This window comes from Triturus cristatus, chromosome 11 (assembly GCF_964204655.1).
Source record: "Triturus cristatus chromosome 11, aTriCri1.1, whole genome shotgun sequence".
Taxonomy (NCBI): Eukaryota; Metazoa; Chordata; class Amphibia; order Caudata; family Salamandridae; genus Triturus; species Triturus cristatus.
Window position 1 is genome coordinate 1,134,576,445 of NC_140594.1, and position 1,000,848 is coordinate 1,135,577,292.

The following is a 1,000,848-nucleotide window of genomic DNA, read 5'->3' on the forward strand; positions in this document are numbered from 1 at the left end:
GGACTTGGGAACCCGCTGAAAACGTGCATGCACCCTTCTTAGTTAGGCGCTTTCATGCATTACATCCCTCCAAACCCAGACCTGTGAGGAGGCCTTTAGGGGGGAGAACTGTTAGGTCCCAAAAGTCCTGTGTAACGTTTCAAACTACATGTCCAACAATGCTTAGCGAGTGAAGGGGGTTGTGTGCTGTCCCAGACTGCCTTGGGACGGGTCATGTGACTAGGAGGGTCTTAAGCCGTTCGCTACTCTGCCTTTGTGCTTGGCTTTCATTGAGGACTCTGCCCTGTACATCGTTATCTGGAAGACACCTGGTTACAACCTGCTTGCTGAATTGGACGTCAGGTTTCCCCTGCCACCTTTTGGATTGTTTCCCATCGCCCTGAATTCTTAGCCTCCTGAAAGAAAGTGTTTTCCTGCTGGCGTTACAATCAAGGTGTGGCTCTGGTCACGGACTACAAACCTGGCTTTTCCCTCTCCAGCGCGAGGACGCGCAACAACCACCAGTTAAGCTTTATTTTTCCTCTTTTGACCTCATTGGTAAAACGAAGTGCACTAGCAACCGTATCACGCTATACGCGCTGAGTCGTCCCCCCCCCCCCCCCCTACGGAGGCTCCCGTGTGTTTCTCTTCGTTGAATGGCAATACTATCCTGAATCTGCGAGAGTACGCGCTGATTAGTGGGCCCCAGCTGTCAGCACTTAACCCTTCTCCTGCAGTTTGGCAACGCGAGGACGCGTTAATTAATGGAACATTGCCGTTTCTGGTATTTTGTTTTGCCGCTCGCAGTTTTTTATTTTGTTTGGCTGCGTGAGGCAGTGTGGACTCCTCTTGCAGGATAGAAGCTGATCTCGTCTCCTCCTCTCAGTTCTCCCTATAATAGCCTAACAGAGAAATCATCTGTAAGACAGGCTGAATATAAAGAGACCAGGGTTATTCATACTCCAGCATCCTTAATGAAAGTGGCTCCTAAACAGTTATAAAGGTAGGTGTGGGATAGTACACAACCCTTTAGTTAAGAGAACAATTTTAGATTGTTGTGTAGGTGTTAAACAGTGTTCTCCTAAGTAATATGTCATGTTTTGTCATTATATACACAGATACTACATTCAGTGAACTGGACCCGCTGCTTCTGACTGCCTTGCACCCTGTCAGATAAACCCCCTTGGTCTCTTCATTTTTTGGCGATAGTTGTCTTCCTCTAGTGTATACAGTTAAGTACTGGGGAGGCGGTATCGTTGAGAAAGGAAGAGATTTTCTCTTCGCTCCTGGGGAACGTGGTCCTTCTGCTTTGTATTCCCAACGCCGCCTGACATCTGAACCTGAGTTTAATGTGGGTACAGGACCTGCTTTAAACTACATTTTAGTATTAGATGTGGAAGTTCACTAGGTTTACCATAGTGCACTACCAACACACACCATCCCAGCCTTAAGAGCCCAAGTTTAGTGTGGCTGAAGATCTCCATCTTGGAAATGACTAAAGTGGGTAGGGTTAGCCCTGGTAAGATTTACCCCATTGGTCAGGGCGTGCCCAGGGGTCATTCCCACCCACTAGCTCCATCTAGGCATACATTAGGCACACACCACTTCAGATCACTTCTGGACCATTGGAAGATCAGAAAAGGACTGAACGTGCTGTCTTGAGACTTGAGAAGCACTCTAAAGACTGGGCTTTCTCTCCCTCCTGTACTCAAAACAAGGAGGTAGACTCCAAGGGCCATAAAGCAGCCCCCATTTTCAAGCTATGGGGATACAAAAAGCCTTTCCTTCAACTGCCCAGCTGACCAGTGGCAACTGGATCTGAACTGGACTCTGCTATTGGCATCTGCTTGACACCCCATACGTCTCTAAGCACCTCCCCTGAGGTCCTGTGGGTCTTTAGAAGTGTACTGTTGTGGTGGATTGAGAATTAAAAGGACTAAGTCAGAAGGTAACATATTTTGCCCAGGACAAACCTGGTTGGTGTATCTGACACACTCAATATCGCGTCAGCATCAAATCGCACCTAGGTCCTGTTCTACTGCGACCGTTGACTAACATTGGCATTTTGTGTTTCTTCGTGCTATTTGTACTTGAAAATTAAAAAATGAATGTCTCTTGTTCCACTAATTGTATTTTTGTGTTTTTTGTGTCATTTTGTTTTTTACACTTTACTCTATTTCTCTGATTTGTTTTGGGATTTTTTGCATTTCAACTTTGTTACTTTTTTGGTACTGCATACATTCCTTACACATTGCCTCTAAGATAAGCATGTCAGCTCTGTGCCACATCTACTAGGGGGTTGAGCTCAGATTTATTCAGTGACTTAAGTGGTTCACCCTGATAAGGATTGTGATTATTTTTGAGGTTGATACTTATCCCCCTGAATTAGTCATCCAATTTCTGACACTCTTACTTTGACAAAGGATAGGACAGAGGAGAGGGCGCCGCAAAGGAGTCGACACCCACAACACAAATTTCAAAGGACCAGACAGTCTGGATATGAACTATAAAGACTGAAGCGTGAGATTCTACATGTGTTTCAACAATGCTGTGCACCAGCGTGGAAGGAAGATCTCCAAGACTTCTAGCTGCTATAACCAAGACTAGGGACCAAGGTGTACTAGTCTCCCTGATGGGTGAGGAATCATCACCCAAGAAGTGAAACCACTTGCCCTGAGCCTGGGGCACTAGTCTTCGGCCTGCCTGCGAGACCAGCCAACCCTATGAGGAGGAGGAGAGCGCCTGGAGGAATCGAGGCTCAGCAGGGATCTTTTAAATTAGAATCCAGTGAGCGCAGTGTGAGACATCCGGTATAGTTGGAACCGTTGCGAGATTGCAGGCCGTACACGTTGTCATGTGGAAGTCGACAATCTCCTTATGTCAGGTGAGAGCCACCGTAAAGTTAGGGCCAATGCCTTTGCTGTGTAAAGTCAGCGCCCCCCTAAAGCACAACTGCCATACTATCACCAACAGCCAAGGGAGCAGCGGATATGTTTGACACCAGTGCAAGCCACCCGGAAAATGTGGCAGCCCAGATGTGACATCAGGAAAAGACCCTGAAAAGTTGGGGTCCTCCAGCATTGATGGGCAAGAGACCACCAAAATGCACCCTGGTCCTCCTGCACTTGCTGCCTGCCTGCTATTGGGTTGGGAAAGATTGTTCTAGTGCCTAGTGCTGCTAAGTTGACTCTTATGGCTAAACTCAGACTTTGTCGCATGGTGACTAGCGTGCCCACATTTGAAAGTCACCTCCATTATTAAATGGAGAATAACCAGCCCCACTACAAGGGAAAGAGGGACTCAAGCTTGCTGACCTCAAGACACTGTGTATATTATTTAGTGTGTGTTTTATATGCTTTGTGTATTTATATTAAATACATAGGAAAATAATGATGTGGCATTCGGGGTACCACTATGGAACATGAAAAGTTGCTCACACTGACTGTTTTAGGCCGTAGTTAATATCCATTTACGGATGCACAGATGCTCACCCAACTAGGTGGCATGCTTCAACATCTGGTGATGCGCTACGTTGGGTGGGCAGGGCAATACTTGACTGATAAATATAAAATATAAAATATAAAAAAAAACGTACCTGATTCCGTCAATTAAAGAGAGATATGGAGGCAATCCACGTTGTTAGAAGAAATGGAAGGACACTTCCGCTTCCTCTTAACGACTGGAACGTCACCAAGGAAGATCGAGGAGAGGAGAGGTAAGGGGGAATGAGGTGGTGTTGTCCCGCAAGGGAAACATTTACAGAGTTGATAATAAGTGCGATATCCTTTAACAAGAAAATGCCATTAACATGCATAATTTAACAACCAAAAACGTTGTAAAAGTATGCGTATTAAAGGCATTTTCGTGGTAAAGGATATTCGTGGTGATGGCATTCGCGTTGTAACGCATGCGTGGTAAAGGCATGCGTTACAACGGAATGCGTTGTAAAGTCATACATTCCCACAGCGCTTGCCAGCTGATAACGGGACGCGGACACCAGTTTCATGCTGAAATTTCTTTTTATTGCCTTCTCATGGCAGGATGACACGTGAAGCCATTCTAAGCTACACATACCACGTGACCGTCACTCAACATTAACATGAAAGAAATACTTAAAATGTCATTCCCCAATCGAGTCACAAAAGCAAATGCAATTCTAACAATTCATTTACACGATAAATGATAAATAACTGTGATTTAGATAGTAACAAAAAAAATGTAATCTTAAAACCACAGTGTCACTGAAAGTGCAAATTTAAATACATCAATCAATCATATCCATCTGCTCGGTTATTGTCTTTCTTCTCCTTACTTTTGTAATGATCCTTTCTGTAAGATGATTGACCAAGTATTTGCTCCAATACAACTTGATATAATCATTACCACAAAATGCTAAAACCTGGATATTATTAATCCTTCGGAAGCATATAAAGTGCTCATGTGCTGTCGAAATGTCCGCAATTGTTAAACAAATATTCATTCTTCTTAATGGTTCAAAGGGATTTTAACATAAACTAAACATACTGGAACTTAAAACAATGCTAGCTTCACATACAATATTTTTAACGCTTGTAGCCTGGACTATATGTACATATGATTAATTGAAAACACAATATATATCTTCTTGTCGATTGGTACTAAAGTGCATTGTGCAAACATATCCAATAAATATACAGTACATATCTCCACTTGGGGTTTTAGTACAGTGCAGTGTGCCTATATGTTATGAGTACCAAAAATATTCTTGCATAATTTAAAAAAAAAACCCTGAAACCTTAAATACAATAATTTTAAATCATAGATGCTAGGTATAATAATTATAGCATATATTTGACATTTAGGTGCCGATTCCGATCCTGGAGAAATTTTCCCCGTACGAATCGTATCCGGATTTTTTTCCGTACGAATCGTACAAGTACCGTACAAACTGGCAAGTACGATTCGTATGGGAAAAAATACATACGAATCACATTGGGAAAATTCCCCGACACGTCCTCGAGTCGGGAAAAGTGTCCGACACGTCCCCGGACGATTTTCCGTACGAATCGTAAAACTGAAGTCCGAGCGTGCAAGTACGATCCGTCCCGTGCGTCCGATTGTACAACCGTATGGAAAAAACACCGTACGGAGCGAACTTCTATAGCAACCATGGAGACATGTGCCCGGATAGGCGCCGCCCCCCCCAGCCCCCGTATGTACGCGCCGTCCCCCCACCCGTGTATGTACACCCGTGTATGTACACCCGTGTATGTACGAGACGTTCCCCCACCCGTGAATGTACACCCGTGAATGTACACCCGTGTATGTACGAGACGTACCCCCACCCGTGTATGTACACCCGTGTATGTACACCCGTGTATGTACGAGACGTACCCCCACCTGTGAATGTACACCCGTGTATGTACACCCGTGTATGTACACCCGTGTATGTACGAGACGTACCCCACCCGTGAATGTACACCCGTGTATGTACACCCGTGTATGTACGAGACGTACCCCCACCCGTATATGTACGGTGCGGACCCCCAGCGCTACGCTTTGGTTTGAGAATGGAACTCTGAAATTTTGAGTCGGTGTATCAAAGGTTATATTAGGGTGTGAGAAGATGTGGTAATTTATCACATGGATGACGTCATCAGTGATGTCATCAGTGATGTCATTTGAGATGTCATCAGTGATGTCATGAGTGATGTCACTGACCATGTCATGAATGATGTAATATGTGACGTCATCAGCAGTGGATTGCGGGCGCGCAAGTTATAGTTAGCTGAACTAACTATAACGGGGGAATTTCATTGGTTTTTTACGAGTGAAATGTCCAGCTAACTATAACATGTGTGAAACCTATGGTTTTTTCAGTGAATTTGCAAGGTTTTTTAAATGCTAATTCCTAACTATAACGTGTGTGAAACCTATGGTTTTTTCAGTGAATTTGCAAGGGTTTTTAAATGCTAATTCCTAACTATAACGTGTGTGAAACCTATGGTTTTTTATGTGAATTTGCAAGGTTGTTTAAATGCAAATTTATGAATGTATTATTATATTTTTTAAATATTTATTTTACAATAAGCTACCTATGTATATAGTTATAGATTGACTTTATCCTGTAATATGGAATGGCTCAGCTCTTTGTTTTTTAATTTGGCTAAAGTTGAACAGCATAGTTAATATCTTCTATAAACTTATAAACACTTAAAAAATGTTTTTTAAGGGTTTTTGACCGTGCGCGCACGGTGCGCGCACGGTGCGTGCACGGTGCACGCATGTGTACGTGCTCCGTGTGTGCATGCGTACGTGCTCCACGTGCGCATGCGTACGTCGTGCATGCTCCGCACGCGCATGCGCGCGTGCTCCGTACGGTGCGCGCACGGCAAGTCATGTGATTTAGAAACAACACTTTTTATTGGTTTATAGTAGTTTCAGGTCATGTGATTAAGAAACAACACTTTTCATTGGTTTATAGTAGTTTCAGTTCCAGAAACTTCCAACACCACACCCACTCGCCTCATTATTTCTTCTGATTCCCTGGGAGAAGGAGCTGAGCAGCTTTTTCAGTACTCCAGTACTTGAGAATGGCAGAGCAGCAGTCATCTTCTGGGAGTGAGCAGGAGACCCTTGTAAGACAGAGGAAACAGAAAGACTCTTTTATCTGGCAATTTTTTAGATTTCCAGAGGGGCAGAAGAAGGTGAATGCTCCAAAAGTCACCTGCACTATTTGTGGTGTTGTCTTATCAAGAGGAGATCCTAAAAAGAAATACTCTTTTAGTATCTTCACTATGATCAGGCACGTTAAAGGAGTACATACTGTGGCTTTTGCTCGTGCTGCTAGAGAAAGCCCTCCAGCAGCTCAGCCGAGCACATCCTCAGCAGCTCAGCCGAGCACATCATCGGCAGCTCAGCCGAGCACTTCATCTGCGGCGGCAGCTTCACCTGCTTCTGTTCCTCTGGATATACACTCTCTTTTCAAGAGGGTGCATATACGGTGCAATGCGTGCAATGCTCTTCTCTCTTATGGGGACACCAGCATTCCCCTAATAGAGAGCAAGATACAGCAGCACACATGCGGCACCCTATAATTTTTTTCATTTTTATGTTCGTCTGTTCCTCAATTAACACAACGGCTCTTTTTAGAGCCACCTAACATCTAAACACTTAAATTTGATTTTTAATTCTATTTTTTTAATGATTGTTTTTCCGCCGTGCGCGCACCGTGCGCGCACCTTGCGACGGTTTTTTTAACAAAAAATAAAATGTTTTTTTCACCCTTCAGGGTCCTTCAGGGACCCCCTGACAAAAGCTAGGGGGTCAGGAACTCTGTACCCTGCCCCCTTTTCACGTTCTCCACCTTTTTTTTTTACTGTCACACACAAAATGGCGGTCGACACTTCCTGATTTCGACCGATTCGAATGTTGGCTGATATGAATCCACCAATCAGAATTACACTCGAGCACGGCACTGTGCGCGCACGGTGCGTGCTTATAGATATTTATGTGCTTTTAACTGCAATTTTCTCAGGAACTACTGAACAGATTGACACCATATATGCAAAAGGCACATCCCTGACCTGAGGACTACCTCTTTGCCAAATTTCAAGTAATTCTGTTCAGCCGTTCGGGCTGTACCTTCGACTAAAGGTCCTATGGGAAAATGCATGGGGAATACGCGTTTTGGGACCCCCCTTTTTCCTCAGCCCCCGCTTGACGAATCACCCCGAGACTTTCAGGGTAGGAGCTGAGCGGAGCGCCCCATTAGTTTTGAAAATTTCACGAGGATTCGTCAAACGGCGCCAAAGTTATTCAAAATAGAATTTTGAGATTTCCTATGGAAACTCGGTCCTATATATATATATATATATATATATGGGGTATGTTTATGAAGTCTGTTTTCTATGTCCTTCATTAACTTTTGTATCATGTGACTATTGTGGGAAGGGCGTATTATTTAAAAATGGCGAAATTAACTGCAGCCTTTATGTGAACAAGGGCGCTTGAGCCCGAAACGCGTCATCTGTCGAATGCTGCTGGGTATGAAATAAAACATCTTGCCTGAGAAACCAAGTGGTTCGTATCTCTTTCTTCGCTGCCGTGGTAGAGGTGGAAGGAGTAATTTTTGCAATTTGGAATTCACGGAGGTCCGACTTTCATCCGTTTGACGAACCCTCTCACCCGGAAGTGGCTGCCGCCTTGAAGTCGAAAGAAAAGGAAGTTCGTGGTGAAAATTTGGGCGCAGCCCCCTCGAGCCGCCACACGTCGCATGAGAAAAGAAGGATACTGGTCAACGAGTAAAACTGCAATAAAGTTGGAAGTTGAAGCGGAACCGTATCCGGTGAGTGACGACGGCATTGGGGCAGAGGCGGGGAGATAGCAGGCACTTATCAGTTAACCCGAAATATAACTCGAGTTACAATTGTAAAATATACCCAGCGGTCAATATGACAGAAGAGGCTGTACGCCAGCGTGAAGTGGCAGCGGAAGAATTGTTCTCCAAAAGACCAACAGCAAACGGAAATACAGTACCCATAGCAAGTACATCGGCAAGGGTGGATGAGAATGAAAGGACTCTGTTAAAAGAACTAGAAAAGTACAAACGCTTGGAAATTACCAAATGGTGGGAACATTGCTCATTAACCAAGTATGCAGAAGCTGGACGGGTTCCGAGGGGTCTTCGCATCCTTCTGGCCCCTAGTTACGATAATCCCAACCCTGCTATGCTAAAGGAATGGGCACAAAATAACTTGGAAGCCTCCATGACCTCGGTTCGTATTTTGATCAAATACGCAGCAATAGATCGGGTGGATATCATCAAAAAGATAGAAAACATCGAAGAGGAGTTGAAGAAATCCGCCAAGATCGATTTCATCAAAAGTGCAAGAAATGCCATTGAGGAAAGGCTGCGTAAACATGAAGACAAAATAAAACAACGCAAAGCACACAAGTTTGCCAGGGATGAAGCAGATTACAACAATGGGCAAATCTTCACATTCGCCCGAAAATACAACAATGAAAATCGTAAAAAATTCGGGGAACAGAGAAGTAAAAACAGTATGGAGACCAACGTGCAAAAAACAACCACAACGGAAGAAGCAGCAGCAGACAGCGCTAGCTTTGATTCAATTTCAACGTCAAGCGAACTAAGTACGGAAAGTGGAGAGAGGCCCACACCAGCTATAGTACTGGATGCAGGAGAAGAATTGGATTTTTTAGTAGCAGAGAGATTGCGATCACTGAGACCGAGAACAGAAAACAAGCAACAACAAAAAACACAAAAAGAAAAAACAAACGAAGGAAAGAACGCGAAAAATCAGCAAACAAAAAAGGAAACAACAACAGAAGACGCAACTGGAATCGGAAGAAGTAGATTTGGACAAAACCATAATCAATTTGTCCAAAGTGTCTTTGTCAAATGATGAGAAAAAGTTGCTATCGTTAGGTCTGAATTTTTGCCCAGGCCAACCTTTCAATTACAGCTCCACGAGGATTGATGTCTTCAAATTCGTCAGAAAACTTAAATTAAAAAAACATTTTTCTTTGAAACATGTTAAAGAAAAAGACGAAGAGTTGCAACAAGAGGTTAATAACCATGATGAAAATCTTGGCATCAGGGCAGCTGATATTCCATTCTATCTAGACCTACATGATTTAAACACTGGCGAGGCAGCACTTGACGAAGTCGAGGATGATTCTTCAACGCAAACCAGACTTAAAAACATCAATCTGCTACAAAAGGGTGCTGGGATCAGCCCCTTCAAGAAAAAATCCAAATACATCCCCATGATGTCACGAGATGCATTAGATACGTTCCACGACTGTGTGGTGGAAGACATTAAAAAACTAAACAAACAAGTGCAGTCCAAAAAAATCAAAAAAAGAAAACAAGTTGAAAAAAAGAAAAAAGACTATGCCCAGTTAATGAAAAAATTAAGTGAAAACAACGAAATCATCATTAAGAAATCAGACAAAGGGGGCAATCTAGTAATTTGGCCCCGAGAAGATTACATCAAGGAGGCAAAACGCCAACTAAATAATAGAGATTGCTATGAACCATCCAACACCAAAAACTACAAAGGGGCCACAGATTCTCTTAAGAAACTGTTAGTACAACTTCGTGGTGATGGCCTCATTTCTAATGATGAGTTTAAATTCATGCATAATGAGAACCCTATTGTACCTGTGTTATATTTAATACCGAAAGTGCATAAAGGAGTTTCTCCCATACCGGGCAGGCCCATTATTTCAGCTATAGGGAGTGTGGCGGAACAAGTGGGCCAATACATCGACTTTTTTCTGCAAAATCATGTGAAAACACTGCCTAGTTACATCAAAGACACGGGTGATTTTTTAAGTAAGATTAAGAACATACACTGGTTAGATGGGATGTATCTAATTACATTGGATATTGAATCCTTATATACCAGTATAGATCACCAGGCAGGACTGGCAGCTGTAAAATTCTTTTTGGACCAAAAAGCATGCGAATTCTACCAGCACAATAAGGCCCTAGTGAGTATGATGAATTGGTGTCTCAATAACAACTTCTTTTTATTTGGAAAGGAGATGTTTAAGCAATTAAGGGGCGTGGCTATGGGTGCCTGCTTTTCCCCCAGCTATGCGTGCTTGCACGTAGGCTGGTGGGAAGAGCAGGTACTTAAAAGGAACTATTCTTCCATCTTTACAGAAAACATAGTGCACTACTACAGGTTCATCGATGATATTTTCATCGTGTGGCATGGTAATAAAGAGAAAGCCTTGGAATTCATTGAAAGCATTAATGTTAACAATTTGAATCTCCACTTTACCCACCACATAGACAATTCCAGTTTAGAATTTCTGGATGTCAAACTGTATGTAGCTAACAACAGAATAGAAAGCACCCTTTTCAGGAAACCAACCGCCGGCAATGTCACACTGCATGCCTCCAGTGCCCACCCCAAACACCTAATTGCGAGCATTCCCTATGGGGAATTATTACGCTTGAAAAGGATTTGCAGCACAGATGAAGAATTCAACATTTGTGCTGCAGAATCCATGCACCGCATGAAAGTAAGAGGCTACTCAGATGAGATTTTGACCAAAGCTCTGACTAAAACATCAACTAGATCTAGAGCTAGCTTACTCCCAGCTCCAACAATAGCCTTGGAGGTGTCATGTGTTTCATCAGCTACTCCTGAGGCAATAGTTAAAACTCAATGTCCTAGACTAATCACAGCGTACAGTGAGAACGAACGTAAAATTCGATCTATTATCAACAAAAATTGGGGAATAGTACTAACTGATCCTGTCCTAAGAATGAGTCTGCCATCCAGCCCCACTATAACATTCAGTAGAGCTAAAAATATGGGGGCAGTACTAGATCTTACTAGCCCAGAAATAAGAACCAAATCAAATTGGTTAAAACCAAAAGATGGTTTCTACAAATGCTCATCATGCCGGGCGTGTAAGTTCGGGGTTAACACCACAGAATACTATACTCCATTCAGCCCAATACCACACAAAATAACGGGAAACTATAACTGCAAGACGGAGTTTGCAGTTTACGTTCTCACTTGTACCTGTGGACTTCATTACATCGGAAGTACGAAACTACAGGTACATGAGAGAATACTTCAACATCTGCGTGCCATTTTGCATAGTGATCCCAATTACCCAGTGGCGCGCCATTTTAAACAAGTTCATGGTAATAATTTATCTTGTTTAAAATATTATGTGGTAGCTGCTATTCCTAAACCACGCAGAGGAGGAAACAGAGAGGCTATGCTAAGAAGATTAGAAACTAAATTTATTCTTAACTTCGACAGCAAATGCCCAAATGGTCTGAATAATACCGAAGATATGTACACATGTCTGTAAATAGTTATTCTGTAGATAACCCGAAGTATTATATCCATATGTGGTACAGATTTTTTGAGTTTGCTTATTTCTGATTTAATTTTATACAATTTATTGTTTAAATTTTGTGAATATTGGTGAAACTTGTGATCACGAGAGAAGGATAGAAAATATATTAAGAATGATTGGTACATTTGTACTTACGATTTTTAATGGCGATATATTTACATTGTGGCAGAGATTTGGTATCAAAAGAATGGCACTGTTCTTCTGTTTGTTTCAAAAGAAATAATTAAATTTAGACATGATCTGAGTTTAATAAGATAAAGAAAATTTTCCAAATAGAAGTTAACGCCATCATGTATTAATACATAGTATACTTGAAATGGTGCCTTAGCCAGGTGTAGATTGCTGATAAATGTATATTTGTATATAAATTATGTTCATATGTACATAGTATATTCTTTTCTATCTGTGTGGTCATTCCATGTAACCAATATTCTTCACACTTAATATCACATTAATTTGCACATAAATGATTTGAAACATTAATTCTTTAATTAGTTCTGCTATGCACTTCAAAAACACGAACAAATTACTTTTGTACATCGCCTTCCGAAGTCACAAGTCTGTTAATGATTGTATGCATTTGTGCAGTTATACTGAATGAATTGTTTACATTTTTTATAAATGTGAAATTGGATTTATCCAGGAATTTTTATATTACCGCTATGTATTCAGTACATGGGGTATGTTTATGAAGTCTGTTTTCTATGTCCTTCATTAACTTTTGTATCATGTGACTATTGTGGGAAGGGCGTATTATTTAAAAATGGCGAAATTAACTGCAGCCTTTATGTGAACAAGGGCGCTTGAGCCCGAAACGCGTCATCTGTCGAATGCTGCTGGGTATGAAATAAAACATCTTGCCTGAGAAACCAAGTGGTTCGTATCTCTTTCTTCGCTGCCGTGGTAGAGGTGGAAGGAGTAATTTTTGCAATATATATATATATATATATATATATATATATATATATATATATATATAATTAATAAAATGCTAAAATGTTTAACATCGCTTACTTGTCTGCTCCGGCACCAATCCTGCGTAGCTCATGGTCAGTGAAGGTCCAGCGGTGCATCATCTGCCACTTGGTCTGTGCTACACCGGTGAGGCGGAGCTCTTGCCCCAGCCCTCCTGCTCTATGAAGGAGTGCCCTTGCTTGGCCTGCTGCCAATATGAGGGAGGGGAGGTGACGCTGCACTAAAAAATAACTGCTGCCACATCTCATCTGAAATATATTGGCGGGGGTTACTGCCCTTGCTCCTTACTCTTCCGGAGCGGGAGTCCTGGGGGGCTGGCACACTCCCTACCTCTACCATAGATGTAGGGGCAAGGGGTAATAAAAAATACACAAGACAGACAGACAGGAGGAAAAATGAAAAATAAAAGCACGGTGGAGGGGAAGGAGACAAAATGCGAAACGACAACTGAACAAATGAGACGATAGGCAAAACTGGGGTGGTTGGGTTTGGATTAGGGAACACATCAAGGTAAGAACCTGGGGCATGATAGAGTCAGTGGCTTTTCCTGTTCAAAATGGCTGTCTTTGTGCTCTGTTCATGAGCCCATTTCATGTGCTTTTTACAGCGATATGCATCTTTGCTCATTTTTGTTTGTGGGATGCTTTGAACATTATTGCATGTAATTTTGCAGAATTTGGGACGAAATTTCACTTAATTATACTACTGTAAATTACATGAATTTGGCACTGACCTAATAGTAGGTGCAGGCGGAGCATGGGGGCGGGGCCTTGAGCCCACTGCTTCTCAGTCATGAAAGTGCTTTGAATGGGACGTGGCCCTTTAGAGGGGAAGGGGTTTTGTGCAAGTCACTGTCCGCGACCCGCTCTAACCCCTCCAAAAATATACACCCACACAAATGAGGCTTCAGAGGCTGCGCTGATGTCCTGGGGAGATTAAAAATTCCAGATGGGCATCAGCTGGCTTCATAGGCGCTGGGAGCAGGGGTGCAGGGGGTGCTGCAGCACCCCCAGAATTTATCATGCTGGAGTTCAGAAGGTGAATGAGCAATAAAAATCCCTTCAAATGTTGTGTCACATTTGCTGCAGTGCAAAGATTAAGGTCAAATGTCAGGCTAGGTGTTCTGACCAATTGCTTCTTGTTTGGGAACTGACACAGACTTTTATTTGTCTGACTGCAAAGCGAGAGGATTTTGTGAAAGTGAAGAAGGTGACAATCCTGATGCACTACAGAAAGTGGAAGGAAAGGCTGCAGGAGGTTGGATTTGTTCTAACAGCAACAACATTTAAATACCTGTAAATGAAGTATACACATCAGTTAAATTATATCAGCAATTAGGAAAGCACAAATGAAGCAGATTTTTGTAATTCTAAAGTGTGAGGGAAAGAAAGATTTTAACACGAAGAAAATAAATCAAGGCACTTTACTTGGTGACGCGCAAAAGATAAGTATTTGCTGAAACCCAATTCCCACCCTTATCATTCTTGCAGTGTGTAGTTTTAGCAGTAAAACCGCATGTCTATGCAAATTTAGTGGGTATTTCACAGGAAATGATGCGGTCTTTAAACGACAGTGCGCGGCCTCACAGGTGCTGCAAGATGCATTACCGGTGGCGCACCGCGCACTCCCGCTCTCCTGCTGCACGGGCGGGGCACATTGCTACACTTGTTCTTTGTGTGATGCTTGGATTTTTCACAATCCATATGACTTCAGTGAAGTAGCATTAATGGCAGCACCCCCCCGCACACACCCCTCTCTCTGAAACTGTGTCCAGCACCGCTGGTTGTGGTCAGCCTTCCACACTCTAAGAGTTGGAAACACTCTGTGGAGGGTTTTCCAGCTCACATTGTCATTGTGTGATATCCGATATCGCGTGACTCACGGTGGCGCCACGGGTTGTGGCAGATCTGCTTTCACTACCCCTTGCATTTCAGCACATCGACTTCCATGTGAGAAGCTGAGAACTCTGGGGCATATTAACAATGCGGCGATAAAAAATTATCGCCGTTTTTGCGGCCGAAAAGCGGCGATAATTTTATCGCCTTATCAGCAAAGACACGCTATTGCGTGTTTTGCTGATATTGCACCCGTTTCCAGCACGCCTAACTTCGCATCGCTAATGAGATGCAAAGTAGGCGTGTCTGTGGAAACAACATGGGTGAATATCGCAATATTTACAATGCGGGGAATCGATTCCTGACTAAGGCATACCTAACATGGGAGGTGGATTCATGTGATCCGACCACCGTATCATCAAGCATATCGCCATTTTACATGGAACATCGCTGGAAAACCAGCGGTGTTCCATGGAAAAGGGCGCTATCACTGGAATATACATCGCCATGGCGCTAACCGTTGTTAATACAACGCTAGCCTGGCGAAATATTCCAGCGATAGAAAAAAATGCGGCATACAAGGTCAGCGATAATTATCGCTGCCTGTTGCAAATATGGCCCTCTAATCCTAATCTTTGAAACAACTAGAGCGCAGTTTATATTACAAGGGATGCAATTGCACGCACTTATTCATGTATTATCCGGCAGCGGTTCCTGGTGCCGTTTAAAATATTACACCAGTGCTGGAATAGATCGAGCACTGTGGCTAAATCGAGCTTCCTAGTGTGTGAGGAATGTAGACATTCTCAAGTAAGATGCATTTCTGAAATAGGGTGAAAGTATTCATTTATTTGAAAATGTTCCCAAAGAGCGAACGTAGCACCTGGGAGTGGAGACAGTTTCAACATAATTTAGTTAAAATAAAAAGTCTTCTAAAAAATAAAGAGATTGTATTTATCTATGCTAGTTCAAGCAGGCTCTGCCATCGGATATTCTGATTCCATACACAGATCCCGTGTTTGTGCCTGTGTGTGTGTGTGTGTGTGTGTGTGTGTGTGTGTGTGTGTGTAAGCCACAGGCGGAAGCTTTACTCAGTGGCTTGAACGATTGACCCTGACAAATGCAGTATTAAGGAGGTAACGAGTTTGGTGGTGGTAATCAGGGCTTTAAGTGAATTGTATGATGTAACCCTACATATGTAAATGTGTGTGTGTGTGTGTGTGTGTGTGTGTGTGTATACATATAATGAATACATATACACACACACATACACACATATATATGCACACATGCATACATGTATGTGTGTGTGTGTGTGTGTGTATTTATAAAATATTGTGGTAATATGAGGGAAAGGTGACACTGCACTAAAAAATAAGTGTAGCCACCTCTTCTCCGAAATATATTGGCGGGGGATAATGCCCCCGCTCCTAGGTCTTCTGGAGTGGGACTCTGTGGTGCTGTCACACTCCCTACCTCTGTCATAGCTGTGGGGGCATGTGTGAAAAAAAAGCATGCAAAACAGACAGATTGGAGGAAAGCTGAAGAATAAAAGCACAGGGGAGGGGAAGGAGACAAAATGGTGACACCACAATGGAAATAATGAGAAGACAGGATTTTTTTTATAACGGCAACAACATTTAAATACCAGCAAATTAAAAATACACATATTTTAAATTATATCAGCAATTAGGAAAGCACTAATGAAACAGATTTTTGTAATTCTGAAGTGTGAGGGAAAGGTTTTAGCACGAACAAAACAAATCAAGACAATTTGGGGCAAATTTACAACGAGGCGATAAAAAATTATCGCCGCTTTAGAGGCCGTTTTCGGCCGAAGAGCAGCGATAATTTTATCGCTATATTAGCAAGGCCACGCTAACGCGTGAAACCTTGCTTTAGCGTGAGGATGTCTAACGCCCAGCTTTGCATCTCTAATGAGATGCAAAGTGGGCGTTCCTGACCTGACATCATAGGATAAATGTCGCTAAGCGACATTTCTCCTATCATCAAGCCCCACGCTATGAAGCATAGCGTCAGGAAAAGTAGCGATAACATCTGTTATCGATACTTTCCTAACACCTGCTTCAGGACTGACTTAGCCATGATATCCTATGGAAGGTGGATATCATGGCTATGAACTAGCTAACGTGAGATTATCGCTAGCCGGCGAAATTTATCCGAGCGCTAAGTGCGCTCAGCGATAATTATCGCCGGTTGTTGTTGATATGCCCCCTTCTTTGGTGATGCGTGAAAGTTAAGTATTTTCTGAAACACAATTTCCACCCTTATCATTCTTGCGTTGTATAGTTTTAGCAGTAAAACCGCATGTCTATGCAAATTTAGTGGGTATTTCACAGGAAATGATACTGTCTTTAAACGACAGTGCGCGGCCTCACAGGTGCTGCAAGATGCATTACCGGTGGCGCACCGCACTCTCCCGCTCTCCTGCTGAACGGGCGGGGCACATTGCTACACTTGTTCTTTGTGTGATGCTTGGATTTTTCACAATCCATATGACTTCAGTGACGTAGCATTAATGGCAGCACCCCCCCGCACACACCCCTCTCTCTGAAACTGTGTCCAGCACCGCTGGTTGTGGTCAGCCTTCCACACAATGAGAGCTGAGAACACTCTCTGCAGGGGTTTCCAGCTCACATTGTCTGTCACCGTGTGATATCGGCTGCTCACCGGGGGACCGTGTGAAAGGAGCCGATATCGCGTGACTCACGCTTGTGCTACTGGAGGTGGCTGGCCTGCTTTCACTACCCCTTGCATTTCAACGCATCGACGTCCATGTGAAAGGCTGAGATCTCAAATCCTAAACTTTGAAATATCCAGAGCGCAGTTTATAATGAAAGGGTTGCGATGGCACGCACTTATTCATGTGTGATCCGACATTGCCATCTGGTGGCTTTGCAAAGTATTACACCAGTGCTGTTCTCGACCGAGCTCTGTGGTTAAATCAATCCAACTATAAACTTCCTAGTGTGTGAGGAATGTGGACATTCTCTAGCAAGATTAATTTCTGCAATAGGGCGAAAAGAGAGGTTGCACAAACCATGATTCTGATAAGCTGAAGCCTTGGCAATCACAAGAGCTTTTGTACATGAGGCCCGAGGTGGTAAAAAGCTCTTTAAATCACTGCTTCAAAGGTCTGAGTTCTCTTATGGCCCTTGCTCAGTACATTGACACTGAAGCTCGGTCCCCATCTGTGATGGAGCCTTGTGACTGTGATATCTGTGCACTTGCTAAATCCCATGGAAGTTTTTTGCAACAATTTAGCCGGTCCGTTCCCCAAATGAATCATGGCAATAGGATGTGGCATCCACAGCAACCCAGGGGTGCAGGTCTGTAGTAAAATTATGGCTCGTAGTATTTGGCTGCTCAGCCACGTGTTAAAAGCTGCGCTGAAGAGGAGTCATGGTAAAAGACTTTGGGGCATATTATCAAGGGCCGGCGATAAATATCGCAAAGCGCGCTTAGCGCTTGCATATTTATCGCCGGCTATCTCTGTAATTTATCGCCCGGTTAACGCGTTATCAACAACGCGCATCGCCGAGGCGATACAAATTCCAGAGATAGTGTGGATATCGCCGTTTTCCATGGTGGAAAGCGGCGATATCCTAGATGATAGGGCCTGTGGTCTTAGCTACAGAATCCACCCCCCATGTTAGGTATGCCTTAGTCAGGAATTTAACAGACGTTATATTCCTGCATTAAGGCATACTTAACGCTATTTAAATAATTGCTACCCTTCCTTGTTAATATCGCGAAGCTGCCTTCGCGATATTTTCCCTGGTTGGTTTCACAGCCACGCCTACTTTGCATCTCATTAGCGATGCAAAGTTAGGCGTGCTGGAAACAGGCGCTAAGTCAGCAAAACACGCGATAGCTTGTCTTTGCTGATAAGGCGATAAAATTATCGCTGCTTTTCGGCTGAAAATGGCCGCAGAAGCGGCAATACTTTTATAGCGCCGCCTTGTTAATATGCCCCTTTGATCGTTTGTAATTCTTCTGTACATAGCTCAGAAGTGAATAGAACTTCTTCAAGCCTCCGCAGTTGCCATTACAAGTCATCGCCACTTGTACCATGTATGCTGCCAATTTTTGCTTAACCCCTTCAGTGCCCATGACGAGCTGGACTCGTCATGGGCTGCGGTGGCGCTGTGCCCATGACGAGTCCAGCTCGTCATGGACTCCGCCCGCTAATGCAAAGCGCGGCACTGGGCGGGGAAAGGGGCGGGCATGCAAGGGGTTAAAACGTGTCCTGAATGAGGGTATACTTCTAGATGTGGACACAACTTTATGACATGTTACTAGTTGAAAGAAGCAAGGCCCTGAGCACCTACTCATGTATGGCCTGGTGTCTTTTTTAGTAAAGTGAACTGCACAAAACACCCCCCACCACAGCAGCACTTTCCCTTTTAAGAGTCTCCCTCTTTTGACTTTTTAGCCTGTAGCCTGGTGGTAAAACTAAGTTATTACTGGAAGCCAGGGACCCCAGTTTTAGCAAGCTTGATGATTTGAACCGCAAAACAAAACTCAAAAAGTACGCAAACAATCATTAATCAAAGAAAAACACAAATGAAGAAATAATTTATCTAAATCAGAAACAAATATAACAAAAATCCAAAGTGTCATTTAACTAGGAAGGTTGGGGCATTTCTAAATTCAATTGAGGCCGCTCATCGTCCATGCTATTTTCTGTTTGATACCCTTGCACCGCTAGTATGAATCAATCAATCAGTGGCTACCAACTTAATATTTAGCCACCAATTCCAAGTTCCCTCACATTTACAGAACGTTTTAGAATTTTCAATTGTACATTTTGCTCCTTTATATACATTTTATTGATCAGTTAATATTATTTCTAAGTAATTGTGGACCCCTGGGGTCCGGAGACCACAGGTTTTGAAACATTGAACGAGATTATCCCAATATTGCTTCTATCTTGTCCCCTATTGTCCTTTGTTTATGTCTCCTTTACTTGCCTCATAACCATTATCCAGGGCTTCTGGCACATGAGCACTTTGTGCTGTCTGCTATGGTCCTTCGTTTATGTCTCCTTGACTTGCCTCCTAACCTTGATCTAGGGCTTCATGTGCATGAGCACTTTGTGCTATCTGCACCTATCATTATTACTTCTCTCACTCTCTGCTTCTAATCTCACCTTTTTATGTAACTTCTCATTTTATTTATATTTAACTCCTCCAGTGATCTGCTCTGTGTCTTATTTGCAAAAAACGTGAAAACCTGGCTGCATAAACAAGCCTCTGTTAATATAGTTTACACGCTGACTTTATTCCTCATTGCTTCAATCGTGTAGTTATATGTATCCAGTACCAAGAAATGGATGGTTTACATGCACCGTATTAAGACTCATTAACATAACACATGACATCATACATATGCAATTTCCCGAGTTACAGATTCTAGACTTGGGCCCCCTCTGGAGCTTTTTCGCCCCCTCTGGCACCAAATCATGTCTCCACCACTGGTCACAGGTTGAGCGCAATTTACTCCCTCCGGTCCCCACGCACCCACCCTCTGTGAGAAGGCGCAACATGCTTGTGTCGCGTGTTCCCTGATAGGGGTGCCCGGTCACCGTCCAGCGCAGAGAAAAGTCTGGATCGCTGCAGTATGCTCTCTCCATCCTTGGTGAACCACAGGCTCACTGTCCCACCCACAGCCGTCTTGTGGACAGGCTTAGGATATCACTACTTACATGCCAACATCTTCAATCATGAAGGAGGCAGATGTTTTAACAGAATCAGGGAGTGTATTTTCTCCCTTGAATTACATTGAAGTAGAAACTATTTTAGTCGAGAGAAAGCTTTAATAATGATATTTATGGCATAAGAAATTGGATGTCTCACACCTGAATCAGGTTAAGGGATCTGTTTTCACCTCCATGATAGGCTATAAACATGAAAGTCTTCCTTCACTTTGTCTACGGATAAGAAACAGTTAGTAAAAGGACTTCAGCTTGCAAACTGTAATAACTGATAGAGCTGTCATTCCAGTTGCATAAGGACAATGTGATTGCCAAATTTTCTAGCAGACAAAATAGACATTAAAAGATTTTGTCCAATCAATATGTCCTGGCTGTTGGGCGACACAATTCCCACATCCCGTGATGTTCACTGTGGTGTTGTGTAAGGCAAGGTCTAGGAAGCAGGTTAATATAAATAAAGTAAGTCTAAGAGCACACTGTCTAAAAAGAAAGGGGCAGATTTATGTTTTACTTGCGCCTCATTTACGCTGCCGTTGCGTCACTTTTGTGACGCAGCAGCAGCGCAAATCCTGCGCCATGGTGCGGGGTATTTACAAACGTGACGCATCTCCCAGATGCGGCACGTTGTAAAGCCCTGCGCCACATGTAGGCGTTCCAGGGCAGGTGGGGGCGTTCCGGCGCAGGAACGCCTCCTAAAAGTGGCTGAGTGAAATCTACAAGATTTCACTCAGTCACTTTTAGGCCCATGCTGCGTCAAAACCCTGCGCCTGCTTGAAGCAGGCGTAAGGATTGACGCAGCATTGTAGAGATAGGGCCCCCCAGATCATTGCTGGAGCTGCGTCGCGCTTGCGACGCAACTCCAGCAATGCGCCACTTTTACCAGACCTGCAGGTCTAGTGACTTAAATAATCTACAAGACTTAACTGTAATGCTCTTGATTCATAAACTGGTCTTAAATTGTGCAATTCTGGGCAAATATTTTATTTCATCTAGTCGCCTTTTTCTCCACTATCACATATAAGAGCACCTTCAGATATGTGATTTCAGCATGTCTGCTGTACAAAAACCTTTTGTTTAATTTAATAGAATAATCTTTTTCTCCATATGTATAATGCAAATCCAGCCATGTATGGGGGTAACCATGACCCCTGACTTGCCTCTTAGAGCATTAACAGCATTGTCACCAAGGTGGATACTAAGCATGATGTGGTAGAGACTGTCAGCACATTTTCCATTGAAATGGGCACACATTTCCAGCTGATATCCAGGCTTTGGAGAGTTGCAATCCACATCCTGCCCAAAGGCTTACCTGCAACAATACCCTGGCTGGAAATGTTTTAGTTTCTTCGACATCCCTGAGTCCAGATTTTCCACCCCAATAACGCACTCGCTTAAGATGTCTGGTGTGTGACATTCCAAATTACTACTGATGATTCGCTGCTTTCCCCCTAAATGTAGCAAGAACGGGGTCTCGTCTGTTACGGGAGGCGCTGCTTTTGTTTTGTCTTGGATCCATTGCCAAAAGTGCCCAAGTTGTCCATAAGTAGTAACCCTCTGAAACCTTTAATTCATATTCATCTTGATTTTAGAAGACAGGTCTGCAGGATCAGCTTAGTGGAATCATTTTAGAAGGACCAGGATTTCCGCCTGCTCTTCCTCCCAGTACAGGGAAAATGCTGAAGGTGGGAGAAGGCACTGCCACTTTAGCCTTCATGGAAGTTGAGCTGCTCGGCTCGTCTGAGAGTTGCCCTGACCTGAAGGACAAACCAAATGCCGAACTAACAGAGTCTCGCATGGAAAAATATTGTAGGAGAGCAGCTGATCTGAACCGAACCTAAGATACAGAAGCAATATCTGCATCACAAAAGCAACGCATGGGGAGACCCTAAAGGACTGCGCCTGCTGCTGATCCTGGACTTGACCCTTCCTGCCTCCAGGACATCTGCCAGACCTTATTAGAGTGAGTTGCTGGATGTGCAACTCAGAAAGAAGTATCACCTGAAGAAGGCTGCTTGACAACCTTTTTGATATTATTGGAGCCTGTATGGTCTCTCTCTGAGCCCCAGAGGAGTGTGCGGTTCCCCTCTTTCATGCTGCACTCCTGGGGATCCATTACAGAGGCTAATCACCATCACCTGATGAGTCATAGAACCAATGTCCCACAATATATACTTTCTAAAATATTGAGAATGGAAGTTCTGGTTGCATCCAACCCTTAACCGAGGTTCCTAATTGTTCCTGATGGCAGCCAATCTGTACCATGGATACTGCCAGTCCAGTGCGTGCCCCTGCACTGGACAGCCCTAGCATCACCCAGTTGCTACTAAGATGCAGATACCCCAGTTTATGACTGCCACTGAGCATGAACGATGAGAGTCATGATTGTTTCACACTATCTCCTAGCTTCCTGAATATGGTTTGCATCACTCTGAGGCTTTCACTGGCCCCTCTAACTCCAGCCTGTACCATGAGACAGTGTTATTATTAATAAAACAATAATGTTTAGCTACATGTGTTTAAGTTAGAATAACCAGGCCTCCAGTTAACATAAGTGGGCATCAGTCGTTCTGTACTGACATATGCTTTTGCAATCACAAAAGAAATGCTGTTTTAGCTTCCCGTTTAAAACGTCTGCTGGAGTTCGTTGGGAAACGGCCACTACAACGCAGCCGTTTCCACGCATAACATTAACCACGCATGCATTACAACGCATGTGTGGTTACCACGAATAGCCTTTACCACGCATACCTTTACTACGAGATACGTAATAAAGGCATGTATGGTAAAGGTAAGGGGGCTTGGGGGTGTCTTCCCCCCCAAAAAATAATAAAAGCGGGGAAAAAAGGGGGGTGGGGTGGTCTCCCCCCCCCCTAAAAAAACTCACCATTTGAAGTCGCAATGTGAAGGAAATCGGCGTCGTTAGAGGAACCGGAAAGACACTTCCGGTTCCTCTTTACGACGTGCGCCATGACGAGAGGAGAGCTTGGAGAGGTAAGGGGGATATTAGTATTTAAAAAAAAAATATAAGGTATGAGGGGGTTGTGTAGAGAAGGGGTAAAATATGAGGGTTAAAGGGTGGGGTATTTAATAAAAGGGTTTGTGGGTGGGAATCGGAGCAGTATATGGAAATATGGAAGGGATCGGAGATAACCTTTAGCAAGAACATGCCATCAACATGCATGGTTTAACAACGAAAAACGTTGTAAAAGCATGCGAAGTAAAGGCATTTTCGTGGTAAAGGTTATGCGTACAAATGGCATTCTCGTTGTAACGCATGCATGGTAAAGGCATGCGTTGCAACGGAATGCGTTGTAATATCCTACAACCACAAACTGTTGCCATTAATAGAAAATAGTCGCAATGAGATTGATTTTGTGGTGTTTTCCTGAAACCAAATGTAATTTCTTTTGTAACTTTTGTCACTTTGGAATACACTGTGTTATAACTGTTCTTGCTCTTGCAATGAATGAAGGACTTTTCCTGTTCCTGTGGATGACTCCGAAGAGTCCATTGTATTTAATATGTGCAAAGATGCAGTATTGTTCTTCTGCTTTAAGTTATATGTTAGTAATAGTCAAGTATTCTGAAGGTGTTCATAGCAGTGCTGCAGTTAATGTATCCAGTGTTTATCAAAATCTATTGGTTGTCTCCTCATTTCACACCATGTTATGAGTATGCCTTTTATGGTTTATAAACCTGTACAAAGTGCCTTATTTGGGATGTGTGCCAGAGCTTTTTGCCTATTCCCCAGAGGCAGACTTCATCTCAATCCTCTTGCTGACTTTTGTACTTAGATATTTCTCACTTTAATGAAGGCAGTCCTGATGCTGGATTATGATTTGACTTCATACTTAGATCTTTCTCTTGACTTGTGATACATATTGATGCTGATTTAAGCTAACTAATTATATTTGTCTTTTCTGTAATGATTTTTAAATGTTGGATAAATCCTTATGGTTTGACTTTGAATATTGTCTTTTGAAGATGTTCTTTAATTGTCTTGGGCACCGTCCTTTGGGACCCTACTCCTGCGTACCGGCCCTTCGAGAATTTATTGGGGCAAAGTGCTGAGAAACACCTCCTGTTCAGTGGGCTGGGTCCCAGTTCACTTTTGGGACTACTTTCAATTGAGTTCATCAAGGTCGTTTGTGGCAAAATAAGCTAAGGGATTTATCCAGATTTATTACTGAGGGAAATATTGAGTTTTAAGGTATACAGTGGAATAAGCCTGGGGTCTGGCGACTGCCAAATCATTTCTCCCAAAAATAAGAGTTCGATGCAATACTGCACTAGAACCTGCGTCTGATGTTGTCATTTCAGATTGCACCAGGGTGGAGCAACACAAGTCCCTTAATGTTCTTAAACAGTTAAAAGAGGCACATTTTAAAATTCTGAACAAATTAAAAAACAAACATTGTTATCTTTGGATTCTAGACATGCAAAGAAAATGCATAGTTTATAAATGGGATAAAAATATGAGAACCTAATGCTATAACTATTTAGGAATCTGCTTTGAGAAGACACCATCAGCAGACATGTGGAACAACTGGATACGTTCGCCGGTAACAGAGACATTGTTCAACCAATGCCTGGCATCTAACTGGAAGCTTAGGTTGCTTACTCTAGATGCTTTGGTCAGAGGAGAGGGACCCTATTTGAGCATTACAGTTATACAGGAAGACAAAGGAGAAACAATGCCAAGTTCAGTACCTGAGTGTGCCCGCTTCATTCTGCACTTCTGTGTCCGTCTGCCTCTTCCTTCACAAGTTCAGATAATCAATTTCATAACACAGGAGTCCATATACACGTATTGCATCATAAAGATTGCCTTCAATTCACACCTTATTGTAAAGCCGAGACTCTTAGTAGAAGAGTATCAAGTATTACAATAGTTGCCCTTTTATAGATTGCTCAGTGTCTTTCCTGATTGTGCCCAAAACATATATCAATTTGCCATGTGTTGAGCATAAGTCTGCCTGCTATCACTCTCTACAGTGGTACTAGTCTCTGATTCCTGTTTTAAAGGATACCTAATGCACACTGATGGACAGATACGTCAGAGGGGAATGGTCAACTAGATGCTCTGGAGCCAGGAATAAGAACATGGAGCTCTGGGATCCGCTGGATGGAAGTAAAGCCCTTGAGGTGGGTGTGGCTCATATATAAATTCTGCTTGAGGTGACTGTTGTGATTATGCAAGAGTTCATGATCTTGCAAGATCCAAGAGGACTGTCAAGATCTCACAAAAGCTTATTATCTCATGATATCTGAGAGATCTCACAGGGGTTTATGATCTCATGAGGCTTGAGAGCACTCTCCCTTCTAGCCTCAAAATTGTGAAACTCACATCTGCCTCACATTTGCCTATCTCACAGATTTAATCCATTTAAAACCCCTTTAAAATAACACCTTCTTTCATTACCGTTCCTGTATGAAAGTGGATTATTATTTGGGGCAGATTAGTGTCCATCTCAAAGGATAAGAACACCACCTCCTAAAGGTCACACAAATTTAATAAAATTAACCTGTGCGCAATCCCTGGTAACATGACATAAGGCAGCCAGGCTTATAGTAAAGGCAATGTGTAAAGTATTTATGCAGTGTATACACAGTAGACAAAGTCACACAAAACACAATAAAACTCCACAATACATTTTAAAATAAAGAGAAAAGTTTTACAAGTCAAATAAGACCAAACCAACAACAAACCCCTAATGGAAACCAGGGATATACATTTTAAAATTTAAGTACAAATAGGGCCAAAAAGTTCACAGCTCCTATGATAGTGCATGGAAGTGGTAGACCAGCACCTCAGCGCAATTTGAGGCCGACCATGATGGAGCTACGGTACGATACACCAAGTGGATTGGTCCTGATGAAAGTCTGGAAGTCAAAAAGCTTGAAAAAGTTTTGAAGTCTCAAAGCAGAAATGGCCTATGTCACTTGGTTGAGAAGGAAAATCCTACCTTTGCGGTCCACTGTTGAAATTGTAGCTTCTGCCGTGGATACCAGGGATGGATACGTGACGCAGGCTGGGCTTGCTGGAGCTTTGAAGATTTCCTGATGAAAATTTCTAAGTCCAATCGCAGAAAGGGACTTAGTTGGGTTTTTTTGGGAGGTGTTGGGAGCCTTCATCAGGAAAAAGCTGAAATTCGATCCGATGCTGTGGAACTGGTTGCACACTTTTTACCGCAGATCCCCCTGAAGGTCTGGAGGAAAATGTTTCAAAATGTTCCAAACTTTTTCTGGTGCCCAAACAACCTCAGGAGTACACTTCTAAGGCCAGGACCTCAGCAGAGGGCATTTAAAGACTCAGAGACCAAAAGCAAAGTCCAATTCGGGTCCAGTTACCACTGTCAGCTGAACATTTCCAGGCAAATGCCGCTTGCAGCTTGTTGTGTCCCTGTAGTCACAAAATGTCTAGAGCTGTTCTTCTAGGCTATGCTTGGTGTGTCTTCTTGGTTTGTAGACACGGCCTTCTATCTCTAGAGGCAGTACCAGGTGACAGATTGTAAATGGAAGTCTAGCAATACTCCATTAAATAAATTCAGCAGAGAGGAAAAGAACTGGAGGCCAGAAAAACCTTCCAGCTGACCAGGTCAGCAACAAGGCAAATAGCTGAACAACAGGAACTTGAGAGGACAGGGAGTCCATGGAGTCCAGTGAGCGAGCAATGATGCAGAAACAATTGTGACACAAGTGGACTTACAACTGACTCCCTTTATAGACTCAAAAAGGATGTGACAATATTCAGAAAGGTGAGGCCATCTTGGATTGGAAGCGATTCAAAACATAAAACACTAAAAATGAACAAGCAATCTTAGAATATGCACGCTATTACCATCATAGAAACTGTGCACCAACATAATTCATGTGTATATATTTTGTACAGAATTGTTACAGCAAACGAAATAATCATTCCACATGGAGCGTTTCCTCACTCTGCCCTGTGGGAGGAAATGCCCACAAACTCTTGTGCAGGAACATTTCTAGCCATCAAACGTGAGAAACAAGATAGCCCCCAACCAGAATGGAATTGCGTTGTCTAAGCAAGACCTAGTGAAGTGTGGAGGAGGTTGTGAATTTGGAAGTTGCAATGGTGCGGGTGAGAAGGCTGCAATGGAGCTGCAGATCCTGAACCTTAGGTAAGCGTGAAACCCTTACACAGATAAGGTCCACTTCTTTGTCCTCGGTACAAGAGAGACCCTTCAGGGGTCCTCGCAGGTACCCAACAGCAAGTCCAGTCCTTTTCTGCCATTTCGCATGTCGGGGAAGTGTTGTGAAGAGGTGCCATATTTATGCCTGGCACCAGCTAGTGTGTAGGGGTTACTCCTGGACACTCCCTAACCAATGTGGTAAAGTTCCCGGTGGCATTTCCTTGTGTAAACAATTCCACGTTCAAAATCCAAGTTGGGGCACCCTTTCTTCACTTGTGCAGAGCCTTTGTGCCCATCCAGAGGTGTGGCAAGGTTAATGAGCAGTCCCCTCCTCTGTGATCACTTAAGACCGGTTCTGGAGATAGCTTTCCTCCCACTTGGTTTGGTGCCACCCTAACCAGGAGGACAGCTCACATTTACTTGTTACTGTCAGGCGCTGATCAAGAGCGTCTAACGCATGTACAGTCGGAGGAGGACTACAACAACCAGAATCCCCGGCTGTACGAAGGCGGGGCCAAAGCAGGGAAAATACGTGAACCAGGAGCCAATCGAGGCGCGTAATACTGGATTGTGAATCACGTTGGTTCCGACGCCCATCCCCGAGCGAGGAAGACGCGTGTGCTAGCGTCTGCGGCAATTGATGGGAACTGGTGCTTCGCCGTGAGTAGGAAACCGCTGAGAGACATTCGGCTTGTGGATATTTGGTTCCGTCTTCCCGGAACTCCAACGCGGGACGCTGACGTAAGTGTCGACGCGTTCCAAGATCACAGGATAACCGAGGGGTTCAGGAGAGGAAGTTTGTGCATCGGGACTCCGAGGCCGCCTCCGTGGAACTCTAGGACTCAGGTATCCCAGGCACAGTGTGGTAAATATTTAAATTACCTGTACTATTTTTTATGCGGTAAAGTCTAGTAAGAATAACTCAGTCAAAATAAGAGGCAGAATCCGTGGTATTAGAGGTTCTGAAAAGGACTTTATTCCTTACAAAGGAATTATGGTTCGAACCAGGCAATCATATTCCATCACCACGAAGGTTCAGGAAGGGATAGGCAATACATTATTGACAAGTAACGATATATATATGAAAAGCATTACATTAAGACAGATGCAGGAGGCGTAACAGCTGATAATACAGATAAGAATACACATACGTAATGAAAATAGGCGTAATAATAGGCGTATACTAGAAACGTCACTTAAAATGATGTCACAAGTGGGTGGATCCATAAGAGAATCCTGCAGTGTCAGCAGAAATATTTGGCAGAGATGCGCGCGCAGCCGCATGACGTGTGATTGACGTGCAACTAGAGGGTGAAGGGGAATTGACATTTAGCTCTACATGTGGAGACAGAAGTCTGGGGGGTCAGGTCAACCTAATCCCAAACCATATCTAATATCTTTGTTTAAGGAACCATTTTATCCAAAAGGAAAGGTCTCTCGGACGGAATCTATTCTATACTGACTGTTAGTGCATGTACAAGCGTCTATGTGTCTACATGAGATGCGAGGGGGCAGGAATCTTCCATGGTAACAGGGGCTATGAATTACTTGCATAAAGACAGCGAGGCCGGGCCCTTTGCTCGGTAGCTGGAAGGATGTTTACCTAAACTACTAGACAGGAATGCATTGGATGAGGAGCGGAGCAGATAATCTTGAAGGCTGAATACAGTTTTTGGCAGGCAACAGGCCGCGTCAGGCACCGTTAGCCGCGCAGGGAGTAGGACAAAGTTCATGGATACGGATGCAGGTCCAGGCTGGAGCATTTCAGAGGCAGAAGCAGGAAAAGGCTTGATGGCAGAATTCAGGGCCTACTCGCCTGAACTGTAAAACGTGAAAAGTGAACCATATAAAGTCGGTGGCCAATCATACTTAGGAATGGAATATTCGACCCATTCATGGCGGATCTGAAAGAGGACATGTTGACGTTGGACGCACATGCATTTGCGTCTTCATAGCTGGAACTGGAGGGAACATACATGTACTTGTAGCATGTACATGGAGCCGTTGGGGTCTAAGATAGGGGACATAACTGGTCATAAAATTCATATTTCCTCATTCCCTCCTTGTCCCCTACGGACCCTTATGAAATATCCATCTTCATCAATCCATCAATCTGTTCATATAGCATCATTTGTTCTTCTTTCTTCTTCCGGGATCTTGAATGAAAATTTGAAGGCGGGATACACGATGTGGCACACAGACCACAAATCGCTGGCCCACATTGTAGACACAAGCAGCAACTGAATAGTATGAGAAAGCCAATACCTAGGAAGGATAGGATCCTCCATCCCCAGGCTGACAACACGCTCCAGAACCAACCGGACCAAGTCCAGGTGCCTGGATTCTGGTGTATCTGGCTTACGATCTTATGAAGGCGAGTTATGGCTTTATATACTGACGGCGCGTTTTCTGGTATGAAAACACAGCAACTTGATCCGATGACCCTACAAGCTCCGCCCCTATCGGCCAGAATGACGTCAAGGACAAGACGATTTTGAAGAACAACAATCCGCATCGCAGACTGCTCCTCTGTTAAGTTGCCTAAGGCGGAAGTAGTTTCATTCACTACTGCTTCAAGGGTTCTAGTTAATCTACGTATCAGCTTACTATTAGTGACTGTACCTATGTAGGGAAAGAAACCTTTATTGAAATCTGTGTATTGCTCCCATGCTGTTTCGGTGTAGTCGACAATCGGGAGATCTCTCTGCTGTCTATTGTGTACTAAATGTACTTCCTATGGTAGTCAGGCGGGGCTAGGAAAACAGGTGGCATAAGAAATGCAATGTAACAGGTACCATCCCAATCTAGGGGTAGGCGTATGTATGCGGTGTGACCACAGATGAAGTAGGAGTGACGAGAAGCTCTAAATGTAGACTTGCCTTTATCACTGAATTCTATTACAGTGGTACATTTACTATGGCCCATGTGTATTGAACCATTCTTTCTTACACATAATTCGCCTCTAACTGGAAATACTGACATAGCGGGCAAGATTGGTGTGGCTTCGGATTCAACATTCAGGATCATGAGGTTAAGTGTAAAGTTACCTAATCCATATACTTCATTTTCTAGATCAGTTCCTGTTCTTTTGGGAAGTCCCTCCTTGTTAGGGTAGCAGACTTTAAGTAAAACTAGGTTCAGGTTTCCCCAAACCCAGTTGTCTTGATAAACTACTGAATTTGAATCTAGGGAATTAATCAAACTAAACCATGCTCCACAGGAGCCATTGTGTGTGAATGGATACGGAAAGAGGGGCAGAACTCCCTTGTATTTCTGATAGGGAGGAAGTCGGCCACATATCCAACAATTTGTAGCATTGCTGGTCTGATGAGAATGATGTAACATACTAATGAATGTGTTGTTGCGCAGTGCAAATCTATAGGACAACTCATGCGGGGGTAATTCACTAAAAGAATGTTCGGCAGTAGCATTGAAAGCACGCTTGGAAATAGGGTAATACATGTGTAATAATATACTGGCAATAATAATCAGAAGACTTAGAAAAAACATAATTAACAATGTCACTATGCAGTGACTACGAAGTGATTTACAGTACGCATGTTTCTTGAGCTGTTTCTGTCTATTTCTCTCTCTATTTCGGTCTAGAGGATACATGTCAGAGACAAATTCAACCGATTCACCTTGGAGAGGACTTAAACAATCAAATTGTCTGACTTGCTAGACCTTAGTTTCAGTTTATAGTTTTCTTTTTCTGGCTTATCAACCAGGGGGAGTTTTGAGTCAGTCTGTGAGGGAATGCAGGGCTGAAAATTCAAGTCGGATGATAGTCCATGATATTTTTTGATATGGCTCGAGTGCAACCACCCTTTACGTCCCTCAATCTTCACAGCTGTCCTTGTGGTCAATAAGACAAGCTTAGGCGACTGCCAGCGAGGCTCCAGCGGGTTCCTTCTGTCGAAGTTCCTTACAAGCACAAGGTCCCCCGGAACCACGTCATGGGGCTTCACCTCAGTGTTATCGGGAAAAGCTGCAGCTACCTGTGAACGACAAGATTGTAGTGCAGACATCAAGGAAGCCAGGTAATCTGTCAGCATATTACAATCAACATCAGTGATTTTACGAGGTATAGGCATCCCCCACATATTTGGTGGTCTACCGAAGATCACCTCATACGGGGATAGCCCTGTTCGAGAGTGTGCTACCATTCTCATGTAAAAGAGCGCAACTGGTAAAGCTACTATCCAGTCGACACCTTTTTCTCTACATACTTTGGACAGTCTAATTTTCAAAGTTTGATTATGCCGCTCCACGAGACCTGCTGCCTCGGGATGTCGGACACAGTGGAATTTCCATTGATAGCCTAACAGAAGTGAAACATGTTTCATTAGCTCGGATGAGAATGGCTGGCCATTATCTGAGTACACGACACGGGGTAAACCATACCGTGGGAAGAATTCTCGAACTAACTGTTTGGCAGTAGTCGGGGCAGTGTAATCTGAGACGGGATATGCCTCTGTCCACCGGGAAAGAGCGCATACAACTACGAGGACATATTTGAATCCTCGACATCGTTCCATCTGGATATAATCCATCTGGAGGACTTCAAAAGGGTGATCGGGGGGTTGAAATCCACCCTGTTCTACAGGTACGCCTTTTCCTGGATTGAACTGACAACAAATCATGCAGGTACATACTTTCTGTTTAGCTGCTGCTCGCAAGTGTTTATTGAACCAAATGTGTTGAATACTGTCTAGCATAGCTTTCTCTCCTAGGTGCGCTGGGCTATGTATTGTGTTAATGATGACTTGAACCATGGAGTCAGGAAGAAACCATATAGATTTTCCCTTCGTCATCCATCCTTGATCCGTTTGGATCCCTCCTAATTCAGTCCATCTCTTTATTTCTTCTGGTGTAGCATGTGTCTGTATGTCAATTACATCAAGGGCGGGATCCTTAACTGTCATGCAGTGTGTTGGTGTCGGAACTATTGTCTTTGTCGTGTCAGTTGTATGAGTCTGATTCTGAGCAGTCTGTTTAGCTGTTCTGTCAGCTAGGTCGTTACCCTGAGAAATAATGTCAGTCACTTTTGTATGGGCTTTACACTTCATAATCGATATTGCAGTCGGCAGATGTATTGCATCTAACAGAGCTTGAATAAGGGGACCGTGCTGGATGTGGGCACCGTGAGAAGTTAAATAACCTCTCTCTCGCCAAAGCACGCCGAAGTCATGGACGACTCCGAATGCATAACGTGAATCTGTGTATATGTTGACTTTCTTATTTTTGGCTTGAATACAGGCTTGTGTCAGAGCGATGAGCTCTGCTGCTTGAGCTGACAAGGTATCGATACAATTTGTTTCAATAACTTCAGTGTCTGTTGTGACTGCATAAGCGGCCACTAACTCTCCTGTATTTGTTCTCATGCATGAACCATCTACATACAATGTCAGGTCTGGATCTGATAATGGAATATCTGTCAAGTCTTGTCTGGGTTTCGTCGTAATAGTAATAACTTCAATACAATCATGTGCCAATGGGTCTGTTCCACTTAATGGCAAAAGTGTGGCAGGATTTAATGTACTACAACGTCTGATTTCTATGTGTGGCTGGAACAATGTCAATTCATAACCCGTCAGTCTTGCTATAGTCAAGTGTTGTGTTTGGGTCCGGTTCAAGAGAACCTCTACTGCGTGTGGTACTTGTACTGTCAATTGATGTCCTAACACTATGGCATCACTTTGTCTGATTGCTAAAGCTGTTGCTGCGACTGATTTCAGGCACGCAGGAAGAGCCTGAGCTACGGGATCTAATGTACTAGAAAAATAAGCACATGGCTTGTGTGATCCTGCTTGTTCCTGCGTGAGTACTGACAAAGCAGTACCTTCACGTTCTGTAACAAAAAGTGTAAAACGTTTGCTGTAACATGGTGTTGCTAAAACAGGCGCTTGACATAAAGCTTTCTTTAAGCTTTCAAAAGCTTGCGTATGTTCCTGAGTCCAAGGGAGGACAGTCGATGTCGCTGCCTCCTGTGTTGTCAACTGAATGAGTGGTTTCGCTAGAAATGCATATTGAGGGATCCACTGCCTACAGTACGAAGTGAGGCCTATGAATGCCCGTACCTCCTTTTGTGTCTTGGGTGGCGGCATGTTAACAATTAACTGGATACGGTCGGGTGTAAGCTGTCTTCCCCCCTTGGACAGCAAGTGCCCAAGGTACACAACTTGCTGGACACAGAATTGCAACTTCGAAGGGGACACTTTGTGCCCCTTGTCGGCTAAGAAATGTAAAACCGTCAGTGATGCTTTTTCACATTCAGGTTCGCTTCGGGCGGTGATCTCGGGGTTGAGCACCATCGACAGGTGGCGTGTGTGGTGAAACATTAACATATTCGGGAGCTACATCGTCTAAATAGGAGGAAAGGAAAATATCTTTTGCGGTCTTGGGATGTGCTTTAATCGGGAGTAATGGGGGTGGCAAATCTTTCGGTATTTCCGGGGTGGCCTTAGGTAAACCTTCGGCCAAAAGAGGATACATACCATTCATAAGAGTATTTCGTTGTCTGTCTACTTGTTCTGTTTTTACTCGGATACCTTCCTCAACTAATACGTTTTCTCGGGCTTTATTTGAGTTCTCCCTACTTTTCTCTTCCTGTCTGAGCGCTTTCTCTGTGCGCCTATGCGATTCTTTACGCCATAACTCAATGGCATCTTTCTGTGACTGTCTGGCTTTCTTTTTCCATAATTCTTCTTCTACTCTCATGATGCAATCTGCATCCCATGTCCCAGCTGCGGGCCACCTCTGACTTTCTGCTAGATCCTTGATGTAGTCTACCCATAAGTCAAGATATAATACGGCATCTAGGCCATGTTTATGATACATAAAGTACCCTGGAGTGTCCCTAGGTGGAATGGGAACAGCTTCTTCGAGTACTCCTTTTCTAGTTTTGATCTGTCTTAATTTTGAAAAGAACGGCATCTTTAAACCTTGCTACTTGATTCTTACTCAAACTGGACTTGAACACAATTAATACAAATGAACACTCATTCATACCACAATTTTTAAACACAGTAAAACATTTAACATTTAATATTTAACGAACAATGATAATTAGCAGAAAACTAGTCACTGACATAATACTAATACTAGATAATACTGAATTATATACAAAACATACTGGATATACTGCTAAACAGTACAGATACACTGCTAAAACAGTGCAGACCGGATCTGTGTACCCAAACCCGTCATGACCGGCACAAATTAATGTGCACGTCTAAATGCCTCCCCAGCAACGGTACTCACCGGGTAGCACGGAACGGAAGGCCTCGGAACTGAACTGAACTGGACCGGACTGGACTCGACTCGACTCGGAACTTCGGAACCTGGTGGGCCTCTGTATACCTCGGATCTTGCTCTCTCAGCTAGGCTCTGGTCGGGATACTTCGCACTTCTCACCGCCTCGTCTGGGTGTTGATCGCAGCCTCAGTCACCCCCGCTTGGCCGGAGGGAGATACAGGAAATCCTGCGGGTACGCGTTTTTGTCCGTCCAGCTGTGGCAGGAGACCGGGCCTGCAACGCACCTCCGGCGCGTGAGATGAGAAAGTGTCCCTATTCGGGCGCCAATTTATGTGGTAAATATTTAAATTACCTGTACTATTTTTTATGCGGTAAAGTCTAGTAAGAATAACTCAGTCAAAATAAGAGGCAGAATCCGTGGTATTAGAGGTTCTGAAAAGGACTTTATTCCTTACAAAGGAATTATGGTTCGAACCAGGCAATCATATTCCATCACCACGAAGGTTCAGGAAGGGATAGGCAATACATTATTGACAAGTAACGATATATATATGAAAAGCATTACATTAAGACAGATGCAGGAGGCGTAACAGCTGATAATACAGATAAGAATACACATACGTAATGAAAATAGGCGTAATAATAGGCGTATACTAGAAACGTCACTTAAAATGATGTCACAAGTGGGTGGATCCATAAGAGAATCCTGCAGTGTCAGCAGAAATATTTGGCAGAGATGCGCGCGCAGCTGCATGACGTGTGATTGACGTGCAACTAGAGGGTGAAGGGGAATTGACATTTAGCTCTACATGTGGAGACAGAAGTCTGGGGGGTCAGGTCAACCTAATCCCAAACCATATCTAATATCTTTGTTTAAGGAACCGTTTTATCCAAAAGGAAAGGTCTCTCGGACGGAATCTATTCTATACTGACTGTTAGTGCATGTACAAGCGTCTATGTGTCTACATGAGATGCGAGGGGGCAGGAATCTTCCATGGTAACAGGGGCTATGAATTACTTGCATAAAGACAGCGAGGCCGGGCCCTTTGCTCGGTAGCTGGAAGGATGTTTACCTAAACTACTAGACAGGAATGCATTGGATGAGGAGCGGAGCAGATAATCTTGAAGGCTGAATACAGTTTTTGGCAGGCAACAGGCCGCGTCAGGCACCGTTAGCCGCGCAGGGAGTAGGACAAAGTTCATGGATACGGATGCAGGTCCAGGCTGGAGCATTTCAGAGGCAGAAGCAGGAAAAGGCTTGATGGCAGAATTCAGGGCCTACTCGCCTGAACTGTAAAACGTGAAAAGTGAACCATATAAAGTCGGTGGCCAATCATACTTAGGAATGGAATATTCGACCCATTCATGGCGGATCTGAAAGAGGACATGTTGACGTTGGACGCACATGCATTTGCGTCTTCATAGCTGGAACTGGAGGGAACATACATGTACTTGTAGCATGTACATGGAGCCGTTGGGGTCTAAGATAGGGGACATAACTGGTCATAAAATTCATATTTCCTCAACAGAGAGTGAGAGAGACTGTTCAGTGCTCTAAGTAAGAGCGTTAGGCTTAAGGGCTTGCGGGACATTTATTTACCTTTGCTCTCGTTGTGCAAGAGAGAAAGAGCGTTAGGCTTTAGGCCTAACAAGACATTTGTTGTAACTACGCTCACATTGTGCTTGGGAATAGGAGCGTTCTGTATCAGAGCTTGCGAGACATTTAATTTCCCTTCGCTCTTTGCCATTGTGTAAACTGAAACCCTGAACCTCGGCATGAGACTAATGCTGGAGTCGTTACCAGGGAAGGCGGACAATAGAGCATAATTGAAAGACGCTCAGTGGGGTCATTTCAAACTGGGAAACGCAAACAGGGGAAAATAGAGGGGGAAGAGAATGATATCTCCAGTTGGAGTCGGAGGGGGTGTGTTCTCTCGTTTTGTGTTCTAAGCTGTAGGTGCAGCAGTATGTCTGAGGTGACACATACATTCAGTTCACTTAGTGAGACCTAAATGAGAGTAGGTTGTTATTGTGGTCTGTATTCTTTGTTCTCTCATTTCTTGTCATTCCAGAACTACCAATCCCCGCTGAACCCTTCCTATTCCTTTTCCCTCGCCTGATTGCTCTGGTACTCTGTGTTTCTGAAAACAGAGCCGGGGACGTCGGGAGGTGGAACCCTTGTTCATCACTCGAATCTACAGGAACGACGGCGGACGTGACAGAATTACGCGCCCACGAAAAATATCCTTGGGATTCGAGTGAAGCACAAACATGGCCTCATTAGACGAAGTGTTGCAGGCTCTCCTGTTGGTGCAACAGGAATTGGCTGCCTCAAAGGCAGAAACAGCCGCTCTGAGAGAAAGGGTGGATCGACAGGGCAGGAATCCGTTTGACGCCACGCAGTCTTCTTCACCTATACAGGTGCATGTGTCTCCACCCATTCCCCTGGCTAGCCCGGAGAGGTTCTCAGGGGATCCCCTCAAGATCCAAACCTTTCTGACGCAAATAGCCTTGCACTTTTCATGCAAACCCGCTTCCTTTCCTTCTAACCATTCGCGAGTGGCTTTTGCGATTTCGTAAATGACGGGGGACGCTGCCAATTGGGCTGTGCCCTTGGTCAAATACGACGATCCCCTGCTGTCAGATTGGAACGCCTTTCGAATCGAGTTCGAGAGGGTGTTTGATCGAAGGGCCACCACATTCTCGGCGGACCGAGAATTGTTGGAGCTTCGACAGGGTAAACAGGACCTAGTGACATATCTGACCCACTTCAGCCGGCTCGTTGCTGAGACAGCATGGCCAGAGGAAAAAAGAATGTCCCCCGATTACCAGGGTTTAAGAGATGACATGAAGGACGTATTGGCCCAAATTGACCCTCAGCCCTCTACATACACGGATTTGATGAATCTCACGTTAAGATTAGACCATAGATTATCGGAACGTAAGGGAGAGAGGGTGTATTCCCATGTCGATAAAACCGAGAGAGGCTCCAGAAATGCCGGGGCCTCTTCGGAGGTTCAGGCAGAACCCATGGAGGTGGGTGCGATCCGGGCCCCTTTGTCTAGGGCCGAAAGAGAAAGCCGCAGGAGTGCAGGCTTATGCATGTACTGCGGAAAAAAGGGACACTATGTTAGGGATTGTCCCGTAAAACCCAAAAAGAGTGGGTATGCCGGTATGAAGAAAGTGGCGGTAGCCGAGTTGCAGGCATACCCCCCAGAGACCCTGACTACAGGAGAGGGAGGTAAGATATCTGACAACCGTACACTACAGCTGCCATCTCTGGCGATAATAGACTCCGTAGCATCTGAATCCCACGTTATGATAAACATGCGATTAAAGGTGGGAGCATCAGAACATGAGGTCGGAGTGATGGTTGACTCCGGAGCCACCGGGAATTTTGTGGATAGTGGGTTGGTGAAGCTGCTAGGGTTAAGGCGCTGTCCGAGAACGAATCCAGAAAAAGTATGGGCAGTGGATGGGAAACCTCTTAAATCAGGACCCATCACCGAAGTCACGGAACCTTTGACCCTGACCAAACCGGGTCACCTTTGGGATCATGTGGAAGAGGTAGCCTTCAACATCATTGAGGCTCCCCAGTATGAGCTAATACTGGGAATGCCTTGGTTAACAACCCATAATCCCACGATAGACTGGAAAAGGAAAACGGTGGAATTTGAAACCGACTTTTGCAAAGAGGAGTGCGCTAATGCGTACCGAACCCATCTTCTAGCACTTACCCAGGGGTATCACGTTCTCACAGCTGCAGAGAAAGAAACGGTCCGCCCCACAAAGTATGACAAGTATCGGGAAGTGTTTAGCGAGACTAAGGCGGAGGTCCTGCCACCACACCGTGTTTATGACTGCCAAATAGATTTGATTCCGGGGGCGCTCATGCCTTCTTGTCGAGTGTATGCCTTATCCGAACCAGAGACAGAACATCTGCGACAATACTTAGAACATTATGCAGACATAGGGTTCATCAGGCCTTCCCGTTCTCCTGCCGCTTCGCCCCTGTTCTTTATCAAAAAGGCTAATGGCGACTTGAGGACATGCATCGATTATCGCGTTTTGAATAAGAACACAGTATGGAACAGATACCCTCTTCCGCTCATCCCTGTCTTGCTGGACCAGGTGAAGGAGGCAACCATTTACACCAGACTGGACTTGAGGGGTGCCTATCACCTGGTCCGGATAAGGGAGGGAGATGAGTGGAAGACGGCGTTCAAAACGCGTTATGGTCTTTTCGAGTATAGGGTAATGCCGTTTGGGCTGTGTAACGCCCCGGCGGCTTTCCAATACTTTCTAGATGATGTGCTCAAGGAGTATATAGATAAAACAGCAGTGGTATACATTGACGATATCTTGATTTATTCCAAAGACCCTAGCGCACACAGCACGCACGTGTCTCAAATCTTACACAAGCTGAGGGAGAACAATTTGTTTTGCAAGTTGAGCAAGTGCGAATTTGATGTCGAGAGGGTGGAATTCCTGGGAGTGGTCCTAAGTCCTTCTGGTTTGAGTATGGCTGAGAGAAAAGTGTCCGCAGTACAAGAGTGGCCTATCCCAAAGACAGTGAGGGACGTCCAATGTTTTCTAGGATTTTCTAATTATTGCAGGAGATTTATCTCTCACTTCTCACAACTCGTCTCTCCTCTTACTCGCTTGCTGAGAAAAGGACACCAGTTTTCATGGACTCGGGAAGCAATGCAGGCGTTCTGCGAGTTGAAACAAGCGTTTACCACCGCCCCGATCCTACAACATCCCTGCTCCGAAGCGCCTTTCATAGTGGAAGCAGATGCTTCCGACATTGCTGTGGGGGCGGTACTCTCGCAACGTGAGGTGCAGTCAGGACAATTGCATCCCATAGCCTTTCTCTCTAGGAAACTGAGCACGGCTGAAGCAAATTAAACGATCGCTGAAAAGGAATTGCTTGCAGTTAGATAGGCATTTCAGGAATGGAGGCACTACCTGTGGGGAGCCAAACATCCGGTAACTGTATATACCGACCACAGGAATTTGCAATACCTAAAAACTGCCAGGCATCTTACGCAAAGACAGATGCGCTGGATGCTGTTTTTTGCGGGATATGACTTTGTCATCACCTTTCGACCCGGTTCAGAAAACAAGAAAGCAGATTCGCTATCTCGACAAGACAGAGAGCACCTACCTCGCAGGGAAGTCGCAGAGGCCATCATCTCTCCAGAGAAAGTGATATGTGTTATCAGGGCGGACACATTTTTGAATGCAGTAAGAACACACTACACTATAGAGCAATGGCTTCACTGGGAAGAACAGGGGGTGGACCGGCGTATGAAAGGAGGTTTGCCGTTTTTCCGCGACTGTCTGTTTGTTCCGTCTGAGGCGCTGCAGCGCCAGGCTTTCGTGTGGTGTCATGAGTCGCTGATGGTGGGTCATCCTGGGTGCACTAAAACTCTTCAGCTTTTACACCGTCACTTTTGGTGGGAACGCATGAAAGGGGATGTCCGAAGATGGAAACAACAGTGCGACGTATGCGCCTGAGCCAAGGGAGACCACTCGAAAGCGAAAGGCAAGTTGGTTCCGCTGCCAACTCCCGCAGGGCCCTGGCAAAACATCAGCCTTGATTTCGTGGTGGGTCTGCCGATGGACCAGGGATGCAATGCGATCATGGTAGTGATGGATAGCCTCACGAAAATGGGTAATTTCGTACCATGCAAAAATATTCCCTCGGCCAGTGAAACCGCCGAGCTGTTGTTGTCTCAAGTGGTACGATTGCATGGATTTCCGAGAGTGATTGTGTCGGACAGAGGCCCGCAATTTATCGCGCGGTTCTGGAAAACATGGTGTACGGCGCTACAAATAGAGGTGCCTACTTCCACCAGCTTCCACCCACAGACGGATGGTCAGACCGAGCGTCTTAACCAGACGCTCAAGACTTATCTTCGTTGTTACTCCAAAGAAGCCAGCGCTTCGTGGGTGTCGCTGCTCTGGTTGGCTGAAATATCTTATAACAATGCGTGGCACAGTTCCATCAAAGAAGCACCCTTTCGGGCTAACTACGGATATCATGCCAAGGTTCTTCCGTTGTCCTTCCCCACGGAAGTCTGGGATCAGCCGGCACTGGCTGCACAATTGCAAATACTGGGGAATATACATGAGCGCCTCAAGACGAATCTGGAGCGGGCTAAAGGCATTTACAAGGCCTGGGCGGACTGCCACAGGCAGGACGGGCCTTCATATCAACCAGGCGACCGTGTGTGGTTGTCTACGAAATACCTCCGTTTCAAGTTAAGCAGCATTTTCCATCCTCGATTCATAGGTCCATATCCCGTGGTTCATCGTGTGGGCGCGGTGGCATATCGGTTGGCTTTACCCGCCTCTTTGCGCATCCATCCTGTGTTCCACTGCAGCTTGTTGAAGCCAGCGGCCGGGGCTAGGAGGATGGCTGCCCCTCCGATTTACCGAGACAGCCATGTCGAATACGAAGTGAGGAAGGTGTTGGATTCCCGGTACCGGAGGGGTCAACTATGGTACCTTCTGGCCTGGAAGGGCTATTCGGCGGAGGAAGATTCCTGGGTTCGGGCCTCGGACGTCCACGCACCAGAGGCGGTGCGTTCATTTCACGACCGCTTCCCGGCCAAGCCTGGTCCTAGGAGGCGCACGGACGGGGGGCATACTGTCAGGCGCTGATCAAGAGCGCCTACCGCATGTACAGTCGGAGGAGGACTACAACAACCAGAATCCCCGGCTGTAAGAAGGCGGGGCCAAAGCAGGGTAAATACGCAAACCAGGAGCCAATCGAGGCGCGTAATACTGGATTGTGAATCACGTTGGTTCCGACGCCCCTCACCGAGCGAGGAAGATGCGTGTGCTAGCGTCTGCGGCAATTGATGGGAACTGGTGCTTCGCCGTGAGTAGGAAACCGCCGAGAGACATTCGGCTTGTGGATATTTGGTTCCGTCTTCCCGGAACTCCAACGCGGGACGCTGACGTAAGCGTCGCCGCGTTCCAAGATCACAGGATTACCGAGGGGTTCAGGAGAGGAAGTTTGTGCATCGGGACTCCGAGGCCGCCTCCGTGGAACTCTAGGACTCAGGTATCCCAGGCACAGAGAGTGAGAGAGACTGTTCAGTGCTCTAAGTAAGAGCTTTAGGCTTAAGGGCTTGCGGGACATTTATTTACCTTCGCTCTCGTTGTGCAAGAGAGAAAGAGCGTTAGGCTTTAGGGCTAACAAGACATTTGTTGTAACTACTCTCACATTGTGTTTGGGAATAGGAGCGTTCTGTATCAGAGCCTGCGAGACATTTAATTTCCCTTCGCTCTTTGCCATTGTGTAAACTGAAACCCTGAACCTCGGCATGAGACTAATGCTGGAGTCGATACCAGGGAAGGCGGACAATAGAGCATAATTGAAAGACGCTCAGTGGGGTCATTTCAAACTGGGAAAGGCAAACAGGGGAAAATAGAGGGGGAAGAGAATGATATCTCCAGTTGGAGTTGGAGGGGGTGTGTCCTTTCGTTTTGTGTTCTAAGCTGTAGGTGCAGCAGTATGTCTGAGGTGACACATACATTCAGTTCACTTAGTGAGACCTAAATGAGAGTAGGTTGTTATTGTGGTCTGTATTCTTTGTTCTCTCATTTCTTGTCATTCCAGAACTCCCAATCCCCGCTGAACCCTTCCTATTCCTTTTCCCTCGCCTGATTGCTCTGGTACTCTGTGTTTCTGAAAACAGAGCCGGGGACGTCGGGAGGTGGAACCCTTGTGCATCACTCGAAACTACAGGAACGACGGCAGATGTGACAGTTACAGGGAATGACCCTTTGAACTTTATTAAGTTCCTGAGACAAACTCAGCTGGTCTTCCTGCCAGGGGAAGAAACACCTCCCCACTCACAGGCTATGGTCTTCTCTCTGGGACCAGTTTCCACAAATCTTTCAGTTCAAATTCAGACCAAACACAGGCTGGGCAGTTGCCGGAGGGATAATGCAAATTATCCTCCAGCAGCTTCAGGCAGGGTAAAGGTAATTTTTAACAATGTACATTTCTTTCTTGAGGGGAAATGCAGGCAGGACAGCTAGCTGATTTATCTCTCATAGACAGGTGCCAAGTACAAATGACTTTGTTAAACTGCCCAGCCCCGCCTTTGTTTTATATCCATACATTGGATTATCAAACATGATCACATATAGCTCCAGTACCTCTGCTTAAGAACCATTTCTCCTCTGAGGGCAACAGCACTTTTGATAGAAATTTACAGGGCAGATTTTATTATAGATCTATTATGCCGTTTAAAGCATGGGAGTTCAATGCAACCTGGTAGTGTTATACCATCTTTAATGATCTTATTATAAGGTCGAAATGTTTGGCCGGTCCAGAAGGTATCAGCTGTCAAACACATATTCTGGAATACATCCATTCGATCCACTTCTAAAATTAAAAGGACTAGTAGGGTCCCACAAAGAGGATATAACATTTCCACATGGAATTTGTTATTTATTAAATCTAATGCACAGCAACTTGGTTATGCCGTAACTAAGCCCTCATATAAAGAATGCTTGTGCTCACTAAATTGCTTTGGTCACTATCTCTGCATCTTATTCAAATCATACTTGTGGATGCAAGTTAACCTGATCTAAAATACATATCCATAGATAATCATATTGTTGGAAAGTTGAGTTTTCTGCAGTGTCACTCATGATTTTTCTGTCTTTTTGCTGAACCTTACTTTTGATGGATATAGAACTCTGTGTACTTTACCCCTGATAACCAGTGGTGAAGTGCTTGTACTCCTTCTTTCAACATGAAGAATTTGGTATACATCTGACTTATTTATTTAATTTGCATATACGTCCCTAGCAGTACCAAATATATCCATGGCCGGTAAATTAAATGTTAACAGTGAAGCAAGTCTCCAGGCCTACCATTGTAGCCTGGCTGTGGCACTTTAAACTGCGAATTCTACCTGTCAAAATAACCCCTTTTTGAAAGGCCTAAACCTTCCTTTTTAATAATTCATAAGTCACCCGTAAGTAGGTCTTATTGCCCATAGGGTAGGGTACATGGTATTTAAAACTAGGACTTGTAAAAGGTTCATGTTAAACATGAACTTACAGTGAAAATACCCTCAAATCGATTTTCACTGTAGCAGTGTTGGCTGTTAATACAAAGTTTAATAAATTAAAGTTTAATAAATGGTAGCTTCACTTAGGAAACAGCTACAAATGAAATGTTTTGACATTTTCAAATATTTATTACAACCCTAATTCACTGGTGAAGTTGGATTTGTAATAAATGTTTTGGAAAGATGACTTTTTCAAAGTTACTTTTGCCCTGCCTGAAGGCCCTGTAAGCTAAATCTGAATTTTTCTCACTCCCTTCTGCCAGCCAGAAAATAGCATTTCAATGGGCTTGAATGATGTTTGAGCTTGCTCCCAGGACAAGGACAAATGGCTTTCAGTGTGGGGAGGTGTTTTTGTGCCCTTGACAGTATGCCCTGTGGGCTGGGCCCAAGGACTTGATTAACGTCAAAGAGGCCTAACCTGTCACAAGCATATATAGCTAACACCCAGGGCCGCATCCTTCTTGTGTTCCTCCAGCCAGATTGACCTCCATCACAGTGGGCCTCTTGTTGACATCACAGTGTCAAATTGTGCTGGAGTGTCAAGATTTCCTTGGCAGGTCTGCTGGGGTTTTCATATGACAATTAGAATTGCCTTTCAAAGAGGGAAACAGAATGGCAAAACGGTTTGTATGTTTACATGATTGCCAAATGTTCAGCTTTGTCCTACCAGACGTCTGTCTCTGCGCTTGTTGGGCGTACCGAGACTGCCTAAAATTGGATATTAGTGATAGATGTGAGAGGACACTAGAATTACCATAGTACATCCCCCCCCTACACACACACAGCTTTCAGAGCACAAGGGTAGTGTTGCCGAAGACTTCAGCCATCTTGCAAATGCCCAAAGTGGGTAGGGGTAACCCTGAGAACTTTTACCTCCTTGGGTAGGGCATCCCCAAGGTTCATTCCCACCCACTAGCTCGTGCTAGGCATTAAAGTGGCATCTTCAGGCACCCACTTCAGACCACTCTTGGACCTGTGAAAGATCAGAACAGAATGGAACCTGCTGTCTGAGACTTGAGAAGAGCCTAGAATACTGCACCTGCTCTCCCTCTAGTACCCAGGACAACGAAGTGAACTCCAAGGGTCATATGGCTGACCTCTTGGTAAAGCTACAGGGACACAATAATTGACATAAGGCCATTTACTACAACTTCCCGGCTGACTAGTAAAGTTTACAAAAAGTGATGGCCGGAATGCTAGAATTAATCTCAGCTAACAAGCTATGAGAGGCCTTTTACTGCAACTGCCAAGCTGACCAGTAAAGTATACAGAAAGTGGTGGATGGAATGCTTGAATTAATCTCAGTCACTAGTAATCCCTTGTGGCTGCATCCTAGTCCATTGTCATTGGGCTCACCATGCCACTTCAGTTTGTACCCAGCCATTTGCAAATCAGTCTTGACCCTTCTCCACTGGGAACAGTCCAGACCAAACTGCCAGACCATGTCCTCTCTGAACCAGAAAACCATCAATCCATGACCGGTTTTCAATAGCAATTTGACCTGGACTGGACCCTTCTGCTGGCCTCTGCCACCAACCATGTGAGTCTCTTAGTGTTTCTCTATTCACACAAGTGGAGAGGAGGAGGTCACACCACCGAATGTGCTCCCTGGACAATACAACACAAGTGAGTACATTAGCTACAACAGGAAGATGATTACTTCTCCTTTGTGATATGAATAATTCCTGCCCTATTTAGGCATACCAGAAGTTCTGTCGGGACAAGTAGGAAGACCAGTCTTTTGGACAATGAAGCAACACCCACAATTTGTGGCATGCTTCTTCATAGGCAACTCTGATAGGACAATGTCACCAGGGCAGACTCAACCTTCAAGGACTAGGAAGGAGGAGGGAGTTCCTAAATAAAGAACAACTCAACAAATGAGGGATCTAGATCAGTTAAAAATTCCTGGAGGAGCCCAGGTTTTCACCTTTAAAGCTGGGGACCTCTGGTATATCTGAAAACAATAATGGGATGGAATGTGAAGACAATGGCTCAATCCATTCGCCTAAGCCCACATGTTTCTGCCCCTATTGTTTGCCTATATAGGGCATGTGCATTCTTCAGGGCCAAGGGTCCGGGGTGGACTGGCCTATTTGCCGTTAGACAATGCTTGGTGAAATCAGAAACCCAGGGAAGTCCTACCAGGTTTGTAAGTAATCACTCCTACACATTTAAAAACATGATAGAGAACGTTTTTAAAAGGCTGATTGGTAATCCTAGCACTCACATGCAGAGACTTAGGGCCAGATGTATCAAGGGTTTTCCCATTCGCAAACGGGCCGATTCGCAGAATCGGGCCGCTTGCGAACGGGAAAAAGCCTTTTGGGATGTATCATCCCAAAAGGCCATCGCAAAATAAGGAATCGCAAAATTTGCGATTCTCTATTTTGCAAATGAATTTAAGGAATCGCAAATTGCGATTCCTTAAATGCAATTTTGCAAGCACCGAAAATTTGAAATCTGGCCTTAAGAAATCCGAAATTACCACCAACTTCAAGTTGGTGGTAATTTGCGATTTCCGAGAAAAATTTACTTTTTTGCATTTATCTAAGTGCCATGTGGCGCACATACATGCGCTTAGGGCATGTATTTGCGCCACATGTGTACACACGCATATTTCAGGGTTGGAACAGGGTGTCCTTTCGGCACCCTTTAATTTGCATTCCCAATTTGCAAGTACCTATTGGGTAATCGCAAATTGCGAATGTCTTCCCATTCATTACTATGGGCCTCGCCTCTAAGGAATATGTAGGAATTGCAATTATTATTGCGAAACCTACATACATTGCATTTTGTGAGTTCTTAATAGCGAATCGGTAAAATTCGCTATTAAGGACTCGCAAAATACAATGATGATACATCTGCCCTTATTGTCTCATTTGTGAAACACAGGTGACACTGCACATCATGACACTCAAAGACACACGTGTAATATGAAAAGCACACGAGCATAAACAGGGCTCATGCAAATTATAAATACTTTTTATTTATTAAGGTCTGTTCCTTACTCTAATTTTAGAGGATACCAGATCCCCGGTTTGAGAAGGGACGACGTCCTCTGTAGTTACACACTAGCATTATGGAATGGAATATTCCAAAAGTTGATCCACTGCCCCTTTCCACAATACAATGATGTAATCAATATACCTCCCCCAAAAGAACTTTAGGATGGTCACTAAGGATGGGATTTTCATAAGAATTATATCGTATGTGTGACAGAAACTCATGCATATTTCAGGGGTGGAACAGGGTGTCCTTTTGGCAACCTTGAAATTGCATTCCCAATTTGCAAGTACCTGTTGGGTAATCGCAAATTGCGAATGTCTTCCCATTCAGACATACAATATAATTCTTATGAAAAGCCCATCCTTAGTCACCATCCTAAAGTTCTTTTGGGGGAGGTATATTGATGACATCATTGTATTGTGGAAGGGAGCGGTGGATCAACTTTTGGGATATCAATCTTTACTCAATGATAACCCCTACAACATTAGGCTGACCCTGAACTACAGTAGTGAGAAGATTGAGTTCCTATATTTACTTTTTTATGTGAAGGACAATACCATACCGAGCACCATGTTCAGGAAAGCGATGGCGTGCAATAGCACTCTGCATGTAACTAGTGCTCATGCCACGTCAGTTATCAAGAGTATACCATTTGGTGAAATGGTGTGCATTAGGCACAATTAATAATAATAATAATAATAAAAGGAGTCTTATCATGCGCAAACATAGCCCGATGGGCGTCAAGGCGCCTAAATCTAAATCCAACTCATGACAAAAGCCCCTACAGCTCAACCTGTGTAAGCCCTAGAAAAGCACCACGTTTTTAGGGCCTTTTTAAACAGCGCCAAAGAGGGTAAGGTCTTTAGCTCTGTCGGCAAGATGTTCCAAAGTTGTGGGGCAACGACTGAAAAAGCCCTGGCTCCCCATCGAGTGAGCTTAAAGCGAGGGACAACAAGTTGGAAAAGTCCCGAAGAGCGCAGACACCTTGTAGGGTGGTAGCGGGTAAGCAGGGAGCTGATTGCGCCTTTAGATCCATCTTCGAGTGCTCTATAGGTCAGACAGAGGATTTTAAAATGAATTCTGTGCTGGATAGGCAGCCAATGAAGGTCTCTCCTCGCAGCGGTAGCAGAAGAGGCCCTGGAGAGATCCAGGACAAAACGTGCAGCAGCGTTCTGCACGATTTGCAGTTGATGTATGAGGCCCTTGTTGGATTCCATGTAGAGAGAATTGCAATAGTCCAACCTGGAACCAACAAGAGCAACTGCAATCTGCTTGCGTGCTTGAAGAGACAAATAGCTGCGAATTCTGTTGAGCTGTTGTAGCTCAGCTGAGTTATTGAGCTCTAACCTCATGAATGTAAAACAAAGCTTCAGGAGTAGGGGGTATGAGGGGAGGATTTTGACAAAAGCAGAAACAAGAATTGTATAAGTGACTAGAGGAGATAACCTAATTAAGGGATCCAATTGAGAAAAAAGGAGAAATAAATAAACTCATCTCTCTTTGTCATGCAGTATACTACATTCAGTCATGATATATATAGGTTTTTGAGAAAGTACTGGGGTTTAATCACTGACGTTTCTGGGCTAAGGGAGAATGTGACAAATAAACCCAAAATAACTTACTGTAGGGGGAAAACAATAAAAAGAACTTGTTATGCCCCAGCTATGTACCTAGATCTAGAAGGAAAACATGTCTATCAGTCCAAGTAAATGGATTTCATAGTTGCAGGAGTTTAATATGTGCCAACTACGCAAAAACAAGACCAAACAATTTTGTTACAACACCAACAGAACAGATGAGATCAGGCACTATTTCAATTGTAAGACGAAATTTGTCGTCTACATTATTGGCTGTGGATGTAATAAAATAAATGTGCACAGCGCAGTAAGATGTTTGAAACTACTCATACAAGTGCATGTCTGGGCCATAAGGTACAATGATATGAGGTATCCCATGACATTTCGTATGACAGAGCATCATGTGGATGACAGTACAATATGGTTCCTGGATATCGATCATGTGCCCCTGGACCCGAGGAGGGGCAACCAAGAATTGGCACTTTAGACGCAAAGAGGTCGCATGGATATGCCGCCTACGTAGTGTTGAAAATGGGCCCAATACAGATGATAAACTGCACTATTTATTTATGATAAATCAATTATTCAGTCATTTTTGGGACTGTACGAATACTGACATTTAGGTTTCTCTTGCTTTGATGTTCACTGTTATTTCTAGCTTCAATTTCAATTTTATAGTTTTCCTATTTCTTGCTTTATTTTTCTTTCCACTTATCTATTTTTCATATTTCTTATGTTGTGGTTTGTGTTTATGTTAGCACACATTGATTTTGTTGATGCAACAAATTATCACATTGGTGCAAGTTCATGATGAGGGAAATCCCTTGGCATATATATTTTATGAAACTTTTGCTGTTCCAAATTGAACTAATTAAAAAATAATATATGTATCTATTTATATTTCTTCTCTTCTGTGAAGCATCTGTATGAAGGGTTATTGCCTGTTGGTTCTCATTTCCTTCTAATATGGCAGATATTCGTATTGTTACAAGGATTCCTAGCCTCTTGATAGATGATTGCTGCTATGCTTAACGTTTGGCACTAACACATGTAATATTCATTAGTTTGAAAGAAGGAAGGGCCCTTTTTTCAAATTACTCAAAAGCTTTGGATATGTTTGAAATTGGTCAGAATAAGGTGGCACCTCTCCCCAAGCTTTTCTTAAAAAGCTTGATTAAAAAATCTATGAAGTGGGTTGGAAAAGGGATTTCCTACTTTGTGCTCAGTATGCCCAGAATGAAATTGTCATAGAGAGCATGTATCTGTAAAAAACCTCAACCTTTCATGGAACCTTACTCATGGTGTGCGTAGAATAATTGTATTATTAATGTTGAACTTGCTTCCGTTACGAGCTGTTACTGGATCATTTGAAGGTATACCTAGCAATGAGAGGTTCTGTGATCTGTGTCTGAATTATGTCCAAGATCTAAATCACATGATATTTACAATTAAAGAGAAAAGCAGCTAGGTTAAAAGCGAATGCACTACCTATGGGTGGCCTGTAGTGACATGAATACCGTCGTGTTGAAATGTTTCAACACAACGGTATTCATGTCACTACAGGCCACCCATGGATAGGACTTGATACACGGCACCTGAAATTGGATTGGCCAGGTTTTTTCGAAATACATAGTTCTCCACATATACCTATAGACGCTCCTTCACTGGTCTTACGTTATTTTTGGGCAAGATTGGATTGGCAAGGACTCTTTGAAATACACAGTTCTCCACGTATACCTATATACGCTCCTTCGCTGGTCTCACGTTATTTTTTTACAAGATACAGTTTATTAAAGATACCCCTCGGTTCCGTGACAGCCTTTGTGCCTCATCACTTTTTAAATTTCCTGCCTTGAAGAAGCCCATGTTTGGGCGAAACGCGTTGGCTGTGAATGTGGTTGTACCGATCACATGATATTTGTATGAAAATCCCTTCACTCATTGCGTCGTCAATTGTTTATACCATTGTTTATAAAGTATAATATAACCTCGGCAGCGGAAGCTCGTCAATTCTTATTCGCCCCTCTAACTGAAACAGACTGCACCAAAACCTTTTCATTTTTTAAAACATTATTAAAATATTTTATTTATGTGTTAATATATTGTAATTTTTTGTATTATTTTTTTTTTTTTATTCATTTGATGAGGGTAGCATAGACTCTGCAATTGCTTTATGAAACAGTGTTTCATATGTTATATATTGAGCTGGAAGCTCGATAGGTACGAGGAGTGGTGGGTGTACTATTGCTTTTTGTACCTCCCTTCAACTATGTAATATTTCAACAGCTTTGTTGTGTTTTAAAAAATGATGTATCCCATAATAGAAGTACTATACTAGTATTGCTTCACAATGCCAAATGGATCTTTTTTTCATTTATATAGTTTTTATGTGCCTATTTTGCACTACTTATCTTATTAGGGATACATGGTTCTCTGTACTGTTTAAGTTTTGCACTGTGTTTATTGAAATAATTTTGCATTTGCAAGTCATTTTCTTTGTATTGTTTTTTTGCACAGTCCTTTTTGGTTTGCATTTATGTGGACTTCTTTGGAGTGCCAAAACATAACACAATACTTGAATTGACTTGGCCTGTCCGTACATTCTCTGGGGCTTTGAGAAAATATATTTGAAAAACTGTAACATGCAAAGTTTTGGACATTATTCTTTTTCAACTAAAGGGTGCGAAAACCTCCCATGCTTTACTAGAGAAGTCAAGATCATTAATGCGCTCTCTCACGTGGTGCAATTATGAACCAGTTTGAACATTTTTGCCTGGGTTGATTTGGTTTCCAGTTTGGCTCTGATATAGCCCACTGTTTCTTGGACACTCATCGACTTCCACTCCAGCTGTAAATAATGATGATCAGACTAATCCCTTAACAAATACATGTATTTACCTTATTGCACTGGCAGAAAGCACAGAACTCATAGCTCACACTGGATTGCGAAGACCTGATTAGTGCTTTGGTGATCTCATACCTTGTTTATAGCAGCTCCCTCCACCTGGGGCTTCTGGTCTCCACTTACCCCTAACAAACTAGATGATTCAAAAAGCAAGTTCTTCTACATCAAAGCAACAGGCGACATTCAACCAGTACAAAGCAACATTCCACACCCAACCAGCACAAGGTAACAGGCCACATAAAACCAGCACAAAGCAACAGGCTACATCCAACCAGCACAAAGCAACGGGCCCATCCAACCAACACAAATCAATAGGCCACATCCAACAAGAACAAAGCAGCAGGGACAACCAACTAGCAAAAAGCCATAGGCAAAATCCAACAGGCACAAAGGAACAGCCCACATCCAACCAGCACAAACAGGCTAAAGCCAACCAGCACAAAGCAACAGGCCACATCCAACAAGCACAAAGAATATGGCTATAATCAACCAGCACAAAGCAATAGGTGAAATCCAACAAGCACAAAAGAACAGGTCACATCCAACTAGCACAGACAGGCCAAAGCCAACCAGCACAAAGCAACAGGCCACATCTAACAAGCACAAAGCAATAGACCACATCCAATCAGCACAAACCAATAGGCCACATCCAACCAGCACAAAGCAACAGGCCAAATCCAACCAGTGCAAAGCAACAGGCCACATCCAGCAAGCACAAACCAACAGGCTACATCCAACCAATACAAAGCAACAGGCTACATCCAAGCAACACAAAGCAACAGGCCAAATCAAACCAGCACAAAGCAACAGGTCACATCCAAGAAGCGCAAAGTAACAAGGTACATCCAACCTGCGCAAAGCAATAGGCCAAATACAACCAGCAGAAAGCAACAGGTCATATCTAACCTGCCAAAGCAACAGGGCACACCCAACTAGCACAAAGCAATAGGCCACATCCAACCAGCACAAAGCAACAGTCCACATCCAACCAGCACAAAGCAATATGCCACATCCAACCTGCAAAAATCATTAACTTCCAGAATCTGGTACAGTGGTTTTGCAAACAAGGGAGAGGGAGTCAGACGGGAATCCACGTGCCGTCCTACCTCCCCAGTGTATGCTGCGTTGGGGTTCGTGCATTTAGGCTTAACTGGCCATGGCAGATGCCAGAAACAGGCAATGAGAAGCGAAAGGAGTGGGGGGAGACAACAGGAGGTGGGGAGAGCGGGCAAAATAGACCACGGAAACCCAGGGGAGCTTGTGGTACAGTGCTTGCCTTACGCAGACTGTGCCACCTCTTCAGAGAATCTGTGCCAGAGGGCAGTGTTTATAATAATTCAACTTTAGTAAAATGAGAAATTAAGAGGAAGCGTTTATTCGGCTACACCAGTGTGCACAGCTGGACAGGAGCAGAAGAAATAGCCTGAAGCGTGATCCTAATGCGTGCCATGCTTTACAGAAAATGAAACTGCTGCAATTAAACATGTGAGATAATGGACGATCGCGTGCAGGTCTCTGCTCCACCTACAAAGACTCCAAGCAGCCATTATTTGCTGCCGTGGTTTTCTGGGGTTAGGCTGCCTGGCACTTTACCCTGGAGGCTGCAAAGGGAAATAATACAACTGAAAGTACGCACGGTGCGCTGAGAGTGACAAGCACTGACGGGGGAAGATGAGGGATGGCGAAAGTTAAATTGCTGCAACTGTTATAAACAGATAAAAGTGAAAGCGCTTGGTGCGCAGACAACAGGGGCGGCTGGTGACATTTGAAAGTGGTAGGGTGGAGAGTTTGTGGTTAGTGCGCGGTGGCGAGCAAGCGTAGCGAGCGAGCTTCAATATCATAGGGAGGGTTCGGGGGTTCTCCCCCGAGAAAATTTTGAAAAAAAGAGTGGGCAAATGGTGCATTTTAAAGCATATTTGCAAAAGCAAGAAGGTTAATAAAGCAATGGTCATAGTGTCTTTTCAGACTCACAAGCCTGTCAATAAATCTGCTGGCACTGCTCCAGCTCAGCTGTCTTTACAGACTCCTGTACACCCTTTAGCACTCCCAGGCCTGACAGTAAGTCTAACATCACTGCCCCAGCTCCACTATCCTTTCATACTTCCAGGCCTGCCTGTAAGTCTACAGACACTGCCCCAGCTTCACTGTCCTATCAGACTCCCAGGACCGTCAGCAAATCTGCTGGCACTACACCCAGTTCCACTATCCTATCTTTGCTCTCTCTCTGGCAGGAGAGGGCCCTCTAGGCACTTGCAGTACACACACACACTTGATCTTAGCCAAAAGGCCGAGAAGCACTAACAGTTATTTCTCGTCCACTTTCTGACAGAAGAAGTCCCTGGCAGGGGCTGGCAGTGGTTGCCGGGAGGATAATGTCTAATAAGTCAGACTTTTTCTGGCTCAAGACCTGTTTCCCTGATCCAAGTGCATTAGCCGGGAACTTTTAAGGGATTTGAAATCACTCTTATTAAATGGGATCCTCATGCACCTGGCAGTGCCACGGGCTGCCAATAATGGGTATCAGGAGTGGGGCACCCCCACCACCAGAGTGCGGGCATTGGGGACATTAGCGGAGACTGCCTTTCCTATCACAGGCACTAGGAGGGAGAGAAGGTAAGAGGCAAGAGAAAGAGAGGGGGAGAAAGGAAGTGCAAAGGAAGAAAAGTGGAGAAAGGAGGGAAGAGAAAATGAGAAAGTGAGTCAGTGGGGACAGACAGACGAGAGAGGACAATAGAGAGAGAGAGAGAGAGAGCGAGATGGGGATACTGAAGAAAATAGAGATAAAGAAGAAGGAGTAGTGTGGCAGAGAAAGGGAAGACCAGAAAGGAGTAGGAGAGAGTGCAAATAAACAACATCATCCATCAGCAACAGGCCAGCCCAGACAAGAAACTGAAGTGAGGCGCAGACACCACAGCTGATCTATGAGACCTGACAGTCAGCAGTCCTAAGGTTTTTGCTGCCCTTGACAAAAGTGCTCTAGAGAGCGACATCTAGCAGCCACCTCTCTAGTGTGCGCACATGAAGGAACAAGTTATTTTACTTATATTTGGTGACCTGATGCATTTCAAGGTGCATCCAACGCCATACTTGCAAACCTATCTCAGAGGAGAGAACCACCACCCTGTGCCCCTAATCACCCACCTCACAACTTCAGAAATGAAGCGATTACTTTAAGAAATTAAACTTTATTGATGACATTTCAAATTCAAACTCACCAAATCGATGGCAGGGATACATTACAGACAAACGTGGCCTTTAAAAGGCTTGATGCTACCTCCTAAGAACCTGAATACTATGTAAAAGCGTGGAATACATTAAACACTCCTCCGCAAAGAAATTTGCAATGTTCTTCTATTGTAAATGACAGACAAGATTATAAATGAGTCTAAAACTTACTGATATTAAATAATTTCTGCCGTGACCGGAAGTTGTTAGCACTCTTGAAGGTGCACTTTTATTGTCTAAGTGAAAGTGCACCTTGAGCAAGTGAGCAGTGCAGCCTGCTATTCACTTAGCTGCACGGACTGAAATGATACTCACTCACTGGTACAGCCAGGAGCAGGAGCAGGAGCACCCCCTTCAAACTCTGAAGGGCGTGGGCGGTTCGACGTCATGCTGACTAACATGATTGTGAGTTCTCCCTCGGCGTCCTTAAACTTAAGTAAACTGATTAAGTTTACTTAAGTTGAAAGACGTCGAGGGAGCAGCGGGCGTGGGGGCTACGCCCCAACGCCCCAATGGACGCACCGCGCCTGGCAGACAATAAACACGAGAAGCACCCTATATTGCCGCGAGTGGTGTGTGTGCCCAGGTACGATGAAAGTTAAATTGCCGCGATTGTAAAACACAAATAAAAGGGAAAGCGTGCATGGCACACAGACAATAAACACGAGCAGCACCCTATTTTGCCGCGAGTGGTGTGTGTGCGGCAGGAGGGTGAAAGTTAAATTGCCGCCATAGTGACAAACAAATAAAAGTGAAAGCGCACATAGCGCTGTGAAAATAAACACGAAAATGCCCCCACTGCCGTGAGTGGTATGTGTGGTGCCCACCGCCGCCATTGTAAACAATTAAAAATAATCCTTAAAGTGTGCACGGTGCATGCAATCACTTTGACAAGCACTGATGAGGGATGGCGAAAGTCAACATTTAAAAAAAAGAGTTCTGAAACACAAGAGCTGAAGAACCAAAGCGAAAGTAAACAGTACTTTACCGGTGCGCCTCAGCCTGAAGGGAAGTGATGATCCGACAAAGACAACGAATTAGGAGGCAGCAAATAAGAAGAACAGTCTAATGAACCAATGGTAAGTAGCAGGCGGTAAAAAAGTCAGAATATCAATTATAGCAGGTCTTGCAGACAGCGCCTGCGCGCTGTAGCTCGACCTAAAAATGACAAAATAATGAAGTAGTACTATTATGAAATGTGCTGCATAATTTTGGCTTTCTTCCCGCATAATTTACTCAACTCTGCTGTATAATTTGGCCCTACCTGCTGCATAATTCCAGTGGCCCTGGCTATAACTCTAGGGGCTAAATTCATCTGCCAGCATCATGCTCAATTGCAAGCAGAGATAGAGGCTTGCTGTCTCTTGAGGTGCCAGTTTCTGAATTTTACCTCATGCATTTTTAGCGGGTGGCCTATGTGTACCTTGTAGATCACGGCATGTTATTAATGCATCAGATTCAGAACATCAGACCCAATCATCTCACAGTTCTGTGCTATGCAAAGTTACCGCAGTACTGCGAGGCTTACCAGATTACCAAGCTAGAAGTCCCAATTATTGCTTATTTCTGCAAATATCTGTTTCCCTCTCTCTTTGTAAATGTTCCTGTGTTCACTGATGGTGCGGGTCGTCTCACCAAGACACTGATTTGACATGGGTGTGGCTTCAAAGTCAAGCCATAAACATAGCTTAAGCTGATTTTGGCACCTGCATCAGGCAGCTGAAATCTGAATTCTCGCAGGAGGTTGGAGAAGAAGAGGAAGGGCTCGGTCCTGGCCATCTGACTCCCTAGGCATATGCGCTGTCCTGTGAAAGTAAGAAATATAATCACCAGATGGGTATATGGCACAATCTTCATTCTACATTTTCACCAAGGCCTAAGAAATGGTGTTTGGGTGATAACGACACAGTGGCTAATTTAGAGTTTGCTGATGAAAATACACCATGGCAATGAAGTACCCTCTTCACAAACTGAAGTTCCACCCACCTGATTTACAAATGGGTGGACCTTAACTATGCCAGCCTGGGTGACTACTCCATCTCTGGTTTCGCCATTTAACCGCCTGCCCAATTTAGAGTGGTCTGTTGTATGGCCAGTTTCTACTCTCCTTTACACCATGAAAAATGTGAGGCTAAGTGACTGTACTAATGCTTAAATGACACCTACACCATGGGAGAAAACTCTCATGGTATGCGGGTCATTCAATTTGGTTTTTCAAAAACAAAATCCTGCTTTGGGATTTTGCTTTTGAAAAATACTAAAACATGTTAAAAGTTTGATAGAAGGTACCGTCATTTTGATGGTAACGTCCGTCCAACCTTTAATACATTGACAGGAACTACCATTACGTTGGTTCCTGTCAATGGTTAGCCTTGTCCGCAGGGCTGGCAGAAAAACTCTATATTTGACAGGCACCTCAAGCGACAGAGTCAACAATTATGCGAGTACTTGAACAACTGGCTCATCAAGGCTCTCTTAAAGGAATAGAAAAAGGCTTCTACTGTCACCTGCATCACTCTGTTACATAGACTAAGGGCCTGATTTAGATCTCAGTGGATGGGTTACTCCGTCACAAGGGTGACGGAAATCCTGTCCGCTGAATTATAAATCCCATATGAGATAATGAAGTTTATATTTCGGCTGACGGGATATCCGCCACCGTTGTGACGGAGTAACCAGTCCGCTGAAATGTAAGTCAGGACCTTAATCACTCTGTGGCCAGAGTGGAAAATATGTGTAATATAATATACAAATAATAAGAAAATGTGTGAAAAAGGAGGAAGTATAATCTCCTGTCATTGTATTGACCCAACCATTGCCAATCACCTCCACCACCAATCTTTGAGAACCTTCGGCCACCTGTGCTGTTTTGCACTGCTTTGTGACTCTGTACACATTAGTGGTGGAAATCCTTCCTTACATATAAAATTATAGCTGTGTATCAATGAATAATGGGGATGTTTTTTTACAAGTAAATAGTTTTAATAAAATTATTAACTCTAGCGTTTGATAAGATCAGCTCTTTAACTCTAGGGATTGATAAGAAGTTCAAACTCTTTTTCTTTTTTAAAGGGAATTGCTGCAAAAAGATGGGGATTCAACTTTGAAAGTGACACCAATGTCTGCAGGATCTTGGACACTCTGCAATGTTGCCTTTACCTGCAGAGAAGGGTAGGAATGCCTTCGGATTCACAAATTTGCCATCCTGGTCCAAGAAATGACTGGGGTTGAACTGTTGAGGCTTCTCCCAGTGCTTAGGGTCATACATGACAGAGCCTAAGTTAGCCAAAATGACGGTCCCCTGAAAGAAAAACATGCATTACTGCCAAACACTATGGACTCAAGCATCACAGCAAAAAGGGTGGACAACTGACTTAACCCTCAATCATAAGTGCCTTGGTTTTACCGATCCCTGCTGTTTGGCTAAAGTAAAGTCCACACTATGTGGCAAATATATTTTTCAAACTGGGCGATCTGTATTGGAGGAAAAGGGCCCAGGTAAATACTGAGACATGTAGATTTTGATGTGAATTACATCGAAATATACATTATGTCCACAATCTAGGGAAAACTCATGATGGGTGCTATTTATCACACCCGGGAAATTCCAAACTCTGGGGTATCCGATTTTACTGGGTGTCATAACTGTTATGACATCTTTTGGGGCAGTGGTCTTTAACCTTTTGACTTCTGGGGTCCCCCAATCAATCATCACTGGAACCAGGGGACCCCCCCCACTGAGTCATGACTGCTAGTCGAGGGCCCCAGCCTAAGCATTGTCGATGATTCGAACAGCAAAACAATACACAAAAAATAAAGAAAAAACATTCAAACAACTACACAAATGATGACACATTTTATTTAATTCGCAAACACATTTAAACAAAAACAATTTTTTAATAAGTAGGCTGGAGCTTTTCTCAACTCAATTGAGGACACTCATCATCCATACTACATTCTGTTTGATGCACCTTCACTGCTCCCACAAATCAATCTGAGGATACTAATTTAATTTCTAGTCTCCAATTTCCAATTTCTTCACATTTACAGTATATTTTAAAATTTTCAATTGCACATTTAGCTTCTTTATTTATATACACTTTATTAATCTGAGGAGGGTTCGTGGACCCCCAGGGGTCCCTGGAAAGAAGGTACGAAACCACTGTTTTGGGGCACCTGGAACCGAGGCCTTAGTCACTGAAAATGTTTGAAGCTATGGCTACCTATATCACCCTAGTGATGAGTACACTGAACCAAAGCAAAAACTGTATAATTACAAAGTTAACAAGTGTGAGTCTGATCGAGGCATCTCCGCATACAGATGTATTTTATTTATGTATTTAACAGGTTTATATATGCTCCTGCACCACAGAAAATATTAAGACACCTAACGAAGAATCCAGATGCATTATATCACAGTAAACAGAAAAAAAATATTGAAGCAGAAGTCTACACCGCAGAGGAAAATAAGCCATTTTCAGAAAACTCACTTACGTTACACAACAATGCAACTGGAGAACTAATGGACAGAGATGACTGTACAACCTTTAGACAGAAAAGTTAAGACAAAATTGAAGAGATGGAACAAGTAAATTCTGAGGAGATTTTCTGAAAGTGACAACCCAATTAGCTGAGAAAAAGCCTTGTTAAAGCCCAGCTACCAAACTCTTCTTGGAGAGAATTCCCCTGCCAATCTGCTCTCATCTTGCGTGCCACAGTACTGCTCATTCTACACCTTCTCAGTACTGCTGGATACATCACTGCGAACCTCATCATCCATGCTCCTCTATCTCTTCTGAATGCCCCCTTGTGGTGCAACTGGGCATAACTGTAACCCAATCACCTTGTACAACTACATTTTTGTTATATAAATCACTTACTTAAATACATATAATATATGCTCACTGGACAAACTGTAACAAAAACACAATCTGGAAGATGTCATGTAAGATGTGACATGAAAAACATTTTTCTTAGGCTCATGAAATTTCCAAATTTTGTTTTACATGAAGTTTATGAAATTCTGAGGTTTGGGTCCCCTGGGACTTCAAACACAGACATTAAGCCTGGAAGTAGAACCACAGCTAACTGCTCGTACCAAGTCTAACCTTCTCCAAGATTTAGACTTTAATTTGGATCATGAACAATCTCTTCTCTGTTTTTCAGACCTGTGTGTTGAATAAGTGATATCTTCCTGTGGCCTTGTGGTAACAGAAGGACATGGTGACAGAGAGATCCTACGTGAAAGCCAAGGCGATGTTATTGAACCTGGATGGTGTCACTCACCCTGGTAATCAGATGTATGACAAAAAGATAAGTATGTCTGTGAATAATCTGAGCCTGGAGTGTGAGGTACTCGCTTTTTTCCCCGGTCTTGTAGCCATTAGATGAAAGTTGGATAGATGGTGATACAGACCGTGTTCTGTTTTATTAATTTAAAAAAAAATTTTTTTATTGGCATTTAGTCTCAATTACAACATACATTATCATACCACAAAGATCATTGCAGTATCCTGTTGTGTGGCAGTTACAATTCAATCCAGGAGAGCTGCACATAAGCTTGTGAGGGTACCCTGGCACTTCACATAAACAAAGGAAATACAGCTCGGAAGATTGTGGTGTGTTCCAACTTTAGTGCCAATACTTTATAAAACTATAATCCACTTAAACAAAAACAGACCTTGTTCTGGTTGTCCAAAAAGATTTGGATGGTGTTTTGACATCGACAGTGGTGGTTTCGATGTCAACGGTGGTGCCATCGACGACAGTGACTTCGACATCTACAATGGTGACCCTGATGTCAAAAGTGGTGACGTTGACATCATTTGATGTTTTGACTGTGAAAACCCGGTTTGTTTTGCCATTGAGAGGTGTCTTGTCGTTGAGTGGTGTCTAGCCTTCATGTCTGATGATGGAGAACATGTAGGCAGATTGCCAGTCTTCAACGTCATGCTCTTCAATATCACGCTCCTCAGCGATGATCAGGGGCAATGTATCTTCCTCTGGTGTTTTCTCTCCTTGGATCTAGGCCTGTGGGATTCCTTGAAGCAGGAAGAAGGCATTCTGGTTGAAGACTGTACTTCTCCATGGCCTCCGGGAGATCTAGGAGTATCATCAAGCTCTTTTCTTTTTTGTTGTCCATGCAGCCTAATCTTATGTCTGTTCCTCAGAGTTCTTCTTGAGAAGATCTAGCAGTGGCTTCAGGAATCAGGAAGGTGATCTTTTGGGAAACACAGGATACAGAGCTTGTGAGAATCTGTTGGTTCCTACTTTTTTCCGCAAGAAAGAACCTTCACAAAAAGTGAAGGATTTTTTTTTTACTGGAAAAATAAATATTTTCCTGTCAGAATTTTTTTAAAAGTACTCCAAATGTAAAGACAGTGAGTGAAAATCTAAATATAAAGTTAGGAAAGATTTCCAATGGTTTTTGAGCAAAAAAAGGCAGAGCTCAGTGCTCCAGGGAGCTGTTTCCAGGAGCTGGGAAATGACTCGACCTGTCACCTGTGGGACATGATGAGATGCAGGGTATGTTCAGAGGTTCTTAAATACACTCTGACAGTTTCTAACTTCTATACTTTGCACTGCAACCTGTTAGTTAACAATGTCACATATTACCTTTCTTTTTGTTTTAAAATGTTTTTGTAAGATTTTCTTTGGTTACTTTTTTTATCAATAATTAACTGTTATGTGATTAACTACTTTTTAAAATGAAAATTAAATTAAATGTGGCCATTTTTAGGCCTTCTTTGGTCTACAAACATATATGTAGTGTACTTTTGCACAAAGTGACATATACATAAATGGATAATTTTACCAGTGCTCCGGGGTCCGGTTGCTTGGGCAGGACTATTCAATGCTTATGACTATTGATTAGGATCCCCTGGAAGAGAACCCATGTTGTGCGAAACCATTATGGCTGCCTTGTTGCTCTCTGTTAATCCCTGCTCTTTAGGATATGTAGGCACAGGTATTGTTAATTATAAGAATCTCACACATTACGTCAAAAATATGTTCCCATTCTCCCAATAAGCGCAATTAAAATCATATTTGGAGAAAGAAATGAATCCGCATAGGCACTCCTACTATTGTATTTCCTGATTTCCTTCACTGTTTCTCTGTTGTCTTTGTGGGGCGTTGGTATATACCTTCAGTAAAGAAGATTATACATGGATTCAACCATATAGGGATCATCTCATAGTGTTGACACCTGTTGGCATCCACCTCAGCTCAATTTCTGGCATTTCTGATCTTCTACTGGGTTTCTTATAACGTGCTATGTTCCTGCTTTAGAATCAGCATATTACTACTTCCTCTGAGTGATCTCTTTTGTAAAGTCAAGCAACTCAAATATAACTTGATGTGACCCTTTTGCATTGATGAGGGGGTATTTTATTCCTTATATTATGTGGTCACACCATCACTGTTCTCTCAAGCCAGTTCTTGCTATCTTGGTCTCTCAGTCCTTCTAATAAACGAGCGATTACAGTCGCAGGTATGCAAAAAAAAAAATGCAAGCTATACTGTGAAAAGAATGTAACAGCTAGTGTTTGGTAAAGACCCTCACACACCAACCTAGTTGGTGTTATGCTTCATCATCGGGTCCCACCCAAGGCACTGAGTGTACCTTGGGTGTGCTGCGACGCCTGACTACAGCGGAGCGGGTTTTGTTAAGTGAATGTGCAGTGCTGATGTGAAAAGTGTAGGTTAAAAGACTGTCCTTAGGTTCCCAAGTATCCAAAGCACTACTTTAATAGTGGGCCTTAGGCAGTATTAAAAACAAGGCAGTGGATATGAGTGGAGCTGATTAAGATCTCCCATATCCTTTTGTGGTCAACATGTTTCAGCCAGTGCCTTAAATTAAAACCGGCTTTCTTCAGGACCTTTTGTGAGTGGAAGTTAAAAGGTGATGGTCTAGGTGAGTATTAAGACCAGATATGTGACGCACTCGCTAAGGTGCACTATATGTAAGAGGATGGTTTCCTCTAGCGGCTTATTCCTGTTTTGGGTAAAAACAAGAAAACAAAGAAACACAGAACAGTGAGTAGCTTCAAAAAGGCACATGAATTTAATTTGACTGAATGTCGTCATGTCCATGCTCTATGCGAGAAAAGAGCAAAGGTGACAAGCGTATCGTGACGGTAAGTAGTTTAAAAACGTTTGAGACCATGCGCTACTGTGCCAAAAAGTCAATAGCGTACAAGGCATGAATTAGCCAGAAGAACTAAAGTGCCAAAGTTAGGGAAACATTCTCTTACTTTGTAATTTGTAGTGAAAAGCCCCATTAATTCTGGGAGGGGGCCTGACCTTTAGTCAAACACTGGTGTGGTTGAGGGGAAAGAAAAACAAACAAAACATAACTGATGGGGAAGTCCTTGAGCCGTGAGAAGGTCTCCGCTGTCAGCTTGTAATAGGGAACCCCCCCCCCGGTATCCCCACTTACTTCATCAAGATCTGCAACCCGTTTTCAAACCTCTTCCGGCCTGCATCGGAATTCCGTCGATGTGGTCCATAGGCTGTATGACGTATAAATACCCGTTCATGTTTGCCAGGTGTACGCGATCAGTTGCTGGTGTGAATAACGTCTTTGGAAAGAATGAACACAGACAACAGACACGCGGCTGCATGCACGTGTAAGAAACAATACTAAACTAATAGTGAAATTGGTTTTATGTTGTTAACCATTAATGTTGCAGAAGCAGCTTGACTCACAAAGTATGTTGTGTGTTTGTGGCCGGTATTAGTGCTGCCATGGGAGAGAATGGAAACGGAAGAAAGAATACGCTTTTGTAGTTTTTTTGATTAATAGCGTAATCGTGTGGCCCTTAGTGGTCCGAGCTTGTGCATAGTTGGGTAGACTACATTGTAGTGCCAAATAATTGCGAAATTGCCACATATAGCGCACAGAGATTCATGTTATTAAACGTCCGTGCCTCTCTGGGAAAAGAGGAGAGTCCGTGTGTTTAAGGCAAAATCACGTGCTCGTGAACGATTGGGTCAGCTACAGAGAAGCACCGTTTGTTGCACATGCTGTGTTGTAACGGCACGGTTTAGAGCACAATATGATCCATATTTATAAACGGTATATACCTCTCTGGGAGAAGAGGAGGGACCATGCATGTTTAAGCCGAAACACGCAGCGCGTTATGAAGAGGCGGCATGCAGTGCACCTACTAGACAAGGAAGTGATGGCACATATTAGGTAGTGTAATAGAGGTCCCTGAAGTATGGTAACCTAGTGTATAAATGTAGGCGTATATTATCTGTATGGTGGAAATGCCTGTAGGTCCATATGGTGTTAGTAGGAGCTAATTACTGAGGCTATTCGAAGGAATGTTATCGTTCAGACCCTCCTTGTGGGTGGACAAGCGGTATATCCAGCGTTGCTCTTTAGTCAGGAGGTGTTTATAATTGGTGTGACCATAGCAATCAATTTGTTCAATGACAGTCCATTTAATGTCATTTGGGGTATGGCCTGTTTGAATGAAAAGATCTGTCATTTTACTGGTGTTCTTTTTACACTGGATGGTGCTACTGTGTTCCACAATCCTTGACGTTGGTAGAATTACAATTCATATGTTTTCTTTGTTGCCATATCTTGCCTTGTTCAAGGTTCAGTGTCTTGGTGGGTCGTACCAGATGCCAGACACTGCAGTCACCGCAGGGGTAGTGTCCAACTACACTGGGCAGCCCCCAGGCATTCAGTACTGTGTTAGGTGCAGCAGTCTGATGAGCCCTGGGGCTGGTGGACACCAGGCGGTCTTTGAGGCTGCCAGCCTTCTTGTAGGCAAAGAGTGGTTGGTTCCAGGACATGGTCCCAGTGTTCAAGATCCGCCAATTTTTGCGTATAATTTTTGCAACACGGTTAGAGGCTACGTTGTATGTCGTGACACAGGTTAGTGGGGTGGTGGTGTCACTGTGTATGGCGTCCTCTAAGAGGGCCTCCCTGTTCTGATTTCGGGCACGTTTTTTAGTGGTCTGGATGATCCTGTCCGGGTATCCGCATTCCTTAAGTTTGACTACCAGGTCAGAGGATTGTTTTTGGTAATCCGTAGTAAGGCTACAATTCTGTCTTATGCGGAGAAATTGACCCAACGGGAGATTTTCCCTGAGGGGCCAAGGGTGGAAGCTACCAAACTGTAATAATGAGTTCCTAGCTGTCGGCTTGTAATAAGTGGTATTTTGGAGGAACCCTCCTTTTGACTCAATCATGAGGTCCAGGAAAGCTATGCTTTTTGCACTGGCACTACTGGTAAAGCGTAAGTAGGGGTCACGTCCAGCAGACAAAATACCAATTTTGGCTGCACATACAAGGGGATTTAAAGAAAAATAGGATGTGTTCCACAATAGTTGATATATTTTCTATGTAAGTGCTTTAAACCCGTGTCTACTGAAGATTCTGTTGTGAGGCAGGTATGCATGTGGGTGACTTGTAACACAAGCAAGTATATGCAAGGCTGGGCCTGTACACAAATGACTTTTTAGAGTGAATAGTGTGGAATGGGAGAGTGGGCTGTAATACCAAGGGTGGGGGTTAATAGTGGAGAGGGAAAGGGTGCTGTGATGAGGCTCACAGGGAGGGTGGCAGAGCTGGAGATGGGAGGGGTTAGTGGAAAGAGGTGGCATTGTGTCCTCTTCAGGGGTGATCTGCATTTGTTGGGTAACCCATGAGGAGCGATTGCTTGAATATATGGATTTTCAGCTCCTCTGAGAAGTAATAAGGGACAGTCTTCCAACTCAAGATAGGTCAAGGGATGCTGCTTGATGTGGCAACTTTGACAGAGATTATATTCACTCACAACCCAGATCATATTTTAGACGCTTTCTAGATTGTCAAGTGTCTCTACAGGTTGAACGTAGAATTCCAGTATGATGGAAAAGACTTTACTTCACTATTCATGGTCTGAAATGTATTCTCCTGTAATTACATTGGCGGCACCTTTACTGCATGTCCGGAGTTGCAGTGTAATTTCACCCAAAGCATCAGATAAATGACTTTTAAGTTACATATAATTTAGCCAGTCAGTCAGTCAATCAATCTTTATTCAGTTACTAAAAACCATAAAAGAATACACAGCCTAAAAGCAATCATTAAAAATCATCAACAAATCAGTCTCCCTTATCCACTTATGATCATAAAATTACGCCTAAATCTGATAACTCATCAGGAACTAAAACACAATCAATTAATCATGTACATTCTTCAAATTATGCAGCAAAAAAAGCAGAACGTAATTAAAACCAGCATTAATAATAGATTCCAGTTATATTGGCCATTAAGTACAATCTCAATAACATCTTCACATTTAAATAGGTCTCAATAAATATACAGGATAACGTTCATATAAATAGGAGTTATCAAACTTTTTAAAACAATCAGTGCAAAGAATATGTAAAAATAAAGTCCATGGAATAATAAAAACCTCTACAGATAATGATCAGTCGCCAGACAATGTAGTCATTTACCTACGATATTCCTTAATCTCACAGCAGTAGTAATGAATTTATATATAATTTCACATATGTATTCAGTATTAAGCAGCTGGAGATAATAATGCACTGGCCTACATTTTCAAATGTTTAGTAAACGTAATAGTGGAATAATAAAAAATGTCTGTGGTTTGAAATAAAGCTGGTAGAAAAAGAAAAAGTGTACCATATTCTGAGCTGAGTTACAATCACATGGACAAGGATCTAAAAGAGGGTCAGAAGATACTTTGCTCGGGTAAGAGACCAAAAAATGTGCAATGCTAAACCTAATTCTGACAAGATAAAACCTTTTAGATAGGCTATAAGAGAACAAAAGGTAAAGTTCAACTCTTTCATTAGTAACCAGGGGAAAATATTGCACCACTCTCTTCTTTCCCCATTCCCTACAATTCCCTTGCTCCCTTAGTAGGGTTAGGAAGTCTCGCTTTAGCTGAGATTTTGGGAAGGCTGCAATGAGTTGCGGTTTTAAGAAAAAATCTACTCTCCCCATAAGTTCGAACTGCTTTAGAACATAGCTAAGCCAGGGTATTTTGTGCATGTTTTCAAGGCCTAATCAATCCTGTATTATTGCTCGATTAAGTACAGGTTCCTCTGTTGACCAAATGCACAGCCAACGCATAACAGGGGCAATTTAGATGCGATGTGTTAAAGGGACTATTCCTAGCTCCACATGGCATATTAAGGCTAGCAGACTAGGAGGAACTGCTAGAAGCCTTCTAAGAAAGGTATTTTCTATTATCTGCAGGGGTGAAGTATTACAAGGACCCCATACTCCTGTCCCGTGCATGGTAGTAGAGCAACAAGACACAACACAGATGTTAATAAATGCATCAATTGGTTTAGAGCCCAGTATCTTTCGAAACCTGTGTAAGGCCTCCAAGGTTTGGTGAAAACACCTTTTTCTGACTTCTATAAAGTGGTGCCAAAAACCTTTTTGATCAAATTGAATGCCTAATGAAGAGAAAATAGGTACATGTAACAGTTTCTCATTATCAACAAAACAAGGCTTTAAAGAGGAATAAGATTTCCCAGCTACCATTACGTGTGACTTAGCTGTATTTGATTTTAAGCCCAGATCACTCATAAAATCTTAACATCTGCTTAGAAGTATTAGCAGGCAAATCCCAGTTCTAGATAACAGAACACAATCATCTGCATAAAGCAGGGCAGGGAGGCTTCTGGATCCAACCCTTGGGACATCAACACCCCCCCCTGACAAAGATAAATCTCCAAATCATTAATATTCAAACAAAACAAAAAGAGGGCCAGATGCATCCTTGTCTTACTCTCCTCCTCATTTTGATAGGTGCAGTTAATTTCCTTCAGCCCCAAATCTTACTCTCCCATTCACATCTTGATGCATCTGAGCTAGAAAGTTGACTAGAGTAATATCAATGCCCATATACAACAGTTTTTACCAGAGTTTCACTCTCTCCACCCTGTCAAATGCAGATGTTAGGTCCATAAATCCTAAATAAAGGGAACCATTCTTTACCAGCGTATACTTGCTTATGACCAGGTGAAGATTAAGACACTGCTCTATAGTGCCCAGACCTCTCCTAAAACCATATTGGATGTAAAGTCGATCAATGAGACAGGGCGATAACATTTAGGGTTTAACTTGTCACCCTTTTTAAAAATAGGTACTATGGTCACTTTGGAACTGGATTTTAGCATTTTAGTGGGCCCGTCATGGCAACACAGCCCAATTTATCATTAAGCTTCAAAACCACACACTTCTTTCTGAAACAACAGAATACTATTACTGAATAGTTTAATCATGTTTAATAATGTATTTAATTCAAAATGATTACAAAAAATTTGAATTACACTTAGCATTACCGTAATTAACTAAAGGTAACTAAAAACAAATACAAGGCGATGGTTAGCAATAGTTTAAGAATATGTTTCAGAATTATTTCATTTCCATTTAGTTTGTAGTAAAGGTATGCTTGAGTGCAATACAACAGAGGTTGAGTTAATTTGATTTAAATTATTGTAGTGCTTGTAGTTTTGACACAATAGGACACACCTGGACCCTGCACTCCCAAGAAGAGGTAAATGCACTACTGCGCCTTTAAACAACACACGTTAAACTACACTCCCAAAAGATGAGGCGATAAAACAAAACCCAGCATGCTCTTACGGCGAGGCAAGAAGACAAATTCAGGTGCATTTAAAGTGACACACACATGTTTATTAATTCAATATTTTAGAAAGGAAGGCAAAATATATCAGTGAATGCAGACTCCCAAATATCAAGTAACTTAAGTGCAAGATCAGAATAAAATGTAGCATATATACATGTAGCAAAGAGCCAAGAAACGTAGAAATTATGTACATAAAGTAAGGAACACCTCACCGATCGATCATGCAACATCCTTGCCAACTCAAGCTGGATGAGCCCTTCGTCAGCCCAGGAAGGAGTTCGATCGGGACCCAAGTTCTGTCTGTTTCACAGCAGTACGTCTACTCTGTGATGAGCTTCTACCTGCCCCCCGAAGACCTCCAACTTTAATACCTTTACTCAACGTGAGGTGAAGATTCTAGAAACCTCGCCCCCCTCTGTTGGAAAAAACCGAGCTGGTTGTTCTGGTCTGTGTCAAGGTCAAGACAGAAGCTGCCAGGCTCCTGTATTTTGACTCTGAGACAGAGGTGTACATTCCGCACATTCCCTGAGAGGTACCAAGCACGCATCCCTCACAACATGTTCCAGTTCACGCTGATCGGTAAGGAGCGAAAAACAAGTGAAGAGAAAAAACAATGCCCTCCCCACTTTGCAGCTACGTACGAGCACAGAAAATGGAGTCTGTTGCACAAGATGGAATCAGCACAGAAAACTGAGTCAATTATGCCAAATGGAGCCAATGGTCACTATATAATTCTTAATATCAGTACATTCCACCCTATGACCATTGGCTTTCATAACATATCGGTCTAAGATCAACTGCTTTAGGTCGAAGCATAGATAAGAGATTAGGCACACACTGGATACAACAACAGAATGATATCAAGATACATATTGCTATTGCTATCCCACCTAGAACATAGCGAAGTTTATCAAAATCCAGCAGCCACCCAAACAACCAATCCCACCACCCTTTTTCTACTTCCTGCTTGTGTAAAGTGTCAATGTGGGATTGAATTGATTTAGAATGATCTGAGAGATTAAAGTAACACATTCCCTCAAAGTCTGAACATCCATGATCATGTTTTAAGAGAAAATAATGAATTGCAGCTCTGTTCTGTAATATAGCTTTTCTTGCTCCTCGCACATCTAATAATAATTCTAGTAAAGCATCTGATGTATGATTAATATTTTTCACCATCAAACACGCTAATTCACTAGCAGTCCTAGAATTATAAATGATTAGGCCTGAAATTCCCACTATTGAAGCAGCTAAACTAATATATTCAGACTTAGATAATAATTGAATTTCAGAATCACAATGTTCACTGAGTTGAACAGCTTCTCTGGTATTACGAACATGTGATGATAGATCTAATGGGAACATCATGAGGCCTAATCTAGTAAAGGCACACGGTCCACCTGTGATATTTGCTGGAATAATCGTATATGCAACATTACCACATGAGAATAACCACCCTACAGGCAATTTAACATGCCTGAAATGACTGGCAGCAGATATTACATTTTTGCATATCATGTCGTTCTTCATATTTTTGCATGTACTTTCATTTCGATTTCTGCATAGAGTTTGTTGTTCCCACATCATATTCGATTCAGTTCTTTCAAGTCGTATTTCAGCACATTTACCAATGGTAAGGGAGTCACAACACAAATTATAGCAAATGTCGCCTTCAGATATGTTGAACGTTATCGCTTGTGTTAGATTTTTCCAATCATCATCAGTAGTTTCTGGACAAAATCAGCAAAACTCATAAGGTGACAAGTGAGTTTTCACACCATGTTCCTCCACTGCCTCGTCTGCATTTGTGACATTGAATGTCTGCAACAGCACATCAACAGGGGTCGGTATAGCTACGAGGCACGTGGAAATAATATCCATGGTGCTTTTCATGTTTGTCATGCAAAAGTACGACCTATTAAGGACTGTCTGTGCAAGATAGGACCACAAATTGTCAGGCCGAGTCAGCAGTGCTGTTGATTTGCACAGTCGGCTGGCCACTTCGGAGTAAGGGGCACCCGGTCCCTTCCAGCCCCACTCGAACACGACCAAACACACTCCAGCGAGTGCAAGTAGAGCACAGACACGCCATGCTGTGATCTAAAAGAGCAGAGAACAAACTGGTATTATTCATTCTCGCAAGTAACATTTATCAGCAGGTTCATGTTCCCATTTTTCCTGCCCTGATTTCATGACTAACAGGACGTTGTCCTTTCCTGTTGCAATAACCTCTGCCTGTTCGGGGGGACCATTTGGAGATTCTACACACGCTTTGGCTCCTGGATTCTTGTCAGTAGAGCCAAACCCTCCTTCCCCACGCACGGTGAGAAGGGCTGGGGCAGTCCCCTTCTTGACTATCCCACCGTATACTGGCATGATCACTATTTGAGCGACTCTGTCTCCAGGCTGTATTATCAAATCAGAGTCTCCACTATTCAGTAGGATGACCTTGATTTCACCTTGCTAGTCTGCATCAATGACCCCTCCCAGCACTTGAATGCCCTTTAGAGCCGATCCAGATCAAGGGGCAATCAAGCCAAAGTGATCCTGGGGAATATGGATTCCCACTCCTGTCTCAATGAGCGCTATACCTCTTGGTTTGAGTCTGTAGAGTTTCAAAGCATGCAGATCAAGACCTGCAGCCTCCGGTGTCGCCCGGTACAGAGCCAAAGCTCCAGGAGCTGTCTCCCAGTAGAGAATGGTATTAGTGGCTACATGAGGTTGAATCTGCAAGGCTGGGGTTAGCATTCGTATCAAAGGGGTTTCTGGATTTGCTACGGGTCTATTAGTCAATATTTGCAGTGCCTCATTTAAATGATCTCTCTAATTTTTCAATGACCCATCAGACAACTTTCTCAATTGATCTTTCAACTATCCAATCATGCGCTCAATCAGACCCGCAGCCTGCGGGTAATAAGGAATATGAAAGACCCACTCAATGTTGTGTCCAATTTGCCTTTGAAATGAGACCCATTATCACTTTGCATCTGAAATGGAATTCAATAATACAAAATCAACAAGTCTAACGTTTTCAATGTGTTCAACTGAGTAGCATGTTTACATGGAAACGCTATCAAATATCCAGAGTATGTATCCACAGCCGTGCACACATATTGACATCCTCGACTAGTTGGGAGGGGCCCAATGTAATCAATCTGCGAGATCTGTGCTGGTAATTTTCCTCTGCCTAGCTTGCCTCTCACTATCTGTGGGACTGGTCTATGTTGGGTTTGTTGACAAACTGAATTGTAAGATCGCAGTTTTAATCGGATCTAGGGGAATGTGTATCCCTCTATTCTCTGCCCACCTGCTAGTAATCTTTTCTCTTAAGTGTCCGCACTTCTGATGTGCCCACTTCACAATCCCAACCAGGTCAGAATCTTGTGTTGCCACCAAGCAGGTTGATGACGGCTGATTAGTCAGAAACCGGTCCCAGGATGCTTGTTTCCAGTCCAGGGAGGACCTGGCTTGGCAGTTCGGGCTGGATTTTTCCCATGAGGCACAGGGTCAAAACTGATTTGCATATGGCTGGGTCCAAACTGGAATGGCATGGTGAGCGAAAAAACAATGGATTTTGGCCCAGATCTCTGTACTGGGGTGAATGTATGACATTGTTCTGCATTCTGTCAATCAACTGTTGTTTTTGCATTTGTCACACCGAGTGGGGCGGGAATGCGCAGACGTGGGTCCTGTGCTCTCTATGCCACTGGAATCAAGCTACCCTGGCTGAAGAGGCGTGAAACTCCAAAACCGGTCCTAGGATGCTTGTTTCCAGTCCAGGGAGGACCTGCCTTGGCAGTTCAGGCTGGGCTGTTCCCATGAAGCACAGGGTCAAGACTGATTTGCATATGGCTGGGTCCAAACTGGAATGGCATGGTGAGCAAAAAAACAATGGATTTAGGCCCAGATCTCTGTACTGGGGTGAATGTATGACATTGTTCTGCATTCTGTCCATCAACTGTTGTTTTTCCAAAAACCAAACAAACCAATGAACCTCTGGGCTTCCTTCCTATTTCGTGGCATAGCAAATTCTTTAATCTTTTGTCTCACCTGGGGCACCACCTCTCTGTGTCCCTGATGCCATTGAATACCCCAAAACTTCACACTTTGAGAAAGTCCTTGTAATTTGGTGGGATTTATCTCCCACCCTTTGCTCTGCAAATGCTCCACAATCCGGTCCAACTGAATCTGCACTTACTCTTGTGTCTGTCCTGTATCATCACGTCATCTATGTAATGGAAAGCTGTACCCCAGGAATAACTGGCACCTCATCTAAGTGCTCCGCCACCAGCCGGTGAGAGATGGTAGGACTATGCCTGTACCCTTGGGGCAAATTTCTGAACGTGAGTTATCTGCCATTCCATGAGATTGAGAATTGCTCTAGGCAGACAGGGGCTATTGGTATAGAAAAGAAAGCATTGGCAATATCAACAGTCGCATACCAAGTCCCAGGATGCTTCTGTATTTTCTCAATTAAAGTAACAGTATCTGGGACAGCGGCAGTCAAAGCAGGTGTGTGCTTGTTCAATTCGCGATAATCAACTGTCATGTGCCAAGTATTGTCACTTTTGCGCACAGGCCAGTGATTGATAGCACCCATCCTCCAAATACAGAGCCATTCCCTTCAAAATATCAATTCCAATTATATATTCAGAGAGGGGCACAATCAATACAGTGTGGACCTTTGTTTGCACTGCTGGTGTCTCTTTTCCGCCTAAGCCTGTGATTGTGAAATACTGTCCTTTAAACTTTTTGGATTTCCATATATCAAAGTGGCCTCTGTTCCGGTGTCTACTAGGGCTCGGCCCTTCTGAACATAATGATGTTTCCAATGAATTTCTATGTCAACATAAGGTCTATTGTCTTTGCAAGCCCATCTCTGTACCGGAGCTTCACCTATTTCCTGCTTTAAATCTGTCAACCTTTGCCCAGGTCAAATCCTGGTACAACCTGTCATATCCCCGAGGGAGGAATTCTTCCTCCCTTCGGTTCTCACTGAGCCATTCACTTTCTGAATCTCTCCCTTCCTTCGTACTCAAATGGGCAGCTCTCTCACCCTCCTTTTCCTTCTCATCCACCTCTGGCATTCTTCACATTTTATTTTGTTTATTTACTCTCCTACTTCCTTCCTTTTATCCAAACCTCTTTTCCGATACATCTCCCACAGACTTTTAGTCTCTATACCATCTTGTGGACAGTCAAAATATCGATTTTTAAATATCGAAGCAGAGTTATATTGAGTTTTAAATATCCTAGGGCCAAAATATCGAAATCAAGAATATATACAACCAGAATATTGAAGTTAAGGTAAGAAATATCAATGTTGCAAATATCAATGTTAGTAATATCGATAGTTAAATTATCGATCTTAATAATATCGATATTTATATGAGTGTTACGTATTTTAGTATGAATTTTATATGTATGTGTTCTATATTTTTTGTTAAGTATTGTACTGTTTTTTAAAATATATGTATACATATTTTTGAAATTAGTAATTTTTTTTTAAAGGAAATTTTGCGTTTTAGTACTGTAGCGGGTTGTGGGTTTATAGGAGAATAGGGTGGGAAGTAATTTAATTTTAATTAAGTAGTTATATGTTTTAATTATTGTTACAAATAATTAATTTATTGTTAATTAATTGGTAATTAATTATTATTAATTGATAATTATTTTATTTGTATTAATTTATTATTGGAGTGGGTTGAGGGTATATAAGGGAATAGGGTGGGAAGTAAATTATTTGTAATTAAGTAATTGATTAAGAAAAATTGAGTATTGATGATTATTCTTTTTGTTAATTATTAATTTGTTATTAATTCTTATTAAATATTATTTATTGGTATTGATATGTATTTATTCTGTTAATAAATTATTAATTTGTTATTAATTCGTATTAAATATTATTTATTGGTATCGATAATTAATGTATTTGTCAATTAATTATTCATTGGTGAATAACTTTTATTACATATTTTTTTAATTATTATTAATTGCAAATACATTTTTATTAATTGATTAATTGAAAATTAATTTAATTGTGTGAAATTTTATGTGGAGTGTGTTGTGTGTTAATTTGGGAATAGGGTGGGAAGTATTTAATATTATTAAAGTAATTATTATTTTTGATATATTTGTACTTCTAAATTTATTAATAAATCATTATTTAATTAAAATATTTATTTCATTTATAATTATGTTATTTTTAACATCTACGTTGTCCAACGCTTTCCCTACTGTTGCACTCACTGGAGTGGGAATAGTAATGTTGACCCCTACGCTATCCAGCGCTTTCCCTACTGTTGCACTCTCTGGAGTGGGAATAGTAATTTTTACCCCTACGCTATCCAACGCTTTCTCGACTGTTGCACTCTCTGGAGTGGGAATAGTAATTTTTACACCTACGCAATCCAACACTTTCCCCTACTGTTGCACACACTGGAGTGGGAATAGTAATTTTTACCCCTACGCTATCCAACGCTTTCCCTACTGTTGCACTCACTGGAGTGGGAATAGTAATTTTTACCCCTACGCTATCCAACGCTTTCTCGACTGTTGCACTCTCTGGAGTGGGAATAGTCATTTTTACCCCTACGCGATCCAACACTTTCCTCTACTGTTGCACACACTGGAGTGGGAATAGTAATTTTTACCCCTACGCTATCCAACGCTTTCCCTACTGTTGCACTCACTGGAGTGGGAATAGTAATTTTTACCCCTACGCTATCCAGCGCTTTCCCTACTGTAGCACTCTGGAGTGGGAATAGTAATTTTTACCCCTACGCTATCCAGCGCTTTCCCTACTGTTGCACTCACTGGAGTGGGAATAGTAATTTTTATCCCTACGCTATCCAGCGCTTTCCCTACTGTTGCACTCACTGGAGTGGGAATAGTAATTTTTATCCCTACGCTATCCAGCGCTTTCGCTACTGTTGCATTCACTGGAGTGGGAATAGTAATTTTTACCCCTATGCTATCCAGCGCTTTCCCTACTGTTGCACTCTCTGGAGTGGGAATAGTAATTTTTACCCCTACGCTATCCAACGCTTTCCCTACTGTTGCACTTTCTGGAGTGGCAATAGTAATTTTTACCCCTACGCTATCCAGCACTTTCCCTACTGTTGCACTCACTGGAGTGGGAATAGTGATTTTTACCCCTACGCTTTCCAGCGCTTTCCCTACTGTTGCACTCTCTGGAGTGAGAATAGTAATTTTTACCCCTACGCTATCCAGCGCTTTCCCTACTGTTGCACTCACTGGAGTGGGAATAGTAATTTTTATCCCTACGCTATCCAGCGCTTTTGCTACTGTTGCATTCACTGGAGTGGGAATAGTAATTTTTACCCCTATGCTATCCAGCGCTTTCCCTACTGTTGCACTCTCTGGAGTGGGAATAGTAATTTTTACCCCTACGCTATCCAACGCTTTCCCTACTGTTGCACTCACTGGAGTGGAAATAGTAATTTTTACCCCTACGCTATCCAGCGCTTTCCCTACTGTTGCACTCTCTGGAGTGGGAATAGTAATTTTTACCCCATATGCTATCCAATGCTTTCCCTAATGTTGCACTATGTGGAGTAAGTATATATATTAATTTATATGTATATGTTTAATTCATTTTAACATGATATGTATTGGTTATTATTTTTAAATATGTTTTAATATTTGTAACTATATTTCTTTTAATTATATGTATTATTTACTTAATTTTACGTTATTATTAAAACATTTAAAAAACTGATATTTTTAACATCGATATTTTTTACAACGATATTTTTTCTCTCGATATTTTTGTACTTAACTTTATGTAGATTGGACTTCGATATTTTTGACTTCTATATTTCTGTGTCGATATTTTTGTAGGTCGATTTTCTGTCCGTCGATATTCTGTCACACATTCATTCCATCTATCTTCTCTTTCTCCACTCCATCCTTCAACAAAGCCAAAAACATGTCTCTTCTAGACAGCCTGTTATTGTCTGTATGTGTCTCAGACCTGGAAGCTCTTTCAGTCTTTATCCAGTCCCCCAGCTCTCCCAACTCACGGACTGCCTCAACCACCTGCGCCAAAGTATTACCAGTCTGATTAATTAGCAAAGTCATCATCGCTTGTTTGTAAGCTGGGGGAGCCAAACAGATTATTATATTTCACACAGACGCATTCAACAGCCCATCCATCAACTTTTGTGCATTATCCAAGAAAATAGCAGTTTTCATCACCTCCTCCTTAAGCCTCTGTATAGCATCTCTCAGTGTATACCAAGGTTTATCATTCACTGGCCAGTCTGACTCTGTTGGGTATTTATGACTACATCCAACCACTGCCAATTGCAACAGGCTGATTTGAATATTGTCACTATAATTCCTAAACTGCTCCTGCACTATAGAATCAGTACTGAGTGTACAAAATTTCACTGCATCTCCACGATCTAACATTACCACAGAGGCACCCATATCAAACAACCGCACCATCCATGTAAGCAGAGATTTTTAGGGTCTTTGTCGGAATCTGTCTGAGATGTCATTGATCTCCTGCTGAGTAAAATCCTCCATACAATCCATCACAACCCCCTGTGGATAATTTGGACCACCCTGTATTATCCGACGATATATGGGCTGCGCCTGAACCACTTTGCGTTCTTCCGACTCACCCTGGCTGCCAGCTTGATCACACTCTCCTTCAGAGTCTGAAAACTCTGAAGAATCCCAAATATTTCCATCCCACGCTTCAGGGTCCCAGTCAATTCCTACCTTTGCAATAGCTAAACGTACTTTTCTCTTGTTAACCCTTCCCCTCTTTTTTCTTGTACTTGTATTGCGCGATACAAACCACAGCCTTTTCTCCCACATTCTGGTAAGTTTCCAACATATCTTGTAATAACTTATTCTGACAGGTTAACATCATAGAGGTATTTTTGGCTTCAACAAACTATTTCTCTATTTTTTCATGTTCGTGCTGCAGCTGAACACATTTTTCATGCATTTTACGATAAGTACATAAGAGGATCCAGCCTCTTCACCCTAATGCGCCAAACTCTTTTCCTTTCTCGACAGGCACTTTTTGCAAACACTTGTGCTGGCTCAGCGTCAGCGAAAAACACATTCCAATTCTCACTCAGACCAGCGCAATGAGCCCTCTCATGGGCAAGGATACCATATGGGACTACCTCCCATCCAGGTATTTCAATTGGTACCTGGAAATCTGCCTTCGGTTTACTAAAAAACATTTTTCTTTCCCCTTTTAATTTTCTTTTCGAATCCTGCCAAGTGACGCTAAGATGTAGTGCTTGTAATTTTGACACAATAGGACACACCTGGACCCTGCACTCCCAAGAGGAGGCAAATGCACTACTGCACCTTTAAACAACACACGTTAAACAGCACTCCCAAAAGACGAGGCGATAAAACAAAACCCAGCACTTTCTTAAGGCGAGGCAAGAAGACAAATATAGGTGCATTTAAAAGTGACACACACGTTTATTAATTCAATATTTTATAAAGGAAGGCAAAATATATCAGTGAATGCAGACTCCCAAATATCAAGTAACTTAAGTGCAAGACCAGAATAAAATGTAGCATATATACATGTAGCAAAGAGCAAAGAAACTTAGAAATTATGTACATAAAGTAAGGAACACCTCACCGATCGATCATGCAACATCCTTGCCAACTCAAGCTGGAGAAGCCCTTCGACAGCCCAGGAAGAATTTTGATCGGGACCCAAGTTCCGTCAGTTTCACAGCAGTACGTCTACTCTATAATGAGCTTCTACCTGCCCCCCTGAAGGCTTCCAACTTTAATACCTTTACTCAACGTGAGGCGAAGATTCTAGAAACCTCACCCCCTTCTGTTGGAAAAAACTGAGCTGGCTGTACTGGTCTGTGTCAAGGTCAAAACAGAAGCTGGCCAGGCTCCTGTATTTTGACTCTGAGACAGAGCTGTACATTTTGCACATTCCCTGAAAGGTACCAAGCACGCATCCCACATAACATGTTCCAGTTCACTCTGATCGGTAAGGAGCGAAAAACAAGTGAAGAGCAAAAAACATGCCCTCCCACTTTGCAGCTACGTGCGAGCACAGAAAATGGAGTCTGTTGCACAAGATGGAATCAGCACAGAAAATTGAGTCAATTATGCCAAATGGAGCCAATGGTCAATATGTAATTCTTAATATCAGTACAATTATTTCCGTTGGATTCATTATAGCTATCTGGTTAGTATTTGTTATAGGCCTGGAGGATGGCTGAGGGGGATGAATGCAGACTGCTAAAAAATGTGGTCGTCTACAGGTCACAAAATAAAGTGAAGGCAAGACCAGCTCAGTCTTAATCATTTTGGAGGTCAGTAAACAAGTACCTCTGTTATTACTAATAACAACACCTGTTATGTACAGCACTTAAGGGTTGGCCCAGAGCTTGGTAAATGGGAAAACTACTATAAATTGTTGATTATTTTGCCATGCTAGCTCACTACTTCACTACCTTGTTTAGAGAGGGGGGGAAGGAACTGTGAGTGATCCCTGGCGAATCCTCTGTGGTTAACCTGTTCGCTGCGTTCGTCGGCCAACGGCCGTCGCGAGCACTACCTCCGTAGTGCTGCGCACGTCCGTTGGCCGACACGGCCCCGCCCGCGCACGGAAACGCTTGCACCGCGGCGGATTTTACGCTGCGGTTAACGGGTTAATGAAAGGTGGTGAGAAAACTGACAACTCAAAAAATTTAAACACAAGGAGATGATGGACGGAGCGCTGAAACTTTTCAGACACTCACCCCCAGTCCCAGATCTGGGTTGAATCCATCATCGTTCTTTAGCTCACTTAGCCACCTCAGTTCAGAACCAGCTACATGCAAATCAGTCTAGACCCTGTGCCTCATGGGAACAGTCCAGCCCAAACTGCCAAGCCGGGTCTTCCCTAAACCGGAAACAAGCATCTTGGGACCGGTTTCTGGGTAACACCCTTCATAAACCATGCTAGCTTGAATCCAGAGGCAAAGTGAGCTAGGAACCCACGTCAACTCAAAAAATGTATCATGACCCATGGGCAAGTCCCATGTAAAAATGCCTGCGTCAATCCTTACGCCTGATTGAAGCAGGCATAAGGATTTTGATGCTATCAAGTTGTAGAAGTGACGTAGTGAAATCTCATACATTTAACTGCACCACATCTAAGTGGCTTTTTTACGAGAGAACGCCCACCCTGCATACATTATACCTGACGCAGGTATAATGTGGCGCAGGGCTTTACAAACTCTAGGTAGATGCGTCACTTTGTAAGTTTAGCGCATTGATTACACCGCCACATCCTCACAAAACGGCGCAAGCCCTTCATAAATAAGGGCCTAACAATTTAGGTTAGACTTAGGGCCTGATTTAGATGTTGGTGGACGGGTTACTCCATCACAACGGTGATGGATATCTCGTCTGCCGAAATATAAATCCCATTATATCATGTAGTATTTATATTTTGATGGACGGGATATTGTTGTTTTAGTGGCTTGTGCAAGCTGTTCTCTGAGTTACTCTCTCGTGTCTGTCATCCAGTCTGTGCACGGACAGTCTGTGTTTGCACTCGAGAGCGGCTCGGTGTACGGTATGTTCTGCCTCAGAACTGTAATTGTTTGAAGTTGTTTTTTCTCATGCTGATAATGCAGTTTGTAATGTGTTCTTTTGAATTTACAAGCTTACCTGGTGTGGCCAGTGCATCGTTTGAGTCAGTTCCACCTCACACCCTGAGGCACAAGTAGCGCATGCTCTGGGCTCCTGTATAGTGAATCAGAAAATAAAGGATTTCCAGAAACGTACCTTTCTCCGAGTTACATCCTTATGTGCTTTCCCTCTTGCAACAGATATCCATCACCGTGGTGACGGGGTAACCCATACGCCGATATCTAAGTCAGGCTCTTGATAATGAATAGTTAGCCTTCCTGTCTGCCCTGAGAGGCAAGGGCATCCCAGGCCAGGGAAACAAATATTGCCGTATGCATAATGAGAAAACCCGGCACTACAAGGATAGTGCTTCTTGTCTTTCAAAAACAAGATCCCGCTTTGAGAGTTTGTTGGAGGAAAATAAAAAATGAACGCCAAGTGGACCTGGAAATCATGGAGCCTGCATAGCATTCATTTCTGTTCTGTATGGACTACATTAAATTAATTGCAATGGTTAGCTTTCAATAGGATAGGACGTCTGCCTCGGGCTGATAGAAGCGAAACCTTTGCCACCTAACCATCTTCTGCAGACTGCCGGCCGCAGGCTAAATGATCCCCTAAAAAAACGCCTAACTGAGGGATGAACTGCTTTGTTTGTATGGCTCTCATAGAGAGTCTTTATTGTTTATTTCAGTATCTGCATCTCATAACCCACTGCTGTGACATAGCAACAGGTGATAACAAAACTGGTTATCCACTCTTGTGATGTCATAAGGGCCTTCCAGGGTAGGCTGAGAGGCCTCCTTGAGAGACTGGCAGGGTAGCTCTGCTGATCTGCTATGAATGAATGCAGAAAGCACAGCTCCTGGAAGGGGAAGCAAGGGTGGTTGGTCAAAGATGGCAGGTAAGCTTTTTTTTAACCTTTGGGACAGGGATACATGATGGAGGCCATGTTATGTACGGCTTCCACAATACTCCTCTACCTCTGTGTAGCAGTTGAAAGCTGGGGCAGATGATTTTGGGGACCATACATACGAAAATTATAAATGGGTAAAAGGTGAATTACGGGGATGTTTTTCACCTGGGGGTTCTGAGTGACATCATACACAACCTGCAGTTCACTCTTGGTGTTTATTTGATGTCAGCCATAACCCCGCAGTGAAAAACTTCGTAATTTATTGTTATCCATCTATAATTCTATACATGAAAGACAATTAATTATTGCAATTTAGTTATACGTAGAAAGAAGCAAAGACATACAACTCAATAGTAGCAAAGACAAGCCTGGTAACTCAACCAATTCTTCGGCAGGCAGGAACGGGGGAACAGTTTAATTTGATGGGTCTGGTCTGGTGGTCATCATCTGACTGCAATACCTTCTTCCCTTTACCTGGATTAGTCCCTACACTGATTCACAGCATATAGGAACTGAACCTTTCAGATAACATACTTGAAGGAATCCACTATGATGTTGAATTGACTCAGAAAGAACCCTTCAAAAAAGAATACAAACTTGCCTTCTAACACTTTTGCATTTTAAAGATAGGCACCTATATTCCATTGCCTAACAATGCACAATTCATGTTACCTGCATCTCTTTGGAAACTTCATCTCCCAATACTGGCCTTTCAATCAGCTTAATATATGCTGGGAGTTGTAGCCCTGGCTCACCTCAGTTGAAATAATTGGCTTAGAAGTTGGGGATCATGAGGTGATTCACAGAAGGTAAGGCTGAACTGGGAAATTCCGTCTCTGTTGGTATTGATTTTGTGGTTCTTTGAAAGAGTGGAACAATTAGTGCTAAGCTATAATAAAATGATATAATTTCAAATATACTTTGGTGATACGTGGATGTGGGTACACTAATGTGTTTCAGAGACAGCTACACTCTTGTGAGAATGTCCCAAATACAGCCCAGTGCCTATATCTCATTCTTCTGGCTTCTCAGTGTCACCTGACCTTCTCCCTGGCTGGGCTATTGATAAACTGCCCAAGCCAGCGTAGCTCTGTGTTTAGTGTCCAATGATGCACTTAAACTCACACTCTTGCATAACTGGACTATTAGGAATAATTGTTTTACATTCGATAGGTGGTTCCACTGATCTGCCTGTAACCTTAGCTCTGTTGAAAGACACATTAATGCAATAATACGGCATGTGGCGATTATGGATTTGATCCAAATAAATCAACAGTGTATGCTACTTCTTTAATCCGGTCAGTGAGACATGATGTTCATGCCCTACAAAGGATCTTTACCTTCTGGATGTTGAATCCCTGGATTGTGGTGGACTCTGTGCACTGGTGGGGCACTCCTAATGGAACAAGAATGCAGTGTCTATGGATTTCATGTATCACCGCCTTTGTGTATGGCAGCTGCTGGTTGTCCTCATAGCAAATAGTCTGGGAGTCATGGAGTACACGATCCAGCTCCTTCTGCACTTTAGCTGCAAAGACACCATTAGTGTTAGAGGTTGCCGAAAGACACACAGATGCTTAGTTGATTTACTCTCAGTATATGGCACATTTTGCACATGGCAAACGAAACCAAACAAGAGACCTGTCTAAGAATGTCTCTGATATATGTATCTGTAAAGCACACAATCACCCGCGAGGGAATCCTGGTGCTGAGTAGGTGTGTGCGCCTAGTCCTACCTATAGTAGGTTGGTAAATTGAAAAGCCAGGTTTTCAGCTTCTTGTAGAATTCTAGAAGAGAGGGGGAGGCTCTGATATAGAATGGGAGGTCATTCCACACATTATGAGCAATGTAAAAAAAAATGCCTGACCTCCTGATCTTGTTCTGTGTATGCGTGAGATGGTTGCGAGCAGGAGTCCTGCAGAGTGGAGGTGTCTGGATGGTTTGTGAAAGGAGATGCGACCACTCAGGTAGGTGGTGACTGAGTTGTGGAGTGCCTCAAATGTGTGTGTGTGAGGAGTTTGAATTGAGCACATTTGTGTATCAGGAGCCAGTGGAGATCCCTGAGGTGTGGTGTAATGTAAGTTCTGTGTGGGAGGCTGAGGATGAGTCTGGCGGCCGAGTTCTGGATGGTCTGTAGTCTTCTAGCGAGTTGCTTGGTAATCCTGGCATAGAGGGCGCCTCACAGTGTTAAACAATGTAAATCGCTTTTCTAATGTGTTTGTCACAGAATTCACAATGAAAAATTATTTTATACTTTATATGTCACATAGTTCACAACGTAAAACCCCTTCCTACTTTATGCTTGCTGGAGGTTACACAATGCAATGCCCCTTTCTACTGTATTTGAAAAGCATCTGTGTTAACAATGTGTGTATCAGCTATGAGCGACAGGACTACTGCACAGACATGTTATCACAACTGCTGCCCATTCAAATGATCATAAAGAAGAAGATCATCGAAGGGACAAAGCCAACGTCGTGGGGCCACCTTACTATTGGACTAAAACTGAGAACCAAGTGCACCCCTTTAACATTTGAACATCCGGGAGTGAGCAGTCTAGGGGCTACGCCAACAGATGGTGTGCGGAAGAATATCTGACCTTTGCAAAGCACACAAGAACCCCTAATAAATCAATGCCAAGCCAGAGCTTATACTTCTAAAAAGAAAATGTACTTTAAGGTACAGTCCACTAAATAACAGCTTCACTACATGAACCTAGATTGGAACACAATATGCTCTGATCATTTGGATACACAAAATGCGCAATACCCATTGGGCAACCCAATCTGGACTGTTCAACCATATTTCCCTTTGGACATAAACAGTTAAATACATTGAGAAGCATTGTAATTGCAAAATGTAAGCAATCCACAGAACAGAGATTCAGAGACAGTATCTAGGAAGTTTCCTGGAACGAGTAATAAATGTTCAGTCAGCCATACGAAAGAATAGCCACAATTAAAGGGATGTAATAGCTTAGCTATGAGACAATTGCCAGTTAACATTCCTTCTCGCTGCAGAACTAAAGATGAGATCAAAAGTAATAGCAGGTACCTTCGTTTATAGTATCCTCTGGTTTCGAGGTAGGAGAAATGATGATGCGCTAGATGGTTAACAAGCATCCTAGTTGATGGTAACTGTTTGTGTTTCTCTACCTGCTGACCTAGACCAAGGCTCATTAACTGAGGCACAATCCAAACTTCAGTCATTTAATTTCCTCCAGTAGCCTTCCTGATCCGTTTTCCTCAGTGAGCACACATCTGGTCTGTTCTTCAAAATACAGATAAGATACCATCCAACTGGTTTTCTGGAGGTAATAGTGTTGCACATACCAAAGGACCTCCTGTGTCTCTAAGTGGACAAGAATCAAGCAATGTCTCTGGAAAATTTACACCAGGTAAATTACAAGGTCATTGGTGTAACACTTGAAAAGAGAGTGCATTACATGAGCACGGGATAGGGCTTAGAAAGGGTGACATCAGTGGGAAGTAGCAAGAAACAGTCGGGAAGTTGGACGAATTTGTCCGTTGGAGGAGGATATGCAGATTACAGCCTACTTCACCTTCCATTCATCAGTTACTCAACACAGCATTTAAAGAGATTGGCCATGAGTAGGGCAGGTACAGCCCAAGCAAAGTTTGGGCCCAACAGTGCCTTTTAGTGTAAGGCCTATGCTGCAAGACAATTTGGAAAGAATGAACACACAATAGACTAGATTAGACTCCAAATAATTGGTACCACAAGGCCATTGAAAATAAGAAGTAATTAGAAAAGATCACTTCAACTAAAATAAATTTGAAGTGTCAACCAAATAGCATTTCTCTAAAAGGCATGAATGAATCTTTTGAATAGGCAGGTTTTCTATAGTTTATACATTACATCATGTAGAAGGTCAAGTATTGTTAGCAACTACTCCAAACAAGAAAGGGGACAACTATGGTTGAAACACACTCAAAGAAAGTGTCATAAGAATAGACTGATGTAGGTCTCCTGAACTAAAAGAAGCAAACGTGCACAGCACTTTTGGTAGGGCAAGTTGGGAAGGTGATACTTTGCAATTTACAAATGGAAGAGGACTACAAACATTGATCATGTTTGACCGTGTTTGGAATTTAGCAGTAACATGTATTGCTAATATTAATAGTATTCAATTTATTTTTCTGGTTAGCAAGATTATAAACTTATAGGATATTATGATAAAAAAGTGGGATGACTTTTGCCTGAAGAAGTGGTATTCTTGAAAAAGCATTGAATCGTGTGGATGTGATGAACATTTATTGAAAACTTGCAAGTGAGATTAAAATGTATTGCCTTTAGGTTACAAAGAGAACTAGATCCCTACAATTCTTTTATAACTGTAGTGGACAGGATGGGTGAATGGACAGCCTAAAATAACTGTAAATGTAATATTATCATTTTCTTTTAAGGTGCATGGGCTTGCACTTTAGGTTTCATCCAGCGCAAAATGTAATTTTCATTTAATGTCACTGTCTTTTTTGCACAGGTCGATCAATGCAAATATTCTGCTAAATCGTGCAACATTACTTACTCGTTAGTGCAGTGTATTTAATTCAGTACAATGCTTCACATGGAGATTTTGCTTACAAGCAGGTGTGAAAACTATTTGCTTACTTATGGCTTTCTACCACTCTTGGCTTACTCATGGCTTACTACAACTTTTGGCTTACTTATGGCTTATTTCAAATCTTGGATTACTCATGGCTTACTACAATTCTCGGTTTACCGATAGCTTACTACCACTCTTGGCTTACTCATGGTTTACTACAACTCTTGGCTTACTTATAGTTTACTGCAACTCTTGGCTTACTCATGACTTACTACAACTCTTGGCTTACCCAGGGCTTACTACAACTCTTGGCTTATTAATGGGTGAAATTCAGGAGTAAGACAAGAGTACTTCAATAGTAGGTCACAATACACTCTTTGTAATTTATACCCCAAATTTACAAACACTCACAATTCTAGTGTCCAGGTACAGATGACCTAGGATTTGCAGCCAGGCACTTCAGGAAATTGGTGGAAATTAAATCAAGAGTTCTTTTAATGCCTCACCTTGAATGTCTAGATATTTTATAATATACAAGAGAGCCCAGAACTGTGGAAACGGACTCACTGCCGGCAATGAAAAATCGATCACAAGCTGAAACAGGTTTGCATCACCAAATATAGATTCTTTGTCGCCTTCACCTTTGTTCTGCAGAGGACAAAAAGATTATTAAAACGATTAGCATGAATATTGCTGGATAAAAAGATTTCAGGCATTTTAGCATGTTCATTGCGGCAAAACGTCAAACTGCCTAATGTCCTGGTGTATGGTTGGCGCGCCATTCATTGATGTGGCAGAGGAGCCAACTTCACCATACCACCAGGTGGCGGACTACAGCATATGGAGCCTTGTGCTGTTACAAGAGGTATTTTCTCTTCAAGTTGACTCATTGTGGGAACTGGCTCTTAAGAAATATTGCATTCACAGCAATAATTTTGCCTGTCCAGCATGGTGGAATTAAAGTGACCAGTTTATACTCATATTGGTGACACATTTCATGCACCCGCATAACAGAAGTGTCCCTGCCATGCTGGGCATGTGGAAGGTGTGGGACCTCCTAAGCGTCTATCCCATGCATTCATAAAAGTGGAGCCATTGCTGGCTTCATCAAAGGGAAAACTACATTTGACACTGTTGGAAACAAAACTGGCGGATCAGCTTTAATTATGGAGCCCCTCCCGTGCCAATATCACCACTGTGGTTTCTGCGATCGCTATGGCTACCATAGCGGTTTGACAAAAAAGTCCACAAGATGGGCCCATGCTTCGGGCCTTGTCTTTAGAAAAAAACTGAAGTGTCGATTATCCACCAGTTCACCGTAGTATGACCAATGATAAATGGTCTTTCTGAGGAGCAGTTTTTTCATTGGAGGAGAGAGTCACTTCAGTGGAAAAAATGCTACCTGGTCTTATGCCAGCTCACGCAGACCACAGCATGGGTGGCGGAGGCGCCTCTGCCACTCATTCTGTATAGTGGCTAGTCCTCCAAATTCGAAATGTGGCCTTTAAGTAAATAAAATATGCATCTTTGAGGGTATTGTACCTAGTTAAGGAAAACATTGATACCCTTTTCCTCACTGTCAAAAGCTGATAAATTATGAACTGTATTTACTTTAGTGACTTATTACACAGACACTGCACTACACCTAAGTAAAGATCACCAAAATGGCAGAGGAGAAACGGTTGGGCACTAAATGAAAAACAGTGTGGCCGCTGACTGAATGTTGGTGTTTTACTTAATTATGTGCCTGTCCATAAGCTGGGCCATTTTATTAGGACACTGGAATGGTGAGCGCTCCATTGAAAACAATGTAGTGCTCCAGGCTTCTTATGGGTGATAGAAGCCTGGATCATCCACATTCCAATGTTTAACAAAGGCCTCACGGAGCCCAAGGGTATTTCAACCCCTTCGGGCTATGTGAGGCTTTTGATTTTCAAATTAGAACATTCTGTCTTATAGGGGCAGAATGTTCTAATAGTCGTAGAGCCCTCCGAAGCAGGCTCTCCCATCCATTAAAGGCCCGCTCCCTTGTTAATGTTGGAGAAGGCCTTTTATGGCCAGTAGAGTCCACTATGGCAGGCTCTAAGTCTATATGAGAACATTGAAATGTTGAGATCTTCACTGAAGACAATGGAGTGGCTCAGGGCTAATAACGGCTGGTATAAGCCCGGAGCTCCAACATGTCAATGTTTGTCTCCATGTTTCTCCCTTTTTAATTTAGAACATTCTACCCTCAGTGGATTGAATGGTCTAATAGTCTTATAGCCCTTCTGCCTCTTGCTATACCAGTTGTTAAAGGCTCTCTCCTGCATTATAGGCCAGAGACACTTGGGTTCAGGGCCTTTAACAACCAACATAACCCTCGGCAGCGGACTTTAAGGCCATATTGTTGACCAGATGCTTTGCAGCATGGCAGACAGTAAAATGGTTTTTAAAATGGCTGTCTGACCACTTTTTCTCCCATCCAATATGGTTTTGACTTAACATAATGTAAGTAAAAAAGTACAAGTGTTAAGTGATCAGCAAACCTGAAGCATATTACCTGACAAACCATGTGTGTGTCTGGAACCCTGAATATATTAAATGCCCAGTGTAAGAACACCCATTTGCAAACCAGGAGGTGCAGTCTGCATGCTGATGGTTGGTAATGGGTGGGAAATTTGAGATGCAACCTCTGTTTTTATAGTTGTGCCTCAGGTTGTCCCATCACACGGGTCAAAACAATGTACCTAATAAATAATAGTCCGGTTGCAATTGGCGACCCTCTGTGACTGGCTGCAAAGGCTGGGATGAGGCTAGCTAGGGACATCCGGCTTTCATCCCTGCATTTGTATTCCCAAAACTTAAAAATATTATTTTAAATGTGCCATTTGTCCATGAAAAGGGCAAGTACTCTCTCAGGGGTCCCCTGCCTGCTACCCCAGAGGCTCCCCGACATGTTTTCCACAGTGGGGCTCTCCACTGCGGATAGCTTCCTCTTTGCAAATCAGTTACTACCACAACCTAGGGATCAATAACTGATCAATGGTTTGTGACTCGCATTTGTGGCCACAAAATGATGATGCATATTCTCATGACTCCTAACTCTAGTTTGGGATTCAGAAAGAGTCTCAAAATCCCTTTTAAGAGTTAGAAAGACTTTTCTGCCTCATACAGGGCTTTTGAGATCATAATGTTCCTTTCTGTATATGTATTGTTCTGTTGGATGTGAGGTTTTTTAAAACACCCTTCAGTAGTGCAAAGGGAATCCGTCTCTTAGTTGCTCGAAATTGAATATAACATAACAGTGGACTGTAACCAACATTCTAACAAATATTCTGTAATGTATTATAGAAGGCATTTATGAGTACTGAAATAGTACTCCTGCAGTTCTACCTGTATTCTTAAGTGCAATTCTCATAGGTACAGGTGGAAATCTCCACCTATGCATGCCTTATTTCCATGTGCGGAGTTCTCAGCTAGTACAACTCTGCAAATGTAGGTATGTGCTTTTGGCGCAAATGTGGAAATGGGAAGGAGGAGTAGCAAGAAAAAAGGGATAATTTCCACAAAATAGGAAGAGGAAAGGGAAAATGTAGGCGAAGCATAGGGAGGGAGAAGTAAATACAAAACACACATCTACAAAAAGGTAATTCAGTTGTAGTACACTAAAGTAACATCTGCATATACTCCATAATATCAAAGTTGAAAATGGCTAAATTCTTCTACAGCCAATATTTAGAGCTAGTCACACACCTCACATAGACATTCAGGGGCCTATTGCGAGTTTCAGTGGTGTGGGAGCAGGCAGTACGCCACCTTCCCGCCCCCGCACCCACTGCCAGATTACGACTTAAAAGAGGTCTGGAGGGCAGGGGGCGTGGCGGACCCTCGGTGGTGCCTCTTTCAAAGGTGACAGTGCCTTTGAAAAAGGCACTGCAATGGCTCCGCACAACAAGTTTCCTGCACGGCCTGAACTCGAAAGTCCATTCTGTACAGGAACCGGTGTGCATTCGCACAAGGGGAACACATGTAATGACCTCTTGTGTGTATCCACATGTGTAGGAGGCAAAGGGGGCCCTGTAGGGTCCCCTTTGTTTCCTCTCCGCCAAGGTGTTTATGGAGGAGGAACCTCCATGACACCGCCGGCGGAGAGAAAACTCGTAATATGCTTGGCGGGACGTATATTGTGGCCTCTGACCGCAGCAAAATGGTGGTCCCAGGGTGGTATGACCGCCCACCTCATAGTGGTCAGACCACCAGACTCGTAATGGGCCTTCGGTGGTATTATAAGGGAATCAGATAGGAATCAATGGAGGCAGAGAATAAAAAAACGATGTAAAAATTAAATGAATAAATAAAAAGAATGTAAAAAATGGTCATATTACTTTAAATACGTGAGACACCCATATACAAAACATTGTAAAAAAGATTTTAAATAATTTTTTAAAAGAAAGAAAAGAGCTCCTGTCTGGTCACTTCCGCATGACACAGAAAGGCTTCTGATATAGGGTAAAACAAAAATGCAACGCTCTGCCAACCATGCAATCGGTCGCCATGTGGTATACTACTCTTATGAAAATATTCTTCAGCGCCCTGCAATGGGGTATGAAGAACTAAATAAATTGTACAACACGGTATTGTGGAAAAATGCCCCATTTTGCAAGGTCATCTTATTTTGTGGCTGAAGACACCCATGGCATGTAAAGCTAAATATCGCGTGAGCACTGCAGCATTTATTGTGAAATCCATTATTGTGACAAGGAAAACATAACTTCAGGCCTACCTTTGCAGCCTGAGTGCTAATGTTTACACCTGCAACCCGACCAGTCAACATAATCCCTTTGACATGGGAAAAGGCTTGGTTTTAGTTATTACTAAGTCACCTCTTTGTAAGGCCCTGTAAACCACAAGTTAGGGCGCATAGTAATTAAAAGTGGGACATGTAGAAATGTAATGTTACCATGTCCCTGCAATGACAAGCCACCCAAAGCTATTTTCACTGTGGAAGGTAGTGGCTGTCCTATGAGAAAACTAAAGTACAGATTAATTCTGCCATCTCAGGTTTGGGGTCAGCAAGAAAAACTATTCAACTACTATTTTTAATATTTGTTGAAAATCCAATCTAATGGTAAAGTTCTTTTTTTATAAATATTTAGGAAAATTAACGTTAGATAGTGATTTACTTGCCTGGAGCTCCTGGAGGCGAATTTACATGAGCCTGACAGCAGCTATCCAGCCAGTGCTTGACCTTAATGAGGGGTGAAAACTGCTCCCAAAGCACAGACAATGGCCGGGGTGTGGGAAGTTGTATTTCTTAACCCATGCACGAATACCTTGAATTGCTAAAAAAGCATTTCTCTGGTTCCCCTTATTGGATTTTTGTTGACTTTTTCTCATTTTAGTTATGAGATTTTGCTCTAATTTTTATTATTTGGAGCGGGATTTTTTTTATGTTGTGTTATTGATTCTGTAACTGTTTTGGAACTTCTAAATGTTTTAGACATTTTCTCTAAGTTAAGCCTGTCTGCTCTGTACCATAGCTATCAGGCAATGAGCTCAGTTTTAAATTACTGAAACCTGTGTTAGACCTAACAAGTTGGTGACTTTATTTCCTGTGGAAGACTACCAACCACCCCAATTAAAATTCACGTTCTTACATGTAAAAAACAACAAATATGTAAGGAGTTGATTATTCTGTGGCTGCTACTAGAATAGAGCTATGGAGATTTTCATGGTTGGGTCATCGCATGTCGCCCAGCTCTGAAAGCAGCCCTCTAGTCTGCAGAACAGCTGGCAGAATGGCCAGCACAGGCCTGGCTCTCTATATGTGCTCCCAGCACTAATATGTTTCTAAGAAGTAACATTTCCTTCGGTGATACCTCTTTACCGAGTCTCTTCAATTCAAACATCTACGTAGTGTAGGGAGATCACTGCCTACACTACGTAGAAATACATTTAGGCAATTTACGACTAAAACATGTCTGTAAAGTTACTTATAGCAACTTTATGGTTCATTATGAGTTTTACCTGTCCCCCTTCCTCATATAATGGCACGTGTACACGTACTCTTATTACTAGGTGTAAATCTCTGGCGTGAGAAAACTTGCATTTAAGCATAGATTTACACCTAAACACAGGCATTAATCTATGTGTGCAGAAATTTCCACAACGGGGTTTACTTGTGTGAATAAAGTCAATAGAGTTTACCATACCCGAATATGTTACTTGGATATTAAATGGAGGGGCTACCTTTATAACTTCAGTTCATAAACATACAGGTAGGTGTTCATCAGTTGTATATCATAAATCTGTTACAAATATGCACCAGATCTGTGCATGATGGATTAGCAAGTGGCATATCCTCATTATTCTAGCACACTTCGGGATTTAAAAAGACCATATATGAAGTGGCAAATACGTGTGTTTTAATTTGAATTATCACATAGAAAGAATAGAAAGACAGACAACTTTAAAGAACACTGCATAACAATGCAGGAACAGTACACTTCAGCTGCCAGACCCCAGCTACACCTCCAAAGTTCTTTGACTTAATCTTTACCTTTGACGCTGTACAGCACTCTGCTTAATTTCTGCTAGGTTGGCCTTATACAAATATCACATACATACATACTGATTTATATGAACTGGATAATATGTCAAACAAATAAATTAAAGCAATCTATCTATCTATCTATCTATCTATCTATCTATCTATCTATCTATCTATCTATCTATCTATAAAACAAGAGTTAAAAACTGAGGGCCTTATTTAAGATTTAGAGGATGGGACGTCAAAGCTTTTCCTTTCAATGCAGAAAAGATTTTCTGGACGACTGCCATCGATTTTGACTCAAACCATCCAAAAGTTTTTGTTTTTCTGAAGCAAACTCCTGTGTTGGGACCTAAGAGTTTTCTCCAACGGTGTGGGGTAATAATTTTTTTTCTGCCCCTCAACCTCAGGTTTTTCCTGGCAGTGACACACTAGAAAAGAAAAACATTACACCGGCCATCCAAAATTGGGTTTGACGGTGTAATTTCATTCCTCCGACAGCCGCTACTCCAACGGGGTCTGCGTCAACCGACAACTTATGGTCCGCCTGTCTCTAAATGAGGCAGGTGGGTCCTTCACATTTGCGATGGAGTACCCTATCTGCCAAACTCTAAATTGGGCCCTGAGTTATGTTTCTTGCTCAAATGTGTTAAACCACTGAAATTCACCAGTCATGTTTTGGAACGCACATAACTTGCTGAATTGACTCATTAGTTTCAAGATGGCCAGAAGAATATTTTTTCAGCCCTAATCCAGCTAATTTCCTTTTCTAAAAAATTTAAAGTGTGATTGACAGAATTCGTCAATAGTGAGTTAAAATACAGAGATACACAACATAATGAACCCTTTAAATCCTGTTTCACATCTTCTTCACTGCTAATATCTCAAACCCTACTAAACAAGTTACACCATACACAAAAAAAAGCATGCTTTCTGGGTAATTTCCTCCTTACATGCCAAGTTTGGTATAAATCAATTCAGCGGTTTTCCTATATCTTTTGGCTAAATGTACTATAGGAGCTAAAAAGAGAAATGATCAACTTTTTCACTGGCCTTTAACTTTTTTCCCCTATGGACAGATCTTCACAAAACTTGGCATGCCAAAACATAATAGACTGTCAGGTTTTGTGCAAATCCATCCATGGGGTCAAACGTTACAGGCAAATCAACAAATGCTTTTACAATTGAAAAATCGTCTCAAGCATAACTCAAGGCACGTTGTCACTACACAACAGAAGATGCCCTAACCACGGCAAAGATGCTGGTGAAGATTTATTGTGACGCGTTTTGGCCCAGTTTACGAGTATTTACACCATAGGGTGGGCAGGTCATATATATATTTCTAGTGAATAACCACTTTTTTCCAACTGCGCCAGTGTCCTCAAGCTACTTTAGGTGACTGTACAAGAATTCCAGAGAAGACAGGGCAACACAGCAAAAAATACGTTTTAGTGCTCGGGAGTATTGCCTGATCTTAAAGGGGTCATCTGGTGAATGGTGTCACAATACATTTGAAAACACCCCCAGACATCAACAAAGTCACAATCTGGAATGTCTATTGTTAGTGATGAAGTACTGGTAAGAAAACTGTTTTTCTATACACTGGAACATGGCCCCTTTAAAGTTAGTCTCAACCCTAGTCTCATTAAAGATTACTTACAGTTGTTCTACACAATGGCCAACAAAACTTTCCAGCTACTGACTTTCAACATCTGGTCCAGGTAGAAGTCAATGAGATCCTGTAGTTCACCTCCTGGTTTCTCCCAATGTTCCTTGATCTCTTTCTTTACGTAGCTGTTAATTCGCTCTACATGCGCAGTCAGTGTCTTGTAGGGTCCTAAGAACTTTTGCGCCAGCCATGGAAAAGCATTGTGCACCTGTAGAGAACAAGAATGCTCCTTTACAAATGCTTATCATCTTAATCTGTTATAATACTGCATGAAAGTGTATATTATGGGTAGCACAGACTTCGAGCCCTATTTATTTTTTTGGCAGAGAGGGAACTCAGTCACAACGATGTAGCTTCCCATGGCAGAGGGGAGGCTGAGCACCTTTCAATACCCCTTACCGCCAGGTTTTTCCTGGAGGTGGAAGGCATTGAAAAACAGCTACTTGTATGCCTGTCTAAATTAGGTGGGCGGACATATAGTCAAACCTCCTACCACGTTGGAGATGAAGAAGTGTCCAGCGATCAAAATCAGGCAGGCGGACAATAATCTTGGCGGGAAGTGAAAACTATTGCTGTTGAAGTAAATCAGTTACCTCCAACAAGCACTACGGAAGTGGCCTAGTAAACAAATGATCTGCAATATGAATGTGCCTGTGAAAGTTAGCTTCCTTACCTGACTCCAGTTGGAGCCCAGGAAATACGTGATGTAATTTGAATCTTCGATCAGATGATGGAACGAGCTATCGTTAATGTCAAAACGATGCCCAAACACCAAAGAGGAGATAACATTGGCAACACAACCCTCGATGAGGGAAGACAGATCAGTGGGAGTCCCTTGGAATAGAGAAGACAATATCATGTGTGTTCATGCAACTCCAATTCCTGTGATCACAAATGATCGAAAACGACAAGAAACAAAATGACTGCGCCAATACCAACACAAGACTTGGATGCCCTTGTGCAAAAAACAAAATGTATCTTTTTTATGTACACTTGTTTAAACAGAGCATCTATTCACAGTCAGGGATTTAATTACATCAAACAACATGAAATTACTTATACGGCCTGATTCCCAAGCTAAACTTTTGTGTAAGTTTACACTTTTGGGTAAGTTTACATATTTTTGGTATTCATGAACTACACTATTGTTGTAATTTACACTTTTGTAGAATGTTCATCTCTACATTTGGCCGATCACATGGTACTGCAACACTCTCCCATGTTGCCAGCCTTTTGGAAATTCATGTTTTATCACGGTTTTTGCAAATCTTTATTGTTTGTGATCTGCAGGGTGTTCATCAACCTAAAAAAAAACATTGAGTAAATGTGAAAATGTTTTGGTCTCAAACAAGCACAAATTACCATAGTACTCCCCGGCACTGAAGGGAGGTACTTTGCACGTGGATGTACTTCTTGATAAAGGGCAGCATTCCATAACTCATGTGAAGTCAGCCAATGGCTGAAGTGGACTGATGCATTGCCCCTTGATGCATGCTTGAGTGGGTTGGAGAATTTGTGAGTGACACAACCATAGACAAATGAATGAAGTGTGGCTGAAAACCCCTATGACTAACTGTGTCATCAACATCATTTTAGAAAAATCAAAAGGAAAAGGTCTGAGTTAACACAGACCAAAAAGGCCAATGGTTATGCCACTAGCTGCCAGCCTCTTGCCTTGAAAAAAGAAAGAATGAAAGCAAGAAAGAAAGCAGGAAAGGAAAGGAACGAAGACACAAAGACAGAAAAATGAAAAGAAAGAATGAAGAAAAAGTGAGAAAGAAAGTAAAATAAAAGAAAGAAGAAAAGAAAGAAAAATGAAAAGAAGGAAGGAAAGTGGGTATTAAAGAAGGCAAGAGAGATAGAAAGCAAAAAAGAAATAAAGAAACAAAGAAACAAAAAAGGAAGAGTGAAAGAAAGAGAGAAAGAAAGAAAAGCACAAAATAAAATATATTTTCAAAAAGTGTTACAAATTAAAATAATAAAGGCTGTTTTTCTGCTTTCGGTTTGTGGACTGCACGCATAGTAAAAAGGAGATAACTTAATTCAGAACAGTTTCAAATGGAGGCTATGAAATACCAGCAGTAGGATAAACAAAGGACACCCCAAAAGGAATTTACAACAACATTGGCAAGAGAAAGGAACTGAAAGTGGAATGTGGCCTGTGCTTTCGTCTGGTATAAAGCATCTTGCTTTCATCACAGGTTCTAAACATAAAGGCAACACTAAAGTAATTATAAAGTGTTAGAAAAACCCCACTCCCACACCGGAAAGGGTGGTGGTAACGGGGTCCCTCCAGACATACACAGTGGTAGCTTGGCTCGAGTGGTCAGGGGTCAGGCACCGTGTTAAGCATACGCAATACCCACACAATAACCATGCGTGCATCCGTTCCAAAAACGACACTACACCTTAAAAATTATACTGAAGATATATCTCTTTATCTTCTTTTCTCTTAGTTGCTGATTAAATAAATAATAATACAATCACAGTACACAAGGCTTTTTCTGTGGAAGGGTACGTCAAATAAATACTGTCTTAACGATTCAATAAATAAGGTAGATCATAAATAATCAAGGCATAAATATAAGTGCATTACATTACAGGCAATTAAATATTATGAGGCAATAAATACTGTACGACACTAAATATTGTGAAACAATAAATACTGTGAGGCAATAAATAGGATAAATACAATAAATACAGTGCTCTCAATAAATAATAAAAGCCAACAGTGACATTTGTAAATCAGTTCACATTCCTGAGGTACTATGGGATGATTTGACCCAATCCCAGCTTGTAAAGATTTGGATGGCCTGAGGGGTATACTCCCTGGCTTGGACAAGGCTGAGGCCTAAACTGAGGTAGATAAAGGGGGAATCTAGAGATCTGGCTCTCCCACACTACACAACCCCTCTGTATTAGTCTCAGCTCACCCCTGGCACAATCAAGCTGGTTCCAGCACCCTAGGTTAGTCTCTCAGGGCTCCACAGGGCCTTAGGCGCCCTCTATTCCACTTACTGCCCTTTTTATGAAGCTCCGACGCCGCTGGAGTCGTGTCGACGCCGTGAGGCGGCTCCGGTTCGATGTCGGCGGCCTCGGCACAATGTCAGTTCTTGACGACGTCGATAGGCGGCTCCGGTTCGATGTCGGCGGCCTCGGCTCGATGTCGACCTCCGGTTCGATGACGTCGGGCTGTCTTGGCTCGATGTCGACTTCGGGCAGCTCCGGTTCGATGTCGGCGGCCTCGGCTCGATGTCGGCCTCCGGTTCGATGACGTCGGGCTGTCTTGGCTCGATGTCGACTTCCGTCGGCTCCGGAGTGCGACCTCCACTCCCGACCTCCGGCACGATTCTCTTCAGGTTCCGGCGACTCCGGAGTGCGACCTCCACTCCCGACCTCCGGCACGATTCTCTTCAGGTTCCGGCGACTCCGGAGTGCGATCTCCACTCCCGACCTCCGGCACGCTTCACCTCGGTCTCCGGCGACTCCGGAGGGCGGACTTCACTCCCCCGTCGACGCCGCTCACTCGACCTCGGGTGACTTCCTCCTCGACCTCTGGTACTCTCCACGACCTCCGTCGGCGCCCTCTCTCGACCTCTGGCGGCTCCGGGTACGACGTCTGCTTTCCAGTCAGCGCCGCTTCTCCACGTCGGGCTCCAGGTCTCAGGCTTCTCGACGTCGGATTCCAGGGAAACCAATAAACAGGTCAGATTCTTGCTTTTCTTTACTTCTAAGGCCTGTTCCTGCTGTCCAGGTCCTTAAGATGGTTTTTCTTGCTTTGTCCCACACAGGGCTCCAGGCTGGGCTCAGTCAGTAGGGACTAGTATCAAGGGTGGGTTTATGGACCCCACTCCAGGCACAAGTTTCCACCCCTGCTGCCTCACTCCTTCCTCCTTCAGGTTTCTGCTCCTCTCTCTTCACCAGTCAGGTGCCAACTGCCAGCTCCAACTGTCAACTCTGGCTTAGCTTCCCAACATTCCAAACCGCCTCCAACTGTCACAGGGTTCTGGAATGTTCTGGAAGGTGCTGGTAGGTTCCAGTGGGTTCTGATGATGTCACAGGTGGCCACCATTTTGTGCTCCAGGCCCTCAGACAGAAGTTCCAGGGGTAGATAAAATGGCTCCCTGAATCTGCATCAATACTAAAAAGTCTGGTGGTTCCCAAAAAGGAAAAAATACTAACAGGGTTTGAGGCAAAAGTGGGACAAAATAAATAATGATGAGGAGGGACCACCCAAAGGGCTGACAGGTCTAACACGCGTCCCCCCCCAGCTGAAAGTGGGGAGAGCTACCCAACCCCTTGGGAGTTCTCATCACTAAGGCGGAAATACCTTGAGAGACCGTCTGCATTGGCGTGGTCCACTCCAGGCCGATGTTCCACCTGAAAGTCCATTCCCTGTAGGGAAATAGACCACCTCAACAACTTGGGATTCTCCCCCTTCATCTGCATCAGCCAACGAAGGGGTCTGTGGTCGGTCTGAACCAGGAAGTGCGAGCCAAACAGGTATGGCCGCAACTTCTTCAGAGCCCATACCACTGCAAAGGCTTCACGCTCTATTGCACTCCACTTCTGTTCCCTGGGAAGTAGTCTCCGGGATAGAAAGACCACGGGTTGATCCAGACCCTCTTCATTGAGTTGCGATAACACTGCCCCAATGCCATGTTCTGATGCATCTGTCTGGACAATGAACTTCTTGGAAAAGTCAGGGGCCCTTAAGACCGGGGCCTCGCACATGGCTTTCTTCAGCTTGACGAAGGCCTGCTGACAAGCCTCCGTCCAGACTACCCGTCGAGGTTGTTTCTTGGACGTAAGCTCCGTGAGGGGGGCCACGATGGTACCGTACCCCTTCACGAAGCGGCGGTAGTATCCCGTGAGGCCCAGAAAAGCTCGGACCTCAGTCTGAGTCTTGGGGGGTTCCCAGGCCATGATGGCCTCGATCTTCGCCTGGAGGGGTTGCACCGCTCCCCTACCCACCAAGTGTCCAAGGTACACTACCGACCCCTGCCCGATCTGGCACTTGCTGGCCTTGATCGTCAATCCAGCTTGTCTCAGGGCCTGGAGAACAGCTTGCAGGTGACGCAAGTGATCCTCCCAGCTGTTACTGAAGACGGCTATGTCATCCAGATAAGCAGCAGAGAAACTCTCCATTCCGGTGAGGATCTGGTTTACCAGGCGCTGAAACGTGGCAGGTGCGTTCTTGAGCCCAAAGGGCATTACAAAGAACTGGTAGTGGCCATTGGGCGTGGAGAAGGCTGACCTTTCCCTTGCTCCATCAGTCAAAGAGATCTGCCAGTACCCAGAAGTAAGGTCAAAGGTACTTAGATATTGGGCAGCTCCCAGACGGTCAATCAATTCATCCGCCCTAGGGATCGGATGAGCATCAGTTTTGGTCACTGAATTCAGTCCCCGGTAGTCCACACAGAACCTCAGTTCCGGTTGGGCACCCGGTGGTGCAGCTTTTGGTACTAACACCACCGGACTGGACCAGGGGCTGCTAGAAGGTTCGATCACTCCTAGCTCCAGCATCTTAGTGACTTCACTGTTAATGCTGGCCTTCACCTTGTCTGACATCCGGTAGATCTTGGACTTCACAGGTGGGCTGTCTCCTGTGTCCACGTCATGGACACACAGGTGAGTCCTACCCGGGACAAGGGAGAACAACGAAGAGTACTGCCCCAGGACCTGGCGGCAGTCCTCCTGCTGTTCAGGAGTTAGAGATGGGGAGAGAATCACTCCCTCCACCGACCCATCCTTTTCTTGAGACGCAAACAAATCGGGGAGAGGCTCGCTTTCCACGTCCTCTGCTCCGTCAGTCACCATCATCAAGATGACTTCGGGCCTCTCGTGGTGGGGTTTGAGGCGGTTGGCGTGCAGCACCCGTAGGGGCTAACGAGGGGTTTTAAGGTCCACCAAGTAGGTAGCCTTACCCTTCTTCTCCAACACCTCAAAGGGTCCTGACCAGCGATCCTGGAGGGCGCTAAGCTCTCCTGGTTCGATCACCCACACCTTCTGGCCAGGCTCCAACTCCACCGGGTGAGCGTTGTGGTCATACCACGCCTTCATTACTGCTTGGCTGGCCTCCAAGTTGTCAGAAGCTTGCTTCCACAACTAAGCCATTTGGCTCCGGAAGGCCAGCATGTAGCTCACCACGTCCTGGGGAAGCTTTCTGGGAGTTCTTTCCCATCCGTCTCTCACCAGGTTAAGAGGTCCACGTACAGGGTGCCCATACAAAAGCTCGAAGGGGCTGAAGCCCACTCCCTTCTGTGGCACTTCCCTGTAAGAAAAGAGTAGACAGGGTAGGAGGACGTCCCATTTCCTCCGCAGGCTTTCAGGCAGACTTCTGATCATGCCTTTCAAGGTTTTGTTAAACCTCTCCACCAGACCATTGGTCTGGGGGTGGTAAGGAGTGGTGAACCGGTAGGTCACTCCACACTCCTTCCACATGGCCCGCATGTACGCTGACATGAAGTTGGTCCCCCTGTCGGACACAACTTCCTTGGGAAAACCCACTCGGGTAAAGATTCCCATCAGGGCCCTAGCCACAACAGGTGCTGTTATGGTCCTCAGAGGTATTGCCTCTGGGTACCGTGTGGCATGATCCACCAGGACCAGGATAAACCTGTGACCAGCTGACGTTGGCGGATCTAACGGACCCACAATGTCGATGCCCACCCTTTCAAAGGGGGTGCTAACGACAGGAAGTGGTTCCAGGGGAGCTTTCAGCTTCACCCCTGTTTTCCCACTGGCTTGGCAAGACACACATGTCCGGCAGTAGGTATCGGACGACACTTTCATCTGAGGCCAATAAAAGTGTGGGACAAGACGGGCGAAGGTCTTGTCTTGCCCCAGGTGTCCTGCCAATGGTATCTCGTGAGCCAACTCCAGAAGGAAGGCTCGATAACGTTGAGGGACTACCAAGGCTCGTGACGATCCGTGTAGGGGTGCCTTGGGTTCACTGTAGAGGAGGCCATCCTCCCAGTAAACACTGTAGTTCCCTTCAACGTTCCCTGCTGCCTGGGCTTCGGCCTGTCGCCTCAGCCCCTCAAGGGTAGGGCACTCCCTCTGGCCCTGGCAGAATTCCTCCCTGGACGGGCCTCCCTCCACGTGCCACTCGGCCGGGATGGGTAGGTCCTCCAGTTTGGTAACGTCCCCCACCGCAGACTCCTGGTCCACCACCTCCGGTGGCCTATCCGTCCTACGGGGTGTGGACGCCGAGGCAGGCTCCTCCTGTCCTCGGTTCTTCCCTTGACTGGCAGCTGGCTGGGCCTTTGTTCCAGGCTCCAGCCGAAACGAACTCCCTCTCCGGGTAGTCGCGGACCCTGTGCTCACACAGGCCCAGTCAGGTGTACCCAGCATCTCAGTATGAGTCCGGTATTCCACCTCCTTCCAAGCATTGTGCTCCATGTCATTCCCCAGTAGACAATCGACTGGCACGGCAGGGCTTACGGCAACTCGAAGTGAACCTGCAACCCCCCCCCATTCAAAGGGAACCTCGGCCACTGGATAGTGGCCTGTTCTGCCGTCAGCCATCGCGGCTGGGTGGAGTACATCGGGAAGTACCTGCTCTGGAGACACCAGTTGGCTACGTACCATAGTCATACTGGCTCCTGTGTCTCTCAGAGCCTCCCCTCTTTGGCCGTTGATGGTGACCCACTGCCCATACTTTACGGTATTTGCGGGCACCTGGATCTTAGGAACCATCTCCCGTTCTCCCAGGGACACTAAAGTGACACCCGCCCACTCCCTTCCCTTAGTTAAGGGCATCTCCTCCCCGAGCACTACACTAGCTACTCCGGGGGTCTTTCCTCCAATGGGAGGGGGTGGTCGTTTCAGGCACTTCGGATCTCCTTTATAGTGTCCAACGCCACCGCACTCGTAGCAATGGACAACCCTTGGCTGCTGACTCTGGCCAGGATTAGGGTTTCTGGGTGGGTTAGCCCTAGGGGTGAATCCTGTTCCCTTCCCTTGGAAGTTATTTTGGGGGCCTTTGGAGAACTCCTTTTTCTTTTCCCCTCCCTCTTTCTTCTGGGGGGCACCCTGTCCGGCCTTTTGAGTATCCCCTCCAGTCCCCCTTGTGGACACCCGGGTACTAGCCCAAATGTCCGCCTCCTCAGCAAGCTTCCGGGGACTGGTCAGCTTGCTATCCACCAGGTGTTGACGCAGTTCAGGGAAACATTTCTCGAGCAGGTGTTCCTTCAGTACTAGGTCAAACAACCCCTCGTAGTTCCTCACTTCACTGCCCTGAATCCAACCCTCTAGTGCCTTCTTTGCATAGTCCAGGAAGTCCACCCAATTCTGTGTGCCCAGTTTGTGACTACCCCTGAACTTCTGTCTGTACTTTTCGGGTGTTAGTCCAAACTTCCTTATGAGCGCCAGTTTCATGGTGGGGTAGTAGGTCTGCTCATCCTCTTCGAGGGCCAATAAAGCATCCCTACCAGCTGGAGGCATGTACTTGTACAATCCCCCTCCCCAGTACTTCTCTGGAACCCCATGGGCCCTTAACGAGACCTCATAGGCCGCTAGCCACTTGGCGATATCGTCACCCACCTCATAGCTAGCTACTATGTCCTTTGGCAGGTAGGGTTTGGGTTCCCTGGTGTACTCTCGTTCTTCGCTGCCACCGTTAGGTACAGGGTGTGCCCTGATTCTCAGGATCTGAAGATCTATCTCTTTCAGCCTTATCTCATGAGCCATCCTCTGTTCCTCCTTCTCTTTCTCCAGCCTTGCTAAGTCCCATGTGAGCTGTCTTACCTCCCTCCGGTCTGTTAACTCCACTTCAGACAAGCCACCGCTAGAGGCACTGCTGCCCTTCCTGGAAAGTGTCCTGGGCCCCGCTGACAGGTTCCCCACCTCAGGTTGGTACAAACCAGCTCCCTCACTGTCGGGCTCTCTATCCCTGTCCTCCTCCTCAGCCTTGCTTTCTCGCCGTGCCTCCCCCCAAGCCCTTAAGCTGGTTTGGAGTGCACCCTTCTTTGCTCCTGGGGGACAATACACCCCCTCCCGCTGGCAAAACTCCCTGAGTTGGGCCACAGTGTACGTTTCTAAATTCTCCAGTACAAACTCCATCTTGCCCACTCAGGTCAGAGGACAGTTATTTGCAGTAACTATGCAGGGGGGTACCTTATATAATACCTCCTCCCACCACCAGAGTAAATTTGGAAAAAACAAAAACCCACAATTAGGAAGGCCGCTTTGAGAAAACTCCCGGTGTAGGCCTATGGACTACCCACAGTTATTGTTGAGTATACGTAGGCACAGCTCTATCCCACCACTGAACACCAATTATGTTAGAAAAACCCCACTCCCACACCGGAAAGGGTGGTGGTAACGGGGTCCCTCCAGACATACACAGTGGTAGCTTGGCTCGAGTGGTCAGGGGTCAGGCACCGTGTTAAGCATACGCAATACCCACACAATAACCATGCGTGCATCCGTTCAAAAAACGACACTACACCTTAAAAATTATACTGAAGATATATCTCTTTATCTTCTTTTCTCTTAGTTGCTGATTAAATAAATAATAATACAATCACAGTACACAAGGCTTTTTCTGTGGAAGGGTACGTCAAATAAATACTGTCTTAACGATTCAATAAATAAGGTAGATCATAAATAATCAAGGCATAAATATAAGTGCATTACATTATAGGCAATTAAATATTATGAGGCAATAAATACTGTACGACAATAAATATTGTGAAACAATAAATACTGTGAGGCAATAAATAGGATAAATACAATAAATACAGTGCTCTCAATAAATAATAAAAGCCAACAGTGACATTTGTAAATCAGTTCACATTCCTGAGGTACTATGGGATGATTTGACCCAATCCCAGCTTGTAAAGATTTGGATGGCCTGAGGGGTATACTCCCTGGCTTGGACAAGGCTGAGGCCTAAACTGAGGTAGATAAAGGGGGAATCTAGAGATCTGGCTCTCCCACACTACACAACCCCTCTGTATTAGTCTCAGCTCACCCCTGGCACAATCAAGCTGGTTCCAGCACCCTAGGTTAGTCTCTCAGGGCTCCACAGGGCCTTAGGCGCCCTCTATTCCACTTACTGCCCTTTTTATGAAGCTCCGACGCCGCTGGAGTCGTGTCGACGCCGTGAGGCGGCTCCGGTTCGATGTCGGCGGCCTCGGCACAATGTCAGTTCTTGACGACGTCGATAGGCGGCTCCGGTTCGATGTCGGCGGCCTCGGCTCGATGTCGACCTCCGGTTCGATGACGTCGGGCTGTCTTGGCTCGATGTCGACTTCGGGCAGCTCCGGTTCGATGTCGGCGGCCTCGGCTCGATGTCGGCCTCCGGTTCGATGACGTCGGGCTGTCTTGGCTCGATGTCGACTTCCGTCGGCTCCGGAGTGCGACCTCCACTCCCGACCTCCGGCACGATTCTCTTCAGGTTCCGGCGACTCCGGAGTGCGATCTCCACTCCCGACCTCCGGCACGCTTCACCTTGGTCTCCGGCGACTCCGGAGGGCGGACTTCACTCCCCCGTCAACGCCGCTCACTCGACCTCGGGTGACTTCCTCCTCGACCTCTGGTACTCTCCACGACCTCCGTCGGCGCCCTCTCTCGACCTCTGGCGGCTCCGGGTACGACGTCTGCTTTCCAGTCAGCGCCGCTTCTCCACCTCGGGCTCCAGGTCTCAGGCTTCTCGACGTCGGATTCCAGGGAAACCAATAAACAGGTCAGATTCTTGCTTTTCTTTACTTCTAAGGCCTGTTCCTGCTGTCCAGGTCCTTAAGATGGTTTTTCTTGCTTTGTCCCACACAGGGCTCCAGGCTGGGCTCAGTCAGTAGGGACTAGTATCAAGGGTGGGTTTATGGACCCCACTCCAGGCACAAGTTTCCACCCCTGCTGCCTCACTCCTTCCTCCTTCAGGTTTCTGCTCCTCTCTCTTCACCAGTCAGGTGCCAACTGCCAGCTCCAACTGTCAACTCTGGCTTAGCTTCCCAACATTCCAAACCGCCTCCAACTGTCACAGGGTTCTGGAATGTTCTGGAAGGTGCTGGTAGGTTCCAGTGGGTTCTGATGATGTCACAGGTGGCCACCATTTTGTGCTCCAGGCCCTCAGACAGAAGTTCCAGGGGTAGATAAAATGGCTCCCTGAATCTGCATCAATACTAAAAAGTCTGGTGGTTCCCAAAAAGGAAAAAATACTAACAGGGTTTGAGGCAAAAGTGGGACAAAATAAATAATGATGAGGAGGGACCACCCAAAGGGCTGACAGGTCTAACATAAAGATAAAAACAAAGACACTGGGACTGAAGGGAACTACTTTGTGTGCAGACGTGCTCATTGTGAGAGGGCAAAATGCAGTCACTAAAAGTGAAGTTAACCAGTGGCTGAAGTAGACTGACCCATTGCTCTATGCTGTAGTGGGCAGAAGCAAAATGTGAATAACACAACAACAGACCAATGGATGAAAAGAGGTGGCTGAAAGCCCTCTTAAGTAAGCATATTATATATAAAACTTTAGTAAAAGCAAAAGGTCTTGACTAACACCAGACCTAATAATGGAGGTACGGACTTAAAATACAGCCCGGTAGGAATGAGTTTCAGTTAAAATATATTATTTGAATTAGTTAAATATAAAAATAAATATAAATGACTGTTAAAAAGCAAAAATAGTACATACTTATCATTTACTCATAAAATAATTTTAGAAGCTATTTTGAATTAAAAAAAATATGTAAAAATACATTTTATTGAAAATAAACACATTTCAATTATTTCTATACATGTAATTTAATACTTATTAACGCGTGTTAAAAATATGTTTTGCTGTAGTTGAGAATTCATTTTTTAATTTAAACATTAGAAAAAAATAATTACATTTAGGTGCCGATTCCGATCCTGTAAAACCCGGGTACGAATGGTCGTACGGAGCGTTTTTTCCGTCCGACTCGTACCTGGGAAAAACAGCTTACAAACTCGAAAGTACGATTCGCACAGAACTACCATTTCTGTACGAGTCGTAAAAAACACCGACCGGCAAAAAAATACATACAAATCTGAATCGGGACGGCGCATACGCGACGTCCAGACGGAGTCAGGCAGCGTTCTACGGACCAGCAAGTACGATTCGTGCCGACGTCACTCCGCACGCAGCATTTTTTACGGGAGCCAAAAACTGCTGGGAAATTGAGGACGACGCGAACAAGGAGCCCCGGTACGCGACGGACAGCGATGGACCCCAACCTACGCGTCATCCCGGCCCTCATAGCCTACCACCTCGTGTACAGAAACCGCCGCAGACGCCGCAGAAGGTCAGAACAACCCACAGGGGCAAAGGGGGGGGTGCAAGGGGCAGGAAACATAACCCACACCCCACAAATTACCAATACACCCTGCACATATATTACCTCCATGGTCTGGTCACTTCGGGGGGCGTGTCCACCAATCCCACGTCCCGCCACAACGGAAGTGGACGTGGACGCGTACCCGTCACCACCACAATGGTGGTACGGGACGTACCCACGCCCCCCAGAGCGTGGGTATGGGCCGTACCACGCGTACCTCAACGTCACCGCCACAATGGTGGTACGGCCCGTACCCACGTTCCCCAGAGCGTGGGTACGGGCCGTACACGCGTACCCCTACTTCACCGCCACAATGGTGGTACGGCCCGTACCCACGTTCCCCAGAGCGTGGGTATGGCCCGTACACGCGTAACCCTACGTCACCGCCACAATGGTGGTACGGCCCGTACCCACGTTCCCCAGAGCGTGGGTACGGGCCGTACACACGTACCTCTACGTCACCGCCACAATGGTGGTACGGCCCGTACCCACACCCCCAGAGCGTGGGTACGGGCCGTACCACCATTGCAGTGGTGACGTAGGGGTGCACGTGTACGGACCCTACCCACGCCCCCAGAGCGTGGGTATGGGCCGTACCACCATTGCAGTGGTGACATAGGGGTACACGTGTACGGACCGTACCCACATTCCCCAGAGCGTGGGTACGGGCCGTACACGCGTACCCCTACGTCACCGCCACAATGGTGCTACGGCCCGTACCCACGTTCCCCAGAGCGTGGGTACGGCCCGTACACGCGTACCCCTACGTCACCGCCACAATGGTGGTACGGCCCGTACCCACGTTCCCCAGAGCGGGGGTACGGGCCGTACACGCGTACCCCTACGTCACCACCACAATGGTGGTACGGCCCGTATCCACGCCCCCAGAGCGTGGGTACGGGCCGTACCACCATTGCAGTTATGACGTAGGGGTACGCGTGTACGGACCCTACCCACGCCCCCAGAGCGTGGGTACGGGCCGTACCGCCACTGCAGTGGTGACGTAGGGGTACGCGTGTACGGACCGTACCCACGCCCCCAGAGCGTGGTTACGGGCCGTACACGCGTACCCCTACAGCCCCAACACATGATGGATACAAGGCGTACACACGCCACGGATGTAGGTGTACGGCTTGGTGCGGCACATCAGCTGTAAATTGGGGGTGGTGTATGGGCAGGAAAGCAGTGTACCACAGCAAGGGCGCAGGTGGGTGGGTGGGTGCAGAGGACCCCCAGCAGTGCCCAGACATGTGAGGGGTGGGTGCAGAGGACTCCCAGCAGTGCCCAGACATGTGAGGGGTGGGTGCAGAGGACTCCCAGCAGTGCCCAGACATATGAGGGGTGGGTGCCCATCACTCCCAGCAGTGCCCAGACATATGATGGGTGGGTGCCCATCACTCCCAGCAGTGCCCAGGCATATGAGGGGTGGGTGCCCATCACTACCAGCAGTGCCCAGACATATGAGGGGTGGGTGCCTATCACTCCCAGCAGGGCCCAGACATATGAGGGGTGGGTGCCTATCATTCCCAGCAGTGCCCAGACATGTGAGGGGTGGGTGCAGAGGACTGCCAGCAGTGCCCAGACATATGAGGGGTGGGTGCCTATCACTCCCAGCAGTGCCCAGACATGTGAGGGGTGGGTGCAGAGGACTCCCAGCAGTGCCCAGACATATGAGGGGTGGGTGCCTATCACTCCCAGCAGTGCCCAGATATATGAGGGGTGGGTGCCTATCACTCCCAGCAGTGCCCAGACATATGAGGGGTGGGTGCCTATCACTCCCAGCAGTGCCCAGACATGTGAGGGGTGGGTGCAGAGGACTCCCAGCAGTGCCCAGACATATGAGGGGTGGGTGCCTATCACTCCCAGCAGTGCCCAGACATGTGAGGGGTGGGTGCAGAGGACTCCCAGCAGTGCCCAGACATATGAGGGGTGGGTGCCTATCACTCCCAGCAGTGCCCAGACATATATGGGGTGGGTGCCTATCATTCCCAGCAGTGCCCAGACATATGAGGGGTGGGTGCCTATCACTCCCAGCAGTGCCCAGACATGTGAGGAGTGGGTGCAGAGGACTCCCAGCAGTGCCCAGACATATGAGGGGTGGGTGCCTATCACTCCCAGCAGTGCCCAGACATGTGAAGGGTGGGTGCAGAGGACTCCCAGCAGTGCCCAGACATATGAAGGGTGGGCGCCTATTACTCCCAGCAGTGCCCAGACATATGAGGGGTGGGTGCCAATCACTCCCAGCAGTGCCCAGACATATGAGGGGTGGGTGCCCATCACTCCCAGCAGTGCCCAGACATGTGAGGGGTGGGTGCCTATCACTCCCAGCAGTGCCCAGACATGTGAGGGGTGGGTGCAGAGGACTCCCAGCAGTGCCCAGACATATGAGGGGTGGGTGCCTATCACTCCCAGCAGTGCCCAGACATATGAGGGGTGGGTGCCTATCACTCCCAGCAGTGCCCAGACATGTGAGGGGTGGGTGCAGAGGACTCCCAGCAGTGCCCAGACATATGAGGGGTGGGTGCCTATCACTCCCAGCAGTGCCCAGACATATGAGGGGTGGGTGCCTATCACTCCCAGCAGTGCCCAGACATGTGAGGGGTGGGTGCGGAGGACTCCCAGCAGTGCCCAGACATATGAGGAGTGGGTGCCTATCGCTCCCAGCAGTGCCCAGACATATGAGGGGTGGGTGCCTATCACTCCCAGCAGTGCCCAGACATGTGAGGGGTGGGTGCAGAGGACTCCCAGCAGTGCCCAGACATATGAGGGGTGGGTGCCTATCACTCCCAGCAGTGCCCAGACATGTGAGGGGTGGGTGCAGAGGACTCCCAGCAGTGCCCAGACATATGAGGGGTGGGTGCCTATCACTCCAAGCAGTGCCCAGACATATGAGGGGTGGGTGCCTATCACTCCCAGCAGTGCCCAGACATATGAGGGGTGGGTGTCCATCACTCCCAGCAGTGTCCAGGCATGTGAGGGGTGGGTGCAGAGGACTCCCAGCAGTGGACAGAGACATGGGGGTGTGTACATCATAATCAGATGACCACAGCTCCATGGGTGAATGTACGTATCCCTAACTTAGGACAATTAGGATAGTGCCATAACAACACATCACTGACAGCATTGTCCCACTCCCAGGAGGAAGGAGGTCTAACCCCCACTGCATGACACACCACATGTGGGTGTGAGGATAAATAACACATGCATACCCACCCCTGGCAGATGCAGCACAATACACACACTGAGATCATGCCACAAGACTGTATAGTCATGTCACTGCCTAACAAACTAAGAGAGCCAAAGAGAACACAACCTGTCACGGACATCCCAGGACTGATAGGAATGTCCAGGTGCTGGCACAGCCACCAAGATGTTGTCTGTCATGGAAGGAATAGTGTGGAGTTCCCACAGATACAGTGCCCACAATTGTGAGTCAGGTGTTCAAATACCCAGCAGAACAAGTACCATATGTGTACTAGGCTGGGATTACACACATGCATTGTGCGGAAAAGGGACCATTTATCCATGAAGGCATGGCAAAATACGGTGAGTACCAAGGATGGCACAGACAATGCAGGCGGACACATTGCTGAGCAGGCATGCCCAGAGTTGAAGGGATCCATCACCATCACCAACAAAGGACATGTAGACACAGGGCAACACAACAATTGTGCAACTCTCTGCAGGGGAGATGTCAGGTGCCACAGAGGAAGGAACACTCCTTGGGACAATGTCTCCAAACACAAAGAGCATACACGACAAAGAATCTTTGCAGAGATCACGTGATGGCACGCAGATACCAGGTTCCACCCCATGAGCAGCAGACCACAACATATCCCTGAAACATAACACATGCCCACAACCCTAACTCCTGTAGCATCAGCATCAACATCAATACCTGAAATGCAAGACTTTTCCAAAGAAAAAGAAAATGTTTTATTCAGCATGAAAATAATAATGTGTAAACGAGACTATTCACAAAGGCCAATGGCCAGTCCATATCAGCAGTCCTTGGGGGGGCGGGGACACATGGCCATGCGTCTCCCCTAGCTTGCCTGCACATCACAAGAGTGTTTCGTCGACTGGGGGGGGCATCATGTGGGGAAGGACCAGGCACCGCAGGGACAGGAGGGGGAAGGGTAGGTGTGGCGGGTGCAGGGACGGACGACTCCACTACAGGGGGTGGGGCAGCGCCAATGGTGGAGGCGAGCTCGGCGCTGCACACTTCTGCCAGTTCTTCAAGCGTCTCCCCGGCACCCGGAGAAGCAACAGGCCCCAAGGAGGGGGGGGGGGGTCGGAGGGATGGGTTGCAGCGCTACTGGGGGAGGTGGTGGACGGGCTGGGGGACTTAACTCCCCTACCCGTGGAGTGCCTTGACCGTTTGCGTCCAGGTGAACTAGTGGGGCCGAGGCCCAGCACAGCAAAGTAGGCCTCCTTCTCAGAATCTGGAGCAGGGGAGCCAAGGGGACTGACATCGGAGGGACTGGGGAGTGAGTCATGTGGACGAGGACTGTGGCTGCGTGCCTGCCTGTGTGCCCCAGACCCAGTGGGTGTGCCTGCTACCCCCTGAGTGTGCGTGTCAGGAGGTGTGCGCTTGCCCTTACGTGGTGGTGTGCAGCTTGTGTCTGGTGGGGTGCGTGTGTGTGGATGTCTGGGTGTGCTTGGGACAGGCATGGGTGTTGGACTTGTGGATGGGCCAGGGGTAGGGGGGGAGGCATCGCTGCAGGTGACTCGCTACTGCCGTCAGTGACGAGTCCAGGGACCTCAGCAACATCCGTTGGTCAGACATCGCTGATGAGATGCCCTCCATGTACGACACCATCTGGGTCAGCAGTCTGGTGTGGCCATGGAGGACAGTCAGGCTCGATGTCTGTCCAAATTGCAACTGCCGCTGAATGTCCACAGACTAGGCAGTGAGGGCAGCAGGGGGGACAGGGGCAGGGGGTGCGGTGCCTGGAACAAAGGAGACACGGTATGGCCTAGCACGGACAGAAGGGACCCGAGCAAGTGGGAGGGCGGTGATGGGAATGGAGGGGGCGGCGAGAGATGTACTGCTGCTTTCAGCTCTGGGAGCAGCCTCCGCCCCTCTGGGAGCTCAGCCTCGGACCCGTCTGCCTCGTGGTCTGTGTTGGTACTGGGCAGGTCCTCCGCCTCACTCCCCTCGCCCTCCATGCCACTTGGTTCCGCTGACTCCTCAGCAGTGGTGGCACCACTGCTCGATCCCTCCTCCACGTCCGTGCCGGTGTCTCCCTCGGTGTCCTCCGATGATGCTGTGGGCAAGGTGAAGAGACAGGAAAAAATCAGTCACCTGCATACATCTGACACATGAGTCCAAACAAAATAGGCAACAGTGCATATCAGGAAAGGCATCAGGAGTAACATCTAGGATACTCCCCACATATGTAAGCCCTGCACTCCCCAGTTGGTTGACGCACCATTCCACTTGCAAACAATGACATTTAGGACACAACAGCAAATGACTTGAATTCACAAGATCATGAGAAGCTAGTGTCTGGGATCAGTTGAGCACAGCAAGACTATGAAGGCATGCCACCTATTGTTCACTGGGAAACAAACAGTATTGTCGCACCCAAGGCCAAATACCACATGCCAATGCAGAAGGTGTCCCCAGACTCAGAGACCTGTGAGTACTTTTGACACCCCAAAGAAATACATTGTGACTGCTGGAGAATCACAACCCTTTACAAAATGGACATGTCTAGCATGTGTGAATGTGGCACTCTGTGAACGCAACACACATGTGTCTGTATAGCAGAAGTCACACAAGGAGGTGCACACCAAACTCCATGTACACAGTCATCGTTTGAGCTGCCAGACTCATTCAAATCAGCCACTGTTAGGAAGAAATGGCGTAGCAGTAAGTACATATACATGGCACCAGGGTGGCTGGATGACTTGACACTCGTAATTTTGTATCACCAACAACCAAGGACTAACCCAAATGCTAGCACACTGTGGGAACATGTATATGTATGAACTCCAAACAAGTGTTGTCCAAACTGTGCATTACTTTTAAATGTGCCAGCGTGTCCCTGGAAAGTGTAAAGGTGGTGTCTTGTGCACTTCCCTGGGAGACATCTGTCATGCAGGCACATCATTGTCCTTCACAACCAAACAACAAGGTCAAGCATATGAAACATTGAGACTTGTTGACAGGTGTAGTGAGTGCCAATGGACATTTTCCCAGAATAACAACTTGAATAATGTCATTTGTCACATGGCTATCCGTCACCTGATCACACAGTTGGCTACACATATGACCTACTGACTGTCATCTGGAGTGGCACACATGTCCACACCCAGGACAATCCATGAGCCAATGGGCCTGCAATTGTTTAGCAAAAAAGCCTAGCTGTACTGTGGGTTCCCCCTCATGGCAAGCCAGAATGTACCCACAGATGTCAGCACACAAAGTCACAACTGTGTAGCATCTGAACCACACACAGGTGCCAAAAATGTACAAGCAGGATACATGATTGCCAAGAACTGACACAGGCAATGAAGCACCAACAGCAAGCACTGGCCAACATCACGGGGGCACTGCACGATGACTTTCTGTACTGCGAATCATCACACACAAGTCAGAACTGGCAATGAAACATCAGGGTTGAACATGTATGCCCCTCCTGTGCACACCCACCCATACTTGAGTCAATGTGACTGATACCAATCAAGAAGTGAGAGCTCTTATTCAGGGTTACAATAACTGTGCTTGAAAAGTAGCTTCATTAACACGACATCACCTTGTAGGGCTGCCAAAACATATTGGTCACAAACAAACATTAACAGATTGTTGTGAATAGCCACACAGGCACTGCCCAGTGTGAGTATGCACAAGCAAACTGCTGTATCCCTGTCCAGTGGGCAAATGTGTCACACATGTGAAAACTACTACCTAGGCCAGGGAACAATGCCACAGAGGCAGAGCCATTATGAACCCACAGTGAATGTGCACAGTGTTGGATGACACACATGAGTAGGAGGGCAGGCTGTGACAGTGGACTGTAGTGTGCACACTGCTCCATGGTCCTGGAATGAGCTGACTGTTACAGGAGCAACCGTCCCGGCACTATGCATATATCCCACTCATGCACATCATGTCTGAGGCCACAACATTGGTAATGCATGCAGCAAGTCTGTTCATTTGACACCTCACACTCCTATGGTGGGACTCAGCATCAGTGGCAACAAATATGCACCCCCTAATTACTGTACAGGACAGGGCACCGGCAGACCACCCCCACACATGATGCTGAAAGCAGTGTGCACCTTGATAAACTGGCAGCCTAGATGACAATGTGCAATAGTGATCACACACAGACCAGGTAACACATGTCAAGGAGGGGATGGGAGGAAGAACAGCACAGGTTGACTGTGGGGGAACAGGATATGCACTGCACATATATACCCTGGCAGTGTCTCCAGGCGACTGAGCAGCATCAAAAGCTGGCGACACACAACAAACACACATGTACCTACCCCCTTCCTGCTGCTGTAACTCCTGTATCCGCCTATCCAGGTCAGGGAAGACCACCGCCAGGACACGCTGCATCTGGTGGGTCAGGCGCCGGCGCCCGCCATGCTTGCGAGGAGGTGAGTCCTTCAGCATGACCCGGGCGATCCTCCGAGTCCAGCACCGGATGTCCTGCCATCTCTTCCTCACTTGTGGCAGGCGCCGCCTGCGACCCTCCACCGATTGCACGGCCTTGACGGCGTCCTTCCAGATCTTCCCCTTGTAGTAGGGGGATACCTGTGAGGATGACAAAGTGGGACAACATCACTACACCTGCACCATGTCACAGAGACACACAGTTGAACATCTTAGATTTGTGGAACAGGGCATAGTATGCTGGCAAGTAATAGCACCTCAGTCATAGGGGCTTTTTCCACTGGGGAAGCAGCAATGCACTACATGGCATAGTAAGTACACAGGTGGCATGAGGGGTGCGAACCAATCCCTGATCATGGCACACACTGTGCATCCCAAGCAACACAAGGCTGATGGACAGCAACGCTAAGCAGTCACATGCCCCAGGCCACTGACGAAACATCAGCAGAGTACACAGACACACACAGGCACACATCAATCACCTGCCATTGGCAACAGCGGATGCAAACCTCATGTACCACTTGCCAGGGGGGGGTCACAGGTGTGGGGCTAGCTCAGCAAGTCAGACACACAGCACGGCTTACTTCACACATCAGATGGATTGAGCAGTTGCCTCCTCCATGCAGCTGTGGTGCAACACTCCACATAGACACTCATCCACATGACAAGAAACATTCACACACATCAATGTCCAGGGGGCGTACACATCATTTGGACACTCTCACCACTCTCACCACAGCTCCACTCAACTCTCACACACTTCTGTAGATGCAGTCACCTGGGGTGACCACTGAATCACCGCAGGACAATAGAACAAGAATGCCCAAGAGGATTTGACTGGCGGAATGTGCCATGCACTATGCAGTGAATGTCACAGTAAGCACAATGCAAGTGAGGAGTGCACACATGAACTACATCAAGCCCTGCATGAGAGACATAAGCCATCCCCCCCCCCCCGGGACCCACTCCACCCAACATTGCATGTCTGTCACACCTGGCCACAATGCCAGAAGTGACAGACACAATAAAGGTGCACAGGCGAAGGTACTGGAGTCAGCACTCACCTGCTCCCCTGGTCGACCATACAGCATGGAGTACTGTGGGAGGATCACATCCAGCAGGGCCTCGTTCTCCTCCTGGGTGAAAGGCTGGGGCCTCTCCACAGTCCTTGACATGGTGCCAGAGGGAGACAATACAGCAGCAGTGGTATCGACTGACATGTTGTGCAGGCAAGTGCCCTCTAAAGGGTTCTGCCTGCCTTATATCTGCCTTGCTGGTCTATTTCATATACAGGAGTACAGAGTGATTGGTCAGACTCATTTGCATCCTACGTTTCCTCCAATCCCTTTAAACATACACCAGTGACAGCCTTTGCATCTTTCGATTTAGCAGCATCATGTCAAGTCAACAACCACTTTGCAACATTGTTAAATGTGGCCAACTGATTTTTCCAGATCACATGGTGTAAAAATTTGAACGTGAAACTCGGTATCCATGACAACCAGCATGCATTTAGGCCCTAATACTTGTCCCTCATGTCTCACCATTGTAATTCTTAAATCCCCACACAGGTACGGCGCCTTTCACACGTACCCCTAGGGCACAATCACTACAGTGATACGGGCCGTACGCATGCGTGTACGGCCCGTATCACTGGGGCCTACGGTACCCCCAACGATAGTGATAGGCACGTACTCACGCGTGTACGGGCCGTACACGTGTGAGTACGTCCCTATCACTATCGTTGGGGGTACCGTAGGCCCTAGTGATACGGCACGTACTCGCGTGTGTACGGGCCATACACGCGTGAGTACGTGCCTATCACTATCGGTGGGGGTACCGTAGGCCCTAGTGATACGGCACGTACTCACGCATGTACGGGCCGTACACGCATGAGTATGTGCCTATCACTATCATTGGGGGTACCGTAGGCCCTAGTGATACGGCACGTACTCACGCGTGGGGGTACCGTAGACCCTAGTGATACGCACATACTCACTATCACTGGGGCCTACGGTACCCCCAACAATAGTGATAGGCACGTACTCACGCGTGTACGGCCCGTACACGCGTGAGTACGTGCCGTATCACTAGGGCCTACGTACCCCCAACGATAATGATAGGCACGTACTCACGTGTGTACGGCCCGTACACGCGTGAGTACGGGTCCTACACACGCCCTCAGAGCGTGTGTACTGCGTTTCACTGCTTACACTGGTGATAGGAGGCGCACACAAAAGGAATGGAGGTGTCAGACTCGCACAAGGCTGTACATCAAGTCATTGTCAGCGCAGTCCTTCATGTGCAGGGCCTAGGTGTGTCAGGCAGTGATGTGGCACATGTCTCCTCATGTTGTGGCACAATAGATGTGTGATGAGCTGTTTACACATGTCATGTGTGATGGGGCACTACGCGGCACACTTCCCCTTCACACTTTGCACATGTGTGCATGTGCGACACACGTGTCAAGCACTGCATCACTGGTATGGCATAGTCTGCAACACCCGCAACTGTCCCCTGATGCCAGGTACATGGATAATTACACCTGATATGTGACTCCCAGTGTGCCACGATGTGACTATGTCATGTGTGTGTCATGTGTTCCCATGAGCTTTCCGCTGGTGTTCCGTCAACTCCATCTGCTGTTGCAGCATCCAACATGTGTATGTGTGCATTTGTGCATGACACACATATACGCACACCATGCCACATGTGGACTCACACGTTACATGTGTCATGATGTTTCGCAGATGACTTCCTGACATGAGGCAATGTCTGCGTTGTCTCAATGTCTGTGACATAAGTTTTTGACATGGACCCCTTAATGGAAATGTGTGTAATCTGTCCATTTCCAGATAAGATGTGACCTGTGCGTCTAGACTCCCGCCAGCTGTCTGTATGAGATGACATCCTTCTAATGCTGATATGTGGATGTCTGTCACTCATGTAATGTGTCTGGCTTGTCACTTACACTGTCCAACAGCTATTTCATGGCATGTCACATCAACATTGCCATGCAACTATTGTGGCTGGCTGTTCGTAGGAGTATCACCTGGCTGGCCCACGTGTCCTGAATGTATTGCACAGCACAGACTCTGTATTAAGCAGATGTGTATTAGCTGTTGACCATGTGCTCACCTCAGTGACATTGGTGTGGTAATGTACTTACTCTTCGTTATTCCTTCCAAATCTCTGCAGGGCACCGCCTCTCCCCAGACGAATGCCAGACCTGGATGCCATGCGTGAACATGACTGCATACGCAGATACAGATTCTCGCAAGAGTTGATAGAGGACTTGACCCGCCGGCTTGCACCACACCTCCAACCACAACACAGGTATCCTACAGCTCTGACCCCCAAGGTGAAGGTGATGGCAGCCCTACATTTTTTTGCAACCGGCACGTTTCAATTGACCCTAGCTGATGTTGGTGGCATGTCCCAGACTATGTTCAGCCGTGTCCTGCATGATGTTATAGAAGCCATGTTGTTGCACCTGGATGAATTCATCCATTTTCCCACTTGTGAGCAGTTGACAGGTGTCAAGGGTGAGTTCTATGCCCTGGGAGAGATGCCTCATGTAATTGGGGCCATTGATGGGACACATGTGGCTTTGGTACCACCACAGGCACAGGAGGTAGCCTATAGAAACAGAAAACATTACCACTCCATTAATGCCCTTGTGGGGTGTCTTGCTAACATGCTGATTTCCCATGTCTGTGCACGTTTTCCAGGGTCCGCACACGATGCATACATCATGAGGCGTAGCAGGGTGCCAGAAATGATGCTGCAGCTGCACGCGGAACGAGCATGTCTTGTTGGTGGGTATACTCTGTTACTCCTGTGTTCAGCTCTATCTTGACTCTTACGGCATCTCCTGACCCACTTCTTCACATGATGTTTCCATGTAGGGGACTCTGGCTATCCCAACATGCCATGGCTGATGACGCCTCCCCGCAACCCCAGAACAGCCGCAAAACACCGGTACAACGACACCCATGGGCAGACGAGGCGCGTGATTGAGAGGACGTTTGGACTCCTGAAGAGCAGATTCCGGTGCCTCCACAAGACCGGCGGCGCACTCCCATATGCCCCGGTGAAGGTCTGCAAAATCTTCATTGTGTGCTGCATGCTGCACAACATGGCAGTGGAGAAGGCCGTGCCACTCATCCTTGATCCGGATGTGCAGGATCATCCACCCGTGGAGGATGAAGGGCTCGGGCACGGGGCAAGTGAGGATGAGGATGAGGATGAGGACATCCGGAGTCAGCTTATCCGCAACTTCTTCTCATGATGGTGAGTCCCTGTGTCTGAGTGTGCACGCTTTGAGCCTTGTGTGGCATGTGTTGCAATGTGTGTGTTGAGCTGACTGTGTGCTAAGTGACTTGGAGGTGTGTTCTGATGTGTCATTCAAGTGATGATGTCATTCCACACATATTAGCTGGGACACTAAGGGGCATATGCATCAACATTAGCATTTGCGATTCCTTATTAGCGAAAAATAAGGAATCGCTAATAAGGAATAGCAAAAGGCTATGCATGTAGGAATCGCTATTCAAATAGCGATTCCTTAACATTCCTTATTACCGAATCGGTAATACCGAATCGGTAATAAGGAATACCTACCCATTCATTCCTATGGCCTTGGAGGCCCATAGGAATGAATGTAAAGCCATTCTGTATTAGCGATTCGGTATTACCGAATCGCTAATAGCTGGAGCACTTTCAAGGGTGCCAGGGTGTCAAAAGGACACCCTGTTGCACCCCTGAAAATGATATGTGCACATATGTTGCACACACACATGCTCTAAGGGCATGTGTGTGCGCAACATGAAACTTTGAAAAATGCACAAAAGTGCATTTTTCAAAGTTTTTGCAAATTACCATGCAGTTCATCTTCATGGTAATTTGCTCCCCTTATTAGCGAAATCGCTAATTTTTTAACTTTGATGCATTGCATTTAAGGAATCTCACTTTGGGATTCCTTAAATGCAATCGCTATTTAAGGAATCGGTATTTAAGGAATCCCTATTTAAAGAATCGCTATTTAAGGATTCCTTAAATACCGATTTCTGCTTTTGGGTTGATGCATTGGGATTGGGTATTTTTTACTTAATACCGGGAGCTAATAAGGAATCGGTATTTTACCGACTGGATTTTGGCTTGATGCATAAGGTTGTAAATTTGTTAAGGGCATGGTGACAACATCATTCCTGTAGAGTACATGTACATGTCTGCGGATTACTAGCTCTTCGCTGACTTGCTGTGTGTCTGTCCTCCCCAGGTTCTTGCGGCTGTCGTCTGCTCATGTCATCATTGCCCTCCTGCTATTCCTCATGAGTATTGCAACGTGTGCTGGATCAGAGTTACATAATATAACAAAAAAACTGCTAGTACTGCAACTATACTTCAATCTCAACTTTTTTATGAGAAGACGTTTTAAGATGAAACAAAAAATGTAGAAGATCTTTGTTTTCTTTGAATTAATCAACATGTTTTTTATTTTTCAATTATTTTAAACTTCCATCTAAAAGAACTAATTTGAAAATTCAGTCGTCTATTAATGACTAGTTTTTGAAGACTTTTTTCCACACCATTCAGTGAAACATATCAATTATACTTCTCAAACATCCCATTCATTCATGAAGTGTTATTGTGCGTATACGTTCCTGACACGTTCTGAACAAACAAACATATACTATGACAATTAAATGAACAAATGATCAAATCTTTCTAATTAGACCACAGAAAAAATTGTTTGACTAATTAATCTCAAAGTTGTTTAGTTTTAAAGTTATTCAAAACTTCATGTGGTCTCTTGGCGAGGTCTACGCGTTCGAGACCCATTCTTTTCTGGGACTCTCATCAGGACCTGTGAAATTAAAAACAGAGCCATTTTTCAATAAGATTGAATACCCTCTCTCTTATACGCAATTAAGAGCCTCTTATGGATAGAATTTATCTCTGGAAAAGACTTGTTACGGTCTGCCGATCAAACGAAGAATATTATCTAGGTAAAGAAAGTTCAAGAAGAGAGGTGTAGCTATGTGCAAAAGCAATATGTCGCGTCTTCACTCATAGTCAGACAAACAATGATTGGCTTACTTGTAAGAATTCCGTTGTGGGATCTAAATGAAGTGAGCCATTAAACTGGCAGGAGGTCTTTGTTTAGCGAGCGAATCGCTGGTCTGGTGGCATCTAAAGGAAAGTTATGGAAAGCACTAAGTTCCTATGTAATTGTTGGCAGTTCGAAAAAAATTCTAAGTATTGTGAAAGAGGTGTCGTACCTTGGTGTTCGGTAGAGAATTGATGGCAGTCTCCTTTCTACTCGAGTTGTACCAGTCCACAACTTTTTAGAGTGCTGAATGGAATAGGAGTGGCATTAGTAGGCTGCTTTATCACTCGTTACAAAGCTGTTGATTAAAAACGATTCGGAACCGACCTGTGTGCTTGCTTCTTCTTTTCGCGGTATTCGAATGAAGTGAAGTCGGCGTGGGTCACGTGATGGGGAGTGATCAGGTGTTAATATACATCGAAGTCAATGACGGACTCTCCGTAGTGCGGCAGTTTTTTTAAAAGGATTGTTTTGATTGTTTATTGAGACCGCAGTAATGAACAGACAATGGATACACGAATCCTTCGTGTGCTTTTTAAGGACGTGTTATACATCCTTTCGTGAATAAACGTGAGCAAATTAATGTTCGCATTAGTGCCTGGGTTTTTTTTGTACTCTGGCTCAGAGTTACATGCACAGACATGGTGACAAGTCATTTGGGGTAAGGAGTGCGGCAAGGCATTTTGGGGGTGGTACGTGTTTGTGATATGTGGGGACTGCTCCTGTGCATGTTGTGTTACCATGCATACATGTCGACTCACCATGGACCACATGACGTGTTGCATGGCTCCCATGAATTGATGGTCACCCTTCCTGGCAGTCATCTGTAATGGTGTGTGGATTCTGATGGAGGCATCAATGTGTGTATAAAGGCTCCAAGGAACATACAGGATGCTAATGGTGGACATAGTGTGGGACATCCCCATATGAGGCTTAATGGGGAATTGTAGACTCTCCGTGTGCAGCAAGGGGTGTTAGGCTCAACCCCTTCACTTGTGTGCCAGCTCAGTAGGATTTCCACATCTGTGTGTTGAAGGGGGTGTCCAGTGTAGGTCACACATGGTCAGCCAAATGACCTGTGAGTCTGTTCCAATTGATGCATTTCCCTTAGTGTGCGGCTGAGTAATAAAGGTGTTTGTCACACTCCAAGGTGCCTCATCTCTGTCAATGCAGGTCTCTTGCCACTTTGCATGCAGCATATCTGGCATAGTTGTGGAAGATTATGCATAGGAGTCCCTGTGTAGTTTAGCAACATGCATGCAGTTGCTCATGGGTTAGGCTCCCTATTGGACATGAAGTACATGGTCTTGTATGTTTTTTGCCATGTTGGTCCGCACAATGGGCCACCAACAGCTGCTGAGGGTGTGTCTCATGTGCGCAGGTCGGCCTTCAGTTTGCTGATCCGGTGTCATGCTTCTTTGGTGATTGTGCATGCATTGTCTCTGGGTGTGCCATGTGACACTGGACACTCCTTACTTTACACACGCGCCTGTTGCAGTTGTCGTTCTGACATCCTAGTCTATGTGTGCAAATTCTGTCATTTTGCGAGGAGATGCCGCCTGCTGCTGCAGCCCCTGCAGCAAGGGCCAACAGAGTATCCAGATTTGGCAACACACTCGCCTCCAGGATGCTCCTTACTTCCTCCCTCCACCCATTCATTTTGCTGTCCTCAGCTTGTCTATGCCACTGTTGCCGCCACGCGGTGCCAAAGGCTGGACCATCAGCACATGCAAGGTGCACATTGCACCACCATCCTGTCCTTGCTTTACCCACATCACACTACAGTCTGATGTATCAGCCACACTCCGAGCTATGTCCATCCGCACATCTAACGCCTGCTGTCAGACATACCCTGGGCACAAACGACACCTTTGCATGCTGAGTGTGCAACTCCAACTGCCTACACTGCGCTGCCCCACCTTCCAGGCCCTGTCACACCAACCAGGTCACATCCCTAATACTCCCCACCGGCTCTGTGGCCCAGCAAGGGCATGGGAGTGGGACTCCAGCCTTCAGCATGTAGTATGGTGTCATTGTCTGGGACATGGCACAGGTATCATCTCTCAGCATGTCAATCTACAGAGTGTCCAGGACCCCCCTCTCCACCATCACATGCGCACAGCACCTCATCATCAGCTTGTATGCCATTGACAGCCAGGTGCTCCTCACCCTCAACAAAGACACAGACATTGGCAGTTCTGTCATTCAAGTTTGCATGAGATCTATTGATGGATGGCTGCACACGAGCACCCTGAGGCTGGACTTGTACAGGACTGAGGTGAACATCTAAGGATTGTCCCCTTGCAGCTGGGTCAAGTGCCTGTGTCCCACCCGCAAGAGCCCTGCACAAGCACCCAGTACCACACACACAAGATGGTGTGCATCATGTTTGGCTCGCTCACATATGCCATGCTAGTCCACAGCATCTGTACCTCATGCTGCAACGCCCTCTGCATTATGCACATGATCCACAGATAGATCCACTCCAAGAAAAGACAGACCATCCCCCAGGTCCATGACAACATCCGTGTCACATACTGCCCTGCCCTCTACGGAGCAAGTACATCCAAACTCCCAGGAAACTAGTCCACTTCCAGGGTGCATCTGCACACCTCAGATTCAACACCCTGCGCCCCAGCCACCTCACCGTACACCATGGATAGCTGCAATGGATCACTGTCTGCTGCAGGGTGACCTCCACACTCCCCACCCACACTCAGGAGGCAGTCCACAACCCCGACCCCAACCAACCTTGTACGTCTGTCATCCTAGATCCCGCTGGGCCATCTCCGTGCATCCAACCTTGCCCTGGCCACCGTTCTTCACATCCACCGTACTCCAGCATACAGGATATTGTTCTCCCACCTGGCCACACATACCTGGGACTCCCTCCCTGGGAACCTCCACATGAGCCTTTACCTCTACGCCTTGATGATAAACTCCCAAATAGGTCTCTCCGCACAGTTTAGCAAGCCCCTCCTCAGCAGCCAGAGGCCATCACAAGTGAGTGTTGTGCTCCATGCCTACATTGAATGATACCTTGTGACCCATGTGTGTCCTGTACCAGACTCTGATCCCAGGGTATGGTTGGCTGGAGTTGGTTCAACACTCAGGCATAGTTTGACATTTCCACACACATATGTCGTTGAATGATGCAAAATGACAGGAACGTCTCATGTCCAAAGTGAAATATTTATTTACGGTGGGGTAAGTGGTTTGGTAGATACAATTGGGTGCTGTACCGGGGGAATAGAATCCAAAGTTCACAGGGGGAGATGGTATCCTTGGCATTGGAAGTCATCAGAGTCCAGACCACAGTGTTGGTCATCATTGGTCAGACTGTGACCAGCAAGTCCATGTGGCAGAGAATGTCATTGGATGAGGTGCTGCTGTTGCGCCGGAGGGCCAGGTGCCAGGCCAGGTGACCTGGGAGATGGGGATGGTCCGCTGACTCTCACGGTCTTTTCCGTGGACGACCCAGCTTCCTCCGGGGACCCTCAGATGCAGGCCTTGACGATGCTGGGGACGCTCCGTCAGATGATTCCTCCTCCTCCTCCCTCCCTGTGTCTGGTGCTGGTCTACGCCTGTTGGCACAGGGAGGGTTTGCCAGGCTTTGGGCGATCTGACGGAGTGATTGGCTCACGTCCCTGTGCACCGCCAGGAGCTCAGCCAGTCTTGCCTCCATCCGTCCTTGGTGTTGTTGATGACTGGCATGATGCTCGACCTGCAGGTTCTTAATGTCATCGAGGGTCCCCTGCATCTCGGAGAGTCTTGACACGACCTGGTTGATGCCTCTGGTGTCACGCCGGTATGAGTCCAGGATGTTGCGTATGTGTGACATACCGGGGTCCTGAGCTGGCTGGTCAGGTTCGCGCCTCTGCCTGCCTCCACTCCCACCACCCCTGCCCACTTGAGCCTGGCCTGCCGTTGTGGGCACATCGGGTCTACGGAACCCCTGAGGGATGGCATTTGCAGGGTTGGCTGCCTCCTCCTGGGTGCCCGGAGAACCTTGTCCCTCCTGGTCAGACTGGCTGTGTTGTTCAGTGTGAGCAGGGCTCCTGGGTGTGTCCTGGGATGTGGCAGGAATGGGGGTGGTGGTTGGCACAGATGTACCTGACGCAGGTGCTGCAGGGGCTTGGGCACCAGAGGGTCCAGGTTGGTCTGGGTCATCGACGGAGTGGTGAGAGTCGTCACTGCCGGTGGGATCGTCTTCACGCGGTGCCTGGGACTGTGATTCTTCCCCCCCAGTGTTGGGGGGAGATCGACGACGTTGCCTTGTGTGTGAGAGGGAGACAATGTTAATGGTGTTTCATGCGACATCTATGTTTCATACATATTCAAGTTGACACATTTCCTCCAGGTAGTTGGATGTGCCTAGCATTCCTCTCAATGTCCACTTGGGGATGGGTATGTTGCGGGGGACGGATTGGGATGTTCTCCTGAGTGTTTGACCTGTAGATTGTTTGCTCAGATCCTTATTTGGCTCTGGATCGGTCTTGTTGTGTCACATGTCCATTGTGGGAGTATGTAAACCGGTTGCCTGCCCCGGGTGTGTGTGCTTGTGTTAGGGGGGGGGTTGTGACTGGGCCTGCTGTTGTGTGTAGTGTGATTTGTCATCGGGTCTCCCAGGTGATGTGTCTGTCCCCTCATGGTGCATGCTGGCATGATAGTGAGTGCGAGTTCCTGTGCTAGATAGCTGTGCTTGTGGAGTTGGTGTTTGTGTGTACAGTGGTCCCAGGAGGGCCTTGTGCTGCATACAGCAGGGCCAAGTGTCATGTACCTTGTCAGTACTTTGCCAGTCCCTGTGCATTGTGCATGGTTATGTACCTATGCCATATGGGCTGAGGGCATTGGTGTCTGCGTCTCATTTCCACAATGTGTTGTGTGGGGCCCACCCTCCCAGCCTCCCGGACATCCAGTCTTGTGTTTGTGGTTGTTGTAGGCTTGGACATGGCCTTGCCTTGATTTGTGAAGGGTGCATGGTGACGTTAGTGGCATCAGCGTGGTTTTTGAGTGTGGTTGTTTGCGGTGAGTGCTTGGGGAACGTTGGGTGCATTTGGTGTGTATGTGGTGTGGACCCCATTGCCCCCATGTTACGTAAGTTGTTTGTGTACTCACCAGGCTCTGCGACTCCTTCGACTCCGTGTACTCCCACCGGCGGTAGTAGGGCCATCACCTTCTCCTCCCAGGGATGGCAGTGTACGGGTCTGCGGGGCGGCCCACCTCCAGTGATGTTAGTCTGGGCATATTCTTCATTCATTTTCCTCTTGACCGCCCTGCGCAGATCGTACCACCTGGCTTGGCATTCATGCCTGGTCCTTCGGATGGGCGCAACAGCATTCACCTTGTCGACAATCCTCTGCCACATGGCAGATTTTGCAGATATGCTGGTCTGTCTGACCAATGTTCCAAACAGCTGTGGCTCGACTCTGATGACTTCGTTGACAAGGAGGTCCAGCTCCGCCGTTGTGAACTTTGGATTCTTGTCTGTGGGCATGGTGTGGGGTGTGGGTGTGGGTGTGGATGGTTGTGGGTGTGTGGGTGTGAATGTGACGGTGTGTGTGTGAATGTGAAGAGGGGGATGTTTGTGGATGAGGTTGTGTGAAGGTGTGTGATTGAAGGTGTAGTGGAGGTATGAGTGATGTGGAGTAGTTTCTCTGTGGAGTTGTTTCTCAGTGGGGTCTGGCAGCAGTGGGTCTGTTGCAAAGGCTCATGGGTTGTGTGTGTGGGCCCTTTTTATTGGTCCATTTTTGGGTGTGGCTGTGTTTGAATTTTGGTGGGTGTGTTATAAGTGGTGGTTGTGATTTGGGGCCTCTGTTTGCCTGTTTGGATGTGCCAGGTCAGTCATTGAGATGTATTTTGTCATGTAGACGTGTTTTGTGGTGTTGTGCGAGTCGAATTGACACTCCTTGTGCTGTTTTACAGTGTTCTGGTTCTGTAACAGTCATTTTCGCGTAGGTACGATCTGTACATACGCGATGCTGGGTGAGGGTGCTGGGGTACGGTGTTGGAGTGCGGCGCATACATGCGGTGGGGGTTCGGTGCGTACAGGTGCGGCCCTGGGGTACGGCGCATACATGCGGGGGTGCGGTGCGTACATGGGGGGGTAAGGCGCGTACATGCGGTGGGGGTACGGTGCGTACAGGTGCGGCCCTGGGGTGCGGCGCGTACATGGGGGGGTAAAGCGCGTACATGCGGTGGGGGTACGGTGCGTACAGGTGCGGCCCTGGGGTGCGGCGCGTACATGGGGGGGTAAGGCGCGTACATGCGGTGGGGGTACGGTACGTACACGTGCGGCCCTGGGGTATGGCGCGTACATGCGGTGGTGCGGCGCGTACATGGGGGGGTGCGGCGCATACATGCGGTGGGGGTACGATGTGTACACGTGCGGCCCTGGGGTATGGCGCGTACATGCGGGGGTAAGGCGCGTACATGGGGGGGTAAGGCGCGTACATGCGGTGGGGGTACGGTGCGTACACGTGCGGCCCTGGGGTACGGCGCGTACATGCGGAGGCACGGCGCGTACATGGGGGTACGGCGCGTACAGGTGCGGGGCTGGGGTACAGTGCGGACAGGGGGGGGTAAGGCGCATACATGGGGGTACGGCGCGTATATGGGGGGGTACGGCGCGTACAGTTGCGGGGCTGGGGTACAGTGCGGACAGGGTGGTGTACGGTGCTGACATATTTGGGGGTGGGGGGCTGTACGGCTCGTACACGGGCATGTGTTTACCCGTGTACATGTGTGCACCAGCGTTGGCTCCGTCCGGGCCTTTTTAAGTGCGATTGTGTATTCGGACGGACGGACGGGATCGTACTTGCACGCTCGGACTTGTGTTTTACGATTTGCACGTGAAACTGTCCGGATCACTTTCGTACACTTTTCCCGACGATATTCGGACGTGAACACTTTCCGACGCACTCTCATAGACTTTTCCCGACGCTATTCGTAGATATTTTTCACGGACGAATCGTATTTGCCAGTTTGTACGGTACTTGTGCGACTCGTACGTAAAAAAATACGGATACGGGTCATACGCAAATTATTTTTACCGGATCGGAATCGGCACCTTAATATGTTTCCATTGATTAAAGTTTTAATAAAAAATGTATTTAATAGTGCTGTATCATTTGTTGTTTTGTTCTACATTTATAGTAGTTACATAAAATGAATGTATATTAATATTTAACTTAAAAATATTTTAAATATTTATTTTTTCGTTAATATTTTTTTTTTACATTTTTCTATACTTTTCCATAAGGAGATTTCACAGTCTGGGAAACAATCTCCACATGGTAAAGTAAAGGGAAGAATAAAAAAGTGCATTTAACTCAAACATAAAAAAAACAGCACATTATCAACGTGAACGTCTCTGATTCAGCCTCGTACAACCCTGCTGGCTACATCATTATTCCACGGCTGGTGTGGATGGCTTCTGTGTTGGTCAAGTGGTGCAGTGGGACAACGCAAGGATGGTGTCTTGGAGGAGTGGTCTCCTGAATGAAAGGGCTGCTGGAGCTCGCTGAGTAGTGTAGTGTGAATTGTTGTGCCCATTTCATATCATAGCAAAAGATACACAATTGATGGACAGAATGCAGAACAAATCAAAACATTCACCCCCAGTCGAAAGATCTGAAATCCATCATTCTTTTGTTCACCATGCCACCCCAGTTTAGACCTGGCCAAATGCAAATCAGTCTTGACCCTGTGCCTCATGGGAACAGTCCAGCCCGAACTGCCAAGCCAGGTCCTCCCTGGACCGGAAACAAGCATCCTAGGACAGGTTTCGGGGTTTCACCCCTCTTCAGCCAGGATAGCTTGATTCCAGTGGCACAGTGAGCCCAGGACCCACGTCTGGGCATACCTGGCACACTTAGGGTGAGAAAGCAAAAGATACACAATTGATGGACGGAATGCAGAACAAATCAAAACATTCACCCCCAGTCAAAAGATCTGGGTTAAATCCATCATTCTTTTGCTCACCATGCCACCCCAGTTTAGACCTGGCCATATGCAAATTAGTCTTGACCCTGTGCCTGATGGGAACAGTCCAGCCCGAACTGCCAAGCCAGGTCCTCCCTGGACCGGAAACAAGCATCCTAGGACCGGTTTCGGGGTTTCACCCCTCTTCAGCCAGGATAGCTTGATTCCAGTGGCACAGTGAGCCCAGGACCCACGTCTGGGCATACCTGGCACACTTAGGGTGAGAAAGCAAAAGATACACAATTGATGGACGGAATGCAGAACAAATCAAAACATTCACCCCCAGTCAAAAGATCTGGGTTAAATCCATCATTCTTTTGCTCACCATGCCACCCCAGTTTAGACCTGGCCATATGCAAATTAGTCTTGACCCTGTGCCTGATGGGAACAGTCCAGCCCGAACTGCCAAGCCAGGTACTCCCTGGACCGGAAACAAGCATCCTAGGACCGGTTTCGGGGTTTCACCCCCCTTCAGCCAGGATAGCTTTATTCCAGTGGCACAGTGAGCCCAGGACCCAAGTCTGGGCATACCTGGCGCACTTAGGGCGAGAAATTATGTAAAAATACATTTTATTGAAAATAAACACATTTCAATTATTTCTATACATGTAATTTAATACTTATTAACGCGTGTTAAAAATATTTTTTGCTGTAGTTGAGAATTCATTTTTTAATTTAAACATTAGAAAAAAATAATTACATTTAATATGTTTCCATTGATTAAAGTTTTAATTAAAAATTAATGTAATAGTGCTGTATCATTTGTTGCTTTGTTCTACATTTAAAGTAGTTACATAAAATGAGTGTATATTAATATTTAACTTAAAAATATTTTTAATATTTAATTTTATGTAATTTGTTTTTTTTTAAACATTTTTCTATACTTTTCCATAGGAAGACTTCACAGTCTGGGAAAAAATCTCCTCATGGTAAAGTAAAGGGAAGAATAAAAACGTGTATTTAACTCAAAAATAAAAAAACAGCACATTATCAACTTGAACGTCTCTGATTCAGCCTCGTACAACCCTGCTGGCTACATCATATTCCACGGCTGGTGTGGATTGCTTCTGTGTTGGTCAAGTGGTGCAGTGGGACAACGCAAGGATGGTGTTTGGAGTGGTCTCCTGAATGAAAGGGCTGCTGGAGCTCGCTGAGTAGTGTAGTGTGAATTGTTGTGCCCATTTCTTATCATAGCCTTGTTCCACTTATATTCACAATAACTTGTTGATAATTCTCATTAATCTTTCGATCTACCTGTTGGTTTGAGGCAGGCTGAGTGCAAGGTACATTCCTCAGGCGTCACTACCCTGCCAGCAAGTATTGTGAGTATTAAACATTGCCTGGATACGGCTGGGTGTTGTGTACCAACGTAGCATGATTTCAAATGCATTTGCCCTGTGCTGGATGCAAATGGAAGAGTGCCTATCGCCATAGAAAATTCCAGTCTCCCTCAGTCAATTCTAGAGCTAGATCCCCTGCCTCTTTCTGTGTATATGATAACTGTAATGATGTAATTGTAATGCTGGAGTCGGGGTATCTAGCGCCCTGTAGAGTCGAGTGACTATAGCAACACAAAAAGATGATGGACGAAATGCTGAACATTGTCAAACATTCACCCCAGTACAGAGATATGGGCATAAATGCTCACCATGCTATTCCAGTTTGGATCCAGCCATATGCAAATCAGTCTTGACCCTGCTCCCATGGGAACAGACCAGCCTGAACAGCTAGGCTAGGTCCTCGCTTGACCGGAAACAAGCATCCTGGGACCAGTTTTAGGGTATCACGCCCCATCAGCCAGGATAGCTTGAATCCAACGGCATAGTGAGCACAGGACTCACGTCTGGGTATACCCTTTCCACTTAGGGGGACTATACCAACACCAAAAGATGTTGGACGTAATGCTGAACATTGCCAAATGTTCACCCCAATACAAAGATCTAGGTCTAAATCCATTTTTTTTTTTTGGAAAACATGCCATTCCACTGTAGAGTCGAGAGAGCATTCGAAAAGTGTCCCCATCTTCTATTTTCATTGTTTTGCGTGCATCCTGTGCGCAAACACAATCACCCAGTGGTCTTGCACAATGTAGGAGTTCTGTAATGCGATATAGGTCCTGAGGGCCTAGGAGGAAGTCTATGGCACATTGGTCCCGCGTTTTAGGGCCCCAGCTGTGTAGAGCTGCCCCATGCATATTGTATCCCCACATGTCTGGTACTGCCTGTCCATCATCCCCGAGGGAAATCTGGATTCCCTGTTATTGAAGTTAAAGGCGCGGGATAGGCTGTGATCCCTCATGCAACTCCGGAGGGAGCAATCTCAACCCCACATTCGAGGGGACAGCCATAGAAGAGGATGAAGGGGGATCGAACTGCACTCTTGCTCTAGCCATTACTAAGGCTTAGCTGCATTTGGAGAGCACCAAGCTAGGATAAGAGACATCTGAACTGCTAGGATATAGCACTCTATATCGAGCCTTTCCATTTCTCCCTCACTCAGGCTTCTCATCAGAAGAGAGCTCACATGGGGCTTGATTATGAGTCTGGCGATCCACGGACCGCAAGACTTGTGGGTGCACGGTGGTGGTAGTCTCCTGACCGCCCTATTACAATTAGGGCAGTCAGATCACCATTGCCCCACCATAGCCGTCAGGGAACCGTCGTTTCCTGGTGGTGTTGTGGAAGTCAGGAGGCAGCAATATGGTTGGCAGGACCGCAGCGGTCCCGCCAACCATATTACAAGTTTCCTCTCTGCCCCCTTGTGCCTCTGTGCCGTGGGAGGCATGCAGTGGGGAACAACATGTGCCCCCCTGGGTGCATGCACCTCAGTTCCTGCACGGCATAGACTTTATAGTCCATCAGTACAGGAACTGTTTTTGGGATTCCCATTGCTGTACCTATTTTCAGGGCACCGCTGTGGGAATGTTAAAAAAGCCCACAAGAAACACTTGTAATCTTGAGTGCGGCCTGATCATGGGTTTTGTCGTGCGGCGGCAGAGCGGACAAGGTGCTGCACTGCCAAACTCGTTATCAGGCCCATAGTGGAAGAACATGGAATAAACTTAGTAGACCTGGCAAGGTTGAGCCTATTTTTAAGTTACCCTCTGATTTCAATCCAGACAGCTCCGTTAAAGCCAACTATGCTGCTTCAGAGAAACAAATTGTATAAACCTTCAATGCAGTCATTCCTTTGAAAGAAATGAAACCATACCGGAAACCACCTGCGTTACGGTACAATCCCTTGCTCCGCGAGTTAAAATAATCGTGTAATAGGGCTAAAGGAGATGGCGTATTGCCTATAAAGGTGTGGACAAAAAGGTTTTTAAGGCAGCCTTAGGCGAATACTAAAATGGAATTAGAAACAGGCAAAAGCTGAATTCTATGGCAATGCTACCTTAGTGGTCCAGAATAGTACCCAGAAGGTGTTTAACATTATGAAAATCAAGCTATACGGACATTCCCGCCCTGCACCAATGCCTGAGTAGGTCATGCAGTGCCTAAAATGACTCCGCCGCTCAGCCCCACACAATGCCCAATACCCCAAATACAGAGTACCCCAGTTCTAGTTATCCCGGTTGAAGAGTTTAGTTCCATGCTGAACAGCCGATATGTGTTATGCCACTGCATTAGCACAGCAGATGTAAGCTATGTGTACACTAACTACCATAGGCATTGATCCACGCAGTCATGAGTTGACAGGTTTTATACTTTCATAGCGACAAAGCCATCTAAATGAAGGAAAGTATCCTACGCTATAAATGTAACAGCTTGCCAAGTATTGTATTGAAACCCTGTATGAAATGTACCACAAGACTGACCAAAATGGATGTATTGGGCAAAAAATGAAAAATGCCAATAAAAATGGTTTACAAAAAAAAAAATGAAAGTCAAGCTATAGTGCCTTCGCAAGAACTTTGTGATGATCATGCTGTATTTTTTTTTTTAAAAGATCAAGAAAATTATTGATGGTATTAATTCTTTTAATCTTAGCTCCCTCTGGTTGCTCAGCCAGACAACTTCAATTCCTCATTATTACTAGGTAATTAGTCTGAGACAGCATTATGAAAACTTAATAAATGTGATCCTCTCTCTGAGGCTGATTTATGTGTTTTGGCCTCAGCCACTTCCAGCTCACCCCTGGACCCCTTGTCATCAAAAATGTGTAAGGAGCTGGCGAAAGGGTTGTTCTCCCTGTTACGTCAAATCTGCAGTCAGTGCTCTCTGGCATGATACCCTCGGTCAGGAAACAGACTATGGTAACTTCTGTTTTGAAAACGTCTTCTCTGGATCCGGCCATCTTGAGTAATTACAGACTGATTTCTGTTATGTTATCTAGATCTTTGAATGCAAAACTGTTACTCCCCACCTCTAGACTTAGAGACATCTGACAGTCATTGAAATCATATCTATTATGTCAACCAGATGACAGTTCAGTGGATCACTGAAGATGGTGCCATGTTGAGGCCTAGATGTGTCTGTTTATGTCTTCACGCTGATACTGGGGGTGTTTTCTCCCCCACCTTCCTTTACGACGTCTTATTTGTGCCAACCTCAGGTGAAGGGTGTTATGTTAGGACAATGCCATTGACATGTTTCATGTTATTGCTCACAAAGTTTATATATTGTTGAAAATAAGAAATACCATTAATTAAAAAAACATTCATGGGTTCTTCTTGTGATGTATATTCCACAGAATGGCTGCAAAGAAGTTTCTGCTGAAGATATGAAAGTTATGGTACTATTTAGCTGTCTGGCCTGATCATAGAGACAAATGAAAAGTGAGGAACTATTGATTGAGCTGCAAATTGCAATTTTCTTGTTTTATTTTGGCATTTCATGAAGTATTTGTGTCTAATGTGTTGGACTAATAATGTCCTTATGAATGGCCAATATATTTTTTTATCAACTGAACAAATGATGAGTGATTGTAAATCAGATCTCCCTGCATGACATGGACACATGCAACCCAATTAAAAATGCCTCATGATCAGGGAAAGGAATGGAGTGTTTTATACGGTGACCACCTCCATCAAGATCATTAAAGACACTAATTCCAGTCCTGGAGTTTTGTTTAATAGCCAACTGCATTCTGGGTGTTAGTTTAACACCAGTAAAATTTATGATTTTTAGGTGAAAACTCGGCCTGGGGACAGTGGCAGCAATCACAAGTGATCAGGTGGTTACTCTGGTGTGTTATGAAGTATTACAAAGTCTAGTACAATGTTGCTACTTATGAGGAAATTGCAAAGTTATCCTTGCTTTATTGACACAAGAATTGTAATGTTTAAGATAATGATTGTCAAAAAGGGGAAACAAAAAATGCTGAAGGATGTTGTTTGCAAAGTGCCCTGAAGTGCCCTGAAAGAATGGTCCTGGATACCGAACTGGTTTCACACAATTCATTATTGCATTCTAGATCATCATATTTTCCTAAGTGAGAAGAACTATAAGGATGAAGATGATTTGTTTTGAGTATCTGTCTACTTGCTAAGGAAGGTGCCCCCTCATATGTACCTACCATCTTGCCTGTTGAGCTATGTTAATGTTTTTGGGTGTCCACATGGTCTGTTATACATAAATATAAGTACCAGTGATCCCATATATAGGTACTGGAAGGATAAAATGGAATGATGTAAAATATATTGAATACATCTATTCTAGTCATTAGGTCTGTGATGGCAGCTCCGCTGTCTGCACAACCTCTTGCTTATCATATACATAATGAGGACTTTGGTCAACCATTGGCTTATTTACATTAGCCTCTTTCAGTCATTGGCTTAAGATATTGTCAATCAAATCTTAAATCAGCTAAGTGGGGTATTTACCTCTCCCCGTGATTCTACACAGGTAGCAAGAAAGCCAGCTTAGAGTTTGCAATACATCATGAAAACCACAAATAGGTCAAAGTGGCTGGAATTTTGAAAAGCCATTGAGCGGTCGAAGGAAGAGTATGGAATGACATGTGGTTGAATTAGAAATGCACCACGGTGGTCCAGATAAAGAGCCAGACAGAATAGTACAGGAAGTGATCCAGAGTACCTTTGATGATAAGGACTGGTAGCTGGGAGGTTACCACTCTGCCTCCATCTTCATTTGAAATGGGAGAGTTTGAGTCAGACCCTAACCGGTTGCCAAAGAGATGCTGTCTTTAGTATATATGATTAAAACATGTTATTCAATTCACTGTGAAAACTATATTTAAAGCTTATGAAGTAATTATTCTATATTAATAAAAAATGCAGTATTGCCGTCATATGGACACTCATGATATGAATTCACCAAAAATGTCAATTATAGCAGAAATGACATCATGAAACCTTCAAAGCCTTGCAATAACACAGATATAACATGGTTGATCCACTGTCTGACCCTTAGTCCCAAAACAGACTTGTGCTTGCCGCAGAGTGTAAGCTGCAGAAAGTACATATTGCTTGTATGGCCATGTTACCTTCCGGTTCTTGCTTTCATGACCCCTGAGACCACGGGTAGCAAAAGAGGTCACAGGAGGATCAAAGAACAAGCCAGGAGTAGCAGCTGCCTAATGATCATTTATGTGTGCAACGGTGGGGTTGACGAGAAAACCACAGGAGATTTGTACTAATAATAGGAGAATTCTTGTCAAACTGTACATAACTTTAGAAGCATGTTTATCAGTCCAGTAGGATGCTTCAAAAGACATAATCGTGTGGTTGATTTGGAGATCTCAGAGGCTCACTGCTTCACCTGTGACCTTCTAACACCTCACTCATCAATGAACTGCACAGATTTATGCCTACCTTGTTGGGCGGCGAAGCCTTCCACCATGTACCTGGCCTCCTCCTGGATCCTCTGTTCCAGAGTCTTCTTTCCAGTTCCCAGGTTGCGTCGCACCATCGCACAGAAGCGCCTCTGCTGCTTCCATGTATTCCCATTGGAGAACGTTACCCCTGTAGCAAACACAAACCCATTATTTACTTCTGACTGATATATGGACCATATATGCCTTGTTTATATGAGGCAAGTTTAAGAGATTTCATGACAGTGTTACTCCATCCTCACATTCCATTTCACACCTGAAGCAGAGTCTCCCTCCTTTTACACAGCCAGATGTATACACTTCAACAGATCATTCTTTACGCAGTTTCCCATTATCTTCTGCAGGTCGTCTGAGTACTCCTAATATTGAAGACAGCGTACCTCAGTAGCACATCAGTCATTAAGAGGAAAACTTTTTAGAATTGTTAGTAGGACGCAATAATGGGCATTCTTGGACTAAAACCAGTGGTAAATGGTGTGATAATACTTACGTGTTCCTTTTTTGTCCTGTAGATAATGGCCACTGATGAGGTAATTGACCTGAAAGTGGTAACCTGATTTCATGCCTCGAGAATATTAGACTCTGGTAAACCGTGTTAATATGCAACACAATAGTTTACTATGAGCACCCAACAAAAAGAAGGGTAAGAAAAACAAAAGACCACTGCTTCCTGGTGATTATGGGTTTCCGCTAGGCCACCTATTCATCTTCTGGATTCCTTTAAGAACACAAATGACCCTACCAATGTCTTTATTGATTCATGATATGCATGAAAAGTGAGACAACTTTAGGTTACTTCGGTCTCCAGTTTGCTGTCATAACAAGCCCTGAATAGTGCCAAGGAATGCTAAGCGTCCTAGGAACCTCCAGGAGAAACTGCAGAAAATAGGAAATAATGAGTCATAGACAGCAGAAATCTACAATTCTAATGAACTAAAACTTACAAAATTCAACTGAGTAGGGAAAAATACAAGTGAGGACTACTAACTGATAGAAAGCCAACAGCAAACTGATGTTGCTACGCAGTGATCCCTAGTCACAATTCCAACTCCTCATCAGCCAGGTATAACTAGGTTCCAGTAACACAGTGTGCACAGGGCTCACAAATGGGCATACCCGACACACTTAGAGCGACACACTAAAGTATATGAAAAAGTGTTGTATGTAATGCTTGAATTATTCTCTGGAAAGCTTGTTGTCTCCCTGTAGTTCTGAACAAGAGGCCAGCCAACTAGCCCTTGAAGTCACTCTGGTGGTCCTGTGTTCAAGATCCAAGGGCCAGTGCTTCTTCCTCAGGTTACAGGGCAGCAGAGCAGTCCTTTCTGCAACAGAGCACCAGGTGTGTCTTTCTAGAAACAGAGCAACAGGGCAGCAGAGCAGTCTTTCTTCTGGGATTTCCACAGGTACGTAAGCGATCCGAATAGAGGGTCTGAATGTCCTATTTTTATATCTGGTGACTTTTTTGAAGTGGGATAAGCTTTTGGAGTTTCTCCCTACAGCAATGTCTGGAATGTCTTGCCTCTTTACCCTGGCCCCAGTCTTTCCGGGGGTACAATAGGCTACTGTGAAGTCTTTTGTGTGTGAGCTGAGCCTTTGCGTTTGAAATGCAAGTATGGTAGGTGACAGCTCTGCACCCCATCCTGCCTGAGATGGCCCATCCTGCCAACACACAGACCCTCTATTGTGACCCTGTTTTAGGAGGAATAAACTACACCCAGTCATGTGATCCAGAAAAAGTGGGAAGGCATCTAATGGATAGAACAAGGAAATGCCAAATTCTAAAAAGGACAGTTTCAGAATAGTGACTTAAAATCTGGCTTTGCCATTAGAGAGGGTTGTAAATTACAATTCCTCAGAAACCAAAAGTGCATTTCCTACCTGCTCGCAATCAAAAGCTATCACTTATTAAATGCAATAAGGTAACCCTATGTTATCCTATGGGAGAGGCAGGCCTCACGGTATTGAAATACTATTTTGTGAGTTTTTCATTACCAGGACATGTTAAAATTAAAAGTAATTGTCCAACTTTTTAATTACAATGCACCTTGCCCTATAGGCTGTCTGGGGCCTACTTTGGGGGTGACAAATATGTAATAAAAAGGGAGTTTAAGGCTTCCAAGGGGGTGATTTTGCCAAGTTCGAATTGGCACTTTAGGACTGCCAACAGGCTGCAATGGCAGACTTGAGGCAATTTTTAAGGGCTACTTGAGTGGGTGGCACAATAGGCTCTGCAGGCCCAATTGCAGCTTTTAATTTAACTTATCAACCCTGGATATATGGTATACCACTTTATCTGGACTTTTACGTATATTAAATAAGCCGATCAGGCATTAGACAATTTTACCAAATTTTAGGGAGTGAGCAAAAGCACTTTAGCACTAAAGCCAACAAAATTGAATTCAGAAAAATAGGAGTGGTAAAGACAAAGGGTTTGAGGGTGACCCTGCACAGGGGGCCAAGTCCAAGACCAATAGACCCAATTCAGGTGGGAATATCCTAATTTTTTAGCCACAAATGGCTTTATTTTAGCTATCTCCAGCCTAAAATTGCCCATGCTTCAATGTACATCTATGGGCATAATTAAGTCCTCCGATTTGTTTTCCAAAATGTCTCTTACTTTTTTCAAACTGTTGGCATGTATGGCCTAAGTACCTATGTAGTTGTGAGGCTCTAGTTAATACTAGGGTTGCCACTTGGCTGGTTTTATATCGCATGACTAGTATTTTAATGTCCAGGCCAGTACAATAATTAGGAGAATGACTTAAAGCTGTGTTTTTTTCCCTTTTCAGTAAATATAAGAGGAAAACACTTGACGAGCAGCCACGTTTTGCACCACTTGCAGTTTATTCAAAGAGGATGCGTTAATGTTCAGGTAAAGGGCACTGCAGTTGTCAGGTCAGGATGAAATTAAGGTAATGACCACTGAGTAAAGCATTTATGCAGGAATGAATGGAAAACATTTTCTAAGGGTCCTGATTATGTAAAAGCATGTACTCATAGTTCGATTGAGCTGTGTCTCAAAATTGAGAGAGGTGTTAAAAATGAACCCAATATTTTTTGCATCTTTCACAGTTGTAGGTAATGGGCCAAATTCCTCTGGCCACCAAGTATTGGTCCAAATAGATTATTGTGCCGCAAACATCAGCACCACAGTTTTCCCTGTATTAAGTTTTAGAAAGTTTTGTTTCATCCAGGTATTTATTCTGGTCATGCAGTGATTAAACTTATTTGCTACAGATGACATGGATACAATGATCTGTGTATCATCATCATATGAAAGGGCTTGGAACCGAACAAGCGTGTCAGTTCGGCAACAGTGGCAACATAAAGGTTAAAAAGGGTGAGGGCAAGCGATGAGCCTTGAGGGACTCCACATGGAAGACTAAAAGCCTTAGCTGTAAAGCTACCACAACTAACAGAACACTGTAGGTGAGAAAGGAATGGCACAGATTGGGGGCCTTCCTGCAGACTCCATCCTGATGGAGACGCTGCCTCGGGCAGAAACGGTATCAAAGGCTGCTGACAATCCAAGCAGCACCAGGACAGCCGCCCTACCCTGATCAACCTGGTACCTGACGCTATCAGTAGTTTTTATATCATCAGGGTCAGAATTCGTTTTTTTTAAGGGGAATAACTGTTGCTTCCTTCCATATATTTATATGTAGTTACACATTTACAAGGTTATGCAAAAAAATGGCTTTAGTCCTAATTTTATGTCCAATCTGTCCTGTTTTTTTGCTTCTTAAAATCGGTCACCATATATAAGAGGAAAACACTTTAAATTGTCTTCTATAATTGCCCTATTGGCCAAGACTGACAATTAAAGTAAACAAAGACAGAAAGACATGTTAAAAACTGATACAAACGATGTACCGTAAAGGTCCACTTAGAAATCATGTCCAGGCCTTTGCACAATATCTAGCGTGACCAACTGGCATGGGTGCAAATTCAGGACAGTGAGTGTAAAAATTCAGGACAAAGGGTCGAAATTCAGGACAAAAATTCAGGACAGGAGATCAAAATTCAGGACAAAAGGTAAGTTTTACAGACACATCAGAGGAGGTTGCGTAATAGTATATAAGTAAGTAAATCGACAACCACTTGAGTAAAAGTGAAAATAAGTTTATATTAGGTTGAGACAATTGTGCACTTCATGGTTTTCCAGTATGCGTGCAGCTTTAAGCAAGTGTGCAGGTCTTTTTGTTGTAACAAAACCACTGCCCCACCCCACCTTTCCAGCTCCCAGAGAAAACGCCCGATGCACGGTCCGGCCAGTCTGGCCTTGCTACCACCCTCCAATGGCGCCCCTCACCTTCACATAGACCCTCTCTCTTGTGTATTTAATTTCTTTGCTCATACCAAGTATGTAGGGCAGAGTGTCGGAGTAAGTTACACCACACACATATTATATAGAGACAATCACTCTTATAAATGTGAAAGTCAATGTATAGGAAATGTTGCTTAAGATAATGGGGCTTACAATGTGTAATCATACTTTCATCCATCATTCAGTCTTTCACCATTCATTCTGTCCTTCCATCTGTTCCCATCCATGTCCATATTCAACCATTTACAAACCTATCCCTCACGTATCCTTCCATCCATCATTTAATTCATCCATCCCTCCATCCACCCTTTTACTCCTCCATCCATTATCCATCCATCCACCCTTTCACCCTATCCATCCGTACACTCATCCATCAGCCATTTACCCATCCAGCCATCATTTCACTCATTCATCCACCCATTCACTCATCCTTTCACCCGTTCAGTCATCCATTCACACATCCTCCCTTTCTCTCTCCATTCCCCTTTCACTTAGCCATCCATCCTTTCATCCACCCACCCATCCATCTACTCATGCATCCATCCATTGAACCAATCACTCATCCATCCTTTCACTCATCCATCCATCCATCCATTCTCACATCCATCCACCCTTTCACTCCTTTACTCATCTATCTATCCTTTTGTCCATCTACCCGCCCTTTCACTCACTCATCCAGCCTTACATCCACCCTTTCACTCATCCGTCCATCCATTCACCCTTTCACTTATCAATTCATCAATACACCCTTTCACTTATCAAATCATAAATCCATTCATCATTTCACTCATCCAACCATTCACTCGCCCATCATCCACCCTTTCACTCATGCATCCAGCCATCCATCCACCCATCCCTTCACTTACTTACTTACTTATTCACCTTCTCACAATAATTGTGAGCTGAGCCTTTGCAGAGTTGCAGACAGAAGAGACCCATCAAGAACTCCCCCCTCGCTGTAGTTCCTAAAGTAAGGGGTGGGGCAGGGTTCACTATGCCCCTGCACATAGGCAATCTGAAAAAGTGGAAGGCATGAGTCATGCATGATGCACATTGCCACGACGTGGGGTGACTGTGACATGGTGTTGTTTCCAGAGCTTTAAGTGGGATGAAAAAACTAGGGGGGTCTCTCCAAAAGGGTGTTTGATGTAATTAAGGGCGTGGATTAAACACCTAAGCTAAAAATCTGTGCTTTGTATAATGTGCTGCCCGACTGGTATTTTTGTTGCTTCTGTCATTGCATCCAGATATATAATACAAGGAGTAATGTTACGCCTAGAACAAGTAACGTTACACCTACAACAAGCCAGAACTATTGGCTTTGTCAATGATTGTTAGTTGCATAAAATAAAAAAAGCAACAACCATGGCTTCCTTGAATATAATATTGAAAATGCATCAGTTCTAAAACATGAGACTCAAAGAGAACTATAATCCTTTCCTTTGAACTTCTTTCATTGCCTTCCTTTGGTGAACTGGATTCTATGTCAGGACTGGAGGCGAGGATTATGCTAACTCTTCCTTAGCTTTAATACCAATAATTTTTACAGCAGCCTTATTTAAAACAACATTAGGCAACTACATTTCCCAGAAATCCAGGGAAAGGAAAAAGCAACAGTCACTAATATAATCCTTCAACGATGCCCATGGCTCTCATCCCATAAACCTCAGTCGTCTCCCTTGCACTTCCTCTTTCTTCGCTGCTTAGCAGCCAGAGTTAAGTGCTTTTTCTCCTCTTACCTTTGGCTTGGTATATGGTTGCTGGGGGTCTGTGCTGGTATTGTCTTCTTGTGCTAATGCGCGTTTTACCCCTTCCAGATTCCCTGGTCTGCCGCGGGAACGCTCGGCGCTCCTTACGTGGGTCGTTTTTCCCTGTTTCTTTCCCGGCCGTGGTTGCGGCTTGCCGCCACTAGAGGGCGCTGTATCATTCAGCGGTGTCTTGCTAGCCACGGAGCGCGCTTAATCATAGAGTACTCGCGCGCTCTGCTAAGCTGGTACTGTCCACGCTGCCTTGCTGCCTGAATCACCCAGGGCCCTGGGTCAGTAATATTTCCCTAAACAAAGCATTAAAACGCCCGCTTCGCGGGTCGGTAGTGGTGCGGTGCACTGTACTAATTGCTACACGCCCTGGGTGTTGGGGTAGGTATTTTTTAGCCTAAGGCCTGTTGTGGAAGCCTGGCAGGCAGCTAGCTGGCCCTTTGTACTGGTGGGTGCTGGCGTCCGAGGGTGGTTCGCCAGTAAAAATGTGTGCCTCTGGCCCTCCATATCTTCCTGAGAGACCCTCAGTCCTAATCCTCACACCCTGCGTGATCACTCCTCCAGGTTTTATTGCTCCACTAAAAGGGGGCCTATAAGCATAAGCATGGCGCAAGATTATTATCAGGAGGAGGATTCTTTGTACTACTTACAGTGGGACGATGATTTTTACGCTGCGGTAGATGACTCCATTTATAGGGCGGTCAATGAAATGATGACCCCTATGGAGCGCCTGGTTGATAAGATTGAGCAGTTGTGCGCAAGGGTAGGTCAGACCCCGGTAGGTCCTTCAGCGCCGGTCGGAGAGACCGTGGGAAACCCAAATGATGACGAAGAACCACCTCCCCCCAAGAAAAATTGTGAGGCTGGGGTGGACATGGACGCGTTTGCACACCTTAAGCAGGCCTTTTTAGACCGCTCTGCGCCTCATGAACTACCCCTGGATCTGGCCCCAGCGGATTGCGATCCGCGACCGGCCTCCCCTCAGACGCAGGTAGGAGATTCCCCCGACGGGTTGGACGATGAGGCCGGTTCCTCAAGGTCTTGGCGACCGTCCGGCTCTACGGAACCGCCGAAGGTGGGTATTTCGGATATGTTGGACCCGGATGATATCATCCACCCCCACTCGGCAGAGTGGGTCCCTGGTGAAAAAGCGGCCCAATATGTAGCATCTAGACTTAGGAAGCCTTTGGAGAACGAGGCCCGGAGCAGACTGCGGGCGGAGTGTCCTCGCCCTACCTTGGAGGGGAAAGTAGCCTTAACCCCAGATATTGAAGGTAAAATGGCGAAATTTATAAAGGACCCTAAAAAAGGCATTGACTGCTCCTGGCGCGCTTGTCAGGACAAGCTGTTGGACGCCATTGGTCCAATGACCAAAATTCTGGACATGGCGGAGGAGGCCTGTAGCTCGGGCTCCCTGATTGACCCGCATGTTCTGTCCGCATGGGCACAACGGGCGATCTGTTTTATGGGCAACGCGAATTGCGCCCTCTCGACTGAGAGGCGTAGGTCACTTTTGATTAAAGTCGACCCTAAGTTAGGCGACTTGGCGTGTTCAGAGGCAGGCGCGGTCGCGCAAGGGGGTTTGTTTGGCGAGCCCTTCATCAAGGAACTGGGCAAGTTCGTTGCTACGTTTACTTCCCTGGATAAAGCGCAAGCGAGCATCAAAAGGGTTTTTCATCCTCTGGTTTTCCGGGGGGGGCGGTCGGAGCAGGGGCCGTCCGTCCGGCCGCTTCCAGACCCAAAACCCCCAGGGCAGGGGGCAAGGCTCCGGACGTGGACAGTACCAAACAGACCAGCGTTTCAACAACTTCTACCCGACCAGAGGACAACGCTTCAGGGGCCGCGGCGGATACAAAGGTGGTAATTCTGGAAACCCCAACGGTGAGTGTTTTGCCCGCGGCGATGTTGCAAGTTGGCGGCAGGCTGGTTCAGTTTTTTCCCGCTTGGGAGGCGCTTACAAGGGACGCTTGGGTTCTACAGACGGTGCAGGGGTTCCAGATAGAGTTTTACGGCTCCCCCCCACCAGGCCTTCCGGCCTCGTCCCATAGTTTTTTCCTCGTCCGACGAGGTCATGATAGACGAGGAAGTGGCTGCTTTACTCCGCAAGGGAGCGGTCTGCCGTACGAACGTTCACCCTGGGGGTTTCCTCAGCAACCTTTTCCTGGTGGACAAATCCGACGGGGACGGAGACCGGTGATCAACCTCCGGGAGTTCAACGAGTGGCTGGTGTACAGACACTTCAAAATGGAGGGCATTCTTCTGCTCAGAGATGTTCTCCGGCCCCTCGATTGGATGGTGCGCCTGGACCTGAAGGACGCGTACCTCGTGGTACCCATATTCCCACCGCACAGGCGATTCCTCCAGTTTCTGTGGCGCGGTCTGGCTTACAAATTTGTGTGTCTCCCATTCGGTCTATCGTCCCTTCCCCGCCAACTCACAGGTTGCGGATTCCCCCCGTATGGCTGTAAGTAATTTCTTTCACTCTGGTTTTATGGTCATATGTTGCCGTTGCATTGGCTTGTCTTCTTGCTTTGCCAAGTATTGTGATTTCATGTTTCAGAACGATGTTTTACATGATTCTTTCGTGATGGACTGTTGTCTCACTATGCTTGCATGATTGGCTTTTTTCTGTGGCTGATCCGTGTTGTTTTTTCCAGGGAATGATAATTCGAAGAACGATGCATGAACAAGGGAGAGTTCCTCCAGCCAAGAAAGAGGAAGTGCAAGGGAGACGAATGAGGTTTATGGGATGAGAGCCATGGACATCGTTGAAGGACTATATTAGTGACTGTTGCTTTTTCCTTTCCCTGTATTTTTGGGAAATGTAGTTGCCTAATGTTGTTTTAAATAAGGCTGCTGTAAAAATGATTGGTATTAAAGCGAAGGAAGAGTTAGCATAATCCTCGCCTCCGTGTCCTTAGTAGAATTGAAACTTACCTACTCGTGGGCTAGGCAAATTTCAATTCTCACCTAGCAGCAGCTGGGCGTTTTTGCACTTCCATGGGACAGAATGTCCTGCCCTAGATGGAGGCTGGAGGAGGCCACTACATGCTGTGCCAGCCCAGACTGACCCAAGTCAAGTCAAGTCAAGTCAAAAAATGTATATAGCGCGCTACATACCCAGAGGGTCTCAAGGCGCTTGAAGAAGGGTGGGGACTTACTTGTCAAATATCCACGTTTTAAGTTGCTTTCTGAATGCTAGGTGGTTCTGAGTAAGGCGAAGGTGAGTGGGAAGTGAGTTCCAGGTTTTAGCTGCCAGGTAGGAGAAGGATCTACCTCCCATGGTGGTTTTGTTGATGCGAGGTACAGTGGCAAGGGCCTGGTTGGAGGATCGTAGCTGGCGGGGGGGGGGTGTAGAAGGACAGTCGTGTGTTGAGGCATTCGGGTCCGATTTCGTAGAGTGCTTTGTGTGCGTGGGTTAGGAGGCGGAAAGTAATCCTCTTATTGACGGGGAGCCAGTGGAGGCTTTTCAGGTGACCAGAGATGTGTTCTTTACGCGGGATGTCTAATATGAGCCTAGCTGAAGCGTTCTGGATGCGTTGGAGTTTTTTCTGGAGTTTTGCGGTGGTACCGGCGTAAAGGGTGTTTCCGTAGTCCAGTCGGCTCGTGACCAGAGCGTGGGTGACTGTTTTTCTAGTTTCGGTGGGGATCCAGCGAAATGTTTTTTTGACTTGCGAAGAATGTTGAAGCAAGATGAAGAAACGGCGTTGACTTGTCTGTTCATCGAGAGTGAGGAATCCAGGATGACGCCCAGGTTCCGTGCGTGGTCTGTCGGGATGGGTGCTTTTCCAAGGGCCTCTGGCCACCAAGAGTCATCCCAGGCGGAGGGGGAGGTGCCTAGGATGAGGACTTCTGTTTTGTCTGAGTTCAGTTTCAGACGGCTGTGTTTCATCCATTCGGCTACTTCTTTCATTCCTTCATGCAGGTTGGTTTTGGCGGTGTTAGGGTCTCTGGTGAGTGATAAGATCAGTTGAGTGTCGTCGGCGTAGGAGATGATGTTGAGGTTATGTTGGCGTGCGATGACCGCGAGGGGGCTCATGTATACGTTGAAGAGGGTGGGGCTGAGTGAAGATCCTTGTGGTACGCCGCAGATGACTTCAGTGGCCTCTGACTTGAATGGTGGAAGGCGGACTCTCTGGGTTCTTCCGGTGAGGAACGAGGTGATCCATTCCAGTGCTTTTCCTTGGATCCCGATGTTTCTGAGGCGTTGTAAAAGGGTGCTATGACAGACCGTGTCGAAGGCTGCGGAGAGGTCGAGGAGGATGAGGGCGACTGTGTCTCCATTGTCCAGTAGAGTTCGAATGTCGTCTGTTGCGGCGATGAGGGCGGTTTCAGTGCTGTGCTTGGCTCGGAAGCCGGATTGTGAGGAGTCGAGGGATTTGTTGGTTTCGAGGAAGGCGGCGAGCTGGTTGTTGACCGCTTTCTCGATGACTTTGGCCGGGAATGGGAGGAGCGAGATGGGGCGGTAGTTTTTGAGTTCGGTGGGGTCAGCTGTGGGTTTCTTCAGAAGGGCGCTGAGTTCGGCATGTTTCCAGCTTTACGGGAAGGTGCCGGATTTGAGGGAGCAGTTGATGACGTCTCGGAGGTGTGGTGCTATGACGGAGTCTGCTTTGTTGAAGATGTGGTGAGGGCATGGGTCTGTGGGGGATCCTGAGTGGATAGAGTTCATCAGACGGATGGTGTCCTCATTGGAGATTGGCTTCCAGTCATTGAGGCTTTTCGGGGGGGGTGGGGGTCCTGCAGGGGGTTGGGTGGGTTGGTCTCTGGGTCGGTTGTCGAAGCTGTTGTGGATGTCTGCAATTTTGTTGTGGAAGAATGAGGCTAGGGAGTCGCAGAGGGCTTGAGAGGGGGTGATGTTGTTGGAGTTGGCCGAGGGGTTGGTAAATTCCTTGACGATGTTGAATAATTCCTTGCTGTTGTGGGCGTTGTTATCTAGTCGGTTCTTGAAAGCGGCTTTCTTGGCATTCCGGATCAGTTGGTGGTGTATGCGGGTGGCGTTTTTGAAGGCGTCCTTGGTGCTGGTGGTTGGGTCTTTTTTCCAGGCCTTCTCAAGGGAGTGACAGAGTTTCTTGGATTTCTGAAGATCATCGTTGAACCAGGAGGCCTTCTTGCTGCCTAGTTTGATTTGTTGTTTTTTCAGTGGTGCTAGGATGTCGGCGCTGTTGGATAACCATTGGGTGAGGTTGGTGGCTGCTTGGTCTGGGTTTGAGGAGTGGGCTGGGGGGTTTTGCAGAAGCGATGAGGAGATCTGGTCGATGGTGATTTTGTTCCAGTTTCTTTGCAGAGTGGGTTGGGGGTGGATGTTGGATGTGGGCTTGTTGTAGGTAAAGTGAACGCAGCTGTGGTCAGTCCAAAGGAGAGCTGTGGTGTGGCTGAAGGAGATATGTTTGCTGGAGGTGAAGATAGGGTCGAGTGTGTGACCTGCGATGTGGGTGGGGGTAGTGACAAGTTGTTTAAGTCCGAGGTTGGCGAGGTTGTCCAAAAGGGTGGTGGTGTTGCGGTCGTTGTTCTTTTCAAGGTGAAAGTTGAGGTCTCCCAAAAGGATGTACTCCTCGGAGGGGAGCGCGTGTGGAGTGATGAAGTCCGTGATGTCTTCACTAAATTGTGCGCGGGGTCCTGGTGGTCTGTAAAGGAGGGTGCCTCTGAGCGTGGGCTTGGGGTCGGTGTGGATCTGGAAGTGAAGGTGTTCAGAGTTGGCGAGATTGACGTCTGAGCTGGTTGAGATGCGGATGGATTTCTTATGGACGATAGCGATGCCTCCTCCTGTGTGGCCGGTACGGTCCTTGCGAATGATCTTATAGCCTTCCGGGATGGCAATGGTGATGTCTGGGGCTGAAGAGGCATTCATCCATGTTTCTGTTAGGAAGGCGACGTCCGGAGAGATGGTGTCTAGTAGATTCCAGAGGTCAATGGCGTGCCTGTGGACCGATCGGGTGTTGAGTAGGATGCATTTTAGATGGTTGGGGTCGGTTATATGTTTTGTGTTCGTGGATGAGGAGTTGTTCTTGGTGCCGTCGAACTTGCAGGAGTTGCAGGAGAAGGGTCAATGGGTGTGTCCAGGGGGCGGCTTGGACGCAGTTGGGGGAACGGCCGGGGTTGAGGGCTAGGAGGGTGGTGGCATCGTAAGTAATGCGGGAGGGGTGGGCATTACGAGGACCAGGGGGTATGGCGCTGGGCGCGGTCCAGGCGCGGACGGGCGTAGACGGGCTTACCTTTGGCGCACCTTCGGCGCGACTGGGGCGCGATCGCTGCGCGTGAACGCTGCGCGCTATTGCATCTGTCATATAAGGATAGTGGAGGGGGAGGGGCGAGGGAGGAGGTGCTGGGAGGCGGGTGCGTGGTGTAGGGGGCGGGCTCCGGCCACAACAACCCAGGTAATGGCGGCTCAAAGGCAATAGCCGACCGGGTTGGGGAGAAATAGTTAAATAATTAATCTGTGGTGAGTAGCGGGGCGCAGACAGTCAAGCAGACAGACAAAGCGCTATCTCTAGGAGCAAGGCACTGTGAAAAATAACAAGCTTCAATCGATGTAGGCACTCTCACAGCGCTAGCGAGATACAGTAAATTCAAGCAAGCAGAGGCGCAGTTAAATAATGCTTCAGTCAAAGTAGGCACAGTAGCAGCGCTAACGATACCCAGCCAGCGTTAAGGGAAGAGCAGTGCAGGAGGGAGCGACCGTGTCCAACAGAGTCAGGACGGCAATCAGCCCCACACAGAATGACAATGGGTGGGTGGGGTTGCTCTTGTGCTCAGAGGAACAGCACGAGGTGCACCATCATAGAGCTGAGGCCTTTCACAGGGGAACAGCTCTGTTTCCTGAAAGGCCCAAAATGACGACAAAAGGCGTCCATAAAAGGGATCCTCAGGTCCAACTTACGGACGCTCCGTGAAACTTACGGACGGTTGGTCACAACAATATCACAAAGTACTTTTCTGTGGAAAACGTGACAACCCTCGCTAAGGCACACAGGCGCCTCGTGGGCAAAGCTTCCGAGGCACACACGCGCACCCGCCCCGCGCGCTCTGCCCTGACGGGCGCGCGTGACTTCAACGTCTCGCTCGTCACGTCTGAGCGCCCTCGCGCCACTGCCAATTCCCGCCTTTTTTCCGCTCCGTCGACGCCGCTCCGAGGCCGGCGGTTTTTCGGCCTCTCTGAGGGAGGTGCCGACGCTCGGGTCGTTCCCGGTGAGCCCATAGGGAAACTTGAGCCGCTGTACCCAGCTTTCCGTCACCCGGCGAGGTCACGAGGGAGCGCTGGGTGTTTGCTGGACTCTGCAACGGAGAAAACCACGTGCCCGCGCGCTGAAGGCCAGGCGCCTCTGGCGAGGGCACCGTGCAGACCTGTGAGGTAAGAGGCGAGGTGACATGGAATTAGGGTTTCCTCTGGGATTTGAAGTGGTTTCAAAGTTACGGTGAAATATCAGTAGCAAACATCGACGTACTGGGGATGTTTTAAATATTTTAAAGTGGTAATACATTAATGCAGAACATTGACCTTGAATCTGCCAGAGATCATTAACGACCTGTTATCGACCCTTGCTTACTGGATCAAACTGCTGACGTTTTAAGATGTCTAAAGCAGGAATAAAAAATGTTTTAGTTTTGAACTTTCATCTCTCTAGAAGATTAGGGCTTGGAGCTGACAAAAGTAATTATTCTCACCTACTTACAAAACCGCCGCTGCAGCTTTTTTGTTTAAAATAGGGGAGCATTTAAGAACAAAAGAAGAATTAGTTCTCGTTCAACTGCTTGTTGTAATAGTCACTTTTGATTGCAAATTTAGAGTCTCATGTTATGCAGTTTCACTCATCCTTAGGTCAGGCCTAGGGACAGCTATTTTTTTTTTTTGGTATCATGCTTTCCCCCCAAAAAACACATACAGAGGGAAATAAGCCAATCCACCCGTTTGAGTATCCCAATGCCAGCATCAAAGGCAGGTGGGGGTCAGCTGGCCATGTCATCTTCTGTTGGGTTCTCTCTGTGAATGTACCGTTTCTAGAGAGATGGAATGTGGGACGGTTGGAAAAGCTGGCGGTCGGAGATGATTCTGGCCAGGGTTGGATTGGGATTAAAAATTGGCCCGGGCACCCTAAAACAAAGTGGCCCATATTTGCATATTGCCTTTCCGCAAAACACTGCTTTGGTGAAGTTTTATAAAAAGAAGGGTGGGGGGGGGGGTCTCTGACAGAGGCATGTTTTCTTAACTTCACTTGGATAAAAAAAAATGCACGGATTTGTTCACACTGGTGAAACACACCTAAAAACAAGTGAGGTCACTTTTGCTTAGGCCCCCTGCCCCGTTCAATATGCAGACATTAAAGGGACGGCCCAGCGAGAGAAAGGGAGTGAAATCTTTGCCTGTTGATAAAAGGGAGGTAATGGAGCCCATCTGGCTCCAGAAAGGCCACTCAGGCACCCACAGGGCCACTGGTGGCATCCGAAAAACACAGACACCGCCCTAATCGGCAACCATGTCAACATTTTAGAAGAGGAAAGTGGGAGAAAATGCAACTTCAGACGGCAGATAACCAAAATAACGCCCTTTTTGGTGTAAAAAATCAGGAGTGTCCTACCTGAATCTGGCCTATTGGCATGTATCTTCTCGATCTGTCTTAAAAATGTAAATCTATTGGAGCTTAGGTAAATAGCAGTAAATAAATCAAGTTGATGAATTCTGAAAATGAGTCGTGATTGCATAACTCTCCATTTAAATAAGCTTATTTTTTTTTTTATTTGCTTGGGCTGACATTCGTTTTGTGCTGATTGTAAATTCTGCCTTGTGAGTAAAGCCCTGCAACCAAACAGGAACAATGCTCTACTTACCATCATCCGGAGGCTATACATGCAACCATTACTGGTAGGACACTGACAGCACCTAACAAAAGGGTTTCAAACCCTTTGCTTTGAGCCCCTCAAAGCAAAATGTTATTAAGTTGGGGACCCCCTCTAAAACTTTGTGGCAAGGCTTGTGGAACCGGGGTGTGGGAGGGGGTAAGGCAGTGCCCTGGGGTGGTGATATTAAAGTAATTTGTTTGGATAATTGTTCAGTAGTTCATAACCCACAAGAAATGTGAGGTTTATTCGAGGGCAAATTCATCAGTTAGAAATTGACCAAGAAAATGTACTCCCCATCATTTGAGTGTTGTAACCCCCTCACACTCCTACTCCTCAATGCAACTGTGATAGGTGTGGGCCTTAGTAGCACTCTATCTCCATTGTCAGTTTCACCCCCTGCCCACCATGCCTTATCACTAGGCCTGGGCAAAATTTCCGTTCCGTTCGCGGAATTTGCGATAATTTGGCATTTCCGCATTCCGCAGCTTTGCGATAATTTGGATCTTGCTCGCGCTGTAAAATAATACATTCTCGCGCGCGCGCGATCGCCTTACCTGAATCCCCGCGTTCGCCGACAAGTTTTCCCGATCCGGTCGCGTTCTCCATGAGATGTTGTATTGTTTTAGCCATTTGCGCTGTCTCGCGACAGTTCGCGTCCGCAGTGACGTCATGCGTCGCGCGATCACGTCTTTCTTCTCGCGATCATGCACCGCGAGACAACTGAAAACAAGATGGCCGCGCCCGCGAGCAACCACAGGGGTAAGTTAGCGACCCGCAACCATGCAGAAAATATCTCGAACGGGCGGAAAAAAAACTTCCGCTTCTTTGCGATATTTCCGCTTGTTTGCGGAGATTTTTAACATTTTCGCGATAATTTGCGAAAGTTGCTTTCGCAAATTCCGCCCACCCCTACTTATCACTCCAATCAAGAAACAAGCTCTCTGTCTCTTTTTGTTATTTGTAGTTTTATATAGCACAGACTTGGACCAAGGATATTTGAATGCTTTACATGAGCATCAATTACATTACGCACGGTCAGATTCAATTTCTGTAATTTACCCACAATCACAGAATGTAGATATGCTGCAAGGACTTGAACCCAGCTCCAAAGTTGGCAGCGCTCACCATTAGGCCACATCTCCTCACTTTTAGAAAAGAATGAGCTCCCACGTGTTTCCCCACTTTTGTGCAGCAAAGGTTTTCTTGGTACTAATGCTGCCAAGGAAAAGTAACCCCATACACTTTTTTTAGAGAAAGAAAGTCATTAGTAGGATCCAGTGGGGCCCCCGGACTCCTGCGTCCCAGTGCTGCGGCGCCTGCTGCACTAATAATAGCTATTGCCTTGCAAAGTGTGCTGTTTTTCTGCTCTTTGTTAAAAGCATGGGCTCCCATCTCCATCGCTGCCATTTCCTGAAGCCCAAAGTAAGGTGTATCCTCTACTTTAATTTTCTTTTCTAGTGGGCCAAAATTGTCCGAGGCCCAAAAATCATTGGTACAGCAAGTGTTCACTGGACCCTTATGCAAGCAAGAAAGGATAGTAAAACAGCCGTAACTTGAGTTTAGTCAAGGCCGTTAGAATTATGAGATTTTGTGCCCACTGTGTTTTCTGCATAATTAAGCGTATGGTATCACAGGCAGTTTGGGGACTGTCAGCTAAGCCATCATAAGCCATGGAAAGGCACATGTAGAGGCAAAAGATCAAGTGACCTCTCGCATAAGGCCCGAAATACATGCCCCACAAATGTGTTGATTAAATTGACAAAAGTTGTGGATAAGAAAGAAAGAAGCAGTAGGGTAAAATAAGGGGAGACAGTTACTTGGGAAACAGATCAAGTGCAGATAGAAAAGCCCCCTGCACATATGATGTTGGGGCCAAGGTTATGGGTAACAACAGTAGGGGAAAACTAACCAGTAAAGGGCCAAAGAAGACAAGTAGAGTAGAGAGTTCTGCTGGTGGGATTAATAGAAATACTCTCTCTGTCAGGGTAGAGAGCTTGAAGCACATGAATCCCCTTGACATTATGATGGACAGCCAAGTTGATTGTTCTTCTCATCAGGTATTGATACAGGCCCTCACAGGGCTCCTAGAGTAAAGCATGTGTATCTAGGTGACATGCTGTTGTTGTACGGCTTATACTTTCCCAATTAAAACTGTGTGCTTGTTGGACAACATAACCATCAGAACTGTGCAAGACTAATTTCACGGCTACAGGTATGTTGACCTAAGTCCTGCTAGTTCGCAGTGCACCATCTGTACCATAACCTTAGGGTAACACATGGATGTGCAACCTCAGAACATGATAACCCTGACTCGCCAAAGAAAGTGTGGTAACAGATCTAGAACCCTTTTGCTTAGTTATTTATGCATACCCAAAGAGATACACAAGAAAGACATAGTAAAGCATTTCAATATTTATGGAAGCATTATGATTCTTGAGTAAAATGCTTGCGCTGTAGTAATCAATAGAAGGAAGCAATAATGTATTTAGCATTACGAGAATGGTGAAAAAGACGAACAGTTCTATCATTTTTCTGATTACAGAGAAGATATTCTTGTACACAAGTACTGTTATATATTGTACTCAAATTTAGTGCATCCTAACCTATCATGTCTAGGGTGAGTGAATCTGCCAAATCTATGTAAGGTGATCAAACTCCCACTTACCTGTTGGTTAGTGTCATCAAGCTGCCTGTCCTGCTGGAGCATCCCTCGTATGAGGTAAACAGAAATCAGCTGGGCGTGAATTTCAACATGGGTCGATCTCTCAGTGCCAGCAAAATGCTCCTCTGTCTAAATAAAGGCTTGATGCTATATATATAATAACATCATCCATACCACCATGCTGAAGTCCCAGTCAGTCCGCTATTGTTTATTCTATTGTGATAGCGGTCAAATTAAATAACAACATCTCACGTGATGAACTTAACCCTTGCAAAGAATGTTCAAGGTGTTTTGATAGAGTGCCTACAAAGTGGTACTGTAAGCAAGACCGGGCCTCCAAAAACCAATAAAATGTTACTAGACCTGCAGGTCTAGTGAATTACATAATCTACTCGACCTAATTATAATGCTCTTGACCCATAAACTGGTTTCAAATGATGTGATCCTGGGCAAATATTTAAATTGACGGAGCCGCCATTTTATTCGTTATCAGATTTGAGAGCACCTTCAAATATTCAAGTTCAGCATGTCTGCTTTAGAAAAAAACCTTTTGTTTGATTTAATAGACTGAACTTTTGCTCCTTATATAATACAAATCTAGCCACATTTAGGATACACATGACAGCTGAGTTGCCTCTTAGTTAATTAACTACATTGTCATCGGTGCAGGGCAGGAATGTTTCTTAAATCATGTTTAAAAACTATCTCTTTTAATGAATACATACCTGAAGCATGAAGTGTTAGCACACTTATTTGCAATCAGCAGATTTTCCTTTGAAATGGCCAGAGCATTTCCCTCTGACATGTGCTTTTACTGATACAACTATATAGTGTACAGTGTTTGGAAATCAAGTAAAGTAAATACCATTTTCCAGGATAAGATAAGCAACAATTAGTAAAAAGAAAAACTGACATTTGACCTATGTCCTTGAGAAGACAGCAGATGCGTCAGGATAAAAACAAGCTTTATAGGCGTCTTTCTTGCTCATTTACTTTCTGAAACAGAATACCTGGTCTTTCAGCTTAAGTTCACTCATAGAACAGAATAGTAGGTGCAAAATGTAGGAGAGTAGGGTCTGCTTTCTATGTTCACCCCCACTTTTTGCTTTTGCTTTACTGGTTTTCGACTTAGATGTGGCTGTGGGCCTGCTAATCAGACCCACAGCCCTGCTGTTCTCTCTCTAAATTAATACTATGTACTTTAGGTGCATAACCCATTTGGATAGGATCACCTTATTGGCCCCTGTACAGTGTACCCTAGGTACCCAGGGCATAGGTGTACCCTAGGCCTACCAGGGGCTGCAGCATGTAGTATGCCACCCCTGGCCTGGCCTTCCATTTTGACACAACTGGCTGATCACTCAGCTGGGGCAAGGTCGTGTAATCACCCCTTGCTTAGGTGTAGTATTCCTATACCTAACTTACATATAGACACATGTGTACCTATCAGTCACTCCTATGGCAGGCCTTAACAATCCTGGAGGCAGAGTGCTTGGTAACATGTGAGATGGTGCTCTAGCATGAGCTGAGCCTGTCTGCAGCTTTCCGAACCTTTTCCTTATAGCTGTTCTATGATATAGCCTACCATATACTCTTAAAGTGCCTTATAATCTTAGACGGTTATGGTAACTATGGTTTGGCTTTATCGAAACATGTCGTGTAAGGTGTCTAACACTGTGGAATAATACCCCCATGCCATTTCTGGACATGAGGATATTATTCCCCCCTTCTAGAGGGAAAGACATGTTAAAATCATACTTCACTGTTAGCCTCTGACCAAAGCCTCAGCATCACAAAATGGATGCTGCTGCCACGACACAAGTCTGACCTCCTGCAGCTGGGAGTGATCCCAGCCAGGGAGGCCTGGACAATAGGTTTCCTGCTTGGGGAGGTGCTAGCACCTCCCCAGACAGCCTTTAGTGTATTGGGGCAGGGTGGGCTGAAAGGAATGAGACATGCCTGGGGCACACAAGGTGTTCCTTGCATAGTCCAGTTCAAACCGGCGCTGGGGCACTCCAGCCCCAGCTCTGGCGCGAAACTGGACAAAGGGAAGTGGGTGTAACCACCCCCTCCCAGGTCCCACCCATAAGGCGTGACCTAGCAGGTATCCCAGCCCCCCAGATTAGTATAAGAGTGGGAGTTGGGCCTCAAGACTTTAGATTATCCTGAACCTGCAAACTTGAACAGAAACTCTGGACCTTCGACATTCGACGAAAGAAGAAGACTGAAGAATCTCCCTTGTGGCCAAGGAGTGGCCACCCTGTGCAAACAGGCACCATCAAGAGACTACCCTTTGCTTTGCCCACGTTCTACGAGGAACCGACTGCAGAGCCCGACCAGAGCCTTGACTTCCAGACTTCTCCGACCCTGATCCACATCCACAGCAGAGCTGAGATCCGTGGAGGCGACGAGCAACGTGGTACCGGCTACCTGGGAAAAGTGGCTAGTAACTTCAAGCGCAGCTTCTGAGGCACCCTCGAAGTTGTGCACCGGGGATTGAGAAGCCCCAACCCCAAGCATCATCTGCACCGAAGATCAGCCCCCCACACTCCACGAGTCCTGCGTGGGGCCCTTCTGCATTTTCCTGCTTGCCGCGTCTGTCCGGTTGCTTGCCCGCTGGCTAGTGGCCTTTGTGACGACGCACCCTGAAATCTTCTGCGCTGATTTGGCTCCTCCAGACTGGCTCCCGCTTCTCTGCAAAGAAGAAGCACCCCAGACCTTCCTGGTCTGCACCAGAAGCAAGTCCTCCGTTCTTCGTGGGTTCCGCTTGCCAAGGCTTGGTGAGTCCTAGTCCAACTTCGACGCCGCCGACAGCAAGAGCCTTCGTGGGACAGCTCGCCTCCTGGTCCTGGTCGTCCTCGACGCTTCCTGGTCCTCCTGGCTGCAGCGACAAGCTTCACCTTCACCTGCAATCTTCACGACATCGCCTGGTTCCTTCCTGGTTCCACGTGGTCACTGGCTAGTGACCTTGACTCTGTCCCTTCTGCTTGCAGGTCTCCTCTCTTCTTGATCCCAGCCTTGGGATCCACCGGACACTCTTCACTGACTGCCTGTCAGCATCTTTCTTCAGGCATCCATAGGAGTCGACGACGAAAACCGACGCAACTTCACCCCTATGCACCCGCAGCCTGTGGGCTAGGTAACTTGGGTACTCTGGTGCTCATCAGGATAGTGACTATCCTAGTGTCTAGTTTTCCAGTCTCGACTTCCTAGCTACTCCGGAAGTGTCCTAAATCTATCATTTTCTAAACTGTACTATTGCTAGTGACTTTTACGCATTACGCGTGAGTGTTTCCACTCTGCACACGAATCCCGTGGGCCTCCCACTTGCTAACTAACGCTAGTGTAGTGTAGCCCCAGCGATTCCCTAGGCCTAGGCCTATTCTATTTCCGTGACAGTGGTCCTTATACCACTTACTTAGTATATGGTTTGCGTGGCCCCTAGGGCCTAACTGTATTACTTACCTGTGTGACTTAATGTATGCTTAAATAAGACTGTGTTGTACTTACCTCTAATCTCATAAAGAGTGCTGAGGGTTTGACTAGAATAAATACACTTTATTTTATATATATATCTGTTGTGGTGTCCTTTTATTTGGTATTCAAGGGATTATATATAGTATCACAGCTGGCTTCACATGCCATTCAGAGTTTAGCCTAAGACTGCTCTTGTCCATGCTACCACTAGGATAGCTGGTCTATAAGGTTGACTTTACAACCAATCACCATAAGGGTATTTGGACTGATATAAGGTGTACACTAGAACTAGTGACATCATACATCAGGCCAACTTCTCACATTGGTGGCAGCGGTGGGATCTGAGCTTGCTGTTGTAATACCATTGTAATCTTGAAATACTAAATTGAAAGATCACACAGATATTGTCTAGGTACATATAACATAGATTATAATACTTAAGTCCTACTGGACTTAGTAGTTGTAGGTTGAAGGGAGTAACACACCCTGACTACAACTACTAGAGAGGTTTAGTAGAAACAACTAGTGTAGGTAGGTGCACACACCACACCCTCACTAGATCATGTCTCTGAGAGGAGATCAAGTAGATGCTCTCTCAGGAGGGTCAGGTCTGCAGAAGACCCCCTCTAGATATGATACCCTAACATTCCAGGAGATGAGACAATTGTGTACCTCCAGAGGAATAAAACAGGGTGCAAACCCTACCCTCCTTCAGTTAAGACAACTCCTAGAGGAGTATGATGCTCTTAGGGCCTCTCAGGCAGGTACCCTAGGTACAGAGGAGGGTCTACCCACCACAGAGGAGTCAGATGGGGCTTCAGATGGAGAGGTAGACAGCCAGGGCCAAGTAGGAAGACTTAGCCAGGCTAACCTAAGTTTACATAGGAGTTTTCATGGGGTCCCCCCATACAGAGCCCCAAGTAGGCTTAACCAGAGAAACAGGAGGGACAGATCCCCTTCAAGGGAATCCATCCACTCCCATGTCTCTAGCATCTCTAGTGTTTCCTCTCACAGGGGAATGACTTCCCCTGAGAGAAAGGAACATGAAGCCAGAATGAGGGAAGCTAATCTGAGGATTCAGAGGGAAGAACTTGCCCTTGCCAAGGAGAAGCTTGCTCTGGCTAGAGAGCAAAAGTTAAGTGGGTCAGAACCCACTGGTGGCAGCAATATCCCTAAGGATAGAGACAGGCACTATGATAATAGAAACCTGAGCAAGATTGTCCCTCCCTACAAGTGTGGGGATGACATCCACAAATGGATAACTGCTTTGGAGAGAGCTTGCAAAGTACAGCAGGTACCCCAAAGTCAGTGGGCAGCTATCTTGTGGCTCTCCTTCTCTGAGAAAGGTAGAGACAAGCTCCTCACAGTTAGTGATGAGGATGCAGATAATTACACTGTCCTGAAGAGTGCTCTGATTGATGGGTTTGGCCTAACCACTGAACAATACAGGTTGTTGTTCAGGGATACCCAGAAGACACAGACTCAGGACTGGACTGACTTTGTAGATTGTGCCACTAAGGCTCTGGAAGGCTGGCTAATGGGAAGTAAGGTTAAGGACTATACAGGATTGTATAATTTGATCATGAGAGAACAAATACTTAACAACTGTCAAAACCAGCTATTGCATCAACACCTGATTGATTCTGATCTGACTTCTCCCCAAGAATTGGGAAAGAAGGCAGATAGATGGGTCAGGACTAGAGTTAAGCAGACAAACCAGAACCAGGGCGGTGATCAGAAAAAGGCAGACCAGAAGGGTAATGATCAGAAACAAAAAGACCAGAAGTCTTCACCAGGCCCCCAAAAGGCTCAGGGGGAGGGTGGTCCCAAAAAGGATAAAAAGAAAGATGGCCAAAAGAAACCATGGTGCAACTATTGTAAGTCCAACTCACATTGGTTTAGTGAGTGCACCAAAAAGGATAAGCCCCCAGCCACCATTGCCCCTAAGGCAACTGTACCCCCTAGTTCAGCTGTAAGTGGTGGTTCCCAGCAAAAGGGTGTAGTAGGGTTAACCCTGGGAACTGAGGAGGATTCTGGCCTAGTCAGAGTACCTACTCAGGCTGTTCTGATCTGTGATGGGGACTTAGCTTTGTCCTCTACTGTAGGCCCCAGTAACCTGGGCAAGTACAGACAGACTCCTTTTATCAACCAAAGAATGGCTCAGGCCTACAGGGACACTGGGGCTAGTGGCACAATGGTGACACCTGCTTTTGTGGACCCTGGACAGATCATACTAGGTGAGAATTACCTAGTGACCAACGCTAGCAATGCCACTACCTCCCATAGTGTGGCTATTGTTAACTTCTCCTGGGGAGGGGTAACTGGCCTCAAGAAAGTTGTTGTTAGTTCAGACCTTCCTGTAGAGTGTTTACTGGGCAATGATCTTGAAACTTCAGTTTGGTCTGAAGTGGAGTATAGGACCCATGCAGAAATGCTGGGGATAGATGCACATGTCCTTGCTGTGACCAGGTCACAGGCCAAAAAGTGCACCACTGAACAAGTGCTGGATCCTGAAACTATGGACCAGTCACAACCCAAGAGAAAGAGCAGTAGGGTTAAGGCTGTGCCTCCCCCCCTGCCTCAGGTGGTGGATCAGCCCTCCCAGGAGGATGATTCTGAGAGCCCTGAAGGAACTGTCCTAGAAGAACTTGAACCTGATCAGGTTGAGTTTCTTGGGACAGGGGGACCTTCAAGGGCAGATCTGAGGCAGGCTCAATTAGACTGCCCCTCTCTTGAACCCCTCAGACAGCTGGCTGCTGCTGAGGCTGCAGGGAATGCTCAAGGTACCCATAGAGTGTATTGGGATGAAGGGCTACTGTATTCAGAGGCTAGAGACCCCAAGCCTGGTGCATCCAGGAGGTTGGTCATACCACTGAAGTTCAGAGGCTTCCTTCTTACCTTGGCCCATGATATTCCCCTTGCAGGACATCTAGGCCAGAACAAGACTTGGGACAGGCTTGTCCCTCACTTTCACTGGCCCCATATGTCAGAAGATACTAAGGAGTTTTGTCGCTCCTGTGTCACCTGCCAAGCCAGTGGCAAATCAGGTGGCACCACAAAGGCCCCCCTCATACCACTACCTGTGGTGGGGGTCCCCTTTGAAAGAGTGGGCATAGATATTGTAGGACCAATGGACCCACAAACAGCATCTGGGCACAGATTCATACTGGTGATAGTGGACCATGCCACCAGGTACCCAGAAGCAATTCCCCTGAGGACCACAACAGCTCCTGTTGTGGCAAGGGCCCTGCTTGGAGTATTCTCCCGAGTGGGCTTTCCAAAGGAGGTCATTTCTGACAGAGGTGCCAACTTCATGTCAGGATACTTGACTGCAATGTGGAAGGAGTGTGGTGTTAACTACAAGTTCACCACACCCTATCACCCACAGTGCAATGGGCTTGTTGAGAGATTCAACAAGACCCTAAAGGGAATGATAAAAGGATTACCAGACAAGCTTAGGCGAAGATGGGACATCCTTGTACCCTGCCTTCTGTTTGCTTACAGAGAGGTCCCACAAAAGGGGGTTGGCTACAGCCCTTTTGAGCTTTTGTTTGGGCATCCTGTAAGAGGACCCCTGTGTTTGGTAAGGGAAGGATGGGAGAGACCTCTCAGACAACCCAAACTGGACATAGTGGATTATGTACTTGGTCTCCGCTCCAGGATGGCAGAGTATATGAAGAAGGCTTCTAAAAACCTTGAGGCAAGCCAAGAATTCCAAAAAGCTTGGCATGACCAAAAGGCTGTACTGACTGTTTACCAGCCAGGACAGAAAGTGTGGGTGTTGGAGCCAGTGGCCCCAGCAGCACTCCAAGACAAATGGTCTGGACCCCACACTATTGTTGAGAAAAAGGGAGAAGTCACCTACTTGGTGGACCTTGGGACTCCCAGAAGCCCCCACAGGGTGCTTCATGTCAACAGATTGAAGGCATATGTTGACAGGGCAGACATGGGACTACTCATGGCTACAGATGAGGGGCAGGAGGAAGAGAGTGACCCTCTCCCAGACCTGTTGACTCAGAACCCTGATGATGGCTCAGTTGATGGTGTGGTCTTTTCTGACAGCCTCACTGTCCATCAGCAACAGGACTGCAGACAAGTTCTGCAATCCTACAGACATATGTTCTCTCTGACCCCAAGTCAGACAAACTGGTGCACCCATGAGGTGGACACTGGTGACAGTCTGCCTGTGAAGAGTAAAATCTACAGGCAACCTGACCATGTCAGGGACTGCATAAAAGTTGAGGTACAAAAGATGTTGGAGCTGGGAGTCATTGAACCTTCAGAGAGCCCTTGGGCTAGTCCTGTAGTTCTTGTGCCAAAACCTCACACCCAAGATGGTAAGAGAGAGATGAGGTTTTGCGTGGATTACAGAGGTCTCAATGCTGTCACTAGGACAGATGCCCACCCAATACCTTGGGCAGATGAGCTCATTGACAGACTGGCAGCTGCTAAGTTTTTGAGCACATTTGACCTGACAGCAGGCTACTGGCAAATCAGACTAGCTGAGAGTGCAAAGGCCAAAACTGCTTTCTCGACCCCAGGAGGACATTATCAATTTGTGGTAATGCCCTTTGGTTTGAAGAATGCACCTGCCACTTTCCAAAGGTTGGTGAATCAAGTCCTTACTGGGTTGGATGATTATTGTGCAGCTTATCTTGATGATATTGCTGTCTTTAGCTCCACCTGGGAGGATCACCTGGTCCACCTGAGGAATGTTTTGGAGGCCCTGCAAAAGGCAGGCCTCACTATCAAGGCCACTAAGTGCCAGATAGGGCAGAGCAAGGTTGTATACCTGGGCCACCTAGTTGGTGGGGGTCAGGTTCAACCACTGGAGAGTAAGATCCAGACCATAAAGGACTGGGCTCCTCCAACTACCCAGACTCAGGTCAGAGCTTTCTTGGGCCTGACTGGGTACTACAGAAAGTTTGTTAAGAACTATGGGTCCATAGTGACACCACTTAATGACTTGACCTCCAAGAAGATGCCAAAGAAAGTTCAGTGGACAGTAAGCTGTCAAAAAGCATTTGATGACCTGAAGCAGGCCATGTGCAGTGCACCTATTCTGAAAAGTCCAGACTACTCCAAAGAGTTCATTGTCCAGACAGATGCTTCTGAGTTAGGTGTGGGAGCTGTTCTTTCACAACTGAATGTAGATGGTCAAGACCAGCCCATTGCTTTTATAAGTAGAAGGCTGACCCCTAGAGAGAAACGTTGGTCAGCTATTGAGAGGGAGGCCTTTGCTGTGGTTTGGGCCCTGAAGAAGCTGAGGCCATACTTGTTTGGCACTCACTTCAAGATTCAGACAGACCATAAGCCCCTCTTGTGGCTAAATCAGATGAAGGGTGAAAATCCCAAACTTCTTAGTTGGTCCATTTCCCTACAGGGGATGGACTTCACAGTGGAACATAGACCTGGGACTGACCATGCCAATGCAGATGGACTCTCCAGATATTTCCACTTAGAACACGAAGACTCAACTGGTCAAGGTTAGTTTAATGCCCCTAAGTTTGGGGGGGGGGGGGGTTGTGTAGGAGAGTAGGGTCTGCTTTCTATGTTCACCCCCACTTTTTGCTTTTGCTTTACTGGTTTTCGACTTAGATATGGCTGTGGGCCTGCTAATCAGACCCACAGCCCTGCTGTTCTCTCTCTAAATTAATACTATGTACTTTAGGTGCATAACCCATTTGGATAGGATCACCTTATTGGCCCCTGTACAGTGTACCCTAGGTACCCAGGGCATAGGTGTACCCTAGGCCTACCAGGGGCTGCAGCATGTATTATGCCACCCCTGGCCTGGCCTTCCATTTTGACACAACTGGCTGATCACTCAGCTGGGGCAAGGTCGTGTAATCACCCCTTGCTTAGGTGTAGTATTCCTATACCTAACTTACATATAGACACATGTGTACCTATCAGTCACTCCTATGGCAGGCCTTAACAATCCTGGAGGCAGAGTGCTTGGTAACATGTGAGATGGTGCTCTAGCATGAGCTGAGCCTGTCTGCAGCTTTCGGAACCTTGTCCTTATAGCTGTTCTATGATATAGCCTACCATATACTCTTAAAGTGCCTTATAATCTTAGACGGTTATGGTAACTATGGTTTGGCTTTATCGAAACATGTCGTGTAAGGTGTCTAACACTGTGGAATAATACCCCCATGCCATTTCTGGACATGAGGATATTATTCCCCCCTTCTAGAGGGAAAGACATGTTAAAATCATACTTCACTGTTAGCCTCTGACCAAAGCCTCAGCATCACAAAATGGATGCTGCTGCCACGACACAAGTCTGACCTCCTGCAGCTGGGAGTGATCCCAGCCAGGGAGGCCTGGACAATAGGTTCCCTGCTTGGGGAGGTGCTAGCACCTCCCCAGACAGCCTTTAGTGTATTGGGGCAGGGTGGGCTGAAAGGAATGAGACATGCCTGGGGCACACAAGGTGTTCCTTGCATAGTCCAGTTCAAACCGGCGCTGGGGCACTCCAGCCCCAGCTCTGGCGCGAAACTGGACAAAGGGAAGTGGGTGTAACCACCCCCTCCCAGGTCCCACCCATAAGGCGTGACCTAGCAGGTATCCCAGCCCCCCAGATTAGTATAAGAGTGGGAGTTGGGCCTCAAGACTTTAGATTATCCTGAACCTGCAAACTTGAACAGAAACTCTGGACCTTCGACATTCGACGAAAGAAGAAGACTGAAGAATCTCCCTTGTGGCCAAGGAGTGGTCACCCTGTGCAAACAGGCACCATCAAGAGACTACCCTTTGCTTTGCCCACGTTCTACGAGGAACCGACTGCAGAGCCCGACCAGAGCCTTGACTTCCAGACTTCTCCGACCCTGATCCACATCCACAGCAGAGCTGAGATCCGTGGAGGCGACGAGCAACGTGGGACCGGCTATCTGGGAAAAGTGGCTAGTAACTTCAAGCGCAGCTTCTGAGGCACCCTCGAAGTTGTGCACCGGGGATTGAGAAGCCCCAACCCCAAGCATCATCTGCACCGAAGATCAGCCCCCCACACTCCACGAGTCCTGCGTGGGGCCCTTCTGCATTTTCCTGCTTGCCGCGTCTGTCCGGTTGCTTGCCCGCTGGCTAGTGGCCTTTGTGACGACGCACCCTGAAATCTTCTGCGCTGATTTGGCTCCTCCAGACTGGCTCCCGCTTCTCTGCAAAGAAGAAGCACCCCAGACCTTCCTGGTCTGCACCAGAAGCAAGTCCTCCGTTCTTCGTGGGTTCCGCTTGCCAAGGCTTGGTGAGTCCTAGTCCAACTTCGAAGCCGCCGACAGCAAGAGCCTTCGTGGGACAGCTCGCCTCCTGGTCCTGGTCGTCCTCGACGCTTCCTGGTCCTCCTGGCTGCAGCGACAAGCTTCACCTTCACCTGCAATCTTCACGACATCGCCTGGTTCCTTCCTGGTTCCACGTGGTCACTGGCTAGTGACCTTGACTCTGTCCCTTCTGCTTGCAGGTCTCCTCTCTTCTTGATCCCAGCCTTGGGATCCACCGGACACTCTTCACTGACTGCCTGTCAGCATCTTTCTTCAGGCATCCATAGGAGTCGACGACGAAAACCGACGCAACTTCACCCCTATGCACCCGCAGCCTGTGGGCTAGGTAACTTGGGTACTCCGGTGCTCATCAGGATAGTGACTATCCTAGTGTCTAGTTTTCCAGTCTCGACTTCCTAGCTACTCCGGAAGTGTCCTAAATCTATCATTTTCTAAACTGTACTATTGCTAGTGACTTTTACGCATTACGCGTGAGTGTTTCCACTCTGCACACGAATCCCGTGGGCCTCCCACTTCCTAACTAACGCTAGTGTAGTGTAGCCCCAGCGATTCCCTAGGCCTAGGCCTATTCTATTTCCGTGACAGTGGTCCTTATACCACTTACTTAGTATATGGTTTGCGTGGCCCCTAGGGCCTAACTGTATTACTTACCTGTGTGACTTAATGTATGCTTAAATAAGACTGTGTTGTACTTACCTCTAATCTCATAAAGAGTGCTGAGGGTTTGACTAGAATAAATACACTTTATTTTATATATATATCTGTTGTGGTGTCCTTTCATTTGGTATTCAAGGGATTATATATGGTATCACAGCTGGCTTCACATGCCATTCAGAGTTTAGCCTAAGACTGCTCTTGTCCATGCTACCACTAGGATAGCTGGTCTATAAGGTTGACTTTACAACCAATCACCATAAGGGTATTTGGACTGATATAAGGTGTACACTAGAACTAGTGACATCATACATCAGGCCAACTTCTCACACAAAATATAGCTCAACCTGATAAAATTTGCTATTTTTCGAGGCCTGAAGACTGAGTTTCAAGAATATTATCCCGTATGTGCACACAAATGATTTTGTGTCAGATGTCATTGTGTTTAGGGGAGAAGACAACTTCAGAAAAATGGCCTTTCTATCCTGGCCTAATATAACCATGTTACACCTACTCCTTGGATGTGAGAAAACTAAAAAGCAATCTAAAGATAATGCTAAATATGTATGTAAAAGCATAAAACCCTAAAAGTATGAAAAGGCGCTATGCTAATTTGCAGGTAAAAACATTCAGGAAGCCAAATTTTAAAAGTATAAAAGCTCATTTAAAAAGCAATATAAAAGCGGTGCAAATTTGAAAAGTAATTTGTGATGTTAAAAACATGTCTGAATTAAAAAGTTCCCACAGCTCAAAACTGACAGATTGTTTACGTGTTCAGAGGAGTAGATTAAACATTTCTGTTCCCAGCAACTGCAGACGATATTCACAGAGGTCCCAGGTTGGGCGCCATGCCGTACGACTTATTTTTTCCTTAATCAAACTATGTGTTTATTGTAAAACATAACGATCAGAACTGTGCAAGACTGATTCCACTTGTACCATCCAAATATGTTGGCGTAAGTCCTGCTAGCTCACAGTGCACCATCTGTACCCCTAACCTTACAGAGTAGCAAACGGATATTCAACCTCAGAACGTGACAACACTGACTCCCCAAGGATATTATGGTAATAGATCTAGAACCCTTTTGCGTAGTTACTTATGGATACCCAAAGAGATACAAAAGAAATACACAGTAGAGCATTTCAATATTTATTGAGAATTGTGATTGTTGACTAAAATGCTTGTGCTACAATAATCAATAGAAGGAAACAGAATAATGTGACAATGCACATGGTAAAGAAAGCAAATAAGTGGAAGCCTCTGAATAGGTCTAATCTTTCGAAGGTGTTTGCATAGTGAAAGACTATGGAGGAAATCTCAACTAGAGATATAGATCAGGTGGCCTTTAGAGAATTAGCAACGGGATGGAAATTACGGAAGTATGCTTTACCTCTCCTGTTATCGTTAATTTGGTAGCAGAAGCTGGAGACAATCACAGGGATTTAAGAGTTATCATACTTGAGTGGATTAATCCAGTTTTTAAGCAGGCAACAAAAGTAGGTTCAGGACGTCTAACAGATGGATTGCTGACACTTGTTTCAACTAAGTGTATTAAAGGAGCAAGCATCATTCAGAGAAGATGCAACTGGATTTTGGCTTGCCACCTTCACCTGCAGGACAGGTGGCACTCAACTAACAAAGTGATAATCATAAATGGATACGTAAATCAAGGTGTGGCCCTGAGGGAAATCTGGAAATTGTTTTTTACTGATCTGGCATCCCTGTTGGAGATTCTAGCCACCCCAACCCCAATTTAATAATAGGCGAATGTAATCATTGTTTATCGCCTGTTCAGGAAGGGGTCTGTTCCAGTGAAATGTTGGAGGGTTACTGAATTCCTTATGCTACATTCCTGAGGTGTTCTCAATCGAAGTACGATCTTCAACTAGTTAGGTTCCTCTCTGAGTTAGGCTTGGTGTGCATAAATGGATATTTTAGGGAGGATCAGCCAGAATCCCAAACATTTGCTGATGGTGAATAGACCTGCTTGATTGATTATATGTTTAAACAAGCATGGTACTTTGAGGGCAGTAAAGGCTTCAAGGTGGTAAGAATTATGGGCAGGGATCGTTGGGACTTAGAAGCGTCTTTTTTTATGTCTCGGGCATATGGATAAAACAATTCCTATGGAGTTATCTTTCCCAAAACACTTGACTACTAGAATTGATGATAGATTCATAGCATAATTAAAGCAATTTCAAGAGATTAATGACCTCGGGCTTGAAGGGGAGGGGTCTGGGTACAAATGTCTTGGATTGGCTCTCAGAGTCTGTTGAAGATGCAGTCAAATGTTTAATACCAATAGTGAGTCTGTGTAATCTTGGAATATTAAAAGAAAGCTCACACTGGATATCCATTCAGCCTTAGTTCGATAAAGACTGTTTGGGTTTAAGGGACCATTTGAGGAAAGCTAGACCATTGTGGAATTTTCCCAAGGGCTCTAGGGAAAAAGAAAGGTATAGTGCTATAAAAAAGGAATATGCAGCTCTGATTAGAAGGAAGAAACATCATCTAAAAGTGGGTGTGTGCCAGCCAACGTGTTTCGTTCTCTCACGGAGGTTCACACTGACGGTTACGCTTGGACCAGCGAGACTGATCTTTGCTTTCTGGCAATACTTAGCCCTGGGAATTCCCTTGTGCGTCCAGCGCAATACACTGGATCATTAACAATTAACTTTTCTACTTGTTGTTGAGCTTTTGCATCGCTTTATGTAAGTTCTGATCAAGTTCTCGGTGACAGAACGAAACGCGTTGGCTGAGCTGAATGTGTTATTAACATATGGAAAATATTAATTGAAAATAAAGATGTTTCATACAACAAGATTGTCTTGGGCTTCATTGCCTGGCGCACACCCACTTGTAGCTGCTTTTTCAGGATCTGGAACACAGAGGCATCACGTAACGGCTGATGCCGGAGTATCAGTGTGCAGGACTTTTGAATTGAGGAAACTGGCGTGAGGTGCAGAACCAAAATTCCGCCGTTGAAGTTTTGTTCCTTGAATAGAAGGAAGAAACATGTCTATTATCAGGCGAATTGAAATTTGATGATCCAAATATTTCAAGCTAAAGATATTGAAAAATGTTGGAAATGTGTCCAGAGTTCATGCAGGAAGCTAAATGAACCGCCAGTGTGAGGTGCCGGAAAATGCTTGGGTCACATTCCTAAGTAATAGCTATAAGGCCAGAGAGGTAACTGAAAGAGAAAAGTGGCCCAATCTGGGGAAGGATATATTCATGTTTTTCACAGACCTTGTTTTGTTGATTTTAGTTCAGCCTTTGACCTAATGGATTGCGCTATTTTGTGGAATAAGCTTTGAACTCTGGGTATACCCAGTCACTTGCAATTTTACAAGAACTTCATCGCCAGAATTGGGTTCAGGTTGAATTACATTTAAATGGGTCCCTTTCTACAAGAATTCCGCTGGGTAATGAACTGTTTCCTGGCACCCATGTTATTTTCCGTATCGTGACCCTCGAAGTCACATGCGTTGCAGATCGAACTCCTCTCTGTTGAAGTCGAGAGCGCTTGCGTCTGCAGGCATCGGGGCTGCGGAGCGAAGTCCAGCGGTGTGGCGTGCCGTGCCCTCAGGTCACGGTGCGAGCAGCGCCTCGGTGTCGACGTCAGATGGCGGCGTCAGACTAGAAGACTGAAAAAATCCCCCTTGGTGTCAAGGAGTGACTCCCCTGCTTGGCAGGCACCAAAGAGGCAACTGACCGGTCTGCATTGCTGAAGCTCCAGCCGGACGCCGAAGTCTTTGCATCACCAGAGGTGGATTTCCAGACTTCCCCGAGGCTAACCTGAGTCCACAGCAAAGCTGAGGCCCGTGGCTATCGTGGGTGACGTGGAACCGTGACCCCTGGACACCATGAACTTTTGCAGCAACACTATCTTCCTGGTCCTCCTCAAAGTTGTGCTTTGGGCTCCGAGTAGCCCCAGCCTTGAGTACCTCCTGCACCGAAGATTGTTGGCCTCCACTCCACGAGTGAACTGTGGGCCAGCTTCAAGTGCGACTGCTCGAGGCTCCTTCGCGATCACTAGCCCGTTGGCTAGCAGGTCCCCATGAAGGCAACTCCTTTTCTGCTTGGGCTTTCCTGGTTGCTCCAGACGTGCCCTTACTTATCCTCGTTGGGTGAGTCCATCAGACCTTGCTGGTCTGCACCACAGTCCTTTCTCTGAATTCCAGTGACTTGCCGTTGCCAAGGCTTGTTGGGTCCAATCTGGTCGCCGACACCGCAGCACTCGACAGACTTTGTGGGACAGCTCGAATCCGGCTCGTGGACTTCGTCGACGCCTCCTGGACCTCGTGGCTGAAGAGTCAAGACACCCATCAACTCACCTGAAGCACCGACATCTGTGGGCATTGGTCCATCCTGCCCTAGGTCACTGGCAAGTGACCCAGACTCTGTCCCCTCTTCTTTCAAGTTCCTCACATCCTAGATCCAGGCTTGGATCTCTTCGGACACTTATCCTCTTAACGACAGCAGCAGTTCTTTGCAGGCTCCCATTGAAATCGACGACGCGACCCGACACCAAAAGACACCTATGCACCCGGCTTCCCTGGGTAAGGTAACTCGAGTACTCTGTGCTCTCGTGGGTTCTAGCCCTAGAACTACCTAAGTCCAAAAGGATTTGGTCCTGACTCGATTAGAAGTGTCCCTAATCTTTAAATTTCCAACGCAACATTGCCCATAGAAGATAACGGGAACCAGTGGTTGTGTTTACACACTGCATACAGTCCCCGTGGGTCCCCTGTGTCACTACCTTGGGTGGTTCCTTGGGGTCCCAGCGATCCTAGAGGCTATAGGCCTAGTGTCTATCCCAGTCGTGGTTCTTATACCACTTTTTTGGTATATGGTTTGGTACGCCCCTAGGGCCCAAACGTGTATTTGTGCTATTACTGATGATTGCTATCTTGTAACTTAATTACTTCGAACTACAGTCTCATAAAGAGACTAGAGGGGTGTGTTTTATCTTAAATACATACATTTTAAATATATACCTGGTGTGGTTGTCTTTTCATTTGATCATTCAAGAAATTATAGACTGGTAAAAGAAGCTGTTTTACATTCCTTCAAGACTTAGCCTGAATGTACCACTAGGATAGTTTTCAATAAAGGTTGTCTTTAACCTATCACCATAAGGGGTTGTTTGGACTGATACAAGGTGCCCACTAGAACTAGTGGACAGCATATATCAGGCCACCTTCTCACATTGGTGTGCAGTGTGTGGGATTCCAGCTTGCTATTGTTTTACCAGATAATCTCAATTGAATTGATCAACTGAAAACCACTAAAGGTACCTGAGGTACATATAATATCAAGTTTAGCTACAGTAAGTTCTACTGAACTTAGAGTTGTGTGTTAAGGGATAGCACACCCTTTCTACAACTCAAGAGAGTTTAGTAGGCCACACTAGTGTACATAGTGCAATACACCACACCACATTAGTAATGTCTAACCAGCCAGGAACCAGTGGGTCCCTACCAGGAACCAGTGAGCTCCTTCCCTATAAATAGGAGGATCTCTCCTTTGCTCAGCTTAGGGCCTTGTGTTCCATTAGGAAGCTGAAGACAGGCAAAAGTCTATCCACCCAGCATCTCATAAAGATACTGAAACTGGATGATATCACAGGGCCTAGTGGGCCTGGTGATTTAGACAGTGTGGGTGGGGCAGCACCTGAGGGTGGGTCTAGGGGTGGAAACTCCCTTGACCCTAACTCTAATGCTGACCAGACAGGTGACAATGACCAGACTCTGGTGAACACAGACCACCAGGATGAGGATAAGGAGGATGACAATAATGCCACTTCCTTTATTCCTCCTGGTAGGCCTGACAACAGGGCTAGAAGGGATAGATCTCTGCCAAGGAGATCTATCCAGTCTAACTCCTCTATAGGAACCTCTGTTTCTTCTCACAGAGGGAGGGAAACCTCCCAGGAGAGGAGAGAGAGACTGCTGAAGTATGAGCAAGACAAGTTCAACCTCAGAAAGCAGCAGCTGGCCCTAGATAGGGAAGCCCTGGAGCACTACAGAGCTAGTAAAAAGGAGGGACTAGAGTCCCTTGGTGGCAGCAATTTTCCCTATTTTATTTATTTTTATTTTATGATCTTATATAGCGCTGAATCACCCCGAGGGGTATTTCTGCGCTTGTAACGGCCCTACTGCATCGGCGAGCTGATTAGAAGAGGTGGGTTTTGAGGAGTTTTCTGAAATGAGAGATGGTCATACAATCCCGGAGATGTAGCGGTAATTCATTCCAGAAAACCGGAGCCAGATAAGAAAAAGCTTTACCGCCGCTCCGCGATTTTTCGATTCTAGGAATAGAGAGTAAACGTTTAGATCCTGACCTAAGAGACCGTAAGGGCGTGTAGTTAGTTATTTTGCTAGAGAGATAGGACGGAGCAAGGCCGTTTAAGGCCTTGAAAACAATACAGCCTATCTTAAATTTCACTCTTTTCCTTACTGGAAACCAGTGGAGCTTAGTCAAGAGGGGCACAGAGGGAGTCCTGAGCGGGGCTCCCGTGACTAGGCGAGCCGCCGTATTCTGCACAACCTGCAGTTTATTTAAGGAAGCTTCATTGGTCGAAAGAAGCAGAGCGTTACAGTAATCGATTCTACTCAAGATCAAAGCCTGTATCAATGTTTTCCTGGTCGCAAGAGGAAGTAAGGGAAAGAGTCTCCTGAGTAGACCCAAAACGTAATAGCAGGTGCCAACCGTAGAGTTGACGTGGGCATCTAAAGTGAGCCTTTGATCAATTTTAACAAGGAGATTTTTGCCCACTTCTTTGGGGGTAGGGGCTGTACCCAACTCCTCAGGCCACCAATTAGGGGACCAACAAATGGCGACACCACCAAACAGCATCATTTCCGATTTTTCAGAGTTTAATTGGATAAAATTACTTTGCATCCACGAGGCAATAGCCATCATGCCCTTGGAGAAAATATGTTGGATGTCAGGTCTATTTTTGTCGAAGGTAAGGAGGAGTTGGGTATCATCTGCATAGGAAATGGGATTAAAGCCTAAACTTCTCATAAGTTTCGCCAGAGGGGTCACATAGATATTAAATTGAGTCGGGCTCAAGCATGAGCCCTGGGGGACCCCCCTGGTAACCCGGGAAGGGGCAGATTTGAAAGGGCCCAGGGTTACTGTCTGCGTTCTATCAGTTAGGAAATCAGTCAACCATTTCAGAGCGAGTCCCTGAACTCCCAAATCCTGTAACCTCTCCAACAGAATCTGGTGGGAGATAGTGTCAAATGCTGCTGAAAGGTCAAGCAGCACCAAAAGTGCTGCTTGACCGTTGTCTAGTGCCAACCTGATATTTTCACCCCTCCCAAGGCAGTCTCCGTGCTATGTTTGGCCCGAAAGCCTAGAGATAGGGAGAGGTCTTATGACCATAGAAACCTAAGTAAGATTGTCTCTCCCTACCAGAGTGAGGATGACATCCACAAATGGATAACTGCCTTGGAGAGGGCCTGTAAAGTACAGAAGGTCCCTCAAGGTCAGTGGGCAGCAATCTTATGGGGTTCTCAATCCAGCCAAACAGCCTTGCCTCCAGTCATTCCCGCTGCGCGGGACATCGAGCAGCTAGTCAGCCGCATCTGCGTCATCCAGGACTACAGGGTCCAGCCCGCCCACCCTACCTGATCCTGGCGGCACATTGCTGCGACGTCATTGACCAGCACCAGGAGGCGCACAAAGGCGACCGAGAACTCCCTCAGCGTGGGTTCTCAATCCAGCCAAACAGCCTTGCTTCCAGTCATTCGCGCTGCGCGGGACATCGAGCAGCTAGTCAGCCGCATCTGCGGCATCCAGGACTACAGGGTCCAGCTCGCCCACCCTACCTGATCCCGGCGGCGCATTGCCGCGATGTCATCGACCAGCGCCAGGAGGCGCACAAAGGCGGCGAGAACTACCGCAACGCAGGACGCGCCCGGACGAAGCCCGGACCAAGGGCGGGCCTGTCTGCGCCCGTCCGCGGCAGGCCAAGGCTGGGCTGGGCCACCCCCCTTGATCCTAGGAGCAACATCATACCGGTAAGAAGTCGCCGACCATATTAATTTGTGAAGTAAAATATCAGAGCATGGGCAAGAGAAAACTAGTGCCAAATGGAGGGGAGGCTAGTACAAAAAATTTACCTATTACAAACTTTCTGAAAAGTGCCATGGGGATAATCAATAACGAAATAACCCAGGTTGAAGAAGAACTTGCTGCCACAAAGGATGCCCTAGATGCAGTAATGAAAAAGTCGCATCTAGAGGCAGAGAGTACGCAACCTGTTTCGCCGCCCACAGTGTCAAAGGATGTCGACAAGGGCAGTGATAAGGTCTCTGTGGATGAATTTATTAGTCATTGTGAAAGCATCATAGTGAATACTAGAGGTATGGTAAATGCCTGCATTATGACAACTCCACTAGAAATATCTGCACTGTCCGACTCCCTGGAAATGGTCTCTCCACCGGCCAAAAAATTGAAACAACAACCTCCAAGAAACATTGACATTAAACCAGCAATAAAAAGTCAAATCCAAACAGAAAGTTAAGAAAGGAGCAAAAAATGAAGGGTTTATACCTAATGAAAACACGCCAAATCATGCTCCAAAACCGTAAAATTTAGGAAATTTTTCAAAAAATTGCATGGGAAAATGGACAGTATCGAACAACGGCTGATGTCAGAAATAGATCTAGTGAAGAAGGATATTACACATCTCCTAGAACTGGTCTCAGAATTATCGTCCTTAAACATTGACAATAAAGTAATCTGCTGAGACACAGAAAGATTGCCCTGGGATACAAATTGGGACTCAAATTGCAGGGAGTAAAAAACAGTTAAGATCCATACCTCAAGTATCACTATACCAGAATGACTCCACATTAGATCAAAGAATAAGAATGAACAAAGACGGTTTTAAAACTATAGCTAAAGTAAAAAAATTGGAAATGACTGATGGGCAAAATTTACTAATTAATAACCCGGCTGAAGTCTGACATTTACCCCCACAGGCAACCCCCTATGTGATAATTTTGAGAAATATACTTAAAGTGAGGGGGGCCAAGATAGAATCATACGATACATTCAAAAATCAGGTGGTGCATTGGATCTCAAATAAGTCTAAATTTAATACTAACCTACTACAGCAAAACATTATAATGTTGAGAAGAGTGAGCTGGGTAGGGAACTCAAGGAAAACTTGTCAAGGAGACTGTGTGGTTGTGAACTTTCGTAGTAGGGAATTGGTTGGTAACCTGTTAAATTTGTTCTGTAATCTTATAGTAGAGCCCACTGTACATTTGGGTGAACATATTACCGCCGTTTCCTTGGGATATTCTTATAGGCCAAAAAATGAGCACTGCCATAATGGAATTAACAATTTAGGTATGCCTGCAGTAATGGGGATTACCCCCACATTAAATCGATTTACTCCACTAAGTCTCTGTAGTGATATAGATTGACAAGAAATGGAAGTCACTGAGTTGCAACCAGATGACCAGAAAGCCAATCTTAAATATAGTAAGATACAACTTGAAAAAGAGAGTAGGATGACCGCAAAAGAGGATTGTGCTAGAACGCTACCCCTGGAACAGTAGCCACTAGTTTGTGAAAGGGCAGTGATGGGTACCAAACAAGTGGTTGATGTATGCCAACTTCTGCAAGACAATTTAAGTATAATGTCATGGAATGTGGCAGGGGTAAAAGCTAAATTAAATGACGAGGAATGGCTAAACATTTTTTGAAAACTGTGCTTTAATTTTGTTTCAAGAAACGTGGCATACTGAACCATTTTTTATAAACGGCTACCAAACTATATGTACTCATGCCACACCGTCTAGAATGGAACGTGCAAAAGGTGGCCTAGCAGTTGCAATTTCAGTATCTTCTCCCCTCGTTATCATATCAAATCATATACTGTATCGCAATTTTATCAATTATTTTTTTTTAAAATCGAGGGGAAACAGCCCATTGTTGTAATACATTTCTATAACAACATTTTTGATAACACAAGATCTAAGGTAATTAATTTCCTAGAAAAGGATCTCGATGGCTTTTTGATAGGGATGGGGGTGATTATATGCTCATATGGGCCGGTGACTTTAATATTGAAAAATGCGGAGCCATATTTGGGGAACAATGTGGCCATTTAAATGATTATGGAGATCAAATTTTGCATTTTCCCCTTGATACTTATGGAGAAGCTGTTAATTCTGCCGTCTATATAAAAACGATTTAGTAATTTTGGAATCAAAGGATGTAGATGAGCAATCTCCCGCCCATACATTTGTAGGCGCTAGATCGTCCTCAACTATAGACCATTTTATTGTCACAGAGCAATATAGGGGTCTAGTGGGTTCCCTTATAGTCTCTGCAAGCTTTTATAGCGATCACCACCCTTTGGTCCTGACCTTGAAGATAAATACACTCAGAATTAAAGGAGGGAAGGTAGCTGATGAAAATATTGTGACCCAAGGTAACAATGGAGTCTCATCAAAATGGTCAGGAGTAAATCCCTCTTTGTTTATGGAAAATCTTACAGGGAAGAAACAACATGACATTGCTACCTGTTTAGATGGTTCATCAACTAATTCAGATATTATTGGTGCTTTCTCCAATATTATTGTTGAAATAGCTGACGATTTAAAAATAAAACAGAAGAACAAAGTGCATAATCAAGAACTTAGATGGTTTATTCGGGAATGCTCAAGGTTGAACAGGGAATTGAAAAATATTTTCAAAATTAAACCTAGGAACAATTTTGAAATAAGAGACCTAAGGAGAAAGTATAATTTAGCCCTGAAAGCGAGGAAAACAGAAATCCGAGAAGAGGCCTGGGACAAATTAATTCAATCTGCAACAACTCGGGATACTACCTTTTTTTTAAAAGTATTTATTTGTGAGTTTCAATGCAACAACAATACATACAGTGCACAGACACAGCAACAGATATATAATGCAGGATCACCAGATACAGAGGTACATAATCAGGATGGCAAACGACCATGACTGCATTCACGGATATCTGTCCCTTAAATGGCCGATCACATGTACGGGTACATCCCATGGGGCACGTGTTCCATGTCAGCTAGGCCGTAGCCAGAGAAGGCACATATCACTGTGTGACCCTTATTTAACATTGTCTCTGCTGAGGGAACAGTTCGTTGGCCCTATATATACAGTATATTGCCATTGCTAAGGTTAATGCATTACTGCAGCATGCCCCTTCCCGCAACCATCAGACAAGTAAGCACCATCAACTCTTCAGGTTCCAATACAGCAGTCGCCTACTAGGGGGAGATTCTACCACCGCTCTCTGCCACTATTGGGTCGGGTGGGGGGGAACCTCCAGCTCGAGCCTGCAAGTATTGCGTTAGGGGACCCCAGATATCTCTCGGCTTTGAGGCGCAGGGTAATGTTTCCGCATATATGAGAAGTTGTTCCTGGCAATACACCAGGTCCGCCATCCATTCCTTAAATTTGGGGGCTCGCCCTCTACCCCACCTGCAGGTAACCCTGCGCTTCGCTAGCAACAGCGAGAGTGAGACATATCGACGCCGCGCTTGTGGGATTTGTCTAGTGTATCCGAGTAGCGCAACTAATGGGTCACCATCGATCAGTAAGTCCGTCATCGCCGAGAGCGCTTCAAAGACTTGTCCCCAGTATTCCTTCACCCTCGGGCACTCCCAGGCTAAATGTAGGAACCCAGCTCCCATTCCTCCACACCTATCACAGCGGTCAGTGTCCCGCAGCCCAAAGCGACACATCCCTGCCGGGGTACAGTACATACGCTGCAAAAATTTATAGTGAATGATACGCAACCGGGCACTCGCCGAGATATCCGTCGTTTGCGAGCAGCAGTATCGCCATTGCTCATCCGTAATGTCTCTATTCAAGTCAGCCGACCAGTGCGTCCGCGCTTTATCACAAGGGGTCTCACATTCCGTTCGGATCGTGCGGTACATACTGGACACCAAGTGTCCAGGACTATCGCTCTGCAGCATCTGGTGCAAAGGTTTCAGTATCTCTGGCTCCTGTGGGAAGGTCGGGAGAATGTCTCTCATGCCCTGTCGCAGTCTTACATACAGAAATATGTCTAAAGGGGTGTGTTGTGTGGTACCAAAAAACTGAGCCATCGTACAAAATTTACCACCGCAGAACAGATCTCCCCAGGTACGTCTGCCCACTCGAGCGCATAATTGTCTGAACCCTGTTTCTTGCAGTAGTGACAGCCGGGGGTGATACGTCAAGGGCAAAATCGGGGAATAAAGGGTCGATGCCCCCAGAGTCTTCACAACATACTGCCATGCATCCACAGTACTCGTGATTGTGGTTGGCACAGCGTTTCCAGAGTTAGAGTGTGCATGTATTATTCCATCTAGAGGAATCGGGTCCGCCAGCCAGTGTTCCGCCGCCACTTGTGGCATGCAGTCCAGCTGATGCACCCAGTAGTAGGCGTAGTGGGCTTGGGCGCAGGCATGGTATAGCTCAAAGTCCGGGATGTCGAATCATCCACTCAGTGCCGGTTTGGTAAGCACCTTCCACTGGACCCACGGCCGTCTGCCCCCCCAAAATAGCCGTATTAGCTCAGATCTCAACGTTTTAAAAAAGGGGCGTCCCGGATAGTAGGGGAGATTGAGGAAGAGGTATAGGAACTGCGGCAATATCACCATCTTAATTAATGAAGCTCGGCCTGCCATTGATAGGGGCAAGGCAATCCAACGAGTGACATTATCAGTAGGCCGACTCATGGCAGTGCCGTAATTGAGACGGATCATTTCTGCTCTATCTCCCGAGACCTGTATCCCTAGGTATCTCAGGTCCGTGTCACACCATGTGAGCAGATAATCCAGTGGGAACTTGACCGCAGCCAGAGTTAAGGGAAATACCTGCGATTTCTCCCAGTTAATATGGATTCCAGAGAGTTTCCCAAAAATTATAAATTCACGTAGTAGGGGGTTGAGATTGGTTTGGGGATCTCGGACATAGAGAGTAATATCATCCGCGTACATTGAGATCAATATTTGCCGTAAGGGGCATCTGAGCGCTCTGTCGTTGTGGTGTTGCTGCAATCTGCACGCCAGGGGCTTGATCGCAAGAGCGAACAGGAGGGGGGACAGTGGGCATCCCTGTCTAGTCCCCCTTGTCACGGGAAATGCGGGCGAGACTCGCCCATTCACAAGCACCCTAGCCGTGGGTTTCTGGTAAAGCAGCTGCACCCATGACATAAATCCCGGTGGAAAGCCCATGCGAAGCATAATACCAAGTAGATAGTCCCATTCAACGGAATCAAACGCTTTAGTAGCGTCCAGGAAAACCGCAGCCAGCGGGAGCTCCGGCGAGACATTCTGCAAGATCGAACAAAGCGTGCGAAGGTTATGCGAGGTTGCCCTCCCCGGAATAAAGCCCGCCTGATCCGGCAGGACCAGCCTACCTATGAGGAGGAGGATTCGATTCGCCATGAGTTTCGCCAATACCTTGGTGTCACAGTTAAGAAGCGATAGTGGTCTGTAGGATGTGCAAAACTGTGGGTCCTTTCCAGGCTTTAGGATCGACGTGATCAGGGCTTCGCGCATGGAGGGGGGTAGTGAGCCCTCCTCAAGGGCCGCCTCATAAAGCTCTTTCAGAATGGGGGCCATAAGATCCACGTATGTTTTGTAGAATTCGGCAGGGAGGCCGTCGAGCCCCGGCGCCCTGCCGGATTTCTGCTGCATTATCGCTTCACGAACCTCATCTATCTCAAACGGAGCGCATAGGAACTCTCTATGGTGATCTTCCAACCATCCCAATGCAACATCACCCAGGAACGTCTCGAATTCTAGGGGGTCTCCGCGCTGTGTCGCATACAGTTTAGCATAATGGTCTACGAATACCTCCTGCACCTTTCCCGTGTCCCGGCACCTTTCCCCCTTCAAGTCTGTTATTTCAAGAATATAGTTGGAGAACTTAGGTTTCTGGATGGCTTCCGCTAATGCCCTTCCCGGGCGTTCACCCTCTCCGTATCTACGAGCCTGCCAGTATCTCCCCAGGAACCTGGATTCCCGATCGGCTGTGGCAGTGTAATCCGATAGCTTGTCCCTGAACTCCGCTTGCGCCTGCCCTGCGGCTTCCCGAGTCATCTGCACCTCCAGTGCCTTCAGCTCTCTTTCTAACCTCTGGAGTCTCATTCGGATATCTCGGAGCACTCCAAAGCTTTTTGACATGCATACACCCCGAATCGTGACCTTAAATGCCACCCATACAATCTCCACCGAGGTCACAGAGCCTCTATTTCTCTGAAAAAAAAGCCCAATTTCCTCCTCCAGCTTAGCATGGAACACAGCATCCAGCAATGCTGTGGGCTGCAATCGCCACGCCCGTTTTACTCCATTCCCCTCCCGCAAGTCGAGCATAAGATGCACTGGTGAGTGGTCTGAATATGTGCGCGGCAGGTGCCTCACACCTCTAATGTACGGCCCTAGGCCTCTGGATGCGAGACAATAGTCTATTCGGGCCCATGACCTCGCTCCTGCCCCAAAGTGCGTGCCCTCCGCAGAGTGTGGGTGCATGTAACGCCAAGCATCAATCAATCTCCCCTCCTCCATAATCTCCCGCATCGTCGCCTGTGTGCGATTGTAGTGATGTGGAAGCGCTGTGGATCTATCCAGGTCGGGATCGAAAGCTACATTAAAATCTCCTCCCCAAATAACATGTGTGGTGCCTAACACCAATATTTTACCCCAGAGGACAGTGAAGAAGTCTGGTGTGTCTACATTCGGAAATCACAAAATGAAGAGGGGGGGACTGGGAGCCAATTAGAGAAGGTCCTGAACCAATGCTCCCAAAGTTATAACTTAAGATTACAATGGATGGTATCAGTTCCTATGGATGAAGGGGAACATCCACTAATTATGTGGTGTTATAAAGAAAAGGGGTAGTCTCCTGGGATAGGTGAGTGTGTGAAGAAAGAGAAAGGTACTCCTAGGTTTTGTACGTAGTGCCCTCACACACCCTTTCGAGTGTATAGCATCATCATCGGGCAATGTTGCTCCTCGTGGGGGTGGCGCTGCAGTCCCTCACGGGCCCCGAGGGGCTCTCTAGCGGAGATCTTTTAGGAGTTTGCCACAGTGGTGAGTGCGGGTATGTGGGAAAAGGTGTCAGTGAATGTGAATTAAAATGGAGCAGGAGGCCCTGTCAGTTTTATTCGTAGGACCCCTGCTTCAGAGTAAAAGTCAACGGGGATGGAGATGCACGTGTGTGCCGTTGTGAGAGGGGAAATAAAAACAAATAAATTCCCACTTCTCTCAACCCGAGTGTCAATGTGATAAAGTGTAGTTTAAAAAAAGGGGGTCGACATGTTTCGCGCTACAGAATGGTCCCTAAGGGATCCTAAGCGCTTCATCAGGACCAATTAAAGAAAAAGAATTACCAGGGATCAGGAAAAGACACACTGTATCCCTAGACAGACCTGATTGTGGTAATGATTGGGAGGACCCGTTCTTATACTAAAGTCCTACTTCTCAACCTAAAAGGGAGACAAAAAGAGGGGGGGGGGGGGAAAAAAGGGAGAAAACATACAAAAAAGGAGTTCAGAGCCCAGTTGCATATAAATCATATATGTTCCTTTTACAAGGAGCTCGAAGTCACAAGTGCACTGGTTGCGCCTAAGTGAAAAATGCATGGGACTAGTGAAGCGTCGGTGCGTCTTCGATGTGACATGCATGGTGAAAATGAACAAGAGTGCGAGGTAAGTTCTACCTGAGTAGCAATGGTTGGCATTATCAACCACGTGCTGTTGTGACGGAGGTGCATAGAGGAGACTATGCTGCATACTAGACTGGTATGGTGACATCGTGCGTATGAATAGTACAACTTTGCCGCCCAGTGCCATGTATGTGGATACTGGGTAGCCACAGGGCTATTGATGCTCAAGGTGAGGAGATGTCGTGGCGCTGGTTACCATCACGTCCCTTAGTGAGTACGTTCAAAACGCGACTGACCTGGGGAACTTAGAACTGAATCCCGTGCAACTAAAGGTGTTTGTATAAGGTCTAGGGCTGAACTAACCCAAACCTGGAGTAGGAGTCTCGGCCCTGTGCAAAATAGAAGGGGGAGACGTGCCCGGAAAACAGGGAGCTCAGATCGAGTGCGTTCTTGTGTGGGGTCTGGTACGTGACTAGACCGGACCTGGCGTTAGGCGTGACCGATGTGGATACATGGACATACAAATCGGGACAAAAATCGAGACTTAAAATCCCGCCTACCCTCCCCTCGTCTGAGAAGGGCTCCTTCGGTAGTGCCGCGCCGTGATCAGCTAGAAAAAACAAACAAACAGAATAAAGGATTGGATATACATCGGGAGGGCCCAACAGATACAAAGGGGAACCAGCCTGGCAGCGTTATGAAAGGACACGGAGTTACTTACTTCTGTTCTTCCTTCACGGGACCGGAAACCTACCCGTCCTGCGGTACTGCCGGTAGTATATCAGGTCAGGAATCGGACTTCCCTAAATACGGGAAGCAACGCGGGAGGTTGGGGCCGTGACGTCATCACGCGGCGTGAAGGGGGGATATCAGTGGTTATCCAAACAGTGGCGGCCATCTTGGAATGGGGACGCGAGTCTCCCTTTTAGGTTGAGAAGTAGGACTTTAGTATAAGAACGGGTCCTCCCAATCATTACCACAATCAGGTCTGTCTAGGGATACAGTGTGTCTTTTCCTGATCCCTGGTAATTCTTTTTCTTTAATTGGTCCTGATGAAGCGCTTAGGATCCCTTAGGGACCATTCTGTAGCGCGAAACATGTCGACCCCCTTTTTTTAAACTACACTTTATCACATTGACACTCGGGTTGAGAGAAGTGGGAATTTATTTGTTTTTATTTCCCCTCTCACAACGGCACACACGTGCATCTCCATCCCCGTTGACTTTTACTCTGAAGCAGGGGTCCTACGAATAAAACTGACAGGGCCTCCTGCTCCATTTTAATTCACATTCACTGACACCTTTTCCCACATACCCGCACTCACCACTGTGGCAAACTCCTAAAAGATCTCCGCTAGAGAGCCCCTCGGGGCCCGTGAGGGACTGCAGCGCCACCCCCACGAGGAGCAACATTGCCCGATGATGATGCTATACACTCGAAAGGGTGTGTGAGGGCACTACGTACAAAACCTAGGAGTACCTTTCTCTTTCTTCACACACTCACCTATCCCAGGAGACTACCCCGTGTCTACATTCGGGCCATAGCAGCTCGCCAACGTGTAAGTATCAGCTCCCATCCTTCCCCACACCATCGCATACCTTCCCTGCGGATCCACAAACTCCCCCTGCGGCACGAAGGGTGTATTGCGCTTAACGAGGATGGCAACGCCGCGAGCATAGGAGGAGTATGAGGAGAATAGTCTGTAAGTCGCCCATCTCCCCGCGAATGCGATGTTATTTTGTGGAGCGAAGTGTGTTTCCTGTAGGAACACCAATGTTATGCCGATGTAAATAGGAGAGTATTTGTCTCTTCTTTCTAGGGTCCCCCATCCCTCGGACATTCCAGGAAAATCTCGCCATACAATTGTCAAGTGACCTGTCTTGCACGCCGTCCATAAGCAATTATATGAGCCTTTCGTATCTGATTAGACATCTCGTCGTCTACAGCTGTACAGTTGCATATGTGTCTGTCTAAGAACATCAACTGTAACTCTATAACAGTCCCTCTAACTACCCCCCCACCCTCCTCCCACTGAAACATCCCAAACATGCCAGTATCACTATTCCTCCCCCTCTCGCCTCCCAAAGTAGCCCGTTACAACAAGGGCTAAAACACTCTGCTTAGTGTCAAAAGAAATCTACCAAAATAACCAGCACACAGAGGGATCTCCCAGGTGGGGTTGATCACCAGGTAGCACACAAGTAGCACCTGCTCGCAGGGGTATACGAGAGTCCTCCGCACCCCATTAGGAAGGCAGGGATGTCCGATGTGGGCCATAAGAGTTCTCCAGTGCCAGAGCCAGGGAGCTATGTGACATGAGGAGGCATCTCGCCCAGTAGCCCCTGCCCCTCACTCAGGTGAGCAGTGTCACTAACCTCCACTTTGGGTGTCATTATCTGCCAGCTTCACCGCTCCCTGATCAGTCAATGTCCGATGTGGAGGGCGACGGGGAACCCCTTTGTTCCGACGTCTTAATTGTTTAAAAAAATCTTCAGCTTGCTGTGGTTTGGTGAAGAATGATTGTTTGCCTTGGTGGGTGATGCGGAGCCTGGCCGGGTAAAGCAGTGCATAGTCAATTTGTGCCTGCCGGAGCTGTTCTTTCACAGGAAGGAACTTTCGCCGGTCCTCCTGCACCGCGGCGGCGAAGTCCGGGTATATTGTGAAATTTATTCCCTCATATTGGAGCTATTTTTTCTCCCGCGCCATCCTGAGGGCCACATCGCGGTCTCTATAGTTGAGGAGGCGGGCGATGATGGGTCGCGGTGTTCCGCCTACCGGTGGTCTCGGGCCCAGCGACCGATGCGCTCTCTCCACCACAAACTGAGAGGAGAAGGAGTCTGCCCCTATCGTCGCTATCAACAGTTTCTCAACATATAGCTCCATCCGACCTGTGTTGGTAGTTTCGGGTATTCCTAGGAGGCGGATGTTATTGCGTCGGCTTCTCGCTTCCATGTCCTCGCTTTTGGCCGCAATGACTTTCAGCAGTTTGTCCAGTTGAGTGACCGTATTCTGCGTGCGCGTCGCGGCGTCTTCCGATTCCGAAATGCGCTGCTCAGCCTCCTTGAGCCGATTCTCATGCCCATCTAGTTTGCGTACAATATTATCCATTCACGTGTTCATGTCGTCCATCTTACCCGCAATTGTGGCTATTCCCTGTCGCACTTCCAGGAGGATAGTTTTCATGTCCGCGTCAGGGGCCATCGGCATGTCTCGAGCGCTTGTTGCCGTGGGTTCGGCACTGCCCTCCGGCGGCGACTTGGGAGTTTTTCTTCGCCTCAAACTGGAGCCGAGGTTGGCGCGGGTCTGTCTTCCCCATCTTTCCAATTCGCGGTATGGCGCTCCTGGGTGCCAGAGGGTTCGGGTAACCGCACAGGTCTCCCCACTCCGAGCGTCGGCCCTACAGTGTCGTTGGATACTCCCACCAGCCAGTGATCAGGGCGCCCTGGTTCGCGGTGCGCATAGGGTGCCCCCCTGTTTATATAGTATCTCCAAGAAGTCGCGCAGCGTGGTTTGGCAGTGCCGCACTCTGCAATGGTGGCACAGATGACCAGCGGTAGTTCCCAGCAATGCGTGTTTCTCGCAGAAAGTCCCTCGCTGCGTCATAGGGCGTTCAGGGGGACCTCCTACAGGCCCCACTCACCATCCGCTCAGGGGGCAATACCATGTCATCATACTGCCGCGTGGGACCCAGGACCCCGCAGGTATTGAGTCTAGTGCTTCTCTGGGTCTGCACGGCAGGCGATTCTCGGCGTCCTCGGCTTCCCCGCCAGCCTCACACAGCCCTCACACAGGTTACATATGGACAGCCTTCCTCCAACTTGCCTTATCGTATGTGCGTTGTCTAGGCGCTGTGCGCCGTATGTCAAGACTCGGTGTGGACTTAGCTCAGGGCTCCGCGCGTCTATTTCAGCTTCGGACTATCCCCCACGGGCATAGATGGCGCTCCCTGCCGCCTCTCAATGTATTAGCCGCAGCGTCAGCACAGCCCCAATGCACTTCGGCAGAGCCGCATAGACAGCTATGCGCCTGGCAGCACCTCGGTCGGTCCGACCTCCGGGCTCTCTTCAATGCGGGCAGCCCTCCGATGTCCGGGCCTAGGCGCTATCTCTACTCCCCCTCAAGCTCCTCCAGGCTGGGCTTCGGCCTCCGCCAGTGCGTGCAGTGCGCGTCCTCACCAGTCTCTTAAGATCGCCGCCCACAGCTCCCACCAGCTTCAGGCGCAGCAATCCGTACCTCCTCGTGCCTCCGGCGTCTCTGCAGGCAGTCCGCTCTCATGCGGCCCGTCCCCACCGCCGTAGCCGTAGTCCGCAGTCCGATGTGGCCTGCACGCCACGTGAGCGCAGCGGCCCGCCGTAGACACGCCTCGCCCAGCGCGAGCTCTGGTCAGGTCGGTGCCGACGCCGGTCAGGTCCGTTTCCTCCTCGTACCGGCTCCCCGCTCCACCAATATTCACAAGGCTCGCCCAAGTTGTGCACCAAGCCGTTCCACGTCAGTGCCCTTAAGTTTAAAATGCTAGCTGGCCTGGAAGAAGGATAAATGAGCGGATTAAAACATCAGACCGCGGGAGCTTCACCCAGAGGCAGCCATTCCGCAAGTGCGCCACCTAGCGCCCCCCAACTCGGGATACTACCTTATTTTGAAAAACAATTAATTATCCTTTTTTTTAGAGATGCTGCAGCGATAAAGATAGATGTCATAGTGCCTATGGAGGATTGGATAACTCATTTTGGAGGCATTTTTAATCCAGGAGGGGTACATACCCCGCAAAAAGAGGAACAATTGTTTTATAACAGTTGAACCCGTAGCTCTAGAAGAAATTAAAGGAGCATTTAATAAAAGTGCTAGTGGTAAAGCCGCTAGCCCAGACGGGGTCCCAATCGATGTTTTTAAGCATGATATCGAATTCTGGTCACCTATCCTATTGAACTTTCTTAATGCAACCCTTGATGGAAAATTGCCCGCATCTTGGGTTGAAAGTATGATAGTCCCCATATTTAAACAAGCATTGGCATAGCCAATAGTTCTCGCCTTTGGGACCTTATAAGTGTTTAGCCATGCAACAGTTGCCTAACTAAATACTTATAAGGTCCCAAAAGCGAGACCTACTGGCTATGCCAAGCGGCCCTACGGCCGCAGAAGTGAAAGTGATCGCGATCATACATCAAAGCGGCCTTCCGGCCGCAAAAGTAAAAGTAATCGCATTAAAGCGCGCCGCGCGCGCCCGCGCATATGCACTGTGGCTCTAGGCTGGCCTGGTAGCACTTTTTGAGGCCTATCAATAAGTCTCGCCAGACCAGCGCATGCGCTGGGTCAGGCGAGACCTAAAAAGGGGATAGAGGAAATGTCAAGTGTTATTGTCCCATATCCCTCCTCGACTCTACATCGAAATTGATGGGGAGAGTCCTGCTGGGAAGACTAGAATCCTGGGCCTCTGAGAATAACATCCTCTCAGAGGCCCAGTATGGGTTCAGGAGAGGTATCGGGACAATAGAACAATGTGTAAACTTGGACCTTTTGGTGGGAAAATACACCCTAGCAAAAGGGGGTCCCTACACCTCTCTTTTGTGGATCTCACCAGTGCTTTTGACCTGGTAAATCACGAAAAATTGTGGCAAACACTGGTTGAGTTAGGTGCCCCCAAAGATATTGTTGTTTATTTATCCCAGATTTACACTTTTTTGTTATCTAGAGTTCAATTCGGTCTAAAGGGAGACTGTACGCCGGATTTTAGGGTAACCCGTGGGATAAGACGGGGGTGCGTTTTAGCACCCCTTTTATTCTCACTATATATAAATAACGTTGATAGTTGCCTACAGAACCTCAAGGCTGACGCACCGAAAGTAGGACCTCGTCCCACCCCAGTGCTCCTTTACGCAGATAATGCCGTCCTTATTTCAAGGACGGCAAACGGTTTGCAATGCCTGATTGAAAAATGTGCCCACTTTATGACTGAAAAGGATTTAAAATTGAACCTAACTAAAACCTTCGTCATGACCTGTGGCAAAAATAGAAGAAGGATTAAAAAGCATTATGTGGATGGCACTGCGATTGAGAGAGTTTCAAGTTTTACCTATTTGGGTTTATTGTTTAATGAAAATGGTACATGGGGACCACATATTAATTTATCAAATTTAAAATTTTCATGAAGCATAGAGGGCATTTTTAGATTCTCAGAAAAATAGGAAACAAACCCATAAGGGAAATGCTCACCTTATATAGAAGTAAAGCAATTTGGACTGCATGTTACATTATGGGGGAGAGCTAATATTGCAACCCTCCAAACACAGGAGAATAGATTTTTAAAACGTTTGTTAGCAGTCCCAAGTTCTACATCTAATTGCTTAGTTCATAAAGAATTGTCTGTTCCCTACATTAGCGATTTTATAAAAACAGCTGGGTTAACACTATGGCACGGGATTTGGATGCGTGAAGAAGCTAGGTTCACTAAGAGCATAATACTTGATTGCTTGGCCCTAGATAGTAATAGGAAAATATTGTGGCTTGAACATATACAAACTTTATTAAAAAGCTGCAAACTAACTCTGGAGCCTAAGGAACCTATGTCTATTCAAGAATATAGTAAGAAAGAACTGAAAACAAGGCTTATTACCACCATGGACCTAGTAAGGGAGGGTGAACAAAGTACAAAACAAAGTATTATCGCTTATTACGAACGTCCATTTTTTAATGGAATACAACCCTACCTTATTACAGTGAGAAATGTTCAGCATAGGTTCTTTATGACTAGATTAAGACTTGGTACCCTACATTATTTAGTTGCGTTTCCTAAGTTTAGGAGAAGGTACCATGTATTACCAAATTGCCCATGTGATGGAAAATCTCCCCAAACCACGCTGCATTTTTTACTATTCTGTGATTTTTATAGGGACATCCGTAAATTCGCATTGAAACCTCTTTTTAAAGCAAATACATACTATCATTACAAACACGCCTTTAATATTATATGTAGCCTGGAGGATGAAAAAATGATGAATGCTGACTAATTTCATTCAAATGTCTGTTAAGAAAAGAAAGACCTATTCTCAATTGGAGGTTCTAACCTATTAAAACTATGAAAGCTGAAGTTGGATAATATAATGCACAATATTTAAATAGTGTGATATTTATAATTGAATGCACTTTATGTACCCAGTGAGATGATTTTTAAAGATTAATGAATTTATAAGATTTTAATGAATCTATATTAAATTGTTCCATGGGTGTTTATCGAAATATGGACTGTATTTGTAAATTAATAGTGACTGTGTAAATAAGATATTTTTATCTATGTTTTTAGTATGCTTTTATGGTCATGCAAAATGTACTGAATAAAGCTTTTTGAATTTGAATTTGGCACTCCTTTGCAGACAAAGGTAGAGACAAGCTCCTCACTGTAAGAGAAGAGGATGCTGATGACTACAAAGTCTTGAAAAGTGCTCTGATAGATGGGTTTGGCCTAACCACTGAACAATACAGGTTAAAGTTCAGAGACACCCAAAAAGCACAACATCAGGACTGGGTTGACTTTGTTGACTGTGACGCTAAGGCTCTGAAAGGTTGGTTATTGAGCAGTAAAGTGTGTGACTTCAAAGGATTGTGCAATCTGATCATGAGGGAGCAGATTATTAATAACTGTCAAAATCAGCTGTTGCACCAGTACCTGGTACAGGGCTCGAAAAATCCGGAAAATGGTACTAGTCCTGCAGGTCTAGTGCCTTGGAAAATCCCCTCGACCTCACTTCAACCTACTTGACCTCCGTCTCCGAAAACGGAGAAAAAGTGACAAGATAACAAGATTTAAAGGCATCTTTATTGCTCATTCCCTTTGTGAGCAATAAAAATGCCTTTAAATCTTGTTATCTTGTCACTTTTGCTTCGTTTTCACAGACAGAGGACAAAAGTTAGTTTCTCTTCCTACTCGCCAGAAAGGGCGAGTATGACCTAAAAATAGCTCGTCCTCATCAATTCTCCCTCGCAAATGCGAGCGGGCGAGTGGATTTGTCGAGCTCTGCTGGTAGACTCTGATCTGACCTCTCCCCAAGAATTGGGAAAGAAGGCAGAAAAATGGGTCAGAACCAGGGTGAGGCAGAAGCTACAGAACCAAGGTGGTGACCCAAAGAAGCAAGATTCCAAAAACTCTGATAAGGGTGGGGACAAGGGTAAAGACCAGAAGTCTTCCCAAGGGCCCCAAAAATCTTCTTTAGGTGGGGATTCACAGTCAGGAAAGGGAAAAGGCCAAAAGAAACCTTGGTGCAAAATCTGTAAACTCACTGGACTAGTGACTGCACCAAGGCCAAAGAAAATACTCCAGCCCCCACCAATGCCCCTTAGGCACCTGCTCCCCCTAGTGCAGCTACAATTGGTGGTGGGAATACACAGAATAAGGGTGTAGTAGGGTTGACCCTGGGTTCTGAGATGGACTCTGGCCTAGTCAGAGTACCAAATCAGGCTGTGCTTGTCAGTGATGGAGGCATGGATATGTCCCCCTTTGTGAGCCCCAGTAACCTGGGCATATACAGACAGCAGCCTTTAATTAATGGAGTAGAAGCATGGGCATTCAGGGACACAGAAGCAAGTGTCACAATGGTGACAAAATATCTTGTGGATCCTGGGCAGATTATACTTGGTGAAATGTACCAAGTGACCAATGCTAGCAATGTCAGGACAGACCATTCTCTGGCAGTTGTTAACTTCTCCTGGGGAGGGGTAACTGGCCTTAAGTGGTGGTAAGTGCGGACCTACCAGTACAGTGCTTGCTTGGCAATGATCTGGAAACTTCAGCTTGGGCTGAAGTGGAGCTCAGGACACATGCAGAAATGTTAGGGATCCCTGCACATGTCTTTGCTGTGACTAGGTCACAGGCTAAAATGTCAAAAGCTGGACAGGCCCTGGATTCTGGAATAATGGACCAGGTGCCTCCCAAGAAGAGGAGCAGTAGGGTTAAGGCAGAGCCTTCCCACCTGACTCAGAATACTGATCAGTCTTCTCAGGGAGATGATCTGGAGCCTGAAGAAGGAACTGTCCCAGAGGAGCTGGAACCTGACCAGGTTGAGTTCTTGGGGACAGGGGGCCCTTCCAGGTCTGATCTGAGCCAGAAGCAGAAAACCTGCCCCTCTCTTGAAACCCTCAGACAGCAAGCTGCTGATGAGGCTGCTGGGAATGCTAGTGGCACCCATAAAGTTTATTGGGATGATGGACTCTTATATTCAGAGAGTAGAGACCCCAAGCCTGGTGCCTCCAGGAGGTTGGTTATACCTCTGAAGTTTAGGGGTTTCCTATTGACACTAGCACATGATATTCCCCTAGCAGGACACTTAGGCCAGAACAAGACTTGATACAGAATTGTTCCTCACTTTCACTGGCCCCACATGTCTGAAGACACCAAGGAGTCTTGTCGCTCCTGTGTAACCTGCCAAGCCAGTGGCAAAGCAGGTGGCACTACAAAGGCCCCCCTCATACCACTACCTGTGGTGGGGGTGCCCTTTGAAAGGGTAGAGATTGACATTGTTGGTCCCATGGATCCCCAAACAGCATCTGGGCACAGATTTATACTGGTGGTAGTGGATCATGCCACCAGGTATCCAGAAGCAATTGCCCTAAGGAGCACTACAGCACATGTAGTGGCAAGAGCTCTCTTGAGTGTGTTCTCAAGAGTAGGCTTTCCAAAGGAGGTAGTATCTGACAGGGTTGCAAACTTCATGTCAGGTTACTTAACTGCTATGTGGAAGGAGTGTGGAGTGAACTACAAGTTCACCACACCCTATCACCCACAATGCAATGGTTTAGTTGAGAGATTCAACAAAACCTTAAAGGGCATGATCAAAGGACTCCCAGAGAAGCTTAGGCGAAAATGGGACCTGCTCTTGCCCTGCCTTTTATTTGCATACAGGGAGGTGCCTCAGAAGGGGGTTGGCTACAGCCCATTTGAACTTCTGTTTGGTCACCCTGTCAGGGGTCCATTGTGTTTGGTGAAGCAAGGATGGGAGTTACCTCTCAAGCCCCCAAAGCAAGACATAGTGGACTATGTACTTGGTCTCCGCTCCAGGATGGCTGAGTACATGAAAAAGGCAAACAAAAACCTTGAGGCTAGCCAGGAACTGCAAAAAGCCTGGCATGACCAAAAGGCTGTACTGACTGTTTACCAGCCAGGACAGAAAGTGTGGGTGTTTCTGCCTGTGGCCCCAGCAGCTCTTCAGCACAAGTGGAGTGGACCCCATACTATTGTTGAACAGAAGGGAGAGGTTACTTATTTGGTAGACCTAGGAACTCCCAGGAGTCCCCATAGGGTTCTACATGTCAACAGGCTGAAGCCATGTGTGGACAGGGCTGACATGGGCTTGCTCATGGCAACTGATGAGGGACAGGAGGAAGAGAGTGACCCACTCCCTGAGCTCCTCTCACAGAACCCTGATGATGGGTCAGTTGATGGTATAGCCTTGGCAGGCAGCCTCACTGTCCAGCAGCAAACTGCAGACAGGTTCTCAATCACTTCAGACACATGTTCTCACTGACTTCAAGTCAGACAACCTGGTGCACTCATGAAGTGGACACTGGGGGTCTGCCTATTAAAAATAACATTTATAGGCAACCTGACCATGTCAGGGACTGTATCTGGACAGAAGTCCAGAAAATGTTGGATTTGGGTATGATTGAACCCTCAGATAACCCTTGGGCTAGTCCAATGGTCCTTGTGCCAAAACCTCACACCAGTGGTGGAAAAAGAGAGATGAGGTTTTGTGTGGACTACAGGGGTCTCAATGCAGTCACTAGGACTGATGCCCATCCAATACCAAGGGCAGATGAGCTTATAGATACTTTAGCCTCAGCCAAGTACCTTAGCACATTTGACTTGACAGCTGGCTACTGGCAGATCAGAGTAGCTGATGATGCAAAGCCAACGACAGTATTTTCTACCCCTAGTGGACACTATCAATTTGTGGTAATATCCTTTGGTTTGAAGAATGCACCTGCCACTTTCCAAAGGTTGGTGAATACAGTTCTCACAGGCCTGGAAGCCTTTAGTGCAGCATATCTAGATGATATTGCTGTCTTTAGCTCCACCTGGGAGGATCACCTAGTCCACCTAAGGAATGTTTTGGAGGTCCTGCAAAAAGCAGGCCTCACTATCAAGGCTACTAAGTGCCAGATAGGGCAGAGTCAGGTTGTGTACCTGGGCCACCTTGTAGGTGGAGGCCAGGTTCAACCACTGCAGAGCAAGATCCAGACCATAATGGAATGGACTGCTCCAACTACCCAAACTTAGGTGAGAGCCTTTTTAGGCCTGACTGGGTACTATAGGAGATTTGTCAAAGGGTATGGATCGTGACACCCTTGAATGACTTAACTTCTAAGAAAATGCCCAAAAAGGTTCAGTGGACAGCTAGCTGTCAAAAGGCATTTGATGACCTGAAGCAGGCCATGTGTATTGCTCCCATTCTGCAGAGTCATTACTACTCCAAAAAGTTAATTGTTCAGACTGATGCATCTGAATTGGGAGTTGGGGCTGTACTGTCACAATTGAATGAAGAAGGTCAGGATCAGCCAGTAGCTTTCATAAGCAGAAGGCTGACCCCTAGAGAGAAACGTTGGTCAGCCATTGAGAGGAGGCCTTTGCTGTGGTTTGGGCTCTGAAGAAGTTGAGGCCATACTTGTTTGGTACTCACTTCCTTGTTCAGACAGACCATAAGCCACTCTTATGTCTAAAACAAATGAAGGGTGAAAACCCCAAACTGCTTAGGTGGTCCATTTCCCTACAGGGGATGGACTTTACAGTGGAACATAGACCTGGGAGTAACCATGCCAATGCAGATGGACTCTCTAGGTATTTCCACTTAGAACATGAAGACTCAACTGGTCAAGGTTAGTTTAATGTCCCTGCATTGGGGGGGGGGGGTGTAGGAGAGTAGGATCTGCTTCACATGGGTACCCCCTCTTTTTGCTGGTGTTTCACTGTTTTTCGACCTTAGTCTGGCTGTGGCCCTGCTGATCTGGACCACAGCCTTGCTGCATCCTCTCTAAAATGGTTTCCATATACATTAAGGTACATATCTAATTGCATTCTGGTGTGCCTTATAAGCCCCTAGTATATGGTATGCTATGTACCTAGGGCATAGGTACCTCAGAGGCCTACCTGGGGCTGCAGCATATATTATGCCACCCCTGGGAAGCACCCCAAAATAGCACCACAGGTCTGCTACTGCAGCCTGGGTAAGGGTGTGCTTGCACCCCTTACAGTGGTATAGGCTACCTAAATGTACTACCCTATACAGACACATATAAACCTATAAGCCACTCCTATGGCAGGCCTTGACAATCCTGAAGGCAGAGTGTTTGGTTTTATGTGAGAGGGTGCCCAAGCATTAGCTAAGCCTGGAAATACTTCCTTATGGCTGTTCTGTGTTACAACCATACCATATACTCTTAAGTGCATTATAACCTCGCGGTAAATGCTAACTTTGGGATGGCTGCATCAAAACATGTCGTGTTTGGTGTCAAACGCTTTGGAATACTACCCCCCCCCGCCAATTCTGGCGGCGGGGGTAGCATTCCACCCTTCTAGAGGGAGAGACATGTTCAGACTGGCTAAACCCGGTAGGACTTTCCTGAGCCCTGGCATCACAAAGTGGATGCCCCTCTGTCACAGACACGGGTCTGGCCTCCACCTGCTGACCGAAACTCCGGCAGAAGAGGCCTGGACAATAGGTTTCCTGTCGAAGGGAGGTGTGACCACCTCCCCAGACAGGCTGATGTGTATTGGGGCTGGGCGGGAGCACTCTCTGGTGCTTTGAAGTCCTGCACTGGGGGCACACTTGGTGTCCCTGTGCATACTCCAGTTCAAACCGGTTGCAGGGGCTACCTGCCCCTGCTCTGGCGCGAAACTGGACAAAGGAAATGGGTGTAACCACCCCTCTTTCCAGGCCCACCCATAGGTGGGGCCTTAGAGTTAGCCCATCCCCTAAACTTACTATACGTATAGGAATCCAGTCCCTAATACTTTAGATTACCCTGGACGAAACTCTGCAGCATACATCCTGGACCTTCGACGTTCTATCTTGACTAGAAGACTGAAGAAATCTCCCTTGGGGTCAAGGAGTGACTCCCCTGCTTGGCAGGCACCAAAGAAGCAACTGACCGGTCTGCATTGCTGAAGCGCCCGCCGGACACCGAAGTCTTTGCATCACCAGAGGTGGATTTCCAGACTTCCCCGAGGCTACCCTGAGTCCACAGCAAAGATGAGGCCCGTGGCTATCGTGGGTGACATGGAACCTTGACCCCTGGAGACCGTGAACTTTTGCAGCAACACTATCTTCCTGGTCTTCCTCGAAGTTGTGCTTTGGGCTCCGAGTAGCCCCAGCCTTGAGCACCTCCTGCACCGAAGATTGTTGGCCTCCACTCCACGAGTGACCCGTGGGCCAGCTTCAAGTGCGACCACTCGAGGCTCCTTCACAATCACTTGCCCGTTGGCTAGCAGGTCCCCGCGAAGGCAACTCCTTTTCTGCTTCAGCTTTCCTGGTTGCACCAGACGTGCCCGTACTTACCCTCGCTGGGTGAGTCCATCAGATCTTGCTGGTCTGCACCGCAGTCCTTTCTCTGATTTCCAGTGAATTGCCGTTCCCAAGGCTTGTTGGGTCCAAACTGGTCGCCGACACCGCAGCACTCGACAGACTTTGTGGGACAGCTCGAATCCAGCTCGTGGACTTCGTCGACGCCTCCTGGACCTCGTGGCTGAAGAGTCAAGACACCCATCAACTCACCTGAAGCACCGACATCTGTGGGCATTGGTCCATCCTGCCCTAGGTCACTGGCAAGTGACCCAGACTCTGACCCCTCTGCTTTCAGGTTCCTCACATCCTAGATCCAGGCTTGGATCTCTTTGGACACTTCTCCTCTTCACGGCAGCAGCAGTTCTTTGCAGGCTCCCATTGAAATCGACGACGCGACCCGACACCAAAAGACACCTATGCACCCGGCTTCCCTGGGTGATGTAACTCGAGTACTCCGTGCTCCCGTGGATGCTAGCCCTAGAAGTACCTAAGTCCAAAAGGGTTTGGTCCTGACTCGATTAGAAGTGTCCCTAATCTTTAAATTTCCAACTGCGACATTGCCCATAGAAGATAACGGGAATCTGCGGTTGTGTTTACACACTGCATACAGTCCCCGTGGGTCCCCTGTGTCACTACCGTGGGTGGTTCCTTGGGGTCCCAGCGATTCTAGAGGCTATAGGCCTAGTTTCTATCCCAGCCGTGGTTCTTATACCACTTTTTTGGTATATGGTTTGGTACGCCCCTAGGGCCCAAACGTGTAATTGTGCTATTACTGATGATTGCTATCTTGTAACTTAAGTACTTCGAACTCCAGTCTCATAAAGAGACTAGAGGAGTTTGTTTTATCTTAAATACATATATTTTAAATATGTACCTGGTGTGGTTGTCTTTTCATTTGATCATTCAAGAGATTATAGACTGGTAAAACAAGCTGCTTTACATTCCTTCAAGACTTAGCCTGAAGGCTGCTCTCCATAGCTACCACTAGGATAGCTTTCAATAAAGGTTGTCTTTAACCTATTACCATAAGGGGTTGTTTGGACTGATACAAGGTGCCCACTAGAACTAGTGGACAGCATATATCAGGCCACCTTCTCACAACAACAAACACCAGGACTTCACAGTCAGCCATCTTGCCATTGCTGTCACACCCCCTCACAGGGAAGCAGAGTCAAGAGGGAGGAAGTATGGGCATGCTGGGAAGGGGGGGGGGGGGTGTAGCCAAGAGCATCATGGGAGTTGCAGTCAGATACAATCCACACCCACCCACATGGGCCAACAAGCTCACACTGTACCATGCTCGCCTCACAGGGAGTGGGAATGGACTGACAAGATGTCTAACACTGGGCTCTGTTGTGGGGAGCACAAGGCCCTGCTGGGACTGGGCAACAACAAACACCAGGACTTCAAAGTCAGCCATCTTGCCATTGCTGTCACACCCCCTCACAGGGAAGCAGAGTCAAGAGGGAGGAAGTATGGGCATGCTGGGAAGAGGGGTGTAGCCAAGAGCATGATGGGAGTTACAGTCACAGACAATCCACACCCACCCACATGGCACAGCATGCTCACACTGAGCCATGCTCGCCTCACAGGGAGTGGGAATGGACTGACAAGATGTCTGACACTGGGCCTGAGAAATGATGTGGCTGACAATCACATATATGCACTGACCAAACAAAACCCGGTTGCACACACAGCCATTGCAACCATATGTTCAAAATCATTGTCTGGGGATGTAATGTCCAGGGGTGCTCCCTGGCCGGGCAGGGGAGGTGTGTCTTGCAGATGACAAATGTGGAGAGCCATATATATATATGGTACATTGTACAAAACACACAGGAATTCACATATACATCATTGACAGGGGACATCTGACAGTGAATGGAATGGACACCAATATAGCCGACACCATAGCATGGTCACATTCATACTCAGTGCTGTTGTGAGCTGCATTCCACCCCTACATCGTGCTGAAACATAGGCATCTTTCACACAACACACCACTCACTGACATAGACACTGTAGACACAAGGTCAAACATGAACAGCATTGTAGGAGACATGCTACTCACAGCAGCCAAACTGCAACACACACACCAACGGCCCTCAGTGTCATGAACATTGACAAGCCAGAGTGCTACCTTGCCCAATCCATGTCAATATGTGGAACATTGACAAGTCAAATCACATATGCACGTACAAAACTCAGCACCAGAATCATTAACGATGGTGACATCATCACTTGTATGAAATGAGATGGGAACTAGGAACACTGGAAGAAAACACTTCCTCCAAAGAGATCACAGGCATACCGGACTGTGACCATGTTGTACCAATACACCAATGTGGCACACAAAGACTAGCAAACTCTGCTACCACACATGCCCCAATAGTACAACATATCCCCAGTGGAATAGCACGTATGTCCTTGTTAAAGCTCACATGTGTACAGGGATGACACACCTGTGTCAGCAATGTCATGGCCCTTGAGTAGCAAAGGTCATGTACAGACAAATCTATCCATGAGCTGGGCATGCACACACTTCGACATGCACATTGAAATGTTTCTTCATGGCTGGGCAATGTGCAACAACAATATCAAGCTCTGTCCGTGACAAGCCGGAAAAAAGCAGTGAACAGGCAGGCATCCGTTCGTACAGTACAAAATGTCATGTTTGTGAACCATTGATGCCTGTAGAAACATAACTTACATTGTGTGTCCCTTCCAAACACAGGTGGTGCTGGGGACCCTGCACCAGATTCTGGTGGACACTGAGCTCTCTGGTTTGACTCTGTCTCTGTCCTCTTCGAATGACGACGACCAACCAGGCCCCTCTAGTGTGAGTCATCATGCAGCACCAGCAGCATCAACATCTGCAACCCCTGTACCCACGCCTCCAGCATCTGGAAACCGACAGGGCACCCCTGCCAACACGGACAGACCAAGGCCATTGAACACCCACAGCACAGGGACACAGGACCCCCCGGAAGCTACAGCAAACACCACCAGCAACACCACCCAAGGGGTCCCAGTTTCACCTGTGCGGCCCGCCGCTGGTCCTGCCCGTGTGGATAGGGGTGCTGGGAGGGGTGGGAGGCAGAGGGCGCGCCTTGCAGAGGGGTCTGGACTGCATGATGACCCCCAACTGGCACGCATCATAGATGCGTACCAGGATAGCACCGGAGAATTTGGCCAGGTAGTGGGGATCCTCAAGGACATACAACAGGAGCAGGCTGCCCACCATGCCCGCATGGAGGCAAAGTGGGATGCCCTTACTGCGGTGCATCGGGACACACTCCAATGCCTCCACCAGATCAACACAAACCTGTCCACACCTCCCTGTGTGGCCACAACATCTGTTGCAACACCATCTGCCAGCGCCACAGGGAGGGAGGAGGACTCTGGCGGAGAGTCCCCTGCACCGCAGAGGCCTGCACATGAGGATCCCCCCCCCCAAGAAGAAGAGGGGTCGTCCGAAGAAGGACATGTGAGGGGCAGATGTCCCAGCACATCCCCCAGGGCCTCTATGTAGGAAGGTGAATATCTGACTCTGGTTACCCCCAACTTTTTGCCTAGTGTTTAGCTGGTTTTTCGACTTAGTTGGCCTGAGATCCTGCCATTCAGGGTCTCAGGCTGTCTGCTCTCTCTTTAAAATGGACTCCATGTACCCTAGGTACATACCCAATTGGTAAGGATCACCTTATTGGACCCTGCACAGTGTACCCTAGGTACCCAGGGCATAGGTGTACCCCAGGCCTACCAGGGGCTGCAGCATGTATTATGCCACCCCTGGCCTGGCCTTCCATTATGACACAACTGGCTGATCACTCAGCTGGGGCAAGGTTGTGTAATCACCCCTTGCTTAGGTGTAGTATTCCTATACCTACCTTATATATAGACACATGTGTACCTATCAGCCACTCCTATGGCAGGCCTTAACAATCCTGGAGGCAGAGTGCTTGGTAACATGTGAGATGGTGCTCTAGCATGAGCTGAGCCTGTCTGCAGCTTTCGGAACCATGTCCTTATAGCTGTTCTATGATATAGCCTACCATATACTCTTAAAGTACCTTATAATCTTAAAGGGTTATGGTAACTATGGTTTGGCTTTATCAAAACATGTCGTGTAAGGTGTCTAACACTTTGGAATAAAACCCCAATACCATTTCTGGTGATTAGGATATTATCCCTCCCTTCTAGAGGGAGAGACATGTTAAAATCCTACTTTGCTGTTTAACTCTCACCAAAGCCTCAGCATCACAAAATGGATGCTGCTGCCACAGGCACAAGTCTGACCTCCTGCAGCTGGGAGCCCTCCCAGCCAGGGAGGCCTGGACAATAGGTTTCCTGCTTGGGGAGGTGCTGGCACCTCCCCAGACAAACTTTAGTGTATTGGGGCAGGGAGAGCTGAAAGGAATGAGACATGCCTGGGGCACACAAGGTGCTCCATGCATAGTCCAGTTCAAACCGGTGCTGGGGCACTCCAGCCCCAGATCTGGCGCAAAACTGGACAAAGGAAAGGGGGTGTAGCCACTCCCCTTCCTGGCCCCACCCATAGGAGGGACCTTGCAGGTAGCCCAGCCCACTAGCCCAGTATATCAGTAGGTAGCTGAGCCCTGCTAAATTAGATTATCCTGAATCTGCAACTTGAACAGAAACTCTGGACCTTCGACATTCGACCTCAGGAAGAAGACTGAAGAATCTCCCTTGTGGCCAAGGAGTGACCACCCTGGGCAACCTGGCACCATCCAGCGACCGCTGCTTTCTTTGCGACTGAATCCTGCGAGGGACGACTGCAGAGACTGACCAGCGGCGAGAGTTCCAGACACCTCTGAACCAGATTCACACCTACAGCAAAGCTGAGACCCGTGGAGGCAACGAGGGACGTGGGACCGGCGACTTGGGAAAAGTGGCTAGTAACTGACTAGCGCGACTTCCGAGGCTTCCTCGAGGCTGTGCTTGGGGAATTGAGAAGCCCCAATCCCGAGCACCATCTGCAAAGAAGATCAGCTCCCCACACTTCACGTGTTCTGCGTGGAGCCCTTCTGCACCTGAGTTGCTCGATGTGTTGTCCCGTTGCTGGCCCGTTGGCTAGTAGCCTCTGCGACGATGAACCTTTGTTTTCATCTTGCTGGTCCGGCTCCTCCAGACTGGCACCCGCTCCTCTGTGAAAGAGAAGCACCCTAGACCTTCCTGGTCTGCACCAGAAGCAAGTCCTCCATCCTGCGTGGGTTCCGTTTGCCAAGGCTTGTTGGGTCCTAGCTCGACATCGATGCCGCCGACAGCAAGAGCCTTCGTGGGACAGCTCACCTCCTGGTCCTGGTCGTCCTCGACGTCTCCTGGTACCCGTGGCTGCTGCGACAAGCTTCACCTCTTCACCTGCATCCGCACGACATCGCCTGGTTCCTTCCCGGCTCCTGGCTGGTGACCTAGACTCTGTCCCTTCTGCTTGCAGGTTCCTTCCTTCTTGATCCCATCCTTGGGATCCACCGGACACTCTTCACTGACTGCCTGTCAGCAACTTTCCTTCAGGCATCCATAGAAGTCAACGCCGAAACCCGACGCAAGTTCACACGTATGCACCCGCAGCCCATGGGCTAGGTAACTTGAGTACTTCGGTGCTCACAAGGGTATTGACTATCCTAGGGTCTAGTTTCCGAGTCTCGACTTTCTAGCTATTCCAGAAGTGTCCTAAAACTGTTAATGTCTAATAACTACTATTTCGATCGACTTTTACGCATTACGCGTGAGTGTTTCCACTCTTCACCTGAATCCCGTGGGCCTCCCACTTCCTAACCTTTGGTAGTATAATGTAGCCCCAGCGATTCCCTAGGCCTAGGCCTATCCTGTGTTCGTGACAGTGGTTCTTATACCACTTACTTAGTATATGGTTTGCGTGGCCCCTAGGGCCTAACTGTATTACTTACCTGTGTGACTTAATGTATGCTTAAATAAGACTGTGTTGTACTTACCTCGAATCTCATAAAGAGTGCTGAGGGTTTGACTAGAATAAATACATTCTATTTATATATATATCTGTTGTGGTGTCCTTTCATTTGGTATTCAAGGGATTACAAATGGTATAACAGCTGGCTTCTCATGCCATACAGAGTTTAGCCTAAGACTGCTCTTGTCCATGCTACCACTAGGATAGCTGGTCTATAAGGTTGACTTTACAACCAATCACCATAAGGGTTGTTTGGACTGATACAGGGTGTACACTAGAATTAGTGACATCATATATCAGGCCAACTTCTCACACTCTAAACCTGTTCTAGACAATGTTCTTTGTGCGCAACCCGTTCACCTTGTTCAATCGCACACAACTCGCCCACATGACATGGAGAATTCATGTTGGTCCAATGTAGCAGATGACTGTGGACTTTACTCTGGACATTTCATCCACCAGCACTTCCAACTCTAATGTGAACTTTGGATTCCAAAACCAATGTACAGCATCCACCATCCTGTGAACTTTCCCCACACATGTTTGAAAATAAACTCACCAGTACACCATACTTGCCTCAGTTGTGATTCCAAATTGTCATGTGTCAAGGAGATGTTGATCTGCTACACAACACAGTGAATGCCAAATACTGCAACAATGTGACCAACGTTAGGTGAGTCATGGTGATGTGACACATGTGAGGGAAAAACACCACTATGGCAACGGCAACACAACACATACTCACCATGGCCATGTTACTCATCCCACACAATGATGTTGACCTGAAACACATAGGTATGCACAAACACAACACCTATCCACAGTCATTGGTAACAAGTCCACAGTTGAGGTAAGCAAATGTCACTCAGATGTGGAAAGACAGACAACGCACCTAACAAAGCATTGCACAGGTTCATTACACATCAGCAACATCTTTATTCCAAATAGTTGCAAGGCAATTGTACGTTACGGTGGACACACGGTCACAGAGTGTCGGAAAATTGTAGTCCAGGGGTGTGTGGCACATCACTTGATGTCAATTGACTACTCCCACACTGGTGTCGGATTCTGGGTGTTGGGGGTCAGTGTTGACCAAAAACAGGCAAGTTACCCTGTGAAGGACAGACACAAGACACAGTCAAAAGCACAGCAGAACAGGGGAGAAATGCAATACACATGCACAAAACAGGGCACAAGAAACCTACACAGAAACAAGTTAGCAGTACTACCCTATTGTGGAGTACACACCACCTGAATGAACACATCACTGCACGCATTCAGTCAAGTGGCACACAGACACACTCAGACTGCAACAGAGCAGCCACAACACATTCCAGGCTAACTCCATACATTGACATAACAACCATGGAAACTCACATTCAGGTGAAGAAGTTGTTGAGGAGCTGTGAGCGGACAACACCCTCATCCTCATCATCACTGGCATTGTGACCCAGGCTGGGATTCTCCACAGGTGGCGGAGGTTTGTCATCGTCATCCTGGATGAGAGGCACCTTCTTCCGCACTGCCATGTTGTGTAGTATGCAGCATACAAGGATTATTTTGCATACCTTTGCAGGCTCATATGGGAGGGCCCCTCCAGTCTTGTCCAGGCAGCGAAAGCGGCTTTTCAGGAGGCCGAATGTCCGCACAATCACCCTCCTGCTCCTACCATGTGCCTCATTGTAGCGCATCTCGGCTGGTGTCACAGGGTTCCTGAGGGGTGTCAGTAACCACGGCATGTTTGGGTATCCGGAGTCACCTACACACAAAAAAATGAACAAATAGTTGAGTTTTGTAGGAGTGCGGAATACAACATTGCCAAACACACACAATGATAAACAGTCAGTACACACCGACAAGCCAGGCACGCTGATCTGGCATCTGTGACATCAGCGTTGCAATGCGACTACTCCTCATTATGTAGGCATTGTGCGCAGAACCAGGGAACCGTGCACACACATGTGTGATACACATGTCTGCAAGACATACCACCAGAGCATTGATCGAGTGGAAATGTTTCCTGTTCCGGTATGCCTGCTTATGTGCCTGTGGTAGTATCAGGGCCACATGTGTCCCATCAATAGATCCGATGAAGTTCGGCATCCTCCCCAGTGCATAAAAGGCATCCTTTATTTCAAGGAGTTCAGCTGGGCTAGGGAACTTGATGTACAGGTCAAGGAAATGCAACATCCCCTCCAAGACATCGCGTAGCACGCGACTAAACATAGTTCGCGACATCCCACCTGCTGTAGCCACAGTGTACTGGAAGGTACCAGTAGCAAAGAAGTGCAGGGCTGCCATCACCTTCACCTCTGGGGTCTGTGCTGTAGGGTATGTCCTGCCAGGTAGCAGATGTGGCGCCAACTGCTCCGCCAACTCCTCAATCAGTGGCCTGGTGAAGCGGTCGCGTCGGATGCAGTCGCGTTCCTGCATGGTTTCAAGGTCTGGGAACGGTCAATGGACAGCTGGTGCCCTGCAGAACAGAGATGAACAAAGGAAGATTGTCGATTCATCCACCCATGTGGCCATGACCAGGCTCAAAATCACATGATACATCATGACATTACACAATGTACTGAGGTGTGTGCTGTTGGGCATGGACACATATGTCACCTACATGACCATCACCTCACATCTCAATTCCACATGTCCACATAAGTCCCATGTAGTGCAATGGCCAATCATTGGGCTGTGTCACCCGGCCTATGTACTGCTGCGACGTTACAAACACACTCCACAGTGACATGTGAGGCCTGATGTCTCCCAGGCATCACAGATCTTTGCCATGCAGATACCCAGGGTCCCTGTATTGCCACATCGACACTGGCATGGACATGGCGTATCACGTACACACTACAAGGCAAGCGTGAGTCCCACAGGTAGTGGCCACTGTTGTCCCTGCAGGCCCTACATGTACGTCTCTTAGACACACACACACCATCAAGGTTGCTGCATATACCACATGGATGTAGAGACTGTCTCCCATTGGGCACATTTGATCATCCACATCTGAGACACAACATGCACACAGACTGTGGGTGCACATCTGAATTGTGGCTACAGGTCTCACTGTGACGTACATGCCATCACCCCCAGGACTCAGGGTGTATGTGACATGTCCTAAACATATCCAACCTGCAACTGTGCCCGTGACTCATGCCCATTACTGTACATTTGCACATCACAGTGGTAATGTGCACAACACACAAGGATTCTGCCCCCACGTGCACAGCCTGGGAGTGGCTGAACAAAAGTGACACACAACAAACCAAATGTTGCACCCCCCCCCCCGCCCCCTCCCAGGGAATGTAGCCTTACATGCCATGGGACACTGTGTGGCCAATGCTGTAGTGTTGTAGGTGTGCACATGTGTCCCTGGCAAGTAATTGTGTGTTGAATCTGTCAAATAGTCACACCAATGAGGTCCGACGCGGGTGACAATGCGTACGCATTGCACGGTTCATGACCGAGCCGTGCGTACGCTTTGCCATTGACTGCAATGAGGTCTGACGCGGGTGACTATCATGCATGCGCGTCGGGCAGGCATGGTCCGAGACAGGCGTACGCCTTGGCCATTGAATCGTATGGAGACGGGTGCATGTTCATTTTCAAAATACGCGTTGTACAGTCAGTTGACCGAGGCGGGCGCACCCATTGGCTGTGGACTGTCTCATTTTCCTTTGTGATGATGACATGTCTATCCAAATGTGTGCAGCACAAATATGGGGCATGTGTGTTAATGTATTTTTAACTTTGTCATCCTCACAGGTTGATGTCCATCAGAAGCAGGAGATATGGCTGACCATCGCCCGGGCAGTTCGTTCGGTGAGGGTCTACAAGTGCCGGATCCGCAACTGCCAGAAGAGGCGGCAGGACCTTCGGGGCTGGACCCGGAGGATCGCAAGAGTCCAGCTGAAGCTGTCACCTCCTCGCAGGAGGGGCGGACACCAGGCCCTGACCCCCACATGCTCTGGATACTGGCGGTAGTCTTCCCAGACCTGGATAGGCAGCTGAAGGCCAGACAGTAGCAAGGAGGGGGTAAGTCCATGCCTAATCTGTGTACTATGTCTGACATGCTAATTGCAGTCTTTTGGCCTGGTCACACTTCCACATTACGTAGGTCTTGGAGTCCAATACTCAGGTCCCTCAATTGTGTGATGCACCCTCCTCATCTGTTCCACAGGTGTGGCCCCTACAGTCTGTTGCTTGTGTCACTGGGGCACTGTGTCCCTGCAGTCAGCTATGCTTCAGCTTCCGTACAGCATCTGTTCCCGTGACTCTGTTGTGTGTTTCATGGGTGGTTCAATTGTTTACCCAATGCCTGGGATCTGACATGTGATCTTAGTGTGCCCTTGATATGTGTTTCAATTGCTGGTCTGACTCGCCACATATGGCTGGGGTATTTCAAACAAAGCCATGCAGCAGGGGACTCCAATTTGTGTGCCTCAGGAGTATGTATATGAAGTACGTCACACTTGCTTAGCCACCTGTCCAGGGCCAAACACTGTTTCACGTAGACCTGGGCAGTCATGCTTCCTCAAAGGCATTTAGAAACACTCTGTAATCCCACTCCTGTGTATCAATTTACAGGTTGTGCTTAGTGACATGTCCCTTCAGGTGTCTGCCTCTGTGTCATTATGGTGTGGCTTCCTGTTACGTACAACTGGGGTGTCCATGATTTTGAGGGTGAGTAGGACATCTGAGATGTGACTGTGAGAGACAAGATCTGTGTGACATATAGGTGTGTGATCATCTGACAGCGCACAATGGTGTATGCAACTGTGTACTTCAGGCAGCTGAGTTACATGCACGGCAGACTGTGATGTGCTAATGTACAGGGAGTTGTATTTGCAGAGACTCATATGTCTGATTTGCATGATATGGGGTCTTCTGGGTCCTGGATATGTTGCTTGCCGGGGATGGGCAAGTGCTCTTGTCATCTGCAGAGTTAGCTTTACCCCTGAGCTATGATTGTGACACAGTGCATACTGTTGTTGTCTGGATGCCCTGCCCCTGTGACAGGAGACTGTGTTGACTGACTTTCCAGGAATGCCAGTGCCATGGCATTTAACTTGCTATGAGTGATCCTGCATTGTGTTCAAGTGTGCACCATGCACCCCATTGTGGCATTGACTATCAGGACATGAGAACATCATAGTGTGTGTTGCTGGCATGCATCACAAGCATGTGAAATGAGTCTCTGCCCATCCCTTCATCCGGACACCTGTACTGAGTCAGTGGCAAGAGATGTGCTGTGTGTATAGTGACATACTCCTACATGTTTGCTTGCATTTCCAACTAATGTGTGGGTGGTGCATGTCGGCACATTGGGGTATTAGCATCCAACATGCAACAGACATATGGGTGCAAGTCAAGGAGGGATATGTGTGCCATGGTTGATGTTGAGAATGACAATTGGCTTATTCTAAACAGTGGTGGCACTTTGAGCAGGGTTCAGCTGAAGCTGCCAGGGCTTGCCCTGTGATGTGATGTACTCGCTGTGGTGTGTGCAGTCAGTGCAGGTGACTGATGTTGTTCTCTTTCTTCCTATTCCTATCCAGATACATCCACGGCCACAGGAGGGGACAGCTCCACGGACCAGGAGGAGCCACAGAGCCTGACAGGGACAGAAGGAGAGGAGTCGAGGGGACCCAGTGGCACAGAGGGCGAGTGGAGCCACACCGAGGAGTCCTCAGCACCATCCACCCCAGCTGAGGGCCACAGCAGGTCTGAGGATGACTCCCTTGTGGAGGCGGGTGTCAACAGCCACCAAACCCCAGCTAGTGAGGCTGTCCCTGCCACCGCCCCCACCACCACTATCACCACCCTCCCATCAGCTCCCATCCCAGAGGTCCGTGGAGGCTCCCGTGTTCTGGAGCATGTCTCCTTTGTGCCAGGCACCGCACCCCCTGCCCCTGTGTCCCCTGCTGCCCTGAGTGAGGAGTCTGTGGACTTACTTAGACAGACCCATGTAGGGCAGAAATCGATGCTGAGTGTCCTCCATGCACACACCAGGCTGTTGACGCAACTGGTGTCGTTCATGGAGGACATTTCATCGGCATGTCTGCCCTACAGAGGACCAATCAGTCCGTGGCCTCCTCCCTGACGGCAGCAGTGTCCCTCTTCCAACAGTCCCACACCCCTCCTACCCCTGCACCAGCCACTATTCCTAGCAGCCTACCTGTCCAAAGCACACACACACCTGCACATTCTCACAAGCAAGCGCAGGGGACTGATACCACACTCACAGGGGATGGTTTGCAGACACACACACAGTCATCCACAACCACTCCGCAGTCCTCCAAAACCTCTCCCTCCCAGCCCCCTTCCCTTGCCTCACCTGCAACCCCATCTCCACAGAAACTCTTCTTCTCTGAGAACTTGGACTCTACCCCACCGACCCAGCAGATCCAGATTACAAGGGGAAGAGGAAGTCCCCACACACAGAGGGGAGTGCCCCTCACACCCTTACACCTTCCCCCAGGCGCAGTCAGACTGAGGCCCCCACCTGCAAGTCTCCCCTGAGCCGGAAGAGTAAGACCCCACCGCCGCCACGCAGCTCCAAGGCGAAGTCTCCGGCCTCCATCCCCCAGACCACCACTCCAGAGGTTCCCCCGCCATACCCTGCCCTGGGTTCCCCCACCCACAGATACACCATCCCCAAAATGCTGAGGCCCTCCCCCCCTACCACTTGCTCCTCCACCCCCAGTCAGACGGTTAGTGCCACTGATGTGGGGACCGTGTCCCCCCCCCCTTTGTCCTGCCGACCTCACCTGCACCCCATTCCGCTCACATCTGACCTGCCCACTGAAGTTGTGCCGGCACCCACCCCATCTGACTTGTGCCCCACAGTTGTGACTGCACCCACCACTTCAGTCAGCTCCACTGCAGTTGCAAGTGACTCTCCTGCATCCACCACCCCTTCACTGCCTCCTTCTGCTGCGCCCTGATCCTGTCCCTGCGGTGCCTGGCCTGCCCCCATGTATGCCCCTCCGAGGGGATGTCCCCTGTCCTTACCAGTGCAAGCAAGCAATGTGTGACAGTTGTCACTCAAGTTCACTCCTTGTCATTTGATAATGGACTGGCCATTGGCCTTTTGTTTGAACAGACGTTTAAAATCTCATACGCTGAATAAAGCTTTTTTCTTTATCCTTGTGAACTTGATTTAGCTGTACATTAGGTTGATGATGTTTAGCATGCCCTTGCACCTGTAATGCTTGGTTTCCAATGTTGAATACTGAAGTGTTGATGTGAGGTACTCCATGAGATATGTATCCTATTCTGGTCGGTATCCATGTCATCCTTTGCAGCTAACCGGGTGTGTCATGATCAACAATTTGTGGACATCTCTGTGAACATTTCATTTGCATGGTCACATCTGTGGCTTACACCCATGCACATATGATGTGCTACCCATTGTCCAATTTGTCTATTTCCCTGACTTTGGGCGCATCACCACTGGACCTACAGGTGTGGACATCATTGGTATAGGGCAACTGGGTCCTCTGTGCAACTTGCTGTACATATGTGTTGAGTATGTGCAGATGACTTATGGGAGACTCCCATTCCCAGGCTGTTGTGACCAGAGCCTTCATTGTATGGTAACTGATGGCAGACTGACCAAGTGTTCTGCTGACATGAGTGAGACGTGCTGTGACTATGTTTGGCACAGCGTGGCTTCCACAGGAGTTGAGTCCCCTCAAGTAAGTGTGTTGTTCCGTGACATAGCCTGGGCCCATGGTGTGTGTTGTGTGAGCATGTGTGTGTGTGTCCACATCCCTTTTCATACACAGGCAGTGTTCCCTTGATATATTCCTGTTGTTTATGCTTGCCGAGTGGTACTGTGTTCATCCCAAAACTTTGCCATGGGCTACCAGATGTGTGGGTGCATCACACACTAGTGTTAATTGGTGTTTCATCATTGGGATTGTTCAGTTCTGAGTTGCGGTGATGTTGTCAGACGCAGATGGGACACATTCAGGGGTCCCCAAGGCACTTGTTAGTTCACAATATCATGTAGTTGTCCCTAGGTGATACCTTTCAGTGATTGAGCCATGTGTATGTGTGTGTGACTGCTCCCACTCGTCAGGTTCAGGGCTGCAATGTTGGCAGGTGTCAGCATGTGTGCCTTGTGGTTCTCCTTGGCTTCTGCATTGTCCTGGGACTGTGCCAGGTATTCTGAAGGTTACGTGAGCTTTGACATCATGGCCATGTACCGCATACTGTGCAGTATGTCTGTCATTCACCAGGGTTGTAAACTGTCCTTGTGTGATGAGTCTGTGCACCTTAGTTCCTCCCAACATTCCTGTGTTTGTCACGGGTGCATGTGCAATGTCACCTGTCCATGTGGGCTTCACAGATGCACATTGTTGCAGTTCAGGGTATGTGGTGTTGAGGGTGGACTGATGTAAATGTTTGCATGGATGGGCCCCTAGCTCCGGTTTATCCATGGATGACGGGCCATGCTGAGTGATTTGTGTTTGTGTAGATGTGATGTACGTTTATGGCACAGGACACATGTCTGGTTTTAAAAGTTTGTAAGACATCTACCTTTGTCATCACAGTGGAGGTGTCATGCATGCTTGTGTCACCCCAATGACTGGTCCCTGGGGGTAGTGCTGTTGTGTGTCAGTCTCTTGCTGTGTTAGTTTGTGTTCATTCCAGCTTGTGTCACATGTGTCTTTTGTGCTCCCTCTCGTCTCGCAATGCCTGATTGCCCACTAAGGGGGTCCCAATGATGGTTTACTTTTGTATGGCACTGTGTCCACATCTGTGTCACTGTGGTTCAGCCCCCCTCATGTGTTGTGTAGTTGCCTGGGCATACTGAGACACACACACACATGTTGTGTCAGATGTGCAGTGTGAGGTTGCCTGTTTGTGTTTGTGCATCTGCATCAGTGCATTGGTATTGTTGTTGTGGGCCATTGTGTGGATGCTGTTTCTGTCATTTTCCCTGCTGTCCCTGTGAATCATATCACATCATTCTGCACATTCATCCTGGTTGTTAGGTGCCATTGCTGGCATGGAATGGGAGTTTGTCGCCTGACACCTACAGTCTACACAGGTTGTTTTGATTAGTGTGTCTATTTTCGAGATGTGTGTATGCTTTGTGATGGTCACTTCTGCTCTTGTGTCATTGTACACTGTATGCATTGTCAGCCCCCATGTGTGGTGCTTGTCTGCACATGGCCGAGAGTATGTTTTGTTTTCACAGCACTGTTAGCCTCACCACATCTCTGTGGGTATGGGACACAACCACTAGTTTGCCCCAAAAGTGTTTAATATGTTGGGACCGGGAATCATACATGCTGTTTGGCATTTGCAGCTTTGACCATGATGACACTTACCTTTTGGTCACTGTGATGAGGGGGGGGTTTAGACCACATCACCACGATGCTCGATATTTGCTGCAGTTTGGAACCCCACACTTAACTTTTGTTCTACACAGTGAGGGGGTGTTATTTTTACATTGACACAGTGCTATAGTGATGCTTGCCTTGTGTAGGCCACACTCATGTTTTGGTCACACATGTGGTGGTAGTTACATTGTATGTTCAAAGTCATAATCACTGTTGTGGGTAATTGTCACAGACTACACACTGTTGTCATGACGTTAGGGGGGATGTATTTTGCTGACATACCTAATGTTGGAGTATGATGGATGTGTGGCGCATCACCCATCCTATGGGTGGGGGTGGCAGGGGTGATTGGCAGCAGGTCCCCTATGATTGGGGGTGGCAGGGGTGATTTGCAACATAAGCCCTATGAGTGGTGGTGGCAGGGGTGATGGGCAACAGGACCCCTATGAGTGGGGGTGACAGGGGTGATGTGCAGCAGGTCCCCTATGCGTGGGGGTGGCAGGGGTGATGGGCAGCAGGTCCCCTATGCGTGGGGGTGGCAGGGGTGATGGGCAACATTAGCCCTATGGGTGGGGGTGGCAGGGGTGATGGGCAGCAGGTCCCCTATGAGTGGGGGTGGCAGGGGTGATGTGCAACAGGTCCCCTCTGAGTGGGGGTGGCAGGTGTGTTGGGCAACATAAGCCCTAAGAGTGGGGGTGGCAGGGGTGATGGGCAACAGGTCCCCTATGGGTGGGGTGGCAGGGGTGATGGGCAGCAGGTCCCCTATGAGTGGGGTTGGCAGGGGTGATGGGCAACATAAGCCCTATGGGTGGGGGTGGCAGGGGTGATGGGCAGCAGGTCCACTATGAGTGGGGGTGGCAGGGGCGATGGGCAGCAGGTCCCCTATGAGTGGGGGTGGCAGGGGTGATGGGCAGCATAAGCCATATGAGTGGGCGTGGCAGGGGTGATGTGCAACATAAGCCCTATGAGTGGGGGTGGCAGGGGTGATGGGCAACAGGTCCCGTATGAGTGGGGGTGGCAGTAGTGATGGGCAACATAAGCCCTATGAGTGGGGGTGGCAGGGGTGATGGGCAACAGGTCCCCTATTGGTGGGGGTGGCAGGGGTGATGGGCAGCAGGTACCCTATGAGTGGGGGTGGCAGGGGCGATGAGCAGCAGGTCCCCTATGAGTGGAGGTGGCAGGGGTGATGGGCAGCAGGTCCCCTATGAGTGGGGGTGGCAGGGGTGATGGGCAACATAAGCCCCATGGGTGGGGGTGGCAGGGGTGATGGGCAGCAGGTCCCCTATGAGGGGGGTGGCAGGGGTGATGGACAGCAGGTCCCCTATGGGTGGGGGTGGCAGGGGTGATGGGCAGCAGGTCCCCTATGAGTGGGGGTGGCAGGGGTGATGGGCAACATAAGCCCTATGGGTGGGGGTGGCAGGGGTGATGGGCAGCAGGTCCCCTATGAGTGGGGGTGGCAGGGGTGATGGGCAGCAGGTCCCCTGTGGGTGGGGGTGGCAGGGGTGATGGGCAGCAGGTCCCCTATGAGTGGGGGTGGCAGGGGTGATGGGCAGCAGGTCCCCTATGGGTGGGGTGGCAGGGGTGATGGGCAGCAGATCCCCTATGAGTGGGGGTGGCAGGGGTGATGGGCAACATAAGCCCTATGAGTGGGGGTGGCAGGGGTGATGTGCAACAGGTCCCCTATGAGTGGGGGTGGAAGGGGTGATGGGCAACATAAGCCCTATGAGTGGGGGTGGCAGGGGTGATGGGCAACAAGTCCCCTATGGGCGGGGGTTGCAGGGGTGATGCGCAGCAGGTCCCCTATGACTGGGGGTGACAGGGGTGATGGGCAACATAAGCCCTATGAGTGGGGGTGGCAGGGGTGATGGGCAACATAAGCCCTATGAGTGGGGGTGGCAGGGGTGCTGGCCATACAACCCCTATGGTGGCCTGTTGTTAGTGGCCAGGATATGGATCCCCTGTGTGTGTGTGCCATTTTGTGGGTACGTGTCGTTTGTTTGTGTGGTAGGTGACTGACTTACCTTCTGCGCCGTCCGTGTCTGTTCCTGATCCGGTCATAGATGTAGAGTACTGGTATGACCTGCGCGGGATTCATGATGTGTTCGTCTCGTACACGCTGCTTGTTGCTCCGTCTCGTACCCGTTGCAAGCTGGTCCCTCTCGTAGCCATGGATTGAGTTGTGGCGCGAATCGTAGCTGATTGCTTCTTTTCCGGATGCTGTCACGTGCCGTACGTGGCGACCCACCCGGCGCGTAGGAAGTACGCATCGTACATCTCAGGCCGGAAACTTCTATGGATACTGCTTCCGGGCGACTCGGTTCGGCGTTAGAGTTACGGCTCGGACGGAGAATGGAGCTTGAATCACAGCCTACGTGTCGGTCGGGTTTTTGGCTGTTGTGCCCATCGTACTTCATCAGCAGGACGGACCGGCTACGGGTACGTGTCGGTCGCAAGGTAAGGCTACATACAGCTCTCGGAGAGCTGTCCGACCCGGATCGGAATCGACCCCAGAATGTAGACGTCACCTTCACTAAAAGATGCATCTTTAGATTCTGAGTTCAGGCACACTAAACTTTATTTTCCTACCTAATTCCCCGGGCCAGTTAGGTTTAAAAAATGTTATAAACAAACTCCCCATTCTGTCCTATGGGGAACAGGTAGCATTGCAATAGCGAAACACGAAATTGCCTGTGATTCGCTCTCAGGACATGCCACACACACCAGGGCATGTCCTACCTTTCACATACACTGCCCCCGGCTCACAGGGGTACCTTGGGCCTACCTTAGGGGTGGCTGGCATGTAAGAAAAGGGAAGGTGAGGGACTGGCAAGTGTGTGCACTGGCCAAGTCAACATGGCAGTTACAAACCACACGCAGACTCTGCAATGGCAGGTCTAAGTTACCTTTTCAGGGCTACTCACGTGGGTGACACAATCAGTGCTGCAGGCCCACTAGTAGCATTTGATTCACAGGTCCTGGCACACTCAGTGCACTTTACTAGGGACTAACAAGTAAATCAAATATCCAATCATGGAAACACCAATCCATATCACAATTTACCACAGGAGCACTTGTACTTTATCACTGATCAGCAGTGAGAAAAGTGCGCAGAAACACTACGCCAGCAAAAACAGAGTCAAAACCGGGAAGTCAGAAATCAAAACCTCAGGGGAAACACGGCAAAAGATGGCAAGTCTAACACTTATTAAAATTTCAGTTGGCATTGAATTTTGGATATCTAAAACCAGAAAAGTTAGACGCACTATTTGATTCTGATAAAAACTGTACCTGCGGGTTACGGAATGCAAGTTGTAATGGTTATCTATTATTAGAATGTTTGCATTTTCATAATAGTCGACTTTTTATTTTAAAACAGATTTCTTTAAATATAACATTCGACAACGCAATGAGGCACTGGCACTTCCCACAAATATGGAGTTTTTAGATGTGGCTTGTGCATTGGCAAAATTCTTAAAAACAAGCTTGGCTAGAATTATTGTTAAAGATTAATATTGGTTAATGTTGACAAAACCCTGTGTTGACTCACTGGAGGAGTGTTAAGTGTCAAACTGATAATTAGTGGAAATGTGCTGTATTGTTTAAAATGCAGTTAGACATGGGAGGCATGAATATATTGTTTTAACGATCGTATATTGGACCAAGGGGGTGGCTGATGCGATGGAGTTTTTATTGTAAATGTATATTTATAGATATGTGTCTAAACAATAATAACGATTTTCACCTACCTACATGCATAATTATGGATTTGCCACAGAATCCACCATCTGTAGATAGTAACCCCCAAAAAATATAGTGCCTAGCTCACACTGATCGAAAGTTACTAAAAATTCGGTGACATGTGTTGCAGCACAGTAAAAGGCCTTTCGCAAAGGTTAACTGGTCAGCTTTTTGTTGCTTATTGCTATATTTTGGTGTTAAATCAGTACTAATGAGGTGAATCTTATTCCAGATAGTTTTAACAAATGTAAAATGACAAAATAATGAAGTAATAATATCACAAAATGTGCAGCATAATTTTTCTTTTTTCTTGCCTCATAATTTAGTCAACCCTGCCACACGATTTGGTCATATCCAGCCACATAATTCCAGTGTCCTAAGTTTAGTTGGCACCTTATATCTCTCGAATCTGTGCAATTGCTTCGGAGCTAGTATATGCTTTTAACTGATGGAGTGACTTGGATCTCCCCCTAGGCAAAGATGTATTTTTAGCGAGAAAGTGGTCTGCCCATCTAATCAGCCCTTTATTTTTTGCTTTTTGATCACCTGTTTTTTGACATTTTACTGTGGAGGAGCCTCATTACCTGTGACTCACCCATGGTAAAATCATGGTAAATGAACTGCGCATATTTACCACCAGTGTCTGCCTTTTAAGCTAAAGCCACTGCAACGCAGCAATGGGAAGGGACTCTTGGCTTTTTACACATGAACATGTGTGCACATGTGTGTGCACACTTGTGAGGGCTGCACGTGGGAGACTCCTGTAATGCTTATAGCATCCTCTCCAGCCTGGTAGCATGTAAATAAATTACGCCACTCACAGAGCTTGGTATTAGATGTCTTTATTCTTGAGAATGTAACCGTTGACTGACACGTACTGTGTCATGAATTTTATTAACCACACCTAATCACTTACGTCACAAAGGAATAGAGTCTGTTAGGGACCATAGGGGTCCCACGCTGTATAATACAGAAGACATTACATCTCCCACAAAATACATATAGATCATAGTTCCTCAATGAGTCATCAAGGCGCTCAAATCACTCTTCCATATCTCGTGGCGTGAGGCTGAGGAAACACAGGAGAGATAACTGCAGCAGGCACTGGTGACCTAGACACTGATGCAGTTCTGGGGCTCGCCAGACTCTCGGCTGATAAAGTCTCACTCCAGTTTTCTGGAGCCAAGCGACTCTGAGGCAGGTGCTTGAAATGTGAGGAATCCTTCGTAATGAACTTTCCAGGACGGTGAGCAGTCACCATGTGTCCCTTACTCATCACATCTTGCAATGGATTGGCATAGAATGGAGCAGCAGATTTGCGTTTCCACCTCTGCTTGACAAGGACACGATCTCTGTGACTGAAACATAATGTCCTGAGCACATCGACGCTTGTCTGCGTAAGTCTTTATTTTGGACTTGTTAGATGAATCAGTGAGTGGAACTTTCTGAGCATGAGCATGAATTGTGGCTTTCGCTGATTACAGAATGAGGGTTAGATGTGTAGGCACAAAGAGTAGACTGAAGATCTGGTGAGCTTGGATGGACCAATTAATTGGGGTACACAGAATGTCGTTGGCTAGTATGTCTAAAATACATTTTTACTATCATTACTAGGTATTGTAGCCCAAGAATATCAAAATATCAACGTCTATGAGGAAATCAGCCGAACAATATTTGTGAGGTGCCAAGTTTTAAACAAGCTGAAGAAATATAGGAGGTAAAATCTAGAAATGCCCAGAAATAATACGAAATAGCTAATTGACCCAATCTTTATCACAGTATAGTGTGGTTTTTAATTAAAACAGGCTCTTTTCACCTAAATAGATTCTTGGTGATGTTCATTTGGTGAGAAGCGGATCGTGCTTATATGGAGGAAACGTGATTCAATGATTCTACATAACTGTGAGTCTAATAATGAGATCGACCACTATTTAAGTTTATATCAAATGTTATGACCAACTCAATAGATGAGGATATCTAGAATGTGCTAGCTCACAGTATCATGTATGAGCAGCCTAATCAATGTATCTCTGTGGAAATTTGTGAGTTTTTTATAAATCACACTGACCGATGAATAGCAATAGCATTCATAGACAGATGTATGTATGAGTTTGTCTGTGTCTCTTATCTGTTCAAGTGTGGGATGAGGTAGGGTCATTGGAGTATATCAAATACTGCTTTTTTGAAATAAATCACTCGGGTTGTCACTTATACTATTTTTGTTTTACGTTTTTTTCAGAATTTTAACATATATAGAAATTGGGATCTGCAATTAATCCTGAGGAAGGTGTTGGCTATATTCTGTGGCCTACCGAAACGCGTCGATGCTCTAAATACAGGGAAATTGCACAAAATCTGTTATGACAATGGTTCTGTGACATGTGTATTCTAATTGAAATTCATTGTGGTCACAACTGATTAATTTTTGATTTGGTGATTTCCTTATGTGATTTGGATTATTTGTCCTGTTCACTTGCTCCCAATTTAATGCTGTGTATGACTATTGATGGTAATTTGTGACAGTATCTACCTATGAATTATAGAAAGAAGTTTTAAATGATTTTTATGTTTTAATAATTTGGAAAAACTGTTTTTCCTTTTACTATTTGTGTACAACTCTTTATTTTTATTTGTATTTTTTGCGACATATGTAATTTATTTGAATAAATTTGCGATTAATCAATTTGATTTCTTCTTTGATGCTTCAATCTCATCCCTCTAATGTGAGTCCTATGTGTTTGAGTGACTGTTGATACATAATTGATCCAAGGGAGATCTCTTTTTTTGACTACGGTCTTGCTTGGTACCCCTCTCCCTTGGTTTAGGGGTCCCTCTCTTTTTGTTATAAACATTCTTCAGGACTGATGCATAATAATGTTTTTGAGGATGAGCATATTCATGTCTGCCTTAGTAGCAGAACTTATTTGCTCCACGGACATAGTGGCAGGAGTGCCGTATCTCACAATACAGTTAACATAGGCCTCGGCCATTTTGCACACGAGAAAAGTTGCTGGCACTGTTTTGATCTTTTCCGGATGGTGCACAATGGTGTAGTCCTAGCTTTGCAGTCTCAGCCCCCACCTCTCAATGAGAGGGGGGCATCTTGGTCTTTGAAATGACAAAGATAGTAAGCATTGCTTGATGATCAGTGACAAGCGCAAAATGTTTCCCATACAGAAACATGAAAGTGTTCACAAGCCCACACAACAGCTAGGCTTTCTTTCTCAGGTTGCGAGCAAGTCTGTTCTATCTGTGACAAACTTCGGCTAGCATAAGCTACAATACGCCTCCGTGTGTTTGCATGTCCAATATGTTGTGCAAGAATCGCGGCCAAGCCCACTGGGCTGGGATCCACAACAATCTATGTATACAATTTTGGATCAAAGTAAGCCATCTCAGTAGCATTTTCAATTGCATGGTTAATAGTCTTGAAAATGTGATGACACTGCCGTGACCACTGAAATTAAACATTCTGGGCCCGATTCACAGAACTAATTTAAGACAAAATCCTAAACTTGCTACTTTTGGTATTCACAGAAATTAGGATTTTGTCTTAAGTTTGTCTTAAGACAAACTTAAGACAGACTTAAGACAGACTTAAGACAGACTTAAGACAAACTTAAGACAGACTTAAGACAGACTTAAGACAGACTTAAGACAAACTTAAGACAAACTTAAGACTGACTTAAGACAAACTTAAGACAAAATCCTAACTTAAGTCTGTCTTAAGTCTGTCTTAAGTCTGTCTTAAGTCTGTCTTAAGTCTGTCTTAAGTTTGTCTTAAGTCTGTCTTAAGTCTGTCTTAAGTCTGTCTTAAGTTTGTCTTAAGACAAACTTAAGACAAAATCCTAATTTCTGTGAATACCAAAAGTAGCAAGTTTAGGATTTTGTCTTAAATTAGTTCTGTGAATCGGGCCCTAGGATTTTGTCTTAAGTTAGTTCTGTGAATCGGGCCCAAGGTTTTGTTAACTCTCTCAATGGGGCAATCACAATGACAAGGTCACAGCTGTACCGCGAACAGTAGCTGGCCATACCAAGAAAAGAACGCAGCATTGTTACATCTTGTGGAGGGGAGGTAGACGAAAATGGGGGAGGTAGATGAAATATCGACTGGCCAGAGTATCGAATTAAAAATATAGAGGCCAGAATATCGAATTACTAAAATAAAGTTGGATAGAATATCGAAATTGAGGTTTAAAATATCGATTTCCATAATATCGAATTTAAAATATCGTTTTCCATAATATTGATTTTTTTTTTAGTGTTATGTATGCTAGTATATGTGTTAAAATTATATATAATTTTTGTAATGTATGTTTAATTTTTTTAAAGTAATGAATGTTATGTTATTTAGGTGCCGATTCCGATCCGGTAAAAATAATTTGCGTACGACCCGCATCCGTATTTATTTACGTACGAGTCGCACAAGTACCGTACAAACTGGCAAGTACGATTGGGACGTGAAAAATAACTACGAATAGTGTTGGGAAAAGTCTACGAGCGTGCGTCGGAAAGTGTCCACGTCCGAATATCATCTGGAAAAGTGTACGAAAGTGATCCAGACAGTTTAACTTACAAATCGTAAAACACAAGTCCGAGCGTGCAAGTACGATCCCGACCGCCCGTCCGAATACACAATCGCACGTAAAAAGGCCCGTAAGGAGCCAACGCTGAAGCACACATGTACACGGGTAAACTCATGCCCGTGTACGAGCCGTAAAGCCCCCCACCCCCAATATGTCTGCACCGTACACCACCCTGTTCGCACTGTACCCCCAGCCCCCCACCGCATTTACTTGCCGCACACCAACACCGTACCCCAGCACCCTCACACGGCATCGCGAATGTACGGATCATACCTACGCGAAAAAGACACATACAGAACCAGGACAGTGGAAAACAGCACAAGGAGGGCCAAAGCGACTTGCACAAAAACACAAAACACGTCTACACGACAAAATACAACTCAATGACTGACCTGCCACATCCAAACTGGCCAACAGAGGCCCCAAACACAACCACCTCTTATAACACACCCACCAAACTTCAAACACAGCCACACCCAAAAATTGACCAATAAAAAGGGCCCACACACACAAACCATGAGCCCTTGCAACAGACCTACTGCGGACAGAGCTCACACACAAACCACCCCACAGAACTCATACCTTTGCTACACCGCCACTCACACACCTTCACACAACCTCCCCCACAAACATCCCCCTCTTCACAGTCACACACACACACATTCACACCCACACACCCACAACCGCCCACACCCACACCCCACACCATGCCCACAGACAAGAATCCAAAGTTCACTACGGCGGAGCTTGAGCTCCTCGTCAACGAAGTCACCAGAGTCGAGCCACAGCTGTTTGGAACAACGGTCAGACAGACCAGCATATCTGAAAAATCTGCCATTGTGGCAGAGGATCGTCGACAAGGTGAATGCTGTTGCGCCCGTTCGAAGGACCAGGCATGAATGCCAAGCCAGGTGGTACGATCTGCGCCGGGCGGTCAAGAGGAAGATGAATGAAGAACATGCCCAGACCAACATCACTGGAGGTGGGCCGCCCCGCAGACCCGTACACTACCATCCCTGGGAGGAGAAGGTGATGGCCATGCTACCACCGGTGGGATTACACGGAGTGGAAGGAGTCGCAGAGCCTGGTGAGTACACAAACAACTCACGTAACATGGGGGAATGGCATCCACACCCCAACAACAACAAATGCACGCACCTACCCCCAAGCACTCACCGCACACAACCACACTCAATAACCACGCCCATGCCACGAACGTCACCATTCACCCTTCACAAATCAAGGCAAGGCCATGTCCAAGGCTACAACAACCACAAACACAAGACAGGATGTCCGGGAGGCTGGGAGGGTGGGCCCCACACAACACATCGTGAAAATGAGACGCAGACACCAATGTCCCAGCCCATATGGCATAGGGACATACCCATGCACAATGCACAGGGACTGGCAAACTACTAACAAGGTCGCTGACACTGGGCCCTGCTGTATGCAGCACAAGGCCCTCCTGGGACCACTGTACAGTCAAACACCAACTCCACAAGCACAGGCATCTAGCACAGGAACTCACACACACTGTCATGCCAGCATACACCATGAGGGGACAACACATCACCTGGGATACCCAATGACAACTCACACAACACACCACAGCACGCCCGGTCACACCCCCCCCCCCCCACACAAGCACACACCCCCGGGGCAGGCAACGGATACACCCACTCCCACAATGGACATGTGACACAACAAGACCAATCCGGAGCCAAGTAAGCATCAGAGCCAGGCGGGCAACTAGAGCCAATTTCCGGGGGGGGGGGGGCAGAAAAAGATTTGGGGGGGGCTAAATCTACCAGCCATAGGTAGAGTGGCTGTAAGAAGGGGTGAAAACACAACAAAAGCCTCATGTACGAGTAAATGGTCTACCATACACCTGTGAAGTACTCGGGTCCGGCTGCAATTAGACGGATGCCAGCTCGCGAGGCTGTCTCAGCCGGGCTGACACACATGACGGGGGGGGGGGGGCAGAAGCCCAGTGAGCCCAATGGGTGTTGCGCGCCTGATCAGAGCCAACTATCTACAGGCCACACACTCAGGAGAACATCCCAATCTGTCCCCCGCAACATACCCATCCCCAAGTGGACACTGAGAGGAATGCCAGGGACATCCAACTACCTGGGGGAACTGTGTCAACTTGAATATGTATGAAACATGGATGTGGCATGAAACAGCATTAACATTGTCTCTCTCTCACACACAGGGCAACGTCGACGATCTCCCCCCAACACGGGGGGGGGGAAGAATCACAGTCCCAGGCACCGCGTGAAGACGATCCCACCGGCAGCGACGACTCTCACCACTCCGTGGATGACCCCGACCAACCTGGACCCTCTGGTGTACAAGCACCTGCAGCACCTGCGTCACGTACATCTGTGCCAACCACCACCCCCATTCCCGCCACATCCCAGGACACACCCAGGATCCCAGCTCGCACTGAACAACACAGCCAGTCTGACCAGGAGGGACAAGGTTCTGCTGGCACCCAGGAGGAGGCAGACAACCCTGCCGATGCCATCCCTCTGGAGTCCCGTAGACCCGATGTGCCCACAACGGCAGGCCAGGCTCATGTGGGCAGGGGTGGTGGGAGTGGAGGCAGGCGGAGGCGCGAACCTGACCAGCCAGCCGGTATGGCACACATACGCAACATCCTGGACTCATACCGGCGTGACACCAGAGGCATCGACCAGGTCGTGTCCAGACTTTCCGGGATGCAGGGGACCCTCGATGAGATAAAGAACCTGCAGGTCGAGCATCATGCCAGTCACCAACAACACCAAGGACGGATGGAGGCAAGACTGGCTGAGCTCCTGGCGGTGCAGAGGGACGTGAGCCAATCACTCCGTCAGATCGACCAAAGTCTGGCAAACCCTCCCTGTGCCACCAGGCGTAGACCAGCACCAGACACAGGGAGGGAGGAGGAGAAGGAGGATTCGTCTGACGGAGCGTCCCTAGCATCGTCAAGGCCTGCATCTGAGGGTCCCCGGAGGAAAGTGGGTCGTCCACGTAAAAGACCGTGAGAGTCAGCGGACCATCCCCATCTCCCAGGTCACCTGGCCTGGCACCTGGCCCTCTGGCGCAACAGCAGCACCTCACCAAATGACATTCTCTGCCACATGGACTTTCTGGTCCCAGTCTGACCAATGAAGTCCAACACTGTGGTCTGGACTCTGATGACTTCCAATGCCAAGGATGCCATCTCCCCCAGTGAACTTTGGAATCTATTCCCCCGGTAGAACACCTTAGCACATGTACCAAAAGACTCACCCTACCAAAAATAAATTCACATTGTTCTGCACAGGAGATGTTGCTGTCAGTTTGCCTTATTCTACGACATATGTGTGTGGAAATGTCTAACTATGCCTGAGTGTTGAACCCACTCCAGCCATCCATCCCCTGGGAACAGAGTGTGGTACAGGACACACATGGGTCACAAGTATCATTCAATGTAGGCATGGAGCACAACACTCACCTGTGATGGCCTCTGGCTGCTGAGGGGGGGCTTGCTAAACTGTGTGGACAGACCTATTTGGGAGATCATCATCAAGGCGTAGAGGCCATGGCCCATGTGGAGGTACCCGGGGAGGGAGTCCCAGGTATTTGTGGCCAGGTGGGAGAACTATGTCCTGTATGCTGGAGTACGGTGGATGTGAAGAACGGTGGCCAGGGCAAGGTTGGATGCACGGAGATGGACCAACGGGATCTAGGATGATAGAAGTACAAGGTTGGTGTGGGGTCGGGTTTGTGGACTGCCTCCTGAGTGTGGGTGGGGTGTGCGGAGGACATCCTGCAGCAGACAGTGATCCATTGCAGCTATCTATGGTGGACGGTGAGGTGGCTGGGGCGCAGGGTGTAGAAGCTGAGGTGTGCAGATGCCCCCTGGAAGTGGACCAGTGTCCTTGGAGTTTGGATGTACTTGCTCCGTCGAGGGCAGGGCAGTATATGAGATGGATGTCGTCATGGACCTGGGGGATGGTCTGTCGTAACTTGGAGTGGATCTATCAGTGGATCATGTGCATGATGCAGAGGGCGTTGCAGCATGGGGTACAGATGCTGTGGACCAGCATGGCAAATGTGAGCGAGCCAAACATGATGCACAATATCTTGTGAGTATGGCCACTGGGTGCCTGTGCAGGGCCTGCAGCAGCAGGCGCCATCTCCCTGCCAAATGGCCCATCTTGCACACAAAGACTAGGATGTCAGAAGGACAACTGCAACAGGCGCGTGTGTAAAGTGAGGAGTGTCCAGTGTCACATGGCACACCCAGAGACAATGCATGCACAATCACCAAAGAACCATTACACCGGATCAGGAAACTGAAGGCCGACCTGCGCACTGGAGACACACCCTCAGCAACTGGTGATGGCCCATTGTGTGGTTGACCTCGCTAAAAACATACACGACCATGTACTACATGCCCAATAGGGAGGCTAATCCATGAACAACTGCATGCATGTCGCTAAACTACACATGGACTCCTATGCATTATCTACAGCAAGTATGCCAGAGATGCCGCATGCCAAGTGGCAAGAGACCAGCATTGACAGAGACGAGGCACCTTGGAGTATGACGAACACCTTTATTACTCAGCCTCACACTAATGGAATTGCATCCATTGGAACAGAATCACAGGTCATTCGGCTGAACATGTGTGACCCACACTAGACACCCCCTGCAACACACAGATGTGGTAAATCCTACTGAGCTGGCACACAAGTGAAGGGGTTGAGCCTCACACCCCTTGCTGCACACGGCGAGTCTACAATTCCACATTGAGCCTCATATGGGATGTCCCACACCATGTCCAGCATGACCATCCCGTATGTTCCTGAGGGACGTTAGACACACATTGATGCCTTCATCAGAATCCACAATCCATGACAGATGACTTTCAGGAAGGGAGACTATCAATTCATGTGAGCCATGCAACACGTCACGTGGCCCATGGTGAGTCGACATGTATGCATGGTAACACAACATGCACAGGAGCAGTCCCCACATATCACAAACACGTACCACCCACAAAACGCCTTGCTGCACTCCTTACCCAAAAAGACTTTTCACCATCTCTGTGCATGTAACTCTGATCCAGCACAAGTTGCAAAAATCATGAGGAATAGCAGGAGTGCAATGATGACATGAGCAGACGACAGCCGCAGGAACCTAGGGAGGACAGACACACAACAAGTCAGCGAGGAGCTAGTAATCCGCAGACATGTACATGCACTCTACAGGATTTATGTTGTCACCATGGGAATAATGAATTTTGTGTTCCTGCACAAATATGGGGAATTACATTAGTACTTGTATGACACATCAGAACACACCTCCAAGTCACTTGGCACACAGTCAGCTCGACACACACATTGCAACACATGCCACACAAGGCACTAAGCGTGCACACTCAGACACAGGGACTCACCATCATGAGAAGAAGTTGCGGTTCAGCTGATTCCGGATGTCCTCATCCTCATCCTCACTTGCCCCGTGCCCAAGCCTTTCATCCTCCACGGGTGGATGATCTTGCTCATCAGGATCCAGGATGAGTGGCACGGCCTTCTCCACTGCCATGGTGTGCAGCATGCAGCACACAAGGAAGATTTTGCAGACCTTCACCGGGGCATATGGGAGGGCGCCGCCGGTCTTGTGGAGGCACCGGAATCTGCTCTTCAGGAGGCCAAACGTCCTCTCAATCACGCGCCTCGTCTGCCCATGGGTGTCGTTGTACCGGTGTTCTGCGGCTGTTCTGGGGTTGCGGAGAGGCGTCATCAGCCATGGCATGTTGGGATAGCCAGCGTCCCCTGCATGGAAACATCATGGACAGAAGTGTGTCAGGAGAAGCAGTAAGATATGAAGAAACGGCTAAATACAGGACTAATAGATTATACCCACCAACAAGACATGCACGTTCGTTGCGCAGCTGCAACATCATTTCAGGCACCCTGCTACGCCTCATGATGTAGGCATCATGTGCTGATCCTGGAAAACAGGAACAGACATGGGATATCATCATGTTAGCAAGACATACCACAAGGGCATTGATGAAGTGGTAATGCTTGTGGTTACGGAAGGCTACCTCCTGTGCGTGTGGTGGCACCAAAGCCACATGTGTCCCATCAATGGCCCCAATGACATGGGGCATCCCTCCCAGGGCATAGAACTCACCCTTGACACCTGTCAACTGCTCACGAGTTGGAAAGGTTATGAATTCATCCAGGTGTACCAACATGGCCTCTAACACATCATGCAGGACACGGCTGAACATGGTCTGGGACATGCCACCTACATCAGCTAGGGTCAATTGAAACATACCCGTGGCAAAGAAATGTAGGGCTGCCATCACCTTCATCTTGGGGGTCAGTGCAGTAGGATACCTGTGTAGCGGTTGGATGTGTGGCTCGAGCCTTGTGGTCAAGTCGTCAATCAACGGTTGGGAGAAGCGGTAGCGGCGTATACAGTCTCGTTCCCTCATGGCAGCCACGTCTGGCATTGGTCGGGGGAGAGGCGGTGCCCTGCAGAAATTTGGAAGGAATAACGAAGATTGAGTACAGCACTACACCACTGACAATAGACTGAGCACATGTTCAACAGCTACTACACATATGCTACATACAGAGTCTGTACTGTGCAATGCATCCAGGACTCGTATGCCAGCCAGGTAATACCCCTAACAACAGTCAGCTACACACGTGGGTGCGCAAGGTCAACATGACATGCCATGGAACTAGCTGTGGGCCAGTGTAAGTGAAGAGGCTGACGCATTACAGGAGTGACAGACATCCACATATGTGCATAAGAAGGATGTATTATCACACAGACCGGTTGCGGGACACTAGAGGCACAGGTCGCATGTCCTTGAACAGGACAGTCCACACACCTTGCCATGAAGGGGTACATGTCAGGTATGATGACACATACATTGAGACTACGCAGATATGTCCTTGTCTCGCAAGTTCATGTGCGATGCATACATACACCCGTTACGTCTGATTCCACATGTGGCCTGGTGTGCGTAATAGTGTGCCATGCCCATCGACACGCACACACATGTTGGATGCAGCAAATGCAGATGCATGTCACGGAACTAATACAGCTAGCTCATGGGAACACATGACACTCACATGACATAGTCACAACGTGCAACGCCGGTAGTTACATGTGAGGTGTCATTATCCGTGTCCCTGGCATCGGGGGACAGTTGCGGATGTAGGTGACTGTGCCATGCCAGTGATGCAGTGCTCGACTGTCCCCAGTGAGTAGCTCCTCTGTATCGATTTAGAACAAGTAATTTGCTGTTGTGACATGCTCCCCATTGTTTCCCAGTGGCATGGTGGGTAAACCAACTGTGTGGTGCAGTGCCTACATATGTTGGTAGTATTGTAGATGTCACTCATGTTGCCGTTAATGCTATGCGCTGTGTCCTATGTAGATTGGACTCATGTGTCATATGTATACAGGTGTCTGGTCATTTCCTGTCTCTTCACCTTGGCCACAGCATCGTCGTGGGAAACCGAGGGAGACACTGGCATGGACGTGGGGGAGGTAGCCAGCACCGGGGCCAACAGTGCTGGGGAGTCTGGCGCAGCAAGTGGCACGGAGGCCAAGGGGAGTCAGGCGGAGGACCTGTCCAGTCCCAACACCGACTATGACGCTGACGGGTCCGAGGCTGAGCTCCCAGAGGGGGCGGAGGCTGCTCCCAGAGCTGAAAGCAGCACTCCATCTCTCGCCGCACCCTTCATTCTCATCACTGCCCTCCCAGTTGCTCGGGTCCCTTGTGTCCGTGCTAGGCGACAACAGGTGCGTGAGAGATGGCAAGGAGGTTTATTTAAGAGGTGAAGGGTGCACTTCCACTCCGGATCATTCTGTGGTGTGTAGGCACATTCAATTGCATGGTGCTTGTTACATGCACGCTCATGATGTAGCTTGTATTCTGATAGGGATTCGCGTGCCTGTCATGACCCCGTCTTGTGCGCTGCTTACTTACGGTAATTATGTGCTATTCAATGCTGAAGCTTGCTGTGGGATGCTTCCGGCAATTCCTGACATCGTGACTGTATCACTACGAGTGGTTTTCTGTCATTACGACCTTTTCCCACCCCCGCATGGCCGGCTGGATGTATCCATCTGGCCTTCCATTCCAACCTTGAAAGCGGAGTTCAACAAGATGAGCAGTATGAGGGCTCCATTGTCTCAAAAACAAGTCGTGTTGACTTCATCCCGAGAAACATTTGGCCTTCACGTAGATCACACGCGCACAGAGGTAGGTGCAAGCGCTTTTTAACACTAATCTCCCACTACATATTTGGGACTCAGATTCAGACTATCTTTCATGCCTCGTCAACAGGTGGCCTGGCTGTTTTTTTCTACATTGTGGGCTCCGGCCTCGTGACCTCCTTCCAAACTCTGTTTGGTGTGATCCCCGCATTTCATCATTCGATTTTGTCTACTGTCTTCGGAGGTGTCCCTTTGCTTGTCGCCCTCGTAGCTGGGGTGCCATAATTGATCTGCGTACTACGCTGTGGCTTCACAACTTCCGTTACAAGACAGTATGCACCGGCTGCTCCATCTTCGGAACATGATGCTTGAATTATACGGCACTCTGCCGCTGGCGACCTTAAGCAGTGCCTATGGATTGTCCTTCCGGTTTCCCTTCTTTACCTGCGTGCAAACTGTCTTTCATTGCCTAGATTGTCCATTCGAATGGGCTCTGGATTTGTGCCTGTCTAACTCGGTGCCTCTTGACCCGGATTTTGATCGACTGATGAGCCCCTTAGTGGCTCATGAGTTGGACTGTTCTGGCGTCAGTGTCATGGCCTGTGCTGCTGCACATGGAGTCCTAGGGAATTGGGACATCGGAACGGCAGCAAATGAATTCTTATCCAGAAGTTATCTTGATGTCCCCACCTGTTGTCCACAAATTGTGCTGGATGGCCCGATTGTTGAAGAACACGTGTGTTCTTTCCCCCTGCTGAACTGGATGGCAGACAATTTTTCGGGACGTGCAGATGATTTCCTCTTCGAAGCTGTTGCAACTTATAGTGCCTATGCCTTGATGGATTGACTTTGGCCCTGCTCATTTCATGGTGCATCCGTCGATTCTTTGTACTGTGCATTGTGTACACACATAGTCAGGGTGACTAGACGGTGCATGTTGTTGTGTGCAGGTTGATGGTCGCACTAGTTAGCCATTACATGCACGCAGCTGCAGATACCTGTTAGACGAGTGCTTGCCATATTGCAGTGCAGCACGTTTTAGTTTCATTGTGATGGAGGACTTTTGCAGGAGATGGGACTAGATGATCCTGTGATGTGATTCCACTGAGCTGATTTGTACGGTGGGGGGTCCCCCGTTCTAGCTTAGGGACCTAAGATTAGTCGAATGATACTACGATTAGTTTACTGGCGACAGGAAGGTTGCTGTTTCCACTGTCAGTTTCTTATGATTGCTCCTTTCAATGTCTATGATATTGCAACAATGCTGATGTTTCTGGCCTTAACCATTTGTCTGCTTATGTTGGCCACAGTCCTGCATCTTAGGACGCGAGGTTCATTGAATGTACTCATTAAACTTTACCTTGTCTGTGTCTATTCTGTTGTGGACTGATCTGTGAATCATGACGAATAGGTATGTCTGATCCCCACCATTCCTGAGGACGTTGTAAGTCGCTTGTTCTGGCTTGTCTATACATTGGGACCGCCGGGACCAACCTCGGATATCGAATGGGACACTTAGCTAGTCGGATGTGGGGTTCTGGGTTCTGAGGGGAGTTTGTGGTATGCCAAACATGTCTCCTTCGTGCCAGGCACCGCACCCCCTGTGGTGGGGTCGTCCGTCCCTGCACCCACGACACCCACTCGTGCCCCGCCTGTCCCTGCGGTGCCTGGTTCTTCCCCCCACATGATGCCCCCCCTTCTGTGGATGATATGGTACAGTGTACTGTGCAGGCGAGTCTGGGGAGACGCGTCCCTACGTGCCCCCCCCCCCCGGGACTTCGCATCTGGTGTGGCCTATGGGCTTGTTGAATGGTGTACTGTGGCTACTTTTCTTCGAGATGCTGAATGTGATTGTTATTTTATCGTTTGCACACTATTTCTATTCTGCTATTGCTGCTGGTGCTGCTGCTCCCTGAGTTGCGGTAGTGATGATGTGTTGGGTGTCTGGTAAATGTTGTTGTGTCCTGCTCATGGGGTGGACCCTAGTATCTGCATGCCGTCACAAGGTGTCTGCATATATACGTAGGTCATGTTAGCTCTTACTGCATGGTGACATTGTCCCAAGGTGTGTTCCATCCTCTGTGGCACCTGTCATCTTCCCTGCAGGGTGTTTCCCAATTGTTGTGCTGAGCTGTGTCAACATTGCCTCGGTGTGTGACAAATCCCTTCGACTTTGGCGATGCATGCTCTGCAATGTTTCCACCTGCATCGTTTGTGGCATCCGTGATGGGCACTGTACTTGTGTATGGCGTATATTGACATGACTTCATGTGGACATTTTCCCTTTTCCGCACTTTGCATGTGTGTACTCCCTGCCTCACACACATGTGTTACGTGTTCTGCAGGGTATTTGGGCACCTGCCTGACAATTGTGGGCATTGTATCTGTGTGTACTCCACCCTTTCACTTCCATGGGGGGCAACGACTTGTTGGCTGCCCCGGCACCTGTACATTCCTATCATTCGTGGAATGTGGGTGACAGTGTGTGTTCCCTTTGGCTCTCTTTGTTTAGTGGTGTTTGACATGAGGGTGCAGTCTTGTGGCATGATCTCAGTGTGTGTATTGTGCTGCCTCCGCCAGGGGTGGCTATGCATGTGTAATTTGTCCTCACACCCACATGTGGTGTGTCATGCAGTGGGGGTAGGACGACCATCCTCCTGGGAGTGGGACACTGATGTCAGTGATGTGTTGTTATGGCACTATCATCATTGTCCTAAGTTAGGGATACGTACATTCACCCATGGAGCTGTGATCATCTGATAATGATGTACACCCCCCCATGTCTCTGTCCACTGCTGGGGGTCCTCGGCACCCACCCCTCATATGTCTGGGCACTGCTGGGAGTGATAGGCACCCACCCCTCATATGTCTGGGCAATGCTGGGAGTGATGGGCACCCACCCCTCATATGTCTGGGCACTGCTGGGAGTGATAGGCACACACCCCTATGTCTCTGTCCACTGTCGTGGTACGAGCCGTACCCACGCGCTGATGGGCTGGGTGGGGCCCGTACCCCTAGGGCACCCCAACTTTGGGGGTGTGGCCCGTACCCATGCCTTTGGGACGTGGGTACTGGCCGTACCGGCGTAGTTGGTGTGACGTAGGGGTGGGCGTGGTATGTGCCGTACCACCATTGTGGTGGTGACGGGTACGCGTCCACGTCCACTTCCGTTGTGGCGGGACGTGGGATTGGTGGACACGCCCCCCAAAGTGACCAGTCCATGGTGGTAATTGCTGTGCATGTTGTTGTAGTTATTTGTGGGGTGTGGGTTATGATTCCTGGCCCTTGCACACCCCCCCCCCCCTTTGCCCCTGGGGATTGTTCTGACCTTCTGCGGCGTCTGCGTCGGTTTCTGTATACGAGGTGGTAGGCTATGAGGGCCGGGATGACGCGTAGGTTGGGGTCCATCGCTGTCCCTGGCGCGCCGGGGCTCCTTGTTCGCGGTGTCCTCACTTTCCCGGCAGTTTTTGGCTCCCGTAAAACCTGCTGCGTGCGGAGTGACGTCGGCACGAATCGTACTTGCTGGTCCGTGAAACTCTGCCTGACTTCGTCCGGACGTCGCATGTGCGCCGTCCCGAAAGAGATTTGTATGTGAAAATTTTGCCGGTCGGTGTTTTTTCCGACTCGGGCGGTAATGGTATTTCTGTGCAAATCGTACTTGCGAGTTTGTAAGGTGTTTTTCCCGGGTACCAGTCGGACGGAAATAACGCTCCGTCCGACCATTCGTACCCGGGTTTTACAGGATCGGAATCGACACCATAATGTTTGCGTAATTTAATTCCGTAGCGGGTTGTGGGTTTATAGGGGAATAGGGTGGGAAGTAATTTAATTATAGTAAATTAAATATTAATTTTTATGAATTATGAATTATTTTTAATTTAATTTTGCGTTTTAGTTCTGTAGCGGGTTGTGGGTTTATAGGGGAATAGGGTAGGAAGTAATTTAATTGTAATTAAGTAAATATTAATTTTAATTTATTTGTATTGATAATTAATTTATTGCTAATTAATTATTAATTGGTAATTCATTTTTATTAATTGGTAATTCATTTTTATTAATTAAATGATAATTATGTTAATTGTATTAATGTATCATTTAGAGTGGGTTGTGGGTTATAGGGGAATAGGGTGTGAAGTCATTTAATTGTAATTAAGTAATTATTGAAATTATTTTTGTGTATTGATAAATAATTTATTGTTAATTATTAATTGGTACATTTTTTATTACTTATTACATTTTTGGGATTGAAAATAAATTCATTAGTTGTTAAATAATTATTTATAGGTAATTAATTTTTAATAAAACATATTTATCGGTATTTATAATTAATTAATTATTACATATTTTGTGATTGCTAATTAATTTTAATTAATTTGTTATTGGTATTGATAATTGAATTTATTCTTATTTAAATATTAAATCATTACTTTTCCTACTGTTGCACTCTCTGGAGTGGGAATAGTAATTTTTACCCCTACGCTATCCAACGCTTTCCCTACTGTTGCACTCACTGGAGTGGGAATAGTAATTTTTACCCTCCCGCTATCCAACGCTTTCCCTACTGTTGCACTCACTGGAGTGGGAATTGTAATTTTTACCCCTACGCTATCCAACGCTTTCCCTACTGTTGCACTCACTGGAGTGGGAATAGTAATTTTTACCCCTACGCTATCCAACGCTTTCCCTACTGTTGTACTCTCTGGAGTGGGAATAGTAAGTTTTTGCTCTCCCTCTATCCAACGTTTTCCCTACTGTTGCACTCTCTAGAGTGGGAATAGTAATTTTTACCCCTACGCTATCCAACGCTTTCCCTACTGTTGTACTCACTGGAGTGGGAATAGTAATTTTTACCCCTACGCTATCCAACGCTTTCCCTACTGTTGCACTCACTGGAGTGGGAATAGTAATTTTTACCCTCCCACTATCCAAGAAATTCTTTACTTTTGCAATTGTTGGAGTGTGAATTCTAATTTTATTCCCTTAGCTATGTAATGTTTTAAATTTTCTTATATTTAATGTAGTGTAAATTATTAATTAACATAAAAAGTATTACTTTAATTATTTAAATCAATCAATCAATCAATAAATCTTTATTTCAGTCGATTTCAACCATAAAAGATACATTTTAAAACACTTTCCAATTAAATTTAAAATTAATATGAATCTTTTGGTACAGAACAACACAATAGATGGCGATTATATAATCCATTCCAGCGCGCCGTTAAAACTTATTTTCTACAATAAATACAATAAATACAATAAAAGACAGTAAAAGCTAGGCAATCAAGATAAGGCAACATAGTTTTAGAACATTGCATTTTCATCCATACATGCTCAAATACTATATGCATGACGGTTCCAGTTATGCATTTGCTTGGAATATATCATTTCAAAATTACATTCCCCGGTAACAGCCATAGATTATAAAGTGCAAGTGCGGAGCTCTCTAACAGCATTTACTAAGTTTTTACATGTTCCTTGACTGTTATAAATTCAGTCTAACCTTAGCTCTGATAAGGCTCACATTAAATTAAAAAAGTATCTACTAACACTAAAAACAATCAACTGTGAAGTGTCTGTTTTCAATATACATTCCGCCTCGCTGCAACGTCTGATTTTCAGGTTTATGCAAACTGGCTTAATCCATTTTTTCCTTGGTATATCGTATGCGGGACAGAAAAACAATATATGTAAATCGTTTTCCTTGGTCTCATTTGGACATAGTGCACATAGTTCGCTATTTTTACCATCATGATTGTTGCCCCATCTAGATTTGTTTACATTCGTTTGAAGCACCCCATATCTAAATTTCATAAACAGGGATTTCGCTAATTGGGGACATACCTCGTCCAGAAAGGGTTCAAACTGGGCTACATCTTTGAATAAAAGGAATCTTGATGTTTGCACCCCCTTGAAAGAGCTATGTAACACGCTGTTGTTAATGTAAGCCCAAAAGGTAGAATTTAACAATTTCTTGTAAGCCAGTGTCAACTGGGATGTTTCATCCCAGAAATGGGATAAACCCAACTTCGTCATCCATGATGCAACGTGTTTAAGCCATGTAATATCCCTACTCTGGTCAATTTTCATGATCTCCTCTAGGCCTTCCTTATAATTTGATAGCTCTGGGGTTGACCATAGCCTCAACCAGAATAGAAGAGGTCTTAGTAAAGCATGATGATCGGTGCGTTTGATGTTTAAGTCCATAACTATCGGGATTAGAGGTGTTCTAGTCGGGAGACTTAGTAATTTTCTCAAAAATGTGTTCACTCCCACTTCAAAGTTCTTTTTGCAGTAAGGCCCCCAAATTTCAGCCCAATACAGAGACGCTGATTGAGCTTTATGTTTAAATACCTCCAGGGCGGGGGACACTGCTTTCGATATGCTAGCTCCATGTTTCTTTAAAATAGGAAATGAATTTTGAAGCAAAATTATCTTATTTTTTCCCAGTTGTGGTTTCCAGGATAATTTTGTGTCTAGTGTGATACCTATATAATTAAAACTTTGCACATACTCTAGTTTCTGATTATTAAGCGCTAAATTCTTTTTAAGCGATCTATGTGGGTTTATTGACATGTATGTGGTTTTACCGGAGTTAATTTCAAGACCTTTCATGGTACAATATGTATAAAAAGAGTCCATTAGACATTGCAGTCCTTTTGGGGTTTGTGAGAATAAAATAGTATCATCAGCAAATAAAAGCGCTGGTACCCTTTCAACCCCCAATTTCGGAGCATCATTTAGGCAGCCATTCAGATATTCAGGGATGTGGTTTACATACAGCGAGAACAGGGTGGGCGCCAGTATATTTAAATTATTATATATTATTATATATGATTATATATAATATATATGTTAAAACATTTTTTTTACATTACATTTATATTTTTACATTTTAGGCTTTTTTACATTATTTTGACTATGTTTTATTTAATTGTGTTTATTATTTAATTACTTTTATATTATTTTTAATACATTTAAAAAATGCAATATTTTAGTTAACTATATTTTAACATTCTATATTTTGTAGTCGATATTTTAGTAATTACCTGTTTGTAGATAGACATTCTATATTCTGTCCTTCGATATTTTTGAGTCGATATTTTGGGCAGTCTATATTCTGTCTCTCAATATTTCGTCACTGAACCAATGCCTGAACCTTGGCTGGATCTGGAGTTGTTCCCGTTCTGAGAAAATGTGGCCAAAGAATTTTATTTTTGTTTTGGAAAATGTACATTTTTCAGTATTCAGCGTAAGACCTGCATCAGCAAGTAGATGGCACACTTGTGTAAGTGCTCTATCATGTTCCTTTCGCGTGGTCCCATATACGAGTATATCATCACTGTAGTTAAAAGCATGCGTGACAAGCTGTATAATGCGACAAATACCATCTTGGAAAGGTTCAGCAGATGAAGACAATCCAAAATTCCATCTTTTGTGTCTGAATAAACCAACATGAGGTGAAAAGGTACAAATGTACCTGCAATTTTCTTCCAGTTCAAGCTGATTTTATCCTTTGTTCAGATCGAGGCACGAAAAGACTTTGGCATCATACCAGTGCGTAATCTTAGGCAATGTGCAGATCTGGGTGTCATTTTAATTCAATTGCCTTGTTTGCTTGATGCATCTCAACACAGATTCGCACAGACCTTCCACTGTCCTTTTAGGTACCAACACTCTCGGCGACACCCATGGCATTGGACCAGATGCGCACTCAATAATATCATGGTTTAGTAAAGTCTCAATATCTTTTTCAACAGCCTCTTGTTGATGAGATGCAATTTGACGATGTCGTTGAGCAACAGGACAAATGCCCTCATTAATGCGGAACTGCATTTTCATTGTCTTAAGCTTGCCTAACCCATGAAACAATGATGGAAACTTATTCACAATGTCATGATGAGCATTGCTATTGTAATCCCCAGAAAGTAGTTCCATTTCAGCAGCAGTGCTGACGCTAAGCAAGCATGCACTTGAAGAAGTGCCCTGAAGGACATGGATTGGGGCTTGTGCCTTTCTCTCTTTATGCTCCATAGTCATCATAAATGACCTTTGAGTTTGCAATGGTGTTGAGGCTGCCCATGTGCATACTTTGGCTCTCGATGATGTGAGACGGGGCACTGGAGACAGTTCATGGCAGTTTTAGGCTGGCATGATATTTATTGATGCACCTCTGTCTATGATAAAAGGTATGTAGCAGCCATTAACCATCAATTTTATTTTGGCATAATGGCCAAATGAATGTTGTGATTTCACTTGTTGATTCTTTTCCAACGTGTATTCTTTCTTGCAAGAAGTCAGACCTACATGCACACTTTTTCAGTAGTCAGCATTCACGTTGCACACCCATCTTTTCCACTGTTACTCACAATTACTTTAAAAATAATGTTAACATTACAGAATGAAATTTTAGGGATATGATACAAGGGAGATAGGGGTTTTGGATGGGAAAGTGTATTATTACTCACGTATTAACTGTAATACCTGAGTATTTATATTTAAAACATTTAACTTTTGGATTAGTTTATTTAAAATTATTTTACAAACAAATGTATAATTATCAAAATAAAGTTTTAGAAGTGGGATCTGAGGGATATAGTGGTAATGGTTGGGGAAGCGTATCAATACTCGGGTACTTATTTCAATACCTGAGCATTCATTTTCAGGGTATGTGATTTAAGGTTTATAATATTACAATAACTTAAAAATAAATTAACTACAGAATATATTTATAGGTACAGAATGCAAGGGATATTTGGTTCTCCAGTATTTAGGGTGTCTTAAATAGATGCACATGCCTGAATTATTCCCCGTTGTCTGAGTGGGAGTCCCACGGTACATAAAAAAGCAATAATTATGCATATAATAACCAAAAACCTTGGTAATGTAAAACCAGGAAGTAAAATAGCCTAAGCTATAAGAAAAAAGCGTCCACACCTATGACTATCACAGTCATTATATACAGTCCAAACTGCAGCCAATCAGGTGACAGCACCCACCAGAATGTTCTCCTCAGAGGCTCAGGCTCTCAGATTTTCTACTGCACGTTGTGTGAAGGGAGTCTCCCTGAGCTCTGCTCAGTACTTCACAGTTTTTTCTGGTTTTTTGCTTACTTCACGATGTCAACTTCTAAGAGGTCTCTCTTTAGGCCTTGTGAATCCTGTGGGAAGCTCCGGCTATTCTCTGAAGATCCTCACAAGAAGTGTATCTACTGCCTCCATCCAGAACATGAGGTGAGCGATTGTAAGATCTGCAGGACCTTCCCTCAGAAAACCCTGAGGGATAGAGAAGGACGCCTAGTTCTGTGGCTACAGAAGATTAAGGACAAGGATAATCCTTTATCTGAGGAAGAAAGTGCAGCCTCTGGGTCGTCTGTATCCTCCAGAAAGAGGATGGCTGAAGAGGACTTATCATTTCCTGGGGCAAAGGTGTTGAGAAAAGTTCAGCCTGCTAAAGGCTCTGGCTTGTCCTCTTCTACTTCTTCAAAGGAGGCTTCTCCACCTTCCAAGTCTAAGCCTGCTACGCCCCCGAGGAAGTCAGGAAAGTCTCTGGCACCTAAACGGCTTCCTGACAAGGAATTACCTCAGCCAAAAATGCCGTCGACGGCATCGTCGACGGCCTCTTCGTCGACGATTATCGTCATCGACGCTACGTCGACGGTTACATTCTCGTCTCCGAGATCGAAGATGATTATGACATCGGCTTCGTCTCCGTCGACGCTGGTCTCCGTGTCTGTTAGACCCATCTCGTCGACGAAGGAGATTTCATCTCTTGTCTCCGCTCCGTCGACGGTAAGGACAAAGAAGATCTCGTCAGCGACTGCATCGTCGACGGCCACCTCTTCGAAGAAGACTTCCTCGTCGACGGCCACCTCGTCGACGAAGACTGCCACGTCGTCGACGGCTGCCTCGTCGACGAAGACTGACTCGTCGTCGACAAAAATTGCCTCGTCGACGAAGATTACCTCGTCGTCGTAGACCTCCTCGCCGACGAAGATTGCATCGTCGACGGCTAACATCTCGTCGACGAAATTTGCCTCGTCGTCGAAGACGGCTTCCTCATCAGTGCACATCTTATTGCCGCCATCGTCGACGGTCCTGTCGACGGCGCACTGGTCGACACCTCTCTTGTCTTCCTGTACAGATTTACAGGTTTGGACTGCAACATCGGCTTCTGCTTCATCCATCCAGCCTTCGACTGCCGCTTCTCTACTACAACGTCGTGGCTCCTCATTGGAAGCCCTGTCACCATTGAAGCTGCCGGAACAGTTATTAGATTCTGAAGAGGAGGATGAGGAGCACAAATCTGTAGAGGATGACAGATTCTGCACTGCAAGGAGTCCATCAGAACTATTTAATAAATACCAAGATGACGACCAGGAGGAAGAACCAGGTACTGAGCCTCAAGCTCCACCTCCTCTCACAGTTCCGTCAGCGCAAATGCCTTTAGAATTGCTGAACAATTTACAATATACGTTGCAGGACTATTATCGGTGTTTTCCTCCATCGGAATCAGCGGAGTCTCTTCCAACTACGCCTATGCCAAGGGTTCCCATATCCTCTTTCCAATCTCCCAGACCACCTTCTCCACTGCCATCTCGTCATTCCCATGATGCAAATACAACTGATGATGACAGGGAAGAGGGAGAGGTGGATGACCATTCAGTGCTGTCGGAGTGGGACGAATACCAAATCCAAACTCCTTCACCGTCCTCTCCGGCCCCCGTGGACTCTCCTCCGGTGGATATCGGAAGTTTTCATCTCCTTATGGAGAGGGCAACAAAGAGATTTCTCATCCCTATGGAGGCAAAGAAAGATGACTGCTTTCTTTACGATTTTAAGGACCAACCGCGAAAGCAGATCAGAACAATTCCAATCATAGATTTTATCTGGAAGGGAGGCTTAAAAATCATTGCGACACCAAATTCTCTTCCAGCAGTCTTGCCTCGGTTGGATAAAAAATATAAGGCACCAAGCGATTCACCGACATGCCTCATCGGCCAGCCTAAAGCTGACTCATCGCCCAAGCGGCGCAGAGACGGGCCAGGAACCCCTCGTCTCCTATATCAGCTCCGCCTGCCAGGGACGGCAGGCGCTTGGATTCAATTGGAAAAAAGGCCTCCACGATGGCTGCGACGACGGTTCGGGCTGCAAATTCCCTAGCCATATCGGGGAGATACGATCGACAAATGTGGTCCCACATCTCCCCCTACTTTAATATGCTGTCGGAGCCTTCCAAGTCTGAGGCCTTGAAGATTTTACAGGAGGGAGAATATACCTCAGCTGAAATCATCGACGTAGCCGTGGATGTGGCATCTACTGGTTTTCGACAATTGGCGGGTGCAGCAGTATTGAGGAGACAAGGTTGGCTGAAGTCAACATCTTTCCGTCAAGAGGTCCAAACAAAGATCATCGATATGCCGTTCGATGGAGAGTCTCTGTTCGGACAACATGTTGATGAGGCCCTTCAGGCTATTAAAATAGATACAGAGACGGCGAGGTCTCTTGGTAGCCTGCAGTTTCGTAAGTCGTCTTTTCGTGGTGCCAAAGGAAGTGGATCCTTCACCAACAGGGATGGATATAATCAACAACGTTCCTATCAAACCTCCCAAACTAATCAAAGATTCCAAAACTACAGTCAACAATCTTATGGACAGCGAAGTAACTCTTATTCGCAGTCAAGAAGGAAGCAATCCTTTCGTGGACGGGGGTCCAATAAAAAGCAATGAGGTCAGCCAACTGCCACCATTTCTGCCGTCGCCCCACTCAAAAATTGGACGAAGAATATCCCACTTCTACTCGAACTGGTCCACAATTACTACAGACAAGTGGGTTTTGGATATAGTAGCCAGAGGCCATGCTCTGGAATTCACAAAGATTCCCCCAAACTCTCCTCCCAAAGGACCACCTCCTGCTCATCTCAAGGAGCTTTTTTCCCAAATAAATCTGATGATCCGGAACGGAGCAATCAAAAAAGTCCCTCTGCTACATAGAGGAACAGGATTTCATTTGAGATCTTTCCTCATCCGAAAAAAGTCGGGAGAATGGCGCCCTATTCTCGACCTTCGTGCCCTCAACAAATTCTTAAAGAAGCTATCCTTCCGAATGTTAACACTTCAAGAAATTCTACAATTGCTTTCGGCGGGGATCACATGGCCACCCTCGACCTCCAAGATGCTTATTTTCATGTGCCGATCCTTCCCAGACACAGAAAAGTTCTACGGTTCAGAGTGGCTGGCAGAGACTTTCAATCCAAAGTCCTTCCATTTGGACTCCGTTCAGCACCCCGGGTGTTTACAAAGGTCATAGCGCCAGTGACCGCACAGGGCATTCAAATGTTCCCGTACTTAGACGACTGCCTTATCAAGGCAAATTCTTTCCAAACAACATCCGAACATGTTCAAAAGTGTCTGTTACTTTTCCAGTCTCTGGGTCTTTCCATACTTTTCGAAAAGTCTCATCTGACTCCATCACAGAGAAAGACCTTTCTAGGAGCAACACTGGACACAAAACTGACCCACGCCTTTGTCTCAAAAGAAAGACAAAATCTACAACCTCACGGCTCCTTGCTGTCAAAAGATTTCTTTTCAGTCCGTTTGTACAAGTCCTTCCTAGGAATGGTTTCTTCTTGCATTCCTCTGATTCCCAACTGCCGTTACAGAATGAGGCCACTGCAGGAGGAGCTCAACCTTCAATGGCTCCAGATTTCGGGATCGTTCGAAGACATCGTTCGCATCACTCTTCGGATGCAGGAAGCCTTTCATTGGTGGAGCAAGATGGAAAACTTAAGAGAAGGATGTGCATTTCTAGTCGAAATGCTGGATTTCACCATAACCACAGATGCTTCCCTCGAGGGATGGGGGGCGCACCTTCAAGGGATGACAGTCACGGCAGGTGGACTTTGGAACAAAAAAGGTGGCATATCAACCTTCTAGAATTATGAGCCATATTCTTGGCTCTAAAATCGTTTCGAACCGTCATCAAAGGAACATCCATACTAATACGAACGGACAATACGACAAGTATGCATTACTTGAACAAACAAGGCGGGACAAAGTCAGCCCTATTATCTCAGCAAGCACAAGAGATTTAGGATTGGGCGATTCGTCACAAAATGAGCCTCAAAGCCATTCATGCCCCAGGAGTCACCAAGGTTCTGGCAGATTCCCTCAGCAGGTCCACAACATTAAACCACGAGTGGGAACTACATCAACCATCCCTAGACAAGGTGTTTTGAAAATGGGGGCATCCCGATCTAGACCTGTTTGCAACCAGCCAGAACCGCAAATGCCCATCCTTTGCAAGTTGGGTTCCCCACAAAGACTCACTCGGAAATGCGTTTTTGATGAATTGGTCACAAATATATGGCAACGCTTATCCACCGATTCCGTTGGTTCCACGAGTTCTGCGCGATCTCAAGAAACAACCTTGCCGCATGATACTCATCGCTCCCAGATGGCCTCGTCAGTACTGGTTTACAGAACTTCTCCTCCTCTAGGAGTGCGAGCCTATCAAGTTCCGACCAATTCCGAACCTTCTGTCCATCCAGAATGGACAAATTTGTCATCCGGACCCAGCATCACTGAGATTAGCGGCATGGCTCGTCAACAACTTGAATTCGCACACCTAGATATTCCTCCGGACTGTCAGGAGGTTTTAGCTAATGCTCGAGCTCCTGCTACGATTAAAACTTACAAACTGAAATGGACGAGGTTTTGCATGTGGTGTCAATCTGCCAATATCCACCCTATTCAGGCAAGACCAGAACAAATTCTACCATTCTTTCTTCAATTAGCAAGATCCGGCCTCTCCCATTCTACTCTAAAGGTGTTCTTGGCGGCAATTTCAAGGTTTCGGCAGGGTGGTGTTAACTCTCTTTATTCAAATAGGGTCATTCAATAATTCTTCAAGGGGTTGTTCCGGACGTTCCCCCCTATTCGAAGTCCACCTCCTTCTTGGCACCTTAATATAGTGCTTACACAACTAATGCGGCACCCTTTCGAACCTATTCACAAGGTGGATTTAAAGTTCCTTTCTTGGAAGATTTCCTTGTTACTGGCTTTAACATCAACCAGAAGAATTAGTGACCTCCAAGCGTTCACTATTCATCCACCTTTTCTACAATTTATATCAAAATCTGTAGTGCTGCGCACTAACCCAAAGTTCATGCCAAAAGTCCCTGCGGACTTCCACCTTAATGAACCTATAATGTTAAAGACTTTTTTCCCAAATCCCCTCACAGCTGCAGAAAGGTCTTTGCATTCCCTTGACATCAAAAGATGTCTCAAATTCTACTTACACCGGACAGCAACAATACGCAAATCAGACCAACTGTTTGTGGCATATGGCAAACCGCGACAAGGACGTTCGGTCTCAAAACCAACCATTGCTCGTTGGATCTCTGCTGCAATTTGCTTATGCCATGCTCAAGCGGGAAGACCATTGCAAGCAACCCCAAGAGCGCACTCTACAAGAGCAATTTCTTCATCCACAGCTCTTTTTGCCAGTGTGCCTCTTCACCAGATCTGTAGAGCGGCAACATGGTCCAACAGACACACTTTTACCAGACACTACTGTTTGGAAGCCGCAAGCGATGCAGATGCATCAGTGGGACAAGCTGTTCTCCGCAATCTTTTCAAATAAGGTGAGCCTCTGTTCTCCCTCCTCCACTATGCTTTTCTATAAGACGCTTTTCCATACTGTTTCTATATCTTGAAATTGTTCTGCATATGTTGAAACACACATGTATTTATCTTTAGTTATACCTTTTGACAATGTGTATTGACTATGATACAAAAACAGCATCTTATGAGCATTATGTTACGTACTGCTATCTACTCTGATTCAGGCATATGAATCTATGAAAGACACCCTAAATACTGGAGAAGAACAATAGTTACTTATCTGTAATCTGTGGTTCTCTAGTATTGGTGTCTTTCATAGATTCACATGCAACCCGCCCACCTCCCCTCAGAGGCTGGTTAGGCTGTTATACTTTAGTTCACTCCTGTGCGAGAAAATCTGAGAGTCTGAGCCTCTGAGGAGAACATTCTGGTGGGTGCTGTCGCCTGATTGGCTGCAATTTGGACTGTATATAATGACTGTGATAGTCATAGGTGTGGAAGCTTTTTTCTTATAGCTTAGGCTATTTTATTTCCTGGTTTTACATTACCAAGGTTTTTGGTTATTATATGCATAATTATTGCTTTTTTATGTACCGTGGGACTCCCACTCCGACGACGGGTAATGATTCAGGCATGTGAATCTATGAAAGGCACCAATACTGGAGAACCACAGATTACAGGTAAGTAACTATTGTTCATATTGGGTGGGAAAGTGCTGCAATACGAGGAGTAATTTTAATAACCAAGTATTATTCTAAAACATGTAGTTATAGTGTTTTTAATACTACAACCTTTTAAAAAACAAGAAAAACAAAACCACCGAACAAATCTTAAGGGACAGGATAAAAGGGATATAGGGGTATTGGGTGGGGGATTAATATCACTATTTGAGTATTAATTTTAAAAACATGTAATTAAAGGGATTTTTTTTAAATGATATAAAATCAGCAAAAAACCTTTAGGAACGGGATGTTAGGGATACAGGGGTATTGGGTAGGGAAGTGTATTAATGCTCAGGTATTCATTTTAATACTCGAGTATTAATTATCAACCCCAAAGCTTACACATTTCACATCATACATAATTACCCTAACATGTGGAACACACATATAGACTATGTAAACATTTTACATAATAATACATCATTAACATTATGTTTTTAAATATAAAAACATTTTAAATTTTTTTGTGTGAATAATAAAAAAACACACAGAATTTGTTAATTGAATTATTTATTTAGATAATTTATAAAGATCTGAGAAAATTCTCCCAAATAATAACAAACATATCTAAATTTATAAAAATTTAATTTTCGGTACACGATAACATATTTTTCCCATGGTTTCCCATATATATGAATGGGAGAAAGTGCCCCTTTTTCCTTTCTGGCTTGACGTAAATGGTTTTGTGTGTGTTGCGTCAGTGGAGCTTCGCGGTCAAGATCATATGCAAGGAAGAGCTGTGGTTGGCTTAGAATTTTTTTTACATATTTTTTTATTATTGAAAGTACAAAAGTCAATGCAAAGATAAGAGCCATGACGAACGAATCCCTCGACCCTATCCTCCCTCCACCCCCCCATCCCCGATGCTAAAACATCAGACCTGGCTCGTGGTGAAGAATGACCTAATAAAAATAAGCAATTTCTGTCAGATGCCCCACAAGACTTACCTCTGCTTGTGAAGCAATTCCGCAGAGACGACAAGAGCACCCGCCCCTGTACCCACCTGACCCTCGTGGAATATGGACCCAACAGGGATGAGATGGACGCAGGGATAGGAGCCAAAAGGAACGTAGAGACTTGTGGAGTGGATGGACCTTGCAGGATACCACGGGGGCAACTGGAAAACAGAAAAAGGACCCGATTGGTATAGAACCCCACTATCGTCTTTACATGACCCTTAAAAACACACACAAAAGCTCTCCTGCCGGGAACTCACCAGTGCTGCGGTAGACCACGTCGATTAGACATCAGTGCAGCTGCCAAGAAGGATAATCCATGTGAGGCGCTCCTGCGCGGTGCACCCCAAGAAGAACCAAAGAAAAGCACTCCTGTGCAACGTGTCACAAACCTATCTCTTAGGCACCCAAGTGTAGGGACGTTCCTGAAAGTAAACGAAAGCTATGGCTCCAGCTCTGTGGAGCTAACTCTAGCGCTCCTGCGCGATGGGGAAACAAGCGACTGCACACCAAAACAAGGCACCCTTGTGCATGAAAAACCCTTCACCCCTTCCAGTTCGCTGGCAAGGTAAGAGTCGTAGTAGGCAGATCATGAACTGCCACAGATGGCGCTCCTGCGCGGTGAGCCCTACGTAGAACCACAAGCGCTCCTGCGCGGTGACCAAAGAAAAAGCAAAGTAAAGGCGCTCCTGCGCGGTAACCTAGTCAAACAAATAATAGCGCTCCTGCGCGGAGAGGAAACTAAACAATGTCGGAATACTGAAGAGTCTGGCTCTAGAAACTGCCTCCGCGTCTTCAGGGGAATCCGGAAGGATTCGAAGCACGGAGCCGGCGGGAAACGCGATGTTTAAGCGTTTCCCCCGGAAGTGCTTCAATGACCTGGCGTCCGCTGCAAAGGACTAGACCGGGGCTCTGCCTTCACCCGGAAGTGAGTATTCCGGCTTCCTTGTGTGTGTTTTTGCGGGAGAGCGGGGAGCGGCAAGCGCCGTGAAACCCGACAAATTTCTAGTGTTTCGAGAGTCAATAAAAAAAAGTGAGAAAGAGATAAAAGTAGCATTGTTCAAAAACATACTCTCGTAACTGTACTTTGTAGCTATCTATTTAAACACTTCAATGCATAAACAATGTTAATAAAATAGTGACTCTGGCGTAAGTTCCCTGATAGTCAAACAAAAGGAACTTTCCTAGCCTCGGGTATCACCTGCATTCTAGATTCGTGGAATTAGTAGATCCTCCCTAGTTAACCAGGAAGTACTAGAGAGAGTTGAAAAAAAGTGAAAAACATGGATTAATGCTTACAATTCAGAGACCCCGTTGTATGTGTCTATCCAAGCCAAGCAGTTAAGGGTTCCCAAATACCAAGTCCCTTCTTTTTTCCCCGGCTTCCCTTCCTGGAGAATATGGCCTTTTCCATATGGCAAGTAGACATCAATCGGGCTAGCCAGTGAGAAAATAATGGGGGATTTGGGTCTATCCAGGATGAAGCTATACAGAGACATAATATGGTCATAGCCACAAAAATGAGTGCGCCCCTGTTCTTTCTGCTAATCTTATCTTGCGTACCTAATAAAATAATCGTGGAAGTTAGATGGATTTCCTGAGAAAGAACTTTAGTAAAGAAGTCTTGTATCTGTCCCAGCAGAGGTGTAAGTTGGGGACAAGTTGCGAACATGTGTATTGAGTCTGCGCTAAACTCCAAGCATCTAGGGCAGAGCATTCCTGTCCCCGTTCCCCATTTAGCAACTCTGCTAGGTGTGATGTATAAAAAGAATGCGGTCTTATAAAATTGTGCCTGCAGCTTAGCAGATAGTAAGTCGCTCTTAGCAGATTGCACGGCCTGGTTAAAGATGTTAACAGGAATATTCAGTTTCGCCAGCCATTTATGATTTATAATAAGCATATCATCAGGCATTAACCTAATATAGCATAGATATATCCAATCCTGGGTAAGGTGGGATTTATTACTTTGTCTATAAGGTCTATCTTGGAGAAACCGGCAGTCCCCCCGGTTTTACGGGTCAGAAAATCTCTTATAGCAATATATTTAAAAGTCTCTTGTTTCCTCAAATGATATTTAGTTTTAAGTTCACAGAATGTTTGAATACCATCAGTAGTTATCAGGTCTCCCATTTTTAGGATTCCCACTCTGTACCATTCTTGAAGATAGGAAGCCCCAAACATTGCTGGTAGATTAAGATTATTATTAATAGGAGAGTAGTAATTCAGTCTGCCCAGCCCTAAAGTTTTACGGATGTTGCAAAAAACTTTATAGGTGCTCATCAACGTCTTAAATCTTACCCGTTTATAATATCCGAAAGAGAGCTGCCGACAGAGACATCCACGGGTCTCTTCCCCCAATATCAGTTGAAAGGGAGATGGGAGGCCTGCATTTGGAATATGTGAATGTTCTTGAAGCAGCTCTGCGCTATATTGCATGACCGAGGCCCAATAGTAAAATCTTAAATTAGGGAACGCCCAGTCGCCTCTATCCCAGGGAAGGGAGAGCAGCTTGAAAGCTCGCCTTGGTCGAGAATATGCCCAGACAAATTGGGAGAAAATCTGGTCAAATCTCTGAAGCATTGCTTTGCCAATCTCTAAAGGAATAGCCCTAAAGAAGTATAGCAGTTTAGGGAAATTGGACATTTTAATAACGTTGCACCGCCCCACGATAGTTAGATGTAAGTTATTTAACCGTTTGAGTGCCCGTTTAGTCTCTATCGCCAACGGTATCAGATTTTTCTGTACTATCAGGTTGGTGTTGGCAGCTAAGGTTACCCCCAGATATTTCACGGTTTGAACCACCCGACCATCTACCCAGTTAATTTGGTTGTTTATAATAATCTGGGTTTTGCCTTGATTGAGAGCGTACCCCGAGATTTTTCAAACATTTTTTGCCTCTTGTTCTAGAGCATTGAAGGCGCTTAAAGTATCAGGGGTCACTACCGCCAGATCGTCGATGTAAGCCATGATTTTAGTGTCTAGCCCAAGTCTGCTCACCGCTCGAATAGATTGATTGTTTTCTATTGCCTTTATAAAAGGATCTATATCTAGGGCGAAGAGCAGAGGTGAGCACGGTCAACCTTGGCGAGTCCCCCGTGATATTTTAATCTGCTCCGTCAGGATCCCATTAATTGATGTGTTAGCTGTGGGATTACTGTAAAGAGCTTGTATGGCTCGAATTGCCTTAGGCCCAAAGCACATTTTTCTCATGACGACCCAGAGGAATGACCAGTAGACCCGATCAAACGCTTTTTCAGCGTCGAATACAATTAGTGAGATCAGGTTTTCTGATACCTGAGCTGCGTCTAGAAAGGTGATGGCCCTGCGGATGTGTTCCGTCATGCTTTTTTTGGGGATAAACCCATGTTGCCCCAGTGACACCAGGGACTCTATTCTTAGGGATAGTCTTGCTGCGAAGATTTTTGCATAGATTTTAGAATCACAATTAATTAAAGTTATTGGTCGGTATGATCCCATTTCAAGTGTAGATTTATCCTTTTTTGGCAATATTACTATCTTGGCGTTGGACCAGGAATCTGGTGGAGGTGCACCGTTAAAAATAGAAACTACCAATAAAGTAAAAAGAGTATTTAACTGAGGGGCGAATATTTTGTAGAAATCAACCGGGATGTGATCAGCAGCAGCCGCTTTCCCATCAGGGAGGCTTGCCAGGGCTTTAGCTATCTCGTCTCATGCAGGGGATTCCTCAAGTTGATCATGATCTTCTACACTGAGCTCTGCTAGAATAATTTGGTCCAAATATTCCAAGCTTTCATCCTCTCTCGATTTTAAAGGCCCTACATTGTCCTCAGAATAGAGATTCTGGTAAAATTCTCAGCATGCCCTGCGAATCTTGATTGCATCATTCATGATCTCGCCAGAGCTGAGTTGGATTGATAGAATTTCACTAGCAGACACATGCTGTCTGATTCTGAGGGCAAGTTGATGGCCAATGCTCTCGCCACATTCATATATTTTTTCTCTAGCAGAAGCCCATTTTTCTCAGCAAATATAGACCCTATTTCAGCCTTGCTGGCTATTACTTCTAATTGAGCAGCTTCAATTTAAACACCCGATTGAACTGCCTGGGTTAATTTCTCCTCTGCCTTTTTCATCTTATCTTGCACCCTCAAGAGTTGTTTTTTCTCTTTTTTGTTCTTCCTTATAGAGTAGCGCAAGGTCTCCCCACGGATACCCGCCTTCATTGCATCCCATACAATTCTCACTGCTGTGGACCCTATATCAATCTCCAGAAACTCTTTGATTCACCCATGCATATATATTCAATATCCTTCATCATAAAGTAAGGCTCTTTCGAAACTGCTGTTCGAGGTTTCCTCCTTAATACCCAGCCCACTAATGTTAAAGATGAGAGGATTGTGATCTGACATGAAACGTGGGGCGATCTCTATTGAGCAACTTTGGAGTAATGAAGAAGAAACAAATAAATAATCTAATCTAGCAAGGGAGAGGTGCGAGGCTGAGAAGTATGTATAGCCAGGCTGAGTAGGTTTTAAAGAGGCCCACACATCCCTAAGTCCATGAGTTTGTGTTAAGTTGAGTAAAGCTTGGTATACTTTCAGCTTCCTCCCTGTATAGGGCCAGTGATCACTTGTGTTCCAATTGCTAGGTAGATTGATGTTTAGGCCCCCACATATTACCATTGGCAGAGGCCAGTGTGCAAGTTCTCCTGCGATTCAGCTAATAACCCCAGGGTCATCAGTGTTGCTCCCATAAATGGAACATAATGTAAAAGCCAAGTTAGGGGGAAGATGACATTCCGCAATAACCCATCTACCAAGAGAGTCAGATTTCACCCTGCTTGAATTCATTAAGTGTCTATGTTGAACCAAAACCCCTACCCCTCTTGTCTTTGCCCCCTGTGTGGTTCCTCCAATAACCCTAAACTCCAGAGAATTTAGTAGGTGCTTCTGGGATCCCTCCACGTGTGTTTCCTGAAGAGAGATTACTTCAGCTCCCAGTAAGCGCAGACCCTGAGCTACCTTCTGTCTTTTCAGGGCGTCATTCAGACCGCAGATATTAACAGACACAATTTTTAAGGAATATTGGTTGTTCATACTAAATACTTCTTTTGCGTTTCTCCTGAGTATACAGCTTTGACCAACATACATTTTGTGTACCCCACATCATCCTGGTATTTACTCATTTGTGTATTTTTCCTTTTCCTATTCTCTTTCTCTTGACTTAGCTTTTTTCCCTTCTTTTTCCATATATTAGTGACCCCTAACAGTATCACATTTTCAAGTAATATGATCCCCACCACCACCATGTTGTGACCCGCTGTGAGAAGTTCTAGAAATTCTAGTGTACACCTTGTATCAGTCCAAACAACCCTTATGGTGATTGGTTGTAAAGTCAACCTTATAGACCAGCTATCCTAGTGGTAGCATGGACAAGAGCAGTCTTTGGCTAAACTCTGTATGGCATATGAAGCCAGCTGTTATACCATTTGTAATCCCTTGAATACCAAATGAAAGGACACCACAACAGATATATATAAAAATAGAATGTAATTATTCTAGTCAAACCCTCAGCACTCTTTATGAGATTTGAGGTAAGTACAACACAGTCTTATTTAAGCATACATTAAGTCACACAGGTAAGTAATACAGTTAGGCCCTAGGGGCCACGCAAACCATATACTAAGTAAGTGGTATAAGAACCACTGTCATGAACACAGGATAGGCCTAGGCCTAGGGAATCGCTGGGGCTACACTATACTACCAAAGGTTAGGAAGTGGGAGGCCCACGGGATTCAGGTGCAGAGTGGAAACACTCACGCGTAATGCGTAAAAGTCGATAGAAATAGTAGTTATTAGAAATTAACAGTTTTAGGACACTTCTGGAATAGCTAGGAGGTCGAGACTTGGAAACTAGACCCTAGGATAGTCACTACCCTTGTGAGCACCGGAGTACTCAAGTTACCTAGCCCACGGGTTGCGGGTGCATAGGTGTGAACTTGCGTCGGGTTTCGTTGTTGGCTCCTATGGATGCCTGAAGGAAAGTTGCTGACAGGCAGTCAGTGAAGAGTGTCCGGTGGATCCCAAGGATGGAATCAAGAAGGAAGGATACCTGCAAGCAGAAGGGACAGAGTCTAGGTCACCAGCCAGGAGCCGGGAAGGAACCAGGCGATGTCGTGCAGATGCAGGTGAAGAGGTGAAGCTTGTCGCAGCAGCCACGGGTACCAGGAGACGTCGAGGACGACCAGGACCAGGAGGCGAGCTGTCCCACGAAGGCTCTTGCTGTTGGCGGCGTCGATATCGAGTTAGGACCCAACAAGCCTTGGCAAGCGGAACCCACGCAGAATGGAGAACTTGCTTCTGGTGCAGACCAGGAAGGTCTGGGGTGCTTCTCTTTCACAGAGGAGCGAGTGCCAGTCTGGAGGAGCCGGACCAGCAAGATGAAATCAAAGGTTCCTCGTCGCAGAGGTCACTAGCCAACGGGCCAGGAACCAGACAACACGTCGAGCAACTCAGGTGCAGAAGGGCCCCACGCAGTACACGTGAAGTGTGGGGAGCTGATCGTCTTTGCAGATGGTGCTCGGGATGGGGGCTTCTCAATTCCCCAAGCACAGCCTCGAGGAAGCCTCAGAAGTCGCGCTAGTCAGTTACTAGCCACTTTTCCCAAGTCGCCGGTCCCACGTCCCTCGTCGCCTCCACGGGTCTCAGCTTTGCTGCAGATGCGGATCTGGGTCAGAGGTGTCTGGAAGTCTCGGCGCTGGTCAGTCTCTGCAGTCGTCCCTCGTAGGATCAGTCGCAAAGCAAGCAGCAGTCGCTGGATGGTGCCTGGTTGCCCAGGGTGGTCACTCCTTGGCCACAAGGGAGATTCTTCAGTCTTCTTCCTGAGGTCGAATGTCGAAGGTCCAGAGTTTCTGTTCAAGTTGCAGATTCAGGATAATCTAATTTAGCAGGGCTCAGCTACCTACTGATATACTGGGCTAGTGGGCTGGGCTACCTGCAAGGTCCCTCCTATGAGTGGGACCAGGAAGGGGAGTGGTTACACCCCCTTTCCTTTATCCAGTTTCACGCCAGAGCTGGGGCTCGAGTGCCCCAGCGCCGGTTTGAACTGGACTATGCATGGGACACCTTGTGCGCTCCAGGCAATGTCTAGTTTCTTTCATCCCTCCCTGCCCCAATACACTAAGTCCTGTCTGGGGTGGTGCTCGCACCTCCCAAGGCAGGAAACCTATTGTCCAAGCCTCCCTCGCTGGAAGGACTCCCAGCAGCAGGAGGTCAGACTTGTGTCTGTGGCAGCAGCCATTTTGTGATGCTGGGGCTCTGGTTAACTTTAACCGGGTAAGTAGGTTTCAACATGTCTTCTCCCTCTAGAAGGGAGGAATAATATCCTCATTGCCAGAAATGGTATGGGGGTATTATTCCAAAGTGTTAGACACCTTACACGACATGTTTTGATAAAGCCAAACCATAGTTACCATAACCGTTTAAGATTAGAAGGTACTTTAAGAGTATATGGTAGGCTATATCATAGAACAGCTATAAGGACATGGTTCCGAAAGCTGCAGACAGGCTCAGCTCATGCTAAAGCACCATCTCACATGTTACCAGGCACTCTGCCTCCAGGATTGTTAAGGCCTGCCATAGGAGTGGCCGAAAGGTACACATGTGTCTATATATAAGGTAGGTATAGGAATACTACACCTAAGCAAGGGGTGATTACATGACCTTGCCCCAGCTGAGTGATCAGCCAGTTGTGTCATAATGGAAGGCCAGGCCAGGGGTGGCACAATACATGCTGCAGCCCCTGGTAGGCCTAGGGTACACCTATGCCCTGGGTACCTAAGGTACACTATACAGGGGCCAATAAGGTGATCCTAACCAATTGGGTTATGCACCTAAAGTACATAGTATAAATTTAGAGAGAGAACAGCTGGGCTGTGGGTCTGATTGGCAGGCCCACAGCCACATCTAAGTCGAAAACCAGTGAAGCAAAAGCAAAAAAGTGGGGGTGAACATAGAAAGCAGACCCTACTCTCCTACACCCGCCCACTCCCCTCCATCCCTCCCTCCCCATAAATAGAGCAAACAGGGATACCCTGAATGATGGTTGTCAGTGAGAGCTCCTTGCCGCTAGGCCGCATCTTATATATTAACAAGAGAAATTATCGGCCTTGGACTATTTGCATTATATGTGTTTGAACACAAGGGGGGAACACAGTGTATACCTACTAGATCGAATCTAGTAAAAGAGAGGGCTCCCAACCCCTAACGATTTAACACAGAGCCCCGAAATATATATTTGGTAAATTACTTCCCCATCGATCAGATGTAATAAGGAAAAGGTACTCCATTGGATTAGAGCTAATTTACTACCTAAACATACATCTCTTGTTCAGGTAGATTTCCTCCAGACTTTACTTGTTCCTTTTTTTGTTTTAACCTCCCCAAGTATTCCCCTGCATTGACCTCAGACACGAAGATCCGGGTAGACCCATTCAGGATAACTTTAAATCTGGCAGGATTCATTAAAAACACTTGGGCACCTAGCTGCTAAAAGTGGGTGATTAGTTGGCGCAGATGCCATCTGTGCTCTACCGTTGTGTGAGAAAAGTCCGGTTTGGCATAGAACATCACACCGTTAACCCCCTTTAATGAGTTCCGGCGGGCCTGATCATAGACAAATTGTCTGAGGAGAAAGTTTCCAAAGAACACTAAGAAAGCCCTGGGTGGAGGAGGAGCCTAGCGCGCAACCAAGATGGACGCGTAGGCACAGGGCTCCCGAGACCCTCGCAGCCTCCCACGTCTATCCTGGCTATAATCCTGCTATTTTGAAGGAATATTACTGATGAACCGAAGCTGAGGTGATTCCCGTTTTCGGAACTTAAATCGGACTTTGGGAACTCGACTTATCCTGTATTCCGGAAAGAGGCCTGCTCCGTGGCGCCACCCCGGACTCGGGTTGGCACAGTCCCTGAGCTCCAATCGAACAACAACGGCTCTGGGGTCTTGGGCGGGCCCGTCCCCCCCCCCCTGGTTTCACTTTCGTTTTTGACTTTCCTCTACGAGTCTGGTAGCGGGCGCTCGCAGTCGCTCTACGTTGGGACCGATCTGTGGCTGTCGAGTGGCGTTGCTAAAGGGGGCTGTCCATCACTCAGGTGGGCTCCCCAGGGTGATCGTTACGCCTAAATAGGAATACGGGATCTGCACTCCCTGCTGAGCAATGACGACCCGGCTGGACGGTGACAAGCACAAGTCTAGAGCTACCCGGAGGGGTACCTACGTGCAAACGAACAACATGGACCGCTATGCCCAGCAGAAGGGATCTCCCGGTTCGAGTGGGCTTTCAGATGCGGCCAAGGAGGGCCCGTCACCCTCGACGGAATTGACACTACAAGATGTCATGGGTGCCATCGACGCCATGAAGGCTTCGGTCGGCCAGCGATTCGACTCGCTGGCCCACAAGCTGGACACCGTGTTGATCGATGTCAACTTACTTAGGGCAGATATGTCGAAAACTAGTGAGAAGGTCAAATCACTCGATCTCACGACATCGGGCCTCAAGACGGATGTCTCTGAACTGCAGACGGAGATCCGTAGTTTGCGGGCCCTCAGCGACCTCTCTGTTAAGAGACTGGAGGATTTTGAAAGCAGGGCCCGGCGGAATAACGTGCGCATCATCGGTGTGCCGGAGAAGTCGGAGGACGGGCCGGTCGATCTCTTTGTGGAAGATCTGATCCTGAACAAACTAGCGCCGAAAGGCCTCAGCAAATTCTTTACGGTGGAGCGGGCACACAGAGTTCCGGGGGGCCAGCCGAGGCCTGGGGCCCCACCGCGACCTATCATTGCCAGGATCTTCAACTTCAGGGACCGTGACGCAATCCTGCAGGCCTCCCGTGTGCATGGCCCGACGAACTATGACAATGCGGACATCAGTTTCTATCCTGACTTTACACAATCGGTGCAAAAACAGCGAATGGGATTTATGACTGTCAAGCGGCGGCTGAGGGACATGGGCTTGAAGTACTCTATGCTTTTCCCGGCCAAGCTACGCATTGAACTGGAGGAACGGACTCATTTTTTCGACCGGCCCGAGGCGGTTGAGGACTGGCTTGACACTTTGCACCGTCGGCACGGCGGGGAGGACCGAGCCGAGGATGAGGGTGGTGGATCAGCGGACCAAGTGTGAATGACTGGTGGTTCCTAGACAATTTCGTGTTCACCTCCGACTTGGGTTTGATGTATTGTTTTTTCTTTTCTAGGATTGTATTACCTTTCCTTCATCAGTGGGGGGCTGCGGGGTATCTGGTGAGATTCTTCCTCCTCTGGGGTTTCTCTTTCTTTCCGTAGAGTAGGTTCATGTTGGGGCGACAGGCACACTGCGAGTTGGGTGGCTTAATGGTCTTGTGCAGGGGTGCAGGGTGGGGGGGTGTGTAACGGGAGTTGGGGGGGTGGCGGTAGGGGAGTTGTTTTTGTGTGGCGTTTGTTTTGTACCAGGCAATCAGTGTGCTGTTTTTTGCTCTCAACGTGGGTGGGGTGACCGTTGTTGTGGAAATGGGGGGTAGGGGATTGCGCATTTTAACATGGAATGTCAATGGTTTGGGGGACCGATTGAAGCGAGGGGTGGTGCTACAATATCTGAAACGTCTCTCTCCCGATGTGGTTCTGTTGCAGGAGACGCATTTGGTGGGACACTCATGCCATGCTATGAATAGAAGGGGCTACCGTTTGGTGGCCCACTCTGGTTTTACTACCGGCTCCAGAGGGGTGGGCATTTTGGTTCGATCCTCTCTCCTGCTGGAAATTGATGAGGTGATGCACGACGACCGGGGGCGTTACGTGGTGTTGGTAGGCCGGTGGGAAGGACGGACTTTGTGTTTGGTTTCAGTTTATGTCCCCCCGGGGTTGCAAACCACCACCTTTGCGGACTTGGGAGGGCTGCTGCTTGGTCTCCCGGGGGGCCTCTTGCTGGTGGGTGGTGACTTCAACTCTGTGGTATTGGGTAGAGAGGATCGACACCCTCCCAGAGACCTCCCTGGGGCGCACTCTTGGCTGGGTGGCTTTATCGACACTATGGGGCCTGTGGACTGTTGGAGATCAATGCATCCGGGGATGCCCAATTTACATTTCACTCTGGCGCCCACGGCTCCTTATCTAGATTGGACTATGTGCTGATGCCGGCCGCCCAAGCTCAAATGATCGGGGAGGTCAGGCATCTGGCTCGTGGCATCTCTGATCATTCCCCGGTCCTGCTACACTTAGATGTGGTCTTGGGGGCAGAGGGGAGGGTGGCCCCGATTAATCCCTGGTATTTGCATGACCCCACAACTCGTGCCCTTTTGGTTAAGTCTCTTGACCGTTATTTTGTGGAAAATCAAGGTTCAGTCTCATCGGCCGTAACGTTGTGGGAGGCTTTCAAGGTGGTCATCCGTGGGCAGGCCCTATCCTTGATCTCCCTTGCTAAGAGACGTAAAACTGAGGAGGTGGTACGCCTGGAGTCTGACATAACTGACTTGGAAGAAGATCTCGGGCAGGGGGTTACACGGGACAAACTCCATGCCCTTTGCCTTAAACAATCGGATTATAGGGCGTTGGTTATGGATGCGGCCAAGCTCGCTAGTAGGGAACAACAGGGGCGCTTGTATGATGTTGGTGACAAGGCTGGAAGGTTGATTGCATGGCTGGAGAGGAGAGAGCGAGCGAGTCGTGTGGTCCCGGTGATTGTGCATGCTGATGGTGTGAGTGTTACGGATCCGGGGGAGATTGTGGGCTGCTTTGCGGACCATTTGCGTGACGTCTACTCTCCGGTCTCGGAGAGGCCAGAAGACGACTCACGTCAACTGCTACGAGATATTGCATTGCCGTGCCTTTCGGTCGATGATAAAGAACTGCTGGACGCGGCGTTGACGAACGATGAGATAGCATCGGCGATTCGCTCGGTCCGTTCAGGAAAGGCTCTCGGCCCTAACGGCCTTCCGATCGAGCTTTACAAGCTTCGTCCAGATAGGTTGGCACCTTATCTCCGCGAGATGTTTCTTGCATCCCGAGAGGCCGGCGCCCTTCCGCGTGATCAACGTCTAGCGACCATTGTGGTGATCCATAAAGAGGGCAAGCCACGTGATTGCTGTGCGTCTTATAGGCCTATCTCACTGTTAAACGCTGAACCTAAGATTCTCGCTAAAGTGCTCGCTAATCGTTTGATTAAAGTCATTGGTGACCTGGTGCATCCGGACCAGTCTGGTTTTATTCCGCACCGCAATACCGCGCTGGACCTGCGGCGCCTCCACGGAGTCCTCGCGAGAGTTGATTCTATTCAGGAGCCCGCCATTTTGGCGTCCTTAGATGCCACGATGGTGTTCGACACGTTGGAGTGGTCGTATCTCTGGGCGGCGCTGGCTAGGTTTGGTTTTGGACCTGGGTTCATTGGATGGGTGAAGTTGTTATACGTGGAACCACTGGCGCAGGTGGTGGTGAATGGTAGAGTTTCTACCCCCTTTTTGCTTGGGAGGGGCACGCGGCAGGGTTGCCCCCTGTCCCCGCTTCTTTTTGCTCTCGCGTTGGAGCCCCTGGCGGCGTGGCTCCGGTGGGAACCCTCCATGACGGGTATTCGGTGGACACCGACGTTTGAGGATCGCGTGTCACTCTACGCAGATGATATCTTGCTCTATCTCACCTCCCCGCGGAAATCGTTGATAGTGTTATTTGATGTATTGAACTCTTTCGGTCGCAATTCAGGGCTTGTCATTAATTGGGTGAAATCCTGTGTTTATGTGCTGGTTGGCGACCACCCTCTTCTCCCTCGTGGCTGTCCGATTCAGATTTCACATTCTGGATTTAAATATCTAGGTATCCACGTGTCCCTCGATCCGGCGGTCCGTTATGCTCTGAATCTGTTGCCTCCGCTCCAGCGGCTGCGGGCCGATGTTGCTCGTTGGCGTAGGCTCCCGCTGTCGCCGCTTCTTGTACGCATTGCAGAATACGCTGGACGTGGTGCCCGCCCGATATTTTAGTGAGGTAGAGAGCTTACAGAGGCAACTAGTTTGGGATGGAGACCGCGCATCGCTCTCGCTAAATTGACCCTTCCGTGGTATGACGGTGGCATAGCTCTCCCTGATATTAAAAGGTATTATTGGGCGTCCCAGTTGGTGGCGGTGAATCATGGGACATATGGCCCGGCGGCGAACCCCGCATAAGAGATGGATAAGCTACTGTTGCCGGGCAGAGATTTCAATAGGGCGCTTTATTCTACGAAGGGAAGCACTAAATTGACAGGTCCTACGAAAAATGCGGTGCGCTCCTGGCACTGCGCCACCGCTGCCACGGGATGGACGGGCCGTCTGTCTCGTGCGACTCCACTGTATGCGTCGGATGCGTTGGGTTGTTTATGGCGTACTAAAGGCTTTGAGAAGTGGGATTTGATCGGAATTAGTCGTGTGGGGGATCTCTGGACGAAGGGCGCTTTTAAATCGTTTGAAGCTCTTCAGACGGAATATAAGCTGAGCAATAGGGAGTCTTTCGCTATGCGCAGATGCGCCATGCGCTACTTTCCGCTTTCCCGAATCCTGCAGATATCCCTGAAGCCTCCCCGTTGGAAGATCGTTTGCTTGATGGTTACCTGCCAGAGAGTACTATTTCCCTGATCTACAAGAAACTGATCAACACTCGAGCGGACCTTCTCACACATTTACGAGAGGTCTGGGTCGCTGATGGCCTAGAGTTGGATGATGAGGACTGGGTCGCGGCCATAGCCTCGCCGAGGGAGGTTGCTATACCGGCTCGCCTTCGATTTGTGCAGTTAAAGATACTACATAGGGTCTATGTCACCGGTCCCCGCTTGCTTCACATGGGTTACACAAGTGATGGTTTATGTCGGCGTGGTTGTGGCCTGCTTGGTACTTTTCTCCATATTCTGTGGGAGTGTCCGAAGGTGCTACGTTTCTGGACTGGGGTGCATGCAGTGATGGAGGAGGTTACGGGTGTGGCTCTGCTCCCTGAGGCTCGGCGATGTGTGTTGAATGTGTGGGAGCCGACTGACTGCGATGTGGCACAAGAACGCTGGGTGACTTTGGGCAACATGATTGCTAAAAGGGACATTGCGCAGCTCTGGGGTTCCGGTAGGCCCCCCACAGTTACGAAGTGGAAAGAAAATATGGATTGGTGCATGTTCCGAGAGAAGACGGTTTACGTGGCCAGAGGCAAACCTAAGAAATGGAGTAAGATGTGGGGTCCCTGGAATTCCTATCGGGGGGATATCTGCACCCCCCCCTTGGTGGTCACACCAGACGTAACGATGTCCCCTTGACTTTGATGTTCCTGGTCTTTTCTTCCCCTTCGCTTTGCAGGATTGATGACCGATCTTTTCCCTGCCCCCCCCCGCCCCTTTTCACGCGAATAACTGTGTAATGGGCTGCGTTTTCGCTGTTGTCCCCCGCTCATGAGAGAGCAAGTCCCTGTTAATGGAGCTCTTCTGCCTGGTCCAAGTTTCTTTTTGTTGTTTTTATTTATAAACTAGTTAATAAGAAACCTTTCTGTAGTGCTGGGTTCAGTTGTGGGCGGCTGCAGCCGTTATGCGTGCGGCTCGCTCTGGCTCTTATGACTGCTGTATTATTGTTTTCCTTCCTTTTCTCTACGTTAGCGGCCGGCCCAGGCGGTTGTAGGCCCATGACTGTGAATATTTGAAGTGTAAATAAAGGTTTTTAAAAAAAAAAAAAAAAAAAAGAAAGCCCTGGGTTTTTCTCCAGATGAGTTGCTGCCATTTCGTCATTGTTTTAAGTTGAAGGGGAAGCGATGCGCTCGTTGGACTTCGTAGTCCCAGTTCAAACTCGATTGATCCGGGAAGGTTTCGCGCAGTAAATTCACGATGTAGTGCCTTGGGTCGTCTCCCTTGACTCCTTCCCGGGATACTTAGTAGGTGGAGATTGTTCCTGCGCTGCCGATTTTCTTGCTCCTCCATTTTCATCCTGATATCCATCAATCATGCGTCGTGAGCTGACCGCTGATCTTTTAGAATGGATACATCCGTTTCTAGGCTCTCTGTGCGGCCTTCAACCATGCTGACACAGTCACTGATGTCAGTGCATATTTTGTTTAGCTTTCGTAAGCCCCCTTGTAGCTTTTTAGCAGCCCCCTTAGCTGCTCGATTGTCGGAACAGACCTCTTCTTGAAATTCTTTAATAGAAGCTAGAATTGAGGCTAGAGAGGGTTCTGCCAAAATTTCTGTTGCTGGTTTAGTATTTCCCCAGATTGAAGTCCATTCAGCTACTTCGCATGGGGGATAGGACATTTGCGAATCTGAATAGTCCCATTTGAGTTAACTGCGTCTCTTATGAGGATTTCAGATTTTCTTCTGGCGTTGCACAGTTCCTGTGTTTTTAGAAAGATTGATGCTGATGTCTTCACTAGAACTAGTTTGGTCTCCGTCAGAGGTTGTCAGAGAGCCATCTGAGACAGAATAGAAGTTTTCGCTATTGATCTCTGGGGTCCATGGGGCTCGGAGGCCGGGGTTAGGTTCTACTCCAAGAATATAGTCCGTGGTGCCTGTTGCTAGGCATTTTGACCCAGTCTCGATTTCAACCGACTGCTTGGTGGAGCTTGGAGCTAAAAAGGTTGGGAGGGCTGACTCCGGAATCGACTTTAAACCTGAGTCTGATATAGATCTAGCAGCATCTTCAGTAATAGCAAACAGGTTAGCAGATAAGTTCGCTAGGGCCACCGGTCCCTCTGTGCTACTTTGAACTTCCGGCTGCTTGCTGAGAGATTAAAATACCGCTTTTTGTGCAAGCGTGCAGCTTTCTTTTGACACAACGGGCTTTGGTTCAAAGTTCAAACTCCTTTGTATTTCTGTAAGCGAGCGTTTTTGTTCAAGCGTAGCAGGGGGTGTAGAACTTGAAGCAATGTCTAAAGCAGTGTCTAATTTAAGTGGTGGTGCCTTGGGTCCAGTGAGCATTTTAACGACAGTTGGTTGAGAGCCCTCCCTTGCACCCCCAGCACCCCCGCCACCCCTAAGTTTCCCCATGGCCCTTATGAAGCTACTAGCCTCTCGTTTACGTTTAGTTGAGTTGTCCAATAAATTCCCCAGGAGCAGTGCTGCCTTGCGTGGGCTGGGCTGCCTTTAACTTGTTACTTTTCCCGGTTTTGGCTCCTTTAGACGACATCCTTAGGCTCCGCTGTTGTTTTCGCGCTGGTAGCGAGGGCGAAGAAAGATGGTTGTTGTTTTCCAACTTAGGTTTAAAAAAGCTGGAAAACATTCAAGAATATAACTTTTTTAAACATATTTAAAATAAAAACAACACTTAAACATTTTTTTACATCATGGTTTGTTATAATTTTGCCACTTTAGAAGACAAAGACCACACCTTGATGGAAGAACGCGAGATTCCTGGTTGGATTGCTCCTTGATATTTTTTTAAGGGAAAATCGTTTTAAGGATTGGATGCCTTTTTGCACTTTTTTACCAACTGGACTTTTTGGGAATTTGATTTTTAGATATTTTTTTTCCATTCTGTGCAATGCTATTGGAACCTAGGAGAGGGTTTTTAAAAGAGAAGGCCTTTATGTTATATTGGATTTCATTCTTTGGATTGTTGGATTGCTCATGACTCTTAGGCCCTGATTACGAGTGTAGAGGTCCGAGGACCGCCAGACTCGCGTGGGCATGTCTGTGGTGGCCTCCTGATTGCCCGATTACGACTTGGGAGGTGGGACCGCCATGGGACCGCTGTGGCTGCCAGGGAACCACCCTTTTCTGGAGGTGGCGCAGTGGTCCTAAGGCTGCAATATGCATGACGGGACCGCCGTGATCCTACCAAGCATAGTATGAGTTTCCTCACCACCTGGGTTTACATGGTGGTTCCTCCTCCATGTAAACCCTAGTGGAGAGGAAACAAAGGGAGCCCCCTTATGCCACACACCGTGTGGATGCACAAAGGAGGGGTTCACAAAATGTGCCCCCTGTGTGCTTGCACATTATTTCTTGTAAGGCATGGACTTTTGAGTCCATGCCGTCCAGGCACTGTTATATACGTTCCCATTGCAGTGCCTGTTTTTAAAGGCACCGCCCTGGGAACGCCAATAAAAAGCCCCCAGAAACACAGGAAAACTGATGATGGGCGGCCTTATCACGGGTTAGACGGTGCTACGGCGGAGTGGACCCATCTCCGCACTGCCAAACTTGTAATCAGGCCCTAAGGACAGGTTTTATGAAATATCACCAAGAGCCGAAGATAGAAGACAACTACAGGTAGGAACGCAAACTAGTTTTTTTATTTTGGAAAACATAATCTAAAAAATGCCAATTTAATTTTATATGTTGTCAAAATAGGCGAGTAGTTGTAGCGGATAATAGTTAATGTTAGTAGTGTAGGATGTATGCAATATTTTCAAGGTAGTCTGAAGCTCTCATCAATGAAAATTGATGGATTTTCGCCAATAATCTTTTTGACATCTTTAAAAATGTTTTTAGATATACGAGGATTCAGACTACCTGACAATGGTGGCGCCATTCTCATTGCCTAGAAAATTTGTTCTTTCCAGGAAATGATATAGGTTAGAGTGACTTTTTCCTGTGGAACCATTGAACGATTTATGACAACCCTCAATGGCATTATTTGTTTTTGCACCTCCCTCTAAGCGGGTCAAGCAACAGTTCCACCAGTCAATGGGAAACCTTGGCTTCCTTCTGTTACCCGACCTGCTTAGATGACCAATCCAAGTATCTTCCTAATAATTTAGGTCAATTTTTCTTCATTTTAAGTGAAGTAGTCTGATTGTATAATTGATATGTAAAGGTCATCCACACACTTGGAAGGTACAAAACACAAGTCACTGTCCAGCAACTTCCTGAAGATAAGTACTCACTGGAGTTAGAATAGTAATTTAGCCTCCAGTCACTATCCAGTACCTTCCCTGAGGTAAGTACTCAACAGAGTTGAAATAGTAATTTTGCCCCCGTCAATGTCCAGCACCTTCCCTGAGGTAAATACTTGGAGGAGTCAGAATAGTAATTTGTATCCCAGTCACTGTATCGCACCAACACTGAGGTAAGTATTTGTCAAAGTTAGTATAGTAATTTTGACCCCTAGTCCATGTCCAGCATCTTTCCTGTGTAGGACATTTGTTATAATTTATTGACATTTTGTTATCGATTTTTCTGTGAACAAAATAAAAAGGCTGAATGTTAACTTACATTGTTTAAAATAGTTGCAAATGTACCCAAACTCTGGAATGGAGATAACCTTGACAGTGTTTCAAAAATGTAAAACATTTATGGTGTTATGTATATGAATTTATTCTGGTTATAGCGCTAGTTAATTTAGATTGTTTTAAATGTTATGGTTATACTTACTTGTGTAGGGAGATGGCAGTATTTGGAAATGGTTGTGCTTGACTTTCCTGGTCTTGGTGGAGCATATGGTCACATCAGAAGGCAGTGAACCACTGAATACAAAATGGTGGATGGCTGGTTTTATATGTTTTTAGGAGGTATTCTATAATTAACATCAAAATATTCATTGGAAAGTACTTTTAACGAGGATTAAATCATGACTGAATGTATTGTTATATTTTTTGTGAAAATTAACTTTGACCGTCTTCACAGTATGTGACAGCCATCTAGGTTGAGGACAAGGGTATTTGCATACGTCGAAATGAAAGAAAGACAAATGTTTATATGTTTAGTATGTTAAACAGTTCTATAAAATGTCTATGATGTTGATGTGTTTTTTTTTCTTTTTTGGAAACGGTGAAAAAAATCTTTAAAGAGTTGTCATACTTGGGGTTGTGCTGCATTGTCTTATATTAAGCTTTTAGTATTTTGCGTAATGGTTTGTTATGTTGCATTGAATTGCTTGGCAGTATTGTATAGGTAATATTTGTGTAGGGCTGCAATGCTTTGTGTGGTTTTGCTATATATATTATTGCGTTCTGTCATATTCTGTTGCGTTCTGTTGCGTGGAGATGCACTACACAATTTTGTTTTATTCATAGAAATGTCGTGAAATTATGGTATCGCACATCATAATTATATCGTTTCATATACATATCATTTTAATATTTTTATATCTATATTTATGACTATTTTTTAGCTTTTTGTGTACATATATTTATTGGTTTTTAAAAAAGAAAGCGTAGTATAGGTTTGTATGGTAACAGTATGCATGGTAATGGTATGCGTGGGAAGGGTATGCGTTGTTACATCATAAATCTGTTTCTAGAATGACTATTAGATGCCCCATTCCTTTGGAACTGAATTTTAAATTGTTCTGTCTATAGTTTTAAATCTACAGATTTAGGGACTAATTAAGACTAATTAAGACTACAGCGGTCCTATGGACTGCCGTAGCTGCGGTGTCGGCACGTGCACAGCTGCACCGCCGATCCTACCGCCCTATTACGAGTTTGACAGTTGGACCCCAGAACCCCAGCGATGACGCAGCGGTCTGAGGCCAGCAGTATGCTTGGCGGGGCCGCTGAAGCATATTACAAGTTTCCTCAATGCCACAGTTTTCATAGCGTGCTCGTGTGGCGGGCTCGTCTGAAAGTATCTTAAGATATTACGGACTACCAGTCACGGACTGAGAGATGCCTCCTAAATTGAAAGGATTTCTCCACTTATAAACGTTCCCACTTTTGAATCTACTGCCTCAAGATAACCTAGCCATTGAGCTTGGTTCCTTCCTACCCATGGTTTCCGGGACGATCGCGTGAGTGACTACCACAGCAAGCCATACTGTTGATCAGCATTGCAGCGTACAAGTAACAGCGGTGCGGTGGGGACGGGTGAGTGGGGATTTCGAGGAGTGATGATGAGTGAAAATTATTTATTTATTTGATTTTCCCTCGGCATCGTCCCTCGAAATTCCCCCTCACCTGGTCCCACCTCCCCACCTCTGTAACCTGCACGGACCGCAGCTGCTGTTGATGTGAATCATCACAATCAGATCACGGCCCTTGAAGTTGCATGTATGCTGTTCATTTCCAAAACCTTTTTTATCTTCAGATTCATTCACTGCACCTAATGTAATTGAAATTGGTTGTCCCGTCTCCTGTTCTTTTGTCCTGAAGAAGACCCACCATGACGCTTCTTTAATTGTGCACACATCAGGACCGCAGACACTTATATTGCAAATTGATTGGACCCCACCCCCCCATTGTTTTCCCTTGTATAATTTTTCCCTTTAATTGTTGTGTATCATTTTGTTATTCGTATCTATAATACACTCATTCTCCTTCTGTCACTTTAGCACTTGAGTCAGTGTAAATATATGTCACTTGTGCCGTCAATTTTATGAATTTACAGACACCCTATGTTTGAATTTTTTGATTAATGAAAAAGAAAACGTAAAACAAACTGATATTTTCGCAAGAAATTGCTATTGTTTATGTTTTCCATCCTTGTCCTTGAAATGAATTCACATTTAGGACTAAAAGTATATGCATTGTGAAGAAATGTTCTTTCCTGACAGAACCACTTGTTACTTACTGTTTATATGTCAAGGTTCTGAGGGATACTGGGTTACCCAATTGTTTTCAACTTTGACTTTGAGGCACAGCAAATGTGACAATATAAATTCATTAGTTAAATGCATCTTTATTTATTGCTTTGGCTTTTGCGACCCATAAGAAATTGGCTTGTGGCCCACAGTTTGGGAAACACTGGTCTACTGAGTTCTGCCTCTTATCATGGCATCTTCCTTCCCAGTCTAAATATTCCCTGGACGTAATAAAAGCCAATGAAAGCAGCCCTGCTGGCCTGCACCTAATCTGCTGAGTGGGCTGAGTTGCGGGGTCTCCAAAATGAAATTTGAAGTGAACAAAGCTTGTATTGGGCTTGATAATGCAGGAGGTCGCGAAGTTTGCCAGTACTTCGATCAAGCCTGGTTGCACCTTCAGTAGCTTTCCCACTTCTACTCAACACCTGAACAATTGCTCTCTTCTAGGTCTCATCTTTTCTCTCAGAATCCCTTCCTGTCTCTCCCTGTGGCACTAGTCACTCCGCTCACATCTATCCTCCCTGCAATCTTGTCCTCCACCACATAATCCTGTTCTCATGACTGAACGCACTTTGGGTGGCCAGATAGGGGAGCAATGTAAATGTCCTTTCATGGTATGAGCCCCGCTCTATTGTAAATTCTCTGAGGTCTTACAACTAGGAACTGTCATTCAGGTGAGGAGCTATTGATGGAGCCAGACTTGGGACCAGATTTCATTTTATGTTATGATATAGGAAATGTATAGGGCGCCCATCCACCTAAGGCCACTTGGTGCTCGATCAGGGACTCACTGTGCATTTTCAGTTCGGCCACTGATTTGCCTTTGTGCTGATATAAAGTGAAATCCAGTATTTTAACTGCATTTGTAAATACTATAGGGTTTCTTAGCAAGCCTTCACAGGCAAAATACAAAGTGGAGCCCCCCCAAAAAAGTGGGCTATAGGAAAGCTCGAAATTAAACTGTCCACCCCTGCACAATTAAATCCTGGCACCTGTGCTACGTAGTACAGACACAAACACTTCAATTCTCATGATCTTTTCCCTGATATTGGTCCCAGCAACCCTAGATCGTTTTGTGTTTGTGGGGATTTCTCCTCGCCTCAAATAAGGGATGCTCAAGCATACAGTATCTGTTCATGCCTCATTGTCACTAATTTAAAGTTGGAGGTGACATCTTTCTCCATTTCTGTGCTATTTTGCATGTTCCGAGTGTTGAGTTTAGTCTCAACAGGATGTTCTTAGTTCCCGTAAAAATCCTCATCCCCAATACAGTTTAGTAAGGCATGTTTTGGGCCCCTTCTAGTGATCTATTCAGTATCATTAGGATTGGTTGAGAAACCGCTCCCAGAAGGGGTTGAGTGCTGGGCAGTCCATACCGTCTGGATGAAATCTCCCACCTCCACCCGCACCTAAGACACTCCAGACCAGAGCCTTGACAAAAGAACCAAAGCCCATTCTTCCTCATCTATCTGGCCAATGACATTTTCCCAAGCTTCTCTGAGTTGCGCAAAGGTGTCTGGAGAATTATTAATTAAACTCTTGCATATTACATGACACCTTCCCTGTATGAGGGAGCTGGGGTGTGGTCTGCTTTGCCTCCAAAGGTCTAAAATCTGGTAGGTTCTCTAGACTCCTCAGATAGGATGGGAAGGAATGTCTACGCTGGAGTTACTAGTAGAACTATGTGTGGAGGAGGCCATTATCTTCTATTAAGGTCTGACAAGGTCTTTTCTGTGCCTTCAGATGAAGCCTCCTCCAACAGGGGAAATCCCTAGTCGGTCCCACCACTCAAATCTTTTCAATGCTGCCTCTTCTGGGAGGATGGTGCCCACCTACAAGGGGGACTGGGCTGCCAGCTTTCCTGTCTATCCAATGTGTTTATGTGAAACCTTCCAGGCCTCCACTGCTACATTCATCGCTGAGGAACCCCAAAGGGAGATCTTACTGCTTTGCAGGATTTGCATTTAGAAGTCCTTACCGATTTTCTATAGTTCAGTTGCTGAGAGGAATATATCTATTCGTTGACAATGAGGAAGTGTGCTGCTTTATAGTAAAGTGCTGGATCAACCATGGTGAGATCTCCTACAAATGTTGATTTACATCTTACATAATTTGCAGCAGAGACATAAAAGTGTGTAGAAGTCTACATGGGAAGGTGAAAGGGTCATTTTGTAGTATACAGAGGATCTTAGGGAGGACTATCATTGTTAAGAGTGCATCTCTGCCTAGCATATAGAGTGGTAGAGACATCCAATTGTGCATGTCCTTGTGCATGGTATCCATTAGTGGCAATATATTGTCAGCTCATTAAATATCGAGATATCAAATGCTACTTGTGCTCACCTGGATCCGAATTTTCTTAGTTCAAGGTTGATAAATCTATGGGTAGGCATAAGGGAAATAGTCCATTCTTGTTCCAGTTATTCTTTATTATTGCATATTGCATTGTCTAGTTGAGTCTTCCCAAGGGCAGACAGTCCTGGCATGCAAACCTGTGATAGATATTTAGAGGGAGGCTCAAGTCAGCATTTGGCAGACAGTTTGTAAATGGAAGCGTAGCATTGCATGAATTTATCAGCTGTTTCGTTGGTATGGTGTATGCGCACCTGTCTCACCCCACTATCTTACTAATGTGTCTGGGGCCCTCATCACACCTGGCCAGCTAGTGTCTTTGTATGATCAAGGCGATAAGACAGGTAAGCTATCGCCTTTGTGATTCAAGCCAGGTCTTTTGGGCCAAGTTCATCCTGGCCTGCAGTTTTGCTTGGTTAAGTCTATGGAGATTGTCCTTTGTCATGTCTGATCTATATTTACTTTCAGCTTCCGTGACTTATTCCTCCAACCTATTAACCCCTTCGATGCTCATGACGGAACGGTTCCGTCATGAGCATCGGTTGAGCTGTGCTCATGACGGAACCGCTCCGTCATGAGCACAGCCCCCGGGGGAAGCACTGGCGCTCCCCCCCTGGGGCATCGATCGTGCCCCCACAGAGGGGGATGGCAGCGGAAGAGTTTCCGCTGCCACCCCCGAGCCCCCCCACACTTCCCCATGACGTCAGCGCGCACAGCGCGCGCCGGCGTCATCAGGAAGCGTTGGACGCGCTGGAATCCATTTCTTCCAGCGCGTCCAAGGGGGTAGAGGTAGGTTTTCTTGTCCGGTGGGGGCCGCGGCGGTGAAATTTGTAGTATTGAGGCATCGGGGGAGAGGAAAGAGTATTTCCTCTCCCCTGATGTCTCAATACAGGGCATTCCTGCTCCACGATCGCGCACAGCGTCGCGATCGTGGAGCAGGGATGCCCCACTAGACACCAGGGATGTTTTTTTCTTTATTTGGGAAGCGACCCCTTGGGCAAGGGTCGCTTCCTAGGTGGCCAAATTATTTTGAAGACTTTTCTGCCCCCCCTGGTGGCAGATCGGTCGTCTTTCTGACCGTTTCTGCCCCCAGGAGGGGCAGAAAAGCCCACTAGACACTAGGGATGACTTTTTCATAATTTAGGAGGCGACCCCTTGGGCAAGGGTCGCTTCCTAGGGGTGCCAATTTTTGTGAAGTCTTTTCTGCGCAGATCGGTCGTCTTTCTGCCCGTTTCTGCCCCCAGGGGGGGCAGAAAAGCCCACTAGACACCAGGGATGTCTTTTATGTTATGTTGGAAGCGACCCCTTGGGCAAGGGTCGCTTCCTTCGGGGGCAAAATAATTCGAAGACTTTTCTGCCCCCCTGGGGGCAGATCGATCTTCTTTCTGCCCGTTTCTGCCCCCAGGGGGGGCAGAAAAGCCCACTAGACACCAGGGATGTCTATTTAGTTATGTAGGAAGCGACCCCTTGGGCAAGGGTCGCTTCCTAGGGGTGCCACATTATTCGAAGACTTTTCTGCCCCCCCTGGGGGCAGATCGGTCCTCTTCCTGGCCGTGTCTGCCCCCAGGGGGGGCAGAAAAGCCCACTAGTCACCAGGGAAGTCTTTTAGGAAGGGACCCCTTGGGCAAGGGTCGCTTCCTAGGCGGGCATAATAATTTGAAGACTTTTCTGCCCCCCCTGGGGGCAGATCGGTCGTCTTTCTGCCCGTTTCTGCTCCCAGGGGGGGGCAGAAAAGCCCATTAGACACCAGGGATTTCTTTTTCTTTATGTAGGAAGCGACCCCTTGGGCAAGGGTCGCTTCCTTTGCGGCCTAATTATTTAGAAGACTTTTCTGCCCCCCCTGGGGGCAGATCAGTCGTCGTTCTGTCCGTTTCTGCTCCCAGGGGAGGGGGCAGAAAAGGCCACTAGACACCAGGGATGTCTTCTTTTTTATTTAGGAAGCGACCCCTTGGCAAAAACTGTTTGCATTTGTGCTCGATGTGTATTTTCTTGTCTTGTGATTAATTTGTTTTTTTTTCTTCTTTCTAGTTGGATATCGTTGGTATTTGCTGTGTCACTGCAAAGTAGGTTCTGGTGAGTGTAGCTGTCTCTTGTAATTGAATTCTATAGTTTTTGAGTACATTGATCATTGTGATAAAGGTACACATTTCGTTACTTACTTGGTTTGCACATTGTTGGTTGTTGTTGACTTGTTTGTGCAGTCTTCAATCTTAGTAAGTATAATGGCTAGCCGCAGGATGACTGCTCAGCAGGTTGTTGGTTTGCTGTTTGAGTCTTCCTCTGATATTGGTTCAGAGACTGACTCTGCATCTGAGGGAGAGGAGGCAGGGGACGATTCTGGCAGTGAGTTGTCTCTCCGTATGGAGTCATCGGATGATGAAGATACTCTTAGTGCGGATGAAGTGCCTGTGTTAGAGGCGGAGACTGATGTGCCGATAGTGCGGCAAGAGGCATCTGTGCTGCAGCCTGGGGCTGCAAGGCTTCCCATTGGTGTAGTGCGGCAAGAGGCATCTGGGCTGCAGGCTGGGGCTGCAAGGCTACCCTTTGAAAGTGATGACCTCTGGGTTGCCCCTGGCATGGTGCAGCCGGCATTGCCAGAGTTTACTGGTGTTCCAGGGTCTAGAGTGAATACTGAAAACTTTTTGCCGGTCAATTTTTTTCAGTTGTTTATGGACGATGTGTTTTTTGCAGAGATTGTTGAGCAGACTAATTTGTATGCCGAACAGTTTTTGAGGGACAACAGTGCCAGTCTTAAGCCATACTCTAGAGCTGCCCGGTGGACTCCCACAAATGTTGAAGAGATGAAGAAGTTCTTGGGTTTAACTTTTTTGATGGGCTTGCTAAGGAAGCCATCAATGTCTTCATATTGGTCTAGCAGTCCCTTGATGGCAACGTCTATTTTTCCGGCAGTCATGACTCGTGACAGGTATTTGCTTCTGCTTCGGATGATGCATTTTGTTGATAATGGTTTAGCGTTGCCACGAGATCACCCTGACTGTGACCGTCTTTTTAAGATTAGGCCTGTCCTTGATCACTTTGTTGATCGATTTTCTGAGATTTATGCCCCAGGGAAAGAAATTGCAGTGGATGAGTCTTTGGTGTTGTTCAAGGGCCGCTTGGTTTTTAGGCAATACATTCCTAGTAAGAGGGCACGCTATGGAATAAAGCTGTATATGCTGTGTGACAGTAGGACTGGATATGTCTCTAATTTCAGGGTGTACACCGGTAAGGAATCTAGGTTTAACCTCCCTGGTTTTCCGTCCACTTTTGGAGTGACTGAGAAAATTGTTTGGGAACTTGGAAGAGGATTTTTTAACAAAGGCCACCATTTATATGTAGATAACTTCTACACTGGTGTGCGGTTGTTCAGGGAATTGGCCAAAGTGGACACTCTTGCTTGTGGCACAATCCGCTCTAACCGTAAAGGTTTCCTGAAAGAACTTGTTTGTCAAAAGCTTGTGCGGGGACAGTGCAGTGCGTTGCGTTGCCAGGAGCTTCTTGCTGTGAAGTTTACAGACAGGAGAGATGTCTACATGCTGACTACCATCCATGATGAAAGCACTGCACCTGTGACTGTTTGGGGTCAGGTCGCTGAAGCGCGCAAACCTGTGTGCATTTTAGACTATAATAGGCACATGGGTGGTGTTTACAGAGTAGATCAGAGGTTGGAACCTTACACTGCTCTTCGTAAGGCTTACATTTGGTAAAAGAAGTTGGCTATCCATCTTTTCCACTTGGCAATGTTTAATGCTTTTGTTGTGTTCCAGGATTCTTGCCCTGAGTCAAAGATGACTTTTGCTAAGTTTCAGGAGTCTGTAATAGGCAGCCTTGTTGTAGTGGAACAGGCAAGTGTTCCTAGAGTTGGACTGGTGGAGGATGTTGCTAGATTGAAAGAACGCCACTTTCCAGATCACATTCCTCCCACACCCGCAAAAGATTTTCCCAGTAGGAGATGTAGAGTCTGTTGGCGAAAAGGTTTGCGGAAGGAGAGTCGTATGTACTGCCCCGACTGTCCTTCTCATCCTGCACTGTGTCTCTCTGCTTGTTTTAGAGCGTACCACACACGAAAGAATTTTTGGGAGGATTCTTGAGTGGTAAAGTGAACTGCCTGGTCTGTATTCTTTGGATAATTTGATTCTGTTTCAAGGTTGGTGTTAGTGCAATGTATTTAGTTGCTGATTTTCTGTTAGAAGATTTGTATCTATTTGCAATTTGTTTGTGTTTTTATTTTTTTCTAAAAAAAATCCTAAATGTGATGGCGGTGTGTGTAGGCTTGCGCTTGGCTGTTGGTGTGTGTGGACTGGCACTTGGTTGGTGGTGTGCGTGGAATGGTGCTTGGCTGGTGGTGTGCATGGACTGGCGGTGTGCGTTGACTGGTGCGTGGCTGGTGGTGTGCGTGGACTGGAGCTTGGCTGGCAGTGTGCGTGGAGTGGTGCTTGGCAGGCGGTGTGCGTGGACTGGTACTTGGCTGGCGGTGTGCGTGGACTGGTGGTGTGTGTGGACTGGTGCTTGGCTGGTGGTGTCCGTGGACTGGAGCTTGGCTGGTGGTGTGCGTGTACTGGAGCGTGGCTGGCGGTGTGCGTGGAATGGTGCTTGGCTGGCGGTGTGCGTGGACTGGTACTTGGCTGGCGGTGTGCGTGGACTGGTGGTGTGTGCGGACTGGTGCTTGGCTGGTGGTGTCCGTGGACTGGCGCTTGGCTAGCGGTGTGCGTGGACTGGTGTTTGGCTAGCGGTGTGTGTGGACTGGTGCTCTGCTGGCTGTGTGTGAGTAGTGACTTTCTGCTGGTCACTACACACACTGCTAGCTGAGTGCCACTCCACGCAATCCATCAGCCTGTGTAGTTGCTGTGTCTGGATTGTGGGCGTGTGAAAGTGATGGGCCCTTGAATGGCGCTGTGTGCTGGTGTGAGTTTTGTTATGTGATGGGCCCGCGGCTGGCGGTGTGAATGGTTTTGTATGTCTCACACGTATGAAAGGTGTATGAATGGCCTGTACAGAGGTTGGTGCCTTGTCGTGGCTTTACAGCTCACGAGCTGTGAGTCAATGGTTCAGTTTCTCGCCCTTTCAATTATTACCAGTGCATTTCATTTCTGTGAAATCACTTGCTAATACAATTGTATCTACTGAACCATCACTCACCCTCGTGCCAAATCCAACCAGTATGTGTGTGTGCTTGCGGATTAGATGGCTGTGCAGTAATATTTGTCTTTCTGAAGCAGGGTGTACCTTGTCCCTTTTTGGTGAATTTTGTAATGTGTTGCTTTTGTGCCTGGTGGTGCGAATGGTCTTGTTTGTATCACGTATGAAAGGTGTGTGAATGGCCTGTAAAGTGGTTGGTGCCTTGACGTGGCTTTACAGCTCACGAGCTGTGAGTCATTGGTTTGGTTTTTTGTGAATTTAATTATTGACAGTGCATTTCATTTTTGTGAAATCTCTTGTTAATAAAATGTAATACACTGAACCATGACTCGCCCTCGTGCCAAATCCAACCAGTATGTGTGTGTGTTTGAGGAATAGATGGTTGTGCAGGAATCTTTGTCTTTAGTTTCTCTGCCAAGGTACACTTTCCATGCAAGAATAACCCACCAACTGTAGATATTGTCGAAAACCCATGGGAGTTCATGGTGATGTCTCTCTTGTGAATTCAAAAAAATTTTTTATCCCCAATGTCCTGCAAACCTCAAAATGTCTGCCACATTTTCTTTGCAATATTATTCCAAAATTCTCACGCTGTAGGAACAATAGTTAATCTGGTTTTGCAAGGGGGGTCACTTTGGTTTTTGGCCTGGTGCTCGGCGGCCATCTAGGGAAACCTACCAAACCCACGCATTTCTGAAAACTAGACACCCGGCGGCTTCCAGAGAGGTATGGCTTGCGTGGATCCCCCAACGTTTCCTTACCCAGAATCCCCTGCAAACCTCAATTTTTGCTGAAAAAATCACTTTTTTCACACATTTTGGGGTGGGAAAGTAGTGGCATCACCGGGCTCACACAAATTTACCACCACTCAGCGTTCCCCCAGGTCTCCCGGTAAAAATGGTGCCTCACTTGTGTGGGAGGCCCAAGTACCCGCGGCAGGCAAGGGCCCAAAACGTAGTGAGGCGACATCAAAATGGCCTATCGCAAAACCACCTGGTTTTGCAAGGGGGGTCACTTTGGTTTTTGGCCCGGTGCTCGGCGGCCATCTAGGGAAACCTACCAAACCCACGCATTTCTGAAAACTAGACACCCGGCGGCTTCCAGGGAGGTATGGCTTGCGTGGATCCCCCAACGTTTCCTTACCCAGAATCCCCTGCAAACCTCAATTTTTTCAGAAAAAATCACTTTTTTCACACATTTTGGGGTGGGAAAGTAGTGGCATCACCGGGCTCACACAAATTTACCACCACCCAGCGTTCCCCCAGGTCTCCCGGTAAAAATGGTGCCTCACTTGTGTGGGAGGCCCAAGTACCCGCGGCAGGCAAGGGCCCAAAACGTAGTGAGGCGACATCAAAATGGCCTATCGCAAAACCACCTGGTTTTGCAAGGGGGGTCACTTTGGTTTTTGGCCCGGTGCTCGGCGGCCATCTAGGGAAACCTACCAAACCCACGCATTTCTGAAAACTAGAAACCCGGCGGCTACCAGGGAGGTATGGCTTGCGTGGATCCCCCAATGTTTCCTTACCCAGAATCCCCTGCAAACCTCAATTTTTGCTGAAAAAATCACTTTTTTCACACATTTTGGGGTGGGAAAGTAGTGGCATCACCGGGCTCACACAAATTTACCACCACCCAGCGTTCCCCCAGGTCTCCCGGTAAAAATGGTGCCTCACTTGTGTGGGAGGCCCAAGTACCCGCGGCAGGCAAGGGCCCAAAACGTAGTGAGGCGACATCAAAATGGCCTATCGCAAAACCACCTGGTTTTGCAAGGGGGGGTCACTTTGGTTTTTGGCCCGGTGCTCTGCGGCCATCTAGGGAAACCTACCAAACCCACGCATTTCTGAAAACTAGACACCCGGCGGCTTCCAGGGAGGTATGGCTTGCGTGGATCCCCCAACGTTTCCTTACCCAGAAACCCCTGCAAACCTCAATTTTTGCTGAAAAAAGCACTTTTTTCACACATTTTGGGGTGGGAAAGTAGTGGCATCACCGGGCTCACACAAATTTACCACCACCCAGCGTTCCCCCAGGTCTCCCGGTAAAAATGGTGCCTCACTTGTGTGGGAGGCCCAAGTACCCGCGGCAGGCAAGGGCCCAAAACGTAGTGAGGCAACATCAAAATGGCCTATCGCAAAACCACCTGGTTTTGCAAGGGGGGTCACTTTGGTTTTTGGCCCGGTGCTCGGCGGCCATCTAGGGAAACCTACCAAACCCACGCATTTCTGAAAACTAGACACCCGGCGGCTTCCAGGGAAGTATGGCTTGCGTGGATCCCCCAACGTTTCCTTACCCAGAATCCCCTGCAAACCTCAATTTTTGCTGAAAAAATCACGTTTTCACACATTTTGTGGTGGGAAAGTAGTGGCATCACCGGGCTCACACAAATTTACCACCACCCAGCGTTCCCCCAGGTCTCCCGGTAAAAATGGTGCCTCACTTGTGTGGGAGGCCCAAGTACCCGCGGCAGGCAAGGGCCCAAAACGTAGTGAGGCGACATCAAAATGGCCTATCGCAAAACCACCTGGTTTTGCAAGGGGGGTCACTTTGGTTTTTGGCCCGGTGCTCGGCGGCCATCTAGGGAAACCTACCAAACCCATGCATTTCTGAAAACTAGACACCCGGCGGCTTCCAGGGAGGTATGCCTTGCGTGGATCCCCCAATGTTTCCTTACCCAGAATCCCCTGCAAACCTCAATTTTTGCAGAAAAAATCACTTTTTTCACACATTTTGGGGTGGGAAAGTAGTGGCATCACCGGGCTCACACAAATTTACCACCACCCAGCGTTCCCCCAGGTCTCCCGGTAAAAATGGTGCCTCACTTGTGTGGGAGGCCCAAGTACCCGCGGCAGGCAAGGGCCCAAAACGTAGTGAGGCGACATCAAAATGGCCTATCGCAAAACCACCTGGTTTTGCAAGGGGGGGTCACTTTGGTTTTTGGCCCGGTGCTCTGCGGCCATCTAGGGAAACCTACCAAACCCACGCATTTCTGAAAACTAGACACCCGGCGGCTTCCAGGGAGGTATGGCTTGCGTGGATCCCCCAACGTTTCCTTACCCAGAATCCCCTGCAAACCTCAATTTTTGCTGAGAAAATCACTTTTTTCACACATTTTGGGGTGGGAAAGTAGTGGCATCACCGGGCTCACACAAATTTACCACCACCCAGCGTTCCCCCAGGTCTCCCGGTAAAAATGGTGCCTCACTTGTGTGGGAGGCCCAAGTACCCGCGGCAGGCAAGGGCCCAAAACGTAGTGAGGCGACATCAACATTGCCTATCCCAAATGTCCCATCACTACGTTTTGGGCCCTTGCCTGCCACGGGTACTTGGGCCTCCCACACAAGTGAGGCACCATTTTTACCGGGAGACCTGGGGGAACGCTGGGTGGTGGTAAATTTGTGTGAGCCCGGTGATGCCACTACTTTCCCACCCCAAAATGTGTGAAAAAAGTGATTTTTTCAGCAAAAATTGAGGTTTGCAGGGGATTCTGGGTAAGGAAACGTTGGGGGATCCACGCAAGCCATACCTCCCTGGAAGCCGCCGGGTGTCTAGTTTTCAGAAATGCGTGGGTTTGGTAGGTTTCCCTAGATGGCAGCCGAGCACCGGGCCAAAAACCAAAGTGACCCCCCTTGCAAAACCAGGTGGTTTTGCGATAGGCCATTTTGATGTCGCCTCACTACGTTTTGGGCCCTTGCCTGCCGCGGGTACTTGGGCCTCCCACACAAGTGAGGCACCATTTTTACCGGGAGACCTGGGGGAACGCTGGGTGGTGGTAAATTTGTGTGAGCCTGGTGATGCCACTACTTTCCCACCCCAAAATGTGTGAAAAAAGTGCTTTTTTCAGCAAAAATTGAGGTTTGCAGGGGATTCTGGGTAAGGAAACGTTGGGGGATCCACGCAAGCCATACCTCCCTGGAAGCCGCCGGGTGTCTAGTTTTCAGAAATGCGTGGGTTTGGTAGGTTTCCCTAGATGGCCGCAGAGCACCGGGCCAAAAACCAAAGTGACCCCCTTTGCAAAACCAGGTGGTTTTGCGATAGGCCATTTTGATGTCGCCTCACTACGTTTTGGGCCCTTGCCTGCCGCGGGTACTTGGGCCTCCCACACAAGTGAAGCACCATTTTTACCGGGAGACCTGGGGGAACGCTGGGTGGTGGTAAATTTGTGTGAGCCCGGTGATGCCACTACTTTCCCACCCCAAAATGTGTGAAAAAAGTGATTTTTTCAGCAAAAATTGAGGTTTGCAGGGGATTCTGGGTAAGGAAACGTTGGGGGATCCACGTAAGCCATACCTCCCTGGAAGCCGCCGGGTGTCTAGTTTTCATAAATGTCTGGGTTTGGTAGATTTCCCTAGGTGCCGGCAGGGCTAGAGTTCAAAAACTACAGCTAGTCACTTTGCCAAAAAAGGGTCATTTTTCACTGCAAAATTGAGGTGTGACCATGTTGCGTTTTGCGCCGTTTCCTGTCGCGGGCACTAGGCCGACCCGCACAAGTGAGGTACCATTTTTCTCGTAGGACTTTGGGGAACGCGGGGTGGGTGGAAATTTGTGGATCCACGCAGATTCCAGAACTTTCCATCCCAGAAATGTGGGGAAAATGTGTTTTTTTTTCATTTTTTTACGTTTGCAAGGGATTCTGGGTAACAGACCATGGTGGGAGGCCGTCAAGTCACCCCATCCTGGATTCCCCTGGGTGTCTAGTTTTTAAAAATGTATAGGTTTGCTAGGTTTCCCTAGGTGCCGGCAGGGCTAGGGTTCAAAAACTACAGCTAGTCACTTTGCCAAAAAAGGGTCATTTTTCACTGCAAAATTGAGGTGTGACCACGTTGCGTTTTGAGCCGTTTCCTGTCGCGGGCACTAGGCCGACCCGCACAAGTGAGGTACCATTTTTCTCGTAGGACTTTGGGGAACGCGGGGTGGGTGGAAATTTGTGGATCCACGCAGATTCCAGAACTTTCCATCCCAGAAATGTGGGGAAAATGTGTTTTTTTTGTCATTTTTTTACGTTTGCAAGGGATTCTGGGTAACAGACCATGGTGGGAGGCAGTCAAGTCACCCCATCCTGGATTCCCCTGGGTGTCTAGTTTTCAAAAATGTATAGGTTTGCTAGGTTTCCCTAGGTGACGGCTGGGATAGGGTTCAAAAACTACAGCTAGTCACTTTGCCAAAAAAGGGTCATTTTTCACTGCAAAATTGAGGTGTGACCGCGTTGCGTTTTGCGCCGTTTCCTGTCGCGGGCACTAGGCCGACCCGCACAAGTGAGGTACCATTTTTCTCGTAGGACTTTGGGGAACGCGGGGTGGGTGGAAATTTGTGGATCCACGCAGATTCCAGAACTTTCTATCCCAGAAATGTGGGGAAAATGTGTTTTTTTTGTCATTTTTTTACGTTTGCAAGGGATTCTGGGTAACAGACCATGGTGGGAGGCAGTCAAGTCACCCCATCCTGGATTCCCCTGGGTTTCTAGTTTTCAAAAATGTATAGGTTTGCTAGGTTTCCCTAAGTGCCGGCAGGGCTAGGGTTCAAAAACTACAGCTAGTCACTTTGCCAAAAAAGGGTCATTTTTCACTGCAAAATTGAGGTGTGACCACGTTGCGTTTTGCGCCGTTTCCTGTCGCGGGCACTAGGCCGACCCGCACAAGTGAGGTACCATTTTTCTCGTAGGACTTTGGGGAACGCGGGGTGGGTGGAAATTTGTGGATCCACGCAGATTCCAGAACTTTCCATCCCAGAAATGTGGGGAAAATGTGTTTTTTTTGTCATTTTTTTACGTTTGCAAGGGATTCTGGGTAACAGACCATGGTGGGAGGCAGTCAAGTCACCCCATCCTGGATTCCCCTGGGTGTCTAGTTTTCAAAAATGTATAGGTTTGCTAGGTTTCCCTAAGTGCCGGCAGGGCTAGGGTTCAAAAACTACAGCTAGTCACTTTGCCAAAAAAGGGTCATTTTTCACTGCAAAATTGAGGTGTGACCACGTTGCGTTTTGCGCCGTTTCCTGTCGCGGGCACTAGGCCGACCCGCACAAGTGAGGTTCCATTTCTCTCGTAGGACTTTGGGGAACGCGGGGTGGGTGGAAATTTGTGGATCCACGCAGATTCCAGACCTTTCCATCCCAGAAATGTGGGGAAAATGTGTTTTTTTTGTCATTTTTTTACGTTTGCAAGGGATTCTGGGTAACAGACCATGGTGGGAGGCAGTCAAGTCACCCCATCCTGGATTCCCCTGGGTGTCTAGTTTTCAAAAATGTATAGGTTTGCTAGGTTTCCCTAGGTGCCGGCAGGGCTAGGGTTCAAAAACTACAGCTAGACTCTTCGCAAAAAAAGTGTAAATTTTCAGTGTGAAAATGTGGTGTGTTCAGCTTAGGTTTTGAGCCACTTCCTGTCGTGGGCACTATGCCTACCCACACAAGTGAGGTACCATTTTTATCGGAAGACTTAGGGTAGTTCAGATTTGTAAAGCAACTGTTATTACCTATTGATTTTGAATGCATTTCTCCCTTCCAAATGAAAGACATTGTGTAAAAAAAAAGTCATTGTGAAAAATGACCAATAATTGTCATGCAAGTATGAGTATTCCCAATTTCGAAAATGTGCAAATATGCACTGTTTCTAAACTCTGTAGTTTGTTCCCATTTCAGAAATACATAGGTGTCTTTCATACCGATTTTTCCATGTATACATTTTCCCACAATAATTGCTATAGACCCGGAACAAAAAAAAAAACCATTACAAAATGCTGCTCAGTTTTTTACTCTGGGTTCGTTGGGCTCTTGGTGAACCTACAAGTCCTATATATCCCCACAACCAGGAAGGTCCAGTGGATGTAACGGTACATTGCTTTCTAAGAGATGTGATAATTAGAAGAAGTTACAGGTGAAAACGTTGACTCAAAAGGCTGCTTTTTTCAACTAATTTTTAATTTTTCCTATATTTAACTGTTAGTTTCTATAAAGAAACCTTGATGGATCTACACAAATGACCCCTTGCTGAATTCAGAATTTTGTCTACTTTTCAAAAATGTATAGCTTTCCAGGGTCCATTATTGTTTTTGTACCCATTTCTACCATTAACTGGAGGAGGTTGAAAGCACAAAAAATAGCAAAAAGAGGGTATGTCCCAGAAAAATGCCAAAACTGTGTAAAAAATGTTGGTTTTCTGACAAAATTCTGTCATTCCCTAAAAGCTGGAAAAATGGTGATTTCAGCCCCTTTTTTGATACCATTTGCAGAGAAAAATCCAGAAGCTTTCATTTGCAGCCCGTTTTCCCATTTTTCAAAAAAAAACAACATTTTGCTGTATTTTGACTAATTTCTGGGAACCCTCTAGGAGAATCCACAAACCCTGGGTACCTTTAGAATCCCCATGATGTTGGAAGAAAAGGACACAAATTTGGCGTGGATACCTAATGTGGTCAAAAAGTTACAGGGGCCTAAGCGCGCACTACCCCAAATAGCCCAAAAAAGGCTTAGCACAGAGGATTGCGGTCGCGTGAGTTATAGTTGCCTGCAGTAACTATAACGGGGGAATTTCATTGGTTTTTTACGAGTGAAATGTCCAGCTAACTATAACATGTGTGAAACCTATGGTTTTTTAAGTGAATATATACATACATATAACATTTTTTCTCATACCAATGCATCCCCCATATAACCGGCTAAACAATGCAATAATAAATAACTGCTTTTGCAAACACATAGTGCATATATAGACCACAGGAGAACAAGTATCACTTGAACTCTTTTTAATGAGTAAAACTCATGAAAACTGCAAAAGAGCAGGCATTATTAGCCTACAGGCTGCATTGTCAACCAATAGCATAGAAAACGAAAGCAATTGTACAAAAAACTGCCACCATGCCTTTAAGGCAGCCATGAACCCTAGCTTCCCATCATGCCACAGGGGTGACAGTTAGGTCAGTTGTTCTTTCCAGCTCCTTCAGTCATGACCCTGGAATTCACAGCTCTGTTTTTTTAAACTTTTATGTCAAATAATTCAAAATTTATTGTGGTTTTCCACCTTTCACTTGATGTCTTTTTGACTTTAGAGTGAGGTGTAACCAGTTTTTTGGCAGAAAAGTGTTTTCTTTTCTGTCAGAATGCCTTCACTTTTTGATCCTTGCCCTTCCTGTGGCAAGAAGAAGGCCAGGTCTGACACACATTCCGTGTGTATCCTCTACCTCCCTGACTCTCACTCTCCAGAGACCTGTCAACATTGTAAAAAGCTGTCCAGGAGAACTCTCAAGGATAGAGAGAGAATTTGTTTATATGGACTCTCTGAAAGAGGTAGGTCTCCAGTGAAACAGAAGAAAAGGAGAACAAGATCGACGTCGAGAAGCAGGACACCGACCTGTTCAGCGTCGGGATCGGTGTTGAACTTACCAGCGGCAAAGAAGCTCATGTCGTCGTTGAAGTCTTCGGTGGTGCGCACGCATCATTCAACTCCAAGACCGAAGACGTCAGTTTCAATGTCGAGTGAGGTAAAAGACCCTCCGTTGACGTCAACCAGGCGGCTTTCAATGTCGAGGAGCAGGTCTCCGTCAGCGTTGGCAAAACGTTCAACGTCGATACAGGACGCTCCGTCGCCGCACACCCTTGAGCGGTCGATGTCGAGGCACAAGTCTCCGTCGAGATCTTTACATCGATCATCGACGTTGAGGCATAAGACGCAGTCTTCGTCGTCAAAGCAGAGGACTCCGTCGACTTCGTCCCAGAGAAGTGTCGATGTTGAGACACCAGACTTTGGTGAAGAGGCGTTCAACGTCAAGACAAAGTGTCTGTCGGCGTCAGCACAGAGAAGGTCGACGTCGAGGCAGAAGACGCCGTCGACAGCATCATGAAGATGGTCGACTTCGATGCAGAGGCCTCAGTCGACAGCATCAGGAAGACGTTCGACGTCGAGGCTGAGGCCTCCGTCAACACCACCACGGAGACGTTCGATGTCGAGGCAGAGGTCTCCGTCGACATCGAGTTAGAGACGTCCGACGTCGAAGCACAAATCTGCTCCCAGGGAAAGATCAACGTTGAGACGTCGGAATCGAGCAGGCTCACATTCAGTGAGTTTTTCTCCGTCGCCATCACCAACTTCAAGGGCAAACTCTCACCGCACGTTATCAAGACATTCTTCTTCTTCTTCATCAAGGTCACCGGTGGCCATTTCGACGTCGAATAGCCCGGCGTCTTCACCTGTATGACCCCGTCCCACTGAGGATCCTGCAAGAACGGAGAAACAGAAATCTCAATCTGCACATCGCCCATGTTCACCTGAGGCTCCTGTGCGGGAATAGAGGCGAAAATCTCCATCTGTACACCTCTCACCCAGATGGTTGTTACCTTTGCATCACTGGCAGAAAGCTGACGCTGCACAATTAAAAGGTGTTGAACTATTCCAGCCCTCTTCACAGGTCTCCTCTAACCTGACTGGTGCAAGCGGCAGATCTCTCTCCTACTACTCCATCGAGGGGTAGAGATTGCAAGTATACTCCTACTCCCTCTTCAAGAAGGAGATCCAGATCTCGAGGAAAAAGGAGAAGATACAGGTCTCCAACACGTTGACCCTCTTCCACCCATTTCTCGAAGAGGTACTACTTCCCGACTCTGACAGACAGCCCACTGTCGAGGATCTCTCCGGTGGATGACATCGTTACTTTTCATGATGTTCTATTGAGAGGGGCAAGCAAATTAAACATCGCTATGCCCACTCAGCAGATCTCATCCTCAGTCATATTCGAAACTTTGCATCAGAGATCAGCAGCCAAGCCATTGTTACCTTTGGTGCCGGGTCTACTCCAACCTGTGATGGTAATTTTTCTTATACCGGCGACTCTCAAGACCGCGCCAGCGAGACTCTTGAAGAAATACAGGTCCCCTGAAGAAGACCCTTTGTTTCTCAGATCTGACCTTCCACCAGACTTGTTATTATCGCTGTGGCTAAGAAACCGCATGCAGTAGCCTCCTCATCTACAGTTACACCGGATAAGGAGAGCAGAGCACAGGATGCATGGGGCAGAAAGGTCTGTGACACGTCAGCCTCCATGATGAAGGTTTCCAGCGCTTCGGCTCTGTTGGGGCGCTATGATAAATCCTTCTGGAACTCTCTCCACAGATTCACAGAAAAGCTGCCAAGGATAGACCGCAGAGATTGAGGACATTTTACAGGAAGGCAGCTCAGCAGCAAACCAAGTGAACAGTGCCGCAGCTGATGGAGCGACACTATCTGCACACTCCTATGCGCATGGAGTCAGCGCCAAAAGATCATTCTGGCTCCGTCTTCCTGCGCTTAAACCGGAAGTGCCGTCTCGAATTCTCAAGCTCCCTTTTTCAGGCTCATCATTGTTTGGCACTCAAACTGATGAGGAGATGTCAAGGATGAAGTCGGAACTTGATAGCCTGAAGGCGGTAGGACTTGAGAAAAAGAAAGAGTTCCGATGCCGTTACAGGCCTTACGATCGGCGGCCCTTCCAGCAGAGGGTTCAAGCCCCTCACTGGCAGAGGCAACTGCAGCAGCAGGGTCAATCAAAATCTCATTACCAGGGCTGTCATACCTCCAGAGGAAGAGGAACCCCTTGTCAGTCTACTGCCTCGGCAAAAACACCAGCTAAACAATGAGTGTCCGCTTCCCCCATCGCCGTTTCCCACTCCAGTGGGGGGGAAGTATTGCCAATCATCTAGAAGAGTGGCGTGGTATCACAAAAGACCAATGGGTGTTAGCTACGCTGCAGAATGGGTACTCTCTATGTTTTCGACATCGACCTCCCTCGATCCCGCCAGTGAAAACAACATGCCACCAGATGAAAATACTGCAGCGGGAATATCTATCCTTCTGTGAAAATCAGCCATCGAGAAGCTTCCTATAGCCCAACGAGATCAAGGAGTATATTCAAGATACTTCCTAGTGAAGAAGAAAGGTCGGAAATCAGAATACGGACCTATTCTAGACCTTCGGACACTCAACAAGTCTCTTCATTAAATATATCCACATCTGCAACAGGGAGATTGGATGTGTTAGCTGGATCTGCAAGATGCACACTTTCATGTCCCGATCAGTCCTCATCACAGAAAGTTCCTATGATTTCTGGTGGGATCGTCCCATTATCAGTTCAAGGTGCTGCCCTTCGGGTTGAAATCAGCTCCCCAAGTGTTCACAAAGTGCATGGCAGTAGTGGCAGCTGCTCTACGACGCAGGGGCATCTTTGAGTACCCCTATCTGGACGACTGGCCCCTGAAAGATCCCTCCCCCAGAGCGTGAGCAATCATTTCCAACATCATCTATGCCTTTGTCAGCAGCTGGTTCTCCATGTCAACTTCGAAAAGTCGACTCTGCAACCCACGCAAAGAATTCAGTATCTGGATGTGACAGTAGACTCCGCAATAGGAAAAGTGTTTCCTTCGGAGGAGAGACTGTTATCTATCACACTGAAAAGCAAGCAGATTTTAAGCACCAACTTTCCATCAGTCCTTCAGGTTGCATCTCTCCTATGATCGATGGCATCTTGCATTTTTCTTATCCCCAATGCCAGGCTGAGAATGCGTCCTTTACAGCAGGATCTGGAGGACAAATGTGATCAAAGAACGGCTCGGTGGAACGACAGGATACAACTGTCAGAAGCAGCCAGAACATCAATCCCATGGCGGATGCGGAAGGAGAATCTACTGGTAGGGATTCCATTCCATCAGACACCTCCCTCCCAATCATTGATCACGGATGCCTCCCTTCAGGGTTGGGGAGCTCACATGGGGTCCCTCCAGACTCAAAGTCGATGGTCTACAAAAGAACAGTTGTACCACATCAACTTGCTGGAGTTGAGGGCTGTTCATCTGGCTTTCAAGGCTTTCCTCCCTTTGATTCAGACCAATTCCATGTTAGTACAGGCGGACAATACGACCACCATGTACTACCTGAACAAACAGGGAGGAACTCAACTGAGGACTCTATCGCTGGAAGCTCAGGCCCTCTGGCATTGGCTCTTAGCGAAAAAATCTATTGATAACAGCAATACACCTACCAGGAGAGCAGAATTCACAGGCAAACGCTCTCAGTCGGCACTTCGAGGACCAGCAGGACTTGGTTCTAAACGACAAAGTTGTCGAAGACATTTTCCAAGAATGGGGTCGTTCAATCATCGATCTGTTCGCGGACAACACAAACAAAAAATGCAGAGACTTCCCCTCAAGGTATTACCGACCAGGGTCGAAAGGGAGTGCCCTTTTGATCAGCTGTTCAGGGGCATTTGTGTACGCCATTCCACCTCTTCCACTCATCTCGCACTCAGACACAAGGATGATTCTGATTGTGCCAGAATGGCCCAGACAATAGTGATACCCAGACCTTCTGCACCTGTCAGAATGCCCACACAAGAGACTGCCGTGCAGACCGGACCTGCTGTTCAAGATGAACAGGAGCATTCATCACCCCAACCTTCCCTCACTGAACTTGGCAGCATGGCTCCTAAGGTCCTACAGTATGGTCATTTAGGACTTCCTCAAGACTGCATGACCATCTTGAAAGAAGCTGCAAGACCCTCCACAAGGCACTCCTATGCTTGTAAATGGAAACGTTTTTACTTATGGTGTGTGCAAAATAATTGTAATCCTACCAAGGGGCAGGAGGAAGTGATTTTACCATACCTGCTTCACTTAGCTAAGGCAGGCCTAAAATTATCTTCCATTAAGGTGCACCTAGCTGCCGTTACGGCATATATGCGCTCTCCTTCTCAACAGTCCTTTTTTCAACTACAGGTAGTAAAGGACTTCTTACAAGGTCTAATGAAGGTCTACCCTCCTGTTCGGCCTCCTTCACCCCCCTGGGTGCTGAACATAGTTCTTGCTAAACTGATGGGTCCCCCATTTGAGGCTATCCACAAAGCAACCCTATGACACCTTAGGTGGAAGGTAGCTTTCTTAGTGGCGATTACCTCAGCTCGCAGGGTGATCAAAATCCAAGCCCTCTGCTCAAAAGAACCATACACAGTGTTCCATCTCAATACAGTTGAGTTAAGAACCCACCCCTCCTTCTTTCCGAAGGTGGTGTCAGATTTTCATGTCAACCAAACCATTTCACTACCGACCTTTTTTCCTAATCCCTCTCCTCCAGCTGAGAGGTCTCTTCACTCATCAGACCTGAAAAGAGTTTTAAAGTTCTACTTGGACAGGTCTAAATCAATTAGCAAATCTGATCAACTATTCTTTAATTATGGCTTTTTCAGAACAGGTTGTCCAGCCTCCAAGCGTTCCATCTCAAGGTGGATAGTTTCATGTATCAAATTGGCTTATCAGTTAGCACAAAAGCCACTCTGGTCTACACCCAAGGCTCATTCCACTAGAGGAAAAGCTGCTACAACTGCTTTCATTAATAATGTACCGATTTCTGAGATCTGTAAAGCAGCTACTTGGAGATCTATACATACATTTACAAGACACTATTGTCTTGATTCAGATACCAGAGCAGACACCCAAGTAGGCCAGGCCTCCTTGAGGAATCTGTTCCAACACTGATAAATTATGGTTGGTTGTTGCGTCATTCCTTCTCATTTGCCCGCAGGCGGAGGATGGGCTTGCTATTCTATTCAGTGCTTAGGACTATTGATGAGGATCCCCTGGACGAGAAGGATAAGTTACTTACTTGTAATCCTAGTTCTCTTTCAGGGGTATCCTCATCAAAGTCATAAGCAACCCACCCGCCTCCCCAGGCAAATTAGACTGTTTTTTATTGTTAAGCTTTATCTTTGTGTCCTGAATTTTGGGTCTCCGCAAAGAACAACTGACCTAACTGTCACCCCTGAGGCATGATGGGAAGCTAGGGGTCATGGCTGCCTTAAAGACTTGGAACCACTTTTTTGTACAATTGCTTTCATTTTCTATGCTATTGGTTTACAATGCAGTCTGTAGGCTAACAATGCCTACTCTTTTGCAGTTTTCATGAGTTTTACTTGTTAAAAAGAGTTTATGGTGATAAATGTCCTCCTGTGGTCTATATATTCATCATGTGTTCATCATGTGTTTGCAAAAGCAGTCATTTATTATTGCATTGTTTAGCCTCCTATATGGGGCTGCATTGGTATGAGAAAAAATTATATATGTGTATGTATATATATATATATATATACATATATATCCAAAACAGAGTTACCCCATTTAGAAGAGCCACTTGTAGGTAGGTAAAATCTTCGTTTATTGTGCAAATTGGGGTAACTCTGTTTTGGATTTTTTACGGCCAATCCCGGTCGGGGAAGAGCCCTGCCACATAGAAGTGGACCGAGCTGCAGTCACCTGGCAAGCAGCGCTGAGGACAGGAAGGTCGTGTGTGCAGGTTTTCGAATATGCAGCCCAGAGGCAGTGGAACGATTTCCAGACCCACTGTGGTAATATTTTCTTTGAACATTGACACTTTTAATTGAGCAGCTCACTGGAGCAAAACGAATTTAACTACAAACACCAGCAGGCTCTGGGAGAGCCAACGCCCACTGGGGCAGGTGTTCAAGATTTAATCAGCCGGTGCTCCATGAAATGTTCACTAAAGCCTCTGAAGAAATGCTGGAGAAGCATGAAACGCGTCAGGCTCACTAATACAGTTGGACTTTGTTTCCCTCCACTGCGCTGACAATTTGCACAATAAACGAAGATTTTACCTACCTACAAGTGGCTCTTCTAAATGGGGTAACTCTGTTTTGGATATATATATATATATATATATATATATATATATATATATATAGAGAGAGAGAGGGCGAGAGAGAGAGAGAGCTGTATATATATATGTATTTCATATATTTTTTTAAATAATTTCCGGGGTCCCCGCATATGAAATACATATATATATACAGCTCTCTCTCTCTCGCCCTCTCTCTCTCTATATATATATAAAACCTGTGCCAATAAAAAATACTGCTCCACTTGTGTGGCTGGGTCTAGCGCCCACGGCAGGAACAGTTTAAACTAAGTACAATGGGAGCACTTGCGTGGGGACTGCTATTGTATTTGGTTGGATCTGTTCCTGTCTCCATGTAGCACTTCAGGGCCTTTTGTGTCAAGGTCTCTTGGTCGACCCATACTAGTGTACTACTATGTTTATCAGGAGACTTGATGGAATGCTGTGAAGTAGGAAATTTGTGGCTTCCCGCAGATTCCAGATTCTTTCCTCACAGAAATGTGAGGAAAATGTGTGTTTTTAGTCCACATTTGGTTGCAGGGCATTGTGGGTAAGAAAATGGTGTGGGATGCATGTGAAGCACACCACCGGGACTCCCCCAGATGTCTATTTTTCAGAACTGTCTGGGTCTGGTATGCTTTTCCAGGGGGCAGCCTACCCAAGCCCAAAAGTGCAGCTGTTCACCATTGCAAGTGGGACGATATCGGAAGTTAGCCAAACACTCCTGGCCCATTTGTAAAAACCATACCCCAAAGAATCGAATATCCTCTTGCGTGCCATTGGAAGGGGATGCTTTAGTTTGCAGGGGAGCAGAAAGACTGCTGAAGTTTTAGGGGTGAGGGTGGGGCCTGATGTTAGGCTGGGAAAGACTCACCCCATTATTTTATAAAAAATATATATTGCTGCCATACAATGGGCTCTCTGTCCCCAGGGGGGGAACAGGGGACAGATCGTGGGTAATTACCCTATCTGCCCTCGGGGGCAGAAAGAATGTCGCCCCATTTACTTTGGGTGGGGGCATAGTCATGCCCATGCTCGGCAGCCCCCACCCCAACATTTTAAAATATATATATTTTTAAGTTGCTGGCTTCTACTGGGGATTCTGTCCCCCAGGTGGTTGATTGGGTGAATTAACCCCCATTTGCCCCCAGGGGGGTCAGAAAGACTGTCGCCCCATTTACTTGGGGTGGGGGCATAATTATGCCCATGCGAGCAGCCACCACCCCTATATTAATTTTTTTTTTTTTTAAGTTGCTGGCTTCTAGTGGGTTTTTTGCCCCCCAGGTGGTTGATAGGGTGTGTAGGAAGGTGGATATCTGACTATGGTTACCCCCAACTTTTTGCCTAGTGTCTAGCTGGTTTTTCGACTTAGTTGGCCTGAGATCCTGCCATTCAGGGTCTCAGGTTGTCTGCTCTCTCTTTAAAATGGACTCCATGTACCCTAGGTACATACACAATTGGTAAGGATCACCTTATTGGACCCTGTACAGTGTACCCTAGGTACCCAGGGCATAGGTGTGCCCTAGGCCTCCCAGGAGCTGCAGCATGTATTATGGCACCCCTGGTCTGGCCTTCCAATCAGACACAACTGGCTGATCACTCAGCTGGGGCAAGGTCGTGTAATCACCCCTTGCTTAGATATAGTATACCTATATCTACCCTTAAAATAGACACATGTGTACCTATCAGCCACTCCTATGGCAGGCCTTAACAATCCTGGAGGCAGAGTGCTTGTTAACATGTGAGATGGTGCTCTAGCATGAGCTGAGCCTGTCTGCAGCTTTCGGAACCATGTCCTTATAGCTGTTCTATGATATAGCCTACCATATACTCTTAAAGTGCCTTATAATCTTAAACGGTTATGGTAACTATGGTTTGGCTTTATCAAAACATGTCGTGTAAGGTGTCTAACACTTTGGAATAATACCCCCATACCACTTCTGGTGATGAGGATATTATTCCCCCCTTCTAGAGGGAGAGACATGTTAAAAATCCTACTTTGCTGTTTAACTCTAACCAAAGCCTCAGCATCACAAAATGGATGCTGCTGCCACAGACACGAGTCTGACCTCCTGCTGCTGGGAGTGATCCCGGCAAGGGAGGCTTGGATAATAGGTTTCCTGCTTGGGGAGGTGCTAGCACCTCCCCAGACAGACTTTAGTGTATTGGGGCAGGGAGGGCTGAAAGGAATGAGACATGCCTGGGGCACACAAGGTGTCCCATGCATAGTCCAGTTCAAACCGGTGCTGGGGCACTCCAGCCCCAGTCCTGGCGCGAAACTGGACAAAGGGAAGGGGGTGTAACCACCCCCCTCCCAGGTCCCACCCGTAAGGCGTGACCTAGCAGGCAACCCAGCCCCCCAGATTAGTATAAGTGTGGTAGCTGGGCCCCAGGAGATTAGATTATCCTGAACCTGCAACTTGAACAGAAACTCTGGACCTTCGACATTCGACGAAAGAAGAAGACTGAAGAATCTCCCTTGTGGCCAAGGAGTGGTCACCCTGTGCGAACAGGCACCATCAAGAGACTTACCCTTTGCTTTGCTGAAGTTCTACGAGGGACCGACTGCAGAGCCTGACCAGAGCCTTGACTTCCAGACTTCTCCGACCCTGATCCACATCCACAGCCGAGCTGAGATCCGTGGAGGCGACGAGAGACGTGGGACCGGCTAACTGGGAAAAGTGGCGAGTATCTTCCAGCGCAGCTTCTGAGGCACCCTCGAAGTTGTGCACCGGGGATTGAGAAGCCCCAACCCCAAGCACCATCTGCACCGAAGATCAGCCCCCCACACTCCACGAGTCCTGCATGGGGCCCTTCTGCATTTTCCTGCTTGCCGCGTCTGTCCGGTTGCTTGCCTGTTGGCTAGTAACCTTTGCGACAACACACCTTCAATTTTCCACTGCTGGTTTGGCTCCTCCAGGCTGGCTCCTGCTCCTCTGTAAAAGAGAAGCACCCCAGACCTTCCTGGTCTGCACCAGAAGCAAGTCCTCCATTCTTCGTGGGTTCCGCTTGCCAAGGCTTGGTGAGTCCTAGTTCGACTTCGACGCCGCCGACAGCACGAGCCTTCGTGGGACAGCTCGCCTCCTGGTCCTGGTCGTCCTCGACGTCTCCTGGTACCCGTGGCTGCTGCGACAAGCTTCACCTCTTCACCTGCAATCTCCCAACATCGCCTGGGTCCTTCCTGGTTCCATGTGGTCACTGGCTAGTGACCCAGACTCTGTCCCTTCTGCTTGCAGGTATCCTTCCTTCTTGATCCCGGCCTTGGGATCCAGCGGACACTCTTCACTGACTGCCTGTCAGCATCTTTCCTTCAGGCATCCATAGGAGTCGACGACGAAACCCGACGCAAGTTCACACCTATGCACCCGCAGCCCGTGGGCTAGGTAACTTGGGTACTCCGGTGCTCATCAGGGTATTGACTATCCTAGTGTCTAGTTCTCAAGTCTCGACTTCCTAGCTACTCCAGAAGTGTCCTAAATCTTATTGATTCTGAACTGTACTATTTCTATTGATTATACGCATTACGCGTGAGTGTTTCCACTCTGCACCTGAATCCCGTGGGCCTCCCACTTCCTAACTGTTGGTAGGGTAGTGTAGCCCCAGCGATTCCCTAGGCCTAGGCCTATCCTATTTCCGTGACAGTGGTCCTTATACCACTTACTTAGTATATGGTTTGCGTGGCCCCTAGGGCCTAACTGTATTACTTACCTGTTTGACTTAATGTATGCTTGAATAAGACTGTGTTGTACTTACCTCGAATCTCATAAAGAGTGCTGAGGGTTTGACTAGAATAAATACACTTTATTTTATATATATATCTGTTGTGGTGTCCTTTCATTTGGTATTCAAGGGGTTACAAATGGTATAACAGCTGGCTTCACATGCCATTCAGAGTTTAGCCTAAGACTGCTCTTGTCCATGCTACCACTAAGATAGCTGGTCTATAAGGTTGACTTTACAACCAATCACCATGAGGGTTGTTTGGACTGATACAAGGTGTACACTAGAATTAGTGACATCATATATCAGGCCAACTTCTCACAGGGTGAATTAACCCCCATTTGCACCCAGGGGGGTCAGAAAGACTGATTCCCCATGTTTATGGTGGTGCGGCATGGCCATGTCCATGCCCATGCTGGCAGTCCCCACCCCTGCAATTCTAAAATAAAAAGTAATCCCTGGTGTCTAGTGGGCTTTCTGCCCCTGGGAGGAATTGCCCTCATCTGGGGGAGACTGCATTATATAAAAAAAAACAGAAAGGGGGAGTACAAGCTTATGCCCTAGGGCTGTTTCTCCTCCTCCTGGTGTCTAGTGTGTGGATCCCTGCGGCGATCCCCAAGCAGTGGTCCGGTGGACAAAGGTACCATTGAAAAGGGTAGATTCCCCCCTTTCCAACGATATCTCCCTCGTTAGGGGTGGGGGGCTGAGATAGCCCCAATGCACTGTATCATTGAAAGTAACACAAGCCCATCTACTAGTTTTACTTTCGATTTAATTGCTTTATTCGAGATAAAAAAACCTCATAAAAGCATGAAACATTTATAACATATTTACAATCTCTTATAAAATCTTTAAAATGATAAAACATCATGGCATCAATAATATTAAAATTCATCAATGAAAACTAGAAATCATGTCAAATGCAGTTATTTAGCCAGTATAAACACAAAGAGACTAGATTCTCATTGACTGGGGGAACGGGCAATGGACTAATATTCATTTCACCTAGCCTACTGTTAGGCGAGAGATTTCCTTCTAATGGCCCAAGCCCAACCCAGAAATTTAGCAACTGCCACAGCAATGAATGTTAAAGGACTGGTGCGAATAATCCTAAGAGCGATGCCGCTCTCTCTCGTGCCTAGCTGTTTGCACATAGCCCTCAGCCAGACACGTCGGAGGGCTGAATAAGCCCCACACACAAAGCGTAAATGGGCAGTGGTCTCAGTACTTGTTTTACAGACTGGGCAGGCTTGGGAACTACCCTCTGCCCGTCTTCCAGTTAGTGATCTAATTGGGAGGGACCCCTCTCTAAGCTGGAAGTATAGCTTCCTATCCAGGGGTTTGGTTATAATATCCCAATAGGGCTCAAGGAAGGGGGAAGCTTTTACTTCAAGAAATAGTCCCTCCATGGTAGAAGAATCGGCTTCGTTCCAATCCCGATGTTCTACCATTTCCCAATACTTTGTTTTTATAACTGCTTTAGTCGGGAACATAGCCTCCTCTGGATTCTCCCATAGCTCATTCATGCCTAGAATCCCCAGCATTCTGCGCAAATCCCCCAACCAACCTATCTTGTGGAACTTATCACAATTAATTAAATCCAGGAAGCCCCTTGCGTAGTGAGCGAGTTCAGGGGTGACCCAAATGCGCCGCCAGTATAAAATGGGTCTTAGTCTAGCCATATCTGAAATGGCTTTCCTGCCTAGCTCACAACTCAGAGGCCTCATGGGTGTACTTTTGGGAAGGCCGATGAGGTTTCGAAGAAATTTGTTCTCGGCAAGCGTTAATGGTGCTAAATTGCCATTGCCCCAAAGCTCTGAGCCATAGAGCGCCGAGCTAATGGCTTTGGCCTCATATACTTGAAGTGCTGGCGCAATAGGTTTGGTCAAAGACCTTTTGTGTTCAGCACTTATAACACCAGTGTTTTGGCGAAATTTAAGAGCCGCCACTTCTGTGTGTTTCCCCCACTTTGCGCCCTTGGCTATGTGGATGCCCAGATAAATAAAATCCGAAACCATTTCTACCTTTTGGCCATCCATGAAGAAGTTCCCTCTAAAGCTGGAGTGGGGATTGAATGTCATGAGCTTTGTTTTGGCTACATTTACTTCTAGGCCTCGATCAGTACAAAAGCCCTCGAAGATATTCAGGGCGCGCTGCAGGCCGCTGGGAGTTTTGGATAGAATGAGCGTGTCGTCTGCAAATAATAGGATTGGCGTTTTCACTCCATCCAGTGTTGGAGCGTCTACAGAAGCAGACAACATACGCTCCACTACTCCGTTAATATAAAGGGAGAAGAGCATCGGGGCCATGGCGCAGCCTTGGCGTACCCCCCGTTCTACCGGGAACTCATCAGATATTTGCCCATGTCTCCCCCACTGGATCCTTGCGGAGTTTGACTCATTCAATCTCATCACTAGCGATAGAATTTCAAGTGGCATGCCCATCTCAGCTAAGACTTTCCATAACAGGGAGCGAGGGACTAGATCTGAAAGCTGCACGTAAATCTATGAAGGCAGCATAAAGACTGCCCTTCGCCAGCTCTACTGTCTTCCAGTGCAGTAGCATGAACCGGAAGATCTGGTCTATCGTACTAGTCAATTTGCGAAAACCTGCTTGGAAGGGAGATAGAACATTATTTTCTTCCTCCCAGGCTATGATTTTTGCCATGGTCATTTTACCTACGACCTTCTGAACTGTGTCTATAAGGCTGTTGGGCCGATAATTCCCTGGTAGAGTTTTGTCCCCTTTTTTATATATAGGGATCATTACCGCCCCCAGCCAGGACTTTGGTACCGGAGCCCCTTGTGCTACTGCATTGGCCAAATTCAAAATATACTTGCCCCAGCATGATTTCTCATAGAGAAATACATCTGCAGGCACCCCGTCAGGGCCCGGGGCCTTGCCCCGAGTAACTGAATCCAAGTTTTACTTTCACTTTTAGTGTAATGACGTCAGCACGCCCTGCATGCCGATAGTCATTACAATAAAAAAAAAAGAGATCAGACCGCTCTGGAAGCTCTTCCCAAGCAGCCTGATGTTAAAACAAGTAAAGGACACCCTCTGGTGCAGCGCACCAGAGGGGCTTTATTTTCCTCCCCAGTGTCAGCCAACAACACCGGTACTTAGCAGGTAAAAGGACACGACTCCTTTTCACTCTGTTTGCAATCTGTCTATCAGGTTGCATTTGTTTCTTGCTTCTTTCACATTTTTTAACTTGCTTTACACTTTAGATATTGGAATGTAGTATTAAAATGATTTCATGATAAACTGCTACATGCTGCTATTTATTCTATGCACACACTTTGGCACTGAACAGCAAATATATGGAACAGTTCTCTGCATTCATGCAGTCAGAGGGAGATCATTCAAGCATTTGTGACTTCTTTGAAGAGTCCTATGATGCGAAACTAGAACTACAAGTAAGTAACCTTTTCATATTTAGGTATATGATATATTATTTATCCAGTACAGGGGTATCTTTCATAGATTCACATGCCTGAATCATTCCCCGTCGCCGACGCGGGAGTCCCCGGTAAATAAAAAGTAGTGCGCAAATGTTAGTAGTAGTAGTAGGCCCAAAGAAAAGGCCTAAAGCCTATATCTTAGCAGCCTATCTACCTCATTATGCAAAAGAACCAAGAATTTGGTAACAACCAATCAGACACCAGCACCCTTCTAGAACCCTCTCAGCAGAGCCAGTTCTCCTCAGATTTTCACCGCACGTCGTGTCCAACGGAGTCTCCCTGAATGCCTCTCAGTTTTCAACTTGCTTCAGCATGTCTGACAAGAAGGCCTGGTTTAAGTTGTGCGGGACCTGCGCCAAGAAGAGAGTCCATGTTGATGATCAACATTTGGACTGCATCTACTGCCTCTACCCTAAACATGAGGCAAGAGATTGCAAGATTTGCCGCACCTTCCCTACCAAAACTCTTAGGGATAGGGAGGCGAGAGTACTTTTATGGCTTAAATCCTCTTCGGCTGAGGAGGATGACAGAGCCTCTACTTCTAGCAAGAGAGCTAGATTGCAGGACAGCTCTTCCAGTGAGGGGAAGAAGCGCCAGAAATCTCACCATTCTACTTCTGATTCTGTTCAGAGGAGTCCCATCATTTCCTCTGAATCAGCGCACTCTCCTCAGGATTCTGCGGTCAAGGCTGGGACACAAACTGTGAGTGAAAGCCTTTCAAAATCTCTGGCTTTCTCTCCATCTACGATTTCTGTCACCTCGTCTGCTCCTTCATTGACAGAAACCATCTCGACGATGGCCATTACCTCTCCTTTTCTGTCAACGAGGTTTACTATCCTCTCAAAAAAGCCCGTCGTCGAGGTGTCGTCGCCGAAGTCCTCATCGACGAAGCCAGCATCGACGATACCATCGACGAAGCTTTCATCGTCGAAAAGAGAAGCGTCGACGAAGATCTCGTCGTCGAAAGTCCCGTCGACGACGATCCCGCCAGCGAAAAGCCTGTCGACGTCGAGCCCGTCGACGAAGAGCTCGTCGAAGAAGAGCTCGTCGACGAAGATCCCATCGACGAAGACCTCGTCGACATCGAGCCCGTCGACGAAGACCCCGTCGATGAAGACCCCGTCGACGATGATCCCGTCGACAAGTCCGTCGACAAGTCCGTCGACAAGTCCGTCGACGATAGCCCCGTCGACGACGACCTCGTCGACGATGGACACTAAAAGCCTATTAACATCAAAGGAATCCATTTCTACTACAATGCCTTGAGATTCTCCGACATTTGCAATGGCGCCCGCTCATTCCACTCCTATTTCCACCAGGAGTTTCCAACTAAAGACTTTTCAAAGGCAGGAATGTAGTGATATATCACCGCTTACTCCCTCACATCTACTAGAAACATATGTGCAGGGTGAGGATGATGATTATGAGGATGACGAGGACGAAGGGCCCTTTGGGATCGCTCGGCATCCTTCTGAACTGCACATCAAGTGTCAAGATGACGATGAGGAGGAGGACAATTATCAGGCGTATTACTATCAGGAAGACATAGTCGTTCCGCATCATAGACCTTGCTACAGACAACCTCGTCAGAGCGAGATGTCACATCTGCCTCCGACTCTAATTCAAGACCTGCAAGCCATGCTTGCAGATTATAAACAGCGTTTTCCACCGCAGCCAGTCATTCCACAGGTTCCGCGGACTGCGCCGCTTCCGGACCCATTGCCTTTGCCAAAAGATCCAGCCCCAACGCCTCAACTGCCTGATCCTCCACAGGACCTGCGTCAAGGTCAAGATTCAACCTCTGAGGAGGAATACGAAGAGGGTGAGCTACCAGACCCAGCAGACCCTTGGGATTCTTATATAATCCCAATGCCTTCGCCACCCACCCCTCTACCATCTGATTCGCCCCAGAAGATATAGGGGGGTTCCATAACCTTATGCAGCGCGCTGCGACCAGGTTCCACTTGCCGGTTACCATTGAACAGTTTGACTGTTTTCTTCATGATCTTAAAGAGGAGTCAAGAAAGGTTACAAGAGCTATCCCCATCATTGACTACATTTGGAAGGAAGGAGTAAAATTTATGAAAAACCCAGCATCAGTGCCAGCGGTGCTTCCACGGATTGACAAGAAATACCGTGCTCCTGCCAACAGTCCTTCCTGTCGCATTAGCCATCCTCGGCCAGATTCGTTTATCTCACAGGCAGCCCAACAAAAATCTAAGAATCCGGCAGCACCTATCACTACACCACCGGATAGGGAAGGACGACGCCTGGATTGCATTGGCAAAAAAATTTCAACAATGGCAGCTGCATCCATCAGGGCAGCCAACTTGTTGGCGATAATAGGGCGTCATGACCGCCAAATGGGGTCAGAAATGGCAAGCTTTATTGACCTCATCCCAGAGGACAACAGACAAGAGGCTCGGAAGGTTTTGTTAGAGGGTGAGCGTGCAGCATCAGAGACTATCGACTGCGCTCTGGATATTGTAAATACTAATTTTCGCCAGTTGGCTGGGGCAGCTGTTCTCAGACGCCAGGGTTGGCTTAAGGCCACCACGTTCAGACCAGAAGTCCAAACAAAAATATTGGATATGGCCTATGATGGCGAATCGTTGTTTGGAAAGCATATAGATGATGCACTCCAAGCAATAAAGACCGATACTGATAGCGCAAGATCATTGGGCTCCTTGCAGTATAAACGAGGTACCTTCAGAGGAGCAAGAGGCCATGGATTTTCATCCAGAGGAGGTTATCACACCCAACAGAATAGGTACCAGCCTCAGTATGGACAATCCTATCAATCTTCCTACAGACAAACCAACACGTCTGGTTTCTCTCGTCAAGGCGGACGAAAAAGATCGCAGAATCAGGGAAGAGACACCACAAGGAAGCAATGATTTCTGCAGGGCGCCTTCCACTCCTTTTCCCCTCCCTGTGGAAGTCGGACCAGTGGGTTCTGGACCTGGTTCACAACGGTCATACCTTAGAGTTTGTTACCAAGCCACCCAACACACCACCCAAGGGACCCTCTCCCCCTCGTCTTCACTTACTATTCAAAGAAGCTTTAACGATGCTCCTCAAGAACGCAATCGAGAAGGTTCCTGCACTTCAAAAGGGGACGGGTTTCTATTCCCGCTTTTTTCTCATCAAGAAGAAATCAGGGGAGTGGCGTCCAATCTTAGACCTTCGCAATCTGAACAGATTCCTCAAGAAGCAGGGATTTCGCATGGTCACTCTGGCAGAAATTCTAAGTTGCCTCAACGAGGGAGATTTTCTAGCTTCTTTGGATATGGAAGACGCTTACTTTCACATCCCAATACATCCGAAGCTTCGCAAGTATCTTCGCTTCACAGTGGCTGGCGCCCATTACCAGTTCAAAGTGCTCCCGTTTGGGTTAAAATCTGCCCCAAGGATATTTACGAAGTGCCTAGCTCCAGTGGCAGCAGCGTTACGATCCCAAGGAATCCAAGTCTTCCCGTATTTAGACGACTGGTTGATAAAAGGTCCTTCGGAAAGCTCAGTCAAGATTGCCGTGACAACATCTCTTCGTCTGTTCCACTCTCTGGGGCTTACGGTCAACAGGAGCAAATCTCAATTACACCCAAGGCAGATCCTTCCTTTTCTGGGAGCTCTGCTAGATACCGTCCGCTGCAAGGCATTTTTATCTCACGAACGGCAGATTTGTCTTCAAAAGTTAGCAATCCTGATTTCCAAAAGAAAGTCAGTTTCTGTCCGGATGTTCGCGTCGCTCCTAGGGATGTGCTCCTCTGCAATACACCTCGTCCCTCTGGCACGGCTCCGGATGCGACCCTTGCAGGAGGAGTTACACCTTCAGCGGCAGCAGGCTATGGGTTCCTTCGATGACATCCTCAGAGTCACTTCAGGCATGAAGAGCGCTTTACGTTGGTGGTCCCACATACCCAACTTAGCAGAAGGGCTCACTTTCATACAGAAGATTCCAGACTTTGTCCTCACTACGGATGCTTCCATGGAAGGATGGGGAGGTCATCTCCAAGACTTACAGATACAGGGGAAATGGTCTCCAGAGTACAAGAACAAACACATCAACAGTCTGGAATTGCGAGCAATTTTCCTGTCTCTGCAAGCTTTCATTCCAAGGATTGCAGGTTCTTCGGTTCTGGTTCGGACCGACAATACCACCAGCATGTTTTACGTGAACAAGCAAGGAGGGACAAGATCAGCAACTCTGTCCACAGAGGCTCAGGAGTTGTGGGAATGGGTCACACTCCACAACATAACCCTCAGAGCAGAACATGTCAGAGGTCTCTGCAATACATTAGCGGACACGCTCAGCAGATCCCAATCAGATTGCCACGAATGGGAGCTAGAGCAAGCTCAAGTGCTCAGAGTATTCAGAGCTTGGGGAACACCGCCACTGGATTTGTTCGCCACAAAAGAGAACAAGAAATGCCGCTTTTATGCCAGCAGATACCCTCAACAGGGGTCAAGGGGGAATGCCCTGTCCATGCGATGGTCAGGGATTTGTGCTTACGCTTTTCCTCTGATAACTCTAATACCGAGGGTCATACGCAAAATGAAGTTGGAGGGCTGTCGTCTCATCTTGATTGCACCCAGATGGCCACGCCAATACTGGTTTCAGGAGCTTCTATTACTATCCCAGGACCAGCCGATCCGTCTTCTCCCGACGCCCACAATGCTCTCAAGGAACAGAGGTCAGGTTCTCCACCCAGATCCTCAGTCCCTACATTTACACGCATGGCTCCTGACTTCTTAGAATTTAAGGACCTGGATATCCCTCAAGACTGTAGGGATATATTAACGAAATCACAAGCCCACAGCACGATAAAAACTTACCGTCTAAAATGGAAACGGTTTTGCTGTTGGTGTGAGGCAAACCAGGTGCACCCGGTGGACGCTCCTGCAGAACAGATCCTCCCTTATTTGTTACACCTGGCAAGATCTGGACTTTCTTTCCCTTCAGTCAAAGTCCACTTAGCTGCACTTTCCAGATTCAGAAAGGGTGCTCATGGCCCTTCTCTTTGTTCATCCTCTTTAATTAAGCAGTGTATGAAAGGACTTTTCTGGGAGTTTCCTCCGGTCAGACTTCCGCCACCGGAATGGGAACTCAACACAGTCTTAATGCAATTAATGAAGCATCCATTCGAGCCTATCCACAAGGCTGACCTCAAATTCCTTACCTGGAAGGTTGCTTTACTTCTCGCTTTAACGTCAGCTCGACGAGTGAGTGAAATTCAGGCGTTCACTGTAAAGGAACCTTTTTTGCACTTCACTCAAGACTACGTGCACCTCCGAACGAATCCAACATTTATCCCTAAGGTGCCGTCACAGTTTCATCTTAATGAACCGGTGAGGTTAAAAACTTTTTTTCCTAACCCATCTACTCAAGTGGAACGAGCCTTACATTTTCTCGATATCAAGAGATGTCTTAAATTTTATCTTCAAAAAACAAAGAACCTTAGAAAGTCGGACCAATTGTTCGTGGCTTATGGCCAAACTACCCTGGGAAGGGCGGTGACAAAATCCACCATTGCCAGATGGATAGCATCAACAATACTTTTCTGCCATGACAAAGCTCACAGGCCATTGTTACGGAAACCCAAGGCCCATTCCACGATAACAGTAGCAGCGTCTACAGCATTGTTTGCTGGTGTGACTCTAGAAAATATCTGCCGTGCTGCGACATGGAAAAATGTCCACACTTTTACGAGACATTACTGCCTCCAATCTACGGTACCTTTTTCATATTTTTAACATGTAATATGCTGATATCTTTTGGTATGACAATGCAATGTTTTACAATAATGATTTGCTTTCATTTTCAATGTTATTGCATTACATGCTGTTTTCTCTTTATAGATTGCATGTTTCGAATTTTAAGATTCTTTTACTTATACCTCTTGTTAACAAGCTGTGGATGCAACTAGGGAGTATCAGCACTAGTCTCCCACCATCCGCAAACGACTGTATACTTGGTATACTGCTTGCTATTCTGATTCAGGCATGTGAATCTATGAAAGATACCCCAATACTGGATAAGAAAACAAGTTACTTACCTGTAACTACAGTTATCCAGTATTGGTATCTTTCATAGATTCACATGCACCCACCCTCCTCCCCGTAGAGTCAGTTCTCTATATTTTGGGACGTTTACTTTCCACTTGTGCTACGAAAATCTGAGGAGAACTGGCTCTGCTGAGAGGGTTCTAGAAGGGTGCTGGTGTCTGATTGGTTGTTACCAAATTCTTGGTTCTTTTGCATAATGAGGTAGATAGTCTGCTAAGATATAGGCTTTAGGCCTTTTCTTTGGGCCTACTACTAACATTTTGGCACTACTTTTTATTTACCGGGGACTCCCGCCTCGGCGACGGGGAATGATTCAGGCATGTGAATCTATGAAAGATACCAATACTGGATAACTGTAGTTACAGGTAAGTAACTTGTTTTCATATATTCTATGGAAAAGCAGACCTAACTGCATCTGCCTAGTTGTGACTGCCACTAGGTAATGTGTGCATGCATGCGTGCGTGTGTGTGTGGAATATACATACGTTTTCCAGGTACATAGTTGCAGAGTTAAGTACAGTAAATATATTTTGAGGTTTGACATCCAACACATGGTTTACGACAACAAAGCCTTATAATAGCAGTTTACACAACATTCTCAATATTTGAAGAAAAAAAACATTTTGGAGCGTCTCTTCTCTATATTATTTTCCCTTTTTTTCAAATAGGTATACACAATGGCTTCCTACCAGGGGCATGCCAAAATACAGTGAGTGGTGATTCTTTCTTCGAGTTAACACAAAAAGTCGTCTAACTCTTAACTTGGATTATTCTAAACAGGATTTATCTCATAATGTAAAACAGCTAAGGAGAGTTCTGTAGTATTTAAACTAAAAATTGGTCAATATTTCATAAAAGCATACCTGTCCTTGATGTTTATTAGCCTTTTCTTGCAGACAACTCATGGGCCTGATTGGTACATATTTTCCCTTTATTGAGTTTCTATAGGGTTGTCTACCACTGACTGCAGTCCAGATTGTACAAAAGTAGTCTAAGTGACGGCAACCTATAGAATTATAGATTTTATCCTGAGATTAAACTTTTTGAAAAAATCTAAACAGTTTAGGCACTCGTAAATAGTCCGAATTTCAAACTTGTTTTCCAACTAATTGCCTAAGACCATTTCCTCATAGCATCTCTTTTTAAACTCTGTGTATGTGTGGTTAAAGGAATGTCCAATGTATGGTTCACATTTCTGTTTCCCTTTCCCAAGGACATGACTGCAAATTTCTGGTATCCTTTTTTACATTTTGGCCCTAGTCTCACCTTAAAATACTGTATCTTCTGAGGTAAGTCCTGTCCCGTGACATGAGTGTGACCTGGAGGGGCACACCAAATGTGCCCAGATTGAACTGAGAGTGGACTACTCTTCTGTTATGGGTTTAGCATATAGAGTGGTGGTGGCAGTGTAAAGTGTGTATGAATACTTAGTTGTGACCAAACATTTGGAACTGTGTCAGTGGAGTGGAGACCTACTGGAAGACTTGTGTAAAGTTCCACTTCTGTGTGCTAGCCCAGATCCTAGCACTAACATTCCAAGTGTATGTAGTGTTTTTGCATGTGGTCTTGATGGGGATGGTGAAGGTTTGGTTTCTTACCTGTAATCCCAGTTCTCTCTTAAGGAAATCTCCATTGAAGACATAAGCAACCCTCCTGCCTTCCCGGTGGACGTAACAGAGGAAATTTATTGGACTTAACTATTGTGAGAAGTTGGCCTGATGTATGATGTCACTAGTTCTAGTGTACACCTTATATCAGTCCAAATACCCTTATGGCGATTGGTTGTAAAGTCAACCTTATAGACCAGCTATCCTAGTGGTAGCATGGATGTTGGACTTGGCCCTTCTGGCAGGTTCACCCCCGAGACTTTTTGCTTAATATTGTGACTTGGTGTAATGGATTTTGGTTTCTGCGCACTTTACCGCTGTGTCCCAGGGTAAAGTGCGTGCGTGTGTTGAGGTTGGCCTGCCCTCTCATAGGAATGCATGGGGGAATGTATGTGTCCCGGTAGTTCCTGATGCGTGGGGTGTGCAGGCCCGTGTTTGGTATGTGCGGACTCGTGGGAGTGAATGCTGCGCGTTGATGTGTGCAGCGTGCATGTACCTGGTGTGGAAGTGCCACTTCTAGAAGTGGGCACTTCAGTGTGCAGTCTGAAATGTGTGGCTTGTCTGGCGATTGGCTGGTGAGGTCAGGTGACGGACTAGGGAATTCCCCAGAGTCAGGAGGAGTCACCCAGTGGTGAATGGGGAATTAGCATGTAGATGGCTGGGGAGGAGTGTACCTGGGTCCTGAATAGGACAGGGATTCCCCCACACAATGCTGGCGCCGGCCCCTGTGGTGCGTCTAATGACCCTAGCCCTGCCAGTGAATAGGGAGAGGGGCTGAGCAAAACAAAGTGCTCAGGAACCTGCTGGAACTGGTTCGCCCCTTCCCTGCACCTTAGACAAAGGATTTGACTGTATAAAAATGGGGCTGTGTCCCCACAGAAGTTGTTCTCTTGCAGGATCCACTTGAGGGGGGGCCTGCTGCTGCTGGGCGCCAGGAGAGACCGCCACTGGGGACTGCCTCCCTGCTGGAGGGCCCTGTGAGCTGGCTCTGGGCCCAGCCTTTGCCCCCCTGCTCTCTGAAGGACCTTTTTGTTGCTGGAACATTGCTAATAGCGCCTGGGAGCGCTTTCTGGACTTTGTAGCGCTGGGCGCGCTGTTTGGGCTTTTCTAGCGCTGTGAGCGCTTTGTTTCAAGGAGCCGGTGCCCACCCGGCGTTTGCCCCGGTTCTGCCGATCCTAGGGTCTCCTGGCAGGTGCCCACCCTGCCAGGGACATTGCCGCGGACATCGGCGGGTGCCCACCCCGCTTATTTGCGTATTTCGAGGGAGCCTACCCCTCTTATCGCGGAAACGATCACCGCTGCAGCCCGGAGTTCCCGGACGCGTCATCCCCCTGCCGCGCTGTGATTGGACCAGCGGGAGGGGGTGTGGCCCACGTGATCGGGGCCGTCAGGAGGAAGCCGCGAGGTAGAAGGAAGCGGACGGGAGCCTACCCCGCGCTTCCCGGAGCCGAGAGAGAGGAGGAGTGCGGGCGGAGCTGGTGCGGAGGGGGCGCGAGGCACATTGTCGGTGCCTGCCCCTCCGCGTTGCAGAGGAAGCTCCAGTCCGCCGGCACCCGAGAGAGAGAGGACGACGCGGGAGTCCCCGAGCAGCCCGGTGAGTGTTTAAGAGGGCTGGGGACTCCGCGCATGTGCTGGGGGGTGCGGGGGCAGTGATCAAGCCCCGTGAGGCTCTAGGTGCTTTTCTGACTTGTTCTCGAGCCCCGAGAAGGCTCCAACGTTCTAGAGGGCATTTTGTTCAGAGCGCTAGACGCTCCAACGGTTGGGGGCATTGTCTGCTGTTCAGAGCGCCCGGAGCGCTCCAACGAAGGGGAGCACGATTGGTTCTCGAGCCCAGTGAGGCTCCAACGTTGTGCTGAGCCACGAAGGCTCTTGAGGGCACATTGTCCTTGAACAGAGCCCAGAGAGGGCTCCAGAGGCACGCAGAGTGCCTGAAGTTCGTTTTCCAGCTGCCCAGCACTTAGTGGGCAGCTGCCACGTTTAGGTGGGGGACCATTCCTGTTCTAGTCTGCGCAGCTGGCGCAGCCTAACTTTGTTGAACACAGGGCGTCCTAGCCCCGACAAGGCCAGTTGGCCCAGGGGCTGCCACAGGTGGTGGCTCATAGGAGTTCTTGCGCAATTGTTATTTTACACCTCTGAATGTTTTATGCATCATGTGTGTTCTTTCCTTGCACCTCTGAATGTGTGTTGATGCATCATGTGCCATTGCTTTTACACCTCTGAATGTTTTTAGGCATCATGTGTTTTCCTTCCATACACCTCTGAATGTTTTCCTGCATCACGTGTAACGTTCTCTTACCCCTACAGGTATTGTGATACGTAGGTGGTTGTTGCTTTCTCCTAGTACAGGTGGTGCTAGCGAGGTTCTAGTTCCCTGCGTGACAGTCTCCTAAAGTAGTTAGGGTTACGTAGGTGGTACTTCCCCGATACCAGTAAGTACTGGTTGTGTGCTATACAGATTATTTTTGTGCTACAGTGATTTTATATATTTTGTGTGCTAAATATCTAAAAAGTGCTAATTCCTGACAGTGGTCCAGGTGGCCCTGTCTTGTACATAATCCCTTGTAAATTCTGCCCGTGCCTGTTGGCACATTGTAAAGTGTGTGTTTCTATCTAATGTGTTTTATTATAATACAGAGGTTATTTTTATAGAATACCTTGTGTGGAGTTTCCTTTGTGGTGGGCCTTGGGTGTTGTTGCTGGGTGCGCGCGCAAACGCTTTACACATCGCCTCAGAGATAAGCCTGACTGCTCGTGCCAAGCTACCAAGGGGGTGAGCAGGGGTTATCTTTGGCGTGTAACTTCCTTGCCCTGACTAGACTGGTGGTCTCTGCCTGGCTTTGGCGCAAGCCTCAGCCAACCGGAAATCGCCAGGTCTAACATTGGTGATCAGCGGTGGGAGTTGGACTTGCGTTTGCGCTGTACCGCAGCAGCGACTGGCTACACCACAAAACTCTGCATTAGATAACCACATTTTAGGGATTATTGTTTTTGAAGTTCCTTTGTTTCCCCTGAAGGTATCATTGTGTAATTGTGTCCAGTACATTTGTCCCCCGCCCTGCGCCCAGAGTTTGGTACCTGTGTCACGTGGTGGTCAGGTTGAGGGATCAGGGGTGGTAGAAACTGCCTTACCAGTCCGAGGGGAGGGTTGTGTGTGGATGGTGTGGGGGGCACTAGACAGTGAGTGTGAGTTCTCCAGGATAGAGAGCTCACTGAAACCTTTTGTGAATTGTGTACTCCTGTGTAGCTCCAACCCCCAGGTTCCTTGTGTTGAACTCTTCTCAGGAACGTCCGCCAAAATGGAGCCTGCTTTTAACTTCTGTAGTCTGTTTAGGTACAGTAGGTTGGAGCTGGTAGGGTTCTGTGAGGAGAGGAACATAGAGGTGGGTGAATCAGATACCCAGTCCAAACTGAGGGACAACCTGATCCTTTGGCAAAAGGAGGAGTGGGAGCGAGAGCGCAGCGAGGAAGATAGGGCCCGGGCCGCACGCCGAGAGGGTGGTGGGTCTGAGGGGGGCCCTGAGGAATCTGAGGAGGAGGAAGGTTACCTGACAGGGACGCCAGTAGAGAGTGAAGACCCCATAGATAGGGAGTCCCTTGCTGGGTCCAGTGTCAGGAGCAGCACCCCATCCCTTTCCCTGTCCCCAGAGGAGTGGGTAGATAGGAGGGAAGAGAGGGAGCATCAGCTGGCCATGGAGAAGCTCAGGTTAGAGCATGCCGGGGGGATGGCGCAGCTGACCATAGAAGAGAAGAAGCTGGAGACCGAGAGGGTCTTAGCGCAGGAGAGGATAGAGGAGGCTGAGAGGGCCTTCACCAGGGAGAAATCAGTGCTGGAGAGTAGATTATCCCCTGCGCACAGTCTTAGTTTTCTGGGCTCCCCAGGGAGGGTTGAGTCCAGTGGTGGCAGCGAGATAGATTTCAGTATAGGGAGTCCCAGTTCCCCCAGTCTGGTACCTGTTTCCCAAGAGGAGGAATGTAGGTTGAAATTCAGGGGCAGGAGGAAGCTGTCTCACCAGGCCTGGGGCGAGTTTTTGGGTGAATGTGAAGAGGCGCTAGACGATTGGGCAGGATTTTGCCCGGAACGCAGTTATAGCGACATGTATAAACTGGTTGTCAAGGAGCAGATGCTCCGTAGTTGTTCACCAGGGTTGCGCCAACACCTGTTGAGGGGTGGATGGTCTACGCCACTTGAGCTGGCGGAGGAAGCAGAGCGCTGGGAAAGCGTTAAAAGGTATCTAGAATCATTAGGGAGAAACTCCAAGAGTAGTGGGTCAGGTATCTTCCAGCCCAGCGTGGTGGAAGAGGCTCGGAGTAGCCCAGCTAGGTCCCAGTATAGCGAGGGGGGTGTAGGGGCTTACGGCCTGGCTCAGTGGAGCGGGAGTAAGTGGGTGACTGAGGGTCCCCAGACGTACGAAACCCTGCCTCAGGACTTGGGTGGTTTCAGGAGGGAACACCAAGTTGGGGACCTAGGCTGTCCTGTGAGCCCATTTGAGGAGGATCACCTAGTGAGTAGAGGACCGGGAGCGCCTGTAAACAGGGCTCCTGTGGTTCTAGTGTCAGGCAGTACCGCTCCGGTAGGGAGGGTACAGACGTCCGGCGAGAGGAGTGGCATGGGGCTGTGTTCCCCGGTGGAGGAGCCAGTGGGTCAGGGACCAGCCGGTAGGGCTGAGTCTCCTAGAAGTGACCATGGCGACTACACGTCTGGCCTGGGGGATCTTCGCGCACTGTCAGGTGGACAGGGGACGGGAGATCTGCGCCAGGCAGACGGTCATGCAACATATGAGGCATATGTTACTCTCGGGGGGATGGTGTGTAAATCCCCAGAAGTCCTGGAGTGCCAGGCAAGTATTCCACCGAAGGTTTTAGACCAGAGGTTGGGAGGCCAGGTTCAGGAGCAGCCTGACCTGAAGGGTAGGACTACTGTAACAAGTGTCCTGACCGGTTCTTCTTCCAGAGGTACCGCCCCAGTTGGTAGGGAGCAGGACTCTGGAAGGGGGTGCAGAGGGTGGGAGAGCCCACCTCTGACCCCGGTGCAACCTGAGGGGTTAAACCCTAGGGTGGGAGACCAGCTCTCAGGGAGGGGTCCTGAGCTGGTTGGTGAGTTATGTGACGGGGTCGCCTCTCAGAGGAAGAGAGGGCGGAACCCCAGGAGAAGAGGTAGGGGGAGGAGAACCTCACCCGTGACTTTTGGTCAGTCTGAGGGTACAGACCCTAGGCTGGAAGATCAGTGGCAGTTTAGAACTGCCCTGATGAAGGGTAGAGTGGAGAATGGCTGCTATGTGCCAGGGGTTACTACCCCCCACTCTGTGGTTAGGCAAGGACCAGTGGCACCTGGGTGGCCTAGGGCCTGGTCTTGGCCGCGGACAGCTTGGGAGTACCAGTGGGGTAGCCCAGTTGGTCCGGAGAGTGGTTTGAGAAGAAACCCCAGGGGTTCACCGTGGCGTAGAACAGGAGGGTGTCCCGGCAGTGGCGGGCCCGCGTCCGTGTTCTATCGCCCCAAGCAGGGAAGTCCATCACGGTGGTGATTGGTCTACCCTGCGTTTTGGCTGGAAGGGGGTCGTGTTGGACTTGGCCCTTCTGGCAGGTTCACCCCCGAGACTTTTTGCTTAATATTGTGACTTGGTGTAATGGATTTTGGTTTCTGCGCACTTTACCGCTGTGTCCCAGGGTAAAGTGCGTGCGTGTGTTGAGGTTGGCCTGCCCTCTCATAGGAATGCATGGGGGAATGTATGTGTCCCGGTAGTTCCTGATGCGTGGGGTGTGCAGGCCCGTGTTTGGTATGTGCGGACTCGTGGGAGTGAATGCTGCGCGTTGATGTGTGCAGCGTGCATGTACCTGGTGTGGAAGTGCCACTTCTAGAAGTGGGCACTTCAGTGTGCAGTCTGAAATGTGTGGCTTGTCTGGCGATTGGCTGGTGAGGTCAGGTGACGGACTAGGGAATTCCCCAGAGTCAGGAGGAGTCACCCAGTGGTGAATGGGGAATTAGCATGTAGATGGCTGGGGAGGAGTGTACCTGGGTCCTGAATAGGACAGGGATTCCCCCACACAATGCTGGCGCCGGCCCCTGTGGTGCGTCTAATGACCCTAGCCCTGCCAGTGAATAGGGAGAGGGGCTGAGCAAAACAAAGTGCTCAGGAACCTGCTGGAACTGGTTCGCCCCTTCCCTGCACCTTAGACAAAGGATTTGACTGTATAAAAATGGGGCTGTGTCCCCACAGAAGTTGTTCTCTTGCAGGATCCACTTGAGGGGGGGCCTGCTGCTGCTGGGCGCCAGGAGAGACCGCCACTGGGGACTGCCTCCCTGCTGGAGGGCCCTGTGAGCTGGCTCTGGGCCCAGCCTTTGCCCCCCTGCTCTCTGAAGGACCTTTTTGTTGCTGGAACATTGCTAATAGCGCCTGGGAGCGCTTTCTGGACTTTGTAGCGCTGGGCGCGCTGTTTGGGCTTTTCTAGCGCTGTGAGCGCTTTGTTTCAAGGAGCCGGTGCCCACCCGGCGTTTGCCCCGGTTCTGCCGATCCTAGGGTCTCCTGGCAGGTGCCCACCCTGCCAGGGACATTGCCGCGGACATCGGCGGGTGCCCACCCCGCTTATTTGCGTATTTCGAGGGAGCCTACCCCTCTTATCGCGGAAACGATCACCGCTGCAGCCCGGAGTTCCCGGACGCGTCATCCCCCTGCCGCGCTGTGATTGGACCAGCGGGAGGGGGTGTGGCCCACGTGATCGGGGCCGTCAGGAGGAAGCCGCGAGGTAGAAGGAAGCGGACGGGAGCCTACCCCGCGCTTCCCGGAGCCGAGAGAGAGGAGGAGTGCGGGCGGAGCTGGTGCGGAGGGGGCGCGAGGCACATTGTCGGTGCCTGCCCCTCCGCGTTGCAGAGGAAGCTCCAGTCCGCCGGCACCCGAGAGAGAGAGGACGACGCGGGAGTCCCCGAGCAGCCCGGTGAGTGTTTAAGAGGGCTGGGGACTCCGCGCATGTGCTGGGGGGTGCGGGGGCAGTGATCAAGCCCCGTGAGGCTCTAGGTGCTTTTCTGACTTGTTCTCGAGCCCCGAGAAGGCTCCAACGTTCTAGAGGGCATTTTGTTCAGAGCGCTAGACGCTCCAACGGTTGGGGGCATTGTCTGCTGTTCAGAGCGCCCGGAGCGCTCCAACGAAGGGGAGCACGATTGGTTCTCGAGCCCAGTGAGGCTCCAACGTTGTGCTGAGCCACGAAGGCTCTTGAGGGCACATTGTCCTTGAACAGAGCCCAGAGAGGGCTCCAGAGGCACGCAGAGTGCCTGAAGTTCGTTTTCCAGCTGCCCAGCACTTAGTGGGCAGCTGCCACGTTTAGGTGGGGGACCATTCCTGTTCTAGTCTGCGCAGCTGGCGCAGCCTAACTTTGTTGAACACAGGGCGTCCTAGCCCCGACAAGGCCAGTTGGCCCAGGGGCTGCCACAGGTGGTGGCTCATAGGAGTTCTTGCGCAATTGTTATTTTACACCTCTGAATGTTTTATGCATCATGTGTGTTCTTTCCTTGCACCTCTGAATGTGTGTTGATGCATCATGTGCCATTGCTTTTACACCTCTGAATGTTTTTAGGCATCATGTGTTTTCCTTCCATACACCTCTGAATGTTTTCCTGCATCACGTGTAACGTTCTCTTACCCCTACAGGTATTGTGATACGTAGGTGGTTGTTGCTTTCTCCTAGTACAGGTGGTGCTAGCGAGGTTCTAGTTCCCTGCGTGACAGTCTCCTAAAGTAGTTAGGGTTACGTAGGTGGTACTTCCCCGATACCAGTAAGTACTGGTTGTGTGCTATACAGATTATTTTTGTGCTACAGTGATTTTATATATTTTGTGTGCTAAATATCTAAAAAGTGCTAATTCCTGACAGTGGTCCAGGTGGCCCTGTCTTGTACATAATCCCTTGTAAATTCTGCCCGTGCCTGTTGGCACATTGTAAAGTGTGTGTTTCTATCTAATGTGTTTTATTATAATACAGAGGTTATTTTTATAGAATACCTTGTGTGGAGTTTCCTTTGTGGTGGGCCTTGGGTGTTGTTGCTGGGTGCGCGCGCAAACGCTTTACACATCGCCTCAGAGATAAGCCTGACTGCTCGTGCCAAGCTACCAAGGGGGTGAGCAGGGGTTATCTTTGGCGTGTAACTTCCTTGCCCTGACTAGACTGGTGGTCTCTGCCTGGCTTTGGCGCAAGCCTCAGCCAACCGGAAATCGCCAGGTCTAACAATGGACAAGAGCAGTCTTAGGCTAAACCCTGAATGGCATGTGAAGCCAGCTGTGATACCATATATAATCCCTTGAATACCAAATGAAAGGACACCACAACAGATATATATATCAAATAAAGTGTATTTATTCTAGTCAAACCCTCAGCACTCTTTATGAGATTAGAGGTAAGTACAACACAGTCTTATTTAAGCATACATTAAGTCACACAGGTAAGTAATACAGTTAGGCCCTAGGGGCCACGCAAACCATATACTAAGTAAGTGGTATAAGGACCACTGTCACGGAAATAGGATAGGCCTAGGCCTAGGGAATCGCTGGGGCTACACTATACTACCAAAGGTTAGGAAGTGGGAGGCCCACGGGATTCAGGTGCAGAGTGGAAACACTCACGCGTAATGCGTAAAAGTCAATAGCAATAGTACAGTGTAGAATTAAATAGATTTAGGACACTTCCGGAGTAGCTAGGAAGTCGAGACTGGAAAACTAGACACTAGGATAGTCACTATGCTGATGAGCACCGGAGTACCCAAGTTACCTAGCCCACAGGCTGCGGGTGCATAGGGGTGAAGTTGCGTCGGGTTTCGTCGTCGACTCCTATGGATGCCTGAAGAAAGATGCTGACAGGCAGTCAGTGAAGAGTGTCCGGTGGATCCCAAGGCTGGGATCAAGAAGAGAGGAGACCTGCAAGCAGAAGGGACAGAGTCAAGGTCACTAGCCAGTGACCACGTGGAACCAGGAAGGAACCAGGCGACGTCGTGAAGATTGCAGGTGAAGGTGAAGCTTGTCGCTGCAGCCACTTGGACCAGGAAGCGTCGAGGACGACCAGGACCAGGAGGCGAGCTGTGCCACGAAGGCTCTTGCTGTCGGCGGCGTCGAAGTTGGACTAGGACTCACCAAGCCTTGGCAAGCGGAACCGACGCAGAACGAAGGACTTGCTTCTGGTGCAGACCAGGAAGGTCTGGGGTGCTTCTCTTTTTCAAAGAAGCAGGCGCCAGTCTGGAGGAGCCAAACCAGCGGTGAAGATTACAGGATGCGTCGTCACAAAGGCCACTAGCCAGCGGGCAAGCAACCGGACAGACGCGGCAAGCAGGAAAATGCTGAAGGGCCCCACGCAGGACTCGTGGAGTGTGGGGGGCTGATCTTCGGTGCAGATGGTGCTTGGGGTTGGGGCTTCTCAATCCCCGGTGCACAACTTCGAGGGTGCCTCAGAAGCTGCGCTTGAAGATACTAGCCACTTTTCCCAGGTAGCCGGTCCCACGTCGCTCGTCGCCTCCACGGATCTCAGCTCTGCTGTGGATGTGGATCAGGGTCGGAGAAGTCTGGAAGTCAAGGCTCTGGTCGGGCTCTGCAGTCGGTTCCTCGTAGAACTTAGGCAAAGCAAAGGGTAGTCTCTTGATGGTGCCTGTTTGCACAGGGTAGCCACTCCTTGGCCACAAGGGAGATTCTTCAGTCTTCTTCTTTCGTCGAATGTCGAAGGTCCAGAGTTTCTGTTCAAGTTGCAGGTTCAGGATAATCCAAAATCTTGAGGCCCAACTCCCACTCTTATACTAATCTGGGGGGCTGGGATACCTGCTAGGTCACGCCTTATGGGTGGGACCTGGGAGGGGGGTGGTTACACCCCCTTCCCTTTGTCCAGTTTCGCACCAGGACTGGGGCTGGTGTGCCCCAGCACCGGTTTGAACTGGACTATGCATGGGACACCTTGTGTGCCCCAGGCATGTCTCATTCCTTTCAGCCCTCCCTGCCCCAATACACTAAAGTCTGTCTGGGGAGGTGCTAGCACCTCCCCAAGCAGGAAACCTATTGTCCAAGCCTCCCTGGCCGGGATCACTCCTAGCAGCAGGAGGTCAGACTTGTGTCTGTGGCAGCAGCATCCATTTTGTGATGCTGAGGCTTTGGTTAGAGTTAAACAGCAAAGTAGGATTTTAACATGTCTCTCCTTCTAGAAGGGAGGAATAATATCCTCATCACCAGAAATGGTATGGGGGTATTATTCCAAAGTGTTAGACACCTTACACGACATGTTTTGATACAGCCAAACCATAGTTACCGTAACCGTTTAAGAATATTAGGCTCTTTAAGAGTATATGGTAGGCTATATCATAGAACAGCTATAAGGACATGGTTCCGAAAGCTGCAGACAGGCTCAGCTCATGCTAGAGCACCATCTCACATGTTACCAAGCACTCTGCCTCCAGGATTGTTAAGGCCTGCCATAGGAGTGACTGATAGGTACACATGTGTCTATATATAAGGGTAGCTATAGGCATACTATATCTAAGCAAGGGGTGATTACACGACCTTGCCCCAGCTGAGTGATCAGCCAGTTGTGTCTGATTGGGAGGCCAGACCAGGGGTGGCATAATACATGCTGCAGCCCCTGGGAGGCCTAGGGTACACCTATGCCCTGGGTACCTAGGGTACACTGTACAGGGTCCAATAAGGTGATCCTTACCAATTGGTTATGTACCTAGGGTACATGGAGTCCATTTTAAAGAGAGAGCAGACAGCCTGAGACCCTGAATGGCAGGATCTCAGGCCAACTAAGTCGAAAAACCAGCTAGACACTAGGCAAAAAGTTGGGGGTAACCATAGTCAGATATCCACCTTCCTACACAACCCCCCCCCCCCAAACGAAAGGAGATAAGGCTGGCCTTGACAAGGTAAGCCTCTATTGCCTAAGAGGCCATATAAGGAAGAACCAGCACTGGCATGGTTACCCCCTGTCTCATGGTCCACTAAGCAATCCCTCACCCTAAAGGTATCATAGGGTCTCCACCATAGGGAATCACTACCTTTGGTGTGTCTTTGCAAAGTAAAAGGCTGGTGTTGAGATGGAGTACTGAAGTGAGTGTCCTCCAAGTGAGGCCTCAGCTTCCTCCAACCATCCTCCACCATGGATGCCTTTCTTTCTTTCACTAAGTTGCACTGTGCTCTCAGGGTCAGCCTTTGGCTACCTAAAGCTGGAGGCTGGGTCCCTTTTGTGGGCTTACTGGAGGGACAGGTCAGGTTTGGGGCCCTAAGGTCCCAGGTTTGCCTGTGCCCAACAGAATCCCTCTGGGGGAGGTCCCTAACTACCTGTAAAGGGGATCCCTCAGGAATGTTTTTACCCATCACCTGGCTAGGGCTACTAGCCAGGCAATCCTCATTCTTTTAATGGGGGGGTTCTTGTGGACAGGGGCCCTCTTGGGGTCCACTGGCCTCCCTGACCTCTGCAGCCCTGGGCTGACTGAGGCAGGGTAGAGAGAGGCAGGCTACCTGCACCAGACTGGGTCCCACCGTGGAAGGGGCCACTGACATCAGAGGCTCTGCCAGGCCAGGCCTGGCTACCTCTGGGGCAGTTCCTTCACAAAGGGTGAGGTCAGATCCCTGAGGAGGCTGACCTTTTCCTAATGTCTGGGGAGAGGGAAACTTTTCTTCCTCCCCACTACTCTCTGTTTGTGTGGAGTGATCCATAGTTTCAGGCTTCACTACACCTATGTCAGTCTGAGTGTGGGCTGAGACCATTACAGCCTTGCCAACCTTTTCAGGGAGGCACTCAGTTTGTGTTTGAGCTGTGACTGTCACAGCTCTGCCAATCTCTAGAGGGAAGTCTGTCTTTGCCTGGGCTGTGGCTACCACTGCCCTTCCAACCTTTTCAGGGAGGAAATCTACTTGGACAGGGGTTGTGACTGGCACAACCCTACTACCCTTTTGTGAAAGGCCTACCATTTTAGAATGGGTGTCTTGTTCAACTCCAGCCCAAGCTGAGAGTTCTAAGTCATTCCCCAGTAAGCAGTCCACCGGCAAGGTTGGAGACACTGCCACCCTTTTAGGGCCAGTGACCCCTCCCCAGCTGAGACATACCTCTGCCATGGGATGACTGTTCTGTTTGCCATCAATGTTAGTTACCTGGTATGAGAAACCAGGCAAAAGCTGCTCAGAGGGAACTAGCCTATGGGCCACCATAGTGATGCTAGCTCCAGTGTCTCTGTAGGCCTCAGCTTTTCTACCATTGATGTAGGGCTCCTGTCTGTACCTACCCAATGTGTTGGGACAGGCAGTGAAGTTGGCAAACCCCATGCCACCATCACAGACAAGAGTAGCTGCTGTAGGGGAATTGGCTAAGCCAGGATCCCCCTGTGTTCCCCAAGAAAACCCAACCAAATTTTTGGGAGCACTCCCACCACCTGGGGGATTACTGCTGACAGTAATAGGTGGTGTGACAGGAGTAGTTGGAGGAACAGTTTTGTTTTTAGCCCTTGGGCAACTGCTGTCAGTTTTCCAATGCCCAGGAGTTTTACACTCATGGCAGTAAGGCTTTTTAACTGTGGTAGAGGAGGGAGCTTGGGACCCACCACCCTGTGTGGAGTTTTGGGGCCCTGAGGAAGATTTCTCTTTTGCTTTATCCCCACCCTTCTCTTGAGGCTTGGTGGTATCTTTCTTTTGGTCACCACCCTGATTTTTAGGCCTAATCCTGGTCCTGACCCATTTATCTGCCCTCTTTCCCAATTCTTGGGGAGAGGTCAAATCTGATTCTACCAGGTGTTGATGGAGAAGCTGGTTCTGACAATTACTAAGGATCTGCTCCCTCATAATCAAGTTGTACAATCCTGTATAGTCCTGCACCTTGCTGCCAGTTAACCAACCTTCCAAAGCCTTAGTGGCACAATCCACAAAATCAGACCAGTCCTGTGTCTGTGTCTTCTGGGTGTCTCTGAACAACAACCTATATTGCTCAGTGGTTAAGCCAAACCCATCTATCAGAGCACTCTTCAGGACTTTGTAATTGTTAGCATCCTCATCACTGACTGTGAGGAGCTTGTCTCTACCTTTGTCAGAAAAGGAGAGCCACAAGATAGCTGCCCACTGACTCTGGGGTACCTGCTGTACTTTGCAGGCCCTCTCCAAAGCAGTCATCCACTTGTGGATGTCATCCCCATTCTGATATGGGGGGACTATCTTGCTTAGGTTTCTATGGTCATAAGACCTATCCCTATCTCTAGGAATGTTGCTGCCACCAGTGGGTTCTGACCCACTCAAATTTTGCTCTCTAGCCAGAGCAAGCTTCTCTTTGGCAAGGGCCAGTTCTTCCCTCTGAATCCTCAGATTAGCTTCCCTCATTCTGGCTTCATGCTCCTTTCTCTCAGGGGAAGTCATTCCCCTGTGAGAGGAAGCATTAGAGATGCTAGAGACATGGGAGTGGATGGATTCCCTTGAAGGGGATCTGTCCCTCCTGCTTCTCTGTGTAAGCCTACTTGGGGGTCTGTATGGGGGGACCCCATGCAAACTCCCATGTAAGCTTAGGTTAGCCTGGCTAAGTCTTCCTACTTGGTCCTGGCTGTCTACCTCTTCATCTGAAGTTCCATCTGACTCATCTGTGTTGGGTAGACCCTCCTTTGTACCTAGGGTACCTGCCTGTGAGGCTTTAAGAGCATCATACTCCTCTAGGAGTTGTCTTAACTGAAGGAGGGTAGGGTTTGCACCCTGTTTTATTCCTCTGGAGGTACACAATTGTCTCATCTCCTGGAATGTTAGGGTATCATATCCAGAGGGGGTCTTCTGCAGACCTGACCCTCCTGAGAGAGCATCTACTTGATCTCCTCCCAGAGGCATGATCTAGTGAGGGTGTGGTGTGTGCACCTACCTACACTAGTTGTTTCTACTAAACCTCTCTGGTAGTTGTAGTCAGGGTGTGTTACTCCTTTCAACCTACAACTACTAAGTCCAGTAGGACTTAAGTATTATAATCTATGTTATATGTACCTAGACAATATCTGTGTGATCTTTCAATTTAGTATCTTAAGATTACAATGGTATTACAACAGCAAGCTCAGATCCCAACCGCTGCTCACCAATGTGAGAAGTTGGCCTGATGTATGATGTCACTAGTTCTAGTGTACACCTTATATCAGTCCAAATACCCTTATGGTGATTGGTTGTAAAGTCAACCTCATAGACCAGCTATCCTAGTGGTAGCATGGACAAGAGCAGTCTTAGGCTAAACCCTGAATGGCATGTGAAGCCATCTGTGATACCATATATAATCCCTTGAATACCAAATGAAAGGACACCACAACAGATATATATATAAAATAAAGTGTATTTATTCTAGTCAAACCCTCAGCACTCTTTATGAGATTAGAGGTAAGTACAACACAGTCTTATTTAAGCATACATTAAGTCACACAGGTAAGTAATACAGTTAGGCCCTAGGGGCCACGCAAACCATATACTAAGTAAGTGGTATAAGGACCACTGTCACGGAAATAGGATAGGCCTAGGCCTAGGGAATCGCTGGGGCTACACTATACTGTGGTAAATATTTCGTTACCGGTACTATTTTTATGCGGTAAAGTCTTAGTGAGAATAACTCAGTAAAAATAAGAGGCAGAATCCGTGGTATTAGAGGTTTAAAAAGGCTTTATTCCTATACAAAGGAACACAATTCGAATTGTGGGCCTTCTATTCCATCACCACGAAAGTTCAGGAAGGAAGGGAGCATATATTATTGACAGATGAGCAGTTTTATAGAAAATGCATTACAGTGAAACAGATGCAAGAGGCGTAACAGCTGATAATACAGAAAAAATATGCATACGTAACTAATAGAGGCGTAAACATGGGTGTAACTAAAATACGTCATTAAACATGATGTCACAAGAGGGTGGATCCATAGGAGAATTCTGCAATGTCAGTAGAAATATTCGGCAGAGATGCGCGCGCAGCCGCATGACGTGTGATTGACGTGCAACTAGAGAGTGAAGGGGACTTGACATTTAGCTCTACATGTGGAGACAGAAGTCTGGGGTTATGTCAACCTAATCCCAAATCATATCTAGTATCCTATGTTTAAAGAACTGTGTTATCCAAAAGGAAAGGTCTCTAGGATAGAATCTATTCTATACTGACTGTTAGTGCGTGTACAAGCGTCTAAGTGTCTACACTAGATGCGAGGGGGTAGGAATATTCCATGGTAACGGAGGCTATGAATTACTTGCATGAGGACAGCGAGGCCTGGCCCCTTTGCACGGTAGCTAGAGGAATGTTTACCTAAACTACTAGACAGGAATGCATCGGATGAGGAGCGAAGCAGATAATCTTGAAGGTGAAATACAGTTTTTGGCAGGCAACTGGCTGGATCAGGCACCGTTAGCCGCGCAGGGAGTAGGACAAAGTTCATGGATACAGATGTTGGCTCGGACTGGAGCTTTCAGAGGCAGAAGGCAGGAAAAGGCTTGCTGACAGAATTCAGGGCCTACTCGCCTGAATCTGTAAAATGTGGAAAGTGAACCACATAAAGTCGGTGGCCTTTCATACTTAGGAATGGAATATCTGACCCATTCATGGCGGATCTGAAAGAGGACATGTTGACGGTGGACACACATATATTTGCGTCTTCAAAACTGGAGTAGGAGGGAACATACATGTACTTATAGCATGTACATGGAGCCGTTGGGGTCTACGATAGGGGACATAACTGATCACAAAATTCATATTTCCTCATTCCCTCCTTGTCCCCTACGGACCCTCAGGAGATATCGATCTTCATCAATCCATCGATCTGTTCATATAGCATCATTTGTTCTTCTTTCTTCTTCCGGGATCTTGAATGAAAACTTGGAGGTGGGATACACGATGTGGCACACAGACCACAAATCGCTGGCCCACATTGTAGACATAAGCAACAACTGAATAGTATGAGAAAGCCAATACCTAGGAAGGATAGTATTCTCCATCCCCAGGCTGACAACACGCCCCAGAACCAACCGGACCAAGTCCAGGTGCCTGGACTCTGGTGTATCTGGCTTATAATCTTATGAAGGCGGGTTATGGCTCTATATACTGACGGCGAATTTTCTGGTATGAAAATGCAGCAACTTGATCCGATGACCCTACAAGCTCCGCCCCTATCGGCCAGGATGACGTCAAGGACAAGACGATTTTGAAGCACAACAATCCGCATAGCAGACTGCTCTTCTGTTAAATTGCCTAAGGCGGAAATAGTTTCGTTCACTACTGCTTCAAGGGTTCTGGTTAATCTACGTATCAGCTTACTATTAGTGACTGTACCTATATAGGGAAAGAATCCTTTATTGAAATCTGTGTATTTTTCCCATGCTGTTTCAGTGTAATCGACAATTGGGAGATCTCTCTGTTGTCTATTGTGTACTAAATGGGTATTTCTGTGATAATCAGGCGGGGCTAGGAAAACAGGTGGCAGAAGGAATGCTATGTAACAGGTACCATCCCAATCTAAAGGTAGACATATATATGCGGTCTGGCCACATATGAAGTAGGAATGATGGGAAGCTCTAAATGTAGACTTGCCTTGATCACTGAATTTTATTACAGTGGTGCATTTACTATGGCCCATGTGTATGGAACCATTCTTTTTTACACATAATTCCCCTTTTACTGGGAATACTGACATGGCGGGCAACATTGGTGTAGCTTCAGATTCAACGTTCAGGATCATGAGGTTAAGTGTAAAATTACCTAATCCATATACTTCATTTTCTAGATCAGTTCCTGTTCTTTTGGGGAGTCCCTCCTTGTTAGGGTAGCAGACTTTAAGTAAAACTAGGTTCAGGTTTCCCCATACCCAGTTGTCTTGGTAAACTGCGGAATTTGAATCTAAGGAATTAATCAAACTAAACCATGCTCCACAGGAGCCATTGTGTGTGAACGGATATGGAAAGAGGGGCAAAACTCCCTTATAGTTCTGATAAGGAGGGAGTCGGCCACATATCCAACAATTTGTAGCATTGCTGGTCTGATGGGAATGATGTAACATACTAATGAATGTGTTGTTGCGCAGCGCAAATCTATAGGACAACTCATGCGGAGGAAATTCACTAAAAGAATGTTCTGCGGTTACATTGTAAGCACGTTTAGAAATAGGATAATACATATGCAATAGTACGCTGAAAACGATGATCAGAAGACTTAGAAAAAACAAAATTAATAATGTTACTGTGCAGTGACTACGAAGTGATTTACAATACGCATGCTTTTTCAGCTGCATTCGCTGATTTCTTTCTCTATTCCGGTCTAGAGGATACATGTCAGAGACAAATTCAACCGATTCACCTTGGAGAGCACTTAAACAATCAAATTGTCTGACTTACTAGACCTCAATTTTAGTTTATAAAGTTCTGGGTTTGATTTCTCAACCAAGGGGAGCTTTGAGTCTGTCTGTGAGGGAATACAGGGTTCAGTATTGACACTGGATGGTAGTCCATAAAATTTCTTGATATGACTCGAGTGCAACCACCCTTTGCGACCCTCAATCTTCACGGCAGTCCTTGTAGTCAGTAGAACCAACTTAGGCGACTTCCACCTAGGATCCAGTTGGGTCTTCCGGTCGAAATTCCTGACCAAAACCAGGTCACCAGGAACCACGTCATGGGGCTTCACCTCAGTATTATCGGGAAAAGCTGCGGCTACCTGTGAACGACAAGATTGTAGTGCAGACATCAAGGAAGCCAGGTAATCTGTCAGCATATTACAGTCAACATCAGTTATTTTGCGAGGTATAGGCGTCCCCCACATATTTGGTGGTCTACCGAAGATCACCTCATACGGGGATAGCCCTGTTCGAGAATGTGCTACCATTCTCATGTAAAAGAGCGCAACTGGTAAGGCTACTATCCAGTCGACACCTTTTTCCCTACATATTTTGGACAATCTAATTTTCAGAGTTTGATTATGGCGTTCCACGAGACCTGCGGCCTCGGGATGCCGGACACAGTGGAATTTCCATTGATAGCCTAACAAAAGGGAAACGTGTTTCATTAGTTCGGATGAGAACGGCTGGCCGTTATCTGAGTAGACAACACGTGGTAAACCGTACCGTGGGAAGAATTCTCAAACTAACTGTTTGGCAGTAGTCGGAGCAGTGTAATCTGAAACCGGGTATGCTTCTGTCCAACGGGAAAGAGCACAGACAACTACGAGGACATATTTGAATCCTCGACATCGTTCCATCTGGATATAATCCATCTGGAGGACTTCAAAAGCATGATCGGGAAGTTGAAATCCACCCTGCTCTACGGGGATGCTTTTACCTGGATTGAACTGACAACATATCATACAGGTACGAACTTTTTGTTTAGCTGCTGCTCGTAAGTGTTTGTTGAACCAAATGTGTTGAATGCTGTCTAGCATAGCTTTCTCTCCTAGGTGCGCTGGACTATGTATTGTGTTAATGATGACTTGGACCATAGAGTCGGGAAGAAACCATATAGATTTTTCCTTCGTCATCCATCCCTGATCTGTTTGGATCCCTCCTAATTCAGTCCATTTCTTTATTTCTTCTGGTGTAGCATGTGTCTGTATGTCAATTACATCAAGGGCGGGATCCTTAACTGTCATGCAATGTGTTAGTGTCGGAACTATTGTCTTTGTCATGTCAGTTGTGAGAGTCTGATTCTGAGCAGTCTGTTTAGCTGTTCTGTCAGCTAGGTCATTACCCTGAGAAATGATATCGGTAACTTTTGTGTGGGCCTTGCATTTCATAATCGATATTGCAGTAGGTAGATGAATCGCGTCTAATAGGGTTTGAATGAGGGGTCCGTGCTGGATGTGGGCACCGTGAGAAGTTAAATAACCTCTCTCTCGCCACAGTACGCCGAAATCATGGACGACTCCGAATGCATAACGTGAATCTGTGTATATGTTGACTTTCTTATCTTTGGCTTGAATACAGGCTTGTGTCAGAGCGATGAGCTCTGCTGCTTGAGCTGACAAAGTGTTAATACGATTTGTTTCAATGACTTCAGTGTCTGTTGTGACTGCGTAAGCGGCCACTAACTCTCCTGTACTTGTTCTCATACATGACCCATCTACATACAATGTCAAGTCTGGATCTGACAAAGGGATATCTGTCAAGTCTTGTCTGGGTTTCGTCGTGATAGTAATAATTTCGACACAATCATGTGCCAATGGATCTGTTCCGCCCACTGGTAACAGTGTGGCAGGATTTAACGTATTACAACGTCTGATTTCTATGTGTGGCTGAAACAATGTTAGTTCGTAACCAGTGAGTCTCGCTATAGTCAAGTGTTGTGTTTGTGTGCGGTTCAAGAGAACCTCTACTGCATGTGGTACTTGTACTGTCAATTGATGTCCTAACACTATGGCATCGCTTTGTCTGATAGCTAAAGCTGTTGCTGCCACTGATTTCAGGCACGCAGGAAGAGCCTGAGCTACTGGATCTAATGTACTAGAGAAATAAGCACATGGTTTGTGTGATCCTGCTTGTTCCTGAGCGAGTACTGATAAGGCAGTACCTTCGCGTTCTGTAACAAAGAGTGTAAAAGGCTTACTGTAACATGGTGTTGCTAAAACAGGTGCTTGGCATAAAGCTTTCTTTAAGCTTTCAAAGGCATGTGTATGTTCTTGAGTCCAAGGGAGGACAGTCGATGTGGCTGCCTCCTGTGTTATTAACTGGATGAGTGGTTTTGCTAGAAATGCATATTGAGGGATCCACTGCCTACAGTATGAAGTGAGGCCTATAAAAGCCCGCACCTCCTTTTGTGTCTTGGGTGGTGGCATGTTAGCGATTAACTGGATGCGGTCGGGTGTAAGCTGCCTTCCCTCCTTGGACAGCGAGTGCCCAAGGTAAACAACTCGCTGGACACAGAATTGCAGCTTAGAAGGGGACACCTTGTGCCCCTTGTCGGCCAGAAATTGTAAAACCGTCAGTGACGCTGTTTCACATTCAGGTTCGCTTCGGGCGGTGATCAGCAGATCATCGACATATTGAAGCAAGGCAGTGTTAACTGGCATGTGGATACTGTCAAGTTCTCGTTTCAGTGCTTGGCTATAGATGCTAGGGCTTTCTGTAAATCCTTGAGGTGCGCGTGTGAATTTGAAACTTCGTCCATTTAAACTGAATCCGAACAAGTATTGACTTTCCGGATCTATTGGGACGCTAAAGAAAGCATTCTTGAGATCAATTACAGTGAAGAACGTTGCTTCTGAGTCAATAGCTGTTAGTAATGAAGAGATATCTGGGACCACGGGGTATTGTGGTACAATACATTTATTTAATTCGCGCAGATCAATAACTAATCGATATACTGGTGGTGCTTTTGGATCCGTTCTTTTAAGAATCGGAATTATCGGGGAATTACATACATTGGAGTCGGTTTCCACAACCACTCCTTGTGCAATGAGCTCGTCAATGATTTGCAGTAAAGCCACTACAGCATCGGGTGGTAATTTGTATTGTCGTATTCGTGGTAGTATTACTCCTGTTTTTAGTGTGACACGATATGGTGTAATATTCATGCAACCAACATCAGTGGGGCCTCGTGCCCATAAATGTGTAGGTAAATTCTGCAGTCGGTGATCCATGTCTCTGGACACGTAGTGACCTTTAAAGTCACGTAAAAATAGTCGTACTCCTTCCGGAGAACAACATATTCTCCAGTATTTGGGGTGTCTTTCATAGATTCACATGCTTGAATATTCCCCGTCGTCGAAGTGGGAGTCCCACGGTATATATAAAAAGCAATAAGTATCATGTATATATACATATACACATACCTAACCACATAAGAGTATATACATACCCAAATAAACATATATATATAGTTCAAATAACCTATCAAGTTAAAAATACCATAGGATAGCATTGAGACATAGGAAAGCATAGAGAAAAAGAATCACTTTGCTAACATATCACTGTCACTTTATAGTCCAAACTCCAGCCAATCAGGCGCTAGCACCCTCTAGAACCTTCTCCTCAGAGGCTCAGGCCCTCAGATTTTCTACCGCACGTCGTGTGAAGGGAGTCTCCCTGAGCTCTGCTCAGTTCTTCATCTGGTTTGAGGTTTTTTATCTCTCATCATGTCTGCAAGTAAGAAATCTCTTTTCCGTCCTTGTTCATCTTGCGGAAAGTCAAGACTTTTCTCTGAGGATCCCCATGAGAAATGTATTTATTGTCTGTATCCTGATCATAAGGTGGCTAATTGTAAGATCTGCAGAACTTTTTCTCACAAAACTTTGAAAGATAGAGAAGGTCGCCTTTTAATATGGCTTCAAAAACTAAAGGACACAGACAACCCACTTTCTGAGGTGGAAAGTGTAGCCTCTGTCAAAACAGGAGTCTCCTCAAAGCGTGGAAGTGTCCAGGACTTGCCATCTCCTTTTCTGAAAAAGAAGAGACTTCACCTTGAGGAAGTGTCTACAGGCAAAGTCTCTGTCTCCACGTCTGCGCCCCCGAGACGTAGCTCTCAGGCGTCTGTGACTCCATCAGCACATGTTTCCAGTCAGAAACTTTCAAAACCGTCGACGGGCCCGTCGACGGCCCCTCCGTCGACGAGATCGGCTACTTCATCAGCCTCGTCGACGACGGTATCGAGTAGATATCCTTCGTCGACGACACTGACTTCGTCGACGTCTTCTCCGTCGACGATAGTATGTGTGTCTCTTAGAACTGTCTCGTCGACGATACCACTCACTTCTTCGTCGACGACTGGGAAGCTGGCGCTTCCGTCGACGTCCACAACTCCGTCGACGATGGGTAAAAAGAAGAAGAGGAAATCTTCCTCGTCGACGACAGCCTCGTCGACGACAGCCTCGTCGACGACAGCCACACCGTCGACGACAGCCACACCGTCGACGACAGCCACACCGTCGACGACAGCCATTCCGTCGACGGCAGCCACCCCGTCGACGACAGTCCCGTCGACGGCAACAACCTCGTCGACGACAGCTCCGTCGACGATTGCTTCGTCGACGGTCGCCTCGACGACGGTAGGGTCAAATTTTGCGACAATGCCATTGGTGCCAATGTCAACACCAGCACCGGGGTCTGTGGACAGCTCCTTAATGCTTCGTCGTAAGGCCATGCTAGACCCAGTTATGTTACCACCTGGACCACGGCCACCTCGTCAACTATTTCCCTCAGGGGATGAGGACGATTCGGATGAAGGCGATCAGTCTCTTTTTCGGGATGCTCATAGTCCTTCGGAGCTCCATATAAAATGCCAAGAGTCTGAGGAGGATGAATTTTATGAACAGGAAGAAGAGCAAAATACCTCTGCTCCGGTTCCTATGATGCAGCTTCCTGTGCAGCTTGTTTCCAACCTCCAGTATATGTTGTAAGACTATAATCGTCGTTTTCCAGCATCTCCTCAAAATACTCCACGTGAAGCGCCATCTGAGGTTCCACCTCCTATATTGCCAACGATACCCACGCCCTCCACTCCTGCACTGCCTTTCAATGCAGAGGATGATAATATGGACAATCCGGATACGGAAGAGGGCGAGCTCCCAGAGGACGACACTATGGCGGACTGGGATGATTACCAAATCAATTCGCCCGCATCACCGCCAAGGTCACCAGTCAACTCGCCACCTGTCGACATAACAGGGTTCCATCAGCTGATGGAGAGAGCAGCACAACGCTTTCACCTTCCCATGGTGGTTAGGGAAGAGGACTGTTTCTTATATGACTTCAAGTCCCAGCCTCAGAAACAAGTACGAGCTGTGCCAATCATAGACTTCATATGGAATGAAGGCCTAAAATTAATGAAGACACCTAATTCTATTCCGGCGGTGCTCCCACGCCTGGAGAAAAAATATAAAGCTCCGGATTCTTCCCCAGCCTGCTTGGTGTCTCAACCTAAGCCGGACTCAGTGATCACACAAGCGGCACAGCGCCGCTCCAAGAATCCATCATCTCCAATGTCGGCGCCTCCGGACCGCGACGGCCGTCGCCTGGATGCTATAGGCAAGAAGTTTTCAACCATGGCGTCAACAACGGTCCGGGCTGCGAATTCCTTGGCTATCCTCGGCCGTTATGATAGACAGATGTGGTCGGACATGGCTGCATTGGTCAAACTTATACCGGAGGATTCAAGAGCGGAAGCTCAGAAAATCCTGCAAGAGGGAGAAAGGGCGTCATCCGAGATCATTGACTGCTCTGTTGACATCGCATCCACCGGTTTTCGCCAATTGGCGGGAGCAGCCGTCCTAAGAAGACAGGGCTGGCTTCGGTCAACCTCTTTTCGGCAAGAGGTCCAGGCTAAGATTTTGGACATGCCATATGACGGGGAGTCATTATTCGGCCAGCATGTAGAAGATGCCTTGCAAACCATTAAAAAGGATACGGATACGGCTCGTTCCCTCGGCACTCTACAGTTTAAGAAGCAGCCCTTTCGAGGTGCGCGCGGCCGCGGCACCTCCTCATCATCATCCTTTCGTGGCTCCTCGTCCCAATACCGCTCGTACAATCAGGGGCAACAGCGGTACTATTCACAACCGCAGCAGTCCTACAGACAGCAAACTAGCAAGTCATACAGAGGAAAGTCGAATTACAGAGGAAATTCAACCAAGAAGCAGTGACTCTGTACGGAAAGAACTTCCTTTTCCCAGTTGTCCTCTAGTTCTTGTTGGAGGAAAAATCTCCCAGTTCTTTTCAACCTGGTCCTTAATCACTTCGGACCGCTGGGTTCTGGATATAATTTCAAGGGGCCACGCCCTAGAGTTTGTGAAGGTTCCTCCATGCACACCCCCATCCGGGCCACCACCCGCCCATCTCAGAGAACTTTTCAAACAAATCCAAATAATGTTAAACAAGGGTGCCATCGAAGTGGTTCCGAAATATCAAAGAGGGTTGGGATTCTATTCCCGTTTTTTCCTCATACTAAAGAAATCAGGGGAATGGCGTCCGATCCTCGATCTCAGATTGCTCAACAAATTTCTCAAGACTCAGTCCTTTCGGATGCTCACATTGAAGGACATCCTCCAATTCTTTTCTCAGGAGGATTACATGACAACGATCGATCTGCAGGACGCATATTTCCATGTGCCCATTCTACCGCGCCACAGGAAATACCTACGGTTTCGAGTGGGCCACAGGGACTACCAATTCAAAGTCCTACCCTTCGGACTCTGCTCAGCTCCGCGGGTCTTTACAAAATTCCTAGCCCCGGTGGTGGCTCACTTACGACAAGAGGGTATTCAGATATACCCCTACCTGGACGATTGCCTCATCAAAGCTCAATCCTCTCACCAGGCGGCCCTCGATACCCAGCGCTGTCTCGATCTGTTTCAGTCCCTGGGGTTGTCGATCAATGTACAAAAATCTCAACTCACGCCGACTACGTGCAAGACTTTTCTCGGCGCTTGTATCAATACGAGCACAACCATGGCCTTCGCTTCAGCAGAACGTCAGGAACGGATTCAACAGCTTGCGAGCTCCATCGCAGCAAAGCAGTCAGTTTCAGTCCGCATATTAAAATCCTTTCTGGGAATGGCGTCCTCATGCATCGCTTTGATCCCTCTCTGCAGACTAAAAAGTCGCATCATCCAAGAGGAGTTAGACAAGCAGTGGCGCCAGGTTTCCGGTTCCTTCAACGATCAGGTCGTGGTGTCACCCCGCATGGCTCAAGCGCTGCATTGGTGGACGTGTCCTGCCAACATCGCAGCAGGAACATCCTTTCTGTCGTCAACCCCAGAACTCGTCCTTACCACGGACGCATCCATGGAGGGTTGGGGCGCACATTTTCAAGATCTATCCGTCAAGGGCCTATGGTCAGCGGCTCAGCGTTGCTGGCACATCAACAGACTGGAACTGATGGCCATTTTCTTGGCGTTGAAATCCTTCCGCCTGCAATTCCAAGGGAAGTCAGTCCTCATTCAGACGGACAACACCACGTGCATGCACTACCTGAACAAACAGGGCGGGACAAGATCTCCACTGCTCTCCCGTCTGGCGCAGAGGATTTGGAGTTGGGCCATACTCCATCAGATGACGTTACAAGCAATTCATCTGCCCGGCATTTCCAATACTCTGGCGGATGCACTCAGTCGGTCAGCATCATCAACCCACGAGTGGGAGTTACATCAACCGACGCTGGAATTCGTCTTCAACCTTTGGGGTCACCCGACAATCGACCTCTTCGCAACCCCGCAGAATGCAAAATGCCAGTCCTACGCAAGCTGGTTTCCCCACGAAGGGTCGTGCGGAAATGCCCTTTCGATCAATTGGTACGGGATATTTGCGTACGCTTTTCCGCCGATTCCGTTGATTCCACAAGTGCTGCGGAAGATGAGACAACAACCGTGCCATGTACTTCTAATAGCTCCACGGTGGCCTCGGCAGGCATGGTTTTCGGAGTTGCTTCTCCTATCCCAACGCGAGCCCATCCTTCTCCACCTGAAGCCGGATCTGCTCACAATGAACGATGGTCGGATATGCCATCCGAATCCCAGATCTCTCAGCTTGTCGGCTTGGAACCTGAGCACCTTGAATTTGCTCATTTGAACATTCCTCCAGCCTGCAGGGAAGTGTTAGCTAAGGCAAGAGCTCCATCCACAGTGAAAACGTATAAGCTCAAATGGAAGCGATTTTGTCATTGGTGTGCTTCTGCCCACATTCATCCCGTGCACGCTCCTCCAGAACACATTCTGCCGTTCTTCCTACAACTAGCGCAGTCTGGATTATCGCACTCTACCTTAAAGGTCTTTCTAGCGGCAATATCTCGCTTCCGACAAGATGGCTCGTCCTCTCTCTATTCATCCAGAGTCATACAACAATTTTTCAAGGGTCTCTTCCGCATGTTCCCGCCCATTCGGCGTCCTCCACCCATGTGGCGCCTGAACATCGTGCTGGCTCAGCTTATGAAGGCGCCCTTCGAACCTATCCACTCAGCGGATGTCAAATTTTTAACTTGGAAAGTGGCCCTCCTCCTTGCTCTGACCTCTTCCCGCAGAGTCAGTGACATTCACGCTTTTACAATAAAGCCTCCATTCCTTCAATTCAGATCGGATTGTGTCATCCTCCGCACTAATCCGGTTTTTATACCTAAAGTGCCATCCGATTTCCATCTTAACGAACCAGTGCTTTTAAAGACTTTTTTCCCGCATCCACAAACCCCGGCGGAGCAAAGCTTACACTCTCTGGACTTGAAGAGATGTCTAAAATTCTACATTAGCAGGACTCAATCCTTTCGCAAATCTGACCAGTTGTTTGTGGCCTACGGGCGTGCTTGCAAAGGACAATCTGTCACCAAACCTACTATTGCCCGTTGGGTTTCATCAGCAATCTCTTTTTGCCATCAAAAGGCTGGTAAGCCTCTGTCTTCGGGAGTGAGAGCCCATTCAACGAGGGCTATGTCATCTTCCACTGCCCTGTTCGCTGGTGTGCCCATCCATCAAATATGCCGGGCAGCTACGTGGTCCAGCAGGCACACGTTTACGAAGCACTACTGTCTGGAATCCATTAACGAAGCAGACACGGCTGTGGGACAGGCAGTTCTACGAAATCTGTTTAAATAAGGTGAGCCTCTGCTACTTCCCTCCTCCTGGGGTATTATTATTATTATTATTGCGTTTTAAATACATTGTCATTGTATTACATGCAATATCAATACGGCTTGGTCAGCCGATTACTGTTTACTGCTTACTATTCTATTCAAGCATGTGAATCTATGAAAGACACCCCAAATACTGGAGAAGAACAAATGTTACTTACCTGTAAACTGTGGTTCTCCAGTATTGGTGTCTTTCATAGATTCACATGCGACCCACCCTCCTCCCCTCAGAGGCTCTCTTCTCCTCTTTCGGCTCTATGGTCACTCTCGTGCTCGAAAATCTGAGGGCCTGAGCCTCTGAGGAGAAGGTTCTAGAGGGTGCTAGCGCCTGATTGGCTGGAGTTTGGACTATAAAGTGACAGTGATATGTTAGCAAAGTGATTCTTTTTCTCTATGCTTTCCTATGTCTCAATGCTATCCTATGGTATTTTTAACTTGATAGGTTATTTGAACTATATATATATGTTTATTTGGGTATGTATATACTCTTATGTGGTTAGGTATGTGTATATGTATATATACATGATACTTATTGCTTTTTATATATACCGTGGGACTCCCACTTCGACGACGGGGAATATTCAAGCATGTGAATCTATGAAAGACACCAATACTGGAGAACCACAGTTTACAGGTAAGTAACATTTGTTCTTATAGCTCCTAGAGCTTTCAATGTTTTTATACCTAACAAGTTTTCTGGACATGATTTAGTGAGCAATAAATCTGTAGTACGTGTCAATGGACCAATCGTAAGTGGAAGAGGTTGTGTTACGTCATTTATTATAGGTTTTCCTGAGAAACCAAGGGAAATATTTTGTGAGCCTGAGAGGGGTGCCCCTGGAACTTCACTGCGTCTTATAGTTGTTCTGCTTGCCCCTGTATCAAGTAAAAACTTTCTGTCTTCCCCTAATAGTTCACTATGTACATAAGGTCCCTCTTGGTCTACAGGAACCTCAATAAGGGGTAAGCCAACTTCCCTCTCTAGGCTATGTCATGTATATCGCTGATAATCGGGATAATCTGCTTGTGCATACTGATACATTTGTTGTGTTGTTGCTTGTGTTGCAGCAATAGGCTGCGCTTGTGGTGGTGCTACGATCTGTTGTGGAGCTCCCTGTTGCGGAGCTAGTTGTTGCGGAGCTAACCTAGGTTGTGCATGCTGAGGGATTTGTTGTTGATTCTGATCCTGTCTAGGTGGACGTGGTCTCTCCTGCGTTCTACCTGTAGCAATATTATGTTTCAGGACTGGACAATCGTGTATATAATGACCTTGTTGTTTACAATAGTTACATGTCCCTTTCGTAGGACCTGCGGAATTACCCTTTTGATGACCATCGGCTGGAACTGACTGAGCAACAAGCATTTTCATTTTTGTATCTTTCATACGTCTTTGTTCGTGTTCTTGTTCTTCTTTAATTCTATTGTGGTGATATTGTAACATCTGTAACATCTGTGATGGGGTATTACCTTGCCAGGTACTTTCAAATTTCAATACTCTATTCTTGACTTGTAGCAGAGAATTTTCAACTAATTTTGTCACAAACAGATGTGGATATGACTCACTACTGGCTTTTATGCCACTATTTATACCAAAACATTTTTCAAATCGGGAATAGAAATCACTAGTGTCTTCATCTGGCTTTTGTTTACAGGCTGAGATTGCACCCCAGTCCTCCTTTTTCGTAGTTAATAAACGTGGCAGTACCTGCACTAGTAGTCCTGCTAGGGCTGTAGTCTTTTCCCCAAGCCCTGATCCTGCAGCTCGGGCCTTCTCTTCGTTTTCTAATGCTGTCCAATCTATCTTTTGGTCTCCCACCTCCCATTCTTTTTCTTTAAGTTTCTCATAAACACCGGAGGGTAATAGGACTTTTAATATTTTCATAATATCGGGGTAGGTATACTCTCCCATGAGTAACATGTCCTTTATTTCACGGTGGAAACCTGCTGGGTCCTTGTCATGGCTGGGTACTACTTTCTTCATTTCTAATAATTCTAGTTTAGTTATAGGCGTGTACACAAACACGCGTGTAAAGTTATTACCGTCACCTCTGATTGGGTGTACTTCGCGTAACGGGTTCTGTCTATCTATGTGATACATTTTTCTTCCCATGATGGGAACTGGAACGTGTTCTGGGCATACGAAATTTAAATATTGGTTTCGGAATTCTAGAATTTCTTTAATCAAATCAGTACTTGACCCTCTCCATATGTTCGTGAGTAGTTCTGTCAATATGTCAGGTAAGGGTCCTGGATCGGAGTGTTGGCTTTTATATAATATAAGGAGGTGTTGAATCATGTATATACTAGCTAAACGCTGTTCGTATGGGTCAAGATTCAGAAACGTGTGTGCAAGTACATCATCATTGCATTCGCTGGGACTGTCAGCCCATTGTACTGCTGACCTAGCTAATTCTTGTTCGTCCATGGAATCGAGCATATGGTACCCTCTTCGATCTCGGAGTAATTTATCAACGGCTTGGAATAGGTGTTCAGGGGATTTTGTATTTAACATAGGATTTGGAAAATGTCTATTATATCCTGGACGTATTGGACGTATCGGGTCGTTAAAGTCTCTAGTATTATTATGGGGTCTTCCTCTACCTACATAAGCTATTGTTTCGACTTGTTCTGATTCTTGCTCCTCCTCCTCTTCTGATTCTACTCTGTCTGTTTCTCGTCTTTCTTTATGTATTCGTTCTACTTCCTTGCGGATCTTTCGACTCATGGCGATTATACACGCCTGTCTATCGTGTTTCTCTTCTGATATGTTCTGACCCCATTTGACAAGTCTTTGCATGGTATCGTGATCTGCCCCGGGCCTGTCCTGATTCCTAATTACACAATTTATGAAAAAACGTAGTAGCTGTCAAATCAAAAAAAAAAAATCAAAAAATCACTTTATTCGGTTTTGCAAAGAAGACCATAAAAGTTCATAGAAATACATTTCATACATTAGTTCAATTTAAAAAGACTGTTCAAAAATCATGAGTTTAAAATGCATTTTGTAAAATCATTAAAAGAAGAGGTTAGACTCTTACTACCAACCCTTGTAGTCTCTTCATACATTTGATTTTCAGAGATTAGACCTATGGCGTATGCAAAATTTCAAAAAACGTACAGTTGCTTTTGCTATCAATTCATTTTCCAGATATTGTAACGCCAGGTAGGCTGGGCGACATTGGCGTAGACCCCAATATTTAAATATGGGCAATAGCCATTGTCTGCGGGGTGCCTCAAAAAATGTACAAAATAAGACTGTATGTATTGTCGACTGCTTTGATTGGGAGTCACAAGGGCACAATGACATTTTTGATGACCAATCATTTTGTGTGGGAAAGCAGACCATTAAGTGGAACATGTTGAACCTGAAGCGTGTCAGAAGTAGTTTTTCAAATTGGGTCATGTTATACAGCAAATAAGGTTCAATGGATGATACTGTTTGGACTAATAGACTTTGTTGTACAGAGGATTTATGGATTTCTTTTAGCAGACGTGTTTGGTGCAGGTGTGATAGACATGCTTTCCTCAGATCTTTTTTGGAAATACTGTATAAAGATGATGGATCTGTAAAATAATGACTGTGTCCCATATCTGTAAGAAAGGCTTTTACATAGGCTGCCCATTTCATCCGCCCGTAGTGCTCCAGCGTCTGAATGTCTTGAATGATGAGTCTGGTTAAATTGCATTGTTCAGTGACCCAAATTCTTCTCCAGAGCATTATAGGTTGTGTTCTTATAATGTCCTCTAGGTGGTCTATGCCCAGCTCTTCGTGACAGGCGTATGTTGAAGAATTTTTCGGCAGCCCCAATAAGAATCTTAAGAAGGCATTTTCTATTTTTTGTAATTCAGTCACGTTTGCGTAGCCCCATATCCCTGCCCCATAGATAGCAGTACTGACACATTTTGCCTTGTAGATTTTTAAGGTTTCTAGAGGTGGCTTGTGACCCAGTTTTTGGACAAATGTTCTCAAGGCCGCTGTTGTTTTTAGAAATGATAGTTTTCTCGCCGAAATTGCCGCTTTCCACTTAAATTTATCGTCAATGACAATTCCCAGGTATTGGTAAGTGGGTGTTCTTTCCAGGGCTTCCCCTTTCACAAATAGTCTTTTAGGTTTCATGTTTTTCCTCCCCGCATGCATAGTAAAAGTTTTTTTGACATTTAAAAACAAGTTCAAACTTAACATGAATTCACAGTATCTATCCAATTCTCGCTGCAGTTCCACAGATGTTCTCGCTAAAATGACCGCGTCGTCGGCATATAGCAACGCGGGTATATGCCGACGACCGACCGATGGGAGGTCTCTACTTCCCTCAAGCAGTGCTGTCTCAAGGCCATTTGTGTAGAGGGTGAATAGAAAGGGGGCCAGTACGCATCCCTGTCTGACCCCCTTTTCTACCCAAAAGCTATCTGACAATTGACCCTTTGTCCCGAATCGCACTCTGCCTGTTGTTCCAGTGTAGAGTTCTCGTAGGAAATCTACAATAGGGGGATCTACTCCCATATTCAACAGGATCGTCCACAGCCTTGAATGTATAACACAATCAAAGGCTGCGGATAGGTCCACATACACCATGTGAAAGGCACTCCCCTTGGCCTCTAAGTATTTTCCTGCCAATAGGGTCAAGTTTAGTGCTTGATCCACAGTGCCTAGGCCTTCGCGGAAACCATATTGTATGTCTGATATGACATTGTTAGTGACTGCCCACTCCTGGAGTCTCTCGAGAATTATCCGACCAGCGACCTTCCCGAGAGAGTCCAGGAGGGAGATAGGCCTATAACAAGTTGGTGAGTTTCGGTCTCCCTTTTTAAAGATCGGGACGAGTACAGAGGTCTTCCATGATTTAATCAGGCCTTCTTCTAGGGAAGCGTTTAAGACATTTGACAGGAGCGGGGACCAGAGTTCTTCCTCGTATTTATAAATGTCAACGGGAACCCCGTCGGGCCCCGGGGCTTTGCCTAATTTAGTGGATCTTAATGCTTTCTGTACCTCGTCATGCGTAAACTGCAGGTTTAGCGGATAGATAACTTGCTTCAGCAAGTCCGTTGTTTCCATATTATCTGATGGACTTAAACCAAAAACATTTGAGTAATGTTTTACCCATTCAGTGTTGGAGATCGCGACGTCAATAGAGGGTATATCCTCCTTCCCTGTGAGGTATGGTGACCTTACTATTTTCCAGAACTCAACACTATCTTTGAGTTCTGTACTTTTTTTTAGACACTCCCAGAGGTCAGTTTTTATCTCATGTTTTCTGTTTTTAATTGCTAAGGCATAGTCTCTCCTTAGAGCGGTAATTTTCACCCTGTCTCTATACTTACTGGCCAATGCTTTTTTTAGTTTTACGTGTGCTTTCGTACAAGCTGAATTGAACCAGCCTTTCTTATCACGGTTAATCTGTTTGCAGGATCTAGTTAAAGCCTTTTTTATCTTATCTGTGATAATATTGAAGCTAGCTATTATCTTGGAGCTTTCTGCCTCATGGTCTAGACAAAGTGATATCTCATTTTTACATGCTGTAACAATTGTTGAAATGGTCGCTTTTTTATCAACATTTCCCCATTTTAGGGTGTAGCCATTAAGAGACCCCATCTCTAAGTTTTGTTGATGCAGTAGAGAAAAAGTATCAAAGTCTTTTTGTTTTCTTTGTTCTCTTAGGCTGATTACAATCGGAAAGTGGTCACTTAAAGGATTTTTGGTTACTTCGAATAATTCTATAATTGGACCTTTATGTGCTGAGATCATAACGTAGTCTATCAGACTCGTCAGTCCCCTGCCATTAAAGGTTGGGGAAAAAGGTACTTGAGGAGTTTTTAGTTCGTTTGCAAAACCCAGTTCTAGTTCAGTTACAGCCTCATTCATTTTTTCACCTTCATGTGAATGAGTAAAGTGAGTGATCATATTTCCATCATCTTCTACTATCCCACATTTATCAGTATTATTGTTGTCACATAGATGGATGTTAAAGTCTCCGCCCCATAGTATGGTGCATGTTTTATTAATAAATTTCTCTTTTAGGTTTTGTAGAGTACCAGAGATTTCTTGAAGAAGGTTAATTAGGTCGTCTAGTTTTTTGTTATTGTAAAAGTTTACAATAATGTATACTGTCTGTTTAGTTGTCTTCAAAATTACTATTTGGTAATTCTCATGTAGTTTAACTGGAACTATCTCTTCATGTTGTAGGGTGTTGGCTATATAGATAATTAGACCGCCACTGTTTCTTCCAGAAGAAGATTTTTTTGCTGAAGAAAGGAAAGTCTTGTATCCCATTATATGCAGTGGGTCGATAGCCCAAGTTTCCTGAAGACAGATAATACTGCTCGCAGTTACTTGGTTTAAAAAGTTAGGATTTGTTACTTTAGCCAGCAAGCCTGCTATATTCCAGAAAGTTAAAATTATTAAGGAAGTGCTTTTGTTATTGCAGTTTGAAATTTTCTTGATTAATGAGTTTCCATGATGTTGGTGGCTAATTTTTGATTGAGCTAAGTTAATTTCGTCATTAGGTCCTATTTGATTTTGAGTATTTAAGGTATTCTCTGGTATTATGTTCTGCATGTCTAATCCATAGGTATTAGGGGGGCTATCTGACGTCTGGCCTACTGGGTTTAATGTATGGTTCACTGAGTCTACAGGGTAGATATTTTCTTGTCAATCGTTAAAGTCAAGAGTAGAGAGTGCAGCAAACCTGTTTTGAGTTGGAATACTATAAAGGTTACCAGGTGCTGCGGCAACATGTTGCCAACGAGGGTCCCTGTATTCTTTGTTTGGCATTGTAGACAAGTAAGGGTGAGATGTGAAATGAGGATGAACCTGTGGATGATGTCTATGCATGTGAATGTTTGGATATGTAAATTTGGGATACTGCTGTAAAAAGGGGGAGTTGTTTGCAAATATTGAATGATGATCGAAGAAAGGTGTGACTAGGTTAGATTCTGTTGTTGGTACATCAGTGATCAGATGCCTATAGAAGTACCCCAGTGGGAGTAGGGTAGTATTAAATTCCCATACGGAAGGTGGAGGGGCTCTGGCCAGAGTTTTCTCGGCCCACTGTGGATTCTTGAAACTAATAGATACACAATCACCTTCAAATTTCTTTTTTAAAGGACCTATCCATCCTACTCTCTGTACGTTGTTTATTTCTGCTGTGCATTCTATCGGATAGTTACAGTTTGCTATCAACCAATGCAGGATCTTGTTTTTCAAGGATGAGTGAGTTTCCTCTTGATCGTTCCTAAGCCTAGGCACATTCACTAAAATCAATACATAAGCACCACATTCGGGGGGAAGATTGATTCTTGAAGGGATCTGCCTTGAATTATATGGTGGATCGTGTGTTAACCGGGGTTTTTGAGAGTTTGTGGTAGTGGATATTGAATAATTTTGACTCTTTTTTTGTTCTTGAGATGATGTGGTCGTCTTTCCTGGAGTAGTGTTTACCGCCTGAGTACTAGTGGTTGTGCTTGAAGTTGGGCCACTTCCTGTGGTAGAGTTGTTTGTAGGCTTATTTTTGCTCACTGGAATAGATAAGTTTGGTTGCGGTTTTATTGTACTAGTTACAGTCGATGTAATTTTTTCTGTCTGTTTTGTAGTGGTAGTTTTACCGGTGTTTGGTTTTCCTGCTGTATTAGTAGGTACAATGTCTCTAATGAGAGTCTTTTTATTAACAGCGATGAGTTCCTCAAGTTTCTTTTCAATTCTAGTCAGTCTAGATTCGATGGGTGAGATGTAGATTGCCAGGAGATTGCCGACGCTTTCTATCAGTTGATCATCTTTTATTAGCTTTACTGATGCGTCAAGGTTATTTACATACTCCTGGACCTTTTCCTGCATGGCTTCAGTTGAAGGGCCAGGTTGTTTAAATGTTCCGTTGGCTATGGGATACTTGATTGTGGTTTTTCTAGATTGAACTTTGGATTTTTTGCGTAATTTACCCACGGAAGGGATACTTATTGTTGGTTGTTGAGTCTGTTTACGAATGGCGCCCTCTTCGGTGGGTCTTATTAGTATGGGACTATTTGGTTCTATGTTTTCCGGAGTAAGGTTTATGTTTAGATCTGGTGTCTTTTCGAGATCATTGCTCGTGTCAGAGTCGCACTCTATCAGTGGGTCTGTGGCCGATAAATTAATTTCATTAGGAATGGTGTGAATATCAGGCCGTGTTTCTTGCGGGCAGCCTAGTTGTTGTTCATGTTGTTTGACAGGAGTTTTTGCCAACAAAATGTCGCCAAGGGAGGAACGTTTAGTTGTTAATAGTTCATATGAGGCCCTACGCTTGGCAGCTTCTAAGTCTTGTGAGACTCTTCTTTCAAGGAGAGAGATGCTTAAATCAATCGCGTCATGGGTTCTCGTGATAAAGTTGTCAATGGGGCCGATGATGGATGTACTGTTTGCAGCAGCAGTTTTGCTTCTACTTCCCCTGGTAGACATTGCGATATAATTGTGGGCCGGGTGTGATGGCAAGCAGTGATAGGTGAAACCAGAGATCTCTCAATCAATCTGATGCAGGGGAACTCAATATCATGCAAGCAGTTTTGGTTTAATATACTAAGGAGCGAGGGAGGAATTTTAGACACGTGTAGGTAATAATAGAAAAGTACCTGGAATGACGTAGGGCACAGATGATGATAGAGGGGTGTACCCAACCCAACCTCCTCGACCTCAGAGGGCCTCAGAGGGCCCGCCCTTTGCCCGGGCTTCGCCCGGCGTCCCGCGAGACGGGGATGATGGTTAATTTATGCGCCTCCTGGCGCCGAAATATCGCGGTATGTACCGCTAGGCCTGCTGGGTGTTGTGGTCCTGTGCCTGCACCACGCCCACACTCCGCTCGTCAGCCGGACTCCCGAGATGGCAGAAGGGGTCCCACGGCGAGAGGCGGGAGGCGGGAGGCGGGCGGGCGGGCAGGGTCTTGAAGAGTGTCCCAAGCGGTGTCCCAGGGCAGAAGACAGGCAGCGCCTGTCCAACAGTGAAGGATTCAGGTATTTTTTAACAAATGAGTCACAATGCAAATCCGTGTTTGTCCGTATGGGCAATCTTCCCTTGCCAGAGCAGACAACCGAGGCTACCACTAGTTCTTCAGTATAGCCGAACTTTTCTGCTATTTAGCTATTAAGCAACTAAAGCGAGCAGGGAGCCTCCAATCAAAGAAACCTCGGCATGAATGTTTTCCCAGAGGGTCCTGATCTCCTCCCCAGGCAGCAGAATATTACGCGCTAATGAATTACGGAGTTCTCACCGCAATTCCCTCTTAACGAGTTCCGCAGAGCATCCACCAGGGCATCCACCGGCTTAACGCTGAAACAGAGTTTTCCACTGTGTTTGTCCAAGCGGGCTCCGAGTCGGGTAGAACGCCCTGGCCGCCGAAAATCAACACAGGTGTGCCCGGAGAGCGGGAGCTCCTCCTCCCATCGTAGGAGTGTCCTGATTGATCAGAGTCTGCTGGGAGAAAGGTAGTGCCTCCTTCCCCGGGAGCCAGTGTGAGTCAGTCTGTAAGTGGGTGTGTGTGTCTTTGGACATCCACTTTCTGATATTCCATAGCTTTGTTAATACTTTCTGGACCTCGCCCTGTGTGGACAAAGCGATATATTTCGTCTAGGTGTTCACCCATTCCTGGTATTGTCATTAAATATAATGTAGCTCGTCTTATACGTAGTGATGATATGAGCAATTTATCCTGTCTGCCTGGCACTGGGTCATATCTACAATCCACAAGCTGTTCTTTAAACATGTCGGATGTCGCTAATTGGGGTGTACGTTGGAGTGCTAAATCTCTAAGGGTCTGTTTATTTCGCGGCGGGGTGGCAAACATGTCTGTCGTACCTCCTGTAGCACCATCTGAGGCGCTAGGCACGAAAAGATTCGTTGGACGTAGGATAGAGATTGTGGATGCGGGAAAAACTGTAGAAACGGACGGACCTGTGGGAACTTGTGTAGGAGTTTGTAGTTGCGGGGATACAGACGGATGCTCTTGGTGTTGAACACCATCGGCAAGCGGTATGTGCGGTATGGCATTAGCATACTCGGGAGCTACGTCATCTAAATAAGAGGAAAGGAAAACGTCCTTTGCTGTTTTGGGATGTGTTTTGGGATGTGCTTTTATCGGGAGTAATGGAGGAGTTAAATCTTTTGGTATTTCCGGGGTAGCCTTGGGTAACCCTTCGGCCAGAAGAGGATACATACCATTCATAAGAGTGTTTCTTTGTCTATCTACTTGTTCTCAGTTTACTCGGGTACCTTCCTCAAGTAATAGATTTTCTCGAGTTTTATTTGAATTCTCTCTACCTTTCTCTTCCTGTCTGTGTGCTTTTTCTGTACGTCTGTATGATTCTTTACGCCATAATTCAATGGCATCTTTCTGTGACTGTCTGGCTTTCTTTTTCCATAATTCTTCTTCTACTCTCATGATGCAATCTGCATCCCAGGTCCCTGCTGCGGGCCATCTCTGACTCTCTGGTAATTCTTTGGTGTAGTCCACCCATAAATCAAGAAATAATACGGCATCTAGACCATGCTTATGATACATAAAGTATCCTGGAGTGTCCCTAGGTGGAATGGGAACAGCTTCTTCGAGTACCCCTTTTCTGGTTTTGATCTGTCTTAGTTTCGAAAAGAGCGGCATTTTTAGATCTTATTATTAGAACACACTTAATACAGTAAACACAATAATGAACAGTCATTCACACCACAATGTGTAGAACGTATTTTAAACATTTAACATTTAACAGTTTTTAACGAACAATGATAACTAATAGAAAACTAGTTACTGACATAATACTGATACTAGGTAATACTTATTTATATGCAAGACATACTATATATACTGCTAAACAGTACAGATACACTGCTGAAACAGTGCAGACCGGATTTGTGTACCCAAACCCGTCTTGACCGGCACAGACTATGTGCACGTTAAATGCCTCCCCGGTAATGGTACTCACCGGGTAGCTCGGAACGGAAGGCCTCGGAACGGAACTGAAACTGGACCGGACTGGACTCGACTTGACTGGACTCGGAACTTCGGAACCTGGTGGGTCTCTGTATACCTCGGATCTTGCTCTCTCAGCTAGGCTCTGGTCGGGATACTTCGCACTTCTCACCGCCTCGTCTGGGTGTTGATCGCAGCCTCAGTTTCCCCCGCTTGGCCGGAGGGAGATACAGGAAATCCTGCAGGTACGCGTTTTTGTCCGTTCAGCTGTGGCAGGAGACCGGGCCTGCAACGCACCGCCGGCGCGTGAGATGAGAAAGTGTCCCTGTTCGGGCGCCAATTTATGTGGTAAATATTTCGTTACCGGTACTATTTTTATGCGGTAAAGTCTTAGTGAGAATAACTCAGTAAAAATAAGAGGCAGAATCCGTGGTATTAGAGGTTTAAAAAGGCTTTATTCCTATACAAAGGAACACAATTCGAATTGTGGGCCTTCTATTCCATCACCACGAAAGTTCAGGAAGGAAGGGAGCATATATTATTGACAGATGAGCAGTTTTATAGAAAATGCATTACAGTGAAACAGATGCAAGAGGCGTAACAGCTGATAATACAGAAAAAATATGCATACGTAACTAATAGAGGCGTAAACATGGGTGTAACTAAAATACGTCATTAAACATGATGTCACAAGAGGGTGGATCCATAGGAGAATTCTGCAATGTCAGTAGAAATATTCGGCAGAGATGCGCGCGCAGCCGCATGACGTGTGATTGACGTGCAACTAGAGAGTGAAGGGGACTTGACATTTAGCTCTACATGTGGAGACAGAAGTCTGGGGTTATGTCAACCTAATCCCAAATCATATCTAGTATCCTATGTTTAAAGAACTGTGTTATCCAAAAGGAAAGGTCTCTAGGATAGAATCTATTCTATACCGACTGTTAGTGCGTGTACAAGCGTCTAAGTGTCTACACTAGATGCGAGGGGGTAGGAATATTCCATGGTAACGGAGGCTATGAATTACTTGCATGAGGACAGCGAGGCCTGGCCCCTTTGCACGGTAGCTAGAGGAATGTTTACCTAAACTACTAGACAGGAATGCATCGGATGAGGAGCGAAGCAGATAATCTTGAAGGTGAAATACAGTTTTTGGCAGGCAACTGGCTGGATCAGGCACCGTTAGCCGCGCAGGGAGTAGGACAAAGTTCATGGATACAGATGTTGGCTCGGACTGGAGCTTTCAGAGGCAGAAGGCAGGAAAAGGCTTGCTGACAGAATTCAGGGCCTACTCGCCTGAATCTGTAAAATGTGGAAAGTGAACCACATAAAGTCGGTGGCCTTTCATACTTAGGAATGGAATATCTGACCCATTCATGGCGGATCTGAAAGAGGACATGTTGACGGTGGACACACATATATTTGCGTCTTCAAAACTGGAGTAGGAGGGAACATACATGTACTTATAGCATGTACATGGAGCCGTTGGGGTCTACGATAGGGGACATAACTGATCACAAAATTCATATTTCCTCAATACTACCAAAGGTTAGGAAGTGGGAGGCCCACGGGATTCAGGTGCAGAGTGGAAACACTCACGCGTAATGCGTAAAAGTCAATAGCAATAGTACAGTGTAGAATTAAATAGATTTAGGACACTTCCGGAGTAGCTAGGAAGTCGAGACTGGAAAACTAGACACTAGGATAGTCACTATCCTGATGAGCACCGGAGTACCCAAGTTACCTAGCCCACAGGCTGCGGGTGCATAGGGGTGAAGTTGCGTCGGGTTTCGTCGTCGACTCCTATGGATGCCTGAAGAAAGATGCTGACAGGCAGTCAGTGAAGAGTGTCCGGTGGATCCCAAGGCTGGGATCAAGAAGAGAGGAGACCTGCAAGCAGAAGGGACAGAGTCAAGGTCACTAGCCAGTGACCACGTGGAACCAGGAAGGAACCAGGCGACGTCGTGAAGATTGCAGGTGAAGGTGAAGCTTGTCGCTGCAGCCACGAGGACCAGGAAGCGTCGAGGACGACCAGGACCAGGAGGCGAGCTGTCCCACGAAGGCTCTTGCTGTCGGCGGCGTCGAAGTTGGACTAGGACTCACCAAGCCTTGGCAAGCGGAACCCACGCAGAACGAAGGACTTGCTTCTGGTGCAGACCAGGAAGGTCTGGGGTGCTTCTCTTTTTCAAAGAAGCAGGAGCCAGTCTGGAGGAGCCAAACCAGCGGTGAAGATTACAGGATGCGTCGTCACAAAGGCCACTAGCCAGCGGGCAAGCAACCGGACAGACGCGGCAAGCAGGAAAATGCTGAAGGGCCCCACGCAGGACTCGTGGAGTGTGGGGGGCTGATCTTCGGTGCAGATGGTGCTTGGGGCTTCTCAATCCCTGGTGCACAACTTCGAGGGTGCCTCAGAAGCTGCGCTTGAAGATACTAGCCACTTTTCCCAGGTAGCCGGTCCCACGTCGCTCGTCGCCTCCACGGATCTCAGCTCTGCTGTGGATGTGGATCAGGGTCGGAGAAGTCTGGAAGTCAGGGCTCTGGTCGGGCTCTGCAGTCGGTTCCTCGTAGAACTTAGGCAAAGCAAAGGGTAGTCTCTTGATGGTGCCTGTTTGCACAGGGTAGCCACTCCTTGGCCACAAGGGAGATTCTTCAGTCTTCTTCTTTCGTCGAATGTCGAAGGTCCAGAGTTTCTGTTCAAGTTGCAGGTTCAGGATAATCCAAAATCTTGAGGCCCAACTCCCACTCTTATACTAATCTGGGGGGCTGGGATACCTGCTAGGTCACGCCTTATGGGTGGGACCTGGGAGGGGGGTGGTTACACCCCCTTCCCTTTGTCTAGTTTCGCGCCAGGACTGGGGCTGGTGTGCCCCAGCACCGGTTTGAACTGGACTATGAATGGGACACCTTGTGTGCCCCAGGCATGTCTCATTCCTTTCAGCCCTCCCTGCCCCAATACACTAAAGTCTGTCTGGGGAGGTGCTAGCACCTCCCCAAGCAGGAAACCTATTGTCCAAGCCTCCCTGGCCGGGATCACTCCCAGCAGCAGGAGGTCAGACTTGTGTCTGTGGCAGCAGCATCCATTTTGTGATGCTGAGGCTTTGGTTAGAGTTAAACAGCAAAGTAGGATTTTAACATGTCTCTCCCTCTAGAAGGGAGGAATAATATCCTCATCACCAGAAATGGTATGGGGGTATTATTCCAAAGTGTTAGACACCTTACACGACATGTTTTGATACAGCCAAACCATAGTTACCATAACCGTTTAAGATTATAAGGCACTTTAAGAGTATATGGTAGGCTATATCATAGAACAGCTATAAGGACATGGTTCCGAAAGCTGCAGACAGGCTCAGCTCATGCTAGAGCACCATCTCATATGTTACCAAGCACTCTGCCTCCAGGATTGTTAAGGCCTGCCATAGGAGTGACTGATAGGTACACATGTGTCTATATATAAGGGTAGATATAGGCATACTATATCTAAGCAAGGGGTGATTACACGACCTTGCCCCAGCTGAGTGATCAGCCAGTTGTGTCTGATTGGGAGGCCAGACCAGGGGTGGCATAATACATGCTGCAGCCCCTGGGAGGCCTAGGGTACACCTATGCCCTGGGTACCTAGGGTACACTGTACAGGGTCCAATAAGGTGATCCTTACCAATTGGTTATGTACCTAGGGTACATGGAGTCCATTTTAAAGAGAGAGCAGACAGCCTGAGACCCTGAATGGCAGGATCTCAGGCCAACTAAGTCGAAAAACCAGCTAGACACTAGGCAAAAAGTTGGGGGTAACCATAGTCAGATATCCACCTTCCTACAACTATCACTAACGCATCTCATCAAAAAGAACTGAGGCAACTGCCACCTGCTAGGCATGATGTGATACTGGTGATCTCTGGGTCCTTAAAGGCACAGACGCTGCTTAAAACTCACATAATAACAGCCTATAGGGCTACACTGTCCTAATGTCCTTCATCTTCTACTTTTACAAAAAGGGTTTGTGAAAGAGATATAAGCTGTTTTATATATTATTTACTTCAAAACCATAACTTTATATGGGTATATTGACCCTTTTGTAAGTACAATGTGAAGACTTTCGCCACTGTAGCCTGTGTTTTATAGGCTGCATAATATGTTCATTCTTAAGTGTTTCTTGAGGTCTTCCTGAAGGAAGACGAACGTCTAGACTTAAGAAGATATTCTATGAAAAAGTGCTCTGGGATTCCCGCATGTGGGCGGGACTAGTCAAATGCTAATGACTTCAATGGAGATTCCCCTAAGAGAGACTGGGACTACAGGTAAAAAATCATACCTTTCTGCTGTTCAGCCATAGCTAGTTCCTGCCTGAGAGCTAACTTCTCAGACGTGAGGTTATATCATCTGAAGTCTTGCCTGGCTGTAAGAAGTTGTTTCTCAGACCACAAAGGTCTAGAAGCTAGCCTGTATGCTGAGAGACAGAAGGAACCAGATAACCCTTTTAAAGGTGTGACTGTCTATGGAACGCTAGAAGCAGCTTGACCTGTGGTGATGATGGTTCCTCGAGAAGAAGGAAAACGGTTGCGAGTGATCTGTGTTCCCTGAGAAGCATATTCATAGTCTTGGGCTAGGGCAGGCTTCTCCAACAAGTAGCTCACTCTTCAGCTACCTGTAGGTAGCTTGCCTACGTACAGCACAGCCTACTTAATTAGAAGTTGTTTAGTTAAATTAGTATATGTAAAGCAGTTGAATTTCCAAAATACATTAAAATTGATACTTGGGTGATAAATCATGCGGCGTCGATGACAACCTTTTACTAAATAATATCACCTTAGCGGCAGGGACATTACAGCTGTGGTTGTTATGTAATGTCCACGTAGAGGCATTCCACATTGACAAAGCCTTTTTACATTATTGCTGGGGACTGTGCCTGATGAATTGAGGTGATCGCTGCTGGCCTCTAATGTAATCTTGTCTGATGTGGTCACTGTACAGTACTAAATAATATCAGTAGCTCGGGTGATTTTCACTGAACATAGTAGCTCTTGTAACAGAAAAGGCTGGATTCTAGGTGGAAACCCATAGACAGCAGTTGTTGCTTCTGCTACAAGAACTATGCCCTTGATCGATTGTGCCCATGCATCCAAGAATTGTGCCTGAGGCAATTTGTCTCATCACTAAAAAAACTCTACCTGAGACGGATCTCCCACTGTTATCAAGAACTGGGCCCAAGGCAGATTGTTCTATCATAACCAGGGACTGCACACAAGTGAACCCCACCACTGCAACCAAAGAGCCCGCTGATGCTACCCTTGCGCTGCTGTGACCTCTGACCCTTGTCAGTCCATCTGCTGCACCTCACCAGAAGCTGGTCCACTGACCACTGGAGTCGTTTGCTTGGCTAGTAAATGAGGCCTGTTGGTGAGGATGTCAGATTGCATCCCCGCTGTTGTTTCACTGCAACTCTCCTGTATATTGCAGGCCATACCACCAGTTGGAATGTCTTCTTCCAGAAGCCTCAGTGAAGAGACAGGCATGTGGTAGGTCCCCTCTGGCCACTGGGAGAAAACTCTGATGTCTGGGCTGTTGTGGGACTGTCGTGAAAGGGCAACACCCAGGAGAGGTGTCGAGATGGGGCGGAATCCAAAGCAAGGTAGTCCAAATCAGCCGCTGGCGGGGATTTCGAGAGACGATCATGAGGGAAAATGAAATAAATAATTAATTTTCCCTCATGGTCGTCTCTCGAAATCCTCCCCCAGCCGACCTCACTGCCCCACCACTCTTACCTGCAGCGGCTGCGCCTGGTCCAAATGCCGGTGTTAGTTGTACCTGTTCTATGAAATATTAAGGTTAAGGTGTGCAGGTTAAAGTGATGTTAAACTGCTTTTCTTTTACTAAGTAAATTACTAGGTTGGACAATTATTTATTCAATTCAATAGACTTTATTTTGGCCACTAGGCCCATAAAAGTACACATAAAATACAATACAAATCTTATACAAACAAAGATAAAATTGTAATATAATTTATGATAAAACCTCTCCATAAAATAATGTTTAAAAGTCCCATAGTAATATTACTTTAAAAGCTGTGTTAACAAGTACAAACTGCTATCATAGGGGATATCAACTCCATTATAAAGGAGATAAAAGCTTTCTACGTAATATCCACATGGCCCACAACAATAGCAAAATATAAGCTAGAATCTGACCTCAAGATACGGAGAGCAGCTAAAGGACTATGCTGGCCTAATTGTCTACAAACAGAGGCTAGGCAGAGTCTGCGGGGTCCTGCATATGCAGAACATGCAAAAAAGACATGGGGTACATGTTTGGTCTTAGTAGACCAGAGAGTGCAAAAATCAGTAGCCCCTGCAGTCCAGCGCTTTGTAAAAGCCCTCAACGGAAGAGTGCCTACTGTAATGACATCCTGTGAGGCCAAGGTATAATTTGCGAGTTCTGGCGTAGACCATAATCGCCTCCAGTATAAAAAGGGACGAAGTCTAGTTTTATCATATATGCTTCTGACACCCAAATTCAATAGAAGTGGTAACAAGGGGGTACTAGCGGGGTGAGAAGATACTTTATGATGAAATTCGTTTTCAGAAATGGTTAATACATCTATGTTTGCTTGTCCCCATAGCTCAGCCCCATAGGGAACTGACCCCAGAACCCTGAACTCATATAAATGAAAAGCATGCCTCATAGGTTTAGTAAAGGAGGCATTCTACTCTTTATGGTCTTTCTTCACAGTTGTTTGAGTTCTAAAACTGATTTTGTCACATGGGGCTTCCAAGACGTATTATTATTAAAGATGATACCCAAATATGTAAAGCTGTGTACAATTTCTAAAGGTTCTACCCCAATTCTAACTCCTTTCTTAAAAGTTTTATGGGGGTTGAATGTCATCAGCTTGGTTTTAGTTATATTGATCTCCAGGCTCCTGTCCGTGCAAAATTCCTTGAAGGACGTCAAAAGTTTCTGAAGACCACTCGGGGTCTTGGAGACCAAGAGGATATAGTCTGCGCATATTAATAGTAGAGTTTTCACTTTAGCCAGGGAAGGTGCATCGACATCAAGTTTGGTCAGTGTAGAATCAATGTTGTTAATATATAGGGAAAAAAGTGTAGGGGCCACATCACAGCCCTGTCTAACTTCCCTAGATACAGTGATTTTTCTTTCAAATCGTTCTGCCATACCCATCTTACACGTGCAAAATTATTCTCATTGGGTCTAGCTACTACTGTCAATAGATGCAAAGGCATTTTCATTTCGTAGAGTGTGTTCCAGAACCTAGTCCATGGGACCAGCTCAAAAGCCGACTGTAAATTAACAAAGGCAACATATATGTTCCCCCTGGTTGATTACGATGGTACGCCAATAGAGCAATAGGAACCTAAAGGCCTGATCTATTGTAGAGGGTCAAGACCGAAACCCTGCCTGGTATAGGCTGAGGACAGACATGTCAGAGATCCAATCCTGAAGCTTCTCAAGTACACAGCTGGCAAAGATTTTCTGTGTACAATTGATCAGGCTTATCGGTCTGTAATTGCCAGGTATAGACTGGTCCCCTTTTTTATATATTGAAATCACAATTGTGCCTTTCCACGTTTCAGGAATAGGCACCCTTGCTGCTATCACATTTACAGTACCCAAGATGTAAAGAGACCAAATTTCCTTGTCCAATAAAAAGATATCAGCTGAGACTCCATCTGGTCCTGCAGCACGTCCCCTGGCTGTGGCAAGAAGAGATTCGTCCACATCTGCAAGACCGAATGTGCCTTCCGGAGGGGAAAGGACATACTAGGGGAAGAGCAAGGTATGGACCTGATTTAGAGGAGGTATCTATAGTATTGGCATCATAAAGAATGCAAAATGCTCAACCCATAAAGAAAGGGCAACGCTATTGCCATGTCGAATACACCAGAAGAGTCCCTTCAAGCCACTATCTCACAAAAAGTTGTAAAATCTCTCAATGTACAAGCTTCATAAAGGGCTATCATCTTAGATTGTCCCAGCACTTCTTAGCTTTAACACCTGCTTCCTTGTAAGCCCAGCGAGTGAGCAAATCACTAATTTTAATGGCCCTCACTAGGACATTCTTGCTTTTGTGGCAGTCAGTATCATACCAAGAGTTCTGCTTGGGAGGGCTTCTTTTAGGGCATGTTGAGACAGTAAAATGTCCCGATATACGATTAAATAAAGCAGTGTGGTTTGTAATTAACATATCATTCAAACAAATTAAGCTGCCCTTCCTCAATCTTTTCATTGTTTCACTGATGTCAGCTGTCACAGCAGAGAGGATATCAGCTCGATTGAGTACTTGATTCCATTTTAAACTGCGCTTATCTAACACTGGTCTAACATCCCTTGTAAGAAGTAAAGGGGCTGGGTCAGAGGAGATAGTAGAATAAAATCAATCAGACACAAAGGTTTACTTTCGGTCCTTTGTAACACGCACATATCATTAACCTGGGCCCATAACCTAACATCAATCAATATATAATCTATCCTGCTGGTATGGAGTAGTTTATTATAGGTATGGGCACCTAGCTGATCGGATTTAGTGTGACCGTTCCAGGCTCCAAGCCCATACTTGCATGTTAATGCCTGAACCTGCGTAGCAGTCTGAGTCCACCTACTGATAAGAGCAATGGTCAGTGGTGGAATTGACCAAGTCATGTCTTTCTGGCTGAACGCTTGTGTCTCATTGATGTCAAGTGGTTCAAAAGTAGAATTAAAGTCACCCGCTATTATAACATATTGTTTGCCAGAAAGTTGGTCTAGTAAGCCCTCTAATGCTTATATTGTGGTAGAGTTGGCCTGCCTCTGGTCCCTCTTGCATAGATGTTAATAAGTGTGATGTTCAGCTTTTTGGCGCTACTTAATTGAGTGGCCAAAACATCAAAGGGAACTTGTCGTATAACAGGTCCTGAGCCATATGGTAAGGCCTCTCGATGGTCTGCACTGCTGATTAGAGGTGGCAGGAATATTATAGTTAAGGAAACTGGGCTACGGATTGGATCCTAAGCCTAGGTTTCTTGGAAACAGCATATGTCATACTTATGCACAAGAAAAATCCAAACTGCCATTTGAATCTTGGTCCTGAGCCCAGCAACATTCCATGAAATAAGTTGTAGGTGACTAGTGGCTGCTCCAGTGGGATCATTGTAAATAATAGGCAAATGACTACATGTATTCCGAGGCTGAAAAGGGGAGCAAATAATTGAATCTATAGGAGACTCTCCATAAGATTTTCATAATTCAGACCTCTTTGGATTGTCAGATATGTTTTTTGGAATGTTGCGGGGCACCCAAAGTCGTAAGAAAGCTAGTATGTTTAAGATGGCATGACACATTGGGGATAGATTTTTTGGGGGTATTGGTGGATAAAGAGCTATCAGCATTAACTGGGATAATGAGACCCTCTAGGTCAATGCTATTAGATATATTTATTTGTGCAAAATACTATTTTAGAACAAAGTTTCCACTAATACCCTATTTGTTTTATTTGAATGAAAATATATTTATAATGGCTAAAAAGATTTGTATGGATGATCTTTCCTGTTTAGTTTTGGGTCTAAGGGACTCAAGTTAAATGGAAGTGACCGTCTGCTGAGGGTCCTCTGCAGAGTGGTGACTCAGGGCCCACCTTGGACGAGCACAGATTTTATAAGGCAGCGGATGCAATGTGGTTCCCATGATGAAGTCTAGGTTGACTGTCTTCACCCCCTCGGGCAGGTGGAACGTAAATTGTCGAAGCAGATTGGAGAAGAAGATGAAGATCTCAGTTCGCCCCATCTGTTCTCCCAGGCAGGCACGATGCCCTGCAAGATGAATTGGAAATCTTGGTTAGATCCCTTGTCAGAAGTGATAGGCTGAGGTATCAGAGTCTATCTCAAATTTAATGGAAATAAAAAAAACTTTGTGAGTGAAAACAATGAAAAGGGAGAACAAATCAATGGGCACAAGGAGAACAATTTAATCAAAAATAGTTGTTGAAGTTGAGGAAAAAGGTACAGGAACTAGTTTACCAAGTATTGACAAAGTTAGTTGGTCTTGGTTTTGGTGTAATTAACTACTGGTTGGAGAACATTGTTGATGAAACTAGTGTGGACACAAGTGAAGGGTAAAGGTGCATCCGAACGGAAGACATTCGTAAATGTATTACTTATTTTAGATACTAATATGAGAATGGAATGAATGAGTGTGTGAAAGCATCTCTAGTCAGCAGTCAGTTTTTCGAAATAGCCATTTCCGAAATAAGGAAGACATAGAAGGGTGAGTTAGAGTGAAATGTCTTCGTATGTTAATGTATTTATTACAATGCACATATAGCACAACGTACGCTGTCGTAGGGCAATCCCTCCGTGACAGCTCGTGTAATCAGGGGTGCAGAGCAGTACTATGAATTGGTGATAAAGTGCAGCCACTCAACATATGTGACCTAAGGGGGTGGGGCGCAAAGACTGGTTTCTGTGTGGGGCTACAGGGTGAGGAGGTGGGTTTATGGAAGGGAGCTATGGGTCATGGCTACTGGGAAACATTTACCGTGAATCATGATTTTCTTGGTGCAAATGATACCCGAAACAATGCTGCAGTCTGTAGTTCATTCTGGGTGCCCTTGCACATATACAATTCTTTTAATATTCTCTTTCAAATTTCACCTATCGAAAGATTGCCTTTGCACAAGTGGTACGTGAATAACATTTGACTTTTGATAGTATACACAATTCCAGCTATAGCAATACTCCACTGACCCATCTAATTAAAATACAAATCTGTGCTCTGCACATTACACAATATGCATTGCAGGCATATTAACCCTCTATGCTACTTCATAATGAGTAAAAAGACAGAACATGAGGATTGTGCTTTCCACTCACCTCTTAAAAGACCCAGAAAATTAGACTGGAGGCACGCTCTTCAGAATTAGGATAAAGTAAAGTTTTTTAGACTTCTACTTCTAATTAACAAAGAGGAAAGTAGGTGCATACCTTATCAAAGATAATGCTATGTTTTCCAAGGCTGGTGCAAACATAACTTTGTACGAGTCAGCTCATCACAAGTCCTTCCAGTCCCGGGCTTTTTTTGACAGCCCAGAGCGACCTGGGTGTTGAGGTCTAGCTTTGCTTCCAATGAACTATTGGGACCAACACATCTGGTAGCAATGATGAGTTGGGTGAAAGACCAGAACTCCAAAGAGTACCTTTTTTTAATAAAAGAATAAGATATCGACACAGGTAGGATGCGAATGCTGGTGGGTGCACATGCTGGGTGGATATTAAGGCTCTAGGAGGGTATTGTCATGCCCTGAGTGCATTAAAGCATTAGCTGGATTATGGCATTAGAGTGGCGGGGTTTTGTGACGGAGGCATCATAGCATTTAGAGGGATGGGTGCACATGCATTTAGAGCAACAGCACCCTGGGTGGAACACAATTGAGTAGTACCTATGAACTAAAGCCACACTGATGGTTCAGTGTAGGTGAAGCAACACAATCACAAACTAGATGTGGTAGGTCAGGTCTGCAGCACCAGGCTTCTTCGGGGTGATCTTGTGGATCATAGGGTCACTGATTGCCACTCACAATTATTCATATTGTCCTAAACACTGTACATACCATTATAATTACCCCGTTGATGGAGGTATTCATTCTATTGACATTAAAATGATAAAAGGCTTAGTCAGCTTTGCAGAGATTCAACAAGTGATCTTAAGATCACAGCAACAAGTGCTCAGCGCCCTCATCAATCTACCTGCCTGATTCTAGTCTCTGTGCCTCAGCACCTGCTGCACCGATGGCAGCTAGGCCTCTGACATGTATTTTTGGCGCATCACCATGTAAAGTACCACGCTATGTTTTGATCCTATTGAAAATTTCCATAACACTCCAGAATTACAAAAGAATATGCCTTACTTCAGTTCCAATTTTGAAATATTAATACAGTTCATTTACAGGTATTTACAATTTGTTGGGTGTTAGTAGAAATATGACATCCCACAGGCTTTTAAAAATCCTCTTACTCTGCAGTCAGAAAAATAAAAAGTAAACATCAATATCCTTGTTAAAAAGAATAAGCAGCAATTTGTCCTACAATATCACTAGACATTCGACCTCTGTGACAAGAGAAAAAAAAGAAAATTTAAAGAAATCTTTTTTGCTCTTTCATCTTCTTAACTCTAGGGTGGTTATTTTGTAAGTGTTATAGCACCCCCAAACCTTGTACTTACAGTGTCTATGCCACTTCCCGGGGAATGCTAGGTTAACACAAATGGCAAAAAAATCGATGCTACAAGCAATGGGGGCGGAGTCAGTGGGGGCAGAGTGATATGTGTGACTTAAAAAAACAAAATATTCTGTACTTTTTTGGGTCTTTCACTGACAGGTAGCTACATATAAAATAACGGGCAGCTTCAATGAAAATAAATGTAAAAGTTGTTTGTGCCAAATGCACTATATTACATTATGAAACATCTATTAGTTAATGCACTGTTGAGGTGTGTGTGTAACCTGAGAACATCAGAATTAAATATTGTTTGGTGCAGTGAAAATAATGACTTGTATAATTTTAGTGCTATAAGGTCGCAGCCTGTGACAGAAAACACTGTGAATATGTAAGTCATTATTTTACATTTGCAACACAAACAGTATAAGATTCACTGCTACAAAATGCGCAAAAATGTTTAAAATAAAACGGTGCTTCCAAAATATAGATTTTAGTGATACCCAGAATGTATATAATGTAATTTCTTTTACATAACTGTCTCTTCAACACCATGTCAGAGGTAGTAAGTGCTATTTAATTACAATTAAAAGCATGCACTTCACAGCTCAGTTGTTAACTCTTTGCACTACCTATCAAAAAGAATACATCTTTGCCATCACAAAGCTTTGAGTGATTGGATCAATTAAAGCCAGTAATGGCTCCTAAGCATCCTTTACATCTACAGATTACCTTTTACATTTGCAGATTAACTTGTTGCACACATTTCCATTTCGTTCAGGCAAGCAAGGCACCCTGGCAGGAAGGCTTGTTTAGCTGTATGACCTTCTTCGGTTTCTCAGCACAGGAGACTCACTAAATGATGCTTCAGCTGAAGCATTGAAACAATCAGAATTAACCGTCCCAGGACTCTTATCTTTTTATAAAAAGTAGGGGAACGTTTTTTCATATATCAAAAAAGTATAAACACGTTAGACCCCTCTGATCCCACCCACTTCGACCTCTAACTTATCTTTCGTAACCCCTAAAGATCTCTTCAGAAGGCGCCGGAAGGAGGGAGGACCCAGCAGTTGCAATTATTGAGTCCTGAGTGCTGGATGGATGGGGGCCCAGGTGCAAGAATCTGATCCTTGCTTTCTGGGTCCTTGATGGCGCTGGATGCAGGAATCCGGTCCTTCCTGCTGCTGGAGATGGTTCTCCTTGCTTGCTTCTCCAACTGGCTGGCACTGGAGGAAAATCTGGTCCATGTAGGTGCTGCTCCTCGGTGCTTCTAGCTGGCTGCTGGTGACGCCACCTCACTGTGCCGGTTATTTGTGTGACGCTTTGATTTTTCACAATCCTTTTGAAGTCTGTGATGTAACATTGATGCCAGCACCCTCACTCTGAAAATTGTTCCAGCATCACTTAAGACCCTCCAATATTGCTCCAATTTGCAAGACTGGTGAGAACAGAAACGGAGATCTGAGTTGATTTTACTTGTACCTCTATCTCATTAGAAGCAATGTGAAAGCAGGGAAGTGACCATAGACTTGAATCTTTACAAATCCCTGAAAGTACACTGGGTATACATTTCAGTACCGGCTTGATAATGTAAGGAGACAGATTTGCAAAGACCTCTGACAGACAGGGAAGGGGAAAGACATGTGCCATGGCAGCAGACGTTTCTAGCAACGCTAGACTTAAATTAATTCACTTTAACAATTTGCACAGAACGTACATGACCCCCCCCCACCTCCAGACAACCCTCAAAAGGATTTACCCTGACAGATCCTCCTGTTGCCCCACATATGGTATGAACATTCAGACCTCTAAAGCCATATTGGGAATACATTGTGAAGAAACTGAAAATGGTCATGGGGATCTATATTGAGACTACAATCATGCGCTGCCTATTGGGGGTCAAACCAAAGCCAGTGGTCGTAAGATCCAATACAAATTTAGCGCTTGGTGGTGTCTTGCAATGTCTTGCAATGCATATGCTGCACCCTAGGGTCTCAGCGGAAGAGGCACGGAGAATAGATGAGCTAGTATTGGCTCTGGCAGGGCGGTAACGAATCAGAGCAGACTCTGTGATCCAACTTGATGGGATCAATAGCTTATCCTTAAGACGAAGGTGGCGATGCATCGTAATAGCCCCACTGCGTCCAGGTTCGGTGTACGGTGATGTAATGAGGGCAATTGTCTGGATGGCAGGATGAGGTGCCTGTAGGTTTATCTCGGTTGTTAAAGTCAAATCTAACATCCAGTTTTGCAGGTAGGGAGTGTGCAGTCTCCAGTAGCAGGTGAACTAGGCTAGAAGCGGACATATTTGCAAAATTACCTGCATGGGATGGGAGGGCGTCCCTATGCGATGCACTCTAAATATTTAACTTCTTCTTTGGAATAATGAGGTTACTGTCAATGGCTTCTTTTTATATGTTTGCTTTATTCAGCCTTATTTTGTAGACAGGTCTAATAATATCTGCGGAGAAGGACTTTTGTATTTATTTGAAAATCATAACTAAAGATTATAAACAACATTGTCGCGCAAGTCGTCGAGGGGCCTGAATGAGGAAATTAAGCACTTTTACTAGAGGAGGTAAGGTTAGTAACCGGGCCAGACCATAAGTCGGCAGGCCATATCATGACATGACAGGCATGCCTTGATCACTCCTAGGGCACCTCTCTGCTATTGGCATCTAATGTTTATAGATAGCCAACAAAGTGGTACTGGTTGTATCACCCTCAGAAGGATAAAAGATCATGGGGGTAAAACATAAACCCCAGCAGTGAGCGAGTATTTGTTCTGCGATACATCAAAGACAACACTGATAAGTAAAATATCAGTACTAGAGTATTACAAAAGAAAGAGTACCATTTTAGTGAATAGTTGATCAAGTAATATGTCACTGGCCAATCACAAGACAGAAGTTAAAAATCAGAGAAGGAAGGCTGCATTAGCCAGTTCCATGTTCCAGAGGAGGAACTTTTGACAACAGTAGCAAGGGGAATTAAATCAGGCTCCCCTAGGGATCCTGCACCGGCCAAAATATTGGCTAGTTCTATGAGTTTCTTAGCCCCCTATGTTAGACACATACTTTCCCTATCCTTTGAATCAGGCAAGGTTCCGCCTGGATGGAAACAAGCAGTCGTGCTACCCCTTAAAAAAAAACCTCAAGTTAGTGCCACTCAGCTGAACAACCTACGCCCTATCTCCCTCTTACCCTTCTTTTCCAAACTAGCCGAAAAATTGGCTAACCAACAACTCACAGCACACATAGAGGCGAACGGCCTTTTCCACACTAGCCAGTCAGGCTTTCGTGCTCATCACTCCACGGAGTCAGCCCTACTTTATTCTACAGAGGCGCTGAGGAAGCATGTGGATGAAGGGCAAGTAGCAGCACTGATACTTCTCGATCTCAGTGCTGCCTTCGACACTGTGGCACACCACACCTTGCTACAGTGTTTGAAGAGAGGGAGAGTGACGGGAAAAGCGTGGCTTTGGCTAGAATCATTTCTGACTGACCGCAGCTTCTATGTGGAGCAAGGGGGCAACAGATCAGATGTTTTTGATCTTAGGCAGGGAGTCCCTCAAGGTTCTAGCCTCAGCCCCACCCTATTCAACTTATATGTTACACCTGTGGCGCTTATTGCTGAGCAGTATGGGGTTGAGGTAGTAACATATGCCGATGATACTCAGTTGGTCGTTGCTCTGACCCAGCCAGCGGAGCAGGCTGCTAGTAAATTCACATCCTGTCTTCAAGACCTTTCAGCCTGGATGGCCAGTAACTGCCTCCGCCTGAACGGTGACAAGACAGAGGTACTTATCGTCGGCAGATCTTCCTCAGTTTGGACCTCGGCCTGGTGGCCGCAGGCCTTGGGACCTCTCCCGATCCCAAGGGATCAGGTGAAGAATTTAGGCTTCTGGATCGATTCAAACCTGACTTTTGACTACCAATCCCGGTGTGTCTCTGGCACCTGCTTCGCTATCCTTCGCAAGCTGAGAAAGACGCTTGACTTGCTCCCGGAATCTGCTAGGAAAACTTTGGTACATGCCCTTGTCACCTCCAGGTTGGACTATGGGAATGTTCTTTATCTGGGAGCAAATGCAAGCTGTCATCGAAGACTCCAGACTATCCAAAATGCCGCCGCTCGCTTGGTACTTCGGCTACCAAGAAGAGCTTCTTCAAAAAAAGCCTTGGAGAAATTACACTGGCTTCCTATTAAGGAACGGGTTGATTTTAAGGCCCTATGCGTTGCCCACAGAATAGTTCAGGGGAAATGCCCGGGCTTCTTGCGCAACTTGCTCTGTCCTTATATTCCTGCTCGACAGCTGCGCTCCCTTGGAGTTGGTTTCCTCTCGATCCCTAGAATCAAGAGGGCTAGGATGGGAGGGAGATCGTTCCGCTCCTTAACTGCCCGTAGATGGAACACCCTCTCCCCCCCGACTACGGACAGAACCATCAGAACTGACTTTTCGGAAAGAGTTGAAGACGTTTCTCTTCCCCAAGGGCTAATCATCTGCTTTCTTGGTCTTGCTGAGTAGGTGTTGTTGCAATCCTTGATAGCGCGGGGACACACTGGTAAGTGTAACCAGGCACTCTACAAACTCAGAAATAATAATAATATTCAGTTTTGAAAGCGGATTGTTTTACTTCCACGGTTATACATTGAGAAGTTGCTGTTTACTAGTCAACAGGTTATGACTTCAGATAGATAATGTGTTGTTACCTGCAGAGAAGGGTATGAATTTCTCCTCCTTCACAAAGTTTCCTTCTTTGTCCAGGAAGTGACTTGGGTCAAACTCTTTAGGAACCTCCCAAATAGTGTGGTCATAAAGGACAGAGAAGAGGTTGTAGATTACAATGGTGCCCTTAAAGAGAAAACAACAGCTTGTTTATTCAAAGGAGTTGATCATAGTTGGATGAATTGCTGCAAAACTTAACCAGTCAGTGAACAGGCATACAATACAGATAGGATAAGTGGGATAAGAAAATGGTAGAAAGTGAGGATGGACTAGCAGGCAAGTGCATTCAAAGGCATGGAGCAGACAAAATACAAGCACGCTGTAGAGGAAGCAGATGCATGGAGGGGTAGGATACTGGACAGATAAATAGACAGACATGTGTTCGGCATCACAAGGCGATTAGTTGCAGACCCAGCACGTGTTGGTGTCTTTAAGTTTAAGTTTGAAAAGTTTAGTGTTGGTCCAGTACACGAATTGAGAAGCAAAGAACTTTGAGCATGATTTAGATCTTGGCGGAACTCCTGTCATCCCTCTGTGGCGGCGGCTACAGGTACTCCATGGAGCTGATGGAGTCCTGCCTACCGTATTTAGATGTGGGCTGGTTAAAACGCTTTCAGCATAAATAGTTTTTTGTCGACGCGGCAGACTCATCTGTAGGCTAACAGTACTCCATCACCATCAGGCCGGCAGGTCATCGCCGAGTCGATTTAGATTTCCCTGTTGTGCTGGTGTTGTCCTAGCGGTAGATTCCTGAAGGAGTCAGTCCTTATATATACATGTTGTGTTTGCTTTAAAAAGTATATGTAGGTAATGTGTTATGCCCTTTTCTTAACATATAGCATAGCACACCAACAACATATGCACACTATTGAATGTAAACCCACAGACACCACAAGCACAACACACACAACCACCACCACCAAATAAATAGTTTTTTAAGTGTTAATACAGGTATGTTCAATTTACATCGATAAGTTGTAAAATGAACACTAATGCATATCCCACTTCGCTTTCTAAGGCTGAATCTAGCTTGTATCTAGCTCAAGAGAAATTCAGATACAATTCTATCATTTTTAAGGAAGAAGTCGTGAGACAGGTGGACAGGGAGCTTGCTAGTCAAGAAGTTGATTAGTGAATTTGTTTAAATCCTCTTTTTTAATTGAGGGCTATTGAGTCCAACAGATTATCACAGAACCAAATGCAGAGGTATTTAACATTAGATTTCCATTGAAAGCTGGAAGTGCCAACAATGAGTGCTTGTTTCTGGTCCAGGGAGGACCTGGCTTGGCAGTTCAGACTGGACTGTTCCCATGGGGAGCAGGGTCAAGACTGATGTACAGATGGCAGGGTCTAAACTGGAGTGCCGTGGCTTGCAAAAAAGCCAATGGATTTAACCCAGATCTGTGACTGGGGGGAATGTTTGATTTGTTCAGAATTCCGTCCATCATCTGTTCTTTTTGCATTTGTCGCCCTAAGTGGGAAGAGTATGCCCAGACATGGGTTCCATGCTCGCTAGGCCACCAGATTCAAATTAGCCTGGCTGATGAGGGATGATACCCAGAAACCGGTCCCAGCATGCTTGTTTCTGATCTAGGGAGTACCTTGCCTGGCAGTTCGGGCTGGACTGTTACCATAGGTAGCAGGGTCAAAACTGATTTGCATATGTCTGGGTCTAAACTGGAATGGCACACAAAACAAAAATGGATTTACCTCAGATATGTGGCTGGGGGGTGCATGTCTGATTTGCTCAGCTTTCCATCCATCATCTGTTCCTTTTGCATTTGCCGCGCTAAGTGGGAAGGGTATGCCCAGACGTGGGTCCTGTGCTTGCTATGCCACCAGATTCAAGCTAGCCTGGCTGATGAGGTGTGATACCCTGAAACCGGTACCAGGATGCTTGTTTCTGGTTAAGGGAGGACCTGGCATAGCAGTGCGGGCCGGACTGTTCCCATGTGGAGCAGTGTCAAGACTGATTTGCATATATCTGGGTCTAAACTGGCGTGGCGTGGAAAATAAATGATGGATTTATCCCAGATTTGTAACTGGGAGTAAATGGGTTATTAGCATTCCGTCTATCATCTGTTCTTTTAACAGTGGAAGGGTGGCAGTGGATGTTAAGAGGAAGGACTTCGGTTTTATCCTTTTTCAAAGAATAACCAGAAAAGCAGAAGAAATTATCAATAGTAACCAAGACCGTTGGAATGGCTAAGCTCAGGGATTCTGTAAATATTAAAATGTAATCTTCATCTTTAGCATTGTATGGACTGCGTGGTTTAATTATATGGAGTAATAAATGTGTCTCTATTCTGGTTGTGGCGCGCGCTGTGTGTCTTAATACTGCCCTCACTCACACGGTTGTGTGACATGCTTCATCATAGAGCTGCTACAAAACACCCCTGCGCAGCCAATGCCTGGGGTGGAGCAATAGGGTAAGGGAAGACAAACACAACACAAAAGAGAAACAAATAATTTCTTAAGTGACTGGGATCACCGAAAGTGAAAGTGCAGTGTTGATTAAAACTAGCTCGGATGTGTAGCCGTGCCTATACTTTATTCCTGGACCCTCCAGCTAGAATTAAAAACGTGAAGGATGGTGGTGATTGGGAGATGGTATGTGCTCCTTACACCCCTCCTTACTGCCAAATCATCGACAGGTTTCGGCCGTGTGTTTGTGCCCCTCCTTCAGGGTCATGCCAGCCTTCTTCAGGACTCTACTGGTCCCAGAATATATGTGTATATCTCCCACCTTGTGTCCCGAGATGAGGGGGGTGTCAGAACCACTTGTTCTGTCCCTGAGGTATCGCCTAGACAGTACTCTGTTGATGTACTGAATAGGAACAAGGGGGCAAGTGATAAAAGAACAAAGGGGTTATCAAAAATCGGTTCCCCCTTGTGGTTCTATGACAATGACATATTCAAAATACATTCCACCACAGACAAGGGTTGATTACCCTTATTGTACTCCTGTATATAGGAATCAAGCTATGTTGCTCGTAAAACACAAATTGATTATCCTACCCAAAGAGTAGGTGTAGATAAAAGCGCCATATGCACCATAGTACGTATTTATACATTCAAACTTAAGGCCACATAGTGTCTCGTCATTTACAGAGTTTACCCCTAAACAATGTTAAAACTGGGGAGAGAGAAGGAGAGACCCCCTGTAGTCACACTCTAGGGAGAAAGTTAAAAGAAGAAGAACAACATCGTCGTAGTTAATGGTAATCATATCATATCGTATTGGTGTCAAATACAATGGTTGTAATCACATATATAGTTATCAAAAAGTGTAAGTGTCATTTAGGGTATAGTTACGGCCACAGGAGTCGATTCAGTGCGGTAAGCGTGGCCATAATGGTGTGTGCTGAGCGTAATTGCACTGAGAGACAAATATTGCAGTCGAGTAATTATATGTGGTATGTGGGAGCTCAAAGTTTTCCTAAAATGCCCCAAAGTACCAAAAAGGGAGAGAGAACACGGCTCTCTGGCACCTCGGAGGGAAATGTCCCATTCAACATGTGAGCGCCTGGGGCTAAGCCCGTAGCATGTGCCCAGCAACCTAGACTTCTTACTACATAAAGGTGGGTGCTTCTCCTCTTGACTGTTCGTCTGCTCTCGCTGTGTAGATTTACGGGAGAGCGACGAGAGAGTCCTGATGTGCTTTTCGTGGATCCCGACCGGCCTGATGCATTTCCGGTCAACTGGACGTCGTGATAACGTTCATGTAGCCGGCGGCTCAGGCTGATAGCCCTGCGCGTCCTGTTGCCAAGGAGACTCATCCTGGTCACGTGCCGTGCTACTAACACCCTTTCGATACTGATGGGAGACATGGATATGTGCACATGTCTCGTCATTACAGGGGACCTACCCGTGACAGAATGGCTCGAGGTGATGCAGAGTCTCACTACTAGTTCACTGGGGGGCACCACTGAGGTCCCCTCCCGTATCCTAAGGAGAAAAGGGGTGAGCAAGCGCGTCTCTTAGACCGCCGCATGATAGGTCCTGCCCAGATGGTGTAAAAGACTTTATTTTATCACAATAATGGAGACCCTATTAGTCTGCATATAAAACCTCTCTCTGCAGTACTGTGTGCCTGTCCCTCAAAACAATGTCTGTCTTATCCCTGGATTCACCTTCATTTGTGTATGGGGCACCCAGGGGACAGGATACCCACATCTCGTTGAATGGTTGCTAAACCTACGTTGCGCAGCTGAAATAGCTCCATAAAGGTATCTCCCACTTCTCTTCCAGGGGATACTCATCAAAGTCATAAGCACTGAATAGTCCCGCCCACGTGCGGGGACCCCGGAGCAATAGCCAATAATATGCATATATATATCTACATACATATATATATATATACATAAGTACCTATATTACCTACTGGCAGTCGCCAGTAGGTAGATATAGTGGGGACCTATTTTCCATAGGAAATCCACAACATTCTATTTGGAATAACGTTGGCGCCGATTGACGAATCTTAGCGAAATTTTCCAAACTTTTGGCCAGCTCCGGTCCGCTCCTATCCTGATAATTTCACGGTGATTCGTCAAGCGGGGGCAGAGAAAGAAGGGGGGGTCCCAAAACGCGTTTTCCCCATGCATTTTCCCATAGGACCTGTTGACGCAGCTACAGCCCGAACTGCTGAACGGAATTACACCAAATTTGGCAAAGAGGTAGTCCTCAGTTCAGACTCGTGCCTTTTGCTTAAATGGTGTAAATCCGTTCAGTAGTTCCTGAGAAAATTAGAGTTAAAAAGATAGATATATCTATGGCCTTGGAGGATCCGCGCACCCTCCCCGCACCCAGCGCGCACCCTGCGGTGCACGAGCTGTATTCTAATTGGCTGTCAACACTCCAGATCAGGAAGTGTTGGCAGCCATCTTGTGCCTCGGTAGAACCGAGGCACAAGAAACCTAAAAAACAAACGCAAAAAACGCGACAAGGGGGCAGGGTAGAAACACCCTGACCCCCTAGGCCTGCTCAGGGGGTCCCACAAGGACCCCCAGGACCCAAAAAAGATTATTATTATTTATTTATTTTTAAATTGGCGAGATTCGCGCACCCAGCGCGAACTTCGGCCGAAAAAAATAAAAATTCAGCGCGGGCTCCCGCGCTGAATATTCTAATTTGCCCCCGGGGGCCAAATCCTGGGGGCATACTTAAAAAAAAGTGTGGGGGGGTCCCAATCCCCCCCACACTGCCCTGGGGACCACCACCCCCCAGGCTCCAAGATTGTGTATGCGGGGGGGCTCACGGCCCCCCCGCAGCCCCGGGGACCGCCACCCCCAGGGCTTCGTTAAGATAGGTGGGGGGCTGGCAGCACCCCCAGCCCCAGGGACCGCCACCCCCGGGGCAACTTGTACATGTTGGAGGGGGGCCATGCGGCCCCCCTCCTGAAGCCTTGTATTGGCACTGGGGACCGCCACCTCCCAGGGCCGGCTCCTGCAGTGTCCCGTGGTGCCCACCCCCGGGACACTGCTGTTTGCAATGGCAGGGCGAGAGCCTCGCGGCTCCCACCCTGCCATTGCAAACTGCTTTGCTTCATTGAAGCGAGAGCAGGGAAACCTGCTCTTGCTTCAATGAAGCAAAGCAGATTGCTTTTCCACATGGGGAGCAGCATGTTAGCTGCTCTCCATGTGGAAAAGCAATGCCGGCACCCGCATGAGGCAGGGAGCCGGCTGGGACCGTGGGGGGATTGGGGACCCCCCACGGTCTCCAACGAGAGGCCAGGCCCCGGGGGATGGGGTCCCCCATTAAATTAAAAAAACATAAAAAATAAAGAAAACAATGGCCTGCCCGGGGGATGGGGTACCCGGGGCCTTAATGGGCCAGAGGAGGGGTGCTACACAGCCCCCCTCCATAATTTATTTTAAAAAAAGGCCCATGCCCCGGGGGATGGGGTCCCCGGGGCAAATTATGGCCTCGGGAGGGGGGCCACGCCGCCCCCTTCCCGATTTTTTTTTTTCATATATAAAAATTGGGGTCAGGCCCTGGGCCAAAAAAATTGAAAAAGAAGGGGGGCTACACAGCCTCCCTCCTAAAAATAAAGAAGGAAAAAAAAATGGGATCGGGCCGGAGGCCACGCCCCCTCCTTACACCACTCTGCAAATGCGCCCCCTGGCACGTTTGCAGAGGAGCAACTAATTCCCCTTGAATACTGGGGGTCCCTGGGGGCCGACTAGCCCACCAGGAACCTCCAGTATGCACCAAGGGGCTGCATTGCAGAGAGGTGTAATGAGGCCATGCCCCTTTTTACAACTCTCTGCAATGCAGCTCCGTGGCGCTTACTTGAGGTACCTGGTGGCCTAGTTGGCCGCTAGGGAACCTCAGGATTCAAGGGGACTTAATCCCCCAACTTAAAACGCGCCACGGTGCGCGTTTGTACAGTGGTGAAGATAGGGAGCGGGGCCTAAGGTGATACTGTGCAAACACGCCCTGTGGCGCGTTTTAAGTTGGGGAATTTATTCCTCTTCAATCGAGAGGTACCCTAGGGGCCAACTAGCCCACCAGGTACCTGCAGGAAGCACCACGGAGCTGCGTTGTAGAGTGTTGTAAAAAGGGGCGTGGCCTCTGAACACCTCTCTGCAACCCAGCTCCCCGACGCATACTGGAGGTACCTGGTGGGTTTAGTTGGCCCCCAGGGGACCGCAGGATTGAAGAGGAATTAATTCCCCAACTCAAAACGCGCCACAGGGCGTGTTTACACACGTCACCTCAGGCCCCGCCCGCTTCCTTTACCATTGTACAAATATTCCTCTAAAATCAGCCGAATTACGAATTCCGATTTACTCACCTGTTATCAGGAGAGAACACAGGGCTGCATCTTTTAGAAAAGCACTGACCCTGAAAAGTAATTCTAAGCGTACTTACCAGTAACTTGTATTTCCTTCCTTAGGAATCCATTGTGTGGTTTTCAGCAGAAAAGTTTCTAAGTGTCCATTTTTGAAACGTACAAATATTCCTCTAAAATCAGCCGAACTACGAATTCCAATTTACTCACCTGTTATCAAGACAGAACCCAGTGCTGCATCTTTTAGACCAGCACTGACCCTGAAAAGTAATTTTAAGCGTACTTAACAGTAACTTGTATTTCCTTCCATAGGAATCCATTGTGTGTCTATTTTCACAAACTAAAAATATTCCTAAAAAATCGTCTGTATGACTTAAACATATTCTTTCAACTGTTTACAGGAGATTCACCTGTGCTGGATCCAGGATCCACCACTGAGTAAAAAAAAGTAACGATAACACTACTTACCTGCTAACTGAATTTTCTGCCATAGGATAACATTGGTGATTCTATGTGAAAAATTTTCTGTCAACTTTTAAAATACAATAATAATCCTTAAAAATCACTACTGCAAACAAAACGCTTTTACTCAACTGTTTGCAGGAGATGTCCAAGGACTGAATCTAGCATCCAGTCCTGTGGTTAGAAAAGTAATCCATAAAGTAACTGATTGCATTTGACTAGAAATTCACATTGAGCTCAATGTTGCTTTGTGTTTGAAATTGTGTTGCCCATTGCAACAACTGTAACTACTGTACTTAAAAGTCTATTGCCTATTGGCAAAGTATTTAAACTAAAGTAATTCCTTCGGAGAAAGTATATTTTGTATTGTAATGTATAATGTAATTTAAAAAAAAATATATCTAAAAATAAACAGTTTAAACAATGTAGTAAATCAGTATAAAAAATATCAGTATAACAATTAATACATTACAAATTGTCATTTACAAAACCTTTGAAATTCACTGAAAAAACCATAGGTTTCAGGCCTGATATAGTTAGGAATTAGCATTTAAAAAACCTTTGAAATTCACTGAAAAAACCATAGGTTTCAGGCCTGATATAGTTAGGAATTAGCATTTAAAAAACCTGCGAAATTCACTGAAAAAACCATAGGTTTCAGGCCTGATATAGTTAGGAATTAGCATTTAAAAAACCTTAGAAATTTACTGAAAAAACAATAGGTTTTAGGGGTGTTATAGTTAGCTGGACATTTCACTCAAACAAAACCATTGAAATTCCTCCGATATAGTTAGTTGTACTAACTACATCTCGCATCGCCCGCAATCCACTGCTGATGATGTCACATATTACATCATTCATGACATGGTCAGTGACATCACTGATGACATCTCAAATGACATCACTGATTACATCACTGATTACATCATCCACGTGACAATCAGATACACCTCATCATACACTAGTATAACCTTTCATCACTCACTGTAAAATAGAGAGTGCCAGATTTAAAACCAGGGACACAACAATACAAGTTTCTAAACACCCACTCAGTGATTCCTAGATCTATACACACATCTAATCACTTACCTATAGATTCACTCATACATGCTGTCAATGATCAATAGAACACTATCAAATATACTTATACACCTATATCGACATTACACACCAGCACACATCCTAATCACTTATGAAGTCATCCCACTCACTTATGCAAACAATGGTCATACTTACTTTTAATTGGCTATACACTTATAAAAACACCACTTCATCTATTCATATAGATAATAGCTCATACTTAGTGTGTTTTAAAATCACTATTACAACTATACAGTTATCCATACAGTCACTCATACAATCACTGAGTCTTATGTATACTTATTTATATACAACAACTGACACATACACTGGCTTTTATTTTTCTAGTTTGTTGGACATGTACCATTGAGACATATATTTGCTCATCGCCACACCCATAAAGATATTCATTCACCCAAACAACTGTTATAACATGTAGTTTTAACTTCATAAACCTACTGAATCAACTATTTACACATCTTTGGGCAGTCACACACCCCCCACCGAACCACACACACATTCACTCTCCCATACAAATACTCAGTTAATTAATCAATAAATAATATAGACTTTCACGTAGCTAGTAACCAACTAGTGCAGCAGTTTACACAACAACTGACAAAGTGATACAGATATTCACACAGTTTAGTCACTATCCAATATATTTAGTGATACACTATAAATTAGTCAAGTAAACAGTCAATCACACTGCTACTATATCCTCCATCCAGATATTTATATTTATATATCCACTCATTCTTCAATGCAAATTGCTATATATATATATAATACATATTTAAATAACGACCCAAACCACATTCACTGTATGATGTCATCAGTGATGTCATTTGAGATGTCATCAGTGATGTCACTGACCATGTCATGAATGATGTAATATGTGACATCATCAGCAGTGGATTGCAGGCGCGCGAGATGTAGTTAGTACAACTAACTATATCAGAGGAATTTCAATGGTTTTGTTCGAGTGAAATGTCCAGCTAACTATAACACCCCTAAAACCTATTGTTTTTTCAGTGAATTTCTAAGGTTTTTTAAATGCTAATTCCTAACTATATCAGGCCTGAAACCTATGGTTTTTTCAGTGAATATATAGATAATATGCATATATATACATAAACAGCCTGAAAACATGTTACTAGGCTCAAAACTGCCACAATTGCATTGTAAATCTTTTACATTTGAGAAAAGAAAGACATATAAGTCATGATATACTTATGATACATATAAAGAAAACTGCTTTGAGTTTGCTTTAAAACACACAACCTTTATTTTCAAAGGTAAAGAGGCAAGATCTTAGAGGCAGATTAGCCTAGTCGTGCCTTTAAAACCTCCAGGAACCCCCAGGCTCCCATCATGCACCACAGGTGACAGTTAGGTCAGTTCTTTTTTCCGGCTGCTCCTGTGAGGATCCTGGAGCATTGAGCTCGCCAGTTAGTGATTTTTATCACTATTTTTATAGTTTAAAGTGAACTTTTTTAGTTTCACTCGACGTCTTTAGTACTTAGCTTACTAATTCTGTTGATTTTTCTGACTTTTGGCTATTTTCTCTTGTCATAATGCCGACCTTATTTAATAAGTGCCCGGCCTGTGGAAAAAAGATGGCTAAGTCAGACCCACACTCGGTCTGTATTGCTTGTCTTCCTTCATCTCACAAGCCAAACCAGTGTTACCACTGCAGCAAGTTTTCAAAAAGAACCCTTAGGGAAGGGGAGAAGATTAAGCTGCACTCCATGCAGGAGAAAGGAAAAGAAACAGCAAGTGGGCGAGAAGAACATCCCTCAAAGAAGCCCTCCTCTCAACCAAGGCTGGAACGTAAAGAGAAAGGTGAGAAAAGAAAACATCGGTCTCACGCGCCGTCAAGGGACAGATCGACATCCAACATACCTTGGTGTTCCGAGTCGGCATCAAAATCAACGTTGAGGCGTCTTTCGCCGTCGAAGCAACTGACTTCAGGTGAGAAGACCCATAAGAAGAGGTTGACACCAATGCATAGGCGGTCCAGGTCTGGCTCGCCTACGACGTCAAGAGGCCGTGGCTCGACGTCGACTCACCAACGTCGAAGCCCGTCGCCGGAAGGTGCCATGGCGACGTCGAGATCGCCGCCGACGTCGAGAGGTCCACTTGCATCGACGTCGAGCCGAACACCGAGGGCATCGACGCCGGTGAGGCACAGTCACTCGCCGTCGACGCACCAGCACAGGCATTGACGTCGACACATCCATCGCCAAGGGGATCGACGTTGAGGAAATCGCCGTTGATGCATCTGTTGCCAAGGGCATCGACGTCGAGGAGGTCACCATCGAGGAGATCGACGTCGAGAGCTTGAAAAACACCCTCTGTATCTAGATCAAGGAGATCACAATCTAGGTCGACGTCGAGGAGATCAACGTCGAGGAGATCTCCCCCTGCAAAGAGACATAGGGCTGCGTCGAGAGACCGCTCGACGCAGGACACCCAGGTGGTGACGTCAAGGAGTGCCTGTTCCTCCCCAAGACTTCAGATAGTGCAAGTCACTCCTGAACCCTTACCAGTGCCATCTCTATCTCCTGCAACTAATACCTCCCCGAGGTGGCTAGGGGACATAAGAGAGTGGAAGATTACAAGACTGCCACGTTCCTCTACAAGATCCAGATCTCCTATAATTCAATCTGTACACTCATCTGAAAGACATGAGCGATGAGAAGGCGCTCATCACGTTCTCCTAGGAGTCGGGCATCCAGATCTCGCCACCGCTCTCCTAGAAGATGAAGCCGTAGATCTTCCTCGTGGTCTTCAGATTCCAAGGCGGATTACTCTCCTACTCTTTCTTCCTCTCCTCCAAGTAGAATATCGCCCATTGATGATATCCTGACTTTCAATGAGGTTCTATGTCGAGGGGCTGCGAAGCTTAAGATTGAAATGCCTGTTTCCACAACCAAAACGTCAGTCATCTTTGAGACACTTCACCAAAGGTCTTCCTCTAGACCACTGCTTACCCTAGTGCCTGGCCTGCTAGAGCCTGCTCTTCAAAAGTTTCTTATTCCAGCATCGGTGGGGGCGCCCCCATCTCGGATCACTAAAAAGTACAAGGCTCCTGAGAAGGATCCCTTTTTTCTGAGGGCTGACCCTCCACCAGACTCAGTTATTGTTTCAGCGGCACGGAAGAACCAGACGGGGGCAGCATCACCTGCGGTACCCCTGATTAGAGACAGTAAGGCCATGGATTCGATTGGCAAGAGAATGTGCACCACCTCGGCATCCTATATGAAGGTAGCCAGCGCCACCGCCTTACTGAGTCGGTATGACCGTTCTTTGTGGGACTCTTTTTCACGCTTCTCTGAGAAGCTTCCTAAAGAAGACAAGCAAGATTTCCTGGAAATCATTCATGAAGGTGGTCTGGTGGCCAATCAGGTCATCAGTGCAGCGGCTGATGGCTCTGACTTAGCTGCCCATGGTTATGCACATGGGATTTGTGCCCATCGCTCTGCCTGGCTGAGATTGACGGGTCTAAAGCCAGAGGCGCAACATCGTATTCTCGATCTCCCCTTCAATGGCACATCGCTCTTCTGCTCTCATGCTGATGACAAAAGGTTCAGGAGGAAGACCGAACTGGATACAGTGAAGGCGGTTGGGCTTGAGAAGAGGAAGGACTTCAGGCGACGCTACCGCCCTTACGATCAGCATCAATACCAACAGAGGTTTCAAACCCCACAGTGGTCCTCCCAGCAACATCAAGGAAGATCACAGTCCTACCAGCGTCGTCCTGGTAGAGGACGAGGATGGAACTGCAGGCAGTCCACACCTGCTGCCAAGCAACAACAGAAGCAGTGAGTGCTTGCTTCCCCTAACTCCATTACCCACTCCGGTGGGGGTAAGTGTCCGTTTCTACCTGGAAGAGTGGACCAAAATCACACTAGACAAGTGGGTGCTCAATATTGTGAGGAATGGGTATTCCATCAGGTTCAAGTCCCCTCCACCTTCTATTCCTCCTCAAAAGACTGTCATCGATCGCATAAATCTTCTGAGAGAAGAGGTGTCCTCTCTACTCCTAAAGGAGGCCATCGAGGAGGTCCCATGGCATCAACGTCGACAGGGGATCTACTCCCGATACTTTCTGTTCTCAAAGAAAGGTCCAAACAAGGAGTTCAGGCCTATACTAGATTTCAGGCTTCTCAACAAGTTCACTCTGAGAGAGAGGTTCAGAATGCTGGCATTACATCAAATAATCCCGCATCTACATCAAGGGGACTGGCTGTGCTCCATGGATCTTCAAGGTGCCTTTTTCCACATTCCTATCTCTCCAAAGGATCGAAAGTTTCTAAGGTTTCGCATCCAGTCAGACCACTTCCATCCAGTTCACTGAAGTCGGCTCCTCGCACATTCTCAAAGTGCATGGCAGTAGTAGCTGTTTTCTTGAGGAAGAAACACATTTTCGTCTACCCTTACCTAGACCACTGGCTTCTCAAGAGTGCGCCTCCAAGTCTTCTACAGCAACAACTACCTCAGCTGGGTCTCCGCGTCAATTTAAAAAAATCCTTCCTCAATCCAACACAGAGGATACATTACTTGGGCGTAACTTTGGACACAGTAAACGCAAGAGCGTATCCTTTGGAGGAGAGATTATCATCCATTTTCCACAAGTGTCAGACCCTCCTGAAGATACCTCGGCCCACGACCAGGCAGGTCTCATCTCTGCTGCGTTCGATGGCCTTGTGCATTTTTCTAGTTCCAAACGCCAGACTTCACATGAGACCTCTACAGCAGACTCTAGAGGGTCAGTGGTCCCAAATCTCCAATCACTGGGAGGACATCAGATGGTGGACGCAATGGACTCATCTCATCATAGGAGTCCCCTTTCATGAGGAACTGCCCAAGCAGACTCTGGTGTCAGATGCGTCCCTTCAGGGATGGGCGCTCATATGGGGTCACGACAGATCCAAGGAATGTGGTCAAAGAGAGAACAACTATACCACATAAACATGCTGGAGCTCAGAGCGGTCTATCTGGCTCTCAAGGCGTTTTTTCCTTCCATCAAATCGACTGCTCTGCTTGTTCAGATGGACAATACAACAACGATGTACTACCTGAACAAGCAGGGGGGCACCAGGTCCAGACCTCTGTCTCTGGAAGCACAGGCGATTTGGAAGTGGCTTCTGTCATGAGACACGAAGATCTCCACAATTCACTTACCAGGCGTCCTCAACGACCTAAGCAGGCATTTCGCAGAAGCACATGACTGGGTGCTAAAACAAGAAGTGGCGCAAGACATCTTCCACAGCTGGGGAACACTAGACATAGATCTCTTCGCGGGCGCAGAAAATGCAAAATGCTGCGTCTTCGTCTCCAGATACCCGCAACCAGGATCCAAGGGGAATGCTCTGTTGATAGACTGGTCAGAGACATTACTCTATGCCTTTCTACCAATTCCCCTCATTCCCATGGCGATCAGGAAACTGTACTATTCCAAGACAGAGATGATCCTGGTTGCTCCAAAGTGGCCTCGCCAGTGGTGGTACCCGGAACTTCTTCATCTGTCCAAAGTACCACACAGCAGGTTGCCATGTCATCCTGATCTGCTGACCAGGGCGGGCGGCAAGGTGTTCCATCCCAACCTGCCGTCCCTGAGGTTAGCAGCATGGCTCCTGCGTTCATCCAATATGGACATTTAGGTCTCTCTCAAGACTGCATGCAGATCTTGAAGGAGGCTAGGAGACCTTCTACGAGGAAGTCTTATGCTTTTAAGTGGAAGCGTTTTTACATGTGGTGTACTGCTGAGGGTCATGATCCTATTCCAGGCCAGGAACAGGTACTGTTACCATACTTACTATATTTTGCTAACGCAGGGTTGCAATACTCCTCCATAAAGGTTCACCTGGCCGCGATAACAGCATATAGAAAGTCTCCCACTCAGGCTTCCTTCTTTCAAATGCCAGTTGTTAAGGATTTCTTGGAGGGTCTTAAAAAGGTCTACCCACCTGTTAGGTCACCATCTCCTCCCTGGGAGCTTAATGTGGTCCTATCTAAGCTAATGGGTCCTCCATTTGAACCCATTCACAAAGCTTCCCTTCAGCATCTTTTGTGGAAGACTGCTTATCTCGTAGCAATCACAACTGCCCGCAGGGTGAGCGAGATACAAGCCTTATACTCTACAGAGCCTTATCTCGTATTTCACGCGAACAGAGTGGTGTTACGTACTCATCCGAGGTTCCTTCCTAAGGTGGTCTCGGAGTTTCACATCAACCAGTCGGTTACTCTTCCTACTTTCTTTGCAAACCCTGTCACTCCTGCAGAGAGATCTCTGCACTCTCTAGGTTTAAAAAGAGTGTTAAAATTCTATCTTGACAAAACAAAAAGTGTACGAAAGTCTGACCAACTGTTTGTGAATTATGGTCGATTGAACACTGGTTTCCCTGTCTCTAAAAGGTCCATTTCTAGATGGATAGTGTCATGTATCATGTTATCTTATCAACTGTCACATAAGCAGCTCACGGGCAAGCCAAGGGCGCATTCTACAAGAGGCAAAGCTGCTAAGATAGCAATGCTTAGAAATGTACCTATTCAAGAAATTTGTAAAGCAGCCACATGGCTTTCGGTCCATACTTTCGCACGCCATTACTGCCTTGATTCTGACACTCAAGCAGATGCTCAATTTGGTCAAGCATCCTTGAAAAATGTGTTTGGGTAATATATGTTTTTGGTAAAATGGTTTTGATATGCTGGTATTCGTCCGCAGGGTGTGGGAAAGGGCTTGCTACTCTATTCAGTGCTTATGACTATTGATGAGTATCCCCTGGAAGAGAAGGATAAATTGCTTACCTGTAATCCTAATTCTCTTCCAGGGGTATAATCATCAAAGTCATAAGCAACCCTCCCTCCTCCCCGGACAAATACCATGGCCATACATAGGTATCTGTTACCCATACTGTGATTAAACTGTTATACGCCGTCCAAAAGAACTGACCTAACTGTCACCTGTGGTGCATGATGGGAGCCTGGGGGTTTCTGGAGGTCTTAAAGGCACGGCGCCAGTTTTCCAATTGTTTCTATATGCAGCCTTTCTAGGTTAATCTGCCTCTATGATCTTGCCTCTTTACCTTTGAAAATAAAGGTTGTATGTTTTAAAGCAAACTCAAAGCAGTTTTGTTTATATGTATCATAAGTATATCATGACTTATATGTCTTTATTTTCTCAAATGTAAAAGATTTACAATGCAATTGTGGCAGTTTTGAGCCTAGTAACATGTTTTCAGGCTGCATATGTATATATATGCATATTATCTATATATATGGGTATTTATGTATATATATATATATATATGAATGTAAATTCGTCTCTAATGCTGCTGCCTTGATTAGACGAAAGAACGGACCCAAAACTTCGGTGCCAATCACTGAGTCTTTATTTCATATCACTCTGTACCAGTCCGCCATGACGCGTTTCAGCCCCCACTCGGGCCTTGATCACATGACACGTTGTGGTGGGGAATAGCAGTATTTAAAGGGGAAACAGCACCGGAAATGACCATATCATGAACATCAAAGAGTTACTGCATATCAATCGTTTCAATCTTATTGTGTAAAATACATACATAAATGTGCGCAAGTGTGGATGATTCACATTTCCTACTCTTATTTACAAATAAATAATTATATGAAAATACTATGTACATATATACAGCATAGAAAAATATTTAGATAAAATTTCATATCAAAAATAAATTGCTGGCATAAATACTATATACATAAAAAAGTTTTTCTCTAATGCATCCACTGCTACTATTTGAATATCCTAGTAGCATGAAAGAAATCTATACTTTCAACAAAGTTTGATTAAATACTTGCTTGCGCACTACGACAGTTTGTAATCTCTTGACATGATTGCGCCCCAGTGGGCCTATTGGTCTTAGATTTAATTTCATTTCTGGTGTTCTCATCTTAGTTTGTCCCCTAAAATCCTGCCGGCAATTCAAACGAATATTAACTATGTAGAAACTTGTATTTCATAATATCACTAAAGAACAGGTGATTTCTACCCTATCCAATATATATATATATATGTAACCAGTCCTGCCAAAAGCAATATTGACAGGCGTAGACTATGTGAGTATAAAGCAAAGAACGGGTTTATTTCACAAAAACGTGGGCCACGATGCGTTTCGACGGCAAGCCGCCTTTATCACAACGACGGGCTTCACATTCGGCAGCCATTATATGCCGAGTTACTTATAAGGTTGCCATGACAACATTGAAAGCATAAACATAGAAGTACAAACTTAGGATAACCTTGCATTGCTGAAATACAATACATTGTACGTAGACAAAAGAAATACAAAATTCTATGTAAAACATACAGAAAAAATATAGTATGGATATTTAGGAGAAAAAATAAACTTCTTGATCCTAAATAACTCAAAAAAATGTGTTTACCCAGATATCTGCATAGAAAAAAGACTACTTTTCGTTTTTCTTATTGTCAGTGCATACATCTTGTAACGTCCTGGCTTTCTCGGGGTTGGGACAAACAGACGACGGACCAGAGAAATGGAGGTTAAGGATGATTTAATAAACAGATAAACAACTACAGACAACAAAGAATACCGGTACTGGAATCACCAGTTAAAGTACGATACCCATTCACAGCTCTTCTAACCGTCCTCCGCATGCACACCGGACCCGGTATGCTCCAACGGAGGGCACAGTGCTAAGCAGTGGCCGACAATGCCACTCGACCGCTGTGAAGGGTAGTTCCAAGGTTGTGGAATCTACGGGGGGGGGCACGTGGGTTTCACCCGGCCGGGCTCTCTACCACCTGGGAACAGCCGCTCTACCAGTATCCCCCAGAGTACTGCCACAACACAAAGACGCTGGGAACACTTCCTAGTGTGCGTCTCTTGTATCCGGGTTTAAGTGATGATACCCAAGGTGGTGCAGAGAATGGATGGGAGCAGCCGCTCTACCTATCCCAGTTCTCCTACGAGTGTCGATGGCTAAGACGCGGAAACACCTCCTGGATAGCGTCTTAGCTCTAGGCGTGTGTTTACCCAAGTAACGAGGGTGGGGAGCTTCGGCTCGCACCCACCTCGTTTTCTCCAATTGTCAGGCCGTTGGGAGCTTCGGCTCTACCAACGGTACTTGTGCCCAATGACGTTGAATACGGCTCTCAGAACGGGACAGGACACGGGCAGGAAGCACACGCAGCACCTCTCCTCCGCTCCTTAGAATGTTCCTTCCGCCGGTCAACTCTCCAACGGGTCCGTGTACCTCAACCAGGTACTCCGGCAAAGATCAGAATATCCGACGCCGAGTCCCAGTGATCTTCTCCTTAAGTAGTACTCTCGGCGTTGTATAACCATGACTCTTGAGTTGCATAACACGAAAACTAGGCGTTACCCTTGGTGTTATGTAACCAGAACTCTTGAGTTGCATAAGGCACTGTTGCCGGAGGGCATTCTGTGAGTTGTAGTCCGCTCTCCTCCAAGCGCACCAGGTTCACGGAAGTGGCATCGTGGGAGGGAATCCATGTGCGGGAGGGGATTCCTTACACATCTACATTGTTACTTTTCGTATTGCTCTCAATATACACACCAGTGAATACTGTTTGTATATCGAAAATATAACACTACATGATTCATCCACTCAAAAAGAAAATACTGTGATAATAGGCAAACATAGTCCAGAGACAAGATGATGTCACATTGATGGATGACTGTTAAATAACCTATGGATATAATTACAACTAAATAAATGCATGTATGAAAACCAAGTTCGAAATCAAAATGGAAATTGATACACAGTCATCCCATACTAGGTAAGGCCCAAGTTGGCAATGATAGCCGTTCTGCGGCTATGTATGTAGATATATGCATATTATTGGCCATTGCTCCGGGGTCCCCGCACGTGGGCGGGACTATTCAGTGATCATGACTTTGATGAGTATACCCCTGGAAGAGAACTAGGATTACAGGTAAGTAACTTATCCATCATGTGTTGTAGTGTCAACACTCACATTGAAGGTCGTGGTCAGGTGGCCCCATACATAGTAGAGGCCCCTAGTCAATGGCGTACGTGAGTTATTAAAGTGGTGTGGGTCCAGGTCTCACGTTGTGACAAGTCCTCTCCAGTGTCTCTATGTTGGGGGGACATCAACCTACTCAGGGTATGCCATGGAATGTCGTAGTTGAGACCCATCAAATAGCTTTTCAGACGATATACCCAAACCAGGGCTACAACTGGCCAGGAATGGGATTCCCCCCACATCCAGGTTTCCAGAACCCCCTATTCCAACTACCCAAATTCCCACAGCCTCAGGTCCCTTTTTTAGGCAGGGGCAGAGGGAGGGGCAGAGGCAAAGAAAAGGGCCAGCAGAGACTAACCTGGGATGTACGAGATCAGGAACTGAACCAGCGAGTGACCAGGAGCATGGCCCAGAGCATGCTACTGTGAACGAGCAGGGAACATCGCTAGTGGTTAACCTCTTCCCTACGATCCTAACTCGTCCTCAGGAGAACCTTCTCAATAAGGGTCTGGGTCTCATTCCAACTAACCAGTTGGACCATTTCCTATTAGACCAGGAGCTAGCCACGTTCTTCAGGAGTGTGAGAGTGTGAGATTAGAGATCTTTGAGGATGCCGAACACACAGGGGACACACCCCTATGCCCAAAATCGACGTTCACACCCCACGTAGCAACGCTACCTCAGGAGGTAGGCACATTTGAGCCATCAGTCATCCATGACCTTAAAAATCTACGGAGACAGGACACACGCTCATTTGCCAAAATGAACAACATTGAAAAGGAGGCACTCAAGGAACTGAAGGAGAACTCCTCCATCATCATCAAGCCGGCCGACAAAGGGGGAGCTATAGTTATTTTGGACAAAATAACTTACACCAACGAATGTCATCACCTCCTCTCGGATGAAAGGTACTACAGGGTTCTGGCGAGGGACCCCACGGCGGAGATAACTAAGGACCTCGCAACACTTGTGCAAGAGGGGTTGGTGAACGATTGGATTTTGAAACATGAGGCAGATTACCTCATTAGAGACCAACCCAAGGCGCCGCATTCTGTATACTGCCGAAAATCCATAAACCCACCAGACCCCCACCAGGCAGACCTATCGTGTCGGGCATTGGATCGATCCTCGAACCACTGTCACAATTTTTTGATTTTTACTTGAAACCATTGGTTCAAAAACTACCGGCCTATCTACAGCACACCCTTGACATCCTCAATCTAATCAAGGAGATGGATTTCGACCCAGACAGCGAGTTTCTACTAGGCCTAGACATTGAGGCCCTGTACACCAACATTCCACAGAGGGAATCTTTGTGGGTACTGGAAGAGATCCTGTTTGAGGAGGAATGGAGGTACCAAAACCCACATGCCTTCATCCTGAATTTTTCGGAAATAGCCCTGAAAATAAACGTTTTTTATTTCGAGAGCACCCTTTACCTGCAGACCCATAGGACCTTAATGGGCAGCACATTTGTCCCGAGCCTAGCGGGTCTGTATGTGGGTGCATTTGAGAGAACTGTGATCTACAATCCTCATTGCCCTTGGTCGGATAACATCAAACTGTGGCGTCGGTATATAGATGATGTCCTTGTGATCTGGAAGGGAGATGCGCAATCGGTCACCCATTTCCTGGATTGGCTCAACAACAGGAACCCCTGCTCCATTTCACGTCCACAGTAACTAAGACTGTGTTACCTTTTTTGGATCTAGTGATCAAACCCAAAGGAGGTAAACTCCAGACCAAAGTCTATCCCCAAAGCAACTGATAAGAACTCACTGCTAGCATACAACAGCTTACACTCAAAATCCCTTATGGACAACCTACTTGTGGGACAATTCTTTAGATTAAGGCGGAACTGTACTGAGAGAACCACTTTCAAGGGAGAGGCCGCACTCCTCACAAAGAAGCTTACCCAAAGGGGATATCCTGAGCACACGATTGCGAGAGCCAGGAAAAGAGCGACTAATGCCAATAGGGATAACCTTTTGGAGAAGACCAGTAGACCACCAACAGAGAAACCAGTGTGTGTCATGACTTTCAGTACAGACTCCCATCAAATCAAGCAAGCGGTACTAAAACACTGGCGCATACTGAATTCGAATGGTATGCACTTAGCTAAGCCCCTATTTTCCTTTAAGAGGAGCGCAAACCTGAAATACCTTTTGGTGCACACAAGACCAACTACACCACAGCAAAGGAGGACCATAACACTGGGGGGACTCCCTCCTGTTCAAGGGCACTCAAGATGTGGATCATGCAATGTGTGTCACCTCACTGATAACACAAAAACAATAGATGTGGGACTTACCTATCCATGGGAACAGAGATCACAGACTAACCACAACTCCGATTTCGTGATCTACCTGATTACTTGTCCCTGCCGCAAGCAGTATGTGGGCATGACCAGTAGAAAGGATAAGACACGTATTATGAAGCATCACAGCACGATAAGGTGTTTGAAATCCAACACTAAGCTTACAGCACACTACTTAGAGAAACACCACACCATCGACGATCTGACCTGGACGGTAATTGAAAAACCCTCTCTGAACCTAGCTGCAGGAGAGAGGACGAGGGCCCTCCACCTGAGAGAGAAAAAATGGGTATATTGTCTGACAAGCCCTTTGATGGGTCTCAACTATGACATTCCATGGCATACCCTGAATAGGTAGAGGTCCCCTCCCACATAGAGACACTGGAGAGGACTTGTCACAACGTGAGTCCCGGACAAACGCCACTTTAATAACTCACAGACGCCATTGACTGGGGGCCTCTACTATGAATGGGGCCACCTGACCACAACCTTCAATGTGAGTGTTGAAACTACAACACATGATGTGAGATACCTTTATGGAGCTATTTCAGCCGCACAACGTCGGTTTAGCAACCATTCAATGAGATGTGGGTATCCTGTCCCCCTGGGCGCCCCATACACAAATGAAGGTGAATCCAGGGATGATATAGACATTGCTGGAGGGACAGGCACACAGTACTGCTGAGAGAGGTTGTATATACGGACTAATAGGGTCTCCATTAATGTGATAACATAAAGTCTTTTACACCATCTGGGCAGGACCTATCATGCGGCGGTCTAACAGACGCGCTTGCTCACCCATGTTTTCCATAGGATGCGGGAGGGGACCTCAGTGGTGCCCCCCAGTGAACTGGTAGCGAGATCCCGCAGCACCTCGTGCCATTCTGTCACGGTTAGCCCACCTGTAATGACGAGACATGTGCACATCTCCATGTCTGCCACCAGTATCGAAAGGGTGTTCGTAGCACGATATGTGACCAGGATGGGTCTCCTTGTCAACAGGACGCGCAGGGCCTTCTGCCTGAGCTGATGGCTATGTGCACGTCATCACGGCGTCCACGTGACCGGAAATGCAACAGGCTGATCGGGATCCACGGACAGTACATCAGGACTCTCTCGCCGCTCTCCCACAAATCTACACAGCGAGAGCAGACAAGCAGTCAAGAGGAGAAGCACCCACCTTGATGTAGTAAGGAGTCGGGGCTAGCTGGGCACATGCTACGGGCTTAGCCCCTGGCACTCACGCGTTGAAGGGGACATTTCCCTCCGAGGGGCCAGAAAGCCGTGTTCTTTCTCCCTTTTTGGTACATGGGGGCATTTTAGGAAAACTTTGAGCTCCCACATTCCACATATAATTACCTGGCTGCAATATTTGTCTCTCAGTGTAATTCGATCAGCACATATCATTATGGCCATGCTTACCGCACGGAATCAACCACTGCGGCCGTAACTATAACCTAAATTACACTTATGCCCCTTTGATAACTATATATGTGATTACGACCATTGTATTTGACACCGATATTATATGATTACTATTAACTACGACAATGTTGTTGTTCTTCTTTTAACTTTCTCCCCCGGAGTGTGACTACAGGGAGTCTCTCCTTGTCTCTCTCCAGTTTTAACATTGTTTAGGGGTAAACTCGGTAAGTGACGAGACACTATGTGGCCTTATGTTTGAATTTATAAATGCGTACTATGGTGCATATGTCGCTTTTATCTACACCTACTCTTTGGGTAGGATAATCAGTTTGTTTTTTACGAGCAACATAGCCTGATTCCTATATATAGGAGTACAATAATGGTAATCGACCTTAGTCTGTGGTGGATTGTATTTTGAATATGTCATTGTAAGACATAGAACCACACGGGGGTACCCATTTTTGATGACCCCTTTGTTCTTTTGTCTCTTGTCCCCTTTGATCCCATTTAGTACATCAGCAGAGTACTGTCTAGGCGATACCTCGGGGCCAGAACAAGTGGTTCTGACACCCCCTCATCTCGGGAAATGAGGTGGGAGATATACACATATATTCTGGGACTGGTAGAGTCCTGAAGAAGGCCGGCGTGACCTTGAACGAGGGTCACAAACACATGGCCGAAACATGTCGATTTGACAGTAAGGAGGGGTGTAAAGAGCACATAACATCTCCCAATCACCACCATCCTTCACGTTTTTAATCCTGGCCGGAGGGTCCAGGAATTAAGTATAGGCACAGCTACACCTCCAAGCTAGTTTTAATCTACACTGCACTTTCACCTCCAGTGATCCCAGTCACTTTAGACATTATGTGTTTCTCTTTTGTGTTGTGTCTGTCTTCCCCTACCCTATTGCTCCACCTCAGGTGTTGGCTGATCAGGGGTGTTTTATAGCAGCCCAATGATGAAGCATGTCACACAACTGTGTGAGTAAGGGCAGTATTAAGACACACAGCACTCGCCACCACCAATATTGCCAAGAACCCCACAAGGCTCACCTGTGACTTGCGGAGTGTTCTCACAGAGACGACATGTGCTTCCGCCCCCTTCCCCACCTCACCCCAGTAGGGAGCTAACACCAACAGGGATAGAGATGGATCGGGGAAGGTAGCCAAAGAAGGTAGGAATGATGAGGAAGTAACCTCCCTGGATGTGGCTGCCCTCGTATCTGCCTGGCAAAAAGAAAACAAGGGAGACCAGTTAGAACAAGGACGCGCACCCCCCTATCTAGGTTACCTCTTATGCGCCTGGGGATCGGATAATTACCTGGCAAGGACAGCATGAGGTAGAAAGAAAGAAACCATAAAGATAAGCGCTCCTGCGCGCTCTGCTTCCGTCCGAGGAAAGAAGGAATAACTTAAACTAGTGTCCTTGCGCCAAAACCTTTAGCACAACAAAGCACTCCAGCGCGGCGTAAAATTAAAGCCAAGTGCACCAGCGCAATGTCAAGTAAGCAGGCGGTTTTGCGCAGTTCAAAGGGAAATAACAGGCGCTACAGCGCGGTGTAAATCACCACAAGCGCACCAACACGATTCAAAGGAAAAGCAAGCGCTCCAGCGCGGTGTAAACAAAGTACGCGCACCAGCGCGATGTAAATCAAAGCAAGCGCTCCTGCGCAGTTCAAAAGGAAATAACAGGCGCTCCAGCGCGGTGTACACCACAGCAAGCGCACCAGCACGATTCAAAGGAAAAGCCAAGCGCTCCAGCGCGGTGTGATGCAAACAAAAGACGCTCCTGCGCGGTACCTGTAGAAAGCCCCCTGCAGCGCTCAGGCGTGGTGTCGGCAATCTGCTTCCGACGGGCTCAGCGTTGTGTCCGCAGCATACAACCTAATGCTCTCTAGCGTGGTACCAAGAATGCGCCTCCCGACTATGCTCCGATCCGAAGAACACCCCTACAGCAAGCATTCCACGGTTGAGGACCAACCTGCGTGCTGTCCGGGAAGTCAGGGCAACAGGAACAATGGCAGCGTTAGTTCGAAGCGCCAATCCGTGGGAGCCGCCGTGGTTTAAGCGACGTTCCCCGGAAGCGCGTGGATGACGCAGCAGCGGTTTCCGGTCGATGACTAGACCGCCAACCGCTTGCTGCGTGGTCGGAGCAACCACCCGATCCCGCATGTGCCAAAGAGGTAACGCGCTGTGGAGCCGGGAACCATGACAAATATAGAGACACTTTGATTACTCCCTACTCCTTCAGGTGTATAAAAGTGTTGTCTGGGGGTCCGGAGTAGGTGAGTCTGTTACCCTCCTCTTTTGTGTGAATTATGGTTTAATTGTATACCTGGGATGTCTGTGGACTCATTTAACATAACTAGGAGGGGGATCACTGGCTAAAAGGGCGATAGTGGGCAGCCTTGGCAGGCACCCTGCTATAGGGCAAATGGTTGTCTCAAGGTACTGTTAATTTTAATTGTAGTTGAGGTGTTATAGTATAAGGCCATGGCCATTCTGGTGAAGGAGTCAGCCAGGTTGTAGCTGGATAGGATGGCTTCTAGATATGGCCATGACACCTTATTGAAAGCGCTCTCCGCATCTAGGGCTATAGCCACTGCTGGTGAGGAGAATGGACTTGAAGATTTTTCAGTCACATGGGAAAATAAGCAGATGTTGTCACACTCTAGAGCACCTTTGATAAAGCCTGTCTGGGTAAGATTAACCATTTTGTGTATTAGGGACAAAGTGTTTAGTGAGGTTTTTAGCGTAAATCTTCACCTCCATGTTTATTAGGGAGATGGGCTAGACGTTTTTAGGGACGGAGTGGTCCTTCTCATCGTTAGGAGTGACCACAATGTTGACCTCAGAAGCAGAAACTCACACCGAACTAATGGTAGCACAATGGTTCAGGGCAGATTAGTGGTTCTGTAATTGTGTGATCAAAGGTTTTATAAACTTGATTGGGAGATCATCTGGTCTTGGGGCTTTACCAGTTGGGATACTTTGTATAGCTATCCCAATCTTGTCTCTGTCTCTCGATTGGACTGCTTAAGGATAACTTTCTAAAATCGAAAATAGCCCACCTCAATATCCTATCTTTGGGATATGAGCTGTCAAGTGAAGGCAAAAGTCTGGCAGCTAACTTTTTAGAAACGCGTGCGCTGCTCCAGCCTCCAAAATCATTGAAAAATTTACAATCAATACTAGAATTCCTACATTTCGGCAGAACATACATTTTAGATTATGCACAAAGGGTAAAACCTTTCTATGAATTAATCAAACCTGACTTTTCAGCCAGAGATTGGACACAAGAACATACTAATATTCTTCGTTTACTCCAGGCAGACGTTGGCCTGATATATGATGTCACTAATTCTAGTGTACACCTTGTATCAGTCCAAACAACCCTTATGGTGATTGGTTGTAAAGTAAACCTTATAGACCAGCTATCCTAGTGGTAGCATGGACAAGAGCAGTCTTAGGCTAAACTCTGAATGGCATGTGAAGCCAGCTGTTATACCATATGTAATCCCTTGAATACCAAATGAAAGGACACCACAACAGATATATATATATAAAATAAAGTGTATTTATTCTAGTCAAACCCTCAGCACTCTTTATGAGATTCGAGGTAAGTACAACACAGTCTTATTCAAGCATACATTAAGTCACACAGGTAAGTAATACAGTTAGGCCCTAGGGGCCACGCAAAACCATATACTAAGTAAGTGGTATAAGGACCACTGTCACGGAAATAGGATAGGCCTAGGCCTAGGCCTAGGGAATCGCTGGGGCTACACAATACTACCCAAGGTTAGGAAGTGGGAGGCCCACGGGATTCAGGTGCATAGTGGAAACACTCACACGTAATGCGTATAATCGATAGAAATAGTACAGTTTAGAATTAATAAGATTTAGGACACTTCTGGAGTAGCTAGGAAGTCGAGACTTGAGAACTAGACACTAGGATAGTCAATACCCTGATGAGCACCGGAGTACCCAAGTTACCTAGCCCACGGGCTGCGGGTACATAGGTGTGAAATTGCGTCGGGTTTCGTCGTCGACTCCTATGGATGCCTGAAGGAAAGATGCTGACAGGCAGTCAGTGAAGAGTGTCCGGTGGATCCCAAGGCCGGGATCAAGAAGGAAGGATACCTGCAAGCAGAAGGGACAGAGTCTGGGTCACTAGCCAGTGACCACGTGGAACCAGGAAGGAACCAGGCGATGTCGGGAGATTGCAGGTGAAGAGGTGAAGCTTGTCGCAGCAGCCACGGGTACCAGGAGACGTCGAGGACGACCAGGACCAGGAGGCGAGCTGTCCCACGAAGGCTCGTGCTGTCGGCTGCGTCGAAGTCGAACTAGGACTCACCAAGCCTTGGCAAGCGGAACCCACGAAGAATGGAGGACTTGCTTCTGGTGCAGACCAGGAAGGTCTGGGGTGCTTCTCTTTTACAGAGGAGCAGGAGCCAGTCTGGAGGAGCCAAACCAGCAGTGGAAAATTGAAGGTGTGTCGTCGCAAAGGTTACTAGCCAACGGGCAAGCAACCAGACAGACGCGGCAAGCAGGAAAATGCAGAAGGGCCCCACGCAAGACTCGTGGAGTGTGGGGGGCTGATCTTCGGTGCAGATGGTGCTTGGGGTTGGGGCTTCTACATCCCCGGTGCACAACCTCGAGGGTGCCTCATAAGCTGCGCTGGAAGATACTCGGCACTTTTCCCAGGTAGCCGGTCCCACGTCTCTCGTCGCCTCCACGGATCTCAGCTCGGCTGTGGATGTGGATCAGGGTCGGAGAAGTCTGGAAGTCAAGGCACTGGTCAGGCTCTGCAGTCGGTCCCTCGTAGAACTTCAGCAAAGCAAAGGGTAAGTCTCTTGATGGTGCCTGTTCGCACAGGGTGACCACTCCTTGGCCACAAGGGAGATTCTTCAGTCTTCTTCTTTCGTCTAATGTCGAAGGTCCAGAGTTACTGTTCAAGTTGCAGGTTCAGGATAATCTAATCTCCTGGGGCCCAGCTACCACACTTATACTAATCTGGGGGCTGGGTTGCCTGCTAGGTCACGCCTTATGGGTGGGACCTGGGAGGGGGGTGGTTACACCCCCTTCCCTTTGTCCAGTTTCGCGCCAGGACCGGGGCTGGAGTGCCCCAGCACCGGTTTGAACTGGACTATGCATGGGACACCTTGTGTGCCCCAGGCAGTGTCTAGTTTCTTTCATCCCTCCCTGCCCCAATACACTAAGGCCTGTCTGGGGGGGTGCTCGCACCTCCCAAGGCAGGAAACCTATTGTCCAAGCCTCCCGTGTCGGGATCACTCCCAGCAGCAGGAGGTCAGACTTGTGTCGTGGCAGCAGCATCCATTTTGTGATGCTGGGGCTCTGGTTAACTTTAACCGGGTAAGTAGGTTTCAACATGTCTTCTCCCTCTAGAAGGAAGGGATAATATCCTCATCACCAGAAATGGGATGGGGGTATTATTCCAAAGTGTTAGACACCTTACACGACATGTTTTGATAAAGCCAAACCATAGTTACCATAACCGTTTAAGATTATAAGGCACTTTAAGAGTATATGGTAGGCTATATCATAGAACAGCTATAAGGACATGGTTCCGAAAGCTGCAGACAGGCTCAGCTCATGCTAGAGCACCATCTCACATGTTACCAAGCACTCTGCCTCCAGGATTGTTAAGGCCTGCCATAGGAGTGGCTGATAGGTACACATGTGTCTATTTTAAGGGTAGATATAGGTATACTATATCTAAGCAAGGGGTGATTACACGACCTTGCCCCAGCTGAGTGATCAGCCAGTTGTGTCTGATTGGAAGGCCAGACCAGGGGTGGCATAATACATGCTGCAGCCCCTGGGAGGCCTAGGGTACACCTATGCCCTGGGTACCTAGGGTACACTGTACAGGGTCCAATAAGGTGATCCTTACCAATTGGGTATGTACCTAGGGTACATGGAGTCCATTTTAAAGAGAGAGCAGACAGCCTGAGACCCTGAATGGCAGGATCTCAGGCCAACTAAGTCGAAAAACCAGCTAGACACTAGGCAAAAAGTTGGGGGTAACCATAGTCAGATATCCACCTTCCTACACCTTGAATACCACATGAAAGGACACCACAACAGATATATATATAAATAGAATGTATTTATTCTAGTCAAACCCTCAGCACTCTTTATGAGATTCGAGGTAAGTACAACACAGTCTTATTTAAGCATACATTAAGTCACACAGTTAAGTAGTACAGTTAGGCCCTAGGGGCCACGCAAACCATATACTAAGTAAGTGGTATAAGAACCACTGTCACAAACACAGTATAGGCCTAGGCCTAGGGAATCGCTGGGGCTACACTATACTACCAAAGGTTAGGAAGTGGGGGGCCCACGGGATTCAGGTGCAGAGTGGAAACACTCACGCGTAATGCGTAAAAGTCGATAGAAATAGTAGTTATTAGAATTTAACAGTTTTAGGACACTTCTGGAATAGCTAGAAAGTCGAGACTCGGAAACTAGACCCTAGGATAGTCAATACCCTTGTGAGCACCGGAGTACTCAAGTTACCTAGCCCACGGGCTGCGGGTGCATAGGTGTGAACTTGCGTCGGGTTTCGTCGTTGACTTCTATGGATGCCTGAAGGAAAGTTGCTGACAGGCAGTCAGTGAAGAGTGTCCGGTGGATCCCAAGGATGGAATCAAGAAGGAAGGAACCTGCAAGCAGAAGGGACAGAGTCTAGGTCACCAGCCAGGAGCCGGGAAGGAACCAGGAAGGAACCAGGCGATGTCGTGAAGATGCAGGTGAAGAGGTGAAGCTTGTCGCAGCAGCCACGGGTACCAGGAGGTGTCGAGGACGACCAGGACCAGGAGGTGAGCTGTCCCACGAAGGCTCTTGCTGTCGCCGGCGTCGATGTCGAGCTAGGACCCAAAAAGCCTTGGCAAGCGGAACCCACGCAGGATGGAGGACTTGCTTCTGGTGCAGACCAGGAAGGTCTGGGGTGCTTCTCTTTCACAGAGGAGCGGGTGCCAGTCTGGAGGAGCCGGACCAGCAAGATGGAAACAAAGGTTCGTCGTCGCAGAGGCTACTAGCCAACGGGCCAGCAACCGGACAACACGTCGAGCAACTCAGGTGCAGAAGGGCCCCACGCAGAACACGTGAAGTGTGGGGAGCTGATCTTCTTTGCAGATGGTGCTCGGGATTGGGGCTTCTCAATTCCCCAAGCACAGCCTCGAGGAAGCCTCAGAAGTCGCGCTAGTCAATAACTAGCCACTTTTCCCAAGTCGCCGGTCCCAAGTCCCTCGTCGCCTCCACGGGTCTCAGCTTCGCTGGAGATGCGGATCTGGGTCAGAGGTGTCTGGAAGTCTCGGCGCTGGTCAGTCTCTGCAGTCGTCCCTCGTAGGATCAGCCGCAAAGCAAGCAGCGGTCGCTGGATGGTGCCTGGTTGCCCAGGGTGGTCACTCCTTGGCCACGAGGGAGATTTCTTCAGTCTTCTTCCTGAAGTCGAATGTCGAAGGTCCAGAGTTTCTGTTCAAGTTGCAGATTCAGGTTAATCTAATTTAGCAGGGTTCAGCTAGCTACTGATATACTGGGCTAGTGGGCTGGGCTACCTGCAAGGTCCCTCCTATGGGTGGGACCAGGAAGGGGAGTGGTTACACCCCCTTTCCTTTGTCCAGTTTCCCGCCAGAGTTGGGGCTGGAGTGCCCCAGCGCCGGTTTGAACTGGACTATGCATGGGACACCTTGTGTGCCCCAGGCAGTGTCTAGTTTCTTTCATCCCTCCCTGCCCCAATACACTAAGGCCTGTCTGGGGCGGTGCTAGCACCTCCCAAGGCAGGAAACCTATTGTCCAAGCCTCCCTCGCTGGAAGGACTCCCAGCAGCAGGAGGTCAGACTTGTGTCTGTGGCAGCAGCATCCATTTTGTGATGCTGGGGCTCTGGTTAACTTTAACCGGGTAAGTAGGTTTCAACATGTCTTCTCCCTCTAGAAGGGCGGAATAATATCCTCATTGCCAGAAATGGTATGGGGGTATTATTCCAAAGTGTTAGACACCTTACACGAAATGTTTCGATAAAGCCAAACCATAGTTACTATAACCGTTTAAGATTATAAGGTACTTTAAGAGTATATGGTAGGCTATATCATAGAACAGCTATAAGGACATGGTTCCGAAAGCTGCAGACAGGCTCAGCTCATGCTAGAGCACCATCTCACATGTTACCAAGCACTCCGCCTCCAGGATTGTTAAGGCCTGCCATAGGAGTGGCTGATAGGTACACATGTGTCTATATATAAGGTAGGTATAGGAATACTACACCTAAGCAAGGGGTGATTACACGACCTTGCCCCAGCTGAGTGATCAGCCAGTTGTGTCATAATGGTAGGCCAGGCCAGGGGTGGCATAATACATGCTGCAGCCCCTGGTAGGCCTAGGGTACAGCTATGCCCTGGGTACCTAGGGTACACTATACAGGGGCCAATAAGGTGATCCTAACCAATTGGGTTATGCACCTAAAGTACTTAGTATAAATTTAGAGAGAGAACAGCTGGGCTATGGGTCTGATAAGCAGGCCCACAGCCACATCTAAGTCGAAAACCAGTGAAGCAAAAAGCAAAAAGTGGGGGTGAACATAGAAAGCAGACCCTACTCTCCTACAAGCCTTATGGACGATCATCATACAGACAATCTTTCTCGAGTAGTTTCTCTCGCCAGGGCGGACGGAAGCGATCGAACAATCAGGGTCGCGACACCAACAAGAAACAATGATTTTCGCAGGACGCCAGTCATCCCTTCTTCCCTCCCAGTGGGCGCAAAGATTTCAACTTTTGCACACAAGTGGGAAAAGATCACCTCGGATCGTTGGGTCATCGACCTAGTCGGAAACGGTCACACCCTGGAATTCTTAAAACAACCACCTACTACCATGCCCAAGGGTCCCCCTCTCCCTCGTCTTCACTTATTGTTCAAAGAACCCTTAAAAATGCTCCACAAGAACGCAATAGAAAAGGTTCCATCGTCCCAAAAGGGAACCGGGTTCTATTCTCGATTTTTCCTCATCAAGAAAAAGTCAGGAGAGTGGCGCCCGATTCTGGATCTCCGCAAGCTCAACAAATTTCTAAAGAAGCAAAGTTTTCGGATGGTTACCCTGGCCGAAGTTTTGAGCTGCCTGAACAAAGGGGATTTTATGGCTTCTCTGGATCTGGAAGACGCGTACTTTCACATCCCTATACATCCCAAGCACCGCAAATACCTACGATTTGTAGTGGCTGGCGTCCACTATCAGTTCAAAGTCCTTCCGTTCGGGCTGAAATCTGCACCAAGAATCTTCACAAAGTGTCTCTCACCGGTAGCAGCGACTCTAAGATCTCAGGGAATACAAGTATTTCTATATTTGGACGACTGGTTGCTCAAAGGCCCTTCGAAGCAGACTGCCGAAGAGGCAGTTTCAGCATGCCTAGGTCTATTCTCAAATCTAGGCCTCTCTCTCAACGAAAGCAAATCTCAACTGCGTCCTCTTCAAAGGATCCCTTTTCTGGGAGCGATGCTAGACACCATACAATGCAAGGCATTCTTGTCAAAGGACGGTCAGCTTCGTTTACAAAAGCTGGCACTATCAATCGCAAAAAGAAAGTCAGTTTCTGTCCGGATGTTTGCGTCTCTTCTGGGGATGTGTTCATCTGCAATAAATCTTGTACCGTTAGCACGGCTCAGAATGAGACGTCTGCAAGAGCAGTTACATCTGCAATGGCAACAAGCTGTAGGGTCGTTCGACGACTCCATCATGATAACACCGCGCATGATAGTCTCTCTGCATTGGTGGTCTCAGATGAAAAACCTGGCTCCGGGTCTTTCTTTTCTGCCAACTCCTCCAGAATTCGTTGTAACAACAAACGCTTCCATGGAGGGGTGGGGAGGCCATCTCCAAGATTTACAGATTCAGGGAAGATGGTCCCAAGAATACCGTCAACAGCATATCAACCGATTGGAGCTTTGTGCCATTTTTCTCACTCTGCAAGCATTTCTCCCAAGAATTGCAGGTGCCTCAGTGCTGGTCCGAACCGACAATACGACCAGCATGTATTACATCAACAAGCAGGGAGGAACGAGATCGCTGTCTCTTTCACAGGAAGCTCAGGAACTGTGGGAGTGGGTTACAACACACAAGATAACCTTAAGAGCAGAGCACGTCAAAGGCCTTCACAACACTTTGGCCGACAATCTAAGCAGATCTCTTGCAGGCTGTCACGAATGGGAATTAGAGCAGAAGCAACTAAACAAAATTTTTCAAATTTGGGGCAAACCAGCACTGGATTTGTTTGCGACAAAAGAAAACAAGAAATACCGATATTACGCCAGCAGATTCCCTCAACAGGGATCAAGAGGGAATGCCCTGTCCATGAGATGGTCAGGGCTTTGTGCGTACGCTTTTCCCCCAATACCACTGATTCCGAAAGTGCTCCGCAAAGTGAAGATGGAGGGTTGCCGTCTCATCCTGATTGCACCCCGTTGGCCAAGACAATATTGGTTCCAGGAGCTGCTTCTTCTATCTCAGAACAACTCTATCCGTCTAGTACCAACAATCACGATGTTGACAAGCGAGAGGGGTCAAATACTCCATCCAGATCCACAGTCGCTGCACTTGCACGCATGGCTCCTGATTTCTTAAAATACAAAGATCTAAACATTTCACAGGAATGCCGTGAAATTCTAAATCACGCGCGCAGAGTAGATTAAAAACTTATCGCTTAAAATGGAAACGGTTTTGTCATTGGTGTGAGGGGAATGATGTCCACCCTCTACAAGCTCCTGTAGAGCAAATTCTTCCTTATTTGTTATCCTTGGCCAAATCCTGGCTTGCATTCTCATCAATAAAAGTTCATCTTGCTTCTCTCTCAAGATTCAGGAAGAGTGCTTCTAAACCTTCGCTCTGTTCCTCTTTTTTTTAATAAAACAATTTATGAAAGGGCTCTTCCGAGTTTTTCCCCCAATTCGTGCACCTCCTCCAGAGTGGGAGTTGAACACAGTATTAGCTCAATTAATGAAAAGACCGTTTGAACCTATCCACAAGGCTGAGCTTAAATTTCTAACATGGAAAGTTGCTCTTCTTTTGGCTGTTACATCGGCTCGAAGAGTTAGCGAAATCCAAGCTTTCACCATCTCAGAACCTTTTTTGTATTTCTCTAAAGATTATGTTACTCTCAGGACAAATCCAAAATTCATCCCTAAAGTTCCGTCTCATTTCCACTTAAATGAACCAGTGAAACTGAAAGTTTTTTTTTCCAGATCCAGCCACTCCATCTGAGCGAGCATTACATTCGCTTGATGTAAAACGTTGTCTAAAATTTTACTTGCAAAGGACTAAGGACATCAGACGGTCCAATCAATTGCTAACAGCCTATGGTCAAGCTACACTTGTGGCTGCTGTAACTAAAGCAACTATAGCCAGATGGTTGGCTTCTACAATTCATTTCTGTCATGACAAAGCCAACAAACCTTTACAAAGGAAAGTCAGGGCGCATTCTACTAGAACTATGGCAGCTTCTACTGCATTGTTCGCAGGAGTAACCTTGGAAAACATCTGTCATGCTGCAACGTGGAGGAATGTCCACACGTTCACAAAGCAATACTGTCTGCAATCTACTCTGCAGGAAGATACAGCTGTAGGACAAGCCGTACTTCAACATCTTTTAAACTAAGGTCAGATTTATGTTTTACTTATACTGCACGATTTCATGTGTTGTGTATATTTATACATTTTAAATTTGTTTTTTTCATAGTTACTGTTTCTTAAGCTGCATCTTTCATTTCCTTGTGTAGGTTACATGTTTGAATTTTAAGATTGTTCATCTTATACCTCTGGTTATCAAATTGCGGGCGCAATTGGGAGTGTATCAGCAATAGTCTCCCTCTAGCCGCAAACGACTGTATACTTGGCATACTGCCTGCTACTCTGATTCAGGCATGTGAATCTATGAAAGATACCCCAATACTGCATAAGAAAACAAGTTACTTACCTGTAACTACAGTTATCCAGTATTGATATCTTTCATAGATTCACATGCACCCACCCTCCTCCCCGTAGAGTCAGTTCTCTATGTTTTGGGATATTTGCTTCCCACTCGTGCTAGGAAAATCTGAGGAGAACTGGCTCGGCTGAGAGGGTTCTGGAAGGGTGCTGATGTCTGATTGGTTGTTACCAATTCTTTGGTTATTTTGCATAATGAGGTAGATAGGCTTCTAAGATATAGGCTTTAGGGCCTTTTCTTTGGGCCTACTACTACCACTAATACTTTTTGGCACTAATTTTTTATTTACCGGGGACTCCCGCCTCGGCGACGGGGAATGATTCAGGCATGTGAATCTATGAAAGATACCAATACTGAATAACTGTAGTTACAGGTACGTAACTTGTTTTCTTGTCATAACTCTGGTACCGGCTTTAGAAGCTGTTACAAAAGCCGGCATCCCGAATGCAAAAGCGTTACATCCTAGATGGATACTGTGGGCTAATTCTCTTACTGCAACAGATGTTGAATACAGATTTGATCCAAGTTTAAAAACACAAGCATTCCTGCAATATGAACAAGAATATCCTCTACTAAATGAAATCTTGTCTCTTGACCAGTATGAATATATTATTTACACTGACGGATCTGCTCAACCGGCGATAGGAAGTAAGCAGCAATATTTTTCGGCATGTGCTATCGTTAAAGGTCGCATGCATGATGGCAAGTTCCATCCTATCTGCACAAAGATGCAATTTCTAGGAGACCGCACGGCTCAGTTGGCAGAATTAAAAGCACTGATACGGGCACTTGTAAATACGAATCACGAATTCCCTACACTAATCGTGTAAGATTCTTTTTACTGTGTACAGTCATACAATGAGTACTTACAGCATTGGGAACAAAACGGGTTTAAGGATGCAAAAGGTGGCACAATTAAGCACAAAATGCTATGGGAACAGGTAGCAAAGTTGAAAACCGAGCTACCGAGGACTCATGTGATCCATACACTGAGTCATCAACGGGAAAGCGTTCACGTTGAAGGAAATTCATTGGCTGATGAAGCCGCAAAGGGGGCTGTTCGCACAGCTTCCGTAGCTGCGCTGACTCGTTCTAAAACGAGAATAGACGGAGATGTAATGGTAGCTGTCATCACTTCACGCAAAGGCAGCACAGCAGTACCTAAAACATTTCCACTCAAATACTCCTACAAGTTAGATGCATAAAACATTCCATATGCTCAGATTCCTGGAGTGGGGGATAGAGTAATACCAAATATGGATCATAGGCAAGGTTTAATATTAGCTGCACACGAGGGTTTGGGCTCTGCGCACACAGGTGTTACAGTGATTATTTCTTTACTGAAACAGCGCTATTGTTGGCCAGGGTTATCTAAGCAAACTAAAGACTATGTCTTGAAATGCGACATCTGCCAGCAGTTGAAAGGCTCCACCGTTACACGTCCGGCACAGATGCCATTAGTAAAATCTGACAAACCTCTTGCATGTGTGTACTTGGACCACTGCGGCCCCTTACAAACGGATGGGGCTTACAGGTACATCATGGTGGCAGTGGATTCATGCTTGAGACTCCAATGGGTTTGGCCTCAGCATTCTGCTGACGCTCGAACTGTTCTAAAAGATTTGCGAATCTTTATCGATACATAGGCAGTTAGCACGTTACACTCTGACCGCTGCCCTGCGTTTAGCTCTCGGCTTACAAAGAGGCCATGGAAATAATGGCCGTAGCATTGCGGTTCTCATCTCCGTATCATTGTGAGGGAAATTCTTTTGTGGAGAGAAAAAAACGAGACTTTAAGCAATCTTTAACAGCTAGAGTATTAGGCAAGGGCGGTAGTTGGGTCACACACCTTTATGGGGTACAGCGGGAATTAAGGAACCAGCCAAGAAGCTCTCTAGGGGGTGTCACTGCATATGAGGTCCTCTTTGGGACACGAATGTGGGTACCTGATCTTGATTGTGAAGGTGCAGTGGCGGATGAAAATCCATTTGATAGCCATGATCGTTTGGCTGTTTTAAAGCAGACCGCCACTGAGGAAGTCAAGGTAGTCATGGCAAGACCTGTCTGGATCCCAAAAGTTGGGGATCTGGTTAGAGAGAGAATTGCGGACAAATGGGAATTTGGACCTCTTACAGAAAACCTGTACCAATCCTTGCAGTACACAGAACAAGAACTCTGCTGCTCCCGCCTCTTGCTGGAAGAAAGGAGAAAAGATTTGTCTCAATTGACTTAATCGAACCACACTATATGGCCGATACTAAACAGTAGGCCTAGTGGGCTCCGATGTAGCAGACGTCCTCCTCTAGCTACAATCCAAGAAGTTCAAACAGAAAGACTCATCACGTTTGAAGCGACACCTGTAAGGAATGAAGGACTAAGCAACAATGCTATGGAACTTGTTCCACTTGAACCAGACATTCTAATTCAAAATGAAAATCAGAATAATTCACAAGTTGCAATTAGACCTAATACAGATGTCTCCATCAACATGCCTCGTCGAGAGGAAAAGGACATTTCAACTAATCCCAATGCAATCCAACAATTGATCGAACTGCTTCTAGCTATTTCATTAACTTTGAAACGTTTTCTCTGGATCCAAGCGAGCCGGAAACGATGCCAGCCAAAACACCATTCAAGCAAGAATTAAAGAACTTTCTTTTCTTTCTTCAAAAGACATACCTGGTATCACCTTGGATTGAACTCTGGGTAATTTCTGAGATAATGTTTTTTCTTTTATGGCTAGGTTTAGTATTGATGTTTAGTATGCTTATTAATGGACATTATCTTCAACAAGATTCCACAGCCCGAAAGGTCAACATCCTCCTGAAGCCACACACATCGTCATATCGTGAATGAAGAGACTTGTCATCAGTGAACATTACAGCAGGTCCTATACCCGATGGTATAGTATGGGACAAGGTTGATTTCAACATTTTCGGCCCGACCAAACTTTTAAAAATGAATCATGTATTTAAAATATCTTTGAGTGATATCATTACCTCCAGTACATTTTCTGATGATTGGGACACTGAAACAGTTAATAACTTGTTGTCTGATTTAGAGAAAACCGCTGCATTTTCTAATAATGAAATGCTAGAGGGTTCTTCAGACTATGACAAAGTTTACTGTTATCAACATTTTGGTCATCATTTCCTGTACAAATCCATTTTACCCAGTAATGTATTTGAGTACCATCAGTGGGAACATTGCCCAACACCACCAAAAACTAGTTCAAAAGTGTTTGCACAGACATTTGCATACTTTTCAGGATTTAACACAACAGATCCAGCCTCATTTTATTATAAGGTTGCACCAACATCAGCATAGACAAATTATGTTGACAAACACCAAACAGATTTACTCTGCTTCCTTTTTGGCCCAATTGTCTGAACAGGGTTTCCACCTATCGAAAGACGAGATTGATTTAAAATCAATTTGGGATTCGAGGAACTGGCAAGTCCAGGGTACAGAGACACTATTTAGAGGTTGCCTCTTTCCACAGCTGATGATCTTTTTAAATGATACTGTGCAACAAACATCCTGTCTTGGAATAGCCAACATAAAGGACCTGAACACTCCAAGGTTACCTACACCAACACAGGGGAGGCAGAATTCTTCTACAAAGGAAGGGGCCACAGTTGATGACATACTACAGTACAATAGATCAGATCCATATTGGAAGAAGTGGGTGGTTTGGCCCTTAGACACAGAAACATGTCATAAACGGTTCCTGAACATCACCAAGAGACTCAGTATGCATAGGCCAGATCCACGATATGTACAGAGAGAACATCCAGGGGTAGTGACATCCTATAGTGTTGGGAAGTTGTGCCTAGATTGGCTAGAAACCTCAACACTTACAGAAATGAAACAACACTTATCTTTACTCTCACAAGACATGGATCTTAGGGACTTTTTACTAGGACCTAGGAAACAACGTCAAAAACGTTTCATATATGCAGGCATTTAGGTTGCCTATAATGAAATCTGGAAGATTTCCCAACAAGAAGCCTCAGAGAGGCAACAGGCAGGTACTTAGGGGTGGGGGAGGCTAGCTGATTGGCTCATGGGGGCCGGGGGCTCTCCTTTTCCTCTTTGCCTGGGGCCTGTCTGTGGTGGGGGGGGGGGGCGGCTCATGGCTCTTAATACGGCTCCTTCTGAGAGAGGTTATCCTGGTAGTAGTCGTCCCGGCACACTGACATGTGGGTGGGGGGGGGGCTGTATTATTTCAGGGGAGGGTTTGGGGACGGCGCATTGGTAGGTGGAAGTGGCCCAGATTGTATTTGGATGTGATTTTATAAGCGGATGGCGGCCACTGGCCAGATGAACATTGTGGATGTCAATTGTGTTTGAGTAATGCAATAAAAAATGTTTTTGCAAAAAAAAACAAGAAGCCTCAGAGAGAATACGGGAAATAGACCGTGTAAACTTAGATAAAGCTTTTGCTGTGGTGGATCATGGGTTAACTACTTTGACCTCCAGAATATATTCATTGAGCAACATTGTATCTTCTGCTTTTGACAAACTGGAAGAGGATTTAGCCATATTACAACACGGCCAATCACAGTTACGTTCCATTGGGTTAGTGAGCTGGACGCTACAATCTTTGCGTGTAGGCCTTGTGCCTTGGCGTTTTATTAACAGTACGTCCCTGTTTTCAGAATACAATCTAACGAATACACAGATTGAAATGGCACAAAGGGGAGAAAAATATACAATGCTGCAAATTGAAAAACTGGACAGACTACCATTTACAGTAGCTGAATTACCATCAACTGAGTGGCTAATCAATGGCCAAATCACTCTTCCGGTCACTGCATTTCAGTTTCACTATTGCCTTGAACAAAGGCAGGCAGGCAGATATGAAAAATTGAGTAAAGAATACATTAAGAAATTCTGGGATTACCATATAGATTTCGATGCCGGAGTGGGGATCGAGAAGTGTTTCTTAGTGGTACCAACTGCAAGAACGCTTTTAGTGGTTCTCTCATATGCCAAGATATCGTTTTTGCACGGAGCCTGTAATGGTTCAGTTTCAAATCTGTCTTGCCACATGAAAGGAACACCAGCTGCCGTAATATCGCCTGTGTTCGAGTTACTTTCGAATAGAAGTTACTTGATGCTGAACGATCAAGGTTTTTGTGGCATGCTTCCAGGCGTTGCATAGCTGGTCATGCAAGTATTGTTTCCTCCGACAAATACAGTCAGGGAGGCGCTAGTATGACCTTCCCTGAATGTTTCGTTGATACAGTTTGATGCTTTGAGCAGAATGAAAGCTATGCTTATACAGAAAACCGTGCCACTGACCTCGCTCGAGAAACCTTTGAACTTCAAGTTGCAAGGACCTCGACCGAGATACAGGCGCTAATTCGAACAAACTGCCCCCTACATTTCGTAGAAATGGTGGGACGTATCTTTAATATGTCAAATACGTGTGGCATTATACACCTATTTAAGACCATAGGGTACGGATTCCTTAGCTCTTTCCAGACTATCCTCGGAGTTATTACTAACTTCATACACTCCGTGTTTGGAAGTATTTTTGGCGGTCTACCTCTGATACTGCTTGCTGTAGCTGGAATCCTGATTATCATCTACCTGCTGCACAATGGACGGACCATCCGCCAGCGAGATTGCGAAGCCTCTCCTGGAAAGACATTACCGTGAGCGCATGGTACAGCATCTCGGTGCACCTCACCTACGAGAACTAAGTGCTTCTTGGTTCTTATCCTTCAGACCAGTCTTTGAGGACTGTATTGCACCTGTCTTCCGATGCCTGTTCTGCCTAGGCGAATGCGAGTTGGACATCTGTCTGACACCTCTGTCGGAGACGTCAGCGGACTTAGACTCCAGGCTAGAACCTTTGTGTTCCCATGCACGACTCTGTCCCCAGCGTATTCCAATCTAGACGCATGCCTTCCTTGAGGAACCGCAGGTGCCTTTCACAACTGAATTAAATTTCAGCTCCAGCATTGACACCGAGGTTTCGAATCCGGTACCAGAAGCCTACACACCAGCTGTTGGCAGCGAGGAGTTTCATCTATGCACACTTGACGTGCTATGTGAGGTATTGCAATGTTTGTCCCCTGCTGTAGCAGGCTCTGATAATATTATGTCTCCCAGCCAGGACATTTAATCTGAATCTGGCTCACCGTGTGCTCGGAATGAATATGGAACTTTTTCCTTCCCTTTATATTTCTAAAATACATTTTTCAAATTGACACTTTCTATCACGAAGCATGGCCTTCTAAGTATGCTTGCAGTAATTTAACTTGTGTGATCGAACTCGTTTGGAACTGTGATTTGCGGAACTTTACGACAATGGCAAGCCTTACCAAAGAACATTTTTCCTCGTTTTTTAAACTGTTTTTAAATGATTTTTTATAAATCTTTTTTATATAAAAGAAAACCACATAAAATCATACAATAAAACAAATACAGTGCAGATCATCCTTCCATAGATTCAAAAGTCGCACGTGGTAAGGTTATAACAAAGTGTAAGTCAACTCAGTGGGTCTATTGCATTATTAGTTAAATCATGGTCCCACATATCTATTAACGTTTACAGCATCTCGCAATCAACGTTGAACGGGGAAGGGTCACCAAAGGGGGTACAAAGGAAACCTCTGCTCTCGGTCCAGGGGCCCCATATTCTGCCAGTCAATATATCTCGGTGCAGTACCTCCCTTCCATGTTCTGGCGATGTTACGTTTTTCCACCATGCAGCCCAGTGAGATCCACCCCCTGTTCAGTTCTGGACAAGTCCATAGGTTCCCAGATATTCAGCAGACACAAGCGAGGGGAGGCCTCAATGGATTTGTGACATATCTGGGACATGGCGGGCACCACCCTACTCCAGTATTTCTAAAGAACCGGACATTTCCAGCATTGGTGTAGAAAGGTACTCGTGGAACCATAGCCACGGGGGCAGACTGGGGAGTCAAGGAATCCCATTTTAAACAGTGCCAAACTACTGTAATAGGCTCTGTGGAGTAGTTTAAGCTGTATAAACCTAAAACGGGAATGGGAACGGATAGCCACCTCCCGGGGTGAGGCAAGGGCCTCCCTCCAGTCCTCATCAGTTATGTCTCCTACATTCTCAACCGATTTTGCATGTATTTTGTCAAGAGTCTCAGGTAAATTGTTAAGGATTTTACGATAGGGCAACGAGATTGCTTTTTCTGGGAGATAATCATCCATTAGCCTATCTTCTAGAGGTGAGGTGACGGGCAGGTCAGAACCCTTGGGAATTGCTTTATGCAATGCGCTTCTCGCCTGGAGATATCAAAAAGTTTCCCCCTCATGCCGTTGATACTGTATTTGCAACACACGGAACTACTCTGCCCCCCCCCCACCCATAAGTCTCCAGACCGTTTAGGTCCCATTTGTCACACCCCGGCTGCCTGGAAAGCATACCTAAACGACAAGAATCTGGTAGTGGAGTAACCCACGTCATTTTCCCCTTCCAGCCCAGGGCAGCTGTAGCAGGGTGCCAGATTGAAACTGTAGTAGAGGTTGGGGTGTATTTGGGTGCATATCTTGTCCCTCCGTAGTGTGCCCTCAGGTATTTGCCTGCTACCATGTTATGTCTATCCATTCTGTATGCTGGGGCTGTGGTGGGGTGGTTCATCCAGTGGTTAAGAACCACTAGCTGTGAGGCCCAGTAGTACGATCTAATGGCTGGCAAGGCAATACCCCCGTCGTACCAGCTTTTGTTAAGTTTACCAAGAGCAATATGGGGTGTGCCGGTGTTCCAGAGTAAAATACGAACCTCGGAGTCGACTGACTGAAAGTATTGGGGTGAGATTAAATATGGCGTGTTCTGTAAAGCATAAATAAAACGGGGAAGTGCCATAATTTTGTAGAGGGCCGCTCTACCCAGGATCGTAAGAGGCAATGTCTTCCAGTGCTGTACATCTGCTTGTAGATGTTGTAGAGGAGGTAAAAGGTTTTGTTGGTGGAAAGCCGCCTGATCCTTAGTGATGTATATGCCAAGATACCGGAAACCATCCATGACTATGTCGGCCTCGCACCCCGTGGGTAGTATCGGGGGTTCCCCGCTTAAGACGTAGACCACAGATCTATCCCAGTTGATGATATAGCCAGAGTATTTTTGGAAGAGAGCGAAAATACATAATATTCCGTGAATCGAATAACGCGGTCTAGCCAGATAGAGGAGGATGTCATTGGAATAGATAGAGATTCTATCCGACCACTCCGATGACCAATTAAATCCTCGAATAAGGGGATCACCTCTGATCCATAAAGCCAGGGGTTACAGTGCAAATGCAAATAACAGTAAAGACAAGGGACAGCCCTGTCTTGTGCCCTTTCCCAGCTCAAAAATTGCAGACCTGCCGCCGTTAACTGTAATCCGGGCCAGAGGTTTTGAATACAGTAGACGTATCCAGGATAAAAACTGACCTCCAAATCCATATCTCTCAAGTGAGGCAAACAAAAAGGGCCACTCTATCATATCAAACCCCATCTTGGCGTCCAAAGACATAATCACTGCATCCTCCTGTATGGTAGAGGCCCTACCCAGTACCCCGAAGAAGCAACGGAGATTAAGTGCGGTGATCCTAGCGGGCATAAAGCCGGATTGGTCCGGGTGTATCAGTTTATGGAGAAATGGCGAAAGGCAAAGTGCTAAAATTTTGGCCCATATCTTGACCTCTGTATCTAGGAGTGAAATAGGCCTGTAAGAGCCGCATTGCTCCGGGGGCTTCCCCTTTTTTCTGAATAACGGCAAAATTTGCTAGTCTCTGCATTTCGGGCAGAATCCCATGGTCTGCACTTTCATCGTACATTCGGACAAGAAATGGTGCGATCACTTGGGCAACGGTCTTATAAAGTTTGATAGGAAGGCCACTCGGGCCCATAGCTTTCCCAGATTGCAGTGCACTAATGGTTTTAGATCCTTCATCTGGAGTCAAGGCCGCCTCCAGCTCCGCTACGTCCTGGGGGTCTAACACCGGCAGAGGTAGAATAGTGAGTAACTCAGCCGCCTCTTCTTGAGTAGACACAGACGCAGGGACATAGACAACTTTGAAATGATTAGCGGATGTCTTAGCAACCCCATCCCTATTGTGATGCCTCACACCGTTTGGATCTACGACTTCAGCCACCCATCTATTGGCCAACTCACGCCTATCAAACCAGACCAACAACTTACTGGCTTTATCACCAATGTTGTACACACGTTGGGTGGCCCGGTAGCGGGCCTTAGCTGCGTCTTCTGCTATATCACAATATTCCTTTTGTTTTACAGCTAGTTTATGTGAGGTGTCTGGTGATGCAGATGTAACCAATTCATGTTCAAGAAGAGACACATCCTGCTCTATTTCTTCCAGTTGTCTACGTTGTTCTTTCTTGTGGCCCGCCACCGTTGCCAACCTGCACCCTCGAATCATTGTCTTATATGCCTCCCATAACGTTAAATCTGAATCAACGGAGCCATTATTTTCTTCAAAGTAATTTTTGGTGGCCTCACTCAGTTTTTCATGTATCGCTGGCACTTTAATATACCACGGGTTGAGGATCAATTTGTAACGAGTGGGGGGTGGCACCCTGCCGTACTGAGCCAGAACGGGAGAGTGGACGGAGATACCCCTGGGGAGGAAGGAAATTCCACTGAACATGGGAAGCTGGGTGGCTTTACAGAAGAGGTAATCTTTACGGGACATACTCCCATGAACCCCGAAGTGGAAGGTGTAATGTCTGGCGGTAGCGTGGAGCACGCATCATATGTCTATCAGGCCAGTGGCCCCCAAAACGTCTGTCAATAACCTCCCGGGCGGTTCCCCCTGTTGAGGTGGTAAGCGATCGAGCCCCTCATTCAGGGCCGTATTACAGTCTCCACCCATCAATATATCTCCTTCTGGCAGGCCCAGCACATGTGGACCCAAGTCAGTCAAGGTAGACGTGTGCAGTTTGGGGGGTAGGTATAACGATGTCACGTTGAGGGATCTACCCTCCCATTGTCCAGAGACCGTAACAAAGCGACCGTAGGGGTCACAAGTGATTTTACGCAATTGAAAGGGGAGGAAGCTGCGTACTAGGATACCAACCCCCCTTGAGCCACAGGCATAACCCGCGTGAGCTATCAATTTATAACCCCACCTGTTAAGCGCACAATAGGAGATACCGTGAAGATGCGTTTCTTGAAGTAGTACTAAATCGGGGGTATGGCGTTTTAGCTATTGTAAGACCATACCCCTCTTAATTCGGTCTCCCAATCCATTCACTTTCCACAAGAGTAGTTTGAGGCGACCCATTGTTGGAGTTGCATTTTGCACATCACTCATCTATGGGGATAGCTCCCACTGGGGCAATGGAACAACCACCAAACACAATGCAATCATTTACTGTAAGACATGAAGGTGAATATCGTACAATAGTGACCATGTAAAAATTCTTAAAATGACCTTTAGTGACCCAAATGAATTCAAAAGCGACTTCGGCAATCAGACCGCACCAGAAAAGTAAACTGCACAAATAACACATTATGAAACCAAAAACACATTTACTAAAAAACACAACTACACCCACTGTCACTCCCTGGATCCCACCCCCACCATGCCTCCCTGCACCGTGGGCTCAAAACTGCCCACCCCCCAATTTTGCAGAGCGCCTGTAAACCCTGATCTATTCTACTCTAAAAGAGGAAAACTCTGCACAACCAACCACCCAAAAGGCTACGTTGCCAAATCCCCAAGGGCAAATAATACCTTAGCCCCTAAACTTAACAATACAAGAGCCAGGAGCCAGATTCTGCTAAACTGCTAACTAGTTCACTTCCGTAGCTCTGCCCTCCCACAATATCTCCAAGCGTCGCCCCAGTGACAACCCCGGATAATGCAATAGTTCTGGTCGCCTCATCAGATGAGGAGTGTTTGCCATCCACAGGTGCATTGCAGGCGGCCTGGATGAACCCCCACCCCCAAAAACCTTTTAAATGATTTTTAAAACATTTTTAGAAACATTTTAAATGACTGCTTGATAATTGTATACACTGACACGGTTATGAAAATGTGTATCTCAGAATGTGTATTATTATTGTTAAGTATAAGGTGGAGTGGGTGTTATATTTTATATAGGTACCCTAATAAAGGTCCAGGGAACATCGTACACTTTCCCTACATCAGCTCCAGTTATTTCATATGAATGAGCCTTATAAGGACATAACTCCAAATAAGGACAGAATGCCTTATAGGGACATCACGCCTTATAAGGACTGTAGCTTTTTATGGACTAAACCTTTCACCTAGTTCCATGCCAAGGGTGGGTCTTTCCCAATCGATATTGCTAAGATGTCATCCTTAGCACATATGAATAATTGATGAGTACACACTCCAGGAGGCATACTTCACCTCTCCCATCGACGCACCATGTTTAATCCCCAACGTCATCCTCATACTGAACAATGGGTAACACATGTACATAGACTGTATAAATACAGCAGCTCTTGCTACCAGAAGGCAGGAGGGAACCAAGACTTCAAGAATGACACACTGACCAGAGACGCTGCAGTTCTGCCATGCCATCGCTCCAGTTGACAGTGGTCTGACGATCCCTTGCGGGGTGTCCAGCTCAAGTCCAGGACGAAGTTCCACACTCTCAGTATTCAGGTAAGGGGGTTTGACTCAATCCTAGCGGGATTCTTGGCTCATATGCCCTTAGGCTTAGGCTCTGTAGCACCTACTCACATGCTAGGTACACTTAGGTACATCTAGTTAGGCATCTTAGGAGTACGCACTTTATTTTTATTAATGCATTTCTTATTCATGTATATGTTCATTACTATTGCAAAATGGTAGAACAATACTATTCCTTTTTATTCACTGTACTGCTGGTTCTATATCTCTGCTATTGTGTTACAGTTGTAACAGCACACTTATTCTACATGAGAAGAACTACGGTACAATAAATTCTTGTTGTAAAAACGCTCAACTGTTTCTTCTCTGTATCTCTCCGAGAGCAAAACAAGCAAGCACGAGTGACTGGGTGAAAAGTAGTATATTGTTTCCACGAGTCTGAGGTTATTGTGTTCTGAGGTTGCCAGTAACTAATCTCTCTGATAGCAGGAGATTCTAGTGGCACTGCGAGCTAGCTAATGCAAACCATAGGCTAACATATGCGACCGGGGTGCACGGAGTCAGTCTGCCACCAGACCCACAGTATATGTTATCCGTAAACAGCGTAGGTCCTGCATGACAGAGTACTATTAGGACTGCACTAAATTAACCTGTGCTAAACCATAGGTAGCTTGGCATAGAAAGCAGACAAGCAAAACTTAGAGGCAATGTGTAAAGCACACAAACAGTAAAAAATGAAAGCACAACACAGGAGAAATCCCACACCAATTTAGTACATTTCAATAAATGATTTGACACCCAAAAATTAATTCTGAATTTTTAAAGTTTTTAGTTAAAACTAGTGCCTAGAAGGTCAAAGCGCCAACCGCAAACATCTAGTTGTATGAGACAGCGTCAATCAATTCAATTCAAAGTTGAAAAATATGGCCGACTACGATGGAGCACGGTTCAGATACAAGAAGTAGATTGGGCCTGGTCACCGCTTACCTTCGAACTTTGAAGAATTTTCAAGAAAACTGTTCTGAGAAGTTAAAGTTCAGCGGGGCAAAGCTGCAGGTGCTGTCCGAGTAGAAGGCTTCATCATCAGAGAGTTGCTGGACAATGTTGTGGTGAAAATTTCTACATTCCCACTTATTCACTTTTCGGAGGTTGGAAATCTTCAGCGGGATGAGGCAGGAGGATGTAGCCATAAACATTTCCAGAAGCTTGAATACCCCTTCGGCGAAGGACCACTGAACAGGATTTGCTCCTGTAGAGAAGAACGCAGCTGCGAAGTCAGACTGACCCGCGATGCACCATGGACGGTTTGACGACCAGGTTAAGCCTGGTCTTCCCGTGAATCTCAGAGCAGTTTTTAGTCAAACTTGTTCCAAGTCCCAAATGTTGGATTTTGGCTATCTGGCCACATTTAGCACCACAATCAAAGGTCCAGGACTAGTCAGACATCACCTGGGGGTTCAGGATTCACTCAAGCTAGGTCCAGGTGTGGAAGCTTTTTATGTCCCTGTTGTTCTGAACAGGAGGCCAGCAAACTAGCCCTTGGAGTCGCGCTGGTAGTCCTGGGTTCAGGTGAAGATGCAGGGCTCAAACAACACGGCTGGCCTCTGAGGGTTCAAGGCACACTCCAGGCAGTAAAGTAGCCCTTCCAGGTGCCGCAAAACAGTCAGTCTTGGGGAGCACACATCAGGCCACAGCAGCAGGCAGACCTCTGCGAGTCCTAGTGCAGGTCAAGAAAATAAATTGAAGATTTGGTCTGAAGGCCTTATTTTTATACCTGGTGCCTTCTTTGAAATTAGGTGAAGCTTCTAGAGGTTTCTCTTTGAAGTGCTTAGAATTTCCTGACTACTCTGCCCTAGCTCAAAGTTGTCTGGAGAGATGTGAAGGTGACAACCCTTTTGTGTGAAGAGAGAGCACAGTCTATTCAGTTGCAAATGGGGCCATGCTCAACACCACATCCCAGTCCTACCAGCACATGGCCCGTTTAGGCATACGTAATCTCTCTATTATGTAACTGACTGGGAGGAATTCATAAAGTCTGTCAGTTACACCCAGTCATGCAACCTAAGGCAGACTGCAGGCACTAAAAGGCTAAGGGCAGGAAATTGCCAACTTTCTTAAAAGTGCCATTTTCAAAATTGTAGTTTAAAATCCGACAAGACCATTATGGAGAATTTTTCATTTCAGTTTCATAGATTCCAAACATGAAATGCTTACCTGGTCCAAATCAAAAGTTGACGCTTACTAAATGTAATAAGGCAACCTAATGGTATCCTAGGCGACAGGTAGGACTCGCAGTGGTGAAAAATGAATTTAGGAGTTTATTACTACCAGGACATGTAAAACTTGAATGCACACGTCCAACTTTTTAAATACAATGCACCCTGACCTATTACTACCTAGGGCTTATCTTAGGGATGACTTATATCCAATAAAAGGGGAGTTTAATGCTTGCAAGGAGGTTATATTGCCAAGTCGAATGGGCAGTTTAAAACTGCATTCAGGCTGTAATTTCTGACCTGGGACATGTTTTACTGGGCTACTTAAGTGGGCAGCACATTAAGTTCTGCAGGCCCACTAGTAGCATTTAATTTACAGGCCCTGGGTATATGGTATACCACTCTACAAGGGACTTATAAGTAAATTAAATAAGCTAGTTAGGTATAAACCAATTTAACCATGTTTAGGGGAGTGAGCACAAGCATGTTAGCACTGGTTAGCACTGGTAAAGTGCACAGAGTCCTAAGCCAACAAAAACGAATATCAGCAGAAAAAATGGAGGTACGTAGGCAAAAGGTTTGGGGGAAGGCCACCCTAAGGCTGACAGGTTTAACAGAGCCTGATTTAGAGTTGGCGAATCTTCCAGCTTCTGAAGGTAGTACTAAATCCTCCACCATAGTGTTAAGCACTAGTGTTAATATTGTTATGGTGGTTTCCTGGCAACAGGGGTCTGGCTTCTGGAATCCTGAGTAAATTGAAGTAAGTGTTTCAGTTGGATGGGATGCCATTACCAGCCAGGTGTTGTTACTACATATCAAATAAACTTTCTTGAATCTATTGTTGATCCTGTCTTTATAAAACATAGTATTCATGTGGTGAAGGAATAAACACAGTGTGGGAATGTGGGATACTATTTGGAGGGGGTGTGACTCCTCACCAAGTAATAATGTCGCAATTTCATGGCATATCTCGTTAGGTCCCAATAATTTAAACCTTATCTTAACCCTTGGGGTAGTTATAGTTCCGAACAAACAGGCTTACCCAAAGGTTCAGATGTGTCCTGAAGAAGGTATCCAGGGGTACCACATCTATGCCTGGCACTAGCTTGTGGGTGGGGGAAACTCCCTGGCCAATAGTTCTTAGGGGTAACCCTACCCACTCTGACAACAATCTCACAGTGCACTGTTCTGCTAAACTCCAGTATGGAAGAACCTTTCTTCCTCTGGGCAGTACTCTGTGCACACCCATGGAGTGTACTTAGGGACATGAGAAACGTCCTGCAAACTGGTTCTGAAATACGTTTCCCCTTGGATTGGTGCCATCCTGACTACCTGGGCAATGGGAAGGGAAGGTCTAGTTGTGAGTTACATCTGCCTGTGAAATGGGATGCCCCTTTGAACCTTATGCAGTTGGAGTGCCCAACCCCTAGACCATCCTGTCAGGAGAAAGACACACCTGTTCCCACCCAAGGCTGTTTTGTTCCCTTTCTTGGGAGCCATTCCCACCTCCTTGCCGGGGGCCAGCAGGCTGCCAGGTGAAAGTTGGCGATTAACTCTGAAAAGGCAACCAAAGGCTTAAGGCAGAGAAATAGTGATGTTTAAAAGTCACTATTTATGAAATAGACACAATTCATCGTTGGTATTGAGCTGGATTTTGTTCAACTATAAAAATGAATGTTTGCAGTATTTTCTGTGCTAGCCTTATTCAGTGTAATAAAGTAACCCAGTGTTTTCTATAGCACAGCCAGCCTTGCTACAGTGAAAAACAGGGTTGGGTCCTTTTTCCCTGTAAGTATATGTAAAAACATTCAATACATATGTCCTACAGGCTGGTAAGGACTTCGTTAAGGGGGATTTGCTACTATTTAAAAGGAAGGTTTAGACCTGTTAAAAGGGGTGATTTCAAAATGTTGACATGGCAGTTTTAGAACTACCCAGCTAGGCTCGTGTGGCAGGCGTAGAGTCATTTTGCAGATGGTTAATTTAGTGGTTGCAGAATAACTGCTGCAGTCCACTAGTGACATTTAACTTTCAGGCACTGGGTACACAGGTTCCATATACTAGGTACATATATGTAAGTGAAATGTGCCAATCAGGTTTTTAACCAATTCAACAATTTGTTATGGGTTAGAGCACATGCACTCTAGTCTAAGTGGCAGGCAACCAACAGTATAATTCCAAAATAAATGGGGGGGGGGGTGATCATGCAAAAAGAAGCATTTTCTTACACACAGATATACTGCCGTCAGAATTTAGCAGCTCCTCCATAAATCTGAAGTACCATAGCACCCTACTGTTTTGAATGAATTATCTGTCATCAAAACGTTAATAAAATATGCAGGGCAAAGGCATGACTGAGTGAAGGGGAAGTAACCTACCAGACATCTCAAGGACAAACGTCATTACCTTTTCAAGATGGAAGCCCTGGATAGTGGTGTCCTTCACACAATGACGTGGTAGGGCGAGAGGGACAACACAGCTATAGCGCAGTATCTCATGGATCACAGCATTGGTGTACGGCAGTTTCATCCGGTGTTCAAATTGGATGGGTTCAGCAGGTTGAAGGACATCATCAAGCTCCCTTTGGACTTTCTCTGGGGAGAGATGCACAATAGTTACTAGTGGAAGAGGCATGAGAGACTAGCCATTCTCCCCTCTCCTTTACCATCACGTTGAAAGGATCCAGACCAGTGTGATTCACAACCTTTGTAACTCCTAAATAGGAGCAGATTCTTCCTGTCACTCTTGAAAAGTGTCTAGAAAAAGGGCAATTAAAACCCTGTGAAAACTTGATAGAGTTTTAATATCAGGACTGTAGACTTTTTGGGCAGTACAATCTGCTGGGTAGATTCAGTTGAAGAAACCTTGAGTATTACTACCCCAAACAAATAAAACCTCATTAGCACGAATTACATCTGATTTTCTGGTATCAAAGTTAACCAACAAGTGAGATGTTTAGATTTAATAAATAAGGTGTATCTGGACCTGTTGATGGTTCACCAGCCTGCCAGGGTAGCAGAGGCAATGGTCTCTTCACATTGGTGAAGGACCGTATGCTCTTTTGAGAGATTCCCACCTACCTGGCAGTGATCACTGTGCTCTAAAGGGAGGGATAGTGTGGAGGTTTCCATCACAAGACTCGAAGTTTGCGAAGCAGGCACTGTGTTTAAAGACTCAAAAATCTTTTTGTATTGAGATAAAAACGCAATCCAGAAAGTAAATGGCCCGATGGTGCAGTGAGCGTTCAGCATGCCTGTATGAGGGGTCCGTTCTACCTTTTCCATTGCGAGTCATGCCTTGCTCAAAGAACTTGGACAGGGAGAACAAGAGACCGTGGTCTTGCTGTAAAAAGGTGGGACAACCAAGGCTTTAAGTTGGCCCGGTCCGGCTGATGCTAAGCTATGGTAGTTCTATAAAAACAGGTGCAGAGGCAGGTCACTATCGGGCTCTTCATTTTTGCCCTCACCCTGGGCTTGAAAAAAAATAATCTCTCATGGGGCACTACCAGCCATCACCAGCCTTTGATGTTACCCTTGATAGACCCCTTTGTTATGCAGTTGTCACGAAGGAGCTAATCAGAAGATATGGTCACCTGCTAGTGACCTGGAAATGCACACCCTGGTGATCTGCAGCAGGGGTGAAGGGCAGAGTGGTGAAGGGCAGAGCGCGCCTTAGGGATCTGCAGCGGGCATGAGGGATGAATGGCAGAGTGCGCCCATAGGGTTCTGCTGCAAGGCAGGAGGGTTGAAGGGCAGAGCACGCTGTGGGGATCCTCAGCGAGGCAGGACGGGTGAAGGGCAGAGTGCACCGTGGTGAACCGCAGTGGGCAGTGAGAGGCAGAGCGTGCTGAGGGAGTCTTCAGCGGGGCAGGAGGGGTGAATAGCAGAGCGCGCCAAAGGGATTTTCAGTGGTGCAGGTTAAGGATGGAGCGTATTGTGGGGATCTGCAGTGGGGCGTGAAGCGTGGAGCGTGCTGTGAGGATCTGCAGCAGGGCATGAGGGGTGAAGGGCAAAGCACCGCAAGAATCTGCAGCAGACAGGAGGGTGAGGGGCAGAGCACACTGTCGGGATTTACAGCAGGGCAGGAGGGGTGAAGGGCAGAGGATGCTGTATGGATCTGCAGTGGGGCTGGAGGGTGGAAGGGCAGAGCACACTGTGGGGATCCGCAGCGGGCAGGACGGGTGAGGGGCAGAGCCCGCTGTAGGGATCTGCAGCGAGCAGGAGGGGAGAGGGCAGAGTGTAGGCTCAGGCTCTACAGTTAACAGGTCTGCAGTGATAAAGCTGTTGTATGGGCAGTCCAGGTTTAGCAGCCACTAGACATTTTTTTCAAGCCCCCTCTAAATAAAAGTAAGCATTTTACGAATAATTTTATTTAAAGTTTCTAATGGAGTGGTATAGTTATTTCACTTTATCATAATTACAGAATGTAAGCATTTTCACCATTATTTACCACACAAAGTCATTGTTACTCATTATTTTTTTTGCAGCTAACAACCATTGATAAAACCAATAGTCCGGGCTTGTTTTAAGTACATGACAGTTGTCCTATTATATAGCTGGATGCAATAACAGAAAGAGTCTGCAAAATACAATTCAGGCAGCAAAGTTGTATCTTACATGTTTAACCCACACCCCTTTTACATGGGTTATTCCCCTTAGAGAGACTCCCCTCCCCCAAGTTTATTCAACCCACTGCAAATCCTGGGGACAACTATCACTGTGACAAGAGAACCTTTGGGGAACCAGCCTCCACGTCAGAGGTCTACGCTGGCAGCGACCGCAATAGCTCTGCAAGTGTGAACACAATGCTCAAAATAGAGCAGAGGAACCAAGTGTTTGGTGGGGCGGTGGCACAGCTGATTTACAGCTGTGCTCCAGCTCATCCAAGCTCTAAATGAGGCACTAAATATGCCTTAAGTGTGCTAAGCAAGCAGATGCATGTTGGGTATCGACCAGTGTTCTCAGCTCAAAAGGTCAACTAAAGACTGCCAGGCACCGCCATAAGAATTATGATGTCCATTTCAGCTGGGTTTTCATGGCGGTCCCACTGCCATTGAAAGGCTGTCAGAAAGGAACTTGGGGGGCCCCTAGCAGGCCCCCGTCCCCATGAGGCTCTGCTATGTGGTGAGGGGGACACATGAGGTGCCCCCCCAAACACCCAGGCACCGTGTGCCAGGCACCATGTGGTGCCTGGCACACTGTGCATGGATGTTTGCACACATGCCTTTTAGTACTGCAGCTTGTGCTGTGGCCCTTTTCCGGGCCATCAAACAAGCCGCAAAAGTAAACGACATGTGTCCGTCCGAAAGCCTCCACAGCAGTTGCATCGTAATATGTGGGGTGAAACTGCCGACTACGTGTCGGGCGGTCTCCATCCTGCAGTAATGGCAGTCGGAGCCTCATCGTAATGAGGCCCATAGTTTGGCAAGATGAGCTTTGGTTTCAATCTATTTTGTCAAGTTACAACTGCTCAGCAGGTTAATGCTCCATCTGCTCTTATTTGCCTACACTGAAGGTCATGCTTTCAAATACCCACAAGTTGATTACATCTTTCACCCTTCTATGGTTAACGGACATAACCCTTTGAATTTATTTGTAGTGGCAAGATGCAGCACTGTGAAAGCTTATGCGAAAATCAGGCCCTTAATATTACTTTATAAACCTGTACAATGCTTTTTCACTTTTAAGAGGTGCTTTTACATTAATACATCCTAGTACTTTTTTAACAAGTACAGTTATGCGCACTGTATGTGAATAACTGAAGCCTACACGCACACTGTAATTTTCGGTGAGAAGTTAATTTTACAAGTATTGTGGAAAATTTCCAAAAGAGTTGTGCAAGCATATGTTTTATTCAATAGCTCTGAACTATGCAGAGGTAGGAAATATAGTTGATAAATTACAGTCCTTTGTGTATGGACATCTAAAGATGTGCATGACCTAGCATCAACATGACTGAACTGTGCATTTATCCTCAAAAAGATATGGATATTGGCATGGTTTTAGCCATGGAATGTGCACACCCATCCAGCACACAGTCTGACATCTAGCAGTTATATGGGACACATTAACCCCTTCGCCGCGGGGGTAATACCCCCACAGCGGGGGGAGGGGGGGGGGCGAGCGCGGCGCTGCGTTGCTCCACTGTGCCTCATGACGAGCTGGGCTCGTCATGAGCACCCACGCAGTTAATACAATTTTCTTGTTTACTAGAGGTTTTTGTTGACCACAAACATACCATCATAGTTAAGTAGAGAATGCTGTACATATCTAAACCACACACAGCAAACATGGGAGGCTAGATAGATGGGCAGGTGAGGTGAGGAAAGGATACAGACTAGGATTGCAAGAGGATAGTTACAAGGACATAGTTTGGGACTTTTCCTGCATTGCATCACTGAAGGAGGTAGGTTGAGGCGCTAGTGGTGGGTTTTCAAGAGACTTGATAAATACAAAGACCTGGTCTATTGGCTTGTGCATTGTTTGAGAACCAACCTAGCCAGGGATGTACCCTTAGTAATGTGGTTGCAATTGGACACACTGCTTTGTGTTTAGAAGCTAGGTAGAGTCATATAGATAGGTCTTTGAAGTGGATTCTGGCAGGAAGAGAAGGCCAATGCAAGTACATTTTGGTACACAAAATGTGCCCAAAGTTCCTTTGCTAGTGAAGACTCTGCCTGAAGAATAGGTTTGATTGTTGTCAATCACGGCTACAGCAGGACATTGAGCAGTGCATTGAATTAGTTGATGTGTAATAAGATGAGGGCCTTGACCATAGATCAGGGTTTTTTGGGGTACAGTCCCTAAGAATTGAGAGTGGTCACTAAGACTTAAGGGAATTTAATGGGGAATGGCAGATGGGAAAGAGCTATTTAAGTTAACATTGTAGAGTCACTCTTGGATGAGAAGATTCCGTGTTCCTCTATTTATGAAGTCAACTCACTTGAAGTTAGTTTGAGTTGTTGGTTCCTGATAAACTAGACACCCCCAGGTTTGAATGACATTTAGGGTGAATATGCGTTAATGATGCGGTTGGTCAATGACACTGGAAAGTACAGTGGGGAATCCTAAGCTTACTGGGGGGATAGCAGTCCTATATTGTCTGCAAAGTATTTCCAGTGCCTCCAGGTGCAGGTTAAGTATCATGTTATGGGATTAAGCATTGATCCCCGTGGAATTTGCCGAAAATAGGAATCGATTTAGAGCTGGATAATTTAATCAGTTCAAATTCTATTCTTTTTGGCCACAGGCTTATGAGGTGAACCAGTTTAAGGTGGAGCTATTAGTTCTCACGTGTAACTAGAGAGCTTTAAGTAAGACTCAACGATCATCAATATCAAAGGCAGTAGAGCCCTCAAGTAGCACCAAGATACATGGTTCTCTGTAATCAGTAAATGACTCAATGTTATTTAATACCTGGATGTGGAAGCCTCAATAGCATGGTCAGGGTCAAACTCAAATTGATAAATACGGAGGAGGTTGAGAAGATCAAGGCCCTCATGAAGCTGATCAAGATGAAGTTGCCAAGTTTGTCCCCTTTGCAAAACTTCAGCAGCAGAATTGCACTTTCTGACTCTCTAGCAACAGCACCCAGCGCCCCAAAGGTTCTTTCATTGGTCAGGATACAAAGGCGTTCTGACTTTATTTTGTTACTCATAGAAAAATTACATACTTGCACATTGGGTGTATAGACCTACCAACATGTTTCTAACAGTAATATTTTTGGGGTGAAATATTATTATTCTATTACTTTACCATGTCGGTACATAACCAATATGAGGATCAATATCTTTACTCCTCTCCACCTCGAATCTGCCATCATAGAGTTATTTTTTTGCGTTTATACAATTAAAAGATTATGCATATTGCTGTACTTGAATTTCCTTTACTCACAAGCTCACCTTGTATATCGGGATATTTTACCATATAAAGCAAGGCCCAGAGGAGAGTTAGGGCAGTTGTTTCTGAGCCTGCAAAGAACAAGTCCAGCACATCTTGAACCAGGTTGGCCTCATCACATGTACTATTCGGATCACTTTTGGTCTGCGAGTAAAAGACAATTAGGAGTTTTACTGTACATGGTAGAAGTACAAAGTCATATACATCACCTGCATTACCAGACATCAAACACCTAAGTACCTGATAGCATGTCTATCATGCACAATTGGGGCTTAACACTGCATAATACACTGACATCAGGCTGGAACATCTACTTCAAGACTCCAGCACCACTAAAGGCATCCCTATACCCCACATGTTGTTCTGTTCCTCAGCTCTGGTAACAGCAACATCAGCCAAACACTGCCAGAAGGATCTGCACTGCTGCCTACGGAGGTACTCAATGAGAAACCCATGATTGTAGGAGGCTGCAGTAGTGCATAGAGTTGATGCGCTAGCACAAAAATCAAGTGACTGCCGCTCACAGACAATGGACACTGTTCACAAAGGTAAAGTTGATTCCAAATGCATGTTTACTATTGGATTTGCAGTTTTGTGCCTTTTACAAAGGAATTTCTGGCTCCTATATATCCATCTACAGGGGCAGAGGCCTGCCCCACATGCGTGAACATCTCTGCAGAAATATATCACACTCCAGGAATGGTGAGCTTTCAACCGTGTGGTTTTCCTTGAAAGTTTGAGAATGCCCACAAACATGTACATTCTTGGGCATTCCCAAGTACAATCCATTTCTTTACAACCCTGAAAAGGGCAATAAATGTACTTGATATCACAGGTAGAAGCATACTTACCCTTCAAATACACCAGATGGGGAGGCATCTCTTTCAGAGTTTGGGAAGACTTACTTTGGAATTTACTTCCACCCTAGATATAGGCTATATTTAATGTGTTAAAATTCAGAGAACGTGGCTATTTACTAGTTTATTCCATCTTTGCAGGCTGCATTAAATTTGCAACTAGATCGCATTATGACTCCACCTGAGTGCAAGAGCCACTCTGTGGACAGCCAAACAGAATCTGCCCATACACTTTGAGTTGGCCAATCAGAGCATATCTGGACAACAACGTTACCCATATCTCTAATCTTTAAACAGATTTATCCCCCTCATGCCCACCCGAGCACCTTCTTAAACGCTAATTTCTCAAAAATGGATGAAGGATAACAAAAGCACGCTTTCTGACTAAAGTTCTAAGCTTTCACCAAATTTGGTGCAGTTTGTTTCAGCAGTTTTTTCTGTATTTGAGAGCAAACTTCCCTATGCCATTAACATGGGAAATCATACTTTTGGCAACTCTCTTTTTCTTGACCCTTGCTAAAAATGTCTGTTTTCTATAGAAACTGACCTAACCAGAACTAAACAGTGGCAACATCCACTGTGTCATATATGTGGATATATAGAAATATATACACACACAGATATATTTTTACACACACACACACACACACCTCCCCGCCCCCCATATAATGGCTTGCCCATGCCAAGATACAGATTATGCAAACATATTTAAACAATACTGGTCCCTATATGAGGATAATGTAAATATGTTTCATTTAACGATACACAAATAATTGTATTTTACATTGTTTTTATATATTTTTTCGTCAGTTATATAATGCGAATGAGATGTGTACAATAATGTAGTATATTGTCTATGTTGATTACTGCAAAGTATGCACCAGCACTTTAAATTGGGGAAACACGGTCTGAGCTGTGTCATGTGATCAAGGCCGAGGTACGGCCGAAACGCGTCATGGCGGACTAACTTGGCAATAAAGAAATCATCTTGCACCTACTTGGGTCCTTGCTCGTTTGTCTAGTCTGAGCAGAAGTTGGAAGCGAGTAATAAAATATATATATATATATATATATATATATATATTATCTACTGGCGGTCGCCAGTAGATAGTTATAGTTAGGACCGTGTTTCCATAGGAAATCCGCAACATTCTATTTGGAATAACTTTGGCGCCGGTTGACGAATCCTCGCAAAATTTTCAAAATAGGTGGGACGCTCTGCTCCGCTCCTACCCTGAAAGTCTCGGGGTGATTCGTCAAGCGGGGGCTGAGAAAAAAGGGGGGTCCCAAAACACGTTTTCCCCATGCATTTTTCCATAGGGACCTTTAGTCCAAGGTACAGCCCGAACGGCTGAACAGAATTACTTGAAATTTGGCAGAGAGGTAGTCCTCAGGTCAGAGAAGTGCCTTTTGCAGGTCTGGTGTCAATCTGTTCAGTAGTTCCTGAGAAAATCAAAAGTAAAATCATATATATATGTGGGCGGAGCCTAACCACACATCTCATCCTGAGATCTGATTGGCTGTCAGCACTTCATCCAAGAAGTGTTGGCAGCCATCTCGGGACCAATCTACATGATAGCACCTCATTAAAAAGCATTGCAGTTAATAGAAGGTTTTAAGACTTTAGTTACATTATAAATCATTTGTTGATGGTACCATACTCATTTTAGGAATTGTGGTATGTTCTAAGGTGATTTCACCATGTGAAAAAGCCTTCTGCTGGGATATCATGATTGAGAGAAAAATATTTTCTCTTGCTTTTCCCACAGAGGTTTGGAAGGTGATCTATAAGCTAAACTGAGAGCATATTTTCTGTAAATTCACATTATCTTTCTCAGTCATGTGAGAATGAAGTCTGACATTCTCAGTAAAACATGTACATCCAACAAGGGCAGAGACTGTCAGTTGATTCCTTTGTGTTCTACTGCAGCTTCCCAGAGTGTTCCAAACAACAACTAGAGCGCTAACAGTCCTACTTATGATAAACGTATGGCACACCTGAAGCCATCTTGCTTGGATTAAAGTGGTAACTCTTAAAACATTTAATTTAAAGAGGAACAAAATGAGGGGGTTCATTTTTCCATAAAAAGTATGATTAGTGCTGCAGAAAGAAAAGTTAGGGCACATTTTGAGTAACTTCTCAAATCCTCTTCTATTTCATTAAACAATTCTGACATGCAGACTGAAACATGCACTTTCAATACCACCAGCAGTTTTCCCTGGTGAGCAGTAGCTTTACTACAGTGATCTAATGAGTAAAAAGAGTGCTAACATTCTGAATTTATGGCAAATTTGTGACACATCTGAATGCCTTCTTGATGGAATCAAAGTAAAAAACTGAAAGTATTTCCTACTGAGGAGACTGCAGTAAATGAGGAAATTAGGAAACTTCATAACAAATAAGTCTTCCAAGATGGCCACCAGAGACAAAAGAGCCCAAATGTAGCCCAAATATCACCCAGATGTAGCCCAAGTATAGCCCAATGATAGAATGTCCCAGAGTGTTCTTAAAAACAACTAGAGCGCTTACTGTCTTCATTATGACAAAAGTATGGCACACCTGAAGCCATCTTGATTGGAATAAACTGGTAACACTTAAAACATTTAATTTAAAAAGGAACACAATGAGGGGGTTCATTTTGCCATAGAAATTATGATTAATGCTGAAGAAAGAAAATGAGGGCACATTTTGAGTGACTTCTCAAATCCTCTTCTATTTCATTAAAAAATTCTGACATGCAGACTGAAACATGCACTTTTAATACCATGAGCAGACTTCCATGGTGAACAGTAGTTTTACTACAGTGATCTAATGAGCAACTAGAGTGCTAACATTCAGAATTTATGGCAAATGTGTGACATATCTGAATACCTTCATGATGGAATCAAAGTAAAAAACTGAAAGCATTTCCTACTGAGGAGACTGCAGTACATGAGGAAATTAGGAAACTTCATAACAAATAAATCTCCCAAAATGGCCACCGGAGACAAAAGAGCCCAAATGTAGCCCAAAATCACCCAGATGTAGCCCAAATATAGCCCAATGACAGAAGTGTGCAAAACACTTATTATTTTGTGTTTTTGCAGTGTTATATAGTGCAGACTTGCCAGGTATTGGAGTGCTTTACATGAGCATTGGTTACATCACACAAGAACAAATTCATTTTGGTTGTAGACATGGGGAGACTAAGTGATTTGACCAGAATCACAGAATGTCGAGCTGAAGCAGAAACTCCAACCTGGTCCCCAGTTGCAAAGTCTGCAGTTCTGGAAGTAACACCACATCCTCTCCCCTAAGTGCAACATTTAATCAAGCGGTCAACTGGATAAAAAAAACATAAAGATAACAAATAATTTAAAAGTGCTTTGTCGCTATTTGAAAACTCAGAAAATATGTCCTTATTTTAGTCTTTTAGAGCACTAACCATAATTTTGATGCCAATAAGACCCTCTCATATATGTAATTTCTAAAGGAAATGCTCTAGGTATTACAGTTTTGATTACATCAAGATGACGTCAGGCGTTCCACACTTTTGTAATAAATATAGAATGTTAGCAATCTAGTTGTTCATTAGGATACTGTTGAGAGGCAGAGGCCAGGGGCACGGACTCTGAAAATTGAAGGCAGGTAGGAGGCTGCAAAGGCAACAATTTAACCACACTGAGCAGGCAGGAAGGGCCGTGGCAGCACAACAGACTATGGAGGGCAGTGGAAAGGGGGGCAGGGGCAACAAACCAACAATACAGGACTTGCAAGAGAGGCTGTGGCAATGTAATAGACCATTGTGGGCAGAAGGAAGAGGCAATGGTAGTACAACCATACATGCCAACAGACCCGATTCAGCCAGGAAACGTCAATGTTTTTAAGCTCAAATGGGCTTTATTTGATCTGTCTCCTGTCTACAATCTCCTCTTTTTCAATGTAACTCAAAGGGGAAAATCAATACCCCAGTTTTTTTTCAAAATCTCCCTCTTACCAAGTTCAAAATGTTCGCAAGTATGGTACATTGGATCATGGAAGGAAATGGGGTAGGGACATGGACCTGGATAACAGAGGACAGGAGGGACATGGAGAGGTGCACCAAACTGGCCCTGCAGGGCAGGCATCAGGGTTTGCAGCAGCACAATACACCACACAGGGCATGCGGGACGGGAGTGCAGCACAACAATCCATAGAAAGCAAGAGGGAGGGGACAGGACCATGCACATGGACAACAGAGAACAGAGGGGCAAGAGGCAATGGTAGCTAGCTGACCATAATGGACAGACAGTAGAGAAAGCTGCAGCATAACAGACCATAAAGGGCAGGAGGGACGGATCAGGGGCATTACACTGGAACAGACAAGCCAGGAGGGAGGGAGTAGGGGTCTGCACATGTAAACAGAGGGCTGGGGGCAAGGGGGCAGGGCAGGAGCAGCAAGATAGCCATGGAGGTCAGGCAGGATGGGCACTAGAAGCAAGACACACCATGAACAGCAACAGTGAGACTGTGATGGCATACACACAGACCATGGAGGGAAGGTGGGAGGGGGTCAGGGGCAGCTAACTGACCACACAGGGAAGGTGGGAGGGGCCATGGCAGCACAGAAGACCATGCATGGCAAGTGGGAGGGTTAGTGGCAGCACAATGGCTATGATGGGCAAGAAGGAGGGTGCAGGGGCATGCACAAAGGACGATGGAGGATAGAAGGGAGGGTCAGGACCTGTGCACAGACAAGAAAGTTCAGGGGAAGGGGCCTCACAACAAACCGCACGGGGCAGGCAGGAGGAGCAGTTGCAGCACAACAGACCAGGGAGGGCAGAAGGGTATGGCAGTACAATGGACCATGTGGACAGGAGGAAGAGGATAGGGGCATGGCATGTGGACAGGCAGGGTGGAGGTGGCAGGGACAGGTTACAGTCATCTGACAATGCTAGGCAGGTGGGAGGGGAGTGGCAGCTCAACAGAACACTCAGAGTAGATAGGAGTGGCAGGTCCATGGAACATGGTGGGCAAAAAGAATGGAGCAGGGGCATGCACAAAGACATCGGAGGGCGGGGGGGAGGAGAATAGGGGCAGCAAGCTAAGCACAGAGTTTAAGCAGGAGGTCAATGATGGGACATAGAATTGGGCAATGGAGGGCAGGAGGAGTGGACTGGTACATCATACTAAATTGAGGGCAGTGGCAGCACATCGGACCATGCATGGCAGGAGAGAGGAGGCTAGTCCATGGATTCACACAACAGAGAATAGGGAGGAGGGGGATGGGGCAGCAAGCTAACTGTTCAGAGAAGGCGGGTATTAGGAACTTTATTGTTTTTAAAACGTGTGTCTGTGCGAACTACTTAAAATATGAACAAGTATGCAGCATAATCTCACTTTTATTCAGGAAGAAGAGGACGTTTGTGACTGTGACTCCGGGCTCACTTGGCAGAAACACCCCCTGACCCTCCACCCCCTATCGCAAAATGTAATGCCCGTGAAAAGGGTAGGTGAACACAGTGTTATATAGAACATAGTCCTGAGAGCACGATTGAAAATGAAAACTAGATATAGTGTATGGTATAAACTATGCACCAAAAAGTATGATATAAGATGAACCGGGCGTGAAATATAATATGCAATACATTGTGCGCAATGACAGATTCATTGGAGAGCGCGAGATAGCACAGGCACTAGCGCGTGCTATGCGATATGCGCCTTGGAGTGTAATATGCACAGGGCAGTGTTGTGTAACCTAACTAGTCTCTAAAGTTGTAATATAAAATATGTGCTGGGGAGTGTAGCGTTGCATATGCACTGTGACAAAGATATGGATCCCAGATTGTAATATGTATGGCATAGCACTGTGCGTTATAACATAGGCATCGAGGAAGGCACGTTAGATGGGGCAATATAACCCGTGAGAAGACAAGTGTGGCATGACATATTCACGGGGTGGTGTTACAGTGCACATGGGCTAGAGAGTGTCATAGCATATGCACTAGCTAGTGGAATACAACACAGAGGTGTGTGGCACTCAGCAGGCAATGGTGGGTGTAACACAGCATTGGGCTCTGCCAGGAGCACGCTGTGACTCTCAAGTGATGTTCGTCCCCTTTCCAGAGAGTAAAATAAAAAGTATTACACATCCGGCAGTGGATGTGTGTTTTATTAATCGTGAGGGGGGTTTCTTGCATAGTTTTGGTCGAATTTTTGTCGAATCCCCTTTGAATGGCTTGGTGTGCATGTGTATTAAATGTGCCCGTCAATAGCTACCCATGTTTGTATAAATAAACGACAAGGGTGTCTACCGGGATTAGGCACGGTAGGGCATCAGACATGTCAGAGCTTCACTAGTGGTGTAAATACATTCCACGTGGATTCATTGTATGCATAGTCGCCTTTTAATGAATATCACGCAAATCGTCATGGTGATAGGTACGTATGGTTTGTCCAGCATGTCCTAGGTGTGTCTATAAATATATATTTTTTTTAAATAATAAAAAACAGTGTCCTGCCCTGGGGATTGGGGTCAAAAAAATATAATGAGGAGACAGGCCCTGGGGGATGGGGTCATCAGGGCCAATAAATTAGAATAAAAAGGGGAACCACACAGCCCCCCTTCTTAAAAAATTAAAATAAATAAAAGACCGGCATCGCGCCGGAGGTGACGCCCCCTCCTTGCAGCACTCTGCAAACGTGCCCCCTGGCGAGTTGTAAGTTGGGGAATTAATTCCTCTTCAATACTGAGGGTCCCTGAGGGCCAACTAGCCCAACAGGCATCTCCAGTATGCGCCAGGGAGCTGCCCTGCAGACAGGTGTTCTGAGGCCAAGCCCCTTTTTACACCTCTCTGCAACGCAGCTCTGTGGCGCTTACTGGAGGTACCTAGTGGTCTAGTTTGACCCTAGGGACCCTTAGGATTCAAGGGGACTTAATCTCTCAACTTAGAACAGCCACAGGGCGCGTTTACATAGTGGTGAAGGGAGGGGACGGGGCCTGAGGTGACGTGTGCAAACACGCACTATGGCACGTTTTAAATTGGGGATATAATTTCCCTTCAATACTGAGGGCCCCTGGGGGCTAACTAGCCCACCAAGTGCTTCCAGTAAGCGCCACTGAGCTGCATTGCAGAGAGGTGGTCCAGGCCGTGCCACTTTTTACACCGCTCTGCAACGCAGCTCTGTGGCACTTACTGGAGGTACCTAGTGGGCTAGTTGGACCCTAGGGACCCTCAGGATTCAAATGAACTTAATCTCCCAACTTAAAACGGACACAGGGCGTGTTTACACAGTGGTGAAGGGAGGGGACGGGGCCTGAGTTAACGTGTGCAAAAACGCCCTGTGGCCTGTTTTAAGAGGTAGTTTTAACCCCCCTGCCCTATTATATACTAGGGGCTTACAGAGGAGGTCATGCTAATCACAGGGGGACCCCAACGCATAATGTTCCCTAGTGTATGTAGGTGTTTTCACTGTATTCTAAGTGTCTTTTAACATAGCACTGGCTCTAGGACTGGTTAGTCAGACTCAGTTACCACCAGTATCCGTCTGAAAAAGTTGAGGGTACAGGATGATTTTGCAACAAGGCTTCTTTCTGCTCTTCTTTTTGTTCTTTCTGCACGTTATCCTTCTTCCTGCACTTTCTTCGTCTTTGAGGACTTCTGTTGCTTCTTTCTGCACTTCTTTTTTTTCTTTCTGTGCATTTTTTCTTCTTTCTTCACATGTCCTATCTCTGTAGGCATAGTTAGAAATTAGCATTTAAAAAACCTTTGAAATTCACAGAAAAAACCATAGGTTTCAGGCACATTATATTTAGGAATTAGCATTTAAAAAACCTCAGAAATTCACTGAAAAAACCATAGGTTTCAGGGCTGTTATAGTTAGCTGGACTTTTCACTTGTACAAAACCATTGAAATTCCCCCGTTATAGTTAGTTCAGCTAACTATAACTTGCGCGCCCGCAATGCACTGCTGATGACGTCACATATTACATCACTCATGACATGGTCAGTGACATCACTCATGACATCACTCATGACATCTCAAATGACATCACTGATGACATCACTGATGACATCATCCTTGTGATAGAGTGGCAGACCTCCTCTCACCCTAATATAACCTTTGATACACACATTCAAAAATAGAGACTACAATTTTCAAAATAATGGACATACCAATACCAGTTACAACAACCTCTTCAGTAATTCTAAGATCCACATACACATCCACTCATTCACCAACAGTCCTATACAGTCACTCATACATGTACTCACTCATCATATGTACTCATACAACTATACATCCTGTTACACAATGCCACTCATCCATAGAGTTACTCACACACATAGTCACTCATGCTAATAAAGAATCAAACATACATTTACTTGCATATACAGTTATACACACACCACCACACTTACTTCTACGGAAACCTACACATACTTAGTCTTTTAAACAATCACTTATAGAAACACATAATTATTCATACAGGAACTCTTTCAATCTCTCACTCTCACATATACTCACTTATATGCACCAATAGTCACATATACTAGTTTAAAACATATGTAGTTACTCATAAAGACACTATTGAGACAGTCATTCACTCACTAACACACCCATACACACACTCATCCACCCATACAGTCCTGCACACATGTTGTCTTCAACACATACAAACAGTGAGTCACTCATTCATGCAACTATGCACTACGTAATACGCAAAGTAATATCCCCCACCAAACCATGCAGACACTCAGACTGATACTCAAAAAACCAACTAATAACCTATATAGACACCCATGTAGCTACTCACCAACCCATGCAGCCACTTATACACAAATTGAGAGACTGATACAGATATTTACATATTTAAACATTACTCACTAAGCCATGTATTCACTATGATACACTTAATCAGTCAGTTACACAATCAATTTTTCAAAAACAAATCATCCATTTAGACACTTATATACCCATTTATTCTTCCATCGACTTTGAGATATACATATATAAAACATATTTAATTTTCAGAAAAACACACATTCACTGGATGATGTCATGAGTGATGTCATCAGTGATGTCATTTGAGATGTCATCAGTGATGTCATGAGTGATGTCACTGACCATGTCATGAGTGATGTAATATGGGACGTCATCAGCAGTGCATTGCGGGCGCGCAAGTTATAGTTAGCTGAACTAACTATAACGGGGGAATTTCAATGGTTTTGTACAAGTGAAAAGTCCAGCTAACTATAACAGCCCTGAAACCTATGGTTTTTTCAGTGAATATATATATATATATATATATATATATATAAAATTCACTGAAAAAACCATAGGTTTCACACATGTTATAGTTAGTGGAAATTTTACTGATAAAAAACCAATGAAATTGCCCCGTTATAGTTAGCGCAGGCAACTATAACTCACGCGACCGCAATCCTCTGCTGATGCTAATACTGTATTTAGACACTTATTTGCCCATGTCTTCTTCCATACATTTTTAGCTATACATATATTACAAATATTTTTTTTTCATAAAGACACATATGTCATCAGCAGAGGATTGCGGTCGCGTGAGTTATAGTTGCCTGCGCTAACTATAACGGGGCAATTTCATTGGTTTTTTATCAGTAAAATTTCCACTAACTATAACATGTGTGAAACCTATGGTTTTTTCAGTGAATTTGCAAGGTTTTTTAAATGCTAATTCCTAACTATAACGTGTGTGAAACCTATGGTTTTTTCAGTGAATTAGTACGGTTTTTTAAATGCTAAGTTTTTTTCCCTTATAATAAGCCCTGTACATTTGGTGGCCTACGGCCACCAAAAGCACAGGGGGTGGGGTAAGTGTGGATAGTGTTTTTTTCCATTGTAATAAGCCCAGCACATTTGGTGGCCTTCGGCCACCAAAAGCACAGGGGGTGGGGTAAGTGTGGATAGTGTTTTTTTTATTTTTATTTTTTTACCGTACGCTTACCGTAAGCGTACGGTAAGCGTACCCCGCGAAATTGCCGGAAAAAAAATAAAACCGTTTTTGCACTTGGGGGATGTTTGGGGACTCCCTCAACATGACTATGTGGGAGGGAGTTGTCAAAACAGCCCCTTTACATGTTTTTGGGCTTCCGATTTTAAAAATCTCTCTCAGTGCGAGAGACAAAATGGCGGCCGCCGCTTCCTGGTTTCGGCCGATTCGAATGTTTACTAAGATCTAAGAGCCAATCAGAATCGCGCTCGCGCACGCCACCGTACGCTTACCGTAAGCGTACGGTAAGCGTACCGTAAGCTGGCTCAGATATATATATTGATTTAAAGGCTATTTTCTCAGAATCTACTGAACAGATTTACACCAAACCTACAAAAGGCACTTCCTTGACCTAGGGACTACCTCTCTGCCAAATTTTGAGTAATTCTGTTCAGCCATTCGGGCTGTAGCTCGTTCTAAAGGTCCTATGGAAAAATGCATGGGAAAAACGCGTTTTGGGACCCCCCTTTTATCTCAGCCCCCGCTTGACGAATCCCCCCGAGACTTTCAGGGTAGGAGCGGAGCGTAGCGCCCCACCTATTTTGAGAAATTCGCGAGGATTCGTCGACCGGCGCCAAAGTTATTCAAAATAGAATGTTGAGGTTTTCCTATGGAAACGTGGTCCTAACTATAACTACCTACTGGCTATCGCCAGTAGGTAATATATATAAATATATATATATTTAAACCAGTCCTGAACTGCAAGCATACGAAGACAGGCGCTGACACCGTGGGACGATGTATCAAAGAAATGTTTATTTCCAAAGGATGCCCTGACGCGTTTCGACGGATACAACCGTCTTCTTCACTACATCAGGTCCCTCTATAGTGTCTACTTATATACTGAAAACGAGGCACAATCCACCATAGTTGTCACAGCAACACTTGTCAAAGACATAGGAGAAATTTCGTTTATGTCTGTGCTGAATAGCAATAATTAAAAAAACAGTAATTTGGAAATTATAGTAAAAGAACACTGTGGTTTCAACCTAATGAAAAACAATCAATACATTGTGGCATACTCAAACCAAGTATTGGTTTGAACCTGCTGAAGAAACTGAAATGGTACACTAGTGTGTAGACGTTATACAGTTAAAGATGTAACTCTCATGTGAAAATAATTAAATGTAGTGTATTATCAATGCAGGTTGACAATTAAACAGTTAGTCAAAAAAATCCAGTATGCCATATTGATGAAATATTCGTTATTTAAGCCCAAGTGGGCCGACAAACAAAGTGTTCAAAAGAGATAAAAGAAGAAATTGATAGGTGTAAGTGCCATAAAGATAAGAAAAAGGTTATACAAAAAAGAAGGATCCAATATTGCGGATCGGAATACAAGAGCGAGATGCATACACAGCTGGTAGACATTTGTAGTGATTTTCTAAAGATGTACATTTAACGCTTCGTCAGCGTTCATCCCATTGGGGATCTTACTGTCCAGAAGTATGATATATCTGGATTCTAATCTTCTCAGACATAATTGTCTGTTCCCTCCCCTTATGTTTTTAGGAATACTGTCAATGACAAAATAGGATAGGTCATCTATTTTGCCATCGTGCTGTAGGTTAATATGTCTCGCTACCGGATATGTCTGGTCATATTTAGTGATGGCCCTTAGATGTTGCAATATCCGGACATGTACAGGATGTATCGTACTCCCTACATATGTTTTGTTGCAGGTACAGCGAAGGACATATATTGCGAAGTCCGTTTTACAAGAAAAACTTCCCCGGATTTCAAAAGGGGTTTTTCTGAAGGGAAGAGAGATAGATCTAGTGTTCACACCCAGTTTACAGGCTTTGCTTTTTTGAACATTTCTGAAAGCCTCTCTGTGGTTTAAGCCAAGTACCTCCCTTGATGAGTGTGGGTGCATTAGTTACCAGTTCCTGTTGCATACTTTTTGCTCTTCTGAAAGTCAATTGGGGAAATTTTTGGCATGTGGGTCCTATTGTAGGGTCATCACGCACTAGAGGCCAATGTCTGTATAGAATCTTTCTCAGATTCATGTGGTAGGTGTTATAACCAGTGATGAGTCGGGGAGTGTTATCGACTGTCTTGTGTGTCGGTTGTTGGCTGTCCTTGAAGATCAAATCTTCCCTTTTGAATTTGTCACACTTGTGTTTGGCTGAACTTAATGTTGTGGTGTTGTAACCCCTGTTCTTTAGCCGTTGAAACAGACTGTCTGTAGATCTCTTAAGACTGTCTTGGGTGCTGCAGTTACGTTTCATCCTTAGGCATTCAGTGTAAGGGATGCTGTTGATAAGATTACGTGGGTGAAAACTGCTGGCATGGAGGATGGCATTGCCTGAAGTGGGTTTCCTGAATGTTCTTGATTGTATATGTTGATTTTCTATATACAGTTCCAAGTCTAAAAAACAAATGGACTCATTACTGGTAGCACATGTAAACTTCAGGTTTAGCGAGTTCTCATTGATAACAGACACAAAGTCAATAGCGCTCTGTTCAGTGCCTTTCCATAAAATAAAAATGTCATCTATATATCTTTTGTATAGAATGACATTATTCATGAAAATACTTTCGTGCCTTTTCCTGAGTACCTGCTCCTCCCACCAGCCCATATGCAAATTAGCATAGCTGGGGGCGAAGCAGGTACCCATGGCAGTTCCCTGTACTTGTTTGTACAGTAGCCTGTCAAAAATGAATATATTATTCTCCAGACACCACTCAGCCATATGTAGAAGCATGAGTGTATGGTGGTGTAACCCTATGGGTCTGGTGCCTAAATAATGGTTGAGTGCATTCAGGCCATCTTTGTGTCTGATACTCGTGTACAAACTTTGTACATCGAGAGTCATGAGTATATAATCGTCATGCCAGGCTAGATCATAGATTTTTGCCAGGAAATCACCAGTGTCTTGGATGTAGGCTGGGAGTTCTTTAACAAACGGTTGCAAAAAATGGTCTATAAATCTGCTGGTATTCTCAAATAGGCTGCCAATAGCAGATATAATTGGCCTGCCTGGGGGGGTCTGAGCATTCTTATGAATCTTTGGGAGGAGGTACAGTTGGGGCGTGACGGGGTAATCATTTTTCAAAAAATCAAATTCCACTTTCGAAATAAGTCCGCCACATCTCCAATCATATAAACACTTGTGGTATTTCTCTTTTACACTAATTATGCCTGTAGTGCTAATACGAGTATAACATTCTTTGTCTTGCAATTGATTTAGTGCCTCCTTGTTATACATTTCAATGGGCCAAAGAACCACGTTTCCCCCTTTGTCGGAACAACGTACAACAATGTCAGTTCTGTCCTTGATTTTCTTCATAACATTAGCGTATTCAATCCTAACATTGTGCTTCGTTTTAATAAAATCACTGCTGCTCATTACAGCCAAATCTTTTAGATCTTTGATTACCCTTTCTGCGAAAATATCAATGCCATCCTTAGGCATGAGTGGTGTGAATACAGACTTGGGTTTGAAAGGTGTTGGAGCAGATTCGAAAATATTTAAGTCAGAACTGATTGCCGCCTGTGTTGTAGTAATGGGGCAAGTTTCTTGATCATATGCCAATTCTGTGATGTCTTTGAGGATAGTCATATCAGCTACATTAAGTCCTTCAGATCGTGAAGTGCTGGATGTCTCCTTGGATACTTCAGTATTGGTATTAGTACTAGTGAAGAAGTATTTACGTAATTTTAATGTCCGTGTGAAGTTATATAGATCAATCCTGGTTTGTGTGTAATCAAAATTTGTGTCGGTACAAAATGATAAGCCAAGGGAAAGAATACTTTCTTCTTCTTTATTTAGCGTCATGTTAGGGAGATTGATAACTGTGCTGCGGTTATCGCTATTCATGTCTATCTGCGTCTGTTCCTCCTGTACGACGGTTTGCCTGTTCTTTGCGTAGCGCTTGCCCCATCTCCTGTCTTTCCTTCGTCTCCTTTTTGACTTTGTGTTCTTGGTATTTGGTCTTGGCGCATAGGTCTTGGTCGTAGACTCATTATGCGCTCCATACGTAAAAAATCAAATTCCTCTACAGGTGTTGGCGCGTTGCAGGTGTTGGTAATGTTGCTCATAGCTTCAGTGTCAGATTTTAATTCTGAACTCAGTTCAGATTCACTGGGTACCACTGGTCTTGTAGTACTGGTGCTTGCTGATGACATTTGTTGACGGCGAATATTATCAAACTTTTTCGAGAAAGTATAGATCCTTCCTTGCAGATAGCCATTTCTATCACGTTGGAACTTCACGGCTTTACGTTCCTTGATAATTTGTTCATGTTTCATTACTCTTACTTTAATTTCTTCAAGATTTTTGTTAACTTCCTCCTGGTCTAATTTCTTCAGTTCATTGAGGATTTCTTCAATTCTGACCATTATTTTCTCTCTGTCGGTGGTGGCATACTTAATTAGGATTTGTAACATGTTCCTGGAGGATTGCGCGTTATTTTCTGCCCATTCCTGTAGCATTGCTGGGTCTGGATTTTCATATGTGGGTGCTACTAGGATCCTCAGCCCCCTCGGGATACGGCCCACATCGAGGTAACGTTTCAGAGATGTACACTCCCACCATTTGGATACTTCGTGTTTACGTAGTTTTTCAAGTTCAGCTGTAAGTTTCTTGAGGTCGCTGCCTGTCGGTGCAATCGGTACGCCACTTGAGTTGGGCTGTACTGTGGCGTTGGATGTTTCGCTGAAAATGTCCACTGCTGCAGCCTCTCGCTCCTTTATCCAATCCTCGGCCATCCTTGGAAATGGTAATTCTCTTTGACTCCCACAGCCCGTATTTCAACAATTACGGGACTACCTCTCCCATCAGCCACCTTACTGGACTCGAAAGGCCGCTTTTAAGCACAACACACAAGAGAGCTTACCTGGAACTCAGATCGCCCTCCGGCGTCCCCGAGAGGCAGGATACTCACTGTTAGCTGGCTTGTTTCGCGCTCCGGTCCTGGGATGTCTGCTGCGGGGGGCTCTTCGTTTTCCTTGTGCAAAAGATAAACCAAACGGATTCCGGCAGCGAGGAGCACCAGAACGAGGCGGGTCAGCGTAGAGATTCCGGAAAAGTCTCTCAATATTTAAACCAGTCCTGAACTGCAAGCATACGAAGACAGGCGCTGACACCGTGGGACGATGTATCAAAGAAATGTTTATTTCCAAAGGATGCCCTGACGCGTTTCGACGGATACAACCGTCTTCTTCACTACATCAGGTCCCTCTATAGTGTCTACTTATATACTGAAAACGAGGCACAATCCACCATAGTTGTCACAGCAACACTTGTCATAGACATAGGAGAAATTTCGTTTATGTCTGTGCTGAATAGCAATAATTAAAAAAACAGTAATTTGGAAATTATAGTAAAAGAACACTGTTGTTCCTATATGAGGATAATGTAAATATGTTTCATTTAACGATACACAAATAATTGTATTTTACATTGTTTTTATATATTTTTTCGTCAGTTATATAATGCGAATGAGATGTGTACAATAATGTAGTATATTGTCTATGTTGATTACTGCAAAGTATGCACCAGCACTTTAAATTGGGGAAACACGGTCTGAGCTGTGTCATGTGATCAAGGCCGAGGTACGGCCGAAACGCGTCATGGCGGACTAACTTGGAAATAAAGAAATCATCTTGCACCTACTTGGGTCCTTGCTCGTTTGTCTAGTCTGAGCAGAAGTTGGAAGCGAGTAATAAAATATATATATATATGGCGTTATACTGATTTCCGCATGTGAATGTTATATACTTTCTACATGACGAATTGTTGACCACAATTTATTTCAATGTTCAACAATATTTGATGAACTAATTTTAACATGATTATTGCTTTCATCATGGCTCCTTCGATTAAGAGACTTATATTGTATGGACATAAGATGAGTGAATCCATCACTTTAAGATGGCCGCCCCACGAGCAATGGAAAGAGTGGGACTTTAGCCATCTTTTGTTTCTTTTGTTGTTACGTGAATCTGTTCACGCTGTCGCGCAATACATGATGTAATGTGTATTTAAAGTAGGCGCGCGGTCTCGTCATTGAGACACTGATGAAGATTTATTCGAAACGCGTCTGTCTTGCCATTTGATTTCTGCCGAAATAAAAGATTAATCGATACGGAAACCCTCCTGTGAGTGCTTAACTCTGTGTGACAAACGAGAGCTTTGGGAGCTGCAATTTTTACGTGGGACACCGCCACGCTAAAGCACCCGCCTGCGAGTGACCTGGCTGCTGGTGCAACTTTGGGAGCTTACATATATATATATATATATATATATATATATATTACCTAGGTAGTTATAGTTAGGATCTATTTTCCATAGGAAATCCGCAACATTCTATTTGGAATAACGTTGGCGTCGATTGATGAATCTTCGCGAAAGTTTCCAAACTTTTGGCCAGCTCCGGTCCGCTCCTATCCTGAAAATTTCACGGTGATTCGTCAAGCGGGGGCCGAGAAAAAAGGGGGGTCCCAAAACGCGATTTCCCCATTCATTTTCCCATAGGACCTGTTGACGCAGCTACAGCCCGAAGTGCTGAACGGAATTACACTAAATTTGGCAAAGAGGTAGTCCTCAGTTCAGACTCGTGCCTTTTGCTTAAATGGTGTAAATCCGTTCAGTAGTTCCTGAGAAAATCAAAAGTAAAATCACATATATATCTGGGCGGAGCCTAACCACACATCTCATCGTGAGATCTGATTGGCTGTCAATTTTTCATCCAAAAAGTGTTGGCAGCCATCTTGGGACCAATGTACATGATAGCACCTAATTAAAAAGCATTGCAGTTAATAGAAGGTTTTAAGACTTTAGTTACATTATAAATCATTTGTTGATGGTACCATACTCATTTTAGGAATTGTGGTGTGTTCTAAGGTGATTTTACCATGTGAAAAAGCATTGTGCTTTGATATCATGAATCATGTTTGAGAGAAAACTATTTACTCATGCTTTTTCCACAGAGGTTTGGAAGGTGATCTATAAGCTAAACTGAGAGCATATTTTCTGTAAATTCACATTATCTTTCTCAGTCATGTGAGAATGAAGTCTGACATTCTCAGTAAAACATGTACATCCAACAAGGGCAGAAACTGTCAGTTGAATCCTTTGTGTTCTACTGCAGCTTCCCAGAGTGTTCTAAAGAACAACTAGAGCGCTAACAGTCCTACTTATGACAAACGTATGGCACACCTGAAGCCATCTTGGTTGGAATAAAGTGGTAACTCTTAAAACATTTAATTTAAAAAGGAGCAAAATGAGGGGGTTCATTTTGCCATAGAAAGTATGATTAGTGCTGCAGAAAGAAAAATTAGGGCACATTTTGAGTGACTTCTCAAATCCTCTTCTATTTCATAAAAAGATTCTGACATGCAGACTGAAACATGCACTTTCAATACCAGCAGCAGACTTCCCTGGTGAGCAGTAGCTTTACTACAGTGATCTAATAAGCAACTAGAGTGCTAACATTCTGAATTTATGGCAAATGTGTGTCACATCTGAATGCCTTCTTGATGGAATCAAAGTAAAAAACTGAAAGTATTTCCTACTGAGGAGACTGCAGTAAATGAGGAAATTAGGAAACTTCATAACAAATAAATCTCCCAAGATGGCCACCAGAGACAAAAGAGCCCAAATGTAGCCCAAATATCACCCAGATGTAGCCCAAGTATAGCCCAATGACAGAATGTCCCAGAGTGTTCTAACGAACAACTAGAGCGCTAACAGTCTTACTTATAACAACAGTATGGCACACCTGAAGCCATCTTGATTGGAATAAAGTGGTAACACTTAAAACATTTAATTTACAAAGGAACAAAATGAGGGGGTTCATTTTGCCATAGAAATTATGATTAGTTCTGCAGAAAGAAAATTAGGGCACATTTTGACTTCTCAAATCCTCTTCTATTTCATAAACAAATTCTGACATGCAGACTGAAACATGCACTTTGAATACCAGCAGCAGACTTCCCTGGTGAGCAGTAGCTTTACTACAGTGATCTAATGAGCAACTAGAGTGCTAACATTCAGAATTTATGGCAAATGTGTGACATATCTGAATACCTTCTTGATGGAATCAAAGTAAAAAACTGAAAGCATTTCCTACTGAGGAGACCGCAGTAAATGAGGAAATTAGGAAACTTCATAACAAATAAATCTCCCAAGATGGCCACCAGAGACAAAAGAGCCCAAATGCAGCACAAATATCACCCAGATGTAGCCCACGTGTAGCCCAATGACAGAAGTGTGCAACACACTTATTTTTTGTGTATTTGCAGTTTTATATAGTGCAGACTTGTCAGGTATTGGAGTGCATTACATGAGCATTGGTTACATCACACAAGATCAAATTCATTTTGGTTGTAGACATGGGGAGATTAAGTGATTTGACCAGAATCACAGAATGTTGAGCTGAAGCAGAAACTCCAACCTGGTTCCCCAGTTGCAAAGTCTGCAGCTCTGGAAGTAACACTACATCCTCTCCCCTAGGTGCAACATTTAATCAAGTGGTCAACTGAATAAAAAAACATAAAGATTACAAATAATTTTAAAGTTCTTTGTCGCTATTTGAAAACTCAGAAAATATGTCCTCATTTTAGTTTTTTAGAGCTCTAACCATAATTTTGATGCAAATACGACCCTCTCATATATGTAATTTCTGAAGGAAATACTCTAGGTATTAGTTTTGATTACATCAAGATGACGTTAGACGTTCCACACTTTTGTAATAAATATGGAATGTTAGCAATCTAGTTGTTCATTGGGATACTGTTGAGAGGCAAAGGCCAGGGGCACGGACTCTGAAAATTGAAGGCAGGTAGGAGAGTGCAGAGGCAACAATTTTACTACACTGGGCAGGAAGGAAGGGCAGTGGCAGCACAACAGACTATGGAGGGCAGTGGAAAGGGGGCAGGGGCAACAAGCCAACAATACAGGACTGGCAAGAGAGGCTGTGGCAATATAATAGACCATTGTGGGCAGAAGGAAGAGGCAGTGGTAGTACAACCATACATGCCAACAGACCCGTTTCAGCCAGGAAACGTCCAATGTTTTTAAGCTCAAATGGGCTTTATTTGATCTGTCTCCTGTCTACAATCTCCGCTTTTTCAATGTAACTCAATGGGGAAAATCAATACCCCAGTTTTTTTTTCAAAATCTCCCACTTACCAAGTTCAAAATGTTTGTAAGTATGGTGCATTGGATCATGGTAGGCAGGAGGAATTGGGGTAGGGACATCGACTCGGATAACAGAGGACACGAGGGACATGGAGAGGTGCACCAAACTGACTCTACAGGGCAGGCATCAGGGTTTGCAGCAGCACAATACACCACACAGCATGCGGGACGGGAGTGCAGCACAACAATCCATAGAAAGCAATAGGGAGGGAACAGGACCATGCACATGGACAACAGAGAACAGAGGGGAAAGAGGCAATGGTAGCTATCTGACCATAATGGACAGACAGGAGAGAAAGCTGCAGCATAACAGACCATAAAGGGCAGGAGGGACGGATCAGGGGCATTACAATGGAACAGACAAGTCAGGAGGGAGGGAATAGGGGTCTGCACATGGAAACAAAGGGCTGGGGGCAAGGGGGCAGGGCAGGAGCAGCAAGATGACCATGGAGGTCAGGCAGGATGGGCACTAGAAACAAGACACACCATGGAGAGCAACAATGAGACTATGATGGCATACAAACAGACCATGGAGGGAAGGTGGGAGGGGGTCAGGGGCAGCTAGCTGACCACACAGGGAAGGTGGGAGGGGCCATGGCAGCACAGAAGACCATGCATGGCAAGCGGGAGGGTTAGTGGCAGCACAATGGCTATGATGGGCAAGAAGGAGGGTGCATGGGCATGCACAGAGGACCATGGAGGATAGAAGGAAGGGTCAGGACCTAGGCACAGACAAGAGAGTTCAGGGGAAGGGGCCTCACAACAGACCGCGCGGGGCAGGCAGGAGGAGCAGTTGCAGCACAACAGACCAGGGAGGGCAGAAGGGTGTGACAGTAAAATGGACCATGAGGGACAGGAGGAAGGGGATAGGGGCATGGCATGTGGACAGGCAGGGTGGAGGTGGCAGGGACAGGTTACAGTCATCTGACAATGCTAGGCAGGTGGGAGGGGAGTGGCAGCTCAACAGAACACTCAGAGTAGATAGGAGTGGCAGGTCCATTGAACATGGTGGGCAAAAAGGATGGAGCAGGGGCATGCACAAAGACATCGGAGGGCAGGGGGAAGGAGAAAGGGGCAGCAAGCTAAGCACAGAGGCTAAGCAGGAGGTCAATGATGGGCCATAGAATTGGGCAATGGAGGGCAGGAGGAGTGGACTGGTACATCATGCTAAATGGAGGGCATTGGCAGCACATCAGACCATGCATGGCAGGAGGGAGGAGGCTAGTCCATGGATTCAGACAACAGAGGATAGGGAGGAGGTGGATGGGGCAGCAAGCTAACTGTTCAGAGAAGGTGGGTATTAGGAACTTTATTGTTTTTAAAATGTGTGTCTGTGCGAACTACTTAAAATATGAATAAGTATGCAGCATAATCCCACTTTTATTCAGGAAGAAGAGGACGTTTGTGACTGTGACTCCGGGCTCACTTGGCAGAAACACCCCCTGACCCTCCACCCCCCATCGCAAAATGTAATGCCCGTGAAAAGGGTAGGTGGACGCAGTGTTATATAGAACATAGTCCTGAGAGCACGATTGAAAATGAAAACTAGATATAGTATATGGTATAAACTATGCACCAAAAAGTGTATTATAAGATGAACCGGGGCGTGAAATATAATATGCAATATATTGTGCGCTATGACAGATTCATTGAAGAGCGCGAGATAGCACAGGCACTAGCGCGTGCTATGCGATATGCGCCTTGGAGTGTAATATGCACAGGGCAGTGTTGTGTAACCTAACTAGTCTCTAAAGTTGTAATATAAAATATGTGCTGGGGAGTGTAACGTTGCTTCTCTTCCAGGGGATCCTCATCAAAGTCATAAGCACTGAATATTCCCGCCCATGTGCGGGGACCCCGGAAATAATAAAATTATATATGTAAAAACCATACATATATACAGCTCTGTATATGTATAAACAGATATCATTTTTTCCAAGCAAATGCAGCCCCCATAAAAGGCTAGACAATGTATATATAAACATCCAATAAAACATATAGGTATAATAATACACCTAAATCTCTTTTTTTTTTTTTTTTAATGAGGTAGAAACACTCATGAGAAAGAAAAGATAACACTGTGAGAAACACAGATCACAAAAACATTGTTAGCCTGCAGGCTGCATTGCAATACAATACCATAGAGACTGAAAAGCCTGTACAGGTAAAAACTGGCACCGTGCCTTTAAGGCAGCCCTGACTGTAGTATCCCATCATGCCTCAGGGGTGACAGATGGGTCAGTTGTTCTTTCCGGCTCCTTCAGTCAGGACCCTGGAATTCAGCTCTCTCCTTTTTGACTTTTCAGTCAAGAATTATTGCTTATCTAGTAATTTTTTAAAGCTTCCTCTTATTAATATCTGTGAGGAAGTTTGTATCCTGTGTTTTTTCTGACTATTTTCAACAGAAAAATGCCTTCTTTATTTATGCCTTGCCCTTCCTGTGGCAAAAAGAAGGCTTCTTCAGACACACATGCTGTGTGTATCGTCTGTTTGCCAGAATCTCACTCTCCAGCTACATGTCGTCATTGTAAAGACCTCTCCAAGAGAACTTTGAAGGAGAGAGAGAGGATTAGGCTCTATGGATTATCAGTGGAGCGGTCGACGTCGAAGCAGCTGGTCCCTGTTTGCTCTCCTTCGGCATCGAAGACTCCAGCGGCGGGATCGTCGCTGAGAGGTGAGGAGTCCAGGGGGAGTCATGCTTCGAAAAGAAAATCGTCGTCTACTCTAGACACAGCGGCGAAGCGGATGCGTTCGTCGTCGGCGACTTCGACGTCTAAGAAATCATCGGCGTCGAGGGAACGTCGTCAGAGTTCACCGTCAAGGCATCGCTCGACGTCAAGACAAAGGCATCGTTCGATGTCGAGAGAGAGACATCGTTCGACGTCAAAAGCGGCAAGAGGAAAGTCGATGTCGACAGAAGTTCGTAGGCGTTCGACTCCAAAGTCTGCTACGGCGTCGAGACCTAGATCGTCATCGAGACCAGGTTCGCCGTCGAGACAAGACCGACCGTCGGCGAAGACACTTACGACGTCGAGACCTTCATCGTCGGAACATTCGAAGTCGAGGCAGGCGCCTCCGTCTAGACCGGCGTCGAGGCAGGGGCCTCCGTCGGAGTCGACGTCGAGGCAGGCGCCTCCGTCGGGATCGACGTCGAGGCAGGTGCCTCCGTCCTCACAAGTCTCCAAAGCTTTGGAGAAAACTGTGACGTCGAGGCGAGATTCCACGTTCAGACGAAGCCCTCCGTCGACGACAAGGCTCTCGACGTCGAGGCAGGAAGACTCTCCAATTATCCACCCGGAGTCAAGGCCCAGGTCTCCGGTGATAGGCTTATCACCGTTGAGGCGACCCTCTCCAGTGGGTTATCAAGAGCTGTCGCACGTTCGTCTGACTATCAAACCAAAATCCAGGTGCAAATCTCCTCATAGACTAGTGTATACTACATCTGAGCATGATTCACCGCACCCTATCTCTATCTCGCCTTCATTATCAGATGGCTCGAGATCCAGATCTGGATCACCGGAGGTTTTGAATCCATCTCCAGTGCCTGCAATGGAGAACAGTTCCCAGGAAGAGGACAATGCTGTGCCTCAAAGTCCTCCGAGAGAGATACCTCAGGACTCTGCTATGTCTCTCGCAGTTAATGCCTCCCTAGAGAGGTTGAAAAACACAAACCTCCCAATGAGAACAGGAAGATCACGTTCTCGAGAAAGAGATTTTCAACGTCGTTCTCGAACACCAAGGAGACGATCCAGGTCCTCCTCTCACAGAAGGGAGTCAACCAGATCGGGGAGAAGGCGGCGTAGGACTCCCTCATCCTCTCCGTCAAGTCGTTCTTCAAGAAGGGATTATTCACCTACACTCTCGGATACACCACCTTCTAGAGTATCGCCGGTGGATGATATCTCTACGTTCCAAGAAGTGTTGTGCAGAGGGGCTACGAAATTGAACATCCCAATGCCAGTTCAAGAGACCACCTCTTCTATAATTTTTTAAACCCTTCATGAGCGAGCAGTATCGCGCCCACTGTTGCGGTTAGTCCCTGGTTTGTTACAACCAGTAATGGATATTTTCCTCACGCCAGCGACTATTAAATCTGCGCCGGCGCGGATTCTTAAGAAGTATCGTCCGGCTCCTGAAGATCCGCTATTTCTAAAATCAGATCCACCACCGGATTCTGTTATCACCGTGGCTGCCAGAAAAACTCATGCAGTGGCTGGGTCTTCCACAGTGCCTCCAGATAAGGACAGCAAATCACAAGACTCGTGGGGGAGAAGAGTTTGTGGCTCGGCCTCTTCAAGTCTTAAAGTGGCCAGTGCCTCAGCGCTTCTGGGGCGCTACGATAGATCACTGTGGGACTCTCTTCAGAGGTTTATAGATAAAGTTCCATCAGAAGATAGACGGGACTTTGAAGAGATTTTACAAGAGGGCAGTCTGGTCTCCAACCAAGTGATTAGCGCAGCAGCGGATGGAGCAACCTAAGCAGCACACTCCTGTGCACATGGGATTATGGCCAGAAGATCTTCATGGCTGAGGCTGACTGCTCTGAAGCCTGAAGCTCAGGCGAGAATACTGAACCTGCCTTTCTCGGGTAGTTCACTTTTTGGGTCTCATGCGGATGATGAAATGGCTCGCATGAAGGCAGAGCTCGACACCATGAAAGCCGTGGGGCTTGAAAAGAGAAAAGAGTTTCGTCGCCGCAGGGGGAACGATAGGCGTAACTACCAGCAGAGGGTTCAAACCCCTCACTGGCAGAAAAATCAGGACCAGCAAGGTCAAAAGAAACAGCAATACCAGTCCCGCAGACCATCCAGGGGACGTGGTAACAACCGACAATCTAACGCTGGAAATAAGGCTCCAGGGAAACAATGAGGGACCGCTTCCTCCGACGCTGTCCAACGCTCCGGTGGGAGGAAGTATTGCACATCATCTTCCAGAGTGGCAATCCATCACGAAGGACCAGTGGGTTCTAAAGATACTGTGTCATGGATACTCGCTTCGTTTCCGGAGTCACCCTCCCTCGATTCATCCTGTGCATTCCTCTCAGCATCTCAAGAGGCTAAGAGAAGAGGTGGCAACTCTTCTACTCAAGTCTGCAATAGAAAGAGTGCCCAGAATGCAAAGAGGGAAAGGAGTTTACTCCAGATATTTTCTGATTCAAAAAAGGAGCGCAAAGGAAGAGTTCAGACCCATCCTGGACTTGCGAATACTGAACAAACACATCAAAAGAGAAAAATTTCGTATGCTGGCGCTCCACCAAATATATCCTCTCCTCCGGATAGGCGATTGGATGTGTTCGCTGGACCTTCAGGACGCATATTTTCATATTCCCATCCTACAAAGTCATCGAAAGTTTCTCAGGTTTGTGGTGGGAACCTCTCACTATCAGTTCAAGGTTCTACTATTTGGCCTGAAGTCAGCTCCTCGAGTGTTTACAAAATGCATGGCAGTAGTAGCGGCGGCACTGAGGCGCGCAGGAGTCTTCGTCTATCCCTATCTAGACGACTGGCTGATAAAAGGTCCATCGCCTCAAAGTGTTCAATCACAGCTGACGCTTTGCCTGCTATTATGCCGCAAACTGGGGCTCAGGGTGAATGTCAAGAAGTCCAACTTCTCACCAACACAACGAATTCACTATCTGGGTGCAACCATAGACTCCGCAGTAGGAAAAGTGTTTCCTTCGGAGGAGAGACAGTCATCCATTATCCTCAAGGGCAAGCAGATGATATCCAGCAATCTGTCTACGGCAAGACAAATCTCATCTCTGCTAGGGGCCATGTCATCCTGCATTTTCCTAGTGCCCAATGCCAGATTAAGGATGCGTCCTCTCCAGCAAGATCTCGAGGACAAATGGGACCAAAGGAATTCCCTGTGGGAAGAAAAAGTTTGCCTTTCCTCAGCTGCCAAACAGTCAATCAAGTGGTGGTTGAAACCATCCAATCTACAGGTGGGAATTCTCTTCCACCAGGAACCACCAACTCAGACCTTAATCCGCGACGCATCCCTTCAAGGCTGGGGTGCGCATCTCGGATCTCTGCAAACCCAGGGGCAGTGGTCCAGCAGCGAGGAGTTGTACCACATCAACATGCTGGAGCTCAGGGCAGTCCACCTAGCCCTCAAAGCGTTCCTGCCTGCGATCAGGACGAGTACCGTTCTAGTACAGACGGACAATACCACCACAATGTACTACCTGAACAAGCAGGGGGGTACTCGATCCAGGACGCTCTCGCTGGAAGCTCAGTCTCTGTGGCACTGGATCCTAGAACGGAACATCTTGTTGAAAGCCGTGCACCTGCCAGGAGAACTCAATGTGCAAGCGGACTTACTCAGTCATCATTTTCAAGAACTAGAGGACTGGGTACTAAACGGCGAGGTGTTAGAAGACATCTTCGGGGAATGGGGGCGTCCGCAAGTGGACCTCTTCGCGGACGAGCACAACACAAAATGCCGAGGCTTCGCCTCAAGATACCATCGGCCAGGATCCATAGGGAATGCCCTTTTGATCAATTGGTCAATGACATTTGAGTACGCTTTTCCGCCTCTCCCACTAATCCCCAAGGTAGTGAACAAGCTGCAGAATTCATCTACCAAGATGATCCTCATAGCACCGGACTGGCCGAGGCAGTGGTGGTACACGGATCTCCTACACATGTCGATCCGACCTCACAAACGGCTGCCGTGCAGGCCGGACTTGTTATCCAAGATGCAGGGGAAGATTTACCATCCCAGCCTTCCCTCGCTGAGCTTAACTGCATGGCTCCTGAAGTCCTCCAGTATGGCCATCTGAACCTTCCCCAGGAGTGTATGTCCATACTGAAGGAAGCCAGGAGGCCTTCGACTAGACACTCTTACCTCTGTAAGTGGAAAAGGTTTTACATATGGTGTTGTCAAGATCACTATGATCACAGGAGGATGTAATTTTGCCCTATCTTCTACACTTAGCGAGGGCGGGGTTGAAATTTTCATCCATCAAAGTTCACCTAGCAGCCATTACAGCATATAGGCGCTCTCCAACGCAGCAGTCATTCTTTAAGCTACAGGTGGTGAAGGATTTCTTGCAGGGTCTCAAGAAAGTGTATCCCCCTGTTAGGCCTCCCTCACCTTCTTGGGAGCTAAACTTGGTTCTGTCAAGGCTCATGAGTTCGCCTTTTGAGCCTATACATATGGCTACCTTACAGCACCTTACATGGAAAACAGCCTTTTTAATAGCCATCACTTCAGCACGGAGGGTCAGTGAGATACAGGCCCTTTGTTCTAAAGAACCCTACACTATGTTTCATCTTAATAGGGTGGTGATGAGGACTCATCCATCTTTCTTGCCAAAGGTGGTGTCGGACTTTCATGTCAATCAGACCATCTCCTTGCCTACCTTTTTTCCCAACCCCTCCTCGCCTGCGGAGAGGGCGTTGCATTCTTTAGATGTCAAAAGGGTCCTAAAATTCTACCTAGATAGGACTAAGGCTGTCAGGAAATCTGATCAATTGTTTGTGAACTATGGTGTTGTCCGCATGGGTTTTGCTGCATCCAAACGTTCCATTGCTAGGTGGATTGTTTCATGTATTAAATTGGCCTACCAACTGGCCCAGAAGCCGTTGATGGCGCGCCCTAAGGCGCATTCTACAAGGGGAAAGGCGGCTACCGCTGCTTTTCTCAATCATGTCCCACTCTCCGAGATCTGCAAAGCAGCTACTTGGAGATCTGTCCATACCTTTACCAGACACTTTTGTCTGGACTCGGACACCAGAGCAGACACTCAAGTAGGACAAGCCTCCTTGAGGAATCTGTTCAATAATTAAACAGTTTTCATGTTTTTTCTTACTCCATGTATAGTACAATTTTTGCATTTGCCTGCAGGTGGAAGGTGGGCTTGCTATTCTATTCAGTGCTTATGACTATTGATGAGGATCCCCTGGAAGAGAAGGATAAGTTACTTACCGGTAATCCTAGTTCTCTTCCAGGGGTATCCTCATCAAAGTCATAAGCAACCCACCCGCCTCCCCAGGCAAATGAGAGGAGTGTATTATTTACCATGGAAAAGATATATCTTTGTGTTTAGGACTACGGTCCCGCAAAGAACAACTGACTTAACTGTCACCCCTGAGGCATGATGGGATACTACAGTCAGGGCTGCCTTAAAGGCACGGTGCCAGTTTTTACCTGTACAGGCTTTTCAGTCTCTATGGTATTGTATTGCAATGCAGCCTGCAGGCTAACAATGTTTTTGTTATCTGTGTTTCTCACAGTGTTTTCTTTTCTTTCTCATGAGTGTTTTTACCTCATTAAAAAAAAAAAAACAGATTTAGGTGTATTATTATACCTGTATGTTTTATTGGATGTTTATATATACATTGTCTAGCCTTTTATGGGGGCTGCATTTGCTTGGAAAAAATGATATATGTTTATACATATACAGAGCTGTATATATGTATGGTTTTTACATATATAATTTTATTATTTCCGGGGTCCCCGCACATGGGCGGGAATATTCAGTGCTTATGACTTTGATGAGGATACCCCTGGAAGAGAACTAGGATTACAGGTAAGTAACTTATCCATATGCACTGTGACAAAGATATGGATCCCAGATTGTAATATGTATGGCATAGCGCTGTGCGTTATAACATAGGCATCGAGGAAGGCACGTTAGATGAGGCAATATAACCCGTGCGAAGGCAAGTGTGGCATGACATATTCACGGAGTGGTGTTACAGTGCACATGGGCTAGAGAGTGTCATAGCATACGCACTAGCTGGTGGAATACAACACAGAGGTGTGAGGCACTCGGCGGGCACTGGTGGGTGTAACACAGCATTGGGCTCAGCCCGGGGCATGCTGTGACTCTCAAGTGAGGTTCGTCTCCTTTCCAGAGAGTAAAATAAAAGGTATTACACATCCGGCGGTGGATGTGTATTTTATTAACCGTGAGGGGGGTTTCTTGCATAGTTTGGTCGAATTTTTGTCGAATCCCCTTTGAATGGCTTGGTATGCGTGTATATTAAATGTGCCCGTCAATAGCTACCCATGTTTGTATAAATAAACGACAAGGGTGTCTACGTGGAGAGTACCCACCGGGCGGGGGCGCCGGGATTAGGCACAGTAGGGCGTCAGACACGTCAGAGCTTCACTAGTGGTGTAAATACATTCCATGTGGATTCATTCTATGCATAGTCGCCTTTTAATGAATATCACGCAAATCGTCATGGTGATAGGTACATACGGTTTGTCCAGCATGTCCTAGGTGTTTCTATAAATATATATATTTTTTAAATAATAAAAAACAAAGGCCGGCCCCGGGGGATGGGGTCCCCGGGGCCATAAGTGGCCTGAGTAGGGGGGCAACGCAGCCCCCTCCTAAATTTTTTTTTTTTTTAAAAAGGCCATGACCTGGGGGTTGGGGTCCCCGGGGCCGATTAAGGCCTTGGGAGGGCCAAAATAAATTTTTCAACAAAAAAAATTAGGGTGCAGGCCCTGGGGGATGGGGTCCCCAGGGCCAGTAAATTAGAAAAAGAAGGGAGGCCACACAGCCCTCCTTCTTAAAAAACATAAAATAAATAAAAGACCGGCATCGCGCCAGGGCCACGCCCCCTCCTTGCATCACTCTGCAAACGTGCCCCCTGGCCAGTTGTAAGTTGGGCAATCAATTCCCCTTCAATACTGAGGGTCCCTGAGGGCCAACTAGCCCAACGGGTATCTCCAGTATGCGCCAGGGAGCTGCGTTGCAGATAGGTGTTCTGAGGCCATGCCCCTTCTTACACCTCTATGCAACGCAGCTCTGTGGCGCTTACTGGAGGTACCTAGTGGGCTAGTTTGCCCCTAGGGACCCTTAGGATTCAAGGGGACTTAATCTCTCAACTTAGAACGGCCACAGGGCGTGTGTACACAGTGGTGAAGGGAGGGGATGGGGCCTGAGGTGACGTGTGCAAACACGCCCTGTGGCGCATTTTAAATTGGGGAAATAATTCCCTTTCAATCCTGAGGGACCCTGGGGGCCAACTAGCCCACCAGGTGCTTCCAGTAAGCGCCACTGCTCTGCGTTGCAGAGAGGTGGTGCAGGCCATGCCCCTTTTTACACCTCTCTGCAATGGCGCTTACTGGACGTACCTAGTGGGCTATTTTGCTCCTAGGGATCCTCAGGATTCAAGGGGACTTAATCTCCCAACTTAAAAAACAGCCACAGGGCGTGTTTACACAGTGGGGAAGGGAGGGGACGGGGCCTGAGGTGACGTGTGCAAGCACGCCCTATGGCGCGTTTTAAGTTGGGGAAATAATTCCCCTTCAATCCTGAGGGCCCCTGGGGGCTAACTAGCCCATCAGGTGCTTCCAGTAAGCGCCACTGAGCTGCATTGCAGAGAGGTGGTCCAGGCCGTGCCACTTTTTACACCTCTCTGCAACGCAGCTCTGTGGCGCTTACTGGAGGTACCTAGTGGGCTAGTTGGACCCTAGGGACCCTCAGGATTCAAATGAACTTAATCTCCCAACTAAAAACGGCCACAGGGCGTGTTTACACAGTGGTGAAGGGAGGGGACGGGGCCTGAGTTAACGTCTGCAAACAAGCCCTGTAGCGCGTTTTAAGTTGGGGAAATAATTCCCCTTCAATCCTGAGGGACCCTGGGCGCCAACTAGCCTACCAGGTGCTTCCAGTAAGCGCCACTGCGCTGTGTTGCAGAGAGGTGGTCTAGGCCGTGCCCCTTTTTACATCTCTCTGCAATGCAGCTCTGTGACGCTTACTGGAGGTACCTAGTGGTCTAGTTGGACCCTAGGGACCCTCAGGATTCAAGGGGACTTAATCTCCCAACTTAAAACGGCCACAGGGCGTGTTTACACAGTGGGGAAGTGACGGGACGGGGCCTGAGGTGACGTGTGCAAACACGCCCTGTGGCGCGTTTTAAGAGGTAGTTTTAATCCCCTGCCCTATTATATACTAGGGGCTTACAGAGGAGGTCATGCTGATCACAGGGGGACCCCAACGCATAGTGTTCCCTAGTGTATGTAGGTGTTTTCACTGTATTCTGAGTGTCTTTTAACATAGCACTGGCTCTAGGACTGGTTAGTCAGACTCAGTTACCACCAGTATCCGTCTGAAAAAGTTGAGGGTACAGGATGATTTAGCAACAAGGCTTTTTTCTGCTCGTCTGTTTGTTCTTTCTGCACGTTATCCTTCTTCCTGCACTTTTCTTCGTCTTTGAGGACTTCTGTTGCTTCTTTCTGCATTTCTTTTTTTTCTTTCTGTGCGTTTTTTCTTCTTTCTTCACATGTCCTATCTCTGTAGGCATAGTTAGAAATTAGCATTTAAAAAACCTTTGAAATTCACTGAAAAAACCATAGGTTTCAGGCACGTTATAGTTAGGAATTAGCATTTAAAAAACCTTCGAAATTCACAGAAAAAACCATAGGTTTCAGGGGCGTTATAGTTAGCTGGACTTTTCACTCGTACAAAACCATTGAAATTCCCCCGTTATAGTTAGTTCAGCTAACTATAACTCGCTTGCCCGCAATGCACTGCTGATGACATCACATATTACATCACTCATGACATCACTGATGACATCTCAAATTACATCACTGATGACATCATCCTTGTGATAGAGTGGCAGACCTCCTCTCCCCCTAATATAACCTTTGATACACACATTCAAAAATAGAAACTAAAATTTTCAAAACAATGGACATACCAATATCAGTTACAACAACCTATACAGTAATTCTAAGATCCACATACACATCCACTCATTCACCAACAGTCCTATACAGTCACTCATACATGTACTCTCTCATCATATGTACTCATACACCTATACATCCTGTTACACAACCCCACTCATCCATAGAGTTACTCACACACATAGTCACTCATGCTAATAAAGAATCAAACATCCATTTACTTGCATATACAGTTATACACATACAACCACACTTACTTCTATAGAAACTTACACATACTTAGTCTTTTAAACAATCACTTATAGAAACACATACTTCTTCATACAGGAACTCTTTCAATCTCTCACTCTCAAATATACTCACTTATATACACCAATAGTCACATATACTAGTTTAAAACATATGTAGTTACTCATAAAGACACTATTGAGACAGTCATTCACTCACTAACACACCCATGTACACACTCATCCACCTATACAGTCCTGCACACATGCTGTCTTCAACACATACAAACAGTGAGTCACTCATTCATGCACCTATGCACTACGTAATACCCCCCACCGAACCATACAGACACTCAGACACTCATACTGATACTCAAAAAACCAACTAATAACCTATATAGACACTCATGTAGCTACTCACCAACCCATGCAGCCACTTATACACAAAGTGAGAGACTGATACAGATATTTACATATTTAAACATTACTCACTAAGCCATGTATTCACTAAGATACACTTAATCAGTCAGTTGTACAATCAATTTTTCAAAAACAAATCATCCATTTAGACACTTATATACCCATTTATTCTTCCATCAACCTTGAGATATACATATATAAAACATATGTAATTTTCAGAAAAACACACATTCACTGGATGATGTCATCAGTGATGTCATCAGTGATGTCATTTGAGATGTCATCAGTGATGTCATGAGTGATGTCACTGACCATGTCATGAGTGATGTAATATGTGACGTCATCAGCAGTGCATTGCGGGTGCGCAAGTTATAGTTAGCTGAACTAACTATAACAGAGGAATTTCAATGGTTTTGTACGAGTGAAAAGTCCAGCTAACTATAACGCCCCTGGAACCTATGGTTTTTTCAGTGAATTTCTAAGGTTTTTTAAATGCTAATTCCCAACTATGACGTGCCTGAAACCTATGGTTTTTTCAGTGAATATATAAATGTATATCTTTATCTATATATTTTCTGAAATTAAGGTTAAAGTAATGTAATAGTTATGTGTGGAAGTAACACAAAAATACTGCTTAAAAACCCTGAAATTCAAAGCTAACTATAACTTACACCACTGCCAATGCTCTGCTTTTGGCCTCACATATTACATCATACATGACATGTTAAATGACATCATTTATGACATCATTGATGATATCCAAATGAAATCATTGATAGCCATAACGTCACTTTAATCTTTTTTTTTAGTACATTTCTGTTGTTTCTAATTATTCCTAATTATAACGTCCCCTTCACTTTTGTTGTTTTCAGTGAACTTCTGCATTTTTCATTATATTTAGCCAACTTCTCTACTGTGCACAGTGGGGTGTTTGCCACAGGGTCTGGCCAGAGCACCCAAGCCCACTACAAGTGGGCAAACCCCCGCTGTGCACTGCGTTAGGCCATGTGCAGTGAGGGTGTTGGGTGCAGGGCCTGGCCTTTAGCCAGACTCTGCCTCCAATCCTGCAGCTGGTGACGAAGCCCTCCCCTGCTGCACATGGCCTTTGCCCGTGTGCAGGGGGACTGGGTGCAGGACCTGGACGGCGGCCAGGTCCGCTCGGCTGAACACCCACTGCGCACAGCTTTGGGCAGGCCAGGCCCTGCACCTAGCACTTCTGTGGCTGCCCATCTCCTGAAAACATCCAATCCACATTTTTTATTAAAAATGTTTTTTGGATGCCACGGTACCTATGGGGAGGAGCTTGCACAGTGGTTCCCACAGGTGTACTGCTAAACTGCCAGCATTAAATGCTGTAATGGCAACCACAACTTTTTTCCCAGGGTTATGGTCAGCCAATCAATTAGGAATGATACCGGACTGCGGTGCAAAAAAGGCCATTTGACGAATAAGTCCTTTGGATAATTAGAGAATCCTATTTTTTAGATTTATAGTACCGCCGAATTTCCAAAGGAGTACCCTGGAACCAACTGTCCAGCTATACCTAACATTGTAAGCCCTTCAAGCCCTCAACAATCTCCCCCAGTGAGAAGGGCATGGGCCTTGACCTCTCGACAACTAGTTTGACATACTCCTCCACATCATCAGCATCCGACTCTTCATAAGCAGTGCCAGGCCTTTGAAGCCTGGATAGATAGTCTGCGGGATTCTGTGTTCCTGACCTGCAGACGACAGAGAAACAGTACTCCTGCAGTTGGAGAATCAATTTTTTTGTCCTCTGTGGTGGTTTTGAGGACAACCCAGTGAACAGGGGTATCAGTGGCTTGCGGTCTGTGAGGACTACCAAAGGGTGACCTAGAGATACATATGAAAGTGGTGATATCCATAGTGAATCGCTATTGCCTCTTTCTCCATGTAAGAGTATCGCTGTTTAGTGGCTGGCAGAAATCGACTGGCATATGCTACTGAAGCCCATTCACCATTTTCTTGTTTCTGGGACAGGACTTCCCCGAGGCCAGTGGGGCAGGCATCCACCGAGAGCTCAGAGTCACACTTATGGGAGCTGGGGCGGGTCGAATGTCTTGGACCTTGGCGGGATCTGGCATGACACCTTTCTCAGAAAATCAGTAGCTGAATAAAGATATTTCCTTTTGGAGAAACACACACTTTTTCTTGTGGAGCGTGAGGTCACTGTTCAGTAGTCTTTGAAATGTCGCTCGTAGTCTATTCAGATGCTCTTCCAGGGTGGGTGCATGCACTAAGATATCATTTATGGCGTTGATGACTCCATCTAGTCCAGCCATCACCCCTTTGACCATGTCCTGAAACACTTCAGCAGCTCTAGAAACCCCAAAACTGAGGCGTTTGTACCTCCTCAACACCACATGAGTGGAAAACGTTGTAATAGCTGTGGACTCCGGCATTAGAATCAGCTGATGGTGTCCAGCTCAAAGATCCATTTTGGTAAATCATCACAAACCACTTACTTCTCTCACGATATCATCAACAGTGGGTTTTAGATGCCTTTCCCGCCAAATGGCCATGTTGGATAGTCGCATGTTCACACATGTGCGTTCTGCTCCCGGCTGCTTGGGTTTTCTGGCTGTGACGATTGGGGAGACCCACGGAATTGTACCTTATCCAGTATTGGGGTATCTTTCATAGATTCATATGCTTGAATCATCCCCGCTGTCGGGGTGAGAGTCTCACGGTACAAATAAAATATATACATAACAGTATTAAAATATCATACAAACAGTTAAGTCACTACACTAGCCTATCCTTGTCTTTTTGTAAAAAGACCCAAATCTGGAAAACAGCCAATCGGGCTCCAGCACCCTCTAGAACACTCCACAGAGAGGCAAGTCCCTCAGATTTTCTACCGCACGTCGTGTGACAGGGAGTCTCCCTGAGCTCTGCTCAGTTTTCTCAAAAATTTGCTAAATACTGTGAGTACAGAATGTCTGATTCTTCAAAGAAATGATTGTTCCTGTGGGAAAAATAGGTTACATTTTGAAGATCTCCACAAATAGTGTAAATATTGTCTTTTTCCTTCTCATAAGGTCAAGGACTGTAGAATTTGTAGAACCTGTTCTTCAAAGACCTTAAAGGAAAGAGAAGGCAGGTTACTGATCTGGTTAGAGAAATTGAAAGTGAGATCTGAGGTGGTGTCTGAAGATGATGATAGTGATAGCCTCCCAGCATCTAAGAAGATGGATAGATCTGAAGATCCACCTGAAAGAGCTGGCAAGACATCTAAAAAGTCTTACCATGAGGCTAGCCACTCTGCCTCTAACAAAGAGAAGCTTTCTTTCTCTTCTGAGGGAAAATCTGTGGAAAAATCTGAAATGCCACTTAAAACGGCATTGAAACAGCCCAGGACTCAGTCAGAGTCTGTAAGATCTTCGTCGTCATCAAAAAAGACTCCGTCGACGACGAAGCCACCTCAGAGTTTGTTGACACGAAGTCCATCGACGTAACAACTGGTAAGAACTGTACCTTCGACGAAGAAGATCAACTCGCCTCCAACGATGACACCGTTGACGATACCACCGACGGTTACAGTTTCTCCTCCGTCGACGTCCCTCTCGTCGACAGCACCATCGGCGACGGCCTCTCTCTCGTCGACGCTCCCACCGGCGACGACGGTTCCACTCTCGTCGATTCTTCCTCCTTCGACAACATCATCGTCGACGACGGGTCTTTCGTCTACAACATCGACGACAACGTCGACGACAACGTCGACGCTGACAACAGTGATGGCAGCTTCAGCTGTCTGTATGTTTCCGTCCATGGTCATCTCGTCGACGATCATGCAGAAAAGGCCCATTTCATTACAAGTAACTCCTTTTTTATCATCTAAATTATCGTCTATGCTCCCGTCTACGAAGGGCTACTACCGCAACCCTTCATACAGTTCTCCCTTGCCTCCTAGCCATTTTATGGAGGAGTCAGAGGATGATGGGCTGTTCAGCCCTGCACCCAGCCCCTCTCAGCTTCATGTGGAATACAAAGAGGATGATGAGGAAGAGGAATATTATGAGCCTTATCAAACCGTGCAAAGGCCTCAAGTTTTATTACCTCGTCAGGAACCTGTGGTTCAGATGCCTGTGACTTTGGTACAGGACTTGGCAGCTATGCTGCAGGACTACCATACTCGTGTCCCAACTGCAGCTGATCCTGTTCAAAGACTGCCTTCTCCTCCATCTGTCTTGCATACTTCAAGTTCATCTGTTCCGGCTGCTGGGACTCAGGATATTTTACCTGCACCACAAGACCAAGGAGTGCAAGATGATGACGAGAATGCAGTCCCCGAAGAGGGCGAACTCCCTAAATCACCAACAACCATGGATGAATGGGAGGATTATGTCATCCCTACACCGTCATTGCCAGTTCCTCAGGCAATTGATTACCCTCCGGAGGACATTGGGGGTTTTCATGTCATCATGGAGAGGGCAGCGACACGTTTTCACCTCCCTATGCCTGTTAAGCAGTCCGACTGCTTTCTCTATGATTTTAAAGATCAGAGCAGAAAATCGTTCTGCTCCATTACCATTATCAACCATATTTGGGAAGAGGGCTTCAAGTTTATGAGGAACCCTTTCTCCGTACCTGCAATTCTTCCCAGGATCGAGAAATCCATTGATACCGATTACTGCACCTCCTGACAAGGATGGTAGGCGGCTCGATAATATAGGAAAGAGATTCACCACCATGGCAGGTGCTTCCGTTTGTGCTGGTAACTCCTTGGCAATCTTAGGGAGATATGTCCACCAAATGTGGTCAGATATTGCTCCATACCTCGAGTTTTTTCCAGATAAGAAGCAGGAGGCAAGAAAAATTCTCCTGGAAGGGGAAAGAGCAGCATTGGAAACGATCGACATTTGCGTGGATTTAGCCTCCCTATGTTTCTGACAACTGGCTGGAGCATCGGTCCTCCGCCGCCAGGGTTAGCTTAAATCTACCACTTTCCTCCCGGAGATACAAAACAAAATCCTCGATATGCTATTTGATGGGGATGCGCTCTTTGGCAAGCACATCGATGATGCCCTGCAAGAGATTAAAAAGGACACCAACATGGTGAAAGCCCTGGGTACCCTTCAGTACAGGAGGATTCCTTTTCGAGGGACCCGTGGCAGAGGGTCTTTTTCCTTTCGTCGAGGTTACCAAAAGTATTAACCCCAAACTTACCAGGGCAGATATGGTTTTCAGCAACAACAATCTTACAGAGCCCCCCCTGCTGCTGCTTACAGACAACAGAACAGGAGGAAACAGCCCCAACAGGGCAGAGATAATGGTAGGAAGCAGTTATGTCTCCCCAGCACCTGCAACAGTTCGGCCACACTTCAACCCCAATACGCCGAACATTTCTCGTCATTTCAGCCAATGTGAAAAACTGACCTTGGACAAGTGGGTTTTGGACATAATCAAATTTGGACGTACCATAGAATTTGTAAACCGCCCCCGCCCCATCCACCACATCTAGCTCTACTCAAGAAAGAGGCAAGGAGTATGCTACAAAAAAAAAGCTATAGAGAGAGTGCTCCCTCTCAGGTGGGAAGAGGTTTTTACTCCTGTTTCTTTTTAGTCAAGAAAAAGCAGGGAGAATGGAGACCAAACCTGGATCTAAGGAAGCTGAACAAATACCTGCAAAAGAAATTCTTTCGCATGGTTACTCTTCAAGAGAACCTGCAACTCCTACACCATGCAGACTTCATGACAACACTAGATCTGCAGGATGCATACTTCCACATCCCGATCCACCCCAAACATCGAAAGTTCCTTCGTTTTACTTTGGCAGGTGCGCATTTTCAATTCAGGGTTCTCCCTTTTGGCCTGTGTTCAGCTCCAAGAGTTTTTACAAAATGCCTTGCTCCAGTTGCGGCTCATCTCAGGCTTCAGGGCCTGCAGCTTTTCCCATATCTGGAGGATTGGCTAATAAAAGCTCCTTCTTTCTAGCAGGCCTCAGAAGCAACGCGCACCTGCCTTCGCTTGTTTCAATCCCTGGGGCTGTCTCTCAACTCCCAAAAGTCAGTTCTTCATCCATCTCAAAGGATTCAGTTTCTGGGAGCAGTTTTGGACACTATCCAGGACAAAGCATTCTTGTCCGCAGAAAGACAATCACATCTGGTGTTTCTAGCATAAGACCTACGAAAAAGAAGGTTCGCTTCTGTGAGGAAGATAAAATCCCTTCTCTGGATGTTGTCCTCTGCAATCCTTTTGGTTCCTCACTCCTATCTCAGAATGAGACCTATTCAAGAAGAACGGGACAGTCAATGGCTTCAAATAACAGGGTCGTTCGACGACCTGGTAAGGATAATCCCGGCTATGTGGGTAGCTCTGCTTCGGTGGCAGGGCTCCAGCATTGTCTTGACCGGGCTTACCTTTCTTTCTCCCACACCGGAATTCATCTTTACTACAGACGCTTCTCTCGAATGATGGGCTCCACACCTCCAAGACCTCTGCATAAGAGGGAAATGGTCCAAATCATTGTCAAAAATGCACATCAACTTCCTGGAGCTTCAAGCTATATTTCTGGCTTTGCCGTCTTTTCTCCCAAGACTTCAAGGGTCCTCAGTTCTCATAAGAACCGACAACACCACTTGCATGCATTTCCTAAACAAGCAAGGGGGGACTCGCTCTCACGTCCTATCTCAAGAAGCGCAAAACATATGGAAGTGGCTCCTTTCTCACCACATTACTATAAAGGTGGAGCACCTGCCAGGAGTAAACAACACTCTGGCGGACACTTTGAGCAGAACATCAAATTCTTGCCACGAATGGGAGCTGGACCAGTCAGTTGTTAAACACATTTTCCAGATGCGGGGCAGACCCAACTTGGATCTCTCTGCATCCAAGACAAATCGGAAATGCCCATTCTATGCCAGCCGGGAACCAGAGAAGGGCTCTTGGGGAAACGCCTTCATGATGAGATGGACGGGGATTTTCGCTTACACTTTTCCCCCTTTCAGTTACTCCCGAGGCTTCTAAGAAAACTAAAAATGGAACTGTGCCGAATGATTCTCATTGCCCCACGATGGCCACGTCAACACTGGTTCACAGAGCTACTCCTCCACTCAGAATGCAACCCATTTCCCCTCTCAGTGTCGCCAGCTGTATTGACAACGAGCAAGGGCCAGATTCTCCACCCACATCCAGCCCCTCTGCAGCTTCATGCCTGGCTTCTGAGGTCACTGAATTCAAAGAGCTAGATTTACCGCAGGACTGTAGGGACATACTTGCAAAAGCCAGAGCTCCTTCTACTCTAAAAACCTATTCTCTGAAATGGAAACGTTTCTGTTCATGGTGCTGTGATAATAATACACATCCCCTGGACTGTTCCCCGGAGAAGGTTCTTCCTTATCTTCTTTCGCTAGCTAAGTCTGGACTCATGTTCGCATCGGTCAAGCTGCATCTGACTGCAATCTCAACTTACAGACGCTCTACTGGCGGCTCATCTCTCTGCTCTAACCGTTTGGTCAAGCAATTTTTGAAAGGTCTCTTCAGAGCTTTTCCACCCATCAGAGCTCCTCCACCTGAATGGAGGCTTAACCTGGTTCTAGCACGGCTCATGAAGCACCCATTCGAACCTGTGCACAAAGCTGAGCTTAAATATCTCTCCTGGAAAACTGCTCTTTTGTTGGTGTTACCGCCGCTAGGAGAGTCAGCGAAATTCAGGCATTTACTATCAAACAGCCATTTACCAATGACTATGTTCTCCTAAGAACGAATCCTACCTTCATCCCAAAGGTTCCATCGTCTTTCCATCTTAATGAGCCCATTATTCTACATACTTTCTTTCCCAGTCCTTCCACCCCGGCTGTGAAGGCTCTACACACTTTAGATATTAAAAGGTGCCTCAAATTCTATTTATCATGAACTGTATCGATCCGGAAATCGGATCAATTGTTTGTATCTTATGGTGGTCAGAAACCAGGAACAGCAGTAACTAAATCAACAATTGCAAGATGGATTGCATCAGCGATTCGATTTTGCCATTCTAAATTTGGAAATCCTCTATCCGTGCAGCCTAAAGCTCATTCCACAAGGGCAGTGGCATCATCGGCAGCACTTTTTGCTGGAGTGACGTTGGAAAAGATTTGCCGTGCTGCAACTTGGAAAAATGTGCACACATTTACATGGCATTACTGTCTAGATCTGGCTACAGAAGCTGAATCAGCAGTTGGTCAAGCAGTGTTATGCAACCTTTTCAAATAAGGTAAGCCTCCGTTGAGAGGTAACCATGTTATTTCATGCTGTTGAATGCTATTTCTTTTACTTGTTAATGTTATTGTTTTTTCACTCATTATCCCTAATGTCTTTCTCATGTGGTATGGCATATGATATAAGTATATTTACAAATATGTTTTACGAGGTATCTAATGTGGTCTGTATGATACCCACCATCCGCTAGGGAACTAAGGGCTTTACTGCTAGCTATTCTGATTCAAACATGTGAATCTATGAAAGATACCCCAATATTGGATAAGAGAACAAGTTACTTACCTGTAACTTCAGTTATCCAGTACTGGTATCTTTCATAGATTCACATGCGACCCACCCTCCTCCCCAGAGAGGCTTCCCTTATTTCTATTTTATACTTACTGTCACTTGTGCTACGAAAATCTGAGGGACTTGCCTTTCTGTGGAGTGTTCTAGAGGATGCTGGAGCCTGATATGCTGTGTTCCAGATTTGGTTCTTTTTACAAAAAGACAAGGATAGGCTAGTGTAGTGACTTTACTGTCCATTATAGCCTAGTGTATGATATTTTATTACAGTAATGTAAATATTTTATTTGTACTGTGAGACTCCCACCTCGACGGTGGGGATGATTCAAGCATGTGAATCTATGAAAGATACCAATACTGGATAACTGAAATTACAGGTAAGTAACCCGTTTTCTTCTACCCTCTCAATGATGTCCGCCTGTTCCAGCTTCCGGAGTTCATCTTTCACTTTCAGGTGGAGGTGGAATACCAGCTGGCGCAGTCTCAATGTCACTGGTTGAACTGAGTCATAAATTTGGAGGTGTACTAATCGTTATTTCAGACAGCCAACACCTTTGAACAGCAGTGTGAATTCAGTTAGCAGGTCATCCACTCCTCCTAGATGGACACTGAATGCAAACAAGTCTAATTGGAGCATGTGAGAGCCTCCTTTGGTGTAATACACTTTGGCTCGTGTTGTGTGTCTCATGAGCGATTTCAGTTGTGAATACTACAGCCTGTGGGAGTGGTGTTGACGAGCCAAAGCCGAATACCTGTGTAGGGGTACAGCGTAAAACCAGCTGTAGTGGTAGAGTTTGTAGAATGGACTGTGCCAAAACTTTGGTGGATGTGCCCTTCTCGATCAGGGCAGGGACTTGATGTCTTGCAAGGAGGATTGCAAGACATCAAGTCCCTTTGGGAATTTGTCATGCACAACACCTTCCACATCATCATCGTCCCTGTCCTCTTAACCTCTTCATCATCCTGTTTCCCTGTGCTCTCCATGGCGTTGATAGACTTGAGGTTCTGTGCGTTCTGAGATACAGAAGATCGGCAAACCATAGAGAAATTATTGTGTTTGTTACACGCTGAACATTTCCTCACTTGTGCTGGGCCGGTTCCCTGATGAGGATACAGCCCTCCGCACCAGTGACACTTTGGGAGCCGTGGCTGACTTGGTGTGAGCTTTCTTGTTTTCAGTATTTTATGTTGTGACCACGTTGATGGATTTGGTTTTAACTTGGTGCTGTAAGGCTGATTCTATATGTGCGGCACCCACCTTGTAGAGTTCTTTTGAGCACCCCATCGTGAGTATGTTGGCCATGGGCATGAGTGGGACCTGAAGGATGTGTTTCCTCAATTTCGCAGATAAACAACCTTAAATAAACTGGGCTCTGATTTCCTCATCAACATCCGATAGTGTGCATGCACTGGCTATGGCCTTTCAGCCAAGCGTAAAATGTGTCTACGGACTCTTCTGGTTGTTGTCTGGCTTGACGCAACAGGAACCGCTCATAATCAGGGTTGGCCAGTGGCTCGAAGTGAACTGTTAGTGCCTGTTTTAGAGTAGCTTAAGTAAACAGTGGGCTTGCCTCGACCACTGATTTTTCCAACTCGTGAATGGCAGCACCCCCCCTTGGTGCAAGAGCATGAGGCAGCTATCGAGTGCCCCGGATGCAAAATAAGTTTCTAAGCGTTCAACCCAGTCCTTCCATTTCGTCACCTGTGCAGACAGGCGGCCAGCCACCGCAAACGGCTCAAGAGCAGGGACTGATGCCATTCTGGACTGATTGTGGGGTAGAAGTGGATCTGTTCAGGCATGCACCAGGGTCAGTGTAGGGAGCACCAGCTGCATGCACTGGAGTGCAACAAGTACCATTGTGCATTTCTCTGCGAGCTTATGAAAATTCAGGACTGCGCTGCATGCAGAGAGAGTCAAGATAAAAGCAGCATGGTAGGCCAGGCTGTGCAGGTAACTTGAGAGTAGGGTGCACTGGAGGGAAGTTGTTGACTGGTAAATCGTGACTGTGTGATGGTGAAAAGAGTGGTAGTACTGCAGGTTGTTGAGTAAATGCACTCACCGGTGTAATATCCAGGGCCGGGAAGCATGACCACACCCACTTGAAGCGTCCCGGCCTGTGATGCCTGTGTGGATGCCTCAAGTCAATCAGCAGGAGGATTTCAATGTTTGTGGCACTGTGAGGGCATCTAAATATACACCCCGGCAAGCAGGGAGGGCGTGAGCTCACAGCCTCATTCGGGGCATGTACAGCTCGCCAACCGATGCGGGCCGCATGGAGGTGAAAGCACCCTGCCCAGCGACAGGGAGGGAGGGGGACTGCGGGCAATGCAGCCGGGGACTAGAAGCACTGAAGTGCCTTGCGGGTCCATCGTAATGGTACCGTGCTCTTCAAGTCACAAGCACTGGCAAAAACATAGCTGCCAAGGTTTTAGATTGCCATGTGTGACGTTTTCATAATTTCAGTGTGACACTTTCTGGCGAGCAAAATCAAGCAAGTAGACAAAGGAAACGTATATAGAAATTCCATGCACATGAGCAACTTTAAATGCAAAGATTTTAAATGAGCTGCAAAGCACCAGAAATGGAAGGGTACTAACCTGCACTTATGTGTTGAGGTCAGGCGGTCGAACACATGTGTCGGGGTAGGAGAGTAGGATCTGCACTTATGTTGCCCCCACTTTTTTTCTGATGTTAACACTGGTTTCTGGCTATAGTCTGGCTGGGTCCCTGCTAATCAGGGCCCCAGTCTCTCTGTTCTCTCTAAACAACATGGAGTGCATATTAGATGCACTAGTGATTGGATACTGTGGTACCTTATGAGCCCCCAGTAAATGGTAGCCTAGGTACCAAGGGCATAGGTACTTCACAGGCCTACCAGGGGTTGAAGCATGTATTATGCCACCCCTGGGAAGCAGACTAAATCTGACACCACAGGCCTGCTACTGCAGCCTGGGTGAGGTAGTGTTAGCACTCCTCAATGAGGTATAGGTTCCTATATCTCACTATACACACACATACAAACCTATCAGTCACCCCCTAGGCAGGCCCTATCAATCCTGAGGGCAGGGTGCTTGGTTTACAATGTGAGGGGGTGCCTCTGCATGAGCAGGACCCCTCTGCAGCTGGCAGAATCTATTCTCTGTGGCTGTTTGTGGATGCGGTTAAACCATATACTCTTAAGTGCATTATAACCTCCCGGTAAATGCTAACTTTGGAATGACTGCATCAAAACATGTTGTGTTTGTTGTCAAACAACTTGGAATCATACCCCCACACCAGTAACTGGTGTGAGAGTATGATCCCACCCTTCTAGAGGGGACGACATGTACCCACTGTGGAAACATGGTAGAAATCTGAAAGAGCCCTGGCATCACAAAATGGATGCCACCAGCACAGACACTGGGCTGCCCTCCTGCTGCTGAGTGAAACTCGCAGTGGAGGAGGCCCAACAATAGGCATCCTGTCACAGGGAGGTGTCACCACCTTCCAGACAGGATTTAGTGTATTGGGGGTGGGTGGGTGAACTTGGCCCCGGGTCACTGGCAAGTGACTGTGAACACTGTCCCTTCTGCTTTCAGGTCATCTTCATCTTGAATCCAGCCTTGGATTCCACCGGACACTTCTCCAGTCTTCGCAAGCAGCAAATCTTCTTTGGCTTTCATAGAAAACAGCGACGCGACCCAACACCAAAAGACACCTATACACCCGGCTTCCCTGGGTGAGGTAACTCGTGCACTCCGATGCCCTAGTGTGTGTTGGCCCTCGAATTACTTACCTTGTAAGTGGCTTGCCTGAAGACTTCCTCGAAGTACCCTAAAACTTTAACAATCCAACCGCGACTTGCTCCATTAAAATCAATAGGGAACCCGCGGCTGTGTTCTCACACTGCACGCGTCTCCCGTGGGTCTTTTTCTTACCTGCCTTGGGTGGATTAGTGAAGCCCCAGCGATTCTACAGGCCCTAGCCCTTGTCCCTCTGCAAGTCGACTTTCCTAAACCTCTTTTGTAGTATATGGTCTGGTACGCCCCTAGGGCCCCAGCCATACTTGTGCTTAACTTATTGTGAAACTTTGATATTTGTATGTGTTCCTGACTTCTAATCTCATAAAGAGATTAGTAGAGTGTGTCTAGAAATAAATACATATATATTTGATATATATACCTGTGTGGCGTACTTTCATTTGGTAATTCAAGAGATTATAAGGTAAAACAAGCTGCTTTACATTCCTCAGAGACTTAGCCTGAAGGCTGCTCTCCACAGCTACCACTAGGATAGCTTTCTTTAAAAGGTTGTCTTAAACCTATCTACCATAAGAGTCGAATTGGACTGGTGCAAGGTGGCCACTATAACTAGTGACCAGCATATGCCAGGGCAACTTCTCACATAGGTGGGCAGCGTGTGGGATTCCAGCTTGCCATTGTTTTACCAGAAAATCTCTATTTGAATTACTAACTGAAAACCACTAAAGGTACTCAAGGAACATATAAATGTCAAGCTTAGTATCAATAAGTTCTACTGAACTTAGAGCTGTTTGTGAAGGGATAGCACACCCTTGCTACAGCTCAAGCTAGGATCAGTAGGCCACAAACTAGTGTAGGTAGTACAACACTGCATAACACTAGAATGTCCTCAAGGGATGGAGCCAGTGGGTCCACCCAGCCTCAGTATAAGGACATGCCCTTCTTTGACCTGAAGGCCATGTGTGTTGCAAGACACCTGAAGCTAGTACAGAGTCCCTCCACACTAGGCCTGATAGATCTAACAACAGATGATCTGAGGTTGGCTCTAGGAGCTAACAGATCTGAATCAGGGAGTGGGTCAATTACAGTATCTGGGTCAGATGATGAAAATCATGATGACCAGGACTCTGTGATTGAAGGGCCAGATCCAGAAGGATCTGAACAGAACAGAGGAATTCTCCCTAAGAGAACTGACGGAGTAGAAGATAGGGTTAGGTCCCCTTCAAGGGAATCTGACCACTCATATCACTCTGGAAGAGAGTCTGTTCATCAGAGGAGCTCATACTTTAATAGAAAAGAGACCTCCGCTGAAAGAATGTACAAACTGCTACAGTATGAGGAAGCAAGATTTGCCCTTAAGGCCAAGCAGTTGGCGTTAGATAAAGAAGCCTTGGAGCTCCAGAGAACTTCTAGGAAAGAGGGGTTAGAACCCCCAGGTGGCAGCAACAGTGTCCCTAGAATCAGAGATTATATCCCAGACCATAGGAACCTGTCCAAGGTTGTTCCTCCCTACCAGAGTGGGGATGATATCCACAAGTGGATAACTGCTATGGAGAGGGCCTGTAAAGTTCAACAGGTCCCCCAGAAACAGTGGGCAGCAATCTTGTGGCTCTCCTTTTCAGATAAAGGTAGAGACAAGCTCCTCACTGTTAGAGAAGAGGATGCTGATGATTATGATGTCCTGAAAAGTGCATTAATAGATGGGTTTGGCTTAACCACTGAACAGTACAGGTTGAAGTTTAGAGACACCCAAAAACACTGAATCAGGACTGGACAGGCTTTGTAGATTGTGCAACCAAGGCTCTGGAGGGTTGTCTGGTTGGTAGTAGAGTTACTGATTTTAAGGGATTGTGTAATCTTATGATGAGAGAACAGATCCTTAATAATTGCCAACACCAATTGTTGCATCAGTACCTGGTGGACTCTGATCTGACCTCTCCCCAAGAATTGGGAAAGAAGGCAGACAAATGGGTCAGAACCAGGTTGAGGCAGAAAACCCAGAACCAAGGGGGTGACACTAAGAAGCAGGATCCTAAAGGCTCAGAGAAAGGTGGGGATAAGTCAAAAGACCAGAAGTTTTCACAAGGGCCCCAAAAATCTGCATCTGGTGGGGATTCACAGTCTACAAAGGGAAAAGGCCAAAAGAAGCCCTGGTGCAAATTCTGTAAACAGAAAGGGCACTGGACTTCTGATTGTACCAAGTCCAAAGACCAAACCACCACCACTCCAGCCCCTAAGGCAACTGTTCCCCCTAGTACAGCTACTGGTGGAGGTGGTAATCAGAATAAGGGTGTAGTTGGGTTGACCCTGGGTTCTGAAGTGGACTCTGGCCTAGTCAGAGTACCCACTCAGGCGTTGCTGGTTTGTGAGGTAGACATTGATATGTCCTTCCTAGTGAGCCCCAGTAATCTGGGCAAATACAAACAGCAGCCTGTAATTAATGGCAAACAGGCTTTGGCATTCAGGGACACAGGTGCTAGTGTCACCATGGTGGCAGAGGATCTGGTGGACCCTGCACAGATCATCCTGGGTGAAATGTACCAGGTTACCAATGCAAGCAATGTCAGGACCAACCATAGCCTGGCAGTTGTGAATTTCTCCTGGGGAGTTGTAACAGGCCTCAAGAAAGTAGTAGTAAGTGCAGACCTCCCTGTCGAATGTCTATTGGGCAATGATCTAGAGACTTCGGTCTGGTGTGAAGTGGAGTTATGGACTCATGCTGAGATGTTGGGCATACCTGCAGAGGTATTTGCTGTGACCAGGTCACAGGCCAAAATGCATAAAGCTGAACCAGCTCTGGATGCTGAAACTATGGACCAGATGCTACCCAAGAGGAGGAGCAGTAGGGTTAAGGCAGTGCCCTCCCCTCTGTCTCAGATCTCAGATTCTCCTCCTGAGTGAGGAGAAGCAGACCCTGAAGAAGGAACTGCCCCAGAGGAATTGAGCCTGGTCAGGTTGAGTTCTTGCAGGCAGGGGGACCTTCCAGGGAAGATCTGAGTAAGGAGCAACAGTGCTGCCCCTCTCTTGAACCCCTCAGACAGCAGGCTGCTGCTGAGGCTGCTGGGAGTGCTAGTGGGTCCCATAAAGTTTATTGGGATGAGGGACTCCTATATTCTGAGGCTAGAGATCCTACCCCTGGAGCCACCAGAAGGTTGGTAATACCTCAGAAGTTTAAGGGGTTCCTCTTGATCCTAGCATATGATATCCCATTGGCAGGACACTTGGGCCAAAACAAGACCTGGGATAGGCTTGTTCCACATTTTCATTGGCCACACATGTCAAAGGACACAAAGGAGTTTTGTCGCTCCTGTGTCACTTGCCAAGCCAGTGGCAAGTCAGGTGGCACAACAAAGGCCCCCCAGATACCACTACCTGTGGTGGGGTTCCCTTTGAAAGGATAGGGATTTACATTGTTGGTCCCCTTGACTCTCCAACAGCATCTGGGCACAGGTTTATCCTGGTGGTAGTGGATCATGCCTCCAGGTACCCAGAAGCAATTCCCCTCAGGACCACCACAGCCCCTGTGGTGGCAAGAGCCCTCATTGGAGTTTTCTCCAGAGTGGGTTTCCCCAAGGAGGTTATATCTGACAGAGGTACCAACTTGATGTCAGGGTATCTAACTGCAATGTGGAAGGAGTGTGGTGTAAACTACAAGTTCACTACTGCCCATCACCCACAATGCAATGGGTTAGTTGAAAGGTTCAACAAAACCCTAAAGGGAATGATTAAAGGCCTCCCAGAAAAGCTTAGGCGAAAATGGGACCTTTTACTTCCCTGCCTTCTGTTTGCATACAGGGAGGTTCAACAGAAGGGAGTTGTCTACAGTCCTTTTGAACTTCTGTTTGGGCACCCTGTCAGAGGTCCATTATGTTTGGTGAAGGAGGGCTGGCAGTTACCTCTCAAACCTCCCAAACAGGATGTGATGGACTATGTACTTGGTCTCCGCTCCCGGATGGCTGAGTACATGAAGAAGGCAACCAAAAACCTGGAGGCTAGCCAAGAACTACAAAAAGCTTGGCATGACCAAAAGGCTGTACTGACTGTCTATCAGCCAGGACAGAAAGTGTGGGTGCTGGAGCCTGTGGCCCCAGCAGCTCTCCAAGACAAGTGGAGTGGCCCCCATACACTTGTTGAGAAAAAGGGAGAAGTCACCTACTTGGTGGATCTTGGAACTCCCAGGAGCCCCCTTAAAGTGCTCCATGTCAACAGATTAAAGCCATATGTGGACAGGGCTGACATGGGCTTGCTCATGGCAACTGATGAGGAACAGGAGGAGGAGAGTGACCCTCTCCCTGACCTGCTCTCACAGAACCCTGATGATGGGTCAGTAGATGGTGTTGCTTTGGCAAGCAGCCTCACTGACCATCAGCAAACTGAGTGCAGACAAGTTCTGCAGCAGTTCAGACATACGTTTAGCCTGACCCCTAGTCAGACTTCCTGGTGCACCCATGAGGTGGACACTGGAGACAGTCTGCCTGTCAAGAGTAAAATCTACAGGCAACCTGACCATGTCAGGGACTGTATCAGGACTGAAGTCCAGAAAATATTGGAACTAGGTGTGATTGAGCCTTCAGATAGCCCTTGGGCTAGTCCAGTTGTCCTTGTGCCTACACCTCATACCCAGGATGGTAAGAAAGAAATGAGATTTTGTGTTGACTATGGAGGCCTCAATGCAGTCACCAGGACTGATGCCTATCCAATTCCCAGGGCAGATGAGCTCATTTATACTTTGGCCTCAGCCACATATCTGAGTACATTTGACCTAACAGCTGGCTACTGGCAAATCAAGTTAGCTGATGATGCCAAGGCCAAAACAGCATTTTCGACCCCTGGTGGGCACTACCACTTTGTGGTGAGTCCCTTTGGTTTGAAAAATGCTCCTGCCACTTTTCAGAGGTTGGTGAACAAAGTTCTGACAGGTATGGAAACTTATTGCTCAGCTTATCTAGATGATATTGCTGTCTTTAGTACCACCTGGCAGGATCACCTGGTCCACCTCAGAAATGTTTTGGAGGCCCTGCAAAAAGCAGGCCTCACTATCAAGGCCACTAAGTGCCAGATAGGGCAGAGTCAGGTTGTGTACCTGGGCCACCTTGTAGGTGGAGGCCAGGTTCAACCATTGCAGAGAAAAATCCAAACCATAATGGAATGGGTAGCTCCAACCCCCCAGACACAGGTGAGAGCCTTTTTAGGCATGACTGGGTACTATAGAAGGTTTGTTAAGGGATATGGATCTATAGTGACCCCCTTAAATGATCTTACCTCAAAGAAAATGCCAAAAAAGGTTCAGTGGACAGCTAGCTGTCAAAAGGCATTTGTTGACCTGAAGCAGGCCATGTGCACTGCTCCCATCTTACAGAGTCCAGACTACACAAAAAAGTTCATTGTCCAAACAGATGCTTCTGAGCTGGGTGTGGGAGCTGTACTGTCTGAACTGAATGATGAAGGTCAAGACCAGCCAGTAGCTTTTATAAGCAGAAGGCTGACCCCTAGAGAGAAACGTTGGTCAGCTATAGAGAGGGAGGCCTTTGCTGTGGTGTGGGCCCTGAAGAAGCTGAGGCCATACTTGTTTGGCACTCACTTCATAGTTCAGACTGACCACGAGCCCCTCCTATGGCTCAAACAGATGAAAGGTGAAAATCCTAAACTGCTAAGGTGGTCCATTTCCCTACAGGGGATGGACTATACAGTGGAACACAGACCTGGGACCCAACATGCCAATGCAGATGGACTCTCAAGGTATTTCCACTTAGAACACGAAGACTCAACTGGTCATGGTTAGTTTAGTGTCCCTGCGTTTGGGGGGGGGGGTTGTGTAGGAGAGTAGGACCTGCACTTATGTTGCCCCCACTTTTTTTCTGATGTTAACACTGGTTTCTGGCTATAGTCTGGCTGGGTCCCTGCTAATCAGGGCCCCAGTCTCTTTGTTCTCTCTAAACAACTTGGAGTGCATATTAGATGCACTGTGGTACCTTATGAGCCCCTAGTATATGGTACCCTAGGTACCAAGGGCATAGGTACTTCACAGGCCTACCAGGGGCAGAAGCATGTATTATGCCACCCCTGGGAAGCAGACTAAATCTGACACCACAGGCCTGCTACTGCAGCCTGGGTGAGGTAGTGTTAGAACTCATCACTGAGGCATAGGTTCCTATATCTCACCATACACACACATATAAACCTATCAGTCACCCCTAAGGCAGGCCCTATCAATCCTGAGGGCAGGGTGCTTGGTTTACAATGTGAGTGGGTGCCTCTGCATGAGCAGGACCCCTCTGCAGCTGGCAGAGTCTATTCTCTGTGGCTGTTTGTGGATGCGGTTAAACCATATACTCTTAAGTGCATTATAACCTCCCTGTAAATGCTAACTTTGGAATGACTGCATCAAAACATGTCGTGTTTGGTGTCAAACAACTTGGAATCATACCCCCACACCAGTAACTGGTGTGGGAGTATGATCCCACCCTTCTAGAGGGGACGACATGTACCCACTGTGGAAACACGGTAGAAATCTGAAAGATTTGGGGCTGGGAGGGTGCACTCCTAGAGTGCTTTGAAGTCCTGCACTGGGGGAGCAGTAGGCTCCTCTGTGCATATGCCAGCGCAAACCGGTTCAGGGGCTACCTGTCCCTGCTCTGGCGTGAAGCTGGACAAAGGGAAGTGGGTGTAACCACCCCCTACCCTGACCCTCCCAGAGGAGTGGTCATAAAGGTAGTCCCTCCCTTTCTTTTAGTATAAGATAGGGAACCCTTGCCATTGCAAACTAGATAACCCTGGACGACGCTTTACAAGAAGAATCCTGGCCCTTCGACGTTCCACTACCTTTGGAAGACGGTGACTCCCCTGCTTGGCAGGCACCAAAAACTCTACTCAACGGTCGCAAACTTTCCCGCTCCCGCCGGAGTCCGAAGTCCCTGCAGCCCCGGAAGTGGATTTCCTGACTTCTCGACGACCATTGTGAGTCCCCAGCAGAGCTGAGGCGAGTGGATCCCACGAGTGACGAGGAACAGCAATACCCGGGTACCGTACACTATTGTCGAGTGCAACCCCTTCACGACGTTCTACGAACTTGTGCATTGGACCATTTGTGGCCCAAGCCTCCAGCAGGTTATGCACCGAAAATCAGAGGCCTACCCCATCCAGAGTGACCATGGGTTCCTGTAAAGCATTTCCTCATTGTCACGATTCCCCATCTCTCTACCCTCAGCACAGTGAGCACACACCCCAGCACTCCCTTTAGAGTACGAATGCACGGGGGTGAATGGCTAACGGACCCGCGGCACTACAACTCCCAGAATGCCATGGGACATTACTCCTCCGATCCAATTGGCAGACACAGATTCAAACTCCCCCTTAAGCACCTCCTCCACAGAAAGAAGGTGCTTGACAATCGTTTTGCTTTCCTGCGACGGGGCGGACGCTTTCCTTCCCGCGGAGGAATCCCGAAACACCGCCTTTGCAGATTCCTCGAGGTCCCGCTCGGAACACCGGAGCAGCGTCGTTGAGACTTCCGTCAAGACATACTTTCCGGACTCCGAGGGCTGCAAGGAATCACTGTCGGCGTTCACGCAAGTACCTTCTCCCTGATTGTGAACGCGTATGAATTACCTTGCTACCCTCGACCTTTGTGATATCCCGTGCTATCGTTCTTTCCGCACAAAGGTTTGCAAGGAGCTGTTGCTGCTGCATCAGTCCACCTCTGATCCTCTTCCCCCGCCCGGGTGGTACTGACTCTCGTGCCATTTCCAGGGGCAGTTCCCCAGACGTCCTGATTGTACCCGGCTGTGCCTCAAATCAGCACCCAGCAGCTTCTTCCTTGGAAGGGACGGGGGCACAGGCTTCCCTCACAGGCTTCCCTCACAACATTTGCCTTTGGACCAGTGAGATCAGGTGGAGAACGGAACGCGTTCTCTAAGTGTTGAAATCGGACGAGTATTTCCAGGGCTGTTACTGTCTGGTTCTTGTAAGTGCCTTGGGTGTCTGCCTTGGAAAGGGAAGGGGCGGGTGCAAGTGAGTGACAGTTGGGATAGTACTTTATGCTTGTGTTCCTTCTTCTCTTCCCCTCTGTAGGGCACTCCCGCTATCAGGATTCGAGCGCAGACCAGACTCAGGCCAGACGCTCCCCAGGCAGTGACCTTTATTATTTTGTCCCCTTCCCTTTTCCCCGGGGTTTGAGTCACATAGCTGCGTGTTCTTGCACTGTGGGGCTTATCATTTCGGAGAGCTGGGAGGCTCCTCAGCTCATCATCGTTCCCGCTGGCTGCTGCGAAATGGTTAGTGGTGTCTAACACTGTCCGTCATCACTAACACCGTGACAGATTGTCAAGCCCACGAATTGACGACCAGCCTGAACGATGGACACGAACGTAGTGTTGACCTCTTTACTGGAGAGCTTGAATGCTCTACAGTTAGAGGTGCAAACTGCGCGTTTAGAAAATCAAGATCTCAGAAAAGAAATGGGTACTCTGCGTAGAGAGGTGGCAGGTCTAACGCGGAGGCGCCCATACATTAGAGAAGCAATGCTCCCACCCCCAGGGGTCACCACACGTGCTCCAGCCAGAGAGGGCCAGGCAGGTGGGGGGTTTTTCACCGTGTCATCAGGACCTTCACAGTCTAGTGATCCAGTACCTACAGTTCACGTGATTCAGAATACCAGTATACCGTTGGCACCCCCTGAACGATTCTATGGCGAACCCAAGAAGTTTGAGACTTTTCTAATCAGTGCCGGCTTCACTTCTTGTGTAAACCAGCGGTTTTCCAGGATGACACTGCAAAAACAGCATTCATGATGTCGTATATGGGGGGAAACGCCGCTAGCTGGACCATCCCTTTGATGGAGAGAAACGATCCGGTATTGCACCAGTTCCCTGACTTTTGCATAGAATTACATAAACTCTTTGACCGAAAATCCCACATGTTAACCTTGGACCGTGAGCTCCTAACTTTAAGGCAAGGAACACAAGATTTGCTGACATATGTCACCTCGTTCAATCGGCTAGTGGTAGAAACCGACTGGCCACCTGAAAAACAAACCACCTTGTTCTACCAGGGCCTGAGAGGGAAATTGAAAGATGTACTTTCCCAAGTAGTTCAATTACCTCCGACGTGCGAAGAGATGATAGAACTAACCGTGCAATTAGACCACCGGTTACAAGAACGCAAGGGAGATAAGACTCGGGGGGAATCACGCCTCTGGTACCCCAAACCAAAAGAAGGTACCGAAACAAGACCCAAGAGCTCGGAAGGAGTGGAACCAATGCAAATCGGAGGTATACGAGGACCCGTCTCCGTAGAAGAACGAGAGAAACGAAGGAAGATGAAACTCTGCTTATACTGCGGGAAAGGAGGTCATTTCATTCGAGAATGCCGAGCCCGAGCACAGCTTCCCGAAAGAAGCCTGTCTCCAAGACATCCTACTGTGATGGGAACCAAAGAGACGGCGGAAAACTGAAGAGCCCGAACCAGTTCGAGATCGCTGGACCGGGCGGAAGAAGAACCTCGATCTCCTCCGTCATAGCCAATACCCTACAACCCGCAGTGGCTTACCTGAATGTATCCGTATCTATATGGGTAACCAGGGGTTCGCCCCTTAAAACAGACGCTTTATTGGATTCAGGGGCAACAGGGAGCTATTAGGATATCAACTACGCTCAGAAAATGGGCGTCCCCAGCGAAAGAAAGGACAAACCTGAATGTGTAAAGGCAGTGGATGGCTCCGTGTTAACATCAGGACCAGTCATCTCACATACACCACCGCTACTAATGCAATTTGGTGAGAACCATCTGGAATGCATACAGTTTGACCTTATTGATGCGCCGCAATTCTGTCTCATTTTGGGCATGTCCTGGCTGACTCTTCATGATCCGGAGGTAAAGTGGGCAGCCCGCACCGTTACCATGAGTTCCCAGTATTGTAAGGAACATTGTACTCAAGATAAATTTCCCCTCGGAACCGTCGAGAACACCAAGGCAAGGCTAGTAGCTAGCGCAAGCATACCAGAAACCTATGTTACTGCAGCCACGCTACCAGAGGAATACACTGACTACAAGTCCCTCTTCGATAAACAATCCGTGACACAACTCCCGCCACATCGAGTCTACGACTGCCGCATTGAGCTGATTCCGGGAGCGGATATTCCGTGTAGTAGGGTATATGCATTGACAGAGGCCGAAACCCACTACTTACAGACGTACTTGGAAGAGAACCTAGCCTCAGGATTCATTACACATTCATCCTCTCCAGCCTCATCTCCCCTCTTTTTTATACCGAAGGACTACGACGAACTCCGCACGTGTATTGATTATCGCGCACTAAACCGCGTTACGGTGAAGAATCGCTATCCATTACCCTTGATTCCGGTACTCCTAGATCAAATCAAGGGTGCCCGTTATTTCACCAAACTGGATCTTCGCGGGGCATACCACCTGGTTCGAGTAAAGAGCGGGGACGAGTGGAAGACCGCCTTCCGAACAAAGTTCGGCCTTTTTGAGTACAGGGTGATGCCGTTCGGGCTCTGTAACGCCCCAGCAGCATTCCAATACTTCATGGACGAAGTATTGCGGGGATATCTGGACAGTTTTTGCATGGTCTATATTGACGATATTCTCGTTTATTCAACCACACTCCAGGAACATGTTACCCACGTTACAGCCGTTCTGGATCGGCTCCGTCAGCATTCTTTGTATGCAAAATTGGAAAAATGTTTATTCCACGTACAAGAGGTCGCTTTCTTGGGCTGTATCATAAACGCCCAGGGGTTCAGAATGGATACGAGCAAGGTTGACGCTATCATACGGTGGAAAACCCCACAGCACGTAAAAGCAGTACAAAGCTTCCTAGGCTTTGCGAATTACTACCGGCGTTTTATAAAGGACTTTTCTAAAATTATCCAACCCATCTCGCATCTTCTGAAAAAGAATGCTCCTTTTGTCTGGGGAGAGGCAGCAGACCAATCCTTCCGAAGTCTGAAGGAGAAGTTCACTCAAGCTCCCATCTTGCGACATCCAGACCCACAAATCCCCTTTATTGTAGAAACGGATGCCTCACAATACGCCATTGGTGGTGTTTTGTCTCAAAGACATCCCAAGACAGGGCAACTACACCCGGTAGCATACTACTCGAAGAAACTGAATCCCAGCGAAATCAACTACTCCATATCGGATAAGGAACTATTGGCTATAAAAAGGGCCTGTGAAGAGTGGCGGCACTATCTGTTGGGGGCTCATCATACATTCGAAATCTACACAGACCATCGAAACCTGCTCTTTTTGAAAACGGCGAAGGAACTAACCCCACGCCAATTACGATGGACTCTTTTCTTCTCGGACTATGATTTCATTATAAAGTACCGGCCAGGTCCCCAGAACGGAAAAGCGGATGTCCTCTCCCGTCTTCCTAACGAGGAGGGAGACACAGCAGAAGCCCTCATGGATACACTGTTCATTCTGGCAGAGGGAGTTGTGAAAACACCAACCATTGCCGTGATCACCGCGGAAAAATTCTTGGACGAAGTCCAAGCCTCCCTGACCAACATAGACACACAAGCCTGGTTAACGAACGCCCCAGACACAAGATCGGAGAAAGAAGGTCTGCTATTTGTTCAACACGCTCTGTATATCCCCACGACAGAATTACAAGAGCAAGTAATGACATGGGCTCATGATACGGCCTTGGGGGGTCATATGGGAATACAGAAGACCATAAAAGGTATAGAACGTTCATTCTGGTGGCCGACATTGAGAGCTGATACTCGAGACTATGTCAAAACCTGTGCCGTATGTGCACAGGGTAAAGCCGTGCATTCGAAACCCACAGGACAGCTACAACCCTTACCAGTTCCTCCACGCCCATGGCATACCATATCTATGGACTTTATCGTAGAAATGCCTCCTTGTCAGGGATATACGGTGGTACTAGTGATCGTGGACCACCTTACAAAAATGGGACACTTTATTCCACTGGAGAAACTCCCTACTTCGTATGGATTGGCAAAGTTAAAGCTCCAACACGTCGTAAGAGCCCATGGAATTCCCTGTGTACTCATTACAGACCGAGGGACACAATTCACCTCCCGCTTCTGGAAAACGCTATGCGCTTCGATGTATGTAGAAGCCAAGCTCTCGACAAGTTACCATCCCCAAACCGATGGCAAAACGGAGCGCTTAAACCAAACCCTGGAGCAGTACCTCCGCTGTTATACTATGCAGAATGCCACGGATTGGGTCGATCTCTTATGGACAGCGGAATTCGCATACAATAATACCGAACACTCTACGTTGGGATGCTCTCCGTTCTTCTGTTTATTGGAACACCACCCAAACAGGCTCCCCTTCGAGTGGCCTATAGAAACAGCTCTTCCAAGCATCCAAGAACACCATGCTCATCTCAGGGCAATTCTCATAGAGGCAAAACACAACCTGGTGAGAGCGCAAGCAGCTCACAAAAGATTCGCAGACAGGAAAAGAACCCAACTATAAAATTGGGGATAAGGTCTGGCTAGCTACAAAAAACATACATCTGAAAGGCATAGACAAACTCAAACCCAAATACATTGGCCCCTACAGTATTGAAGAAGTCATCAACCCTGTAGCAGTAAGACTAGCATTGCCCCCTTCCTGGCGAATACATCCTGTCTTCCATGTTTCCCTTCTCCGACCATGTCCAGCCAACGTTCGAATTATAGATCAACCCCCTCCAGTTGTTGTTGATGGGCAGGAGGAATACGAAGTGAACAGAATATTGGATTCCCGACTGATTCGGGGACGGGTCCAATATTTGGTAGATTGGAAAGGATTTGGGGTGGAGGATAGAACATGGGAACCAGAGCAGAATCTCCATTGCCCCGAGTTAGTAGACCAATTCCACGAAGACAATCCTGGGAAACCTGGACGACCGCCGAGTCGGCGATCCTTCAGGAGGGGTTCTGTCACGATTCCCCATCTCTCTACGCTCAGCACAGTGAGCACACACCCCAGCACTCCCTTTAGAGTACGAATGCACGGGGGTGAATGGCTAACGGACCCGCGGCACTACAACTCCCAGAATGCCATGGGACATTACTCCTCCGATCCAATTGGCAGACACAGATTCAAACTCCCCCTTAAGCACCTCCTCCACAGAAAGAAGGTGCTTGACAATCGTTTTGCTTTCCTGCGACGGGGCGGACGCTTTCCTTCCCGCGGAGGAATCCCGAAACACCGCCTTTGCAGATTCCTCGAGGTCCCGCTCGGAACACCGGAGCAGCGTCGTTGAGACTTCCGTCAAGACATACTTTCCGGACTCCGAGGGCTGCAAGGAATCACTGTCGGCGTTCACGCAAGTACCTTCTCCCTGATTGTGAACGCGTATGAATTACCTTGCTACCCTCGACCTTTGTGATATCCCGTGTTATCGTTCTTTCCGCACAAAGGTTTGCAAGGAGCTGTTGCTGCTGCATCAGTCCACCTCTGATCCTCTTCCCCCGCCCGGGTGGTATTGACTCTCGTGCCATTTCCAGGGGCAGTTCCCCAGACGTCCTGATTGTACCAGGCTGTGCCTCAAATCAGCACCCAGCAGCTTCTTCCTTGGAAGGGACGGGGGCACAGGCTTCCCTCACAGGCTTCCCTCACAACATTTGCCTTTGGACCAGTGAGATCAGGTGGAGAACGGAACGCGTTCTCTAAGTGTTGAAATCGGACGAGTATTTCCAGGGCTGTTACTGTCTGGTTCATGTAAGTGCCTTGGGTGTCTGCCTTGGAAAGGGAAGGGGCAGGTGCAAGTGAGTGACAGTTGGGATAGTACTTTATGCTTGTGTTCCTTCTTCTCTTCCCCTCTGTAGGGCACTCCCGCTATCAGGATTCGAGCGCAGACCAGACTCAGGCCAGACGCTCCCCAGGCAGTGACCTTTATTATTTTGTCCCCTTCCCTTTTCCCCCGGGTGTTGAGTCACATAGCTGCGTGTTCTTGCACTGTGGGGCTTATCATTTCGGAGAGCTGGGAGGCTCCTCAGCTCATCATCGTTCCCGCTGGCTGCTGCGAAATGGTTAGTGGTGTCTAACACTGTCCGTCATCACTAACACCGTGACACTCATGAGGCGTCTTCGCGATCCCTTGCCCGTTGGCTTGTGGTTCCCCTGAAGACTTTCTGATCAAACCGAAGAGCTCCCCTGGTTGCTCTAGGCCTGCCCTCACTCACTGTTGCTGGGTGAGTCCCTCAGACTTTGCTGGTCTGCACCACCGACTTTATTCACTTTCCACAAGACTTGCTGTTGCCAAGGCTTGTTGGCTCCAATCCGGTTGCCGACAACTCAGTAAGCTGCAGGCGTCGTGGGACACTCTGAATCCAGTTGCTGGTCATCGTTGATGCCTCCTGGACCTCGTGGGCGAAGAGTCAAAACACCCTTGATCACCTAAATCACCCGACCTCCGTGGGCATCCATCTTCCTGGCCCCGGGTCACTGGCAAGTGACTGTGAACACTGTCCCTTCTGCTTTCAGATCATCTTCATCTTGAATCCAGCCTTGGATTCCACCGGACACTTCTTTGGCTTCCATAGAAAACAGTGACGCGACCCGACACCAAAAGACACCTATGCACCCAGCTTCCCTGGGTGAGGTAACTCGTGCACTCCGGTGCCCTAGTGTGTTTTGGCCCTCGAATTACTTACCTTGTAAGTAGCTTGCTTGTAGACTTCCTCGAAGTACCCTAAAACTTTAAAAATCCAACTGCGACTTGCTCCATTGAAATCAATAGGGAACCCGTGGCTGTGTTCACACACTGCATGCGTCTCCCGTGGGTCTTTTACTTACCTGCCTTCGGTGGATTAGTGAAGCCCCAGCGATTCTACAGGCCCTAGGCCTTGTCCCTCTGCAAGTCGACTTTCCTAAACCTCTTTTTTAGTATATGGTCTGGTACGCCCCCAGGGACCCAGCTTAACTTATTGTGAAACGTTGATATTTAAATGTGTTCCTGACTTCTAATCTCATAAAGAGATTAGTAGAGTGTGTCTAGAAATATCCTAAATTAATATCTGACAGACTGTTTAAGATATATATTATATAATTGAAAGAGTCTGACTCAGCTGACTCGCGAGTCGCCGCAGACAGCATGGGCTCTGGCAAGCATCAGAGTGTGGGGCACTAGTGCCAGCCAGGGCGCTGTAACTATTTGAATATAGTAGACTTCAGTAATGTAGTGCTCAACCCCAATAAAAATGATTAGCGAGCAGTGAGTGGTGTCTGCTCAGGTCGGCGCACCACAACCTGCCCAACCCTAGCACCAGATAACATCAACAGGCTGTCACAGAACTAATTAATACAACTCCAGGCTCTGCAGACTTAACTGACATTGGTGGTCGTGCCGAAAGTAATTTGTTGGATGGCACTAGTATGGTCACAGACCGCTAGCACTATTCAAAGCACATTGTTTGGTCAAGCAGAATGAGAGACAGTTCACTCCAGGCATTGCACTCACTTTGCTTGGAGGCGAGCGGAGCGGTAATTCGTACAGGCTGCCTCGTCATGGTCTCAACTACTCTGCCTTGATTCTGAGGCTGCTGTGCTCCTCATGAACAGCTCTAGCACCGTGACCCGCGACTCACAGACAACCGCTGGTGCAGTGGGTTGACTCCCTCCGGGGTCCCGCTTCGCTATTGGGGACAGGAGTGTTTTCTGTTGCTGCTGTTGCCTAGGAGGGGCTAAGCCTGCTACCATCGCCATCGCTGTGCCCACGGAAGGTCTTTGCACGGGACTCACTCACCCAGGAGTCCGTGCGCGTCCACAGCTGCACCGAGGTCCGCCCTCCCGCCATTGACCTTTAAAACACCTCGCGGAACCCGCTGGCGCGGGTCCCGCTTCGCTATTGGGGACAGGAGTGTTTTCTGTTGCTGCTGTTGCCTAGGAGGGGCTAAGCCTGCTACCATCGCCATCGCTGTGCCCACGGAAGGTCTTTGCACGGGACTCACTCACCCAGGAGTCCGTGCGCGTCCACAGCTGCACCGAGGTCCGCCCTCCCGCCATTGACCTTTAAAACACCTCGCGGAACCCGCTGGCGCGGGTCCCGCTTCGCTATTGGGGACAGGAGTGTTTTCTGTTGCTGCTGTTGCCTAGGAGGGGCTAAGCCTGCTACCATCGCCATCGCTGTGCCCACGGAAGGTCTTTGCACGGGACTCACTCACCCAGGAGTCCGTGCGCGTCCACAGCTGCACCGAGGTCCGCCCTCCCGCCATTGACCTTTAAAACACCTCGCGGAACCCGCTGGCGCGGGTCCCGCTTCGCTATTGGGGACAGGAGTGTTTTCTGTTGCTGCTGTTGCCTAGGAGGGGCTAAGCCTGCTACCATCGCCATCGCTGTGCCCACGGAAGGTCTTTGCACGGGACTCACTCACCCAGGAGTCCGTGCGCGTCCACAGCTGCACCGAGGTCCGCCCTCCCGCCATTGACCTTTAAAACACCTCGCGGAACCCGCTGGCGCGGGTCCCGCTTCGCTATTGGGGACAGGAGTGTTTTCTGTTGCTGCTGTTGCCTAGGAGGGGCTAAGCCTGCTACCATCGCCATCGCTGTGCCCACGGAAGGTCTTTGCACGGGACTCACTCACCCAGGAGTCCGTGCGCGTCCACAGCTGCACCGAGGTCCGCCCTCCCGCCATTGACCTTTAAAACACCTCTCGGAACCCGCTGGCGCGGGTCCCGCTTCGCTATTGGGGACAGGAGTGTTTTCTGTTGCTGCTGTTGCCTAGGAGGGGCTAAGCCTGCTACCATCGCCATCGCTGTGCCCACGGAAGGTCTTTGCACGGGACTCACTCACCCAGGAGTCCGTGCGCGTCCACAGCTGCACCGAGGTCCGCCCACCCGCCAATTGGTTCTTGTCCTCTATTAATATCTTCGCCTAACGCGGCGCGGGACGCGCGCGGGACGCCCAGGACGAAGCCCGGACAAAGGGCGGACAGTCTGTGACAGTCCGGGACAGGAGCGGGTAGGAGTGGGCTACCAACTTTGATTATTTGCTGGTCAGCATATGTATGCAGCCAATTAGTGTGCCAGTTTGTGTATATTTATATTGATTGCGTAACAGCCGTTATCTAAAATGCCCAAAGCTAAACCAGCGTCTACATCGTCCACTATGGACAATTATTTAGTAAAAATGGTGGACAAAATTAACCAGGAAAGGAGAAAGTCCCTAGGTCGACTGGGGCCACCTAGTTTAAGCTATTGTCCTCCTATTGAGTCAGCTTCCCAGCCATCCTCCCCCCTAAATGTCAGTGTCCTTACGAATTTATCAAACAGCCCCATTTTGGGTGATCTCTATGATTCTACAAGTGAGACTGCAGATATTATCACGCCCACAGTTGAATTAGCACCAGCTGCGGATCTGTCTCTAGATCCAACCCCAAATGCGCAGGCCCCTAGGACACAAAGATCATTACGTTCTTGTAGAACTAACAGTAAAACCAACCAGCCCAAACGAGGGGGGAATCGCCCTGTGAAAAGAATTGACCCCTCAACGTCTAATATCCAGCATGATCTAACTAAGCCACAGGAAGGGCCTACGATCAGTTTGGATAAGGGGCAACTAGATTTTTTGCTGAATGCTCTAGAGGCCAAGCTTGACTTCCTAGTTAAACCCCTACTGACCAAACTCGCCACAATCACTAGTGAAGTAGCTAGACTGGGTGGTCTAGTGGATACCCTCATAAGCTCATTAAGTTCCATTAAGACAGCATCTGTAGTTGATAAAGAGAAAGTATCTGCTGCGGTGTCCTCCAACCACTACATATCTGACACAACGAGGACCGATCGTATTATTGTTAACTCTGAGAATGTTCGGGTAACAACCCCTGCTGTGCCGGTCATACCTAATTCCCTTTCGGAGCTGCCGGCTCAGGCCAAATCCACTCTTAATTTAGTATCGAGGATAAACATGGACCCCAACTTAAGTCACGCCAGTCTTAGCAGACCCCAGCCGGATTTACCACCGTCCTGTGCACCATTTGTAGCAGTTTTAACAAATGTCCCCCCTTTTAATACCTCTGGAAGCAACCACGGGTTTGTTGAATCACATTCATCTTTAAAGAACAGAACCGTGGATTGGCTCCATAGGCAGTGCGGTTTCCCAGTTGCACTTTCGGGGGATATTCTAAGCACTAGGAGAACGAACTGGGTGGGGAAATCACCCAAGACTTGCGAAGGGGATTGTGTAGTCATCAACTTTCGGAACCCCCAACTTACATCTACAGTGCTGATTAAAGCTGCTTCTCTTCCGGCCCGGGATGGAGGAATATCCTTGCGCCCTTTGGGGTTTTTTTACAGGGATTTCCAAATTCAATCTGACGTTGAGCGCTTTCAAGCGAGGTCTAGTGGCCTGAACATGTGCGACGGCCCTAGTATCTCTTTGTTTAACAGATTTCAGCCCCTGAGTGGCCTTGACTGTAATGATTGACTGGGGCTACCTTTGGTGGTTTCAGAACCTGCTATTGTTTCCTTGGGAAGTGGAAATTGTAGTCCGATCAAGGGGGCTCACGAACTAGCTGACACCATTTGTATAGTAGACTCTAATGTTAAACTAAACGATGTCCTAATGGACAGCAGTATTGTAAGGCCAGCCTATGGCGTTGCGGATAGGACTGACCAAATTATGTTTACCACATTAGACAATAGAGGCCGGTGCACTATTGCATGTTGGAATGTTGCTGGTCTCTCACAAAAGGATACTTGTCTAGGATGGTTTTATTTTATTAATAAGTTTAGTATCATTTGTTTTCAGGAAACCTGGAGTTTGGTACCCATTAATTATTCTGGTTTTGTTTCTTACCACTTACCGGCTGTGGCATCCACTTCAGGCAGAGCTAAGGGTGGGCTTCTGACTCTTCTGTAGAGGTGCCACTTATTGTAAAGAAACACGTAACCATAGGGGCCCACTCCCAGGTTTTATGGCTTTCTGAGGAGCCGGGTAGAAATATCCTTTTAATCAGTTTTTATAATAATGTGTTTGATAACACCAGACATGAGGTGGCTTCTGCTTTAGAATCCGCTTTGGCAGACATAGTAACGGGTAACAATGTTATGTTTGATTTTATTTGGCTAGGGGATTTTAACACTGTTGTCTGTCCACCTCTGGTTCAAAGGGCATGTGGTTTTGTTAATTGTTGTGGGGAAGGTGTTTGTCATTTTCCCCACAATCTATATGGAGAATCACTTAATAAAATCCTGGTGACCTACGATATGGAACCGTTGGAGAATTTGACAGGGAACTCTGGTGAAACTATCCCCACTTTTACGGGCCGGAATGCAAATACTGTGATTGATTTTATATGCATTTCATCCAGCCTTAACCAGTGGTGTACAGCCCCTCTGATAGTGGAAAACCTTATCAGTGATCATAATTGTTTAACTATGGAAGCTGTGCTATGGAAGGAGATAAGGGGTCCTAAACCTAATATCATTTTTAACATTGAACCCCATCGTCCCAATGGTATTAGAATTAGGTGGAAAGGGGGTAAAGCAGATATCTTGTCCAACTCCATTATTAATAGCTGTTTAAAGGATATTATTGCTATTTTAGAGAACAAAGAAGTATCGGATGTAATCATCCCTAAGTTTACAAATATTAACACTGTCATAGATGCCAAATTTATAGTATATCTAAAGCGAAAATCTTGCAGGTCTAGAGGATGGTTCGATCATGCTAGTACCAATGCACTTAAGGGTCTCAAGGAGGCGCTTGCCGCTAAACCTAGAGACATAAATTTGGTAAGGGAACTAAGAGCCAGCTATCGGTCTTCAATTAATAACAGGAAGGCCGAATTAAGATCAGAGGCATGGGATAAGTTAGAACAAGCTGCTGAAACCTCAGATTCTTCCCTATTCTGGGCCACTGTTAACAGTCCATTCCTTAAAAATGAAGAAATGCCAGAGCTGACCGCTAACGTCAGCGTGGAAAGCTGGGTCTCCCATTTTTCAATGATTTTTGAGTCTAACATAAACTCGGATGTTGTCCGAAATGATTGGTCTGCCATTCCCTTAGATATTTCCATCATTGAGGTTGTGAATAGTATCTCTGCCAGTAAGGGAGGCAAGGCCCAGGGGCCAGACGGGGTACCCATTGATGTCTACAAAAAAGAGCCAGAGATCTGGGGCCCGTTATTAACGACTGTGTTTAATGCAGCAGTCTGCCTCGGTGTCCCACCCTCATGGGAGGAATCTATCATAGTTCCAATATATAAGAAGGGGGACAGAAGTGATGCTAAAAACTACCGACCAATCTCCCTTCTTGATTCCTCCGTGAAAATCATGAGTAGGGTGCTATTGGTTAGACTTGAAGAATGGGCTGATTCTAATAATATCCTGGCTAGTTCTCAATATGGTTTTAGGAAGGGACGGGGAACAGTAGAACAGTGTCTCAATCTTGAACTTTTAATAGGGAAATATACGAGGGCAAAGAAAGGTTCCCTTTTTCTCTGCTTCGCAGATCTGAGCAGCGCCTTCGATATGGTGAACCATAAGATCTTATGGGAGAAACTCCTGGAAATGGGTGCACCTGAGGGCATTGTTCATTTTCTGGCCAGGCTTTATGCCAATCTTAGATCGAGCGTACGTTACGGCTCGGCTGGCGAATGTACCCCTAAGTTCCCCACAAGACGTGGTATCAGGCAGGGTTGTGTACTGGCTCCCCTGCTTTTTACACTTTTTATTAACGAGGTTGATTCGGTCCTAAAGACCGTTGCGGCCGACACCCCCAAAACCCCTGATTTTCATATTCCTGTCCTACTTTATGCAGACGATGCTGTTATTTTATCTAGGACTCCCATCGGTCTGCAACGTCTAATGGACAGATTTTCTCTGTTCATCAAGGACAGGAAGTTAAAGATTAATAAATCTAAAACCTTTGTCATGGAGTGTGGCAAAAGTTGTAAAAAGCCACATTCCTTTTTTATTGAAGGACAAAAGGTTTTAACAGTGGACACTTTCAACTACCTAGGTATTACCTTTTCTAATTCTGGTAGTTGGACTAATGAGATTAATTATGTAAGGGGTAGAATGGCGAAAAGTGCCCATGGGGTTTTTCAGTTCGCCTCTAAATTAGGGGATAAACGGCTCATGGACATGTTAAAAATTTATCAAATGAGGTGTCTTTCTATTACTCTCTATGGTGCCGGTATCTGGGGGCATGCTTCGAGTAGCAGTCTTCAAGTGGAAGAAAACACCTTTCTCAAAAGACTTTTAAGTCTACCTACTTCGGCCTCCACTGATCTAGTGCATAGGGAGTTTGGGATCCAACATCTCTCAGACCATGTAGCCCTTAGACCGCTTATGCTTTGGCGTGCAATATGGATAAAGGAAGAGACATCTCTAAATAGAGCCATCATTGAAGATTGTCTCTCCACTGATAAGCATCTATTGATTCCATGGGTAAAATATGTCTCTGAAAGTTTTTCCAAAATTTTTGATCTCAATATATTAGAGGATCATCATGCAGCCTCTTGTTTTACCAAAAACGAGCTGAAATCTACTTATATGAATCACAGAAATGAGAAGCGTGGGAGGACCAGTGACAACTTAATAACCTGTCGTTTTTATGGAAGTTTTAGTGAAACGATAGGGTTTCAACCTTATCTGAGTTTTGTCTCTAGACCCTCCCATCGATTTGTATTGACAAGGCTCCGTTTTGGTATTGTTCATCATCTGGTCGCATTTCCAAGCATTAAGAAACACCCAACAGGTCCTTGCCCATGTGACCATATTACCGCACAAAGTACTGTACACTTCTTATTGTTCTGTTTATTTTATGGAAACCTCCGATCAGCTTTTTTAAAACCTGTTTTTAAGAAACATGGAGTTAGGACTGTAAAAGACACTATGAACCTGCTATTTAACATGCCACCTGATGTTTGTTTCTTTATTGCCACTTTCCTTCTGCGGGCTATCAAAGCAAGGCCTAATCTGTCATTTTAAATTGTTTTTAATGTATTTATATATCTAATTGTTAAAATGATGAAGTTTTTATGTATGTTTTGTGCTTTTATGGACTTTTGTTTTTAAGCTCCGAATAAAGCCTTATGAACTGAACTGAACTGACTCCCTCCGGTTGCTGGATCAATATTTTCATTATGGTAAATTACCGCGGCGCAACGCAGTGCAAGCCTACCAAAACTTTTCTCATTAACTGCAGCGGCATGTGGCAGCAGGACACGTGTGCCACAAAACTCGTCCTGACCTCCTGACTCAGTCTCTGAGTCACAGAAGTTATGAATGTAGCAAATATTCTGTGCGGCGGCCGGTGGTGAATTCTACCATACTTGTTACATGGTACGTAGGTGCAGCTGCAGACTCTGAGCCAGCCCCCGGGAGCAGAGTGCAGGGCACACTGCCACTCCTCCCTCCAGATTTAATTTCAGAACTACTTAGTCATGTGGTTACTAGTGCTCCTGTTTGACAGCTCGGAGGCACTATTATGTGTGACTATGCATTTCGGTGCGGTGAGACGGACCACCACAATGAAATGCGTTAGTCAGGTAGTGAGGCCGCGGGCGACAAGACCAAAAGTGCTCGTGTGTAACTGCAGTCACCGCCACGAGCACCAGCAGCTGGGAAGCATGGAAGAGACGCTCCCCTGTGTGAGCAGCGAAGAGAAGTGAGGTGGCCTGCTTTGAATGTAAGCGCCAGCAGGTTTGCGGGTGGCCCCTGCCGAAGACACAGACTTGATAGGTAGTTGCCAGGGAGGTGTCCGTACCCACACCTTCATTGCCACTTGTTCCATCTGGGTGCTGACAGCACAATGTGCCCAGTTGGAATGGGGAAGCAGCGACACCTGGCAAACAATAACCACTCTGACACCATGTATGCATGTATGTATGTGAACCACAAGGTTGCGGCATCTGGCCTTTTTATTAACTCCCCGAACACATCTCAACCTCTATGATCCAGGCCATACATCACGGGGTTATGAAGGGGTACACCCCTCTTCACATTTGAGTGTTAGGATAAACCATATCCCAACACAACAGGCTACAGATGGTTAAAACAAAGGAGAACATAAGCAGCATGCTAAACATGTAAGGAATTTATAACATTGATGGCACCAATAAGAAAAGTAGTCAAAGCTAGAAAATGCAATGGACAATAATCAGAATTGAGTAAATGAGTCAGCAACAGTAACAATGGTCATATAGTTACCAGGGGCATCGGCTGTAAATAATGGCCACAGAGGCATGAGAGTCAGCAATCACAACAGGAACCAAGCCACACAAGGCAGCAAGCAATCATTGTCACCCAGGAGCGGCCTGTGCAGGTAAAAGCAGTGGGGCGGGGTTGGGGGGTGACTCGACAGATGATGTCCTTGTCCTCTGTCGAGTCCTCCTCACCCTGCCCCACTGCCCCCACCACTCTTACCTGCACAAGCTGCTCCTGTTTTCCTCACTTTAGTCAGCTGCATATTTCAAACATTAACATTCGTCATTGCATAACAATACTTGTTAGGTTGGAGATGCTGGTCAGTTGCGCCATCTTACTAAAGGCACATTGGGTACTGGCAGTTTGTCTTGAAAACACAACAAATGATGGCAGAAGAAAACATTTAAATAGCACCTTTATTGTTCATTCCTCATCCAAACTCTTTCAAGTTCCATAGGGGTGCTGCACAACTCCCCGCAACCCTAGTTCCAGCGCCACTGCACACAGAAAACTGACAAAGAACTGGAACCTACATAACTGGGTAGGCAGTCTCAGGCAGGAATAAAATATTAAAGACTGGCTGGTTTGCATGATCAATTTGTCCCATATTTGACTGGCAAAAATTATGTGGGCAAAGACTGGTATCTGCAAACTATTTGAATCTCAGAAGTCCAATTGTGTGCACCGGACTGGAATTTATGCAGGGCCTGTCATAGTGTTTGATATCTGAAGAGATAGCACTCAGATTTATATAATGAAATTGGCTGAAAATGTCAATTACTCCAACTCTTCACATTACTGCTGGTGGTCCAAATTACTATAAGCAATGTATTAATTTCTGCCTGGAGTATTTAGTAAAAAAAAAAGAAATCCTGCCCAGAAATAATGAAACATAGAGTCAAAAGTAAGATGACATCTGACTTGACCTAAAAAAGTTAAAACTACCAGCTAGTTTTTCCTTCAGTGGTCCGAGCCCTTTTCCTCACATCTGTCCTTCCCCAGCGATATTTCTGTGATTGCTAAATGAAGTGAAATACATAGGGGTCTATTAGGATGGTGGTCGGAAAATATCCCCGACCACCATGGTAGCGGGAAAAGACCGACTGCAAGGACCGTGGCATAACCGCCGGTCCAATTAGGATGCTCCACAGTCGAAATCCGACCTCGGCGGTCAGATTCTGGCAATCAACATTGCGTCGGTTGCTGCTGCCAGCAGCACCGCCGCGGTGTGAAAAGGAGTATGTCATGCATGTCATTGCACTGCATGGCAGGCACTGCACAGTGCCTGCCACCTGGTACAGGGACATGTAGGTGGTACCCCCACTGCACCCACACACCCGCTCCAACACATTGGGGCCCGCAATGGGCCCCCAGAGACATTCTCCGCATGCCTTTCCATTGCGGTTCCACTGCAGCGAAAAGGCTGGCTACCGCCGGCATCATAATCGTGCCCGCGGTGCTTGGCCCTGATCTTCAACAATTGCAGCGGTCCAGCTCTGCCTGCCAGGCAAGCGGGCGGACTGCAACCGGCGGAAAAGTGGGGGGCGGAAAATCACACCGCGGCGGTCACGACCGCGATGCTAAGCGGACCAGCGGTTTTCCGAGTTTCGATGGCGATCCGCCCGTCATCCTAATAGACCCCTTAGTGTGGAACTTCATTTTGCCATCTGGTGCTATACCTCTAGGATTAACATCCAATGAGAGCAACTCTTGTTAGTGCTGGAATTTAGAGGGGCCTTCTGGTAAAATAAAATAAAAAATAGTTCTCTACACCTACTCCTGCACCACTAACAAATACTAACAAGCATTTGCAATGCAAAAGGTCTCACCTTTTTTAGAGTAAGAGCTATTGGCGTTGCAAATGACAATGTCTTTTACCTATGTGTTTTGGTTTGGAGTGTAGTGGATGCATGAACACAGACACAGCTGCAGCACTGCCTGGAGGTTTCAAAATGAGGAATTGTCACTAGGAACAGAGATGCAGCTGCAGCACTGCCTAGAGGACTAAGAAAGTGGAATTACCATGGGAACAGAGAAGCTGCTGCAGCACTGTCCAGAGGACAAAGAATGAGGAATTACCATTGGGAACAGAGACACAGCTGCAGCACTGCCTAAAGGCCTAAGATTGAGGAAATACTACTGGGACTAGAGAAGCATCCAGCAGCACTGGCTAGAGGACTAAGAATGAAGAATTACCACACGGCACAGAGAGATAGCTGCAGCCCTGCCAGGAGGACTAAGAAAGGGGAATTACCACTACAAACAGAGACACAGCTGCCACATTTGGGACCAAATAAAGATTTACAGCCCTGTTTACAGAAATGGAGCAATGGAGGTCTGAGCGAGTGAAACATAATTAATGCTAAAAATGAAAGATTGGGTAAAAGGGAACTAGTGAGTAAAGTCACATGTCTAGCATTCTAGCTGCTCAACTCGATTTGTAGTGACCCAGACACGCATTACTCACTTATCTGTTAACTGATCAAGCCCTCATGCCTGAAAACATTCACCCATTACCCCACTCCATGCACTCACTTCATATATTTTACAAACATGAAGTGACCTCAAAAGGATTTGAACCTGCGACCTCAAAGGTAGCATGCTCAACTGTGAGAGAGACTAATTCCCCACTGAGCTATGCAACAGCTTTCTTGACTTTGCTATGTTTAAATTTCTACACTCCCATATTGTAAGAAAAGGCAATGGTGTGCGATACACAGACAAAACATGAAATGTTTATGGCCCTTAAGTTCTCTTTTTTTTAGTCCTGCAAGGCTTCAGTGTTGAAGCTGGAACCTTAGATACAAATGCATGCATTAATGGAAGCACAGGGTAAAAACTTAAATATGCAGAGGGACATGAAGTGTCCATGTCACACTCACTGGGCGTAAAGCGCTCTGACACCTCTGGTAATGTACGGCTATATAAAATAGCATAAATAAACTTCCAATGCTCATTTAGCTGAATTATCTGTATCAGGAAACTGCACTGAAATTATTACAGGCCCATAGGCAAGTACCATGAGAGGCACACATGGAGAACATGGGCATCTCCTCTCCCTGTGGGCAGGTCTGCCCAAGGTCCGGCTGGGTAGGTGACGGCCGATGGGGAAGTCAACAGCCCATCTCCTGAATAGCTATCAGGTAGCTCCACCAGGCAATAGTCTAAGTGACTATTTATTTCAAGTGCTTACACGTCTTAGTGCAGCAGGGGGATTCCACAGCCTCACACCAAAACAAGATGGACGCAGCAACGAGCGAAAGCAAAGTGGCTACCCCCTAAGTCGTTGCGTGCCGGAGACAGCAAAAAGAGTTCTTCAAAACACCACATGAACAATAGAAGTAGAAGGAAACTGTACTTGGGCAGTGATCGTGTGCGAAAAAAACTAAAATGACACATTCATAATTTAGGAAGTAGCACCGAAGAGTGACACCGCACTGAACCAATGGGAAGGTAGCAGGTGGGAGCAGAGTCCTTTATCGAATACAGCAGTTCTTGCAGACAGCGCATCCGCGCTGCCTAGGCTCAACCTAAAAATAGGCATTTTATAACATTTGTGTGACATCTGCTGAGGTTTTGAAATCCATTGTGACCTCATTCACTGGATGGCTCCTTTAACAAGAGGTAATTCATATATAAATAGGGCCCAAGTGACTCTTGTCTCGCTTTTGTCTGACATGGTAACTAGTTTTGCTTTTGAAGCACTGTATTTCAGAAAGGGTTTTCTGTTTGTTACAGGACCAGTGTCTAACATAGCTTAGGATGGATTCATTTTTAGATAGAATAGTTTAGGATAGATTCATTTCTTTATGTATATAGTGCAGTTAGTTGCTTCCTGTGAGAAGTAGGCCTGATGTATGATGTCACTAGTTCTAGTGTACACCTTATATCAGTCCTAACAACCCTTATGGTGATTGGTTGTAAAGTCAACCTTATAGACCAGCTATCCTAGTGGTAGCATGGACAAGAGCAGTCTTAGGCTAAACTCTGAATGGCATGTGAAGCCAGCTGTGATACCATATATAATCCCTTGAATACCAAATGAAAGGACACCACAACAGATATATATATAAAATAAAGTGTATTTATTCTAGTCAAACCCAAAGCACTCTTTATGAGATTCGAGGTAAGTACAACACAGTCTTATTTAAGCATACATTAAGTCACACAGGTAAGTAATACAGTTAGGCCCTAGGGGCCACGCAAACCATATACTAAAGAAGTGGTATAAGGACCACTGTCACGGAAATAGAATAGGCCTAGGCCTAGGGAATCGCTGGGGCTACACTACACTACCAACAGTTAGGAAGTGGGAGGCCCACGGGATTCAGGTGCAGAGTGGAAACACTCACGCGTAATGCGTAAAAGTCAATAGAATCACTAGCAGTTAGAAATAAGCAGTTTTAGGACATTTCTGGTATAGCTAGAAAGTCGAGACTCGGAAACTAGACCCTAGGATAGTCAATACCCTTGTGAGCACCGAAGTACCCAAGTTACCTAGCCCACAGGCTGCGGGTGCATAGGTGTGAACTTGCGTCGGGTTTCGTCGTGGACTTCTATGGATGCCTGAAGGAAAGTTGCTGACAGGCAGTCAGTGAAGAGTGTCCGGTGGATCCCAAGGCTGGGATCAAGAAGAGGGGATACCTGCAAGCAGAAGGGACAGAGTCTGGGTCACTAGCCAGTGACCACGTGGAACCAGGAAGGAACCAGGCGATGTTGTGAAGATTGCAGGTGAAGAGGTGAAGCTTGTCGCAGCAGCCACGGGTACCAGGAGACGTCGAGGACGGCCAGGACCAGGAGGCGAGCTGTCCCACGAAGGCTCTTGCTGTCGGTGGCGTCGAAGTCGAACTAGGACTCACCAAGCCTTGGCAAGCGGAACCCACGAAGAATGGAGGACTTGCTTCTGGTGCAGACCAGGAAGGTCTGGGGTGCTTCTCTTTTGCAGAGGAACGGGAGCCAGTCTGGAGGAGCCAAACCAGCAGTGAAGATTCAAAGGTGTGTCGTCGCAAAGGCCGCTAGCCAACGGGCAAGCAACCGGACAGACGCGGCAAGCAGGAAAATACAGAAGGGCCCCACACAGGACTCGTGGAGTGTGGGGGGCCGATCTTCGGTGCAGATGGTGCTTGGGGTTGGGACTTCTCAATCCCCGGTGCACAACTTCGAGGGTACCTCAGAAGCTGCGCTGGAAGATACTCGCCACTTTTCCCAGGTAGCCGGTCCCACGTCTCTCGTCGCCTCCACGGATCTCGGCTGTGGATGTGGATCAGGGTCGGAGAAGTCTGGAAGTCAAGGCTCTGGTCGGGCTCTGCAGTCGGTCCCTCGTAGAACTTCACCAAAGCAAAGGGTAAGTCTCTTGATGGTGCCTGTTTGCACAGGGTAGCCACTCCTTGGCCACAAGGGAGATTCTTCAGTCTTCTTCTTTCGTCGAATGTCGAAGGTCCAGAGTTTATGTTCAAGTTGCAGGTTCAGGATAATCTAATCTCCTGGGGCCCAGCTACCACACTTATACTAATCTGGGGGGCTGGGTTGCCTGCTAGGTCACGCCTTATGGGTGGGACCTGGGAGGGGGGTGGTTCCACCCCCTTCCCTTTGTCCAGTTTCGCGCCAGGACTGGGGCTGGAGTGCCCCAGCACCGGTTTGAACTGGACTATGCATGGGACACCTTGTGTGCCCCGGGCAGTGTCTCGTTTCTTTCATCCCTCCCTGCCCCAATACACTAAGGCTTGTCTGGGGTGGTGCTCGCACCTACCAAGGCAGGAAACCTATTGTCCAAGCCTCCCTCGCTGGAAGGACTCCCAGCAGCAGGAGGTCAGATTTGTGTCTGTGGCAGCAGCATCCATTTTGTGATGCTGGGGCGCTGGTTAACTTTAACCGGGTAAGTAGGTTTCAACATGTCTTCTCCCTCTAGAAGGGAGGAATAATATCCTCATTGCCTGAAATGGTATAGGGGTATTATTCCAAAGTGTTAGACACCTTACACAACATGTTTTGATAAAGCCAAACCATAGTTACCATAACCGTTTAAGATTATAAGGCACTTTAAGAGTATATGGTAGGCTATATCATAGAACAGCTATAAGGACTTGGTTCCGAAAGCTGCAGACAGGCTCAGCTCATGCTAGAGCACCATCTCACATGTTACCAAGCACTCTGCCTCCAGGATTGTTAAGGCCTGCTATAGGAGTGGCTGATAGGTACACATGTGTCTATATATAAGGTAGGTATAGGAATACTACACCTAAGCAAGGGGTGATTACACGACCTTGCCCCAGCTGAGTGTTCAGCCAGTTGTGTCATAATGGAAGGCCAGGCCAGGGGTGGCATAATACATGCTGCAGCCCCTGGTAGGCCTAGGATACACCTATGCCCTGGGTACCTAAGGTACACTGTACAGGGGCCAATAAGGTGACCCTATCCAAATGGGTTATGCACCTAAAGTACATAGTATTAATTTAGAGAGAGAACAGCAGGGCTGTGGGTCTGATTAGCAGGCCCACAGTCACATCTAAGTCGAAAACCAGTAAAGCAAAAGCAAAAAGTGGGGGTGAACATAGAAAGCAGACCCTACTCTCCTACACAACCCCCCCCCCTTCAACCTTAGGGACATTAAACTAACCTTGACCAGTTGAGTCTTCATGTTCTAAGTGGAAATATCTGGAGAGTCCATCTGCATTGGCATGGTCAGTCCCAGGTCTATGTTCCACTGTGAAGTCCATACCCTGTAGGGAAATGGACCACCTAAGAAGTTTGGGATTTTCACCCTTCACCTGGTTTAGCCACAAGAGTGGCTTATAGTCTGTCTGAATCTTGAAGTGAGTGCCAAACAAGTGTGGCCTCAGCTTCTTCAGGGCCCAAACCACAGCAAAGGCCTCCCTCTCAATAGCTGACCAACGTTTCTCTCTAGGGGTCAGCCTTCTACTTATAAAAGCAATGGGCTGGTCTTGACCATCCATATTAAGTTGTGAAAGAACAGCTCCCACACCCAACTCAGAAGCATCTGTCTGGACAATGAACTCTTTGGAGTAGTCTGGACTTTTCAGAATAGGTGCACTGCACATGGCCTGCTTCAGGTCATCAAATGCTTTCTGACAGCTTACTGTCCACTGAACTTTCTTTGGCATTTTCTTGGAGGTCAAGTCATTAAGTCGTGTCACAATGGACCCATAGTTCTTAACAAACTTTCTGTAGTACCCAGTCAGGCCCAAGAAAGCTCTGACCTGAGTCTGGGTAGTTGGAGGAGTCCAGTCCTTTATGGTCTGGATCTTGCTCTCCAGTGGTTGAACCTGACCCCCACCAACTAGGTGGCCCAGGTATACAACCTTGCTCTGCCCTATCTGGCACTTAGTGGCCTTGATAGTGAGGCCTGCCTTTTGCAGGGCCTCTAAAACATTCCTCAGGTGGACCAGGTGATCCTCCCAGGTGGAGCTAAAGACAGCAATATCATCAAGATAAGCTGCACAGTAATCATCCAACCCAGTAAGGACTTGATTCACCAACCTTTGGAAAGTGGCAGGTGCATTCTTCAAACCAAAGGGCATTACCGCAAATTGATAATGTCCTCCTGGGGTCGAGAAAGCAGTTTTGGCCTTTGAATTCTCAGCTAGTCTGATTTACCAGTAGCCTGCTGTCAGGTCAAATGTGCTCAAAAACTTAGCAGCTGCCAGTCTGTCAATGAGCTCTTCTGCCCTAGGTATTGGGTGGGCATCTGTCCTAGTGACAGCATTGAGACCTCTGTAATCCACGCAAATCCTCATCTCTCTCTTACCATCTTGGGTGTGAGGTTTTGGCACAAGAACTACAGGACTAGCCCAAGGGCTCTCTGAAGGTTCAATGACTCCCAGCTCCAACATCTTTTGTACCTCAACTTTTATGCAGTCCCTGACATGGTCAGGTTGCCTGTAGATTTTACTCTTCACAGGCAGACTGTCACCAGTGTCCACCTCATGGGTGCACCAGTTTGTCTGACTTGGGGTCAGAGAGAACATATGTCTGTAGGATTGCAGAACTTGTCTGCAGTCCTGTTGCTGATGGACAGTGAGGCTGTCAGAAAAGACCACACCATCAACTGAGCCATCATCAGGGTTCTGAGTCAACAGGTCTGGGAGAGGTTCACTCTCTTCCTCCTGCCCCTCATCTGTAGCCATGAGTAAGCCCATGTCTGCCCTGTCAACATATGCTTTCAATCTGTTGACATGAAGCACCCTGTGGGGGCTTCTGGGTGTCCCAAGGTCCACCAAGTAGGTGACTTCTCCCTTTTTCTCAACAATAGTGTGGGATCCAGACCATTTGTCTTGGAGTGCTGCTGGGGCCACTGGCTCCAACACCCACACTTTCTGCCCTGGCTGGTAAACAGTCAGCACAGCCTTTTGGTCATGCCAAGCTTTTTGGAGTTCTTGGCTTGCCTCAAGGTTTTTAGAAGCCTTCTTCATATACTCTGCCATCCTGGAGCGGAGACCAAGTACATAATCCACTATATCAAGTTTGGGTTGTCTGAGAGGTCTCTCCCATCCTTCCCTTACTAAACATAGGGGTCCTCTTACAGGATGCCCAAACAAAAGCTCAAAAGGGCTGTAGCCAACCCCCTTTTGTGGGACCTCTCTGTAAGCAAACAGAAGGCAGGGTAAAAGGATGTCCCATCTTCGCCTAAGCTTGTCTGGTAAACCTTTTATCATTCCCTTTAGGGTCTTGTCGAATCTCTCAACAAGCCCATTGCACTGTGGGTGATAGGGTGTGGTGAACTTGTAGTTCACACCACACTCCTTCCACATTGCAGTCAAATATCCTGACATGAAGTTGGCACCTCTGTCAGAAATGACCTCCTTTGGAAAGCCCACTCTGGAGAATACTCCAAGTAGGGCTATTGCCACAACAGGAGCTGTTGTGGTCCTCAGGGGAATAGCTTCTGGATACCTGGTGGCATGGTCCACTATCACCAGTATGAATCTGTGCCCAGATGCTGTTTGTGGGTCCATTGGTCCTACAATATCTATGCCCACTCTTTCAAAGGGAACCCCCACCATAGGTAGTGGTATGAGGGGGCCTTTGTGGTGCCACCTGATTTGCCACTGGCTTGGCAGGTGACACAGGAGCGACAAAACTCCTTGGTATCTTCTGACATATGAGGCCAGTGAAAGTGAGGGACAAGCCTGTCCCAAGTCTTGTTCTGGCCTAAGTGTCCTGCAAGGGGAATATCATGGGCCAAGGTGAGAAGGAAGCCTCTGAACTTCAGTGGTATGACCAACCTCCTGGATGCACCAGGCTTGGGGTCTCTAGCCTCTGAATACAGCAGCCCTTCATCCCAATACACTCTATGGGTACCTTGAGCATTCCCTGCAGCCTCAGCAGCAGCCTGCTGTCTGAGGGGTTCAAGAGAGGGGCAGTCTAATTGTGCCTGCCTCAGATCTGCCCTTGAAGGTCCCCCTGTCCCAAGAAACTCAACCTGATCAGGTTCAAGTTCTTCTAGGACAGTTCCTTCAGGGCTCTCAGAATCATCCTCCTGTGAGGGCTGATCCAGTGCCTGAGGCAGGGGGGAAGGCCCAGCCTTTACCCTACTGCTCTTTCTCTTGGTTTGTGACTGGTCCATAGTTCCAGGATCCAGCACTTGTTCAGTGGTGCACTTTTTGGCCTGTGACCTGGTCACAGCAAGGACATGTGCATCTATCCCTAGCATTTCGGCATGGGTCCTATACTCCACTTCAGACCAAACTGAAGTTTCAAGATCATTGCCCAGTAAACACTCCACAGGAAGGTCTGAACTAACAACAACTTTCTTGAGGCCAGTTACCCCTCCCCAGGAGAAGTTAACAATTGCCACACTATGGGAGGTAGTGGCATTGCTAGCGTTGGTCACTAGGTAGTTCTCACCTAGTCTGATCTGTCCAGGGTCCACAAAGGCAGGTGTCACCATTGTGACACTAGCCCCAGTGTCCCTGTAGGCCTGAGCCACCTATCATTGATAAAAGGAGTCTGTCTGTACTTGCCCAGGTTACTGGGGCCTACAGTAGAGGACAATGCTATGTCCCCATCACAGATCAGAACAGCCTGAGTAGGTATCCTGACTAGGCCAGAATCCTCCTCAGTTCCCAGGGTTAACCCTACTACACCCTTTTGCTGGGAACCACCACTTACAGCTGAACTAGGGCGTACAGTTGCCTTAGGGGCAATGGTGGCTAGGGGCTTATCCTTTTTGGTGCACTCACTAAACCAATGTGAGTTGGACTTACAATAGTTGCACCATGGTTTCTTTTCGCCATCTTTCTTTTTATCCTTTTTGGGACCACCCTCCCCCTGAGCCTTTTGGGGGCCTGGTGAAGACTTCTGGTCTTTTTGTTTCTGATCATTACCCTTCTGGTCTGCCTTTTTCTGATCACCGCCCTGGTTCTGGTTTTTCTGCTTAACTCTAGTCCTGACCCATCTATCTGCCTTCTTTCCCAATTCTTGGGGAGAAGTCAGATCAGAATCAATCAGGTGTTGATGCAGTAGCTGGTTTTGACAGTTGTTAAGGATTTGTTCTCTCATGATCAAATTATACAATCCTGTATAGTCCTTAACCTTACTTCCCACTAGCCAACCTTCCAGAGCCTTAGTGGCACAATCTACAAAGTCAGTCCAGTCCTGAGTCTGTGTCTTCTGGATTTCCCTGAACAACAACCTGTATTGTTCAGTGGTTAGGCCAAACCCATCAATTAGAGCACTCTTCAGGACAGTGTATTTGTCTGCATCCTCATCACTAACTGTGAGGAGCTTGTCTCTACCTTTCTCAGAGAAGGAGAGCCACAAGATAGCTGTCCACTGACTTTGGGGTACCTGCTGTACTTTGCAAGCCCTCTCCAAAGCAGTTATCCATTTGTGGATGTCATCCCCACACTTGTAGGGAGGGACAATCTTGCTCAGGTTTCTATTATCATAGTTCCTGTCTCTATCCTTAGGGATATTGCTGCCACCAGTGGGTTCTAACCCACTTAACGTTTGCTCTCTAGCCAGAGCAAGCTTCTCCTTGGCAAGGGCAAGTTCTTCCCTCTCAATCCTTAGATTAGCTTCCCTCATTCTGGCTTCATGCTCTTTTCTCTGGGGGGAAGTCATTACCCTGTGAGAACAGGCATTAGAGATGCTAGAGACATGGGAGTGGATGGATTCCCTTGAAGGGGATCTGTCTCTCCTGCTTCTCTGTTTAAGCCCACTTGGGGGTCTGTATGGGGGGACCCCATGCAAACTCCCATGTAAGCTTAGGTTAGCCTGGCTAAGTCTTCCTACTTGGCCCTGACTGTCTACCTCCTCATCTGAAGTCCCATCTGACTCATCTGTAGTGGGTAGACCCTCCCCTTTACCTAGGGTACCAGCCTGTGAGGCCCTAAGAGCATCATATTCCTCTAGGATCTGTACTACCTGAAGGAGGTAGGGTTTGCACCCTGTTTTAACTTTCTGGAGGTACACAATTGTCTCATCTCCTGAAAAGTTAGGGTATCATATCTAGAGGGCATCTTTCTCAGACCTGCCCCTCATGAGAGAGAATCTCCTTGATCTCCTACTAGAGACATGATCTAGTGAGGGTGTGGTGTGTGCACCTACCTACACTAGTTGTTTCTACTAAACCTCTCTAGTAGTTGTAGTCAGGGTGTGCTAGGCCCTTCAACCTACAATAACTAAGTCCAGATTGACTTAAGTATTATAATCTATGTTATATGTACCTAAACAATATCTGTGTGATCTTTCAATTTAGTATCTCAAGATTACAATGGTATTACAACAGCAAGCTCAGATCCCAACCGCTGCTCACCAATGTGAGAAGTAGGCCTGATGTATGATGTCACTACTTCTAGTGTACACCTTATATCAGTCCAAACAACCCTTATGGTGATTGGTTGTAAAGTCAACCTTATAGACCAGCTATCCTAGTGGTAGCATGGATAAGAGCAGTCTTAGGCTAAACTCTGAATGGCATGTGAAGCCAGCTGTGGTACCATATATAATCCCTTGAATACCAAATGAAAGGACACCACAACAGATATATATATAAAATAAAGTGTATTTATTCTAGTCAAACCCTCAGCACTCTTTATGAGATTCGGGGCAAGTACAACACAGTCTTATTTAAGCATACATTAAGTCACGCAAACCATATACTAAGTAAATGGTATAAGGACCACTGTCATGGAAATAGAATAGGCCTAGGCCTAGGGAATCGCTGGGGCTACACTACACTACCAACAGTTAGGAAGTGGGAGGCCCACGGGATTCAGGTGCAGAGTGGAAACACTCACGCGTAATGCGTAAAAGTCAATAGAATCACTAGCAGTTAGAAATAAGCAGTTTTAGGACATTTCTGGTATAGCTAGAAAGTCGAGACTCGGAAACTAGACCCTAGGATAGTCAATACCCTTGTGAGCACCGAAGTACCCAAGTTACCTAGCCCACGGGCTGCGGGTGCATAGGTGTGAACTTGCGTCGGGTTTCGTCGTGGACTTCTATGGATGCTTGAAGGAAAGTTGCTGACAGGCAGTCAGTGAAGAGTGTCCGGTGGATCCCAAGGCTGGGATCAAGAAGAGAGGATACCTGCAAGCAGAAGGGACAGAGTCTGGGTCACTAGCCAGTGACCACGTGGAACCAGGAAGGAACCAGGGGATGTCGTGAAGATTGCAGGTGAAGAGGTGAAGCTTGTCGCAGCAGCCACGGGTACCAGGAGACGTCGAGGACGGCCAGAACCAGGAGGTGAGCTGGCCCACGAAGGCTCTTGCTGTCGGCGGCGTCGAAGTCGAACTAGGACTCACCAAGCCTTGGCAAGCGGAACCCACGAAGGATGGAGGACTTGCTTCTGGTGCAGACCAGGAAGGTCTGGGGTGCTTCTCTTTTGCAGAGGAGCGGGAGCCAGTCTGGAGGAGCCAAACCAGCAGTGAAGATTCAAAGGTGTGTCGTCGCAAAGGCCGCTAGCCAACGGGCAAGCAACCGGACAGACGCGGCAAGCAGGAAAATGCAGAAGGGCCCCACGCAGGACTCGTGGAGTGTGGGGGGCTGATCTTCGGTGCAGATGGTGCTTGGGGTTGGGGCTTCTCAATCCCCGGTGCACAACTTCGAGGGTACCTCAGAAGCTGCGCTGGAAGATACTCGCCACTTTTCCCAGGTAGCCGGTCCCACGTCTCTCGTCGCCTCCACGAATCTCAGCTCCGCTGTGGATGTGGATCAGGGTCGGAGAAGTCTGGAAGTCAAGGCTCTGGTCGGGCTCTGCAGTCGGTCCCTCGTAGAACTTCACCAAAGCAAAGGGTAAGTCTCTTGATGGTGCCTGTTTGCACAGGGTAGCAACTCCTTGGCCACAAGGGAGATTCTTCAGTCTTCTTCTTTCGTCGAATGTCGAAGGTCCAGAGTTTATGTTCAAGTTGCAGGTTCAGGATAATCTAATCTCCTGGGGCCCAGCTACCACACTTATACTAATCTGGGGGGCTGGGTTGCCTGCTAGGTCACGCCTTATGGGTGGGACCTGGGAGGAGGGTGGTTCCACCCCCTTCCCTTTGTCCAGTTTCGCGCCAGGACTGGGGCTGGAGTGCCCCAGCACCGGTTTGAACTGGACTATGCATGGGACACCTTGTGTGCCCCAGGCAGTGTCTCGTTTCTTTCATCCCTCCCTGCCCCAATACACTAAGGCCTTTCTGGGGTGGTGCTCGCACCTCCCAAGGCAGGAAACCTATTGTCCAAGCCTCCCGTGCCGGGATCACTCCCAGCAGCAGGAGGTCAGACTTGTGTCGTGGCAGCAGCATCCATTTTGTGATGCTGGGGCTCTGGTTAACTTTAACCGGGTAAGTAGGTTTCAACATGTCTTCTCCCTCTAGAAGGGAGGGATAATATCCTCATCCCCAGAAATGGGATGGGGGTATTATTCCAAAGTGTTAGACACCTTACACGACATGTTTTGATAAAGCCAAACCATAGTTACCATAACCGTTTAAGATTATAAGGCACTTTAAGAGTATATGGTAGGCTATATCATAGAACAGCTATAAGGACTTGGTTCCGAAAGCTGCAGACAGGCTCAGCTCATGCTAGAGCACCATCTCACATGTTACCAAGCACTCTGTCTCCAGGATTGTTAAGGCCTGCTATAGGAGTGGCTGATAGGTACACATGTGTCTATATATAAGGGTAGATATAGGCATACTATATCTAAGCAAGGGGTGATTACACGACCTTGCCCCAGCTGAGTGATCAGCCAGTTGTGTCATAATGGAAGGCCAGGCCAGGGGTGGCATAATACATGCTGCAGCCCCTGGTAAGCCTAGTATACACCTATGCCCTGGGTACCTAAGGTACACTGTATAGGGGCCAATAAGGTGACCCTATCCAAATGGGTTATGCACCTAAAGTACATAGTATTAATTTAGAGAGAGAACAGCAGGGCTGTGGGTCTGATTAGCAGGCCCACAGCCACATCTAAGTCGAAAACCAGTAAAGCAAAAGCAAAAAGTGGAGGTGAACATAGAAAGCAGACCCTACTCTCCTACACTTCCCCACAAAATAACCAGCAGTGGTTTAATTTAAGATGATATAAATTCTCAGCAAGGATATATTTGGCATCAGATAGGATGATATTAGGAGATATAATAGCTGGGAATTATGAGGATTAGACAGGGGACAAATCTAAAAAATAGTTTGACAGGTCAACGTTGAACTGATTAAAGAAGGCAGTGATATGAAAAGCCTGAGGAAGGGAGATCTTTTGATAAAAAACTATTAAAGAATAGCAAATAAATAATAATAAAAAAATCGTAGGCAAACATATTGATAGATAATAAAGCCAGTTCAATTAATTTACTCTAAAAGTTAGAAAAATATATTACATATTGAAATGTTACTAGAAAGTAAAACAAAATTACATTTTAAAACATCCTTCACAACCCCTTTTTAAAATTGAATAAAAGGGAAGGAAAGGGTAATGCAGATCTGTAGGCTGCATCTATGCTAAAATGAAAAAGGACACTGCACCTTCACATTTTTCCCAGTCTTTCAGTGCTATGCCCCTCAGGTAGTAATAAACTTAGTTCTTTTTTCCTGCTCTTGGTGACAAGATCTTGGAGCACTGAGCATGGCCTATTTAAGGCTTTTTTTCCCTCACACAAACCTTTCAGAACATTTTAAAAATTGGTTCACTCGCTAACATCTTTAAAGAGAGTATTTTTGTGACACCATTTTTTTTCTCTCGCAAAATGATGTCTTTTCTTACAAAACCCCCCAAATGATGTAATAATATGGATATGGATATGCATATAACACCTACCATAATCACATAGCCCCAGAAGTGTCATCACTGCAACTCCCTCTCAAGGCACACTTTAAAAGAGCATGAGAAGATAAATATGCACAGCCAGGAAGAAATGCAATTTTTTTGAGGAAGATCTCAGGCTGACCTTCTAGTGCTTCTGTCTCATCTTCTGAGGACTCTTGCAAAGGGGGATCCAAAAGTAGAAGGGCTGTGAGAAATAACTTACCCATTCAATGTCTAGGATATTAAAGTTTAGTAGGGGTACAGCCCCAAAATGCTCACTATTGAGTGCTGGTTAGACTTAGAGAACACATTCAACATTGAAGAGAATGATGCACTGGAAGTTGTAGGGATCATCAACATCAAGACATCATTCGATAGGAAGAGGGACTCGACAAAGGTGTCCCCTCTTGCCCCTTCTTTTCGCGCTTTCCCTTGAGCCGTTAGCAGCCTGGATCTGGAAAGACCCGTCCATCAGGGGACTTAGGTGGGCAGCAGACTGGGAAGACTGGATATCCATGTATGCAGACGACATCCTTCTATATTTGGCCTCCCCCGGAAATCCCTGAGAGCGATATTTTTACCAGTTTCAGAAGAAACTCTGGCTATAGAATTAACTGGAGCAAATTGTTGCTCTATGTAGTACACAGTGACCCACCCACAGTCCCGAAAGACTACCCAATCCAAACGGTAACAGACGGTTTTAAATACTTAGGTATTTTTGTCTCCACAAATGCCAAGATCCAGTATGAACGAAACCTCCTACCACCCTTACAAAGGTTCCGACGAGACACTGAGGCCTGGAAGGCACTTCCATTATCTCTGCTGGGTCGTGCAGCCCTCTTTAAAATGATGGCGTTGCCCGTTTCCTTTATGCCCTCCAGAATTTTCCGGACCCGATCCCACAAAATCTTTTCAAAGACGTAGAATCCACTCAGAGAGACCTCATTTGGGACGGTAAACCGTGCATATCACTTCAAAAATGGACTCTCGGTTGGTATGATGGGGGCATAGCACTCCCTGACATTAAAAAATACTACTGGGCAGCTCACCTCTCAGCCATAAACCAATGCATCTACCGAGACGGGGATGAGCCCAGATACCGGATGGACAAGTGGCTGCTCCCAGACGGTTGCTTCACAAGAGCCTTGTATTCCAGGCCCAATAAATTCCACCTGACAGGCCCTACACGACTTTTAGTACAGGTTTGGCACATGGTAAATCGTACTCTGGGATGGGGAAAGCGACTCACACTTGCAACACCACTATGGGATTCTGAATGCTTGGGTGTGCTGGGCCGCACTAAAGGATTTGACAAATGGGACCTCATAGGTCTCTCACGAATCGGTGACCTCTGGGGGAAGAACGGGGTGATCACGTTTGCCTCTCTACAACAGACATATGATCTAGCCGCATCGGAATACTTTTGGTACATGCAAGTTAGGCACTCCCTTCAGGCTAACATCCCGGCTGGGACTCACTTGCCGGATTCCTCCCCGCTCGAGGACAGATTACTGGACAGACATCTGCCAGACAAGGCTTATCTCCCTCACATACAAGAAGCTAATACGCAACACCCCATATCCTCTCACTACCTTGCGGGAAAAATGTGGGCGGGACGGTCTAGAATTAGACGACGAGGAATGGCAGGAGGCACTATCCTCGCCTAAGGAGGTGGCCATTTCAGCGAAAATTAGGCTTATCCAATTAGGTCGCCAGGTCGCTCCTCATGCCGCACAGCTCCACCTGTGCATCTGTGCCTCTCCCCCCGCGCTGCCGCTCGGATTCCGTGAGTTTGACTCTGCCTGTGAATGACTCTGCGCCCCTTCAGCCTGTAATTCACTGGTTTTCTGCTCTGTGTTTTTTCTTTTCTCTCTGTGCCCTATTAGTCTGTATTTCATTGCTTCTCTGTGCCCCCTCAGCTCTGTAATTCACTGGTTTTTCCTTTTGTGCATTTTTACCCTGTACCCCGCTAGTCTGTAATTCACTGTTTCTATAGTTCGTGCATTTTTCCTTCCCGCCGCTGCTCTCCTGCGACCCCGCCCCCTCACCGTCCATTCGCCGCCCCGCTCCTGCCTCCCAGCTGCTCCTCCCTCCCTCCCCGCCTCAAATGGCAGCCGCTGCGTGGCCTGCGTGCAGCGGGCATGCCGCTGGCGCACCGGAGGCGTGCCAGAAGCAAGCCCGTCTGCGCCCGTCCGTGCCAGCGCCAGGCCCACTAAACCCCGCAACCACCATGACGCCAGACGCTGCTACGACGCCAGCACCCTCCATGCACTCAACTCTGGCCGAGACCACAGCTGCTTCCAGGCTGCCCCGAAACGCACCCACGGGCCCTTCTCCTGCTGCAACTGCAGCTTCACCTACGACCGACTCACCAAACCTCCAAATGCAGGACCCAACCTCCTCCGCTGCATACTCCTGAACACCCGCTCCGCACGCAAACACGCCATCGAGCTCTGGGACCTGCTCGACACCTCCGCCCCAGACGTTGCCTTCCTGACCGAGACCTGGTGGAACGACTCCTCGATGCCCGACATCGCCATAGCCGTCCTGGACGGTTACAAGATCACCCGCAGGGACCGCTCCAACGGAGTCGGAGGAGGAATAGCCATCGTCCACAAGTCCAGCCTCAAGGTCTCCACCAACTCTGATGACACCCTCAGCACTGCCGAACACCTGCACTTCCGGATCCACACTGACCCCAACACCACCCTCAGAGGAACGCTCGTCTACAGACCCCCCGGAACCCCGGGCACAGTTCAGCGACTCCATCGCCGACCTCGCCAGCACCTGATGCCAGTTTCAATGTCGACGGTCCATTTCAATGAAATCTATAAAAGTTCCAATACTGGAGTAAGAAAACAAGTTACTTACCTGTAACCTTGGTTCTCCAGTATTGGTAACTTTCATAGCTTCCCATGCGCCCACCCACCTCCCCTGGAAAAGCTCAGCCTTCAGCAAATTTGGTTACTCTGTTACACAACGGCTACGAAAATCTGGGGCTCTGAGACTCTCTCAGTGAGGTTCTATGGGGTGAGGCTAATCTGATTGGTTGTTGCTTTAGTTTGGTCTCTTTTACAAAATGAGGTGGCTATGCTACAAAATGAGATGAGGCCTAGGCCTTTCTTTCTCTTTTGTATATACTGCTATGTTATTTTTCTCTTTACCGAGACTCCCATTCCGACGACGGGGAATGATACAAGCTATGGGAATCTATGAAAGTTACCAATACCGGAGAACCAAAGTTACAGGTAAGTAACTTGTTTTCTTCCCTGCACGCCGCTGGATGGCTGCTGCTGCTGCCGCGGTTTAACCGACGTTTTGGATGACTCCCAAAACTTGCGAATTCGTGTCACCTTAAAGTCAAGTGCTGGCCCTCTGGAGTTTGGATTATCCCTACTCCTTTGTACATCGCGCTGCGAATTTCTGGGTCCATGTGACGTTTATATTCGATTCCATCACAGCTGTTCCTATCATTTTGCCTCGGATCTCTGGGTTGAGCTCTTCATCCTTTGTTCCTCTGTTTTCATCACCTCCTGTATTCTTCCCAGTTATTACGACTCCAGGCGCATTTGTTCTTGTGTCCCACACATGATCTGACCGCCCTGAAGGTATGATCCATACCCAGGTTAGACACCAAAATGTGCGTTGGCGCTGGAGAACCAAGTGTCTCCTTTGTTTCCACCTTCCCTAAAGAGAAGATAATGGATAATGGACTGTACCAACTTATTAGACAATCGACATCTTGATATCCTTTGCTTATCCCTTTTTCCAGCTTCAACTCAATTCTGTATTGGAAGGATCATGTATCCCGTGTTTTGAAATGTTCAATATCTTAACCCATTATGAGGTTTCAGAGCGTATGAGAATGTTTGGGTTTGTAATTGTTTGTGTGCATTGAGACAGTGTATGTGTGGGACCGTATATGTGTATATTTATGCTGGAATTCCAATTTGATGTGTCTTTTTCTATTAATTTTGATAAAATGGTATAAATAAACATTATATTTTCCACATAACTGTTTTCCTACTCTACTGGGGGAATCTTTAGTTTGTATGGCTATGTCTTAATTTATCAGTGACTTTGAGCGCTCTATAAGCTTTTTTCAGGCAGCTTGGGTTGTTTTCAGATTGTATTTGGCACTGCGCCACACCTCTCACTCTTGTGTGAGGGAGTCCATCTTTACTGTCCATTCTTTCCCTTGTCTCCACCCCATCCCCTTCTGATTGTTTACCCCTTGTCCTTTTTCTCTTTTCAGGTTCCTCTGTAGCTCAGGATGCAGGGGCTTGGAACCCTCTTACTGGGATGTATGTCGTTACAACGCACACTTTTACAACGCATGCACTTACAACGCATTTTTTACAACGCAACATCCACTACAACGCATTCCATTACATAGCATGACACTACAACGCATTTTTAAAAACTACCTTTACAACGCATTCCATTACATCGCATACTACCTTTACAACGCATACCATTACAACGCATAATATTAAATTGCATTTAAGGTAAGTATTGGATAGTATAGGGGTAAAAATTACTATTCTAACTCCAGGGGGTGCAACCGTAGGGTAAGTGTTGGATAGTATAGGGGTAAAAATTACTATTCTAACTCCAGGGGGTGCAACAGTAGGGTAAGTGTTGGATAGTATAGGGGTAAAAATTACTATTCTAACTCCAGGGGGTGCAACAGTAGGGTAAGTGTTGGATAGTATAGGGGTAAAAATTGCTAATCTAACTCCAGGGGGTGCAACAGTAGGGTAAGTGTTGGATAGTATAGGGGTAAAAATTACTATTCTAACTCCAGGGGGTGCAACAGTAGGGAAAGTGTTGGATAGTATAGGGGTAAACATTACTATTCTAACTCCAGGGGGTGCAACAGTAGGGTAAGTGTTGGATAGTATAGGGGTAAAAATTACTATTCTAACTCCAGGGGGTGCAACAGTACGGCAAGTGTTGGATAGTATAGGGGTAAAAATTACTATTCTAACTCCAGGGGGTGCAACAGTAGGGTAAGTGTTGGATAGTATAGGGGTAAAAATTACTATTCTAACTCCAGGGGGTGAAACAGTAGGGTAAGTGTTGGATAGTATAGGGGTAAAAATTACTATTCTAACTCCAGAGGGTGCAACAGTAGGGTAAGTGTTGGATAGTATAGGGGTAAAAATTACTATTCTAACTCCAGGGGGTGCAACAGTAGGGTAAGTGTTGGATAGTGTAGTGTAATATTATGCGTTGTAATGGTATGCGTTGTAAAGGTAGTATGCGATGTAATGGAATGCGTTGTAAAGGTAGTTTTAAAAAATGCGTTGTAGTGTCATGCTATGTAATGGAATGCGTTGTAGTGGATGTTGCGTTGTAAAAAATGCGTTGTAAGTGTAGTGCGTTGTAAAAGGTGCGTTGTAAAGGTTGTTCCCCCTCTTACTGTGCTCAAGGTAAGTACTTTGGGGCTTATTTACAAGCCCCTTGCGCCACATTTGCGTCATTTTTAACATGGGAAAAGTGATGCAAAAGTGGCACAAGGGGCTTGTAAATCTGCCCCTTTGTATCTTCCCTGCCATCTTCACATTCTCCTACTCTGAGAAACACTCCTAAGGTGATGATATCTCCTAAATAAATACCTTTCAGGAAGTCCATATAAAAGGGGAAATAACACAGAATATCCCTCTTCCAACTGCAACGTCAACCACATCGTCATTTTTGTGACGTTGCACCAACATTCCTTCTCAAGGCCTTTTTTCGTCCCACGTCTCATTGAACCTGCCATGGAACTTTTCTTGACTTCAGCTTCTGCCAAGGCAGCCTCAACTTCAAAAAAAGTACAGACCTCTGAATTGCATCCAGGTAGCCCGTCTCAACTTCTGAAAAAGTACAGCCCTGCAGATCAGGATTGCTGTTTCTTCACATGGATCCTACTCCTGATTCCACCATTGTTTTGACAACTTGTAAGTCTAATGCCAACTACTTCTTTATCTACAGAGCATCCTAACGAAGAGAGCAAGAAGCTGGATTTGGCAAAAAAAAGAATTTGTTGCAGTACAATGAAGACACCGAGTGCCATGGCACTCTTTGAAAGGAATGAGACTTTACTCTGGGATTCAATCCAACAGTTCATGAACAACTTTCCAAGAGACCATCATGAAGAATTCAACGAAATTTTAAACATGGGTATGATGGTATCCACTCAAGTCATCAGTGGTGCACGTATCCATCTCTTCTCGCAGCTCACAGATTCTGTCATGGCTTGTCCTTATACCGCTCTTTCTGCATAGGACCTTGAACATTCCATTTTCAAGGAACACATTATTTGATTCTTTTGCTGATGACAAAATGTCTCAAATAGAAAACTGAATTAGACACTGTGTGAGCAGTTTGTTGGAAAAGAAAAAGTAATATAGGAAACATTTCTTCAAATCGTATGATCAGCACTGTTACTCTTAGAGGTTTCAAATCCCTCAGTGGCCTCAAGGCCATAAGCAATATCAGAGGCACCTAACCAGAAGCAGAGAAGGTCATCAGCAATCCGTCCCAGCCACTAAATCCACCAATGGTGGGAGAAAGCATATTGTTTTATCTGGAAGAGTGGAAATCCATAACCAACGACAAATGGCTTTTAAATATTGTACAAAATCAATACTGCCTCAGGTTCACCTATTCTCTACCTGCAATTCCACCAAAGAAGTAATTCACATTATACTGGGAGCAATTTCAGCTAGAAATGTCCATCCTCTTATGAAAACCGGCTGTTTCCTCAGAAAGGGATGGGAATTTATTCCTGCTACTTTCTGGTGAAGAAAAACAGACCAAAGAATGAATTCAGACCCATTCTAGGTCTCAAGCTGGCCAACAAGTGGATTTGAACAGGAAAATATTGGTACTACCCCCAACTCCAACAGGGATTGGCTGTACTCCATAGAACTTCAAGATGCTTATTTCATATACCAATAACAAAAGAAACACTGTATACTCATTAGATTTCTAGTGGGAAGTGAAAATTACCAGTACAAGGCCCTTCCTTTTGGCCAAAAGTCTGCATCCAGGACCTTTCCACAATGCATGCCTGTTGTTGCAGCACATCTCAGGTAGTTGAGGATCTTTGTCAACCCATACCGAGGCGATTGCCTAATCAAAGGGTCAACTTATCAGCGATAGTACCTTAATTATCAGAGTGCCATCACCAATCTTCACCGATTGGGCGTATATGTTACTCACGAAAAATTGATTTCTATCCCAGTGCAATTGGTACACTATCTGGAAGTAGTTTTAGCAGAAACAAAAGGGTCTCCTTTGGAAGAGACATCACTGTGTCTTCTTCTAAATTGTCGCAATCTGATAAAAACCTATCCAGCAGCATTGCAAATATTGTCTTCACTAGGTTCAATTGTGTCTTGCATCTTCCTAGTTCCAAATGCACTCCTGAATATGAGACCTCTGCAACAACAATGTCTAGAGGATCAATAGAACTGGTTTTCTGGCAAATGATAAGACTACTTCTACCACCAAAGGTAGTGCCATCTTTCAGCCGATGTCCCCGTCCATAGAACCTGCTTTGCAGAATGAGCTACCATCAAGATATCCTAAAGCATATGGTAGTAATGGATGCCTCCCTGTCAGGTTGGGTTGCTCCCAGGCATTATCTTCAGGTCCAAAGCACTTAGTCTACGAAGAAGTAGACTTATCACATCAATTGAAGGATAATGCACCTAGCCATGCACGCCTTCTCTTCCTTCAAGAAGAACTCCCTGTTTGTCCAGATCGAACTGGGGTGGCGGAGTGAGCTAAAGAATGATGATGAATTAAACCCAGATCAGTTGACTGGGGGTGAGTACTTGCAATGTTCAACACTCCGTCCATCATCCCCTTTGGTTTTGCTTTGTTTGCCCTAAGTTGGCAGGGTATGCCCAGATGTGGGTCCTTTGCTCACTTTGCCACTGGATTCAAGCTAGCCTGGCTGATGACGGCTAATTAGCCAGAAACTGGTCCCAGGATGCTTGTTTCCGGTCCAGGGAAGATGTGGCTTGGCAGTTCGGGCTGGACTGTTCCCATGAGGCACAGGGTCAGACTGATTTGCATATGGCCATGTCTGAACTGGGGTGGCGGAGTGAGCTAAAAAATGATGATGGATTAAACCCAGATCAGTTGACTGGGGGTGAGTGCTTGCAATGTTCAACACTCCGTCCATCATCCCCTTTGGTTTTGCTTTGTCCAGATTGACAACACAACAACCATGCATTACCTGAATAAGAAAGGAGAAACGAGAGCCAGAGCTCTGTCACTGAATGCTCAAAACCATCTGGAGATGGCCAATTGCCAGAAAGATCAGGATAACAGCAGTTTATCTGCCACAAATCCAGAATTTTCAAACAGACTCTTGAGCAGAACCATCCAAGAGAACAACAAATGGGTAATAAATGATGGTGTTTTGCAGGACATCTTCTGCAATTGAGGTTCTCATCCAGGGGATACTCATCAATAGTCATAATCTATGAATAATCCCCGCCCATGTGCGGGATCCCGGAGAATATAGAAAATACATATATATATACATATATATGCATATGTGAGAACATATACATGCAGCCTAAAATGTTTAGAACATGGCAAAAAAGCTGAAATTACATAGGTTTGCATTGTAGTACCCCTAACCCATACGGAAAAAAGGAAGCACTAAACCAATTGCCTTCAACAATGCTTTATTGCCATAAAGCAAGCTTGTAATTGCAGGCATTTGCCTGTAGGCTGCAGCAGAGTACTAAGAAACAAAGAAAACTGACACCTTGCATTTAATGTATTAGAGTAGGGGGACCATGCCTTTAAGACCTGTTGGAGACCCCCCTGCTCCCATGATGCACCACAGGTGACAGTTAGGTCAGTTCTTTTTTCCGGCTCCTTCTATGAGGATCCTGGAGCTTGAGCTCTTCAGTTTTGTGACTGAAAGTGATTTTCTTCAGATTTCTTCAGATTTTTTCAGAAAACCCGACATTTTATGACTCCTTAAGGCTTATTCTGCTGGTTTTTTGGTTTTCAACTAATTCTTTCCAGTCAGAATGCCTGCTTTATTCAGGAAATGCCCTTCCTGTGGCAATAAGATGGCACTGGCAGACCCACACTCGGTGTGTATTGTACTGCCAGAAATTTTCCAGGCGGACTCTGCGTGACAGAGAGCGCATAAAGCTTCATGCACAGCTGGAGAAGGAAAGAAGCCGTCATGGAGGCGACCATGGAGTCTTCAAACCACCTTCTTCAGCCAAACACCACAAAAAACGGCGACATACCACCTCTCCTGAGTCCAGGAAGAAGAAGGTTGCAGATGATTCGACGTCGAAGTCGCCGTTGTAAAGACCCAGACATTCTTCGGCGTCAAGAGACAAATCACCATCTCGACGTCGAGATTCTCCGCCGCATGCAAGTAAGTCGGCGTCGAGGCACAGCACGTCAGGCTCAAAGTCTATTGGTCCTATGAGACCTGGAAAGTCTCCGTCGACGTCGAGGCTTCCGTCGACGTCGAGACACTCTCCGTCATCCTCGACGATGTCGGCGTCGAGAGCTAGGATGGCGAACATCTCGCCGCAAGAGGACGTTTCGACGTCGAGAGCTTCGTCAAAGTCCCATCACTCAGCGTCAAGAAGATCATCGCCAACTCAACGTCATGGGAGGTCGACGTCAAGATCACCAGCCCGACGGCAAAGGTCGACGTCGAGATCGCCAGGCCGACGGCGAAGTTCGACGTCGAGGTCTCCGCATCGCCATAGGCGATCGATGTCGAGACCACCGTCGAGAGCGGAACAGCGTTCCCAGAGTCGATCAACGCCGATGGTGACGCAGACTTCATCGACGTCGAGGTGTTCGACGTCAAGGGATAAAACTGCAGCGGCCACAGAGGAGACCTGGCGTAAAGTGATGACCAGGTCCAGATCGTCATCTGGGAACTAGTCATCATCCCCAGGACTGCAATCGTGCAAATTTCTCTGGACAAATCTCCTAAAGCTGCAGAAAAGTATGGTCTCTCGCCTCGCTGGCTGGAAGATGTGGGTACAGGGGACTGCAGAAGTCCGGGCTCGGACTACTCTTGCACTTATTCGCCCTCTAGGATCTCCCCGCGGAGAAGCAAGTCTCCTCCCAGTAGACCAAGATCGCCTTCCACACGCCGATCACGGTCCAGAGATCGTCCGTCTCCTCCCAGAAGACCAAGATCACCTTCTACACACCGATCGAGGTCCAGGGTTCATCGCAGTTCTCATCGCGATCGTCCCCACGAGAGGCGATGTACAAGATCTCCCACATAGTCTTCCTCCACGAGGTCCTCGGTCCGGGACTATTCTCCGACCTTTTCCTCGACTCTTCCATCGCGGGTGTCTCCCATCGATGACATCGCTACCTTCTCCGATCTCCTGGGTAGGGGTGCGCAGAAACTGAACATCACGATGCACACCCCTGTGGTTGCCACATCGATCATCTTTGACACCTTACACCATCGCACAACTCCCAGACCACTGCTTCCTTTGGTGCCATGACTTTTGGAACCAGCTATGGCCACATTTCTCACTCCTGCTACAGTGGGCTCCTTACCTTGCAGGATCGCCAAAAAGTATAAGGCCACAGCCGAGGATCCCTTATTCCTCAGAGCTGATTCACCAGCGGACTCAGTCATTGTGGCAGCTGCCTTGAGGTCTCACTCAACGTCTATCATCTTCTGTCCCCCCAGAGATGGACAGTAAGCAGATGGACTCCTATGGCAGGAAAATGTGCAATGCATCGGCTTCTTACATGAAAGTTTCAAGTGCCTCAGCCCTTCTCGGGCGATATGACCGATCTCTTTGGGACTCCCTCTCAAGGTTTACTGAAAATCTCCCTAAAGAAGACCGGCAGGACTTCAATGAAATTCTTCTTGAAGGTGGTCTGGTAGCCAATCAAATCATAAGTGCGGCAGCGGATGCTTCAGATCTCGCCGCTCATGGTTACTCCCATGGCGTCTGTTCTCGGCGCTCAGCCTGGCTGCGACTAACTGGCCTTAAGCCTGATACGCAGAAGAAGATATTAAACCTACCATTCAACGGCTCTTCCTTGTTTGGGGCTCACACCGATGACGGAATGAATAAAATGAAGACAGAACTAGATACTGTCAAGGCTGTTGGGCTGGAAAAGCGCAAAGAATATCGTAAGCGCTTTCGTCAGGGCGACAAACGTCCCTTTCAGCAGAGGGTTCAAACCCCTCAATGGTCCTCCCAGAACCAGCAGAGGCCCCAATTCCAGCAGAGGGGTCGTGGCAGAGAAAGAGGGAACACCAAGCAGCAGCAGTCCACCACGAAGCAGCCTCCCAAACAGTGAGGCTTTACTTCCTCCGCGCCCGTTCGCCACTCCGGTAGGAGGGAGTATTGTTTTTTACCTGGAAGAGTGGGAAAACATCACAAGAGACAAATGGGTGCTGAGTATTGTACAGCATGGTTACTTGCTAAGGTTCAAGTCTCCCCCTCCGCAAGTGCCCCCGCAATTGAAGCACATTCCTCAACTTCAAAATCGTCTGTTACAGGATGAAGTATCTATTCTCCTCTCCAAGAGGGCCATAGAGGAAGTCCCACTTCTCCAAAGAAACCAGGGGTTATACTCCCGCTACTTTCTAGTTCAGAAGTGAGGAGTAACCAAAGAGTACAGACCAATCCTCGACCTGCGCCTGCTGAACAGGTTTATCAGAAAGGAAAAATTCAGAATGCTAGCCTTGCATCAAATCTTTCCGCACCTTCACCAGGGAGACTGGATGTGCGCCATCGACCTGCAGGATGCCTACTTCCACATTCCTGTCTCAGTGAAACATCGCAAATTTCTCAGGTTTCAGGTCTCTCGTCACCACTACCAGTATTGAGTGCTTCTGTTTGACCTTAAATCCGCCCCACGGACATTTTCCAAGTGCATGGCGGTGGTGGCTGCCTTCCTCCGCAGGCGGAAGATTTTCGTCTATCCTTATCTAGACGAGTTGTGGTAAATATTTCGTTACCGGTACTATTTTTTATGCGGTAAAATCTATCAAGAATAACTCAGTAAATATAAGAGGCAGAATCCGTGGTATTAGAGGTTTAAAAATGCTTTATTCCTATACAAAGGAAGACAATTCGAATTGTGGGCCTTCTGTTCCATCACCACGAAAGTTCAGGAAGGAAGGGAGCATATATTATTGACAGTTAAGCGGTTTTATAGAAAATGCATTGCAGTGAAACAGATGCAAGAGGCGTGACAGCTGATAACTCAGATAAACTGTACATACGTAACTAAACATGGGTGTAACTAAAATACGTCATTTAAACATGATGTCACAAGTGGGTGGATCCATAGAAGAATCCTGCAATGTCAGCAGAAATATGTGGCAGAGATGCGCGCGCAGCTGCATGACGTGTGATTGACGTGCAACTAGAGGGTGAAGGGGACTTGACATTTAGCTCTACATGTGGAGACAGAAGTCTGGGGTTATGTCAACCTAATTCCAAATCATATCTAATATCCTATGTTTAAAGAACTGTGTTATCCAAAAGGAAAGGTCTCTTAGGATAGAATCTTATTCTATACTGACTATACTGACTGTTAGTGCGTGTACAAGCGTCTAAGTGTCTACACTAGATGCGAGGGGGTAGGAATATTCCATGGTAACGGGGCTATGCATTACTTGCATGAGGACAGCGAGGCCTGGCCCTTTGCACGGTAGCTGGAGGAATGTTTACCTAAACTGCTAGACAGGAATGCATCGGATGAGGAGCGAAGGAGATAATCTCGAAGGTGAAATACAGTTTTTGGCAGGCGACAGGCTGGATCAGGCACCGTTAGCCGCGCAAGGAGTAAGACAAAGTTCATGGTCACAGATGCAGGCTCAGACTGGAGCTTTCAGAGGCAGAAGGCAGGAAAAGGCTTGATGACAGAATTCGGGCCTACTCGCCTGAATCTGTGAAATGTGGAAAGTGAACCACATAAAGTCGGTGGCCTTTCATACTTAGGAATGGAATATCTGACCCATTCATGGCGGATCTGAAAGAGGACATGTTGACGGTGGACGCACATATATTTGCGTCTTCAGAACTGGAGCAGGAGGGAACATACATGTACTTATAGCATGCACATGGAGCCGTTGGGGTCTACGATAGGGGACATAACTGATCACAAAATTCATATTTCCTCATTCCCTCCTTGTCCCCTTCGGACCCTTAGGAGATATCGATCTTCATCAATCCATCGATCTGTTCATATAGCATCATTTGTTCTTCTTTCTTCTTCCGGGATCTCAAATGAAAACTTGGATGTGGGATACACGAGGTGGCACACAGACCACAAATCGCTGGCCCACATTGTAGACATAAGCAGCAACTGAATAGTATGAGAAAGCCAATACCTAGGAAGGATAGTATTCTCCATCCCCAGGCTGACAACACGCCCCAGAACCAACCGGACCAAGTCCAGGTGCCTGGACTCTGGTGTATCTGGCTTACAATCTTATGAAGGCGGGTTATGGCTTTATATACTGACGGCGAATTTTCTGGTATGAAAATGCAACAACTTGATCCGATGACCCTACAAGCTCCGCCCCTATCGGCCAGGATGACGTCCAGGACAAGACGATTTTGAAGCACAACAATCCGCATAGCAGACTGCTCTTCTGTTAAATTGCCTAAGGCGGAAATAGTTTCGTTCACTACTGCTTCAAGGGTTCTGGTTAATCTACGTATCAGCTTACTATTAGTGACTGTACCTATATAGGGAAAGAAACCTTTATTGAAATCTGTGTATTTTTCCCATGCCGTTTCAGTGTAATCGACAATTGGGAGATCTCTCTGCTGTCTATTGTGTACTAAATGAGTATTTCTATGATAATCAGGAGGAGCTAGGAAAACAGGTGGCAGAAGGAATGCTATGTAACAGGTACCATCCCAATCTAAAGGTAGATATATATATGCGGTCTGGCCACATATGAAGTAGGAATGATGGGAAGCTCTAAATGTAGATTTGCCTTGATCACTGAATTTTATTACAGTGGTGCATTTACTATGGCCCATGTGTATGGAACCATTCTTTCTGATACATAATTCCCCTTTTACTGGGAACACTGACATGGCGGGCAAGATTGGTGTAGCTTCAGATTCAACGTTCAGGATCATGAGGTTAAGTGTAAAATTACCTAATCCATATACTTCATTTTCTAGATCAGTTCCTGTTCTTTTGGGAAGTCCCTCCTTGTTAGGGTAGCAGACTTTAAGCACAACTAGGTTCAGGTTTCCCCATACCCAATTGTCTTGATAAACTGCGGAATTTGAATCTAGGGTATTGATCAAACTAAACCATGCTCCACAGGAGCCATTGTGTGTAAACGGATAGGGAAAGAGGGGCAAGACTCCCTTATAGTTCTGATAGGGAGGGAGTCGGCCACATATCCAACAATTTGTGGCATTGCTGGTTTGATGGGAATGATGTAGCATACTAATGAATGTGTTGTTGCGCAGCGCAAATCTATAGGACAACTCATGCGGAGGAAATTCACTAAAAGAATGTTCTGCAGTTATATTGTAAGCACGTTTAAGAATAGGGTAATACATGTGCAATAGTATGCTAAAAATAATAATCAGAAGACTTAGAAAAAACAAAATTAATAATGTTACTGTACAGTGACTACGAAGTGATTTACAATACGCATGCTTTTTCAGCTGCTTTCGCTGATTCCTTTCTCTATTCCGGTCTAGAGGATACATGTCAGAGACAAATTCAACCGATTCACCTTGGAGAGGACTTAAACAATCAAATTGTCTGACTTATTAGACCTCAATTTTAGTTTATAGATTTCTGAGTTCGATTGCTCAACCAAGGGGAGCTTTGAGTCTGTCTTTGAGGAAATACAGGGTTGTGTATCTACACTGGGTGGTAGTCCATAAAATTTCTTGATATGACTCGAGTGCAACCACCCTTTTCTTCCTTCGATTTTCACGGCTGTCCTTGTGGTGAGTAAAACTAACTTCGGTGACTTCCACCTAGGATCCAGTTGGGTCTTCCGGTCAAAGTTCCTGACCAGCACCAGATCACCAGGAACCACGTCATGGGGCTTCACCTCAGTATTATCGGGAAAAGCTGCGGATACCTGTGAACGACAAGATTGTAGTGCAGACATCAAGGAAGCCAGGTAATCTGTCAGCATATTACAGTCAACGTCAGTGATTTTACGAGGTATAGGCGTCCCCCACATATTTGGTGGTCTACCGAAGATCACCTCATACGGGGATAGCCCTGTTCGAGAATGTGCTACCATTCTCATGTAAAAGAGCGCAACTGGTAAGGCTACTATCCAATCGACTCCTTTTTCTCTACATATTTTGGACAATCTAATTTTCAAAGTTTGATTATGGCGTTCTACGAGACCTGCTGCCTCGGGATGTCGGACACAGTGAAATTTCCATTGATAGCCTAATAGAAGAGAAACGTGTTTCATTATTTCGGATGAGAACGGCTGGCCGTTATCTGAGTAGACAACACGTGGTAAACCGTACCGTGGGAAGAATTCTCGAACTAACTGTTTGGCAGTAGTCGGGGCAGTGTAATCTGAAACCGGGTATGCTTCTGTCCAACGGGAAAGAGCACAGACAACTACGAGAACATATTTGAATCCTCGACATCGTTCCATCTGGATATAATCCATCTGGAGGACTTCAAAAGCATGATTAGGAGGTTGAAATCCACCCTGCTCTACGGGGATGCTTTTACCTGGATTAAACTGACAACATATCATACAGGTACGAACTTTTTGTTTAGCTGCGGCTCGCAAATGTTTGTTGAACCAAATGTGTTGAATGCTGTCTAGCATAGCTTTCTCTCCTAGGTGTGCTGGACTATGTATAGTGTTAATGATGACTTGGACCATTGAGTCGGGAAGAAACCATATAGATTTTTCCTTCGTCATCCATCCCTGATCTGTTTGGATCCCTCCTAATTCCGTCCATTTCTTTATTTCTTCTGGTGTAGCATGTGTCTGTATGTCAATTACATCAAGGGCGGGATCCTTAACTGTCATGCAATGTGTTAGTATCGGGACTATTGTCTTTGTCGCGTCAATTGTGAGAGTCTGATTCTGAGCAGTCTGTTTAGCTGTTCTGTCAGCTAGGTCATTACCCTGAGAAATGATATCGGTAACTTTTGTATGGGCTTTGCATTTCATAATCGATATTTCAGTAGGTAGATGAATCGCATCTAATAGGGCTTGAATGAGGGGTCCGTGTTGGATGTGGGCACTGTGAGAAGTTAAATAACCTCTCTCTCGCCACAGTACGCCGAAGTCATGGACGACTCCGAATGCATAACGTGAATCTGTGTATATGTTGACTTTCTTATTTTTGGCTTGGATACAGGCTTGTGTCAGAGCGATGAGCTCTGCTGCTTGAGCTGACAAAGTGTTAATACGATTTGTTTCAATGACTTCAGTGTCTGTTGTGACTGCGTAAGCGGCCACTAACTCTCCTGTACTTGCTCTCATACATGACCCATCTACATACAATGTCAAGTCTGGATCTGACAAAGGGATATCTGTCAAGTCTTGTCTGGGTTTCGTCGTGATAGTGATAACTTCAACACAATCATGTGCCAATGGATCTGTTCCGCTCACTGGTAACAGTGTGGCAGGATTTAACGTATTACAACGTCTGATTTCTATATGTGGCTGAAACAATGTTAGTTCGTAACCGGTGAGTCTCGCTATAGTCAAGTGTTGTGTTTGTGTGCGGTTCAAGAGAACCTCTACTGCGTGTGGTACTTGTACTGTCAATTGATGTCCTAACACTATGGCATCGCTTTGTCTGATTGCTAAAGCTGTTGCTGCCACCGATTTCAGGCACGCAGGGAGAGCCTGAGCTACTGGATCTAATGTACTAGAGAAATAAGCACATGGTTTGTGTGATCCTGCTTGTTCCTGAGTGAGTACTGACAAGGCAGTACCTTCGCGTTCTGTAACGAAGAGTGTAAACTGTTTACTGTAACATGGTGTTGCTAGGACAGGTGCTTGGCATAAAGCTTTCTTTAAACTTTCAAAGGCGTGTGTATGTTCTTGAGTCCAAGGGAGGACAGTCGATGTGGCTGCCTCCTGTGTTGTCAACTGGATGAGTGGTTTTGCTAGAAATGCATATTGAGGGATCCACTGCCTACAGTATGAAGTGAGGCCTATAAAAGCCCGTACCTCCTTTTGTGTCTTGGGTGGTGGCATGTTAGCGATTAACTGGATGCGGTCGGATGTAAGCTGCCTTCCCTCCTTGGACAGCGAGTGCCCAAGGTAAACAACTCGCTGGACACAGAATTGCAGCTTAGAAGGGGACACCTTGTGCCCCTTGTCAGCCAAAAATTTTAAAACCGTCAGTGACGCTTTTTCACATTCAGGTTCGCTTCGGGCGGTGATCAGCAGATCATCGACATATTGAAGCAAGGCAGTGTTAACTGGCATGTGGATACTGTCAAGTTCTCGTTTCAGTGCTTGGCTATAGATGCTGGGGCTTTCTGTAAATCCTTGAGGTGCGCGTGTGAATTTAAAACTTCTTCCATTTAAACTAAATCCGAACAAATATTGACTTTCCGGATCGATTGGGACACTAAAGAAAGCATTCTTGAGATCAATTACAGTGAAGAACGTTGCTTCTGAGTCAATAGCTGTGAGTAATGAAGAGATATCTGGGACCACGGGGTATTGTGGCACAATACATTTATTTAATTCGCGCAGATCAATAACTAATCGATATACTGGTGGAGCTTTTGGATCCGTTCTTTTAAGAATCGGAATTATCGGAGAATTACATACATTGGAGTCTGTTTCGACAACCACTCCTTGTGCAATGAGCTCGTCAATGATTTGCAGCAAAGCCACAACAGCATCGGGTGGTAACTTGTATTGTCGTATTCGTGGTAGTACTATTCCTGATTTCAGTGTAACTCGATATGGTGTAATATTCATGCAACCAACATCAGTGGGGCCTTGTGCCCATAAATGTGTAGGTAAATTCTGCAGTCGGTGATCCATGTCTCTGGATACGTAGTGACCTTTAAAGTCACGTAAAAATAGTCGTACTCCTTCCGGAGAACAACATATTATAGCTCCTAGAGCTTTCAATGTTTTTATGCCTAACAAGTTTTCTGGACATGATTTAGTAAGCAATAAATCTGTAGTACGTGTCAATGGACCAATCGTGAGTGGAAGAGGTTGTGTTACATCATTAATTATAGGTTTTCCTGAGAATCCAAGGGAAATATTCTGTGAGCCTGAGAGGGGTGCCCCTGGAACTTCACTACGTCTTATAGTTGTTCTGCTTGCCCCTGTATCAAGTAAAAACTTTCTGTCTTCCCCTAATAGTTCACTATGTACATAAGGTCCCTCTTGGTCTACAGGAACCTCAATAAGGGGTAAGCCAACTTCCCTCTCTAGGCTATTTCATGTGTATCGCTGATAATCGGGATAATCTGCTTGTGCATACTGATACATCTGTTGTGTCGTTGCTTGTGTTGCAGCAATAGGCTGCGTTTGTGGTGGTGCTACAATTTGTTGTGGAGCTGCCTGTTGCGGAGCTAGCTGTTGCGGAGCTAACCTAGGTTGTGCATGCTGAGGTATTTGTTGTTGATTCTGATCCTGTCTAGGTGGACGTGGTCTCTCATGTGTTCTACCTGTAGCAATATTATGTTTCAGGACTGGACAATCGTGTATATAATGACCTGGTTGTTTACAGTAGTTGCATGTCCCTTTCGCAGGGCCTGCGGAATCACCCTTTTGATGACTATCGGCTGGAACTGACTGTGCAACAAGCATTTTCATTTTTGTATCTTTCATACGTCTTTGTTCGTGTTCTTGTTCTTCTCTAATTCTATTGTGATGATATTGTAACATCTGTAACATCTGTGATGGGGTATTACCTTGCCAGGTACTTTCGAATTTCAATACTCTATTCTTAACTTGTAGCAGAGAATTTTCAACTAATTTTGTCACAAACAGATGTGGGTATGACTCACTACTTGCTTTTATGCCACTATTTATACCAAAACATTTTTCAAATCGGGAATAGAAATCACTAGTATCTTCGTCTGGCTTTTGTTTACAGGCTGAGATTGCACCCCAGTCTTCTTTTTTCGTAGTTAATAAACGTGGCAGTACCTGTATTAGTAATCCTGCTAGTGCTGTAGTCTTTTCCCCAAGCCCTGCTCCTGCAGCTCGGGCCTTTTCTTCGTTTTCTAATGCTGTCCAATCTATCTTTTGGTCTCCCACCTCCCATTCTTTTTCTTTGAGTTTCTCATAAACACCGGCGGGTAGTAGGACTTTTAATATTTTCATAATGTCGGGGTAGGTATACTCTCCCATGAGTAACATGTCTTTTATCTCACGGTGGAAACCTGCTGGGTCCTTGTCATGGCTGGGTACTACTTTCTTCATTTCTAATAATTCTAGTTTAGTTATAGGCGTGTACACAAACACGCGTGTAAAATTATCACCGGCACCTCTGATTGGGTGCACTTCGCGTAACGGGTTCTGTCTATCTATGTGATACATTTTTCTTCCCATTATGGGAACTGGAACGTGTTCTGGGCATACGAAATTTAAATATTGGTTTCGGGATTCTAGTATTTCTTTAATCAAATCAGTACCTGACCCTTTCCATATGTTCGTGAGTAGTTCTGTCAATATGTCAGGTAAGGGTCCTGGATCGGAGTGTTGGCTTTTATATAATATAAGGAGGTGTTGGATCATGTATATACTAGCTAAACGCTGTTCATATGGATCTAGATTCAGAAACGTGTGTGCAAGTACATCATCATTGTATTCGCCGGGACTGTCAGCCCATTGTACTGCTGATCTGGCTAGTTCTTGTTCGTCCATGGAATCGAGCATGTGGTACCCCCTTCGATCTCGGAGTAATTTATCAGCGGCTTGGAATAAGTGTTCGGGGGATTTTGTATTTAACATAGGGTTTGGAAAATGTCTATTATATTCTGGACGTATTGGACGTACCGGATCATTAAAACCTCTGGTATTATTATGGGGTCTTCCTCTACCTACATAAGCTATCGTTTCTACTTGCTCTGACTCTTGCTCCTCCTCCTCTCTGTTTAGGTCAGTGGCGTCTACCTCTAATCTTTCTTCGTGTATTCGTTCTACTTCTTTGCGGATCTTTCGGTACATAGCTACTATACATAACTGTTTATCATGTCTCCCTTCTGATATATTCCGGCCCCAAGTGACAAGTTTTTGCATTTCTTCCGGATTTACCCCAGGCCGGTCTTGATTTCTGATTACACAGTTTATGAGGAAACGTAACAATTGTCCCTGTACCTCCGCTTTCTGGTACTCCATGGCTCTGCTAATACTTTCAGGACTTCGCCCTGACTGGACAAAGTGATACATTCTTTCTAAATGTGTAGTCATTCCTGGTAGCTTCGTTAAATATATTGCAGCTCGTCGAATACGTAATGATGACAGCAGCATTTCGTCCCGTTTACCGGGCACAGGATCATATCTACAATCTACTAGAAGTTCCTTAAGCATGTCGGGAGTTGCTAGTTTGGGCGTACGTTGGAGGGCTAAATCTCTAAGAGTCTGTTTATTTCGCGGCGGAGTGGCAAACATGTCTGTCGTACCTCCTGTAGCACCGTCTGAGGTGCTAGGCACGAAAGGATTCGTTGGGTGTAGGATAGAGATTGTAGATGCGGGAAAAACTGTAGAAACGGACGGGTCTGTTGAAACTTGTGTAGGAGTTTGTAATTGCGGGGATACAGACGGATGCTCTTGGTGTTGAACACCATCGGCAAGCGGTGTGTGTGGTATGGCATTAGCATATTCGGGAGCAGCGTCATCTAAATAGGAGGAAAGAAAAACGTCCTTTGCTGTTTTGGGATGTGATTTGGGATGTGCTTTTATCGGAAACAATGGAGGTGGCAAGTCTTTTGGCATTTCCTGAGTAGCCTTAGGTAACCCTTCGGCCAGAAGTGGATACATACCATTCATAAGGGCGTTTCTTTGTCTATCTACTTGTTCTGAGTTTACTCGAGTACCTTCCTCAAGTAATAGATTTTCTCGAGTTTTATTTGAATTCTCTCTACCTTTCTCTTCCTGTCTGTGTGCTTTTTCTGTACGTCTGTATGATTCTTTACGCCATAATTCAATAGCATCTTTCTGTGACTGTCTGGCTTTCTTTTTCCATAATTCTTCTTCTACTCTCATGATGCAATCTGCATCCCAGGTCCCCGCTGCGGGCCATCTCTGACTCTCTGGTAATTCTTTGGTGTAGTCCACCCATAAATCAAGAAATAATACGGCATCTAGACCATGCTTATGATACATGAAGTATCCTGGAGTATCCCTAGGTGGAATGGGAACGGCTTCTTCGAGTACACCTTTTCTAGTTTTGATCTGTCTTAGTTTCGAAAAGAGCGGCATTTTTAGATCTTGTTTCTAGAACACACTTTATACAAGAAAACACAATAATGAACAGTCATTCACCCCACAATATATAGAACGTATTAAAACATTTAACGCTTAACAGTTTTAACGAACAATGATAACTAATAGAAAACTAGTTACTGACATAATACTGACACTAGATAATACTTATTTATATGCAAGACATACTATATTACTATATATACTGCTAAACAGTACAGATACACTGCTAAAACAGTGCAGACCGGATTTGTGTACCCAAACCCGTCTTGACCGGCACAGACTATGTGCACGTAAAATGCCTCCCCGATAATGGTACTCACTGGGTAGCTCGGAACGGAAGGCCTCGGAACGGAACTGAAACTGGACCGGACTGGACTCGACTCGACTGGACTCGGAACTTCGGAACCTGGTGGGACTCTGTATACCTCGGATCTTGCTCTCTCAGCTAGGCTCTGGTCGGGATACTTCGCACTTCTCACCGCCTCGTCTGGGTGTTGATCGCAGCCTCAGTCGTCCCCGCTTGGCCGGAGGGAGATACAGGAAATCCTGCGGGTACGCGTTTTTGTCCGTTCAGCTGTGGCAGGAGACCGGGCCTGCAACGCACCGCCGGCGCGTGAGATGAGAAAGTGTCCCTGTTCGGGCGCCAATTTATGTGGTAAATATTTCGTTACCGGTACTATTTTTTATGCGGTAAAATCTATCAAGAATAACTCAGTAAATATAAGAGGCAGAATCCGTGGTAATAGAGGTTTAAAAATGCTTTATTCCTATACAAAGGAAGACAATTCGAATTGTGGGCCTTCTGTTCCATCACCACGAAAGTTCAGGAAGGAAGGGAGCATATATTATTGACAGTTAAACGGTTTTATAGAAAATGCATTACAGTGAAACAGATGCAAGAGGCGTGACAGCTGATAACTCAGACAAACTGTACATACGTAACTAAACATGGGTGTAACTAAAATACGTCATTTAAACATGATGTCACAAGTGGGTGGATCCATAGAAGAATCCTGCAATGTCAGCAGAAATATGTGGCAGAGATGCGCGCGCAGCTGCATGACGTGTGATTGACGTGCAACTAGAGGGTGAAGGGGACTTGACATTTAGCTCTACATGTGGAGACAGAAGTCTGGGGTTATGTCAACCTAATTCCAAATCATATCTAATATCCTATGTTTAAAGAACTGTGTTATCCAAAAGGAAAGGTCTCTTAGGATAGAATCTTATTCTATACTGACTATACTGACTGTTAGTGCGTGTACAAGCGTCTAAGTGTCTACACTAGATGCGAGGGGGTAGGAATATTCCATGGTAACGGGGCTATGAATTACTTGCATGAGGACAGCGAGGCCTGGCCCTTTGCACGGTAGCTGGAGGAATGTTTACCTAAACTGCTAGACAGGAATGCATCGGATGAGGAGCGAAGGAGATAATCTCGAAGGTGAAATACAGTTTTTGGCAGGCGACAGGCTGGATCAGGCACCGTTAGCCGCGCAAGGAGTAAGACAAAGTTCATGGTCCCAGATGCAGGCTCAGACTGGAGCTTTCAGAGGCAGAAGGCAGGAAAAGGCTTGATGACAGAATTCGGGCCTACTCGCCTGAATCTGTGAAATGTGGAAAGTGAACCACATAAAGTCGGTGGCCTTTCATACTTAGGAATGGAATATCTGACCCATTCATGGCGGATCTGAAAGAGGACATGTTGACGGTGGACGCACATATATTTGCGTCTTCAGAACTGGAGCAGGAGGGAACATACATGTACTTATAGCATGCACATGGAGCCGTTGGGGTCTACGATAGGGGACATAACTGATCACAAAATTCATATTTCCTCAGAGTGGCTCCTAAAAAGTTCCACACCTGTGCTACTGTAGAGCCATCTCTCGTACTGCCTCAACCTGCTGCATTCCTTGGGGTTGCAAGTCAACTACAAAAAGTTGGTCCTCAACCCCACTCAACGGATACACTATCTGGGCGCCTCCCTAGACTCCGCAGTGGCAAGCGTGTGTCCTTCGGAGGAGAGGTTATCATCAATGCTTCTCAAGTGCCAAACTCTTCTCGACACAGCACTTCCCACAGCCAGGCAAGTGTCTTCACTACTGGGATCGATGGCCTCGTGCATCTACATTGTACCCAATGCACGTCTTCACATGCAGCCTTTACAACAGGTGCTTGAGGATCAATAGTCTCAGAGGTTAGGTCGCTGGGAAGATCGTATCTCTCTCCACCAAGCTGCCAGGGACTCCATCAAATGCTGGATGAAGCGTTCTCACCTGCTGCAGGGAGTCCTTTTTCATCAGGTGCCTCCAACACGGACAGTGGTCACAGATGCCTCAATGCAAGGCTGGGGGGCTCATATGGACCAGCTTCAGGTACAAGGTCTCTGGTCCGAGACAGAAAGAAGTTATCACATCAACTTCTTGGAACTACGGGCGGTCCATCTGGCGCTCAAATCCCTGTACCGGTCTCTTCAATCCAGCCACATCCAGATTCAGACAGACAATACAACAACTATGTTCTATCTGAACAAGCAAGGAGGCACCAGGTCACGAGTCCTGTCTTTGGAAGCCCATTCCATTTGGCATTGGCTGCTGGCGAGAGGCCTCTCAATCATCGCAGTCCACCTGCCAGGAACCCTGAATGTGCAGGCAGACGGCCTCAGCAGAGACTTCGTAGAAGCGCACGACTGGGTGCTCAACGAAGATGTCGCTCAGGAGGTTTTCCGGCAATGGGGAGTGCCGGACATCGATCTATTCGCAGACGCGGCAAACAAGAAATCCCCCGTCTTCGCCTCCAGGTATCCCCAGCAGGGATCACAGGGGAATGCACTTTTGATCAGCTGGTCGCAGACATTGCTGTACGCTTTTCCTCCTCTCCCTCTAATCCCGGCGGTCATACAGAAATTCTACATTACCAATACCAGAATGATCCTGATAGCACCGGAGTGGCCACGGCAGTGGTGGTACCCGGATCTCCTTCAACTGTCAGAGGTTCCACACCGGAGGCTGCCCTGCCGCCCGGACTTATTGACCAAGAACGAGGGGAGAGTGTTCCATCCCAACCTTCCCTCCCTCCGGTTGACTGCATGGCTCCTTTCGGCTGACTGTATGAACATTCTTCGAGAAGCAAAGAGGCCCTCCACCAGAAAGACTTATGCCTTCAAGTGGAAGAGATTTTACCTTAGGTGTAAGGACAACGCTCTTGATCAGACTCAAGGTCAAGAACAAGTGATTCTTCCATACTTACTGCACTTGGCAAGGTCTGGCTTAAAGTACTCCTCCATCAGGGTCGACTTAGCTGCTATCACAGCTTATAGAAAGTTCCCTACCCAGACCTCATTCTTTCAACTGCCTGTGGTCAAAGATTTCCTAGAGGGGCTTAAGAAAGTGTTTCCGCCAGTGAGGTCCCATTCGCGTCCCTGGCAACTTAACATTGTTCTCACCAAATTGATGGGTGCTCCTTTTGAGCCTATCCATGAGGCATCGTTGCAGCATTTGACCTGGAAGGCTGCTTTCTTAGTAGCCATCATTTCAGCCCGCAGGGTAAGTGAGATTCAGGCCCTGTGCTGCAAGGAGCCTTACACTGTTTTCCACGCCAATAGAGTGGTGCTGCGGACTCATCCGAGTTTCCTGCCCAAGGTGGTCTCGGATTTTCACATCAACCAGGTTATCAATTTGCCCACTTTCTTTCCTCAAGCAACCACTCCCCCGGAGAGAGCCTTACATTCTCTAGACCTCCAGAGGGTATTGAAGTTTTACCTTGATAAAACCCTTTTGTAGGTGAGTAGGGTCTGCTTTCTATGTTCACCCCCACTTTTTGCTTTTGCTACACTGGTTTTCGACTTAGATGTGGCTGTGGGCCTGCTAATCAGACCCACAGCCCAGCTGTTCTCTCTCTAAATTTATACTATGTACCTTAGGTGCATAACCCAATTGGTTAGGATCACCTTATTGGCCCCTGTATAGTATACCTTAGGTACCCAGGGCATAGGTGTACCCTAGGCCTACCAGGGGCTGCAGCATGTATTGTGCCACCCCTGGCCTGGCCTTCCCTTATGACACAACTGGCTGAACACTCAGCTGGGGCAAGGTCGTGTAATCACCCCTTGCTTAGGTGTAGTATTCCTACACCTACCTTATATATAGACACATGTGTACCTATCAGCCACTCCTATGGCAGGCCTTAACAATCCTGGAGGCAGAGTGCTTGGTAACATGTGAGATGGTGCTCTAGCATGAGCTGAGCCTGTCTGCAGCTTTCTGAACCATGTCCTTATAGCTGTTCTATGATATAGCCTACCATATACTCTTAAAGTACCTTATAATCTTAAACGGTTATGGTAACTATGGTTTGGCTTTATCGAAACATGTCGTGTAAGGTGTCTAACACTTTGGAATAATACCCCCATACCATTTCTGGGAATGAGGATATTATTCCTCCCTTCTAGAGGGAGAAGACATGTTGAAACCTACTTACCCGGTTAAAGTTAACCAGAGCCCCAGCATCACAAAATGGATGCTGCTGCCACAGACATAAGTCTGACCTCCTGCTGCTGGGAGTCCTTCCAGCGAGGGAGGCTTGGACAATACGTTTCCTGCCTTGGGAGGTGCTAGCACCACCCCAGACAGGCCTTAGTGTATTGGGGCAGGGAGGGATGAAAGAAACTAGACACTGCCTGGGGCACACAAGGTGTCCCATGCATAGTCCAGTTCAAACCGGCGCTGGGGCACTCCAGCCCCAGCTCTGGCGTGAAACTGGACAAAGGAAAGGGGGTCTAACCACTCCCCTTCCTGGTCCCACCCATAGGAGGCACCTTGCAGGTAGCCCAGCCCACTAGCCCAGTATAACAGTAGGTAGCTGAGCCCTGCTAAATTAGATTAACCTGAATCTGCAACTTGAACAGAAACTCTGGACCTTCGACATTCGACCTCAGGAAGAAGACTGGAGAAATCTCCCTTGTGGCCAAGGAGTGACCACCCTGGGCAACCAGGCACCATCCAGCGACCGCTGCTTGCTTTGCAACCGAATCCTACGAGGGATGACTGCAGAGACTGACCAGCGCCGTGACTTCCAGACACCTCTGAACCAGATCCACATCGACAGCAAAGCTGAGACCCGTGGAGGCGACGTGGGACCGGCGACTTGGGAAAAGTGGCTAGTAACTGACTAGCGCGACTTCTGAGGCTTCCTCGAGGCTGTGCTTGGGGAATTGAGAAGCCCCAATCCTGAGCACCATCTGCAAAGAAGATCAGCTCCCCACACTTCACGTGTTCTGAGTGGGGCCCTTCTGCACCTGAGTTGCTCGACGTGTTGTCCGGTTGCTGGCCCATTGGCTAGTAGCCTCTGCGACGACGGACCTTTGTTTTCATCTTGCTGGTCCGGCTCCTCCAGACTGGCACCCGCTCCTCTGTGAAAGAGAAGCACCCCAGACCTTCCTGGTCTGTACCAGAAGCAAGTCCTCCATCCCGCGTGGGTTCCACTTGCCAAGGCTTGTTGGGTCCTAGCTCGACATCGACGCCGCCGACAGCAAGAGCCTTCGTGGGACAGCTCGTCTCCTGGTCCTGATCGTCCTCGACGCCTCCTGGTACCCGTGGCTGCTGCGACAAGCTTCACCTCTTCACCTGCATCTTCACGACATCGCCTGGTTCCTTCCTGGTTCCTTCCTGGCTCCTGGCTGGTGACCTAGACTCTGTCCCTTCTGCTTGCAGGTATCCTTCCTTCTTGATTACATCCTTGGGATCCACCGGACACTCTTCACTAACTGCCTGTCAGCAACTTTCCTTCAGGCATCCATAGAAGTCAATGACGAAACCCGACGCAAGTTCACACCTATGCACCCGCAGCCCGTGGGCTAGGTAACTTGAGTACTCCGGTGCTCACAAGGGTATGGACTATCCTAGGTTCTAGTTTCCGAGTCTCGACTTTCTAGCTATTCCAGAAGTGTCCTAAAACTGTTAAATTCTAATAACTACTATTTCTATCGACTTTTACGCATTACGCGTGAGTGTTTCCACTCTGCACCTGAATCCCGTGGGCCTCCCACTTCCTAACCTTTGGTAGTATAGTGTAGCCCCAGCGATTCCCAAGGCCTAGGCCTATCCTGTGTTCGTGACAGTGGTTCTTATACCACTTACTTAGTATATGATTTGCGTGGCCCCTAGGGCCTAACTGTATTACTTACCTGTGTGACTTAATGTATGCTTAAATAAGACTGTGTTGTACTTACCTCGAATCTCATAAAGAGTGCTGAGGGTTTGACTAGAATAAATACATTCTATTTTTTATATATATCTGTTGTGGTGTCCTTTTATTTGGTATTCAAGGGATTACAAATGGTATAACAGCTGGCTTCACATGCCATTCAGAGTTTAGCCTAAGACTGCTCTTGTCCATGCTACCACTAGGATAGCTGGTCTATAAGGTTGACTTTACAACCAATCAACATAAGGGTTGTTTGGACTGATACAAGTGTACACTAGAATTAGTGACAGCATATATCAGGCCAACTTCTCACATTGGTGAGCAGCGGTTGGGATCTGAGCTTGCTGTTGTTAATACCATTGTAATCTTGAGATACTAAATTGAAAGATCACACAGATATTGTTAGGTACATATAACATAGATTATAAATACGTAAGTCCTACTGGACTTAGTTGTTGTGGGTTGAAGGGCCTAGCACACCCTGACTACAACTACTAGAGAGGTTTAGTAGATACAACTAGTGTAGGTAGGTGCACACACCACACCCTCACTAGATCATGTCTCTGAGAGGAGATCAAGATGATACTCTCTCAGGGGAGGGCCTTCCTAGAAGGATACCCTCCAGATATGATACCCTAACTTTTCAGGAGATGAGACAATTGTGTACCTCCAGAAAGTTAAAACAGGGTGCAAACCCTACCCTCATCTATCTAGTGGAGCTCCTAGAAGAATATGATATTCAGAAAGCCTCCCAAGATGGTACCCTAAGTACCAATGAGGGCCTACCCTCTACAGGAGATTCCCCTCACCATACTGATACAGATGAGTCAGAGGAGACTTCAGAAGAAGAGGTAGACAGCCAGGTTAAAGTAGGAAGACTTAGCCAGGCTAACTTAAGCCTACATGGGAGTCTGAATGGGGTCCCCCCATTCAGACCCTCAGGTGGACTTAAGCAGGGAAGCAGGAGAGGAAGATCCCCTTCAAGGGAATCTATCCACTCCCATGTCTCTAATAGATCCAATGCCTCTTCTCACAGGGGAATAACTTCTCCACAGAGAAAAGAGCATCAGGCCAGAATGAGGGAAGCCAATCTGAGGATTGAAAGGGAAGAACTTGCCCTTGCCAAAGAGAAGCTTGCTCTGGCCAGAGAGCAAAAGTTAAGTGGGTTAGATCCCAATTGGTCGCACACTGCTACACCTACCAGTCGTGTTCCCCCAATGAAAATGGTCCCTGAAGGTCAGCGTCGGCGGATACACCTATGCTCGAGTGTGAATGCAAGTATGCGTGGCGTGTGCCATCCCTGGACACGTGTTTCGAGGTAGTTGCCTCTCGTCAGCAGGGAGTAGGAAAATGAGTTAGATCCCACTGGTGGCAGCAATATCCCTAAGGATAGAGACAGGACCTATGATAATAGAAACCTGAGCAAGATTGTCCCTCCCTACAAGTGTGGGGATGACATCCACAAATGGATAACTGCTTTGGAAAGAGCCTGCAAAGTACAGCAGGTACCCCAAAGTCAGTGGGCAGCTATCTTGTGGCTCTCCTTCTCTGAGAAAGGTAGAGACAAGCTCCTCACAGTTAGTGATGAGGATGGTGACAATTACACTGTCCTGAAGAGTGCTCTGATTGATGGGTTCGGCCTAACCACTGAACAATACAGGTTGTTGTTCAGGGATACCCAGAAGACACAGACTCAGGACTGGACTGACTTTGTAGATTGTGCCACTAAGGCTTTGGAAGGCTGGTTATTGGGTAGTAAGGTTAAGGACTATACAGGATTGTATAATTTGATCATGAGAGACCAAATCCTTAATAACTGTCAAAACCAGCTGCTGCATCAACACTTGATTGACTCTGACCTAACTTCTCCCCAGGAATTGGGAAAGAAGGCAGATAGGTGGGTCAGGACTAGAGTTAAGCAGAAAAACCAGAACCAGGGCGGTGATCAGAAAAAGGCAGACCAGAAGGGCAATGATCAGAAACAAAAAGACCAGAAGTCTTCACCAGGCCCCCAAAAGGCTCAGGGGGAGGGAGGTCCCAAAAAGGATAAAAAGAAAGATGGCCAAAAGAAACCATGGTGCAACTATTGTAAGTCCAACTCACATTGGTTTAGTGAGTGCACCAAAAAGGATAAGCCCCCAGCCACCATTGCCCCTAAGGCAACTGTACCCCCTAGTACAGCTGTAAGTGGTGGTTCCCAGCAAAAGGGTGTAGTAGGGTTAACCCTGGGAACTGAGGAGGATTCTGGCCTAGTCAGGATACCCACCCAGGCTGTTCTGATCTGTGATGGGGACATAGCTTTGTCCTCTGCTGTGGGTCCCAGTAACCTGGGCAAGTACAGACAGACTCCTTTTATCAATAATAGAATGGCTCAGGCCTACAGGGACACTGGGGCTAGTGTCACAATGGTGACACCTGCCTTTGTGGACCCTGGACAGATCATGCTAGGTGAGAATTACCTAGTGACCAACGCTAGCAATGCCACTACCTCCCATAGTGTGGCAATTGTTAACTTCTCCTGAGGAGGGGTAACTGGCCTCAAGAAAGTTGTGGTAAGTTCAGACCTTCCTGTAGAGTGTCTGTTGAGAAATGACCTTGAAACTTCAGTTTGGTCTGAAGTGGAGTATAGGACCCATGCAGAAATGCTGGGGATAGATGCACATGTCCTTGCTGTGACGAGGTCACAGGCCAAAAAGTGTAACACTGAACAAGTGCTGGATCCTGGGACAATGGACCAGACACAACCCAAGAGAACGAGCAGTAGGGTCAAGGCTGTGCCTTTCCCCCCTGCCTCAGGTGGTGGATCAGCCCTCACAGGAGGATGATTCTGAGAGCCCTGAAGGAACTGTCCTAGAAGAACTGGAACCTGATCAGGTTGAGTTTCTTGGGACAGGGGGACCTTCAACGGCAGATCTGAGGCAGGCTCAATTAGACTGTCCTTCTCTTGAACCCCCCAGACAGCAGGCTGCTGCTGAGGCTGCAGGGAATGCTCAAGGTACCCATAGAGTGTATTGGGATGAAGGGCTACTGTACTCAGAGGCTGGAGACCCCAAGCGTGGTGCGTCCAGAAGGTTGGTCATACCACTGAGCTTCAGAGGCTTCCTTCTTACCTTGGCCCATGATATTCCCCTTGCAGGACACTTAGGCCAGAACAAGACTTTGGACAGACTTGTCCCTCACTTTCACTGGCCTCATATGTCAGAAGATACCAAGGAGTTTTGTCGCTGCTGTGTCACCTGCCAAGCCAGTGGCAAATCAGGTGGCACCACAAAGGCCCCCCTCATACCACTGCCTGTGGTGGGGGTTTCCTTTGAGAGAGTGGGGAGACATTGTAGGACAAATGGACCCCCCTACAGCATCTGGGCACAGATTTATACTGGTGATAGTGGACCATGCCACCAGGTATCCAGAAGCTATACCCCTGAGGACCACAACAACACCTGTTGTGGCAAGAGCCCTACTTGGAGTCTTCTCCAGAGTGGGTTTTCCAAAGGAGGTTGTGTCTGACAAAGGTGCCAACTTCATGTCAGGATATTTGACTGCAATGTGGAAGGAGTGTGGTGTAAACTACAAATTCACTACCCCCTATCACCCACAATGCAATGGGCTTGTTGAAAGGTTCAACAAGACCCTAAAAGGGATGATAAAAGGGTTACCAGACAAGCTTAGGCAAAGATGGGACATCCTTTTACCCTGCCTTCTGTTTGCTTACAGAGAGGTCCCACAAAAGGGGGTTGGCTACAGCCCTTTTGAGCTTTTGTTTGGGCATCCTGTAAGGGGACCCCTATGTTTAGTAAGGGAAGGATGGGAGAGACCTCTCAGACAACCCAAACTTGATGTAGTGGATTATGTACTTGGTCTCCGCTCCAGGATGGCAGAGTACATGAAGAAGGCTTCTAAAAACCTTGAGGCAAGCCAAGAACTCCAAAAAGCTTGGCATGACCAAAAGGCTGTGCTGACTGTGTACCAGCCAGGGCAGAAAGTGTGGGTGTTGGAGCCAGTGGCCCCAGCAGCACTCCAAGACAAATGGTCTGGACCCCACACTATTGTTGAGCAAAAGGGAGAAGTCACCTACTTGGTGGACCTTGGGACTCCCAGAAGCCCCCACAGGGTGCTTCATGTCAACAGATTGAAGGCATATGTTGACAGGGCAGACATGGGCTTACTCATGGCTACAGATGAGGGGCAGGAGGAAGAGAGTGACCCTCTCCCAGACCTGTTGACTCAGAACCCTGATGATGGCTCAGTTGATGGTGTGGTCTTTTCTGACAGCCTCACTGATCATCAGCAACAGGACTGTAGACAGGTTCTGCAATCCTACAGACATATGTTCTCCCTGACCCCAAGTCAGACAAACTGGCGCACCCATGAGGTGGACACTGGTGACAGTCTGCCTGTGAAGAGTAGAATCTACAGGCAACCTGACCATGTCAGGGACTGCATAAAAGTTGAGGTACAAAAATGTTGGAGCTGGGAGTCATTGAACCTTCAGAGAGCCCTTGGGCTAGTCCTGTAGTTCTTGTGCCAAAACATCACACCCAAGATGGTAAGAGAGAGATGAGGTTTTGCGTGGACTACAGAGGTCTCAATGCTGTCACTAGGACAGATGCCCACCGAATACCTAGGGCAGATGAGCTCATTGACAGATTGGCAGCTGCCAAGTTTTTGAGTACATTTGACCTGACAGCAGGCTACTGGCAAATCAGACTAGCTGAGAATGCAAAGGCCAAAACTGCTTTCTCGACCCCAGGAGGACATTATCAATTTGTGGTAATGCCCTTTGGTTTGAAGAATGCACCTGCCATTTTCCAAAGGCTGGTGAATCAAGTCCTTACAGGCCTGGATGACTTCTGTGCAGCTTATCTTGATGATATTGCTGTCTTTAGCTCCACCTGGGAGGATCACCTGGTCCACCTGAGGAATGTTTTAGAGGCCCTGCAAAAGGCAGGCCTCACTATCAAGGCCACTAAGTGCCAGATAGGGCAGAGCAAGGTTGTGTACCTGGGCCACCTAGTCGGTGGGGGTCAGGTTCAACCACTGGAGAGCAAGATCCAGACCATAAAGAACTGGACTCCTCCAATTACCCAGACTCAGGTCAGATCTTTCTTGGGCCTGACTGGGTACTACAGAAAGTTTGTTAAGAACTATGGGTCCATTGTGACACCTCTTAATGACTTGACCTCTAAGAAGATGCCAAAGAAAGTTCAGTGGACAGTAAGCTTTCAAAAAGCATTTGATTACCTGAAGCAGGCCATGTGCAGTGCACCTATTCTGAAAAGTCCAGACTACTCCAAAGAGTTCATAGTCCAGACAGATGCTTCTGAGTTGGGTGTGGGAGCTGTTCTTTCACAACTAAATGTAGATGGTCAAGACCAGCCCATTGCTTTTATTAGTAGAAGGCTGACCCCTAGAGAGAAACGTTGGTCAGCTATTGAGAGGGAGGCCTTTGCTGTGGTTTGGGCCCTGAAGAAGCTGAGGCCATACTTGTTTGGCACTCACTTCAAGATTCAGACAGACCATAAGCCCCTCTTGTGGCTAAATCAGATGAAGGGTGAAAATCCCAAACTCCTTAGGTGGTCCATTTCCCTACAGGGGATGGACTTCACAGTGGAACATAGACCTGGGACTGACCATGCCAATGCAGAGTGATTCTCCAGATATTTCCACTTAGAAAATGAAGACTCAACTGGTCAAGGTTAGTTTAATGTCCCTAAGTTTGGGGGGGGGGGGTTGTGTAGGAGAGTAGGGTCTGCTTTCTATGTTCACCCCCACTTTTTGCTTTTGCCTCACTGGTTTTCGACTTAGATGTGGCTGTGGGCCTGCTAATCAGACCCACAGCCCAGCTGTTCTCTCTCTAAATTTATACTATGTACTTTAGGTGCATAACCCAAATGGTTAGGATCACCTTATTGGCCCCTGTATAGTGCACCTTAGGTACCCAGGGCATAGGTGTACCCTAGGCCTACCAGGGGCTGCAGCATGTATTGTGCCACCCCTGGCCTGGCCTTCCATTATGACACAACTGGCTGAACACTCAGCTGGGGCAAGGTCGTGTAATCACCCCTTGCTTAGGTGTAGTATTCCTACACCTACCTTATATATAGACACATGTGTACATATCAGCCACTCCTATGGCAGGCCTTAACAATCCTGGAGGCAGAGTGCTTGGTAACATGTGAGATGGTGCTCTAGCATGAGCTGAGCCTGTCTGCAGCTTTCGGAACCATGTCCTTATAGCTGTTCTATGATATAGCCTACCATATACTCTTAAAGTACCTTATAATCTTAAACGGTTATGGTAACTATGGTTTGGCTTTATCGAAACATGTCGTGTAAGGTGTCTAACGCTTTGGAATAATACCCCCATACCATTTCTGGCAATGAGGATATTATTCCTCCCTTCTAGAGGGAGAAGACATGTTGAAACCTACTTACCCGGTTAAAGTTAATCAAAGACCCAGCATCACAAAATGGATGCTGCTGCCACAGACACAAGTCTGACCTCCTGCTGCTGGGAGTCCTTCCAGCGAGGGAGGCTTGGAGAATAGGTTTCCTGCCTTGGGAGGTGCTAGCACCACCCCAGACAGGCCTTAGTGTATTGGGGCAGGGAGGGATGAAAGAAACTAGACACTGCCTGGGGCACACAAGGTGTCCCATGCATAGTCCAGTTCAAACCGGCGCTGGGGCACTCCAGCCCCAGCTCTGGCGCGAAACTGGACAAAGGAAAGGGGGTGTAACCACTCCCCTTCCTGGTCCCACCCATAGGAGGGACCTTGCAGGTAGCCCAGCCCACTAGCCCAGTATATCAGTAGGTAGCTGAGCCCTGCTAAATTAGATTAACCTGAATCTGCAACTTGAACAGAAACTCTGGACCTTCGACATTCGACCTCAGGAAGAAGACTGAAGAAATCTCCCTTGTGGCCAAGGAGTGACCACCCTGGGCAACCAGGCACCATCCAGCGACCGCAGCTTGCTTTGCGACTATATCCTACGAGGGACGACTGCAGAGACTGACCAGCGCCGTGACTTCCAGACACCTCTAAACCAGATCCACATCGACAGCAAAGCTGAGACCCGTGGAGGCGACGAGGTGTGTGTGGTTCGCTGTCTTAAAGAATACAAAAGTATGACGGAAGAGACTCGTCCTCCTGGGGAGCGTCAGTTGCTGATTCCCTTACTCCCAGTTAGGAGTCCTAAAGTTAGGACTCCTAACTTCTGTGAATACAGAAATGAGTAAGTGCCTTCTGTGAATACCAAAATGAGGAAGTGCCTTCTGTGAATACCAAAATGGTAGTAAGTTTAGGATTTTGTCTTAAGTTAGTTCTGTGAATCGGGCCCATCGGGAGGGCAGGGGGAAGGAGAAAAGGAGCAGCAAGCTAAGCACAGAGGCTAAGCAGGAGGTCAATGATGGGGCATAGAATTGGGCAATGGGGGGCAGGAGGAGTGAACTGGTCCATGATGCTAAATGGAGGGCTTTGGCAGCACATCAGACCATGCATGGCAGGAGGGAGGAGGCTAGCCCATGGATTCAGACAACAGAGTATAGGGAGGAGTTGGATGGGGCAGCAAGCTAACTGTTCAGAGAAGGCGGGAAGGCCAGTGGCAGAACAACGGCCACACAGGGCTGTAATAAGGGAGCAGGGACATGGACTTGGACAATGGATGGCTAGGAGGAGGGAAGGCAGGAGCACCAAGCTTGGGTGGGGGCAGTACAATGCCAGGCCCTGCTTCCAACCCCCCATCATCCATTGTGATATGCATCTTACTTAACGTTTAAAAAAAAACTAGAAATTTGCTGAAAAAAACAAAGATTACAGGGACGGTATAGTTAGACTCAGTTATCCAGTATTAGGGTATCTTTCATAGATTCACATGCCTGAATCATTCCCCGTCATCGGGATGGGAGTCCCCGGTAAATAAACGAAGCAATGTCTCAGTAGACATATAGAGTAATAGGCCAAAAAGGCCTTACCTTAGTAACATATCCACGTCCTTATGTAAAAAAGGACCGAACTTTGGAGAGTAGCCAATCAGCTAGTACCACCCTCTAGAACCTTCCTGGAAGGAGCTCTAGTCCCTCAGATTTTCTACCGCACGTCGTGCTAAGGGAGTCTCCACTGAGCTCTGCTCATTGCTTCTCGTTTTCTGGATTTCCAGTGTTTCTTGCTACAAATTTATATTTTCTGTGAGAAGTTGTTTAGTTCCTCATGGCAGACACTCCAAAGAAAGGCCTTTTCAGGTCTTGTGCTTCCTCTGGGAAAAAGAGGCTTCATGTGGACGATCAACATAAGGACTGTCTCTACTGCCTTTATCCTAGCCACTCTTCAAAGGATTGTAAGGTATGTCGTACCTTCTCCTCCAAGACCCTTAAAGACCGTGAAGGGCGCCTCTTAATTTGGCTGCAGAGGCTTAATGATAAGGATGCAGTATTGTCCTCTGAGGAAAGTGAGGGCTCTTCCATCTCCTCTCAGAAGAGACCAAGGGTGGCATCTCCGGGTCCTTCGTCGCAGCCACCTCAAAAGAAGGCGCATAAAAAGTCTTCAGAGGTCCCTCCTAAGACTCTGCCAGTGAAAGTTTCTCCTCAGGAAGTTCCACATGCCTTTAGGAAGCCTTCTTCCACCCTGTCGACGACGACGACCTCGTCGACGGTGGCTTCATCGACGAGGAAATCTACATCGACGGCAGTTTATGTCACCTCGTCGACGCCGACAGTGTCTACTTCTGTCGAGTCTCATTCCTTGTCTTCATCGACGACGACAACTCCATTGTCGACGGCCGGTATGTCTGTCTCGTCGACGCTGAAAATGAAAAAGACGTCGTCATCCAAGCTGCTGTCGTCACTGCGATCGTCGTCGACGGCGTCGACGACAACACCATCGACTACAGCTGCCTCGTTGATGTTCGACATCATCGTCGACGAGGACCCTGTCGACGACGGCTCCGTCGACGAAGCCTTCATCGTCGACGACATCGTTGACGAAACCTTCATCGTCGTCATCGACGACACCGTCGACTATGGCCCTGACGAAGGTGTCTCAACTTTCAATGATGCCTGTCCACACTCCACCGTCGACGACTCTACCGTCGATGGGCCCTGATGTACAAAGTACATATGTGCACCTCAAAATTACAAAACGTGCACTGACACCGGCCCTGACTTCACCTAGTAGGGTCCAGCTCCTGCCTCCAGTTCAGCTTTTGGAGGAGGAAGACTCTGACGACGGCAGTATGTTCCGTACAGCGACAAGTCCGTCGCAGCTGCATGTTAAATACCAAGATAGCTCCGACTACGAAGATCATGGACAGGAATATCAGGAGATTTCACCTGAGAAATATCATCCGCCTCCACCTTCCATGGTTTGTCTGGCCGCGTCCCTGGTCTCTGATCTACAATTCCTTATCTCCGACTATAAGCAGCGGTTTCCAACGTCGGCTCGTTCTCCAATGCCGGTTGTGCCTCCAACAACAAGGCCACGACCCCCTCCATTGATTTTGCAGTCTGAGCCTGTCACATCACCACCTCGTCTCTCTACAGATGACGAAGAAGATGAGGAACATGAAGAAGGAGAGCTTCAGGATTCCCATTCTAATCGGGACGAATGGGATGATTACATTCTTCCCTGTCCAGCTTCTCCCATTCCTACCACAGCTGACTCGCCTCCGGAGGACATTGGAGGCTTTCATAACATCGTAGAGAGAGCGGCGCAGCGCTTTCAAATTGCTATGCCCTCGCACCAACAGGATTGTTTCCTCTACGATTTTAAAGAGCCTTTCAAAAAGTCGGTTAGATCTATCCCTATTATAGACTACATTTGGGAACAAGGGATAAAGATTATGCAGAACCCTTCCTCGGTCCCTCCAGTTTTGCCTCGGCTGGATAAGAAATATAAAGCGCCAGATACCGCTCCAGCTTGCCTCACAGGCCATCTGAAACCGGACTTTGTCATTACCCAAGCCGCTCAGATAAAGTAAAAAAATCCATCTGCTTTGCTGACTGCTCCGCCAGATAAAGAGGGTAGGCGACTGGACAACATTGGTAAGCGCTTTTCGTCCATGTCTGCGTTGACTGTTCGTGCTTCCAACTCCTTAGCACTGTTGGAACGTTATAATCGGCAGATGTGGGTAGATATTGCGCCATACCTAACAAACTTACCTGAAGAGTCGAAGGAAGAGGCAAAGAAGATCTTACTGGGGGGGAGAGATCTGCCTCTGAAATTATAGACTGTGCAATGGATATTGCCTCTACCGGATTTCGCCAACTCGCGGGCACAGCTGTGTTACGTCGCCAGGGTTAGTTGAAGGCAAATTCCTTCAGACCGGAAGTACAAACCAAGGTATTGGACATGCCATATGATGGCCAACTTCGCTTTGGCACACATATAGATGAGGCATTACAAGGTATTAAGAAGGATACCGACACTGCTAGGGCTTTGGGTACCCTGTAATTCCAGAACCCCTCTTTTCGAGGCTCAAGAGGGAGAGGTCAAACATCTACTAGAGGAGATTTCCAACACCGATCTTCCTTCCCTTCCTCTCAGCAATATCATCCACAGTATCAGCAGCGTCAACAACACTCCTCCTACACTAAATCTTCCTTTCGTGGCAAGGGAGGTGTGAGAAGTTGGCCTGATGTATGATGTCACTAGTTCTAGTGTACACCTTATATCAGTCCAAATACCCTTATGGTGATTGGTTGTAAAGTCAACCTTATAGACCAGCTATCCTAGTGGTAGCATGGACAAGAGCAGTCTTAGGCTAAACTCTGAATGGCATGTGAAGCCAGCTGTGATACCATATATAATCCCTTGAATACCAAATGAAAGGACACCACAACAGATATATATATAAAATAAAGTGTATTTATTCTAGTCAAACCCTCAGCACTCTTTATGAGATTAGAGGTAAGTACAACACAGTCTTATTTAAGCATACATTAAGTCACACAGGTAAGTAATACAGTTAGGCCCTAGGGGCCACGCAAACCATATACTAAGTAAGTGGTATAAGGACCACTGTCACGGAAATAGAATAGGCCTAGGCCTAGGGAATCGCTGGGGCTACACTACACTAGCGTTAGTTAGGAAGTGGGAGGCCCACGGGATTCGTGTGCAGAGTGGAAACACTCACGCGTAATGCGTAAAAGTCAATAGCAATAGTACAGTTTAGAAAACGGTAGATTTAGGACACTTCCGGAGTAGCTAGGAAGTTGAGACTGGAAAACTAGACACTAGGATAGTCACTATCCTGATGAGCACCGGAGTACCCAAGTTACCTAGCCCACAGGCTGCGGGTGCATAGGGGTGAAGATGCGTCGGTTTTCGTCGTCGACTCCTATGGATGCCTGAAGAAAGATGCTGACAGGCAGTCAGTGAAGAGTGTCCGGTGGATCCCAAGGCTGGGATCAAGAAGAGAGGAAACCTGCAAGCAGAAGGGACAGAGTCAAGGTCACTAGCCAGTGACCACGTGGAACCAGGAAGGAACCAGGCGATGTGGTGAAGATTGCAGGTGAAGGTGAAGCTTGTCGCTGCAGCCAGGAGGACCAGGAAGCGTCGAGGATGACCAGGACCAGGAGGCGAGCTGTCCCACGAAGGCTCTTGCTGTCGGCGGCGTCGAAGTTGGACTAGGACTCACCAAGCCTTGGCAAGCTGAACCCACGAAGAACAGAGGACTTGCTTCTGGTGCAGACCAGGAAGGTCTGGGGTGCTTCTTCTTTGCAGAGAAGCGGGAGCCAGTCTGGAGGAGCCAAACCAGCGCAGAAGATTTCAGGGAGCGTCGTCACAAAGGCCACCAGCCAGCGGGCAAGCAACCGGACAGACGCGGCAAGCAGGAAAAATGCAGAAGGACCCCACGCAGGACTCGTGGAGTGTGGGGGGCTGATCTTCGGTGCAGATGGTGCTTGGGGTTGGGGCTTCTCAATCCCCGGTGCACAACTTCGAGGGTGCCTCAGAAGCTGCGCTTTAAGTTACTAGCCACTTTTCCCAGGTAGCCGGTCCCACATCGCTCGTCGCCTCCACGGATCTCAGCTTTGCTGTGGATGTGGATCAGGGTCGGAGAAGTCTGGAAGTCAAGGCTCTGGTCGGGCTCTGCAGTCGGTTCCTCGTAGAACGTGGGCAAAGCAAAGGGTAGTCTCTTGATGGTGCCTGTTTGCACAGGGTAGCCACTCCTTGGCTACAAGGGAGATTCTTCAGTCTTCTTCTTTCGTCGAATGTCGAAGGTCCAGAGTTTCTGTTCAAGTTTGCAGGTTCAGGATAATCTAAAGTCTTGAGGCCCAACTCCCACTCTTATACTAATCTGGGGGGCTGGGATACCTGCTAGGTCACGCCTTATGGGTGGGACCTGGGAGGGGGTGGTTACACCCACTTCCCTTTGTCCAGTTTCGCGCCAGAGCTGGGGCTGGAGTGCCCCAGCGCCGGTTTGAACTGGACTATGCAAGGAACACCTTGTGTGCCCCAGGCATGTCTCATTCCTTTCAGCCCACCCTGCCCCAATACACTAAAGGCTGTCTGGGGAGGTGCTAGCACCTCCCCAAGCAGGAAACCTATTGTCCAGGCCTCCCTGGCTGGGATCACTCCCAGCTGCAGGAGGTCAGACTTGTGTCGTGGCAGCAGCATCCATTTTGTGATGCTGAGGCTTTGGTCAGAGGCTAACAGTGAAGTATGATTTTAACATGTCTTTCCCTCTAGAAGGGGGGAATAATATCCTCATGTCCAGAAATGGCATGGGGGTATTATTCCACAGTGTTAGACACCTTACACGACATGTTTCGATAAAGCCAAACCATAGTTACCATAACCGTCTAAGATTATAAGGCACTTTAAGAGTATATGGTAGGCTATATCATAGAACAGCTATAGGGACTTGGTTCCGAAAGCTGCAGACAGGCTCAGCTCATGCTAGAGCACCATCTCACATGTTACCAAGCACTCTGCCTCCAGGATTGTTAAGGCCTGCCATAGGAGTGACTGATAGGTACACATGTGTCTATATGTAAGTTAGGTATAGGAATACTACACCTAAGCAAGGGGTGATTACACGACCTTGCCCCAGCTGAGTGATCAGCCAGTTGTGTCAGAATGGAAGGCCAGGCCAGGGGTGGCATAATACATGCTGCAGCCCCTGGTAGGCCTAGGGTACACCTATGCCCTGGGTACCTAGGGTACACTGTACAGGGGCCAATAAGGTGATCCTATCCAAATGGGTTATGCACCTAAAGTACATAGTATTAATTTAGAGAGAGAACAGCAGGGCTGTGGGTCTGATTAGCAGGCCCACAGCCACATCTAAGTCGAAAACCAGTAAAGCAAAAGCAAAAAGTGGGGGCGAACATAGAAAGCAGACCCTACTCTCCTACAGGAGGGAGACAGAAGGACGCCGCTCGGCGACAATGACTTTCAACTACCGCCGGTCTCCAACTCCTCTCTGCCCTCCAAGGTTGGAGGAAGAATTTCCCACTTTCTCACAAATTGGAAGAAAATAACTACGTACCGCTGGGTTCTACAATTAGTTCAATTCGGACATTCTCTTGAGTTCATCCAAATTCCTCCCCAAACTCCTCCCCGTCCTATGCGTCACAAAAATGTGCGTGCTTTACTCCTGGAGGTGGCACTCATGCTCCAGAAGGGAGCTATAGAGAGGGTTCCCCCAGGTCAAAGGGTAAACAGGTTTTACTCCCGCTTTTTCCTCATTCGAAAAAAGGAGAAAAAATGGAGACCGATATTGGGCTTGAGGAATCTAAACAAGTTCTTGAAAAAACAGTTGTTTCGTATGGTCACCATTCAGGAAGTGCTGCAGCTTCTCAATACGGACGACTACATGGTGTCTTTAGACCTACAAGACGCCTATTTTCATATTCCAATACACCGCAACCACAAGAAATTTCTGAGATTCATGGTGGCGGGCAGGCATTACCAGTTGCGGGTCCTGCCGTTTGGACTCAAATCGGCGCCACACATTTTTACCAAATGTCTAGCTCCGGTGGCTGCATACCTACGACAACATCACCATCAAGTCTTCCCATATCTGGACGACTGGCTTGTCAAATTACCCTCTCTAGAAGGCGCGTTCAGGTCTTCCAGCGCCTGTCTGAGGCTTTTCAATTGTCTGGGGCTGACTCTCAATCAGGACAAGTCCGTCTTTCAGCCTTCCCATTGCATACGTTTTCTGGGTGCTACCCTCGACACCATACAGAGGAAGGCGTTTCAATCACAGGAAGGCAAAGACAAACTTCATTACTTGGCGCTCCGTATAAGTTCAAAGAAGACACTGTCAGTGCGCCTCTTCAAATCCCTACTCGGGATGATGTCTTCTTGCATCCTGTTAGTTCCGCACTGTCTCCTTCACATACGGCCCCTTCAAGAAGCGCTTTCGGATCAATGGGTCCAGTGTACGGGGTCCTTCGACGACGTCATCCAGGTGACCCCTATGATCAAAAAGGCTCTACGGTGGTGGACTTGCCCCCAGAACCTTTCTCAAGGCTTGCCTTTCTTGCTTCCTGCTGCTCCACATATCATCACCACGGACGCCTCTAGAGGGCTGGGGAGCTTTCCTTCAAGAACTGCAGATAAGCGGAAAATGGTCCCTTTCCGAGAAGAAACTTCACATAAATCTTCTGGAGCTGCGGCCAGTGTATCTCGCTCTTGTGGCTTTCCTTCCACGAATCAGAAACTCTCTAGTGCTTGTCCGGACCGACAATACCACGACAATGCACTATTTGAACAAGCAGGGTGGAAGTCGTTCTCTGACACTCTCTCACGAGTCGCAAAAAATTTGGAACTGGCTGCTCAGCCACAACATCTCTCTTCGAGCAGAGTATGTTCCAGGCACCCACAACGTGTTGGCGGACTCTTTAAGCAGACGGCAGGCAGCATGTCACAAGTGGGAGTTGGATCAGCGGATCCTCAACAGCATATTCGCTCGATGGGGCACCCCTGTTCTGGACCTCTTCGCTACCCAGCAGAACGCCAAATGCCAACACTTTGCAAGCTGGCATCCCCAGCAAGGGTCTCTGGGGAATGCATTTTCTTTTTTTTTTTGTTTTTTTTTTTTTTTATAAAATTTTATTGAACAATAAATCAATTACAAGCATGGGCCTACAACCACCAGGGCCGGCCGCTAGATTCAGAAGGGATTATACAGTTGTTGAGGCAATAGTCGGCTCCCGGGGCCCAGCCCCGTACGTGGCTCCGGATAGTCCTAGGGAAGCAGGATACCTAAGATTAACATAAATAACAAATAAAAACAAAAGGCGAGGCATAAGGGCAAAAAGTGTGGGTCAGGCTACCTCCGGGGGACTCTATTTCAGACCTTCAAGTAGCTATCAAGAGGAAGGAGTACTGATAGGTCGGGGGGGGGTCACGGGAGAGGAATGTCTATATTCGGTTTTTCCAAAAATCGCAAGGAACCATCAAGGGTCAGGGGGACAAAGCAATATCGGTGTCCACTAGGGGGGGAGTACAGATACCCCCACGATACGCGTTCCATTGCCCCCAGATCCTACCCCATGCCCCCGGTTTACCACGAGCCACATACACAGTCTTCTCCCTGAACATGCACCAGTCCATGTTCTCCTTCCATACAGACACGGTGGGAGGCCGCTGGGAACCCCAAAGCTGCGCTATATCTCTCTTGGCAATCATGTTCCCCAGGGCCGCCCACCGAGTCTGAGCCGCGTTACAGTCATTGGGCTCCCACACATTCAGGACACAGCGACGCACCTCCGGCAGAAGCGCCACCCCGGTGACCCGGCCCATGACCACATGTACCCGGCGCCAGTATTCCGCCACCTCGCGGCACTCCCAAAGGATATGGAGAAAGGTGGCACTGAGCCCACATCCCCGCTTACAGAGCCTGTCTTCAGAAAATCCCATCGAGACCAAACGGGGACCCGTCACATACACCCGGTGGAGAATCTTTAGCTGGACCAGGCGGAGGCGGGCTGGAATGGCCACTTCCTTGGGGGACGACAGTGCGGACTGCCAGTCCTCGTCGTCCAGTTCCACCCCATCCCCTGTCCACGCCTCCCGAAGGCGCACCAAGAGGTCCACCCGATTATTGATAAGTTTTTTATAAATTAAAGAGATAGTACTGTCGGGGACATGACCATCGAGTATGCGGTCCTCGAGAGGCGAAGAAGCCGGGATCTTGGTCCCCGCCCCAAATACCGAGAACAGGGCATGCCGAACCTGGGCGTAGCGAAAGAACTCCGTTCCCGTAAGTTCGTATTCGCTCTGGAGCGCCGCGAATGTTTTAACCGCACCCTTAATCCATAAGTCTCCCACTCTACTAATACCGATCGTGTCCCAACGGTCAAACCCCTTCGTTGTCCAGAGGCTTCCCAGTCGGTCGGAGGCAAACAGAGGAGTAGCACACGTTAATCGCTCGCTCCAGCCCATGGCTACATTGGCCGCCTTCCAGATCCGCACCGCAATCTTTGTAGGGCCCGTAAGGGTCCGCCCAGCCGATCTGGAGTAAAGTGCCCTGTTATAGTTTCCGCCGGGAAGCAGGAATTTATCCATCCCATACGCCGGATTCAAGCCAGGCGCATACGTGGCTTGGTTAATGGCCGATAGCTGTGAGGCCCAATAATACCTGCGAATGTCGGGAAGCGCGATGCCCCCGTCGTACCAGGGGAGAGTAAGCTTCGCCAGTGCGATACGCGCCCGTCCGTCCCACACCAGTCTCCTCTGCAGGCTCTCCACCTCCCGAAAGTAGGACACAGGAATGACATCGAAGGAGCTCTGAAGTGCATAGAGGAATCTGGGAAGGGACAGCATTTTAAACAGTGCTGCCCGACCCAGCGGGGACAAGGGCAGCTTACACCACCGAGCCGTGTCCTCCCTCAAACGCCGAAGTGGAAGCAGGAGATTCTGCTCATAGCGAGCCACCGGGTCCAACGAGACGTATATCCCCAGGTATTTGAAGCCGGACAGAGATAATTGGATCGGGAGCCGCGGCGGCAAGAGAGGAGGGTCACCGGAGATAGGGTAGACACAGGATTTAGACCAGTTGATCGTTAGACCCGAATTTCTCCCAAAGGAAGTCAGAACATCAAAGAGAACATTAAGCGACCGCCGCGGCGAGGTGAGATACAGGAGAATATCGTCCGCATACAACGAGACCCGATCCTCGAAGCCCGGGGCCCACCGGATCCCTCTGATCGAGGGCTCCCAGCGGAGCCAAGCAGCGAGCGGCTCCAGGGCAAGAGCAAAGAGCAGAGGAGACAACGGGCACCCCTGCCTCGTACCCCTACCGAGAGCGAAGGGCTGAGAGACCCGCCCATTAACCACCACCTGAGCCATGGGTCCCGTGTAAAGAAGCTTCACCCAGCCAAGGAATCCCTCCCCAAAGCCGAATTTGGTCAAGACAGCCCAAAGGAATGGCCACTCGATGGTGTCAAAGGCCATCGTGGCGTCTAAAGAAACCAGCACGGCTGGTTCGGAGAGGTACGCCGCCCTGGCGAGGGCGCCGTGAAGACGCCGCAAGTTAAGAGCGGTGTTACGATGAGGGATGAAGCCGCATTGATCAGGATGAATCAGATCGCAGATGACGCTCAACAAACGATTGGCAAGGACTTTAGCCAGGATTTTAGGCTCTGCGTTTAGCAGTGAAATAGGCCTGTATGAGGCACAGCGGTCTCGTGGCTTACCGTCCTTGGGGATCACGACTATCGTAGCCAGACGCTGGTCGTCAGGAAGGGAACCTGCCTCAAGGGACTCTTGAAACATACGACGGAGGAAGGGCGCGAGTTTATCCGGGCGCAACTTATATAATTCAATAGGCAGACCGTTGGGACCCATCGCCTTGCCCGAACGAAGGGACCGAATCGCAGTTGCTATTTCATCTACAGACAAGGGAGCGTCCAGCTGCTCACGGTCGTCGACGGACAGGCAAGGCAAAGCAATATCCCTAAGCAGAAGGCGAGAGTCTTCTTCATCCCTATCAGTCACCGGGGAGTACACGGTCCGGAGGTGGTCAGCGAAACATTCCACAATCTCACCAGGCTCAGTCACACACACTCCATCCGAGACACGCAGCTCCGGGACCACACGATTAACTCTCTCCTTCTTATCCAGCCACGCAATCAACTTTCCCGCCTTGTCCCCGGCATCATACAGTCGACCCTGCTGCTCCCTATACATCGTTTTGGCCGCGTCAGTGACAAGAGACCTGTACTCAAACTGTTTCAGGCTGAGGGCATGTAGCCCGTCCGGAGTGACACCAGTCTCCAAGGCCGACTCCAGCCCCGAGATGTCAGTCTCCAGCTTCACCACTGCCTCACTCTTGAGCTTCTTAGCCACCACTATCTGGGAGAGGGCGTGTCCGCGGATTACGGTTTTAAAGGCTTCCCACAGGGACCTTGCGGACGACACCGACCCCTCGTTTTCAAGGAAGTATTGGTCCATAGCCTTGACCAGGCTGTCGCGAGTCGTAGGGTCTCGCAGGTACCACGGGTTAATGGGAGCGAGCCGCCCCGCAGACCGCGACTCAGTGTCAAAGAGCAGCCACAGCGGGGAATGGTCGGAGATACCCCGTGCCAGGTGCCTAACCTCTCGAATCCGACCAGTCTGCGCCGCGGGCATAAGGAAATAGTCTAACCTAGAAAGACTCCCATGTGCCCCAGAGTGAAAGGTGTACTGACATTGGGTCGGATGCATTAATCTCCAACTATCTACCAGGCCGAAGGTCTCCAACAGTCCACCAAGCCATGCCTGGGCAGCGGGGAGGGCCCTGGGTGGGTGACGATCCAGGTCACCCGAAACCACCGAATTAAAGTCCCCGCCCATAAGCAAAAGACTATCCGGAAGTTCAAGCAGCATTCGACCCAGGTCCGTGAAGGTGGAGTTCTGGAGGCCCGGGGGGACGTAAACTGAGACCAGGGAAAGGGGCTGCCCCTCCCACCTCCCAGTCAGACACACATAGCGCCCTCTGTCATCCGAGACTACCCTAGTGATATCCAACGGAAGTGAGGATCGCAGGAGAATGCCCACCCCCCTAGAACCAGTTGTAAAACCAGAATGGGCCACGAGGCGGTATCCCCCCCTGTTCATTGCATGACAAACATTACCAACCAGATGCGTCTCCTGGAGAAACACCACATCAGGAGTCAGACGACGTAAATACTGTAGTACTACACCCCGTTTGATACGGTCCCCCAACCCATTGACGTTCCATGACATCAGTCTCAACCCGTCCCCGCCCATCCCCTCCGATAGATCAAAGGCCCCCCAGTCAGTAGCACAGTTCCAAAGTCTGGACAAAAATCAATACCTCGCCCTGCAAACAAAAAACACACCGCAAAACAACCCCTCCTTCCCCCCAACCCCTCCCCAAATCCAACTCCCCCCACCCTGCACCCCTGCGGGCCAAAAAACCCCCCCAACTTGCAGTGTGCCTGTCGCCCTACTAACCCCATTCTACGAAAAGACCCCGGAGGAGGAAAGGGACCCGTCCCCGCCCGCCCCCCACACTGGTCCTAGTGAGACAAAATAAACAAAAGAAGTAAGACCCAGCTGAACAGTGCAAAATGGCAAAATCAAGGACCAAAAGTCACTCCAAAGGGGACCCGTCACCTTCGGCGCCTGCAGAGGGCCCGGGACGGCCACCTCTGTCCGGCAGCGAGTCCAGCCAGTCACTCACGGCCACAGGAGAGTCAAAAAAGGCAGTCCGATCCTCATGTTCCACTCGGAGTTTTGCAGGGTAGAGCATAGAGTACTTGAGGCCCAGTTCACGGAGACGACGCTTCACCCCCTGGAATCCCATCCGCTGTTTCTGGACAAGTTGGGTAAAGTCCGGATAAAAGTTAATGGATGAGTTCTCATGACGAACCGGGCCGTGGACCCGTGAGGCCTGCAGAATCGCATCTCGGTCTCTATAGTGGAACAGTTTGGCCACGATAGGCCTCGGGGGGGCCCCCGGCCGTGGCCGACCGCCCGGAACTCGATGGGCCCGCTCAACGGCAAAGAACTTACTTAGGCCAGCCGGGGTCAACTGTTGGAGGATGAGTTCCTCGACCAGGAGGTCAACCGGGCGGTTATCGGAGGACTCCGGTACGCCTATGACACGGATATTGTTGCGTCGGGCCCGTCCCTCGAAGTCCTCCAGCCGCCGGGCCATCTGATCGTTGACCGCCTTGATGTCACCCAGCGCGGCCTGCAGGTCCGACACATCCGCACCAAGGGTGGAGGTCCGCGCATCAAGAGCCTGGACCCTCTCGTTAGTTTTGGAGAGATCTGCCCGAATTAAGGTGACATCGATGGCCACCGTGTCGATTTTACGGGCCAGGACCTCGTATTGCGTGGCGATGGTTTCCCTGATGCCATCAATGGCGCCCATGATGTCCTGCAGGGAAAGCTCCGGAGTGACGGTCGTGCCACCACCGGCGGCGTCCGGGGGGGGGCCGGTCGCTCCAGGGGACCCTCTGCTCTGAGTGTAGCGGTCCATGTTGTTGGCATGGACCGGTCCCCCGCGGAGGGAGGCCTTAGTCTTACGCCCCTCGGGGCCCCCCTTGCCCCCCATGTGGTCACGGACCCCGAAGGGGACCGCCGATCAAGAGTCGTAGGGGCAACGGCACCGCAGACCCGCGCCTCACCAGAGGCCACAATATAGCGGTGCGGGGGGACCCAGGGCGATGGGCACACTAGTGGCAGGTGGAGACAAAGCCTCGCGCAGAGGCCAAGGAAACACCCCGCCACATCAAGAGCGTTCGCCGGCCAGCCCCCCGAAGTCTGAAAGTGAAACCGAAAGTGGTAGAGCGGCCACTGGCACCGCACTGCAGCCGCTGTTGTTCAATTACGACACGGCTCCACGGATCACCCTCGTCCCGGGCACCTCCGTCGGGTGGGTCCCAAAAGTTCTCAGGATAAATTCCGAGGAGCAGCAAGGGTCCGGGGAGCCCTGTGCTCACGCGACCATCTTGGATGCGCGCTAGGCTCCTCCCCCGGGGAATGCATTTTCGATCGCATGGTGCAACGTCTTTGCGTACGCCTTTCCGCCAATTCCCCTGATTCCCAGGGTGCTCCGGAAGTTGAAAGCGGAGCCTTGCACACTCATCATGATAGCTCCAGCTTGGCCACGCCAACATTGGATCACAGAGCTTCACCTTCTCTCCCTGGAACCGCCGATCAGGTTGAAACCGTTTCCATCTCTCCTTACGCTCAACAACCAACAAGTCCAGCATCCGGATCTGGCATCTCTCAAATTATCAGCTTGGCTCCTGAGTTCAGAGAGTTTCAGGGTTTAGACATTCCTCTGGACTGTAGACAAGTTCTAGCTCGGGCCCGAGCAGATAGTATCAACAGAACGTACTCATTAAAATGGAAGAGGTTTTGTATCTGGTGCAAATCAAACAAAATACACCCTCTTTCTTCCACTCCGGAGCAAATACTGCCTTACCTTCTTTATCTGGCAAAATCTGGTCTTGCTCATGCCTCCATTAAAGTGCACCTGGCAGCAATATCGCGCTTCAGGAGATCCTCCGCAGGTCCTTCTCTGTGGTCTCATCGGCTCATTAAGCAATTCCTTAAAGGACTGTTTAGAACATTGCCTCCGGTGAAACCTGTACCTCCTGCTTGCCATCTCAACACATTTCTGGCTCAACTTATGAAACACCCTTTTGAGCCAATACACAGAGCGGATCTTAAGTATCTCTCCTGGAAAACAGCGCTCCTTCTAGCCCTTACCTCGGCAAGGCAAGTGGGGGAACGTCAAGCTTTCTCAATCCAAGACCCTTTCCTTTAATTCAAACATGACAGGGTCATTCTTCATACAAATCCGAAGTTTATCCCTAAAGTTCCTTCACAGTTCCATCTTAATGAGCCTATTGTGCTGCGTTCATTCTTTTCAAATCCGCAAACAGTGGCAGAAAAAACCCTGCATTCCTTGGATCTTAAGCGCTGCCTAAAGTTCTACATCGACAGAACAAAGACATTTCGTAAATCTAACCAGCTCTTCGTGGCGTACAGTCGGCCTAGAAAAGGTCTACCACTCACCAAGTAAAGTATCTCCCGCTGGATCTCTTCAGCCATTACTTTCTGTCACCAGCAAGCAGGGCGTCCCCTGCTCTCCACAGTTCGTGCCTATTCCACGAGGGCAATGTCTACTTCCATGGCACTGTTTGCAGGAGTGCCCATTGTGGACATTTGCAGAGCGGCCACATGGAAGACGCCACATACATTTACCAAGCATTACTGCCTGGATACAGAACTCATGAAAGACGCTGCAGTGGGTCAAGCGGTGCTCCGTCATCTATTTCATTAGAGGTGAGCCCTTCCTTTCATCCCACCATCCTTTCTTCTATACGCACATTTCTCTACTTATACTGGATAAGGAACGCGTTACTTACCTGTAACTGCGGTTATCCAGTATTGGTATCTTTCATAGATTCACATGCAACCCACCCACCTCCCCTGGAAGGGCTCTCTTGGATCTCTCAGTGATACAACTACTTAGCACTGTGCTTACGAAAATCTGAGGGACTAGAGCTCCTTCCAGGAATGTTCTAGAGGGTGGTACTAGCTGATTGGCTACTCTCCAAAGTTTGGTCCTTTTTTACATAAGGACGTGGATATGTAACTAAGGTAAGGCCATTTGGGCCTATTACTCTATATGTCTACTGAGACATTGCTTTGTTTATTTACCGGGGACTCCCATCCCGACGACGGGGAATGATTCAGGCATGTGAATCTATGAAAGATACCAATACTGGATAACCGCAGTTACAGGTAAGTAACGCGTTCCATTTCACTCATACACAACCAGTGAAATTCAGCAGTTATAGTTACCTGAGCTAACTATAACTTACGCCCCCGCAATGTACTGCTAATGACCTCAGACATTACATCATTCATGACATGGTCAGTTACATCACTCATGACATCACTCATAACATCTCTAATTTGCTGTGAATGGAATGGAACTATAATCGCTAGAACTTTATTTAGGGATAGTGTGTGTATATTAACACCCCTCTTTTTCCTTTTCTTTCGTGTAAGAACCATTATAATACGCAACGTGCCCAGATTAATATGGCCGATAGCCTTTCACTTTAAAGTAATGTGTAGTCCATTGTTTATGTTGATGTTTGCAATTCTAAGTATGTTTATTATGAATAAGTCACGTTGACGAACTTACAGGTATGGCGGTCACGGGGCAAGATATGCTGAAATGACATTGTGTGCATGTTAACACTTGTTTTCTTTTTTGTATTGTATCAATTCCTGAATTTTCACATCGTGACCAGGCCAATATGGCCGCCAGCTTTTTGGATTAAAGTAATGCACTGCTGATGACGTCACACATTACATCACTCATGACATGGTCAGTGACATCACTGATGACATCTTAAATGACATCACTGATGACATCATCTACGTGATCATCTGATGCACCTCCTCACACCCTAAAATACAGACTGCCATTCTCGAAACCATAGACACCAATACTAGTACAGCTACAATATTCTGTGCACTATGCATGCAGACCTCTAATCAGCTACATAGCTTTGATACAGTCTTTTAAAAAAATCAGTTAGTACCTATGCAGTCTAGGAATCCTTCTGTCTGTCCCATACACTTCTCCATTCAACCATCCAGCACTATCTACGTATCCTATCACTCTGCCAATACCTAAGCACTAATACATTTAGCATGCACTCTCTTTGCAGCACTGAAATTACTCCAGTTATTAGTCATATACTTAAGGAATGGCCTAGCCACTAACACAAGTGCAGGTACAATATTTTGTACACTATGCATGCAGACCTCTAACCAGCTACATACTATTGATATGCTCTTCTAAATACCCAGTTAGTACCTATGCAGTCTAGGAATCCTCCTGTCTGTCCCATGCATTTCTCCAATCACCCATCCAGCACTATCTACTTATCCTATTACTCCACCAATACCTAAGCACTTTTAAATTCACTATACACTCTGTTTGTAATACTGTAATTATTCTAGTTACTAGTCATGAACTTATGGAATGGCCTAGCTACTAACACAAGTACATCTATAATATTTTGTGCACTATCCAAGCAGACCTGTAACTAGCTGCATAGTATTGATACACTCTTCTAAATACCCAGTTAGTACTCATGCAGTGTAGGAATCGTCCAGTCTGTCCCATGCACTTCTTTAATCACTTATCTACCACTATCTACTTATCCTATCACTTCACCAATACGTAAGCTCTTATAAAGTAAGTGTTCACTCTGTTTTCAGCACTGTCATCATTCCAGTTACTAGTGGTATTCTTATAAAATGACCTAGGCACCAACACAAGTACACATAAAATATTCTGTGCATAATCCCTACAAATCTTTAAGCAGATATATACTATTGGTCCACTCCATTAAATACTGAAGTTGTACCCATGCAGTGTAGGATACCTCCTGTCAGTCTCAGGCAATTCTTCAATCACCCATCCAGCACTATGTTCTTATTGTATCAGTCTGCCAATACCTAAGCATTTATGGGGCAGATTTACAAGCACTCTGCGCCACCAGTACGTCACTTTTTGTCACGTAGTGACGGCGCCAGGCACTCCTTCATATTTACAAGGAGAGGAAAAGCCACCCTGCGTGGTTTTTCCTCTCCTTGTAAATACGACCCCTTCATACACATAACTTTGAGTTGAAGGGGCGTCCCATAGTTGTTGCTGTTGGTGTACCCACGCAACACCCATAGAACAAGACACATCTCCAGATTTATGAGAAATCGTAAATCTGGAGATGTGTGTGAATGCTTCGCCATCCTAGAGTTGGTGTAGCAAGGCGCAACGAGGAGAATTGTTTTCATTTCTCCTCATTTTTTCCTCTTTCAATGCATTCTGCATTCCACAGCATACATTGAAAGAGGAAAATGCCTTTACTGATTGTTTTTGTGCAGGAAGGTGTCCCTTCCTTCACAAAAAAAATCTCCACACGACACAGACATCCTTGCACCATTGTGCAAGGGTGCCTGTGTCACCGCATGGCTGCAGTTTGTGCAGTAGTGCAGAGGGAAGCACAGAGTTGCAACATATTCATGTACATATGTCACATCCATGTGCTTCGGAAGTGCCACAGTGCAGTGCAGCTAAAGAGCTTGCAGTGTCACGCTGCAGTACTTCCTCATAAATCTTCACCTATAAATTCGCCATATACTACTAATGCATTCTTTCAGTCAATCATGCTGTATACATATATTCAACCAAACTTTCACACATAACCTTGCAATCATAGTTCTTTCTTCAACCAGATAAGGTAGGTCTGATGAGAACGTTTTTTGTTCTTCGTTTTTCTTTTGTATTTATTTTTTCACTTTTTTTGAACAATTTTGTATTTTGTTTGGTTTTTTCAAACAATGAACAAAAAAAAGAACGAATAAAACAGGAAACATTTGGAATTACTTATCATTCCACAAACAAAAAAACAAAAAAATTAACAACGATGGTTGCGTTGTGCAGCACAAACTGCATCCACCGACTGCTCACCGAACCATATAAGTTTCTTACACTTCACGCAGTGTTGCTCGAGAAAGGCGAATTCTGGCCTAATGTCCATTGCAGGTGTTCCTGAGGACGCTCCAGATGTACTTGCCACAGCAGGTGAGGGGTTCAAAGCAGCTCGCCTCATTTCCTCCCGAGCAAGATTGAGAGGATGTGTGGTCCGGAGATACTTATACATAGAAGCAGTGCCACAAGAGTATTTTTTTTCACTGCCTCTTGACAGGGCTCGGTCCCAAATTTGACACGTCACCTTTCTCGCATTTACTTTCTTCTCTCCAGGTGGAAAAGTGAAGAATTGCCACACGACAGATTTCGGCCTCTGTGAACGTGGTGCCTCCTGCAAGAATTCTTCTTCAGAAGATACTTCCTCCTGCTCCTGTCCAGATGCCATTTTGTTTGAAATGTTTTGAAAGACACCAAAAAAACAAGCAAAAAGGGTTCTTGTAGGAAAAGAGATGTCTATCTAAAGATGCTCCAACAAGAATCATTAAAATGAGTGGGGTCCTTCAATAGTTACAGTGGGAAATGTTATGAACCAATGAAATCTTTTTTTTTAGGTCACATGGGATCCGCGCACTCTGCGCTCATGAAGCACGTACCCGATGCAACTTTGCGAAAATATATTTAAAAATAATATAAGTTTATTATAAGTACAAATATATTATTTTTATGAATATATTAGATTGTCTCTTGCCCTAATATGTATATCAAACAGACATACATATCATTTTAGAACATAATTTTTTTTTGCGGGAGTCGTGCACCCAGCACGCCCCAGCACGTATATGACGTCACGCAGGACCCGCCACCGCGCAAGCGTCGCGTACAGTAATGCGCATGTGTCGCGAATGCGCGGGAGCAGGAGTCACGGACTGGTCGCATACCAATCGTGCACATCACGTAATATTAAATGTATATAATGTAACTGAAAAACACGCAGCCGTTGCACACCGTACGCGGATCCTTCACGAGGTTTCTAAAATGGCGGCTAGAATCCGCGCAACCACCGTGATGTGTACGCTTTGGGTGCGCGACTCTGAAAATTTTGTGGAGAAAAGAAAAATTAAAATTAAAATAATATAAATATATTAAAATAAAAAAGTAAAACTTAAAAAAACTAAACTATTTCAGTTTTAATTTTTTGGGGATTTTTTTTTTGCAATTTTCAGAAAAATATATAATGTTATTTAATGAATAAAATATTTATAAATAAACAGTTAAAAAACTGTAGAAAATCAGTACAAAAAAATAGGTATAACTACTATCACACTTAAAAATTAGCATTTAAAAAAGCTTTGAAATTCACAGAAAAAACCATAGGTTTCAGAGACGTTATAGTTAGAAATTAGCATTTAATAAAGCTTTGAAATTCACTGAAAAAACCATAGGTTTCAGAGACATTATAGTTAGAAATGAGCATTTAAAGAACCTTAGAAATTCACAGAAAAAAACATAGGTTTCAGTTTTTTTTTTTTTTTTAGTCCTCATTTTGCAATACTTGTGTCAGGTTTTGATATGGGAACCAATGCTGCTATTTCAACTTTCCTGGGCCATCAAAGCGGGATTTCTTACGAAGGAGAGTTTTTCCTTGCAGCTGGAAACCAGTTATCACCTAGGCACAACGGCGGGAACCAACGACCCTTGGTTGTTTAGACCAAGTATGTTTGTTTAAGGTATTGCCTAGGTTAAAATCATTGAACTTGTCTTTGGTCACTAGGATTAGAAAAGTGCTCCCATATTTCCCAAAAGTTGTATTTTTTCCTGGGCCTTCCACTTCTATCTAATTTGTTCACTCTACCAATTGAATTCCACCAGTCTAAATGTTTGGGTGGTACAGGGCTAACCCAGTTAATACATATTTCTCTACGGGCCAAAAGGATTAACACAAAAAGTAGGTTCTCTTGTCTTAAATCTAAATTACGTACCCTTACATCTGTTTTATATATCCCAAAAATTACCAGTTCCATACTTACAGTTATTTGTTGGCCAAAGAGGTCAGTCAGTGTCTTACCAACTTTTAACCAGAAGTCTTCAAGCTGGGGACACTGCCAGAACATATGTATGACGTCCGCCTTCTCTTCACCCCCTTTTGGACATTTTTTTACTTGTTGTTGACCTCTGAGCTTTGAAAGCTTCTTTGGGGTCCAGTAGGCTCTGTGGATGGTGAAAAGGTGATTTCTCCATAATGCAGCGGACTAATAGTAATACCCCAACATTTCCCCATTGAAATTTGCCATATGTCCTGGAGATCTGTAGTAGGCAGTGAAGTCCCCCAGGTTGAATCTGGAATCGTAAATTTGTCTTCACCAACTGTTATCAGAGTCCAGTACCACAATGAGACTTCTTTTTTCTGGAATCTAGCTCCAAGCATCTTTAGTTCCAATTGCTGATTTCCCTTAAGTGGTTCTGTTATTGATTTTATCCAGCTCGATAGTTGATAATATTTAAACTTTGATATTTGAGCTTCTGTAATGGTTGTTAGCAAGTCCCAACCTATCAAAGTGCCACTTAGAATTAATTCCACCCAGTTCAGGATTCCTGCTCGTCTTAGCGGTAGGGCCAATTGGTCTTTGAGGCAATCTGGAGTACCGGGGGAGTCCCAGACTGGAGCGTATTGGCTGTAATAAGGGATCTTTATAGTTTTCCTGATTTGCAGCCATAACTTAGCTGCCGACAAGAGAATTTTCAGTTTGATCTTTTTGAAATATTTTTGATGACCAAATTTGTATAGAAAGTTCCCCCCTGTATCTACCATTGCTTGTAGGTGTGGTGGATATACCTGATAGCTTTGCAATAGTACCCTAGTATATTTAAATTGAAAGGCCTTACAATACTCTAATATGTCTGGACTTGCTATACCACCATGGATCTTTGTTCTTCTTAGTTTTTTCCAAGCTATTCTCGGACATTTAGAGTTCCATATCAAGCCATTTAGTTCTCCCTGTAATTTAATTATAGAAGACTTATTAAATTCCAGGGGAATTGCGCTAAAAATAAAAGTAAATTTTGGGAAGACTGACATCTTGATGATATTGGATCTACCTAAAAATGTTAATGGGAGCCCACTCCATGTTTTCAAAAGTTTCCTTACCTCTGCTAAGACTCTATTGAAGTGTATTTGTGGTAATGCATCGATATCCTTGACTATGTCCAACCCAAGGTATCTGATCTTTGATTTCACCAGCTGAGAATTACTCCTAGTGTTCCACTCCAGGATGTCTGATTTTGTTTGATTTATCTGGTAGCCTGAAATGTTTCCGAAGTCTTCTATCATTTGCTCGATTTCAGGGATTGCTTCAGAGAAATTGTTGGTAAAAATCATTAGATCGTCAGCATACAATGCAACCTTTTTTGTCCAATTTTGGTAGCAAAATGGTTTTATCCTTAAGTTATTTCTGATAGTTAAGGCAAGGGGTTCTATATAGAGGTTAAAAAGTGAGGGAGAGAGGGGACAACGTTGTCTAGTGCCTCTTTTGATGAGAATTTTATCTGACAGACTACCATTCACTAAGATTTTGGCTGAAGGAGAACTATAGATGTTTCTTATAGCCTCCAAAAAATTAACCCCTAACTTAAATTTCTCTAAGATGGCATGTAGGAAAACCCAGTTTACTCTGTCGAACGCTTTAGCCGCATCCAGCGTTATGACAGATAGGGGCAATTTTTGATGGACCGAAATGTCAATTGCTCCAATAAGTTGGTGTGTAAGGTCTTGTAACTGTCTACCTTTTATAAAGCCCTTCTGATCTTCATGGATAATATTCTCTACACATTTGCTCAGCCTCTATGTAAGAATCTGTGTATAAATTTTATAATCGCAGTTTAAGAGTGATATAGGTCTATAAGATTCACATTTGCCAGGATTTGTATCTGGTTTTAAAATTAGGGTTATTATTGCTTCATTCCATGAGGCTGGGTGTTTTTTTTTGTCCAGAAAAATATCATTAAAAAGGGATGTTAGGTAAGGTGATATAGTTTCCTGGAGGGCTATATATAGTTCATTAGGGATGGAGTCTGGGCCTGACGCTTTTGCTTTTTTAAGTTCCTTTAGCACTTGAGTGACTTCTTCTTCGGAGATTTCATCGTTTAGTTCTATGCTCTGGGCTGGAGAGATACTCGGAAAGTTCAGATTCTCAAAATATCTGTCTAACTGTACTTTTGTAGGAAAGCAATCTTCAGAGTAGAGACCCCCAAAGAATTGCATAAATTCCTCCTTAATACTCGTTTCATCTAAGGTTTTTTCTGGGGGATTCCCTACTAATAGTTCTTTGATCTTATTTCTGGATTGATCTGTTTTTATTTTCCAAGCGAGTAGCTTACCACATCCCTCTCCATATTCATGATGGGCAAGTTTACTCGCCTCCCACTTTTCTTTTACCCTTGCATCTAAAGAATCTCTAAGAAATACTTCTTTATCTTTCCTCTCCTGACTAAGGGATCTGATTGTTGAGTCAGAATTTGGCCTATGGAGCTGTATGTCAATCGCTCTTATTTCTCCCCCTAGTCTGTCTAGGAGTTGTCTAGTAGTGCTATTTTTAAAGGCAGCAAAGCTCTTGATAACACCCCTCATCAGTGCTTTGTATGTCTCCCATACTAACTGGCTGTTCATTCCTTCGCTATTCTGGGCAAAGAACTGGGTAGTTTCTATCTTTAGATGGTTTACAAAAGATTGATCTAAAAAAAAGGGATCTGTCGACCGTCCATCTTCCATGAATGGGTAACTGTTCTAATTTAAGGACCATTCTGACTGCTGAGTGGTCTGAGAGATGTGCCGGGAGGTGTTCCACTCTTTCTACCCTTGCAGCTAGTATACTATCGAGGAGGAAAAAGTCGATTCTGGAAGAGTGGCCCAATCTTTTATTTTGAAAAGTAAACCTTATTGTTTGATCCCCTTTGAGACTCCAAATATCCCTGAGCCCTAGGTCTTTCATTGATATTCTCAGCCATTCCCTCATTTTTGGGAGAGTAGTGCCTTTTCTAGCTGGAGCTCTATCAGTTTTTGGATCTATAGTGATATTAAAATCTCCCCCCCAAATTATAGGTGATGTAAAGTCAAGTAGCTGTGTGTAGAGATTTTGAAGGGGCTCTGGGTCATCTAAGTTGGGGCCATAATATCCCACTATAGTGATTTGTTTTTGATGTAGGATTACTTCTACTATTGCCCATCTTCCCTTACTATCTACCCTAGAAGAAATTATTCTGAGGTTCAAAGATTTCTTAAAAATAATTGCTACACCTTTTATGTTACATGTCTGGTTTGTGCATACTGAGGTATCTATCCACCTTAGATTTTTAGTGAAGGCTTCCCATTCTTGCTTTAGAAGATGCGTTTCTTGTAGAATTAAAATTTCACTGGCTGAGTTTTGAAGGTACTCGAAGATGGCTTTTATCCGCTTTTGTGTTCTTAAGCCATTAACATTCCAGGACAAGATACTAGTCTTTATATAGTTGGTCATTTTTTTTTTCTCTGACTTTGGCGACGTAGATAATCTGAATACGATGCTGGTTCTCTCCATCTTTTCTAAACGATGCAACTTGAGGACAATTTTTAAACAATTTTTTCCCTAACTTGCTCCCCACCCTTGTGTAACTTTTTTATACATTTTGTTTTTTATATTTCTTCACTTGTACCCTCCCATGGGGGACCTCCCTTCTTCCTTTAGCGGGCCTCATATAGGCCCTGTTCATGCTCCAGGGCTCCGGACTTTTTAAAAGTACATTAGTACATTGGGGTTCTGCTATTTCTGTTATTTCTTATGGCTTCTTCATTTTATCCATTAAGAGCAGAACCTCTCTGGGTTCCCTTATATTATACATCTTGTTAAGCCACATAATTCTCAGGCTGGCCGGAAAACGCATCTGCACAGTGGCTCCTAAGGCTTTTAATTGTGGCATCAACTGGCCTAACTCCCATTGTCTGTCTTGCGTGGCCTTAGAGATATCTGAGCGTATTTTGTAAGTCCAGTCGTTACTTTTAAGATTTCCTTTTTTCAGGGCCTCCGACAGTAGTTTCTCTTTAAGAGAATATGTTTTGAAATTTATTAGAATTTTCCTCGGGTTCTTTTTTAATTTATTTCTGCCAAAGGGGTCCCGATGTACCCTTTGTATATCTTCTGCCAGGTTTTCAGTTTTGACCCAGGGAAAGCTCTCTTCCAGCAAAGAAAGAACAAACCTCTTAATATCTTCATTTTCTACCCCTTCTGGGACATTTAAAAGCCTTAGGTTATTTCGTCTAGATTGATTTTCCAATGACTCAATCTTCTCCTTTAGGGAGCATTCATTAGATTTTAAGGTGTCAATATTATTCTGATGGATTTTGAGCTCCTTGTTAAGGAGTTCTACTTCCACTTCTACTGCTGTAACTCTCCCTGTAAGGGCAGTTAATTTAGTATCCAGTGCCTCACAGGTATCTTGAATCTTTGACTGGTTTTTCTCCGAGATGTCAAATCTGTTTTTTACTTCGGACAAAAGTAATGCTAAAACTCTATCCGAGTTAGCTTCTCCTATACTCCCAGGGAGGCCACCCTCACCCTCACCTTCAACTCTAGTATTTAATGTTTGGCTCATCCCGACTTCAACTTCTCTTTCACCTATTATCCTAGACTCGCCCCCGTTCATTTCTTCGCAGCTACTTTCCGCGTCTGGATCTACATCCCTACTCAAGGGAATAATCACTTCCTTTTGTAGAAGCACCGGGGAAGGTGATCGAGAGCCCGGGGGGGTCACTGAGGTTCTTGAGTGGGACCTATTTGTGCCGGGGGCTCCTTTTTCTACTGTGATTTTTGGGCCCATGACCTCAGCCGAAGTCAGTAGGCTCGACCCCTGAGAAGCTATGAGTGAAGAGGGTAACGAGAGCATTGCAGGTTCAGAAAATAACGAGGTCTCTTCTGGTAATAGGTTCATTACTTAGAGATATCTGAGCGTATTTTGTAAGTCCAGTCGTTACTTTTAAGATTTCCTTTTTTCAGGGCCTCCGACAGTAGTCTCTCTTTAAGAGAATATGTTTTGAAATTTATTAGAATTTTCCTCGGGTTCTTTTTTAATTTATTTCTGCCAAAGGGGTCCCGATGTACCCTTTGTATAACTTCTGCCAGGTTTTCAGTTTTGACCCAGGGAAAGCTCTCTTCCAGCAAAGAAAGAACAAACCTCTTAATATCTTCATTTTCTACCCCTTCTGGGACATTTAAAAGCCTTAGGTTATTTCGTCTAGATTGATTTTCCAATGACTCAATCTTCTCCTTTAGGGAGCATTCATTAGATTTTAAGGTGTCAATATCATTCTGATGGATTTTGAGCTCCTTGTTAAGGAGTTCTACTTCCACTTCTACTGCTGTAACTCTCCCTGTAAGGGCAGTTAATTTAGTATCCAGTGCCTCACAGGTATCTTGAATCTTTGACTGGTTTTTCTCCGAGATGTCAAATCTGTTTTTTACTTCGGACAAAAGTAATGCTAAAACTCTATCCGAGTTAGCTTCTCCTATACTCCCAGGGAGGCCACCCTCACCCTCACCCTCACCTTCAACTCTAGTATTTAATGTTTGGCTCATCCCGACTTCAACTTCTCTTTCACCTATTATCCTAGACTCGCCCCCGTTCATTTCTTCGCAGCTACTTTCCGCGTCTGGATCTACATCCCTACTCAAGGGAATAATCACTTCCTTTTGTAGAAGCACCGGGGAAGGTGATCGAGAGCCCGGGGGGGTCACTGAGGTTCTTGAGTGGGACCTATTTGTGCCGGGGGCTCCTTTTTCTACTGTGATTTTTGGGCCCATGACCTCAGCCGAAGTCAGTAGGCTCGACCCCTGAGAAGCTATGAGTGAAGAGGGTAACGAGAGCATTGCAGGTTCAGAAAATAACGAGGTCTCTTCTGGTAATAGGTTCATTACTTCTAAACCATCTGCTTTTGTAGCTTGAAGAAGGACCTAAGGGAGGGAGTTACCCGACAATTTGAATCAGTAGGGTTACAGGGCACCTTGGATCTACTTCCCTCCTTAGATGTTAATATAAGTTGTTTTCTCCCTGGGTCATTTGGTTTTTTTGATTTTTTCTTTGTGTTGAGTGGAATGACGCCTAAATCCGCGGTGCTTAGGGTTTTTTTTTGCGAAAAACTGCTTACTTCTGAGACAGTAACTTAACCCCTTACACCCCTTATTCCTTCCACTCCTCTCCAAAAATTCTACCCGGCTATTTATTTTTGCTGAAGCGCCACTGTTGTGTAATTTAATGTTTTGGGGGCCTCCTATAGGTTCGGGCTGTCCTCCCGCACCCCCGCACGTGCCGCTTGCTCGATGCATGCAGGCTTGGAGGCACCGAGTATTCTGCACCGCATCAGCCGAGAAGTCCAGAGAAGGGTTTGGATCCGAGAAGCGGCGGGAAACTGAAACCGCTGAAGCCGCTGTCCTGCCTTGTCCGACCCGGAAGGAAAACCTCCCGGTTGCTAGGCGATAGCTCCGTCGAGCATTGAGCGCTGCCGTCCAAGGGCTGGAGGAGAATCTCGCTGGGCACGGAGGTGAGAAGGGGCTCGGGGGGCTACTAGCAAGGCCAGAGAATGAGGCAGATCTACCGTCTCGCATGTTCCATGAGTTAAAGACTCTGGAGAAACGAGTGACAAAGATTTTTTTTTTTTCAGCGTCAGCGCTATTTCCAGCTCCCCCGATTCTTTAAACTCACCGGCACTAAATATTTGGTTTCAGGTTCCTTCATGTGGCCGAGCGTCCCCGTATTTTACAACCCAAGAGTATATTTTACGTTACCGTTAACCAAAGAGAACATCCCAAAACGATTTCTTCATTTTAGACCGGAGCTCCGGAGCGTCCGACCAGGCTCCTTAGCCGGCCGCCATCTTCCCCCTGGGATTTTCGGTTTCAGGGGTTTTATAGTTAGCTGGACATTTCGTACAAAACCATAGAAATTCCTCTGTTATAGTTAGTTCTGCTAACTATAACTCGCGCGCCTGCAATGCACTGCTGATGTTGTCACATATTAAATCATTCATGACATGGTCAGTGACATCACTGATTGTAGGAAGGTGGATATCTGACTATGGTTACCCCCAACTTTTTACCTAGTGTCTAGCTGGTTTTTCGACTTAGTTGGCCTGAGATCCTGCCATTCAGGGTCTCAGGCTGTCTGCTCTCTCTTTAAAATTGACTCCATGTACCCTAGGTACATACCCAATTGGTAAGGATCACCTTATTGGACCCTGTACAGTGTACCCTAGGTACCCAGGGCATAGGTGTACCCTAGGCCTCCCAGGGGCTGCAGCATGTATTATGCCACCCCTGGCCTGGCCTTCCATTATGACACAACTGGCTGATCACTCAGCTGGGGCAAGGTCGTGTAATCACCCCTTGCTTAGTTGTAGTATTCCTATACCTACCTTATATATAGACACATGTGTACCTATCAGCCACTCCTATGGCAGGCCTTAACAATCCTGGAGGCAGAGTGCTTGGTAACATGTGAGATGGTGCTCTAGCATGAGCTGAGCCTGTCTGCAGCTTTCGGAACCATGTCCTTATAGCTGTTCTATGATATAGCCTACCATATACTCTTAAAGTACCTTATAATCTTAAACGGTTATGGTAACTATGGTTTGGCTTTATCAAAACATGTCGTGTAAGGTGTCTAACACTTTGGAATAATACCCCCATACCATTTCTGGTGATGAGGATATTATTCCTCCCTTCTAGAGGGAGAGACATGTTAAAATCCTACTTTGCTGTTTAACTCTCACCAAAGCCTCAGCATCACAAAATGGATGCTGCTGCCACAGACAGGAGTCTGACCTCCTGCTGCTGGGAGCCCTCCCAGCCAGGGAGGCCTGGACAATAGGTTTCCTGCTTGGGGAGGTGCTAGCACCTCCCCAGACAGACTTTAGTGTATTGGGGCAGGGAGGGTTGAAAGGAATGAGACATGCCTGGGGCACACAAGGTGCTCCATGCATAGTCCAGTTCAAACCTGTGCTGGGGCACTCCAGCCCCAGCTCTGGCGCGAAACTGGACAAAGGAAAGGGGGTGTAGCCACTCCCCTTCCTGGTCCCACCCATAGGAGGGACCTTGCAGGTAGCCCAGCCCACTAGCCCAATATATTAGTAGCTAGTTGGGCCCTGCTAAATTAGATTAACCTGAATCTGCAACTTGAACAGAAACTCTGGACCTTCGACATTCGACCTCAGGAAGAAGACTGAAGAAATCTCCCTTGTGGCTAAGGAGTGACCACCCTGGGCAACCAGGCACCATCCAGCGACCGCTGCTTGCTTTGCGACTGAATCCTACGAGGGACGACTGCAGAGACTGACCAGCGCGGAGACTTCCAGACACCTCTGAACCAGATCCGCATCTCCAGCGAAGCTGAGACCCGTGTAGGCGACGAGGGACGTGGGACCGGCGACTTGGGAAAAGTGGCTAGTAACTGACTAGCGCGACTTCTGAGGCTTCCTCGAGGCTGTGCTTGGGGAATTGATAAGCCCCACTCCCGAGCACCATCTGCAAAGAAGACCAGCTCCCCACACTTCACGTGTTCTGCGTGGGGCCCTTCTGCACCTGTGTTGCTCGACGTGTTGTCCGGTTGCTGGCCCGTTGGCTAGTAACCTCTGCGACGACAAACCTTTACTTTCAACTTGCTGGTCCGGCTCCTCCAGACCGGCACCCGCTCCTCTGTGAAAGAGAAGCACCCCAGACCTTCCTGGTCTGCACCAGAAGCAAGTCCTCCATCCTGCGTGGGTTCCGCTTGCCAAGGCTTGTTGGGTCCTGACTCGACTTCGACGCCGCCGACAGCAAGAGCCTTCGTGGGACAGGTCACCTCCTGGTCCTGGTGGTCCTCTACGTCTCCTGGTACCCGTGGCTGCTGTGACAAGCTTCACCTCTTCACCTGCATCTTCACGACATCGCCTGGTTCCTTCCTGGTTCCTTCCCGGCTCCTGGCTGGTGACCTAGACTCTGTCCCTTCTGCTTGCAGGTTCCTTCCTTCTTGATCCCCACCTTGGGATCCACCGGACACTCTTCACTGACTGCCTGTCAGCAACTTTCCTTCAGGCATCCATAGAAGTCCACGACGAAATCTGATGCAAGTTCACACCTATGCACCCGCAGCCCGTGGGCTAGGTAACTTGGGTACTTCGGTGCTCACAAGGGTATTGACTATCCTAGGGTCTAGTTTCCGAGTCTCGGCTTTCTAGCTATACCAGAAGTGTCCTAAAACTGCTTATTTCTAACTGCTAGTGATTCTATCGACTTTTACGCATTACGCGTGAGTGTTTCCACTCTGCACCTGAATCCCGTAGGCCTCCCACTTCCTAACTGTTGGTAGTATAGTGTAGCCCCAGCGATTCCCTAGGCCTAGGCCTATCCTGTGTTCATGACAGTGGTCCTTATACCACTTACTTAGTATATGGTTTGCCTGGCCCCTAGGGCCTAACTGTATTACTTACCTGTGTGACTTAATGTATGCTTAAATAAGACTGTGTTGTACTTACCTCGAATCTCATAAAGAGTGCTGAGGGTTTGACTAGAATAAATACATTCTATTTTTATGTATATATCTGTTGTGGTGTCCTTTCATTTGGTATTCAAGGGGTTACATATGGTATAACAGCTGGCTTCACATGCCATTCAGAGTTTAGCCTAAGACTGCTCTTGTCCATGCTACCACTAGGATAGCTGGTCTATAAGGTTGACTTTACAACCAATCACCATCAGGGTTGTTTGGACTGATACAAGGTGTACACTAGAATTAGTGACATCATATATCAGGCCAACTTCTCACATTGGTGAGCAGCGGTTGGGATCTGAGCTTGCTGTTGTAATACCATTGTAATCTTAAGATACTAAATTGAAAGATCACACAGATATTGTTTAGGTACATATAACATAGATTATAAATACTTAAGTCCTACTGGACTTAGTTGTTGTAGGTTGAAGGGCCTAACACACCCTGACTACAACTACTAGAGAGGTTTAGTAGATACAACTAGTGTAGGTAGGTGCACACACCACACCCACACTAGCAGCATGTCCCTGAATGGAGATCACACTGATACTCCCTCAGGAGAGGAGAATCCTAGACAGATTCCCTCTAGATATGATGCATTCACTTTCCAGGAGATGAGACAACTGTGTACCTCCAGGAGATTAAAACAGGGTTCCAACCCTACCCTTAGACAGCTAGTGGAGCTTCTGGAGGCCTATGATGCTGAAAGAGCTGCCAAGTATGGTGCCATAGCTGTAGATAAGGGCCTCCCCTCCACAGAAGAGACCCCTGACTTAACTGATACAGATGAGTTAGAAGAGACCTCAGAGGAAGAGGGAGGTAGCAAGACTTCAGTCAGAAGACTTAGTCAGGCTAACTTAAGCTTACATGGGAGCTTGCATGGGAGCTTCCCTTACAGGCCCCCAAGTAATCTTAAAAAAAGAGGTAGAAGGGGTAGATCTCCCTCAGGGGACTCTCTCCACTCCTATCACTCAAGAAGCTCCAATGCTTCATCCCACAGGGGATGACTTCCCCCCAAAGGAGAGAGCATGAGGCCAGAATGAAGGAAGCCAAACTGAGGATTGAAAGGGAAGAACTTGCCCTTGCCAAAGAGAAGCTTGCTCTAGCCAGAGAGCAAAAATGGTGTGGGTCAGAACCCACTGGTGGCAGCAACATTCCTAGAGATAGGGATAGGTCTTATGACCATAGAAACCTAAGCAAGATAGTCCCCCATATCAGAATGGGGATGATATCCACAGGTGGATGAATGCTTTGGAGAGGGCCTGCAAAGTACAGCAGGTACCCCAGAGTCAGTGGGCAGCTATCTTGTGGCTCTCCTTTTCTGACAAAGGTAGAGACAAGCTCCTCACAGTCAGTGATGAGGATGCTAACAATTACAAAGTCCTGAAGAGTGCCCTGATAGATGGGTTTGGCTTAACCACTGAGCAATATAGGTTGTTGTTCAGAGACACCCAGAAGACACAGACACAGGACTGGTCTGATTTTGTGGATTGTGCCACTAAGGCTTTGGAGGGTTGGTTAACTGGCAGGAAGGTGCAGGACTATACAGGATTGTACAACTTGATTATGAGGGAGCAGATCCTTGGTAATTGTCAGAGCCAGCTTCTCCATCAACACCTGGTAGACTCAGATTTGACCTCTCCCCAAGAATTGGGAAAGAGGGCAGATAAATGGGTCAGGACCAGGATTAGGCCTAAAAATCAGGGTGGTGACCAAAAGAAAGATACCACCAAGCCTCAAGAGAAGGGTGGGGATAAAACAAAAGAGAAATCTTCCTCAGGGCCCCAAAACTCCACACAGGGTGGTGGGTCCCAAGCTCCCTCCTCTACCACAGTTAAAAAGCCTTACTGCCATGAATGTAAAATTCCTGGGCATTGGAAAACTGACAGCAGTTGCCCAAAGGCTAAAAACAAAACTGTTCCTCCAATTACTCCTGTCACACCACCTATTACTGTCAGCAGTAATCCCCCAGGTGGTGGGAGTGCCCCCAAAAATTTGGTTGGGTTTTCTTGGGGAACACAGGGGGACCCTGGCTTAGCCAATTCCCCTACAGCAGCTACTCTTGTCTGTGATGGTGGCGTGGGGTTTGCCAACTTCACTGCCTGTCCCAACACTTTGGGTAGGTACAGACAGGAGCCCTACATCAATGGTAGAAAAGCTGAGGCCTACAGAGACACTGAAGCTAGCATCACTATGGTGGCCCATAGGCTAGTTCCCTCTGAGCAGCTTTTGCCTGGTTTCTCATACCAGGTAACTAACATTGATGGCAAACAGAACAGCCATCCCATGGCAGAGGTATGTCTCAGCTGGGGAGGTGTCACTGGCCCTAAAAGGGTGGCAGTGTCCCCAACCTTGCCTGTAGACTGCTTACTGGGGAATGACTTAGAACTCTCAGCTTGGGCTGGAGTTGAACAAGACACCGATTCCAAAATGGTAGGCCTTTCACAAAAGGGTAGTGGGGTTGTGCCAGCCACAACCCCTGTCCAAGTAGATTTTCTCCCTGAAAAGGTTGGAAGGGCAGTGGTAGCCACAGCCCAGGCAAAGACAGACTTCCCTGTAGAGATTGGCAGAGCTGTGACAGTCACAGCTGAAACCCAAACTGAGTGCCTCCCTGAAAAGGTTGGCAGGACTGTAATGGTCTCAGTCCATACTCAGACTGACATAGGTGTAGTGAAGCCTGAAACTATGGATCACTCCACACAGAGAGTAGTGGGGAGGAAGAAAAGTCTCCCTCTCCCCAGACATTAGGAAAAGGTCAGCCTCCTCAGGGATCTGACCTCACCCCTTGTGAAGGAACTGCCCCAGAGGTAGCCAGGCCTGGCCTGGCAGAGCCTCTGATATCAGTGGCCCCTTCCAAGGTGGGACCCAGTCTGGTGCAGGTAGCCTGCCTCTCTCTACCCTGCCTCAGTCAGCCCAGGGCTGCAGAGGTCAGTGAGGCCAGTGGACCCCAAGAGGGCCCCTGTCCACAAGAACCCCCCCATCAAAAGAATGAGGATTGCCTGGCTAGTAGCCCTAGCCAGGTGATGGGTAAAAACATTCTTGAGGGATCTCCTTTACAGGTAGTTAGGGACCTCCCCCAGAGGGATTCTGTTGGGCACAGGCAAACATGGGACCTTAGGGCCCCAAACCTGACCTGTCCCTCCAGTAAGCCCACAAAAGGGACCCCGCCTCCAGCTTTAGGTAGCCAGAGGCTGACCCTGAGAGCACAGTGCAACTCAGTTAAAGAAAGAAAGGTATCCATGGTGGAGGATGATTGGAGGAAGCTGAGGCCTCACTTTGAGGACACTCACTTCAGTACTCCATCTCAACACCAGCCTTTTACTTTGCAAAGACACACCAAAGGTAGAGATTCCCTATGGTGGAGACCCTATGATACCTTTAGTGTGAGGGATTGCTTAGTGGACCATGAGACAGGGGGTAACCATGCCAGTGCTGGTTCTTCCTTATATGGCCACTTAGGCAATATAGGCTTACCTGGTCAAGGACAGCCTTATCTCCCTTCGTTTGGGGGGGAGGGGGTTGTGTAGGAAGGTGGATATCTGACTATGGTTACCCCCAACTTTTTACCTAGTGTCTAGCTGGTTTTTCGACTTAGTTGGCCTGAGATCCTGACATTCAGGGTCTCAGGCTGTCTGCTCTCTCTTTAAAATGGACTCCATGTACCCTAGGTACATACCCAATTGGTAAGGATCACCTTATTGGACCCTGTACAGTCTACCCTAGGCACCCAGGGCATAGGTGTACTCTAGGCCTCCCAGGGGCTGCAGCATGTATTATGCCACCCCTGGCCTGGCCTTCCATTATGACACAACTGGCTGATCACTCAGCTGGGGCAAGGTCGTGTAATCACCCCTTGCTTAGGTGTAGTATTCCTATACCTACCTTATATATAGACACATGTGTACCTATCAGCCACTCCTATGGCAGGCCTTAACAATCCTGGAGGCAGAGTGCTTGGTAACATGTGAGATGGTGCTCTAGCATGAGCTGAGCCTGTCTGCAGCTTTCGGAACCATGTCCTTATAGCTGTTCTATGATATAGCCTACCATATACTCTTAAAGTACCTTATAATCTTAAACGGTTATGGTAACTATGGTTTGGCTTTATCAAAACATGTCGTGTAAGGTGTCTAACACTTTGGAATAATACCCCCATACCATTTCTGGTGATAAGGATATTATTCCTCCCTTCTAGAGGGAGAGACATGTTAAAATCCTACTTTGCTGTTTAACTCTCACCAAAGCCTCAGCATCACAAAATGGATGCTGCTGCCACAGACACGAGTCTGACCTCCTGCTGCTGGGAGCCCTCCCAGCCAGGGAGACCTGGACAATAGGTTTCCTGCTTGGGGAGGTGCTAGCACCTCCCCAGACAGACTTTAGTGTATTGGGGCAGGGAGGGCTGAAACGAATGAGACATGCCTGGGGCACACAAGGTGCTCCATGCATAGTCCAGTTCAAACTGGTGCTGGGACACTCCAGCCCCAGCTCTGGCGCGAAACTGGACAAAGGAAAGGGGGTGTAGCCACTCCCCTTCCTGGTCCCACCCATAGGAGGGACCTTGCAGGTAGCCCAGCCCACTAGCCCAGTATATTAGTAGCTAGTTGGGCCCTGCTAAATTAGATTAACCTGAATCTGCAACTTGAACAGAAACTCTGGACCTTCGACATTCGACCTCAGGAAGAAGACTGAAGAAATCTCCCTTGTGGCCAAGGAGTGACCACCCTGGGCAACCAGGCACCATCCAGCGACCGCTGCTTGCTTTGCGACTGAATCCTACGAGGGACGACTGCAGAGACTGACCAGCGCCGAGACTTCCAGACACCTCTGAACCAGATCCGCATCTCCAGCGAAGCTGAGACCCGTGGAGGCGATGAGGGACGTGGGACCGGCGACTTGGGAAAAATGGCTAGTAACTGACTAGCGTGACTTCTGAGGCTTTTTCGAGGCTGTGCTTGGGGAATTGAGAAGCCCCACTCCCGAGCACCATCTGCAAAGAAGACCAGCTCCCCACACTTCACGTGTTCTGCGTGGGGCCCTTCTGCACCTGTGTTGCTCGACGTGTTGTCCGGTTGCTGGCCCGTTGGCTAGTAACCTCTGCGACGACGAACCTTTACTTTCAACTTGCTGGTCCGGCTCCTCCAGACTGGCACCCGCTCCTCTGTGAAAGAGAAGCACCCCAGACCTTCCTGGTCTGCACCAGAAGCAAGTCCTCCATCCTGCGTGGGTTCCGCTTGCCAAGGCTTGTTGGGTCCTGACTCGACTTCGACGCCGCCGACAGCAAGAGCCTTCATGGGACAGCTCACCTCCTGGTCCTGGTCGTCCTCGACGTCTTGGCTGCTGCGACAAGCTTCACCGCTTCACCCGCATCTTCACGACATCGCCTGGTTCCTTCCTAGCTCCTGGCTGGTGACCTAGACTCTGTCCCTTCTGCTTGCAGGTTCCATCCTTCTTGATCCCCACCTTGGGATCCACCAAACACTCTTCACTGACTGCCTGTCAGCAACTTTCCTTCAGGCATCCATAGAAGTCCACGACGAAACCCGACGCAAGTTCCCACCTATGCACCCGCAGCCCGTGGGCTAGGTAACTTGGATACTTCAGTGCTCACAAGGGTATTGACTATCCTAGGGTCTAGTTTCCGAGTCTCGACTTTCTAGCTATACCAGAAGTGTCCTAAAACTACTTATTTCTAACTGCTAGTGATTCTATCGACTTTTACGCATTACGCGTGAGTGTTTCCACTCTGCACCTGAATCCCGTGGGCCTCCCACTTCCTAACTGTTGGTAGTATAGTGTAGCCCCAGCGATTCCCTAGGCCTAGGCCTATCCTGTGTTTGTGACAGTGGTCCTTATACCACTTACTTAGTATACCAAGTTTGCGTGGCCCCTAGGGCCTAACTGTATTACTTACCTGTGTGACTTAATGTATGCTTAAATAAGACTATGTTGTACTTACCTCGAATCTCATAAAGAGTGCTGAGGGTTTGACTAGAATAAATACATTCTATTTTTATATATATATCTGTTGTGGTGTCCTTTCATTTGGTATTCAAGGGGTTACATATGGTATAACAGCTGGCTTCACATGCCATTCAGAGTTTAGCCTAAGACTGCTCTTCTCCATGCTACCACTAGGATAGCTGGTCTATAAGGTTGACTTTACAACCAATCACCATAAGGGTTGTTTGTACTGATACAAGGTGTACACTAGAATTAGTGACATCATATATCAGGCCAACTTCTCACACTGATGACATCACTGATGACATCTCAAATGACATCACTGATGACATCATCCACATGAAAATCTGATACACCTCCTCATACACTAATATAACCTTTCATCACTCACTGTAAAATACAGAGTACCATATTTGAAACCATTGACACACCAATACCAGTTACTACGTACCCATTCACTGATTCCTAAGTCTACACACACAACTACCCATTCAACAACCGAATCACTTATACATGCAGTCACTAATTAATAGAACACTATCAAATGCACTTATACACATATATAGACATTGACACATCAGCAGTCATCTTAGTCGGTTATGCAGTCATCCTACTTACTCATGAAAAAAATTAATCACACTTACATTTACTCACTTACACAATTATACACAGAACTCCTCATTTATTCAGACACATAGTAACTCATAGTTAATATGTTAAAAAATCACCATTACAATTATACACTCATTCATATAGTTACTCACAATCACTGACTCTTATATATACTTATTTATATACACCAACTCTCACATACAATGCCTTTAATTTTTTTTACTTTGTTGAAGATGTACAACTAAAACATATATTCGCTCACCAGCACACAAATAAATACACTCAGTCACCCAAACAACTTTTTCCACATGCACTCTTAAACCTTTACACCTAGTCAATCAACCATTCATACATCTATGCATAGAGTTACACACACCCCGTCCAACCACACACAAACTCAGTGTCCCATACAAATACTCACCCAACTAATCAATAACTAATATACACACTCATGTAGTTCGTGCCCAACTGATGCAGCATGTTATACAACAACAGAGACAGTGATGCACACATTCACATAGTTTAGTTACTAATCCATGTATTAAGTGAGACACTTTTAATTACTCACTTAAACAGCCAGTCAGACAGCTACTAAATCCTCCATCCAGACAGTTATATATCCACTCAATCTTCAGTACAAATTGGTATATATATAATACATATTTAAATTTCAATCTAAACCACATTCACTGGATGAAGTCATCAGTGATGTCATCAGTGATGTCACTGACCATGTCATGAATGATGTAATATGTGACATCATTAGCAGTGCATTGCGGGCGCGCGAGTTATAGTTAGCAGAACTAACTATAACGGAGGAATTTCTATGGTTTTGTACGAGTGAAATGTCCAGCTAACTATAACACCCCTGAAACCTATGTTTTTTTCTGAATATATATATATATTTGCACACTTATGCTCAAAGGTGTGATGTCTCTGTGGAGAGCGTTACTCCGAGGGCTCTGCTGTGATTGGCTGAACTTTGGATGTAAAATGAGGATGATAGAGTGCTCAATTGAATTTTCTCTCTATGGAGGTCGATGTAATGTATTCAGTACTACTATTTCTACTTTTACCGTGGGACTCCCACCATGACGACGGGGAAGATTCAAGCATGCGAATCTATAAAAGATATCAATACTGGAGAACCACAGTGTACAGGTAAAGTCAATCTGTACTTAAAAATCACTAGCAGCATCAAAACTAACTAATGTAACTACCACCAAGAGGGCACAATGGGATACTGGATGGCTGGTAACCCTTAACCCCTTCAGTGCCCATGACGAGATAGTCTCGTCATGGAGCGCGGTTGCGCTGTGCCCATGACGAGACTATCTCGTCATGAACCCCGCCCGCTAATTCAACGCCCGGCACAGGGCGGGGAAAGGGCGGGGCGCACAAGGGGTTAAATGTGCACTGTCTTTTCCCTCTAGTAAAGCTGCATTGTCGTGTCCTTCTCCTACATTAATTTGAAAAGAGATTACAAGTGGTTGTGAGGGATGTTTTAAAATGCCCATTTTATTACTTTCTAGTGGCACATCAGGATTTTATGTCTTACCAGCTTTTAAAGTAAATTAATGTAATTTGCAATATAGCATTCTTAGGCTGCTAAATTGTACATTTTTGTCACATGTATTTCCTGGCTTTACTGAAGTAAGGCTGAAGGAAGAAATGTTCCAGGATCCTTTGGTGTTTATGATTTCCATTCCATTTATTAACTTTATTTCGGCCACTAGGGCCATAAAAGTGTAAGGAGAATAAAACAGATAATGTATACTTGTAGTAAAAAAATTGGATGACTCCCAATCATCTTCTTGTACAGAGATCATCCCACAAGAGAACAAGAAAAAAACACACAATGCGTAAGAGTTACAGCAGGGATATAAAATTATGTATAAATCTATATTCAACCCATTAAAAACTGAATAAAAGCAACCATCCGAAGATAAGCTGTGATCTAACATTTTTACAAAGGCTAAAAATATAGGACAGAGGTACAAATCCCCAAGCATAAGTACACAGTTAGTCGACCTGCACAAATTCAGTGCATTTGTTCTCCCCCATGGGATCTACTTTAGACAGGCCCGTCGGATAGGCCACATGCAATTTAAGAATCGTGATACAGCGACAGACAATTGGTGGATGGTTGTCATACTTTAAAACTCTGTAGGCCTCTCTGCAGCTCACAAAGCCCAAATTCTTGCATAGTTGCAATAACCAACACTTGCGCGGCAGCCGATAGGCAGGACAGAGGAGCAGAACATGTAGTTCAGACTCCTCCTTATAGTTACATCCAGGGCATTCACCCCTTTGGTCTTTCACCCATTTGCTAGTGAATGCTAGTAGTGGAAGAGTCCCTAGTCTGAATTTCACATACAATTTCCTGGCCAATGGGGGTTGGATGGAGTCCAGGAAGTTTTCCTTGCTGTATACATCTTTTAATAGCAGGAATTCTTCTGTCAAACGACCACATGGGGTACTTTCTTGTATAGACATTAATTTAGCTTGTCTATAGCGTTTGACTAGTTCCAACCTAGAAATCGTGGCACATGACGTCTCGGGTGTTCTCCAGAGGTCCGACTTGCCAAACTTAAAGGTAAGGTCCCTTATGTGGCAAAGCCATGGAATGTTCTTGATGGTGCATATGGCTAAGAGGTAATTTAACTCGGCCCTGTATACAGACAACTCTGGGGTCACCCATAGCCTCCGCCAGAAGGTTAAGGGTCTCAGGGCAATCTCTTCATTAAGGGGCCTAATACCAAGGTCCAGGCGAAGTGGAGTAATGGGGTACTACGGGGTAGGCCTATAAGCTGACGCATGAAGTTGTTCTCCACCGTCATCAAGTTGGTAGTAGGGCAATGCCCCTATAACTTCACCCCATATAATGTGGCACCCCTTGCTTGTGCTTTATAGATTTCCTCCACGGGGCGGCTGGTTTAAAAGCTGAGGTTCTGTGCAGTTTCATTATACCGCCCACTGTCTAGATTAGCCTGAGTCTTGCTTTGTCCAACTGTGGCCCCCATTCAAAATGCTCTGACAGGGTTACTCCCAGATAATCAAATATCTTCACTCTTTCCAGAGGAATACCGTGTAAAGAAGGGTTTGGACGGGTCGTGTTGGGCGGGTTGAAGACCATATATTTCGTTTTTGTTAGGTTGATCTCCAGCCCTCGTAGCTTCCAAAAATTGGCGAAGCCATCAAGAGTGCGCTGGTACCCATTGGTGTTTTTGAAAGTAACAGGGTATCGTCTGCAAACATCAGCGCGGGGACCTTCCCAAAGACTAACTTGGGGGCATCGTTATCCTCAATTTTTTTAAGATGGTAAATAAGACAATTGATAAAAAGAGAAAATAAAGTAGGGGCTAAAACACATCCCTGTCGTACCCCCTTTTGGACAGGAAAGCGGGAAGTGAGTTCTCCATGTTTTCTGCATCTCACTTGTGCAAAATATTCCATATGGAGTCTCTCTATAACATTTAGAAGATAGAGCGGGATCCCAAAATCGCGCAGCACCTTCCAAAGTTTCTTCCGAGGTACAAGGTCGAAGGCCGACTTCAGATCAACAAAAATTAGATAGAGGCTGCCACCCTCTATAGTCACCGTTTTCCAGAAGAGTAGTTGTAGTCTGAATATCTGGTCTACGATTGACATACTTGTTCTGAAGCCGGCCTGGTAGGGACTTAAAATTTGTTCTTCTGCCAGCCAGCCCTGAAGGCGGTCCAGAAGCACCCGGTCAAAGAGTTTTTGGTGATGTCAATTAGGCTGATCGGCTTGTAGTTGGAGGATGAGAGGGAACAACCTTTTTTGAATATGGAAACTATCTCAGCCCCGCTCCAGGTATCGGGGGGATCCATGCCCTTCAGGACGGCGTTAAATAGGGCATACAGATATGGGACCCATATTTTGGGTTCTTCACGGAAGAGGTCCCCAGGTAATTTGTCTAGACCTGGCGTTTTATTGCGGTGAAGCTTGTAAATAGCGTTTCCCACTTCGATCATAGTAATCTTCATGTCCCCCGCCTGGTGGAATTCCGATGCCATGCTGGAACTAACGGTGTTGACAGGCCCACCATCCCTGGAGGAGTACAATGACGCAAAGTGAGTCTCCCAGGCTACAGGCGCTTTGTTGGGTTCAATGGCCGGTCTCCCTTCCCTGTCGCCCGAGCTCACTATTGCCCAAAAGGTTTTCAGATCTTTATCATTCAGGGCAATCCTGAGAGATTCCCACCTCTCTAGTTCCCAGGTTTTTTTTCCTACTGGGTGGTCCGTTTGTACCTGGCCCTAGAAGGTTTAGTTTGTGGCCTGTCCTTGGCCTTCACTGCATCCAGAAGGTCCCGCTTGGCCTTACGACACTTGAAGCAGGCCCATTTATTTCGGCTATTTTCCCTAATACGCACAACCGGGAAAAATACATCCGCCAGTATCGAGGTAAGCTCTGCGTGTATTTTCCCTGGCTTGTCTAGATCCAAGGTGGGACCCTCCACCTGTGCTGCCTCCCCCATTTTATGATTTCAATGGAGATTCCCTTGAAGGAGAATTACAATTACTGGTAAGAAACCATTCTTTCTAGCTCCAGGTGGCCCAACATATGTCAATGAGGACAGGGTTAATACCAGATTTTTAGGATACTCACAATGGATACCAATATTTTTACTGACTCACCTAAAAGCCGTACAATAATCACAAAGTACTCTATCATAGTTTTTGTCCAGAAATAACATAGTTTAGCTTAAAAACATAATACTTAAAAGTACATAAAAAGCCTTGACAGAAGTATTTCCATATTGTTTTATCAAGCCATTAGAATGTACTTTGATGTGTGCCCCTTGTGACCAGTCTTGCTAACTCAATGTAAGTTGCTAGTGGGAGAAACATATATGGCATGTCAATCTGATTGAACAGTCCAATTGCATAACTAGCGGTGTTAGTGCCATGTTATTTAAATAATGGGAAGAAGATGTGTCTTTGTAAGGCTGTTGTACCTGACCTCCAAAAGTACATGTACATAGGCTGGAAATTGATTCTTTAGTTGACCACTGAGCACTGAAATCTCCAATAGGCAGGATTCTAAGATATTTAATTATAAAGATCATAGTATTCTTAGTTTAATCAATCAATAAATCAAATAACTTTATTTGGTTATTATACAGAAGATAACCATACAAGTACAATTTGATAAGCAAAATTATAATATATATTAAAATGTAATAAAAGGAAGAAATCAACCCTCGTTAAAATGAATAATAAACTTTTCATGCATGAATTGATTTCCGTGATTTAAAAACATTTTTTTTAAAAAGCAGAAACAGATGCAACAGTAAATATATTGTACTAATTTCTGAATGGCCAGAAATGCAGGGCGACATTGCCTAAGTTCCATACTCTTTAATATTGGTACTATCCATCTTCTCCTCGGTATAGAGTAGAACTTACAGAAAAACAAAATGTGTATATCTGATTGACTAGACAAATCATCACATGGACATTTATAAAGTTGTCTTGTCCAGTCATTCATCTTGGGGAAGCTTAAAAATCTAAATAAGATATTTAGCCTAAACCGTGTTGATAAAAACCTTTCAAAGTCCTTCATGTATATTTTAACATACGGTTGGATATTAAAAGTGGTCATTATTAGATGGTGAGCCACCACGGTGGTTTTTGTCATTTCACAGTTAATTCTACAATCCCTCAGATATGTCATACAAAGATCTTTAAGGTCTTTCCTAGAGACATTACACATCGAAGAGGGATCGCTAAAATACTCCTGGTGGCCTATTTGTATAAAAAACATCTTTACATAATGCAACCACTTAATCTTACTAACGTTGTTTATATTCATCGCATCCTTCAAAATGGAACGATTAAACACACACTCTTCAGTAGTCCATACCCTATGCCACAACAGAACCAGTTGTACCTTAATTACATCTTCTAAGTACGACTGTCCGAGTTCAGCGTGACATATAAATGTGGAGAAACTATCCAGGACTGCTAAGAGATATCTCAGAAAACAATTTTCTGCAACCTGTAATGATTTCACATTTGTGTGTTCCCATAACCCTGCGCCATAGGTCGCAATAGCTACACAAGTGGCTCTATAGACGCACAGAAGTTCCCCAATCTGCCTTCTGCCCGTTTTTCGACTAAAATTAGTCAAAGCCATTAAGGATTTACAAAACAAGAATCTTCTTGTTTTTACCGCATTTGTCCATGTACCAGTCTGGTCAAACAAAATTCCTAAATAGGGAAATGTAGGTGTAAAGTCCAGAGGTTTAGAGTTATAAACATTACCTTTTTCTTTTTGTTAGCCCCAGAGCCACAATTCATGCAAAACGTCTTCGTGCAATTGATTCCCAAATCCAGATTTGTCATGAATTGAGAGAAGGATGTTACCATCCTCTGCATGGCAACGGGCGTCCGGGCCATCAATACCGCGTCATCCGCGTATAGGAGTGCAGGAACAGATCTATTAGCTACCTTAGGCATGTTCCTGCAATCCCTCAGCAAGGTTCTTTCTAGGTCATTAATATAGATTGTGAACGAGAATGGGGCAAGGACACATCCTTGACGCACTCCTCTTGCAACACCAAAAGCCCTTGTACAATCCCCATTCTTTCCAAATCTAACTTTAGCCCTTTTCATCCACCCCTAAATTTTCCATAATTAGCCATAACTTAGTGTGGGTAACACAATCGAAAGCTGACGTTAAGTCAACAAAAGTTAAAAATAAGCGACCTCCCTTGGCTCTGGTATATTTTTCTAGGAGGATATATAAATTAAGGCCCTGATCAATAGTACCAAGACCCTTCCGAAAGCCATATTGCAGAGCACTAATAATTAAATGTTCATCCACCCATGATTGAAGTCTATTCACAAGTCCAATGATCTTAATTTTGAGTCTAATAATGAAATGGGGCGATAGCATGAGCAACTTGTTCTATCCCCCTTTTTAAATATGGGTACACTAATAGACTCATATCATGACTGTGACAATCCACTTGTGCAGCATGCATTAAACACTTGCGCAAGGAGTGGACCCCATAACGCCACATTATTTTTATACAGATCAACCGGCACCCCATCTGGGCCCGGTGCCTTTCCTTCCGTACTGGTTTTAATGCCCATGTTGACTTCATTCAAGGTGATACCCAACTCCACTCTCTTAAAACTATGTGGAGGCTCAAAGTCTGATGCATTCTCTAATGTTATCTGCTCTAATACGGGCGAAACACTATATAAATCTGTGTAATGTGCTACCCATTCATTCTCCGTTATGGCTGTTTCTATAGTTGCTTTTTTTTTATCGTTGAAAAAAGGGGCATTAACCGCTTTCCAAAAAGCTACGGTGTCTCTTTTCAGTGAAGCCTCACACAAGGAATTCATGCTTTTTTCATTTCATCTCTTTATTAAGGGTCTTCTTATAATTCCTTCTCAGGTCCCTTATTAAAGTCTGGTCTTTTTCAGGAGCATTTAAGGCATGTTTCAGGTTAGAGTAAGCCTTAGTAAAAGCTGTGTCAAACCAACCCACTGAGTCTTCTCTATGTTTATTGGTTTCTATCCACAAACTTTTCTTAATGTAAGAGGCGATAACTGCAAAGTTTTTAGTAATTTCAGAATTATTTGAATTTTCATCCAGGCAAACATAGATACTAACTTCACATTTCTTAACTAGGCTAAAAAGAAAGTCATCTGATATCACCTTTGTCCATTTTAAGGAGTACCCATTTTGTCTGTTCAAGGCAATATTATTTGTGAACTGCCTAGGTATTCTATTTCTAACGTATTCATAATTAGGTATTAAAATTTCAACACTTAAAGGGAAATGATCGCTTAGAGCAATGTCAAGAGTATTAAAAATCCTAACTTGTGTTGAATATCTGGAAGATATTATTATGAAGTCGATTATTGAAGAAGCGCCTCTACCATTAAATGTGGGACAGAAAGAGGTCTCTGGTTGACAGAGTCTATTAGCATAACCCATATCACAAGAAAACAATATTTCATTCATTAGATCCCCACATACAGTATGTTCAAAATCCGATAAACTAATCTCTCTATCCAAAATTATACCGCATGTCCCTGACTCCCCTCTTTTACATAGTGAGCAATTAAAATCCCCTCCCCAAATAACAAGGATTTCTTTAGTTTTCCAACCTAATAAACTTTTAACATCTGTATTCAATGCTCTTAATATGTTTTCAATTTCCTCAGAAGGGGCATTATTATAAAAATGTATAATAATCAAACAAAGCACTTTATCTACGTGTATCCTAACCGTATGATAGTATCTAGTATTATGAACCATTTCTATTTTTTCACTCTTTAAATAATTAGATATATAAGTACAGAGTCCCCCTTTTGCCCTTCCATGTCTGGAGCCTATCGCTGATGTATGTAGTGTCTTAAAACCACACAAATGGTGGGCCTCTTCCGCCCAAGTTTCTTTAAAATTTAGTATATCATACCCATTTACAAGATCAGGCCACAATTGGTTAGACACCTTTGTTTTTAACCCAGCCACATTCCAAAACATGATCGCCCATTTGCCCTCTTTAATGGCACTATCTACCTGACTATTCCATCTAAGGGCGTCACTAGAACTGATGTTACTTTCAATATGGATGTTATCTGCAGGACCGTTATCCCCCATTTCCCCGCTAGCTTCTATATCTCATGTCCGGGTTCCCACACAGGAATCAGGTTGAAGACAACTTGATCCGTCTATGGGTTGGCCATTTTGTATAGTTATATTCCGTGGATTAGAAGTATCATTGACCATAACATACCCTGTTCTCAGTCAATCCACTCCTTTAAGCCCATAGAGCCTGTCGAAGCGATTAAAAGTCGGGATGTTGAATTGATTATTGTGCAACAACATTGAGTCCCCTCGCTGTGCCTCAAAAGAATACAAATTTGATTGCTGGACAATAGGAGGGGGATAAAAATAACTTAAATCAAAAGTCTGTATACTGCTTGCCCCCCTTCGATGGTGCCAATCACAGATAAATTCAACTACCCGTCTTTCGCTAAAATTGATAATAATACAGTTACCTGCTAAATCCTTTGGTCTATGTCCCACCCAGCCTACTCTGCGAACAAACAAAATTTCACTATGAATGTAGGAGGGGGAGGGGTCTATTATTGTTTAGCCAAAAAATAACCTTATTTTTCAAGTCGGTATACGTTTCTGTACTGCCTTTATCCAAATCGGGGACCTCGGCCAACATAACAACGTATGGAAAGGAATCCGGGGGTAAATCGATTTGTGTAAAAGAACACTTGATTTTCACATTATTCGTTGTTTCATTAGCTGTACGTGATGACTTTCGGGACAATCCCGATTCCCTGGGTTCCTGTTCCCCTCCCCTCTGTTGTCCCCCTCTTCCTTGCATCACTGCATCACTGTAGGTACTTATACCAGCCTGACTATTCCCACACAAGGATACAGAAAGTGTATTGGGTACAGTTGGAATGGGCAACCGGGGTGTAATAGTTGTGGGATCATGGATTATGTTATTATCCCCTGAACTCGGTTTGGGTGTCCCCTCAACTGATTTTTTCAGAGTCAAGATTTATTGCAATAGACTGTTCAAATTTTGCCAGTCTTTCATCGATAAATTTCAATCTCTTGAGCAGCGGTAACATAGAGGGCTTAATAAGTTACTCCACCTTTTCCATAAATCCCTCTTCAAATTGGGGCAAAGAACAGCCCTTGACGAAGGATTATTTGTCAAAGGGGGTGCAGTATCTAGTAAGACCGGAAACTCACATTCCGCATTCTTGGCAGTTCTAGAGATTTTTGTTATCTTTGACGAATTTCCTTTGTGTGAGCCCCCTCCTCTCTTCCTCTTAACAATAGGTCCTGTAGCTTGTTTTAGGGATGGGGATTTAGGTTTCGGTGCTGACCTTGTGGATGTACGTGTAACTGTTCCACTAGCTATACCAGCCAGGGCAGAATCATCAGTTAAGATAGTAGAGCTAAAATCTTTTGTCACAGATAGAGTCGGCATTACCTGTGGCTGGACATCATTACTTTCTGCCACATCAGTGGGATGAGGATTAACAACTATTTGTTGTTCAGGAGAATTTTCCAACATTAGCCCTCCTAGGGATGAGCGCTTAGTATACATGGGGTCCAATGAAAGTCGACGTTCAGTTAAGGCTATCTCTTGTACCAATACTGACGTAGCCCTGGTTATGAACTGATCTAAAGTGCCGACGACCCCCCCTGCTAGTCACAGCTTTCTTCCCCTTCCCTTCTCTTGCAGCCATCGTTCCTGTATACTGTACTGATTAACGTTACCAAACTTTTCAGACTCCACAAGACAGATCCACACTGCTAATCACAATTAGTAGGGGCTTTACGATGTTAACAATGTTAGAGGGGGGGCTCGGCCCAGCCTCCTCTGGTCGCCAACGGGCTCGAACGGCCCCGGCCTTGGCCCGGGCATTGCCCGGCACACGTCCGCACGCGTTCCGCGAAGCGGAAGCGGCGAGATGCTTTATCTCCTCAGCACAGGCAGGCTCAGGTGCGGGCTCTCTCCTCACGCCCCCTGGGACCTGTAGTTCACAGCAGTTAAGTCCACAAACAACGAAGCGACTCCCGCAACAGCGGGAGCGGCGAGGCGCTTTATCTCCTCAGCACAGGCAGGCTCAGGTGCGCGCTCTCTCCTCACGCCCCCTGGGACCTGTAGTTCACAGCACTTAAGTCCACAAACAACGAAGCGACTCCCGCGACAGCGGGAGCGGCGAGGCACTTTATCTCCTCAGCACATGCAGGCTCAGGTGCGGGCTCTCTCCTTACGCCCACTGGGACCTGTAGTTTAATCAAATTCAGGTAATGTTCTTCAAATCGCAGTCCTATATCGGATACATTTACACAGAATGAATGTAAACATGAAACAATTTAATAGTTGTTCCCCAAAAAATCTAGCATATCTCTGTCCCTTTTGGTGTTTTTTCCCTGCATCTTTTAGCTTCGAACATTTCTCCTACATTTGCAACCTTTAATGAGGGGGGGGGAACATGCCCAATCGTCTCTTCTTGTTGATATTATTGTTCAAAATCTGAGTGTACTGAAACCATTTTTATTTTCAAGCCGTCCATGTAGAAACTGCATACTTCATCTAAAGTCTAATTGATGACAATTTCTCAAGAAGGTCACAATGTAAATATTCTTCACTTAGAGGCACGTAGTCCACACCCATCTACTCACCTTTTCGATCTGGTCGATGTAGAGGTCAATAAAATCTTGTTGTTCTTCCTTTGGGCTCTCCTGGTGATCCCTTACCTCCTCCTTCACGTAATTACGGGCATACTCCAAGAGTTCAAAGACCTGCTGGTGAGGTCCTGGGAGAAGGCTTATCAGCTGTGGGAACGTCTCGTACAGCTGAAGAAAAACACAATAACTACCATATATCATATGAAATAACAAACACATTTAATTCAGTACTGAACAAATACCCAAATATCCCACAGTCCTTACTGGAAATAAAAAAAACGTGCTTCCCAAAATCAATCGAACTCATTCAAAAGACAAGAATTGTGATTTTATGGTTGCTCTGCTTATGCATTTGTATCCCTTCCTTACAGTCTCCATCAGGTTTTCACTGTTTAGAGGGTTCAATGATAATTATCCAGCTCAGGCAGAGAGAGATTCAACAGCACTAACCAGTTATTTCAGTGAAAGCATGTACGATAGTACAGTACAATAATTTGGCTTCTTAATAGAGCAGTGAATTGTTTTAAATGGGCTATATCATTCCTAATAGAAACAGATTCATGAAAAACATAACCCTAATCCCCGATCTCAGTAAAAAAAAAAAATATTGTTTGTTAAATTGATTGATATACTTTAACAATTTTAGCCTGAATGTATATGCTCATGGCATAAATTAACATTAATATCACATTATATAATATTACACAGGCGGCGATAGCACCAGTTTAGTTATGGTTAGGGCAGAATTTTGATACAAAAAGGCATTTGTTACCGGCTTTGGTGCTGTTTGAATCTGCACAAAACTTTCAAATAAACATTTTCAGTTTAGTTCATTTGGGTTTGGCGTGGTAAGTTTTGCACGTATTCATAAAGTGGAGTCCAAAAACATGGGGTATCAATAATCTTAATTTTCCATTTCAACTCAAATAGGATTCTTGCCTCTCCGACACAGAAAAAATACAGCTCAATGGAATTGCAACAAACTTTGAATGAAAGTAGAACTTTGCCAAATAATCGGCTTTGCTTGGTTTGGTGTAGATTCATTATTTTAAAGTTTTTAAGTGAGTTTGAAAGAATTAAAAAAAGATATCTGGACTTATACAGAACTTCTGTAGACACAAATGTAAAAAAAAAAATCATCCAATTGGACGAGGTAGTTTCATTGACCGTTGTCGATTTTGGGTCTGTGAATCCAAAGTTGGTGCTGTGGAGCAGAAGCCTGGACAGCATTTTGGGGTCTTCAAGTGTTGCAGTTGTGACCCCTGGTTTGCCCTTTTTTACCCCTGGTACTGTTTTAGCAACCCACTGGCCTCAGAGTTGGCATAATGAGTGCTAAGACATAGCATCATCCCTGAGTCTGCAATGAAAAGGTCCAGAAATCTTTGTTATGAGTGAACTGGAATGAGCGATGAATAAGATTGTGCAGATTTATAAGGTTCCCTTGGGTGATAAGGGTATGCATTTAGTATCGCCCCCATTAATGAATGTTGAAATCACCCTTTAAAGCACTATGATCATCAACATCAAGCCCAAGAATAGTTTTGTTTGATCTGGTCTGTACATTTTGGTTGGCCCTTATTAGGGTGGGTGATAATTGACCTGTAGATAATGGTGAGAGAGCCTGAACCGCCTAAACCATGCTGATTATGGCTTCCCTGCTATAGCTAACTTACTTCATGGCAAAGACTGAACTGCAAAACGAGTGTCCAAGTTTCAGGGCTGCCAAGAACAAATCTTCTAATTGACTGATTGCAGCTTTGGCTCAGGCTGCTAAGGCCACACTGCAATCAGCAATTCAGAGATCCTCATCACTGTTTTCCAAGCACCACAGGTTGTCTGTGTATACCAATTTCCTATTGGCTGATTTATTCAGTTAGGGCGGGAAACACAGCCTGGCCCGTATACAAGCAAACTAGGGGCCACAACTGTACTTTCTTCACTTGTAACAAAGAGTTCTGGACCAAATCATTGCAGACTGAAGAATGATGGAATTCTTACCTCTCTCGTTATCAACAGGTTATATGTTTTTACTCAGTAAAATGCTTCCCCCGCTTGATATTATATGATCTGATCATTTTCTTTTTTCCATCTGCACCACATAACCTTTCCTTGAACCCCAAATGAGGAAAATGTTATTCTGCCCTATGAAACAATTTCCAAAAATATATTTTTTTATTTATCGATTACATGTACTTTCTTGGCATCTCGACAAGATTGCTTAAGTGCCGTCATTTTTCTCCTTCGATTATTTTCGTAAGTATTGAAAGATCCAATCCCACTTTTCTTTAAATTGCTTTAGTTTAAACTCTTCCAAATGTATCTCTTGACTGTGTTGGTGTTCGCACTGCTCATTTGCAAAATTTAATTTACATTGGCTGGTTTGTAATGCACCCAGAGTGATTTAAGGTTTAATTCCAGGCGTAGTTTACTTTGTGGCATCGCAGATCATAAATCTAACAGGGATCTGACCTTTTGCATAATGAATGTGTTCCTATCAGGGATTATGTTGGTAATGAAAACAGATGATGCATAAGGGAATTCTGCAATGCATTTTGTATTTATTGTGTTTATCTATTGACCTTCATCCATAGATCCTGGGGAACCTTTTGATGGATATGATAATTATTATTCTTTGTGCCTCTTTATGTGGATATGCGGGGCCCAACTCAGCTTCTCTTCAATGGGTATACCAAGGTATTCGTAGTTACTTACTTTGTCAATTATGTCACCAATGTTCCATGATCATTGCTTACTGCGTTTCCCTAAGCACATTACTTTAGACTTTGAATAGTTGACCGTCAGGTCTTTCACAAGCTTGAATGTGTGAAGTTTTGATAACTGATATTGGAGACTTTTAGATGTTAATCCAAAAATTACCCAGTCTGCTTAAGAAAAGTGGGTAATGGTCGATTTTCCAATTGTACAGCTTGCTCCACAGGTGTTTGCAATTGACTTTATCGTATACAATTCCATAATCTATGTAACAGGTATACAATGTATTGCACCCACACTAAGCTGGGGGTCTATGGAATGCATGAGTGCGAACAGCGTGCAGAGGCTGTGTGCTGTGCTGCACCTAGGAATAAATCCCTAGTGGTCAGGGTGCACAATTTCCACTAGAAGCGGCAGCAAGTGGGTCATGATCAGTTTAGCAAGAATTTTATTGCCCACATTAATTATCAAGAGTGGGCAGTAAGAGCTGCAACGGTCTGTCAGTTTAGCAGGCTTTAGATGGTAGCAAGCTAGAATCTGAGCATATTCTTTATAGAAGGACGTGGTCAGACCCCTTAGGCCAGGGCATGTTCTGAATAACCTGCAAAATGTCCTCAGCTGAGAAGGGTCGTTGAGGTATTATTTGTAGGTATTTTGCAGCCAGAGGAGTTGGATAGAGTCAAAGAACTTACTTAGATGCTTGGGCTGTGGGAGTGGAGCACCTTGGAGATCAGTGTGAGTGTTCTGTTGGTAATCTACCAGTTCTGTAATGCAATCACTGGCCCAAGGTTTGTCAAGAAGCCTGTTGAGAGTTTGTCTGGCTCTGCCTCCCTAGCCATAGCATCTAGCCACCGCCTTTCTGCCAAGGTAGCGAGTCTCCTTAGCTACTGCCTCGTCATATTCAACAGGATTTTTTCTAATAGAAGCAAGTGAGTCAGCAACATTAAATTCGAAGAAGGTTAGCTCAAGTGTGCTCGCCTGTTTGAATATACAAGCTCCGGGAATAACTGACTTGAACACCTCCCATAGCATTGAGGCCGATATTACTGACTGGGTGGAAAAATACTCTAGGATAATAGATTTAATTTCATTCCGGAAGACAGTGTCTTTGAGAGCATTGGGGGGAAGCCTTCAAGAGAAAGCCTGGCCTTGGGCAGCTGGAAGAGTAATTTTTCAAATGACCGGGGATGATCAGACTGCATTCTGGTACGGTTTGGCCCAGGGAACCATGCCTTTCAGGATTAGCCAATAGTCAATCCTAGACCAAAGTTGCAAGTAAGTGTGATGCATGTGCCCTCACTATTTAGGGAATTTTTTAATCGCCATGTGCTGGTATATAATTTTCCCCAAACTATGGTTCGCAAGCTGATTTTTGGTGGGTTGGGAAAGTCCGAGCAATAAACAAAGATCCCTATAAATTCTTTGTTAATCTTGACACATTTGCAGGTGCTTTTAAGACAGAGGTCAAATATCAGGCATTGTCTACTGACAAATTGCTGCTTACCCTTTTAATATGGGATTTGTGTTTACTTTTCTCTCTCTGTCCACATGGGCAGTCCATTGCGAGTGAGCACCAGCCACCCTGGGTAGCAACGGCAGACATCGGGCATTTTTCTCCTGCCGCCCAAGGAAGACTAGATCGACAGTCACCTCCCAGTAACCTGACCAAGGCAGAGGTATGATCTCGGGCAGCCGGTGGGATAGAAGTCACAAGCCTGCCAAGGGTGGAAAAATGACGGAACGATTTCTTGGCCAGCCGAGCCACCCCTGCTGCTTAGTTCTCTAGTGACTCCCTAAAATAATACGTACTAGTCTCCCTTAGGAGAAATAGTATTTTGGTATGCCAACTGTAAATTTGTATACATTTGTACTTCTACGACTGTAAGCCGGATGGTTGCTTTGTGGAAAACGTACGATCAGTACATGGTGACAAGCCACTGATAAAGCTATATTATGAAAAGTTACAAGCAATGCAGTAGGCCTGACATATTGATTGTGGGAGCATATGTTAAATTCAATAGCCATTTAAGAGTAGATTGTTATTACTCTGAACTATAGTCTATAGATAGGTTTTTTGTTGCATGGAGTCTTATAAATTACCTTAGCAGGCAAGGATCGTGGTGTTGATTACCCCCTCTGACAAACCATGAGATAGAAGATTTGCTCTGAGAGAATCCTTGTTAAACTCTGTTAAGAGAAATATTATTTTGCTTTGCGAACTAATTTTGTATACACTTGAATACATTGGAGACAGTGAGAGGTACACGGGACACAGCCCAGATGCACCGAGAGAACCTTCTCAAGTGACCCTCACTGATCTCATGGGATCTTACCCTACCTACTAAGGAAGTTCTACTCCCTTCGTTTATCTGGGGGCACTGAACATTTCGGGCCACTGTAGATACAGCTTTCTTACTCGGTCCTGACAAAGCGCCCTGGATCTCCCCCTGAGACCACTAAAGCGTGAAACATGTTGACCAAAACATATGCCCACTAGGGAAATATAGTTACTCAGCTACCAAGGGACATAATACTCCTTAAAGCTGCACCATACACTTTGTTTTAATAATGACAGAGGGATGACCTTAATAAAAATTAATCACTCTTCGTCCAGCCATTTTTTAATACACCTCCTAGGACTTCACTGCCACTTACACCCACGCACCCATACGAATTCATCAAAAGATCTCTGAAAAAGAGACCCTTTGGGGGACCCGTAGGGCATTGCAGTGCCGGCCCAACGAGGCGCAAAAGCCCAATGATGAAGCATGACATCCTTCGGGTGTGTGAGGGCATCAAGATGAGGACACACTGCCCCCTACAATTAGAGTAGCACACGACGAGAGTACCTCTTACTTCCCTTCTTACTCTCTCTGCTTAAAAACGGTGACTCCCTTTTGATATAAGTTTAACTTCGGGAGCACAGGTCACTGGACCTTTTGAATAGCTCCTAGAGTCCCCTTCTTTTGATAAATAGGAAAGATTCATTTGTGTCTGTGTCTCTACACAGAACTACATGATCTCTCTAATGATCTGGTGGTGGTATCTCCAATTGAAGGGATTGCCAGTTGGTGATTGATGTATAAGAACCTCTACCTTCTATGTCTTTGTTTTTGTTGAACACAACCAGAGTTGTACATACGAACACTGTAGAAACTTCCATGTGATATGTTTATTTATGTGATTTGTTGATTCGTGAGTGTCTTTCTATTGTGGTAATATTTTTGTTGTTAACCATTTGTTTTGTGCAATGTAAATATATTGTTAAATCTACTTGTTTAGGTGTCTAATATATCTACAACTCCTCAAATAACTGAATAGCTATGAGAAAGTAAAACATATTTAGGCAGGTGATTGCCTTTTTCTTGCACTGATTTGATATTAATACTTTGAATTTGTGGGAATTGGGAGTTTATCTGCTCATATTCTGATATATTGAAGCCTACCCCTTAAGCCTTACAGGATCAAACACCGTCTTGAATATATTGGCACTCCTTATGGCACTTAGGCATTTGCCTTATTTCCCTGGCTCAGCTCATAAGCAGATTCCAGGCCTTTCTTTTTCACTCACCCCCTGCTGCGCCATGTTAATTACTCTGCTGGCCAGCAGGAGGATCAAAGACCTTCCCACACAATAGAGCTATTGGACAGTGCTAGGCTTAGTTGCTGGAAAAGGAAAAGTTGGGGAGGAAATTAGCTTACGCTAATTAACTCTTCACACTGCATCTGGCCTGGGCAAGCTAACAGAAACAAAAGAGGAAGACCGGACCTCTGGAGCTAAACACAGGAAGGGCTCTACTTTGACATTTTTGGTTGGAGGGGTTTAAGTAGCTGAAGCTCTTTGGGAAGGTTTTTCCATAGACCATTTGAAGGCGCCATCCTTAAATCTCGCAGGCGCGTTGAAGTCGGGGTTGAGTGATTATTTGATTGATTATGTGGCACCCTAGGATTTGGCAGAGGTACTTTCTTTCCAGAACTTGCCACCCCCTCTTAAAAACCCCTGCACAAGGGAGGGACACTTGAGAACTCACTAAACCTGGAACACCATGGTGAAGCAATGCCCAGATGGAAGGAGAAGCCACCTGATACCACTGCAAGGACGGACTGAAGGACTTTGTCTCCAAATGGCATCAGGGTACTGGGAATGTTACTTCAGGGTTATTGGGGCTGACCCCCTTATACACCCTGGAGGAAAGTAGAGGGATTGATGGACCTGCTTGGGGGCCCCGGAGGATTCCCCAGGATCCTTTGTGGTCTGGTCATGCAGCTGAGTGAACTCCATCAGGAGTGTGGTCACTGACTCCGCTGCTGAGCAACAAGTACTATGCAAGACGGTCAAAGCCATGGGTCCTGCAGGCAGGTGGAGAAGGGGCTGCGGTGGGTGTCCTGGGGTGCAGGCAGGTGCCAGGAGCCTAGACAAAGCACAAAGCCTGCAGTTGAGGCAAGAAACCAAGCACCCAAGAAGAAAAGCCTAGTTAAAAGGCCTGGAGGCTGGAAGAAACAACTTCTAGTGGCTAGAGCTTGCCACCAGGAGTAAAATGGGACAAAAATAGGCCATACGAGGCCAGATAAATTCATAATAGAAGCAGTCCCCTAGTGTGACTGAATGAAACATAGTGAGTAGTGCTCCACTACAAATTACAAACATACCTTCTTGGAGTGCTAAGTCCCCGGGGGTTGGTGTGGCCCTCTTTTTTAAATTTTAATGCAGAGGGGGCATGCATGGAGTTACCTACAGCATGGGGACTGCTGCCCCCAGGTTCTGATGCAATTCTAATGTCCCGGAGGACTCCATTCCCCCAGGACAGAAGACCAGTAGCCAGCCAGGCTGGGCAATCCCCCTACTCCTGTGCCCATTCAGGGGAGGTGGCTTGACTGGCAACACAGGACCTGGTCATGGTGGGAACTGTGGAGCTGCCTGCTCCTGCCCGTGCTGAACTCCAGCAGGCAGGAGAACATGTTGGACGGTTCCCATGAGACACCCAGGCGGGTAGTCTCAAGCGCAACCAGCAGAGGCTTTGGGGCTCCCCTGCAATACCCAATAAAGGCAGCCCCAGGTGCCCGAGTGATCGGTTTAAAAAAAGAAATTCAAAAGGCAGCGCAAAAACTTATTATTAAAAAGAAAAGCATGCAAAAGCCACTCATCAAAAATTCATGCATCAGGTGCCGAAATGCCTGTAAAATCCTGGAATTTCTTTATTGTTTCTGGTGGTTCCCTAGGAAGGGTAGGGGCACCACCCACAGCTTTCGCAAGTGTTTGTGATACTGCGAGAAGTGCAGCACCCCCACTGCCCCAGAAAATGCCCCCTGAAAGGTTGCCCTAAGTCTCTCGGGTGTTACATTGATTTCCCTGGAAGAAGCTTTCAGTGGTTTTAAAGCACTCATGAAGCTTGTACTTTTGCAGACAAGCTCTGGAATATAGGAACCTGTGTTGGTTGGTCCTAAAGCTGCAGTAGCAGCAGAGCAAAGATAGAAAAGGACCCATGTCCACATGTTGTTGAATGTGCAATGTTATATTGAATAGGCTTTCACGAACAGTGGGGTTCTAATACGTTTTAATGAATGTCATTAAAATATGGTCTCAATGGGGTTTGCACTGAGTTGAAATGTCATATTTTTATTTTTCCCAATTGTGGTGACACCCTGACAAAGCCAGTATGCCTGTCTTTTTAGAATTGCACCCTATGATATTCTGTCAATCAATCTGTGTAGAAGTACTGTGATTTATTGTTATGGCTTGTATGGTGTGCACGTGTTCTGCAAATGTGACAAAAGGTATTTACAACTCCCGTCTTGTAGATGTGTGAGTCAAGTGCTAAAATGGGTTACTCGGTTCCCAATAGAGGGAAAGTTGTGGCTTTTATATGGCAAGTAAGCTAGTAAGGCTTACTGAAAAAAGGTAATTCAATCAAAGAAGAAAAAGTATTGTGACAGAAACAACTCAAACTCCAACGATTGGACTCGACATCTGTTGGAATGGAAAAGTCCTCTGCATGGTAAAGGCATGTACCCCTGCCCTTAGTGCCCAACTGTATTGTTGACAGGATCCCTAATGCTGATTTTGTCATAGGCGAACATGGATCATGTGTGTGCTCCATGACATAGGCCTGCCTCATGGACTGCGGTCTTGTTGAACCGGGAGGGGCGTCCAAAGTACTTCCTTCCTAGTGGTGGACCACTATTGCCTTCACCAAGAGTTAAACAGCACACACGCAGTGGTGGCAGCATACTGTGTGATGATTAGTAGTATTGACCAGTTCTTTTTACCCTGTGTCATTGGAGTGAGGTGTACCAGCTCACTCACCTTTTTAAAAGTTCCACTGCTGTGTGTTTAACTCACTCTTAACCTACATCAGGTTGATGTAGAAGTGCATGAGTAATGAAAACGTGTGTGTGCATGTGAGCACGCAAGACATATACTACTCAGAGGGTGCAGTGTCAAACAGTGTGCACATGGTAAATGTGTGTGCGTACTGACAGAGGGTGTTGAAAGTGACACACTCTAGTGCAGTACAGAGAGACTGTAGTTTAGAACGGAGTACGCAGACTGAGGGCATGTGCTGCATGTGGAAATGCTGGTGGTGGCATAGCACATGGGCACAACAATACTAGACAGGAGAGTGTGCTGTAAATGTATGCTGAGTGCAGAAATGCCTTCACTGATTCGTTACAAGTAGGACCTAGGGTTCCATTTCGGGAAACATGAGGAGTAGAGGAATCTCCCCCAGACAGAATGTTATATTGCTGCATTCCTGTAAGCTGGGTGAGACAAACACTGGGTGAGGTGGAGCTAAGCTCTCCCTGTGCATTTGAGAGGGATCTTTAATTCAGTGACAGATCACAAAGGATGGGCCTGGTCACATCTCAGGAGGAGGGAGATGAGGCTGATGAGATAATTATAAAGGGTAGGGCTGAGGGCCCAGGATTAAACTTTGATGCACAGATCACTGTGGTTGGCATCCAGGTGTGAACTTTGGTCATTCCTATGAATCTTGTTGTGGGATAATGAGCTTCGGAGTCATACCTGCTGTGACAGATGTCTTCCAGAGGGAAGAGATGTCCAAATCAAAGAAACAGAAACCCAACATAAAACTTCAAAGGTCCAGACCCTAAATCACATTTAGTGTCTGGAAAATAACTATATGTAGGGGAGTCTGAGACCCATGGGCTGCATGAGGAGGGGAAGCTGTACATGACTTCTGGCTTTGACCAGGACCAGAGGCCTAGCCTGCTAGTCATACTGCCGGGTGAGGGGACATCACCCACCCTGGGAAAGCAAGATCATCTGTTCTGGAGTCTGGAGCGGCAGTACCTGGCTGCTTGCCATATTCGGTGTACCCTTGAGGGAGAAAAGCGCGTTGGAGCGAGGAAGATCCAGAGAGGAGCCCCGCCATGTGGGACTGAGTGAGGTGTGAGGAACTAGGCCGCACCAATAGGGCCGTTCCCCATGTGCCACATGTGAACTTCGCCCACCCCGTATGGCAGGAGGGGCCCGTGTGTGAAGAAACTATGCCGCTCCAATCGGGCCGTCACACGTGTAGTCTGGCGTGAACTGTGAAGACCCCGTATGCCAGGAGGGGCTGCTGGAAACAAAGGACAGTGCTGCACCCATCAGGCCATTGCCCGTGTGCACCGTTGTTGAAGTAGCAACCCCATATGCCAGGAGGGGCCACCGTGTGCCGAGAAGCTGTATCGCATTGATCGGGCCATTGTCGGTGTGCAGGATGTTTCTGCAACCCTGTGTGCCAGGAGGTGCTGGGGAGGAGGCAATCTGAGGCCAACATGACCAGACAGTGAGGTCCGTTGGAGTGACCCTATATGCTGAGGGGATGGGGGTACACTTGAGATGCTGAGGCTGGAGGTCTGGGTCATGTCTGTGACCCAAATTGCTTCTACAACTAAGACGACAGGGGTTTTGTGTTTGAGGAGGCCAGAGGACTGAGGAGATACTCACGGAGCCCAGTCAGAACAAGGAGACTGTAGGAGAGTAGGGTCTGCAATCCTATGATCACCTAGATTTTTTGCTTTTGCTTCATTGGTTTATGACTGTCCCCGGCTGTGGGCCTGCCAATCAAACCCACAGCCTAGCTGTTCTCTCTCGAAATTACACACATGTACATTAGGTGCATCCACCAATTGGAACTGGGCCGCCTTGTCAGTCCCTGTCTCAGCATACCACAGGTATCCAGGGCATCGGTGTACCCAGGGCCTACCAGGGGCTGCAGCATGTATTATGCCACCCCTGGAATGGCCGCCCAAATCTGACACAACTGGCTGCACGACAGCTGGGGCAACGTGGTGTAATCACCCGTTGCTGTAGGTGTAGTATTCCTACACCTAACCCTAAGATGGACACATGGATTCCTATCAGTCACTCCTATGGCAGGCCTTATCAATCCTGAAGGCAGAGTGCAGGGAATCATGTGGGACGGTGCTCTGGCGCGAGCTGAGCCCGTCGACGGCTTGCGGAACCAAGTCCTAATAGCCGTTCCATGGTGACGCGGGCCAACTACTTTTAAATGCATTTTAATCCTCGCGGTTATTTGCTAACTTTGGCATCGCATCACCTACACATGTCGAGTAAGGTGTCATACGAATGGGAATACGAACCCCTCGCCAGTTCTGGCGACGGGGTTAGCATTCCCCCCTTTTAGAGGGGCACGACATGGAAGTAACCTTGAACCCCGGTTAAAGTTGACTCAAGCCTCAGCATCACAAAATGGATGCTGCCACCAGACACAAGTCTGACCTCCTGCTGCTGGGAGACCTTCCAGCGAGGGGAGCTTGGACAAAGGGTTTCCTGTCAAGGGCGGTGTTAGCACTATCCCAGACAGGGTTTGTGTATCCCAGGTAGGCAGGGCTGAAAGGAAGGTGATTGCCAGTGGCACCCCGGTGCTCACTGTGCATAGCCCGGCTCAAACCAGTTTCGGGGGCACACCAGCCCCTGAGCTGGGGCGAAGCCGGACAAAGGATAGGGGTGTAACCACCCCCCTCCTGGCTCCACCCATAGGTAGAACCTAGTCACGGGCCAGCCCCTTTTCGTAGAATAAAGGTAGGAGCGAGTCCCCTTCCCAAATTGGATAATTCTGAATCTTGAACTACTTTCCACGAAAGGAACTCTTGACTATTTCTGAAGACTCTCACTTGTGGCTAAGGAGTAGCCACCCTGCACCAGCAGGCACCACCTAAGCGCTTGCGGTTTGCTGTAAGTCTCTCCTACGGATCAAGACTGCCCAGCTCGACGAGACCCGAGTTCCCTGCCATCTCTGACCTTTAACCTCCCTCATCAGCTCAGCTGAGAGTCGTAGGTGTGACGAGACCTGCGGGACCGGCTATCTTCAGAACCTGCACAACGCTTATCTAGCACGCCCACCGAGGGACCCTCGAGTGAGTGCACCTAGGGTTTGAGAAGCCCTAACCCTGAGCAGCTCCAGCACCGAAGTCTGCCTCCCCAGCATCCCCGAGATCTGCGTGGGGGCCCTTCCGCTCCTTGCTGTTCACCGCGTTGTTCGACCACTTGCCGACCGGCTTGTGGCCCTCTTCACGACGCACCACGTTTGTTTCATCACTAGTCTGGTTGCTCCAGACTGGCTCTTGCTCCCCTTCAACAGAGGAGTACCACGGACCCTCCTGGTCCACTCCAGGCGCCATCTTGACTCCACCACGCGGGCTTGCCACTGCCAAGATCCGCTGCCCCATTCCTGGGCCCAGCATCATCGACAGCAGACACCTGCGTGGGACAGCTCACCCTCCATCCTGGTCGCCGCCGCGCCTCCTGGTCCGAGGAACAGCCGAGTTCGACGTCATCCACTCAGCTGGTCGAGGTGACTTCAGCCGGTACCCTCCTGGTGCCCACACGATCGCTGGCTAGCGGTTGAGAACTGAGTCCCCCTGCTTTCAGGTTTCCTTCATCACCGATCCAGGTTTGGATCTCGCTGAACATCGACACTGGTCGCCTGCCAGCAACTCTTCTTTCAGGCTCCTGAGACTACAACGAGGACTTCCGACATCTTGCGAACCTTCCACAGCCGCAGCCTCTGGGCTAGGTAACTCGAGCATTTCGGTGCTCCATCGCAGGTTCGCTTTACAAGTGTCCAGTTCCTTTTACGTTTAGTCCCACTGATCGGATCACTCCGGAATCAGTCACTTTAGACTTTCTAAAACTTCTCCCCTTCCACTGGTAGTGTAATGGTTTCGTGCCCTCGGGCATTTGTGTAAATTGTGCAACCAGAAGTATTTTCCTAAGAGTTTTGTATTGTGCTTAGCTCCCTGACTCATAACGAGCCAGGGTAGTCTTGTTATAAATAAATATCCTTTATTTTCATAACAACTTGTGTGGTGTCCTTTCACTTGGTGTTCAAGGGGTATATGTGATGGTAAACAGCTGGCTTAACACGCCCTCTAGAGTTTAGCCTAAGACTGCTCGTATCCACGCTACTAGGATAGCTGGTCTATAAGGTTGACTTACAACCAATCATCAATAAGGGTTGTTTGGAATGATACACAGTGATCACTAGAATAGTGAGCACTACATATCAGGCCAACTTCTCACATTGGTGAGCAGCGGTTGGGATTTGAGCTTGCTGTTGTTTTACCACACACGTATCCAAAGAATATCGAAGTGAAAGATCACATAAGTACCCAGGTACATATAACTTAACTTAGAATACTCCGAGTTCTACTGAACCGGCTGTTGTAGTGTAACAGGGCTTAGCACACCCTGACTACAACTCTTAGCAAGGGATCAGTAGGTAAACCCATAGTGTAGGTAGGTGCAACACTTACACCTCACTAGAAAAGCATGTCGGTCCACGGAGAGTCTGCAGGGACTCCCTTAGTGGTCAGTGACCCTCCACAGGTCGTGTCACGATATGCAACTCTTAGCTTCAAGGAGATGAGACAACTGTGTGCCTCCCGGAAGCTAAACCAGGGTTCTAACCCTACCATCGCAATACTGATAGGTCTCTTAGAGGCGTACGATGCTAGGAGGTCCTCTAACACAGGTCCCCCCAGTGCTGATGGGAACATGCCTCCCTTAGAGGGAACCCTCGGTGACCCAGACCTCGACCTCCACACAGAGGAGGAGGACGAGGAGGAGTTATCAGGAGACGAGGCAGACAAAGGTCCAGTGGTAGTCGGCAGGCTTACGAGGACCAACTTAAGCAGGCATGAGAGTGGAACTGGGGGAGCCCCGGGCCCACGCTCAAGCAGGCCTAACCTTGGGAACGGACGAGCTAGGTCTCTCTCCGGAGGCTCTGGCAGATCGGTTCATACACATGTCTCCCAGGCATCTTCTCAGAGAGGAATGACGTCCCCTCAGAGAAGGGAGCATGAAGCGAAGATGAGGGAAGTCAATCTGAGGATCGAGCGGGAAGAACTTGCCCTCGCCAAAGAAAGACTTGCCCTGGCCCGAGAGCAGAAATTAAGTGGGTTAGATCCCACTGGTGGCAGCATTCTCAATAGAGAGAAAGACAGGGGTATAGACACTAGACACCTGAGTAAAATAGTGCCCCCCTTTAAACAAGGGGACGACATCCACAAGTGGATAACTGCCTTGGAGAGGGCCTGCACTGTCCAGTGCGTCCCCCCAAGTCAGTGGGCAGCTATACTGTGGCTTTCCTTTGAAGGTAAAGGAAGAGACAAGCTCCTCACTACTAGAGCTGAGGATGCTAACAACTACCAAGTCCTGAAGAACACACTGATTGATGGGTTCGGCTTAACCACGGAACAGTACCGGGTGCTGTTCCGGGACACCCAGAAGATTCAGTCTCAGGATTGGACTGACTTTGCCGATTGTGCCACTAAGGCTTTGGAAGGCTGGTTGCTGGGTAGCAAGGTTACTGATTACACAGGATTGTACAATCTTATCATGCGAGAACAGATTTTAAACAACTGTCAGAACCAATTGTTGCATCAGCACCTTGTCGACTCGGCTCTGACCTCTCCCCAAGAATTGGGAAAGAAGGCAGACAGATGGGTCAGAACAAGGGTCAAACAGAACCAGAACCAGGGTGGTCAGAAGAAAGCAGACCAGAAGGGTAGTAACAAGAATGAACAAAATGACCAGAAGTCTTCGACAGGTCCCCAACAAACCAAAGAGGGTGGGGGTCAGGCTTCACAGAAGAAGAAGACTCAAGAAGGCCAGTCAAAAAGGTGGTGCCAATACTGTAAAAGTAAGACTCACTGGTTTAGTGAGTGCACCAAGAAAGGAGGGCAAACTCCTGCCACTGCAGCCCCTAAGGCACCTGCACCCCCTAGTACAGTCAGCAGTGGTAGTGCGCCTCCCAAGGCATTAGTTGGGTTAACCTTGGGAACCGAGGGGAGTGACGACTTAGTCGGCACACTCACTCAGGCCGTCCTTGTCTGTACAGGGGATATGGATATGTCCCCTGATGCCAGTCCCAATACTTTGGGCAAATACAGACAGACCCCTTTGATTAATGGAAAAGTGGCTCAGGCCTACAGGGACACTTGTGCCAGTGTCACCATGGTGACGCCTAACTTTGTGGACCCTGGACAGATCATGCTAGGTACCAGTTACCTAGTGACCAATGCCAGCAACGTCACTACCAACCACAGTATGGCAGTTGTTGATTTCTTCTGGGGAGGGGTAAGTGGCCCGAAAAAGGTTGTGGTTAGTTCAGACCTCCCCGTAGAATGTCTGTTGGGCAATGATTTGGAAACGTCACAATGGTCAGAAGTGGAGCAGAGGACTCACATGGAGATGTTAGGCTTGCCAGCACATGTCGTTGCTGTGACCAGGTCACAGGGCAAAAGATGCCCCACTGAACAGGTGCTTAATCCCGGAAGAACGGACCAGACACCTTCCAAGAAAAGGAGCAGTAAGGGTAAGGCTTCGCCTTCCCCCTTGCCCCAGGTCGTGGATCAAGTCTCCGAGGAGGCTGACCTTAAAGAACTGAGGGAAACTGAGCCGCAAGAGCTTGAACCTGGTCAGGTTGAGTTTCTGGGCTCAGGGGGACCCTCCAGGGAAGACCTGGGGAAGGCACAGTTAGACTGCCCCTCACTTGAACCCCTCAGACAGCAGGCTGCTGCTGAGGCTGCAGGGAACGCCACAGGTACCCACAAAGTGTACTGGGACGATGGACTCCTGTACTCCGAGGCAAGAGACCCCAAACCTGGCGCGACCAGGAGGCTGGTCATCCCCTTGTCTCTGAGAGGTTTCCTTCTTACCTTGGCCCACGCGATTCCCCTTGCAGGTCACTTAGGCCAGAATAAGACTTGGGACAGAATTGTTCCACACTTTCACTGGCCCCACATGTCCGAAGATACGAAGGAGTTTTGCCGCTCCTGTGTCACTTGCCAAGCCAGCGGTAAGTCAGGTGGCACGACAAAGGCCCCCCTCATACCACTACCGGTGGTGGGGGTACCCTTTGAACGAGTGGGGATCGACATTGTTGGACAAATGGAACCCCAGACAGCATCAGGGCACAAGTTTATACTGGTGGTGGTGGACCACGCCACTAGGTATCCTGAAGCTATTCCACTTAGGACCACTACAGCACCTGTGGTGGCACGGGCCCTACTTGGAGTGTTCTCCAGAGTGGGCTTCCCTAAGGAGGTCGTCTCAGACAGAGGTGCAAACTTCATGTCGGGATATCTGACTGCAATGTGGAAGGAGTGTGGTGTCAACTACAAGTTCACCACACCCTATCACCCACAATGCAATGGGCTTGTTGAGAGATTCAACAGGACCCTAAAAGGGATGATTCACAGACTACCTGAAAAGCTTCGGCGGAGATGGGATGTCCTGATACCCTGCCTCTTGTTCGCCTACAGAGAGGTCCCGCAGAAGGGGGTTGGCTACAGCCCTTTTGAGCTTCTGTTCGGACATCCTGTAAGGGGACCCCTTTGTTTGGTAAAGGAAGGATGGGAGAGACCTCTCAGAAAGCCGGCATCAAACATTGTGGACTTTGTGCTCGGTCTCCGCTCGCGGATGGCAGAGTACATGGAAAAGGCATCTAAAAACCTTGAGGCGAGCCAAGAATTACAGAAAGCTTGGCACGACCAAAAGGCTGTCCTGACTGTGTACCAGCCTGGACAGAAGGTGTGGGTGCTGGAGCCAGTGGCCCCGGCAGCACTCAAAGACAAATGGTCTGGGCCCCACACGATCATTGAGCAAAAGGGAGAGGTCACCTACTTGGTAGACCTGGGAACTCCCCGGAGCCCCCACAGGGTGCTCCATGTAAACAGGCTCAAGGCATATGTCGACAGGGAGGGCATGGGCTTGCTCATGGCCACAGATGAGGGACAGGAGGAGGAGAGTGACCCTCTCCCGGACCTGCTCTCTCAGAACCCTGACGATGGGTCAGTAGATGGTGTTGTCTTTTGTGGCAGCCTCTCTGGACATCAACAAAAGGATTGTAAACAGGTTCTTCAATCCTTTCGACATATGTTCTCTCTGACGCCCAGTCAGACCAATTGGTGTACCCATGAGGTCGACACTGGGGACAGTCTGCCCGTAAAGAGTAAAATCTATCGGCAACCTGATCATGTCAGAGACTGCATCAAGACGGAGGTGCAGAAAATGTTGGAGCTGGGAGTCATTGAACCCTCGGACAGCCCCTGGGCTAGTCCCGTAGTTCTCGTGCCGAAACCTCACACCCAGGGCGGTAAGAAAGAGATGAGGTTTTGCGTGGACTACAGAGGTCTCAATGCAGTCACTAAGACTGACGCCCACCCAATACCAAGAGCAGACGAACTTATCGACCGGTTGGCTTCGGCCAGCTACTTAAGTACGTTTGACCTGACAGCTGGGTATTGGCAAATCAGGTTAGCTGAGGAGGCCAAGCCCAAAACAGCATTTTCTACCCCAGGTGGGCATTATCAGTTCGTGGTAATGCCCTTTGGTTTGAAAAATGCACCTGCCACCTTCCAAAGGCTGGTGAATCGAGTTCTCACTGGGCTGGACGACTTCTGTGCGGCGTATCTGGACGATATCGCTGTCTTTAGCTCCACCTGGGAGGATCACCTGGTCCACCTGAGGAAAGTGTTAGAGGCCCTGCAAAAGGCAGGCCTCACTATCAAGGCCACCAAGTGCCAGATAGGGCAGACACAGGTTGTATACCTGGGCCACCTTGTAGGTGGAGGCCAGGTTCAACCATTGGAGAGCAAAATACAGGCCATCCAGGACTGGGCTCCTCCAACCACCCAGACTCAGGTTCGAGCTTTCTTGGGCCTGACTGGTTATTACCGGAAATTTGTCAGAAATTATGGATCCATTGTGACCCCGCTAAACGACCTGACAAGTAAAAAGATGCCAAAAAAAGTTCAGTGGACAGCAAGCTGTCAGAAGGCATTCGATGACCTAAAGCAGGCCATGTGCACAGCACCTATCCTAAAGAGTCCAGACTACTCCAAACCATTCATTGTCCAAACAGACGCTTCGGAACTGGGTGTGGGAGCTGTTCTATCTCAACTGAATTTTGATGGTCATGACCAGCCCATAGCTTTTATTAGCAGGAGGCTGACCCCTAGAGAGAAGAATTGGTCAGCCATTGAGAGGGAGGCCTTTGCTGTGGTTTGGGCCCTGAAGAAGTTGAGGCCATACTTGTTTGGCACTCACTTCAAGATTCAGACCGACCATAAGCCCCTCTTGTGGCTAAATCAAATGAAGGGTGAAAACCCCAAACTACTTAGGTGGTCCATTTCCCTACAGGGGATGGACTTCACAGTGGAGCATAGACCTGGCACTGATCATGGCAATGCAGATGGGCTCTCCAGGTATTTCCACTTAGAGCAAGAAGACTCACCTGGTCAAGGTTAGCTTATTGTCCCAAAGTTTGGGGGGGTCATGTAGGAGAGTAGGGTCTGCAATCCTATGATCACCCAGATTTTTTGCTTTTGCTTCATTGGTTTATGACTGTCCCCGGCTGTGGGCCTGCCAATCAGACCCACAGCCTAGCTGTTCTCTCTCGAAATTACACACATGTACATTAGGTGCATCCACCAATTGGAACTGGGCCGCCTTGTCAGTCCCTGTCTCAGCATACCACAGGTATCCAGGGCATCGGTGTACCCAGGGCCTACCAGGGGCTGCAGCATGTATTATGCCACCCCTGGAATGGCCGCCCAAATCTGACACAACTGGCTGCACGACAGCTGGGGCAACGTGGTGTAATCACCCGTTGCTGTAGGTGTAGTATTCCTACACCTAACCCTAAAATGGACACATGGATTCCTATCAGTCACTCCTATGGCAGGCCTTATCAATCCTGAAGGCAGAGTGCAGGGAATCATGTGGGACGGTGCTCTGGCGCGAGCTGAGCCCGTCGACGGCTTGCGGAACCAAGTCCTAATAGCCGTTCCATGGTGACGCGGGCCAACTACTTTTAAATGCATTATAATCCTCGCGGTTATTTGCTAACTTTGGCATCGCATCACCTACACATGTCGAGTAAGGTGTCATACGAATGGGAATACGAACCCCTCGCCAGTTCTGGCGACGGGGTTAGCATTCCCCCCTTTTAGAGGGGCACGACATGGAAGTAACCTTGAACCCCGGTTAAAGTTGACTCAAGCCTCAGCATCACAAAATGGATGCTGCCACCAGACACAAGTCTGACCTCCTGCTGCTGGGAGACCTTCCAGCGAGGGGAGCTTGGACAAAGGGTTTCCTGTCAAGGGCGGTGTTAGCACCATCCCAGACAGGGTTTGTGTATCCCAGGTAGGCAGGGCTGAAAGGAAGGTGATTGCCAGTGGCACCCCGGTGCTCACTGTGCATAGCCCGGCTCAAACCAGTTTCGGGGGCACACCAGCCCCTGAGCTGGGGCGAAGCCGGACAAAGGATAGGGGTGTAACCACCCCCCTCCTGGCTCCACCCATAGGTAGAACCTAGTCACGGGCCAGCCCCTTTTCGTAGAATAAAGGTAGGAGCGAGTCCCCTTCCCAAATTGGATAATTCTGAATCTTGAACTACTTTCCACGAAAGGAACTCTTGACTATTTCTGAAGACTCTCCCTTGTGGCTAAGGAGTAGCCACCCTGCACCAGCAGGCACCACCTAAGCGCTTGCGGTTTGCTGTAAGTCTCTCCTACGGATCAAGACTGCCCAGCTCGACGAGACCCGAGTTCCCTGCCATCTCTGACCTTTTACCTCCCTCATCAGCTCAGCTGAGAGTCGTAGGTGTGACGAGACCTGCGGGACCGGCTATCTTCAGAACCTGCACGACGCTTATCTAGCACGCCCACCGAGGGACCCTCGAGTGAGTGCACCTAGGGTTTGAGAAGCCCTAACCCTGAGCAGATCCAGCACCGAAGTCTGCCTCCCCAGCATCCCCGAGATCTGCGTGGGGGCCCTTCCGCTCCTTGCTGTTCACCGCGTTGTTCGACCACTTGCCGACCGGCTTGTGGCCCTCTTCACGACGCACCACGTTTGTTTCATCACTAGTCTGGTTGCTCCAGACTGGCTCTTGCTCCCCTTCAACAGAGGAGTACCACGGACCCTCCTGGTCCACTCCAGGCGCCATCTTGACTCCACCACGCGGGTTTGCCACTGCCAAGATCCGCTGCCCCATTCCTGGGCCCAGCATCATCGACAGCAGACACCTGCGTGGGACAGCTCGCCCTCCATCCTGGTCGCCGCCGCGCCTCCTGGTCCGAGGAACAGCCGAGTCCGACGTCATCCACTCACCTGGTCGAGGTGACTTCAGCCGGTACCCTCCTGGTGCCCACACGATCGCTGGCTAGCGGTTGAGAACTGAGTCCCCTCTGCTTTCAGGTTTCCTTCATCACCGATCCAGGTTTGGATCTCGCTGAACATCGACACTGGTCGCCTGCCAGCAACTCTTCTTTCAGGCTCCTGAGACTACAACGAGGACTTCCGACATCTTGCGAACCTTCCACAGCCGCAGCCTCTGGGCTAGGTAACTCGAGCATTTCGGTGCTCCATCGCAGGTTCGCTTTACAAGTGTCCAGTTCCTTTTACGTTTAGTCCCACTGATCGGATCACTCCGGAATCAGTCACTTTAGACTTTCTAAAACTTCTCCCCTTCCACTGGTAGTGTAATGGTTTCGTGCCCTCGGGCATTTGTGTAAATTGTGCAACCAGAAGTATTTTCCTAAGAGTTTTGTATTGTGCTTAGCTCCCTGACTCATAACGAGCCAGGGTAGTCTTGTTATAAATAAATATCCTTTATTTTCATAACAACTTGTGTGGTGTCCTTTCACTTGGTGTTCAAGGGGTATATGTGATGGTAAACAGCTGGCTTAACACGCCCTCTAGAGTTTAGCCGAAGACTGCTCGTATCCACGCTACTAGGATAGCTGGTCTATAAGGTTGACTTACAACCAATCATCAATAAGGGTTGTTTGGAATGATACACAGTGATCACTAGAATAGTGAGCACTACATATCAGGCAAACTTCTCACAGAGACTTCCTCCACCCTCAGAGAAGGAAGAATAAGACTTACCATGTGCAGCTAGAGCTGGGGCAACTCTGATCGTCAGGATGCTGGTAAGCGCAGCTCGGGAGAGAGAGAACTGCGCAGGTGAACCTGTGCAGCCTGACTTTGCCAATCTGGGCCAGGACCGCACTGAACCGCTGCCAAGGTTCGTACCGCTGCAGCGGGTAACCAGAGAACTGGGTTTACCATGCCTCGGGGAATATAATGCCTTTGGTTTTTTCAACCCTACTTGACTATACCTTATTGACCAAGAGGGGGAAGCCCCGCGAACACGGCTCAGTAGTTCACATTCCCTGGATGTCTCCACATGCGAGTGAGACATAACAGCACACCAATTACATTGGAACTTAGTAACCCGGGAGGGTGGCCTGACAACTACTAGGGTGCCTAGTTTAAAGGGGACTCTGTAATTTCTGTTGAATGTCGTATAGTTTTTCATGTGTAGAATTAGAAAATACTTCTTTCATACAAAATAAGTATTTGACTGAACATTGATTTATTTGGGGCGCTGTGTGCATGTTGAGTTATGAGTTGTGTTCACTAATCTGTATCTACAGTTCAATCCAAGGGAGACTTTACTGCTCTCGCTAAATTACCAATTGAGAGTCAGCTGCAGAAGTAAGCGCTTGACCCATTTGAGCAGGATCCATAGTAGGGTGGGCCCTGGGACATCAGGAGTAAACAGCCCAACCACCTTTGTTGGACCCAGTAATCCCTGTTTGCCCTGTGGCCCTCTGAACAGGGTTCTGACAACATCTCAATGTTAGGAAATCTCATATGTCCAAACGAGCAACTATGTTTTTGTGTTGTTCTGGCTCACCTAGGTAGCTTAAAATAATACAACTAAAACTCCTGATGATGGTTTATTACATTTGGAAGAATATTTTTTAGGAAATACTTTGTATCACAAATAACATGAAAAACTGTGATTCTGAATAACCAAAGGTTCCTACATATATTCATCAATGAATATGGAGAAGTTGATCAATATAACTGGCATTGATAGCCTGATCAATGAAGCTGACACTTTTAAATCATTTTTACAATGTCAAACTATGGTTCAAGGTAAATTGCCTCTTGTTCAGTATTTCCATATCAGTCATTTGAACAATTGACTAAGTATGATAGGTTGATGGAACTTCTGAGTACAAAAAGATTTCATAAACAGTGAATGACAAAATGGAAGATTAATGGACAGGGAACCATATATAGCTTCCTAGGAACCAAAGAATATCACTATTACTGGAGAGGAAAGGTATTACATGATTAAACTATCTTTGACTGTGCTACAACCATGAAATGTTGATGTCAGCATTTATTTCGAACTTGCTGGAAAAGCAAATTTAGTAGAAACAAATATTGTCCTAGGCAACAAGCAGATGCAGTAGATTATCTGCGTATGTACTCTGAACAGATGTACTATCACCTCTGGTCAGGGTTTGTTGTTGGAGGACAGCAGGCCAGTGAACACCAGACACAATTGGAAGATTTTGCCCTTGCAATCTGTCCAGGGCTGGATGCTTACTATAACCCAAATCCGAGACTTCTGCTGTCCGAGATAAGGGTGACTATTTCTGGAAGGCACAATGTCACCTCACATTGGAATAAGTGGTAGGTAAGTGCCCTCAAGAAGCTGCCACCTTCCCAGGGGGAAAAAGCAAAGTTGTAAAACACCTCCTTGCTGAAGAAATATTCGCCTGGTTGGAGAAACCAGAAATCAGTAATACAGATGAGGAAGTCCCAAGACCGGAGAGTCAGGATCAGCAAGTAGAGGGGTGATGAAACAAGCGAAGGAACACAACTTTGTTGCTACGCACACTCCAATCAGACTTTAAATAGTAAAAGAATAGGAAGAAGAAATTACATCAAACACAACATGACAAGAAACATAATGGTTTGGGAAAGTTGGAACAGACCAATGGAGGAACAGCCCTGATGGAAAGGCAAAAGGAAAGAGAATAAAAACCAGAAGTGGACTAGCTGCTGAGCCACCTTGAAAGGCAGCCTCTAAACGTCTGACAGGTGTTTGCCATTTGAGAGTTGAAGAGTCAAGAAGCAGCAGCCAGGTGCACAAGAGAAAAGAGACCCAGGTGAAAGACTCCTAGCCCTAGCCGACAGCTACAGGCTTTGTATGGTGTCTTCTGAGCACAGAGAACTGCTGGACCCCTTAAAGTAATGTGAGTTTCAAGCACCCATGCGCCTGAGAAGCTTCAGACACAACAGAAGTATAGTTGGAAGAATCTTTTCAAATCAGAGGAAGAGAAAAAATTATTACGAACGTAGTCACGACAATATTTCTACTAATTATTATTAACTATTATTTGCAACTAACCTTGATCACTCTTCCTTGACCTCTTCAATACTCCTATTGAAGCTGTATTAATGTTACTAATGTTCTGTATTGCCCAACATTGCTCATGAACTCTCTGTGTTAGGATAAACCCCACAATTAGGGATTTCTGATCTTTCTGTATTATATGCTGCTTCTACCAGTGTATTAAAACGTTGTTGTAAATGCCTCTGGATCCTGGCTCAGTGATATAGAATAGCTAACTACCTTTAGTGATGGGGTGATAGTAGGAACCTCTCAAGTTAAGACAATTAAACTTTCCAAGGGATTCTAGTCTTTGTTCTCCAATGATTTGCTGTTTAGGCGACCAGAGGCCTATGAGTGTGATGCACATTTTTCTTTTAAATCAGAATAGTTGGAAGAGGATGAACGGAAAAAAGGACATAAGAACACTACCTCACACCAAGAAAGAGCAAACACAATTTCTTTATTTTGAGTTAGTTTAACTATAATGAAGAACTAATTATCAAGAACACTATAATGTGAATACCACAGCATCATTCTTTAACCACAACGCTAACATCAACCTCTACTCTTTCCTTAACTCCAACTCTACCTCTAACTGTATTCACAACTCCAACACTAACTCTTGGCTGTTCCATAACCACAATTCCATCTCATTCCCAAATCCTAACCCTATTTTTAACACTTAGAGAACCTGTAATTTTTTAATTTTTTTTTAATCATTAAATCTTTTTAAAACGAAACCTTTGTTTATTAAAAGAAAAAAATACATTATCATATTGTTTATATTATTTTTTATTATTACTTTTCTTGACTGTGGCATGCCTTCCTTTTGGATTTATAGCTGCTGTATTTCCTTATTATGGTTTGTACAGTGCTCTATCCAGCAATGCCACAACTCCTTAGCTACTGGGCTGTATTTTGACGTTAGAAGCAGATTTGTAGACCAGGATACTCACTTCTTAAGTTATTGGGGATATCTTACCTGGCCCCAGAAGGATCTCATGAAAGGTGCCACTGATTTTGTAGCTTCCATGAGGAGGTGCAGAACATCATCGTCAAAGGGAAAACGATGCCCAAAGACCACAGCGGAAATGACATTGGTTACACAGGACATGACCAGGTGATCAGGATTCAGTGGTCTCCCTGGAAATACAGGCACAAAACGTCATGTCAGAGAATAAGGGCCTGATTTAGAGTTGGAGGTAAAAGGAAAGAGTCAATTATCTAGACAAACTGGTAAATTCACAAAGAAGTTGTTGTACTTTAATAACATTACATGCCATGCACATTCCATGTCTTGTTTAGATTTATTTTTCCATCTACAAACATTCCCCTAACAGTTCACCCCTTCAGTTCTCCTCCTCTTCACTTTCGTGTTTCTCTTCTGTTGTTCTTTGATGCTCAAAGGAAATTCAGTTAGGAGCTCTAAAGGTATGCTGACCATTTTTGTGATGTTTATTGCTGATAGAGGAAGACATTTGCCTTACACAATTAATCTAGAACCATGTTAATCTGCCTTGGGCGTCAAACTTGAAAAATGCATCTTAAAATGACACTCAGACAATTGGTGCTGAGATTACAAGGCTTAAATATTCAATGCCAGGCTTTAACTAGACTTTTTCCTTTGAATAAATAATGTGCTTTAGGATATGCTGAAACATGCACAAATATTTTTGATAGTTTTAATATAATGTGACTAGCTTAGATTTTGTCTCAACTTTATAATGTGCTTATATTAAACTTACAATAATTAAACGTGTGCAATATTAACATGTAGTTTGTATTAAATGAAAGCTACATTTAATAGTGCAGAACACAGTGACAGCTTACAAAAATAATGGTTTGAAGAAATGCAGCTTACTTGGAGAGCTGACCACAGCTTAACCTTTAAGATAAAATAGGAAAATGAGAGTTGCCTTTCATTTGCTGACAGGAAGCACAATTCATAATTGTCCTAAAAGCTTCTTTTTATTTGCCGAAGGAAATCAAAAAGCACACATATTCTTATAACAATTTCGAGGAGAAAAGCGCCTTTTGGAAAATGCAGATTTTTTATTGGATTGAGAAGAGAACAGGCCACACATTTTTGCAACATGAATGACTGTCTTTTAAAAGCCTGTCAATAGTTCAGGAGTGCAAATCAGACGGGTTCGCAGAGCAGATGGAGCAACAGGCAAGGACAGACGAGATTCAGATGAATCAAGACTCAGAGCAGACCAGAGAGAGAGAGGCTGAGTCCTTTTGTCATTTATTAAACCCAAGGTTTATGCTTACCTAAGTAATTGGCTTTTGCCGAAACTTATTTAACCTATGCTGTATTAAGATTCTACTAAAAATTTTGAACCTCTCCTTATGGGAAAGTTCAGCAAATTATAAATCTTACTCTTACCTTTACTTTGAACTCTTCATGGGTTCTGACTGACATTTCTTAGAATAAGGATTTTCCATTATGGAATGCGCTGAATACATTATTTTATTATGATCTGCACCAACCATATTTTTCTATTATCAATTCTGTAACTTGATTGATATTTGACATATGAATAAAGAATCAGAAATAATTAAACACCTGATAGAGACATCTAACTGCAGATTACCTTTGAACTTCCAGGCATAAGGCTGGAACCGGAAGAATTTTCATAGCAATACACCTGCGCGCCAGTAGGTGGTGTTGGTCGACTCTGCGTGATGTCATCAGCGTCATGGTGACGTCTGAGTCGTCAATATAACCGCCACTTCGGCTTGCTGACAACAGTTCTTTTCTTTCCGCGCCAGCCAGCGTTGATCCATTGAAGAGAGCTACCCCCTGTCATTTTTTGACAGACTTTTTCTGACCCTTTATTTAACTTCGTAGGTGTGTTTAGGAGTCATGTCGCGTAAGAAGACTTCAGGGTTGAAGCCGTCTGGTGCCTGTCACCGCGCCATGTCGGCCACGGACCCCCATTTAGTTTGACTCTGGTACCTGGAGAGCGACCAGGACTCCAAGTCGTGCTCCGACTGCCGGACCATGGCTACAAAGGCTTTGAGGGAGCGGTCCCTCAAGCTTCTCATGGCCCAGCATGCAGCACTGCAGAGGTCGCCTCGTCGGTCTCGATCCCGGTCCCGGTCGAGAGAAAGGTCCGAGCACTGCTCCAGTGAATTGAAGTCCTCTTCGTCAAAGTCAGGTAAGAGGCACCACAAAAAACACAAGAACTTGAAGCGTGCTTCGACTTTGCCCCGCCCGTCTCATGATGCGGCACAGGAACCATGGCATTCAAGGCCCGCTGGGGAGCAGGAGCCTAGGTGTGCTCCGTGTTTCCTCCCCTTTCCGGGTCTTGGAGCGACCCCCCCCCCCAACTGAAAGAATTTTATGACGCCATGTGTGTCATATTTGGGCGGCCTGACCCTGCCAGCGTGCTCTTGGGCCCCGCAGACTCAGAAAATGGAGGGGCCCCTGTGGTTCCCATGCCAACGGGTCCAGCACCAAGGCCTCCAATTAGACCCATTCCTGGATCTGGACCATTGCCAGTCACAGCTCCACTGTGACCTTCCCTGGTGTCGCGCCTGACACCCAAGTCCTTGGCACCACCAGCGCCTCCCGGCGGCACCTCCCCGATCCTTATTCCTGATGACAAAGAGCCAGTCGGGTGTCTCCCCTGACGCTGATACCGGCACAGATGGAGCCATAAGGCTCCATGCCGTTCCCTCTGCCTTATTCTGAAGGGTTAGGGATGGAGGAAGAGGAATGGGAGGGGACGAGGATCCCTTAGAAATTCTGCATAAACAAGATTTGGACTGGTACGAGGAACTGAGTGATGCCAGTGGCTTGTACATCTCTCCAGGCTCTGGCATGCTTTCTCCTCCTACCGTGGCTACAGAGGAGGGAGCATCTTTCGCTATGGTGGTGCACAGGGCTGCGGAGATCCTCGACCTGCAGCTTCCTACAGTGGCATTCAAGACTAACGTCTTGACAGAGGTCCCGCAGCCTTGGGTCTCCTGCTCTGAACCCCTACTGCCATTTAATGAGGCCTTAACAGACATCCTTCTGGGGACCTGGTCCAAACCCCGCACAGCGGCTCCTGTGAATAGGACGATCAACCGCCACCGTTGCCCTACACTGGGTGACCCACTTTTCCTAACCACCCACACCACCCCGCTAAGCTTGGTGGTCCAGGTCTCGTGGCGCGTTCCCTTACGCTCCCCCAGACAGGTAATCCAAGTGACTGGAAAACTTCAGGAAGAAATTATTTTCTTCTGCCAGTCTACCATTGCGATCAGTTAACACCGCATGACTTTTGGCCTGTTATTCCAATTCGATATGGGATAGGGTTGTGCAAGTGCTGCCCAGGGTCTCGGAGGAGGACCGGGCCCTACTATCCCAAGCTATCTCAGATGGGAGAGACGCAGCTAAGTTCGCCATCAGATGTGGCTTGGAAACGAAGGACTCGCTAGGCAGACTGATTTCCACAACGGTGGCCGTTCAACGCCACGCCTGGTTGAGAATGTATGGCTTTTCGGGGGAAACCTCATGGACATGCCCTTTGATGGCTCCAGTCTCTTCTGAGACAAGGCGGATGCTGCCCTTGAGCGCTTCAAGGACTCTCTGGCCACAGCCAAGTCTTTGGGCCTCACCACAACCCCTAGGGCTGCATCCACCATTTGCTCCTTTTGTGGCTGCAGAATGGGGCTCGCAGCTGCACCAACCCTATTTCGTCCAGAGGGCCCCGCAAGTTCAGCAATGTCTGTGGGGCCGCAGATGCGGTTCACTCCAGCCCCGTTGAGTCGGGAAACCAGAAGTTGAGCAAAGCCACAATCCCCTCCACTGCAAAACCATCCTAGTCTGATCCTTCAGGATCATTCTCGACCACTCGGTGGCAGAGTACGCCATCATCTCCTCCACTGGCGAGATATTACTTCAGACAGGTGGGTATTGCAAATAATCTGAAGGGGGGCTACTCCCTCCCCTTCGAGATCTCTCTTCCATCTATGCCTCCCAGTGTAGGATCAGCTGACGGAAGATCACCTTGTTTTACTCCGCGAGGAAGTCAAGACTCTCTTGGCCAAGGGAGCTATAGAGAGGGTTCCCAGGCCCGAAGTAGTCAGTGATTGCTATACCTGCTACTTTCTGGTCCTGAAGAAGGATGGAGGCCTTTGTCCTATCCTAGACCTCAGAGCCCTCTATTGCTTCCTCAAAAAGGAAAAATTCAAGATGCTCACCCTTGCTCAGGTCCTATGTGCCTTGGACCCAGGAGACTTGATGGTAGCGCTTGACTTGCAGAATGCCTATTTTCATACCGCCATCCTGCCTGCCCATCGTCGTTACCTGCGGTTCACGGTGGGGCACATGCACTTTCAATTTATGGTGCTCCCCTTTGGCCTCACCAGCGCCCCTCGGGTGTTCACAAAAGTGATGGCGGTGGTCGCAGCCCATCTGCAGAGATCAGGGGTTCCAGTCTTTCCCTATCTCGACGACTGGTTGTTTGGTGAAGGCGAGCTCGACCCAAACAGTTGTCTCCAACCTCCAGACTACGGCGAGCCTCCTGCATTGATGTGGGTTTACTATCAACGTGCTGAAGTCACAGCTGACTCCCTCTCAGACGCTCCCTTTCATTGGAATGGTTCTGGACACGTGCAGTTTTGGGCCTATCCTCCCGAATGGCGAGTCCAGTATATTCATGCTATGATACCAATGGCTAAGTCTCTATCCTGAATTTCGGTGAGAATGACTTAGGTTGTTGGGCCTCATGGCCTCCTGCATTCTGCTAGTGACCCATGCACGGTGGCACATGCAGGCTCTGCAATGGGACCTGAAGTTCCAATGGGCACAGCATTGAGGAAATCTCACCGACCTGGTTCAGATTTCAGAGGACACTGCGAGAGACTTGCAGTGGTGGCTAACAGAGCATGATTGGTTCAAGGGGATACCCCTCTCCCTTCCCCACCCAGATCTCACAGTAGTGGCGGATGCGTCCCTTCTGGGATGGGGCGGCCATTTGGGAGAGGTGAAGTTCAGAGGACTCTGGTTTCCGGCAGAAGCCAAGCTCCATATCAATCTGCTGGAGCTTCAGGCGATCTGACTGCCACTGAAAGCCTTTTTGCCGTCAATAAAGGGAAGACTCATGCTAGTGTTCACAGACAACACTACCACCATGTGGTACTGCAACTAACAGGACAGGGTGGGATCGTGGACCTTTTGTCAGGAGGCCCTGCTTGTCTGGACTTGGCTGAACAACAGGGTTTTTCCTTGGTGGCTCAACACCTGGCTGTTTCTCTGAATGCCAGGGCGGACGAGCTCAGCCGAAGGTGCCTTGCAGACCACAAATGGCGTCTACATCTGGAGGTGGCACAAGGTCTCTTTCAACATTGGGGAGAGCCTTTGTTAGATATGTTCGCCTCCGAAGAGAATGCGCAATGTCAGCAGTTTTGCATGTTGAAGTTTCCAAGGTGGGACTTGCTTGGCAACGGTTTTCGTTGTGAGTGGAGGTCATGCCTCCTATATGCCTTTCTGCCCACACCACTCCTGCCGAGAGTGCTCAAGAAGATCAGGAGCGACCGGGCACAAGTTATTCCTGTGGCTCCGGACTGGGCATGGAGAGTTTGGTATTCCTAGATTCTATAGCATGAGCATCGATCCTTTGTTCAGGCTGCCCCTTCGGGAGGATCTTCTATCGCGGCAGCAGGGGAGGGTTCTCCACCCGAACCTGTCCACTCTCCGCCTCCTTGCATGGAGATTGAGTGGCATCAGTTGACAGCTTTCGACCTCCCTCCTGAAGTCTGTGAGTTTATTTTGGCAGCCAGGCATCCCTCCACAAAGTTGGTATACGCCTGCAGATGGAACACATTTTGTAAATATTGTACAGATCAGTCTATTGATCCACTATCTGCTCCTTTATCTGAAGTCCTTATGTTCATTCTTTCCTTGGCCCAGCAGGGCTCTGCTCTGGGCACATTAAAAGGCTATATTTCAGCTCTCTTCTCCTTTCTTCGGCTGCCTCATCAGCCCTCTCTTTTCAAATCTCCTCTGGTGCAGAGATTCTTGAAGGAGTTAACCCAGTTTTTTCCTCCTTCACCTTTTATCATGCCACAGTGGTAGCTTAATTTGGTTCTTAACTTTCTGATGTATGCACCATTTGAGCTTTTGCACAACTGCCCTCTTCGGTTGCTTACAGAAAGAGGCGTGGGTGGTGCACTGCATAAGCTAGGTGAAAGGTATTTTCGTTCAATAAGGTCTGGGTGCGCAATCAGGGTGGTGTTATCCGTCCTAACACCATCAATGAACAGCTGAGTAGTGTCATGCAGAGATCTGCAAGTACATCCCCTGGGTAGGCACTCCAATGGGTAATCAAACTAAGTTGATTCATGCAAAAGTGAATCCTTTTAAGATGCGTGTTTTTAAATGCTTTTATTCAGCAAATTAGTTCTATTCGATATTGTTTGGCATATCAAATGTTCATTTGTAATCCATACTACCAGATCTATGAATCTTGATCTCCTATGCATTTCGGGCTGGGACGCCCTTGGTCACGGAGCACTGTTGAGGAAGGGAGGGAGGGATAAGTCAGTGAGGGTATACCGCCTGGATTTACACGTGCTTAATGTGACTAAGTGCAACAATAACTAAAACGGGTGTGTTTACTAACGTTTTAGTGACTGAGTGAAGGTACTGGGTAGTGCAATGGAAATTACTGCGTGTGTTGGTTGAATGCGCGCTGCGCAATGACATGCTGGGTTCTGTAGCACTGTGGGCGAAGAACACTTACTTCATAGATACCGGTGGCAAAGCGTGCCGTCCATCGCTTAGTCGAGGGGTCTGCGTGTGGTGCGGGCGGGTGCTCGTTATGTTTAAACACTCGGTGATGTGACGTGGAGAAACGTAAACATAAACAAAGGACTACTCGGAAGTATGCACGGTGGCTACCATCTTAGAATGTGGGGAGATAGAGTACAGGTGATGCAAACTGGGGAAAATGCAGAGAGACAATGTCAAAAAACAGAAGTAGTATTACATGAATAAACAGTAACATAATAAGCAATGCATCATATTAGTATTACAGGTAACAACTATACTCAATACGGTCATTAAGACCATGCGGCTTCAGAGTCTGTAACAGATAAATCCATTCAAGTTCTCTTTTTAACAAGAGTTTATGATTGTCAATCCCTTCTCGTTTGGTGAGGGTTTCAAGTACTATGAATTTTAATTGGGCGATGGAATGCCGAGCCTCAGCAAAATGCATGGCGATGTTGGATTTCTCAACTTTCAGCCTGATGTTAGATTTATGCTCGTTGAGGCGAGTTTTAATTTTCCGTTCGGTTTTACCGATGTGCAGCTTTCCACAGGGACATTTCAAAGCATATATCAAATTCATCGAGTCACAGGTAGCATCAACTTGAAGTTTAATGTTGTGACCTTTCATTGGGTGCTGGATACTGTTGCCTTTGATGACACTATTGCAGTGATTGCAATTGAAGCAAGGTATGGTGCCACGGTGTTGTGTGTGGGTTTCAGTGGGTTTAGACAAAATTTCCTTGAAATTTCTGCTTCTTGTGTGTGCAAAAATTGGTGGTTTCTCAAAAATGCCCTTGAAGTCGGGTTCACTTTGTAAGATGGGCCAGTGCTTCCGTATAATCTTCTTGTATGTAGGGCTGGCTGTGGAGTATTTGGATACTATCACCATACGTTGTTCTTGCACTCTATTGCTTTTCAAAAGGCTATCTTCTCTGGTGATGAGAGCAACTCTAGATTGTGCTTCATTCAGAGTATGTTCAGGATATCCTCTAGCACGGAATCGTTCACGCATCTCATTAATGCGCATGATGTATGTCTGTTCGTCTGAAACGATGCGTTTAACACGCAACATTTGCGAATATGGCAGGTGTTGCTTCAGGGACCCTTGGTGGAAGCTGGAAAAATGTAAGGTATTATTTCTGTCTGTGTTTTTTCTGTGTAAGTCGGTAATGAATCCCTCTGGTGTGATCTTGATATTAACGTCACGGAAGGAGATATCTGTGTCACTTATGTGCCATGTTAGTTTTATTCTTGGATCTTTGCTGTTGATTTCTGTTAACAGATCCTGAAGAGACTCTTTGGTGTTGGACCACATGAAAAACAGGTCATCTATATATCTGACGTACATTTTGGCATGATCTTTGAACTTAGAGTTGGTATATATGTACTGTTTTTCAAAGTTCTCCATGTACACATTTGCATACGTTGGGGCAGCACAATTTCCCATCGCCATTCCGGATAGCTGTAAAAACCATTGATTGTCTAGCTTGAAGTAACTGTGATAGAGAATAAATATCATCAGTTCCATGAGGAAGGCCTGCATGTGTGTCTTTATCTCACTGTTAAGCAAAATTTGTTCGATGGCTTCAATGCCTCCAAGGTGAGGTATAGATGTATAGAGAGAACTCACGTCTGCAGTGCATAAGATCAGTGGTGGCATATTGTTGACTTGGATGGATGATAGTTTCACAAGGAAGTCTGTAGTGTCTTTGATATAACTAGCTGTGTTAACAATGAGAGGTTGGAGGTACTTGTCGAGAAATTTGCCTGTATTCTCATGTATGGATCCTTTTGTTGACACTATTGGTCTACAGGGTGGGTCTGTAAGATTCTTGTGTATTTTGGGACACATGTGGATCGTTGGACTTCTTGGATGTTCTGTTATCAAGTAATTTTTAGTTCGGTCTTCAATTGTACCAACTTCATGGGCTCGATTAATGATTTCTTTAAGTAGATTCTGGAACTCAATGGTGGGATTATTGTCCAGTGCCTGATAGGTCTCCGTGTCTTGTATATGTTCCCATAGTTTTTGTGTGTACATACTTGAGTTCATAATTACTAATGCACCTCCCTTGTCAGCCTTGGTACATTTTATTTTGGGGTTGTTGGCCAGTGCTTTAAGTGTGTCACGATCCTTGTTGGTAAGGTTGAATGCTCTCCTTGGTGCTTTGTAATTGATCGTCTGTAGATCGTTGCGTACTAGTGTTTCAAATAAATCAATACATTTATGACTACATGGGGCCTGGTAGGTGCTGGGGGGTCTTAAGCCTTTATGCCTTGATGCTACCAGTGACTCGATGAATTTGATATATGCTTTGAAATGTCCCTGTGGAAAGCTGTACATCGGTAAAACCGAACGGAAAATTAAAACTCGCCTCAACGAGCATAAATCTAACATCAGGCTGAAAGTTGAGAAATCCAACATCGCCATGCATTTATCTGAGGCTCGGCATTCCATCGCCCAATTAAAATTCATAGTACTTGAAACCCTCACCAAACGAGAAGGGATTGACAATCATAAACTCTTGTTAAAAAGAGAACTTGAATGGATTTATCTGTTACAGACTCTGAAGCCGCATGGGCTTAATGACCGTATTGAGTATAGTTGTTACCTGTAATACTAATATGATGCATTGCTTATTATGTTACTGTTTATTCATGTAATACTACTTCTGTTTTTTGACATTGTCTCTCTGCATTTTCCCCAGTTTGCATCACCTGTACTCTATCTCCCCACATTCTAAGATGGTCGCCACCGTGCATACTTCCGAGTAGTCCTTTGTTTATGTTTACGTTTCTCCACGTCACATCACCGAGTGTTTAAACATAACGAGCACCCGCCCGCACCACACGCAGACCCCTCGACTAAGCGATGGACGGCACGCTTTGCCACCGGTATCTATGAAGTAAGTGTTCTTCGCCCACAGTGCTACAGAACCCAGCATGTCATTGCGCAGCGCGCATTCAACCAACACACGCAGTAATTTCCATTGCACTACCCAGTACCTTCACTCAGTCACTAAAACGTTAGTAAACACACCCGTTTTAGTTATTGTTGCACTTAGTCACATTAAGCACGTGTAAATCCAGGCGGTATACCCTCACTGACTTATCCCTCCCTCCCTTCCTCAACAGTGCTCCGTGACCAAGGGCGTCCCAGCCCGAAATGCATAGGAGATCAAGATTCATAGATCTGGTAGTATGGATTACAAATGAACATTTGATATGCCAAACAATATCGAATTGAACTAATTTGCTGAATAAAAGCATTTAAAAACACGCATCTTAAAAGGATTCACTTTTGCATGAATCAACTTAGTTTGATTACCCATTGGAGTGCCTACCCAGGGGATGTACTTGCAGATCTCTGCAAGACACTACTCAGCTCTTCGGTTGCTTACCATCAAGACAGCTTTTTTGGTGGCAATAACCTCTGCTAGGAGGGTGAGTGAACTACGAGCACGGTCTTCAAAGCCTCCTCACCTGATGGTCTTTCCAGACAAAGTGGTGCTCTGCACAAGGGTATCTTTTCTGCCTAAGGTGGTAACTCCCTTCCATACAGGGCAGTCGGTTACCCTACCCGCCTTCCATGCACCCCCGCACCCTTCCAAGGAAGAGGAGTGTCTTCATTGTCTGGACCCAAAAAGAGTTATCAGTCTACATTGATCGAACCAGAGAGTTCCGGGTGGATGACCGATTCTTTGTAGGATACGTAGGTGCAAAGAAAGGCCGTGCTGTCCAAAAGAGGACGATATCCTGATGGGTTATCCTCTGCATTAAAATCTATTATGCCTTAGCCAAGAAAGATCCCCCTGAAGGCCTTAGAGCTCATTTCACCAGGGCAAAAGTGACCACCATGGCTCTTCAGCGTGGCGTTCCTGTTTGTGGTATCTGCCAAGCTGCCACCTGGGCATCTTTGCACACTTTCGCCAGACACCACTGTCTGGATTCCCAGATTCGCAAAGAAGGCCTGTTTGGTCCCTCTGTCTTGCAGGACTTTCTGGTTTGAGCTGTTCTGCAGCCCTTCCTCCGGGGATGGTAGTGCTTGGGTATCTTTTTAAAGGTAAGGAATCTGCAGCTAGATGTCTCTACCAGATGGACAAATGACTTACCTTCGTTAACGCCTTATCTGGTAGAGACATGATCTAACCACAGATTCCTTACCAACCCACCCATCCTCCTTGCACTGCTGAATTGGTTTTAAGTGTCAGGGATGTTCCCCTTCAGGGCCCTAGCTGTTAATTTGTTAACATATTGTGGTCAGTCAATTCATGGCTTTGCGCTTGTGGCGTGAAAAGTTGTGAAAAGTACTGACATCAGCGTGCCGGAGTGGCATTATATTGACAACGCGGACGTCAGGACGATGACAAAGACAACACAGACGATGTCAGGTGGAGTCGACCTATGCCACCTACCGGCGCGCAGGGGTACTGCTAAGAAAAATCTTCCGTATCCAGCCTGATGCCTGTAAGTTCAAAGGTAAGGAATCTGCGGCCATATCATGTCTCTACCAGATAAGGCATTACCGAGCGTAAGTAACTTGTTCTTTAATTAGAAAATAAAAGCCTTTAAAACTACTCTAAACTCTCATTCAAAAACTACTCAAAACTCTCATTCAATTGCATTTGAAATTGGTTTGTGTTGATGAAGTAGCTCTTTTGATCAAAATACGATGACAACGATCCATCAACTGAGAAAGTAGAAATTGTCACGGAACAGAGCTTGATGGTAATTGGAAGGTTGTGCCACATTTATTTAAATTTGACCAAAAATCAGCTCTAACTTTGCCATGAAATAAACTCCTCTTCCACAACGTAAAGCAGGCTACAGCTATAGACTTCCTCACATATAATTTATGTTTTTGGCAGCGCTGAGAGGATCCTTTGCAACTTCCTGACTAAGGGTGCATCTTTATTGTCACAGTGGGTGTCCCAGTTACCATGACCTACTACCAAGCATCCTTGCTGCAAACTGTTATGAGCATTCGTATTTCCGGAGTTTTTGCTTCAAAATGCATATTTCTCTCTCTCTTAGGCACCTACTGCCCACGTTATTTGGAAGTATTCCAGTGTACTTGGCCATTCTTCCCTACATCTCACCTCTGGCAGTGATGTTAAACTTTGGCACCAATGTTAGAGAACAGCTACCAGAGAGAATTTGTTTCAACCTTGCGTAAGTCTTTTGCCACAGATGCTTTGCTTAGATATTGTTCCAGTAGGTTTCCCAGATATTTGATTTGTGATTTTCATGATCTTCTAATGGCAGCAGCCAGTAAGCCACAGACTCATCCTTTTTCAAATGACAATCTAGAACTAGCATCACCCTGGAAGCAATGGGTCAAATTATTTGAGTTATGTTAATAGCGATTGAAAGAGAACATATTCACAGTTGCATGAAGAACAAATCTCAGTACAAAGTTAAAACAGGAAAGTGTATAACAGACTCTCGGCCCTAGCCAATTGAAGGAGGGGAGGGAGCAGTGGCATAGCAGGATGTATTCCATGTTACATTTAAGGATGCATCCTCCATTGCTGTGTCGAGAAGTCTATCCAACGTGTGTTGGGACAAAGAAAGGTCTCCACATGTGTCTGCATATTGTGTGCCACTGCCTTTAAGTCTCATAGCAAGGTGTAGTCTTTTGACTTCCACCTCAGCACACATGACAATCATTCATGTTTGCTGAGGCCTTTCTATAATCTAGAGTGAGGCCCAGAGTGGGGCTTTGTTGTCAGGAGGACACACCATGTGCACTTCGATTTTCTTAGAAGAGTGACTACTGTCATCTCCCGGGCTGTAGAGGACATACAATGGTACCCGAGAAGTGATCATAGTGCAGTGCAGGTCTTTTTCCCTGTTGCTGAGGTCCATAATGTGTAGCTCGGGAGCAACATGATGCGATTTGTGCCCGGAAATGGTGCTCCCCAGATGATCCAATCCCGCCCCTTTAATATTCATTTTTGTCAGTGCTACATTGTACATACATTGATTTTCTTCTGCAGGGAGAATGAGAAGGTTCTCCTGATTTGTTGTTCCGCAGTCGACTATGCCTCTGACACTTGTACCACAGAGTCATTGTCTGACAAAATCAAAATTGTTATAAAAGCCTTGGATTTGAGGCAGCAAAGCTGGATCCTCTTTAATGATGGAGTGATATCTCTGAAACAGTGGTGCAAGCTTCCTTCCCAAACACTCTAGAGCAGGAAGCGTCAAGTAAATGCAAACCAGTAAAACATCTGGGAAGAGGAAGTAAAAACATACACTTGCTTCTTCTTCCTTCTTGCTCTTCAACATGAGGCATTACCTCTGTTGTGTTCTTGCAGGCACCTTCTCCTTTTGGAGGCAACCAGGCAGCGTAATGCATTGCCTAAATAAAAATCTATGAACACCACTAAGAATATTGCTGTAGTCCATTTTCTTCAGCAGCTGTGCCAAACTACCCAGAATCAAGCATACATCATGCATTGCGTTGACAAGAATATTCTAAATGTGTCATGTTTACCATCTAGGATATTATGGACAGTTGGAAAGATTATTTGCTACGAATGTATGGTACATCAAAGTGGGAAAACTGGTCATTATGGAATTAGCCAAAAAAGTGCATTTTTACCATTATTGAGGCTTGCTAAGTAAAGTAAGTGGAAAATTGTGGAAAAACCCAAAGTGATACCTATACCAGTTTGGAAAATAGCAATTCTTGCAACCAAGGCATTACTGACAACTGCAATGCGTGCTTGTTGGAGAATTAGAAAAAATTACTACAACGTCCCAAATTGTGTAGCTGGATATGTATCCCCACAGTTCTAAATAAATGGTTTGCAGCTTAGAAAGCTTTGTTGACTCCAGACAGTTGTGATGCATGACCCCTGTCTAATAATAATAAATATAAATTAATACGTAATTAGAATCTGAGAGAATCTGAGAATGCAGAGAAATGCTGGATTCTGCCATTAAGTTTGTCTTATGGAGTTGTGACCATGTGTTGTCGCTACATTGTTGGGTTGCCACAAAGCCTGTCTGGTCCGGGTCCACCAGTCATGGCATCATCGGCCCCATTCTGGCTGCCAAGATCCCTGTTAAGAGCTTGAATTCTACATTTAAGAGGGATATTGGTCGGTAAGAAGCGCAGTGTCGCCTGTTCTTTCCGGGTTGTGGAAGTACAACAATAGTAGCCAGGAGCATTGTACAGGGGATGTCAGAGATGTCACTTATCACGTTAAAAAGTCTGGTTAATATAGGCACTAAAATGGTGCAGAAGGTTTTGTAAAATATGGCAGACAACCCATCAGGGCCAGGGGATATGAGAGGTTTAAGTCGGGCCATGGCGGAGATTACCTCCTCTATGCGGATCAGGCTGTCCATTCTGGAGGCCTGGTCCAAAATCAGTTTAGTGTGGGTTATCCCTTGAAAATATTTCAGCGATATTTCCTCCGGAAGGTGCTGAGCTGTGTAGAGCTCAGCATAGAAATAACAGAACACGTGTGCTGTCTAAACAGTGGCTGCTTGACCCTGAGCTCGCAATTTGTTGGCTAAGAGGCGTTCACATCTGTCTTCCCCATATAAAAGGAATGCCGCAACCATAGGGCAGCGTATTCCGCTCTGTCTAGCGAGGTGTGAGCGCGCCACTTCCAGCTGCCACCAAACCCATGGCGCACCTGTCCTCTTGTGGATGCGCTCCAGCTCTCGCACCTGTTTGGTGAAGCCCTCTCTCTTGTCCATACGTAGCCTATTATCCACTGAGGAAGTTTCAATAAGTTCCCCTCTTGCAACTAGTTTGAGTGTTTCCCATAGGGTAGTGATAGAAGTGTTGGGTACCATTGAAGGCCAGGACCTACTCTTTGTGAGCCGCTGTACCATGGCAGGGCGGTGTAGTAGTGTGTTGTGCAGCCGCCATGAGTATGATGGTCTACCCACCGGAGGGGGGGGTCGCCTCGGTGAGAGTCAGTGTGGCATGGTCGGAGAGCGAGCTGGGCTCGATCTCCGAGGATGTAGCTAGGGGGATCAGAGCATGGGGCCTTATGAAGTAGTCAATTCTGGCATATGTCTTCTGCGCATGTGAGTAAAATGTGAAGTCTGTATTGTGGGGATGGTAGCCATTCCAATCCATCCAGTGACAGAGCCCCGGACTGTCCCTGCAGTTGGACCGGGCAGTCCAGCTGGTTGTCAAAGACCATGTTGATGTCTCCCCCCATTAGAATTTGCCTATCTGGTGAGCCAGCTAAGTCCATCACTGCTCAACGGAAGAAGACCTCTTGCCCCTCGTTGGGCATGTATACTGAACCTAGTGTAAAAGTGCCTATTGTGACGGAGTGGGCCAAGAGTCGTCCTTTGATTTTGGCTTGTTTTGGACCCACCTTCCCTCTACAGGTGTGGGAGATGGGAATTGCCACCCCTGCCATCTTGGTTGCGCTTGAGGAGAAACACTGGTGGGGGAAAGCCGTTGTGCGAAGCCTGTGTTTTTTCCCGGCAAGGAGGTGGGGGTCCTGTAGCAGACAAATATGAGCCCACGACTGTTCTAATAGGATAGGATGACACTCCTCTTAATCGGATTATTCAGCCCCTTAACATTCAAAGTGAGGTGTTTGGTTTCCGCTAACATGGAAGTCGGGACATGATAAAGGAGCTGGGTAAGGCTTTGTTGCGAACCCCGAGATTCCTATCCCTGTGCACCCCCATTTTACAAGATATGTGTATCTGATGGTATTGAGTTACCAGAGTAAGGAGCCGAGCGTAGGGAGGACCCAGAGGGGTGAACAAAAACAAACAAACCACAACAAATTCAACTACGAGCAAACACACAGTCATCTTGTGGATGATTGAAGTCTGGAGCGGTATGCTCCAAGGAATAACTAATAGAGAGTGCCAGTTACCGTCATCTCCCTGCTCCCGTCCAAACACAGCCTCTGCCCCTTAGCAAAGGAGTTGAGATGAGAGGTCTAGCAGTTCAGTGACGCTGCCTCCCACAGATTATGTTGGGGGATGGGCCATAGAGGTCCTCCGTCAGTGACGTCAGGACTGCCTGTCTTTCTTTGGCCATGATATCTTGATCGGAACGTAGTCCTGGAGCTGGAGATGTAATCATTGACCAGCCGTGGCCACTCTAGCGGCTCCTGTTCGCCTTGATCTGTGTGCACTGTCTGTGGGAGTGGTCTCACTCTCCAGCAGTTTGCTTGCCTCTACAACTGAACATATTTGTCAGAGCTTTCCTTGGAATGGGAAAATCATTCTGAATGGATGGCCCCAAGAGTAGGATACGCCAGAGACCAGTAGGATACGCCAGAGACCTGCAGATGGGCAGTGATAGGCCGGAAGGCTTTGCATTTCTGCAACATAGAGGATGCTAAGTCTTGTTATAATGTAGGTTCCTGGCCTTTAAACTGGAGCGTGGGATTGTCTGTGGCCTTGCGAAGAATGCGCTCCTTGACCTGGAAGTCTGGAACACATGTTAATATATCAGCTGGTGGGGCTCGGGCATCTTTTCTAGGACCCACTCGTTGGGTGAAATCTAATTTGATTTGAAAGTCCAGAGGCTCTCCCAGGATTGCAAGAAGAAGTCAGCCACGAAGGCCTCTATGTTTGTGTCCTCTGCCCCAGTCACAATGCCCCGGGTGTTATTGTGCCGGGGGCAGTTTTCTAAGTCCTTGTGTGGACTTGGAGGTCCAGATTTTGCTCACACAGCTGAATAACTTCCTGTTGGAGGCCTAAGATTTCCTCATCTCTGCTAGTCTCGTGGTCCTCCAGGGTGCAGATTCGGTCGCCCAGGGAGTCCAGTTCCCGGCGGACCTCTCTCAGGATGGTCAAGAGCTCTCTTTTCATTAATAGGAGGTCTTCCCATAGGCAGGAAAATAGTGATTCGATAAAGGTGCGACTGATCGGGGCCTCAACTCCGCCTTCTTCCCCAGGGTCATCTGCGTCCCTTTGTGGGATAAGCCCATCAGAAAGTGAGGCTGGCATTTTAAGAGGCATGTCCTTCACCGATCTGTCTTTTCTCTCCTTGCTGGTGGCCATTATTCCATGGCATCCACTAGAGGTCGAGGCAGCTCACGAGAATTAGCGGGACTCCGATGCCCCGGGTCCCACAGCCCCCGACAGTGACATCTGGCTTTATTCCTGGGGGAGCAGAATGGGGGAGGGAGCCCGTCCACACAGGGAGACGATTTAGGAAGCAACACGGTCATCAGGGGCCCCAGTCCCCTTCAACATGTCTGCGGTCTCTCTGGTTCCAGTAGCGAGGGGTAGATCTTCAGTGTAGTTGGCCAGCAGGGGCGTCCTGGGTCCACCGTGTCCTTCAGACTAGTGCAGCAGGAATTGATGGGCCCCATCTCAGGCTCTTCACTTGGAATCTAGGGCCCCCGGCTGGCAGGCTGTGCCACAATAGTTGAAATGTGGAGTCGCTGGCCCCCCAGCCCCAGAGGCACCGCTATACACCGGTCGCTGCCTCAGTCCCAGACCCCTCATCTACTCCCAGATGCAATCCTCCTCGTCCCTCTCTCCAGTCACGGCATTCCTCCACGGTCCGCTTCAGCACCCCCGGCACGGCTTCCTCTCGCCTCCTCACCAGGCCACTCTGATGCTACAGGGAGGGGGGGCCCAATGATCGGTTGATTTAAAGGGTGCTTGGGCCCCACAGCTCCCACCAGGCCAAACCGGTGAAGAAGGTGTGAGAAGTTGGCCTGATGTATGATGTCACTAGTTCTAGTGCACACCTTATATCAGTCCAAACAACCCTTATGGTGATTGGTTGTAAAGTCAACCTTATAGACCAGCTATCCTAGTGGTAGCATGGACAAGAGCAGTCTTAGGCTAAACTCTGAATGGCATGTGAAGCCAGCTGTGATACCATATATAATCCCTTGAATACCAAATGAAAGGACACCACAACAGATATATATATAAAATAAAGTGTATTTATTCTAGTCAAACCCTCAGCACTCTTTATGAGATTCGAGGTAAGTACAACACCGTCTTATTTAAGCATACATTAAGTCACACAGGTAAGTAATACAGTTAGGCCCTAGGGGCCACGCAAACCATATACTAAAGAAGTGGTATAAGGACAACAGTCACGGAAATAGAATAGGCCTAGGGAATCGCTGGGGCTACACTACACTACCAGCAGTTAGGAAGTGGGAGGCCCACGGGATTCAAGTGCAGAGTGGAAACACTCACGCGTAATGCGTAAAAGTCGATAGAATCACTAGCAGTTAGAAATAAGCAGTTTTAGGACACTTCTGGTATAGCTAGAAAGTCGAGACTCGGAAACTAGACCCTAGGATAGTCAATACCCTTGTGAGCACCGAAGTACCCAAGTTACCTAGCCCACGGGCTGCGGGTGCATAGGTGTGAACTTGCATCGGGTTTCGTCGTGGACTTCTATGGATGCCTGAAGGAAAGTTGCTGACAGGCAGTCAGTGAAGAGTGTCCGGTGGATCCCAAGGCTGGGATCAAGAAGAGAGGATACCTGCAAGCAGAAGGGACAGAGTCTGGGTCACTAGCCTGTGACCACGTGGAACCAGGAAGGAACCAGGCGATGTCGTGAAGATTGCAGGTGAAGAGGTGAAGCTTGTCGCAGCAGCCACGGGTACCAGGAGACGTCGAGGACGACCAGGACCAGGAGGCGAACTGTCCCACGAAGGCTCTTGCTGTCGGCGGCGTCGAAGTCGAACTAGGACTCACCAAGCCTTGGCAAGCGGAACCCACGAAGAATGGAGGACTTGCTTCTGGTGCAGACCAGGAAGGTCTGGTGTGCTTCTCTTTTGCAGAGGAGCGGGAGCCAGTCTGGAGGAGCCAAACCAGCGGTGAAGATTCAAAGGTGTGTCGTCGCAAAGGCCGCTAGCCAACGGGCAAGCAACCGGACAGACGCAGTAAGCAGGAAAATGCAGAAGGGCCCCACGCAGGACTCGTGGAGTGTGGGGGGCTGATCTTCGGTGCAGATGGTGCTTGGGGTTGGGGCTTCTCAATCCCCGGTGCACAACTTCGAGGGTACCTCAGAAGCTGCGCTGGAAGATACTCGCCACTTTTCCCAGGTAGCCAGTCCCACGTCTCTCGTCGCCTCCACGGATCTCAGCTCGGCTGTGGATCAGGGTCGGAGAAGTCTGGAAGTCAAGGCTCTGGTCGGGCTCTGCAGTCGGTCCCTCGTAGAACTTCAGCAAAGCAAAGGGTAAGTCTCTTGATGGTGCCTGTTTGCACAGGGTAGCCACTCATTGGCCACAAGGGAGATTCTTCAGTCTTCTTCTTTCGTCGAATGTCGAAGGTCCAGAGTTTCTGTTCAAGTTGCAGGTTCAGGATAATCTAATCTCCTGGGGCCCAGCTACCACACTTATACTAATCTGGGGGGCTGGGTTGCCTGCTAGGTCACGCCTTATGGGTGGGACCTGGGAGGGGGGTGGTTACACCCCCTTCCCTTTGTCCAGTTTCGCGCCAGGACTGGGGCTGGAGTGCCCCAGCACCGGTTTGAACTGGACTATGCATGGGACACCTTGTGTGCCCCAGGCAGTGTCTCGTTTCTTTCATCCCTCCCTGCCCCAATACACTAAAGTCTGTCTGGGGAGGTGCTAGCACCTCCCCAAGCAGGAAACCTATTGTCCAAGCCTCCCTTGCCGGGATCACTCCCAGCAGCAGGAGGTCAGACTCGTGTCTGTGGCAGCAGCATCCATTTTGTGATGCTGAGGCTTTGGTTAGATTTAAACAGCAAAGTAGGATTTTAACATGTCTCTCCCTCTAGAAGGGAGGGATAATATCCTCATCACCAGAAATGGTATGGAGGTATTATTCCAAAGTGTTAGACACCTTACACGACATGTTTTGATAAAGCCAAACCATAGTTACCATAACCGTTTAAGATTATAAGGCACTTTAAGAGTATATGGTAGGCTATCATAGAACAGCTATAAGGACATGGTTCCGAAAGCTGCAGACAGGCTCAGCTCATGCTAGAGCACCATCTCACATGTTACCAAGCACTCTGCCTCCAGGATTGTTAAGGCCTGCCATAGGAGTGGCTGATAGGTACACATGTGTCTATTTTAAGGGTAGATATAGGTATACTATATCTAAGAAAGGGGTGATTACACGACCTTGCCCCAGCTGAGTGATCAGCCAGTTGTGTCTGATTGGAAGGCCAGACCAGGGGTGGCATAATACATGCTGCAACCCCTGGGAGGCCTAGGGTACACCTATGCCCTGGGTACCTAGGGTACACTGTACAGGGTCCAATAAGGTGATCCTTACCAATTGGGTATGTACCTAGGGTACATGGAGTCCATTTTAAAGAGAGAGCAGACAGCCTGAGACCCTGAATGGCAGGATCTCAGGCCAACTAAGTCGAAAAACCAGCTAGACACTAGGCAAAACGTTGGGGGTAACCATAGTCAGATATCCACCTTCCTACAGAAGGCCCCTCTGCTTCTGCTGCTCCCGGCCGTTGGAAAGTGAAGGGGGGCGTGCGGGCCTAGCTGTCAGTCGCTCTGCTCCAGGGCCTCTGCTTTGCACTAAACACCGCTGTGGGCCTGTGCCACTTGCTCTCCTCCCAGCTTCTCCAGCACCGCCACCCCTCACCTCTTCACTGGAGCTCTCCTATTGCTTCGGGAGGGGGGGGGGCATCCGGTCGCTGCAGCTCATCCTTCCTTACTGTTGAGCTCGCCGGACAAGCTCCCCCAGATGCTGGGTTCTGGGTTGTGTCGCGGAGTGCCATCTGTGGTAGCCCCGGTATTTTGTGGGCTTTTTTCAGGGAGGACATCTTGGCCACACACCCCTAAACATGCACTTTTTAGGGTCTGAGCATGAGCCCAGAGATCTGATTAGCAGGCCTCAATGCACTCTCAGAGTCGTAAACCAGCAGCATTACTCAAAGACTTTGGGAGTGAACATGCAAATAGAAGCATTTCCTTACTTGGTGCCACTGTAGAAGGATGCAGAGCAGAATCGTCAAAAGCTGCATTATGTAAAGTTGCAAAGTGTCATACCTGTGTCATTGTGTAACATAGTAAAAAAACACTCTCTTGTAAAGTGGTGTTACACCCAACCAAGCTCCACAGTGTTAGTATTCAATTTTCTATAAAATGCACTATTTGTCAGAGAGCCTGCCAAACAATCTTTCAGAAGCTGTCATTATATTCTGCTACAAGATTAATATAGTTAAATTACATCACTTCCACTACATTGGCTTGATGTTCTTTAGCAAGAACACTCAATCTCTCCATGTAAAATGATGTTTTAATCTTAACAAGTTTTCACCACTGTTACTGTCAAAATGCTCTTCAGCGCCTTGAGACCCTTATCAGTGAGTAGTGCGCTCTATAAATCCCTGATTGATTGATTGATTTTATACAATGTGTCCTTTAATTTTACAAATATCTAGGGAGAGGAGCTGCCAACTAATTTGTAAAGTCTAAAAAATCCTTGTAAGTTGTGAGAAATGTCCATTAAAATAAACAATAAACCGTTATTTTCATGAGAAGAACCCACACCCTCTATAAATTGTTTTTTACATTTGATCAAACATTGATAATTGATAATGGTCTAAAGTAGGCCTAACATTTCTGTTTGAAGCTAAGTTGCCCCCGTCTGAGTGCTGTTGCTTATTAATAAAATGTATTAATTGTGTTAATTACAGTACTAAATCATGCCTCAATGATTTTACCACATCCATGCCAATATTTCCCATTATGGTTTGGATGTTGCTCAGCAATTTTGTTGATCCACAGGTGTTGCTCATTGCTCAAAAAAGAATGGGGGCCCCTGTCCTGCTACTTGGCTTAAGGAGACAGCCTACGACCTTTTATCATATTTTTTAATTATTCTACAAGTCCCCTACAACTGAGTCCTCTGCCCCCCTCCAAGAGAGATAAAATTGTTGCTTGATTATGCAAATCACATGGAAAGAACCTAACACAAGGGATTGCTGTTCACTGTGCTTTTGTTTAAATACGTCTAAGCACTAAACATTTAAGCAAGGTCATATTCATACTAAAATGTGGAGTGAAATGACAGATTTGGATTTTGTATAATTTTGCTGAAATTATGTAGAAGCAAATTACATTAATTTCTCACACCTTTACCCCAACCCAACCAGGTCTCTAGTTCAGTAGGCAGTCAACAGTGGGGAGTTGCTGAAATTAGGAAAGGAACAGAGGGTGTATTTGAAACTAGATAGTCCCCACAAGTTGACAGGTGGTTAAGTAGGGGAGCCTCCCTTGCCCATGTGCTCTTGGTTTAGGGTCCTGAGAGAGGAGACTCCCAGCTTCCCTTGCCTTACCCTGCTCATGGCTGGACAAATCTGTGTAAATTCACAAAAATGAGTGAACGACTTCGAACCAGTCAGAGAACTGAATTCGAGGCAGAAACTTCCAGCTAGCTTACCAATATTTTGTGACCAGAAGCCTCAACTTCCACTCCTGTGGTGACTAGGAGATTCATTTGAGCTTCAGGTTTTGGGTACTGACTGTAGGAAGGTGAATATCTGACCATGGTTACCCCCAAACTTTTTGCCTAGTGTCTAGCTGGTTTTTCGACTTACTTGGCCTGAGATCCTGCCATTCAGGGTCTCAGGCTGTCTGCTCTCTCTGTAAAATGGACTCCATGTACCCTAGGTACATACCCAATTGGTAAGGATCACCTTATTGGACCCTGCACAGTGTACCCTAGGTACCCAGGCCATAGGTGTACCCTAGGCCTACCAGGGGCTGCAGCATGTATTATGCCGCCCCTGGCCTGGCCTTCCATTATGACACAACTGGCTGATCACTCAGCTGGGGCAAGGTCGTGTAATCACTCCTTGCTTAGGTGTAGTATTCCTATACCTACCTTATATATAGACACATGTGTACCTATCAGCCACTCCTATGGCAGGCCTTAACAATCCTGGAGGCAGAGTGCTTGGTAACATGTGCGATGGTGCTCTAGCATGAGCTGAGCCTGTCTGCAGCTTTCGGAACCATGTCCTTATAACTGTTCTATGATATAGCCTACCATATACTCTTAAAGTACCTTATAATCTTAAACGGTTATGGTAACTATGGTTTGGCTTTATCAAAACATGTCGTGTAAGGTGTCTAACACTTTGGAATAATACCCCCATACCATTTCTGGTGATGAGGATATTATTCCTCCCTTCTAGAGGGAGAGACATGTTCAAATCCTACTTTGCTGTTTAACTCTCACCAAAGCCTCAGCATCACAAAATGGATGCTGCTGCCACAGACACGAGTCTGACCTCCTGCAGCTGGGAGCCCTCCCAGCCAGGGAGGACTGGACAATAGGTGTCCTGCTTGGGGAGGTGCTAGCACCTCCCCAGACAGACTTTAGTGTATTGGGGCAGGGAGGGCTGAAAGGAATGAGACACTGCCTGGGGCACACAAGGTGTCCCATGCATAGTCCAGTTCAAACCGGCGCTGGGGCACTCCAGCCCCAGCTCTGGCGTGAAACTGGACAAAGGAAAGGGGGTGTAACCACTCCCCTTCCTGGTCCCACCCATAGGAGGGACCTTGCAGGTAGCCCAGCCCACTAGCCCAGTATATCAGTAGGTAGCTGAGCCCTGCTAGATTAGATTAACCTGAATCTGCAACTTGAACAGAAACTCTGGACCTTCGACATTCGACCTCAGGAAGAAGACTGAAGAAATCTCCCTTGTGGCCAAGGAGTGACCACCCTGGGCAACCAGGCACCATCCAGCGACCGCTGCTTGCTTTGCGACTGAATCCTACGAGGGACGACTGCAGAGACTGACCAGCGCCGTGACTTCCAGACACCTCTAAACCAGATCCACATCGACAGCAAAGCTGAGACCCGTGGAGGCGACGAGGGACCGGCGACTTGGGAAAAGGGGCTAGTAACTGACTAGCGCGACTTCTGAGGCTTCCTCGAGGCTGTGCTTGGGGAATTGAGAAGCCCCAATCCCGAGCACCATCTGCAAAGAAGATCAGCTCCCTACACTTCACGTGTTCTGCGTGGGGCCCTTCTGCACCTGAGTTGCTCGACGTGTTGTCCGGTTGCTGGCCCGTTGGCTAGTAGCCTCTGCGACGACGAACCTTTGTTTTCATCTTGCTGGCCCGGCTCCTCCAGACTGGCACCCGCTCCTCTGTGAAAGAGAAGTACCCCAGACCTTCCTGGTCTGCACCAGAAGCAAGTCCTCCATTCTGCGTGGGTTCCGCTTGCCAAGGCTTGTTGGGTCCTAGCTCGACATCGACGCTGCCGACAGCAAGAGCCTTCGTGGGACAGCTCACCTCCTGGTCCTGGTCGTCCTCGACACCTCCTGGTACCCGTGGCTGCTGCGACAAGCTTCACCTCTTCACCTGCACCTGCACGACATCGCCTGGTTCCTTCCCGGCTCCTGGCTGGTGACCTAGACTCTGTCCCTTCTGCTTGCAAGTATCCTTCCTTCTTGATTCCATCCTTGGGATCCACCGGACACTCTTCACTGACTGCCTGTCAGCAACTTTCCTTCAGGCATCGATAGAAGTCAACGACGAAACCCAACGCAAGTTCACACCTATGCACCCGCAGCCCGTGGACTAGGTAACTTGAGTACTCCGGTGCTCACAAGGGTATTGACTATCCTAGGGTCTAGTTTCCGAGTCTCGACTTTCTAGCTATTCCAGAAGTGTCCTAAAACTGTTAAATTCTAATAACAACTATTTCTATAGACTTTTACGCATTACGTGTGAGTGTTTCCACTCTGCACCTGAATCCCGTGGGCCTCCCACTTTCTAACCTTTGGTAGTATAGTGTAGCCCCAGCGATTCCCTAGGCCTAGGCCTATCCTGTGTTCGGGACAGTGGTTCTTATACCACTTACTTAGTATATGGTTTGCGTGGCCCCTAGGGCCTAACTGTATTACTTACCTGTGTGACTTAATGTATGCTTAAATAAGACTCTGTTGTACTTACCTCTAATCTCATAAAGAGTGCTGAGGGTTTGACTAGAATAAATACATTCTATTTTTATATACATCTGTTGTGGTGTCCTTTCATTTGGTATTCAAGGGATTACAAATGGTATAACAGCTGGCTTCACATGCCATACAGAGTTTAGCCTAAGACTGCTCTTGTCCATGCTACCACTAGGATAGCTGGTCTATAAGGTTGACTTTACAACCAATCACCATAAGGGTTGTTTGGACTGATACAAGGTGTACACTAGAATTAGTGACATCATATATCAGGCCAACTTCTCACACTGACTACCAACTTGACTTGGCAGATTTGAGCCCAGTGACCTGGGGAAACTTGCTTAACTTGCCAGAGCGGGCTGCCTGCATCGTACTTCAAGGAAGAGAGAGATGACTGACTGCTCAGGACGAACAATGGAGCTGTCCTTGCATGGAGAATACACTACTCAAAAAGAGCAGAGACTGTCAGGAGCTCAGGTAATGCAGTAGCACAACAGCATCAAAAGACAGCGAACAACCCACAGTGAGGTTCTGACGCTCAGACGTGCTCTTGGTGTCATACCATCTGAGAATTTCTCACTGAGGTCAAGCCCCAAGAAGTATCAAAGTGCTGTGACAACTGAAACTGTCAACATGGTCACACTTTGAGGGACAACTTCAGGTGTCATTCCGAAGCCCAAGGAGTTGTGAGGAGTGAAACCGCAGAGACCTGGGGTCTGTTGGCGAGTGGAGCCATGTAGACGTTGAAAAGGGTAGGGCTGAGGGATGATCCTTGGGGCACGCCGCAGATGATCTTGATGGCTTCTGAGCGGAATGGGGGGAGCTGGACCCTCTGGGTTCTGTCGGTGAGGAAGGAGGTGATCCAGCCCAGGGCCTTGTTGCTGATTCCTGCGTCGTGGAGGAGTGTGTGGAGGGTGCGGTGGCAGACGGTGTCAAAGGCGGCCGAGAGGTCCAGGAGGATGCGGGCTGCGGTTTTGCCGCTGTCCAGCATGGTCCTGATGTCATCCGTGGCAGTGATGAGGACAGTTTTGGTGCTATGCTTGCTGTGGAGTCCTGATTGGGACGGGTCTAGGACGTTGTTTTCCTCGAGGAAGTGGGACAGTTCCTTGTTGACGATCTTTTCGATGACTTTCTCCGGGAACGAGAGCAGGGAGATGGGCCGGACGTTCTTAAGGTCCTCTGGGTCCGCTGTGAGATTCTTGAGTAGTGCGTCGACCTCTGCGTGCTTCCAGCTTTCCGGTTATGTTGCGGTCTCGAAAGAGCTGTTGATGATCTTCCAGAGTTAGGGAGCGATGATGTGGTTGGCTTGGTTGAAGATGTGGTGTGGGCAAGGGTCGGATGGTGAGCCGGAGTGGATGGCGTTCATGGTCTTGATGGTATCGTCGTCGTTGACGTGGGTCCAGGAGAGCAGGTGGTTGGTGAGCCTGGGTGGTGGTGAATCAGAGGTGTTAGCGGCTGTTGGTGGGGTCTGGGTGTTGAAGCGGTCGTGGATGTCTGCGATCTTGCGGTGAAAGAAGGAGGCTAGTGAGTTGCAGAGGTCTTGCGACTGTGGGATGTCGTTGGCGCTGGAGCTGGGGTTGGAGAGTTCCTTCACGACGTTGAAGGGCTCTTTGCTGTTGTGTGCGTTGTTGTTGCTATGTTCCTGGAAGGAGGACATTTTGGTGGCTCGAATGAGTTGGTGGTGCTTGCGACTGGCTTGTTTTGGAGGGAACATAGAAAAAAGCACCACTCAGTAGAGGTGAGAAAAAGTGTTTATGTGGAGCCAACAGCAATGCAGGTAAGACAGCTGGCTTGTACGAACTAATATGGAACTCAGAAAGTTAAATATAAGCAAGAGCACATGAAGAACATGGAGCTCTTGTTTATATATAACTCCATCCCACATGCTGTGGGATGGAGTTATGGCTCGCAGAAGTTCTATACTTAATTGTAGAGACTGGGGAAAGAGATGAATGCAGATATAAGAAAGTACGACACAAGGTACCTACCATACATCTCTGCCCTTACATGAAAGGGACCAGAAACAACATAAAAATGTGAGAAACTTATTTGTGAGAAACTTATTTGCTTAATGCATCAGAAAAACAGTGTCACTATCGTTACAAAATTGTTAAACTTCACAAGTAATATCACTTCCTTGTAGTGTGATGAGAATAAGGAAAATTATCTGAAGTCAAAGGCCAGATTTTGTTGCTGGAGATGTAAAATCCAAAGATACATTTTGCTCAATATCATCTTCAGCATAACAATTTTATAATTTACCAAAACACCCCAAATCAAAAACTCCATTCTTGAGACAAGCCTCCACCACTGCCAGAAAAGGATCCCAACTGCCACCAGAGTCTCACTGCATTTTCATGCAAACCCTAAACAACTCTTCTACAAAATGTTGAAGTTGGAGGGCAGGGTCTTTGTGCTAGAGTCTGGACCACACGGGTAGGCGGCAAGTTCTATATTTCATGTTCGGCCATGAGGCTACAGTAGCAGCAGGCAGGTCCTCTCAAGATTCCACTCTCTCTCCTCCTGCCCTTATCTCCCAGCTTCCATTCTTCCCACACACGAACATCCTATCACATCAGTGACTCTCAGCGTTCCAGACACCAGCTCAGACATACCAAGAATGGGACACACTCTGAATGACAATTTCTGAATTGGTAATCCACTGTTCTTGAACTTGCACCATCACGGTCCTTACTTTGAGTGTCCTCATTAAATGTTGTAAGACGTGCAACACTCCACCATGACTCAGTCTTGCTGGAATTACCCACTCTTACAATTCTGAAAAATTTGGAAAGTATTGATTTCCTTTTGTCACAACATTTGGAATTCACACTTTTACAAAATCCCCAGGTTCCAGTTTTTGCTCCTTGGGAATTACCAATGATTTAAGTTTGTCCTGTTTAAGCTGTACATTTTCCATCACTAGATTTTTAAAACCTACCAAAGAAATAGCACGTAGAGGTCCAGTAAGCCTTTCAGGATACAAAGCAGTTCAGAGACTTCTACCCCTAAGTTTTTATTAAGGTGTAAATCCTGGGGGGTTATGTGGAATTGCAACGATATGGACAAATCTAATGTACTCCAAAATATTACAACCTGCCTTAAGAGGCAACTGAACGCGTTCCACTACAACTCTATTAAACCTCTTGTTTAATCCATTCATGTTTGGGGAGTACAAAGCAGCGCTCCAATGCATAACACCTAGATCTCTTAAAACATTGTTGATTGACTGTGAAGGAAATGGAACACCGTTGTTTGCCACAACAGAAGAAGGAAATCTTTCTGTACTATAATATTCTTACAAAAACTACTACTTTGGGGTGAAGTTACCCATACTGAGATACTTTAATGGCACACTAGAGTATAAGGACAAATCAGCACATGGTAGAGAGTATCGGTAGAAACAAGGAAAGTGTTGTTGGGGTGGAAAGAAGGCATAGGGCATGATTTTGAACCCCAATCCTCCTGATCAGGTGTTGCTCACCGACGACATGGCTAAAGAACTTTGGGGCAATAAGTATTTCATGTTGTTTGCTGAGAAATCATTTTAAAAGAGGGAAGCCATTTCTTTAGCTGGGTGCTGAGGCAGGCCTCAGAATGCACAAATGTGGTGTATCATCCTCAAGAGAATTGTTTAGTTAATTTGAATTATTAACATACACGAAAAGGAGCATGTATGCTCCTTTTCATGTCTGTTAATGTTGAATTTATATTGCTGGTGCGTCTCAACTGTAGAATAGTTTAATTGTGTGTTGAAGGAATGCGTACAGTTGGCAGTGGAGAATGGATGTGATTGCAGAAGAGAGGTCAAGAACATACTGTGGAGATACAGGAATACACCACATTCTGTCACTGGAGAAACACCTTTCTTTTTGCTTAAAGGGCAGGTCGCATGTACGATAGTGACTCCTGCGTGGATGGATAGAGAATGTCTTCAGAGTGTGAACAAAGCCAAATTAAAGGAGAGGGTGGAAAGGTATCAGAGGAAATATGTGGAGAGGCACAATGACAAGTTGAAGAAAAGACAACAAGAGTTTAAAGTGGATGATTTGGAAAAAGTTTGCAAGGTGGGTATTTCTATGTGGCTGAGTCCTAAGAAAATAAGTGCGGTGAGGGGCAACACTGTGTGTTTGGCAGATGGGAGGGAGTGGAATGTGAGGAAGGTGACGAAGTGAACATACTTGGAATGTCACGTCAGGTTGGAAGGTAATGAAAACGTTTGTGGGACAACACGCAATGGAAAGATAAATGATGCACAGGCCGCTATGGGGAATGCGGGAATGCAAGTTAAGAGGAGACCGTGTAGATTTGATGATTTAGTCGATACTGTTTTGCCTAACTATGTAGGAAATATTCTGGCAAATATGTCCTCAGTTCTTAGGGTCAGTTTCTGAAATAAGGAGTGAATCTGTGATTAACTGCACATATTTCAATTTTCAAACTTACTATTCACCACACTTCCTAGAAGTATGCTGTGAAACAAAACCACATGGCTCCTTCCCTTAATTCCAGTCCTGCAGGTTGTCAGCATGCAAATAATCCATGTAATATTACGTGAGAAACTCAGAATAACCTGGTGTAACTTTGCATTTAAACCTTGTAACACTGTGTGTAATGGCAAAGACTCCTTATACATTTATATCCAATTTTTCCTACAAGCCACGCCACTTCTCATGCCCTGGCAAAACACATTCTCCAAGCCCTTCCTTAAAGTTACCAAAGAGGCACAGCCAGAAATCCTGAATTGGTGTAAAACAAATGTTGTAAATCGCAAACTGTATTATCATACACATTCATGTGTTCTTTTGCATTGTAAAATAGATGATACATCCATCTTTATTAAAAAAAAAAAAAACGTATGATTAAAATGGTCTTCAAATTAAATCTTCTAAACCAGTGGCTCTTAACCTGCGATTTGGGGACCCCTTGGGTGCCCACAGCCTACTCAGGGAGTCCTTGTCTGGTTAGAAAATGAAATAATATTAACAGATAAATAAAACATATTTATATGTAGAAGCAAAATGTACAACTGACAATTTCAAAACATTCTCTAAGTGTTAAGGAATGTGAAAATGGAGTGTAAAAATTAAGTTAGTATCCTCAGATTGATACGTGGGAGTCGCACACTGTTGCACGTTCTTACCCGCCCACTGACACTAACTGCAACTGCTCGCCACAGAAGGGACACCTTAGAACAGTGCGTCTTCCTCACCATGCACAGACTACACAAGTCAAGGCAGGCAAACGGGTGTGCAAGCATGCCGGCAGGCCGCCATCTATCTTCAAGAATCTTACCTCACGCCAGCTGGCCAGCCAGCGCTGCCTCCCAGTCATGTACTCCTTTCCCTATGGCGATACTTGGGAAAAGGCACTGCTTTCCCAGCCCAGTCCTTCTTTCTTTTTCTTCCTAAGTAATTCTCTGGGAAGGGTTAAACCTTTCTAATTCAAAATGGCCATCTCCCATTGGAATCCTAAGGGAGCTGCCAAATCCAAGAAGGCGCTCTGATGTATCTTCCTGTCCTTCCCCTATTTTAGGAGCAGTTTCTGGTTACTGTTTGCGTCACAATGCTTTGAGTATTCCAATCATAGTGTTTCTCACTTTTGTTATCTTAGTCCATTTTTGGTAAGTTATTTCAGTCTTGATGCCTTCCAGTCTTTCATCTACATCCTAGGACCCATGCTTGCTACTCTGTGCTTTCTGTAGCTACCTTCTCCAGCAAGTCCTGGACTTTCTTTTCATTCTGTGTAGAGTTATTGTCAACAAGAAGGGTTTTTGGCATAGGTCTTTTGCCCTCCTATTTGGGGCCCTTTCTTGAAGGAACTTTCCACTTAGGCGCTACCTTGTGTCAGTGGCAACATGGCTCCTGGAAAGGGCTGCCCTTATCTCTGGCAAACAAGGACTGTGAAGACCTAGAAGTGCGGACCTAAAAATACCCAGAGAGATTCATTCAGTTGTCAGACCCGTGACAGTGGGAGCAGTGCATGTGTATCAAACAGAAGTATGGACGATGAGTGGCCTCAATTGAATTTAGAGAAGCTCAAACCTTCCTATTAAAATCAATATTTTATTTTTGTTTTTTTATTTTTTTGTTAATTAAATAAAACATTTATTCATTTGTGTATTTGTTTTATGAATGTTTGTTTCTGTTTTTTTTTGTCTATTGTTTTGCAGTTCCAGTCATGGAAAATGATTAGGCCCAGGTTCCCTGGCTCATTATTAGGATCCCCGGATTGTAATAGTTATTAATTGTGGGTCCACAGGTGTCCGGAGGTTAGGAACCACTGTTCTAATGATCCAGAAAATTGTTGGATTTAAATCAATATTCTGAACATTTTAAGAATTTCTGAAATGAATATATCTAATTGATCCATATACCAACCTTCCTGTGCGGTGAGGAACTCTATCATGTGTTCTGCCTCCTCTTGTATTCGGTTCTCCATGTTCTTCTGCCCAATACCCAGTCTTCGCATCATGGTCATACTTGTACGTCTCTGCTGCTTCCAGGTGTGACCGGAGGATGTAAGAACACCTGTAAATGCATGTAGCCATTAATGGGGTTAGTCTGTATGGCTGTCACTTACATTGGCAAATGTCAATTGATTTGTGGATTTATAACTATAATCTTATTAGGATTTATTAGGGCTTTAGAGATTTTAAAAGATTTCTTAGTGATTTACACTGTAAATCTACAACCAAGTTGGCTGGACAGAGTGATATCTACTGATGTATATTGATCAATCTTCTCTAGATGCTACTTGCATATTTTATACTTTATCTGGTGACAGCAAAATGACCTAGATAACTCTTCACAAATCCTTAAGCATTGTAGAAGTAATTTCTGAGATAGCCCTGAAGATAGGAAAAAGAGCCGGGATGCTCTTGGTAACTAAAACTCTGGTTAATTCCAAGCCTGAACATTTAAGCAGGACAGCAAGTAGAACAGACAGTTATAAAAGATATTTAAGAAATAAAGGCTTGGAGAATAAGTGTAGTCAAAAGTCACTACATCTTTAAAGAGTTAGACATAATTTGAGGCAAAGTGACCAGTGCTAAACCAGCTGCAGTGCTGCCAAGTACCACTCATCAGGTATTACACTAACACATTTTAATGTAGTGGTCCGCATCAGTGCATTAAAATGCATAAATCATACATTTTAGCGCGTTCAACACCTGTGCACTGTGAGGGGTAAAGCCGGGTGGCTCCGACTGTCGCAGCTGCTGTTAATTACAACAGCGCGTGTCCGAGTCCTTACTGCTAAATCTAAGGAGCAGCCGTGCTGTGGCAAGGCTGCACAGCTGGCTCCTGTGGTAGGGCGGCTCTGAAGGGATGACAGGAGCAATGTTGTGAGCCGGGAGTCGGCCCCCGGAGCTAGCCTGCGGCACTTACAGCCGTTTGCCACTACTGCTACGTGTTTATTTATTTAATTTAATTTATAAAGTTTTATATAGCGCAAACATGATCCCGAAGGATATCAGAGCGCTTTACAATAGGAGGGAAGGAAGGTCATAAATTGCAGTACCGGCATCAAATAAGAATAACCAACATAACAGTTACAAAACAAAAGGGGTCAATAGAAAGTAATACAATAACTGGTACATAGCGAGCAAGAGGGGAGCAAATGATGGGTTAAAGAAAAGTAGCATCCAGTGCAGGTCGTAAGGTTGTAAGACCAATGACTTAGAGCAGATCATCCAAAGCCATTTAAGGTAAGAGGTTGTTCATAAGGAATCTTTTAGCTTCCAATTTGAAAGCAACCGCGGAGGAGATTCTGCGTACTTCCGGTGGAAGAGAGTTCCAGATCTTTGGGGCAGAGCCGGAGAATGCACGGTGACACATTCTCTTTTTTGCGAAAGATCTGTGGCTTCAGGAGGAAAGAGTTAGCACTTCTTGAGTGCACGGAGTGGGTGCCGACCCCGGTCCGCCACGGCTGTTGTGCCATTTGCGCGGAGGGCAAACACTCCACTACCACTCTCTCCTCACTTCCGCCCACGTAACGCTTCCGGTTAGGATGCGGTCTAGTCGTCCACCGGAATCACACATAAAACGGCCAGATGGTGTGGACGTGCCGCTGGCGTGCCGAACGCGCGCCTATGCCAAGCCCGTCTGCGCCCGTCTGCGCCTGGACCGGGTCCATGGCCAGAACCCCATGTCTTTTAAATTCACATGCGCTCAGATATGCTGCAATTGAGCTACTCCTCCTTCTCATACAGGGGATACTCATCAATAGTCATAATCTGTGAATAATCCCCGCACACGTGCGGGATCCGGGAGTATATAGAAAATACATATATATACATATATATATGCATATGTGAAAACATATACATGCAGCCTAAAATGTTTCAAACATGGCAAAAATGCTGAAATTACATAGGTTTGCATTGTAGTACCCCTAACCCATAAAGAAAAAAGGAAGCACTAAACCAATTGTCTCACAACAATGCTTTATTGCCATAAAGCAAACTTGCAATTGCAGGCATTTGCCTGTAGGCTGCAGCAGAGTATCACGAAAACAAAGAAAACTGACACCTTGCCTTTAAGGCATTAGAGTAGGGGGACCGTGCCTTTAAGACTTGTAGGAGACCCCCTGCTCCCATGATGCACCACAGGTGACAGTTAGGTCAGTTCTTTTTTCCGGCTCCTTCTATGAGGATCCTCGAGCTTGAGCTCTTCAGTTTTTTGACTGAAAGTGACTTTTCTTCAGATTTTCTCAGAAAACTTGACATTTTCTGACTCCTTAAAGCTTATTCTGCTGGTTTTTTGGTTTAATTCTAATTTTTTCCAGTCAGAATGCCTGCCTTATTCAGGAAATGCCCTTCCTGTGGCAATAAGATGGCACTGGCAGATCCACACTCTGTGTGTATTGTGTGTCTTCCATCCTCACACAATCCTGACCAGTGCCCCACTGCCAGAAATTTTCCAGGCGCACTCTACGCGATAGAGAGCGCATAAAGCTTCATACCCAGCTGGAGAAGGAAAGAAGCCGTCATGGAGGCGACCATGGACCCTTCAAACCACCCTCTTCAGCCAAACAACACCGAAAACAGTGACATACCACCTCTCCTGAGCCCAGGAAGAAGAAGGTTCCAGGAGATTCGACGTCGAAGTCGCCGCCGAAAGCACCCAGGCATTCTTCGGCGTCAAGAGACGAAACACCATCTCGACGTCGAGATTCTCCGCCGCATGCAAGTAAGTCGGCGTCGAGGCACAGCGCTTTGGGCTCGAAGGCTGTTGGTCCTATGAGACCCGAAAAGTCTCCGTCAACGTCGAGACACTCTCCGCCACCCTTGAGGGGGTCGGCGTGAAGAGTTGCGATGGCAAACATCTCGCCGCAGGTGGGCCTGTCGACGTCGAGAGCTTCGTCGAAGTCCCATCATTCGACGTCAAGCAGATCGACCCCGACTCGACGTCATGGAAGGTCGACGTCAAGATCACCAGCCCGACGGCGAAGGTCGACGTCGAGGTCTCCACATCGCCGTAGGCGATCGACGTCGAGACCACCGCCGAGAGCGGAATGGTGTTCCCAGAGCACATCTCCTCAGTCGACGCCGATGGTGACGCAGACTTCATCGACGTCGAGGCGTTCGACGTCGAGGGATAAAACTGAAACAGCCACAGAGGAGACCCGGCGTAAAGTGATGTCCAGGTCCAGATCGTCATCGGGGAACCAGTCATCGTCCCCAGGACTGCATATCGTGCAAATTTCTCCGGAGAAATCCCCTAAAGCTGCAGAAAAGTACGGTTTCTCACCTCGCTGGCTGGACGATGTGGGTACAGGTGACTGCAGAAGTCCGGGCTCGGACTACTCTTGCACGTATTCGCCCTCTAGAATCTCCCGGCAGAGAAGCAAGTCTCCTCCTGGTAGACCTAGATCGCCTTCCACACGCCGATCACGGTCCAGAGATCGTTCCTCTCCTCCCAGAAGACCAAGATCACCTTCTAGACACCGATCAAGGTCCAGGGCTCATCACAGGGACCGTCCCCACAAGAGACGACGCACCAGATCACCCACATGGTCTTCCTCCATGAGGTCCTCGGTCCAGGGCTATTCTCCGACCTTCTCCTCGACTTTTCCATCGCGGGTGTCTCCCATCGATGACATCGCTACCTTCTCCGATGTCCTGGGTAGGGGTGTGCAGAAACTGAACATAACGTTGCACACCCCTGTGGTTCCCACATCGATCATATTTGACACCTTACACCACACCTTACACCTTACACCATAGGTGGAGAAGTGTGGCTCAATGGTTAGAGCGGCAGACACTGATGCAGAGGTCTAGCCTGGGACCAGGGTTCAATTCCCCGCCTCGGCGGGTCTTGGGCTCAAAAATTCCATGGACCTGATAATTCTCGCCCCAGGTGCCATTCCAATCATGGAGTCCCACTCTGCAACTCTGGGCAATAGCTTGCTTAATCTCCACAACTGCCCCCACAACGCTAAGGATGCCTGACCTCCACCTTGGGGGTGCCCAGGAGTGGACGCCTCACAGGGAAAGCCAGGATGGGTTCCACAGCGGTATTCATACAAGCGCCTTGAGACCCTTGCGGGTGAGTAGTGCACTATACAAGTATCAATTTACATTTACATTTACATCGCACATCTCCCAGACCACTGCTTCCTTTGGTGCCAGGACTCTTGGAACCAGCTATGGCCACATTTCTCACTCCTGCTACGGTGAGCTCCGTGCCTTCCAGGATCGTCAAAAAGTATTAGGCCCCAGCCGAGGATCCCTTATTCCTCAGAGCGGATCCACCAGCGGACTCAGTTATTGTGGTGGCTGCCATGAGGTCGCACTCTGCGTCGGTGTCATCTTCTGTCCCCCCAGAGAAGGACAGTAAGCAGATGGACTCCTATGGCAGGAAAATGTGCAATACGTTGGCTTCGTACATGAAAATTGTGAGTGCCTCAGCCCTTCTAGGGCATTATGAACGATCTCTTTGGGATTCCCTCTCCAGGTTCGCTGAAAAGCTCCCTAGAGAAGACCGGCAGGACTTCAACGAAACTCTTCTTGAAGGTGGGCTTGTAGCCAATCAAATCATAAGTGCGGCAGGGGATGCTTCAGACCTCGCCGCTCATGGTTACACCCATGGCGTTTGTTCTCGGCGCTCAGCCTGGCTGCGACTAACAGGCCTTAAGCCTGATGCACAGAAAAAGATTTTAAATATACCTTTTAACGGCTCTTCCTTGTTCGGGGCTCACGCCGATAACGAAATGAATAAAATGAAGACAGAAATGGACACTGTCAAGGCGGTTGGGCTGGAGAAGCGCAAAGAATATCGGAAGCGCTTTCGTCAGAGCGACAAACGTTCCTTTCAGCAGAGGGTTCAAACCCCTCAATGGTCCTCCCAGAACAAGCAAAGGCCCCAATTCCAACAGGGGTCATGGCAGAGGACGAGGGAACACCAAGCAGCAACAATCCACCATGAAGCAGCCTCCCAAACTGTGAGGCCTTACTTCCTCAGCGCACGTTCGCCACTCCGGTAGGAGGAAGTATCGTTTTTCACCTGGAAGAGTGGGAGACCATAACAAGAAACAAATGGGTACTGGATATTGTCCAGCATGGTTACTTGCTAAGGTTCAAGTCTCCCCCTCCGCAAGTGCCCCCGCAATTGAAGCACCTTCCTCAACTTCAAAATCAGCTGTTACAGGACGAAGTAGCTACTCTCCTCTCCAAGAACGCCATAGAGGAAGTCCCAGGGAGTATACTCCCGCTACTTTCTAGTTCAAAAGCGAGGAGTGACCAAAGAGTACAGAACTATTCCCCGACCTGCGCCTGCTAAACAGGTTTATCAGGAAGGAAAAATTCAGAATGCTAGCCCTGCATCCAATCTTTCCGCACCTTGACCAGGGAGTCTGGATGTGTGCCATCTACCTGCAGGACGCCTACTTCCGCATTCCTGTCTCAGTGAAACATCGAAAATTCCTCATGTTTCAGGTCTCTCGTCACCACTACCAGTACCGAGTACTGCCGTTCGGCCTCAAATCCGCCCCACGGACATTCTCCAAGTGCATGGCGGTGGTAGCTGCCTTCCTCCGCAGGCGGAAGATCTTTGTCTATCCCTATCTAGACGACTGGCTCCTGAAATGTTCCACACCTGTACTACTCCAGAGCCATCTCTCGTACTGCCTCAACCTGCTACAGTCCTTGGGATTGCAAGTCAACTACAAGAAGTCGGTCTTCAATCCCACTCAGCGGATACACTATCTGGGCGCCTCCCTGGACTCCGCAGAGGCAAACGTGTGTCCTTTGGAGGAGAGGTTATCATCAATGTTTCTCAAGTGCCACACTCTTCTCCACACTGCATTTCCCACAGCAAGGCAAGTGTCTTCACTACTGGGGTCGATGGCCTCGTGCATTTACATTGTACCCAATGCGCGCCTTCACATGCGGCCTCTACAACAAGATCAATGGTCTCAGAGGTCAGGTCGCTGGGAAGATCGTGTCTCTCTCCACCAAGCTGCCAGGGACTCCATCAGGTGATGGAGGAAACGTTCTCACCTGCTGCAAGGGGTCCCTTTTCATCAGACGCCTCCAACACATACAGTGGTCACAGATGCCTCAATGCAGGGCTGGGGTGCTCATATGGGCCAGCTTCAGGTACAAGGTCTCTGGTCCGACACAGAAAGAAGTTATCACATCAACTTCTTGGAGCTATGAGTGGTCCATCGGGCGCTGAAATCCCTGTATCCATCTCTTCAATCCAGCCACATTCAGATTCAGACAGACAACACAACAACTATGTTCTATCTGAACAAGCAAGGAGGCACCAGGTCACGAGTCCTGTCTCTGGAAGCCCAGTCCATTTGGCAGTGGCTGCTGGCGAGAGGCCTTTCAATCATCGCAGTCCACCTGCCAGGAACCCTGAACGTGCAGGCAGACGGCCTCAGCAGAGACTTCGTAGAAGCGCACGACTGGGTGCTCAACGAAGACGTCGCTCAGGAGGTCTTCCGGCAATGGGGAGTGCCGGACATCGATCTGTTCGCAGACGCGGCAAACAAGAAATGCCCCGTCTTCGCCTCTAGGTTCCCCCAGCAGGGATCACGGGGGAATGCACTTTTGATCAGCTGGTCGCAGACATTGCTGTACACTTTTCCACCTCTCCCTCTCATCCCAGCGGTCATACAGAAGTTCTACAGGACCAACACCAGGATGATCCTGATAGCACCGGAGTGGCCATGCCAGTGGTGGTACCCGGATCTCCTCCAACTGTCAGAGGTGCCACACCGGAGGTTGCCCTGGCGCCCGAACTTATTGACCAAGAACCAGGGGAGAGTGTTCCATCCCAATCTCCTCTCCCTCCGGTTGACTGCATGGCTCCTGAAGTCATCCAGTACGGACATCTAGATCTTTCGGCTGACTGTATGAACATTCTTCGAGAAGCAAAGAGGCCCTCCACTAGAAAGTCTTATGCCTTCAAGTGGAAGAGGTTTTACATTTGGTGTAGGGATAACGCTCTTGATCCGACTCAATGTCAAGAGCAAGTGATTCTTCCATACTTACTGCACTTGGCAAGGTCTGGTCTAAAGTACTCCTCCATCAGAGTACACTTATCTGCTATCACAGCTTATAGAAAGTCTCCTACTCAGGCCTCATTCTTCCAACTGCCTGTAGTCAAAGATTTCCTAGAGGGGCTTAAGAAAGTGTTTCCACCAGTGAGGTCCCCTTCTCCTCCCTGGGAGCTTAACATCGTTCTCTCCAAATTGATGGGTGCTCCATTTGAGCCTATCCATAAGGCATCTTTGCAGCATTTGACCTGGAAGGCTGCTTTCTTAGTAGCCATCACTTCAGCCCGCAGGGTAAGTGAGATTCAGGCCCTGTGCTGCAAGGAGCCTTACACTGTTTTCCACGCCAATAGAGTGGTGCTACGGACTCATCCGAGCTTCCTGCCCAAGGTGGTCTCGGATTTTCACATAAATCAGGTTATCACGTTGCCCACTTTCTTTCCTCAGCCAACCACTACCCCGGAGAGAGCCTTGCATTCTCTAGACCTCCGGAGCGTATTGAAGTTTTACCTTGCTAAAACCCTTTCGCTTAAAAAGTCTGACATGCTCTTTGTCAATTAAGGTTTAACAAATACCGGGCTGGCCCCTTCCAAAAGATCTATTTCTAGATGGATAGTTTCCTGTATAGCCTTGTCTTACCAACTAGCCCACAAGGTTCTGCAGGGCAGACCAAGAGCACACTCTACCAGAGGAAAAGCTTCTACTACAGCTCTCCTTCGCAACGTTCCTATATCTGAAATTTGCAAAGCGGCTACATGGCGCTCGATACATTCCTTTACACGCCATTACTGCCTAGATTCAGACGCACAGGCCGATGCCCAGGTGGGGCAGGCCTCTTTGAGGAATTTATTTGCATAACTGCTGTTTGAATGTGATTTTACTTCATGTTCTATATGCTCTGTGCTCGTCAGCGAGACTTTGGGTATGGGCTTGCTACTCTATTCATAGATTATGACTATTGATGAGTATCCCCTGAATGAGAAGGATTAGTTACTTATCTGTAATCCTAGTTCTCATCCAGGGGTATACTCATCAAAGTCATAAGCGACCCACCCACCTCCCCGGACGAGCATGCTCTTCAAGCTATTGTTTATTGATTGCAGATCTACTCAGGTGCCTGTGCACCGTAAAAAAGAACTGACCTGTCATCTGTGGTGCATCAGGGGAGCAGGGGTTCTCCTACAGGTCTTAAAGGCACGGTCCCCCTACTCTAATGCCTTAAAGGCAAGGTGTCAGTTTTCTTTGTTTTCTTCATACTCTGCTGCAGCCTACAGGCAAATGCCTGCAATTACAAGTTTGCTTTATGGCAATAAAGCATTGTTGTGAGACAATTGGTTTAGTACTTCCTTTTTTCTTTATGTGTTAGGGGTACTACAATGCAAACCTATGTTATTTCAGCATTTTTGCCATGTTTGAAACATTTTAGGCTGCATGTATATGTTTTCACATACGCAGATGTATATATATGTATTTGCTATATGCTCCGGGATCCCGCACGTGGGCGGGGTTTATTAATAGATTATGACTTTGATGAGTATACCCCTGGATGAGAACTAGGATTACAGGTAAGTAACTAATCCTTAACAACCCCGGGGATAATTGCTCCCTGTTAATTCCTGGCGAAGGAAACGCAAACTGTCCCTGTGGTTTTACACTCCTACAACCACAAATGATTAATACCCCCCAGCCCCCCAAATCTTCTTAGAGTCATGACTCTTCGAAACTCATGGAGAGCACTGAAATTCATTGTGGCCTTATAAATGTCAGATCCCTGGCAAAGCAAAAATATGAAATTCCACATCTGATCCTAAATTATGATCTAGACATACTTTTCGTAACAGAAACTTGGGCAGACGTGGCCTCCGACCCGGACTTTGTCACCCTGCTGGATTTTGGGCTATCAGGGTCGATAGGCCATTAAAACGAGGCGGTGGAGTAGCAATCATCTTTAGGGAGCACTTTCCAGTAACCTTCCACTCTAGCTCCACACTTTTTTATGAGGTTCTTCACTTTGCTCTCGAACTCAGCCCAAGGCTGACTTTTAAAGGCATCTTGTTGTACCGACCTCGAGGCACCAGAAGCGCTTTCACTTCGAATTTAGACAGCCTTTTAGAACCTACTCTTTTAAACAATGATTTTACCATCCTCTGAGATTTTAATTTTTACCTTGAAGACCAGGACAATAGGGAGACAGGGGTATTGCTAGATACATTTAGAGCTGTATGCTTAACTCAATGAGTACAAACCCCCACTCATGAGGCGGGGCATACGCTAGATGGTATCTTTACCTCGGCCCATGCTATCACACTAAAAGAAACCCTTCCCTTGACATGGTCAGACCATTTGTTAATTAAGTTCAACCTTCCACTCACTTCTATTGGGTGCGGAGGTACCCCCAAGCCACCTGCCTCCACCCATATAGAGTGGAGTAAAATGGACAAAATGATTCTTCGCACACATTTAGAGAGCTCACAACCACATTTAAATGGTCATCCAGAATTAACTGTTACCAAATATACTTAATTGCTTGAGAAGGAGTTAAGGCGTCAGTACCTATAAAAAAAACCTCAGGGAATAGGAGTACCCCCTTCACCCTCTGGTTCTCTGAGGCACTACGGAAAGAAAAGCATAAATGTTGTGGATTAGAAAGGTGTTGGCGGGCAAATTATCACTCACCTGAGAGAAAAGCATTACGGGCCCGATTCACAGAACTAACTTAAGACAAAATCCTAAACTTACTACGATTTTGGTATTCACAGAAGGCACTTACTCATTTCGGTATTCACAGAAGGCACTTACTCATTTCGGTATTCACAGAAGTTAGTAATCCTAACTTTAGGACTCCTAAATACCTTCTGTGAATACCAAAATGAGTAAGTGCCCTCTGTGAATACCAAAATGGTAGTAAGTTTAGGATTTTGTCTTAAGTTAGTTCTGTGAATCGGGCCCTACGAATGGCCCTAACACAATTCAAACATTTATTGATATCAGAAAAGAGGGGTTACTTTACCAAACAGATTGAGGAAGCAAAAAATTCCTCCAAAGCACTATTTGCAGTAGTAAACAAACTCACCACACCCAAAAATATAGGGACCAAAGGCAACCAAAAGTTTTGTGAAGACATTGCAGGTGCTAAAACCAAAGTCTTGGACATTTTTAAGAACTTTTAAGGATACACCAGTTCACCTCCCATCCACTCTTCGTACAAGCCCTGAATCTGAAAAGAACTCCCTGCTTAGCTTCCCCCCCACTTCATCTCACATAGTGTAAAAATATATAAACGAAACAAAGTTGGGATCCCCCTCCGACCCTTGCCCACCGGCATTTCTGAAAGAAATCGCAGACCTGGTCAGTCCTTGGCTAATAGCAATTTTTAACTCCATGTTTGACTCTGGGAATTTTTCTTCCATGTGGAAGGATACTTCTATCCTTCCGCTGCTAAAAAAACCCAATCTGGACACGACCAACCCGAACAACCATCGTCCCATAGCCCGGTTGCCGTTGCCAGCAAAAATAATTGACAAAATCATGAATATTCAACTAATTCAATTCATTCGTGAAAATAACCTGCTTGATCACTCCCAATTTGGTTTCCGCCAAGAACACAGTACGGAAACAGTACTCATCAAAGCCACAGAGGAGATCAGAGTAGTGATGGATGGAGGAGGCACAGCCGCCCTTGTGCTCCTCGATCTGTCAGCCGCTTTTGATACTGTTGATCACTCTCTCTTGCAACAGCGGCTGGAGTATCTGGGGTTAGGGGGTACGGCACTAGCCTTACTGTCCTCCTTTCTTAGGGACAGGAGATTAACAGTATTGGTTGATGGGCATCATTCAGAGCCTTATACCCTCCTGTGTGGAGTACCACAGGGCTCCTCCTTGAGCCCGTCTCTTTTTAACGTCTATATGTCCGAACTAGCTTCTTTGATCCGGGACTTTGGGTTTAGTCTGACATATTACGCCGACGACACCCAGATAGTGGTGGCTGCATATAAAAATCAGACTCCTCCAACCCAACAATTTCAGAGTTGTATGTGTACCATAAACAGATGGATGAGTACACATTGTCTCAAACTCACCTCTGATCTTTGGTAATATGCAGCTAAACTGGGGCAATCTGTGGTGGCGGGCAGAAATGGGAGAACCTCCAAAACCAGCGGTTAAGGCTAAGAACCTTGGAGTATGGTTTGACAACAAACTATCACTTTCTCAGCAAACAAATGCAACTGTCTCCTCCTCCTACTTCCTTATCAAGAAAATAAGGAAGATTTTTCGTTACATCCCCGTGGACACCAGAAAGACGGTAGTAACTTTATTAATTCAGTCTAAACTGGATTACTGCGATGGGCTGTATTTGAACATACAAAAACAGTGCTTGAAAAAACTTCATATTGTTCAAAATACAGCAGCACGGTTACTGCTTAACACCCCTAGGTGCAAATCTGTATCTACAGAGATTCGCAACCTGCACTTGCTTCCTGTAGCTCAACGCATCACATTTAAGGCTCTGTGGTTGGCCTCAAAAGCATTGAACCACACAGGTCCTTCCTTCCTGCAAAACCTTTTTTCTGGTACAAACCAAGCAGACACCTCCGTTCTACAGGGGCCAAACTCCTGACTGTGTCCAGAATTCGAACATTGTACTGGGGTGGCTGTAGCTTTCACTATGGCACCTCGAAACTCTGGAACACTCTTCCGAGTGAGCTCAGAAGTGAAGGAGAGTAGGGTCTGCTTTCTATGTTCACCCCCACTTTTTGCTTTTGCTTTACTGGTTTTCGACTTAGATGTGGCTGTGGGCCTGCTAATCAGACCCACAGCCCTGCTGTTCTCTCTCTAAATTGATACTATGTACTTTAGGTGCATAACCCATTTGGATAGGGTCACCTTATTGGCCCCTGTACAGTGTACCTTAGGTACCCAGGGCATAGGTGTATCCTAGGCCTACCAGGGGCTGCAGCATGTATTATGCCACCCCTGGCCTGGCCTTTCATTATGACACAACTGGCTGATCACTCAGCTGGGGCAAGGTCGTGTAATCACCCCTTGCTTAGGTGTAGTATTCCTATACCTATCTTAGATATAGACACATGTGTACCTATCAGCCACTCCTATGGCAGGCCTTAACAATCCTGGAGGCAGAGTGCTTGGTAACACGTGAGATGGTGCTCTAGCATGAGATGAGCCTGTCTGCAGCTTTCGGAACCATGTCCTTATAGCTGTTCTATGATATAGCCTACCATATACTCTTAAAGTCCCTTATAATCTTAAACGGTTATGGTAACTATGGTTTGGCTTTATCAAAACATGTTGTGTAAGGTGTCTAACACTTTGGAATAATACCCCCATCCCATTTCTGGGGATGAGGATATTATCCCTCCCTTCTAGAGGGAGAAGACATGTTGAAGCCTACTTACCCGGTTAAAGTTAACCAGAGCCCCAGCATCACAAAATGGATGCTGTTGCCACGACACAAGTCTGACCTCCTGCTGCTGGGAGTGATCCCGGCAAGGGAGGCTTGGACAATAGGTTTCCTGCCTTGGGAGGTGCGAGCACCACTCCAGACAGGCCTTAGTGTATTGGGGCAGGGAGTGATGAATGAAACAAGACACTGCCTGGGGCACACAAGGTGTCCCATGCATAGTCCAGTTCAAACCGGTGCTGGGGCACACCAGCCCCAGTCCTGGCGCGAAACTGGACAAAGGGAAGGGGGTGTAACCACCCCCCTCCCAGGTCCCACCCATAAGGCGTGACCTAGCAGGCAACCCAGCCCCCCAGATTAGTATAAGAGTGGTAGCTGGGCCCCAGGAGATTAGATTATCCTGAACCTGCAACTGAACAGAAACTCTGGACCTTCGACATTCGACGAAAGAAGAAGACTGAAGAATCTCCCTTGTGGCCAAGGAGTGGCTACCCTGTGCAAACAGGCACCATCAAGAGACTACCCTTTGCTTTGCTAAAGTTCTACGAGGGACCGACTGCAGAGCCCGACCAGAGCCTTGACTTCCAGACTTCTCAGACCCTGATCTACATCCACAGCCGAGCTGAGATCCGTGGAGGCGACGAGAGACTAGGGACCGGCTACCTGGGAAAAGTGGCGAGTATCTTCCAGCGCAGCTTCTGAGGCACCCTCGAAGTTGTGCACCGGGGATTGAGAAGCCCCAACCCCAAGCACCATCTGCACCGAAGATCAGCCCCCCACACTCCACGAGTCCTGCGTGGGGCCCTTCTGCATTTTCCTGCTTGCCGCGTCTGTCCGGTTGCTTGCCCGTTGGCTAGCGGCCTTTGTGACGACACACCTTGAAATCTTCACTGCTGGTTTGGCTCCTCCAGACTGGCTCCGGCTTCTTTGCAAAAGAGAAGCACCCCAGACCTCCCTGGTCTGCACCAGAAGCAAGTCCTCCGTTCTTCGTGGGTTCCGCTTGCCAAGGCTTGGTGAGTCCTAGTTCGACTTCGACGCCGCCGACAGCAAGAGCCTTCGTGGGACAGCTCGCCTCCTGGTCCTGGTCATCCTCGACGTCTCCTGGTACCCGTGGCTGCAGCGACAAGCTTCACCCTTCACCTGCAATCTTCACGACATCGCCTGGTTCCTTCCTGGTTCCACGTGGTCACTGGCTAGTGACCTTGACTCTGTCCCTTCTGCTTGCAGGTAACCTTCCTTCTTGATCCCGGCCTTGGGATACACCGGACACTCTGCACTGACTGCCTGTGAGCAACTTTCCTTCAGGCATCCATAGAAGTCCACGACGAAACCCGACGCAAGTTCACACCTATGCACCCGCAGCCAGTGGGCTAGGTAACTTGGGTACTTCGGTGCTCACAAGGGTAGTGACTATCCTAGGGTCTAGTTTCAGAGTCTCGACTTTCTAGTTGCTCCAGAAGTGTCCTAAAACTGCTTATTTCAGAACTGTACTATTTCTATCGACTATACGCATTACGCGTGAGTGTTTCCACTCTGCACCTGAATCCCGTGGGCCTCCCACTTCCTAACTGATGGTAGTGTAGTGTAGCCCCAGCGATTCCCTAGGCCTAGGCCTATTCTATTTCCGTGACAGTGGTCCTTATACCACTTCTTTAGTATATGGTTTGCGTGGCCCCTAGGGCCTAACTGTATTACTTACCTGTGTGACTTAATGTATGCTTGAATAAGACTGTGTTGTACTTACCTCGAATCTCATAAAGAGTGCTGAGGGTTTGACTAGAATAAATACACTTTATTTTATATATATATCTGTTGTGGTGTCCTTTCATTTGGTATCCAAGGGATTATATATGGTATCACAGCTGGCTTCACATGCCATTCAGAGTTTAGCCTAATTCTGCTCTTGTCCATGCTACCACTAGGATAGCTGGTCTATAAGGTTGACTTTACAACCAATCACCATAAGGGTTGTTTGGAATGATATAAGGTGTACACTAGAACTAGTGACATCATACATCAGGCCAACTTCTCACATTGGTGAGCAGCGGTTGGGATCTGAGCTTGCTGTTGTAATACCATTGTAATCTTGAGATACTAAATTGAAAGATCACACAGATATTGTTTAGGTACATATAACATAGATTATAATACTTAAGTCCTACTGGACTTAGTTGTTTTAGGTTGAAGGGAGTAACACACCCTGACTACAACTACTAGAGAGGTTTAGTAGAAACAACTAGTGTAGGTAGGTGCACACACCACACCCTCACTAGATCATGTCTCTGGGAGGAGACCAAGGAGATGCTCTCTCAGGAGGTGCAGGTCTGAGAAAGATCCCCTCTAGATATGATACCCTAACTTTTCAGGAGATGAGACAATTGTGTACCTCCAGAAAGTTAAAACAGGGTGCAACCCCTACCCTCCTTCAGCTAGTGCAGATCCTAGAGGAATATGATGCTCTTAGGGCCTCACAGGCTAGTACCCTAGGTACAAAGGAGGGTCTACCCACTACAGATGAGTCAGAAGGGACTTCAGATGAAGAGGTAGACAGCCAGGGCCAAGTAGGAAGACTTAGCCAGGCTAACCTAAGCTTACATGGGAGTTTGCATGGGGTCCCCCCATACAGACCCCCAAGTGGGCTTAACCAGAGAAGCAGGAGAGACAGGTCCTTTTCAAGGGAATCCATCCACTTCCATATCTCTAGCATCTCTAATGCCTCATCTCACAGGGGAATGACTTCCCCCCCAGAGAAAGGAGCATGAAGCCAGAATGAGGGAAGCTAATCTGAGGATTGAGAGGGAATAACTTGCCCTTGCCAAGGAGAAGCTTGCTCTGGCTAGAGAGCAAAAGTTAAGTAGGTTAGAACCCACTGGTGGCAGCAATATCCCTAAGGATAGAGACAGGCACTATGATAATAGAAACCTGAGCAAGATTGTCCCTCCCTACAAGTGTGGGGATGACATCCACAAATGTATAACTGCTTTGGAGAGGGCTTGCAAAGTACAGCAGGTACCCCAAAGTCAGTGGGCAGCTATCTTGTGGCTCTCCTTCTCTGAGAAAGGTAGAGACAAGCTCCTCACAGTTAGTGATGAGGATGCAGATAATTACACTGTCCCGAAGAGTGCTCTAATTGATGGGTTTGGCCTAACCACTGAACAATCAGGTTGTTGTTCAGGGATACCCAGAAGACACAGACTCAGGACTGGACTGACTTTGTAGATTGTGCCACTAAGGCTCTGGAAGGCTGGCTAGTGGGAAGTAAGTTTAAGGACTATACAGGATTGTATAATTTGATCATGAGAGAACAAATCCTTAACAACTGTCAAAACCAGCTACTGCATCAACACCTGATTGATTCTGATCTGACTTCTCCCCAAGAATTGGGAAAGAAGGCAGATAGATGGGTCAGGACTAGAGTTAAGCAGAAAAACCAGAACCAGGGCGGTGATCAGAAAAAGGCATACCAGAAGGGTAATGATCAGAAACAAAAAGACCAGAAGTCTTCACCAGGCCCCCAAAAGGCTCAGGGGGAGGGTGGTCTCAAAAAGGATAAAAAGAAAGATGGCCAAAAGAAACCATGGTGCAATTATTGTAAGTCCAACTCACATTGGTTTAGTGAGTGCACCAAAAAGGATAAGCCCCCAGCCACCATTGCCCCTAAGGCAACTGTACCCCCTAGTTCAGCTGTAAGTGGTGGTTCCCAGCAAAAGGGTGTAGTAGGGTTAACCCTGGGAATTGAGGATGATTCTGGCCTAGTCAGAATACCTACTCAGTCTGTTCTGATCTGTGATGGGGACTTAGCTTTGTCCTCTACTGTAGGCCCCAGTAACCTGGGCAAGTACAGACAGACTCCTTTTATCAACCAAAGAATGGCTCAGGCCTACAGGGACACTGGGGCTAGTGTCACAATGGTGACACCTGCCTTTGTGGACCCTGGACAGATCATACTAGGTGAGAATTACCTAGTGACCTGTGGTAAATATTTCGTTACCGGTACTATTTTTTATGCGGTAAAATCTATCAAGAATAACTCAGTAAATATAAGAGGCAGAATCCGTGGTATTAGAGGTTTTAAAAGGCTTTATTCCTATACAAAGGAAGACAATTCGAATTGTGGGCCTTCTGTTCCATCACCACTAAAGTTCAGGAAGGAAGGGAGCATATATTATTGACAGATAGGCAGTTTTATAGAAAATACATTACAGTAAAGCAGATGCAAGAGGCGTAACAGCTGATAAAAGGTGCATACGTAGCTAATAGAGGGTGTAATTTAATAAACGTCACTAAACATGATATCACAAGTGGGTGGATCCATAAAAGAATCCTGCAATGTCAGCAGAAATGCTTGGCAAGGATGCGCACGCAGCCGCATGACGTGTGATTGACGTGCAACTAGAGGGTGAAGGGGACTTGACATTTAGCTCTACATGTGGAGACAGAAGTCTGGGGTTATGTCAACCTAATTCCAAATCATATCTAATATCCTATGTTTAAAGAACTGTGTTATCCAAAAGGAAAGGTCTCTTAGGATAGAATCTTATTCTATACTGACTATACTGACTGTTAGTGCGTGTACAAGCGTCTAAGTGTCTACACTAGATGCGAGGGGGTAGGAATATTCCATGGTAACGGGGCTATGAGTTATTTGCATGAGGGCAGCGAGGCCTGGCCCTTTGCACGGGAGCTGGAAGAATGTTTACCTAAACTACTAGACAGGAATGCATCGGATGAGGAGCGAAGGAGATAATCTCGAAGGTGAAATACAGTTTTTGGCATGCGACAGGCTGGATCAGGCACCGTTAGCCGCGCAGGGAGTAAGACAAAGTTCATGGTCACAGATGCGGGCTCAGACTGGAGCTTTCAGAGGCAGAAGGCAGGAAAAGGCTTGATGACAGAATTCGGGCCTACTCGCCTGAATCTGTAAAATGTGGAAAGTAAACCATATAAAGTCGGTGGCCTTTCATACTTAGGAATGGAATATCTGACCCATTCATGGCGGATCTGAAAGAGGACATGTTGACGGTGGACACACATATATTGGCGTCTTCAAAACTGGAGCAGGAGGGAACATACATGTACTTATAGCATGCACATGGAGCCGTTGGGGTCTACGATAGGGGACATAACTGATCACAAAATTCATATTTCCTCATTCCCGCCTTGTCCCCTTCGGACCCTTAGGAGGTATCGATCTTCATCAATCCATCGATCTGTTCATATAGTATCATTTGTTCTTCTTTCTTCTTCCGGGATCTCGAACGAATACTTGGATGTGGGATACACGAGGTGGCACACAGACCACAAATCGCTGGCCCACATTGTAGACATAAGCAGCAACTGAATAGTATGAGAAAGCCAATACCTAGGAAGGATAGGATTCTCCATCCCCAGGCTGACAACACGCTCCAGAACCAACCGGACCAAGTCCAGGTGCCTGGATTCTGATGTATCTGGCTTACAATCTTATGAAGGCGAGTTATGGCTTTATATACTGACGGCGAATTTTCTGGGATGAAAATGCAGCAACTCGATCCGATGACCTTGCAAGCTCCGCCCCTATCGGCCAGGATGACGTCAAGGACAAGACGGTTTTGAAGCACAACAATCCTCATAGCAGACTGCTCTTCTGTTAAATTGCCTAAGGCGGAAATAGTTTCGTTCACTACGGCTTCAAGGGTTCTGGTTAATCTACGTATCAGCTTACTATTAGTGACTGTACCTATATAGGGAAAGAAACCTTTATTGAAATCTGTGTATTTCTCCCATGCTGTTTCAGTGTAATCGACAATTGGGAGATCTCTCTGCTGTCTATTGTGTACTAAATGGGTATTTCTATGATAATCAGGAGGAGCTAAGAAAACAGGTGGTAGAAGGAATGCTATGTAACAGGTACCATCCCAATCTAAAGGTAGACGTATATATGCGGTCTGGCCACATATAAAGTAGGAATGACGAGAAGCTCTAAATGTAGACTTGCCTTGATCACTGAATTTTATTACAGTGGTGCATTTACTATGGCCCATGTGTATGGAGCCATTCTTTTTTATACATAATTCCCCCTTTACTGGGAATACTGACATATGCAAAAACAACAATTGATGGACAGAATGCAGAACAATGTCATACATTCACCCCAGTACAGAGATCTGGGCCTAAATCCATCGTTTTTTTGCTCACCATGCCATTCCAGTTTGAACCCAGCCATATGCAAATCAGTCTTGACCCTGTGCCCCATGGGAACAGTCCAGCCCGAACTGCCAAGCCAGGTCCTCCCTGGACTGGAAACAAGCATCCTAGGACCGGTTTCGGGCTTTCAGCCCTCGTCAGCCAGGATAGCATGATTCCAGTGGCATGGAGAGCAAGGGACTCACGTCTGAGCATACCCTTCCCACTCGGGGTGACAAATGCAAAAACAACAATTGATGGACAGAATGCAGAACAATGTCATACATTCACCCCAGTACAGAGATCTGGGCCTAAATCCATTGTTTTTTTGCTCACCATGCCATTCCAGTTTGAACCCAGCCATATGCAAATCAGTCTTGACCCTGTGCCCCATGGGAACAGTCCAGCCCGAACTGCCAAGCCAGGTCCTCCCTGGACTGGAAACAAGCATCCTAGGACCGGTTTCGGGCTTTCAGCCCTCGTCAGCCAGGATAGCATGATTCCAGTGGCATGGAGAGCAAGGGACTCACGTCTGAGCATACCCTTCCCACTCGGGGTGACAAATGCAAAAACAACAATTGATGGACAGAATGCAGAACAATGTCATACATTCACCCCAGTACAGAGATCTGGGCCTAAATCCATCGTTTTTTTGCTCACCATGCCATTCCAGTTTGAACCCAGCCATATGCAAATCAGTCTTGACCCTGTGCCCCATGGGAACAGTCCAGCCCGAACTGCCAAGCCAGGTCCTCCCTGGACTGGAAACAAGCATCCTAGGACCGGTTTCGGGCTTTCAGCCCTCGTCAGCCAGGATAGCATGATTCCAGTGGCATGGAGAGCAAGGGACTCACGTCTGAGCATGCCCTTCCCACTCGGGGTGACAAATGCAAAAACAACAATTGATGGACAGAATGCAGAACAATGTCATTCATTGCCAGAAACCGGTCCTAGGAAGCTTGTTTCCGGTCCAGGAAAGGCATGGCTTGGCAGTTCGGGCTGGACTGTTCCTATGAGGCACAGGGTCAGACTGATTTGCACATGGCCATGTCTGAACTGGGGTGGCAGAGTGGGCTAAAGAACGGTAATGGATCAAACCCAGACATGTTTACTGGGTGTGAGTGTTTGATTGGTTCTGATGCTCCGTCCATCACCACCCCCTTTTGTACCGCTTTCTTCGCCATAAGTTGGCAGGGTATGCTCAGACGTGAGTCCCTTGCTCACTTTGCCACTGGATTTAAGCAAGCCTGGCTGAAGACGGCTGAAATGCCAGAAACCGGTCCTAGGAAGCTTGTTTCCGGTCCAGGAAAGGCATGGCTTGGCAGTTCGGGCTGGACTGTTCCTATGAGGCACAGGGTCAGACTGATTTGCACATGGCCATGTCTGAACTGGGGTGGCAGAGTGGGCTAAAGAACGGTAATGGATCAAACCCAGATATGTTTACTGGGTGTGAGTGTTTGATTGGTTCTGATGCTCCGTCCATCACCACCCCCTTTTGTACCGCTTTCTTCGCCATAAGTTGGCAGGGTATGCTCAGACGTGAGTCCCTTGCTCACTTTGCCACTGGATTTAAGCAAGCCCGGCTGAAGACGGCTGAAATGCCAGAAACCGGTCCTAGGAAGCTTGTTTCCGGTCCAGGAAAGGCATGGCTTGGCAGTTCGGGCTGGACTGTTCCTATGAGGCACAGGGTCAGACTGATTTGCACATGGCCATGTCTGAACTGGGGTGGCAGAGTGGGCTAAAGAACGGTAATGGATCAAACCCAGATATGTTTACTGGGTGTGAGTGTTTGATTGGTTCTGATGCTCCGTCCATCACCACCCCCTTTTGTACCACTGGGAATACTGACATGGCGGGCAAGATTGGTGTAGCTTCAGATTCAACGTTCAGGATCATGAGGTTAAGTGTAAAGTTACCTAATCCATATACTTCATTTTCTAGATCAGTTCCTGTTCTTTTGGGAAGTCCCTCCTTGTTAGGGTAGCAGACTTTAAGCAAAACTAAGTTCAGGTTGCCCCATACCCAGTTGTCTTGATAAACCGCGGAATTTGAATCCAGGGAATTAATCAAACTAAACCATGCTCCACAGGAGCCATTGTGTGTAAACGGATAGGGAAAGAGGGGCAAAACTCCCTTATAGTTCTGATAGGGAGGGAGTTGGCCACATATCCAACAATTTGTGGCATTGCTGGTTTGATGGGAATGATGCAACATACTAATGAAAGTGTTATTGCGCAGCGCAAATCTATAAGACAATTCATGTGGAGGTAATTCACTAAAAGAATGTTCTGCAGTTATATTATAAGCATGCTTAGGAATAGGGTAATACATGTGCAATAGGATGCTGACAATGATGATCAAAAGACTTAGAAAAAACAAAATTAATAATGTTACTGTACAATGACTACGAAATGATTTACAATACGCTTGCTTCTTGAGCAGCATTTGATTATTTCTTTCTCTATTCCGGTCCAGGGGATACATGTCAGAGACAAATTCAACCGATTCACCTTGGAGAGGACTTAAACAATCAAATTGTCTGACTTACTGGACCTCAATTTTAGTTTATATAGTTCTGAGTTCGATTGCTCAACCAAAGGGAGCTTTGAGTCTGTCTGTGAGGGAATACAGGAGTGAGTCTCTATACTGGGTGGTAGTCCATAAAATTTCTTGATATGACTCGAGTGCAACCACCCTTTTCTTCCTTCGATTTTCACGGCTGTCCTTGTGGTGAGTAAAACTAACTTCGGTGACTTCCACCTAGGATCCAGTTGGGTCTTCCGGTCAAAGTTCCTGACCAGCACCAAGTCCCCAGGAACCACGTCATGGGGCTTCACCTCAGTATTGTCGGGAAAAGCTGCGGATACCTGTGAACGACAAGATTGTAGTGCAGACATCAAGGAAGCCAGGTAATCTGTCAGCATATTACAGTCAATGTCAGTGATTTTACGAGGTATAGGCGTCCCCCACATATTTGGTGGTCTACCGAAGATCACCTCATACGGGGATAGCCCTGTTCGAGAATGTGCTACCATTCTCATGTAAAAGAGCGCAACTGGTAAGGCTACTATCCAATCAACTCCTTTTTCTCTACATATTTTGGACAATCTAATTTTCAGAGTTTGATTATGGCGTTCTACGAGACCTGCTGCCTCGGGATGTCGGACACAGTGAAATTTCCATTGATAGCCTAATAGAAGGGAAACGTGTTTCATTAGTTCGGATGAGAACGGCTGGCCGTTATCTGAATAGACAACACGTGGTAAACCGTACCGTGGGAAGAATTCTCGAACTAACTGTTTGGCAGTAGTCGGGGCAGTGTAATCTGAAACCGGGTATGCTTCTGTCCAACGGGAAAGAGCACAGACAACTACGAGAACATATTTGAATCCTCGACATCGTTCCATCTGGATATAATCCATCTGGAGGACTTCAAAAGCATGATCGGGAGTTTGGAATCCACCCTGTTCTACGGGGATGCTTTTACCTGGATTAAACTGACAACATATCATACAGGTACGAACTTTTTGTTTAGCTGCGGCTCGTAAATGTTTGTTGAACCAAATGTGTTGAATGCTGTCTAGCATAGCTTTTTCTCCTAGGTGCGCTGGACTATGTATAGTGTTAATGATGACTTGGACCATTGAGTCGGGAAGAAACCATATAGATTTTTCCTTCGTCATCCATCCCTGATCTGTTTGGATCCCTCCTAATTCAGTCCATTTCTTTATTTCTTCTGGTGTAGCGTGTGTCTGTATATCAATTACATCAAGGGCGGGATCCTTAACTGTCATGCAATGTGTTGGTGTCGGAACTATTGTCTTTGTCATGTCAGTTGTGTGAGTCTGATTCTGAGCAGTCTGTTTAGCTGTTCTGTCAGCTAGGTCATTACCCTGAGAAATGATATCGGTAACTTTTGTGTGGGCTTTGCATTTCATAATCGATATTGCAGTAGGTAGATGAATCGCGTCTAATAGGGCTTGAATGAGGGGTCCGTGTTGAATGTGGGCACCGTGAGAAGTTAAATAACCTCTCTCTCGCCACAGTACGCCGAAGTCATGGACAACTCCAAAGGCAGAACGTGAATCTGTGTATATGTTGACTTTTTTATTTGTGGCTTGAATACAGGCTTGTGTCAGAGCGGTGAGCTCTGCTGCTTGAGCTGACAAAGTGTTAATACAATTTGTTTCAATGACTTCAGTGTCTGTTGTGACTGCGTAAGCGGCCACTAGCTCTCCTGTATTTGTTCTCATACATGACCCATCTACATACAATGTCAAGTCCGGATCTGACAAAGGGATGTCTGTCAAGTTTTGTCTGGGTTTCGTCGTGATAGTAATGACTTCGACACAATCATGTGCCAATGGATCTGTTCCGCTCACTGGTAACAGTATGGCAGGATTTAACGTATTACAACGTCTGATTTCTATATGTGGCTGAAACAGTTTTAATTCGTAACCGGCGAGTCTCGCTATAGTCAAGTGTTGTGTTTGTGTGCGGTTCAAGAGAACCTCTACTGCGTGTGGTACTTGTACTGTCAGTTGGTGTCCTAACACTATGGCATCGCTTTGTCTGATTGCTAAAGCTGTTGCTGCCACTGATTTCAGGCACGCTGGAAGTGCCTGAGCTACTGGATCTAATGTACTAGAGAAATAAGCACATGGTTTATGTGATCCTGCTTGTTCCTGAGTGAGTACTGACAAAGCAGTACCTTCGCGTTCTGTAACGAAGAGTGTAAACTGTTTACTGTAACATGGTGTTGCTAGGACTGGTGCTTGGCATAAAGCTTTCTTTAAGCTTTCAAAGGCGTGTGTATGTTCTGGAGTCCAAGGGAGGACAGTCGATGTGGCTGCCTCCTGTGTTGTCAACTGGATGAGTGGTTTTGCTAGAAATGCATATTGAGGGATCCACTGCCTACAGTATGAAGTGAGGCCTATAAAAGCCCGCACCTCCTTTTGTGTCTTGGGTGGTGGCATGTTAGCGATTAACTGGATGCGGTCGGATGTAAGCTGCCTTCCCTCCTTGGACAGCGAGTGCCCAAGGTAAACAACTCGCTGGACACAGAATTGCAGCTTAGAAGGGGACACCTTGTGCCCCTTGTCAGCCAAAAATTTTAAAACCGTCAGTGACGCTTTTTCACATTCAGGTTCGCTTCGGGCGGTGATCAGCAGATCATCGACATATTGAAGCAAGGCAGTGTTAACTGGCATGTGGATACTGTCAAGTTCTCGTTTCAGTGCTTGGCTATAGATGCTGGGGCTTTCTGTAAATCCTTGAGGTGCGCGTGTGAATTTAAAACTTCGTCCATTCAAACTGAATCCGAACAAATATTGACTTTCCGGATCTATTGGGACACTAAAGAAAGCATTCTTGAGATCAATTACAGTGAAAAACGTTGCTTCTGAGTCAATAGCTGTGAGTAATGAAGAGATATCTGGGACCACGGGGTATTGTGGCACAATACATTTATTTAATTCGCGCAGATCAATAACTAATCGATATACTGGTGGAGCTTTTGGATCCGTCCTTTTAAGAATCGGAATTATTGGAGAATTACATACATTGGAGTCAGTTTCGACAACCACTCCTTGTGCAATGAGCTCGTCAATGATTTGCAGTAAAGCCACTACAGCATCTGGTGGTAACTTGTATTGTCGCATTCGTGGTAGTACTATTCCTGTTTTCAATGTAACTCGATATGGTGTAATGTTCATGCAACCAACATCAGTGGGGCCTTGTGCCCATAAATGTGTAGGTAAATTCTGCAGTCGGTGATCCATGTCTCTGGACACGTAGTGACCTTTAAAGTCACGTAAAAATAGTCGTACTCCTTCCGGAGAACAACATATTATGGCTCCTAGAGCTTTCAATGTTTTTATACCTAACAAGTTTTCCGGACATGATTTAGTAAGCAACAAATCTGTTGTACGTGTTAATGGACCTACTGTGAGTGCAAGAGGTTGTGTTACGTCATTAATTATAGGTTTTCCTGAGAATCCAAGGGAAATATTCTGTGAGCCTGAGAGGGGTGCCCCTGGAACTTCACTACGTCTTATAGTTGTTCTGCTTGCCCCTGTATCAAGTAAAAACTTTCTGTCTTCCCCTAATAATTCGCTATGTACATAAGGTCCCTCTTGGTCTACAGGAACCTCAATAAGGGGTAAGCCAACTTCCCTCTCTAGGCTATCTCATGAGTATCGCTGATAATCGGGATAATCTGTTTGTGCATACTGATACATTTGTTGTGTTGTTGCTTGAGTTGCAGCAGTAGGCTGCGCTTGTGGTGGTACTACGATCTGTTGTGGAGCTGCCTGTTGCGGAGCTAATTGTTGCGGAGCTAACCTAGATTGTGCCTGCTGAGGCGTCTGTTGTTGATTCTGATCCTGTCTGGGTGGACGTGGTCTCTCATGTGTTCTACCTGTGGCTATATTATGTTTCAGGACTGGACAATCGTGTATATAATGACCTGGTTGTTTACAATAGTTGCATGTCCCTTTTGCAGGACCTATGGAATCACCCTTTTGATGACTATCAGCTGGAACTGACTGTGCAACAAGCATTTTCATTTTCGTATCTTTCATACGTCTTTGTTCGTGTTCTTGTTCTTCTCTAATTCTATTGTGATGATATTGTAACATCTGTAGCATCTGTGATGGGGTATTACCTTGCCAGGTACTTTCGAATTTCAATACTCTATTCTTGACTTGTAGCAGAGAATTTTCAACTAATTTTGTCACAAACAGATGTGGATATGACTCACTACTAGCTTTTATACCACTATTTATACTGAAACATTTTTCAAATCGGGAATAGAAATCACTAGTGTCTTCATCTGGTTTTTGTTTACAGGCTGAGATTGCACCCCAGTCTTCCTTTTTCGTAGTTAATAAACGTGGCAGTACCTGTATTAGTAATCCTGCTAATGCTGTAGTCTTTTCCCCAAGCCCTGCTCCTGCAGCTCGGGCCTTTTCTTCGTTTTCTAATGCTGTCCAATCTATCTTTTGGTCTCCTACCTCCCATTCTTTTTCTTTGAGTTTTTCATAAACACCTGCGGGTAATAGGACTTTTAATATTTTCATAATATCGGGGTAGGTATACTCTCCCATGAGTAACATGTCTTTTATCTCACGGTGGAAACCTGCTGGATCTTTGTCATGACTGGGTACTACTTTCTTCATTTCTAATAATTCCAGTTTAGTTATAGGCGTGTACACAAACACGCGTGTGAAATTATCGCCGGCACCTCTGATCGGGTGCACTTCGCGTAACGGGTTCTGTCTATCTATGTGATACATTTTTCTTCCCATTATGGGAACTGGAACGTGTTCTGGGCATACGAAATTTAAATATTGGTTTCGGGATTCTAGTATTTCCTTAATCAAATCAGTACCTGACCCTCTCCATATGTTGGTGAGTAGTTCTGTCAATATGTCAGGTAAGGGTCCTGGATCAGAGTGTTGGCTTTTATATAATATAAGGAGGTGTTGAATCATGTATATACTAGCTAAACGCTGTTCATATGGGTCTAGATTCAGAAACGTGTGTGTAAGTACATCATCATTGTATTCGCCGGGACTGTCAGCCCATTGTACTGCTGACCTGACTAATTCTTGTTCGTCCATGGAATCGAGCACGTGGTACCCCCTTCGATCTCGGAGTAATTTATCAGCGGTTTGGAATAGGTGTTCAGGGGATTTTGTATTTAGCATAGGGTTTGGAAAATGTCTATTATATTCTGGACGTATTGGACGTATTGGGTCGTTAAAACCTCTGGTATTATTATGGGGTCTTCCTTTACCTACATAAGCTATCGTGTCTACTTGCTCTGATTCTTGCTCCTCCTCCTCTCTGTTTAGATCAGCGGCGTCTACCTCTAATCTTTCTTCGTGTATTCGTTCTACCTCTTTGCGGATCTTTCGGTACATAGCTACTATACATAACTGTTTATCATGTCTTCCTTCTGATATATTCCGGTCCCAAGTGACAAGTGTTTGCATTTCTTCCGGATTTACCCCAGGCCGGTCTTGATTTCTAATTACACAGTTTATGAGGAAACGTAACAGTTGTCCCTGTACCTCCGCTTTCTGGTACTCCATGGCTCTGCTAATACTTTCAGGGCCTCGCCCTGACTGGACAAAGTGATATATATTTTCTAAATGTGTATTCATTCCTGGTAACTTCGTTAAATATATTGCAGCTCGTCTAATACGTAATGATGACAGCAGCATTTCGTCCCGTTTACCGGGCACAGGATCATATCTACAATCTACTAGAAGTTCCTTAAGCATGTCGGGAGTGGCTAGTTTGGGCGTACGTTGGTGTGCTAATTCTCTAAGGGAAAATTTATTTCCTCTAGGTGGCGTAGAAAAAATGTCTGTCGTACCTCCTGTAGCACCGTCTGGGGTGCTGGACGTGAAAGGATTTGTTGAGGGTGAGACAGCAACCGTCGTTGCGGGAAAAGCTGTAGAAACAGATGTGCTTGTCTGAATGTGTGTCGAAGCGTGTTGTTGCGGAGGTACAGACGAATGTTCTTGGCGATGAGCATCATCGGCAAGCGGTCTATGTGGTGCGGTATTAGCATACTCGGGAGCTGCGTCATCTAAATAGCGGGAAAGGAAAACATCTTCTGCGGTTCTGGGATGCCCCTTGGGATGTGCTTTTATCGGAAACAATGGGGTTGGCAAGTCTTTTGGTATTTCTGGAGTAGCCTTAGGTAACCCTTCGGCCAGAAGTGGATACATACCATTCATAAGGGCGTTTCTTTGTCTATCTACTTGTTCTGAGTTTACTCGAGTACCTTCCTCAAGTAATAGATTTTCTCGGACTTTATTTGAATTCTCCTTACTCTTATCTTCCTGTCTAAGTGCTTTTTCTGTACGTCTATATGATTCTTTACGCCATAATTCAATGGCATCTTTCTGTGACTGTCTGGCTTTCTTTTTCCATAATTCTTCTTCTACTCTCATGATGCAATCTGCATCCCAGGTCCCCGCTGCAGGCCATCTCTGACTCTCTGGTAATTCTTTGGTGTAGTCCACCCATAAATCAAGAAATAATACGGCATCTAGGCCATGCTTATGATACATAAAGTACCCTGGAGTGTCCCTCGGTGGGATGGGAACGGCTTCTTCGAGTACGCCTTTTCTAGTTTTGATCTGTCTTAGTTTCGAAAAGAGCGGCATTTTCAGACCTTATTACTAGAACACACTTTATACAAAAAAAACACAATAATGAACAGTCATTCACACCACAATATATAGAACGTATTTAAAACATTTAACGTTTAACAGTTTTACGAACAATAATAACTAATAGAAAACTGGTTACTGACATAATACTGACACTAGATAATATTTATTTATATGCTCGACATACTATATATACTGCTAAACAGTACTGATACACTGCTAGAACAGTGCAGACCGGATTTGTGTACCCAAACCCGTCTTGACCGGCACAGACTATGTGCACGTTAAATGCCTCCCCGGTAATGGTACTCACCGGGTAGCTCGGAACGGAAGGCCTCGGAACGGAACTTGAAACTGGACCGGACTGGATTCGACTCGACTGGACTCGGAACTTCGGAACCTGGCGGGTCTCTGTATACCTCGGATCTTGCTCTCTCAGCTAGGCTCTGGTCGGGATACTTCGCACTTCTCACCGCCTCGTCTGGGTGTTGATCGCAGCCTCAGTCGTCCCCGCTTGGCCGGAAGGAGACACAGGAAATCCTGTAGATACGCGTTTTTGTTGTCCGTTCAGCTGTGGCAGGAGACCGGGCCTGCAACGCACCGCCGGCGCGTGAGATGAGAAAGTGTCCCTGTTCGGGCGCCAATTTATGTGGTAAATATTTCGTTACCGGTACTATTTTTTATGCGGTAAAATCTATCAAGAATAACTCAGTAAATATAAGAGGCAGAATCCGTGGTATTAGAGGTTTTAAAAGGCTTTATTCCTATACAAAGGAAGACAATTCGAATTGTGGGCCTTCTGTTCCATCACCACTAAAGTTCAGGAAGGAAGGGAGCATATATTATTGACAGATAGGCAGTTTTATAGAAAATACATTACAGTAAAGCAGATGCAAGAGGCGTAACAGCTGATAAAAGGTGCATACGTAGCTAATAGAGGGTGTAATTTAATAAACGTCACTAAACATGATATCACAAGTGGGTGGATCCATAAAAGAATCCTGCAATGTCAGCAGAAATGCTTGGCAAGGATGCGCACGCAGCCGCATGACGTGTGATTGACGTGCAACTAGAGGGTGAAGGGGACTTGACATTTAGCTCTACATGTGGAGACAGAAGTCTGGGGTTATGTCAACCTAATTCCAAATCATATCTAATATCCTATGTTTAAAGAACTGTGTTATCCAAAAGGAAAGGTCTCTTAGGATAGAATCTTATTCTATACTGACTATACTGACTGTTAGTGCGTGTACAAGCGTCTAAGTGTCTACACTAGATGCGAGGGGGTAGGAATATTCCATGGTAACGGGGCTATGAGTTATTTGCATGAGGGCAGCGAGGCCTGGCCCTTTGCACGGGAGCTGGAAAAATGTTTACCTAAACTACTAGACAGGAATGCATCGGATGAGGAGCGAAGGAGATAATCTCGAAGGTGAAATACAGTTTTTGGCATGCGACAGGCTGGATCAGGCACCGTTAGCCGCGCAGGGAGTAAGACAAAGTTCATGGTCACAGATGCGGGCTCAGACTGGAGCTTTCAGAGGCAGAAGGCAGGAAAAGGCTTGATGACAGAATTCGGGCCTACTCGCCTGAATCTGTAAAATGTGGAAAGTAAACCATATAAAGTCGGTGGCCTTTCATACTTAGGAATGGAATATCTGACCCATTCATGGCGGATCTGAAAGAGGACATGTTGACGGTGGACACACATATATTTGCGTCTTCAAAACTGGAGCAGGAGGGAACATACATGTACTTATAGCATGCACATGGAGCCGTTGGGGTCTACGATAGGGGACATAACTGATCACAAAATTCATATTTCCTCAGACCAACGCTGGCAATGCCACTACCTCCCATAGTGTGGCAATTGTTAACTTCTCCTGGGGAGGGGTAACTGGCATCAAGAAAGTTGTTGTTAGTTCAGACCTTCCTGTGGCGTGTTTACTGGGCAATGATCTTGAAACTTCAGTTTGGTCTGAAGTGGAGTATAGGACCCATGCAGAAATGCTAGGGATAGATGCACATGTCCTTGCTGTGACCAGGTCACAGGCCAAAAAGTGCACCACTGAACAAGTGTTGGATCCTGGAACTATGGACCAGTCACAAACCAAGAGAAAGAGCAGTAGGGTAAAGGCTGTGCCTTCTCCCCTGCCTCAGGCACTGGATCAGCCCTCACAGGAGGATGATTCTGAGAACCCTGAAGGAACTGTCCTAGAAGAACTTGAACCTGATCAGGTTGAGTTTCTTGGGACAGGGGGACCTTCAAGGGCAGATCTGAGGCAGGCTCAATTAGACTGCCCCTCTCTTGAACCCCTCAGACAGCAGGCTGCTACTGAGGCTGCAGGGAATGCTCAAGGTACCCATAGAGTGTATTGGGATGAAGGGCTACTGTATTCAGAGGCTAGAGACCCCAAGCCTGGTGCATCCAGGAGGTTGGTCATACCACTGAAGTTCAGAGGCTTCCTTCTTACCTTGGCCCATGATATTCCCCTTGCAGGACACTTAGGCCAGAACAAGACTTGGGACAGGCTTGTCCCTCACTTTCACTGGCCCCATATGTCAGAAGATACCAAGGAGTTTTGTCGCTCCTGTGTCACCTGCCAAGCCAGTGGCAAATCAGGTGGCACCACAAAGGCCCCCCTCATACCACTACCTGTGGTGGGGGTTCCCTTTGAAAGAGTGGGCATAGATATTGTAGGACCAATGGACCCACAAACAGCATCTGGGCACAGATTTATACTGGTGATAGTGGACCATGCCACCAGGTATCCAGAAGCTATTCCCCTGAGGACCACAACAGCTCCTGTTGTGGCAAGGGCCCTGCTTGGAGTATTCTCCAGAGTGGGCTTTCCAAAGGAGGTCATTTCTGACAGAGGTGCCAACTTCATGTCAGGGTATTTGACTGCAATGTGGAAGGAGTGTGGTGTGAACTACAAGTTCACCACACCCTATCACCCACAGTGCAATGGGCTTGTTGAGAGATTCAACAAGACCCTAAAGGGAATGATAAAAGGTTTACCAGACAAGCTTAGGCGAAGATGGGACATCCTTTTACCCTGCCTTTTGTTTGCTTACAGAGAGGTCCCACAAAAGGGGGTTGGCTACAGCCCTTTTGAGCTTTTGTTTGGGCATCCTGTAAGAGGACCCCTATGTTTAGTAAGGGAAGGATGGGAGAGACCTCTCAGACAACCCAAACTTGATATAGTGGATTATGTACTTGGTCTCCGCTCCAGGATGGCAGAGTATACGAAGAAGGCTTCTAAAAACCTTGAGGCAAGCCAAGAACTCCAAAAAGCTTGGCATGACCAAAAGGCTGTGCTGACTGTTTACCAGCCAGGGCAGAAAGTGTGGGTGTTGGAGCCAGTGGCCCCAGCAGCACTCCAAGACAAATGGTCTGGACCCCACACTATTGTTGAGAAAAAGGGAGAAATCACCTACTTGGTGGACCTTGGGACTCCCAGAAGCCCCCACAGGGTGCTTCATGTCAACAGATTGAAGGCATATGTTGACAGGGCAGACATGGGCTTACTCATGGCTACAGATGAGGGGCAGGAGGAAGAGAGTGACCCTCTCCCAGACCTGTTGACTCAGAACCCTGATGATGGCTCAGTTGATTGTGTGATCTTTTCTGACAGCCTCACTGTCCATCAGCAACAGGACTGCAGACAAGTTCTGCAATCCTACAGACATATGTTCTCTCTGACCCCAAGTCAGACAAACTGGTGCACCCATGAGGTGGACACTGGTGACAGTCTGCCTGTGAAGAGTAAAATCTACAGGCAACCTGACCATGTCAGGGACTGCATAAAAGTTGAGGTACAAAAGATGTTGGAGCTGGGAGTCATTGAACCTTCAAAGAGCCCTTGGGCTAGTCCTGTAGTTCTTGTGCCAAAACCTCACACCCAAGATGGTAAGAGAGAGATGAGGTTTTGCGTGGACTACAGAGGTCTCAATGCTGTCACTAGGACAGATGCCCACCCAATACCTAGGGCAGATGAGCTCATTGACAGACTGGCAGCTGCTAAGTTTCTGAGCACATTTGACCTGACAGCAGGCTACTGGCAAATCAGACTAGCTGAGAATGCAAAGGACAAAAAAACTGCTTTCTCGACCCCAGGAGGACATTATCAATTTGTGGTAATGCCCTTTGGTTTGAAGAATGCACCTGCCACTTTCCAAAGGTTGGTGAATCAAGTCCTTACTGGGTTGGATGATTACTGTGCAGCTTATCTTGATGATATTGCTGTCTTCAGCTCCACCTGGGAGGATCACCTGGTCCACCTGAGGAATGTTTTAGAGGCCCTGCAAAAGGCAGGCCTCACTATCAAGGCCACTAAGTGCCAGATAGGGCAGAGCAAGGTTGTATACCTTGGCCACCTAGTTGGTGGGGGTCAGGTTCAACCACTGGAGAGTAAGATCCAGACCATAAAGGACTGGACTCCTCCAACTACCCAGACTCAGGTCAGAGCTTTCTTGGGCCTGACTGGGTACTACAGAAAGATTGTTAAGAACTATGGGTCCAGTGTGACACCACTTAATGACTTGACCTCCAAGAAAATGCCAAAGAAAGTTCAGTGGACAGTAAGCTGTCAAAAAGCATTTGATGACCTGAAGCAGGCCATGTGCAGTGCACCTATTCTGAAAAGTCCAGACTACTCCAAAGAGTTCATTGTCCAGACAGATGCTTTTGAGTTGGGTGTGGGAGCTGTTCTTTCACAACTTAATATAGATGGTCAAGACCAGCCCATTGCTTTTATAAGTAGAAGGCTGACCCCTAGAGAGAAACGTTGGTCAGCTATTGAGAGGGAGGCCTTTGCTGTGGTTTGGGCCCTGAAGAAGCTGAGGCCATACTTGTTTGGCACTCACTTCAAGATTCAGACAGACCATAAGCCCCTCTTGTGGCTAAATCAGATGAAGGGTGAAAATCCCAAACTTCTTAGGTGGTCCATTTCCCTACAGGGGATGGACTTCACAGTGGAACATAGACCTGGGACTGACCATGCTAATGCAGATGGACTCTCCAGATATTTCCACTTAGAACATGAAGACTCAACTGGTCAAGGTTAGTTTAATGTCCCCAAGTTTTGGGGGGGGGGGGTTGTGTAGGAGAGTAGGGTCTGCTTTCTATGTTCACCCCCACTTTTTGCTTTTGCTTTACTGGTTTTCGACTTAGATGTTGCTGTGGGCCTGCTAATCAGACCCACAGCCCTGCTGTTCACTCTCTCTAAATTGATACTATGTACTTTAGGTGCATAACCCATTTGGATAGGGTCACCTTATTGGCCCCTGTACAGTGTACCTTAGGTACCCAGGGCATAGGTGTATCCTAGGCCTACCAGGGGCTGCAGCATGTATTATGCCACCCCTGGCCTGGCCTTCCATTATAACACAACTGGCTGATCACTCAGCTGGGGCAAGGTCGTGTAATCACCCCTTGCTTAGGTGTAGTATTCCTATACCTATCTTAGATATAGACACATGTGTACCTATCAGCTACTCCTATGGCAGGCCTTAACAATCCTGGAGGCAGAGTGCTTGGTAACATGTGAGATGGTGCTCTAGCATGAGCTGAGCCTGTCTGCAGCTTTCGGAACCATGTCCTTATAGCTGTTCTGTGATATAGCCTACCATATACTCTTGAAGTGCCTTATAATCTTAAACGGTTATGGTAACTATGGTTTGGCTGTATCAAAACATGTTGTGTAAGGTGTCTAACACTTTGGAATAATACCCCCATCCCATTTTTGGGGATGAGGATATTATCCCTCCCTTCTAGAGGGAGAAGACATGTTGAAACCTACTTACCCGGTTAAAGTTAACCAGAGCCCCAGCATCACAAAATGGATGCTGCTGCCACGACACAAGTCTGACCTCCTGCTGCTGGGAGTGATCCCGGCAAGGGAGGCTTGGACAATAGGTTTCCTGCCTTGGGAGGTGCGAGCACCACCCCAGACAGGCCTTAGTGTATTGGGGCAGGGAGGGATGAATGAAACGAGACACTGCCTGGGGCACACAAGGTGTCCCATGCATAGTCCAGTTCAAACCGGTGCTGGGGCACACCAGCCCCAGTCCTGGCGCGAAACTGGACAAAGAGAAGGGGGTGTAACCACCCCCCTCCCAGGTCCCACCCATAAGGCGTGACCTAGCAGGCAACCCAGCCCCCCAGATTAGTATAAGAGTGGTAGCTGGGCCCCAGGAGATTAGATTATCCTGAACCTGCAGCTTGAACAGAAATTCTGGACCTTCGACATTCGACGAAAGAAGAAGACTCAAGAATCTCCCTTGTGGCCAAGGAGTGGCTACCCTGTGCAAACAGGCACCATCAAGATACTACCCTTTGCTTTGCTAAAGTTCTACGAGGGACCGACTGCAGAGCCCGACCAGAGCCTTGACTTCCAGACTTCTCCGACCCTGATCCACATCCACAGCCGAGCTGAGATCCGTGGAGGCGACGAGAGACGCGGGACCGGCTACCTGGGAAAAGTGGCGAGTATCTTCCAGCGCAGCTTCTGAGGCACCCTCGAAGTTGTGCACCGGGGATTGAGAAGCCCCAACCCCAAGCACCATCTGCACCGAAGATCAGCCCCCCACACTCCACGAGTCCTGCGTGGGGCCCTTCTGCATTTTCCTGCTTGCCGCGTCTGTCCGGTTGCTTGCCCGTTGGCTAGCGGCCTTTGTGACGACACACCTTTAAATCTTCACTGCTGGTTTGGCTCCTCCAGACTGGCTCCCGCTTCTTTGCAAAAGAGAAGCACCCCAGACCTCCCTGGTCTGCACCAGAAGCAAGTCCTCCGTTATTCGTGGGTTCCGCTTGCCAAGGCTTGGTGAGTCCTGGTTCGACTTTGACGCCGCCGACAGCAAGAGCCTTCATGGGACAGCTCGCCTCCGCGTCCTGGTCCTGGTCGTCCTCGACATCTCCTGGTAACCGTGGCTGCAGCGACAAGCTTCACCCTTCACCTGCAATCTTCACGACATCGCCTGGTTCCTTCCTGGTTCCACGTGGTCACTGGCTAGTGACCTTGACTCTGTCCCTTCTGCTTGCAGGTACCCTTCCTTCTTGATCCCGGCCTTGGGATCCACCGGACACTCTGCACTGACTGCCTGTCAGCAACTTTCCTTCAGGCATCCATAGAAGTCCACGACGAAACCCGATGCAAGTTCACACCTATGCACCCGCAGCCCGTGGGCTAGGTAACTTGGGTACTTCGGTGCTCACAAGGGTGGTGACTATCCTAGGGTCTAGTTTCCGAGTCTCGACTTTCTTGTTGCTCCAGAAGTGTCCTAAAACTGCTTATTTCAGAACTGTACTATTTCTATCGACTATACGCATTACGCGTGAGTGTTTCCACTCTGCACCTGAATCCCGTGGGCCTCCCACTTCCTAACTGTTGGTAGTGTAGTGTAGCCCCAGCGATTCCCTAGGCCTAGGCCTATTCTATTTCCGCGACAGTGGTCTTTATACCACTTCTTTAGTATATGGTTTGCGTGGCCCCTAGGGCCTAACTGTATTACTTACCTGTGTGACTTAATGTATGCTTGAATAAGACTGTGTTGTACTTACCTCGAATCTCATAAAGAGTGCTGAGGGTTTGACTAGAATAAATACACTTTATTTTATATATATATCTGTTGTGGTGTCCTTTCATTTGGTATTCAAGGGATTATATATGGCATCACAGCTGGCCTCACATGCCATTCAGAGTTTAGCCTAAGACTGCTCTTGTCCATGCTACCACTAGGATAGCTGGTCTATAAGGTTGACTTTACAACCAATCACCATAAGGGTTGTTTGGACTGATATAAGGTGTACACTAGAACTAGTGACATTATACATCAGGCCAACTTCTCACAAGAAGTGCGAGCTCCCTCTCCACCTTCAGGAAAGGACTAAAAACCTGGTTGTTCCAGAACTAGGCACCAGAATGGGCTACTGTGTTCTCAGCGCCAAGACACCTCCGCGTATTCGCGCGCTTTATAAATCCCGTTAACATTGAGAGTCTACCTCCTCCGGATAATTCTCGCTTTTGCGCTAGATAACTTGGGGTTCTCTTCCAGGGGATCCTCATCAATAGTCATAAGCACTGAATATTCCCGCCCATGTGCGGAAATAATAAAAATTATATATGAAAAACACATATATATAAAGCTCTGTATATGTATAGACATATATTATTTTTTCAAACCAATGCACCCCCCATAGTAGGCTAGACAATGTAGATATAAATATCCAAATAAACACCATAGACACCATAGGCATACAAATACACCTACATCTTTTTTTTTTTTTCTTTTTTTTTTTTGAGATAAAACTCATGAGAAAGAAAAGAAAACACTGTGCCAAACACAGATCAAAAAACATTGTTAGCCTGCAGGCTGCATTGCAATACAATACCATAGAGACTGAAAAACCTTGTACAGTTAAAAACTGGCACCATGCCTTTAAGGCAGCCCTGATTCCAATATCCCATCATGCCTCAGGGGTGACAGTTGGGTCAGTTGTTCTTTCCGGCTCCTTCTGTCAGGACCCTGGAATTCAGCTCTCTTCATTTTTGACTTTCTAGTCAAGAATTTACCAGTTTTTAGCTATTTGTTTTGCTTCATCTTAATTATTCTCCTGTTTGGTGAAGCATTTACTGATTTTCCTGATAGATTTCTAAACTTTTTTCTGTCAGAAAATGCCTTCCTTGTTCATGCCCTGTCCATCCTGTGGCAAAAAGAAGGCTTCTTTGGATATTCATGATGTGTGTATCATTTGTCTACCTGACACACATTCTCCTGCTTCCTGTCATCATTGTAAGAACCTTTCAAAGAGGACTTTGAAGGAAAGGGAGAGGATTAGGCTTTATGGCTTTTCTGAGATGCGGTCAACGTCGAAGCAGTTGATCCCTGTGTGTTCTACATCGGCGTCGGGCTCGGCGTCGAAGACTCCAGCGGCGGGATCGTCGTTGAGAGGTGAGGAGTCCAGGGAGAGTCACGCTTCCAAGAGAAAATCAACGTCGATGCAAGATTCAGCGGCGAAACGCAGACGTTCGTCGTCGAAAACATCGCCGTCGAAGAAGCATCGATCGGCGTAGAAGGAGAAGCATCACCGCTCGGCGTCGAAGTCAACATCTAGGAAGTCGACGTCGAGGGAAAGGTACAGACGGTCGCCGTTGAAAGCAACAGCGACGTCGAAACGAAGATCGCCGTCAAAAGAACACAGGCGATCGCCGTTGGAGGCATCATCGACTTCGAGACCTAGATCGCCGTCGAGAGAAAGGCGCAGGCGATCGTCGTCAAAGACATTAACGACGTTGAGGCGGAGATCGTCGTCGGAGCATGGATCGACGTCAAGGCGGATGCCTCCGTTGGGATCGACGTCGAGGCAGGCGCCTCCGTCGTCAAAGGTTTCCATGACGTCGGCGAGGATACAGACGTCAAGGCGAAGTTCCCCGTCGGGTTCTAGGCCTCAGTCCAGGATAAGCCCTCCATCGACGACAAGGCTCTCGACGTCGAGGCATGACTCATCGCTGGTTGTCCAATTGGCGTCGAAGTCCAGATCTCCGGCGATAGGCTTATCGCCGTCGAGACAGTCCTCTGCTGTGGGGCTTCAGGAGACGTCAGGAATTAAATAGACGTCCAGGTCGGCGTCGAGACGGAAGTCTCCGCATAGAGAGAGATATACACCGGATGTGACATTGGAGCATGGTTCAGCCTCTAGGTCTCCGCCTATTTCCATTTCACCATCGGCCTCAGCAGGATCAGGATCTCCTCTGTCTCCTTCAAGATCCAGATCCCCAGAAGTAATACATTCTTCTCCAGCTCCTCTTTCCCCAGTAGAGCATCCTCGTCCAACAAGTCCTCAATTGAGAGCGTCACTGACACTCCAAAGGCAGGAAGAGGGACATCCTCTGGGACAAAGCCCCACCAGAGTGCTACCTCAGTCCATACCACCACGTATGCCGGCCATGGCACATGCAGTAAGCATTTCCTTGGCCAGATTGAGGAACCTTGCTCAACCTACGAGACCAGCAAGTTCCCATTCTCAGGAAAGAGAGTATGAACGGCGTTCTCGTTCACGTTCGCCCAGGAGAAGATCGAGATCCACCTCTCGCAGAAGAGAGTCGGTGCGATCTGAGAGACGAAAGCGTAGGTCTCCTACATCCTCTTCATCAAGTCATTCTTCCAAGAGAAGTTACTCTCCCACACTGACAGATACGCCTCCATCTAGAGTTTCTCCAGTGGATGACATCAGCACATTTCAGGACGTTTTGTGCAGGGGAGCGGCAAAGTTGAACATTCCAATGCCTGTTCAGGAAACGACTTCCTCAGTCATCTTTGAGACCCTTCATGAAAGAACGGCGACTCGTCCACTGTTGCCTCTGGTCCCTGGGTTGCTTAAGCCAGTGATGGACGTCTTCCTTACGTCGGCTACCATCAAGTCTGCTCCGGCACGAATCCTTAAGAAATATCGTCCCGCTCCGGAGGATCCTCTGTTTCTCACGGAGGATCCTCCACCTGACTCTGTGATCACGGCGGCCGCTAGGAAAACCCACTCGGTGGCATTGTCCTCCACAGTCCCTCCAGACAAGGAGAGCAAGACGCAAGACTCTTGGGGTAGAAGAGTATGCAGATCGGCCGCTTCCAGTTTGAAGGTTGCCAGTGTCTCAGCGCTCTTGGGGCGCTACGACAGAGCGCTTTAGGATTCTCTCCAAAGATTCGTGGAAAGACTTCCTCAGGAGGATAGAAAGGATTTTGAAGATATCCTACAGGAGGGCAGTTTGGTTTCTAATCAGGTGATAAGTGCAGCAGCAGACGGAGCTACTCTGGCAGCTCACTCCTACGCCCATGGTATTTCAGCCAGAAGATCTTCTTGGCTGAGGTTAACGGCCCTTAAACCTGAGGCTCAAGCTAGGATTCTCAACCTACGTTTTTCTGGAACTTCGCTTTTTGGCTCACACACCGACAACGAGATGGCTCGTATGAAATCAGAGCTCGAGACCATGAAAGCTGTGGGTCTGGAGAAAAGGAAGGGGTTCCGTCGTCGTAGGGGATCTGACAGGCGTTCTTTCCAGCAGAGCGTTCAAACCTCTCACTGGCAAAAGAACAAAGACCAGCAAGGGCATTAAAAGCAACAATTCTAGTCTCGTAGATCATCTAGAGGATGAGGGAATAACCGTCAATCCAACAGCGGTAACAAAGCTCAAGGCAAACAATGAGCAATCGCTTCCTCCAACACCGTCCACCGCTCCAGTGGGAGGGAAGTATTTCGCGACATCTTCAAGAGTGGCAAAATATCACCAGAGACTAGTGGGTTCTAACTATACTGCGACATGGATACTCTCTTCGTTTCCGGAGTCCTCCTCCCTCGATCCACCCAGTGCATTCAAATCATCAGCTCAAGATGCTACGAGAAGAGGTGGCGACCCTTCTTCTCAAATCGGCCATAGAAAGGGTTCCGAGAGCACAGAGAGGGAGAGGAGTCTACTCCAGATACTTTCTAATACAGAAAAGAAGTACAAAAGCAGAGTTCAGACCCATCTTGGATTTACGAACACTCAACAAACATATCAAAAAGGAGAAGTTTTGCATGTTAGCACTCCACCAAATATATCCACATCTCCGTCGAGGCGATTGGATGTGTTCGCTGGACCTACAAGACGTCATCGGAAATTCCTAAGATTTGTGGTTGGAACCTCCCACTACCAGTTCAAGGGTCTACCATTTGGCCTGAAATCAGCACCTCGAGTGTTCACAAAGTGCATGGCGGTGGTAGCTGCTGCCCTGAGGCGCGCAGGAGTCTTCGTCTATCCCTATCTAGACGATTGGTTACTAAAAGGTCCATCGCCACAGAGTGTTAGCTCACAGCTGAAACGCTGCCTGAATCTGTGTCACTGATTGGGGCTTCGGGTGAATTACAAGAAATCCACCTTCACACCAACGCAAAGGATACACTACCTGGGAGCAATCATAGACTCCGAACAAGGAAAAGTGTTTCCTTCGGAGGAGAGACAGTTATCCCTCGCTCAAAAGGGCAAGCGTGTTATGGTCAACAATCTGTCTACAGCGCAACAGATATCATCCCTGCTAGGGGCCATGGCATCTTGCATATTCCTAGTGCCCAACGCCAGGTTGCGAATGCGTCCTCTCCAACAGGACCTAGCGGACAAATGGGACCAAAAGACTTCTCTTTGGGAGGACAAAGTGTGTCTTTCGACAACGGCCAGACAGTCGATCAAGTGGTGGATGAGGCCGATCAATCTACGGTTGGAATTCCTTTCCATCAGGAACCTCCATTGCAAACATTGATAACCGACGCATCGCTCCAAGGTTGGGGCGCGCATCTGGGGACTCGACAGACCCAGGGGCTTTGGTCCAGCAGCGAGCAGCTATATCACATCAACATGCTAGAGCTCAGTCCTAGTCCATCTTGCCCTCAAGGCTTTCCTGCCCTCAATCAGGACGAGTTCCATTTTAGTACAAACGGACAACACCACCACGATGTACTACCTAAACAAGCAGGGAGGTACTCATTCCAGGACTCTCTCGCTGGAAGCTCAATCCCTGTGGCACTGGATCCTGGCAAGGAACATTTCCATAACGGCGGTACACCTGCCCGGTGAGCTCAAAGTTCAAGCGGACTCACTCAGTCGGCACTTTCAAGATCCAGAGGACTGGGTCCTCAATGACGAGGTGCTAGAGGACATTTTCGAGGAGTGGGGCCGTCCGCAAATAGACCTCTTCGCAGACGAAAGCAACACAAAATGCCGAGACTTCGCCTCAAGGTACTATCGACCGCGGTCAATGGGGAATGCCCTTTTGATCGACTGGTCAATGACATTTGTGTACGCTTTTCCGCCTCTTTTGCTAATCCCGAAAGTGGTGACCAAGCTGCAACACTCTGCCACCAAGATGATCTTGATAGCACCGGATTGGCCGAGGCAGTGGTGGTACCCAGATCTCCTTCACCTATCGATCCGGCCGCACAAGCGTCTGCCATGCAGGCCGGACTTACTAACGAAGATGCAGGGGGTGGATTTACCATCCCAACCTTCCCTCGCTGAGCTTAACAGCATGGCTCCTGAGGTCCTCCAGTATGGCCATTTAAACCTCCCTCAGGAATGTATGACCATACTGAAGGAAGCTAGGAGGCCTTCTACAAGACACTCATATGTCTGTAAGTGGAAGAGATTTTACATATGGTGTATTCAAAATCGTTATAACCCTACGAAATGTCAAGAGGAAGTGATTTTACCTTATCTACTTCACTTAGCCAGGGTGGGATTGAAATTTTCCTCCATCAAAGTGTACCTGGCGGCCATTACGGCCTATAGGCGCTCTCCCTCTCAGCTTTCATTCTTTAAACTACAAGTGGTGAAAGATTTTTTGCAGGGACTCAAAAAGGTTTACCCCCAGATAAGACCTCCCTCGCCTCATTGGGAGTTGAACTTGGTTCTCTCAAAGCTTATGAGTTCTCCTTTCGAACCCATACATAAGGCTACATTACAGCACCTTATGTGGAAAGCAGCCTTCTTGGTAGCTATTACCTCAGCACGTAGGGTGAGTGAAATTCAAGCCCTTTGCTCAAAAGTACCCTACACGGTTTTTCACCTTAATAGAGTGGTTAAGAGGACTCATCCATCTTTTTTACCTAAAGTGGTGTCCGATTTTCATGTAAATCAGTCTATCTCACTACCAACATTCTTTCCCAACCCTTCCTCACCAGCTGAGAGGGCGTTGCTTTCTTTGGATATCAAGCAAGTTCTCAAATTCTACCTCGATAGAACTAAGGCTATCAGAAAGTCTGACCAATTGTTTGTAAACTATGGTGCTGTCCGTACAGGTTTTGCAGCATCTAAACGTTCTATTGCCAGAAGCGTTGTGTCAAGCATTAAATTGGCTTACCAACTAGCTCAAAAACCGTTGTGGCCTCTACCTAAAGCACATTCCACAAGAGGGAAAGCAGCTACTGTTGCGTTTCTCAGTAATGTCCCACTCTCCGAGATCTGTAAAGCAGCTACTTGGAGATCTGTCCATACATTGACGAGACATTATTGTCTGGACTCGGACACCAGAGCGGACACTCAAGTAGGGCAAGCCTCCTTGAGGAATCTGTTCAACAACTGACTGTCTCGGTTGTTGTCTTCAATTTTTAGTGCAGTTCTCATTTGCCTGCAGGTGAAAGGTGGGCTTGCTATTCTATTCAGTGCTTATGACTATTGATGAGGATCCCCTGGAAGAGAAGGATAAGTTACTTACCTGTAATCCTAGTTCTCTTCCAGGGGTATCCTCATCAAAGAGGATTCTATTATAAATATGGAAGAAGTATATCTTTGTGTTTAGACCTACGGGTAACGCAAAGAACAACTGACCCAACTGTCACCCCTGAGGCATGATGGGATATTGGAATCAGGGCTGCCTTAAAGGCATGGTGCCAGTTTTTACCAGTACAAGGTTTTTCAGTCTCTATGGTATTGTATTGCAATGCAGCCTGCAGGCTAGATCTGTGTTTGGCACAGTGTTTTCTTTCTCATAAGTTTTACCTCATAAAAAAAAAAAGAGATTTAGGTGTATTTGTATGCCTATGGTGTTTATTGGATATTTATATCTACATTGTCTAGCCTACTATGGGTGCTGCATTGGTTTGAAAAAATAATACATGTTTATACATATACAGAGCTTTATATATATGTGTTTTTCATATATAATTTTTATTATTTACTGAAAATCCCCGCACATGGGCGGTAATATTCAGTGCTTATGACTTTGGTGAGGATACCCCTGGAAGCGAACTAGGATTATAGGTAAGTAACTTATCCTTTTGAAATGGAGGGCCTTGTGAGACAGGCAGGCAATCTTTAACTGAATTTGTGATTCGTAGGGCAACCACTTAAGGAATTTTAGGATTGGGGATATGTGCGCATTTCTTTTGGTACCCGTAACCAATCTGGCAGCAGCCTTCAATGATGCCCTTAGTGGGGCCAAGATATATTTGGGGAGACCACAGAGCGTAGCACTGCCATAATCTAGTCTTGGCAAAACAAGTGCTTGGACTACTTGCTTGAAATCAGCTTGAGGAAGGAATGGTTTGATATTCCTGAGTATCCTCATCAGTTGATTAGCTCCCTTGCACACATTGCTGATATGATTCTTCAGGTTCAGATGCTTGTCCAGGGTGATTCTGAAAGATTTGGCTGAGTCAATAATGAGGGGGGAGCAGTTGAAGGCAGTGAGGTGGTTCATCCAAAGGTCTAGCTTGGGGATGTGATTCGGAGGAGAAATGAGAAGTAATTCTGTTTTGGAGGTGTTGAGCAGGAGGTGGTTCTCAGTTAACCAGTTTTGAGTGGACAGAGTAGTGTTGAGAGATATGAGATTATCCAGGGAGGAGCTGTTCAGGTAAAGTTGCATATCACCTGCATACATATGGAAGAGAATGTTGGAGGAGTTAAGTGCATTAGCTAATGGTTCCAAGAACAAGTTGAAGAGTATAGGAGATAGAGTGGACACTTGGGGGACCCCCGTGGATGCTGGAGAGGGCTTGGACAGTGACGCCTTGATAATCTTTGTCCAAATGGGGATGACGGCATCCTTGATTTTTTTGAAGATGGAGGGTGGCAACGGGTCGCTAAAGTGATTAGATGGGTTGATACTATCAAGAATCTTGTTGATGTCTCTTTCACTGAAAGGAGTAAAGGTGCCCCTTGAGGCATTGTTCTTGGTGCTCTGGCTGATTGGTTTGAACTTCTTAAAGAGGGCAGGAGGTGACGCTTTCCCATAGGATGGCAATAGAGCCTTCTTAGAAACAAGTTCAATATTGAGGAGTCTTGATTTCTCAGTAAAAAAAAAAGCAGCCAGTTCGTAGCATGAGGGTGGGCTGACTCCAGAGTCATTGCAGTTTGGAGCTTCCACCGATTGCTGTCTAACCAGTTCGAAAAGTTTCTTCGGGCGATTAGTGGCTTGATCAAGTTGGGATCTTTAGTAGTCTAACTTAGCACTCTTGATTTGTTTGTTATAGGAACTCCTAACCTCTCTATGTAGTTTTAGCTTTTCCGAGGAGGGTTTGGATCTCCCAGATGGTTCAATTGCCATAAGGTTGCGGCGTTTCGAGTTTAAATTGTCATTGAACCATAGTTTGGATATTTTTGATGAGGCATTTGTTTGTTGAAGTGGTGCAATGGAATCCCTGATGCTAGATATGGTAGTGTTGTAGAAGTCAGTGAGTACCTTAACCTCAGACATATTAGCTTGGGAGGATAGGGCATATTTACAGTGGGTTGCTAGTTCATCTGTATTGATAGATCTGAGGTCCCTTTTCCAAATCTTCGATTTCGTTGGTTGAACCTTCTTCAGAGACACCTCCCTGTTAATATAAAAGAAGATGCTGTGATGGTCGGACCAATCGCAAGGGGTAATGGTATCCAGTGTGATGGTGTGTCCTTTGGTGATGATGAGGTCTACAGTTTCTCCTTTAATATATTTAACTCCTGATCATTTAAGAATGATTTAAGGCATTTTACAGCTTGGTCAATGGGGTCAGACCAGTGAAGGTTGAAATCACTGAGGAAGATTTGGGACATTACGGAGTCGACATTGGCAGAGATGATTTCCATTAATTGTTCGATGAAGGGGAGATCGTCCCCCGAGCGGTGATAAAAAGTGTGAAGTCTGCACACTGGCAGGTTTTTACTTTAAATGTTGAGACAAAGGTATTTGCAGGAGGATGTTGTAGAAGACTCAGAGTGGGAAACAGAGAGTGTTCTCCGATGTATACAGGGTAGGCCATCACCCAGCTTCAAGGCTCTATCTACACTAATTATGTCATGGGTACGAGGCACTAGGAGGTCTAGGATAGGAGTGGAGGAGGGATTGAGCAAAGTTTCGGTGAGGATGATGATGTCTAACTCATTGAGCTTAATGAGGTCGAAGACATCGGAGGCGTATTTACTGTCTGACCTACAGTTGAGTAGTATACATTTAAGTTGTACCCGAGTAAGTGGGGAGCGATTCTGGATGATGTTCACTCTCATCAGGTTGTCATTATTAATGACTCTAAGACTGTGTGGGGGTTCTCTGTTTAGGTTAGAGTGGATAGCTTGAATTTGCCCCGGAGGGATCGTGTTGGTGTCTAGGGTAGGCGAGTGAGAGTTGAGTAGGTCATCGATAACATTGGACGCAAGATAGGCCTTCAGTCTTCTGGGGCAGGAGGGGGCGTTGGGTAGGGGTACGGTTTTTGAGATAGAGGGAGGAAAGACTGGCCAAGGTGAACTCTATCACTAGGGCGGGCTCGCAGAGGAGAGGAGTGAACTGATCAAGGGGAAATGTTCAATTGAGAGGGCTTTCAAGTCATTTAGTTCGACTGTGATAAGGTGCAGCTGGAGAGATATATTGTCCAGGCGAGCCACCAGGTCTGAGTGCTGGGTGAGGGGTAGCGGTTGCGTTGGGAGAGCAGGGGCCTCGATGTATGCCCGGGAGGGTCTAAGGCGGTGATGCGGTGTTCCGGAGGGGGGAGTTAGTCATTAGGGAATAGCGGTGTTTCAGGATGTTTGGATGGAGAGGTAGGTAAAAGAGAGAGTGTGGGAGGGCCATTAAACTGCGTGTCAGGAACGGTCCTGTCAGGGGTGAATGTAATTGGCCAATCATGATCCGTGGAGGGCAGTTGCCAGTTCTCCGGCCTAGCGGGTGGCGTGGAAAGAGGGATGACGGAAGAGGGATCTTTCATTGAGAGCAATGGCGGTAGGGCGTGAGGGAACCTCTTAGCTCGAGAATCAGGCGTACCTGTAAGCCCGCCCAACTTCTGAGTCAGGGGTCCAGTGGGTTGGGCCAGTTCGACAGGGGACTGAGAGGCTCTGGGAGCATCTAATGGTGAAGAATGTTTTAGAGAGAGTGCGGACCTTCTGGCTGTGGTAGGGGGAGGAGTGGTTAGATCCTGCATAACGGCAGGGTGTGGGTAGGGGACATTGGATTTTGCTGAGACCGCATTTTTGAGTGTAGGAAAGATATTGACCATCTTAACTAGGTTGACATTGGAGGCTTGGATTAGGATGATACCACTGTTGTAGAGGGTATCTGAAAGAGACACGTTAGTGATAGATTCTTACCTTAGAATATCCCCAGGCGTCAGACTGGATCCGGAAAGTTTTCGTCAGCAGTACCCCTGCGCGTCGGTAGGCGTCGTCGTGCGGCTCTGCGTACGTTGCTGGCATCGTATTCACCGAGATGACGTCATCGGAGCTACTTAGACGCGCCCACGCTCGCTGACGTCAGTTCTTTGTTTTTCCACACCACAGATCCGAGAGAGAGCGGTACTCCTAGTTAATATTTTAACTTTATTTCTGAGACTTGTTTCTCTTGCTTGTCGAGTACTCAAATTCTGGTGCAGTAGAGATGCCCGGGTTTAAGTCCTGTAGGGACTGCCGTTGGAACATGTCGGTGGCGTACCCGCATAACGTGTGTCTCTTCTGCTTGGGGCACGCCCCTGACCCCAAGACGTGCCCCGACTGTCGGGCCATGGCACCGAAAGCTTTTTGTGAGCTTTCCCGAAAGATGTTGGAGGCCCGGCAATCGGTTCCGATACGCTCAAGGTCCCGCTCCTGTGGGAGGTCGAGGGACAGGTTGCGGGGCCGACACCACCGTTCGTGGGAATCGGGGACAGGTAAGTCAAAGCGCCATAAGAAGTCGAAGAAGCGACGTCGCTCTTCGTCTTCCCCCCCAGCAGTCGCAGGACGCGGTGGGGGGGGCGGGTGGTCACTCCCCCGCGGCTCCGGTGGAGCCTCCGTTGTTGCCTGCGGCCTACCCGCCTTTCCCGGGGCCGTACGTGACTCCGGAAGAAATACAGGTATTCCTGTCGGCCATGGGCTGTTTATTTGCCCCATCGGGCCCCTCCGGCATGCCTTCGGGCCCCGTGGACCCATTGGGTGTGTCTGCCCTTCGTGCCGCCGCCTTTGGCCCCAGCTATGTGAACAAGATACCATGTGGCGCCGTTGGTTCCGGCCTCAGCGACGCCCCCGGCGCCGGGCTCAACGCTGCCTCCGGCCCCGGGTCCGATGCCGCCTCTGGCACCGGGTCCGACGCCGCCTCCGGTGTTGAGGCCGACACCGGACACAACGCTGTTACCTACGGGGCCGGACTACGTCAAGCCTGGATTGGTCTATTATCCTCCAATTCCTATTCCAGGTGGGGAGTTTATTCCCTTTCCCCGGGCCCCTCGTCCTTACCGGCCTCTAAAACAGCCGGTGGACAAAGGGGAGTACTGGGAGGGGTCTGAGGACCCTCTCGCAGCTCAATGTGAGGATGAGCCGGAGTGGGAGGGTGATATGGAAGGTGCAGGCGATCTGGATTTCTCTCCGCACCCTGATACACTGTCCTCTTCTTCCGTAGCTATGAAGGAGGTTGGGACCTTGTCTGTGGTGTTGCGTAGGGCGGCTGAGGCTCTTAACCTCGAGCTCCCTTCCATGCCTATCAGGACCAATTTCCTGACTGAGGTGCTGGAGCCGGCGACCTCCTCGGCGGAGCCGCTACTGCCCTTTAATGACGCACTTACAGACATTCTGTTAATCACCGGTACCAAGCCTAACACAGGGTTTCCTGTGGATAGGAGTGTGGCACGACGCCCCGGGCGACCCCAGTTTTCTCACGCAACACCCAACGCCTGAGAGTCTGGTTGTCCAGGCCTTTGCCTCTCCGAGTGCAATCCCTTCAGCACCTCCGGACAAAGAATGTAAAAACCTTGAGCAGTTTGGGAAAAAGATTTTCACCTCTGCCAGTTCTGGGCTGCGAGCGGTGAATACTGCATGCCTGTTTGGCCGCTTTTCCCACTCTGTGTGGGACACTGTAGCACAGGTGCTGCCTCAGTGCCCAGTGAAAGCTCGAGCGGTGCTCTCCCAAGCCATTACCGAGGGGAGAGATGCTGCAAAATTCACTATCCGTTGTGACCTTGACACAGCTGACTCCCTCGGCAGGGCAATTTCCACAACAGTGGCGCTACGCCGTTACGCCTGGCTCAGGCTCCTTTCGAGGTCAGGGACGAGGCGCCAAACTTGTTCCTTTCAGAGCTGCCGGCCTGCGCAGCCACAGTCTCAGAGCAGCCGCGGTCGAGGGGCCCGTCAAAGTGGGGCACGGAGCCAGCAGACGGGTCAGTCCACCACCGCCCCTGCTACCACTGTCTCAAAACCTTCCTAGTCCGGTGTTTCAGGCCCACCACATGCCAGTGGGCGGCCGGATTCGCCTTCACCTCCCCCACTGGCGCACCATCACTTTGGACAGGTGGGTTCTACAGATAGTCCAAAGGGGCTACTCCCTCCCTTTCGAGATTTCCCCTCCAGCCATGCCGCCTCAGTACCACTGCATGTCGGGGATCACTTGGCGCTTCTCCAGCAGGAAGTTGCTGCCCTCTTGGCCAAGGGGGCCATCGAGCACGTTCCGACGCCAGAAGTAGGTCGTGGTTGTTACTCCCACTACTTCCTGGTTCCAAAGAAGGACAAGGGCCTGCGTCCTATCTTAGACCTCCGGAACGTCAATCGCTTCCTTCGGAAGGAGAAGTTCAAGATGCTCACGCTTGCTCAGGTCTTGTTTGCCCTAGTCCCGCAAGACTGGATGGTAGCGTTGGACTTGCAGGTTGCTTATTTTCATATAGCCATCCTGCCGGCTCACCGGCGTTACCTGCGGTTCCCGGTTGGCCACGAGCACTTTCAGTTCATCGTGCTCCCTTTCGACCTTACCAGCGCCCCTCGGTTGTTCACGAAAGTGATGGCGGTGATCTGCGCAGATCAGGGGTCTCAGTCTTCCCCTATCTGGACGACTTGCTGTTGAAGGCGGGCTCGCCCCAGGCAGTCGACTTCCACCTCCAGACTACGGCCGACCTCCTGCATTTGCTGGGGTTCTCCATCAATGTGCCGAAGTCGCACCTGATTCCCTCTCAGAAGCTCCTCTTCATTGGAGCGGTTCTGGACACAGCGCAGTTACGGGTTTATCCTCCCGAACAGCGAGTCCGGGACATTCGGACTATGATTTAGATTTTTCAGCCCTTGTCCTGGGTTTCGGTCAGGACGACCTTGAGGCTGCTGAGAGTCATGGTCTCCTGCATCCTGATAACCAACCATGCCAGATGGCATATGCGGGCTCTGCAGTGGGACCTGAAGTTCCAGTGGGCGCAGCATCAGGGGAACCTGTCCGACTACGTCCAGATCTCGGAGGGCACTGCACAAGTGGTGGCTCATGGACCAGCGTTGGGTCAGCGGCAGATCCCTCTCCCTTCCCCAACCAGAGCACACAATGGTGACGGATGCGACCCTCCTGGGATGGGGCGGCCACATGGGAGAGACGGAGATCAGAGGCCTCTGGTGTACGGCGTAGTCCAAGCTCCATATCAATCTTTTGGAGCTCAGGGTGATCCTACTTGCACTGAAAGCATTCCTTTCCTCTGTCAAGGGGAGGGTAGTGCAGGTGTTCACAGACAACTCCACCGCCATGTGGTATTGCAACAAACAAGGCGGGGTGGGGTTGTGGACCGTATGTCAGGAGGCTCTGCGCCTCTGGACATGGCTGGAACGTCAAGGCATCTCCTTGATGGTTCAACACCTGGCAGGTTCTCTGAACGCCAGGGCGGACGAACTCAGCCGCCGGTGTCTGTTGGATCACGAATGGTGTCTTCACTCGGAAGTGGCACAAGGTCTCTTTCGGCAGTGGGGAGAACCTTGGTTAGATCTATTCGCCACCGAAGAGAACGCGCAATGTCAGCAGTTCTGCGCATTGGAGTTTCCAAGGCGGCACTCGCTCGGAGACGCTTTTCGTCGCGAGTGAAGTTGCGGTCTGTTGTACGCTTTTCCGCCTATACCACTTCTACCCAGAGTGCTGAAGAAAATCAGATGCGACCGGGCCGAAGTCGATCTTGTGGTGCCCGACTGGGCTTGAACAGTTTGGTATCCCGGGCTACTCAGTATGATCGTGGATCCCCCGATCCGACTGCCTCTTCGGGAGGATCTTCTGTTGCTTCAACAGGGGACGGTCCTCCACCCGAACCTGTCCAGCCTCCACCTCCTTGCGTGGAGATTGAATGGTGACAGTTGATTCCATTTGACTTGCCTCCTGAGGTCTGTAATGTGATTCCGGCAGTCAGACGTCCCTCAACTAAATCGGTGTACTCCTGTCGGTGGAACAAGTTTGTGGCATGGTGCACAGCAAAAGATGTAGATCCCCTTTCTGCCCGTTTTTCTGAGGTCCTTTTGTTCCTTCTCTCTTTGGCCCAGCGGGGCTCTGCTCTGGGCACTATCAAGGGCTACCTTTCTGCTCTTTCAGCCTTTCTCAGGCTGCGTGATCAGCACTTCCTTTTCAAGTCCCCTGTTGTCAATAGATTTCTCAAAGGCATTACTCACCTTTTCCCTCCTATTCCTTTTGTGATGCCTCAGTGGGACTTGAACCTGGTTCTCACATACTTAATGTGCGCTCCCTTTGAGCCTGTTCATAACTGTCCTTTGTGGTTACTAACTTTGAAAACTGTCTTCCTGGTGGCCATCACCTCCGCTAGGCATGTGAGTGAGCTCCAGGCTCTTTCATGTAAACCTCCTTTCCTGGCGATTCATCCAGACAATGTTGTGCTTCGACCACGTCCCTCCTTTCTGCTGAAAGTAGTCATGGCCTTTCATCTCAGGCAGACGGTCACTCTGCCCACTTTCTTCCCGCCTCCGCACCCTTCAAGAGAGGAAGAGAGGCTCCACCGTCTGGACCCAAAACGTGCGCTTTCATTCTATCTCAACCGCACACAACAGTTCTGGGTGGATGACCAGCTCTTTGTTGGCTATGTGGGCTCCAGGAAGGGCCGAGCTGTGCACAAGCGGACTATCTCCCGATGGGTTGTCTTGTGTATTAAAGCCTGTTACTCTCTGGCTAAAAAGGAACCTCCGGTAGGGCTGCGCGCCCATTCTATCAGGGCCACAGCAGCTACTACAGCATTGGGAGGTGGAGCCCCCTGCAAGATATCGGTCAGGCAGCCACATGGGCCTCGCTGCATACTTTCACTAAGCACTATTGCCTTGACAGTCAAATCCGGAGAGACGGCTTCTTTGGCCGGTCGGTTCTCCGTGACTTTCTGGTGTGATTTCACTTCGCAGACCCTCCACCGGGGTTGGTATTGCTTGGGTATGTATTCTAAGGTAAGGAATCTATCACTAACGTGTCTTTTGAGATGCACAAGTTACTTACTTGTGTAACAAGATAACTGTAAGAGACATAAGTTAGTGATAGATTCCTTACCGTCAGCCCATCCTCCCCGTTCTGCGAACTGTTCTCTAGGGTTCAGTTCATCCCTTTTAGGGCCCTAGTTCTATTGCACCAGTATTCAGTCTCTGGCATGGCTCTGCGTTCATGGCGAGGAAAGTCATGTACAGAACTGACGTCAGCACGCGTGGGTGCGTCTTAGTAGCTCCGATGATGTCATCTCGGCGAATACGACGCCAGCGACGTACGCGGAGCCGCACGACGACGCCTACCGACGCGCAGGGGTACTGCTGACTAAAACTTTCCAGATCCAGTCTGATGCCTGGGGATATTCTGAGGTAAGGAATCTATCACTAACTAATGTCTCTTGCAGATATATCGTTACACAAGTAAGTAACTTGTGCGATAGTGGTATTAACGTTGAGAGTGATCGAGGGCGACATCTTTAATTTGAGACTATGAGGTGTTGTGCAAGTGCCTGATATTCGAAGCATGGAGTAGAAAACATTCCGCCAGAATGCTCGTTTTCTGATATAGAAGATGAGGTCATTACCTATACTACCCTTGTTTACACAGAAGTAGACGTCTGAGATTAAAGTTTCGGGTCTGGCCTTGAGTATGTAATGTTTGTGTTTTTTGGCGGCATTTTTGGAGAGGTTAGGCGGGTAATTGATAATGAAGGTGTTAGATCCTGTGGGATCAGGACTTAGCTCCATTTTTGGTAGAATGTCCTGGCAAGGGAGGGGCCCTAGTAAGGAGTTTATGAAGGTGAAGCTAGTTTTAATATATCAATTAAAGTATAACTAGGCCGATAGAAGACCTAGTTGGGAGGCAGAGTAAGTTTGGAGCGGGTAGAATAAGTGTAAGAATTATAGACTTCGGAAGTAGGTTAATTGGAGGAGGGAGACTACATAAGGAAACTATGGCAACTGAGAGAGGGAGTTGGGGGGGGGTGGGGAATTTACCAAGAAGGGAGTGTTTCTGTCTCACTGTGCTCTACAAAGACGGTGTACTACTGATTGCGAGCCAAGTCTGCAGCACTGTTTTTAACTCTTACTCAGGCTGCAGTGCCTGATATATGATTCACACCCAACTGATATGATGTAATTTCTTGCAGCCTGCAAGAACTGCTCACATCAGTGTTGTCCTCTGGCTTGTTTGGTGGCGGCTGGGCTCAGCTGACTATAGCAGCTCAGACCCGCCACGGCTGTCCCATTCTGTCAAGTGACCTGCAATGCTGGCTGGGTTCGACTAATTGAATTTTCCAGGGGTGGCACATTACCTCCTGGCTGTTGCCATTTTCTGGCAACAACTGGTGCGGCCACCCTCAGTGATCTTTCCTTCAATTTGGGGGCTTCTGCATTCTGAAAAATGCTGTGGTTGCCGAAGAATAATGAATGGCCTGGGCGATTTCAATCTGGTTGGTCCCACGTGGACTAAGCCAACTCGATCATGTCACTGGAGGGTCCAGTTGGCGCAGTCGGTGGCAGTATGTTTAATTTCTATTTTCTGCATGTCCTGCCAGGCCCCCAGGAATTCTGCTGCCGCCTAGCGCCTGAGTGATTAAGGACAAGAGGATGGTCAAGTGTAGGTTTGGAGGAGGCTAGAGCACTATTTGTTGCTGTCCTGTATTGCAAGTTTATAAAACATTTATTTATTTGGTAGCATGGTGCTATTGTATCTCCACTTTCGCCAAATTGTAGCCATCTAATCTTGTACATTTGTATTTGAAGTGGTGTGTGCATATGGACACATGAGTTTGCATTTTATGGACAAACACAATTCCAAGATGGCAAGCGAGTTTGGAAGCAACACGTGAGCCGTCTTGGAATGGCACAGAATGATAAACTATAGCTGATTTCTAGGATGGCTTCATCTGTGTAACTGCACTGGCGGCCATCTTGGAAAGGACATCTCAGTATTATTGGGCCCAATTCACAAAAGTAGTGTGAGACAAAATCCAAACTTTATGACTTTTGGCATTCTCAAAAGGCATTTAAGAGTTGTAAAGTTAGGATTCCTAACTTTACTACTCCTAAATGCCTTTTGTGAATACCCAAAGTCGTAAAGTTAGGATTTTGTCTCAGTTTAGAAGTAGCAATGTTAGGAATCCTAACTTTACTACTCCTAAATGCCTTGTGAATACCGAAAGTCAGAAATGTAGGAGTTTGTCTCAGATTACTTTTGTGAATCGGGCACATTATTATTACAGTGCAAATCTTTTCTCACTAGGGTTTGTCAGAAGCAGTAAGCAACACCACAATCGTTCCCTTCAAAAGTAGTCTGTGACATTTCATGTTACAAAATACCTACCTGTAGGTCTTAATACAGGGAAATAGCAATCCATCCTAAAATGCCTCTTGATTTTTACATATACTTTTCAAAATCAATATATCGTGCCTAATTTGTGTGTCATTGCTTGTCATAATAAACACGTCAGACCTATGGCATCAGAAATATTTTTCCTAGTAAACCAATCAGGTCTGTAGCTGTCCTACAAAGCAACCATCAGGCTTACAATCATAAGATTACATATACAAAATTATAGTTGGAAAAGCAAAATAATATCTCTCGTAAGCGAGCCGAAAATGGATTCTCTCAGTACGAATCTTCCATACCCATTTCTTGTCAGAAGGGGTTACCAGCTCCAAAATAATTGCATACTGCTGTAATCTGTGGGATTCAGTGTAACAAAATACCTACCTGTAGGCCTCAATACAGAATAATAACACTCTACCCTTACATGCCAAATTACTTTAAAGTATGTTTTTCACAATCAATATGTCAGGCCTACTGCCTTTATCATAACTTTTCATTATAAGTAACCAAGCCAAAACCTTTATCTTTGGCTTTTCACCTTAAGCAACTCAGACCTAGTTTGTTGGTTCATAAGCCTTCACACAAGGCAATCATGTGTACTCTAATAAAATTACAAATATTTTCAAAAAAGGGTTGTAGAAACAATTCAAAATACCTACTAATAAATGCTAATAAGGATTATCATCGTGCTAATTGCCTTTCTCCATGGTTTGTTCAGGTAGGTCACCAGCACCAAAACCCTTGCCTAGTAACATAATCTACAAGATTTCATGTAACAGTGCCCACCTACAGGCTTTAGCACAGTGTAATAACAATCTGTCCTTAAAATGATGTGTAAGTGTGGTAGGTTGCAGCTCCTCCTCCTGACAGATGGCCCATCCCGACAATACTTTTCCCTGTTTGTCTCACTGTCTAGGAGGAATAAACAAAGACCAACTGCCAGGTAAACCTAGTCATATGACCAAGGATACTGGCTTCAGGCACCAAATGGTTCGACAGGAAAATGCCTACTTTCTAAAAGTGGCATTTTCAGAATTGTGACTTTAAATTCAACTTTACCTTTAAAGAGGATTTTAAATTACAATTCTTTAGAGATCAAACTCTTACTAAGCTGCTCCCAATTGAAAATTATGTAATGAGGTAACATAATGTTATCTTATAAGCAGCCGTGGTCTGTGCAGGTAACAATAGTGGGGCTGGGTAAGGGGGGGGGGGTTTCGAGGAATGATGCAGAAGGAAAATCAAATAAATATTTAATTTTCCCTCAGCATTGTCCCTCGAAATACCCCCTTACTCGGCCCCACCGCCTCACTGCTGTTATCTGCATGGACCGCGGCTGCTTATCAGACAGGTAAGCTTTACACTAGTAAAAACGAAATTGAAGGGTTTTACACTACCAGGAAATGTAAAACTTAAAGATACACGCCCCACTTTTGAATACATGGCACCCTGGCCTCTGGGCTGTGTGGGGCCTATCCTGGGGGTGACCTAGATGTTTTAATGAGGAATGTTAAAGCCTGGCAAAGGGTTAATTTTGCTGGGTCGAAAGAGCATTTTAAAACCGTGCACATATACTGCAATGGCAGGCTTGGGATAGGTTTGAAAGGTTATTCAGGTGGGTGGCACAATAAGTGCTGCAGGTCTACTAGTAGCATTTAATTTACAGGCCTCGGGTACAGACTGGACAACATTACTAGGGACTTACAAGTAAATTAAATTAATCAGTTGGGTGTAAGCCAACGTTGCCATGTTTTAGGATGAGAGCACAAACACTTTAGCACTGGTTAGCAGTGAGAAAGTGTGCGAGTCCTAAGGCAAGCAAAAATGAAGCCTGCAAAATGGGGATTGGAGGCAAAAAGTTGCTGAAACAACGCCAAGGATGTTCGGCCTAACAAACTGGAAGTAAGAAAGTGATCTCAGTATCAAGGGTGGAAGCCAACTTACCTATATAGAGAACAAATCTGTGACCTGCATCTGTATGTATAAATTATTTCATTTTGCTATCCAAAAATAAAAATATAAACATTCTTGCCATCCTTCCCATCCCTCTTCGCTCTCTCTCAACCTAATCCTTTCTTACTACTATCAACTCCCAAACATCCTTCTCAAATTTTCACCTCTCCTTTTTAGGTCTCGCCTAGCGCTGCAGCGCTTGCGTTGCTCGCTTTGCGAGGCATGCAGTATACACTACAGTGGGGGAAAGCTCCGCCCACTTTCCAGCAATATTTTTGATTGGCTTCAAGCAAAAATGCTGCATTTTGATTAGTTTTCGACTTGGTAGTCCCTCCTCCTGACGGCCATGTTGGTATTTATATCCTTCCCTGGCTATTGGCCCCTTTACTCCAAAACTATTTTTGGCCCTTTGTCGCCCCCTGCCCCCTCCCGCAGTCTGTGACTTTTCGGCTGCCCCCCTCAACCCCCACCACCCTCGTTTGTGCCTTCCTGGACCCCCACCCTCCCGTTTCCAATGCAATAGGTCTCGCGTAAATACGAGCCCTATTGCATTAAGAAATGCTTGTTTGTTATGGGATTGGCTGGGTGATCGCACTCTTTTTTGATGTCCCGAGACATTTTGTCTGACCAAAACATGCACAACACATGCGCAATACAGAAGTTTTTGTTTTCATGTCTGTATGCTGTAGTCTCTTTTCCCTGTCCATGGCACCCTGTCACTAATAGCAGATCCTGTTTGACGTCATCGCACATGGCCTACGGCTTCAGCTACACATTTCCTTGGCGTGAGCCGGGGTTGGCGGTCACTGTGGATCTCCTGACTCTTCAGCAAGAGACACGTTTCTAGTGTCAGGCACCAGGAAGCTGCAGTATGGAGGTTTATAGACTGCACAGTTTGAGGAGTGGGGGTGTGGGTTGGGTGGTAGGATTTTGTGAAAGTGTTGTGGGTCTTTGCAGTCATTAAAGTTTGTCAGATCTTTGGATGTACCAGAAACGCCAAGTCTCTCCGTTGAGAGTAAAAAGCAAAAATGTAGAGACTGGGTTGAACGAGACTGAATGCCACACCGAGTGAGAAGGGCAAGGCGTAGGCCTGCACATTCTGTTCCATTTCAGGGCTGTCATCAGAGCAGCCACTGAGCAGCGTTGCCAGTTTTTGAAGTAACTAGCTAACCATGAGCTATCATAAAATTAACACAATTGTATGCCGCTTCATTCGGGCGCACATGGTTTATATGAACATATATTGGCGTATATTAATAATTGGTGTGTGGTGAAAAAACCATGTGCGGGGGTCTCTCAAAGGGGCCTGGCCTATGTAATTAAGGGCATAGCTTAAAAACACCCTTAGCTAAAAGCCTGTCTTTAACATACTGTTTCTCCCTACTGGTATTTGCTGTTTCTGTCATTGCATCCCGATACATAATATGGCAAGTAACATTACACCTACAAGCCAGGACTATTGACTTTGTCAGTGGTTGTAAGTTGCGTAAGACAAATAAGCAAAAACGTTTGGTTTGTTGTATATAATATTGAAAATATTTCAGTTCTGAAATGAGACTACAGCGAGTCTCTTCGAAGTTACATCAAAGGCAGTGAAAAGTGGTACTGCTGCAGAGTTAAGATTTTTTATTCACCCTGAGGGCAAAAATGAACAGCTGTACATAGGACCCGTCTCGGCACCTGCTTTTTAGGTCTCGGTTCGAAGGCTGCGCTTGCGCAGTCTCGGTCTGAGATTTAATGACTTGGAGAAGAGGGGCTTGAACCCGCCCCTCTTCTCCCCTGTTCTCCATTGGCTGGCATCTTGAATGCTGGCCAGCCATTGGAGAAGAGGTCCGTCACTCCGAACAGGCCCCGTCCTTTTCGGATTCGGGGGCGTGTTTTTTCCAACTTTTCTAATTATCTCCTCCAGCCAATGGCAAGAGGAGAGAAAAGGAAAACACTCCCCCGAATTCGAAACCGCCGCTGCCTTTCTCCGAGGCATTTCTGCTTTGCCTCGGAGAAAGGCGGCGGTGTGCTAGGCAGTGGTGTGCTTGTTTTTATTTTTCTCCTCAACCGTAAAACGAAACCTCTCGCTGTACAGCGCTCTCAATCTTCTTGTCCTCAAGGACTACGGGAGTTGGACTTGACTTCCAGTTTGCATCCGATTATTTTGGCTAATTTAACATGTTTTCTCTGGTGTGCCATTTGTCGTGTCTAGTATTATCTCCACCTAACATGGCTGCTACGTGCCTCCCCTTTTATTAATATTTTACAGTCCAGAGGAACATTTGTTGAATTGTCCTTTTCTTCTGTCGGCGTCCCTTTCTTGTCATTGATGTGACCATGTGCAATCTTTCTGTCGTGAAGTGCCGTAAAGTGCTCTCTATGCACGCATGCGTAGCAGCAGGCTCCGTGGAAACGAAGCAGCGAGGTCATAGCGAGAGCTGGAGGGAAACTGACGGTGCCTGAAATAATCGGCAGCATGGACACCGGCGGGCCCGGCTCCTCGGGAGGCCGCGGCGGCCTGGGCAGTTTCTTCGGAGGGGCAGGACCCGGGTATTCTCACGCGGATCTGGCGGGAGTGCCGTGTGAGTGAAGGGCTAGCTGGGTGGTAGGGCTCAAGGTGAGGTAACACGAGGCAGGAGTAATGGCTCCTGGCGTTAAGCCCGTCGCGAGGTGTAGTCGGGGCCTCGATAAGGGACGGCGTGGTGCTAATGGGAGCTCCTTCCCCACGATGCCTTTAGGATTCTGCATTAAAATGTAAACGCAACAATAATGTTTGGGTGGTCTACGTTCCCTGATTGAGATCATCTACGAAGCTGCTGAAAGATGGGATGCAAGACCTTTGCTTACAAGAGCACGAGGGTGTCCAGGCGAAAACACTTTTCTTCTTGAATTCGTCCTGTTACACTATAAATAAGTTTACCGAGACAATACTACTGCATGGTGGTGGGTTCATTGTGCGGGGAGGTAAAAACGAGTCACATAATGGGTAGGTGGGCAAAAGATTTTGGGATGCGGTTGGGAAGGTGGAACATGCGGGCTGTACATGTAAAGATGAGGCCTTCCCAGTGGGAACCGTCGATTTGATATGTGGCGGGGTTAGCGTTTCTAATTTACTCTGAAATTTTTCCGAGCACTGTACATTTCAATACCAACCGCGCCTCGTTATTTTTCTCAAGGGTGCTTTGCAAGTATGACTACATTGCTCCGCAAAGACGTTAGAAGCTGTTTTTGTGGGTGGGGTTTGGAATTGCAGTCGCAATGTTATGGCTTTATTTTATACTGCCTTCTTCTTTGTCGGACCACAGGTCCTGTAAAATGTATTGGTCGGACTGGATATTAGTCTGCCAGGTGTGATTACTGTTTTTTTTCTGTTTCAATTAATCTACCGCCTCCCGCACTTAGTTTAGACTGCTCGCTTTGCCCCTTCTTTTGCTAGTCCAGAGTGTAATTGGATAACTTAATAACCACATTAGGACAATGTAGGTCCTGGGACACGTGGCAAACCAGACCCTCGAGAGAAAGTGAACAAGCATTTACAATGCAACGGTCTTGGCATTGCTAAAGTTAGAACTATTGGCATTGCTCATGACAATGCCGTTTCTTTAAATGTTTTAAAAACAAAAACATAAACAAAAATAATATCATGAGCAATGCCAATAGCTCTAACTTTACCAATGCCGAGACCATTGCATTGTAAATGCTTGTTAGAACTGCAGGTGCTGAGCACCGTCAGGACCCGGCCCACTTTAATAGCTACTTGTTCCTAACTCAAATTACACAACACACAGCGTTATTCTGCAAGAAATGCGACGCGGGTCATTTTTTCTACAACACTAAAAAGTTATGTGTCATGAAACCTTGCTATCCAATTTAGCCAACTTTCAGATGCTCCATTTGCTAGCCTAGTTTTTGAATTGTCCAATGTCGGGTGCGAGAAGATCGCCCAGTTTTGTTCCTGCGTGATCTGGGATTTGTAGTAGTAATCCTGTTTATATAATAAGAGAAACACTGCCGATACCAGGATGCAAAGAACATAACCGAGTGTGGATGAGCGGTTTTATTTTTGATGTGGGGCACATTTAAGGGATTCCATTCCAGATAATATTTATGAGCATCAGTTAAGTTACAGACAGACTCATTCATTGTTGTTTGGCACAGGGAAATTAAGTGCTTTGCCCAGAATCACAAAATGTTCAGCATCCCTGCTGATGTTGGAACCCGGTCCCTCAGCTCCCAGGTCGACCACCCGAGCCATTAGGCCACATTCTCTCCTTTTGTTGAAACTATTAGCTCACTCTTCTTCCGTGTGCCTAAACATTACAAAAGGCATCGTTAGACAATATACGTCATACACAGGCAGGCCACACTGACTACATTCCACTTAGTGCTTCGGATTCACCACAAGTGACTCACTGCATCATGCAGCATCGCAGTATCAGACTCACACCTTTACCATGACACCATCATATTCACTCCCATGACACTCAGACCATCACTCTGACCCAAATGACTTCCCCCGGATGCTTGGCATACAAGAACACATTGCTTTTCCCAGCTCTAGAATGTGCTTAAACAGCCATCCAGAGGTCTGTCACTGACTTCAAATATCTCACCCAGCAGCCACGCATTATCCATCCCCCTGTGTGTGCATGTCTAGCTTTAGGCATGTGTCTGTGACAGTACTTTGCATACATGTGCATTGTCTATATTTGACTCTACGTGCATCTGCTGTGTTCTTGACTACTTAGGTGTTATTTGTATTACCGTTGGTGCTTGTATGTCAATATGTGCTAATATTTGACTGTATAAGTACTAGTGTACATTTGTGCCTGAATGCGTGTTAAGGGTATATATTTTGTGTGTGTGTGTGCAAGTTGTGCTTTTGTGTGCACTATACAGGGGCCAGCCCTATTAGTTTTGCCAATGCTTGTTGTAACAATGGTAAACAAGAGGACACACCTTAATTCAGCCTTTTAGAAAATAGCTTCTTTTACAATATGTTTATTTTTTCCATATGATATTTTAGCACAATTTCACTCACGTGCTCTAATTTCACACTGTCTAATGGCTTATTAGTGTATCTTAGAAGTGTACACTTACCATGTCAAGGGAGGTTTATTTATGTCCTTTTATGGTCTGCTGACGATGTTTTGAAGTGAACAGAAGAGATGTCTATGGCATGCTACGAGCCTGGAAACAATTGTTTTTATGAGATTATTTTATTCTCTGAGAGAAGTACGATATACAACTGGATGATGACAATGTAAGAAAATACAAAATTCGAATTCTTTGTGCGCTTCTGCAGGTGTCAACGTATGACGGATTCTGCATGTTTGATCTTGGTCGCATGCACTGGGCGGTAATGGAGGGACAGGGAGAGTATAGAAGAAACGTTCCTAGTAAATTCTCCTCCAGAAACCAGTGCATTTCCCTTACCAGTGAACTCTTAATTATGCCCTTTGCATTAAGTGAGTCATCACAACTTAAAACAAAGTCTCTTGCTAGGGTTTTCACAGACCAGGACAGTAAAACTGCATCCCTGTAGCAGTGCCATTTGGCTAACATTGACAATGGAACACACTGTACTGCTTCATCGGATTAAAAACGGGGTTTGGCTATTACGTTTGACAGTGTCCTTACACCCCTTGCCTTCTTAGAGGATACGTAGGAGATGTAGATACTTAGGGGTCACCCTTGAACAATGTCAATCAGTCTCGCTATTGGGATCTTATGTGTATTTATATGTATTTAGCTATGCAACACATTAGCGGAGGGGGATCGCGACACTCGGCATTTTAGCTAATGTCTGCGGAGGGGTTCTGCTGCCTCAAAAAGCGCCTTCTTTATTGATAAGCACTTACCCTGACTTCTAGTGCAAAAGTGATTCAGCACCCACGCTAATATGCTGCATAGCTAAATACATATAACATCCTAATGGCGAGACCGATTGGCATTGCCAATGCTTGTTAGTAATGCCACCCAACCAACAAGAAAAATAAAATTACTGCTACTTACAAAAAACGTATTTCTCTTACCGGGGATCCTCATCAATAGTCATAAGCACTGAATATTTACGCCCATGTGCGGGGACCCCGGAATTAATAACAATTATATATGAAAAACATATATATATACAGCTCTATATATATATACATATAAATATTTTTTCTCATATCAATGCAGCTCCCATCTAGGAGGCTAAACAATGTAATTACACACATAAAGACTGTATTTGCAAAGATATATATAAACACACAAGAGGGCAAGTAGCACCTGAACTCTGTTTTTTAATGAGCAAAGTACTCATAAATATCAAACTGCAATTAAAGTAGACATTGTTAGCCTACAGGCTGCATTGTAAAGCAATAGCATAGAAAATGAAAGCATTGTCAACAAAAACTGGCACAGTGCCTTTAAGGCAGCCATGACCCCTTGCTTCCCATCATGCATCAGGGGTGACAGTTAGGTCAGTTGTTCTTTCCGGCTGCTTCAGTCAGGACCCTGGATTTTCAGCTCTTCCTTTTTTTGGCTTTTAGTCAAAAAATACTATAAGTCTTCCAACTTTTTCGGCCTTCACTCAACGTCTTTTTGCCTTAGAGTGAAGGCAACACCTTTTTTGAGTTCAGAAAGGGTGTTATTTTCTTCAGAAATGCCTTCTTTATTCGACTCTTGCCCTGCCTGTGGCAAGAAGAAGGCCAGATCTGATACACATCCTGTGTGTGTTCTCTGCCTCCTTGAGACTCATTCTTCTAGCAATTGTCATCATTGTAAGAAGCTATCCAGGAGAACCTTAAAAGAAATGGAAAGAAATCGCCTTTTTGGCCTCTCTGAAAGAGGTAGGTCTCCTGTGAGGCAGCAGAAGAAGAAAAGAACTCTGTCGACGTCGAGAAAAGTCACGACCTGTTCTCCATCGCCGTCGGGATCGACGTCAAAGCTACCGGCGAAGACTAAATCAACGTCGAAGACTTCAGTGATGCCGGCGCATCATCGACCATCAGCTACGAAGACTTCGTCGACGTAGGTAACAGGTCCTCTGTCGACGTCAACCAGGCGGCGTTCAACGTCGAGAGGCAGATCTCCGTCGACCCTAGGGGAGCAATCAACGTCGAGACACAGTGCTCTGTTGGCGCATCATCTGTGCTTGACGTCGAAGCACATCACTCCGTCGGGGCTGCAGCGCTCTATGTTGAGGCATATTTCTCCGTCATCGCCTCGTCATCGGCGATCGACGTCGAGAGGCAGATCTCCGACGAGGTCAATCCAGAGATCTTTTATCATCGAGGCACAGGACACTTCCATCGACGTCGAGGCAGAAGTCTCCGTCGAAGCCAGGTGAAGAATTGTAGATGTCGAGACATCATACTCCATCAGCGACGCCGACACAGAAGTCTCCATCGAGATCAGGCCAACGATCTTCGACATCGAGGCAGCGATCTCCGTCGTCAGCAGTCCAACGCCGATCGACGTTGAGGCATCAGTCTTCAGAACGAGGAAGGCAGACATCCAGCAGGGCCCTCCTTCAACGTTGGGCAGACGTTCGACGTAGAGAGCAACCTTGAGTCCACCTCCTAAGAGGAGAAAGTCAACGTCGAAGCGGACGTCTCCGTTGAGGCGATAATCGGCGCAGAGGCGCTCCAGATCGCAGTCGAGGCATCCATCCAAAGAAGCCTCACCTCCAGTAAGCCTATCCTCTTCACCTTTATCTAGGGCTGACTCGCCCGGTTCTCATCATGGGTCAACGTCCAGGTCTCCAGAAGTGGTGATCTCGACTTCATTCAGCCCAGAGTCAGGAGGACACCAAACTTCTCCAACCAGATCACGAGAGAAGGTGAACTCCCCTCCTCCTGCAAGGTCACCTGAGGGACGAGAGAGGCGCAGATCGCCTTCCATTCATTTATCAACGCGGTGGTACAGGCCGTTGCATCATTGGGCCAATCCATCAGCCACAGGAGTCCAGCTTTATTCAAGCCCTCTCCACAGAGCTTCGTTGTCTCGTCTAGTGGAGGCTGTGGATAGAGAACGTCCTTCCTCAGGAGTCAGGGCTTGCAGTCGCACTCCTGCTCGTTCCCACAGTAGGAGGTCTAGATCTAGAAGCAAGAGAAGGTCGCACAGATCTCCTACTCCGTCCTCTTCATCCACTCGGTCTTCTCACAGAGACTACTCGCCTACTTTGACAGACTCTCCACCGTCGAGGGTTCTCTCTGGTGGTTGATATCTACACTTTCCAGGACATTCTTGGTAGAGGAGCTACGAAGCTAGGTATTCCCATGCCTACTCATCAGAGTAAGTCCTCTGTGATCTTCGAAACCCTACACAAGCGAGAAGAATCCAAACCTTTACTTCCAATAGTACCAGGCCTCATAGAGCCAGTAATGGGCATCTTTCTCACTCTGGCAAATGTAAAGACCGCCCCAGCGAGAATTTCTAAAATGTACCGTGTGAGAAGTTGGCCTGATATATGATGTCATTAGCTCTAGTGAACACCTTGTATCAGTCCAAACAACCCTTACGGTGATTGGTTGTAAAGTCAACCTTATAGACCAGCTATCCTAGTGGTAGCATGAACAAGAGCAGTCTTAGGCTAAACTCTGTATGGCATGTGAAGCCAGCTGTTATACCATTTGCAATCCCTTGAATACCAAATGAAAGGACACCACAACAGATATATTCTAAAAATCGAATGTATTTATTCTAGTCAAAATACCCTCAGCACTCTTTATGGGATTCGAGGTAAGTACAACACAGTCTTATTTAAGCATACATAAGTCACACAGGTAAGTAATACAGTTAGGCCCTAGGGGCCACGCAAACCATATACTAAGTAAGTGGTATAAGAACCACTGTCACGAACACAGGTTAGGCCTATGCCTAGGGAATCGCTGGGGCTACACTATCCTATCAGTTGCTAGGCAGTGGGAGGCCCACGGGATTCAGGTGCAGAGTGGAAACACTCACGCGTAATGCGTTAAAGTCGATAGAAATAGTACAGTTCTGAAATAAGCAGTTTTAGGACACTTCTGGAGCAACTAGAAAGTCGAGACTCGGAAACTAGACCCTAGGATAGTCACTACCCTTGTGAGCACCGAAGTACCCAAGTTACCTAGCCCACGGGCTGCGGGTGCATAGGTGTGAACTTGCGTCGGGTTTCGTCGTCGACTCCTATGGATGCCTGAAGAAAGTTGCTGACAGGCAGTCAGTGAAGAGTGTCCGGTGGATTCCAAGGATGGAATCAGGAAGGAGGATACCTGTAAGCAGAGGGGACAGAGTCTAGGTCACCAGCCAGGAACCAGGAAGCAACCAGGCGATGTCGTGAAGATGCAGGTGAAGAGGAAGCTTGTCGCAGCAGCCACGGGTACCAGGAGGCGTCGAGGACGACCAGAACCAGGAGTCGATTTGTCCCACGAGGGCTCTTGCTGTTGGCGGCGTCGATGTCGAGTTGGGACACAACAAGCCTTGGCAAGCGCAACCCACGCAGAATGAAGGATTCGCTTCTGTTGCAGATCAGGAAGGTCCGAGGTGCTTCTCTTTTGCAGGGAAGCTAGGGCCAATCTGGAGGAGCCAAACCAGCGGTGGAAAGTTCAAGGTTCGTCGTCACAAAGGCTACTAGCCAGCGGGCAAGCAACCGGACAGACGCGTCGAGCAGGAAAATGCAGAAGGGCCCTGTAGGAGAGTAGGGTCTGCTTTCTATGTTCACCCCCACTTTTTGCTTTTGCTTTACTGGTTTTCGACTTAGATGTGGCTGTGGGCCTGCTAATCAGACCCACAGCCCTGCTGTTGTCTCTCTAAATTAATACTATGTACTTTAGGTGCATAACCCATTTGGATAGGATCACCTTATTGGCCCCTGTACAGTGTACCTTAGGTACCCAGGGCATAGGTGTACCCTAGGCCTACCAGGGGCTGCAGCATGTATTATGCCACCCCTGGCCTGGCCTTCCATTATGACACAACTGGCTGATCACTCAGCTGGGGCAAGGTCGTGTAATCACCCCTTGCTTAGGTGTAGTATTCCTATACCTACCTTATATATAGACACATGTGTACCTATCAGCCACTCCTATGGCAGGCCTTACCAATCCTGGAGGAAGAGTGCTTGGTAACATGTGAGATGGTGCTCTAGCATGAGCTGAGCCTGTCTGCAGCTTTCGGAACCATGTCCTTATAGCTGTTCTATGATATAGCCTACCATATACTCTTAAAGTGCCTTATAATCGTAAACGGTTATGGTAACTATGGTTTGGCTTTATCAAAACATGTCGTGTAAGGTGTCTAACACTTTGGAATAATACCCCCATCCCATTTCTGGTGATGAGGATATTATCCCTCCCTTCTAGAGGGAGAAGACATGTTGAAACCTACTTACCCGGTTAAAGTTAACCAGAGCCCCAGCATCACAAAATGGATGCTGCTGCCACGACACAAGTCTGACCTCCTGCTGCTGGGAGTGATCCCGGCACGGGAGGCTTGGACAATTGGTTTCCTGCCTTGTGAGGTGCGAGCACCACCCCAGACAGGCCTTAGTGTATTGGGGCAGGGAGGGATGAAAGAAACAAGACACTGCCTGGGGCACACAAGGTGTCCCATGCATAGTCCAGTTCAAACCGGTGCTGGGGCACTCCAGCCCCAGTCCTGGCGCGAAACTGGACAAAGGGAAGGGGGTGTAACCACCCCCCTCCCAGGTCCCACCCATAAGGCGTGACCTAGCAGGCAACCCAGCCCCCCAGATTAGTATAAGTGTGGTAGCTGGGCCCCAGGAGATTAGATTATCCTGAACCTGCAACTTGAACAGAAACTCTAAACCTTCGACATTCGACGAAAAAAGAAGACTGAAGAATTTCCCTTGTGGCCGAGGAGTGGCTACCCTGTGCAAACAGGCACCATCAAGATACTACCCTTTGCTTTGCTGAAGTTCTACGAGGGACCGACTGCAGAGCCTGACCAGAGCCTTGACTTCCAGACTTCTCCGACCCTGGTCCACGTCCACAGCCGAGCTGAGATCCGTGGAGGCGACGAGAGACGTGGGACCGGCTACCTGGGAAAAGTGACGAGTATCTTCCAGCGCAGCTTCTGAGGCACCCTCGAAGTTGTGCACCGGGGATTGAGAAGCCCCAACCCCAAGCGCCATCTGCACCGAAGATCAGCCACCCACACTCCACGAGTCCTGCGTGGGGCCCTTCCGCATTTTCCTGCTTGCCGCGTCTGTCCGGTTGCTTGCCCGTTGGCTAGCAGCCATTGCGACGACACACCTTCGATTTTCCACTGCTGGTGTGGCTCCTCCAGACTGGCTCCTGCACCTCTGCAAAAGAGAAGCACCCCAGACCTTCCTGGTCTGCACCAGAAGCAAGTCCTCCATTCTTCGTGGGTTCCGCTTGCCAAGGCTTGGTGAGTCCTAGTTCGACTTCGACGGCGCCGACAGCAAGAGCCTTCGTGGGACAGCTCGCCTCCTGGTCCTGGTCGTCCTCGACGTCTCCTGGTACCCGTGGCTGCTGCGACAAGCTTCACCTGCAATCTCCCGACATCGCCTGGTTCCTTCCTGGTTCCACGTGGTCACTGGCTAGTGACCCTGACTCTGTCCCTTCTGCTTGCAGGTATCCTTCCTTCTTGATCCCGGCCTTGGGATCCACCGGACACTCTGTACTGACTGCCTGTCAGCAACTTTCCTTCAGCCATCCATAGAAGTCCATGATGAAACCCGACGCAAGTTCACACCTATGCACCCGCAGCCCGTGGGCTAGGTAACTTGGGTACTCCGGTGCTCACAAGGGTATTGACTATCCTAGGGTCTAGTTTCCGAGTCTCGACTTTCTAGATATACCAGAAGTGTCCTAAAACTGCTTATTTCAGAACTGTATTATTTCTATCGATGATACGCATTACGCGTGAGTGTTTCCACTCTGCACCTGAATCCCGTGGGCCTCACACTTCCTAACCTTGGGTAGTGTAGTGTAGCCCCAGCGATTCCCTAGGCCAAGGCCTATCCTATTTCCATGACAGTGGTCCTTATACCACTTCTTTAGTATATGGTTTGCGTGGCCCCTAGGGCCTAACTGTATTACTTACCTGTGTGACTTAATGTATGCTTGAATAAGACTGTGTTGTACTTACCTCTAATCTCATAAAGAGTGCTGAGGGTTTGACTAGAATAAATACACTTTATTTTATATATATATCTGTTGTGGTGTCCTTTCATTTGGTATTCAAGGGATTATATATGGTATAACAGTTGGCTTCACATGCCATTCAGAGTTTAGCCTAAGACTGCTCTTGTCCATGCTACCACTAGGATAGCTGGTCTATAAGGTTGACTTTACAACCAATCACCATAAGGATTGTTTGGACTGATATAAGGTGTACACTAGAACTAGTGACATCATACATCAGGCCAACTTCTCACATTGGTGAGCAGCGGTTGGGATCTGAGCTTGCTGTTGTAATACCATTGTAATCTTGAGATACTAAATTGAAAGATCACACAGATATTGTTTAGGTACATATAACATAGATTATAAATACTTAAGTCCTACTGAACTTAGTTGTTGTAGGTTGAAGGGCCTAGCACACACTGACTACAACTACTAGAGAGGTTTAGTAGATACAACTAGTGTAGGTAGGTGCACACACCACACCCTCACTAGATCATGTCTCTGGGAGGAGATCTAGTAGATTCTCTCTCAGGAGGGGCAGGTCTTAGAAAGATCCCATCTAGATATGATACCCTAACTTTTCAGGAGATGAGACAATTGTGTACCTCCAGAAAGTTAAAACAGGGTGCAAACCCTACCCTCCTTCAGCTAGTAGAGATCCTAGAGGAGTATGATGCTCTTGGGGCCTCCCAGGCTGGTACCCTAGGTACAGGGGAGGGTCTACCCACTACAGATGAGTCAGATGGGACTTCAAATGAGGAGGTAGACAGCCAGGTCAGAGTTAGAAGACTTAGCCAGGCTAACTTAAGCTTACATGGGAGTCTGCATGGGGTCCCCCCATACAGACCCCCAAGTGGGCTTAACCAGAGAAGCAGGAGAGACAGATCCCCTTCAAGGGAATCCATCCACTCCCATGTCTCTAGCATCTCTAATGCCTCTTCTCACAGGGGAATGACTTCCCCCCAGAGAAAAGAGCATGAAGCCAGAATGAGGGAAGCTAATCTAAGGATTGAGAGGGAAGAACTTGCCCTTGCCGAGGAGAAGCTTGCTCTGGCTAGAGAGCAAAAGTTAAGTGGGTTAGAACCCACTGGTGGCAGCAATATCCCTAAGGGTAGAGACAGGACCTATGGTAATAGAAACCTGAGCAAGATTGTCCCTCCCTACAAGTGTGGGGATGACATCCACAAATGGATAACTGCTTTGGAGAGAGCTTACAAAGTACAGCAGGTACCCCAAAGTCAGTGGGCAGCTATCTTGTGGCTCTCCTTCTCTGAGAAAGGAAGAGACAAGCTCCTCACAGTTAGTGATGAGGATGCAGATAATAACACTGTCCTGAAGAGTGCTCTAATTGATGGGTTTGGCCTAACCACTGAACAATACAGGTTGTTGTTCAGGGATACCCAGAAGACACAGACTCAGGACTGGACTGACTTTGTAGATTGTGCCACTAAGGCTCTGGAAGGCTGGCTAGTGGGAAGTAAGGTTATGGACTATACAGGATTGTATAATTTGATCATGAGAGAACAAATCCTTAACAACTGTCAAAACCAGCTACTGCATCAACACCTGATTGATTCTGATCTGACTTCTCCCCAAGAATTGGGAAAGAAGGCAGATAGATGGGTCAGGACTAGAGTTAAGCAGAAAAACCAGAACCAGGGCGGTGATCAGAAAAAGGCAGACCAGAAGGGTAATGATCAGAAACAAAAAGACTTCACCAGGCCCCCAAAAGGCTCAGGGGTATGGTGGTCCCAAAAAGGATAAAAAGAAAGATGGCCAAAAGAAACCATGGTGCAACTATTGTAAGTCCAACTCACATTGGTTTAGTGAGTACACCAAAAAGGATAAGCCCCCAGCCATCCTTGCCCCAAAGGCAACTGTACCCCCTAGTTCAGCTGTAAGTGGTGGTTCCCAGCAAAAGGGTGTAGTAGGGTTAACCCTGGGAACTGAGGAGGATTCTGGCCTAGTCAGGATACCTACTCAGGCTGTTCTGATCTGTGATGGGGACATAGCTTTGTCCTCTACTATAGGCCCCAGTAACCTGGGCAAGTACAGACAGACTCCTTTTATCAACCAAAGAATGGCTCAGGCCTACAGGGACACTGGGGCTAGTGTCACAATGGTGACACTTGCCTTTGTGGACCCTGGACAGATGATACTAGGTGAGAACTACATAGTGACCAACGCTAGCAATGCCACTACCTCCCATAGTGTGGCAATTGTTAACTTCTCCTGGGGAGGGGTAACTGGCCTCAAGAAAGTTGTTGTTAGTTCAGACCTTCCTGTAGAGTGTTTACTGGGCAATCATCTTGAAACTTCAGTTTGGTCTGAAGTGGAGTATAGGACCCATGCAGAAATGCTGGGGATAGATGCACATGTCCTTGCTGTGACCAGGTCACAGGCCAAAAAGTGCACCACTGAACAAGTGCTGGATCCTGGAACTATGGACCAGTCACAAACCAAGAGAAAGAGCAGTAGGGTAAAGGCTGTGCCTTCCCCCCTGCCTCAGGTAGTGGATCATCCCTCACAGGAGGATGATTCTGAGAGCCCTGAAGGAACTGTCCTAGAAGAACTTGAACCTGATCAGGTTGAGTTTCTTGGGACAGGGGACCTTCAAGGGCAGATCTGAGGCAGGCACAATTAGACTGCCCCTCTCTTGAACCCCTCAGACAGCAGGCTGCTGCTGAGGCTGCAGGGAATGCTCAAGGTACCCATAGAGTGTATTGGGATGAAGGGCTACTGTATTCAGAGGCTAGAGACCCCAAGCCTGGTGCATCCAGGAGGTTGGTCATACCACTGAAGTTCAGAGGCTTCCTTCTTACCTTGGCCCATGATATTCCCCTTGCAGGACACTTAGGCCAGAACAAGACTTGGGACAGGCTTGTCCCTCACTTTCACTGGCCTCATATGTCAGAAGATACCAAGGAGTTTTGTCGCTCCTGTGTCACCTGCCAAGCCAGTGGCAAATCAGGTGGCACAACAAAGGCCCCCCTCATACCACTACCTGTGGTGGGGGTTCTCTTTGAAAGAGTGGGCATAGATAATATAGGACCAATGGACCCACAAACAGCATCTGGGCACAGATTCATACTGGTGATAGTGGACCATGCCACCAGGTATCCAGAAGCCATTCCCCTGAGGACCACAACAGCTCCTGTTGTGGCAAGGGTCCTACTTGGAGTATTCTCCAGAGTGGGCTTTCCAAAGGAGGTCATTTCTGACAGAGGTGCCAACTTCATGTCAGGATATTTGACTGCAATGTGGAAGGAGTGTGGTGTGAACTACAAGTTCACCACACCCTATCACCCACAGTGCAATGGGCTTGTTGAGAGATTCAACAAGACCCTAAAGGGAATGATAAAAGGTTTACCAGACAAGCTTAGGCGAAGATGGGACATCCTTTTACCATGCCTTCTGTTTGCTTACAGAGAGGTCCCACAAAAGGGGGTTGGCTACAGCCCTTTTGAGCTTTTGTTTGGGCATCCTGTAAGAGGACCCCAATGTTTAGTAAGGGAAGGATGGGAGAGACCTCTCAGACAACCCAAACTTGATATAGTGGATTATGTACTTGGCCTCCGCTCCAGGATGGCAGAGTATATGAAGAAGGCTTCTAAAAATCTTGATGCAAGCCAAGAACTCCAAAAAGCTTGGCATGACCAAAAGGATGTGCTGACTGTTTACCAGCCATGGCAGAAAGTGTGGGTGTTGGAGCCAGTGGCCCCAGCAGCACTCCAAGACAAATGGTCTGGACCCCACACTATTGTTGAGAAAAAGGGAGAAGTCACCTACTTGGTGGACCTTGGGACTCCCAGAAGCCCCCACAGGGTGCTTCATGTCAACAGATTGAAGGCATATGTTGACAGGGCAGACATGGGCTTACTCATGGCTACAGATGAGGGGCAGGAGAAAGAGAGTGACCCTCTCCCAGACCTGTTGACTCAGAACCCTGATGATGGCTTAGTTGATGGTGTGGTCTTTTCTGACAGCCTCACTGTCCATCAGCAACAGGACTGCAGACAAGTTCTGCAATCCTATAGACGTATGTTCTCTCTGACCCCAAGTCAGACAAACTGGTGCACCCATGAGGTGGACACTGGTGACAGTCTGCCTGTGAAGAGTAAAATCTACAGGCAACCTGACCATGTCAGGGACTGCATAAAAGTTGAGGTACAAAAGATGTTGGAGCTGGGAGTCATTGAACCTTCAGAGAGCCCTTGGGCTAGTCCTGTAGTTCTGGTGCCAAAACCTCACACCCAAGATGGTAAGAGAGAGATGAGGTTTTGCGTGGACTACAGAGGTATCAATGCTGTCACTAGGATAGATGCCCACCCAATACCTAGGGCAGATGAGCTCATTGACAGACTGGCAGCTGCTAAGTTTTTGAGCACATTTGACCTGACAGCAGGCTACTGGCAGATCAGACTAGCTGAGAATGCAAAGGCCAAAACTGCTTTCTCGACCCCAGGAGGACATTATCAATTTGTGGTAATGCCCTTTGGTTTGAAGAATGCACCTGCCACTTTCCAAAGGTTGGTGAATCAAGTCCTTACTGGGTTGGATGACTACTGTGCAGCTTATCTTGATGATATTGCTGTCTTTAGCTCCACCTGGGAGGATCACCTGGTCCACCTGAGGAATGTTTTAGAGGCCCTGCAAAAGGCAGGCCTCACTATCAAGGCCACTAAGTGCCAGATAGGGCAGAGCAAGGTTGTATACCTGGGCCACCTAGTCGGTGGGGGTCAGGTTCAACCCCTGGAGAGCAAGATCCAGACCATAAAGGACTGGACTCCTCCAACTACCCAGACTCAGGTCAGAGCTTTCTTGGGCCTGACTGGGTACTACAGAAAGTTTGTTAAGAACTATGGGTCCATTGTGACACCACTTAATGACTTGACCTCCAAGAAAATGCCAAAGAAAGTTCAGTGGACAGTAAGCTGTCAAAAAGCATTTGATGACCTGAAGCAGGCCATGTGCAGTGCACCTATTCTGAAAAGTCCAGACTACTCCAAAGAGTTTATTGTCCAGACAGATGCTTCTGAGTTGGGTGTGGGAGCTGTTCTTTCACAACTTAATATAGATGGTCAAGACCAGCCCATTGCTTTTATAAGTAGAAGGCTGACCCCTAGAGAGAAACGTTGGTCAACTATTGAGAGGGAGGCCTTTGCTGTGGTTTGGGCCCTGAAGAAGCTGAGGCCATACTTGTTTGGCACTCACTTCAAGATTCAGACAGACCATAAGCCCCTCTTGTGGCTAAATCAGATGAAGGGTGAAAATCCCAAACTTCTTAGGTGGTCCATTTCCCTACAGGGGATGGACTTCACAGTGGAACATAGACCTGGGACTGACCATGCCAATACAGATGGACTCTCTAGATATTTCCACTTAGAACATGAAGACTCAACTGGTCAAGGTTAGTTTAATGTCCCTAAGTTTTGGGGGGGTTGTGTAGGAGAGTAGGGTCTGCTTTCTATGTTCACCCCCACTTTTTGCTTTTGCTTTACTGGTTTTTGACTTAGATGTGGCTGTGGGCCTGCTAATCAGACCCACAGCCCTGCTGTTCTCTCTCTAAATTAATACTATGTACTTTAGGTGCATAACCCATTTGGATAGGATCCCCTTATTGGCCCCTGTACAGCGTACCTTAGGTACCCAGGGCATTGGTGTACCCTAGGCCTACCAGGGGCTGCAGCATGTATTATGCCACCCCTGGCCTGGCCTTCCATTATGACACAACTGGCTGATCACTCAGCTGGGGCAAGGTCGTGTAATCACCCCTTGCTTAGGTGTAGTATTCCTATACCTACCTTATATATAGACACATGTGTACCTATCAGCCACTCCTATGGCAGGCCTTACCAATCCTGGAGGCAGAGTGCTTGGTAACATGTGAGATGGTGCTCTAGCATGAGCTGAGCCTGTCTGCAGCTTTCGGAACCATGTCCTTATAGCTGTTCTATGATATAGCCTACCATATACGCTTAAAGTGCCTTATAATCTTAAACGGTTATGGTAACTATTGTTTGGCTTTATCAAAACATGTCGTGTAAGGTGTCTAACACTTTGGAATAATACCCCCATCCCATTTCTGGTGATGAGGATATTATCCCTCCCTTCTAGAGGGAGAAGACATGTTGAAACCTACTTACCCGGTTAAAGTTAACCAGAGCCCCAGCATCACAAAATGGATGCTGCTGCCACGACACAAGTCTGACCTCCTACTGCTGGGAGTGATCCCGGCACGGGAGGCTTGGACAATAGGTTTCCTGCCTTGGGAGGTGCGAGCACCACCCCAGACAGGCCTTAGTGTATTGGGGCAGGGAGGGATGAAAGAAACGAGACACTGCCTGGGGCACACAAGGTGTCCCATGCATAGTCCAGTTCAAACCGGTGCTGGGGCACTCCAGCCCCAGTCCTGGCGCGAATCTGGACAAAGGGAAGGGGGTGTAACCACCCCCCTCCCAGGTCCCACCCATAAGGCGTGACCTAGCAGGCAACCCAGCCCCCCAGATTAGTATAAGTGTGGTAGCTGGGCCCCAGGAGATTAGATTTTCCTGAACCTGCAACTTGAACAGAAACTCTGGACCTTCGACATTCGACGAAAGAAGAAGACTGAAGAATCTCCCTTTTGGCCAAGGAGTGACTACCCTGTGCAAACAGGCACCATCAAGAGACTTACCCGTTGCTTTGCTGAAGTTCTACGAGGGACCGACTGCAGAGCCTGACCAGAGCCTTGACTTTCAGACTTCTCCGACCCTGATCCACATCCACAGCCGAGCTGAGATCCGTGGAGGCGACGAGAGACGTGGGACCGGCTACCTGGGAAAAGTGGCGAGTATCTTCCAGCGCAGCTTCTGAGGCACCCTCGAAGTTGTGCACCGGGGATTGAGAAGCCCCAACCCCAAGCACCATCTGCACCGAAGATCAGACCCCACACTCCACGAGTCCTGCGTGGGGCCATTCTGCATTTTCCTGCTTGCCGCGTCTGTCCGGTTGCTTGCCCGTTGGCTAGCAGCCTTTGCGACGTCACACCTTAGATTTTCCACTGCTGGTTTGGCTCCTCCAGACTGGCTCCTGCTCCTCTGCAAAAGAGAAGCGCCCCAGACCTTCCTGGTCTGCACCAGAAGCAAGTCCTTCGTTCTTCGTGGGTTCCGCTTGCCAAGGCTTGGTGAGTCCTAGTTCGACTTCGACGCCACCGACAGCAAGAGCCTTCGTGGGACAGCTCGCCTCCTGGTCTTGGTCGTCCTCGACGTCTCCTGGTACCCGTGGCTGCTGCGACAAGCTTCACCTCTTCGCCTGCAATCTCCCGACATCGCCTGGTTCCTTCCTGGTTCCACGTGGTCACTGGCTAGTGACCCTGACTCTGTCCCTTCTGCTTGCAGGTATCCTTCCTTCTTGATCCCGGCCTTGGGATCTACCGGACACTCTGTACTGACTGCCTGTCAGCAACTTTCCTTCAGGCATCCATAGAGGTCCACGACGAAACCCGACGCAAGTTCACACCTATGCACCCGCAGCCCGTGGGCTAGGTAACTTGGGTACTCCGGTGCTCACAAGGGTATTGACTATCCTAGGGTCTAGTTTCCGAGTCTCGACTTTCTAGCTATACCAGAAGTGTCCTAAAACTGCTTATTTTAGAACTGTACTATTTCTATCGATTATACGCATTACGCGTGGGTGTTTCCACTCTGCACCTGAATCCCGTTGGCCTCCCTCTTCCTAACCTTGGGTAGTGTAGTGTAGCCCCAGCGATTCCCTAGGCCTAGGCCTATCCTATTTCCATGACAGACGGTTTGCGTGGCCCCTAGGGCCTAACTGTATTACTTACCTGTGTGACTTAATGTATGCTTGGATAAGACTGTGTTGTACTTACCTCGAATCTCATAAAGAGTGCTGAGGGTTTGACTAGAATAAATACACTTTATTTTATATATATATCTGTTGTGGTGTCCTTTCATTTGGTATTCAAGGGATTATATATGGTATAACAGCTGCCTTCACATGCCATTCAGAGTTTAGCCTAAGACTGCTCTTGTCCATGCTACCACTAGGATAGCTGGTCTATAGGGTTGACTTTACAACCAATCACCATAAGGGTTGTTTGGACTGATATCAGGTGTACACTAGAACTAGTGACATCATACATCAGGCCAACTTCTCACAGGCCCCACGCAGAACTCGTGGAGTGTGGAGGGCTGATCTTCGGTGCAGATGGTGCTCGGGGTTGGGGCTTCTCAATCCCCAGAGCACAACTTCGAAGATGCCTCAGAAGCTGCGCTGGAAGCAAGTCGCCAATTTTCCCAGGTAGCCGGTCCCACGTCTCTCGTCGCCTCCACGGATCTCAGCTTTGCTGTGGATGTGGATCAGGGTCAGAGAAGTCTGGAAGTCAAGGCGCTGGTCGAGCTCTGCAGTCGGTTCCTCGTAGAACGTTGAACAAAGCAAACGGCAGGTCGCTTGATGGTGCCTGTTTGCACAGGGTAGTCACTCCTTGGCCACAAGAGAGATTCTTCAGTCTTCTTCGGTAGTCGAATGTCGAAGGTCCAGAGTTTCTGTTCAAGTTCAGTTTATCAGGATAATCCAAAGTCCTAGGGACTCAGCTCCCACTCTTATACTAATCTGGGGTGCTGGGTTACCTGCTAGGTCCCTCCTATGGGTGGGACCTGGGAGGGGGGTGGTTACACCCCCTTCCCTTTGTCCAGTTTCGCGCCAGGACTGGGGCTGGAGTGCCCCAGCACCGGTTTGAACTGGATTATGCATGGGACACCTTGTTTGCCCCAGGCAGTGTCTCGTTTCATTCATCCCTCCCTGCCCCAATACACTAAGGCCTGTCTAGGGTGGTGCTAGCACCTCCCAAGGCAGGAAACCTATTGTCCAAGCCTCCCTCGCTGGAAGGTCTCCCAGCAGCAGGAGGTCAGACTCGTGTCTGTGGCAGCAGCGTCCATTTTGTGACGCTGGGGCTCTGCTTAACTTTAACCGGGTAGTAGGTCTTCAACATGTCTTCTCCCTCTAGAAGGGAGGAATACCATCCTCACCGCCAGAAATGGTGTGGGGGTAGTATTCCAAAGTGTTAGACACCTTACACGACATGTTTTGATAAAGCCAAACCATAGTTACCATAACCGCGAGGATTATAAGGCACTTTAAGAGTATATGGTAGGCGATATCATAGAACAGCTATAAGGACATGGTTCCGAAAGCTGCAGACAAGCTCAGCTCATGCTAGAGCACCATCTCATATGTTACCAAGCACTCTGCCTTCAGGAGTGTTAAGGCCTGCCATAGGAGTGACTGATAGGTTACCCCTGTGTCTATATATAAGGTAGGTATATGAATACTACACCTAAGCAAGGGGTGAGTACACGACCTTGCCCCAGCTGAGTGATCAGCCAGTTGTGTCATAATGGAAGGCCAGCCAGGGGTGGCATAATACATGCTGCAGCCCCTGGTAGGTCTAGGGTACACCTATGCCCAGGGTACCTAAGGTACACTGTACAGGGTCCAAAAAGGTGATCCTTACCAATTGGGTTATACACGTAAAGTGCATAGTGAATTTAGAGAGAGAACCGCCGGGCTGTGGGTCTGATTAGCAGGCCCACAGCCACATCTAAGTCGAAAACCAGTGAAGCAAAAGCAAAAAGTGGGGGAGAACATAGAAAGCAGACCCTACTCTCCTACACCCCCCCCCCCCAACATAGGGACATTAAACTAACCTTGACCAGTTGAGTCTTCATGTTCTAAGTGGAAATATCTGGAGAGTCCATCTGCATTGGCATGGTCAGTCCCAGGTCTATGTTCCACTGTGAAGTCCATACCCTGTAGGGAAATGGACCACCTAAGAAGTGTGGGAGTTTCACCCTTCATCTGATTTAGCCACAAGAGGGGCTTATGGTCTGTCTGAATCTTGAAGTGAGTGCCAAACAGGTATGGCCTCAGCTTCTTCAGTGACCAAACCACAGCAAAGGCCTCCCTCTCAATAGCTGACCAACGTTTCTCTCTAGGGGTCAGCCTTCTACTAATAAAAGCAATGGGCTGGTCTTGACCATCTATATTCAGTTGTGAAAGAACAGCTCCCACACCCAACCCAGAAGCATCTGTCTGGACAATGAACTCTTTGGAGTAGTCTGGACTTTTCAGAATAGGTGCTGTGCACATGGCCTGCTTCAGGTCATCAAATGCTTTCTGACAGCTTACTGTCCACTGAACTTTCTTTGGCATCTTCTTAGAGGTCAAGTCATTAAGTGGTGTCACAATGGACCCATAGTTCTTAACAAACTTTCTGTAGTACCCAGTCAGGCCCAAGAAAGCTCTGACCTGAGTCTGGGTAATTGGAGGAGTCCAGTTCTTTATGGTCTGGATCTTGCTCTCCAGTGGTTGAACCTGACCCCCACCTACTAGGTGGCCCAGGTACACAACCTTGCTCTGCCCTATCTGGCACTTAGTGGCCTTGACAGTGAGGCCTGCCTTTTGCAGGGCCTCTAAAACATTCCTCAGGTGTACCAGGTGATCCTCCCAGGTGGAGCTAAAGACAGCAATATCATTAAGATAAGCTGCACAGTAGTCATCCAGACCTGTAAGGACTTCATTCACCAACCTTTGGAAAGTGGCAGGTGCATTCTTCAAACCAAAGGGCATTACCACAAATTGATAATGTCCTCCTGGGGTCGAGAAAGCAGTTTTGGCCTTTGCATTCTCAGGTAGTCTGATTTGCCAGTAGCCTGCTGTCAGGTCAAATGTACTCAAAAACTTGGCAGCTGCCAATCTGTCAATGAGCTCATCTGCCCTAGGTATTGGGTGGGCATCTGTCCTAGTGACAGCATTGAGACCTCTGTAATCCACGCAAAACCTCACCTCTCTCTTACCATCTTGGGTGTGAGGTTTTGGCACAAGAACTACAGGACTAGCTCAAGGGCTCTCTGAAGGTTCAATGACTCCCAGCTCCAACATCTTTTGTACCTCAATCTTTATGCAGTCCCTGGCATGGTCAGGTTTCCTGTAGATTTTACTCTTCACAGGCAGACTGTCACCAGTGTCTACCTCATGGGTGCACCAGTTTGTCTGACTTGGGGTCAGAGAGAACATATGTCTGTAGGCCTGCAGAACTTGTCTGCAGTCCTGTTGCTGATGGTCAGTGAGGCTGTCAGAAAAGACCACACCATCAACTGAACCATCATCAGGGTTCTGAGTCAGCAGGTCTGGGAGAGGGTCACTCTCTTCCTCCTGCCCCTCATCTGTAGCCATGAGTAAGCCCATGTCTGCCCTGTCAACATATGCCTTTAACCTGTTGACATGAAGCACCCTGTGGGTGCTTCTGGGAGTCCCAAGGTCCACCAAGTAGGTGACTTCTCCCTTTTGTTCAACAATAGTGTGGGGTCCAGACCATTTGTCCTGGAGTGCTGCTGGGGCCACTGGCTTGAACACCCAGACTTTCTGTCCTGGCTGGTACACAGTCAGCACAGCCTTTTGGTCATGCCAAGCTTTTTGGATTTCTTGGCTTGCCTCAAGGTTTTTAGAAGCCTTCTTCATATACTCTGCCATCCTGGAGCGGAGGCCAAGTACATAATCCACTATGTCCAGTTTGGGTTGTCTGAGAGGTCTCTCCCATCCTTCCCTTACTAAACACAGGGGTCCCCTTACAGGATGCCCAAACAAAAGCTCAAAAGGGCTGTAGCCAACCCCCTTTTGTGGGACCTCTCTGTAAGCAGTCTTGTTGAATCTCTCCACAAGCCCTTTGCACTGTGGGTGATAGGGTGTAGTGAATTTGTAGTTGACACCACACTCCTTCCACATTGCAGTCAAATATCCTGACATGAAGTTGGTACCTCTGTCAGAAATAACCTCCTTTGGAAAGCCCACTCTGGAGAATACTCCAAGTGGGGCCCTTGCCACAACAGGAGCTGTTGTGGTCCTTAGGGGTATAGCTTCTGGATACCTGGTGGCATGGTCCACTATCACCAGTATGAATCTGTGCCCAGATGCTGTTTGGGGGTCCATTGGTCCTACAATGTCTATCCCCACTCTCTCAAAGGGGACCCCCACCACTGGTAGTGGTATGAGGGGGGCCTTTGTGGTGCCACCTGATTTGCCACTGGCTTGGCAGGTGACACAGGAGCGACAAAACTCCTTGGTATCTTCTGACATGTGAGGCCAGTAAAAGTGAGGGACAAGTCTGTCCCAGGTCTTATTCTGGCCTAAGTGTCCTGTAAGGGGAATATCATGGGCCAAGGTAAGAAGGAAGCCTCTGAAACTGAATGGTATGACCAACCTCCTGGATGCACCAGGCTTGGGGTCTCTAGCCTCTGAGTACAGTAGCCATTCATCCCAATACACTCTATGGGTACCTTGAGCATTCCCTGCAGCCTCAGCAGCAGCCTGCTGTTTGAGATATTCAAGAGAAGGACAGTCTAATGTGCCTGCCTCAAATCTGCCCTTGAAGGTCCCCCTGTCCCAAGAAACTCAACCTGGTCAGGTTCCAGTTCTTCTAGGACAGTTCCTTCAGGGCTCTCAGAATCATCCTCCTGTGAGGGCTGACTCTCTACCTGAGGCAGGGGGGAAGGCACAACCTTAACCCTACTGCTCTTTCTCTTCAGTTGTGTCTGGTCCATTGTCCCAGGATACAGCACTTGTTCAGTGTTGCACTTTTTGGCCTGTGACCTGGTCACAGCAAGGACATGTGCATCTATTCCCAGCATTTCTGCATGGGTCCTATACTCCACTTCATACCACACTGAAGTTTCAAGGTCATTCCCCAACAGACATTCTACAGGGAGATCTGAACTCACCACAACTTTCTTGAGGCCAGTTACCCCTCCCAAGGAGAAGTTAACAATTGCCACACTATGGGAGGTAGTGGCATTGCTAGCGTTGGTCACTAGGTAGTTCTCACCTAGCATGATCTGTCCAGGGTCCACAAAGGCAGGTGTCACCATTGTGACACTAGCACCTGTGTCCCTGTAGGCCTGAGCCATTCTTTGGTTGATCAAAGGAGTCTGTCTGTACTTGCCCAGGTTACTGGGACCCACAGTAGAGGACAAAGCTATGTCCCCATCACAGATCAGAACAGCCTGAGTGGGTATCCTGACTAGGCCAGAATCCACTTCAGTTCCCAGGGTTAACCCTATTACACCCTTTTGTTGGGAACAACCACTTACAGCTGGACTAGGGGGTACAGTTGCCTTAGGGGCAATGGTGGTTGGGGGCTTGTCCTTTTTGGTGCACTCACTAAACCAATGTGAATTAGACTTACAATAGTTACACCAAGGTTTCTTTTGACCATCTTTCTTTTTATCCTTTTTGGGACCACCCTCCCCCTGAGCCTTTTGGGGGCCTGGTGAAGACTTCTGGTCTTTTGATTTCTGCTCATTACCATTCTGGTCTGCCTTTTTCTGATCACCGCCCTGGTTCTGGTTTTTCTGCTTAACTCTAGTCCTGACCCACCTATCTGCCTTCTTTCCCAATTCCTGGGGAGAAGTTAGGTCAGAGTCAATCAAGTGTTGATGCAGCAGCTGGTTTTGACAGTTGTTAAGTATTTGTTCTCTCATGATCAAATTATACAATCCTGTATAGTCCTTAACCTTACTACCCAATAACCAGCCTTCCAAAGCCTTAGTGGCACAATCTACAAAGTCAGTCCAGTCCTGAGTCTGTGTCTTCTGGGTATCCCTGAACAACAACCTGTATTGTTCAGTGGTTAGGCCAAACCCATCAATCAGAGCACTCTTCAGGACAGTGTAATTGTCAGCATCCTCATCACTAACTGTGAGGAGCTTGTCTCTGCCTTTCTCAGAGAAGGAGAGCCACGAGATAGCTGCCCACTGACTTTGGGGTACCTGCTGTACTTTGCAAGCTCTCTCCAAAGCAGTTATCCATTTGTGGATGTCATCCCCACACTTGTAGGGAGGGACAATCTTGCTCAGGTTTCTATTATCATAGGCCCTGTCTCTATCCTTAGGGATATTGCTGCCACCAGTTGGTCCTAGCCCACTTAACTTTTGCTCTCTGGCCAGAGCAAGTCTCTCTTTGGCAAGTTCTTCCCTTTCAATCCTCAGATTGACTTCCCTCATTCTGGCCTGATGCTCTTTTCTCTGTGGAGAAGTCATTCCCCTGTGAGAAGAGGCATTGGAGCTATTAGAGACATGGGAGTGGATAGATTCCCTTGAAGGGGATCTTCCTCTCCTGTTTCTCTGGTTAAGTCCACTTGAGGGTCTGAATGGGGGGGGGCCCCAGTCAGACTCCCATGTAGGCTTAAGTTAGCCTGGCTAAGTCTCCTAACTTGGACCTGGCTGTCTACCTCATCTTCTGAAGTCCCTCCTGACTCTTCTTGATCAGTATTGTGAGGGGAATCTTCCGCAGAGGGCAGACCCTCATTGGTACCTAAGGCACCATCCTGGGAGGCTCTCTGAGCATCATACTCTTCTAAGATCTCCACTAGATAAATGAGGGTAGGATTTGAACCCTGTTTTAACTTTCTGGAGGTACACAATTGTCTCATTTCCTGAAAAGTTAGGGTATCATATCTAGAGGGTATCTTTCTAGGATATCCCCCTCCTGAGAGAGAATCAACTTGATCTCCTCTCAGAGACATGATCTAGTGAGGGTGTGGTGTGTGCACCTACCTACACTAGTTGTACCTACTAAACCTCTCTAGTAGTTGTAGTCAGGGTGTGCTAGGCCCTTCAACCTACAACAACTAAGTTCAGTAGAACTTAAGTATTTATAAGCTATTTCATATGTACCTTACAAATATCTTTGTGATCTTTCAATTTGATATCTCAAGATTGCAATGGTATTACAACAGCAAGCTCAGATCCTAACCGCTGCTCACCAATGTGAGAAGTTGGCCTGATATATGATGTCACTAGTTCTAGTGTACACCTTGGATCAGTCCAAACAACCCTTATGGTGATTGGTTGTAAAGTCAACCTTATAGACCAGCTATCCTAGTGGTAGCATGGACAAGAGCAGTCTTAGGCTAAACTCTGTATGGCATGTGAAGCCAGCTGTTATACCATTTGCAATCCCTTGAATACCAAATGAAAGGACACCACAACAGATATATTATAAAAATAGAATGTATTTGTTCTAGTCAAAATACCCTCAGCACTCTTTATGAGATTCGAGGTAAGTACAACACAGTCTTATTTAAGCATACATAAGTCACACAGGTAAGTAATACAGTTAGGCCCCAGGGGCAACTCAAACCATATACTAAGTAAGTGGTATAAGAACCACTGTCACGAACACAGGTTAGGCCTATGCCTAGGGAATCGCTGGGGCTACACCATCCTATCAGTTGCTAGGCAGTGGGAGGCCCACGGGATTCAGGTGCAGAGTGGAAACACTCACGCGTAATGCGTTAAAGTCGATAGAAATAGTAGTATTTAGAAATTAAGAGTTTTAGGACACTTCGGAAGGAACTAGGAGTTAGAGACTTGGAAACTAGACACTTGGATAATCAATACCCTTGTGAGCACCGGAGTACTCAAGTTACCTAGCCCACGGGCTGCGGGTGCATAGGTGTGAACTTGCGTCGGGTTTCGTCGTCGACTCCTATGGATGCCTGAAGAAAGTTGCTGACAGGCAGTCAGTGGAAAGTGTCCGGTGGATTCCAAGGATGGAATCAGGAAGGAGGATACCTGTAAGCAGAGGGGACAGAGTCTAGGTCACCAGCCAGGAGCCGGGAAGGAACCAGGAAGGAACCAGGCGATGTCGTGAAGATGCAGGTGAAGAGGTGAAGCTTGTCGCAGCAGCCACGGGTTCCAGGAGGCGTCGAGGATGACCAGAATCAGGAGTCAAGCTGTCCCACGAGGGCTCTTGCTGTCAGCGGCGTCGATGTCGAGTTGGGACACAACAAGCCTTGGCAAGCGCAACCCACGCAGAATGAAGGATTCGCTTCTGTTGCAGACCAGGAAGGTCCGAGGTGCTTCTCTTTTGCAGGGAAGCAAGGGCCAATCTGGAGGAGCCAAACCAGCAGTGGAAAGTTCAAGGTTCGTTGTCACAAAGGCTACTAGCCAGCAGGCAAGCAACCGGACAGACGCGTCGAGCAGGAAAATGCAGAAGGGCCCCACGCAGAACTCGTGGAGTGTGGAGGGCTGATCTTCGGTGCAGATGGTGCTCGGGGTTGGGGCTTCTCAATCCCCAGAGCACAACTTCGAGGATGCCTCAGAAGCTGCACTGGAAGCAAGTTGCCAATTTTCCCAGGTAGCCGGTCCCACGTCTCTCGTCGCCTCCACGGATCTCAGCTTTGCTGTGGATGTGGATCAGGGTCAGAGAAGTCTGGAAGTCAAGGCGCTGGTCGAGCTCTGCAGTCGGTTCCTCGTAGAACGTTGAGCAAAGCAAACGGCAGGTTGCTTGATGGTGCCTGTTTGCACAGGGTGGTCACTCCTTGACCACAAGGGAGATTCTTCAGTCTTCTTCCGTAGTCGAATGTCAAAGGTCCATAGTTTCTGTTCAAGTTCAGTTTATCAGGATAATCCAAAGTCCTAGGGACTCAGCTCCCACTCTTATACTGGGGGGCCTAGGGGCCACGCAAACCATATACTAAAGAAGTGGTATAAGGACCACTGTCACGGAAATAGAATAGGCCTAGGCCTAGGGAATCGCTGGGGCTACACTACACTACCAACAGTTAGGAAGTGGGAGGCCCACGGGATTCAGGTGCAGAGTGGAAACACTCACGCGTAATGCGTATAGTCGATAGAAATAGTACAGTTCTGAAATAAGCAGTTTTAGGACACTTCTGGAGCAACTAGAAAGTCGAGACTCGGAAACTAGACCCTAGGATAGTCACTACCCTTGTGAGCACCGAAGTACCCAAGTTACCTAGCCCACGGGCTGCGGGTGCATAGGTGTGAACTTGCGTCGGGTTTCGTCGTGGACTTCTATGGATGCCTGAAGGAAAGTTGCTGACAGGCAGTCAGTGCAGAGTGTCCGGTGTATCCCAAGGCCGGGATCAAGAAGGAAGGGTACCTGCAAGCAGAAGGGACAGAGTCAAGTTCACTAGCCAGTGACCACGTGGAACCAGGAAGGAACCAGGCGATGTCGTGAAGATTGCAGGTGAAGGGTGAAGCTTGTCGCTGCAGCCACGGGTACCAGGAGACGTCAAGGATGACCAGGACCAGGAGGTAAGCTGTCCCACGAAGGCTCTTGCTGTCGGCGGTGTCGAAGTCGAACTAGGACTGACCAAGCCTTGGCGAGCGGAACCCACGAAGAACGGAGAACTTGCTTCTGGTGCAGACCAGGGAGGTCTGGGGTGCTTCTCTTTTGCAAAGAAGCCGGAGCCAGTCTGGAGGAGCCAAACCAGCAGTGAAGATTTCAAGGTGTGTCGTCACAAAGGCCGCTAGCCAACGGGCAAGCAACCGGACAGACGCGGCAAGCAGGAAAATGCAGAAGGGCCCCACGCAGGACTCGTGGAGTGTGGGGGGCTGATCTTCGTTGCAGATGGTGCTTGGGGTTGGGGCTTCTCAATCCCCGGTGCACAACTTCGAGGGTGCCTCAGAAGCTGCGCTGGAAGATACTCGCCACTTTTCCCAGGTAGCCGGTCCCACGTCTCTCGTCGCCTCCACGGATCTCAGCTCGGCTGTGGATGTGGATCAGGGTCGGAGAAGTCTGGAAGTCAAGGCTCTGGTCGGGCTCTGCAGTCGGTCCCTCGTAGAACTTTAGCAAAGCAAAGGGTAGTCTCTTGATGGTGCCTGTTTGCACAGGGTAGCCACTCCTTGGCCACAAGGGAGATTCTTCAGTCTTCTTCTTTCGTCGAAGGTCCAGAGTTTCTGTTCAAGTTGCAGGTTCAGGATAATCTAATATCCTGGGGCCCAGCTACCACTCTTATACTAATCTGGGGGGCTGGGTTGCCTGCTAGGTCACGCCTTATGGGTGGGACCAGGGAGGGGGGTGGTTACACCCCCTTCCCTTTGTCCAGTTTCGCGCCAGGACTGGGGCTGGAGTGCCCCAGCACCGGCTTGAACTGGACTATGCATGGGACACCTTGTGTGCCCCAGGCAGTGTCTCGTTTCATTCATCCCTCCCTGCCCCAATACACTAAGGCCTGTCTAGGGTGGTGCTAGCACCTCACAAGGCAGGAAAGCTATTGTCCAAGCCTCCCTCGCTGGAAGGTCTCCCAGCAGCAGGAGGTCAGACTCGTGTCTGTGGCAGCAGCGTCCATTTTGTGACGCTGGGGCTCTGGTTAACTTTAACCGGGTAGTAGGTCTTCAACATGTCTTCTCCCTCTAGAAGGGAGGAATACTATCCTCACTGCCAGAAATGGTGTGGGGGTAGTATTCCAAAGTGTTAGACACCTTACAGGACATGTTTTGATAAAGCCAAACCATAGTTACCATAACCGCGAGGATTATAAGGCACTTTAAGAGTATATGGTAGGCGATATCATAGAACAGCTATAAGGACATGGTTCCGAAAGCTGCAGACAGGCTCAGCTCATGCTAGAGCACCATCTCACATGTTACCAATCACGACCTTGCCCCAGCTGAGTGATCAGCCAGTTGTGTCATAATGGAAGGCCAGCCAGGGGTGGCATAATACATGCTGCAGCCCCTAGTAGGTCTAGGGTACACCTATGCCCTGGGTACCTAAGGTACACTGTACAGGGTCCAAAAAGGTGATCCTTACCAATTGGGTTATGCACCTAAAGTGCATAGTGAATTTAGAGAGAGAACAGCCGGGCTGTGGGTCTGATTAGCAGGCCCACAGCCACATCTAAGTCGAAAACCAGTGAAGCAAAAGCAAAAAGTGGGGGTGAACATAGAAAGCAGACCCTACTCTCCTACATACTGCTCACCAGAAGATGATCCGCTCTTCCTTAGGGCCGAGCCTCCCCCAGATTCTGTCATCATTGCTGCGGCAAAAAAGACCCATGCTGTTGCCTCCTCCTCCACTGTGCCTCCAGACAAGGAGAGTAAAACACAAGATTCGTGGGGCAGAAAAGTTTGCGGCACTTACGCCTCCATGTTAAAGGTCTCCAATGCATCAGCTCTTCTGGGCAGGTATGACAGATAGCTATGGGACTCACTACAGAGGTTCACGGAGAAATTGCCAGAGGAAGACCGTAAAGATTTTGAGGAAATCTTGAAGGAGGGCAGCTTGGTTTCAAGCCAGGTTATCAGCGCTGCGGCAGATGGGGCTACACTTTCTGCCCATGTTTATGCACATGGAATGTGCGCAAGAAGAGCATCTTGGCTTAGACTTACGGCGCTTAAGCCAGAAGCGCAGGCGCGTATCCTTACCCTTCCTTTCTCTGGTTCTTCTCTGTTTGGGGCTCACACCGATGAGGAGATGTCTCTCGCATGAAAGCAGAACTGGACACTCTAAAGGCAGTGGGCCTTGAGAAACGGAAGGAATTCCGCAAAAGATACAGACCTTACAACCGGCGATCTTCCCAACAGAGGGTTCAAACCCCTCATTGGCAAAAAAATCAGGATCAGCAAGGTCAACAACGATCACAGTATCGAGGCAGATGGCCCTCCAGGAGGAGGAAATCAGCACCAAGGCCACAACTCCGCCAAGACGCAGATGAAACCATGAGGGCCCACTTCCCCTGTCGCCGTTAACCACTCCAGTGGGGGGGGGGGGGGGGGGGGGAGTATTGCAAATCATCTCGAAGAGTGGCGAGCTATCACAAAGGACCGGTGGATGCTATCTACGCTACAGCATGGGTACTCTCTACGTTTCCGACACCGTCCTCCCTCAATCCCACCAGTTCCATCATCGAGTCACCAACTGAAGCTCTTACAGAAAGAGGTGGCCACCCTTCTCAAAAAGTCAGCCATCAAGAGGGTGCCAGTGGCTCAGAGAGGGAGAGGAGTTTACTCAAGATACTTCTTGGTAAAGAAAAAGGGTCGAAAATCGGAGTAGAGACCCATTCTAGATCTGCGAACACTCAAACTATCAATAAAAAAGGAGAAGTTTCGCATATTGGCTCTCCATCAAATATATCCACATCTCAGACAAGGGGATTGGATGTGTTCGCTGGATCTGCAAGATGCGTATTTTCACGTGCCCATCAATCAACATCACAGGCAGTACCTGAGATTTCGTGTGGGATCCTCTCATTACCAGTTCAAGGTGCTGCCCTTTGGGTTAAAGTCAGCCCCACAGGTTATCACGAAGTGCATGGCAGTAGTGGCAGTCGCACTGCGATGAAGAGGAATCTTCGTGTACCCCTACTTAGACGATTGGCTGTTGAAATGTCCCTCCCCGAGCACTGTGAGGAATCATTTTCTGGACTGTCTCACGCTTTGTCACCGGCTGGGCCTGCATGTAAATTTCGACAAATCAACATCTCTCCCAACTCAGAGATTTCATTACTTAGGTGCTCTGATAGACTCCGAGGTAATAATTTAACTACTAACATTGGCAACTACATATCCCATCATGCATCCTGTAGAAACTGCACTGAGTCAAGCTTCTGGGAGGGATTTGTAGAAATAAAAGATGCCTAAAATCAGAGTTACGTGAGTTTGTGATGCCATTTGTTCAAGCAAGCTCCATGAGGAAGAGGAGTGTCAGCCTTGAAACGCGTTGGGGAAATTTACAATTAATGGCTGAAATACGAGGAGAGCAGCAATAAAAGGCCGGCTGGTGCGAGCGACGTCGAGTGACCCTTCGAATGCGTGGGGCACTTTGGTGATTCATATGTATATATACATATATATACATATATATATATATATGTATATATATACACATACATACATACATACATACATATATATATATATATATATATATATATATATATATATATATATATATAATTTCTATTATTTCTGGGGTCCCCGCACATGGGCGGGAATATTCAGTGTTTATGACTTTGATACCCCTGGAAGAGAACTAGGATTACACGTAACTTATCCTACTTCCCCTTTCAAATCCATTCCTTTCATTCCATCTCTACTCCAAATTCCCCTTTCTAAATCCATTCCTATCATTCTATTCCTACCCCAAACTGTACTAAATTCACATAAAATCAAGAGCATAAACCCACACAACTAATGCTCAAGAAAGACATTTTTTACTAACTACTAATCTTGGGTTCCACAACAGCTAGTTACTCAGAAAAAGTGCTGCAATCCCTGGTCAGGGGTCGTAAGTGCTATATAAATACATTTACAATTTTCAATTAAAAGCTGTTTGCCTTTAACACATACCTTTCACAATAAGTAGGAAAGACCAACTTTCCTTGTCGCAACTTTTCATTCTAAACAGATCACATCTAAGAAATCTGATATACCTTTTCCCAGGCGTCTTTCCTTTACCAATGGCTTGACATTATGTATTCCACAGGTTACACAACCATCATATCTTCTGCCATAAATGTATAAAATTACAAATATATGCAAATTAGAGTTGACAAAACAATTTACAGTCCCTCTCAATTGGGCCTAAACAGAATAATCGAAGTGAAATGTTACTCCCAGGGTCTGTCAGAGGGGGTGACCAACACCATAACCTTTGCCTACGTTGGTAATCTGTGAGATTACATTTAACCAAATACCTTTCTATTGTCTGACATCATGTGGCAGCAATCCACTGTTAGAGTCCTATTGGCTTTACCCTACGCTTTTCACAATAAATAAGACAGGCCTACTGCCTTTGTGATAACTTTTCATAACAAGCAGCCAGACATATGGCATCAGGTAGATCATTTCCCTGCACACCAATTGAGCCGATAGCTGTTATCATTTGACTTGTCACCATAACCAATTCAGGCCTAGTGTACTTAGAATAAGCTTTCCCACAAGGCATTCAGCAGACATACAGTCATAAAAATGCAAATGTATACAAAATCACAGCTGGCAAAGCAAAACAGTATCTTTCCTAACAGGGCTTACCAAGGATTCTCACAGTGCAAATCTTCTATTCTCATGTGCCAGAGGGGGTAACCCTTTCCTAATAAGGTAATCTATGAGATTCAATGCAACAAAAAACCTGTCTGTAGTCTTTAATTCATAACCAATACAACCCACTCTTAAATGCCTATTGACTTTAACATGTGCTTTTCAATGTGTCAGGCTTAATGCCTTTTTCATGAATGCTCATGATCAAGGACCAGGTATGTAGCCTTTATCATTAGGTAGTCATCATAACCAAGGTAAGCCCATTGTAGTGAGCGTAAGCTTTCCACAAGGAAATCTTACGGCAAACAGTAATAAAAATACAAATGTATACAAAATTAGTTGGCATAGCAAAATACCATCTCTGCTAAGAGAGCTTAACAAGGATGATTGTAATGCATATCTTCTATCCTCACTGTTTCTTCGGGTATATCACCAAAAGCAAAACCCTTGCCTACTACAGACATCTGTGAAATTCCATTTAACAAAGTACCGAAACTACAGATTTTAGCACAGTGCAATCGCAATGCGTCCTTAAAAGCCTATTTTCTTTAACACCTGCTTTTCACAATAAGTAGGCAAGGCCTACTGGCTTTTTTCATAATCTTTCATAATAATCAGCTCAAATCTATGAAATCTAGCATGCCTTTCTCAATCAACTAATGAATCCTTTACTCTTCAACATTGGCTTTACACTTAACATCAGCCTATGCAAGTCCACATAAACTGGCAACCATCATGAGTACAGTTATAAATAATTGGAAAAATACATCTTGCAAAACAGTATACAACCCCTTTCAAGTGAGACTAACAAGATGCATCGCAGTGAAACCACCTAGGGTTTGTGGGAGTGTGTGACCATCGTTGAAGCTCTGGCCTATTACAGTAACCTGTGAGATTACATGCGACAAAATACCTATTTGTAGATCTTAATATAGGGTAATGTTTGCCCTCCTCCCACCTGTGGTGTTGCAAGAGAAAAATATCATATATTATCTAGCTATCTAAGAGACTTTATTAGCATTACATTGCCATGTATGTGCCCCTGAAAGTTTAAGCTCAGGCAGCTTGATAAATAAACTAAATGATTGCAGATGCATGGAGCACAAGCACTTGTTTGTGGAAGCACACAACTTCTGCCCTATCAAGACATGTGCACATGACTCCCAACATTTGGGTGGAGTCAAAGCCCCTCTTTTAGTGGTTCTTACATTATTGTCTTGCAACAGGTTTGTTGTCAGGCCAGACCATAAATAACACCCACTCACTGACTTGTTAGACCAGTCCTTCTGGTAGGCTTCTCTCTACTGTACAAGCAACTCTCTTCAGCCTTGTAGCTCTTCACAAGTTATTTACCGCTCTACAGTCACATTTCTCGATAGCCCCTGCATCACGATGCTGCCTATCTTTGTTTTTCTGACCCAAAGTCTCTCCACAGCATCAGCCTCTATTCCCAGTCCTAACTTCACTGGGCTGTATCTCTCAACAGCTACTTTATATCTGCACACATTATTCTTTTTCCAGAAGCAGGTTTCCAACTTTTTGGGACGGAGGACTGTGCTGTAAACACCGACTGTGATACAGCCTACACCATGACTAACAGTGATATTGCGTGTGCGGTTGTCTCGCCTGCTGTTTCTAGGTATCCTGCTGGTTTGAGCTGAGTGGATCTATTATTGGATGATTACTGGACGCATCCAGTAACAATATCCTTCATCCATGAGAGCAGACTGGGGCCTGTTTGTGACTTTCTTACTTATGACACCCTCAACCCTGTAAGTAAACCCACAGCCTGGCCAGTGCAGGCACTTACCCCCAAAAAACAAGCATTGGCAGCAAAGCACATTGGTCTGGCCTATTTTAGGCATTTGTTGCTTTTTATGTAAGCACTGCAATAACAGTTACTGCAAGGCTTCATAGATCAACGGATCTGCTAACTGAAGGGTATGCTTCAGTGGGCCTAGTAGATGTGGTGTAAGAGGCCCTACGCAATACATCCATGAAGATCCTAGTAACAGCATCAGTGGAAGCCTCAGTTGGACTATTGTCAGTTGCCATCTATTGACCCATTGTTTTGTTTGGGCATTGTTGCTTATCACGTTACACGCCTTTGCACAGAACATGGTTGTGAAAAATTGCGGAGCTTCTGCGAAACTCCTTCCATTCATAAAGTCAACCCAAAAATAATTTATGTCCTTAATCAGTCCCCCTCTAGACATACACTCAATAATCCACCAAACCATTCTTCTATTCCCTTATCCACATAAAAACTTTCCAATCAATGAAGAATTTTCACCTTCAAAACAACCATAGCTAGTGCATTGCCCCTGCTTTATTTTCTATTTTTTTTAAATTGCATGGTACTGTGAGTGCCAGGATACGACGCAGACGTAGCCTCAGGAAAGCTCCTGCAGAAGTGGTGTAACTGAAGCAAGCACTGAGGTATTTGATGTCCCTTAGACCTCGGGATGAACATGGGGCAATCCCTTGAAGTCACGCTGGGCTTAATCCTTGGTGCTTTCCGCAGTGCAGAGGTCAGCAGACAGCTGAATCAGGCAGGTCAGCAGTTCCTAGGAACAGTCATGTACAGCAGGATGACAATCCTTCAGCACAGCAGCCTTTACTCCAGCATAGTTTTTAACAGGCCCAGTAGTGTTCTGATTTGGTAGGGCCAGAGCAAGTGCAGTTGATATGAAAGCGGACTTCAAAAGAGCCTACTGAAGTGCACCAGGATCCCTTTCAGCCCAGCCCTGGCTTTAGACTACCAGCAGGATGTAAATCACCCATTTGTGTGAGGGCAGAACACAACCTTATCAGAGGTAAGTGTGAACCATCTCTCCCTGCCCAGGAAGACTATTAGTGTGCAGATGGATGAAGATGTATCCCCGGTCACACCCATCCCTTCCTGTGATGTGACTGTCTGGAGAGTATGCACAAAGTGTAGCTGTCACCAAGGCCAGGCGTGGATTGAAGACAGGCTGCAGGCACTCCGAGCAAAGTTAAGGGCAGAGAAATGCCCACTATCTAAAAGTGGTATTTCTAAAATAGTAGTGTTAAATTCAACTTTACTATTAAAGAGGATTTATCATAACTATTCCAACCATACAAAACATAATAAAGCTATTTCTCTCAAGTCAGAAATTACCACTTAAAGAAATATAAGGGAATTGCCAATGCTTATTATTATTAATATTATTACCATTTATAGAGCTCACGGCTACCTCCAACTGAGGTGTTCTGGCACTAGTAATGGCAGCAACAGCCAGGATTCACGGCCTAGTGAAGGAATTCTAGAGAAGGCCAAACAGCCCAGTTTTCAGTGTCTTTCTAAACCGTCGTTCGACTTGGCCTTCCTAATATGTGGAGGCACAGAGTTTCATAAAGAAGCAGTTTTTACTGAGAACAAACACCCGCCAATTCTGGCCTTTCTGAATTGTAGAATCACAAGCAGTTCCTGTTGGTTAGATCTTAGGACCCTTGTCTGGGAGTATTTCTGTAGTCTCTTCTTCAGATATTTTGGGCCATTCTCCCCATCGCTCTATAGGCTAAGGTCAACAACTTAAATTCTATTCTTTTCCTTACTGGCAACCAGTGAAGGCTCCGTAGGTGGGGGAAATGTGATGGCGAAGCGGCACATTTCTGATTAGCCTGGCTGCCGCATTTTGGATAATCTGCAGTTTCCTGACAGGTAGGCAGGAAGACCCAAGTGCAAACTATTAGCATAGTCCAGTTGTGATGTGACCAGTGCATGACCTAACGTTTTCCAACAATCCATTGGGAAGAAATGAAGTAATCTCCGCAAAGCTTTTAATTTCCAAAAACACAGAGAGGAGACATGACAAATGTGGGCTTTACCTGTAAGTTTAGAGTCAAATTTAAATCCCAGGTTCCTCACGGACTCCACTGGTAAAGAAGGGGGGGGTTTAACTCTGAAGGCCACCAGAGTTCTGCCTGTGGGGGGAGACGCCTGATTAAAAAACAGTGCCTCAGTTTTTTCGGTGTTCAGTTTCAAACAGCTGTCCGTCATTCATGATGAGATGTTAAGAAGACACTGCTTGAAATTAGTGAAGGCTGCCTTGGTATGTTCCCTAAAGGAGAACACCAGCTGAGTATCGTCAGCATAAGAGACAACCTTCACACCCCCTTGTTCAGCTAGCGAGGCCAGAGGAGCGAGATAAACATTAAAAAGGGTAGGGCTCAGGGCCGACCCCTGAGGAACACCACATGTCAGAGGGCTGGCGGTTGAGACATAAGGATGGAGGGACACTTGTTGTGACCGGCCATCAAGGAATGATTTGAGCCAGGCTAGGACGTTTCCCGTCACTCCCAGAAGCTCAAGCCTTTTTAACAGGATTCGGTGTGATACAGTATCAAAGGCTGCGGAGAGATCCAGCAGCACTAGCATTGCACAGCTTCCCTGGTCTAAGTTGGCACGTATAGTCTCTACCACCTCAAGCAGAGCTGTCTCAGTGCTGTAGCCCGCCCTGAAGCCTGACTGGGAGTCATGTAGAAGATTATTGGGCTCCAGGAAGGCCGGCAATTGTTTCTGGACTTCTTTCTCAAGAATTTTGGCCGGAGCTGGTAGTTGAGACATTGGACTAAAATTCTTGAGTTCTCCCGGGTCATATCCTCCTTCTTGAGGATAGGCCTGACAAATGCTGTTTTCCAAAGGGTAGGAAGGGAGCCTGATCTCAGAGAGGAAATCCAAATGGAGTTCAGTATAGGATTGAACTAAGAGGCCAGTAGCTTGAAAAATCTAGCTGGGCATGGATCGGCCGGCAAACCTGATTTAATACTGTTCAATTCCAACAGGGATGCTTCAGGGCAAAGAGGGCAAAACTCTGACCATCTGCCTGAGAGTTGAGGTGTGGGTAGTGGCTTATCTAACAGCAAAACACACAAGATGATGGACGGAATGTTGCACATTGGCAAAACATTCACCCCCAGTTACAGATCTGGGTTTAATCCATCGTTATTTTGCTCACCACGCCACCCCAGTTCAGACATGGCCATATGCAAATCAGTCTTGACCCTGTGCCTCATGGGAACAGTCCAGCCCGAACTGCCAAGCCATGTCTTCCCTGGACCGGAATCAAGCATCCTAGGACCGGTTTCGGGGTTTCACCCCTCTTCAGCCAGGATAGCTGAACTCCAGTGGCGTAGTGAGCACGGGACCCACGTCTGGGCATACCCTTCCCACATAGGGCGAACAGCAAAACATACAAGATGATGGACGGATAACGGCTCTGTCAGGTGAAAGGAGCAGTAGATCACCTGGATTTTCTCTTTGGAAAAGCTGGCTAGATTTTCACAGAGGGTAGCTGAGGGAGCAATCGAGCTCTTCAATGCCAGCGGTTTAATAAATCCCTGGACTATATTAAAGATCTCTTTTGCAGAGTTGTCAGAGGACTTAATTTACTTTGCCATATAGTCCCTAATGGTGTTACGCTTTAGTCTCAGAATTTTTTTTTTAACGCAACTTTATATACGCATTTAGCCTCTGTTTCATAATTTTTTCGCCACGCATGCTGGAGCTTCTTACATAGACTTTTTTCTAAAGGAAGTTCAGTTGAAAACCAGGGAGCCAAGGGTTTATTCCTAGCCATTTTCATGGTCTTAATAGGGGCAATTTTATCAAGTTTAGTGGTAACCCAGCAATTTAAGACAGAAGTGTCCTGGCTTGGATCACCTGTGAGCCCCGGAAGGGTATTCTGTAGTTCCGGTCCCAAGGACTCAGGTACAACCTTTCTCTAGTTTCTTCTGTCCTCCATGTTAAAAGAGGTGAGCCAGTGATCCAACCAAGTTAACTGTAGAGGGGGCTCTACTTTTAAAGTTTGGTCATTACTAAAATTTAAGTCAAGTATATGGCCTTCCACGTGTGTGGGTGATGCTACCTTTTGGGTGAGGTTTAACCCTATAAAAGTATCAGCCATTTTAGAGGTGAGCGGGCATCTATCATTGTCCATATGGACATTAAAATCACCTACAACTGTGAAATTAGCATGCCTCAGTGAAAGGTCTGCAATGATGTCATATAGATCTATCAAGTGAGCAGCCGGGGAGTCTGGGGGTCTATTGACTAGCATTCCGGTAATAGAGGAGGCAGGAGAGACTTTTATACAGAAAGACAGAGCCTCAATCAACCCATATTCTCTACTCGCCAATGATATATCAGGGTTATTGCTATCTCTTAACCAGGTTTCGGTCAGGAACATTATATTTCAGCGATTTGACTCAAGGGTAAGCCAGATGTCTTCTGCATGTTTGGGGAGGGACCTGCAGTTGACTAAACAGGTACTACAGGTGAAATTGGATATGGACAGATTTCCCACAGTACATGCTGTGTGAGATAATAGTATAGGGAAGCCCCTGTTGCCATCTGCTACCGTCCGCCCTTTATACAACTTGAAGGAGCAGGGTTTGCAGCCAGACTCCCGATCCAGTTCTTCTTGGCCTAGCAAACACAAGTCTAAATCTATGGGAGGAGTAAAAGCAGTTAAAAATTAATGTAGCAGTTTGTCACTGGCAGGATATGTGAAGCATTAAAGGTCATGTCCTGTGTTTTAGTTACATAGTACCCTACCCTTAGGGTCACTTAGGACCTACCTTAGGGGGTGACTTATGTGTAATAAAAGGGGTGTTTAAGTCTTGGCAAGTGGGTTTAAATAAAAAGTTATAGTGGCAGTAAACTGCACACACAGGCCCTGCATTGGCAGGCCTGAGACAGGTTTAAAAGGCTACCTGTGAGGGTAGCACAACCAGTGTTCCTGGCCCTGTAGTAGCATTTAGAGTACAGATCCTGAGAACATGGGGTACCACTGTAGAAGGGACTTACAGGTAAACTAAATATGTCAATCAGGTATACACCAATGTAACCATATTTTGGGCATAAGCGTATGCCCTTTAGCACTGGTTAGCAGTGGTAAATTGCGCAGAGCCAACAAAAATATACAGCAAAAAGTGTGGGGCGAAAAAGTGGGGGAAAACCAAACTAAAGATGACAGGCCTAACACGTGTGTGTCCCCCAGCTGAAAGTGGGGAGAGCTACAGAAGCTCTAGGGAGTTCTCATCAGTAGGGCAGACAAACCAGTAGCGACCAGCAGCTTTCGCGTGGTCTACCCCTGGTCTATTTTCCACCTTGAAATCGATACCCTGTAGGGAAATGGACCACCTCAGCAATTTTGGATTCTAACCCCTCGTTTGCATGAGCCACCTGAGGGGGCCAGTGGTTGGTCTGAATCAATCTAGCCCTGGGTGGTGCTTGCAGAAAACTCTGGCAAACTCCACGTAGTTCAGCAAGAGATAGTAGTAAGATGTGCTATATAAAACAGATTATTTAATGAGTTGTGAATCTACAGAGAGGACATTACGTTAATAAAATCCACCACTAGACAGCATTGCACACTTACAAATACAAAGAACTTAACAATGTGTTCATTTCATGTGTTCATTTTCCAATCTCATTGGTAGTTATTTATTCGCTTCTATAAGCTGAAAAACATAGGTGGTGATTTGGTACATATTATTCTCAGCTCTGAGCTGGATGTTTTCATTTTGCAGGTCGGGTATCTTAAGCACTGGCTGTGGGATGACGTGCACTGTATATTCTGTGATACACTGACACTAGTTAAAGGGTAGAGACTAACATGCAATATTAAAAAGCATGGAACCAGTATTCCACATCTTTGTGTTGGGCAGGTAGTAAATAGCTGTATTATATTTGGAGGAAAACACATAACTCCGTATAAACATGAGTTGTCTTGCACAGCTTTACACTGATTTTAGACCAAACATTGTGCCGTTTACTGCCCGGTTACTTTAACTTGCCCTATAAAGGCTCTCTCATTATGAAATGGCCAGAAAGGATGACCATGGAGTAAAAGTTGAAAATGACAACAGCCCCAAAGGGCCACAATGGCTTCCTTTTCGATGTGGGAGTACCGTTGCTCAGTGTCTGTCAGTGCATTGTTCGCATATGCCACAGGACCCCAGTCTCCATTGCTCTGCCTCTGCCACTGCACGGCTCTAAGGCTGATGGGGCTAGCATCTACTGACAGTTGAGAATTTTGGGCAGGATTGAAGTACACCAGAGTGGTGTCAACAGATAATGCTTTTTAGTAGCTTGGAAAGCTTCATCCTGATCAGGCCCCCACTTCGATTGGTGTTGGTCTTCGTCAGCTCTCTCAAGGGGGCGGTAAGGTCAGTCACATTCCAAATGAAACTTCCACAGTATGTGACCATACCTAGGAAGCTTCTCATGCCAGTGACAGTTGTGGGAGCCGGGGCTGACTGGATATCCTGTATAATGACTGGATCAGGTAATACTCCATGCTGGGAAAATCGGTATCCAAAGAGCGCTATTTCCTTCTGAAGGAAAGCACATTTTTCTCGATGGAGCGCGAAGCCATTGTCTCTCAGGCGATCAAGATGTTCTTCCAGCGTAGGTGCATGTACCAAGATGTCATCTCTAACATTGAGGACCCCTTTAAGACCAGCTAATACACTCCTTATGGTGTCTTGGATGTCTTCAGCTGCACGACACTCCGAAGCTGAGACACTTATATCTCCTGAGACCTGCATGAGTGGAGAAGGCAGTGATGGCCCTCGACTCCAGGTCCAGCAGTAGCCCGTGATATCCAGCTCACAAGTCCATCTGAGGGAACCACTGGGAGCTGCTCAACTCTGCTACAATGTCAATTGACGTTACTCCAGTATTGGAACTTTCATAGATTCCCATAGCTTGTATCATTCCCCGTGGTCGGAATGGGAACCTCGGTAAATAAAAAATAGGTACAAAAGAGAAAGAAAGGCTTAGGCCTCATCTCATTTTGTAGCATATCCACCTCGTTTTGTAAAAGAGACCAAAATAATACAACAACCAATCAGATTAGCCTCACCCCATAGAACCCTCCTGAGAAAACCTCAGAGCTTCAGATTTTCTACCGCACGTTGTGCAAGGGAGTCTCCACTGAGCTCTGCTCAGATTTCTCTTCAACTTCTGTGTTTTTCAACTGTTTTTCTCTTCATCGTTCTTCAGGATGTCTGACAAGGAGAAAAAGGCTTTATTCAAAGCCTGTTCTACTTGTTCAAAGAAGAGGCTTTATGTAAGGACAAACATAAGGACTGTATTTATTGTTTGTACCCTGACCACAAGACCACCGGCTGCAAGATCTTTCGTACCTTCTCTTCAAAGACCTTGAGAGACCGCGAGGGACGTTTGCTCACCTGGTTGCAAAATTTAAAGTCACGGAAAGACCTGGTTTAGAGTGACAGTGATGATGCCTCCTCTGCGACATCTTCGAGGAGATCTCAAAAGAGGGGTAGGTCTTCACCTTCAACTTCTTCTGACCCCCCTGCCAAAGCCTTACAAAAGACCTCTGATAGGTCTGACAGGCGCAGTCCCATCAAATCTCCTCACCGAGGTGTAAAGGAGAGGGAAGGACTGGTTTCTGAGGCACATTCTATTAAGAAGGTGAGTTTTGGGCATTTGGTTTAACCTCCACCTTCTGGGAAGCCAAGACTATTCAAAAAACCAATTCCATCCTGCCTGAGGGGAAAGCTGACAAGAAAATCCGCCCGACAGCATCAGGTACGTCGACGTCGAAAAATCCATCAACGTCGATTTCAGCTCCGTCGACGGGCTCGTCGACGAGAGCTTCAACGTCTCCAGTACCTTCGTCGACGCTGCAACCTAAGATTCAAGTTTCCATGTCGTCGACGGTGAGGACTACCTCGACGTCGACGAGTATGACAACGAGGATGGTGGCGACGACGACGTCAACGACGACATCTACAGCTTTCAGCATAATACCGACGACGGTCTCGACGACGATTCCGTCGACGATCACTCCTTTGTCGACGACGGTTCCTCCGTCGACAATCACGTCGACGACCTCGTTGATGATTCAAAGTGTGGCAATTTCAGTAAAAAGACGCCAAATTACACCGGAGATGATTTCTCCTCGTAGAGTGACACCACTACCTCCAGCACTCTTTTTGGAGGAGGAGTTTTCAGATGAAGATGAGGGACCTTACGGGGATGCATATAGTCCATCCCAATTACATGTCAAGTATCAGGACTCGATTCTGAGGACTACTAAATAGACCAAGGACAATATCTGCCGCAAATTAGGCAGGAACAGTCGCAGCAGGGCATGGTAGCTATGCCGTCTTCACTGATTACAGATCTACAATTCATGTTGTTAAAGGAAAAGAATTCCATCTCAATCTTCTGGTCAACAGTCGGTTCAAGTGCCTCCACCTCCACCACAATCTTCTGCTCCTGTTACTCCTCTGCTTCCACAAGCTCCGGTTCCGGATCCAATGGAACCTCAACAAAATGTAGTCAAAGTTCATGATGACTCATCGGATGATGACCAGGGCACACTCTCAGTCTCATATCCAGATAGGGAATGGGATGGCTATATAATTCCGGATCCTGCTTCTCCATCTCCGGATCCTGTGGATTCTCCTCCAGCAGATATAGGGGGCTTGCACAATTTAATGGAAAGAGCATCCAAACGTTTCGATCTTCCCATACCATCAGTACAGTCGGAATGTTTTCTTTATGATTTAAAAGAGCCGTATAAAAAGTCTGTCCATTCTTTTCTAATTGTGGGCCATGTCTGGGATGAGGGGATTAAAGTAATGAAATCTCCAGCTACCGTCATGCCTGTTCTTCCTCGACTGGAGAAAAAGTGCAAAGTTCCGGAAGATAGCCCTGCTTGTCTGGTTAGCAAACCGAAACCGGCTCTGTAATTTCTCAAGCGGGCCAAAGGAAGTCAAAGAATCCGTCAGCGCCCCTAACCACACCACTGGATAAAGATGGTAGGCGCCTTGATAATGTGGGTAAGAGGTTTTCCTCTATGTCCAGCCTCCTGGACAGGGCGGCTAATGCCTTGGTGATTCTAGGACGATATGATCGCCAGATGTGGTGCAATTTATCTCTGTATTTGGACCAGCTACCTGAGGGAGCGAAGGCTGACGCAAAGAAAATCCTGGAGGAAGGAGAGCGTTCTTCTTCGGAAATTATACATTGATCAATGGACATTGCCACCACTGCTTTTCGCTCTTTGGCAGGTGCGGCAGTCCTTAGGCGGCAGGGCTGGCTTCGGGCCACCTGGTTTCGCCCGGAAGTCCAAAATAAAATCCTAGATCTGCCGTTCGATGGTGAGATGCTTTTTGGAAAGCATGTGGACGATGCGCTGCAGGAGATATAAAAGGACACTGAAACAGCAAAGTCTCTTGGGACTTTGCAATACCGCAAAGTACCTTTCCGTGGTGCGAGAGGAAGAGGTTTTTCTTCATATAGAGGTGGATACCAGCAGCAGCGCTATTCCTCCTATTCGCAACAATCTCAGTCTTACAGGCCCCAGTATTCTCAAAGACAGGGCCAATCGTCTTCTTTCTCTCGCGAACCCTCTAGAGGACCACAAGTGCGTCAGGGGAGAGATTCCTCTAAGCTCCAATAGCGGCTTCCCGGCTCTGTCTACTGTTCCTTCGCCCCCTGTGACACCAGTGGGGGGCAGGATATCACAATACCTCCACAACTGGAATCTCATAACATCAAATCGGTGGGTCCTCAATATCATCCGTTTTGGCCATACACTGGAGTTTCAACACCAGCCACCATCCAGAGCCCCTCGCTCCACTGAATCCAAACATCTGCACCTTCTACGGCTAGAAGCTCACCAACTACTTCTCAAAGGAGCGATAGAGCCAGTACCTCTGTCCCAACGAGGCAAAGAATTCTATTCCCGGTTCTTCCTCGTTTGCAAGACCGTAGACAAATGGCGCCCAATTTTAGACCTGAGGGAGCTCAACACCTATCTCATAAAATTCTCGTTTCGGATGGTAACCCTACAGGACATTTTGCGGCTTCTCATTCCAGGGGATTACATGGCCACTCTGGATCTCGAGGACGCATACTTCCATGTTCCCATCCACCCGGCCCACAGGAGGTTTTTACGCTTTACAGTAGCCAAGAGACACTTTCAATTCAAGGTCCTGCCTTTCGGACTAAGATCCGTGCCGCGGATATTCACAAAGGTCTTGGCCCCAGTCGCAGCGTTTCTCAGAAAACAATCGCTAGAGGTTTTTCCTTATCTAGACGACTGGTTGGTGAAAGCTCCTTCTTCTCAAGCAGCCTCAAAAGCAGTCGAAAGCTGCACTCGACTTTTCAGTCATCTGGGACTTCAACTCAACAAGGACAAGTCAGTCCTCTGTCCTTCCAGGTCGGCCAAGTTCCTGGGGGCAATGCTGGACACAGCTTGTTTCAAAGCTTTTCCATCAGAAGAAAGACAGCAAAGACTGATCACCTTCGCCCGTCATTTGCAAACAAGACAGTTTCTGTCTGTTCGCCTATACAAATCTCTTCTAGGATCGATCTCATCTTGCATTTCCTTGATTCCGCATTGCAGACTTCGTATGCACCCGCTCCAAGAGCAATTGGATTTGCAGTGGCACCAGGCAGACGGCTCTTTCGACGACAAGGTACTCATCACTCATCTTATGAAAGATGCAGCCAGATGGTGGATGGTCAAGGACAATATCTCAAAGGGTCTCACCTTCACAGTCACCCCAGCTCCGTTGATACTTACCAAAGTCGCCTCTCTGGAAGGCTGGTGGGCGGTCTTGCAAGACCTTCAAGTGAGCGGCCGCTAGCGGCCCGAGCAACATCTTCTCCACATCAACCTACTGGAGCTAAAAGTAATTTGTTTAGCTTTACAGGCTTTCCTTCCAAGGATTCGGAAATTCACCGTCCTGGTCCGTACAGACAACACGACAGCCATGCATTACGTGAACAAGCAGGGTGGAAGAAGGTCTCCTCTGCTGTCCAAGGAGGCACAAGAGATTTGGGAGTGGGTTATCCATCACCAAATTTCACTTTTGGCAGAACATCTTCCAGGTGCCCTCAACAAGACAGCAGATATGCTAAGTCGTCTCAAATCTGTGAGCCACGAGTGGGAATTGGATCAGCGCATTCTGGAGAGAGTTTTCAATCTTTGGGGCAGAACCTCCATTGACCTGTTTGCCACTCCAGAGAATGGGAAATGCCAGTCCTACGCAAGCAGGGAACACCTTCAGGGATCATTGGGGAATGCACTTTTGATGGACTGGTCAGGCGCCTTTGTTTACGCCTTTCCTCCAATTCCTCTAATCCCACGACTACTCAGGAAGCTCAAAGCAGAACCCTTCAGAATGATTCTAGTGGCACCGGCGTGGCCCCGCCAGTTTTGGTTTACAGAGCTTCTCCTGCTCTCCCAGGATCATCCACTTCACCTGCGTCCAATTCCTTCTCTATTGACAATGTCCCAGGGCCAAGTGGTACATCCGGACCTGAGCTCTCTGCAGTTGACTGCGTGGCTCCTGAGCACAGAGAATTTTAGGGCTTGAATGTCCCTCAAGAATGTAGAGGTGTGCTAGCTCAGGCCGGCGCACCAAGTACGAATAAGACCTATAGTTCAAAATGGAAACGTTTCTGCCTATGGTGCCGCCAACAGAACATTCATCCTTTTTCTTCTGCTCCTAATCAGATTTTGCCATAAATTTTGTCTCTGGCCAAGTCAGGTCTCGCACATTTTTCTATCAAGGTTCACCTGGTGGCGATGTCTAGGTTCAGACGAACATCTTCAGGCCCTTCTCTTTGATCTGCGAGAATCGTGAAACCATTTTTAAAAGGACTTTTTAGAGTTTTCCCTCCAGTTCGACCTCCTCCACCCATGAGGCAGCTCAACTTGGTCCTTGCTCAACTCATGAGGCCTCTGTTTGAGCCAATTCATAGGGCGGATCTTAAGTTTCTCTCATGGAAGGTGGCCCTCCTCCTCGCTTTAACATCAGCCAGGAGGGTTGGTGAACTTCAGGCTCTCACTATTAAGGATCCGTTCTTGCAGTTCAAAAAAGACACCCTTTTTCTGAGGACAAATCCAAAATTCATCCCGAAGGTTCCTTCGGATTTTCATTTGAATGAACCAGTCATTTTGAAGTCTTTTTTCCCTAGACTGACAACTCCAGCGGAGAGGTCTCTTCATTCTCTAGCTGATCAAAGGTGTTTAAAATATTATATTCAACGCAGCAAGGACTTCAGGAGATCTACTCAGCTCTTTGTCGCCTTCAGTGCACCTCGCAAAGGTTTTCCCCTTTCAAAACAAGGGGTTGCTCGATGGATTGCCAGCGCCATCCACTACAATCACCAAGCGGCTGGTAAACCCCTAAAAGGGCGAGTCCGGGCGCACTCGATAAGATCAGTTTCGTCTTCAGCTGCTCTGTTCGCTGGAGTACCGATCAAAGACATTTGCAGGGCAGCTACATGGAGCAGTGCCCATACCTTCACGAAACATTACTGCTTGGAATCTTCCATGCGGAGCGATGCTACAGTGGGACAGGCTGTTCTACGGAATCTCTTTCAGTGAGCAGTGAGCTTTCCCTTCTAACCCTCCTTCTTGTTATTGGTTCACACATTTTGTATCTGATGATGTTTACTGACTGGTGTTTGGTAACTTTTATTTCTCATGCTGATATACATGCAAGGTGATACAATGTATTTTTACAAAAAATGTGCTTCCTTTTTTCCTAACTGCTAGCTATTCTGACACAAGCTATGGGAATCTATGAAAGTTCCAATACTGGAGTAAGAAAACAAGTTACTTACCTGTAACTTTGGTTCTCCAGTATTGGTAACTTTCATAGATTCCCATGCGCCGACCCTCCTCCCCTGGGAAAGCTCAGCCTTCAGCATATTCTGTTATATTGTTCCACAACGGCTACGAAAATCTGAGACTCTGAGGTTCTCTCAGGAGGGTTCTATGGGGGTGAGGCTAATCTGGTTGGTTGTTGTATTATTTTGTTATCTTTTACAAAAAGAGGTGGATATGCTACAAAATGAGATGAGGCCTAAGCCTTTCTTTCTCTTTTGTACCTACTGCTATGGTATTTTTTATTTACCGAGGCTCCCATTCCGACGACGGGGAATGATACAAGCTATGGGAATCTATGAAAGTTACCAATACTGGAGAACCAAAGTAACAGGTAAGTAACTTGTTTTCTTCTCTCTTGATGACTTGGTTCAGTAGTCTCATGTCCACACATATTCTCGCTTTTCCCAGCTGTTTGGGCTTTCGCACTACCATGATGGGGGATACTCATGGAGTCGGACCATTCACCCGCTCGATAATGTTGGTCCGCTCCAATTTCATCAGTTCTTCCTCAACCTTCGGCCTCAGATGAAAAGCCACCCTGTGTTTGAGGGCAACGGGTTGGGCGGATCTGTCGACGTGAAGATGTATCATACGATCTTTGAGGCCTCCTGTTCCTTTAAATAGAGGTCCAAATTCTGCCAACAGGCCTTCCACACTCTCCTGATGTACGCTGGAGACAAAGGCAGCCAGCTGCAGGCACTCATCAGCTCGGCAGCTCAGTAGCATTCCTGACCCACCTCTGGTGACATACACCTTGGCCCGAGTGGAGCGGGAGTCGTCAGTGATTTCTGCAGTGAACACTCCAGCTGATGGAAGATGAATAGTAGACCCATACATGAACATTTGTGTAGAGGTGGGGCATAGGGTTGGTTGCGTGGGAAGTGTCTGCATTGCTGATTGGGCCATAATGTTTATAGACGCCCGGTGTCAATCAATGCCTGCACCTGGTGTCCTGCAACGAGCACACTGCATCTCGGGGTTCGCCTTTTGGGATATCCATCTGGTTGCATGGCATGTATGACATGGACTACTCCTTCGACATCATCATCATCCATGTCTTCCTCTTCCTCAGGGGATTTGGAGGTGTATAGGGCACTGACGGGCATAGTCCTCTGTCCTTTTTGTGCGGTGTAGCGGCACAGCTTTGCAAAGTGGTTCGGTTTATTGCATGCTGAATACCTCTTCCCTTGGGCTGGGCATGGTCCTTGGTGTGAGAAAGGCCCACCACACCCGTAGCATGTGTTGGGCGTGGGGTGCGGCTTGGTATGCATTTTCTTTTTGTCAGAAGTTCTGGGCAGGATGTCGTTGACGGGTTCTGTCGTTATCTGGCGTTGCAACGCCGCTTCCATGTGTGTAGCTCTCACTTTGGACAGTTCCTTTCATCCACCGATCGTCAGCAAGTTCGCCATGGACATTCCTGGGACCTGAAGAATGTTTTCCCTCAACTTTACAGAGACACACCCCTGAATAAATTGTGCCCGTATTTGATCGTTTTCATCCGGCATCATACAAGTGCTAGCCAGATCTTTTAGGTAGGTGTAGAAAGCATCTTCCGATACGTCGGGCAGTTGTCTTGCTTGACGCAGTAGGACGCGTTTGTAATCTGGGTTTGCCAGTGGCTTGAAATGAGCGGTTAATGCTTCTTTCAGCGTGTTATAGTGTTATTGGCGTACGGAGGTCCTGCTTCCACAACAGATTTTCCAAGTTTGTGTAGGGCTGCATTCCCCAAGTGCAGAAGTATAGGGCGCCGTCCGTCATTTTGCAAAGCCACCGCTGCGAAGTACGTTTCTAGGTGCTCCAGCCAGTCCTTCCACTTAGCTGCTTGAGCGGACGGCGGCACATCAATTATGAATGGTTCAATAGGAGGCATGGTAGTCATAATGATTGTTGGTAACTGTAATCACCTTACGAGGAGTTGGGTGTCTTTCCTGATTTATGACCTTGTGTGACTGCTGACAGGTTTGATCTGGTGACCACTGATAACACTAACCTACCATTGATGGTTAAGCCAGATCTAAGAGAGGAGGCAAAACACCAATGCCATTCAAGCAGAACTTCAGGAGCAGGAAGTCGGTTCAGGGCAGCCAAAACTGCTTTGAATGAGGAAAGTACAAGGAAACAGTGTCCTTGTGGGGCCTCCCACGTGTGCAGATTTAATGGTCTTTCCCTGGCGGACAGAGCATGTTGCAGAACCGGTGGGCAGCTGACGTGACTTCAGGCTGGAGAGCGCCTCCCCTGGGGTTTCCAGTCGGAGTGAGAGGAGCTCGTAATCCACTCAGCAGATCACAGCCATGCCCTCACCGTCCCGAGAGCCAAACAGGTGCCGTGAGCATAGAGAACCGCCCGAGATAAAGGCAGGCGGGAGGCAGCGTCAGCAGCGACCTCACGGTCAGAGAGGAGATAAGCTTAGTTATCTCTCCAAGCCGCTCCGCAGCTGTCACCAGGATGCAATTGGCCTTCATGAGACGAACCAGCCAGCAAGGAGAAACAAATGGGGGAGGCCGTCCCTTGGAACCACCGCACTGCAGTGAAGGCAGCCACCAGATGGCAGACCAGGTAAGAGGATATGACGGGGCACCAGGGCTCGACTGTCCTTTTCACCAGTTGTTCCGTATTGCCAGGCATTGGGTCTCATTGGTGTTTTTGCGCTCAGTAAATAACACGGACTCTTGATTAGTGATAATCTCCAAAGACCACGAGGCACTTTCCCCTTGTCCATTTATTTCTTTTCCCCTTCCCTCGCCGGCAACAACCCTTGCCTGCATGGGAAGAGGGTCCGTCCCTTGGACACCCCTCCTATCTGGGCTTTTTGTGGAATAGTCCACCAACATAGCAATGAGCGGACCCCAGAATGGGGTATTACATGTGAGAGACGGTCTGCTCCCATACGTGTATGCCACTTCCAGGCCTTTATTGAGGACATTGTGCACAGATGTGTTCATATCTGTCAAATGTAAATGTAAATGTCAAGGTACTTATAGAGCGTACTGTCACCAGACGGCCACCTTGCGGTGTCGCCTTTGCGGTTTCCTGGCGCTGATACTCATACCGCTGTGGAACCCCTCCTGGCTTTCCCTGTGAAGTGTCCACTCCTGGGCACCCCCAGGGTGAAGCCAGGCATCCTTAGCGCTGTTGGGGCCGGTGTGGAGGCTAAGCAAGCTATTGCCCAGAGTTGCAGCGTGGGGCCCGTGATTAGAATAGGCACCGAGGCGAGAATAGACATGTCCGAGGAAATTGAGCCCGAGCCCCGCCGAGGCGGGAATCGAACCCTGGTCCCTGGCCAGAACTCTGCTTCAGGGTCTGCCGCTCTAACCATTGATCCACACTCCTCCACCTCCATCTGTCAGCTTACCAATTAATGCCACGGTGTGAGGAGGGGCGTGTTGCGTGCCGAGAGCTACCTAAGAGGCACTCTGCCTCTCACTAAGCCTGTTTTCCTGCCACCGTGGGATTTCGGCTCCTCACCGGGTTACCGTGTGAAGGGAGACGAAATTGTGTGACACACGGTGGCATCATGTGACTTGGTAGGTCTGTGAGTGCCACTGGCATGTTCACCAGTTGTGCCGCTGACCGCGGCCCCTGCAGGGGGCCAATTGGCGGTCGGCGCCTTAGTGCCCCCGGGGCACCGGTCACCCCTCCCCACTCCCTCCCACAGGGGGGGGCGGGGATGCAGACCGGAGCCCCCCTCCTCGGGCTGGCCGGAAGTGACGTGCAATGCGTGTCACTTCATGGCCCTGGTGTGAGGGGGAGGCTATTTAGCCTTCCCCCACCCTCCTGGCGACCTCTTTGTCGCCCACCTCGCCATTTCCCTCCCTACCGCTTACCCGGCATAGGCGTTGGGTGGGGGGGGGGTTTCTGGGCGTTGTAATGTTTTCTTTTTTCGTTGCAGGCGGAGTTACAGGGCGATCTGGAAGCAGGCCGGTACAAAGGGTACCTCTGCGCGGCACCATTGGGGGTGCCTGAGCCAAAACCGAGGAGCCTCATGGGAGGGTCCCGGAAGCCGTGTCGGCGCCCCACTAGTCCTGCGGGCGGTTGTGGGCCTGAACAACCGGGGGCTTGCTAAGCGACGCTCCGCCCCGATAGGGGGGCGTGAGTAGAAGTTAGCAACGGCACGTGATCGTAGAAAGAATCACATGGATGGCAGCATCAGCGGGCATCGCTCCCGCACTGCCCGGCTCATCAGGCGGGCAGGCGACCCAGTTGGTTGCCTGCCCTTGGATCGCCCGTAAGATAACCCACCCATTATCTAATAAACCTGCAGCATTGTTACCCAACACCAACTGTCTTGTGTGTGTCATTTGGGTAACCTACTATGGGGGAGGAGGGACAGCGGGGTGCCCCTGGAGGTACTATGCTTCCGTATCCAGTGAATTGACACAGTATTCTGGCCCCCAGACATTCTCGGGGTGGGAACCCTGGATCACAGAGACTACCCACAGTGATATCCCACACAGGAGACAGCTCCGGCTGACTCTTCACAAGCTTCTGCGTCGTGCCCTCTTCTTGAATTTCAAAATGCAGTGTCATTAAACGTAGCAGAACTCTTTAGATGCCTGATCCTCCTAGTATGGGGTTTCCAGCCATTTCATTGTGAATGCATTCATTGCAGTTTGTATACAGAAGACTACAAAAAAAACCTAGGAAAAAGACTAAAATTCCCATTGGTGGCATTAAACTTGTACTTTCATGGCATTTTAAATGATTGGTTGGTGCTATACCTGGGAATTAAAAGTGCACAGTTACTGAATGACTAACGTTAAGCTGCTTTTTAAAAATAATTGTTTGTGTTGAGAGCTACTGCACACTTTTGTTTAATTATTGTAGCACATTGTGGTCTTGTTTCGGATTCAAAATGTTTATACTTCTGAAGTAAATGACAATAAATTGTGCACCTGACTCGCTGAAATCGTTTCATCAAGCCGGTTTCCTGGGGGTGTATTTAAGAGTTAAGGTTTCTCTTGCCAGCAGCCGTGGCTGTCAGTTGGGGTCACTGTTTTGAGCATATCATGGTTCCGCCTGCAGAACTGCGCATGTCCACACCAAAAATATTTCTATTTCATAACAACAATCCATCTGCAGGTCAGCATGGAGAGAGTAATTCATTTTTAGGTCTCGCTAGCGTTTTTGCGAGGCATGCAGTAAACACTGTAGAGTGGAAGCTTTGTGGAAGCTCCGCCCACTTTCTGCCCATTGGCTTTTGTCTTAAATGCTGCCTTCCGATTGGGTTAAGGCTTGTTAGTCCCTCCTCATTCGTCATTTGTATCCTTCCACGGCTACCAGCCCCTATACCTCCAACAGTATTTTTCATCCCCTGCATTTCCCCCTCCCCTCCCGCAGACCAAGACTTCTCAGACCACACCAGCCCCCCCACCCCTCCCGTTCGTGCCTTCTTCCCATTCGCACTTTCGATTTTAAAGCAATAGGTCTTGCTGTAACTGTGAGTCCTCTTGCATTTTCAATGCTTGCTTATAAAGTCCTTTCTGTCACGTAGGAGGCGGATTGGATATCCCGGCGTGCCTCTGTTCCTTGTTTGTTTATGGCCTGCAGTGATCTGTTTGTTGTTTTCGGCGCCCCTTTTCTTGTCTTTAGGGCGGCTGCCACGAATCTGGTGGAATCCCCAGCTTAGAAACCCGATACCCATGTTTATGAGACCCGGGAAAGCGCTGGGACAGAATCTATTTGCCTTCAGACGGCGTTCCGTGGTATTCCTCTACTTGGGAATGATCGGTGGTAATGGCGTGACAAGAGAAAGGTGATCTTTAATCTCGAACCAGTGTTTCTGGAATGAATATCTGTTGTCATGTGATTGAAAATAAACTACATCTTCGAGGACCAAATATGCTCGCTTTGCGAGGCAATGCATGGGCTCATGAGACCCCGCGCTATTCTATTAAATCGCTGCCGCGTTCTGTTAATACTATTGCATGTCCACTATGCAGAACCTCCGCTCTTTCGGTAAGGTCAGGCTTTTTACTCGAGACGGCTCTGCTGTAAAGTTTTCTTTTTATTTGCTGCTAATAATTTTCTTATTTGGCTTGATGTTCCTGCCGCAACTGAAGAAGCCTAGAAGCAAAGCGGCATTACTCTTCTTTTTGTTTTCCACCCTGAAAAAACCCTTCTTGCTGCATACTAAGCGAGTATGTTTTCATTTAACAACAGTTGCATGTTTCAGAAATGGTTTAAAAATTGTAAAAAGCGTTTTAATGCTCCCCCCCGCTCTGTCACCCCCGGACAAATACATCCTTCACAGGATGTTGAGCCACGCCGAGATTCAAACTTCACGCCGCTCCAAATGCTCTGAGCCTCGGCTCCTTCGTACCCCAATAGCAGTCAAATTATATTGTATTGCGTAACAACCTTTTGCTCTCGCGCCCCAATACAAAATGCCCAACTCCTAAATTGTATATGTATGAAAAACAAGAGGACCCCACACGAATGTGACCTGGGGTAAGTGGATAGTTCAAAAGGACAATGGTCTGGTGAGGTCAGAGATCCTCGAGTAGCAAGGCTACAGTTAGTGATTTAAGGAAAATTCAATTATATTTGGTGATATATTGAACACAATTAGATAAAAATAAGCAACGTATGCAAGGACACAGAAGAGTAAAGGAAGACGTCACATTTTATTAAACATCATAAAATGGAGTAGCTTCCGTTTCTGTCATTTTTGCATTTCAAGAAGAATATACATTGCTCACACATACACAAGTGAGGGTGCGTGAAGTGAAGTGCTTAGTGACAATAAAAACTTTTCATCGCATTGAAAACATGTCAAAGAGAACCCAAGTGGTTTAGACAATGTTAGGGAACTTTGAAATTGTAGTCGACGGCGTTTCGATCTTAGTGATTCAAGATCATCATCAGGACAATGTAAGTGCGAGCACGTAAAATCTAAAATGGGGTAAAATAATCAATTACTGATGTGTCCTAATTAAAATACAACAAACAATTGCGTTGTAGTGTTGGCGCAATGAAGGCGAGTTAGCAATAATAATGATGGCCAAGTGAAGGAACATCATAGAATGTCAAATCCAATAGCTCCTACTTACACAGAGGACTATATAGCGAGGATTATTAGTGGCCCCTCCCTTTTCCAAACATCATCAGCAGCCCCAACTGCGCCAACTGATGCTGCTACAGATAAAATAACGAAACTAGAAAACCTTATAAAAAAGCATATTAGAACAGAACTACATGCGCGCATGCTCACAGAGTACCTAAAAGCAGACATTATCCCCCTAGGGCTACAGGTGCGTAACACCCCAGCCATCTTCCTACAGGACCCGAAATTAAAAAACGGCTTTGCACACATAGGGACAACATGTTCACGTCATTGGATGGTCCTTGGTATAGACACCGCGCTTGAACAAAGTAAAAAAGAACTTGAAGAAATATTACTACTTGAGAAAGCCATTTTGGAATTGGATAGCCTTGCAGACGCTAAGTCAGTCCTTGAAAAAATAGATAAAACTATCTCTGACTTTCACAAATTTAAACACCACAAGAAAGCAACCAAAGTGACTAAAGACATCAAAAACTATAGCAAAGAAAAAACCTACCCATATCTTAGAGAGGATTATTTCACTCAGCCCCAATTCCCACAAAGACAACAGGCGGGAACTTGGGGTAGATTTAAAAATAAACAACCAGTCACGTTTTCTGATTCTTCTGCAGACTCTGATTCATCTGACCAAAGCGCAGGACCGAGTTCAGCCCCCAATACTCCCAATTTTTTAGGGAGAGGCCAACACTTCCAACCAGAGAGAGGGAGGAACAAGCAGAGATACAACTTCCAACCACAACGGAAATTTTACAAATGGGGCTACCAGTATTAACTGAGCCCTTGCTGGAAAATATCCCCAGTATACAACCCACCGAAGAAATTCCAATCTTTAACCTTTCCAGCCATCAATTAGCGACTACTGAAATCTCCCTCCTCAGCAAAGGACTTTCCTATGTACTCACTGAAAAAACTGACTGGTTCAATATACAGACCGAAATTTTCCAATTCTTTAGAAGAATTAGACTACAGGCCTTTTTCCTTAAAAGAGATACTTCCCCTAACTGGGATACCACAGGCCTACGACCTAAATCTACCTTCAATCCACCTACGGGAGCTTTACCACCTGAAGTCCTATCATTCGAGCACCTTGTCTTGAAGTACTTGGAAAAATTAAGAACTCAACCCAAATTTGTCCCGTACAATATAAGCATGGAAGAGAAAAAAAGCCTTCTCCTACTGAAAAATGCAGAAAATATGATTATTAAACCATGTGATAAAGGTGGCGGGATTGTGATCCAAGACAAGTCCAACTATGACAAAGATATCATGCGACAGCTTAACAACACTGCTCACTATGAACCACTGAATAATAACCCCCTCAATGACATTAAAACTCTAATACAAACATCTACCAGGGCCACAGAAGAAGCAGGCTACATCAGCCATAATGAGTTTCTTTTTCTGAATAACAAAAACCCCAGAACTCCAGTAATTTACACACTACCAAAGGTACACAAAGATCCTAGCAACCCCCCTGGCAGACAGATCCTCTCGGGATGTGATTCCATTCTGGAACCCCTAGGCAAATATGTCAATTTCTTTATTCAAGATTTAGTTACGAAAACAATTGCCTATGTTAAAGATACCACACATTTTATCAACATAATAGAGAAAGAGGCTTTTGACCCTTCCTCTGAGCTTCTGGTCACCTTAGACATCGAGTCACTCTACACGAACATTCCACAAGATAAAGGCAAAGTAGTCATTGAAAAACATCTTAACAACAGACCTCGCCCACACAAGGTACCGACTGAATTCATCATTTCTCTTCTCGAAATAGCTCTCTCAGAGAACTATTTCCTGTTTAATGAGAAATACTACAAACAAAAGAAGGGTACTTCTATGGGTGCAATTTTTGCCCCAAATTTTGCCATTTTGTACGTCGATGAAATAGAGAGGATATTTATCCTCAATGAACTCAACCCACACCGCAACAAAATTAAAAGCTGGCATCGGTACATCGACGATGTTTTTATGATCTGGCATGGCTCAAACTTAGAACTCGCTGAGTTCTGCCTCTGGCTCAACAACTGCCAACCGGCTCTCAAGTTCACACATGACTCTAGTAATCACTCTATAAACTACCTTGATGTTACTGTTATTCACTCTGAAGGTACCCTATACACCACTTTGTACAGAAAACCCACCGAGCGCAACACTCTATTACATTACAGAAGTGCACATCCCAGAGCACTCAGAGATGGACTTCCCTTTGGACAATTCCTTCGAATTAGAAGGAATTGTAAACTCAAAGATGACTATTTTAAAGAAGCCAATATCCTATGTGACAAACTACTTAACAGAGGGTACCCCAGACGCTTAGTAAAAAGATCCATGAAGAGAGCGTGGTACTCTCACAGGGAGATACTCCTGGAACCCAAACCCAAAAAAGCCCTATCACGGATCACCTGTGTGACTACTTTTTGCCCCGCTACCAACAGCATAACCACAGTAGTTAAAAAACACTGGCCACTCCTTACATCTATAAACATCACTAAGGAAGCCCCACTTTTTTCTTTCAGGAGGGGTCGCAATATCAAGGATCATCTAGTTAGGGCACAAAGACCCATATCCAAAAACAATGGAATCCATTCTTTTTTTGGACTGCCTCCTGTTATAGGCCATTTCAAATGTGGCAATTGTGCAGCATGCCCTTTCACAACTAACACCAAGGTATTTCCATACGCTACTAGCATGCATGACCTGAATTTCTTTTCCAATTGTAACTCCACAAATGTAATTTATTGTATTCAATGCCCATGTAACCTGAAGTATATTGGCCAGACAACGCAAAAAATCAAAGCCAGAATTGGACAACACAGGAGCAGAATACGATGCCGAGTTACAACAGCCCCCTTGGTGAACCACTATATTGAAAAAGGACATACTGAAAATGATCTTAAATGGCTAGTGATCGACATGCTCCACCCTAACAACAGAGGTGGGGATCCGAGTCTCAGTCTAAACAGACTGGAATGTAAATGGATGTTTAATTGTCGCTCAATTGAACATGGTCTTAATACCATTGATGAGTGGAACATGATTTTGTAACTTTTTTGTAACTTTTTTGTAACCATTATGTCCTCAGGCTGTCTCTGTTTCTATGCGCTTGACACTAGAGCTCCATATCCACCCTTGAATATGATGTCTGTGTGTCTTGCATGCGGTATGAATCCTTAATGCAATTGTGTAATAACAACCGGAACAATAGTTACTGTATAAGTGTCCTTCTGCTTCCATACCGTTTTAGAATTTTCATTCTCAACCCCCTTAATTATGTAGATGGAATGCTTCCTCTACACAACGTAATCTATCCCTTACACCTACATATGCGTGTACCTCCCCCTCATCCAACATGGCTGCCTTTTCACTCCGCTTAAACGGCATGACCATCCTTGGTCTACACATGCGCTGCTCCACGCATGCGCAATCTCACTGTCAAGCGTCAATATCTAGCATTAAAGAATGCTCACACCGCACGCTACGGACTGCTGCCAGCGTGCTCTTGCTGTGATTCATTCATCCCTGAATTATCCACCGTTCAAGTAAGTTTGCCCTCCCACGCCGCCCGTTGGTCTGTCCTCAACCCCTTTTAATATGTAACTAACGGCCCCCTTCCCCTGCTCGCCTGCAGAAACCCACGGTTTTACTACAAGCATTGGGTTAGGTACACGCCGCAGAATACGGACTACTGCCAACGGCTGTCCTCCCGCGATATACTCTCACTCCTGAAAATTCTCCCTACAAGTAAGTCTCACCCCTCACGCCGCCGTCATGAAGTTCCCCCCTACCCACTTTTATTAAATTCTTCCTTCCCTTGTCTCGTCCCCAGTACCCCTGGGACGGTTGAGTCCCCCTTGTGTCCCGCTGTCCGCACGGGCATCCTCCCGGACCTTGGGACCTTCGGCCAACTCTGCCGGCCTCAGATGTGTTTGCTGCAAATTCGCATAGTAAGTCTCCTTCCTTGCTATATCAATAGTTCGTGCATAGCGTTAATGCCCTCCTTCCTTGCACTCTATCACGATTCGCCAGATACGACCAGCTCACGACCACACTCATTCCTATAATTGGGGTCGTCACCTCACTGCCGCTTTTTTACTCAGCGCCATGGACTCATTATTGCTACTAATTCACTTAGTGCGTCCCCTCGTCCTGCGCGCTTTGATATTGCTCTTGCATGGCGGTCCTAAACTTCTCTCCTTGCTCGTCGTGACGGTTCTCCTTGCCAGCTGCACCCACTCCTCCGTCATTGGATACCTTTTACTTAACATTAATTGCTCTGATGTTCCTTCACTTGGCCATCATTATTATTGCTAACTCGCCTTCATTGCGCCAACACTACAACGCAATTGTTTGTTGTATTTTAATTAGGACACATCAGTAATTGATTATTTTCCCCCATTTTAGATTTTACGTTCTCGCACTTACATTGTCCTGATGATGATCTTGAATCACTAAGATCGAAACGCCGTCGACTACAATTTCAAAGTTCCCTAACATTGTCTAAACCACTTGGGTTCTCTTTGACATGTTTTCAATGCGATGAAAAGTTTTTATTGTCACTAAGCACTTCACTTCACGCACCCTCACTTGTGTATGTGTGAGCACTGTATATTCTTCTTGAAATGCAAAAATGACAGAAACGGAAGCTACTCCATTTTATGTTTAATAAAATGTGACGTCTTCCTTTACTCTTCTGTGTCCTTGCATACGTTGCTTATTTTGATCTAATTGTGTTCAATATATCACCAAATATAATTGAATTTTCCTTAAATCACTAACTGTAGCCTTGCTACTCGAGGATCTCTGACCTCACCAGACCATTGTCCTTTTGAACTATCAATTCCTAAATTGGGCCTCCTCCCTCCCCCATCGCTGCTCTCATTCGTGCCTGCTCAGTCTGCCCCTAATTCCGCCTGCGAAAATCTCCATAGAAGCCTTCTTTCTGATACTCAATGCGTCACCCCCATGCCCCAGACCTCATTTGTAGAAGTCTGAGGACATTAAATTATCTGCCCAGGATCACCGTATATTGAGCCGCACTCAAGTCGGCCTCTCTGCGCATAGGGCCACATCGCTCCCCCCTTGGTCACTGTTCTTGGCTACTGTTGTTGTCATGCGGGCCCCATTAACTAACTCGCAAAACCTACATTAAGCATCCAGCAACCCGAGACACCATGCTCCCTCACGAGCATTACCCCTACCCCCAAGCCTTTACCACCCCCCGCAACCCTCCCCCGCAACCCCTTATCCAAATTAGTTTCCAGGCGTTCTTACCCCCCTCCTCCTTGCCACCCCTGGCATTTAACCGCTCTTTATTTTCCTCTTCCTCTGCCCGCACCTTATATCTTACGCGTGGCAGCATGTTAGTAGCCTAAGCCCCCCGTACTCATCCCTTGCCTATGATGTCACTTGAATGCCCGCTGCGCCATTCCCACTACTCTGCCAATTTGTACACGCCATCAAGCCAGGCAGCCCCAGAACAACAGTTCCGCTCTACCATCCTTACCCATCATTACCTCCTGTCCCGTGAATTTCGAGCTGGGAGCCATGCAATACTCAATGCGCGCTGCTGCTTTGCCCGCAGGATGGTACCTGGGCAAAGCCACTTTTGTCTACATACAACCAATGATGTGGGGTTGGGTGAGCACCTGAAATATGCTATATTGAAATGTATTATGGATGCTTCCAAAAGTCGGTCAAAGAACATGTTTGTCTCAAAATAGTGCCAGAAACAAGATCAGGAACACATACCAAGCATTCCATCATATGTACACAACAAGAGGTTTCAGAGGGCGCACATTACACCTGCTGAACCGCATCCTTAATGGAGCTTTGACATTTCTCAGCCGCACTTGCCAGCACCTAACATACAGAACAAAGGCACATGAATTCCCTGGTGAAGTTGTTTAGTGCAGAAAGAATTTCAGGCGACAGTACATTACCATGTGGTTGCAAAGGCTTTCACGTTAGCCAGCCAGGGTGATCACTTTAGGAGAGCTGGTTTGTTTTGTTCTCTCATAGCTTCAACATGTTTCCATATCTGTTGCCCCGTTTACAGATTTGAGTGTATTTTGTGTAAAATATTTTATTGATAAATGTCCACTGTAAACACCCTCCGTTCTTTATGGTTCCTTGTTTCATAGTCTCTTTGTTATGGTGCATGTCTTTGTGTTGGAAAACCAGGGATCTACTATAAGTTTCACTGCCAGTAATCTTGCTACAGTCCGTTGTGGTGCCAGTGATCACACTGTACCAACTCGGTGATCATGCCTGCACTGGTGACTAGCCCGTTGACCTACAGATATGGGTCCATTAATTAATACTCCGCAGGAGTGGTGCTGTTACTTAAAGTCTTCTGGGTGTTTGCCAGTAGTTTCCCCTCCCCCCTCTCTTTGGGTGCCTCGGGGATGCATCTTCCATTATAGTTCGATGTAGTTATGTCTCTTATAGTTTTCAAAGGAATTTACTAGTCCTTTGGAACATGCAGTGTTTGCGCTACTTAGACCTGATAGCACTTATTGTCTTTGCTGCAGGGCCTATCATGAAAAATGCACACATACTTTGCCTACATCCGCTACCCTTTTTAAAATTCCAATTTTACATTCAGATTTCTGTTTGTTAGGAAGACCACAGTGTTAAGCTTTACAGCTTCCCTTTTTCTTATCTGTAATACTAGAGTGCCAGCTCTTTTTTTCCATGTAACAGTAATTTATGCAGATTTTTTTGTTTTTGGGCGTTACCTTCACATTAAAGTGTGTGTGTTTTTTTGTGGGCCTGAAACTGCAGACAATGTGTTGCTCCTTTGTTCGAATCTTTTTATGAACAGTCCTACAGAAAACACAAGATGAAAACTCCAAGATATATAAAAACAAAATAATTAAAAAAGGCCTCAGGTGGCTATGGCTGTTCATTGCCTTATTTCGCTATTTAATCACCCCACATGAAACCAGAGAACGTCAGAATACACCATATGTTGTAGTCCTACGATCTGTACTTTCTAATTTAGTTATTGATGCCCAAATGTGGGAACGAGGAAAGGAATAGAATGAGAGATTGAAGAGAAAATAATAAATGCTCTCATTTTAACTACACACTGCCCTCCCACAGGGTGGATATTCAACTGATCTGAACCGTACACAATTCATTTTTGGATTACAGTATTCCTTAGGGTACCAAACTGCATTCGTTCTAATTTTGTCCAAGAGTGATGCAGTAGCATCTGCTTTCAAATAAAACAAAAAATGTCCCATATAATGCCCCTCCCTTTATTTAGGTCGAACATTCTAGACCTCTTGTATATACTTTAGTATATACTTATATGTGTATGTACTTTGTGGGCTCTGGATATCAGCCCTAGGACTTGTCGGCTTCCGCTTCGGGACTTTTTTTTCTGTTCATCTGCCTCTATTTAACTGTCTTGATAGAAAACAACCAGCAGAGGTCAGTAAAATACCAGAATCACTTTAGCATTTTCTAGATTCCACTCCACAGAAATGGTCTCCCACGAGCACCTGTAGACAATAATATTTCTTCCAAATCTTGTATTTTCAGTGATATGACCACCGAAGGCCCTGATTTTATATTAAAAACAGAGCTTTGGCCTATACCATTACATCATTTCTCTCCTTGGGTTCCCATCCCTGGCATGTCACCCCGTTATGGTGCTTACTTTCCCTCCATGTTAAAGAACAGTATATATTTCAGCACCCAGGCTAATGTGAAGCATAGCTTAATACATACAAGGTCCCAAAGGCGAGACCGATTGCATTGCAAATGCTTGTTCATTCAGGAGGCTCCTGCTTGCAGGTATGGTGTGCTACGTTTAATGGGATAAAAACCAAAAGAAGTAAATCTTAGTATTTCTTCAGCTTTTTGCCAAACATGTTTTTTTTTTTTCCACAGAGGTGTATTTTATGGTTAGGGTCACTCAGGACAGCCTAGGGCCTGATTTAGATGTTGGCAGTCCTGGGATTGCCGTCTCTTTTTGGTGGTACGACCGCCTGCATACCAGACGGTTCGATCGCCTGTTTACCATGCGGGTGGTGAGACTGTCATCTGACTGACTCCAGGCCACCGCCAAGATATGAGCACCGCAGCACTGGCAGTGGGGAAGAGTGGCAGTCAATGGTGGCAGTACCGGCATGGGTACTGCCATCAGGATTACAGCCTGCCTCTCCGCCGACCTTTTCGTTGTAGGGACCCCACCATGAAAAGGTTGGCGGAAGCGCAGGTTTTGAGGTGCAAACATGTCTCCAGGGTGAGTGTGCCCTGAAGACATGTTTCTGGTGCTGCTCTGTGTGCCTCCCCATGGCTTGTGCACATTGGTGCACACTGTTTCTCCTGCAGACAGCCTGGAACCTTCTCTGCATGGCTGGCATTGGCTGCAGCTCTTAACTAGAGCCACAGCATTCCGCCTACTTGACAGATGCGCATCCCACGCCCCGAAGCTATGAAAAATGACATTGTCAAACCTGCTTTACGTGGACAATTTAGTGCTGATAAGTCGGACCCCCATTGGACTCCAACATCTCCTGGACACGATTTATCTTCTCGCAATGGAACGCCTTAAAAATACATTTAAAAAAACTAAAATTATGGCAGTAAATTACCACAGGAAGAAAAATATCAACTGGTACGTGGATGGGCAGCGCCTAGATAAGACAACAAGTTATAAATACCTTGGAATACTCTTAGATCATAAAAGCTCTTTCAAACCATAGTTGGAGTCTTTGAAGAGGAAGGGAGTCATTACCTACTTAGCTATAAAGCCTCTGAAGAAGAAGCTGCCGGATTTAACATTTGACCCCCTGCTAAAGGTTCTGCGAGCTAAACTACAGCCAACAATAACTTTTGGGAGTGAACCTCTGAAAGGGAAAGATGCTGCAGTCCTGGATATAATAACAGCTAATTCTGACAGAGCGATGTTTCATCTCCCCAGATATGTGTCACCGGCCCAAATACGGTTTGAATTTGGGCTACTAAAACAATTCGTAGAAAGAAGGGGTGCTTTTATAAAATGTTGGCATAAAATCCAAAGAGCCAAGGAAGGATCCCTGAACTACCACCTCAGGATTGAGCTGTTTTGCCTCTGAAAATCACCAGTCAGAGATTATTTTCTAGACTCAATCAAGCTCCTGGGACTGACAGATCTCTACAGAACTCCAATGGTGCATCTTGCATTTAAAAAAACAGTGACAAAGTCAACTTGACTGATATCTGCCCTAGAGGACAAAGAAACACTCGCTAAACGAGTGCATGGCTGGGCAGTGCTCAACAACTACGAAGCCCTCAAACCCAAACCCTATTTTAAAATGGGAATAAAAATGGCAATCAAGGAAACATTTCTAAAGCTCCGTCTAGGTTTCGTTCTGATCACCCCGTTTCTACCAGCATGGGAAAGGGGAGGGGGCAAGCAGCTTTGTTGCCTGTGCGGACTCGGCACTGAGGATCTTATCCACGTCATCTGTATTTGCCACAATCTAAGGGACATAAGGTGTACTCTATTACAACCAATATTTAAGCAGCATGGCATCAGGACCTGTAGGCAGGCACTAAAGCTGTGCTTTAATCCAGCTGTAGTGCAACTAAATTGTTTTATACCGCTGCAAAGAGACTCAAAAATGATTTGCCACTGGTCGCGAGTCAACCCAGTACAGTGGAATTGGGCATCACCTGAGTCTTGTCTTGCAAAATCTTTTAAGTGCATTTTAATGCTGCACAAGCACTTTAAAACTGGCCATTATTCAATGTTCATCCCACTAAGTTTAGAAAGAGCACCTTAATGCTGTCCAGGCACTTTAATGCAATGCACTGCGTATAGTAACAAGTACAGCGGAGGGACAAAGATAGGTCGGCAGCCTAATTTGACAATTATCTAGCACCCGAACTGTCTGCTGCATAAGCATTTTAGTATTTTGAAGACTGTAATAGATTTTTAACATTGTTTTATTTACTTTATTATTCATAAGGAACCTCTATTCCTATGTGTATTTAGTGTATGCAAAGGTTTTAATTAATCACGCATAATAAAATTTACTACTACTGTTACTACTACATGACTATGCCGCAGGCACTCCGCCAGTCCCGGGGGATATCGTAATACGACGGTCGGGTTGCTGCTTGCTTGTGGGCGTTTCCCGACTGCCCCCACGGTGGGTTGGCAGTGTGCCCGCCAACTAATAAATCAGGCCCTTAGTAATTTCTACCAGTTATCCGGTGGAAATAAACTACATGCACAGCAATAACAGTTTCCTCTATATGCACTGGTAGTGATAGTATTAGTATAGGGGCAGGGCTCAATTTAGGGGGCACCTCGATAAGAGGCAATGTCCTTACTCTCGAGAAAGGCATCAAACAAGGGAATAAAATTACCAGGCAATAAGTCCTCCGTTCCTCTAGATCCTGGCAGGAGAAGGAAACAACTCTGCCACCTACTTTTGAGCCACCAGCCAAGCACAGAGACCCCAAACTGTGGCACGCCCTTCAAAAACTCCATCTTTCTTTTTATAAAGTTTATTTATTAGTTTACAGATAACTGCTCTTCAGAGGTAGGTCTTTAATGAATTTATGGATAATTTTAAATATGTTAATTCCGTTTTTGAAATTGACAATACAATAATTGCATCAAACATGTACTGTACAAAAGACTCATATCGTCACCAGGATATCAAGTCACAAAGTCATAGTGAGTTTGCACGCAAGCCCATGCTAGCTTATCCCATAACACCCTCTTTGCTGAAAGATCTACAGTTCAGCCTGTAAGTATAGCTCCAAGAACATGAGAACGCGAATTCATAGTCTAGCTTAAAAAAAGACGTAAAACAATAGAATAAACATATTCAAATGTTATTAAAAAATCCGATAATATAGGCAGAGCATCAACGTCAACTTGACCATATCTGCATTCCTGTCATGCAAGCCTATCAAAGGGCACGATATGTGGAAATATAAGCACTAGGGGTGCCCCAAACACCTCAAGTGAGCCCCAAGTCTAGGCGATTTGTAAAATGAGTCATAAGTTTCTATGAATTCCAATCAATCATTTGGATTTATATTTGACGTTTTTAATTGTTAGAGTTGATAATGCGGATTTGAAATTGGTGCCGTCATCTCGTCCATCTCTGAAACCACCTTCTACCCCCATGCTCCATCAGAGATCCCCAATACAGCCCTCAGCATCTCTCACCCCTCAATCATGCCCATGCCTAGTCCCATGATGAAAATGGTGTCTGCTACCCAAATGGTACTGCCGATGGCAACGCTGTCTTGTCAGTAAGGTAGGTGAGGCATCTCCCATGGAACCGTTTCCAGTAAACTGCAAGGGTGGACCTCAAAACTCCAAAGCACTTCGATTGAGCCTGAGAGGAATACTTGCTGGTCACGGTACTCAAACATAACATGTGGAGGAGCTTCTCTGTGCAGAGAAAGAACAAATATGAAAACTAAATTGCATCTGATGCAAGCTACTGATCTGATGACAAAGGCTACGTCGCTCTGTGCACACATCTACTCATCTAGTGGATAAGAGCGCTCCAAGAGGTGTGTCGCTGTTTCCTAGTAGGGGCTGACCTCATGCTGAGTAGGCTCATTGGTGAGAGCTGGACATAGGCAAATGATTTCAGCTCTTCTGTAGATACTTTCCAGAATGATTCCTAAATTCACAGACAAACATGGGAACAACTATTCTGTCATATGAATCAGATCTTGGGGACGTGCACATATTTTGGGCAAGGATGCAGTTGTGCACCAATTGGTTATGTATAGTGTGATTACGTCCCCAGTATAAAGCTATTGTCCACTCTTCACCTTACTCTGGGTCTGAAGAGCTCAAGAAGTAAGCGCACCTCTCAGAGACAGCAAAGGTTCAGATTGATGAAAAGCTGTCCTGTTCAATCACACTGGACAAACAGCAAGACTCAAGAGGAGAACCCACAAATTACAGGTGTCTCTCTGCCACCCTCACCTAACTGTGCCACAGGTGAAAAAAAAGATTTTGGCGTCTTAGGACTGCACCCCACCACCAAACAAATATAATATGGGATGGCAACTTGCTTAGACCCCTGCACATATTGGGCATCTCTCCAAGGAGTACAGAAGTCACACAGACCACTTTAAGATCCAGCACGCCATCCTTAGCTTCCTGCTACAGGGTGATAAACTTGGTAGTGAGCAACCCAAGGCTCCTCTAGTGGTGGCAGGAAGCACCGCTCTGACACACTGAGGCAGCGGCTATCCTCTGTGCTAGGCTTACTGAGCTGTCCTCTATCGCAGCCTCTTCGTCTTCAGTAGGGGTGAGCCGTGTGCTCCGGTAAACTCTGCTCCGTTGGCAGTCAACGAAGTTTTTGCCAAACTCCATGCTCCAAACGGAGTGCAGAGTGTCAAACTCAGTGAACTCTGCCGGCGGAGCGGAGTTTACTGCCCAGGCCTAATCAGGAAGTGAGTACCAAACAGGTATGGCTTCAGCTTCTTCAGTGCCCAAACCACAGCAAAAGCTTCTCTTTCTATTGCACTTCACCTCAGTTCCCTGGGGAGTAACCTCCTGGAGATGAAGGCTACATGTTTGTCAAGGTCCTCTACATCTACATTGATCTATGAACGTATTGCCCCCATGCCATGTTCTGAGGCATCTGTCAGAACAATAAACTACTGGGAGAAATCAGGGGCCTTGACCCCAGGGGCTGTGCGCATGGCTTCCTTTAGGGAGTCAAATGCTTTTTGGCATGCCTGCTTCTTGGAAGTCAGCTCTGTCAAGGGGGCAATGATACTGCCGTCACCCTTGACAAACTTCCTATAGTACCCAGTGAGGCCGAAGATTACCCTGACCTCAGTATTTATTTTGGGGGGCTGCCAGACAATTTGGTTTCTAGGTCTGAAGGGTTTGAACCTTCTCCCTACCCACCAGGTGTCCCAAGTACACCACAGACCCCTATCCCATCTGCCACTTACTGGCCTTTATAGTCAGGTTTGCCTGCTGCAGGGCCTGAAGCACTTCCCGAAGATGAAAGAGATGGTCCAGCCAACTGCTGCTGAAGACAGCTATGTCATTCAGGTTGGCCGCTGTGAAGGCCTCCAACCCAGCAAGGACCTGATTCACCAGCTTCTGGAAGGTGGCAGGGGTGTTCTTTCACCCAAAACGCATCACCCTCAACTGGTAGTAGTCCTCTGGAGTGTAGAAGGCTGACCTCTCCTTGGCTCTTTCTGTTAGGTGATCTGCCAGTACCCTGATGTAAATCAAAGGTACTTAAATACTGGGCAGCCCCTAAACTGTCAATGAGCTCATCCGCCCTAGGTATAGGATGAGCATTAGTCTTGGTTACAGAATTTAACCTTCTGTAATCAACAAAGAACCTTAGTTCAGGTGTTTTGCCAGGACTGGCCCAGGGGCTACTAGAGGGTTCTATCACCCCCAAATCCAGCATCTTAGAGACTCCATTCTTGATGTTGGCTCTTAGTTTATCCGACAAGCTGAAAAATGTATTATTGACAGGGGAGGTTTGTCCCCTGTGTCCACATCGTGGGTAAACATGTGGGTAATCCCAGGAATAAGGAAGAAAAGAGAGGAGTACTGTTCCAACACTGGGCAACAGTCCCTCTGCTGTTCAGCAGTCAGAGTGGGGGAAAAGGATCACTTCTTCCACAGAGCCATCCTTCTCCTCTGAGGCTAAGTGGTCAGGGAGTGGTTTCAGGTGATTGATGGGAAGCACCCTGAGAGGTTGTCTGGGGTTCTTAAGGTCCACCACGAAGATGGCCTTACCCTTCCTCTCAATCACCTCATGAGGCTCAATCCAACGGCCCTGAAGGGCACTGGGCCCCCTGTGTTCCATGAAGCACACTTTTTGTCTAGGCTGCCATTCCACAGTGGTAGAAATTGGATCATACCACTCCTTCATTACAGCCTGACTTGCTTCAACATTGTTAGAAGCTTGCTTCCACAACTTAGCCGCCTGGCTAAGAAAGGCCGGTATGTAGCTCACTACATCCTGGGGGACTTTCCTGGGAGCTTTCTCCCACCCTTCTTTTACCAAGCGTAGAGGTCCTCTGACAGGGTTACCGTACAGAAGCTCAAAGGGGCTAAAGTCCACTCCTTTCTGTGGTACTTCCCTGTAGGCAAACAGCAGGCAGGGTAAGAGTATATCCCACTTTTTCCTCAGGCAGACTTCTGATCATGCCTTTAATGGTCCTATTGATCCTCACAACAAGTTCATTTGTCTTGGGGTGGTAAGGGGTGGAAAACTTGTTACACACTAACTGTATTTGTTTCACACTCTGTTGAAACATCGTCAACTCACACACGCACTCAGGACTTAACAATGAGCCGTTTAACTAAATATGAGCAAATAATCCTGACTGCACAGAACATTTCTATAAGAAGGTGGAATACACTTAATCCACCCACACTCTTGCTAATTCCTAGAGAAGTAAATGATGATATTAATGATTTCAATTATTACTGCATTGATGTAACACAATTGTGTACCAACTAAAGACCAGACATTCAAGAAGGGTCACTCGAGTTGGCTGATTTGTTTTTATTTGTGGATGGCTCACGAAACCCTTTGATCAGCATATGTAATTTGGACATTATCATTTACATAGGAGGTCTAGGATATAATACCGCACCTAATTCCATTTTGGGAATAATGTTGGCATATGGTGCGATGATCAAAGGAAACAAGACCCCTTAGTTTCCTAATGCGTGAAAGAAACTCCCACAACAGACAATTGTACAAAATATATGATCCGCACACATTAAAGGTTAAAGAAACAATTCCACCAAATATCATAATTCACACATTCCTTTATTCTTTGAATTTAGTTCTCCTTAGGCCTTAGAGGTACAATCTTGGAATGATGTAAATAGAGCCTTAATGAATGAACATATATATTGAGTTATTGATTGGGTCTATATATACATGGCTGTTTTTATAAGATTTTAAAATATTTTATGTTTTCTATGTCTTGTAGCCCTGAAGAAGTCCTTAAATAGGACGAAACGTGTTGGCTACTGTGAAGAAAGGAGAACTAACTAAATTCAAAGAATAAAGGAATGTGTGAATTCTGATATTTGGTGGAATGGTTTCTTTAACCTTTAATGTGTGCGGATCATATCTTTTGTACAATTGTAATTTGAACATTGACATTGTGGAGACATCGTATTTGTGTAATGTTATCTCTGCGTGAGTCGTTGAGTAGGTTGCCATTACAAGAACATTCTACATAGCCAGTGAATTTAGTACTACAATTTACACAGATAGTCAATATGGTTTTGGAATGGTCCATGATTTTGGACAATTGTGTTCCCAGTGGTTGTTCATGACATCCGCAGGCAACCCAATTAGAAATGTCCAGCGCATTTTTGATATTTTATATGCCCTACAACTGCCCAAAATGATTGCACATACAAGTAACACTGACAAGATTACATTGGAGAACCATTTCTCTGATGACACTGCTAAATAATGTGAGCTTATGCCTACGACATTACCAATTGCAGATGACAATTCAGAAGCAGATGCTTCACATTTTGAAACTGTCAATACTTTTCTTACTAGGATAAATCGAACAGTAGATAATATAAGGGATTTGCAGAATGAGTCATCAGAGAAGGAAAAGAAAACGTGGAAAATAGCATGTAGATAACATGAAAATGAAATGTGAAAATCTAAAGAAGAGATGTTTCTTATGACAGACTCACTTTTGCTGCATATGGCGAGACACATGCATGGGTCTACACATGTGGCATGTGATGGAATGGTGGACACATGGAAAATAGTTTTTAGAAATATTGCAGGTACAGTGTGTCAAAGGTGTATCACATGTTAGAAGATTAATATAGGGAAAAAATCTAGAGTGGCCCTTCACAAGGCTGCAGGTGGATTTTGTAGAGATGCCACTGTGTAGTGGTTTAAAGTATGTTTGAGTGAGTGTTTACTTATTATCAAAATAGATTGAGGCATATCCATCAAAGAGATGTGATGCACTGACAGTTGCTAAATTTTTGTTAGGAGAGTTGATCTCAAGATTTGATTTGCCAACTTTTATAGAGACAGACAAGAGCACACATTTCAAGAATTAAATAATGAGAGGTCTGTTTACTGGACTGAAGAGTAAATAAAAGTTTGACTGTAGTTATTGCTCAGAAGGATCAGGAGTTTTGGAGAGGGCCAACAGTACAATTAAAACAAAATTAGCTCCTCAGTGTCATTCAAATGGCCAGATACTCTCCCCCAGTCTTACTTTGCATGAGAAGCACCCCAAAAAAAAGTGGGGTTTAAGTGCCTATGAAGTACTCTTGAGGAGAGGGATGTTAATCCCTGGTGTTCCATCATCTGCTGCTGTTTGTAAATGTTACTGATGACTTAGCCGTGGATTACTGTAAAGCTTGGCTGATGTGACGAAGTCTGGGATGACAAAAGGCTGTTGTCAAGTTCCTTTGTGTGTGGCTAGAGACAAGCCCCTTATTAATGGAGTTTAAACCCATAACCATCACTGAAGTAGCGGAATGTCTAAGTAGGAATAAATCTGGTTCTCCAGCCGATCCTTTTCCTCCCCGCTCGAGCACTAAGATTACGCCGCTGTTCGTGAATGCCTTAACTATGACTTTTAACATGTCATTAAATCAAGCTAAGGTTCCGAAGAGATGGAAACATGCTCAGGTCAAGCTAATTCTTAAGAAATCTTCGGCTGACCCTAGCTTACCAGTAAACTACCGCCCCATTTCATTGCTTTCCTATTTTGGGAAGGTACTGGAGCATTTAGTTAACAAACGTTTTACTGCTCATCTAGAGAACCATGGCCTTCTCGATTCCTCGCAGTCAGGCTTCCGTGCTGCTCATAGTACGGAGACCGCAGTTATCGAGATAGTAGATAACATCAGGCTTGCTTTGGAAAAATGAGAATCTGCAATTTTGTTTCTCCTGGACCTGTCTGCGGCTTTCGATACCATCTCACACAGAACTTTGAAACATCGACTGTGGGAGGTGTGTATCAGAGGGAAGGCCTTGGACTGGTTTGAGAATTACTTGGCGGACCGATCTACCACTGTCCGTGTGGATGAAGTGGTCTCGCGCACCTATCCAGTAACGGTTGGGGTTCCGCAGGGATCCATTCTCAGTCCCATGCTGTTTAATGTATATTTAACACCTTTAATCATTAGATCATACGGTTTTGAGACCCTTTCGTATGCTGATGATACCCAGCTGCTCGTTACTTGTGACTCTGACTATGATGGTGTTAAATCCCGTTTTAAGAGCTGCATGGTCCAGATTAACAACTGGATGAGCCTAAATAAGTTGCAGTTGAATGGCAGTAAGACTGAGATTATTTTCTTCGGAAAGGCCGAGCAGTTCTGGACGCAGGACTGGTGGCCCACGGAGTTGGGCACCTGTCCTTCCCCCAAGCTAGCAGTACGTAATCTAGACATCATTATTGATAATTCTTTCTCCATGAAAGCTCATATCAACCAGGTGCTAGGAGTTTGCTTTGGGATTATGCGTAATCTCCGAAAAATCTTTATGAGGCTACCTATTGAAGCAAGGAAACCTTTGATACAGGGACTTGTCATCAGTCGCCTTGACTATGGCAATGCTCTGTTTACTGCACTTAATCAAGATCTGCTTTCTAAACTTCAGATTCTTCAAAATACTGCCGCCAGACTTATTCTTAATCTTACCCCCCGAACCTCCTCGGCTCCGACTCTTAAAACCTTGCATTGGCTTCCGGTTCGCCAAAGAGGACACTATAAAATCTTAAATCCTACACACAGGATAATGTATGATATTGGTCCATGTTATCTGGCAAAAAAATTGCAATGGTATGTACCGGGACGTTTCTTAAGGTCCGGCACAAAGTTTCACCGTGCTCAGCCGCGTATTCGAACTGTCTGCAATGGTGGCCGATCATTTTCTTACCTAGCTCCTATGCTTTGGAACCAATTGCCATCAGAACTTCTATCCATAGCAGACCACTCATGTTTTTGTAAAAGGCTGAAAACCTGACTTTTTTCTCAACAAGCTGTTTATCGGAGGTCTAGGTTACTATCTGTTTCTCTGTCTTTTTGCTGCTAGCGCCTTGAGACCTTTCGGTGATTTGTGCGCTTTATAAAAATATTTGACATTGACATTGAGGTGCAGGTTGGGCAGAACACCCTTCTGCACCCAGCCATCCTAGCAGAGTGGCCAATCCTGCCCACGCCTGTCTGGGCACAATGTGCATTCTTAATGGGACAGTCATTAAAAGGCCCAGGCAGCTGGAAACTCCTAGAATGCCTTAGAAACTTTGGGCCAGGAAATGCAAGCTTTCTAAAAGTGGCATTTTCAGAACTGTTACTTAAAATCCGACTTTACCATTAAAGAGGATTTTAAATTACAATTATTTTAAGTCTAAACATGACATTGTGACCTGCTTCCAAGCCAAAGTTAGCATTTATAAAATGTCAGAAGGTAGCCAAGTTTTAGTAAAGGAGAGAGATAGGCGTTATAGCAGTGAAAAATGACTTAAAGGGTTTTTCACTGCTAGGATATGTAAAACGTAAGTACACATGCTCTGCATTTAAAATACAATGCACCCTGCCCCATGAGCTTTTAGGGAGTACGTGAGGGATAAGTTAAATGTATTAAAAAAGGAAGGATTAGGCCTGGCAGAAGGTCTATGTTGCCAGGTCAAAATGGCAGTTTAAAACTGCACTCCAGGCTGCAGTGGCAGGCCTGAGACATGTTTTAAAAGACTACATTAATGAGTGGCACAATGAGGGCTGCTAGTAGCATTTAATGTACAGGCCCTGGGTACCCGGGGTACCAATTACTAGGGCCTTACAAGCAAATTAAAGTAAAATGGTAAATTAAATTTACCAATCAGGAGTAAGCCAATTGTATCATGTTTCAGGGAGACAGCTCAAGCCCTTTAGCACTAGTTGGCAGTCATAAAATGCACAGAGTCCTAAAAGGCGAGTTCAGCAAAGGAAGGGAGTGAAAACAAAACATTTGGGATGACCCTGTAGAGTGAGTCAAGCCCACCAGTGATGAATACTGCTACGAAATGTGAATGTTTGCTGTATTGGATCCATGCATCTCACACTAAAAGATTTTGTACTGCTATGAAGAAATGGTGACACAAATGGTTGACTAATTAAGTCAAGCTCGAGTTTGCTACATTGATCCAGAGAAGGGAGAACAAAGAGTTCAAGACCATCATCTAGAAAAGCAAGAGAATCAATCAATTAAAATTCCACATTAAAGTGTTGTAGTAGAAAACAGTGCAAATCAAGAAGCAGAAACAAACGAGGAAGATCAAGCAAACAAAACCGGCGATACAATCTTGATCCAACCTGAATGCTCTGGAAGTGTGAAAGAAAGAAGCAGAAGCAGAGTATTGCAAAATAAAGAAAGCCTAAAAGAAATTTTTGGAAGTTTAGCTTAAGCAGTAACAGAGCTGATTGACAAAGAAACCAGTGAATCAGCAATCAGTAAATGACCAAGAGCAAGAATGCCTAACAAGAAATATGCTGCTCATGAATGAGCATATTTGACAAATATTGTGGCAGAAGACAATTTTTGCTTGAGAACTTCAATGATGCAACATATGAACTGAGAAATTAAATCGCGGATGCTATATACTTCCCTGATGGAGTGAAGCAAAAATGTTAAATTTTTAATTTTGACTTTTGAAAAAACTATACTGATCTAGAGGATATTTTTATGCCCCCATAACTTTTTAAAAATTTGGATAGCAATTTCAACTCACATTAAGTCTCGCCTTTTTAATTGACTGCATTTATTGTCTAGATTCTACCTGCATTTTATATAAAGTTCTTATCACCTTTACATGTTATGTTATAACAATTTATATAGCGCACTAATACCTATAGGTGTCTAGCACTTTTGGTTCGCATACTGTGTCAGGTAAACTAATTTTTAAAAAGCCATGTCTTGAGGTGTTTCCTAAATTCAAACAGGGATGAAATCTTCCGGAGAGAGAGCGGAAGAGAGTTCCATATCCTGATAGTGCTATGTCTGAAACTCCGCCCCCCCCCCAGTTCATCCTTTTGACTCTGGAGGAGACGCAGCGCCTGGAGCAGCCAAAGCAGGGAGGAGGCGGGAAGCAGCGCGAGAGGCACCAGCGCTACCCAGCCACGCCCCCCTTTCACCGGACACTTCAAGTTCACCTCGCGCCTCCCGCTTCGCGGGAGACGCAGCGCCTGGAGCAGCCAAAACAGGGAGGAGGCGGGAAGCAGCGCGAGAGGCACCAGCGCTACCCGGCCACGCCCCCCTTTCACCGGACACTTCAAGTTCACCTCGCGCCACCCGCTTCGCGGGAGACGCAGCGCCTGGAGCAGCCAAAGCAGGGAGGAGGCGGGAAGCAGCGCGAGAGGCACCAGCGCTACCCGGCCACGCCCCCCTTATACCGGATATTGCCTGCAGATCTCTTCCGCCAGCAGACGCGCGGGTGGCGCCGGGGAAGCCCGGGCAAAGGGCGGGCCGTCTACGGCCGTCAGAGGCCGAATGAGGTCGGGCCGGGCCACCCCCCTAAATACTTCGAAATGGGTAAGCGCAAACAAACAGCTAACATGGAGGTGGAGGGGTAGAAAGCGAAGGCTGCCAGAAAATCGGATAGTATTAACTCTTATTTGTCTACCGCAGTTGGGGCTTTATCAAAGGAAATTGCTAATGCAGAGCAGGAACTTGGTCTGGTAACCCCCTCTTTATCCTGTGAACCAACTGACTGTATGGCAGCGCCTCGTATACCCTTGGAGCCTGTGGTGGTTGTTTCTAATCCACCCATTAGGAGTGCCCCTGCTAACTCTACTCAGTTGGGTGCTGTTCAATTGGGGCATTATGCCCATGGTAATGCAGGTCCTGTAAGGGGGGGTAAGAAGAAGAGCATTAAACGGCCCTAATCCCCAAAAGCTCCGCAGATTACTGACGGCTCTATAGCAAATTTTCGGCGGACCTACTGGGAGACCTAATTGCCTCACGACTAGAACCGCTACTTGTGGGCATTGCTAAAGACATTGTCGAGACTCTGAACGCTTGTGTTGCCGACCTGCTTAGTAAATGTTCCAAAATTGTTGCCTCCATTAAAGATTTTAGTTCACAACAATTGAGGGTTAGTCAGGAGAGGCTTAGCTCACAAAGGGTCGATGGGGGCATCGGAGTTCCCTCTGGGCCATTGGCCATACCAAGTCCTCGAGTGAACCGTGGTACCCCAGGCAGGTTACAGAGCGTGGGACCATCTCCCTATGTCGTGCATCCGCCTCTAGGCAGGCAGTCCCTTGGTAACACGCTGCGGGCGGCCAGCCCTGACGTAGTCCAGCCCCAGGGTTGAAGTGTGAAGCAGGTAAGGGGCTGCTCGGTAACCCTTGACCTTCCCCCGGAAGCGGCCCCGTTGGTGGCTGTATTTGTAGGGGTTCCTCCGCTCCGTGTGGGAGTGTTTGAATCAACTCATGATTTGTTAAGGGTGACCAGATCCTGGTGCACAGCCTCCAGCTGTGGGGGACTGGACATCTCCTCCAATATCATCATGGCGAGAAGGGTGGGGTGGGTTGGGCGGCGGCCAAAGCGGCTTGTGGGTGATTGTGTTATAGTCAACTTCAATAGTCCTGACATAGCAGATAGACTGTTTTGGGATGGGTCAGAGGTAGCGTTAAGGGGAATTGGATCAGTCCCCCTTGGGTTTTTCTACCCACCCCCAGCAAATTTGTCAGGCGGCATACACAGTCATTCTGGTATAGGTCGTGTAGCAAAAAACATTCTCCCCCTACCACCAAGGCCATTTTTTACTCTCTGTCAGCCAACCATAGCGGGGTGTCAAAACTCTGGGGAGACCCTAGGGCTTGGTGATTGGCAGCTACCCTCTAGTGTCCCTTTGCCCCATCCCCCCAATCTGATCTTGAACAACCGTTTTACCCCATTGTCTAATTTGGAGGCAAATGATTGACTGACAGTGTCGGACCAGTCACCTATATCCTGTCATGTAAATCCTGTTGCAGGGGTATGCTGTAAATTAATTAGCTGGAACGTTGCTGGGACTAGATCCAAGAGAGCGGATCTAATCTGGCTTGATTATTTAGGCAATCATGACATTATTGCCATGCAGGAATCATGGGACCCGTCAAGTAACTTCTGTTTGGATGGTTATTCTAGCTTTGCGCTCCCAGCAGTCATGGGTGGGGCGGGACGAGCGAAAGGGGGTTTAATATTTCTTTTTGCATTATATCTGAAGGGCACATTTACTCGTCTGTTTTCTGGCTCGAACAATTTTCTTTGTGTTGAATGGTCCGTCTCCCACTCTCTGAAAATTTTACTGATTAATTTTTATAATGCTAGGGACTGTATTGTCTTTAATCAACATGTGGTCGCTTTGCAATGTTTCATTTTAGAGTATAGCCAAAAACAAAACACTGGTTTCGAGATCGTCCTTATGGGCGATTTTAATGTTCATCCTTGTGATGCTGAATGTTATGCGGGGGGTCAAGAAGCCCATGAGGGGCCACCAGGTGCTGCGGCCTCTCATTTTGAGCACACTAAGTATGGGGAGGCCCTAGAGGATTTTCTTGCTACCATTAATATCTTTGAACCGAATTTTATAGAGGTAGGGGGCAGGGTTACTACTTTTAAAGGCACCACTGCGGGGTCAGTGATCGATTACATCTTCTTGTCCTCTGGTGCCCTATCGTGGGCAAGAGCTTATAAAGCTGTCCCGTTGGCCTTTAGTGATCACAATCCGGTGTATTTGGAGCTGGAAATGGCCGAGAGTTTGGGTGACGTGCGCCACGTTCGCCAAATTGACCCTCCCCTGATCACGAAAGATCAGGGCCACAGGATCAAGTGGGCAAAGGTGGTGCCCGCAACCTTTTTAGAGGCTCTATGTGCAAAAATTGACGGGTCTTGGGCCACTTGCCTCAGCGAGGTAGTCTGTGCCTTTGAAGTAATCTGTTCACAAATCTCTAGGGACCTGACTTCCACCAATTCTGGTGGATGCAGCAATCCCTCAAGATGGTTTGATGGAAGTTGCTCCAGGGCCCATAGGGTCTTGCGTCACGTGCTAAAAAGCAGCCCTAGAGATATGGTGGCAATTGGCGTAGCGAGAGGGGCCTATAAGGAGGCCATTGCCAAACGGAAAAAGGTGATAAAAGCGGAGGCTTGGGATAATCTCTTATCCATCGATGTCCTACGGGACAGTGGAAAGTTCTGGGCTACAATTAATCATCCATTCTTTTCGGGTATCGAGGGCACTAATCTGGATTGTGTATTCCCGGACGAGCAGTGGTTTGATCATTTTAGTAACATGTATGGGACAGGTGGCTCAAGTCACCCAAGCAGTAGTATTTCCCTTGAACCCTACTCTCTGTCTTGCTTACCTTTCGATATTTTGGCTGTGGAGAAAGCCATAAGGGAATCCTCTAGTAACAAGGCGCCGGGCTCAGACGGCGTGCCGATATGGCTTCTCACCTAAAGTATGGACAAGGATTTTAACAAATGTTGTTAATGTCGTCTCTGGCTATAGGTTCCCTGCTTCGTGGGCTACTGCGGTCATTATCCCAATTTTTAAAAAGGGTCACCGTGATGACCCCTCTTGTTATAGACCCATCTCCCTGATAGACTCAGCAGTGAAGATCTTGGGCAGGGTTTTACTCTCTAAACTCAGGGAAGGCTTAGACAGTCGGGGTGTCCTGTCTAATCTCCAATATGGGTTTAGAGAGAATAGGGGGACCTTGGATCAATGTCTAAACCTTCAGCTTTTAATTAGCAAATACACGGTGGCGAAGGACGGGTCCCTTTTTATGGCCTTTATGGACCTGTTGTCTGCTTTTGATTTAGTTAACCGTGAGAAGTTATGGCTTATTTTGCTGGAAATGGGTATTGACCCCCCCCCCCCCTAGTGAGCTTTTTAGCAGCACTCCATCAGGACCTTTTTGCCCCAGTAAGGGTCACTCAGGACGGGAAACGCACTAAGCACTTTAGGTCAGTGAGAGGGGTGAGGCAAGGGTGTATCCTGGCCCCACTCCTCTTTACTATCTACATTAATGGCCTGGAAAAGTCCCTGGGGAACTCGAGGGCGGATGTGCCGCGTGTAGGGGATTTAGCTATACCGGTTCTCCTATACGCGGACGATGCTGTCCTGTTGGCCCGCACTGGTGTGGGGCTTCAGAGATTGCTGGATGCCTTCGGCGCTTTTATGGCCGCCTTAGACCTTAAGGTGAACATAAAGAAATCTCATTTTATGGTAGTGGGGAAACAGGGCAAAAAGCCCAAACTTAGGTCTTTTTTCTGTAACGGGTAAGAAATTTCGAGAGTGAAGGTTTTTTGTTATCTGGGGGTCCTTTTTGACGAGAGAGGCACTTGGGGCCCGCAAATCAAGCTTAAAAGCAACTCGGTAGCCAGGTCTACCTCAGCGCTACTGAGTTGCGCCAGAAGACTGGGGGCATGGCCGATGGAGGCCCTGCTGAAAGTATATAACTCGAAATGCTTGGCCATCGCCACTTATGGTGCCGCTTTGTGGGGTTACGTCGTGCAGGATATGATTCAAGTGGTAGAAAACAGATTTCTGAGACACTTGCTCTCTGTTCCCCAATCTACTCCCACCTTCTCTATTCACTTGGAGGTTGGTTTGGGATACGTTACGGATAAACTGAAGATGGCCCCACTATTGTGCTGGGTGAAAACCTGGCTAAATCAGGAAATTACTCTTAATCACATGATCCTCAACGATATTTTAGCTATGGACAATGTTAAGAGAATACCCTGGCTGGAGTACGTTAGAGCGGCGTTCTCCCGTCTTGGGCGTCCTGAGCTTTTTTTATTCCCTTTACATATCGTTAAGGCAGATGTTGCATAGATTAAGCAGTCTGTCTTAGACAGGGTAAAACTGGATCATGAAGAGAGGAAACTTACAAAACCAAGCTTTAGAGCACATTATTTGCTTCTCCTATCTCCCTCTCTGGAACCCTATTTAAGTATTGTTTCTAACCCATATCATAGATTTCTATTGTTGAGACTCAGATTCAATCTGATTCATTATTCACTAGGTTTTTATCCGTCCTGGGGTAAACCGGAATGTGGCAGGCCGTGTCCATGTGATAATTTCTCTTACCAAGACACATTGCACTTTTATTATGTTTTGTGAGTTTTATTCTGCTAGCCGGAAAAAATACTTGCTTCCGATTTTGAAGGATGCCGGCTTTTTACAAGTTAGACCTGCTTTGTTATTTTTACAGCAGCTGAGCAGTACTCGCATTGTATTCAGTGTGGCAAATTTCCTGGTGGCAGCTGTGCGTTGCAAATCAAAAATTCTTCCAAGCCTGTGTAATCCTGATTGACTCTTTTTCTTTTTAAATCGTTTTTTTAGGCATCGTTTTTAGATATGGTATTTTTAAAATGTGGACATGTTGTAAACTTGATGGTTTATATTATGCTTGTTGATTGTCTCATTTATTGTATGAAATTTGTACTTTTATGATTTTAATTAATCAAATAAAGTGTTTTGACTGACTGACTGACTGACTGACTCTGGAGGTGGGCATCAGGAAGGCATTGGCCAAGCTAGCGGTCTGCTTGGAGAGTACCAGCTAAAAGCATCCCAAAGAAATTGTGGACCTTCTCTGTAAAGTGCCTTATGTGCAATACAAAGTGCCTTGAACCTTACCCGCTGGCCAACTGGCAGCCAATGCAATTCTATTGGACTGGTATTTGGGAACATCCTGCACTAATCTGGCGGCGGCATTCTGTACCGCTTGCAATCTTCTGAGTAGGTTTGACTGCAGGTTAATGTATAGGCCATTATAGTAGTCCAGCTTTGGCAAAACCAGGAAAGTTAGAACCGTTTTCCTAGTATTTTTAGGAATGAACGGGAGAATTTTACGCAAGGTTCTGATAGTAAAAAATGCGGAAGACACCACCTTCTAAATCTGAGACTTGAAATTGAGCTTCTCATCTATATTGACCCCCACATTTTTCGCTTCGGCTACCGGTGTAGGAGGGGGCCCCAAGGTGTCTGGCCACCAAACTGGCGACCATAGAGGAAAAAGCTTTCCAAATAGCACCACCTCAGTTTTACTAGAATTTAGCTTCAAGCAGTGCCTACTCGTCCAGATGCTCAAATAGACCATGAAATCATGAAGTTTGATGGAGTAGTTAACATCCTTGTCTATAGTTGAGATGACCAACTGGGTGTCGTTGGCATACGAGGTGGGAATTAGATCGAAACTTCTGATCAAAGGTGCTAATTCTGACACATAAATATTAAAAAGCGTAGTGCTCAACGAGGAGCCCTGCGGCACCCCACAAGGCAGGATAAAAGGTGCAGATTTAAAATCACCTAGTTGAACGGTCTGTGTTCTATCTGATAAAAACAACGTTAAAAGCAAAAGGGCCTTTGCTCCTAAACCTATGGTCTTTAATCGTTCTATCAACAAAGTGTGGTCCACGGTATCAAATGCTTGGATAGGTCGAGGATAATAAGAGCCGCCGACCCTCCACCATCTAGTGCAGTGCGGATTTCCTCCGTGGTCTTTAGCAGAGCTGCCTCAGTGCTATGCAATGCCCTAAATCCAAACTGAATGTGGCATAGAATGTGGTTGGGTCAAATGTAAGTGGAAAGTTCCACATTTACAATTTTCTCCACAATTTTCACAGGAGGTGGGATCCTCGCAATAGGTTGGTAATTGGCCGGTTCCATTATATCCAGATTGGTTTTTTTTAATAACGGCAAAATGCAGGCCTGTTTCCACATTGTTGGAAACAGTCCTTGTGAAAGCATCTGATTGAATATGCTAGATAGCTGAGGACTAATAAGATGGCTAATATTGTGGAGGATCCTAGGAGGGCAGGGATCCTCCGGAGAGCCAGATTTGGTCCTTGAGAGAAAGGTGGCTACTTGCACTGAGGAGGTAGGGGTAACATTTAAGAGCGGTGTTAAGATTCTAGCTTCCTGTTCTGTGACATTGGTGTTTGATTTATACATGGCAAACTGATCATTAATTTTATCGACCTTTGATTTAAAAAACTAGGCAAGTGTGTTACAGAAGTCTTGAGTACAGTTGGCAGCATCATCCTTTTTAACAATTGTCAGATTGTTTATGAACTTATAAAGTTCCTTGCTGGAATTGTCCGCCTTCTCTATTTTCAGCATATAAGATTGGCTCTTCTCAGCAATTAGTTTTTTCTTATCATCTGCTAACATTAATTTATACTGATCTTTCTCAGCTGCTTCATAGTTGTTTCTCCAGATTCTTTCTTGCCTCCTACAGGCTTGTTTGTCTAGTCTAAGAGCTTCAGAAAACCATGGTACAGAAGGGATCTTTCTGTTTTTATTAGTATATATAATTCGGTTCCAGACAGGAAGTATAGCTACTGGATCTGGTTGACTTTGCACTAACTGACTTTCCAGTAAGCCTGAGTCAATATTATGCCAAGCTCTCCCAATGAACTTGGTACTAGACATATTAGTTGCATTGGATCTAGGCAAGTCATAACGAAATATAACAGCGTAGTGATCGGACCACGTAAGAGGGTGGATGGATATAATAAAAAGGGCAGAGTTATTAGTAAACAAGCCATCCAAGGTATGTCCTGCTTGATGCGTGGGGCCTAGGACTAGGTGTCAGAGTCCTAATTCGGATGTAATATCGAGAAGCTCCTGAGTATCTTTATCTGCTAATGCTTCCAGATGGAAATTCTGATCACCCAACATAGTGAAACATTTCGATTGGATGCCCAGTTCTAATAAACGAAATAAGTTATTGATACAAGTTCACTCCTATGAATTAAAGCTAGGCCTCCACCTTTTTCTATGGGTCTGTCATGCCTAAATACTTTATTCCCACACGGCACAGCAATATTAAAATCTGGGTCAGATGTTTCTTCGCCCCAGGTTTCCGTGACAAACAAGACATCTAGCTTGTTGTCAGTAATAAAATCCGCAATCTCATATTTATGCTTAATCAATGACCTGGCATTGATAAGCGCTAACTTAAGTTCTGTATTACATATGCTAACATTGACCACATTTCAATCAGAATTCTGCTTCGCCTGAACGCTCCTTTGAATTTTACTAAGGCATTCTAAGCATTGAGGATGTTCTGTTCTTAGCAGCTCTTCACAGGTAAATTGATAACATAACTTACCCCTGGGCTGACCAAGCACGTGAAGGCTCTCCCCTGAGTAGTTAATTCTGGGCTTAATTTTAATATTTGGGCCAGGGGTCCTGGCCTAGGCCCGGTCCAGGCGCGTACATGCGCAGACGGGCTTGCCTCAGGCACACGTTGCAAGTGTGCTCCAGCTTTCACATAAATAGGTGCTCCTGGAGCCTAGAGCGTTAACCGGGTGGAAGTAACGCCCTGAGAGTGTCGGCAGATTGTGTCTTCCCTCCACTACAGTCGGCTAAAGCGGCAGCGGACCGGGGAAGACCAGGTTGATGTGCAAGAAGGCAGAGGTGAGGGCTACAACAAGTGCAAAGTGCGTGATAAAAATGAATACACAATTTAAAAACAATCCTGATAAAAATTAAAACAGGCAACCCGATAAGTAACTAAAATGTAGGCATTAAGAGCAGCAGCAGCACCTAATGGCTGTATCAGCGATTAGTTTCCCAGCAGTAAGGACCGCCAATATTTCACAAAATTCCATTTATCCATGAAAGGTTTGTGTTAATGTTTTTCCATTAACCATTACTTTTGTTATTTTTCATTTATCACAATTTATCTAGGAGATATGCAAAATATGCACTGTATTAAAACATTGGAACAATGCATACAAATATAAGGAAATCACCTCGCTCATTGGCTTGTCTGGTTCGGGTTCCTTTTTGGAACCTTCAACGAGACAACCGCAGTATACGTGGAATTTAGTGAAATATGTAGAGGTGGTAAAGCATGCAGTAAATGTTTTATACTTTAACCCTAATGAGAAGTAGGCCCAACCCTCTTGTTATCACTTCATTCATAAGAGATCCGATGATTAAAGTGCAGTTAAAACTATCTTACTGATGCTAACTTCATTCTTAGTTTATTTATTCTGGGTTCATTAGATAGGATATAAAAAACAAATATTGGATGGTCTCTAGGTTTTATTACTCTACCATCACACAAATAATATTGTCAACATGTTTCAGTCATCCTATGTCCGCCACTATGTGTCGATGGCCTCATTCAGGACTGTGAAATCCCTATTTTATGTCGCTTTCATAGTTGGAGGATTGGAAGAGGTATCCCAGGAGATGTCAGTCCCTTGATAAATATGTTAGTAGAGGGTGACACTCCAACTCCCACCCGGGGTTAAGAGTTATAGGGCAAACATTTGGAGAAAACTCCTAACATCAGAAACATAGGTGTAAAAAGTAAGGTCCCTGCATGGTATTGTTTTTAATCACCTATTGTCCCCATTTGACTGACTGAGCCACGATGATAGTGACATAAAATAGGGGTCTCACATTCCTAAAGAAGGCCATCAACCCATTGTGGCAGACATAGGATTCGCTGCAACATGTTGACAATATTATTTGGAGCGATGGTATGGTAAGTTAATGAGGTTGGAGAGTCGGGAAAGGGCATCATCTGTACTTTTAGAAACTCAATCTTTAAGGGAGCAGTCAGCGGTCTGCACCAGAATAATGTGAGATAGCCAAATATTCTTTGTTGGATGAGTAGTGTAAGAGAAGAGAAAGAAACATATCTTCTTATCATACCTAGAGATGATAACAGAAACCTAGGAGGACATGATCTTGTGATATTGTCATGGTTTGGACATCTTGCCTTAAAACCATTGAAACTTGATGTCACATTTGGAGTGTCCTGTTCCATCTTAATCCTAAACCACTGACATATGTAATCCCGAGTGTTTACAAGAGAGGATGTTGCTCCTTCAACTGTGAGTGATCACCACTGCAAAATCTTGACCATGATCAGCAGTTTCCAAGGTGCAGACCCATGAATTTTATAACATGTGTTGGGTGCAGCTACAAGTTTCCAAAAGATTTTCTGGAGTCGCTGTCACTATAAATTTTGGGAGTAATCTACTAGCTGTGACGATGACCCATAGTGCAATTTAATCAGATCACAGACACTGCCTTCTCCAAGGTTTATATGGTAAACCTGGTCCCAAGCATTAGGCTTATTTTAAAACACCCAAGAACAACACAAAAAAGCTGTTTAGAATAAAAGAATATGAGAATAATCCATTGTGGACCAGGAAAAGTGCTAAAATAGGTCATGTCGGACCTTAGGCGGCGTTTTAGCTGATTGAGGAGAGTGCTTAACAAGATTAGGAAAGCCTACCATTTAGTTACTGCTGGCCAACAAATGGCATAATGATGTTCGGCAGGAGACAATTAGGTCTGTGCTCCCTTGGGTGAGCGGTGATGGGATGGTGAGAGAGCATCAAGAGTTCATGAAGGTCAACCATCAGGCCTGAATAGATCAAGAGGGCAACTAAACAAAGTCATACTAGGTACCAGGTTGTCGGTGCCGTTAAAGGGGACTGCTAAGTGAAGCCAAACTAAGTGCAAATGCAGTAAAGTAGGAATCCAAATACGGTCTAGATAGATTGATTGATATGAAAGTGGGTGAAATACAAGAGGTTGCCAGGAAAAACAGCGAGAATCCCTATCACTAAGCAGGTTATCGGCACAGTGGTCAAATGGCTGTAGGCGGAGTAGACAGTTTAGTGCTTCGAAGGTAAAGATGGCTTTTCTTAACAACAGCCAAACATGAAGGTACACAATGCTTAGGTGCCTTAGGTGCAGGTGCTTATTTATTTATAAAGTCAATAGTGTATTGATGTTTGGAAAAATAAATAAATGTGACATAGCCGCATTAACATTGTGCTGCCGTGGCATTGGCACAACTCAAAAAAATGAAATATGTGACTAATAACAGTGTAAGAGCAAAGACATGTGTTATGATTAGTGAGGACTCAATGATACAGCAAATTGTAGGGACATAAACAGGCTAGATGGGACTGGAGATCCTCGATACAACAGAAATTAGCTTTCAATATAATCAGGAAGGTACCTTTTTCTTGTCCATATTTCTGTATGTAAGGTGTCTGGGGTCGTCCAGATGTCTCCTCAGACTTGGATACCAGCATGTCTCTAACAGCTTCGTATCCATTGGTTATAACCACAGGGGTATGCCCCACCCACAAGGTGATAGTATTTCCATAGGTCTTTGCGAGCTGTGAATAAAAAACATACACAGTTGGAGTTGTGAAGGACTGGAGCCTTGAATGACCACAACACATCATAACAAAATATTGTTTCCTTTACATTGCCCTCAGACACTGTCATATTCAAATATCCATTCACCTGCTGTCTTTATTTAGAAACTATCTGTTTCATTCACCCATAATTTGATCTTCCTTATAAAACACTGAACTGTGGGAGAGATGTATGACGGACCACGACTGCATTTACCGCGAGTGCTTTTACAACGACACTGGAACCACGACAAATCTTTGCAACAAAAGTCTTTACAACTCTTTTTACCACAAGTATACCTTTACCACAAACAAACGCATGCATGGTGAAGGCATATGTGTGGTAGAAAATTAACAGGTAAGTGTTACACCCATTTCTATTTTTATATTGACATACATAAGTATTTATATTTATATATATATATTCACTGAAAAAAGCAATGGTTACAGAGACGTTATAGTTAGGCTGATATTTCACTCTTACAAAATCTGAAAAATTCAGCAGTTATAGTTACCCGAGGTAACTATTACTTATGCCCCCGCATTGCATAGCTCAAGACCTCACATATTACATCCCTCATGAAATGGTTAGTGACATCAGTGATATGATCTCAAATGATATCATCCATTAAGTGTAAGTGTTTTCTAAAAGTTTATGTGTGTTAAATATATGTAGTAAACTAGTGAATTACTTAAATTAGTATAGTTTGTGTCTTAGTAATGAGTGATACTATTTGTAACATATGTTATGTGAGTGGCTGTGTGACTTTCAGTATGTGAGTGGGTGTCTGAGTGGCTGTATGTTTGTGTGTGAATAGGTGTGTGAGTGGTTGTATGGGTGAGTGCCTGTGTGACTAGCTGTATGGGTAGTGAGTGACTGTGTGAACAGCTGTATAAGTGAGAGTGTGGATGTGTGAGTGCCTTTATTGGTGAGTGAGTAGGTCTGTGAGTGGCTGTATGGGTGGGTTAGTGGGTATGAGTGGCTGTTTCAGTGTGTTAGGGTATGTGTGGGTGGTTGTATGGGTGAATGAGTGGGTGTGTCAGGGTTGTATGGGTGAGTGAGTTGGTATGTGAGAGGCATGTAAACGTTATTGATGTGTGTGAGGCTGTATGGGTGAGTGACGGTGCATAAGTATTGTATGGGTGAGTGAGAGGGTGTAAGTGACTATATGGGTGAGTAAGTAAATATCAGAGTGCTTGTATGGGTTAGTGTTTGCTTGTGTCAATAACTGTATGTGTGAGTACATGTGTTAGTATCTGTATGAGTAGGTGAGTGGGTGTGTGAGTGAAGGTATGGGTGAATGAGTGGCTGTATGAGTGAGTGAGTAGGTGTGTGGATAGCTGTATGGGTGACTGACTCAGTGTGTGAGTTACTGAAAGGTGTATGAGTGTAAGTGTCTGTATGTCTAAATAACTGGATGTGTTAGTGGCTGTATTGGTAAGTGAGTGGGGGCATGAGTGATTATATGGGTGAGTTAGTGGTTATGTGAATGGCTGTATCCGTGAGTGGATCTGTGAGTGGATCTTTGGATAAGTGAGTGGGTTTTTTGAGTACTTGTATGGGTCTGTTCATAGGTATATAAGTGGTTGTGTGGCTCTGTGTGTGCGGGTATGAGAGGTTGTATGGGTTTGTGAGTGGTTCTATAGATGATGTAATCAGTGATGTCATTTAAGATGTCTTCAGTGATAACACTGACCATGTCATGAGTAATGTAATATGTGAGGTCATAAGTGGTGCATTTCGGGGGCGTAAAATATAGTTAGCTCAGGCAACTATAACTGCCCAATTTCTGTGGTTTTGTATCAGTGAAATGAGAGAAATATGAACTATGAACTTTTTAGAGACTATACATGTAACTTACAACCTGTTTTTCCATATTAAAATCATAGGACTCAAAGTCCCATAATGCCTCATAATGGGCTAATATGGAATTACTATTTAAAAGAGACACAAACAAAGGACTTACGATACCGTGATCAAGGCCATTTTTTGGCTGAAACGTTGGTGTTGGTAGTGGTGAAAATTGCGCTTTGAATAAAGCTAATTGTTGGAGAATCGTGGAGTGCGGTATCCTTTCTTGATGAGGAATATGGTACGAGGTTAAGTCCGACCAAGTAATACTGCACCGGTTGTGAGACAAGTGCGTGCTGAATCTGGACTGTTTGGTGTAGAATATATATATATATATATGTGATCTGTAATATGTGACATCATCAGCAGTGCATTGCGGGGGCGCGAGTTATAGTTAGCTGACGGGGGAATTTCTATGGTTTTGTACGAGTGAAATGTCCAACTAACTATAACTTTCCCTAGAACCTATGGTTTTTTTCAGTGAATATCTAAGGTTTTTTAAATGCTAATTTCTAACTATAACGTGCCTGAAACCTATGGTTTTTTAAGTGAATTTCAAAAAAAATGTAAATGCTAGTTTCTAACTATGCCTACAGAGGTAGGACATGTTAAGAAAGAAGAAAACCTGCACAGAAAGAAGCAAAAGAAATGCAGAAAGAAGCAACAGAAGTCCACAAAGACGAAGAAAATTGCAGGAAGAAGCAAGACGTGTAGAAAGAACCAACAGAGGAGCAGAAAGAGGCCTTGTTACAAAGTCATCCTGTGCCCACAGTTTTTTCAGATGGGTACTGGTGGTAACTGACTCTGACTAACCAGGCCTAGAGCCAGTCCTATGCTAAAAGACACTTAGAATACAGTGAAAATACCTACATACACTAGGGAACACTATGCTTTGGGGTACCCCTGTGATTAGCATGAATGACCTCCTCTGTAAGGCCCTAGTACATAATAGGGCAGGGGGATTAAAACTACCTCTAAGTCAGAGGTGCAGAAATATGCTACTTTAACTAGTAGTCGTGTTTGCAGAGTGGTGGAGAAAGGGTGCTGGGCATCCAACCAACGCTCAGGAATTCCCCTGCGTAGGACTTAGAGGAGGTACCAGGAGGGATTCTTGGCCCCCAAGCTCCCTCAGGACAAAATTGGACTTCATCCCCTATCCCGTAGTCTGCCACGAGGCACGTTTGCAGAGTGGTAGAGAAAGGGGGCCATGGCCTCCGAAGACGTCTTAGCAATCCCACTGTGTGGGACTAACTGGATGAAAGAAGAGGGGTGGTTGGCCCCCAAGGACATCCTTGGGAGCCCAACTTCCCAAACTATTACCTCCAGTCAGTCCCACACAGCAGCACTGGTAAGTAATCGTACCAGGCCACGCCCACTTTGTCCACCACTCTACAAATGCGCTCCCTGGCATGCTCTTGGGTGGGGATTGAAGTCCCCTTCAATGCTGGGGGTCCTTTAAGGGCTAACTAGCCTAACCTTTACCTCCAGTAAGCCCCACGCAGTGGGATTCGTGAGAGGTAGACAAAGGCCATGCCCCCTTTCTCCACCACTCTGCAAACACACCCCCTGGAGCGTTGTAAGTTGGGGGATTAAGTCCCCTTGAATCCCAAGGGTCCCTAGGGTCCAACTAGCCCACCAGGTACCTCTAGTAAGCGCCACAGAGCTGCGTTGCAGAGAGGTGTAAAAAGGGGCGTGGCCTGGACCACCTCTCTGCAACGCAGCACAGTGGCACTTACTTGAGGTACCTGGTGGGCTAGTTGGCCCCCAGTGACCCTCAGGATTGAAGAGGAATGAATTCCCCAAGTTAAAACGTGCCACAGGGCGTGTTTGCACACATGTTACCTCAGGCCCCGCCCCCTCCCTTCACCACTGTGCAAATGCGCCCCGTGGCGCGTTTTAAGTTAGGGGATTAAGTCCCCTTGAATCCTGAGGGTCCCTGGGGTCCAACTAGCCCACCAGGTAGCCCGATTTCAGGAGCAGGCATGCAGGGATCTGAGAGCCAGGGATCTCTGGATTGAGTCCTGACAATTTTTTGAGACTTTTCCTAGTCTTCCTGTCTGCCCAAATATACATTTTTGAATTCAGGGCGTTACCTTTGTATGATCCTCAAACTGTGACACTTGTAATGAGCAGGACCATTTGGGTGGAGGAAATAATTTCGAGCATAATTTAGTAGTATGCTTATTACGGCAGCCCAGGGCGTCACAGTAAGTATTTTCTTTGCCACACAAAGCAAACTTTGGCCTTGCGGTCCCTGGTACTTATTTGTGTGGATGTGCTGTTTGTGAAAGGGCAGAATGGCGTCACTGACAGTGAAGTAAGCCAGTGGCTGACGTCGGCTAACTCACTGCCTTATGCTGTATACTGTAGCGGGTGGAAGATAGAAGTGAATGACAACAACAAACCAGTGGATTAAGAGGGCTGGCTAAAGCCCCTTGTTGGGATGAAAAAGTCATCTGCATGGTAAGAGACATATATCCCTGCCCTGAGTACCAAACTTTTGTCTGGCGGCATACTGTGTAGTGATCAGTAGTAGTGAAGAGGACCTTTTTATCCTGTGTCACTGGAGTGAGGCCTACAGGTTCACTCACCTTTTTAAAAGTACTGCTTCTCTGTGCTTAACTGACCCCTTGGCGAATATCAGGTAGATGTGGAGTGCTGCGCAGCGGCAGAAGGAGCCACACTGTACTGGATATGAGTGGACCTGGAAAGGGTATAGCACAGGGATAGAGAAGTACTGTGCAGTGCATTTGTGGTTAGTGCATGTAATGGGTGTATGAATGCCTAAGAGGAACATAACAAGAGATAAGTAGTACTATCAATCAATCAATCAAAGCATTTATATAGCGCACTACTCACCCAGAGGGTCTCAAGGCGCTAGGGGAGGGGGGTCCGCTACTGCTCGAACAGCCAGGTCTTGAGTTGCTTCCTGAAGGCGAGGTGGTCCTGGGTCAGGCGGAGGTGGGTCGGGAGGGAGTTCCACGTCCTGGCGGCGAGGAAGGAGAAGGACCGTCCCCCTGTGGTGGCTCTTCGGATGCGGGGGACGGTGGCGAGGGCGTGGCCGGTCGATCGAAGCTGGCGTTTGGGAGCGTAGAAGTTGAGGCGGCTGTTGAGGTATCCTGGGCCTTGGTTGTGTAGGGCTTTGTGTGCGTGGGTGAGGAGACGGAAGGTGATTCTCTTGGTGACCGGGAGCCAGTGCAGGTCTCTCAGGTGTCCGGAGATGTGGCTGCGATGGGGGATGTCCAGGATGAGTCGTGCTGAGGCGTTCTGGATCCGCTGAAGTCTTTTCTGGAGTTTGGCGGTGGTTCCGGCGTAGAGGGAGTTGCCGTAGTCCAGATGGCTGGTGACGAGGGCCTGGGTGACCGTCTTCCTGGTCTCGGTGGGGATCTACCGGAAGATCTTTCGTAGCATGCGCAGGATGTTGAAGCACGACGAGGAGACTGCGTTGACTTGTCTGGTCATGGAGAGGGTGGAGTCCAGGATGAAGCCCAGGTTGCGTGCGTGGTCTGTTGGTTTGGGTGCGCTGCCTAGGGCGGGGGGCCACCAGGAGTCGTCCCAGGCGGAGGGTGAGGATCCCAGGATGAGGACTTCCGTCTTGTCCGAGTTCAGTTTCAGGCGGCTGTTCTTCATCCATTCGGCTACCTCTTTCATCCCTTCGTGGAGGTTGGCTCTGGCGGTGGCGGGGTCGTTGGTGAGGGAGAGAATCAGCTGGGTGTCGTCGGCGTAGGAGATGATGTTGAGGTTGTGCTGGCGTGCGATGTCTGCGAGGGGGCTCATGTACACGTTGAAGAGGGTTGGACTGAGCGAGGAGCCTTGAGGAACGCCGCAGAACGCCGCAGATGTGCAAAGCATGTGCAATTGAAACTGTTGCTAGGTGCTTGTGTGCTTTCATGAAGTACGATACATGAAGGTTTAAGTGTTATGCAGCATGCACAGGGTTAGTATGTGTGCTGGCAGTGTGTGTGTTTGTAAATAGCGCACGCTGATTAAATATAAAAAAGCCTCAGTGCTGAACATTGTGCGCAGACAGAGTGTGAGCCGAATGCATGTGTACTTTTAATGGTACAAGGCATGAAGCTAACAGTTTTGTGCAGTAATTGTGCTGTGAATGTATACTGAGTAAGTGTGCCTGCAAAGGTACATTACATGAAGGACCCTGGGTTCCATTTTGGGAAGACCAGCCATGCCTGGTGAAGACATGAGGAAAGGAATCAACCCCCCACCCCAGACAGATGTGTGTATTGCTGCATTCCTGTGAGGTGGGTGGGACACACTCCGATAATGAAGAAATTTCCTTTGCACTGTAAAAGACTGCTCTTCGATTCAGTGATAGATCACAAGGAAGGGGTCTGGATAGATCTCAAAAAAGGAGATCATGAAGGAAAATATTTTGAGTAGGGTTCAGAGTGTGGGATTAACCTTTTGAAGCACACATTACTGTGGCTGACATCCAGGTGTGAACTCTGGTTACTGCCATGAATTGTATTGTGGAACAATGAGCTTCAGAGTCTTGCCTGCTGTGATGGATAATCTTTCATGAGGAAAGAAGAAAAAGAAAAGTGATCACTTCAAAAGGAACAGAGCCCCAATGTAAAGATTTCAAGACTCAGACTCTAAATTACATTTTGGTATCTGGAAATGCAATATATAAAAGGGGAGGTTGAGACCCCAAACCTTTTCATCTGCCAAGAAGCCAGATGGGCTGTGTGAGACGGGGAAGCTCTGCAAGACATCTGCTTGTATCTAGGACTGGGGTAAAGGCCTGCTAGTCTCCCTGCTGGGTGAGGGAACATCGCCCAGGGAAACCAAGACCACCTGCCCTGGAGCCCGCACCAGTACCTGCCTGCTGGCCAAGACCGGTGTGCCCTGTGATGAAGAGTAGAATGTTGGAGGGAGCGAGGTCCAGTGGGGAGCCCTACCATGGGACTCCCTCTGCGAGGTAAGTATTCAGCTGTGCACCGATCGAGCTGTTGCCTATGTGCAGTGTTGGCTCAGCACCCCCATATGCCAGGAGAGGGCCGCTGTGGACTGAGCCATGTGTTGAGCGCCTAGTGGGTCTTGCTTAGCCTGTTTCACCTCATTGTGGTGAATCCGTAAGCCGGAGGGGGGCACTGGCAAAGATGCTACATTGAGAAGAATCAGGATTTGCAATAATCTGGGCATGGGCTCTTGTGCTGGAGGGGCCTGTGCCCATATTTTCCTGTATAAAGGCAACCCCGGACACCAGGAGGGGCTGCTAGTGCTAATGCTCCCAAAGAATTCAGGCCACCACCCAAATGAGAGACTGAGGCTGCATTCGACTGGTTGGAGCTGCACTTCAGGGAATAGCCCCCGACTCACTACTGAGGATTGACTAGGATGCCATGGAGAAAGTTGCAACCGCGCTGGCTCAAGTCCGGAGCAGAAGACAGGAGTCCCTCCACTCCACCCTGCTGGATAAAGCCAATTTACTGCATCTTCACGAGCTGGGAGCTACTCCAGCAACTGATAGAACTCTGGCAGGGCTGCTGAGGAGAGAAAGGCTGCGCTGATGGGTGCTGCCGCGTGAGCCTTGAGCTGCCGACTTCTCAGAGCGGAGCAGAACTCCTGGGTGCTCACGATGAGGGCACCCACTGCATCATGTAACACTTAACACTTCTGTGCTGCAAGAGTGGGTAAGATGTGAACTGGGCCGGTGGGGCCCCAGTAGAGTTGCTACTAATGGTGCTGTGGCTCAATAGACACTTTTTCACTAAAACCTGAAGAGACAAAGGAGAACTCTAGAGTACGGCCAAATAGTGAGTATTCTCTAGATGCAGCCACCAGTGAATGAGGAAACACCCCGAACACATTACACAAAGGAGGGTGGGACAGGGATTTGCCTGACAACTACTAAAGCACCAACCTCAAGAGGATTATCTTGTTGCTTCTGAATGTCGTATTTCTTTGCATGTGTAGAGTTAAAAACTAAATGCAACTTTTTCTTATAAAATCAAGTATTTGAGCTTTGATTTATTGTTCTTACTGTTTTGCACTTTAAGTTATGACTCATATTCACTGGCCTGTAGCTACATCTCCCCCTGCGGAAGCCTTGACTGCTCAACCACAATTACCACTGAGAGTCAAGTGCAGTAGAAGTACTATCCACAGTTGCTCAGGATCCATAGTAGGTCGGGCCCCCAGACATCAGGAGTAAAAAGCCTCAACCACCACGGTTTGCCCAGTAACCCCTGCATGCCCGTGGTCCTCTGAAAGGGGTTCTGACACCCGTATAAGTGAGTATATTATTTATATAATTTTAATAAATACCAACGGTCTTGACTAACGCCAGAAAAGGTTATACCCTGTATGTAAATTCAATGAATGTTTAGCATAAACAGAAGTAGGTGAACTATGGTCATAGTTGTCATATAGTTGACAAAAATACTTAATTTGAGGATGATAAGACAACTACTTCTGATTCTGAGTCAAGGAGCAAAGAGAATTGAAAACTTTACTTGTACTGCAGATCAAGATTTAACAAGAAAATATGCATTCTCTGCCCTATAATTTAAATTTATCACTCACAAGAGTAGATTTGCTCCAAAGGAAGCGTCTTTGTGATGAATTTGAAATGTGCTTTTGAACTAATAAATGAAGCTGTTTGCAAGTTTAAATCTGGCTTGTTCACAGGTATAGATTTAATAATAGGTCACAGGTACATTGTTCAATACCTATGTGTTTTAAATGGTCATTCTGACATTAATGGCTGAATAAATGCTTTGTGTACAAATAATAATGATGCAGATGTCTTTCCTGTTTGTATGGCTGGAGAGAGACCTTTAAGGCGTGACATATTGACAACTAGCACATTATATGCTCCCTCCAGAACTACAGGCCAGCCTTCCTGTCTTCCTATTTCATGAGTTATGCAGCTGTGGTATAGGAAATGTTCTGAACAAACATATCTGATAGAGATTTCTAGCTGTACCGTACTTACCTCATTATTATCCCCAGGCGTCAGACCAGATCTGGACTTTCTTTTGTGATCAGTACCCCTGTGCGCCAGTAGGTGTCATTGTTCAGTTCCACGTGCTGTCAGTGGCACCATCTGCGCCAGAAGTAATGTGTGTGGTGCCTATATAGGCGCCACTCCAGGACGCTGATGTCATTTCTTTCCTTTCTGCTCCAGTCAGTGCAGATCTGGGGAGAGTTATCATGCCACTTTGGCTTCCCCATTCTTATCCCCGACTCCGATATGGAGCCAGATGGGCATTTTCCACCGCCGACTCTGGCGCCGACAGGAGCCGTGCTATATACGTCAGAGCCTGATCCTCATTCCTATGAGCTAGGGCTTGGGGAGGAGTGTGAGGAGCTGAAGCCAGTGGACTGGACACCTTCCCAGATACTGGCTTGGTCTCTCCTCCTACCATGGCTATGGAGAAGGGATTCTCATTTGCTATGATGATAGAGAAGAGCCTCGAAGGTCCTGGACCTTTAGCTGCTGTCTGTGGCTGTCAAGATAAACTTCTTGATGGCAGTGCTCCACCCAGGAGTCACCCCATCTGAACTGCTTCTCCCGTTAAAGAATGCCTTCAGGGACGTCCTGCCAGGCCTGGTCCAATCTTTGCACAGGGGATCCAATTCCGAGTAAATCTTGGTGTATTCCCTACCACTCCACTGGATAGGGAATCCAAAAGGCTAGACACCTTGGGCGAGATAATGTTTTCTTCTAGCAGCCTGACACTATGGTCGGTGAACACTGCATGTCTTTTGGCTGTTACTCCCATTCACTCAGGGGTTTGGTTTCGCAGGTGCTGCCTGTAGGAAGGTGGTTATTTGACTATGGTTACCCCCAACTTTTTGCCTAGTGTTTAGCTGGTGTTTAGCTGGTTTTTCGACTTAGTTGGCCTGAGATCCTGCCATTCAGGGTCTCTCTCTCTTTAAAATGGACTCCATGTACCCTAGGTACATACCCAATTGGTAAGGATCACCTTATCGGACTCTGTACAGTGTACCCTAGGTACCCAGGGCATAGGTGTACCCTAGGCCTATCAGGGGCTGCAGCATGTATTATGCCACCCCTGGCCTGGCCTTCCATTATGACACAACTGGCTAATCACTCAGCTGGGGCAAGGTCGTGTAATCACCCCTTGCTTAGGTGTAGTATTCCTATACCTACCTTATATATAGACACATGTGTACCTATCAGCCACTCCTATGGCAGGCCTTAACAATCCTGGAGGCAGAGTGCTTGGTAACAAGTGAGATGGTGGTCTAGCATGACCTGAGCCTGTCTGCAGCTTTCGGAACCATGTCCTTATAGCTGTTCTATGATATAGCCTACCATATACTCTTAAAGTACCTTATAATCTTAAACGGTTATGGTAACTATGGTTTGGCTTTATCAAAACATGTCGTGTAAGGTGTCTAACACTTTGGAATAATACCCCCATACCATTTCTGGTGATAAGGATATTATTCCTCCCTTCTAGAGGGAGAGACATGTTAAAATCCTACTTTGCTGTTTAACTCTCACCAAAGCCTCAGCATCACAAAATGGATGCTGCTGCCACAGACACGAGTCTGACCTCCTGCAGCTGGGAGCCCTCCCAGCCAGGGAGGCCTGGACAATAGGTTTCCTGCTTGGGGAGGTGCTAGCACCTCCCCAGACAGACTTTAGTGTATTGGGGCAGGGAGAGCTGAAAGGAATGAGACATGCCTGGGGCACACAAAGTGCTCCATGCATAGTCCAGTTCAAACCGGTACTGGGGCACTCCAGCCCCAGCTCTGGCGCGAAACTGGACAAAGGAAAGGGGGTGTAGCCACCCCCCTTCCTGGTCCCACCCATAGGAGGGACCTTGCAGGTAGCCCAGCCCACTAGCCCAGTATATCAGTAGCTAGCTGAGCCCTGCTAGATTAGATTAACCTGAATCTGCAACTTGAACAGAAACTCTGGACCTTCGACCTCAGGAAGAAGACTGAAGAAATCTCCCTTGTGGCCAAGGAGTGACCACCCTCAGCAACCAGGCACCATCCAGCGACCGCTGCTTGCTTTGCGACTGATCCTATGAGGGACGACTGCAGAGACTGACCAGCGCCGAGACTTCCAGACACCTCTGAACCAGATCCACATCTCCAGCGAAGCTGAGACCCGTGGAGGAGACGAGGGACGTGGGACCGGCGACTTGGGAAAAGTGGCTAGTACCTGACTAGCGCGACTTCCGAGGCTCCCTCGAGGCTGTGCTTGGGGAATTGAGAAGCCCCAATCCCGAGCACCATCTGCAAAGAAGACCAGCTCCCCACACTTCACGTGTTCTGCGTGGGGCCCTTCTGCACCTGTGTTGCTCGACGTGTTGTCTGGTTGCTGGCCCGTTGGCTAGTAGCCTCTGCGACGACGAACCTTTGTTTCCATCTTGCTGGTCCAGCTCCTCCAGACTGGCACCCGCTCCTCTGTGAAAGAGAAGCACCCCAGAACTTCCTGGTCTGCACCAGAAGCAAGTCCTCCATCCTGCGTGGGTTCCGCTTGCCAAGGCTTGTTGGGTCTTAGCTCGACATCGACGCCGCCGACAGCAAGAGCCTTCGTGGGACAGCTCACCTCCTGGTCCTGGTCGTCCTCGACGCCTCCTGGTACCCGTGGCTGCTGCGACAAGCTTCACCTCTTCACCTGCATCTTCACGACATCGCCTGGTTCCTTCCTGGTTCCTTCCCGGCTCCTGGCCGGTGACCTAGACTCTGTCCCTTCTGCTTGCAGGTTCCTTCCTTCTTGATCCCCTCCTTGGGATCCACCGGACACTCTTCACTGACTGCCTGTCAGCAACTTTCCTTCAGGCATCCATAGAAGTCCACGACGAAACCCGACGCAAGTTCACACCTATGCACCCGCAGCCCGTGGGCTAGGTAACTTGAGTACTCCGGTGCTCACAAGGCTATTGACTATCCTAGGGTCTAGTTTCCGAGTCTCGACTTTCTAGCTATTCCAGAAGTGTCCTAAAACTGTTAATTTCTAACTGCTACAAATTCTATCGACTTTTACGCATTACGCGTGAGTGTTTCCACTCTGCACCTGAATCCCGTGGGCCTCCCACTTCTCTTCCAGGGGATCCTCATCAATAGTAATAAGCATTAAAATATTCCCGCCCATGCGCGGGATCCCGGAAACAGTATATTATATGTGCCCCACATATATATATCCATACATATATACCTATATGTATACACAAGCAACTGCAGCCAATAAACACTAGAGCTGAAACATGCTGCAAGGAATTTCCACTATACATAAAAAAATAGCATTATAAACACGAGAAACAACATTATAACTGGTTTAGAAACTGTTTTAATGCTCAGAAAACAGCAGAAATTCTTATAAATCACTGAAAGCATAGGAAGCTCCCAGGCTGCATTGCAAATACCCAGTCTAAAAAGACTGAAAAGCTAACTAATAGCTGCATAGCAAAAAACTGACACCGTGCCTTTAAGGCACACCTTACCCCCAACTTCTCATCATGCCTCAGGGGTGGCAGTTAGGTCAGTTGTTCTTTCCGGCTCCTTCTGGAAGGATCCTGGCAACAGAGCTCCACTTTTTTCTGAGTTTGTCAGAAAATATTGTCTATTTTTCAACTGTTTTTTCCCTTACTTCGACGTTTTACATCTAAAGAAGTAGGCGGCTGTCTTTTTAAGGCAGTTTTGGGCATTTTTTTTCTACCTTAGAATGCCATCTCTTTTCGATCCTTGCCCTGCCTGTGGCAAGAAGAAGGCCAGGACTGACTCTCATAGGGTCTGTATCCTGTGTCTACCGGAGGATCATGATTCCAAGACATGTCCTCACTGCCAGAGCCTGTCCAAGAGAACTTTGAAGGACAGAGAGCGAATTCGCATTTATGGCCTGGCACAACCATCCAGAGGACGATCTCCGGTGAGGAAGGGCTCCAAGAGGCCTAGAGATACATCTAGAAGCAAGTCCTCTCGTCCTTCCACCTCAGCGTCGGGACCGGCGCTGAGAAAAGATCTTCCGGTAGGTCATGTTTCAATGAAGAGACCTTCGACAGCGGGCTCGCCGGCGAGAGCAGGTACGTCGTCGGACGTCGAAGTCTAGACCGCCATCGTCAACTCGGCGGCGATCGGCGTCGAGAACCACCACCCCTCCGCCGTCGTCAACCCGGCGACGATCGGCGTCGAGGAGCAGGGAACCTCCGCCGTCGTCAACCCGACGGCGATCGGCGTCGAGGAGCAGGGAACCTCCGCCGTCGTCATCTCGACGACGATCGGCATCGAGGAGCAGGGAAACTCCGCCGTCGTCGACCAGGCGATACGGCGTCGAGGAGTGTCACCCCTCCGTCGTCGAGGGCACGATCCCCTCCGTCGTCGCGACTCCATCAGCGATCGTCGTCGAGAGGGAAGATTCCTCGTCATCCAGGCGGCGTTCGGCGTCGAGGGTACCATCCACGTCGACGTCGAGAGTGGCAGCATCTCCGCCGGCGTCAAGACGGCGTTCGGCGTCGAGGGAGAGAGGGCCTCCGTCGTCGGCTTCACACCGCCGTTCGACGTCGAGGCGGCATTCTTCGCCGGCTGAAATGGCCGCCGGTCCACATCGAGGCGTCGTTCGACATCGAGAAGAGGAGAGTCCCGGCGATAAAGAAGGCGAAGCCACGGATCGACGTCAAGACCACGCTCGACGTCGAGACAGGCCTCGGACAGGTCGGTGGTCCTGGTGACGGAGTCGGCTTCGCACCATTCCTCCTCACGCTCAGGGGCATCTCCACGACCGGCAATTCCACGAGAGTCTGCCAGCCAACTCCACAGGTCTTCCCCTCAGACTCAAGGGACCATTTCTGCGGTACGACTGTCGCCCAGATGGCTGCTGCCAGCACATCATTGGCAGGACTCAGGGGCTACAAGGAGACTGCGGGAATATGTCAGTCAAGTGCATGACTCTCCGCTGCAACGGTTGGTGGAGGCAGTGGACAGAGCAAGTCCTCCCAGGTCAGCACGTGAGAAGTCGCCTGAGAGCCGGCGACGCAGACCGCGCTCCCCCAGGCGGGAGGGGCGTTTAGCCGGATCACGGGCTCGTGATCGTCGCCGGGATCGGAGGTCACCATCAACATCATCTTCCTCATCCACCAGGTCCTCAATAAGGGACTATTCACCCACGCTATCGGGCAGCCCAGTGTCCAGGGTCTCGCCCATAGACGACATCAACACCTACCATGAGGTGCTGCAGAGGGGGGTGCAGAAGTTGGGGATTGAGATGTCAGTCCCCCAAGTCACCACGTTGGTAATTTTCGAAACACTTCACCAGAAGTCTGCCTCTCGTCCACTGCTGCCTTTGGTCCCAGGGATCATGGAACCCGTCATGGACACCTTCCTCACTCCAGCGACCGTCAAAGCGGTTCCGGCTCGTATCCTCAAAAAATATAAGACGGCTACCTCTGATCCTGTCTTTGTAAAAATGGACCCTCCTGCGGACTCAGTAATAGTGGCGGCTGCAAGAAAGGGTCATGCTGTATCGGCGTCCTCTTCCGTTCCTCCGGATAAGGAGAGCAGAACCCAGGACTCCTGGGGGCGCAGGGCCTGCTCGTCCGCAGCGGCTTCCCTCAAGATCTCCAGCGCGGCGGCGCTGTTGGGCAGATACGATAGGGCTCTCTGGGACTCTATGGAGCGGTTCAAGTCCAAGCTCCCAAAGGAGGACCAAAAGGACTTCGAAGAAATAGTCACTGAAGGGTCACTGGTGGCTAATCAGTCGATTAGCACGGCGGCGGATGGTGCGCTGCTCTCAGCCCATTCTTACACACAGGGCGTATGCGCCAGGAGGTCGTCCTGGTTGCAGCTGACAGGGCTCAAGCCGGATGCGCAGCAACGGATTTTAAACCTCCCGTTCTCTGGCACCTCCCTCTTCGGCACTCACATGGATGAGGAGATGGGGCGCATGAAAACTGAACTGGACACCCTCAAAGCTGTGGGGTTGGAGAAGAAAAAAGAATTCAAGCGCCGTTTTAGACCCACCCAACGCAAGGGGCCTCAACAGAGGGTTCAAACCCCTCAGTGGTCTCAGAGTAAAACCCAAGGAAAATCGCAGTTTTGAGGCGGAAAGTCCACCAGGGGCAGAGGTGGACACCAGCAACAGTCCTCCACTACCACAAGAGGAGGAAAGTCATGAGCTGTGGCTTCCTCTACGACCGTTGCCCACTCCAGTGGGGGGGAAGTGCGTCACAACATCTGGCAGAGTGGGACAGCATCACAAAAGATCGCTGGGTGCTGAATATACTGCGAAATGGATATTCGCTACGTTTTCGAGCGCGTCCAAAAGACATACCGCCAAAAAAGTCCCGTCCTCACCACTTAAAGCTGCTCCAAAAGGAGGTGAGGGCCCTTCTGCTAAAACAGGCCATAGAAAAAGTTCCTCCTTCGCAAATCGGAAAAGGAGTGTACTCTTGGTACTTCCTTGTGCCCAAAAAAGATCAAGAGCACAAGTTTCGGCCGATTCTGGACCTTCGTCTCCTAAACAGCATCGTCAAGGAGAAGTTTCGTATGTTGGCGCTTCATCAAATATGTCCACATCTGCAAGTAGGGGATTGGATGTGTTCGGTGGACCTCCAAGATGCGTACTTCCACATTTCAATTGCGAGACATCAACGCAGGTACCTGCGGTTTGTGGTCGGAAGCACGCATTATCAGTACAAAGTCCTTCCATTCGGGCTCAAGTCGGCTCCGCGAGTCTTCACCAAATGTATGGCAGTGGTGGCGGCTTGCCTACACAAGCAGGGTCTATTCGTCTACCCTTACTTAGATGGCTGGTTGCTGAAGGCTCCATCCCAGCAACAGGTGAGGAAAGACTTCCAGACCTGTCTGAGACAGTTGCACGCTCTCGGCCTTCACGTCAACATGGCAAAGTCCGTGCAGCAGCCCACTCAGACCATCCACTACCTTGGCTCCGTTCTGGACACAATCGTGGGAAAAGCGTATCCTTCGGGGGAGAGACTGTCTTCAATGAAGCGGAAATGCAGGCTTATGCAGCAGATGCAGAGGCCGTCAGCCCGGCAGGTAGCATCTCTGCTGGGATCCATGGCGTCCTGCATTTTTCTCATTCCCAACGCCAGACTGCAAATGCGACCTTTGCAGCAAGCTCTAGAGGACCAATGGGATCAGTCCACAGGCCGTTGGGGAGATCAAATCTCTCTCTCCCAGGTGGCGAAATCTTCCCTTGCATGGTGGACTCGTCAGGACAATCTGATGGTGGGAGTCCCTTTTCACCAGCCACTTCCGGTGCAATCGGTGGTGACAGATGCGTCGCTGCAAGGTTGGGGGGCCCACATGGGGTGCCTCCAGATACAGGGTCGGTGGTCTACAAAAGAGCAGGGCTACCACATAAATATGCTGGAACTCTGGGCAGTCCACCTTGCTCTAAAGGCGTTCCTCCCTGCAATCAAGGCCGATTCAGTCCTGGTGCAGACCGACAACACCACGACCATGTTCTACCTGAACAAACAGGGCGGGACTCGGTCACATCCTCTTTCCCTGGAGGCACAGGCGATCTGGCACTGGCTGCTTGCCCGGAACCTCTCGGTAGTGGCAGTGCACCTTCCGGGGGAGTTGAATCTCAAAGCAGACGCACTCAGCAGGCACTTCGAAGATCAGCCAGACTGGGTGCTACACGACGAAGGGGTGGCGGACCTGTTCCATTGTTGGGGTCGTCCAGAAATCGATCTGTTTGCAGACGACGAAAATTCAAAATGCCACGCCTTCGCGTCCAGATTCCACCGTCCAGGGACCAGGGGGAATGCTCTTTTGATGGACTGGTCAGGGACATTTGCCTACGCCTTTCCGCCCCTGCCTCTGATTCCGAAGGTGGTATCCAAGCTGCTCAGATCCGACATGAAGATGATCCTCATAGCTCCGGACTGGCCGCGCCAGTGGTGGTACCCGGACCTTCTCCATCTGTCGGTGCGACCTCACAGGCGACTGCCTTGCAGGCCGGACCTGCTGTCCAAGATGGGCGGGAGGATTCTGCATCCCAACCTTCCCTCACTGAACTTAACAGCATGGCTCCTGAGGTCCTGCAATACGGACATTTAGGTCTGCCGCCTGATTGCATGCATATTCTGAAAGAAGCGAAGCGACCCTCCACAAGAGCGTCTTATGCGTTTAAGTGGAAGAGGTTTTTCATTTGGTGTAGAGAGAATCACCTTGATCCTACGAAGGGGCAGGAGGATGTCATTCTCCCTTACCTTCTGCACTTAACGAGATCAGGCTTAAAGTATGCATCAATCAGGGTCCACTTGTCTGCCATTACAGCGTACAGGAGGTCTCCCAATCAACCTTCTTTTTTCCAGATGCAGGTGGTCAAGGACTTCTTACAGGGGTTGAAGAAAGTTTACCCCCCTGTTCGAAACCCTTCTCCTCCGTGTGAGTTGAACTTAGTATTGTCCAAATTGATGGGCCCACCTTTTGAGCCAATCCACAGAGCTTCCTTGCAGCATCTGTCTTGGAAGGCCGCTTTTCTGGTAGCCATTACATCGGCACGCAGAGTAAGCGAAATCCAGGCGCTGTGTACTAAAGAGCTGTACACAGTTTTTCACCAGCACAAAGTGGTCTTGAGGGCACATCCATCTTTTCTCCCTAAGGTAGTGTCTGATTTTCATATTAATCAGTCCATTTCTCTTCCATCCTTCTTCCCGAACCCAGCGACCCCGGCTGAGCGGTCGCTTCATTCCTTAGACCTCAAGAGGGTACTTAAATTCTACCTAGAAAGTACCAAAGGCATTAGGAAGACGGATCAACTATTTGTCAACTATGGCGCCATGAGAACAGGCTTCCCAGCAGCTAAGACATCCATTTCCAGATGGATTGTTTCCTGCATTACCTTAGCCTACCAGCTGGCGAAAAGGCCCTTACCTTTGGCCCCTAAGGCTCATTCTACTAGGGGGAAAGCGGCCACAGTAGCTTTCTTGCATGACGTTCCAATGGCAGAGATTTGCAAGGCGGCCACCTGGAAATCGGTTCATACCTTTACCAGGCACTACTGCCTAGAATCTGATTCCAGGGCGGATGCCCAAGTAGGCCAAGCCTCCTTGAGGAACCTTTTTGGGTAGCTTGGTCTATCTAAGCATACTGTTCATTCTCTGTTTCTTTCCTTTGCCCGCAGGGGGATGAGGTGAGGCTCGCTATTCTATTCTAATGCTTATGACTATTGATGAGGATCCCCTGGAAGAGAAGGATTAGTTACTTACCTGTAATCCTAGTTCTCTTCCAGGGGTATCCTCATCAAAGTCATAAGCAACCCTCCCGCCTCCCCGGGCAAAGGTGTGCTATCTTTTTCAGAGGTTATTATTTCTTTGTGCCATGACTTTTCAGTCTCCGCAAAGAACAACTGACCTAACTGCCACCCCTGAGGCATGATGGGAAGTTGGGGGTCTGGTGTGCCTTAAAGGCACGGTGTCAGTTTTTTGCTATGCAGCTATTAGTTAGCTTTTCAGTCTTTTTAGACTGGGTATTTGCAATGCAGCCTGGGAGCTTCCTATGCTTTCAGTGATTTATAAGAATTTCTGCTGTTTTCTGAGCATTAAAACAGTTTCTAAACAAGTTATAATGTTGTTTCTCGTGTTTATAATGCTATTTTTTTTATGTATAGTGGAAATTCCTTGCAGCATGTTTCAGCTCTAGTGTTTATTGGCTGCAGTTGCTTGTGTATACATATAGGTATATATGTATGGATATATATATGTGGGGCACATATAATATACTGTTTCCGGGATCCCGCGCATGGGCGGGAATATTCTAATGCTTATGAGTTTGATGAGGATACCCCTGGAAGAGAACTAGGATTACAGGTAAGTAACTAATCCTTCCTAACCTTGGGTAGTATAGTGTAGCCCCAGCGATTCCCTAGGCCTAGGCCTATCCTGTGTTCGTGACAGTGGTCCTTATACCACTTACTTAGTATATGGTTTGCGTGGCCCCTAGGGCCTAACTGTATTACTTAACTGTGTGACTTAATGTATGCTTAAATAAGACTGTGTTGTACTTACCTCGAATCTCATAAAGAGTTCTGAGTGTTTGACTAGAATAAATATATTCTATTTTTTATATATATCTGTTGTGGTGTCCTTTCATTTGGTATTCAAGGGATTACAAATGGTATAACAGCTGGCTTCACATGTCATTCAGAGTTTAGCCTAAGACTGCTCTTGTCCATGCTACCACTAGGATAGCTGGTCTATAAGGTTGACTTTACAACCAATCACCATAAGGGTTGTTTGGACTGATGCAAGGTGTACACTAGAATTAGTGACATCATATATCAGGCCAACTTCTCACACTGCCTATGGTCCCGGAGGACCCCCCCAGGCCATACGCTCCCAAGCTTTTGCTGATGGGAGGGACACAGCCAAGTTCACAAACCCGATGTGGGCTGGACACAACAAACTCTCTAGGCCGGGTAATTTCTTCGTCAGTGGACTCACGGCACCACACCTGGCTGAGGACAACAGACTTTTCTGGGGATGTCCATGCTTCTCTCATGGATATGCCCCGTGATGGAGAGAAGGTGGACTCAAGTATTGCAGAGCTACAGCCATTTCAATGGGCCTTTTCATGGCCCCTCGCCAACCCCAGTCCAACTTGAGCCTCTTTTTTGGGCACGGAAAGGGCTTCCAGCCGTGTCTTTATCCACCCAGCCACTACGGCATGCTAGCTTCCCATGAAGAGGTACCCACAGAACCCATGGATCAGGCAGTCAGAGTTCAGCCCAGTACACCACTCCCCCCGGCAGCCGCAGCTTCCAAGACTTTTTAGTTTGCCCTCCTACTACCATGGGCATCCAGTGAGAGGCATGATAAGCCATCACCTGCACCTCTAGAGGCTGATAACTTCTGACTGCTGGATTCTCCAAATTGGCCAAAGGGGCTACTCCCTCCCGTTCGTGACCACCCATCCTCCCATGCCACCTACTTCTGACCGGCTGATGGAGGTTCATATATACTTACTCCAACAGGAAGTGGATGCTCTCTTGGCCAAGGCAGCCACAGAGAGAGTGCTGGCATCAAAAGCAGGTTGTGGTTGTTACTCATGCTACTTTCTGGTGCCCAAGAAGGGCTGAGGCCTTTGTCCTATCCTAGACCTGCACCCTCGCAATTTCTCCCTGAAAAAGGAGAAATTCAAAATGCTCACGCTCGCTCAAGTCCTGTCTGCCTGGGAGACTAGATAATAGCATTGTACTTGCAGGACGTATACTTTCACATTCCGTCCTGCCTACCCACAGACCTTACCTGAGGTTCACTATAGGTCGCACCTGACCCCTTCTCAGATGCTCCCTTTCATCGGAGCTCTTCTGGACACAGTACAGTTTCAGGCTTATCTTCCCAAACAGCACGTCTAGGATATTCAGGCAGTTAAACCAATGTTTCAACCTCCATCCTGATATTGGTGAGATTGACAATGAGGCTTCTGGGTCTCATGGCCTCCTGCATCCTGCTTTTGACACATGTCCGCTGGCAAATGCACATTCTGCAGTAGGGCCTGAAGTTGGAGTGGGTGCAGCATCAGGGGAATCTCTCTGACATGGTCCAGTTCTCATACAGCACTGCAGAGGATCTGTAGTGATGGCTAACAAACTGCGATTGGGTCAGTGGCAGACCCCTTCCCCAACTAGATCTGACAGTAGTGACAGAAGTTTTACTCCAGGGCTGGGGTGGCCATCTGAGAGAGGTAGAGATCAGATGACTCTGGTCTCTGGCAGAAACCAGGCTTTCACATCAACCTATTAGAGCTTCGAGCGATCCAGCTGGCATTGAAAGAAAGCCTTTTTACTCTCCATCAAGGGAATGCTAGTCCAGGTGTTCACGGACAACACTCCATCATGTAGTGTCACACGGTTCCTACAAATTAAGTAGGACTTTGTATCTGGACTACCCAATCGTCAGAATATGGGGAATGATTCCACACATATCATTAGCATATGTTGGCCTAATTCCTGGAAGTCATTAAAACATTGCAATTTCAAAATTAGTGATATAAATCACATAGGGAGGGGGAAGAAGAAAGGGAGACCACAGGGGAATTTTGAGAAGAATTGTATTTGTAAGTAGTTATTACAGCACTAAAGTATAAGACAAGGTACAAGTGACCATAACACTGGGCATTCTAGTGATATTGAACGGCGCAGTGACACAAGGGTGAAGAACAGCGTGAACGGCGAAAATAATAGGGCAATGATGTGGTCAAAGAGACCAAAAATTATTATATACAGTGTAGGTTCTTAAACAATGAATAAATTGACCACAGCAATGCAAACGTTCTTTGCTGGGTGGTCGACGGCGTTTCAGTCTGATTGATTCCAGGCCATCATCAGGACAATGGTCACAATTTTCTAAGAGTGCTGTAAAGGGGAAGGGAGAGAAGTGGGGTCAGTAGCGGAAAAGCGGCCCGAAGAAGGATAAGGGAACAGGTTCAGGCGGTGAACAATTACCTGAACATAGCATAGAGTAGATCAAGAAGTCTAGGCAAGATGGGGTCAAGGGTTCGATCCAATCTGAGGGTGTGTCTGGGGATACAGATCTACCCTATCGTTGTTACTCAGGCATTGTAATGGTACACACAAGAAAGCTACAAATTGGCTTTTCAAACATTTATTGAAACAATTGTATTCTTGTGCAAAAAGTGTGAGCTGCAATTATTAGTAGGATAAAACAAAGTATTGTTGCCAGCATTACACGAATGGTGAGAAAGATAACCATTGTAAGATTACCATGTGATTATGAATATACGTATATGCCTATCCTACTCCTACCTCCACTATCGAAAGCGTAATAAGAGTACCCTCTGCCAGATCCCTTGGGACAGCCCAACCCCCTTACCTGTGCATGATGTATCAGGAAACCGGTCTGGTGTAGAGCAGGCTACCGTCTTCAGCAGTATGAAGGCTAGAGTTACTGTGGCCGCATCTCAGGCACAGCGTTCCAGTATAATCCCTGCCGAATGTGGCTCAAAGGTGGTTTATATAACAAAAGCACTGTTCCAGTCGCACTGTGTCAGAGATGCAGCGCTGATGGTATTGTTTGTGTCCAACCGGACAACCAAATACAAGGGCATTGTGAACAGGGTTCTTTAGCCTTGAAAAGAGTGTACCAACTACATGATAAATGCTTACTAAGGAAGTTGGTGCAAGCTTATTAATTGCTAAACATGTCACTTTGTAAATGCAAGGCATGTAAAAGTCACCGCTTAGAAAAAATGTCAAGTTTAAAATGAGTAACTAAAACAGAGACTTGTGTGCAGGCCCTGTTGAACCTTACAACACCCACTCCTTGGCCGGAGGGAGACTCTTGCTTCAAACTAAGGGGTCTATTAGCATGGCGGTCGGAAAATCACTCCGACCGCCATGGTAGCGGGAAAACACCGCCCGCAAAGGCCGCGGGAAAACCGCTGGTCCAATTATTATGCTCCGCAGTGGAAATCCGACTGCGGCGGTCGGATAGCGGCGGTTAACATTGTGGCGGGCGGCGCTGCCAGCAGCACGGCCACGATGTCCAAACAAGCATGTCCTGCATGTCCCTGCACTGTGTTGCAGGTACTGCACAGTGCCTGTTTCAGGGATATGTAGGGGGTTACCCAGTGAACCCACACTGGACCCCCGGAAACATTCTCCGCAAGCCTTTCCATGGTGGTTTCACCACGGAAAGCTGGCTACCGCCTGTATCATAATCGTGCCGGCGGTGCTTGGCCCTGATCCGCCACAATTGTAGCGGTCCAGCTCCGGGCACCAGGCAAGTGGGCCGACTGCAACCGGCAGAAAAGTGGCGGGCTAAAGATCACACTGCTGCGGTCATGACCACAATGCTAATCGGACCGGCGGTGTTCAGGGCTTCGATGGCGGGCGGATGTCCGCCGCCGGTCCGGCGGTTGCTACCACCCGCCCGGCGGAGGAGGACATCCATCCTCCATCCTAATGAACCCCTAAAACTCTGAAAGCTAGTCTAAAAAAAAAGTCAAACTTAAAATATAAGCCTAATGATTATAAAATGAATATAAAATGCACTTTAATAATAAAAGCGAATGAAAGCCATAATGCATAAAAATGCCAATGAAAAGCACTCAATTATCAAAACAAATAAAATGTCAATTTGAATTAAAAAAAACTGCAAGTTCCAAAGAACAAACATGGTCATATCCAGCCCAATCAGCAGCCGCTGATGGCGTGTCGGCCATCACTGTAACCGCAAAGAAGCAGCCAGGAATCCAGAAGCCAAAGCATCCAGAAATAGCTCATAATACACATCCTGTTGCAAGGGTAGCCTTATAGGACAGCACTGAAGATTAACCCTTAACATACGCATTTGCAGATCCATATCTAGAGATTGAACCAATTGCATTTTAATACACAGATCCAGTGCAAAATAGACAATGGAACACAGGCTGTACTCAAAGTAAACATATAGGTCAAAAGGACAACGACCAGTTGTCGTTCAGTTCCTGAAGTAGAGACACTCCAAAGTACTGTACCATGCGTTCACAACACATCAGGACGTGTGGTAGTTCCATCACCATTTGGACTCAAGTTAGATTATCAACTCCCGAGCATCAAAAATAGGACCGAAATTTCAAGAATCAGGAATAACACTAAAGGTATGCGTCCAAATACAGTGGAAACCAAAGAGTGTATAAAGGACGTAATCACTCCAAATACGTGCTGACAAAGCCAAACCAAATTGCTATAAAACTGTGTTCCACTCCCGCAGTATTTGAAGCATTAAATATGCTGTTGCACAAGTTCATCAAGATGTAGTGGGAGATTTACGCACAGTAGCGATTGTATTTCAGAGGAAGATCTTGGAACTTGGAGATAACACATCTCTCTGGCAGATGTTAACGCACCGTCCTTTTGAAACAATAAGTCTTTCAGTCAACTTAACTTATCAAAAATAGCGTTAAAAAAAGCAATTGAGGGCTATATAGTAATTTCGCTGACTGGTGTGCAGGTGGGAATAACACATTATTACAACAGGTCACAACCCTGGAAACTATCACCACATATGGTACTCCTGGTTTCATCCAACAGCAACCTTGGTTGTTCAGAATTATATAACTTACATTTGAAAGAAATCTGAATACTGGCAGAATTAATGTACAGGCACATCCTTCAGATAACACGTCAAATTGGCCATGGATGCATTGCAGGCACCATAAAGTGTTACCTTTTTACAGATTAATGAATGGCCAAACGAAGTATTACATTTGTTTCCGCTGAGAAAACCTTCAGTTTCTCCATTCTGGCACCTGTAATCGAATGGCAAAACCTGGGTTTCGTGACCAAATCTCACCTCCAATGCCTCATATGTGCCTACTTCAAAGTCTTTCAAACAGGATGTAAAATGAAATGTTGAAATTGGTAGCAAAGTGAATCCATGGATTAACTATACGGCTGGTGGAGTTTCGGCTCCTGTTAAGGGCAATTTTTCTAAATGCTCTGTATTTAGCATTGTGTAAGTAGTGTTTTTTTGCTATTATTTGTTGTGATCGTGTTAAATTATAAGCCAAAAAAATATGTTGCATTCAGGTATTGCCAGGGAACAAAATTTAATTTTTATATCTGCAGTGTCCAACTCAATTGCATAATTGATCTCAGTTGACTCTGTCCATGCTGTATTATATTGAATGCAGATTATATTATTTAGAGAATAAATGTGAATTGACAACGTGGTCATGCCGTTATCTACAACAGCTAAAGCCCTTTCCAAATTGGCCTGTCAATCTCTCTCAGAATTTCAGCAACTTCCTGCTCGGAAACCTTTCAAAGTTCATTGTATATGGCATATAAGAAACGTTTGAAAAAGGGTGATTTAGGACCCAACAAGTACTATTGTAAATCCATGTCATCCCAAAGGAGAGATAAGTGCTCCTTAACTGCAGATAAAGCTGAACACTGAAACCACTTCTGGCATAACTTCCTTAAACTTTATGTAGTGCCCACTCCTGAATTTTTTGTGTCTGCAAATATCAGGGGTCTGGTCTGCTTGCTTTAAAACCCTTTACAGTGTTAAAAAAATATGCATGACAACCATTAGTGTCTACTGGACACATTAACAACCTTTCTGAACCTGAGAGTGAAGAATTATATGTACCGTTCCGTATCATGTTCTTGAGTGGGGATAAGATGGAACTGGTATGCACCTCCAAAGGTGGATCATAATAAACACAATTTTTGTTAGGAACGATTGTTGAAGGCTAAATTCATATATGATGAGTACGGTGTTGGTAGTAGTAACAGGAAGTAGTAGAACTTTAGTATGTGACATCACCTGCTTGGGAGTAGCAATTTCTGTATTATTTATTGTTTGTAGAGGTATTTCCTGTGTGGTAGTGAGAAAAAGAGGCAGATAAATACCCAGGAGTCCTCGTGGCCTACTGTGCAGGACCGGCCACATGGTGTGGTTTGATGTTGTTAATGGACACACATCTTTTGGTTCTACAACCAGCACGTGGTGGCAAAATCACAGTTCTGGTACCTGCAATTCCAAGGACTATTGCTCTGTATGACAGGCCAAACTCCTTCTTTTCCACAATCTTCTCACAAACTAGATCCCCAAGTTTAGGAACTCAGACAGAAGTTGCTGGTTACTTCTTCAGAATTAAAAAAACGGAGGGGCGCTTCACGCGTCTTGACCCTTGAGATTCAGCCATACTTACACACCGTGTGTGTTGCCTCTGCTGCTTTCGGAGCCCTGATCCTTTGACCACGCTACAGGAGTAGCTTAAACAACTCACCCCGTGCTGTAGGAGCTGCTGGGACGCCAGAAAACATCGCGTGGCGGCAGAGGAGAGCGAGGCGCTGGCCCCGGGACTGCAAGGACCAGCATTCAAGAGCTCCAGCTGGTCCTCTTCCCGCGAGAGCCGCGCCCCCTCACAGCGCCACGCCCACAGCCAAGCCCTTCAACTTCTCGCGGCACCCGCTTCGCGGGTGCCACTCGCAACAGTGTGTGTTGCCTCTGCTGCTTTCGGAGCCCTGATCCTTTGACCACGCTACAGGAGTAGCTTAAACAACTCACCCCGTGCTGTAGGAGCTGCTGGGACGCCAGAAAACATCGCATGGCGGCAGAGGAGAGCGAGGCGCTGGCCCCGGGACTGCGAGGACCAGCATTCAACAGCTGGTCCTCTTCCCGCGAGAGCCGCGCCCCCTCACAGCGCCACGCCCACAGCCAAGCCCTTCAACTTCTCGCGGCACCCGCTTCGCGGGTGCCACTCGCAACAGTGTGTGTTGCCTCTGCTGCTTTCGGAGCCCTGATCCTTTGACCACGCTACAGGAGTAGCTTAAACAACTCACCCCGTGCTGTAGGAGCTGCTGGGACGCCAGAAAACATCGCGTGGCGGCAGAGGAGAGCGAGGCGCTGGCCCCGGGACTGCGAGGACCAGCATTCAACAGCTCCAGCTGGTCCTCTTCCCGCGAGAGCCGCGCCCCCTCACAGCGCCACGCCCACAGCCAAGCCCTTCAACTTCTCGCGGCACCCGCTTCGCGGGTGCCACTCGCAACAGTGTGTGTTGCCTCTGCTGCTTTCGGAGCCCTGATCCTTTGACCACGCTACAGGAGTAGCTTAAACAACTCACCCCGTGCTGTAGGAGCTGCTGGGACGCCAGAAAACATCGCGTGGCGGCAGAGGAGAGCGAGGCGCTGGCCCCGGGACTGCGAGGACCAGCATTCAACAGCTCCAGCTGGTCCTCTTCCCGCGAGAGCCGCGCCCCCTCACAGCGCCACGCCCACAGCCAAGCCCTTCAACTTCTCGCGGCACCCGCTTCGCGGGTGCCACTCTCAACAGTGTGTGTTGCCTCTGCTGCTTTCGGAGCCCTGATCCTTTGACCACGCTACAGGAGTAGCTTAAACAACTCACCCCGTGCTGTAGGAGCTGCTGGGACACCAGAAAACATCGCGTGGCGGCAGAGGAGAGCGAGGCGCTGGCCCCGGGACTGCGAGGACCAGCATTCAACAGCTCCAGCTGGTCCTCTTCCCGCGAGAGCCGCGCCCCCTCACAGCGCCACGCCCCCACACTCTAAAAGCGCTCACCGGACCGCGCATCGCGGGACGCGCGCGGGTCGCAGCCCGGGGCGAAGACCGGGCAAAGAGCGGGCCGTTTGAGGCCGTTCGAGAACGTGAGAGTCCGGTCCGGCCCACCCTCCTAAGCTCTACATCGAGGACATCCAATCATAGGTATCTACCACTTCTCTGACTTTTCCTAACAACTAACAGTTGTCACACAAAATTCCTTCTAGAATCATTCATTGGAAAATGAATACGAGCTCTAGCAAGCAAAAAAAACTTTTAAAAAACGGGATAGGAGAAAAACTGCTAGGTCCAATGGATGATTTTCTCGCAAAAGCTAACACATTCATTTACCAAAGCTTAAGCTTAATTGAGGGGAGGGTTTCAACTGAACTTGCAATAGCACGTCGATCCTCAATGGGACTATAAGCAACCGCAAGATCTCCAGTCATACAGCCACCGCTAACTCAAAGGGATACAGCTGTAAACAGACCTAGCCTCCCAAACAACGTAGACCTTTCAGCCTCCCAATTCAGTGTAACCTCCACAGAAAGCGACCTAGAAAAAACCCCAATTATTTTTACTGATCCAACCCCCGAAGAAGTAAGGCAAAAGAGAGGGAGGTGGGAGGGGGCCATAAAGAAAAGGAATGTTAGGAAAAATCTAAATCAAACTGAAAACATCAAATCAACTGAGCACACAGTTTTGGTTGGTGATACAGACTTAGCTGTATTGCCCCATCACTCTGTCCCCCTAAATAACAACGTGATAGAAATACATCAGCCACCACATGCCCTCCAAGACATCTCTACACCAGATTCCCCAAGCCCACAACAACTAGGCAAAGAAAGAGAACTATCAAGACTAACTAAAGAAATAGCTTCCCTCCTAAATTCCTATATTCGCCCTTTAGAAATTAGACTGAGTAACATCGAGAGTCAACTAATAAAAATTTCTGGCTCTATTAAACTTATACCCTCTCAAGCCCTTTCAAAACCAGTCTTAAATTCCACGACTACTCTTCCTACACCTAAGCAACCTGTAACCTTACCTCTTCCACACATTAAAAAACAACCTTCAGTAAAACCCCCTACAGTACCAAACACTCTCACTGCACAAAACCCAATTCCCAAGCCCCTGATTATTCCCCCACAAACTAATTCTCAACCTATATCAATAGTAAATACCCCAATCACAGGCACATCTGCCTCTAAAAACCTAGTTACAACAAACACGCATCCAAAAAAAACAAAAGGACCCCTGAAAGGGACCACTGAGCAAAGATCTACCCTAAACATGCCACCTGAGGCATGCCCATATGTGGTAGTCATGACGGGGGTCCCGGAACTTACAGGTGAGGGGACGGAACCAAACTGGTCACTGAAGAACAAGGTCCAGTATTGGCTGAATACAAACCGCCCGGTTCCGTCACCCTGGAAAACCAGAATAGTATCAGTCAGTAGGACCTCGTGGGTGGGCCATAGGAAAAAAACTATTCGGGGAGACTGTGTCGTAATCACGTTCGAGGACCCCACTATAGCTGAGTATATCTGCTCCTGGGAACATAATAACACCACAGGGGGGATCGCTACAATGTCGTTGTCATATTTTTACCCAAAAAGATTCAGTAACAATAACAGCTTACACGACACTGATAACATCTGGCGGAAACCTATACCACAGCCGTGGGAGTTAGAGGTCGTTGGTTCAAAACTACCGTTATGACATAGTGACCCTCATAACCCCTGGCGGCCAGTAAATCAGAATTACCAGCAAAGAGAAGTCCCATGGCAGATTATGGGCCCACAAAACAGATCTAGAAACTGGGAGCAGTGGGAGAGACCACCCTACCAACCATATGGATTCAATCATAGAGATACCACCAAGGGGCAAAACTGGTCAGGCATACCGACTATGAATCGGTTCAGTGGTCTGGAAATGGTCGATTGACTAATAATTAAATCCCCGGAGCCCCCACAAACAAGCTTGGCTCCATCCATCTTCATTCCTGCCGCTCTACAAACAAAAACCATAGCTTTAGACTACATTTCCTTACAGCTTCCTGTGATCTTTTGGAATGTGGCGGGTCTCCGAAACAAAATAGAGGACGGTTCGGCAGCTGATTTTTTGAAGGAGGATCAAATCATCTGCTTACAAGAAACCTGGTCAACGACGCCCCTACACTTCGAGGGATACAGGACATTTACATCCCCTGCCCTCCCTAGTATTTCAGGTAGACCTAAAGGGGGACTGGCAATCTACCCAGCAAATACAATCTCTGACATGAAGATTACCAAGGTAGACCTCCTGTCAAATTTCCAGATCCTCACGTTCAAAATAGGGAAAAAACTCTTCGTTACATTAATTAACATTTACAATAACCTAGCGGATGACAATTTTTTGAACGTTCTTTCCCTAATACAAGAAAAAATAAATGAACACGGGCACCCCAAGCAAAAAACCGAAAACGCCAATATAATTTGGGGTGGAGACTTCAACCTTCATCCCTGCCCCAATAATGACACCTGTGGAATGGTGGACGAATATGAGAATCCTTTAGTCCACTTTATCCATTCAAGCGTGGGGCCAGCCATGAACAAATTACTTTCCGATCTGGATCTGCAAATTGTAAACCCCATCCAACAATCAAATAATAAACTAGAACCCACCTACAGAGGAAGGGGCCACAAGACCACTGTTGACTACATAATAATCACAGAAGGCCTCAAAGATCAAATTAACAACTTCAAAATTCTGGAAAACAACTTGAGTGATCATTCCGCTTTAAAAATAAACTTCCAAACAAACCAGCCAAGAACACAAATGGCAACCATAGCAAAAACCTTAACACAGAACAGGATAGAACTGGGGAAAAACAACGGATATACCATAAAATGGGAAAAACTGGACCCCAATATTCTTACAAAACAGTTAGTAAAATCTACCTATAATAACATTCTGATCTGTCTCGACCCCCATGCAGAGATGAATCAAATCGTGGAAAATTATAAGATAATAATAGAGCAAGTTAGAAAACTACTAACTAAAACACCCAAACAAAACAATATAAGTTCTACAGGTTGGTTTAACCAAGATTGTACTAAGGCACATACTAATCTGAAGAAAGCTCTCGGAAATCCAAATAGAGACAAAACAAATATCCAATCTCTTCGACGGGAGTATAACACCGCTAGAAAAACAAGGAAAAAAGAACTGAAACAATCTTTGTGGAAGGCTTTGCACAAAAGTGCACTCCAGAAAAACAGCCAGGCATTCTGGAAAATAGTCAAATCCCCTTTGCTAAGGGATCACAATGGCCCAAAAATAGACGTGGCCATCGACGAGGATTCGTGGGTGAACCACTTTTCAAAAATCTTCAAACTGACATCTACGAGTGAAGAACATCATTCCAACATCAATCCAGTAGTTTACCCAATTTTAATGGAGGTTGAGCTGCAGGACTTCGAAACGGCGTTATCACTAAGTAAGAGTGGGAAAGCTCCCGGCCCTGACGGGGTCCCAGTCGACTTATTTAAACATCTTCCAGACCTCTGGGTACCAATACTCACTAGAGTTTGCCTAGCAACAATGAAACTCGGGCTGTTAGAGTCATGGTCATCTTCCATCATGGTCCCAATCTTCAAGAAGGGGGACCGACAAGACACTAAGTGTTATCGACCAATTTCGCTTCTTGACTCCTTGGGCAAATTAGTTGGCAGAGTCCTTCTCGAAAAGTTACAGCAATGGGTAGAAGACAAAAACATTCTATCAGATTTACAGTTCGGGTTCAGGGAGGGCTTTGGAACTGTCGAACAGGCCCTAAATCTAAGCTTGTTAATATCGAAATATACCCATGCAAAACCTGGCTCCATTTACATGGTTTATGTGGATCTGTCCTCCGCATTCGACTGCGTTTCGCACGCGAGGCTCTGGTCGCTGTTGAGTGCAATGGGGGTAGATCCCCCTCTTTTGGACTTTCTGAGGGAGCTATACAGTGAAGCCACGGCGAGAGTGAGGTACGGGACAAAAGGAGAACTGACATCACCATTTAGGGTAGAGCGGGGAGTGAGGCAAGGTTGCGTCCTGGCCCCCTTCCTCTTCTCTTTGTACACCAATGGCCTAGAAAAGTCTATGCTGAGAGGAGGGAGAGACCTCCCTAGAGCAAAAGGTCGCTTGATCCCCGCGCTGCTTTATGCGGACGATGCAGTCATCTTAGCACGTACCCCCATCGAACTGCAGAAATCTTTATCCAAATACGCAGACTTCATGGGTGCCCTGGACCTCCACATAAACGTCAAAAAAACTTTCGTTATGGTAGTCGGCGGATCAAGAAAAGCAATTAAGTCCATTTTTCTGAAGGAACAAAAAATTGAAAAGACCTCACAGTATCCCTACTTAGGCATCATGATCGACGATGCCCTGAACTGGAAAGCGGCAGTTGAGGCCAGGAGACATCTCTTCAAACGAGCGATCATGGCGTTGATGAAATTCTCCAACAAACTCGGGAAAAGACAACCAGTAGAATTGCTACAGATTTATGCTGCGAAATGCCAAGCCATCGCATTATACGGTGCAGGGATCTGGGGACATACACCCACCGGCTCTATGCAAAAAGAGGAGAATACCTTCATGAGGTTCCTTTTATCAACTCCAAGAGGCACTTCCATCTATGCCTCACACATAGAACTCGGAATCCCATATATTGAAGATCTAATAAAAATCCAACCTCTTTTGCTTTGGAGGCGAGTATGGGTGTCAGAAAAAAATAGTCTGACTAAAACCATCCTACGCGACACCATGGACTTGGACCACGCTCATAAAATAGCCTGGCTCTCTTACGTAAGACATTTTTTCTCCGACCTGGGTCTAGAAAAATATTATCATATGCCAGAAGATTTGAAGGAAATACCTAAAAAAGAATTGAAACTAGCTGCCTTGAGCCACTTGGAATCCCTTAGACTGACATCGCTGATTGCGAAAAAATCGGTTACTCACGCAATTATGACACAGCAGTCCCTGAAAATCCAGCCATATCTGACCCTGGAGATCACAACTTATAAAAAGATGCTCCTAACAAGGTTCAGAATGAATCTCTTCTTCAGACTAGTGTCATTTCCTGAAAAAAACAACTGGAAAACTCAGATGGAACCGTGTCCATGTGATGATCTTTCACAACAGTCCACCATGCACACACTATTGTTTTGCAAGTTCTTCCATACCCATTGAAAAATCTGGCTAATCCCTTTATTAAAAAAATGGGGCCACAGACAATGTCGTCCAGCCATGCTGGCACTTCAAACTTTGGACTCCGAATGTACAGTTTACCACGTACTGAATTTTTTAAAGTGTATCATGAGGCACAGAAACAATTTGTAAAACAGAGAATTAATTTCCATATTATCTAACTATTTACATTCTCTTTTTTAACTGTATATTTAATTATACTTTTAAACAAATTTTACTATGAACATTTGTATGTCATGATATCTTTTATGGTTTTGCAATGCTAAAAACCGAATAAAGATTATTATTATTATTATTCTTCATTTCTTCGGTAGCAGGACGTTTAGTAGATTCATATGGGCGCTCATCTCGGAAATCTTGTAATTCCTGTAAGACAGCAAAATTTTAATTGATGTCAAAAGACGTCTCTGCTGCCACGGTGCTAGGATTATCAAGTTCTGGAACGCACATTTGGATGCTAAGCAGGACCTCATAGGGAGTTCGGCCGTCGAAGGATGTTCTAGGCAGATTATTTAAACCTCTTTGGACTCCATATAAGGGATCACTGATTAAATATCGATAACAAAAACACCGACATACAAATATATTGCAGTAAAAATATCGTACACACAAATATATCGACACCCTATACTTAAACAAGAATTTACCCAAATATCGATAAAAAAATATTGCCTATATAAATATCGTTTACAAAAATATCGACTACAAAAATATTAGTAACAAAAATATTGAGAAAATTAAATTATAATGAAACAACACAAATATCGATAACACTAATATCAACTTACAAATATCATCAAAATGCATATAAAAAATATAGACTAGTCAACATTAAATAAACACGATTTACAATTATTTAATTATTTAACATATCTCAAATAATTATAATAAATGATAACATATATCAAAATATTAAATGATTAATATTATTCTACAAACCCTAATATATGTTCAAATTCACAAAATAAAATTAATTTACTCGACAACAAAAAGAAAATTGCATATATATAATATACAACTATAAAGGTCATAAATTAAAAATATTAACAAATATATTTAAATGACTACAACAAATAATATATTATAAACATAAAAAATAAACAACACACAGATATACCTAATTAAAAAGAAACTGCTAAAAAATTCAAACAACGTATCTCAACCAATGAATTTAAACTAAAATAGCACTAACCAATAAAAATTGTGAACTAATTAACAGAACGCGATAACAAAAAAAAAAATTAACTAACATAAATTTACCGTTTATCGGCCAAACACGTAGGGAGAACGCTACTTTACAAAAGAGAAAAAAAGAAAATCTACAAAAACTACTAAAACAGATTATACTACAAAAGAGGTAAGAACAACACTTTTTTACAAAATATAAATGCCTAGACCTCCTTAACTTAACTAACTGAAATAATAAAATGTTCCCCTCTTTTTGAATCAAAACTAAAGTTGCAAACAACTACACCAAGAAAAATAAAGCAAATTGTTATTAAGTACCTTATTTAACTCTACATGATGAAATACATACACTAATAAATATGGAACTTTACCTAAAAAGAAAGTTAAATAGTCTGATGTTGTAACACGTTTACAATAAGAAAACATAACTAAAACAATACACCCAATATTATTCCACTGCCTGTTATGGTAGAGCTACAACAATAGATAGCAATGTTGTGAATTTTAGAGAGCACAACCATCCAACCAATGTAACTGAATTGGAAGTAAGAGAAGCCTTAGGGGTCTATTAGGATGGCGGTTGGAAAACCACCCCGACTGCCATGGAAGCGGAAAACAAAACAACCGCCCGCCGCTACCGTGGAAAAACCGGCGGCCAAATTAGGATCCACTGCCAAAAAACACCGACCGCGGCGGAACGGGCCAAGAAAAACGCCCATAGTGGGCGGAGATGGCCAAAATCCATCCGCAGCGGTCGGATTCGCGGCAGAAAAACACCAACCCGCCGCAAGTATAGCGGAGACACCGCACAGGAAATTAGGATATCCCCGATGGTCCCGCAGTACGTTCCGCTATTTCCAACCGCTGCGGTCGCAAACAGTGATGAATGGAAGAGCCGGCGGAAGAGCTGCAGCATAGCCACCGCTGCGGGGGATCCGTGAAAAATATGGCGGCCAAATGAAAAAAAAACACAATAAGGCCACAAAGTGCACACAGCAAACTAGCCATGCCCCCCAAAAACACAAAACACACCCCAATGACACAACCACATGGCAAAAAGACAAATCCCAGGACAACCCACACAACACACCTGACAGCACTCCCCCATTTGGACACACCCACATAGCTGAGTATAAAACCAGCCCCGTCCCTGACCACAATCCTTTGCAATACTCCAGAAGTGAAGGGACATACACCCCAGCTGAAAGGAGAGGCAAAGAACACAACATCACTAGCCACACCATACACAGCACCACCACCACTTCCACACCTGCACTACTAACCCCCTGCACATCACACACCATACACATCTCTACCACACCCACCACTCACACCCCTGCACCCACAACCACTTTGCATACCACACACCATGGCAACACATAAAATGCCCAAATTCACAGAGAGTGAGTTGACAGTCATGGTAGATGAGATAGTCAGAGTGGAACTACAACTGTTTGATAGCCTGGTCCAACAGACACCATTAGCCACAAGAACACAAATGTGGGCAAGGATAGTCGAGAAGGTCAATGCAGTAGGGACCACCCAGCGATCACAAAAGGAAATCATGAAGCGGTGGCATGACTTGAAGAGGGTTGTCAAAGAGAGGAGGAGCAAGAACCGTGAGCTGGCAGACAGGACTGGCGGTGGCCCTCCCATTCCACCGAAACCATTCACTCCATGGGAGGAGAAGGTGTTTGCCATACTGCATCCAGAGAGTCTCACAGGAGTTCCCGGGGGAGTGGAGGCTGGTAAGTACAAACAAATGACTACCACCACACTGCTATGTACTGTCTTGCACAACTACAAAGCTACACCACCTAGGACAAATTCCATTCATCTGCACCACACACTCGCAAAACATGTCTCACAGATCCAACCTTCACTCACTCCCATTCACCCCAAACGTAGCCAGCAACATTACCATGGGGGCATGTTTACAGGCAGCCAGCAATACAACTGCCACCAGGCCCCCTTGTCCCACAGCATCAGCAAGATGGAGCCCTCCCCCCACCCAGAAGCATGCGTCAGCCATTACATAACCCACATCAAACTTACAGGTAGGTGGCCATCTTCCCTGGGAGGGTGTTTGTGGGTGGGAGGCCTGTACCACTACTCCCACCATGCCCCCTGTCCCACACCTGAGCCGGATGGAGCACTCCTCCACCCAGAAGCAGTTGGAAGCCATTGCAGTACACCAAACAAACTTAGGTAGGTAGCTGTGAGAGGTTGGCCTGGTATATGCTGTCCACTAGTTATAGTGGGCACCTTGCACCAGTCCAAACAACCCCTTGATGATATGTTAAAGACAACCTTTATTGAAAGCTATCCTAGTGGTAGCTATGGAGAGCAGCCTTCAGGCTAAGTCTTGAAGGAATGTAAAGCAGCTTGTTTTACCAGTCTATAATCTCTTGAATGGCTAAATGAAAGGAAACCACACCAGGTATATATATAAAATATATTTATTTATTACTAAACACACCCCTTTAGTCTCTTTATGAGGCTAGAGACAAAAGCACATAAGTTACACTTCAAATAAACAGTAAAGTAGCACGAAATGCATGTTAGACCCTAGGGGCGAGCCAAACCATATACTAAAATAGTGGTATAAGAACCACGACTTAACTAGACACTAGGCCTAGAGCCTGTAGAATGGCTGGGACCTCAAGGAACCACCCAAGGTAGTGACACAGGGGACCCACGGGGCCGTGTGCAGTGAACACAGCCGCAAGCTCCAGTTAGCTTCTATGGGGAAAGTTACGGTTAGATTTTTAAAGATTAAGGACACTTAGAGAGGGACTAGGACCAAACCCTTTTGGACTTAATCAGATCTCTTCCAGGGGATCCTCATCAATAGTCATAAGCACTGAATATTCCCGCCCATGTGCGGGGACCCCGAAAATAATAAAATTATATATGAAAAACATATATATACAGCTCTGTATTGTATAAACCTATATTATTTTTTCCCAAACAAATGCAGGCCCCATAGAAGGCTAGACAATGTAGACACAAATATCCAATAATGCACCATAGGTATAATAATAAACCTAAATCTCATTTTTATTTTTTATTTTTAATGAGGTAAAAAACTCATAATAAAGAAAAGAGAACACTGTGCAAAACACAGATCCACAAAACATTGTTAGCCTGCAGGCTGCATTGCAATACAATACCATAGAGTCTGAAAAGCCTTGTACAGGTAAAAACTGGCACCGTGCCTTTAAGGCAGCCCTGACTCCAATATCCCATCATGCCTCAGGGGTGACAGTTGGGTCAGTTGTTCTTTGCGGGACCGTAGTCCTAAACACAAAGATATACTTCTTCCATGTTAGATAATACAATCCTCATATTTGCCTGGGGAGGCGGGTGGGTTGCTTATGACTTTGATGAGGATACCCCTGGAAGAGAACTAGGATTACAGGTAAGTAACTTATCCTTCTCTTCCAGGGGATCCTCATCAATAGTCATAAGCACTGAATAGAATAGCAAGCCCACCTTCCACCTGCAGGGAAATGAGAACTGCACTATACATGGAGTAAAACCATTGAAAAATTCAGTTATTGAACAGATTCAGTTGCAGAGTTTCGTCCAGGGAAATCTAAAGTCCTGTTGCCAGGGGTACCTACTTTATACCCAAGGAAGGGGTTGGACTAACTCAGGGGACCCACCTATGGGAGGGTTTGGAAAGAGGGGTGGCTACACCCAATTCCTTTGTCCAGTTTCGTGCCAGAGCAGGGGCTGGTAGCCCCTGAACTGGTCTGAGCTGGACTATGCACAGGGACACCAAACGTGCCCCCAGTGCAGGACTTCAAAGCACTCTCAGAGTGCACCAACCCAGCCCCAATACACTAAAGCCTGTCTGGGAGGTGGTGACACCTTCCTGTGACAGGAAACCTATTGTCCAGGCCTCCCCTGCCGGAGTTTCAGTCAGCAGCAGGAGGCCAGACTCGTGTCTGTGACTGCAGCATCCATTTTGTGATGCCAGGGCTCTTTTAAGTTGGTACCGGGTATACCAGTGCTGTCATGTCTCTCCCTCTAGAAGGGTGGGATCATACTCCCACACCAGTTACTGGTGTGGGGTATGATTCCAAGGTGTTTGACATTAAACACGACATGTTTCCGTGCAGCCAGTCCAAAGTTAGCATTTACCGTTTGGTTATAATGTACTTAAGAGTATATGGTCAGGCTGCATCACAGACAACCCTGGAGAAGAGATTCCGAAGGCTGCAGAGGGGCTCATCTCATGCCTGGGCACCCTCTCACACAAAACCAAGCACCCTGCCTTCAGGATTGATAAGGCCTGACATAGGGGTGACTAAAAACAACAAAAAAAATCAAAAAATCCAACAGTGTAGAAGATGCAAAAAGGAAATTGGAAGAATCTGAAAAAGAGTTAGCATCTTTTGCTGATTACTTAAATAACCGCAAGACAGAAAAATTAACAAAAGATAAACGCTTTAACTCTATAGAAAGAACTTATCCATATCTTGGGGAACATTTTTATAAATCTAACCAATATATGAATGATAATACATCTAAAAGCCAAAAAGTCATGACCTTCTCTGATAATACAGATTCAAAAGGGGAAGGTAGCTCTAACTATTATGAATCTGATGGAAGATATAATCCTTCAAATCAAACCACACGTAAACCTTTATTAGTACAACGTGGGACAAACAGGTGCCGTCAGAGAGTGAGATTCCAACCACAACCCAGAGAGAGCTATCAAAATTATCATCACCAAATCAGACTCTCTGCACTTCCTAGAAACTCGCAACAAACAGTACTGGAGATAGAAGACACTATTCCTATTTTTAACCTTTCTTCGCAGAGTTTGGACATAGTCACCAGTACCCTTTTATCAAAAGGTTTATCGTTTGTCCCTCATGCTTTTGTGAATAAGTTCGAACTATACCAAGATATATTTTCGTTCTTTCGAAACATTAGACTAAAGAAGTTTTTTAATAAAGATAGAACCTCAGATTCTGATTCAGAGAATTTACAAGAATTATCATTACCTTCTACTTTCCTTCCCTCATTGAATCAAGTCGGCCCAGAAGTTGCCATATTTGAGAATGTGGTTCTTAAACGCCTTGACCAGGCTACGCGATTCATCCCCAAACCTTTGTATAACTTAAATAGGGAAGAATTCCAGTCCCTGCAAGCAATAGCCAACAACAAAAACATCATAGTAAAAAGCTGTGATAAAGGAGGGGGAATTGTCATTACCGATACAGATAAATATAAACTGAAAATGCATTTGATGCTTAATGACCAAACTTTCTATTAAAAAATAACATCTAATCCTATGACAAAAGTAGCCCAGAAGATATTAGCTTTGACTAACATTGCATTGGATGCAGGTCATATTAGCAAAAAAGAATTTGAATGTTTAGATTGCTCTGATGGGAAAACACGATGCATTTATGGTATCTCCAAAATGCATAAAAATGTAAACGACCCTCCTTACAGACCCATAGTGTCGACTATCGGCTCAGTAACTGAACCTTTATCAAAGATTCTAGACAGCAAAATCAGACCATTTATACCTAATATTCCTTCTTTTATTCAGGATACACGAGATATCATTAATAAAGTAGAAAACCTTCACTTCAATCCTGTTACAAATATTTTAGTGACTCTGAATATAGAGTCACTATATAGCAATATACCTCAAAGGGAAGCATTAGAGTCATTTCACTGGTTTATTGAGGAGTTTAAAATTCCATGCTCTAAATCATTCTTCACAAAATGTTTACATATTGTTCTTACCGAGAATACTTTTGAGTTTGGTCATCAGCTATATCCTCAGACAAAAGGAGTAAGTATGGGAGCATCGGTAGCTCCCACGATAGCCAATATTTACATGGCTCTATTCGAAAAGAAATTTATTCATAATGAAATCGCTCCTTTTTTTAAATCCATTTCCCATTGGTCCAGATATATTGATGACATCTTTTTTATCTGGACCAATGGGGAAGATGACCTTAGAGAATTTTTGTCGTGGCTGAATCTTGTAGATGTCAACCTCAAATTTACAGCTCACACTAGTATTCAACAGGTAGAATTTTTAGATATTTTCATCAAACATAATGCTGGTATTTTAGAAGTAGATTTATTCACAAAACCCACCGCCAGAAATACCCTCCTTCATTTTAAAAGTTATCATCCACGTTCTCAAAAGGACAGTATCGCTTTTTCCCAATTTTTAAGGTTACGTCGTAACTGTACAAAATTATCTGATTTTGATCTCCAAGCTGAAAAAATGAAGGAGATTTCTAACACGTGGTTATCCACTCAGACTAGTTAGAGATTCATACAAAAGAGCACGATACTACGACAGAGACCATCTCCTTACCAACAATATGCGCAAGAAGACTGACCAAGTTGTCTGTATTACTAGACATTCCACATTGAATGCCAAAGTGAAACAGATAGTTAAGCTAATTGGCATATTTTAAATAGTCATCCAGAATTAGAAAATAAAATAGCCAAACCTCTTTTCGCTCATCGCAGAAACAAGAATTTAAAAGATATGATAGTCCATTCGAGATTCAAGTCTGAGGTTCCCTTCATTCAAAAAACTATCGACAACATCAGACCTATCAAAAGCACCTTTACATGTGCCTCTTGTAAATCATGTGATCAAATTCTAGAGGATGAATCCCTCATTCATAATGGATACACTATCCAAGCACAACATCTGTGGAACTGTAAAACACAGAACGTCATCTGCCTAATTCTGTGTCCATGTAAATTAGGCTATGTAGGTGAGACATCTAGATCAGTCCACATTCGCATTGCAGAATATCGTTTTGGCATCCGTACAGCAAAAATGTCTGCACCTTTAGTCAAACACTATCTTGATTTTGGACACAAACCTGAGAACATTCAATGGCGTGTCCTAGAGAAAATTAATACTGCAGAGAACAATAGTGGATGTAAATCCATAAAAAAAAAGAGGTATTTTGGATTTTCATCCTTAATACTTTCCATTGTGGGCTGAACAACGAGTTACCATGGGAAAATGCTGTCTAAGAGACCCGTCGTTACATAGTGTATAGGCCACTTTTAAATTTCAAGTTCTGTTCCTAATTGAGAGTTACAAAAATTAATTACTATCGTCTACATAAAAAACATAATATATGGTTTGCTTTGCACTCTCCTTAATTTTAGAAGAAGAGAACAATGTATACATTTATTTTTAGTAGGGTTCTATAATGTGTTAAATAATATCGAAATAAATTATCTTTAATTGTAGAAATAAAAGAACAAAGCCTCTATTACAAAAAATAAAGAGAACCACCCATCTATATAATACATTTTTCCGTTCACGATGCACATGTATATATGCATTGTGCGCCTCACATGTTCTTTTGTTACTGGCCTCTTGCATGGACTTACATGCTTGGTTACATACGTGTGCCAAAGTTTATACTCTAATCCAGCATGGCATGAGTTGTTCTCGTAGAAATTTCCCCGTAAGGTAAATAAAGATGCAAAGGCGCCATCTATGTTACGATCATTCATCTAAAGTTTACCTTTATATTGTAGGTTTTACCTGGAGACAATATCTTGATAATATCTCGAGATATAAATAAAATAAACTCTTATTTAGTTGATACTTAAGGCGTATCTGCGATATGCATTTTTTATACATCGTATAAATGATGGTAATATACAAATCTGCCTGCATCCGAGTCATCTTGACATGCTATTGTTCGTTATAAGCGGAGCAGACTATGAGGTTAGAATAATAAAGTTTTCCTCATATCGTTTTTATAAAAATAAAAAATAAAAAAAAGAACCATCTATTCTAAATATACGTAAAGCTCGCCTTCCGTAGGACGTGCATACATATATTATGTGCGCCTCTTACGTTCTTTTCGCCAAAGTCCTCTTCCAATCAGAGCTAAGACGTAGTATCACATGACTAATTTACGTACTTACCCTTACGTTTAAATTTTAGATTGAGCGCGATGCATACGTTTCGAGGACATTTTTCCCAAACATTCATCGTGGACGCAAAAACGCTGTTCCCAAGCCGTAGTTATCCATATACAGGTTAGTAATCAGAAGGGTAGATTATCGCTATTATATTATAAGATGTGCTGTCAGCGGTCAATAATTTTTATACTATTAAATGTGCAGATTGTTTGATATTATACAGAGGATGAAAACACTGATTTCTTAAAAAACATGAGTCACGTTCTCACTTTCCATCCTTACAATCATGTAATTCCGTCTCTTCCCCCGTAAATAACATATATAATAGTAGGGATAATTCTGAGATATAGAGACAGTACAAGTTATGTATTTAAAGTAAGTAATATATAGTATATATCTATCGATATTGACATGGTCCTTTTTGTTTGATAATCTACAGCTTGGCACCAAAGATAAGAGATAAAATGTGCATTTCAACAAAACGGATATAAGTATTGAATCTACCATTTATGTCACATCTGTTGACATTCTAGCCAGGTAGGTAGCGCTATCCTTACTCCCTGGTCTATAGCTTAGGGACTTGTCATTTATTTTTATAATGACTATATATATATATGGATATTGATTAATTAATATGCAACATATATCATTTTTCCATAGACGACATACGTTCTCTTGGCCTTTTTATCTTCATCCCTCATCCATAGCTGTATTCATTTGAAGCGTTCGCCCAATGAATATATGATTATAAGGTATCTCTCTTATATTCCTAAAATGTACCAGTCTACTCATTCTAGATTTTCTTTTTTCAGTTATATACTTACTGTTTATAGAATTCAACAGATCTAAGAGTTTCTTATCTTTCAACTAAAAGTAAGCTAATTTTCCTTTTAATTCATCTTTCTGCCACTTTCTCTCTATCACCCATTGTAGAATTTAAACACCCTCTTTTCTTCCTCGCAATTCTATATCTTGGGGATAGTGCTTTCTCTATCAATCACTTAGCACTCTAAAATCATTGTCAGTGACATGTTGTTTATAACATAGAACATCATTATATTCTAATTTTCTCTATTCTTTTATTTTCCTTTTTTGCACTACTGTACTGAGTCTTGTTCTTGAAGAGCTAACTTGTTGTTATCGGTTTGTTTATAATTTAAAAAAAATGTTGAAAGTAATACCAGTGTACCTCTCAATTGATTTTAGGAAATTTGTGTGGCTTTCCTGATGAAGGCGCTAGTGCACCGAAACGCGCGTAGAAGCTGATCCTTTGCCGCAAGATTATTTTTTATGTTATATTGTGTTTTTAAGAATTGATATATACTTATTTTGAAATCATTTGTCTTGCTACGAAATTAATTTTAAATGTTTTCATTGTGCTTCTGTGAATTAATTTGTACCCATTTTGTACTTGTATACCTTATTCATGAAGTATTTTTGTATGTAATGGAAATATTATAATTTTCATTTTATTCCATGGATATTATTGACTCCATATTTTTATAAAAAGATTAGCAATCTATTGCAATAAAGAAAGCAACTTTTCTGTATAATTATGAGTTGGTACACTGTGTTTAATTAACCTATTTATTGTTTGTTTGCTTTATAAAAATATATTTGTTGTGATATTTACCTTTTTCTGATTGCCTAGGAATTTATCATTCACAATAATTACGGATTGATAAGGCCTGCCATAGGGGTGACTGATAGGTTTCTATGTGCATTGATAGGTGAGATATAGTGAACCTATTTCTCAGTAAGGGGTGCATGCACCACCTTACCCAGGCTGCAGTAGCAGACCTGTGATGTCATTTTGGGGGGCTTTCCAGGGGTGGCATAATACATGCTTCAGCCCCTGGTAGGCCTCTGGGGTACCTATGCCCTGGGTACTTAGTATATCATATACTAGGGACTTATGAAGGCACCTCAGAATCCAATCTGTTATGTCCCTAGGGTACATGGAATCAATTTAGAGAGAAAGCAGCTAGGCTGGGGTCCTGAATAGCAGGGCCCCAGCCAGACTAAAGTCGAAAAACAGTGTTACAGCAGCAAAAAGTGGGGGTAACCATAAGAGGCAGATCCTACTCTCCTACACAACCCCCCCCATATGCAGGGATATAACTAACCTTGACCAGTTGAGTCTTCATGTTCTAAGTGGAAATATTTGGAGAGTCCATCTGCATTGGCATGGTTACTCCCAGGTATATGTTCCACTGTATAGTCGATCCCCTGTAGGGAAATGGACCACTTTAAGAGTTTGTGGTTTTCACCCTTCATCTGTTTTAGCCATAAGGGGGGCTTATGGACTGTTTGAACAATAAAGTGAGTACCAAACAAGTATGGCCTCAACTTCTTCAGAGCCCAAACCACAGCAAAGGCCTCCCTCTCAATGGCTGACCAACGTTTCTCTCTGGGGGTCAGCCTTCTGCTTATGAAAGCTACTGGCTGATCCTGACCTTCATCATTCAACTGTGACAGTACAGCCCCTACCGCCAACTCAGATGCATCTGTTTGTACAATGAACTTTTTGGAGTAATCAGGACTTTTCAGGATGGGAGCAGTGCACATGGCCTGCTTCAGGTCATCAAATGCCTTTTGACAGCTTGCTGTCCACTGAACCTTTTTGGGCGTTTTCTTGGAAGTAAGGTCATTCAATGGAGTCACAATGGATCCATAACATTTTACAAATCTTCTGTAATACCCAGTCAGGCCTAAGAAGGCTCTCACCTGAGTCTGGGTAGTTGGAGCAACCCAGTCCATTATGGTCTGGATTTTGCTCTGTAGTGGTTGAACCGGCCTCCATCTACAAGGTTGCCCAAGTACACAACCTGACTCTTCCCTATCTGGTACTTAGTAGCCTTGATAGTTAGGCCTGATTTTTGCTGGGCATCCAAAACATTCCTCAGGTGAACCAGGTGATCCTCCCAGGTGGAGCTAAAGACAGCAATATCATCTAGATATGCTGCACTATAGTCTTCCAGGCCTGTAAGGACTTTGTTCATCAACCTTTGGAAAATGGCAGGTGTATTCTCTTCAACCCAAAGGGCATTACCACAAATTGATAGTGCCCACTAGGGGTAGAAAATGCTGTCTTTGGCTTTGCATCATCAGCTAGTCTGATCTGCCAGTAGCCAGCTGTCAAGTCAAATGTGCTTAGAAACCTGGCTGAGGCCAATGTATCTATTAGCTCATCTGCCCTTGGGATGGGATGGCCATCAGTCCTAGTGACTGCATTGAGGCCCCTGTAATCCACACAAAACCTCATCTCTCTCTTGCCATCTTTGGTGTGAGGTTTAGGCACACAGACTACTGGACTAGCCCAGGGGCTATCTGAGGGTTCAATGACTCCAGAATCCAACATGTTTTGGACTTCTGTCCTTATACAGTCCCTGACATGATCAGGTTGCCTGTAGATCTTATTCTTCACAGGCAGACTGTCCCCAGTGTCCACTTCATGCGTGCACCAGGTGGTCTGACTTGGAGTCAGAGAAAACATATGAAAACTGGCTGAGAACTTTTCTGCATTCAGTTTGTTACTGGACAGTGAGGCTGCCTGCCAAGGTTACACCATCAACTAAACCATTGCATTGTGGGTGATAGGGTGTGGTGAATTTGTAATTCACTCCACACTCCTTCCACATTGCAGTCAAGTAACTAGACATGAAGTTTGAACCCCTGTCAGATACTACCTCCTTAGGAAAATCCACTCGCGAGAATATACCCAAGAGGGCCCTTGCCACCACAGGTGCTGTAGTGGTCCTAAGTGGAATGGATTCTGGATACCTAGTGGCATGGTCCACCACCACCAGGATAAATCTGTGCCCAGATGCTGTGTGAGGATCCATGGGACCAAAAATGTGAATCCCCCCCTCTCAAAGGGAACCCCCACCACAGGTAGTGGTATCAGGGGGGGCCTTTGTGGTTCCACCTACCTTGCCACTGGCTTGATAGGTTACACAGGAGCGACTAAACTCCTTAGTGTCTTCAGACAATTGGGGCCAATGAAAGTGAGGAACAATTCTGTCCCAAGTCTTGTTTTGGCCCAAGTGTCCTGCTAAGGGAATATCATGGGCTAGTGTCAGTAGGAAGCCCCTAAACCTCAAAGGTATTACCAACCTCCTGGAAGCACCAGGCTTGGGGTCTCTACACTCTGAATAAAGGAGTCCATCATCCCAATAGATGTTTTGGGTGCCACTACCATTCCCAGCAGCCTCATCAGCAGCTTGCTTTCTGAGGGGTTTAAGAGAGAGGCAGGTTTTCTGCTCCTGGCTCAGATCTGCCCTGGAAGGGCCACCTGTTCCCAGGAACTCAACCTGGTCAGGTTCAAGTTCCTCTGGGATAGTTCCTTCTTCAGGTTCAAGAGCATCTCCCTCAGGAGGCTGATCTGTATTCTGAGTCAAAGGGGAAGGCACTGCCTTAACCCTACTGCTCCTCCTCTTGGGAGGCACCTGGTCCATTCTTCCAGAATCCAGGGCCTGTCCAGTGTTAGACATTTTGGTCTGTGACCTAGTCACAGCAAAGACATATGCAGGGATCCCTAACATTTCTGCATGTGTCCTGAGCTCCACTTCAGCCCAAGCTGAAGTTTCCAGATCATTGCCAAGCAAGCACTGTACTGGTAGGTCCGCACTTACCACAACCTTCTTAATGCCAGTTACCCCTCCCTAGGAGAAGTTAACAACTGCCAAGGAATGGTCTGTCCGGACATTGCTAGCATTGGTCACTTGGTACATTTCACCAAGTATAATCTGCCCAGGATCCACAAGATCTTTTGTCACCATTGTGACACTTGCTCCTGTGTCCCTGAATGCCAAAGCCTTTTTTCCATTAATCAAAGGCTGTTGTCTGCACTTGCCCAAGTTAGTGGGACTCACAAAGGGGGACATATCCATGCCCCGTCACAGATCAGGACAGCCTGAGTTGGAACTCTGACTAGGCCAGAGTCCATCTCAGATCCCAGGGTCAACCCTACTACACTCTTACTTTGAGCATTACAATCACCAATTGTAGCTGCACTAGGGGGAACAGTTGCCTTAGGGGCAATGGTGGCTGGATTAGAGTCTCCCCACCCTTGTCAGAGTTCTTTGAATCTTGCTTCTTCTGGTCACCACCTTAGTTCTGAACCTTCTGCCTCACCCTGGTTCTGACCCATTTGTCTGCCTTCTTTCCCAATTCTTGGGGAGAGGTCAGATCTGAGTCCACCAGGTACTGATGCAACAGCTGATTTTGACAATTATTAAGGATCTGCTCCCTCATAATCAAATTGTACAACCCTTGAAAGTCATGCACTTTGCTGCCAAGTAAGCAACCCTCCAGAGCCTTAGTAGCACACTCTACAAAGTCCACCCAGTCTTGATTTTGTGCCTTTTGGGTATCTCTGAACTGTAACTTATATTCTTCAGTGGTTAGCCCAAACCCTTCGATCAATGCACTTTTCATACTGGCATAATCATCAGCATCCTCCTCTCCAACAGTGAGGAGCATATCTCTACCTTTGTCTACAAAGGAGAGGTACAAGATTGCATCCCACTGCTCCTGGGAGACCCTTTGAACTTTACAGGCCCTTCCCAGTACAGTAATCCATGTGTGGATGTCATCCCCACTCTGGTAGGGAGGGACAATCTTATTTAGGTTTATATGGTCATGAGACCTCTTCCTAACAATAGGGATGTTGCTGCCACCATGGGACTCTAGTCCCATCTTTTGTCTAGCTCTATGGAGCTCTAGGGACTCCCTTTCTATGGCTATCTGTGCTCTTCTGATTCTAAGCTGAGCTTCCTCATACTTGAGCTGCCTGTCTTTACTCTCCTGAGAGGTTTCCCTCCTATGAGAGGAGACAGAGTTCCCTATGGAGGTGTGTAGGAAGGTGGATATCTGACTATGGTTACCCCCAACTTTTTGCCTAGTGTCTAGCTGGTTTTTCGACTTAGTTGGCCTGAGATCCTGCCATTCAGGGTCTCAGGCTGTCTGCTCTCTCTTTTAAATGGACTCCATGTACCCTAGGTACATACCCAATTGGTAAGGATCACCTTATTGGACCCTGTACAGTGTACCCTAGGTACCCAGGGCATAGGTGTACCCTAGGCCTCCCAGGGGCTGCAGCATGTATTATGCCACCCCTGGTCTGGCCTTCCAATCAGACACAACTGGCTGATCACTCAGCTGGGGCAAGGTCGTGTAATCACCCCTTGCTTGGATATAGTATACCTATATCTACCCTTATATATAGACACATGTGTACCTATCAGCCACTCCTATGGCAGGCCTTAACAATCCTGGAGGCAGAGTGCTTGGTAACATGTGAGATGGTGTTCTAGCATGAGCTGAGCCTGTCTGCAGCTTTCGGAACCATGTCCTTATAGCTGTTCTATGATATAGCCTACCATATACTCTTAAAGTACCTTATAATCTTAAAAGGTAATGGTAACTATGGTTTGGCTTTATCAAATCATGTTGTGTAAGGTGTCTAACACTTTGGAATAATACCCCCATACCATTTCTGGTGATGAGGATATTATGCCTCCCTTCTAGAGGGAGAGACATGTTAAAATCCTACTTTGCTGTTTAACTCTCACCAAAGCCTCAGCATCACAAAATGGATGCTGCTGCCACAGACACGAGTCTGACCTCCTGCTGCTGGGAGCCCTCCCAGCCAGGGAGGCCTGGACAATAGGTTTCCTGCTTGGGGAGGTGCTAGCACCTCCCCAGACAGACTTTAGTGTACTGGGGCAGGGAGGGCTGAAAGGAATGAGACACGCAAGGTGTCCCATGCATAGTCCAGTTCAAACCGGTGCTGGGGCACTCCAGCCCCAGCTCTGGCGCGAAACTGGACAAAGGAAAGGGGGTGTAGCCACTCCCCTTCCTGGTCCCACTGTGGAAATATGGATTTTTCTGGTCAGTTATGTCCCCTATCTTGGACCCCAACGGTTCTATGTGCATGTTACAAGTACATGTATGTTCCCTCCAGTTCCAGTTATGAAGACGCAAATACATGTGCGTCCACCGTTAACATGTCCTCTGTTGATCCGCCATGAATGGGCCGGATATTCCATTCCTAAGTACGAAAGGCCACCGCCTTTATATGGTTCACTTATGCCATTTTACAGTCCAGGCAAGTAGGCCCTGATTCTGTCATCAAGCTTTTCTTGCCTTCTGCCTCTGAGAGCTCCAGTCTGAGCCTGCATCTGTGACCATGAACTTTGTCTCACTCCCTGCGCGGCTAACGGTGCCTGATCCAGCCCGTCGCCTGCCAAGAACTGTATTTCACCTTCAAGATTATCTCCTCCGTCCCTATCCAATGCATTCCTGTCTAGTAGTTTAAGTAAACATTCTTCCAGCTACCGAGCAAAAGGCCCGGCTTCTCTGTCCTCATGCAAGTAATTCATAGCCCTGTTACCATGGAATATTCCTACCCCCTCGCATTTAGTGTAGACACTTAGACGCTTGTACACGCACTCACAGTCAGTATAGAATAGATTTTGTTCGAGAGACCTTTCTTTTTGGATAACACAGTTCTTTAAACATAGGATATTAGATATGATTTGGGATTAGGTTGACATAACCCCAGACTTTTGTCTCCACATGTAGAGCTAAATGTCAAGTCCCTTTCTCCCTCTAGTTGCACGTCTATCACACGTCATGCGACTGCGCACGCATCTCTGCCAAATATTTCTGCTGACATTGCAGGATTCTCCAGGTATCCACCCACACATGACAAATTACCCATTATCATCAAGTGGACGCCCACATGGAAGCCCACCTTCACGCCCGAACAGTTTAATCTCTTTCCCCACACGCCGGAGATGAAGGTCCAGTTTTGCCCCCTTCCATAGCCGTGATGGACTTCAAGCGCGCACGTCGCGGGTCTTCCCGCCAACTCCCTCAGGCCAACGAAGGGGACAGACTGCGACCAGGCATCCATACGAGGCGGTGAGGAACGCAGATTGTCCTACCCAGAGCCCACCTGCGAGAGAGCTGTGTCCGAGGTATACAGAGGCCCACCAGTTTCCGAAGTTTCCGAAGGTCACGAGTCGAGTCCAGTCCGGTCCAGTCCAGTCCAGTTCAGTTCCGAGGCCTTCCGTTCCGAGCTACCCGGTGAGTACCATTGCCGGGGAGGCGTTCTGACGTGCACATAGGTTGTGCCGGTCAAGACGGGTTTGGGTACACAAATCCGGTCTGCACTGTTTTAGCAGTGTATCTGTACTGTTTAGCAGTATATCTAGTATATCAAGTATATAAATTCAGAATAATCCAGTTCATGCCGAGTATTATGTTTAGTGACCAGTTTCTTAGATCATCATCATCATTGTTGCTCATTAAATGTTAAATGTTAAATGTGTTAATACGTCCTACATATTGTGGTATGAATGACTGTTCATTATCGTGTTTTATTGTATTAAGTGTGTTCGATAATCAGGTATCAAATCAAAACTAGAAAAGGGGTACTCGAAGAAGCTGTTCCCATTCCACCTAGGGACACTCCAGGGTACTTTATGTATCATAAGCATGGCCTAGATGCCGTATTATTTCTTGATTTATGGGTGGACTACACCAGGGATTTACCAGAAAGTCAGAGGTGGCCCGCAGTTGGGACATGGGATGCAGATTGCATCATGAGAGTAGAAGAAGAATTATGGAAAAAGATAGCCAGGCAGTAACAGAAAGATGCCATTGAATTATGGCGTAAAGAATAGCATAGACGCACAGAGTAAGCGCTCAGAAAAGAAGAGAAAAGTAGGGAGGATTCAGACAAAGCCCGAGAAAACGTGTTAGTTGAGGAAGGTATACGAGTAAAAGCAGAACAAGTAGATGGACAACGAAACACTTATGAAAGAGAAAATGTAGACCAGCTTGGAAGGATGCCATTGAGTTTTGGCGCAAGGAGTCACATAGTAGGTCAGAGTAAGTGTTTCACGAAGCAGAGAGGAGTAGACTGGAGTCTGGAAAAGCCAAGGAACAGATGTTACAGGAGTAATTGGAGTAGGTAAAATGAGCGCAGGCTGACAGAGAAAGAAATACTGACGTTGCTGGTATTTATCCCGTCCTTTCAGAGGACCTAGCAAGAGTGGCCCCAGTAGAAAGACCAGTTAGAGTGCCACCGCAAGTACCGCGATACATATAATAATGATATAGTAGCCCGAAGGTTCTTGAGCCACCCACCAAATGAACAGCGCATGGCTGGTGTTTACATGGTCCAACATTTGACTACGTTGTCAATAGGAAATTGAGAGGGGTGTAGCTAGAGAAGGAGCAACACCTGTGATTTGATGACACCCCTAATGTACAAAGTGCTAACGAAAAAGTAATTGTTGAAAAGTTTAGCTTGAAAAAAAAAAAAAAAAAAAAAAAGAATTGTGGGTATTTCGAATTTGCAAATTGTTCAAGAATACAGGTTTGTGTTCTTGGTGGTCCAGTGAGCCAATGTGCTGGGTCAAGTCGGTGAGATTATGACCCCCTGAGTGCAAATTGTATGTAAAAATAATTTTTCAATTGGGCGAATTATTGCAGTTTTTATGGAATTGAGTAGTCTTTTTGTCTTTGATAGCTTCAGAGTGAGGAGAAGGTGGGGGCTGTGTAGAGCAGTATGTGATACAGAAATCGGAGACAGATTCTGACCTTGTAGCCAGCGTAGGTGGGGGCCGGTGAGAGGAGCAGAACAGAGGCACTGCTTAGAAAGCTTCTCTGACATCGCATCTGTGTAATGCCTGCAGCCGGAACAACAAAAAAAAAGTTGGCTGGCAGCCCAGGCTCAGGCCGCGCTGAGGGGCTATTTTTAGCTTCTCTGATAAGACAGGGCAGCTGAGAAATGTAAGTCGAGAAAGATTCCCTTGGTCTATTCTGTGCTAAACCAGTGCCCCGAGGAAATGTCTATGGAGAAGATTTGTTTTATTTTTTAGCAATTGTTATATTGCTTCTGGCCAGAAAGTAAAATGTTGCTCTTGCTTGGAATTTTAAGGGCTATGTGCCTATATAAAAACGATTTTCAAATTCAGACATTTTTGAATTGTGGCCACAAGCTGCCACCAGTTGCATTGGATAAATGATCCAGTGGTTAAAAGTCTGTGAGGAGAGATGAGAGGTGCGTCTTCGTCTGGGACATTAGGGTACATTGTGTTGACGAAGATGCATAGCTCATTTTTTATAAAAGAAAACAAACAGGTTCGTGTGTTCTTCGTTTTTGATTATTATTGCTGATTCTGTTTTTATAAAAGAAAACAAACAGGTTCGTGTGTTCTTCGTTTTTGATTATTATTGCTGATTCTGTGTGTCAGACTTGACACGGTGATTTCAGATGGGGGTGTATAGGGCAGGTAAATGAATTATTGATTATAAGCCTGACAAATTAAGCAGGCCAGAATGTTCGCCTCTGAGCTGTAGGTACTGTAATTGCGCATCGCTGCTCATTTATATATGTTAGTGCAATTGTCTATGCTTTCTGTGCTTGGTATACTGATGGCTTGGCATATGTATTTTATATATGTTTTGTTTTTGTGTTGTATTGACCAGTCTGTTTAGCGTTTAATACCAAGTTCTCCTGTGCAAGTACAGAGATGGTCGTGACGACGGCGATCTTTGAACAGCGCTCGGCTGGAACTTGTTCACAATTACTAAATTTCACAGACGTGATATTACCTTTATCATGCTGTCAAAATAGCAGACAACACGTTATCAGTGTATGTCTAATTGGTGTTGGAGATGAATGAAATAAAAGGAAAAATGATGCAAGACTAAAATATTTTTCACATGACTGCCTTTCTCTTATAGACAGGCAGCCTCGGTCATATGTTTCCAGATTGGACATTAAGGAACAATTATGATCTGTGCACTCGCATCTTAACTCTTGAAGGCCTGTTTTAAATAAGGACTGCCACCACAGAGTGACAAATGAGGCTCGGTATTTAGGGTAATGAGAAAATATCTGACAGGATTTCCTTTTTAAAGTTTGCTTTAGTAAGCTCATTCTTGTAAGTGGTGGCCCCAAAAGTTGACTTGTTTTTAAATTAGGCTATTTATTGTATAGGTGGAAATTATTGCAAAATGACTGATTTCTTTAGCAGATAAATTATTAATTATCAACATTAACAACTGTTCTTAAACTTGGTTTTCCGAATATTTAGGTAATTTAGCATTCCTATTAGGACCTCCTAGCATTAATATTGACTTCAGGTTGGTGTAGGTTCATGTAATAGGGACATTTGCATATGAAATGTCATTTGGCTAGCTTATGAGCTAACACAATGAGGTTTGTACATTAATTTGAAGGATTTCTCGCCGTTTCAAATACGCTGTGTATCTCCTATAATTTTGCTTACGCCCAGTAGCTACACACAGGGATTAATAGTGTTGACAAGACACAGGGTTTGATAGTGTTTGACAGCAGTGAAATCTGTTTCAGATTTCCTCCTGTCAAAAAGGGGGGGAAGGAGGAGAATATTGGCTTTCTGCTGGCCCCTGAGGAGGTTCGCTTCCCGCTAGCCCCTTAAGAAATTAAGCCCCTTAGAAATTAGCCCCCTTAGAAATTAAGTCGAGGAAATAGGTATGGTGCTTTCCCCTTTTTCTCATGTTTTATTGTGATCTTTCAGGGGAATTAGTTGTGGGCACCGGAACGTATTCAATTGATTTCTGGTTTTTCCCAGCCCAAGACACAAAAAGACTAAAGTCCTCAAGAACACACTGTGGCATTTGAAGAATTAAAGAGAGCTTTATGTCAAGCACCAGTTTTAGCAAACCCTGATTACAACAAATCGTTTATGCTTTTTGTGACAGAGCGGGATGGAACAGCACTATCTGTCCTAACACAAGATCATGCAGGAAAACACGAGCCCTGTGCTTATTTTTCTAGTACATTAGACCCAGTAGCACAGGCTTTGCCTGCGTGCCTAAAATCAGTTGCAGCAACGGCCTTAGCCATAAGACAAAGTGACTTGATAGTGCTGGGCCACCCTCTGACAGTACAAGTACCACGCGCAGTAGAGGTTCTCTTGAACCGGACACAAACACAACACCTGACTGTAGCTAGACTGACAGGCTATGAGCCAACGTTATTTCAACCACACATAGAGATCAGACGATGCAACATACTGAATCCTGCTACCCTTTTGCCCTCCAGTACAGAAAGCGTTTCACCACACGACTGTGTTGAAGTAATACATACCGTGACTAAACCAAGACAAGACTTGACAGACGTTGCACTCCCAGACCCCGACCTAACACTATAAGTTGACGGCTCATGCATGAGGACAGGGGCGGGAGAATTAGTGGCAGCATATGCAGTGACTACTGATACTGTAATAATAGAGACTAAAAGAATAGACATATTGTCAGCACAAGCAGCAGAGCTCATCGCCCTGACACAAGCGTGCATAAGAGCTAAGCACCTGAGAGTAAACATTTACACCGATTCTCTGGCGAGAAAGAGGTTTCTTGACCTCTCATGGGGCCAAGATACAGCATGGCCCCCATATTCAAGCCCTACTGGAAGCAATACATTTACCAACAGCCATAGCTATCCTAAAATGTAAAGCACATACTAGAGCCACAGATACCATTTCCCAAGGCAATGATCTGGCAGACCGAACAGCTAAACAGACAGCTCAGACCCCACTAGACATGACAAAGTTACAGGTTCAATAAGTGTCCAAAGCCATGACAGTTAGGGATCCTTCCAAGGATGTACAAGACATACAGACACATGCTACTATGGACGAATTAAAGAAATGGTCGGAACAAGGAGGGGTACTGACTGATCAGGGTTTCTTCCTGATTCAATGGTACAAGTGATTATAAATACCGCACATAGTCCTGCACACTTAGGAGAGAAAGCAATGATAGATAGCTTACAGAATATATGGTTCAACAAGCACCTGCGTGCAGCAGCGAAACAAAAGGTCAGAACATGTATGATCTGTTGCCAATTCAATCCAGGTAAAGGCATTCCGATGGAACAAGGTGGATTCCATCCACCTGACCACCCTTTTGAAGTGCTCCAAATGGATTATATCCAAATGAACAGATGTAGAGGTTACAAATATGTCCTGGTACTAATGAAGCAGGTGTCCCTTCTGTTAGGGTATACCTGGAAATTCCATTGTGTGCGACATCCTGAAGCAGCAGGCCTTGTAGAAAGACATAATCGGATATTAAAATTTGCGCAGACAAAGGTGTAGATTGGATGGTAGCCCTGCCGGTTGCCCTCTTTTTCATGCGAATGGTAGCTCATTCTAGAACAGGCTTATCTCCCTATGAAGTGGTCTTTGGTAGACCACCAAATATGTGGGGCACTCCAATGCCTAAAAGATAATAACATGCTGACAGATTACCTGGCTTCCTTGATGTCTGCACTACTCTCTTGTTGTTCGCAGGTTGCTGCCGCCTTCCCTGACAACACCCAGGTCAAAGAATACTCCATCGCTCCTGGATGGAAGGCGCCAAAGTCAGTGCTCTGGACCACGGGGACGGCCGTTAAAGTCAAAGTGCACCTTCACCACTCTTTTACAAAGGAAAAAGACTTTAAACTTGGATTTTGGATTTTGAACACCATTTTCTAGAGGAGACTCCCCAGAAGTTTCCACAAAGCTAAACTTAGATCTAAAAAGTCAGAACCCGTTTGATCAATTAAGTCCACTAGGTGGTGAAGCGGTTGAACATGTATTCTGGCTTGCATAAGATCTTGGACAATAATATTGATAAGAAAAAGCAAGATGTGCATCACGATAATATGTATCAGCTTAATACTACATGCTATTTTTTCTCCTATTGCCTCACTCTTATACTCCTCCACTAATGATACCATAAAGCACACATTTAGTGATCTGCCATCCTATGAGCTATCATATCGACTTGCCTTACGCAACAATACCTTTATTCAGATGCTGCACCATTCACATCAGACTAGCAATGCTACAGACTGCTGGGTCTGTGGCCGACTCCCCCCCTATCAGAACTATAAGGGAGTTTTGCCCCTCTTTCTCTATCCGTTCACACACAATGGCTCCTGGGGAGCATGGTTTAGTTTGATTAATTCCCTAGATTCGAATTCCGCAGTTTATCAAGACAACTGGGTATGGGGAAACCTGAACTTAGTTTTTGCTTAAAGTCTGCTACCCTAACAAGGAGGGACTTCCCAAAAGAACAGGAACTGATCTAAGAAATGAAGTATATGGATTAGGTAATTTTACACTTAACCTCATGATCCTGAACGTTGAATCTGAAGCTACACCAATCTTGCCCGCCATGTCCGTATTCCCAGTAAAAGGGGAATTATGTATAAGAAAGAATGGCTCCATACACATGGGCCATAGTAAATGCACCACTGTAATAAAATTCAGTGATCAAGGCAAGTCTACATTTAGAGCTTCTCGTCATTCCTACTTTATATGTGGCCAGACCGCATATATACGCCTACCTCTAGATTGGGATGGTACCTGTTACATAGCATTCCTCCTACCACCTGTTTTCCTAGCTCCTCCTGATTATCATAGAAATACTCATTTAGTACACAATAGACAGCAGAGAGATCTCCCAATTGTCGATTACACTGAAACAGCATGGGAAAAATACACAGATTTCAATAAAGGTTTCTTTCCCTATATAGGTACAGTTACCAATAGTAAGCTGATACGTAGATTAACCAGAACCCTTGAAGCAGTAGTGAACGAAACTATTTCCGCCTTAGGCAATTTAACAGAAGAGCAGTCTGCTATGCGGATTGTTGTGCTTCAAAATAGTCTTGTCCTTGACGTTATCCTGGCCGATAGGGGCGGAGCTTGTAGGGTCATCGGATCAAGCGATTGCATTTTTCATACCAGAAAATTCGCCATCTGTATATAAAGCCATAACTCGCCTTCATAAGATTGTAAGCCAGATACACCAGAATACAGGCACCTGGACTTGGTCCGGTTGGTTTTGGAGTGTATTATCTACCTTTGGATGGAGGGTCCTATCCTTCCTAGGTATTGGCCTTCTCATACTATTCAGTTGCTGCTTATGCCTGCAATGTGGACCAGCGATTTGTGGTCTGTGTGCCACATCGTGCATTCCACATCAAGATTTTCATTCAAGATCCCGGAAGAAGAAAGAAGAACAAATGATGCTATATGAACAGATCAATGGATTAATGAAGATTGATATCTCTTGACGGGCAAGTAGGGGACAAGGAGGGAATGTGGAAATATGGATTTTTCTGGTCAGTTATGTCCCCTATCTTGGACCCCAACGGTTCTATGTGCATGTTACAAGTACATGTATGTTCCCTCCAGTTCCAGTTATGAAGACGCAAATACATGTGCGTCCACCGTTAACATGTCCTCTGTTGATCCGCCATGAATGGGCCGGATATTCCATTCCTAAGTACGAAAGGCCACCGCCTTTATATGGTTCACTTATGCCATTTTACAGTCCAGGCAAGTAGGCCCTGATTCTGTCATCAAGCTTTTCTTGCCTTCTGCCTCTGAGAGCTCCAGTCTGAGCCTGCATCTGTGACCATGAACTTTGTCTCACTCCCTGCGCGGCTAACGGTGCCTGATCCAGCCCGTCGCCTGCCAAGAACTGTATTTCACCTTCAAGATTATCTCCTCCGTCCCTATCCAATGCATTCCTGTCTAGTAGTTTAAGTAAACATTCTTCCAGCTACCGAGCAAAAGGCCCGGCTTCTCTGTCCTCATGCAAGTAATTCATAGCCCTGTTACCATGGAATATTCCTACCCCCTCGCATTTAGTGTAGACACTTAGACGCTTGTACACGCACTCACAGTCAGTATAGAATAGATTTTGTTCGAGAGACCTTTCTTTTTGGATAACACAGTTCTTTAAACATAGGATATTAGATATGATTTGGGATTAGGTTGACATAACCCCAGACTTTTGTCTCCACATGTAGAGCTAAATGTCAAGTCCCTTTCTCCCTCTAGTTGCACGTCTATCACACGTCATGCGACTGCGCACGCATCTCTGCCAAATATTTCTGCTGACATTGCAGGATTCTCCAGGTATCCACCCACACATGACAAATTACCCATTATCATCAAGTGGACGCCCACATGGACGCCCACCTTCACGCCTACTTACACGCCCACATGCTCTTATCTCATTCTCTCTTGCTCTTTTGCTTACGTACAATTGAGAAATGTATATATACTGTACTCTGTGAATAATGTTTTGAGAATATTGAGAATACTTTTGAGCCCCTTTCCAGATCCAATTTTGGTGATGGAAATATTCTCCCTTTGACTCGAGTTATTGGAATAAATCCCTTTATGAACCTGATACCACAGACTCAGCCTCTTGCTTTATGCATGATCTTATTGATATTATGAAATTATGAGAGCGTGATATTTTATTTACCACACCACCCATAGGAGGGACCTTGCAGGTAGCCCAGCCCACTAGCCCAGTATATTAGTAGCTAGTTGGGCCTAGATTAACCTGAATCTGCAACTTGAACAGAAACTCTGGACCTTCGACATTCGACCTCAGGAAGAAGACTGAAGAAATCTCCCTTGTGGCCAAGGAGTGACCACCCTGGGCAACCAGGCACCATCCAACGACCGCTGCTTCCTTTGCGACTGAATCCTACGAGGGACGACTGCAGAGACTGACCAGCGCTGAGACTTCCAGACACCTCTGAACCAGATCCACATCTCCAGCGAAGCTGAGACCCGTGGAGGCGACGAGGGACTGGCGACTTGGGAAAAGTGGCTAGTAACTGACTAGCGCAACTTTTGAGGCTTCCTCGAGGCTGTGCTTGGGGAATTGAGAAGCCCCACTCCCGAGCACCATCTGCAAAGAAGATCAGCTCCCCACACTTCACGTGTTCTGCGTGGGGCCCTTCTGCACCTGTGTTGCTCGACGTGTTGTCCGGTTGGTGGCCCGTTGGCTAGTAGCCTCTGCGACGACGAACCTTTACTTTCAACTTGCTGGTCCAGACTGGCACCCGCTCCTCTGTGAAAGAGAAGCACCCCAGACCTTCCTGGTCTGCACCAGAAGCAAGTCCTCCATCCTGCGTGGGTTCCGCTTGCCAAGGCTTGTTGGGTCTTGACTCGACTTCGACGCCGCCAACAGCAAGAGCCTTCGTGGGATAGCTCACCTCCTGGTCCTGGTCGTCCTCGACGTCTCCTGGTACCCGTGGCTGCTGCGACAAGCTTCACCTCTTCACCTGCATCTTCACGACTGTTGGACAGGCCACATGAAGGGCTTGCTCCCTCCCCGCATGACAGGGCCCGAGCCCCGGCCCCCCAGGTGTTACCCACAGAAGCAACCCGCACCCCGTCCCAAGACGGGATTCCTGCCCCCGGACATCTCTGTATCATGGGGCCGAACCACTACCGGCTCCCTCGCCCGGCCCGGCCGCCATCTTGGACACTGCACCACGAGGCCGCATGGCCTCAGCTCGACCCTAACCCTGGGCCTGGCCAGGCCTCGACATCCCGGCACCACCATCCACCCAGGAGGTGAACGGACCACTTGGCAGGTCAATGGGAGAAAGAAGTGTCGATGGCTCTCCCCCGCCAGGTGCCGATCGCCCCCAGCTCCCCTGGGCGCTGGCTCCACCCCCCTGCTGGGTGTCTGGACTCCCTCCTCCCGGACCTCCCGACCTCCAAGTGCGAGGGTCCGGACATCAAAGGGCGCCAGACCTATAACTGGGGCAGCTCCAGAGCAGGAAGGCAGTTGTATCCTGGAGTCGAGAGACACCGTGAAGAACTCATCCTTGACGGACTACTGGCGCTGCCGTAGTCCTGCCTTGTGAACTATCATCCTGCCTGCTGGCGCTGCCGCAACCTTCTGCATCCTTCATCCTCGTCGGGACCTGCTGGCGCTGCCGCGGACCGTTGTAACTACCATCCTCGTCGGGACCTGCTGGCGCTGCCGCGGACCGTTGTAACTACCACCTTCACCGGGACCTGCTGGCGCTGCCGCGGTCCGTCCATCTCGAACGCCGAGCTCGAGGATTGTGAGCTATCCATCATACCATCGCATCTACCTGATTGGTAACAAGACTGTCCCGCTACCCCCTTTCCCAACCAAGAGACTAGAATCGAGGGGACCCCTGAGTCCTGACCTCCTTGTACCATTCTATCGTACCTAAAGATTGCTTATAAAGAACGTTAAACCTTATCATTGTGTGGTGTACCTCTGTGGGGGGGAAGTTATTCGTCTGTACGATCGCTGGAGACGGCTCTCCCCGGAGACCTCTCCCCTTGTCCTCGGCCGACCCTCCCGGTCCGTCTAACATTGGTGGCCAGCGGCGCGATCCGAATCAACGCGTAATCGTACAGAGAGTAACTCACCCCACGACGAAACCACAATGACAACCAAAGAGAGCGGATCCACCGAGAAATTCCAAATGGAGAAATTGGAAGAGTACAGCCATCGTGAGTTGAAACAATTCTGCATTGAACTAGGCATTGCTACCACCGGTCTGAGTACTAAAGACGATTTCAAGCACGCCATTGAGTCGTGGGCAGAAACCGGGGCCGCCAGACCCCCGGACCAAAACATTGCAGCATCAGAGAGGAACACCACGGCTCCCGAGGAGCGAAGAACGGGCCTCTCGCAGGAAGAGATCCAAGAGAGAGAGAAAAACAGACTACATGAGTTAGAAATGGCACGGCTCAAAATGGACGGTGAACTAAAATTAGCCGAACAAAAACTGAACCTAGAACATCTGCGGCTCCGAGAAGAACGGGAAGAAAAACAGAGGCAGAGAGAGCTCGAAGAAAAGAGATTAGCGTACGAGCACGAGCGCAAACTGGCAGAAATAGACCTACGGAAGCAGAACAAAGAACTGGAGGTGCCCGAGCAACCGCGCACCCCAGGAGCGACAGAAAAGAAAGTCCACATCCCCAAGGATGTCGTTCGAGAGTATGTCCGAGAGGACGACATACAACAGTGGTTCAAGGCCTACGAGATCGCCATGACCTCCCACCGGATCGATCGAAGTGACTGGGGAGCCGGTCTATGGGGGAGGTTCGTCAATGAAGGCCGCGATGCCCTGTTACAGCTCCCAGACCATCTGATGTCATCCTATGATCACATGAAGGCTGCCCTCCTCACCCGATATGGGCTCACACCCGAAATGTACCGCCAGAGGTTCCGAGACTGCACCCGGATCCTGGGTACAACTTGGGTGGAATATGTCAACTATTTCAGCCGAGCCTTCGAGGGTTGGATCAAGGGAAGCCACGTAACGACCTACGAGCAACTTTTTAATCTCATGGTGTGGGAGCACCTCTCTAACAACTGCTTCGTCGAGCTCAGGCAGCACCTCCTCGACAGTAAATTGACTGACCCACGGCAACTCGCCGCCGAAGCTGACCGGTGGGAAAGCACCCGAGTAGGCCGGAGAGGGCCGCACGAACAGAACCGGAACAATCAAGGTCAGCACCGTCCCCGAGGAGGAGGTCAGGGACGAGGAAGAGACACCGTCCCGGCCGCTCCCGCTGCCAGCACCCCGCCCCCGGCCAGCCGGGGCAACCCCCCGATGCGCCCGGGGTTCCGAGCCAATGTCACGTGTCACCGATGCCAGCGAGTCGGCCACTACGCCAATGACCCGAACTGTCCACAGAACCAAATTCCGAGACCCCGCCAGGTAGCTGCCGCCGCCCTGGGGGGAGAAAAAATCTCCGAAGAACAGGAAGAATGCGAACAGGAACGACAAGAGTGGGAACCGGCCGCCATGGTTCTAGCGTGCCTAGGGGGAAGAGACATGGTCCCGCGGGCTCCCCTACCCGCCAACACCAGAAAATATAGTCAGTGGGTGAACATTAATGGACGCCGGGCCGAAGCACTACGTGACACGGGGGCCAGTGTGACGGCCGTCCGCTGTCACCTGGTAAAACCAGAGCAGATCCTGCCGAACATTCTCTGCCACGTCCGTTCAGCCGACAACTCGGAGAGTCTATGTCGGATGGCCTGCGTCCCCTTCGAATGGGGAGGAGTCTCCGGCATGTTGAAGGTGACTGTCCGAGATGATGCCCCCGTGGACTGTCTCCTGGGGAATGATCTTGAGAGTTCCCCGTGGGCCGCCGTAGAAAGAAGAGAGCACCTGGGGATGTTGGGCCACCCGGACTGGGCGTGCGTAACCACCCGGTCCATGGCCGCCCGGGTCATCCCCCGATCAGAAGAACCAGAATGGCCAGCACCTCCTCCCCCGATCGCTCCAGTAGAGGACACTGACCATACCGACCCCCCCAGAGCAAACCCCCGAAGGGCTCGCTCAGCCCCAGGACCTTCCCGACCTGGCTCAGTGGCGTCAAGAAGGGGGGCCCACCCAGGAACAGTTCCGTCAAGAACAGAAGACCTGTCTCTCCCTCGAGGGACTCCGCCAGCAAGCCCTCGCCCAGAGCGCAGGGGACACCACCGGAGCCCATTGGATCTATTGGGACAATGACCTATTGTACAGTGAACAGAGAATCGCAGAGTTAGGGGCCAGTCGAGTGCTGGTGGTGCCCCTCCGTTTTAGAGACTTCCTGTTAAATTTGGCCCACGATGTCCCTCTGGCTGGACACCTGGGCCAGGACAAAACCTACAGTCGCCTGGTGACCCACTTTTTCTGGCCAAAGATGAGAAACGACGTCCTCAACCACTGCCGGTCCTGCCCCACGTGCCAGGCCAGCGGGAAGAGCGGCCGCAAACTCAAAGCACCTCTGCAACCCTTCCCAGTTGTCACCACCCCGTTCGAGAGGGTGGGAATAGACATTGTGGGGCCCCTGGACCCCCGTACCGCACAAGGACATCGGTTCATCCTGGTACTGGTGGACCACGCCACCCGCTACCCCGAGGCTGTGCCCCTGCGAACTGTAACAGCCCCGGTGGTCGGCCGGGCCTTAATGGGGATCTTCTCCCGGGTGGGCTTCCCCCGAGAAGTCGTCAGCGACAGAGGCACAAACTTTATTTCGAAATATATGAAATCCCTCTGGCAACAGTGCGGGGTCACCTACCGATTCATGACCCCCTATCACCCTCAAGGAAACGGACTAGTCGAGCGGTTCAACCGCACGCTCAAGGGAATGATTGGGGGGTTGGAAGAGCCCCTCCGTCGCCAGTGGGATGTGCTACTTCCGTGCCTCCTCTTCGCATATCGAGAAGTCCCCCAGAAGTCCCTCGGCTTTAGCCCTTTCGAACTCTTGTACGGGCACCCTGTGCGAGGGCCCCTCAGCCTAGTCAAAGAAGGTTGGGAGATGGCCCCCCTAAAGACCCCTCCAGACGTCTTCAAGTACCTCCTGACCCTACGCAATCAGACCAGGCGATTCAGAGAAAAGGCGAAAGCGAACCTTGAGGCCAGTCAGGAGGACATGAAAAAATGGTACGATCAAAATGCCTCCTCCATCGAATTCGAACCTGGCCAACAAGTGTGGGTGATGTCCCCCACCGAGCCATGTGCCTTGCAGGACAAGTGGACGGGGCCCTTCAAAGTGGTCGAGCGCAAGAGCCCCGTCACCTATCTCATCGATGTGGAATCTCCACGGAACCCCCTCCGGGTCCTCCACACCAACAGACTCAAACCCCACTTTGTGCGCTCGGAGCTCAGCCTCCTGATGGCTACAGACAGTGGAGCGGAAGAAGACTCCGAGCCTCTCCCTGATCTCCTGAAGACTCGTGAGAAAGATGGTTCCGTGGACGGGGTCCGACTCTCAGATGCCCTCACCCCGGAACAGCGCCAAGGCTGCCGGGACCTCCTGCTGCAGTTTGCGACCTTGTTTTCCCTCACCCCAGGGGTCACCCCCTGGTGCTTGCATGACGTGGACACTGGGGACAGTCCCCCTATCAGACACCGGGCGTACCGCGTACCAGATCGGGTACGGGCCTGCATCCAAGAGGAGGTATCAAAGATGCTCACGCTCGGGGTCATCGAGCCCTCGGACAGCCCCTGGGCCAGCCCGGTCGTGCTGGTCCCCAAAGCTGCTGCCCCCGGCACCACTCCTGAGCTCCGATTCTGCGTTGACTATCGGGGCTTGAAAGCTGTCACCAGAACCGACGCTCATCCCATCCCCCGAGCGGATGAACTGATCGACCGCATGGGGGCTGCCCGCTACCTCAGCATCTTCGACCTGACAGCAGGCTACTGGCAGATCGGTCTCACACCCCGGGCCCAAGAACGATCCGCCTTTTCTACCCCCGATGGCCACTACCACTTCAAAGTCATGCCATTCGGCATGAAGAATGCCCCAGCTACTTTTCAGCGACTAGTGAACCAGGTCTTGGCGGGACTCGAGGAGTTCAGCGCCGCCTACCTGGACGATATCGCTGTGTACAGCCGCCACTGGTCCGACCACCTCCACCACCTCCGAGAGGTCCTGCAGGCCCTCCAACGAGCCGGCCTTACAATCAAGGCCGGCAAGTGCCAAATTGGTCAGGGGTCCGTGACCTATCTCGGACACCAGGTGGGAAGCGGTCTGGTGGCCCCTCTACAACTCAAGATCGCTGCCATCCAGTCCTGGCAGCCTCCAGTCACGCAGACCGAGGTCCGAGCCTTCTTGGGGCTCACCGGCTACTACCGGCGGTTCGTGAGGGACTATGGCAGCATTGTGGGGCCCCTCACGGGACTCACATCCAAAAACCACCCGAAGAAGGTCAACTGGACCCCAGACTGTCAAGCAGCCTTCGAGAAGCTGAAAGCCGCCATGTGCACTGCCCCTGTGCTCCAGGCCCCCGACTACAGTCGGGAATTCATCGTACAAACAGATGCCTCCGACCATGGCATCGGGGCGGTCCTCTCCCAGTTGAACTCCGAGGGACTTGACCAACCAGTGGCCTTCATCAGCAGACGCCTCCTGGCCCGAGAACAGCGCTGGAGCACCATCGAGAGGGAGGCCTTCGCAGTGGTGTGGGCCCTCAAAAAGCTCCGGCCCTATCTCTTCGGTACCCACTTCCGGGTGCAAACAGATCATCGGCCCCTGCAGTGGCTAATGCAGATGCGGGGGGAAAACCCCAAACTATTGCGTTGGTCCATCTCCCTGCAGGGGATGGACTTCACTGTGGAACACCGACCGGGCCAAGACCACGCCAACGCGGATGGCCTGTCACGCTTTTTCCGCCTCGACGAGGAGAGTCCCCAAGAGGATGGGTGACTCTCCCCGCCTTCAGCTGGGGGGGGACGCATGTAGGACAGGCCACATGAAGGGCTTGCTCCCTCCCCGCATGACAGGGCCCGAGCCCCGGCCCCCCAGGTGTTACCCACAGAAGCAACCCGCATTCCGTCCCAAGACGGGATTCCTGCCCCCGGACATCTCTGTATCATGGGGCCGAACCACTACCGGCTCCCTCGCCCGGCCCGGCCGCCATCTTGGACACTGCACCACGAGGCCGCATGGCCTCAGCTTGACCCTAACCCTGGGCCTGGCCAGGCCCCGACATCCCGGCACCACCATCCACCCAGGAGGTGAACGGACCACTTGGCAGGTCAATGGGAGAAAGAAGTGTCGATGGCTCTCCCCCGCCAGGTGCCGATCGCCCCCAGCTCCCCCGGGCGCTGGCTCCACCCCCCTGCTGGGTGTCTGGACTCCCTCCTCCCGGACCTCCCGACCTCCAAGTGCGAGGGTCCGGACATCAAAGGGCGCCAGACCTATAACTGGGGCAGCTCCAGAGCAGGAAGGCAGTTGTATCCTGGAGTCGAGAGACACCGTGAAGAACTCATCCTTGACGGACTACTGGCGCTGCCGTAGTCCTGCCTTGTGAACTATCATCCTGCCTGCTGGCGCTGCCGCAACCTTCTGCATCCTTCATCCTCGTCGGGACCTGCTGGCGCTGCCGCGGACCGTTGTAACTACCATCCTCGTCGGGACCTGCTGGCGCTGCCGCGGACTGTTGTAACTACCATCCTCGTCGGGACCTGCTGGCGCTGCCGCGGACCGTTGTAACTACCATCCTCGACGGGACCTGCTGGCGCTGCCGCGGACCGTTGTAACTACCACCTTCACCGGGACCTGCTGGCGCTGCCGCGGTCCGTCCATCTCGAACGCCGAGCTCGAGGATTGTGAGCTATCCATCATACCATCGCATCTACCTGATTGGTAACAAGACTGTCCCGCTACCCCCTTTCCCAACCAAGAGACTAGAATCGAGGGGACCCCTGAGTCCTGACCTCCTTGTACCATTCTATCGTACCTAAAGATTGCTTATAAAGAACGTTAAACCTTATCATTGTGTGGTGTACCTCTGTGGGGGGGAAGTTATTCGTCTGTACGATCGCTGGAGACGGCTCTCCCCGGAGACCTCTCCCCTTGTCCTCGGCCGAACCCTCCCGGTCCATCTAACAACGACATCGCCTGGTTCCTTCCTGGTTCCTTCCCGGCTCCTGGCTGGTGACCTAGACTCTGTCCCTTCTGCTTGCAGGTTCCTTCCTTCTTGATCCCCACCTTGGGATCCACCGGACACTCTTCACTGACTGCCTGTCAGCAACTTTCCTTCAGGCATCCATAGAAGTCCACGACGAAACCCGACGCAAGTTCACACCTATGCACCCGCAGCCCTTGGGCTAAGTAACTTGGGTACTTCGGTGCTCACAAGGGTATTGACTATCCTAGGGTCTAGTTTCCGAGTCTCGACTTTCTAGCTATACCAGAAGTGTCCTAAAACTGCTTATTTCTAACTGCTAGTGATTCTATCGTGTTTTACGCATTACGCGTGAGTGTTTCCACTCTGCACCTGAATCCCGTGGGCCTCCCACTTCCTAACTGTTGGTAGTATAGTGTAGCCCCAGCGATTCCCTAGGCCTAGGCCTATCCTGTATTCGTGACAGTGGTCCTTATACCACTTACTTAGTATATGGTTTGCGTGGCCCCTAGGGCCTAACTGTATTACTTACCTGTGTGACTTAATGTATGCTTAAATAAGACTGTGTTGTACTTACCTCGAATCTCATAAAGAGTGCTGAGGGTTTGACTAGAATAAATACATTCTATCTTTATATATATCTGTTGTGGTGTCCTTTCATTTGGTATTTACATATGGTATAACAGCTGGCTTCACATGCCATTCAGAGTTTAGCCTAAGACTGCTCTTGTCCATGCTACCACTAGGATAGCTGGTCTATAAGGTTGACTTTACAACCAATCACCATAAGGGTTGTTTGGACTGATACAAGGTGTACACTAGAATTAGTGACATCATATATCAGGCCAACTTCTCACAAAGTGTCAGAGTGGTTAGACTCCTGAGAAGGAGATCTGGACCTTCTGGGCACACTCCCAACCCTTCTTGGTGGAGTGAAGAGAGGGCCATCATTGCCATCTTCATCATCCTCAGGAGGAGTTGCATCTCCTCATCAGCTGCCCCACCTACTCAGCCTACCCCATTAGACCCTGCGGTCTTTCTGAGATCATCTAGGAGGAGTACCTCTATGAGGCGTTGGGTGTTTGCACTCTTGCCTGTCTTCAGCTTCCTGGTACTACACAATGCTCTCAATTCCAAGAATGGGAGTTTTTCATACTTGTAGGCAAGAAGCCCACTGGCTTCTGGCAGGAACCCACTGGTTCCTGGCCTTGAAAACATTACTAGTGAGGTGTGGTGTATGCACTACCTACTCTAGTGTGGCCTACTAAACTCTCTTGAGTTGTAGAAAGAGTGTGCGAAGCTCTTGACACACAACTCTAAGTTCAGTAGAACTTACTGTATTCTAAGCTTGTATTATATGTACCTTAGGTACCTTTAGTGGTTTTCAGTTAGTCACTCAATTTAGATTATCTGGTAAAACAATAGCAAGCTGGAATCCCACACGCTGCACACCAATGTGAGAAGTTGGTCTGGTATATGCTGTCCACTAGTTATAGTGGGTACCTTGCACCAGTCCAAACAACCCCTTATTGATGATAGGTTAAAGACAACTTTTATTGTAAGCTATCCTAGTGGTAGCTATGGAGAGCAGCCTTCAGGCTAAGTCTTGAAGGAATGTAAAGCAGCTTGTTTTACCAGTCTATAATCTCTTGAATGGGTAAATGAAAGGAAACCACACCAGGTATATATATAAAATATATGTATTTATTACTAAACACACACCTCTAGACTCTTTATGAGGCTAGAGGCAAAAGCACATAAGTTACACTTCAAGTAAACAGTAAAGTAGCACAAAATACAAGTTAGGCCCTAGGGGCGAGCCAAACCATATACTAAAATAGTGTTATAAGAACCACGACTTAACTAGGCACAAGGCATAGAGCCTGTAGAATCGCTGGAACCCCAAGGAACCACCCAAGGTAGTGACACAGGGGAACCACGGGGGCCGTGTGCAATGTGAGCACACAGCCGCGAGCTCCCGGTAGCTTCTATGGGGAAAGTCGCGATTAGATTTTTAAAGATTAAGGACACTTAGAGATGGACTAGGACCAAACCCTTTTGGACTTAAACAATTCTTGGGTCAACACCCACGGGAGCACCGGAGTACTCGAGTTACCTCACCCAGGGAATCCGGTTGTATAGGTGTCAAATGGTGTCGGGTCGCATCTTCGTTTTCATTGGAAGCTGGCAAAGAAGTGCTGCTGCCGGGAAGATGTGAAGTGTCCGAAGGGATCCAAGCCTGGATCGAAGATGTGAAGAACCTGACAGCAGAGGTGACAGAGTCTGGGTCACTTGCCAGTGACATGGGCCACAACAGACGAATGCTCACCGATGTCGGGTGTTTCAGGTGAAGAAGGTGAAGCTTAACTCTTCAGCCACTAGGACCAGGAGGCGTCGAGGACCCACGAAGGATGTTGAGTGCTGCAGCGTTGGTGCCCGGATTGGACACAACAAGCCTTGGCAACAGCAACCCACGCAGAAAGGAGAAAGATGCTTTGGTGCAGACCAGCAAGGTCTGAGGGACTCACCACGCGGTGGGGAGTCAGGGCACATATGGAGCAAGCAGGGAAGCCCAAGGAAAATCAGAGTTGCCTACACAGGGACCCACCAGTCGAAGGACCATGGATTGCGAAGGAGCCTTGAGCGGAAATGCAAGAAGAGCTCACGGAACACTTGTGGAGTGTAGGCCCACAATATTCGGTGCAAAAGGTGCTCGGGCTTGGGCTTCAAGTAACCCAAAGCACAACTTCAAGAGACGCCAAGAAGTCAATGCACTTGCAAATGTGCACGGTGTCCAGGAGTTCCGGTTCCACATCACTCACAAGGGCTGCGGGTCTCAGCTTTGCTGGGGACTCGGGTCGGCCTCTGAGAAGTCTGAAAATCCTCTTCCTGGGCTGCAGATACTTCGGAGTCCGTCTGGAGCTTCGGAGATGCAGACCGGCAATTGCTTCGTTGGTGCCTGCCAAGCAGGGGAGTCACTCCTTGACCTCAAGGGAGATTTCTTCCGTCCTCTAGTCTTGAGTAGTGCGTCGAAGTTCCAGGATTCAGTTGCAGAGTTTCATCCAGGGATATCTAAAGTACTGTTGCCAGGGGTTCCTACTTTATACCCAAGGAAGGGGTTGGACTAACTCAGGGGACCCACCTATGAGATGGTTTGGAAAGAGGGGTGGCTACAACCATTTCCTTTGTCTAGTTTCGTGCCAGAGCAGGGGCTGGTAGCCCCTGAACCGGTTTGAGCTGGACTATCCACAGGGACACCAAACGTGCCCCAGTGCAGGATTTTAAAACACTCTGAGTGCACCCACCCAGCCCCAATACACTAAAACCTGTCTGGGAGGTGGTGACACCTCCCTGTGACAGGAAACCTATTGTCCAGGCCTCCCCTGCCGGAGTTTTTGTGGCTGCAGCATCCATTTTGTTATGCCAGTGCTCTTTTAAGCTGGCACCGGGTATACCGGTGCTGTCATGTCTCTCCCTCTAGAAGGGTGGGATCATACTCCCACACCAGTTACTGGTGTTGGGGCATGATTCCAAGGTGTTTGACATCAAACACAACATGTTTCCATTCAGCCAGTTCAAAGTTAGCATTTACCGTTTGGTTATAGTGCACTTAAGAGTATATGGTCAGGCTGCATCACAGACGACCCCGGAGAAGAGATTCCGAAGGCTGCAGAGGGGCTCAGCTCATGCTTGGGAACCCTCTCACACAAAACCAAGCACCCTGCCTTCAGGATTGATAAGGCTTGACATACGGGTGACTGATAGGTTTCTATGTGCAGTGATAGGTGAGATATAGTGAACCTATATCTCAGTAAGGGGTGCATGCACCACCCTGCCCAGGCTGCAGTAGCAGACCTGTGGTGTCATTTTGGGGGGCTTTTCAGGGGTGGCATAATACATGCTTCAGCCCCTGGTAAGACTTTGGGGTACCTAAGCCCTGGGTACATAGTATACCATATACTAGGGTCTTATAGGGGCACCTCAGAATCCAATCTGGTATGTACCTAGGGTGGATGGAATCAATTTAGAGAGGAAGCAGCTAGGCTGGGGTCCTGAATAGCAGGGCCCCAGCCAAACTAATGTCGAAAAACAGTGTTACAGCAGCAAAAATTGGGCGTAACCATAAGAGGCAGTTCCTACTCTCCTACAGTAGCCATCTTCCCTGGGAGGGTGTTTGTGGGTGGGAGGCCTGTACCACTACTCCCACCATGCCCCCTATCCCACACCTGAGCAGGATGGAGCACTCCCCCACCCGGAAGCAGTTGGATGCCATTGCAGTACACGAAACAAACTTACAGGTAGGCAGCCATCTTCCCTGGGAGGGTATTTGTGGGTGGGAGGCCTGTACCACTACTCCCACCATGCCCCCTTTCCCACACCTGAGCAGGCTGGAGCACTCCCCCACCCAGAAGCAGTTGGAAGCCATTGCAGTACACCAAACAAACTTACAGGTAGGCAGCCATCTTCCCTGGGAGGGTATTTGTGGGTGGGAGGCCTGTACCACTACTCCCACCATGCCCCCTTTCCCACACCTGAGCAGGCTGGAGCACTCCCCCACCCAGAAGCAATTGGAAGCCATTGCAGTACACCAAACAAACTTACAGGTAGGCAGACATCTTCCCTGGGAGGTCTGTTTGCGGGTGGGATGCAAGAACAACAACTCACCCCAGGCCAACTCGTCCCCCAAACCATCACGATGGAGCTTCCCCTCCTACCCAGATGCATATGTCAGCCATTGTATCACCACAAACAAAATAACAGGTAGGTAGACCTATCATGCTTGCTAGTCGCACCCTGAGTAGGATGCAAGCCTCCACCACACACACACACACACACACAGATGTGTCAAGTCAAATCCAAATGGGAAAACAGAACAGGTAAGTAACCAGTACATGCACACAGCCAGTGTCCGCAAAAAGCAAACACCAGCCCCCTCATTGCACACACATACACACAGATCCTATTGCCACTCACAGTGTGCACACAGCTAAGCCAATGAGACTGTCACAGCAACCAAAGTGTGACACACCAATGCACATGTAGGAGAAAGTCTGGGCACAATCATGCACAGCACTGAATTCCATATGTAAGTGCCATGGCGCCAGAGCAGCAAGGACCAAATGAAAAACTAGAAAGCATGGTTGGTGGCACAAATCCAGATATGCACATGACAAGACAAAGGTATGCAGGAGATGACAATGGCCTGTTCATGGCCAGATGTAACGTCTGACAGGGCTGAGTGAGTCATCACAGATATTTTTCCCTGCGCTAGTCCCTAGATGGCAACAAGTCCCTGTACTCAGAAATCATGCATGTTGCACATGGTAGGTATTGACAACTCACACCATGGACAAGTAATGCATGTACCACTGCACCATGTCAGGAGGAACAGTAGTGCACATACAACAAAATGTGATGATTAGTCAATTGTGTGGTGTACAAACAGTGAATGACATACAGCCAACACAAAGCTTTTGGTGTGCACTACATTGCCCATCGCCCATCTGACCCACAGGTGACCAAGAACTCACTGCAGAGGACAACACCAACAACCTGCATAGCTAGTCACCCCCCCGGTACATGGACTCTCAGATGTTGACTCCTGGGATTCTCTGGACGATGGGCCCATCTGGTGTGCCAGGGCGCAACAGGTCCCAGGATCCCATCGTCCCCCCTACCACATCTGCTGCACTAACAACGTCACTGTAGAGCCCTGCTGTTACGGCCTGTGCATCCACCGCCACCACCAGTGCTGCCTGTCCCAGAGGATGACCACCCCACACCACCGACTGAGGATGGCAGGGAGAGGATGCGGGTGCCTACAGTGGTGAGGCAACAGGTCCGTGGCAGCAGGGAAGGTGGGAGGGGCAGGGTCACCCACAGACGACAAGAGGCTGGGACCCAATCCCTGGACCACATCACCAGAGTCCTTGGGGCATATGAATGGGCCCAGGGACGAACGGGCCGGTCGGACGAACTGTTCCGTGAGCTCATCCTGCTGATGAGGTCCATTGACACCCGCATGGCACAAATCGTGGACCTCTTGGGCCAGCAAGTGGCGGTACTGAGGGACAGGCATGCGCCACAGACAACACCTCCACCTCGCTCTGGTGGGCCGCACGATGACTGTTCACCACCCTCCCCTAAGGCCACAGAGAGGGGTGAGTCCTCAGACCCCACTGGCCCTGAAGCAGGGCCCCCCCTGCCAAGTGATGAAGTGGCCGTCCGAAGCAAACCCTGAGAGTAACAGGAGGCAAAGCACCTGTCAAACGCCAGTCACGAAGCCAGCCATGATGGCAACCCTCTTAACCACTGCATTGACTTTATGGACTGTCCTTCCTCACACTGCCTTGTGAATGGCATCTGTCTATTGGACAGGGTCACCACTCGACTATCTCATTTACCACAACTGTCAACTCACTGCTCCACTAATCACCTCAATGTAAATGTTCACCCCCTCGCATGTCACCATTGTAAATAAAAAATCCTTACACACAAATTGTTGTGTCTGCTCCGTCTTTATTCCAGGATGTACAGTCTTCACCATGATTACAAAGTACCAGGAGACTGGAGTATATGTAGGTAAGGAGAGGTTGAAGGCACCTGGGAAAACACAACAGAACAACATTCACTAGTCTGGGTGTAGTATCACAGACATCACACAACACTTAACAACAAGAGAATACCACATGCACACATCTCAATGGGCAACAAGTGTCGACATACACATCCTGTAGATGTTCCTAAATGAATTGTCCCAGAAACATTGTCAGCCACCACTGAGTCTACAACCAACTGCTGTCACAAATCTCACATACACCTTCACAACAACAGCAACATCATCAGACAATGGGTACGTTGTACATTGTCACCCACCTTCAAGTGAAGTAGCGGGGGACGAGCTGTTGACGCAGGTCAACACCTTCCTCCTCTCCACTGTCCACATCACTGGACACAGGTTGGTTTACAGGCGGGGGCCTTGGGTCGCCATCATCATCCAGGATCAGGGGAATCTCCTTGCGAATGGCTAAGTTGTGGATCATGCAGCATGCCACTACAAACTGACACACCTTCCTGGGCGAGTACATCAGTGCACCTCTGGTCTTGTCCAGGCAGCGGAAACGTGACTTCAGCAGACCAAAAGTACGCTCCACCACACAACGTTTCCTTCCATGAGCATCATTGTAGCGGACTTCAGCCGGGGTCCTGGGATTTCGCAGTGGGCTCTGCAACCAGGGACAGTTGGGATATGCAGAGTCACCTAGGTGTGCCAAACACAAATAAACATTGCTATGTCGCAGAGGCAGAGGGCAGAAGGTCACACACCCAACACGCCATATGACTAGGCATACTCACCCACAATCCATGCACGCTCGGGAAGCAGTTGAGCCATCAGCTGGGGTACAATGCTGTTACGCAAGATGTAGGAGTCATGGGCTGAGCCTGGGAATTTGGCACACAAGTGTGAGATGATCATATCTGCCAGGCACACCACTTGCACATTTATGGAGTGGTACTGCTTATATTCCTGTAGATGTGCTCATGTGTCTGTGGTGGCACAAGCCCAACATGGGTGCAATCAATGGCACCAACAACATGGGGGATGTGTCCGAGGGGATAGAAATCTCCCTTCACAGCTGCCAATTCAGGCCCCCTGGGGAAATGGATATATCTGTCCTTGTAGATCATCATGGCGGACAGTACATCACGCAGCACCATGCTGAACATAGGTTGTGACATCCCACCTGCGCTGGCCACCGTGTGCTGGAATGATCCAGTGGCAAAACAATGCAGGGCCGCCATCACCTAATACGTTGGTGTGAAAGCTGTTGGATATGTTCTGTGAGGCTGCAGGTGGGGTTCCAACATATCACAAAGGGTTATTAGCGTGGCTCTATCCAGACGGCATTTCCGGATGATTGCCTCATCCTCCATGTCTTTCAACACTGTCAAGTGACGAAGCAGATTTGGTCTCCTCCTAGTTGAGATGAAAGTGGACACATGTCAATGCAATACATCATGAGATAGGCACATCATCTCATGTCCTGGATGACACAATGCCAACAATGTCTGTCATCAAAATTGAGTTACAGACCAGCCTACATGTAGGGACACCTTCAGCTACACAAATGGCAAACTTGTCAACTTACACGAAGCAAGTACCTCAAACACCACCTCGGTCAATGTGAATGTGCATAGGGATATGGCCACATTTACCATGGGCACGCCTGGGAGTATAGCATCCAGCATATGTGTAATACATCAACCCCACTGTCTCATACCTAGCTGCTGTACATGACACACCTTCATGCGTCATTTGAACCTGGCACACATCAACAACACAATGACCACAGTCTGAGCAGAAATGACGATTGTGTGCATGATCAGACATAAGAGGACATGCAAAAAAGAACATCATTCATTGAGACAAACATTGCTGTGAATGTCACTGCACCTCAACACATTGACATGTGTACACATTGTAGAGGCCATAATAACACTGTCCTGTGTACAGGACCATCAATATCACAAGTGACGTGAGGGAGTACATGCCAATCTAATCACATACACAAACATGTCCTGTGTAGTCACCAGTGGAGTAAATGGAACATTGGCAGTGTGTGCACAATGATGTGCCATTGACCATGTGGCCACTGTGCACTGTTGATGTTTGCCAGATGGCCATTGTTATTGTATGGCACACAAATCGCGGTAGCTACCGCCTGTCCCCAGCGGTGTGTTACCAGCAATCCCCATATATACAAGTGCGGTAGTGATAGCCATGGAGACATGCCCAAATGGAGGTTGGCATGCCCCGCCACCCAAATCGATTTGCCTCATGTGAATGTATGGCACACAAATCGCAGTAGCTACCGCCTGGCCCCAGCGGTGTGTCACCAGCAATCCCCATATTCACAAGTGCGGTAGTAATAGCCATGGAGACATGCCCAAATGGTGGTTGGCATGCCCCGCCACCCAAATCGCGGTGCCTCATGTGAATGTATGGCACACAAATCGTGGTAGCTACCACCTGTCCCCAGCGGTGTGTCACCAGCAATCGCCATATAAACAAGTGTGGTAGTGATAGCCATGGAGGCATGCCCAAATGGTCGTTGGCATGCCTCGCCACCCAAATCGCGGTACCTCATGTGAATGTATGGCACACAAATTGTGGTTGCTAACGCCTGGCCCCAGCGGTGTGTCACTGCCATGGAGCATGCCCTTACAGCCAATGAGAACCTTAATTGCGCTAGCATGATGCAATTTTGAAAATCGTGGTAGGCCTGCTCTGCCACCGTGGAGCCGGTCATTGGATGTAATTGAAAGATGCACCATCGCGGTAGTGCCCGCCTGGCCCCTGCGGTGTGTCACCGCCATGGAGCATGACCTTACAGCCAATGGGAACCTTAATTACGGTAGCATGATGCAATTTTGAAAATCGCGGTAGGCGTGCTCCGCCACCGAGGAGCCAGTCATTGGATGCAATTGAAAGATGCACCATCGCGGTAGCACCCACCTGGCCCCTGCGGTGTGTCACTGCCATGGAGCATGCCCTTACAGCCAATGGGAACCTTAATTGCGGTAGCATGATGTAATTTTGAAAATCGCGGTAGGCGTGCTCCGCCACCGCGGAGCCGGTCATTGGATGCAATTGAAAGATGCACCATCGCGGTAGCGCCCGCCTGGCCTCTGTGGTGTCACCGCCATGGAGCATGCCCTTACAGCCAATGGGAACCTTAATTGCGGTAGCATGATGCCATTTTGGAAATCGCGGTAGGAGTGCTCCACCACTGCGGAGGCAGTTATTGGATGCATTTGAAAAAGGCAGACCTGGAACACCAATTGCTGCAGCTTGGCACCTTTGAAACGACCCCAGGGGGCTATATATGTGTGGGAGGGAGCCTCACATTTCCACTGCTCCCAGAGCCTGATGCCAGAGACCCCTCATCTGCTGCTGCCTCAAGGGACAGCTGCCAGAGACCCCTCACCTGCTGCTGCCTCCAGGGACTGCTGCCAGAGACCCCTGATCTGCTGCTGCCTCCATAGACTGTTGCCAGAGAACCCTCACCTGCTGCTGCCTCCAGGGACTGCTGCCAGAGACCCTTCATCTGCTGCTGCCTCCAGGGACTGCTGCCAGAGACCCCTCACCTGCTACTGCCTCCAGGGACTGCTGCCAGAGACCCCCCACCTGCTGCTGCCTCCAGGGACTGCTGCCAGAGACCACTCACCTGTTGCTGCCTCCAGGGACTGCTGCCAGAGACCCCTGATCTGCTGCTGCCTCCAGGAACTGCTGCCAGAGACCCCCCCACCAAATTCCGCCGCTGGTGTCTCATGTCCACAGTGATGGCAAGGACTGAGAAGATCCGTGCCAGTCCCTTCACAAGCGAGGAGCTGGTGGTCCTGGTGGACGTGGTGCTCACACAGTACCCAAGGCTAAATGGTGCCCTAAATGTCGTGGTAAGTCCTCAACAGTGGGAGGGGGGGGGGGGCGGGGGGGGCACACATGTAGTTGGACTGATGCAGTATGTGCCTGAGAGTGTGGGGTTGTGTCATGCACTGCCTAACATGCTGTCTCCAGGGGGAAGGTGTGTGTACCCAATGCCACAGGTTTCCCTGCCTGCACATGTATGTTTGAGTGACCTGTGTTGTGTTGTCTTGTCAGCCATACAGTGATGCGGAAAGTTGTTCATGCAGGAGTCAGGACAGTGACTGCTTGGCTGAATGGCTGTGTGTGTCCCTGTTGTCCATCTCAGTGTGAGCCCAGCTGGCCTGCACAGTCCCCGCCCAATAAGACAAGGACACATCACTTCACTTACAGAGTATTACATCAGTCTTTTCTCATTGCACTCCAGCTATGAGCCATCTCGGCACTGTAGATTGTACACGACTGGCCTTGTGAAAAGGATTTTGGATTTGTGAGATCATGTCCCTGAATGCGACATCCATGATACAGTTATCTATTCACAAGGCAGTGACATTGAGGGCTGCGCAGTCTTGGACACAGTGAGTCTACCCCCAACACAGGTTGATATGTGATGTATGCGTTGCTCAACCTAAAAATGGACTGGAGATGTGGGCAGGCTACATAGGGGTTTCAGTGCTGGCATCCTGCACGTGTGTGAGATGTGCAGGGACTGTGTTCCCCTCACACCTGCATGCATTTACATCAGCTTTTCCCATGCAGATGTACCATGCGAGATGTATTCTTGTCTCTATGGATTTGGGATGAGTTTGTATCATGCTACTGTACTGAGAGGTGTAGGTACATAACACTGTGTCACTGATCATTTCCCCCTCTTGTCTCCCATGCCTGCAGCTCAAGGTACGCCGGCGTAAGGCTGTGTGTAGGGCCATTGCGGCCAAGGTGCGGGTACTGGGTGTCTCAAACCGACGGCGCACCCACTGCCACAAGAGGTGGGACGACATCAGCCGGCTGGCAAAGAACGTGGCGGAGATGACCTTGGGGCTGCTTCCTCGTACTGGGCGTTTGGCACGGCGCAGCATGACACCACTCATGGGCCACATCTTGGCCGTGACACAGCCTGACCTGGATGCACGTTTGAAGGTGCATCAGCAGCAAGCCAGGGGTGAGCATTCTGGGAAGGGTGACTTTGGCTGGCAGTGGCTGCATGTGTACAGAACCTGTGCTAGCGCTGGCCTATGTGATGTTGGTAGTGTGATGCAGTGACTTGTAAGTGGCTGCTGGGCTGGGTGCAAGTGTTATGCATTTGCCCTACCTGTACTTACCAGGGTAATTTGAGTACTGTGCATGCCCATTGCATTCTGAGTCGTGCTCTTCAGGTATCGTCTGTATTGGGATAGTCTGGGGAATCCCATGGAGGGAACGGCAGTGTGCCCGATCTGAGTGTGCCTTCATCAATGCGTCCATTGCCTGCACTCAGATTTGGGAGGCCTAGACATCTGACAATAATGTGCACCGGTCTTTGGGCCCCAAAGTTCAACATGGTGGGTGGCATGGGCTCATGGCCATTGTGGAATGTCATGTTGTAGTCTGTGTATGTTTTGTCCACTCAAGTTCCATCCAGATCTGTCAGTGGCAACAAGTAGTGTGCCCCCATTATGGCCATAGGTGTGCTCAGATCTATTTGTGTGTCTGGTTGAACGGAGCCTCTAGCAGGGTGTTGTGCTGTGTGGTCATCACATGGCTCACTTATGCCTGAATTTCCAGTTTCCACGCACTGTTTGAGTCAATATAGTGAGTTAGCACAATGTGATTGTACAGGGTGTTGTGCAACATGTAGATTTAGTTATCTTTTGATATGTTTGTTCTGTTGCGGCCACTGAACTGACCCTACATCTGTCTCTCTCATGCAGCATCTCCTGTGGTCACGGAGGGACAGGAGACGGACACCAGTGGGGGTGAAACAAGCACAACAGCTGCACAGGAGTCCAGTGACACAGATGTCACCAGTGCTCAGAGGGGGACAGGAGTCTGCTGGAGGAATCCCAGCCTGAGACGCAAAGTTCCACATCATCTGATGCCAGCGGGGATGCATCCATGTAGGTGGGCACAGGGAACGGGGACTCTGCATCCTCTTCCACCACACAGCGGTCAGTGCCTACCCTCCCAGCCACTTCCTCTGGTGCTGCCCGTGTTTGCCCCAGTAAGAGGGGGAGAGTGTCCATCACCCCGGACACTGCTGCCCCTGTCCCCCCTGCTGCCATCAGTGCTGAGTCTGTTGACCTTCTGCGCCAGCTCTGTGTAGGCCAGACAGCTCTCCTCAATGCCTTCATTGACCACGACAAAATATTGGCACCGGTGGTTGCTTTCATGGAGGGCATACATTCAGACGTGGGTGGGCTGCACCGGACTGTCCAGTCTTTGTCCTCCACAGTGACGGCAGCCCTTCAACATGCACATACTCACAGTCCAGCTCTGGTCCCTTTGTCCACCCCCCCTGGCATTGGCCACGTCTGACGATAGTGACCCCGGTCCACATACCTCACAGTCACGATACAGCACACGAAGCACACAGCAGCAACAACCCAAGCGGACACCATCCCCACAGAAGACCAAAGGCACCCCAGAGCGCAAAGACAAAAGCCCGTCAGGCAACTCCAGGGGCCAAAATGCAAAGAAGCAGACCTCAGGCTCACATACCTCAGAGGCATCCCCAGCCAAGGACTCTCCTGTCCCTAAAGAGAGGCATACAGTTTCTGTGCCCACGAAGAAGGTGGTGCATGCCAAGGGTACACCTAGGAAGGGCTCCAAGGCAGATTCACCCACCACCTTGACTCCCATTCCATGCCCAGTGAAGCAGGGAAGGAGGGCACTAAAGGGGTAACACCTAGTAAACAGGGGATGGAGGGGCAAAGGCAAAGCCAGGCAAAGCGTTCCGCTGGATCCAGCACATCACCAGAGGGAGTTCCAGCGTCTGCACCTGATGCAGCTTTGGTGGTGAGTGTGCCTGTTGTGTCCACACCACTTCCCATTGATCCAAAGTCAGGCAAGCCAATTAGGATCCCCAAGAAGTGGAAAGGCACCACTCCACAATCTCCCAGCCACACTGTGTCTCACGTCTGCATGACTCCGCCTCCACGTGAAACTACACTACCTGGTCCAAGCAGCCCTCTGGCTAGCCAAGCCACTGATAGCTCAACCTCAGCTAGTCCGCTCTCTCCCATTTCAAGTGCCCCGACAGTCCCCTAGACACAGCCAGCTCCCAGTCCGCCTGACTGCCAAGTCTGAGTGGTAGTCACCCTCACACACCTGTCTCTCACACAGGTGGGCCTGTACTGCACATTGTTACCCCCTGACTGTGTTGCTGACCATGGAAAGGTACAATCGCACACATTCCAAGTGCAGCTTCTCCTGGACATACTCTGTACTTCATTTTTGCCACTGTCCTTGTTGCTCTTTGCTATGTTCAACTATTACCTGTGCAGCTTCTCCTGCACATACTCTGCACTTCGTTTTTGCCACTGGCCTTGTTGCTCTTTGCTGTGTTCAACTATTCCCTGTGCAGCTTCTCCGGGACATACTCTGCACCCTGGACTGGCCACTGGCCTTGCTATTTTGCCCTTGCCTGTGCAGCTTCTCATGGACCTACTCTGCACCCTGAACTGGCCACTGGGCCTTGCTGTTTTGCCCTTACCTATGCAGCTTCTCATGGATATACTCTGCACCCTGAACTGGCCACTGGCCTTGCCATTTTGCCCTTGCCTGTGTAGGTTCTCATGGACATACTCTGCACCCTGGACTGGCCACTGGCCTTGCTGTTTTCCCTTCGCCTGTGCAGCTTCTCATGGACATACTCTGCACACTGAACTGGCCACTGGCCTTTCTATTTTGCCCTTGCGTGTGCAGGTACTCATGCACATACTCTGCACTTTGCCCTGCCCACTGGCCTTGTCATTCACTGCTGTGTGTCCCTTGCCTGTGCAGGTTCTCATCGACATACTCTGCACCCTGGACTGGCCACTGGCCTTGCTGTTTTGCCCTTGCCTGTGCAGCTTCTCATGGACATACTCTGCACCCTGAACTGGCCACTGGGCCTTGCTGTTTTGCCCTTGCGTGTGCAGCTTCTCATGGATATACTCTGCACCCTGAACTGGCCACTGGCCTTGCAGTTTTGCCCTTGCCTGTGCAGGTTCTCATGGACATACTCTGCACCCTGGACAGGCCACTGGCCTTGCTGTTTTCCCTTCGCCTGTGCAGCTTCTCATGGACATACTCTGCACCCTGAACTGGCCACTGGCCTTGCTGTTTTGCCCTTGCCTGTGCAGCTTCTCATGGACATACTCTGCACCCTGAACTGGCCACTGGCCTTGCTGTTTTGCCCTTCGCTGTGCAGCTTCTCATGGACATACTCTGCATTTTTTGCCTTGCTCTTCTCTACGCTTGGTGCCTATCTGTGCAATATGTGAATAAAGACAGTTGCTCCTGTTGTCTGTTTTGTCAGTGTCCTTACTGAATAAAGTTATTTTGCTGTGTGTATATGGTTTACTGTGCTACATGCCCTGTGTGCCACTTCAACATAGCCAATGTCTTGGCTCACTTACTTTATTTTTTACAGGGTTGACAGGGACTTCAGTTCTTCCTCACCCTGATACTTGTGATGGCAATGATGTCAATTTTAAATGGAAAGCAGTTGTCAGTTTCTTAATTTGTTCATGTTGGCTATATTGTACACGTCAGGTTGGGGGTCACTGCCAGCACAGAGTGGGATTCTATCCACAGAATTGCAGGCAGGCTGGCCAGGGTCATCATGTATGTGTATTCTTCCTTTATGTGTGCCCAGTACTGTATGTGTGTGGTCATGTTGTGATGGGCAGTCATCCTAGTCCCATGGCTTACTTACAATGTGTGCTCTTGGGTGGTCAAGAAGTGTGCAGTGTGAAGGGGTGACTTTGTCGTGAGTGTTGATGTGCGTGTGCCCCTGCATTGTCAACTACACACGTGTCACCCCAGAGTTGGTTGCCTATTGTTTTGATTGTTGAGCCCTTTGGATGTGGTTGTATGCACATGTGTGAGTTGTATGTTGTGCACTGAGCAGTGTGTTGGTGGGTACTTGCAGTTCTGGCTGACACTTACTTGTTGTTTTTGTCACTTATGAGTATGCAGAGTGTGTGACTGGCAAGTCAGTGTTGTGTTTTGTTGATCATCCATGTGCCTTGATACTCTTTGTGGAGACTGTGCAGACCTGCTGCTCTACACTGCCATTGTGGTTGTGTTTTCTCATGCATTGCTGTCACGTGGTGCCTTTTTGCCTCCAGCATGGCATGTTGTGTGTGGTGTCATACCATCCCCTATCTGTGCTTCAGATGCCTACCCATTGTGAGTCTGCACTCCCTCTATTTGTGTATGGTACACTCTTGCCATGTCCTCTACTGACATGCAGAACACTTCACTTTGATGTCAGCTGTCCCTTTGGTTTACATGTGTGTGCCGCCCCATCACTTCATTTGTGACACTGTGCTTTGTGGTGTAGTTCTTTGGCCAGGAGCAATGTGTCACTCAGGGCATTTCCCGAATAGGTTATATGTGATGTTCTTGTGCTGTTTGGCAGTCATGGTTGCTCACATGCACTTCAACTGTGTGTGCTGCCCAGTCCTCTGGTCAAGTTGTTTCCACCTTTCTGTCCCAGACTAGTGCATCTGTTGGTGTTGTGTTGGATGTATGTGCGTTAGCTGTGGTACTGCTTCACTTCCTGGGTGTGCTGTTGTCTTTGTGCTGTACTGATTGGTGTTGTGTGGGTTAATGTTATGTCACTCATATCTGTGTGGGGCTGGTATGCTTGGTGTGGACACACTTCTTGTTGTGCATGCAGTGCTGTGGGTTCATGTTGCCATGTCATTGCCTGGTGTGCATCTCCTGATGTCCTGCTGTGTTTGCTATGTGATTTTATTGCCTGTGCATCTGTTGTTTGTTTGATGTGGCTGTGTTTTTCTGCGATGGTGCACTTCTTGTCTGTGTTGTGGTATGTTGTCTGTGCATTGTTACTGACTGATGAGGTTGTGCACTCCTGTTGTGTCTGTGCTCCCATTGCCTTTCCACTGTTTAGCTGCACAGGGCATGTGTGGTCTTGTTGTGGTTCTGTGTGTGTTTCTGTTGGGTTATGTGTTTGTCTGTTGTTTTTGTGCAGACATTTGTTCGGGCATCCCTGTGTGTGTGTGATGTTGGTGGCTACCCCCAGGGTGTGTGATTGTTTGTCTGTGTATTGAATGGCAAATATTGCCACCCTTCAGTGTGTTTGATACTGGTGTTGTGTGCTGCTGGTGTGAGGGGTGTATGTGTGTAGATTCCTACCAATGTTTGATAGACATGGAGTGTGTCAGTGAGTCCTGTGTGTTGTGCTGCTGGCGTACTCCTGTGAAGTAGTTATATACATATGTGTGGCTGTTCACAGTTTGACTTCAGGGCCTTCCTTTCATCCTTGTGCCTATACATGGGTTACCTTGCTGTCTCCCTGGGTTGTTGCACTGAGCTGTCTATGGTTTGACTTCACTCACTGTGCCACCCATGTGTGCTTTGATGGGCTGAGTGTGTTGTTCTATGTTCCTTGTCTTGCATGTGATGTACCCATGCTTGTTGGTTGTCTCACTGGCCTTCCATTTGTGTGCACCCCACTTGGGCTTTCCTATTTGTTGTGCTCCATTGCTGGTGGCATGTGGTGTGTGTATGTGTCTGTGTGTCAGTATGGGGTATGTCTGTGTGACTTGTCAGGCTGTGTGTCCAGTAGGATATTTGTTCCTTGTATGTGTGTGTGTTCATTTGGTGCTTGTATTTTTATTGCCACAAGTGTGGTGTTGTGGTGTGTGTGTTTCTCTGTCGCTGTGCCTCTGTGCTCTGTGTTCCTCTGCAGCCACTCCTGCTGTGGCTGTCTCCCTGGTTTTTTGGTGTGTGGTGCAGGGTGTGGATTCACCTGGCTTGTTGCTGTGTATGGGGGTGCACACGAGGGGCACATGGCATGTGCCTTCAGGGAGGGGCTAGTGTGTGGAGGGTGGAGGTGTGGCCCTGTGCTCTTTGTGCCCTGCCCATGCCTGGCGCTGGCCCTGCCTTCTGCTTTGTGCGCATTGTATTCCCTTGTCTTCACCGCTGTGGTGACGTGACCAGGACATTTCTGCATGGTCGCGGAAAATGTGTGTCCTGGATGCGTAGGAGTGACTTGGTGGCAGGTGGGTCATGTGTGGGTACACTTGTGGATGTGTTCCTGTCCCCACCAGGGTGTCTGAAGTGGATTTGTACCCTGTATCAGCCCATGAGTTGTGTGCTGTGGTTGTGTTATTGCGTACCTGTGGGGGTTGTCCGCGGCAATCCATGAGTTGCTGGTGATGTGTCAGATACAGCACCGGAAAAACGTGTAGGGCTGGGTCCATTGCGGTCGAGTCCGGGTGGTGTGGACCGGGACTCTGGTTTCGCGCTCCGCTGTCAAGCTTCCGCCATCTGTGGTTGGGCGGTTTCTCCGCTGCCGTGCGACTGCTTGTTTAGGGCATCCTAATTTGTGGAGCGGGGCCGACGTCATTCCGCACGGCGGTGAGTCTCCATTGGCTCACACCGCCGCGGTGGTGGACGCACTTTAATGGTGGTTTGCATCGCACCGCGGCGGACGGGAAATGGGCTATGTTTGGCCATACTAATATGGAGGGCGTGAGGTCTGCTGCTCGCAGGCTGTAAAATGGATTTTGTCCGCACCGCCAGCGCTACGGTGGTGCCATCGCCCGCCATCCTAATAGGCCCCTTAGATACAATAAGAGAAGCAAGCATAGGCTCCCAAGAGACAAGTACTGAAATTCTGCAAAATGTTTTAACCAAAGTACCTGACCATGTCACAGGACAATTACCTTCTATCCCCAACCTAAAAAGAATAATAGCAAAAACCAACAGAACTTCAGATCCAACACCACCTACCCCCCAAACTTTTGAAGAAATCCAAATACTCCCAGAATACACCATCACCCACAAAGAAGACACATTCTTACTGTATGACAACAAAAGTCAAGATAAAATAATTATTATTTTTGCAACTAATAATAACTTGCAAAAACTTAAAACTGCGAAACATTGGATGATGGACTGAACTTTTAAAGTTTGTCCAAAACCCTTTTATCAGCTTTATACAATTCATGGTGAATTTAAAGAAACAAATATACCATTAATTTACGCATTGCTGCCTAATAAACATAGCACCACCTATATAGAATTACTAACAACAATAAAAGAATTAACAGAAAATTACTATTCCCAAAGAATAATAATAGATTTTGAACATGCTATGATTCAAGCAATACTGAACTTTACCCACATACTGCAATACAAGGGTGCTACTACCATTTTAACCAAAGCATATGGAGGCACCTACAAAAATCTATTTTAATCATAGAATACTCAACTAATAGCAACTATGCGTATCAAATAAAAAAATTAATAGCCCTAGCATACGTCCCAACAACTGAAGTAGCTAATCATTATAACTTGCTAATAGACAGTCCCTTCTACCGTACTAATGAAAGTAAATTAAGTCCCTTGCTGGACTACTTTGAGGACACCTGGGTAGGGAGATTACATCGGTCAGCTCATCGTAGACAATCCACATTTCAAATACCCTGGTGGAATGTCTACGCCAGTACTATAGCTCAAAAAGCCAAAACAAATAACGCGGTAGAAGGCTGGCATAATGCCTTTGAGGCCACAATAGGCAGAGGGCAACCCACATTCCACAAACTTAAACAAGCAATTAAAAAGAAACAAAGCTACCAAGAGCTCAGAGTAGATCAATCTGCAACCAAAATAGGACCTAAACTTAGGAAACAAACCAGAAGTATGTATGAATATCTCCAACATAAAACTAGGATGTATCTAAATACCCACCCTCAATAATAAAATAATAATTATTACAGTTGAGTAGCTGTGGAATATCCTTGAAATCGATAAAATCCACAACAATCAAAGCAAAAATTAACCCATGTAATAAGGAGACCCCCCCCAAAAAATGGAAAAATACAACTGTAGATAAAAGAATCCAAAAACTCAAAAATAGTTTATAAAAAAAACGCTCCAATAACCCGATAAAAAAAGGAAATGTATAGCAACTTGTTACCAAACAAGAAACAACATTGCCCTTTAATTAAAAAAAAACGCGTGAACAACACCATCTGTTCACCAAAGCCAATGCCTGTAAATAAAAGTAAACACCCACCCGTAACAAATATATAAACCCACAAAAACCAATATCAACATATAATAAACATAAACACATATCGTAAACATATGAGTAAATTCCGTAGCATTCTTATTACATCCGACACTAAATCAAGCACTTAAAACACTAAGGGGCCGATTCCGATCCGTGTCGGAAGGGCACCGAACGCGATCCTGCTGGAAAAACTACTATAAATGGATGCGATTTACTACTGAGCCAGTACGATGCATGCTTCAGACAGCCTGTGCGAGCCGGAGTGTCCGGCTCGCAAAACGTCCGGGTGGTTGCCTATGGGGGTCCGCGTCGGACCCCCTGTCACCTACAGCCCTATGACTCGGGCACAGGGGGAGACCCAAGGTTCCCCCCAACACAGTCATGTACGGTGCGGATGGCACTGACGCGTGCCCACTATAGGGGGTGCCCTTGCGCAAGACGTACCCATTCAGTCAATGGGAGCCCATGTACGCGTCATACGACCGGCTCCCATTGGCTTCTATGGGAGTCCGACCGAACCGAGTTTGGCAGCATACGGCCGCATCATACTCGCTCGGTCGGACTGCAGGACTCCGGCTCGGTCGGAAAACACTCCGGATCCGGCTCGGTCAGAGTGCTTTCCGACCCGGATCGGAATCTGCACCTAAACTACTGAAACAACACGTAACTATCCTAAAAAAGATAAAATAACGCCCTAGCAAACATTTTAACACTACCACTAACTTACCCCTACCTTAAAACTAACTTAAAAGTAAATTAAAGTAAACTTACAGGAACAGAGGCGAAGCAGCTCTCACCTCGAGGTTCCGTCTTCGTAAATGACCCAAACAGGAAATCGATAATTAAAAAAGTGACTATAAAGGAAATAAAATAGCGGCATAATAAAAATAGAAATAGGACTAACTCCCCATAGAAATGAATGAAAAATATTTTGATTTTTTTAAAAAAATGTTTAAAATTGTATGTATACTTTTTTCCTCAATGTTTAAAATAAACATTAAAATATAAAATATACATTCGTTATTTTATTTAAAAAAGTATAATATAATAATGAATGTATATTAAAATATATGTTTATTACATACACTGTTAATTTACAAATATAATAAAAATGTTAAAAATATATATATATATATATTGTTCACTCTATTACTGTAAAAATATTGTAAATTATTTAACATATTGAATATTATTTAATAAAAATAATAATTAATATGCTAAATAATAAATAAATTGTGCAATGCATATGTTTACAAACTCATGAAACTATTGTAAATAATATTATTAAAATGTAAACAAAATTTACTACAAATATTTTTCTGTTCAAGTACAAAGTATACTGTGTATTAATTAAAAAATTGTAGTTTTAATTTACCATTACATAAGTATACTACAAAAAAGGTACACTTGTTAAGAACTGTAACAAAAAACATATATGTAATAAAATATGATTAGTTGAACATGTATAAATAAATGTTACAATGCCAAAAAATCTAAAAAAAACATTAAAATGTCTATTTTTTTAACGTTATAATACATTTTAAAACCAAATAAAATGTTAAAAATATAATTATGAAAATTATAAAAATATCGTTTCACCCCAAAAATATTATGAATAAAACAAACATACATGCTCAATGGTAAACCATGATATTTTACTATTCTAACTCCAAATCCAACTAAACTCTGGGAAAGTGTTGGATAGTAAATCATAACAATTTACTATTCTAATACCAAATCCAACTAAACTCAGGGAAAGTGCTGGATGGTAAACCATAATAATTTACTATTCTAACTCCAAATCCAACTAAACTCAGAGAAAGTGCTGGATAGTAAATCATAACAATTTACTATTCGATCAACAAATCCAACTAAACTCAGGGAGTCCCAGGATCTAGTTCCAAGGTTTGAACTAAATTTGGAAAAAAAGTTCCGCCGTCCGTTGCAGCAAAAGCTTTTGCTGCAACAGACGGCGGAACTTTTTGTAGCGGATACATCGTCCCCCAAGGGCCTTATCATGGTTCCCTAATGTGCGGATACATAGTGTCTGGACGACAAAGACCATCACGATTACATATTTTCCAAATTTAGTTCAAACCTTGGAACTTGATCCTGGGACTCTACAAGTATTCAGAATATCGGAATTCATAGGGGATTAGGCATACGGAAGCTACCCCCATTTTGCGAGCTTCAAAACAGATGCCTTGAGGAAGTCACGGTGGTGACGAAACGCGCGTTGGCTGTTTTTATGTCAAGAACTGGACTGTCAAGAACTTCATAAAACTACTTACTATTATGAGAACCTTTTGATATGAGATGCAATGCTTTTTGACATATGTTTTTGAATACTCCTTCAATGAATAAATCAGTGTTTGAATGATATACATGTGTATTCCTGGATGTTCTCTGTGTCAGGGGCCACTTTCTCACATTATCTCGTCTTTCTGCCTCAAGAGACTTATATTTGGAATTGTCTATATACACAATCAGAGTGCCGGGGTTCTTGTGTTTGTATATTTTTATAATATTCAATATTTTATTTCAAAATTGTTATTACATTTATTACACAATATTAGTACAAATTTGCAAATTATTTTAAAAAACAAATGTATTTAATCATATTTAAATACATAATTTAGCACCAATTTTAATTTCAAAATTTGTAAAATATGTTATTCTTGGTAACATAAAATTTCAAATTTACATTTTTAATTTCAATAAATATTACTATTTATAATTTAATACTCACAATATTTTTAAATTATTACCCACCCTTATCCCCTATAAACCTAACATCCCGCTCCTAAAATATATACAAATTTTAAAAATGTATTACATTTTAAACAACATTTTTAAATTACTACCCACCCTTATCCCCTATAAACCCAACATCCCGCTCCTAAAATTAATATGAAAAAAATTTAAAATCTATTTAATTCAACACATTATTTTTCTATAAACATTAGAAATTCCAAAAAATAACAAAACACTAAAAAATTAACATCAAAAACATAACATCGATATTAGTAACATCGATATTTTTTAGATCTATATTTTTAACATCGATATATAAAATGTTGATATTGCAACACAACAACAAAAAAAAAACGATATTTTTTACATTGATATTACTTACCTCGATATTTACCACCAGCGATATTCTTACCTCGACATTTATGTATGTTGATATTTTCACGTCTTTATTCTGTCTCTGCACCCATATAAGTGATGGATCCAACCCCGACCTGAACCTAATACTCTAGCTGTTAAAGCCTGCTTTAAGTCACGGTTTTTCGTTTCCATTATCACATTTCCTTCAGGATGATAGGGGAAGGAATAATGCATGGCCACACTCAGAGTTCCCATGATATCACGGTAATCCCTAGAGGCAAATGCTGGTCCATAGTCCAAGTCGAATGCAACTACTGCATATGTTCTAATAAAGACTTGCAAGGCTTTCAAGTTTGGGATGCTGACCTTTGTGACAGCCTCTAAGGCTGGAATGGGAGTAACAACAATTATGTGCTTCCCCTGAGCCAATGCTCTTTCCTTTATAACAGCTGTCTGAACTTCAGCAAGTATTTTTTCTTTAGGTGCAAAACGCAATTCAGCATTTGAATATAAATGCGATTTATTGAAATTTCATTGAATCGCATTTCATTGAAAGTGACATTTGTAGGCAGCAGCACCTTAGTCTGTTATGTTAACAGGTGTGTGTAAGTGTCTGGATGCAAGTATCACTGTTTGTAGTGTTCTCAGAGTCTGTGTATGTTCTGGTGTCCAATGAGTGCTGGAAAAGTCTGGACGTATTAATTCATAAAATGGTTTTACTCATTGTGCATATTCGGGTATGTATGTTCTGCTGAAATTGAGAAAGCCCAAGAGTGATTGTAGCTTTTTTATTGTGTTTGGTGGTTGCAAGAGCGCACATTTCTCTAAGAAATGCAGTGCTAAGTTTTTGCCTTCGTTTGATACCTCTTATCCCAAAAACAGGACACTGAAATAGGCAATTTGTATTTTTTGGAAGTTTAATTTGTAGCCATAGCAAATCTCAAGACTATGCAATCTTCTCTGACTAGATGTGCGTTTAAGTCATCATCCATAATACATATGTCATCGACATAAGACAATGCTTCTTGATCAGTTTCTTGTAAAATTGATGTTACTTGGGCAGAGAGCAGAACAGGGCTGTTCTTATACCCCTGAGGAAGTCAGCAAAATCAGTTTTGTGTCCCTAATGTGGTGAATGTGGCTAGATCGCTGCTTTCAGGTGCTATGTTTTGGTAGAAAAAGCCATTTGAAATTTCCAAAATAGTTTTGTATTTTTTTGCGCACTATGGGGCCTATTACGATGGCAGGCGATCGGGGCATGGAACTGACCGCCCATGTCGCGGCGGCCCCTCCATTCCGTTTAGGATGCGCCCACCACACTGGCAGGCGCATCCTGCATTTTTAACACTGCGGCGGGCAGTGCTCTAAGCAGCACCTACCGCAGTGTTAAAAATGCATGTTGTGCATTTGCACACACAACGTGACAGGCACCATGCGGTGGCTGCCACCTTGTGCATAAAAATGCAGGGGGCACCATAGGTACCCCCATGTGACCCCTAACCCCCTGGGGGCCCGCTACGGGCCCCCAACAGCAAGACCGCGAGCCTTTCCATGGCAGCAACGCCGCCATGGAAAGGCTGATTTCCGCCCGCATCATAATATGGATGGCAGTGTCTTGCATACACTGCCTCCATATTATCCATGTTTTCCGCCCGGTCGACTTGTCGACCGGCGAAAAAGTGGCAGACGGTCTTTCCATCCACCGCGGACCCCCCAGCCATCCTAATATGGCGGGGTGGTCTTTCTGGTGTGGATGGCGGGTGGGTTGCCCCCGCTGGGCCGGCGGTGGCTACCGCTGGCACGGCGGGGGCAAACCGCCCACCATTTAATTTAAAAAATATTTCTAAAGCGCAGCGTACACCTTGCGGTTTCTTGGCGCTAGGGGAATTGGCAACTGAGGGAGAAGACCAGAAGAAAAGGTAAAAGGAGATATTAAGAGAGATTAAGAGGGGAAGGCCTGGCTGAAGAGGAACGTTTTCAAATCTCTACGAAAGGGGAGGTACTGAGTAGCAAAGCGGAGATGGTCAGGGAGTGAGTTCCAAAACGTTGGAGCCAGGGTGGAAAAGCTGGCCCCGCCCCACTTTTTACGTGTGAAACGAGGGGTCAAAAGAAGGGACTTAGAGGAAGACCGAAGTACTCTTGCAGGTACATACGGATTAATTAATGAAGAGATAAAAGCGGGGGCAGTGCCCTGACGGGCCTGGAAGGCCATGCAGCCGATCTTAAAAAGGGAGCGTTCTTTTACAGGGAGCCAGTGAAGCTCCCTGAGAAGGGGGGTGGAATGGTGATATCGGGGAAGGCCATACACCAGCCAAGCTGCCTGGTTCTGGATAATCTGGAGTCTACGCAAACAGTACGCGGGGATACCATGGTAAAGAGCGTTTGCGTAGTCCAGTCGCGATATCACTAGTGCGGCCATGATGATCTTAAGTGCCTGGGGGGAAAAGAAACGGGAAACAGTGCGGATCGTGCGGAGAGTGAGGAAACAAGAGGATACCACGGAACTAATTTGTGAATGGAGAGTGAGCTGGTTGTTTATTTTGACACCGAGCGTTTTGACCGTGGTGGAAGGGGTAGGTGCGGGACCGAGAGAGGGGGGCCAAAAGAAAGAGTTCCAGGGGCTGGATGAACCACCAGTGAGAACCAGCTCGGTTTTATCCGGGTTCAGCTTAAGGTGGTTGTGGTTCATCCAGTCCCTGATGAAAGTCATAGTTGACTGGAAGTTAGAGACAGAAAGAGGAGAGGGGGAGAGATCAAAGATGAGCTGGAGGTCATCCACGTAATTATAAACGGTGACCTCCAGCTGTTGGAGTGCGAAAATGAGAGGAAAGATATAGAGATTGAAAAGCAACGGAGAGAGAGAGGAACCCTGGGGAACACCGCAAGTGACAGGGAGAGGGGTGGCCGTGAAGTCGCCTAGCCGAACCGCCTGAGTGCGGTCCCGCAGAAAGGAGGAGAGCCAAACCAGAGCTGATCCCCCGATACCAGCCGCCTTGACACGGGTAAGTAGGATGGTATGGTCCACCGTGTCAAAGGCGGCGGAGAGATCAAGGAGGACCAGTGCCTGGTGTTTGTTCTCATCCATGCCCCTTCTGAGTTTGTCTAAGACTGCGACCACGACTGATTCGGTCGAATGCCTGGGGCGGAACCCGGCTTGGCGGGATGCCAATCCTCCATTTGCCTCGACATGGGCGCCAAGTGCCGCGGTGACGTGGCGTTCCATCACCTTGCCCAGGAAGGGTAGCAGGGAGATGGGGCGGTAGTTGGCCAAGATGGAAGGATCCGCGCCAGGTTTTTTCAGGATGGGCACTATTGTAGCTGCCTTTAGCACAGAGGGCACTACGCCCTGTGCCAGAGAGCTGTTGAGGAAGGCGATGGGGGGGTCAGGGCAGCAGAGGTAAATTTGCTGCAGGACTCGTGCCGGGCAGACGTCCGCAGGAGACCCCGACTTCACTTTGGGAAGTATCTTTAAAAAAGAGTCCTGAGTGAGAGGGGGGATGGAGGTAAAAGGGCGTAGGACGGGAGGGGGGGAGGTATCAATGAAGGCAGACGAGGGTGGTGGGATGTTGGTCTTGATGGTAGCAATTTTCTCTAAGAAGTAGGTATTAAGTTGGTCGCAGAGAGGCTGGGAAGGAGGAATTTGGGACGAGGTTCGGTCTGAGAATGCCAGGTCATTCACTATGCCGAAGATTTCCCTGGGTTTGTTTTTTGCAGAAGTTATTTTTGAAGAAAAGTAGGAGGTTTTTGCAGCCAGGATTGCTGTTTTGTATTTAGCCAGTGTTGATAAGAAGTGGGTTTTTGATAAGGGACTGTAATTTATCCTCCATTGCCTCTCCGCCCGACGGGCGCTCAGTTTGAGATCTTTTAGGTGGTCATCGAACCATCTATTGGAGTCCTTAGGTCGGCGGATGGAAATGCGGCGTAAGGGCGCCACTGAGTCGCAGCCTCCAGCCAGCCAGGTGTTAATGGCCTTGGCTTGAGAGGCGGATGATAAGCCCGCGAGGATGGGAGTGGAGTTGCAGAGTGAGGAGGTCAAGGAGGGATAATCCAGTCTATTCCAATTCCGCGCCCAGGTGTTTTTGGTGTGCGGGGTTTTGGGCATCAGGTTTCGGAGAATGGAGAGGGAGATGAGGGTATGGTCAGACCATGGGCACGGCGAGACCGCAGCCGAAGCCACAGGGAGGTTAAGGGACCAGACCTGGTCCAGTGTGTGCCCATGGGAATGAGTGGGGACGGATATGTGTGACACAAAGTTGAGGGATGAAAGATAATCTGTAAATTCTTTAGAGGCTGAGCACTCGTGTGGGTCTGAGGGCCAGTAATTGAAGTCCCCTAGCACCAAGACCGAGGTGTAGTTGACCACCAGGTTAGCCAACAGGTCCTGAAATGCCGGCAAGAATAAGGGCGAGGGCTGAGGAGGGCGGTACATAAGGAGGCAAGTTATGGGGGGGGAAAATGAGAGAGAGCGGACAGCCAGGAAGTCAGCAGGGGGAATAGGGGGAAAAGGGAGTTGTTGAAAGTTCAACTCCGACCGAGCGATTAGGGCGACCCCACCGCCAGCCTTGCCAGTCGGACGGTCGGCCCGCAGGGCCACATAGGAAGGGGGTAGGGTAGCCAAGAGAACAGGGAGGGAAGAATCACAGTACCAGGTTTCGGTCAGGAGCAGAATGTCAGGTTTCTCTGAGTCGAGTAAGACAAACAGCTCGTGGTGGTGCTTGACCGCTGACCTGGTATTGAGTAGGAAAATAGACAATGCCGGAGAGCGGGGGGGGGTCAAGGGAGGGGGGGCAAGGTGACGGGGGGACGAGCTGCAGGGGATAGGGTGCAGTGGGGGAAGAAGGAGCAAGGCCTAGTGAGGAAATCAGACTGCGGATGGGATCCGGGAGTGGCCAATGGCCTTGGAGGGCAATAAGGTCCTTGGTAGAATAAGACGTAGTTTTAGCATGGAATCGTGCCCCTGGCCCCGTCCGGCCGCGAACGGGCGCAGACGGGCTTGCCTTAGGCGCGCCTTCGGCGCGCAAAAGTCGCGCCCGCTGCGCTCGTCCGCTGCGCTTCCTGGCCAGACACATGTTTTATGCCGGTGGGCCAAGAGGTTGGAGGGGCGTGGCCAGCCGAGGGGGCGTGTCTCGCCTCGCCCTCGGGAATGGCGGGAAAAATAAGGGGATCGTTGCAGCGAGTAGCGCTGTTCGTGGCGAGCCAAGAGATGCAGGTGAGTAAAGATGCCAGATAAAAACACAGTATTCAATCACAGTAAAATTTAAAGTAAATGGCCCCTGCTCCCGGCTTTCCGCCTCAGGAGCCAATCATGAATGCGAAGCCTGGCCGCGACGCGCTCAATTTAAAGGTATGGCGGGGGGCGTGGCCAGCCGAGGGGGCGTATCTCGCCTCGCCCTCGGGAATGGCGGGAGAAATAAGGGGATCGTTGCAGCGAGTAGCGCTGTTCGTGGCGAGCCAAGAGATGCAGGTGAGTAAAGATGCCAGATAAAAACACAGTATTCAATCACAGTAAAATTTAAAGTAAATGGCCCCTGCTCCCGGCTTTCCGCCTCAGGAGCCAATCATGAATGCGAAGCCTGGCCGCGACGCGCTCAATTTAAAGGTATGGCGGGGGGCGTGGCCAGCCGAGGGGGCGTATCTCGCCTCGCCCTCGGGAATGGCGGGAGAAATAAGGGGATCGTTGCAGCGAGTAGCGCTGTTCGTGGCGAGCCAAGAGATGCAGGTGAGTAAAGATGCCAGATAAAAACACAGTATTCAATCACAGTAAAATGTAAAGTAAATGGCCCCTGCTCCCGGCTTTCCGCCTCAGGAGCCAATCATGAATCCATCCCAATGGGCCCCTATGTTGTTCATTAGTGCTGCACTGTTTGAATTTTGCATTGCAAAAGTGTGTATATGACTGCTCAAATGTCTGTAGACTAAGCGGTATGAATGACCTGGTTTCGGTAGTGGAAACAAAAGATTGCCTATTGGCAAGATACATGGCTCAATTACGCCTTGACATTCTAGTTGTGAATTTATCTAACTAGGCATTAAGCTTCATGCTTAATAGGGTATTGTAGTTGCAATTGCGGGCCGGACCTTATAGGTATGGTATGAGAAGGTGAGTCTTGATGCCAGTCTAGATGATCGTGATATAATGCCAGGGTTTGTGCATTGGCTAGCTCCGTGGCATACGCTTGTTGAACAGCTTCAGGGGCAAGAACGGAGAAAGATTATATCTTCCCCCGTGGGACTTTCCTGACAAACTCAGGTGGCCAATCCCTGTAAGCCAAGAGAATGTCATAACTGTAGGTTAGATTGTCCCAGAAAATTACTTTAAAAGTACGCTGTCTATCAGCCTCAATCTAGATTTCCAAATTTCATTTGTTGCTTTTGCAGCCAGAAACTCTTGAAGATTCTGGCGAACGATTGTGACCTCTGCCATATTGTCTAGCAGTGTCAATGCCCACGTCTTGTGCTGAAGAAGGGTCCTCATTATGTGTGGCATATGTAATGGAAATGTCTGTCATTTTCTTTTCTTTTTTATTGGTTTTGTTGTTAAGGAAGTTTCTTTTACTTTTTTATGATTATGTCAGAGTGGTGTGAGTCCTGTTTCGGCTTGACATACTCTCGTCTGCGCTATGACCGACCTCCTCTCCAAGCATTTATCAGCTGAGTTCTGAAGGGAATGAGAAGGATGTGTTTTAGTATACTGCTACCTAACAGTCTGTTTATTATTTCACAGTTACGCAAGTTATAATGCTTGTCAGAGGACTCCGGTTACGGACATCCACCCTTTGTGTTTTTTTTGTTTATCCAAGTGTTTTGTAGAAGACTCAGGTGCCTGTTTGGTATTACCGTTTTTGGAATTACCCTAAAGCTGTGGCTTATTTTGTCTGACTCCCAAATTATCTAGACCTATTGATCATTCAACAATAATTTTTGGTATTTGTGCGCTTGGTCCGATCGGAGGACCAGCGCTTGGCATTGTCGTACTGTCAGAGCTGCTGCTTCCCCTTTTATGTTACTTGAAATAATTGAGGTAACTGTGGTGTTGTTGCCAATTAGTTTCATCCCCAATTCCAGGGCAGGGACAGCCAAGTATTTATTTTGAACCTGTTTTAGCACATCAGGCAAAACAGTTATTGGTGTGGTCTACCATGTGTTATTGTATATCTTGCAGCAAAAACTGTGCCCCAGGTGGCGCAGTTATCAACTGGGAGAACATCCCTAGTGGTAGACACATTGTGAGAATTCTATGTTTGCCTTGGAGTCCCATGGGGGGAATACTGCTTCAAGCTGGTTTGTTTTGTTCTGTAATCCAGAATGGACTGTCCTCCCATCTGGTGGGATCTTTACCCATAATTGTGTTGATTGTTACATGACTAATCATAGGCATGGCTCAATGCGGCTACGCAACTTGAACAGCTCTCACTGGAGTTGTTGTTATTGTTCATGTAACAACGGTGTTCAATATTTGTACAGTCTAACCTGTGTAAAGAACATGTAGCTCTACAACATTCATTGGTGCTAATATTGGATATGGTGTATAGCTAGCTAGGACTGGCCACTGTGGCCCCTCTTTGCTGAGGGGGCCCAGTCTTACATTGTTTAATGGATGTGGTAGGCACCTTAAAACCAATTTGTATGTTCCTGAAATGTTAGTGGGATTTCTAGATCTTCATAGGCTCTGTATTGATCTGATCATACAGCTGCTGTGTATGTGTGAAATATTTGTGTATTGGTATCTGCTGCTGGAAAAGTGACCCATGAATGGAATAACTCTGTTTTGTATGCTCCGAACGTTTGTATGCTCCGAGGGGCTTGACCACAAAGGTATCATCTCCCGTCGTAAGAGGGAGCCCTTGATGTTGTAACGTTTGTGTTACAGCATGTCTGCAATTAGGTGGAATAGCCACTGACACGTGTGCCATATTTAATGAATGGAATTCAGAGAAGTGAAAAACTATAGTGGGTTGATCCTTTTTAAAAGGTTCAAGCTTGAACAACCTACAGACAAAAATAGGGGTTTCCTATCTAGCTGAGGCGTATTAATCCCTAACACCACAGATGTCTCTGTATAAGCTGAATTGGAGCCATGGGTACACAAAAGAAATACTCAGGAGACCCATTAAATAAGTACCTGACTAGAACATAGGTGGTGCCATGTAATACAGTTCCTTCGAACTAAGTAGGACTGTGTATCTGGACACCATAACCATCAGAATATGGGGAATGATTCCACACATATCATCAGCATATGTTGGCCTAATTCCTAGCTAGCTCACAGTGCACCATCTTCACCCCTAACCTTACAGGGTAACAGATGGTATCTGCAACCTCAGAACATGACCACACTAATTCCCCAAGGAAATTGTGGAAACAGTTCTACCCTTTTGTTGGTAGTCAGGCATGCCCAAGGGAAAATACAAGAAGGATACAAATTGGCTCTTGAAACATTTTTTGAAACAATTTTATTCTTGTGTAAAAAAGCGTGAGCTGCAATTATTAGTAGGATGAAACAAATCAATGTAACTATCTGAAAGAAACACGTTAGTTAGATTCCTCACCTTAGAATATCCCCAGGCGTCAGGCTGGATCCAGAAAGATTTTTCATCAGCAATACCCTTGCGCGTCGCTAGGCGTCGTCTGCGGCTCCACGTCAGTCGTCGACATCGTGCGCTGGGATGACGTCGGAGTACTTAGACGCCGCCCTCGCGCGCTGACGTCAGTTCTTCTTTTTTCCGCGCCAGACAGCGCCGATCCGGGAAGAGCATACCCTTTTAGTCATTTTTTTACTAAATCTTTTGGACTCTTTTGGTCTATTCTCGTCGACTCGACTCTGGTGCCGGTAGGATGCCTTGTTTTAAACCTTGTGACTCCTGTCACCGACTGATGTAGGTTACGGACCACCACCGCCGGTGCCTCTACGGCCTTGGGGCCGACCACGATGCCGAGTCGTGCCTCGACTGCCGGGCCTTGACTTCGAAGGCTAGGCGGGAGCAGTCCCGCAAGCTACTTGAGCTCCGGCAGTGGGCTGCGTGCCGTTCACGGTCCCGGTCGAGGAGATTCGAGGGACCGGTCGCGGAGCCGCAGCCATCACCACTCGTCTGTTTCCAAGTCTTCGGGTAAGTCGAAGCATAGTAAGAAGTCCAAGAGGCAACATCGTTCTTCGGGCTCCCCTCGCCGGTCGCGCAACTCGGCTGAGGTTTCGGGTGGTACCACCCATGCGGCTCTGTCGGAGCCGCAGGAGTCATGTCCGTCCCCATACCCGCCGGTCCCTGGGACTGATGCGACTCCGGCGGAGATCAGTGCCTTCCTCTTGGCAATGAGAGGCCTGGCTCTGTTGTCGATGCCTGCCGGCACGCCTTCGGGCCCCACAGGCTCGACTGGGAGGCCTAGCGAGCCGGCGGCACCGGCCCCGGCGCCGTCGTTGACTCCGGTCCCGACGCCGCAGGTCCCCGCGTGATCCAGGCCTGAATCCCAGTTGGCGCCGGTCGACCTCACGACCCCTCCGCCGGCGCCGACTCCGGTGCCACCCCTGGCGCCGCCTTGGGACGGCGCCGTTCCCCGGTTCAGTCCCGGTCCGGGCCCGGCGTCGGAGTGACGCCGTCCGGCGCTGCACCCAACGCCGATGGGTGGCAATTTCATCTTCTGCCTGGCTCCGATCATTCCACCTATCTACCAGGAATCGGATGACGGTGATGACTGGGAGGGGTCTGATGACCCTCTGGCCCGGCAGGGCCAGTTATGACAGGACTGGGCAGACGAGCTGGGGGATGCCAGTGGTCTTGACACCTCCCCTGACACTGGCTTCATCTCTCCTCCGACCGTGGCTTCGGAGGAAGGTGCTGCATTTTCTGTGGTGCTGCGCAAGGCGGCCGAAGCCCTTGGGCTGGAGCTACCTGCTGTGGCTGTGAGGACTAACCTCCTCACAGAGGTGCTCCAACCGTCAGCAAGCTCCTCGGAGCCTCTGCTGCAGTTTAATGAAGCACTAGTGGAAGTTCTGAAGGGCACCTGGTCCAAGCCCTCCACAGTACCTCCTGTGGACCGGAACGTGGCACGGCGCCACCGCCCTGCACCGGGCGACCCCAGTTTTCTGTCCATACACCCCACGCCCGAAAGCCTGGTTATCTAGGCCTCTACTCCCCATACCTCCTTCCCGTCCGCTTCCCCGGATCGGGAATCCAAGAGACTAGAACAGTTTGGTAAGAAGCTGTTCTCCTCCCTTAGTTTGGGACTGCGGTCTATTAACACCGCTTGTCTCTTGGATCGTTACTCCCACTGGAGGACGTGCTGCCCCAGTGTCCGGAGGAGGCCCGGACACGGCTCGCCCAGGCTCTTGCCCTGGGGCGGGAAGCAGCGCGGCATGCAATCCGATGTGGACTGGACACTACGGACTCGCTGGGTAGGGCAATGTCGACCACGGTGGCACTTCGTCGCCACGCCTGGCTGCAGTACACGAGGTTTTCTGGGGATGTCCAGAGCACCCTCATGGACATGCCCTTCGATGGCAGTCGCCTTTTTGGCGACAAAGCGGATAGTGCGCTGGAGCCCTTTAAGGACTCCAGGGCTACGGCCAAGTCCTTGGGCCTCTCGGCAAACTTCTGCTTTTCGCCCCTTTCGTGGCCAAGGAAGGGGCGCCCCCTCATGTCCGCCTAGACAAAGGCCGCAGAACCAACCTCCACGCGGTCGCAGACTTGGATTCCACCGAGGCGGTACAGGGGGGACATCGTGCCGGTCCGTCCACATCTACACCAGCAGCATCCGCCTCAAAGCCCTCCTAGTCCGTGCTTTCAGGCCCATTCCACGCCAGTGGGAGGCAGAGTTCACCATCACCTGCTCCACTGGCGTTCCATCACGTCGGACAGGTGGGTGCTGCAAATCGTCCGAAGGGGCTACTCCCTCCCCTGCGAGGCGACCCCTGCAGCCATGCCACCGCAGTACACCGCATGTCGGGGGACCACTTGAAACTTCTACAGGAGGAAGTTACGGCCCTCTTGGCCAAGGGGCCATCAAGCGCGTTCCTGGTCCAGAAGTAGGTCATGGTTGTTATTCCCACTACTTTCTGGTTCCCAAGAAGGGCAAAGGGGGCCTACGCCCTATCTTGGACCTCAGGAGCGTCAACGTCTTCCTCTGGAAGGAGAAGTTCAAGATGCTCACCTTAGCTCAGGTTCTGGCTGCCCTAGACCCTGGAGACTGGATGGTAGCATTGGACTTGCAGGACGCTTATTTCCACATCCCCGTCCTGCCAGCCCACCGGCGTTACCTGCAGTTCACGGTGGGCCAAGAGCATTTTCAGTTTACCGTGCTCCCATTCGGCCTCACCAGTGCCCCTCGGGTGTTCATGAAAGTGAGGGCGGTGGTGGCAGCTCATCTGCGCAGATTAGGGGTTCCAGTCTTCCCCTATCTCGACGACTGGTTGTTGAAGGCGGGCTCGCCCCAGGCAGTCGTCTCCCACCTCCAGACTACGGCCGACCTCTTGCATTTGCTGAGGTTCTCCATCAATGTGCCGAAGTCGCATCTGAGTTCCTCCCAGAAGCTCCTCTTCATCGGAGCGGTTCTGGACTTGGTGCAGTTCCGGGCCTATCCTCTGGAACAGCGGGTCCGGAATATTCAGGCTCCGATTCCATTTTTCGGCCTCTATCCCGGGTTTCGGTCAGGTTGGAGCTACGGCTTCTGGGTCTGATGGCCTCCTCCATCCTGTTGGTGCATCACGCCAGATGGCGAATGCGGGCTCTGCAGTGGGACCTGAAGTTTCAGTGGGCCCAGCATCGGGGCAACCTGTCCGACCACGTCCTGATCTCGGAGGGCACTGCGAGACAGTTGCAGTGGTGGCTCACGGACCGCGATTGGGTCAGTGGCAGAGCCTTCTCCCTACCCCAACCGGAGCACGTAGTAGTGACGGATGCGTCCCTCCTAGGATGGGGGGGCTACATGGGAGAGGCGGAGATAAGAGGCCTCTGGTCCCCAGCGGAGTCCCAGCTCCATAACAACCTTCTGGAGCTGAGGGCGATCCGACTTGCACTGAAGCATTCCTTCCCTCTGTCCGGGGAAGTGTAGTGCAGGTTTTCACGGACAACACCACCGCCATGTGGTATTGCAACAAACAGGGCGGGGTGGGGTCGTGGACCCTTTGTCAGGAGGCTCTGCGTCTCTGGAACATCAGGGCATCACCTTGGTGGTTCAACATCTGGCGGGCTCTCTGAACGCCAGAGCAGACAAATTCAGCCGCCGGTGCATGATGGATCACGAATGGCGTCTAAACTCGGACGTGGCGCAAGGCCTCTTTAGGCAGTGGGGAGAGCCTTGGTTAGATCTATTCGCCACCGAAGAGAACACGCAATGTCAGCAGTTCTGCGCGTTGGAGTTTCCAAGGCGGTACTCTCTCAGAGACGCATTTCGTCACGAGTGGAGTTGCGGTCTGTTGTACGCCTTTCCGCCTATACCACTTCTGCCCAGAGTGCTGAAGGAGACAAGGCGCGACCGGGCCCAAGTCATCTTGGTGGCTCCGGATTGGGCACGAAGGTACTCGTATCCCGAGCTACTCAGTCTGTCGATCGATCGATCCCCCGATACGACTGCCTCTTCAGGAGGACCTTCTGTCGCAGCAGCAGGGGACGGTCCTCCACCCGAACCTGTCCAGCCTCCACCTCCATGCGTGGAGATTGAGCGGCGACAGTTGATGCCATTTGACTTGCCTCCTGACGTTTGTGATGTGATTCTGGCAGCCAGGCGTCCCTCCACAAAATCGGTATACGCCTGCAGGTGGAACAAATTTGTGGCATGGTGCACAGCAAAGGCTATGGATCCCCTTTCCGCCCCTCTTTCTGAGGTTCTCATCTTTCTTCTTTCCATGGCCCAGCAGGGGTCTGCTCTGGGCACTCTAAAAGGTTATCTCTCTGCTATCTCTGCTTTCTTACGGCTTCCTGATCAGCCTTCTCTTTTCAAATCCCCTGTTGTTTCTCGCTTCTTCAAGGGCATTACTCACATGTTTCCTCCTGTCCCTTTCGTAATGCCTCAGTGGGATTTGAATCTGGTATGGACGTATCTGATGTGCGCTCCCTTTGAGCCACTTCATAATTGTCCCCTTCGTCTGTTGACGCTCAAGACTGCTTTCCTGGTTGCCATCACCTCTGCTAGGAGGGTGAGTGAGCTCCAGGCTTTCTGTTCTAAGCCTCCTTTTCTTTCTGGCCATCCGGATCAAAGTCGTTCTCAGGACACGTCCTTCCTTTCTCCCTAAGGTGGTAACTGCCTTTCACATCGGGCAGACTGTTACGTTGCCCACCTTCTTTCCACCTACGCATCCTTCGAAAGAGGAAGAGAGGCTCCACCGTCTGGACCCAAAACGGGCGCTGTCCTTTTATTTGGACCGCACCAAGCAGTTCCGGGTGGACGACCAACTCTTTGTTGGCTACGTGGGCGCTAAGAAGGGGCGGGTGGTGCACAAGCGAACCATCTCTCGGTGGGTCTTTTTGTGTATCAAAGCTTGTTACTCCTTAGCTAAAAAGGAACCTCCTGTAGGGCTGAGGGCCCATTCCACTCGGGCCACAGCGGCGACAACTGCCCGGGGCCGGGGAGTCCCCTTGCAGGACATCTGTCAGGCAGCAACGTGGGCCTCGCTGCACACGTTTGCCACACATTATTGCCTGGACAGCCAAGTCCGGAGAGACGGCTTCTTTGGCCGTTCTGTTCTCTAGGACTTTCTGGTGTGATCTTGGTTCGCAGACCCACCACCGGGGTTGGTATTGCTGGGGTATCTATTCTAAGGTGAGGAATCTAACTAACGTGTTTCTTTCAGAAGTTACTGACCTTCGGTAACGATATATCTGTAAGAAAAATTAGTTAGTTAGATTCCTCACCGACCCACCCATCCTCCCCGTTCTGCGAACCGATATCTAGGGTTGAGGTTATCCTTTTCAGGGCCCTAGAATTTTTTTGGCACCAGTGTCGGTCTTTTGCATGGCTCTGCGTCCCTGGCGCGGATAGCTATGTACAAGAACTGACGTCAGCGCGCGAGGGCGGTGTCTAAGTACTCCGACTACATCGTCCTGGCGTACGACGGCGACGACGGACGTGGAGCCGCAGACGACGCCTAGCGACGCACAAGGGTATTGCTGACGAAAAATCTTTCCGGATCCAGCCTGACGCCTAAGGTGAGGAATCTAACTAACTAATGTTTCTTACAGATACATAGTTACCGAAGGTAAGTAACTTGTTCATCATTACAAGAATGGTTAAAAAGATAAATAGTTCATCCATTATACAGTGTGATTATGAATATTTGTATACTCCCATCCTAATCCTGCCCACACTATCAAGAGCATAGTGGGAGTACCCTCTTCCACATCCCATAGGACAACCCAACTCTCCATACCTGTGTATGATGCATCAGGAAGTCGGTCTGGTGTAGAGCATCGCAGGCACAGCGTTCCAGGATAATCTCAGTCAAAGTGCTCCTGTGCCGAATTTGCCTCAGAGGTGGTTTATATAGCAAAAACACTTTTCCAATTGGACTTTGTCAGAGGTGCAGCACTGATAGGATTGTTTGTCTGTATGACTCAGAGCTGTCTCCAATCGGACAACCAAATACAAGGGCATCATGTACAATGTTCCTTAGGCTTGGACAGAAGGTACAAACTACCTGATAAATGTTAACTAATAAATATGCTGCAAATAAAATAATTGCTAAACATATTTTCATGTCAATGCAAAGCATGTAAAAGTAGTCGCTTAGAAAAGATGTCAAATTTAAAACATTTAACTAAACTGGAGACTTGTGCCCAGGACCTGTTCTACCTTACAACAGTGGTACTGCAACAAACAGGGTGGGATGGGGTCCTGGATCCTCTGCCAAGGGGGCCTGCACCTCTGGGCATGGCTGGAAGATCAGGGCATAACCCTGGTGGTTCAACATCTTATGGGCTCTCTGAATGCCAGGGTAGACAAACACAGCTGAAGATGCCTACTGGATCGTGAATGGCATCTCAATCTGGAAGTGGTGCAAGGTCTCTTTCAATCAATCAATCAATCAATCAATCAATCAATCAATCAATCATATAATTTGTAAAGCGCACTACATACCCGGGAGGGTTTCAAGGCGCTGGGGGGGGGGGCTGTTGTTGCTACTACTGGTCGAAGAGCCAGGTCTTGAGTTGTCTCCTGAAGGTCAGCAGTGCAGAGAGCCGTGGTTAGATCAGTTCGCCATCTCTGAGGATGCGCAAGGTCTGCAGTTTTGCATGCTGGAGTTTCCCAGGAGGTTCTCGCTTGGAGACGCTTTTTGTCTTCAGTGGAGCTCAGGCTTTGTGTACACCTTTTCCCCTTCCCACTCCTGCACAGAGTTCTCAAGAAGAGCAGGAATGACCGTGCCCAAGTCATCCTTGTGGGTCCGGACTGGGCTTGGAGAGTATAATATCCAGAGCTGATGAGCATGACCGTCGGTCCTCCAATCAGGCTGCCCCTTTGGGAGAATCTTCAGGCACAGCAGCAGAAGAGAGTTCTCCACCCAAACCTGTCAACCCTCATCCTTCATGCGGGGCGATTGGACGGTGACAGTTGACAGCTTTGATATTATCTTGGCAGCTCAGCGTCCCTCCACCAAAATGGTATACGACATTGATTGGAATACATATGTGGCATTGTGTGCTCCCTTGTCCCAAGGTTTTTTGTTTATCCTTACCCAGGCACTGCAAGGCTCTTCACTGGGCACTTTGATTGGTTATTTATATGCTATCTACACTTTTCTGCAGCTACCAGATCAAACCTTTCTCTTTAAGCCCCCTATTGTAAATTGGTTCCTTAAAGGTCTTCAGCACGTTTCCCCAAGCTCCCTTTGATATGTCTCAATGGGACCTTAACTTGGTTCTTTCTTTCTTAATGTGCACTCTTTTTGAGCCGTTTTATTCTTTTCCTCTTAGACTCCTCACCATCAAGACTGCCTTTTTGGTGGCAATTACTTCTGCCCACAGGGTCATTCAGGGCACTGCCTTCTCAGTCTCCTTACATCTTGTTTTTCTCGACAAACTGATCCTTTGGAATCGAGCATCCTTCTTGACAAATGTAGTTACCCCGTTCCATGTAAACCAGTCCATTACTTTGCCTACCTTCTATGCTCCGCCTTATCCCTCTAAGAAAGAGGAGAGACTCCACTGGCTGGACCCAAAAAAAGCATTGTCGCTCTCTCTTGACTGCACAAAACCATTCCGGATGGACGATCAAATCTTCATGGGGTATGTCAGCTCTAAGAAAGGGAATGCCATGCAGACACAGACCATCTCCTGATGGATTGTGCTCTGCATTAAAACTGCAATTTATTAGCCAAGAATCAACCCCCAGAGGGTTTGTGTGCTCATTCCACTAGAGCAAAGGTTGCAAACACTGCTTTACCATGCAGCGTCCCGCTCCTGGACATCTATCAAGCAGCAACTTGGCCCTTTCTGCACATATTCACTAAGCACTACTGCCTGGACAGTCAGGTCCGTCAGGATGGGCCTGTGCCCATTCGCCCTGCAGAAGTTTTTGGTGTGAAATTCTTCCACAGACCTACCTCTGGAATATATTGCTTGGGTACCTATTCTAAGGTAAGAAATCTGTGGGTAGACGTCTCTATCCCATGAACAAGTTACTTACCTTCGGTAACATATTATCTGGTAGAGACCCTTATCAAGCCACAGATTCCTTACCGGTGAACCCCTTCTCTCTGCTAGTTTTACACGCCAGTGATCATTGATCTTCATGGTTCGAGCTCCTGACGTGGAAAGTCGCAAAACGAAACTGATGTCATCGTACTGGGATTGTGCCGATATAGGCACTGCGCATGTCAATTCCGGCGCAGATTACGTTGATGATGCCACTCGGAGCCTACACCTACCAGTGTGCAGGAGTATTGCTCACAAAAAAAAAACACGGGTCCAGTCTAATGCCTGGGGATAATTCAAAAGTAAGGAATCTGTGGCTAGATAGAGTTTCTAACAGTAAGTCATTAATGAAGGTAAGTAAATGGTTGGTTTGGGTTACCCAGGCAGTCAAATGGCAATGACCTGAAGTTGTATTTTAAGTTATTGATATACTAGATCATTATTTTAAATCTGGTTGTAGCTATTAATATGATTCATTTAAGGCATAGTGGAATTTGGGACAAAATAACCAAATCAGTTATCCATTTTTAGGTCAGCCTTAAAAAAGGTACACTGAACTGGTGGGCTAATAATTTACTTCACCAGTACTTTTCTTCATGACACTTTATTGTATTTTTCATTAAATTTAAATCAAAACCTAATAATAAATAAGTTGAACATTTTCACAAACACCTATTAATAGAACTCTTCATAAAAAGCTGGCAACAACCCCTCCCTGACCCCCTCTTCACTCAAGAGCCAGCCAAGCAAAGGAAACACAACTATTTACAAGTATTCATGTCTAGTGCCGAGTCATTGAACATCCAAACCTTTTTTAGGAATTTGTAGCTGTCCTTTCCAAAGTTTCTAGTTCCATCAGATGTCCACACCCGGTTAGCGAGATGGCACCAGTGTTCCCCTGCTCCTCTCCTCATTGATAGGATCCGCCTCAGCGTAGGTGTACCCGGCTGCCCCGCTTGAACACTGGACTGCCCCCCACAGGTTCCCCTTGGCGGGACCCCTCCGGACCCTAAACGCCTAGAAACCTGCACTCGCATTTTAGGTCGGTGCACCCGTCACCTTCTCATCCTCCCAGCTCTCAATATTCCTAGTGATCACCCAGCCGGGTTGGAATTATCACCGCTTTTTGACACACGCATCGTACAGCGCTACCCTTTCAGCCTTGAAGAAGTCACAGGATTACTCCCTCATGTGACGAAACACGTGTCGGGTGGTTGCTTTCGCATTTCCTTCATTCATTAAACACAGGTGAAACTATTCATCTGGTGTGGATCACATATTCTGATTTGAACACAAATTCGTACGGAACCGCATTTGATACTTATTACGTGTGCCCTGGACTTTGCTTTGTTCCATCAGATGTTATCGCAGCAGGATTCGTATGCCAGGACATGGACAAGGTTGTTAGAGTCTAGAATACATTAGGCGTGGGGAGCAGCAGATGATACACTAGGACCTTCCAAATGGTGCAAAATGTGTCCCTTCCCTCTCAGCTCCGATCATAAGTAAGCACTTCCATTGTTATTATTGTCCACATCCTTCTTTCCCAATCAGTAATTGTTCGAAGGGACGCACTTTTCTATGATCCTCTTTTTTGCTGATTTGCCCTTAGAAGCAAGTTAACAGCCAATGACCGGTCCGATCTAGACATTCCTTTCAAGATGGTCCTACATAGACTCAGTATTATCGAGCCTGTTCATTGCATGTTGGTCACCCTACAATCAAAGATGTCTTCTTCACCATAGCCACCTCACGGTCTCCATCATTTCCTATTAGTGCTGGAATATGTGCTTCTATGTTTTCTACGGTTCACGTAGAAGTACATCAATATATATTGAGTTTCCTTACTTTTTACCCTTCCTGCATTTTTCTGTTTAATCTTGCACAGCTTCTGCCACTCTTCAGTGCACTAGATCTGCTTATTTTGTTCCAATCCCAGATTTTGGATCCCCTCCTGTTTCATCTAGGTGAAATCCTCTTTTGCAGGTTTCAAAGGATTTCATTTTACCCTGATAAAAGAGATTCTCCATCTCCCATTTTGCGAATGTCTCAATCTTCACAGGCTCTGTGAATTCCAGATTGAGATGAATAGGAGTGAATGGAAGCGGAAAGAAATGTATCCTTACATCCTTCAAAATGTCAACCCACACATCCAGTAATGGGCGTATAATACCTGAGAATTAACCTGTGCAATCCCTCTTTGGGATCCAAAGTGATCCCATAACATTTTTACTCAATAGAGCAAGTTTCATTTGAGGACAATATTTCTTGGTCTCAGTCAAAGACCATTTAATAGCTTCCTGCCATTGAGCATTCCTCCCTGAGATCTGGATGCAGCTGGTAATCTTCTGACTACCATATAATTATTATTCCTCCATACAAATTTGTCACAAATTAACTGTATATTATGCATATCTAGTTCCAGAATTGCTATTGAAAGTGTCTGACACAAATGTAAGTTTAGCAATGATGCAATCCATTCCAGCCAAAGAATGAACAGAGGATGCCATCTAGTGAGATCACTTCTGATTTCTGAAAATAGCAGCATGTAAACATTACCTGTATCCAATCAGTGAAGTGTTGGTGTTATATTAACACCAAGATATTGAAAGCTGTTTCTGGCCCACTTAAGGGTTGATAACTCCCCTATAGTTCTCCGGAGGTTGGGACCTAGTCTTATCCCCATTACTTCTAACTTTTTCAGGCTCGCCTTGAAGCCTGACAGTGCCCTGTAGTGTCTTTAAATTGTCAGCACTGTCTTTTAGAATGTTTCCTGGCTGTTCAGGTTCAGCAGAATTTCATCCACAAATAAGTAAATTGCATGCAAATTGTCCTCAAATTTCACCCCTTCACTTCCTGAGATTTGTATGTTTTATGGGCAAGTGCGAATATTAGAGGGGACAGGGGGCACCCCTGCTGCGTACCTACCTCTACGCAGCAAAAAAGACAGTTTCTTCTGGGTGCTTACCCTTAGGGCTAGTTTCTTCAGGGTGCTTACCCTTAGGGCTGCGTATTTTATCCACATATACACCTGTGTAACTGGCCCGAATCCCACCCTTCCAACAACATATCTGGAGAAAAAACAATCAACCCAGTCAATGGCCTTCTTGTCATCAAGGGTCAGTACTTCCATAGGATTCTTTCTTCTCTCAGATTTTACCCTGAGATGTAGTCCCTCCATATATTGTCAAAAGTCTGCTTATTTTTTGTGAATCTCGATTGATCAGAATTTATTAGACAGGACATCTGGGATTCCAACGTAGGGGTCCATTACGGTCTTCAGTCCGCCCACCACCCTTGCGGTGCTGAAACTGGCCGCCAGTGGTGCGGCGGTTCCGCACCGGCAATTAGGATGCCACCGCCACGGTGGCGGTGTCATCCCGCATATATTGCATTGTGGCGGGCTGTGCTGTAAGCAGCACCCGCCACAATGCTATATATGCATGTTGTGCATTGGCATGCACAACGTGACAGGCACCGCGCGGCGCCTGCCACCTTGTGCATTCCAATATTTGGGGGTACCATGGGTACCCCCCAACTGCAGCCCACCACCCTGGCCCCCAAAGAGAACTCCGCATGCCTTTTCATGGCGGAGTCTCCGCCATGGAAAGGCATTTCAAATGCCACATCATAATATGGATGGCGGTGCCTGCAAGACACCACCACCATATCATGGGCCTTTTTAGCCCGGTAGGGAATCATGACGATTTCCTACCGGCGGAAAAGCGGCAGACTGTCTTTCCATCTGCCGCGGTACCCCCCGCCTTGCTAATGTGGCGGGGGGTAAAAACCCGACCGGCTGGGTGTTTTGGCGTGCGGATCGCCACCGCCGGTAGGGCGGTGGCGATCCGCACGCCATCCTAATAGACCCCTTAGTCTTCGAAAATGTTAGTTTGCATTTTCATATCAGGTAGGAAAGGAAATTGTTCTGTAGGAAGAACATTGTTCTCTTGGTTTCCCTGATTTATATATTAAAGTATTAGCTGCTTCCATTATTGCCTTAGAAGCAGTGTTCGCATCTCTAAAATAATTGTAGACCTCAGCTATCAAATATCACTCTGTGGTGTGCAGGTTACTGAATGTTACTACAGAGTTCATGCATCTCCTGATCCGAAATAGCCTTGATTATGTTTGTGTGTTTAAGCTTTGTATTCAGATTACAGTGCTTCAGAGCCAAAAGTACCTTTCTTTGTATCAATAAGAATCATATTACCCTTTAATTTGCTAAATTATATACCCAGATACCTGCTAAGTACAACTGCCTGCTAGGAGGTGCCTTCACCGTTATATCAAAATAATATCTAAGAGTTAACATTTAAAATGTTTATTGCAAGTATATACCTGCCACATTTAGGTGGTGATACATTTTTTATTTTTATTTTTGCAACATTCACTTGCAATAAAAATTATTGAAAAAAAATAATCCTTGCATGAACGAGTATTCCAAAGTCAGAAAAGTGGCATTGCCACTGATTGTTATATATTCTTTACTGAATTGGAGCTATGAGAGTAAAAAATGTTATACTTCATCCGGCCCAAGTAATTAAAGAATAATTGAACACCATACAATTCACAATAGGAGTTGTGCCAACAGAGAACGACTGCACTATCTTGTGCAGTTTTCTTGGTACATCTCTAATTCAGTTCCTACCTGCAACAGGTACAGCTGCCTTTGATACAGAGAAACAATCAGAGTGCAAGTCTTGAAGGCACTCATTTAGTATGTGCCACAACGAGTATATAAAACGTAAATTGATAGACATTTGTGTGTTTACCAAGGTTGGGTTGCCATTTTTAGTATCTATTGATGTGAAAAGATTTTTGTGTTTTTTTGAAGAAAAAAATTATAAAAAGAGGAAAACAATTGTACATACATATTGTGATGTGATCAATATCTATTGATGTACGTTGTGTAAGTTCATGTTGCACGCATCTCTGAAGAAGTTCCAGTATTATACATGCATTGGTAATGCATCGGTTTCGCCTACGTAATGAATACGAGGTGTTTTCATCAATTACCGTCCGCAGAAGCAAAGAACTCCCTGACAGATGATAGGGCAGTGGAGAGGAAGTGTGGCAGTGGCGAGAGCTGCTGACTCAAGAGGTGGGCATCCCAGTCAAGTCTCTGCAGCGCTGCACATCATCCTATGATTCTATGCAAATCACTTAATCCCTCTGGGTGATAAATTATTATATAAATATGCTGCAAGAGTAAAAGGCAAAACTTTAGGAAAACATAGTTCCACCAAAGCGGATGTTAACAGTATTTCGGCAGTGGAAAACTGGAAAGATAAGCAAGAAACAAGCATTGGTACATGCAGGAAAATATGCTACAGCCAATAGAAACGGAGGAAAGGTAAATGGCACCCACAGGAACGAATGAGAAGCCAGGAAAGAGAGGAGGGGGATGTAAGTCCCTTTTAAGTTTATATTAAAAGCAATAGATTTATCCAGCGCAAGGGCTGTGCAGGCGAAACCTAAAAAGAAACGAAACACATTGGCTGTTTTTGCTTCACAATGGAATGAAGAATAAAGGAAGACTCTTAAAGTAGAATATGGGACTCTTGACTTGGATATTGTACGGCACATACTTAATGAGATTGATCCAAGCTGTTGTTTTGAAAGAAAACTTATACCACTGTTCTGGATAAAGAAGCTACTTTATCTATTCAATTATACTTGCCTTGAAAGCTGTTCTGCCCAGCTAATAAGGCAGTCTACAAAATAGTTATTGGGAGGCCCTGCCCATCGTCCTGCCTCTGCCTTTGAACATGGTGTCACAAAGCCCTGTAATTGGTATATTTAGCCATGGTTCCTTTTTTATTTAAATGGTGTGTTTCCTCTGTTTAAGGGGTCATTCTACATGTTGTTTAGCACAAGTCTGAAGAATTGTGCAGTGGACTCAGCTGATAAATGCAGGTTTAAGGGGAGGTGTGAGTGCTTGCAGTTAGGAGAGGCCAAGATAAAATATTCTCATATAAGGTTCTACAGGAAATGATGGGAATGTTTTCCTCTGCCATGAAGCAAATCCCACAATTTGGCAAGAAGTTAAAGTGGGTCATATACAGGACATCCATAGATTGTGCAAGACTTTACCAAACCCATTGACTCGAAGCACTACATCCTCCTTGGTAACCACAACTTCCACTCCGAAAACCCCAAAGATGCTTACTCCACCAACCTACTGGAAAACATGAGCAACATCAACCTCACCCAACTAGTTGCCAACCCCACTCATAGCGCAGGACAAACTCTTGACCCAGTCTTCACTGCCAGCAACAGAGTCAAGTACAGTCATGTCACAGAACTCACTTGTACCAACCACGCCATCATCCACTTCACCATTGCAGAATCCCCATGCACCACCACTAAGCATCCCAGCTACCCCCACCGCAACTGGAAGAGAGCGACAGAGACCCAATGGAAAAACGCCCTCAACACCACCCATTCAGATTCTGCAGCCAATCTTGAACAGGGCGTCCAGAATTTCTCAGCCTAGATCACCAACTGCACCTACAGAGTTGCACCCATCAAGCCTGCCATGACCAGCAGATCTACCAAACAATCCAGCTGGTTTGCACCAGAAATCAGGACAATGAAGTACAACAAACCGAGGAACTTTCAAGTCAGCCCTCAACAAATAACACCTAAAAGAGATGAAAAGAGGTGCCCTGGCAGTCCACATCAAAGCAAGCTCCAATAGCATAGAACTCTTCTGCATCGTCAGAGAGTTCTCCCACCCGCCAGCCACCGAGAACACAATCTCCACTCCCAGGAACTCTGCGAAACCCTGACAGACTAGTTCCACACAACATATCCACAATCTACAGAAACTTTGAACCCCAATCCACTGACTCCTCCAACCTCCTCACACCAGCTGACACACCAACAACCACCCGCTCACCACACGGGAACAGCTCTCCACACTGAGCACCGCAGCCATCATGAACTCCATCTACTCCACGACACCCGTGGACCCCTGCCTCTACCACTTCTTCAACCTCGGGCGCAAGGAAATCAGCTGTGAACTCACCTCCATTATTAATGCATCAATCACCATGGCCGCCTTCCCAAGTGGATGAAAACTTGCAGAGGTCAAACCCCTCCTCAAGAAACCCTCCGCCGACCCTAGTGAGTTCAAGAACTTTATTCCCATCTCCCTGCTCCCCTTGCCCACCAAAGTCATTGAGAAGGCCATCAACTGTCAACTCACCGAATACCTTGGCAAAAACAACCCACTGGATAACTGCCAATCCAGTTTCCTCACCAACCACAGCACTGAGACTGCCCTGATCGCTGCCACAGATGACATCAGAAACCTTCTCAACCCTGATCCTCCTCGAACTCTCAGCAGCGTTCGATACCGCATCTCCTCCACACTCATCAAAAGACTCCACCACATCGGGTTCCAGGAATACGCCCTCAAATGGATTGTGTCCTTTCTCACAGAATGAACCCAGAGAATCTGCCTATGATCCTTCACCTCAGAACCCAACAGAATCATCTGCGGCGTCCCTCAAGGTTCATCCCTCAGCTCCACACTGTTCAACTCTTACAGGACGCCCCTGGCCAACATCGTCAGAACCCATGGCTGCAAAATCATATCCTTCACAAAAGACACCCAACTCATCCTCTCACTCTCAGAAGACCCCTCCGCCTCTATGACCAACTTCCACAACTGCTTAATGAGTGTTGTTGACTGGGTGAAGACCAATTGCCTGAAGCTCAATACTGACAACATTTAACTGCCGATGTTTGTGAACTACTCCTCCCTCTGGAACGAAAACTGGTGGCCCTCTGAATTAAGACCCACACCAACTGTGTTGGAGAGGATGTAGCCTTACGGCTAGAGTGGTCGACCTTAAGCGGGGGAACCGGGTTGGAGTCTCGGCAACGACGCTCAACATCCTGTGATTCTTGGCAAATCACTTAATCTCCCCGTGCCTAAAGAAAATGAATGTGTCCTTGTGTAACAAAACTGGTGCTATGTAGAGCGTTCTGATACCCGATATTTTCGGGTCTAGTTTGCGCTATATAAAACTCTAAAAAAAAGAAAATTACGAAACTTAACCACGCCCGCATCCTTGGCGTCATCCTGGGCAGCAAACTCACCATAAAGAGCCAGATCAGCGCAGTCTCCTCCGCCTGCTTTCACACCCTCCTCATGCTCTGCAAGATCTGTAGATGGCTCCCTGTCAACACCAGGAAAACCGCCACTCACACCCTAGTCACCAGGTGGCTGGACTGCGGCAACTCGTTCTACGCAGGAATCACCACCCAACTCCTGAAGAGACTCCAGACAATACAGAACTCAGCTGCCAGATTCATCCTTGACCTCCCCAAACGGACCCACATCGCCCCCCACCTCAGGAACCTCCACTGGCACCCCATCCAGAAAAGATGGCAATTCAAGATGCTGATACACAACAACAAGGCTCTGCACGACCAAGGACTAGCATACATCAGCCACTGCCTGAACTTCCATCAACCCTCCAGACACCTGTGCTCCGCCTCCCTCGCATTTGCACACACTCCCCTCATCCGCCAAAGCCACAGTGGTGGATGATCCTTCTCCCACCTCGTTGCCAAGTCCTGGAACGACCTTCACCTTCACCTCCGAACATCATCCTTCCTCCGGAATTCAGAAAGGGACACACGACCTGGCTTTTCAACTGATTCCATCAAGAACCGAACGCCTGAAAACTGTGGGTACTTAGCCATGTTCTACAAATCCGAGATGATTGATTGATCGTTTTAGAGTTCAAATCTGAGAAGGGGAAGAAGAAAGAACAAGCCTTCACACCTCCAGAAAGTAGTTTTTTTTTGCAGAGTTTTATATAGCGCGAATTTGACCTGAATCCAATCAGGTATCAGAGCACTTTACATAGCACCAGTTACTATACATGAGGACACACATCCATTTTTTTTGTTAGGCACGGGGAGATTAAGTGATTTGCCCAGAATCACAGGATGTTCAGCGTCATTACCGAGACTCGAACCCAGGTCGCCAGGTCCGAGGTTGAGCGCCCTAGCCGTTAGGCCAACTCCTCTCTGGATTTTAGTATTAACCAGATTGTTACTCTTCCTTCCTTTTTCGCTAATCCTTTAACTCCTGTAAAACAGGCCTAAATTTAGTAGATATTAGGAGGGTTCTTTGTATTTATCTTGATAAAACAAAGGATATAAGGAAGACATCCTCTTTTTATTAATTATGGCCAGATTAGACATGAGACTGCTGCTTGCACTGAAAGTGTTTGGTCACGGCTTCCAATGATAGCAGGCCTTTTTACTGATCCTTCAATGGTGTATCTAATAACTGGTTGTTTGAATGATTTTTTTGCACCAAGCAATTCTGCCATTTCTTCAATACCTTAATCCAGCCATTGTGCTTACAGGGTCATCATCAGGACAAAGTTGGTCCTGATGATGACCTTGTAACAAATGCATTGGGGTTGAAAAGTCCACTATATTGCCAGTGAACTGATACTGATGGAAATAATTTACACATTATACTTTAACTTTGAGTTGTTAAAATTGAATGAAGTGTCTATCAGCAATAGATTGTACATATTTTAAATAGCACTGCACACTTTATTCACTTATGTCACTATTCAGTGCACCGTTTCTGTTGGAACACCTTCAGTATGAGTAATTTCTTTGTTACATTGATGCTATGACTAGACAATTAATTGTGTCTGCATACTGTACTAACATTTTCTTTGTACATATTTTTCTAGACAAGGGAGGCTAGACTTATTTCTCTCTCCAAGAGAATCATTATTTATGTTTATCTAATAATTGCCCAATTTCTCAGGATCACAGGGTTGCCCCACACATTTGAACGTCGGAGATTGAAAGGACCAGACAGTAAATAGTGTACGATTTAGAAATTATGTGGGCTGTGTTTTGGGCTATCCAGTGGTTTAGCCAGATTATATGGGGCACTAAGTTTTTGGTACATTCTGAAAATTCTTGACAGTATATCAATCCACATCTGCAAGTGGATAGTGGTGTTACTAGATTATCATTTTAAGGTTCAGTTTGTTCCTGGTGTAGTCAACAAGGCAGCTGATTGGTTGACAATAGATTATGTGAGTCAATATGATGACCAAGATACTTTGTGGAAAGAAGATGAGATTAAAGTTTGTGTTATCACATCAGGTTGCATTCCTCATGACGAGTGGTTGATTGAGTTGGATAAATAACCTGTATTAAAATAGTTGTGTGACTTAGTTTCTACAGGCACAAGGGAGTGGTGATATGGATGTTAATAATACATGGTGTGGAAAGATTTGTCATGAAATGTCTGTGGTTGGTGATTTGCTGTAGGGGTCAAAATGTGTGGCTCTGGAAGGAGTGAGGGTGAAATTGTTAGCTCTAGCTCATGAGGGACATAAGGGTGTGTTTAAAAAAAAATAAAGACTGAGGGCATCGTATTGTAGCCTTCCATGGATCTTCAGACAGAGAGAAGGAGCAATGTTGGAACCAGCAAGGTCCAAGGGACTCACCAACAGCAGTCAGAGAGTCAGAGCAGGCCCGAGCAAGCATGGAATCCCACTGAAGCAAGAGAAGACCCTCAGGAGGACCCACAGGCCGAAGGCACAGGAGTTGTAAGGGGATCTTGAACAGCTAACCAAGAAGGAAAGCCCACTGTGCAGAGAATGTGGTGAGGACACTGTACGTGGCAGGCAGAGATGCTGGACCTTCTTGTAGCCTTAAGATCTCTGGAGTGCAGAGCTATCAGGCCTCGACAACGGCAAGTTGACATGGTGCACAGGAGTTCGGTCCCAGCGATTCCGACAATGGATACTGGGCTCAAAATTGCAGAGAAGACAGGTCAGGCCTTCCGGGAGTTGCAGAACCACCACCTGTGTTAATGAATCTCGGGAAGTCTGTGGGACCTCAGGAGCAGCAGACCGGTCAGCTTTGTTGCAGTGCCTGCAGATGCATGGGAGTGATTCTTTCACGCCAAGGGAGATTACTTTGGCTGTCCTTGATGCCCACAGGTATGTTGAAGATCCTGGAAGAAGCACAGAAAAGATGGCAAAGAAGACTTGCAGAACAGCGAGACCAGGAGCAGCAGGAGTCTTCCCTGGTGCAGTCTCAGGTCCAGGCAAAGTCCAGCGAAGTCCAAGTGTCCAGATGGTCAAAGAGTGACTTGGTTTCAGGCTTGGGTCTTGTCCCATGACAAATCTAAAGAACCACCATCACGTAAGCCCTTAAGTTCCGTAGGGAAATGGTTGGAATAACTCATGGGTCCCTCCCATAGGAGAGGCTGGACTGAGGGGAGGATACTCCTGTGTCCTTTTCTGAGTTTCACGCCAGAGGGGGAGCCAAGGGCTCCGTGAACAGGTTCAAACTGGAGTATGCAAGGAGGGCACCAAAGGTGCCCATTCAAAGCAGCCTGATGGCTCTGGCAAGTGCCCCACCACCCCAGCCCTATACACTAAGTCCTGTCTGGGAGTTGGTCACACCTCCCAGTGACAAGAAACCTATTGTCCTACCTTCGCCAGCTTGAGATTGGCTCAGAAGCAGGAGGGCAGAATTGTGTTTGTGGTCGGCAGCAGGAGCACTAGCTTGTTGTCGGACCCTGAACCCGGATTACAGGGGGATACTCCAAGGGAGCCTCCCAGTACATGGGATCATACTTCCAACCCTGGAATTGGTGTTTGGGTATGATCCCACCAGGTTTGATACCAAACATGACCAGTTTCGGTGCAGCCACTATATAGTTAGCCATCTTGTATTTAACTTACGTCCACTATATGTTTTATAAGGTCTGACTGCACTTCCAAAGCCTGGGGCATCAACTCCGAAGTTTGTTGGGGTGTTCTGCTCATGCAGGTGCGCCTTCTTACTTGGAGCCAAGCACCTTGCCCTCAGGACTGAAGAGCCTGGCATGGGGGGGACTGATAGGTTTTAAGTGCAGTGACCTCAGATATAAGGAAACTCAGTGCTTAATTTGTGCTGGTGTTTTCCGGTGCTTAGCACCGGCACTTTCTTATCAGGGCCGGGTCTACACTCTACACCCATCTGCTGCACTTGGTGGTGACATATTGGATATTGCATTGATGTATTTAATTCAGTTTACCTCGGCGCAGCCGCAGAGTGTTGTTCTCATGACCGTCTCCACTCCCGAGTGAGTGTCCCGGTCAGTAGTAGTGTTGAGGGACTTGCGGCTGTGTGACTGAGCCGAGGCGGAGGCAAAAACAGGTAGTTAGACTCATGAAAAATCAATAAATGTGTGTTGATGGCGGCCCTTAGTTGAGTGTTGCCGCCCCTTAGTTGAGTGTTGCCGCCGGTGAACAGTGGGCGGGACACTAATTCATTGCGCTGGATTTTGGTTCTTCCGGGGCAGGGGCTGTGCGGCAGCGGGCAGCAGGCAGCGTGCACAGATTTTTTTCAAATTGTCACGCTCCAGCATACCCGCATGTGCGCACCCCACCCCATCCACCGCGAGTCATCCTTTCAACGTTACTAGCAGCAGCACCAGGCCCGCCTAATGGAACCACTCATCTATAGTGAGGGCACCTGCTGAATGCGCCACTCAGCAGAGATAAGTTGAGGTACGTGGAACAAACGCAGCTGCCTATTACCGGACAAAGGAGTACTTCAAGCTCCTTGAACTTGTCTGTCCTCTTCGACCTTTGTGTGGCGCTGCTGCCCTATTGAGAATTACACATTATTCCCAGTGGAAAATGTACAGGATATAGTCAGCATTAAACAGAAGGTTATCCGGCAGTCTCATTGGGAATATTCCCAATGAGACTGACGGGTAACAATAGATAACTGGAAATCGGCGATATTTTGCTGTTTAAAAGATAAATACATTAGTGTTGTTGAGGGATAGTGCTAAAAGATCTATGGACCGACAAAATAGACAAACTTACTTGCACATTCATAATACCCACCCATGCAGCCATAAATTCTTTGGTTCTACCTCTACGGCTGCGGCTGCGTGGGTGTCAGCTAATGCAGTGTTAACCGTTTGGGCCCTGTGACGCAGCATGGGTTGGGTTCCTTGGGCCATAAATCAGACACTTAGAAAGGGTTGCCTTTGAAGTGGCGATTTAAAAATGTAGAGGTGGACTAGCCAGTCAAAGCTCCAGCCAAGGTCGAGCCTGAAGCCTGGCTCTGTCTCAACTCGAGGTCCTGTTGGAACCTCGAGCCGAGCTTTCATATGGCTTCTGCTTGCCCCCCTCTACCCAGGATGTGCCAACTTTGCAGCTGGGGAACCCCGTTGGAGTCTCAGGGTCCACTCAACATCCTGTGATTCTGAACAAAGCGTTTAATATCCCCATTGCCTAAAATCAATGAATGCGACCTTGTGTAATGTAAATGGTGCACATGTTAAGCGTGCCAAGTTCGCGCTATACAAAAGCTGCAGAAAGGTGAAAACAAAGCCTTAACATAGGAAAGACAAATAAAATACCTATTTACTGCCTGATTTGTACAAAGTAAAACCAGAAAACCTTCGTAAATTGCGGCTACCAGCTTATATTGTGTGACCATAGGCAAATATTTTATGTAACAAAAACACTTTTTTTCTTCATTACCGTGTATTAAAGCTCTTTCAAACGTGAGTTCAGGATACCAGTTTTACAAAAACCTATGGTGTTTGATTTACTAAAACTATAATGCTGCTCTAAAATAATCTGGGTTATGTACAGGGTTTACATGTCAGTTGTCTTGTCTCTTAGTTCAATAATGGTATATGTATAGAAACTATCACTTTTAATAAGCACTTTTCAGTGCAGTTCTATAATCTGACTATTAATGGCAAAGCTTCCACATGGTAAAGAAATACACTTTTTTTGAATTTTGAAGAGACCTTATAATATTTTACATAAGGTTTGTGTAGTGAAGAGTCACGCAGATGAAGATTGTCAAATGTTTATTAAGTACAAACACAACAGCATCCCCAGCTTGTCAGTCAAGCAGGCTAATCAGCATGAGTGAAGGCAACCTCATCAACATTCTAAGGTGGCCTTCATACCAACATTCCACGGCTGTACCAATGGGCTGATAAGGGTAGGGGTGCATGGACTGTACCAAGTGGGTGCAAATTACAACACATCTTCCCCCCCCTACAAACGGTGCAGCGAGAACTGCTGGGACATAAGGGGAGGGATGATAACCAATACGAACTGACTGGAAGTTCCCGGGCCCTATGGAGGACTCCTAAGGAAACACAAAGGAGAAGATGTCTACCACCCCATGCTATAGTGCTGGTGCCAGCTAGGAGCGTTCTTTTGCCGGTCCCCTCTCCTCTGTTGTGCCACGTCCAACCTCTCTTCAATACCTTGTCCCCTGGTGCCTTCACCGCAGGGCCTTTCCCTCACATCTCCAGCCACCCTGTCCATACTCCATTTCTTCCCATCCTCCATGACAACCACATTTCTCTTGACTTCCTTAATTCTTGCCTGGGGGTAGTACTTTCCCCCTGTACTTCTCATGACCTCAGGTTTCCGGATGTGCACCATTTGTCCTGGTTTAAAAAATCTCTCCTTGACCCCCCCACTTCCTATCATATCATTCCTTGTATTTCCCTTGTCGGACCACTGTTCTGTCCCTTAATTCCTCTTTGTCAACTTCTCCCAACTCTTTTGGACACAACCAATTGGGGGACAATTTCGATCCAGCCTTTCTTCCCCTCAACAGTTCAAAGGGGGTATGACCCGTTGAGAGACTGGGTGTAGTGTGGTAAGCCCAGAGCATGTCTCTAATGGCAGGTTCAATGGCCAACCCTGAATTGTTCGCCCGTTGTATGCATTCTTTTAGCATCCTGTTCGCTCTCTCTACCTTCCCATTGGCTCTGGGGCAATAAAGAGGTGTGCGCACATGTGTTACGGACATGTCTTCCAGGAACTCTCTCATCTCCTCCGACACAAACTGTACACCATTGTCCGTGACGAGAGAAGAGGGAATCCCTTCTCTAGAGAATATCTCACTCATGAACTCTATCAGTGACCGGGTGTTGATGGAACTCACGAACTTACAGGTTATCCAGTTCGAATAGTAATCAATGATTACCAAAAGGTAGCATTCCTGTGGTCCTTTGGCCCGAATGGGTCCCGTAATGTCAAACCCCAATTTGTCCCATGGTACCATGGGGATTTCTACAGGCAGGAGTGGAGCGTGTCTTATGCTTCTTGACTTGTCACTCATGCTACACGCACAACAGTCTTTCACCTTGTCCTCCATTAATTGATCCATTCCTGGGAACCAGTAATCTGCTCTCAGACGTGCCTTGCACATGCTTCTGCCCATATGACCCTCATGGGTGAGATCGATTATCTTGGACCTTAAACCCTCAGGAGGTACGATTTTTCCTGACTTGAGCAGTATTCTTCCCTCAATGGACAACTCATTCCTCACATTCCAGAACGGTTGAATGTTTTCTGGCAGGTCCTTGCATCTGTTAGGCCATCCTTTCCTCACTAACTCTTTCACCTCACCCAGGATCCTGTCCTGGTCCATATGCTGGCCCCATTCCTCTCTCGCTACTGCGGGGATCTTCACCTCCATTACCATTTCCTTTTCCAACGGTTTTTCCATGGGTGATCTTGAGAGAAAGTCTGCCACCTTATTTTGTTGCCCTGGGACGAATCCTACCTTGTAGTTAAAACCTTGCAGTCCAAGGATCCATTTCGCGATCCTTGGTGTTACGTTTTCCAAATCCTTCTTTGCAAACATCCCCACAAGGGGTTTGTGGTCCGTGTATACCTCAAATGGCATGCCCCACACATAAAAATTGAAGTGCTTGATTGACCAATATACTGCCAATGCTTCCTTCTCGATGGTTGAATAATTAGACTCTGCAGCCGTCATGGACCTTGAAGCAAACGCCACTACCTTCACGCCCTCCTTCGTTCTTTGAGACAGCATTGCCCCTATTCCTTTGCTGCTTGCATCCGTGGTAATCATGGTGTCTTTCTTTACATCGAAATTACCAATGTATGGGGCCGTTGCAATGGCTTCCTTAATATTTCTTATTGCCTCTTCCTGTTCCTTCTCCCAGGTGAACTCATTGTTTTTCTTTAACATTTCTCTCAAAGGTTGGGCCATCATGGCAAAATTCTTGATAAATTTTGCCATATATTCCGCCAGACCGAGGAATGAAATAACTTCTTCTTTATTCTTCGGTGTGGGCGCGCTCCTTACTGCTTCCACAAGGCTGTACTTGGGTTTAATTCCTTCTTCTGATATTATGTGACCCAAATATTCTACTGAAGTGACGCCCACCTTGCATTTGCTCTCCTTCGTGGTGAAACCAACATCCTTCAATCTTCCTAGAACTCTTGCAGCATTCATTTTGTGCTCCTCCTCACTTGTGCCATAAATCAGTATATCGTCCTGGAAGCACATGCACTTTTGACAGTCCTTTAACACATGCTGCATGGCCCTTTGGAACGCCGATGCTGCCGATGCCAGACCAAACGGCATTCTTAGAAACTTGAAGTTACCAAAAGGAGTCGTGAAAGCCGTCAACGGCTGTGATTCTGGGTGCAATCTTATTTGATGGTAAGCGGATGATAGGTCCAAGACACTAAACACCTTCGCTCCCTGCAAAGTACTTAACATTTCATGTATTTTGGGCAAGGGGTGTCTGTCCACCTCTATGTTACTATTGAGAGATCTCAAATCCACACAGAGCCTAATGCTCTTACCACTGTCCTTTGTCGTGATGACGATGGGAGCCAACCATGCTGAGCTCTCAATCTCCTTGATGACACCTTGTCTAACCAATTTCTCCAATTCCATCCTCAACGGTTCTCTCATCAACAATGGTACTGATCTCGTTCTGTGAATAACCGGTTTTGCCCCATCTTTAAGTACTATTTTGTGCATATAGTTCTTAAGTAACCCCAGCTCCTCACTGAAAACTTCAGGGTAGTTCTTGATGAGACCTGCACTGTCCCCATGTGTTTCCATGAGCAATACTTGTTCCCTGTTGTTGGGATCTAGTTTTATACCCAACTCTTTCTGGTGTTTCCATCCCAGCAGACTGGACCCCTCCTTTGCAATGTACACCTTCCCCACTGTGTGCCTGTCTTTGAATGAGATCCTCATTCTCACCATGCCCTCTAGTGGTATAGGGATCTTATTGTAACCTGAAGGGGAAATGTCTGGACTTTCTAACATTATGCCATGATTACCAAATTTTTCCTCAAATACTCTTCTTTCTACAAGTGTAAATGGGGAGCATGAGTCCGCATAAACTTTAATCCCTACATCATCCAGTTTAATTTCACATGTGGGATAAACAGTATTGTCTTCCTTGCTCTCCCCCTCAATTTGAAAAATATAGTTCTTTTCAGTGGCTTCGCCCATCTCATTGCTTTCCACCATATGCACTTTGGGTGTAAACACATTGTATACTTCTGAGAAATGACCGCTCTTGTTGCATTTCCTACACACAGTATTTCTAGCTGGACACTTCCAGTTGTTCGCTAAATGATTTTGGCTACCACATCTAAAACATTGTAAGCTATTCGTCTTCTTATTTACCACCTCTTTATGTTTTTGTTCCACCACACATACAGCCTCGGTGGGCGACACTTCCTTGTGTTCTATTCTTTCCTTCCCTGCTTCTCCAATTTTCATTTCTTTCATGCACTGCGCAGTGTGTTCTAACCCCTTGGCTATACTTATGGCCTCCTCCAAATCAGGGTTTCTAGTGAGCAGCTCCTCTTGCACCTTCCCATCATTGGTACACCTCACCAATTGGTCCCTAATAAGTGAATCAGTAAGGGCCCCAAACTCACATGTGGCTGACATGCCTCTCAACACCGCTATGTACGATGAAACTTTTTCATCTTTCTTTTGACTACGTTTGAAAAACTTGTGTCTCTCTAAGACCACATTAATTTTTACCTTAAAGTGCTCCCCCAACTTCCTTAAAGTGTACTCATACACATCCACGCCTTCATCCTCCTCCAAAGGTTCATCCTCCACTAGTCTCCCTGTGACATCCTCGTATACTTTCCTTCCTTGCACTCCTAAATTGTGTAATAAAATATGCTGCTTCCTTATATTGGAAAAATTTCCTCCACCAATGGCAATTAAATACGATTTAAAGATCCCAACCCATCTCCTCCATGGTATGTCAGGTTCCCCTAACTCATTAAGAAATGGAGGTGGTTGACTCATTCCTGCTCCTGCCATGGCCCAATAAGTGTGTGCACTGGATGTAATTCCTAACTAAAGCCTAGCCCCACTGATACAACCCAAACAACACTGGGCAAACACCTTGAAGAATTTAAGAGGATAAAGAACTAGCATTCACCACTGAACACCTGATACTGTGCGCTGTGAAATGGTGTGAAGCAGAAAATGCAGTGCGCTACACCCCCAGGGTATGAAAATGCTATAGGATGGACTTAAACCTCTAAATACGAATACCTTTACCGGGTGGATCAAGCATCTGAAACCTGAACATAAATGAACAGTGTTCGGCAAAGTCCTAGTCCTATTTCAGTTCTGATGAATGAAATTCAAGCTCCGCCTTCAGGGACGAGGAGGGCGTCTCACCACACGCTGACAGGAATTTCCTCACGTCGCGTTGGGCTCCCGTTGCCGCTGGAAACCTCGGCTCTACTCAGCGCACGTAAGTACACACAGCTTTATTTCCTCTAATTCTTGAACTTTCCTTCCGTCGTACACTCAGTTCAGTCCTCACAGTGGAAACGTGCATGAACCGATACGCCTCACTTCCCCCACAGGCTGATGATAGGAGTAGAGAAAGTCGATGCGCCAACCAGCCACACAGTCGAGCAGTCCACCGCCTCCCCTGTGAGTGTAGACACCCCGCTGAAACAGCTGATTCTCCGTACCTTCTATCTTCCGATCCCTTCAAACCAGGCAAAGATAGCGCCAAGTGGAAAACGCCGGCCGGGGAGCAGCTTCACAGGTGTAGGCTACTCTACAAACGCCACAGGAGAAACGCCGGCCAGGGCACTAGCTTCACAAAAATCAGCTGCCACACGCTCGGCTGCCACACGCTTTAAGGGGAGTAGCGTAACTGTAGAAACCTCTGATGACACGAAAAACATCACCAGAGAAGGGGTGGCCCACTCGTATCTCCCCAGCTTAGTTCATGCACCGCCACAGACTTCTTGACGAAACTCCAATACAAGTTCAAAATCCACAGGGGGGGATGCTGCACCGTCCCTGCCACGGTCTCCTTTGTCACTCGTCGCCAATTCTGTAGTGAAGAGTCACGCAGATGAAGATTGTCAAATGTTTATTAAGTACAAACACAACAGCATCCCCAGCTTGTCAGTCAAGCAGGCTAATCAGCATGAGTGAAGGCAACCTCATCAACATTCTAAGGTGGCCTTCATACCAACATTCCACGGCTGTACCAATGGGCTGATAAGGGTAGGGGTGCATGGACTGTACCAAGTGGGTGCAAATTACAACAGTTTGTTTTATGATTTACATAGCAAACGTTTTCCAGGGCTCGGTTCGTGAGAAGGCTTTAAAATCTGAGCCAGACCCGCAGCTCGGCTCTGCTCTTCCTGTTCATTCTTGGCTTGCCCACCTCTAAAAAATCAGTGGTTAATTTGTAAAAAAAAAAAAAAAAAGTGTCAGAGCTCTTGTCAGGAGGCAGTTTACACCAGCCAATTTCTCCTGTTAGCGCCACCTAAAACAGAAGCAACTGCTAACCATGAAAGTGGGCAGAGGATGTCACTTAAATGCCAGTGCTGCAGACTTCGGAGCTAGGGAACCAGGTTCGAGTCTCCTCAGTCAGCTCAACATCCTGTGATTCTGGGCAAATCACTTAATCTCCCCGTAAATTAATGTGTCCTTAACTGGTGCTCATGAAAAGCTCCGATGTGAATCATTAAGTGCTGTGTTGATGATTAAGTGCAGGTGCTGAGCACTGGAAACCACCAGCTCAAATTAAGCACCGAGTAAAACTCAGGCATAAATGGGTACTCAACTAAGCCTAGAGAGGGAGCAGGGGTTGAATAGTCAGCTTAACCACTCTTTTGGCAAGTGGAAACGGAAGAGGGATTCACAGATAAGGCAGCTCAGCCCGAGCTAAAGTTAATAGTCATTTGTTTAGGTTTCTCCAAATGTGTGCCTTGCAGGTAGATGACAGTGCATCTGCACAAGACGTTCATAGTTTAAATCTTGATATGTATAGTAAATGTAACACTTTAGGTAGTGCCTTCAGAAGAGGACAGAATAAATGAAAATCAAAGACAACAGTTATACCATACCTCCTCTTGGGTGAGGAGTGGGTGAATTAACGGTAGGTAAATGGCCAAAGACCTAGAAAAAGTTAGTGCGGGGCTTTCAATGTCGTTTCTCACAAGCTCCTTTCAAGGGCTGATGTGAACTCAGCTAGCACGGTTATCTTAACAGAGTTGGTTTTTTTTCCAAGTGTTACACTCTAGCTTTCCTAGTTTGATTGTAAAGGCTGTCCTTTGCCCAGGTTCTGTGATGATGGTTATCTTTTGTTTCTTATGGGGTCCTACAGTCCAAAATGATTTAATTGCAAGACTGGAGGCTGAATTATATCTGGTTCTTCATTACATTAAATTATAGCAGCAACATTTCACAAGCATATTTAAACTAAGAAATTCATCAAAACATGAGAAGATCAAAACTTCAGTAAAGTTAACTTACTAGGGGGCCGATTCACAACGGGCCTTCACACTCGTGGCAGAGGCCACGCAGTTGTGTCAATAGTGCCCGCACTCATGGTGGGGGCCCTCTACATTCATCGTGGGACCTCCACAATGAGTAACTGCAGTGGGGAGGTCCCACCACGAGTGCACCCCTCTGCCATGACTACCGGGAGTGCGAAGGCACTTTGTGAATCGGCCCTTAGGTGTTCAAAATCACATATCACAGAAGGTCCTATGGCATCACTGTCCTTGGATAGATAGTTGTGAATAAGAGAGACAAATTCCTCTTCTTCGCTTCTCTAGCAGAAAATACATTTCTCTTTGTTATTCATCTTTTACTCTTCACCATTTTAAATTTGTTCCTTGTAATAATATTTTATACTTTCAATATGGTTTACGGGGTAGGGTTAGGGATATATAAAAAAAGGTGGGGGTGGGACGCCTAGACTCGGTTAAAAATGGCATACCCCTGTATTGTCCTTTCCCCAAATTAGCACATATATCACTGGAATTGTCCCTTTTCAATGCATTAGTGATTTTAGCTAATTTATTCCAAAATTGTGCTTTAAATGCACATTTGGATTTTATCTTTTTCAAAATGTTCACAGGGCAGGGAAACCTATCAAAACCTCACTATGAGGAAGGCTCCCTTACTGAAATTCAGATCGGGTATTACATCGGACTTTTTGCAGTGCCAGTTGTGGAAGTGGGTGGAGCTAATAGAGTAAGTGGGTGGAGCCAGTTGAGGGAGTGGGTGGAGCCAGAGAAAAGTGGGTGTGGCCTTAGACAAACATTTAAGCACCTGCACTTCAAATTTTACAAATTAAGCACTGAGGAAACTTGTATCTGTCGTAAGAGGTGCAAGAACCAACTCACACATGCTGCAATGGCAGGCCTGTAGTCACAATTTGAGGGGACTCCCATGGGTGGCACAATACGTGCTGCAGCTCATGGGAGACCCCTGGTGCACCTATGCCCTGGGCTCCTCAGTATCATATACTAGGGACTTACAAGGTACACCAGTAGCCATTTGTGGATGTTGGAAAGCGTTCCCCCGGGATGTTGCGGAATACGTTCCTGACCACCCGGAGGCCCACCTCTCCTCGAGTTCGGCTGAGCAAGAGCGGGGAGGCCCTTCCTGGAAGGGTCTCGTACCTAGGATCGCACACGCTGCACTACTATTTTCAGATAGAGGGACACCACACAGTAGTTCGTTGCAGGATAATAGATTTTATCATAGGTTATTGGGGATCTTTATGATCCGAAAGGCAGGAGCAGAATTAGTGCCACAAGCGGCAGAGGTCTCGTGATGAGGGGTAAGGGGTAGCGGGACAGTCTTTGAATCAGTGTCTCTGCGGAGTACCTGCCGCACAGCTCTCAATCCTCGAGCTGAGGGGGTGTTGCTTCTCTCGGCAATCTCTGCCGGTTCTCTTGGAGGAGCGGGCCGCGAGTCACTCAGCAGGCACTGGAGGTTCGTAGTTCAAGGAGCCGCGGCGACGTCGGCAGGGCTCAGATGGATCAGAATTCGGGGAGCCGCGACAGCGTCAGCAGGGCTCAGATGATTCAGAGTTCGGGGAGCCACGACAGCGTCAGCAGGGCTCAGATGTTTCAGAGTTCGAGGAGCCGCGACAGCGTCAGCAGGCTCTCGTCAGTCCAGGTCTTCTTCTCCCTCCCATCCCTTCAGCACCCCTTGTTATACTCCCCCTCCTCTTTGAAGTCCGGAGACCTCGTGGAGAGGGGTCTGGTGCCTGGGGCGGTGTGTCGGGGTTCTGGTCCTTTGATCTGTTCAGGGGGGTCCTGGAGGGACTCCAGACACCCAGCGGGTGAGGCGCCTGCTCACCGGGGGCCTGGTGGTCGATCGAACCTCCCTCGGGGAAGAGACCAGAGGTGTCACCTGATCGGTGCCTCTCGGTCTGGTTTTGGGGGGGTTTCGCCCTCCCTCAGCCGGGCATGCGTGTTGGGGATCTGGCCGGCCCTCGGGAGGCTGGCCCACGGGGGCCGGGAGGCTGTAACATCGAGGTTCGGCGTGGTTGCAGGGTAGCTGGCTGGTCGGGAGGACCCACGCCACGAGGCCGGTCTCACACGGGCCCCCCCCAGCTGAAAGGCGGGGAGAACTACCCATCCACTTTTGAGTTCTCCTCGCTGAAGCGGAAGAATCGGGACAGGCCGTCCGCGTTGGCGTGGTCCGTCCCGGGGCGATGTTCCACCGTGAAGTCCATCCCCTGGAGGGAGATGGACCAGCGTAGCAGTTTGGGGTTTTCCCCTCGCATTCGCATCAACCACTGCAGGGGTCGGTGATCCGTTTGTACTCGGAAGTGTGTTCCGAACAGGTAGGGCCGTAGCTTTTTGAGGGCCCAGACTACTGCGAAGGTCTCTCTCTCTCAATTGTGCTCCACCGCTGTTCTCGGGGCAGCAACCTTCGGCTGATGAAGGCTATGGGCCGATCTATGCCCTTGTCGTCGAACTGGGAGAGGACTGCCCCGATGCCGTGTTCCGAGGCGTCTGTCTGGACCACAAACTCCTGGGCGTAGTCGGGTGCTTTGAGCACCGGAGCCGCACACATGGCAGTTTTTAGGGTGTCGAACGCCTTCTGGCAGGAGGGAGTCCATTGTACTTTCTTGGGGTGTTTTTTGGAGGTTAGTTCTGTGAGGGGGCCTGCGATGCTGCCATAGTTCTTAATAAACCTCCGGTAGTACCCGGTGAGGCCCAGGAAGGCCCGGACTTCCGTTTGGGTCGTGGGGGGTTCCCAGGACATGATGGCGTCGATCTTTGGCTGGAGGGGGGCGACCTGCCCGCTTCCCACCTGGTGCCCCAGATAGGTTACGGAGCTGTGCCCAATTTGACATTTGCTGGCTTTGATGGTGAGGCCGGCCCGGCGCAGAGCCAGCAGGACTTGTCGGAGGTGCTGGAGGTGTTCGGTCCATTGGGAGCTAAATACCGCTATATCGTCGAGATACGCTGCGCTGAACCCCTCTAGTCCGGACAGGACCCGGTTCACCAGCCGCTGGAAGGTGGCCGGGGCATTCTTCATTCCAAACGGCATCACCCTAAAGCGGTAGTGCCCATCCGGGCTGGAGAAGGCGGAGCGCTCCTTGGCTCCCTCGGTGAGGGCAATCTGCCAGTATCCACTCGTTAGGTCGAAGGTGCTGAGGTAGCGAGCGGCCCCGAGGCGGTCAATGAGCTCATCGGCACGGGGGATAGGGTGAGCGTCCGCTCGGGTGACCGCATTGAGTCCTCGGTAGTCCACGCAAAACCTCAGTTCGGAGGCGACACCCGGGGTAGCCGCTTTCGGAACCAGGACTACCGGGCTGGCCCAGGGGCTGTCGGAGGGTTCAATCACCCCGAGGGCCAGCATCTTCACTACCTCGGTCTGGATGCTGGTTCGGACCCGATCAGGGACCCGGTAGGCCCGGTGTCTCACGGGCGGGCTGTCGCCGGTGTTCACGTCGTGGACACACCTGTTGGTGACCCCAGGGGTTAGGGAGAAGAGGTCCGCGAACTGCTTTAGGAACTGGCGGCAGTCGGCGGACTGTTGGGCTGTGAGGGTGGTTGATAGTCTCACCCCTTCCACGGAACCATCGGTCTCTTCCGCCCCCAGGGGGTCTGGAAGGGGCTCGGTGTCTTCTTCGGCCCCATCGTCGGTGGCCAGGAGCAAACTCAATTCTGTCCTTACAAAGTGGGGTTTGAGGCGGTTCACGTGGAGAACTCGGAGGGGGTTCCGCGGGGACTGCACATCGATGAGATAGGTGACTTGGCTCTTCCGCTCGACCACCTTGAAGGGTCCAGTCCATTTATCTTGGAGGGCGCAAGGCTTCACCGGGGCCATGACCCAGACTTGTTGGCCCGGCTGAAACTTGACCAGCGTAGCATTCTGGTCATACCAGCGCTTCATCTCTTCCTGACTAGCCTCGAGTTTCGCTTCTGCGAGTTCTCTGAATTTCCGGGTCTGGTTGCGGAGCGCCAAGATGTATCGGAACACATCCGGAGGGGTCCCCCGGGGGGTCGTTTCCCAACCCTCCTTGACCAGGCTCAGTTCGAATGGGCTGAACCCCAGGGATTTTTGGGGAACCTCCCGGTAGGCGAACAGGAGGCATGGGAGGAGGACATCCCACCTCCGGCGTAGGGGTTCCGCGAGGCCCATGATCATTCCTTTCAGTGTCTTGTTAAAGCGCTCGACTAGGCCGTTCCCTTGGGGGTGGTACGGGGTGGTGAACTTGTACGATACTCCGCACTGCTGCCAGAGGGACCTCATGTATCGGGAGATAAAGTTCGTACCCCGATCACTCACGACTTCGCGGGGGAACCTCACGTGGGAGAAGATCCCCATCAAGGCCCGGCCTACCACGGGGGCCGTCACGGTGCGGAGAGGGATGGCTTCGGGGTAACGGGTGGCATGATCCACCAGGACGAGGATGAACCGGTGGCCCTGGGCTGTCTTGGGGTCCAGTGGTCCCACGATGTCGATCCCTACCCGCTCAAAAGGGGTACTGACGACTGGGAAGGGTTGCAGCGGAGCCTTGCGCTTCCCCCCAGTCTTTCCGCTGGCCTGGCACGTGGAAAAACAACAATTGATGGACAGAATGCAGAACAATGTCATACATTCACCCCAGTACAGAGATCTGGGCCTAAATCCATCGTTTTTTTGCTCACCATGCCGTTCCAGTTTGAACCCAGCCATATGCAAATCAGTCTTGACCCTGTGCCCCATGGGAACAGTCCAGCCCGAACTGCCAAGCCAGGTCCTCCCTGGACTGGAAACAAGCATCCTAGGACCGGTTTCGGGCTTTCAGCCCTCGTCAGCCAGGATAGCTTGATTCCAGTGGCATGGAGAGCAAGGGACTCACGTCTGAGCATACCCTTTCCACTCGGGGTGACAAATGCAAAAACAACAATTGATGGACAGAATGCAGAACAATGTCATACATTCACCCCAGTACAGAGATCTGGGCCTAAATCCATCCTTTTTTTGCTCACCATGCCATTCCAGTTTGAACCCAGCCATATGCAAATCAGTCTTGACCCTGTGCCCCATGGGAACAGTCCAGCCCGAACTGCCAAGCCAGGTCCTCCCTGGACTGGAAACAAGCATCCTAGGACCGGTTTCGGGCTTTCAGCCCTCGTCAGCCAGGATAGCTTGATTCCAGTGGCATGGAGAGCAAGGGACTCACGTCTGAGCATACCCTTTCCACTCGGGGTGACAAATGCAAAAACAACAATTGATGGACAGAATGCAGAACAATGTCATACATTCACCCCAGTACAGAGATCTGGGCCTAAATCCATCGTTTTTTTGCTCACCATGCCATTCCAGTTTGAACCCAGCCATATGCAAATCAGTCTTGACCCTGTGCCCCATGGGAACAGTCCAGCCCGAACTGCCAAGCCAGGTCCTCCCTGGACTGGAAACAAGCATCCTAGGACCGGTTTCGGGCTTTCAGCCCTCGTCAGCCAGGATAGCTTGATTCCAGTGGCATGGAGAGCAAGGGACTCACGTCTGAGCATACCCTTTCCACTCGGGGTGACAAATGCAAAAACAACAATTGATGGACAGAATGCAGAACAATGTCATACATTCACCCCAGTACAGAGATCTGGGCCTAAATCCATCGTTTTTTTGCTCACCATGCCATTCCAGTTTGAACCCAGCCATATGCAAATCAGTCTTGACCCTGTGCCCCATGGGAACAGTCCAGCCCGAACTGCCAAGCCAGGTCCTCCCTGGACTGGAAACAAGCATCCTAGGACCGGTTTCGGGCTTTCAGCCCTCGTCAGCCAGGATAGCTTGATTCCAGTGGCATGGAGAGCAAGGGACTCACGTCTGAGCATACCCTTTCCACTCGGGGTGACAAATGCAAAAACAACAATTGATGGACAGAATGCAGAACAATGTCATACATTCACCCCAGTACAGAGATCTGGGCCTAAATCCATCGTTTTTTTGCTCACCATGCCATTCCAGTTTGAACCCAGCCATATGCAAATCAGTCTTGACCCTGTGCCCCATGGGAACAGTCCAGCCCGAACTGCCAAGCCAGGTCCTCCCTGGACTGGAAACAAGCATCCTAGGACCGGTTTCGGGCTTTCAGCCCTCGTCAGCCAGGATAGCTTGATTCCAGTGGCATGGAGAGCAAGGGACTCACGTCTGAGCATACCCTTTCCACTCGGGGTGACAAATGCAAAAACAACAATTGATGGACAGAATGCAGAACAATGTCATACATTCACCCCAGTACAGAGATCTGGGCCTAAATCCATCGTTTTTTTGCTCACCATGCCATTCCAGTTTGAACCCAGCCATATGCAAATCAGTCTTGACCCTGTGCCCCATGGGAACAGTCCAGCCCGAACTGCCAAGCCAGGTCCTCCCTGGACTGGAAACAAGCATCCTAGGACCGGTTTCGGGCTTTCAGCCCTCGTCAGCCAGGATAGCTTGATTCCAGTGGCATGGAGAGCTAGGGACTCACGTCTGAGCATACCCTTTCCACTCGGGGTGACAAATGCAAAAACAACAATTGATGGACAGAATGCAGAACAATGTCATACATTCACCCCAGTACGTGGGGCAGGATTTGCAGTGGGCTTCCACATTTGCTCGCATCTTGGGCCAATAGAAGTGGGTGACGAGTCGCTGGTAGGTCCTATCTTGTCCTAAGTGTCCGGCCAGGGGTACATCGTGGGCCAGGCCCAGGAGGAGACTTCGGAAGCGCAGGGGTACCACTAGTACTCGGGCCGGTCCCAACTCGGCCGACTTCTGTTCGCTCTACAGGAGGCCGTTTTCCCAGTATACCCAGTGGTTGCCAGTCTGGTCGCCTGCTGCTTGGGCCTCGGCCTGTTGTCGGGGTCCAATGAGGGACGGGCAGGTGGATTGTTCTTGGCAGAATTCTTCTCGGGAGGGGCCTCCTTCGCAGTGCCACTGGGCCATTTCTGGCAGGTCTTCGAGCTCGGTCAGGGGTTCGGGGTCGGAAGGCAAGGACCCCTCGTCGGGAACGGTCGCTTCGTCCGGAAGGGGGTCGTTGGCCTCGGGTGGCGCATCTGGGACCTCGGGGATGGTGGCGGTGCTCCGCGGCATGGCCTCCCCCTCCTCGGAGGGAGGCACTCAGAGTCATCGAGCGCGTGGTGGCGCATACCCATTCGGGTAGACCCATCATCGCGAGATGGGCTCTTCGTTCCACTTGTCCCAACGGGGAATTCTCGAGGTCGTTGCCCAGGAGGCAGTCCACGGGCTGGGAGGTTCGTACCGCCACCTTTAACTTGCCGGTGACTCCCCCCCATTCGAAGGGAACCAGAGCCATCCGGCAGAGGCTCTCGGAATTGTCTGAGGATATGACGGGACAAAAGGCGCCGGGCAGGATCTGATCTTCGGAGACCAGGTGACAATGAACCGCCGTGACACTCGCCCCCGTGTCCCGGAGGCCCTCGACGCGGTGACCGTTGACCATCACCTGCTGTCGGTACTTCTTCGTGTTAGCGGGCAGGGGCGCTCCGGGGACCATCTCCCGGTCCCCTAGGGAGACCAAGGCCATGGCGGCGGGTTCCCATTCTTCGGAGTCTTCCATCTCTTCCCCCAGGGCTACGGAGGCCATTTGTCGAGCCGGTGGAGTTGTTGTGGCGGTTCGCTGGTACATGGGACATTGAGGGTCGCTGACATAGTGTCCGGTCTGTTGGCAGCGGAAACAGGTGATCCTCACGCGAGGCCCCGGCCTCCCCGGTGGCCCGGTGCTGGCTGGAGGTGGAGCTGGAAAGGGTGGAGGTTGTCCTCTGGGGGGGCTGCGTGGGGATCCCCCCGGAAGGTCCCTTGGCCGGCCTTGATTCCCTCCGCCCCTCTGGCGGGGGGGGCCCTGACTGTGGCGGCTGTAGTCTCCCACGGGACCCCGGGAGGCCCGGGTGTTTACCCACCGGTCAGCCTCGACAGCCAGTTTTCGAGGGTCTGTGAGTTTGCTGTCCAGGAGGTGCTGGCGTAGTTCTACAAAGCAATTAGCGGCCAAGTGTTCCCAAGCGATCAGGTCGAATAGCTCCTCAAAGGTGGAGACCTTGCTGCCCTTGATCCACGCGTCCAAGGCCCGGCTGTAAAAGTTCACGTACTCCACACAGGTGGTACCGGGTATCTTCTTGCAGTCTCTAAACCGTTGCCGGTACATTTCAGGGGTGAGCCCATATCTGGCTACTAGGGCCTCTTTCATGTGACTGTAGGAGTTCATTACCGTGGAAGGCAGGTCCAGCAGGGTATCTCTTCCCTCGCTCAGGAACCGGCCCCACAGCCCAGCCCCCCAGTCTTTCTGCGGGACTCGGTGGGAGGTCATGGCGACTTCGTAAGCTTTGAACCATTGCTGGATGTCGTAGTTCTTATAGTATTCTTTCACCACATCTTTGGGGATGTGGACCTTTAGTTCCACGTTGGCGGAAGGGGGTCGGGTTTCCGGGGGTCTGCCTTCTGCATTCTTAGCCTTGAGCTCGATCTCCTTCAGGCTACGTTCGTGCTCTAGCTGGAGTTTATTTTCTTCGTGTTCTCTTTGTCGTTTCTTTTCCTCAAGTTCTCCTTGTAGGCGTAACTGTTCTACCGCCAGTTTCTTTTCGGCCAGCTTTATCTCTCCTTCGATTTTCAATTTTGCTAGTTCTAGTTCGTGGTTGCGACCTCTTTCTCGGTCCGCTATTTCCTCTGGGGATAGGCCCCCCTCGGGGGCGCCGTTCCTCCCCGGGCTGCTTCGGGGTTCGTTAGGAGGCTCCCCTTCTGTTTGTGTCTGGGGAGTCCCCGCCTCGACCCAGGTTCTTAATGCTTCCTGGAAGTCCTCTTTCGTGCTTAGTCCGGTGGTAGCGATTCCAAGGTCTTTGCAAAATTGTTTCAGTTCTCGGTGCGTATAAGATTCCAACTGGTCCTCTCGGAATGTCGTGCTCGGGTTGGTGCCGGTGGCACCTAGGGAAGTTTCTCCTTCCATTTCTTCTGGGTAGTGCGTTAGCCGTCTACTGCACGATCTCTAGGTGTTGGCTCGGATCCCGTCGCTGCCACCAATGTTGGAAAGCGTTTCCCCGGGATGTTGCGGAATACGTTCCTGACCACCCGGAGGCCCACCTCTCCTCGAGTTCGGCCGAGCAAGAGCGGGGAGGCCCTTCCTGGAAGGGTCTCGTACCTAGGATCGCACACGCTGCACTACTATTTTCAGATAGAGGGACACCACACAGTAGTTCGTTGCAGGACAATAGATTTTATCATAGGTTATTGGGGATCTTTATGATCCGGAAGGCAGGAGCAGAATTAGTGCCACAAGCGGCAGAGGTCTCGTGATGAGGGGTAAGGGGTAGCGGGACAGTCTTTGAATCAGTGTCTCTGCGGAGTACCTGCCACACAGCTCTCAATCCTCGAGCTGAGGGGGTGTTGCTTCTCTCGGCAATCTCTGCCGGTTCTCTTGGAGGAGCGGGCCGCGAGTCACTCAGCAGGCACCGGAGGTTCGTAGTTCGAGGAGCCGCGGCGACGTCGGCAGGGCTCAGATGGATCAGAATTCGGGGAGCCGCGACAGCGTCAGCAGGGCTCAGATGTTTTAGAGTTCGAGGAGCCGCGACAGCGTCCGCAGGGCTCGGATGGTTCAGGGTTCGGGGAGCCGCGACAGCGTCAGCAGGGCTCGGATGGTTCAGCGTTCGAGGAGCCGCGACAGCGTCCGCAGGGCTCGGATGGTTCAGCGTTCGAGGAGCCGCGACAGCGTCCGCAGGGCTCGGAGGGTTCAGTGTTCGAGGAGCCGCGACAGCGTCAGCAGGGCTCAGATGATTCAGAGTTCGGGGAGTCGCGACAGCGTCAGCAGGGCTTAGATGTTTCAGAGTTCGAGGAGCCGCAACAGCGTCAGCAGGCTCTCGTCAGTCCAGGTCTTCTTCTCCCTCCCATCCCTTCAGCACCCCTTGTTATACTCCCCCTCCTCTTTGAAGTCCGGAGTCCTCGTGGAGAGGGGTCTGGTGCCTGGGGCGGTGTGTCGGGGTTCTGGTCCTTTGATCTGTTCAGGGGGGTCCTGGAAGGACTCCAGACACCCAGCGGGTGAGGCGCCTCGTCACCGGGGGCCTGGTGGTCGATCGAACCTCCCTCGGGGAAGAGACCAGAGGTGTCACCTGATCGGCGCCTCTCGGTCTGGTTTTGGGGGGTTTCGCCCTCCCTCAGCCGGGCATGCGTGTTGGGGATCTGGCCGGCCCTCGGGAGGCTGGCCCACGGGGGCCGGGAGGCTGTAACATCGAGGTTGGGCGTGGTTGCAGGGTAGCTGGCTGGTCGGGAGGACCCACGCCACGAGGCCGGTCTCACAGTGGATGTACTAAAGTACTTACCAAGGTCAATTTAGTGAGAAAGCACAGCGACTGGGGCCCTGATTAGCAGGATCCCAGTCAGACTAGGTCAAAAACATACTGACACTAAGCAAAAAGTGGGGGTAGCCATGAAAGCAGATCCATCTTTCCTACAAACATGTATTCCTGGTGGATTGAAGTAGTGATTGTTGAAGATATTTCTACTTCTTCAGTAATACATTTTTTATCAGAGGTCTTTGCCAGGGCTAGCAATCCTAAGTGTTTGTTAACTGACAACGGTGCGTTGTTAACATCTAAGGCCATAATGGAAAATCTTAAGGTAGGAGGAGTCTCACATAAGAGGTTTTCTTTGTATCATCCACAAACAAAAAGCACGGTTGAGTGGTTCAATAGAAAACGTCTGTTCCAACTCTTTAAAGACATAGGAAGAAATTGGACAGCAGTGATTTCAGAACATGTAGAGCAATATAACTCCACTCCAAATTCTACTACAGGGTTAACACCTTTTGAGTTATTTCTCAAGATTAAGCCCTGTAATTTAGTTTGCCCTCCTTAGTTTCATTCACAAGAAAGTGTTTCAGATGTTACCGATGATTAAATGAAACGTTCAGTCAAAGAGAGAGTTAGAGCAACAATTGAGGAGAAAATGGTATTATGATAAGATGTTACTCTCAAGAAAGGTTGTGTTTGATTGTTTCAGTTCGGTTTTCTAAGGATGTTCATGGTTCTAACTAGTACTGTGCCCCCTTGAAGGTCAAGGGGTTAGTTAAGTTACAAGATGGACGGGTGTAGAATTTCAGCTAGATTGTAGTATATAACGCGATGTAGAATTCTTTATTCATGTGTTGATTTTTAGTCAGACATATACAAAGTATTTACTCTTGTTAATTTCAGAGATATTTGTATGAGCAGGCCTGTGAGTGTTTTGAACTGGGTCAGGGCCAACACCTACAGTACGCGGACCTCACGGCCCAGACTAGAGCGACATGGCTCATATATCCTAATGTTGTGCAGACGACTCAAACACTCGACATATTGCTCACTTGTGGAGCCAGGCATAGGCTTATCTTGCTATTATACAGTGCCATGAGGGCTGACTCAACAGCCCCCCCACAAGAGCATGGGCTGAATGGGATAGGGATGTGATGATAACCCTAAGCGATAAGAAGTGAAAAGCAATAAGTTCACTCACACACACAGTATCCTGCAATGCGCGTTTTAAGTTGATACATTACTTACACCTCGCCTACATGACCTCGGCAAGACTGCACCAATTTGACCCGGACCGATCAGATGCTTGCCCTAGATTTGGCACAGAAGAGGCGGATTTTCTGCATCTAGCTTGGAGGTGTCCCGGGGTGCTCCAATTTTGGACCCAGGTGGTTGAGCGGCTGAGGGGGATTACTGATTTCCGGGTGGGGCTATCCCCACTACACTGCCTACTGGGGCAAGTCGCGAAACCTCAAAAATGCAAGATGGCTTACAAACTCTTGCAATTACTCCTGGTTTTAGAAAAGCGTAGGATCGCCATATTATGACTTGGGAAGCAATCCCCCTCTATCGATGAATGGTTGAAGGATGTGCGTTAGTGGAATCTTGCAGATGAGGTCCCTATGAAGGCCAGCAGGAGGGATTAGGAGCTAGAATAAGATCTCGGGACATGTAGGGAGTCATGCAGAGTGATTTTACATCCTGAGTTAAATGCAAGTGATCAGCATGCTTCAGATGTGAGCGACAGTATGACTGAGAAAGAGGAGAGCTGATGTCCTGGATATGTCAAGCACTTAGACATAAGGCAAGTGGTAATGCAATAAGTGATAATGTACTGTTTAAGTGATTGCACTTTGTCCTTGGACCCCATCTGATCGCACAATTATAACTGTACACCCACTGTGACCTTATTGTAAAACAAATAAAGGTTATAAAAAATATTATTATAGAACTTTGCAACTTATTTGCTGGTTTTATCTTACAACTATTACAAAGTTTTGTGAATTTGTCACCCGAACTTCCTCTTGTGCACTATCTCCTTGTGTGCATTTACATCGTTGTATGTGTTTTGTGTTTGCTAAAGAAGGTATGTGGTATTGCTTAACTAGGTTTGTTGTGTAGCTCAGAACTGTTTGTGTTACAATCTTACCTGTGTGCTCCTGTTCGTGAGATTGGAGAGTTCACTTACTACAGAGATCCTGTTGTCATTGCATGTGTACCAGTGTACAGGCTCCTTTTCATCAGACAATACATACTGAACTTTTTGCAGCGACTATGCCTGTCTGCATTTATTTAAGAAGATAGATGCATACTACAGGAATGTTGTCAGTCTGGTTGGACTCATATTCTCAGCAGCTATGTTTAAGTAGTTTTGATCTCACCCAGATGTGTCTCTGCATGTTGCGGCGAGCAAACATCACTCTTCATCCACCGACATAACAAACACACCCTTTCTCTTTTTTTGGCACACAAAGTAGGACTTTGATATCAGGACTGCACATTTCCTGGAACCCCAGAAGGGTGTGATGTAGTGCAAAATCTGTTTTTCATGTGTAGGGGTGCACTATAATCACACGTGTAGAATGCATTCGCATATAATCCTTTGTAGTATAAACATAAGGTGTTAGGACTTGTAATGTAATAACATAAATGCGATGTGTATGTAGACTACGTGAAGAATGAATGTGGAGAATCAAATGTAACCAGTAGAAAACACTAACAGAAACGCTTCGTTGCGCAACTGACAACCATTTATTATTGAATGTGTTTATGAGATCATTACATGTTATATGTAGATAGGAATATTAAATGAATGTGCCTCATTTCCTATGCAATTTGTAAAGCTCATGTTCCATTTCTGTTGGTTAGCTGAGTCTTGTAGGCCTGAAATGCATTTTCCCTTGAAGCTCTCGCATTAGAATTAATAGTTTGATTTTCATGTGCATGTTGCATTATGTTCTTTCGCACGTTTGTATTGCAGGTGAAAGAAGCACCATTTTTTAGTTAGAATAATGTCTTTGTTTTCAAAGTTAGGCATGGAGAAAAGAGGATACATTGGGAGTTAATGTCAATTTGGAGAACTGTTGTGTTTTCTCACCGGAGAAGGCCTGGGAATCACGGTCATCTTGTTACTGTTCAGGAGCATGTCTGTCCTGTGAAAAACTACCTATGAGAATTTGGCCTGATCGAATGGCGTGACCCGAAAGGAATCCTGGGAATAATACACCTGTGATATGTTAAGAAGGGATGTCACATTAGCACTAGTGTAGGAACAGATTGATGCTTTATTTTCGTCAACCATCGATACAGGGAAACTTGAACTCATGTTTTCTGATTTTCTGCATCCTAACTCTTGAACTAATTGTCTTGTGCATGTTGCACCGCCTCAACCTTATTTGCAGATTTGGTTTTATGTTGGTCCCAATGTATTTCTACACTCTCGTCTTGAGGTGTCTGTATGCTCATTTGTTTTTTGGCATTGTAATAAATCCAATTACCTTATTTACTAGTCTGTGGCTACTGTGGGTTTAGAGAACCTGGGACAGATTTGATTGAAATTGTTAATGACTCTCCTACCATCACGCGTACATGCTGAGAAAAAGTACCATCGACTTTTTGTTCTGGAGCAGATCTAGAACATAATGGTCTGTGTTGTCTGTATGCACAGCTGATTGTGCTGTTATAGGTCACAAAGTACATGCTGGTCTGCATATGCATGTGTAAGTCTGAAATTGTTCTACTCTGTATGCATGTGTACAAGTGTGACGAGCTTGCCGAAGTCTTTGTTACAAACGCCCAAAAGACGTTCATCTTTGCAATTCACACCATTCTTTCCATTGTCAACTTTCTCGTCAATGACGCCATAGACAAGAGGATTTTTTGCAAAATCCTTCTTGGACTTCACCATTACCACCAATCCATCTATTGGATGTACAGGAATCTGATGACGATGAACTCTTTGGCAAAGCCCATCAGAGCTTCATGTCAAGAATCAGGAGGATGAAGATGGTGAGGAGGAAACGTATTATGCACAAGACTACCATCACCAGCGCTATATAGGAGCGCCGCAGCAATACATGGACCCTGTTCATGAGCCCATGGTTCACTTTCCCGTGGCATTGGTGCAAGTTCTACAAACAATGTTGCAAGATTACTGCACACAGTTTCCTTCATCTAAGGATGCAGTACCACTTTCTCCAGCACTTATAATACTGTCAACTCCACCTCATATACCACCTCCAACGCCTTAAATGACACTGGCTTCAAATGTGGCCATGCGGCCGAGACAACAGGGCGATAAAGATGATTATAAGGATGGCGGTCGTGAGGAAGGTGAACTTCCGGACACCCATTTTCCAATCAATGAATGGGATAATTATTTAGTTTTCACTCCTTCCCCTCCTCTTCAGCCAAAGGACTCACCACCGGAGGACATAGCTGGTTTTATTCTTCGATGGAGAGCGCAGAATCCAGGTTCCAAATTCCTATGCAGGTTAAACAGTCTGACTGTTGTTCTAGGATTTTAAAGACCGCTCAAGGAAATCTCTACAATCAATCCCCATTATTGATTACATATGGGAGAAAGGTGTAAAAATTATGAAAACACCAACTTCAATGCTCGCAGTCCTTCCCAGAATTGACAAAAAATACAAGGCTCCGGATAACACTCCATCATGTCTAGTATGACAACCGAAACCAAATTCAGTCATCTCTCAAACTGCGCTGGGCAGACCCAAGAATCCCTCCATGCCGATAACTGCTCCACCTAACAAGGAGGACAGGCATCATGATTACATTGGGAAAAGATTCACCACAACTTCTGGCACCACAGTCCAAGTTTTTTTTAAAGTTTTTTTTTATTGGCATTTTCCAATGAGCGCCATACAAAAGAGAAAAAAAAAACAGAGAAAAAGAAACAGGCAGTCATGATTATAACTTACATAGTCTGTGGTAGTACAAAGAACACATATTGATCAATAGGAATATCTCCAGTGGCTAGTACATGTCTAACGAATAACCCATGGTATGCAACCACATCTACGCTGCCGTTTTCGACCTTACGGCAAGTGTCATAAACATGCAGTGATTACCATCATGTGCAGTGGTACTGTACAACATAGTTAGGCTCAGGAGGCAGCGCTAATCATGTCCCTTGGCCCTACAGTACCTATGATGTCTGTGGAGGCGTAGTGTTAGGCTCCTGTGAACGCTGTAGGTATGTTAACAGGGATTGCCAAATGTCCACCTGTCTAGAGGCGGGCGGCTGCAATTGAGCATATGTATCGCTGGTAGTGTTGCAATATGTCATGCTGTGCAACCATGTGTGGAGTGTGGGGCTAGTTTTACCTGCGCACCTAAGGGTCACCTCGCGTTTGGCTAGCAGAAGCGCTATCGCTACAAAGCGACGCCGAGACTTGGAGAGGTCATGGACATACCCCAATAGGGCAAGGAGAAGCGATGGTGCTATGTCCATTTCAACCATCTTAGACATCTCACTGAAAATCGATGTCCAGTAAACCTCCAACTTGGGACACGTCCACGTCATATGGGCAAAGTCCGCCTGCGGGGCATTACATTTCGGGCAGGCATCAGACCGCGCTGGATCAATGCGGTGTAGCTTACTGGGGGTAAGATATACACGCCGCAGAAACTTAAAATGTAGCAATTTATGACGATGGTTCAGCGAGACTTTTCGTGTTTGCTCACAGCAACGCCGCCATTGAAGGTCAGTTAAGGTATGTCCAAGATCGCCCTCCCAGGCAGCCCTCACCGCCGTGTCTTTACTTGGTAGTCATGCTATCGCCCCCTTGTACAGTCTAGCAACCAAGTGATTCCCATCTCTGCTAATAATCCCAGTCAGAAGAGGAAATTCAGTGGGCCCCAATGGGTAGCTCTCAATGCAGGCACGGAGCGCCTTCTGTACACGCATTAGCACAAAATGGTCTAAAGTCGTGGCCTCCCGGAGTCGTGGGTTCTCCGTGCGCGAGAAAATATGCCCCCCAGGGAACAAGTCCCCAAAGGTGCGTAACCGAAATTTAGATAGTGTGCGTTTGACTAGCGCCTCCTGCAGGATAGGTATCCAACCGTTGCCGGCCAAGGGTAGCGCGTGAGAGTACAGAGCACTCATGCCAGTCACCTTCGCCAGCTTGCGCCAAGCCCAACTCATGGTAGACAGCGTTTGAATATCACGCGGATCCCGGGGAAGCCGCGCGGCAGCAATGTGTGAAGCGGACCCGGAAGGGCTAAGTCCGCATCAGGCCGATAGTATGGGATCCGGATATCCGTGTTATACCAGTGCCGAGCAAAACTGGCCTGGGCAACCAAATAGCAAATGTGCAAGTTCGGTACGCCAAAACCGCCTCTCTCATATGGTAGCACCAAGGTATCCCATCCAACTCGAGGCTGTCTCCCACCCCACACCAACCTCCCAAGCAAAGTGCGCAGTCTGGTAAAAAAACTGTTATAGAGAGGGATTGGGATGTTAGTAAAAAGATACAGAAACTGCGGCAACACCACCATTTTTATTAGGGCTATTCGGCCTACCATGGACAGGGCGAGTCGCAACCATCGTTCCACGTTCCTTTCGAGCCTCTCGACCGCCGGGCCATAGTTCAACTGCAAGACACGATCCCGGTCCCTATGGATATCGATACCTAGATACTTGACTGAGTCGTCACTCCAAGTTAATGGGTAGTCCCCCGTTCTGGCACCGACCGCACCTGTCAGCAGGAGCACCTCCGATTTACCCCAATTGATGTGTAAACCTGACATGGTGCCCTATCTAGTAACCTCGCCAAGCAGCGGTAGTAAGTTTTCATCAGGGCGCCGCACATATATTATTATGTCGTCGGCATAGAGGGTGAGCAACAACGGTCCCATCTTAAATTGTAAACCACGGTGGCTGTGCTTACTCTGTAAATGGCGCACCAACGGGTCTAGCGCCAGTATAAAAAGGAGGGGGGACAGGGGGCATCCCTGCCGCGTCCCACGGGTAAGAGGGAATGCCCTAGTCCGTGTGCCATTGAGGCGGATGCAGGCCGTCGGGTGGGTGTACAACAGTCTGATCACCGCCAAAAACCGTTCAGGGATCCCCAGGGCGCGAATGGTGGCATAAAGGAATGGCCATTCCAGTGAATCGAACGCCTTTTCGGCATCCAACAGCACCGCTATAGCTGGTAAAGTGGGTTCAATCCTATTAAGAGGGGTAAACAGTGTGCGTGTGTTCAGGGCCGTGGATTTGTGCGGAATAAAGCCCGATTGCACCGGGGAGATGTGTTGCTCAATAATCAATGCAAGCCTGATGGCAATTACTTTAGCAAGGATTTTATTGTCAAAGTTTAATAGTGACAAGGGCCTGTATGCGGAGCAGTTCAAATGGTCTTTACCGGGTTTAGGTATTAAAACTATGACCGCTTCCCTTAGAGTGGGTGGAAGTATCCCCTTATCCACTGCCTCCTGGAAAATGTCAATAAGATGGGGGACTAACAGATCTTTATACTTTTTATAAAAACAGTCCGTAAAACCGTCCAACCCAGGTGCTTTAGTGCCACCAAGCATGTCAATGGCATCCGAAATCTCCCCCTCCGTGAAGGGTTCAGCCAGGAACTCCAGATGTGCCTTGCCCAACCAGGAGAGGGAAACCCCGTCAAGGTACCCCTGGCAGTCCTCCAGGGTTGAGTCAGTCCTAGAGGTGTATAGTTCCATATAATATTTCAGCACCTCACGCAACACCCCCACAGTCCCGGTTATCCGCTCCCCGGAGTCCCCAGTCAATGCAGCTATGTATGTGGGTTTACGAGTGCATTGCATCAATCGTGCCAGTGTCCTACCGGGCCGTTCTCCCTCTCCGTACCTACGAGCTATGGCGTATTTACCCAGAAAATTGGCTTCCCTGTCCGCTGCTTCATTGAACTCAGCTAGCAGAGTAGCGCGCCTAAGCGTATCAGGGGAGTCCAGTGCACATGAGCTACTGTCAAGGTCCTGAAGTTTGGTCTCTACCTGCGCAAGTGTGAGGCGAAGCAACCGGAGCACACCAGCATGTTTAGAAATGCAGATACCCCTAGCGTATGCCGTAAACACCTCCCATAGGGTGGCCTTCGAGTCAACGGTACCCACGTTCAATTGGAAGTATTCCACGATAGCTTCTCCTAGTTCAGTGGCAAAAACAGAGTCTCGTAGGGCCATGTCCGGAAATCGCCAAGTGCGCTCCACCCCCCCAGCCCTTGGAATCCGTAAGTGTACCAGTACCAGGGAATGGTCAGACAATGTACGCAGCAAATGTTTAACATCCTTGAGCCAAAGTAGCGCGGCCGCCGAAAGGCACCAATAGTCAAGGCGCGTCCACGTGTTATGGGGTGCAGAGTAGTGCGTGTATCCTAAGTCGCTGCCAGAGTGGTGGCGCCAGGCATCTACCAGATCCAATTGTTCGAGGACACCCCACAGGGCGCGCCGCGCGCGTGATTTAGTGGCTGTGGTGCGTGAAGTACTATCCAGCTCTGGGTTAAGGGTCAAATTAAAATCACCTCCCAAATATATATATTATCGGCCCCCATGCGAAGAATATGTGAATAAACGTTGTTAAAAAACTCAGGGTCCTCTACGTTCGGGGCATAAATGTTGACAAAAAGTACAGAGTGCTCCAGCATGCAGCCCTTAACCAACACATATCTTCCGCCCTCATCCCTGTATACCTCCTCCTCATGAAAGGTCAGTCTCTTGTGGATGAGCACAGCCACTCCTCGGGCATAGGCGCTAGAACTAGCAAAATATCTATGGGGTCCCCAGGCAGCAGCAACTAATGGGGTGACATTTTTAGTCAGATGGGTCTCCTGCAGGAAGGCGACATCCACCTAGTGGCGCTGTAAATAATTTGTCACTAGCTTACATTTGCGGGCGTTATTAAGACCTCGGACATTCCAAGATATCAGAGACTCATCAGCCGCTGCCAAAACATTACTAGCCATAGTCCACTGCAAAGAGAGTAAATAACTTCCCTATTCGCACAATAGGTGTGCTAAGCCGCAAGGTGTACATAATACCACATATAGCACGCAAATTTGACCGACTGTCCCAAACCCCACCCGCCCCCCACCCATCCGCCCCACCATATGTGGGGAGAAGGACCCCATCCCACATCACAACATCAAAATATAACTGCAAACCAAAAACCCCAGCAATGAACCCCCAAGACAACAAATAAATGTGCATCCGCACGTGGGAGGTGGCAACACCCCGCCATAACCCCAAACCATATCATAACAGAACAACATAGTCACACATCTGTGGCGGCACAACCTGTGGCGCCATCAGCGTTACTAGGAGGAGCTTCAACAAAAATTGTAACATGGTGAGCAATGTCTACAGCTACAATAGAGGAGCACAACAGATGGAGCTAACCGGTACCAAACAAGTCCGCACTTGCTCCTGAATTCGGAATGTCCTGAGAGTGCGATGGAGACGCACCAGAGTTTTTCTTCGCAGCGTTAGCATATTGGTGGCAAAACTCCTGAGCCTCATGGGGAGTGTCAAAAACCCGAGACCGTCCATCCACATCCACCATTAGACGCGCAGGGTACAGCATTCCGTAGCGCAGGCTAAGCTTCCGCAGTGCAGCCTTAACCCCCGCATATTTCCAGCGCGCCTCCTGCACCATCGCTGTGAAATCGGGGAAGAGGGAGATGGTAGAGCCCTGCCAGTTCAGTTGCCCCTATTCTCTGGCCAACCGCAGAGCAGCATCCCGGTCCCTAAAATTCAAAAGGCGTGCTAGAATCGGGCGTGGAGGATTCCCCGGATTCGGTCGAGGCCCCTGGATGCGGTGCGCACGTTCTACAACAAAAGTATCGGTGAATGAGTCCCTGCCAAAGAGTTCTGTGAGAAGTTTTTCAACAAACAGATCCAACCTGCCAGTGCTTGTCGACTCAGCCACTCCCGTAATGCGGATATTATTCCTGCGCCCCCCGGCCTTCAAATCCTCATTCTTCATCGCCACCGTTTTAAGGAGCCTCTCCATCCTCTCATACTTTTTGGTAGTTTGGTCCGCACCATCCTCCAGGTCTGAAATTCTACTTTCTACCACTGTCAGACGCCCCTCATGTTTGTCCAACCGGGCTCCCATCGCATCCAGACGCCGGTCGAGGGCATCAAATCTGGTGTCGAGGGCCTTGAACCCTGCCCGCAGCTCAGCCAGGAGACCCTCCGTGCCCGCCGCCACCATCACGGGAACCTCGCCGCCCTCCACCATGATAGACTGCTGCGCCGCTGTGCTGGGCCCTGAAGCTTTGAAAGGGAGTGTACTCTGTCGGGGTTCCTTATGCCCCACACCCCCTGTACTGCCGCACAGCATGAGGAGGGGCGGCTAGAAGCAGTACCACGAGTCAGCCACCGGCCACTGTGGTCTCAGATACGTAGAAGACAAAGATGAGGCAGGGTCGCAGTCCCCTGGGCAGCTATCACGCTGTCAGTCACCCCTGCAGCACCCAGAGCGACCAACGGCAGGGGAGGACAGAGGCCGAGCCGTGTGGCACCAATAGGCAGTACATCCGAGCAAACACAGGCGAGCAATGATGCAGTCCCAGAAGAGAAGGTGCAGGGCATCCACACAGGCCAAACACAGGGAGAGGCACCAGTAAACTTCACTAGAGGCAGCAGTGGAGGAGGGCCTCAACGGGGGCCCCAGCGGGGGCCTCACAGGATGGGTTCATGTGGCATCCGCAGTCATGAGCCATAGATGAAACTCAGCGGCGGGAGGGGGGTCCTGGGCACAGCCACAGGCAGGGCTCCAGCCGGGCGCCGGTCTGCCAACACACACGCAGCCCCTAACACCGCGGTGCCTCTGCTAAAGCCCACACACAGCCTCAGTATTTAAGGGCCGCTGCCTCTCCCCCCCCGCCGCCACCTACCACCTCCTCCGCCGGCGTCAAAGCAATTCCTCCGGTCCACCGCAGCACGCAAGGCCCCAGCTTCAGGTTCAGTCCTGGGCCCAACCACGCAGCATCTCTCCACTCACGGCGCCGTTCCGCTCCACAAGCAACGAGCGGTCCGGAGCTGCAGCCGCCACTTCCCACCGACCTCACTCGCCTACAGGGGTCATTTTCGTGGCCATATCAGCATCAGCGCCGCCACAGATGGAGCTGGAAAGAAGGGCTACAGCGGAGCTACCAGCCTACGCAGCCATCACGGTCGGCGGCTAGGCCACGCCCCCCACCACAGTCCAAGTTGCCAATGCTTTAGCAATACTGGGGAGGTATGATCGACAAATGTGTTTGGATATCACGCAACATTTAGATCTCCTTCCAGAGTATGAGAAGCAAGAGACACATAAGATACTGATGGAGGGGGAAAGATCAGTCTCCGAGATCATTGACTGCACGATGGATGTGGTATCAGTAACCTTTCAACAACTAGCTCGGGCAGCAGTCCTTAGACGCCAGGGCTGGCTTAAGGTGACCACCTTTTGTGGTGAAGTGCAGAGTAAAATTTTAGATATGCCTTTCGATGGCGAAGGCTTTTTGGCAAGCACATTGACAATGCCCTCCAAGCCATCAAATCCAATATGGACACGGCCAGATCCCTGGAATAGCTGCAGTATAAAAAGACACCTTTTAGGGGTGCCCGAGGAAGAGGTACCTACTTATTTTTAGGTGGTTAGCAGAAATATCCACTTTTCAACCCTACCAGTCATTTTGTCCGCCTACCAGCAACACTATGCCTACCATGTGCAACCAGCAGCCACATATTCCAGACAACTGTCCAGACGTAGACAACCATCACAGTCAAGGGACACTGTCTGAAAACAATGATAGTCCAGTGCCGCTATCTACTATTCCTTACTCCCCTTTAATGCGAGCATGCAACTCTCAATATTGTCGACAATGGCAACAGAATACTAATGACCGGTGGGTCCTAGATCTTCTCAAGTGTGGCCATACGTTAGAATTTTCGGAAAACCCTTCTCCTCATCCACTGCTTGCAGCACCTCCAACACATCTACGTATGTTTAAGAAGGAAGCTCTCACTTTGCCTCAGGAAGGAGCTATAGAGACGGTTCCACCTTCTGAAAAGGGAATGGGGTTTTATTCCTGCTTCTTTCTAGTGAGGAAAAAGTCAGTGAAATGGCGCCCCATTCTGGACCTCAGGCGACTCAAGAAATACCTGAGATAGAAGTCTTTACGCATGATCACGCTGCAGGAGATGCTGCAAATGCTCAATCGCACAGATTTCATGACCAGTCTCGATTTACAAGATGCGTACTTCCATGTCCCTATTCACCCCAAGCAACAAAAGTTCCTCCGTTTCACAATGGATGGAGATCACTATCAGTTCAGAGTCCTGCTTTTCGACATACGCTCAGCCCCTCGAGTTTTTACAAAATGTCTTGCTCCAGTAGCAACACATCTACGATTAAGAGGTCTACCACTTTTCCCATATCTAGATGACTGGCTAGTCAAAGCACCATCTCGTCAACAAGCCTTGGAAGCCACATCTACATGCCTGCAGTTCTTCAGTTCTCTATGGCTGATCGTCAATTTTCAGATATCCCAACATTCTCCAAAGCAAAGTATAACTTTCCTAGGAGTGACTCTAGATACATTACAGGAAAAAGCACTCTTGTCAATAGAAAGACAAAAGACTTAGATAAGCCTGGCAAACAACCTCTTCAAAAGAGACTTTGTTTCTGTTTGCCGCCTTAAGTCTTTACTGGGCATGATGTCCTCCGCCATCCTTCTGATTCCCTGGGCTCGTCTCGAGATGAGACCTATTCAGGAGCAACTGGACAGCCATTGGCTTCAGGTAACCGGATCATTCGACGACCTAGTTTGGATGGCTCCTACATTGGAAAATTAGCTTCTCTGGTGGTAATCTTCCAAGAACATCTTTGAAGGGCTAACGTTTTTCTCTACAGTTCCTCACTTCATTATCACAACGGACGCATCTCTGCAAGGTTGGAGAGCGCCTCAACAGGAGCCCCAAATAAGAGACGGGTGGAGTTCTTCTCTATCCCAAATACACATCAACTTTCTAGCGTTAAGAGTTCATTGCTCTCGTACTTCAGACATTCCTTCCAAGAATCCAAGGTTCCTCTGTCCTGATTCGGACAGACAATGCCACCTGCATGCATTAACTCAACAAGCAGGGAGGTACTAAATCCCACATTCTGTCCATGGAAGCGCAAGGGAAAATCCTTTCCAGAGCAAGGGCTGATGCTAAAAACAGAACCCATAAATTAAAATGGAAACGTTTCTGTTTGGTGTTTCCAAAATGATATTCATCTGATCGACTCTTCAGTAGAGCAACTTTTACCTTACCTTCTCTTTCTGGCGAAATCAGGATTGGTATATGCATCCATCAAGGTTCATTTAGCTGCCATTTCCTGCTTCAGGCATTCGTCTAACTCCTCTTCACTCTGTTCTACATGGATTGTGGAACAGCTCATGAAGGGTTTATTCAAGGTTTTTCCTCCAATTCAAGCTCCCCCTCTGGAATGGTGTCTCAACATTGTTCTTTCACAACTAATGAAGCCACCCTTCGAGCCTATTCAAAAGGCAGAAATCACATTTCTTACATAAAAAGTCGCATTGCTACTAGCGCTCACTTCTCCTGAAGAGTTAGCGAAATTCAGGCCCTTACAATTAAAGAACCTTTTCTACGCTAAACAAAAAATTATGTCCTCCTTAGAATTAATCCACAATTTATTCCTATGGTTCAGTCCAAGTTTCACCTCAATGAACCTCTGATTTTGCGAACATTTTTCCCCTGCTGAGAAGGCACTACATACACACTTTAAACATCAAATGATATCTACAATTGTATTTACCACAAACTAAAACAATTTGAAAGACATGACCAATTGCTGGTGTACTATAGTACGTCTAAACAAGATACTGCAGTCACTAAAGCAATTGTAGTGCGTTGGATAGCTGCAACCATCCAACTTTGTCATCCTAAGGCGGGCAAGTCTTTGCAAAGAGGAGCTAAAGCACATTCCACTAGAGAAGTGTCCATCTCTGCTGCTCTCTTTGCCAGCGTTCTTTTGGACAAGACCTGCTGGGTTAGAACGTGGACAAATCCTCACCCTTCCCTGTAATTACAGTTCTCCAGTATTGGTATCTTTCAGAGATTCACATGCGACCCACCCTCCTCTCCTCAAGAGGCTTCCCTCCTTAGCCAAGTTTAATTCTTATCACACTTGTGCTTGAAAATCTTAGGGACTCAGCCTCTCTTTGAAGTGTTCAATGCGGTGCTGGGGTCTGAATAGTTATAGTTCAATCTTAGTTCTTTTTACAAAAGGATGTATATAGGCTATAACAGTAAATTCTAATTGCATTGTAGCCTATGTATAGCATATAATGCTTTTATGAAGTTTCCGTGGGACTCACAACTTGACGATGGTGATGATTAAAGGAATGTTATTCTATGAAAGATACCAATACAGGAGAACTGTAGTTACAGGTAAGTAACCTGTTTTCTTATCCTCCTCTTTTTCACACTGGAGCCAAGGGGTCGACTGGTGTGCACAGCAAGAGAAACCGGTATATTAGGCCAGGGGGGTGTCCCCTTGAACATGGTAGAGTATGGAGGAAATGGTTGGGCCTACAAGACTGTGGCTGTGACCGACACCAGAGGTGCTGTTGCTTTTGTTTTGTATTACCTTACTGCATCAATTGAATGCAAACAGCTTGTGCAATTGCTTTGTAACGATCTCAAACGTGCTCATTGTGTATCCCATGTTCCTATTTCCCACTGCACAAAATTCAATAAAATCTGTTTATCGAAAATAACACATTGATGTCAAATCAAATCAAAGGAAGCTTTATTCGATTAAAACAAATAATCATAAAAGGACAATATCAATTCATTACAATCAGACGATATAAAACATATGGATCTACAAAGTTAAGGAGGACTAAACTCCAGAACAGGCTAGGTAAAATTTTACAGTACAATTTCTTACGTAATAATAGTCTTCCTACATCTAAAAACAGCCTTTAAAAACGAAGAGACAGCTAGGGTTATAAACTTTTCCCCCAAAGAGTGGAAAATTAAAAAGGCAGGACGACACTGTTTCATCCCCAATATTCTCAGTACTGGAACTATCCACCGTTTCCTTTGATAATTGTAAAATTTACAAAAAAACAAGATATGCATAGTGGATTGAACGGACATATCATCGCAGGGACAATTACACAGTTGCCTGGACCAATCATTGACTGTAGGAAAGCTAAATAATCTATGTACAATAGACATCCTGAACCGTGTCAATAAAAATCTGTCAAAATCAGGAGCTACATATGTTAGGTAGGGCTGTATCTTAAAAGTGGTAAGGATGTTTTGATGCACCCGAACCGAGGTTTTATTAATTTCTCTATTTAATCTATTATTTTCAAGATAATGCAGGCAGCTTAATTTTAATATTTTCCTATTTACTTTGAATAAAGTACTAGGCTTATCGAAATATTCTGGATGGCCCAGTTTTCGTGAGAAGTCTTTTATATGCATGGGCCATCCTATCTGGGAAGCCCCATCTAGCGCGCAGCAATCACCAATCACTTGACGATTTAGGCTAGTCTGTTCTGTAGTCATATATGATGCCAAAGGAGAAAAGGTTGAATACCAATAATGTCCTCTATATAAGATAGTCCCAGCTCAGAATGACAATTAAAAATAGAGGTGCTTACTGGAAGGGCAAGCAAATTTCTAAGAAAATTATTTTCGCACTTTTGTAGTGAGGTCACATCTACGTATCCCCAGATGCCAGCTCCATAAGTTGCAATTGAAACGCACTTGGCTTTATAGATGTGGAGTAGTTCAGTGGGTGGATGTCTGCCTAATTTTTTACTAAAATTGCTCAAAGCTGTTAGGGCCTTCTGGAACAATAATCTTCGAGAGTTTACGGCCTTTGACCATAAGCCGGTGCGGTCAAAGAGAACCCCCAGATACGAAAAGGTGTTTGTACAGGTTAAACGATTCTTGTTAAGAAACAAGGGCCGACTCCTACTGCTTCCCTGTCCACATTTTAAAATAAACATTTTTGACAGGTTAACTGTAAGTCCCAAATCAGACATAAATTTTGCAAAGCTGTCTAAAACCATCTGAAGACTGTTCGATGTGCGGGCCATAAGCACCGCATCATCTGCGTACATTAGGACGGGGAGAGGGATATTCCCTACCCCCGGCAAGTCCTTACATTCCTTTTGAAGCGTCAAATTTAAATTATTAATATATAAAATAAAAAGGAGGGGTGCCAGGTCACAGCCCTGCCTCACTCCTTTCCCCACGGCAAAACGATCAGAGCACTCCCCCTCTGTCCCATAACGCACCCTAGCAGTTGCCTCAATATAAAATTCACGCATTAGGGAGATCAAAGGTAATTCTAATCCCAGCTCTTCTAAAATCAGCCATAGTTTATTGTGAATAACACAATCAAAAGCCGCGGACAGGTCCACGAAAGCTAAATAGAGCGCACCCCTTTTGGCCTTGCTGTATTTATTTATTTATTTATTTATTCCAAATTTTGAAACATTTGAGTTTATTTTTGATCATTTTGATGACTGAGTATTTAGACAATATCGAGTTCAAAATATTAGAAGACAGAAATATCGTGAAAAAATATTGTAAATCAAAACTATTGTGGTGCAAAAATATTGTTGTTAAGAATATAATTGTTTTTAATATTATTTTCAGTAATATAGGTGTAAATGTTTTAGTTTTTTTAAATTATTTTAAAGCATTTCAGTTAAGTGTTACTATTGTTTGTGTAATTGATATTAATGTTTTTGAATATAGTTTGCAATTTTTTTTTTTTTCTTTTTTTGTAAAAATTTTATTGTGCAGAGAAAAAGGGTACAAGCACGGGCCTACAATCTCCTGGGCCGGCCGCTAGTATTCAGAAATGTTCAAGCAGTTCAAAAACAATGACTGGCCCGCAGGGGCTCCGCTAAATGACAGGAGATCAGGCTGCACATAAGGGAAGTCAGGATACACCCTTTTTTACATAAATATCAACAAAAGTAAAGAAAAACAAAAAGCAAGGCGAAAAACATTAAAAGGGCGTCTAACCACAGCAGAGGAACTCCACAGAGGACCACCCTAGGGTGGTCAATAAAAAGGGGGTCTGAGAGGGAGGGGGGGGCCACGGGAAAAACAAATCTATACTCAGATGAACAAATTAAGCAAGGAACCCTCAAGGATCAGGGGGACAAGGCAACATCAGACGTATCCACCAGGGGGGGGAGAACAGATAGTCCCTCGATACACATTCCACTGACCCCAGATTCTACCCCACGCCCCCGGTTTACCACGAGCCACATACACCGTCTTCTCCCTGAACATGCACCAGTCCATGTTCTCCTTCCATACGGACACGGTGGGAGGCCGTTGGGAACCCCAAAGCTGCGCAATATCTCTCTTTGCGATCATGTTCCCAAGGGCCGCCCACCGAGCCTGGGCCGCATTATAGTCATTGGGCTCCCACACATTCAGAACACATCGGCGCACCTCCGGCAGCAGAGCGACCCCAGTGACTCGTTTCATAACATCATGCACCTGGCGCCAATATTCCGCCACCTCGCAGCACTCCCAGAGGATGTGGAGAAAAGTGGCACTGAGCCCGCAGCCACGCTTACAGAGCCCGTCGTCAGAAAACCCCATCGAGACCAAACAGGGACCCGTCACATAGACCCCATGGAGAATCTTAAGCTGGACCAGACGGAGACGGGCCGGGATGGCAACCTCCTTAGGGGATGACAGCGCAGACTGCCAGTCCTCGTCGTCCAACTCAACCCCATCTCCCGTCCATGCCTCCCGAAGACGCACCAAGAGATCAGCCCGATTATTTATTAGTTTTTTATAAATCAGGGAGATAGTACTGTCGGGGACGTGTCCGTCGAGTATACGGTCCTCGAGAGGCGAAGAAACAGGGACCGTGGTCCCCTCCCCAAAGACCGAGAGTAGGGCGTGCCGAACCTGGGCATAGCGGAAGAACTCCCTTTCACTAAGCTCGTACTCGCTCTGAAGCGCCGCGAAGGATTTAACCGCGCCTTTAACCCATAGGTCCCCCACTCTGCTAATGCCGATCGTATCCCAGTGCTCAAAGCCTTTCGTTGTCCAGAGGCTTCCCAAGCGCTCTGAGGCGAATAGAGGAGTAGCACACGTTAACCGCTCACTCCAGCCCACAGCTACATTCGCCGCCTTCCACACACATACCGCAATCCTAGTAGGGCCCGTGAGGGTCCTTCCGGCAGATCGAGAGTAGAGCGCTCTGTTATAGTTACCGCCGGGAAGCAGGAATTTATCCATCTCATATGCCGGGTTCGAGCCAGGAGCATACGTAGCATGGTTAATGGCAGACAACTGGGAGGCCCAATAGTACCTTCTAATGTCAGGAAGCGCGATGCCCCCGTCATACCAGGGAAGAGTCAGCTTTGCCAAAGCGATACGCGCACGACCGTCCCAAACCAGTCTCCTCTGCAAACTCTCCACTTCCCTAAAGTAGGCCGCCGGAATGGTATCGAAGGAGTTCTGGAGTGCGTAAAGAAATCTGGGAAGGGACATCATTTTAAACAGTGCTGCGCGACCAAGTGGAGACAAGGGCAACTTACACCACCGAGCCGTATCCGCCCTCAAACGCCGGAGGGGAGACAGGAGATTCTGCTCGTAGCGGACCGCCGGATCCAACGAAACGTATACCCCCAAGTATTTAAAGCCGGATTGAGATGTTTGGATCGGAAGCCGAGGCGGCAAGAGAGGAAGGCCACCGGAGATAGGATACACGCAAGATTTGGACCAGTTAATTATCAAACCCGAATTTCTCCCGAAGGAAGTAAGGACATCAAAAAGCACATTGAGCGACTTCCGCGGCGAGGTGAGGTACAGAAGAATATCATCCGCGTACAACGAGACCCGATCCTCGAAGCCCGGGGCCCACCGGATCCCTCTGATCGAGGGCTCCCAGCGGAGCCAGGCAGCGAGCGGTTCCAAGGCGAGAGCAAAGAGCAGAGGGGACAACGGGCACCCCTGCCTAGTACCCCTCCCGAGAGCGAAGGGCCGAGAAACCCGCCCATTGACAACAACCTGAGCCATTGGACCAGCATAGAGGAGCTTCACCCAACTAATAAATCCCTCCCCAAAGCCAAACTTCGCCAATACGGCCCAAAGGAATGGCCACTCGATGGTATCAAAGGCCATCGTGGCGTCTAAGGAAACCAATATGGCCGGTTCAGAGAAGTACTCCGCCCTAGCGAGGACGCCATGTAGACGCCGCAAGTTGAGAGCGGTATTACGATGAGGGATAAAGCTGCATTGATCCGGATGTATCAAATCACATATAACTTTCAGCAAGCGATTAGCGAGGACCTTGGCAAGGATTTTCGGTTTGGCATTTAGTAGGGAAATAGGCCTATATGAGGCACAGCGGTCTCTTGGCTTACCGTCCTTGGGAATAACAACTATAGTAGCCAGACGCTGGTCGTCGGGAAGGGAACCCCGCTCGAGCGACTCCAGAAACATACGACGGAGGAAGGGCGCGAATTTATCCGGGCGTAGTTTATACAGTTCAATCGGCAGTCCGTTGGGGCCCATAGCCTTGCCCGAGCGAAGGGAACGAATCGCGGTAGCAATCTCGTCGACAGACAGGGAGGCATCCATCTGCTCACGGTCCTCGACGGATAGGCCGGGCAAGGTAATATCCCGCAGCAAGAGACGAGAGTCATCCTCATCTCTATCAGACACCGGGGAGTACACCGCCCGGAGGTGGTCAGCAAAACACTCCACAATCTCACCAGGGTCAGTCACACACACTCCATCCGAAACCCGAAGCTCCGGGACCACACGATTCACTCTCTCCTTCTTATCCAACCAAGCAATCAGTTTACCCGCCTTGTCCCCGGCATCATACAACCTACCCTGTTGCTCCCTATACATGATCTTGGCAGCGTCAGTGACAAGAGACTTATATTCAAACTGCTTCAAGCTGAGGGCATGAAGCCCATCCTGAGTGACACCCGTCTCCAAAGCTGCCTCCAGCCCCGATATTTCAGTCTCCAGCTTCACCACCGCCTCATTCTTAACCCTCTTAGCCTCCACTATCTGGAATAGGGCATGCCCGCGGAGCACTGTTTTGAAGGCTTCCCACAGGGACACTGAGGACAACACCGACCCCTCATTCTCGAGAAAATACTGATCAATCGACTTAACAAGGCTATCACGAATCTTGGGGTCTCGCAAGTACCAAGGGTTAATAGGGGCGATCCGCCCAGCGGACTGCATCCCGGTGTCGAAAAGCAACCACAGTGGGGAATGATCAGAGATACCCCGGGCCAAGTGCTTTACCTCTCGAATCCGGGCAGTCTGGGCCGCGGGCATAAGAAAATAATCCAATCTGGAGAGACTCCCATGGGCCCCAGAGTGAAATGTGTACTGACACTGTGTCGGATGCATTAACCTCCAACAATCCACCAGACCGAAGGTATCCAAGAGTCCGCCGAGCCACGCCTGGGCAGCAGGGAGGGCCCTGGGCGGGTGGCGATCCAAATCACCCGAAACAACCGAATTAAAATCCCCACCCATAAGCAAAAGACTGTCAGGAAGCTCAAGCAGCATACGACCCAAGTCTGTGAAAGTGGAGTTCTGGAGGCCCGGGGGAACATAAACCGAAACCAAGGAAAGGGACTGTCCCTCCCACCTCCCAGTCAGAGCCACATAGCGCCCTCTATCGTCTAGGACAACCCTGGTGATCTCTAGCGGAAGTGAAGATCGTAGGAGAATGCCCACCCCTCTAGAGCCAGTGGTGAAACCGGAATGGGCCACGAGTCGGTATCCCCCCCTGTTCATGGCATGACAAACATTACCAACCAGATGCGTCTCCTATAAGAATACCACATCAGGAGTCAAACGACGCAAATACTGCAGCACAACACCCCGTTTGATACGATCCCCCAATCCGTTGACGTTCCAAGACATCAGTCTCAACCCGTCCCCCCCCATCCCCTCCAGTAGATCAAGGGTCCCCCAGCAAATAGCGCGACACCTGAAACTGAAACAGAGCCAATACCTCGCCTTGAAAACAAAAAACACAAATCCAAACAACCCCTCCCACCCACCAACCCCCCCCCAAATTCAACTCCCCCCACCCTGCACCCCTGCGGTCCAGAAAACCACCCCAACTTGCAGTGTGCCTGTCGCCCTAAAAACCCCATTCTACGAAAAGACCCCGGAGGAGGAAAGGGACCCGTCCTCGCCCGCCCCCAACACAGATCATAATTAAACAAAATGTACAAAAGAAGTAGAACCCAGCTGAACAAAACAAAATATCAAAGTCAAGGACCAAAAGTCACTCCGAAGGAGGCCCGCCACCCTCGGTACCACCAGAAGGCCCAGGCCGGTCACCCCGGTCCGGCAGAGAATCCAGCCAGTCACTCACGGTCGCAGGACAGTCAAAAAAGGTAGTCCGGTCTTGGTATTCCACTCGGAGCCTGGCAGGAAAAAGCATTGAGTACTTAAAACCCAGGTCCCGGAGACGGCGCTTCACCCCCTGGAAACCCATCCGCTGTTTCTGGACAAGTTGGGTGAAGTCCGGGAAAAAGTTAACGGATGAGTTCTCATATCGGACCGGGCCATGTACCCGTGAGGCCTGCAGAATCGCATCTCGGTCTCTGTAGTGAAAAAGTTTTGCGACAATAGGCCTCGGGGGAGCTCCCGGTTGCGGCCGACCGCCTGGGACTCGATGGGCCCGCTCCACAGCAAAGAACTTACTCAGGCCAGCGGGGGCAAGCTGTTTGAGGATGAGTTCCTCAACCATAAGATCCACCGGGCGAGAGTCGGAGGTCTCCGGAACACCTATGACGCGGATGTTATTGCGTCGAGCCCGTCCCTCGAAGTCCTCCAGCCGCCGGGCCATCAGGTCGTTGGCCGACTTGAGGTTGCCGAGAGCAGTCTGCAGGTCCGACACATCCGTACCAAGGGTGGACGTCCGCAAATCCAGCGATTGAACCCTCTCATTGGTCTTAGAGAGATCAGCCCGAATTAGCGTAACATCAATGGCCACCGTGTCGATTTTACGGGCCAAGGCCTCATACTGCTGAGCGATGGTCTCCTTGATGCCGTTAATGGCGCCCATGATGTCCTGCAGTGACAAATCCGGAGGGGCGGACGGAACACCCCCAGCGTCATCCGGGAGAACAGCGGCCGTCCCAGGGGACCCCTTACCATGAGTGTAGCGGTCCATGTTGTTGGTCTGGACCGGTCCCCCACGTAGGGATGTCTTGGTCTTACGCCTCTCGGGATCCCCTCTGCCTCCCATGTGGAACCACGCTCGCCGAAGGGGACCACCGAGCAAGCGTCAAAGTGGCACAGGCGAAGCCGACACGAGCCGTACCAGGGACCGCAATGTGGCGGTGCGAGAGGATCAAAGTCAATGGGCACACTGGTTTCAGGCGGCGGCAAAGGCACGAAGCGAAGGCCGAGTGAAAACCCAGCCGCACAAAGCAACCCCGCTGTCCAGCCACTCAGAGATCCAAAAGTGAAACCGAAAGTGATGAGACGGCCGCTGGCACAGCCCCGATGCCGTTGTTGTTCAACTATGCCCTGGCTCCACAGTTCACCTTCGCACCAGGCACAGCCATCAGTTGGGCCTCAAAAGTTCAAACCACCATAGATCAGGTCTCCCAGGTCCGATTTGGTTTCTGAAAAGAGTTTAGGGTTCAGCCAACGTTCATCTTCCAGAATCCGTCAACCAAGTCAGGATAAAGTCAGGATAAGTTCCGAGGAGCAGCGAGGGTCCGGGGAGCCCTGTGCTCACGCGACCATCTTGGATGCGTGCTAGGCTCCTCCTTCCTTGCTGTATTTATTAATTACTAATTCCAGATTTAGGCATTGATCAATTGTACCCAAACCTTGCCGAAAGCCATATTGAATATTGCTGATAATGGATCGCTCGTCTGCCCAAAGCTGTATTCTGGATAGGATTACTCTCCCTATGATTTTAACCGTGGAGTCCAGGAGGGAGATAGGGCGATTGCAGGCAGGTTTATGCCTGTCCCCCTTTTTAAAAATCGGGACCAGGGTCGATTCTTTCCAAGTAGCAATAAAACCCGACGTTATACAAGCATTAATAACATGAGTTAAAATAGGTCCCCAGAAGGCTATATTATGTTTAAAAAGATCTACGGGAATGCCATCTGGCCCTGGAGCTTTACCGCACTTACTAGAGCTAATTGCCATCTCGATCTCTGGCAATTCAATTTTGAGCTGAGAGTGAAGATTAACAGGGTGGGATTTTATTCTGTCCCCCTCCAAGTCGCTAATACTTGTTGCAGGGGAAGGGGTGGAATATAGTTTAGAATAATGGTCCACCCATTCCTTCCCTGTTATGGCGATTTCAATACTTGCTCTCTCTACGTCAGCTAAGTACGGCGCATTAACCGCTTTCCAGAAGGCAGCAGTATCTTTCATTTCAGATGCGACTCTAAGCTTATTCCATGCCTCCTCCCTAAGACAATTTTTTCTTGCTTTCAAAGTATTTTGATAAGCTCTTCTTGCTTCTTTTATTCTGTCCTTATTTCTAGGCCAGCTATGGAGGACGAGTTTAAGTTTTGAATGCGCTTTGCTACAACTGTGGTCAAACCATCCCTTTTTTGGAATGGATTTCCTGTTGAGATACACATGTAAATAGTTTCTTATGGTCTTAGATAGATCAAGAAACCCCTCCACTATCTCGGACGCTATGTGGCCACCGCCAAAGCATTTACTAATCGATTCGCTGCAGTTGCTTAGAATCGTATTCATAAGTAAAACTGGGTCATCTTTTTCCAACTTAATGAATATCCGTTTTGTCTCATCAGAGTGATTTTATACTATGGGTCGGGTGATCCTTGCCCATAGTTGATTTTTGATATAACTTCAAACCAATGCTTTGTGGAAAGTGATCGCTAAGAGCAATATCATAGGTTTGAAAATTAGTAAGTCTAGAGGCATGTCTTGCTGTAATTAAAATGAAATCAATAGTCGAAAAAAGACCGCGTCCATTAAAAGTTGGTCTAAAAGGAGCCGGGGATCTACACAGGGTGTTTGCAAAACCCAAGTCGCCTGAATGCATGATGTCATTTAAAATCTCACCAGAACCATAATGATTGAAGTGGGGAAAACTAGACCCTCGGCTATATCCCAGGCCGCAGACTCAAGTATCCCAATGTTGACAGAGACTAATATTAAAGTCTCCACCCCATATTATCAAGAGATCTTTGCAGAGAGCCTCTGAGACTTATTGATGTATGTGGATATAGCCCTCAACATTTCAACCTGATCTTTGCGCAGAGCATTATTGTAAAAATTCACTATCAATATGCTAAAAGATCTATCCAGGTCGGCCCTTATAATTAAGAAATGATGATCCCTAACCAGAGTAGTTATGTTTGACAAGTTTGTATGATAGGCTATATGAGTGGAGAGGCCTCCCATTGATCTTCCATGCGTTGATGCAACTGCAGGAGAAAAAAATGTCTTAAACCCATTTATATGAATCGGATCTTCTGCCCATGTTTCCTGGAAACATACTATGTCAAACCTAAGTACAAAATCTGTCCACTGGGGGTTCCCAATCTTAGACTTCAGGCCTGCAATATTCCAAAACAATAAATTGCAGTTATGATCTGTGAATATCTCCTTAATCATGTTTTTACTTAAATCTGCTGAGGAGATGTGTCCCAATGTAGGAAGTATCATAGAGTCTTTTTCCAACCTAAGAACAGGCTTAACCACCACCCCGGGGCCATTATCATCCACATCAATAGTAGTATTGATGATGGCTGAGGGGAATGCTTCTTTGGCGTCCCTCTCAGCTTCAAATTCAGAAGATATGTGAATATTTACCCGGTCGTCAACAGAACTCAGAGCATTAAAACTCTGGGTGAGCGGACTGAAATCTATTGGATTTACAGGGTTCAATGATTCCAGGCTCTCTCTTTTCTTAGGGCGTCAATCTACCTGGTCCAGGTGGGAAAAAGATCATAACGATTCTGAACCGGAATATTATAGAATAGGTGCCTTGGGGGGGTACTCTCGTTCCTGTCTGTATGGGCTGACAATGTTCGAGGGCTGATAAAAGAAACCCAGTGGGACCACAGTGATATCATTCAAAGAGTTAGGGAGCAAACTCGCTTTTGACAGAATGTAATGAACCAGCTCTATTGATTTAAAGGTCAATATCACGCAGTCACCCAGCATTGACTTCTTGCCCTTCCCTAACCAGTGCACTCTTCTGGCCATTTTAAAATTAGAGAACAAGTTATCTTGTAAGCCGAATTTAGAGCTCAACCAAAAGAGAGATTTATTCCTTAAAGTGTCCCAGTGTTCTATAGTTACAGCACGTAAGTGCGGGACGTTAGCCATAATCACGGTGTGAGGAGCCACCGCCGGAGGGAGGTCCAAAACTGCCTTAGAGTCCACACAAAGATTATACTCAGGGGTTGGAACATTTGGCACCGGATAAGTATTTGATACTGGGTGGAGTTTCTGGTGCTGGTTTGATCTTGATGCGGCGACAGGGCAGGTGGAGATGCCACTACTTGTCAGGTTTGATGCTTGAATTGGGAGCCTGTCTACGGGATCAATGGGCGGAGCCCTTAGGTTAGAGCCAACCTCACAGGCTACCTTGGTATTAGCAGAAAGCTGAGTTTGACTTTTTGAAAACTTACTAGAATTATGGGGACAAATTGCGTTTGCCAAAACGATGTTAGTTTGATCCCCTAAAGTAGCATCCGCGCCAAGGGGTGCATTAGATCTCAAAGTAGACAAATGGCAAAGTTCTGTGTGACTTAAAAGAATAGCTTCCATGTTGCCCACTCTTGTGACAAGATCTAAATATGTTACTCTTAAATAGGAGTCCAGTGTATCGAGTTTGTTATTTAAGGCCTCCAGGTCCTTTGCAATATTAAGCGGTGTGCCTTTACTAGTATTATTCCTTCGGGTCCGCGCATCTACTGTTGCTTTTGTTTTTTTAGAGATTCTAGTCCCTACAATACTAGAAGGATTGTTGTTGTCTACAACTCTGTCATCTTGATGTTTACGGGAGGCATTACTTAAATTAAGTTCATGGTTGCTAGTGTTTCGAATTCGTTTGGATGGGGGTTGTGGGCCACTGTCTACTTCAAAGTCATGAATGGTAATAGGATCAGAAGAATTTACAATACACCCGTTCGTAATTACACTAGATTTCGAAGTTCCAGATGTCGTTGGTGGGTGGATATGAAGCTCTTCCCCCGTGTCTCCCATTGCTGCCGGGCCAGATCTTTCAATGTTTATGGCCTCCTCAACAGATGTTATCTGCTGTTCTATGGCCCCCATTGCTCCCGACAAATATTTTAGAAGAGACTGGTGGGTCCCCCCCCCCTCCATCCTTGTGGTGGTTTTTATGGCACATGGATTTCCTCTTCCCCATAGCTCTAAGTATGCAGCCACAAATACAAACAGATTACTGCCCGTTTAGATGGGTTAAGGACCAGATACATCCGCACTTACCCACTCCATGTAATATAGTAGTATGCCTTTTTCGAAGCTCGAAACACCACTGCAATACGACCAAGGGACGTGGCCCAGCCCCACATTGATGTCAAACAGGAGTGAGAAAGAGATACCAATCTCTGAATTAAACAATGTGAAACCTGAAATCCTGGAATCAATCCCAGGTTAGCTACTGGACCAAAATGTGTGAATCCATGGAATTATTTTATTTTATCGTGCATCTTGTTTTTTTCATTATTGCATATGAGGAAACCCTGGAAATATGTGAGAATGTGTGCTATACAAATATCTCTTGTGTTTGACTATTGGACTAAAATGTTGCTTTGTGTAAAATAGGAATATATCCCGCATATATGGTGCATATTCCAACTGACTTGCCGCTTAGTTCACTAATGTTATTATCGTCAGAATGGGGTTTGGGTGCAGAAATGTTTCTAAGTGCATGTTTTAAAACGACCACTTTTAATAAACTTCTCCCAATGCAGTGATATGATCTGATGTACTAAGGCAAAAGGCTTGTTAAAGAAATACACTTATTTGAATTTTGAAGACAAATTATCCTATTTTTACATACAATTTGCACAAATTCCATGGCAAATGTTCCTATGGCTCAGTTCTGGCCTGGGCTGGGCTCAAGACAAACCCTTGACTCTGTTCTCCCTGTCAATTAGTTGGCTCGCCCACCTCTACTACATTACTTTGTATAACAATTACTGGAGTTTCCCCTCTCTCAGTATCTCGCTTTGGTAAGCAACATTTTGTTTTCCGAGAGTCTATACAGTTTTTACGGTTCACAGAAGAATGAATATTTCTAGTTCTGGTTCTAATAAGTAAGAATTGTACTTTATTGACACAAGAAATTGTTTTAAAGCTACCTGTGCATTTATTTTAGCATAAAATGAAACCAACAACACACAATCGTTCATTTTCCCAGATCCTGCATTCTATCCTAAATTAGTCTATGTTCTTTTAATAACTGCTATCGTCTGCCCTCCTCCCATCAGGCTAATTAAAAATAAAGTGATTACTGAGACGGTCTTGTCTTCAGAAGAATCCCAGAAGCATGGGTGTAACTTATTTGACCTCTGCTGGAGTCAGGCAGTCAGCGCTGAACGGTGCACTCTGCATTTAGAAACGTGGCTATGAACTCAATGAGGCCCTCACAGTACCCCTGTAGATACTTCACTGGTGTTTGGACAAAATATTGAGTTGTAAATATCAGGAGACAGAAATATCGGGAAAAATATATCATGATAGAAAAATGAAGAATATCAATGTCAAGAATATCATTTGTTTACGTAAGTAATATTGTTCTTAAGCATATTGTTGTTTTTAATATAATTTTCAGCAATATAGCTATAAAAATATTGTTTTTAGGTCGAGCCTGGGCAGTGCTTACAGCCCGCCATTGCCTTTTTTATTTGTCCCTTCGATTGAAAAAATGCTTGCTTGCTAGTGATGAATCCTTCCTCTTTGTCCCTCCTTTTTGTGTTGTGTTTCCTTCCATGGAGCACTGTCCAAGCACTGGTATCTATACGCTTCAGTGTTTATTTGTTCGTTTTGTGGGACCATTTATTCTGTTGTTTCCTGATCGTGTTGCAGATTTTGCCTGTCTTCCATGCATGTTGAGCTTCGGCGCCCGTCTCTGCTTGCATTTTTTTTTGCATCTTCCGTACTTCAATTAATCTACCAAGCCATCCCCCCACCACTTCCTGCCCATTACTGCTTGCATTTTATTGCATTTTAGATAGTTCACTTAATCTCCCCGTGCCGTCCTCCCACCACCACCTCCTGCCCATTGCTGCTTGCCATACTAAACTCCTGTTACTGTATACAGAGCCTCTCCTCTCCCTCAGATCCCCTCCTACCACCAACGCTGCTTGCCCATTGGTGCTGCTTGATCATCTGTAAATCGCGTAACCTCTCTGTGATTACAAATTTGAATGTGTTCTTGTGTAATGTAACTGGGTTCACGTAAAGTGCTCCAATACCTTTAGGTTGAGTTAGCGCTATAGTATATCAGGATGGACGGATTTACGGACTTCAGGGCGTGAGGTAAACCAGAGGCAAGAGAGAGGCACTACAGGGGACCAACAGCCAGAAGGCCACAGTGGGGTGCAGGCAGAACCTCAAAAGTGAAGTGAAGCACCACACGTCAGTATTTCAGTGGATGTACGTACATGGCTACTACATAACCCAGTTATAGCTACAGTGACTTCGTGTGACATCTCGAGGCCACTGCCCACAAGGAGCCTGGTTGCCAGGTTGTGGTTTAATAACATCTGCATAAAATATCAAGAACACTCCTTCTACTCCTACAGCTTAAAGCGCAGGGGGGTTGTCTACTTCTGAAAGGACCCGAAAAGCTAATGTTAGCTTGTGTCCTTGTGTAATGTAACTGGTGCTCCTGTAAAGCACTTCGATGCGTTCGGGTTGAGTTCACACTAAATAAAACTGCAAAAAGAAGCTGCTTAACTGGGCCATAAGCGAGGTTACCGGCTGCACGTGGGCATGTGTAAGCAAAATCAATAGCCAATCTCACTCTTATCTGAGCATTAACACTAAAGCAATGTGTCTTTGAAAAACGTAGGGGCATATTATCAACGGCCAGCGATAATTATCGCTGGCTGTGCTTAGCGATAATTTTGTTATCGCAGACTATCACTGGAATTTATCGAACTGGTAGTGCGTTATTAATAACGCGTTTCTCCAGGGCGAACTCCAGGGCGAAAAAAATTCCAGAGATAGCGAGGTTATCGCGGTTTTGCAGGGAACATCGCTGGTTTTCCAGCGATGTTCCCTGCAAAACGGTGATAACCTTGCTGATACGACCCACAGGGTCATATCAGCATAATCCACCCCAATGTTAGGAATAGGTAAGTCTGCATTTTAGCAGACGTTAGTTTTTGGAGAAAACAGCGTTTTTCTCCAAAAACTAACGTGTGCTAAAATACTAGGGCAGCCTTGTAAATATCCCGATGTGAACATCAGCGATATTTACAAGGTTGTCCTGCCCAGTGATGCCCACTTTGCATCTCATTAGAGATGCAAAGAGAGGGGTTGGGTAAAAGGGTGCTAACATGTGCTAATGGCTTTAAAAGCCAAAAAAGCGGAGATAAAGCCATTGTAAATATGCCCCCAAGTATCAGCAGCATGTCATTAAACAGCACATTTTAAACTGAACAGCAAACCGTGCCACCGGGGTGCTTTCAGATATCACTCTGCGTCATTTTGAAGTTCAGGTGCATGGGATTTACAACAAATCTAAGCATTGTTTCCCCCCCCCCCCCTCTTTGATTGATTTTTTTATATATTGTGTTGAGATTGTATGGCACTCATGAAATCTGAATGCTGCTTTAGAGCGCGAATAAAAACTTCATGCCACTCCTCATGTACCTTGTCATGCATTTTTTTATGTTTCACATGCAACTGTCTTTGACATAATTCGCCATGCCTGAAAAACGAAGCAGTTTCAAATAGAAATGATAACAGCACATCAGGGCACAGTTCTCTGACTCAGTCACAGCGTTCAATAAGCTGTGTTTTATTAGTGGCAGGTGTCGGTAGGGCAGTAAAGTGCCAGGCTCCCTGGTGCAAGCAGACAAAATGGGCACCCACTCTGCTCGTGGGCTATAAAAATAAAACCATAATTGGAGGTCAGATGCTGCCTAAGACTTCTGGTACCTGGTACCACTGCACCTGATGCACTAAATATAACTGTGCCCCAGCATGTACACACATTTGTTCATTACTTTATGATCTTTAACTGATCAAATGTTTCTAAATACTTTTACCATTATTTTTAGATTTGCATTGAACAAGATATTGAGTAATTTTCTTTACCGCCTATCCAAAACAAATCCTATAGGCGCTGGTCATCCGAATAAATATGCTGCCCAGTGTGTGTCCCAGTGCTGTATGGTCCTGCCAAAAGCAATTGCCAACGCCAAGAGATCCCAAATATGAAACCTATTGGCTATGCCAGTGCTTGTTTATTTATTGTAATGCACTTAAGTTCATATTTTAATTTTATTTTTTACTGTTGCTTGTGTAATTGTTAATATTTTAAATATAGTTCCTAATTTTAAGTGATTTAGAACTTTTTTAATGAATTGTTAACAGTGATTTATAGTTTTGTAGCAGGTTGTTGATTTGTAAGGGGACACGGTAGGAAGTTCATTGAGCAATAATTATTTGACTATTAATTAATAATTTAGAATTATCCAGTATTGGGGTATCTTTCATAGATTCACATGCCTGAATCATTCCCCGTCGCCGAGGCGGGAGTCCCCAATAAATAAAAAAGTAGTGCCAAAATGTTAGTAGTAGTAGTAGGCCCCAAGAAAAGGCCTAAAGCCTATATCTTAGTAGCCTATCTACCTCATTATGCAAAACAACCAAGAATTTGGTAACAACCAATCAGACACCAGCACCCTTCTAGAACCCTCTCAGCAGAGCCAGTTCTCCTCAGATTTTCACCGCACGTCGTGTGGAAGGGAGTCTCCCTGAGTGCCTCTCAGTTTTTCAACTTACTACAGTATGTCTGACAAGAAGGCCTTGTTTAAATCCTGCAGGACCTGCGCCAAGAAGAAGGTCCATGTTGATGATCAACATTTGGACTGCATCTACTGCCTCTACCCTAAACATGAGGCAAGAGATTGCAAGATTTGCCGCACCTTCCCTACCAAAACACTTAGGGATAGGGAGGCGAGAGTGCTTTTGTGGCTGAAATCCTCCTCGGCTGAGGAGGATGACAGAGCCTCTACTTCTAGCAAGAGAGCTAGATCGCAGGACAGCTCTTCCAGTGAGGGGAAGAAGCGCCAGAAATCTCACCATTCTACTTCTGGTTCTGTTCAGAGGAGTCCCAAAATTTCCTCTGAATCAGCGCACTCTCCTCAGGATTCTACGGTCAAAGCTAGGACACAAACTGTGAGTAAAAGCCTTTCAAAATCTCTGGCTTTCTCTCCATCTACGATTTCTGTCACCTCGTCTGCTCCTTCATTGACGGATACCATCTCGACGATGGCCATTACCTCTCCTATTCTGTGAACGAGGATTACTATCCTCTCAAAAAAGCCCGTCGTCGAGGTGTCGTCGACGAAGTCCTCGTCGACGAAGCCAGCATCGACGATACCATCGACGAAGCTTTCATCGTCGAAAAGAGAAGCGTCGACGAAGATCTCATCGTCGAAAGTCCCGTCGACGAAGAGGTCGTCGCCGAAAATCCCATCGACGAAGACCCAGTCGACGTCGAGCCCGTCGACGAAGGCTCCGTCGACGTCGAGCCCGTCGACGTCGACGAAGGCTCCGTCGACGTCGAGCCCGTCGACGAAGACCCCGTCGACTACGACGACGATCCCGTCGACGATGATCCCATCGACGAAGACGATTCCGTCGACGACGACGATCCCGTCGACGACAATCCCAGACAAGTCCGTCGACGACGACCTCGTCGACGATGGACACTAAAAACCCATTAACATCAAAGGAATCCATTTCTACTACAATGCCTGGAGATTTACCTGTTCAGTCTCCGACACTTGCAATGGCGCCCGCTCATTCCACTCCTATTTCCACCAGGAGTTTCCAGCTAAAGACTTTTCAAAGACAGGAATGTAGCGACATATCACCGCTTACTCCCTCACATCTCCTAGAAACATATGTGCAGGTTGAGGATGATGATTATGAGGATGACGAGGACGAAGGGCCCTTTGGGATCGCTCGCCATCCTTCTGAACTGCACATCAAGTGTCAAGATGATGATGATGATGAGGAGGAGGAAAATTATCAGGGGCATTACTACCAGGAAGACATAGTCGTTCTGCATCATAGACCTTGCTACAGACAACCTCATCAGAGCGAGATGTCACATCTGCCTCCGACTTTAATTCAAGACCTGCAAGCCATGCTTGCAGATTATAAGCAGCGTTTTCCACCGCAGCCAGTCATTCCACAGGTTCCGCGGACTGCGCCGCAGCCAGACCCATTGCCTTTGCCTGAAGATCCAGCCCAAACGCCTCAACTGCCTGATCCTCCACAGGACCCGCGTCAAGGTCAAGATTCAACCTCGGAGGAGGAATTCGAAGAGGGTGAGCTACCAGACCCAGCAGACCCTTGGGATTCTTATATAATCCCTATGCCTTCGCCACCCACCCCTCTACCATCTGATTCGCCTCCAGATATAGGTGGGTTCCATAACCTTATGCAGCGCGCTGCGACCAGGTTCCACTTGCCGGTTACCATTGAGCAGTCTGACTGTTTTCTTCATGACTTTAAAGAGGAGTCAAGAAAGGTTACAAGAGCTATCCCTATCATTGACTACATCTGGAAGGAAAGAGTTAAAATTATGAAAAACCCAGCATCAGTGCCAGCGGTGCTTCCACGGATTGACAAAAAATACTGTGCTCCTGCCAACAGTCCTTCCTGTCTCATTGGCCAACCTCGGCCAGACTCAGTTATCTCACAGGCAGCCCAACAAAAATCTAAGAATCCAGCAGCACCTGTCACTACACCACCGGATAGGGAAGGACGATGCCTGGATTTAATTGGCAAACAATTTTCAACGATGGCAGCTGCATCCATCAGGGCAGCCAACTCGTTGGCGATAATAGGGCGTTATGACCGCCAAATGTGGTCAGAAATGGCAAGCTTTATTGACCTCATCCCAGAGGACAACAGACAAGACGCTCGGAAGATTTTGTTGGAGGGTGAGCGTGCAGCATCAGAGACTATCGACTGCGCTCTGTGTAGGAGAGTAGGGTCTGCTTTCTATGTTCACCCCCACTTTTTGCTTTTGCTTTACTGGTTTTCGACTTAGATGTGGCTGTGGGCCTGCTAATCAGACCCACAGCCCTGCTGTTCCCTCTCTAAATTAATACTATGTACTTTAGGTACATAACCCATTTGGATAGGATCACCTTATTGGCCCCTGTACAGTGTACCCTAGGTACCCAGGGCATAGGTGTACCCTAGGCCTACCAGGGGCTGCAGCATGTATTATGCCACCCCTGGCCTGGCCTTCCATTTTGACACAACTGGCTGATCACTCAGCTGGGGCAAGGTCGTGTAATCACCCCTTGCTTAGGTGTAGTATTCCTATACCTAACTTACATATAGACACATGTGTACCTATCAGTCACTCCTATGGCAGGCCTTAACAATCCTGGAGGCAGAGTGCTTGGTAACATGTGAGATGGTGCTCTAGCATGAGCTGAGCCTGTCTGCAGCTTTCGGAACCAAGTCCTTATAGCTGTTCTATGATATAGCCTACCATATACTCTTAAAGTGCCTTATAATCTTAGACGGTTATGGTAACTATGGTTTGGCTTTATCGAAACATGTCGTGTAAGGTGTCTAACACTGTGGAATAATACCCCCATGCCATTTCTGGTGATGAGGATATTATTCCCCCCTTCTAGAGGGAAAGACATGTTAAAATCATACTTCACTGTTAGCCTCTGACCAAAGCCTCAGCATCACAAAATGGATGCTGCTGCCACGACACAAGTCTGACCTCCTGCAGCTGGGAGTGATCCCAGCCAGGGAGGCCTGGACAATAGGTTTCCTGCTTGGGGAGGTGCTAGCACCTCCCCAGACAGCCTTTAGTGTATTGGGGCAGGGTGGGCTGAAAGGAATGAGACATGCCTGGGGCACACAAGGTGTTCCTTGCATAGTCCAGTTCAAACCGGTGCTGGGGCACTCCAGCCCCAGCTCTGGCGCGAAACTGGACAAAGGGAAGTGGGTGTAACCACCCCCTCCCAGGTCCCACCCATAAGGCGTGACCTAGCAGGTACCCCAGATTAGTATAAGGGTGGGAGTTGGGCCTCAAGACTTTAGATTATCCTGAACCTGCAAACTTGAACAGAAACTCTGGACCTTCGACATTCGACGAAAGAAGAAGACTGAAGAATCTCCCTTGTGGCCAAGGAGTGGCTACCCTGTGCAAACAGGCACCATCAAGAGACTACCCTTTGCTTTGCCCACGTTCTACGAGGAACCGACTGCAGAGCCCGACCAGAGCCTTGACTTCCAGGCTTCTCCGACCCTGATCCACATCCACAGCAGAGCTGCGATCCGTGGAGGCGACGTGGGACCGGCTACCTGGGAAAAGTGGCTAGTAACTTCAAGCGCAGCTTCTGAGGCACCCTCGAAGTTGTGCACCGGGGATTGAGAAGCCCCAACCCCAAGCATCATCTGCACCGAAGATCAGCCCCCCACACTCCACGAGTCCTGCGTGGGGCCCTTCTGCATTTTCCTGCTTGCCGCGTCTGTCCGGTTGCTTGCCCGCTGGCTAGTGGCCTTTGTGACGATGCACCCTGAAATCTTCTGCGCTGGTTTGGCTCCTCCAGACTGGCTCCCGCTTCTCTGCAAAGAAGCAGCACCCCAGACCTTCCTGGTCTGCACCAGAAGCAAGTCCTCCGTTCTTCGTGGGTTCCGCTTGCCAAGGCTTGGTGAGTCCTAGTCCAACTTCGACGCCGCCGACAGCAAGAGCCTTCGTGGGACAGCTCGCCTCCTGGTCCTGGTCGTCCTCGACGCTTCCTGGTCCTCGTGGCTGCAGCGACAAGCTTCACCTTCACCTGCAATCTTCACGACATCGCCTGGTTCCTTCCTGGTTCCACGTGGTCACTGGCTAGTGACCTTGACTCTGTCCCTTCTGCTTGCAGGTCTCCTCTCTTCTTGATCCCAGCCTTGGGATCCACCGGACACTCTTCACTGACTGCCTGTCAGCATCTTTCTTCAGGCATCCATAGGAGTCGACAACGAAAACCGACGCAACTTCACCCCTATGCACCCGCAGCCTGTGGGCTAGGTAACTTGGGTACTCCGGTGCTCATCAGGATAGTGACTATCCTAGTGTCTAGTTTTCCAGTCTCGACTTCCTAGCTACTCCGGAAGTGTCCTAAATCTATCGTTTTCTAAACTGTACTATTGCTAGTGACTTTTACGCATTACGCGTGAGTGTTTCCACTCTGCACACGAATCCCGTGGGCCTCCCACTTCCTAACTAAAGCTAGTGTAGTGTAGCCCCAGCGATTCCCTAGGCCTAGGCCTATTCTATTTCCGTAACAGTGGTCCTTATACCACTTACTTAGTATATGGTTTGCGTGGCCCCAGGGCCTAACTGTATTACTTACCTGTGTGACTTAATGTATGCTTAAATAAGACTGTGTTGTACTTACCTCTAATCTCATAAAGAGTGCTGAGGGTTTGACTAGAATAAATACACTTTATTTTATATATATATCTGTTGTGGTGTCCTTTCATTTGGTATTCAAGGGATTATATATGGTATCACAGCTGGCTTCACATGCCATTCAGAGTTTAGCCTAAGACTGCTCTTGTCCATGCTACCACTAGGATAGCTGGTCTATAAGGTTGACTTTACAACCAATCACCATAAGGGTATTTGGACTGATATAAGGTGTACACTAGAATTAGTGACATCATACATCAGGCCAACTTCTCACACTCTGGATATTGTAAATACTAATTTTCGCCAGTTGGCTGGGGCAGCTGTTCTCAGACGCCAGGGTTGGCTTAAGGCCACCACGTTCAGACCAGAATTCCAGACAAAAATATTGGCTATGGCCTATGATGGCGAATCGTTGTTTGGAAAGCATATAGATGACACACTCCAAGCAATAAAGACCGATACTGATACCGCAAGATCATTGGGCTCCTTGCAGTACAAACGAGGTACCTTCAGAGGAGCAAGAGGCCGTGGATTTTCATCCAGAGGAGGTTATCACACCCAACAGAATAGGTACCAGCCTCAGTATCGACAATCATATCAATCTTCCTACAGACAAACCAACACGTCTGGTTTCTCTCGTCAAGGCGGACGAAAAAGATCGCAGAATCAGGGAAGAGACACCACAAGGAAGCAATGATTTCTGCAGGGCGCCTTCCATTCCTTTTCCCCTCCCTGTGGGTGCGAAGATTTCAACTTTTGTGAGCAAGTGGCAAGAAATTACGTCGGACCAGTGGGTTCTGGACCTGGTTCTCAACGGTCATACTTTAGAGTTTGTCACCAAGCCACCCAACACACCACCCAAGGGACCCCCTCCCCCTCGTCTTCACTTACTATTCAAAGAAGCTTTAACAATGCTCCTCAAGAACGCAATCGAGAAGGTTCCTGCACTTCAAAAGGGGATGGGTTTCTATTCCTGCTTTTTTCTCATCAAGAAGAAATCAGGGGAGTGGCGTCCAATCTTAGACCTTCGCAATCTGAACAGATTCCTCAAGAAGCAGGGATTTCGCATGGTCACTCTGGCAGAAATTCTAAGTTGCCTCAACGAGGGAGATTTTCTAGCTTCTTTAGATATGGAAGACGCTTACTTTCACATCCCAATACATCCGAAGCATCGCAAGTATCTTCGCTTCACAGTGGCTGGCGCCCATTACCAGTTCAAAGTGCTCCCGTTTGGGTTAAAATCTGCCCCAAGGATATTTACGAAGTGCCTAGCTCCAGTGGCATCAGGGTTACGATCCCAAGGAATCCAAGTCTTCCTGTATTTAGACGACTGGTTGATAAAAGGTCCTTCGGAAAGCTCAGTCAAGTCTGCCGTGACAACATCTCTTTGTCTGTTCCACTCTTTGGGGCTTACGGTCAACAGGAGCAAATCTCAATTACACCCAAGGCAGATCCTTCCTTTTCTGGGAGCTCTGCTAGATACCGTCCGCTGCAAGGCATTCTTATCTCACGAACGGCAGATTTGTCTTCAAAAGTTAGCAATCCTGATTTCCAAAAGAAAGTCAGTTTCTGTCCGGATGTTCGCGTCGCTCCTAGGGATGTGCTCCTCTGCAGTACACCTCGTCCCTCTGGCACGGCTCCGGATGCGACCCTTGCAGGAGGAGTTACACCTTCAGTGGCAGCAGGCGATGGGTGTCTTCGACGACATCCTCAGAGTCACTTCAGGCATGAAGAGCGCTCTACGTTGGTGGTCCCACATACCCAACTTAGCAGAAGGGCTCACTTTCATACAGAAGATTCCAGACTTTGTCCTCACTACGGATGCTTCCATGGAAGGATGGGGAGTTGATCTCCAAGACTTACAGATACAGGGGAAGTGGTCTCCAGAGTACAAGAACAAACACATCAACAGTCTGGAATTGCGAGCAATTTTCCTGTCTCTGCAAGCTTTCCTTCCAAGGATTGCAGGTTCTTCGGTTCTGGTTCGGACCGACAATACCACCAGCATGTTTTACGTGAACAAGCAAGGAGGGACAAGATCAGCAACTCTGTCCACAGAGGCTCAGGAGTTGTGGGAATGGGTCACACTCCACAACATAACCCTCAGAGCAGAACATGTCAGAGGTCTCTGCAATACATTAGCGGACACGCTCAGCAGATCCCAATCAGATTGCCACGAATGGAAGCTAGAGCAAGCTCAAGTGCTCTGAGTATTCAGAGCTTGGGGAACACCGCCACTGGATTTGTTCACCACAAAAGAGAACAAGAAATGCCACTTTTATGCCAGCAGATACCCTCAACAGGGGTCAAGGGGGAATGCCCTGTCCATGCGATGGTCAGGGATTTGTGCTTAAGCTTTTCCCCCCTGATACCTCTAATACAGAGGGTCATACGCAAAATGAAGTTGGAGGGCGGTCGTCTCATCTTGATTGCACTCAGATGGCCACGCCAATACTGGTTTCAGGAGCTTCTATTACTATCAGGACCAGCCGATCCGTCTTCTCCCGACGCCAACAATGCTGTCAAGGAACAGAGGTCAGGTTCTCCACCCAGACCCTCAGTCCCTACATTTACACGCATGGCTCCTGATTTCTTAGAATTTAAGGACCTGGATATCGCTCAAGACTGTAGGGATATATTAACGAAATCACGAGCCCACAGCACAATAAAAACTTACCGTCTGAAATGGAAACGGTTTTGCTGTTGGTGTGAAGCAAACCAGGTGCACCCGGTGGACGCTCCTGCAGAACAGATTCTCCCTTATTTGTTACACCTGGCAAGATCTGGACTTTCTTTCCCTTCAGTCAAAGTCCACTTAGCTGCACTTTCCAGATTCAGAAAGGGTGCTCATGGCCCTTCCCTTTGTTCATCCTCTTTAATTAAGCAGTTTATGAAAGGACTTTTCCGGGGTTTCCTCCGGTCAGACTTCCGCCACCGGAATGGGAACTCAACACAGTCTTAATGCAATTAATGAAGCATCCATTCGAGCCTATCCACAAGGCTGACCTCAAATTCCTTACCTGGAAGGTTGCTTTACTTCTGGTTTCAACATCAGCTCGACGAGTGAGTGAAATTCAGGCATTTACTATAAAGGAACCTTTTCTACACTTCACTCAAGAGTACGTGCACCTCTGAACTAATCCAACATTTATCCCTAAGGTGCCGTCATAGTTTCATCTTAATGAACCAGTGACGTTAAAAACTTTCTTTCCTAACCCATCTACTCCAGTGGAACGAGCCTTACATTCTCTCAATATCAAGAGATGTCTTAAATTCCATCTTCAAAAAACAAAGAACCTTAGAAAGTCCGACCAATTGTTCGTGGCTTATGGCCAAACTACCCTGGGAAGGGCGGTGACAAAATCCACCATTGCCAGATGGATAGCATCTACAATCCTTTTCTGCCATGACAAAGCTCATAGGCCATTGTTACGGAAACCCAAGGCCCATTCCACGAGAACAGTAGCAGCGTCTACAGCATTGTTTACTGGTGTGACTCTAGAAAATATCTGCCATGCTGCGACATGGAAAAATGTCCACACTTTTACGAGACATTACTGCCTCCAATCTACGCATCGAGACGATGCAGCAGTTGGACAAGCTGTCCTGCGACATCTGTTTCTTGGAGATATTTTCAGGTACCTTTTTCATTCTTTTAACATGTAATATGTTGATATCTTTTGGTATGACAATGCAATGTTTTACAATAATGATTTGTTTTCATTTTAATGTTATTGCTTTACATGCTGTTTTCTCTTTATAGATTGCATGTTTCAAATTTTAAGATTCTTTTTCTTATACCTCTTGTTAACAAGCTGTGGATGCAACTAGGGAGTATCGGCACTAGTCTCCCACCATCCGCAAACGACTGTATACTTGGTATACTGCTCGCTATTCTGATTCAGGCATGTGAATCTATGAAAGATACCCCAATACTGGATAAGAAAACAAGTTACTTACCTGTAACTACAGTTATCCAGTATTGGTATCTTTCATAGATTGACATGCACCCACCCTCCTCCCCGTAGAGTCAGTTGTATATATTTTGGGACGTGTCCTTCCCACTTGTGCTACGAAAATCTGAGGAGAACTGGCTCTGCTGAGAGGGTTCTAGAAGGGTGCTGGTGTCTGATTGGTTGTTACCAAATTCTTGGTTCTTTTGCATAATGAGGTAGATAGGCTACTATGATATAGGCTTTAGGCATTTTCTTGGGGCCTACTACTACTACTAACATTTTGGCACTACTTTTTTATTTACCGGGGACTCCCGCCTCGGCGACGGGGAATGATTCAGGCATGTGAATCTATGAAAGATACCAATACTGGATAACTGTAGTTACAGGTAAGTAACTTGTTTTCTTATTTAATTTTTTCTTTTTTATAAAACATTTTATATTGACATTTTGAATAATTTAAGCATTGATCACAGTGAGATTCAATTGTATAATACATATATGCTGGTTTACAACACTATACGGTATGCTATTGGTGGACTTTAACATCGTGAGGTGTTCAACGCTGGCGTCCGCTTGTGGGAAGTCAAAATACATAATATCTCACCACTTGATTTTGTTCTAGGCCAATTATTCACTGGTTTCTGACAATGAATCCTCAAGTGGGGGTTCACATATATTTCCATCATAGGTGTTCCATCCCCCCATACCCGTGTCCATTTTTTGGGGCATCGTCTGTGAACATATACTGATTTCTCTACTATTGTTACGTTATCCATGTCTTTACACCATTGATGAAGGGTAGGAGTTTGTCGGTATCCCCAGTGTCGTGCTATATTGCGCTTTGCCAACATCATGCCTAGTGCCAGCCAGTCTTGCGCTGTGTGATTGAGATCTGTAGGCTCCCATATATTAAGGAGACATATTTTTGGTTCAGGGAGAAGCGTAACCTTTGTGACCTGTGAAAGTGTGCGCATAACCGCCCGCCAATAACGTGCGATCTCCGGACAAAGCCAGGGGGTATGGAGAAATGTGCCCTCTGCTCCACAATGTCGAAGGCAGAGCGGTGTGTCCGTCCGGTTAATTTTGTGTAAAAGCGTCCGTGTGTAGTAAGTGTGGTGTAGGATTTTTAGCTGCACCAATTTAAGTTTAGACGATATTGCCACCTCCTTAGGGGACGCAAGCGCTTCTTACCATTCTGTGTCATCTAATGCACCTACTTCTTATTCCCATTTGGTTTTAAAGGCTTCAGTAGGGTCTGGCTGGTTATTTAATGTTTTCCGATAAGTGTGGGAGCTGGCTTTCTTGTTGAGGTGGTCTGTAAGGAGTCTATCTTCCAGCGGTGAATATTCAGCAAGCTGCGTCCCCGGTGGAATCAGTGCCATGAGTGCGTGCCCGATTTGTATATAGCGAAACATTTCCATTTTTGCTAGTCCATATGTGACCTGCAATTGGGTGAATGTAATCATTTCTCCTTTCTTCCACAGATCTCTCACCCTTGATATTCCGATCAGGTCCCACTGTCGAAACCCTTTGGTGTTGCGCAGGGTGCCTAATTTTTTCGTGTCCCATAATGGCATGGCCTGTGTTATCACTCCCTCCCATCGCTCATTGTGCCTCAAACCAAATTTGAATAGTATGTACCGTTGGGCCTGTGTGGTCCAGTCTTCTGCTCTTATTGTTAAGTGCATAAATAATTCCCGCTGTTCCCATGAGATGTCTGTCCATGCGAAATGCTGGATCAGCTTGGGGGATGTGGAGCCATTGATTTATGATTATGAGCTGTGAGGCCCAATAGTATATTTTGATGTTGGGGAGGGCGATACCACTGTCCTGCCAACTTCGTGTCAGTTTATGCATTGCTATACGTGGCGTTTTCCCATCCCATAGGAGACTGGTCACTTCCGCATTTATTGCTGTAAAATATGTCGGAGTGACTGGGAACGGGTAGTTCTGCAGTGCATAGAGGAACCTGGGGAGCACCTTCATTTTGAAGAGGGCTGCTCTCCCCAGAAGTGTTAGTGGTAATGTACGCCAGTGCTTGACATCGCAATGAAAGCGCTTCAGGGGCTGCGTGAGATTTTCAGCAATTAATTGTGTTTTGTCGTGTGTAATGTATATCCCTAGGTATTTAAAGCCATTATCTGCTATCTGTAGTTCTCATCCCCGTGGAAGCCGCGGCGGGGAGCCGTGGAGCACATAAAGGAGTGACTTTGACCAGTTTATGGTATACCCGGAGACCCATCCATATGATGTACAAATATCTAGCAGGCAATTGATAGAAAGCGCCAGGGACGCCAAGTATAATAGTATGTCGTCCGCATATAGCGAGATGCGGTCCTCCCATCCCATGGCCCATTTTAACCCTCTGATAACCGGGTCCTAACATATCCAGGCGGCCAAAGGTTCCAGTACTAGCGCAAAGAGGAGCGTTGACAAAGGGCAGCCCTGTCGCATCCCCCTACCCAATGGGAAGTCGGACGATATATGGCCATTTACCACAACCTGCGCCTATGGCTGTGTATAGAGTAACTGAACCCATGTGCAGAACCAGGGACCGAATCCCAGGTGTCGGAGGACCGCAGATAAGAATGGCCATTTGACTAGGTCGAACGCCATTCGCGCATCAAGTGACAAAATAACCACGTCTTCCTCTATAGTAGAGCCGTCTCAAGTTAAGGGCAGTGTTCCGGTTTGGCATAGATCCGGACTGATCTGGGTGAATCACCGTGGCTAAGTGCGGCTGTAGTCTCATGGCCAGTGTCTTTGCTAGTATTTTCGCTTCAGCGTTAATTAAGGGAATCGTCCTATATCACATACAGTCATGTGGTGGTTTGCCAGGTTTGTGTATCGCCACTATGGTAGCCAGGCACTGATCTCTGGGCAGGATTCCCTTCTCTAAACTTTGTGTACATATTCAATAAGTGTGGTACGATTTGAGGTGCTGCTTTCTTATAGAACTCGACCAGAATTCCATTTGGCCCTAAGGCCTTTCCTGTATGCAGTGCGCCTATTGCCAGCGCTAGTTCTTCTGGCGTTAGGTCTGTTTCCAGAGCCTCAGCCGCTTCAGGAGTCAGTGTGGGCATGGTTATGTCTTTGAGAAAGTCCATATTCTCTATTATCGTGGTTGTTGCCGATGGGGTGTATACCTTCTCGTAATGTTTCGCTAGTGCCGCCGTTATTTGCTGGGGCTCAGCCGTTAACCTCCCATCTTCCAACTGTTCCAAACCCAGTTGTTAGCCCGTTCCTTCTTAGCAAGCCATGCTAAGAGCCTGCCCACTTTGTCACCCAGCTCATAGACAGTGTGATACATTTTGGTGAGCCTAGTTTTCGTCTCTTCCCATACGTAGGCCTTATACTCCTGTTGTGCCAAGTGTACCCTATGTGTCGTGTCCTCATCTGTGTGGAGTACATGTTCCGCCTCCGCTAGGTACACTCCCTGCTCTGAACTGTCAATTTGTTGTTGCTGAGTCTGCTTATGTCCTACCACTAGGGAAATAGCTTGTCCTCGAAGTACTGTTTTGTAGGCCTTCCATAGTGTCGTCGGGGATGTGACTGTGTATTGGTTTTCTGCAAAGTAATTTTTTGTCTTTTTAATGAGAGCTTTAGAAATCTTACGGATTTTAAGGTATCCGGGGTGAAGCGGGAATACCCTGCGCCTCCTCGAAGTGGAAGCTGCGTATGTGATGAGCACTGGAGAGTGGTCTGATATACCCCTGGCTAAATGTGTGATTTCAGTCACCCCTGTCGCCAACGTGAAGATGTAATCTAATATGGAGAGGCTATTTTGTACCCCCGGAATGGAATGTGTATTGTTGTTCTGTCGGGTGTCTGGTCCTCCATACGTCCATCAGGCCGAGAGCCACAATGAACTCCACCAGTTTAAGATTTGTGTTACTGGGATCTCTAGGGGGTTTTCTGTCTATAGAGGCATCCATGGTCATGTTAAAATCACCTCCTATTACTAGCTCTCCCTGTGGGAGTGTAAGAAGGAACTTCCCTAAAGCAGGGAAAGTCGTCTGATGTAGTGTCGGAGGGATGTAAACTGTCACCAGGTTATAGATTTTACCGTCCCATTGAAATGTTATCGCTGCAAATCTTCCTTGGTCATCTTTCCGGGACCCGGTTATTATCAATGGGAAACGTTTATTAACTAGGATCCCCACCCCTCGCGATCCAGAAGTAAAATCCGAGTGCACTATCATCTTAAATCCCCATCTATCTAAAGCTTTATAAGCAGTCCCCGTTAAATGCGATTCTTGGAGAAGCGTTACAGCAGGACCCTTACGTTTTATATAGTGTAGGACCAAACCCCGTTTTATTTTCATCTCCCAGGCCATTTACATTCCATAACAGCACTTTAAATGGAAGGTCAGATGGCCGGGAGGTCTGCAGCTGGGGGTCTGAGTCGCCAGTTACAGTGTTTAATTGCATCCTATCTGTCATCTACCTTGATGAAGCGTCGAGTCCACCGACTATGTCCCACTGTGCCAATGTCAGATATAATCTCTGATTCTGCATCGTGCGTCAACATTGAACTTGAAACTGTGAAAATCCCCTTAACCAATCCCTCCACCCTCCTCCCTGCACAGTGGATTTAAAACTACCCGCCACCAAAACTCAGCAGAGTGCTTTGTCCCCATAACTTTGTACTTGCGTTGGGGGGGAGAATTACTCCGCGTTCTCAGCCCAGTCCCCAGAGAGTTTGTAGTTCGTGTGCGATCACACTGTATTTTCTAAGTGTTGAGGCCTGGTCATCTGGCACTTATTGAAACATCAGCCAGAGTCTGTAGTGAGAGTCCATGAATGCGAAGGCTCCAAAATTGTTGGATCAGTCTGAATTCTCGTTGGCATTTTGTTGTGTCCCCTCCGCTGCTTCTAGTTCTGTTCTATTTTGCGGCGCTGTTGTCCTGACTTGTTGATTCTGTCTGAATCCGTCTCCTAGTGCCTCCCGCTGGTCACCAGCCCTCTAGCCATTCAGAGGCTTCTTCAGGTGTCTCGAAGAACCAAGATTTTCCTTCTACTTCCACTCTCAACTTTGCTGGATATAGCATTGCATATTTAAGTTCCCATTTGCGGAGTTCCCGTTTTACGTCCATGAAGTTATGGCGCTGTTTTGTCACTGTCACAGTATAGTCCGGATACAAGGTTACATTGCAGTTGTCTACTTGTATTGGAGGGGCTATGCACACTGCCTGGAGAATAGTATCACAATCACGAAAGTTGAAGTTGCGCGCCAAGGTCGGTCTTGGGGGGGGCTCCAGGCCGGGGCCTTCCTCCGGGCACCCTGTGCGCTCTCCACCGAAAAGAAGCTGGACAGTTCACATGGTTGCAGCTGGTTTTTGATAATGTCTTCGACAAAAAGTTCTAGGGCCGGCCCTTTCACGCTCTCCGGTACACCCACGAGGCGTACATTATTCCTTCTGGATCTACCTTCCTGATCGTCGAGCTTCTCTACTAGCTGATTCTGCGTCAGCTCCAATGCCAGTATTCTCTTTTTCAGTGCCGCCGTGTTAATGGAGAGAGCCGCCGTGGTGGTTTCTACCTCCGTCATTCGTGTGCTTATTTTGGAGACATCTGCCCGCAGTAGAGTGATATCGGTCGAGACAGTTCCTATGGATGCTTGCATCTCAGTTAATGCGGCCATCACGTCATGAAGGGTAACCTCTTTCGGATTATCAGGTGGCGTGCCTGTGCCGCGATCTGCAGGGGGAGATGGCGCATGTGCCTTCTCTTTTTGGTATGCATATTTGTCGAGTTTAATGTTGGGCACTGTACGTTGCCCCCTGCCTCCAATTGCAGCCATGGCGGGAGGCGTTGCAACAGGGCACCCTGGGGGGAATGATAAGGGGGGACCAGTAATCACCGCTGCCTGCCATAGGAGTGTCGTCCACATGCGGCCTTTCGGTTTTTCTGAACCCTGTTTTGGGTCTCGCACACCAGTCCAATCGCTCAGTGGTCTGGTGCGGCCGGTAGCCAGTTCGGTATTTGGTTGCTTCGCCCCCAGATGGTGCCTTGCAAAATGTGCTGCTGAGTCTCACTCACAACTCCTGTGTTGTGTTTATAGCAAGTGGATCCGCTACAGTCCTGGTCTCTCTGCTGTATCTCAGACAACTGCCGGATTTAAATATATGCCATGCTGGGTGCCTCTATCAGTCTTGCCTTTCCGTCGTATTTATTATAAGGCCGTCTGCTGGGGACCAGCTCTTGGTTTGATGCAGTGGGGGAGCTGCCGGCTGTCTAGACCATTGCGCTACTTCTGCCTCATCTGTGCCGCAATCTTCTAGTCTGGGACGGGCGGTCGGCTGTCAGAGGGTCTCACTCTATCTTGCCTGCACAACTCGCCGCTGACTGCCATGCAATCGCACCCTGCATATGTCGGCCGGTCTCCAGGGCAATGTTACAGTGCTTTTTCCTTCCCTCACGCAGGTCCCCTTATATAGCTGCTGGGCACCTCACCGTTCATCCACCAACGTCACCAGGTAGCTATTGGAAATTGGCAGGAGCACCCGCGGTCGGGGGGCCCCCAGCACGGACCTCAGCATGGACCTCAGTGCGGGCCGAACTTCACCGCAGCAGATCCCGAACTCACGCGAGGTCCCGGCTTTGCCGCCGGTTCCAGGCCTCCATGACGCCACCTCCGTGTCGCTATCTTCTAATCTGGGGCGGGTAGCGAGGGCGGCTGGCTGTCGGAGGGTCTCTTCTCTATGCTGCCCTCACAGCTCGACACTATCTGTCACTCAGCCGTCCCCCACCTACATCGGCCGGTCTCATGACTTCATGACTTTCTCCTCCCCTCACGCAGGCACCCCCACGGAGCCACCGGGCATCTCACCGTCCGTTTGTCGACTTTAGCAAGCAGGTGCTAGATCCTGTCGGCAACGTCCGCGGTCGGGGAGGGTCCTCAGCAGGGACCTCAGCGCAGGCCGGCCCCCACACAATCGGCTGGGCCTCAGTGACGCCGCTTCGGTTTGTTCCTCTCCCACCTCTTGCCCAGGGTCAGAATCGCCAGCGATTGTTACTCCAGTATTTCTGGGCTACGGCACAGGATTTGTGTGTGTTTTCACACCAGATCGATTACAGGATTGATTGGGGATGATGCTTCGGGCGCGGAGTCGTCCTAAGCTGCAGCCATTTTCGTTGGCTGCTAGCCATGCCCCCCAGATTTATTTAATTGATTATTAATTATGTAAATTGTGTAATACTTACATAATTTAGTTATATTTTAGGTTACAGTGGGTTTGTAGGGGTACACGGTAGGAAATAAATTAAGTAACAATTAATTAATTATTAAAAAGTTATTTAATTTATTCTCAATTATGAAAATTGTGGTATACTTATATATTTTAGTTTTATTTTAGGTCTGGTCTGCTAAGTTTGTAGGGGTATAGGGTGTAAAGTTAATTAAATAATGACAATTTTTTAATTGATAATTATTTCATTGCTTATTAATTATGTTAATTGGTTATATACACATATATATATATATATATATAATTCGTGGTTTACGTCCTTTTCTGTACATGTGGCTTGAATTACATAGGGAGCACCAAATTACAAGCCCATGTCAGAATTTTACAACATTTAAGGGCAATCGTGAACAAAGACTCTAGCTACCCAGTAGCACGTCATTTCAGAAAACAACATAATAATGATCTCAGTCGCCTGAAATACTTTGTTGTCGACAGTGTCCCCGCACAGCGAAGAGGGGGCAACAGAGAGAAATCTCTTAGACAACTCGAAACCAAATATATACTCGAGTTCAACAGCAAAGCTCCCACAGGGTTAAATAACACTGAGGATTTACATAATTTTATTTGAGTATTTGCATGCCACACGGTACTAAATATTCTTTTAATATTCTTTTAATATTTGATTGAGATCTACAGCGTGTGCATTGGCAATCCTGTTGACCGAAGCCATCTCACTGACCAGTCCATTTATTTAACCTGTATCCTCACCAATTTTACAAATACTGTTTACCAATATTGTTTGAGAGTAGACTTCTTAGCCAGCCGTCTGAATTAATTTGTTCCTTCTATGTCTTTTTTGTTTTTTGCTTTTGTCTTTCGAATTCAAAGGGGTACAGTTTAGGAAGTGAAGAGAAAAAGAGAAAAAAAGAGAAAAAAAGAAAATACAAATTCCTTCCCCGAATGTTGGTGCCTTCCAGTTCTTCATATCTGATGAATCTTTCAGTCAGGCTCCTTTCATCCTTGTGTGAATTACAATTTAGGTGAAAGCAGCCCCATTGGACATGCCCAAACATCAAACTGTAGATACATTATTCGAAAGATTAGGTGATTTGCTGAACTCAATATGTATATGTCAATATGAAAACTCATACATACGACAAGTGTTTTAATTCCTTTTTCCCTTTTTCTTGCTTTCTTTCCCCGCTTGTTTTGCTATCCTATCATTATTTGCACTTTCATCACTTTTTGACCAGCTTTCATGATTTTTACATAGGCAAATGATTTTAAAGCAATTTTGGGTTTTATGAAATGATTTTGTCATTAGACACAATTTTAGCATTTGTTTAAAAACTGTAAAGAATTCAGACCGTGTGTTATTTAACTGTATGAATTAGGTTTATAATATAGCTGCTATGTGTGTATATATAATGCATTTGTTTGCATTTTGCACCATTGTTGCGTATTTTGCACATTTGCATTCTTGCACTTTAAAGGCACATTTTGCACTTTAAAAATCAGGATTTGCACTAAAAATCTGCGTATTTGCACAATTAATATTTGCACCTTAGATCCATGGAACATACTGTGTTTTTACATGGTCTGGACATTTTTTCAATAAGTTAAAGAAGTTCTAAACAGACATCATGCAATAATATTACTGTGGAATTTTATAGACCCATGCTGCTAGACTTACTAATGTATTTGTACATATTGCATTTTTGCATTTGCCATGTAGACTAGTGTATTTCTTCTATGTTTAGCATCACGAGGTCATAGAGTGCTCCAAAATATAAAGGCTAATGAAGCGGCAGTTACTTTATGTGATCAAGGCGATCAGGTGGCCCAAACGCGTAATGGCTTGCTGTGTGGGTGCTGATTTTCATTAAAAACCTGTGAAGCACGAGCTGGTGTCCGTGTGCTTCTACCTCGCCGTCAGGAAGTGGGAGACAGCCTGTTGGAACTCTATATATATATATATATATATATATATATATATATATATATATATAGTTTAATGTTAATTAATAATGTTTATATTAAGAGTTTAATATACTTTCTAAATTAGTAGAATCATTCAATTTTTATGTGTGTTTTAAGTGAATTACTTTTCCTACTGTTGCTTAGAATGGAGTGGGAATAGTACATTTAACCCCTCCAAAGTCTACCGCTTTCCCTACTATTGCACAGACTGGAATGGGAATAGTAAATCTTACATCTCTTATATCCAGTGCTTTCCCTACCATTGCGCTATTTAATGTGTGGAGAGTAACTGTAACCCCTCCGAAATCCATCACTTTCTCTACTGTTGTGATGTTTGGAGTTGGATTCGTAAATTCAACCTCGCAGAATTCCAACATTCTCCAGTATTGGGGTATCTTTCATAGATTCACATGCTTGAATCAAATCAAATGATCTTTATTCGATCATTTTCCATATGATCATAAAAGACGTACATAATTTAAAACACACACAGATTAATATAAAAAAAAATCTAATATTTATTTTCTTTTTTTTAAATGCATCAATGAAAATAAAATACATGCCAGGCACAAAAGCCGTAAAAAAGACCTGCTCTAAAAATCTGAAATAATGTAATACAATGCAATCACAAATATCAGGACTTAAGGTACAAGTAGATTTGAGTGTTCATTGTTTAAAATAACATTGCCTTTCTCACACTTAACATGCCCCTCAAAAAACCGCCACCCAAATAACAGGTATCTTGGTTATTTAGCAGCTGTAAGAAGAGCAAAGCAGCTTTGCACTTAATAAATGTGTCAGCGCAGCGCCTTGAGACCCTCACGGGTGAGTAGCGCGCTTACCATTCCCTGATTGATTAAATAGAGGCAATAGAAATTTCCTAGTGCAAGGGAGATAAAAATTACAAACGAAAACAAAGTGCAATAAGTTCTGATTTGATTGCTCATCACACGGGCAAATACAGATATTGTTTGGAGAGTATTGCCCTGGGGGAAACACAGAATCTTGTGAATTGTTCCTAACCTAAAACGAGTCAGTAAGTTGCGTTCGTACACGTTCTGCACAAATAATAGGTATGGGGCGATCCCAGCTGTCATCTGAACCAAACAATACTCTCAAACAGACGGCTTCACCACTTCCACAGCCTCCCTAGAGACCTGTCTGCGTGTGGAAAGGCATTCCTGGGTCCAGCTTTTGTCTTTTTTGGTGGTACTCTCCAGGTTCTCAAACAAGTGTGCACAACCTAGAGCTGAAGTGGCATCTCTTATATACTTTAGCCACAGAATGTTCAATCCATGGGCGCAAGCAAGACTATCTCGAACAACTCCACGGTTGAGCTCAGCTTTCTTATTTGACCAAATGGAGCACCAAAGGGCTACAAGGGTGGCACCAATAAGGTCCTGAGCATAAACCCTAATTCTTGGAGTAGGGGGAAGTGGGGTGTCGAGGGAGAACCCATTCAACAAGTGGTGGCAAAATCTATTTTCCTGGACTTGAATGATAGCAACATCCCTGTAACCCCATACCCCCATGCCATACCTCAAAGTTGGAAGGCATTATTTTTATACATTTCTATTAATGGGGCCAATGGCTTTCTACCAATGCAAGCAGCAAGAGAGAACATAGAGCAGACTGCATGAGAAAATCGGGTTAATCTACTTCCAAGACTTGCAGACCATGTGGAAGCATCATTGAAATCCAAGCCAAGATAAGATAAGGAAAAAGGGATACCCTGACTATTTTGTTCCCTTCAATTGACTGGATACTAGTTTTGGTGTTCCTGGGACCACACACCATAACAAACGTTTTGGAGCAATTTGTTTCCAAGTCAGACCCTTCATGAATTTCACAAAGTTACTGAGTAATATCTTCATACCATTCACCGTTCCAGCAAGAAGCACCATGTCATCCACATATAATAAGGCAGGCACTGCCTTATTTTCAACGAGCAGTACGTCTGCCACAGCAACATCTAGTGTCCGCTCCAAATCATGAATATATAATAAAAAGAGGATGGGGCGAGTACGCAACCTTGGTGTACCCCTTTATTGACTTTAAATGTAGAGGTACACTCTCCGGCCTCGCAAAATCTTACTGAGGCAATGAGATGCCGGTGTAAAAGTGTACGAAAAGTCACCAGGTCTGCCTCCAGGCCGATAAGTTGAAGGATTGCCCCCAATTTCAACTTATTTATGCAATCAAAGGCGCTCGATAGGTCCATAAATGAAAGATGGATTGGGATTTCCCTTGCATATTTATATTTGGCCATGATGAGATGCAAGTTTAAACACTGCTCAATGGTACCTAGGCCCTTCCAGAAACTGTATTGAACCCGCGATATGTTGTTACTTTGCCTTGTCCACAATAAAAGTCGATCTAAAACCACTCTGCTAATTATTTTAGTGGTGGAGTCAGGCAGGGATATCGGTAGGTAGCAAATAGGGTCATTGGTATTGCCCTTTTTAAAGATAGGTACAATGATTGAAAGTCTCCAAGAGGGTAAAATCCCCTCGCTGCAAACCATATTAAAGACAGAAGTGAGTACCAGTGACTAAAATCCTGGGTCCTCCGTAAATAAGTCCATGGGAACTCAATCCAGGCCCTGCACTTTTTGCTCCAGCTGTCATAGATAGCTTTAAGAACTTCCTCCTCCCTAAAACACAAATTGCCACAAGGAGACTCTTTAGGCAGACCCTCATCTATGGGCACCATTTAGGAAGAGTACACGGCTGAGAAGTGGTCACACCACACCTCAGGAGTAATATGTACCATAACTTTGCCTGGGGGCTGCGCTGGTGAGATTCTTGAATCATTCCCCATCGTCAAAGTGGGAGTCCCATGGTATCAGAATAAAGCAGTATGTATCAGTGTAATAGGCTATTAAGCTGAACCTTGCATTCCCTTTACAGCCTATCTATTTTCTTTTAAAAAAAGGACCAAAGTTGAAGAATGACCAAACAGGACACAACACCCTTAGAATGCTCCCAACAGAGGCATTTTCTCTCAGATTTAGTCTCCCTGAGCTCTATTCAGTTCTTCAGATTTAGTGATTTCCAAATTGTTTATTCTCTGTTCCAGTATGCAAGATCTGGTCAAGAAAGGACTTTTTAGACCTTATGCGTAAGGTGAGAAAAGGCTTCATTCAGAAGATCCTAATAAGGAATGTAATTTTTGCCTTCATCCATCCCACTTGGGTATGCAGAACCTTTTCTACAAAAACCCTGAAGGACCATGAGGGAAGACTTTTCTTATGGTTGCAACAACTTAAAACTAAAACTTCCATTATTTCTGAAGAGGAAAGTAGTGAGTGCTTTGTTTCCTCACAGACTTGCAAAACGAGGGAAAGGCCTTACCATGAGTCCCCTCACAGAAGCAAAAAAGCCTTTAAAAAGCCTTACATGGATCTACACAAGGCTCCTCTCATGAGAGGAAAAGGGCTTTCTCAGATTCTAAGTCTGAGCCTTCTACAGCCCTCCAACTGAAATCTAGATCCTCCCCTGAACCATTTAAAAAAAAGACTAAGTTGACTGAAAATTGTCATAGACGGCTGCAACGCCATCTCCATAAAGTGTTCGTCCTGAATAACCATCTCCCAGTAAAAGTGTCCCCACCACCACCCAGCCACTTGGTGGATCTTCAATAATCAGAGGATGAAGCTCAAGGAATGTTTGGTGCAGCCCAGAGCCCCTTGGAGTTGCACGTCAAATATCAAGATAAAGAGGATTATTATGAGCCTGTTTATCAAAGCCACCACTACGTGGAGTAATACCATCCTTATGCTCCTCCATCACCACCAGGCGTGTTCCAGGTTCCTGCTGCTTTTGGCAAGACCTGCAAAGCATCCTTCAAGGCTATGGCACGCGTTTCCCAACACCAACCTAAGCACAACAACCACCTACAGTGGTACTTGCGCCCGTACCTAAATCACCAAACTATATACCTCCTCCACATACTCCAAGGATGGCACCACAAACCTGGATAGCCATGCCTCCTCGAGAGGATCCGTCTACATCAGATGATGACGATGATGATGATGATGATGGTGATGGGGATAGAGAAAGAGGATGAATAATGGACAATCAGACCATCCCGAATGAATGAGATTATTCCCTCATTCCTCCACCTTTACCTCCAGCTCCACAAGCATTGGATACTCCACTGGAAAATATTGGTGGTTTTCACATGCTAATAAAGAGAGCAGCCAAGTGTTTCCAGTTCCCCATTACTGTTAAACAATCGGACTGTTTTCTGTGCAATTTCAAGGAGCAATCTAGAAAAAGGGTCAGAGCAATACAGATTATGGATTATATCTGGGAGGGAGGAGTAAAACACTGGCGATCAGCATTGCATGTTCTCCCTAGGATTGATAAATAATATAAAGCGGCAGAGGACTCACCTGCCTGTTTGATCGGAGATCCAAAACTTGATTCTATCATTACTCAGACTGCATAGCCCAAGTCTACAAATCCATCCACCCCAATGTCTTCTCCGCCTGACAAGGAGGACAAGGAGGGCAACTGACTAGATAATATCAAAAAGAGATTTTTTGTGATGTCAGGGACAACTGTTTTTGTCGCAAACTGGCAAATTCCGGGACTATAAGATCGCCAGATGTGGTCGCACAATGCCACATATCTGGAATTCTTGCCGGAAGACAAAAAAGCAGAAGGTACATGCTTTTGGCAGGACCGTGAAAAAGCAGCATCTGAAATTATTGACGGCGCAATGGATATTGCATTCATAGGCTTTCGGCCGTTGGCGGGGTCAGCTTTCCTTCGGCACCAGGATTGGCTCAAAGCTACATAATTCCGGCCTGAAGTTCAAACTAAGATCCTCGATATGCCCTTCAACTCTTTATTTGGGAAGCATGGCGATGACGCCCTGCAGGCCATTAAGGCAGATACTGAAACAGCTGGATCCCTAGGAACTCATCAGTTCGGCAAAACTCCTTTTCATGGAGCACGTGGCGACGGATCTTACTAGTATCGTGGAAGATACTAGCAGTCCTTTTGACCCGCCTACCAGTAGCGTCAACCCTATCAAGCACCGTCATCAGCAGCCTATTCTAAGCAGCAACCAAGAAGGAGACAGGCTGCTTCCTCCAGAGATAATGCCAGGAAGCAGTGACAAGCTCAAGGTGCCTGCTAAACCCCCTACTCATCTTTCGGTGGGTGACAACATTTCGCAATACCTGAATCAATGGAACAAAATCACTACGGACAAGTGGGTCCTAGATCTCATTGCTTATGGCCATACCCTGGAGTTCACTCAGGTTCCACCTCAAACTCCACTTAGAAACTTTCTCCCATTTTATCTTCATATTCTTTGCAAGGAGGTTTTAGCCAGGTTGTCAAAACGGGCAATTGTACATGTTCCACACTCTCATAAAGGAAAGAGGTTGTACTCCTGTTTTTCCCTAGTGAGGAAGAAGTCAGGGGAGTGGTGCCCCATTCTCGATCTCAGGAAACTCAACAAATACCTGAACACATGCAGTCATGCAAATCATACTTGCACACCAGCAGGGTTTGTTGGACCTTTTGTCACCATATCCTAGTGCATCCTGTGCCCCATAGGGAATTTAAAAACAGACAGACCCCGTAGTCAAGCATTCATCGAGGGATAACGTCTAGGCTTTTGTACCAAATCCCTGTATATTAAGCAGCAGATATACAAGCCCCTTGCTTTGCCAGTACGTCACTTTTTGTGACGCACTGACCGCGCATTTCCCTGCCCCATATTTACAAGGACAGGAAAAGCCACCCTGTGTGGCATTTTCTGTCCTTGTAAATACGGCCCATTTACTCACAGTACTATGCGTGAAAGGGGCGTTCCATGGGTGTTGCTGTGGCAACACCCATGGAACCAGACACATTTCCAGATTTACGAGGAATCGTAAACCAGGAAATGCATCAGTATGCTATGCAGCGAGGCGCAAAAAGGATTTTTTTTTTTTCATTTCTCCTCTTTTTTTTTTCCTCTTTTAATGCGTCCTGCATCCTACAGTGGGAAACAACCTTTACAAAACGGTCATTACACCGCAATACCTTTACAACGCAGTACCATTACAACGCAAGTCGTTACAATGACTTGCTCTAGATGGCGCTCTAAACTAAGTCATAGTATAATTAACTATTCCAACACCTTCCCTACTGTTGCACACTCTGGAGTAGGAATAGTAAAGGATACTATTCCTAGGTCCAGCGTGCCATCTACAGCAAGTAATTGTAATGGTACTGCGTTGTAACAACACGGTTATTAGAACAACCGTGTTGTATAAGCACGCTATGTAATGACTCGCATTGTAAAGAAACATATTCTTCTACAGCACGCATTGAAAGAGGAAAATGCCTGTAGTGATTGTTTTCGTGCAGGAAGGTGCCCCTTCCTGCACAAAAGCAATCTCCCTATAACGCAGGCATCCTTGCACCATGGTGCAAGGGTGCCTGCGCATGGCAGCTGTTTGTGCGCCAGCGCTGGGGAGAGCACAGGAATGCGACATATCATTGTAAATATGTCTTATTCCTGTGCTCTGAAAGTGCTGCAGCGTGGCGCAGCCAAAGGGCTTTCGGTGCTGCGCTGCAGCACTTTCTAGTAAATCTGCCCCTAAATATGGCCAATGTGTGGCAGCAGATTCAGGGGCTGTGGTCAGAACGACCGGGCAATATGAAAAAACCTAATCTGCCCTTATATTTATATAGTAATATATATTATATTGTGAACTTCTCCTTCAGGCACAATCCGGATTCTCTGCACTCTAGAATTCAGTGGCCAGTGTGTTAGATGGTGCTGAGTGCTGCCCTCTTCCTTTGTGCATTGGATTCTAAATTTACAAAGTGCTGTCTAAATCTTTAACCTGGCATGTTGTGTGGTAACAGAGACTGACTAGACTGCTGAGACAGATGCTCCTTTTACTACCTTCCTCATTTAAATGAGGTGTGCAGGGATGGCTGCAAGAGGGGAAGCATCTTTATTCATGGTAACTATTGTGGGAGCCACAGCACACAGGGCGTCTTACACAACAGAGCTGCAGAAACAAGATTTTAGCTTCAGCAACCCTTGTTGTGAAAATATAAAGGTTTTAATTTCACTAAACATATGATTCAGATACTTTATTCGTCAATCACTCATAGTGTCAAATTTACAAAGATACATTTACACTTATATGATACTTTTGTGCATGTTTACACCTACACTTAGGTGTAACTACGTTTTTTTGCTGTTTACCATTTCTGAGTGGAGATTTACACCTAGGTACAGACTTACATTTCTGCACCCCATAAAATGAGGGGTTGTGACCTCCTTAAACAGACTTCATGAGTGTAAAGTTACTACTAGTAACTTTTCACGTGTTGGTGGTGCTCCCCATGGGAAAGTATGTGGAAAATTCTTAAAGTTTATTATTCTAAAAATTCTATATATTTTAATGATTAATATAAATGTAAATTCATGTATGCATTGCAACATCTTTATGAAGTATTTACTTCTCAGGGTAAACATTTTTTCGCTGGAAAGTTGCACTTAAAATCTGCAAATAACGCTTTACGCTTATTTGCGCCACTTTTAATCCCAGGGCGTTCTATGGGTGGTTTGGTGTTCCAAAGCAACCACCCATGGATTGTGACTCAGAGCCAGATCTGCAAACATTATTAGACCTGCCTTTGTCTAAAAAAAATAACATATCTTAGGTATATGAGGTAGGCGCAAACCCTAGGAAATGCAGTCATTTCTTCAAATATTTCCCACATTGCATGTGTGCTGTATTGTACAGCACACATTTAATAAGTGAAATGTGAAAAAAAATTAATTAACCTTGGGATTTTGTGCTGGAAATGCATCTTTCTAGTTCAGAACCTTTGGCAGATATGAGGCACACAGCTTTGCGCGATGGTGCAAAGGTGCGTGTGTGCATGTCGATCGGCTGCATCTCTGTGTGCGAGCACAGGAGAATAACAAGCTTTGGCATAGCCAATAGGTCTCGCATTTAAGAACTTCAACAGAAATACTTTATCTGCAGTCTAGGAAATCTGTATTTTTACTGCACGTAGGGAAATTAAATGCTTTGTCCAAAGTCACACCCTATTGAGCAACATTTGAAAATGGAACGTGGTTTCAGAACTCGTGCAGTTAGAAGTTTTGCCCTTGAAAGCACATTCACTTCCCATTAACACAAGTTGTGGACTGCCTGTTAAGCAGGCTAAAGAAATAAGTATGTTGTCTGAAGCTGCTGCCTATTAAAAGCCCTGGCAGTTGTAAGGTTACAAATTAAGCATTGGGAGTGCGACTGGAGCCAGACTGTTGTCCTTTAAAGCACATTCCCTTCATATTTACACAGATTGTGCGCTGCCTGTGAGGCAGGCAAAAAAAATATATATATTGTTTAAAACTGCTGCCTAACGACAGCCGTGGCAGTTGCTTGGTTACAAATTAACCATTGTGAGTGCAGCTAGAGGCATGCTACTATTCTATTTCAGTTTTTGCCCAATAACATTAAAATATGTTCAGTGTACTTACAGCAATGTATGTGCCTTATAAAAACAAAAGCCATACAGGTAGAATACATTTGGAGCTGGACTCCTATTTTAACTAAAAGTGCTTCCGAAGGCGATTGCACAGAATGTAATAAAAACAGAAGTAAAGGAGAATGTTATCTGTGTGTATATAAAAAACCAAAAAGCACAGAATAAACTGCGCTATAATACAGTTAAATGGCAAAGATCTAGAAAAAACATTTGTGTGCACGTTCGAGCCCTATTTAGCATATAAATGACATACAACAAACAGGTACTGCATAGATTATAAATTAGTGAAACAAAGATATAATCTAGGTTACCGTGTTTTAATAGTGAAACCGATCACGATTGTGGGTTACTGTGCTTTATATTATATAGTGGTGTTTTAAACATAGGGAGATTGTAGTTCTAAATATGAGCTGGTGGTTTCTGGTGCTCAACAGCAGCACCTAATAATCAACAGAAATACTTTATCTGTAGTCCAGGACACCTGTATTTATACTACGTGTAGGGAAATTAAATGCTTTGTCCAAAATCACACCCTATTGAGCAACATTTGAGAATGGAACCTGTTTTCCAAGATCGTACAGTTAGAAGCTTTGTCCTTGAAAGCACATTCACTTCCCATTAACACAAGCTGTGTGCTGTCTGTTAAGCAGGATTTTAAAAAAGTATGTTGTCTGAAGCTGCTGCCTAATAAAAGCCCCGGCAGTTGCAAGGTTACAAATTAAGCATTGGGCGTGCGACTGGGGCCTGAATTTTTGTCCTTTAAAGAGCATTCCCTTCATATTTACACGAGTTGTGTGCTGCCTGTTAGGCAGGCTAAAAAAAGAAGTATGTTGTCTGAAGCTGCTGCCTAATAAAAGCCCCGGCAGTTATAAGGTTACAAATTAAGCATTGGGAGTACGACTGGAGCCAGACGTTTTGTCCTTTAAAGCACATTCCCTTCATATTTACACAGATTGTGCACTGCCTTTTAGGCAGGCAAAATCAATTATATATATATTTATATTGTTTAAAACTGCTGCCTAATGACACCCCGGCAGTTGCTTGGTTACAAATTAACCATTGGGAGTGCAGCTAGAGGCATGGCACTATTCTATTTTTGTTTTTGCCCAATAACATTAAAATATGTTCAGTGTACTTACAGCAATGTATGTGCCTTATAAAACCAAAAGCCATACAGGTAGAATACATTTATGAGCTGGTGGTTTCTGGTGCTCAACAGAAGCACCTAATACTCAACAGAAATACTTTATCTGCAGTCCAGGACGCCTGTATCTTCAATGTGTGTAGGGAAATCAAATGCTTTGTCCAAAATCACACTCTATTGAGCAACATTTGAGAATGGAACCGGATTTCCAAGCTCGTACAGTTAGAAGTTTTGTCCTTGAAAGCACATTCACTTCCCATTAACACAAATTGTGTGCTGCCTGTTAGGCAGGCTAAAAAAGGAAGTATGTTGTCTGAAGCTGCTGCCTAATGAAAGCCCTGGCAGTTATAAGGTTACAAATTAGGCATTGGGAGTGCGATTGGAGCCAGAGGTTTTGTCCTTTAAAGCACATCCCCTTCATATTTACACGGTTTGTACACTGCTTGATAGGCAGGCAAAAAATAAATATATAACATTATTTAAAACTGCTACCTAATGACAGCCCCGGCAGTTGCTTGGTTACAAATTAACTATTGGGAGTGCAGCTGGAATCAGAAGTTTTGACCTTTAACGCACATTCCCTTCATATTTACACAGGTTGTGCACTGCCTGTTAGGCAGGCTGAAATAAGAAGTATGTTGTCTGAAGCTTCTGCCTAATAAAAGCCCAGGCAGTTGCAAGGTTACAAATTAAGCATTGGCAGTGCCGCTGGAGCCAGAAGTTTTGTCCTTTAAAGCACATTCCCTTCATATTTACACGGGTTGTGCGCCGTGTTTTAATAATGAAACCCATATTGAATGTAGGTTACCGTGCTTTATATTATGTAGTGGTGTTTTGAACATGGGGAAAGTGCAGTGCTAAATATGAGCTGGTGGTTTCTGGTGCTCAACAGCAACACCTAAAAATCAACAGAAATACTTCAGCTGCAGTCCAGGACACCTGTATTGTTAAATGTGTGTCGGGAAATCAAATGCTTTGTCCAAAATCACACCCCATTGAGCAACATTTGAGAATGGAACCTTGTTTCCGAGCTCGTACAGTTAAGACGTTTTGCCCTTGAAAGCACATTCACTTCCCATTAACACAAGTTGTGTGCTGCCTGTTAGGCAGGCTAAAAAAAGAAGTATGTTGTCTGAAGCTGCTGCCCAATAAAAGCCCCGGCAGTTGTAATGCAGCTGCCACCCTGCACACTGCTGCTCGCTAACACAGGATAAACGGCGTGGGAGTGCACATTACAAAAGAGGTGGGACATGCACCCGCCTTTATCCATTTGTGTGCTTTCATTATTGAAAGACACATGCAGAAGCCAACCCAATGTGTGGTGGGAGTCAGACTCACACAGAGCAGTTACAAGAAACCTCGCAGAGCAGCGCATGCACACTGCGCTAGGCTCGACCTAAAAACGCAGCACAGCGACCGTGGTGGCTGGGCTGCTTTGTGCAATTTTTTAAGAAATGTGCCCCTAGTTTACTTTTGAAGAATCCTGAGGGACCCAGCTGTATTTTGTTGGCCTCATAAATATAAACATGCAAGACCCAATGCAACTCCTCAGGGAACTAACCCACCCATCAGCCAGAAAAATATTTCTTTGCTCACTACAGACCAGCGCTCGAAGTGAGCTAGCAGCTGGAGGTTAAATGACTAAATTTTATTCTGATGAAATAGCAAAGGGTAGCTAAATAAATAAGGTACTTTTGTGGTGCTGGAAACACACGAGCCACCTCCCATTCAACACCCTTTTCGATGTATTCTGCATTAAAATCTGAAAGCCTAAATTATATAAAACTAAAAAAAAAACATATACATCAATGAAGCGAAAAAACATTTTACATATACAGTTGCATGAAGCCCAAAAGTGCATGTGTTAGGTTCGTCATTGGAAACTGCATCTGAAGTAGGCAGGTCTCTGCTACAGTACTACAGATCCATCACTGGCTTCACAATTTTACATAGGCTTACGCCTGGTTGAATTTGGGCAAACAATGCACCATCTGAGTTTGCACACCTTGGAATTGGGTAAAAATAAAGCATTAACCCTTTAGCCACCATTTAGGAGGAGCGCAAACCGAATGGTGTGGATATGCTACTCCCAGTTCAAACTGCACCCTCTGGTATCAGTATTTTCTAACTGTGGTATTACCCCAAATGATAGAAGGCAGCTTGGAATAAGCCCCTGTGCCTTGCCCTATAATCACCGCATTTTCCAGCATACCTGCATGAGAGTTTCATGGTGTAGACTGAAGTTTAGCGCCCACATGTTTCCAAAGATAGGGAGTGGAGTTGGTCCTGGTGGAAGCTTCCTCGCCTTCCACTGCAGATTTAGAAACTGGCCCAATAGCAGGACCACAGCCAGGGCGACTAGCGCCCAAGTGACCTCCATCGCTTCCATCCTGTTGGGAGCTTTATCCGGCGCTGAACCTGCAAACTCTTTACCTGGATCGTCTCTCAGTCAGGTGTGTCCTGTGGGGATGTATCACTCTTCCTTCTTTTTCCCTTAATGCCAAACAGTCACAGTGCAGACTGTGTGAACATGGCCTGGAGGAGTCTAGGAAGAGGCGCCAGGTTGGTTAGAACTGCTGAAGGTCGATGCCAGATGGGTCACTCTGTCCAGCATTTAACCTCTCCGCCCCCTGGTGGTTGCAGCACAGCTGTGAATTGTGGCACAGCTTGGATGAGTAATTCTTTGTGAGGTCAAGGCATCAGAACTAAAAAGGAAAATGTAAATTATTGTCTTCGGGCGGTATGGAACAAAACAACTATTTAATCAGTCTGAGACAATTGTGAGCATTGTGGTCATAACATATCGCTTACCACCCAAGGATGAGACTACAGTAGATTCTAGGTGAGACCATATAATATCGGATGCAGAGGTGTGACACGTTTGATGCCAATGAGTCAGACAAACTTGGCAGCAATGGCAGGGACAATGCGGGCTTGCAAACCAGCGCCCTTATACACGTGATTTGATTTGCAGATCAGCATTGAAGCGGCGTCCCAGTGTAAAGAAGAAGAAAAACAACTCTGTTTGCCAAGTTCTAGGTCTTTATTTCAATTAAATTTGATTGATATAGATCTCTTATGAGATCAACAATTGTACATAAATCCGTAGGTATGCATAAATTTCTTGCATAAAATATTTTAGCTTAGTATTAAAATCACATTTAAAATGAAAATAGAACACATTTCATACATTTGTACAATTTAGAGCAAACAAATTAATTTGGTGGACTTTTAAAAAAAGCGAGTAAATCGGTAGAGGAGGAAAGGATACATCTAAAAGCTATAGGTTTTATAAAACGGTTTCGAGCTCTACTACCTCCTTGTTTGAACTTAATTATAAGATATGTGTTAGATCCTGGCATTTATCACATACCCCACTATAATTGTCATGGTTATTCAAGTGTCTTGTCAAAACCTTTAAATGAAGTAGACCTAAGTGCAACATGGTGATATATCTCCCAATATTATGTTGACTGACTGACTGACTGATTGTATTTATAGAGCGCACTTATGCCGAGGCGTCTTGGCGCTAGGTAGCCGAAACTGGGAAAGCACCGAAGTTAGCCTTGTAAGAAAAGCCTGGTTTTTATGGCCTTTCTAAAGATGGAACGAGAGGGCTGAAGGCGGAGGGAGACAGGGAGGGCATTCCAAAGTCTGGCTGCCAGGAATGAAAAGCGTTTACCACCCCATCTTGCCCTCTTGATTTTGGGGGGATGGACCAGCCCGACGTCTGAAGACCGTAGACAACGCGCTGGAGTGTAGCGAGGAAATATAGATTGGGACATCTTCGGCCCCGCCTCCATAGAGGGCTTTGTGTACAAGGCAGAGGGCCTTGAAATCTACTCGGCGTCTTACCGGAAGCCAGTGAAGAGCTTTTATGCTCGCGGAGGTGGGATGGTGTTTCGGAAGGCCACATAGAACTCGGGCAGCAGCGTTTTGAAGAGATTGGAGTTTAGTCAGCTGTTTTACCCCTGAGCCCAAATAGAGTGCGTTACAATAATCTATCCTTGATAGAATAAGAGCACCCACTACAGTTTTCCTGAGGGAAGGCGGGATAAATGGGAGAATTTTGTAAAGAATTTTGAGTGTGAAAAAACAGGCGGAAACCACTTGGTTTATTTGGGGGGCACAGGTGAGCCCACCGTCGAGGAGAAAACCAAGATTTCTAGCCTTGGTAACTGGCGAGGGGCATATACCAGCCTCCGGGGGCCACCAGCGCTGGTTCCATATGGAGGGTTTATTTCCGAACTCGAGGACCTCGGTTTTTTGAGTATTTAGCTTTAAAAAATTAACACTCATCCATGACATTACGGAGGAGAGACAATCGCGAAATCGCTCAGCTGGCATATTATCATTTTGGGTAATTGACACCAGTAGTTGTGTGTCGTCAGCGTAGGACACGAGCACTAGGCCATGGCTCTTAATCAGTCTGGCCAGTGGGGTCACATAGATGTTGAAAAGGGTGGGCGAAAGTGCCGAGCCCTGTGGGACTCCGCCCGGGAGAGTGAACCGTTCCGATTTCAAACCTTCCCAGTGGATTAGCTGTTCCCTAGAGTCGAGGAAGGAAGTGAGAAGGGATAGGGCCTTGCCACCGACTCCCACAGATTGCAGCCTAGTTAGTAATACTGTATGATTTACAGTATCAAAGGCTGCCGTGAGGTCTAATAGCATTAGGGCAGCTCTACCCCCATCATCCAACACCCTTTGAATTCCTTTGGTTGCCATGATCAAGGCAGATTCAGTAGAGTGTTGGGATCTAAACCCATGCTGAGTAGGATCTAGCAAGTTGTTTCCCTCCAGGTAGGATGTCAGATCCTGATTAATGGCCTTTTCCAATATTTTGGAGGTTATAGGCAGACATGAGATGGGGCAGTAGATTTTCGCCTCCAAAGGATCAAGAAAAAGTTTTTTCAAAATAGGCCTAATGCAGGCCAGTTTCTATCCTACTGGAAAGATCCCTGTTTCAATCACTAGATTGAGCAGCGGGGTCAATGCTCTGCCGACCTCTTCCGCTGCTAGGTGTAGGATATACGGGGGACAAGGGTCAAGTGGGGATCCTGATTTAGTTAGAGAGAGTGATTCAACGACTTGCTTCACCTCCAGATTTGAAAAGTTAGTTAAGCTGCCATGGTGGGACTGTCTGTCCCACGCCTCAAGGGGTATGGTAGTATTGACCTGGGGTAGATTCAAAAGTTCATCATAGACCAGATTTACCTTGGTCTGGAAAAAGACCGCTAGGTTATCGATAAAAATTTGGTTGGGGAGAAAAACAGAGTCCCTTGGCCGACTAGACAGTGCAGTGACAGTTTTGAATAATTCTTTGGAGGAGTTGGAAGATGCAAGAATTTTAGCAGTAAAATAGGTTGATTTAGCTAAAATTATGCCTTGTTTGTATTCCTTCAAAACTACACCATAGTCTGCTTTGAGCGAGAGACTATAGGAGGAGCGCCAAATGCGCTCCTTATGTCTGCATATGATTTTGATGCTTTTTAACTCTGCAGAGTACCAAGGTGCTGAAGCGTATCTTTTTTTACTGGTTTAGACACTTCCGGGGCCAATGGATTATTGGCCTGAATAATCCAATTATTAAAGTCCAAGGCTACCAGATTGGGATCGGTCTGGAAGATGGGGAGATCTTTCAGGGCTGCGGACAGCTCAATTTGCGCGACCTTTTTCCAGGCCCGAATTTTGCTCTGAGGGGGTCTTATTCTGCGAGACTGATTGATGTCGGCAATATTGATGATAAAGTTGACAGCATAGTGGTCGGTCCAAAGAAGGGGGCATGAGTTAATTACCGTGATGAGTGAACTATTAGTAAAAATGCCGTCCAGGGTGTGTCCGGCTTGATGTGTAGGTTAATGCACCAATTGCGTCAGACCAAAACTAGCTAACGTGTCAGTTAGACTTGAGGTGTCCACATTCTTAGTTACCTCTAAGTGAAAGGTAAAATCTCCAAGCAATGTAAAGGACTCCGTGTTAAGACAAGACTCCATGCGGGTTTGCAACTGGGTGACGAACGTACACCTAGGACCGGGGGGTCTATAGACTAAGATTCCTTGAAAAACCTCCCTATTGTTCATTTTTATGCTCAGAAACATAGCTTCTGCCGCCAGAGGAGGTTCAGGTGTCATTCTTACCCTAAAACAATCTCGATATATCAAAGCGATTCCACCCCCGATAGTCGCTGTTCTATCCAGATTGGTGACTAAATAATCTGCTGGTACTACATGATTCCAGTCAGGGTTGCTTGCTTCATTAGCCCAAGTCTCAGTTAAAAAAATCAAATCAGGGTGATGAAGTTGGATAAGACATTCTAGGTCGGTCCTGTGTTTCATCAGAGATCTGATGTTAATTAGAATGCAGTTAATAGGATTGGCGCGTATTATTGCCACGTTGTTGACTGAGGGGATGGAATGCCGGTGTAGCCCACCCTGTGCAGGATTCGACGCCCTGGTATTAGTATGTTGGGAACAAAGGTTGGGCCCGGACTGAGTGGAGTTAGGTTGGTTGGCTCTACACCTACCGCAGTATACCCAGGGGAAGATGAAAAAGTCTCTGTCCCGACTGGGGTCCAAGCAATCATCATATTTTAAGGACAGTAGCTCATCGCGAGGATATACCCGCCTAGACATTGAAGCAGGCGTTTTGGCGCTGGTCGCGCTCCGGGCGCAGACGGGCTTGCCTTTGGCGCGCCACTGGCGCGCCCGCTGCGCTGTCGCAGCATCCCGTCTTAAGTAGGCGGAGGGAAATAGCAGGCTGAGCCACTAGAGTTCCAACCGCTACACGTGTCCGCTCTGGGCAGAGGGGTCACGTGGTATGCGGGAAAATGGCGGCGTCAGTGTGCAATCAAACAGGGGGTGTATCAGCAAGAAGGTGAGTTTTGTTTTTTTTACATAAAGGCGCAATTTAAAAACATTTAATATTTCCTAGGAATCAGCAGAGTGAATATTTTTAAAAACAATATGTGAGCAAAACGACGCTAGTAGTCAGCGCGTCAGCAACTCGAGTACACAGCAATTCAAATTCACATCAATTTGCATTCACCATCAACAGAGGTCACAATTCCTTCAGTTTAGGCAAGCGGAACATCGAGCAATGATTAAAAAGGAGCAGTAGTCAAATAACGCTAGTAATCAGCGCTAAGCCCAAGACGGAGTACCTGCGCGCGGTCGCAGCATCCGGTCTTAAGTAGGCAGAGGGAAATAGCAGACTGAGCCACTAGAGTGCCAACCACTACACGTGTCCGCTCTGGGCAGAGGGGTCACGTGGTATGCGGGAAAATGGCGGCGTCCAAGGTAAAACTTGTGTATTATGGAGGGAACTTAAACTCAATCATTGAAGCGATAGAGTTGTAATGAGATAACTGTAGGCAGTATGCCTTGTCAAGGTCGAAACTTTAAGGGGAGTCACATTTTTCAGAAAGTGCTTCAGGTGTACTGGAAACCAGGATTGAAGAATGGCTTAAGTACACTGAAAGTATTGTAGAGCAGTCTTGAGATTTGTTTGAAACGTATCATGTTTTTTCCCTGAATTAAAGCTTTTGTATCTCAGTAAAGCCCTTAAGAGCCTTCTTCTGCATGCAGAAGTTTAAAAGCCCATCTGATTATATTGGCTAAGGCTATTGGGAATGCACTTACGATGGCAAATTCCAAGCAAAGGATCTGTACTGGAACGGCTTGTACTAATAACAATAATTTGCATAAAGATTTACCTTCGCTGGTATTCAAAACGTTCCATCTGACTAAAGGAATATACTCTGCTTGAAAATGCCTCTTGCCTGAATGATTGTAAAATTTCCTTATAGCGGAAATGTGAGCTTCTGCTTTTTGGTTCATCTGGTGAAGATGAGAATGAACTTCTAAGGTTTGAGAAAAGGCTCGCCCGAGATAGGTGTAGGCTTTTACCACCTTGATTTTAGTGCCATCTAGTTGTCACTTATAGTGGATGTGGTGTTTCCTACCTCTAAATGGAACTACCTTTGTTTTGGAAATATTCACGTTTAGGAAATTTGTTTCTGTATATTTAGTAAGTACGTCTATATTTCTCTGTAAGCCCAGGTCTTTAACAATCACCAACAGTCACCCCAAAATGTTCCTACCTAGCGAAGGAGTAGCAACATTAGAAGTGCGATAACATTGAATTGTGCAATGGCTTGTAGGGTGGGGGGGTTGAAAATGGCCCTTTCTGCAGGGTCACCGCAAACTTTTTGCCTTCATCCTCCTCTTTTCCTGACCCTGTTTTTTTTGGGCCTTAGGACTCTGAGCACTTTACCGCTGATTATCAGTGCTAAAGTGCATGTGCTTCTTCCCTAAACATTTTTGTGATTGGTGTGTACTTGATTGGTATATGTAAATGTTTTTTTTCTTGTAGTTTTATATTGCCTGAATTTGACCCAAAGGTATCAGAGCACTTTACATGAGCAGCTGTAGTGTTACAAAAGGACACAATTTTTTGTAGGCACAGGGAGATTAAATGATTTGACCCGAATCACAGGATGTTGAGTGTCATTGCAAAGACTCGAACCCAGTTCCCCAGATTAGAGATCGATTGCCCTAGCCATTAGGCTACATAGTCTCTTGTAAGGTGGTACCCCCTGACCCCAGGTAGCATCCAGATAGTGGGCTGCAGCTCTGATTGTGCCACCCACAGAACTAGTCTTTCAAACCTGTCTCAGGCCTGCCACCGCAATGCCTGTGTGAACAGTTTACTGCCACTACAACTTGGCATTTAAAACTACTTGTTAAGCCCTAAGCTCCCCTTTTATTACATGTAAGTCACCTCTAAAATAGGCCATGGGTAGCCCTAAGGACAAATGCTATGTAAGTAAAAGATAGCAAATTTACCCGTTTTACTTGTCCTTGTAGTGACAAACAGCCTATTTCGTGTTTTTTAACTACTGTGAGACCTACTCCTATAAAAGTTTAACATTGGGAATTCCTTAATGCACCTTTAAGCTGTAATTCCTGATCAGAGAGGAGCAGCTTTTTCACGTTTCACGTGTTTGGAATATTTGTGATAAATCCTACTTACAGGTGAGGTCGGATTTAACTTTACTAAGTTAGAAATGCCACTTTTTGAAAGTGTAGTAACAAGAGAAGTTTGGCCCTAGAGTACAGGTTCTGGCAGGGCCGTTTTATATATGTAACAGAGGAAAAGCTTGAACCTGTTTTATTCAAATATAGCATCTTTTACTTTACGCTGGGACAAACGGTGAAATTTTGCTTGCACCGGTATTATATTTTATACCTTTTATTTGAGTTTTTTAGATTTTGCATGTATACTCAAACATCAACATGGGACAAATTAATCTACATACAAAAAGAACATTTGTGATGTTGAATGATGTTGAATTACAAAACTTTAAGCAACAATAATGTGTATTGAATACACAATGTGAAAAAAACATAAATGTGAAAAAGACATTACTAAACAAGTGAACATCCAATATATTAATAGTTTTCAATCTCAAAATGTTTTATACATCAAAATTTCAATTAAGAAAATGTGGGGAAACACATGGGGTAATTTACTGTCTAGTGCATAGAACTTTTTCACTATATCTAGACAAAATTAATTCCTAATTCCTCAGTGTTTCTGTCCTTGGTCATCATAAGCCGACGCGTTTCAAGTCTTAAATGTTCAATAAAGGGACTTTCATCAGGGCTGTTTGATTTAACAGCACTGTTGGTTTTCTAAAAAATGGATGTGTAAAGAAAAATTATTTTTTAATAATTTTAGCCTCCCTTCATTTAAATTGTCTTTCTCCTCTTTACAAGAAATTAAAGTTTGTACCTTAACAGCATTAAGCTTCTTTCCAGCTCGATGGATTGTATCTGTGTAAGCAAAATACCCATATTTAAAGAAATGTTGATTCTTTAAGCGTACGAAGAGCTGAACGAGGTCTAAAGATCATGCCTTTAATGGGTCTACCTTAAGCTGCAGTCGGGAGTGTCTCACTGAGTTCTTTTATTGCTATTTAATCATATCTTAGAACGATCTGTATGGGAGATAACAACCCATTAATTTTTGGGAAGCTGGTGTTTTCTTTGCCAATGTATCGCATTAAGAAGCTTGTAACATACCTGGCCTCCGTTCGAAATTCTTTACGCGGGCCGTTTTGTTTGTAATGGGGACGTTCGTTCTATCTTTAACGCGTTGCAAAAACATACCGCTTGGTTAACCATGCATTTCACCAGATTAGCGAGTGAAAGCAAATCGCGATGACTAAACTCGTACCTTAATCGTTATGTGCAAACGAAATTATCCCCACTCGCTGCTACTCAGGAAGTTTTGCACACCTTCTGCTAAAAGAATTAAAGAGCGCATTCAGTAAAGGACTTTAATGTTGCAGCCCCGTTGTTTCAAAGGCTTAAAATATCAAAAACGGGCAATTTACCTCATGATTCAAGTGCTTGCTCTCATCTCATTCTTTTCGGTTACAAAGTGGCATTTCCAAGTGGAGACATCCCAAAATAGCTATCAACTTAGAACTATGGGAAATGTGGTTTATCTGTGTCTCAGTAATCCGTTTGGAACCACTAGCTTGTGTTGTTCGTAGTGTTGCATTGTGGGTATTGTAGTGTTCATACCCGTGATAACTCTGTCATATTGTTTAAGCCTGTCGTTGCACTGTTGAATTTCAAAATTAAATATGCTTCTTTTCGAAGTAGCAACGTCTCTATGTCGATCAATGTTTTAGAAGGCTTGAAACTTGCCAGAACAGTCCACTTAAACTGTGTTTCATCATGACCTTTTTCTACAAAATGTTCGACCATTGGTGCAGTCATTACTTTTTTCTTTATTCTTGACCGGTGCTGGGTAATTCGTGTGGTTACCTGTTGATTGGTCTTCCCTATATAAATCTTATTACAGGGACAAATTATTGCATTAATTGCATTTTTTGTTTTGCAATTTGTGAACGCTGTATGTTTCCAGTTGATATTTTCGTGGATAAATTCTGTACCTTCAATGGTATTGCTGCAGGCAATACAGTTTCCCCACTTTCGATGGTCTTCAATGGGTTTTAAATTCCATTGAGACAATAGATCGCTTTTTGGTTTAGTAACAGAAGTATCTGCTCTAACTATTTGTTGGCCTATACTTGGATTTTTCTTCCATGCAAAGAGTGGCTTTGGGAAAGGGCATTCTAAGTTTTCCAACAAATGCCAACTGTTCATGACAGTTTGTCTGAATTTATTTGTGTCAGGGCCATAAGTGGACACACAAACTAGTCTGTCCAGCGTTTTTTTCTCATTTACCTGGAGAAGACTTTCTCGGGGCATAAATCGTGCTCTTTTGGTGGAATGTTTTAGGAGTACCCTCTTTTTTGCATTTCTTTACAGAAAGCCTCAGCATGGTGTTCAAAGTCTTCCTTCTTAGAACCGTTTTGTCTTATTCTAAGTAGTTGCACGTAAGGGAGGTTTTCTTTTAGGCTTCTGGGTTGTGAACTTTTGAAATGTAGAATTGTGTTCTTGTCCATCTTCTTTTTATATAGTGAGGTCATCAACAGGTGAGACCTCCACGTCCCAAAAAGTTAGATTGGTTGTACTGAATTGTATTGAAAGTTTTATATCTTCATGCCTTGAATTTATCCATTCATAGAAAGTCATGAGCTCAGTCTGGCTGCCTTGCCAAAGGCACCAGACGTCATCAATATATCGTAGCCATTGTATTATATTTATTTTAAAAGGGTTGTTGTTCTCAATGAATTTGTGCTCGTATTGGGCCATAAAGAGTACCGCCATCTCTGGAGCGAAGGGACATCCCATGGCGGTACCTTTCACTTGTATATAGAATTGTTCTTCAAATTTGAAATTATTCTTTTTCAATGCCAACTCTGCCAATTGCAAAATAAATGTCGTTGGAATCTATGAGGGCGCATTCTGCTATCTAGATACAGTTGAATCACTTCTAGTGCTTCCTCTTGGGGTATCTGGTTGTAGAGAGATGTGACACCAAATTACACCATTATTTGAGTCTACTCATTGAATGCTGTTCCTTCGATCTTCATTAAGAAATCAGTTGTGTCCCTTAGATATGAAGGGACTTCGGTAAGGAATGGCTTCAGAAAAAAAATCGACGTATTTTGAAATTGGCTCCAAGACTGAGTCACACCCAGACACTATGGACCTCCCTGGTGGGTTTTCAAGGTTCTTATGAATTTTTGGCACAAAATAAAGTATTGGAGTTCTAGGAAATTTTTTCAAAAAAAAATCATGTTCTTTTGGGCCTAGGTAAACTTCTTCTAAGCCTGGTTTTATTATTTCAAGGATCTTAGCTTGTATAGATGACGTGGGGTCTTCTTTCAGTGGTCGGTACCATGTTGTGTTATTAACTTTGCTCAAGCCTTCGGCTAGATACTTCTCTCTGGGCCAAATCACCACTGCACCGCCCTTATCTGCCTTTTTAATTATTATTGGTGGGTCTGCTTTGAGTTCTTTTATTGCAGTTTGTTGTTTGGTACTGAGGTTATTCCGAAAGTATTTTTTACTTTTCTCCATTTTAATAATAGATGACAAAATTATTTGTTCAAATGCATAAAGCTTCTTGGAATATTTTGTGTAGGAGTGAATTTGGACTTATTTCTGAGCCTGTAGTCTCTCCAGTAGTCGTTTGATCATTGTTTGCGAAATAAGCTTTTAATCGTATTTTACGGCAAAACTCCATGGCTTCTAGTTTTAGTTTTGTGAAGTCTGTTCTTTTGTTTGGAACGAACTTCAAACCCAAGTTTAATACAATTTCTTCGTCTCTAGACAGTAGTTTTTGTGAAAGGTTAACTATTATAGATGTTTCTATGTTTTGTAAAAAACGGTTCCTGGAACGCATCTCCCAAGGGAGTTTCTGTGCGCCTCTGTCTAAAAAAAGACACCTATTTTTTGAAGTTCCTTCTCTTGGGTCTTGTTCTTCTGAAGATTCAGACGAAGATGTGTCTGAAAAAGTGCTGAACCGATTTCTTGAGCGTCCTTGATATGTCGTCAATGCTCGTCGTGATTCAATAGTAGTGTAATAGTCTTCTTTAAGAAATGGGTACACTTGTTTAATATTAAATGTCTTAGTGTCTTTCTCAAACTTGGCACTTTTGGTGTTAATGGAGGAATCTTTGAAAGTTTGAATTTCTTTCTCTATTTTGTCAAGTAAGATCCTAGCCTCTGTTGCTGTTTGATTGTCTTTGATGGCTTGTGACAGTTGTTCCAATTCTTCTAGTTCTTTTCGACAAAGTCTTTGTGCGGTTTCATTAGTATGGACCATTAGGTCTCTGCTACATTTTGTATTGATGAAACTGAAACCTTTTTTGTATTCTACGTCTTCTATAAATATAACAGGGACATTTTTAACCTGTAGGCACCACGGAATGTGCCAGCCTTGAGGTGCTCCAAGAGGAAATGCCCGTGTAGCTCGGTACGTATATGTTTCTTGTGTAGTCGGGTTAATTTCTCAGCTTCATTCAGCTGCTTTGCTGATGTACTTAATGAAACAGAGGAGAAGGGTGAGGGAGCTGCTATAAGGTTCTGAATATGACTTTTTGTAAAAAAGATAATGTGTCCCTTTCTGACATTATTTTACAGGTAGGGGATCACCTTCCTGTATAGGATTAATCACTGCTGTAAGGAGGGGGGACCTTAATCGTGGTGCCTCCACTCTCGCGGGTGAACACCCGCTCTAGACTATAGTAACAAGAGAAGTTTGGCCCTAGAGGCCAGGTTCTGGCAGGGCCGTTTTATATATGTAACAAAGGAAAAAGCCTGAACCTGTTTTATTCAAATATAGTGTCTTTTACTTTACGCTGGGACAGATGGTTAAATTTCGTTTGCACTGGTATTATATTTTATACCTTTTATTTGAGTTTTTTAGATTTTGCATGTATACTCAAACATCAACATGGGACAAATTAATCTACATTCAAAAAGAACATTTGTGATGTTGAATTACAAAACTTTAAGCAACAATAATGTGTATTGAATACACAATGTGAAAAAAACATAAATGTGAAAAATACATTACTAAACAAGTGCACATCCTCCAATAAATTATTAGTTTTCAATCTCAAAATGTTTTATACATCAAAATTTCAATTAAGAAAATGTGGGGAAACACATGGGGTAATTTACTGTCTAGTGCATAGAACTTTTTCACTATATCTAGACAAAATTAATTCCTAATTCCTCAGTGTTTGTCCTTGGTCATCATAAGCCGACGCGTTTCAAGTCTTAAATGTTCAATAAAGGGACTTTCATCAGGGCTCTTGGATTTAACAGCACTATTGGTTTTCTAAAAAATGGATGTGTAAAGAAAAATAATTTTTTAATAATTTTAGTCTTCCTTCATTTAGATTGTCTTTCTCCTCTTTACAAGGAATTAAAGTTTGTACCTTAACAGCATTAAGCTTCTTTCCAGCTCGATGGATTGTATCTGTGTAAGCAAAATACCCATATTTAAAGAAATGTTGATTCTTTAAGCGTACAAAGAGCTGAACGAGGTCTAAAGATCATGCCTTTAATGGGTCTACCTTAAGCTGCAGTCGGGAGCGTCTCACTGAGTTCTTTTATTGCTATTGGATCATATCCTAGAACGATCTGTGTGGGAGAAAACAACCCATTAAATGTTGAGAAGCTGGTGTTTTCTTTGCTAATGTATCCCATTAAGAAGCTTTTAACATACCTGGGCACCGTTCGAAATTCTTTACGCGGGCCGTTTTGTTTGTAATGGGGACGCTCGTTCTATCTTTAATGCGCTGCAAAGACATACCGCTTGGTTAGCCATGCATTTCACCAGATTAGCGAGTGAAAGCAAATCGCGATGACTAAACTCGTACCTTAATCGTTATGTGCAAACGAAATTATCCCCACTCGCTGCTACTCAGGAAGTTTTGTACACCTTCTGTTAAGAGAATTAAAGAGCGCATTCAGTAAAGGACTTTAATGTTGCAGCCCCGTTGTTTCAAAGGCTTAAAATATCAAAAATGGGCAATTTACCTCATGATTCGAGTGCTTGCTCTCATCTCATTCTTTTCGGTTACAAAGTGGCATTTTCAATAGTAGGCGCACACCTGACATTCACTCTTCCCATTTGCCCAATGACTCGCAGAAACTGAGCGTGTTGTTCATGGCATAGCCTTTTATTCACGAAAACAGGTAATTCACCAATGACCAACACGAGAGTAACAGTATCCCTTTTGGATATAAAATTAGCAAAGCATCACTCTTTAGCGGTATTAACTTGGCTAAGGCTGCCGGGCAATTAGGCCCCCACATTACACTTGAACTTGGCCGTACACTTTAGTGGCCTTGGCCTGTCAAAGGCAGTAAAGCAGATATGCACCACATTACATTTGAACTCTTGAACTTGGCCATACACTTGAACTTGGCCCAAGCCCCCACTCTGCTGTGCACATTGTGCCAGCAGGCCCCAACGCGCTACAGCGAACAGTTGCACTACTTGTAAACCAGGGCCCCGCATGGCACTCTGGCATGCCCACCGGGTACCTGCACTCAGGCAGCCTCCCCAGGGTTCACCTCAGTCCATAGGTTGTGGGTTAGGGCAGAAGAGTCAAGGACCACCAGCAGGCCAATCCCCCCTTCCGCCTACCCTCTGCACACGTGGCTCCTACCCCTTTCTGGGGCCATCCAGTTGTTTAACCGCCACAGGGCGAGGAGCTCCCTGGCGCGCTCCACTCCCCCCGCGCTAACTGTGCTCCTCAAATGGCCCCTAGCATTGTTTGTATGAGCCACTGTCCGTCTACCGAAATTATGACCTCCCTCCTGATTACACATCTCTCTTTTGTTATCTGGGCCGTCCTGTGATACATTCCCTGCCCCCTTTCAGTAACCATCAAGTTGTGAAGAGCCTAGTTTACACCATCTCCTGTTTCCCTTGAATTAATCCCTAACACCCTGCTAGGGACCTGTCACCCGCTGTATTTCCACCACCGTTATCCTAAAAGGAACAACTACCCAGGCCCTCCATAAAATTTCCGCCCATACGGGTGCCTAGAAGCTAGCGCAACCTAATTAGACTCCCCTGGTCTCCTGGGACCACGGTGGAAGTGTTGGACCCACTGCCCTCCTCTTACTGGTCACCCGTATCACTTTCTTCCCCCGTTTGTCCTTGGCCTTAACCAGAACCCCCTTAATTTATACTGCCTGCGTTATCCTACCGACCACATATCGAGATTTCCCTTCGGACCATCGGGCATTGAGCAGTGGCGTAATAACGCGCCCTCTTACCGCCTTGTGATAATTTACCAGGCCCGATACTGTGTTAGATAAAATATCTTGACAACTAACCTCAGTAGCAGGCACATTGTCCAGAAGCCTCTCTTAATACCCACCGAGTTGGGAGGGCCAAACACTAACTCCCGTTTTTAATTTAAAACATCCACCTCTCTCCCTAATGATACTAGTCCCTTAGGGCCTCCAATAGCCAATCAGCCCCCCGGGATGCTTGCAACCTTGGAGCAACCTTAAGTGTACTCTCCCGAGCCTCTCCGTTATCCTCTTCGATATGCCCATGAAGTCCAGGACCCCCAAGGGTCCGCACTCTATCACCAGCCAGGTGACGTCCGGGACCACCTGCAGGTCAGTCCCGTTTGCCACCAGCCAGACAAAGAAGCATTACTGCACCATACCGTTACCTGCTGACATCAGTCATGGTTAACTTACCCACCAGGCACCTCCATGTGTCTAGTAACCACTCCGCTATGCTACCTATTTTTTGTCCCTCAACTGACCTTCTTGAGCCGTACTTGTCTTGGGCTGGACTCCTGTATTGCCACCCTCTGAGCTATTGCTCCACCCACTGACAAGGCTGCTCCCTTTGTGATTGGTGTTGATTTGCCCTATCCTGGTTAGGATCTGTGTTTATAGGCCGCCACATGGGTGTAAAAGGCTGGTTGTGTTTCGCCGCGTACTGTTAAAAACTTGTGGTTGCAGGCTGCCACAGGGGTATAAATGGCTGGTTACCATGACAATGTAGCACCTGCCGGGTAATTACCCTGTGCCCGAGGTGAAATTTGTAACTTGTACTCCATAACCACCTTTACCAGGGAGCCTCCGGGTACCGTATCCTCTGCTATGTGCCTCTTTATTATAAATCCTCTCACCCCGCATGGACAACGCTATGTGAAGATGGCATTACCCTTGGTCGAGGGAAGCAGCGGCTGGATGATTTAATTTATTGTCTGGTAACTAGCCAGACCCGGTAGCCCACGCCACAATACTCACCGTTCAGCCCCAAACTGACTACTACCTTAACAGTTAATATGTCCCTCGCCAAAGACCCCTACGTGCATGTCATAAATACTGTTCCCTATCGGCACTAACTGGTGATTGTATACTTGGGTTTTTGTAAGGGGTCCTCCTGCAACAAGGCCTTGAGAATGTATTTTTTTTTTTTTTTTTTGCACTGTCCCCTCACATTTTTTGGCATCACCGTGAAAAATAAAAGTAAACTACCTCACATGCCAGAATTGGTTCCCCCGCACGAGGGGCTCAAGGATATTTGTAAGCAGAAAAGTTTCATCTGTTTCCTGACTTCTTAACAGCACCATGAGCGCCTGATGAGACGTTCTCCTACAGGCCAAGGCTGATTCTCCCTATACTGTGATTCCCCCTATACTATCACACCCGCCATGAGCCATGTGATTATGTTGGCGAGAGAGAGTTTATGACCCTTGTGCTGGACTAACCATAACGTTTCACAGATTACTGGAATAAGGTAAAGTTTTGGGCTGTTAAACCATTTTTTTTTTTTTTTTTTTGTTAATATAAGGTCTGGTACGCCCCTAGTGCCACCGCCATATCCGTCCCCAATTTATTGCTCACTGTTGATCCCTGATCGTCCACCTGGCCCCAATCTCACCAAGCGACCAGCAGAGCACGCCCAGCAACAAATACATATATATCCGACATCAACACCTGTGTGGTGTCTTCTCATTTGGCAATTCAAGAGACTACAGGGTAACACCAGCTGCTTTCCAGTCCTCAGAGCATCGCGCTCCGCCTATTGTGTTTATATAGCGCGAACCCGGCCCGAAGCTATTGGGTCGCTTTGACATAACCCACATTTTACATTACGTATTCAGGCACTGTGCAGTTGGGATGGTTGCCCAGCATCACCGGATGCGGGCTGCTAAAGCGCGAGCCTGACCCGAAATTATTGGGGCGCATTAACAAAGCCCGTAGTCACATTAGCCATTCAGGCACGGAGCAGACTTATAATAGCGCAAAACCGACCTGAAGTTATTGAGGCGCTTTAACAGAGCTCGTATTTATATTACACATTCAAGCACAGTGCTGGTAGAGAGAGTTGCCCAGAATCACTGGATGCGGACGCGTGCTCGAACTCGAGGTTTCCGCGCCAGAGGCGGCAGTGAAGCCGCTGACCATGCCCACTCCCGATATTGCATGCGGTGCATCTCGTCCGTATGAGAAGGGCCGCTGGGACGCTTTGTCGACGATAACGCCACGACGGACGTTCGTCCCCCAATGCACATCTAGGCCATGTCTTTTCCTATGCTTATTGCAAAGCCAGCCGGCATGTATATATAGCGCGAACGCAACCGAAGGTAACGGTAATTTGCCCAGGATCACCTCCTGTGGCGTGACCTCGAGACTCGAACCCTGGTCTTCTGCATCCGAGGCGGCAGCCTTATTACCCTATTAGTTCGCTGGAGATTAACGGTATCTGCCGACCAGGGATCGAACCAGGGACCTGTAGCTTATTCACTCAGACCGTTACCCGACGGCCATCCGCTGATGCCAGGGATTGAACCCGGGCCCACACACCCTGGGGGGACTGCGCCGCTGCCCCCGTCTGGATGGGACCAGGCCACGCATCACATAACCTATACCGGCGCGAGCAGAATAAGTGGATGGCCCATCATCGCGCGATGCGAACGCGGCCCCGAGACGCGAAAACACCAACTAGATTCAGAATTTGAGGCTTTGAGCCTCGGTCCTTGTGCGCGTTGTGCTTTTATGCATATATTATATAGCGTGAACTCGAACCGATGGTATTGGGGCGCTTTACATAGCAACGTATTTATATACATATTTAGGCACGGGAAACTAAGTGATTTGCCCGGGCTCACAGAATGTGGACCCGACTTCGCGGCTCGCCCCTTCTGTATTCCAGCACCAGCGGTGGCAGCGCAGCCGACGGACTACCTCCTGTCCCTTTAGTTCCGGCAATAACATCCGCAGCCCGGTTGACGCCACACCCACTGGTGGGCGGCGCCACCCTCGCGAGGGCAGTTCCGGACTATCAAGGTATCAATGGCTCTGCATTAGAAGAGCTCAGGGTGTGATAGGTGACGACAATTAGTGGTTCTCGAAAATTACCTATCTGATAACGTCCCACTCTGGGTTGGTTCGAACTCCCAACCTTCCCGTAATTAGCTGAACGCGCTAACCGATTGTGCCACAGATAAGACTCTTGGACCGAAAGCATGCTATGCGCCTCCCGCGGGGACCCCTCTGAGTCACATGGAGTGCCTACTGTACCGTGAAAAGTACGGGCCTCTTTGAAGCCAGGTGAGTGAATATACATAACAACTGGTATAGTACGGGCAGTTCGTGTATCCTCCGTAACATGGAGTGCCACCCTGATAGATAAAACCACACTGCTAGATAACACCCAAACAGATCACACCAGCCCAATATGCCTGCCCGTTATGAAAAACGCTCGCCGCCCCCCCTTTCATCCTCAGCATTCAGCCAAAGATGTGCATAAGTTGGTACGCCGTACGAGATCTCCATAGCCTCCAGCGCCATACCGCCTCTCGTCCCAAACGCCTATGAGCCCGTCCCAACCTACACCGCTACCTACTGCGGCCATACAAAAGGCTATGCGGGACTTATCACACCAACAAAATGTGTAATCAAACCGCTCGCGGCCGAATGTTTCATCTCTGCAGCCTCTGAATAACTGCACGAACGCGATAAGCCTTATACAAAGCACGCCCAAACGTGACAGACGAAATATTAGTTACTACTTCAACTCTTTTTTTTTTTTTCTTTGCCTCTAATGTTAATCTAACAATTGTTGGCAATAGGCTTTCTACAAATAGTCAGTATTCCTATTCTCCCCCGCTGACTTCTGGAGACTTATAGCGGCGACTCATTTTTTACCAAGCGTTTCTAACCGCAGCTCTACTCTTCTGTAATTCCTGAGTAGGCGCCCCCCACGCCTAGGGGAGGGGCGCCCTCAGTCGCGCCTCAGACCGCGCAGCAGTTTCAACCCCTTCTGCTCCCCGCATCAACAAGCTGCCTCGTTACCTCCCTCACTCAACATCTAAATCCCCTCGATCTTAAAGGGAGCACCCCTCGCATATCGTGGCGAAATGCCTTACCCTATCGCATCTTCCCGTAACAGCACGTTAAGGAAATACACAAGACAAGAAAGCAAAGGCGCGCCCCACCGCATATGGCGCTGAGACGCTTCGCGCTCTAAAAGCAATATTGATTTAAATACTGATCGTCAATCTCTCCTAAAACTACGCCTAGGGCCCCCTCAAACCTCCTGTGCCACACTCGGCACACCGCCGACTGGAACTCTCTCCGCGTGACGATGTGCCCATGCAGCTTGCCGGAGGTTCGAAGGGACAAAGAGGCTGAGGATCGCTGGGAGCAGATTTAAATAGCCTTCGGCGCGCCCCGATGACGTCACTTCATTCAGCCCCCTTTTCCGGTCCTGGGGAAGGTCTCGTCCCGTGGCGCTACTAAGGGCGCCCCTCCTCTAGGCGCGGGGGGCGCCGGTCAGTGGAGGCATCCCAAAATGGCTATGAACGTAGAACTATGGGAAATGTGGTTTATCTGTGTCTCAGTAATCCGTTTGGAACCACTAGCTTGTGTTGTTCCTAGTGTTGCATTGTGGGTATTGTAGTGTTCATACCCGTGATAACTCTGTCATATTGTTTAAGCCTGTTGTTGCACTGTTGAATTTCAAAATTAAATATGCTTCTTTTCGAAGTAGAAACGTCTTTTTGAAAGTGGACATTTCCCTTCACTTACTGCTCTGTGTGCATGACAGCCTAGCTCCATCTGGGCTGGGTGACAGCTACATTTGTGCATTCCCTCTAGACATTGTGAACTAGAGAGGTGGCATCTCACACCAAGGGAACAGGGCACTGCTGAACAGTAAGAAAAATTACTTCCCCTTGGGGCAAATATTATAACGAAATTAGAATCACCTTTCACCCTGCCTCATTCAATCACATATATTTTCAGTCATTAATCATATTAGTTTACCACCAACATAAAAATATCACCTCATAGGCTTTAATTAAAAAATGTTAAAAGTTTTAATACGTCTGATACACATCATTTATACAAAAAATCGAATTAATATATTATGAAACCTATACAAAATTCTTGTATATTCCTTCAAGGTCAATTACAATACAAATGTGATAAAAACACAGGTCACAGGATGCTTCTTTCCAGTCCAGGGAGGACCAGCCCTGGCAGTTTATCTTTACTGTTCCCATGGGGAACAGGATCAAGACTTATTTGCATACAGCTGGGTTTGAACTGGAATGGCATGTGAAAAAAGAAAGAATGGATTTAGGCCCAGATCTCTAGACTGGGGTGAATGTTTGACATTGTGCAACATTCTGTTCATCAATAGTTATTTTTGCATTTGTCACCCCGAGTGGGACAGGTATGCCCAGATGTGGGTCCCGTAATCTCCATGCCACTGGAGTCAAGCTAGCTTGGCTGATGAGGGGTGAAGCCCCAAAACCGGTCCCATGATGCTTGTTTCCAGTCCAGGGAGGACCTGGCCTGGCAGTTCGGGCTTGACTGTCCCCACGTGGACCAGGGGTCAAGACTGATTTGCATATGGCTGGGTCTGAACTGGAATGGCATGGGGATCAAACGAATTATGGATTTAGGCCCAGATATTTGTACTGGGGTGAATGTTTTACATTGTGTAGCATTCTGTCCATCAATTGCCCTGTTTGCATTGATTTGTTTGGGTCACCCACTTTAGCAGTTAGTTGAAAAACGTCATACACATTTAGGCTCAGTGCTGGCAGTATTTCTTTCTCATCATAATATGGTCGCCTATTATTGCATCACTCTCCCTAAGGAGAGCTTTGCATTTCAGTGCAAGGATGGTGAAGTATTTAGTGCATTGCAATGGAGTCAGAATCTGGCTCTCATGGGATGCTATGAGATCTGGCATGCACTGCACAAGCCCGTTCAGCAGTCCATTCGCACGGGTAAAGAGATGTATAGCTCTCATGGTGAAACACATTCAGAGTAGAGCCCATCAATTGATTCTATTTCTGGAACCGACACTCCACTGCTACCTGCAACTCAAGTACCATTCTAAATGCCCAGCTTCACCTATCCATTTCCACTGAGTATCTCATTTAGTGTTCTGAGCAACTTAAAGTCCTTCCTCCACTGCTGGTAGGTCTAGTTTTTACTACTCAATTTGTCCATAAGGCCCACACCGCTGCTACTGGGTCACTTATTTACTATTCAGAACACCTGTTTGCCTCCCTGCTCCTTCTTCTAAATTACATGGAAGTTGCTGTTTTGTTAAGTGATTAATGGCAGCCAGTTCCCACCACAGACGTAATGCTACCATGGAAGCCATCTTACTGCTAGTTTATGATCAATATGGATTTTTGGCAGGTCTTGATGGCTGCAATATTCATCTGGTGGATATCTGGTGGCTGGAGTCTTACTGGAGGCTCCCTGAGCCTTCCCACAGTCATGCATGGCTCACCATGATGAAACAGGCTCAACCCCTAGAGCACAACCACCCCAAAGCTGACACCCGGTACACCTTAGCAGAAGGAAAACCAGGTTCATCCTGCAGCCTGAGGCCTGATATGGGCTTGTCTCCTCCAAGCTGGCATGCACACCGAAAGTGTACAGTCATTGACCAACCCTGCTGCTGCTGAGGACACACACATCCCACACCCAGAAGGAAGGGTTGCGATTATGCAACACACCAAACCCATGTAATGTCTAAAAAAAGAAACGCCAACAATATAACATTCATGTGGCTCTTTAAACATTAACAGCGCTGGATTCCTAAAATTAAGCAGACAATCGTCAATCCAGGACGTTTACTAATACTGATTCAGTACTCATTGATGGTTTCTTGAAGTTACTAAAACTGTGAACTGTGTACTAGTGATGATTTTGTACAAAACTTATTCAGCTTTCGATGTGAGTGCATCTAGTAGTTATGAATGCTTTCGATAAGCAAGTGCCATGATCAAGATGCATGAACTAAATGCAGAGATAGCTTTGGCTGGTCTCAGTCAGGTTTAGGGAGGAAAACAAGTAGTGCCTCGCCCAGGGATCCTAAAAGGGTGGAAGTCGACAATGCTTCTTCATATAAAAGTTTTAACTGTGGTGTGAGCAAAGTAGAATGAGATTTATAAAATTCAGTTGGCAGCTTGTCAGGGCCGGAGTCTTCCGCCATTAGTCACTGCATAGAGTACCTCAAATGGCATAGTTCCCCACCACATATAGCAGACGGCACTACCACTCAGAGAGCAGTACTTCACCACCCACAGCACATTCGACTATATCTCTAGGCACACTGCACCATCGCCCTCAGTTCCCCAGCATTGCATTGTTCATAGATTCACATGCTTGAATCATTCCCTGTCAACAAAATGGGAACCCCTCTGTAACTTTGAAATAGCAGCACAAGGCAACAACGTAATTAAATTGTTCAACAAATGACCACTTTATTAATAAAATAGCCTCTGAAATATGGACTCAAAAGAAAAATGTAATAGAAGCTTCTTCAAGGCATTTGGTGCCTGTGGGAAGGAAAATGAGAGTTTTCTCAGCTCACCCTCATTAAAAATGAATATATTGCCTTTATCCTAACCAGAAAGCCAAGACCTGCATGCAATACATAGAAATGTTTCAGCCAAGACCCTCAATGACAGAAAGGGGAGACTATGCAGATGAATTCAGAAAAACAAGGCTTCTGAATAGTTCTCAGCAGATGCGTCTCAGGCTAGTTCCTTTAAATCTATGAGAAAAGCAGAGAAAGACGCATGTGAGCAAGAGGAGAAAAGGCACAAAAAGCCCTAAAGAAATCATCAACTATCCCTCCATCTGATAAAGAAAAGAAAAAAGGCACTCTCAGACTTGAATACATTATACCGCTGATGAAAAAGTGGAGGGTAAGCCTACCATCGATGACCATCCTTTTGATGACCTCGTCGATTACTCCTGTTGGTGAATCTTCAACAAACACAAGAAAGGTGAGAGCTCTGGCGATAAACCTATGGGAAAATCTTACCGGTTGATGACGGCTTCAAAAACACCGATGGAGCAGCTTAAATCAGGCTCCACTCTTACACTTCACAAATTCATAATGATTTTGTACAGTTAACACACTGTATAGACAGTGTTGTCTAAAAATATTAATAAAGAATGGAGTTTCAATTACATTTCTGAAATGTTGAATGTTAAAATGATAACATCATAACTTGTGCCTACTAATATTTAAGAATTCTCCTGAAAATGTAGTACTCATACATAGTTACACAAATGTTTTAGGATGTAACACTTAGTCCAGTTAATACCTATGTAACCATGATTACTCATATAAAGTGTATTCATACTACTGTATTGAATTGTGACTCTACACACACATATATCTAAATGTCGGGTGCACATTAACTGTTTGCTAAGTTAGAGTGATCAAAGGCCTTAAGCTTTTGGGATTTCAATGTCTAACCAGTAACATGGGAAATGCTTGCTTGTATGTTTCTCTTCTCTACTGGTGAAGACCCAAGGCTTCATTTGTTAGTATACAGGCAATGTGTATTGTAGGGTTAGTAAGGTACAGGAGGAAGATTTGGCAAGATGAAGACGTGCTAACACAGTTAGAGATGAGTTCTCATGGCAGAGAAACTGGTGTTCAAGGTTGATTAAATGTTCCCAATTGGAAGTGTGGGAGAAATGAAGAAAGTTGCCAATTGTTACCATAGAAGCTGGAAATGTCCTGGAGACGATGATGTGGGTTACCTTGAATACTTTGTGTAATAAGAAGTGTTTCATTGTTAGTTAGGGGGCAGAGACCCTTAGGGTTTCACGAGGTGTAGACCTCTTTGCTATTCCTCTCACCGTGTGGCTTCATGCTATACATTCTTTACATTTAGAGTGCTTTACGAAAGACTCCATTATGCTGACACCTTTTCCTTGCTTACTTTAGATTAATTAAGGTTTCCTCAAATTTAGTATAGAATAAGGTGAGTTAGATTTCTTATATTTACTAATGATTAGGCAGGAGGATCAAATTCTGCAATTTAATCTTCAGATCCTCTTTCTCATCTCTTGCATAGTTGCTATAGATTTCTCGTATGTTTCGTGCTGTTTATACTGAACTTTATCAGGGGATTCTTATTTATTCTGGTTATCTTGTATTTGTACAATATGCTTCTAAGACTCATTTATATCAGCTTGTTTCTGAGTTTGCAATAAAATCCTTTAACTTTGCTCAGTAGTTCTAGCCTTATTCTGTGACTAATTTGTTACACGGTAAATGATAAGTGAAATTGATGTTAACTCCCTTTTACCTATCAAGCAACTAAAAAGACCAGTTGACCAAAGAAGAAAATGTGTAGAAGTGCTCTGAACTCTTTCACTGACAACACACTCATCAATGGATTCAGCCAATATTGTGTCGATGGCGCAACCGTAGATGGTCACTACCATTGATGATACTACCGTTGATGACACTACCATCAACAACTCTACCGCCAGCCCTGTTGATGGCGATCTCATCAGCGACACAACAGACGATAATCCAAAAGTCACCAAAATTATAAACTAAAGCCTGGAGCATATACCTCCAAGCAAGATACCACCTCATCAAAATTTCAAAATTCTTAGACAAGGAAGCAGAGGAAGATTGTGACCCAGATGAAACATTTGGAACAGCATGCGGTCCAGTACAAATCCACAGAAAATGTCAGGACACAGAGGAAGAACAAACCTATTCTCCCAACAGCATCAACAAGCAGTCTCTTACTGATCACAGTTCACCCCTCAGCGATGGAATGATAGAGAATATTTTGACCCTCATTACAATCAATACGATTTGGTATATGAAGACAATGAACAGAAACCTATGATGCAAATCCCAGTGGACTTAATCAAAAACCAAGATATATGATGTCTGATTACTATACCAGTTTTATAACTGGCCTTAAACAGTCAGAAACATCTGCACCACCTCAACAACTCTCTTTTCCAGCACAATCTACAGCCAAGCATTTGAACTGAAAGGTCACCACCCATTTCAAACTCCTTACAGTTCTTAGAAGTACCTCAGCTTCCCCATATAGATGTTGAAGAAGGATAAATACGACCAGCTCACCTACCTGCGAGAGATGAATAGGATGGTTACATCCTGCCAGTGCAAACACATTAACCCCACCAGCAATGTATTCCCCACCAGATGACATCGGCAGATTTAATTTTTTGATGGATAAAGTGGCCAAACGATTCTACCTTTCAAACGTCCTCTTGTAGAACACATCTGGCAAGAGGAAAGAAAGCTTATGCTATGGTAGCCGCTGAGCTACCACTGATAGATTAAAAGTATACAATTCCAGATACTTTACCAAACATGCCTCCTAATGGGTATTCAGTCATAATGCAGGCAGCTCGAAGAAGATCTTTGAATCTGATGGCACCCTGCACAGCACCACCAGACCGAGAAGGCAGTAAAATGTATATGGTGGGGAAAAGATTTTCCTCCATGGCTGCTATGTCTTTAAAAGTGGCAAATGCCATGGCAATAGTTGGCAAGTATGACCAACAAATGTGGTCAAAAATAGCCACATATCGAGAAATGCTTTCAGAAGGCAAAACACAAGATATGAAAGGTATCCACCATGAAGGTAAAAAAGCTTCAGCAGAACAAATGGATTCCTCAATGGATGTGCCAAACCTTAAGAAGTGGCAGCTGGTGACATAAGTGGTGGTGTTAAATGGTAGCGGCAGTTTCAGTCGATAATCTTTCAAGTATTTGCCCGGCGGTAATCGCCTCTCATACCACTCGATAATTTACCAATAAAAGAGGCAGGCGCCGGAGACTGGAAGGCAGGAAACAAAGTTTTATTCCGTCGGAGCAGAACACATCAGATCAGACAGCAAGGTATCGTCACGAGGTGCTCTAACTGCATCTCTGAGACCTGGTCTCTTATACACTGGTTTATTGCTTTATTACACATAGTATATTCTTGTGATTCCCTTGATGTGCGGGGAAATATCCCCTGAAGCCCCGGCTCAGATCCGATCCCACACATGGTTACAGTAGAGGTTCCCACCCTACCCGCAGTGGGAGATGGCTATCGCGCAGCAGGGAATTCCGCTAATTCCCGGGGGTGTGTGCAACCGGCCGGGTCTCAGGGGGTAGGGGCTTTGATTCTACTGTAATCCCTTTGATGTGGGGTGTTTCCCTTACAGTAGGGGCAATAAACTGCATCCGCAGGGCTAGGTGATGGCCTGGGACCAGTTCAGACAATGGGGCGCAGAGGAAGGGGGTTATCAAAGGAGAGGCATGACCATGTATGGGTTGTCGGTTGGAAGTGGTTCCGTAGCAGGGTCGCGCAGAAGGAGAGGGTTTATGGCCTGTATGAGAGAGCGGGGGTGGCCGGCGCGCGGGGGATGCTTGCAGCGCCAAGGGAAAACGCTGGCGGTCGAGAGTGAGCGGGGAGAGAGCGGGGTGCCTAAAATGGCGGCCGTGCATTCGTTGTGCGTGGCGCTGGGGAGAGGCAAGATGGCGCAGATAATGTTCAGTTTGCACGCTAAATTTCCACAGTCCTCCCTTTTAACATGTCTCGCCAGCTTGCCTAGTTTGGATCTATCCCCATAATACCCCGTACCTCCACCTCGTTCAGAGCTTTCATCCGCTCAGTTTCAAAGTCCAAAGTCTTAGGGCAGATGTAGTTCATAAAAAGTGAACATAAAGGTGGCAGACACTGAATCCCCAAGCAACATCCACATAGTAACACAATCGGTATCAGGATAAATGAAAACAGCCTCCATCCCCAACCTTTAATAGTGTCCCAAAACCAACTCCCCAGTGACCATTCTTCTTGTTCTTGATGAACCTCTGCGGACAGTCTGTGGAGATGTTCAATTGCTTTGTAGACTGAGGGTGAGTTATCCGGTACGTAGGTACAACAGCTGGACCCAATGATGCGGCATGCTCCTCCACGATCTGCCAGAACCACGTCTAGAACAAGGCGGTTCTGGAGAGCCACCAGGCGGACGGCCTGAAGCTCAGCGGTGTTGTTGGCGAGGGCGCCAGCTGTAATGTTCATTGCCGTTTCGACTGCCTGGGTTAAGTGGCGGATGGCACGGCTGTTTGCCATCGGACCCCAGAGTGGAACAAGGCCTTTGACTGCGTCCATGAACTGTGCTCCGGTGGAGTCGGCCTGCACAATGTCTTTGGCCCGTTTCTGTCGGTGATGGTTTGCTGGAGCCACATACGTCGGAGGAAGGACAAAGGCGATGTAGCAGGTGCCTCCCCAACCTTTCGGAAGCCAGGTGTAGGCCTTAGTACCACAGACGAAGTACATATTCGGGGAGGCAACAAAGGAGGGTGGGTCAACTGAGTCCAATGTTCGGGTGATGAGGCAGGAGCTGTGGCCCACCAGCTGTGCCCCCAGGCCTTCGAGGCATACAGACCCAGTGATGTTGATGATGGACAGGGCCACTGTTAGGGTGGCGGCCGTCCGTTTCCGGAGGTAAGAGAAGGTGGGTCTGGCTGGATTGTTGAACACTTGCATTTCAACTCGTTCTTTGGCAGGGATGTCCATGTGAAAGGAAGTGTTCGATCTCAGAGGGCAGAAGAGGGCAGAAGTTCTTCCAGTTTTGTTCAGCCAGAACCCATGGTAAAAGTGTGACATGGTTCTGCCGGAAGTGGCATTGTCCTTGTAGCTTTCTTGCAGGAGGATTAGCCAGGCGAGGCAGGAACCATGGACAGAAAAAGGTGAAGGGATGAAAGGGATAGAGTGTCCAGTGGCATGTGGTAGCAGTCCACAGATCCAGCAATTAGTGGCGTTGGTAGCAAGATTGTGTTGGTGGAGCAACTGCACAAAAGAGTTATTCCAGAACTCCTTACGCCTTTCTCGGAGTTGGGGTGAAAGCGAGATCAGATGATGTTCTTTCGTGGTGGTAGGTTGAACGGTGGTCAGTAATGTCTTATGAGCGGGTGTGCTCTCCTCCATGATCCAGAAGGTGACCACGAGGAGAAGGCAAAAGAGAAGGGTAATGAAAAGTGCAATAGTCTTTAAGCTGTGCATTCGGTCAGTCTTTGGGTTTCTGTAGTGGATCTTCGGACGTCCGGTTGCTTCCATCATCTTCATGTCGGGCGCTTCCATCACCTTCAAGAGACTCGGTAGCGGGCAGAACCACAGACTTTGTTTTAGTTTCTCTCCTGGTGGCCTTTTAGGTGACTAGGCTACCGTTCTGAGATTTCCACTTAGCCTGTGGTCTGCTTAGCCGAAGTTCTCTCCTTTCGTCGCAAGTTATACCCTTCTTTGGATGGCACAGTGGGATCGGGATATTCAATCAACTCAAGTGTCTCTGTATCCGGGCAGCGGTTCAGGGATGGTCGGTCTTTGTCCAGTAGTTCCTCTTGGGTGGTGATGTTGTCCGTGGTTGTCAGGGTCGGTGATACCTTCTTGCAGTGGTGTGCATGCAGCCAATTGCGTTTCCCCTCCACTCGAAGAGCTGTTCGGGTGGTGATCAGGACTTGCAGGGGGCCCGTCCACCGGGGCTCCAGACTCTTGGTGCGCTGGAAGTTACGCACTAAGACGAAGTCACCGGGTTGGATGTCGTGTCCCGGGCCCCTGGAAACATCGGGAATGGCGTGCAGCACCTGCTGGTGGATAACAGACAACGTCTTAGTTAGGTTATACAAATAGTCAGACATGAGGACGTCCGGGACGTCGTGGATGGATGATGGTTTTGGTGCAGTCCAAAGGTTCATGGGCCGCCCAAAGACGACCTCGTAGGGGGTTAAGTGGTGTTTGGTGGGGGTGGAACGCATTGATAGCAATGCTAGTGGGAGAGCGTCTGGCCATCTTAGTCCTGTGGTGGCGACTATTTTTGCTATCTTAAGCTTCAATGTGGCATTGTGTCGCTCAACCAGGCCTGCCGATTGGGGATGGAAGACCGCATGGAACTTCTGTTTTACACCCAACCCTTTTAAGATGAGTTGGATAACTTCGGCTACGAAGTGGGGGCCATTGTCGCTCCACAAAATTCGACAAAGGCCGTATCGGGGGAAGAATTCCTTCAGTAGTACTTTTGCGGTAGTCATAGCGGTGTTATCATGGGTCGGGTAGGCTTCCACCCACTTGCTGAAGGCACATACAACGACAAGCACATACTTTAAACCTTGGCACCTTTCTAGCTGGACGTAGTCCATTTGTAGGACTTCAAAGGGGTGATTGGGGACCCCAAACCCTCCCCGGGGTACAGCAGTTCCTTTCCCAGGGTTGTGTTGGAGGCATACTAGGCATTGTTGGACCAGACGTTTGGCTGAGTCTGGTATTCTGTCGTTGTGCCAGACTTTGGAGATGAGTTCGATCATGGGGGCAGACCCTATGTGTGCGGGGGAGTGTGCCATGGTCAGCACGGGGATCAAGTATGAGTCGGGTAGCAGCCATTTGTTCGAGTCTTTAGTTCGCCAACAACCGTCATCGTCCTTCAATCCTACCCGGGCCCATTCAGTTAATTCGTGTGGTGTGCTGGCTAGTTGGATATCCCTAATCGTTTCCCTAGCATCCTTCCATTTCTCAGTTTGTGACCTGGTCACGTACATACGGGTCGTGGACCTATTCTCGGCTGTGGTTCGGGCAGTAATGTCAGCTAGTGCATTTCCCTGACCTATAATGTCTGTCACCTTCTTGTGTGCCTGGCATTTGATCACAGCTAACCGTTTGGGGAGGAGGACTGCTTCGGTCAGGGCAGAGACTAGGTCTCCATGCAGGATGGGTGTGCCATGAGAAGTCAAGAATCCCCTCTCTTTCCATAAGAGCCCGAAGTGGTGAACTACCCCAAAGGCATACTGACTGTCTGTGTAAATGTTTGTGGTTGTCCCTGCTGCCAGGATGCAGGCTCGTGTGAGGGCAATTAGTTCAGCCGCCTGTGCGGATCGCTGTGTGATGCGGGCTGTCTCAACAACTGTTCGAGCTGTGGTGACTGCATAGGCAGCTGAGGTGGTGCCATCAGGGAGCTTGATGCATGAGCCATCCACCCACAGTTCTCCGTCAGGGTCCGGGAAGGCAGTATCCCGGAGGTCAACCCTACTCTTGGTTTGTTCGTCGGTGAGGGTCACGCAGTCATGTATAGGGGATGCATTGGGGTCAGCGTCAGGGAGAGGTAGTAGAGTAGCTGGATTCAGAGTGGTGCATCGTTTCAATGTGATATGGGGTGCAAGCAGAGTCAGTTCATACCCAGTCAGTCGTGCGCTAGTCAGGTGTTGAGTCTTGGTTTGGTTCAGGAGGGTATCAACAGCATGGGGTACCAATACTGTGAGGGGGTTCGAGAGCACGATCCCCTCACTTTGTCGGATAGAGACAGCAGCGGCGGCTACTGCTCGAAGGCAGGCGGGCAAGGCTCTGGCTACGGGGTCGAGAGTGGCAGAGAAGTAGGCACAAGGGCGTTGCTTAGGGCCTATGGACTGGGTTAGGACAGACAACGCACATCCCTCCCTTTCGTGGGTGTAGAGGGAGAAAGGTTTAGTGTAGTCTGGGGTTCCTAGGACTGGGGCCGAGCAGAGGGCGTCTCGTAATTCTTTGAAGGAGGATTGGCATTCGGGTGTCCAGGGGAGGGGGAAGGGGACATCCTTAGCCAGCAGGGAAAGCAGAGGCTTTATGGTGAGACTGAAGTTTGGCAACCACTGTCGACAAAAGGAGGTGAGGCCCACTAGGGATCGTACTTGCTTCTGAGTTTTGGGAACAGGGGTTTCTAGGATGGTTTGAATTCGGTCAGGGGTAAGTTTCCTCCCGTCTTTGGATAGTAGGTGGCCTAGATAAGTTACCTGGGGCTGGCAGAATTGCAATTTCTTTCTGGAGACCTTGTGACCGTTCTCCGCAAGGAAGCGGAGGAGGTGAATGGTGGCTGTGACGGCAAGAGGAGTGGTGTCGGCCGCCAAAAGAATGTCATCGACGTACTGTATCAATACCACTCCATCGGGCAGTTGGACTGCATCCAGTTGCCTCTTGAGGGCTTGGCTGTAAATACTGGGACTCTCAGTGTAGCCCTGGGGTGCCCTGCAGAATCTGTACGAACGGGCTTTTAAAGTGAAGCCGAACAGGTAGCGGCTGTCTGGGTGGATGGGGATGGAAAAGAATGCGTTCTTGAGGTCAATAACAGTAAAGATGGTGGCGGTGGATGGAATCAGGGTGAGGATGGTGATGATGTCTGAGACTACGGGGTACTGGGGTATGACTACTTTGTTAACTTCTCGCAAGTCAACAATGAAACGGTAGGCTTTCTCATCCCCCTCGCCTTGCTTCTTTACAATGGGTAGGATAGGGCTGTTGCAAACATTGCTCACTACTTCTTCTACCACTCCTGCCTCGACCAGGGACTCGATGATTTCCACCAATGCCCTCTCGCCTTCGGGTGATATCCGATACTGTGGAAGCTTTGGGAGCACTGCGTCCGGTCGGACGGTTATGTGTACCGGGTCGATCACCATGCGCCCTACATCTGAGTCGGTTTTAGCCCATAGATGTGAAGGTAATGTGTCGAGTAGGGACATATCAGCATCGGTTATAGAGAGCATACGCCGAGTGTGACAGGGTCTGGACAGATCTGGGTTATCGTGTAGGATGACTCGAACTCCGTCTGGGGAGCATCTGATAGTGGCTCGAAAATGTTTTAGCAAATCAAGTCCCATAATAGCATCGGGGGTGTTGGAGGAGAGCAGAAAGGTCGTGTCAGTGGTGTTATCTTCTAAGTCAAAGGAGATTGGTGCTGATAAGGGGTTAGTGGAGGGCGTTCCGTCAAAGCCTATTGAGGTTACGTGTGAGCCAGACAAGGGTGCCCTAGGAATCAGTCGTTTAGATAACGCACTACGTGTCGCCCCAGTATCTACCAGGAATGGAGATTTTGTGCCCAAGACCTTAGCGGTGACGTAAGGACCTTGCTGGTCAACACGGAGTTTGACTGGATCCCTCCCTTGCCCCTGGCGGTCCTATGCGAAGTCATGAGTGCTCTCATAGTCGGACTGCTGACACTGGTTTTGGCGGGGGCGATCAAAGGTGTTTGGTCTGCCTGGCCTGTCGTTGATGGTGTTGTTCGTGTGCCCTCGTCCCTGTCCTCTATTTCTGTGGTCGTATGCTGCGTCTCTGGGGTCCCTATTCTTGTTTATTTCCAGAAGGACCGGGCACTGGGATTTCCAGTGTCCGAACCCTCTACAGAACGCACATTGATTTCCATCTAAGTCTCTCCGTCCGTTGTAGGGTGTAGGTGTATGGTCTCTAGGGGGTAGCTTTCTAGGGGCGGTTGGTTGGTAATTCTCTTTTGGGGGTTCCCTTCCTATGGTCACCCCTTGCAACTGTGCTATCATCACCCTCTCCTTTAATTCCTTTTTCTTCTTCTCTGATGCCCTATCGTTCTCGTTCTTCTGATTTTCGTAGTATTGGGCCATCTGGAGAATTGCTGCGGGTTTGGAGGCTGCCCAGCTACTCTCGCTGGTCTGTAGCTTCTGGGAGACTTCTTGAGACAGACCCTTTACATAATTCTGGACAAAGAGGTGGTGTCCGGTTGCGGTGGTCATGTCTTGGCCACTGTAATCGGAAAACACAGTCTCGAATCGGGAGAAGTATTCAGACACATCCTCCTGGGGTTTCTGGCGGCAAGCCGTCACTATCGACCAGTCTACCTTTCTTTCTGGGATTAAAGTCTTCAGCTTTTGTACAATCTTGTCTGGGAGCTCTAAGATGGCTTTCGGGGGTTTCTGTCCAGGTTCTCGCTGTTTATCTATGGTATCGAGTTGTACCCAGGTATATCCGAACGGCTCAGCGTGGTCAACTTTCCGGATTTGTTTCCACACATCAGCCGGCAGACATAGCCCAAAGAACAAGTCGATATCTGCTAACGTCATTATCGTTGAGCCTAAGGCTGTGCCTAATTCAGTGTAGAAGGCAGTCGGGTTCTTTCTCAAGTCGGGTAGGGTCTTTCTAAAGGTCAAAATATCTTGCCGGTCCCACGGCTGGTAGACCCAGTTATATACAACCCTTCCCTTCGCATCTTGGTGGTTGATGTCGTCGTGCGTTCCCTGACCCCGTGGGGGGACCCAATAGGGGGCAGCTTCTTTAATGGGCATCATGGCATCGTCGCTTCCTCCCTGGGGCTTAGTTGCTATGGGGGTTTCTGTTTTGGTTGTCTGTCCATGTTCTTTAAGGTGTCGGTAGACCTCGAGTGTACGAGTGAAGAGGTTCGTTACATCGCCCTCTCTTTCTTCCCCAATGTCTACCTTCCTATATAGGGCCGCTAGGCCTTCGGGACCTTTATCGTGGTACCTATCCTCATATGTATTCAGGGTGTGATAACAGAGCCGTACGACGAAGTGTCGTCTGCGGCTGTCGGCATACGAGCTATACACGTCTGTTATATACTCCTCACTTTCTTTTCGCTCCACCAGCGTCCCTACTATCTTGTCAATTCCTGCTCGTTCATCTTTAGTTAACCGATTCATTCTGGTGGACTCTTTCTTTCCTATCTCATGGTCGTCTAGCGTTGTAGTCGACGTTAGGTTCAGTACAAGAGGCTCAGCCGGCGCGGAGGCCGTGAGGGCCGAGGCCCCTGTACTGCTTTCGTTCGTGTTCGGGGGTTGTGGGTGTTGCACTACCGATTGGGAGGGTGCATACGGAGGGGGCATGTAAATGGTCGGGGGACCTAACAGTAATTCGTCATTCGTTTGCTGCTTGGAGGACAATACAGGGTAGAGCAAAGAAGGGGTCCTAACAGCGTACTGGCCTGAGGTTTCGGGCTCCTGTCTTAGTTT

At 46.7% G+C, this 1,000,848-nt stretch overlaps 2 protein-coding genes and 1 long non-coding RNA gene across 5 annotated transcripts; 1 reads left to right on the top strand and 2 right to left on the bottom strand.

Annotated features, from left to right (window-relative positions):
- Positions 1 to 56,212: 56,212 nt before the first annotated feature.
- LOC146786201 (cytochrome P450 2J4-like) lies at positions 56,213 to 135,011 on the bottom strand. The gene is made up of 8 exons (XM_085633171.1): positions 134,939 to 135,011; positions 134,429 to 134,578; positions 94,294 to 94,454; positions 93,655 to 93,828; positions 85,926 to 86,067; positions 82,192 to 82,379; positions 57,812 to 57,953; positions 56,213 to 56,457 (listed from the first exon to the last, which is right to left on the bottom strand). Exons 1-8 carry the CDS (start codon positions 135,009 to 135,011, stop codon positions 56,213 to 56,215), a joined length of 1,275 nt encoding a protein of 424 aa, XP_085489297.1.
- A 206,599-nt stretch (positions 135,012 to 341,610) lies between these two features.
- Positions 341,611 to 968,500, bottom strand: LOC146786202 (cytochrome P450 2J2-like). Of its 3 annotated transcripts, none has more exons than XM_085635777.1 (9): positions 968,036 to 968,347; positions 771,365 to 771,527; positions 629,267 to 629,416; positions 598,217 to 598,377; positions 573,777 to 573,950; positions 408,444 to 408,585; positions 402,950 to 403,137; positions 352,618 to 352,759; positions 341,611 to 345,507 (listed from the first exon to the last, which is right to left on the bottom strand). In XM_085635777.1, exons 1-9 carry the CDS (start codon positions 968,210 to 968,212, stop codon positions 345,275 to 345,277), a joined length of 1,530 nt encoding a protein of 509 aa, XP_085491903.1. In that variant the 5' UTR covers positions 968,213 to 968,347; the 3' UTR covers positions 341,611 to 345,274. The 3 variants fall into 3 exon arrangements, with proteins under 3 accessions (XP_085491903.1, XP_085491904.1, XP_085491905.1); XM_085635778.1 differs by having other exon boundaries at positions 345,130 to 345,507; positions 968,257 to 968,500; XM_085635779.1 differs by lacking the exon at positions 352,618 to 352,759 and having other exon boundaries at positions 345,269 to 345,507.
- On the top strand, positions 812,772 to 814,320 carry LOC146786203 (uncharacterized). Its single transcript, XR_014970870.1, has 4 exons — positions 812,772 to 812,881; positions 813,204 to 813,301; positions 813,425 to 813,516; positions 813,971 to 814,320. It is a non-coding gene; the product is annotated as an uncharacterized LOC146786203 (long non-coding RNA).
- Positions 968,501 to 1,000,848: the final 32,348 nt, after the last annotated feature.

Excerpts from the sequence above, each read along its gene's own strand:
- LOC146786201 (XM_085633171.1), bottom strand. The coding sequence starts at position 135,011 with ATGAAATCAGGTTACCACTTTCAGGTCAATTACCTCATCAGTGGCCAT. Across the intron at positions 86,068-93,654 it reads ACCTGGACCAGATGTTGAAA|AACAAAGGTGAAGGCGACAA; the intron begins GTCAGTAGCTGG and ends TGTCCTCTGCAG. Across the intron at positions 57,954-82,191 it reads AGGGATTCAACATCCAGAAG|GGGACCGTCATTTTGGCTAA; the intron begins GTAAAGATCCTT and ends TTTTTCTTTCAG.
- LOC146786202 (XM_085635777.1), bottom strand. The coding sequence starts at position 968,212 with ATGGAAGCGATGGAGGTCACTTGGGCGCTAGTCGCCCTGGCTGTGGTC. Across the intron at positions 408,586-573,776 it reads ACATCGACCAGATCGAAAAG|ACCAAAAGTGATCCGAATAG; the intron begins GTGAGTAGATGG and ends TTTTACTCGCAG. Across the intron at positions 403,138-408,443 it reads AAAATATCCCGATATACAAG|AGAAAGTCCAAAGGGAGCTT; the intron begins GTGAGCTTGTGA and ends ATCTCTCCCCAG.